Source organism: Sciurus carolinensis, chromosome X, assembly GCF_902686445.1.
Source record: "Sciurus carolinensis chromosome X, mSciCar1.2, whole genome shotgun sequence".
In the NCBI taxonomy this organism is placed as follows: domain Eukaryota; kingdom Metazoa; phylum Chordata; class Mammalia; order Rodentia; family Sciuridae; genus Sciurus; species Sciurus carolinensis.
In genome coordinates, this window is record NC_062232.1 from 7,340,827 (window position 1) to 8,494,259 (window position 1,153,433).

A 1,153,433-nucleotide genomic window follows, 5' to 3' on the forward strand; every position below is an offset into this window, starting at 1 on the left:
CTGATAACTCAGGTCTACTTTAACAATCTCTCTTAAGTAATGAAAATTCTTCACTTCTTTTTTGTTGGGCCATTAGTGGAAAAAGAAACAGTTGAAATCTATGTTTTAGGTTTAAACCATTATTTAATGTGTTCATTTAAGAAACATTTTAATCCTGATTAAAGCTTAAAAATATAGTCTCATATACTAAATGATTCCATTTATGTGAAATTCTATAAAAGGCATAACTTTAAATACAGAACAAAGACCAGCAGTTGTCTGGATCTGGGGATTGGAAGAAGGGATTCATGTGGAAAAGCCATATGTAACTTCTTGATAGGGAGTGATGGTCATTGATTATAGAAAATACTACAGTTCATCATATTTTTTTTTTGCAGTGCTGGGGATCGAACCCAGGGCCTTGTGCTTGCAAGGCAAGCACTCTACCAACTGAGCTATCTCCCCAGCCCCAGTTCATCATATTGTATGCTGAAAATGGGTGACTATTATTCTGTGCAAATAATTACTCGATTTTTCAACAGTGTTTTATTAAAAAAATATTCTCAATGCTAACTTTCATTGTAATGGTATATTTCTCAATTCTGTATATAATAGATGTTTTACTTCATTTGTAAACATAATTGGAATTACATAACCTATCATAGCTTATTCTTATAATTTCAGATAAGCACATTGTATATTACATAATCTTCAAAATCACCATTTTTAGAGTCTACCTAATGTTCAATCAAGTGACAGGATTTAATGGTTAAAATTATTTAACCACTTGTCTATTGTTAGTTACATTGTTATCAGCAGTTGTTATCTAACCATTACCGACAAGAAATTTCTGCATATAAAGGTTTCCTTCTTCAAAATCCAGGATTATTGTTTAGGATCTATTTCCAGAAGTATAACATTCAGCCAGAGGGTATAAATATTTTTATTGCTCTTGCCAAAAGAGTCATACTAATTTATATTGCTTTCAACATTGTTTAATGTTCTTTTCGTCTTTCCAGAATTGGATATTACCATCTTTTAATCTTAAAGACTTCCTAAACTCTCCTTATGGCCTTTTGGCCATAATTACCTCCTCCAATATTTTTTGTGTCAAGCTTTATTAAGTTTCTTTTTTCTTTTTGTTCAGGTCTTCATTCCTCCTTTTTCTCATCCTTGTTCCTCTCCTTCATCCCCCATTCCCTTGTGACTCCCCCCACCAGACACACATCCTACTGGTTTATATAGTAATTAATGTTTTTATTCTTTATCAAGTGGATCACATCTACTATAATATAAATTTTGAAAGGAATGTTTCTCTTTGACCAAAATAGAACTTAAGGCACAGGAACAACAATAGCTCTTCCCTGGAACATAGTGAGGAAAAGGGCAGGAGAAACTAAGTGCATTTTGGAGAACAGAGTGTCAGGGACCAAAGATTGCAGATTATCTTAGGGACAGACAGCCTGTGAAGGCAGATTATTCAAGGCATAGGACATGAAGACTGTCAAACTCTCCAACTTCATCCCTATACTGGTTCTGACTGAATCCTCCATTTACTAGTTCTTACGCACATTGCACATATTAACTTCTCTAAACCTCTGTTTTCTCATCTATGACATACCTTGTCACTTCTTTTCTTAATTCTTGCCTTGAGAAAGCAAAAACCTGAGGACAGAAGATTAATGTGGTCTGGTGAAAAACAGGCACATGATAAACAGCTAAAGGAATAAATGAATTAATTATTTTCCCTTCCCAATTTGGATGATTAATGTGGTCTGGTGAAAAACAGGCACATGATAAACAGCTAAAGGAATAAATGAATTAATTATTTTCCCTTCCCAATTTGGACTCTGGCATCTTTCATTTCATTGACTCTCCTAGAAACCTTTAGTTTGTTCATTGTACACTCTCTTGGCAACTGCCAACCTATAGTAGTGCTTTACTTTCCCCACCATATAATGTGAAAGGAAACTTGAATTATCTCTCCTTTTCTTCTTCGAAACCATCACTTTCAATGACATAAAATCCTACTTATTCCCCCCATTAAAGGACCCCCCATCCCCCCAAACCCTCTCTTCACTGTGATTGTCTCACTAGGGCCTATTATCTTTCAAGTGGATTATGGTATCCACTTCCTAACCGATCTTCCCACCATGCAATTCTTCACTCATGCCTCCTCCATGCCCACCAGGCTTCTCGTTTGAAAATGCAGACATCAAATTACCTGTCAATTTTCCAAATGAAAACCTTGCAAAGTTTCCTATTACCCATGGAGTAAAGTCTAGATTATTTAGAACTGCATTCTATTTACCTTCAAACCTGAGATTTACTTCCCTTAAACTTTTTAAAAAAATATTTATTCCTTTTTAGTTATATATGACAGTAGAGTATATTTTGACATATCTATAGAAACATGAAGTATATCTTATTCTAATTAGGATCCATCTTGTGGTTGTACGTGATGTGGCGGTTCATTGTGGTGTATTCATATATGTACATAGGAAAGTTATGTCAGATTCATTCCACTGACTTTCCTATTCCTATCCCACTCCCTTCACTTCACTCCCCTTTGTACAGTCCTCTTATCTCCTTATATTGCTCTCTATTCAATGAGAGAGCATATCAAAACCATCCATGTTACACTGCAAACATGATCTATTTCAACTTTTCTTTTCTTTTCATATCCTCTTCTCTTTACCTTGTCCATATCATAATACCTACATATTTCTGTCAGACATGCTCTGGTCCAAACTGGTATAAATTCCTAAAATAGTATGTTTATTGTTCTGGCAAAAACTACATTATAGGTCATTAGTAACTCATGCAGTGAATTGAATGCTATGAGGAAATTTACAAAATCTTCACAAGAGCTAGGAACCAGTTTATCTGAGAACAATACCCCAATACTCTATCCTCTTGTACGTGACTCCAGCATCACAGCTTTGACCATTCTTTCAGAGCTCATAACAAAGCTATTCTTCTGTTACCAGAAGACAAAATCCACATACCCGCTACATCTATTGCTCACTTCTATATTAATGTCTCTATGGACACCTCTTACTGCTGAACTTTAGGTCATGGGCAAGCATCCTGTGTCAAGTAAGGCCAGGAAGGAGGTTTGTGCCATCAATGGTGGGTAGGAAAGAAGTTTCCCAATTATTACAGGAGTGTTTGTTTAAAGAGGTTAGGCAATTAGAGAATCTTTTAACCATCCACTACATCCTTCTTTGATAACCAAATTCATGTTCTCCTTCCAAGACTTGTTCTCTGTGATTGGAGCCAATTTTATGGAGCATACTCCTACTGTGGTCCTTAGTGTATTAGATGTATGCCTTTGCATTACTCTCACTCATAAACTCCCTGAAATCCTTGAGTGTCTTGAGTGTGCCTGATCTTTCTTTGCCTTATTCTCTTCTATTTGACATGTATCTGATGTCTGGGATATGGCAAGGACATAATAAATGTTGTTTATAGGAGAACAAGTAAAAATTGAAGAAGTTCCAATTCAAATGTTCTTTATCTGCAAATATTTTAATAAGATACCTTCAGCTGAATTTTCTTTTGCTCCATACCCCCAATTCAAGATTTTAAACTCTGCTGCAATAATAAAGCACTATAATGCACAGAATGTTTAACAAATACTAAAAAACCTTTTTAAGTAGTATGTGGTTTTGTAATATGCCCAAGGGAAATTGGAACTCAAATATGAGTCTTCCCAAGATTTAGCAAAACACAAGCAATTTGAATTCAGGATTCCATGATGGCATTAACAAAGATGTGACTTTGAAATACAAACAGAGTAGTGGGGAAGAGTTCAGTGTAGGGACTTCAACTGTAAAAACCATTTTAAATGAGTTCTGTTTGTTTTGTTAATAACTGTGGGATTTGCCTCGACATTACTTTGTCTTTGCCATCATAAAGTGGTCTCCAAGGATCTGCTGACAGCTTCATGAGCTGATTGTGACAACAGCCTATGTCCAATGAAAAGGAATAGGCAAGTAGGGAGTACGTATTTTTATAAGTGAACATAAAGAGAACAGTGAATAAAAAAGTCCCCTTGAAATATATATGCCTAACTTTTTGAAATACAGTTTGGTCATCCAGAGCCAATTCAAGGTATTTAACATCCATGGTTGATAGTCACATAGAAGAAATTAGATGTCATGAATCCATTAGTGCTAGGAGGGGGATAATTCATATGGAGACTGAGTAGTGGCTCCTGTCTATCCTGGTCTCCCAAGTTGTGTAATTCAATGACTCTGAAATCTTATAAACAATGTATACAAGGGATGAGGTTGAGGCAGCAGAGGTGCAGCACAGAAAATGCCAATTTTATTAGAAAACACTTGAGAAAGATACATCTCTGGTCCACCACAATACCTGAAATTAACGGTGGAAAAGCAAAACAAAATTCATATTGAAATCCACTCTTCTCACCACATTTTAAAAAAAGATGAAAAAATAAAGAAAATGAAAACATTGACACTGAGCCTAGATCATCCATCCCCTGTCAAGTAATGAACCTTCCTTGCTCTGGGAAGAAAATTTTATGACCTTCTACAAGCTAAAGGCATTTACCATATTCATGAGTTTTTCATTAAAGAGCAAAAAAGAATCCAGTTTAAATTCCTCAAATAGTATGTTTATTTTTGCAGGTAGTATGCAGAGCTATTTGAAACATTCTGAGAGTATTTCAGTATCATAGATAATTCACTTTCCAATTATGACAGCCCAGGTTTAATTTCATGGTAGACTTGGTCAGCAAGGAAGGATGGACTTGCATTCATCTGTGGTCTCAGTACAGTTCTTGGCTTAATCTCACCAATTACAGGGCAAGCTATGAGGGACCATTAATTAAAGTTCTAAAGACCATGTGGAACATAGATGTTTATTCAATGAAACTACTATTTTCTCAGCCTGTTGTCAAAGTGTGTGAATAAGGATTTTCTACATGTAGAAAAGAGAACATTTCAGAAATATTTGTGCTTCCAAATTTTAGACCAAAATTCAAATGTATCTCCTAATAAATTTCAATAGTGCTAATATATGCATTTAATTCAATCATTTTTATATTCTTTTCTTCTCCGGAAACGATCAACCTATTAATATCTGTGGCTTTGGTAGATAGCAAAATTGTGTTTTTACAGCTATGATTGTCCCAGTCAATACATAACTGTGACTTCTGTTTTCCAGTAGTACTTCAGTACTAGATTTCTCTCTGTTACTGTTTCATTCAGCATCTCTCCTTGATCTATATATCTTCCTTTTATTCTTTCCCTCCTCTACTCTCATCTGACTTTCTTCATTGTTAAGTTGAATAATATAGAATTGAGGCATATTTTAATTATGAAATATCCTGTACCTTAAATAATTGGAAATGATAATACTGCCAACCTCATTGGGTTTCTGTGAGGATTCAAAAAGTTAATGCAACCCTCCATATATGAGGGCTCTGTATCTGTATATTCAATCAACCTTAGATGGAAAAAAAAATTTAATTGTGTCTGGTCAAGTGCAGTAACACACATACCTGTAATCCCAGTAGCTTAGGAGGCTGAGGCAGGAGGATTACAAATTTGAGGCCAATCTCATCAACTTTGTGAGGCCCTAAGCAACGTAGCAAGACTCTGTCTCAAAATAAAAAATAAAAAATGGAGGGGATGTGGGTCAGTGGTTGAGCACCCCAGAATTCAATCCCTGGTATAAAAAAAAATCTGTACTGAACATGTACAGACTCTTTTCTTATCAATATTCCCTAAATAATACATACTAACAACTATGTACATAGCATTTACATGGTATTAGGTATTATAAGTTATATAGACATGATTTAAAATATACAGGGGAGTATGTGTAGGACATATGCAAATACCACTTCATTTTATATGAAGGTTTTGAGCATCTTTGGATTTTGGTATTGGGGAGGGCACCTGAATCCAATCACCTGTGGAAACCCAGGGATGACCTTATATGTAAAAATGCTTAGAACAGTGCTAGGTACAGAATAAAAGTTATGGAAGTAGAAGATAGTAAAAATTATCTTAATTTTGGCAGTTAGTTATTGAATATAATTTTATAATCCTTTTTCTTAATTTGGAAGCAAATGAGTAAAATTTCTAGCATTTCTATTAGAAAAATATTGGAAAAACACCTTCCTCTTTGCTTTTCAGTTTCCTCTCTTGACTTTAGGGATTCCCAGAATTGCCAATTTTTTTACGACACTGTTCCTTCATCGATTTGTTTGATGACAAAACCTCTAGCCTTCATCCCAGAAAAATGCCTGCATATACAATATTTTACATATTATTTCACAGGTCTCATGGACATCTAAAGCCCATCTATTGACCCTGAGGTGTCCATAAACCCTATTTAGAAAACTGTTTCACAGAGAAAGTTTTTTTTTACGTTGATTGGTACCAGATTACACAAATGTAAAATAAGGTATATGCTTATGAAGATACAAAAGCAAGAAGGAGAGAGGCACTGTGAAGGGGGAGAATGGAAGGAAAGGGCTCTTTGGAAAATTTTTATTGTAATTATATAAACAAAGTAGCTACCATGGGAAAAGTGTAAATATAGTGGGATGTGTTTGTACATATTTGAGGCTTCAGCATTATTTTATTTTGCATTACATTGGAGGTTCATCTTTTGAGGGGTCAGAGGCACAATTTATTCAAGCCCTGTTGGGAGACTAACAAAGATGTAGTTAAGGGAGAAGGACAGAGAATCTGGGAGCAAAAGAGCTAGAGATTGTATTGGGGTTCTCTTCCTTCACTTCCTTGCTTTGGACAGGATATTACATTTCTCATGGCCCTGGCTTCCTTGACTTTCATAAGAATATCACTCTAGGTTTATTGGGGAGATTCTGAAATAGACATATTAAGGTGCCTAATGCTTGTAAAGTTGCCTTCTCTTTGTGTTTAACAGTAAAATTTTGCTTAGTGAACAGATGATAGTGAAGTCTGCTTCCCACATTATTTTAAGAACAATTTCATGAATTGTCACACCACAACTTCCATATGATCAATCCTATCTGAGTGACAGGTTTAATTTAGATTTACTTTTTAACTGCAAAATTTGACTTTAGAAACACAATTTTGGCATACTGTTGCTATCCTGAGAATAAGACGTACCTAAACAACAAAGGGAAATCGTTCATGTGCCTGTTTTATTTTATTAGGGAGGTTATAGGAAAAGAAAGCTAAAGAGGGAAATAAATGAAAAGGTAAAAATGGGTGTGATATACCTGCATTCACATATGTATTTTATAACAAATTATATTGATATTGATTTTAAAATTGCAAATTAAGATAAAATAATTATTTTACCTTTATTTATAGCCTTCTACTTGTTTCATAGTCTAATTGGTCAAGAATAACATCACATCTGGCATGGTTTACATTTTGTTTGTGGTAAAAACTTCATACTATTTGATTAGTTAAGAATTTCACAAAAATTCCTTCTTCTTGTGTTATTTCCAAGAATTAATTCATTGTAAATAAGGCAATTTTTCTTATCTTATAAATGAATTTCCACTGGGAAGAACTACTATTTCTTTAATTCTGTCCTATTCATGTCTTGTGCCAAATATATTATTTTGATATAATCAAATATTTCCACAAGATTCATTGATCAAATATCCTCTCAGAAAACCTAAATATTGAGATGGATACCTCTGAAAACAAATGTCCACATATTTTTGAACTCCTATTTGATCAAGCATTGGACATACATGTTGTGTTATAGGCAGGTATCTGTTTATCAAGTGATTCTCTTTTGGAGGATAGAAACACATGCAGAAATGGAATAATTTAAATATGCTAGCATTTTGGAAAACCATTCCCAAAAGGTGTGTATTAGGATTTCTTTTCTTCCTTTCTCCCTTGTTACATTTCTTTTTTCCCATTTTCCCACCTTTCCTTTGAAAAAACAAAAAAAACCACACTTGGTATTTATTTATTATTTTTGCTAAACAGGTGTGTCTATTAAGTCTTATATTCTTCTAGAGGACAGCTTTGTCTCTCTGGTGCATCCTAAAAGAAACATATAAGGTTTTACCTTTTGCCCCTGTTTCTTCCTTTTTCTTACTGTGGTAGGGGGAGTTGTTAAAATTATTTTCCTTGGAAGCACTGAATTTAATTTAAAACTGGAATTTATATAAAATGCCAACTGTATTCACCAACAAATATTTATTGAATACTACATGCATCAACATTAGACACTGGAGACATGAGAGTTATGTGTAATTGGTGTAGTTCACACATGAACTCTTTGAGGAGACTTAGGTGCTGAAATAAGTTGTTATGAAATGGATACTCTAATACAGACATGTACCCAGGAGTTTGCTGGCAATGGAGTATGGCAAAAGGATGTGGAAATGAATTGTAAAAGGTGAGAGCAGAATTAATCCCTGGAATCTTTCCTCCCTTGAGGAAAATTAGATGAGTTGTTTAAAACAGCTGCTTTAAGGCATTGAACTGCTAAGAAGGAAGTACAGGAATTAGGCAATTTTAAAGATCAAAGAACCGAGAACAGACAGAATCACATTGAGGTAAACCTGTCGTGTGGGTGCTCTTTCTCCCTTAGGGACATCTGTCCAGCCCAAAAAGGGTCCAGGAAGCTAAGAAGTTGAGCAGAACATCTGACAGTTTCCTTAATCTAGAGGGACAAAACTGGGAGTCCAGGATCACCAAAGTGAGGGGAAGTCTGCTAGCTATGCCAGGCTGTGGAAGAGACCCTGAGTTCCCCTGAGGGAAAGGGTCAGGGCGAGTTGCAAAAATGCCCCCATTCACAGGGACTACAATACTTGTCAGGCTTATGTGATATGCAAAACATAATTGTTGAATAACTGATTGAATGATCATATCTGTGAATCAAAGGGTGATGGCCTTTCTTTTTGTCAGATGCCCCATCAAGGTGCACACAGTGACTGGATGACCATGTGGCAGAGACAAGTGGGAGCCAAGATCAAAATAAAGTGACTTTATAGAGTTAGGGCATCATAAGAAGAATTGTCAAGAAAAGGAAGAGGATGGAAAGTTAATGTAGTCAAACCCACCAACTCTAGCCAACTCTGTCCCACTGGCAAATATGAAAGGAAGAATGTGAGAGAGGAAGAAACAGGCAAAGGAGGGAGGAATGGAAAAGAATTCAGTTAAGAGACAAAGGGACACTCACTCCATCAGAAATCAATCATAGATTCCTACACTGGTACAGTAAAATATGTTCCTTAAATCTATTATAATATTAACTAATAACATTAATATTGGTTGCACTTTGTACCACATTGGATCTAATTATATTTTTCAAATGTAGTTTGTGGAGCTCCCTGATCTCTCAATCTCAAATCCCTTTGTGGATCCCCGTTATTTAAGGACTTAAACCTCCAAATTAAATTATTACCTTACGATGTTGAAATTGTTTCCCATGTTCGAAAACCTTACAATTTTATGTTGACCACTCAGGGGAAGGGGGAGTTGCTCAAATCTGTGCATACTTTCGTGAACAATTAGAGTTGTAAGTGAACAAAGGCCAAGTTTCCATCTTGTAACTGAATGATAAATGAGGGGAACCTAGCACAGATTTTATGCAAAATATAAAATAAATGTTTGTCTTTCTCTTCTTCTTGTCATGCTCAGAAGAACAAGCCAACTGCCCTAAAAAGTTTATTTATTCAAACTGCAAACCTGATCTTATTGAACTGTTTTCTACAGATGCCTTGTGTTTACAAATATCTTTATCCTTGCTTTCTTCTTTCTCTCTCAAGCAGATACTGTTTGGTGCACATTAATGCAAAATTGTTTCAAGGGTGAGAAATTCAAAGTCAGGAAATACCTAGTTAAAGATCTTAGGAGCACTGCAAACTTGGCCACGTTACATACCCTGGGCAAATTATGACACAGTTTTATCACACTAAACAGAACTGCATTAAAGGTATACATTTAACAAAAGAAAGAGGAATAGAAAAATTACGTTCAAGCCACACCACCCACGTAATTGTGCTGTAGAACCTTTGGAATTTCCTGACAACTGTTCATAAGTTTGGACTTTGTACATAGATATTGTGGTAACATATTATTAGCTTTTAATTTCAATGGGCATACAAAGGAAGAAAGCATCCTAGGGAAATTTTCAATTCAGTAGTCAATATCCCCAAGTTCTTCATCCATGTGTCTTTATGGGATTGCAATCGATCAAAACAAGATGGACATGTCTTCAAGGGTTTTTATCCTCCATAGTTTTTGAAGACTTTTCCTGAGTAATGATGAACACTCTGTTAAAGGGATATATTAATACCTTATCCCTCAGAAATATAAAAGTACAGGCATTTGTGCATTAAAATGATTTTTGAGCAAGAAATAAATGGTAAATGTGATTGAGAGTTTGAACTGTAGAACCATCATCATCTCTCATTTTTTTCCTGATCAAACTCTTAATGATTAAAGAATTAGATTTTCACAAAAATAAATTTTTAATATACTGTCTCACTCCATATATGCAAGTAATAACCATGTGTGTTTATGTAGTTCTCTAGATAAGGTCAGATGAATTTATTTTTTATCTCTGGAAAGTTATAACTCAAAGACTATTTAAATATAATTTATCTATCCACAATTCCAAAGAGCTTGGGAATTTGTTTTTGTTTTTGTTTTTGTTTTGTTCTTTTTTGTTTTTTTTCCTTCTTCCTTTCTTTTTTTTTAAATTTTTTTTTATTGTATACAAATGGGATACATGTTGTTTCTCTATTTGTACATAGAGTCAAGGCATACCATTTGTGTAATCATACGTTTACATAGGGCAATGATGTTTATTTTTTTTCCCTTCCTCCCCCCTCCCACCCCTCTTTTCCCTCTATACAGTCCTTCTTTCCTTCATTCTTACCGCTCTCCTTATCCCTAACCCTAAACCTAACCTTAAACCTAATGCTAACCCCTCCCACCCCCCATTATATGTCCTCATCTGCTTATCAGCGAGATCATTCATCCTTTAGTTTTTTGAGATTGGCTTATCTCACTTAGCATGATATTCTCCAATTTCATCCATTTGCCTACAAATGCCATAATTTTATCATTCTTCATTGCGGAGTAATATTCCATTGTATATATATATGCCACAGTTTCTTTATCCATTCATCAACTGAAGGGCATCTAGGTTGGTTCCACAATCTGGCTATGGTGAATTGAGCAGCAATGAACATTGATGTGGCTGTATCTCTGTAGTATGCTGATTTTAAGTCCTTTGGGTATAGTCCAAGGAGTGGGATAGCTGGGTCAAATGGTGTTTCCATTCCAAGCTTTCTGAGGAATCTCCACACTGCTTTCCAGAGTGGCTGCACTAATTTGCAACCCCACCAGCAATGTATGAGTGTTCCTTTTTCACCACATCCTCGCCAACACCTATTGTTGCTTGTGTTCTTGATAATCGCCATTCTAATTGGGGTGAGATGAAATCTTAGGGTAGTTTTGATTTGCATTTCCCTTATTACTAGGGATGTTGAACATTTTTTCATATATCTGTTGATTACTTGTACATCTTCTTCTGTGAAGTGTCTGTTCATTTCCTTAGCCCATTTGTTGATTGGATTATTTGTATTCTTCGTGTAGAGTTTTTTGAGTTCTTTATAGATTCTGGAAATTAGCGCTCTATCTGAGGTATGGTTGGCAAAGATATTCTCTCACTCTGTAGGCTCTCTCTTCACATTTCTGATAGTTTCCTTTGCTGAGAGAAAGCTTTTTAGTTTGAATCTATCCCAGTTGTTGATTCTTGCTTTTATTTCTTGTGCTATGGGAGTCCTGTTAAAGAAGTCTGATCCTAAGCCAACAAGTTGAAGATTTGGACCTACTTTTTCTTCTATAAGATGCAGGGTCTCTGGTCTGATTCCGAGGTCCTTGATCCATTTTGAGTTGAGTTTTGTGTAGGGTGAGAGATAGGGGTTTAATTTCATTCTATTGCATATGGTTTTCCAGTTTTCCCAGCACCATTTGTTGAAGAGGCTATCTTTTCTCCATTGCATATTTTTGGAACCTTTGTCTAATATGAGAAAATTGTATTTATTTGGGTTTGTGTCCATGTCCTCTATTCTGTACCATTGATCTACCTGTCTATTGTGGTACCAATACCATGCCGTTTTTGTTACTATTGCTTTGTAGTAGAGTTGAAGATCTGGTATTGCGATACCCCCTGCTTCGTTCTTGCTACTGAGAATTGCTTTAGCTATTCTAGGTTTTTTATTCTTCCAGATGAATTTCATAATTGCTTGCTCTATTTCTGCAAGGTACATCATTGGGATTTTAATTGGAATTGCATTGAATCTGTATAGCACTTTAGGTAGTATAGCCATTTTGACAATATTAATTCTGCCTATCCAGGAACATGGGAGATCTTTCCATCTTCTAAGGTTTTCTTGAATTTCTTTCTTTAGTGTTCTGTAGTTCTCATTGTAGAGGTCTTTCACCTCTTTTGTGAGATTGATTCCCAAGTATTTTATTTTTTTCGAAGCTATTGTGAATAGGGTAGTTTTCCTAATTCTCTTTCTGAAGATTCATCACTTATGTATAAAAATGCATTGGATTTATGAGCATTGATCTTGTAACCTGCTACTTTACTGAATTCACTTATGAGTTCTAAAAGTTTTCTGGTGGAATTTCCAGGTTCCTCTAAATATATAATCATGTCATCAGTGAACAGGGATAGTTTGAGTTCTTCTTTTCCTATTCGTATCCCTTTAATTTCTTTGGTTTGTCTGATTGCTCTGGCTAGAGTATCAAGGACGATGTTGAATAGAAGCGGTGAAAGAGGGCATCCCTGCCTTGTTCCAGTTTTTAGGGGGAATGTTTTCAGTTTTTCACCATTTAGAATGATATTAGCCATGGGCTTAGCGTAGATTGCCTTTATAATGTTAAGGAATGTTCCCACTACCCCAATTTTTTCTAGTGTTTTGAGCATGAAGGGATGCTGTATTTTATCAAATGCTTTTTCTGCATCTATTGAAATAATCATGTGATTCTTAACTTTAAGTCTGTTGATATGGTGAATGACATTTATTGATTTCTGAATGTTGAACCAACCTAGCATCCCTGGGATAAAACCCACTTGATCGTGGTGCACTATCTTTTTAATATATATTTGTATGCGATTTGCTAAAATTTTGTTGAGAATTTTTGCGTCGATGTTCATTAAGGATATTGGTCTGTAATTTTCTTTCCTCGATGTGTCTCTGTCTGGTTTAGGTATCAGGGTGATATTGGCTTCATAGAACAAGTTTGGGAGGGTTCCCTCCTCTTCTATTTTATGGAATAGTTTGAGGAGTATTGGAATGAGCTCTTCTTTAAAGGTTTTGTAGAACTCGGCTGAGAACCCATCTGGTCCTGGACTTTTCTTTGTTGGTAGGCTTTTGATGACCTCTTCTATTTCATTGCTTGAAATTGGTTTATTTAAGTTGTGTATGTCCTCCTCGTTCAGTTTAGGTAATTCATATGTCTCTAGAAATTTGTTGATGTCTTCGAGGTTTTCTGTTTTGTTGGAGTATAGATTTTCAAAATAGCTTCTAATTATGTTTTGTATTTCAGTCGTGTCTGTTGTGATGTTTCCTTGTTCATTCCGAATTTTAGTAATTTGAGTTTTCTCCCTCTTTCTGTTTGTTAGCGTGGCTAAGGGTTTATCAATTTTATTTATTTTTTCAAAGAACCAACTATTTAATTTAATTTTTCCAATTGTTTCTTTTGTTTCGATTTCGTTGATTTCGGCTCTGATTTTAACTATTTCCTGTCTTCTACTACTTTTGGTATTGGTCTGCTCTTCTTTTTCTAGCGCTTTGAGCTGTAGTGTTAAGTCGTTTATTTGTTGATTTCTACTTCTTTTGTTGAATGCGCCCCATGAAATAAATCTTCCTCTAAGTACTGCTTTCATAGTGTCCCAGAGATTTTGATATGATGTGTCTTTGTTCTCGTTTACTTCTAAGAAATTTTATTTCCCTCCTGATGTCTTCTGTTATCCATTCATCATATAATAGTGTATTATTTAATCTCCAGGTATTGGAGAAGTTTCTGTTTTTTATTCTGTCATTTATTTCTAATTTCAATCCATTATGATCTGATAGAGTACAAGGTAGTATCTCTATCTTTTTGCATTTGCTAACAGTAGCTTTGTGGCATAAAATATGGTCTATTTTAGAGAAGGATCCATGTGCTGCTGAGAAGAAAGTGTATTCGTTCTTTCTTGGATGGTATATTCTATATATGTCCGTTAAGTCTAAATTGTTGATTGTGTTGTTGAGATCTATAGTTTCTTTATTCAATTTTTGTTTGGACGATCTATCCAGTGGTGAGAGAGGTGTGTTAAAATCGCCTAGTATTATTGTGTTGTGGTCTGTTTGATTTCTGGAATTGAGAAGGACTTGTTTGACGTACGTGGATGAGTCAATGTTCAGGGCATAGATATTTATGATTGTTATGTCTTGCTGATTTATGCTTCCCTTAAGCAGCATGTAATGTCCTTCTTTATCCCTTCTGACTAGTTTTGGTTTGAAGTCCACATTATCTGAAATGAGGATGGATACTCCAGCTTTTTTGCTGTGTCCGTGTGCATGGTATGTTTTTCCCCATCCTTTCACCTCTAGTCTATGGGTGTCTCTTTCTATGAGATGAGTCTCTTGCAGGCAGCATATTGTTGGATTTTTCTTTTTAATCCAATCTGCCAGTCTGTGTCTTTTGATTGATGAATTCAGGCCATTAACATTCAGGGTTATTATTGTGATATGATTTGTATTCCCAGTCAATTGACTCATATTTGTTTTTGACATGATTTGGTTTCTCCTTCATTTGGCTATTCCTTTAGGCTAGCGCCTCCTGTTGCTGATTTGCATCGTTGTTTTTCATCTCTTCCTCATGGAATATTTTGCTGAGAATGTTCTGTAATGCTGGCTTTCTTTTTGTAAATTCCTTTAGCTTTTGTTTATCATGGAAGGATCTTATTTCATCGTCAAATTTGAAGGTAAGTTTTGCTGGGTATAAGATTCTTGGTTGGCATTTGTTTTCTTTCAGGGCTTGGTATATGTTGTTCCAGGCCCTTCAAGCTTTTAGGGTCTGGATTGAAAAATCTGCTGATATCCGTATTGGTTTCCCCCTGAATGTAATTTGGTTCTTTTCTCTCACAGCCTTTAAAATTCTGTCTTTATTTTGTATGTTAGGTATTTTCATAATAATGTGCCTTGGTGTGGGTCTGTTGTAATTTTGTATGTTTGGATTTCTATAAGCCTCTTGTACTTGGTTTTCCATTTCATTCTTCAGATTTGGAAAATTTTCTGTTATTATTTCATTGAATAGATTGTTCATTCCTTTGGTTTGTTTCTCTAAGCCTTCCTCAATCCCAATAATTCTTAAATTGGGCCTTTTCGTGATATCCCATAATTCTTGTAGATTCTGTTCATGATTTCTTACCATCTTCTCTGTTTGGCCAACTTTGCTTTCAAGATTAAATAATTTGTCTTCAGTGTCTGAGGTTCTGTCTTCCAGGTGTTCTATCCTATTGGTTATGCTTTCTATGGAGTTTTTAACTTGGTTTATTGTTTCCTTCATTTCAAGTATTTCAGTTTGTTTTTTTTTTCAGTATCTCTAACTCTTTATTGAAATGATCTCTTGCTTCCCGTATTTGGTCTTTTAACTGTTGATTGGTGCGATCATTTAATGCCTGCATTTGCTCTTTCATCTCCTCCTTCAATGCCTGCATTTGCTCTTTCATCTCCTCATTAGCTTCCCTGATCGTTTTAATTACGTACATTCTGAACTCCCTTTCTGACATTTCTTCTGCTGTGCTGTCATTGGGTTTTATTGATGTAGTATCTAGGTTTGTTTGGGACATTTTCTTCCCTTGTTTTCTCATATTGGTCAGCTGTCAGTGGGACCCTGAGATATTGCAGTTTTCCGCTATTGTCTTATAGTGTCCCGGTAGATTTCCAGTGTATCACCTCCCAGCCTTCAGTAGCCTGATGTCTTGGAGGAATCTGATAAAGCAGCGCATCCGAAGAAAACTGCCCCTAGCCCCCTACTGGTTCCAGGGTTTGGAACTGGCTCTGTGCGGAAAGACTCTCACTGTGGGCCTGCACCGTGCAGCTGGCCGTGTGGGAGGAGCCCACTGCCGGAGTGTGGAAGGCTACCTTGCAAAGACTCAAGCTGCCCTGCCCGGCTCTGATAAGCCACCTCTATCTGGGCCTGCCACCCGGGCCGAGCTTTACCCAGTGGGCAGACTCACCTGTGGCTCTATTTCAGTCCGAGTCTCTCAATGCCTCCCCTTCTTAACTCCTGGGTTCTGGAGCGACTGGGGGTGCAGTCACCCTCTAGGCCACCATCTTGGATCGCCCCGTGAAGAGAGCCTGCGGCCGGAGTTGGCAGAGCCGCCTGAAGAGGTCTCTGGCTGCCCTGCCCTGATCCCAGAGGCTGCTTGCAGATCGAAGCTCTCCGTTGGTTCGGGGGCTTGTGGCTGGTTCTGTGTAGAAGGTCTCTCACTGGGCGGTCTGGTCTGAGAAGCTAGCCTTGAAAGGCACCTCCCACCGCAGGGGTCCAGGCTACTTGGGGAGGTCTCTGGCTGCCCTATCCTGGTCCCTGAATCTGCTTGTGTGCCAGAGTACGCTGTGCTGCGCTGGCTCCAGGACTTGTAGCTTGTTCTGGTCAGAAAGGCTCTCACTAGCAGGCCCGCTCCGGGAACCTGGAGCTCGAGCTTGGGAATTTTAAACAGAATTCTTTGTGAAATTCTATGTCTAAAAAATCATATTTTTCAGGAATGTGTCTACTACTAGGATCAAAATTTCTTCTGACTTGAAGAGATTTAGGTGGGTTAAAAAGAGTGTTACTCGCTTTGGAAATTTAATTTGGTTCCAGGAAGAGGGTGAGAATGGATCAATTAATTATCCATATATTCTGGACTGGGTAAGACAATTCCATGTACAGAACTGAAAAACACCTGTTGGATTAAAGTTAGAATTTTTTCCTTAAATTTATTAAACATGAATGCAAATGCTTATTAATGAAAATTCTGTTCTCCTGAATAACATTGATAATAGCATCTAGTGTTCGTTGATTTCTCACTTTGTACCAGTCATTGTACTATATTAATTGCCTACTTATCTCATGTAAGCCACTCAAAAATCCCCTATCAGCTGGGCACGGTGGTACACACCTACAATACTAGCAACTTGGGAGGCTGAGGCAGGAAGATTGCAAGTTTGAGGCCAGCCTCAGAAATTTAGTGAACTAAGCAACTTAATGAGACTCTGTCTCAAATTAAAAAAAATTTTAAAATGGCTGGGGATGTGGCTCAGTGGGAAAGCACCCCTGGGTTAAATCCCTGGTACAAAAACTAAATCCCATATCAGAGATGTTATCATTATCTTTTGTAATTGAAATGGAAGTAGCTGCTTAACAAGGTTTAGGGACTTGCACAGTAAGTGTATGCAAAGGTAAAAGGCACATGTTGATGGTGTACACCGAATCAGGCACATTGCTGTTGAATATCATTCAATACAAAATATGGAAACAACTGTAACACATAATTCTTAGTTGAATTACAGTATCTAGAAAATGGAAAGTGTGAAGACAAAAATGAGTCTGAATTTCAGCTATTGTACATAAGAAGTTGATAAAGAAAATGAACAAAGTAATGTTCAAACCTTTCACTGGAGGCGTTAATATACCACAAATATTTTAATTACTTTCAGAAATGAGGGTAAACATTCCCCTCAGTCTATAGAGTACTAAAAATTAAGAAATGGCATCTCTTGATTATTTGGTAAAGGTACTTCACAAAGGTCATTTTTATTAGTTCTTTTTAGTTATACATGACAGTAGAATTAATTTTGACATAATTACACAAGCATGGAATATATCTTGTTCTAATTCAGCCCCCAGTTCCTCTCCTTCCCCTCCCCTCCCTCATCCCTGGTTCCCTTCCCTTTATTGTTCTTTCTGCCACTTACCCATACCCAAATTATTTTTTAACTTAATTTCTTGTAGATGTACACAATGGTGAGATTTTCAGTGCCATTTTTAAGAGAAATGTTTGTGATAGTGAAAAGGAAATTTTTCTTTAATTGTGTGGTATTCATTCACACATGGAATAAGTTAATTGAATTTTATAGTTTATAATCTTGTTCATTTATAAACTGCCAATAATGAGGAGGGATTTGAAAATGTGATTAAATGAAAATGTCATCTCCAGAACTAATTTTAGATGTCTTAAAATTAATCTATCACACTTTCAATTCTTTACTTTAAATTCATTTTCATTTTTTCTCCAAGTTGCACATTTACATATTTGAAAGAGTCAAGTACTTTGACAAAGTTTTAACAAGAAATAAAAACTACCTGCCACCCTCATTCCAGTGTTTCCCTTTCCAGAGGCACATTGATAGACAAATACTGTTGCTTCTGATTTTTTTCCATCTGGTCATTGTCTATCACTCTGAGCATGGAAGATGAAGATTTTTCCTACTCTCCATCTGCCCCCACATACACACCCATCCCCTTCCCACTATATTCATCATGTAATCTTGCTTAGACTGTCAGTTGATTTTCCATTATAATGACACTGTAAATCTTATTTGTAACTGCCACATTACACTCCATGATTATTATCCCATGAAACGTTTTTTCTTAAAGTTAACAATTGTCTTGTGCTTAATTGCTTAGATTTGTATATACTGCTAATGTATTTCTCAGTTGTCCTTAAGTTCTATATATCTCTCAAAACATTAGGATCATTTCATATATCTGGATAAATCCCTTCAACATCTTCTGAGGTGCTTCAATCTGAATTGTTACTCATTTATATTACATTAGTAATCTCCCACAAACTTAGTTGCTTAACACAGCAGACATTTATTACCTCAGTTTCCATGAGTCAGATGTTCAGGAAAAGCATAGCTAAAATCTCTGTCCAGAATCTCACTTGGTTGAAATCAAGGTGCTGCTCAGATAAGTTGAGTTCTTATCTGAGGCTCAGGTTCCTCCTCCAAGTTCATGAGGCTCTTGGTAAGATTCAGCTCCTTGTGATTGTGGGACTCATATACTCAGCTTCTGTAGACTACTCACAGTTCCTTGCCTTGTTCCACACCACATAAATGGGTGTCTGATTCTTTAAGGTGAACAGGACAGACTCTCTCATGCTCTATAACTCAGACTTCTTCCCTTATAATCTTTATGCCCTTTTTTGTAAAAATCATGTAAGTACATAATACCTTTGTTCTATTTATTTATTTTTATGTGGTACAGAGGATTGAACCCAGTGCCTCACATGTGTTAGGCAAGCGCTCTACCACTGAGTTACAACCCCAATCCCACTGTAGGACCTTTTACTAGGGCCCACTTGATAAAGTCAAACCCCAACCAAGATAATCTCCCTTTTGATTAACTTAAAGTCAACTTATTGAGGAGCAGAATAACATCTGCAGAATCTCTTCACCATTTCCATATAACAATTGCAGGAATGATATCCCATTATATTCACAGGTCCTGCCCACACCTGGGGAGGTGATCATGCAAAACACATATATCAGAGGGCAGAAATATTGGAGGCCATTTTAGGATTATGCCTACCACTATACCTAATAACTGCAAATAATCTAGGAATCTCCCATAGTGGGGTATTCTCTTAGCCTTTCTTTCCAGTAGGGTTCCCTATTTCCTACGCTCTTTATTTTTCCTTTCTCGGTTCACACCAAGATGTTGGAGAAGCACATCCACAAAAAATTTCCCCAAAAGGATTATATGGGAAATAATTCTTGTTTTTTTTCAACATTGAATATGGAACTTGTTCAAGTTGGTTTTCCTCAGAATTTTCAGTGTGATTTTTCCATTGCCTTCTAGCTTCCACTACTGCTATTGATAAATTTGATGTCATCAAAACTTGATACTTTGCATGAAACCTGTTTTTCCCCCTGAGATTTTGTAGAATCTATTGTCTGTCTCCAATTTTCTTATTTTTTTATAATGTTCCTTGAAGTCAGTCTATTTCATCTTACTGTTCAGAATACAAAGTGATCCTTTTTAATCAGGATATTCCTATTCTTTATGAATTCTACAAAAGAATTTTGAATTATTTTATCAATGATTTTCTTCCCCCTATTTCTCTTTTCTCTATTCATAGAGATTCAATTATGTTAGAACATTCTTCATGGGTTTCCCACTTTTAAAAATATTTGTTTACATACCCTGGAGATTAGTGCTCGATCTGAGGTATGTGTGGCAGAGATTTTTTTTCCCATTCTATAGGCTCTCCAAATTATTGATTGCTCTCTTTGCTGAGAAGAATCTTTTTAGTTTGAATCCATCCCATTTATTGATACTTAATTTTACTTCTTGCACTTTAGGAGTCTTGTTAAGGAAGTCAGGTCCTAAGTTGACGTGATGAAGATTTGGACCTACTTTTTCTTCTAGTAGTCACAGATTCTCTGTTCTAGTGCCTAATCCTTTGATCCACTTTGAGTTGATTTTTGTGCAGGGTGAGAGATAGAGGTATAATTTCATTTTGTTACATATGGATTTCCAGTTTTCCCAGCAACATTTGTTGAATAGGCTATCTTTTCTCCAATGTATATTTTTGGCACCTTTGTCTAGTATGAGATAACTATATTTATGTAGCTTTGTCTCTGTGTCTTCTATTTTGTGCCATTGGTCAACATGTCTATTTTGGTGCCAATACCATGCTGTTTTTGTTACTATTGCTCTGTAGTATAGTTTAAGGTCTGGTAATGTGATGCTTCCTACTTTGCTCTTCTTGCAAAGGATTGCCTTGGCTATTCTGGGTCTCTTATTTTTCCAAATGAATCTCATGATTGATTTTTCTATTTGTATGAAGAATGTCATTGGAATTTTAATTGGAATTGCATTGAACCTGTATAATGCTTTTGGTAGTATGGCCATTTTGACAATACTAATTCTGTCTATATAAGAACATGGGAGATTTTTCCATCTTTACCACACACACCTCAGATAGAGCACTAATCTCCAAGATATATAAAAAATTCAAAGAACTTAATACGAAAAAAAATAACCCAATCAATAAATGGACTAAGGAACTGAACAGATACTTCATAGAAGAAATGCAATCAATCATCAAACATATGAAAAAATGTTCATCATCTCTTGCAATTAGAGAAATGCAAATCAAAATTGTTCTAAGATTTCATCTCACTCCAGTAAGAATGGCAATTATCAAAAATACAAGCAATAATAAGTGTTGGTGAGGATGTAAGGGAAAAGGCACACTCATACATTGTTGTTGGGACTGCAGATTGGTGCAACCACTTTGGAAAGCAGCATGGAGATTCCTAAGAAAACTTGGAATGGAACCACCATTTGACCCAGCTATCCCATTTCTAGGTTTATACCCAAAGGATATAAAATCAGCATACTTCAGTGACACAGCCACATCAACGTTTATAGCAGCTCAACTCACAATAGCTAAACTATGGATCCAAACTTCATGCCCATCAACAGATGAATGATTAAAGAAAATGTGGTACATATACACCATGGAATATTACTCAGCCTTAAAGAAGAATGAAATTACAGTATTTGCAGGTAAATGGAACTGGAGAATATCATGCTAAGTGAAATAAGCCAATCCCAAAAACACAAAGGCTGAATGTTTTCTCTGATAAGTGGATACTGATACATTAACAGGGGTGGTCGGGGGTCGGGGGGTAAGAGAAGAATGGAGAACTTTGGATTGTGTAGAGGGAAATGAGGGGAGGGGAGGAGGTGGGGGAAGGAAAAATAGAATGAGACAAACATCATTACCCTATGTACATGTGTGATTACACGAATGGTGTGAATCTACATCAGGTACTACCATAAAAATGAAAAGTTGTACCCCATTTGTGTACAATGAATCAAAATGCAGTCTGTAAAAATAAAAATAAACTTAAAAATCATCTTTTTGTCTTCTTTAGAGAATTTACCTTAAGCGTCTTACCCCAATAGGGGATGGATGTTTGTTCAGATACCTAAATTTGGAGTGGGGATATGAGGGACCAAATTTTAAACAGACTCAACTAATTTTTCCACCTGCAAATTCCTGTTACTTCAGAGGATTCTGCAATGAACATTAGGTTATTTCTCCTCCTTTCCAAATTCCCACTTAAGATTCAGCTTTCTCATGTATGCTAAGTCATTTAACTCTCATTCATCTATTCACCAATGTCCAAAATTTGGTCACTATTGTCTCCTATCTCATATTTTGTCCTTATATATTCACATACTTTAACTTTCCTTTTTACTCATTTATTGGAATTCTTGGAGGAAAAGGAGCCAAATATTTGTGTGCTCAAGCTGCCATTCTTAATGATTTATATGCAAGACAATACCAATCATAGACCCAGTGAAATTTTTTTGGAAACTTCACCAAATGATTTGAAAGCCTGCTTGTGAAAAAGCCAAGAAATTTCTGGAAAACATTTATGAAAAATCCAAGACTCTTCTGGAAAAAATAACAATGGAACTTTCCCTACAAGATACTGAAATGTATTTTAAATACTTAATCACTAAAATCAAATCTTATTGGTGGTTACAGAGACATTAATGAAACAGAAAATACAGTAAACAAAATAGATAAAAGTATTTGGTATATAATTACATAATATATCAAATTAGTAAGGAAAGGATTAACCAGTTGATACATAATATTAGAATAAATGGTTAACAATTTTCCTATATATGTGTGTATGTGTGTTTGTGTGTGTGTATATATATATATATACATATACATATATATATATGTATATGTATATATATATATATATGTTTATTGGAATAAAGTCAAAGGCTCATTTCTACTTTCTAGAGTTAGACAAGAGGCCTGGAGGTGAAAAGGATTCCAAGGGTGATACCAACATTTATCTGGCTGTTGTGACCCTTCTAAAGGCATCTGGCTTTTCAATGCCATTCTTCCACACATACATGTGCATGCATACACACACACACACACACACACTCGCACATACACTCCACAGGAGATCATCACAGATCTCAGGGTCATTGAGCTTAGTATTTGGTCCACAGTGCCCCCACACTGTCAGCCCTGTTAGAAGTCCTTTCCTTTCCTCAAGGCCCAGCTGGGAGAGTGGTACCATCCCCATTGCTCTCAAAAGAACTTCCAGCCTTTGTCCACTTAGTTTAGAAACCCTACTCCTTAGAGGTTGGACTGCTCCCTCTTTGCTTAAACCCTCTTATCCCTGTTCTTGTTCTCCCTGGCTTTTGAAAACAAGGACCTTTTATCTGTCCTTGAAGAAAAAAATTATATACACTTTCAGAACAAGAGGCCCCAGAGTTACAATTATTTCATCCTTATGAAAAAATCATGCCAAAATTTTGCACATTAAGCAACAAGAACACTTATATTACTAAAAAATCTGCAATTTGGGACTGTTTAAAAGCTAAGGAGTGGATATGGAATCATCTGTAGGTTAGCTAACTAACATTGCCGGTGGGCAATGCTGACTGGCAGAGCATGCACGGTCTCTTTATGTGATGGAGGCTTCCTGAGAGCATTACACCTGGATCTCAAAAGAGTGTTTTAACCAGGTAGAGCCATATTGCCTTAGAAGATCTATCTTTGACTGTCGTGTGTTGTCACTTATGCTGCATTCTATTTTTGAAAGAGTCCCAAAGTTCCACTCAGGCTCAAAGAAGGAAAATAAAGATCTCACCTCTTGATGGAAGCATAGTGTTGTTCTGGAGGAACCTATGGGACTCCATATAGTGGTGTGGCTACTTTTAGAAAATAAAATTGACCACACTTGGTTTCTTACTTTGAAATTAAAAGGAAGGAAAAAAATATTTCCTTTTCTTGTGTGTATGAAAAACACACAGACAAGAAAAGATACAGTTAATTCCATTAGGCTACTCTGCCATCTGCTTTCACAGATGAAAAACAAGTGCTAATGAATCCGTTGCTATATCAATTAACTCAGATTTGCTTTAAGGTCATGTATTAGGTCCCTAATTCTATCAAATCACCTTGAAAACAAATGATACTACCAATGAGGACAACAGAACAACCCCCTTCTACCACCAAAATAAGAAAAATGGCTTGATATAAATTCATTTCCACTAACACATTATATACTAAATATATGTAAGTAACATCTCCTGTGGCCAAAAAAGGACAGGTCATAAACACCTAGTGACAGGAGTAGGAAATTATTTTGTTTTCTTCTCAAATAAATAATTTTTAGCTTTCCCCCCACATTTTTATTGGTGCATTATTGTTGTACATACTGATGTATGTAATTTGTTACACATTCATACATGCACGCAATACACAATATAACAATATATTGGGTAATATCAAATAAATAATTTTATATTACTCCTGTATTGAATTCATTTGTAGAAATCCAAATCATGTTTTTGTTTTTGTTTTTACTAAATACAAATCATGTTGTTGTTAAAATGCGTTGATATTTGTCTCAGCAGCTGCATTATGCTAAATATTTGTGGAAGTGCTATTGCTTCATTTTGTCACTATTATACTTCTTTGAATCATGTTCAATATTGGCAATTGCCTACCACAATTTTTTGCCTTTAGGAATTAGGAAATCTTTGTAGAGATTTTTGAAATATAGAGCAATTGCATTTCCTTTATCTTATATTTCAAACACTTAATAAATAATCCAAGTCAAATTTCATGTCAGTCTTAGTAAAATGACATGCCAATAATTGGTCTGAGAGTAGTTTCTAAAATTCATAGGTGATGCATTTGCCTCTAGTAGGAAGATGGAGAAATAGAAGCAAATCTTGCATAAAAGATGGTTTACAGAAAGTTTGATTCATTTATATCCTTTCTTGTTCCAAAGATTTTAACTAATTAAGCTTTGTTCAATGTATTGGGGAATTTTTCTTAAGATGTGAATTAGAAAATAATTTGTTAATGACCTCAAATATATTGAGAAATATAAACATGGCCAAATTGGACTCTGATCAGTGGAATTTCCCAGGAGGCTTTTAGAAATATAGATTCCTAGAACTAAGCTTAAGTATTTGAAAAAGTCTGGGATGATACTCTAGAATCTGCATTTTTCACAATACCCCTATGTAAGCCTGATACAAAAGGACCCAATAACTTAGATGGATTTTTATTTTTAGCTTTAGTAATTTAATATTCAAGAGAATTTTTTCTCTCAGTAAATTATTTTATTCTAGGTAAACTCTTACTGACTTAGTCTTCACAACAAATAATGGTATTGGGGCTATTATATCAACACATAAAAGAGGAAGTTGAACTACAGAGAAACCAATTAACTTGCCCAAGGGCCCAAAGCTGAACCCAGAAAGTCTGACTCCAAGTTCTATGCTCTGCTGACTTTGGAGAGAATTAATTACACATATAATAATAAAGTATTTAGGATCATGGAGCTGTAGCATCAAAAAGGAATCACCTAGAAGTCTTCAGCTTCCCTTAGCCATTTATAGCTGAGTTATCATTATAGACTCAATGATACCAAGTTTCTCAGGCACAGTGGCCATACAGTACAAAGTTCTACAACCTGGAGGAGACAGTGCAACCCAATTATGGGATGTCATAAATTCCCATAAATCCCACTGTGATTCACACTTAATCCCATAAATCTCCTGTGATTCACACTTGGCTAATACTACCCTACACCTGGCAACTCTAGACAAATTTGTCCCTGTTTAATGGTTGCTGTTTTCCATAGATTCACAACTACTGCCTGGGTCCCTTTTTTGAAGGACTCACCACCTACCACCATAATAACTGTTTTTCAGTGTCTGTAAGTGACTCAGTAGCCAGATCATACTTCTTTAGATACAACCACTGTCCGGAACCAAACCCACATTTTTCCTCTACTTAATGTCCTCAACTTCATACTACCCTATACCTTAGAACCCTCAGATCCAGAAATAAGATATGTTGCCTCATAGCCCTGCTTTATGGGGGTTTTCCACACCCCAATAATTGGAAACAAGTTGATATATAATTATACTTACAACTTTACTGATCTAAAATGGCCCTTTCTTTCTCTGAAAATGAGAACAAGCCAAAAATGAAGCTTTAAAAATTTTAACTTGCATATAAATAAATAACTTATGATGCTTGAATTAGACATTTTCAACTTTTGCCTTAAATAGATAGGAACTGTCAGTTTCCACAATCTGGCTTTACAAGTTTAACTTCATGAGTTGACTTTACATAAAATATTTATAAACATTAGGGATGTGTTACAGAAGACAAGTTCATGATGGTCCTTTTCAGCTCATCAAGAAGTGCATTAGGAAATTGGAACTCATTCTTGGTTGTTCATGCAATGTGAATGGGTATAAGGCTAAGTTTTTCATGCTATGACATTTGGGTCATACATAATCAATTTGATAGTGTGTTTTCTGGACTTAATTGTATTTATGTACCATAGGAGGGAGCAGAAAAGATGTCAATTATTTATTCTTACAAAGCAAAATTTGAAGAGAAAGATGATCTGTAAAGTTACTATGATATGGTAGAAAATATCATTGTACATGGAATCAGAAAAATGAGGGCAAAAATTCAACTCTGCAACTTGCAAGTTATTTAGCTTTTCAGGATGAAACAAGTTCATAGCCTTATTGTCATGCTGGAAATAATACCCAGTAGAAACTCTGAAAATTAATTTTTAAATTTTATTTATTCATTCATACATACATACATACATACATATATATATATATATATATATATGCATACCAGGTATTGAACTCAGGGGTGCTCAACCACTGAGCTGCATGCCAAGCCCTTTTTATATTTTATTTTGAGACAGAGTCTCGCCAAGTTGCTTAGGGTCTCACTAAGTTACTGAGGCTGACTTTGAACTTGTGATCCTCCTGCCTCAGCCTCCCATACAGATAGGATAACTGGTGTACATCACCACATCAAGCTAAACTGTTTTCTTTTTTTTTAGCATGCTCTGAACCTTTTAGAAAAGAATAAAACAGGTACACACCAAACCTTCCATGTACCTTTTCTGATTGTCTAAATTTGGCATTACATTGCATTATTATGGTATTTGAGGCATCTGATAAGCTGAATTGGGTAGTTTTAATATTTGAGATAGGGTTAGGTAAGCATAGGGGAGAGTGGTTGCACTGTGGAATGTTAAATGTAATATTTATAGAATTTCCATTCAATTCACCCCTCCTTCCCTCATGTACCCCATAAAGAGTTTAGTAGAAGACGATTTGGTGTCATGAGTATGAACTGCCAGTTGAACTAATTAACTTCACTGAAGCAGCCAACCTTAATTCAGAGCATTAATTGGGGGTCATGGAGGTGTACCAGGAATATTGAACTACTTATATTGAAGGGGTCACAGAAGGAAGGCTCAGATCTTATTCTTCAGGCAGAAAGACAGAGTAACAGAAACAAAGAACCTAGTAAGAAGTCGACTTGGAAGAATCAATTTCCCTCTGTGACCTTGAGTTTTAGATTCTCTCTTAAGCTCATAATTTTTCACTTCATTTATGTCTATTCAAGCAACTGATCTTTTGTCAAAAATTATCAGTGAAATTCTTACTACCAAACTCGACAACTTTGTTTCTATTCTTCCCCTCTCTCAGTTTAGCCAGATTTTCTCCTGATGGATATGTCTTCCTTCCAGGAGTGTATCAAAACAGTTTTTTTTTCTTACTAGTGTTCCTTATTCCTCTCAGTTCATTTCTTATGGTTTATTCCTTTGTTTCCTTCCTCATGCTTCTAAATAAGGACACATTTCACAGCTTGGTTTTAGGTCTCTTTTTCTTAATATTTTCTAATATTTAGTTGGTTCTTTTACTCCTTTGGCTCCTACTTTTCTACTGCAAATCTTGATCAATGAATCAAACATGGTTAAATTTTCTAAATTCCTTATACCCATCAAATACATGTCCCACTGGCCCCTAAAACTTTGCATCATGATGTCCTTTTTCTATTACCTGACCTAGCCCCTCAAATTCACCCAACAAGGCTCATCTCATATATGCTTCCCAGGTTCCCAAACATGGGGTTGCCTGGGACATTTCTTTCTTTTTCACCCTCATACTTTAAAAAATGCTGATTGCTATAGATTCTGTCCATCAGATCATCCAGATCTGTACCATTCATCTGATCCTTCCATACTGACACTGTTTCATATCAGTACTACCTCATGCCTGGAGCAAATATCTCTTCAGAGAAATACAAGCCAAGTGTACTGGGAGTTCAGGAGACACTAATCCTTCTAAAATGGATTATTTGTATATCTGTTCCAGATAATACATGCCAAAAAATAAAAATCACTGCATGATTACCAATCCATGGAAAATCACCTAAAAAGCCACTGAAGATTAAAATGGATGCTGTGACTTAAATAGAAAAAAATTAATATGGAAAAATATTTACAAATTACAAGACCCTTTTAAAAAATAGACAAATCATAAAGAAAAAATGTTTCTCTCCCTCCCATAACCAGTCAATGGACCAGTAATGATGTGATATCAACAAAAGTATGCATGTCAGTTTTTCAGGTATTTTTGTTTTGTTATATTTTGTTTTTATGGTGGTAGGGATGAATCCCAGGGCTTCACATATACTAGGTAAGTGCTTTACCATTGAGCTACATCCTCATTCACCTAGGTACTTTTTATAAATCATCCAAATCAGAATCATCCAAAGTATCTGCTAAAATATTGCTTCTTGTACTTTTCTTTTGTAGTGCCCTGGAACATGTTAAGAAGTTCCTTCTATGACTTTTATGCACAGTAAAGTTGAGAGCCACTAAAACACAAGCAAAGAAAAAAGGCCAGAAAAATTATATTTAAATAGTTTAAATTACAATTATTTTATTTTTGATACTTGTTCATATATTTCAAATTTTATTTTTATATAAGAAAAGTAATGCATGATTTTAAATTGAAGTTTGTAGTCTCTCTGGATTTTGCCTATATATATATATATATATATATATATATATATATATATATCAGGCAATACCTTACAGATAAATTCTTTTAAATAATTAAGAAGATTACATTAAAGAGAAGACATTTTAGGCAGAACATTTCCATATATTTTCAAAACTACTATTGAACTAATGGGTGACCTAAATAATCTAATGGCTTTTTTTTATTCAAGAAGTTTTCAAAATTCCAGATGTGTAGAGAAAAGATAATAAAGTTATAATACCATTGTCTTTTATAAAAACTCAAGTTCTCTTGCTAATAGTTAAGGATACTGATTTATTTAAAACATAACATGTTTCTGCTTCATAACAACATCTGTATTATTTTACATTTTTATTGGCAACTTTCACTGTACCCTGGTGATTTCTAGAAATCCTCATACTTCCCTGCTGGTCAAAGTTTCCAAAAAATAATAAACAAATGATTATTAACTATGATCTTTTTATTCTACAACCATGTACTCCATAAGAAGCACTTGAAAAAGCTGAACTATTAACTTTGGGGAAAATAAGGTCCATATACCCGATCTCTACTGTAGAGATATTTTGTGAGGTAGACAGACTATCAAGCATAGATAGTAAAACACCCACCACAAGTGTATTATACCCAAGAGAGAGTGTCAACATCTGGACTTCTACTAGCATTATACACACTCCTAAAGGAATGTTCATTGTTCATAGAGAAGCTGCTGCCATGGCCAGTGCTGCTTATTGCTTAAGCATTTAGCCACTTGTTCTCAGCTGGGGTTATTTGGACCACCAGGGAACATTTCATATCATAGAGATATTTTTGGTTCTCACATCTTGGGGAGCATTTAGTAGACAGAGCCCAGGGAAGCGGATAAGCATTAAACAGCTCCCATCAACAAGAAATTTTAAAGTCCAAAATGTTCAATAGTGGCCAAGTTGAGAGGCCCTGGGTTAGTCCCACAGTTCTGTAAGTTAGTACTTATTTCCAGAAAGTCCTAGGCTCTATCCATCTGTCCCTACCTCACAACCCTAATCACCCTAATCACCATTGGAAGCTTCAGAATTCTTTCACCACCCATATTAATGATGATGAATCTTTTGGACACCTTCCTTGTGACCCATGCCTTCATGTTGGGCTCCTCACCCAACCATGGACACCAGGTAGTTCAGTAACTTCCGTATTACCATAAACGTCTGTTAGGGTCATTCACATTGAATTTCAATCTGTCCATCTCCTTCATAAGGATAATGATCTCATATGTGACAATCCTTAATTAAGTCTCCCTGGCATCAAACATAGCTCCCTGAACAAAATAGGTGCTTAATAAATATTTGTCAAACCAATGAAATTAACTAGATTAGCATTATCACAAATACCAATGATGATTCACAGAATATAAAACATAAATTTTACCCTCAAGAACTTATGTTTTGGGTTAAGATGCATGCAGAAAAAGGTAACTAGTGATGTAAAGCAGTATTTTGCAGATGTGTAATTGATACAATAATTACTATGCAGGTTTTCTGGTGAGTGCAAATTCCCTTAGAATTAGGTAAAGCAGAGAACATTTCACAAAAGTGAAAACTGAAATATACCTTAAAGGATGAAGGTGTTTTGCATAATAAGGGAAAAGGAAGAAGTCCATTCCAGGCTGTCAGAAATGGGGTATGAAAAGCAGAACATGAGCAAAATTGGTCTGTGAAGAAGGATTTTGACAAATAGTACCAGGGCATTTGAAAACACACACATGGGGTCTTCGTTTGCATTTATTATCATATAGTATTCTGAGGAGGGAAGTGCTGTCATTTAGACATAGTTTTTCCCCAAGGGTCTGTGCACTGGAAGCTTGGTTTGTAGTGTAATGGTGTGAGGGGTAGTGGGGACTTCAAGAAGGGGGTCCTAGTTGAAAGTGATTAGGTCATAGGGGTATCACCCTCAAGAGGGATTAAAACCTGTCTCTTGGAAGCAGGTTATGTATCAAAGGCCTGAATCCATTGCTACAACAGTAAATCGTTATAAAGCAAGATATTTTTGCAAGCACTCACGTCCCCTTCTGGTTCTCTGTCATGTTGTGATGCAGCATTAGTTTCTCATCAGAAGCTATGAAAATGCTGGTACCATGCTTTTTTACATTCCCCCTCTAGAACTGTAAGCTAAAACAAGTTTCTTCCATTTATAAATTATCCAGTCTCAGGTATTCTGTTTTAGCAACTCAAAATGGACTAAGATAGGGAGCTTAGAGAAAAGCAGTGGTGGAAACCTAAAAGTCATAATTACCCTAGATCAATCCTTCTCCCAGAGTGCAGTTTATACCCAATGACTGTCTAATAAAGGAAAACTAAAGGCCTGACTCCCTTGCCTCAGAGCAGGACAACTTTGAAGTACTATCCCACTGCTAAAGCTTCCTGACACCTGAACATTTTAATTCCTTACTTTGTTTAATTCTACTTCTTTTGCTCCACTGGAGTACTTCCCAATAAATTATTCACATACGAATCTCTACCTCAGATTTTGTTTCATGAAGAACCCAACCTAAGATTCTAGGAATGGAAAAAAAAAACATGCTGGTGGTAAAAAGAAAGGATATGGTTAACCAGCTTTTAATACTGTGCCTTTTGGGAAGTCAGCCATTTAAGCCATTGATAAGAAGAAACTGGTCAACCCTTTGTGTTTACCTGGAGGTGTCTCACTTTAGCACTCCATGTTGGCAGTCCATATTCTCAGAGATTTTTTCCCACTCACCCTCTAACAAGACCTGCATCACAAAGCCTTCATCCACGTGGGAGCTGAAATGACCAATAATATTATAAAGTTTCACCATTCATTGGTCATTCATGTTAGATTAAAAATTGGTTGCCACTGAAGAATATTTGAGGAATATTGTTCCATAGTGCAACAGCAGGTCCAACTGTTTTATAGCAGAGACAGTGCTATGAACTCACCAAATGCAGAATTGTAACATAAATGGAAACTGGGCCCCTGAAGGGCTAAATGCAGTTGAGCCTTCCTCAATAATTTGTTAACCATGTGTGGGTTATGTCACAGAGAATTTTTTAGGTCACTTGTCTCTCTAGATAGTAATGTTTACCTCAATACATTGACTTAAGCTACATTTGAATGCAGCCATAAGAACTAGATTTGTCAGAGATTTCCTGAATGCTTTATGAACCCCAAATCAGTGAGGCCCTACACATTCAGTATTCTAGAAAATCCAGGCAACTAAAAGACTTCTATGCTATTATAGGCATAGCAAGTGGAGATAATTTAATCAAAGGCATAACCACTTTCAAACCAACAAACAACTGGCATCCTATTTAGCTATGGAAGATATAAATGGATCATGTAATTGTATTCACCCATACATATTATACACACCATCGCTTGCGTGTTAATGTGTTTAAATTTTGTTTCAAAAACAAAATATCCTGCCAATGTGCTCTGGGTAAACAGACTCTTAGCAAAAATGATGAATAATGGTCTGGGAGGAGAGAAAAAAAAACTTGAGAAAAGTAGAATAAGATTTTCATTAAAAAGTGAAAAATAAGGTTGGTTAGATAAATATAGAAATTAAACAAACCGGAAATTTAAGGATTATGCATTTTAAAGGCCAAGACAAACAAAACATGCTGAATATTAACTCACTGTTACCCTGTTTTTAAGAGGCTTATTTTCCATATTTGGAAGAGATAAAACCAAGTGAAACAGGATGACTTGCTTTTCTCTGTTAAGTGATTATTATTTTTTCTATGTTGAGGGATTTGGCTACGCTTCAGTTCTCTGGAGAAACTGTACTTAAAAAAAAGCTTAGATTTTTATCTTTGAAACCATCTTCACAAAGAGCTCAAATTTGAAGTAGTAAGAAACTTGGTTTCAAACCTAGAAATGCATCTGATTTTATTTTATTTTAAACTTTATCCCCAAGGAGCACATTATATATTTTAAGTTGATCTGGAATGAGGCTTTCAAAAATCTTTCATTTCATGAGAGTATTTGCTAGACTACAACATTTTCATCCATTTACTAATGTCTGAAAACTGCCAACATTCATGACTGGTTCAATCCACTGTGTATGTGCACACACGCATATACTTCAGGTCATTTTGCTGCATCAGAGGTAGTTTTATGTGTCTTTTTTATTAAAAATTCCATACTGCATCAGGGCAAAAATGCACTAGATAAGCTAAAATGCAATTAATGATATTCGAATAGCTATGCATATGTCATTATCAACTTGTGTTTCTGTGGTAGTTGTGCCATATAAACACAATATTTTGATAGATTCTGTTTCTCTTGATTTCTACTGCAATGAAAATAATATGACACATTTATTATTGTATTTGCCTGCTATAGAGGATATTTCTGATTGCAGAGGTTTTTCAGTTTAAATAGATATCAATGAAATACAATTTTACATTTCAGGTGATTAAAAAAAATTGTAGACTACCTTCTGGTTTCATACATTTTAAATCTTATTTTTCCTCCACTAACCATAAATTGGGGCACAAAAACCATAGGACACACTGATATCCAATGAAATCTCTGGTCCTATGCCTTGGATCACAACACAAGGTGGCTCAGCAGTTGACCCTATTGGTGGAAGTCATTATTCATACACTAGAACAACTAGTGGTAACATACTCAGAAGGATCTAGTAATAAATAAACATAGTCTATCAATGAATTTGGGGGTGTCATTGTGCATGCCCCTTCTTGGAACTTTAAATCTGTAGCTTTGATAATTGAAAGTTAGTAGTTATATCCTGAACTCGGCTTTTCCTTAGGTGGATTCCCCAAAGTCTGTGGTGTCTCAGACATCTCCCACCATGGAGGGAAATGTAATAGAGGGGATTTTGAATTGGAAGAGACAACAGTCATAGCCAAATTTTCCTTAAATTTTCTTATTTTTGTCATTTTTATGAAAACAAACATTTGAAAACATTCCAGAGGCTCTTCCCAGCATTCTGGAAGAAACCCACCCAGTGGTGGGTCCTCAGGCTTATGCTTCATCAGCTTTAGTTCCTACTTTTACATAAGGGTTTTCTTTGTTTCTTGGTTATAAAAACGTATTATGGCAAATTTCAAATGTATAACAGAAGTCAGGAGAACACATAAAACTCACCATGTACCCACCACTCAGTCTCAACATCTATTAACTCAGGGCCTGTCTTATTTCCTCCATACTTCTATCACTCTTCCCTTCCATACCTGCCATGGAATTATTCTGAAGCAAGTTCTAAACTTACCATTTTACTTATATTCTTTGTACATACAAAAATGCTAAAGTTTATATTTCTTATGTGAAGTTTGATGCCAAATTTATCACTGACCCTAATAAAAATGAATGTTTGTTTTGACTTCTATAAGGAAAATCACATTTATTTCTACTATTTTGGTAACAGAGACCAAAACTATTCAAAACTACTCATTTTTAACACTCACAATAGAGACGGGGTTTCATGTGAACTGACAATGACCTTTTTTCTTTGTAATAGATCTGTGAATAAATTTCTGCTCTATGAACTCCCATATGTTTCATTTTCCTCATTGCTAATAATAGTCATTAATCAGTCTTCATACATACTTACAAATACACACAGAAGGACACATGTGATTTTTCATTCTATATCACATTCTTTTATCCTAAACCAAACTAGAGTTTTCAATGAGTAAAGTCTATAAATAAGGTGCTGAGAAAATAACAAAGAAAAATACATGCAAAGTTATCTAACATGCTATCCACCAAGGGGACTCAGGCTACATCCCATTTACACATGTGAAAATATTCATGTCATATTTTATACTATCATTATATGGCATATCATATTAATATATCATAAAGAATGCCTAAAATGGAAAATACTTTAAAATCTCATTACTAATATTTTAGCCAAAATTGAGAGAAAGTTGGTGCCTTTAGTTCAAGAAGAAATTTATAAGATTTTACTAAATCCTACTAGTAAAATAAAGCTTGTTGAGACACACCTCCCTGAGGAATTTTCCTTTAAAGCCACAAACGCTCAAGCACAAGAAATATAGTATATTAGTGCATTGGAGGGTGTTGGTACATGCCTTGGCTCAAGAATTGCTCTAATATTAAAGAGTATAAAAATTCCTTTATAACTTGGGAGTACACTCTGGTCAGAGTCCAAGGGTTCTGGGGTAAACCTAGCCTCACAGGACTCATGATCTACTGAAACAGACAAATATCTGTGGACACACAATACAATGCTGCACTTATTACAACTGAGGAGTTACAGGGAATTTTGTAGTGCAGAGTGACGAAGACAAAACCAGGAATGACCTGGGACATGATATTTAAGCTGAGACTCAGTATTCTTGGTAAGATTGAATTACGTTAAAAGGATGGCTTGGTGTAGTGGAGGAGAATGGGAGGAGACAATATTGGGACATAAGAAATACTGCCATTGAAGGTTGGTAATATTAAGAGAAGGTTGCACCCTGAACCAGGGCAATGGCAAGGAAAAGTGGAAGAAGCAGGCAGATTTGAGAGCTATTTCAGAATTAGTATCCCTGGGTTTTGGCAATCAATTGACATGAGCAGGAAGAAACATGAAGAATGGAACCTGAGTCTCAGAATGGAAGGTAGTAATTGTTCTGTGAAGTTGGGTGAGAGGTTGAGCTATTTGCTTTCTAGATTTCTATTTAAGTTTAATTTCCAGAGACAGACTAGCATCCCAACCTAGAACTTGGACTTGCAATTCATAAAATTTTAAAGAATGTGTGCAAGTAATGTAATTGCTGCTATAATTTAATGGGGCTACTTTCTGTCTTAAAGTTGCAAAACAAGCATACTTCTTCATGTTCAATATGTTAATTGAATTACCTACGACTTTAGTTTATGTTCCTTAAGTACAAACTCTTAAGTCAGGCAAAAGGGATCACAGTTATGTTGCACCATACTTAACCACCATTTTTATAAGCAAGGATTTTTATACCAAAAATAAACAGAAGCATACAGACCTAAACCCATAAATTATGTGTGCTAGTACTTTAAAGAGCTATGTATTTGCACAAGGACAAGGAGAGCTTTCCTAAAAGGGACCAAGTCCTGGGAATTCTCCTAAAAGTGATTTATTTCTGTCAACATTCTTTTTCAGTTTAAACATATGCATTCACATATATTTAAATTCCTCTAGACATTTGACTTTAAAGTTTAACTTCTGATGTACTGAGTAAATACCCTTACCAAAGAGGCAATAAAATATGTTAAGGCAGCTTTTCTCTTTGAATCTACCTATCTTCTACAAATCTTCCCCTAAATGCCTGAGATTATTTGATAACATTTCTTTTATTTCCTATGAAGTATTTATATATATATGTATTATATACATATTATACATAACATGTATATTAAAAACTATTGGCACATCTGATTCACTTTGAACTTTTTCTTTCAGAAGAGTTCTGTTTTCTGACCACGTGGAAGGCTTTTTATGAGTGTATTTATACAATTGCTTATGAAAATATTTATTAAACACCTACTCTATAAAGGTGGATATGCCAGTGGATGCCAATATGTATTATTGCCATAATAAGTTAATTGTCAAAAAATCAATTTAAATAAGTGATAGCATTAGACAACCTCAGTGCCAAAAATAGAAACGGATTTACATGACCATTTTTTACCTCTCTAGTTTATTAAGGGGACATCTAAGAACAAAAACAACTTTACACAAAGCCTAGATCCTGCTGAATCATAGTAGGAATTGTCCATTTTTCAGCCCTGATAATTCATTCTCCATAGAACCCTGACAATCCATTCTCAACAAAAAGATATTGCCCCTAGCCAATGGTTCATGTCAAGTTATTTCACATCTTAAGTTATTACTGAGTGCCCAGAAAGTCTTCACATTATTTATATTTTCTGTAAAACAATCTTTAGTTCCCAGTAGGAGGCAACTTAGCATTAAATGATGTAACTGCACTTTGGGATATATATCCAATTAGTGTATATCATATTAGTACATTATTCCTAATACAAAAATCTCATCTGTTAGTTTAATGCAAACCTGTACTTTCTCCTCACTTACAACTTACAGAAAGACATGTTGAACAAGTTAGTTATGTCAATACATGTCTGTTAAGCCCATGAGATGAATTCCAAAAGGACTGGAAGAATTCTTTTGAGTGCTCTGCTTACACTACTGCTGCATTAACATTGCTGACCCAATTAAAAACATACATGGATAGTGCTGTATTTGTAACACTCTGTATGATTTAAATGTCAAGGTACCACAAAACGGAGCCTAAATCTGTATTTTCAGAAGTAATACTCTATGGCAGAGTAAGTGTGATTCTCCAGCTACTCAGAGAGTGATCTCCCTACAAACCTTGTGGGGAGTTCCTCAGCATAAGAAAGAGAATGAGCAACCCACATTTCCAGAACAGAGTGAATTTCTGAGCAGTTGTTTTTTAAAGCTTATGGTACCATGAAATCTTGCTGGTGTGAAGACTGGTTTATAGAAGGAGAAACTATCTCAAGATGGTGTCTACTTGACTTTGTGACTGTCAGCATGTAGCCTACCACATGTCAAACAACTATTCTCAGATGACAGTGAAACATAATGGATGACCCTCTTATTTGTTTTCAGGCTTTGTTTCCCAATTTCTGTTCCAACTCTGCTTTTACTTACTTCTTAACCTTTCATCACCACTTTCTTTCACCTGCTTCTCGTCCCATACCTGCAATTTGAAGAAATTTAGATGCTGGTTATCTGGAACCCTGTCTTAAATATGGTTTGAACTCACTCTCAGGTGCTTATGCCTAGGACTACCCCTCTATCCAAACTCTGGTCTCCAGGACTTGTCTACTTTGCCAGTGTGTCCACCATACTCTACCTTGCTCAATAAGAGCACAAAAACAGTCAGGGCTTTATCCTGCAAAGGATTTTATCCTGCATTGGTCAGAAAAGATAGGCTTGGGATGCTTCAGTCACCAACTCTAAAGCAAAGGTTTTACCTTGGTTTATTCTACATGCTCACCATGGGCTAGGTGGACGGTTCCAAATCACCCTTACCCAGAGGCTTTTCCTCTTGGAACATTGCTAGTCACCAGACTGGAAAAAGGAAACGGTGCATTGCAAACCAGCTCTGAAAGCCTTGCACAGAAGTGATCATCACATTTCATTGGTCAATGCAAGTCATGCAGCCAGGCTTCATGTCAAGGGGGTATAAAGGTATAATGCCACCCAAAGAACACGAGAACCAAAGTTGTTTCCGAATGGTATGAATGACTATCACTGGTACCATTGTCTAAATCATAATCTTCTAACCTTTTTATTCATCAGTTGAAATAGTGACTACACTATAGACTGGCTGTATCTGTTAAAGCTCACCAATACCTGGAGAAAGATTTAACTTATGATAAGACCTAAAAGGGTTTGGCTGAGAAGTAGACCTTTGACGGAGAAAGTTTTTCTGCTAGAAATATTCTAAATAGCAGTAAGGTCTTATTATTAATAACAGTTAACATTTCAATTATAATGCCCTTTTTATACATCAACTATAGCTATAAATGCTATATGTATTAACTCATTTAATCAGCCAGCAGTCCCATGATGTAAAAACGCATTTTATTCCCATTTTATAGACAAGGAAATTGAGTCACAATGATCTTTAGTAATATCCTAGGGTAAACAACTATCATGGTTTACTAGATGCTCATTTAATCTTTATTATTATAAAAATGCAATACAGTTTGGTTCTACAATGCATTATTGTGGACTTCTCAGCCTATTATATCCAAAGCACTGGCTCTCTAGGCTTACAGTGCATCTTGGCACATTTCAAGAAAGAAGAGACTAGAATTCCACTTCTGGCTAAAACATAGAAAGTCATAAGACAGCATCATTCTTACCCTAACCAGCAAAATAGTGTGAAAAGCAACAAAACCCAAAGTTTTATAAAACCTGTCTGAGAGTAGAAGAGTCAAAGAAACCTAATAAAGTTCCAGGAAATCATGAGCCCACCTAAGTGAGAAGAGAGACTTACCTGTTTTAATTCTGAGCAGAAAGATGGGTAGAGAAGAAATCTACCATGAAAGAGAATAAGGGGAAAGTAGGGAAAATTTCTAATGAAAGTTTAGTGGCACATGTAGTCTGGCACAACAGATGAGATTGCTTAGGACTCAATCTGCAGTGACCCATCAAATCATTCCCATGGGTTGTTATCAAGTGCATGGTACACTGTGCCAAAGGCTGTGGTGGGTGGAAAAAGGATTTCCCCTGAGATGATTGGGTCCTTTACTCATAGCACTTTGGGCTATGAGTTACTGAAGTCCAGGGGCTGGTCAGATAAATTGAAAGAAGTCAACCTGTGACACTGCCACAAGTAAACAATACAAAGAAAATGACACAAGAAAAATGGACACAAGAATTGCTTAAGGAGAGAGACTCTTCACAAAAAAGAATTGTATGAAAGGTAAATAAGTAAATACATCAAATAATGCCCTACCTCATTACTTACCAGGGAAATGCAAATTAAATCAAAATAAAAAATGTTGACAACATCAAATACTGATGCAGATCAGGAGCAACTAGAACTCTCATATTTATAGTCAGATTGTGAAATAGCACAACTCCTTTCAAGAACTGCTGGGTAGTTTCTAATAGTTAAACATATACTTATCCTATGACCTGGAGATTTCACTCCTTATAATTGTCCAAGATGAATGGCAATGCATTGTCCCCAAATGATTTGGTCACAAATAACCAAAACAGTCTTTTCTCATAGTAGTACAACCCTGAAGACGACCTACATACACAGCATCATGTGAGTTGATAAAACTTTGTATGTTTGTATAATCAAATACTAGTCAGCAATTTAAAAATTTATGAATCACTGATAACACAGCAGAACCTGGATAATTCTTAAAAGTATTATACTGAGTTAAAGAAGCCAAACATAAGATCACATATGTATACAAAGATTTACATGAATTTCTAGAACAGGCAAAATAATATGTGATAATGTAAATCAAAATAGTGGTTGTATTGACCAGAGAAGGGCACAAAGAAGTTTTCTAGGGTGATAGAACTTACATTTTTGTTTTGGATGGTTAACACATGTAGTGGTCAAAGCTTAATTGAAACAAAGATTTGTGCAAGGGGCTGGGGGTGTGGATCAGTGGTAGAGCACTTGCCTAGCATGTGTGAGGCACTAGGTTCAATTTGCAGCACCACGTATAAATAAATAAATAAATAAATAAATAAATAAATAAATAAATAAAGTAAATGTCCATTGACAGCTAAAAAGATATTTTAAAAAGATTTGTGCAATTTATTGCAGCTGAATTTTATCTCAATTTTAAAATGTACAAGATTAAATATCATTATTTTTAGAATATTGTGCATGAGTCAACTCCAACTTCGGTCCATGATATAAGAGTTAAAAGCCAAGTTCTACAGGTCACCCAAGGTTAATGTAAAAAAATCACGCTATTTTTTCTTATTCATAGCATATGATTGTTGGGTGAAGACATGACAGGGCTTGCTGTAAAAAAGGCACAGTCCCACGCCTGATCACGAATCTTCTTCTTTCATCTGTCTCTAGCCAGTGTTATCTCATACTAATTTACCCAAAACCTGATGTGTCACTGCCATAATCTCAGTGTGTAGGGTCAACCTTAAAGCACAGGGGATTCTTACTGTAATCACATGAAGCTGATCGGCTGTATGGCTTGTTTGAGCTCTACCATTAACTTCTCGATGGTTTCATTATTCCATTTCTGATCCTAAGTTAAAGTCTATGTAAATTATTTCCCTGTGACACTCCTTGGAAATGCTCTGAACCAACCACTGGTGAGTTAGTGAGAAAAGCACATCTTCTAGTTTTAAAACTGCCTAAAATAACATTCTCACACTTTACTGTGCATACAAATTACCAAAGAATCTCACTAAAATGAAGATCCTAATTCAGTAGGTCTGGAGTGGAGCCCAGGGTTCTGTTTCTAACAAGCTCCCAGATGATGGGACATTGCTGGTCCATGAACCACAATTTTAGTTAGTTGTAAGGATTGAGTGCTTTTTCTCTGTTTCCTGTTGATAGAAATCATTTTTCTCCAGCTGTGAATTTATGATCTAGGCTTTGACTTTTGACTGCTTCAGCTTCAAAACATTGCAAGTTGGGGTCCCAGCAATAGACAGAGTATAACTTTTGAAATTCAAAATTAGCATTCTGGAAAGGATTCTCATTTTCATGTATTTGCTAAAAATTAATACAACTCCACTACTGTATTCCCGCTTTTAATGTATAGGATTACCATTAACCAACATTTCCTCCAGGTTATATAGTTGACCTTCCAGAATCATCTGGGAGTAGAGCAGTGAACCTTCTGTTCATAGAGGTTAGCAGGAGCAGTAGACCAGGGTGAAAGGATGCAGGTCAGGAAGTCTGTCATAGGAATGGGTCAGAGCTGGTTTCCATAATCCCATAGGGAAAGGCCATCTTTCTCAATGGTTCTAATGGGTGCAATGCTACTCCTCAGGCAGATGCCAAGGAAAACAAATTTTGCCCCAAAGTGACCTTTGTGTAATAGCATTATGAGAAATGGTAAGATTATAATGACCATATAATAGTTGACATCCCATAGAGACATATTTTGAAAGTCTTAAATGTTTACATAAATATTTAAGATAATAAAAATATTATCTCAATGCAAGAGTTCTAGACCTTTTTTAAAAAAAATACATTTGAATCATTAAATCTAAATAATTCAGAATGTTCATAAACTCTCCAATCATTTTATCTAAGGATTTAACTTATAATTCAGAATAAAACTTTTTATGTAAAGTAATACAATGCTTAATGTGGTACAAGATATACAAGATATACAAGAGCTATTGCAATAAATCAGGTTTATTGTTATTTGGGTCAGTGACATTGTTCCTCTGGCACACAAATACTTTGCTAACAAAACACAAACCACTAACACACACACACACACATACACACACACACACCAGCAAAAGAACCCTTCAAATTGCCCATAATTTTACTAGTTTCACAAGACGGACCAGTCATGGTATGATGAATATTCAACTACAGATTTTTTACACAAGCAAAATAAAAAAAAGATGGAAAAGTTTAATATTATAAAAAATGATTCCTCATCAATAAAATTCCAAAGTCATAATAGGATTTATTTTGGACAAATTGACAAACCAACTCTAAAATTTACATAGGAATATTGTTTGAAACAAGAAAAATTGCAAATACCCTAAGTAACTCCAAAGATAAATTTATTTAATAGATGTTTATCAAGTGCCTATTATATGCCATATATTTCATTAGCCAAAGGGATGACAAAATTTTAGTATTTTCCTACTATAGAACACTGGTCTACATATGAGTAAAGTACACTTAACCAAAAGATTTGAAAAAAATCAGGATATATTGTGAAGTTTTAAATTATTGTAGTGTAATACATAATGTAATACTGTTTTCTCTAAAAGTCATTTTATCTAAGCATATAAATAGATAAATACATAGAAAATAATATAGGAAGACATTACTAAAAGAGAATGGGTGAATACTTCTGGAGAGGAAAGTAGAATAGAGTGGGTCATGGAAAACTTTGATTTTGTGTAATGTTTGGATTTTTACAGGAATGTAACCTGAAAAGCACTGCTGAAGCATTCCTTGTCATGATCTTGTCTAGAATATTCTGTAGTTAAAAGATTTTTTTCAAAAACCTTTATACTGTCACTTTGGTCACTTTTCTAGGACTTCAAATTCTATAAGCTCACGGTAGACAAAGTGTATCTATTTTTTTGCTCAATGAAAGTAACTATAATATTTAAAGACTATTTTTAGAGCAATCTTAAGTTCACAGAAAAATTAAGAAGATGGTACCGAGATTTTCAACGTACTACTACAAAATCATTTTTTTGTCAGCGTTTAAGGCAGGAAGAAAAGTAGGTAGGTGAGAGAGAACTAATCAGCATGATGTCCACCATTAGTCAGACTTGCATTCTAAACCCTTTTCTGGTGCCTATAAACATGTGTGTCCTCAGAATGGACACTCTCACTACCAATTGACAAGATGATTAACAAAAAGTGGCATAAACAACAAAGGCTTGTTAACTCACACAACCAGAAAACCAGAAGAAAGTTACCAGGAAGGGCAGCCTCAACAGTTTTCCTATGGCTTTTTCCTCATGGTTTCAAGGTGACTGCTACAGTTACAATGAAGCGCCAAATCCTCACAAGACAGTAGTTTAAAGTAAGAAGTAATGAGGAAATTTTTTTTCTTATTTATGCCTTTATTTTATCAGAAAGAATAAATTTTCCCAGAAGCTTCCACAAATTTCCCCTTAGAATGAATTGACCAGAACCAGGTCATGTGGCCATTGTCAAATCAATCACTGCAAAAGAGAAAGAAGAATCATATTTCACTTAAACCCAATTTTATTTCATACCTAAGGGCTGGGTTCTCCCTCCCTGAAAACATAATTACCTGATACTTGCAGTAAATCCAAGTTCCTCTGTTAACAACAACAACAATGATAAATGTTTTGAGGAAATCACCATTGAATAGTCAAACAATTCAATCTGCTATAAGTAACTGAAGATTCAGTTTCAAACTTGAATGTGGATCTTAAAGCCTGGAAGGCTTGGTAAATCACAGATTTTTGACCCACCCTTAGCAGGTCTAGAGTAGACTCGCAGAATCTGCATTTTTAACATGCTCCCAGATGATGTTGATAATGCTGTTCTGGATCACTCTTTCAGAGCCATTGGTTAGAGTAACGCATGGGTCATGAGCTTCAGGGATGGCATCAGTGACCTCAGGCTCAGCCAGAACCAAATAACGTGGGAGAGCAGAGTTGTGAAACATAACATTTCTAAATAGTTTCAGATTATTTCCAGGTTTCAGAACTTCAGATTGGAAGACTTCATTTGGGGTCTGACCTTTTAGGTAAGCCTGAAAGGAGACAGGGAGGCCAGCTACCAAAACAAGCCAGCTACCCAATGTCTCACCTGCCAACTTCCCAATAAAGGGAGAGTGAACAAATGCTCAAATTCTAAGTGTTTTCGAGGGTTTACAAGCACTTCAAGTAAATCATTCTTCCTTTCAATTTTGCCTGATAAAACCATTTACACAGAGACCCTGAGAATTTCGGGCTCTTTTGCTTCTTTGCCAAAGGACAATTCTCCTTGATTGGGCTCTATCACAAAATCCAAGAGCATGGCCCAGACAAACTGGCTAGACAAGCCTGCTGTCAACTGCTTTGCCAACAATGGACTGAAGAACTGGATTAGAAAAAAAAATTCTGTAATTTGATGCAACAGATTTTTCAAAACAATATTTTAATTTGCATACCAAGCCAAATTCTCTCTCAGAGGAGGGATAGAATGCATTCCATTGTGTAAGACAATACTCATTCATTCCCATACAGTGATGTCAGTGCTCAGCAAGCACAGCTCTTTCTGAGATTCTTTTTCTTGCCTTTAAAGTTCCTTTTATAAAATTTTAACTGCTTCAGAATCAAGCAAGATGTTGCTTGATATCATTTTTGCAAAACCAAAAGAGACAGGGCTGTCACCAGCTGCCTCATGCACAATTATTTAATGACTTTTCCCTTTTGGTATGAATAGGATTTCTGAAATGTATCTTTTCCTCCCAGGACTTTCTTCTCATAGGAATACTGATTTAGATAGTTTATTTTTGCCAGCTTTGAACCTTCAGAGAGCAGTCTCATTGTTTGCTAAAATGATAAGAAGGCATTTAAGGATTGTAAGAATGAACCTTGGTAGGAATTTTGAGGTTAATGGGAAACACACTGGGCATTTTGTTAGTTAGGGGAATATTCTGGCATGGGGAAGATTAAGGACAAAATACGTTCCAACACATAAATGATAGAAAGTAGTATCACACAGCAGGGAGATTTTGGCAAAAGCTTGTTCTTATGATTTCTTGAAAAAAATCAAGTTATAATAAAACACAACATGTTATCTATATATTCATCCATCCATCTCTCTACCTGCTTGTCCACACACACACTCCAAAATTTTAAGAATGAAGAAAAAGTTGAATTTCCATTTCAACTATAACTTTGTGCTATTTTTTTTTACTGTGAAAAGCTTAAAAAATATAGAACAGTGAAGAAAAGAAAATATACTGGGACTGGGGAGATTGCTCAGTTAGTAAAGTGCTTGCCTTACAAGCACGGGGCCCTAGGTTCAATCCCCAGCACTGCAAAAAAAAAATATATATATATATGTATATATATATATATACACACTACCTACCAGCCTAAATTAACAACTGTTCAGTTAGTCAATGAAATAGCTAATTTGAAAATAAAAATATATATTCATTTATACTCTTATTCATATACATGACAATAGAGTGTATTTTGACATATTATATATACATGGAGTATAACTTCCCATTCTTGTGGTTATACATGATGTGGAGTTCCATTATTCATGTATTCATATACGAACATAGGAAAGTTACATCCCATTCATTCTACAGTCTTCCCCAGTGCTATATATTTTCTAATAACTGCATAAATGCTATTGCAAAAATACTTATAATCCTGCAACTTGATTTTTTTCATTTATTGTTATACTTTTGAGTATATCTATTTTGAAACATATAGGTCCAGACCATCTTTAATGGTGGCATAACATTCCATTATATGAATACACTACAATTTATTTTTCAGTCAATAGATAAAACAGGTGTTTTCCATTTTTCAGAATTATGAACAGTACTGCAATGAACAGTCTTGTCCATGTTTCCTGAGACACAAATGGAAGAGTTTTTCTTGGGCCTGTATCAAGGATGGAATGGCTGGGTCATAACATCTGCACATTTTCAGCTGTGCTAGAAATCATCAAAATGCTCTCCTGAGAGGTGATAGCAATTGATATTCCAATCAGCAGCATTGACAGTTTGTTTTCCCTCATTCTTGTGAAAACTCCAACTATGTCATTTTTAAGTTATTGCCTCATCCAAAGATCCCTGATAAACAACCATGATGAGTTTTCTATGCACACCTGGAGTGATACTGTAGTGTATGTCTCTCACTTCTGCCCATAAGCGGTCCCATTTCTGGCAATGGTGCATCTCTCTACTATGGAAAACAGCCCTTCAACACAGTGGAGTTATTAATTACACCACCATGAAAGATTATCTCCCTGGATACAATGATTGATTCAGAGTCTGAGATCAGAACATGGCCTAGCAGAATTTCTTTTCAGGGTTCAAAATGGGCAATGGAAAAAAAAAAATCTCGTCCTTTTTTAAAGAACTTTGAGGGGTGAGGACCAAGTTGTCTTTGTCTGCTGAGGATGAAGTCAGGGAAAGTAAAAAGGAATCAAGATTATAGAAATCCTGCTCCTACATATATCCCCCATAACTGAAAGCAGAGACTTCTACAGATATGTGTACATTGATGTCCTTCAGTATTAGTTTCAATAGTCAAAAGATGGAAATAATCTAGATGTCTACTAATAGGTAAATGGATAAAAAAATGCCATATAAAATACTGGTACTCCATGTACATATGACATGTAAAAATACATTCTACTGTCATGTATAACTAAGAAAAAATAAAAACATGCCATGACATAGACAAACCTTAAAAACAGAATGCTAAGTGAAATAAGGCAGACTAAAAATGACAAATATTGTATGGTTTCACTTGGATGAAATATGTAGAGTAGGGAAATTCATAAAGACAAAAAGTATATCAGAAGTTACCAGGGATTGATGGAAGGGGAAAATTGGGAGTTATTGCTTAATGGATACAGAATTTCTACTTGGGATTATGGAAAAATTTTAAAATGGTGATGTGGTTCCACAGTGTTTTTAATGAAATTAGTGCCATTGAATTATATAGTAAATGGTTAAAATGGCATTCTATTTTACATATATAAATAGTATAGCACAATAAAATTAAAATGAAAAGACCATTGAGAATTAAGAAGAAAAGATTAGACAGGGAGATATATAGACAGATATAATTTCCTAATGATATAGTTTGACTCCCTGGATTCTACCTTGCCTGATATCAACACATTCTTTTCAGCCTTAGTTACGTAACTGAATATATTATATTTTTCCTTCCCTGTTTTGAATTGGTTGTCACTAGGAACTGAAAAAATTCTGGGTACTATAATTTCAGGCATAATAGTATATAGTCAGGAAGAAAAAATGTGGTCTTACGATTTTCACCTCTACTTAGGGTTTAAAATTTTTTATTTAAAATCCTGATGTTTGCAGGGAATCAACCAATCTTATTCTAAATGTGTGCGTGTGTGTGTGTGTATGTGTGCGTGTGTGTGTGTGTGTGTGTGTGTGTGTGTGTGAGGAAGTAGTCATTTCCTGAATGGACATTATAATTCTAAAAGTTCATTTATTTACTTGTTACAAGGTCTATCCCATAAAACTTTTCAGATTCATTTCTCTGTTGGGTAATGTTCTAAGAAGAATTGAATGACACACTGAAGAGGATAGAAGTGGAAGAGTGTCCACAATGATGAGAAGATGAGATAATAAATATAAATCTTTTATTCTAACATCAGATAGAAAAGAAAATGATCCCAATATCCTATGGCAAACAGTTTGCATATTTTAAGCATTTATATTGACCTGGAATGGAGATACTCCTTTTCTGAGTGTCACTATCCCTTTTTGGAAGAACCAGAAATCCATCCATTTTTAAATAAATGCAGCTAATGATTTTTATCTTGATTTTATCTACACTTGAATAAAGAAATTGACCAGGCTCTAGTGGCAAAGATGAAGGGACAAAGGGAAGAAGGAAAAGAGGAAAGCACTCCTTGAGTTTCCTCTTTATGTGATATTTGTACTTTAATACAAATTTAGCAACAGACACCATAATTATTGAAATAGTAAAATGATTGAGTTGCAACCTAGATAGATAATTTTATCCTTTAATAAATTAATGAGAATAATCATACTTTGAATCCAATGGTTTCTCATTTCTCAAAAATTACACACATGGTAGACCTACCATGTGTGAAAATGGTGATGTGATGACCTATAATCTTTCTTATAATATGCTTTAAAATGAAGTAAAAACAAAAAAACTTAATCCATTTGCAAAGAAACAAGTTGTAGGCTTAAAATGTACTGTTTATTGTACAATTTCCTTAAGGACTTATATGAGTAGTAGACAACAAAATTGTAAAAAAATCCTAGGATTTTTCAATAAGGTTATTCAAAATTTATTAAAATCATAGAAATGCAATAGTGTTCAAGATAGGTCAGAAAAGAAGAATAGATTTGTGTCCATGAGATGGGGGAAAGAAACCTAATTGGCAGAAAATAGTGATTGCAATAGGCAAAATCTGATTATCAATGTTAGTTTTCTTTTATCAATATATTCATAATGGTCAATTTCAAAATAAAAGTAGATTAAATGAAATAAAAATGGATTATTTGTTCAACATGAAAAGAAACCTGCAAAGAGGAAGTAGGAAAGGGATACTTCAACTTTTAAAAAGTTAAAATATCATTTTCCCCCATGTCCTATCTTTTGGCTCTAAGATAGTTCCAAGAGGATTAAAAAGAGGGGAAGAAAAAGGAAGCAGGGGATTTCCTTAAAAAATAGGGTTTCCAAAATTCACTTATGTTGCTCTTCATCATTCAGTTTTGTCCTATCCCCCTCTAACTGCTTACATTGTTGCTTTTTCTGCTTTGTATTCATAAGCATAACATTAGGAAATATGCAGCTTCATACCAATAATAGGGTGGGGTGGGACACCACAGGGAGGAGTTTCATTTCAAATATTAGCCCAAGGAACTGCTTCTTGAAGTATGCAACATTTCTAACTCTGGGAAGACACAGCTGGTTCCATGTGTCATTGGTATCTAAGACCTTCCATAAGAAAGCAACGTGAATGTAATACAATGTGTATAGTCCATATCTCATCATAACACAATCAAAAAACGAGTTGATGTTTCCATGTCAGCGACCATGTGAGTTTTCAGTATGTTTCACGTTTGTGGTGTTTCAGTTGAATGAATAATTCTATAGTTAGAGGGAAAATCTATTTGGCAGAAAGGAGGAATAAGGAAAGGAGAGAAGGAATAATTGACATGGAAAGTCATTTGATATTACCAGTTAAGCTCCAGAATTGGGGTTTTGAGGAAAATTCCAAACAAAATCCCAGACATTGGTTTGGAAAGTGTTTCTCTAATCTGTGTTCTACTTTTGTGGTGTTCCAATGAATGACATCCCAAAATTATAAATGCTTTTCTTCAAACAGAATTTCCTGTGAATTGGCAACAATTGTAGTTTAATTGAATTGGAGAAAACATGACTAATACTGAGAAGTATATATTTGCTCTGAAAATTTTGGAGGAAAATCTATTCTGTTTTAGTAAATAAAAAAGAACCACAGTTATAAATAATTCATCATATAAAGCTGTTCTAAGATACACTGGAGGTCTCATTTAAATACTGACATTTTCCTTGTAATATTAGGACATAATAATTAAAGATGTTACAGAGAGTCTGATTCTTATCTAACATACATTTTAATTCAAGGTCGAGGTCTTAATTTCCTTTGCACAGCTTCTGAACCTCATTTCCTCCTCACTTCTGCAGATTTTTCATTGCATTTGTTCAATGGCTCACTATTTTGAAGGAGAGAGCTATGAAATTATTTCGCACATTCATTAATAACCATTTTTAGTAAACAGACACTCTAACTACTATATAGGTTAGCTAATTTAATCCTCAAGACAGTGGTTTCATCTCCACTTCAGAAATGAGAAACCAAGCCTCTGAGGTGTGGAATAACTTGATCCAAGCTAGATTCAGACTCAGAAGTGATACCATGGTAGTCCTTACTGCATGCAGTTGTCCCTATGCTACGCTCTCTCTAATTGAAAGGAGGTGGTAGTACCATATACCATTCAAAAAGGGACTATGTTAAACTGCCAACTAAATGTTCATTGAGAATAGATCAAATCTTAGCATAGAAAAGACTTTCCCTAAAATATTAGCTAAAAGAAAAAATTCTAAAATATAAAATATAATAGAAATCCTAAATCATTAACATCAGTCAATTATCTACATTTAAATTATTGGGTATTTCTCTTTTTAGATCTTAATTAAATGCTTATTAGTATTTTCATGAATATGGCATTTATTGTTGAATAAAATTTTAAAAATTCAAGGTGTATGCAAATTTTAATTTCTTAATAAAATACTTATATTGGACTTATAGGAATATATAAGATGAACTTGATGTCATGGTCCTATCATTCTTGTTCCTACTTTCTTCTTTATTGCTGGCAAGACTTGGTAGTTTATCACAGGACAAAATTGAGAAAGCAAAGAAAAGGAGTCAAGTTCGACCTGAGAATAATCATCTCACTCTAGCCACCACTGTCCAGAAATCCCACTGAAGTCCAGGGGAGGTGGCAAGTATACTTTAACTGTGTTGCCTAATGCCTAATGTAATTACATTGCACTGCCAACTCCTAAATGCCGAATTGGCCACCTCACTCCTATTCCTGGTAATTTTCAGGAGTGAAAAGTGAAAACAAGATATATACTTAGACCAGATCTAGGAGAAGAGGACTTGTATGCCAACTTAAGAATCTGAAAAAGGCATATTTATTTGAATTGACTAGGAAAATATGAAAAAATATAAAAATAAACATTTTCTTTTTTAAGTGAAACATTTACTATCACAGGACTAAAAGATGGTGTCTTTTTTATCAGCTTTATTTAGCTTATGTAGATACAGATATTCACATATAGAAGTACTTATAGATATATGCATATGCATGACTTAATTTACAAACATATTTCCTTGCTCTATTAGCTGAGAAAGTTCAGTAGTAGCAGGCCCATTTAGCATCCTAATCTCGGTTTCTAATATCATTCTCCAACAAGTAGAGCCAGAGAGCCTTCAACAAATGGCTGTGCCTAGACCCAGGGTGGAAAATTATACAGAATGAGCCTGGAGCATTTTGTAGTACTAGAAGTAAAGAAGCGATTAAAAAAAAATCATGGAAATATGTTAAAAGGACACAGAAACCAACTCAAAGAGTTCCACATGGCATAAGCCAAAAAATTTTGAGCAACAAAAAAGGAGTTTTAGATTATAACCCAAAGTATAAAATCTATATCTATGAGCCCATGCTGATATGAATAAATAATTGAATGAATAATTAGAACAGCAAATCTTCCATGCAGAAGAATTTCAAATAATTCCTAGAGATCCTCTATTCATTTTTGGAGATGGAGGATAACTTCTCACTTCTTTAGTGTAATCTGTGCATACCAACTTCCTTCCAAAGAACATTGTATGAAAAGGGGCAAGAAAGAGTAACTTTACAATGGAGAAACTTGACAAAAAACATGCGGTCAGATGTTCAAGTTCAACATCAGCGCTGAAAAGTCATGTTCGTAATATGTATCACTGAATACTGACTGTGTTAGAGATGTTATTCCAGGAAATTGACATGGAAGGTCATTTAATCTTCATCAAAACTCTGAGTTTGATATATCTCAATTAGTTTTCCATTGTTCTTGTTAGCATTTATACCATTGCTTAACCTTCATAATAATACCTGCCTTGTTATATTGAAATATTTTATTTTTAATATAAAGCCAAGAAGTAATTATAATAATAATGTTATAAAAGATTTTCCATCTAAGGGATCAAACTTACAATTATTAAATGAAAGCAAAAAAACAGGTATTGTTCATTTGAGTTGGGAATGTTAATGCAACTACATCAGTTTTAAAAATAAACAATTGCTGGCTTTATTAACAAAAATTGCCTAGGAATAATGACATTTCAGTACAAATAAATGCCAAAGTCCCTAGATTTTGGATTCTAGTTTTAGTCCCACACTGCAAAGTTTCACGATTCCCTAAAAGGACAGCCAATTCAAAGTCTAGTAAAGTGGTAGGGAAGATACAATATGAGCCTGTGACACCATATATGGTAACATATTAAGGAAGATTTCAAAGATAAATAGGGTCATTTCAAAAGGACACTTGAATCTGTTTAAAGAGACTCATATTAGTTGAATCTATGGGCATTAAAAAGAATAACTACAGTTTAATATCCCTGTTTTATAAGTAATAACTGTAGAAAATCAGACTTGAGAAAGTTCAATAATTTGTCCAACATTACATAGCAAGTCAATATTAACATGAGTTTTCAAGATTCCATATCAATACTTTTACGACCCATCATGCTTTTAAAAATTTTTAGTACATTGTGGTTGTATATAATAGTGGGGTTCATTATGACAATTCATAAATGCATATAACAGTTATTCCATTTCAATTCCCAGTATTATCCCTTAGTCCCCTTCCACTACTCTATTGGTCTTCTATTTATTTACTTATTTTTAATTGGTGCATTAAATTATATACAAAATCAGAATTCTTTATGATATATTGATACATAATGGCATAATTTGGTCAACTTTATTCCAAGTTCTTCCCTTCACCTCCCCTCCTGACTCACCTTTGGTCCCCTCTCCTACTTCTACTCTACTGTTCTCTTTTCTGTTTTGATAAGATTCCCCTTTTTTATTCCTTTTTTCTCTAACTTCTACATATAACATTTTTTTATTATGTTATTTTTCCCTTCTCCCCACCCCTCCCACCCCTCTTTTCCCTCTATACAGTCCTTCCTTCCTCCATTCTTGCCCCCCTCCCTAACCCTAACTCTAACCCTAACACTAACCCCTCCCACCCCCCATTATGTGTCATCATCCACTTATTAGCGATATCATTCGTCCTTTGGTTTTTTGAGATTGGCTTATCTCACTTAGCATGATATTCTCCAATTTCATCCATTTGCCTGCAAATGCCATAATTTTATCTTTCTTTATGGCTGAGTAATATTCCATTGTATATATATACCACTGTTTCTTTATCCATTCATCAATTGAAGGACATCTAGGTTGGTTCCACAATCTGGCTATTGTGAACTGAGCAGCGATGAACATTGATGTGGCTGTATCTCTGTAATATGCTGATTTTAAGTCCTTTGGGTATAAACCAAGGAGTGGGATAGCTGGGTCAAATGGTGGTTCCATTCCAAGTTTTCTAAGGAATCTCCACACTGCTTTCCAGAGTGACTGCACTAATTTGCAGCCCCACCAGCAATGTATGAGTGTACCTTTATCCCCACATCCTCGCCAACACCTGTTGTTGCTTGTATTCTTAATAATCGCCATTCTAATTGGGGTGAGATGGAATCTTAGGGTGGTTTTGATTTGCATTTCTCTTATTACTAGAGATGTTGAACATTTTTCCATATGTTTGTTGATTGCTTGTAGATCTTCTTCTGTGAAGTGTCTATTCATTTCCTTAGCCCATTTGTCAATTGGATTATTTGCATTCTTGGTGTAGAGTTTCTTGAGTTCTTTATAGATTCTGGAGATTAGTGCTCTATCTGAAGTATGATTGGCAAAGATTTTCTCCCACTCTGCAGGCTCTTTCTTCGCATTGCTGATAGTTTCCTTTGCTGAGAGAAAGCTTTTAATTTGAATCTATCCCAGTTATTGATTCTTGCTTTTATTTCTTGTGCTATGGGAGTCCTGTTGAGGAAGTCTGGTCCTAAGTCGACATGTTAAAGCTCTGGACCTACTTTTTCTTCTATAAGATGCAAGGTCTGATTCCAAGGTCCTTAATTCATTTTGAGTTGAGTTTCGCGCACGGTGAGAGATAGGGGTTTAGTTTCATTCTGTTGCATATGGATTTCCAGTTTTCTAGCACCATTTGTTGAAGAGGCTATCTTTTCTCCATTGCATATTTTTGGCCCCTTTGTCTAGTATGAGAAAATTGTATTTATTTGGGTTTGTGTCCGTGTCCTCTATTCTGTACTATTGATCCACCTTTCTATTTTGGTACCAATACCATGCCGTTTTTGTTACTATTGCTTTGTAGTAGAGTTGAAGATCTGGTATTGCGATACCCCCTGCTTCACTCTTTCTGCCAAGGATTGCTTTAGCTATTCTGGGTTTCTTATTCTTCCAGATGAATTTCATAATTGCTTGCTCTATTTCTGTAAGGTACATCATTGGGATTTTAATTGGAATTGCATTGAATCTGTATGGCACTTTTGGTAGTATAACCATTTTGACAATATTAATTCTTCCTATCCAAGAACATGGGAGATCTTTCCATCTTCTAAGGTTTTCTTTAATTTCTTTCTTTAGTGTTCTGTAGTTCTCATTGTAGAGGTCTTTCACCTCTTTTGTGAGATTGATTCCCAAGTATTTTATTTTTTTCGATGCTATTGTGAATGGGGTAGTTTTCCTAATTTCTCTTTCTGAAGATTCATCACTTATCTACATATAACTTTATGGGTCTGAATTATTTCACTCAGCATGATATTCTCCAGTCCCATTTATTTACCAGCAAATGGCATAATTTCATTCTTTGTGGCTGAATAGAACTTCTTTATGTATATGTACCACATTTTCTTTATCCATTTGTCTATTGACAGGATTGGACCCTTAACTTGGCTATTATGAACTATGCAGCTATAAACATTGGTATGTTTGTATTACTATAGTATGCTGATTTAAGATCATTTAGAGAGGGGCTGGGGTTGTGGCTCAGTGGTAGAGTACTCACCTAGCATGTGTGAGGCCCTGGGTGCAATCCTCAGCACCACATAAAAATGAAGGTATTGGGTTCACCTACAACTAAAACAAAATATTTTAAAAAAAGATCATTTGGATGAATACCAAGAAATGTGATAGCTTGGTCTGATGGTGGTTCCATTCCTAATCTTTAGAGGAATTGCCATACTGCTTTCCAAAGTGGTTACACTAATTTGCAGTCCCACCAACAATTTATGAGTGTATCTTTTCCCCACATTCTCACCAGCAATTATTTTTATTCATGATATTGAACATATGTTTGTCTGACATTTGTATTTCTTCTTTTGAGAAATATTCACTTAGTTCTTTTGCCCATTTATTGAGTGGGTTATCAGTTTTTCTGGTATTCAGTTTTTGGGTTCTTTATATATCCTGGTTATAAATTCCCTGTTGGTAGAGTAGCTGACAAAGACTTTTCTCCATTATGTAGGCTCTTTTTCATGCTTGGAATTGTTTCCTTCAGCATTTTAATTTAATGTTATTCCATTTATTGATTCTTGGATTTATTTCTTGAGCTTTAGGAGTTTTATTAACGAAGTCAGTGCCCACACTCATGTGTTGAAGTATTGTCCCAAAACAAGTTGTTTTTTCTAGCAGTTTGTTTCTCTTCTAATTCCTAGGTCATTGATCCACTTTGATTTTTGTGAAAATCAATCTTGCAAAAGGTAGGAATCTAGTTTCATTCTTCTACATATGGTTATCCATTTTCCCCAGCACCATTTGTTAAGGATGTGGTCTTCTCTCCAAATTATGATTTGGCACCTTTGTCAAGGATCAGATGACAATTTATGCTGACTTGTCTGTGTCTTCTAGTCTATTCCATTGATTGTCATATATGTTTTTAAGTCAACACTATACTGTTTTATGATTATATCTCTGTAGTATAAATAACAAGTTTTTAAATTTTTTTTTTAAAAAATTTAACGTTTTTCTAATCAAAGCAATGTTTAACTGAAGGGATAAATTCAGACAGGAGGAAAACAGAAAAAGGTAGCATGGAAGAGGCAATATGGATACCCAAATTTGGTTTTCATTGAAAATAAATTTCTAATAAGTAGTCCCATCCAACAGTACAAAAGTACTACTATAGTAGCATCTGAGTAAGATGATCCATTAGAGAAACCACTAAAATCCCTCCTTACAAGTAATATTGGATGTCATAAGTGTTTTTTTTCTTAGGTGACACTTATCTTTAGTATCACAGAAGAAGTGGTCAATCCCCACCCTATGTCACAGTATGTGCCCCCTGTTCAGGTGTATCTGATATAGAGATTCCTAAAGACTCTTGCTGAGTCTTCTTTAAGTTCACCTGGTACTTTTGTGGCTACTTTCAGCCCTGGAATTCAGTGCCTTCCTGCCTCATATCCTAGCCAGCAGGCTTCAATAACTCTTCCCACAATTTTGCCCCCTACAGAGCCCCAGAGCCCTCAGTTCCACAAAGCCCTTTGAAGACCAAGACAATAGAGTTTAATAAAACTTTACAGGCCATGTGACGCTAAAATGAAAGTGTTCTAATGGAAGGAGTAAATTTAAATTTGGATAGGAAATAGTGTAGTTCCCATTGCTAACCATGTTAGAGAATTGAGCCCACACCCCCCATCCCACTCTTCCTAGGAGGGCTTTTCACCATTGCCTCCACCATACCCAAACTTTCCTAGGACCTAGAAAGAAGAAAAAAAAGTTTAGAATTGATTACCAGCCTCAGGTTCCCCTCCTGGGAGGGTACATCTCCAGCCTACAAGGATGAAGCATTATGCAGATGGCTTATAGCTATGAGTTCCCTTTGGCATCACCAAATGGGTTACCATGGTCACTCCTCCGCCCCCCACATCTAAAGAACAATCATACTCAAAGGAGAGTTAAGCATCCATCTCTAGCAACAAAATAAACCACAGAAACTTCAACAGTAGGGTGTCTTTTTCTCTCAAGGCTCAAATATCCTAGGACTAATTTCTGCAATTAAGGCCCAGGGTTAAAATTCCAGAGATTTCTTTCAACCAGATTCAGAAGGCTCAGTGAAAGGAAAGCTGTTCCAAACATGTGATCTAGGATGAAAAGATCAGTCTTGATATGGGAAGAGGGGGAAGTAAGGGGAGGGAACTAAATATGATACCCTTTGCCTTTCCAGAGCAAACCCCAATGGACAGGTTACACCCCACCTCCCCCTACCCATTCTGTGATTCAATTAGACCCAAGAGTTTCACTTTATCCTGTGTCTCATCTTGAAATCTAAGAAGTTTCACTGATGTATTGTGACCTCAGGGTGGTATAGAGTATAGACAGGCAAGGTGGCCTCAGTTCTCATCTGAAAACATTCTCTGAACTTTGCCCAGATGACATGGGCTGCTGTTCAGTTGCTTTCTGCTTGGGAAAGCGACTCAGTGGCACTCTTTTTCATCTATTCTGTCTACAGGTAGCTGCAGCTTTTGACCCCATCCAAGGATCCAGTTGAGGAAAAGAGGCTTTGTACTCTCGCTACTGGGGCACCTTATGGACTGCATAAACCACCCTCCAATGTGGAGTCCCCAGATAACATCAGAGGAAGAAAGAAGAGTGAGTTTTAAGTAGGAATTGTTCTGGCTCCCTACCTGCAAGCTTATCTTCTCTGGGCTCCATTTTGCCTGAAGGCCAGCCTGGTCAGGTGGCTCTTCTGACTCAGTTTTTCTCATCCTGGATTCTGGAAGCTGAAATCTCCCCTCCACCCTTCTGGTTGGGGATGTTAATGGTATCCATTCTTCCTAACCTGAGGTAATGTACCCTCCCTTGAACTTTCCAAGACTTTGTAACTAGATCCTTTATCAAAGTTTCTTTAAATTACTCACCAAGAATATACTCTCAGCTTCCTGCATATACCTTGACTCATACAAGTGATTAGGAAACTTTTAACTCACACTGTTGTGAGATGGATTTATATTCTCTGGGATGGATGCCTTCTTGAAACAGGACTTCTTGTGCTTAGGAGAGCTTTCTGAGTTTTTTAGACAGCAGTTTCTATGATGTGACATGGCCTTTCACGTGACATTACTGTTTCTAGGCCCTTCTTAGCATCTATGACCAGCAATGCACACAAATGTCTAATGCTTAGGTTCTTTGCCTGGTTTGATGGATATTGAGATGTATTATCCAAATCCCTCTTCATGGGTGTTTTACCTCGGTGCTGCAAGTTTTACAGACAGAGAGCCTTCAGCTGGTAGCAACTGGGCAGCATAGGACAGCTATGGCCAAGGTCACATTCTTCCCAATGTGATCTATACCCCATAACTTCTGGTCAAGAAAAAAGTATAGTTTCTGACATTTGGCCCAAGTGGAGCATTATGATATTCCAGAGGTCATCATGAACATGCCTAAGGTTGACACCAACCTTCGTTGAAGCTTAACTTGTCCTTTTGTTAATTTGTTTTCTTTCCTGTCTGAGGTGTTGACTCCAAGGGCATCCCTATTAGATATGTGGAGAGAAAACTCCTTCTCATGGAGAAACCAGTTCATGACACTGTTATAATAACCCTGTTTAAACAACCCTCAGAGCTGGGATTGTAGTTCAGTGATACAGCACTTCCCTAGCATGTGTGAGACACTGGGTTCAATTCTCAGCACTGCATGTAATTAAATAAAGGTCCATCAACAACTAAAAAATATTAATAATGGCTGGGGAGATAGCTCAGCTGGTAGAGTGCTTGCCTCGCAAGCACAAGGCCCTGAGTTTGATCCCCAGTACCGCAAAAAAAAAAAAAAAAAAAAAAAAAAAAAAAAAAATATATATATATATATATATATATATATTAATAAAAAAATCCTGAGCAGATATTCCCATCACAAGCTCCATATCTGGTCCCTAGAAGCCATGCAACTTTAGAGGGAGGGTGGTTTCCTTCTAGGGAAGTCTCATCCCTTCTTCCATAAGCCATCTAGGTTTCCTTAGATGAGTCAGGTGGCAGTCCTCAAGGATCCCCAGCTGCAAGGGACAGAACTTAGATGTCTCAGTGTAGGTCTCATAGATACATTCCTCACTGGGAATGAGGTTGGGGGTAGGAATGCCCTTGACATCACTTTTGGGAGTAAGAAATGGAGAGACTCTCAGGGCTACTTCCTTCAAGGTAAACCCCTCAAAAAACCCTCTTTTCCCTGTCCACTTGACCCTTTTATCACCCAGGTCAATAAAGACCTTAATTCAGGTTTTCCATGGTCTACTTAGAATCATTGTCCATGTGGTCTCTTGGAATGTGGTGATCATTGTCTGCATTCCTCAACTAAAACTCAACCTGGGAGGGCCCAATTTTAACATTTTTATATTATAGAAATTCTCAAGCATGACAACAATATCTCTCAGAACAATTCCAAAGGTCTCCTCTGAGGAGGGCAATGAACAGCTTGGGGAGAGGAAAGGTATGGAGACATTTTACAGTCCCATTTGTCTTTTGAATTTTTATTTCATGCACATGTATGTTATACCTATCTGATTGAACATTATGGAATTATAGTTTTTGACCAGTTTTGATCTACACTTTTACTATTTCGACTATCCTCAGCATAGTCAATTGTAGGAAGTCAAACATGAACTCAGTATTTCTCCCACCATCAGATTATAATTTCAAGTGGCCTAAATTGTTACCTTTTTCTCTCAAGGAATTTTCCTACTTATACACTGAGTTTGCTTTTATGGCAGAATAGAAACAGGATGTAATCTAAGGAAAAGAGTAGCATTCCCATTATCTTCCCACTCTGCATTCAAATATTCTCCCCAAGATGTCAGTAAGTAGCCCTCTTTTAACCCTCTATTAAAGTGCCCCTATCTCCCTCAAGTATTTTCTGGATTTCTTCTTGATACTTCTTAACCACTGAAGACAGATTGACCATTTCATGTGTGGTCATGTGTAGATGAATCTCTTTCCTTCATTAGACTATTCAGTTTTAAGGAAAATGTGCATATCTTTATATCCCAAATAAGAACAGTGCCAGCATCAGAACAGAGGTGCTTAATAGATGATTACTGAATGAACAAATGACTTCATTATGAAAATGGGCATTATTGCACAGAATAAATGAACTCAGCCAATATTTTATGTTGGCTGCTTCTTATTCTGGTTCAGTGCAATATCCTGTCTTCATGTATAATGGCATACAACTGTAAATCATTAGTTTATGCTGCCTCAATTACTCAACAGTCCATATATGATAGATATCTTGGATACACAGTTCTAGCACACAGCAACAAGCTCTGAAAACATACTTCAACAAGGGTAGTCATTAAGACCCTGGTGGCTACAGAGAATAATTCTGTTATGCTTCACAACCTCCAAATTTCTATCTTACTTCTAAGTGATGAGGAATTTCAAGTCTCCAAGGAGAGCAAATAACACAAAAATACTTTGTCGGGAAACTAGAGGTCCCCAGGGCCAAAGTTCAGAAAACACTTATGCAGGTGAAGTTATTTTCAAGAAGTTTGAACTATAAAAATTCTTAGTCAGAGTTATCATGTATTACTCCAAGACAGTTATTATATTTTCTTATTATAATCATGCACTGTGTTCTGTATCTGGTGCATTTGCCAAATTGTAGATTTATTCCTATTTCTATACATCTGTTAAAAGAATGTGTGTTCCAGCTCATCAGGGAGTTACTTGAAGTCACAGGTTGCTAATTCCAAATGAATAGAAACAGTGATTAATCTGAGAGATATGGGCTCACTGCTATTCATGTAACAGATGTCCATTATGATGAGTTACACATTTGTTCCATGTTTACACTAGAATACAAAAAAGAGGATTCAACTATTTTGTAAAAGAAAAAGAAAAGAAAGGGGGTGTGAGAAGTTAGGGAATTACAAAATACTTGAAAATGTTTATTCAGGTGCCAGGTTAGATGCGACAGAGATGTGTGGTATGTCTGGAGGGTGGCAGGTAAAGAGTTGAGGGGAAGTTGAAAGCTAGGGGAAAGAGGGAGAAGTGGGACCAAAGTTTCTGGCTCCATTTCAGGGTGTGGATATTAACTCAGTCCATCTCACTTGGCTGACAGAAGTACTAATGCCAAAACCGGCAATTTCATCAGCATCAGTTACACAGAAGATGGGATTTCAGAGGAAGGCACAAGTAAAGGGAGAATGATGTATGTGATTTTATTCAAATAATTAAAAACAAAGTTGGCAGTCTATCTTTCTGTCAAGAAGAATAAATATCAGACTGTGGAGTTGGAAGAAGAAGTGCAAGTGGCTTCCTAGTGCTCCATATTAATTTTGGTCCAATACAAACTTTTAGAGTTGACTCTTCACAAAAATATCCATTTCAAATGATCCTTCTATGTGTTTTTTCAGTTACTCTGAGCACAGCAACATGGCAAGAGGACACCAGTCTAAAGTGTGGAGAAGGACACCTGGCCGAGTCACACTAAAGATGTTCATTTGAGAGCCACAAATACAGTGTTTGTATAACTGAGCTACTTCTTCATAGCTGTTGAAAAGAAGGGTTTCTAGAACATTCCTTTCCCTCATTATTTGCTTCCTATCCTCACAAGCCCAGGAACTAAAGCAGGGCCTGGCACATAATAGAAAATAGATGGATGGATGAATGGATAGATAGAAGGAATTTAAATACAAACTCTGAAAATAAATTAAATGCATATGAGCTCAACTTAATGAATGATATGTACATAGTAATGAACTACATTAATCAATGGATTTTTATCTTATTTATATATGTGCTGACTCTCTGGATTATAGCAGAAGTGGCTTCATAACTAAAAGTTCAAGAATCCCCTCTGAATATCATAATATGGCTGTTATGTGTTCTAAATTACTTTTCCAGAGTGTTTCCTTTTAGAGGAGAGGGTAAGAGAAAAGATTTGCATGGGTAATTGATAAAAAATAATAATTCAACTAAATCTACCAATTGAATTTGCTTCCAAAGTGCTTTAATCACCGTTCCTCTGTATTTCCAATAACTACTGAATTTTACTTCAATTACTTCTAAAACATTGCATTTAAGATGCAAAATACTCCACTTTTACATCTAAACCTTCGTTTTATCATTTCAATGATACAACAGAAATGAGTAATCCTCTTTGGAATTGTGACACGCAAAAGTCCAGTTAGGGAGCAAGTCTATTATTCAGAAAAGTTGTCAAGTTGATTGAACCTCTGAAAACCATACAAGGTGGTAATAATACATCCTACCTTAAATAATGCAAAGAGGAAAACACTGAAAAGTGAGCCAAATGATTAAGGAGGAATTCAGCTAACTAAAAATGATATCTGCTGTGCCAAGTTGGGAGTGTAGGTAGGTGGATGTTTTAAGCAAGCTAAAAGTTTCTTTTAGGCATCCTAAATATTTTATGCAAAAATAATACTTTTATATAATCTAATCCCAGCAAGAGACCCAAGTTTGATGTCAGAGAAAAACTCAATTTTTGAAGGAGGTGGGAATTATGATAATATAGGGGTCAGCAAACATTTTCTGTAAAGGGTCAGATAGCAAATATTTTTGACTTTGCATTCCACATGACCTCTGTCATGAGCACTCAACTCTACCATTGTAGTGAAAGCAACCACAGATGATATGTAAACAAATGGGTGTAGTTGTATTCTAATAAAACTTTATTTATAAAAGCAGGTAGCAACTGTGGTGGTGCAGCCTTTAATCCTATTGGCTCTGGAGACTGAGGCAGGAGGATCTTGAGTTCAAAGCCAGCCTCAGCAATGGCCAGGTGTTAAGCAACTCAGTGAGACCCTGTCTCTAAATAAAATACAAAATAGGGCTGGGGATGTGACTTAGTGGTTGAATGCCCCCAAGTTCAATCCCTGGTACACTCCCCTGTCAAAAAAAGCAGGTAGCAACTGAATTTGGCTTACAGGCCATAGTTTGCTAACTCTTGGAATAATATATAGATGGATCTCCATAACAGACTGAAGTCTAAGTAAAGATGCAGGTCTCAAAGTCAAATACAAAATTACAGTGTTTTTAAATTTCCTGTATTTTTAAATGTACTTAGCAGTACCAGCACTTCTTCTATTAGTCTTATAGTTTTAGTCTTACAATAAAATTTTCCTGAAATAAGTTGGGCATGGTCATTCATGCCTATAATCCCAGTAGCTTGGGAGACTGAGGTAGGCAGATTGCAAGTTCATGGCTAGCATCAGTAAATTAGCAAGGCCCTAAGCAACTTAGCAAGAACCTGTCTCAAAATAAAAAATTTAAAAAATAGGCTGGGAATGTGGCTCAGTGATTAAATGCCCCTGGGTTCAATCCCTAGTATAATTTTTTTTCCTTAAATGAATATTTTTGTGCACATCTTTTCTTTGAAATAGCTGTATAATCTTCAATTCAGTAAAAAAGGCATTCTAAGTATTCCAGGGATTAAAATTTTAATATAAGAATTAGGGTTGCATCATGTTGGAATATCAGATGAAATAGGGTCAAGAAAGTCATTACCAATGATCAGGGAAACAGACAGTGAATATCTCAGCCTGGCATACCACTGTGGGTAGTTATCAAAAGCACTAGAGAAAACAGCTATAATTTGCAAGAACCTCTGAAAACTTGTCACCAACAGTTTCAATCTGTCCTGAATGAAGGGCCTATTCTCAAATCCTCCCAGAAAAGCTATTGTAAGTCTCCAGCCCAACATCTAACTGTGGCCACCCCTGAACAAAAGATCTTCTACTCCTCTTTCACTTGAAAAAAAAAATAGTCTGCTATTTTGTACACTTTCTCATAGCTGTTTTGAAATAGAAATATTAAATATTTATTGTATTATCTCCCCCTCCAAAAAAAATAGTCTGCCTTACACTTTTTGGCAAACCGCAACTCAGGATCATACAGGAAAGGGAATTTGAAGATATGTAGGGTCCTACCTCTCTTCTTCAATGTAGATGTTAGAAGGGCATGATAGTAATGCCCCCTTGACAACAGATAACCTACCACAGTTCACCCCTTTGTCAACACAGCACCCATATACACTTCTTTACTTCTTTTTAACTTCCAAATAAAGAGTGTAATACTGTTTTTCATGCATCCCAAACTCACTTTGCTTTTTCCCAAAGTGGAGCCACAAAGTTCTGTTTAGTTACTCACAACTGGTTGACGTTTATTTGCCCTGTAGTTCAGTTCCAATAGTTCTTTACTATGCTGCAATTTAAATGTTAGAATGTAGGTTTAATTCACATCTTTCATTATATAATAGGCAAAGGGAAGGAAAAGTTTATTAATATGAGCAGATATATCCATATACAAACAAGGAATAAAATATGCCTATTACAATCCACATTTCTACATTAGATGACATGCCACTGTTAGTATTTGTAGCTTTCTCCTTCTACTGTTCATGAAGGTCACAGACACCCAGCACACTGAAGTGGGGGGTCATCATCCATCCTGAACACTATGCTGTGATTTGCCACCCTCTGGTCATCACCAGGTGTCCCCTTCTGTGCTATAGACCAGATGAGGTCTTTCCAACTGCAGGGCCCCCAGAGGAACCCAAGGACTCACCCACTCTAATTATCCACTTTGGGGCATCTTTCTGGCTTAAGGGAGATAAATGGATTAGATTTTGGAGTGACAAAGAGGGTCCACCCATACTGCCACCTTCTCTTATGTACTTCTCCTACTTCCCACTCCCATGCTTTAACCTTTAAATTGGTTCCTGGCTCCCTTGAAAGACATAAAATCTAACTTTGCTTTCAACTATCAACTAATATATTCTCATTCTCATTCTCTCTCCCTCTCCCTCTCTTTCTCCCTCTCCCTCTCAAATCTGATAGATTTTTATATTCAAATTACACCTAAAAGGCATGCATTAACTCGCTTTGATCTAAGCTGAGTAACTGAATTGATTACAGACTTGGGTTCATGGATTTAGATTCTGCATGAACACATTTTTCTTTGCATGCAGGAAAAATCTCTTTCAGGATTTCAAAGTCTAAACTCCTCCTAGTCAGCCAGTTCTATGTGTGCTTGTTGTCAAAAAGGAAAGGATGATGTGTGTGATGGTTCAGTGCAATCCTTCCCCCATTCCTCCCAAGCCAGTAGAAAAAAAAGCCTCCCTTAATGATAGAATTTAAATAAACAAGGGATAATGACATTGTTCTTTATTTAAGGAAAGGAAAATATGGTCAAACGTTAATATCATTTGGATAAGCTTAGTCAATAAAAGCCTCTCCACTCAACTACTCCTGAAATCCCCTCCCTGCCCTACCTGCAGGTACACACACACACACACACACACACACACACACAAACACACACACACATTTTCTTAACCTCAATGCCATGAAGATCTGGGGACACCTGGCATAAAGATCTTTGTAAAGTCAGAGTAAATACCAGCATTTTGTTTGCACAAATATTTTCTAGAGGTCAGTTTCCTAAAGTGTATTAATGATAAGAAGCATCAACAATACCTGTTAAAAATACAATGGCTTAAAAGCCTCCTTGGGAAATTACGACTCAGTGGAAAGGAGGAAGTTACGATTTTTCCTGTGGAAGCTTTGGGAAAAGCACAGATTTCTTGGTCCCTACCCCAGATCCACTGAATCTAAATTTCTAGGCATGACCTCAATAAACTCTGATTGGTAAACGTTTTTTAGAATATTATAAAAATTAAAAATGAGCCAGCTTGAAAGTCTTCACCTAGAGAAACAGCCAAGATTTCAAGACTGCTGGATTTTAATACTATGATTCATAAGCAAGGGTTCTCAGAGCCAGAGTCAAACTCAAGGGGAGGCTATTTTCTGCATTCTATGTAGGTAGGGATCCACCATGAAGTAAAGATGGAAGAAATGCATCTTTAAAAGGAAAAAAAAATGATTACCTTCCTTTTTAAAAAGTCTTCTCTACCCTTTTCCATGCTGGCTGCAGTCCTATTTGAACAGTTGAGCAGTTAACTAGGGCTTTAAATACTTCCCTTCAATTGATTAGCAAATTATTTCCTTTCCCTCAAGACATCACTTACAATTATTTTTTAAAAAAGATATATGCCATTTTTCTCTTGACATTTTATTTTGACAACATTTCAAATTTCAGAAAAATTTACAAGAATAGCAAAACAAATTCCCATATGCCGAAATCCACCATATTCTAATATTTTGCTTTGTACATTCTTTCTGTTCTACTTGAGAGTAGAACCTCACAGCCCTCTACCCCAAAAAACTTTTGCATGCATCACTTATAAATAGGACATTATTCTATTATCCTACTTAACCACAACATCACTATCACACAAAGAAATTTAATATTGATAAAATAACATTAATGTTATTTTAAATATTTAATGTTATTCAAATGTTAAATGTTTAAATGCTACTTAAGATAACATTATTTAATACACAGTTCATATTCATTTTCCATACTCACCCAAATCATATCCTCTATAGCTACTTTTTAAAAATCACTGGGAATCCAGTAGTTACCTATCCCATTTAGATACCAGGGGAAGCAATTTTGGAGGCCATTTGACTAGTCTTCCTGTCACAAACGAGCTTATTTCTACCTAGTAATACTCTTGACTGTGAAATCTACTTTGTCTGATATTAATACAATCACTGTAGCTTTATTTTGATTAGTGTTTTTTCATTCATTTACTTTTAATCTATTTGAGTCTTTACAGCTCAAGTTGGTTAATTATAGGGAGCATGTAGTTGAACCTTACATTTAAATCCAATCTGACAATCTGCTTCTTTCTCAAAGTGTCCTTTGTTGTCTGATATCAGTGTCTTGAAAAACACTGCTTTATATAGTTTATGCAGCTTTTTTGGTTGTTTCTCATAAGAACATAAATTGTATCCATGTTACTACATGTTAGTCTGAAGTGCAAGTCGCACTTTAGTCCTAATTTTGTTTCAAACAAACTAAATCTCTTGGGGATTCCTCACTCTGCAACATTGTTTTAACCTACTTTATATTATTCCCTGTTCTTTTAAAAGAAGCTAACAAACACATTTTAGAATATCCATCTGTTAGAATTTTGGTAGGTGGTTCTTTCCTTAATTAGTTAGAATGGTGAGGTTTTCCTGTAATAATTCATGTAAAATCAATGCTGATTTATGAAAAATACCATCATAAATAGAAGGTCAACTACAAATAAATCAGATTATTTTCAAGTACCAAAACACTTTAGACAGTTATCAAAGAATCAAGTTACTATGAAAGCTCAAAATTCAGAATCCCTAGAATTGACATCCTAGCTCCCACATGATCCTATTTTGAACACAGACTGAATTCAGTATACACAGCTTCAAACTGAAGAAGTGGGAAGTAAGTGCCAATATTTGTGGTTCTTCGCTTCTCTGCTTTCTTCCCTCAAGCCTCCTTAGGTCACTGTTGCCAAAGTCAATCTCCTTCCTTCATTTTTAGTCCAAGATAATATACTGCTTAGAGTCAACCTTTGGCATGACTTCCTACATGCTAAGTCTCCTTTATCCACCACTCATTGTGGGCTGGTTTGCTTGCAAAGAATCCATCATTCCACTAATATAAGCATGCTTGTTAATGTAAATAAAACAAAGCAAAATCCTTGACAGGACAAATCAATTGTAACTGTTGCTATCATGTGACAATATTCATATAAAATGTTTTTAAAAACCTTAAATACTTATTTATTATAAGCAATTTTGAGTACACCCCCCATATACACAACCACTCATACATATAAAAAATTTTATGGGACATATCTGAATGGATTTTAACTGGTATAAGCTAAGTATCTGAAGGACCTGGGTTCTAATTTTTCTCTGCCCTTTCTATTTTCCCCATACTATGCTATTTAACATTTCTAAGCTCCAATTTTCTCATTGGTAAAAGGTAGATAAGCCAGGCACAGTGGTGCACACCTGTAATCCCCAGTGGAGGCTGAGGCAGGAGGATCATGAGTTCAAAGCCAGTCTCATTGGCTTAGTGAGGCCCTAAGCAACTCAGTGACACCCTATCTCTAAGTAAAATATATCAAAGACTGGGGATTTCGCTCAGTGGTTAAGCATCCCTGGGTTCAGTCCCCAGTACCAAAAATAAAAGTAGATAAATATAATTTTGTTAAGAAAAATTATACAAACTTGTGATAAGGTAAAATGAGTATGGCATGATCTTTTAAAATCTGACCAGGGTGCTAGTTGGTCTACCTATTGATTTAAATATCTAGGGAATTTACCTGTGTTTGATTTTCTATGGGATGTGTGATTAGAATTCACATGCTCTGGAGAAAGAAATGTATGAATTAACCTATCAATTGGAAGAGAGAATCCGACATTCTGTGATTTTATCGCTCTGAACCATATTAACCAGCATTGTGTCCTTAAAATCTTATCCCAAAATATTTTTTCTCAAAATGCTTCTAGAATTAGTTTAACCTCTAATGGTTCTCATCATTAATGAGTTGAATAAATGTTTGATTGTGCTTATTCTTATTTTGTATGATATTTGTGTTTTTAACTGTTTAAAATTATACTTCAATAGTACTTATACCATGGAGTTGTTATATAAATTATTTAAAATAAAAATAGTGTAATTAATGAGACCCTGGCATGTATTAATTAGTGAATGTTCACTATTTTTATTACCTAATAAATGCAGTGTGATCCACAAGAATAAATATAACATACTCCAAACTTCACTTATATATGTCCATAAAGAAAAAAGAAACAAGAAAACATGCACTTAATATCAAGCTCCAGATTAATTTCCTTTAAGACTTTTGACTTTAGTGTCTAGGCACTGAATTTGTAGCCATTTTCATGAGTGATGTTACATCTTCTAATTATTGGGATCTATAATCATATACAAAATAAGTATTCTATGGCATAAAGAAATAAAATTTCCCATATCACAATAATAAATATAATTTAGGAAATAAGATTAAAGTAAAAATATTTTTCCTCTCAATCCTATTTGATATACCTATCTGCTGTCCTTCATTTTCTTTTCTTGAATTTTAATGGATTATTTTCTATTTTTCCAAAAAATATAATAGTCATGTCCTTCATACCTTCCATAGTGTGATTTTAATAACAACTGAAAGCAGAAGTAGTTTCTCTCTAAAAACTTGTCCCCTGAAAAGATACTAAATGATAATAAAGGGAGAAGCATGACCAATTTCTCCAATTTCATTATGATTTTGGATGCTGCTTATACTCAAATAACTTTGTCAGTTTATAAATCCTCAAAAAGAACTTGGTCAATTTTAGGATTTTGGGTTTGTTTGTTTTACAGAACTGGCATAGGAGTTAAATCAGTTTGGGCTCAGAGGAATCAATTGAATAACTGAATAAATGTTAAACCAACACTTCAGAAGCAATTCCTTTCCATACTGATATCGAAGAATGAAAAAAACATGTACAGAAAGAAACAAGTATTGGAACTCAAAATTTCCACATACATGAGAACTAAATGGAACTGGGATTTATTCTGCACTGTACACAAAACCACAGAGAGCCTGGACCATTAAATGCTTTATAAATACCCTCAAACACTGAAACACAATGCAGGATCCTACTGCACTCATTTTAAAAAGCAAACAAATGAATATGGGAACTTACATCAAGATTAAACATCCAGCTGTTGTTTGGTCCCAGGGAGCTGAAGGAGAGTGACTTTAATTTAAAATAAAGTGAAGACATAATACATGTGGTACTGAAGTGTTCTTTGTATTTCCAAGGCTTACTTATGCTTCTAGACAAGTTCAGACATATATACATTATACACACATACACACACACAAAGTGGTTCGTCGGTATCCATGGAGAGATTGGTTCCAGAACCCCATAGATGTCAAAATCTGCAGATGCTCAAATCCATTATATAAAATGATGTCATATTTGCATATAACCTATGCATATCTTCCCAGATATTTTAAATCATCTCTACATTACTAATAATACCTAATGCAATGTAAATGCTATGTAAATATTGTACTGCATTGTTTAGGAAATAATGACAAAAAAGTCTGTACATGTTCAGTACAGATGCTATTTTTTTCAAGATTTTTTTGTCCACAGTTGTTCAAATTTACAGATTCAGAACCCACAGAAAAGAAGGACAGACTGTACCAGTGCATTTTATATGTATATGTGTGTGTGTGTGTGTGTGTGTGTGTGTGTGTGTGGTGTGTGTACACATACACATTTTCTAACTGAAAAAGATTGTTTTCATGTTGAGTCTTTGAACTAGAGAACAGCACTGAGCAAGTGGAGAAATTAAAGTGTAGATAGCCCTTATTCAAGATTACTCTAGATTCTTTATGCTCAAAGTGTGGTGCCTGAGTCAGAGGCACCAGCAGTATCACCTGAGAACTTATTAGAAATGCACAGTCCCAAGCTCCACTCTACACTTCTCAAATCAGAATTTACATTTTAGCCAGGTTTCCCAGTGATTTGTGTGCCCAATTAAGGAAGGTTTGAAAAATACTGCCCTAGATCTGTGCTGTTCATTACCAAGGCTACTAGCTAATGTCTGTTCAGTCATTGAAGTAAGTTTAGTAGCTGGGTGTAGTGGTTCCTACCTGTAATCTCAGCAACTCAAGAGACTGATGCAAGAGAATCACAAGTTCAAAGCCAGTCTTTGTAACTTAGCAAGGACCCAAACAATTTAGTGAGAACCTATCTCAAAATTTAAAAAATAAAAAGTGCGGGGGATATGGCTCATTGGTTAAACATCCCTGGGTTCAATCCCTGATAAAGAGAGAAAGAGACAAAGAGAGGCTTCATTTTTAATTCCTAAATTTAAACTTAAGAATAAGTTATTAGCTTACATTTAAGTGTGTTCTGAACAACTTAGGTACATGAATATGAATATAAATCAAGTATTTCTGGTGAAAACACAGCATTCAAATTGGAATCTTACATATCTTCAACATTGCACATGTTCAGTACTAATGTAATTTTTTCAAAACTTTTATCTTGTATGGGTAAACTACACAATGGACTTCAAAGACTTGGCATAAAATATTTACATAAAATATGCCACTGATAATTTATGATGATTACAGATTGAATGATAAAATGTCATGTATGTTGGATTAAATTTAAGAATTCATGAGCTTCTCTTTTTACTTTTTCAAATGACTATTAGAAAATTATAGCTCACAGTCTATTTAAGTACATGGGAAGTGCTACTTGTCATCCATGGTTCTCAAAGTACAGTTACTGCTGCCTGGGTCCCATTCCCAGAGATTCTTTTTTTTTTCCTGGGTAATTTTTTAAAAATATTTTTAATGATTTTTATTGTAAACAAATGGGATACATCTTGTTTCTCTGTTTGTACATGAAGTAGAGGCATACCATTTGTGTAATCATACACTTACATAGGGTAATGTTGTTTGATTCATTCTGTTATTTTTCCCTTCCCCCCACCCCTCGCACCCCTCTTTTCCCTCTATACAGTCCATCCTTCCTCCATTCTTGCCTCCCTACCACCCCCCACTATGTGTCATCATCTGCTTATCAGCGAGATCATTCGTCCTATTGTGAATTGAGTAGCTATGAACATTGATGTGGCTACATCACTGTAGCATGCTGATTTTAAGTCCTTTGGGTATAAACCAAGGAGTGGGATAGCTGGGTCAAATGGTGGTTCCATTCCAAGTTTTCTAAGGAATCTCCATAGTGCTTTCCAGAGTGGTTGCAAATTATTGTGTGAGTGTACCTTTTTCCCCACATCCTCTCCAACATCTATTGTTGCTTGTATTCTTGATTGCCATTCTAATTAGGGTGAGATGAAATCTTAGGGTAGTTTTGATTTGCAACAGAAATAGAGCAAGCAATCATGAAATTCATCTGGAAGAATAAGAAACCCAGAATAGCTAAAGCAATCCTTAGCAGGAAGAGTGAAGCAGGGGGTATTGCAATACCAGAACTTCAACTATACTACAAAGCAATAGTAACAAAAATGACATGGCATTGATACCAAAATAGACAGGTAGCTCAATGGTACAGAATAGAGGACACAGACACAAACCCAAATAAATACAATTTTCTCATACTAGACAAAGGTGCCAAAAACATACAATGGAGAAAAGATAGCCTCTTCAACAAATGGTGCTGGGAAAACTGGAAATCCATATGCAGCAGAATGAAACTAAACCCCTATCTCTCACCCTGCACAAAAATCAACTCAAAATGGATCAGGGACCTTGGAGTCAGACCAGAGACCCTGCACCTTATGGAAGAAAAAGTAGGTCCAAATCTTCAACATGTCGGCTTAGGATCAGACTTCCTTAACAGGACTCCCATAGCACAAGAAATAAAAGCAAGAATCAATAACTGGGATAGATTCAAACTAAAAAGTTTTCTCTCAGCAAAGGAAACTATCAGCAATGTGAAGAGAGAGGCTACAGAGTGGGAGAAAATCTTTGCCACTCATACTTCAGATACAGCACTAATTTCTGGAATACATAAAGAACTCAAAAAACTCTACACCAAGAATGCAAATAACCCAATCAACAAATGGGCTAAGGAAATGAGCAGACACTTCACAGAAGAAGATCTACAAGCGATCAACAGATATATGAAAAAATGTTCAACATCTCTAGTAACAAGAGATATGCAAATAAAAACCACCCTAAAATTCCATCTCACCCCAATTAGAATGGCAATTATCAAGAATGCAAGCAACAATAGGTATTGGAGAGAATGTGGGGAAAAAGGTACACTCACACAATAATTTGCAACCACTCTGGAAAGCACTATGGAGATTCCTTAGAAAACTTGGAATGGAACCACCATTTAACCCAGCTATCCCACTCCTTGGTTTATATCCAAAGGACTTAAAATCAGCATGCTACAGTGATGCAGCCACATCAATGTTCATAGCTGCTCAATTCACCATAGCCAGATTGTGGAACCAACCTAGATGCCCCTCAATTGATGAATGGATAAAGAAACTGTGGTATATATATACAGTGGAATATTACTCAGCCATAAAGAACGATAAAATTATGACATTTGCAGGCAAATGGATGAAATTGGAGAATATCATGCTAAGTGAGATAAGCCAATCTCAAAAAACCAAAGGACAAATGATATCGCTGATAAGCAGATGATGACACATAGTGGGGGGTGGTAGGGAGGCAAGAATGGAGGAAGGATGGACTGTATAGAGGGAAAAGAGGGGTAGGAAGGGTGGGGGGAAGGAAAAAATAACAGAATGAATCAAACACTATTACCCTATATTACACAAATGGTATGCCTCTACTTCATGTACAACCAGAGAAACAATATGTATCCCATTTGTGGACAATAAAAATGAATTAAAAAAAACGCAGATTGCTTGGTCCTAGCAAGTGACAGTAGCTCTATTGTAGGGTGATCAACCATCCTGGTTTGCTCTAGACTGTCTCAGTATCAATTTTGGTACAGAAAGTCCAGCAAATTGGGACATACCTACTCCAGGGAAGTATACTTCTAAAAGGAGTTAAAGTGACATTTGAACCACAGTTTGAGAACCACACCCTGAACCACAGGCCTTCAAATATTTTTGTGATGTTCTTCCTGGATTAACCAACTGCCTGCCACCCCCCCCCGACCAAAAAAAATAAGACAACCACTGAAATTACACAAATAATCTGATAAGCAAATAGCTGATTAGTGACATTTTTCCTTATCTAGTTAAGCATGTCATCAGATTGTTTTTAAAACTGTATGCAAAAACTAAGAGTTTGCCCTGGTAGCTTTGATGGAAATTTGTCAGAAATTTAGCAGATCCAGAGACCAAGGAGGCAATGTAAATGTGTGGTATGAAATCATGCCAACCTTGAGCTTGAATCATGGCTTAAATTGGTCATTTGCTAGCTCTGTGACCTTGGGGGGAAAATTCTGTGACCTCTGTGTCACAGTATTTTCATCTGTAAAAGATGAATAATTTATGGTTAAACTGAAGGTTAGCCATGAAAATGAAAAATAACACATTGCATCAGACAAACTCCAGCTGAGGGAAATTCCACAACATACCTGACCAGTATTACTCAAAACTGCCAAGGTCATCCACAACAAAGAAAGTCTGAGAAACTGTCAAAGCCAAGGGGAGCCTAAAAAAGACATGATGATCAAATGTAATGTGGCATGGTAGATAGGATCTTGGAACAGAAAAAGGTAAAAACTAAGACAATCCAAATGCAACATGGCTGGTAGTTAATATAGCACAAGTGGTTATTTTTTAAAAATATTTCTAGTTGTAGATGAACACAATACCTTTATTTTATTTTTACATGGTGAAGATAGAACCCAGTGCCTCACACGTTTTAGACAAGCACTCTACGACTGAGCCACAACCCCATCCCCCAAATTGGTTATTGCTTGTGACAAATGTACTATACTAAATGAAAGTTGCTAATAATAGGGCAAAATGGGCTTGGGGTGTTTGGGAACTCTGTCTTTGCAACTGTTCTGTAAGTCTAAAACTACTCTGAAATTAAAAGCTGAGGGTGTTTTTTTTTTTTTTTTTTTTTTTCTCCCACCACTGCGGATTGAACCCAGGGCTTCTTGCATGTTAACCAAATACTCTATCACTGAACCAAATCCCCATCCGCAAAAGATTTTTACAAAGATCAAATGCCTTGCAGAGTTGTGCCCAAGCTAAAAATACACAGTGGTAGTTGTTCCTACCATTGTAAGCTGTACATTAGAGATGGTACAAATAAGATCATTCTGATTCAACATTTGCAGCAACAACTGGAGCTCCAAAGCCTTGGAGATTAGAGTTGACAGGAGAGGATGAAAGAGATGAGGAGGAAGGAATGAAGATGCCCCACACCTGTTACTTCTCTCTCATGACTGTTGGTTTCCTTTCTGGCATTATTCAGATTCTGTAATTATTTTATTCATTCAGTGTCTCCATTCTGAGCCTAACGTCCTCAACTCTTTCCCTAGAATACAAGTTTCTTGTAGGTTAGGCCTTGTCTGTCCTTGTCATTTCTGTATTTACAATACCGGGCACAACACCAGATATCACACAGAAACTTCCTTAATTTATTGACTGAACAAGTGAAACCACTGAATTTCAAAGACAAGGGAAAATGCTCTGCTGGAACTAGAGCTAGAAACTTTTTAATGCATGTTTTCATCCTAGCATCACTGTAGGTCCCCTCCCTCTCGATAAATAACAGCAAACAAGCAAATAAAATTAACACCACCCCGTGACCAAGTCACATCCCTGAGGGAGGAAAGAGACCTCAATATTTGCCTCCAGATTTATTGTGCCATGTGGTAGTTTATATTTGAAAATACAAGACACAACTTCAGTCTAACGCTCTCCCAACTGAGCTATTTTGACTGGCAGGACACAACTTAAGTAGAAATACCTTAGTAAATATTGCACCATATCACACTTCATATATTCTATTTATTTTTTAAAATATTTTCTTAGTTGTTGAGGGACATTATATCATTTTATATGTGGTGCTGAGGATCAAACCCAGTGCCTCACATATGCATGGCAAGTGCTCTACCACGGAGCTACAGCCCCAGCCCATCATGTATTCTATTAAAGTCTCACAAAATTTTGTCACTAAGTTTCACAGATGCTTTTTATCCCCATTTGAGAGATGTAACTTAAAGGAAGAAGAAAGCAAAGGCATTTAAGTGGCAACGGTATTTACACAGTTACTGGGAAATTGTATTAGTCTGCTGAGGCTATTATAACAAAGACTGGGTAGTTTGAAAAATAGAAATCATTTTCTCACAGTTCAGGAGGCTGGGAAGTCCAAGATCAAGGTGCAGGCAGGGTTGATTTCTGGTGAGCTTCTCTCCTCAGTTCACTGTGTTCTTTCATGGCTTTTTCTTTGGGCATGCAGAGAATAGAGTGCATGCATGAGCTCTGATGTTCTTCCTCCTGTAAGGACACCAGCTTTATCTCAATAGGGCCTCACTCTTAACAACCTCATTTAACCTTAATTATCTCCTCACAGGCCCTATTTCCAAATTACAGTCACATTAAGGGTACGGCATTCAACATATGAATTGGGAGAGGGATGTAATTCAGCGCTTTTTAAGAAGGTGCTCTGACAAGGAGCTGGATGAAGAGAGAGGAGCTAACACGAACAGAGAGGAACTAACCATTAAATCAGGGACCAGTAAACTATAACCTTTGGGCCAAATTTGAGTGCTTCTCTCATTTTGTAAATAAACTTTGATTGGAGCACAGTCACATCTACTTATTTGCATATTGTCCATGGCTGCTTTCCTGCTACCATGGCAGAATTGAGTAACTTCCACAGACTATGGCCCACAAAGCCCAGAAGATGTACTCTCTGACCCTTCACAGAAAAAATAATGTGCCAATTCCTGGTTAGAACATGTGTTAGTCAGCTTTTTCGCTGTTGTGACTCAAAGAATCCCACCAGAACAATTGTAGAAGAGGTAAGGTTTATTTGGGTTCTCACAGTTTCAGAGGTCTCAATCCATAAGACAGTAGGCTCCATTCCTTGGGGCTTACAGTGAGGCTGAACATCATGATAGAGAGTGTGACAGAGGGAAGCAGAGACAGAGAGACTCCACTCTTTAGATACAAAATATATATCCCATAGCCACGCCTCCCAAAGAACCACCTCCTCCAGCAACACCCCACCTGCCTCCAGTTACCACTCAATTAATCCCATCAGGTATTAATTCACTGATTAGGTTAATGCTATAGCCCAATCATTTATCCTCTAACCTTCTTGCATTGTCTCACATGTGAGCTTTTGGGGACTACCACATCTAAACCATAACAGTCCATTATATGATTATTTTATTCACAAGATCAAACCATAAAGTCAGTATTCTTGTCACTTCAGTGACAAAGCAGTGGAGGCTCTGAGAGACAAAGTGACATTCTGATTCACATAGCTGACAATGGGGAGCCCAGAGCAGCAGCTTGATGACTCCAAAGGATGCCCTTTCTGAGGCCCCTCATGGCTTTTCTCCTAGGCCTTAGAATTGTGTATGGATATGGCTGCCAGGAGATAGGTCATCTGGTTCACACAATGACTTTCCACAAATTCTCTCACTTTAGAGGGTCAAGGACTATTGTCACTCAGGCCAGAATGTACCACTGTTTCCATTCACACTTATCAGCAGTAACTGTAGCTATTTTAGGCCCTTAATTTCTTAAAATTTTGTTTTGTTTCAGTTTGTGTTTTATGCCAGGGCATGTGTTTTATATGACTAGGATTTACATAGAAAGTAGATTGCTCACATTAAGGGAGTCTTGCAAATAATTATGTAGACCTTAAGGGGTTTCCAGTGATAATTTTGAGGCTCTTAGTCCCAAATGTGATTGTTGGTCCTTTTCATTATTAGACAGTATGTTCCCTTTTCTTTTCAGCATTTAATATTGAACTCATGCTGCTTTCCCCATTGTAGAAATAAAAGTGGCATGTGATAATAACTTAACTGCCTGTTTAGAGACATGTCAGTAGAAAAGAGTTTTAAGATGCTCTTTGAATTAGTAGAGGCATTGCTCAACTTATTTACACAAGAATCCAGAACCTTTTCATTAGGCCTATGGTAGAACCTAAGGAAGCAAAACTGCAATTAGGATTAATCTTACTATTGGCTAATGGATACCTTAATGATTACTCTACTTTTTGATTTTCCTATCTATACAGACAAGTTATGTGCCTGTAAATACATGCTGCTTTAATCTGTCCAGCATCAGTTTCTCTAAGGAACATCCTCTCTCCCATTTCATGTGGTCCTATGTGGACTGTCAATGACAACACTGGCCAATCATATTGCTCCAACTCCCTTGAGATCTAGCAATTGATCCAGGGGAAAAATGTGACTCCATCAGAACAAATTTCCCAGAATGCTAAAGAAGTTGGAAGAGAGACCTTCACACAGTACAGCACTGGGCTGTGAGCTGGAGGCAGAATACCTAGATCCAGCCCTTTTTGAGACTTTATCTACTTCTGGACTTCACAGGTACATCAACCAAAAATTTCTTTTTCTATTTAAACTTACTCATCTGGACTTACCACCCAAAATGTCTTAAGATATCATACTTCTAGGTTATCTGAGTGTCCCTCAGAAACGTGTGTCAGCAACTTCCAGAGGTCACAGAGTACCAAGCATTCCTTCTATGCTGCAATCTTAGAATTTCCAGTTCATCCCTATGCCAGATGGGAGAACTTTAGCCTCTGAGGCATGGGATACAACATGAGTTCTTGGATATATGTGTGCCCTCTCTTCAGTACAAAAGTACATTCTGGACTGCTTCCTTAAATTGCACTTCTCCCTGTCCCTTTGGCCCTTCTTGGAGAGGGAGCAGGACAAATCCTTTCACTGATGGCACTTTATTCATGAAAATCTTGGGAGAGAAAAGAAGTCCAAGTAAGATTAGTGACTGACCCCACAACACTGATAATGCTAAATGGAGTGTGCTAGCCAAAGTCTGGTGCCAGGGCTGGACTCCAGTCCTAACAGCAGTTCCAAGCACCTCCAGGGAAATCATGAAGGGAAAATGAAGTCCATAGAATGCCATCAAGTGGTTGCAAAATTACTCGTCCAGTAAAGATATATTTTTCTTCTTTGTTTCTCATAGGATAACTTTCTAAACCTGTCTAATCTCCCCCTCACTTGATTCTTTAGCTGTCTCTTGAAGTATTAACTATCACTCCAAATTTCCTAAGAAAAACTCTACAGCCTCCCTCCTAACCCCACCAAAGATACTGAGGTCCACCCTACCAGCCAAAACTCTGATTCAAGTGGTTGTGAGATGCCTTAATGCCATTTAAACTGTGTGCTTACATGTGTTTGTAGGTAATGATAAACAAACACCCTTCTTTGTTGTCTCATTTCTTTGCAGTTTAACTTGGCCTCCCTCTGTTGCAGACTAAAGGGAATTGGAGTAAATTCTTAAGAGCACAAGGAAGGAAAGTTCTTTGTGTTAAAGGCGGTCTGCCAAGGTGCTAATTCCATCTCTGGTAGGCTTTTCCCAGGACTGTGCTCCTCATCCAGGAATTTCTGTGAGCTTGGTGGTTCACACGTCCAAATTCCAGCTTTGAATAAATAAACCAGCTGAAGTGCTCAGTTGCCTCAGGGATTAGTAGAGCAGTTTGTGAACTTGTATCACCCCCCAGTGGCAATTTATTAGAGTTTCTTTTTGTTGTTAAGAGATTTTCTTACTCCTAAAACTTAGGTTTTTGATTCTCTTTCCTCCAAAGTTTTCTTTTTTCTTTTTTTAAATTCTCACATTGAAGATTTTGAAATCTTTGTGGAGAGGTATGTTGGTAATGTGGAATCAATAGCTGCTAGGTCACAGATGGATAAGCTGTAGTATCTGCTTTCATGGTTCTCAAAGTAAAAGAAACTTCTCAGATTTTTCCATCTGGTCTCCATTCCAAGATTCCATCCTCAGAAAAGGTGAAAATAACCAGCACTAAATCACTAAATCCAGAAAACTCTCACTAGTCGCATCAAGATGACCTAGAGACCCAGGTTGCATAGATTAGAGATGAGAACTCAACCTGCCACAACTATTCAATCCCTGTTCTGAGAAACTAAATGTGCACTCTGTGGGATTCAAAAAATGCAAAGCACAAACTATGTTGTGGGACAAAACACATATACATACGAAGAACCAGAGAACACTTTTATAGCACAATTAGCTCAAAGATACATGTTAAATACAGTATTGATTTTTTTTGGTGCTGGAATAAAGAACTTTGCTTTGTTTTCCCAAAAAGGAAGAGGAGGAATTTAGGAAAGCATGTCCAGAATAAAAAGGCTTATCTTTGACTGAAAAATGGAATGTCCATGCCTCCCTGCCCACAATAGAGTTAATGCTTAAGCTTATTTCTTGGCTACAGTAAATTCCTTTGGCTCACCACCTGCCATGCTCCACCCAAACACCCCTTTTAAATTAAAGGTCAGTCATATAGCCCTTTAAATAATACCAACCAGTTCTAAACTCCTACACACCGAGCATTCTTCCAAAGCTTAATCCTAATTGGGAGTGTGTGTCTTACAGTTTCATTTCCTCATAAGATCTTGTCTCTTTTCCAGCCAGAACTTTCCTCATCTATGGCTACTCATTTCCCTTTCATTTGGAAAACAAATTTGTTTTTGTTGTTGTTGTTGTTTTGTTGTTGTTGAGATGAGGTTTCTCTGTGTTGCCCAGATTGGTCTCAAACTCCTTGTCTCAAGTGATCCTCCTGCCTCAGTCACCTGATTAGCTGGGAATACAGGCTATACCACCATGCCCAGCATTGGAAAGCAATCTTGATCTAATCTCTGTTTTCAAGAATTCTAAATCCCAGTTGTCTGGAGCCCTCAAGATTAGTGCCAAGGCAGATCTTTTCTCTCTTTTTCGTACCTAACATAATAGCTTTCACACAGTAGATACTCAATAATTTGTTGACAGAAAAGGAAAAAGAGGGAAAAGCGGAGAAAGAAGGATGGAAGAAAAGAGGGAGAACATGAAAAAAGAAACCGAAGGTGAGAAATAGAGGAAAGGAAAAATGATAAAGAAATAAAGGAAAGGTGGGGAAAATGTTTCTTTTTTAACAAAGACTAAATATTTTATAATAATCACCACCAATTAAATGATCACTTGTACTCTTTAACAAACATCCTAGGCATACTTCCAAAGTTTGATTCTGTGAGTAACTTTTATTAAATAAGCAAATGTAATCTGTTAAAGTTAATGACTTAAAGTGATGGATCTGACAGCATTTTGTGGCACCAGGGGAGGTGCAGACAGAGTGGTTCCTCTCCTTAAAATACAAGTTCCCCCATGCTTAACAGCACTGATGATCAGGGAGATGCAAATCAAAACCTCAATGAGATATCTCCTCACACCTGTTAGAATAGGTATCATAAAAATGTTGAAAGACTACAAGGGTCGGTGAAGATATGAAGAAAATAAAGGCCTTGTGCACTACTGTTAGGACTGCAAATTGGTACAAACATTATGGAAAGCAATGTGATAGTTTCTCAGAAAAGTGAAAAATAGTACTACCATGTATAAGCCATCAATTTCACTACTGGGTGAAATTTAGTCTCCTAAAGAGATTATATCAGCATCTCAAAGAAAATCTGCTTTCCTATGTTCATTGTAGCATTATTCACAATAACTAAGGTATGGAGATGACCCAAGTGTTCGTTGATAGATGAGTAAGTAGATAGGGAAATGTGGTATATATACCAAGAGAATACCATTAAGCCTTTTGAAAAAGGAAGTTCTGCTGTTTGTGACATCATGGATGAAAGAGGAGGACATTATGCTAGTGAAATAAACCAAGCATGAAAAGACAAATACCACATGCTCTCATTTATATAAGGAATATGAGGAGGTTTTCTTCTAAGTAATAGTAGAAAAATGATTATCTTGTGTCAAGGAATGAATGAAATAAAGAGATGTTGATCAATGGACTCGAACTTCTAGCTATAAGATCAATAAGCTTTGGAGTTCTAACGTACAGCATGGGGACTATAATAATGGATTATATACTGAAAGCTTGGTAATAGAGTAGATCCCAAGTACTCTTAAACCTCAGCACCACACACAAAGGTAACTGTATAAGGTGATGGGTATATTAATTATTGTTTTAGTCAGCTATTTCGCTGCTGTGACTAAAGGAACTGACCAGCACAACTGTAGAGGTGGAAGAATTTATTTGATGACTCATGGTTTCAGAAGTCCTAGTCCAGAGAAGGCCGACTCCATTCCTTGGGGCTTGAGGTGAGGCTGAACATCATGGTGGGAGAGGGTAGCACTCACATCATGGTGATCAGAAAGCAGAGAGAGACTCCACTCACCAGAGTATACATACATACTCCAATTCCCACCTCCTCCAGCCAAACCCTACCACTTCAGTCACCACTTAATCCTTATCAGGAGATTAAATCACTGATGGGTTAAAACACTTACAACCCAATCATTTCTCCTCTGAACCTTGCATTGTCTCACACATGAGATTTTCGTGGACACCTCACATTCAAACCATAACAATTATCTTGATGGTGATAATCATTTCAGAGTTTATACATATGTCAAAACTAAATACATTCAACTTTTGTTGTCAATCATACCTTAAAAAATCTGGGAAAAATAGTATAAGATTACAAAATCAAGATGCATAAAATTTTGCAAAGTAAAACACACCCAAATTAAAAACATAATAAAAATAAGAGACTCAGGGGCTGGGGATATAGCTCAGTTGATAGAGTACTTGCCTTGCAAGCACAAGGCTCTGGGTTCAATCCCCAGCACCACGAAAATAAATAAATAAATAAAATTTTAAAAATGTGAAACTCAGAAAATATTTATCATATTTTAGTTTAAAAAGGATTATGTAAATGGTGCCTACAAATCAATTTAAAAAAGATGTATACTCTTGTGTTGATGAAAGTATAGGGAAATAGGTACTCTCATACATTCTTGAGGGAAGTGTCAATTTGTTCACCCACCTACTAAGGATCATTTGGAAGTATATGTCAAAGTTACAAATACATTCTCCTTGACCCAGACATTTCAATTCTAGATATTATACAGATATGCTTACACGGTGTGAGAAATTATGTCAGTGCAATATTAGTCATTGTAGTTTTGTTTACAATAGGAAAGTACTGGAAACAATCTAAATTCAGTACACCAGTAAGGGTACACAAAAATTATATTAATCTATGCAATGCTATAATATACATCTGTTAAATAAAAACAAAAAGGAACATAGTATGCACTAATATGGAGAACCTACAAGATATGTTAGGTGAAGAAATGCAAAGATTAAAACTCTATATAAAGTATGCTACCATTTGAGTTTTTTTTAATAAGTCAGGAAGAGAATGACTGTTCTGTAGCATCTAGCAGTATGCACTACGCAGGAATAACCCCTACTTAGCCTTCAAAAGTCAATTCATGGTGATGGCTGCATAATACTGTAAATGTATTTAATACCCCCAAATTGTAGCAAACTTAAAATGGTTAAAATTATGCAATTAAAAAAAAACATCAATTCAGAGTCATCTCCTTCAGACTAAAGACAATCATTAAGTGCATTTTCTTTATACTCCAAGTGACTTTATATGTTAACCACAATAAGTGAAAATATTTGAAGGTGTATCAGTCTTGCTAACTAGAGTATTACTGAGGCAGCAGGGAACATACCCCATGTAACCCTTGACCTCAGAGATTAGCACCACATTCAGCACACGATAGGAACTCAGGAAATGTTTGCCTGCCAACTTGCCCTACACATTTCAGACTTATCAATTCCTATTATTGTGTGAGTCAATTCCTTATGATTCCTTTAAAAACATACACAACAGTGAATGCACACGCATGCACACACACAAACACACACACACAAACACACACACACACACACACACCAATGTTTCTGTTTCTTTAAAGAACCTGACTGGTAAGATAGAGATCTGGGGACAAAAAATCCCTCCTCAGATAATCCCATGAACCATGTTTCCTAATAACATGGCTGCTTATGCTTTTGAAGTAACGTGATGGGAAGTGTAACTAGGCAGGAACTGTGAGAAAACTGACATAGAGTCTCCAGAGCAGAGGGGCAACTAAGATGTCTTAGCATTATGTTAACTATTTCACATTTTATAATTTGGAATGTATTACTTTGGGTGTAAAGCCTTATATTGTCATTGCTGCAGGATGGGGGATGGGGGAGGGGAGAGGGAGGTACAGAAACCTTCTTTACATTCTGATTATATATTTTAAATATTCCTACCAATAACTCTGAACTTAAATCCTGTATATCTTTGGGTTTTATTGCATAGGGAAGCCACACAATGGAATTAGATCACAAACATCTGTACCTACTAGAATTCAAAAATTAAAATATGAATTTCAATATCCCCCCAAAGCACATTTCTTGGAAAACCGCATTTCATGTGGTGGTGGTAAAGAATGGTTTGTCAACTTGTCTTTTGTGGCTTTAATTCTTCAATCCCACTTTAGAGTGACTCCAAACCACGCAAGAAAGCCTTCCTCCTTTTCTTCTATAGCCACTGATACCTCGTCTTCTCGATTTTCATTCCATTTTTACTTCTCTTCTTTCCAATTTATTAATTCACAATGCTTACAATAAGAAATAAAACTGCCACGGAGAAAGGAATATATTTAAGTTGGCTAGTCAAGCATTTTCTCCCTAGTAGGGAAACCAAACTAGAGTCAGTGGTTCTTTGGTAAACATGCAACAAGAGCAAAGAAAACCCAAAAACTCTGAAGGATGATACCATCCATTCTTGTGGCTTTAACATCCAACCTATCTGATGACTTACACTTCCTTATCTGCAACCAGCTCTTCCCTGAGTTCCAATTCTGTGTTCCCAACTGTTCTTTTGCTTTCCTTGTCTAGGTACCCTTTGTTATTTTAACTTTAATGTATCCAACCCAGAGCCCATTTTGCCCCTTAATCGATTTACTTCTTGAAATCAGCAGTTATTTTTTTTACTCCTTTCTTCTTAGTTCATCTTAATTTCCTCTTTATGCAAAAAGATGATTGCTTCAGACAACTATAGTCTACCATGTTTCTCCTTTTCAAAAGAATAACATGTTGGAAGGTCCTCATTTGCAGTTTATGTTTTTACAAATGAAAAGGAAATTCAATAGCAAATACCCACTGGAAATTTCATTAACATAACCCTATGTTGTCCCTTTCTCTTTAAAATCAGAAAATATTAGAAAAACAGATCCAATACTAATTATTTCCAAAGGAAAGGAAAGATCAAATCCCCACTCATCTAGGCAAGACTCTACTGACATTTCCCACCTGGGTGAGTGGGGATTCCCATGGCTCTACAAGGGATCCTATGTGGAGCAATGCTCACTCATTCTTACCAGTTCCATTCCAATCATTTTTAGACCACTATGTTAAATCCAGTCACCCATAAAGGACCACCTGAAGCAACAAATGGATTGTCCATCTAATTATAATAATCCTAATAATAATAATAATAATGATAATAACAATAATAATATTTAATATTGTATAACCGTGGTCTCCCCCTGCACTTCAGTTTCACAATTACTGTGTTTGGGGTGGAAAGAAGGGATAATAAATTAGCCCTAACATAGTCACTTAGTTTATACACAATGTATGTACTGGCTAAGCTGAGGAAATAGGAGTTCATGCTCTAGTTGTCAGGTTTTAAGGGGAAGAAATTTGTGTTTTTTGGTTTTTCCAGAACAGTGTTTCTCCACTTTGGCACTATTGATATTTAGAGTCTGATAATTCTTTTTTTCTTTTAGAAATTTTAACTGGTCCTTTTTGACATAATTATAAAAGCATGGAATATAATTTGCTCTAATTCAGTCCCCAGAACTTCCCTTTGCCCTCCTTCCTCTTTCCCCCTGTTTTCTTCCCTCTACTCTACTGATCTTTCTGTTATTTACTTATGGTTTTTTCAATGTAATGTCTTGTGGACACACATAATGGTGAGATTCATTGTGGCATATTCAGATATTTCAAGAGCTTTCTTATGTGTTATAGGATGTTTAACAGCATCCTTGAACTCGTCTCACTCAATGCCAGTAGCAACCCCTATCACCAGTGTAACCACCAAAAATAACTCCAGACATTGCCACATACCACCTGGACGGGGGCAACAAAATTGACCATGAAAGTAAACTGGGCCATGCCTCCTATCAAACCTCATACTTGGTAGATTCCCAGAGGAAAAAGCTAGACAGATTTCTGTTGGCATTTATCAGACAATATTCTTCATTGTATGGGATTGACCCCGTTATTGGTCCATCAGTTCCTACTCAGAACCCTTGATAGGTATCAAGGAGAGTCAAGTCTTTAAGTCAAGCTATAATTTAAAGATTTTTTTTAAAGAGTGATTTGCCCTGTGTAAGCCTACAGATATGGAACTAGGGTTCAGATCAGAAATTGAGAGTGAATCACTGTGAAAGATAGACAGATGTTATCATTCAGTTTAATATTCCTACAACCACTGTAATAACTTGAGAGTATACCTATTAGCAATAATCAATGAGTCCTGAAGTCCTGAGGTTTTTCCAAGAGTTCATGATTTCTTAACATAAGTCTCTAAAAATGAATTAATTCACTGATTGTGGATATCTTTTATTATAGTAACTATTTCAACTTTCTGAATTGGGTCCATTGCAGGCCCATCAATTGCCATGCAAACCCCTTTACATGTATCAAGGAATATCCAGCTACATATAAGGCAGAATTAACTCAGTGATTCTGGGGTGGGGCTTGACATTCTACATGTCTAACAAGCTCCAAAAAGATACAAACCTACCCTTCATAGACCAAACTTTGAGTAGAAGAACCTCCCCTCAGTCTCTGTCAAATTACCTATTTCATTTTTTTCTTGATGTTTCTCATGATTTGAAAATATTCATCTGTTTTTGTGTTGGATTGTTTGTTGGCTGATCTATTCATTTACTGTAATGCAAATCCCACAAGAGCAAGGACTTTGTCTATTACTTCTGTATTCACAGCACTTAACTACAGTACCTGGCACATTATAGATACTCCATAAGTACTATTGAATGAGTGATATTATTCAAGATTCATTGATTCTTTTTATCTTTACTGAGTGCTTCAGTGAATAGTAATTTTTTGCAAAAGGAGATAGACTATAAAGATATTGCCTGCACAGCTTCCCCTTTTAGGCCTGATCTTGGCAAATCTGGAGATTCATGGCCAGGAAAGATGGAAGTGTTCTAAGAAATTGTGATTGAAAACAGAGAGATGTGAGAGAGAAAAGAAAATTGTTAGAGAGATTGGGGAATTGTGGGAGACAATGAAATATTGTGAGAGAACAGAGAATTGTGAGGGGATGTGGAATTTAGGAAAAGACTAGAGAATTGTGAGAAAGAACAGTGAACAAATCTTCCACTATGGAGAATTGTGAGTGTTCAGAATTGTGAAAGAGACAAAAGAATAGTGAAAAAGATGGGGGAATTATGGTAAAGATGGAATTACAAGAAAGAACAGAGAAATATGAGTGAGACAAGGAATTGTGAGAGAGAATAAACATTGTGGAAAACAGAATTGTGAAAAAACTGGATTGTGAGACAGATGGGTAATTGTGAAATAGGATTGAGGGTTATAAGAGAACAGAGTACTGTAAGAAAGAATGGGAAATTGTGGGAAAGATGAATTGTAAGAAAACAGGGAATCATGAAAGCAAATTAAGAATTTTAAGAGGCATGTGGAATTGTAGGAAGGATAGAGGATGCTGGGAGACACAGGAATTGTGGGTGAAATCTGGGAAACATGGGGGAGAGAGATTATTATGGGAGAATTGTGAGGAATATAGGAAATTATGAAAAAGTGAGTATTTTTGGAGAACACAATTATGAAAGAGAATTTGAAGTAAGGAAAGAGACTGGGGAATTGTGAAGGAGAATAGAGTATTAGAATAGAGAATTGTGAAAGAGAGAGTAGAGAACTATGGGACAGTAAAAAGAAAGTGAGAGAAATTAGGAATTATGGGAAATGGAATTGTAAGAAGGGAAAATGTTGGTGACACAGGAAATTATAAAAAAAGAAGAGAGAATTGTTGGAGAGACAGATCATTGTGAGAAAACCAGGGGATTGTGGGAGACAAAGCATTTGGGACAGAGAGAACTGTGATACAAACAGGAGAATGATGGGAGAGATAAGGCATTGTGTGATAGAAAAAAATTATGAAGAAGAACAGAATTGTTGGAGAGGGACATTGTGCTAAAAACAGGAGAAACATGGGGAAGTACAGAGTATTGTGTCAGAGACAGGGGGTTGTGGGAGACATAGTGACATAGAGGATTGTGGGGAGTTTATGAGAAAAATCAGATTATTGAGGGCAGAGAGTTGTGAGAAAACAAAGCATTATGGAAGAGACAGAGAATTCATAAAAAATGACAGAATTGTAGGAGAGATAAGGAATGATGGGAGAGACAGGGAATGTGGGAGGCATAGAGCATTTTGAGAGAGAAAATTGTGGTAGTAACAAGGAATCATGGGAGAACCATGGGATTGTGGGGGAAATACATCATTGTGAGAAAGAGAGGGCATTGTGAGAAAGAACAGAATTATGGGACATAAAGGAGAATTATGGGAAAGACCAGAGAATTGTGGGAGAGAGCAAATCATGGGGAAGAACAAAGAATTGTAGGAAAGGTTGGAACATTGTGAGAGAAGAATCATTGGAAAGAGCATTGTTGTGAGAAAGAGAATTATGGGAGAGATGGGGTTGTGGAAGAGACAGAGACTTGTGGGAAAAACCAGAAAATTGTGAAAGAGGTACAATTGTGGTACAAAAAGAAGAATTATGATGTAAACAATATTGTGGGAAAACATAGCATTGTGGGAGAGAGAGAGGAATTATGGGAGGAGCAGAACACTGTGGGAGACAGAGTATTGTGGGGAAAACAGTATTGTGGGAGAGACAGGAGAATCATGGAAAGGAACAGAATTGTGGGAAAAAACAGAGAAACAGAGTTGTGGGAGATACAGGAGAATCATTGGAAAGAACAAAGTATGGTTAGAAATAGATAATTATGGGAAAGAGGGGAATTCTGGAACAGAGAAAATTATGGGCGAGAGTAGAATTATGGGAGAGATAGTGATTGTGAGAAAGAACAGGAAATTGTGAGGTAGGGAATTGTGGGAAAGAAGGGAATTGTGGTGCAAATGAGAGAAACATGGACAAGAATAGAGAATTGTGGCAAAAGCAGAGCATTGTGGGAGATACAGAGAATTGTGGGAAAGATAAAAGGAACCGTGGGAGAGAGGGAAATGTGGAAGACAAAGTATTTTTGGGCAAACATGGGAAAGAATCAAAATTTGTAGGAAAGACAGGGAAAGTGCAGGAAGAATAGGTGCAGGAAGAATAGGTGAATCATGGAAAAGAACAGAGAATTCTTCAGAAAGGAGAAATGAGAGAGAGACAGAAGATTTGGAAAGAATGGAGAATTGAGAGACAATTTGGGGATTGTGGGAGACATATCATTTTAGAAAAGAACAGAGAATTGTGAAATAGAGAAGGAACTATGGGACAGCCAGGAGATTGTTGGGGACATAGAATTCTGAGCAATGCATGGGATTGTTGGAGAAATAACTGTGTGAAAGACAGAGGACCTGTGGGAAAGACAGAAGAATTGTGGGGAAAAAGGAATTGTGGGGAGACAGAATTGTGGGAGAGACAGTAATTTGGGGAAAAACAGGAGCATTGGGGGCAAGAACAGAGAACTATGGGAGAAACAAAAAGTTGCAGGCGATTTAGGGGTTTGCATGAAAGAACGGTGAATTTGAGGAAAGGGAGCTGTGTGAAATACAAGGAATTCTGAGAGAATGGTTAAATGTAACAAAAAAAAATCAACAATTGTGAAGAAAATTGAAGAATTGTGAAACAGAAAGAAAATTGTGAGAGAGGAGAAATGTGGGAAAGGAGAATTGAGTAAGAGAAAGGGAATTGTGTAAACATCATAAAATACAAAAGAAATACTTTTGTAAAAGTGAGGAACTGGAAGTTTGAGAAACTGATTCATTGTACTTACACATCAATTCAGTTTGTAACTACAAAGGAGCTATGTTTTTTCTCTCTTCTAATATGGTATGACAGCAGTAGTTTACATTTCCAAGGAATGGCAAACTGACATGTGCTGACTTGTATCTGTGTGTACATACACATGCAAACACAGTCACACAAATATACACTCACATATACACATGCACTTAGGCACACATGCAGATATGCACACACACACACACACATACACACACACATGTATGTCTGTTTGGACAGGAGAGAAACAGGCAAAACTATGACATGATTTGCATTCTTTCAACCACAAGAAATTGTAGTACCAAAAGTATCATGGAAAACTTTCTAGATGTGATACATGTTAATGCCACAACTATCCTGTACATTTCTCATGCCTCGTTGACCAAGAACTAAGATCTCCACTTTATTCCAGTATTCTAAAGAAATTCACATGCTCTGAGAACAATATAATAATTTCCCCTTATCTTCTGTTTCAGTTATTCTCAGTCAACCATGGCCCAAAAAATTAAATGGAAATTTACATAAATAAGCAATTCATAAATTTTAAATTGCATGTTATTCTGAATAGCATGATGAAATCTCATGTCATCTTGCTCCTGCCAGCCCAGGATATGAATCACTTCTTTGTCCAGTGTATCAGTGCTCTATACATTACCAGTCTATTAGCCACTTTGTTATCAAATGGACTATTGTGGTATCACAGTGCTTGTGCTTAAGTAACCCTTACATAGATGCCTAACATATTACATTACAATGTCTGCATCATTGACATTGACCTTACTTCATCTCATCAGGTAGGCATTGTGTCATTGCACATCATTACAAGAAGAATGACTGTACACAAGGGGGCGGGTACAGTACAATAAGATATTTAGAGGGGGGACCACATTTACAAAGGTTGTGTTATATAATATATTGCTATAAGTTTTCTATTTTATTATTAGTTATTATCACTAATCCATTGCTGTCCCTAATTACCAAAGTAAACTTTATCATAAATATGTACGCATAGGGAAAAACATTGTATGTATCAGATTTGGTACTATTGATAGTTTTGGGCACCCACTATGTCTTCAAACATAGGCCTCATAGACAAGGGAGGAATACTATACATAATATATATATGCACACACCTTGGAATTTTAAAATGTGATAGCGGAAATAAAAAAACTAATAAAATGGGGGACTTTAAAAAATTTCCTAAAAATAAAACAAAATTAGATACATAGAAGAGAAAATGCAAGAAAATTAGATTGTCGGTCTAGGGGATGCACCATATGAGTACCAGAAGTTTCTTAAAGAAAGAACTAAGAAAAACGGAGTAAATTATAGAAGAAAGAGAAGGAGCAAGAGGAGAGGGAAGATGAAGAGAAGAGAAAATATCCCCAAAGTGAAGTCTCTGATTTTCTGGATTGAAGGCTCTCATCTAGTACCAAACCAGTGAAAACAAAGAGGCCCATATCAATACACATCTTTTCAGGACACTTGGAAGAAAGAGAATATGATTAAAATATTGAGGAAGGAAAAAATGACATTTGACCTTCCAACAGCTAAATGAAACCTAGAGGACAAGTAAACAGGTGCTTTATAATTCTGAAGGAAATAGTTTTCAGACGTAGAATTACATACACAAATTACCAAGCAAATGTGGGGGTAAAATACAGGCAATTTTAGATTTTCAAGATCTTAAAAAATAATGTGTTCCCAAAACAATGCAAAGAAGAACACATGATATCCAGAAACCAGAGATCCAACACAGGACAGGATAATGTCCAAAAGGAATTCCAGGATGACAACTGGCAAAAACCCTATACAAACAATCTAGAACTAGACTGAGTCAGGGCTTATCAAGGACAGAAATCTCAAGGGGAAAAAAATGAAACCTACAGTGTGGTTGATATGTTTGAGTGCATTGAGAGATTTATAAAAAAAGGAATTTTAGTAACAGTCATTAAAAACTAGACAAAGGAAAAAAAGCAAGGCAAGTATCTAACAAAAAATAACAAGAAAAAAAAATCCCTTGTTAGTCATTGTATGGGTCAGCTATGAATAACATTTTAATGGTCATCATAATGTAAATACTAAGTCTCTAATTGTCCACAATTGGATATAACCATTGATATAGGAGAGAGGAAGAAAATGTACCTGTTTCTGTGCGCACCCATCTCGGGAGGAACAAGGGATGAGATTGAAACTGTCACAATCCCATTGTTAATCATCTTCAAGGACGGATGGTAACTGATCATTTTAAACTGATCTGTGTGTGTGTTGTGGTATTTATCAATATTAGCATGTTGTTTGAAATATAGGTGAACAAAGGAGAATAGAGGGCACTAAGTCTCTGTCTTCAGAATTGTGGATTAAGGATTTGCCACCCCTGTCTTCTTGCCCTGTGGCACTCATTCAACACCCTGCTTAGTAACTCCTTTGCAAACATGGCTGACACTTAATTTTCTCTTTTCTATCCACTTCCTTCCCATCACCTCACAGTAGTTACTTCTTCCTTTTGCCCCAGAAGAGTCCTGACATACATGTATCAAGAATGTAAGTATGGTTATTCCTTTGCATACCTGTCTCTCCCATTAGCAAGGGTTCTTGACCTCTTTTGTGCCATACACCATTTTGAAGTCTGGTGAATTTTATGAATGTCTTCTAATAATAATATTTTTATATGCATACAACAAAATGCAAGGAACTATGCATGAATCCACTTTTTTTGAAATATAGCTATGAACATATTAAAAATAAAACAGATTTGTCATTGCTATAGTCCAGGTTCCCCAGGAAATACAGTGTATACTAATGTGATAGTTGTGAAAAATGGTGTCTTGAAGCTCAGTGTGGTGGTCCATACCTGTAATCCCAGTGACTAGGTAGGCTGAGGCAGGAGGATCACATGTTTGGGGCCAGCCCCTCAGCAATTTAGTGAGACCCTGTCTCAATTTTTTTAGAAAAAGGGATGGGAGTGTTGCTTAGTGATAGAAACCCTGGGCTCAATCCCTATTCTTTCTCTCTCTCTCTTTCACACACACACACTTTAAATGCTGTCTTGATCCAGATTCAAGGCACTGGCTAGAGGGCAGCCAGTTCCCCTTTCTGAGCATCCCATTCAATGTACACATAGAACCACCTCCATTATTGGGCTTTCCTACTCTGTGCCACTATACACCTGTCCTAATCACTCCATGGCCAGGTAACAGACTATTGTAGACAGCTCTGCCCCAGGGCCAACTGAAATTATTCAAATTAGACAATACTAAACTTGTTGCCCTGTCTTCCCATTCCTTTTCCCTGAAAACATAATAAAGGATCTTTCCCACAGATCCCCCCTCTCCTTGGGCCTTGTGATCAATCCTGGTGCTTCCACATACCCCTAATCCTTGGTGACATGGCATGTATTCCCTGTCTTTGGAACTGGAAGTATAATAAACTATCTTTTCAAAGGCAATCATCTGCTGTTGGTCATACCAGACCAAAATAATGATATGTATTAAACAGTCTCAGATTTCAATATTTGCATTGAATAGTCTCATGAAGAGCTGCCAGAGAGTGGTAGGAGAGGGGATAGGCACAGGGAAAAGATAAATGGTCATAGAGTTGCAATGGAATCCTCAACTGATCCTCTGGGCAGCACTGAAATTGGTATGACACTTCTGAGTTGCCCCTCTTAAAGCTAGGGTCTCTTTCAGAGACTACTCATAGGATGCAGATTCCCTAAGGAGGGAATGTAATTTTGCAGTGAGGCAGTTTTCTTCAGTAGAGGTCAGTTATTGAAGAAAAATTCAGCTGAGGGCTGTTAGCCACCAACACTCCTAGCACCCAAGGGGATGGGCAGCCTGGGCCCTGTGGGGAGATCTGGGCATACTTCACAGAACCAATGCTGGTGATATAGAATGGCATGCTTCTTGATGAACACTTTAAGTAATGAGATCAAATCACCTTAATTTTAAAGTAATAAATGGTATTTTCAGAGAGACACAACAACTACATGTGACATAATTTACCTGTGATTTCTATTAGCACCACCTATAGCTACCACTGTAGGAATTTGTTGCTTATTTTTCTGATGAAAGAAAATGCTAAATTTCTGTTGGAATCAAATTAAAATAGAGATGTTCAAGTCCACACACCCAGTGAAGAAGGCCTTGGGAGCAGAACCTTGTCTTGTTCTCTTATCGTCTCCAGAATCAGCCACAATTCTGAATATCCACAGATGGTATTTTTTTCCATTACTGGGGATTGAACCCAGGTGCGCTCTGCTACTGAGTCACATCCCCAGTCCTGTTTTTTGTTTTTTCTTTTTTATTTTGAGACAGGTTTTGGCCAAATTGCCCAGGCTGTGCTCCAACTTGTGATCCTCATGCCTCAGCCTCTCGAGTCACCGAGTCACCAGGATTACAGGCATGTGCCTGTGACCGCCCTACTGATGCTTCTTGAAACATTACTATGATTTGATTTGATCATTACAAATTGTCTACATGTATGGAATTATAGTACTGTACCCCATAAAGGAGTACAAATATATGTCAATTAAAATTTTAAAAATTTAAAACCTGACAGGATAACATTTTTTTTAAAAAACAGGATAAAATTTAAAACTACTCCAAAACACGCCCTCAGCAGCTCAAAGCATGTGTAGCAGAATTCTTCACTGTGCGGAAGCCTCTAGACCATTATGAAAGTCCCTGCCAACTCTGGAGTTGAAAAAGGCGCCGGGCCAGGAGGGGCGGGGCCGCGGGACCGGCCATCGTGATTATAGGTCAAAGTACAGAGGAGGCGGGACCCTCTCTATGATTGACAGAAGCCTTTCCTCAGCCTGCAGTTTGCTTCCGCGCACCCGGAAGTCCCGCCTTCGGAAAAGGAAGGAGCAGCGCGCGAGAGCGCCGGCGGTGACCGAGGCGACAGCGGTGACCCAGTGAGAGGAAGGCGGGGACGACAGCAGATCGCTGTCCTCGGGGCTTGGGTTGGAGGTTAGAGGCGGGGCCAGCCTCTCGGGGAAGCCTGGGGGAGGAATCAGGTGCGAAAGGTCGTGCTGGCCACGGTCAGTGGGGCCTGGGGACCATGGACTGGAGCAGGTGGGACGTGCGGGTATGGCGCGGGGAAGACGGGCAGTATCCTGCCCTCCTCTGTCCCTTCTTTCCTTTCTTGCATCCTTCTTTCCTCGAATTTCCGTATCTGTGCTCATCGCTAAGGCCTGGGGAGCTGGGGATCATGTCTGAGTTCAGTGTGCCTCGCCTCCCCTCCCCTCAGAAGACCCCTGGGTTGCACACCAGTTCTGTGACATGGTTTCTCACAGACCACTTCACCTCAGTCACTTAATTCCCGCTTCCTTAGAAACGTGCCCCCAGAGGGTAGGTTTCGCAGTTATTTCCCAAAGGGGGGCAATATATTAAATCCCAGTATCAAAGTGAGTATCCTGCCTAGTATGTACCCATGATAGGACGAAAAGGAAGAACAAGGGTTGGCCAGATTGAGTAACAAGGGAATAACACCATTCTAGGCATCAGCATTAATCTGTCTCTTTGCTTTGATAGCTGGAAATTTAAAATAGTTTGGAGTCAACACTGATTCCAACCATGGGTTTGTCAGCCTCTACTCCTGCTGTTCCAGTTCAGACCTCAGAAGCTTCAGATCATCAGGCAGCATCACCACCTTCAGGATGCCCAATGCATGAAGGGAAAATGAAAGGTAATTTACCTTCTGTCTAGAAAATAAAAGGTAATTCTCAAAATTTCTAAAGGAAGGGGTGGTATAGTTTGCTAGTGAGGCTTGTAGGCACCGTGGGGCTGCTTACCAATTTTGTGATTATAGACAGGTTAATTCTCTAAGTCTATCATCTGTAAGATGAGACTATAATAATATTATCTTAAAGGGTTATCATGATGATTAATTGAACTGCACAAGAGCAGTTATTGCTCCATAAATCACCCTGACTCCCCAAAGTTTTCCTGTACTTCCACGAGTGGATCTTAGGAGACATTTGCCCCTGCTGGGAGACATTTTTATCACAACTGAGATCAAAGGGTACTCCTGGTGCCTAGTGGGTGGAGACCAGGAGAACTACTAAATATCCTACAAGGCACAGGATGCCCCTCCAACAGAGAATATCCAGCCCAAATATCAAGAATACAAATGTTGTGAAACCTTGGTCCAGATCTATCGGTCTTCATAAATAAACTTTACTCCCATGTATGCTACAGTATCCTATAAAATAAGCCATCACCAAATGGACTTGTGGTCCATTCTTTCAGGGAAGAGCTGAAAATGAGAAGATTTTCTTTGACTTTTAGTCAGTGTATGTTGGCTTTAAATTTTTCATATTAAAGTTTGGCTTGAATCAGTAAGTCATGAGGGACAGAGACAATGTGACATGCTTACTGAATGCTAATGCTTGCAGAATAGTCTTTCATTTTCTGGACAAGCCAGCCCACTCTGACAGGTCACTGCCCATTCTGTGCCAAGCACTTCTGTTTTTGTTTTAATTTCTTCATGCACTTAGAGAGTAGTAGTGAATAAGAGATGAAAATCCTTTGTCTGATGAAAATCCTCTGTCTCATATTCATAATTCTGTGTGGTAGGTTTTCTATTTTATAGTCAAGGAGACTAAGGCTCAGAGTAATTAACCTATGTACTCCGAGTCACACAGGTTGTAAGTGGCAAAGCCATTGAAAACTCGGTGACCTTGGACAAGGACAGATCCAGTGCTCTTGTGGCATTGCTTCTTCCACGTATTGAGACAGATCAGATGAAGCAGCTGTGCTTCTGCTCTGAGTGTCCATCCCCAGGGAAATAAGAGAGTCTTCTTTCTGGTTTCATTTCATTTGCTGTCTATCCTAGAGCTGTAAGTCCAATTTATTTGCATTACTAAAGAATGTATTTGTAGATCAAAAGGGCTAATTATATAATGTGAAAAATATAACACGGTTTTCTTATTAACATGAGTTGGGATCAGTGCCCCAGAAAGGATTGATGTTTTGAATGGTAGAGAGGGAAGGTATAGCAAGTTTGCCTTCACCCCTCAAGTGGGAAACTGATGGGGTATGAGGAAATGAGTGCCTGGGAGGAGAGGCCTAAGGAAGGAAGTGAAAGGAAACTCATCTTTTCTCTGTACGGCACCAGCATTTGGTATATTCTGTTCTTGCTGCTGCCTGAGTCAAGGATTCCATTACAGAACAGCTGTTATTCCAGGCTGCAGTTTTCCAGGAGCCTGCCTGCTTTGAACTCTTAGACCAGCTTCTTAGTCCCCAACTTGACTGAATCAGGATCCAGGGACATTGTCTGCCCTTGCTGGTGCTCAGCCATTAGGCTCACACCCTCCCCCTTAAGAAGCACCTTAGATGGGTTGTGGGTTGTTTTCTTTAATGTCTCCCTTTTCTTACTAAATTCTTACTGTCTGCTGACAAGGAACAGCACCTTGGCCACCTGGTCATTCTCTGTGTCTTGTTTTAGTCTTGGCACTTGCTCCACATACAGAGTGGCATGGAGATTTTTCTCCAGTAGCCTTTATGAAATCCCTGCTCATTTTCTTCTGCTTCAGTACCTACGAGAGTACATCAATAACAGATGATTGGACTGCGATGGCGTTCTGGCTGGGGCTGGGCCTGTCTGAATTAATGGCTGGAAGTTAAGGAGACTCAATGAATTGTGGCCCAGCCTCCACTTAGGTTGTTTTTACAGCTCCCAGGTGCTGTTCCAAGCAGGAACCTTCTAGCCTATTGCTAACATTATGGCATAGCAATACATATTATTGCATCTGCTGAGATATTTTCATTTATTTTTGCTGGGAGCATAATTTAATCATAGAATGGGGGTGTTTCTCTTTCAGAAGTAAAGTAAATTTATAGAATCTTCTCCTCATCTGCAGTTTTTAGAACATTAGATAGCTTAATTCTTGGCAGCTTTAAACAGAAGAAACAGTTTTTCCTATGGTGGTCAGAACTTCAGCTCCTTAGGACCCCAATTGAGAGAGCCAGATGTTATGCTTTTGTGGTGACAGTTTTTATACTTGATTATTTCAGGCTGTCCAATGAGTGCAGAATCCTCTGCTCAAACCTGTGAGAGCAAAACATACTCTGTGCCTGCCCACCAAGATCGTGCATATGAGTATGTGGAGTGTCCTGTTACAGGCGCTGCTGCTAAGAATAAGGAGAACCTGGATCCTTCAAATCTGGTAATCGGTACTATTTCCTTCTTCCTGGAACATTTTATGAATAATTGCTTTTACAGACTTCTAAGTCAATCAGTAGACTGCTGGAATAGATTCTTCTGTTCTTTGAAAACTGAAGTTTGGTTTGCATCTACAGTGAAAATCTAGAATGTGTTACTAAACAGAGTTTCAGAGAGTACCTAGGAAAGAAAACAGTGATTACAAAGGGGCAGAGTAACTTTACTACAAATAAGTCATACCAAATGAATATTTTCTCATGTGAGAGAGTTATTAGATGGTAGCAAGAAATTCCTTAAAGAGCATAGCTAGAGATAGTAAAGTGTTTTGGTTGTCAGGAACCTTGTAGGCATCTTACAAGATTGGGTGCTTCTTCAGGCACTATTAGGAGCCAGCCATATGTTAATTGCTAGGATAGTAAAGTGTCATCTGACTGACAGCAAATTTAATGCCATCAAGAAATGAGGATGAGGTATCTGTGGCTTCTCTCTATTTTATGATAGCCAGACAACATAGGGAATTGTGGTCTCCCATTTGGAATCACATTTTAGTGGAGAAACAGACAGACTTGGGCTTGTACTTTAGAGAGCCACAAGATGGCTCTCTAAATCAAGAATGTTTAGAAAATTTAGTGAATCAGGCACATTTGAAGGAACTAGAAATAGCTTGGAAAAGAGATACAACAGCAGTATTCTCATCAAGAACCGACAAACTGTGGTCCACGATCTATATCTGGCCCTCTACCTGCTTTAGAAAATAAAGGTTTGTTGACATACAGTCATGCTCAGTCCTTTATATGTTATTTGTCACTGCTTTCACACTATAGAGAAAGCAGCAGCAGAGTTGAGTAGTGTGACTGTGTGGCACACAAACCCAAAAACATTGGTTATCTGGCCCTTGACAGAAACAGTTTATTTGAAGGCTCGTGTGGAAGGCAGTCTTAGTGGAGTGCCCAAGGATAAATGGGTAGTGTCAGCTATAACATCTACTATAAGAGGCCACTTAGAAATAAACAGTAGCAATAGAACCAACCTTCACACAATGGGCTCACGGAAGCAATGTTAAGTTGCCTGTCTGTTGGAAACATTTGCTTAGTAGATATTTAGAGTTCCTCCAATATGCTGAGGACTCTCCTAAGCTAGTTACAAAGATGCATAGGACATAGCTTGTGAACTGATTCACATTCTAGTAGATGCCAGATGAGAAAAGAGGCAACTACAGTTCAGTGTACTCATTTACAGAGAAAAAAGCCCAGGGTTATTTGGGAGGGATTAATATCCTAGACCTCAGGTTCAAGAACAGGGAAGGGATTGTTGTCAAACCTCAGTAAGGATGCTGCCAAACTATAAGGAAATGGCTGTGTCAAAGAAGTTGGATGAAATCAGGGTTTCTTACCCTTGGTGCTATTGACACTTGGAGCTTGGTAATTCCCTCTTTTGGGAGTTGCCCTGTGCACTGTAGGATATGCAGCATTAGCCCTGGAATTTACCCACCAGATGCCAGGAGAACCTCTCTTCTCAGTTGTGACCATCAAAAATATCTCTAGACATTTCAAAGAGTACCCAAGTAGACCAGTGGTCCAGATTATCTCTAATGGCCTAGTGGTTCAGAAAATGAGCCTTTTAGAATCTTAGAGCTCTATACTCTTGTCCCAGGGGATCACTATAGGTAGTGAGAATACTAATAACAGCTATTCTTGTGGTCATTTTTGATGCATTGAAGCAAAGTACCATATACTCTTTCCTTTATCCTCATAACAACTTCATGTGGTCATTGTTTCTAATGTCCTTGTTTTAGAACTGAAGATACTGGGCATGAGTGAGTGAGCAGTTTGCCCCATTACACTCAGCTAGGAAGTGGCAAAACCAAACTGTTTTAGTCAACTATTTTGCTGCTGTGACTAAATGATCTGACCAGAACAATTTTAAAGGAGGAAAGGTTTATTTGAGAGCTCACGGTTTCAGAGGTCTTAGTCTCTAGAAGGATGGCTCCATTCCAGGGGATTCAGGTGAGGCAGAATATCATGGTGGAAGAGTGTAGCAGAGCAAGGCAGCTCACATCATCAGGAAGCAGAGAGAGAGAGATAGACTGTCTCCACTCTCCAGTTACAAAATATATACCCCAAAGTCATGCCCCTTTCCAGTCTCCTCCAGGCACACCCTACCACTTCAGTTACCTATCAGGGGAGTAAATCACTGATTGGGTTAAGACTCTTACAACCCAGTCATTTCTTCTCTGAACCTTCTTACATTGTCTCACATGTGAGCTTTTGGGGGACAGCTCATATCCAAACCATAACACCAAACTGAAGCCCATCTGCCTCAGATTTGTGTCCTTTAAAATGCTAGTGGTGATAATACAGGCAGGCAGTGCAGAGCTTATCATACAGAACTCTTCTGCTACTGTAACTCGAAGTAGGGCCCGTGTTATGGCTGAGACTTTTGTTTTTTCCATATTTTTTACTGGTGCATTATAATTACACACAATGGCAGGATTCATTGTTATATATTTGCAGATGCACATGATATAACCATATAATTTGGCCAATATCATTCAAATATTAATGTGTATCTGTTAGAAAATTATTCATACTTCTAATACATAAAGAAGTTCTAGCCAGTTTTCAACCTGGGGTACTTGCCAGGGGACAGCTGACATGTCTGGAGACAGTTTGGTTATCACAACTGGGCAGGAGAGGTACAACTGGGTAGAAACTGGAGATTATGCTGAATTACCTACAGTGCTCAGTGTAACAGAACCCCTTAGCCAAAATCATACAGCCCCTAAAATCAACAGAGCTGAGGATGCAAGAACCTGGCCTAGGCTGGGTGTTAACATAATAGTACTGACTTCTGACCCCTGTCTGGGAAAACGGATTCTGCCACACCTTCTGGTCTGGCATTACTGAAATGCAAATACTCATTCATATTGTGTTCAACCCAAAGTGTGAAAGCATAAACAGAATCATATAGGTAATGAATGTTTAAAAAGAAAGTGCCATTATATGTATAGTCTGTGAGATTTTCTTAAGAAGTTCAAAAGAGTGAATAGTCATTTTTGAAAAGCCTGTCATAAACAGGTGTTTTTTTTTTGGTACAAGGGATTGAACCCAGGGACACATAAACACTGAGCCACATCCCCAGCACCTTTCTTTTTTTAAATTTTTATTTTGAGACAGGGCCTCTCTTAAGTTGCTGAGACTGGCTTTGAACTTGTGATCCTTCTGCCTCAGCCTCTCCAGCTGCTGAGATTATAAAAAGGTTTTAGAAATGCTTGCAGCTTATGATACTAGTTTTTACTTCCTTGTCCTTGGTGACATTGCTTCTAAATTTGTTCAAAAGAGAAAGAGATCAAAAATTTAACCACAGTGTCTATTTACTATTTATGAGAATTTAATCATGGAAGAAAAACAACTTCAGTATTCTGAAACTTCAAAACAGCCCAAATATTTGGGAGGCTTGAAGTTTTGATGATGTCAGTGGGTTGGGGGGAACCTGTGCTTTGTGTGTGATCCATTGTTTTCCAGTAGATACTTAATTGTATTCATATATTTTACTTTATATCATATTTCTAGCATTTACAAAACAAATCTACTTACTTTATTTAGATGCCACCACCTAATCAAACACCAGCTCCAGATCAGCCCTTTCCTTTGTCTACTGTCAGAGAGGAGTCATCCATTCCACGAGCAGATTCAGAGAAAAAGTGGGTTTATCCTTCTGAACAGATGTTCTGGAATGCAATGTTGAGGAAAGGGTAAGTGAATGAATATATTGTTTAGAATATACATTTTCTTGTCAAATTTTTCTAAGAATTAAATGTTTTTTTTACCCTAAAAACATGTAGCAAATTTTAAATGACTTAATTAGCTTATAATCAGCAGAATTTTCAGACTTGTGAGAATATAAGTTCAAGGCCAATGTTTGAGGTTAGGGTTCTCCAGAGAAACAGAACCAACAGAATAGGGAGAAAAGGGCAAGATTTATTATCAGGAATTGACTCACATGATTATGGAAGCTGAAAAATCCCTCTACATTTGGCAAGCTAGAGACCCAAGAGAGCCAATGGTATAGTTCTAGTTTGAGTCTAAAATCCTGAGAACCAGGAGTTTGGATGGTATAAGTTCTGGTCTGAAAGTTGGCAGGCTTGAAACCCAGGAAGAACTGATATTTTAGTGTGAGTCCAAAAACAGGAAAAGATTAATGTTTCACCTCAAGCTTCTATTCATGGAAAGATCAGCCCTTTTGTTACATTTAAGCCTGCAAGTGATTGGATGTGGCCCACCCATGTGGAGTAGGGTAGTCTGCTTTACTCATTCCATTGACTGAAATGTTCATCTCATTCAGATCATCCTCACTGACACACTTAGAATGTTTGGCCACATGTCTCCATGGCTCCATCAGGTTGCACATAAAATTGACCATCATAGCCAATAATAGCTTTTTTCTTTTAACGGGAAGAAACACTAATATAGAAAATGCTTTTTAAAAAGCTGGGACATCATTAATCAGTGCTACTAACTGAAGAAATGTTACTTTAAGAATAGATTTTTCCATCAATCTGGCTTTTGGAAACTCAGTGAAATGAGATTAACCTCATTATTAATCTTCAATTCTAATATTTATGTGGTAGCTTTGGATTTATAGCACTACTCCATGATCACGCATGAGTAAATCTTCAAAATGAGTCTAGATTCATTGAATTAATAGAAAATGAGCATTCTTAGTTTTTTTTGTAATTTATAAATCACTTTATGAATATGTGGATTAACTTCTTGGTATTATCAGTAATGTTCATTACATTTTACCAAATGTTCTTTTATAGGTGGAAGTGGAAGGATGAGGATATTAGTCAGAAAGATATGTATAATATCATTAGAATTCACAATCAGAACAATGAACAGGCTTGGAAGGAGATTTTGAAGTGGGAAGCTCTTCATGCTGCGTAAGTATGTTTCAGATCTTAAAACAATCTTCCCAGTATCTTTTGTATTGCATATCAACTTTCTACAGTTTTAACATTTTATTAAAATAATTTGCTATTCAAATAAAACTGGCCTGTTCCAGTCATTATTGTTGTGGGACAGATTGCTCCCCCTTAGTCATATGAAAAACAGCAACCATTTTTATTAGGCTATGGACTTGGTGGATCTAGAATGCTGAAAAGGCAGAGATAGCTCCTCTCTACTCCCTGATGGCTGGGTCCTCTGCTGCCAAGTCAGTTGTCATGGATAACTGTGTATCCCTGAGCTGGGAACTTCTGAAGGCTTCACCATTTACTTGTCCAGCAGGTTGTGCTGGCCTTCTTTTAGGCCAACCTTCTCATGACTTCTAAATGTTGACCGTTTTGGCTTCCTCACATCATGGTTGCCAGGATCTAGGAGCTAGAGTTCCAAAAAGCACCAAGTGAAGCTGTGTCTTCTTTTCTGACCTAGTCTCAGAAGTACCATAGGGATACAGGCCTGCCCAGGTTCAAGGGGAGGGGACAGAGACACTATCTCTCAGTGAGAGGAGTTTCACAGCCCATTGAAAGAACAACACCTGGGAAAAGAGATACTAAAATGCTCTCTGTCCCAAGCCAGATAGGAAGGTGCTTTTGTTCCCTCAGTAGTATTTATTGAATCCCTATTAGGAATAACCCTAAAGAGATGTCTTAACATGGGGCTCCTTTTCTCAGGGAGATTTGGTAAATGTAGTCATGAATATGCTTGTGGTGATAGGACCTGAGTCTGTAGAGACCAGTGGTTCTCAGCACCATCTGGAAAGTTTTTTACGACCCTGCATGCTGGACCCCACCTCAGGGTGTCTGACTCAAGTCAGTCTGGAGTGGCACCCAGATTTGGATTTATAGAGCAATGCTGATGTTACTGGTTCCAGGGATTTCACTTGTGGAAGTGTAGGGATGGGGCATGTCAGCCCAAGAACCAGATCATACAATCTGTGGTTTGCATTTCAGATTCCTTAAAAAATTGATTAATTTGTTTCTTGGCTAAAATTCACTTGTTGATTTAAGGTTTTTTCCCTCAGTTTGTTTTTAATATTTGCCATCTGCAGTTCATTAGTGGCACTTCCTGGGTGTCACTAGCCAGGCCCCAGGCCTGTGATGAGGGAATAATGCTGCAACCACATTGCCTGTCAGTAATCCATAACCTGAAGGAGTCACACTCCCAGCTTGCTATGAGGGGAGCCACAAGCGTCTGCAGTGACCTTGATTGAAAGTGTGCTCTAATTAAAACTGTCTGCTCATTATTTATAGCATGTTCGTGGGACAAAGGCAAGAGAGAAGAGGGAGTTTGTCAGTTTTTGCTTCCTCTCCAGTCATTTTACAATTTTGGCAAAACTAGGTAGGCCTTAAAAAAACCATGACAAGGTCTCCAGGAGAGTTTGACTGGATCAGGTTCACTTCTTTGCCTGTGACCTTCTTGAAAAGACAAACTAAGGAGTAGGTCCTAAAAGGAAAACTCAGTAACTCATGGTCCTCAAATAGGGCTCCTTATGCTTTCAATACTTTTTCCCTTTCCACTTGGAGAAACACATCAAGATGGAAACCTGTCTCATCAGGGAGAGCGGCTAACAAGTTAGAGGGCCTCATGTCTTGACTGCCTTCTCCCCTTCACTGGGGAAGCAGCTCTCTACCTATTGTACAGGTGGACCATGCCCTCCATGAGGGCAGGGTCTTGTGCATACTGCTGCACCCCACTGCCAGCAGAAGGCTGAATTCGCAACTGGGTTTTGTGGGCAGAGTAAGTGGATTCTCTAGCTAGAACTTTGTCACCCCTCAGTTTATGTGTAGTTATTTATTTAAGGAGTGAATCCAACATGAATTACTACTGGTTCCTAGGAATTCATTCATCATTTTTCTTCCAAATGGTCGTTAATTATTTTGAAATGAAACGAGTACAGTCATCCCACAGTGTCCACAGGAGATTGGTTCCAGGACTCCCCAATGATATCTAAACCATTGGATGCTCAATCCTCTTATATAAAATGGCATAGTTTTTGCAGATAACCTATGCACATTCACATGGATTCTTTCTTAGAATAGCTAATGAATGTGAATGATATGTAAATAGTTGTTATACTGTATTATTGAGGGAATAATGAAAAGAAAAATGTCTACATGTTCAATACAGATGCAGTTATTTTTTTCAAATATTTTCAATCTGCACTTGGTTGACTCTGCAGGTGTGGAACCCATGGATACAGAGCTAACTGTATAGAATTTTCTTATGTTTGTCTGACAAAAGCCCAGCTGCTCAATGCAAAAGAGAAGCAAGATACACAATACTTAACACTTCTTTGTTTTTTCTGAGGATATGCCTAACTTCCTGCCTCAAATGGAAGGGCCCTGGCAGTGCAGAATTCTGGAGGGAGTGGACGAAAGTGAAAGGCACCCAATCCAGAAGGAAAGGCATATTTTCAATAAATAGTGACATTTTATTTGAATTGTTTTAGATGCTGCTTTATCAATGCAGTATTATTGTGAAACGCATACAGGAATATGTATATTATTGAAAAACTGGAACATCATCCTTGTCAAAGGAAAGAAAGTATTTTAATAGGCTTTTCTTCTTTGGCATTTCCCAGGGAGTGTCCCTGTGGTCCATCATTGATCCGATTTGGAGGGAAAGCAAAAGAGTATTCACCAAGGGCAAGAATTCGTTCCTGGATGGGGTGAGTGTCAGAGCCAAAATGTTATTTTGCATTCTTCAGATCAGGGTCAACTTTCTCTTGGCACCAAAGAGTCTAAGAACTGCAGTGCCATCTTCTAAAACTCACTCAGTGTTCAGCTACAGATTTCTTTCTCTCCTTGAAGTTTGCTCCTCAATGGGTAGATGTATTAAGATATAGTGGCTAGCTTACTATTTAATTATCCGAGGATCCAACTGAATTCTCTTCTATATTCTCAGATCCATCTTTTACTCCTCCTGTAATCTTTGGGTTCATCTTAGTGTTCCTGCCCTTTCTTCCTAGTAGTTTTTTCTTAGCCCACACTTGGACATATGTAATGTCTCAGCTGACCTTCCTGGCCCAGGTCTCTTTCCTGTGGACCTTATTCCTTTGTAAGGGAATGAGCAGTCTTGTGACCTGGACTCATCACAGTCATTCAGTTCCATGTTCCCTTAGCCCTGGAGACTGATCGTCTGAGCCTCACTTTTCCAGTTAGGTGTTTGCTATTGAGAGAGCAGGCATGTGCTTCTTCTCAGCCTTTCTCACTGCTCAACTAGCACCAAGTGCCCAGCCAGTGATTTACACTAACCAGCATGCTTTCATTCCAGGTATGAGTTGCCCTTCGACAGGCATGATTGGATCATCAACCGCTGTGGCACGGAAGTTAGATATGTGATAGATTACTACGATGGTGGCGAAGTCAACAAGGACTACCAGTTCACCATCCTGGATGTCCGCCCTGCCTTGGATTCGCTCTCAGCAGTATGGGACAGAATGAAAGTTGCTTGGTGGCGCTGGACATCATAACCACTGTTTTGTTTGTGATGCAAAGTATAAACTATTTTTTTCTGAGAGATACATTAAACTATTTTCCCCAAACTGAATTGCACTCACAATGTAATGGGACCTTCAAGTGGGTAATCACACTTCATCCTCCACTTAGCAAAGGACCCTTGCTTCATTCAGTTTTGAGCTGCATTTTGCCTTGCAGTTTATAGCAGATCGTTCTAAGTTTTCTTCTCATTTGGTTTAAGTGGGAAGCAGTCCCTCAGTTTGTCCCTTAGCTGCAATATTGCCTGTGTATTTCATCTAGAAAAGTCTGAAAAACTTCTGAAAAAGAGTTCTTAGAAAGCTGCTTTTTTCTTACTGTTTTCTCAGGAATATTTGAGAGGTAAAACCTGAAAGTCAGTGCACTACTCATGAACTTTTACCTGGTCAAACCTTTTAACTAAAATCATTTATTATAGATAAGCAATATCTTTTTTATAAAAGACTATTATTTCTGAAGTCCCTACAATTTAGTCGAGACCCTGAACAAAATGCAAAGCCATACCCTTGCACTCAGCAAGACTAAGGCATGTCTTGGCTCTCTAAATTCTCATTTATATGCATTTTTCAGACTGGGCCTTGTTAAAGAAGTTTCAACTCACCATGAGGTGCTGATGCAAATACTTTGAAACATATATTTTAATTTTTAAAATACTTCCCTGTTGTTCAGATATGTAACTCTGCTCTCCCAAAATAGGTCTCTTCATTGTCCCTAGAATTTCAAATATTCCAACTTTGAGTCCCATTCCTTCCTCCATTTAAAGCCTTCACCCTGGTTGAGCTAATCTAGATTTAAAAATCTGGCTCAAGTCACAGTGCCAGTGATTATATTTAGCTGAGTATTAACATTCACAAGAAGAGTATTTTTCTCACATGTAGTATGTTTGCATCAATTCACTGTCTCAATTTTTATGTTTTCAGAAAACTTTAAGCTTGCTGTTGAAATTTCTTGTATCAGTAACCCAAAAACTGTTCTAATTATAGCAGCATGTTACAAATGACTATTTTTAAAAGTGTTAATATTAAATCCTTTAATTTATCCTGAATACTGTATTGTTAAATTAGTGGATGGAATTAGCAGTCTATGAGTGATTAATTTGGTATGGATTTCTTGGGTGTGCCAGTTTTGTGTGGAGTTTCAAGAATCCATCAAGCTTAAGTTCTACATGTCAGAATATTTGTACATTTTTAAATAAAGCTGATAGTTAACAGGTTTTGAAAATCTTTTCGAGGAACCTTATAGTTAATTTTTCTTCAGACATGCAGTCTCTACAAAAATAATGTCATAGTCTCCCTACCTGTGTCAGGTTTTCTCTCATCTGTAAATCATATTTTTTTAAACTGTAGAGGAAAATATTTATTGTTGGCTTTTTTCCTGGTCCTAACTGCTGTTGATTGAATATAGAACAAAGAATTATGAGAAACAAAGCATTGCAACTGGAAATTGAAAATTAAGCCACATGCAAAAGGTTTCAGCCCTGTTACAGGGCTCCAGTCTTTTTTGAAACAGACAATCTTGAAAGTAAACTGTCAAGTGAACTTGATGACAAGGTCAACAGTTTAATATACCCTTTTACCACTTCAAGAAAGGACTATATATATAGCCTACTGGTTACTCAGAGCTACTGTGTCTAGATTACTCTTGATTGTTTCTGGGATCAGGACTTCTCTGCTCTGAAAGGAGTTTTCACATATAACTTGACATTAATTTTGGATCATCTCTGGGTTTTTAAGCTAAGTCTCATGGAAAAATACTATTTAGAATTAGAACACATTACTATACATCTGGCAAAATATTAGTAGATGGGGATTCAAACTGGGATTGCATTTTAACATTGAGTATTCTGATGAATTCAGTAGCTAACATTGATGAAATGTTTATGTCCACCCTTTGCATCTTACTGAGAATAGAATATTGCAGAAGGTACATCCACTGCCTTCAGGAAATTCAGTCTTTTGGAGGGTAGTATGTAAATGAAATGACAGAATTAGTAGAATTCCAGTTTAAAGAATACATTGTAATAACAGGAGGGGTGCAAATTCACATAAGAATTTTTGAGTATATATAGTTACTAATTTTCTTACTGAGTCACCAATATGGTTATTGCTCCCTAGTGAAAGTGACACATCTGTAGTTCCCATCTCACCTTTGTGGTGACTATGGGAGTTGTTTATAGACTTGAGGCTGTTTGTGTGGTAATTAACAATGTGTGGAAGACAGACAGCTTGTTTGGAGTCTTTGCTCTGCCCTTTACTTGATATGCAATCTTGGTGTCTCTGGGCCTCAGATTTTGCCACTGTCAAGTGAAAATAATCGAACAGACCTACCAGATTTGTCTTGCAGGTTCTCTGAGATGAGACCTGAGAGCACTGTTCTCCATCACCCTGTGACCAACAAGAAGTAAAGTGAGATTATGGAACAGGGATAGAAATAACAGTGCTGACACATACTCCACAGTCTAGCATCCTCTGACCCTATTCCCTTGAGAAGATTCTATTTAGGAGGCAAACAGCAGGCTGTATTCCTGATTTTCATCAGTTTAAGTATTAGTGGGTATATGGGTGTCTTCCATAAGCAAGCTCATATTATTTAAAATCACCAAAGGACATCTTTAAAAAATATGTAAACATGACGGTGACATTTGGTCTACTGAATATGCAAGTTCCCACTTGACAAAAATAAAGAGTATGATTAAGCTCTTGTGTTTCCTTATCTAAAATATAGCTCTGTGAGTGCAGAAAACAAATCTATAAATACTAAGGAATGGTTAGGAAGGGTTTAAAGGAGAATCACTAAAAATATTGCCATGAAGCTGGAAAGGGCTGGGAAAATACTGTACAAATCCAGAATAATAGTTCTCTCCCTCCTTTGCAGTGGTTTCTTAAATTTCCTTTAAGAAAATGGAACTGAAGTTGTAGATAATACATCATGGATAAAGTTCATTTAAGAAGGAAGTGGCACTACTGACCTAAAGCACCCAGAAAAGTAAATGGCCCCGTGTTGAAAGATTAGTGAATAATGTGCTATGTTTATATGCCTTCAGCTAAAATCTAATGTATAATCATTTTGATTTCCTGTTTCAGCTGGATTTTTTAAAAGTATGGTTTGACAATGTTCAAAGCATTATTTGGGATCTTGTTGCCTCTCTCTCTTTTGTGGTTTCCCTAGCAAGTTGCTTCTCAAACTTCTGTGTAGATCAGAATGCCCTGGAAGGCTTATTAAAACACAGATGGCTAGGCCTCAGCCCAGAGTTCCTGATCCAAAAGGCTCAGGCTGGCAGGGAATTTGCCTTCCTAATGAGCTCCCAGGAGATGCTGCTGCTACTGGGCCATAGACCACAATTTGAACCTCACTTTCCTCTGCCGAGTCCTTTCAGATTCCACCCCACCATCACATATTACAGTTACTGTAATACAAAGCTGCTCCCCCGCCCTTTGCATCACAACCTAGCTTGTCAGTCTGAAAGCGCTCTCCCCGCCCTTTCCACTGCAGCCATTTTCCCCGCCTCTCAACTACTTGTCACTCTGTGAACATCCTAGCTAGCTGTTGGTTCATCAGTCAGCTTGCAAGTATCCTTCTCCATTATTGGTACCCTGTTAGTCCGGTGGAATTCAACTGCTTAAGAGTAGCTACCCTGCCATCTTTTCTCATGTTTTCTCTCCCCCTGACTCTCTTTCTCCTCCTCACTTTTCACACTCTCTCTTGCACGCGCCCTTTCTCTTTTCCTCTCATTTTCTCTCTTAGCCAGCAGGGAGACACTCTGGCGTGGTTTTCCTGGGTTTTCTTACAGTTACCACATATTCACATAGCCTTGGGTCAAAGTTCAAGCAGGAGATGTGAATGTGAATGTTCTATAGAAATACCATTTTTCCAATTTTCCTTATTCCCCATTTCTTCCCTAGAGTCTCCCTTCTCCCCTCAGTTCTGAAGGTTGCATAATTTTACCATGTTTTGCTAATAACAACAACTTTTCCTTGGAAAGTTTATCTCCCATGACTTGTAGGTGATGGCAATAGAGCAGAATGACAAAGGGTTGATGATGATTGTCCCCCCCAGAGTGGCTCATAGGAAACCCCTGTTGCATTGTGTGCTGCTTCTATGTGAATTGTGGTCTTGAGAGGAAAACACTTTGGTGGTACTGCTCCCTGATCAGCCCAGGTGTTCTGGGTTGTCCCCAAGACTTGACCTTTGCTCACCATATTACTTTGCCAGGGCAGCTGTAGCCAAGTGCTACAGATGGAGCTTAAACAACAGAAATTATTCTCTCAGTTCTAGAGGCCAAAAGTCCAAGATCGAGGTGTTATCAGGGCCATACTCCCTTTGAAGTCTATAGGGAAGGATCTGTTTGAAGTCTTTTTCCCAGCTTCCAGTAAGTTCTTCCACTCTTGGCAACATAATGCCAGTATTCATATGGTGTTCACCTGTGTGCATGTCTGTCTCTGTACCCTAATTTTCCCTTTTTATTAAGAAACCAGTTATGTTATGTTAGGATCCCCTTTCGATGCCCTTATCCTAACCCCTATTTCCAAATAAGGTCTCATTCACTGGTACTGGGGAATGGACATAAAACTTTTTTAGCCAGGGAATGTGGGGCGGCAGGGGTGGGGGGATCAACACAATTCCAACTCACGTTAGCAGAATGACTATGAAAAAATTCATCCAGGTCCAGCGTCTGAGCCCCATCATTGCTGAATTGGTCATCTCCTTTGGGTAGATCAAGGAACAGCTCTGCCCCCACCCTTAGAGGACATCTGTTTCACTCATTAACCCAACATTGATCCTGAGTAGGGCTTGCTGCCTGATGCACATAGAGACCAATACTGTTGCACCAGATTTTTGCAAAAAGAAAAGTTTTTGTTGAAGATCAACTGACAAGGAGGCCAGAGGCACTCTCAAATCTGTCTCCCCCATCAGTTCTTAGCAAGGGAATGAAAGCACCCTGTGAAAGGGAAAGAGATTGATTGACTGTAACTGGGTCTTGACAGAATAGTCTACACCTGCTTCACCAGCTCAGGTGGATAATTGTGGCCCATCCTGCCACTGTTGATGGCACCCCTTGCTTTCTAATCTAGGTCAGCAAGCCCCCTGTTCTTATGCCTCCAGTTCCTCTCAGGAGAAAAATGTGTTCCATAAGACTCTCAACGTCTTTTTAGGTCAGGTCCTAGGGTTTTGCACCTGTCCTAGAAACCACCTATGTCCCAGCTCTCACAGTTTTAAAAGGAGGAAAGTTGTTTTATGACTCAGTTTAAACATTACATTTGGTCTTGGAACTAGGGAAGTATCTTAGTCTGTTCAGGCTACTAGAACACCATAAACTAGGGACCTTAAATAGACATTTATTTCCCATAGTTCTGGAAGCTGGAAGTACAATATCAAGGAGTGGCAGACTTGGTGGGTGATGGGGGCCCTCTGCTCAGATGGTACTTCTCCCCACGTCCTCACATGGTAGAAGGAGCAAAGGAGCTCTCTGAGGTCTCTGGCACTAATTCTACTCTTCTTTCCTCATGATTTAATCACCCCAAGGTTCCCCACCTCCAAATCCCATCTCCTTGTGGGTTATAAATTCAGACCATAGGAGCAGGGAACCATACATTTAAATATAACACTGGAGAAATTATAACAAGAAATGTGAATAAAAATATGATGGCAGAGATAGAAACACAGAAGGGAAGAAGAGTGAAAGGAGAAGAATGGAGTGGGTTTTGCCTATCAGAAACATTATCCACATTCTGGGATGGAGCAAGGTGTTTTTGCTTTACTTTGGAATTATATTCAGATGGGAAGGAGCCCTGTAGAGGCGTCAGGAGTCTGTGCTCCCACTCTCAACTTGCCGCTGGCTCGTGAAACCTCCTCAGGCCATGACCCTTTTACCTCCTTGCCCCCCAGGCTACTGACCTATACTACAAAGGAATTCCTGTTTTGAAATTTCTTACTTCTTATCCAGCAAGCAAAGTGACCAGGACTGGCTGCATTGTTTGCAGGGTCCAGTGGAAAATGCAATGGGGTGGGGGGTTGTTGATAAAAGTAAAATTTCAAGAAGGCATTACCAGAACATTCAAATAAGCAATTGCAAAGGTCACATGCCATAAAGCCAGCCCTGACTGGAAATGTAACATCCCTCATATCTTCCAAGTTCTCCCTAAGGTGTTTTCTTCACTTCCCAAAGTTCTTTGTCATGTAGAGATGTTTCTTGCCGAATGCAGGGAGCATTTGGTGCTGTCATGGGCATTTCTCTGACTTTTCACCTTAGGATGGATGGATGGATGGATGGGTGATTGGTCTCACCTATTAATTCATTTGCTCAACAATGTATAGATTGCTACCAGGTAACCAGCTGTTGGGATACTGAAGTCAGAATTGGGGACAGGCAGTTAGTGTAGAAATCGAGGAAATGGAGGCCATGAAAGCCACCTTCCTCTAGAAGTTGGAGACTGCCCCTGGGAGAATGGAATGTCAAGGATCTCCAGAGCCCATTGATTACCAAATTTACTTGCCCTTATCAAAGACAGCAGGCAAGGAGCTGCTAATAAATGCCCCCTGGGCCCTCCCCCTGCCCAGTCGCTTCTCACTTTATGCATCTCACCTGCAAAACCAGACCTAGTCACATAGGCAGGAAGGAGAGATAAGCGGGGAGAGAACTGGAGAACAAAAGAGACCTTCACCTATAAAAGATGTAGGGCGTGCTTGCTTCTTGGAATTCTAGAACATCAGCCATGGCCCCCTTCTCCCCCTCGGGAGAAGTCTGTATTATTACTACTTTCAAATAAAACCTGCTCAATCTGCTTGCCTTGACGTGCTTCTCTAGTGTTCAAACTTCAACATTAGAGGGAGCAGAACTCGTCACTGGTAAACAGCAGTATCAATACTTGCTTGAGTTTTGGGACTTGGAAGCATCTGCTGCCATTCTCACAGTACCCTTCAAAAGAGTTACATTTTTTTTCTTAGCCGAGACATGGTTGAAAGAAGATCTAGAAGGGTCTTATCTGTCTCTCTAGCCTTGAGACCCAGGATTGGGCATAATGGGTAGTGGGCCCCTGGTAAATATTGATTGAATTGACTATTAGATCAACCAATCAGTCAATTTAATGAAGTCATCACATGGCTATTGTAGCTGCTGGAAGCAAAAAAAAAATCTAAAGACAATGCTAGACTGTAATTTATTCAATACATATTAATAAATATGTAAATTGATTAAATTATTAGTTATAATTCAACCCATTCTCCCCCATGGAACAAAATCTTTACAAATCTAACCCTCTTTGGACCGTTATTCGTTTTAACTTCCATTGTTCTTGCTTCAGTGGGAAATAGGGTTTCCAAAGATCATCCCAGAGGCAGGAACCATCTCCTGAAGATCATCCAGCTGAGCCCAATTCTATAAGAGACAAGCCAAGCCAAGGGCTTCCATAAATAACCACAGAGCTTTGTTCCCTTGACTTCTAATCCAAACAGCAGGGGGTACAGTTGATGGTTTGTGCCCCAAATCTGGCTCTGCCTCTTTGTAGCTATGTGGCCCTGGGCAATTCCTTTGATGTCTCTGGAATCAGCTGTGCCCTCTGGAAAATGAGGGGTTAAATGGGTTAATGTGCAAAAACTAGACTAGAGCGGAAGTTGTTATTAATGTTAGTAGTGTCTGCATTTCACAGCAGAGGTTTTCAATTTTTGTTTTTTAAATGAGCTCGTGGGACACTGATTATGCTGCCGGTTGTTGAACATTTGTTATGTGGCTGGCTCTACTGTAGGTATTTTTTCGTATAATCCTCAGAACAATCCTGGGAGTTTGGTATTAAAATGTCCTGGCTATGCTGAGAAAATGGAGACTGAGCTAAAGTATCCAGTGGCAGAGTCAGAATCAGGTCCTGTTCTCTCTGACACTGAAGCCTACATCTTGAAACTTCATTTTTTTCAGTCACTAAGTATTTGTTAAGCACTATCCAGGGAGCACAGAATTATACATTTGTCACTGTGATTATTGTTAAGAGTTTTAACCTTAAGAATGAAATGATAACACATCATAAACCACCTACCTTCTCTGTCCCATGCAGCACGGAGCTGGGGTGATGTGTTTTTGTAAAGAAGTGCTGTTTGATACAGTTATCTCTGTCCTCCTCTTCAGAGAATCTGCTTTATTCAAAACCTTTTTATTTAGAAAATAAGTGACTACTTCTGCATTTGCTGGGAGGTGGATGGCCTTGTACTTTTTCTCTACTGCATGGTAAGTTGTTTGATCATACTTACAAGCCTATATTCTGCAAACATTTATTAAATGCCAAGTAGGTATCAGGTCTCTGCCCAGTCCAGAGGGTACAAATTAAATAAAGGACACAGTCCCCAGAACAGAGTGAAAAGAACCTCCAGAAAAGACAATAAGGTGTCAATGATAATGCACAACAATCCTTGTTAACATGGCCACGTCATGTCCAAAAGATCAGAATATGCTGTGATTCATTGTGTTTGTAGGAAGGGAAGAATCAAACTAATCCTACAAGAAATATAGCATTGAATAGGAAAAGCAGGGAGGAACATTTGAGGCCCTTGGAATGGAAATACAAAATTGCTTCTTATTCAAGGAAATGGGGAGTTTTCTGTACACTGCCAGAGTATGGGGTGCCATGTTGGGGAGAGATGAGAGGAGAAGGTGGATAAGAGCAGATGTGGAGTGTGTTTTTCATCACAGCTTGTGGCCTTTGTCCTGTAGACCAGAGGAGGAGGAGGGCCTCCACTGATTTTTAACCAACAAATACCTCAGGCAAGATGTGATTTCAGAACGATAAATGGACTACCATACTAATGGAGGAGTGGGGGAGAGTAGAAATTCGAGACTGCTAGAGTAATCCAAAAGGGAGGGGATAATGGGGATGGACAAAGAAGAGACATGTGCCAGAGGGACAAGAAGACTGGAATCCCAGGGGAAGCTTTGAATGAGAAAAAGGAATAATAACCCTGGGCAGAGAGGAATGGCAGCTGGTGGGAACATGGCTTAATGTAGCAGTGGAGGCACACTGTTGGTCCTTCAAGACTATTGAGGCATTCAATAGTCTTGAATTGAATATTGGGATATTCAGTGAAAATGTCAAGCAGTTCTTTGGGGATCAGGTGAGATATCAAGGCTGGAGATTAGGGTTGCCAGATTTAGCAAATCAATACTCAGTTCAACTTGAATGTCAGGTAAACAAAGAATCTCTTTTTAATATAAACATGTCCCATGGAATATTTCAGACAATGAGTCATTTTTTGGGTATAAGTATGTCCCATATTTTGCATGGGACCTGTTGTTTATCTGGCATTCACATTGAACTGGGTACCCTGTATCTTATTTGGTGACTCTACTTGAGAGGTGCTTGTACCCATCTGCCTGGTACAAGTCCCTAACCTTCCAGCTAAATAACAGAGCCTGTGCCCGGGATATGGGGCTTTTAATACTACATCTGGGATGTTCCCAGACAAACTGGGATGAGCTGGTCTCCCTGGGCTGAACAGATGTTGGCTGAATGGAATTTAGAGACTCTTTGACCTTCTATACCTTGGTGGATTAAGGGCCACACTGGGTCAGAGGTCCATACCCCAGAGACCACTGTAATTCAATATATCCAGGCTACCACTGTCACCTTGACTGTGCCCAAGAATTCCAACCTTTATTGGAACTGTCCTCTGGTTTGTATTTTTTTCTCTTGAAGAACATTTGCTGCTGATTTAGTCTTGTTTTAAAATTCCATTCAATTAAGATGCTCTGTTTTAATCTCTGTATGACTCTTCTTCAGTCATTTCCTTTCTCCCCAGTTCAGTAGAATCTACCTCCTAGAATTTGCTTATCAGACCAACATACACCACAGGCCTGGACTTTGTTCTGACAACTCTTTATATTTAAGCCCAATGCTATTTCTCTGCCAAGCAGATGTGTATTAAAATGTGCATAAGAAAAGAAGCAAGCTGGGCTTAGTTAGAAATTTCCTCAACTTGCACGTACTCCTTTGGTATAAGAGCATTTTTTTCCCTAGAAAAACCCACAACAAACATATGTTAATAGCTACTTAAAGGGATAAAGACAAATGTGTATTTGGCCATTTCTGCCATCAACATTCTGGCCTCTTTGTCAGAGACACAGAAACAATGATTGAGTATTCATGGACATGGAGCACACTGTGATTTTTGCTTGCTTGTATGATATCTTTTTTCACAAGGAAGGAGTGATTTGAACAGCATGGTAAAAGGGTTTTGTCCAACTTGAAAGAGTTTTTTTTTTTTTAATTTTATATGGTATTATATCACATGTTAGGAATAACCTCAGTTTCCCACTTAGGTCTTTAGGTCTCATATATGTATTTTAAAACAGCTTATTTTGATGTGATAAAGGCATCTAAGAACCAAGTTTTCACTTACTACACTAAAGAAAGATACAGTCACAGGGCTGATATGCACACAGAAAGGGAAAATGAATATTGAGATACACAAAAGATTTTCTGAGCTCTTTTCTGCACTGCCTATTTTAGATAAGACTATAACAGTTGTACTTTCCACTGCTTTTTCCCCCCCACAGGCATTAACCTCAGGGCCATTTGATCAGAAAGTTTTTAAAAATAGGACTAAAATGGCAACCATGTGATGGGAAGGTGGTTCCATATACCAGGTAGTCCTGTTCATGAAGGAGGGAAAGAACTGGTCAGACCATGGTCAAGTTCAAAGCAAGAAAACACAGGAGTAGGATGCAAGTTGCTGGCACAGAAAAGTCACCTGAGATCCAAAATCAATTAGCATTTGCTGTAGGTCTTGTTTACATTTGACTGTGTGTGGGCAACCTGGGAAGAGCCAAGGTCCACAGGCAAATTTTTGCAGAGTCTGAGCCAGTGGCAGAAGTACTGTCCCAAAGGCATAACCTGAAGATAGCTCAACCAGTCCCCAAATGTGAAACATGACATGCCATTTCTAGAGTTTATTACTTTAGCCCTGAAGCAAATTATTCATCTAAAGTTTAAAGAACAGATGCAACTTACAAAGATTGTGTTGGGTGACACCAGCCTAGAAGGTGGGAAACCTAAGTTTTAGTTATGTAGAAAACCCATTTTCTTGCTGACAATTAAGGAAATCAATCTTTACTTGCAACAGATAATTACATATATCTAAATGCTTTGATGTCACCCAGTTGATGTTCCCAAGTCATCTGATATGTTTTAAACCAGATTTTATCTATGGATAAGTATAGAATTGGCATTCTTTATTACACTTGAGCTTGTGGATTGTGAAGCCTACTTCTGTAAAGGGTGTGAGTTCATTAGGGTAAAGGCAGGGAACAAAGCTTTTGCTTAACTTTTATTCATCATGGCACAAGATAGAATTTTAAGAAACATCACTGAAAATTTCATCACCAACATGAAAATTAAGAGTAGCATGTTTTATAAAAAAAAAAATTCTATAATACACTTTCCCTTCTGAAGTGGAAAAAAAAAAAATCTGAAAATACTGAAGCAAATTGCCACCTGCTGGTCAAAAATGGTTTTGTAGTTGAAAAACCAAACTAGTGTAGTACTGCAGGAACATTTACATTACACACACAATTATAGAAGAAAATGTTTCTTCAGCCTTTGGCACAATTAAGTACAAAGCTGTAGTTTTTTTCCTCCCCAAATATGATTAACTTTACAAAGAATTGCGTGTAATTTGATTAATACTGATTATGGGCAAAGGGGAAAACCACATTCTATAATTTGAATGTTCTATTTTGATTCTTAAACACTTAATAGTTGGATTCCAGTTTGTCGTTTTGAAAAATACATAAAAATTATACATTATAAATATATATTACATGGTCTATATAAAATTGAATTTGACCTAAAATGGGATGGACAACTTCTTAATTACTCTTTGTTAGGCATGGCCTTCCTCTCATTTGATTAACTGTATCCTTTCTAAACAGGTTCTAAAAATATATTTCATAATGTATCAAATTTAATACTTTCCTTAAAACTTATTCAATATGAAAAAGCATTCAGTGACTATAATTTTTGTACCTCACTACTATATAAAAATATGGCTTCTCATACTGTTTTGTTTTGTTAGTGTTTTCTTAGGCTTTGAAAGAAGGACTGTCCCCAGTTAAAAGGTATGGCAGAAGCACAGAAACCCGCTTGTGCTATTCTAGAACACTCTATAGAGTCTCATTGCTTAATATGTCTCATGGTGTAATATATGTGAAGTGACTTAAAATTGTTCCTTCTGTTTGCTCTGTGAATATCATATTGATTATCATACATAGATTTGTTACAGAATATACAATAGTCAAAACTGAAGACACATAAATACAATTAAGCAATACCGAAGCAAGAGTTTGATCGTATACAGAGCCAACGTGGGCAGTTTATGGATTGGATATTGTCATCTGTTTTGCTTTTTCCTAAGGCTGGCTATGCAATAGAACCCTATGATCAATGGCGAGGGTTTGAGTGCTCTACATCTGTCTGTGGACTGAGTTTCTCTTGTGTTGCTTTTTTAAAGTGTGAAAGAAGGAAAGGAAGTGTGTCAATTGTCCAGCACAACTTTCCTGGTGCGCTGAGCTGCGCTGCGGGCTGGAGAGGGCGGGCGGGCGGCTCGGCGGCCTGGGCTCATACCAGCGTTTCCGGAAGGGCGTCGGGGTTGTCGGCGGACAGAAGCTCCCAGATCTGCCACCGCTCTCGCTGCCAGTCGAGCCAGCTGGCCTCCCCCAAGTCCTGAGCGTCCTGCTGGCCGGCGCTGACCTGGAGGGAGTAGGCGCCGCTGCGCTTGCTGTGCGCCGCTCCGGGCTGCGCCTGGGCGGGTGGGCCTCCCTCGGGCGAGGCGGTTCCCGAGCCCGCTTCCGGCCTCTGGCGCCTCCACAAGGGCGGCTCCGTGGGCTGCGGGGCGGGCGCGGCGGGCTGACCCGGCCCTGGGTAAGGAGGCGGGGGCCTCCGGTCTTCCCTGCCGCTCTCTCGGGGTCTCTGCGGCCAGGCCCCGTCCAGCTCGGCCTCGGTCGCTTCGGCCGCGCCGCTCAGGCTCAAGTAGGGCTCGGACCTGGCCGCCGGCCTCCGGGCCACGCCGCCACCGCCCTGGATGTGCGGAGTGCTGCAGACGCGCGGCACCGCAGCTGAAGCGGGCTGAGTCCTCCGCGGGACCAGAGGGCCGCCATCCATCTCCAAGGGGCTCCCCTGCCACCGAGGCCAGTTCGCGGACAGGTTCCCTTGGGACAGGGAACAGGGCCCCGGTCGGAGGGAGCTGCTTTCGAAAATGTCACCATAGGAACCTGGGAGCAGAGAGAAAGGCCAGAACTGGAATTAGCTTGTAGCATTCCTCTGGGGATTAGAGCCCTCCTTACTGACTTCCCAGTGCCAACGTCTAGGACCGAAAAAGCACAGCGCGCTTTTAGCTGCCGCCACCTAAAAACACTTGCTAGCAAAAGAAATGACAAATGCTTTTTGATCGTCGGCACAATTCATGTGGCCGCTCCAAATACATATGCCCAGACTCTGACAGGTCAGCTGAGCTGCCAAACTAGATTAAACAGCCTTGTCACCAATTTATGTTTCTGGAAAGAAAATGGAATGAAATGTAGTCAGATTGGCATATTTGGGTAGAAAACCTACGGGTAATGTTATCCTTTCCCCCTCTCTGCAGTATTTTCCCAAAGATATTTAAAACTATGTAAGATGATGATACCAAGGCAAAAATTAAAGAAAATTAATTTTAAAAGTAACTGCAACGAAGCTTAAGAATAACACTTCACCTGTCATTCCTGGGTCTTTGGATCCACTTTTTAATGTTGAATGCCAAGTTCCCCAGATATTGAAAGGCTCCTCTGACATATCTAAGACAAAAAGCACAAAAAGGTGTGTGACACAAAAGGAAATTTTAAAGACAAATCAATAAATAAATATAACATCTTTTCTGTGCAAAGTACTGTATTCACAGGTGTGCCATCTGCAAAATAGGATACAATCATATCTGCTTTTCAGGAGCCTATTCCATTTGAGTATTACGAAGACTTCTTATATCTTGGTTGTGGTAGACAGAATAAAGGCCCCCCAAAATGTCTGCATCGTAATCCTCAGAACCTCTAAAGATGTTATCTTATACTCAAAAAGGACTTTGCAAATGCAATGGAATTATGTGATTCTTGTGATGTGGTGATATTCCTATATGACCTTGGAGGGCCCCATAAGAGAGAAGCAGGAGACAAGATGCTGCTTTCTTGCTGGCTTTAAAGATGGAGAAAGGGACCATGAGACAAGGATACAGAAGCTTCTTGAAGCTGAAAAATGCAAGGAAACAGATTATTCCCCAGAGCCTATATTAAGGAAGGCAGCCTTTCCATCTTAGACTTCTGACCTCCCAAACCATAAGAGGACAAATTTGTGCATTGCTTTAAGCCACTGATATTGTGTGGTTTGTGATAGCAGCAGTAGGAAAAACAACTACAAGTGGGTGCGGGGTGGCAAGAGGTTAGTGGGCTCTAATGACATTAATGCAGAGATTGAGGACCAGCGGTAACTGGTTCTGAACTACCCTCTGGAATACTCTGCTATTGGCACCCACAGATTCATTCCTGCATTTATTCCTTCAGGAACCTCCCCCCCCGCCAACACACACACCCGGGTCTGTGCAAAATAGTTTTGGAGTTAGATGCTATTAGATTTTTCTAGCCATCTCATTTCTTCCACTCTGCAATCCTGTGGTGAGATTGTAATTATGATTTATAGAAGCAAACATCTACTGGGTGCCTCCAGGTGTTCAGCAGTGCACATACATTATCTCACTTCATCCCTAGGAGATACTCGGGAGATCATGTGACAGACAAGGCACCCAGTGTGAGGAGAGGTGAGAAATGCACACAAGTTACAATAGCACACATTATCCAGTGCTTATTACACACTAAGGGCTGCATTCAGGACTTGCCATGAATTAGCTAATTCACCCAATGAGTCTGACACTGTTATTATTCTGAGTTTCCATAGCAGATAAACATGGGTCTCAGCAAAGTTCAATCACTTGTTTGGGATCTTGCAAGTTGAAAGTGGCAGAGCAGAGTCTTACTCCAAATCTAGTGCTCTTGTTATTGGACTCTGACACTGTTTGGTTCCAGCATGCTGCCTAGTTATATAGTAGGCTCAGCTTGTTGTCTTGATGAAACTAACAGCAGTCAGTGGGTGACATCTTAGACTAGCAAATATGCAACCCAAATCTACCCTCCAGGACAAATAAAGTTTCCTGGATGTTGGAGGGGGGAAAAGTCAACTGGAAATGTAAGTGGCTCCTCTGGGCATGTACTCACTTCCTAGGTATTTGAGAATCAGAGTGGGTTGCAGTGACCCTCCAAGACATTGCCTTCACTCACCACCCTTTCTTCCCAGAGTAGGTGTTTAGCAGGTACTCAGCAAATGCTCACTGAATTACAGAAACAGTAAACAAGGAACAGTTGAAGAAGAGATTCAAAGCGTCTTACATCATGCCACATGCACCAAGAGAGTCACTTGATTTTGGCCAGTGTCATCTAGACTTCCCTTACCTTTTCCAAGCCTTGGTCCAGGAGAACTTTCCCTTGACTTTGACTTTGACAACGGCAAGTGGCCCACCAGCATGTACTGTTCTGGCACTTTGTAAAGCTTCTCCAAGCCGCCCGGGGCCCTGTCCTCTTGCATAGCCAGCGGGGAGCGCTCGGACAGCACTGGGGAGTTGTTGTCATAAGGGGAGATGTCTCCACTGGAGGCCTTGTTGGAGTCTGTAGATGAATGCCTCCCTCCCATGGAAAAGGAAACTTCCGACTGCAGCATGTCAGGGCTTCTGGTACAACGAGACAGTTATAGGTGTGTGAGCAGGTTAATAATTTGTGACCTCATTTAAACAATACAACCGTTACACAAATGACAGGAGAACACATGGACACAGGGGCTGAAACAGACCTTTTGAGCAATGTTCCAACACATCTGCATTAATAAAATGAAAGCATTTCCACATAATGGCCAGAAGATGGGAGCAGAACACAACAAATGTAACAAGAAAGGGCCCGCCCTGGGAAGGAGGGAAGAGGATGAAACAGACATGGCTCCCTGCACGGTGTTCGCCAATGTGTGGACAGCAGAGGGCAGTAAAACCTAATAAATGTAACCAAAGGTCAGCCAAACCAAGGACGGAGATGAAAAGATCGATCTCTGTGTTCGCCAATGTGCGGCCCGCAGAGGGCAGAAAAATCCAAGTTGAAACTGGAAATGTCAGCCACCGGGGGAAGGATGGAAAATAAACAAGGCGCATCCCTGAATTTGCCAACAAATACACCTGAAGTGCCTCGTGGATTAATTCTTTCATTTAAAAATTAAACTCTGATGGTCACTTTCTATTAAGTAAGGAAAAACTGACAGCTGCTGCTTTTATCTTCTTTAATATCCTGTATTAAAACTAATTTGGATAAAACTATAGTTGACATTCTACTTGAAGTTCATTATGGCTTTATGGGCAACTTTTCTTCTCAAAATACTTAAATTCATCCTTCCTCTGATGAAGATGATGATGATGCTACTGGTGGGAATCAGTATTTCATATGTAAAAAGTTGGTCAAAAGGATAAATATATGACCACCATTAAGAATCCACTGCATTTTAATACACATTTAAAATGATTCTGCAAGGGACTAGTGCTTTAATAAATTGATCTGACATACTAGTTACCACACCATTAGTAAATAAACATGTGAATGTGTTCTCACAGCAATGGATATGGTGAACATGTAAGTGGAACAGGAAAATGAGAACTTCAGGAACATGGAAAGACTAGGTGAAATCTTACCTGGAACATCTTTACTTTTTACCTTCCTCAAAACAGTGGCCCTGACAAAATCTTAAAGGGAAATGATCACAGGTTGATTAAAGTTCCAGAACCTGCTTCTGCACCCCAACCCTCACTTTGCTTCCCTTTCCTAGTTGAAATTTTCCTTTAGTTGAAATTTTCAAAACAAATCTTTGGTGGTTTTAAAGAAGGTAAACATATGCCTGAGCAATCCCTTCCTAACCAAATAGTTTTGTGCATGCAAAATGGAAGCAGTGCCCTCACGGGGACGTAGAAGCTAGCTTCATTTGGGGTTTCCACCAAGGGTTAGTACCCAGCATTTTTGATGTGCCATGCTGGCTGCCTGTCACTAAGGTGGTTAGGGTTTGAGTAGTTTTGCTAAGGACATTTCCTACCCACATGGAATAAATAAGTCCTTTCCTTGCTTCCTCTTTGAACTGATATCAGACAATCTTATGGGCAGGAGCCAGAGGACAGCCATGAGGATGATTTTCCAGACCTTTAGGCCTCCAGTGAATTTGAAGAAAAAAAATCAAAGGAACTTAACCATTTCTGCTGGAAAGTGTGTGTGTAGGGGGGACATTATTTAACCACCATATCTAATTAAAGGGGAAAATCTCTTAATTCTAGCCAAGGGAACACAAAGCAAAACTAATTGGACACTTGTCTGTTGTCATGAGGTATGGCTCTAGCTAAGGAAAGTTCATTATGAAAATGAGAAAAATCAAATACATTGAAATAATACAGAACCCAGTTCAAAATCAGGGTTCTGAGCAGGGCTATAAATCACATTATTGGGCTACTTCCATATGTTTTTCCTGCTCAGTTGACATATTTCCAGTCATTAATGGAAATGTCTTTTGTCTACTCAGAAAGAATAAGTCATGGTTTTATATCAAAAATAGTTGCTACATAAAACCTTATTTTATGTAATGTTTTAAAGAGAATCCAGTCAATTCACGAGCTCAAACCAAAGCAACTGTCAAGGTTATGCATGTTTTGTTTTGTTTTTGCCTCCTCCTTATATCAGGAGAAAATTTTTTAAAGGTGTATTTTAGCTTACATAGATCACAATAGTTCTGTCTCATGTCTTTCTCAACTGTCTTACCAAATATATAGATGAGAATATGTTCCACAAAATGTTATACATTGACAATTGAGCTAGGGGTTATGTATATAAAGAAAGATGCCCCATGGAACAAATTTCTCTTATGTCTTGGTACCAGGGACATTTGGGTTTCTACTGAGGGAAAAGGTTATTTTTATCCTATGGAAGTATGAGTCATATAATAAGTAATGTAGTTCTGTTTGAAATTAATGCTAAAAGCTCAGAGGAAATGATATATCAAAGCTTGGGGGGTGCCTTTTTGTGTCTTGCATCGAGCTTCATTTTATCACTCTTTCCATTGTTTTTCTTCCCTCATCGTTTCAAGTTACCTACTATGATCTTGTTCCACTTCACAGGCTTTTTCAAGCTGATTCTGAAAATTGTTTTTGGACTAATGTACAGACAGGGAAATCATGCCTACATTAGTTGTTGAGGGGTACAGGAAAAGTAGTATGCCTCATACTAGTTTGGTGAAAATAAAACAAGGATGATAATAACAATAATAAAATTTAACCAAAGTTCCTAATACCAGTTTTTCCTCCATTTTTATAGCTCTTATTGACTCTTATCAAGTAGAGAGGAGAAGGCAGGAGGAAGAGGGCCACTGTCCATTTCCTCTTTTTTTTTGGGTGGGTTTTACAAAATCTCATTTAGTGTTTGTGAAATAATATATTGTGCTCCCCATGTAGCAGCATCTGCATCGCTTGGGAACTTGTTGAATATATAAATTCTCAAGCTCCATTTGGACAGGACAGGCTACATGATTTGTGGAGTTCAGTACAAAATGAGCATGTGGGGCACCATGCTAAAAAAAAAAGGAATTTCAAGATGGTAATAGCAGATCATAAAACCAAATGTGCATCTTCTGAGTATGGGGTTGCAGCCAGGAAGCCAGCTCTACTTATTAAAAGGGGACTTCTCGGGGTGGGGGCAGCAGAAGTCCAGTGGATGATTCTGATGTATGAAGATGTATGGGAACCTCTAATAACCAAACCTTCCTTCCCTCTCTCAATCCATAGATGTGACAGTGGTTCAAGGGTCTGTTAAGAGCCAAAGTAGAAGGAAAACCAAAAATGGTGGCCCAAACTGTAGCACTGGTTAGACTGGGAGTGAATATGATGGTCCACACCTTGGGATGTTTGGACTCCAGCTGGGGGAAAGAGTAGGTGTTGCCATCCCAGCTGAACTCTTGGATTTCCTCTATTTTCCATAAGCAGGATTTAAACAATGAAATGTAGTCTGGTTGTAGATTAGAACATGTTGAGGTGAGGGAGGCAGGAGAGGCCCACCTGACATTTAGTCTCATAAATCAAGCCATTGAAGTGAGAACAGGTGGAGATCCAATCAGGGGAGAAATTGAGGGAGGTATTTGGGGCTGATTCCTAGAGATAGAAGTGGATGAGTTGTTCAATAGTAGACACAGACTTCGAACCTCCTCAAAATGGCTCAGGTCACAGCCAGGGACACAGACAGGGAGGGCTATCCAGTGAGAGATGATGCCTTCCTTTTGCAGCCACCCCTTCCCAGTATATCTCAACCATGGGAAGGAATATAGTATGGGTACATGGCAATCAGAATTAGAAATATATTCATGTGAAATAACCTGTTGGTCTATGGTAAAAATTCATACAGAGTCCCTCATGTTGCAGGCATTGGACTAAACTACTAACAGCTCTCCTTGTTCATGCTCTCAGTCTGCAAATGAGTAAAAGAATCAGGGAGTTAGTTGACAAAACAATTTGTCTTTCTAGCAACAGAGGCAGTAGGGGTTGGGAACCTTCTAATGTTTTACTAAATACCATTAAAAATACTGCAAATCAGTAAGATGCTGTATTTTATTCTTAAAGTTAATAGCCTTTTAAAATGTTTAAAATATTTTCTATCATTTTATTTTATCAACAGAGGTAATAAATTGGCAGTCAAATTTGCTTAAGAACCCTGTCAAAGAATTGCCAAATGAAAAAACAAAACAAAACAAAACCCCATGATTACTTTGGGTATCTCTGAAAGAAGGAGACAAGAAACAACAAAGATCTTCTCTTGCATTTACCTATAGGAAAAATCCAGCTCTATGAAGACAATTTTGAGTTTAGGATCATAAGTGAAGTATTAAAATATTCATTTACTTACAGAAAATATTTACTCAGACCAGTAATTCACTAGATGAATAATTATCTAAAGAATGTAGTAGCTTCTCTCTCTGTAGTAGTCTTGGAATTTACTAGAATGCTGGGCAGATGAATTGCCAGTTGACATGGGTTTGGGCTCATAATGCCTAGTGACTTTTACTTCCAGCCTCAGGGCATAATGGATTGTGGTAGACAGTGTTGGAGTATGGGTTTCCAGTCAACCTGTGTTTACCTCCATGCATGGAGGGTTTCCCCACTAGATCCCCAAACCCAAGGACCATCCATAGCATGCATGGCCAATCTCAGCTAACCAAACAAGCATGGAATGGGCATGGAGAGCGAATCATGTTCTCACCCTCAGCTGGTCCCTCCAGGTCAGGGGGTAAACACGCTGGCAGGGTACTGTGAGCAGGCCTGCACTGTAGCCGGAAGCACAGAACTTGTTCTGTGGATAAATGGAAAACTCCGGTTCAATTACCGGATGTGGCCAGCCCAGCCCCTTGCTGAGCTATCTCAGTGAGAAACACTCCTGAAGATTTCAAATATGTGTTGTCTTCATCCTTGGCTCAGTTAATCAACTGATAAACTTCAGTCTGTTGGAACTCAAAGCTCGTAATAATCATAGACACTATTAATTGTACTAGGAAAGGAATCCACTGACATAGCAACTCTGGAATTATAGGAAATATGGAGGATTTTCATACTAATCATGCTCAGGTCTACAAAGCCTCCCTTATGGAGAATTTTAGGGAAAGAAACACCCCACTCCAAAGAGGAGCTGATATGGCTCTAACCTCCATACTACATGATGAAGCAAGCAGCCTGGACATTTTGGTGACATTTCTCTCCTAATTTTTAGTTCTTATTAATTTCCTCCTAAGAGCATGTATGGAGCATTTTTAACAGATGAAGATAAAACAATGCTGTATCTATTCATTTTATTTACAGTGTGCTCCATAAAACATCTTTAAAACAATATTTTATAAATAAAATAAAGAATGTGAATCACAGTAAAGGTGTTAGAAAGAAGGGAGGATGTGATCAATTCTCCTCCACACTGCATTGTCTTTCCATAGAAGTCACACTTATTCCTTTTGGAATTCCATATTACATGTGAACATTTCCTAAAATTATCTGGCTGAAAAGGCTTTCATGAATGGAGTGGGTATGTGTTGGAGAGGGCTTAATGCTTCATAATTTCCAGGGTACTGGAATGAAATGACAACTGAAGCCACAAGCTACTGCCAGTAAACAGTGTTTTTTGCTGTTATACTGTAGATAAAGTCAGACTTCTTTGGAAATCTGACAGACCATAGTAAAGGAATAGAGAAATGATAGCCCATTTCATGGATTTATGGATGAAGATATCTTTAAAGACAATCTGAAACATTAAAATGAATTGTCAACATGATATTTACCTGATAAACTAAATGTGATATTTTTAAATTATAAGAAATGCTGACAGTCCCACAGAATGTAGAAGGTAGACTTATCATTCAGTAGGGATGAACAAAACAGTTATTTTTCAGTTCTACAATATTATCTTTTGAGACAAGTGCATCCGTGGTCCTGATTCAGAGGCTACCAGTTTTACTATTTTTTTCTGCAATTTCAATTAAACATTGTGAAGGTCACTAACAGAATTAGCCCCAAGTTAATTTAAATTATATACCTATGGGTTTGGCTCATTCATCTCTACTTTCTCTCCAAATGTAGTTAAATTTGTTTTGTTTTGATCTTGTTCTCAGGGAAGGATGTTCTACTTAGTTTTGCTGAATGAATATTATATTTCTGGAGCATCCATGCTGTTTGATGGAATAAGAGCAAGTTTTCCTTACACATTTTTCTCAAGCTTACATTTAAAAAATATGACAACGGTTATTGAAACTAGTTACTATGTCACAGATGATCTGAGCTTTGCTGAGCTCTGCTGAGCTCTGGATTTATGTAGAATTTTCACATTAATCATGCTCTGTTCTGTGAAGCATCCCTTATACAGAATTTTAAGGGTCTGCAGTGCTTCAGGCAAAAAGAGAACTGTTCATCCTATCTACAAAAGTTTATGTAGGGGTAATTTTTCTCCTTAGAACATTAAAGAAGTCAAAAGTACTGAAAAAATGAAAAGTAAATGCATACGAACTTACAATATTAATAGTCAGCTTAAGCGCTCTACTTAAACCAAATTAGAATTTCATTACTATTTTATTTCAGTTTAACATAATTAAACATTATTTAAGATCATCACTTGGTCAAGAAAAACTGTCAAACACATTAATTCTCTTGGTTAAAAAAATGAGATAGGTGAAGGCTATCATCTGATGGATGAGTTCTTTCCACTATATCAAGGGACTTGTTTTACCTTCAGCTTCAGGCTCCTGTATGGCTAAGTAGTGAATTGGTCTTTTAAAAAATGTTGATGTTTTATTCATCATTTATTTGGAGGATCAACTTTGATTTGGTAAAATATTGTATTACAATATAGTTAGTGTTTATGACTCTTTTGGGCACCTCCGTAAATTAGATGCCTAGGCAAGTGCTTCCTTTGCCCCTGCCCAATCTCAGTCTTGCTATAATACCTTTGTTCCCTTGAAAATGTTCCTATTCACCATATTTGTACTCTCTGATTAACTTTCCATCCCCACTCCCTATTTCCTTACATTCTTAAATCAAAGGGGAGGATCTATTTTAAGTACCTTTGAAGAAGAGAGCATATAATTTTAATAAATATGCCAGGCAAGCAATTAAAAAAACTGTAAGTCTTGCATCTTTAGTAATAAAATTCTCCTCTAATCTCCTTTTGGTATCCCATTTTGAGTGAAGCCAAAAATTTAAGTATACAAGCATAAGAAAAAATGATGAATTCTCCTTTTACTCCCAATTCTGATGTTGCATAAAAAAGGGAAAAACCGAAATCAAAACAAAACATTAAGTTCCCAAATATCACTAAATGTTTGCTCTTTCAAAACAGAAATAATAATAAATATTTTCTTGTTCTTGGTTTTACCCTCTTTTGAAAATGTGTTTTTCCCCCTCCAAGTTAAATTTTGTGCAGTTTCCACTTGGCCTCACAGGAATCTAAAGTTTTATTTAGGTATTTGAATCTGGAGGGGGCAAAGTACAGAAACTTCAGGGGAAAAGTCAAAGGGTCTGAAGTGAATAAGGGACTTTGCTTTTAGACGATGCCACAGCTTAAAGGGGATGAGTTCTTTCTTGTGCCATATTACCTAATAGATTGTTATTTTATGGAAACCAAGGTAGAATCTAGTGATGCCCATCTTTGTTAGGTACTTATAAATGAACCAAAGGTTGAAGCTCAAAGTAATGTGACAGTAATTGTTAACATTTACTTAGCATTTTGATAAACCAGATACTATTTTAAGAGCATGGCTCTATAAAGTTGATGCTACTTTTTAATCTACAGTGTACAGATGAGGAAACTGAGACAGACATCATTTAATTTGCTCAAGATCACACAGCTAATAGAAGTGGAGCTGGAATTTGAACTTGGGCAATCTGGCTCTAAACCCAGAGCTTTGTAACCAGTGTGTTAAACTACACAAACAAGAATGTATTATTGATGGATAATTGACATTCCAATGGAGCCAGCACCATCTGTCTGTTTGGGTACAGTAATTAGCTATCACTGTAATTAATGATTATGGTAGTCTATTGACACTGTAACTCTTCTTCATCAGTACTTCCTGACTTAAGTGCCACCCACCAGCCTACTATTTGAAAGCCTCTGCCTAGGTTATTTATCAGGTCCCCAGACAGTCAAACTGTTCACCATTATAGGTAGGTCCTGGGTCTAGCTCCCCAAACAACTAAGACTGGTTATATCCTCCCTCATCTTCCAAGTTAACTGCAAATCCTTCCTCTTTTCAGAAGCTATCCCTGAATCTACAAGTAACACCTCTTTCTCTTCTCCAAATTTCAAGTGGATTTATGACCTGGAATATCATTTCCATTTTTGACCTTTTGAAGGTCAAAAATCACCCAGCTCAAAGTCCTCTTGTGATTGTAAAATGCATAGTATGCAACTTGGTGGATCTGAGCCAGATGTTCTAAGCCTTGGCTGCTCATTAGAACCATGTGAGAAGTTTTAAGAAATCCCAGTGTCTGGACTGCAACCCAGAACAAATGAATCAGCATCTCTGGGTGTGGGGGTTGTCATAGATGTTCATTAAGCTCTCCAGGTGATTCAAAAGGGCAGGCGAGCCTGAGAACACTAGTGTAGCACCTATTACACTCTATGACATACTGAATAACATGCCTCCTATTATTTTTGCACTAGTAGGCCCTCTTCAACAAATGTCAAAGCTCTTAAAGGCAAGAAAATGCCTTGATATTTTAAGCTTCCCTTACTCAAAGTGTGGATCATGGACCGGCAACATCAGTATCACTTGGGAGCTTGTTAGAAATACAGATTCAAAAATCTCCTCCACAGTCTTGTTGATTCAGAAAGACCATGTTACCAAAATCTCCTGATGCTCCATATGCATAGTTTGGGAAGCATGGGTCTAAAGCATTAGGAGATCACCTATAGTTTGATGGGTAGGACTCTCAGGCTTCAAAAGGCCACTAACAATAAATGCTCTTTCATTAATCTATGCATTCTTATTACATGACATCACATTTGGCCTTCTGGGCTGTTCTTTGGCCTGTTCCTAGAGGAAAACAAACAAACAAAGAAAACTTCACTCTCTTCTCCCTCCTGCTAAATAAGTCTTGCCTAATGTTTTCTATTCTCTGATAACACTTGTCTCTGACATCCACAGAGCTCCCAGGGGCTCACCTCCATATTTCTGAAGCCCTGACACTCACCTAAGATCATGGTCTGGGGTCAGTTCACCTAGATCTCCTGATTCTATTTGTTACTCTTAACAGGGATAGGGGACAAAAGAGGCTAGATAATTACACAGCTCAGCATGGTGTATATGTGTGCTTCTTCCGTTTCCTAAGAGAAGAGAAAGACAGTTTCACTTCTTACCTTGAAAGTGTACTTGAAAACCACAGAAAAATAATTCCCATCAGTGGCTCTTTAGAGCACAAAATGTATCTAATAATGCCATACAAAAGCAGAAAATCAACCAATCAAAAATCAGTGGCTTCTCAGTAGTATGTTTTCTAGCTTTTCCACAGGATACCAACAAAATTTTAAATAAATGTAGCTTAATGAGGGATTCACAGAAGAAATATCGTCATGTCCATCTTCTTGCACAGGGGAGAGAACTAAGCGAATTCATCAAAATTTTGTTCGTACATGTATTGTTGGGAAGAAAAGTCATCTGTTACTTTAAATCAGAATTTAACACTTTGATGATAGAGATCTAGGAAAAATTTAAGTGTAAGCCCAATTCTCTGATGTGAAAAGCAAGACCATGAAATGCTAGCCTATTTATAGTTTGAATATATTTTTATTTGCTTATGGCTCCTAAGGTTTGAATTCACATAGAATGTGTTACTGGATCCAGACTTTGGTCTGATAATGACTGGCACAGACGTGAACTTTTAAAAGTGCATTCGAAAGGGTGATCCAATTACAAGACCTTCCCAGCTCTGCTAAAAATGCAGTGAAGCTGAATTCAGCAGGACTATTCATGTAATGATCTGGGGAAGAAGGGGATTGAAAAATGTGGAATTCTCTTTCACTAAGTGTATTTAAAAATAATATAATTTTATTAATATCTGAAATCATCACAAATGAAAATAAAATTCAACATCACTAAGCAATGTGACTTAACATGTGTCATTGTTTCTAATACTCAACCAAATATTGTTTTATATATGATTCAGAAAGAAAAATGCATATGACTAAGACAAAAAAAATGCTCTAAATTAAGATATTTCCATTGATTATACGATTAATCTCATTTTTGAAGATGATAAAACATGGGGAAATGTGTCTTAGAATTATTGAAACTGAGCAGATAAAAAGCATAAAATAAATGATACTTTCATAAGAAAACAGTAACAACTTTTCATGTCAGAAATTTAAAATTGAGTGTCATGGTGGTAATATTGATCCTAGTTAGTTATGCAATATTAGCCGCTAAACTGGCTTTTCCAAATGTTCAGCACCTCCACACACTGTGCCTCTGTAGACATCATTGGGATTAGCCATAAAATCTTACTAATGCAAAAATCCAGTGTTTCTTTAGGGCAGAATACTATCAAAACATATCCTACAGCATGGTTTCATAGTCCTTATTTAAAACTTGGGTGAATGTAAACGCACATTTGCATCAAAAGAATACAAGCTAGGTGCTGAAGATATAGCTCAGTGGTAGAGCATTTGCCTAGCATGCATGAGATCCTAGGTTCAATCCCCAGTACCACACAAAAAAAAGAAAAAAAATTAAAAATGAAGACAAGCTATAAAGGGTAGCAAAGCCAAGAAAGAGCACACACACCTAATTTCAAATGGGCACACACACCTAGCAGAGGCCTGTCTTATGATTTGGTAATGAATTGCTTTCACTGGTAAAGCTGTGCAAGGCATCTCCAGGCATAACCTTTTGGGCCCCTAAGCACAGTTATCAAGATTCTAAAAGAAGAATCACTGATGTGCATAATAGTCCCCTGAGCTTCTTGCCAGTGATTTAGTGTTCTTTTTTCCAGTAAACACAGTCAAAAGGATCTCAAAGGGCTACAGAAAGCTGAAAATGAAATAGAAAAGTCTTGTAAAGTGGTTTCTAATTCAATAAGTGGATTGGTAAGACTGAAGCATTTTCTGGTTAGGTGGAGTGATTAGAGTTGCCAGAAAGCTGCCAAAATTCCACTTTGGTCACCCTGCATGGAGTTATGTAAATGTTTCTAATTCTTTAGAAATGGAAATAGAAATCCCCAACACGGCTTTAGAAAATGGAAAACTGGCATACTCACGATGATTGGGAAGCCTTCCTTCTGAGTAAATAGTCCACGACATCAGGATCCGTCTCTAACAGGCTGATCAGCACTTCATTCTGGAGATCTGGGGGAACCTGCAGGAGTCCAGTGTTGAGGCATAAATAAAACCATTCCAGAACAGGGCAAAACATAGTCATTGGCAACTTTATGATATCATAAAACAGAGCCATAAAAGTCATAAGAAAGCAAAGTGATTTACTAGTTAATATTAAACCCATACCAACCCATACAGCTAGTTTACTTCTAAGAACAAATGGAATGGTTATCAAAATGCAATCTGTAAAATATAAAAAAATAAATAATTAAAAATAATAATCATATTTTATACAAAATGTACCCTCATATTACCTGGAGATACAACCTAGTCATTTAGATGCCTCTGTTGCTCAGACTAGATTTTCTTGGCTTTGAGTAAGCAAAACATCATGGTTAAGAAGAATGGTGCTCTTAATTTATTGTGCAAATGGGAACACTCTCTAGAGTTCATATTTTGAATTATGCCAAAGCAACAGGCATAAATTAATACTGTCTTGAGCAATTCTGGAACATCTGATCCTTTTATTAAGAGGGCAGACCCTTGAACCAGGCTGGTTGAATTCTAGCTTTACCACTTATTAGTTGAGGGACCTTCCATAAGATACATTAATAAGGATCTTTCTGACTCTTAGTTTTCTCATCTGTAAAATGGAAATAACAATAGTACTCACTACAAATAGGGGCTGTTGTGGTTAAATTACTTATTTTATTTTGAGAATTTAGAACTGTACCTGGTCAATGGCAAATACCCAAATAAGGAAAAAAACGCTAGCACTACCTTTGCACATGTTACTCAATGCCTGCCTTCTCTCCTTTCTCACATCCTAGTCCTTCAAGATTTAGCCATTTGTAGCCTTTAGGATTTCATAGACATCCACTAGAATTCTACGGATTAGCATCACTTGTTTCTCTAAGACTAATCTACAGTGCAATAGAAGATGACCCTAAGTCACCCATGTGGAAATATTTTATAAGAGAAGACTGAATCTAGTTCTGACTGATGGTCTTGTACTCTATATATGCTGGTAGCCTAACCAGAGGAAGTACAAATTATTGAGAAAAAAAAAATTCAGTCTGATTCTCTCATACACAGACTCAGAGAGAAGAATTTTTAAAACCACAGGGACAAGTCTTCTGAGAATAAGTGGTTGGTGGAAGAATTTCCCTCCTGCCTCTTGCAGAACTCAATTGTTCTTGAGCTCTGAGAAGCTGGAAACAATTTTATTAATAAAATCAGGGATAAGAAAGCAAGAAAATGCTTTCCTTCTCTCATAAATCTGCTCCTCCTACTTTATCCCAAATCTTCATTAATGGCATTGCCAAACTCTAGTCACACAAGCTCAAACTCTCACAGTTGTATTCAAGCCTCCATGTCCTCTCCCCTGGATACTCAGAGCCAGGAGGTCTGCTTGATTTCATCTCTGTTACTTCGTTCCTCCCCCTTCCATTCCAACTGCAATGATCCAAGTTGAAGTCTTCATTACCCCTTTGTAGTTGTCATATGTTGGCTGTTATAGGCCTTCATTTCCCTCTTCTTATAACAGTTATACCCTAATTTCACTCTGGAAAACCAATCACTCCCCACCCCACTCCTTAGCTCAAGGGTGAAGTATATAGTCTAAGTTGACCAATCTTTTCATTCCCAGACCTCCACGGTTGGTGAGAAGTGGTCATGTGACTTCATTAGAGGCAATGTAAAGCCATGAGAATTTCCTTGACACTTTTAGGAGATAGGAGACAGGACCTGTAGCCATATGGACCTGAGGATTATGCTGACAATGAAGCAAATAATAAGAAATGGAGAGAGAAAGAGAGAGAGAGATTGAGAAAAGAAGAAGAAGAAGAAGAAGAAGAGGAGGAGGAGGAGGAGGAGGAGGAGGAGGAGGGGGGGGGAGGAGGAGAAAGAGAGGAGGAGGAAATAAGAAGAAAGAAGAGGAGGAGAAGAAGAAGAAAAGAAAAGAGGGTCTCTTGATGACATTTGTATCTTGGGTCAAGCTATGCCTGAAAACACATCTACTTTTCAATTATTCAGTTACATAAGCCCCCAAATTCTTTAAGCTATTGTGTTTATAGAGTAAAATAAACATATATACTCGATGGGACCTTTAATTTAACAGCTTGCTAAATTTTGCACTATTTCCTTATAATGTGCATCAATGCTCCTCTCCATATGGTTGTTAGAATGGTCTGATCAAGATACGCACTTGCTCCAAACCCTTTTCATCACCACAGTTAAAGTCCTCTATATGCTTGATTTCCTTAATATGTGTTTTTCATCTTCTGTCCTAGCAATCATCCCCACCTACTCTCTTCTTCAACACCACTGCAATTCTCACTCTGACCTCCTGTTCTACCTCTGCTCCTTTTAATCAGTACAAAGATATTTGGTGAATACTTATTGAGTGCCAGGCACTGGATGCTGGGATATAAACCAAACAGACAAGAATCCTGGTCCTCATGAAGCTGGTGATAAACACTGGAAGATGGTCATTAAGCAAATACACAAGTAAAGCATAGCATGAATTATCTGCAGAAAAACAGAACAAAGAAGGGTGATGGGAAATGCTGGGGGAAGTGCAATGTTAAAGAACATGGTTAGTTTGCAGAGAAGTTGACATGTTAGCAAAGAATCAAAGTTGATTAAGGACTTTGAGACAATTACTCCAGGCAGAAGGAGGAAAATAATCAATGATAAAGGTCTTGAGTGATAAAAAGGGAGGAGTTTAGTGAGGCTAGAAGAGAGTGAAGAAAGAGGCAATTGGAAGAAGGGGTCAGGCAGCTAGGGCCAAATGATTTGGGGGTTCCTATAGGTCACAATAAGGAGTTCTGCTCTAATTTGAAGTGGGTGGGAAGCCACTGGAGACTTTGAGCAGATGACTAACACACATCGTCATCACTTTGGATGCTCGGTTGGAAGTAGACTTCAGCAAGCCAGGGGTGAATGAGGGAGAGCAGATAGAAGTTACTGATAGATGGAGATCAGTGATGATGGGTGCTGTCCCAGCAAGGTGAGCTGATGAGAAATATTTCACTTCACAAAGATAGTGAAGATAGAGCTGATAGCTTTAGCTAATTTATTGGATGGAGGGCTGGGGTTATAGCTCAGTTGGTAGAGTGCTTGCCTCGCAAGCACAAGGCCCTGGGTTCGATCCCCAGCACTGCAAAAAAAAAAAAAAAAAAAAAAAAATCAAAAATTTATTGGATGGAGAAAAAGAGAACAAGAGAGAAAGGGAGAAAAGATGACTTCAACTTATTGGGCTTAGACAACTAGAAGAGTGGGTTCACCATTGACTGGCTTGAGCAGCTGCAGTGGAAGAACACTGGGGGTGAATTTGGGAGTCTGGCATGGATATGTTGAGAGGTCTGTGAGACATCCAAGTGGTGATATGTAATAGGTAGTTGAGAATAAGGATTTGGATTTTGGGGAGAGGCCCTGGTTGGACATAGAAATTTGGAATACACATAGATGGTTTTAAAACTCTGTGACAAAATTCAATGGCATGGAAATTAAAATGAAAACAAAGAAGGGGCAGGACTTTTAGGGCAAGGTGGAGGGATTTTATTCTCTTACTTTATCAAATAAATTGAACAGATAAAAAGACTGATGATTTTTAAGGTTTCACTTTTCACACATCCTGACCCAATAGACATAGGACATTATTGCAATATTTTAAAAAAGTAACACCTAAAGGGATGAGGAGAGAGAGAACACTTTAAAAAATTAACAGCAAACTCTGACAGGGGATTAATATTGAGAATATATAAAGAACTCAAAAATGTAGCACCAATACCCCAATCAACCCAACAATAAATGAACCAAAGAACTAAACAGACATTTCTCAAAAGAAGAAACACAAATGGTCAACAAATATATGAAAAAAAGACCACAACCTCTGGCAATCAGGGAAATGCAAATCAAACCAACACTAAGATTTCATCTTACTCCACTTAGAATGGCAATCTCCAAGAATACAAATAACAATAATTTCTGGCAAGAATATCAAGGGAAAGGTATACTTATACATTGTTAGTGAGACTGCAAATTAGTACAACCACTCTGGAACACATTTTGGAGATTCCTCAAAAGGCTAAGAATAAAATCACCATATGACCCATCTATACCATTTCTTGGTATATATCCGAAAGAACTGAAACCAGTATATCATAATGATAAATGCATACCAATGTTTATAGCACCACAATTCACAATAGCCAAGTTATATAACTAGCCTAAGTGCCTGTGAACAGATGAATGGATGAAGAAAATGTGGTACATATACACAATAGAGTTTTACACAGCCCTAAAGAAGAATGAAATTATGGCATTATGGATGGTACTGGAGAACATTATGCTAACTGAAATAAGCCAGACTCAGAACATCAAGAATTGAATGTTTTGTGTCATATGAGGAAGAGAGAAAGAGAGAAAGAGAGAGAGAGAGAGAGAGAGAGAGAGGCAGTCAGATAGACAAGGAATAAAAATAGGGAATCTTGCAAAAATAGAAGAGAGACCCATAGAGTAGAGGAAGATGATCAAGAAGGAGAAAAGGGGGTAGGGTATGAGGAAGTAATGGGGAAGGAAATCTACTAAATAGTGCTAGGTTCATGTATGAATATACACAAAGAATCCTGCTTATACATATAATTATGATGCAGTAATTAAAATAATAATAGTAATCAAAGGGAGATCAGTAGAGTAGAGACAGGGTCAGGGAGATGAAGGTGGGGAGGGAAAGGGAAGTTACTGGGACATGAGATTGATCAAATTATATAATATGCATGCGTGAATATGGCATAATGAATCCCATATGATGTATAGTTACAATGCACCAACGAAAGTAAATTAAAAATGAACATCAAAGCAAAAACTATTGTAAGCCAAAATGTATATCCTGAATTCTTTGTTAACTTGAGTAAATTGGGGAAAGTGCTTACATTTTCATTCAACTAGTTTAACTTAAAAATTTCCCTGCTTATATGTGTAATAAATAAATTTTGTTACAAGTACAAATCCATTCCCACTGAAAAACTTATTCCTTGGTGTATTGCAGGCATCAGATTATTAATTATTTGAGAATAGAATGTGCATCTAAGAATAAATTATCAACTTGCATTATCACAATATATTACAAAAAGTGTTATTATTTAAAAAATAACTTTACATAATTTTTTGTTAAACTATTCTGCATTTCAGAGCTTACTCATTCAACTAGGCCTGACCAGGTTTATTTTATGTAGCACATGTGACTCTTCCTTGGTACAAATGCAAATAAAAAGACTCATTATACTATTTTGGCTTAGAGACACTATTGACAAGTAAGTAAAGAGATGTAGCTTACAAACGTGGATGCATGTATTACAGGATTGATATTTTCCTATATACTATGCAAAACTGACTACGGTGCATATAATTCATTAATTTATTTATATACCCTTTTGTTACAAAATGATTAAGGAAGCTTAAAAAATTCATATGATAAAATAACATTTTCCACATTTTAAAAACAGAGGAATGGTTCAGAAAACTGGGGCCAGCAGGAAAATTAGGTAGGGAATTTGAAATGATGCCTGGAACTGATTTTTTAATGTTCAGCATCTAGTGCTGTTTTCTGGTGACTCTTCTAATCTTTCTCTATAATTACAAATTTAATTTTATATCACTTAATAAAAATTGAAAGCCACAGGTTCAATTCAATTAGCTGAGCATTCACTTCCTATTAATTCAGGTAATTAAATAGAGAAACAAAAGTCAAATAAATAAACTGACAGGCAACTTCAGCTTAAAATAAGAAAGAAATAATCAGGCATACCATTTTAGGAGTTAGGATGCTCTCAAGAAATATCTGACTGAGTTTATAGCCCTTGAAGTCAAGTTTTGCCTCTGCTGCTTAAAACTAATATCAATGTGGACATAGCAATTACCTTCTTCAAGATTCTGTTTCTATGTCTGAAAATCTTCTGGTCCCATTTTCCTTAATGAAAGTGTTATGAGAATCAAAAAGGCTAACCAATTTGAAACTACATTATCAATTGCAAAGAGAACTAGCAATAAAATATTTTACTAGAAATAGAAGAAATATGTTCAACATTTAAAAGAAAAAAATAAAAGCAATTAATGTGGAGATGGACATTTGTTCTGTGATATTTTTCTTAGACAATAGTGGACCATCTCTTTTTCTGTCCCCACTGGCCCATAGAGAATAATCATTCTCTTCTCTTTTGCTTAACAGTTCTGTTGGGTAACAAAGTATGTGCTTTTTTTCTCTTGATACGTCTCTGCTCCTAACCTCCCTCTGAATTTCTAGAATTACAGTCTGTGACTGCTCAGTCCCTCAACTTAAATGCTCTTGTAGTGATACTGTGAGTCCCCTTCTTCCTGTTCCTTCTCTTCTGCCAGACCTTGAGTCTTCCTTCTGGTCACATCATCAGAAGGTTAAGTTTCCTGAAGACAAGGATTATCTGACTTGTTGATACAAGCTCCTAATGTAGTTCTTATTCAGCTAACCTTCCTTGCAGCTAGAGCAAGATCGTGTGTTCCAATCCTGGCCAAGATGCCCCAAGAGGGACCTCGTGGGAACTTCCAGAAAAGGTCTCCTGTATATTGAAAAGAGATGTTTGAAAGAAAATATCTTTCTTCATCACTTGATTCAATGATGGTTGTGAGAGTAGCTGGTAACTGCAGCCACTTTGCAGTTATAGATGGTGAAGCAGAGAGGGAAGTGCCATTGAGCTGCTAAAGCTGTGCCCTCATAGGGTCCTTACTATGTGAGATAATATATCCTCAGCTCTGGAGAAACCGGAAGTTGATTATTCTCCTCCTTGACAGTCAAATGCTTTCTAAATAATGCCTCTTTTTCCTCCTCCAACTTTGCCTTCCTATTCTTCTTTCCAGAAGTTCATACTGGTACATTCATTACCCTCACCCACTTGCTCATTTATTCACTTGATTTTGTGCTCTTCTGGAACCTAAGCTAGGAGGATGTATTCTACCAAAGGGACACCCAGGAATAATGTTGGAATGACTAAAAATAATAATAATAAATTATGGTCTGTATGGTGTAACCTGTTTATGCTGCCCTTGTCTAGCTGCTTCTCTGTTCTTATGAGTAGTACTAATGTCAAGTTGTAGCACATTCTCCTTGTTATTCATTTCTAGAGTGGGAAAATGAACTTCATTTTCTGGCTGGCGATCATCAGAAATTTTCTAAGTTCTTAATCTACTGTTCCCATCAATACAAACACTTCCAAAATGAAAAGTATAGCTCAATAACCAAACAAAATTTTTCTTTTATTTTTTTCAGGCATCTTGTATATAGCAAAATGGGAACTTAGGCATAAAAGAGCAAAAAACATTTTTAACTCAAGCAATTCTGCATGCTAAAATGAAGAAAAAAAAAACAGCCCAAAGTGATTCTTCACTTACAACTCATTGTTTCACATAAAAATCTCTATTGGGTTTTAGTCAACTATTTAGTAATTTTAGATATTTTTCTAAGTGTACCATTTATGGTTGTGTTTATCTGGACATTCAACTCCTTAGATTTTAAAATGTTCCTTCAAAGCATAGTGCTATTCCAAAAATCAAAAGAAGTTTGTACTCTCCTGCTTCAGAGAAAAAAATGTAAACACTGCACATATGAAGGAATAAAACTGCCACAATTAAAATCTACCCCATCAAATTAAAAATGAAACCTTGAATGATTGCCTAGGGTATAACTGCTATGAGGTAGTTTATTCCATAAACCACTGAAAGGAGAAAATGGTATTTTTCTCCATATACTGTCACCATAACAAACCATTAAGTGCTTCTCAAAGAGCAGTTCCCAGGACCCAGCCCTACTGTACTTGCCACTGGGTGTTCCACAGCAATCAACCACTTTGCACTTGACCAAGAAGGATGCTTTGGCATTTAAAACTCTAACACTCCCCAGCAAAAGTAAATATCACTGGAGATCATGATGACATTTTTTAAGTTAACAAATACACTAAAAGAAATCACTTTGGCTGTTTATGGAGTAAAAGCTCAAACAAGAAAAGTCTACCTTGAACCTTTTGTGTGGTTCTGTTGTGACAGTTGGTTTAATAATTTAAAAGAATCTGGGTGCATTTTGGAGGGTCAAGATGCATTAAATTCAACAAATATTTCCCAAGTGCTTGCTATATGCCAAGCAGAGTTTTTTGGCAACTGGGGCACCTTAGTGAGGAAATACAGAGGATGAGCCCAGGGTTCATGGACTTGACTTGGAGGATGATTTAAGTAAGGAAGATGAAGAAAAATTATCAGTCTTTGCTCCATGGCAACAGGGTAAAGGAAAGAGAAAAGGCTCACAAGTAATATGTGTCTGCTCCCTCCTACTTGTGTGGGATGCTCACAGTACAGGTGTTCTGTCTTTGTAGACAAGGACAAAGTGAGCAGGCTCTAGCAGGATCATAGACTAGCTGTTAAAACCATTGGATGGCTTGAACATCAAGTTGAGTGGAAAGTGTTAAAGGTTCCCTTCACTCTTCATTTTCAGAATGACTAAAATACATTTTCTCTTTTTTCTACAAATAGACTCTATATCCAAGAAGTCACATCAAATGCCTCTTCTTTTTGTGGGGAGGCATCATGTTGCAGAAATAATTCACTTAGTTGCTGCATTGCTTGGGCAAAAGAAACTTGACTTTTCTCTTCACGAAATGGTGGTCAAATTTAGATAAGGCAATGAGGCACATAATGATTGGGCCATACTCTGGTACACAAACAGGAGTTGTTTTTCCTATATGAAAAAGTACATGAAAATCATATACAATTATTTGGCTATATTGTCAGGGGTAGTTTCTTGTTTGATGAACTGGATAACTGCTTGACACCTTTTGACTTGGTGTGCAAAAGGGGTTGTAATGAAATGCACATTGCATGTGGGAATAAAGAGAACATGAAGCAAAGCTTGGCTTCTGAGCTTGGAATCCTCAACATAGCTTCTGACCCTTGCCCCCAGTAGTGCTCATATGAAATTTCCCACGTGCACTGAGCTGGTCCTCAGCTCGGGCTGACACCAAGTGGGGTGGGAATGCGGTAGTTTTCCCACGTCTCCATTGCACTCAGGGCTTTTCATCAGCCTACAAGGCGAGTGCCTTCTCTTTCTTGCCCCTATCCAAAAAAGCCCTAGTAGGAATTATGTCATATCAACCCTGAGAATGTGTTGACAGTTTTCTCCACTCTACTCTGAATTCCAAGAGTAATATGTTGAGATTCCCAAAATCAGTACTGAAGCAATTTTCAAAACAATCAGTGTGTCAATGATTTAGTCAGTGAATGACCATTTCTAGAAATGAATAATTCTTATCTTTTATATTTAGTGTTTCCAGTAAGTATCATTTTATGTTTCTAAATAGTTGTTGACAGCAGAAATGGAAGGTCATGATTTAAAGGTATGGGAATTTTAGGAGTATGGACACTGAACCAAAACCAAACAAGAACAATAACAAAGATACATTATTTTCTACCAAGAGAAAATTACAATATTTATTTAATGAATAATTACTGAGCACCATCTTCTGTAAAATAGTTTCTAGGTGCTGTGGATGTCAGTGAACAACGTGCTCACAAAACCCAACAATTCCTGCCTTTATGAGATTTGCATTCTATTAGTATTAATGATCATAATAAGTAAATGTGAGGTTAAATGTGATAAATGCTGTGGAAAGAAGAAAAAGAAGAGCAGGGTAAGGGACTAGGAGCATGTAGGTATGGGAGCAGATCACAGCATCACACAAAGTGGTCAGGATGGGCTTTGTTCCCAAGGTGACACCTGACCATGCTTGCATAGAGCAGGCACTTTATTACTGTAGTGGAATAATAGCAGAAATCCTTTAATTTTTTTGAGTGCCTAGCATATATTAATCCTATCCTAGGTGACCTAAAATATCATTTCTAATGGTCGAAACTATCCTATAAAGTAGGCCACTTCATCTCATTTTTTTACAGCAGGAAAATGAAGGCTTAGGGAGGTTAATCATGGGGTCCAAGATCACACAGCAAATAAATCGCAAAGCAGCAATCTTTATTTTGCTAACTCTTTCCAAAGCTCATGGTCTTTCTACCCTGTCAGTGTTGCTCAAGAGTGGCTTCTCAAGGTATAGGGTAGGAAATTACTAGAACTCTCAGGTGTACATTAACAAGTGCAGATTGCTGGTCTCTATGTGGGTGCTACAAAATTCCATTTTCTGTGGAGTGGCCCAGGAATATGAATGTTTAACAAGTTTCCATGAAAACTCTGCCACATGCTCAAGTTTGAGAACCACTATCATAACCTGCTGCCTCAGCATTTTAATAGAGTGATCATGATGTTTGTTATCATGACCTATTTCTAGCTGTAGGATTTCTAAACAAGGGCTGAAAAAGCAAATAATCATGTGCAAAAGACTGTCCCAGATCCACCCTTGACTCACGTGTTAGCCTCTGGATCTAGGTGCTTATTCTGTACTGTGGGCCAAAGCCAGGTTTGTTTCTGCCCTTGCCCATTAACTCAAATCCTAGCCACAAGAAAGAGGCGGTCCCAGCACTGGGAAATGAAGGACACATAGAACATTTTTGGGGGTCCCTGCTAGGCCTCTGGGGATTTCTAGATCTCTTCCATCAGTTTTGTGGAATCACTTTCTGGAGGGCGAATTCTGCCTTCAAGAACAAACTCAGAGCCACTTCTCCTAACAAGTCTTCCCTTTCTAGTGCTAATGGAAGTGATGCCTCCCTTTCCCAGCTCATAAAACAAACCCTTTCAAGGAATGAAGCTGCGCAATTGCTAACTACCTTTACCTATTAGACTCCCTTTGGCTTCATCTTTCCTTGTTTGGAATTTTAACAATTCTTAAAAGTTTCTTAAAAAGAAAACCAAGTGGGTTCAATCCCCAACACCACCACCAAAACAAAAACAAAAACAAAAACAAAAACAAAATGAAATAGCTATATATATGGTTGCATTTTTGTCCACCCACACAGACCAGCTCTGCAAACCAACCACTAGCCTTGGTAATAACCAACTAGATTCTGAAATACTAAATATGCCAAGAAAATCCAAAATGTAAAGTAATTAATTTTCTTCAAGAAAAGGATTAGTAATAGGGAAATTATACTTTACATAACTACCATTGAGTCATTCATTAATTCACCCAATATTTATTTTGTTTCTAACATGTCTTGGGCACAGGCATAATGTAGAAAAGAAAGTAAATGGAAATGAATTTACATTTTAGTGAGGAAACACATTAAAAAAAAGAAATCAGTAAAACTCTCCATTGGTATTTGTGACTGCTAACGAGAAAAAAACAGAGAATAGGAATAGGGGGTGAGGACATCGGTGTCTGGGTGTGGTGATGGTGGGTGGAGGAGTTGCATTTTTGACCAAATGGTCAGGAAATTCCTCTTTAAGAAATAAAGACCATATCTTGTGAACACACATGAGTACTACCTAAGAGAATCTCAACACCTATCCCTGCAGAGAATGTTAAAGATCAGATTTGGGGAGGTTGAAAAAAGTGGAATATTGATGTTTTACCCAGCTGCTGTTAGTAATCCAGGGGGCAGGAAATGGGGAGAAGCAGAATGATACAATTAAGAGGCAGTAGCTACACTTTCAAGAAGTCCAAGAAGAGTTTTGTTAGGTGAAAAGAAATATGTGATGGTTTGTAGTTTAATATAAAGGAAAACTATGCTTAGACAGAATTTGGAGAATAGAATTAAGATTGATGAGAGGTATTATTTTGCTAAAAATAATTCAGAGAACATGAAGTAATGCCAAGACTACTTGGCAAGATGATATGTGACTTAAAACTTGATGAAAATGTTGAAAAGTTCAGACATTTGATTCATCCAAATATGTAATTAATTATGAGGATTGGGGTTGATGTGTGAAATTTATATAGAACTGATGACTAATTCAACATTTTTGAGATCTTACCATGTGCTACACAGGGACAATGTTTGAGAGACACAGAGAAGTGAGACACCATTCTACATCAGGGAACTTCTTTTACTGTGGTAAGTCCATTCTCTTCCTCCTGGGCATCTAGCCTGAATGCATTTCCAAGCCTCTCTTGTAGTTAAGTGTGGCCTGTGTATAAGTTCTGGCCAATGGGATCTGAGTGCATATGATGGATGCTCCTTCTAAGTTTGCTGGTAAACCTTAGAGGATGGCAGTGTCTCAAGATACAAAGAGATGGGGTTCCTAAGTCATCACCTGGAAAACTGTCTGCTAGATATCTGATTAGACAACAACATATCACGTCAACAAGGTATTTACATCTGTGGTGTTAAAGTACTAAGACTTGAGGCAGCTTGTGTTGCCCAAGTAATATAATTAGTTAACACTTACATAGATGTTTACAGTTTGAATAATGCCTTCACATATTAAATGATTCTGACAACCACTCTGGGAATTAGATCATATTTTCATTTTTCCCATTCTATAGGAGCTGAAATTTATACCAACTGAGCATTGAATTACTCGGTTTTAATCATATAGGTAAGATACAGAGGGCAAGCATTCTAAGCCATTGGCTCTCAAATTTATTTTAAAAATTAACATAGGACAAGCATAGAAATGCATCTATGTAAGACATTTGATAAGCATAGACAAACTCACGAAGAGTCAAATGATTCTTGATTGAAGGAGTCACAAAAGACTAGTGGAATTGGTAGGGTTTATGGTGTTCACAAATTGACAAGAGAAATGAGAGAAGAAACATGGAGATAGTTTCTGTAAATTTTGACATGCAATATGAGTGGAGAACAGAAATAGAAGAGAATTGGCATTTGTTCTAATATTTCAAGGGAAGCTGGAGCAAGCAATGCAGTTTTATGAAGGAAAACAGGAACTGGAAATTCGATACAAATCAAAAAAATATTTATTGAGTGCCTGCCAGATGGAGGGCCTTCCAAAACTGTACAGAGGATACAGAGAGGAGATAACAAGGGCACAACCCTTGTCTTAAATGCATTTATAATCTACTAGGGGAAATGGTCATAAATGACCATAACACAATGTGGAATAAGATAAACATCAGTAAGAACAGCAATGGGGTTCAAGAGACAGAGAAGTGGCATGGGAAGTGGCGTGAGAAGGACACAGGAAGGAAAGGTGAAGCTTTATATGGGACACAGAATGTCAAAATTGACCCTGGAGAAGGTACTGTCACTGAGGATGATACATTCATGAACACATGAACTCATGAGGATCACAGATGGAATTCTAAAAAAAAGCATTTTATCAATATTTTTAACAAAGATCACTGCTTTATGAATAATTAAGTGACTCCAAAATGTGATTATTGTTTAGGGGACAACGAAATGAAATTTATAATTGGTGTATGTTTAATCATGGGATTACAAACTACAGTAATATGTTACAAAAATTTCTATTCCTACCAAAACTGTCTGACTGCCAATGAATTCACTCAATAACCAGCATTGCAAACCACAAGGTAGTGAATTTGTGTTTCTTTATGTCACCAGAGGCAACCAAATGGTAGTTCACTAAGATGTCCTGCCAATTGAGAGCCACCTACCATGAACAGGGCTTCATAATTTTCAATCATCTTCTGCACCACAGCAATGATAGCAGTGCTCTCTTCAGCTCTGGCTGAGCTCTGGACTGAGAATTCTTTGTCCGATGATTTCTGTTTGTGTAACAGGTTGGGCCCAAATATGGTGGCCAAGTTTAGAGATGTCATTTTGTTCCCAGTGACCTATTAGAGAAGGAAATATAAGGGCTATTGTTACGTTTGCTTTTGAAAATACTGGATGGCTCAATAATCAAAGAAAGTCTTTCCTTTTCCATTTTTTCCCTGCAAGGATGACATCATCTCTGTCAGAATCCATTAATGGTACCATCATTTTCCTTTTGTCTCATATCTTGGATTGAAGTTTAGAGTTCAGTGGTCATATCAAAAGCATATTTAATAAAAATTTGCAACTTCAGGGTGTTTATTATGAGAATGGTACTATATAAAATTTCTATCCTGTCTGTACTTAAAAATATTGATATCCATCCATCCATCTCTTCATCCATCCCTTTACACATCAGTCTATAATCTTTTCATTGATCCTTTCACTCAGCACCTACCACAGGCTAGGAATTTTTTATGGATACTATTTAAATTTTCTCCAACAACAATCATAGCACAGCCCTTATTTTAAAGGGCTCCCATTCTAGGAAGGAAATAAGCCTATCATTTTCAGGTAGTGAATATAAAGTACAAAACTGTCAACTCTGGAAGACTTGGGAACATTACCACAGAGGTGGTAGTATTTGGAGAACATTTGGATGGAAGAATGGTGTTTGCTAGGCTGAAAAGCAGAGGTTCTGGGGAAGGAGGCAATTTCACAATGGAGAAAACACCGTAAGTAGTGACAAAAACAAGGAGTGCCAGGAAGCTCAGTGTGGCAGGGGGTGTTGCAGGAAAGGTGGCATCTTTCAACTAACAATCTATGGCCCAGGCAATGGCAGATGCAGTGGAATGAGAATAACTGGGACACACCACCACAATCTAGGTTACAGTGGTTAGCTTCACAACTAAGTTGGAAGAAGTAGGGGTGAAGAGCAGCATCCAAAATTATCAAGGTAGAGAAGAATGAGAGGGATAATACTGAGGGTGAGGATTCCATGTTTGAAAAAACAAACAAAAAATGGAAAGACAGTAGGCAAGAACATGGAGGACTGAGGTCTAATTTGTTAGACTTCAACAACCTTAAGGAGCACCTGATGAAGCAGGCCAAGATTGGGTCAGACTAAGAGAAACCTGTGCCTGAAAAGAAATGCTAGGGGACTTTCAAGTGTTTAATCCCCTGTGGTAGATGTTCACCAAGGTATTATGCTCCCCTCTAGATTGAACTCTGGTGGTTCTGATGGCCTAGTTCACAGCCATTTTGGTGGTGTGGCAAGAAGTAGAAACAGTGAATGGAGATACTTTCTTCCAAAGGTCTCACAGAGAAGGAGGGAGTAAGATGGGAGGATCTAAAGGTGGATACATGGTGAAGGAAAGGAACTACTTTTTAGCTTGAAGTGTAAAAGAATGACTCATGTTTGATATATCAAGAAATAGAAAGCAGGGTTGGGGATATAGCTCAGTTGGTAGAGTGCTTGCCTCATAAGTACAAGGCCCTGGGTTCAATCCCCAGCACTTCAAAAAAAAAAAAAAAAAAGAAAGAAAGAAAGAAATAGAAAGCACAGGTGAGCATTTAGAAATCATATGTACATAATTTCACCACTTCCAAGAACCAACTGTTCACATGTTTTTCTTTTTTTTTTTTTAAAGTTGCTGATGGACCTTTATTTTATTCATTTATTTATATGTAGTGCTGAGAATTGAACCCAGTGCCTCACACACGCTAGGCAAACATTCTACCACTGAGCCCCAGCCCCAGCCCAAGTCATCCAGTTTTAATTGAAAATATAAACCATGCAATATCAGACATACAGGATAAATTGTCATGTACCACTCTAGACAAGGATGTCTTAGATACAGGGACTGTGTCAGCACTTCTTTTTTTTTTAATTCATTCTGTTATTCCACACCCCCACCCCTCCCACCCCTCTTATCCCTCTATACAGTCCCTCCTTCCTCCATTCTTGCCCCCCTCCCACCCCGCATTATGTGTCATCATCCGCTTATCAGAGTTCATTCATCCTTTAGTTTTTTGAGATCGACTTATCTCACTTAGCATGATATTCTCCAATTTCATCCATTTGCCTGCAAATGCCATAATTTTATTATTCTTTATGGTTGAGTAATATTCCATTGTATTCACATGCTTTTCTCTGTGCAATTATATATATGTGTGTGTGTGTGTGTGTGTGTGTGTGTGTGTCTGTTGTCTCTTTTAAGAACTGGGGTCACACTCCATATATTATTTTGTGCTTCACTTATTGTCTCTTAACAATATATACATTGATCTGTCAATTTAAAAAAAGTCCTCTCTTAGACCTCTATTGGTTCCTAGTATCCTATTGCATGAACAGATCCTGATTTGTTTTAACCACAGCCAACTAATGGTATTTATGTTGTTTTCAATGTTCTGTTATTATTAAAAATGGTATAAAACAGTGTACTCACAAAGATGCTTTGTGAGATTGGCTGAGTACTATCTTAGGAGTAATTCCTACAAGCTGAATCAAAATAAGAAATAGGAGAAATTTTAAAGGCTTGGGATTTATTTTTACTTGTTTTTTTTTTTTTCACATGGGAGGGAGAGTTTGGGTAAGATTCTCTAGGTTGTGATTTCTCTGCCTCAGCATTTGTGACATGTGGGGCCAGAAAATTCTTTGCTGCAGGGTCTGCCCTGTATGGCAGGATGTTGACTGAACTTGGTCTACTAGATGCTACTAGTGCCCCTCCACCTACAGTTGTTTTGTCCCTCCTTTGGTCAGTGTGAATTTTACTTTCTCAATACCAGATGAGAATCTAGAACTGATGTTTCCTCTGGGAAGATGTACACAGTCTTTGAGAAGGACATGGGTGCCAGCATAGAATTCAGGAGTCTTAATGAACAGCTGAGATGAAAGTCCCTGAGTTCTGCCCTCTTCCTGTGGAGCATAGGGCTGCTGGCATATGGGTTGCTTTATTTTTAGAAGGTGAGGCCATTTTCAGGTAAATGATTTGCTGCCAAGGGAAATTATTCTGTGAGGTAGACACTAGGAATTTTAAATAAATCACTTCTTCTGCAGGACTTTCCTTTTTTTGTGGAAAGGATAAGAAATCATTCATTTATTAATTTGGGTTTTTTTTCTTTTATCATGTTGATACAAAGCTTGACAAGTTCTCATTTCTCTTCCTGGGAATTCATGGTTAAGGATAAAATCAAATATGTGTCATTTTCAAATTTTTCCATTTAGAACTCAGAGGCAAATATAGTGCTTCCCCTCCTCACTTTAAAGTAATATTAGGGTTTTCTCCATTTTTAACATTAACAAATGGAAGATTTTGTTTTCTTTTAAAAGAATGTTTGGTGCAAGGACAGTCCAGGGCTCTGTTTCCGATCTCTCCTTCTCTGGTTGCTATTCTGGGAATGCAATACAATCCATCTGTAAAATTGCACATAGATTCCAGCTGCAGACCAAGCTGCTGTGGTTTGTTACTGCTCTTTGGTTTTGCTTTGTTTTTCTGTTTTATTGTTATTTAAACTGGAAAGGGGATTTGCTCGCAGACATCTTTCACCCTTGCTCCCCATGTTTCAGCATATATTTAAATGTACATATATGGTATGTCTAGGTAATACATGCACTGGAGACCAGGACATTATTGCATTATTTAATTAGCCAGTCAATATAAGGAAAATTTTATCTTCACTAAATAAGCAACCTGGATCATTTCTAGGCCTCATATAAATAGCTCACTTTTATTAAAAGTCTAGTGTGTACAGACTCTGGGCTAGGGGCTTTGCACAGATCATTTCAACTCTTTCTCAGTATAAGCTTCCAAAGCAGCTGCTGTTGCTTTTATTTTATAGATGGTGTGGCCCCAGAGCTAGGAGTCAGTGCAGTAAAAAGGGAAGTTAATGGCCGCACTCCAGGTGGCCTCACACTGTCATGTGGATGCACCTCCTCCAGTTAGCTGTAGGCTTGGCAGACCTGTTGTGGCATGGGGTGATGGGAAAATGAGCTTTAAAACCGGGCTGGAGGAGGCAGAGGCAGGGCAGGCACTGATCCTGCCAAAGTTCCAAAGCCAATTTACCACTTCCTAGAGGCATTTACCTCCTCAAAGATCAGTCATCTTAGCCCTATATTGATTCTTTTTTGCCTTGTACATAAACCCTTTGAGAACTCCATGCCAACTACGGACTCTCTCACCACAGGATCCCATATTCACACCGCGTTTTCCATGCAATGCCAGGGGGTTCTTGGACTCTGAAAACCCAATGCTCTGGAGGTTTCAATCTTTTTTTCTACTCTATTCTTTCTAGAAGAAATGAAATGTTTCTCAGATTTGGGAATTTCTTTTTTCCCTAAGTGGCAGAGCAAATAGCAAACTAAGTAAAATGGAACAAAACAAAACAATACAAGAAAGCAAAACACCACGATTCAATAAAATATCACTATTATTACTTCAAAAAAACACTGATTGATTAGTCAGTAATTTTCCTCATGCCTTTCTTTTATATATCTTTCAGGTCCCACCAGCTAATGGTGCATTTGATTTCAAGCACCTACTAGAAAGGAAATGTTATGTTCACTTTATAGATGAGGAAGCTCAGACCTTCCCCCAGCTCCAACCCAGTTTTCCTTCCTCTTCCTCTGTTTCATCAAAACAAGGTCATGCAGCAAGGTGTTGACAGAGCCCCTGTGAGCCTTTGGGCTTCTTGACAATCTGATTTAGTTCTTTTCCATGTTGCAATTCGTAAAAACAGTGACACAAAAACTAGATAATATAAACTAAGAAATAGGTAAGAGAAGTTGAAAAATGCTTTGTTTCTTGACCTTATTTTATAATTAGATTTGCAGCCCATTCTGTGTTCTCTTCCTCTCATTCCAAACCAACTCAAAACTATTAAACATAGAACCTTTCTCTTTTTTCTCTATCCCCGCCCTTAACTTGCACTCAAGGAATTTATCTAATTCCTAACCCTATGCCATGATTATGTGGCCCATCTACCCAATCCCAAGGTGTTGACAGAGCACCTGTGGCCCATCTACTCAATCCCTATGCATCCTTTGATATGTTGCTTATATTCTGTGTCCTACATGGAGCCATTCCTAACTCTTCTGTCCCATGTTCATTCCTTCTCTGAATTTTGACTGTGACTTTGCACTGCATTCCCTCATTCTACCTTGTGTCTTCACCTCCTCCACCTCCTAGATGCCATAGCATCCTCAGAACAATCATTGGAAAATTCCTGAATGGCAATAACTGGTTTAGAGGAACTCAGGGCAGGTACTCAGGACTTACATGACTCAAATACCAAGATCATCCTTAAATGGAAACATTTATAAAAGTAATTGCTGTTTTCTGTATTGCTGTTGATAAAAAAGCTTCCTAAGTCACTCTCCCCCGTCTCACATCAATCTACAGCTTGAATTATATCACCTGTTACCCAAGCCTTCCGAAGATTCAGGACTTAATAGAATCAATCACCTAACCCAACCCCTCAGAGGAATGAAATACTCTATGAACATGGCCCAAATTCCTGTTGTCTTCTCAGTACTGACTCTGCTCTGTAGTCTTTATTTGAGACCAAGAAGGCTGCACAGGATGATTGCTTTCATGTAACTTCCAACCTCTTCAGGGAAGCAATAATGTTCTTATGTTTCCCCTACTGCTCTAATCATTGGTTATTAGTTCTTCATTTTGATGCAAGGTTTAGTCCAAGAGTGTCTGGAAACTTTCACAATCCCTTGCTTCCTTGTACAACTTTATTGTTACTAGGATACTTTTATATTCCTTAGAGTAAACTAGGTCTCTTAAACACTGTTCAGTGCCTGTGAAGAATTTATGTTGATGAGATAGAATCTTGCTATGTCGTGTACTTCTGGGCTCAAGCAATTCTCCTGCCTTAGCCTCCCAAATAGTGGGACTATAGGTGTGCACACTGTGTCTGGATCCTAGTTGGAATTTGCCTTCCCTGAGTTCAGATGATGAAGTCCAGGTTTAGGAAGGCAAATAGATTTGTTCAAGGACACATGGTCATTGGATTATAGAACCAGCAGATCTTTACAAACAGGGGTAACTGTGACTCCTCTCAACCCAAGTAGAGACTTGACAATGTTTTGTTTGACATATTTTTGGTTGTCACAACTTGCGGGGGTACTACTGCCATCTAATATGTAGCGGCCAGGGATGCTGCTAAATAAACTACAAGATACAGGGCAGCATCCACAACAAAATATACTTGGTCCCAAATATCAATCAGGCAGAAGCTAAAAAAAACCCTGAGATAGACCCGGTGTAGAATTTTATTTAATTTCTTCTAAATCCTATTTTACATTTATTTTCTCAGTAAGTTAGAATGGCTTGGGTTTGAAGCACAGCTGGATACTTACTAGTCATAAAATCAATCTGACCACTAGCCATTATGACAACTTTGTGTGAATTAGAAAAAGGAGGGCCTCTCTCAAGATATTTTACTATCATCTGCTAGGTTATGGTCCTAATAACTCTGCAAATCTACAGAGGCTGTTAGGTACATGACACCTCCTCAGAGTGGTGAAATGTACAAATGTGCCACTTGCATGACCCTAAGTGGGGTTCCCTGTGGGGTACTGGGTAAGTTACCTAACCCCTTTGGCCCTCAGTTTCCACCCTGAAACATGTAGACAATGATAGCTCTCTTGCCTGTTAGGAGAATTAATTTTTGTGTGTGTTTGTGTATATGTGTACATGTAAATATTATATATGTATATATAATATATATACATATTATATGTAATATATACATATGTACATATATGTGTATATACATGTGTATATGTATATATACATATATATGTGTGTGTGTGTGTATATATATATATATATATATATATTTATTTATCAAGCCAGCACATGAGAAGAGAGACATAAATTGTAGCTGGTGTTACAACATGATAAGTTTCATTTATCAAAGAATGTTTTCTTTTGGCATAGGCAATGGAGACTTGTTCAGTTGGAATGAAAAAATGTCTGAAAATTATCCTAAAAACACAATATTATAGAAAGTTTGATTGGACTTTTCACTTTCCTCAATGCATTCTTAACCATCTGAAACACAACCTTCTCCTTCTCACATACCACACAGGGAATGTCACAGAGGCAACTGGTGTACCTTCTGACATGGGGCTCTGTCTTACCTAGTTATCAGGCAGATGACTCTACAGTTTCTGTTAAATCTTCAGTCAATAAAGGCTGACACCCAGACAGGTAATATAACTATGTAACAATTATGAGAATTATAGTATATCCATTAAAGAGCTATGTATGCTGAAATGAGGTGTCAGGGTCATATTTTGAAACCTGAAGCTAGTAGGGGTTTCACTAATTATAACTCCCATAGAGATAAATGGCTAACTCAGGAAAGTTCCATTCTCACACTCATGGGAAGGAGAAATGCAGAATTGCTTTTCTAGATTAGAGTGAAAAAAATGCATACGACCATCTACTTTGGGAACTAAATTGGACAAGCCCAGAACTGAATTCAAAATATAGCTGAGCTCTGTTTAACAGTAATTTAAATAAGTTTCTGTGATTAAGTAAATTTGGAGGGGCTGTGGTCCCTTCTTGTTAATTAACAGTGCATGTTAGTTAGCATATTAAAGGGTTTAAGCCCTCCTGGGAAATCTGATGGCAGGGAGATGTTTTCCTGCATGGGATCAAAGGGGAAAGTTCTATTTTTGTGAACGTGATGATTAAACAGAGTGACTGCTAGTAGGCCATTTAAAATAGAAGCCAACACTTCCTTTGTCTAAGGATGAAACCAAAAAAATTCCTTGAAAAACATCTTGAAGCCTGAGTTTGACCAAACCTGAGGAGTGATTAAGTTCAACCAGAACATGCCTAAAGGTTCTATGGGACTATGCTAAACCTGCCTCTGTCAGTTGACGCCATGTGGCATTGAGATGCAAGAGCAAAAATTAAACCTTCCACTTCCCTCTATGTCTGGTTTGGAAGCAAGACAGTCCCTCCATTGCATTCGGCAAATCCCTATGGGGTAGGGAGTTTTAAGCAGACAAAAGATTCCTCTAAGTAAAGATACTGAACTTCTTGCTCCTAGTGCAAATGAGACCTCCAGAGACAAACTGAGAGAATAAGAAGGGGATGTCTTATGTGGGCTCCAAATTAAAGAAGCAGATCAAACCAGTTACCAGGATGGTAGCCTCCTCCCACCCTCACTGCTCCGCTTTTACATGATTGCAATCACCTCTATAGCACATTGTTTGTCTTCTCACGAACAGAAATTCAGGGTTTTGAGTAAAGAATCATCATGGAAAATGAAAGTCTCATTTGGAAGCATCCTTGAAGTATACAAGGAGGCTAATGTGCTTTTAGGAACTGCCCTCCAGAGAAGACTTTGTATTGGTCTCTTTCTTAATAGGTCAGAGATGGGGAGGTGTCATTTTCTCCAACTGGTGGCCATATTGATGGCTTGCCCTTTTAAAAACCAGGAAAAAGGAAGAGTCACAGCATCTATGGCAGTGAAGGGGTCCATACCTCTTGCCCATCTTTGCTGACATTGTCATCAGCATGCCTGGCCACGATGGAGAGGAACTGTAGGAGGCGGTGGAGGGTGTCGCAGTTGCAGGGAGGTAGAAGGTAGATGAGGAGCTGCAAGGTGCCCAGTTGTTCCTCTGGTTCCAACACTATGAAAGGCAAACAGAATTACTCTCAGTAAGAACAAGGGAAACTCACATGGTTCAGGTCAGAGAAGGAGGAATCACCTCTCTTCAACTGACTTAATAAAGAAGTTACCAAGGAAAGTCACAATTTATGCCTTCACCTTTCTCCCATTACTCTAGCAATTTAGTCACAAGGCGCTATGACAGAAAGAACAATTAGACCTGGGGAAATAGAACATCTAGAGACTTCATGGGAAAGGTGGCTCCATTCCCCTTACTTTTAACTTCTTCCTTTCTTTGGAATTACTCATCCTGATTTAATGGATTTAAGTCCATTGTTGGTAAATATTTACTAAGAATGGCCTAGAATTGGTGGATGTTCTGAAATTTGAACTTGTAACGGATTTGAGGTCTTTTTCTGTTGAGAAATACCCAAGGGACAGATTTTTTGTTGGTAGCACCTGAGACGTGTCACAAAGACACGTTTTGTTTTGCTGTTGTGATACCATTTGAATCAAAGCATTGGAGGAAGATTTCTATGCAGGATGACATAGCTGTGTCCTATCTCTCTTCCACCTGGACCTCCATGGAGTCTGTATCTACAGTCCAGAAGCAAGTACATTGAAAGCTATGCCATCTTACTTCACCTGAAATGTTTTGTGCCCCCTTTGGTCCTTTTGGGTTCTTTGACTCCTCTTTTCTTATACAGAATTATCAACTCATTTTTAGGCACAGATTTGATGTGATCTCTCACTGGTACACCAAAGAATTAATTTATAGCACGTTTTTACTGTCCTGGGGGTCATTTGAGAGCATACCAAATTCTTCTTGACTATTTCCACTTGTTTTATTATAACTTCTTCTTGCTAATTCTCCCTAGGGTGAATCTCAGGAAATTCCCTAAATACCACATTCATTAGAGACTGATAAATAAGGACTAAAACACTTATTGGAAAGCACATTCATAAGTTTTCATGAGTGAGTTGGACATCCAATTATTCCAGGGATACTTTCCCACAAATATGGCTGTATTACGTACAGAGAGTGTTGATGAAAGCTGTGTACAGCTCCCTAGTAAGAAGGGGATCTGGCATGTCCCTTAAGAACTCCTTCAACAAGGCTGCTACATCATGGACACTGTGCTCCTCTTCCAGAGAGACATCAATCCCACGGTCGAATTCCTCACGTAACTGGAAAAACAATGGTTCAAGAGGCATTCACATAACATATCTCAGTGTTCAGAGTTCACCAAAAGAATTGCTTTGATGCATAACATCTGGTATTAAGTCCGCACAGACCCCAAGAAGGAAAAGGAAACAATATACCACTTTGATCCTCAGAGTCTACCCAACCTATGAATATATATGTATTTATATCCATGACTACATATAAATATACATACACATAATACACATATCCATGACTACATATACATGTTTAAATGTCTTCTTAAATAAAACCATGCATTTCCAGTTAATGATGTAAGCAGAGGGGCTCAGTCACCACAACCAGAGTGTGGGGAGCAAGGGGTAAGGGATAGAAGAGAATTTGGGTCAACTGTAAATATGGGAGGGAGAAATCAATGTATTACACAGTAATTATGCATGTTACTAATCCTGTTATGTTGGAATTTTTATATTTTATTGAGGTACTCAACAAGAAAATAAGAAGACCACTCTTCAAATAACGGAACTAAAAACCCTGATAAGATATTTGTGATTAAGGCTTAAAACATGACAATATCTAAATAAAAGCTATCCTAGATTTGTCGAAGTAGCCTTATGAGCAGAAGGATTTCCCGCCTTAATAATTATATTAAGTCTATTAACACTTACAGCAGCAGGAAAACCCAACAGTAAAAAGAGTAATAATTCCACATCATACTTTCATCTTTGACTAACTCGATTTCTTTTTATGCATGGTTCTTCATTGTAGAAATAATTATGCCAGTCCATGAATTTACCCTATGTAGTAAGCTCTGATGAGAATTCATTTGTTCTATCATTCATTCATACAGTCATTCAACAAACATTTACTGCATTTTTCCTGTGTGCCAGGCTATATTATAGACCCTCCAAGTACACTGGTATGTAAAAAGACAAATTCCTACCCTTCTCTATCTCTCAGACTAGTAGAAACAAGGTGAGAAACAGATAAACCCACAAATAATTAGCTCTTCTTTTTTGACTAGTGTTCTGAAGCAAAGGTTTAGTGCTAAGGAGTGACATAATAAAGTAGAATGGGGAATGAGTTAGAGCATATTTCATACTTGGAATATAGTTCTAAGGGACCACTAATTATATTTATTGGGTAATCTTTAAAACTTCATGGAAAGAGTTTCCATTAAGTGACTGATGAATAATTTCTGGCACTCTCTATTTGTCTACCTGATGTGAGTACACATCACTGCCCTGAATTGCTCATTGATTCCAGACAACTCACTATCAGTGAGTGTCAGGCAGGTAGACTGGAGAGGGCTTCTATCAGCACCACTCCAACAGTGTTTATTGAGGCACATGTTTCTTTTCTGAGCACAAGCATGCAGAAAGAATGAACTGCTCAAAGAGCTTGGCCTATAAAGTAAGAGTGACTGATTAAATTGTGTGATCTTGAATTTATTTTCTAAATTTCTCTAAGCCTCAAAAGAAAGGGGTGAGGAGGATTACTTTCATAGCTGGTGGGTAGATTCATTGAGATGATATTTGTGAAAATATTCTACAATTCCACACAGGTGAGAGGCCTAAGAAATGTTGCAATGCTATCTTCTTTCTTGCAAGTCCTCTTATAAAATGCCAAATGTTGCTTAGTAATATCTTGTGTGACCATTAAGAATAAAAAGCCACCTACCAATTAGAGAGTGTCCTACTTTTGAAAGAGATTTTTATCTTGACAAAAAATAAGGGGCATTTATTTCAATTACTTTTGATAATATAAACAAATATCATTTCATCAGTTTCATCCAACTAAAATTTGTTTTTATTTGGCTTGTATTTTGAGTTGGTGAGTTCCTTATTTCCTTCTGTTGGAACGAACAGAGGGAAAATAATCATTTTAATTTTGTTTCACCAACAAATGAACTCTTTTTTCAAAGGATTCAAAGGATGGTTTGCCTTTTATGAAGCCATCATGAACACAAAGACCTGTCTGATCATAGGAACTTATTCTTGACAGTCTAATATCAAATTACTATTGCAAGAATGTTCTATAATACTGAGAGAAATCAAGGACTATGGTCTTATGATAATGGAATTGGGGATCAATTGTTTCATGGAAGCTTAAGAATTATTTTGGGGGCTGGGTTTGTGGCTCAGTGGTAGAGTACTTGCCTTGCATGTATGAGGCACTGAGCTCATTTCTCAGCACCATATAAAAATAAATATATAAAATAAAGGAAAAGATAAAAGAAAAAATTTAAAAAAAATATTTTTGAAATAATAAAGGCATAAACATAGTATCTTATGTGAGAATATTAATGACATTTTCATATAACATTTTAGTAAAAACAGGTATAATTATTTTATATTTATTGCCACTGAATAGGTACTCTCTGAATCTCCTGCTTTCACAGTTTCAGTAAGATGTTCATCAAATGGTTTTCTTTGACTGAACATGGCATGGACATGTCCAGACATTTTCTTTCAATTGCTTGATCCTGATTCTATAACAACTTTTCTGAGCTTCTGAGTTGTTACATTTTATCTCCTGGAACTAAATTATACTATAATCAGTTGGAGGGTAGAGAAAATATGTTCAGAGGGGAATTTGCATAAATTGAACTGGAACCTGGTAATTCAATTAAAAGTTAAATGGAATGGACAATATAATCTTGACCTTTTACTTACTTGTCTCACTCTCTTTTTTGAGCTTCCAACTCGGAATATCCCCACTGTCTGGAGGCCTGTGAATAAGCAAACAAAATCAGTAATCTTGTTTTATGTCTTGAGACTCTGGAGGAAATCATAGAAGAAATACAACAGAATGCCATTCCAGTGCTGTACCATGGAGAGCAACAATGACTTCACAGCATGTAGAAACTCTTCCTAATCCCATACTACTTGTATTCTCTAGATGCCAAAGGTTAGCCCTTTCAGCATCAGATTTATTCTGTGTAAAGGCTTTTGATGAAAAATTTCTACATAATATTGTATATTTCTAAACTTCTCCATAGGAAATAATATTGTAACATTTCTTCATTATTCAGAATAATTACCTAAATGTGAATTTTACATGGATTTTAGTTTTCATCATCACGTTGAACATAGAAGTTTCTTGTTTGTCTAATTATTAAAATGTACCTCTTGGGGCTGGGGAGATAGCTCAGTCAGTAGAGTGCTTGCCTTGCAAGCACAAGGCCCTGGGTTCGATCCCCAGCACCCAAAAAAAAAAAAAAAATGTACCTCTTAAGGAAATCCACAAAATGCAGAAAATATAAATAGTACTTTAAAGATACCTGATACAGAAATAATCACTTAAAATTTTGGTTCATTTTTATCTAGCCTTTTATATCTGTATCTATCTATATAAACATAAATTTATATATATGTATATATAAATATATAATTATGTAAATTTGCATCTATGTATAATTACATCTATATATAAATATATAAATTTATATATATATATAACTACATATATTTACATATATACACATATATATAAATTTATCTACAGAGAGAATGCCACCACCTAACCACAAATATTCATGTCATTAAACATTCCCTTGTAAATGTCATATAAAATGAATGCAAAATATTTTGTTATATGAATGGACCATGATTAGTCCAAATTTCCCCCAAATGGTGTATATGTCTCCCCAAAATACGCAGACTTGCTTTATAATGATAAATGGTCCTACTCAGAACAAGTCCGTTCACATATCTTTGGTCACATTTCTGATTGCCTTATGATCATGTCCTATATGTGGAACTATAGGGTCATTGCATCAAAAAAATGACCCTAACTACTACATCAGTAGTGTTCTAAAAAATTAGCTTAAAAAAAAAAAAAAACAGTAATATCACTACAATGTAGTAAAAATTTCAACAATAGTTCTTTAATAGTATTAAATTTCCAGTAAACATCCATATAAGATTCACAAAGTGTGACATGGTCATTGTACCTCTTAGCCTCTTAATTCGTATCTTACCCCTCCTTCTGTTACCCCCCAACACATATAATAATGAGTTTGATGAACAGATAGTATTGATTTCCAAATGTTTTTATCCCTCCATCATCTGTATTTGGACACTATGTGGTAACATTTATATGTTCCTCTATCCCCTTTATTTCCTATAGATAGTTAAGGGCAGATTTTTCTGTGGTTCACGTGTAATTTGGGAGTAAGAATACATTACAAGAGGCATTGTGCTCTTCCTTCAGGGGGCGTAGAATGTCCAAAAGGCTCTCCTTGTTCTTTTGTGAGTCATTAATCATTGCCACTGATGGGCATCATCTATATTTATTGTTTCATTGGTGGCACATTCTTTCTTCATTTGGGGATAATCAGTTATGATAATGATGTCAGAGTGAGTTTGGTACTGGCCATTCAAAGCCATGTGAAGACAGATGATCTGAGAGTAAAGCCAGAAAACAGAGACCACTCACGTCATCATTCAAATCCTGGATTCAGCTGAACCTAGATCTGATTCCCAGTTTATTAATAGGGACTGTTAGTATTTCCAGGAGGAGGGCATTTTGCTTAATATAGTTTTACCTGGCTTCCTTTTTCCTGTCACTGGAATAATCTGACTTGTATAATATATAATTAATTTGGAAAGAATTACAATCTTCATAACATCATTTCTTTCCACACAGAAACAAAATAAACCTCAATCTGTTTGAAGTCATGTTTTATATCTCTTGGTAGAGTTTTGCAATTTTATTCATGAAAGATTTTTACATATCATTACGGAAATTCTGGGTATATATTTTATATTAATATGAATGATTTTATTATTGTAGTTCATAATTGATTATTTATTTTAAATGGAAATAGACATTTTATACATTTATTTTATGAACTTCACATATTAAGTGTTAACAGTATTTTAGTTAGTTTTCCAGATGTTTTTAAATTTAGAAAAGATAATATCCACAAATATCCCATTTATCAGTTTTGTATCTTAAAAGTATTATCCTGGATTTCCAGAATAATTTGAGAGAATTGCACTGAAAAGATGGTTATTTCTGATTTGCCTAAGCACAAATTGGTGCTTTGCTCTGGGGTGAGATATTGCTTTGCATCTATTTCTCATAGAACTTCCAATCACTTGTTACTGCCATCAATTTGTCCACCTGATAATTAAGTCCAACTCCCATCTAATTTATTGCTTCTATGTCTCTGGGAGCTTGAGAACAGGATAATCAGGGTATTTAGAGCAAAATACAGAATTATATTTTTTCATCTCTAAATGAGCATAACAAATATTCCCTTCAAAAATCATGCAATGACTTAAGTAATGCATGTAGAGCACTTAGAATAGTATCTGATATATACTATTATATATGGAGAAATAGACCCTGAATGAAGTGAATAAGTTGTCATGTGTGCAAAACAGAAAAAAAATTAACATAATAGGATGTATTTGTAATTTTAATTTTGGCTACATATAATTTCTTATACTCAGATGGTTTCTGAATAGGTGAAATTTCTATAGAAGTGAGAGATCACATAGAGAAATTTTCTACACAGATTGGACTATTCGTTTTTCTGAATTTCTCCTAGCTGTTCTGAAATGTTCGTTTCAATTACATTACCTCCTCAATTATGGTACTATTTCACATGTTAAAACTGATTTTAAAAATAATTCATTAGCTAGGCATGGTGGCACATGTCTTTAATTCCATTGACTTGGTAGGCTGAGGCAGGAGGATCTCAAGTTCAAGGCCAGACTCAGCAATTTAGTGAGGCCCTAATCAACTTAGCAGGACCCTGTGTCAAAATTTAAAAACATGGTCTGGGAATGTTTCTCAGTGGTTAAGTGCCCTGAGTTCAATCCTTGGTACCAAAAAAATAATAATAATAATAATTTTTAGAAACTAGAGATTGCTATAACTCTTATGTACCTCAATGAAGTATAATCTGAGTTTTTTAATTTAATTTTTTAGGTAGAACTAAGATAATCTTGAGACAGTCAATGCCTTTTTCTGACATAGCCATATAGTGATTTTCCTCCAAGATAAGATACATTCTAGGCATTCAGTAACCATGACTTAAGATAGTCACTGATGAAAATAGGGAAACACTGAAAAGGAATAGATCTGATAAAGAAATGCTACTGTCCCAGAAATTAATGTTATCATCTTTATCTACTTTTCATTAGAAACTGAAATGGAAACTAGACCCAGAAGCACCTGGATCTCAATCTTAGGGACTTCAAGAAACCAGGGCAGGCACAATGAGTTTTAGGTCCCACGTGCAAATCAGTCTAAATTCTAGGAATATAATTTGACTCTGCTACAATTTTGTCTGTTTTTATGGAAATTTGTACCTCTGGGCAATTGAGGATGTAAAAGGAATTTTTACCTAATAGTACAGAAAGCATTTGAATGAAAGATAAGTGAGGAATTGTTGGGGTCATGGATATAGATGGGGCCAATATAATTATCCAAGACCAATTTTGGAGAGGGTGAAAAAATCCTTGACAAATGTTTATAAGACTAATATGATTCATGTCCTCTGCTACCCAGTTCAAAAACAGGCAAATAAAATATTATATAAGAAATTATTTCAAAATTTGCTTTTTTCCCATTGTTTTAAAGTGATCAGAGTTAGTCTAATTGAATTTAAATGTGTCTCTTCATTTTCTGGAGACATTTGATCGAAATATCATAGAAACCTGGAATATAATCAGAGCCTTGGAAGGCTAATAGGTTCTTGCCTTAGGCAGTAAACTGCATGTTAATTATTCTAACTATTACATGTTAACTGTTCCATTTTTATTACTAAGAAGTAGATGAGAATGTTAACAGTAACCATATCTGCATGATAGCCTCAGAATTTTCTTTGGTTTCCTGTTTATTTTTTTATTATAATAAGCATATTGTTTCTAGAGTAAAGAAATAATTAAGAAACTTTTTTCCATGTCCATAAAATACATGTTCACCCTCTAGCAAACAAATTTACATTATGGAGATGGCAGTTTGATGAGCCAAAAAATCTAGAATGCAGAAAAAAATTCCAATGAACTTGACATCATTTCAATGTCAACATATTAACTGTTGACTGTAATTTAGTTGCAAAAGGATGACTGTGGAGAAATTTTAAGTGGACATCATCCATAAAAAGGAGATAGCCATATGTAAACCCATAGTCAAAAATTAGTATATTTTCTAGTCACCTAAGTAATGATTTTTAAATGTTTTTAAAAATAAGTTGAACTCTTATTTTTAGAGGACATTTTATGAGTAACTTAAATGTATAAAATGATAAAACGAATTCTGCTATGTTTGAAGGTGGGCCTGCAGACAGACTCAGTCCAATAGAAGTGACCTCTTCCTAAATTTCTGCCCAGAGTCACTTCTGAGGACTCTTGGGGGCTGTGCTGTCCAAATACCATCAAATTATCCCCCACCAAGCTTGCTGAACCCACAATCCCTTAAACAAACGTTCACACCAGAACACTCTTCAGAAAATCAAGTCGGTTGAAGACCCCAATCAAGGGAACACAAAATCAAAATTGGATGCTTAAAGGAATGATGCTTGAATCAATGATTGATGACAGACAAGTCTAGCTTACCATGTTTTTCCAGATGCTGACAACAGCTGTCCACCAGCCTTGGAACCTGTCTGTAAATAGGATTCAGACTGAGTTTCTTATCTCTGGCTTTTTCTTTCTTATTTTGAGCCTCAGCAGGCAAGGAGAGTTGTAATGCTTCTAGTAGTCGAGATTGGTTGTCATCCAGATCAGTAATCGAGTCCACTGACATGGCACCCTGCAAATGACACAGACTTGAACAAGAGAACAGAGAAGAGAAACAGCTGCCTCCAGATACTATCCAATCAATATTTTGCCCATGATTATCACTCTCAAACTAATACCACTTGATCTAATCAATTGTGTTGTTTGTATCTTAAAAGGAAAACAGTGCTTTTTGAATAAGTTAAAAAAATCTCCACAGCATAGTATAAGATATTGGCAATTAAAATTTCAACAAGACAAAATTTTCCAAATGAAAGACAAGAGATGGGAAATATGTAATTAAAATATTTTGACCCAACCACTTCATTTTGTGAAATAAGAAAAAAATCACATACTCAATGAATGAAGTAAAATCAAAGAAGTCTTGTGAATAAAAATCCTCTTAAATTTGGCCCTGGGAAGAAGATTTTTAACATAGGAAGATTTTACAAAAATGGTCTTAGTTTAGTTTCTCCCAGAAACAACATAATGTACTTTACTAGGGGTTTCCCAGGAAACCCCTGCAACCGGGATGAGAATGGGAAGGGAAGGCAGCCCAGCAAGGGAGAATCATCAAGCCTGCTAGCATCATGGGCAACTGTAGGTCCATCTTCCTGGGGAACTTTAGGAGATGCCCTAAGGAATAAAGGAAACAGCATGTTTTATATACCAAGGAATCATTAAGGACAGCCCTTGGGAGGGGCAGAGAGGAGACCTTTATTCCTCAGTACTTATAACTTGCTATCTGCATGTTCTGGGAGCCCCTAGTCATCAGAGGAAAGCCCTCAGCAAAGAGTTGAGGTGCTGGCAGATGGAAAGTGAGTTGGCATGCTTGGAATGATAACCATGTGTGCTGTAGCCACCCATCTGTGATGAAGCATATAGGAAGAAGTTGACTGCTGGTGTCCTAGTAGAGTTTGGACAAAGGAAAGCACATTCAGAAAGCCCACTGTCTAGGCCATAATTTCCCAGAAATCTCAAATTTCGAGTTTTGCTTTTAATGTCTTCTGAGTTTATGCACAGTCTGAGAGAGAGTGATGGGCTTAGATGAACAAATTCATTGTGCAAATTCAAGTATCTCATATTTTGTCATTTCTTCATTTTTGAACAAAGTCAATACCACCATCAACACAGGACACAGGTTTTGCTTTACCTTGGAGAAGTCCTGAATGTTGGTGGATGATTGATAATTATGGATTTTTAAGTTTGAGACTTGTCTGCAGTTTTAATTAGGGCAGTCTTCAATGGTTGGAAGTAGCAAAGATTTAGGGCCTCCAGGCAGAGGAAAGGGAGAGATCTCTCAGTGACCAAGGAAGTCTTACAGATGCTTATCTGACTCAGTCAATTGTCAGTCTGCCTGCCTGAACAACTCAGCTTTCCAGGTTTGAAATTTAAAATGCCAAATAGCACAGTGTCTAGAACATAGTACTCATTTGATAACTGATACCATATTATTATAATATTGATTTGAAAGAGGTCACATGTAGGATTCTATTTAAGGGAAAAATGTTCCATTAATAAGGAAAAGTATCTTTGTTTATGAAGACCCATAGCCAACTCTTTTGGCCAGACATGTTCCCAGACTGGTAATGAAGAAATTAACAAAAACACTGGGTCCTTACTCAAGCTTCAGCATCTAGGGCAAGACAACAGAATATAAAGACAGACCAGGATCAGTGGCAATAGTATAGAATGTTTAGGCTGTCCTGGAGTACAGTGGTAACAAAGGAGTGATACCCACCAGCTTTGAGAGGAGTCAGAGGAAGGTTTAAAGATATGCCAGCTGCTCTATGTGCGGTGCAAATTCTCTCCAAGCAACATATTCAGTTTTCACATGAACAAAGACTCAAAGAACTATCTTATACATCTGCAGTTTTCTTAACATTAGTGTCATAGAAAATTCTGGCCAACTCACCCTCCTCCTGGCCCGAGGAGCTGGTTCCGGGGTGTTTGGGGATGTTGACTCATTTGGTGTTTCTGAGGTTGAGCTGAGAGATGAGTTACTGCTTGAGAGTTCTTTGTTTTGTCTTTTATTTCCAAATGGGAGGAGGGAAGCCACAAAATCGGACGCATCCTTCTGCTCATCCCTCTGAGAATCCTGCTTGAGTTTGTAGGCCCGGTCGTTAGCAATGACTTGGGATAAGGGCATTCCAAATGCTTGTGGGATGAATTCTGGAAGCAAAACCCAGACATTCACCTTCAGAGACTGTACAGACCAGTGAAGACACTCATTCACATGTCAGACTGAAAGGCAAACACGTTCAAAAGATTGTTTTCTGAAGAACTGATTAATTGATCAATAGAGATGACTTTGTGTTTATCAGAATGGCCAAAGTTATAATTTCAATCAAGAGAACTAATTGGTACAAATACACACTTTGGAAATTTAGTTATCCAGTTTTTCTCTGTGTGCCTTGAGTCTGTTTTAAAGGAAATAACTTTAAAGTGTGACATTTTTAATAGAAAATCGATAATACTTTGTGCTCATGAATACACAGTTTTACAAACTTTGTCTTTTATTTGTACATTTCAGAAGTCCCTGAAGGCTAAAAGACATGTGGAGCCTGTACTTACCCATTCATTTATAAGCATTTATTGAGCACCTACTATGTGCCATGTTAAGCCATATATTGGGGATGAGTACAAAGCTTATAAAACATCCAGTCCTTACTGGTTAGGGGTTCAGATTTTGGAGTGGGGTTAGGGAGTACAGAGTCAGATATGTAAATAATTATAATAAAGTGACTATCATGTGTTACAATAAATGTATGGAGCAAAGACTGAAATTCAATTAAGTGGGAATACTTTTAGGTTCCCAATATAAAAGGCAGCATGTGAAATGATAACCTGAAAGGCAGAGGAGCAACTTAAGAACATTGCTCATTTTACGTTACGTTTCTTGTTCCTGTATCCCACCTCCAACCAACTTTCACCTTCATTCTGCTGGCCTCATGTAGAGATGGACTCTGCCACAATAGGGGCACAATGCAGAAATGTATGACTTTATTTGGAGATGTATATAGTTGTTTGCTTTCTCTGTCTTTGTAGTAAATCCATTTGTATACATGTGTACTGGATTCTTAGGGCCAGACGTTTTGCTGGCAATATTTTATATTCTTGCTAAAACACATTAATAATTCGATCAAGGACATTATTATTATTATTATTCCTGTTAGACTCAAAATTAGTCTTCCAGCAGCAGCAAATTAGAGTCTAGTTTCTCCCTTGTCTTATAAGCCCTATGATTGAAATCAGAATGATCAGGGGAAAATAATTTGTTTGTTCAAGGGAAAATAATTTTAAGGTTATTAGCTCACATTAAATCAGGTGGAAATAGGCTTTAAAAGGTTTTACTCTTTGATTCATGGCAAAATTTTAAACTAGGCTAATGGCCAAGTTGGCATTAAGAGCAGAAATGCTACTTTAAAGGCTTGTATCTCTGGTTCTATCAAAACATGCAATTTATTTTGAAGTAAAAACCCTAACTTCATTTGGGGATTTTCAGAGGTGCTTGCCATTCTGTATCAACATATTAGGTGACATGAGTTAGGCAGTTGTTCATTGAGTGATCAATTTGGACAGTGTAGCAAGACCTAATATTCACTACTGACAAAAGGTCAGTTTTACTACTAGCAAAATTAGAAAGCAAAAGGGACAGTGTCAGATACCAGCTGCACACTCTGAGGATTTATTTTATAAATCAGTGCTATATTGTCTGTGGAAAGAAGCAAATATTCCTTCAAAAAGAACATGGAAATGTATGAGGTGCCACATGTCTCCTCATGTAGGCATATGCATAGCAGGGAAAGGGACTTTGAGTCTTCTGCTAGCCATTTTTTTCCATATAAGGAAACCTAACAAGACTCATTTAGAGATTTTTAATATCTATGAAAAAAGAAAAAAATGTAGTTTCCTTTAGAATCTGTCATTTTTAATATCTGAAAGTCTGTCATTCTACTTGTAAATTGGAATAATTTAACACAAATTAAATGGATAAAATACATGAAGTCATGCTCCCTCACTTATTCTTCCTTTTTATTCAAGAGATATAGCCACCCATAACAGATTTTTATTTCTCTCTAGGAGGCTTTCCTTTTGGGCTGAGTTTATTTCTTCAGGGGTACAGTGTGGATGTTGTCTCTTTAGTTTCTTGTTGTGTTCCCTGAGGACTCTCACAAGCTTCACAAAGGAGACCTCTCTATGCTCTAAAATGTGGTGCAGTGTCCACATAGTCTCTCTAAAATTCTAGGAAGGATTCCTGAATATTATTTCTTCTTAAAAATATGAGTATTGTGAAAGGGGAGACTCATTACCAGTATATTGAGCAAAAAACCTTGTTTGTGTGTAAATAAAGCTTTGGGTACATATGCCTATTGTGTGGTTTCAAAGCTCTTCTGTGAGGGGGGAAAAGGAACTTTGGGACTTTTCATCTTGTCAGAAACTAATAAAATTGATCGTTGGATTTTAAAATTACAAGGAAATTACCCAAGACTATCTGTGCTAGGTCAGGGACAATGGACATCATGTTCTAGTCCATGGCCAGTTTTCAGTGAGGAACCTGCTCACCTGCTGTCTTCATCAAATAATAGCACTCCATGATGACATTCAACATATTTTTTGACAATTTCTATACGGTGACAATTGATATTTGATTTTTCTATTGCTATTTAATGTGAAGCAACAATAAATATTGTATCAAGTATTTTTTTATATAGCATTACTTCCCAACTCATATATAGTGACATACTTGGACAGTGAACAAAATTAAAACATGGCATTATAGGATTTCAGAATAATAGGATTTCAGCACAAAGAAAGGTGCCAGAACTGGAGTATTCCCAGATTTTGTGTTGATTAATAATACATACCATAATGTGACAATGTCCTGAGGGGAGGGGATGTATCTCCCAGATATGCCACAGTAAAACCTAATTTCTATGTTCTCTGATTAAAACACAGAGTAACTGGAACAAAGTAGCTACTTTTAAACTATCCCCCACAAAACTGATTTATTTTTGACACAAGAAAGAGATTTTCTTAAGTTCTAAAACTTAAGAATGCTTTCAGTTGCCAGGTAACTAAACTAAGAGAAATTAAGCATGTGGGACTAATCTATATGAAATGTTTTCTGAATCAGTGTTAATCATGAATTAGTTTCCACATGGAGATCAAAAGGTACATATGAATACTGCTTGAGCGGCAGGAGGGACACAGGAGATCTGCTGTATATTTTATCAAGGCAATTAAATAACATGCAGTACATGATTAGTTCTGAGAATCAATTAATAGAGTGGCATATTAAACATTTGTGAATCACTCTTTATTGGGACAGGAATTTGACTCGGAAAAGCTGCTCTTTTTTATTTTTAGATGACCTAACTCAGGAGGTCATTTAGAGTTTCCTGTTTTCCTTCTTTTATTCTTGGATCCAAATGATCATTTTTCACATGCGCAGCTGTTATGAACCCAAATGCTAATATTCAATGGGAAGGAAATAACGTGAACTGATCAAAACTATGCCAGAACTGCACATTGGTACCCTCACTTTCTGGTTCCCAGGCTATCCTCATAATGGCTTCCAGTGTTGACGTGAACAGATCTTTATGTGTAGGAAATGTTATTTAATTACTCTTCACTTAAATCTAAGATACATTGGTTTTAAACATCAAAACTACCTTATAAAAAATCAACCACTTTGGTCATGGAGCCTGATACCTCTCCCCTTACTTGAATGGGTGATGTCTTTTCTCTGGAACCATCAAGAACTGCCATTTATTTCCCCCAGTGAACACTGCATGGCAGTATAGAACATTGCTAAGCTTTCATTGAGCCTACATAAGTATGATTTGGTCTGGAAAATGTATAATGGCCCAGTGTGTATTGGTCAATTACTTCCCTGGCCCTTCCTTCCTTGTTCACTCATGCTCTCATTTCCTGCTGTTTTGTAATATAAGGATGTGCGTGCGCACGCGCACACACACACACACACACACACACACACACAAACACACATGTTGCGTGTGCAGAATGCAAACATCTCCTCCTGCAAGAATGCTCATTATGCTTAGTCTAGCCTGAATATGTACTTTTCAAAGAATCACTTAAAGTCTATGTTATATTTAAATCCCAATATGTATATCACTATCCTAGAATAAACAAATATTAATAGATAATACATCGCTAATACAGAAGTAATGCCTTATCCAAAGTTTCACATTCCATGGTTTTGGTTACCTGCAATTAACTGCGGTCCAAAAATACTAAATTGAAATTTCCAGAAATAAGCAATTTATAAGTTCTAAATAGCTTCTATTATAGTATATTGTAATAATTGATCTATGTACTATTAGGTATTGTTAATCTCTTACTGTGCAGAATTTCTAAATTAAACTTTATCATACATATTAATGCATAGAAAAAAACATAGTATATGTAGGGTTTGGTATTATTTTTGATTTCAGGCATATGTGGAATGTCTTTGGAGTGTATCTCCTATGGACAAGGGGACACTCCTGTATCAACCTCAGTGATCTCTTAAATATACTATATATACAGAGAATTGCTCTAATTTTTATGGGTAAAGGTGCTCTACTATAGGAATACAATGAGCAAAAACTCTAGAAAAGCAATAAAGACTACTAATATTCAGGTCATTAACAAATAAGGGCAATAATATGTCAACCACATAAATATAATATGATTTGTCAGACAATGACATGTAGCTGGACAGCCTTTTGCCTTCATTATTCCAGTAGCAGATTCTGCTAGGATAAGACATGTCCTGATTTTTACTCTGGTTAGTATGAAGTAGAGTTCTTGCATTAGAAGTTGCACATTGCTCATAAAAACACTCATGCTCCCTGACCCATCCTGGCAGATGGCACCACTGGTATGGGAAACTAAAGGAGCTAAGAGGCTTCACACATGACTACAAGAGTGATCTCTGAGGAATTTCAGCTGACTCTTAAAAGTAGAGAGGAACAAGGTCAGTTTTGACCCACTTTGTCTTAAACACCTGGCAGGAGAGTATAGCCTAAGCACAGTTCTACACGGACATTTAAAAGAAAAAATGATGTTTTGTTTGTTAGTTTGTTTTTAGTGTAACTTAAGATGTACACTTGTATCAGCCCTATGGAAAGTAAGTAAAGCTGGAGACTATAAAGGAATAGTTCTCATGTGGGAGTGCCTAATAATAATGATCACAAAGTTTGTCCTAAGTTAATTTGAGCCTGATCTCATAGACCTACAAATCTTCCTAACCTCCTACATTGATGAACTTGATCTGTTTTCAACTGATATAAGTTACTGTCTTCATGGTTTTCAGAGACTGGCTGAAATACTAATTGCTTTTGTGCTAATTGTTTACAAAAAATAATGCTTTCCTGTCTTGTTTATGGTCTTAGCATGATCCCTGCCCTGCGTATGCCTTATCCAGTCACCTGCTATCTGCCACTGTGGACCTCTGGACTGCTCTGATGCAGAATACCTTTAACTATCCACAAACCTCATGATAGAGAACAAGGACTTGGGGTTACTTCCCCCAACTTCTCCCTCTTTCAGCAGGAAGCATCTTGGAGATGTCAGCATCCATTTTTCCATAGAAATGGAATGTAGAAATTGACAGTGGGGAAGTGTATCAGTGGTCTACTTTATGCTTTGAATGTAGCCCTTGCTGCTCTGCCACTGTAACTTATTTTTTAAATGAACGTTTTTCTTTCTCTTCCTCTCTTCCTGCTCCTCTCTAATCTCCCCCCTCCCTAATCTCAGGGGAAACAGGATTACCTTTCTTCCCCATTTTAGATAGATTAATCTCTTCTTGAGAACACACCCACCATAGGAACAAAGTAATCCAGACTTTGGGGATGATATCAGATTTCAGAAATAACTATCTCCCAAATTAACAAGTGAGTTACAACTCCAACAGAGAAACATGAGATGTAGCCTTTGAATCACCTCTTTTAAAGTCCCCTGTTCCTGCTGATAGGAAGAATCACAGCCTCTGGGACAGGAGTTCCCTGTGTTTCTCCTTTGCTCTCAAAGCAATAAAACTTCTTTTTCTTTTTGCTCAAAAAAAAAAAAAAAAAAAAAAAAAAAACACTCATACACTCATGCTCTAGGTACTCTTGCAGACTGAAGGAATCAGATTCCCTGTGTAGGAATCTGGGCATTATTTGTTTGTTTGTTTGTTTGTATTACTGAAGATTGAACCCTGGTCTTCCTGCATGCTGGGCCAAATGCTATGCCTCTGAACTAGAACTCTATACCTTGGTCATTAGGATTTTTAAAGGTTCCACCTTTATATATATATATATATATATATATATATATATATATATATATATATGAAGCACTAATTTAAAAAATTATAAATAAATAGAAGAAAGACCAGTGAGTAGAGAAAAGGGAACAAGGGAAGGGAAGATAGGAGGGAAAGGGGAAGTACTGAGGTCTGAATTGGAGCAAATTATATTCCATGCTTGCATGATTATGTGAAAATGAACTCCACTATAATGTATAACTACAACATACTAATATGAAAGAATTTTAAAACATTCCACAAATCATCGTACTGTGCAGTCAAGGGTAAGGAAGGATCACTGAAACTTTCACCTCCTTTTCTCCAATCTGAGGTAAACATTTGAAATATCCGAAGATATTTTAGTTCAGCAATGCTACTGGCATCTAGTGGGTAGAGGCCAAGGGTGCTACTAAACACCCTATAATACACAGGATAACCCTGCCACAAAGGTTTTTACAGTTTAAAGTATCAATTGTACCAAGGGTGAAAAACTCTAAGGAAAGCAAAACAATGATTTTTTTCTATTCTTTACAATTCATTATCTCTAAATATGATGAACCAAATGTCATGATCCTTAAGGCAGAGTTCAAGGTAGATTCTGGTATCTATACTGTGGGATAGATCTTTTCCAATATTGATCATAATGCATTTTTTATTTTAAATGTTTTAGTTGCCGATGGACTTTTATTCATTTATTATATGTGGTGCTGAGAATTGAACCCAGTGCCTCATTATGTAAAGCATGTGCTCTACCACTGAGTCACAACCCCAGCCCATACATTTATTTTTAAAGCCCTTGGATTCATTGCTTTATATTGCTTTTCAAACAGAAATCCAAATATTATATAAAAGAACTCAAAGGTAAGACTTATGTCTGTCTTCATTCAACACTCAATCACTGCATCACATGAAATGACAATACCTTAATAGAACCACACCATTCAGAAGTCATCTCATATGAGACCCTAGGAGAGAGCCACACACACAAAAAATGAACTGCGCTAATGAGACCCAGGTGTACATTATGCAGGCTCAAAGAATATTAGTTAAAAATGACCATAAAAACCCTGAGTGGCTCAAGTGTCAGTTCCCTAAATAGACATAGAAGGGACACAAAACAGTATGATGATAGTCAGCAATTCACAAAACATACGGGACAAAAATGAGCATGCTGTGATCTAACATAAAAATGCTGAGAATGGCACATTTTCAGTAACCCAGAATGCTGGGATTGTTTCTCTCCAGTAGTCATGCTAGGCTAATCCAAACTTTTTCTCATTCAACTATCCCTGCCTAACTGTCTGGATTTGCCAGACAGCTGGTTAGTGTTAGTGATGCTGTCCATAGCTACTCGACCCAGGTCCTCTTTATGCATAGCTGATTGGCCAGAATAATTGAAACCATAAACTTGGCAAAAGTCACACTCTGCTCAAATGAACTGAATTCATCAATTCAGTACAAGGATATTCAAAAAGAGAAGAGTAGACCAAATGTCCATTAATGACATTCCATCATAGAAATCCAGGTTACATAATAAAATTGAACCACATACATTTATGCAATTCAAAAACCCCACCAAATTCAACCATTATGCTCCATGGAAGATACATTTGTTTTATTTATTTCATCTTTTACCTCTGTCTTTGTTTTTCTCCTTTCCTAGTGAATCCAGTTTCTTTCTCAAAGATTTCTTTCTCTTTTGTCCATCTGTAAATATTAAAAGAACAAGAAGTTATAAAATGAAGATACAAGTGATTTTATATTATTAATAATTACATTTGAGCAGAAGTATGACCTCTTTCTTACTTCACTTATAATTTGACATTTTAAATAGAGGAACAGCTCTGAGAACACATGAAAATCCCTGATTTGGATAGCACATATAACCAGTCTTGATGCACACTCTTAAAATTTCTTTCAGTAATGGAGAGTAGAGAAAACTTTCCTCTTTCCAATGTAATTTAGCTTTTACATATGAATATGTTTGCTCTTATTATTATATAAGTCTCTTCCATTCTACGTGGTTATACAAATCAATGTCCATCATGAAGCAAATCTCCTTAAGAGAATTAACAGTACATACAGCTTTGACATCTGTGATTTTAGTACAGTGCAACTAGATAAGGAAATGGATTTGGGGTCCCACAAAAACACAGGTTTAACCATTGCTATGCCATTTACTAAGAATGTGACATTGGAAAAGTCTCACCACCCTCATCTATAAAATGAGAATGTCATGGGGTGGTTGTACGAATTACATGAAACAATGCACATATAGTGCTTAATGTGGAGCCTGATACATATTCACAAATTCAGATCTACTTCCTTTGTGGGGGTCGAATAGTATCCCATGACATGGCTGCATCATAATTTAATCAATGATTTTCCCATTGATGGATGTTGGGGGTTGTTTCTAATTTTTCACTATAATAAGTAGGGAATATATCCTTTTATTATCTGGTACTAAAACGTACTTAATATGTTTGTTTAAATTGCCAACTAATAAAGATAGCCCTCACATATCAGTGGGCAGCTGCAACTGAATTCCTGGGATGTCATCATAAAATATTGGCATTGATCATTGCCAGAATGTGTTTTGGAATTATGCAGCTGTCAGCTTAACATGTGAGAGGTGTGAATCAGGAAACTCCACTGTGATCAAATAGCAGTCATGAAGCCAATGCCACATGGAAATTCATGTTTAAAAGGAGGATTAAGATTGTTGTACATGGTACACTAAAAATGTAATAAGGAAAAATATTCAGTCCACTAAAATTTAAAAACAATACTCTGGTATCAGGAAAAGACAGAGTAAGCATTCTGAAACAGTAATGAGCATTCTTAGGTCCTCACAGGGTTGCAGCTATTCCTGACTCCTCTGAATTTTTGGAGGCAAAAAAACATCACAATACAGTCAACAGGCATATTCAATTCCTCCTCCCTTTCAATATTTCAAAAATGATTCTCCTTACACAAAATGAAAATAGTTCATAAGAATTTTCAACCTTTCAGTCATGAAATTTGCATAGGGTAAAATTATGTAATTCAGTTGTACTGTGGCAAAGACCCATCAGTCTGTTTCATCACTTATGTGATCATATCCTTGACATTTAAAAGTTGATCTAACTACTAAGGTCTATTGTCAATTCTTATGTAGAAACAATAAAACATAATAACTGCATAATATTTTAACCTGTTCTCCAAAAAGGATTGATGGTTCTTTTATTTTGAAATGCTGTATTCATTGCTAATTCACTCAGCAAATGTATTTGACATTTAAAAAATTTAGTTTTAATATCCCCTAGTTCCTTCATTTAAAGAGCCAATTAGGCAGAATAAAGAAGTCAGACTTTAAAGATTATGAAATTTATTTTTCATAACCAGTGGGCACATCCTAACTTTCGAACAAAGTGTCAAAGAGCCAGAATGCATGTTGGATAGCGGGTATTTTCATTTAAGATAGGATGGTTTTTAAAAACTTTTAAAATTATGGGATGGCTCATAAATAGATGTACATAAATACCAATGTACAGTTTAAATAATAATTATAAGTTCAACTTTCTCATATTCAACACACAAATAAAGATCTAGAATACTGCTTATACTCAAAGAACCACAGTTTACCTCCCTCCTCCTCATACCATGTAATTACTGGGTTGATATTTTAAATAATCAATTGAATTTTTTTAGTTTTACTATTGGTGCATGCATATATATGGAATACAGTTTTGTTTTTTCTTTTGGGGATGATATGGATGGAATCACACTGTAGGTATTCTTTCTTGTTTCATTTATTTCATTCACCATTCTGTGAGATTCATCCTATAGCTCTTGCAGATAACTATAGGTCATTCATTATGATTGTTATATAGCATTTTCTTATACGAATATATAATTAATTCTTCCATTGAAATGTTGATGGAAATTTGTGTTATTTCTAGCTTGAGGCCATTAGGAACCATGATATTAAAAATTCTAATCATGTCTTCTGTGCACATACTGATCTCTCTGAGATGGTGATTCTGAAAGTGCGGTTCAGCAGCACTTGGGAACTTGTTACAGATGCAAATTCTCTACAGTTCAGACTCAGTAAATCTGGAGTAGCCTCCAGTAATGTGTGTTTGAACATACTCTCCAGGGGATTCTGGTGCACATCATCGTCTAAGAGCCATTGCTCTAGGGTATATGCATAGAAGTCACATTGCTGGGTAAGTGTGTATGCAGTATTAGGATTTATTAGATAGTATCAAACCTTTCAAAGTTGTTTTGATCCTTTATAATCCCACCAGTATGAGAATTTATGTAGTTATACAGTATAATATATACTTAAACTCCAAACTCCAAATAGTATCTTGAAATCTCCTTATAACCAAAGTGGGATTTTTGTGAATAACTATATACAATAAAAAAGTGTATTTATTTACAGTAAATATTATCTTTTTTACTTCAAGGCAAACATTTTTAATGATAAATTATGTGAAGTAATACATGATGTATGATATTGTGAAATGATACAATGTTTTAGCATGCCATTTTCTCTTTTCAAATTCTCAAGAAAATGACCAGAGTTGCACAATGAAACCACTTGTTCCTCTTCTCCTTGGGGATCAATCGTCACTTTGCTTGGAGTCTTCAGTTTTCGAAGAATGTCTCATCTTTGTTCCAGAGAGAACAAAAGATATGATTAAGAGGTTTCCATGTTATGTGCTTGTACCATACAGAACAGTTTATGTTCATCCAGTTCCTTAGATGGCAATAAGTGTGATAAATGACATTCTGTATTTGCCTTAGTTTTCTTTCTGCTGTTATAACAGAATGACATAGACTGGGTAATTTATAAACAGTGTAAGTCTATTTCTTCTGTTGTTCTGGAGGCTGGGAAGTCTAAGTCTGACAGGTCACATCTTGTGAGGGCCTCCTTGTTGTGTCATAACATGGTGGAAGGCATCATACAGGCATGCAAGAGAAAAAGAAAGAGACAGAACTTGTATGCTCAAGTCATTGTTATTAATCCATTCATGATGGCAGAGTTCTTATGACATGAGTAACTCCCATTAGGCTTTACCTTCCAACACTATGGCCCTGGGGATCATTTCCAACACACACTTTTTGGGTGACACATTCAAACCATAGGAATCTTTTAAAGAAATTCAATCTCCCAACCATCAATGTCATAGAAATATTTCTAATGATGCAAATGGTGATGAGTATATGCTTGCTTACTGCTTCCAGTGTATACATTATCTTATAAATAAGAGTGATCTGGAAGAACATGTCCTGACCATAAAGCATTTGGAACAAGAACTTAAGGATTGGCTCCCATGTCCCCTCCTTTCACCAGGTATCACAGAAGTCCTCATTAATGTACCCAGAGGAGACCATGACTTACATGGGAGACCACAAAGACAAATGACACAAGAGCAGATGGCAAGGTAGCAAGTCTTCCATATGCTTGTGACCTCAAAGTAAAGGACCCATCTTTTGGGGGGTGACTAATCTGGGCATCCTTTTGGTGGAGACCAACATTAAGCAGGGTCTTTAGGAGAGTTGAGAATAAGAAAACATGAATCCACTCCTGTAGGACACACTGTTCATGAACTAATTTGTTGTTGGGTGGCGCTCCATTTTAAGGCCTGTTTTTCTAGCTAGACTAGAAACTATGTGAGGAGAGAAACATGCTTCCTAGGCTTTTGCCTTCCTCCAAGGGAACAGCACAGGATAATGCATGCCCTGAGATCCTGTTGGCACAGTGTAAAGCCAGAAAAGCAGAGGTTTGGGGTTAGGTCTGAGGAAATTCAAGAGCAATGAAGTACATACTCAATAATTTTAAGGTGGTCAGATTTAGAGAATGAAGGGTATAAACAATATTTTCCATAATGAATTAATTCTAGAGATAAAATAATAAAAACATTGAGGGTAATATTCATTTGGGTGACAGATGAAGAGTAAGGGTTTCATTTCAGGAATGGATATTATGTTAAAAGGTACATAAGAGGGACTTTTGGGGTGCCAACAAGTTTTTATATCTTAATATGTTTCACAGTTTCACAATATATACATGTCTAAATTTCACTGGGCTATATTTTTGCATGTTCATATTTGTACATATTATTGTATGCATGTAATTCCTCAATAAAAATGACAACAGAAGACCTTGTCATTTTTACAGCATGGCACCAATATAAAAATTATATTAACTGAATGGGCCTGAAATCTTAGGAAGCAAGCCATTTAGAAGAGTTATTGTATGTTTCATTTTTCTAAATATATGAATACCTGTGATATCATTTAACCACCTTGACTTTCACATGACATAGGCACACAGCAGTGAGGAACAGTTAGTGTTTATTGAGCATGTACTATAAGCTAAGTACATTACTATATCCTCAAAGCAGTTCTAAGAAGCCTATACTACTATTCTTCCTATTTTACAGATAAGGGGACCAAATTTAGGAAAGGTTAAGCAATTTGTCTATAGGCAAACATTTAGATGTGGTAAATTCAGGACTTGTACCCAGAACTAGCTACTGTCAAAACTGGTGTCCATAACTTCTACCTAGGCTGGGGTGAAGGAAATGTGACACCAATTTGAGGGATGTGCCAATAGAACCAGATATATGAACTGACATGCCCAAGGTAATACAGAATTAGAGAGGGAGGGGAAAGAGAAACTAAAATTTTTTAAGCTCTAAATATGTACCAGGATTGGCATAAGTCATTTTTGGATGACACTAAATTTTGTAGTTATGTGATATTACCTAATAAACATCAACACACAACCCACTGAGGTTGTTTTAGTCAGCTTTATTGCTGCTGTGACCGAAGGATCCAAAAAGTACAACTTCGGGGAGGAAAAGTTTATCTGGGAACTCAAGGTTTCAGCAGTCTTGGTCCATAGACAGCTGACTCCATTCCTCAGGGCTTGAAGTGAGGCTGAATATCATGGAGGAAAAGTGTAGCAGAGGGAAGCAGCTCACATGGTGATAGGAAAGCAGCTCACATGGTGATCAGGAAACAGAGAGAGACTCCACTTACCAGGTACAAATATATACCCCATAACCTTGCCCCCAATGCCCACCCTGTTCCATTTACCACTCAGTTAATTCCATCAGGGAATTAGTTCACTGATTGGGTTAAGGCTCTCACAACTCAATCATTTATTCTCTGAACTTTCTTGCATTGTCTCACATGTGAGCTTTTGGAGTCACCTCACATCCAAACCATAACAAGTATATTTCTGATCTATTCATTTTACAGTTGAAGAAACTAAAATCAAAGAATTAAAACATATTTTCCCCAAGTCAGAGAACTGGCAGGTGGTAGAGCTGGGATGTAAAGCCAAATTTCATCCGTTTCCAACAAGTAAGACTTTGTCTTGAGAAGGTTGGCTGAGAGCAATTCAGGTGCCTGCATTGAGAAGCCACAGCCCTTTCTAAGTACTTTGTCTTTGCAGCATGAGAGATGGTTTGATACTCTCCTATCTGGGAGGTTTTTGATAAATGATGGACATCTATCTGTGAGCATCATTTGGACTCTGCTCTCAGAGAAACCTGAGTGGTGGGCAAGAAGGCACTAAGGCTCAATCCTTAGTGAATGGTTATAGACAACCACTCTTCATATATATACCAGAATATGGAACATGGTCAGTATTTAAGACCTTGTATATCACTTCACCTGCAGAGCTCAAGAAAGACTACATTACTGGAAAGGGTAAGGAATCATGTCCACTAAGTTATGAAATGAAGATAAAGATAGAATTACTAAATGTCTTCCTGGGCCAAAGTCCTCCTCTGGCGCTGTTATAAACAAACACAGAACTAGTCCAGTAGGTACAAAATGGCTGTTCAGGTGCTGCTTAGCTTACACATTAAATTACAAAACTTAAGTCCTAATGAAAAGTCTTGGTGTTTTTACATACATGTCTGGATATTAATCCTCTTAAGAAAGGCAGAAACATTGCAGCACTGGGTCCCCATATTCCTCTGTCACCATAGGCCAGCACAGGCACCTGACCCTGAATCACCACACGCATTTAGATTATCTGAAAGGCCTTGAAGTATGCAACCCCATCTAAGCCTAAACAAAAGTTTCTAACTCTTTCAAATCTTACAAAAAAATCCTACTGAAAAAAGTTTGAAGGAATGCTTTTTGGCACTACCTCCCATGTTTCCCAGCCACAGCTGCCTCACTATTTACTTGGACCAGAAAAATAGACTCTCAGAGAAAGCAAACCAAAGTAATCCATAGGCAATGAGTGGAGCACAGTGAAAAAGTAAGGAAAAATTATATGAAAAGGGACACTTGGGTGGCAGAATGGGAAGTAGCTGTTTAGAAACTGAATATAACATATGCCAGGGGTTCTTAGCCTAGGCTCGATGATATTTGAACCTAGATATGTCTTTATTGTGGGGAACTGTCCCATATATCATAGATATATTGCAGCATCCATGGCATCTATCTACTAGAATTCAGAGCACCCACTCACACCCTGTTACAACAAGCAATAACATCTCTGGGCATTATAAAATGTCCCCAGGGAGCAAAACCACTGAGTATGAGAATCACTGGTCTATGCTTATGGCCCTCTCTAGAGAGCATCTATGAACCATGTGAATGTGAATAAAACATTCATATTTTCCTCCTTGTTACCAAGTTCGATTGATACCAAATGTTTTTGTTTTAAACAAAACAATATCAAATGCTTACAAGTTATTGAGGTTTCAGATATCAGGTTGAATTTTGAGGACAATAACAATTTCCTTCAATTTATGAAAAAACAGAAGTCTACCTAGTTATATTCCTACAAAATTCCTAAGACTATAGGTAGGGAAAGAAAGTTTCTTTATAAAAAGAACCTTTTCTTTCTTTAAATGAAGTGCTATTTCTTTTTTCAGGTGGCAAGATCAGGTGGAAAAGAATTTGTGGTGAATGGTGGTATGAGTGGATGCTGTTCAGCACTCAGAGAAGGCTAAGTGTACAGTGTAGTTCTTTCCTGTTAGTTACAGGACTAAAATGGTGCATGAAGAGACTTACTAGCCTAGTCTTCCATAGGTCAGAACAAGGATTCAGCAGGATATTTTAGGGAGACCATTTTACCACCAAATGGAACTATTCAGCAATGGAATGAGCTGCTTCCATTAAAGCACCATTCTCCATGACTTCCATCTTGGTTGTACACTCTGCCTTGTATTTGTCTCTCTGAGAGAAGTCAGGTCATGGTCAACCCTATACAAAGGGCTAAGCAGTAAGTAGCTGAAGTCTCCAGCCAACAGCCATGTAAGTAAGCCTGGACACAGATTCTCCAGAGCCAGTCAGTCTAGTATTCAGATAACTGAGGTACCATCTGAGCTGGACTGAAACCTTATGTAAGGCCCTAAACCAGAAAAGCCCAGTTAAGTCATTTGCAGAAGATATGTGAAAGGAGAAATATCCATCATTTGAAAAAAAAAAAAAACGAAATGAAATGATGCTAATCTGAAAGTTATGTAGTATCCTAGATAGGATCCTGGAACACAAAAAGACATTAATGGGGAAACTGGAAAAATATGAATAAACTTGATTGTTTTATTGATAGTTATGTGCCAAAATTGGTTTCTTTGCTATGATAGATGTCCAAGGCTATGGCAGATATTAACACTGAGAAAACTGGGTGAAGTGCAAAAGTAAAGTTTGGACTATTTTTGTATCTTTTCTGTAAGTTTAAAATTATTCCAAAATAGGAAAAATGGAAAAAGCAGTCTTAAAACACATATGGAAGAAAAAAGCACTAAAGTAGCCAAAGCAATTCTGAGCAATAAGATCCAATGCAGTAGGCATCACAATACCAAATTTGAATTTATACTACAGAACTATAGTAATTAAACTGCATGGTACTGGCATAAAATAGGCATGTAGACCAATGGAATAGAGTAGAAGACACAGAGACAAATCCACAAAGATAGTCATCTGATCCTTGAAAAAGGCACCAAACAATCCACTGGGCAAAAGATAGCCTTAAAAGGCTATTTGTTTAAAAACAAATGGTGCTGGGGAACTGGATATTCACATGTAAAAGAGTGAAAATAGAACACTTTTCTCACCTTGCACAAAAATCAACTCAAAACTGATCAAAGTCCTAGGAATAGGACTAAAAATTCTACAACTGCTAGAAAAGACAGGAGCAATCCTCTAGCACGTAGGTACAGGCAACAAATTCCTCAACAGCACTCTTATAGAGCTCAGGAAATAATACCAAGAATCAATAAATGGGATGAAATCAAACTAACATTTCATCACAGCAAAAGAAACAATAGCATGAAGAGAGAACCTACAGAATGGAAGAAAATCTTGCCAGCTACTCTTTCAATGGAGGATTAATAACCAGAATATATAAAGAACTCAAAAAACACCAAAAAAACCCCCACTGATCAATAAATGGGTAATAAACTAAACAGACACTTCTCAAGGAAAAAGTACAGATGACCACCAAATATGTGAAGTAATGTTCAACAACTTTAGATATTAGGGAAATGCAAATCAAAACTACACTGAGGGGCTGGGTTTATGGCTCAGTGTAGAGCACTTGCCCAGCATGTGTAAGGTATTGGGTTTGATCCTCAGCACTACATAAAAATAAATATATAAAATAAAGGTATTGTGTCCATTTACAACTAAAAACAATACTGAGATTTCATCTTACTTCAGTTAGAATGGTAATCATCAAGAGTATAAATAATAATAAATGCTGGAGGGGATATGGGGAAAAGGAACATTGTTACACTGTTGGTGGAATGTAAATAAGTACAGCCACTATGGAAATTAATATGAAGGTTCCTCAAGACTAGAAATGGAACTACCATATGATCCAGCTATAGTACTTCTTGATATTTTTCAGAAAGAATTAAAGTCAGCATAGTATAGAGATAAATGCACACCCATTTTTTTGGGACCACAATTCACAGTAGCCAAGTTAAGGAACCTGCCTACATGGTCAACAGAAAAATGGATACAAAAGTCAGTATATATGCACAAAGGGGCTTTACTTAGCCATAAAGTAGAATGAAATTTTATTTACAAAAATGGATGGAATTAGAGAACATCATGCTAAGTGAAACAGCCAGATTCAAAAACTCAAAGGTCAAATTTTCTCTCTCATACACGGAAGCTAGAGAGATAGTGATAAAAAAGAATAAAAAAACGAATCTTATGATAATAGAAGGGACATCAATAGAGTAGAGAAAGGGGATTGAGCGGGAGGCGGGAGAGAGGGCATGCGGAAGTACTGGGGAATGAAATCCACCAAATTATGCTATGTCCATGTACAAATATGCTGCAATGAATCATATATGCACATATATTACACTTATTTCAATAATAATGATAATGATAACAGAAGGGAGATTGGTAGAGTACAGCAAGTGGATCAGGGGGAGGGAGGAGGGGAAAGGAAGGCAAAGAAAGTACTGGGGATTGGGATTGATCAAATTATATGCATGTACAAGTATGGCATAACAAATCCTAGTATTATGCATAATTATAATGTACCAATAAAAATAATAATTAAAAAAATTGTGGTTTATATGCAGACTGGAGTTTTATTCCACTTAGAGAATGAAATTATGTCAATTGCAGGAAAAAAAATAGAAATGGAGAGCATCATTGTTAGGGAAAATAAAGACTCACATAAGCTTGACTTTCTAGTCAAGGGTCATGTTTTCTCTCATGTGTGGAAGCTAGAGAGGAAAATGGAAGAGAGATTTCATGAAAGTAGAAGGAAGACCTCTAGGAAGAAAGGGGGTCAGGGAGAGGGAGAAGAGGAGGACAAGGGGAAATACTGGGGAAATAGATTGTTCAATTAATGTTATGTGCATGTAAAATATACCACAATGAAATCCACTATGAAGTATAATTATTATATACCAATTAAAAAACATTAAAAAGAACTTCTTTCTCCCAGGCACCAGATGTATTCAAGCATAGTTTGGAAACATATTTGTTAAGTATGTGAGAAAATGGAGGCCTGCAGTTCTCAACTGAAGTGCTTTACAGAATCGGGAGCTCAACTTAATAGCAAGAGGTGACTCAAAAGCCAGTTTCTGACCTGGCTGATAGTGAAATAATCTATTCCCAACTCCCTGACCTGAAGGGAAACCTGTGTCTATGCTGATATAATATATTTATTGTGGCTTCCATTTTTGGTGGAACATGTTTGCTGGAAAGGGAATGGAGGGATAAAAGCCTCAACCAAATTTGTTTTTATGTTCCTGGTGATGGTTTCATAGGTGGCTGATTAGATTGTCTTAACATTCCTCCTAAATTCTAGGTTCACTAAACTACTTTTCTGCATAAGTTGTTTAGATGTAGTTTTTTCTTTTTAAATTTTTTTTATTTGTTTTAATTAGCTACACATGACGGTAGAGTGCATTTATGCATTTTGATAAATTGTACATAAATGGAGTACAATTTCTCATTTTTCTGATTATACATAGTGCAGGATCACATCGGTCATGCAGTCATATATGTACATGAGGTCATAATGTCTTTCACTCTACTATCCTTCCTACTTCCATACCCCTTCCCCTCCATTCACTCCCCTCTACCTAATCTAAAGTAACTCTATTCTTCCCTATCCCCCCTTTATTGTGAAGTAGCATCGGCATAGCAAAGAAAACATTTGACCTTTTGTTTTTTGGGTTTGGCTTATTTTGCATAGCATGATATTCCCCATCTCCATCCATTTACCTGTAAATGCTGTAATTTCATTCTTCTTTAATGCTGAGTAACATTCCATCATACATATATATATATATATATTATATCATATATATATGTACACCACATTTTCTTTATCCATTCATCTGTTGAAGGACACCTAGGTCAGTTCCATAGTTTAGCTATTGTGAGTTGAGCTGCTATAAACATTGATGTGACTGTGTCACTGTAGTATGCTGATTTTAAGTCCTTTAGGTATAAACAGATGAATGGAAGAGCTGGGTCAAATGATGGTTCCATTCCAAGTTTTCTGAGGAATTTCCATACTGCTTTCCAGAATGGTTGCACCAATTTGCATTCCCACCGGTAATGTATTTTTCATTTGTATCCAAGAACACCAATTTTTGAAGAAATCTGTTTATTTAAACTCCCATGCCCATCCTGATAAACAAAATATGGTTGTTAAAATAAAATATATGGTTTACATATATATGTATATGTATATATGCATGTGAAGTAGGTGAGTATGTATATATGGATGTGAATTAGATAAGTTATACAATCTGTGCATATCCTACAAAAATTTTTATTAATGCTACATTACATCCTTTATTAAAACTAAAATTCATTATTTCTTCTAATTTACCTCCTCTTTTGAGGGCTTTCAAGCTGCAGACCTCTTAAAAATAAGGCAAGAGAAAGACTAAACCAGACATTTTATTTCTAGTTTGGACAGGAGGCTTGGTAAAGAAGTAATAATATTATTAATGGCCCACAGCATTAGGGAGCCATTTATTGTGCCTGCACTGCACATCTGGTGCTTATCCCTGTAAGTTAAACTAGTCCAGTAAGCCTACACTGAAAAACAGATCATGACTGACAGGAGTTGTAGAGCCAAAATCCCAGTCAAAATCATGTCCCAGGAAAATATGGGCTTGACATAGGAATCAGTTAATGCAATTGCTACCCCTAGTACCTCCATTTTGAGTTGTTTGGTCCATTTTTAAAGTCCATCCCCAAAAGCAGAAAGGAGAGTAACTCTGATAGAAAGGGGGAGGTAGTTACCCAGGAAATGGGAAGCCATGTGATCACTGCTCTGTTCTAAGAATTGACCTGCGATGAACATCAGAGATTTGAGAGAAGAGTCAAAGCAGGGATCTGTTCTCCATTGTAAAATAAGAATTCTATGTCTGGTACTGTTATATCATAGTACATGATGAATCCCCTTGGCTTGTAAATATTATTAACACTGTAAAAGTTATCTGTTTAAATGTCATCATCTCTCTAGAAAGTGAGCTCATCAAGCATGCCTGCATCCATCCATCCATCCACCCAACACTGCTTAAACACACACTGTAGGTGAGACTGAGCTATGTGCTATAAACCCAGATGAATGGGCACTATCTCTGTATTTGAGGAACTCAAGAGTTCACTGTTAGAGATAGATTTGTAGAAATTTAACTAAAACAAAATGGAATGATTCAGTGAAGATATTTACTAGGCACAAAGACAAATGAGACAAATATGTTCTCAACCCTGCTTACAAAGGCTGATGCTTAGATCAGTCTTGAAGGATGAAGGTACTCTTCCTAGGGACCTTTGAATTTTTTTTATACCAGGTATTAAACCCAGGGGCACTTAACCACTGAGTCACATCTCCAGGCTTTTTTGGTGTTTTATTCAGAGAGAGGGTCTCACTGAGTTGTTTAGAACCTTGCTGAGTTGCTGAGGCTGGCTTTGAACTTGAGATCCTCCTGCCTCAGCCTCCTGAGCCACTAAGATTACAGGTGTGTGCCACCCTGCCCAGAGGGACCTTTGAATTTTGGTGGTGGTTTCCTCCAAAAAACACATGGTGACTAGTTAGTTTAGGAAATCTTTTCTTCCTGATTATCCTAACCCTCTTAATGTTTTATTTCTAGTAATTCAGTCCTTTATCAAGTAAGCATTTCATTGGTGAAAACAGATGAGAAAAAACTTCACACCAAAAAAACAAATAACCCAATCAATAAATGGGTTAAGGAACTAACAGACACTTCCCAGAAGAAGATACACAGTCAGTCAACAAATATATGAAAAAATATTCAACATCTCTAGCAATTTGAGAAATGCAAATCAAAAGTACTCTAAGATTTCATCTCACTCCAATTAGAATGGCAATTATCAAGAATCCAAGCAACAATAAATGTTGGCAAAGATGTGGGGAAAAAGGTACACTCATACATTGCTGGTGGGAATGCAAATTGGTGCAACCACTCTGGAAAGTGGTATGGAAATTCCTCAGAAAACTTGGAATGGAACCATCATTTGACCCAGCTATTCCATTCATCTGTTTATACGTAAAGGATTTAAAATCAGCATACTACAGTGACACAGTCACATCAATGTTTATAGCAGCTGAACTCACAATAGCTAAACTATGGAACCGACCTAGGTGTCCTTCAACAGATGAATGGATAAAGAAAATGTGATATATATAGCATATCATATATATGATGGAATATTATACAGCTTTAAGGAAGAATGAAATTACGGCATTTACAGGTAAATGGATGGAGCTGGAGAATATCAGGATAACCAAAATAAGCCAAATCCCAAAAACCAGAGGCCAAATATTTTCTCTGATATTCCGATGCTAATTCACATTAAGAGGGGCACTAGGGAAGAATAGAATTACTTTAGATTAGGTAGATGGGAGTGAATGAAGGGGAAGGGGTATGGGGGTAGGAAGGATAATAGAGTGAAACAGACATTACCTCATGTACATATATGACTGCATGACCAATGTGTCCTGCACTATGTATAATCAGAAAAATGAGAAATTATACTCCATTCAGGATTTATCAAAATACATAAATGCATTCTATTATCAGGTATAACTAATTAGAACAAATACAAAAATTTAAAAAATTGCAAATTCTAGAGTGCATTGACAGTTCCTTCAGTGAGAACCAGGATCCAAGAGAGTGGCAAATAAGAATTCTGGAAGAAAACAACCTATATGGATAAAAGTGGGAAAGAATCAATGTATTCAAACTTAAATTGCCCCATCATTTAGTCAACCTTTGATTTCAATGTTTGTACGTGTGTGTGTGTGTGTGCGTGTGCATGCACATGAGTGTTATCTTCAAGAAATCTTTCAAACTCTAGATTGTTTGCTATTTATACAAATCCATAAGTCATCAAAGTTTCTATATCCACCTTATCCACAGCAGTTCTTCGATGCATCATAACTGATATGGAAGAAAGCAAGCAGGACCATGGTAACTGAATCATTTGTCTTAGTATAAATCCCACTGAATCAAACACTCTTTCTTTATCCTGCTAGTACCTTGTGGGTTTAAATTTCCAAAATCTGTTTCTAAAGTTTCTAAATTTTCCTGGGGAAGGAAAAGTTTTATGGTATTATTAAGCAACAGAGATGCCTCTCCTTAGAGCTAAGGCTCCCCAAAGTACTTGTGAAATATACTAATTCCCGCAGTTTCCATGTTAGTGGTGGTGAAATTCACAAAGCTGTGGTTAGAAAATAGGAACATTCTGTGTGTCTCTCACTGCTGTAATGAGAATTGAGTCTTGAAGCTCACCATGCTTCCAGCTCAATTAAACATTAAAATATTTTTCCTGTTTTCTGTAAGTTATTTTGGCAGGGTGATGAGTTCTAAAATTTTTCTATATTGTATTCAGTAGGAAAAAGGGACCCTTTTGGACTCATGAATTTCAAAGCAAGGGTTCCTATTACAGAAAATCATTAAGGTATTTGAGTAGATGAGTGTGTCTCCTCATTCTGTCAAAACGTGAGAAGTTGATCTCATGGTTTGGATGCCATGGGTTTAAAAGCTCAACCATGGTTTTTCCTTAACTAGGCATTCTTTGTAATCACTGCTTACTGCAACAACTGGTTGTGATCAAATTATGCCCTAGAAGGATCTTTTTACTTGCTGTCATTTTTTCCACACTTAAGATCTATGAGTTAAAAAAGGAGCTAGCTTATCCTTCCAGACTCCTGAATTTGCATCTCTCATCACACAATCCTTAAATGGAAAATAAGACTTTTTAACTTAGTCTAGGTAGGCACTGTATTTTCAGAGACAGCAGTATCCAAATACCAGAACAGGAAAAATGGCTTTGGGCAAGTCATTTCGTTAGGCTAAATTTCTTCCCTAGAGTGTAAACCAAAGAAAGTAGGTAAGAGAACAAAAAGATAAAAATCACTTATCTCAAAAATCCCTGGATTGTTAACTCAAGAAAATTAAATCCTGAATTTTGGAGTTCCATCGTTACTTGTTTTAAAGTTGAAGAGTGTAGTCCAAGTTAAAAAGGTAGTGTTACAGTTTGTGCACATAAAAATTGAGATAAACACTAATATTTGAGCCACAGCATTAGCAGTTGATGAATAAAGTGTTTATAACAAATATGATTAATAGCCAAGTACTAAATGAATGTTAGTTTTTGTTAGTTTTAACATTGAAAAACAGTGAGGTAATGCTACTCATTGATATCTGGGGGTTCAACTTGTGGTACTTGAGTTGAAGGGGTACTTTTAATCTTTATTTCATACCATTGGGATTGGTTTCAGTGAGCACAATACTCTTATTTAAAACAATGAAATAAAATAATTATTCAAAAGTAAGAAAAAGGTAGAGTCAGACAATGGCATTTACTTTGGGAATTTGGGTGAATTTTTCACATATATAAGAGGTTAATTTCACATACTTTGTATTTTTTGGTAGTACTGAGGATTGAACACAGGGGTGCTTAACCGCTGAGCCACATACCTAGCCCTTTCTGCTTTGAGACAGGATCTTGCTAAGTTGCTTAAGGCCTCTCTAAGTTGCTGAGACTAGCTTTGAACTTGAGGTCCCCCTGCCTTGGCCTCCTGGGTCACTGAGATTATAGGCTTGCACCACTGCTCCCAGTCCTACTTTTTTTTGATGGATATTGTTTTATAATGAACAAGTAAAATGATAATCAAATATCCTTAAACCAGAGGCTTTAAGTATTGATGGCTCCTAAAAATTTCTGTCAGTTTCTCCCATGTAAACACTTCTCTCAGATTTAATAACTGGAGAGATGATTCAATTAGATGAAAAATATTAGGCTGCTCATCTTTGACCTTTCCATTCCTTGTTTTTGATTATTTTCTGAGTCATTTGAAACACTTCTAAATGATATGAATACACTATATAAATAAATGTGCTACATTTGAATTTTAATGTATTTCATTCAGTTTCTAAAATACTTATTGAGCAGACGGTAATGCAAGGGCCTGTGATAGACACTAAAGCAGATACAATAAGAATGGTTCTCCCTCATTACTTGCATGAAATGGCAGAAGATGACATTACACATACATACTGTTTCTAATGCAAATCCGTTTCTATCTATACCCAGTTCTTCCTTGCTCTATCTTGTTAGGTGCTCACATTCCATGCAGTCATGCATCCTAGGAGTCCTCACCCCAGCCTTGGGAAAGAACTCAGTTCAAGCCAATTCTGGTGATTTATTTCCCATTGTCACTATTGATTTGAGCATCACCAGGTGTTACAATTTTGGGGAGTGAGAAAGGAGGTAAGTCTACTGAGAGACAGCAGTACAAATTCTAGTGTATTCTTAAAGAGATACTTTCTATAGAGTCATGGTTCTTCTCTGCCTCTTGATGCTGCTGAAATTAATGATAATCTTAGAAGATGGAAAGACCTCCCATGTTCTTGGATAGGCAGAATTAATATTGTCAAAATGGTCATTCTACCAAAGGCACTATATACAGATTCAATGCAATTCCAATTAAAATCCCAATGACGTTCCTCATAGAAAAAGAGAAAGTAATCATGAACTTCATCTGGAAGAATAATAGACCTCAAATAACCAAAGCAGTCTTGAGCAGAAAGAGTGAAGTAGGAGATATCACAATGCCAGAACTTAAACTATACTACAGAGCAATAGTAACAAACATGGCATGGAATTGGCACCAAAATAGGCAGGCCAATGGTACAGAATAGAAGACACAGAGACAAATGCACATAAATACACAGTTACCTCATATTAGACAAGGGAGCCAAAAATATACAATGGAGAAAAGATAGCCTGAAAAATGGTGCTAGGAAAATTGGAAATCCATATGTAATAAAATGAAATTAAACCTATGTCTCTCACCCTGCACAAAACTCAATTCAAAATGGATCAAGGACTTAGGAATTAGACCAAAGACCCTTCACCAAATAGAAAACAAAGTAGGCCCAAATCTTCATCATGTTGACTTAGGACCAGACTTCCTTAAGAAGACCCCGAAAGCACAAGAAATCAAAGCAAGAATCAATAAATGGAATGGATTCAAACTAAAAAGCTTTTACTCAGCAAAGGATACAATCAATAATGTGAAGAGAGAGTCTATCATGTGGGAGGAAATCTTTTCCACGTGCATTTCAGATAGAGAACTAATCTCCAAAATTTATAAAGAACTTATAAAGCTTTACACCAAAAATACAAAGAACCCAATCAATAAATGGGCCAAGGAACTGGACAGACATTTCACAGAAGAAGATTTATAGGCAATTAATAAACATATGAAAACGGGTTCAACATCTCTAGTAATTAGAGAAATGCAAATTAAAACGACTTTAAGATTTCATTTTGCTCCAATTGGAACGGTTATTATCAAGAACACAAGCAATAACAGATGTTGGCGTGGATGTGGGGAAAAAGGCACACTTGTACATTTCTGGTGGAGATGCAAATTGGTGTAGCCACCCTGGAAAGCAGTATGGCGATTCCTCAGAAAATTTGGAATGGACCCACCATTTGACCTAGAGATCTCACTCCTCGGTTTATACCCAAAGGCCTTAAAATTAACATACTACAGTGATGCAGCCACATCAATGTTTATAGCAGCTCAATTCACAACAGCTAGATTGTGGAACCAACCTAGATGCCCTTCGACAGATGAATGGATGAAGAAACTGTGGTATATATACACAATGGAATATTATTCAGCAATAAAGAAGAATAATATTATGGCATTTGCAGGTAAATGGATTAAATTGGAGAACATCATGCTAAGTGAGATAAGACAAGCCCCAAAAACCAAAGGCCAAATGTTTTCTCTGATTAAGTGGATGATGATACATAATGGGGGATGGGTGGGGGTAGGAGAAGAATTTAGGAACTTTAGATTATGTAGAGGGAAATGAGAGGGAGGAGGGGGCAGGGGTATGAAAGATGGTGGAATGAGACAGACATTATTACCCTATGTACATGTATGATTACATGAATGGTATGAATTTACAATGTGCACAACCATAGAAACAAAAAACTTGTACCCCATTTGTGTACAATGAATCAAAATGCAGTCTGTAAAAATAAAAAAAAACAAATAAATGATTTACTGCAGTCATTCTGTAACAATAAGTGAAGTCATACAAAGAACGAGGTGACTTACTAATGATGAAAGACAGAAAAGGTAGAAAGCCACTGGATTAATGAGCCCTATAACAAGCCACTTTTGGTCCAGTTTCCATAATTTGCAGTCAAGGCATCTTAATAGTGGATGATCCAAAACTGTGCTCTGGGGTGTGTTCTTCTGTTTTTAGGTCCACCCCAGACATGTCATGTAATGCCAGGTATCCAAAGAAAAGGCATCCAAAGAAAATTTGAATTTGTGTGTTGGGTTGGATTTAAGATAGGGAGTATAATGGTTTGGATATGAGGAGTCCCCCAAAAGTTCTTGTGTCAATGCAGGAATAGTCAGAGGTGAACTTATTAGATTGTGAGAGCTGTAACCTAATTAGTGCATCCTGGTTTGAATGGATTGACTTGGTGGTAACTGTAGGTAGGTGGTATCACTTAGAGTAGGAAAGTCACTGGGAGCATGCCCTGGGAGGGTTTTTCTTCCCTATAGCCCCTTCCCCCTTCTCTCCCTCTCTTTGCTTCCTGACACAGACATGAGTTGAGCAGTGTTCGTCCAGTGTTGTTCCAGTCATAATGTGCTGCCTCACCTCAGGCCCAGAACAACTGGAGTCAGTCATCTGTGCACTGAGGTCTCTGAAATTGTGAGCCACATATAAACTTTTCCTCCTGTAATTTGTTCTCATTGAGTGTAAGGGATGCAAAACTGACTGAGACGGGGAAGGTAAGAGGAGAGAGATCAGATTGGAAAGAATTGCAAATCTGCTAATAAATAGTCTTTTCAAATAAATATTGCTAACTTCTCAGTCATCATACCAGATAGTAATAATAGCTAGTAATCAACACATAATGGAGATTAATTTATTATTAAAAATAACTTGCTTAATGCACAACCTATATATCTATAGAATGTATGATGGCATCAGTTGTTTAAACAACTCATAAAAACATAACTTTTCTTTCTTGATTAGTGTCACCAAAAGAACTTACTATTCTACTTTGAAAAATATTTGCTCACATATAACATAAACCCTGAACCATCAGAGAGACATGAAGTTCTGTTCATTAAACAGCACCTGGTTATTACAAAATCAGTATAATGAAAAAGGTGAAATGAATAGGGTAGTATAGTTGATCAACTGCATGGATAATAACTATGAATCACTGTGTCAAATTAATATCACTTTCTTAAATCAGGGATTGGCAAACATATTCAATAAAGGTCCAGATAGTAAATAGTTTCAGCTTTGTGAACTATATAATCTCTGTTGAAACTACTGAATTCTGTAATTGTAGCACTAAAGAAGTCACAGGCAGTATGGAAACAAATGGACATGATTGGGTGCCAATAAAACTTTGTGAAAACAAACAATAGGCTGCATTTGGCCCATGAGCTAAACGGTTTGCCCACTCCTATTTTAAGTGAAGACTGCTTAAACTATTTCCTTAAACTATTCTTCCAGAGCTTTCCATTTGTAAACATTTTGTGAATTTCCACAAATCAAAATTTTAAATAGTCTCGAGAACTTGATTATATTTATTTACTTATTTTATTTGTTCTTTTTAGATATGCATGACAGTAGAATGTATTTTGACATATTGCAAATATATGGAGTATAACTTATTCTAATTAGGATCCCATTCAAGGGCTTGATTTTCAATGAACTAGAAAACCTGTCCATTCAGCATTTAATTTCAATTCATCCTATTTACTTTTATTTTACCTGGGGATGGGGAAGCAAAAACAGAAGCTCTTGCTCAAATTTCAAGGATAGGACATTCTTTATAATTATTAAAGTTTACTTTGCTGTGATCCCAAAGAGAACAGTGCAGTCTTGAAATCTTTGAAAGGTGCCAGAATATTTCAGAGACTACAGTGATAGAAGTTTTGGTCAAGATGCCAAGGCCTTGTGAAATACTGGTTGCTACTCCATCAAAGGTATATAAATAAGAATAAATGTAACCAGTAGGAACAAGACTTCAGGTAGAAAACTAGGTCTGAGGACATAAAGGAAGCCATTAGTAAATACCAAGGCATAAAGTATATGGCTTAAAGAATCATGCACCTGCTTGACACCAGGATGGAATCACACAGCAACACACACTTGATAACTGTACATGGGAAATATCCTGAGCTGTTAAGGAGAGCATCCAGGAAAAAAATTGTAGGAAAATCTCCATCATTCTTGACTTTTACTGTAATAGGCTATGAAGCAGCTTCTATCTCTAAGGGTAACTTGGACACATCATATAGACTGCTTTTTTCATGTAATTGATGTATTTTTATTTATCTACTAATTGACTTGGAGTTCCTTGAAGATATGGGCTACTTCTGACATGGTGATGTACCTCCATTGCAGCCAGAACTGACAGCTCCACATACTTGTCTACTCTGGGCTATATACCTAGTTTGGTATTACTAAAGAGAGCAGTGGAGAGGAGCAGATATTTTTGTTGTTTTCTTCTTAATTGCCTTTTCCCCGTTCCATCTGCTTTCTAACACTGGGTTATCAAACTGAGGGTTAGGTCACAACCTATTAATGAACAAAGAAAATTTAGTGGGTCATAACACACTTTAGAAAATGAAATAGAATAGAACAGAAGAGGATAGGAGAGGATATTATAGAGAATATCAACATGAATCTCTGATAAATATCAGCATGGTTTGGTTCATGTGTTTCTGTACCAAGATATAAAATATGTCTCTCACTGTAGATCACATACAAAAAACTTTAAACCTGCTATTCTAAGACACATAAACTTAAGTCTGTAGTGCTTCCTCAGAACAGGCTGTCAAAAAATAAATTTCTTCTTTTATATGAAATAGTGTTATAAATGGCTTTGATAGTGAGATCAGCATACAAAAAATAACTTTGGGAGGATTTTTTAAAATCCAAAAAAGGAATAGGCTTTTTTGGTTGAAGATGACTCTGATGGTTTAGGGTGTGATGAACAGAATGGGAAAGATACCCTGAACTGAGGGAAGTAAGTAGGAGTTTATGGCTATAATTAAGATGAGATATAATGGTGAAGTGACAGGGAGTTGAAGGAAGATATATGACAAAGTGATACAGTGATGATGATGATGATGAGTACGATGAAGAAGAACTTCTATGACTAGTGTATAAGATGCCAGTAGATGTTTTAAGATCCTTGTGGTTATTATTTCATTTAAGCTTCATATTAACATATGATACCATTAATCAAATTGAAAAAAGCATGGGATGAAGCAGGAGGAAAGGGTTAAAGTTGGTTCAAATTCATTACTGGAGACACTAGGAGAAAGAGAAAGGTGATCGATGCTTCTCAGAGATACAAAAAACAGAAAAAAAGGATCATAACTTTAAGAAGCATATGGATGCATTCATTGGCTTCTCAAAGATTTGCTGAGAACCAGGGGTCTATTGAGCAGTATACCAGATGTTCCACATGTAAAAATAGATACTACTGCATAGCAAATCACAGTCCTCTGGGAGGATTACAGAAAAGGTGATTGGGGACACAAAGAAGGTACAAGTAGCTTTCACAGCAGAGACCTTTGTTGATGGACTCTAAGCCTAGTGCTTTAATTAATCCTTGATCATCCTGTTTGTGGTGTTTACTTCTTAATGGGCACAAGTTTGAGGATTCTATCCCAGGTTTCAACTTCAGTACACAAAAAAGCTTCAATGAATAGATCTAGCACATGGCATCTTCAACTGGGCATAATTAGCAAAAGTATCACAGCAATAGGACAGTTATAGTTTCTATCTAGGGCTATTGACAAACACCTAAGCTCAATCCCTTTGCCTACAAGGTTATTATTATTTTATAAATCAACATTTAAATCACAAACTAAAGATAGTTGCAGTGTTGGTCCACCAAGAATATAATTTTCTTTATTTCATTGAGTTGCTTACATGGATTTTACATTGCCTAAGGGATAATAATGAGGGGTCACTTCATAAGGAAGTCATATAATTGAGCAATTTTGAGGTGTCAGGGCACTCTTTTATGAGACTATTGTCCACATTTTCATAACCCCTTAGCTATTCCTCATTCCATGATATTGTTTTCAAAATACATAAACAAAACTTTCCATAATTGCAATATCAGAAATTAACTGAAGCCAGAGGTGAAAAATAGCACTAAAGAAACTGAATATGCATTTATCTCTTTGGAACCATTCTGTTTTAAACACTCATTTATGATATAATGAGGTTAAACCATATTGCCTACATTAATGTCCTACACTGATCGTGGCCATAATCAGTTACTTCCTTTCATTTTACCTTAGAGCAGACATCAGGATTTTTTTTCCAGTAAAGGGCCAAAAGGCAAACTTTTTTTCCTTTTCTTTTTTCATTTGCTCTTTTTGGTTATACGTGGCAGTAAAACCCATTTTGACAATTATAAGAGCATGGAATATATCATGTTGTAATTCATTCCCCAGTACCTCTCCTTCCTCTTCACTCCCTCCACTCCCTGTTCCCTTCCCTCTATTGATGTTTCTTCCATTTACTCAAAAACTTTTTTTAAATGAATTTCTTGTAGATGTACACTATGGTATGTTTATATATGTACTTAGGAAAATTATGTCTTCTTTTGAAAGGCTACCACAACTTACTGTACTGTGATATGGGGTGAAAGCATCCATGTAAATGAATGAGCATGACTGTTCCAATAAGACTTTATTTATAAAATAAATAAAATATGGTTTGACACATACACCTGTTCACTAACCCCTGTCTTGACCTACTTGTGTTAAAATATTATCAAAGTAATATTCATTGAGCCTAACATATAGCCTAATATATAAAATGATTCCTATATTCATTTCCTGGTTCTGTTTCTAAGGATTGGACTGTTACAGACAAGATACTCTCATCCAAGAGCCTCTGCCATGAGCCTATTTTGAACAGTCAGAAACAGTTCCTGCTTGCCTCCATGGGGCAATTTCAGACTCAAAAGGGTACCAAAATAAGCTCTTCAGTCATTTTATAGGGTTTATGTAAATCTTATTCATTATTCAGTTTTGGCATGGCCTTTCTGAGTGAATATAGAGGAGGGAAGAGCCACAAGAGACAAGAAGTCTGGATCCCAAGTAAATGCATGGTACAGTCCATTCTCACCCACCCACATGGCAAACTTGCACTCAATGGTGTTTGAATACAAAGATGCTTTTATGGTGTTACTACATTGAGTGGTTAGCCTATTCCAATGAACACAAGTGTATATCTGTGACACATGCTCTGAGAAGTAGAATTGTTGGGCCATAGAAAACTTAGGCAATTGCAGCCAAATTGCTTTATAAATTGTGTTAACAATTTATTTTTATTTATACATATTTTATGCTACCAGTGATTGAACTCAGGAGCATTTAACCACAGAGCCACATCCCCAGTCCTATATATATATATATTTTTTTTTTTTTTTTTTTAAGAGAGGGTCTTGCTAAGTCACTTAGGGCTTCACTAAGATGCTGAGGCTTTGAATTTGTGATCTTCCTTCCTCATTCTTCTGAGTGCTGGGATTTGGACCCAGGGCCTCATACACACTAGGCAAGCACTGGACCACTGAGCTACATCCCCAGCCATAGCTTTTATTTCTTTAATGTATTTTAGTGTGAGCAACTTTCTAAATATTTGACACTATTTGCATTTCTTTTTCTGTGAACTTCCTATAACTTGTCCATATTTTAGATTTTTTTCTTTCTTATTTTAATTTGTATTAGAGCCTATATAGTAAAGAAGTTAGCATTTAGTGTGTCAATTTTATTAAAATTTTATTTGCTTATTTGTCATAGAGATGATTGTATTTTTCTTTTATGTAGTAAAATTTACCTCTTTTTGTTTTCTGGGTAGTACCTTCCGTGTGTGTGTGTGTGTGTGTGTGTGTGTGTGTGTGTGTATGTATATATATATATATATATATATATATATATATATATATATATTTATATACACATATATCCAGTTATATTTTCCTTTTCCTTTTTTAATCTCCAAATCTTTCTTTCACATGAATTTATTCTGATGTAAGGAGTAAGGTTATAATTCAGCTTTTCCTCTCTAATAGTTATCTCTTTATAGCAAATATAATAATCTACATTTTTCTCTTGATGAGAAATACCATTTTTATTAATCATGTAATAAACTCTCATATACATTTGGTTCATTTTGGAACTTTATTGTAGCCCATTGATTTGCCTATCTATTGTGAAGGAGTATAATACTCTTTTAATTGTTTTAGTTTTATGACATAATTTATACTATATGGGCAGAGATAATCTCCATTACACTTCTTTGTCAGAATTCCCTTGACTTGACTACCTTCATATAATTATTCACTGAGATGGTGTTCAAATCAATTTAGTGAAATTCTAAAACAAATTCTGTTGGAGCTTTTTTTGGAATCACATTCAGTTTATAGATAATTGATGATATAATTGATATCTTTATATAAATATTTATATTTGATTCTTATTGAAGAAAAATATGCATCTTTTATATTTATTTCTAACTTCTCTAAAACACCATCTAATCCAATTTAGACTACCTTATCTGGGATTATAATCATTTCCTTGGATATCATAGTAGTTTCCTATCAGTGCTATAACAAATGACCACAGACTTAGTGACAAATTAAGTATCTTATAGTTCTGGAAGTAGAAGTCTGAAATGAGTTTCAATGGGCTAAAACCAAGGTATCAGCGGGACTGTTTTCCTTTGTGGAAGTTCTAGATTTTCATGTATCTATTTTTTTTTTTTTTTTTTTTTTGCGGTGCTGGGGATCAAACCCAGGGACTTGTGCTTGCAACGCAAGCACTCTACTGACTGAGCTATCTCCCCAGCCCCATTTTCCTGTATCTAGAAGCCACTCACTTTCCTTGATTTGTGGTCCCCTTCCTTCATCTTCAAAGCCAAAATATTGCATCTTTCTCTCCACAATCACAATACATAATCTCATCATTCTCTGACCACAATTGGTATAATTTCTCCATTTTAAATATCCACATGATTATCTTGGGTTCCTTCAGAAAACCCAGGATATTTTCCTACATCAAGGACCTTAATTTATCATATTTGCAGTTTCTTTTGGTATGTGAGGTAACATTCACAGGTTCCAGGGATTAGGATGTCAATGTTGTTGAGGGGTCATTATTTTACCAATGAGAGATACTCTGTCAATTATCTTGTCCCTCTTTACCTTTGTTAAACTCAACTAGAAAATCCTAACCAGAGGAGATTTGGATTAACTAAGACTAAGGAATTTAAAGTACAAGAAGGCGTATTTTATTTTAATGGTGCTTTGCTGCCAGGATATTTATTTGCATTTTAGATGTCCAGCTACAAGACTCAGATGGACCTTTTGTCTGCCTCACAATCCTGCAACATTACTGTTCCATTAGATCCTATCTCTTCTACCCCTCTACACTTTTCTTAAACTTCCAGGAACTCTTCCCCATTCTCAACCCTGGTGGATGAAGTTATTTCTTATTTGGTTGGCAGTGGAGAAGAAATCTAGAGTTGAATTCTACATACTCTCCCACCATCTTTTTATTTCCGTTATTATTTATTTATTTATTTATTTAGGTACTGGGGATTTAGCCCAGGGATGCTTTACCACTGAGCACCTTCCCCAGTCCTTTTTTAAATTTATTGGTTATTTTTAGTTATATATGATAGTATAATCCATTTTGACATAATTGTAAAAGCATGGGATATAATCTGTTCCAATTCAGTCCCCAGTACCTCTCCTTCCCCTCTTCTCTCCCACCCCTGCTCCTTTCTCTCTACTCTACTGATCTTTCTGCCATTTGCCATAGTTTTTAAAAATAAATTTCTTATGGATGTACATGATGGTGAGATTTCTGTGTACATATATGAATATACCACAGTGAATCTCATCATCTTTTTATTCATCTCCATTTGTGCCCATCTAACCAATGTCTACCTATTGTAGCTCCACAGAAGGTCAAACTCTCCACTTGTGCTCTGGATGCCCCCTGACATTTCCATTTAGTAGGTCACCCCAGTAACTTCCCAACTCCCTTCCTATCTTCAATTGTCCCCTCTCTCAGCTGAATCCTGGCAGTTGATGGCTATGTTATAATATCATTCATCTGAGCCCTGGAAGTCCCCATCTCACAAAAGAAGAGGGTTCTCCGAGTAGATAGTCATAACTAAGCCTGTACAATCATAGCAAAGTGACAGTGAATAGAAATGAGAGCTTCAGTATGTTTTCATTTTCATTACATTCACTATCTAACCAAGTGTCGTGTCATTTTTTGGGTTCTAGGTGCTGGCTGCTGTGTTTATTTTTCTGGGAAAATTATTCACACAATGCCTGAAACTATTTAGAACCTCTTTTTGGGGTATGCCTGGGGATCAAAAGTGGCCACACGCAAGCCTATAGTTGGTGTCATCATAGCACATGGCTCTGGCCACATATTCAGAAGATCTTAGTAAATATTTCATGTCTAAAACCATCTGCCCAAAACAATACCTTCAAAAACCCTTGGGTGATGTCTGGGTTTTTCTACCAGTCACACAATTCCTTCTCTCCTCCACAACTGAGAAAATCTACTTGTAAATCATTAATTCCCATTTTGATAGAAAATGTCAAAATACACCCCTCCCCATGGTCTGGAAATATCTTTGAGCTTCTCAATAGTGTAAATCTTTCCCTACAAATGTTGGGAAACATAGTCTCAGAAATAAGCAATGGAGACACAGCTTTCAGCAAGAAGTTTTATAAAATTAACTGGTAAAGCTTATTTATTTAGTAGACTCTTTTAAAAGCAGGGGAAAAGAGAAACATCGAGTTAACTGGATTTAAAAGCATAGTTACAAAAATATCTATTTCCTGATAGCTTATCTAAGGTGCATTCAATACAGGTTTCAAAAACATTTCAGTCATCATCCCCTTCACTATACATTGGTTTTTCCAACATTTTTTAAATTAATTAATTAATTAATTTATTTATTTTTGTACTGGGGATTGAACCCAGGGGCATTTTCCCACTGAGCTACATCCTCAGCCTTTAATTTTTATTTTGGGATAGGGTCGCAATAAGTTGCTTAGGGCTTTGCTAAGTTGTTGAGGCTGGCCTCAAACTTGCAATCCTCCTGCCTCAGCCTCCTGAGACTCTGGGATTAAAGGCATGTGCCACCATGCTTGGCACATTTCTATTTTTTTAAGAATGAAAAGAATGTTTGTATCAGGTTGTGCATGCCTTTAATCCCAGCAGTGTGGGAGGCTGAGCCAGAAGGATCACAAGTTCGAGGCCAACCTCAGCAACTTAGCAAAAGCTTGTCTCAAACGAAAAAATAAAAGGACTGGGATGTAGCTCAATGGTAAACTGCCCCTGGGTTCAATTATCAGCACCAAAATGTGTCTATATTTATGAAAGGGAGACAGGTCAGGACTCTGGGGAAGAGGGTGTGGAGCAACTTGTGAACTAAGTGGGAGGGGAGGGCAGATCTCATCTCCATCCTACAAACAAACGAACTCTAGTTAAGGCAGAAGGGTCTATCCTTGAGAAAAGAAGAAACATGGGCTGGCATTCTTTAGTACATGGTTTTCTCAACTGCCCAAGTTACTTTCTTCTTATCTTTACTGAGAGCCTCTATGTAAGATTAATGTGGAAAGATATAAAAGGGGTAGGAATTTCCTTTCTAGAGGATCTGGCTGTGGTAGAGGGAGCAATAGAGTGTGATAAAAGAGTCAAAGCAACAAAGCACCTCTCAGTAACATGTGCATCTTGCTAGCCTCTAGGCCTCCCCTTGTCTTTTCTGAACTTCATTACGACCCTCAACAGAGTCTTAGATTCCAGCCTAAAGAAAAAAATATGACCCTAAGATTTGCAATCCAATGGCAAGCTCTGTGTGCTCAGTATTTTTCTGGTACTCTTCCTAGCTTGGTCCTTTCACTAGAAGGAGTACCACAAAAATGCTGAGGCAAACTGCTTGTTATGGATTGGATCTGTAATGTCCCCAGAAGCTCAGGTGTTGAAAACAATAAAGCAATATCCAGAGGAGGGGCTTGTAGGAAGTGATGGCATCATGAAGACTCTGACATCATTAGTGGATTAATCCATTTGATGGATTAAAATTCTGAACAGACTATTGGAAGGTGGTAAAAACTATACGCAGGTGAGGCATGGTTAAAAGAATTAGGTCATTGGGGTGTGCTCCTGGGGACTATATGTTTTCCCTGACCCCTTTCTCCTCCCCCCCCCCCTGCTGCTTTACTGCCATGAACTCAGCAGCGACCCTCTGCCATACCTTTCTTCCATGATGCTCCACTTCATCTTAGGTTCAGAGCAATGAGATATGCTAACCATGAACTAAAATCTCTGAATTATTACTCCTATAAGTTGTTGTTGTCAGATATTTGGGTCAGAGCAACAAAAATCTGACTAACATACTGCCCAAGTTTGTGTGTATGTGTGTGTGTGTGTGTGTGTGTGTGTGTGTGATGGAACAAATTCTCAAAGCCTAATTCTTACACTCCTAAACAGCATTATTTTCTTTAGGCACAAAAGAGCCAACTAATCAGTGCTGCCAGCACTGTGGGTGATAGAATGTGAGCATATGTTCATATGAAACACAAAGTTGCTCAACCTTAGTGCTTGGGTACTTGGGACTTGATATTTCTTGCTGAGGGAACCTGTGCTGTATATTGTAGGGAATTTAGCAGCACCCCTGGGCTCTACCCACTAAATGCCAGTGGTACCCTTTCCCCAAGCTCTGACAACCAAATGTATGGGCAGACATTGGCAGATTGGGGATGAGATGCAAAATCATTCCTAGTTGACGATCACATATCTATGTATATCTGTATATACATATGTATTCTATGTGTGTGGATATATATAAACACATTTAATATGGATTATTTGATGAATAAATATCCATGTAGTTTCTGCTTTTATGTATCAAGCACACTGGTCAATATTACTTTTTATAGGAAGATTTACACTATTGGTATAAAATTACAGTTATTCCTTCTGCTTTAAATTAGTTTTCTGCTCCATACTCATACAAATTATAAAGTGTTTTTACAGAAAATAGTAAACATTCAGAGACAGAATTTTATGGCTTAAAAAAATTCAAGTGCCTGCTCCTCATCTTTATGGGAATCACGACCCATGTCAAAACATCAGTCAAGCAGGTGTACCCAGGCTCCAGTGTCATCATGGTGCAGCCCAACCTAGGCACACCAGGTGCTAGGCTAGCTACCAAGGAGCACACTTCCATGAAATCCCTGATTCTGAGTTTGTGTAAGAAGGTCAAACAATAAGTTTAACCAAATATTAAGGCAATCTTTTCAACTGTTTATTTTGAAATCAAGTTGAGACAGACACCACTTTTCTTCCAACCCTTTAAGATGAGCTTCCTGGTAGCCCTTTCACTGATTATTGTGAAAATATGTAGATGAGTGAGATATACATGGCTTTCATTTGTAATGCCCCAACTTCCCTTTCAATTACGTGTTAGCTGACATGCAAATTGTCCTGCTTGGACATGTCTTTCAAAATGGACATGAGGTGCTGACCATATAGCTCATCTTGTAGCATGGTTGACTAGCATGAACAAGGGCTGGGGTTCAATTCCCCAGCACCTCGAAGGAAAAAAAAATGGACATGAATGCCAGCCAATGACCAAGAAGCCAGAGTTTCCTTCCTCTGTTAGTGTTAGGTATGAGAAGAGTTTGCAGCTTGTAGTTTTGGCAGAGCAGATGTTTGACTTGCAGCATTCCCTGGCAAAAAGGCAGACAGGGCCTTACCTTTGGGAATGGTGATCTGACAGCTCAGGTCACAGTCCTGCTGCAACTGATAAAAAGCCACTTCCTGCAGTCGAGCCCGTTCCAGCTCCGAAAGACTCTGGATGGGGACTGACCTCAGCCGCACGCTGCGACCTGACATGCTGTTCCAGGTGAAATCACCCTGCAGGCCAAGGGAAAAACATCAAAAGTCACACCATTCACCTACTGCTCTCAAATTTCATCCTCTTTTCTCATCAGTAATCAAAGCAAGAAAAAGCCACCTTTGTGTTCCACAATTGGTTCTCTATTCCCAAAATCAGATCCTCTGTTTACCATGGCTTTTCTCAGTGATTTGCAAAAATCAAAATCTAAATTAGCTGATGGGTCACATGGTCTCATCTGATGATGAAAACATAAGTCAAAGATAAGTATGTGGAAAGATGGTGAGAGGGTCTTACTTCCTCCCTTTTGTAGGAATACAAAGGGACTTTTTAGGTTTTGCATTTCAGTAACAGGAAAAACTGTGCTGCTCACTGCTCTCTGGCACACTAGGAATAGTATGGTCAATGCATTTTGAGAGCATTTCACATGCAAGCAATTGTTCCAGGAGCTTTTAGTTAAAACTTCCAATGACATGATGAGGTGGTCAACATTTATTACCCTATCTTATAGAATATTCAATAATATAATAGTATATACTAATGTAACATAGTATACAATAATTCAGTTTTCTCTTGTATCTGTGCTGGATTGGTTTCAGTACCCCATGGGGATATCAAGATATTAAGATTCTCAAGTCATTTAATTACAATGTATTTCCATATAACCTAACCAACATGCTTCATCCTATTCACTTTGAACCATCTCTAGATTATTTTTAATGCGTAATACAATGTAAACAGTGTACGAAAGGTTGTTATCCTGTATTACATAGAGAATAATGACAAGGAAAAAAGTCTATATGTGTTCAATTCAGATCCTTTCTTTTTTTGGTTTTGGAAAAATTTTGATCCAGGGTTACTTGAATGTGAGGATGTGGAACCCAAGGATAAGGAGGACTGACTGCTCCTTTAACATACAATACATCATATACATATATTACTATACTATGTATTGATAATATATTTTATTATTATACATATATACTATATATTATTATAATATTAATATAGATGATAAAACTGTGTCTTGGAGCAATTAAGTAATTTTCCCCAAATCATGAGGACTCAAGGCTAAGAATGTATGGTTTTAAACTCTACAGCAAAATTGTAACCACTGAGTTTCTATTTACAGTACTTTCATGAGCTATATTAATGACAAGAAGTACAGAAATATGAAAAATAATTACATATATTCATGAAGACATTTGGTATTGAAATACTCCATTGAAGAGTCACAGTAAAGATTCCCATAAGCATAAGAGTGCATTTGTGTGCATTCATCCTCACCTCTGTTGTCCACTGAGAGTTTTGGGCTCCACCCTCAATGACAACAGTGAGAAATTGATGGTCAATGAAAGAAAATTTCACAATCCTCTGAAAACCAGTGTCCTTTACTGAAGAAGACTTCCTGAAAATCGGATGCCAGTCACAGTGCAATAGATTTGAAGAGACAGCTATTCCTCAACAATCAAGAAAATTTCTGGGGAGACAGTTTCTGGCTCATAAAGGTACTGTCAGGGACCTACTGCAATGAGCAGAACACTTACAAGAATACTGTAAGACTTCACCATCTTGAAGAAGTTACTCATCTAAAAGAAGGGAGAGAAAGACATTGACCTAGCAACTATCCACATACTTTCATTCCATACTGGTGACAACTTTTTCCTTAAAATGTTCATTCCAAAGGGTGAATGGCACTATGCTAATTCTTCACTAATTTTTCTTTTAAAATTTTTTTTATTTTTATAGTCACATTTTGATTCATTGTACACAAATGGGGTAGAGTTTTTCATTTCTATTGTTGTACACAATGTATATTCACGTCATTCATGTAATCATACATATATATAGGGTAATACTGTCTGTTTCATTCTACTGTTTTTCCATTCCTACCCCCTCCCACCCCTTTCTCCTCTACACCGTCCAAAGTTTCTTCATTCTTCTCTTCCCCCTACCACCCCCCACTCTGATAAGTGCATGACAATATATAATTTTTCTACTTTAACTGGGATTTCATTCCATTAATTTCGCAAATGGAGAGATTGTAATTTAAGGGAGGCAGAAAATGAACAAAGTAAGTAAAGGTATAGTGCATTAAATGCACTAGGTGTTGCTAGAGAGGAAAAAAATAAAATCAAGGAAATGGATTTAGAGTTCAGATAGAAGGGCTGGGCAATATTTGAACAAGGGCTAAAGAAGTGAGGGCTCATGGTTTGTTAGTCTTGATAGGATGAATACTAAGAGGTGCCCAGGAGGAGCTTGGGGAAGATGTTTTGTGAAGGGGTTCAGAGAGATGAGTGAATAAGCAAATCTAGGCAAAGTGGGTTGTCTGGGGTCACACGTGGTGATCTGAAGGGGACTTTTCCAGGGTCAGTGTGTTTTGGATTTTTTTCCTTTCTTTGGTATAACTACACTAAGTACACATTTAAACAGTCAGGATTTGGGACCTGGGGGGTATGAATCTCACTTGTATCCTTTGAACTTAGTATACCACAAGATACATTATCAGTGAATTGCTCTTTCTCCCAAATGGAAAGTTCCAGATGAATTTGTGACTTTTACAAATGAAGCTTAGGTACCTAGGGGAGCTGCTTGCTATTTGAAGTGTCAAAATACAATTACATACATATTCTTTAAAAGAATTTAAACATGTAAACTGCAATGGGCTTAATTATTTATAGCAGATGTTGGCAATCATTTTCTGTCAGGGGCCAGACAGTAAACATTTCAGACTTTGTGGGACATAGGTTCTCTGTCAAAACTATTTAACTCTGCTTTTAGAGCACAAAAGCAGCCATAGATAATTTATAAATGAATTTGTGTGGCATATTTCAATAAAACCTTATTTACAAAAACAGATGGTAGGCTGGATTTGCCTGGTGGGCCATAGTTTGCCAATCTCTGAACTATAACTTATGACTGAAACAAATCAATTTCTAAAAGGAATATTTACTATACCTTCCTGGTTAATTGATTCAATCAATATTTAATGAGCACCTATTACATGCTAAGTACTATAGCAGGCTAGTAGGTTTGGGATTATTAAAATGACCACATAGTCCTTGTCCTCAACCTTCAGGTAGGAAGAACACAAGGAGTCAATAAGAAGCACACAGTAGGTGATATTAGAAATAAGTACCAAATGCAACAGGTGCCTAAGAGACAAGATTTTTCCATCTGTCTGGAAGTCAAGAAAAGTTTTGTAGAGAATTCAGTGTTTCATGGAGAGTTGAAAGACAAGTAAGGGGAATAAAGGTATGTGTAGTAGAAATATTACTTTGGAGAAAACAATGGGTGCAAAAGGAAATGAATTTGAGGGAACAGGTTTATTCAGGAATCAAGCCTGGAAGGAGGGATAGAGCAGGGGGTGAAATCAAGCAGAAGTCAGGGTCAAGTCCTGTAGAGCCTTCTCATAAGCAATACAAAGCAGAATTTATTCTCCTCCACAGTTGCTTTCTAGTCACTCAGCAACACTGAAAGGCACATGGTCAAGTTTGTAAATGAGAAAAGATGAGTGGAAACAAAATTCTTAAGGTATTGAAGGACAGAGCAAGTCAAAGATGCAGGCATGAGAAAAGACATTGGGTTAGGTATGATGCTGATTCAAATACAAACTGACATTTTGATGAGCCCTAAATTGCCAGTTCACAAAGGTAAAAAATAAATGCTATAAGATGTGATATGGGGAAGAGTTAAGCCATGACACCCAGGTACACCCATCGGACCTCATAAGAGACATGAACACAAAGGTCAATGTTGTTACCAAGTGACAAACACCCACCAGCATAACCTAGAATGTTTCTGGCTGTTTTTCAGTTCTCAAATGTGCAGTCTAGACCAGTGTTTTCCTTTGATGACTATTTATCTCATAAATGGTTGACTCATTTTAAGGCTTTCTACATACAGTCTTTTGAGTGATAAACATAGGATATTAGTTTAAGAATGGGATCCTAATTAGAAAAAGTTATTCTTCATGTATGTATAATATGTCAAAATACAGTCCACTGTCATATATATATCTAAAAAAGAACAAATAAAAGTGAAAAAAAGTAAAAACGGGTAATTTCAGATTTGGTTCAATTTTTCAATGTAGATGAAATAGAAATTGGCCCAGTACTTCTGAACAGACTAATGACTTTGACCGTCGTAAAAATTCCTTTTATTCTGGGCTACTACATAACAGTATAATAAAGGGTAGCATTTGTGATAAAAATAACATAGCACAGTGATTCTTTGGATGGTAATGTTGCCCCAAAGGAGTCATTTGGCATTTTCTGGAGATAGTTTTGCTCATCACAACTGAAAGGGAAGAAGGTATGATCATACTACGGGCACCTAGAGGATAGGGAGTCTGAAAATCGTCCTACAATGCACAGAACAAACCCCACAATAAAGAACCATTTGGCCCAAGATGTCAATAATTCAGAGGTTGAGAAACATTGACTTAGAATAAATTGGTCTGTTGTTAGGCTCAAATTACAGAGAATCATATTAAAATAATGGAGTCAGAAAATATTAACAATTATTAATACAGTTTATTTTTCCTCAAAAGCATAAACTATATGTTCATTATTCTGTATACTATAAATACAAAAAGAATCACAGGACTTATTTTTAACTAACTTTAGAAGCACAAACACCACAAATCAATTTAAAAGAAACAAACACAAAGTCTCAATACAATAGAATCCTGATTAGCTGGAGAACAACTCACTAAAAGTATTACCTGAAGAGATTTCCTTCCCACCAGAAGTCTATGTCTCCACCTTTAGAAAAAAGAAGCAAACTAGAAACCAAAATCCCAACAACTTAAAATATATGTTTTATTCAGAAGGATCATTCTTTTGAACTAAACACAAACAGTTTTGACTTTCCCATGAAATAATATTGAAATAATTTTGGTTTTGGTCTATACCACATTATTTTATTATGTCCTTGAAGCTAGTCTCTAATTGCAGAATCTCTTTAGTCTCATCCAATTGTCAACTTTCCAGGGTCAAGGTAGCCAGCAAGGGGGGATGCTGCTCAAAATGTGGTCTGCAGACCAGCCATGTCAGAATCACCTTGGACAGATGATGGCTGTTAAACATGCTGGTTCTTGGGCTCTAAGGCAAACTTAGGGAATTAGACTCACAAGAAATAAGGACTGAGAACCTCCCTCATGAACCAGATCCCCAGATGATTATTAATTTTTGCACATTGGTTGAGCCCTGTTGCTCTGGTGGTGAAGATGTGAGTTCAATTAGACATGAACTCTTTGGTGAGATTCAGGAATATCTGAATGTCAATAGATGAGCAAAGAAGACTCAATTCTCAGGACTAAATTCTCAGGTGTGTAGGAATTATAAAAGAAAATGCAAATTAATTTCTTGTAGAGGGCTTATTAGCTGGTGACAAGCTGTGAATTAGTGCTAATTTAGGTTATAAGTTAATATTAATCATTGTCACTTTAAATTTGCATCTCCATCTTAAACCTGGCAGTTTTAGTGATACCAAAAATTCTTGAAAATGTGTGTGGAAGTTGTAAGTAAATGGTTTCACTATGTGTAAGTTATTTTTTCTAGATACCAGCTGGACTTTGGTTCCATAAATATGAGAAGGTGAAGAAAAAATAGGAGGATAGGTTAGGACCTGAAAAATGGCATATCATTTAGATCAATCATGCCAGGTGCTAAATTCCTTTTAATGTTTTCCTAATGTTGCCAGCTGTCATTTATTAGTAATTAGTAATTCCAAGGCTCACAGATAATTACAAATTTAAATATGAAGCCCACAACCAACATTTCTGAAAAGGACTGCCTCATTCTTCATAACTCCAAAATAAACACATATCAGTGACATAGGACTCCCTTCTTCGTGAACTTCCAGGAAAGCTGAGAGTACTTGTGTGACTGTCATGCCCCTGGTTGAATTTGTAAAATATATTATTCCTTTATGAATTCAACAAAACAACATTTGCTAATTCTTCTTTTGATTTTTTAGTCACTCCCCTTGACATCATTTTTAGGGACTTAGCACATCTAATACAGTGTACAAGGTTTTAATGCTTTATTTATCAATATTTGCTAGTTTTTCTATAAGCAAGAACTTTAAGCATGAATTTTAGAAAATTCTGGACAGTTGGTAGAGGTGGTAGTTCATGTTTACCTTTGGCCTTGGTGTATTAACTATCTATTGCTAAATGAATGTCCATATATATCAGAGTAGCATGATCTCTCATTCAGGCACTTTTCTAGGTCCTTGAGATTCATTAGTGAATAAAACAAATAGCCACTCACTCATACAGCTTCCAGGATAGTGAAGGAAATTCACAGAGGAAGTCACAAAACAAAACAAGATAGAGAAGAAGGTAGTATAGGGGAGTAGAGGGTGCTGGGAGGGCTGCCAGGGCAATCTTACTGAGAACATGATATTTGAGTCAATGCTTAAAGGAGGTAAGGAAATGAGCCAGGCAGATTTCAGTAGCCAAGCCTCACAGGCAGACTGGTTGGCATAGGGCAGCATGGGGTAGTGGGTAAAAGCAAGGGCTGCCTGGGTTTGGACCTCAGTTCTGCCACTTGCCAGTCATGTGACTTTCTAGCAAGCTACTTACACTCTCCATGCCTCACTTTTTCTCATATATGAAATGGAAATGATAGGGTTTTGCTGAAACAAGTGACTGGCCAGGAATCAGCAAACCATTGCCTATGGGTCAAATCTTGTTCACTGATTGTTTTTGTAAATCAAGTTTTATTGGAGCACAGCCATGTTCATTCATTCAGGTATTGTCTATTTCAATTTTCATAATACAGTGGCAGAGTAGAGTAGCTACAATAGAGATTACCTGACCCACAAAGCTGAAAATATTTTACTATCTTACCCTTTACAGAACAAGTTCACAGACTGCTGGACTAGACTAAAAGTAATGACATATCTAGGATTAAGATTTGCCTTTTGGATCAACTTTATCTCCCTCTCTGAAGATTTTGTTTCTCTTAGAAACATCCCAAAGAGCCTATACAGAAATCATACTACACAGCAATAATTGGAGATTATTGAAAAGTATATAAATGCTAGGGTGAAATAGAAGTGGTTATCTGCAAGTGGCCTTTTCATCTGGATTACTGATAAACCTGAGAAATAGAAATAAACATTGTCAAACCCAGTGCTGTGCTAATGCCATTCAAAAAAGAAACGACACTTACATCTTGTTTCCAGTGCAAAAATCTCTCCAGTGGTTAGCAAAGAGGGGACCTGACCACATATTGGAATTTTCCATGGATAAAAATATCAGAACAAAACAACAATTTCATTTCTGTGTCTATGTAGTTGAATTGTGGACTCTTATATCACACATGGATTTAATTCTTTGTTTTAAGCTTTACTCAAATCTTGGACAGAAGGAGGTAAAGAACCTGTTATATATCCAAGAACTGTGGAAAATGGCAACACTTATTTGAATTAAAAACATGTCAACAATCCTTGACAGTTTTGCTTCTCTTTCTATAATTAAATTTAGTTGGCTGAAATTAGAATAGCAGACCTCCACAGATGGATTAGAACTTGAAGATACTGCTCACATTTATAGATAGCCCTCTTTCTGCTAGTTACCTTTCTAAGCCCTTAATTTGTATTATCTCATTTAATCCTTACAATAACACTAAGGATTGTGTCACCATCATCATCTCCAAATTTCAAATAAAGAAACCGAGTCACAGATCCAAGATCACACATTGTCAGAGTTGAGATTTGAAGCTAGATTTCAGGCTCTAGAACTTAAACTTACAACCACTAAAATTATAAATTTCACCACTTCTCATGATAAACCAATCCAAATGAGCAAAGTAAACACTTTAAATGAAGCAACTCCTATAGTAGCAGGGTAGGAGTTGAACACAAGGGTCAAATTCCACCTCTTTTCACCACCAAGACTTCCCATTAAAAGACTCTTTAGGCTAAGAGAGTATTTAAAAATCCAGAAGCTTAAGGTATTCCTTTTTGTAAAAGCAAGCACATTGGATTTATTATTAACCTTATCTAATATTGGAGTTGTTCTCCAAATCCTATATCTGTAACAGCCACAGAAACTAAAATGTTGCACCATGGTCAATGAGTTGAAAGGGGAAGATAAGCCACTTTACCCTGTCAGAACTCAGTCTGTGCCTGAATCTTTCGCAGAAATCAGCCCAATTATGCTGATCTGTTTAATCACCATGCTCTCCTTCCTGCTTGAGTCTGCTCATTTCAAGCTACTTCAGCATCATCAATCAATCTGAAAATAAGATGCTCATAAATCTCTATTGGCACAGATAATTTTTAGCTGTCACACATCTCAGACAATGATTGATCCAGTATTCTTTCAAAACCATAAGATAGATATGACAGAATCACAAAATTTTATCACAATCTTCTTCAGAAAAGGAAGTAGAAGTATAGATATTTATATTGCTTACCCATGAATTGTATTTGCTGCGTCTTTGCTGTCCTCTATAATCTAACTGAACTAAGCCTGGAGTAGGAACTTCAGTCTAAAAAAAATTTCTTTTTGTTGAAAAATGCATCCCGAAATGGCAGATTGTATTGAGTGTTGGAGAAATGGCCCAGCTGACACAGCTGAGACTCTCACGATACCTTTTGTAGCCAGAGACATCCACTACAGTATATCTTGGTACCAAAATCATGCAATCTTTTCATCAGACCATTGAGAAATTCCTGTCCCTTCGAACGGAGGCAGGCTGTGTCTCTGAGTGAGTGTGTGCTTGACAGAGAGAGAGAGAGAGAGAGGGAGAGAGAGAGAGAAGAGGGGAGAGAGAGTATGTGTGTATGTGTGTGCTGGGGAGGAAGAGGGAGGGCAGGGACAAAAAGAATGAAGAGAAATTGAAACTGGATTCCCTGTTTCTTATTTGGATAAGAGTATTTTGAAGAAATATACTGAAGTTAGGAAAGGATTCCTCAAAAAAATCTCTTTTTCCTCAGGGATCTACAAACAGTAATTGGATTGTAACTATGCAAACTGTCCTTATTAGGAGTCAACCAAAGAATGTTGGAAGCCTCTAGTAAAACCCCAAGAGCATGATAAAGCACATAGGATATTTTCTTTATTTAGGAAAAATTCTCAAATCTTAAATTGTATTTCCAAACACTGATTTCTTCCACAAACATTAAAAAAAGGTTTTGTTCTCTTTTACACAGAAGCATAACATATGCTCTGCATTTTATGCTCTTTGTAGAATAATAGTCCTTGAGAAATTGTTCATTTCCTGAACAGAGGATGTGGAGGTCAGAGTGAATGTACCCATGTGACCATGCTTAAGAGGGTGCAGCTGGGATTGGAGGTTCAGGGGTAGGATCCATGAAGAACAGAAGGAAAAGGGAAGATTAGAAACATATCCTGATCACTAAGTACCTTCATCCCTGTGTATTCCATATGGCACCAAACCAAATATAGTTCAAAAACACATCTTTGTTTCTCAGTTGATATGAAGTTAGAATTCTCATGGGTCTCAAGTGAATTCCAACAAAAGAATCACTATGATTATAACTGACAAACTGAGAAACGATTTCATGGAAGATCTTCCTGATTAAAATTAAGGAACTCAGTATGGTTTTACTAGGATGTTGTGAGGTTAATCATGTAAACTACACAGAGATAACTTCTGTCACTGCTGGTATTTATTTGGAAAACAATAAAAGGTGTCCGATGGTTTTCTTTATTCACTAGAATAACTACACTTAAAGAGAAACCAGAGTAAAAGCTATCTGCCTGTTACTGCATATACCTCCACCTCCACTGTCCCCGCATTCAGATGTTGGAAACAGATAATTAGTATGGCTCATATAAAGCAGGGCACTCAACTGAAGTTACACCCTCATTTAAAGTTATTTAATACATTATTTCACATGAAACTGATACATATGGAATTGATTTTTTTAGGCAAATGATCTTTTAGCTTATGAAGAGAATACAGTTACATGTAATTCTTACACAGCACTGTCAAGCATTGCTCTAAGCATTTTATGGGTACCAACTCATTTGACTGTCAAAAGAATTCAAAAAAGTTGTATTATTATCCCCATAGTATATTTAAAAAACAAAACATTAGCTCAGAGAAGTTGTCAAAAGATTCACAGCTGTTAAGTAAAGCAGGTGTGAACCCAACCAGTACTAATTTTGCAAATGAACTGAAAGACAAAGCCATATTCCATAAGCAATAGGAGGAGGAGCCATGATATATATGCCTAATGAGGAAGAGACATCAATTAAATAAGAAAATTGCCTAAATCTGTGGTGGTCTATTAAATTAATTATTGGATAGAGACAATACACTGTCAGGCCAATGAATGTTTCTGAGGAAAGCAACTATTTAAGTGAGCAATCTTAATCTCAAGAGACAATATCTTGTGAAATTCCTAGTCTGTTTTACAAGTGGAACCTAGTCAGGATTCCAGAGCAAATGTGGATATATTAAAGAAGTTGCATATTTGGCATTCTTTTAAAAAATGCATGTAAGCCAGAAAAACAAAGGATGAAGATAAGGAGTCCTCTTTAAAATTTAAACATCGATCCTTTAAGTAGAACCAACATGAGAAAAAAGAATCATTCAACCAGCATCAGAAATAACTATCAGGAAAAAATTATGAGTTTCAATCTGTGGAAGAGTTTTGTTAACCAGAAAAAATTCTAAGTGCACACTTTCATTTTTTTAACCATTTAATCCTTCATGGTCAAGCATATCAAGGAACAGTTTCTATGCCACTAAACAGTCACTCTTCTTTATTCTAGTTTCTTGTTCTACATTATTTCTGTTTATACCATGGGTGATATTTTACACATTCCAGGAAAAAATAATTTAGAACCATTCTGTGAAACATCTTGAGTGAATACATTTCTGATTACAGCACTCTTTGACCTAAGACCTTTTGTTGCCTCCCCTTCTTAGCTTCATGAAGAATTCCAAATTCCTTAGCATGGCATCCACTGCCATGTGTGTTGACTTAAAAGGAATACATAGCCACTACAGAATAGTGAATAGTAATAATAACAATCATAGTGGAAGTTGGCTGAACATGAATTAGGTGCTAAGCAATGTACGTCTGTCATGCATTCACTCCCTTCCATCATTCCATCTTATAGCGGAAATGATGGAAGCCCAGAAGCAGAAAGCACATACTGAGGAAAAAGGGGAAGGAGCACTGTCAAGACCAGCTGAACTATCTAGCTGAACTCAGACCAGATTGCAGAACTGATGGTGTTTGTTTTAAGCCTCTAAGGTGGAGTGGTTTTTTCCTTCCACAGCCCTAGGTAACCAAATCAACCCCTTCTTGTGTTGAAGACAGTACAGCTACAAGGAGAAGCAACCTGGGTCCTTGGATCTTTGCTTGGAGCACAGCTGCCCAGCAATTGTGAATACTCTGACAATATTAATGAAAAATAAAACTTGTACTGTGAGATTTGGGCATTGAATCTAATAAAGTCACTAATCTTGCCTTCCTTCCTATGCATGCACACATAACAAATGTAAACAGACTGAATCTGGAGTCCTAACCTATGGGCCCTTGTATTTCTCCCCAAGGAACTACAAGGTGACTCATTCCTTCTTGTTCCACATTTCACATGGAAAGAGAGGCTGATCAACTGGAAGGTAAAATAAAAATTATTCTTTATATATCACTTTACAAAGCATGTAGAAAGTCATTAATTTAAAAGGAGATAAATATTGCATTTTGATGACATTCTTTAGGTTTTAAAATGTAGATAGTTAATGCTTAGAAATAGGTAAGGCTTTTATCTTTCAGAACTAGAACTGAATCTCAAAATGATGCAGTGAAATTTCATTTAGGTCACAATCATTACTGATAAACCATACTTTAATCTGATCAATCTCTTTTAACAGGTAGCATAGAGTTGCCACTTAGGGTCTTAATCATTTCAAGACTGCATAAAAAGTGTAAATAGTGAAGGAAATTATATCTCATCTGCTACTTTAAAGAGCTCAGTTAAAATGTGGTGCCTTTTAGTTTAATTATCAGACTTTGTCTTTCAATTGTTCAGAACTTTCAGAGACTAAGTGAGAAGTCAAAGGATAAGAGGATTTTGCCTTCTCTCATTTTTACCATTTGCTTCCTTAACCTTAGCTGTCTGAGCTCTCCCCATTCTAAGCACTCTGATCTTGGTATAATTTCTAGCATCCTCTTGCCACTCCTATAACCTATGTGCAGGAAGAGTAACTTTGAGGTCCTTCAGATATAAAATCTACCATTAAAGCAAACTGTTAGGTAACTGGAAAGCTGCTTAAGTCCACAAAATTGAACTGGTCATTTACAATAAAGAACAACTAATATTTAGTGCCTCCATGAACACTTGCCATACTCTAGGAGGAAGGTATTAGAATTATCCCCATTTGCAGACAAGAAAACTGAGAAATGGGATTTAAATAGAGGTCAGAATTCAAACTCAGGCAGTCTGTTCCCAAATGCAGTGGGTTTAACCCCTGGATTACAACAGAGCATGCCAGTGACCTTTTCTTCATTCGGCCCCTTCAAAGACACATGAGCAAAGGAAGCATGACATGGAGTATCCAAAATAAACCAAAAGCCCTCTCTGCAACTGTGGGATATCTGGTAAATCTATGGAGTGCTTAAAGTTCTTATGGAATCAAGACAGAGAAGTGTACACTAATAGGAGCATGACACGGGAGGAAACAGAGAATGGAAAACCAGCCTATGGGACAATGATCTCTCAAGAATGAGGTTGAAGGGCTAGTGTTTCACAGAATCTCCTGAATGTCAGATCCTTTACAAGTAAGTTTTTAGGTAAGGTGTAATGCCACAAAAACAGTGTTTTAGGAAAGATGAATGAGGTCGAGTGTTGTAGAACAGATATAAATGGGGTAATGGGAGGACACAAACATGTAGGTCTACATCATGAGTGGTAAAGGAAAGAAGCCTCAGGAGTGGCATCAACTGACCACAGGCAACTCTAGGCAACAATCAAACAAGTAGATCTAGGGATACTTTCCTCAGGAGACACCCTAAATTTTTCCAACAAATATAGATCCTCAGGAAATCAGACCCAATATTGTACTTGGAAAAATACCCTTCGGTATAGAGAGAGAAATTTGCATTTCATTTTATGTACTTGGGAGGATAAGCTTAGAAAATGTCATTTCCTCCTGATTTTCATAAACGAACCTGGATATTATGTCACTGGTCTAATAAGCAGCAGAGAATAGGATTTCTTTTGCAGATGTTTTTCCTACCCCCACAATGAAGAATGTCATTATAAGGTTGGATGCTGTAGGTTTCTCCTAACAGGCATGCTTAATGAAAGGACACTCCTTATGGGTAAGATGTCCTGTGAACTCTCTCCAAGTCAGGTCATTTATTCTGATATGGGAAGATTCATTACTTGCTAAATAAGGAATGTATTTCAGAACAAAGATACAGGGAGGCCAAAGATACTAGAGAAACCAATCCCAAATCAGATACTTACAAATCAGCAGGAAATAAAACAAGTCTTAAGGATAGATGAATATCATATTTAGGAGGCAGAAAACTATTGAAAACTATTAGGCAAAACAAAATAGGCAACAATAAAAATGCAAAAGTGAATTCTTTTCCACTTTTTCATTTCAGTGATACACTTTGTTTCATCAATTGCACTTAACACTTGGCAAAAAGTCTCATCTCATTGAGTTTCTTTTCTAATGAGAAAGGAAGACAATTCCCTCAAAATTACATGATACCTAATAAGCTTATTATATTAATGAATTAATTTTGACTGTCACTAAATATATGAACTTTGGTCACCTCTAATCTGTTGCCTAAAATTTGAGCTGTGGACAATGAACCTCTCAGTTTCAGTTTAAGATAATTTATCTTATTAATCTCTTTCAGAAAGCAATTCAAAATCAGCATGAATTGTTAGAACACTTCACTGGAAGTGGGGAAAGGCAATTTATGCATTTTCATTCAAAGGCTGGTAGTTAACCTATCTAAATCTTTACTTGTAAAGCAAATGAGCAAGCAAGCTGCTTTAAATGAAGATATATGCAGCTATATTTCTAGATTGCAGAAAAAGTCTAGTTTAATAATATTCTTGGAAGAATGTTCAAAAGCAAAATTAGCTCAACTACAAATGGTTACATTTTAGAACCAAGTATATAAGAATCAATGGTTCTCTAACCTCATTGTATATTAGAATTACTTGATGTGGTTATCAAAAATACTCTTGCCCCATCCTCTAGAAAAGTGTGATCCAATAGACCTTTCTATATTTAATGAAAATTTTTATTACCTGTTTCTGTCCTATCTGGTGGCTAATGAGATTTGGGATGTGGCTATTGAAAAGGTATAATTGAATTCTTAATTTTATTTAATTTCAACTGGCTTAAATTTTGTAAGCCCCAGGTGGCTTGTGGCTACTATATTAGACAGTGCAAGTTTAGATCAAAACAGGTAATTCCCTTGCTAGAATTCAGGAGTTAATAGGTGTACAATGCTCTCCAGGAGATTCTAAAGGGTGCTCCAGGTTGAGAACCATTGTAATGGCCTGGGATTAATAATACTATCAGGGATGGCCAATTTCTTGAACTTTTTCCAGTACACATAACATTTTTTTCCAGATTTCACTAAGCATTTGTTCTGTACCTTGGCTTCTTTCCCCTTCCGCCTTCACTCCTTGCTTCTTGCACAACTCCACACTCTCACATGCTAGATGAGTCATGTATCCCTTCATTGACTGATCCTTATAGATTTCTCACACATCAAGAGCATAACATGCCCTCATCTTGAAGCTCAGATTCTCCTTCATCTCCTTCATCTGTCTACTCCATAGACAACAGAAATGAAACCTATTAATGCTACCAATTCAGAAATTAAGTCACCAAGTTCATACACCCATAATTTAAAATTGTTTTTCACATGTACAGATTTGATCCACATGCCACTTTTAATGAATTTTGCAGTACATAAGATGGGGAATATTTCTAATGATAAAACAGTTAAGCAGGTGCCATCTCCTTTGCTCCTTCAGTGGCTGTTTCATGCAAATGAGATGCATGGTGTTTGCAGAGAGGGCTCTGTGGTCTACTTGTCTGGATTGCAATTACAGGTCAGTCTTTAACTAGCCATGTAAATATATAACCATTCTAAGCCCTTGGTTACCTGCTCCATAAAGTGGAGGTTTCTTCTCACAAGTATGCCTATTGAGAGGGCACTCGTTATGGGTGAGTTGTCATGTGAACTCTCTGCAGGCATGCCATTTATGTTGCTGTAGGGGAGCACAGAGCAATGTGTGTACACACATGATAAGTGAAATGTGTCACATATTCTCCTAGACCCAAATTTGATTCCCCATAAACACATATGCACTCCAACTTTTGATCAGCAAGGCAAGTAGCAGGGTAAATTTTGGGGGAAATCAAAGAATGTACAAAAGCATGTTATAAGCATACAATTGATTAACGTAGCAATATCAAAACCATTGAAAATGGTTACAAGGAAAAAGTATAGAGTAATCTGATTTGTAAAACATTTGCAGTTTGTATACTTTAATGAGCCCTCATTTTTATTGGCTTCCACACCACCAGTTAATATTAATAGGAAAAGTAAGTACATGCTATAAACATAGCTAAATTACATTTTATTTATATAACAATAAGACTCAATATGAACACGAAGAGCATAATTTGCAATATTCAGGCACATAATCACTTTGTTGAACTTTTGATAATTTCAACTATTGTCACCTAACACGTTCCCAAGTTGTTTTCACTCATGGGTGTATTGATTGGGGCATGTTCACATTTCCTACACTAAGCTTTGCTGTCTCTTTCCTTGTTAAATATTCTTCTTCATGTAGAATTGTTTTTAATGTAAGAAAGCACAAAATTATAACCCATTAGCACTATGAGAATTTGAATCAACACAACTATTAATGGTGGATGGTAAGGATTGCTCATCGTGACTCACAGCAAGGATAAAATAAGCTGAGATCCATGCCCACTCCCAGGGGATTGAGATATGTGGGGGAAAACTAACATCTCATGGATATATGCACTCACTATTATTCCAAGTCCTTACTGTATACTCTCTGCTTTAATCATTAATCAATCTTATAGGGTGAGTTCTGTTAATATTCTCATTTTATAGATGGAAAAATCAAGGCACAGGAAGGTCAAGTAACTTGTCCCAGGACACTTATTGCAAGAGGCTTGACTAGGTTTCAAATGCAAACATCTTATCCCAGAGGTTTTTGGTCTTAACCACTATGTGCTATTTTTCTATCCTTTTCTCCCCTTCTCAAGAAATTTCTTCAAGATGACTATAAGTGTGAGGTTGTTCTAGACTCACTTAAAGTCCTCTCTCATTTCATTTTCTTACAAAAATAAAATTCTAAAGTTTGTGTAATTTATCTATAATTACTATCTATTATCTACAACATGGATTGAGGCATGACCTTGACCTTGAGGGAGAAATGTCATCTTGGCAAGCTACAGCCTTAGCCATATCTAGGCCAATGCCTGTTTTTAGTTCAAATTTTATTGGAACCCAACAAGACCCACTCATTTTTGTATTGTCTGTGGCTGCTTCTCCCATATAACAGCAGAGTTGAGTATGCAACAGAGGCTGTATGGCTTGCAAAGCCTAAAATATTTCCTACCTGACCCTTTACAGAAAAAGTTTGTTGGTCAAAGTTCTGGCCTCCTGAAAAAAACTCACCAGACGTGTGATAGAGGAGATAACAGTATTCATGCTCCATAGAGTATTTATTATTTCAAATAGCAAAGGAATCATGTCTTTTTTTTTGTAAATGTATTTTTTTAATGTGGTGCTGAGGATTAAACCCAGGACCTCACACATATTAGGCAGGTGCTCTATCACTGAATCACAACCCCAGCCCCAGGGAGTCATGTCTTTTAAAATGATCCTTACTACATCCATGTAATATATGAGCAGAAGCATCCAAAGAGATTGACCAAAAGTTTATTTTCTTAATATTATATAATGACTAAAAGCTCAGAAGAAAAGTGAGAATGATAGCATGAATTTCAGTATCTGATATGAACTATTTATTAAGAATTAGCATTTCTTCCAATTAGTCTTGAGACGAGGATACTCATACCAGGATGGCAGCTGTCAAATTGACTATGGTCAGCCTGAGAAAACCTAATTAAGAACAATAGGTCTGGCTCTTTTCACGGGGCGATCCAAGATGGCGGCCTAGAGGGTGACTGCACCCCCAGTCGCTCCAGAACCCAGGAGTTAAGAAGGGGAGGCATTGAGAGACTCGGACTGAAATAGAGCCACGGTGAGTCTGCCCACTGGGTAAAGCTCGGCCCGGGTGGCAGGCCCAGATAGAGGTGGCTTATCAGAGCCGGGCAGGGCAGCTAGAGTCTTCCACAGGCAGCCGTGCGCACTCCGGCGGTGGGCCCCTCCCACACAGCCAGCTTCTCCAGGTTCTCAGAGCAGGCCCCCTAGTGAGAGCCTTTCTGACCAGAACAAGCTCCAAGTCCTGGAGCCAGCGCAGCGCAGCATACTCCGGCCCGCAAGCAGCTTCAGGGACCAGGATAGGGCAGCCAGAGACTTCCCCAAGTAGCCTGGACCCCTGCGATGGGAGGTGCCTTTCAAGGCTAGCTTCTCGGACCAGACCGCCCAGTGAGAGGTTTTCTACATAGAACCAGCCACAAGTCCCCGAACCAACGGAGAGCTTCGATCTGCAAGCAGCCTCTGGGATCAGGGCAGGGCAGCCAGAGAACTCTTCAGGCGGCTCTGCCCGCTCCGGCCGCAGGCTCTTTTCACGGGGTGATCCAAGATGGCGGCCTAGAGGGTGACTGCACCCCCAGTCGCTCTAGAACCCAGGAGTTAAGAAGGGGAGGCATTGAGAGACTTGGACTGAAATAGAGCCACAGGTGAGTCTGCCCACTGGGTAAAGCTCGGCCCGGGTGGCAGGCACAGATAGGGGTGGCTTATCAGAGCAGGGCAGGGCAGCCAGAGTCTTCCCCAGGTAGCCTTCCACACTCCGGCGGTGGGCTCCTTCCACACGGCCAGCTGCATGGTGCAGGCCCACAGTGAGAGCCTTTCCGCACAGAGCCAGCTCCAAACCCTGGAACCAGTAGGGGGCTAGGGGCAGCTTTCATTGGATGCACTGCATTATCAAATTCCTCCAAGACATCAGGCTACTGAAGCCTGGGTGGTGATACACTGGAAATCTACCGGGACACTATAAGCCAATAGCAGAAATCTGCAATATCTCAGGGTCCCACTGACAGCTGACCAATATGAGAAAACAAGGGAAGAAAATGTCCCAAACAAACCTAGATACTACATCAATAAAACCCAATGACAGCACAGCAGAAGAAATGTCAGAAAGGGAGTTCAGAATGTACGTAATTAAAACAATCAGGGAAGCTAATGAGGAGATGAAAGAGCAAATGCAGGCATTGAAGGAGGAGATGAAAGAGCAAATGCAGGCATTAAATGATCGCACCAATCAACAGTTAAAAGACCAAATACGGGAAGCAAGAGATCATTTCAATAAAGAGTTAGAGATACTGAAAAAAAAAGCAAACTGAAATACTTGAAATGAAGGAAACAATAAACCAAGTTAAAAACTCCATAGAAAGCATAACCAATAGGATAGAACACCTGGAAGACAGAACCTCAGACATTGAAGACAAATTATTTAATCTTGAAAACAAAGTTGGCCAAACAGAGAAGATGGTAAGAAATCATGAACAGAATTTACAAGAATTATGGGATATCATGAAAAGGACAAATTTGAGAATTATTGGGATTGAGGAAGGCTTAGAGAAACAAACCAAAGGAATGAACAATCTATTCAATGAAATAATATCAGAAAATTTCCCAAATCTGAAGAATGAAATGGAAAACCAAATACAAGAGGCTTATAGAACTCCAAACATACAAAATTACAACAGACCCAAACCAAGGCACATTATTATGAAAATACCTAACATACAACATAAAGACAGAATTTTAAAGGCTGCAAGAGAAAAGAATCAAATTACATTCAGAGGGAAACCAATAAGAATATTAGCAGATTTTTCAATCCAGACCCTAAAAGCTAGAAGGGCCTGGAACAACATATACCAAGCCCTGAAAGAAAACGGATGCCAACCAAGAATCTTATACCCAGCAAAACTTACCTTCAAATTTGATGACGAAATAAGATCCTTCCATGATAAACAAAAGCTAAAGGAATTTACAAAAAGAAAGCCAGCATTACAGAACATTCTCAGCAAAATATTCCATGAGGAAGAGATGAAAACCAATGATGCAAATCAGCAACAGGAGGCGCTAGCCTAAAGGAATAGCCAAATAAAGGAGAAACCAAATCCTGTCAAAAACAAATATGAGTCAATTGACTGGGAATACAAATCATATCACAATAATAACCCTGAATGTTAATGGCCTGAACTCATCAATCAAAAGACATAGACTGGCAGATTGGATTAAAAAGAAAAATCCAACAATATGCTGCCTGCAAGAGACTCATCTCATAGAAAGAGACACCCATAGACTAAAGGTGAAAGGATGGGAAAAAACATACCATGCACACGGACACAACAAAAAAGCTGGAGTATCCATTCTCATTTCAGATAATGTGGACTTCAAACCAAAACTAGTCAGAAGGGATAAAGAAGGACATTACATGCTGCTTAAGGGAAGCATAAATCAGCAAGACATAACAATCATAAATATCTATGCCCCGAACATTGGTTCATCCACGTACATCAAACAAGTCCTTCTCAATTCCAGAAATCAAATAGACCACAATACAATAATACTAGGCGATTTTAACACACCTCTCTCACCACTGGATAGATCATCCAAACAAAAACTGAATAAAGAAACTATAGATCTCAACAACACAATCAACAACTTAGACTTAACGGACATATATAGAATATACCATCCAACAAAGAACGAATACACTTTCTTCTCAGCAGCACATGGATCGTTCTCTAAAACAGACCATATTTTATGCCACAAAGCTACTGTTAGCAAATACAAGGATAGAGATACTACCTTGTACTCTATCAGATCATAATGGATTGAAATTAGAAATAAATGACAGAATAAAAAACAGAAACTTCTCCAATACCTGGAGATTAAATATTACACTATTATATGATGAATGGATAACAGAAGACATCAGGAGGGAAATAAAAAAATTCTTAGAAGTAAATGAGAGCAAAGACACATCATATCAAAATCTCTGGGACACTATGGAAGCAGTACTTAGAGGAAGATTTATTTCATGGGGTGCATTCAAAAAAAGAGGTAGAAATCAACAAATAAACGACTTAACACTACAACTCAAAGCGCTAGAAAAAGAAGAGCAGACCAATACCAAAAGTAGTAGAAGACAGGAAATAGTTAAAATCAGAGCCGAAATCAACGAAATCGAAACAAAAGAAACAATTGGAAAAATTAACAAAATAAATAGTTGGTTCTTTGAAAAAATAAATAAAATTGATAAACCCTTAGCCACACTAACAAAGAGAAAGAGGGAGAAAACTCAAATTTCTAAAATTCGGAATGAACAAGGAAACATCACAACAGACACGACTGAAATACAAAACATAATTAGAAGCTATTTTGAAAATCTATACTCCAACAAAACAGAAAACCTCGAAGACATCAACAAATTTCTAGAGACATATGAATTACCTAAACTGAACGAGGAGGACATACACAACTTAAATAAACCAATTTCAAGCAATAAAATAGAAGAGGTCATCAAAAGCCTACCAACAAAGAAAAGTCCAGGACCAGATGGGTTCTCAGCCGAGTTCTACAAAACCTTTAAAGAAGAGCTCATTCCAAAACTCCTCAAACTATTCCATGAAATAGAAGAGGAGGGAACCCTCCCAAACTCATTCTATGAAGCCAATATCACCCTGATACCTAAACCAGACAGAGACACATCGAGGAAAGAAAATTTCAGACCAATATCCTTAATGAACATCGACACAAAAATTCTCAACAAAATTTTAGCAAATCGCATACAAATATATATTAAAAAGATAGTGCACCACGATCAAGTGGGTTTTATCCCAGGGATGCAAGGTTGGTTCAACATTCGGAAATCAATAAATGTCATTCACCATATCAACAGACTTAAAGTTAAGAATCACATGATTATTTCAATAGATGCAGAAAAAGCATTCAATAAAATACAGCATCCCTTCATGCTCAAAACACTAGAAAATATTGGGGTAGTGGGAACATTCCTTAACATTATAAAGGCCATCTACGCTAAGCCCATGGCCAATATCATTCTAAATGGTGAAAAACTGAAAGCGTTCCCCCTAAAAACTGGAACAAGGCAGGGATGCCCTCTTTCACCACTTCTATTCAACATCGTCCTTGAGACTCTAGCCAGAGCAATTAGACAAACCAAAGAACTTAAAGGGATACGAATAGGAAAAGAAGAACTCAAACTATCCCTGTTCGCTGATGACATGATTATATATTTAGAGGAACCTGGAAATTCCACCAGAAAACTTTTAGAACTCATAAGTGAATTCAGTAAAGTAGCAGGTTACAAGATCAATGCTCATAAATCCAATGCATTTTTATACATAAGTGATGAATCTTCAGAAAGAGAAATTAGGAAAACTACCCCATTCACAATAGCATCAAAAAAAATAAAATACTTGGGAATCAATCTCACAAAAGAGGTGAAAGACCTCTACAATGAGAACTACAGAACACTAAAGAAAGAAATTAAAGAAAACCTTAGAAGATGGAAAGATCTCCCATGTTCCTGGATAGGCAGAATTAATATTGTCAAAATGGCTATACTACCTAAAGTGCTATACAGATTCAATGCAATTCCAATTAAAATCCCAATGATGTACCTTGCAGAAATAGAGCAAGCAATTATGAAATTCATCTGGAAGAATAAAAAACCTAGAATAGCTAAAGCAATCCTCAGTAGCAAGAGCGAAGCAGGGGGTATTGCAATACCAGATCTTCAACTCTACTACAAAGCAATAGTAACAAAAATGGCATGGTGTTGGTACCAAAATAGACAGGTAGATCAATGGTACAGAATAGAGGACATGGACACAAACCCAAATAAATACAATTTTCTCATACTAGACAAAGGGGCCAAAAATATGCAATGGAGAAAAGATAGCCTCTTCAACAAATGGTGCTGGGAAAACTGGAAAACCATATGCAATAGAATGAAATTAAACCCCTATCTCTCACCCTACACAAAACTCAATTCAAAATGGATTAAGGACCTCGGAATCAGACCAGAGACCCTGCATCTTATAGAAGAAAAAGTAGGTCCAAATCTTCAACTTGTTGGCTTAGGATCAGACTTCCTTAACAGGACTCCCATAGCACAAGAAATAAAAGCAAGAATCAACAACTGGGATAGATTCAAACTAAAAAGCTTTCTCTCAGCAAAGGAAACTATCAGTAATGTGAAGAGAGAGCCTACAGAGTGGGAGAATATCTTTGCCAACCATACTTCAGATAGAGCGCTAATTTCCAGAATCTATAAAGAACTCAAAAAACTCTACACGAAGAATACAAATAATCCAATCAACAAATGGGCTAAGGAAATGAACAGACACTTCACAGAAGAAGATGTACAAGCAATCAACAGATATATGAAAAAATGTTCAACATCCCCAGTAATAAGAGAAATGCAAATCAAAACTACCCTAAGATTTCATCTCACCCCAATTAGAATGGCGATTATCAAGAACACAAGCAACAATAGGTGTTGGCGAGGATGTGGGGAAAAAGAAACACTCATACATTGCTGGTGGGGTTGCAGATTAGTGCAGCCACTCTGGAAAGTAGTGTGGAGATTCCTCAGAAAGCTTGGAATGGAAACACCATTTGACCCAGCTATCCCACTCCTTGGCCTTCAAATCAGCATATTACAGAGATACAGTCACATCAATGTTCATTGCTGCTCAATTCACCATAGCCAGATTGTGGAACCAACCTAAATGCCTTCAGTTGATGAATGGATAAAGAAACTGTGGCATATATATACAATGGAATATTACTCTCCAATGAAGAATGATAAAATTATGGCATTTACAGGCAAATGGATGAAATTGGAGAATATCATGCTAAGTGAGATAAGCCAATCTCAAAAAACTAAAGGACGAATGATCTCGCTGATAAGCAGATGAGGACATATAATTGGGGGTGGGAGGGGTTAGCATTAGGTTTAGGGTTAGGTTTAGGGTTAGGGATAAGGAGAGCGGTAAGAATGAAGGAAAGAAGGGCTGTATAGAGGGGAAAGAGGGGTGGGAGGGGTGGGAGGGGGGGGTGGGGGGGGGGGGAAGGAAAAAAAATAATCAAACATCATTGCCCTATGTAAACATATGATTACACAAATGGTATGCCTTGACTCTATGTACAAATAGATAAACAACATGTATCCCATTTGTATACAATAATAATAATAAAAAGGTTAAAAACAAAAGAAAACAAAGAAAAAAAAGAACAATAGGTCTATAGATTTATGTTAATATTAAATTGATCTAATTATCTCTACATCTATTGTACCTGATGTATTATAAGAAATAAATATGCATCTCTTAACTATTAGATATGTACTATGTGATACATTATATGTAACATGTTTACATCTTATATAAGCAAAATATATAATAGATGTCTTTAAATACCCAGTAAGTATTTAAAGGGCTACCTATGCAGGTGTATCTTGCTCTAAGTAAACCAATTATATGAAAACATATGCTGAATAAAATTAGGGGCAATGATTTTTCAGTTTAAATACATCAATATGACTTTCCTGCAATGATCCAAGAAAACTTGAAGTCATGTTGCACATTACTGCTCTTCATCATGCTTGGGAAGTCATCAGTTTCTATGGATTTCACCTCCTTAAAAACTGTCCCTTCCTTTATCACTTATCCTCTAAGACAACATTCACCAGCACCTTCACTCTTTTGTAGGGTCTTTCTTCTTATAAAACAAGACTTGTCTTATCTTTTCCCTTCCCCAAAACATCAAAGATTCTCCTAGCTTTCCAGATGAAATTCTCAACTCTGAGGTGAGGAGACAAGGTCACATAAGATCCTGTCACTAGAGGATTCACCAAGCCTTACTTACCTTGCACTGCTTAATTCCACATATGGAAGAGCCCTAAGGACTTCCTCTAAGGGGGTTCCATCAGCCCAGATATCTTGCCCATATCTTGGATCACCCAACTTTATTCACCCTGCAATGCTTGTGAAGCATCAATGCCTCCAAGAAATTCACTTGTACCCAATACAGGAATATTACAAATGCTCCAAGGCACAAAACAGGAAATTAACAAAACAATTATACCATTTGGAACATGATCAAGTTTCCTATTAGCTACAAGGAATTCATTAAAACATGAAAAAAGGAATTTATTTTATGCTTTTTACAGAAGTCAAACCTACTTTTAAGGTCTCAAATGACTAGACATTTAGGAGACATAGACAATCACTTGTGATGTCTCATTGAGGGAGAAAAAAGGAGCTTGGGGAATGCTTAAATGTCAGTTATTTTACTGGAAAACTATAACGTCATAGATACCTCCCTCCTATGTAACCAAACACTCATTCCCCATCTCTCACATTTCAGTTATTTTCCTGATTCTAATTACACATTGGAAAGTTATTTGATTCTCCCCATTTTTTCTTTGTCTCCCTGGCTAGAATGTACATTCCCAAAGGACAGAAACAGAACTTAGAAGAGAATGGCACTTGCATTTTTTGTTTTGCATACTTGTTGGCTGAAAGACAGTTTGGAGGAGAGTAGTACTTCTGTGTCTATACAGAAAACTATTTGTACCTATTATGTGGAAAGAAGAACAGCGGGGAATATTTATATTGAGGACATTTGTTCTAAAGTAGCTCAAATCACTTCCAGTAAAAATGGGAAAAAATAAAAACTCACTTTTCGGCTTTCACTATTAAGTGTCAAACACGTAAAAGGGGAAATTGAAAAGAGAGAAACCAATTTGCAGAATGACACCAAATGCCAGGTATGACATAAAAACAAATTATCTGCAGTTACTGGCACAGATCTGATATTTTAGTTGCTGTTTTTATCAGATATGTTTTCTTCTCAATATGTTGCTTTTTTTCAATACTATTTTTAACAGGATAAATTCAAAAGAGTTTCACAGATATGGCTAAATACTTTTGTTTTGATATATGGAAAATAATGCTTTTTTCTGAGCAATGAAATACATTGAAACTTAAGTCTTTAAAAAATAATAGTAATATAATAAAGGAGCATGGAGAGCTATAACTAATGGATGCAATTTTGACATAAAATGTACCATTTCAAAGTGTACAATTCATCATTTTGTTAAGTATGTTCACAGATGTGTGCAATCATCATCATTATTTTCAGAACTTTTTCATTACCCTAAAAAGAAAGCCCATACCCATTTCTCCATTCCCCTCTCACTCCAGGCCCCAACACACATTAATCTACTTTCCATCTCTGTGTATTTGCCTAATTTTGGCTTTTTATATAAGTGGGATCATACAACATATGGTCCTTCTATGTTTGGTTTCTTATACTTAGCATGTTTTTTAGGGTTCATTCATGTTATAGCATTTGTCAGTATTTAATTTATTTTCAATGGTGGAAAAACATTCAGTGTGGATAGATCACATTTTGTTTATCCATTCATCTGTTGATTCACATTGTTTTTTTCTACACATTTTGGCCCCTATAAATAAAATTGATGTGGACATTCATGCACAAGTCTTTGTGTGAATATATGTTTTCAATTCTCTTGGGTATATATAACTAGGAGTGAAACTTCTGGATCATATGGTAACTCTATATATATAGCCAAAAATGAAAAATAATAAAACATGACTTGAAACACCAAAATTTGAAAATATATTTTAGAGTAAAACTGGTTTTATAACTCATTTTTTGAGATATAAATTTCATGAACAACCATGAGCAAACCCATACAGTGTTTGCACTTACATATATCAGCCATTAGTGCTTATGCCAAGATGTGAAAAGGAACACAGTTCTTTGGTTTCTTTTTTGCAGGCTAATAATGATCACAAGTGGCTTAAAAAATTTTAAGGTTTCTAGTGCTCATTATTTAAAGTGAGCCATGTATTGGCTATATCAGAAAAAAAATCAACCAATTTATGTTCACATTTTAATGCCAAAGACTAATTCTTTATATCCAGCATTGCAATTTTACATGTTAAAATAAAGCACAGTTCAGAGTCTAGCTCATTTCAGGGAGATATTTTTGCCTATATCAGGACAGAAGCTAAAAATAAAATACTGCACAGAACAGTCCAACAGCCTTGCTTTAATTACTCTGTTCTTGATTTTTATTGCTCTTGGGGTGAGGAAAAACCAGAAGAACGAAATACCACTTGCAAGACTGTCATTCCATACAGAGAGAGTTGATAGGGTGAGAAGCAAATAAACAAGAAAAATAATCACCTGAGCTTATTTCTGACTCTCTGGAACACTAGCCCACACCTTCCAATGTTGATAAAAGGAGGAAACATCTGAGACAGATAATGTAGAATAATGTCCCTCCAAAGATATCAACATCCTAATTCCTGGAACCTGGGAATATGTTACCCTATATGACAAAAAGGACGTTGCAGATAACATGAAGTTTAAAACCTTGAGAAGAGGAATGCGTAATAGGTTATCCAAGTGGGCTCAATGTAAGTATGTGGCACCTCAAAATAGGAGAAACTATTCTAGTAGAATTCAGAGGGAGATGTTACTACAGAAGAATGATCAAAGAGATATAACATCACTGTCCTTGAGAACGAAGAAGCCAAGGATTATGGGTGGCTGCTTGAGCTTCCAGAATACTCTCCTGTATTTCCCAGAAGAATCAGTCCAGTCAACACATGATTTTAGTCAAGATCTGTGTCATATTTCTAACTTACAGAGCTACAGGATAGTGAATGTATATTGTTGTGAGGCGCTAAGTTTTTGATAAACTGTCATGGTAGTGATAATCTGTCATGGAAGTCAGGAAATTTATATGCCTGTGAGAAACTCATGAATTTGGAAATTCATGGTTTCCCAAACTCTTCCATAATCAGATACATTAGAGAAAGTTATGCATGCTAGCTACTTCTTAAATAGTCATAATAAACAACAACTAAGGCATATCAGAGAAATCCTGCAGAGAAAAAATTATAACTCAGGGTACCTCCTAAGTACATTTGTTAGACTCTCACCTCCTTTTCATTTTTATTTTCAGAACATCTTTTACCATCACTCAATTTTCTCAAAGCATAGTTGAAAAATGATAAACTAATTCTAGTTGCTCAGTTGAGAACCTCAAGGCCTAAAGAGAAGTGACTTGTCAAGATGGCACCTCAACAGCACAACTTTGGCCTCATATCCCATTTGGAACCCATTTCAGGAAGCCACTCTGTTCCATTATGAAGTGGAACACTTGGTTTCCTGTTGCCTATGTTTATGAAAGTTAGGAGAAGAGGGTATCAGGTAAGAATCAATCCAACAAAGCTTCTAACAGGTAACACTCTACTCAATTATATCTAAAACAATATAGTTGCTTTAGGACTTAACACATTTTATTATTTAAAATAAATGTTCAAACAAGTATTGAAAGTGTAATAATTTCATATTCACAAGAGTAGTGCAATAAAATATTTAGGAAGATTTAGCATCTTCCTAGAACTGCTTAATGCTGTTGCTGAAATTCATTTTTCCACAAATTCTCGTTTGCATAAATGCTGACTGGAGAAGGAACAGAAAGATACAACCAAATGATGTTGTCTTACTTTATAGTACTTAAATCATGCTTTGTCCATATTTCCCACTGCCTATTCCAAAAGCTTTAAGACAATTGTCCTTTGATGATTTTCAACACACGTTTCCCATGTTGCTTTCTAGAGTACACAAGTGAAAACTTTTTTTTGCTCCATCAGTCTTATAATAATAATAATCATAATAAAGATAATGATCAATAAAGCTAATGCCTTTGAATACTTACTTTGAGACAAACACCATGCAAATGCTTCACATTAAGAATATTCCTTAACCTGTACAACTGGTTGAGCTAAATATTACTATTAACATGTGGATTTTATAGATGAACCCGTGGAGGCACTGAGAGTTTAGGTACTTTGCCTGAGGTCACACAAGTTGTGGATCAGGTAACTGAACACTGATTTAGATCCAGCGTCCTCTGTAAGTATTAACCCAGTGATCCTCAACTAGGGGGACTCTCTCCCCCAGGGGACATTTGTCAATGCCTGGGAACATTTTTGGTTGTCAAAACTAAGAGGGGAAGTGCTACTGGCATCAAGTTGGTGGAGGCTAGGGATGCAATGCACAGGACAACCCCACCACAAAGAATGACACAATCCTAAATGTCAATAGTTCCAAGATTAGGAAACATTCTCATAGCTTAATACCTCTCAGTGATAGGGAGTTGTAAATGTGACATTTTTTGATAACACATGATCCTCTTTTCCAGGTCAGAAATAGCAAGCACAATCTTGAAAAGATTATATCAACCTTGAATCAAAGGTACTTCAAGCCATAGGGTCAATTTGGTGCATATTCTCATAACATCGGTTTATTCAAAAGTTTAAACTGGCAGTTTAATTCCATGAGAGAGGCACTAGCTCACTAGACCATGTCTGAAAAGGACCAGAAAGAAGATACTGGCTTTATTTAGCCTTGCCTTGTATTCCAGAAGACACACAGCAGTGTCTGTGTGTCATAGATAATGACAATAGCAAAGGGATGCAGCCACAAATTTGCTTTGGGTACCTACCTAGCTTAAAAGTCAACATATTTTTAGGAAGCAGTTCTGCTGTACCTATTCAAAATTTAATTCTGCATACTATTTGAACTGCTGATTTTATTTTTAATAATCTATTTTATAGGAATATTTATAAAATGTGCAATATATACCCAAAGGTAATCACTTTAACACCATCTCTGATAACAAAAATGTTAACAATAAAAACAATAGAAATTTAAGCACATAGTCATCAAAAGATGTGTGCCAGAATGTTCATAGCAGCATTATTTACAACCAACCCAAACTGTAAACTACCCAAATGTCTATCAAATTTGAATGGATAAATTGTGGTTTATCCACATAATGGAAAACTTCAGGCAATGAGAATGAAAAAACAAACTCCAACCACCTACAACAAGACAGATGAATCCCACAGATATCACATTGAGCAAAATAAGTCTGATACTAAAAGGAACATACTGTATGATACCACTAATGCAAAGTACAAAATAGGCAAAACCAACACATGGAATAAAAAGATAGAGAGGGGTTATCTTTTGACAGTAGTGACCAGTGGGGCCCTCCAGAGTGTTGGTCAGGTTGGTCTTGACCTGGCACAGGTGTGTTCATTTTGCAGAAATCATTAAGTTGTAATCTTATGAAATGTGTACTTTTATACATGCTTTTACACTCTACCTATATATATGATGTATAATATTAATGTATAACATGTAAATAATTGCAGCTTAATTATATATTTAAAGAAACATCAACCACCTAAGTGTCCTTCAATGGGCAACTAGCTAAATTAATTATATGATATCTATTCAATGGAATTATGTATAGTCACAAAGAAAAATGAAGTAGAACTATCTGTATAAACTTGGAAAGATGTACACTATGTATAAACAATGAAGTTACAAAACAGTATAAACAATATGTCTATTGTAATTTCCCAGAAAGTCCTGGGATTACATTCTCAAATGGTTAATAGTGGCTGTCACTTGAGGATGAGATTCTCAGGGAATTTGACATTCTGTCTAATGCACTTCTATGTTGTTGAGACTCATTACAAACACACATTAATTATGTTTTACTACAAAAAGGACACAGAAAACATTAAGAAGAACAAAAAGTGCCTTAAAATTGAGACTGTTATTATTTTCTTATTTGTGAAGATTTGGGGTTTTGATGGAAAAAAAGAAATGATAATGGAATAAACACAGTGCCTTCCCTTCAGAGTTGCTAACTGAACCCAGTGATAGAGGTCAGGTTGGTTTGTTGCTGGCAATCTTAACAATTGATTTAAATTAGCACTTGTTTGCAGGCTGCTCCACATTCAAATCCACTTGTGGTGTGGCCACCACAAGCAGGATTCTTGGCCACACAAAGAATGTATCTACAAAATGGCAAAACAACTGGATTTGTTTGATTAAATGAACAAAACCATATACTCAGAGGAAGGAAAAAATCAAAACAGCTACACCCAAAGTAACCCACTGAGATGGGTGGTTCACAAAATGCACCAATTTATTGAATCAACATGTTAGCAGCTTCATGTGAACTTTGTGAGAAATCCAGTTTGAAATGAAATACTTCTGAAAAAATCAAGAGGCCATGAAAAACCCTTCTTTGTCCGTCATTAGCAAACATTTTCTGTGTATTCATTATGGATTTGCCATCGTGTTAAAACTATGTAATACTACTTTTATAATTATAAATTACATTGTGTTGAGCATTCTTAATTCCACCCATGGCACTGAAAAAAAATTCACTTGGAAAAAAAACCCAAACATTGATTTGGGAAAAATTAATAAAACTACAACTTTTTTTTTGGTGTAATTAATAGACCAAAGTAATAATTCATAAGGCAGAATAAGTTGTGTTTCAACTTTGTCTGTACATTATATTCAAATGAAATAGAATTTCTGGAGACAGCACCTGACCATTTATATTTTTTAAAGATCCCATGTTATTTAAAAAAAATATATAAGAATTGCTCAGAACAATTAAATCAGAAACTAAGTAGGTTGGGATCCAAACATAAATATTTTTAAAAATGTAATCAACATTGAGAACCACTGCTCTTAAATTTATATTATTAGTTATTAATGGTCCTTAAAGAAGTATTTTGTAAAAGATCTTCTCTTGTGCAGTTTTACTAGAAAATGATTACAAGGTGACTTTCTACCATGGTACAATTTCATATGTATGGATACTCCTCCATGGGGTTACATCCTGATAAACCTACCATAAGTTGAAAGTACCATAAATCAAAATATTTAACACACCTAACATCCAATATCATATCTTAGCTTACCCTATTTTAATTGGGCAAAATTATCTAACACAAAGCCTATTTTTTAATAAAGTGTCAAACATCTCATGTAATTTATTGAATACTGTAGTGAAAGTAAAAAACAAATTGGTTGCATGAGTTCACTTTCACACCATCACAAAGTTGAAAAATTTTAAGTTGAACCATCCTAAGTTGGGAACCATACCTATATTTGCATTTATGTATATCCATGTGCCTTATTTACATTATTTCATTTGATTCTTGCAACAAATATATAAAGGGTATATTGTTATACCCATTTAAAGGTGAGGTAAATAAAGCTTGGAAAGATAGAGCAGCAATCTGTGGTTTCATGAAAAGTAAAGTCAAGATTCCACAGCCTAAATACTGATATTGTGCCTATACATTTGAAAGCAATGTATCAAATAATGTTTGCTTACCTACTATAAGCTAAATCCTTTTCTAGGCACTGTGGAGATGGAGAAAGTGTAAGTATAAGATGGTGTCTGCCAATGATTGAGCTTACAGTCTAGTTGAGAGGTCAATATCAAATGACCAAGTTCAGAGGAGTTTGCAGGAAGATTTCTGAATTTCTGGACTGAATTCCCTTCAAGAATTTTCTCTATTCACAATTTTGGGTGGAAAAATGAGAAAAATACTGCACAGGAGGCAGAATAATGCCCCCCACAAAGATGTCCACATCCTTATCCCGAGAACATGTGAATGTATTATGTTACATGACAAGGGTTAACATTGCAGATGAAATTAAAGTTGCTAATCAAATGTCATTAAAAAGTAAGGAGGCTGTCCTGCATTGTGTATATGGGCCTAATATAATCACCTTAAAGGATGAACAAGGAGAAAGAAGAGTCACTGTCAGCATTATATGGTATGAGACTCAATTGGCCATTGCTGGCTTTGGAGATGGAAGAAGGAGATCACGAGCCCAGGAATGTGGGTAGCCTCTAGAAATTGGAAAAGGCAAGAAAGTGGATTGTCCTAGAACCTCCAGACATCATGATTTTAGCCATGAGATTCACTTAAGACTTATAACTTCCAGAATTATAAATAAATGTGTACTTTTTTTCACTTTTAAAATTTTGATTCATTGTACACAAATGGGGTACAACTATCGTTTCTCTGGTTGTACATGAAGTAGAGTTGTACCATTTGTGTAATCACACATGTATATAGGGTAATGATGTTTGACTCATTCTATTAACTTTCCTTCTCCCCGCCCCCTCCCCACCCCTCCTCAGTTCCCTCTACAAAATTCATCCTTTTTCCATTCTTCCCTTACCTCCCCCTGCCTGTAATGTGTCATCATCCACTTATCAGAGAAATCATTCAGTCCTTGGCTTTTTGGGATTGGCTTATTTCACTTAGCATGATATTCTCCAACTCTGTCCATTTACCTGCAAATGCCATAATATAATTCTTTATGACTGAATAATATTCCATTGTGTATATGTATATATTCTTTATCCATTCATCTATTTTAAGCCACTAAATTTGTGTTCATTTGTTATAGCTGCTGCAGGAAGCCATATACTTTGTCTTTCCAATTTTTCCTTTGAGATGGGATCTCACTATGTTGCTCAGGTTGGCCTCAAACTCCTGGGCTCAAGTGATTCTCCTGCCTCAGTTTACAGAGTAGTTGGGATGATAGGCATTTGCCACCATGAATGGTTTTTCTCCCCTACTTTGGAAGAGGGAAAAAGAAGGTGGAATAAAGAGGAATTTAGTCCTAGTAGTTTTTGTCCAAGCTATCACATCTCTAGTCCAAATCTTGGTGTCTTCCTTGAGTCTACTGAATGAGAATCTGCATTTTAACAAGCTACTCAGGCTACATGCTTTCTGTCAAGTCACCAAGTTATGTTGGTTCCAGTGTTTTTCAGATTTAAACATACATGAGGACCATAGGGTAGCTTGTTAAAACACAGATTGCTGGGTCCCTCCACTAGAGCTTTGGAGTCAGTAAGTGCCAACCAGGACTGATAATATATGATTCTAACAGGTTTCCAGGTAATGCTGATGCTGCTGGTCCATGTACCACATTTTAAGAACTGTTGATTTAGACATCACTAATGAACATGTTAAGAAGAAAAGAAGTGACATATATATCATGGAACAAAACTCCACAACTGCACCATTTTCATAACTGATATTTAAAAGGTGGGTGATCTGTTTATAATCTGTAATTCATGTATTCGCTGTGTGAAAAGAGCACCACAGAGTCCCAAGTTTTGGGGCAACACCTATTGGCAAAAACCACCACACCTATGGAACACCACATAATCAAATCCATAGTCATATTACCCTAAAACATTATAGGACTTTTACATGTGTATTCTTTTCTCCTCATAACCTTCCATATGGCACAAAAGGTAGCTGTAGGTATTCACATTGCCTGCATCTTGGTAGAGAAACTGAGGCACTTGGAATTTAGTCGAGCAAGATTTATGAATCTCAGTACTACTGACATTTGAAGTTTAGGGACCTGTCCTTTGCATTATAGTAGGTCTAATGAAATCTCTGACCTCTGCCCACTATATTCTAATAGCACTTCTACCCCACTCAATTGTGACAATGAAAAATGCCTCCAAACATTACAAAATGTCCTCTGAAGGGAACAATCATCCCCAGTTGAAGCCTATTGACTCACTGGGCCTTCTGGTTCTCATGCATATTTTTAAGGAGTGCATCTCAGTGGTAAAGTACTTGCTTAGCAGGCACAAGGCAGGGGTTCCATTCCCAGCACAACAAAAAATAAAAAAGAAAGAAAGAAAAGATAACTATTACTTTGTAATATAGCAATTTGGAAAGAGGTTATTGAGTTCCACAGTACACCTTAAGCCAGAATGGAAAATTCCTGAGTTGAAGGTTGGTCTCATGATAAACTCAGACTGATCCCTGTGGAGCTGGGATTCCAAAAAGGTGCCGATTAGGGAATAGTTCTTTCCAGATAGACCACCACACAGTTTTTCTTTTTCACAAAAGTTTTTCTCTCACCCAATTTTTACAGCTGATTTGTGAGACCCAAACTCCTTCAAATGCTCTTTGACATTCTAAATGGCAGGGTGGGAGAATAGGCAAAAGGGAAAATCTCAAAAACATGTACATTTAAAATCTTTAAAACTTCACTGGAACATGCTTTTTTGAATAAATTTAAGTCAGTCCAAGTTTAAGGAACTCGTTAATATCACTGATGTAAATAAGAGCTAAAAGGCAACATTCTGGAATTGCTATTCTCCATGAGAAATGAGAAGAAAATTTACTTTTTGTATTTTCAGAAAAGCCACTGTGTAATAGCAACCTACTTATAAATACAATCTAGGTTTCAGTCAAGACTTCAGTCTGACAGCACTGCTATTCACAGGATATCAAGTTCTAGAAGGTCAACATCATACAGACTAAGGCAGTTTGAAAAAACATTCACTTACAATTGAAGGCAAAAAACCATGTCAGGCTGGGTCTGTAGCTCAGTGGTAGAGCACTTGCCTAGCATGTATGAGGCACTGGGTTTGATCCTCAGCACTGCATATAAATAAGTAAATAAATAAAACAAAGGCATTCTGTCCATACAGAAGTACAAAACAATTTTAAAAAAACATGTCAGTTATTACCTCAATAATTTTATGGTTCCCATTCTAAGCAGGGCAGATTCTAGGAACTAGAAAGGATCATAGACATGCTTTCCTTTAGTTTATTTGTTTATAAATGGTGTTTCCAGGGAGAATGAGAGGTTCCTTCACTCACACTTTTCCCAACAGAAAAGTGCACTGACTTATGCTTATGCACTGACTTCCTGAAATTTCCATGTTCCTAAGGCCCATGTGCTTCCTCTTTCCTCAATCCTGAGACTAAGTTAGATTGGGAGGATATGATCAAACTGTGATTGCCCACTTTGTTTTCATTAGCCATGGTATAAATCAAATCTCATGCTTCCTTTTGCTGCTCCAGGAGTGTTTATAGAGTGCAGAAAAATTTTAAAGCTGATTTAAATAAAACTCTTTGAGAACCATAGTACATCTTTACACTTGTAGTACAGAACAGCCCAAATTCAAATGTAGGCACTTTTAAATTTATTGACACCATAGTTCTAGTCCTTTATAATAAAGGCAAATACTACTGACATATGCCATATAACTTTATTTTTTCAGTAACCTGAAGAATAGGTGCTGTTCCCCACCAGATATTTTTAAACGACAACTTTATAACTTATGTTTGTATATGAATACATCACAATGAATCTCCACATCATGTACAACCACAAGAATTGGATCCTAATTAGGATAAAATATACTCCATGTATGTATACTATATCAAATACTCTCTACTGGGCTGGAGTTGTGGCTCAGTGGTAGAGCACTTGCCTAGCATGTGTGAGGCACTGGGTTCGATTCTCAGCACTACATAAAAATAAATAAATACAATAAATGTATTGTGTCCACCTACAACTAAAAAAATATATTCTACTGTCATTTATATTGAAAAAGAACAATTAATAAACAAAAACAGAGCGTAAAACATCACTATTGTGCTTCTTTTCCCTATTAACTTTTTTACTATTTTCTAAAAGGAATCACAAAATTTGGGGACTTAGGGTTCAAAATTTGGAGGTTCAGGGACCTAAAACAGTGATCTGTCTGCAACAGCACATTGGGTCTAGGCACCTTTGCATACACCCCTAGACCCAGCTAAGTTTCTAGCTAACTATAAATATGTGTGTGGTTCTTAACTGGGATGATTTTTGCTCCCACTTTCCCACAGGAGATATATGCCATGTCTGGCAACACTTTTGGTTTGCCACAATTTGGGGGCTGGCTGTTACTACTGGCATCTAGTGGGTAGAGGCCAGGGATGCTGCTCAGCTTCCCAAAACAAGGAATTATCTAACTCCAAATGCCAAGCGTGTTAGAGGTTCTCAGAGATCCATTTTCCAAACGCTTATATGACTATTTATATGAAATATTCAGAACAGGAAAATCCATAGAAACAGAAAAGATTGGTACTTGTCTAGGGCTAGGAAGTGGTGAAATGGGTAGTGACCATTAATGGGTATGAGATTCAGGTGACGAAAACATTCTGGAATTTGTTTATGGTGATGGATGCAAACCTTGTAAAGATACTAAAAATACACCAAAGACCACTCAATTGCATATTCTAAATAGGAAAACTTCATCATATGAAAATTATATATCAATAAAGTTATTAAATTTTTTTTCATATTTTTCATTAAATAGTTTTTATTTCTTACTAAACAAGAACTAATAAAGCACTTTTATTATTCCCAGACTTTCCCAAGAATAATCTCTAGCCACACTTTTTAAATGCAACACTATATTTTATAGGAAAATTATGTTGTTTACTTTTAAAATACATCAGTGTCCATTTGTTCCCATAATGTTAACATTTGCTCTTGGTTCCTGAGGTTTGTTTCACTCATCTGTGACCAAGTAGGACAAAAGTGCCCAGGTTAGAGCAGAGTTGGAGCCCAGAGTTCTTGCCTCTACTCTAGCCATTGAAGATGGTCAAATCATCTGACTGCTTTGTTTTACCTTCCCCATTCTTGACACAAGTCTCAGTTTCCTGACAAATTCTCTTGTAGAAACCCAAGAAAACAAAGATGGTGACAGTAAATGCTCAGTGCCTCACTACTATTGATGGGAGACAACTCAAGTCCACCCAACCCCAACATTTAGGGACTCTCTCTTTTTCCCCCAGCCATCTGCACCACCATTTTTCTATGTAAAATCTCCACTTCTGCACAGCTTCTATCCCTTTTCCCATTGTTGTTTCTTACAATGACAGCTCTATGATGGAACAGACTATATCTATCCAAATCCTTTGCATCCCCAAACCCAGACATTACTTCACTTTTACCCAAAGCTTCTGGTTCATGACTAATGATGACACTTTTTAGGCAAGAAATTCTACATTTAATTGCTAAGAGCACAGAAGCAACATAAAATGTTACCACTTTGATTTCATATCATCCTCTGCTAGCAGTACTGGCTTCCAGTCAGTTCACCACACACCAAGCCACTTCCAGATGGGTGCGCCTCTGTGATGGACTTAGAGACACTCAGCAAACTCCTGTCCTCCTTCAAAGGTTTGTTTAAAAGTCACCTCCCCATTGTAACATGAACCTCATCACTTCTAATCCCCCTTAGCACCTTCTACTTTTGACATTTCCATAGCCCTTTTTACCTTCTGACATATTCATCATATCTATTGTTCATAGTTGCTTTCTGTGAGATTGTGGGCTGGATTTTTGTATGTTTTAATCACGGATGTAGTCAAAGAACCTAGAATTTGCCTGGCATGTGGAAGTTGATTAATACATATTTAAGCATGTAAAATGCTTGGAACAGTGCCTGGCAGTTAATTAATGTTAACTTAATGATCACCATAGTTGTCATCAATATCAAATTTATCATAGTGAGGCAACTCTCATAGTATTATTCTGCACCACTCTTCTGTGGTTAGCCTCTGTATATTTATATTTTACATAATCATGTAAAGACTATAGCTTCTTGGGGGCAGAGAACATGCCATATATATTTTGCTATGTGTCTTTTTAAAAATTGAGATAAAAGTCACATATCAAAGTCAACACTTTACCATGTATAATTGAGTGGCTTTTAGTATATTCTAATCACAGAATATTTTATCACCCCAAATAGAAATCCTATGCCCATTAGCAGCCATTCCCTATTTCGCCCTTCTCCAGTCACTGGGAACAAAGAATCTACTTTCTGTCTCTATAGATTTGCTATTTTGGGCTTCTCCTACAAGTAGAATCATTATATATATATATAAATTACAAAATGAGTATAACTTAGAAGAATCTTTTCAAGGTTTTTTCATGTTGCCACACATACCACTACTTCATTCTTTTTATGGCTGAATAATATTCATATGAATATTGTGGTATCTATATGTGTCTGAGGCTTTGGATATTATAGATACCCACTAAATATTTATTAAAATGAATTAGGAATTCTGGAGATGTATGGAATGCTATTGAAAATAGACTTGGAAAATGCCTATCACTCTGCTGAGGACCAAAATGATGATGAAGATGATGCCCCAAGCAAGATAAACATGGCAATTTTATGTTTCTAAACCTACTTTAGCATTATATTAGGAAAAATGCTGTCCACAATTTGAGCAAACTTGCACCCACCATGCAGAATTCTTAAACAGGTAACTGTGTGTGTTTAATTTCATTTCAAGTAAAAATTTCCTATAACAAGATATATATGACTAGAACTAAGTTATCTTCTGGTCTTATCCCGGGTTTATTTCACTCCTCAGAATTATATCAGTCTCAGATTTAGTCAATACTCCAAATCTCATGATGTGATTTTTAAAATGAGATTTGGAAATAATTCTTAACTTCTATCACTGAATTTTATATAGTTCAAGAAAGTAATGAACAAGGTACCAGCTGGAAAGTTGTTTGGGGCTCTGCCCGTGATAGGGGGACCATTAGCAGAAATAATAGCCAGAATGGGCAACAGGAATGACAACATAGTAGGAACTGGTGACATTGCTGGCACTGAGGTACTACTATGGATTTTTTTCTCTCTAGAATTAGAGATCATATGAAAATAGTATTCTGACATTTTACATTTGTGTAGGCAGTTCCATGAGAGAAAGATAAAAGGTATATTACTAAAGCAGATAATGATATAAGATTTTTCTGTCCAAGAACAATAGGAGAAAACCTCATATTTCAAATCATGATTGTGATAATTTCCAACCTTTTGACTGGTGAGCTATTTCATTTGATTTCTTGAATTTTCTTGTTCTCATCCTCCAAAAATTACTAAAATCATCACTTTTAATATTGGATCATATTTAAAAATCAGAATATATAGTGAATAACATCAGTAATACTCCTTCATTGATATCCTCCCAATTTTTAGGCATTATGGTAAGTGTACAATGGAGTCAAGTACACTAGGTAAGGTCAGTCATCATGGGTCAATGTCCCAACCACAGTTCTGACCTAGGCTGTCCTCTGCTGAAGACCAAGTTCTTTCCACTATATCATGTTGTTTGTATTTAGAAACTACTTATCTGTTTATGCATCTGTTGAACCCCAGTAGGAAAGTGCAATTTACTCTGGTTTATTTTGTCCAATAAACAGGAAAAAAATGCTTGTTTTTACATTACTGTGCTACCTCTCTTAACATGGATGTAACATTTTCACTCCCGACAGTTGCCAGTTAATTATAACCCAAACAACACACTATCCATGTGCATATAATTTCCCTTATTGAAAGTTGCTCCACCAGATATTTAGCAAATGCCTACAGACCTTTCAAATTACAAGCTGTAAGAATTCTTCCTGTGAAGAATAATAATCATATTATTATGATATTACCTACTTGCAATCCAAAAGGGCTTTCTTACATTAAAAAAATACTGTGTTTTTTGTCTTAGATTTTATATTTGACTTTTATTTCCCCTAAGTAAGTATATTAAGTACACTCAAGGTCTATGGAAGATCTAGCATTATCATTTCTCACTCTTGTTGAACATGAATGAGAAAATATTATGACCAGAACTTCTTGCATTTTCCCTGAATTTATTGCATTCAAAGTTTGTTTAAAAAATAAAATTAAATCTTGGTTGTCCAGAGGCTTTCAGGAATGAGTGTCTTAGATAACTATGTTTAATGGGTTGGTGAATATCTGCCCAAATGGATAGAAGAGGGAGGGAGGGAGAAAGGATTTTAGATAAGGGAGACCTTTTTTCTTCATCTCAACTATTCAATGGCCTATATAAATCACTATAGGATTTCTTTTCCTATGAAAACTTCACATCAACTAAGAACGGTTTCTATATATCATGCAAAACTTCTCTACATTTTCATCAATTAATAGTTCAGTGCCTACTTTGTATGAGAGATTTTTTCCAGGTACAAAAGAGCTCCCAAGGAGGTGTAAGACACAATTCTTGACTTCCAAGGGTTGCAAAATAGCCAAACTCAAAGTTTATCAGAATCAATTAGTAGTTCTGAAAAGGATACAACTCCACCACCATTCCGGTTTTAAAAAAATCCTAGAGAATGACATTTTTTGATAAATGAATATGTACAGAAGAAAAATTTAAAAGCCAACTTTGACTCCAGTTACATAAGAATCCCTATTCTTGAAATTATTATGGAATATTTGAGAATCCTGGGCCTGACTTAATAGAAGACTCAGGAGTTGAGCTCCAACAGATGACAAGAAAGTCTTACAACTTTCATAATAGTGAACTTCTCCAAAGATATACTTCAAATGCTGCTAAGACCCAGGAAGTAAAATTCAATGCCATGAAAGTGAAATACTTGCACTTTTCTCACAGGTGAGCCATGTGAGAAGGCCCTGCTCAGCTACAGCATTCCTTTATTTGCAGTGAACACATGCTTCTAACATGCTTGGGTATATGATTTTTCAGCACACTGAAAATTAGAAATAGTAAATTAGAAGGGGAGAAGTTGCTAGCTTAAGCATCCTGGGTACAGTAAAATGTGATGAACTACATCCAAGAAAAAGAATAACAACTTCAAAAATGGCAAAAGAACTCAATTATAATTCATAAGGTGTTTATACACATCATTTTGGAGAGAAGCTTTTAGGAAAAGTAACAAATCCACATATCATTTGTTCCCTATTGTAATACCAACAGTCTGAAATTCATAGGTGTTCAACACACACACACACACACACACACACACACACTCTCTCTCTCATACACACACACACACACACACACACACACACACACACCCCAGAAAGAATGCATAAGTAAATACACATTCTGGGACCATTTCATTGTATTTGTCTCAGAGACATTGCCATGCAAGAAAATATTTTATGCTTAAGAGTCATTTTTAAAAAGGAAAAGAAATATTTAACTTCAAAAAGCAAGAGAAATAAGAACATAAGTCCTCTGGAAATGTTATAGCCTTTATATAACAAATTAAGTAGTTGATCTCATGAATCTGTTATTTATAAAATCAGCTTATACATAAATGAAATAATGGCTTACAGGAAAATACAAATTAAAACTTTGTATTTTCTCCAAAACTTCAGTAATTTTTATATTTTATGATTTTGTTTTTTCTATATTTGTATTGCTGTATTGCAATTACACATAATGGTTGGATTCATTATATTTTATTATCATCGTATATATTTGGGGTAAAGTGTAATGTTTCAATACATGAATACAGCATGCACTAATCAAATTCAGGTAATTATCATTTCTATTTCCTTATCATTTCTTCATATTTGGAGACTTTGTGCTCCTCTCTTCCAGATTTTCATAAAATATATAATAGGTTAATGTTAACTACAATCATGCCCCTGAGCTAATCAGAACTTATTCTACTATTTAACTGTGCTTTGGTACTTGGTATCCAATCTTCCCTTACTCCTCCTCTCCCCAACTTTTCCAGACTCTAGTAATCACTATTTTACATTCAGATCAACTTTTTAAGTTTTCACATATGAGAGAGAACATGCAGCATTTTCTTCCTCTGCCTGGCTTATTTCCCTTAACAATGTCCTCCAGTTCCATCCATTTTTCTGCAAATGATAGGATTATAGTTTTTATGGCTGAATAATGTTCCATTATGTACAAATGCCACATTTTCTTTATTCACTCACCCATCAGTGGGTGCCGACTCTGATGTCATATAGCTCTTGTAAATAGTGCTTCAATAAACATTATCATGGGTAGGTAGGTATCACTTTGGTATGATAATTTCATTTCTTTTGGAAATATACCCAGATGTGGATTGCTGGATCATATTGTAGGTCTCTTTTTAGTTTTGGGGGGAACTTCCATACTCTTCTTTATTGTGGCTGAACATTGGGAATTTAAATTCTCTTTCCTACCGACAATGGGGCATCCTTGCCAGCCTTTGTTTTTGGGGTTTGCCGACATAAGAAACTGGAACTTGTGTGGGCAAAGGTAGTCTGCTATACTGAGAAAGACCAAGTTTCTCTTTGAAGTAGGGGAGCCCGGAAAATATTCCCTCTGCTATATGCTTTTTTGTAAGGATCAAAACACATTTTAAGTGTGCTGTCTGGCATAATATGTCCCTTACCTTGTACTTCATATTGTTAGTATAAGTTTTGCTATGTAATAACCTTGAGGTCATGATTGCTTGTATGGCAAATAGGATTCACAATGGGGCCAAGAAGATGAGACTTTGCTCCCTCTTTTGGTGGAACTTAGAGTTGTGATAAAAGAGCAGCCACAGGGAACAACAAAAATATCTTAAAGGACAGCAGCAGAATGCTGGTGACATGAAATTATTAACCCTTAGAGACATACTGCGGAGAGCTTTGGGTTTTTACCAGAATGGGGGTTTGAATCAATGTATCCTGACCTGAAAATGCTTAGAACCCTAGTGGCCACTGTGATTAAACTAGAGAAACAGAACTATCTACCTTTTTTTTTTTTTTAAAGAACAATGTTGTTTGCTAGAATGACGAAATAGACAATGGCATAGTACTTCTTAACACTAAATTTGAATATATCAGCATGTGCAGTCAACTAATTTGCTGACTTCAAAACAACCTGATGAAACTCTTCCCCTCCCAAACCTATTATTGCCTATAATGAAAGACTCTATGTGCACTAATCACAACATAGAGTCTTAAGGTTGATCACAGCTTCTAAAAATTCATGATATGGGGATTTTTAGTTATACTCAACACATTTTTTATTCAGAAGCCTGATTGGTTGGTCTAGATGCCATGAATGATATATATTGGGCTTGCAGTTGGACAAAATCTAAAGGATCAAGCATCCCTGAGTTTCAGAAAGAAACTTATCAGAATACATTCTAAGGTATGTGGATTTTATTCATAATTTGGTATATTTTGTTGTGCTTTGTTATCAGAATACATTCTAAGGTATGTGGATTTTATTCAAAATTTGGTATATTTTGTTGTGCTTTGTTATCAGAATACATTCTAAGGTATGTGAATTTTATTCAAAATTTGGTATATTTTGTTGTGCTTTGTTATCAGAATACATTCTAAGGTATGTGGATTTTATTCAAAATTTGGTATATTTTGTTGTGCTTTGTTATCAGAATACATTCTAAGGTATGTGGATTTTATTCATAATTTGGTATATTTTGTTGTGCTTTGCTTTGCATTTCATGTTTCAAGAATGCAAATATGTTACACATTTCTAATACTTTATGCCATCAACAGTTAGTTGCTTCTTCAGTTGGACCATAATTAAATTAGGCTCTGCTTTATTTAGATGAATCATTTTGCTTTCTAATGCAGTAAAGTGTTTGTATTTTTAAAATTTTTAATTTCAGAATCCCAAAGTTCTTTCTGAGGACATATTTTTCAACAAAATATTTATTTTAATTGCTTATCAATTAAGATAAAAATAATGCTCTCTCAGACTGTGAGCCACTTCTTCAAAAAACATTTTATTTAATTACATAAAGTGGAACCATCAACAGAATATTTTTTTCATAGTAACTCAACCATTAAAAACAGAGTTAGGAGGTAGAAAACTTTAGAGTACTTTTCATAGTCAGCATCATTACATGTGTTATATACTTCCTACATAAACATCAAGGTTTTTCTTCTGACAATTTTCCAAGCCTGTCAATAATTTGTGTGACAAAACAATGTGAATATTTTAGGATAACCTGACAGTGCAGTGTCAAACAAAAAGATGTTGTTGACTGAAAATGGCATCTTTTAGGCAAAAGTCATTCAAAATTCATTAAAGAATCACAGAATAGTACCACTGTTTCTCTTTTTTGTTCAATCATATCTTTTACTCCATCTCTGGAGTTCAAAGATGCTATGAGAAGTTCTTGCCTGAAGTTCTATACATGGGAATATCTGGAATTAAATCTTTCTCCCTTCTTAATCTATTTTGGAAAATTACTTAATAGCTTCTCAAGTAATGAGTCTTTATTTTTAACAATAGCAATGCCCAGGTAAACCGTACAACAATATTTCTGTGGCTTCTTGTTCTAAAATTATAAATCAGTTTGTACTTTGACAATTTACCAGTCTTTTAGAGTCAACTCCATTCATTCTTTCACTCATTAAATATAAGTACCATTTAGTTTCTATTGCTCCATGGGCTGTGTAGGTACAGGAAAATGGTAGGCAGAATCAAGTAATGATAGAATGTTCATGTTCATATAAACTTGTTAAGCTCTCAGCCTAATTTTGAAGTATATATTTATAACTATTGTGACTGCAGAAAGTAACATGGGCTGAGAACTTGAAATTGCATATGAATGAAGTCACCTCAAAAAAATTGCCCCATCCTTTATACTGGCAACATACTAATGTAGATTATATATGTTTTATGGAATATGTTATATATGTTTTATGTCCTTGTTTGAGAAAAGATAAGAAAAGCAGGTGTTGACTTAACATTTCAGAACCATCGAGAAATGGGGACTTGGATTTTGTTTGCCTGCCTCCTGGGAGCAGCCTTCGCTATGCCCGTGAGTAAAATACCCCTTAAATAAACTTAGAAATAAAAATTTGTCCCATGGTTGGTAAATTTCAGGGTTTAAACAGTATAAGATCAGATATCCTTAAATGTCTCTGCATTGAAGAAAACCTTAAGGAGTTGTAATTTTCTTTTTAAGTATATTCTCAAATACCTCCACCAAAGATTCTGATTCGGTACAGGTGGGGTGGGGCCCAGGACACTGCCTTTTAAGAAGTACTTCCAGGAGATTCTGTTTAAACAGCTTGTAAATATCACTGCCCATCTCTACATGGAGGAATCTTTTGAAGGAACCCTTGAAAGATTTCCAGAGAAAATATTTCATCATCCTTAGGCGAATAATAAAAACCCTCTAAAACCAATTTCTCACAAGTTTTCCAAACTCTTCTTGCCCTCCAAATACCACTACTGTTACCCTCCAATAGGTAAGATTTCTGTATTGGAAATTACCTTCTTTGAACCATTTCCCTGTTCTCAGAGGCCTCACCCATTTGGCACATCTGCTAAGTAGGTGACTTGGCTTTGGTGTCCTGCCTATGCCCAAAACATATTGGTATATTTTACATTCAAACATACCAAAGACTAGCAAATCTGATCCACTCTGTAGACATAAGCACTTAAGGGTAGAGAGCTTAGGTCACATGCAGGCAATGCTTTTTGGTGGCATAAAGAGCAGTTGATACAACCAGAAGCCAGTAAGCTTGCATACCTGCCTCCTCTCTTCCTTTCTCACCCACAAGACCAAGATTCTGTGCTCTGCCTTCCTGAAATACTGCATTGTGGCAATTCCTAGTCCCTTGAGGGACCACCTTCATTACAAATTTGGCCCCTTTTCCACTCCATAATTCTATACCTACACTCCCAGAGGGCTTATATCAAGACAGTACAGGAAAGGCAGTTACCTGACTAAATTAACTCACAATCACAATGAGAGTGAATAAATCCTCTTATAAAATACAAGCATTAAAAAAATAGAATGGAATTAACTCCTAATTATCCCATGTCTGAGAGAAAGTTTCTTCATCATGCTCTCTCCTCTCTTCTGTACTCCAGGGCCATCCACAATTCCATGAGGCAGGCATAAGTGACTTGATCCCCACTTTGGAAGGACAGACAGTACTGGTTTAGATAATTATTCAGGTTGCTCTTTGTTTTGCACATTCAAATTTCTGCCATAAATACATTGATGGAATAATAAAAAGGATTGGCCTACACATCATAAATAAAGGTTTCATTGTTTAGGGGAGGGATTCAGGATGTTTCCATTTTCTCGCACCCATCTTGTTCTCACATTTATTAATAATCCCCACTTAGTTATTCCTTTCATTATGGTGGATGTGTTATTTATTTACTTTGCCTGCTAAGCATGAAGAATCCCTCTGATACTTAGGCACTTAACAATGTAATATATAAGGAACCTTTTGTAAGACAATTCTTTTCTCTTTGGTATTTTAAAATTGTGTTACAGAAACATACCTCTCCCCAACATGGAGTGAGTTTCCTCAAACAATAAATTGGTGGGTGGGATAGGATAGGAATCCTTGACAATAAAGGGGCTGATGGGTTTGTCTGGTCACTGGAGAATAAATGTATGCTGGCTTCTACTTCCAGGTCCCCCACTATAAGACTATAGCTGTTTGGAACCTCTTTAAAACAAGAAGGCTCCTCCTACACAGTATACACGCTCAAAGTAAAAGTAGATCAAATATATTCTGCACTATATAGATTTTTAAAAGAGTATCTTCAGTCTCCCTTAATGTGAACAATATTGACTTAATCTGTTCCTTTCTCTTCTTCTCTTTTCCTCTCTTCTCTTCTCTTCTCTTCTCTTCTCTTCTCTTCTCTTCTCTTCTCTTCTCTTCTCTTCTCTCTCTCTCTCTCTCTCTCTCTCTCTCTCTCTCTCTCTATCTATCTATCTCTTTCTCCCTCTCTCATTTCTTCTCTTTTCCCCTTCCTATAAAAGCTACCACCTCATCCTGGGCACCCTGGTTATATCAACTTCAGCTATGAGGTAATTTTTCTATTTACTAATTTTGACCACTGTTTTAGTTAACAATGTGCTGAGCTCAATAAAGACTAGTTTGTTGATTCTTCAAAATGTTTCTCAAATGGTCCTACTTCTTCAGTTCCCTTTACCAGTTTCCCAGTTTAAGCCCTGGAAAATGGCCTCAAGCCTGCATTGTCCAGCACCATCCTATTTGGCCACTCAGAATCAATATCTCCTCTTAAATATGGCTATAATTTTGTCCACCATGAACTGCCACTTAGGGAGGCTCCATACTAGGAAAGAAAGTGAATTCTGCTTAAACATCCTTGTTTTGTCCCATCTCATAAAATGTGGGAATTGGGTAAGATGTTTTTTAAGATCCTCTCCAGCTCAAAAAATTTATGATTCTAAGATGTTCACACTCCAGGAGTGTCTCTCATTGGCTTTACTGAAAGATCAGTGACTTAGTGATATCTACATGAGAGACTCTGCAGAGCAATGGAAAGCCTATGAGTTCTAGAAATTTGGGTTAGGGTTCTCCCCAAGTTCATACTAACTACATAATCTTGGGTAAATAATTTTCTCTCTGTGAAAATGTTTTACTCATCTATAGGAGAGAAATAATGATAACCACACTTCAAAATATTATTTGGAGGAGAAAGTAGTGGATATGAAAAGTGCTATGTCACATGTAACTTGACCATGGTTAATAATTTTTAACTGTACCAATTAAATGCCATACTACTAAATGAAGGAGTCCTAAATTTGAGTTTAACCAAGTATATACTTTTCAGAAAGCAATAAGATGCTTACTTGTCTCACAGGTTTAGGTTACAATCTGTGAGTCTGTTTACACATACAAGCTGAAGAAAAATGTTAGTAAGAATTTGAGGCAAGATTGTTTGATAAACCTTAAATGATTGACATATTTGACCTGTAAACCTGTGTCTCAAGAATGAGAGACAATGTTTCTACCTCCTTTTATTCCACTGTGTCACCATATAAAAACAATTAAATCAATGTTATGTCACATTCTGATATCATAATCTTTTGCTTGTTTTGCTCTTGCAAAGAAGGGCAGGAACTGGAGAATTAAACACGAGAAAACTGGAGAAGTAAACAATTTACTTTTACAAATGCAGTCAAGCTAATGAACATCTTTAAGTATTCATGATCTTGTCCATAAAAATAAGGGTGATGATACTTGCCACAGAACATGTGAGAAAACATGAAAAATGTGTGAGATGCATGTAACACAGTGCCTGACACATAGGAAGCACCAGACAAATGTTTACCTTCTTCTTTCTTTTGTAGAAATCACATTCTCAGGCTATCAATACTGACAGGACTGCATTAGTGAGTGTATATTTCATACTGCATTAGTGAGTTTACATGTTGGATGAAGCTAAATTAAATCAAATATATTCTAATGTCTCTTTCTTTTAAGGTGCTTACCCCTTTGAAGTGGTACCAGAGCATGATAAGGCAGCCGGTATGTAAATATTTTATTCTTTATTCCCTTAAAATATTTAGGTATGCATTTAAATTCCATTATTAAGCAAAGTATCATGTCTACTCCACATACAGACACTAATGAGAATTTTAGTTTGTAAAAAGGTCATATCTGTGTACACAGTTGAAAATTCTTGCAAAGGAAAAAATGACTAAAATATTCATATGGTCAGAATGACAAAGAAAACATTGCTACTTCTCCAGTTGGAAGTCAACTGAGCCAATGGTAAACCTGACTCTCTGTTTCTCACCAGTATCCTTCCTATGGTTACGAACCCATGGGTGGATGGCTGCACCACCAAATCATCCCCGTGCTGTCTCAACAGCATACCCCGAGTCACACCCTTCAGCCTCATCACCACATCCCAGTGGTGCCAGCTCAACAGCCCGTGGCCCCCCAGCAACCAGTGATGCCAGTTCCTGGCCACCACTCCATGACTCCAACCCAACACCACCAGCCAAACCTCCCTCCACCTGCCCAGCAGCCCTTCCAGCAGCCCTTCCAGCCCCAATCCATTCAGCCACAGCCTCACCAGCCCATCCAGCCCATCCAGCCCATCCAGCCCATCCAGCCCCAGCCACCTCTGCACTCCCTGCATCCCCTGCCACCACAGCCACATCTGCCTCCGATGTTCCCCATGCAGCTGCCCCCCCTTCTTCCTGATCTGCCTCTGGAAGCTTGGCCAGCAACAGACAAGACCAAGCGGGAAGAAGTGGTGAGTATACACTGGAGCCACTAAAAGACAAATCCTAGGAAAAATGGTATAGCAGAATTAGCCCCATAGTTCAAAATTCTTAAACAACTCAGGATGTAAAGCTGCAGTAACCAAAAGCATAATTTGTAACTTTATATTATAAATGAGTTTACCTATATGACTAGATAATTAAGATCACATTTTGTATGGTTGGTTTAAATTCTGAAATTATTTAATTCCTACCAGAATATATAGTACTAAAGTCCATTAATTTTGAGAGTAACACTAAAGGGAATATCAGTTTTTATATTTCAAAGGTTTGACTAGCTAGAATAGGCTGAAAGATTAAAAGGGGAATAATTTTTGGGAGTCAGAGGGTACAAATACTTGAACAAGCTACAGAAGGTAGATAGGAGCTCTCTTTAAAGACCTAAAGGAAGGTTACCTGTCTAAAGTAGCCTTTCTAACTTGAATGACGCTAAAATACACTGTTAGATTCTTTCTCAGTGCTGGAACTCTACAGATTAAGCTTTTGGAAAGAAGTTGACACAGTTTAGCACTAAATGTTCTTCCATTGAAGCCCTTTGAAACAAATGAGAATAGTCAATAAAACAATCCTTATCATGTCCATAAACCCTGTGAGATTATGTGATTCTGTCGTGTATATGTATCTAACTGGGACTCCAATTTATAAATGCGATTGATGGTTTGCTACTGAGAAGCAGAAAGGAGTGAGGTGGAAAAGACCTGGATGGGAGCCAGGGCATCTTGGTTCCAGTTCTGGCTTTGCCCTCAAAGAGGAGGCGGTATTATACAAGTTACTTCAAACTTATGGGTGTTTTTCCTTCTATAAAGTAGGAGAAAGCTACCAAATCACATAATTTTAAAATCTCTTTCCAAATATAAATACCATAGTTTCCCAATAAACAATTATAATGTGTCATACATGGCTTCAAAATTGTGAACATATTTATGGAGAAGGCAAGGTAGAATTTTTGAAAATTGACCAGGATTGAATAATCTGGTGCCTATCATTAATTATTCTAGTTAAAATATATTTTCTCTGTTTGCATAGAAAATACATTTAATTATCTCTTTATTAATAATTAACATCATGGACTTTATAATGTGTTCATGCCTTGCCAAAACTATTTACAGAAAGGTGATTTTGGCAGGTAGTTCAAACTCTCTAAAACTCAGTTTCTTCCTGTTTAAAATTAGAGTATAAATATAATAGTTTCTTAGAGTTGTTTTATGTAAAATGAACTTAACTGATGAGCTCAAATCCTGGCAGGCAGGAAGTACTTGATAAATGATAGCAATTATTATTTATAGACTGCAAGTATTGTGAAGTTAGGGACCTAATATCTAATGATAATCAGAGAAGAAAGAAACTGAAGAAATTACAGTTCAACTCAATGGTTGTACATTGTTTTGACAAAACTGAAAACATACATGTTATTTTAAGTGATACTCACTAGGAATGTTAATAAATTATTTTAATTGTTCCTTTTGGTATTTTTTCCCAGGATTAAAAAGATCAGAAAATCACAGAATTGAAATAGATTCTTCAGTTGCTTTTAGGAATGACAGAAGAACTCAATGATCTGTGCCTACAATCACTTTACTTAGCAAATTCTGTTACTAAAAATAAGTATCATTAGTGAACAATAAAATGTTTTAAAAATCATTCATGCTTTTGTGTTGAATTAAATTTTCAAGTCTCTTACTGCTGGGAGGGATTAGCATTAGGGTTAGGGTTAGGTTTAGGGTTAGGGTTAAGGAGGGTGGCAAGAATGGAGGAAGGAAGGACTGTATAGAGGGAAAGAGTGGTGGGAGGGGTGGGGGAAGGGAAAAAATAACAGAATGAATCAAACAACATTACCCTATGTAAATTTATGATTACACAAATGGTATGCCTTTATTCCATGCACAGAGAAACAACATGTATCCCATTTGTTTACAATAAAAAATAAAAATAAAAAAAATTTCAAGTCAGTTGAGAGTAAATATTATAAATAAATATTCTTAAACAAGGTAGAAACTGCTTATTTATCCCAATGAATTGACCATTTGGCAGGCAAATAAGGACTGTCTCATTTTAGATAAACTATACTATCTCAAAAGTTTTTAAACATGGAAGTTTATCCATCAGTAATAAGAGTCAATAAAGTGAAAAAATCATGACAATGTACAGTCACTGAACCTGACCAATGAAGGGAAGTTTAAAAAAAAAACTTTACACTGAAAAAGATAAACTCTAAAAAGGGTTTATATTATAAAACAAATTGGGACTTGTAACACTGGCTTCATACTTCATAGGATGTTAGAATAACCAAAATCTGGTATTTTGATCTCATTTTACAGAAAAATATTTTTGATGAAATTAGTGGCATGTACAATAGTACAATGAATTTAAAATTAGTCTACCTAAGACAAATTTAATAATGGAGCTTCAAGTAGACTTCAGTGACTTTATATAAAAGTCATTTCTTTCCCTTCATAATCTTTAAATGATAAATTCTATAGCAGATTCTTTAAAATGTTCACAGATACATACAATTGACTCAAAACAAATTTTCTTTCCCACTCTTATTTATATTTGACTCTTTTTTTCCTCCTATACCCACACAAAATTATAAACAGTCTTTTCAGGGTTTATATTACACAGTACCCCCAGTAAGTTTATTCCAGTACCTTTATGATTAAGGCTCATTAATCATTTTCTGGAATGAATAAACATAACTTTACTGGGAGGGTGTTAATATTAAAGTGAATAAATTGATTTTAAATAAATTAGATTCAATGAAAATGTAAGAAAAATTTTAATTAATTGGCATGGGTCAACTTTAATCAATTAAATATTAATAAAACATGCTCTAGGACAAGGTGCTATACCTGGTGCTGGTGAAAACAGTAAGTCCCCATCATTAAGGAATCTAGAATCTACCAAAGAGATAGCCCACCAACAATGATGAGAGAAGGTCAAATGGTATTAATGCTATGAGAGATGTACATTTAGAATGCTGTGGCAAATATGGCAGCCATCAATAGCTAGGTACCTAACAGTGTTCCTCACCACTCCTTCCTTGTTGGCTGAGCTGGAATGAATCCCAGCATTTGACCTTCCACCAGCTCAGGAGTGATGAGCCCAATCTACTGTCCCAGGAATTGAATGTCCATTCCTCCATACCAAATATGGCATTAATTTTCATACATAGTTATATTCCTATTGGCAGTGATTGGTTTGGGGATGGGTTGTGGTAGATCCTGACCCACTGAATGAGGAAAATAGCAAGACTCCTGAGAGAGTAGTATCTTCTGGAGAAAAGTTTTCCCTCTGATAAAAAACCATATAGATATGTGCTAGGAAAATTTGTTGTTCCATTTTTGGATCTATTTGCTTAAGGATATAATGTCTGCAGTTGTGTCTGCCAACTTGTGACCAGGAGTGGGGAAGGGAAAGATAAAATGTCCCTTTTTTTTCAATGATAGCATTGTGTTCCTGAATTAACCAATCTTGGGATCATCTACAGTTATATGTTTTGCTCTTCAAGTGAGGAGAAGGGTGGAATTAAACAGAATTACCATTTTTGTAAATTTGGTCAAATTAATTAATTCTTACTCTTCATGACCTCATCAATAAATGCAAGGGTGATGGTAATTGCTTCAGAGCATGAAAAAACAAACAAAAACAAAAAGGCAAAAAAAATGTGTGCAATGGATGTAATACACTGTCTGACATATAGGAACACCAGACATATGCTTACTTTCTTTCTTTTGTAGAACTCAGGTTATCAATATTGACAGGACTGCATTAGTGGGTCTATATTTCATACAGCATTAGTGAGTTTATATGTTAGATGAAACTAAATTACATCAAAAGCATTCTAAAGTCTCCTTCACTTAAGGTGCTTACCACTTTTGAAGTGGTACCAGTGTGTAGATATTTTGTTCTTTATTCCCTTAAAATACTAGGAATACCATGGAGTACCACATCCACAAGGTTAATGTCCTACTACTCAAATTCTGTTGGAGGTTGGATTCAAAGAGCAGGGAGGTCACAGGCAAAATACGATGTATATGTGGTATACCTTTAAAAGTTGAAGGTCTGCAGAAACTTTTCATATTAAATGGATTCTCTTTTGATTTCCATTAATGCCTGAACTTTTGCTGACCTAAAACTCATGAATTCTACTTTTGGGCTTTCCACTGGATATAATGTATATTTTTCTCCTATGGCTTAATGATATTGGGTCTCAATAATATTAAAGAACTCAAATTCACTAAATAATATATAATTAACAAGAAAATTCTCACAGATCACTTATTAGAAAAGGCAAAGCAATAAGCTAACAAGCTAATTTCCGGGGTGTAGTTCCATAAACATCTACCTTGAAAGCACACAATGAAGATTAGAGATTAAAATATTATCTGGAAGTAATTTATCCTTATCAAAGACCATAATAGTTAACACAATTTCCAAATCAAAATTTAGATATGTAGGATGAGAATGCAATGGAATATTTCAAACCAGAGATGCATATTAACTGGTAGTTAATACTCTATACTTGTACTTTCCAATGTGGTAGTTCTATATGAATACTTCATTTAAGTGATTTAAATTTAAATTCAAAATTCAGTTTTTCAGTTACAGTTGACACATTTTAAATGCTAAACATCCATATCAGGTGAGCGGTTACCATATTGGACAGCACAGAGAGAGAATTTCCACCACCACCAAGAGTTTTATTAGACACTGTTGCTCTATACACTATTTTCTTAGGTGGAAGAAAAATTTTAATTAATTCAAAGATTTTAAACAAAAGATGAAAAAGTAATTCAGTGGTTAAAGCTGAAAGTCTTAACTATCCTCAACAAGTTACTTCCTAAGCAAGTCAATAATCACATTCTAGAACAAGAATTTTCTAAGAATGAGAGGAGTGTCATTCTCTTCCTCAAGTCAAACCACATGCATTAAAATGGTTTCTCTTCCAGTTCTCTTTCAGAACAGATGCATCAAGAATTCAAAAAGTTAATTTTTCTCATTGTCTAAGAATGTTTTTGGCACCAAAGTAATGGTCTTTTATTTTCTGACCTCTACCACCCACATCCACACTGGAAGTGGAAGACTAGATCTTCCCTTGACCTAGGACTTCACTGGGAAAAGGTCAAAGTTCAAGCTGATTAAAATATAAAAATAAGAAATAAATTTGCCCATCCATGAGAGTGACTTAATGACTGTAAATATAAGAAAAAATATAAAGTTACAAAAGTTATAAAGTAATAATTGCTACAAAAGCACTTATAGTTCCTCCAGTAAAAATTTTATCAAGAAAGAAAGGCAAAGTTGTTCATTTCATTTGGAAACAATGTTAAGTTTATGTTTTCCTTTCTCAACTCTGTACAAAAAGGAAATAAAGTCTTTCCCCTAAATCTGAAATTTTCTCCTTAGCAGTAGACAATAGCAAAAAATATCAAGACAGAGTTTAATTCTAAGACTTAAAAAATATAAAATAGCAGACAACTGTATTAATAAACAATCTAAGAGATTCTACTGAGCACAGCTTAATATAGGAATCACAAGAGAAAAACTATTTCAGTTTCCTCCATTACTAGAACATAGTGGCATCTAGTAGTGTTCCATATTGCCTTAAGAAAATATTAATCAGCCTGTGGTTGTGAATATTTTAGTTAGTTGAAGTTCTTACTTCTTATTGATGTTTTTGTATGTCTTGGCTTCTAATTCCTTTTGGCCCTATTTGATCTTGAGCCTTATCAGTAGGGATAATTGACTGATATTTTGTTATTTGAAATATTTTGCATATTTTGAAATGTCCATGTTAACTTCATGTGAAACACCTGACTCTTCTAGAAGATTAAGTAAAAAATAAAGAACAGGATTGGACTGGGAATGGTGAGGGGTGGAAAATTTGAGAATAGTAATTTGGGTCCCAAAATATTTACCACAATAAATCACACCTGATTCTTTTATCAAAAAATTTAAATCATAAATCTCCATTCAAATATAATTGTCCTTGTGGCCAACAAAAACATCCCAGGACCCAGGATTTAATTTCTTCTTATTAATGAAAGTTTTTTCTAACAATATTAAATTACCTCAATTCTTCAAACCATCCAAATATTGTTTTCTTCTCCCAAACATTTTCCATGCTTTATATTTGGTCATCAAATGCAGGGACTCTGGGACAAGTTAAGAATCCACATAATTGCAAAGATGGCTTCCAGTGCGATGGGTGAAGTTAGGGGGTGTACAGTATTTAAAACCATGCAGTATAGTTCAAAGTTACAATCATAGCCTAACTCCTATGGAAACTTGGGAAACTTTGTTAGCCTTTCTATGCCTTAGTTTCCTCATCTATAAAATGTGCTGATATCCCTCATTGAGTCTTTTTATGTTAATAATTCCCAAACTCAATTGTTGGCTACAGTTCTCATATTAATTAAGGGTGCCTTCTTCTGATTCTGTAGATTCCCAAAGGAAAAACTACACAGTTGGAAGCAGAGGCAATACAGAAGTTTGGATGTAACATAAAAGTTTTATATGTCAAAAAGCTGAAGCTGCACATGTCTGATGTTTGTCAAGGTGTCATCTTTGAACATATAATCACCTGGATACCTTACTTACTGCTTGTGGTGATGCATAATCCTCACTTTTTCTTATCTGACATCTCCAAATGCTGTTGTTCTTCACCACCAAGACCAACCCTCACCCTTGATTCCCCACTTGGAGGGTAACAGAGGAGTAAATCCACCAGATGTGGGTCCTGGGTTGTACAAGGCTTAGTGGTGTCCAGACTGTGAGACGACCTCTCTGAATCTCTTTCTCTCACCTTTGTTCTAGACTTTTAGACTCCACCTTCCCCATATAGTGACATCCAACACAAAACCATACCTCTGGTATTGGTTATAGTTCAGTTAATTCTGCTGTAAAGATTTCTTTATCATACCGTTTTCCTCTAAAGGAGTGGTTCTCAACCAGGGACAACTGAACCTCTTGGAAGGGTACATTTAGCAATGTCTGGAGTCAGAATGTGGGAGGGGGTAGAATGTGCCCTGAGTATCTCCTGGGTGGAGGCCAGGGATGCTGCTAATCATCCTAAAATTCACAGAACAGATCTACAAGAAATGAGCTGGCCTCAAATGTCAAAATTTCTGAGGTTGAGAAACCCTACCCTGGAAAACCATGCCAACTTTGGGTCATGCTGTGTGTTCAGAATTCAATGCACAGAAGAATGAGATTCTGAACAAATCTAGAAATCTATGTGCATTTTTTTTGCATCACTCAGAAAGAAAAACTAAAAGATCCAGTATTAAAATCAGTAAAACCTCAGATAGAATCACATAAAGCAGGCTTTCACTTTCTGCACATTCTGTATCCAAAACATAATTTGGGAAGTGGCCAGGATGTTAAAGAGAATTTGTAAGATCAAGAGAAGGCCACCCCAGTATTAATTCACTATTTCTAAATAAAAAATCATCCTGCAAAAAGTAGAACAGTTCTTTCTTTCTTTCTTCAGAAGAAGAAATGAATATGCTTTCTGTGCGTGGTGGCTGGGGGTACTGGGGACTGAACCCAGGGGTACTTCACCAGTGAGCTGCATATTCAACACTTTTTATTTTATTTTGAGTTAGGGCCTTGCTAAAAGGTATCAAATTGTGATTCTTCTGCCTTATCTGCAAATGTTGCTGGTATTAGAGGTATTTGTCACCACACCTTCTGTATATGATATTTTTTTCATGAGTGGTTACATAAAAGTGATCATATCAGAGTTTTAAAAGAGAGAAATAACAGACTAGTAGCCATCAGTATATGCGTTGAATTAAAAATCATTTAGTTTGTCTGCAAAGTGCTCTATTCTGATATTTTCTTGAATTGGACAGAATAATGAGAGATGAGTAGTTTTACCCACAGGGTGTACGGATTTAAGATGAATAAATTCTCATGACTTTTAAAACCGCCACTCTCCAACAGTACTATTGTATGAATACAATAAAGTTTTTTTAAGAAGTTATTACCAAAAACACCTATATGGAAAATATAAAGCAATGTGTTTTAAGTCAAGGATACACTTTGGACATGGACCTTGGGCAACACGGACCTGGAATATAAGGTCCCATGGACCCAAGACTTGGAATATCCCATCTGTCCAAACACTGTACCAAACTCAAGACACTCCTAAAAGTGAAGTTAACCTTAACCCTGCTTGTGTCCATGTACCCACACATCAGAACAGCATCAGGGAGCATCCTCTTCTGGAAAATGTCTCACTAGTCCTTGTAGGCTGGAGTGCTCAGGTTGACAGCTTTCCCAGGATATCTGGGCATACATCTATTTCATGCAGCTATTTGTTTCTGCTATGATCTCCTCACTAGCTAACAAGCAACTTGAGCAGATTTTTAAAAATGCCTGAATATCACTTGGTGTTCTTCATATCTGTTCAATGAACCAACATTAGTATTAAAAATCCAGGAGAGTATAATATTAAAAAGTGATAATAACAACACTGAACATTTACTGGACTCTTATATTCCAGGCACTATTCTAATTACATGATGTATATCAGCTTATTTACTTCTCACATTACAGAAGAAACATTGTCTCTATCTCCAGCTTACATATATAGAATTGTCTAAACTGTAAATTTTAATAAGAAATGAAGCCTTTTTTTTAACAGACACACACATACATACACACACACCCTGTCCTGTTTTTGGTGAGTACTATTTGAAAGGTAAATTAATTTGTCATCTACCTCTAGGATTTTAGTTAATACAACCTATATCTATTTCTAACAGAAAATGTGAATTTAAATCAATCAGAATCATGAAACCAGTCTCCTGTCATTTAATTTTTCCTGCCCATTTGACCTCATAAGAATGCATTGAGGAACTAATTGCAAATCAAACTCAAGAACACCTAGTGCAATAACTGCTCTGCAGTTACATATGGAAAGTTGCCTCTTGTAAATTTTTGCAAATATCACCACACTAGGTGTCATAGTAACCAGAGAAGGACCATCTATCCCAGCTGTGGGGGTGTGCCTGAGCATGAACAGTCTGCACACCTTCCCTGGTTCCAAAGATGAACTGAGAACATATAAATGCAAGTCTGGTGCTCACAGGAACTGTGAGCTACTGTCTTTCTCTCATCAATTAATTTGGAGAAAGCTACAGTATGAAATAATGATATGTTAATTGATAACTCAGGTCCTGCCTCTCCCCAATCTCTCTATACTGATAGCCCTTAGAAGACACACTAAACACACACACACACACACACACACACACACACACACACATACACAAAGGCCTTTCAAGTGATGTTCTGAAATTCACCTAAATGACCAGAATAAAAAGGCTGCTGATCTACTCCTAGCTTGACATTGAATCAGGACTACCTGGCTTGCATACTCTTTCTACCAGGCATTTAATGCCCAGATTAAAATATGTGAAAAAGGTTCAAATATCTGAATAGCTTCCTGCATTTCAGCCTCCACAAATGTTGGCTATCAAGGCAGCAGTCCAAATTGGCTCCTTCCACACAGTTCTGACTAGAGAAGGAAATGTTTGCAAATTTGCACAGCTGCATACAATAATAAATTCAGGCTCTGCCGGTTTACAAAATCCCATTTTCTGCCTGTGATGAGGAACTTGGCCTTAACCTTGTCTCTACAAATGATTTTTCTTAATCCTAAATTAGGTACAATGGAGCAATTTTAAAATCTATTTCTTTTTACAGACAGCTGTCAATTTTAAATTACTTATTAAATATTACTAAAATGCACAGTTCCCACCAGCAGGATTGACAGAGACAATTGGAAAACAAAGATATTTACTTTCTTTGTGTTTTTTGCCCCCATGTAGGTAGGAAGAAAATGTCCCCAACCAAAAGCAATATAGCTACTGAGGAACCTGCAATTGCAACAACCTCCATTGATTTATTTGATGGTCATTAATATTGTGAATAATTAGAATCACCATATAAAACCACTATTTGACCCAGCTATTTCACTCCTTGGTTAATACTCAAAGGATTTAAAATCAGCATACTACAGTGACATAGCCACATCAATGTTTATAGCAGCTCAACTCACTATAGCTAAATTGTGGAACCAACCTAGGTGTCCTTCAAAAGGTGAATGGATAAAGAAAATGTGTGTATATATATATCTATCTGTGTGTGTGTATATATACATACGTATATATACACATACATATATGTGGTATATATATGTATATATATATTCCATACAATGGAATATTACTCAGTTTTAAAGAGGAATGAAATTATGGCATTTTCTGATAAATGGATGGATTTGGAGAATATCATACTAAGCAAAATAAGCCAAACCCCAAAAACCAAAGGCAAAATATTTTCTCTGATATGTGGATGCTAATTCACAATAAGTGTGAGGGGTGCTAGGGAAGAATAGAGTTACGTTAGATTAGGTAGAGGAGAGTGAAGGGAGGGGAAGGGATATGGGGGTAGGAAGGATAGTAGAGTGAAACAGACACTATTACCTCATGTACATATATGACTGCATGACCAATGTGATCCTACAATATGAGAAATTATACTCCATTTACATATGATTTATCAAAATGCATAAATGCATTCTACTGTCATGTATAACTATTTAGAACAAATTTAAAAAATTAAAAAATCTTTCCTTATAAAATTGAATCACTCAACAAATTGCAAATTATCATAATCTAAGGACAGGAAATTTTATTCAAAAACAACTTGCCTTCTACCACACCAAATAATTTGCATTTCTTTAAATTATATATGTGATGGTATATGCCTAGGATAGAGAGGGAACAAATAAGCATGTGAATAACAGTGGAATGATCACATAGTTTAGGATAATAGATATATAACTTGTAGAAAACCTGTTATTTCACCTTGTTGATGTCAAAAAACAATGCAGCAAATAAACTAATGTTTGTTAAATTATGAAGGATTCAAAGAAACTTACTTATAGCTATATGATACCAGCATGTATTTGAGCTCTGTGAATGTTCTCATAATATTCTAAACTAATAATAAGAAAAGTGAAATTATATTTTTCTATGAAATCATAAAAAAACTAGAATCATAGAAAAAGAAGAAAGTTTTAAAGTTTGCACTAAAGGCTACCTTTATCAGAGGCAAGCAGCAAAACCAAAGTTTTCTCAATCAACCACCTGTTTTTACTTCATGGCTTGGCCACAGAAAGCAGATAGACTATATTTTGTGGTTCCATATCAGTATATGCTGAAAGATCAAGCTCTCATAAAATCAACAGCATCTATAGAAATGCATGCTCCTGTCACCAGTTGTCAGTCATTATATAGTATTGAATGATTGGAACCCAAAGAGAAACTTGGTAGCAATAATGTTTACTCCCTTTTCTGTCATGGACTAGCCAGATAAATCAGCTAAAGCCTAATCCAATCTGATGCTCAGTTTCCTTACCTGTAGCATAGAATTGCTGGTCTAGAAGGCAACTACAGCATATGCAACAGTAACATTATAAGCCAGTATGCATTTTAAAATCAAATTTCATCAAGTTATAAATTCTGAGAAAATAACCAAAATGAAAGGTGCAAAATAAAGGGTGGGTCCTTACTAAGATTTGCTGTATGAGTTCAATAAAAATATGAGTGTCTTGGCAATGACGAAGTGCATTCCAGCCAGCTTGGCTTGAAGGCTCCAAATCTTCTCCTAAATCAATAGGGAGAGACATCTTAACTGTTATCTGAACACTGTGAACTTTGAAGCCGAAAGACACTCAAACTGTAGCTTACTGAGTGAAGAGAATTCTTCCAATGCTATCGCATGTCTCCATTTTTGCTGCTGTGTCCCCTTCCCCTGGTGCTATCCTGGAATCATTACCCTATGAAGCCTTTCACATCTCTCTGCCCTGTTTCTGTCTTGCTTCTAGTAAGAGGAAAACTATACAGAGACTGAAATAAACACACCCTATCTTCTTACCTCTCCAGGGTCCTTACACCTTAGCAACAGCAGCAGCTCCAGACAGAACTGACCCCCCATATTCCCCACACAGGGTCCCCGTTCCTTGTAGGAACAGTGGAAGCAGGAGGCAGGGACACTGTTCAGAGCTGGAAGAGCCGGCTGGGCAGGCTCCCTGGGTGGAATGTACAGCAAGAGGCCCTGGGAGGGAGAAGGCCTTGGGTCACTGTGATCCTCTGAGTCAGACACCCTGGGGAGCTCTCAGCTCTGAAAGTCCTCCCTGGGCACAAAAGACCTAGAATACTCACTATGGGGAAAATCTGAAAGTTAAAAAGTTGAGGTAAATGGCTACATAGACATATGCCAGCTTACAGTAAAGAGTAGAAATGAGATAAGAATGTTGGAAGAAAAAAATCATTTAAATGAAAATATACCTTACATATCTGATAAGGGACTTGTATACATAATATGTAAAATTTTTTACAGTTCAATAATAAAAGGACAAATAACTCAGTGAAAAACTGGACAAATGATCTGAATAGATATTTCTCTGAAGAAGATATACAAGTGGCTAATAAGCACATAAAAAGATGTCTGACATCATTAACCATCAGGGAAATGCAAATCAAAATCAGAGTGTGGTACACATTACACACACGCAGATGGCTTTAAAAAAAGTGCTGGTGAGGATGTGGAACCCTCATATACAACTGGTGAGAATGCAAAATGCTTTGGAAAATGGTTTGGCAGTTTCTCAAAATGTTAAGCAGAGAGTTACCATTCAACTCAGTAATTCAACTCTTACGTATATCCCCCCAAAAATGAAAAGCAAATGTCTGCACAAAAGCTTGCACATGAATTTTCATAGAAGCATTATTCATAATAGCCCCAAAGTGGAAACAACCCCAGTGTTTGTCTACTAATGAAGAGATAACCAAATATGGCATATCCATACAATGGAATATTATTTATCCATAAGAAGGAATAAAACTCTGATAATGCTACAATATGGCTGAACCTTGAAAATATTATGCTAAATAAAAAAAATCAGACACAAAAGATCATATATTGTATTATTCCATTTATAGGAAATGTCTACAATAGCCAAATCTAGAGAGACAGTTTAATGGTTTCCAGGGATCTAAGGGGGAATGGAGAAGAGTGATGACTAAGGGGTGAAGTATTCTTTTAGGAGTGATGAAATTATTCTACAATTGACCGTGGTAATGCTCTATAATTCCATGAATATGTCATTAAACTGTACTCTTCCTATAGTTGAACTCTATGGTATGTAAATTTTATCTTGATAAAGCTGCTAGTTTTAAAAAGGAAATTCTGTCCTTATCTCCTTGAAATGACACTTTCCCAAAGATTCTGGGACCTCTGCTCTTATTAATTCACCTATGTGGTATATCAGGGGCTATGTTGAGAGTCAGCTTCCAAGGATGGAACTACAACCACTGGTCCCTAGTATCTTGGGTCCCACCCCTCACTTTAACTTCTCAGCCATTGATGATAAGAATTCTGCTCCAGCTGCAAGGTGCAGACCCCTCCCTGAACCCTCAGATGGTCAGCACCCAGTGCTGGCTCCCTTCTCATCATGCTCAAGACTTCATTCATGAGAATGGGTTTGAAATTAACAGTTGTTCTTGTATCTCATGGAGTCATTATCTCCAATGCTATGTAAGCACAGTGGGCCCTCATAGCTCACTGAGTTTTTCCTAGCTGAAATTCAGTTGTCCTCTACTTTGGGAGGGGAATGGATCTACTTTTTAAAAGCATATTGTTGGATTATTTTAATTAGGATATTGCTTATAGGGGACATTATGTATTTTTACTATTATAAGCAAAAATGAAATTAGCAGAAGATGAAAATGAAGGATGTAGGCCAATGAAGAGAATACTGCAGTGATAACTGGGTTAAAGGAAAACCTGATACTCTTACATAAGTTTATCATTCACTGAGAGAATTACATAACTGACACATTTTAATTATTAATTTTCATTATTATTATCACTTGTTTATCTCCATATCCTTCATCTCTCCAAATGCCTCTTGGGAACAAGGGATCAATGTCCATGACCATTATTTTCTTAAAAATAACCAGTCCATTCTGCCTTATGCTTAAGGTTTTGTTTAATCAGCACATTCTACTAATAGGACTAAAGTCTCAAAAGAACAATTAGCTAAGTGGCCTCAATTAGTTACAATGCATAGCTTCTGGAATTTATCATACCGTGGACCAACATGTAACTTTTACCTATTCTGAATTTCTCTTAACATTTTCCAACCTATAAAGCCCTTGATACTATTCTTGTTTAAAAGCTGATGTCATTGCCATCTGAAAGATATCAATGGAAGTGTGAAGGAGTAGGCTTCCTGTGGAAGACTAAAGGTGCAAACCAACATCCCGACATTCTGTACTCATTCTGTATTCTGTTCTCATTCTGTACTGAAATGTCCATACAGACTTCTCAAACATGCTCAAGTTCTGTGGGTAATAGATGTCGAATAATAAAACCCTGAGGCACATGCTATGTTACTTTTTAAGGGAAAAAATTGGGGGTAAATCAAAGGGTTTAACAATTTTATTCACTGGCTTACATTCAGTGACTCAAAATTTGGCCACTACTCAGGTTTGCAAATTTCTATGGAAAATGAACTGTGTTTGGCAAGCTTCATGAAATATGAGGCTGATAGAAAAAAAATTCATGCTTTCTCAAGACCTTATGCCACTAAATGTGTGGGACTAGAAAAACTGTTTAATATCAACTTAAACACTGTGAATAAATACTTTGCTATGCCCATATGAATTAATATATTTCTGTTGATTTCAAAGCATAACCTGAACTAAATTTTTCTTGAGTTTTGATTAGGAGATGTTTCACAGACAACACAAACCTCAGATTAAGCAAGTTAAGTACGAACCTCATTAAGCAAGTTGAGTTCAGTAGACTTCTGCTTCAAAGTCAGAAAGGTTAATGGAATACTTTATTTTACACTATAGAGAAATGACTGGAAATTTAATTGACACTAAGGTTCTTAGGAAGCAGGTCTTAAACTCAAAAAAGGATTAGACCAAAAGAGATAAAAATATTATTGTAACAGCCCGAGTGGTTATATAAAAGAACACAGTGGTGAATTCCATTGCAAAGTTCATGACTCTCAAATATTATCTCCAAACCAGTAATCTCTGAGGTTTATGGAGTCAGCTATCCAACTGCCTTCTGGACCCTTCCACCTTGTATCTCAAGGTTATATCAAATTTGACTTATCCATTATTGAACTCTTCACTGTCTCTTCTCGTAAATGTCTTTGTACTCCAACCTCCCACATTTTATCTGAAAAGTATTTATAAAGCATTTATCACAGTGCCTGGCATGCAGCACCCACTCAGTAAATGTTGTTGTTGTTGATGACAATGATTAAGATGACTGATGATAAAAATTATGATGATTTTTATCCACACAGTTGGTTGAGCCAAAAACCAAATAGTATTTCCTTATTCTTTTCTTGATCTCATGTCCCACATTTCATCTATTACCAAGTTCTGTCAACTCTACCTCCAAAACAAATCAGGAATCTGACCACTCCTCACCATCTCCACTTTCATTATCCTACTTCCAGCCTTCATTGTATTTCCCCCAAACAAATTTAGCAGCCTTCTAAGAGACCTAACCATTCACTCTTGCCCTTGTCCATTTAATTGTTCATGGGGGAAATCAGAATGATGTTCTTGAAGACAAATCTTTATTTTAAGACATATACAGTGTGTAACATGTATTTATTAAGTCTGCTAGAACACCTTATGAGGCAGGTGCTATTATTAGTTCCATTTTACAGGTGAGGAAGTGAGCAAAGAGAGGTTGGAACAAGCGTGAGATCACTCTGTGTAGACACAAAGCCAGAACTCACATTTGGGAAGTCTGACTCCAGAGCTGTATATTTAACTTCTACACAAAGGATGATGATCCCTACTCAGGCTTTAAAAACTAACAAAAAACAAGTAAGACCATCAATAGAAGAAGACCATCAGTGGGCTTCCATTGAACTTAGAATAAAACCCACCCATGTAGAACTTTCAAGGGCTAAAATGTCTGACCAATTTCCTTAGTTTCTCCCCCCGCAAACCCTTGATTTCCTCCTGTTCTCCAAGCATCTAGGGACAAGACAAGGTGGGTCTCATGTTGGGGTTTCTGCCTGCTGTTTCCTGTGCCTGAGCTGCCCTTCCCAGATATTTCTCCTCTACTTTTGGGTCTGTGCTTATATCTCATTGGCTCAGAAATGGATTCCTGACTGCCCCAACATGAAATCAATGTTTTATGACTTTTAAAATATTTTTATTAGTTGTAGATGGACGTGATATCTTCATTTATTTATTTGTATGTGGTGCTGAGCATTGAACCCAGTGCCTCACATGCTCTAGGCAAGCATTCTACCACTGAACTACAAACCAGACCCATCTCTGGCTTCTTGATTTCCGCACTCTGTTAGTTTTCTTCCTAGCACTTATGTCAACTTGTAATTGGTTTTATATATTTGTACATTTCATTGATTGTCTTTTCCACCGGGCCAGAAACTTTATAATGATAAAGATTGTTTATCACTGTATTTTATTTTTAGAATCTAACATCGAACTTTGCATGTAGTAGGTACTGATAAATTTGATAAATAATTGAATAAAGACAAGAATGCTTTGGAGACAAAAAAATTCACTTAGACATTAGGTTCTCCAAAGGTGGGTACAGGATTAAATGTAGAGTCAGCCAGGGGTGCTTTTTGTCAAAAGTGGAGTCCTGGGGTTCTTATCTCTTTTAAGCACTTACTTCTGAGGTTCATTACCTTGTCTTCTGAGGAATTTTTACAATTTTGATTTTAACATGTTCAGCTGTGAATTTTAAGTAATCATTGCACATGTTCAGGAATATTTGCTAAGAGAACAAAATATGCATTAAAAATTGATTTCACATGTAATGAGATTGACAATGAAATTGAGACATAATGTGCTTTTAGATACATAAGTAAGCATTTACAGAATTACTTGAGGATTCAAAAATTTCCTTTTCAGTTTCCAGACATTCATGTGGATTCATGGCCCTGCAATCAAATGATGACATGGAGGGAATGAAATGGATCAGCTTAAGTTCATTCCCAAATTGACCACAACAGAACTCTAGGGGCCCAGGAACCAGCATTTCAAGAAGTTTTCCAGAAAACTCTTATGCAAAATAAAATTTAAAAATCATTTTTTCTTTATCTAGATTATTGTATGTTTGTATATATGTATATGTATACATATATATGATATAATGGATAGCTATATTAGTTAGTGTCTACTCTTTAAATTTGTAGCTGAATTCTAAGAAATCCAAGATAAAGTTGTAATGTTTCACATAAAAGGAGAACATAATATTAATGTATGTTAAGGTCACTATTTGTTTAGAAATACAAATGATTAATGATGTATTTGTGAAAGGAATCCTCCTTGATAAATATCTTTCTTTGATCTTCATGGAAACATGGGGAGAAAGGTATAGGTATTTCTCATCTTAGAGTGGCAGGATGAACCATTTGGCCAGAAGGAAAGAAAATCCAAGTCAGTGTCTTAGCCTACAACTTGACCATCCTTTAGGCTGTAAGTAGATAATATTAAGACAATTAAAACTGAAGGCAGGAGGAGGCTTCCTAGCTTTTCATAAGACAAAGTTGGCTCTTTTTTCTCTTTGGGGCAAAGTTATTCAAGTTCTAGAATAAGAAGAATTAAGGTAAACACAAAAACAAAACAAGGAAACAACTATGTTTCTGATGTCAAGTAAATAAATGTGTTACTAAGACATGCCCCTGTCCAAAGAGCAAAGGCAATCTTAAATAAGGATCTCACCAGGGCTCATTTTGTCCCCATGTTACTCATGTTTTTCCCTCATACTCCTTGATACCTTTGGACTTTCACTCTGAGCCACTAAAACCTGTTTGTGATATTTTCCTCCCTTGCCTGTTCGATGTTTCTCTTCTCACTGCCCCTTTCATGCTCAGAAGCCTTCCATAGTTCTCCAGTGCTTTGCAAATCATTTGTGACCTTTCTGCAGAAGATGATAGGCTTTCCATGGCCTGACACCTACTCACCCTTTTCTTACTCTTCCTCCCAGTAAACTCTGCTTTCCATTCAAACAGAATTGCTCATGCCCATATTTTGTGAACTCTCTGTCTAGGCTTCCAACTGTGGAATTCCCTTTACCCACTAATTTCATGTAGAAGAGCTGCCTATTTTTAGTGTTGCTTGTACTTACTGTGCACTAGACTCCATTCCCTTTTGTATCCTCAAGAACATCACTCTAGCTATTCTCTTGTGCCTCATCCATTTTCTCATTCCTCCCAGGCAGTCTCACCAGCATTAAAACATACTGTGATATCTCCCACCATAAAAACTAAAATTCTTTATCATACTTCTTCTTCACAGGCACCATTTTATTTCTCTCTTTTTCATGCAAAAATCCTTTGAAGGAGTCTACATAAAGCTCCCCTTTCATTTGCAGTCTTACTTGACCCACGTTTCTTGAACACAATTCAATCAGGCTTTTACCCTCAACATTCATTAACCCTGCTCTCATTTCCCTGCTGTCATTAAGTTTACCAATAACCACAACATTGCTCACTCCTCTGACTGATCCTTAGTCTTTACCTACTTGACCCATCAGCAGGGGAAGTACATAATATCTCCAAATCAGAACTCTCCTAAGAATGGAGCAGGGAGTGGCAGGAGGAAGGGGGAAGGATAGGTACTGGAGACTGAATTAGAATAATATGTATTCCATGCTTTATAATTATGTCAAAATGGATTCTACTGTCATGTATCACTAAAGAGAACCAATAAAGAAATAAAGAAAATGGGTGCTATTGATAGTTATGCATTATCTACAATCTTACCTGGTAAACTGAAAGAAACTGACTGCCCCCCACCCATTAGAAGCATCATACCTACTATCGCAAACAATTTCATTCTTCCTGTAAAACATTGTCTTTATTTGGCTTTGTGAACACCACACTTTCTACTCCACTGGTCACTAATTTTCAGTCTTCTATACTGTTTCTTTCTAGTCTCTGAATGTAATGTAGTGTTGGAATTCCTCCTGGCTCTGTTCTTGATTTACTTTTCATCCTCAATCACTCTCTTTGACCTCATTCCTTCAAATGACATCCATGCACTGATAGCTCCCTAATCTATATCTCCAACCAGTACATATTTTCCTGAATACCCTGGGTTCCTTAACTTCCTCCTAACCTGTTCTTGTCTGGTGTTCCTTATCTAAATCAAGAGCAAGTCAAACCTTCTAGTGGCATAAAATGCCTCCATATCATACCATAGAAAATCTGACAGTAAATTCCGTTGGTTGATCTTCAAGACATGCCCAGATCTGACCTTTTCTCATTATTTCTACTGGTACCATCATGGCACAAGTGAATATCATCTCTTATCCTTAATTAGTAATAAAATTGTTGAATGAGTCAGTATAGAGAAAGTTTCTGTAAATCTCTCCTCTAAAAGTCATCATTTCTCCTGGTTGAAGATGATTTTGTATGAAAATAATATTCTGTCATTGAGCTACTTCCAGTCATATTCTTTTCTAGAAAGGTACTAATGCAAATTATATATATGTTTCATATATATGAAATGAAATATATACTTTATGTATATATTTTAAATATATATTTTTATAAAATGAATACACACACATACACATATATATTATATATATAATGCATATATAATTATATACATATATATTATATATATATATATAATATATATATACAGAAGAGCTAGTCCAAATCCTACAGTAAGGAATTCAATTGCTAACTAAGTGTGTATTTATTCGTTTGTTGTTCATAACATTCTTAATGATGCCTGAATGCTTCTATCTTACTTATAACTAAGTAGTACTATTACATAATGGGAATATATTGTTCTTATTGACAATGTATAGTGTCCATTCCCCTTACATTTTTCAACTGAGTAAGCTGATCTTGGTAATACTACCTCCTCTGCTGATGACTGATTGCAAAACCCAGGACTAATGCCATCAGGTCTCCCTTGACTCCCTTGTAATTAATAGTACATGAGGAAGTGGTAGTTGGGAGCTTTTGGAAACTATTTCCTGAACATAAACAAGAGACATAGAAAGGGACACTATTCTTTCTCTATGGCAGTGTTTCGGAATCTCAGTACTATGAACTTTCAGGTTTGATTCTTCTCTGTTATAGGGAGCTGTCCAGTGCATTGTAGGATGTTTAGCAGTATCCCTGGTCTCTACCTAATAGGTGCCAATTGTGACAACCAAAAATGTCTCCAGACATTTGCCAGGTATTCCTTGGTAGCAGTGAGGAGAATCACCCCCAGTTAAGAAGAATTGCTGGTGCAGACATTTACATATTTATCACCAAACTGCCACAGGTTTTCTTGTTGCCAAACAAGAGGGAACACTGAGAGAAACATAATATGAAAATAACTGCAGGGAAAAAATCCAAAGTCATTGGGATGTAACCAAGCACCCCTGTGGATTTTCAGTGACATGAGTCTCTAAAATCCCTATTCCAGCTGATTTAAGTAGGTTTGCTATTACTATTAGCCAAGAACATCAAAGTGATCTGGGGTCTACCCTTACAGTTCAGAGCACACTGCTTTATTCCAGGGTGTCCTACAGCTTAGAGAAACAACCCATGCCTCACCTTAGGGCAAAACTCCAAGGGGTACAACTTTACATGAAGGATGGCAAGTAAAATGATTCATTTTTGCATTTGAAAATCATTGTTCAAACATTCTTATGGAATTCTACAACTCCACTGTAGAATTTTAGAGCAGGAAGGAATTTTAGGGAAGGAGAACTAAGCTAAAATCAATGTTTATGTTTATTTTCCAAAACAGTCCTTCAAAAGAGGATCAAGGCTTGTGCCTCCAAATATTAGGGCAAGTGTTATTATTCAGTAAAAAACACTTTATGAGCATGACAAGTCACCATAATCTTGTGTAAAAAGCAAAGGGAAACACATTTTATTATTGTCACATACCCTTAACAATTCCCTTCTCCTTAAATGAAAATTCTATGTGTTTTTAATGCCTAAATCAATTACCTATTTATAGATGACTTCCTCATTTCTGAGGGTAGAGTTGTCATTGAATTGTGCCATCTAGCAATATTGTTTATAATGTGAAAACTGGTGAAAAATAGAGCTGGCATAATTGGTGGACTATAAAATTCACAGTATAGTGAAAAGGGGAAAATATAGAGATTTCAACCCATTTTTTATTGTCTTTACTGTTTCATATACAATAATTTGTATTATCTTTCTTAAAATTTTTTAATCATAGGTGGACACAATTCCTTTATTTTAGTTATTTATTTTTATGTGGTGCTGAGAATCGAGCCCAGCACCTCACACGTACTAGACAAGCACTCTAGCACTGAGCCACATCCTCAGCCCCATAATTTGTATTATTTTTGATTATTACAAAAGCAATTCATGGTTATAGCTAAAAAACCCAGAAATACAGAATAAGAAAAATGATTAATATTAAAATCACCCACAACTCCTAGTCAATTGTTGATTATGTCATAGTAAATATTCTCCCTAATATTTTCTTGCATATCAACATTTTCTTTCAGGATAGTATTATATTATTTTGCAATGTAACATAATATAATGTATTTAAAACTTCCTTTTCATCAAATATTTAGTAGTTTATAATTCATCCCCATTGTAAAAAGTGCTGAATATCAGTCATTGGCTGAAGAGAAATTAAACATGCCTGGATACAAAAATTTAAGGGGAAAACATAAACACAAAGAAATTCCCCCCCCAAAAAAAAGATTCAAAAGTAGGATATTATTTGCTTTAGAATCTTCTCTGCATTCACCTGTGGATCCAATCACCAAAGTAACAAGACCAACCAATGAATAGAACCAGGACAGAGAGCGGCCTTCATCAGGGCAAAGTGGAGGGTGGCACAGACAAGTCTTAGAGCGAAGGAATTCATCCCTTTGGCAGACTTGATAGGCAAACACTTTAGATGAACTTAATGGAGAAAAGTTCAACAAATGTACCTAAGTAGATTTTCTCATAGAGTCATTCCCTAGAGAGAAGAACAGTCCCTACCCCATATTATAGTGAATAAAAAGAAATAATTTGCTCCTCTATGAAAATCTTGTGGTGGCATTTTCAAATATCCATATTTCTTTCTATATCTCTATTTGTATTTATGTTTGTATACAGGTACCCCTAACTGTACCTGTATATACATCCATCTATAAGTGGTTCTCAAAGATGAGTGTGTATCAGAATTCCTTGAAGATTATGTTAAAACATAAATTACTGGGCTCCATTCCCTGGGTTTCTGATTCAGTAGGTCTCCAAAAGAACCTCAGTATTTACATTTTTAATATATTTCTACATGATAAAAATGTTGCTGTTTTGGGGACTGCACTTTGAGAACTATTGCTTACATCTATACCTTTATCTTTCTCTCATCATCTCTTATCAATCTGTTTTAATGAGTACAAGTCTACCCACACATATTTTAATTTTGATTCCTTTTCATCAACTGCTGACACCATATACCATTGTGTCAAATACTACACAAAACAGATGTTATAGTGCCTTGAAATTAGTCTCCTCTAAATTTAATAATAAAAACTACAAGATACAAAAACCTTGCCATGTGTATTTTTCCTCCAGGAGAATAGCTAAATTGTGGTACATCTTTTGCCTTTACTTGGTTTTCACTGCCATTTGCTTTTAAGTTGATGTATTTACATCTGAATGGTTCAGATTTATTTTCCAAACAGTGAGATGAAACAGGGACAACTCAAAGGCAACTTCATTTTGAAATTGGCCAGGCTTTTGTAAACAAGCTCTTGACACAGCAATTTATAATTCTCTAAACAGCTGGGGGAAAAATATCACACAGAAAAGCATATGGTATTCTCCTTCTTTTTGGGGGGTTTACAATCATTGTCTACAGCACTGTATCCACCACATCACTTCGAGTAAATATTGACTTTGCTGGATTTCAACCATGTCACCCATATTGGAGATTCGGGTCAGAGAACAAAGTTTCTCAGAGACAACTCAGTGGCCTGCCTCCTCATGTTAGTTTGACAGTGCTTGATTTAAGAGTTCTGTTAGTTCATATTTATAGTGTACAGTAGGAACACAGTTCCACAGATGCCAACTTTAACCTAAATAAATAGGCTCCATCTCCTCAGGGTCAAGTTAAAGAATATGGACACTGCTATCTCAGACCTCAATGGGTATCAATTACAGGGAGACAAGACATGTACACAGGGAGATATAATTTGTAATTTTAATGGATAAACAGCTGCAAAAGAGGGGTCACTTTGGGATGTGCAGTTAGGAAAATTTCATATTCCATTTATTCAAATTTTGAGAAACAAAGGTTATTTCTCCAGAAAGCAAAATGTAGACATTGAAAAAGGAGGTAAATTTAAACACATGAGGTCAAAGCAAAGACTGTCTGGAGCTAGGAGTTATTGTGTGATAAGAAAAGGAATAATCCACATGTATGATGAATTTCACTACTGATATGATTACAAATTATATCCACCTGCAACCAATCATGAATGGCTTGTAAGGTATCAGAACAGAAGACAGGGAAATAGGTAAAATGTTGTGCCCTAATGGAGAAAGAGAAAGTATATGTTTTGGCAAGTTCAAACAAAACATCATTTCATCTTTACTACACATACAAACACACACAAAGACTTTATGTCTTTTAATTGCAATTTGTATATATGTCCCCTTGTTACCATTAAACATTCAAATAACCCTAAGTATAAACATTTTAGCAAGTAGTCACTGAATGTATGATACAGTCAGCAAAAATTCAAATAAGGCTGTAAATAAAAATGTCACAAAACAGAACTCACAGGCTGCTGTAATGAAGAACTGCATTTTAACATCCATAGTAAGACATGCACATAAGTGGTATTAGATACACACAATATTCATTATTTTTCACAAATTGTGTCATAGAAGAACTTGTTAGAAGCAATGCAATAGTAGAAATGGTAATAAAATACTTGGGAATCAATCTAACAAAGAGGTGATGTTGGGACTAATGACATGTTAACTAACTCAGGCTGACTCCTTACTCCCTGGCGAGTGAGCAAGATCAAGGCCCCAAAGGCAGTTTCAAAGGTTAATGACGATAAATCGAACCACCGTCAGGGATTGGTTAACAACAGTTCCGCGAACTTGATCAGCTCGTGCTTGCCATATAGTCTATGGGACTCTCACCTGTGTGAACCTCCCATGCCTTGCTGACCTTTAAGCTGATTGGTTCCCGCCTAGCCTCCACCCTACATAAAAGCTCTGTGATTTCCTCAATAAACGAGATTCCTGCTGTGCCTCATGGGCTAACAGACCTCCTGGCTCCGGTGTGTTTCCTTTGCCGCCGACACTCATCATCCTGCTCAGTCCCGGTATTCTCCTCAGGCGGACCCTGAGGAGGTACATCGGACCTTGTTGTCCGACAAGGAGCAACAAGGTGAAAGACCTCTACAATGAGAACTACAGAACACTAAAGAAAGAAATTAAAGAAAACCTTAGGAGATGGAAAGATCTCCCATGTTCTTGGATAGGAAGAATTAATATTGTCAAAATGACCATACTACCAAAATTGCTATACAGATTCAAAGCAATTCCAATTAAAATTCCAATGACGTACCTCAGAAATAAAGCAAGGAATCATGAAATTCATCTGCAAGAATAAGAAACCCAGAATAGTTAAAGCAATCCTTAGTAGGAATAGTGAAGCAGGGGGTATCACAATACCAGAACTTCAACTATACTACAAAGCAATAGTAACAAAAATGGCATGGTATTGGCACCAAAATAGACAAGTAGATCAATGGTACAGATTAGAGGACACAGACACAAGCCCTAGTAAATACAGTTTTCTCATACTAGACAAAGGTGCCAAAAACACGCAATGGAGAAAAGAGAGCCTCTTCAACAAATGGTGCTGGGAAAACTGGAAATCCATATGCAGCAGAATGAAACTAAACCCCTATCTCTCACCCTGCACAAAACTCAACTCAAAATGGATCAGGGACCTTGGAATCAGACCAGAGACCCTGCATCTTACAGAAGAAAAATAGGTCCAAATCTTCAACATGTCGGCTTAGGATCAGACTTCTTTAACATGACTCCCATAGCACAAGAAATAAAAGCAAGAATCAACAACTGGGATAGATTCAAACTAAAAAGCTTTCTCTCAGCAAAGGATACTATCAGCAATGTGAAGAGAGAGCCTACAGAGTGGGAGAAAATTTTTGCCACTCATACTTCAGATAGAGCACTAATTTCCAGAATATATAAAGAACTCAAAAAACTCCACACCAAGAATGCAAATAATCCAATCGACAAATGGGCTAAGGAAATGAACAGACACATTCACAGAAGAAGATCTACAAGCAATCAACAGATATATGAAAAATGTTCAACATCTCTAGTAATAAGAGAAATGCAAATCAAAATTACCCTAAGATTCCATCTCACCCCAATTAGAATGGCGATTATCAAGAATACAAGCAACAATAGGTGTTGGTGAGGATGTGGGGAAAAAGGTACACTCATACATTGCTGGTGGGGCTGCAAATTAGTGCAGCCACTCTGGAAAGCAATGTGGAGATTTCTTAGAAAACTTGGAATGGAACCACCATTTGATCCAGCTATCCCACTCCTTGGTTTATGCCCAAAGGACTTAAAATCAGCATACTACAGTGATGCAGCCACATCAATGTTCATAGCTGCTCAATTCACAATAGTCAGACTGTGGAACCAACCTAGATGCCCCTCAATTGATGAATGGATAAAAAAATCTGTGGTATATATATATACATATATATGTATATATATATATATATATATATATATATATATATATATCCAATGGAATATTACTCAGCCATAAAGAATAATAAAATTATGGCATTTGCAGGCAAATGGATGAAGTTGGAGAATATTATGCTAAGTGAGATAAGCCAATCTCAAAAAACCAAAGGACAAATGATCTCGCTGATAATTGGATGATGATACATAATGGGGGGTGGGAGGGAGGCAAGAATGGAGGAAGGAGGGACTGCATAGAGGAAAAAGAGGGGTGGGAGGGGTGGCAGGGAAGGAAAGAAATAACAGAATGAATCAAACACCATTATCCTATGTAAATGTATGATTACACAAATAGTATGCCTCTACTTCATGTACAGAGAAATAAGTTGTACCCCATTTGTTTACAATAAAAAAATTAAAAAAATAAAGTGGCATTTTGGCCCTTAATGCTTATTGTAGTAGAACTTGCTAGTAAAATGAATAAAAAGAAAGTATAAGCAACATAATGGTGGCTGACTGCACTTCTAATTTTTAACTCTGTGATATTAATATTCCTCATAAGGAAAATAGGCAAATTTTCTCTGCTAAGTCTATTTAAAAATATGTGACTACATTGTTTAATTATAATAAAGCTGGAGATCAAAATTCTTATGAATAACTATTAAAATTATAATGCATTCACTGACAATACAGAAGCAGAATTTACTCAAATTTAGCAAGAAATGTTGGGAAATTTTAAAAATAATTCTTGAGTATGTGAAGTGGGAGCAACATGCCTACTTCAATAACGAAGAACAAAATATGAGAGCTATTATTGTTTTCTCATTTCTTTTAAAATTTGTAATGAATATGATCCATTTATCCTAAATGTAATAATATTATCATATCACCAAAAGACATTTCATATAATTAATTTCACAAATCAGAAAAAGCATCTTTGTCTATAGATATAAATTATTGGTTAAGAAAATATTGTTACTGCTATTCATATTTCTACACAGATAAACATCTGAAACCTAAGTTTTGGCTTCTGGAATTATTTGACATTTTTTATTGAAATTATAATGATTTAAAATATGCCTCACTTGAAAGAGAAAAACATAATAGACCAAAGTTCTTTTTTATTTAGTAGTTATGCTTTTCTTTCTAGATTAGTGGTTCTCAACTGGGGGTGACTTTATACTCCATGGGGTATTCATGGATGCCTGGAGACATTTTTGGTTGCCACAACTGGGGGTCGAGGGTACAACTGGCATCTATAATATGGAGACCAAGGGACAGGGCTAAACATCCTGCAGAGGACAAAAAAAAATGATGTGATCCAAATGTTAGTAGTGCTGAGGTTGAGAAACCCTCCCTAGGTAAAGGGTGTTTCCTAGGTTAACTTGTGCAACACAGCAACAAGTACTCAAATTCAACGTGGTGCAATGAGAATCCTTATTTAGAGAGCATGCAATACTTTACCAAAAGGATTTTTATTCTTCCATGATAAGCAAAATTTAAAATGTTCCCTCTTGTTATTGTTGGCATCTTATGGAATAGCAAACACAATGGAAGGTTGAAGGGGAGTATGGGTTTTGATACTGAGTCAAAGTAATGTATTCACGGTAAAGTAGGAATCATTTGACATAAGAAAAATCTATCATAAAATATCAATACAGCTAATGCTTTAGCAATCAGTTTGAATAATTCTCTTTCCCCCAACCCCCAGATCTCAAACACATGATATTCTGTATTACTTAGGAGTCACTATTAAAATCAAACTTTTAACAGCCTTAAGTGAACATCTTCATTTTTCATGAAACTAAGCAATGGCACGGTAATATGATTGCTTACAGCTGCAAATGCCTCATCATGAACTAAACACGTGTTAAACTTTGAAATTTCTATTCCATGGTTTATAGTGTCATTTCTAAATCAAAAATTAAAACTATTTCATTAACTATGGCCATGGTAGATCACTTAATAATGTGATATACTTGACACAAAAAATCTACTGATTAAATGAAAAGTACACATTAGGTAAAATAAAAAATCCTGCATTCCTAAATAGAAATTACTTTGTAATTTTACATTAGGGACTGTGCAGTGTAAGTCATTCATGTTTTACCCCACCCAAAGGAAAGAAAAATAGAAAACTTCACACTAAGAAGGAAAAAAATGTTTTCAGTGTATTTAATATCCCTGAGTATAAATGATATTGTTTACATTACAGGTCATCAACATTTCAGGAGAGAGATATAAAGCTTCTGAATGGGGTACTAAAGAAAAACTGAGGTATGAAAAGGGCATCTGATGTTCACTCCTGCTAAGAAATAACATATTGTTTATATGTTCCATTATAAAGACTTGAAAGGAAAAAAATCTCCTATGAAATTTCAAATAGTACAGGACAAAACATATCCATCATTTGCCCATAGTATGAATCACTTTAATCAAATTCTTCTGTCTTAAGGCCAAACTGAAAGACTGGAAGAGATTTGATGTAGCTGGGTGTTTTACGAACTGCCAAATAATTTTGAAATACTGAATACCTCTGAGAAGGGCATGCCAAATGAATATTGTAAACCAGAGGGGTGCTGTCAATGGTATGTGTGTAAACACATTTGGATACCAAAACATGCACAAAACATCACTTCACCTAAACACAGATATTGCGGGTTCATTTGGTGGTTATTTACCCAGCTGTCTACTAAGCATCAGGAGTGGAGGTGCTGGGGTAAAAAGATATGAATAGTTGGGTCTGAGTTTAACTTCACAATGGTTTCTAGGTAATTTGTGTTGAACACAACCTGCTTTTGAATGTAATCTTATGCTACAGAAAAAAACAGACTGGGTTTATTAACACGAAGACTTGATCTTCAGTTACAACAATCTTGGTGACCACAGACTTTGCCCCTAATCTTTGATTAATCTATTCCATTACAAGGAACTTTACAGGGTTTGACAGGTTAAAGGCATGAACACAGCCCTAGCTTATTTAGTGAGTACTTGACTTGCTTCTCTTTACATGCATTTATGTGGCACCCTTTCAAACAACATTCAATGAGTATTTATATTGAATCCTGTTGTGGTTTGGATGTGACTTGTTCCCCAAAAGCTTACCTGTGGGACAATGAAGGAAGGTTCAGAGGAGAAATGATTGGGTTGTAAGAGTCTTAAATCAATCAGTGAATTAATTCCTGATGGAATTAACTGAAGTGGTAGGGTGTGGCTGGAGGAGGTGGGAATTGGGGCATGGCTATTAGGTATATATTTTGTATCTGGAGAGTAGATTCTTTCTCTCTGCTTTCTGATCACCATGTGAACTGCTTCCCTCTGCCACACTCTGCCATGATGTTCTGCCTCACCTTGAAACCTGAGGAATGGAGCTGGCCTTCTATGGACTAAGACCTCTGAAACCATGAGCCTTCAATAAATTCATCCTCCTCTAGAGTAGTGCTCAGTGCGTCATTTAGTCACAGAAGTGAAAAAACTGACTAAAAAAATCCTTTACATTACAAGAAAATTACTTTTGCTTTGTAAATGCTGCTATTTGGGTAATTAGCTTAATGTTCATTGTTCTCATTTTACTGAAGGAAAATAAAAAGGTGTCTAAAGTCATTTTGTAACTTTGTATATTCATCCCCAAACACTTCAGCATCATTATACGTTTTGGTAGATATATCTACAGTACAGGAGCTTGTCTCAGTTACTTAGTGGAACAGGACTGGATATGGTACAGAGCACTTGCAGAATCATGCAGAAGCAGTGCTGGGAAAGCCAGTCTCAGATTCTGGTCCAAATGCAATACTTATCTAATAAGTTGGGAGCAAGTTATGTACTTGACTCACTTGTAAAATGGGGATAAATTCCTCAATCTATAGAATTTTTAGAGGACTGATTAAGATTCAACGTAAATGCAAGACAAGTTCTTAGAAACCAAAACCTATTAGTTAAATGAATATAATACATGTCCACCACCAGTCTTTTTGCCAACTCTCAGGGTCCTCTACCATATTAATCAAAATTCAAAGGACACTCACCGACTCTGTCAAGGGTTAATGACATGCAAGTCACTGTCCTTGTAGAACTTCTCTAGACTCTCTTCATTGTTGTTGAGTATTTCTGGGGTAATCTTTATTTCTATAGCTTGGTTTATGATATTTTATTTCTTAATCACTAAAAGCTTTACATAAAACTTCTCTAGTCTATAGTTATTTTAGTGTCCCAAAGTTGCTAAAAGGCACCTGATACCCTGGTGTACAAAAATTCTAATTTCAATTTAATTTCCAACACGTTCAATCCAAAGAATATTAACCCATATAGCTAGATTGTTCTTCAGACCAAATAACTGAATGTTACAATTAAAATTTCCTAGGGTTATGAAATAGAAAATTCTGTGAAAGGCAATTTGATAATCACAGAAGTATTCTGGCAACTCATTATAAGAGGCAAGTGTTAGAAATGAACTTTTCCTCTAAATGACAGCCTTATCATCTTGGTAATTCTACTAATCCTATTACACCTACGAAGGAAAGATCCTACACTTAAATATGTGATGAAGAAGAAGCCTGAGAAAGTCTGAGAAGCCTGGGAAATGTTGTCACCAGGGTTATGATATCATTACAGGAAATTCCTGGAGCTGGTGATAGAGGAATGATTCATTGGCTCTCTGCAAGATGGTAAAGATTTTTATGGATTGACACTGGAGTAGTAATTTTTCAATATTTTCACATGTCTTGCCAGTATATTCCATAATTTAACATTATTAGAAACAGCAAATTATTCATACCATAGCATCACATAAGAGACAAATTAGAAAATTTCCAGCCAATTTCCCCTCACCTACCTAAAATAAGAAATAAATGACAGCTATTTTAATGAATGAATTAATTTAGTAATTAAATAATCCAACTAGCTAACCCTTATTTCTGTTATTCCATCTCCTTCTGACATGGTGTTAAAGAATTGCATCTCCCTGAGCACACCTATAATCTCAGAGGCTTGGAAGGCTGAGGCAAGAGGATCACAAGTTCAGAGCAAGTCACAGCAACTTACTGAGGCCCTGAGCAACTCAGTGAGACTCTGTATCTAAATAAAATACAAGAAAGGGCCGGGGATGTGTCTCAGTGGTTGAGTGTCCCTGAGTTCATTCCCCAGTACTGAAAAATAATTTTTAAAACATTGCATCTCTATCAGATTCATTTCATTGTCTGTTAAAGTATTCATAAGCATATCCTGGCCATCATTTCATAATAACAACAACCTCAACTACAACCACCATCAAAAAAACCGACAAAATACTAAGCACTTATTAAGAAACAACTATTGTTCTAAGTACATACAAGAGTGTTCCATCATGCTGGTTAAACGTGGGGAGAGGGGGAGAAATAACAGTCAAAGGGTACAGTTAGAAAGGAGTACTTAGTTTGAGTTTTTTGCACAGTGTGGTAAAGAAAGCTAATAATTGAGTACTATACATTTCTAATTTATTAAGAGCAAATTTCAAATATTTTCATCAAAAAGAGTTTAAACATTTGGGTGTATGTTAATTAGCTTGATTTTATCATTCCATGTTGTATCTAAAATCATAACATCACTTTGTACACCACAAGTATATATGACTATAATTTTTCAGTATATAATAAAAACTCCTATGGGAGCCCTATATTTCTCAAGGGTTAGTGAGATGCATGTGGGTCCTACAGCTCTTACCATCTTGGCATCTCTAAAGAGGAGGGTTTCATGTTGAAAACCAGATAAAACATGCCCATATAGGCTTTTTTAAAAGTTATGTTGTATGAATTAAATTCCTGTAACAAAACCAGTCATTTTAAAGTGTACAATTCAGTGGCATTTAGTTCATTCACAGTATTATGCAACTCCCACTTTTATCTAGTTCCAAAATAATTTTATCACTTCAAAAAAGAACCTAGTACCCATTAAATGGGGTTTCCCCATTGTCTTTGTATCCAATTCCTGGCAACCACTAACTCACTCTTTCTCTATAAAGTTGCCTAATCTGTATGTCTCTAATAAGTGGAAATATATGTGACTATCCATATGTGTCTTCTTTCACTTATCATTATGTCCTCAGGGACCATCCATGTTGTATCATTTAACAGTACTTAATTCCTTTTTTATGGCCATATCATCATCCATTGTACAGATATGCTACATTTTGTTTAGCCATTCTTCTGCAGATGGACATTTGGGATGATTTTCTTTTCTGACTTGTGAGTTAGAACTACTTTGATTATTCACATAGAAGCATTTTTTTGAATACCTATTTCAGGGTTTTTTTTAATAAACACAAAACTAGGAGGAGAATTGCCTCCTTTGAATGAAAATATATATGGGGTTGCTGGGTAATATGGAATTTTATGCTTCACTTGTGTGTGTGTTGCTGGGGATCGACCAAGGGCCTCACACATGCTAGGCTACACCGCCAGTCCTATGCTTCACTTTTTGAGGATTCCCTCATAGGCTATTTTACGTGGACTCACGTAATATGCTGGTCTCCCTACCTGAAACCTCCACTTCTCTAATCTCTGTTGTTTACTGCTAAGAGAGTGATCTTTCTCAAATAGAAGTCCCTTGATAGTAGCATCCTGCTTTAAACCCTGCCATATGTGGAGGACCATTGGCAATTCCTTGGGGCTCTACACAGTCTGCATGGCCTAAACCCAACCTACCTCTCAGAATATGACCTATTTTCCTTAGACTTTTCCTTCCTCTCCTCTTTTCCTCTCCTCTGCTCCACTGCCCTAGTCTCCAATCTTAGAACATAAACCCTTTTCCAGGAATGTGATATGAATGAATAGACCTGTTAGCTACAATTTCATCCCACAACTTGACACTCTGCCTCTCTTGAAGATCCACTTGAAAGCCATCTCTTCATGAACTTCCCTGAAACCTGTCCTTTCCCTGCCTGAAGACATGTACTCCTCTGCCTGCTGTGCGCTACATATTTTATGTGGACCTCTGTCAAGACATCTGCCTCCAAAGTCCTTTTATCATAATTACTTGTGTATAAGTCTCACCTGCCTCACCCATGTAACTTCCTTGATGGTCAAAGTCACATTGTGTTTGCATCACCTGTCATGATGCTTTGAACACAGTCACCATTCAAAGGACATTTTCCTATGCCTTCTGGTTAGCTTCATCAATCAGGTCTGCCTTTGGGGTTTGGATGGTTAAATATTAATTGCTTGATCAGAAAGACTGGTGTCTAGAAGTGAGTTCTGAAAGATTTAGCACAAGTGGTTTATATTTTCTGGGTCTCAGTTTCCTCATCTGCAAACCACAAAGTGGGTAGGTTTGCTTTGATGATAAAGAATGTATAGCTGGGCATGGTGGCACATGTCTGCAATCCCAGCAGCTTGGGAGGATGAAGGAGGAAGATCGCAAGTTCATAGCCAGTCTCAGCAACTTAGTGACACCCTGTCTTAAAATAAAAAATACAAAAAGTCTGGGAAGGTTGCTCAGTGGTTAAGCACTCCTGGGTTCAATCCCTGGTACCTCCCTCCACCAAAATGTATATATGAATAGTGCCTGGTACATGTTCAACATTTAGAGGAAGCTGTTAAGAAAAAGAAATGAGCCAACTACTCATGCTAAATGAGTAAATATGTATTAAGATAGGCAGAAGAAACACATGACTCTGTAAGCTACAAAGTCAATGTATTTACTCAGACCCACTAACTGAAGTCTCCATGTGAATTCAAATGCTATATGTCAGTTACTGGTTTATTATGTGTTATTCTTCCACTGTATTAGCTTTGGCAATCTGAGACCAGGCTAAAGAGATTCTTTCAGTCTAATCCTAGCATCTCACTTTACCCTGTTACCATGAGTAAAATAACTGACAACTATTTGTTGATTGGACTTCCCTGGGCCACTGGAACTGATTACAGAGAAATCATACCCATAATAACTAGTTATGCTTATTTTCAAATCAACTGTGAAGCTATGTGTAAACAACTAACAAAATTGAGCATATTGCTCAATCAATAAGAGCAAAGTACCTAAGTACAAGAATATTTTCATAAGATATGTTTAGCTTCCTCCCTTGAATCTACTCATTTTGTTTCTTTTATTGGATTTTAAACATTTAGGGAGAGTGTTGTTCAAGAAGTAGACCCCTTGCTCACATTCACAGACTCTTTTTATGCTTCTCTAATTTTCATAAAAAAGGCCCTCCTTAGATCTATCTTCTAGAGATATGCCTTCTCTGAATAATCTCAAAATGTCGAATTCCTTTTTGTACCTTCCACTCAGAGCCTCCCCATGACATTTAGTTTGCTCTTTGTATTTAGTGCTGATTTGTCTTAGATTTGCAAATATGTTCAACATATTTTTTCAAATATGTTGCAACTTTTTTTTTCTGAAGCAAACATAAAGCAAGAACAGGAAATACTCTAAAGCGTAAATGCATTCTCTCATTCACAGTGCTGGGACACTGGGTGTGGGGTTGGGGGTGCCCTGATAGCAGAAAGCCTACCCATTGACACTGTGTGTGACTGGGCTCGCTGGTGATACTAAGGTCTCTTTCATCCCTATACTTGGTAGGGTGGATACATCAAAGTACCTCTCTTTCAACATTAATTCTGATGACTTGACCCAAGTACATTGGTGTTAAGAAACTGCATTTTTTAAACTAAACTTTTATTTTGAAATAATTATACATTCATATTTAGTTGAAAGAAATAATACAGAGACATCTCCTGTATACTTCATCAGGCCTCCCCTAATGGTAACATCTCAGATAACTGTAATGTAAAGTCAACACCAGGAAAATAACATGGATAAAATCAAATTATCTTACTCAAAATTCACCAGTTACATGTTCTCATGTATGTTTGAATGTGTGCATTCATGTATATTTAGTTGTATGCAATTTTATTGCATGTGTAGATTTGTATGACTACCATAAAAGTCAAGACATAGAACTCTTTCACTGCCACAAGACTCTGCCATGCAACTGCTTTATTGCTACTGTCACGTACCTCTCAACTTCCCATTTTCTTTGGCCTGGCAACCATGAATCTGTTTTTCACTTTTGTAATTGTTTTCATTTGAAGAATAATATATAAAAGTAATCATTAAGCACACAACCTTTTTTAACAGACTTTGTTCACTCAACATAATGCCCTTGGGAGTCAGTCAAGTTCTTGAGCATATCAATAGTTCATTTCTTTTTATTGCTGAGTAGTATTCTATAGTATGGTTAACCATAGCTTGTTTAACCAGAAATACAATCTTGGTTCAATGCAAACTGTTAATTGCATGAGTGCTATAATAAATAATATGACTTGACAGGGAATTACACAAATGACTGTGTTTTTATTACAAGACCTCCATGGTGGACGAAAAATGAAATCAATTTTCTGTATATTTTAGATTAAAACTTGCATGGGTGTTTCAGTCGGCTAAATATTTCGACCTGGACTATGTTAGCTCTGAATTATCCAAATAATTATCTAAAAATTTTTAATTTAGTTTCATACACAGAGAGTTGCTCTGTGTGAAGTAAATGCTGATAATTTAACACAGTGATCATAATTATTAGACTCAGTCTTCTGATCCTTTTCTTCTTTGGAATTTACAGGGAGCTGATGAGAGTTCAAACACACTGTATTTTTGGCAAAGGACCCTCATGCTTTGTCTACATTTTACAGCTTCCTTTGCACCTGGGAGCAGCTATTTTCAGACTGTCTAGACAATCACCCCAGCTTTAAAAGTCTTTTCCTTTCTATTCACATAGTCATTGAGCATGGAAGGTAATAAATAGATGATGCTGGCATACTTTCATCCAAGATACTATTCTAATAAAAACAGGAACAAGGATAATTTTTTTTCTAGCACACTAAATTGGTTTACTATGGAGCTCTAGACTTCTACCGACTGGTCAAGTTTCAAACTAAGAGGAAGCTCTTCTACCATGGACACCTCTTTAAATGTACTAGTGGAATCATACTTCTTGTTTGAACTGTATGCAATGGTTATTAGTTGACCATTTCAAATACAAAAAAAAGTGGCAATGCTAAATGATTCAACCCAAGAGATGTGCCAAGCTGTTTGTGGGTTGTCTAGTTCTATTTCCCTGCTCTGGTTTCCAGGCAACATTCATCTGGCTTCTATTGATGATCCAAAATGCAGTTTCTGTAGGCCACTCTTGCCACTACAGGAGCATAATGCAAGCAAGCATGATCCCTGGTCATTTCTCATATGCTTGTCCTGGGTAATTCCTATGAGTCAGGAAGATCTTAAGGAGACATGCACAGAAGAATCCTACTTTGCCCCTCACAGTCCTTTCCTTCAAGAAATGAGAGACATCTTTCAAGCTCTCCATGGGACTTCTAGAGTACACCTGTATGCAGGCATTTTAATGGGTCCTGAGGATGCTTTCTGATCTTTAACCCTCCTAGGAATCTTCCTACTGGTATCCTTTGATGGTCAAAGGAAAACAAATGCGCTAGGATGGATATACATATTGTGTATATATGTGTATGTATATACATATATATAATGTATAATACACTGTATAATTACATTACATTAAATACACATTATATGTATGTTTTACATTTTATATTGTGTTATATACTATATGGTTTATAATTTATTTTCTTCCTATGAATTACTGTTATTGTATTTATTTTTCAGTAAAATAAGATATATCCACTTATGAGTTTTCTGCTAACATTATATTAGTTCTACCATCACATTCAAGATTTTTCTCCACTCCTCTGTTTATACCATTTTTCCACTGCTGGTATATATATATATATATTATATATATATATATATATATATATATATAAATTAATTAGTTTGAGGAACTAAAGTCCAAAGAATTTCTCCTGAATATCAACTGGAGCTTCAGAAACAAGAGCAGCCCAAGAAAGGTTGAAGGAGTTTCATACTAATGCCACTCACAATGGAGAACTTTTCCTGCACTAGACCCTGGGCTAAATGTTGTGGTAGCAGTGGGGCTACTAAGTCAATGAATACTCAGTCTCTAAGCAGATTACAATTATGTCAAGGAATAAAAGTACAAAATTAAGTAGAGAAACAATGAAAAAATGTGAATTCAAGTTCTAGGGGGCTGACTTCCAATTGTAACTTACAATTGGGGTATATCGTTTGGTCTTCCCTATATTTTCCCTTGAAAACCAGTTAAGAGTAGTTATGATCTTACTTTTGCTCGTACTTAGCATTTAAGAAGATAATTACTGAGAATTTTATATCAGGTAGAGTGTGATTGGTAAACTTAAAATACTACACATGCAGGCCATTACACTTAGTATGTTTTCATTGTATGCATATACTAGCCCATTTCATGAGCAATCTTAATTTTTTAATGTATTATTACTTTCCTCCTTTTCAATGGGCAAATTAGGCTAAAAGAAGCTAATCTCACCACTACCACAGACTCCTAAAGAACAACAAGTAAGAATTAAGTCCCAAAGTGAAGGCAAATTTCTCTAGCGTCATCAGCAATTCCTCACTTCCCAATTTCTTTCTCTCTGATTTTTCACTTCCCAGTTACTCTTCAACACAACCCAATCCATTTTCTTCGTCCACTATTCAGACAAGACGTTTGCTTAAAATCACCAATGACACCATGTTGTAAAGGTTAAGAAAGACTTTTGCTTTCATACTACCTGACGCTTCAGTAGCAATAAACTCAACTGACCATTCACCCTGTCATATTGACTCAGTTCCATTTCCCTGCCTTGCCCTGTGCTGCACTTCACTCTTGCTTTCACTAGCCACTACCTCTGGGGTCTTGCTGCTGCCCCTCCTCCTTCAGAATTCTAAATGAAGGTGCTCCTCAGGGTCCCATTCTGGACCAACATCTCTTAGCTTCTCAAGATATGCCTGGTTGGGGTCTGTGAACTTTCTCAATCACACAGGACAGAAACAAAGCTTGGCGAGGGAAGGAACCTTTGTGTATTAATTACTAAATTCCTAGTACCCAGAAGAGTCTCAGGCACACTCTGTGTATTCAAGAAATATTCAATGCTGGGCACAGTGGCACACACCTGTAATCCCAGAGGCTCAGGAAGCTGAGGCAGGAGGATCTCGAGTTTAAAGCCAGCCTCAGCAACAGGAAATCTCTAAGCAACTCAGTGAGACCCAGTCTCTAAATAAAACACAAAAAATGGATGGGGATGTGGCTCAGTGTTTGAGAGTCCCTGCGTTCAATCCCTGGTACCAAAAAAGGGGGGCTGGGAATGTGGCTCAGTGGCTAAGTGCCCCTGAGTTCAATCCGTGGTACCCCCCAAAAAAGAAATATTCATTGAAATAAGTTTCCTGACATGATTGTGAAAATGCATGCTCCTGGGATGCACTCCTAGACTTTTAAATGGGAATCAAGGCTCATCTGAGAACGAGAACCCTAGCCTTCTGCCATACAACCTTTCATCCATGTTCTTTCCCAACCTAATACCCTCTCCCCATTCCTCAGGTTTCAGTGTTCAAGGAATTCTTTTCTGACTCCCCACCTCCACCCAAACTAAGTCTAATCCCCCTATTGTGCCCTGTCATAGAACCCACAACTATGTGCACCTTATGCCATTCTAATTTTACACATACCTGACTGTTTAATGAAGTTCTATCTCTACCTCTGGTCAGGTAGGCATGTGCTCACCATCTCTATCAAGGACTCAAGAGTGGACCCTCAAAAAATATCAATGAACACATTGTTAATATTAATTAGCTAGGTTAATATTAGTACTAACATATGAACATTTACATTTTGTAATGTTATAAGGAATAATTGAGTCAAAACTATCCTCTGAAAAAATGCATACATAACACAAACATATTTATAGGTTTTATATATGTATGTGTGTGTGTACATGGATCTCCCTGTCTAGGAGTTTCATACCTCCACATGAATGTCTAATGTGTTTCTCTATTTCAACCCTTTCCAAAACCCTATTTCTTGATGTCTTCCCATCCATCTTCTTCCTTTCTTTACATTTTATTCACATCACTAAATGTTATTGTCCACCCAGTTGTCAGACAAAAACCTTAGAGTCACGTTTGATTCATATTTTCCTTCACTACTTCTCTGTCCTATATCAAATCAAACACTTAGTCTTGTTCCTTCTAGTTCTAAAATCAATTTCAAACCCATCTCTTTCCCATCTCCGCAGCTGCTGCCTACACCTAAACTTCTGTAAACAGTCAGCTGAATGATTACCAAGTCCCAACAATTTCCCTTGATTCATTCTTGCTTTCTTGCAATTGATTTTTCCACACTTCCATGGATTGGAAATGGATAGTGCCCCCAAAGGCCCATGTGCAAAATACTTGGTTCATAATATTACAGAATTGGGAGATGATTTGGACCTTTAAGAGATGGGGCCTAGTGGGAGGTACTTAAGTCACTGGTAACTTGCTCTCAAAGGGGATTGTAAGACCCCAGTCTCTCTCCTCTACTCAGTTCCAGATGGAAGCAGTTTGCTCTGCCACACATTCCCACCATGCAAATGGAGCTACCCAATCTTGGGCTCAAACCTCCAGATATATGAGACAAAATGAACTTGTCTGTACTTCATAAGTAGTCTATGTCAGTATTTCAATGTAGTGATGCAAAGCTTACTCTCACATACCCAGAACTGAAATACCAATTAATTCATCCAAATTAAAGGTCTAGCTGGGCATGGTGGCACACACCTGTAATCCCAGCAGCTTGGGAGGCTGAGGCAGGAGGATCACGACTTCAAAGCTAGCCTTAACAACAATGAGGCACTAAGCAACTCGGTGAGACCCTGTCTCTAAATAAAATACAAAAATGGGCTGGGAATATGGCTCAGTGGTTGAGTGACCCTGGGTTCAATCCCCAGTACTCCCCCCAAAAAGGACATCTATCCTACTTCAATGGCTTCCTGCTGCAATTGATGAAGTAATGTACCTTAGCTATGCTCTGCTTATCTGTCCCCATACCTCATGCCTATTGTTCCCCTCTTAGTAGACTTCTATATCTATTTTGCTCATGCTGTTCCCTCTGCCAGGAATGATTGTCCCATGTGCCCCATCACTTTGTTTACTTCACATATCTAGTTTTTTCTCATCTTTCGGTCCTCAGGTTAATTATCACCTCAGAGCAGCCATCTCTAATATCATATAAATAAATTTCACCTTCTGATATCTGTTATCAAGGGAATAATTAAGCAGCATTTATTATGATTAGGAATTCCTCATTTACTATTGATTATTATCTTGTTTCTAGATGAAAAGTCCTATGTCACTCATGTTCATCATTTCATTCTCAGTACCTACACAGAGCCCAGAACATAGTAGATTCTCAATAAATGACTCTTTTATAAATAAGTAGAATGGAGAAAAAAGAATTAGTATACTTCCAGCAGGTCGATGGTTGCCAGAGACCTAAGGGTAAAGGAAGGAATTGATTACTAAGGGGAAACCTGAGGAATTGGGGAATTGTGATAGAACTATTCTGAATCCTGATTGCAGTGGTGGTGGTTACCTGAATTTTGTATTTGTCGAAAGTGATAGAAATGTAACCCCCACAAAGCTGAATGTTTTTCTATCTAAATTAGAAAATAAATCAATAAAATTATTCTTACCCTATGTAAATGTATGATTACACAAATGGTATGCCTCTACTTCATGTATAGAGAAGCAAGATGTATCCCATTCATTTATAATAAAAATAAATTAAAAAATTATTCTAATTCCTGAGTCCATATTAATCCAAATCAAATCTATGAATCTAAGGTTCACAGGTTTGGAGCACTTGCTTCTTTGTGCGGGGGTCAGTTAACTTCCTGTGTTCATGGTCAACCACTGACTCAAATCATACTTCCCCATTTCTCATATATCAGTTTAAAGAAAGGAAACAGGAAACAAAATAAAGATGTGAAAGATAAACAATATAAGAAAAGACACAGTGGTAAAATAATATTTAAAATCATCATGTGATAAAATGTCAGCATTTCTTTGTGACATTTGGCTCTGTTTATATTGGATCACCCCAGTGGTGCAGTGGCTGTGGGTTGATTTCATAATGGTGCCTCCCACATAGACACCCACAGCTGACCTCTGCTTTGTGCAGTTGATAATGACTAAACTTCACATATTATGCTGGCAAAACCTCCCTCTTCCCTGGAGGGCTGTTACACACAGGGAATTATAGTTTCACAGCCGAACAATGTTTCTTTCTCAGAATGTATCCTGATCGACTTTCATTAGAACAAAGTTATATGAGCTGATAAATTGCTGTCTTTTGCCAAAGTATTATTCATCATTGTATATTTGCCCAACATATGCCACTGAGAAACACCATCCTATCAGGGGGAAAGAAGGTTGTAAAGATATTAATAGATTCTTTAGATATAAGTTGCATTCTCTAAAGTAAGCACATGACATACAAATTGCATCTTATGACCTCTCCCCACCCACCCCCACTATAGACTTTCATCCATTAAAACATGTCGATGGATATATAATTTCAAAATGAATTATTTGGATATCTGACTCTGATTTGGGGAAAGGGAAATGGTGAGTTAATTTCCTCTTTTATCAAGCTGAATCACTGAGTTCACTTTGTTGCCATGCATGCATAAGTAATGCCATAGCAACCTACTGGGTTTGCTCTTAAACACACAACAGCAGAACGATGCAATTAGGTACATATTTTATCCTTAGATTTTTATTTGTTCTCTTAGCAGTTTAAATTTTACATCAAATTTTACAGTAAAGTACTCTTTGTTCTCTCAGAAGAGAACAAAATGTAGTTCCTGACTACTACATATATCAATATCAGCACAACAGAAACTCTTGGAAAGTTATTAGAAAACTGTCTAATAGTTTTCCTTTTGCTTCTCATTCTCTAGCTCACAACTGAAATTATGCACACTGGAAAGCAGTCTGGATTCTCTTTGCAAGCAAGGATCCTAACTTTATTTTTTTTTAATTTTTTTTTGTTTGTTTGGTGCTGGGGATCGAACCCAGGGCCTCGTGCTTCATAGGCAAGCACTCTGCCAACTGAGCTATCTCCCCAGCCCAGATCCTAACTTTAAAAGGGACTGTAATATATGATTTCAAATTCATGAAATATAAACACATATGGGCTTCTCATTTATATTGTCTTAGTCCCTTTTCTGTTGTTATAACAAAATACCTGAGACAGAGTAATTCATGAAAAATAGAATTTTATTTGTCTCATGATTCTTGAGACTGGGAAGTTCAAGAGCATGGCACTGGCATCTGCTCAGCCTTCAGTGAGGGCTTTCTTTCTGCAATGTAATATAGTGGAGGGCATCACATGGTGAGATAAAGTGTGTTAGTTCAGATTTATCTTTCTCTTCTTATAAATTCACTAATACCATCATGGAGTTCAACCTCCAAATACCCTTAATACAAGAATTTGGGGATTAAGTTTCTAACACATGAACTTTTGGGGGGACACATTCAAAGAAAAGCACCTATTTGAATTAATTCAGTGAAAGTGTAATTACCACTTGGAATGGACTAGAAAGTGTGTAAGGTTCTACAAAACAGAACAAAATTAAGGCATTCAGAAAATATCTAAAAGTCAGAGATAAGAGCATATTGTACTTTGTATAAGTTCTTGTTGTAGAATATAATGGGCAGATACTCTTGAATTCTGCTACTTTGGGGATTATCAAGTTTTTCACTTATAAAATGTCCTGTTATATCTTTAGTTTAGGAAAAGTCCATCTAAACTGAGAAATGTTGATTCTAATCATCTTTATTAGCTTGTGCATTTTCTCCACTGATGTATGCTCTTTTTTCTGCTGGATGGCCAAAAATGAGGGAAATGACACTGTAGAAGTGTCTTTTACAAAATGCTGTCATTGCTGTCTAGTAAGTGTCTTTGGTGGATATACTACATTAATAACTGCCTTGTTCTTGAAGTACCTGAAACGGGTTTCAGATTCCATATTTAACTGTTATTCAGCTACTTCTTCCAATAATTCAATTATTAAAGAATTATTATTTCTTATTTTAAAGAGAGGCAAAACATTTCACTAAAGTTTTAGATTCCAATTCACCCTTCCACAATCATATGTTAATGTATTCAAAGCTAGGGGAGATTTAGTCAAGTCATTTCTCACTTAAGCATCTATAATTTGAAGGCTATACATTAGGGATTTTAGAAAATATTAACTTTCCTATTGAATTGAAAATGTGTCAGTGAACTCGCATACTTTCATTTCTGATCATAGGGGGAATTGCACATTCTTAACATTGGAATTGTTCTTTTTAAATTTTAGATATACATGACAGTAGAGTGTATTTTGACATATCATACATTCATGGAGTATAACTTCCAATTCTTGTGGTTGTACATGATGTGGAATTACACTGGTCATGTATTCATATATGAACACAGGAAAGTTATATCCAATTCATTCCACTGTCTTTCCTGTTCCCATCCCCACTCCCAAGTTTACTATAGCTAGCTTTTATTGTTTTTAGAAGTGGGAGCAAAAGATTCAATTCCATAGGACTATCCTGATTGTAAATATATAACTAGAAGGGGCCGGGATGACCCCTTCAGGATGGGGCCAGGAGTCGGGTGTTTTTGACAGTCTCTCCAAGGGCTTCTGATACAGCTCAAGTTTGAGAACCACTGCTTTATGGAATACAGAGTTCTTATTTGGAATTATGCATACATTTAAGCTGAAAAAAGAGATTTTCTTCCTCTTGATGCTTTGCTTGTTGTTGATGCTGCTATTTGTTTGCTTATTTTGTGTTACTTTTGGTATTCTGACAAAAGTAATGGAAAACATTTAATATGAGGAAGTCTGCCTATCCTAATTTAGTTATGACACAAGATTACATGGTTTCTGATAAATCAAAAAGTCATTGCAATATTTTATCTTTGAAGAACAACCTACATCAAACTTATTTTAATACCAGCCATAATAAAAGAGGAGTAATTTGAATTGAGAATCACATGAACTTTAGTTCAACATTTATAAGTGCAATTAGGGTTTCTCAACATCATCATTATTGATCTATGGGATCAGATAATTCTATGTTGATTGAGGTGCTCTAGGATATTTAGCAGTATCCCTGACTTCCACCTACTACGTACCAGTAGCTCCTCTACTCCAGTTGTGACTATCAAAATGTCCCATTGTTAAATGTCTTCTGGGGGACAAATATCATCCAGTTGAGAATCACATGGTTAAGTGATTTGGACCAGAATCCTTGGGGTACTCAATCTTAGTAGCACAATATAATTAATTGAAAATACAGATGCCCATGGTTGTAACCTATTCTCATATAAAATTTCTGTGGGTGGGTTGACATTGTACTTTTTCAAAGTTCACTGGGTAATGTTAAAGTGCAGCAAACATCACAAGAATTGTACTGAAATTGCACTGCCTTAATTTTCTTACCTGGAGATGGGTATAAACCACCTGTTCTATATAACCACAGGGATTCAGATGGGAGAACATTTGTGAAAGCAATTTCACAGAAAAGTAATAATTATGTTAAAGGTAGCAGAGAAAAAGAAAGCATTTTTAAAGTTGCCATGGAAATGAAAAGTTTGTATTCAGCTTTCCATTGTGAATTAGGATGTTTTATATTCACTATATCTAAGACACATACCCCATTGCCAGTAGGGAGGAAATATAGGGCATTTTCAAAGTCTCTCTTGAGTATAAACTCATGGTATCATTTATCCCTTGATGAACAGAGAACACAGAAATCAAATCAGTCATATTATTTACCAAGGATGCTCAAAATATATAAAATAAAATCAATTTCTATTTTTTTTTTGGGCTCTCAACAACTCATTTAAACAAGTTGGAAAAAATTCAGATTCCTCTGAAAATAGATTCTCAATACATTGCTGGAATATGGGAAATCTTATATATCAAAGTCTACAAAGGCTACAACAATGTCTGTAATTTATTCTTTCTTTAAAAAAAGATAAAAAATATCTGAAGCAAGCAATAGCAAATTTTAATAGTTACTAAATCTAGGTGACAAATACATAATCTTTTTTTATATTTTTCCTTTTGAAATATTGGTTTAAAACTAAGAAAGAATGTTAAAATCAACTTAAACAAAGCACCAGAGAATACTGCAAAGGAAAGAAGAAAATATGACCAGGTCAGTGAGAGGTGAATATGGAGACCCCACCAAAATGAAGAGGCCAGCTGGGTGTAGTGGGGCTTTATCTCATAGTGTCAGCTTACATTTTGGGTTTATGCAGGGAGAGGCATTAGGTCTTTCACATTCAAGAGCAGTTCAAGCTTACCTCATTAAAGGAAATCTTTGTAGTTTAATTTTTCATGTTATATCAGTTTTAAAATGAAGCAACTTGTCATAAAATATTTGCTTCTACCCTTTTTAGTAAGTCACAAAAGTGGTAATTCCTTCACTCTTCTCTAATAGAAAACAATACTGTGGACTAAAATTGACCAAACTATTTTATGTACATATATGAACATACCACCATAAAATTCACCTTTTGATATATATATGTATACATATATATATATATATATATCAAACACTAATATAAAAACTTCTAAAAATAAATGGAAGATCACTAGAGTATACGAAGGGAAAAAATGGGGAGGGAGGAGAGGAGGAAAAGGGAAGTACTGGGGACTGCATTGGAGCAAATTACATTCCATACTTGTATAATTGTGTCAAAATGAACCACAATATTATGTATAATTATGAGGAACTAATAAAATTATCTAGAAACTGAAAAATAAGAAACCAATATGGCAGCAAATGAGACATGTTATACAAAAAGTGGTATAAGAGAACAACCTTTCAGGCACATCTTTTAAAAGAACCAATTTGACTGAAGCACTACCTTTGCATGGGGACTGTGTACAGACAAGTAGACAAACAATTATTTTCCTAGAGTAGGAGCTGGAAAAGTACAGGCCATGGGCCAATTCCAGATCACTGTCTGTTTCTGTGAAATCAGTAATAGTTTAACACAGCTCAATTCATTTGTTCACTTATTCTCTATGGTTGCTTTTGGCTACAGCATCAGAGTTTAGCAGTTGTGACAAAACCTGAATAACCCCCAAAGTGTAAAATATTTACCATCTGGTACATTACACAAAAGTTCCCTAAATCCTGTACTTATATATTAACATATGAAAGTTTCCAAGAGAAACTTAGTAATAAGCAGACAAAAGGAAATGTTCCTCAATGATATTTTGCACTCTGGACACATTTAAATTACATGTTTATCTAAATATAAAAATTCTAGAGATCCAATATTAATTATCAGCTTTTCTTTTTATAAAAACTTATGTGACCTACAAAGGAACCCTAATAGGGGATTCATTAATGATTAACAATTCAGCATATTATTTAAAAATCACTATTTCAAAGTCTTAGCCTGGCCCTTTTCATAATATAAAACCATTTTCTTTTTTTAACTATTTGCACTTGAATAACTATAAGTAAAAATAATTGTGGAAATTTATTTATCAAGAATTTCTCCCTTTTAAATGAGAAATACAAGTTGTATGTATGAAAGAAACATAAAAGTAATAATTTCTAACAGTCCTTTCAAAATAATTATCTCCATAGGGAGTAAAGATGATATTTGTTTTGAAATTAATAATAGACTATTTTTAGTTTCATATGCTTGTGTTTTCCAAAATTTTGGAAATTTAAGAAAAGGAGATGCTTTCATAGCTATACAAAATTTTATTGTTCCCAGCAGCCTCATAAACTGAAAATGAGACCTTACTGATATTTTTTACTTTGTTTCTCTTCAGAATGACCCTAAAATAGGAAAACAGTAATAAAACAAAGAGACTGCAGAGCTATGGTTGCCAAGACAACCATAATCATATTTCCTTTGAACTATGGTGGAGTAGCCATCACAGTTCAATTCAAGTTCATGTTTCCTCAGGAAGTTTATATATGTTCAAAGTCCTCACTATATATAGCAGCATCATTTCAATCAAGAAGGTGATGTTAGAGACATATAGCAGGAATTAAAATGACTATGACAATTACATTATGGAAGAGCAATGATAACCATGACATTTGCTCACATATGAAATGGCTAAGATGATGTTTCCTTTCACTCCATTCCATTCAGTAAGCATTTGTGACACTATGCTGGCTATTACCATTAATGGGAACATGAACCCCACCCATAGAAAGGTAATGAACATATACTAAGTGAACTGCAATCCCTTGGTAGACCCCATGAACTTAGAAAGTATATAACAAACTATAGAATGTCTGGTATGCACACTCTAGAGATTACCATTTTGTGGGGAAAATGGCAAATATTTATGAACAGTAGTTTTCACAGGGAAGAGAACACTTTTCCCAAGCAATTTTGAAGAAACTATTATTCATTTATATCTGATTTTATGTCGTATTTAGGACAGAAGGAGTTTTTGTTTTCTCCAGGAGATGGTCAAGAACTTGGATGTTGGGTAGGACAGCTTGTCTCACTGGACTCTAAATGATCTTTGTTCATACTTTTCAACTCAGTCACTCCTGAATTCTGAAAATCTAGAAAGATGGTTGAATGTTTGAAAGTTACCATAGAAACAATGACACACAGTGGTTTTGTTTCCCAGGCCAGCTCATGTGGCCTCATTTAACTCCTAACACACTCGAAGCACAGAGAGGCAAGCATAAATATAAATGGAAACTCCATTCCCACCTTTATGAGACCCTAGAAAAGAGAGGATACTCCCCATCATATAACAGGGGAAGATAAGGGGATAAGTATTGGGCTGGGGTCAGAGATCTCTGTATTTGTTTTTTCTCTATGCCTCCAGACCAGAGACCACGTCTTGGGAGGTTCAGGCTCAGTAGCCTGGCCCAGTGCAGGAACTCAAGACATTGTTTGCTGAATTAACAAATAATGAACATACAATTCTGGGGTTGACCTCTCAACATTTCTGAGACTCAGTCTCCTCCTCTGTAAATGAGATATTTGAGAAGAATAGACTAAGTTCTTTGCTTGTTATCTAATCACACTGCCCTGAGATCTGTGGATAACTTCTATTATTCCTTTCTTTGTTTAATTTTGGTTTGTATAATAGGGGTTACAATAGGTTCCAAAGGGCTGGATGGGAAGATATCACAAAAATAGAGATAGAGTTAGGATAAACTTTCTACCCCTGGTGAGGGACTGGAGAAGCATATTTTTGGAAAGGAATTTACTGAAAATATAGACAGCAGCATTTTTCACTGAAATGGCAATGTGATAAGAATCACTCTCAAATTTCACCCTCTCGGTGGTGTCCTTTTTGAGTAACCCTCACCCTGTCTTCCGGGTGTTTCCTTTTCCTGCTTACTTAAAATTTTTTTTCATCTCTAGTACATTTATCACCATCTCACCTGTTTATTTTTTACTGTCTATGTATTGGCCATCTACTGACTATCTAGAAACAAAGTACCAACCACCAGGGAAAGGATTGGTGTCTGCTTTGTTCAGAGCTATATCTCTAAAATCTGGAATAGAATCTGTACATAGTAGGCCATCAATGTGTATTTATCAAATAAATGAATGAATGAGTCATTGAGATAAAAAGAACTACTTTTATTCAGATCCAAATAAAATAGTTATATATTTCAAAGTATGTGTTTTCCAAAGAAGAAAAGGAGGTATTAACTAAAGGCAAATTTTGGAGAGTTATTAAATCCAATAGGAAGAGGATGATCATTTTTGTGAGAAACATCAAGGGAAGGAGACTCAATAACCTGGATGAATACCTATCAAATTCACTAACCTGAGTGGTTGCTTCAATGGAAATGCTCTTGACGTATTAGAAATCAGCAGACATAAATAAGGAAAGTTTCATGCATCATAGGCTCTATTCAGGCCTCAGAGATGCCTGGTACAATGGGGAACATCTGAACCAGGTGCCTCCTGGCTTTCAGAATCAGTGGGTATGCATTTAAATTCTTGCACTGCCTCAAAATGCCTGTTGACTTTGAGCTATTAAAAGAAAATTCAAAGGTTCTTTTTTTCATTTATAAAACTGGAATATGATTTTCTGCTTTGCAAGATAGTTTAAATAGGTGAAATAAAATGATTTAAAGAAAACTCAGGAAATAGAAGACCTTCAATAATTGATGGTCACTCAATTGACCTTCCAGTTCTTCCCTCACCAGCAGTAGCCTTGTTAAAGTAACTTAAATCCTTTGGTTCTGGCTACCCTTCCTTCAAAATGAACAAATTGAATGGGAAGGATCCCAAAAGGATCACTGAAATTCATGTACACTCAGTTTTATTTACTATATTATGTCATTATGAAGGTGGGTAAAATAATGCGATCTTTTAGAGATAATATGGAATTAGCTATAGATGTTTGTTAAATATTATGGATTGTCTGTGTTATACTGTGTTACATTTCTGTTGTTAATAATAAAATATAGTTTTTCTTCAAAAATATTCTAGAAGAAAAATTAATTTTCCACATCTCTGCAACTCAAACACCAGAGTTTTTCAGTGTTTGGGAGGATGTTTGGATTGAAGAAGTCCAATAGTTTAAAGATGAATGTATTTTGGTGCCAAAATCTTCCTTTTGTGTGTGCAACTATGTCTCAAAATAGAATCCTAGAAAAGAGAAGTGTCATTTAGAAATATCAAGATACCTAAAAATCCAGCAGGGCTTCATATGTATTTCAGTTGGTTTACATTTTAAATTTGTCATTCATTTACAAATTCCCACATTTCTACCTGCCCCAAAACTGAATGAATTTGACAACTTGTAAATTATGAAAAAGGAGGAAAATTAAGTTATAAACAAATTATTTTTCCTTTGTATCATATGCAATCCATAAGATATTTAATGCAGCATTTACATTACAGAGAAATTTACTTGGGCTTAGTAAAAATAATTTACTGACTGCCATCTAAAATATCCTATAGATCATCTTTTAAAATTATCATTCAAAGAGCTCCTGGAGGAGAAAAATCTTTTAATTCTAATACTTCCTACAAAAAATGGTCTGAAATATTTCCAAATACATCAGTGAAAAAAAAATCTCCACAGATGCAATTTTTATGTCCTAAAAGCATATCTTCGTGTGAATAACACATCTGTCCTTTGGTGCAAATTCATATCATGTGCACACACACATTCACACACACAATGTACCACCTACTTCTCCCATTTCCTCCTCCTTTAACCAGAGAAAGGAACGTTTTACCTCAACCATGCATGCCCTTTTCATCTGCATTAAAAAAATGTCTTTAAACCATTAAAGAAGCTAAGAGCATAATCAGACAGAGATTAGTCAAAATGAACAAATTTTTAAAATTAAAGTAAACCTTAAGTTCTGATGCATTTTTCCTGAATAAACTATAGTTCAATAAACATTCATATCAAATAATTAAACACAGGTGACCTAGAAACACCCAACTTACAAATATCCTGTACATGGGAAGAGCTGACCCAAGTCAACCAGATTGGAAACAGGGCAGGATCTCTCCAGACTTGAAGGCAAGAGAATTCCCCTAGGATTCACCTTGGTCTTTTCCTACTGGATATTCATGTTGGTCGTGACTAGAGTAGAAGGGGGAAATGGGAAGTCATGGTCCTCATGCCACTGCAGTATTCTCTGCCCATTTCTCACCAAGGAATCCACTTCCCATAAATGTTACAAAGAGTGCCCTGGTTCCCAGGCCGGCCCATCAGAAGTCCACTGGGCCTACAGTGCAGCTGGAACTGTGCTATTAATACTAGGCTGACTTCCCACTTGGAAGCCAACTCTAGCTCTGACAGTGCTCATCAGCTCTGTTATGGTTAAATGAATTTGTGGGCGGTCCTGGGAGCCTGCCACTTAGAACATCCTTTCTGTGGGAAAATTCCTGCTGAGGCCTAAACAACTCACTGTCAAACATGGTTGTAGGCCACAAGTTGCGGAGAACCTCAGGCATTGACAAATCAATCCTTGTCTTTCCCTTCTGGAAATGTTTAGGTGATCTTCATAGTAAATTCTGGCACAGTAAAAGGTGAGTCTAAAACTTAGCACACTACCTGCTCCATGGCAAATAATGGGTATATTTTCCTGACATAATTAATACATAAGCCAATTGGTCCCTCCCTAACACGTGCACACACACACACACACACACACACACACACACATTATACCATATGATGCTTCAAGCAAATATGTTTTCATCTATATAGAAATGTCTGTCTTTTCTTGGTAAAGATCAGTCATGGCCTAGGTTCCACCTGTGTGCCTGAACTGTAGTACTTTCTACTCATTCATGCACGTCTGGGACTGGCCCTCCCCAATCATAAAAGACAATTGTAGGACAACCAGCTAAAGCATGGAGATGCTCAGCCATGGGACAGGAAGTGAAAGAGCTTTAAGCAAGATTAACCTGGGATCTCAGTAACAATGTTCAAATCAAGAGACTTATGCAAAGTCTCCTGAATACATGGAACTTAGGTGTACATAAGCTCCTTGTTGTCACCAGGAGCAAAGAGGTAGTTTGGTACAAGCTGCTGAACTACATATTAGAACAGTTTACACACACACACACACACACACACACACACACACACACATGAGTTAACAATGAAGCAGAGGAGATACTGAGTAATTACATTAGCAGATTGTAATCTGCTAGGAGAGGAAGTATATTCACTGTCTAGGAGCCCTAAAAATACCACCGTTAACCAGTCCAAATAAAGCAAAGGCTCGGCTGAAGCAGGTACATCTAGTATGACTTCAGTTTGTAGAAGGTAAAGGATTTTCATATTTACTTAAAAATGGCTCAAGAAGCAATGGATATCAGAGTATGGAATGAATGATTCTTCAGCTTTCATATTATGTCTTTCTTACTTAATCATACGGAAGGATAAAATATTCCAGCACCCATGGGGAATGTGAAATGAAGTAAGAGCAGATAGATTGATTTCTTAAAATAAGTGCCTGAAAACAATCTCTCAATTGGGCATATTACACACACACACACACACACACACACACATTCACTGTAAACTTCGGTCATGTCAATCCCATCTTACTTATAAAAAGGAACAAACTGACTTAGTGATGTCAGAAAAAAAATAACTTTTTCTAGGCAAACATTTTTTTTCCATTCAGGAACACATAAGTACTTGGTTTAAAAGTCAGAAGTAACTTCATTAGATAATAAGAGAAAATTATGTATAATTAACAAATTAATCTAGAAAATGGCACTTAAAGTAAGATTAAAGGTAACCAAGTCTTGCTCATAAGTTTTATCCATATAACCTCTAAAATGTTATTTAAACTGTAACACAAGGTTTGTTGAAATGTTGTCAGTACCAAACTCTCTATCACCATATTTCAAAGCATTCAAAATTCCTAAATCATCTTAGAATGCTCATAATTAAAAACTGCAATTCTATTTTGTTTTTGCTTCACACTTAAAAATATATTCCCCCCATTGTCATCTAAGATGTTCTTTCAGAGATGTTGTAACTTCAGATTTGTCTCCTTTCTCTGGCTTCTTTCAGGATCAATAAAATTGTTTTGTCAAATCCATTGCCCACAACCATTTTATCATTCAATCACATGAATGATAATTGCCTTTGTAAATTTTATATGAAAATATATTTAAACTATAACAAATGTACTGTTTCCTTTCCATACCTCACTTTGAAAATCTTTTAAAGAAGAAAAATACAATTGCATAAATAAAATAGAAGTAGAAAATTTTCCAACAAGTTCATTTCTCTACTGGTTTGCATTTTTGAGACGACTTCTAAGTTCTACAATTAGCTAATGATTCCAGTCACCCTTGAAATTAAAGTGCTGTACCCTATATTCTAATTGAGTCACAGTATGTCAAGGGAAGTAAAACTTATAGGGTCAGCACCCAGGTGGTGTTGACAAGGAAACCTATAGACATGTTGCCTTATGGGTTATTTTTTAGATTGGCACATGCTAAGCAAATGCATGCAATTTCAACACTTATAACTTCAAGGTGTTCTGCTCTACTCACATTTGCCCATATGAATATAATGTTTACCTTTCAAAAGAAGATTCCCACTAATGTATAAATAGCTGCAGAACATTCGTATCTTTTAATTATTTTGTTGGTGCATTGTAATTAAACATAAAAGTGGAATTCACTAAGCTATATTCATACATGGACAAAACATAATTTGATCAATCTCATTACACAGGATTCTCCATTTCCCTCTCCTCTTGATCATTTGTATCTTAGAAAGAATTAATGAAGCAATTAATGTATTCAGTTGGGGGTATCATCTCAGATACGGGTGAATTTTCTTAATAATATCAATGACAATTGTTGACTAAGCTTATTTTATACAGATAGGTCTACTGCACTTAGACAACCTGACTTGGAATTTCTTTTTTACTCATAATTAGCCTGTGACCCTGGAAAAGTTAATATCATTAGCAGTCTCAGTCAGTTCCCTATCCAACAATTATTTCCCCTTCTATTCTCCTCCCAAAGTTCTAATATTTGGTTATTCAGTCTTCCTCCTGTGACCAAGGGTAGATGACTTACTCTGGCTCCAAAGATAGATCCTCAGTATTTGTGGTCAGTTATGGGATATCCATTCCATTTGTCAGAGATGTTTTACCAATGGAAATGCATATCAGATGAAGGTTGGTTGCGTAACATTTAGAAAAAGAACAGAAATAAGAGTAACAGTGGTTTTAAATGAGATACAAGTGAAATTCCCTGTTGGGGAGAAGGAGGCTTCTATGAGTTTACTTTTTCACCATTTTGCTGTTTTAGTTCCAAGGCTGCCACTCAAGCTCCAGACACTATTATCTATCTTCAGTCAACAGGAAGCCCTCACTTGTGAGGATTTAGTCACACAGCCACAATTAGCTGTAGCAAAATGTAGACAAAGAGAGTGAAGAATAAAGTAAAGCCACTAGCAGTCACTGCCACAGCTTGTGACCCAATTGTAGCCAATGAAATATAAAGAAGTTTCTGGAATTCTTTTGCTAGGAAGGAGAAACAGGAAGGAATGGCGTGTATTCTTCCTCTTGTCACTATCACAGCTTAATTTAGGGTCTGCAACTGATAAACCCTCTTGCTACCAGCCTAAGAGTGAAGCCAACAACATACAGAACAGGACAGAGTCTGCTGCAGAAAAGACCTGCCACCCAAATATTCTGCCACACTGGACTTCTTGCTGTATTTGATTGCAATTTCATTGCTGTTTAATTCCCTTGGGAGGGGAGTGTTTTGTAATGTCTTCTAGTTCAGTTAACCTGTCCAAAAGGCCTTCCAAATTAAAAACAATTATTTATCCCTCTTGGTCTGTGTAAAAATTTTAGAGGCTTGAAAGAGCAAATAATTATTACTCTAATCACTATTATAAAAATATGTTTTGATTACATATGCCTTAGGAATATTAAGTAATGTATATGACTATAATAATGTGTTATTCTCATCCAGTTCTAAATAGGAAAACAGAACTAAATAAAAATTGATTACATATATCATGTTTATGATCATTAAAAGATAATTATTCATTTACCATTTGTCCTGTCACTATAAAATGATTACAGAAAATCATATTGTATTTATTCAGGTATTCAAACACTTTTTTACAAAAAACAACATAATGGCTTTCTACTGCTGACCACACCATTTATTGGCACTGTGATCCAGGGCAAACAATTTAGTTTGGGATAAGCACAGTTTTATTACATTAAAAAGAGGAGGGAATACCATCTCTTTTAGAACAGTTCAGGAGGCTGCCATAACAAAATAATACAGACTTGGGTACTTAAACAACAGACATTTATTTCTTATAGTCCTAGATAGAAGTATGAAATAAGGGAGCCAGCATATCTTGGTTCTGGTGAGGTTTCTCCTCATGCTTTGCAGATGGTTGCCTTTTTTCTGTATCCTCACATGGCAGAGAAAGGGCAAATTCTGATTGCTTCTTCCAACAATTCTAATCCCATCATGGTCCCACCCTTAGGCATTCATCTAAACCTAATTGCATCCCAAAGGCCATGCCTCCAAATACCATCACAACTGGAGTAGGACTTCCACATGGAAATTTTTGTGGGGAATACAAATATTCAATCCTTAACACCTCTTCTTTTGGGAGTATGTGAAGGTTAAAAATGTGTAAATGACATAATGGCAGATACATAGTAGTTACTCAATAAGAATTTATTACATTGTGCGTAGCTACTAAGGTTACAAAGATAAAATGAGCCAATCTGGTTCAAATTTTTTCTTCCTCCATTAATTCAGACATATTCTAGTTACAGTAGGCACTGAAGGCAGATAGTAGGCAACTATAAAAACTAAAGTAATATTTTAAGTTAGAGAATAAAAGGTCTATGGGTAGTCAAAGAGAAAGCAGAAATGAAGAGACAGAAAATAGCACAAATGGGCAGAAACCATGAAACACAGGAAAGAACAAAAAAGGTATTTGAGAGTAGACTAGAGAGAAGTGGGCAAAGTAGTGGGGATGGATTTAGTAAGTTAGAGAAGTGGAGTCTACAGTCTGGTAAATGTCTAGCATTGCTAAACAGTTACATTTTGCAGTGATAAGTTCTTTATGAGTCTTGCAGGCAGTGACATTCCAATTTTTCCAAGTACTAAGATGTTTTTCTCCTCTTACATTCTTTCCCTTGTAACTTTACAATGAATCTCTCTTGCTTGAAATAACTAAGTATGTCTCTTTCCCTTGCCACAGAAGAGAACTTAAAACAAAGTGGAGGTGAAACCACAGAATTGATGACAGGGGAAAGGAATGTATCTACAGTGAATAGAGAGGACACCTAAGATGGAAATACATTTAAGGAGCAGATGAGGGATAAGATGCCTGCAAAAGAGATCAACACATGTTGCTCAGAAAGGTAAAAAGAGAAATAAAAAGAAAGGAGTTGTGGGAAAAGGAGGAAAAGAGAGTGTCAGGAAGAAATAGAGTTGGATTCAAAGGTTACAGAGGTTAAATACTGTGAGGACTCATTCTTTGGAATTTGGCAATGAGGTCTCCTGTAATCTTGGAAAAAGGAGACTCAGTAGAGTGGTAGGGTGGAAACCAGTCAGTAGAGGGTTAAGGAGTGGATAGGGATGAGTTTGTGAACTATTATTATAGAAATACAGCTGTAAAATATAGTTGGTTTTCAGGAGAATTTTGCTCAAGGAAGGGTTTTAACATGAGGATATAACTGAGTGCATAAGAGCACATTTGAAGCTAGGAGAGAGTGAAGTGACACTATTTGCAGTGACTGTAAAGAAGCAGGACTGCATGGAATTTTGGGGAAAAAAAAGAGACAATTCTATCTCCCAGATGGGAGGAAATGGGGTATGTGTTGCTCATTTTTTAATCATTTCTGACAAATGCTTCATTACAAAGACAAATTGGCCCAGTACTTTCATATGGAGCAAACAATCACAAAGAATATTTAAAGTTTTAAATGAGCTTCTTTTAACCTCACAAATATGCAACAACAATGTGGTCATCTATAACTTGCTAGGTATTGTTATTTGCTTGTATCACTAAAGCACCAATGGGGCTGAGCTTCTGGAATTGACAGATCTGTACTTGAGGACGGTTAATGAATCACCCAGGAAGATTGAAAGACCAGGATGTTACCTCCAGGACATGGAGCTTCCAGGCATCTGCCCTATCAGGCAGGCACATCTGCTTCTCTAGATGAAGGAAACAAAGCCAGAATAGAATGGTCAGTTGGCAAAGCCACAAGGTCGAACCTTGCCCTCTCCTTCCTGGTTTCCTGCACTGACCTGGAACTATCTATGTGAACTACCTTGGAGCAATTCTGCGCTCTGCAAAAAGAACCAAAACAGGAACTACTATAATACATTCCTCTTTCAAAAACCCTGAAATGCCATCTGATTCATTGACTCATCTCACAAATTTTAACACACCTCCTACTATGTGCTAGAGTCAGTTTGGGGCACTGGAGAAAGGGTGGTGGTCATAAAATAATTCCTTGTGCAGTATAGATTGCCATGGGTCTTGTATAAGGACTAATTATTAATAAGTATTCTCACTGTTTATCTAAATGGATACATCTGTAAATCTTGCTAAGCATATTGCATTACTGTTTACAAAGGGTGAGGTTGCTGTTTATTTTTCAGCATGGAAGATGCACACGTTGTACTTTTCATTTACGAGGTACAGCTCAGGGTCTACAAAGCCCTAGGATAAATACTTTTTATTCTAAAAACCACAAAGGATAATGAACTCCAAAGCTTACATGTGTCCTAATTTTCATAATGCCCATTTGACCTAGGATTCCATATCTGTTGGAAGATCCAAGTACCATATCAGGGAGGGCAAATTTATTTTGTTATCATCTAAAATACCATTTTATTCCCTCTTCAATACTAACTTCCCAGCTTGCCTCAGTTACCATATCTGAATTCATCTTCCATGGGCTTTCAAAAACTTGCTTTAAAATTTGTAAATTTAAAAATATTAGATTACATTACTTCTGAAGATACGAGATACAAATAGAAATGAGATACTTGCAATTTATAACTTCCATATTGTTAACTTTTACTCTGTAATAGTGTTACCTAACAGGTTAAACATTTCTTATTGGAAAATCTAAAATTGAAGATGCTCTAAAATTTGAAACTTTTTAACACATTTAGATTTAAATGTGTTTAAGTGTGTTTTGGATTTCATATTTGCTGATTAGGGATGCTCAATTGACAGTTTGCAAATATTCTAAGATCAGAAACACTTTCAAATCTGAAGCACTTCTTGTTAGATAAGATATACTTAATCTATATTGCTATTGTCAAGTTTAAAGGGTATCATCTAATCCTGTTAAGATCTATTGCATCTTGTCTACCTCAATATTCCTACAGCTTATAAAATGCCAGACAAAAGGGAAAGGACTTACTAACTATTTGTGGAATAAAATAATTTAATAAAGAAGTAATTGTCACCTTTTATGTTGTAGGCTTTCAATTTCCCATCACTCTGTTTTCAGTTTTTACAAACAGAAGCAACCTATATTTTAGTAGAGTCACACCAAGTAAGATTTAGGTGCTATAATGAAGATGACCATGTCACAGCTTGATTAATGCCATTCCAATTTATGACTAATGTCCTGGGGTGATTATTTCTGGTGACTACTTCCCTTTCAAAAGTATCTCTGTGTGAATGCCCCAACATATACTATTCACTTGAGCTCCCCTAAGCTCCTCTATAATGTTCCATATGTACATTTCAGGAGAAGATGAAAACTTCCTTGCATACAGGACATGATGGCAGTTTCTATTTGTTTTGTTTCTTAGTATCCTTCCAGATGAAAAAATGTTTTCATGGGCCTTTACACTACTAGGTTGGGGTTGTCTAAGAAAAGCCTAGGACTGTGCTTTCCAAATTTTAATGTGGTTATGTATCACTTGGACTTGTTGTGAAAAACTCATTTGCTATTCAGTGGGTCTGGAATGAGGATATTGATTCTACCCATCTGAGTACCAAACATTGAGTAGCAAGAACCTACAAATTTTCCTAGTTAGCTCTGTCTTAGATTTCAGATATTATGATATAGTATCATTTAGTAATCAAGAGCATATGTACTCTTTGGAAGTCACTGCATTGAGGTCAAATCTTGTCTTCCTCATATATTGTTTGTGTTACCTTTAACAAAGTATTGGTCTCTCTAATGCTCAGTTTTCTCACATATGAGAGAGAAAGAATGAAATCTATTTCAAATGAATGATGCGAGGAATAAATGAGATAATAAATATAAAACAGTACTGTTCTCACCCATTGCAAATGTTCAACAATGCTGGTAGTTGAAATTGTCATCATCACAGTCATCAAAGTGCACTTTGAATTCTTCCCTTGTTGGCACTACTTAGCACTTCCCTGCCATTCCCCCCATTTTCTTCAAAGCGTAACATCAAAGGGTACTTATTTAGATAACCATCAGAGAATAATGAGTAGAGCCATATTTTGAAGAGTGCCTTAAAAATGGCATTAAAGTATGCAAAAATTATCAAGTTTTAGGTACATGTAGAAATTTTGGAGAGTGTTTTAGTCAGCTTTTTCACTGCTGTGACTAATAGATCCAACCAGCACAATTGTAGAGGAGGAAAAGTTTATTTGAGGGTTCACAGTTTCAAAGGTCTTAATCCATAGAAGCCTAGTTCCATTTTTGTGAAGCAAGGCTGAACATGATGGCAGGAAAGTGTGGAGGGAAGTAGCTCACATCATGGTGATCAGAAAGCAGAGAGAGAGACTCCACTGGCCAGACACAAATATATACCCAAAGCCATGCCACAATTCCCACCTCCTCCATCCACACCCCACCACTTTAGTTACCACTCAGTTAATCCCTATCAGGGGAATAAATCACTGATTGGATCAAGACTCTCACAACCCAATCATTTCTCCTCTGAACCTTCTTGCATTTTCTTACACATGTGCTTTTGGGGGACACCTCGCATCCACACCATAACAGAGAGATCCACAGGAAAGGCAAGAACAAGCTTTTTGGTTGAAAGATGCTGACGAACTCTAGCTCATAAATGTTTAATTGTCATGTAATTAACCTCTGGGTCAAGGCTGCCTCTCTTAACTTTGCATGTGTCAGTAGTGGCAATTAGAAGCAACTCAACTGTATGTATTATTCTAAAACCAAGTATTAACAGCAGAAGAAACAGGATGAATATTTTAAAAAATAGGAAGAACAAATTCTTCAAGCTAGGTTTTGTTGTAAACTTTGTGTCCTCTTATTCCTAACTGGGTATCAGGTAGCAGAATTCTAAGTATTTCAGTTTCACTTTCTTTACATTAGTATTTAGAAGTCACATTATTGAAACATTTGTATTAATTTATATAAAGTGATAGGACTGAAATAGCATTTTGTAAACAATAACTTCCTAGTTAAATCTCTGGGGTAAAAATCATTGTTGTAGTTATTAAAACTGTTATCCTCTTCCTCATCTTTAATGTCCTTTGCAGGTATAAACATTTTTCTTTCCTCTAATGTCAATCCTAATGTAGGTTCTGTGTCTTCTCTCGGGTATAGTTAACAGTAGTAAGGGAATAGTGAAATCAGAAACTTGCACAATTTTCTTACTATAAAATTAATCACTATTTTGTAATTATAAAATTGGATGTTAAATTGGGTGTGGTGGCGCATGCCTGTAATCCCATTGGCTCAGGAAACTGAGGCAGGAGGATCTTGAGTTCAAAGCCAGCCTCAGCTAAAGCAAGGCACTAAGCAACTCAGTGAGATCCTGTTTCTAATAAAATACAAAATAGGGCTGGGATGTGGCTCAGTGGTCAAGTGCTCCTGAGTTCAATCCCTGGTACCAAAAAAAATTGGATGTTGAGTTTGAAATGGCAATATGCTATATGTTCATCTCATAATTTAAAGCTCACTGGAGACTATAATTTTCCATTTACAAATTCTTTGACTACTATTTGAACACCTGCTTGGACCATAGCACCTGTGGTATGAAGAACATTAAAAAAATGACTCTCCCAAATGAGAGTTCACATAACTACCATGTTTCTTAAGGCCCACCACAATCTACAGACTAATAATGATTCCACCATGAGTTAACTCTACTTGGCATCTAGAGGGCAAGTCATTTGCAAAGTATGTCTATACTTGAACATTTATTTGAAACAAAGATCAGCCCAACTGTCCCAATGACTGAGAAAGAGGGACTTTCTATTGGGAAAATAGGTAGGAAGAATTATTTATTTTTTTCTAGCGGGTTTGCACTTAACACTGACAGATCTCATTTGGTGGATAAATCTCAAAATTTCTTTAAAAGATTTCCAGGCAGACAGGGAAAGAAATTCCAACCACATTTCCATTATATGATGGGAGTCATGTCTGTTTTCTAGAGAACAGGAAGACAGGACATAGACAGTACTAAAATTAACTTTCAAGTGCTTCTCTCACCAAATTGATTCTAAAAGCATAAAACTGTTTATTCTCTAACCCAGAGGTCAAGCAATTACAACCCAGACCAAAATCCAGATCCAATTCAGCCCATCTCCCTTTACTGTGAAGAAAATTGTACTGGAACCAGTCACACACATTCATTTATATATTATCTATGTCTGTTTTTGTGCTCAAGTGACAGAGTTGTGATAGAGACCATATGGTCAATAAAGCCTAAAATATTTACTATCTGGTACCAACTAACTAAAATAATATGTTACAAAACATTTCCAATCAAAACAAAATAAAACAACCCTTCAAGTTAAGCATGTATTGATATTTAATTGATTTATTTTGAATAATTCATAGATATCTTTAATAATTTAAAATTATAATCCATAATAAGGGTAAGAAGAAGCTAGCATGAAAAGGCTTTTACTAAAATTTCCTATACATATATCCCTTTGGTATATAATAATCATTAACAAATTAATGAAGTAGTATTTGTAATAAAGATGCCTAGTTTTATATATTAGAATTTAAGTGGGAAAAGACTGATAATAAGAAAACATAGACATTCAATACTTGTAATTTCTACAAGCATATCACAAAATAGTAGTACTTGAGCTTAAGTTCACATCCTAAGTTTATGAACATGTGACATAATAATTAGGAATAGATGAGTTGATCCAAAAGACTTTGCTGTACCATTGGGAATGACTGTGTAAAAGTCATCTTAATTTAGATTTCATGTATTTCATTAAATTTAAACAGTGTATATGTATAATTATTTGAGGACCTTAAGCCAATAAGGGAAAATTATATTTAAATTGAGAAGAGGGTTATGCTTTTGTCCTGCTTTAGTTGATCTTAGATGTAATTATTTACATTTAATAAAACAAATGGGGAAATGAAACTATCTGTCATGAATAGTTTTGCAATTTACATCCAAGCTACTTTCTGAATATAGAAACTTCTCTTTTCAAAGGAGTATCTGCCATAGTTTTATTAAATTATTTATATGTTATTATAATCAGATAGAAAATTCAACAAAATTATATTTTCTTTAGTAATTAAGTACATATTGAATATTTGTGTTTATCAATTGTTCCCACATACCAATACATAAAACTATACATTTTTTCTCACTATAAGTACTTTTTGATTATTGAGTCAGTGATTAACTGCATACCAAGTAGATACTGATAAAGAATTACTATTTTCAACAACTCTTCATGTGTACTTTAGAATATTGATCTCAGATTCTTCAATCTATGTGCATCTTAATAGGAAATTATTAATAACTTAATTAGGAAAATGGTTTACAATTCCAATGATGAAGATTAAGAAAGACTTTGGAAATTCAAATGCCAAGACAAATAATATTGCTTCTTCCTTCCTTCTTTATTGTGTACAAAAATTACTCAAGGAACATTAATCATATGTAAATCTTGAAAGGAAAGTTATTCATACTAATTCCTAAACATGAAACTAAAGGTTTCAATAATTCCTAATTTTTAGTATGAATGTTTTCTAACATTTTTCACTATTCTGTGAATATGCGTGTGTGTGTGTGTGTGTGTGTGTGTGTGTGTATTTATTTAATTTGGATGCTAAACCTCTGCCATTCAGTACTGAACTTTAAATGAGTTGTGATAGCCAATCCTCAAATCCAGGATACACAGATGTCAGTAGGTAAGATAACAGCACAACAATTTACTGCTTGGTAAGTAAATTGTAAAGTAGGAACTCTTGTTTTCTCTATTCTATAAAAGCAAAACAAAACAGAACCATCAACAGACCACTCAGGTTCATAATAAAGTTAAACAGAGATGGAGAAAGAAAAGCAAATTGTAGCAATACATATCCAGATGTGTTAAGTACATGGGATAAAATTTGACCTAAGACCTTCCTAACTTTTGAAAGTAAAATCATTGACTCTGCGCACTTGGAAAAGAGAAGTCCTTCATTTCAAGAATGTAAGTAACATAAAGAAATTGTGTCTTCACATTTTATTTATTTATTTTTTGTACTGGGGATTGAACTCAGGGGAACTTAACTACTGAGCCACATCCTCAGCCCTTTTTTGTGTTTTTATTTAGAGACAGGGTCTCACTTATTTTCTTAGGGCCTCACTGGTGCTGAAACCGGCTTTGAATTTGCAGTCCTCCTGTCTCAACCTACCAAAGTGCTGGAGTTGCAGGCATGTGCCCTCACGCCCAGCTAAGTGATACCTTTTTATAATTTGCTTTTCAAAATCAATCTACAGCCATTTCATATCTTAATTCTCCAGAAGTGGGCTATCCAATATCCCCTTTGGAGATATTTCAATGGATAGTCCAATTCTTGCTTAATCAAATTGGAAAACCAAATAAATCTGAAAGAGTATGTCTTCTTAGGAATGTGCTAATTTCTCATGGCTATGTATAAGAATTCAAACTAAAACCTGTTCTTCACATTAACAGACAAAAGTGCTTTGTCTGACTATCTAAAATTGACTTCCCACACAGGAAATTAAGTGATAGCAAGCTGTTAACAATGGGTGACTCATCCTTTAAATATCAGTTGCCCCCTTAAGTTCCAGCTCTGATTAAATGTCACTTTCTGAAAAGGCTTTCCCAACCATCATTATATCCCCTTATTTATTCCCATCTGACATATTATGTATTTATTGGTTTGCCTGTTTCCACTATTTTACAGAGTACTCTCTTTAAAGGAAGTGTTTAACTCTTTTATTCACTGACGTAGCAATAATGCCTAAAAAAGTATCTTTGTTTTGTTAATTTTATATATGCTCAGCAAATACTATTAAGATGAATTTATGAATAGGGAACTTCAAAAAACAGATGCAACAATTTCTGCACGGTGTATTTCTTTGGAGATAAAGAAAGACAGTAGAAAGACTTGGACATAACTTTCTTATGCTCACATATGAATACACCAACATTGAAACTCCACATCATGCACGACCACAAGAATGGGATCATAATTAAAGTAAGGTATTCTCCAAGTATGCATACTATGTCAATGTACACTCTACTCATGTATATTTAAAAAGAACAAAAAAATTTTAAAATGCATAATTTAGATCCTATTCTGAAAAGATTAAGTCTGTAGCCTAAAAAATACAAGAACCTGATTTATATACATATAATGCCACCTCATTAAAAATAAACTTATTCTCTGCAATATACATATATCAAAATTCAGGAACAATGTCCATAAATGAAAATTGTGACAAAATGCTCTCTTTATTAGAACCACAAAATAAACATAAACTGAAACAGCAATGATGTGGAATGTTTATATTTTTTTAAAAAATTTTGGTAGTTGTAATATTTGACAGAATGCCTTTGTTATATTTGTTTATTTTTATGTGTTGCTGAGAATCAAATCCAGTGGTTCACACATGCTAGGCAAGTGTTCTACCACTGAGCTAGAGCCTCGGTCCATAGAATGTTTATATTTTAATGGCCTGTTTGTTGTTACCATTGTTACTATGTCAGAGAATTCGCAACAAAAGTTTCATTCATATTAAATAATTTAGATCACTCCAAGTTTTTTTCTGACCCTTGATATTGAACATACCTATATATTTACATTGTGTGATGAGTGACCATGTATGTACCTTTTGTCTTTTAAGGTTTCCCTAAGAGTTTTAGCAGGAGCTCCAGTCAGCTCAATCTTGGCTACAGAACATGGGGCATTCCCAGGCAGACCCACATAAGTATGGGCTGTTATTCTCAGCACTAGTGACTTTTCTCTGCTATGTCTCCTTCCCCAGATGCCCTCTTTGCCAAAATATTAACTACATAGTCAGGACTGAAGGAGCCACAAAAGCTAAACAATGTGTGTGCAAGGAGATAAGAATTCTGGATGAGAGCAAGGGTTAGAAGAGGAAGCTGAAGAAGGACAGAAAAGAGATTGGGTCAATGCTGGTTAAAAATAGAGCTCAAGTAGGCTCAAAAGAAAGTGATAAGCAAATTAAATTAGAGAGAAAAGAGCAGGAAGATAAAGAAGTTCAAAACAGCCCTACACTGCCAAATGAGTAAGAAATACAAACAAAAGTCTAAGGAGTAAAATTGCAATAATGAAGAAAAGAGAAATGGTTAGCAAAGGAAAAAGAGAAGGTAAAAAAGATAAACAGTGACAATAACATGAAAAGAGAAAAAATCAACACAGGATATAAATACCATGAGAGAGAAAATAAAGGGATGATCTTGTACATATCCTCACAAACACAGTGAGGTGTGGTTGCACATGAAACTACATGTAGGGACCTTGGGGAGAAAGTATCCTGGATTATCCAAGTGGGACCAATCTTATCACCTGGGGTTTTAAACATGAGAACCTTTCTCAGCAGGAATCTGTCAAAGAAAGATAGAAGAAAGGCACAAAGGCCCAGAGAGATAAGGCCCAAAGGCCCAGAGAGATGCAGCCCAATGCTGAAAACACAAAACGTCTCTTATTGGTAAATAAGCCTTTTTGCCCAGAGATAATATTGATAGAACTTAGCCTCCTTGGGATTTCTTCAGTTTTTGTCACTAGATGAGAATTCACCTGCAAAATTTCAACCCCACATAAATCCCTTGGAAAAGAATCTCTTATTGTGTTTTAAAGATTGATTCTATATTAAAGTCACTCTTTTCCCAAGAAAAAGCCATTCTTAACCTTACCTCTATCTTCAAACCATTTGTGTCTTTTCCCTTTCTTCCAGACACACTCACCAAATGAACAAAACTTTGTTTTGTAGAGTTAGTATTTGCATGCAAACTGTTTTATTCTTTACTGATCAATCATGTTCTTATGTCAATAAAATGAGATTAAAAATAATTTCATATATGCAATTTTATCTATCAGTCAACTTGTTGAATGGAAAAGGAATTTATAGTCAAGGCAGTCTGTTTAATGATAAAGTGTCATTTTTTCCTGTGATTCACATTTTAAAAATATGGCCAAAATGTTAATTTCTTTTTGATAAAACCAGGAATCCTATTATAACTTTAAGCTACATTAAATCTTGGTAAAATAAAAAGACAGTGCCTCTCCCTTTTCTAGATTAAATGTATGACATGGTAAAAAATAAAGTAAGATTACAGATCCTAAAAAATTTTTAAAGGATGATAAAATGTTAGTGAAAGGCTAATATTGTTGATAAAGCTTATTACCATTATTATTACCAAACTGAATAGGATGAGTGAGGAATGAAAACAGGAGTTTCCAAATAAAGATCACACACTGGACACATGCATCTACCTCCTTTCTTTCAAAAGAATCAACTTCAGTGACAGAAAAAAAAAACATTTCAAGAAGAGTGCTACCACGCGACTTGGAATTCCAAGAAGATAAAATATGGGATACGTTTGAAAATGAAACTGCAGTACAAAACATCATGACTGGAATCATGAGATATGCATAGTTTTTTTTTTCACAGGGAGACTTGGAAAAGGTTTCAATGATGCAGCCAACCAATTCTAAGAACAAAAATGGACTATGAGATAATTTTAGGGTTAATGAAAGAATTGCATTCAGAAGAGCAGGGCCATTTGGATCACCCTCCCTCCCCTGTATATACAAAGTATTTGGCAGTAGCAGCTTTGCTCCCAAGGTAAAACCCCTTATCTGAAAAGTGTGAGCAGTGTAGCATTAAGTTAAAATATATAGGAATGAAATAACTATGAACCAAAAAGTGAAGAAAGTTGAAAAGAAAATGAGAGAAAACACAGCAGACATTGGGCCTAGCTCCTTTAAATGATACACTGTTTAGTGCCTCATATTTATCCCACATGGAAGGTGAGGGCATTAGGATATTTACACACAATTCTATGTAGTTCTTGGTTGAGGGATGCTCCTGTAGGGTGCAGGAGGAAAAGCAGGCTCTAGGAGTAAAAGAAAGCCGTCAGGCAAAGGAATACAGGTGCTGGGGCTGTTGTTCAGGAGGGCACTGAAGTTAAGGTGGAAGGACTACTGGTGGTGCACCAACAGAATCTGCAACAAGCTTCAGGAAAAGGCTTGTGAGGTCAACACAGTAGAGACTCTTGGCACAGATGGACCTGAACTTCAAACATCATTATCTTTATCACTAGTTACTGACTTGGCAAATCATTTAACTCTTTGATTTGCAGTTTTCTCATCTAGAAATTGAAGCTATGTAAATCCAACTCCAAGTCCTACAGGAATAGTAAATTGATGACGCATCTGAGGATTGTAACCCAGTACCTGGCACTTAATTAAAATTGCTTATGTCACAACTCTTATTATCACCACATTCCCCTTTCTGCCTCCATGTTTCCACCTTCGCACATTACACTAATTCACCCTCCTTTTAAATTATATTCACCCAGGAACCCCAAATCCATGTTATCTCCCATTCCTTGCCTTGCTTTAGCTTCAACCACCATTGCTAAAATCATGTTGAGGAAAAATAGTGCAAATACCAAAAATCCTTAAGACAAGAAAAACTGGTCTGAGGATTAAAAGTATGTTGAAGCATGCCTTTTGTTTTGAAGGTTCCAGAAAGTGAGGATGAAAAATGAATCAAAGGCTTCCTTTTTTTGTCACTTCCTAGATGGTGTGATTTCTGTAAATTCTTAAGTCTCCCTTCTATGAACTGTTTCTAAAATGCCTTCATTTCCCATCTCCCAAAGTAGGAATAGTTACTATGAATGTTGTATAAGGAGAGTCTGTAAATTCCACAGTCCTAGTCCAAGGTAAATCTTGCTAGTAATCACTGGGTCTACATTATTCATTGGCCTATAGGTTCACTGACTTACACTTTTGATCAATTAAAAGAATAAAATAGTCAATATTCTGTCATTGAAATGAAACCATAACTAAGATGCATTCATTGGATTCCCTCACATTAATTATTGATGTTGATTCTCAAACTTAGCTGCCTTAAGTTATAATATTCAGAAACACCATAGCTTAACCACAGATCTATTATCATTGCTGAGGAATTAGCATTACTTTTTCCTGCCTTTTAAAGTACACAAAAGCATGGCTGATCTCTAGTAAATAACTTGAGAACTGAAGGGAAAACACATCCTTTAAAAAATACTCACTCTTTTTAGAAAAACAAAAAAGTCTTTTTATCTTTTGAATAAATTCAAGTTCCTATAGATTATATTTCTTAAAATAAGTCCCATGTGAATAGGAATGACCTGAAAACCATGACTCTTAATACAGTGATCATGACAAATTTCATTATACACGGTGTGCAGCCTTTGAACATATAAGAAGTTAAAAAAATCACAGAGTTCTATTTCAATGCCATGATACCCCTACCAACCCCTTTCAAAGTGTTGTTTTCATGTTGAAACAATGAACTAAGACAGACACAAGCTCTTGAGAATATTCCACATTTATCTTTATTCTGTCACTTGGGTTCCCTAGCATTGTCTCTTGGGTGCTACCGCATTTGGCATAGAAAAATATAAAGTATTCCAGAAACGGGAGTCTACTGTAAACCTTCAAAGATGACAAGGAACAATCTGCAAACAAATTAGGTTTTGAGAGGAATTCTATGAACTCACATCAGAAATAAAAATATTTGTCCTTAAATTTAATAAAATCCTTTAACAACAAATGACAATATTTATATCTTCAAACCCTTAAAATTTATGACAGAAATGCCTCCATTTATTAATTTGTCCTTTGTTTAGTGGCTTGAACTATCTGGAATGTAATCTTCAATCCAGAAGTAACCCTACAGCTTTCTCATGAACTTTCTTCTCAAGATAGGGAAGTTCTGAGACCCCTTCTGGCCACAGTTGATGGGCTTCATTTTGTGTTTATAACTAAGGTTACTTAATGAGCTTGGTTATCTGGTTTCCTGTGGTAGTCATAAATTCTGTCTTAAGTTAGAGACAAGCAGTAGAAATTGTGAGATGGACTGTGATGGATGTGGGAGGAAAATTAAGTCTGAAGTAATTTGGAACTAGGCAAATATTCCTACATACTTCTAGGTTTTCTGGAGACCTCCCTATCACAACAGAATTTCCACAGTGTAGACTCAGATGCATTGAGAATAGAGACCAACTTTTCTAAGGCTTCTGTGTTTAGAAGCTAGGGAAGCATGTCCTGGCTCCTGCATCCTTGCATTCACCCAGACCAAATTCTATCATATAATCTGTAGGGCTCAGAGACCAGGCTCATCCCCAGAAGGTATTCCCATCAAAGGCCAGAAGAATGTGGCATAGTCTTGGCTGTACCCAGTCCTGGGGTGAATATGCAATTCATATCTCTTAAATTGGTACTTCATACACTTTTAGATTTTTATGCTAATAATTTTCCAAAAGGTGGAAGTCAGGCTTAAAGAATAGAACTTCAATTGTCAGGAAAACTTGTGCATTAATTTTTCCTGGGTTTCCAAAGAACCAACTAATGATTGGATGATGACTGAAGATTGAATTCACCAGTGATGTTCCTAGCTCCAAATTCTGAGCCTACAACATGGTTCAGTCTTTTATTTTTTTGACCTGCCAGAGTCATAGCACCATGCATAGAGGTGATATGAGTGACTTGATGAATGAATTGCTTAAATTCTTGTTGAATTTCTACATATATGTTAGTCTATGGGCTTACTGATTTATATTTTTGATCACTTAACAGAATAAAATAAATATTCTGCCATCAAAATAATGAAACCATAACTAAGATGCATGAGTTTGATTTCCTCATACTAAGAAATTATTAATGCTTTTCCTAAACTCGGTTGTTTTTTTAAATGTGGTTTCTGAGTATTCTAATGAATCTAGGTCCCAGTAGAAGTAGATCAAGCAATTTGTCTACTGTCCTGTATGATTTTGATGCAGCCAACTTTATGTGGAATAATCTAGAAGAACACATTTTCCCCTAACAATAATATAGATGATGAAGGAAATCAGGTAAGTTATAAAATTCCTTTGTGTTTTACAAAAAGTTTAGACTTCTGAAGTCAAAGGAAACTATCAATACATAATGACTCAAAGTTAGGGGATGTTTTTTGTCCAAAATTTCAAAATATCTTCTTTTTTTTTTAATGCTCAAGCAGTGTTTTTTAAGACATTTGTCAGAGAACAGTGTTGCATCACATTACAAACTACCTGAACACAGACATTCTGTCTGGCATTTTTATCTTTACAATGCATCCTTGCCCATAATATGTGCCCCATAAATATCACATAAAATACCAAGTGACAAGCAGTTTTTGAAGAAAGACCCAGATAAAAATAACTACTTCACTGGCTCCCCGGAACACATTTTCAATCAGAAAACTGCAGAAATAAAATAACCTATTTGAGAACTGTCAATAAGGCAGAAACTCAACATAATTAGCAATTTAACTTTATGTGATTCTATCCTTTCCAAAAGGGGTTTTATATTGAATTGAAACATTCAACATTAAGTTTAATTTTGGAGAATCAAACTGCAAACTAAACCTTTATGTATAGTCACATTTTTTGAGCCTGGACTAAATCTCTAACACTTCCCTACTTAGGTAGAGAAAACAAGAGAAAAAGAGCCTTCCTTGATTTTCAACTGGGCGTGGTTCCTGGATTTGTAATTGCACTGATTTCCCTATGAGTCACACTTGTTCCTAGTATACGCCAGACTTTCCCCTTTTGGATGCCCAAAGAGAAACTTCAATTCGACAATGGAACAGTGGAAAGTGATGAGGAAACCATGCAATTGTGTCCAGCTCAATCAAACACTGAACTGCCTGGTGGTTTAGAGCAGAGATTCTTCCACTTGTGTATGAAAGAAGTAATCAGGGGGCTTTTAAGTCAATATCCTCCAAACTCTCTTTACCATAGAAGGGTAAGTTTCTGTCTGCTGAGTTAGAGAAATTAAAGTATGTGTATTATTATATCTAGAATTCTAGCCTTTATTCAGTTTAAAGGCAATAACAATAAAACAAACCAAATATTTATTCCTATGGCCATAAGACTACAAAATTAGTTCCATGACTAATATGCTGAATATATTGTTATGATCCTGAAATAATCTTGATTCAAGACATAAATGTTTCAGGTTGTCTCTGAAGCAACATGTTATGCCAGTTTCTCAAATCTCTTCCATCCCAACGGCCATAGCAGATAAGAATAAGTTGTTTTCCAGAGAACAAAAGCAACCAAAGAGGTTGAGAAATTTCACAAGAAACTGGCTGAAAGGTTAAGGCAGCATTTATCTCATATCTTTTACCAATAGCCTCTTATAAGGAGCATTATTGTTACTTTTTCATTTTGCCACCAGAGGGAGTACAGAACTTTCTCACACAGGCCCTAGCATTTGTCAGACATGAGATACAGAGACTGACTGATCAGAGTTGAACAAACCATTTAGTTACTTCCTAACAGGATAAAAATATCAGCTGGCTTGAAATCAGGAGCAAAGACTGTACGAGCTACTTCTGTATACAAAGTTCTTTTTAGTTTTTTTATTCCAAAGAGTGCAGTAACAACTATTTTTGATCCTGGAATACAAGAGATGACAAATTTAACTGTGTCATTGTGTTCTTTCTTTCTTTACATTTAAGATGAAGTATTAGGAATAAGACAAATAAAAATTAATATTATATGAGATAAAATCTGAAATTTAGGGACAAGAAAAGTACATGGCCAGGGACCAATAGATTTATTACAAGGAGAATAGGAAAAGTTGATTTGACAGTATAGAGAGTAATGTCCATTTGGCTCCCTTTAGCTTCCTTAAACCAACTATTAAACAATGGCAATGATGATGAGATTGGTGGTGGTGATAGTGGCAGTGATGGCAATTTGTAGTTGGTCTGGACAGTGATGGTGGTAATAATGATGGAAATTTTAACTTAATCAAACTACTGTATGACAGATCCTGGACTAAGCAATTTATATTAATAGCTAATTTAAAAATTACTTTAACCCCAGCAGGAAAGTATGAAGCCTTTCTTCACTTACATATTAAAATTTTAAAGTTAGAGAAAACTTAGGCATCCTGATAATTTCAAAAATATCTTTCAAAGCCTCTGATGAGGTTTTGATAAATAAATAAATAGATAGCTGTAAAGGAGGATATTGTTAATGAAATATTAAACGAACAATTGTTATGTAGAAAATGCTCTTGTGTGCAGATAAAATTTCATAGAGCTGGCTAAAGATGTAGCTCAGTGGGAGCACTTGCCTAGCATGTGTGAGGGCCTGGGTTCAATCCTGATTATTGAAAAAACTTCATAGTTGTATTTGTCGAAACTGTCTCTTTATCTGATGATCTATTGGCTGATTTCCCTTAATGGTCAGATAAAATAAGGCAAGATTACATATACTATATGGATTATGCCATATACTCAGAAATTGTTCTTATTACAATTTCACTCTTTATATTTTTTTTCTATAGCCACACATTATGTACAGTGAGCACATGTTTGGTTTTAGGTAAAGCCTCAAATAATACAAATTTGTGATCTCAGAACAAAAGATGTAGCTTCCCAGTATATACCAAGAATAAATATCACCAGCACTTATGAGTCTGAACATAGTATGTGTGTTTATTAAATTGTTTTTAAATACAAAAGAGTCACTGAGATATCACCCAAATAAATCAAAGTATAAAAGAGACCAACAGCAACAAAAAATGAATACATACCTTATAATGAAAGTCAAAACAAATGAGGCCAAAGCACCTTATATTGACATCAAGCTTCACTTCGATTTATCTGTTAGAAGTGAACCTAAATGGAGAGGTGGGTGTGCCATCTCTAGTCACATTATTAGCAACAATATTTTTTTTGGTATCTGGATATGTAAACTCCACATTTTTATTAGATACCCCATTTCCTTTTAGCTAAAGCTACTCTGAGGTCTAAGCCAAAGCCTCTTCTATGTAAATGACATCAATCAGATTGGCATTTGCCAGAACATTCCAAAATCAAAAAGGCATACATTTTTAAGAGCCTAAGTTGTCTATCTTTAAGTCAGCAAATGAAGGGGTCCTCAAGAACCAGGACTGGGAGTTCCACAAAGAAACATTATGCTTCATGGTTCCTTGTGGAGAATAATTTGGAAACTCTCAAAGGGATTTTATTTTTTACTTAAATTGATTTTATGAAATTCAGGATCCAAATGAAGGTAATTCTTTGGATAATAGGTGTTTGCCTAATGACTTCTCCAAGTGAATTCCATAATTAAGATTTATGACTAAAATAAAATCAAAAAGATTGCAAAAGGGTCTGCCTGCTTAGATCTGTCATCTTTTCCCCTCCATCACCCTCCTTACAAAAGACCCCAGGATGAGTATAAAGCTACCTAAAAATAACATTCACATGGGTTTTATTTTTGAGCCTTGGCTTGTAGTCCCTGCCATTAGTTGCTATGCTGTTTGGATCCCAATTTCTGATGCACAATCAGAATCTATATACTTAGGTACAAATTATCATTCAATATTATGACTGAGAGGGTGGTTCTGATCATGTATCACTACGTCTCTAAAAATTGCAACAAAACAGCTACCTCCTCTACTTTCAAAGGAAAATTATTCTACTTTTTGAAGAAAATGCAGTTGGCTATGGCTTATGAAGAAATAGGCTAAGGAGTGACAACACCAGAAAATATGAGGACTGGAGAATGAATAAATTAGTAATCTATAAAAGGAAATTAATTTTGAGCCTGGAAAAGAGAATAGGTCTTTCTTCTTGCCTCTAAGCATAAACTAGAAAATACATGAAGTTTATTCACATAGTTTTCCTGACTCACAGTTGAAATTTGCAGAGTAAATAATTGAAGGAGTGATGTAATGGTAATGCTTTAAAAAATACAAAGAACATTTTAATATCCATTTGTAGGAAAAAAGATAAATAAAAATATCTATGGAATGGACAATAAGATGATTAAAAACACGAATTAGAATTTCAATTTCCAACAAAATTATGGGTACAAGATCTACCCATGTTCAATACTCATGCAGACCAACCTGATGCACACCCCCCACAACCAAGATTTTAGTATCTAAATAAAATTTTCTCCACTAAAAAGAGCCAAGAATCCTTATAAAGTGGTGAATCCCATATCTTGTGGCAGGAAATATCAGGTCTGAAACACTTTGCTTTCAAGTATGGTGCTAACTGGACAATTGGGTCAGCTTAAAGAAATGCTCACTGATTGAGTTTTAATTTAAGTATTAAACAGAAAACAGTAATTCTGTGGAGAGCCATGAGAACACAATGACACTTAAAACCCACATAAGATATGATATTCTCAAGAAAGGTGTGTATATTATCTCAAAATATTGCATATTGACAAACCTAAGAACATGCTTGTCAAATTCAATTTCTGCTGAAATTGGCCAAGGTGGGCAGTACAATGTTGCACAAGGTGTTTCAAACTGGTTAGGAGTTGCAGAACAGTGGTTCCCAACCCTGGTAGCCCATGAAAATCACTTGGGAAGATTTTAAAAATACTAATGCATGGGATGTATTGCTAAGCCAGTAAAATCAGAATACACATTGGAATACTATTCAGTCACAAAAAGAATGAAATTCTGTCATTTGAGATGACATGGATGGAACTAGAGATCATTATGTTGATTGAAATAAACCAGCAACAGAAAAACAAGTACTGCATAATCTCCCATAAATGTGGAATCTGAAAAACGTTGATCTCATGGAAGTTGGAGTATAATAGTGGTAAACCAAAGACTTAGGAAGTAGGGAGGAGGAAAGTATGGAGACATGTTGACCGATGAGCATTAAGTTACAATTAGATAGCAACAAGAAGTTTTGGTGTGTGAATGCACAGTAGGGTGACTATTGATAACAATGTACTGTATATTACAGAAAGCTAGAAGAAAGGATTTTAAAAGCTTCTACCATGAAGATATGATGTTTGAGGAGATACATATGTTTAACTTGATTTAAATATTAAGCAACATATATCAAATTATTACACTGTACTTAATATGCAGAATTTTTATTTTTTAATGTATTGGTTAAAAGTAATTTTTTGAAATAAATAAAGTAAAATCAGAATGTCTAGAGTGGAATTTGGGCCCTGGCATGTTTGAGAAGTTCCCCAGAGCATTCTAGTGAGGGTTGAGAACCACTGGTCTAGAATATAGTGTGACCAGCAATCTGAGAGACTTTCCTGGTTTTAGCACTGAAAGTTCCATGTCCTAGCAAATCCTTCAGTCTTGAGCAAACAAGGATAACTGGTAACCCTCTCTGATCAGTTTACAAAAAGGTGTCACAGAAATTTTTAGCAAAATTTATTTAAGAAACTACTATTCAAAGATTGGCTCTAGGTGACTATAATTCTCCAAACTAAAATAAAAGGTTAAGAATTAGAAAGGTCAAGGCTTATTATATCCCAACAGAGGCCCACTAAAGTTGAAGAACTGGGTTGGAAAGACCTAGTTCATGGTGTCTTGGTCCAAAATATATTACTGGAAATCCCAAATTCATAACTTCAAAGACACACATTCTCAATCAATAACTCTGTACTCACAGTTTCTATTTTCTTTACATGAGTTAGTAACTTTGCAGTTCTGAGAAGTATACTGATACTAATTGTAGGACTAAGGCTAATGCTAATTCTGGTGTTAGCACTAAAATTAATGGTAGTTCTAGTATACCCACTATTAAGAATACTAATGCTGCTACTTGTACCAACACTAATACAGATACCAGTACTAATACTAATAAAATAAATGGAGTTAATAAACAAACTAATCAAACTTCAGTACTAATACTATTGAGCTGGGTATAATATCTTCTGGAGTCAATCTATTAGGATATTCAAGTTTTCTTTTTTCTTTGAGGATTTTGAGTTGTTTGGGAAAATCTGACATATTAAACTTATGATTTTAATTAAAAGACTTGAGAGGGGCTAGAGTTGTAGTTCAGTGGCAAAGTGCTTGCCTAGCATGTGTGAGGCACTGGGTTCAATTCTCAGCACTGCACATAAATAAATAAAGGTCCATAGATGACTAAGAAATTTTTTTTTTTTTTTGCGGTGCTGGGAATTGAACCCAGGGCCTTGTGCATGCAAGGCAAGCACTCTACCAACTGAGCTATATCCCCAGCCCAAGAAAATATTTTTTAAAAAATAGTTGTGATTTCATAATTTAAGTTTGTATTCACTGATTGAATGTTTGAGAAAAATCTTATGTGTTAAATCTGGAAGTTCAGATTTTATAAGGAACAGTTAGATACTCAAGTGTTGAATTTGAAAATCTGGCCGGTACTTAAAGGCTCGAGAGAAAAAGGGGGGTTTTTCACTTGTTTTTCTATGTTAATGCAAAGTTGATAAGATTTAAAAACAAATGAGAGGTGTAAATTGAGCTAACATGCTTAAGAACAGGTGTTTTTAAAATTATACATTGATGAACAATTCACAAAATAAGAATCAATGTTAATATTGTACTACAAGTGAACAGAAAAAGTTCGGCCTTTAAAAACTGCAGGTGGTATGTTATTTTCAGAAAAGGTGTGGATTTGTGATCTCAGAGGGGACAAAAAGAAAGAGGATTTCTGGAAAACCAGAATATAGAAAATAACAGAGCAGGCACAGGATCCTTAAGTCTGAATGAAGAGATCAAAAGGAGCCCATGAGTGCATTGTGCTGTGGAAAGCTCCACTGCTAAATCTCTGAGATGAATTTGAGAGGTATTTTTGCAACGACTCAAATCTCAACCAGAGTTGAGAGAAAGTGACACAGTTTTAAACAATGAGGCAATTTGTGATTAATTTTGGAAGAACTACCTGAAGAAATAAGATGAAATTTGCTGGTGATGTTTAACAGAAATACTCTTAAGCAAGCCAAGGATAAAGCTATGGAGATTTTATTTGGAGGTACAAAGAGTGCAAAACCACTGAGCTTAGGGAGAGGCTGGCTAGGCAGTTAAAGGGCAGGTGAGCCTATCTTGTGGCAAGGGGAGAGGTGAATCCAGACGTGACGAGATGCCTGACGCCTGGGATGGTTTGCCTCGCCCAGAGCCACTGGCCATAATAGGAACCTGAGAGCCCTACAGACATGAGGTGTCACATTTAAATGCTCAGGTGGGGCAAACAGGGTCCCAAGACCATACATTTATAATAACACACAAACCAAATTCACTGGTCATAAGTTAAAAATTACAGGTGGGTGGGGATCAACAAAGCAAACAGATTAGAGTCAAGTAAGTAAAACATACACTCCCAGCATCTTGAAATACACTAAGAATTCACAAAATGTGAGCATGTCATCTAAGGATGGAAAAATGAATAAGGAGGAACACAAAGAAAAGAAAGAAAATTAATCTACAAATAGCAGTAAGGAAAAAATTGAGGCTTTTGGTGATGGGAATTGGGGATAGTGATCTGCTGGCATAGGAAGAATTAAAGTCAGCATTCTATAGAGATATGTGCATACCAAGGTTTATAGCAGCAAAATTCACAATATCCAAATATGAAACCATCCTATGTGTCTAGTATGTTTTCTCTCATATGTAGAAGCTAGAGAGAAAAGAAGGATCTCATGCAAATAGAAGGGAAACCAGTAGGCTAGAGGAAGGGGGCCAGGGGGAGGAAGGAGGGCAGGTACTGGGGAATTAAATTGACTAAATTATGTTATATCCACATACAAATAAGTCACAATGAAACCCACTATTCTGCATAATTATTATATAACCAATAAAAGGATATCCATTTAAAAATAAAGGTTTTTTTGTTGTTGTTCTTCCACGTGGAATGAGGTTAGCAGTCAAAAGAAGGTCATGGATTAAGTGGACTAGATTCAGTCAGCAGTTTCCTTGTAAGTACAGGTCTAAACAAAGGAAAAACACTTGGAAAAGTTATCTGATCAAAAATAATGATAATAATAAGAAAGGTTAGGCAAAATCAAGCAGCATGTTGCAGACAAGAAGAAAGCAGGCCACTGGTAAACTTGGGAAGGTGATCAGTAAAGGATAAAGGCAGCAAAGTCACATAAATCTCCATAAGTAGGTGTCCTGGTTGCACTCTGGAATCACCTAGGGAGATCTACAAATAGCTATGCCCCACCCTGGGTAACTTAACTGGGCCTTCTGTGGCTTGGAGCTTGAACATGAGGTTACTCACACTCCCAGAGGACTCCTATATGCTGCCAAGTTTGTGACCCAATGATTTGCAGATCCAGAGTGAAAATGTGAAGTACCATGCCACCAAATTATCAGACCCAAATGGCCATTTGCACCTAAGCACTCCAATAATTGCAACCAAGTCATTTCCTTATTTGAACTTGGCAGATAAATGGCACAATCTTTCCCTTGACTTAAGGAGGTTTAGAATTAAGAATGAAGAAAGTTTTAACTAAACTCAGAAAAGGAAATGGGAAAATATGTTTAGGTAGCTAGTAAAACAATTATTTTTAAATATTTGGAACCATCTTTAAATAGAAATCTAATGTACCAATTCTCTTCATATGGATGGCAATACACCCAGCCATAAAAAAAATGAGTAACAATGAGAACTAATAAAATATCTACATATTATTTTCCATTTCCATCTCTGCTCTATATCAGCAGTTCTCAACTGGGGGCAGTTCTGTACCCTCAGGGGACATTTGGAAATGTCTCAGACATTTTTTTCATAGTCATAACTGGGGGCTTGTTACTGGCGCCTAGTGGGGAGAGTCTGGGGACTGCTAAACATCTTATAACACACAAGACATCCCTCAAAACAAAGAATTATCCAGTTTGAAATGTCAATGATGCCAAGGCTGAGAAACCCTGCTCTAGACAATATGGTTAATGTTTCTGCAAATAATAACTAATATTCCATGCCTTTCAACTGAAACACAAATAAAATAAGTTTCAACATGTAGAATTTATATGCCAAATTAAAGAAAAATGAAAAAGCCTCTCACAGAAAATAAAACCACTAATAAAATTATGTTGTGGGTTTACCACAATGAGAAATCAAGGTCTGGAGAATTAGAACCTTGGCCTACCAGTATGCTGAAGGGAAAACTATTGCATTTCAAATGTAATTCAATTATGGGAATTGAGCTTACACTTAGACAAACTGAGAATTCTGTTTAAATGAAGACTTCTAAAAGGCATGCTTTATCATCGATATTTAATAAATTATGCTTAAAGTTAAATGTTCAAGTTGAATGTTATAAACTCCCCAAATCACATATTTGTAAGAAAAAGTAAAGCTTTCATATCTGTATATTAATTTTTCCAAACCACTTAATTTACTCATTTTTTGGAAATCGAAACAGAAATTGGATATTAATATTTCTCAGATTGCAATATAAATCAACAGTGAAAAATAATACAACTCCCAAACATTAGAAAGTGGGTGTGGCTAGAGTAGGGGAAGAGTTTTATACCACTTAGAAAGACAGCAAAAACTAAACTTTTGTCTCTTGTCCTTGGTCTGTGACAGATGTTAAATGTTAAATGTTAAGTAGAAGACTATTTTAGAGAAATAATGAAAATTTATTATGATCCAGAAAGCATGGAAATATGACTAGGAGTTATGAAACAGACAATTTAAGTAATTGATGAAGCCTATTTCCACATGGTTGATACTTATCAGTGATTGAGGGTCTGTGATTGGGAACAACCAAGTCAGTTATCCAGAAACTTGGCTGTACATGCTGATCAATTGGGGATTGGGGACTTTAAAAAAATAAATAAAACAATACCTAGGCTTCTTCCCAGGTCAAATAAATCAGAATTTCTAGGAATGGGCCTGACATTTGGAACATGCCTCAAAATTTAATGTGCACTTGGACTGCTAAGGGATCATTCTAAAATATAGATTCTGATTGAGTGGGTCTGAAATCTGTTTGAGATTCTATGTTTTTGATGCCAGTAGTGCTTGTCTAAGGGCAACACTTGGAATAATGGGGTATTAAAAACTTTCTGGATGATTCTAATGTGAGGACATTGATGGCTGAGCCCTTAGGTTTGGGTTAGGAGCCATGTGGGCATAGAAATAAAATAAATCTAAAGAAGCATTACTCAAATAAGAAATGACTCCATCCTAATCATTGCCATGCAGTGTACATATCTTTGTCTTAACTTTCACAAGAAAAAGAAAAGGTCAGATTTTTCTAAAGTGAAGAAGTTCCAATGTGGATCAATATGACATAGTTATTCCTCTGGAAGTGTAGCCCATTTGTTGCTGATCTATCACTGCAGGCAACATTCCTCAGCCTTAGCATTTATTGTTTCCTCTTCTGGAAGACTCTGTCAACAGAGTTCTGCATGACTGGCTCCTTTTGGTCCTTTAGGCCTCTTTCCAAATTAACAGTCCCTACATCACCCTAGCACTCTCATTTTTTTTAAATCCTGGGTTTTTCATCAGGTATTACCACTAGTTAACTAAATAATAACAGTGATTAGTGAACTTGAAGAAGCCAATGACTATTTCAAGTCCTGCTGAAACATAAATGAAGTTCAACTCTCAGTCTGCACAGGGTCATTTGAGGAAGAGAAATATGAAGGGGGTGAATAATAACAAATGGGGGGTCATTGCATTTATAGATTAATCTTATATGAATCATCTCATTTGCTACTTAGGAAAAAATTGGGAAGTACAGTGGGGGTTATTCCCATTCTCAAGACCAGAAAACTGAGTTTTCTGAAATGCTACAAAGGATATAAGTAATAGAAATATGAAAAGAAGTTAGACCTCTGGATTCAAAGTCTACAGCTCCTCAACTTCTCCTAGTTGCCTTCTTTATTTTTTCAACATATACTTAAAAACAAGGATCAAATCTTAAGAATAGGCATACAGTTGAACTTGAAATTCAGAGAGTACAAAATTAAGCATTAATAAATGAAACCAAAAATACTTACTTGTAAGTGAAGGACTGAAATCAATTTTACACACTCAAACTTAAAAGACATGACAAACATTATAGTGTATCCTTTCCTTTCTTAGGCTGTCCCGTTAGAAAAATCAAAATACATTGAATGAGAAGAAACATTTTTAAAACTTATTCAGGATTCACAGTGATCTGAGCAAGCATCTATCTGTGGTTAATATAGAAACATACTACTGACCTAGATGCCAGACTTCTAAAAAATTCAGTTTTCTAAAATCAGAAAAAAAGACATCTGAATAACCATCAGGATTGGGGATATAATTTTGGAGGCCCTAAGCAAAATGAACATATGCAAGACCTCTGGCTCAAAAAGGATTAAGAGATTCAAGAAGGAGATGGCAGAGTGTTAGCCATGCTGTTTTCCTGAAAATGGGACCTTGTATAAGTGCCAATAAAGTTGGCAATGGAAACCAAACTCGTTGCCACAAAAGGTCTGGAACAAGGTCATCCACTTTTTTAAATAATTTATTTATTTTGATTCATTGTAAACAAATGGGGTACAACTTGTTTCTCCGGTTGTACATAGAGTCATACCATTTGTGTAATCATACGTGTACATAGGGTAATAATGTTTGTCTCATTCTGTTATTCTTCCTTCCCCCTACCCCTCCCACACCTCTTTTTCCTCTATACAATCCATCCTTCCTCCATTCTTGCCTCCCTCCCACCCCCCATTATGTATCATCATCCACTTATCAGAGAGATCATTTGTCCTTTGGTCTTTTGGGCTTGGCCTATTTCACTTAGCATGATATTCTCCAACTTCATCCATTTGCCTGCAAATATCATAATTTTATTCTTCTTTATGGTTGAGTAATATTCCATTGTGTATATATACTACAGTTTCTTTATCCGTTTATCTATTGAAGGGCATCTAGATTGGTTCCACAATCTAGCTATTGTTAATTGAGCAGCTATGAACATTGATGTGGCTGCATCACTGTAGTATACTGATTTTAAGTCCTTTGGGTATAGGCCATTCACTTTTATTCAAGAATTTTATTCTCCAAAAACTCCTCTCTCATTTGAATTTCTTTCATAAGCATACTTAGTGAATTTTTCTGTGGATAATCAGAATTAACAAAAGAGAAATGAGTGAAGACTTTCAGAAGGACGATGCCTCCTTTGAAAGGGAAAACTGAAGTAAAGAAATACTAAAAAGCAGACTCAGGTCTATGAATTATAATAAATTAAAGGGTAACTTTTTCCAGTGTACCCTCTGATTACAAAGACAGCAGCATATAATATTTTAGAAAATATTTATCAAAAAAGTATGGACTCGATGAGGTGGTAGCATAGTGACACAATGATTTAACAACTGGTTTCCTGAGGGAAAGCCATGATTTGCAGCATTTGTCAATTTCTGTGGTGTAAATACTCCTGTTATGACCCATATCAAAGTATCAAAGTAAGGTAATGGACCACGAAGTTGGGAAGAGATTTACATAATTGGTTCTCCAGCCAGTGCAAGCCAGTTCCAGCATGTTGCTGAAATGGGGAAAACAGTAGATGCTACAGGCAGTGAAAATACAAGGCAGGCCTGAGGCCTGGGAGGAGAAATAAAATTCAGTTCCATTCCCTTATAAAACATTTTGTTCCAAAGGTTAGCAAAGAGAGAAGGTAACTGTTGCTATGTGCTAAAACAGGGCATTAATTCCAGTGGCAAAATCAACTTGGATAATCAAAAATTGACTATATAACTTTTTTCCTTATCATTTGCCTTCCCAAAAGCAATTATTTCTGAATGGTTTCATAGTTAAAGATTGTAAGTTTAATGATTAACAAATCATAAAAACAACTGAAAACTATGCTACTGATATGTTTTTTTAAAGTAATATTTGTTTTTAAAAAGAAGGGCATGGCCAAGTAAAAATATTTCCTCTTTTCTGTTCTAATGGTTTAACCTATGAATCACCCTGCAGGAGTACTATCATACCATGAGCTCTTACTCTTTATAGCAAAATCATAAGACTTCATTATTGATTTATATTGCTTTCAATAGAAAGAAGGGCAAATAGGATGTTCAAAAGTAAACATTGTAAATTCCAGAAAGATTAACCCAAATGACAGCTCCCACCTCAGGAAAATTTTATAACCTCTCAAAAATCAAGCAGTCAACCAAACTCTAGTTCTGCACATGGTAACATACAAGATACTTCCTGGATGTTCTCTAAAGGTGCAGCCATCTTGCTAACCCAGTGTGCACAAATTTCCAAAACTCCTCTATGATTATCCTTCTTTTCATTAGAGGCAGGAAAAAGAAATCCAGAATGATTTCTTCCTCTTACTGTAGCAACTCCCTCCTCTAAAATGGACAGGGGTTAAAGTTATTTTTTTCCACTACCTGAAAACTATACTCAATCTACTTTTTTTCAAAAATATTTACTGAATGCTTACTGTATCCTGGACTGTTATGGAACTCATAATTTTTTTATTCTTGTTTGGAACTAGTGAAAATTCTGACATAGTACTTGGAAGACAAGACAATATACTGAGCACATAGTAGCCTGCTTAAAAATAATTTCTGGAATGAATGCCAAGATGGCAGCCACTGACATATATTAAGAGAGCCCTGTACAACTGTGAATATGTTCATTACATAAGTTTAATGTAAATTCTGTCTTTAAAAAAAATGTCAACTAGGTGTGGTGGTGCATGACTGTAATCCCAGCAACTTGGAGGCTGAGGCAGGAAGATTGCAAGTTTGAGGTCATCCTTAGCAACTTACTGAGACCCTAAGCAACTTAGTGAGACCCTGTCTCAAAACAAAATAAATAAATAAATACAATAAAAATGACTGGGGATGTAACTCAGTGGTAAAATGCCCCTGGGTTCCATCAACAGTATCAAAATAAATATCTCAGAGTCTATTAGGAGATTATTAGTTTTAAACCAGTGTCTTCTCAGACTTTATAACTTGCTGATAAAAGAACATGAGGTATCCTGCTTAATTTGAAATCCTACACACACACACACACACACACACACACACACACCCTTTTTTTTTTTTTTACATTTACATAGGGTAATGATGTTTATTTTATTTTTCCCCTCCCCCCACCCCTCCCACCCCTCTTTTCCCTCTACACAGTCCTTCTTTCCTTCATTCTTGCCGCTCTCCTTAGCCTAACTCTAAACCTAACCCTAAACCTAATGCTAGCCCCTCCCACCCCCCATTATATGTCCTCATCTGCTTATCAGCGAGATCATTCGTCCTTTAGTTTTTTGAGATTGGCTTATCTCACTTAGCATGATATTCTCCAATTTCGACCATTTGCCTACAAATGCCATAATTTTATCATTCTTCATTGAGGAGTAATATTCCATTGTATAAATATGCCACAGTTTCTTTATCCATTCATCAACTGAAGGGCATCTAGGTTGGTTCCACAATCTGGCTATGGTGAATTGAGCAGCAATGAACATTGATGTGGCTGTATCTCTGTAATATGCTGATTTTAAGTCCTTTGGGTATAGGCCAAGGAGTGGGATAGCTGGGTCAAATGGTGTTTCCATTCCAAGCTTTCTGAGGAATCTCCACACTGCTTTCCAGAGTGGCTGCACTAATTTGCAACCCCACCAGCAATGTATGAGTGTTCCTTTTTCACCACATCCTCGCCAACATCTATTGTTGCTTGTATTCTTGATAATCGCCATTCTAATTGGGGTGAGATGAAATCTTAGGGTAGTTTTGATTTGCATTTCCCTTATTACTAGGGATGTTGAACATTTTTTCATATATCTGTTGATTGCTTGTACATCTTCTTCTGTGAAGTGTCTGTTCATTTCCTTAGCCCATTTGTTGATTGGATTATTTGTATTCTTCGTGTAGAGTTTTTTGAGTTCTTTATAGATTCTGGAAATTGGCGCTCTATCTGAGGTATGGTTGGCAAAGATTTTCTCCCACTCTGTAGGCTCTTTCTTCACATTACTGATAGTTACCTTTGCTGAGAGAAAGCTTTTTAGTTTGAATCTATCCCAGTTGTTGATTCTTGCTTTTATTTCTTGTGCTATGGGAGTCCTGTTAAGGAAGTCTGATCCTAAGCCAACAAGTTGAAGATTTGGACCTACTTTTTCTTCTATAAGATGCAGGGTCTCTGGTCTGATTCCGAGGTCCTTGATCCATTTTGAGTTGAGTTTTGTGTAGGGTGAGAGATAGGGGTTTAATTTCATTCTATTGCATATGGTTTTCCAGTTTTCCCAGCACCATTCACACACACCCTTAATAGGACTTCATCTTTAGGAATCCAAGCAGATAAGAACAGGCTTATCATACTTGGAGGTAGAAGATATCATTACAAGCCATTGCCATGAGATTTCCCAGCCTATAAGAACTACAACAGGAAACCCTATTTGTTGAAAATTGTCCCTAGAGCATAAAAGCCAGTGCCAGGCTGCAAAGCTGTGGATATGTCTGAGGTCTTTGGATTTCTGTTCCATGAGCCATCCTTGGTATCTGGAGACAGATGGACATCGTTTATTTTGCAATATCCTCCTCACCAAGAAGAATGATTACTTCCAAGAATACTAGTACCACTGCAGTTTCTGAAAATCTGAGCAGGTAGTAGCAGTTCCTGTGTTATTGCCCAAGCTATGGAAGCACATGGGAAAGGGAAGAAAGGGCTAAGCATATTTATATGTGTATAATATAGGCATGTAAATGCACACATGTATAAAACACAGCACTAATATATACAATATGGAAATGTAATATCAACATATGATCTACAATGCATAATATGTAATAGATAATCCATTATATAGACCATAGAATACATAGGTTATAAGGTATACTAATATTTTGTCACCCCCTACTTAATTTAATTGCTCTCCTAGGTTGTATGAAAAATCCTGCCACCAAGTTTCCTCTGAAACTGCCACCAAGTTTCCTCTGAAACCTGAAACAATGTCAGGCCTACAGAATCCCCACACTGGTCTCAACACAGTCAGAACTTTCTTTGAGAGAGACTAGAGCAGTCCCTTTGGCACCAAATGGTATGGGCTTACACTAACAATTTGGTTGACCTGAGGCAAGATACTGAAACACACAGGTTCCTAATCTGTAAAATGGAGTTAATAATTGTACACGTTCCCTAGGATTTTGAAGATTACATAAGTCAGTATTTGTAAAAATCCTAAACCCAGTGTCTAGTAAATAGTAAGTTCTGTGTAAAAATCAAATCCGTGGGAGTGTGTTATTGTTCTACAATGTTCACAGAGTAGTTAAGAATTCACTCTTCTATATCTCATATGAATACACAACTCATTCTCAGTTTCTTCACTTTTCTTTAACACAAACAAATCTCTTTTCAGAATTCAAGCAAATCACAGAAGAATTTTCAAGTCAATTGTTAACATTGACATGATTTACAAACTGGAATAAAAGTGCCATTCTCTTCCCTTGAATGCATCAGGTGATCAATGATTTTTTTTTCCTAAACACAAGAAATTCCTATATGTACCTGCTTTGGAATAGGTATTGTTGTCATTTTTACATCGGGCAACTAAGAACTCAGATGAAAACAATTTGAAACTATTGTTAAATAACTTAAAAGGCACAATTTAAGGTGTTTTAATAAAAGTCTTATATTTATATAGTTATGCCTTAATATAGTATAATAAGGTTTTTGTTTCTATACTTTATATTGATTCCTTTTGTACTTGACATTGTTTAGGGATTCTAGATGTCTTAATTTCTCAATAACACTGAGATTTGCAGAAAGACAAACATAAAAACAGAACAATTGCAAGGGAAAGTAGCATATGAACAATTTACTTTTGAGTCCAGTGAAATTAAAAACTTTAAAGGTGCATTTTCTCTCCTTAGCCTAGAATCTTCAGCAGCTTTTATACTTATAAGTGAACAGATTAGCATTTTTGATGATTCACTGTTTCAAAATAACTCACATTGTACATCCAAAGTTGCTGCTCAAAATATTGCTGGCATTTATTTCCTTAAGTATATTTGCAAAGTGGTACTGAAACATAAAAGCCGAAGAGAAATTCAGAGCTTCTACATTTGAACTAAAAAGAGGACACACACAGAGATCTGTTCTTTCTCTAAAATAGAATTTATTAAAGAGTAGGCTTTAGTGGTGTTTGTAAGTATGACATTGTGTGTGTGTGTTGGAGGGGGAAACAATCAATATGAATTCTGGGAAGCCAAGGCTGTACCTTGAATAAGCCATCATTACTGCACCTGCCACTCTGAAATGGGCTGATGTGATTTTACGTGGTTCCCCTCCCTAAAGAAGCTTTTGCATATTTATAGCCTAAAAACTTAGTAGCTCCTGCAACAATGTAGGCAGTTAAGAAACACCAGATAAAATAAAGTCTGAACAAAAGTACCATTGTCCTAAGTAGTTTAGAAATTAATATTGGAGGTGAGACTAACATGTGGGATAATTAATCCTGAACACAATAGTGACATCAATAGACTTTAAAAAAATCAAATGTCAAAAAGAATTTGGAAAAATTGCAACCCTTATATGCCACTGTGGGAAGGTAAAATGGTGCAGCCACTTTGGGGAAAAGTTTGGCAGATCCTCAAATGGTTAAAAATAGTTACTTTATGACCCAGAGATTCTATGACCCAGCAATTCTACTTCTTTATATATGTTATGGTTTAGTTGTGAGGTGTCCCCCGAAAGCTCATGTGCGAGACAATGCAAAAAGGTTCAGAGGTAAAATGATTAGATTATGAGAGCTTTAACCTAATCAGTAGACTAATTCACTGATGGATTAACTGGGTGGTAACTGTCGGGTGTGGTTAGAAGAAGTAGGTCATAGGTGTCATACCTTTGAGATATGTATTTTGTCCCTGGTAAGCAGAGATCTCTCTTTCCTTCCTGTCAGTTATGTCCTGAACTGCTTTCCTTTGCCATGTCCTTCCATGATGATATTCTGCCCCATTTTCGACCCAGATCTGTGGAGTCTGCTAGCCATGGACTGAACAGCAGAAACCATGAACTAAAATAATCTTTTCTTCTTCTACATTGTTCTTGTCAGGTCTTTTGATCATAGCGACAAAAACAAGGTAATTAAAACAAGATATTTCATTTCAAGAGAAATTTAAGCATATGTCCAAACAAAAACTTGCACATGGATGTTAGCAGCATTATTCACAATAGCCCCAATGTGGGAACAACCAAAATGTCTATCAACTAATGAATGGTTAAACAAAATATGCTATATCCATACAATGGAAGCTTATTTGATCATAAAAAATGAATGAAGCCTTGATACAGGCTACACTGATTAACCTTGACAAAATTTTGCTATGTAAAAGAAGCCAGGCACAAAAAGTCACATATTGCATAATTCTATTTATGCAAACTGTCCAGAAAATGCAAATATATGGAGGCAGAAAATAATTGGTAGTTGCCAGGAGCATTGACGGGAAATGTGGGGTGGGGAGGCTGTTAATGAACACATTTCTTTTTGGGGTAATGAAGATGTTCTAGAAAGTGTGATAATGGTTGCAACAACTCTGTAACTACAATAAAACCCATTGAACTGTATGCTTTAAAATGATAAATTTAATGTTTGTGAATTTTATCTCAATTAAAACATACACACACACACACACACACACACCAAAGACACATCACTTCAGGGGTTCAGTAGAAAGTTAAGCATTATTAACATTTGGAAGACATTTAGTGATTTCCAGAAGAAAGAATTCCAGAGAATTGAGCTAGGTCTTTAGGAATGCTCATTTCAGGTGAAAGGAAGAAGATGACAAAGTGAGGTAGGTCATTGTTCCAATCATGAAAAGGACCAACATAAGTTGAAAAGGAATTGTCAATGAATTTGTGCCCTCTCCTGCTTGAAAAGAATGACTGTCTGCCTCTGCATCAGGTGGAATTCCCAGATAAATAATGGCAGTCAAAATGCAAGCAAATTCAGCCTTCACTTTCACAGCTGTGGCTTATCATTTTCTCTTTAAAACACTAACTTTACGATTTGCTCCCTACCAGGTTACATCAAAAGAAATCTCAGATATCCTGTCATTTTTTTCCAGAAATACTTCAGTATATTAGACTCTTGTTGTTTAACATTAACTCAACTTGACCTTTAGCTGTGTAATAATGCCCATCCTATGTCTGTGCAGTACTAGATTTAAGAGTCTGAGTTTCAGGCAGGGGGCTGTCCACGAATCTGGGCAAACAACTGTGGCTGTTTCTAGTTATGTGAATTGAGCTGGAAATCCTTAACACTGTTTGTCTTGATAGGTTTTCAATAGTTTACTATCAGACATTATATGTCATGCCTCCTCTTGGAATCAGCTCCATTCAGGAGACAGTTTCAGGGTGTTGCCCAGCAGAATGCTATTTAAAAAAATAACATTCTCAGCACATTCATCAACATTCCAAAAATACCCTGCTTGGCTCTGATGGTGGGATCTGAGAACAAGCTAGCCATGATGGGCACAAAGTTTGGGAGGGATACTTGCTGAAATGCAGCTCTGTGGGGCAAAAGAGGGAAGGCATGGGATTTCAGGGATTGGAAAGGCATTCAAAAGTGACCAATCCAGACTCTCACCTAATAAGCAAATTTCCTCTGACAACCTTCAAAGTAAGTATAATCCCCCCAGTTTTATGTCCAGCCAGTTTATGACTAGACAATTTTTATCTTCAGAGTCCTCAAAACAGCCTGGCCAAAACCAGAAATGAAGGAAGATATCATAAACCCTAGAAAAACACATAATGTTAACAGCATGTTTATCAACCTCAACACTATAAATGGTTGTGGCTGGATAGTTCTCTGCTAAAGGGGTTGTCCTCTACACTGTAGGATGTGGACCAACATCCCTGACCTCCATCCACTAGATGACAGCAGCACCCTCTCCCAGATGTGACAAACCAATATGTTTCCAGATGTTGTCCAATATATCTGGTGGGTAGGGATAGGGAGGGTAAAAATGCTCCCAGTTGAGGACCACAAGTATGGAGGCATGAAATCTTAAGAGCTACAAAAAGGAAGCTATTATTAATGCCATTCATATATATAGGATGTGAGGACAGCCATAATTTAATAGTAATGTGGCCTTCATCACCAACAGTAAGTTCTTTGACATTATTTAAACTACAAAAACATATGATTGTATGTATTTCCTGTTTTACAATAAAAACAATTAGGTCAAAAGGCTAGTACATCATATATATTTTCACCATACATATAGTGAAATTTTATATAATACATACACACATATAATTAGATGACATGATAATAAGTTAAAAATTAAAACTAAGTAGTATTCAGTCAGGCTTTACTTTGTTCCAAGCAATATCCAAGCACCTTACATACACTCTCCTACTTAATTCTGACTCCAGCCCTGTGAGATAGGTTTGCTGACTCAATTATAAGATAATAATACTAAGACTCACAAAGAACTTGCTGGAAGTCTCACAGTTAGTAAGTACCAGAGTCAGGATTTGAAACCATGCCCAATTCCAAACATAAACCCTAAGTAAAACATTGCCTTGAAATTTAGGATGATTGTCAAGCTCATGGTCACAAGAATATACTGTGCAGAAGTGTCTTAACTTTGTCTCATTTTAAATAATTATGAACATGATCAAATGAGAATAATTCAAATATGCATAGTTTTTCCATTCATTTTAGTTCCATCTTCTTTGAACATTTTCAAAACACAAAAAACTGTCAGTGAGTCACACTTTGAGCCCACTCCTAAATTAAGCAAAACTTTATATAGCAGATTAATTTACAACATGCAAGATTGCTCTATGTTTCATATGTGGGAATGCATTGTAACAACGTGGGCTTTATCATAATAGGAGTCACCTCTCTTCCAAGATTGCTTTGTCCATACTGTGCTTATATAGAGAGGTCCACAAATTACCGGTTCTTGCTGTAAGCTTCAGCTCCAAAATGCTGCCCTGGCAACAACAAGTCATGCTTGCAATGCAACACACCCTACAAGTAGAAGCAAAAACAGTCTTCCACCTAAATGCACAAGACTAATGTTTGAAATATCTATTCCACTTTTGCCTACCACTTTCCTTTCTTCCTACAGCCCTGTTACATAAAGGTTTAGGTGTTCTGGGGAATAATTGGGTGTCAATTGTGGCAGAGTGTGGGAGGATGCCTAGGTTACCTCCATTATTACACATTCTATTTAGGAGGTGGGCAATTCCTATTTATATCACTCCAGATGAAGATACACCCCAGCAATTTGGGAGGGGAGATCACCAAAACAAGTGGATAATTTCACTTGAACACCTTGTACTAAGTACAAATCTGATTACTGTCTTCATCTTCTTAGAAAGGGAAGGTATCATTGCAAACAATAGTTTGCGTTGGCTGCTCAGTATGGGAAAGCCAAGGGGTTGAAATTTAAAGTTGAGTAGAACACCAACAGAAAATAGCTGCTGAATTGTACCTTGCAATGTGAAAAGATGGTTTCATACATGCCTACCAATGAACATGTAATATTCCATTTGTGAGAAACAAGAAAACACGTCCTGGTTTCCCAGGGCTGGGGTGTAGACATGGGGTAGAGTGAAGGAATCCCACTAATTGATATGAAAACTTCCCCAGTAAAGACCTGAATTCAATATGTCAAATTTTGGCTCTTAATTCACTGATATAAAGCCTTGGAGTCAAATAGGATAGCCACTACACCCATGTGGCTACTGGAAATGTGAGCAGTCAAGATGGAGATATGTTGGAAGTATGAAACGTACACTATATTTCAAAGACTCGGTATGAAAAAATGTACACAATATACAATTCATTACTAACTTTTCTACTTCTTGCATACCACATGATATTTCAGATACTTAAGGTAAAATAAAATATATTGCTTTTTCTTTTACACTTATTTAAATGTGACTATTAGAAAATTTAAAATCATATATGTGGTTTGGATTACATTTTTACTGGACATCATTATTCTGAAGGCTCAAAGCTACTTTAAGGCATGATTTATGTTGAGTTCTAAGGCACTTCCATATGAAAGTGTTGCTTGACTGATCTTGGCTCCCTAACTCAAAATGGTAACTTCAAACATACTTGAAAACTGAAATTTCATTCACTGCCTTTTGGGCAAAATCTGTTAGATAAACAAATCTTCTACTCTGTTGAGACATGAAAAAGCATGGTTGACAATGTAACTAAATTTTCTTCCTTTGCAGACATACTTAAACCATGTTAAAGCAGAGATGAAACAGCTTCTAACATTGGAACCAGCTCATAATTAGGTGCTAATGTTGAATATTCCGTTAACGTTTCAAAACGACACATGGATGGAGAAAGGCCAGGACTACATAAGGCAAGAGAGAAAAATGATGCATATAAGGATGCAAATATGTTACAGATACTCAAGTTCTTCCATTCTATGCTTTCTTGGTACTATTTGCTTTTTTGATATCCCCTCTCAATTTTCACCACAGCCACCTGACTGATTCATACCTGGGTCAGAGGCAAAAGTCATATTTCTTATTTCTCTGCTGAGCCTCTATACTCTACACCTCCAATTTCTAATCTATCCTGTAACCCGTCATTGCAAACCATCCCAACCTTTGATTCAAGTACCTTCTGCATACAGCCTTCAGGTTAGAATCAAGGTCAAACATGCATCAAAAATTTAAAGATCTAACTCCACATAAGCCAGTCAAGCAACAAATTCAAAAAATGAGTGTTTAATAATTGTTAATATCAAGTCTCCCAATTTTTCAAGTCAATCCTCAGTCTTCTTAGTGCAACATCAACATTAAAATGTAAAAAATCATTCTTTTGCTTTTCATTTATTTCATTCATCCAAAAGCTACTCCAAGTACTTAGAACTCAAAGAAGTAACAATGGCTGCCAACAGGAACCAAATTTTCCTTTCAGTTCATAAGCTTTGTGCCCTCCAAAGTCTCATCTTAAGAAGTTTTGTGTTTGTGGGTGGTTACAGATTTTTTTCTAATCTAGAGCTCAAAGAATATGTGGTCAAAAGATACTACTGTGGGTAACCTCAGGAAGGAAAAATGTCTCCAAAAATATTAAAAAAGAAAAGAGCTGGTCATAGCTCTTAAGGCCCAGTACAGTAAATACTGGGAATGATCTGGGAATGAGTCATTCTAGATAAGCACACATCCTGGAGAGCCCAGGGTTAGCACTCTAACCATCTGATTGTAAGATATTTCATTTCTCTAATGGAGCCACATACTTGGCTTTTTAAATTGTTGAACAAGTTTGTCTTTCAGACATAATTGTAGATGAAAATAAAGATCAAATAAAGAACTGAATGAGTCTGTCACAGTATTACCATATGGAATGAATATATCTCCAGCAAACTATATTGAATATCCATTATGACTGGTATGGATTTTTCAGTATGGCACCCAATCTCCTGATGTGCCAATATTAAGGGACTGCTGGCTACCTCTCCAGCAAGGGTTAGAGAAATTCCTGATTCTACCTTTCCATTGCTCTCTTTCTTTTCTGCTGTCAACAAGGTAAGCAAATTGCTATACCTCTCTATTGATTCTCACCTCTACCACCAAGTGGCCATGGGGGCTCACAACAGAGTCCCAGTCACCAAAACACTGCCCCACTGAAATCTCTACAACTCTGCTCCTCTTTGCTTTCTGCACTTACAAGTTCTGAATATAATGTAATGTATAATATAATGTAGCTATCACCAATGTGTTAGAATCTTTCTTTCCTTCTATAGGCAAATCCATGAAGAAAGATACTACTGGATAAAAGCATATCTTGATCCCCACTCTACTTCTAAGGACATTTTTTTTCTTTCTTTTTTTTTAATCACTAGTCATTCCTACATGATGGTATTCTAAAACCTAAGGACTTAAACCATGATTCTTATATCATCACAGGAAAAAAAAATTAAAATTCAAGTGCCAAAGCCCTGGCATGGAAATTAGAAATTGTTTATTCCTCATCTAAACACTGAATTTTTGTATCATTATATTCTAGCCCAAAATTTCTGTTTTCATCATGATGAATGATTATATTGAAGTCATAGTAAAAGAGAAAATGAGATCATTTCTCCTTGGGAATATGAAAAATGACTTAAAATGAGTGACTAAATATATTCTTTGGAATCAGCTGACATGAGTTTGAAACTCAAATCCACCACCTAATATCTTTGTGCCCTTGGGAAAATTATTTAGCCTCTGCAAGCCTCAGTTTTCTCATCTATAAAATGGAACAGATAAACCCCATTAGAAAGTTCTTGTAAGGATTAGGAAGTTCACATATAAGACATCAAGTAAACTGTTTGTCACAGTGACTGTGGGCAGCAATTGTGAGGAGCTCTTTTACCGACTCCCGATCCTCTGGCAAGAGAAAATGAAAATGGGCCTTGTCTGGGAAAAGCAATCTTCAAATAATTGACAGCATGCAAGAATGAATTTTCAAAACTACCAACCTTTTTTCCTTTTTAGAGGTTTATAGTACTATTTGGCATGCAGCATTATTACTGAGCTTGCTTAGTCAAATTCATACATTCACCACAACCACCAGCACCAACACCAGCACCAAAAACACCACCACAGCCACCAAGACTACTACCAAGTTAAAGAGATTGTGGTACATTTGCCTACAAATGTCCATATAAAATGCATCCTGGTTTTCTGTGGTTGGCAGTCGTGGTTGTTCCCAGCATTCTGACCCTGATTAATGTGTGGGTATGTGGGTTTGGGGCATTAAAATATATCCCAGTCTCCAGCAAAAGGCCAGACTATACTCACGTAAACAGTCATTGCTCATTCTGTTTTGGTTTCTCAGGACATAAAAAATAAACTGGCTGTCACATACATATTGTAAGTAAACCGAGAAATTCCTTAACTACATATATGGCAAACCAATATAAAATAGATAACTGGGAGCTTTTGTTTCAAGACCAAATGTAGGTAGGCAGACTATGACCTTACAGTGTGAATAGACCATTCAAGTTTGGCATTGGATAACTTTGTTTCTTTTTAATAATCACTTTATTGAGATATAATTCACATACTATACAATTCATGCATTTAAGGTGTTCAATTCGATGGCTGTTAGTATATTCACCAAGTTGTGCAACCATCACCACAACCAATTTTAGAATGTTTTTATCACCTCAAAGGAAACCCTATACTTATTAATAGTGATTCCTTATTTGTCTTCATACCACTCCCAGCCCCAGTCCTGGCAAACCATCAATCTACTTTCTGTCTCAATGGATTTGCCTCTTCTGGACATTCCATATAAATGGAATCATACAATATGTGACCTTTTGCATTGAGCTCCTTTTACTTAGCATAATATTTTCAAGGCTTATTCATGTTGTAGCATATGTCAGTACCTCATTCTTTTTATTGATGAATATTATTCCCTTGCAGGGGTATACCATATTTTGTTTTGTTTTGTTTTAATTTTTTTAGTGGTAGATGGACACCTTTATTTAAGTTATTTATTTTTATGTGGTGCTGAGGATCGAACCGAGTGCCTCACACATGCTAGGCAAGCACTCCGCCACTGAGCCACAGCCCCAGCCCACCATATTTTGTTTATCCATTCATTAGCTGATGACCACTTGGGTTGTTCCACGTTTTTGCTTTTACAAATAATGCATATATATTCATGCACACATTTCTTTTCTTTTGAGTACAAACCTAGGAGTGTAACTGTTGGGTCATATGGTAACTCTTTTTGAACTTCTTTAAAAACCAACAAACTGTTTTCCAAGCTGGCTGCACCATTTTACATTTCCACCAGCAATTTGTGAGGGGTTCTAATTCCTCAACACACTTGCTAATACTTGCTATTATTATTATTTTTATTATTCCATGCTAGTGGGTAAAAACTGGTATTTCCTTGTGGTTTTGATTTACTTTTCCCCAATGGACATGTTTTTATGTCCTTATCGGTCAATTGTACATGTTTTATGAGCTCACTGGCCATTTGGAGGTCAATGGGGAGGAGGTATGTGATGAAATTCAACAGATTAGTGAAGCAATCAGATACAGGAATGATATCCTATAGTTTAATATTTCATTCTTTCTGCTAGAACTTTAAATGTCCTAAGGAATTTTTGAGTAGCTTTAATCTTGGGACTGGAATTTGTGAACTAACTATAAATCACTTAACCAAAACATGATGAAATGCTATTTAACAAAACACTGAAGGAAGCAGTAAGATTAATAACTAAAGAAAACAAATTACTTCAACACTCTAATTTTTAAAAAAAATACTAAAAAAATAGAACTATATCTGTCCATTGGTTAAAGGTGTTATCACTGGCTCCTGGGTCAAAGATTAAGATCTCAGCCTGCTAGTCTATCAGCACAGTATGATGTGTTAATGTGGTAGGGAAATAGGGGGAGGTGGAATGGAAGGGTAACAACAAAAATGGCAAGCAGGATCTCAATGTATACTGCATAACAAACATTGCAATAAAAGATATGATAAGTTTTGTATAAACTTCAGCTACAATCTGTGTTAGCCTTGCCACAATTCAAAAGGGCTTTTTAAAATTATTGTTCCTCCTGGCAATGGTTTGCTTGTTTGTAACAGAGAAAGGCAACAAAGTCTTTACCATGCCCACAGTCTCCTCCTACTATGGTTAGCAGCAGCTGGGGACTCCTTAAGCATAAAATTCTATTCGGGTACAACAGAATCAGTCTTATTCATAGGAGATAGGCCCAGGGGGGACCTGGTGAGTGATTCAGCAGTAACCTAAAGAATAGGACGTTGTGAGGAAGCATGAAGAGATTTTTTTTTCCAGCAGAGAGGCTTCTGCCCAAATTGAACCATCAGGATCCCTTCTGTTACTAGTTAGCTGAGATACATAGAAAATGTTGTTCAATGGGTGCTGGAGCAGGAGGACACTGGAACTGAAAGGAGCATATTTAAAGGTAGTATGGTCCCATGGTAGCCATCCATGAGTTCTTTACATCATGGTTGACAAGGTATTCAAGGCTGGAGACACAATGTGTACCTTAGCAATAAGGGAACTCCTATCCTTAGTGTCTACAATGTCATCATGTCTTTTTAACAGGTAAGTAATTGATCATTAAGAACACCCCTTCTGTCTAACCTTCATACCACCTAAACACTTCAGTAGCTTTCCCTCGCTCCTAGGTTACTTCCAAATCTCCTTACTCTGTAGACTAGAAGACTCTTTGATTCTTCTTGCCCAATACCACCCCCCATCTCTCTAAATGCCTCTTAGGCCATCCTCTCCCTCACTCACTCTGTTACTTTCTTTATTCAGTTGCTTCAACCTGATATGCTCTTGGTTTCTCAGGATCTTCGCACAAACTATCTCTTCTTTCTAGAGTGCATTTCTGCTGTCTTCACCCACCTAATGCACCTTCAGCCTGCAGGTCTGGGCGGAGACCTTACTTCTTCAAACATAACAGATATTATAAAGGCCACAGCAAGATCAATCTGGTTCTGTGGCCTGCAGGGAAGGGGGTGGGGTGTGTCAGAAGTACACCCCATGATTCAGTGATTATCTATGTCAAGTGTTCACTCAGGAACACAAGCAGGGGCTTGAGGCCACACACTTTCTGACCTCTCAGAATGTTTCTGCCAAGTTCTGAGGAAAAGAACTATTGAGCTGGAGGCCCTTGTCACTTTACCCAGGGAACAGTGAAGGTAGGGCATCCACACTCAGGGGACATGTGTTCCCAGGCACAGAAAGGAGGAACAAGAAGGAGAGCATGTACTTTACTTGGTGTAATGGATACGACTGGAATATGTGCAGGTTGCAGTGACCTATTTTGAAAAGGTCCTGTTTTAAATATATGGGTGATTTTACAATTTTAAAAGAATAATGTTGTAAAGGAAATGATCTCCTTCTAATGTGTCTGTTGTTAACAACTAAAAACTATAACCAAAGTGACATAACGTTTCATACCAACTAGGATGGCTGTGAACAAAATGACAAATAATAAACAAGTGTTGCTGGGGATGTGGAGAAACTGGAACCTTCATACACTGTTGTGGAAATGTAAAATATATACACTTTTGAAAACAATCTGGCACCTCATCAAATGAGTAAATATAGAGTTACCATAATGACCCACTCATAGGAATATATCATGAGAAAAAAAATACATGTTACAAAATACATATGAATATTTACGGTAGCATTATTTGTGGTATAAAAAATGGAAACAATCCAAATGTCCATCACCTAATGAGTGCATAATGTGGCATATTATTACAATTGAAGATTATTTGGTTATATAAAGGAATGAAGACCTGATTACAACATGGATGAAATTTGAAAATGTGCTAAGGAATGTTTTCAAATTTAACAAAAGAGATATTAGCAAAGGACCACATATTGTACAAGTCCACTTATATGAAATTTCCAGATTAGGCAAATTTAGAGACAAAGAATAAATTAGTGACTTCTCAGTGACTAGGAGTAGTGGTAGTGAAGGAAATGAATGGAAAGTGAATGCTAATGGCACAGGAATTCTATCAGGGAGGATAAAAATGTTCTAAAATTAGCTAATAGAAATGGTGTTACAACCCTGTAACATTCAATATTAAACCTCTTTGAATTGTATACTTCAAATGTGTTAATTTTATCACTTGTGAATTATATCTCAATGGAGTCATCAAACAAATGATGGGAAACCTTGAGTTGACATAGGGAGGTATCCCTACATAACCTCGTATATCCGTGGTAGACCATTGAGCACGCGTTTGCTTCAAGTTATTGAACACTTTTCTAATTATCACAAGACAAATCTTACTTCTTGCTATGAAACTAAAAACCCACATGAATGGAACCACAGACCAGAATGACCTTGACCATGTACAACGGAATGATAAATGGAAGTTAGAAAATAAAAATGAAGAAATTAAAAAAAGTCAAAATTGGAATAAGGTATTAGTACTATGCCAGAAAATAAACAAAAGGAAACAAAAAATGGCAAAAAGCTATTTTCATAAGATTATCTTTAAACAAAAGGAATGACTTCAACAGCCCCAAGCAAACTTCAACATCACACAGTCAAGGCCAAAATGTCTCACAGGAGAAGAAGATAAGATCATGGCTCTGTTGTGACTTCATTGCTTAATTGTGTGGAATGTACTCATTGGCCTGGGTCACCAGCAGGCATTATACACACACATGCATGCATGCACACACATGTATATATATGTACACATGTATGTTACATAACATATCATATAAATTATGTAAACATAAATACACATATTTCTAGAAAGTTAACTTTAGTATAATTTATATATCATAAAATTTACCCATTTCTAAGTATTCAATTCTGTTTTTTTAGTGAATTAGCCAAGTTGTGCAATGATGACTATAATTCACTTTTACAACATTTTCATTGAATTATGTGGAAAAATGTGATTGCTTAGATGTCTTTTTTCTCTTAGCATTTGATTTTAGATAGTTGAACTTTTTATAAGTCTGGTGTCTAGTTCACTGTAATGTTTCTGTGTTAACCATATGTGAATGATTGGTCAGACCATTATGAATCCCAAATAACTAGCAAAAAATGAAATTTTCCCTCATTTATTATATTTTTAATTTTCTAAGAGGGTGGTCTTAGAAAGGAAAAGGATATACTGCTACTAATTTCTTCACTTCTCTGTATAAGATTGATTTTAATCCTTCATTTGCAAATAAGTACTTATGATTCCCATACTAATACATACTCTAAAATAACTTTATTGAAATATAATTTTGAAATCATAAACTGTACCTGTAAATTGACTGAATTGTGCAACCATCAACATAATCTGGCTTTAGAACTTTTCCATTACCACAATAACATCCCTGGTACCCATTAACAGTCATTGCTCTTTCTCAGCCCTAGCCCCAGGCAACCACTAATCTACTTTTTGTTTCTGTGGGTTTGTTGAAAGCATTATCTTTTCATACAGATACAAAATATTAATATCTCCTTCAACAAAATCCCAATTCTACACCAGGATGTTAGCATCAGTGATATTTAACATTTTTAAGTAACAAATTAAAGGTTTCAAAGAAATCTCTGAAAAACAATTTCATGAATATGTTTATCCACTGCATAATTTCAAAACTTTTGATAAACAACCAATAGACAGCATTTTACCATCATGCAATATTTTTCTCACAAAATCAAAAGTGTCAATTCTACCCCATTATAACCTCCCCAAATAATTCCAAACACCTTATAGCACACATTTCTCATTTTATTTTCAGACAAAACTCCTAAATAGACTTAGTCTCCCTCAAATTTGGACCATAGACTCAATCAAGCAAAGGAAACTTCTCAAAAGGACATCCTGTTTCCAACTTTGTAAGTGCTTTAGAAAACATTCTAGATATTAAACTCTCTTTAAGGTTGATCTGGAATTATTTCAGACTAGTTAAAAAGCCATCAGTTTTCCCAGCAACCTGATAATATTGTAGGCATTTCCAAGTTAAAATAGAGCCATCATTTTAAGAAACAATCATTAATTGAGATGTTTTAATGATGATGGAAGAATATGTAGCTCTTACAAAATAACCGTTTGTCCCTTAAAAACAGATGGAGAAAATTCTTGTCATGGTAAATCAGAAGTTGCCTCCACCATATATAAATATACATATACGTGTATGTATATACCATAGTTCCCAAGAAAGTACCATTTCCACATTGCTTTTCTCTACTAAATAATTAACCATTGGTCAGCATGACAAAGACATGAATTGAGTCATTTCCACATTGCTCTCCAGCACAGCACAACAGTGAAAGCAGATACATGGTGTTTTATTTTGGGTTTGTACCTCACAGTTACAGTCATAAAACACAATCCTTTTTTTTTTTTCACGCCAATCCATGGACTTCTGATAGCAGCCTTCATGAGCCATGGTTGCTGGCTGCCAAGTCTAGCATGCTGTGGTGCTCACAAGGGTACTGATCTGGTTTCTATTTTCAATTGGAATTTCCTCCTCTGGGGTAATTTGATCCCCACCCTCAGGGGCATTTTCCTGGTTCCCTGTTCCATGCCCCACCTAGCCCCTTGCTTTGGAATCAAAGAAAATTACAAGCTCATCCTCTGGCACATTTCATTGAGAAGCCTTGTGGTCATTATGCTTTAAATCTGGTGGAAGCCAAGACTGTGAGCCTCTGTGAGACCCTCATAGAAGACACCAAGGTGACATTTACTTGGACATTACTCAGGAAGCTGCTGAGATCTAAGACAAGACCTGCAGGAAATGATAGCAGGAGGCCATGTTGTAGAGTTAAAGCTTGGATGTTTCCATGCAAAGGGTCACAAGAATGTGGAAGAGTCAGCCAAAAGAAACATCACAAAGTGTAAGACTAGGCCACATCCCTTGACAAAACACAGGCTGCAATGGCAAGACCAGGAGTTCCCTTACCCCCCGCCCCAGCTCTTGTAGCAAAGGTCTCAGAAAAGCTATACAAAATTGAAAAAATGGAGCAGTTGTATTTTTAGGGTGAGCCCTTGGAGGCTCTGTAACATTTTCTCTTCTGAGGGAGCCCTGGATACAGTAACCTAAAAACTTCCAATGTATAGACAATAAGAACCAGAATTTTAAACCAATGAATAAGTGGCACTTTTCAGTTAGATTCTCTTCTTTGAATTGGTAAAAACAGCAATGCTCAAAAATTATTCTGCCTAGAAAATTAACTAAATAAGCTATGAAATAAATTACTATTTTAAAACTTAAATCCAAAGGGTTTTCTGGTGACTTAGAGAATGGATAATTGCAGATTGGTTTAGGACACTATGACCTATATAGGGATGCATCTTGCTGTTTATGAAAGAGGAATTCTTATTTTGCCTTTGTACTTATCTAATAATAGACATATCTATAGGGTTTATGGTAATTTGAGGCATAGCTTTAGACTATAGATAGTCATACATTCTCAGTAAAGGGCAAGATAGTAAATGTCTTGGGCTTTGCTGGGTATATAGTCAGTTGCAACTGCTCAACTCTACTGTTGTAACAGGAAAGCAGCCACAAACAATACACGAAGGAACCAGTATGGCTGTATTCCAATAAAACTTTATTTATGGATACAAAAATTTGTACTTCATATAATTTTTCACATGGCATGAAATATCCTTCTTTTGATTTTTTTACAACCACCTAAAAATAAAAAAATTATTCTTAGCTCATGGGACACATTTAAAGCAGGCAGGGGGCATGATTTGACCTTTAGGCCACAGTTTACTACCCCTGATTTGACAACTGAGTTACTGCAATATTACAGATATTCTACTACGTATCCTTACATACAGAACAAACTGTACTCTGTGGGGCAAGGGGGGCATGATTTGGCATTTGTCCAATTATGCTGGTATAATGGAGGCAAACAAGGCAATGTCTTTCAAACCTCAAAGGGAGGAAATCTTGTGTGTGTATGTAATTTTTAATTTAGATTATTCATTTACATGTCAAAAACAATAAAATTAGTCATCTATGTTTGGACCAAAGAATTAGTATATTCTTCTGATTGTAAATCACTCCATCAATAATCTTTTAGATTTTAAAACAGGAGCTCAATTTATAAATATTTAAGGCACACTAGTAAATGGAAGCAAATAAAAGAAAATCTTCAGGGAGATGTTGGCCAAAGGATACAAAATTTCAGTTACAGAGCAAAAATTAGCTTAAGAGCTCTATTGTACAACATGAGGACTATAGCTAATAACAATGTATTATATATTTGGAACCTGCCAAAAGAGTAGGCTTTCAGTATTCTTACTACAAATAAAGGTATGAAGAGATGACCATGTTAATTAGCTTCATTTGGTCATCCCACAATGCATACATATTTCAAAACATCATGTTGCACATCATAAATACACAAAAATTTTTAAATTAAAAATAAATTTAAAAGTCTCTAGGAATGTGATTCTCAATGTTTTCCTTTTGAAAGTTTGAGGAACCAGAACTGCTAAACACAAGAAAATAGGAAAGACTGGCAATTCTACTCAAGCAGTAATACCAGTCAGTCAATTTACAAAATATCCCCTGAGTATTTATTCATATGTAATTACTATGGATTTATGGGCACTGATATTAGTGGGAAGACCCTCCAAATCTTACATTTTTGGTTTAATTAGGTCATGATGAAATATATATTGGTATCCATTACAGAAACGAACTTACAGGCCAAATTGGAAAAGCAATTGGGGTAGATTGACACTTTTTGAAAAAAATCAGTGTTCTCAAGAGAATTAAACTAAATGCTGTGAAAAAGTGAGTGGATTCCCCTGTGAGCCAGAGTCCTTGGTTGGTTCCACTTGCCATCTTGCACCTCAGCTATCACTGCACTTCCCCAGGTAGATGCTGCCCCACCAGCATGGGCTCCAGAATAAATACACATGAAGCAGAGCTGACAGAAGCAATACATTCTCTGAGACTGATTGCTGGACCTAGGGTCAAACCGCTGAGCTCTGCTTCAATAAGCCAACCAAGCTGACCCACAAATGCATTAAGATATGCAATGGTACTTTTAAGCCAGTGAATGGTAGAATAGTTTGTTTTACAGCATTAGAGTGGCAATAGCTAATAGGTACAAATATAATTCTATGTTTTAGAAAACACAGCTATAAAGCACCATTTTGTATAGCTATGTACATATGTGTATGCATGCATGGAGTGCTTTACTTCATTCCTTTCTAGTGATATTCCAAAGTGCTACCCCCGCCACCAGTGTAGAGATTTCATGGAAATCCTCAGAGTTCTCCAAATTCAGCTTCTTCTTAGGTTCCTTACAAGAGTCTATCGTCCCTTAAAAATGTTTGCAATAAGCGATGCCTAGTACCTACATGGTGGTATTGTCCACCTACCTTGTTGAAAGTAATAGGCTGGGCTCAAGGTGTCTAGGTTCTAAAATATATTCTCCCTTTCTAATAAAGTTGAAGGCACAATCATATAGTGAAACCATGCAATAACTGAACTATCCAGTAAGAGGATGCCTATGTTTGCAGAATCAGACAGCATCAGCGTTTTTGACACCTTTTTGTAAATGGTGGGAACCAAATATATGCAGGAAGTCTTTATAACTGTGTCCCAATGATAAGGTTTCACTCTGTGGTCATCCTGAATAAAAACAGCTATTAAAGTTTTTTTGAACCAGTTCATCTTGATAAGGGTCAAAGTTTTCCCCAAGAGAGGTCTATGAACTACCACTCCCTTTGAAATGAATGAATAAGAATGCACATATGCCATGAATGCCAAGGTTTACATAACCGTTGTGCTGCTCAGCACTGCAAATCCATGTGTGACCTGTGTTTATCTTGTTCATAGATACTTTTGGAAAACCATGATGAGGGCAGAGTGCCAACTCTCATGTACCTTTTCCGGGCTGCTGCAAGTTCAACCACGTGGTATCATTACTGAAATGGATGTTCCATTAGAACAGTCATGCAAAGAGGGAACGTGGAGCATTCAGGCAGGGCTAAACTCTGCCACATTTCAATCAAAAGCACTTTACTAGTGAAAACACAGGAGTCAGAATAATAAAATCATCACAATGCTCAGCTGAAACTAACAGAGTGTTCTTTATTTATGGTTGCATATATATTGCTGACAAGAAGAAAATTGAAATCTTCTCTGATGTCATTCTCAATTCACCTTACTTTCTCCTGTTGTTTCTAGACATTTTTGGCATCAATGATCAATGGAGACAGGAATGTTTCCACTGTGTGGGAAGGACAGGGAGAGTAATTTAAAAGATGTTATCTTAAGGGGGAATAGGTAGGAGATCACCCAGATAAGGGGTGGGGTAGGAGGTGGGGAGGGTATGACTATTATTATTATTATTATTAAAAATAAAAAGGTTCTAAAAAACGACCTCAAAAGTATCATCTCAAGTCAATGACACAGAACAGTCAGCTGTTGCACAGTGGTTCAAGCATTCAGTCTCAGCAGTGAAATGAACATACAAGGATTTGAGTCTTAGCTTCCCTATTTACTAGCTGTGTGGCCCTGAAACAGATACAAAGTTGGTGCCTCAATCTCTTTATATTTTAAATAGGAATGATAAGAGAACCTACCTCAAAGGGTCTGGTAAGGATTAAGTGAGATAACATGTGGAATGTGCAGGATTCATGGAAAGTATTAAATAGATATTGAATGATATTACTATTATTATTATTACTACCACTACTACTACTACTACTACTCTAAGTTAAACTAGGTATTTCTAAGAACTGTAAATCACTGATTAAATTCACTGACATTCAAGCACAATCTCAGCATCAGGCACAAGTTATAAATGGCCAAGGATCCAGAGTCAAGATATGCCCCATGGTTCTGACCTCTGCCTCCTTGGATTTTATAGTTTTGCTATGAATACGTCTTCAAAGAAGCAACTACAAGCAAGATAGATATTATGAAAGTGGCTGCACAGGGGTCTCAAGGAGGAATTCACAAGAATGAGAAGTGCTTTCTGCAGCAAAGGTTAAAATGTGGGTTTTCTCTTTGCCAAATTAACTAAGTTACAGGGTGGTTCAACTGCAGTCTTTAGCTGCAAACATTTCTTAAGCAGCAGTGATAAATAATAATCACTTTTCAGTTAAGCAAAAGTTAACTTCATTTGTGTTGATGTGTAACTTTAAGGGTTAAAAACCTCTACCCATCAACCAGAAATATCTAAACTGATCTTTCTGTTTTCATTGTGTGGAAAACAAATTACATTAGAAATTCTCCTGGGCTTAGAGGGGAAAATTATCTATTGCAGTTCCCATTTATATTAATAAATTTAGACCAGAGCACTTCTGAATTAACTAGGGAGTTTCCTGATATTAAATTTAGTAGAATATATATGTAAAATATATCACTATCTACTAAGTGAAGATTAAATTATTTAATAGACCTATAATATCAATATCCTTAAAGGCATGTACATAACATATGGGTGGAGTTAGCATAATGCATGACTAATTTAAGTGTAATGATTAAAATAATCCATGGGAGAGATAAGACATCTTATGAAATTTGATATTTCTGTAGGAACTTCAGAATTCAGGGGTTTCAGTCATGTAGCAAACCCCAAACAAGACTATACATGCTCAGAATGATATTTTCTATTTGCAGACACCCTCCCTCAACCAACAATAAAAAGATATAAAGCATTCTGCCTTCCTTGCACTGGTCCCTGCCCTTCCATGCCACACCAGTCTTACTGGATTGGCTGAGCTTGGTGCCAGAAGGAGACAGGCAAACAGGAGACCAAGAGGTCAGGATATGGATTATCTACTCCATCCCTGCTTCTCTAGAATTTCCCCTGCTGCAGTACTCTGTGACTACATTGCTGGCATCCTTTCCAGCTGATGCTGGAAATCTCTGGATTCTGGTACCACTGATCCCTCCCTGGTAACAACATCCCCTAATAGCTTATCATTGTGTGCCTCACACTCCTTATTGACTCCTTAAATCTATCAGTATATCACTAATAGTTCACTCCAAGTTAAGATTTCTTGAGTATCTTGTCTATTTCCTGTTTGAACCTTGATTGTTTGACACTAAGCTCTTCTCTATGCATCAATAACTAAGATAAGAAGATGCCTTATCTTTAGAGATAAAAGCAAAAACTAATTTACATTTTGTTCAGACCATCAAAATGACATCATATCACTAATAGTCCTGTTGAAAGGCATGTGTGTACTCCAAGAAATACTATTACATGTTACCATTTTCAAATTCTCCTAGGAAATTCAACATTCCTTTATTGTCTATGATTACTCTGGATCTAATTAAAGGGACACCACCAAGCTTAGGACCTAGGGCAATGTAGAGGGCTTTGTGCCAGTGCGAAGCAGTACCCACCTGGCACAGGATTGCTCAGGAAATACAGAGCCAAGTTACTCCCCAAGGTGGCAAGATGATCTTGGCTTCTTCACTGTAATGGGGGACTTAGACAATTTCTTTAGCAGATATTTCAATCAACAGCAGAAAGGGATCATTCAAAAATATTTTTAAAGTTTATTCATCTAAACTTCTATTGCTGTTCTCATAAAAACTTCTCCCCAAAGCCATAACTTCAAATTCTTCTGGAAACTTCACTCCAGAAACCTAATTGAGCTGACACCCCAAACACCCAATTTTTACTATAGTTTTGTAAATATAAAAGTTCTAGGAGTGGGTTATGGCTCAGTGGCAGAGCTCTTGCCTAGCATTTGTGAGGCACTGGATTCAATTCTCAGCACCACACATAAATAAATAAAATAAAGGTCCATATACAACAAAAAAAGTATTTTAAAAAAGGTTCTAATAAGAGACAGGGTCTCACAAGTTGCTGAAGATCTTGCTAAGTTATTAAGGCTGGCCTCAAACTTGTGTCTTTCTGCCTTAGCCTCCTGAGTTGCTGGGGTTACAGGTATGTGTCACCATGCTTTGCAGGGAACTGTTTTTAACCCAAGATTAGGAAGAGCATTAGCATTGAGGAGTGAAGAAACAAAGAAGTCAAGGTGCCAAGGCTTCTGGAAGGACCACAAGGACCTTCCCACAGTTATCCCCCCACAGTGGAAAACATGCTGTTTATAATTGTGACTCACATCTAGCAAAACTAGCTCACATTTTGTCAATTCCTTCTTTTTAAAAGCAAGGAATCATAATGTGCCATACAAAATGATTCTCAACAACATTAAATGTTTTGATGTCTACATAGGTAGTATTAAGTCAGAATTTCTTGATATTGCGACTACTGACACTTGGGGGGCTGAAGAGCTCCTTGCTGTGCTGTGTGTTATATGAAGTTTGGCAGAGCATCAGATCTCTACCTACTAGATACCAGTGGCACCCCCATCAGTGTGACTATCAAAAATGCCTTGAGACATCACCCAAAACCTCTGTTTGAAAACTACTGGCTTAGCTTACCTTGAAAAGGAAATTGAGGAACATACTGGCAGACCACTCTATGGAGAGAAAGCATTCCTGGACTTACTATATCTATCCTTCAGGGTTCTGCTGAAATGACCACTAGATTAGTAAACAAATGATGGCGCTGAAAACCTGTACTAGATTATCCGAGTCACCTGGGGTAAAGTACTATATTATACTCTGGATCTGTACTACCAACAAATCAGCTTTTGTAGGATTTGAATCCTCACTTGCTTGAATAGTAAGTGGTTCACCATGAAAATCAATCAGTGTTTTCTAAATATATCTGATATAGAATCACCTTCAAAGCTTTTTCAAATTATTGACTCAACGTCTAGTCCTTGGAGACACATATTTAGTAGGAATTGGGTGAAAACAAAAAGCTAATCTTTTGTAAACTCTGCTCTCTCTCTCTAAACCCAGTCATCAACTGATGAAGAGTTAAGTTTGGAAACCCCCAGTGCAACCTGGGTTAAAAATGGCCAGGCAGCCAGATTCATCTACTCATACATACTTATTGGGTGGTACCCTATGTGGGATTCTGCTCCAGACAATGGGGATATGATGGGGAAAGAATTATTGTGTCTCTGCCCTGAATAAACTTCACACCAGTCAAGAGAGACAAACAATGGATGTACAATACGAAACCAAGTAGTGATGCAAACAATGAAGGCAGTGGCTCATCTATGATTGATGGTAACTAAGTGGGCTCAGAAGCACTTCAGAGAGAGAAGTCAGAAAAGGTGACAGTTTTCTACAGTTTGAAAGATGCAAAAAGGCATGTCACACAAATAATATTCTGGGAAGAAGGAACAGCAAGTACAAAGGCCTTGGACAGGAATGAAATGGTGAATTTTGTGGAACAGAAAGGACAATAATGTGGCCAGGCAATAGCAAGCTGGAGGAGGGTAGGTAGTAGGAGGCAGAGAGGATCATGTAGGAGGAGGTGGAAGACCAAGGTCATGAATAAAGATATTCTAAATGTAATGGAAACAAATCAGAGAGTTTTAAGCACTGCATTTTACTATTTCTTTTTGTTTTTAAAATATTGCACTAGACATAGGGGTAGTCCACCATTCACTGAGATGAGAGAATCTGGGAATTGTACAGGTGAGAGGGAAGTAATGAATGAAGAACCAAGTGAAGATTTTGTTTGACTGAACAATCACATCATCTCAACTAAGTTGAGAGTCAACTGTATCTACTGCAGGGTTATCACACTATGGGGAACAGGAAAAGTTAGTAATAGAGGTTCATCACCAGAAAAGATTAGGCAAAGTGTAGTATTTATTCTCAGATGACCGGCAGATATCTCTATCATGCAGCATCCAAAAGAAATATGATTGTTTTTCAAATAGCAGTGGTATTTAATGAGTAGCTTAGTGAATGGGAGATGTAATTCTCTAAGATGATGGGGCTTCCAGACCAATGAGGACTTGTCTGAGAAAGGCTCTAATTGTAGCAAAAAATAGTGATGCTAGGAGAGAAGGCCAGAAAAGACATCCATGATTAGTAAAGATATTAGTTGAAGGGATTCAATAATCTCCCATTTATTTGTACATTGCAAACTTTTTGCTTTTATGGGGACACAAATGATAAACAAACAGAGTGATATAAAAATACTTTTATGAAAGTGAATTCCAGGCCATGCCACAGGCCAGTACAAGTTCTGCTGAATTTCTAGATGTCTCCACTGGCAGCAATGATGGGTAAGAATTGATACATATCAGAAGAGCCCTACAGCAGTGCTCAGTTCTTGACATATTCTGAATTGTCAAAGAGTATCCTGTATTCAACATTACTGAACAATTAAGTGAACCCAATGACTTCAAAGTCTTTGAAAATTGAATGTTCATGTGGAACCAATGTGGAAACTTTTATATTGAAACCAAAGTCATTCTGGGTGAAAAGTGGCTTTCTATCAAGGTAAGTGACTTAACACTCTGGTGGGCTTCTTAAGGAAGGGTTAAATGGAGCAGGGTACAGTCAGCATCTGATTACAAGGTTGTGGTCACAAGCACAGATGGTGGGGTAACCACACCAAACAGGAAGTGAAATCAGCAGCACAGAAACACAGAAGTCAGTCAGCACAAGGGAGGAGAGTGAGCAGCTTGGGGTGTCCAAAACTAGGCCTCACCTACTGGATTTATGCATTCAACACATATTCATCAAGCACCTACTCAGTTCCCAGCACTCTACTAGGTGACAGAGTGATAGCAAGGTCAAAAACCACTCAATAATATCCCCAATGAGTCTTATACCTTCCCGTGAGACAGAAGCTGATGATTTTTATCCCTTTGATGGGCATGTGATCTCCATTTCCCTGCCCCAGCTGAGGGTAAACACAGGTTGAGACCCTAGGAGAGAAAAGTCACCAGGAAGTCACTGGGCCAAACTTTTTATCCAGGGCTCAGTGGCACATGCCTGTAATTCCAGTGACTTGGGATACTGAAGCAGGAGGATCACAAGTTCAAGGTTAGGCTCAGCAATTTAGTGAGGACTTAAGCAACTTACTAAAAGCCTGTCTCAAAATAAAATAAATAAGTAAATTAATTAATAAATTAAAGAGCTGGGGATACAGCCCAGGGGTAAAGTGCCTCAGGGTAGCACAAAAAAGTTATATTGAACAGAATGGATATTTAAATTTTGTGTTTTTTATCTGTACAGTCATATTAAAGACCTATTTCATCAGGTGTTTTAACAATATTGATGGCCACATTAACTCCCTGAAGGCCCAATATTTGGTTGTTAGATTGTTACTGTGACAGAGGGGATAGGGAGAAGGATAATTAGGTTTAACTGTCTCAGTCATCTCAATGACTCTGAAGAGCAGTGTAGGATTAGGGTGCCTGGACACAGCTCTCAGTTCTGTCATCGTGAACACTACTGCTCTGATACTAGATTGGAAATAGAAAACCTGTCTAACCCACCAGTTGGAATTGAGGCTGAGATGGTCCCAGACTATCTTTAAATACTTTGAAATTTATCTAAGACAATAACAGCGAGAACAATATAATACCCTACAACTTCTCTAGAAGCATTGTCAAAGCATCATTGATTTATTCAGGTCATCTTCAACTTTCATACTCTAGCCTCTCTAAATCCCAACCACACTAAGTCCAGCTAGTTTGCCATCCCAAGCATTTCTTGAATATGCCAACGGCTCTCAACCGCCTACCCAGCCACCATCTAGTATTGGTCATCACCAAGTACCTCCCTTGGGTCCAAACACCAGGATGCATTCTGGCTCCTCCTCACCCTGACTTCAATGTTGGGACCAGAGCAAGCTTTCCAAAATACAAATTTGATCAAGTCACCAAGAGGTATCAAGGACAATACCCAGCTGGAAGGATGGAGTAGCCATAAACAGAACATGGGAAAACCGTGGGAGGAAAGGTTTGGAGGAGATCATTAGCTGGTAACACACATTTTTGTTGTGATGATAAAACAAGATGACAGTTGTACTATACTTTGAAAAAGTAGGACTGATTATACAAATGCAGGATGCTCTTATCTACTCCAGTGTGTGTATTTCACTCTCTGTAACACTTATGTTCATTTTAAAAGATGAGTGAGGTGTTCTTAGAAACTCTTAATATTTCCACTATGTAACTCACTTTGGAAAATTGATCAAAATCCTGGCTCACAATAGATCCTCAGCACATGTTTGTTGAATGAGTAAAATGTGAACCATGAATTTCTTATATGCAGTTTCACTTTGGACACAAGAAAAGCACTGAAGAAAGAACAATAAATAATTGCCCCTGTATTATATTTCAGAAGAGATGAGAAGTACTAGGGACACATGGAGGGTAATTATTATTTTTGAGGGTAATTATTTTGCAGGAAAACACACCAAGAAAACATCAAGACCACGGACAATGTACAGTGGGGCAAACCCATGTTGAACTAAGTAAGTGGAATATTTGTACTGAATGACAAAGTAAGCTCTGGAATTATCAAGATCCAAATGAGGGAAGTAGAAAAATAGTACAGCATTAGAATAGATCTAAAGTCCTGAAAGTTTATGCCAATATGAAAAGCAACAGGTCATAATTTTAAAGAACATTCTTTCCACCTGTACCTGATTCAGGGATGCTGAATGTGACTGCTTTATCATTCTAAAGACTGGGATCCTAATTAGAATAAGATATAGTTCATGCTTGTATAAATATATCAAAATAGATTCCGCTGTCACATATAACCAAAAATAACCAATTTTTTTTTTTAAAGAAAAAAGCACATAAGAAATTTTGGAGAGCCTGGGTGATTTCTTCCAACTTCAAGTCCCAATAAATTCTCTCTGACATCTTCCTTTCTACAGTCTTAAAACAAAACATACATACTTGATGATGTGCATTAAAACAAAGGGTTATTTAATCAGTAATTCCTCAGAGTTTAAAAGGGGACATTAGCATCAGCTTGATTTGAAGTTCATGACTTGAAGAGAAAGAGGCAGCTGAACTAAAGCAACAATTTTAAAAATTTTGATGATGTGTTGGGTGAATTTGCAAAATTCAGGCAATAACTATTCATAAAATGAATAGATGCATGGGTATTTTGTAAATTAAAGAGCCAGCTCTCATCTTTCCTCTTCTACCTGCACTCTTAGGAATAGCGTAAAGAGACTTCAGATCACAAATCAAAGGGCACCAGCACTCAGATAAATACCTGGAAACACCATGGGGTGCATAAGGAGCACAGACATTAGCTACTTCAGTGCAAAGCAACCTTTGCTGAAAACTGATTACCCTTGAGACCACTTAAAAGGTAAATCTCTGAGTTGCCAGTGTCTCTAAAGAAAAGAACAAGCATCAGTAAATCACAAGTGTCTCACTTGGCATTTCAAAGCAAGTAACTATGGCCAAACAGGGGAAGGAGGTGTCACAGGTTCCTGGAACAATAGCTTAGAAAGGGCCCTTAGCTGTTTTCTAATTCAGGCTCTGATTTTTCCAGAGGAGGAAAGTGATGTGGAAGAGGTACCAAATTTGCCCCATAGTTGATTCAGAACCAGCGGATGGCGCCTGGAATCAGCAGGGGCAGCTCAGAGATATCTGAGCCTACCATTCCTGTCCATGTCAACATCTTTTTTGAAAAAAAAAATTTTTTTATGTAGGGAGTGAATTTTGAAGGATGAAAATTCCAGACAGATAACTGTCTTTGCCTTATTATAAATATTGATGATTCTTGTCAACTTTCTGTCTTGTCTGTTTCTCTCCAGTTTTTAGAGTTGGCAGTCAGAATGTGAATCTCAGCAGTGAAAATTGTGTCAAGGAAAACTCAAAAAATTAGCAGATGGCAGAACAACTGCAATGTCTCATCTCAAAACGACACTTTTTTTTTTTCAAATAGAAAGTAAATGTCCAAAGGCTGGAGTAAGCTAAACTTGCTGTCTGTCTCCTTCCTTTTGGGGGCATTTAGAATCTTCAGATGTAGTAGTCATTCCTCAAACCTCTTTCTTTTCTCTCTTCTTGCCCCCTGCCCACCTCTCTAAAAAAAATAAACTCAATCTAGAATTTGGATTTGATTAGTCATTAACCCTGAAATTTTGACTCCTTCAAAGAAGGCAAACCCCATGAACTGTTTGTCTGCTACTCCTTGCAGTACCAGAAGCGCTTGACACATAGTAGGTCACCAATAAATATTTGTGGAATATTTAAGTCAACAACCAGAAGACAGGTCATCATGAGGTAAAAGGGAGGATCCCACAGAAGAACCTCCTGGCATCCTCTTGTATTAAAGTGATGATGGGCCACATTCTGTTCCTCCACAACTCAGAGGGAAATGTGCACCCTCTTTCCAAACAGAAAACTGAATGCACCCCAAGACACCCCACGCCATTTCTACAGGGACTCCACTAGTCACACACTCAGTTCATTAGGTGCCCTTACCTCCTGTCTAGTCCCATTCCTGTCCCTTTGATGTATCTGACCGAAAGACCGGCCCAACCCCAGGAGCCCCATTTCTTAGCCCCAGACAGCAAGGCTGCGACAGGGTCCAGATCCCCTGTTCCTGACACAGTGACCACGGCGCAGTGAAAAGGAACGCTGACTCCGGGGTTTGGGGTACCCCACTAAGATATTTCAAGGAGCTCAGCTGAGTTCCCGAGCAGGTGGTACTCCAGGGTGAGGCCCTTGGCACACCCGCTCCCCCAACCAAGGATCTCTGGAGAGCCACGGATCCGCGCTGTCCCTTCCTAGACCGGCTAAGTGGCGCCCCCTGTTGCTTCTGTGTGCGCCGGGACACTCACCGCGTAGTGCAGCTGCGGCTTCTCGCGGTATGCTGGGTCCCCCATGTCCCCACCAGGAGGAATGGCGAGTCCTCCAGAGCAACCTGGGGTCGCGGCGTCTCTCCGAAGTTCTCTTACTTCACTGTCATCTCGGGGCAGCCCTTGGGCGTCAGTCCTGCTCTGTGCACTCTGAGCGCGGTTCAAAGCGCCCCTGGCGCAGCGTCCCGCAGAGGAGCTGGTGGGGACCGGAGGAGGCGGCGGTGGTGAAAGGGGAGGGGGAGGAGGAGGAGGGAGCGGCCGAGCCTGATGCGATGGGCGGGCGTTTAATTCCTTCCGCTCCTGGCGGGTCCCTGCCGCTGTGGCCACCGCCAGCTGTTCGGTGCTGCAGGGAGCTCGCCCACGACAGGTGTCAGGCCGGCCGATGCTCCCGCCTCCTGCCACCCGCTCCTCCCGGGATCCCAGGGCCCGGAGCTGCCAGAGCTGGGGCTTCAATAACAGCGAGGAGGCGAACTTGGGTTTCCAAAAGAGACTTTCACTAACTTTCAGTGAGGTGTGGGCCTAACGCTCTGGAAGGCGATTCCAAACCTTCTCCCAGGGAGGGTTGAGTTTTGTTTTTTGAAAAGCCCTCCTGTGCAAGAGTCTCAAATGTAGGGACCTTTGGAGAGGGTAGGATTGAGGAGGACTGAGTAATACTTAGTTGGGGGACTGCTGAGGGGAGAAGACCTGGTTGGATGCTGGCCCCCGCAAAGCCGTTTAAGGCTAACCGAGTCTGCAGAACCCAGGTAGTCTGGGGAACCTCGCTGGAGGGGGAAGTCCTGGAGAATTTACTGGAACGTGAGGAATGGCTTTGGAACCAGGCTGGATCTAGGTATTTACTGCGGGGGTGGGGTAGTGCTGGAGGCGTTGCTTTCTGTGTCTTAGTTCTTAGGTGCATATTGGAAAACGGCATTGTAAGGGTTTGGGAATAGAAGAAATGTACAGTCTCATCGTTAATGCTACCAAATCATTTTAAACATACACTGCAGGTTCACAATAACACTGAAAATTGGCCTCTGCTCTGAAATTCCATTCTGGAAACACGTCTTTTAAAACACCTTGTAAAAAAATGACCAAGTTCTCCCTGAGCCCTGGCACTCTGGAATTTAGGTACAGTCTCCCAGAAGCTGATTCCTGACAAAGACAGGATCTGGGGCTAGAGCGGAGACTCCAGACCCATGAAATCAACGAATCCAAGCCTAAGAGGGGTGGTTAATGAAATGGAAGATGGGTTTGAGTGTGACTTGTGCCAATTCTTCAGGTTCCTGCTGTACTGGACTCCCAGAGTGACCTTCCAACTGCTCTGCATGGGGAGAGGTGAATAAGATGTGTCCAGTACCTTTCAGTTGAACCCTTACAATTTAGTTGAAGGAGACCACCCACCAGCATGTAGTTATTTTAAAACAACTGGCAGAATAATTATAAGTAGCAATGTAAATGTGAAGACAGGGATGCAGACATCCTGAGCAATCTACCACTAGATAATCCCATGACAATTAATCTGCCTGGAAAACTGTATGGTTATACCTACTAATGCTGATCATATGCCTACCCTCTGACCCAGCAATTCCACTCCTAGATATATAGAGAAATGAGTGCCAATGTTCTCATCATATGCTAGAATATTCATAAAGTCTTTAGACATAACTGCCTAAGATGGAAACAGTGTAAATATGCATCAACTGGTGCATATAAACCAACTGTAGTCTTTGCAAACAATAGAATACTACTTAGCAGTAAGAAAATGCCACTAGTGCACACACAGCATGAATTAATCTCACAAACATGTTGAGAGAAATAAATCATAGGAGTATATACTGGAAGATTCCAATTATTTATTCTGTAACTAAAATAAAATGTTGAACAGAAATAGGTAAATGTGATCCATAGTAGTAGAAGTCAGAACAATGTTTACTACTGTGGAATGGCCTGGGAAGTGGGTATAAGGGGACCTTCTGGGGGTGCTGGAAGTGGTTTATGTCTTGATCTAAAAACAGCTACTGGAGCACACACATATGCACACACTCATTGAGCAGTATAATCCACATTGATGCAATTTACACCTTTCACTATGTGTATTTTACTCTGCAATAAAAATAAAATTTAAAATCAATCCCCTGCTCAAAATAAGAACTTCCAGTCAGAGTGTTGCCTCTTTTAAGAGAAAGTCAATTGAACTATTTGTCCAAGTCTCTCATTCTTCCTAAGGTCAGTTCTGCCCAAAGTCTTCTTTCCCTCTGCTATGCATTAAAACACAGTAAGCCCATTTTCCTTGGAAGCTTTCCCTGCTCGGCAACACATCCAGGCAGAGCTGGCAAAATGACACACTGAAGTCTTCTCTTTTCTTACACTGTCTACTGCTACTGAATACAACCTTTAGAGTGAAGTCATCAATGACCCTTAGAATATGGCAGAGAACCAGCTTGGTCACCTGGCACCTTTCATAGATTTGTACCTAGGGAGCCTGAGGAGGGCATGTACATGCAAATGAGATGTAATGGCCTTGGCATGCCCAGTTTAGGGACTTTTGTTTCACTGTTGTCTGTTAAGAAAGTCTCCAGCCTTAGGAATCTTCCTTTTGTCATAACATCATGAAGCTTCTTAACCTCCAAATATGAACTTCCTACACCAGACTGTTTATAAATATGAAGTGAGTTCCTGGGTTTCCCAAAACGTAATTGGAGTTTTTTGATCATTAATCCTGAGTAAGTCACCTCTTAACACTTGGTCATCTTAGATTTCGCTTATATTCTGCCTTTGAAAAAATGTATTGTCACTGATTGACACTGATGTAAGCCAAAACATTCTGTATACTTAAATTTTAGGAATGATTTTTGTTTTCTAGCATATTTCTTGCAAAAATATCATCATTAAATTGGCTTGAAATTTTCAAGTACCATAAGATTGTGATTTCTTTTCCATGTTTCAAGAGTTTCATGAGATAGGACAAAGCATTTAAGAAAATAAATTATCAGCTGGGTGTGGTGGTGCATGCCTATAACCCCAGCAATTCAAGGCTAAGGCAGAAGGATCACAAATTCAAGTCCAACTTCAGCACCTTAGTAAGGCCCTAAGCAATTTACTGTGACCCTGTCTCAAAAATAAAAAAGTAAAAAGGGCTAGGAATGTGGCTCAGTGATAATGTGCCCCTGGGTTAAATTCCCTGTACAAAAAAAGAAAGAAAGCAGAAAGAAAATAAATGATCAGTTCATGAAGCAAGGGTCTTAAGGCTCTTAAATTTACCTCCTAATGAATCCTTCACCCCTTCAATTCTCGGTCCATTTGTTCAAGGTTCAAGAGAAGGGACCTAAAATATTGTACAGAATTCTAGGAGGTCTGTTCAATCTTAAATAATTTAAATTCCACACATTATTTCTATTTTAATATATTTCAAGGTATATTTTAAACACTACTCTAATAAAAATTTTATTTGCATATCTCTACTTCCAAGTATCCTTCCCAGGTTATTTACATTCTAAATTGGTCACTTATTCAATAAATATTTTGAATGCAATAAATGTTTTAATATTGAACTATAAAGTAATATGCCATCAGGTTTCAAAATTCTAGTTTGATCATTTATGGTGCTAGGGGGAGAATAAAGGGAACAGGAAGCAATTAAAACCTTCAGAGGTGACTGAAATTAATTTAATTCATTGCCTAAGCAGCATAATATTCTCTTTTGGTATAGAATTTTTTTAAAAAAGTAATTTCTCTGATGTTTATAATTTTCCCCAGAGCAAAGTAAACTAATCTCTATGAGTTACTCTAGCAGCATAACCTGTAAAAGAAAAGGAGTCACACTAACAGTGGAATTTCTGCATCTTCCTGGCTTCAAATGTTATACCATTTCCAGGACTGGATGCTGCCCTTTCCCACAGTGCATTTAAATCAAAACTTTTGAATCCATTTAGTCCATTTGACTATAGATTGAGTTCAATTTGTCCATATTTGGTGCCAACTGAAGGGTGATTACTTCTTTTAGGAAAACTTTAATAAAATTTGTGAAAGCAGACTCAACCTCAGAGACCAGGAAGAGCTGAGCATGCACCCACACACATGCACACAAAACACTTAAGATCAGAGGACAGACCCTTCTTGAAGGATCATCGTCATCACTGTAAACAGAGTGCTATGAGGCCCTTTTGGTAAGGAACCCTCCTCTCCAAACTCTAGTGCCTATATTCTTCCATCCTACTAGCTTATTAATCCAGCTCTCAAATTTTTTGAGAAAAAATGATAATGTATATTGTTCTGCTTAATGAAATCTCAGAAAATATTACTCATCAAACCTTCACCCAGGTAAAGAAATAGAATACTCTAGCATCTCAGACCACTGCATTATAATACCATCCTCCCTTCTAGTTGCAGACACTGGCCTATCTATGGTGGCCTTAACTTTCTTGCTTCCCCTTTACAGCAGGGTTTTCCAACCCCAGCACTGGTGGCATTTGGGGACTGATAATTCTTTGTTTTGGAGGCTGTCCTGCACATTATAGCATGTTTTGTAGAATCCTTGGCCCATACCATCTAACTGCCAATATTATTCCCTATCACCCAATTATGTCAACCAAAACTGTCCCCAGACATTGTCAGATTTCCCCTGGCACAGGAGCTGCAAAATCACCCCTTGTTAAGAACAAACCGCTTTTTACAAAATTATGCATCCATAAATATTAGAGCTTTTTCTAACTTTATATAAACAGATCCACAAGTATGTTTTCATTATATCTGGCTACTTTTGCTCAACACTATATTTTAAGGTTCATCCATGTTGCTGTATGTAGCTGTTGTTCATTCATTCTCAATGGTATCTGGTATCCTGTTGTATGTGGTTTACAATATTTATCTTTTTAACTGTTGATGGACATTTATGTTCTTTCCAATTTTGGACTAGTGAAAAACACACTATTTGAACATTAATATACATATCTCCTTATGCACATGTGCATGCCTTTTTATAGGGTACAAACCTGAAATATAAATAGAGTTGCTGGGTCATAGGCGTGCATATCTTCAACATTGCTGGGTAATGCCCAACAGTTTTCCAAATGGATTGTATTAATTAAAATCTGTATTTACACTACTATATAAATAGACCAAACATAGTTTATATAAAGGCTGAACATAGTTTATAGTTGACTCTTTTAGGTTTCTTCATGGGACTATAAAGATCAAATTTAAGAAACCAAACTCCAGGATCAGGAAGGAGAGCTGGGAAGTAGCTCAAGGCCCTTCTTATCCAAAATCACATGTCTTCTGAAAGTGAAGGACCTACCAGTACTGCTGGGTCCCTGGTATCAGCAATGCCATTGCCAATTTCAACTACCCACATAGGCAGGAACAAAGGACACAATGGTTATGCTTTGGAGGGAGGACATTTTATTAGGCAGAAGGTCAACATACTGGGGGGAACCTCACTATACAAACTGCAAACATATGTGCCACGTCAGGAGTTACCATTCTGCCCTATAGCCATAATTTCTTCCCTTACTCTTAACCCGCTAAGAGGAATCTAAAGAAGGACAAAGGGCCTGTTCCTTTCTCCAAGTAAGTTAAAGAGACAATCCCCAGCCAGAGAACAGACTTGGGACCAATATTAGTAAATGAAGAATTCCTTGGTGATCCCAAGAACACTGCCTGGAGCTGCAGTCACATAGGACAGACAGAGAAGGGAGAGGAATTTGCTCTTGCATAGCTTCATGTTACTGCCTGCAGCTTCAGTCCCTAGAAAAAAGAATATCACAGAGTTGTGTATCAAGTAGCACTGAGAATAGAGGATGTGATGATTCAAGAGTGCAGGGGAAGAAGGCAGTGAATAGGGGGTGAGGGTAAATAGACAATTATAATAGGTTCCATTTGGTTTCATTGGTTTTTCCTGTTCTTGCCATTTTGATACTCACTGAATAATTGCTACTAAGTGCCAGGAGGCCAGGAAGATTGCCCCAAAAATGAATCCACAGAGAGATGTTTCTAAAATAAATCTTCTATTCTAGGGTCATTGGGCAAAAAAGGAGAGACCATGATCCCTCTAGCTATGATTTTCCAAGTAACACCTTGAAAATCAAGAAATCCCTTTTAATTTATATCTGTAATCTATCATTAATCTATTGCCTTCACCCCTTTTGATTCCAACCTCCTTTCCTCTGCACAGTGTTTTAAGTGTCTAAAGACTGCAGAATGTCCATGACTACAGCAACACTTTAGGTGCTAGAATAATTATTTGAAATGATAAAGGTTTCATTATTTATTGAGCACTTATGTCAAGGGCCCTGTGCAAATGGCAAATCTAGATACTCAGAACAATAGTGCAAGGAAAGCATAATTATACACATTTTATTTAAGAGGGCAACTAACTTGTTTTGCACAGTTAGTAAATGGTGGAATTGAGAAGTAAATGGAAGTTGGACCCACATCTCTTTGCAAACTAGCAGAGCATGTTTCAAAGTGGAGGCTCTGTTTGATAAGTCAGACTCATAATTTAAATTGCCAGCTCCCCTCCCTATATATCCTAGGCCAGTGGGTCTCAACTCAAGATGAATTGTTCCCGAAGGGGACCCTTTGGCAATATCTGGAGCTACTTGGGTGAAATGCCATTTGCATCTAGTGGGAGGAGACCAGGAATGCTGCTTAACATTCTACAATGAATAGGACAATCCCCACAACAATGATCTGGTCCCAAATGTCATAAATGGTGAGATTGAGAAAGCTTTCATAGACATAAGAAATTCATCCTTTCCCAATAACTCAGGAGACTGAGGCAGGGAGATTACAAATTCCAAGTCAACCTCAGCAATTTAGCTAGACCCTCAGGAACTTAGCAAGACCCTGTTCCAAAATTTAAATAAATAAATAAATAAAAGGACTGGGGATGTAACTTAGTGTTAAAGTGCCTCTAGGTCCAATTCTCAGTATCAAAGAAAGGAAAAACACATCATCTTTCAGTTATTTCTACTTAGCAGTAGTATATCTCATAACAATGACACAGTTTCTTTCAGTAATATGTGTCTTGCTCCCCCAAAACACAAGGAGAAAGTTTCCCAGAGCAGATGAGTAGAGCTGAGCCTGGGACCTGTATCCACTTGATATGGCATGCTGTTAGAACAATAAAAGATTGGTTGGCCATTTGTGGGGTCACAACTGACAGCTGTGGAGTCCTCTGGAGCACTGGACTATCTATCCAAAGAAACCACTATTAAAACCTCACCCCCACCAACTTTAGAGACTTAACAGTAGCATAAAAAGTTACGCCTGACATTACTCTGGTGAACAGAGGTTTCAAAGTCATTTTATATGCAGTGGTGCCCCCCACGCAATCTCTTTTGTGATTATGATAAAAGGCAGAACATATAAGGAAAATGTTAAGTATTTATTTTCAAAAGTGTAATAAAGTAAAAAGAATATAACAGAATGTCTTTCTCCTGCCAAGACACTAAACCTATCTGGATCCCATTAATCCAACAAATAGAAATGCGCCAGGGAGTTTCAGATCCCCAAGAAATGCTTAATACAGAAAGGCCGAGCACCAACAGTTTAGCAGGAATGTTCTTGCTTTGCTGTTCAATGAGAATCAACTAAAGGGAACTGCTCCAATTCTAATTTCTTAATTCTTTATCTTTGGGACCATACATTATGAAGGTATTTCTAAATTAGGGACAAATTTGCACATTGGTTAATATCTGGAAGCATTTTTGATTGTTGCAACTTGTGAAGGCAAGGGGAGCTGGTACTGGTATCCGGTGGATGAAGGCCAGGGATACTGCTTTCATCCAACAATGCATAGTACAACCCAGAGCAAAGGATGATATGACCCTAAATGTCAAGAGTGCCAGGACTGAGAAACTCTACTTTATGGATAAAATTGTTCTGGTGAAAATAAATCTAATATATCAGAATCCAAGCATCAAACTAGGGATTTTTCACTATTTCAACTTTGCTTGTCATCGTTCTTCACATTCACACACAGCACATATGGAAAGGTATTACCTACAATGATCATAAGATATTTTCCTCCCTTTCAACACAATACAGGACAAAAGGAAAAGGGTCCAGAAATAAATGCCTAATCAGTACATGTTATATTATGCTCTTCAGGGTCATGAGAATAAGTATCACTTGGTGGTAGGTTTTTAAAAATTGATTGTGAGGACCTTCCCAAAATACACTGAATCAGAATCCTTGGATACTACCTCAGGAATAACACATTAAGCAAGATTCCTTGACAAAGTTTGAGAACCATAGATGTGGTGGTAGTGAGATGAAGAAACTAATGCTTAGAAAGGCAGGTCCTTGGTCAAGTGACTTGTCCAATGTCATGCAGCAAACATAAGACAATTCCAGAAGCCATCCTAAACTCTAGATTTCATATTAAAAGAAGGTTGAAAATATCTCTAAGTGTATGATGAATAAGCAAGAATCAGATCCACCCGCAGCTATTGAAGAAGAAATGAAAATAATATTTGGCCTACTAAAGCATAACCCAGAACCTGCTAAATAACTTGCTACATTTTCCAGTGGTTTTGTCAAGTTTTCTCCCTATTGTCTTTGTGATTAAGAGCAACAAGAATGGTACACATGACTTCTTTTAAAGTTCTTAGGATTACTGATTTCCACTTATTTTGATCTTTCAAAACCATAGTATTTTTTTTCTCACATTAACAGGTCAAAAACACAAATTATTAGTCCTTTTGGTTTCTCAAATGCAAAACCCCTTCAGAGTCTACTGAAAAGGCTTCTTATCCAGAAAATAATTTGTTTTTTCTCAACTTGGCAAAATAATCAGTTGTTGATGGAAAAGTCTGAGATTTAGAACAAAAGAAAGTTGTTTTGTATATCAAAACAGATAATGTGACAACTTCAGAGTTCTAAGTTTGCATTTCTGTAAGTCCCATTTTTTATAGTGGAATGAGATTCGCTGTAAAATTTTAAGGAGGACATGAAGACGGTGATGAATGATTTGAAGGGATTTCATGTGTAAGGAAGGAAAGTCTTTGTCCATTTTTCTCCAGAAAACTGGACAAAAACCAAGGGTAAAAGTTATGAAGATTCATATTTTTGCTGAACTTAAGAAAGTTATATATCTGACCTAAAAATTCTCCTAAATGTATAACCAAGATAAATAAAAACATGTGCCCCCTAAAACATGTACATTAATGTTCACAGTAAAATTATTTATAATAGCCAAAAGGTGGAAGTGACTCAACAATCAAGCTTCCATCAACAGATGAATGGATAAACAAAATGTGTTTGGTTCATACGGTGGATAATACTTGGCCATACAAAGATTTGAAGTACTGTAACATGATACAACATGAACAAGCTTTGAGAAATTGATGTTAATTGACAGAAAGCAGGCAGGAAAGACCACATACTATATGGTTCAATTTATATGACATGTCCAGAATAAGTAAATCCACAGAGACCAAGAGTAGATTTGTGGTTTGCTGGGGACTAGAACAGATAGCTGAAGGGTACAGTGTTTCTTTATGGGTTGATTAAAATATTCTAAAATTGTGGTGATGATTTGGCAATGTTGAATATGCCAAAAAATCAATATATTGTTCACTTTAAATGAGTGAATTGTGTAGCATATGAATTCTGTTAAAGGAAGAAAGGGGGAGGGGAGAAAGGGAAGGGAAGGGACAGAAAGAAGTACTGTAAAATAATTTGAGTGGGGCAAGAGAAGGAAGAAAGACTACTTTTTCAAGTGTGGTGATATCTTCTTTCCTGGCAATATGGGCAATATGTAAACTGAGTCTGGATGGCTTTGAACTGGAGAGGACACACTATGTGGACAGTTTTTCTTTTCTTTTTGGGGGGATGGGTACCAGGGATTGAACCCAGGAGCACTTGGTCACTGAGCCACATCCCCAGCCCTATTTTGTATTTTCCTAAGAAACAGGATCTCATTAAGTTGTTTAGGAATTTGCTAAATTGCTGAGGCTGGCTTTGAATTCTCGATCCTACTGCCTAAGCCTCTGAGTCATTGGGATTACAGGCGTGTGCCACTGTGCCCGGCTGTGAGCAGTTTTTCTATGGTATCTCCAACTTTATGATGAAATAGTCAGTCTTTAAATATTTTAATCCCTTTCCTGTTTCCCTAACTACAACATGAGTAGCACACAATTAAAGACTGTTTTCCATTAATTCACTTAATCTGTTCTTTCATTCAACCTTTCAATGCTTACTGAAAGCCAAGTCATGCTATTTCTCTTTCTTAATAATATAGTTGATTATTGCCTTAGGTATAGTTTCCAGAAACAGATACTAAGATAATGATTGATATGCAAATGGTTTACTAAGAATGAGTTCCCAAAAGAAATTGGTATGAGATGGGCATAACGGGATTGGGAAGGGAGGAACCCATGTGAGGACATGATTTCTTGCATAGTCACAGTCTCAGTCTGATCCCATTATAAATTACATCCCACAGTTTGTCCCAGCTTAAGCCAAAGGATATCTGAGCTTTACTATTTTCACTCTCAGCAGTCATGGCTCATGGGATGCCACAAGGTGATGTACTTTTATAAGGAAACTCCTCTAGAACCTCAAAGGAAATCCTCTGCAGAAGTTCAAAGACGTTGGTCATTAGAAGCAAACCATACAGAAACTGTAGAATGGAACACGCATGCAGAACTGGTGAAAGATCTGAGATATTCTGGGAAGAACACCAACAGTAGCCTGTTCACTGTGGATTGGAAACTTGTTAAGATCTACGGACTATTTAGGATTGTGTTCCCACACCCAGAGGGCCTGAATAGGGTAGCAGTTTGCAGTTCCTGGATGTATTTCTATCAGGGTGAAGCATGGGTCAATATTCCCAGGTTTTACAATTTGCCTTATTGCCCTCTTTGCTGATAAATGCTTTATCTGCTGTCTTTGCCCACATTGAACTTGTTTAATTTCACACACAGATGTGGATGATCTGCCCTCTAGCACTATAGGATTTCTCATCAGCTTCTGCAAACTCACTTGCCATTTTAACACTTTTAAGTTTGAGCAGATTTCAAAGCTGCAAACCTACCTGAGAGCATCCAGGCCTGGGTTCCTTTACTTGCTACATTTGTTTCATTCTCCTGAATTAATACAAATAGGCCTAAAATACCAATCCCCAACCACACACTTAAAGTTTCTTTGCTTCATCAATCATTTCATGATTTCATTTGTTAGCACATTATTTTAGTGGAGATAAAATTTGTGTGTGTGCGCACATGTGCACATGTGTATACAGAAGTAGATACAGAGGTCTCTGATGTATGGTAGTTTGGCTTATTTTCTGACTTCATGATGGTGGAAAAGTGATACACATTCAGTAGTCTCTGTCCTTTAATCTTCAAATTTGAATCTTCTCCCAGGCTAGCAATATGTGGTACGATAATACTCTTGATGGTGGGCACTGGCAGTGAGGCACAGATCCTGGTCAGCTCATAAGGATAAATAAGTGATACAGCACCATGCTGTGGCTGCTAAGCCAGGATGCTCAGAAGGTTGTGTACATTGGTTTCATGTTGGATTTATGATATTTTCAAGTTAGAACTATTGTTTTTGTTTTTGTTTCGTTTTGGTAACAGGGATTGAACCCAGGGGCACTGAATTATATCCCCAACCCTTTTTATTTTATGAGGCAGGGACTTGCTCAGTTGCTTAGGGACTGGCTAAATTGCTGAGGCTGGGCTCAAACTTGAGATTCTCTCACTTCAGGCTCCCAAGCTGCTAGGATTATAGGCATGAACCACCATGCCCTGGTTAGGATGGTTTTATAGGGGATTAACCCCATCACAAGTGAAGGAGGACCTGTGAATTTGTATATATGATTATATAATCATACAATCACTTAAAACAGTGCCAGGTACTTACAAGCTCTTTATCATTGTTCGCTATTACCACAGAGATGTGGGACTTCTCTTTGGTTGCATGATGGCATCTTTGCCCTCTGAATAGTTCCTCTTGTCAAAGCATTTGCACCAGGTTTTCTACTATTTCTATTTTTAAAAACTGTTTTTATCTTGCCTGCTCTTCTGCTACTCCTTACCAGCACTTTTTTCTCTCATTTTCTATGAGATTATAGCATAAAATGAGGTTCTTGGCAAAACTCCCTAATACCTAGCAGAAACACAGCAAATATTTAGTATACTGAAAAAAATGAGAACTTAAAAAATTAAAGGGGCAGAAACAAAAGGAGCTCCCAGAAACTCTTGATGAATATTTTGGCAGCAAAGAGAAAGCTAGAGGGCCTTGATCCAGAGTTTGGTTTTATTTGTATCTATGAAAGTGCATGAGTTGAAATTCCATAAATACAGGAACCTCTGTGCCACGTTCTATTGCTAATATTTTCTTTTCCTCTGACGTCTGTCCTCAGCTTTTTAGTTCATGGTGAGCACTTAGTAAATGCATAACGATTGCTGTTAGAAAGTGTTACAGGAGCACAGAGCATTCTAGAAACACCTAGGAAAATTCCAAGGGGGATCATCATTTAATTTACAGAAACTTAAAGGGAAAGCATGTGGTTTTTCCACCAGGGCTTTAAATAAACAAACTTGTGGAGAGATGTCCATCTCAGATCTAGCACAGGGGTGGGTGAAATTGGTGTCTACATTTTTAATGCTTGGAAAAAATCAAAAGTATTTTGTGATGTGAAAATTATATGAAATTCAAATTTCAGTCTCCATAAATAAGGTGTTCTTGAAACACAGTCACACCCATTTGTTCAAGTATTTGTCTACGATTGCTTTCTCGCTACACCAGCAGTGGTGAGTGGCTGTCACAAAGATTGAATGGCCCACAGAAACTAAAATATCTGACCTTTTCAGAAAATGTTCACTGGCCCTCAAATTAGAGAACTGAAATGACACTTTGTTTCATTTAAAATTTTTTTTCTACTTTTGGCTTTCGTCTTTTTCCCTTCTGGAGTTTTATAAGTCCAAAGAAGCATAATTTATCTTCCATATATTCTTTTCTATTAACTTCTCAATTATTTTGTTTCATTTATAGTCTTGATGATGCCTTGCCAAAAGAAACAGCTTGTCATTTCTAGAAACTTCAGGTAAATATAATCAGGATTCATTTTTGTCTATAGAAAGTACCTGAAGTCCCAGTTCTTCCAGAACAATATAAAACTTAACAAAAAATGAATGTTCCCTTGTTGCATTTATAATATTTACTATTCTCAAACCATTGGACAGAGTGTCTCCCTCTCAAGGAATTTTTAAGTGTCACCTAAAGGAAAGTTTTCCTTATTCCCTCCCTTACCTTGCAAGTTTTATCCTCCTTCTGAACAAATGCTTGTCACTTGGTATCCCTCACTGCAATGTTGAACTGGGATTGTACCCATCTGCACTGGATTCAGTTACACAACACACCATGTGCTCTGAGACCAGAAAAGCAGAAGATTCCAAAACATCCATGTCTATATTTGGCCCTTGGAGTCCTAAGATTCTGTCTTGTCTTTAAAACCCTAGGCCACTCAGAGGAAGTGAACTGGAGTTGTCATTTAATTTTATGGCATAAATTTTCAATAGTCTATGACTTCTAAGTCAGGTCACACTGTATAGACAAATGTGTACATACTAAAATTTCAGACTAGCTGGGTGTGGTGGCACTTGCCTGTAATCCCAGTGGTTCATTAGGCTGAGGTAGGAGGATTGTAAATTCACAGCCAGCCTCAGCAATTTAGTGACACCCTAAGCAACTCCACAAGGTCCTGTCTTTAAATAAAATATAAAAAAGGACTGGGGATGTGGTTCAGTGGTTAAAAGCCCCTGGGTTCAATCCATGGTACAAAAAATAAAAAGATTTAAGAAGTTCAGACTAAGTCATGTGTGGTGGCACATGCCTATAATCCCAGTGGCTCTGGACGCTGAAGCAGGAGGACAGTGAGTTCAAAACAAGCCTCAGCAAAAGTGAGGTGCTAAGCAATTCACCAAGACCCTGTCTCTAATAAAATACAAAATAGGTCTTGGGATGTGGCTCAGTGGTTAAGTGCCCCTGAGTTCAATCCCTGGTACCAAAAAAAAAAAAAATCAGACTAGTCAAGATTCTGAGGGGTAGTGAGTAATACAACACATTTTCTGCAAGTAGGCCAGTGCATATGGCAACCTCTGAACATGCTCTGAACATACCAAAATGCAGTCATCCATCTTGGATTTTTGCTCTGGGAGAAGCTCTTCTCAATTCAAGGTCACACACTAAACATGATTCCTTTGTTTTCAAGGGTAAATCTTCCTCTGCTTATCATACCTTCTTATCTCATCATATTGATCACCTTTCTTTCCCCTCTTCCATTTATCTTTGACTAGTAAAGCTCTCATTAGCCTTTCTGGATTTCCTAGAGGGACATTCCCTGACCCACTTCACCACCCTCCAATAGGAGACTGTAGTTTCCTGTTCTTACCTATGTCAGGAAGCTTGTCTTGCCTGCTTTTCCCCAAACATGGTTTTCCTCAAGAACAGAGCTGTCATATTCATCTTTCCGCCTAAAAGCATGGTCCTGTGTCTACTGTACAGCAGACACTTGATGAATATTTGTTCAATGTTGTTATTAAATATCATCCCAGGAGATGAGAACAAACTGTATGAGTGGTTATAGCACCAGCAAGTCCATAAAGAATCAGGACAGGAATCAATTGTGATGACAATGACTGTTCCTTGAAATAACCTGGTGTTAGTTCCAACAGCTTTGTTGCTTGGGCCAAGACTTGACTACTAGGTATAGTTGTTAAATGTTGTATGTAGGACATTGCAAAGTAGTTATTTTGGAAGCTATACCTGTTAAAATAAAAATTTTTGCCCCTAGGACAGAATAAACCACTTATACAGAGAAAGACAGTCCACAGGAAATCACAGAGATGCTGTTCAAACTCAGAGCCATAATTTTTGGTTATAGAGTAAGTATATTAACGGGTTTCCCACAAAGAAATTCAGTATGACATGAGGTAGATGTGGCTTACAGAGCAGGATGATTCCCAACTGCACATTAGTCTACATGGAATTTAGGAGGCAGGGCTCCCTAATTTGGTTTCGCACTATAACAAGTACAATCCATGCAAACCCTTTTCAAAAGGCTTTTCATAACTGTGAGTTCTATGCTTTGATAACTGCAAGCCTACCTTTGCATAATCACCCCTGTTCAACTTTGTCATTAAACACAGAGACCTAACTCCTTGGGTTTCTGCATTGTGAGACCATCAAGGGGCAGGGTAATTCACCTCTCCTAAGACAAGGTTCTCCAAATGCTTTGACCCACAAAGTGAGAAGCCCACTTAGCTTTCTACTACAAACAGTTTGGCAACAAGACTCTTGTTCCAACAGCCCAGCACCCCAACCCCACTCTCCACTGAGAACTTCTAGGAGGGAAAGAGAAGGAATGGGGAAGATATTTTCCTAACAAGGAGCCCCTTTGGAGACAACAGTAACTCGAGCACTGGGGCCCAAGCAGCTGGGTGGGTGTCCTTTCATCTTCTACTGCCAGATCTTAATTTCCACAAAAATGCAAGTCATGCAGCTTTTTGTGTGTGTGTTTTCTTCTAAACTAATATTTATATTTTTTAAAAGAAATGATCCTTTGAGGTGCTATACCAGACCTGGGAGGCTGCATCAAGATCATCTAAATCTTTTTTGTGTCTTATAAACAGTTTACTCCAGTTGCTTCTCATCACTTGCCAGTTGGTTTTGTGTTTTTCTCCTTTTAGAGAATGGTAATTTTATAAATTTTATGATCATCTACACATATGTATTTAAATATATATACACACACATACACATATATATTTATAATTATGTATGTATATATTTATAGTCTCATTAAGATACATAAAAATGTTATATTTTTAAATGAAAGGTATTTGAGTAATTATCAGATGTAAAAAAGAGTATATATTATGTATGCATATAGTAAACTTTTGGATTGAATATCTAGATTTGCTCATAGTTATTTAAATTTGGGTTAAAGCAGTGTTTTATTAAAGGAGGAACATCAATTACTCTAAAGCTTGGATTATCCCATCTCTATTATTCATTTTTAGCATTTAATATTTTATTTCTTTTATAACTCCTCACTTGCAACCATGGGAGGAAACAAATTTAACTCAATGTTTCAGCCAAAAATTTGAGTGGCTCTTTAATAGACCTGGTTATTTCTTCTGACCTTCTCCTTAAAAAATGGTCTCAATTCCTTCCTTGGGAGGAATAACACTTGAATCCTTTTGTAAAATCTAAAATTGATTTTTTCAAGAAGCACACACATTCTATCTAGCCTCCTACAAAAGACTGGGCAGTCAGCCAAAATTCAAGAGCACAATTGAGGCAGACAACACTTTGCATACAAACAGCTTTCTCAATCTCCAGCACCTCTTTACAATTTCACCAAGTTAAGACTAAACAGAATTGGAAAGAGTAAACCCTTCCAAATTTCCTCCTTAGTGTCCATGAATTCCACATTCAGCTATCCTCGCAGCCTTTGCTTTCTCTTGTAGCTGAAAATCTCAGGGGTGTGAGGTCAGGTCAGTAGGTTAATGCACAGCAGTGCAGATATGAACTTTTGCTTGCCATGGGCTACTTGGAGCTGAGACCACCTAGTCAGCCACACTATTGGGTTAGCTATAGTCTAATGCAAACAGTTGGAAACAGAAAATTTATTGCATTTGTGACTGAGTCTAGACACTGAACATAGTTTCAAACAAAGGGGCCAGGGCTGTTGTGTAGCCTAGTGTGGTTATTTTAAGAGGTACGTGTCATAGGCAACATTTTTAATAGAAAACTGGCTGATGCAATGCAGCTAGGTTTCCATCATTAAAGAGATGTGTATTTTTTCCTTTTCCTTTTTTTGTTTTCATTTTCCATGTTTTTTATCAGTGCATTATAGTTCTACATATTCATATATTCATACAATTTAACAATATAATTTAGCCAATATCACTCCCCAGTATTTAAACTCTTTAGTGAAATATGATACAGAAGCATGAAAGTATTAGACTCTTCAGTGCACACCTCCATGCATTTTGCCAACTTGCTCACCCCTACATAATGATCATCCAAATCATGAAAAGTCCCCTCCCAATTTCACCCACTCCCCTAAAAATAACTGCAATCTTGACTTTCAGGTAGTGGTATCATATTGTGTTTGAATTAATATTTCCCTGGTAACTAGTGAGTCAAAGCACCTGTTCATATACTTATTTATCTCTGAATATCTCTTTTGTAAACTATCTGCTCAAGATTTTTTGCTCATTTTCCCACTAAGTTATCCATTTAGACTAGAAGTTGACAATATTTTTATGTAAAGGGCCAAATCGACTGTATTTTAGCCTTTGCAAAATATAGGCCACAGAGGTTCTATCACAACTACCCTACTCTACATGATAGCACAAAAGCAGCCATTGATCATTCATGAATGAATGGGTGTAACTGTGCACCAGTAAAACAGTCTATGCCTTGAATGTGATCCACAGTCCGTGATCTGTCCATGATCTGTCCACCATTGGTTTAGAAGATCTATGTGGTTGTAACTTTGAAATATTAGCAACAGTTGAGTCATATACCAGAGCTTGCTCTCTACCCTAAATCCATTCTCCTATTATTTACTGTAAGACAATATTGGAATAGGTAACTATAATAACTGGTCAAAAATTACAGATACTGGAGATGAAGTGTTGAGAACAAGGGAAGTTGTTTCAGCAAGGTTGCCCTTTTGAGTTCCCTTCATCCTTAGTTTTTTCTGAGATGTCAGCATAATGGTGGGAGATATAGCAGTCATGTTGTGAACATGAGACAACCAAGAACATGAAAGTTATTACTGAGAATGGCAAAATAGAGAAAACCTGATGCATTTATGACATTGTGGGACTGCTACAACCAGTTCAATCTTTTCATTTGTATGTGCCAAAAAAATGATTTTCTACATGGATTAAGACCCTCCTATTTCAGTTCTGTACCCAGTAGCCAAGTGTAATATACATAATGGAAAAAAAAGAAAAGACCCATCATATTTCATTTATGTTTGCCTCTTAACTTCACATTGAAATTTTAGTTTTTACCTTTATTGTTTAGCGAGATCATTTGTCATTGTTGGACATTTAGCACACACTCATATATCATTTTGTGTTTTCTGTTTCTGTCCCATTTCCTCCTCTTGGTCTTTTGCTTTTTGATGAAGGAGAAATACCCATGTGGGATATTTCTGTCTTTGTGTCCAGAGTACCTGTATGTATTATGTATACTTGGTACACCCAAAATAGTTCTTTCATGTTAATGTTGATGTTAAAGGTGGTCAAGAACATTGTTCTTTCCACAAAAACACAGTGCATTTTTAGTCAGAAAGAAGTTAAATAATGGCAATGCTGGGGTCCATTGTCCAAGGGCCTGGTTGCATAGTTTTTTAGTGTGCAGTTCTATGACACTAATACACTAATTTTGGCAACTGAGAAAATTACACTCATGCTCTTGGACCTACCCAGCATCAATTAGTCCTCCAGCATACTAATTTGAGGTTGACTTATTTTATTTTGAATAAGTTTAAGCTGGAGGCTCAGTGATCATAAAATGCTATCTCTTAAGGCAGGGCAGAGGGCTCACATTTCCTGATTGGTGTCTCTTGTAGTTGTACAGACTGAGCTCATATCTTCCTGAAACACTGCTTCCTGAGGCAGTATTCTATATAATTTGAAAGTATGAAATATACTTTCCAAAGCATAATCCAATTCAACAATTTTAAAACAGCTACTTCTTACATATTCTCCAAGGTCTGTCAGCCTTAGTTTACCAAGTGCTATTATTTTTAGCTAGTTACAATTTTTGGAATCAACTGTTTCATTGGAAGGCAACTGGACAGAAAACCACAGGAAGATACAGTACATTTGCCAACCCATATTTCACAGCCAAGATGGAAGAGCAATGTGAAGCCAGGAAATACCTGAAAAACTTCAGAAATCCAATTAAAGATAAAGGCACAAACTTTACTCAAGTTTTAGAGACAATATCCATTATAACTTTTATACCACAGGAACCCAGGGAGTAAACATCACAATGTGAAAGGAAAGAGATTGGGGCGAGGAGTCATTAGTGGATGCAGTCTCCTTGTCCCCCTTTTTTTCTGTCAGGGGTCTTCAACTCTGACCTTCCAGACCAGGGCTTTGTTTGAATTAAAGAGTAGAGAAAAGCTCTAAGATATGGACAAAAGAAGAAAAGAGAAGGGAAGAAGGGAAATGGTGTATGCCTATCATCTCAAATAGAGTCTAGAACTTTGTACCAACTTAAAAATCAAATCTGGGCTTGTTACCTAGTTGTAGATAACAAAATTAATGCCAATCTTTTGATTGGGTTGGTTCCACATGATTATCTTAACTTCCGTTCAGGCTGAATATCTTGTCTTTACATTTTCAGGTGGGAGGCTGATTCTGATTATAGGTTTGAATGCATATTACTACCTGGAGGTTTTTGGTATGCATGTTTTAGCAAAGGTACACTCCAGTGAAATGACATGATGCAAATGTCCACTCCAGGCTTTAATGAGCAGTCTTCAACATGGGACAGGATTTAATGAGAGGGGAAAATAATTTTCCTATTCTTATGATTACAAGAATCATTGTTTTCCAAACCACCCTGGTTTTTTCAATTCTCTTATCTTGCAGTCTAGTCTGTTCTAAAATCTATCTCTTCTATCTGAAGCACTGCACAGCACTTTTCAAAGCAGGAAGCCTGAGCCCAATAATACTGTGATTATAAAAGCAAATACATAAGCCATTACAAAATCAGCAGTAACTCCTTCTTACTTAGAACTTTAGAATCGCTTTTTATTGGGAGAAGAACATTCTTTTCAAAGCACTGTTCTTTTCTTCATTGTCTGAGCTCACTTTGCCTACTTGGGACAAAAACTAAAACTGTTAGGAGTGAAGGCTTAGTACTTGAGTACCCTATGTATTCCATACAGGTAGGGAAAGGTTAAGTTTCCAGATGGCAATTATAGGACAGGAAGACATCAAAAACTTCTGAAAAGTAAAAGTTTTTTGAGAGTGTAGGAGCCCTTAAAACTCTTCCCCATCCTCCAAAACCAGAAAGGGGCTGGATAACTTTTATCCTTATTGGGATGTTCTTCAGGGTGGTGATACTTAATAATTACATCTGGATGACAGATCAAAACCAGACTACCCTAGGCAAACCTAACAATGTGAATACCCTGCACATATGGCTGCTTCCCTTCAAGACCTGATGCAAATCTGAGATGAAATGTTCAGAGAGAAACCCAGAGTGCAGGTGTGTGGCTATAGCCAATGTTTTTCAGAATACCAGTTAAATGATATCACACATGGGGCTGTGCATTATCTAACTAGAGTGGTGGTTTCAACTGGGGCAATTCTGACTTCCAGGGGACACTGAGCAATATCTGAAGATATTTTGGTTGTCATGACCGGGGTGGGGGGGGGGGGAGGGGACACTACTGACATCTAGTGAGTAGAGTCCAGCAATACTATTAAACATATTACACTGTGCTGGACAGCCCTCAAAATAAAAACTCATCCAGATCTAAATATCAACAATGTTCAGTTTGAGAAACTCTGAATTAGAGCCAGCAGAAGCTAGAGTAATAGCTAGGCTGCATAATGGCCATTCCAAAGTACATGTGCATGGGATTTATGCCTGATGAATGTGCACAAGGACAATCTAGTTCCAAGTTGTGCGTGGTTAACTTCCCATCACTATACAGTCAGTGCTTTCCAGTTTCAACATGTTTCCAGGGAACACAGTTAGTGTAGAATTTTATTATTTTATATGTCCAAGTCATATTTCTAAATAAACTGTAAATCTCAATTGATTCTGTCCTGAGGTTGTTCATCTTTAATGATTTGTTGTGGCTATTGCTCTACAATCTGGAATAGAAGGAGCCCTTCAGATATTATTCCCTGAGGTCACCCCAAGTGAACACTCTGGTGAAAAAAATTTCCACTTCCAGAGTTACAGAAGCAGATCATGACTTCTGGTATCTTTTATAATGGGTCCTGAATAAGGTCCATTCCATCTGGCATGTTCAAGAATTGTGCTTCATAATGAAAAAAGAAAATTTACTAGTGATGCTACTTAGTACCCATTTTCTATGGGCCAACATGGGCATAAGAAGCTTTACTTTTTTCCTCCTAAATTACTTTTCACTTCTTCTTTTGATGCCTTTCTCAGATAAATTCTCTATGTGACTCACATTGAAAAAAAATGAGAAATTGTCTTGCAGCCAGAGTTGTTGGCAGAAAGCTGACATTCCGTTCCATTCCTGTCCTACCAACGTACACACATTTAACTCCAAAGAATGACTGATGGAAAAAAAAAACCCTCTGGGTCCTGATTGAAACATCAAACCACCTAACAGAGTGGCAGCCTTAATAGTAAATATTTAATAGGTCTTAGTGAAAAGTATATAAATACTTTACAGTGACATTGAAGCAACATAGGTGAAATTTTAAGGAATATCTATTTTATTTGTAGATAAGTACCCTCATACTTTGGTCTTTCATCTAAATCACAAAAACAATATTGAGTCTTGACACCTTGTTAGAGTATTTTTGGTCAGACCATATTTTACCATAGAAAGGTGCTTATTAATGAGATGCCTCTAAAAACTGGGACCATATTTTAAATTCAATGCTAGTTTTACTGGAATACATGGAATTTCCATAAAGAAACTATATAGAATACAGTCATTAGTCCAATCAACACTGAATTTTGCTGTTTTAGTTGTGCCTTTGGATTACATGGTTAGAAGAAATGACACCAAAAACCAGAGAGAGGTACTTAAATCTTTGTGGGAGTAAGTTGACAAAACTTATGTCTATCTACATCATACTATCATGACCTCATAGGTTTATGTAAACCCATCTATAGTTAGAATCTTCCATATGTCATCATCACTTACAAGTTACTTCGTTTTTATAGAGCCATCACAAACTATGACAGAAATACATTTAAGCCCAAACTGAAAAGTCAAATCAATTAAAATATGAACTTGGAGATTTTCCCATAAAATTACACAACCTATTACAGTGTTTTATTATCTTTGATCAGGGGTCAGAAACTATAGCCACTTGGACTAAATCCAATCCATTGCCTATTATTGTAAATAAAGTTTTATTGGAACACAGCCACAATTTATTTATGTAATGTCTGTTTGCTTTCAACATACAGAAGTAGAGCTGTGTAGTTGTGACAACCTGTCTGGTCTGCAAAGCTGAAAATATTTACTCTCTGGCTTTTTAAGGAAAAGTTTACTGACCCTTGCCTTAGATCCTGGGGCTGCTTCCAAGTAGACAATTTTACACAGGAGTATTTGTATATATAATTAATAATCTTAAAGAAAGAATGTTTCTGCAGACTTAGCAACAAAATATGCAAACGATCAAAAAGCAAGAACACATGGTGCTAGCAAGAAAGGTGTTTATAAAGGATGCTTTGAAAAGCATTAGCTTAAAGCAATGGAATTTGTGTAAATAATTTGCAATTGATACAGTATTTGGTTGATATGTGCATTTCTTGATGCAAGGGTAACAGTTTTTATTTGCTCTGGTGAATGTTTTTTAAATAATGGAGACATAATAATCTATTCTATAGAACATAGCTGTGCTAAAACACTTGCAATCACTATAAGATAGGCTTTATGTTAAGGAAACAGATAATAACTAAGACTTCCAGAAGAGAGTACAAAACTAAATATTCTCCATACTTGGACCTTCCATCTCAGAACAGCTCTCACTTCCAAGCAAATCCCACTATTTTCTCTCAAGGCATCCACCCTCATTGCAGCATTTTTGAATTTTAAATTTCAAATATTTTCATCATTGAGACAGGCTCCAAATCTTCCTCCTTCCTTGATTTTCTTCCAATAATATGGTCCCTCTTATCTTCCAGGCCTTCCTATCTAGTCTGGATTCCAAGGCCAGCTGCAGAAATATTTCTTGCCTTTCCCTTGTCTCCAGGATGTAAATTAGCAAAGTCCATTCCCAATCAACATCAGACAACACCCATTTCCCCAAGTGGGAAAGGAAGTACGCTGGAGAAAAAATGCACAAATGTTCAGAATGGACAAAAATCCATGATTATTATCTCAGAGGGGCCCATTGCTCCATTGTGTTCTCTTCTCCAGGATCTTCATCTCTTCCTGCATCATAAGAGTATCAGTCCATGTTGCCAGACCTTGTCACATTGGGCCTGTGGCAGGATAGTACATCATGGCCAGAGCACAGCAGAGGAGTCCTATTTGCTTTATGGTCATGGGAAGGTAAAGATAGTATTATGGTTTGGATGTAAGGGGTTCCCCAGAAGTTCACATGTGAGACAATGCAAGAAGGTTCAGAGAAGAAATACTTGTATTGTGAGAGTCTTAACCTAATCAGTTAATTACTCCCTGATGGGATTAATTGAGTGGTAACCAACGTGGTAGGGTGTGGCTGGAGGAGGTGGGGCATTGGGGATATAGCTATGGGATATATATTTTGTATCTGGAGAATGGAGTCTCACTCTGCTTCCTGATCTCATGTGAGCTGCTTCCCTCTGCCATACTCTTGCACCACCATGTTCTGCCTCAACTGGAGTCCTGAGGAATGGAGCCAACAGTCTATGGACTAAGACCTCTGAAACTGTGAACCCTCAAATAACCTTTTTCTCCTCCAAAGTTGTTCTGGTCAGGTCTTTAAGTCACAGCATAGAAAGAGCTAACTAAAACAGAAATTGGTACAGAGAAGTGGGGTTGTTGCTGTGACTAACATGACCATGTGGTTCATAAGCATTTTGAACTTTTTGGAATTGATGGGAAGAATTTTGAGATGCACAGCAGTGCAAGGTGGAAATGCTTTAGGCTACTGTATGCAGAGCTTAATTGCTGATTCTGGTGGGAGCTCTGAGGACCAGAATGCCAATAGGATTCTGGACAATAAAGACAGTGCCCAAAAGGGTTTAGGATACTATTGGTAATTGGACTAGAGGGCATTCATGTTATGTTCTGGTTGAGAAGTTGACTTCATTTTGCCTTTGTCCTGAGACTTTCTGTGAGGCTGATTTTAAAAGTGATGGACTTCTTAATCTGGCAGAAGAAATGTCTTAGGCACCATAGCATTCAGGCTGTGGCATGGGTATTGCTGGTTACTCTTAGCCAAATTTATTCTGATAATCAGGAGCAGAAAGTAGAGCAGAAATATTTGAAAAATTTGAACTTGAAAGGCCAAGTAAAAGTGGGGCTAAGGAAATTGCAGTTGTTAAAGACATTACTGCCACTAAAGAAATGCTAAAGACTTTGCCCAGAGACAATAAGAAAAATGACTTGAGGGCATCTCAGTAGCTGGCAAGACCACACCCATCTCAGGCTTAAGGGAGTAAAAGTGAAAATTTTCTAAAGAGACCACTGGGGAATTCTTCTTGAACAAGGGAGCCTGGGACATTTTTTCAATGTGCTCAGTCACCCAGACTGAGAGGCTACTGCAGCCAGGGTCCCTAGAGGCTTGGTTACTGCTCAAGATGGTAGCAGAACTTGGCATAGACCACGTGGTGCTGGTTCCACAGGAATGCAGGATGCTGGAGTTAGGGAGTCATGGAAGCTTCCACCAAGATTTCAAAGGAAGTCCTTGGAAGCCAGGCAAAGTGTAGCAGAGTCAGAGTCCCAGAGGGCACTCCCTAAGAAGACAAGGTGTAGAGATTTGAGGGGGAAGCCAAAGTTGCAGTGGAGACACCCAAGATTAAGAAATGCTAGTAACATGTAACATCATCTTAGGAAAGCTTCAGGTATTGAGTGGAGACAAGTCAACAGAAAGGCCACTTGAGCTGCAACCAGCAAGGCCACAGGAATGGAGCTACACAAACCCTTTGGAGAGGACATCATAACTACAGGACTTGTTTGCCCAGCTGGATTTTAGTCTCACTTTGATCCCATCCCTTAATTATATGCCCTATTTTTCTGAATGGAAATGTTTACTTTGTACCTTTATATATTGGATACTTGTAAATTGCTTTTAATTTTACAGGATCTCATAATGTGAGATTGCCTTGAACATCAGAAAAGTTTTGTATTTGAATTTTGAGCAATCTTGGAACTGTTGAGATTATGGGAACTCTTGGAAATAGACTAAATGCATTTTGCATTGTCAGATGAGTGCGAGCTTTTGGGGGCCAGGGGTGGAATGTTACATTTTGGATAAGAGGTGTCTCCCAAAAGCTCACATGTGAGATAAAGCAAGAAGGTTCAGAGAAGAAAAGATTGGGTTATGAGAGCCTTAACCTAATCAGCAAATTAATAACCTGATGGGATTGAGTGGTAACTGAAGGCAGGTGGGATATGACTGGAAGAGGTGGGGTATTGGGGGTGTGGCTTTGGGGTATATATTTTGTTTCTGGAGAGTGGAGTCTCTCTGCTTCCTAATCAACATGTGAGCTGTTTCCCTCTATCACACTATTCTTCCATTATGTTCTACCTCACTGGATTCCTGAGGAATGGAGCCAGTCTTCTAGGAACTGAGACCTCTGAAATCATGAACCCTCAAATAAAATTTTCCTCCTCTACAATTGTTCTGGTCAGATCTTTTAATCACAGCAACAAAAATGCTGACTAAAACAGAGATAGGAGGGTCAGGGCCTTCCTAAATCCATCCCCAAACTTGTACCACTTGAAGTTACATCTTGTCCCACAGAGAAACCAGCATTATTTCTGGGAATTTTTTTCCTCATGTTCATGCCTGTCTAATGTGATTGAACCGGGGCCAGCCTCAGCATCAGGAATCTTAAAGGCTCCACAAGTGATACACTCAGGGATGGGAACCACTAATCTACACCTTAATTACTTCCAAATAAAAATCCTCATCTGAAACCTTTCTCCTGAGCTCCTACCAAAAAGCTCCCTGGACCACCCTGCAAGGGTATTCCACAGGTATTTCAAACATATCATGTGAAATGCCAAACATTATTCACAACTCCTTCTCATTATAAAGTGCCTATTTTACTGCAATGCATCACCTTTATCCAGTTTTCTGATCCAGGAGTCAATGATTCCTCCAGAGTTTTATATGAAGTCCTTTAGTTTAGGGCAGAAGCCTAGGAGCAAGTTATTTTGACTTAATTTTGTATGCTTATCTGAGGTGATTGGAAACAAGATGTTTGTGAATGGTATGAGAAGCCAGATCCTTCACCAGTCTTCCTTTGTCATTGCCAGCAGAGATATGACCAATGCCACCCAACCCAATAAGGCACCATGTCAGAGAGCTCAAATCCATTACTTCCTTTTTTATTTCATCACCAATTAATCTTTTTATTGGTCTCCCTGGCCTCTCTGCTTCAACATCCAAAGCCCCGATCTACTCATCCTCCTTTCAATTGACAGAACTGTCTCCCTAAAATTAGCTACATTCTATCAGCAACAATATACTGACATGCAAGCAACCACTGGACATTGCTGTGAGTCCCTCGGAGATTCCATTCTGGTCAATGTTTCCATGTCTACATCCCTGCTCTTTTATCCCTCCTAGACAAATTTATACTAGGTTTTTATGGGTGAGCTCTGAAGTCACACCTCTACTGGCAAAGTTTCCCTGGACACCCAGAGGCCAATGTACCCCTCCTTTCTTAGGCTATCCAGCCCCTGGATGTGACCTCTCCTGGATGAAAATTCATTATTTACTTTTCCACATGTGCCTTCCTCCCCTGACTGATGCTCCTGAAGGTAAGGCCCAGAGTTTCCTGATTTTCAGATCTGTAAACTTTAGCACAGGTGGGCATACTGCAGACAATGTAGTAAGGCAAGCTTAGTGAATGGACACATGAATGTCCAAGGAGTCAGCAGGAGTCCAGAATTATTTGGATCTGACTGTTGTGAGTGAGTACAGGTACCTGAGGCATATCTGTGAGCAAACACATGTAGACTGACTTGTCAAAAAACTATGGGCTTGGGAAAAATGACAGGCTGTCAAATTCCATATTACCACTGAGAAACACTCACAGACACATAGGTATGATATAATTTCCTTGTGACAGGTAAGGTATTCACTCTGACAGCAATGACTGATGAGTGAGCACATCCCAGAGTTATGTATGCTCACAGTAGTCATTAGAATGGCACCCCTGATACAATTACTAGGACAGTTTGTTCTTGCTCCTTTGTGGAAGAACTTTCTAGAATCAAAGAAATAGACTGATATGCAATAGATATTTGCATGGAACTTGAGAAATGATATATGTTTGAAGTACCCATTGTAGAACAAAGAATAAGATTGTGGGGTGTTTTTTCGTCTTCTGTGTATTTGATCCCAGGTTAATAAGAAGGGTGTGAGTGAAGTTCTATTGAAAAAAAGCTTGCTGTTCTTGCGGTTCTGTCAACATATGGTGTTCAGATTAAGTACAACAAACATGTCACTTCATTGTGCTCTGCTACCTACCAGAAATTTTAAACAAGCACTATAAAGTGAGGCAAAGGGAATTTCTTTCTGAAATTGAGTACCTGAGACTGTCCAGCTTCTGAGTCATGCCATCTTCAGAATGAGCCTTTCACTGGAAGGATCTCAGGAGCCATTTGTAACACATATTCTTGCAAGTTGGAGCATCTCTGACATCCCCTAAGAAGTCACAGAAAACTTTCCCTGAAGAAATACATTGTATAGCTTCAGTTTCATATGCTGACCCTGATGTTACTTCCAGATAGTGATTTCAGATGAGATTGGGCACATACAGGGTGGTATGGCCATAGACAACGCCAGTCATTTCAAATCATAAAATTCATGGTCCAATCATGAATTCTCACACTTGGCATTATGGACATTTGGGGCTGGATGCTGTAGGGTGTTTAGTGGCATTCCAGGCTTCTACCCACTAAAGTGTCCTTAATACTCCCCCACAATTATGACATCTCAAAATTCCTCCAGGCATTACCAAATGTCCCATGATGGGCACAAAATCCTCCCTACCTCTTCATCCACCATTGATAAAATCCTAGTCCAAAGAATGGCATCTTGCTGGACAATTCTCAAGAGAGCTGTCAGTATGAATCCCAGTTGAGAGACTCAAACATTCCCACTGATGGCATCTGCTTGTAGCAGAGATCACCCTGAGAAGATCGGCACCTCCCCTCACCCTTTACTTGGCACACATCAAACGCGGTCCTAAAGCCAATGTCACATGGAGCCTTAAGGAAGAGTTAATTCAACATCTGCACCTTATGAGAAGGCTATCAGATGCAGGGGCAAAAGCTAGGATATTGCCTTTGTTGCTTTCTCTCTCTCTCTCTTTTTTTTGTCATAATTACCCAAAGAAAATGTTATCACTATGGGCTCTCCTGGAACCAAATAGCAGAACCAATTATTGCCATAGCAACAGAACCAGAGTTCATTTTCCAAACCCCTGCGAGTTCACAGCTCAGGTTCCTGGTGCCACCTGACTTGATTTTCTAATTGCTTGAACAAAGGAATTAGTGCACTCAGGCATTGAAGTTCAAAGAAAAGAAAACCTCAATCACAGGTAATTAAAAAATATGGTCCCTCAAGCTAAAAGGGAGGTTTATATTTGAAAAACATTTCAGGGAATATAACCAACCTTGGAGTTTCTTTGTAGACTACTTAGTTTACTTTGGAATAAGGCACAAGCTAGCAATATATGTGAAAGTTATGAAGAAAAAAATTCAGGAGACTAACAACCCTTTGCAAATGGACCCTTGTTTGTTTTTTATCCTCATGTCTTCAGTATCATCAGCATCCTGCATCAGTGTTACCTCCCTGATCCCCCAGCTAAGATAATGCCCCTTCTCCATAACCCCAGAGTACCTTGTTGATAATCTGTTCCACTGTAGTGACTTTCCTTTTCATGTCTAAGTTTACTGCCATACTGGAGAATACAGTCTATTGTTGTTTTGAGAGGACCAGTTCCAGGTGCATTGAGAAGACTCTATTATGTCTGAAACTTAGGGAAAGATGAAAATCAAAGAATATCAATAGAAACTCATACAAGAATTTAGAAAAACAAGAAAAAACACAATTATGAATCAACTCTTGAACTCAGACTTTCTGGCAGGAGATTCAGGATTAGTATAGATACAATCTGAAATCCTAACTATTCCATTGATGGGTTAAAGTGCCCATGCCATTCAGTCAGTCCTTCTAGAAATATTTACCATCTACTATGTGATAGGCACATGGAAGATGAGAATAAGGTCTCATATTTATATGTTTTGCAGTCTATGTAACAGATTCATCCATGTAACCTGATCAGAGGAATATCCAGAAATGCATTGAGTGGGTTGCATGTCCAAAGGTCATACAAAAGTAAGAGATTCAGCTCTTTCTGACTGATGCTATGCTTGTTCTTTTACAACTATTTTCATTCAGAATGACACCTCTGAAGAACCAACTGTATGCTTCTTTATAGCCAAGAAATTAAAATTTCCAACTTCTAAAATGTTAATATTATGTGCACACAAGAAACATGCTTATCGGAGCTTGACTCTAGGGATACTTTTGTCATAGACGTAGATGTTTCCACACAAGAACTTTGCCCTATGACTGGTTCCCTTGGCTTTGTCCAAGGGGACAAAACTCATTTAGTTATTAAGATAAATAGGAAAAAAAATTCGAACAGAATCTAAATGAATTTAACGATTTTTCTTAACCTTACAAAGTTGTCAAAGCAAAGATTTCCAAAGTTGTTCCTTACCAGTATACTTGTAAAGGTTACCTTTGAGGTACATGCATTTTAAAAAGTCCCCATTTAAAAGTAATGCTGTAGGTTTTTAAAACAGAAATAATCAGTTACTTTTGGGTCACTCAGAAGTATGTGTATGTATGTATGTATATATATATACACACATATACATACATACTCTGGCCTTTAAGAGGGACTTAGTCTTGTAAAACTGGTTCTTGAAGTTTTTGAGCATTTGAAATAGGCTTGGATCTGGTTACACAGATTGAGGTCGGTGGATTGGAGAAAAACAAAAGAAAACATGGTAAGCGGTATTTCTGGGTACTGAATATTTGGTTGTTACCAAGAAGTTCATGTAAAAGACTTGAGTTATTTCAAAATGATTGCATGTTGCATGAACAGTATTTTTGACTATTCCAAAACAAGGCCACTCATGAACTACATGACATATTGCTAACCCTTTGAAATTATAATTTTGCTCAATGATTCGCTTGTTTTACATTTCCAAAAAAAGAGCAAGAAAAGTATTGTGTAGAACATACATGTCAACTCTTATTTCTGGTAATGGTTACATTTAAAGATACATTAAATATGTCACCTGTGGTTTTGCACTTCAGGTGTTATTTCATCTTCTTTGCTTGGCTTTGTCTCATGCTGTGCCAGAAATCAAAAGAGCTCTTTCTTGAAGATTCATTTCAGAAATTACTAGGCTTACAGGGAATATTCCTTGATGAAGCTCCTTTTTGATAAAATCACGTTTGTGAAATATAAGTTCTAAAATATTTTCCTTGATGCATTCAGAGTGGAGAAAAAAAAGAAAAAGAAAGAATGCCTAATTTTCAATTCCTGAAATAAAACTGAGGGCATCTTTTTAAAAAAGAAAACATCTAAATAAAAGGTATTTATTTTTTTTCTTAAGGAGATTTTCCAACAATCTGGTATTTGAATTCATTCATTGGAGTATCTCCTATAGTAAGTTTCCATATGGGATTGCACTCGCAAGAATGGAGGAGTATGGTTTTCAGGTCTTAGTTGAGTAGGCTTATGTTGTTTCATTTACTGATCCAACAACCAGTGCAGCCCAACAGTCAATGCAGCCCTGTCTCATGTGAGTCACAGCTGGAAATCCTACTTGCAAATCCTCAATTTCCACTTCCATGTGAAACAAATTATTTGACAGAACATAAGAATTTCTTGGTCCACATTGGGCACTGTAGATGCATTTGGTATAAGAGGGTCCTCATTACACAAGCAACATACTATATAAAATATTTGTTAGTTAGTACACACGCGCACAATCCTATTTTCCCTTATGGTTAGAATCACTGCAGACTATGGACCAATATTGTACTACCTTGGAATAAGAACAAAACATATTTTTATGCACTGCTTGGGGAGATACCAGATCTTTATTATAAACATGGTTACCAACACTTAGTCTCTCATGGGCTTTCCTGGACTCTATCTCCTTTTAAACCAATGGGCAAATTCCAATATATCTACTCGACATTGGAGAGGAAACATATTCTCCAAGGTGGTGGAAGAAATTCCTATATTTACCAAATGGAAATTCCTCCATTTGCTTTCCAGACCTCTTGAAAATAACCACAGGAAGAAATGGGATACAGTTTTACTGAATCCAAACTCTAAAGTACTTTAGCAGATTCTGCAGAATGAAGACAGAAGAAGAAATTGTGACCTTATGCTTGAAATAATTGTTAGGATTATTTAAACATGGCTACATTCTTTGGTGACATCTTTGTCATTCCTCAAAGCATTTGTGAGGCAGAACAATTATTGATACTAGTTCCTCCCACTTAAGAGGTGATCATCAGAAACTGTAGTAGCCAGATCTTTGTTATATAAATTCAGATCATGGTTGTATAAATTCAGCCAAGGACTTCATTACCTAAGAACACTGGGACAAAACCAAAATATTGAAGTTTATAAACATAGCAATGATATTGAACATTGCAAACTGGAAAATAAATGAAAAGGATTTTGTAAGTCCCTATGGTCGATAAATCAAGAGTTGGCCAATTCATGATATTATGATGTTCGCATGGCAACTGAAATTATTTTCTTCTTTTCCATCTATTCCCACAATCTTGGCTTCTCTCTGTATTTTTCATCTCTTTTTCAAGGTGAGTGATTTTAGGAGGCACAGTGTTGTGTTAAAATAAGAAGACAGGAGATTAGATTCTTCCATTTCAATCACTTGGTATCAGTGGAGGGCTACTTAAGATCTTTGGATCTATTTTCTCATTTTTAAAATAGGGATAATAATACTTGCCATGTAACATTCAGATGGAATAATATATGTGGACCTGTTTGAGGCTGCTAACCTGTGGTTATAGTCTCCAGACAACACAAATACCTACACAGGTTACTCAAGAGACTCCACAGATAAATTTTAGAATTAACAAGAGAGTGTAGCAGTGTGACCACAATAATTTCAATATATAAACTGAATTTCTATAAATTAACATCCAGGAATTGTCAACTGTAATATTAAAAACAGTGACATTTATAATTATGAAACAATATGTAATGTACTCAAGAAAAAGCTATCAAAATATGCAAGCCTATTAAGTAGAAGAGTTATACATATTTAATTATTGAAAGTCACTAAAGAAGTGTGAAGTAAACGGAGAGAAATACCATGTTCATGCATATGAAAACAAAATATCAATAAAATCAATTTTTCTTAATTTTTATTGTTTTGATACAATTTAAATTCCTAACTGATCATTTTTTATGGAAATTAACAAGAAAGATGTCAAGTAAGGCCAGGATTTTCAACAAATATATAAAAAAAATTCAATGTCCCTAGAAATCAGGGAAATTTAAATCAAAACTACATTGAGATTTCATCTCACTTTGGTTAGAATGGCAATCATCAAGAATACATCAGGTGTGGTGGTGCATACCTGTAATCCCAGCATCTTGGGAGGCTAAGGCAGGAGGATTGTGAGTTCGAAGCCAGTCACAGCAACTTAGTAAGGCCCTAAGCAACTTAGAAAGACCCTTTCTCAAAATTAAAAAAAAAATTTAAAAATATCAGGCAGTGTTGCTCAGTGTTAAGTGCCTCTGGGTTCAACTGTAGTACTGAGAGAGAGAATAAACAATAACAAATGCTGGCAAGGATATGGGGAAAAGGGTACCTTTATTGTTGGTGGGATTGAAAATTAATACAACCACTTTGGAAAGCAGTATGGAAATTCCTCAAAAAAAATCATAGTTGTACATATATGAATATACCATATTGAATTCTACCTTTTATCTATCTACATATATATATATATATATAGATAGATGAAGCATCAATTAAAAATAATAAATAAAGAAGGAAGATAGTAGAGTAGAGGAAGGAGAAAAAGGGGAAGGAGAGGGGAGGAAAAGAGAAAGTGCTTGGGACTAAAATGGACCAAATTATATTCCAACATGCATGATTATTTCAAAATGAATCCTAATTTTATATATGACTATAATACACTAATAAAACATTTTTTAAAAATATAAGAGGACAAAAATGGACAAATAAAAAAGACAAAATTAATTAAAGAAATTCTAAGTAAAATGTGGCATATTAAAAATAAAGTATGACCAAGATTTTGTGTAAGAGAAAAAAATAGAACTGTCCCACTCAATGGCATTAAGAGAATGTGGTAAGCATGACAGAATAGACAAAGAAAACTTTGAAAGATAACAGCATTTATCTGCTGGCTCACATACTTGGAGATTTTTGATATATGACAGGCCTGGCACTTTGGAATAATGACTTCAATTACCCAGTCAGTTTGATCAGTGTGGAGGTTGGGCAAGCTCACTGATACCTCATAAAACCTAGCAGAAGAGGACTCCTTTTGCATACCACAGAACATGTGAGCACTTCTCAGATATGGGGACAACATCAAGTCTCCATTACAATAGAAAATTTTGACAACTTTGTAATATGTTCTACATCATTAATTAAGAAAAAGAATGTTCATTAATTAGTAAACATATTCTATTTAAAAATAGATGTCATTTTGCCTTGAAAAAAATGAAATACATGATGAATGTTCAATACATTTTCATATATTCATAGGTTTCCACCAATAATTTTTCTTGCAGTTATTCTTAAAATGGGACCAGTGTTAATTAGAGGAATACAATCATTTGCTCTGAGACATAATCAAACATGTGGGATGAAATAGAGATTTTATATTATCAAGTTAATATCATTGTTAACAGAGAATCATAACATGTGGTAACCATAGTTAGAACCCTTTCCATAGGCCCTGGATTAACCTTGGAGATCCTCCTAAACTGTGAAAGGTTAGAGATCTCACCCTACTCGCAAGCTAACAAGTCTCCTACCACCGTTTCATGCAAGCTGGAAGAAGACACAGGACACCTGAGTCAAAGGACAGTGCATTACTCACAGCATTTGTAGTAGCCAAAGTGTCATCATTTGTTCCAGTTCCTCCAAGATCTAGTTTCCACAGGGTGACCTAAAAATCAGGCACCCTGCTCACATAATGAATTGCATTATAGTAGAATAATACTGAGCTTAGGGAGCCTAAATCTTTTGTAACAGGTGGCAAACCTGTCCAACCTTCATCCCCAAGGGAGACAAGGGTCATACTTTTTTAAAAAATTATACTGAAAAGCAAACAACCCTTCCTCACTCTTTCTCAAGGCAATGTCTGGCCATGGGAGCACTCTAGATCACAGCGTAGGCTGGAAGTGCAGGGGAGGTAAGTGTCCAGATGAGCATTGTGTATACACATGCTTCATCATTCCTCCTGGCATATTTCTGACTTAATGTTCTACAGTCTCAGCAGAATGGAATTCTGGTTTCCCACAACAGCAACTAACTTACTAACACCTTTCCTGGTTTCTTCCTTATTCCCTCATTCTGCTTCTGGTATCAAGTCTTAAATAAAATGCCTGTACCCAGTTACTGGTCTCAGGGTCTAAGTGTTGGGAAATGCATAGCAAGACACACAGCACAAAGTGTCCATAACTACCATCTTTACTTCATGATGTGTAGACTTGACTTCAAAAATGGAAGGAAGCCATACTTGGTAGTAAATATCTTGGTATAAAAATATAATATTTTCTCTAATGGGATGGCTCCTAATTCAGAACTACTATGATGTTTCAAATCTTCATTCAGGTAGTCTCTTAGCTGGATTAAAGGCAAGATAAACCTAAACTTGACTGAGTCCAACCTCCTGCAATACACTCAATAGGTTTCCCAATGACTAGCAAGGTGGCAGGCCAGGGAATGAGCTCGTCCTTTAGAAATATGCCTCAGACACTTGCCATTCCAGTACTTTGATATACAGCAGGGAAAGAACAAGAAATTGGTTTGTAATAAGCCAGTGAATCTAAGACCCAATATGTGTAAACATTCAAATTGCTTGTGGGTTATTAGAGCTGGCAAAAATGCCTTACTTAGGATATCTGCCCTAGGGCTCCTCTTTATGGAATTCTACAGTCAAAGGAGTATATTTTGGAGCAGTACCAACTAAACTATATCTTTCAGAAATTTACTACATCTCTATATGATTTGCTTTCTTCATTTATTAAATAGTGATGATAATATCTATATCTCATGGTTTTGCATGGATTATATATGATAATATATGTCAAACTAATACCATAGGTGCCTAATTCTTTCATTTACCAAGTGCTTATTGAGTGTTGTTCATGTGCTTGGCAGTATTCTCAGAGCCTAGGATACAAGAGTAAACAAATCAGATAAATATTCCTATCCTCAAGGAGCTTAGATTTAAACAAGAAGAGACAGATAATAAAATAGTAAGTATAATACACAAGTATACTTTTGGGGACATTAGATGGTATAAATACTAGGGAAATGTAAGAAGTACAGCAGACTAGTGAAGTATCAGGAAAGAAGGAGCAGGATGGGATGGGACAGGGCATCATATATTACCTGCTAAGGTGATCAGAGGAAGTCTTAATGAGGTTCAGATTAGAGAAAGTACAGACATACCTGGGAGATACTGATGTTCAGTTCCCAACCATTACAAGAAAGTGAATATTTTAATAAAGCCGAGTCACATGATTTTTTGTTTTTGGTTTCCCAATATACATGAAAGTTATGTTGACACTATACTGCAGTCTATTAAGTGTCAATAACATTAGGTCTAAAAGAACTGTGTGCCTTTCTAATTAAAATTTTTTTTCAGTCTTCGAATATCTTTTATTGGAAAGCCATGCATTGCCTTCATTTATTGTATTTCAAATCACTGTACAGTTACTTTTGTGAAAACACTGCCTGCATTCTCTAGTATGAAAAAAACTTAAAAATTGTTTCAGGAATGTAGAGAAATATCCAACTTAAATAGCGAAAAAGTGCACCATAATTACTGCTGCACTTCAGTCATTTCTGCATTTCCCACATTTCTTAAATAACTATCATCTGATAATATTTTATTGCTAAACCATGCTAATGATTATCTGAGTTTTCTGAAAAAATGATATCTATAGACTTTTTTAACATAAGGTTGCCATGAATCTTCAATTTGATAAAAACAAAATATCTGCAAAGCACAATAAAGTGATGCACAAGAAAATGAGGTATGCCTGCACTTGAAGAAGAGGAGAGAGTTAGAGCATTCATATTTGGGGAAAGTGTGCTCTAGGAAGAGGCATTGAAACACTTCAATGTAGACTAAATATCATCCATTAGTCACCTTTGTAGTGGTCTTTTAAGTGGATTAAAACAATATTAATAATAATAGTAAGAAAAATCATGGTAAACATTTATTTAGTGCCTATTATATGCCAATAACTATTTAGGCTTCTTAGATATTAACTAAATTAATTATCATGGGAATTCTTTGAAACATGTACTATACTATTTTTGAGATGACAAAAATGAAGCAGAGAGAGATTAGTAAATTGTTCAATGACACACAGTCATTGAACTTAAGAATTCTGACTTAAGTATTGAGTGTTCAACTACTAAACCATAATGCCTTTTTTAATAAAAAAATAAAGGACAGTTGAAGGGACACAGGAAAGGTTGCATAGGGTAAGGGAGGAATGTAGAGAGATGTCTGGATCACAAAAGAGCCTTGGGGATTTTGGGGGGGATCTTGCTATTGTTTCGTGATGATTATTTCACAACAATCATAAAAATCATCTATGTGCACACTTAAAATTTATGCAATCTAATATATAAATGATTCCTCAATAAAATGGACTTTTTTTTTTTTGCTGTGCTGGGGATTGAACCCAGGGCTTTGTGCTTGCAATGCAAGCATTCTACCAACTGAGCTACATCCCCAGCCCCAAAATGGACCTTTAAAAAGGGTTCTGCAGAGGTTAGTTTTGCATATATTGAAATTACCAATTCTATTCACCCCAGTCACCCTATAGAACATCTATCTTTATTTAGCCATGTTCCTAACTCATGGGCTAAGTGTAATTCATGTCTTTTGTCCTAACTCCCTTATTTCTCCTTGAAGTATAACTTATGGAGACTATTTGTCTATTCACAGAATTCAAGGCTGGGAACTGCATTTAATGAGTTAGTAGCCAACGGATTTGACTGAAAAAAAAAATACATGTGTGTATAAGAGCATTTCCTTGTTCACTGCAGAAGTCTAAGATGGCCTGCAAGATTCCTATTTACCATGGTATAAATGCCCAGTATAACCCTTTTCCATAAGTGTAGGCAGGATCTTGGGTAAGATGGAACAGTCTCTCCCTTGACTACCTTATATTATATGGCCAAGGTGATGGGGTATTTCTCCTATGAAGACATGACATTATATAAGACTCCATAGTAGCCAACTGGAAAGATATTCTCCTGCTGGCTCTGGACAAGCAGGAGTCTATGTTGTGAGAGCAACTGTGAAATGATCATATGGCAAATGAACTCTGAGTTCCTCTAGGAGGAGCAGAGTGAAGCCCCCGACTGACAGTCAGTATTCTGCCATGACATAAAATTGGATTCTGTCAATAGCAAGGGGATCCTGAACTCATGCCCTGGCTGATACATTATTTACTGCCGTGTATGACCCTAAGTAGAGGATCCTGGTAGGTGTGCCTAAACTCCTGACCCACAGAAGCTGTGAGATAATCTATGCATGCTATTTTAAACCACTAATTATGGTATTTTCTTATGCATCCATATAAATTGAATACACTGCTTCTTAAAAACATTCCTTCGTTCATTTGACATTTATTGAAATCCTGCTGTGTATACCACCCCAGGTCATCTTCTTTGGATGGAAATTTCCACCACATTTCCCTTGGTTTGACCTAATTATTTTTAAGTGCTTCCCTCTTTGTTCCTTGTACAATTTACTATGGGGGCTAGAACACAGTTCTAGAAACCAGATTATCTGGGTTCAAATCCCAGTTCTGTAGCTTACTACCTGTGTGACTGCAGATAACTTATTATTATGCCTCTGTTTCTCATTTGCAAAATGAAGGTAATAGTATATTCTACTTTCAACTGAGAATGTTGGGCAGGTTAAGTTACACTGGTGTACAATTTAGCCATGTAACCTCCATGACTTAACGTAACAAAAATGTATTTTTTTCAGTGATACTAGAGGTTCATGTAGATTTTGGAGGAATGTGCTCCTCACAGTTATTCACAGACTCCAACTGATGGAGGGTCCTCAAGCTGAGATGCCACCAGTTTAACATACGACTTAGATAGAGCTGAAGGTTCATTTACTGCCTCAGTCAGAAAGGAATACATGCTACTTCCACTTCCACACCACACTGCAAATCTAGTCACATGATCCAAACTAAATCCGTCTCAAAAAGACTTAAACAGAGAAGGAGCCTGCCACATGGAAGTCTTTCTGAGAACAGAGAAGAGCCAGTATACAGACTCTGAGGAAGGAATAACTGACATATTTGAGGAACAGTAAGAATCCCAGTGTGATGGCTATGTGGTGATTAAGGACAAAGGCTGTCAAAGAAACCACTGGATAGGTAGGAAGCAGTAGGATCATGCAAAGTGAGAGAGATAGAAAGTATTGTTCGTGTTGCTTCTCAGCATATTAGCTATGGGAAAATGAGGCATATTTATGTTTTTCACATCTGACCCAAGTGCTAGAACATTTGCTGGGCACACTGTACAAGCTCAAAGACACTGTGCTTACTGAATACCTACATGAATGAAGTGGTGGACCAGACAGATTTACCTTGCTGAATTTTCTTCCCCAGACCTCTGCAAGGTACAGATTTTTTCATAACCATTACAACCAGGTTTTGGTAACACATTTCAAGGATGATCAAACAAACACATTATCTTGTGTACAGGACAGTTCAGCAGAATATTATCAAGAAAACCACATTCCTATCTCCTAGACAAAGAATGAAGCTGAAAGACGTGACTGGAGTTTAGATTTCTGCAGGCAGCAAAGCTTCTCCGCTGCAGGCTCTCTTGGCCAAGAATCAGGGGCCCCTGTCAAGAAGAAACAGATCAGGTCTGACCAGAACTGGACAGAAAGGACACTCTGCAGATAGCCTGCAATCCAGGGTTAGAAAGGAGGCTGGAGGTGGGACAATAGCATCTCTGGAAGTCAAAATATTTTCTTTTACTCAGTTGCCAACTTGTGGGGAAGGAAATTACAGCAAACCTGCTTTCTTAATTTAGGGTAAGGATATTTTCCATATTTTTGTGGAGATATTTTATTTATGGCACACAAAAGGAACCAGGGATATTCAAAAAGAAGTAGTATCTGCTGGCCTTTTAACACATGGCAGTCTCCAAAATTCTTTCTGCTTGGGAAGGGGCATAAAAAAAGAAAGTCCAGCTTGTAAAATCATACACGTCTAATTTTCTCTGGTGTGTGAGGTTAAGAGATATGACCTAAGCTGAGTCACATCTGGGCCAAAGGGAACTGTCACATCTTTACTCCACCCACAGCAATGCCCTCTCCTTAAAAAAATCCAACTATGTTTGTTCCAGATTAACATCAAGCCTCAGGATGATGTGGGAAAATGACCTTTGCTTTATTTGTATGGTGTAGTAATGGCGTCGTTGTATTTTTTCCTTCCTAACCATCCCAAATTTATTTCAGCTGCGGTGAAGATCAACACCACAGGAACATAGCAGGGCTTTTGTAGTTTAATGACTCCATCAAGAAAGGACATATCACCATCTATCACTATCATGCTGTGTTTGAGGATCCATTCTAAATTGATTAATTGAATTGTTATACTGAGATTTAGGATGTCATTCTGAGATTCAAAATCTTAGGAAGCAGTCATTTTTTCCCTTAAATGAACTACAAAGTCTGTAATATGAAGGGATTCAAACTTACAGTGGTGTGTTACAAGCATTCTAGGATGTATTTGCTTCCAACTTTTTAACCAAAATTCTTAGGGTGACACAATACAGCACCAGAAAATGTTGGACCTCTAACAATGACAATGCTTTGCTAGACCCTCCCAGGCATTTCTACTAACTACATGACCAACCGAAATGGCTTTCAATGTGTAGTGGTGAAGCCCTAGACAGTATGTGAGAACATTCATCCATCTCTTCCCTCCAGGTTGTCCCATAGTTAAGAAATGGATAGTCTGTCCTAAAGACGGGAAAGAGTAGGGATTGGATAAGGAAGAACAATGAAATTAGTCTGACCTAACTTTCCTGTGTACCTACATGAATATACTACAGTAAGTCTCACCTTTATGTATATTCATAATGCATTAATTAAAAAAACTACAAGTAAATAGCAGAAATATCAGTATAGTAGAGGGAAGGGAACAGGTGGATTGGTAGGGGAAGGAAGGGAAGCACTGGTGACTAAATTAGAGCAAAATATATTCCATGCTTTTATAATTATGTTAAAATGAATCCTAATGTTATAAAAAAATGACCAATAAAAAATTCAGGACAGTCCTCTTCCTACTGTATGATGGTGATCTTGTACCTGTCTCCAATCTGTACCATTAATAGATTTCTATCTTTCTGCATCAAGTTCAGGACTGCAGCATATGCAGCACACTTGAGCAAAGTGGAAATTGGTGTTTGGGAAGTGGGGGGACTTACTGTCAGAGATGTTACAAAACATGCAAATGTAGTCGCCATTACAGGTGCCAGGGAAAAGAAATGGGTAGGTGTGTGCAGAGGGAAGAAAAGAAAGATAGATTCCAGGGGAAAGCACAATGATCATATAAATATTGATTCCATACTACATTTCACTCAATGAGTGTATTTCTACTGGAGTACTGATATGATTCCTCCAAAGTTAGCACAATTTTGTTCAGTTGGTATCTGTCTCTATGTTTCCCACAGATAGAGCATCTTGCCAACCTGAACTGGATTTACTATTCAAAGGCATGCACTTTTTAAATATAACATGGCCAACTACTCAGGCAGTACACAACCAAAGACCCTGATCAGCTCCGTGGTCAGAAAAACTAGCAGTGTTGAGGAAAGGATATGGATAATTCCATTTTGGTTGGGCAGAGCAGCATGTTATAAGTGTATTTGACATCTGACTTTGAGTTAGGACCCAAATATATGAAAGTGATACCCAAAAATTGCTCAGAGAAAGGATATGACCAGCATACATGTGAGTGGAGTGCTCATTTGGGGTGCTTAGACATAAGATATTATTACTTTACATAGATGAACTGTTGTTTGTTCATTCTCCCCTCATTCCTGGGTTAAAGAATCTCAACATCATTTGGAAACAGCAATGTGTCCAGCCAAAATATTTTCCTTTTAATAACCTCTCTTTTTCCTGAGAATTGTAAAATCACCAGATTCTGGCCACTGAAACATGGGCAGCACTGTGAGTGGATTTCTGACAAGGTTCCTGGCCTTACCCTTTGAAGAACTTTCTCAGATATCTAAAAATACTGCTACTTCATCCTCTATCAGTATTGTGATCATAACTGATGCCACAATAGCAGCCATCTTAGGCCATGAAGTACCCTTCATGAAAAAGACATGTGCTAGGAAGGATAGTGAAGGAATCTGAATCCCAACTAAATATGGAAGCAATATCCCACCTCTTTTAAGCAAGAAAACAACCTACAATCTTTTAAATTTACGGTCATTTTGCATTTTGGGACATATACAGCTAAACGTTATTCTCATTGACATAATGTTTAAGTGTAAATTTAATTCCACCTTAAGATATAAGATGTATTCCCTCTTTATGGCATTTGATAGATCACAGTGGAACTTCCTCCTAAAGAAGAACACTTAAAAACTATTGTTTTACCTCCAGATAAACAGCAATTACTTAATTCACATTTTTCACAATGCATCCAATACAGATGTACCTTGCTGAGCTTTTCCTGTTCATCATTTTAAGCCCATATGATTAATTTCACTGGTAGTCTACAGCATGCAAACATGAAAACAAACTAAATCATAGATAAATGAGAAGTGCACATAACAATATATCGAAGGCAAAAATACCAAACAAACAGGTGTCCTAAAACTCACACAAATATTCATGAACTATAATTACAGGGGGAAAGGCACAGGATGTTCCTACCTATTTATAACAAACCTTGGGCACTCCTTCTTTCCCTTATCTCCAGTAATTGCCCAATGAGTTCAACTGCAAAGCCAAAGAATTTGCCAATCTCATCATTCACAACTTCTCATTGTATTCACTGTTCATTTTCTTTCCTATTTCATCAGACATTCCTTAGACCTACCTTTAGATTGACTTTTTCTTTAACTATAACAAGGCTCATATTCAGAACAATGCCAACAATTATGAGCAACTTGACTTCTACTCCTTCCCATCAATTGGCCTAAAAGGAACTTCAATGGTCATCTCTTTCAGATATATGAATCAGCAAATGCTTAAAAAGGGGGCATCGCAAGTGATCTGGCTTCCCATCTTCACCCAATCTATTCACAGCAGTTGGAATTGGCTTCCAATTCCAGAACAATTCTCCAACTGCACCACTTTTCTGTCACGTTCTTTTCGGTTTCTCAATCCTGTTTGCCAGTGAATAATATTCTGCATTATTCCCTGATCATCATGATTCTCAACTTCATAACTATCAATACCATTACACATTTTATAAGTCAGATGTACTGTTCCCACTCCTTTCCTACAGAATTTCATTCTCTTCTTTATCTGTTTAAAGACAAGTATGATTAATCCAATTATTGAGCTAGTTGTTACTATGTTAACATGAGTTTTGCATGCAATTCTAATTTTGACCTGTCGATACTTGGATGAAGTAAGAACCATAGGAAATAAGGAAATTGACTCAGAAAACTTACATAACTTGCTGAAGTTCCCAAGACACTCCCAATTTATGCTCTAACCTTTGATCTCAAGCAGTGCTGTCCAACACTATTAACTATAATTAATTAACTATTTAATCATATTTAACCCAAATATTCCAAATGGTATCATTTCAACATGTGTTCAATATTTTAAAATATTGTTAATAAGATATTTCACATTGTTACAGCTCATCTCAAATTTGGACAATACATTTTTACTAAAAATACTTGATCTTGATTTAGATTTCATAAAATATGTGGTTGAAACAGTACATTAACACAGCCAAATTTTTCCAAATATATTTAAATATTTTCTGAAAACTGAACACAATATCAGTTTTTGTAAATTTAAATTGCACTTCATTATAATTATATAAAATTAAAATCATTTATTTATTGCACTAGCCACATGTAAAGAGCTCAGGAGCCACATGGAGTCAGTAGTTGACATGTTAAACATCACAGCTCTAGATCTATGAATGTGTCCTTCCAGACAAACTCAACTACATTTCTCTACCTGTATTCATGCAATGAGTATGTCTCATCTTTTACCTTCATGATAATAACTGATCACTGCCTATCTTCTGAGGCCCAGTTCACATGCCTTTTCCCACATTGAGCCTTTCTTGATTCACTCAAAAGGAAGGAAGCTACTCCGTCTCTGAATTTACAGAACATTTTCTCTGGGCCTCTTGAAAGGCAATGATCACATTTCTCTTTGTAAAATAGACATTTCCTCTCATTTTTGTCTCCTATCTAACCATCTTTGAAAACCCATAAAAGACCTACCTCAAAACTGTGTAAAGAAATAAAGATGTTTGTATGAATCATCCCAAATTATTTGTGAGAGAAGTATTAAAATGAGACAAATCTAAGTCTTTCAAATGAACTACTTACTCTCCAAAATCAAAACCAGAAGAATAAAACAACTTAGTGAAAAACAAAAACAAAAACCTGCACTGAAATCTTTTTCATATCATTATATAAATTGAGAAAGAATATAGAGGAAAGATTTTAACATACATCATTTTTATAAGTTTTATAAAAGACACATTTGTCTCAGAAAACAAAGGGCATTTTTCAGTGTAAATACCTACATATGTTTCCTGTAGTAAGGTAGAATAAATACCCAAATCAACCTTCCATGGAAAACAACTAGGAATGTTGGATAACATATCTATTAAATTCTATTAAAGATATGCATGAGTGGACAAGAAAATAAGAAACACTTAGGTCTCAGAATAATCAGAAAGGACATTTTAGCCCTACAGCCAATGTTTGCCTTGCAGTCACTTGTTGAACCTTGTGAACCTAAATGCTAGTTTTCCTGTCTTAACAGGACTCAGAGGACAAAATGCAAATTCCAGATTTGCTCATGGTTGCAAATTGAATGGGTATTCCTTTCATAACATGGAGACTTCAAAAAGATATATCCTTGTGGTAAGGGTGAATACCCCTCCCTTCAACCAAAGGCAGGAAAATTTCCTACCTCAAACCTTGCCAGTGGAAACAACTCTAACCTTCATCCACAGCAGAATGGGTACATTGTGAGATATACAGTGAAAAAAATGCCACAGATCAAAAAGAAGCAGAAGACTGCACATAAATGCAACATTGTGGTTCAAATTCACACATGCAATGATAAACAAAAGAATTAGATGCAAAGAACACACACTGTAGGTTTCACTCATGTAAAGTACAAAAAAGTACAGACACAAGAGTTAGAAGGGGGTTAGAAAATGATGACTGTGCACAAGGGAAGCTTACAGGGTTCCAGGAATCTGTTTCTTAATCAGAATGGTAGTAATATGACTATTGTTACTTGTTGAAAATTCATTAAACTGTAAACTTAGAATATTTATACTTTTGTATATATATTCATTAACAAAATAAAAATTTGAAAGAAACAATCTCAAGCAGATTTAGCACAGATGAATCAGTCATCTGAAGGTATATATGAAGAAACTGTGCTGAATCCTGCTCAGTTTCTGCCCTTGCATTGCACAGTAATCTTTTCTAAATTCTTCCAACCTTCCCGCTTTCATTTGCTTATCCTCTACCTGTTTCTTAAATTTGACACATTCTCATGTTCTAGCCATGACCGTCTTCCTTTGTCAGCCATAAATTTTACTTGGTACCTTCTCAGTATTTTATAAAAACAATATTTTTAAAAGAATATTTATATGAGATGGACAAGGATGGTAAAAATATTAATCAAATGGTATATGTTTAGTAGTAGAAATATCTAAAATATCTGTAACAACTTTTAGAAAACCTTTTCTAATCATTATTTTTCTTTCCAGTTTGAGAAAATTTTCTCCCAAAAAAATCTGAAACATAGAATTAATGTAAGTGGAATATGTAAATGACAGAGAAAGTAATAAAAATTTAGTTATTATGCTATGGAATAAATGTTTGTGTTCCTTTAAAATTCTTATACTGAAGGTCTAATACCCAACATAATGATATTTGGAGGTAGACCCTCTGAGAGGTTATTAAGTCATGAGTATTCCAGAATCATGAATGGGATTAGTGTCTCTAAGAGAAGATATCTGACAGAGATGAGCATGATCACAGGAGTAAAGGCAACCATCTGAAAGTCACTAGACATTGAACCTGCTGACACCTTGATCTTGGACTTCCTGGTCTCCAGAACCATAAGAAATAAATATTTATTGTTTAAGTCACCTAGACTATAGTATTTGTTACAATAGTCTGAAATGGCAAAGACTCAAGGACATTTACATCTTCTGGAATGTGATGTCTTTGAAGAAACTATATCAGCATATCAGCATGGTCCACAAATTAGGCCTTCTTTCTTTGAAAACAAGATAAAATCATGATGTTATTAAGAATGAATGACTCAATGTAGTTTTTAAAGCAATTCTGTTTTTATCCTAAGAATTTACTAAGTTCCTTTTTAATTCTTCTAACTGACTTATTCTGTGAAAGTCTAAACCAATTTGATAAAAAGCAATTATCATAAACTATTTAAATGAATGTGTGTCTACACATGTGTAGACATTCATAAAATGCTGAAATAGTCTCTGTGTTAGGTTTTCATTTGTTTTAGTTTTATTTTCATCAATGTGACTAAAATACATGACAAGAACAACTTAGAGGAGGAAAAATTTTATTTTGAGTTCACAATTTCAGAGGTCTCAATATATGGTCAGCTGGCTCTGTTGCTCTGAGCCCTAAGTCAGGCAGAGCATCATGGCATAAGAGCATGGCAGAAGAAAGCTGTGCACCTCATGGTGACCAGGAAGAAGAGAAAAAGAGGGAGGAGCTGGGGAATAAGATATAATTCCCAAGGGCATGTCCTCAGTCACCTAACATCCTCCCAATCACACCCCATCAGCAAACAATTAACACCCAACTAGTCTATTCAGAGTATTAATCAATCAAATGGATTATTTAGGTGATAAGTTTATGGATCTCATAACCCAATCATTTCACCTCATTTCTGCATCAACAGAGGAGCTTTTGGGGAACATCTCATATCCAAACCTTAACAGTTTCCTAAGGAGTCTCTTACCTCAAATCTCTTGCAGATTTGTAGCAACTCTAATCTACTAAGAAACAGGTTGCAACTCCAAGTGAAAATTACCTCTTCAAACCCTAGGAATTAAGATCCAAAGGTAGGAGTATATAAAGTACTAGGTCTCCACACAAGTTGAACACATGCCTACATACTGGGAAGGGAATGAGGGTAAAAGAGCAAGTTATCCCAGTGTCCCTCTCATTGGTAAACTGCCCATTTGCTCTCAGTGGGAGTCAGTTCTCATAAGCCAGTAGGGCTCTACCTGTGAGAAAGGAGAGACAGGTGTGTACATCTCTTCTAACTAATGGGATTCTTTTACGTAGTGAAATCAGGGTCTGTGTTATATAAACATAAAGAAGCAGTCCCAGATGCAGGCAGGGTAACTTCTTTTACCATGATTAATATGATGTGAGTGAAGGAGGAAAGTGGACATAACTGCAATTGTGTATCATATGTTATGTGTACATTACAGGTTGTAGATGTGTAGCTATCTGGCTAGCACAGTCAAGGAAACACTGCAAGTAACCATTGTGCTCTCAAATTTCAAAATACAATGCTGTTTGAGGTTGAAAAATAAATTATGAATCTAAACTAATTCCCAACTGTTTTTTCCCCAGATACTTCCAAAATTCTAGTTTATCAAGAGTTTTCAAGTTCCTTTCCTCTCAGGTCCTTTTGTGATTTTATCAGAAATGACTGTTGGATTCCCTTGTGAAAGTGCCCCATTTGGACAAGTTAAATGAGTAAACTTGGTTAAAAAAAATTCACCAAGAGCCTCTGGGCATAAGGTACAGTTTCCAAGAGCCCAAGCATTCTTGGCTACTTGTAAGTATTATTGGAAGGCACTCAAAACAAACACTCTGTTTGCCTGATCTTCAGCAAAGAAAATATCAGCCTGTGTGAGCTAATGTGGATGTTATTCTAGAATTAGCTTTGCTGCCATTTCAGGGTAGCTAATACTATTGTCCTCAATTCAAAGCTGTTTGAACAGAGATTTAGAAGGCAGACAAGCTAAAAAGCTTGTGACTTTGAGTGTTCAAGAAAAACTCACATGTGAGCAGTTGACCCAGTCATGTAGGAGACTTTCTCTTAACTTATCGAGGTATTTGGATTGTAGAAGAAATTGAAAGATTGGTAGAAACAGCAAGGGCTAGCTTTACTGGGCAAGCCACTGGGAAATTGCACAGGACTTTATATTCAACAGGACCCATGCTGAGTTCAATTCTCTACTGCTGCCATCTTGAAATTCTCAACAATCTTGAACAACGGGTACCACATTGTCATTTTTTCCTGGGCCTCACATATTAGGGTGATCCTGGAAAAAGCAATACAGATTTACTTCTGCCTCTTTCCTAGATATGTTTCCTTTTTGTTGTTTGCATATACAGAATTCTTTATTACAGTTAAATGAAAAGTTTGAATTTTAGCAGCTGAGTCTCCTGGAAAGGTGTGACCTACCAGAAGGATAAGAAATAGGATAGAAGAACAGTAATACAAATGAAATAGAAACCAAGTATAGGGTATGTACAGGAATTCTCTGTATAATCTTGGAAACTTTTCTATAAATCTAAAATTATTGAAAAATAAAACACCAGCTCATCATCAATTTAAAAAATAAAATAGGCATTTTAAAAAGACAATTGTAAAATAACTAAAAACAAACTCTGCACACATAAAATTAAAGATAAAAGAGAAATAGGAAAGACAGTAGAATGAATTGGACCAAACTTTCGTATGTTCTCATATGAATACATGACTGGTATAACTCCACATAATGTACAACCATAAGAATAGGATCCTAATTAGAATTATGTTATAGCCTATGTATGTATTATATGTCAATAGATACTCTACTGTAATGTATATCTAAAAAGAAAAGATAAAAAAGAAATGATAATATTCTAAAAATAAATGAATTAAAAATTTAAAATAGAAATTTATCTGAGGATGCAGGTCTTTGGTAGAATGCATGCCTCCCTGGATTCAATTCCCAGTAACACACACACACACACACACACACACACACACACACAGAAAAGAAATTGCAAGTTTTACAATAAAATGTTAATGTAATTATTTTAACTACTAAAATATTTAATCAAAATATTTAGATATAGCAAAAACATTCTTCAAAATCAAAAATTTACTTTCAGACCACACCAGAAGCACAAATATAAATCTCCTTTGTAATTGCCACAAAAATCTATAAAGAACTGTGGATAAACTTATTAAGAAATGTGCCTTAACTCTGTGTGTCTGCATGTATGTGTGCATGAATAAATTTTGACATTTTGCTAAAAGATTCCACAGAAACCCTGAATAAATGGTAAACCATATTCTATTTTTGCATGGAAAGATTTAATTTCCTAAAGATAACAGTCTTGTCCAAATCAATATATTTTTAAATTTCTTTTTGTAATGTGAGAAAAAATAAGGTAATGAAAAACCTCTGTCATTCTCAAGGGGGTGGGGCAGGAAAGCATCCTAGGGGAAAGGCAAGGTCACAGTCTGCCCTTGAGAACCAGGGACACAGGTCCTGTTTCAGACTGGGGCTGAACCAGGCCAGCAGTGCCTTAATAAACTTAAAAATCATGTTTAGTGAGTGCCTCTTATGTGAACATACTCAAAAGGTGTTCTGGTTTACAGCAGGGAGAGCGTTCCCTGTCCTTGAACCTAAGAAGTATTCACTTGGGCAGGAGAGAGAATTTGGCCATGGATATAGGGTGAGGAAAAGGAGGTGAACAAAACTGATGGGTAATCTCAGGCCATGGTGGCTGAGAAAATAACTTTTTACTTTCTAAACACAGAAAAGGAAACAACATGGAGGCATAAATTGGGCATGAGGAGCTTGAGGTAGCAACAGGAGCTACCATAAAAGGGGATTGCTATTTATCAAGTGTTCAAAGTCTTAAATCTACTTTTCTCATTCAGTCAGCATAAAGTTCTAATAAGTTAGGTACTGTTATGATCTTTATTTCACAGATGAAGTAACTCGTATCTTGAACCACTTAAGCCACAATTACAGACTTAGAAAAAAACTAGTAATGTAATAATAGGTAAATCCAGGGCTTGAAGCCATTAATTTATTCATTCATTCATCCATCAATTAATTTTGGTCTAGGCAAAATTTCTAGGGCCAGAAATAGAGAAGTGAACAAGATACAAGTCAGATCTCTTTGACTGTTTTCTTCAAAGAGAAGTTTAAGTATAGAAATAGAGAATTTAAAAAGCAACAAATAAATAAACTCCTTAACTTTGGCACTATTGATATTTGGGACAGGGTAATTCCTTGTCATGGTGACTATTGTGAGTAGTGCCAGTTGTTTAGCAGCATCCCTGACTTCTACCTACCACCTTGATGCTATTACCCAAGCTGTAATAGCAAGAATATTCCCAGACACATCCAAATGTGCTCTGGGGAGAAAAATATCACTACATGTTAAGAACACTTGAAATATGTGAACATAATTTCAGGTAGTGATGGGTAATATGGAGAGAATAATATTGGATGACGGATAAGGACAGATGGAGATGTACCACTTTAGACTTCAGGGTTACACAAGATTTTTCCAAGGAGGAAAGGCCAAGGAGTAGATGCTGTTAAGTGGGTGCAGAGTTCTAGGCAGTGGAAATAGCAAGTGAAAAGGTCCTGAGGTAATAAGGAATTTGGTGTATTAAAGGAGTATAGAGAAAGCAGAGTCATTGAGGTGTGATGGAATAGAAATCCATATCATAGAGGCCATATCATATCAATTTGTGTTTTATGATTGAAAAGATAATTGGGTTGCTCTCTGGAGAATGTTTGGGTATAACAGGAGTAAAAGGAGAGCTATCACAGGAACAGGAATAGGTATTTATTGGAGAAATGGAGAGATGTTGAACAGATTTGTCACATGGTGATAAAGAGCTTAGATGCCTTAATGAGAGAACAGGTATGGACATGTTCCCCCTTCCCATTTGGATGTCCACCAAGTTGGGCCTCACTTTCTATATTCTGCTGGAAGTTTATTTCTGCCTCCAAGTGGGCCAGACTTGTCACATTTCTGTTTGGGCTCAATCTCTAACTCTTGGTCCCCTTCTGTACCTTCATCTTCTAGTAGGTCACCCCAACCTCTACCCTAGTCAGCTCCATGGCCAAGTATCCTCATTTTCTGTAATCTTCCCCCACCATTCCTTCACATCCGCTTTCCCTCCAAACACTGCCAGCATTCTAACTCTCTTGGGAAACAAAGCTGAACATTCTGTTTCTATGAATGTAGAAATCCACTATCTCCATTGTGAATTCCAGAGAAAGGCCTAAAGGGGTTCTCAGAGTCATTTTATGAACAAAAGACATGATACATGTAGAGGTCAGAAATGCAAGAAAGAGGACTGACTTTCATTCTAACAGTACCATGTAGTAGCCCGAGGATAGTCCTAACCCCTAGTACCTGTGATCTTATTTGGAAACTAGTATTTTCAGATACAATTAGTTAAATTAAGAGATACATTGGATTAGGGTGGACCCTAAATCCAATGACTTGTATCCTTGCAAAAAAAAGGTGAGGACACTTACAGGCAGAAGGCCACACAGGAAAGTAGTCCTTGTGATAATGAAGGTGGAGATCGAAGTGACATAGTTGCAAGCCAAGGAATATCAAGGACAGCATGGAGCCACAGAGCTATGAAGAGGAGAGAAAAATCCTCCACTAGAGCCTTAAGAGAGAATACAGCATACCTACACCTTAATTTTAGACTTCTGGCCTTTGGAACTGAAGGGCAAATTTTTCTGTTGGTTTATATAACCCATTTGTGGTCATTTGTTTTTGTAGCCCTAGGAAATAAATACAATGCTCATTTGTACAGTTTGAAGTATCGTCATATCTACATGTGAATTTTTTGCTGAAAAGCTAATGGGAGAGTCCTTGAACAACTGGGGTTAATATGATGAAGAGCACTGGCAGCTTAGCCTTTGAGGTTCCAGTTGTACCACACATGTGTCCTGATGAAAAAATATTCTCAACATTCCCTTTACCTGAACACTAGACCTATGTTGCTAGTGCCCCAAATAAACTGCTGGGTGAGATCAATATGCATGCTCTGGGCCCTGAAGCCTGAGGACGATGGCAGAGGAGGCCTCAGTAAAGCCTGACAGAGCTTCACTGTTCTGATGACCCTTCTCTACAAGCTGTTAGTTCAACAAGGGATGTACCACTCCAAAAATATCTGGTATAGTCTTCTACCCTCACATCACACCAGACTCAGCCTTACATACTGTCATTCTTTTGTGTCTGCACACCTCATTCTCTACAAGTGAGAACTATTTGTTGTTTAAATCTACCTTCCCCTCCATCCAATGAAAATTTAAATGGTGCATAAACATCCCCAAATCATAAAGGACCCAAGGCATCATAGCTCCAATGATGGAATACTAGGCACTATCAGATATGTTCTGGATGTTGACACATCTCTGTAATTCTTTCAACTCATAAGCAAAGAACTACATGATACTTTTCTTAGTCGTGTAGGGGAATGAAGATATGAAATCAATGGACAAATTTAGAGTATAAAACAATAAATAGATGTCAATTAAAAATTATAGCATGTTTCAATTTTTCTTTCAATCATTTTAAAAGGTATAAAAGATCACATTACTACACATTAACATGCAGTTATCATTTACTTCATGGCCTTTCCTTCCCACATCTTGTATTCTTCTAAACTCAAAAGCTTATTTATGTTTATTTTTCTGGAACACATGTTCATTGTAAGAAACTTGAGGAAAAAAGGTAAGAAACAAATCTAGGGATAAGAGTGTAAGCATTTATTTTGCTATGGAGTATTATTCAGTCATAAAGAAAATGACTTTTTGACATTTGCCAGCAAAAGGCTGGATGTGGGCTCTATCATGCTAAGTGAAATAAGTCAATCCCCAAAAACTGAAGGGTAAATGTTTTCTCTGATATGCAGAAGCTAACCCATAATAAGGGGGGGGGAGGATACAAGTTCTGGAGTAGACAAAGGAGAATGAAGGGAAGGGAGAGGGGATGGAAAAATGAAAGACAGTGGAATGAATCTGATACAATTTTCCTATGTAATTATATGAATACATGACAGTGAGTCTCACCATCATTTATATCCACAAGACTGGGATCCTAATTAGAATATAAAACATTCCATTCTTATATAATTGTATCAAATGGAGTCTAGTGTCATATACAACTAAAAAGAACCAATAAAAAAGAAACTGAAAATAAGAAGTGTAGGCATTTATGTATGTGCACAGAGATCAAAAGGCTGATACATAACAGGGATGGGAAGGGGGTAAGGGAAGAATTGAGGAATTTTGGATTGTGTAGAGGGAAATGAGGGGAAGGGAAGAGGAGGGGGAAGGAAAGGTGGTAGAAAGAGACAAACATCATTATCCTATGTTCATGTACAATTTCATAAATGGTGTGACTATACATTGGGTACAGAGAAATGAAGAGTTGTACTCCATTAGTGTACAATGAATCAAAACGCATTCTGCTGTCATGTATAACTAAATAGAACAAACAATAAAAACTACTGATATACACAAGAACATGCACAAATCTCAAAAATATATTGAGCAAAAAAAATCCTAGACAAAAAGTTTACATGTGATATTATTCCAAATATAAGAAATTCTGGAATGATTCTCAAACAAGCAACACTAAACTGTAGAATCAGAAAGCAGATCAATGGTTGCCTAGTACTAGGCACTGACTGTGAAGGGCTGTGAAGAAACTCTTCATGCTGAAGGAAATATTTGATATCTTGATCATTTTGGTTTTACATGGGTATATATGTCTGTCAAACTTCATTAACCTGTACAGTTAAAAATAGAATATTTTATTGTATGCTAATAATACTTTAATAAAGTTTATTTAAAAAACAATGAAATAGGACTGGGGAGATAGCTCAGTTGGTAGAGTGCTTGCCTTCTAAGCACAAGGCCCTGGGTTCAATACCCAGCACCTCAAAAAAAAAAACCAACAAAATAATGAAATACAATTACCTACCAGTATGACTAAAATTACAGTGACTGGCAAGACTAATGGTTGGCAAGGATATGAACCAACTGGAGCTCTTATACATTAATGAAAACTCTTTTGGCAGTGGAAATTAAACAAACAGCTTCTCTATGACCCTGAAATTCCACTCCTAACTTTATACCCAAGAGAAATGAATACATGTGCTCACAAAAAGACCTGCATGAGAATTTTCATAGAAATTTTATTCACAACATTCAAAGACTGGAAAACCCAAATGTCCATCAACAGGAGAACAGATAAACTGTAATATGTTCACACAGTAGAAAACTACTGGCAATGAAGCAACAAACTAATGATGCCAACAACAACATACACAAGAGTCAGAAGTTTTGGGTTAGGTGAAAGACACATAAGAGTACATACAGTATGATTCCATTTGTTTGGATTTCAAAAATAGACATTTGTAATCTATATGGACAGAAAACAGAATGGTGGTAGCCTTTGGGCTAGAGAACTAACTGGAAGAGAGAGAACTTTCTGGACTGAAGAACATGTTTGACATCTTAATCTGGGCAATGGAAGTGTGCATTTCTCTGAACTCATTAGGCCATATGCTTTAAAATTGGTGTGTTTACTGTATATAAATTACTTCTTACAAGTGTGACATAACATAAAAATAAGATTTGAAACAGGAAGACTTGGGAGTGGAGAGATTTTTTCAGAGATTGTATTCATTTGCACTTAATTTCTCCTTTTCTTAGATATTCCAAAGATGCTAATTATCAAGAACATTCTTCACCAACAACAAAATTCCTCTGAGAGCAAAGTGACACAAAGCTCCAGTCCTTTGGGGCACAAAGGAACAAAACAGGAGCCTGCTGAGATGTTGAAGCTCAAACTCTTTGAACTCACAAAAGATGAGATTCTAAATTGAGAACCCAAACATTTTCTGTTGGCTAGCAGAAATGCTCATGCATTCAACAGCTTCAGGCAGGCAATGGGTTATTGAAATGGCAATTTGGCCATCACAGTTGTCTTAAATGCATCTGAATCTACTCAGTCCCCACTTTAAACAAATGTGACTTTCTCAGAATTACTCATAACAACTCAAGTAACTCTGCTGTCACAGTTAATCTGACTTGCAGGGTACTGAGTTTGAGGGATGTGTGTGTCACAAAGTTTCTCATAGACCTTTGGACAAACAGTACTTGCCACACAAGAAGCAATGCATCGCCCATGGCGTTTTATTGTCGCAGTCATAAAACGTGGAGTGCTGAGACTGCACAGTCAGTGAGAGCCCTCCCAAACAAGGACAAAACCCCAGTCCAGCTTCTTAAAACACAACTTTGAAAACATTTAATATTGGAGATGCTGGGTGGCATGCTCATTTCTGGAAAGTAGCATTCCTCTGATCAATAGGTTATGGTATGAATTCAGTTTCATCTGAATATGTGAAAATCTGAGTAAAGGCTAGTACAATATGGCAAATGTAGCCAAGAAATTCTCAAATTTAGAAAAATTCTTGCAGGGATGGCACCATGTGCATATGACTGTACAGAGGGCTCCTGCTCAGATCTGCATTTGGTTTAAACTCAGTTCTCAGAATCTTCATATTCAATTTTTTTTCAAAAAGAGGCCCATGTTCTTATTTTGCACTAGCTCCTGCCAATTATGTAGTCAATTCTGACTCTACTACAAAAGTTTTTCTTATCCATACCTTGAGACTAGAAGGGAATGTTGGTCCTATTGTTTTTAATAAACAACCAATCTGATGAAATTGGAGACTATCATGCTAAGTGAGATAAGCCAATCTCAAAAATCCAAAAGAAGAATGAACTCACTGATAAGGGATGATGACACATAATGGGGGGTGGGAGGGGGACAAGAATGGAGGAAGGAGGGACTGTATAGAGGGAAAAGAGAGGTGGGAGGGGTGGGGGGAAGGAAAAATAACAGAATGAATCAAACACCATTACCCTATGTAAATGTATGATTATGCAAATGGTATGCTGTTACTCCATGTACAAACAGAAACAACATGTACCCCATTCATTTACAATAAAAATAAATTTAAAAAAAATAAAAAATAAAAAAAGAACCAATCTGTATGTTTTATTTGGATTTTAAATTCGTTGGGTAGTGCCAAGGTGGGAAAATCTATGTACCAGACTCCCTTTGCATTTCCAAATACAGCCAGGCATGGACCATCCAATTTGGTTTTACAAAATGCCTTACTTTGAAATTACACAAGCCAGTGTGGGAACAGAATAATGCAAAGATGAAAGCTGAGGAATGATTGAGTCATATTATTGAAGGAAGGGGAAGAAAACATACATATGTAAAATTTGAGCCCCTTGTGCCTGCTTGGATTTCTGCTGCATGTCCCTATCTGGTTTTCCTGTCCTTTCATGCCTCTTTACCAATCTATCACCCACCCTGCTGCCCCACTAGCATTTCTAAAATGCAGATGTGACCATGCCACCCTCCTAAATTGAAATTCTCTCTAAATTCCCCATCAGCCCCAGATACACCAATAGCCATGCAGGTGAACTCCTGCACACACTTTTCTGAGCTTCTCATCTGTATCACACCAGTTGTACTGAATACCTTGCAATTGTAAGGACCTGCCCCATGTTACCAAGGTTCCTCCTGCCTTTACCCAAGAGAAACAGACCTTCTCTCCAACAATCTCATGGGGTCCTTTCAATTATTCTTCAGGAAGAATTCAGTCATCCCTTCTCTGAAGAGCCCCTCCTGAATCTAGGATAGATATGAGATCTTTCTACTTGAGTAATAGCAATATATCAATCCTACTTATACAATATATCAATGCTATTTATATCTATGTATTTTATTATATAATATTTCTATAGCTCTGTAGTACATGTCTAGTTCTTCCTCCATATCTAAATATCCAGGCTAGTTGGAGAACGTACCCGTAGGAATCTCAGGGGTAGCAATATAGTCAGAAGTGGGGCCCAAGATTCATGGCTTAGATCAACATTGACAAGACAACATTTATTGAAAACCTGTCAGGTTTCAGGTAATGAACTAAATGCTTCACATGTATTAACTCATTATTCATTCGATGTTCATAATAATCCTGTAAGAAAAGTACTACTAAGGCCTTGTTTGATAGAGGAAGACACTCAGGCCCAGAGAGGTAAAGCAACAAACCAGGAGATGGGAGAGCCAGAATTGGAGAGCCCTATGCTTAACCACTTAACGTACTGCCTCGTGAGAGGCAGAGAAAACCTACAAGATTTTTAAAATTTAAAGCATTATTCAGTGTTTTGAGCATGAAGGGGTGCTGTATTTTATCAAATGCTTTTTCTGCATCTATCGAAATAATCATGTGATTCTTGACTTTAAGTCTATTGATATGGTGAATTACATTTATTCATTTCCTGATGTTGAACCAACCTTGCATCCCTGGGATGAAACCCACTTGATCATGGTGCACTATCTTTTTAATATGTTTTTGTATGCGGTTTGCTAAAATTTTGTTGAGAATTTTTGCGTCGATGTTCATTAAGGATATTGGTCTGAAATTTTCTTTCCTCGATGTGTCTCTGTCTGGTTTAGGTATCAGGGTAATATTGGCTTCATAGGATGAGTTTGGGAGGTTTCCCTCCTCTTCTATTTTATGGAATACTTTGAGAAGTATTGGAATGAGCTCTTCTTTAAAGGTTTTGTAGAACTCAGCTGAAAACCCATCTGGTCCTGGACATTTCTTTGTTGGTAGGCTTTTGATGACTTCATCTATTTAATTACTTGAAATTGGTCTATTTAAATTGTGTATGTCCTCCTCGTTCCGTTTAGGCAATTCATATGTCTCTAGAAACCTGTTGATGTCTTCGAAATTTTCTATTTTGTTGGAGTATAGATTTTCAAAATAGCTTCTAATTATGTTTTGTATTTCATTCGTGTCTGTTGTGATATTTCCTTGTTCATTCCGAATTTTAGTGATTTGGGTTTTCTCTCGTCTTCTCTTTGTTAGTGTGGCTAAAGGTTTATCAATTTTGTTTATTTTTTCGAAGAACCAACTATTTATTTTGTCAATTTTTTGTATTGTTTCTTTTATTTCAATTTCGTTGATTTCAGCTCTGAGTTTAACTATTTCCTGTCTTCTACTACTTTTGGTGTTGGTCTGTTCTTCTTTTTCTAGGGCTTTGAGCTGTAGTGTTAGGTCATTTACTTGTTGAGTTTTACTTCTTTTATTAAATGCGCTCCATGAAATAAATTTTCCTTTAAGTACTGCTTTCATGGTGTCCCAAAGATTTTGATATGATGTTTCTTTGTTCTCATTTACCTCTAAGAATTTTTAAATTTCCTTCCTAATATCTTCTGTTATTCATCATATAATAGCATATTGTTTAATCTCCAGGTGTTGGAGTAGTTTCTGTTTTTTACTCTTTCATTTATTTCTAACTTCAATCCATTATGATCTGATAGAATACAAGGTAGTGTCTCTATCTTCTTGTATTTGCTAACATAATAGGGATAGTGGGAACATTCCTTAACATTGTAAAGTCCATCTATGCTAAACCCATGGCTAATATCATTCTAAATGGTGAAAAACTGAAAGCATTCCCCCTTAAAACTGGAACAAGGCAGGGATGCCCTCTTTCACCACTTCTTTTCAATATCGTCCTTGAAACTGTAGCCAGAGCAATTAGACAGACCAAAGAAATTAAAGGGATACAAATAGGAAAAGAAGAACTCAAACTATCCCTATTTGCTGATGACATGATTATATATTAAGAGGAACCAGGAAATTTCACCAGAAAACTTTTAAATCTCATAAGTGAATTCAGTAAAGTAGTGGGATATAAGATCAATGCACATAAATCTAAGGCCTTTTTATACATAAGTGATGAATTTTCAGAAAGAGAAATTAGGAAAACTACCCCATTCACAATAGCATCGAAAAAAATAAAATACTTGGGAATCAATCTCACAAAAGAGGTGAAAGACCTCTACAGTGAGAACTACAGAACACTAAAGAAAGAAATTAAAGAAAACTTCAGAAGATGGAAAGATCTCCCATGTTCTTGGATAGGAAGAATTAATATTGTCAAAATGGCCATACTACCAAAAGTGTTATACAGATTCAATGCAATTCCAATTAAAATCCCAAAGATGTAACTTACAGAAATAGAGCAAGAAATTATGAAATTCATCTGGAAGAATAAAAAACCCAGTATAGCTAAAGCAATCCTCAGTAGAAAGAGTGAAGCAGGGGGTATTGCAATACCAGATCTTCAACTCTACTACAAAGCAATAGTAACAAAAACGGCATGGTATTGGTACCAAAATAGAAAGGTGGATCAATGGTACAGAATAGAGGACACGGACACAAACCCAAATAAATACAATTTTCTCATACTAGACAAAGGGGCCAAAATTATGCAATGGAGAAAAGATAGCCTCTTCAACAAATGGTGCTGGGAGAATTGAAAATCCATATGCAACAGAATGAAACTAAACCCATATCTCTCACCATGCACGAAACTAAACTCAAAATGGATTAAGGACCTCGGAATCACACCAGAGACCGTGCATCTTACAGAAGAAAAAGTAGGTCCAGAGCTTCAACATGTTGGCTTAGGACTAGACTTCCTCAACAGGACTCCCATAGCACAAGAAATAAAAGCAAGAATCAATAACTGGGATAGATTCAAACTAAAAAGCTTTCTCTCAGCAAAGGAAACTATCAGCAATGCAAAGAAAGAGCCTACAGAGTGGGAGAAAATCTTTGCCAATCACACTTCAGATAGAGCACTAATCTCCAGAATCTATAAAGAACTCAAAAAACTCTACACCAAGAATGCAAATAATCCAATCAACAAATGGGCTAAGGAAATGAATAGACACTTCACAGAAGAAGATCTACAAGCAATCAACAAACATATGGAAAAATGTTCAACATCTCTAGTAATAAGAGAAATGCAAATCAAAACTACCCTAAGATTCCATCTCACTCCAATTAGAATGGCGATTATCAAGAATACAAGCAACAACAGGTGTTGGCGAGGATGTGGGGAGAAAGGTACACTCATACATTGCTGGTGGGGCTGCAAATTAGTGCAGCCACTCTGGAAAGCAGTGTGGAGACTCCTTAGAAAACTTGGAATGGAACCACCATTTGACCCAGCTATCCCACTCCTTGGCCTATACCCGAAGGACTTAAAATCAGCATATTACAGAGATACAGCCACATCAATGTTCATAGCTGCTCAGTTCACAATAGCCAGATTGTGGAACCAACCTAGATGTCCTTCAATTGATGAATGGATAAAGAAAATGTGGTATATATATACAATGGAATATTACTCAGCCATAAAGAATGATAAAATTATGGCATTTGCAGGCAAATGGATGAAATTGGAGAATCTCATGCTAAGTGAGATAAGCCAATCTCAAAAAAACAAAGGACGAATGATATCGCTAATAAGTGGATGATGACACATAATGGGGGGTGGGAGGGGTTAGTGTTAGGGTTAGAGTTAGGGTTAGGGAGGGGGCAAGAATGGAGGAAGGAAGGACTGTATAGAGGGAAAAGAGGGGTGGGAGGGGTGGGGGGGAAGGGAAAAAATAACAAAATGAATCAAACTGCATTACCCTATGTAAATTTATGAATACACAAATGGTATGCCTTTACGCCATGTACAAACAGAGAAACAACATGTATCCCATTTGATTACAATAAAATAAAAAAAAAGAAACTGTGGTATATATATACAATGGAATATTACTCAGCCATAAAGAATGATAAAATTATGGCATTTGCAGGCAAATGGATGAAATTGGAGAATATCATGCTTAGTGAGATAAGCCAATGTCAAAAAAACAAAGGACGAATGAAATCGCTAATAAGTGGATGATGACACATAATGGTGTGTGGGAGGGGTTAGTGTTAGGGTTAGAGTTAGGGTTAGGGAGGGGGGCAAGAATGGAGGAAGGATGGACTGTATAGAGGGAAAAGAGGGGTGGGAGGGGTGGGGGGGAAGGGAAAAAATAACAGAATGAATCAAACAGCATTACCCTATGTAAATTTATGATTACACAAATGGTATGCCTTTACACCATGTACAAACAGAGAAACAACATGTATCCCATTTGTTTACAATAAAAAAAAAGCATTATTCAGGGTTGTTTTGGGAGCTAAAAGAGATATGGTGTAGTCTACCACCACTGCTACCCGTAAAACCATCTTTGTATCTGTATTTTTGTATCCTTACCATTTTGGCACAGTACCCAGTATAAGGTAAGTGCAATACATGTATAGGATTAACCAATTAACTTCTGGAATTGGCAGAATATTCTGACATGTTGACCTCTCAGACCCTGGGGAAGCATTACTTTAATAGTGTACTGAGAGAAATAACTGAATAGGAAATGGGAGCAAAATAAAGGCAGGTAGAATACACAATGCCAATAAAAGGAAAAATAAAGATTTCTACAGTTTTCAATTTTTCCCAAATTGAAGTTGGCTCTGAATAGGGGCTTAAAACCAATAAGTGTAATAAAAATTTGTGAAAACAAATAAATTTCAATCAATACAAAAGTTCCTGGTTTTCTTTACAATAGCCCTACTCGTTTCCCAGACTGCTAATGTCTTCTGCTGTGCTGCGCTTGGAAAGCATTAAGAAAGACTGTCTTTGCAGGATCATGCTCAATGAAGTGACAGGGCAGGAATAATCCAACACCCTGCCCAATTTAAAAACACCCATTCTGGTTTTCACCTCCAGTTTTGAAAATAGGCCCTGCAGCCACCTCAAAATTCATGGAGATCTGAACCAACATCCACCAACAAAACTAGATCACCTGTCTCTAGGTTGAAAAAGAAAAAAAAATGATCTCATTCATATACTTTTGTTTGAAAAGATACAGCCAATGCCATACAAAAGGCAGCTTGAAAAGATTTTACATACCACTATGAAAAACACTATCAGAGAAGTGAGAAAGATCCCTCAAAGAGCTCCTCCTTTCTAGTCTCTTCTACCCCTCTAAGGCAGAAGTGAGAAAACCTCCCCCTAGTAGCTCCCTCATCACAGCATGGTATTATTATTTACTTCCTTGTCATTACACCATTTGACAGCAAGGATTTCACAGAAGTAGGGTAGGATTTATCTTGAAACAATACTCAGGTTCCTCTAGAATTGATGAATGCACTAAGAGAAATGCTTTCTCAATAACATCAAATTCATCTTGACACAAAGTAATGTTTATACTGGCATAAAGATATACATATGTACTAATGGAATAGAATTGAAAGTCTAGAAATAAGCGCTCACATTTATGGTCAATTGATTTTCTATGATGTGGCAACATATTCAGTGGAGAAATAACAATCTTCTCATCCAATGATGGTGGCACAAGTGTATATTCACATGCAGAAAACTAAAGTTGTATCCTTTCCTATCCTCACAAAAAATTTAACTCCAAATGGATCATAGGCTAAATGTAAAAGCTAAAAGTATAAATATCTTAGAAGAAAGTACATAATCAAAAGCATAATATTGTATTAAGCAAAGCCTTCTAGATATGACACCAAAAGCACAAGTGAAGGGCTGGGGTTGTTGCTCAGTGGTAAAGCACTTTCCTAGCATGTGTGAGGCACTGGGTTCAATCCTCAGCACCACATCTAAATAAATAAATAAAGATATTGTGTCCATGTACAACTAAAAAATATAAAAAGCACAAATAACAAAAGAAAAATAGATAATGATAATGCATACATGTATCATAACATCACATACCTCATTAATATTATGGTATTATTTAAAAATAAATTTAATCTTAAAAAGGAAAGGAAAATAGATGAATTGGACTTGAACAAATTTGAAAACTTTTCAATGGACACCATCAAGAAAGTGAAAAGATAAGTAAAATATTGGGCTAAAAATATTTATAAGTTATTTATCTGTTAAAGAACTTGTATTCAAAGAGACCACAGAAGCGCAGGCAACAAAAGCAGAACTAGACAAAAGAGAATATATCAAATGAAGAAATTTCTGCATGGCAAAGAAATAATCACCAGAGTGAAGAGACAACCTGCAAAATAGGAGAAAATATTTGCAAAGTATATTTCCAACATAGGAATGATATACAGAATATATAAGAAACTAAAAAATAATTCAACAGCAAAAATATTAATAATACAATTTAGAAATGGGCAAATGATCCAAATAGATATTTCTCAAAAGAAGATACAAAAATGACCAATAGGTATATGAAAAAATGTTCAACATCACTAATTATCAAGGAAACGCAAATCAAAGCCACAATGAGATATTTTGTCATCCCAGTGAGAATGGCTATAATAAAAAAGATAAAAATAAGAAATGCTAACAAGGATGTGAAGACAGGGAAACTCTTACACTCTCTTGGTAGGACTGTAAATTTGTTACACCATTATGGAAAATAGTATAGTGAGTCCTCAAGAAACTCAAACAACTATAAGATCCAGCTATCTAACTATTGTGTATATACACAATAGAAATTAAATCAGTATATCAGTGAAATCCAAACACTCCCATGTTTATTGCAGCACTATTAACAATAGCCAAGGTATAGAATCAACCAATGTCTCCACTGATAGGTGAATAGATGAAGACATTACTGTATATATACACGATGGAATATTATTCAGGCATAATAAGATTAAAAACCTGCCATTTGTGGCAACATGGATGGAATTGGGGGATGTTGAATTAAATGAAATAAGCCAGGCACGAGGAAACAAATATCACATGTTCTTGCTCATTTATGGAAGCTAAAAAAGTTGGTTTCATTGAATTAGAGAGTAGAATAGTGATCATTGCTGATCAGGAAGGGCAGGGTGGAGGGGAATAGAGGTTGGAGAATGGGCCCCAAAATACAGTTATGCAGGAGGAATATGTTCTAGTGTTCTACAGTAGAGTAGGGTGACTATATGTTACAGTTTATTATGTATTTTATAAAGAACTGGGAGAAAGGAGTTTAAAGGTTCCCAGCACAAAGAAATGATATATCTTTAAGGAAATGAAAATGCTAATTACCCTGATTTTTATCATTATACTTTATAGACATGTTCAAAATTATCATACTGAAACTCCAAAATATGTACAATTATTATATGCTAAAAAAACTTTTATTGACCAAAAAGAACTTGTATCCAGAAAAACAATTAAAACTTTTGTAATGCTTTAATGGAGACACCTCAATTCATAAATGTGAAAAGGATCTAATAGACATTTTTCCAGAGATGATATGCAAATGGTTAATAAGCACATAAAAAGATTCTCAATATAATTAGCCATAAAGGATGTTAAAATCAATATCAAAATGAGATATCATACCATCCCCACTATGAGGGCATAATAAAAAAAGTTAGATAAAATATTAAGTGTGGCAAGAAGGTGGGAAAATTAGAGCTCTCATACACTGCTAGTGGGAATAAAAAACTGGTTTGAAAAATAATTGGTTTCAAAAACCATTTGGTAGTTTCTCAAAATGTTAAATATAGCTATCATATGACTCAGCAATTTCACTCTTAGATATCTACCTAAGAGAAATAAAAAAAAATCCACACAAAAATTTGTACATGAATGCATATAGAAGCATTATTCATAGTAGTACAAAACTTAACACAACATCAATGACCATCAACTGGTCAATGGGTAAGTAAAATGTGATGTACACAATAGAATGTTATTTGACAATAGAAAGAATGAAGAAAGAATGCTATGGTACAACATGGATGAAACTTAAAAAATATTATGCTAAATAAAAAAAATCATAAATTTTTATTCCGTTTGTATGATATATCCAGACTAGGCAAGTCTTTAGAGCCAGCAAATAGATTTGTTGGTTGCCTAGAACTGAAGCTGGGAGTTGGGGACATGGAGACTGATGGGTAATGGTCACAGAATTTCTTTCTGATATGATAATAATGTTCTAGTTGATTGTAGTGATGGTTATACAACTCTATACTAAAAACCATTTAATTTTACACTTTAAATAAGTGAATTGTATGGTAGGTTTCAATAAAGTTGATTAATATAAGCATGATGTTTAAGTAATGAAGTTTAAGCATATTTGCTACATTCCCTTCACACACCATGAATCTTTCTTCAGTTGAATGAACCAAAATACCCAGAAAGAACTAAGCAATATACACACTATAACCCAAGCCAAATTTCCCTTGGGCCACTAAACAAATAGACATGTGAATTATCTGAATCTCTTGGAAAGATTTGGGTTCCCATGATGCAACTTCCTGCATCTTTGCTGTAGTTTTCTCAGCCAACCGAAAGCTCACACTGTCCTTTTAACACAGCATTGGTAAATCTAAGGAAGATAATAGACAATTTTTTTCACATTTTGGGGGGTTTCTTTTACTCAAACAACTCAAGTCATCTCTTCTTTTAGGCCTTGATAATATTAACAAATCAAAATCTTTTAGAAAAATCAGCCTAAAGAATGTACAACATATCAAAGGTTAACTCTATCTAGTCTTTAAAAATACAACTACTAGGACATCCCCTGGAGTGTTATTATTTACAGAAAAATTTTTCCCCTGCCTCTAATATTTTCATGGCTGTGCTGATTGTAGGCTCTTAGAACAGAAGTTACTGTGGAATGCTGTAGAATTCCTTCCCCAGAATCCTCTGCAGCTGTATTACTCAATTATTCCATTCCCATGAGCTTTTCTTTAGGGACAGTAATAATTTTTTCTCACACGCATGCATGCTCCCACACGAATTGCTTCAGGCCTAAATCCAAGATCATATGATGAGTTTTGGGAAGGAAGGACACCAAGTCGAAGAAAGGAAAGGACAGAGAACTATGAGGAGTAGAAGCAATGTTTACAATGCTGTCATAGAAACAGACCCAGTTGTGAGACTGTGGTTAGTGGAGTAGAAGTTAATCAGGCAGCAGATCAGGTATTCCGTGGTTGAAGGATAAACTGACTACACTAGAGCACACCAGAATTTAGTAATGATGGACATTTCTACAATGAAGTACCTAGAGAAAGAATGCATTCCAAGTACTATTGTGAAATAAACCACATGACACCCTGTTAAATTTGAATTTCAGATAAAGCATGCATACTTTTGTAGTGTCTCTCTTATGTATTGCTCTAAATAAGCTGAAAAAATCATTGTTTTCTGGAGTTCAAATTTAACTGGATATCCTATATTTTTATTTGCTAAATCTAGCAAGCCTAATTCCAAGGGATGAAAGCCTCAACTGGGTCATGTCATGTAAATGTGAGAAGAAAGAGGAAATTATGAATAAGGTCAAGGTATTCTTCTTTCTCCCAGTACAGAGGAGACAAGGCCCAAATATCAAACTACCTAATTGAACAATAAAGAATAAAAGGGTTGTTGCATTAAATCTGACAACCTTCCATGAAGTCCCTAGACGCCAGTGGGGTGAAGGATATTTCCTATACTTTAGCAGGCGAAAACCTGGAATCCAGAGTTGCAGGAGGTCAATGTTGTAAGTCAGTGATTCTCAAAGAAGGGTGATTTTGAAAAGGTCTGTGGGTCATCTGTCACAACTTGGGGCAGGTATTGGCATCAAGTGGGTAGAGATGAGAGATATTATAAACATTCTACACTGTATAGGACAACTCCACGCAATGATGCAGCCCTAAATATCACTAGTGCCTCAGGTGAAGAAAATCCACACTCAGCTAGAGTCAGAGAAGTCTAAATAGGTTATAGGAGTGGCACTAGAAGTTACTGACAACTGGGATACCCCAGTAGCAGATAGATTGGAAGATGAGAGTCCAGCAGACAACAAATATTACCTGCATAGCCTATATTCCCATTTTCATAAAGACCGGTCCTGGAGGCAACCAAATGAGTTGGAGAAATGTGAGAATAATCAATGATTTGGTGTCTCAAGATGCTGACCTGTCAACATTCATCTTTCCACTGGGGTCACCCCCTTCATGCTCATATTGTCCTGGTTCACTTAATGACCACCAAGCAATGCCTACCTCCACCCTAGCTATGGGGTGCAAACTTGACATAGATGTGGACCCTCATGGACCTGTAGTAGATTCCCTTTGGGCTCTGCTCACATCCTCTTCAATCCCTTCTTCAGTGTTCTGCTTGGTGGCTCTGGAGGGCTTTTATTCCAAATGATACATCTTGGATCTCCTGATTGAAGCACCATGTTCAGGCTTCCAGAACCATTTTGCCTGCACATATGGTGAACCAGAAATTCCTGGAATTTTACATTCCTTCTCTAGAGTAATTGAAGGGACAAATCTGATGAGGACATCAGTGCTGAAAGTAGACTGACTACATTGTCCCCAGTGTTCCTCTATGGGTTGAGCTTATGTTACCCTCTGGGGGTGAGGGAACTTTGGGACCTTGAACTCTTGTGGATCTTCCCTCCCTTCTTCATCCCACTTCTCCAGCCATCACTTCCTGTGAGAATATTTCCTGACCAATGAATCCCCTTCATATTAACTCTAGGCTCAGAGACTGCATCTGGGGGACACAAATGAAGGTAGAATTCATCCCACTATACGTGTGACCCAAATGGACTGTGGCAGACATTCACCATTACCTTACTAACAACCATTTATACACATGCCATCCTATGCCCTGCCTATAAAACTTGCAATGTGTTCAAGTGGTAGACAGAAAACTTTTTATCCCAAGAAAACTATCCTTTTCCTTAGTCTTGAAGGCTGAGTGATGATGGCTCCAAGCCATTCATGGTAAATCCATTGTTCCTTGCTAGTAATTGGACTTGGAGTATACATGCGACCCTTTTCTGGCCAATGAAATATAGAGTTACCTACTGAGGTTTTATGCAGTGTAGGTCTTCTACTCATAAAAATGAGAGCTAATGAAAGAAGGACCCCTTTTTTATTCTTCCTTTCTCTTTTTGACACTGAAGTAAAGGGATGCTTGGAAAATCAAATTACATCTGCAACCATGAACATAAACTCAAGAGATTCACAATATACTGTCCCGCTCCTTTTATCAGTGAGTCACCAAATTAGCCCAAGATCCCCCTACCTCTGAACTTCTAGCTCTATGAGATAATAAAATGTTTTTTTTTCATGTATGCCACTACTATATGGGACTTTTTTGCTTACTGATGAAAATATCCTGAGAATACTGTCAATCATTACCTTCTTAGGAAATTGGTAAAAGTGATTTGATGCTATAATAACAGGGGTTCTACTTCTTTGGGGAAAATGAACTGTAAGAATGGATGGTTCTTTTGGTTAATGATTATCCTCCATAACTCTAGGGAGAAAGACATCTATGGTGGGAGACAAATAAACCTACCAGAGAAAGAAACATTAATTCTTGCAGTCACACTAGCATTAATGTCCATATCTGTTAAGTAGGAATATTCGTTCCTACCATGCAGGACTCCTATGAAAATATGATTTGAAATAACATTTTAAAGTGCCTGGTTCTACTTCCCTTAAATTACAAACTGGGAGAATGAGGTATTCTATTCCTATCTGTAAAGAAGCATAATGCCTTGTTAATTGATAGTGTTTGAGTTGCATCCTAGAAGGCAGTATGCCTGAACTTGAAAACTGGAATCTGTTAAAAGACTTTGGCATCAGATCCAACTTTGCCCAGGTATGGAACAGTGGCTATGGTCAGAGATGACAAAATAAAGAGGCGGGGAGTGAGGAAAGAGGCAGGAAAGAGGGAGAGAGAGAAGACTGGTAGAGAAGAAGGAAGGAGGAGAATAAAAGAAGGAAGAAGAGAGGTGGAAGAAAGCAAAGGAAAAAAAAGAAATAAAACAAGTTGCATACTTGATTGGAATCCCAAAAAGCTTCATGGGTATTTCATTTATCAAGTACGTATTGAACTTCTCTTTATGTAAAAAGTAGTTAAAATGTACTACTTCCTGTCATAGAACTTTGTTTATATTTACTTTGTAATATTACATTTACTGTTCAAATATACAGAAGAAAATTCATAAATAGGGGCTATTATTTCTATTTTACACTTGAGAAAACAGAAGTACAGGCAAGTCAGAAAAATTGTACAAAGTTATTCAACTAAGTGGGTGAATAGGGATTTAGTCCAGGTGTGCCTAAATTCATAGTCCTGCTTTTAATCACTCTTTGCTAAGTGCCACTGAAGGCCAGTTAATGAGCATAAAAATATACATAATAACACATCACCCAGGGTGTCACAAGCTAGTCAGTGTAATCACCCAAAGTGTGTATATTTGAGATTCTTAACATAAGTAAAAGAAAACAAAATGTAATGTTTTATTCTCCTATCTGGAAGTCCAAAGCCTATGGTGGAGACAGGACATATATAATTCTAATGCATTATCCTTGTTCTAATAAACTCACTGGAGAGCCACTGCTAGTTTCACAGGGAAAATATTTTTCATGCCTGGTCCTCCAGGATGAGTGAAGATTTATCAGAGTCTAAGAAAAAGAAGGGAAGAAATTGCTTCCAAAGGTGTTTTGAGAGAGGTGAGCAACTGAATGCATAAAAAGTAAAATTGTAGGAAATGCCATTTAACTTCCAAAAATACTCTAATCTTACATAATGTTAGTTTCCTTTCTCAACCCCCAACACAGTTCTTAGTCATGAAATAAACATTTTTTTAAGTTCCCATCCACTTTTGTCTCTCTTCTACACAAATAAGATAAACTTTGAATCTGTGTGGCATTTGGTAGCAATTTCATGTGATTTGGAGGAATCAGCTCTAATAAGTGATAAACAAAAATATAATTTTGTATACATCAAGGTTCTTTCACACACATATAGCTCATTTTTCTTGTTATGATGGGGAGTGGGAGGGTCAGTAAGCACAGCTGCTACATCTCTCCAATTTGCAGGCTCAAGATGAAGGGATTTTCCCGTAGGAATTTAACTGTCCAGTGAAAGGATGAGAACATTGATATATTACCTTCTGGGGCCTGGCAGGGTACAAGGGGGTCTGGGTTTCTGATTGTCTCTTTCTCTAACTCATTCATACAGTTACAGAAGTGGTCCCCAATTCTTCCTTTTATGTGAAGAAGGAGCTTTACTGAACAGATATTTTATTTGATAACATAAGAAGCAGCTGCTGATTTTAATCTCAGTATACAGAAATCACTGTTAGGCACATGATTAAGTCTGCACAGGGGTTGGAAACAGAAGAAAGCTGGGAGGCATGAAATGGAGCCCAACACAAACTCACGAGCCACCTCCTAATAAGGAAAAAATAATGTTTTGGCCATCCTCTTGCAAAGAAAAAAAGTCCGGGTTATAGTGATCTGAAAATAAACTTACCCAGATGTCATGCTAGGTCAGGTAGAAAACCCAAAACAGTCATTGGGTTACCATGGGTGAATTCTACATCAGAAGTCAAATAAGTTCAAGAACCAAGAGAAAAGAAATTTTAAAGGGTTAAGATTTATTTTTGGAAGTGTAGAAACTTTGTTTCTATGTAGTCATTCATCCACTCACTTATTCATTCAGTGGATAATCTTTGAATGCCATATTACAAGCAGGTAGTGTTCTGGTAAAATTTCAGTAAATGAGCCAGATCATGAGGGGAAAACAGACAATGAAAAAAATAAATTAAAATTTGACATGGAGATAAGTGCATGAACCACTTCCTTGCTTTCCTGAGCAATTCAATCTGAGGGCTATGAAATGAATGGTTCCAGATTGAACGAGACTAAAGAGACATGAAAACAAAATGTAATTCAAAATCCATAACTACACCTTTGTCATATAAAGGAGATTAATGAGGCACCTGGTGAATCTTTTTTGTAATGTATATACTTTTTAGATGTTGATAGACCTTTATTCATTTATTTATGTGCTAGGCAAGTGCTCTACCAGTGAGCCACAAACCCAGTCCCAGTTGTTGAATCTTGCTGGGACAGAGCAACTAAATCGTAGTCAGTACTAGTGTTAGTTTCCTGGTTTTCATGGTTGTATTTTGGTCATTGTAGGAATTGCACTCTAAAGTGTTAGGAATGATGTGGCTTTGATCTCAGCAACCTACTCTCAAATGGTTTAAGGAAAAAGTTATTTGCATCACTGCAAGCTTTTTACAAGTTTGAATATAGTTAGTGAAGTTTTGGAATCATCACCATTGAAATAGCATCAAATGAGGCAACATATTACATTTAGGTTTTTATTAGTGCATTGTAGTTATACATAATATTTGGGGTTCATTTTAAAATAATTATACAAGCATGGAATATAATTTGCTCCCCTTCAGTCCCCAATATTTCTCCTTTCTCTCTCCTCCTCCCTCCCCCATTCTTCTTCCTCTACTCGTCTCCCTTCTATGAAAAACAATATTCTTGAATAGTAGCACAGTTTTTCACACATACTTATCAATGTTTATAATTCTATGCTTCTTTTTCCAGTTAATTTAAATGCTAAGCATTTTGCCAGATACAAAGCATGTGACACAGTTCTTGGGTGAAATGAATAATCTTATAATCTATGTAAGGTCTAGGGCTTATGTAGGGCAAAAGATAACTATTTAATCCAGTTAACTCTTGAGGAATGCTAAATGAGTCATGCACAAAACACATGAAAAACTGGGTAAAGTGTTTGAGTTAGTACTTGCTATCAGCTTTCCCAAAAAAGAAAAACAGTAGAAAAAATAAAAGTACTAGGAATCAGACAGTGAAGATCCTCAAGTGCTCAAACAACAGCAACACAGTAGGGCTTCAAAGGAGAGAAGTTCTAAATAACTGCTAGGGATCGATTAGGAGATGACTGTGTCAATTCAGTTGTAAGAAAGCAAGATAGTTCTGGCTGGGAATATAGCTCACCTGGCAGAGTGCTTGCCTCACAAGCACAAGGTTCAAAACCCCAGCACCACAAAGAAAGCAACATAGTTAAAAAGGTGAGCAATGGCAGAAGGAAAGGAAGTTAAAGAACAGTCTATCTGAATTTTAAATGAAAAGGAAACAAGTTTGGTTTTCTTTGGAGCATCAGTCAGCAAATATGAAGAGTCAGATGATAAATGTTTTTAGTTTTATAAGTCAGATAATCTCTGTAGCAACTTTTCAGCTCTGCTATTTTAGTGCAAGGGCAGTCATACACCACATATAAACAAATAGGTATACCTGTGCTCCAATGAAACTTTATTTATAATAATAGGTATACATATCAAATTTGGCCATGGGTTATAGTTTGTCATCTCTGATTTAGAGAAGTCCAAGATAATTCTATGATTTTGATCTCAGGTAATTTAAAAAATGATCATGCCCTTGAGATGAGTAGAAAAGCTGGAAGGAGGAGATATTTCACATACCAGGTTTCATTTTACCTGTGCTGCATTTGAACACTGTAAGAAGGGGGATTACACAGTCAAGTGTTTTGACCCTAGAGAAATGAAGGCAGGGAGAGGGATGAATTTTTCTTTTTCTTTTTTCTTTTTTCTATTTGTTCTTTTTAGATATACATGACAGTAGAGTGTATTTTAACATATCACACATATATGGAGTATCACTTCCCATTCCTGTGGTTGTATATGATGTGGAATTACACTGGTCATGTATTCATATATGAACATAGGAAAGTTATATCTGATTCATTCAATGGTCTTTCCCATTCCCTCCACTCCCCTTCATTCCCCTTTGTCTAAATCAATGAACTTAATGCTGGGTAAAAATACTCAGGAAGTGTGTGAAATTCCAGATAATGTGTGGAATAGACAGGTGGGAGTTTGGATGGTTGCCAGATAGGCATCAGAGGGGAATAGAAGAAGGCAGTGAGTTAAACCAGAAAAGCAGTGGCAGAACTTGTGTGAACAGAACTTATGATATGCTTCAGACCAATTGAACATAGTAAAGGTGATGGGATATTCTCATAATTGTATTACATTATGTAAGACTCCATCTTAGTAGCCTGGAGCATGAGATCCCCCTTCGCTGGCTTTGAAGGAGTAAGCTACCATGTTGAGAGGCCTTGGAAAGGGCCATAAACAAGAAAGGCAGGTGGATTCCAAAAGCTGAAAGTAACCCTTGGTCATCTACCAACAAGAAAATGGAGACCTCAGGACTACAGTCATAGGAAACAATTCTTCCAACAGCCACATGAGTTGGAAGAAAACTCCAACTTCCAGAATGAAAGGCAGCATGGCTGACAACTTGGTGGCAGCCTTGAAATACCTAAGTATAGGATACAATGAAGCGATGCCTAGACTCCTAACTCTTGAGCATTGCAGCATAATAAATGTGTGTTGTTTTCAGCCTCTAAGTCCAGGAAAACTTGCTATGCAGCAATAGAAAACTGATACAGATGAATAAGAAAAAGGTGTCGCAGACAGTGTTGGCCTTTCAGCTGCAATTGTTTCCAGGTCTACCTCTCTTAGCCCGTTTATGGCTACAGTCATTGGAAAGCCAGAGCCAAGAAATGACTCAGGCACTACCAGAATTTTTTATTCTTTTGTTGCTTTTCACATAGTGGGAGGGAGGTTGAAGGAAACCATACAGAGTTACACTACTTAAAAATGAATTTAACTTTACTGTGGACAATAAGACTCACTCATGGTATACCAAAATCAAAACATGAGATAAAAATGCCATCAGTTTTTTTAAATAAATTTTTTGTTGAAATTCTAATGCCAAAGATGAACAGTGAAGGACATAAATGAAGAAGCCAAGAGGTTAGAAATGAAAGGGGCATAACATTATTCTTCACCCGTCCTTGCTACTTCTGAGGAATGTCAACAGTGTAAAAGCAAGTGAGTAACAGACTGCAGAGGAATTTAGACTTGTCTCCAGTTCTTGGAAAATAGAATACAATTTACAGTGTATCATTTTAACTATGCTTGTTACTTAACAATGCAAAAATAAAGAGAACAAGTTAACAATTCCTTAACAGACTGTTTTGGAGAATTACAAACCAAACATTCTATAACTGAATGCAAATTTCTATACAGAAAAGAATGGCCCAAATAAGGAAACCCTAGCCTGTCATTCATAAAACACTAGTATATACTGATCAAGTCCTGTATGTGCTGGACATTTAATCAGCACCTAAATGGGCTTAAGGGTTTAAAATGCAACTTGATGGGGAAAATTATATACTTGCCTTTCTGCCCTTCGATAATCAAGAACACACAATTCATGCATTCAAATTAATATGTTTTTGAAAAGACATCTTTGTATCTAATATCATGGACACTGATCAAAGTTTTTATATAATGTGGATTTATTTATTTTAAGAGATAAAGATAAACTGACACTGACCACTAGGCAATTAGAAAGCAAAGCACCAAAATTTGTTTCTACACTTCAATTTCAAGACCTCTTTACAGATAGGAGTGTGTAAAGATAGTCAGCAAACTGTTCTGAGTGGTTATTTCTGGGCAACCAATATGGTAATGAAGGGTATAAATTTTTTAGTGTATTTAAAGAGTAATGGACATGAATCCTCTAGTACAGAGACAATGCTGGTCATGAGAACTAAGATTTGTCAACTGGATATTCCTGAATAAGATTGTGAATTTGTTGACAGTGACATCAGGTAAAGAGAGATTAATCTATGGTGGTGACACTGTTGCTGAGAGTCCAGTAAGAGTGCATCCATAGGTACAACTTCCTTAACTGATCATCCCTTGGACAAGTTGTCATGGGGTTGATTGAGTTGTATAATCCAGTTGTAATAGCAAAAAGAATTGCACAATAGAGAAATGAGACAAAGATGTATGCAAATCTGACAAGATCTGGGATTTACATTCAAACAGAAAAATATGTTCTAGGAAGTTAAACTGACTGAAAAGAATTAGGGGAGGCAATGCAGAATGAATTCTTTAAAAAATCTTATTATGTGCATATGTAAGTATACCACAGGGAATTTTGCCTTTTTGTATAAGTTAAAAGAATCAATCAAATATAAATAAATAGATGAGCAAAAGGAAATCTAGTAGAGTAGAGGAAGCATAATAGGGAAGAGGAGGGAGGACAGGAGGGAAAATTGGGAATTATGAATTGAAATCTAATTGTATGCATATATGAGTTTGTTGGGATGAATCCAACTACCATGCATAACTAAAAAGCTCCAATTAAAAAAAGATAAAAATATTTCCTATACCAAATGAATGTCATTTATTAAATCTGGGTTTCTCAACCTCAGTGTACAGGTATTTGGAGTAGGATCATTTCTGTTGCAGAACAGATAGCATCCTTTGCATTATAGAATATTTATCACTATCCTTGAGATCTACCAACTAGAAACTGGTGACATAATCCTCACTCACCTCCTCCATTGTAACAACCAAAATATTTCCAGAAATTGCTAGATGTCATCTGGGGGACATAACCTTCCCTCTCACCCAGGCTGAGGACCACTGCATTAAATAACTAATAAAAATTAGTGCCTTCCCTCTAATGTGCTTTCTTTTAAAATCCACAAAAATAGTCGGACCACTAGGCATGTAACAGAGCTTTGTCTTGGTTGGTTAATATTCTTGGATGGGTTTTTCAAATGTGTGGAGAAAATAGAAGCAAGATTCAGAAGGTTGTGACAAATGAACCTAATAAACAAGTATCTATTATAAAAGGATAAATATGCATTTATTCACTTGATTCCAAATCACCAGCAGCAAATTATAAGATGAAAGAGTAGTAGTAATTTCACTCTTAAAAGTGTAGAAAGAAGTTCTGAAAGAGCAAACTACAAAGTGACTGCCAAAAGGAGCAGGTATTTTGGGGTCATTTCATAGACTCCTGGTGGTCAACTAAATTTGCTAGTAATGGGTTCACCTGTGAGATGGTTACCAGGCTTCCAGGGACTCAGAGAGATGCCTGAAAGTCTCATAGCCCAATGTGCTAAAAGACACAGGTTCCTGCTCTGATTGCACAGGAATTTTGTGAAATCAACCCACCACCATTTGTGTGTGTACTCACCTGGGACTTCTGCTGAAAAGGTAGGAGCTAAGGCTAGATGAAAGGCACATACTACAGCCCATTTTTATTTTCATGATCATCTTTGCATTTCTAAAGAAATGACTTAGACGATTGAAAGTTAATGATCCATTAAAAAGCCAGTCATTCTTGTTTGATCAAGTGAAAACAAAACAGACAAAAGTTTACAGATAAGATTTCTGAGAAAGGATTCTATAATCAGTCCAATAATTTTGAATTATTTAGGCAATAATGGAATAAAAATAACCATAACAATAACAGAGAACTTCAAACAGCTTCAGGTCCTATATTTGCATTTTGTTTGTACAATAATATTTGAGTCACATAAATACTCAGTGACATCATAGCACACTATATGAATTAACATCTCAAGCAAGCAGAATAGAAATGAAGGGTGGTGAAGTCAACCATCATGGGAACAGGGTAGTATAGACAGGTGCCACTGTGAAAGGCTTTTCCTCTAGTAATTGGTGCTAATGGTAGATGCTTAGAGCCACCTCAAGATTGAGTTACTAAACTTTACTTCCCCCTTGCCTTTCCTTGCTGGCAGAGACTCATCTCCCACTGTCATTTCCCACTGAGAAACTGATACCCTCTGTCAAACATCTTTTGAGTAACTGAATTCTACCAATAACCAAAGTGAGGTCACAACAGGTTCTTCCTTTTCTGGTTGAGCCTTCAGGTAAGCCCCCACTCAGGTTGATACCTTGATCACAAATTCAAATAGATCCTGAAGTATAGGAATCAGCTGTGTTTGAATTCCTGACTCAAAGAAGCTGTAAGATAATAAATATGTATTGTTTTAAACCAAAATCTTAGTGATTTGTTACAAATTAATAGATAACATTGTACATAGTAATATAATGCCCACATCAGATAGAAAATGAACTTGCAGATTAAGCAACTTTCAGTCTTGTGTTTTGTTCCATGTAGTCTAAAGCAGTCTGACTGATATATAGGAGGATTTCTTATGTAGATCATATATTTTGTGCTTCTAATATTTCACAAGCATAACAATGAGATACTGCTTATTGCAATATTTATTGTATTATTTATCTGCTATTATAAGATTCCAAAAAGGCTCTACTGTGTTACCTTCATATTCAAATGATCAAGAGAGATTCACAAAATTATCATGTGCTCCTAATTAGTGTTGACATTTGAGGGTGATCCATGTTGGTTAAATGCATTCTAATTACCTTGAACTAGCAAAAAATTATTATACTTATTAATAATATTTTTACAGCATTCTTACACAGACAGATATTTTCTACATTTGATTTTCTTATTAAAATCAAAGCATGGAGTTGGACCCAAGTCTTCATTTTTCTACCATAAAACTATCATTGGATTTTAGTAAAGCCCAATCAGCTCTCAAATTAAAATAATATTGCTATGTGAATGTATTGAATATTATATGAAAAGTGTTGTTTGTTTTGATTAATATATTTAGTAGTAGGTGGCTCCAGCACAGAAGACCATAACAGAAAATAATTATCTATCTAACTATTATCCCTTTACTTGGGAGCATCACAGGGCTGTCTAGTGGGAAATTCCATCACACTTCAGTCCTGAAATTTGGAATGAGTACTCTGGTGACTTTCTTTAGGGACCCATACTTGAAAATTTTCTTGTTTTCTTTGCCATGAATTCAAAGATCTCCAGAATTTCTTTCTTTTCTTTGACTTCAGCTATTCTAGAGAAGGAGGACAACTTTTTGAGATTATCCACAGACCACCAAAGTGAATTTTAAACATGCCAAAGATCCTATACTTTAATTCAGATCATCATAAATATAACAGTAATGTAGTCAATCCAACCATGTTTTGATGACAATAATAGGAATTTAGCTGGATTATGTAGGTAAGAGTTTTGAACATTAGTTTATTCTTAGTTTAATACTTAACTGGATTTCAGTAAGATAAATGAATATTTGGAGTCTGTTTTAGACTCAATGTTTGTACCCACCCACACCAAATTCATATGTTTAACCTCAACCCAAAACGTGATGATATTTGGAGGCAAGGTAATGAGATTTAAGTGAGATCATGAAGAGATTAGTGCCCCTATAAGAAGAGAAAGAGAGACCAAAGTGTAGTCTCCTTGCCCCATGTGAGAACATAGCAAGAAAATGACCATGAGCAAGCCAAAGAGGCCTCACTGGGATCCTAATCTGTCAGCATCTTGATATTGGACTTCCTGGCCTCCAGAAAGATAAGAAATAAATTTCTATTAATCCATCCAGTCAAAAGTATTTTGTTACAGTTGCCTAAACTGACTGAAGAATTTTTCCTTTTAATTGGTTACAGTTTAAATAACAAAGCTCTAGGGTGATGGTTCTACACATTCTGGTGTCTTTTCACCTTAATACATTAAGCAATGATACTCATATGGATTCTTCTAGGAGGGTATAATCCCCAATGTCATGATGTTGCATTTGCAAGTAACTTATATATACCCTCCCATATAATTTAAATATCTTTAGATTATTTATAATACCCAATACTCTGTAAATAGTTATGATACTCTATTGTTTAGGGAATGACAAGAAAAAAGCCTATACATATTCACTATAGATGCAATGGTTTTTCAAATATTTTTGATCCATAGTTTGTTGAATCTGCAGATGTAAAACCAGCAGATATTGAGGGCTTACTGTATATGTAGAAGTGTAGCTGATGATTTAAGAACCTGGCATTACTTCAACTTTATCATACACAACTATATTTTTCAACATAGGGGCAGTAACAATTTACATGCTCATATGTGGTAGATGAGAAATTCTTTTAAATATACAAAATAATTATTATTTGATTGTTTGCATACTTTTGTTTACTTCAAAAAGTTACATTGCCTTTAATTGTATAATTGAAGAGGGAGTAATATCTTATAATTATTCACAAATTCACTTCTACCTCATTCCCCTCTCAGGGTCTGTATGTTTAATCCATCACTCCTCGAATAGACATTGATAAAGGGCCCTATGTGTTCAGTTGAATAGGGGTGTCAGAGTGGAAAATCCTTAACCTCTAATTCAAGACCTGTCTATAACCTCCCTGCTACAGAACAGACAACTCATTTCACCTCTTTTAACTTCCATTTCAACATAATCAAAGTGGGGTAGCATTCACCTCCCTAAGTAAACAGTAAAATGTAAACCAAAGTTTGATTATATTGAAACATTTGTGGGGGAGGAATTCTTAAAAGGACAAAACAGTCTCCCTGTTCTTTCTGTTGTTGAAATAAAGCACTGACACACACAGAGGAGGTCATCTTAATTAGCCCTGTACAAATTTTGAAACCATTTAGTAAAAGAGCAATCTCTGAAAGAATTTTAGTATGAACAAACAAAACTGCATTTGGTCAGGGTCTTTGGCAACTTTCCATAAAGATTTTAAGAGTTAGGGCACCCATCAATTATATGTAGGAATGCACTTTTTTGTCTGTCGCAGTCACTAAAATAACACCCTAGTGTGATGTTTCTGTTGTTGTAATATTTTTCAGCTATGTCTACAGAATGCCAAAACAAGTGAGAACTAAAACACTCAGGCACACCAGGTACTTGGTAGTTGGAGAATTGGTTGCTTTATTGACAATCTTTTCTTCCCCTAATTCATTGAATCTAGCTGACTTTTTGTGTAGACACAACCTTAGTGTTTATAGTTAAATTTGAGGTCATTCATCTCTACTCAGGCATGCATTTGATCTTAACTCATTTGTGAAGTTTACATTTATGAATATGTCTTCTTAACTTTAGCAAGCAGGGTCTTGCTTCCTTCTAAGCATATCATAGGACTTTTATTCTATTAATTCTTTTATCTTCAAAATAGTAGTCCTGTGCTTCACCACTCTTATGCTTATAAACGAAATGGTGTTTCCTCATTCTCCCTCTCACTGTTACTCCAGGGGCCTCCAAGACTCAAATTCTCTGATTTTTTTCTCAGTAATTCATCTCCAGTGAACAAAGTTTCCTCCAACTTTTAGGTGTTTATAAAATAACATGTTTTTATATCTCCTTGCTACCCTGGGCTCCAGGTTTCTAACCTTTGGTTCACAGTGTTAATGTTCTGATTTTTCATACATCTTGTTCTTGCTGCCTGAAGGGATTCTGATCCCAACCTCTCCAGGCACTGCTGAATGAAAACAGGAAAAGGAAGGAACAGCAATGTAGTGGTGCCCCTGGACAAGGGCCATCTTTACATTCTGAGGCATCCAGATTTGCCAATTGTGACTTCAGGTAGAAAGTATCTTAAGGTAGAAATATTTACAGAACTATATTATGTGGTTTTATGAGTGTGTACACCACCTTTCTTCACATAGACAGATTCAGACACTTAGGTTGTTATGGGTTGTTTTGCATATTGGATTAATTTTGTTAATGAAAGACTATCACTATTTTTCTCCTTTAGCAATGGAGGATATGTCTAGAATGAAAATTACCTAATCAGAGATTAAAATCTCTCCGATTTTACAAAATGAAAGGATATGAAAGGTCAATAAGTCATCAAACCCTTCTTCTCTTCTTTGTATTCAGTTAATGAACATTTATGGATCCTTCCTTTTTTTGGAAAGCACTTTCCTAAACATTCCATCGTCTATTGGCCTTCTTTTTGGGGGATCACTCTCCTTAATAATGTGCTCACTACACTGTACTCCACTGGGAATAAAATACTCCTTTCCCAAGTACATTTTCAAAATTTTTCATTAAATCCTACAACTTAAGATTCACAAGTATAGTGAGGCACTTTTCCCAATGTGTGGTTACTAGTTCAGATAGTCACAAACGTACAACGGTTTGACTTAATATTTATTTTACTTTACTGTGATCCAAAAGAATTATGGCATTCAGTAGAAATTATACTTCAAGTTTACATCAGAGTTTATAGCAGCACAATTTATAATCATCAAGTTATGCAATCAGCCTAAGTATCCATCAACTGGTGATGTGATATATAATATACATAATGGAGTTTTATTTGACCATAAAGAAGAATGAAATTATAGCATTTTCTTATAAATGGATGGAACTGTAGAATATCATGATAAGTAAAATAAGCCAGACTAAAAAAGTCAAGGGTTGAATGTTTTCCTCTAATATGTGGAAGCTAGAGCAAAATAAGTGGAAAAAAGGTAAAAAAAAAAAAAAAAAAACAAATAAGGGGGGGAGGTAATTCATGAAAATAGAAAAGAGATCAGTGGAGTAGAGGAAGATGATTGAGAAGGGAGGAAGAATGGAAAAAGGGAGGAATGCTGGAATGAAACTCACCAAACTATCCTGTGTGTGTGTGTGTGTGTGTGTGTGTGTGTGTGTGTGTGTATTACAGTGAATTTCGCCTTTTTGTATATCTATAATGCATTAATTAAAAACACTGTAAATAAATAGAAGAAAGACCAGCAGAACAGAAGAAAAGGAACATAGGAATGGAGGAGGGGAAGAAAAGTAGAAGTAGTGGGGACTGAATTGAAGCAAATTATATTCCGTGCTTATATGATTATGTTTAATGAACCCCAATATTATGTATAACTATAATGACCTAATAAAATTATAAATTTTGTTCATTTCTCAGGCCAGTGTCAGATAGTCAGGTCCTCTCTCAAAATGCTGGGCAGCAAGTGAGCCACAGCTCCCAGTCATCCCTGTGATCATGAGTGGAAATGACTGACACTCTCCAGTGTGCTGTGTTGATAAGCTTGATTTATTAAATACACGTTTGATTTAAGATATACTTATGGCTTGAGCTGTAGCTCAGTGGTAGAGCATTTGCCTAACATGTATGAAGCCCTCTGTTCCATCCCTAATACAGAAAATAATAGGTTCAATTTTGGTGAGTTTATCATGGCATAACCCCATTGTAAATTGAGTAGCAACTGTACACCATTGATCAGTTTGTCGGGGAGTTACTGAGCCTCAATTTGAGCTTGATCTGTAACCTAATGTCAACCCTCTCCTGCACACCTAAATTCTAATAAGAATATATATATATATATATATGTGTATATATATATATATTAATAACAAAATACATGAAATGCCCCCTAGAACACCCACCAGAATAGCTGACATGAAACAGCAGTCTCAGTCTCCTGGCTCAGTAAGCCAGTGTGTGTATATGTATTTACCTCATTTGGATAAAGACCTACTTATTCTCACTTAATGGGGGTGAAAATATACTTGCAGTTTTAATCAATATTTTCAATATTTTGCATTGCATCTTCTTTAATAGGTACATGGTGAGTAAGTTTATACATACAAATTTTAAATCACCATGTGACCTAGTTATCCCACTCCTTGGTATTTATCCACAGAACTAAAATCAGTATATTATAGTGATACAGGTACATCAATGATTATAGCAGTACAATTGACAATAGCCAACTTATGGAACCAGTTCAGGTGCCCATCAACAGATGAATAGATAAAGAAAATGAGATATATATATATACAATGGACTTTAATTTAGCCATAAAGAAGAATAAAACTATGGCATTTTCTGGTAAATTAATGGGTCTGGAGAACATTGTGCTAAGTAAAATAAGCCAGACTCAGAAATTTGAAAGTCAGAGTTCTATTATTTTCTCTTATATCTGGAGCTAGAGCAAAATAAAGAAAAAAAAAAAGAGTTGGGAGATCCTATAAAAATGGAAAGGAGATTAGTGGACTAGAAAAAGAGGATTGAGTGGGAGGGAGAATGGATAGGAAAAGGGAGGAACTGAGGAATGAAATTGATCAAATTATGGTATGTACATATATGAATATACCACAGTTTTATGTATATCTATAAAGCACCAATTTAAAAAATAACAACAAATAAATAGAAGGAAGACCAGTAGAATAGAGGAAGAGGAACAGAGGGAGGTAGGAGGGGAGGAAAAGAGGAAGCACTGGGAACTGAAATGAGAAAATTATATTCTATGCATATATAATTATGTCAAAATGAACCCCACTATTATGTATAACAATAATGCACTAATAAAACATGTTAAAAATAAAAAGAGTTAACATACATGGGAAGGAGTAACACAGCCCAAACTAGGCAAGTGACAAGTCAATAAATAAGACCACTATCCACCAATGTAGTGTATTATGCTTTCACCTAGGAGTTCCTGTTTATTCTCAGAGGCACCCCAGACAGGTTGCATGACTTCATTTTATAACAGGCAGTGTCAAATATGCAAATGACACAGTCATGAGGTATTGGCATGAGGTATTATGCTACTAATGAGTGTTAGAACACAGAAAGTTTAAGTAGGAATTACATTCATTCTATGCAACCTAAGAAACGCAAATCCAATTCCTCTCTTCTCTGAAGTCACTCTGATACCACCAGTCTCAGTCAGAAACATCTGCTCACTCTAATTCTTCTCCATCTCTCTTGTCTTAGTGTTGCCTTTGTGTGAGTTTTTTCTCCTTACTCTAGAACTTGATGTCTAAATCATCTTTGTTTTCTGTTCTTAACCAAGCACAGAGCCTCATTGGACTAAAGAATGTCTGTTTAATTGAACCTGATCTACTAATGTATTTCTGAACCCCTCCTGCTTATTCAACAGAGAAATTCGTGCAGTAAAAGTCTCATCCTAAAGGGAAAAGGACTTCCTGAGGACTATCTGATGGTGTGTGACTCAGTGCCCCTCTAAAAAGGAACACGAGTGTTTATATTCAGGCAAAGGGAGCTGACAACTGCTCTTGGTAGGGTAAAGCATTTGATTACACTTTCCACAATGTGACCTTAAAGTGGTAATGTGGCATGAACATAGCAACACAGCTTTCAAAGAAACTAGGGGGTATGTTTGAGTAAAAAGTTTTACACATCTCACTGTTCAGGTCTTTAAAACAGAGGGTGTCTATTCTGGTGATAGTAACACTTAACTCTTGGGCCTCTGCTCTTTTGGTGGCATGGATGTATGCATTTGTGTCTTGTCCAAAAACAAAATTATTTTCAGTCTTCATTTTCACTTAGATGAATTCTCAATACTTAGGTTGCCCTATGACCAGGACTTACTGGCCCTGAGTATCAACAATGGTGAGGTTAAGCAACCCTGATCTGGGTCTCTCATATACACATATTTATACAGACTGATAATCAGAGTGTAGGATGGATATCTGCATCACCGAAGTCACCTGGGGCATAATGCCTTAAACTCCTACGGCTGTGGCCAGCAAAGTCACCTAGAAGGACCACAGATTGGCAGTACCGGCTGAAGCTGTCTGACCCCTTAGCCAACACTGACCACCAAATCAGGCAGGGAATTTGGGATGACAGGTCTTAACTAATAATTCCCTAAAAGGCCCTTAGGTCAAATTCTTTTACTCTGTGGGAGTAGAGTTTCCTAATATTCAGATCTTTGAATATTTAGAGTCATGAAGATGTCATTAACCAAATATCAATAATTTAAAAATTATTGTTTCTCAATGCTCATGACTGTAACCACCTTGGGAGAACACTTCAAGCTTCTGGATACCAATACTTCTTAACATTTTCTTTCACTTTTCACTTTCCTTCCTTCTTGAAATATTTGAGGTCATATTTTCTTTGCCTCTGATTTAAAGAAATCATTTTTATTTTAAACCATAACCAATGAGACCCAACAGCATTTTCTAATGTGCTCTTAGGACCACAAAAGATCTTTCTATTCTAGTAATGGAACAAATCATGGTAGAGATCTAGATCCAACTGTTTATAGCCAAATGCAGAAGCAGGACCCTGGGAGAAGAGGTGACTTGCTTGGTCAATGACATGCAATTGGCAATGCCAGAGCTGAGTATATTGCCTCATCCTCATCCACTCTTCCCTCTGCCCTGGCCATTCATGCTCCCACAGTTCAAATCTTCATGGGAAAAAGAGCCAGGTTTTCATGGACTCCCTTTTGTCCTGTACACAAGTTACCACCTAAATTCTGACTGTATCCCCCTACCTTTTTTCTAATGTTGTTTAAATGGATGAGCACATTTGGTAGCTCTTCATGCTTGCTTTTGTTCTATTTATCAAACATTGAAATCATGCACAGTTTGCATCGGACACAGTTTTGGATGCTTTACAAGTAATAATTGATTTAGTCCAAATAACAACCTTACAAGCAGATATGATTATTTCCCCCATTTTACATACCAGTCACAGAGACATCAGGCAACTTGCCAAAGTCACACAGTGAGGAGGATGAAAGGCAGGGATCTAATGGGCCCTGGGTGATCTGGTTCTAGGGTCTCCTCTCTCAACTACCATTGAATGTTTTATTACTAAACATAACACAAAGACTCTTGTATAGTTGTGGCTATGAATATTATCTAGATCAAAAAGGAAAGTACACTTTCTTCTAGGATTGTTTTGAGGATAATATACTCAACATTATGTTCTTGAAGGTATTTGTTAGTAAATACTTTCTTGTATTTAATTATGAGAATAATGATGAAGTTAGGGAGTGCCATCTCTGTCTAGGTCCATTTGCCCCCAAACTCCTTGGAGCTTCTTGGAGCTGCTTTTACTGATGAATTTGTCAGGCCCTTCTTGCAGAGTAGACTTTTAGCCAGAAGCCCCAGAAAGACCATCAACTTGGGATTATAAAGTAGTTCTATTGTTAGTAAAGCAGCATTTACTCATTCAACACATAGTTTTTGAACCCCACCTATGTTTTTTACATAGAATATATAAAATATCAAAAGATCCTTGTATAACTTGGTTTCTCAAGGGGGAGAGAGTTGTCAAATGAAGAAATAATTCAAGTAAATAGCATATCACAAGGAGATAAAGCTAGAGTGTTTGCCTAGCACATGTATAGGTAGATAGGGTTGCCAGATTTAGTAGTAAAATATAAGGACACTCATCTAAATTTGAATTTCATATAAAAATAAATTTGACATATGAATGTCCTATGCAATATCTGGGACATATTACACTTATATTGGCAAAATTATCTGAAACTCAAATTTAACTTGCTTTTCATACTTTTCTTGGTGATCCTGAGGAGGAAGGCAATGGCTGTGGTCTCAGACACAAGCTTCTCTAATCTCTGATCCCAAACTCAACTCTTCACTCTGTGCCACTAGAATTTTAGGATCACCACCCTGATTCTGTTTCTTTGTTTCCATCTGATTCACATGCCAGTCAACCTGATTGAGGTCTTCCTAGCCCACCAATCTCACTTGCCCCAAAGATTAGCTCCAGGTGCTCTTGGGCTACCCAGAGACTACAGTTCTACATTGTGTTCACTTTTCATCCCCTAACTAGTCTTCCCTGTATGCCTCTTGTGTATAGTATGGTTTTGAAACTCTGAAAGAGCTATTTGGCTTTCATTTCCTCATTTCTACTTATCCTTTCTAATCTCAGTTTCCCAGTCTGTTCACCCTTCTGATATGTATGAAATTCCAATATGTGTCACATGCCTGAGACAACTTGTATTACACACACACACACACACACACACACACACACACAAACACACACACACACACACACACACACACACATACACATGCCAAGCTTGCACTCTATGGTAAACTTGTCATGATGTGGCATTTTATCCTTCAGATATCTTTATTTACCATTCCTCCATGGATGACCACTACAGTGATAACCTTGACATTGGTTATCTGAGGGTTGGTGGTTAAGTTATGCTATTGATTCTACTTATGGTGTTGATTATAACTCCATGAGAAGATCTTCTGATCAAAACAGCTCATCCCTACAATGCCAGTTAACACAGTTCATCTTACTCTGAAAATTCCCCCAAATTCTTCTTTCACCACTCACCAGCTATTCAAGAGCCTCTCAACGACTCATCATCTTAACCAGTTAAAGAAAATAGAATTAAAAATTTTTGGAACTAGGAATAAGAAAGGGCGGTAGTTCAAATGTAATGTCATTAGTTCAATAGATAGCTTACAAAGAGATCATAGAAGTAACTTTAAATTACTTCTCAAATTCTATGCAGAAATCTTGTTTTATGCTTTTATGTGGAAACTCAGAATCACTTCACTTTCCAAATGGCTATTAGTGTTTATATAAACACTCATGAAATACAAGTGATTCTTCTAAACTAACAGGTATACCATGCACATTCTCTATCCTCCCTGATATTTTGCTGCAGAAAGATGACTGTTCATTGACTTATTACTTTTAAAATTCAGGGTGTATGCTATACAAGTGGCATTGTTCTAAGAAATGTTCTAGGCTGGGATTGTGGCTCAGTGGTAGAGCATTTGCCTAGTGTATATGAGGCACTGGCTTCGATTCTCAGCACTGCATACAAATAAATAAATAAAAGTTTATCAACAACTAATAAAAATTAAAAAAGAAATGTTCTATTCAGGATTTTGGCCATAAATCTAAAACCCAGAAAGTTATCAGAAAATAAAATCCAGAAAGTAAGAAAACTTTGAAAAACATAAAGCACTCTGTTCAGTATTAAAAGTTGCATCAACAAATAGTAAATGGAAGGAGTGTGGTTAAAAGCAAGAAATGTTAAACAGTCTTAACTCAGTGACATGGGTATGGACATTGTCAGGAAAATATTCAGTGGTTTGATAGACTTCACTTCCAGAATGACTCCTCTCACATCCCTAAGTTCAGAACAAGAAGGCCTCTTGGGTAACAAGGAATATTCAGACATCAAACAGAGGATACTCAAAGATAGCAATTTAAAATTCTCTCAAGGAAGATACTCAGTTGACCTTTAGTGTATCAGATTAAGCCCTGGAATGTCTAATCAATGACATGTAATGTCCTATAAAAGAGATTTCAGATGAGAGAAAAATTATAAATGGCATTTTCCTGCAAATGACTAATAATAATAAACATGGGAAACTCCTCCTGTCAGCAAGAATCTACGATGTATTATTTGTTCCCTCTCTTCTGTCTTGAAGAAAGTTGAAGGAAAACAAGACAGAGAATATTGCATATTTCAGTAAAGAAAAGGGAAGGTGAGTGTGCCAGATGGCACTAATGGCCCCAATTCTTACCAGTTCCCTGAAATAATACCCTATATAGTTCCTCTCACTAAAGAGGCTATTGCTCTGCCTATTGATTGGGATTTAGTACTATGACTTTCTCTGGCCAGTGCAATGGTAGCCAACATGATGCAACTAATGCACTTGGGTGGCTAGGTTTACTCTCTTTTCCTTGTGTCATCTCTGTGAAGAGTCATTTGCAGAAAACTGCTACCACTCAGCCTAGTTTCCTGAATGAACAAAGCAGAAAAGCTGTCTTCTACCTGGATCCAGCACCTGTACCAAAGTCATACAGCCCAAATTTTTATCACTCCCAACTAATCTGAAGACTATTGAGTGATCACGATGATCATTTTAAACAAGGAAGCTAAAAATTATGATCTGTATGTAGTTCAAATTCAACTTCTATGAGAAGGCTATTAATAAATTATATATTTTTAAAGAGTAGAAAAATCATTAGAATAATATTTTGTGATACATAAGAAGTATACAAAATTCAAATCACAGTGTTCATAAATGATGTTTTATTATAATTCAACTACTCTAAGTTGTTTAAGTATTGCTTATGGCTGCTTTAACCTTACAACTGCAGGACCAAGTAGTTGAGAGAGAGACTACATGACCCACAAGGCAGAAAATATTTACTATTTGACTTTTTCCACTGAATTTTTAAGTAGCTCACTGTGCAGTAACATGAAAGTAATTTTACTTCTACAATAATAAGAAGCAAAAACTTATCAGTAAATGCATTATAAAAATGAGCATATTTAAAATAATACAAAACTAGGAGAATCAGAGGATCTGCTTGTTTCGTAATGGACAATATAAGCCTTGTGTTGTATTATACCACTAGGAATTCTTGAGTAAATTGATTGTTTTTCCGTGCTTCAGTGAATGACTTTGTATCCAAAATCTAAGATTCTGAACAGAGGAAGGAAACGTGTATACAATGCTTGCAACTCCAGAAGAAATTGACACTTGTATTTTTGCCTCCTTTTAGACTTCATTTGGGGTAATACTCCATTCAGAAAAGAAATCAAAATGGGTGGATATGAGTTCCTTCCCTAACTCCTGGGAGGATAGGAACCATACCTTATGCACCCTCTACATTCCCCTCAAGTATCTTGCACAATTTCAGGAAAACATCAGATATTCAATAAACATGCTGGTTGAACACATATCTGTAAAGGCAACATAGTTTTATGCAAAGCATGTGGGATTAAAAACCTAGAGGCTTGTGTTTTATGTCTGGCCCTGTACTTAAGTCATGGAATCCACTGGATAATTGATATTTTGATCCATTTCAGAATATTCTACCTGGCTCACACCACTTGTGGGTAACAGGTGTGTGGAAAGATAGTAATCCACTTATAACTCTGGCCATCTAGGTGGGATCTAGAAAGGCCAGATCCCCCAAGGGTAGTCCCCTTAACCACAAGCATCAATATTCTTTTACCCCAGCATGCTACAAAATTACAACTTTGTTCTCTATGAGCCATTATAGGAAAATGGTTAGGATACACTTGGGGCAAGTTAAACCAGGATTTAACCTATAAGGAGGGTAGTTTAGCCTTACAGTTATATGTTTTAAGTGCAAGGAATACACTAGACTTTTAAAATTAATTCTTCACTAATCAAGTACAATAAAGATGATCTAGAAATTACTCTAGGAATATCATTAATTTTCCTGGAGAGCAGGATACCCAGAAGTGCACAAGTCAAGCTTAATGTTCTCTTTCCCTGCTGTATAGTAACCTCTTTCCAGACTTGTTGGATTGATTTTATTTATGATACCAATTAATAGCTTCTGTGTATACACCCCCTTTGAAATATAACTTTATGATTAGTCTCATCGAGAGTTGGGTCTATTTTTCCCCTTCCCTTGAATATGAGCTGGTCCTATGCATTGTTTTGGTACATTGATGGTACTTCTATTTTCAGTCTAGATCTGAAGAGGTCATGAGTGATTCCATTCTCTCTCATGAATCCTTGCCTGCACCATGAGAAAAGATCATGGGGTCTGGTGGAAGATTAGAAACCACATGGAAAGAAAGCCTGTTCTCAGCCATTACCACCCTAGACTAGCCATCTCCCGATCATGAAAGGAATCCAAGATCAGTAGAGTCAACTCCAGCACTCACAGCTGACAGTATAAACATAAGAGAGACTAGCTGAGACAAGAGTAACCACTCAGATAACCCATACCAATAATAAATGTTTACTGTTGGCAGTCACTGAGGTTTGGGGTGGTTTGATATGCATCACTGACTAACCAACACAGATTATATAAGCATCAAGTTTCTTCCCATTCTAGTTAAGGAAAATTTATGATTTTCATCAGTTATAATATTGAAATATTCATTGATCCATGCATTCAACCAAATATTATCAATCACCCATTCTGTCAGGCTCTGAACTGGGTTGCAAGGATACATCAGTGAAATTCACTCAACCAATGATTGCCTCCCAACTACATATGCAATTTTGCATTCTTATCTAATGATTAGGTTCTGTCTGTATTAGAATATTTTATCATTATGAAAACTCATCATGTTCTATACATTAAATCATCATTCCTGCTCCAGGAACCCCCAGTCAAAAACAAACAAACCAGGGCTGGGATTGTGACTCAGTTGTACAGTGCTTGGCTAGCACATGTGAGGCACTGGGTTCAATCCTTAGTACCACATAAAAAATAAAATAAATAAAATAGAGATATTGTGTCCATCTACAGATAAAAAGAGTATATATATATATATATATATATATATATATATATATATTTAAAAATGAACAAACTACCGCCACTACCACCACTACCAAGAATAAAAACTACAACAAAATCCATGAAATTTTTTTCTCACCAATTTTATTCCTACATATCCATACTTTCTTGCATGGATTACGGGACATAGATCATGCTCAAGTGAGTGGAGACTTCAAAGAAGAATGAGACTCGAGATCACCTTCAAGGAGATTATAGTTTAGTAGGACAGCACAGTCTACCAGCCTTGCCATTGTTGACTTACCGTGAACTCTCAGTCTGATCTTCTAAACCTCTCTCAACTAAGTCTTTGTCCTTACGCAATCACTTCCGCAGATAATAACAACTTTCCACAGGATCACTTTTTTTAAATTTATAGATAGGGTCTCACTGAGTTGGTTAGCACCTTGTTTTTGTTGAGGCTGGATTTGAACTTGTGATCCTCTTTCCTCAGCCTCCCGAGCTGCTGGGATTAAAGGCATGAGCCACCATGACCAGCCAGGATCTTTGTAATAGTTTACTCTTGATCCAGTTTCTCCTCATGTAGTAGAGACTGGATAAGTATATCAGATCCAGGTTGACTTTGCAGGAGGCACTGAAATAAAAACTACACATCTCTGCTACATCTAGGAGGAACCATGTGACCAACTCTTTTTAAATGAATGTGAGTGAAAAGAATGGGTCATTCTTTTCACCCAAGGCAGGTGAAAGAAAGTGTGCCTTTCTACAAATGTGCTCTACTTCACTTCCCTGTCTACTTTAGTGTGACAAATCAAAGATAGTGACTTTATATGTTGGAAAGTACATGAATTTCTGAGTGACTACCTGAAGAACTTCCAGAATTACTACCTGACCTAAAATACCTGCTTTCATCTTTTTGTAAACAAGATAAGTTTTTTTTAAGTTACTGAGATTTAGTGTTATTTATTACAGTAATTAGCCTATGCCAGAATTTCTCAAGCTTAGCACTTCTAATGTCTTTGACTAAGGAAGTCATTAATATGAAGGAACTATCCTTTGCATCATAAAATAATTGACAGTCTTGCTGGCCTTTACTAGTAGAAAATCACCCCCAGTTGTAACAAGCAACAGTATCTTCAGATGTTGCCAAATGTCTACTGGAAAGTCAAATTGCCTCCATTTGAGACCCTCTAGCCTATGATGCCTAGTATAACTACTCCATTTCTGATGTATTTGGTGTGCACAGACATCTTTCATTTAGTATATGGAACAACTCTCCATCTTTATCACTGGAAATATGAAGTGCTGTATGTAATTTTCCATATGTTCTTAATATGACCCACTCTTGTTTTCCAAAGTTCTTGAGAATTACTCTCCAACTTATCCCTACAGTCTCCTTTATATTTTATTCTTTGTTTATATATTACACACACACACTCTCTCTCTCACTACATATATTTCCACCTCTGTGTCCTTGTTCCAACTATCCTCCCCCATTAAGTTTTTAATCACATTACCACTGGATTCTCCTCTCTGGAAATTCCTATAGCCACATAGATATCTAACATGGGGTGAACAATGGGTTTCATCTCACATAAAAACTGTAAATAACAGACAGTATTTGCTTGGAGCACAATATTAAAAAGGCAAGGCTGAATATAGGCTCAGAAGCAACATGTTGTCATCAATTAGTAGTGTTGACTACAGACCTGTAACAGAACAGTAGCATTCATGCCATCCTGGATAAATTGTCTCTCCTTGCTCTCTGTTGACTTCTCCCAGACATATGAAAACTTCCTTGAAAGCAGGGCCCTCCATTCTCTCAGAAAATAAAATATTAGTTTTTAGGTTACTGAAGGTACAAAGAACTTTTTGAACTGAGTCCTAAACCTTTTTCTAGTACACTAATCAAGAAAAAAGTCTCTTCCTAATACAGTCATGCCCTAGGCTCTGTGTCAATCACACTGTCATTTTATAGAGTACTACTTTGGTTTCTTCAAAATTATAAGATTGAATACCATTTAGACATTTTATATTATAAAATATACCTCCCTCATTTTTAATGGCCAAACTTCTCAATAATCTTAGCCAAATTTCTGAACTTAGTTAAAATCTATAGGTTATGGAAATTTATACTTTAAAAGTAATTTTTGAACATATGCCTCTGAAATCTTTCATTTCTTTTTTCTTTTAAAATGTACTTTGTATTAAAAGAACCAAATGTGTCATTGTTGTGGGCATAAAATCATCTTGTTTGTTAGAAAGTGATTCATACAATTAGTAATGGAAGAAATCTGTCCTCTTCAGGAGCAGTAAACAATTTGCACTAAACATTTTCTAAAACTTGTTTGAGCTTTTTCACAAAACTTTATGTGATTTGTAAGATTTTATTTGTATTTCTATAAACAAGAAATGAAGAGTAATTGATTTGGAATTAAAAGACCCCATGAGCCTCTGCATTGCTAGACCACCCCAAATATGAATTCTCCAATGGAAAACAATTTTACTGTTACAGTTGATTGTCAATGAATAGATCTAGACCATCAAGAGCTCCTGTGGATCTCATGTGGCTATTTTTAACCTTGTTTCCGGGAAAATATGAACTCTCTCTGCTCTCACATTTTCATTTGCAAAAACAGCTACTGAGATCTCTCAGATCTAATACTCACTGGTTGAGAAGTTAGCCTAGTAAGTAGTTTGTTCTTCCAAGAAATTATATTTTACATGTTTCCTTTAATTCAAATGTATTCTCCATCATATTTCTTTATTTCATTGTGGTGATATATATGCAATATAAAATTTACCATTTTACCATTTTAAGTGTACAGTTTGGTGGCATTAAGTACATTCACATTATTGTGCAAGCATCACCACCATCCATCTCCAGAATATTTTCAACTTCTCAGAATGAAACTATTCCCATTAAATAACTCCCAATTCCACCCTTCCTCCAGAGACTGGCTTCATGTTTTTTTACTTAAAAAGACATTTCAAGTGTCTGACCCAGAGTACACCTGCAATATTTTAGCCATCATACTCACTGAATTTCTTAGAGAATAACTAACATTGAGTATTATATTATGTTAGATTTAATACATATTGTGATAAGTTCATTTCTACCACATAATAATACTCAACATAGGTCTCCTTTCCTCCCTTTTTTTCAGATGAGTAAACTGAGAGACTAGGAGCTTATTTATCTTGTTCAAGGTCCCAGTGCTAGAAAAATGGTACAGATGTGATTTAAACAGGTTTTCTGATTACAAACCGTATACTACCCTTGACCTTCCCTTCTGCATTCCAGCCTCTTTCTTTGTCATCTTATTTACTCTTCCTCAGAACTGCAAACATAGACATCCCCCAGCTTTTTCTCCACCAGGGTCCCTATCTGTCTTCACAGCTTTAGCTGTCTATGCTTAAGATAATCTTCAATACCTATCTGCAGACCTCTCTCCAAAACTCCAAAGTCATGCTTCATAACAGTAACAACAATAAAAATCATGAAATTTCACAGTCCCGTAACCAAAGAATCATGGACATAAATTTAGTCATGAATCTCCTGGTAGACTGGGGCTATCTGGGTTGGGCTCTGCTCCACATGTAATTCACCTTCTACTGAAGACAAGTGGGCTAGCCCAAATGTGTCCTTCTCAGTAGAGGCTGAAGAGAGCAGTAAGACACATGCAAGACCTCTTAGGCATGGGTATGAACCTAGTGTTCTGTTACTTTTGCCTTTTCTACTAGCGAAAATACATCTTAGAGCTCAAAGTTAAGGAGAAAGGGATCATATATTCTGTCCTTTTAGTGCATGGAACCTCGGAGTTTTCAAAGGTATGGTTGAGAAATTATTAGGATCAAAAACACAGTTGAATTCACTAGATTCTACTTTTAGTCTTATCTTCTCCTTGTGCTCTTTTGTAACATAAAGTGTCATGAATACTATCCACTTCCACAGGTTCTACTGGCATGTCTATGAATATAATGCCAAATACAAACCTTTAGTTATTCTCTCTCCAAAGTTCAAAACCCATGAGTTTGGCTTGACACCATCATAATATCCCTCCCCCTAATATTTTAAAATGAAATTGTCATGATCTCATTGACTTGTCCAAAATCCAAACCAACTTCTCCTATTGTCTTTTCAATTTTCATTAATGGTGAGATAATCTTACCAGTTCCTTTAGGCTACTGAATTCCCCTACACATACCACATCTCTTATATTGTGCCATTTTTCCCCCACCCCTACTATTATCACCTTGACTTCTATCCATGCCTCTACTTCCTTATGATGAAAAGTTTAAGTAAAATTGGACGAATTCTCCACCATAGCAAAAGTAGAATCATCAAGTGCAGGGGGAGGGCGTGGAAAGTCATATTTGAGTTCAATAGAAGGAATAACAATTCAAGGAGAAGGGCAATGAGGATATAAGGGGGAAGATTCAGGTTTTTAGTATTAGACAGCCTGGGTTCATAATGGGCTTGGACAATTATTAGTTGTGTACCTTGTAGAAATTATTTAACCTCTCTGGGCTCACCTCCTTGAAACATAGAATAAAGAAAGTAGGATTACTTCATTAGGCTAGCAGGAGAAATTAATGAGCTAACACTTGTAAAATACATACAAATTCAGAAACATACAAGGATTAACAACTGGGGTATTATTTTTAATAAAAGAAGAAGTGCCATTATTCATCAGGCAGAGATTAGTCAAAAATATGCTTTCTTTCTCTGACTAATGGATTAGTCCACATTTCCCAGTCTGCCTTGCAGTTAGTTAGGTATGGTCATTGACTAAATTCTAGCTAATGTAATATGAGAGGACAAGGTATGTGTTATTGCCAGATTTAGTTCATATAAACCTCTCATACATTGCTCCTCCATACCTTTCCCCTGATGTAGCTGGCTGGAATGGAGGGACTCTGGTGTGGCCTTGGAAGCAGCATGTTAAAAATGAGAACACCATCAGCTGGTATTCTTTAGTAGAACAGAGCTCTGTTTACCCTCCCATACATATCCCCATGCCTATAAGCCTACTCTAGTCTAGTTTGAACTACACTAGACAGTTATGAAAGCAAAAAAATAATTGTATATGATTTTGATTCATTAGATGCTTTGGTCTATTTATTACCTTATTATAACCTTGGCACTAAGGACATTTGAAACTGGATAATTTCACTTTGGTGGGAGTTGTTCCATGTACTTGAGGATATTTGGGAACACCCATACCTACTAGATGCCACTAGCACATGCCACACTTCCAGCTGTGTTAATCAAAAATGTCTCCAGATATTGGTAAAAGTTCTCCAGGATGCAACATCATCCTAATTGAGAACAAGCACTGGTCTATCCCATCCCAACCAAATATCACCTTCAGAGGTATTCACAATGCCGTATGCATAACCTCTTCCTATTTCCATGGGTGATTGAGCAGGAAATCTTGAGATATTGAAGTCTGCCCATGATCTCAGATCCCTTTCAACTCCATAGTTGACCCTGGGACATTTATTATTGGAAGGTATCATAGATATTTATTGGTAAGTGAGCTATGTTAGATAATTTGGCACATAAGGACCAAGAGATGTTATAGGTTATGCAGAAATCAGGGTTCCCAACTCTCAATTTAATTCTGCTTTTAATTCTGCCTGGTAAAAGAATGAGTGGATACATTGTTCTGTTTGATTATTGCAGAGTTTTTTTTCCAAATAAAAATTTGCTACTTATCTTTCATAGTTCAGTTGAGGAAAATGCCCTAAAAAGATGCTAAACCTGAAGCTCTGAAGAACACCAGTTATTCAACATGTACTGTAGACAACAAAAGCTGTTAATTCTTTATTCACAATGACCAAGATTTAGAGAGGAAAAATAATTGCACAAGAATAATTAATTGACATCATCAGAGTCCATTTACCCATGTTATTGGTAACTACTGGACCCTTCTGTCGATAATTGATATTACCCAGGCTTACTAACCTATGGGCTCTCTGAAAGCAGTGCTAATTCTCAAGGCAATGAGTATCAGAAAAAGAACTGGGAGCTCATCTTTTCTAGTATTGGCAACCTGAAAACTCTCCAAAAGCTGGCTTATTCTCAAGGCACTGAGTATTAGAAGAAGAACTAAAAGCTCACATTTTCTATTATTGGCATATAGAGCAGGGTTCAAAAATAGTTTTTAAAAACTTCTTAGTACATATCTTAACATTGGTTTCACCCAGAAGCTAATGGTGATGTGAAAAAGTGTGTACAAGTGGATCAATTGAGAGGAGAACCCAGGAAGCACTAGGAAGCGATAGAAGTAAGATAGGGATGGGTAGGTGGGCCAATTCAGAGTGCATCAATAAGCACGTGTCTACTGTGGATGACAAAGACTCAATCCTGTTGGGGGGAGGGCTGCATTCATAGTCATCCCCCTAATGGGCAAGGAGCTGGTTGTGTTGTGTGTTGTTCCCTGGATATATACCTCTCTGCCAATTTCAGATTCCTCCACTATCCTACTATGGGCTGTACACAAGGATAAGGCAAGGGTGGCAGAGAAAGTCTTTGAGTCAAGAGTGTTACCTTTTGGCAGCATAAAACCTTCAAATGTATGAGAGCAGGGTCTGGAATTAAATCATTGACCTTCTGTTCCCCTGCCATTGCATTTCTCCCCATTTTCAGTAGCCTCTTTTCCTTAGAGTTCTTTTATGCTTTGTGGGAAAGGAAGCTCATTCATCTTTGGTCTGTGTCTGAGATTTAATTGCTCTAATGTAGAGATTCCCAACCAGTAGGATATGGATGCTTGGGGTCAGTGCTTCTTGGGATTGTCTCCCAATTCAACTCCTTGCATAAACATTCTCATGTCACCATCTGCTTCTGGGAGAACCTGATGTTGAGAAATGGACTAAGAAGGTTTTTTTATATTTTCAAACTCTGCCATAGATATCATTACTAGAAAAAATGAGCTCTAATTTCCTTTTCTGATACTCAGTACCTTGAGAATTAGCCCAGCCTTTTGAGAGCTAGCAGGATGGTGAGCAGGATGGGAGTGAGAGAAACTTGAATTATAGAAAAGAATACTCACATCTATTTCTATACCAGGAATCATTTATGGAATCAATAATTTATCTCAAGACATATATTTTACTGTTTTGCAAGTACCTGTTTGATGCTACTGTGAAAAATCATATTAATTCATTTCAAAGCACAACCTAATTTGCTACATTTTGTCATTATATATTTTTGACAACAAAAGTAAATTTACCACAATTAGAAAATTGAACCATATTAAAATAGTGGAGGGTGTTTCTCTACACCAAATGCTCAGACAACATTGATATAATTGTTGGACAACACTAAAGAAGATAAAGAAGAATTAGTTCTAATGCTGATATGAGAGTTCTGTGTGTGTGTGTGTGTGTGTGTGTGTGTGTATGTGTATGTGTATGTTTTAGTCCATCTGCCTTCAAAGAATTCTCAAATGTCAGAAAGACAACACTGAACCAAATATTATGCTATTCATTGAGTCAGTTGTTCTACTGATAGATAAAGTCTATGGTGCCTTTCTGTGGCATACTTATATAAAATATTTGTTAACCTTTTGGCACAGAGGGAAGTGAAACTCTTCCTATCTATGGCACATCTTCCTGTGATTTTTCAGGCAGACATCAGACCTCACATTTCACTGCCTATGTACTACAAGGAGGGTTACCTAGCAGATCCCACAGGGTTTCCTAATAGAAAACTGTAGAAGAAAGTGTCCTTTTAATCTGTAGAATGTTATCAATGAAGATTCTTTAGATGCTTTGAAAAGACCACAATGGACAATGAGGTTGTGAATTCCAAGACTTCTAGAAAACACACTTCCATAGTGTGCCTAGAACTGAAACACAGAAACAGTGCTTAGATTCTGAACTCTAACAGCTTTGTGTCCATACTTGACTGATGATCAAGTATGCCAGTTATGATTATGTAAAAACTCTGATTAAGCTTTTTGATTCTCTAGCAGATCTCCAAGGCATATATGCATGCATAAACAAGCAAGTAAGCAAACAAATAACCTGAAACTCTGAGGTTTTTCCAAATCCAGGTCTCAAATGTTTATCAAACCATCATTAAAACCAATCCAGCAATGAATGAACTGAATATTCAAATCAAGAAACTATCATTGGAGTATTTGGCATTCTAATTTTTCTATAGGAAAATATCCCTGAATGATGTCTAGCACAGACAAGAAACACCTGTGCATCTGGTGTCACAAAAACAATCTTCCTACCTTATTTATTGATACTTTTCTCAGTCCCTTGCTTCAAAGGAAACTCGTTGAGCCTTTAACATACTGTTTGGAAGATAGTAAGCACTTGATTCATGTCAACACTCGGAACTATGAATAGGCACTGCCAACTGAAGTTGTAAGCTAGTGGACTCCAATTCTCAGTGTCCCCTGTAGTTCAGACTCTGTGAGACTAAAGTTAATCCATAAATCATGCTGTAGAGCAGTTTCTCAAATACCCTGTATTAAAAGATCTGATTTGGGCTATGTTTTTCAATTCACTAGCAGATTAATATAATAAAAATAAAACGGATTAAAAAGAAAAGGGGAAAAGGCATATAAAGTGAACCAGCCCAACTTTAAAATTTAGAGTCAATAGATATAAATTTTGCTGTTAAATTTCTATAAAGGTTTCTAAATACTTCCTCTTTCCTGATTTGTTTATCTCCTTTCAGACCTACAAAACCTTTCCCAGAACCAACACTGGTCCTGGGACTACACTTTGAGTATAATGTAACTAATAATCATTAATTATGCTTTTTATTATTGAAAAACAGACCCCCACATTAGAAGATATTATTGCTTTAATCAATGTGTTGACATCTGGTTCTATTCATAAGATATCTCTGATAAGACAAACTAATATATGGATTTTAAAAGTTTATCAAACAATATTTTCCTCAGTAGATTGCTTCTGATTATATAAAATATAGGCTAGCATTAAATTTGCTATTTTCCTCAGCATGCAGATTGTCAACAAGTAGAAATATCATCTCAAAATAAAAAACTTATTTTTGTTAAAACTGTTTTGCAATGTTTTGTAATGCAACGTACATACTGTATGTGATACTCCTCAAAGAAGGATTGAATCCACATGAAAGCTAGAAAGATATGGATTAACCATATCAGAAAGCCACTACTGTACCTGGATATGGCACTTTCGTGTTTACAAGACCTTGTCATTACTCCATGCTGTTACTTCTCAGAGTACCTTTCCCACCCCCATCTACCAAGGAAAAACTGCTGATGTTATATGATCCAGATCACAAACTACCTCTGGAGTGCCTTCCTAACATTCCTTTACTTATTCATTCATCATTCACCTTCATCCACTCAACAAAGGCATGTTGTCTGCCCTTCCATGTGCCCAGTACTGCTCTAGAAGTTGGAGACAGAGCATTGAACAAATCTAAATCATGGCCCCTACCTTCTTGAAATTTGTGTTCTTATGGTGGAAAAGTAGAGAGCATCAAATTAACAAATCTATCCATAACACAATGTCTGAGAAGCACAAAACTTTTGAAAGAAAAGTAAAACATGGACTCAACTTGTTTTCCTCATCTGAATCACTGAACAGAGAAAGCAATTTGAGAAACCATCTTCTCATTTTCCCCAAGCTATCACCATTCTCCATACATAAAACAGAAGTTAATTCACTAATACAATGAATGCCTTAGGGAATGAGGTCTTCATTGTCAGACAGAGAGGGCAAAATAGAAAGTGATTAGGATGTTATTGTTTTAAATAATGTACTTTGGGTGACCTCCTTAAGAGTTCTACAAGTAAGCAGAGGGCTAAAAACAACCTCCAGGAGTGAGCCATATAGATATCTACGGGTAGATCATTACAGGCATGGAATAGCAAAAATAAGTCTCCAACTTGTTGAGTCTGAAGAACAGCTGAGGGAATCCTGGGCAATTGGAATAAATGAATGGATGAACAAATGAATTAATGAATGAGTGAATGAATAAATAAATTAAGGGCTTTTCCAAATATTATTAACTATGTTCCATTCTTTGAGGAGGCAGGTCAGGTATAATTACATCAATTTGCAACAGTTTGCCTGCAGACTCTGAATTGCTCACATCTAGGGCCAGGATGTTCTAAATTCTGATTTGTTTCTTTGACTCCTGGTTTAGTGCTTCTTGTATACATCAAGGTTCCAATTATGGTTAACAGAACTGACAGCAGAGTTACTTCCTGAAAATCATAAATGGAAACCTGAAAATTGAATTTGTTATTTTTAATATGGGGACTTGCTGCCCTCTCCTGGCAATATGAAAAATGAAGCAAAATATTCTCTTGTCAGTATGACATTCCTCCAGCTCTCTTCCCCATGCCTGATTCCTTTCTTTCCAGGATAGACTTTTCCTTTATATTTGTCAACTTAGCTTAATGAAAAGTGTTCCCTTTTTTACCTATGAGACTTATTTATGAAACTTGCACTGCATCAGATATTGAATCCTCATGTGTTTGCAATTTGTTGCTTTAAAATTTATTATAATTCATACCTATTCCAAGCTTTGAGCCTTAGTTCACAGTCTCTTTACATCTCCTTTTTGTTCAAAATTCAGACAGCTGCTTGGAATTCCAGTAATTAAAGGCAAGTACACATAAAATTACAGAGATGGAAAATCCTGGTCTTGTTCTTACTGGCACAGCATTGTAACCCTTACACCTCCAATGTGCTCACCAGACCAGTAACATTGGCATCACTGATATTAAGAATGCAGAAGCTCAGGTCCCAGCATCATGCCGGTCACATTTCCCAAATGATTGTATTACATTCCCATTGGAGAAGCCATTAAGGTACTGATGCTACATTGAGCTAGGTTTCAAAGTTTCTTTTTTTAAAACCATGTGAATGGGGGTTAGAGGAAGATTTTGAGAACACACAGCAGTATAGCCACATTCTCTAACAGAGTTCACAATGTTTATTTTAAAATACAGTTCCAAGGTGGACACAGTGGCACACACCTGTAATCCCAGTCATTTGGCAGGCTGAGGCAGGAGGATAACAGTTCAAAGCCAGACTAGGGAAGTTAGCAAGGCCCTAAGTAACTTAGTGAGACTCTGTCTCAAAATAAAAAATATGAAAGGGATAGGGAAGTGACTCAGTGGTTAAGCACCCCTGCATTAATCAATACCATTCATTCATTAATTTATGCTTGGTGCTTTGATGCTGTTTTGTAGTCATGTTCCTTTGGTATTTGTAACATAAACACATTCCTGCAAATATCCAATTTTGAGACTTTTTCTTTTAATGCAGTACCTATAAGTGGATTATGAAGAATATGGCTAAGAAATGGCATCAACTAATGAATGAATAATTGTAATTGTATTTTTTAAGGTGACAAGGTGAACTATATTAGAGATTGTGGCTACACCACTCTGTGTTCACCAAAACTTATTCCCTCTCCTTCCTGATGTGGACATGTGACCAAGTTCTGGCCAGCAGGGTGGTGTGCCACTTCCAGGATAACACAGAAAAACCTTCCAGGAAAGATCCTTTCTCCAGTTTCTGGCTGAAAAGAAAGGATGCCAAAGCCCTGGGGGGGGGGTGAGCAAACTATGACCTGGCATCTGGCTTTGTACTGCCTATGCACTAAAAAAGGCTTTAACATTTGTATGGTTGAAGAAAATTAAAAAGGAAAACTTTACCTTGAATATTATATGATATTTGAATCTCAGTGTCCAAAAATAAAGTTTTATTGGAACACAGCCACACTCTTTCATTTACATATTGTCTACAGCTGTTTTCACACTACAATGGCAAAGTTAAGTAGTTGCAACAGAGACAAGACAGTCTACAAAGAGTAAAATATTTCCATTCCGGCCCTTCACAAAAAAGTTTGCTGATCTTTGCCCTAAGAGCTGGCTGAGCTTTCAACTGGGAGGAGCCTACATTCCCTGAGTCACACTATAAGGAAGGCTGCCCAGCAAATATCCTCACTGGGTTCTTACATAAGAGAGAAATAAACTTTTATTTTGTTATTCCTCTCAGTTTTCATGGTTCATCTGTTTCAGGACATAGGATTATCCAGCTAATATAAAGATTCCTTCTTTTGTTATTGGGAGACAGGATCAGGCAGGTAAACTTAGTAAAGAAAATGCAAGAATGAATATTTTTAAAGAGACACCATTTTGTGATTTGTATTTATAGAGTTGAAGTTGTACAAATTTTCAGTAATGTGTTTTAAAATATATTGTGTAACAGTCCCTCATTCCCACCAGGTGGCGCTTAAAATGCCATTTAATTAAACTGGAACTACGGAAGCCCATTGTAGATTCACAGTCAGGGCCGTAGATACAGAAAAAGATCTAGACCAGAGCCTCGCTCTCCAAAGGATCATTTGTAGTTTTAAAGTAAAAAAAAATAGCATAAATTCATCCAATCTAACCCCAATTTAAAGTCTACTCACGTCAATAAACTCAATCCTGGGTTGATAAATATTTAAATCACAGAAATGCTGTTTCACACAAATGTTTATGAGTCTCACTCTACACAAGCAAAATACTGCCCTAAAAAACTGTGGCTACAGACAGAAACACCATCAAACCTGTCTTCAGTTACTTTTCTATTAATGATAATCACTAATATGTAACATCTTGTAGTCATTTTGTGATTCTTAACTGCACTAACTAAACCAAGTGAACCAGTTAATTTGATCCATGACATGAAGATACCCCCTCCACTTCACTAGTGCTCTCATGGGAATTAAAGAAATAATATAAGGTGCTTAATGTACTTCCTGGTGACTCTCAGAAAAACAACAAAGAATATTATTATGGGTTCCATTTTCTCAGCTCCAGAGAAAATCCACATATCCCTCCAATTGAGTTGATGCTGTAGCTCTGTGTTGGGCTCCCAGTGCCTAACAGCCATGGTGTAGGGCTGCTTTCTCAGCCTTGGCACTGACATATTAAACTGCGTAACACTTTTTTATGGAGCTGTCCTATGCATTGCAGAATGTTCAGCAGCACCTCTGGTCTCTACCCACTAGAGGGATTTTAGAAACACTTCCTTCCCTCCAGTAACAAAAACCAAAAATGCCTTCAGGTATTGCAAATATTCCCCCGTAAGATAAAATCATTTCCAGTTGAGAACCACCAGAACAGGGTCTGTTATGGAACAACCCTGTGCAAAGAAAATATAATGTGACCCATACATAAAAGCCTCTATGTAATTTAAAACTCTCTAGTGCTAAAATAGTGAAAAGAAACAGGTGGAATTAATTTTAAGTTATATTCTATTTAACCTGATATGGCCAAGATATTATCATTTTAACATTAATTGTATAAAAAGTTACCAATGATACAGTTTTCATTTTTCCTATAAGTTTTTGAAATCTAGTATGCACATTTTACCCTTATAGCACAGTTCAATTTGGACTTACCACTTTACAAGTATCTATAGCTACCTACATGTTGTTAGGAGCTACCATATGGGACAGTGCAGGTACAGTATCTTGTAGTATGTATTTTTATATACTGATATTAGCTTATTTTCTTCCCCTATTTTTCCTTCATGTTCCAATTATTATTAGTTTTACATTTTAACCACAACCTGGAGATGTTTCTACAAGTATTATATAGCTCCTTTATATAGCAAGGAGGGCTGGTAGAAATAATTGTAAACAAATGACCGCCCTCTCTCCAGTTTCTCCACTATCTAGCCACTGCTCCTATCTTCATTGGCTTAAAACACAACTTTAATTTTGCCACCCTCCTTCCCACATACCTCTGATGTGTCCCCCATCCCCCACTGCTCATAGATACTTTATCACTTTATCACATCTCTCTCCTTGCTAACCAACACTTGCTTTCTAGATTCATTCCCATTTATAGGGAGACAGCAATGTTGTCTACTTGGAAAAATTGCTTAAATTGTCTATGGAATGGGTCTGCAAACTATAATGTGATTTGCCAACAATGAGGACTCAATTGGTATCTACAGATGAGCACTTGATCTTGACATGAGGTTATTTGGTTTACTTATGTTCAAAATAATAAGTATTTTTGCTGAAAAAAGCAAGTCATAGTAGTCCACCTTGAGCCCTTTCTACTGAATGGTGCACGGTTTTGATATTTTTATAAAAGGAAGTTTTGAGGGCACCTGTCCTTCTTTAAGCCACCATATTGCTTCACCATGTTCCACAGCCATCACCTTCTCTCTCTCCATGCCATCTGTGTTGGAATGCACACTGATTCTAGAACTGTGTTCCACATTCTCATCGACAACAGACTAGCTTATGTCTCACAGTAAGTATGGGTGAAAGATGGCCCTGATTAATATCCTGTGGAGAATGAATCTGTGATGTGTTCAAGCCAAACAACAGCAAAAGCTTCATTTTCTTACTGTTGCTCTGCAGAACTACTTTGGGCTGAAAATGAAAACTATATTGCTATAGCTCTTGAAAACTAGCTTCATATTTGCATTAACATTCATTCTTTCCTGACCATCTAGTTGATGAAATTTGTTCCTCATGTACTTGTTATGCACAGATTTTTTCCAAAGTTCTTTTGAAGTCCTGTTTCAACTGTTTTTCCTTTGCCTATGCAATCTCAATAATCCCACGAGGGCAGTGCAAGCCCGATGGGTCAGATTGTGGTAAGTGAGCAGAGCCAAACATCCAGTATGTAGGGTGGAAGAGTTCTCACCATTCCAGCACATCTCATGATGCCCTACAATACACACATACAGCTTTCTTCCTAAAGACTTTCTCAAACAGGGAACATAGGCAGGCTAGAAGTAGCAGGGAGGAATGACTCTGGATGTGGCTCTGAACAACTGGTATATGGGAGTTGGAGGGTCAATATCCCAGAGCCTGTGTCCCTTGGGTGGAATAACTCTGAGGCCTGTTCTATACTAGTTTCTAGGGTTCATTAATATGATTGCAGTCCATGATGTAAGTGTAAATTTGCTCCATAGTGTACCTGTTATGACATTCCTTCATTTGCTGTCTTACACTTTCACTCCCCAACTTGTATTCCTTAAATAAATGCCTTAAACTTGTATACCAGACTCACATCCTACATTTGGGAAAATACCATCCAAATCATGCTAACTTTTTAAAGAGATATTTTATTTCTTTTGTGAACCATGACCATCAAGAAAGATGAAAAACCTTAATGATAGCTAAAAAATAAAAACTCGTGCTGGAAAAATATGCACCAAAAACTCTATTTCTGGACAGACATGTGACTGGGAGAATAAAAAGAGCCTAAACAATTATTTTCATATTTCATTTTGGTATTCAAATTTTTTACTAAGTAATATCTACCAAGGATAAATGGAATGTCTGAACACTCTCAATAGCATTCTGGGATTTTGTATAAAGTAAAATTATCAATTAGAAATTTTAAAATGGAAGAGTCTCCAAATTTTCATACCTAAGTACTTTAGTAAGATCCAATGACTTGGTTTTGATTTTTTAGAGTTAATAGAGTTGATAGGATGTGCTATTGCCATCACAAATACTTCAGGCACAGAGTCTCTTTCATGCATGATGGAGACTTGGAGCTAACCCCAAATACTTGTTCTTTTCTTCTGCCACAGAAACAGAACATCCTATTTCAGCTGGCATAAACCCACCTAGTATAAATATTATGTTACCCAGCCTGTTTACAGTTAGGAATGGCTATGTGACAAAATTCTGGACAATGAGATGTAAGCAGAAATGTCCTGTTACAACATCAGAGAATCTTCCTTAAGAGATAGTGGAGCTTAGTTGGGCAATATGCCACCCAAGGGACATCTGGCAATGTCTTGAGATATTTTGACTTGTCACAGTTGGAAATTGCTACTGGCATCAAGTGGGAAGAGGCCAGGGATGTTGCTAAACAACCTATGGTTCATAGGACAACCCCATGACAAAGAATGATCCTGACCCAAATGTCAATAGCACCAAGATTACAAAACAAATTAGACACTGGATTTGAAATAAGAATTCAGAAACAATTGCTCCTGGTTCTTTCAAGCTTTGGCACAGAATCCAAGTGCCTTTCACTTTCCTTCTATCTACAAAGCAATAAAGATGGTGTTGGCTCATGTTATTAACCATGGTATTTGAAATATCCTGAGTTCTGAACTTTTGTTTAACCTGATTCATTATCTGTGTAATGACAAAAGCAGTGGTTCTCATAACTTTCTTGTTTCAGAACCTTTTATCTTCTAAATTATTGATAGCTCCAAAAGCTTGTATTTATGTGGGTTTATCTGTTGAATCGGGAATTAAAATGTAGAGAGTTTTAAAATGTAAAATAACATTTCATAATATCTGCATGCACCATGTGGTCTTTGGAAAATGCTACTGTATGCTCCAGAGAGAACAAGAGTGCAAAAACACAAATAGCATCTTCATGTTATTATGTGAATAATTTTGACTTCAAGGAACTTCTAAGAATAAGAATCCTCCAAGTGTTCATCCAATGGTTCCAGGAAAGGTAATTTCATTCTTTAATATGTTAACTGAACTGGCTCATTGATCTTGGAGATCATTTGTGAAAAACCATCAGTCATTCAAATTGTCTTTTAATCTAAGATGTTTGAAACTATCAGAAAATCATGGTCTCATGCATCATGAGTCCAAGCCCAGGAAAATATGAAACTAAAAGGGATTTTGATATTGTAAATTGTATTTCTCTTTGCTTTTCCTAATCCTTTGCAGTTGAGTACCTGCCAATAAAATTTATCTTTAGGAGAAGAGCAACACAAGTTGTATTTCCCAAAATCAATTACCTACAGAGGAGACACAGAATGGCACATTTCTTTATGAATATTTCAGGAAGAAGTCAATATTTTTGTTTTCCCCTCTATTTGATAAAGAATTAAGTCCCAGAAAAAAGAATTAAGTCCAAAAATGTGAACAACAATAACTAAATACTGAATGTCTGATAGAATTATGTATAGTCTCAGGATTAAGACATCAATAAGTAAATGGAAACCAGTTGACTTTTCAGGAAATTATTCTAATTTAAGAATATTAAAGTGCTTTATCTTAAAATATTTTCTCTAATTCTTAATATTCTATAACAATTTTTAGCATAGATTCTTTAAAACCAATATGGTTGTTGAAGATCAAAATTTCTCAAACTTAGCACTATTGACGTTCAGGACCACATAATTTTTTGTTATGGTGGCTGTGCTGTGCTTTATAGGATGTTTAATGTCATCCCTGGACTCCACCTACTTGATGCCAGTAGTATCTGTGCAGTTGTCACAAACAAAAATGTCTCCAGAGGTTACAAATCATTCTTGATTGAGAACCACTGATAGAGAGTCATCTACTCACCATTCAACTATCTGAGAAATTGGTCAATGAGCAATTAATTTATTCCCATATACAAATTTAGAAGATTTTAAAAAATGTACCTACACTTTATTGACAGGCTCCACATTAAAGGTTGTCTCATTATTAGGAATTCAACTTAAAACTGTTTCAATGATTCCATGAAAGGTAATTTCTCTGTATACAGAGATGCCTGCCCCGCTGAACAGATGACCAACCCCATAACCATCCACAAGGGCATAAACTTAGACACTCTGGGGTAAACAATTTTTTCCATCCTGTTGGGAAATGTTTTTGCAGACATCCAGATCATAACTCCCACTTCTGAAATAGTCTAAATGCTACTATCAGGAAATACTCACATTCAACACATTTTATCAGACTTCCTAACCCACTGCCTCAGACACTTTTCAGAGGAGCTGGGGATAGAAAAAGAAATGTGACTTTTTCCTCAGAGAACAGGAACCTCTTAACCACAGTAACAGTGTCTTCACAAGTCCTCCACACTCCATCCCCAGGCACTGAGCCCTTAGTCTATGAACAGTCTTTTAAAACTATGTATACCAAAAATCAATAAACTTAATAGAGATAATTAGCCATGGTAGATCAATTAGCTCTAAACTCGCTGGTATTCAGGTAACCAACAAGTATGATATTGTTGGAGAATCAATACAATACCTTTAGAGGTCAGCTAGTAGGAAGAGGAGGAAGCCCTATGTTATAAGAGATCTCAAATTTCTTCATATTCTTTTACCCAGTGCTAGAATCTTCTTTTCAATAATCATGGCAAGTGGTCACCTTTGGGGAGTTCTACATGCTAAATTACCCATCTGATGGACAGCCACCTTTCCTTGGCCAATAACTAATCATTTTGATGTGCCCCAGGCTAAGAGAGTCTTAGATTCCTCTTTGGGGCCTCCAAAGTAAGCCAGTTCCCACCCACTGCCAGTGGCTTTCATCCTTGGAAATGGCATATTGGCACCATAATGACTTGAGAGATTTCACAGGAAATACTATAGAAGAATGTCTCTTTAAAGAAGGGTACAATGCTCCTTCAAATAAAGAAAGGACCAAGTGACTATAGGGTGTTGGAAGTGATTCATAAGCAAGACTACTTAAGCAAACTAATTTATCTGGGCCACAGTTTAAGAACAGCATGCAAGTCATCTGTTACACTCATATAATTCAGGCCAGCAGGGAGCAGAACAGCTGTTGTGAACCAACCATGGCAGAATTGCATTCTGTGGTACAGTGTAGCACAGCTGTGAACAGCTTGAAAACAGTGTCCAGCTGTGTTCCTCTCCTGAATGTTTGAATGGAGCTCCATGAGCATGCAACTGTTTCTAAATGTAGGTTTTGTTATTTTTCAGGTATGATGAGACCAACAGATCAGAAAACAATTGCCTTTGGAAAAATGGTTACAATTCCCAGCAGGAGGGGGCATGCCATACCATACAGGGCCACAGGAGGGAGTAAGGGGAAATGCCAAGCAAGAGTCTTCACTGTGGTTTTGGTAGGAAGGAATGGGTGAGGCAGGGCAAAAAGGCTTATGATTGGCTAGTTTGGATAATTTCCGTGGCCTCTGGGGTGTAGCTGATTCTACTGCCTGGTACCTGATCCCTGGCATGATCAGGGCAGAGAAATAGTGGCCTGGAGTTTGAGAGTTCTGTGAGAGCCTGTTAAAATAGCTGATTAGTGTATGGTTCCTGGTCTGTGTGTAAAAGGTATGTTTCCCACTGAGTTGTTTCCCATTTCTAGGAATGAACTAGCCATGGAAGGGGTAGTTCCACCAAAATCACAAGACTTCAGATGTCAAATGATCAGAAATACAGAAAATAAAAAGGCCTAATAAATCTACCAGCTAACATAACACCACTCTATTGCAGGATTAACCATTTCGAGGCCTGCTCAACAAAACAGCAGGTTTCTTATTTGTCCTTGTCACCCAGGACTTAGTACATTCAATAGTTATTTAATAAATCTGGTTCCTGGAGGCACCACTTACTAGCTGCATGTCCACAAAATTTATTTGACTTCTCTATGCCTCAGTTTCCTTATGAGTGGAACAGCAATAACAATAACAATAATATCAGCCACTTGGGATTAATATGAAGATTAAATTGGTTAATATTTTTAAAACCCATTGTAAACATCATAAAAGTAGTTGGTATTTAAAATATCATTTGAACTGAAGACAAGTCGGCATCACACCCTGGAATGGGAATAAAGAGTTTTTGTGATTTATCTGTATCTTCTGAGTTTGTGTATGTGTTTTTCCTACTTATATCTAGATGACATATTTGTTTCTTACAGCTATAACTAATGGTTGGGCAAATCATTATTGTTTCTCCCCCAAAGGGAGAAGACACTGCTCAAATAAATCCTATTTTTCTCTGCTCATTCACTGAGAGCAGATGATGTCAGAGAACTCCTTATGCCAATGTAATCAGAAGAAGGAGAATGAGGAAGTGGGAGGAGTGATGGAAGAAACCTTCTATAGTTTATGAATAGATCATAACTATGCCATTGTTCCCAATCACCTAGTTCAAGCATCTGACCCAACTTCAAGTCTGAGTTTGGGACTTTACTTTCAGAAATACATGATGGAAGGACCTGAGCGTTAACTCCATTTCCTGAAAATGGATGTGCTTACTCCCTTTCCCTCTCACCTTCACACCAAGTACACAAAACCTGTTACAGCTTGGACATGAACTTGGGGCTGTTGTTGAAAAACTTTGAGGCTATGAGTCTGTAAGTTGAAATGAAAAGTAAGAAACCCCTCCAGGCTTGATAAGTTGCCCAGTGGGGCAAAGTGAAGGATTACCTATCACACATCAATCTTCTTAGCAACCACCTTATTAACCATAAATCAACAAACAGACACATTAGGATATGGAGTAGAAAGGGTTTCCAGTTAGGAAAGCAAATATTGTATTTGGGAGTAATTAAAAGAATAGCTTTCATTATTTAGGATTTCAAATTAGAGATGGAGCAATTACTTGAGAAATGGAGCTGGTGGAGTTTACACAGGGTTGAGTTCTTGCAGATACTAATGGAACTTTTGGAAAGAGAGAAATGTAGACAGGAGACACTTGGGGGCTCCTAAAAGCTTTGGCTCTATAAAGTTTCTCAGTTCAAATATCTTTAGTGTCTTAATTCACTTCAAGATTCCCTCTCTTTAGAGTCTAAGAATGTGCAATGATTGCTTCATCAAAAAGGTGATTACAGTCATTCTCTGAATAACAACATTTCTGTCAATGCCAGACTGCATCTATGATGGGGGCCCTTAAGACTATATCACCTAGGGATGGCATAGCCATCTTAGTTTAAGAACATTCTATGATATTTTCAAAACCGTAATTACCTCAGAACACAGTCCCTGCACTAAGTACCATATTTTGTATGATTTTAAAATAGTGATTTTCAACTGAGGGGATTTTAAAACACAGGTAACACTTGGCAGTATCCTGGAACACATTTAGTTATCAAAGTTCTATGTGGGGCAACACCAATGGGTGGGGGATAGGGACACTGCTAAATATACTGCAGTGCACAGGACAACTCCCACAACAAAGAAAGGTCCAACCCCAAATATCAATAGTGCAAAGTAGAAAAACTTGAATTTTCTCCGTAAGACCCTAACAACTCCAAGAGGTAAATATTTCCTCCCTCCTTCACTGCTTACATGAGCATTGGAGCCTGCCAATGATAACAAATGAAAATGCTGCTAGACAAAGCTCAGCCTAGATTTGAGACTGCTTGACTTTAAAACCTGTAGTCCTAAATGCTGTGCTATATGTATGGTTCAGAAGCCCTGTATATGTTTCTGTGTGTGTGTGTGTGTGTGTGTGTGTAAAAAGAGGGAGAGAATATGAAATTCTAGTATGAATTTTTGTTAGTTTGCTTAACTATTAAAATGACCTGTTAAAGTAAAAAGGAAGAAACACAAATGGTCAACAACCATATAAAAATGTTTAGCATCTCTAGCAATTTCAGAAATGCAAATTAAAATTACACTGAGATTTTATCTCATTCCAGTCAGAATGCCAATTATCAAGAATACAAGTAACAGTAAATGTTGGCAAGGTTGTGGGGGAAAAAATACACACATTCATTGCTGGTGGGACTGGAAATTAGTGAAAACATTATGTAAAGTAGCATGAAGATTCCTCAGAAAACTTGGAATGGCACCACAATTTGACCTACCATTCTACTCCCAGGTTTATACCCAAAGGATTTCAAAGCAATATATTACAGTGACACAGTCACATCAACATTTATAGCAGGTAAACTCATAATAGCCAAGCTAAAGAACCAACTTAGGCATCTTTCAACAGATGAATGGATAAAGAAAATGTGGTATATATACACAGAATATTATACACCCATAAGAAATGAAATTATGGCATTTGCCACTAAATGGATGGAACTGGAGACTATCATTCTAAGTCTCCATGCTAAGTGAAATAAGCCAAGCCCCCAAATCCAAAGGTGGAATGTTCTGTCTGACATGTGTAATCCAAAATAAGGAGGGGATAAAAAACTATAGAAGAAAGATCAGTGGATTAGACAAAGGAGAATGAAGGGAAGGAAGGAGGGATGGAATAGGAAAGTCAGTGGAATGAATGTGAACTAACTTTCCTACATACATATATGAATGTATCTCAGTGAATCTTAACATCATGTATATCCAGAAGATACTAATTTTTTAAATAAGTAAAAGCAAGTAGAAGAAAGCTCAGTAGAGAGAAGGGACTGGGGGATGGAGTAGGGAAGTGAAAGTGGAAGTTATTAAAATAAATTATATTCCATACTTTTATAATCATGTCAAAATGAATCCTATTGTCACATATAACTAAAAAGAGCCAATAATTTAAAAAAAAATTTAAAAGTCAGGATTTCCTGGGGAACAGAGCATTGTAGTTAAGGATATATATTATTAGAGATAAATCACCCTCAAAATATAAGAATATAAAGAAAGTGCCTTAATGATTATGCTATATCACGTGTAATTCAGCCTTTGAATTGTTTCAAAGATTGAGGTGAATGTACTATCAACCTCAAGGATCCCTACAGCGTTTTTATTGTATCTAAGCTGACTCCAATGCTTCTAGGCATTTGAGATACTTTAAGATTATAAAGCACACAAAGGGAAACATACGACATGTGAAAGTTCAGTGTCCATGTAATGGATAATGTTCAGTAAGAGATGAAGAGCAATAATGAGTGAAATGATAAAAAATAATCAATGTATGATTATGAGATCTACATCAAAAGCAGGGGTCTATTGGCCTAATGTTTATTTAGGAAAGCACATGTTTGAAAGTTTAAAAATTATATACAGGGTAAGTTCCAATATCCAGACCTTAGTAAAAAGTCACAGATGTTTTGTACATGGGGCAAGGTGGCATATGTATAAACCATGCCAAAATTCTGAGTGTCCTCAAGAACATGACTGAGGCTCCAACACAGCTAAAGACTGTGTTACGACTGCCATTTTGAAATTGGTTTTGTAATCACTTTATTTTTGAAATTGAAAATAAACTGACACCTCAAACAAGTTACTCTTTAGGTCATCATTATGCCATGTTTGAAATGGGATTCATTTTATCATCCATCTTGTTTATTGTTTCAGGCAGGGTCAATCCCAGTATCATCAGTTCTCTGTTAGAATTTAATTTTATGCTGATATCTTGGTCACTTCAATAGTGTGATTTTCTGTCTTGTGAATAAACTGATTTCTTCATTAGCCTTTCAGAATCCATTTTGTTCTTATTTAGAGGTGAGAAGATCAAACATTTCATCAAATGCAGGATATGATAAATATTTTATGCTAGACTTACATAATGCAAGCTTTTCAATTGGACCAGCGCTATTTGGCAGAAATTAAATCATTATCCCCAGCAAACAAACAAAAACTTTGAAGAAATTATCTCATACTTTGAAACGCTCTTCAAAAGTTACGTAGTTAGTTCATGATTATTTTGAATGTTCAGCTGGAGATCCAAAACAGTGTGGACTAGACAACCTCTCAGGTGTAACTCATCGCAGACAATAGAAAGTACTATGATCTAGGGCAAGAATCTTTCATTCTCTGATTTCTTCATTATAAAATGAAAATGGTTGGTATGCTGTACATGATAGAAGTGATTCTTGGCAACTTAAAAGGCCCATGATTTTATTATACAACTCTCCAGAATAAGAGAAAAAAACCTATTTGTAAAACCAATGTTTAATTCCTTTCAACAAACCTGACTTCTAGAAGATATTGTGCTTCTTTGTTGTACAACTCTATTAATTTCAAAAATCTTATATCTAAAATACAAAATTTCAGGTAGAGATTAGTATATTTCCTTCAAAGTTTTACACAATAGTAACTAATTCTCTAAGATTGTTATCAGTCTTATAAAAATTTTATGTTTCAAAGTGGCCAATTGACTCTGACTTTCAAATTACAAAACAGACAGTGTGAGGCAAAATTTACACGCTTAAACATGGTGGTCAGGCAGATATTCTAGCTCTATCCTGTACTTCTAGATGAAATTTAGAGAAATTTATACTTTAAACCTTAGTCTGAACATCTTTAAGTTTGAAATAAAAGAGTCTTTTTAGTTCAGATAGTTGCTTCAAGGACTGCATGAACAGATACATTTAAAGGTGCATACCTCCTCAAGGCTAATACCCCAAAATTCAGTCATGAAACATGAATCATTTTTATTATTCAGAGAGTAAGTACCCTGCTATCAGTAGCATGTTTTCTATGAGCTAAAAAGTGAGTTGGAACAAAATCATTGTGAATCACATTTTTGTAAAAGGATGCAAAATTTCCCAATTTAGGAAGATAAATGTACAGATGTTACCCATTTGGATATACAAGAATGTCTGTGCTGTGATTTTCCCTGTGGGCAACCTTCTGTGTTATTTCTTTTTGAAGTCCTGTCTTCAAAATAATAAAGAAAATCATGAAAAATGAGACTTCTGCTGGAGGAACTAAAAAATAAACTATGATTTAATAATGGTTTTATTGTTTGCTGTCCAAGTCCTGATTTATATATTGTTTTTGTTTTTTTATGATAGGATAATATCTTATTTATATTTACATCCCTAGTGTCCACTTATGGGTTAGCAATGAAAGATTATAACTGTGCACATAAACGTAACCCTTCAATATGCCCATTTTGATGATTTTAGTGGGAAGAATTTAATTATAGTAACAAGAATCTTTAAAACCTACTCTTTAAAAAATACCACAAAATATAATAGAGTGAAAATTAGAGAAGTATTAAGCCCAAATTCACATCTCTTCTTACCCAGATGCCATCAGAGTGTTTCCTGGCATTCAAAAAGTTGTAAAGCAAGAGGTAAAGATACACATTTGGAAACCACTTTTAGCTAATTCCATTAAACTTAAGTAATTTCCTTTCCTATGGCAATTTTTTTCTTTGAAGGACCATGTGTTGCTGTTTATATTTTGCATTTTCTTTTTCCATCTCAATGGACTGTCTCAGGTGACATCCTGCTTATTTGTTAAATACTTCCTGGAAGATCCCAAACTTGTTTAACAAAAGTGAGGAAACTTGAACTTCAATCATGTAATCTTTTTCCAAGTTCCTCTCCACTTCAAACCCCAAGAAAAAATTGAGATGGAGATGACCATCGGATAAAGTGTTATGCATACTGAGTCAACTTCCAGTTCCAATTCTCTGATTAAACATGGAAACATGACATGTCTTTGCAAGTAAAAAGGAGACAAGGACAACCTACCAAGTGGAATACAACACAGCAGATACAGAATCTTCTTTAGTAAAATAAGACTGAACTCAACAGTAAACACCCAAGACATTTTTGGAAAAGCAAGGGTCACAAGAAAATCTGAGATACATCAGTCTCACGTTCTTTGGAGTCATTTGGGCAGCAGGATTTTTAGCCTGTCCAGAAAAAACTAAAAATAGCTTGTAGATTCACATGATGGCATGTAGGTAGTTGTTTTCCAATAGAACATGTCACAACACTTCCACTGCAGTGTGAAAATGGATGTTTGAATCCCCAAGTGAAGAATGTGCCTGGACTCTCAATTGGCTTTCCTTTGTGGCAAGCTCCTCTTCCCATGGCAGCAGAAAGAGAACAGAGGAATTGAGAAAAAGTTTTAAAAAGAAAACGTTCTTTCAGACAACCACTTTTCAAACTTCAATGTGCCTAGCAATTATCCAGGCATGTTGATAATTCTGCAAGTCTGGTTGATATCTGAAGTTCTGCATTTTCAAACAATATCCTAAATCTTTCTGATACTGTTATTCCATGGTATATGCTCAGAATAAGATAATGGAGTATTTCTAAATGGGATCAGTTCTCCTGTCATTTCTCTTTGATTAATCATTGGCCCACTGAACAATTTAACTTATGTTAGTAAAAACTGACACCTAAAAGTCCAGGTAAGTAGGTATGAAAATAGAATTCTGTTTCTGAAAATCTTCTATTTCTATGTTCCTCTTTTTATCTAGACAAAAGCAACCCAACATAATTCCCTTATGTCTTATTGTTCAGAACAAGATCACAGGATCATTTCAATCTGCAGTGGAGACTGGCAAATATAGTATCTAGTACTTTCAGATACTTCCCTGATATTAGGAAGAAGGGGAAATGGAATAGCTACTGGTCAGACAGGCAGTAGTGGGAGCCACCTATTCATTGCTCCACTCCAGTGAGTGTCCAGTAAGGTTTTATTCACCTCAGTCAAAACAACAACAACAACAACAACAACAACAACAACAAAACACAGCCCCTGAGCTACACTTTCAAGATGTACACATCAATTTCATAAACTGTTACTCAACAAAGGTGGAGAAACACTGATCCAAGAATTCCACCTAATGAAGCCTACCAATACATTTCTCAGAAAAAAAAAGTGATGAGTATCTGGGAACCTGAGCTGATTGTGGACAGCAATTAGAGGACTGCTTTCCAGTGGCACTTATGAATTCTGGATTGACTTAATACTGGTTCTTACCAAAGTCATCTGGGGAGTTATAAAAAAAAAAACATGGGTACCACCCCCCAAAATTTTTAGTTTAATTTGTTAGGACTCAGTTTGGGTAGAATTTTTAAAGCTTTCATACTAGTCTAATATGCAGCCAAAGTTTGAGAGCCACTGCCCTGGAGCTATGTTTCTTGGTCTGTAATATGTATCTAAATCACCTGGAAATCTCATTAAAATGCAGATTGTGATTCAGTGGGCCTAGAGTGAGGTCCAAGTTATTGCAATTCTCAGAAGCCTGCTGGGAATGCAGATACTATTTGTCCACAGACCCTACTTTGTCTGGTAAGACCCAGAGGAAGTACCCAGAAGAATTATGGTTCATGGACAGATGTGGTCTGAAAACTACTTACTGCCATTACCTGAACAACAGAGAACTTGAGAATAGTCATTTAGAAACTTTTGTAGCAATCTGACATTGTTGAGATACCCAAGAGTTAAATTTTGTATTTTACAAAAGTAGAAGAGATTGGAACAAAACATCTGGTCCTTCAGCAAAGATAATCTATGAAGCACCAGCCTAAAGAGTAATCCCTTCATGGACATGCAAACATACAGACAGATATCATATTATTAACCACTGAACATCCAATCCCAAACTATAAAGTACATTTAAGAAATGTTGGTGGAATGACTGAATGAATGGGTAAAATATTAAACATCTGGCTGTAGCTAGAGATAGGTTTCAAAAAGATATGTATCTAAGCTTTCAGGGTTTCAGAATGCAGAAAAAAGGGAAGGAAATTTGGGAGAGTTTGAAATTTAATTTGTTTTCAAACATTTGCTAAGAACTTGTACACTAAACTTTGGAGACACAAAGATTAGCAAAAAGTATGGTCCTGGACATCTGAAAGTTTTATCACTCTGATATGCAAATCATGGACCAGAAGCATCCCTGATTGTTAGTAAGGCAAAATCCTGACTGGTCCAGACCTGCTGAATCAGAATTTGCATTTAAGCAAGAGGATTACTGCACACATTACAATTGGAGACATGTTGCTCTAAGTAGGATCTCAACCCTGAATGAACATTGGAATCACTTAGGGAGCTTTTACAAATCCTGATGCATAGACCAAACTCCAGACCAATTAAATCAGTACTTCTGTAGTAGGACTCAGACATCAGTAGGTTGTAAATGTCTCCAGGCAATTCAATGTGCAGTGAGGTTTGAGAAACACTAGGTTGGCTCTAGCAGGTATATGAGGGTGAAATGTCAGTCTGAAGAATGTACTCACTGAACAGGAAACAGAGGAAGGGGCCTTGATATACGTTGAGTAACAAACTGGGTTTTTAGAGTTATACATTAGAAAGAGGATTTGAATATCTGCATATTAATGTAATCAAATGAGGTAGAGTCACTTAGGAGACCATAACAATATTTACCACAAGAGGACAATGCCTTATCTTGTCAACTTGTTCACTTCCTGGAGAAACTAGGAGAAAGCCATGGAACAGATTCTCTCTCATGGTTCTCATAAGGAAACAATCCTGCTCACACCTGGATCAAAGACTTCTACCTCCAGAACTGAGAAAATATATTTCTGTTAAGCCACTCTGTTTGTGCGACTTTGTTATAGCAGCCTTGGTAAACTAATACAATGAGTTATAAGAGAAGATGAAACCTGGGAAAGATATAAGGAATTCAATAATAAGAAAACAAGTAACTCAATTAAATCATGGGCAAAGGACGTGATAGACATTTTTCAAAGGAATACATGAATGGCCAACAGATATATGACAAAAATGCATAACATCAGTAATCATCTGGGAAATGCAAATTGAAAGCACAATGAAATATCACTTCACAACCATTAGAATGGCTATTATTAAAAAGATGCCAGATAATAAGTGTCGGTGAGGATGTGGAAAATAAGCAACACTTGCACACTACTGGTGGGAATGTAAATTAGGACATCCATTATGGAAAACAGCGTGGAGTTTCCTCCAAACATTAAAAATAGATCTACCATATGATCCAGCAATTCTACTACTGAGTATATATCTGAAGGAAAGGAAATTACTATATTAAAAAGACACCTGCACTCCCATGTTCTTTAAAGTACTATTCATAATAGCCAGGATATGGAATCAACCTACATGTTCATCACTGGAAAAGGGGATAAAGAAATGTGAACTATACATACATGGAATACTAATCAGTATTTAAAAAGAGGAGATTCTGTCATTTGCAATAATATGAATGAACCTAGAGTTCATTATGTTATGTGCAATAAGCCAGGATAGGAAAAGAAAGAAAAATACCACATGACCTTATTTATGTAAAATATAAAACAGGTGAACACATAAAAGCAGAGAGTAGAATGGTGCCAAGGATACAAGGGAGGATTGAGAGATGTCAGCCAAGGGATATAAAATATCAAATAGAAGGAATAATTCAAGAAGTCTATTGTACAACATGGTGACCATAGTTAATAACAAAAAGAAAACTAAGTATATGAAGTAATGCATATGTTAATTAGCTTGATTGAGCTATTTCATGAAGTATATATATTTGAAAGCATGAAAAAAAACTGGGGAAGTTTATTTGTTGCAAAATTAAGACAATGCTACTAATAAAATGATAATTTTTAGTTGAGAATATGTTTCATAAAGAAGAATGTGAAATGTGTTTTCAAAATTTTGTGTTAAATCAAGCTTTAATGGTAGGAAGTCCATTCTTGAAAAAATAAGCAAATAAACAAAATATTTGCTTAAAACTTGTTAATAGAACTATTCCCAGAAATATGGGAAATAATCCTTTATCATTAAAAACACAGAGCATTTTTACCCTTGAGGGAATTTACCATTAAGTTTACTAAGGCAGGGCTGGGGCTATAGCTCAGTGTCAGAGCACTTGCCTAGCATGTGTAAGGTACTGGATTCGATCCTTAGCACCACATAAAAAGGAACAAATGAAAGCATTCTGTCCATCTACAACTACAAAAAAATTTTTTAAAAAGTTTACTGAAGCAGATAATCACTTCTAAAATTCCAAGGGGAAGAGAATAGAGGGAATCAGTTGGGGGTTGGGGAGAAGGGGGAAAGAGCCAAGTGGATGAATGAGGAACGGAAGAAGAACAGAGAAGATCAACATGTGTTGCACAACTAGTTCCTGAAAAATGTGTCAGCAAGTCCCAGGCCAGCTGCAATTGGCAAAGAACTGGCCAAGCTCCTTTGGGTAAAGGATGTAGTGATACCAAGTCCAATGTGAATGGCAAGATGGATTTATCTATTTCAGAAAGGCATGTTGAGGGCATCAAGTTCATAAAATGTACTATATTCAAAAGCTACTAAAAATGCTAAAAACCATCACGAAAATCCAAATGTATTAGCTTAAATGTAATCAATTAGAAGTTGCTTAAAAGAATCATGGTTTTCAATCTCTTGAAGTTTGGAGTTTGTTTTTTGTTGTATTTTTTTATAGAGAGCCTGCATTTCATCAAAAGTAGAAAAATACTTTCTGGCTTTTATAGTCTTCTTGATAGTTGGTCTTTGGTGTATTAGTATGAAGAATACAAAATAAACCTGAGTCTGCCATATTTATTTGAAAGTGAACATACAAATATTTTCATACCATCTCCCACACCATGTATGTTTACCATGTAAAAAAATGTATGAAGACAAGTCAAGATTGCAGGAAGAAGAACATGGAGATTAAAAATTATAGTGAAGAAGAGAAGGGAGGAAAGGCCATCCCTATAAGTTGGACCTTTTAAGCAATATAAGCATTTACTGACAATCAGTTTGTCCTAGGATTCATTTGGGAAAACAAAAGGCTTCTGATGTGATCTGTGTTCTCAGGGGCTCATACAATCCACTGAGAGATAAAAGGACAAATCTAGAAATAGAATTTAATCCAGTAGTTATGTCTTATAATGGTATAAGAAGTTCATTAATTATTTTAAAATTAATTCTATAATATTTACAGAATTGTACCCATGTACCATGTACTATTCTAGGTTCTGTGAAATATCTAAAAATAAAACAGAGGCATTATATATAACTTAGATACAATGGACATAGGTGAGTTGGAACAGGCTGTGAATGGATGCATAAATATGGCATAATACGTAAAAATTTAAAAAATATACAGATAGATACAGGGACAATGGAGGGAGAGAGCAGTGATGCTTTTTATGCATGGAAATCAGGGACCTCTCTGAGAAGGGGACTTTTGAGTTGGGCATTAAGAAAGTGAAGAAGTGAGGTATATTAATATTTAAGGGAAAATCTTTCCAAGTAGAGAGAAGAGCATTGTGCAGAGATCCTGCAGTGTGGATGTTTTATGGTTATTTTAAAAAGGAGGGCCAGTGTGTCTAGGAAGTGAGAATGCATGTGGTCAGAGTGGTATCAAAGGAAGGCCAGAGGCCAAAGCCAAGACAAGAAAAGCAGGTGTTGTGCTGAGGAAATGGAAATCCATTGAGGAGTGTTGAACAAGAGAAGGGTATTCTCTGTGTCAGGGTTTTAGAGGGAAACTGCTCACTTGAACAAACTTTTTGAAATTCCAAACTCTGTGCCAAATAGTAGGTACAAAAGAATAAATAAAGACACAGACCTTCTTTAGTACTATTATTAAGACACCAGCATGAGCACTACCATCAACATTATAATCATCACCACTACCATCATCATCACCATGATCATTCTCAAACTGCTATTACGTACAACCCAATCAGTGTTTAGTATACTCTCTTGAGTAGTGGACCAAGATCCAACACTTTTTCTTTCCAGGAGAGCTGGGTGTATGGGGCCAGAGTTAGGAGTTCATGTAATTTCTGTGAGCAACCAGGGTTTACAAGGTGGTATGAATTAGAAGGAAGACCCACAAGACCAGGACACATGCCATTGTACATTAGTCAACTTGCAACAAACTACAGCAAGGCTGCTATCTGACTAACACCCAATTAGGAGACCTCCCATAAGAGACTTACTCTGTGTGGATAACAGAGTTTCTTAAAAAGACTTAAAAGTACTCCACTCTCAGAGTTTCTGGTTTTGGGTCTCCCATCAAGGTGGGGCTCTTTGAGGACTAAAGAAAAGGAGTTCCTCTGGGCAGGAGATCACTTATTATTAAGATAACTCACTGAAGCGAATTATGTTATTATATGACTCTAGGTGTGCCCTATTGTCAGAAATTTAATTTCTGGGCCAAAGTTTCTTCTCTAGAAATAGAAATAACTCCACTATTAGAGTCTTTGGTGCTTTTAGAGTATCCTATTTATTGCTTCCTATCCTACATTAAAACATTCTATTTACATGACTATCTTCCTACTAGGTCCTGAAATTCACAAGGACAGAGACTGTGTCTTATTCATGTCTGTAACCAAATATCTTACCCAGGGCCTGGCACATAGGAGATACTCAATAAATCTTGACTGAAATAACTTGTGTTTTTCTGCTTCTTTGCCAACAACAATCATACTTTCTTTTCTTTTTTTTTTTTTTTTACTAGGATTGAACCCAGGGGTGCTTAACCACTGAGCTACACCCCCAGCCCTTTTTGAAAATATTTTATTTAGTGATAGGGTCTTACTGAGTTGCTTAGGGCCTCGCTAAGTTGCTGAGGCTGGCTTCAAACTCATGATCATCCTGACTGAGCCTCCCAAGCCGCTGAGATTACAGGTGTGTGTCACTGCACCCTGCCTTAACTATCATATTTTCTACCCTCAGAAAGTTAATAAAGAGTGCAAAAATATTGTAATATAAAGGAAATAAAGTTACTGAAAGTGGATTTTTTTAATAAGCTTTTTTAAAAGTGAAGAAGGAAAAGAAGAGGAGGAAGAAATATTGTTGTTTGATAGTTGCTCCTTCCAAAAAGGTAATACCTATCATTCAGTTGACAGTTTCCTCCATAAATCCCATGATCCATGTAAAAGTACTTTCTGGAAAAAGATCATGGTTTTGAAAATATGCTGCCAGAAGCAGCATGTCAGGTATAGATAGAATGCAGCATGAATGCTGTATTACTCATGATGAGAAAGACAGCAGTCCTGACATGGCAACAGGAATAAAATGCTAAAAGCTGGTAAGGGTCACAAGGGACAGCATCAATAATCCCTTCGTTTCAACTTTCTTATTTTATCTTTACTAAAAAGCATATACATACATATATACATATACATTTACATATATAAGCATATATGTGTGTTTATATATACTTGAGTGTATAAATATATATGTGATGAAAAATTTCATAAAAATTAAAAGATACATCACAGGAGGCAATGCAAGAACAATAATTTCAGAAATATTATCTTTTTTCATTTTTATTTGTTCTTTTTAGTAATACATGACAGTAGAGTATATTTTGACATATTTTACAAATATGAAGTACATTATATTTTAATTAGGATCCAAGTCTTGTGATTGTATATGATATTGTGATTCACTGTGGTGTATTCATATATGAACATAGGAAAGTGATCTCAGACTTATTCCACTATGTTTCCTATTCCTGTCTCCCCTCCCTTCCCTTCATTCTCTTTGTCTAATCCACTAAACTTCTATTCTTCCCCTCACCCTCAGTTGTATGTTAGCATCCACATATCAGAAATAATTATATTTGTAGTATTCTGCTTTTAAGTCCATTGGGTATAGGCCGAGGAGTGGGATAGCTGGGTCAAATGGTGGTTCCATTCCAAGTTTTCTGAGGAATTTCCATACTAGTTTCCAGAGTGGCTGCACTAATTTGCAGCCCCACCAGCAATGTATGAGTGTACCTTTTTCCCCACATCCTCTCCAACACCTGTTGTTGCTTGTATTCTTGATAATTGTCATTCTAATTGGGGTGAGATGGATGGTGACACATAATGGGGGGGAGGGGGAAAGAATGGAGGAAGGAGGGACTGTATAGAGGGAAAAGAGGGATGGGAGGTGTGGGGGGGAAGGAAAAAAATAACAGAATGAATCAAACAACATCACCCTATGTAAATTTATGATTACACAAATGGTATGCCTCTACTTCATGTACAAACAGAGAATCAACATGTATCCCATTTGTTTACAATAAAAATAAATTAAAAATATAAAAAAATAAAAAGGAAAAAAAAGAAATAATTATCTCTAAAGAGAATGGATGCTATTTCCAGAGATGAACCTTATGATTCATCTCAATGTTCATTATGATGAAAACCCCTAAAAGCACAAGGAGCTTCCTCTAAAAGCCATCCCCATGGCAAGTAGCATCAAGTAATCCTTATTAGAAAACAATTATAGTTGCCACTGCATAAAATGGGAATTTAGGATCAAATCACAAAAAAGTTTTTAACCTAAAACCTGCTAATGAAATTCAGGTTTGCTTTTGAGTGGATCTTAATTCCCAAATTATACATAGGTTAGTATACCTCCAATGTATGGATGAAAAATAACCCAGACCAGGAATGGTCTAAGTTATTCTAGACAGAAATGGCAGGGAGACTCTCTATAATACATACTCAAATTACCAAGCTAAAGAAACCTGGAATGGGACCATCCCCAGGAATCACTGGGATGGAACTACCACTCACAAACCAATGTACTCCATGTTATTTGCTGCCAAAATTAAAAATCCAAGCAATTTGCCTAGGAAATGATGAAACCTGAGCATCATGACACTTTAGAGGGAGCCCCAGCATGACCTTGAGGCACTATTTATTATTAGTGTTTGCTTACTTTCCCCCCAAAGCCTGTAGTTTATCCATAACATCTGTGCTTCATCGTTGACTGGAAAGCTTATGAGAGCCCTCGTGCTGAGTGAGGCAATGGAAACAGAAAATGATGTCGGCGGATTGTCAACAGGCATTCGAACATTGCCAAATGTCATGTTCTTTTCCAAGGAACATTCAGGATGCAAATAAAAATCAAATAACACTTCTTCTTGGCAAAAGAATGGGCTTAATTTGCTTTTGTTTTCTTCTTCTTGGTTTTTACTTGAACTGGGCTGCAAAGGGTCAGGAAGACTTTATCGACTCTAGTTACTCTTGTAAGATAAAGAGCTTCAGCAAAAGTTTGAAAAGAAATGTTGCTCAGTTCCATGGAGATGCTCCCCACCCCCATGGAGACTTGTTGAGTGAAGTTATATGAAGTCCCTCCACCTCCAGATCAACTGTCATTCTGCCTCTGGAATTGTGTCTGCTTTGTCCACAGCAATCTTTAACTCGTGGCCCCTTGGTGGCCAGTGGTAGTATGGAAGAGGGAAGACAATGCTACTTTCAGCTCTTATATCAACCATACTCTTGATTTTTCATGATAAAATTTCCTTCTTTCTCAGTCACCTCCTCCTCCATTACCTCAGGTTGTTAAAAGGCATTTAAGGACTCAATACCATGATACATCCTAATGGTACGCTCTGACTGCCTGGAAAGATTTCTTCCTTCTTTGTCAAACTCCATTAAAACATTACTTTGCTATACTGGCAAGACTTCACTGTCCTCCAGGATGATGTAGATGACCCCTCTCCTCACAGCAGTCACTCACTTCTCTGCCACTCACGATAATCACTGATTCATTTGTTTCTGTCAACCATTGACCCCCATTTCTTAGAACAGGAAATCAGTCTTATTTGACTTTATATTCCCAGGCTTGGATATGGCAAATATTCAATTGCTGTCTGCTCAAAAAACAAAATGCATCAAAAGTCGAATCAGTTGAACAGTAGTAATTTTTCTTTAAAACCTAAGAACGGTTTGATATCAAGGTCTCCATTTTGAAAAATAATAATAGACCCCACACTCAACTTCAAAAAGAGAGCATCAAATTCTCAAAGTTGGGGAAAAATCAATGCAACTTAAAGGAGATGTTGACAAACTTTTTCTATAAATTATAAGCTGGTAAATATTTCCATCTTTGTGAGTTCTATGGTCTCTGTCTACTCAATTACTCAAGCTGACTATTGAAATGTGATGGCAGTCACAATAATATGTAACCAAATATCATGACTGTATTCCAATTGAACTTTTTTGTTTCCAAAAACAAACAGCAAGGTAGATTTGACCCTTAGACCTAGTTTGATGACCCAAATCTAGAACTTAAAATAATTAAAAATTATCAGATTTAATGGCTAATTAAATTAAGGGAGGTGCTAATTAAGGGAGGTGCTATCATGTGAAATCTAGAACTGCTGACAAAAGTCAGAAGGAAAAAGCCCATGTGGGACATTCATAAGTGGACACTAAGGGAATGATACTCATTTTCCAGAAGATACACTCATCATACAAAAACAAATGGTTTTAATAACCATGAACTTCTTTATTGTACTCAATTTTGTAGGCAAATCTGAGTTTAATGATGAGACTTATGGTCCACAGGGTAGGTAGCAAAACTTCAAAGAGTAATACCACTAAGAAGAACATTATCATACAGTGCAAATTAGAATTCTTCCTCCATTATATAATTTTCTTGTTCCTGTATGCTACACATAAGAAGAAATCAAAGGACCACTTTAAATTTAAAAAAAAAGTAGAATGCTCTTTTTTTATTTTTATTTTTTAAATTTTATTTGTCCTAATTTGTTGTACATGACAGTAGAATGCATTTATACATTTTGATAGATAATACATAAATGGAATGTACTCTCATTTTTCTAATAATACATATTGTAGGATCACATGGGTCATGCAGTCATACATGTACATGAGGTGATAATGTCTGTTTCACTTTACTATCCTTCCTATCCCATATCCCTTCCCCTCACTTCACTCCCCTCTGCCTAATCTAAAGTAACTCTATTCTTTCCTATCTCCCACATTTTATTGTGAATTAGCATCTACATATCAGAGAAAACATTCAGCCTTTGGTTTTTTGGGGGATTGGCTTATTTCACTTAGCATGATATTCTCCAACTCCATCCATTTACCAGCAAATGCCATAATTTCATTCTTATTTGAAGCTGAGTAATATTCCATCATATATATCTATATATAGATATATATTTTCTTTATCCATTCATCTGTGGAAGAATGCTCTTAAAGTCATATGTTTTTTCATTTAGCTATTTTCTGATACCAATATGTCTTTTCCGAAATACTTGATTTTTTAGCATTCTCCTTATTTCTAATGACAAATTTCCAAACAAATAATCCACCAATCACTCAATAAATCTTCATTAAGCACATGCTATAGGTAAAATCACAGTGCTAGGGGCTATAAAAGTGCTTTTCAAAGTCTTGTGATCATCCAGAGCACAGGCTGCATCCAAACTGCTGCCCATTTTGCTAATAAAGTTTGATTGGCACACAGCCACACCCATTCATTCACATATTGTCTCTGGCTACTTTCTGAGTATCATAGCACAGTGAAGTAGTTTCACCACAAACTACATGGCCTTCAAAGCTTCTGATATTTATTATTTAGCTCTTACAGAAGATGTATGTCAATGCTTGATCCAAAGTAAAGAAATTTAAGCAACATAAATATTCATCAGTATGTGACAGGCTAAATATATTCTTTAACTTAATTATTCTATGATTAATTTGCATACAATAGAATACTATGAAACCCTTAAAAAGAAGGAAGATTATGTATACCCAAAGTTATGAAACTATCTTCAATGTGCTTTAAGAAATTATGTATAGGTAAAATGTTATAGATATAGGTATAGATATAGGTATAGTCATAAATGTTTATAAATACATGTAACATCCCAGGAAGAATAGAAATGTATGCAAGACATTGGTACCACTTGTTCTCTTAGTAAATGAAATGACAATCTAAGAACTGAGATGGGGAAGTGGCTTTTTAAAACCACATAATTTTTGGAACATTTGGATTTTTTACTAAGTATTTATGATCTATTCAATATTAAATGTATATCATAATGGAAAATATTTTTAAAAATTGATACATTAAATAAAATCAAGTTTGGTTATTACTTCAAAGGAAATAAAGTAATATTCAGTCAAATTAAATTTTCTGCCAGCTGTGAACAAAAATGGGCTCAAAATTTCAACTTTTTCAATCCACCTTCAGTTTTTATGTCAAAGGAAGAAAGTTGCACAAGGTGAATTATTGGTGTCCCATATGAACACTATGGATGCAACATCCAGAAGTTCAGGTGTGATCATACATTAACAAACTCAAGTGAAGTCCAGTGGTAACACCTTGGGAAGAAAAGTTCTGTGGTTGTAGCCCTAAAGCTGCAGGGACAAGTGACAGGGTATGTCCTTAGAGGCATTGGAGGCAGTGCTAACTCTATCCATGAGCAACATAAAAAGTGTTGCCCCACCCTGGGGAACGGAAAAGGAAGCAGGAGCTCTCAGGGAGGGCAAGAAAGCAAGGGCAACAGGAAGATTAAGTCATCTCCAGACTAGCCCTGACCTGAAGGAAAACAATAACAACAAAATGAATACCAGTCACACGGGCAACTAATTAAAAGATGTATAATTCTTTTTAAGAACAATCCAGAAGTTATGTAAGATGAAAATTGCCTTTCAAAACAGAAAATCTACCACAGTACTTTGGGGAACTGCCTGAGATCTTCATGAGTAGTCTGTGAGACACCAGTCAAGCACTTTGTAATGGATATGACATGATCATTCATTCATAGCCCTCAAAATGCCCGTGTATAGATTTTCAAGCCTATTGTAATATAACTAATATACTCAGACAACACCAAACATAGATTCAGTGATCCCACACAATAAGGTTATTATTGGGGGTCATTTTTTTTCAAAATGAAAATGATCTTATCATTACTTGAATGTTAAGAAGATATAAATAATATAGAAAACTACAAAAGGATATAGTTTAAAAAACTATCTAAAGGGGCTGGGGTTGTAGCTCAGTGGTAGAGTGCTTACCTTGTACATGTGAGGCACTGGGTTCACACCACATACAAACAAATAAAATTAAAGGTATTGTGTTCAACTACAACTAAAAATATTTTTTAAAAACATCTAAAGCTCCAAATTCCGGGATTATTTCACTTTATTTCCATAAAGGAAATGAAATAATCTCTTTATGGCATATAACTAAAAATATGAAGAAAGTTTAACATGCAGTACCCTAGCTTGATTCCAAAGTGAAATTTCTTCTTTTTTTGTCACTCCAATACCAAAAGCGACCTACCCTCTGGCTTCCACCTTTGAAATGCAATGTCACTCAAGGTTCACTGACTATTTTGAGAATAAGCAAATCTAATTATCCAAGACTTTTGCAAACTCACGCCACCCAGAAAAAGTTAATGACTTTATGTTAATTTGATTCACTTTCTTTTTTTGGAACTTTATTATTTTGAACACAAGCCAGCTCTTACATTTCTAATTAATTACCTCATTGTGAAATTGCTATGCTAGGTGTTATGAATTTACTTTTGCTTTGGGGAGAAAATCCACAACAAATAAAATTTATTTAAAAAAAACTATAAAGGCCACTAAGTACCTGGGTTAAGTACAAAATTATAATCACACATTAATACTATTTTTAAAGAGGCATTGAATTGAAAAGAGAAAAGGAAGAGAAGAAATGTGCTTTTATTTAAAAACTCTAAGCAAAAGATGATATTGAAAGAACTGTGATGATATTAACTACCAACTATAATTACTGAAACAAAAGTTGGAATATCCACTTATGAAAATATCATGAGAACTTACTAATAATTTTTAAAGTTTCATTGTACAAATAGTATGGATAAAGAAGAGCCATTATGGAAATGTGTTATGGAGAAAATTGAGTGCTAGTATTCTTTCTAGTTTATTTTCAATTTTATGAAATCCAACAATAAGTCTATAATAACAATCACATTAATCTAATAGAAATTAAACATTTCTCTTTTTTATATGCACACATATGTATACAAGTATACATAGCATGACAAATCAGAAAGATACTCCCATGCACCAGAATATGAACCAGAATCATCATGCATTTACACAAAGACTGGAATCATTCACTGCATATATTCATCATTCATAATAGTTATGAACCTTGTAAAAACTATGTTTCTATATTCATGTCAGTGACCTAAGTCTAGAAGGAATGGGTATAAATTCACATTTATGTTTACATTTAAAATCAATATGAAGTTAAATTCTAGAACAAACGTTGGAATTCTTAGTTTCTTCTACATTGTAAAAAAAAAAAAAACCCTTGGATAAGCAAGTGTTGATTAACTTCAAATGATAACTGATTGGCTTTACGTTCTATAACAAGTCTCCTAGTGATTTTAGATTTGACTTATCTTTTTATTAGTCTAGAGGTGTGAAGCATAATGGGGTTAAAGATAATACAAGGTTAGATGTAGCCTGCAAATCTACTCTTATATGAAATATTTTGCTGGCATATTATTAATATAAACATTCACATAAGTTCTAAAAAGGGCCATTATTCTAAGAAAAACAAATAATAGCTAGAACAGATGATAAACCAGTGTTTACAACAATGAAGAGAGATTTCTAATATAGGCAGATGAAAGACTTCATCTTCCAAGAATTAAACTCTGGCATTTGCCAGTAATGGGTGGTACTAGAGACTATCATGGTAACTGAAATAAGCCAATCCCAAAAAACCAAAGGTCAAATGTTCTCTCTGATATGTGCATGCTAACACACAATAAGGAGGGAGGGAATATAGAAGATCACTGGATTAGACAAAGGGGAATGAAGAGAAGGGAGGGGGATAGAAATAGGAAAGACAGTAGAATGAATGGGATATAACTCTCCCATGTTGATATATGAATACATAACCAGTATAAATTTACATCATGTACTACCACAAGAATGGGATGTTATACTCCATGTATGTATAATACATCTAAGATACATTCTATAACTAAAAGGAACAAATAAAAAATTAAAAATTCACCTTCAAATTAATTAACTGTATTTACTTTGGAAAATAATCTTAAAATTTAATATTTTCATTATTAGTTTACTATGCCTTGCTAATCATTATCAAAGAAAAACAATTTGAATATTATATATAGTCTTTATATTTTTCCAAATAGAATTTTATAGAATCTATGGAATAATATCGATTATAATTTCCAGTATAAATTTCCTAGAAGAGATAGATTGTATTAGTTAACAAGGTATTAAGAAAATTTGAAGTTAATATCTTGTTTGGATTAAAGCCAGGGTCCCTTTGTGCTTCAGTGTAGTGCATTTTATTTGACTTATCTAAGAGGACAATTATTTTATAGAGTTCTGGCTTTATAATGTATTCTTGAGGGGAAAAATTCATTATTTGATATACACTATTAATCTAAATAGCAAAAAATTCCTTCACAAAACATAATAATGAGTGCACAAAGACTATTTTACATTATGATGAAGAGAAAATGGGTTGCTAGGATTATATGAGGAATAAATCAGATATTATGACTTGTAACACGCTGTAACATTTTTATACAGCATTAGGTCAATTTCACGGATACTTCAGACTTCCAGTTTTGTACCCACGCCAAATGTAGAAGCTTCTAGAAGCAAATATTGTAAATCAGATGATAAGTAAAATATACCACTAAAAACAACCACAACAGTAGTCCTAGTATTCCTGGTCAGGTCTCATGTGCTTTGGGACTGGTTTGATGGAGCAGGTGTCTAAGGATAACTTTTTGGCTAATCCCTACTGCCTACTAGAGACTATTTCCAAGGTTTCTCTCTAGAGGAGCAGACTTATCCAAAGACTCTGCCCTTGGCATACAGGAGTAGATCAGATATTCAGCCAACTGATTAAAGTATTAAAAATTTTTACAGAAAGCAAGAAAATCTCAGAATACAATTATTACACCAAATGTTGTAAGTATGTGGATATAGATTTGCCCAATATTCCTGGTAGGTATGTGTAAAGCATGGGTCAGGATCTCTTTCTATTTTGTATCAACAATTATCACAACTATTAATAGAAATAATTCTATTTGTATTAATAGAAAGCATTCCAGGTTGAAAATTAAATCTGAAGGATATCATGTGCCTAGTTGCTATTTCTCCCTAATTTCTATCTAGACTGTCCCTGATCAGAAATTTTCTTAACACCTTCCATTTTGGAAGAATGAATGGTATCCTCTTCTTTAAACGCCCCAGGCTCAAAATCAGTTTCAGAAAATTTCCAAAGATATAATATGACCTGAAGTACTAGGAGGACACTCATCACCATGTTCTTTCTTTTATGCTTTTCCATATATCCTAGGGCCTAGGAGATTGGGAACTACATTTTACAGACTCCTTGTTATCACAGTTCAGGATTAGGTCATACAAATAAGACACACAAAAGAAAAAAGAGAATCCAAAGCCAAGTATGGTGGTGGCAGACAGATGTGCTCTGGTAGATGGCGAATGGAGGTGGTGCCAGGTACTCTGAGGTACAACACATAGCTGATATGTCAAGTGTGCTTCCTGCTATTCTTGAATGATAGTTGCGGATCTTTTCCAAACTTATGTAAGCCTCTAATTTTCATGTTAAATATCCTTCTTCTTGAAATATCCACAGATTGTCTGCCTTCCCAGTTGAATTCTGGTCAGTAAAAATGACTTAGTCATAACTCTTGGTCATTGTTAGTGGAAGCACCAAAGAGGGTCATCTGGTTTCCACAGGAGAAGCTCAGGTACCAATAACAGGCAACAGGAAAAGGTTCAAGAAATTAGACTGAGTTCAACATCAGGTATGATTATTGTTGGTAGGAACTCTGACTCAGAGTTATATATCGCAAGTAGGTCTTTAGTTCTTGGAAGCATCTACTAGCTTTGGACCTGACCTTAAAATTCAATGTCGATATTTGAGATAGTGATGCACTTCCTCTTCAGCCCATGCACATACTTAGTGCAAACAAGTTGAAGACTGTTTGGAAACCAACACTTTGATACCCATAGGTTCCTGACTGGTGATACAGGAAAGAGGAACTATCACCTTAATGGTGCTGTTAATTCACTGAGAACTGCCAGAATGAGTGAAGGAGAGTTCCTGGAAGGTGAGAAATGCAGGATGAAAAAGATGTTTTAGTCTCTGACTCACTAGTGTTCATTTTATAGAAGAATATTAGCACCTAGAGAGTGTTTGCTTTTCTACCCTGCATAAGAATATGTTGAATTAACAAATACACATAAAGAAGAGATCTAGGTCTGTTTGTGAGGTCTGTGCCCATTCATTTCAAAGCACTGCACAACTTACAGCTGTGCTAATACCCTGTTTCCTTGGAAAACACTTCCTCTTTGTTTTCTTTGCAAATTTACTCATCACCTTAATGACTTTTTAAAAACTTTATGTTAATTTGTGACAAGATAAATTTGCTGAACAGAAACTTGGTTAAACTCTCAGGAACTCAGTTTTCTCTTATATTAAGCTGTTATTATAATCCTAATATTCAGGGGCTTTATAAGGATTAAGTGGGATAGTATATATATATAAGAACTTTGCAATCATATCTATACAAAAACATATATGAAATACCTCCATAATCATTGTGCAAAGGCATGCACTAGACAAAATACATTAAGGTCTTTAGAACAGAAAAGAATTGCAAAGCATAAAAAAGTCAAAATTAAAAACAAAACAAAACTTTTTTGTTTCTTTAAAAATAATTTCACCAGCCAAAACTGTTTGACTTTCAAAGTCATGGCTTAGAGCATGCTCAATTTCTAAAATGTGGAAACATTTGTGGATCTTGTGGGAAAACAACAATTTCCAAAAGCTTTACGCAGAACAAACCCAAGAGAAATAACAATATTCAAATCATCACAAACATACCCATCAGTACACATCCATCCCAATACAGTCTGGCCCACCCAGAGTGTAGGCTTTAAAACACTTGGTGACAACACTGATCAACAGAATTTCCTGAACAAATCTTTGTGAATTACCTCAAGATTTCTCTAAACATATTGAATTGCCATGTTGGCAACATGGAGTCTCGGTTTAGGTTCTCCTATAATTGGACTCTGAGAAAATGATTTAAGTGTAAGCAGTTTATTTGGAAGGTGAGACAGAGAAGGGAAAAAAGCAATAGAGTCATGTCATCCAACAAGTTACTTTTGTGGGTAACCTGAGGTCTATCCCACTGGGCAACATTGGAAGACAGTATATAACATGCCTTAGAATTGTCCTGATTGAGGGACTAGGAAGAAGGGACAACTATTAACCAACTCTCCAACCATCAATGATTGAGAGCTGCTTTTATGGCCCACCACTTCCCACTGTTGAAAAAAAAATGCCTTCAGGTACAGAGTACAAGGTGTTCCCAAGAAGACTTCCAGGTGCATAGTGGATGCTAAGGGAACATGGAAAGACATGATAGTATCTATCAGACACAGGTTCACAGAATTAAATCCAAGAAAGATCTCAAAAAAAATCTGTCAATTTTACGCAAAATAGTTGTTCAACATATGGCAAAATAGGACACATGTCACATAGTTAAAAGTGATGGTGGTCCAAAGCATATCGGGGATATTTAATCTAGAAATGAATTCATCATCAAATGAGTATATTTGGGCCTCCATATTAACACGTTCTGCATCTATAGATTCTACAAACAAAAGATATAAAGTACGTTTATCTAAATTTTATCTGTACTGAACACAGACTTTTTTCCATGCCATTATTCACTATACAATATAGTACAGTATCTACTTATATAGCATTAGCATTGTATTAAGTATTGTAAGTAATGTAAAGATGATTTAAAGAGCATGGGAGGATGTGTATAAGTTACATGAAAAAACAATGCCAGTTTACATAAGGAACTTGAAACAATTTGGTATCCTATAATCAATTCACTGCAGAAATGGAAAGAAGAGAGTACATTGGAAGTTATTAGTAGATTGAAAGAAACCATAATTTTTTGTATCTTATCTCAGTGAAGATTTAATAATTGTCTTCAATCCTGAGGCACTTTAGTAATAGTAGATAAATAAATATCAAGCAAAATAACTGGCTAGTAATGGAAAATTTTAGTTCCACCTATTGAATCAAAAATTTATTGTGTTTATATACCACAGTTTCTTTATCCATTCATCTATTGAAGGGCATCTAGGTTGGCTCCACAATATAGCTATTGTGAGTTGAGCTGCTATAAACATTGATGTGGCTGTGTCACTGTAGTATGCTAATTTTAAGTCCTTTGGGTACAAACTGAGGAGTTGGATAGCTGGGTCAAATGGTGGGTCCATTCCAAGTTTTCTGAGGAATCTCCACACTGCTTTCCAGAGTGGCTGCACTAATTTGCAACCCCACCAGCAATGTATGAGTGTGCCTTTTTCCCGATATCCTCACCAACACCTATCATTGCTCGTATTCTTGATAATCGCCATTCTGATTAGAGTGAAATGAAATCTTAGGGTAGTTTTGATTTGCATTTCTCTTATTACTGGAGATCTTGACCATTTTTTTCTTATATCTGTTGATTGCTTGTAGATCTTCTTCTGTGAAGTGTCTGCTTGTTTCCTCAGTCCATTTATTGATTGGGTTATTACTCAGCCATAAAAAAGTAAATTTATGGCATTTTCAGGTAAATGGATGGAGTTGGAGAATATCATGCTAAATGAAGTAAACCAATCCCAGAAAACCAAAGGTCGAATGATTTCTCTAATAAGAGAATGATGATATATAACGGGGGGTTGGGGGGAGGAAAGAGTGGAAGAGGGATGGATTGTATAGAGGAAAATGAAGGGTGAGGAGGGGGGGAAGAAAAATAATAGAATGAGACAAAAATCATTACCCTATGTACATGTATTATTATGAAAATTGTGTGACTCTACTTTGTGTACAACCAGAGAAATGAAAGTTGTACCCCGTTTGTGTACAATGAACAAAAAAAAAAAAATATATATATATATATATATATTTAGCCCATGGTATGCAGAATATACTTGTGGAAACTTTGGAGAGATTTTCTTTTAAATGATATTACACTGTACATACAGAGTAATAAAAAAATGACCTATTAAAATGGAAACTATGTTCACACCCTAAATTGTTTCCTTTGTTGTACAGAAGATTTAAATCAGCATACTGCAGTGATGTATTCACTACAACTCTTATAGCAGCACAATTCACAATAGCCAAATTATAGATTCAACCCAGATGCCCCTCAATGAATGAATGGTTCAAGAAAATGTGGAATATATTCACAATTGAGTTTTACTCAGCCATAGAGAAGAATGACATCATGGCATTTGTTGGTAAATGGATGAAAATTGAGAAAATCATCCTAAGTGAAGTAAGGAAGATTCAGAAAATCAAGAGTCATAATGTTCTCTCTCATATGTAGAAGCTAGAACAAAATCAGATACACTTCAACAGATGAATGGATAAAGAAACTGTGGTTTATATAGAGGATGAAATATTATTCAGTCATAAAGAAGAATATTATGGCATTTGCAGGTAAATGGATGGAATTGGAGAATATCATGCTAAGTGAAGTAAGCCAATCCCAAAAAACCAAAGGCCAAATGTTTTCGCTGATAAATGGATGATGATACATAATGGGGGTTGGGGGTGGGGATAAAAGAAGAATGAAGGATCTTTAGACTACACAGAGGGAAATGAGAGGGAGGAGGGGCAGGGGTATGAAAGAGGATGGAATGAGACAGACATCATTACTCTATGTACATGAATGATTACATGAATGGTATGAATCTACATCATGCACAACCATAGAAATGAAAAGTTGTACCCCATTTGTGTACAATGAATCAAAATGGAGACCGTAAAAATTAAAAAAAGAAAGTGATGGAGGGGGTCATATATCATAAAGATATATGAAACATCAGTGAATTAGAAGTAGGAGAATGAAAGGGAGTGAGGAAGGGAAAGGGAAAAATATGGAAAGAATCAAACAAGATCATGATATATATATATAAATGTACCAAAGGAAATTTCACCTTCAAATGTATGTAGAAACTACTAATCAAAATATATAAAGGAGTTAAAGGAAAATCAATAGAGTAGAAGAGGGAGAAAAGGGAGAGAAAGAAGGGAAGGAAAATGGGGGAAATGGGGATTAATATTGAATTCTTTGTATGTAGAATTTTGTCAGAAATAATTCAAATATTATGTATAATTATAATGCCCTAATAAAATATGTGACAAAAAAATTAAGCTATGGGAAATATGTAACTAAAACCTATGTAAAGTGGCCCATCTAGCTCAGAGCTAGATGGATTCACTGAAAATCACTTTGTATAGGTGAGCATTGATCTGAATTAGAAAGTAGAACAAGGACTAGTAGAACAGAAGAATGAGGGAGGTCCAGATTAGTGGTTCTCAAGTGTAGACAATTCTGAACCTCACAGGACATTTGATAACCTCTGTAGACATTTTTGATTGTCCCAACCTCGAGCAGGTGTTCTAACATCTAGCAGGTAGAGCCCAGAGTTGCAACAAAACACTCTGCAGTACACAGGACACCCACCCAGCACAAAGAATGGTAGTTTTTGGTCCCAACTTTCAATAGTGCCATAGCTGAGAAACTTTGATTTATAAAAAGAAAATATATCAGTACTAAAAGGTTAGCATGGAAAGCAAAGAAGGCACTTTAATTTGAAAAAAGTTGTTGTGGGTAGCTATTTGAGGATTTGTGAGGAGATAGCAGCACTAAAAGGATTCTAGGTTTGGTTAATTAGAAGTTCCTTTCCTTTAGCTTATGTTTTAATAACACATAAGATCCATGTCAAATGATAAAAACCAAAGCTGTGATTCTAATACAAATTGTAATATAATTGGACCCTCGCGCATTTTATTGCTGACTTCTACATAAGTTAGGCTGGGTGAGTGCCTTCATCATGGTGGCCTCTCCCAACTGCACCCTCCATCCTAATTGGTGTTTTGGGAGCCCCACACTTTCTTTAGTGTGAACTTCTTTAAAACAGTTATGGAAGTTCCTCCTAGTACTTCTGTCCTTCATACTTCTTCATCCCAATTTCTATCTAAACCACCCAGTGCTCTCATGCTTCCTTCCACAGAGAACTCAACAGGCATTTCAGTTGGCGTCCAAAGTCTTCTTTTAATGGCATTTCTTTTTCTCACATTTTAAAATTTTGCTTAGCAGAAGCCTAGGAATGTGGTGAAATCCAGAGAGGAAAGTTCTGAATAAAATTCAGAGGGAAAAAAAATCTAAAAATAAATTTCTGGTTTCCAGCAAGCTCAAATTTGGAGCATAAGTAAAACAAAACATGTGTTAGAGACTTTAAAATAATGGGTCTTGAATCAAAAAGGAGAAGGATAAGTGGAGAGGAGGGCTCTCAATGTGACACTGAGTCTCATAAGCAACAACATTAAATTTGTATTCATTAAGTTATTAACAGAATAAAAATCAAGAGGACAAAATCTAAATTTCAGGAAGGGTTGAGAAAGCATACCCTCCCCTTTTATTTCTGAATCTCCAAAAGTTCAAGAAATTACATTTACTAATCCACAGCTAAGATTTCAGAAGCAAGTACAAGTTAAAAATTATATCAGAGGTAAATAATTTTTTCTGCTTATTGAATGAATAAAAATAATGTATTTTTATGTTATTGTTATAAAACTATCTGGTTTTTTACTTAATAGTTATCAACCATCTGGGCTGATGGTGGATGATGAGAATGTGATGCTGATGTTGATAATGATATGGCTGGTGGTAGTAAGCAAATATGAAGTGCTTGCAGTGTCCAAGAAACTATAATAAAATTATATAAGTGTTATTTAATTCTCTCAATTCTGCTATAAACACTGTTATTGTCCCCCACTTTTTAGTGTAGAAATTGAGGTTTGGGAAATTGGGGTGAATAAACAGTAGCTCTGAGAATTTATTCAGCTTTGTCTGTATAGCCAACAGTCATAACATCTTTGGTGGTGATATTTCAGGAAGAGCCAGTATCGCTTTGCAAAATTTAAAAATACTAAATCTACAATTTTAAGTGTAACAATTATTTAAATTATATACCTTGCAATGGTTTGAATGTTTTTGTCCCCTCCAAAGTTCATGTTGCATCTTAATCCCCATTGTGATAGTATTAAGATGTGAGTCCTTTTTGGGAGGCGATTGAGACATAAGGACAGAACCCTCACAGTTTAATGCCTTATAAGAGTGCTGGAGGGGAACAATTTAGGCCTCTTTTTGCTCTTTTCATCCCTTCTGTCAGCATTTCTACCTTCCAGAAGATGTAGCAACAAAGTGCCATATTGAAGCTCACAGCAATTTTTACCAGACACTGACCATATTGGTTCCTTGCTCTTGAACTTCCCAGTCTCTAAAAGTGTAAAAAATAAATTTCTCTTGTTCATAAATTACTTAGTCTGTGTATTTTGCTATAGCAACACAAAAGGAGTAAGACAAGCCTGTAGGTAAATTGATGTTGACCTTTCTTCTAGGACATTCTCTTGGTGTGAACATATAGAGTAATTAGGAAGATTAAAATAGGATTGGTCTTAATATGTGTAGAGTGCTTGGAAAAAGAGTACATAATCAATAAATGTCACTAAGGACCCTTGGAGTCAATGTTCAAGGGCAATTTGACTTTAAAACAGACAAACATGAAACTAACATAAAACTGCAAACCAAAAATAAATTTGATTTACAGATTTACAGTTTAAATACAAATTATGATGAAGTTGAAATTAAATAAACATGCACTCACTAGGTGTAGTGGCACATGCCTGTAATCCCAGCAGCTTTGGAGGCTGAGACAAGAGGGTCATTAATTCAAAGCCAGTCTCAACAAAAGCAGGGTGCTAAGCGACTCAGTGAGATCCTGTCTCTAAATAAAATACAAAATAGGGCTGGGGATGTGGTTCAGTGGTTGAGTGCCCCTGAGTTCAATCCCCAGTACCAAAAAATAAAAATAAAAATAAAAATAAAATAAATGAACACTCTTCAAAGATTATGAAATAAGTTTCAAGAGCTGATTTTAGATTAGGGTTTTGAAATTGGAAAGGCATTTTCCCATAAGAGCAACGTCAAGACCTGCTGATTAGGTGTCAACTTCATTAACCCCCTAACCTATAAGCATCAACTATATGAAATACCAGGAAAATCCAACTTGATGGATAATGAATTTTCTTTGAAGAAAAAATTCCCCCCATTCATATCACTCTTTTTACTTTAAAAAGAAATCTCAACCATAAAGAATGACTTCATGACATTTTCCAATAAATGAATGGATCTGGAGAATATCATGCTAAACCAATCCCAAAACCCAATGATTGAATGTTTTCTCTAACCCACAATAAGGAGGGAGGGAAGAATATAAGCTAATTGGATTAAATAAAGGGGAATAAGGGAAGGCCAGGAGGAGGGGAATAGGAAATACAGTGGAATGAATCTGACATAACTTTTGCTTTGTACATACATGAATGTACCACAATGAATTTAACCATCGTGTACATCCACAAGAAAATATTTTTTAAAAAAAACTATGGGTAAATGGCAGAAATATCAATAGTTGGAAGGAAGCAGAGATGGGGACAGTAAAGGGGAAGGAGAGGTACTGGGGTCTGAATTAGAACAAGATATTATTCCATGCTTGTATAGTTATGTCAAAATGGATTCTACTGTCATATATAGCTAAAAAGAACCATTAAAAAAGAAATTTCACATTAATTTGCATTTTGAATACACATTTTGAGGTAAGCAGAGGGAGGCAGAGATGGCTAGCAAATGACCAAGAATGTGTGCTAAGCCAGGATTCACATTTCCCTGTCCCCCTTGCAGCTAGAATGGGACCATGTTATTGAGCTCTAGTGAGCAGACTATTCAAAAGTCTGGGCAAAGGTAGGAGAGGTTTGTGTCATCTCCAAGTCAGGCCCATGGATCTGCATTTCTCTTGCCCTTTTCTATGGAGCATAGAGATTGAACTTAGAGGTATCATGAAATGGAAGAAGCCTGAATCCTTGAATTCCTGCATGAAAGGTTGCCCATGAAATGCCTGATTCAATTCCCATGCAAACAAAAACTAAACTTGTATTATGTTAAGTTGCAGCAATGTTCAGGTTGTTTGTTCTAGCAATTAGCTTTTTGTTGCAGCAACTAGCCTACCCTAGTAGAGATATTTGAATATTAAACAGATGCTGTCATCACCCATGCCTAATAACATATTTAGAACTAGCTTAGTCATCAAATGACAAGCAAAGAGGGACTCCATATCAGAGGTGAGACAGACAGGTGACTCACATTATGCAGCAGTGTAACACTTGTTAAAAATTTGATAACCCATAAGATTGCTCATAAATCTTTGGATGCAGTACCTTCAGAATTATAATAGTAGCTTGTGTTGGCTACTCTTGTCTGTATTTAGCAAAGGATTGCAAGTAAAGGGAGGGGGAGTTTGGAGAAAATTGGACCATTTTGCAAGTAGAAATGAGCAGAGATTCCAGAATTTGAGACTAAAAGCTTGGCAGAGCTTACTCTTCTAGATGACCAAAGATATAAAATAAAGAAAGTCCTCATTTAATACAGTATTATGAAATGGTCTCCCCTACCTGATTGGTTTTTGAGGCTCCCATAACTGTCAGTTATTTAACAGTTGCAGTTTAGAACACATAAATTTTTGTCTGAGAACACACGACTATATGAAGTAACAGACCCAGGATTTGAACTCACATCTTGTGAGTCTGACCTCAACTTTCTCTTAATATATTTCACAGCCAAAACACTGCACTAAATTATCATTTTTTAAAATGTGCTGATGGGGTTGAGTGGCTAAACAATAGAAGATTTCCTTGGGAACAAAATAAACTTTCCATGCTTTTTAAGGGAATCTAGAAGGTGAAATGAGTGCTTCAGTTCCCTAAAAGGGGATCCTTGCATTGTGTTCTTTTAGAACTCCTTGTTCTCCTTCCTTTTTTCCTACTGAAAAAAATGGGATTGGTCTCTATTACGGTGACACTTTCATTTTATTAAAAATTAGATTTGAGAATCTGTTTTTTTTGTTGGCAGTGACTATGCCATATATTTATAATAATATTACAGTGTATGACATTTTTGTAACTCATATATTTATATATTTTATGTTCTTATCAAGGTTCACAGTAGATGTTTAGCAAATTTTTATGGTTATGAGATTATTGGGAGAAAAAAGCACTCAATAGCAAAAGACACATACTAGATTTTTTATGGCATTTCTTATTTCCACTGTTAGATTGTAAGTTACATGCAAGCAAGAATTGAGCTCATTTTATTTTTGTGACTAGCCATAGAACAGCATCAAGCATACAGGAGTACACAATAAATAATTGCTTGCTGAAGCTTTGTAAAACAATGTTATTTTAATTGTGATAGAAACAAACATATGATATCAGATTGAGAAATGTCTTAATTTGGGTTCTCCCAGAAGATGATGCTGAAGGAAAGATTCATGTACAAATAGAATACTTAAGAGGAGTATTAGTTTCTTGTTACTGTGTAACAAAATATCACAAATTTAGTGCTTTAAAAAAATATAAATTTATTTTCTTACAGTCAAGGAGGTCAGAAGTCCAGAATGGGTCTCTCCGTGCTAAAATAAAGATGCCAGTAGGGCTACTTTCCTTTCAGAGGCTCTAGGGGATAATCAATTTTTTAGTCTTGTCCAGCTTCTAGAAGCCACCTGTATTTCTTGGCTTGTGGTCTTTCCCTCCATCTTCAAAGTCAACAGTGTAACATCTTCCAGTGTATACCTGTTTCTATCATCATAATCACTTCTCTGAATCTGCCTGTCCTACTTCCCCCTATTATCTATAAAGACCTTTGTGATTACTTTAGAATTCCATCTGAGACAATCCATGCTAATGTCTTCATTTCAAGATCATTAGTTTAATCCACACCTGCTAAATCCCTTTTTCCATGTAAGATAACATATTCACAGGTTCCAGGATTTGGATGTGGATATCTCTCAGGGGCCCTTACTCTGCTAACCATAGGAAATGATACCAGAAAAGAGTAATTGGGGTATGAAGAAGTGAAGAAAGGGAAAAAGTCAATAAAACATGTGCTAAGAAGATATATATTACCAAAGGCAACTGGGCTCAGGCTTGCAGGGGACTATGCAAGAAAGGATGGATAGAGTTCAGACTTATCCTGCAGTTATCCACCAACTCACCTTCCAATACCAATTAAAGGCAGCTCCTAGGGTCCTTAAATTTCTGCCACTTCTAAGACGTGCCCTGTGGTGGTAGCATGTTCTCTCAAGACCAAAAATAAAACACTAGGAAGAGAACTGCAAGTTTTCTTGGCAGACTCACCCAATTGGGAGAATGGCCAGAAGAGATGTAGAGGGCACCAAGAGCCTCTGCTGGAAGAAGTGGCTTCTGTGATCATCTTATTCAAATGTATCCCTTTTTTTTAATTGATAACTAACATTAAGATTCATTTTGGGGGCTGGGGACATAGCTCAGTTGGTAGAGTGCCTGCCTTGCAAGCACAAGGCCCTGGGTTCAATCCTCAGCATCACAAAAAAAAAAGATTCATTTTGAAAAAAATTATAAAATAATGGAATATAATTTGTTTTAATTATGTTTCCAATATTTCCCCTTCCCCTCCCTTTTTCCCCAACCCCATTCCCTTCCCTCTACTCTACTGATATTTCTGCTATTTACTTATTTGTTTTTTTAGTTTCTTGTGGATGTACATGATGGTGAGATTCATTGTGGCATTTTCATATATGTACATAGGAAAGTTAGGTCAGATTCATTCCACTGTTCTTCTCTTATCCCATCCCTCTTCCTTCTACCTCAATCCTCTTCCTAGATCTACTACACTGATCTACTACACTACTGCCCACACCTTATGTTTTGAATTAGCTTCCACATATCAGAAAAACATTCAACCTTTGACTTTTTGGAACTGGATTATTACTAAGTCATAATGAAGAACAAACATATCTCTTTTTACAAGAGCAAACAAAGGCCCAGATGGTGCTGGGCTTGACCAAGTTCACATGACCCAAGGAGAACACTGAGCATGGTTTCCATTTAGTTAGTATCTCAGGCTATTTTGCATCAAGTACTATACTAAGTGTTTGACATGTTCTCCCAGCTCCAAAAACTCAGTGCAGCCAAAATGAAACTCCTCATCTTTCTGCCTGTACCTGTATTTCCTTCTTGATATTCCCCAGTCATATCATAGTCATTTCCTCAAGAGACCACTTATATTTATTCTAATGCCTGATGGACCATATCATAGTCATTGCCTTAAGAGATCACATATATCCTAATGCCTGGCACACTTTCTAGCATGGATAAGTGCACTTGTTAAATTTTGAAGGAGAAAAGGAAGGAAGGAAGAAGAAAAAAGGAAAGAAGGAAGGAAAGGAAGGAAAAGAAAGCATTTTGTGTTTTTAAAGAAGCAGCTAAAAAAAACCCAGGGTCTAAAAAAAAAAAAAAAAAAAAAAAAGAAGTCACTAAATGAATGGAGGTTCACAATTTAAAAAAAGATGTAAAACATCACCACTTAGTTCATGAGAGATGGAGATCCCAGAAGCCAAGCATGGGCAATCTATCCCCTAATTTCAGAAGAGATCAAAGCAGACACTATCTGCCTAAAGAACATGATATTATTTCACAAATGGAAGTTTATCGCTCCTACTCTTACTGTGCACCTGGAACATATCTTTTGCTTTCAAGATTGAAGAATCAAGTCTCTTCTATTCATGGGAGTTTTCCTTAGACAAACATTTGGAATATCATGGGCCCACTGGGAAAAATAAAGCAATTTCAAGGACCGATTAAGTAATATTTCTACTTGCTTTCTGAGTTAAGAAGTATAGAGAAAATAACAAACTAGTCTCATAGTTTTACCTGTATACTAATCCTATAGTTTTATCTTAATATAATGTTATAAATAACTTCATATTTAAGCTAATTTTTAGAAGTTATAGCACCATTGCTTCAAAGTCAACACTTTGTAATTTAATCAATGCATGTATGATAAATGTTAACTATGATTACCTATCAATAAACCCATTTCCCATAGTGCCTCTCACCTTCAGTTGTGGCAAATTTCTGAAGGCCCACTAACTGCAGGCAAAAAGTTCTTCGGCCTGCTTAAATTCCCCAAATCTATAACCCAGAAAATTCCCAGCAGTTCCAGCTGCCTAAAAGGTATCTCTAAATGAATTATTATGATTCTTCACAGCTTGTGGGCTTGCTATATTTTCTGAGGGAAATCTCAAATTCCAAAGGAGATGACTTCATCTGGGAAAATATTTTACTGTAAAAGGTACAGGGACTCAGCACTTGTGAAACTGTCATTCAAAACTGCGTCAGGAGGCAAACTCTCCAGAGGAGGGGCAGAGGATAAGATGTTGAAAGATCCATTATGAGCCATAACCATGTATGTGCATCCCCAGAGAAATCACTTATGGGCTCATATTTTCCATTTTAATGTCTCAACAACAGAATAAAAAGTGCCACCAACCACTGTAACTAGCATTGACTACTACTATGATTCAATAATTCTAGAAAAATATCTCCTTGAAAGTTAAACAATATCTCCTGTAGGGCTGGTGATTTATGTATAAGGATTATGGTTACCAGAAAAAGGAGAAGGAGGAAGAGGAGGAAGGAGGGAGAGGAGGGGACAAGAAGAGGATGAAGAAGAGGAGGAAGAGGAAGACAATGCTGCCACTGCTGATCCTCATAAAACAACTTATTTAAACAAACTCCTACTGTTCAAGATTGAGTTTTGTAATTTCCAGACTCATTTCCAAACTTTTCTTTCCTATGGATCTTTCACACTCTGGAAGGAACTAAGTCTCTGGAAATAATACCACTGTATTTTATTGGGAGTTTGCCAGAACCACAGCCAAATACGTTTATGAGGCATATATTGGTCACTATTTTTACAAATCCAGCTGACTCAGTCAATGTCTGTCTGTCCCTTTCTTTCATGCCCCACTTCAACATAGTTGCCTTCTGAAGATGCACAAAGATGGAAGGACTGCTCTTCTATTAAAAGGAAACTATACGTCAAGCTGTTTTTTTTTTAGAAAGGCAAAAATTTATAAACAAGACCTATAAAGTTCAAACTGACAGTTACATCTGTTGCCAAACCAATTAAAAATTCAAAATCAAATTCAGTTGGTCACTTGGCAAATATTGTTTCTTGGTGCTTGGAATTGTAATACAATTATTTGAAAGGAAATTTAAAGTATGCTAAATATATCTTCAGTTTCAGTCACTAAAAATGTTAGCTACCTTAGAAAATGGTATGAAATATTATATACATTTTACATTTCCCTAATATTTCCATTTTGGGAAATGAAGAGGAGAAAGAAGGAATAAAATATGGGTTTTGTTTTTCTCTCTTCCAAATACTTTTCTGATTAACACATTAAAAAAGTCTCTTATAAAGCATTTAACACAGTGTCTTCACTACTCATACTACATTTCATGGACCACCATCTGGGACTACTACAAAATGCACACCCTCATGCCCCAACAAGGGACCTAGTGAAGTAGAATCTGCATTTTAGCCATTTATCTAGGAGATGTGCATACATGGTCAAATGTAAGTAGCACTGATCTACCTGAGAGTAAACACCCAAAAAAACTTATCAGTATTAAAACTTGATCATTGAAAAGACAACCCAATTTTAAAATGGACAATAGATCTGAAAAGATATTTTCCCAAAGTAAATATACAAATGACAATTAAGCAAATGAAAAGATGGCCAACAGCATATTCATCAGGGAAATGCAAATCATAGTTACAATGAGATACAACCTTACACTAGTAGAATGGTTATAATAAAAAAAGATAGATGACAATAAGGTTGGCTAGGATGTGGAGATATTGAAACATATACTGCTGATGGGAATGTAAAATGGTACAGTGACTTTGGAAAACAGTATGACAGTTCCTCAAATGGAATATATACCAACAATAGCACTCCTACATGTATAACCAAGAAAAATAAAAATGTGCATACACACAAAAACATGTAAACAATTGTTCACTGAAATATAATTACATATAGCCAAATGGCAGAAATAACCTAAATGTCAATTAATGGATGAATGGATAAACAAAATGTGATGTATACTTATAGTGGAGTATTATTCAGTAATAAAAATGAAGTATTAACACTATAAGATGAATGAACTTTGAAAGCATTAAGCTACATGAAAGAAATTAACCACAAAGGCTAAATATTATATGATTCCATTTTTATTTAATGTCCAGAATTGGCATTTCCATAAAGATTAAAAGTAGATTAATGGTTACTTAGAAGTATCTAGGCAGATGGGGAAAGTAAGAGGTAAAGTTATAAGGTTTCTTTTTGAGTCAAATAAATGTTCAAAAATTGACTGGAGTGATGGCTGCACATATCTGTGATTATATTAAAAAGAATTAAATTGTTTAAAAATTATTTGTGGGAATGCAAACTGGTACAACCACTCTGGAAAGCAGTATGGAGATTCCTCAAAAAACTAGGAATGGAACCACCATTTGACCCAGCTATTCTATTTCTCAATATATACCCAAAGGACTTAAAATCAGCATACTACAGTGACACAGTCACATCAATATTCATAGCAACTCAATTCGTGATAGTGAAAAAATGAATCCAACCTAGGCACCCTGCAACAGATTAATAGATAAAGAAAACATGAATATATACACAATGGAACATTACTCACCCATAAAGATGAATGACTTCATGACATTTCTCAGTAAATGGATGATCTGGAGACTATCGTGCTAAGTGAAATAAGCCAAGCCCCAAAAAACAAAGGTCAAATGTTTTCTCTGATATGTGGAAGCTAACCCACATAATGGGGGAGGGGTAGAAGTTCAGTGGAGTAGACAAAGGAGAAGGAATGGAAGGGTAGGGGATGGGAAAAGAAAAGACAGTGGAATGAATCTGACATAACTTTCCTATGTACATATATGAATATACCACATGAATCTTACCATCATGTACATTACATGAACAAGACACTAATTTAAAAAAAAAACTGGGTAAATGGCAGAAAGATCAATTGAGGAAAGGGAGCAGGAGTGGGGTGAGGAAAAGGGAAAGAGAGTTACTGGGGTCAGATTTAGAACAAAATGTATTCCATGCTTGTACAGTTATGTTGAAATGGATTGTACAGTTATGTATAAATAAAAAAAGAAATAAAAAATTAAAGCACAATACACACACACAAACTTTCATTATGATATCCTGCCTAGCTAGGGATAGGAAGACTTTCAGACTAGAAGGAAGAAAACTTCCAGATAACAAATGCTTTGTGCTAAATGACACATTGCTGATTGAGTACTTCCAGTGTACAGGAAGGATCCTATGTTAATCCTGCACAGGGATTTTCCCTCATATTTATCCTTACAACCTTGTGAGGTAATTATTATTCTTATCACCATTTTACAGCTGAGGAAACTGACATGTTGGAAACGTAACCAAGGTCAACTTGTTTGATGACCAAAAATAGCAAAATTAAAGTTTGACACCAGAAAGTCTGAGAGCAGAGTCTGCATACAATGATCTCTTTCTGGTGTCCTCCAATGAGATACTTTTGCTATTTATGTACTAGATAGTCTACACACAGATGAACACAAGACTGCATGAGAACAAAGAGAGGTGTGAGTAACCACTGTATTGGTTTTTGATTGGGGTTGACCAATGTTTAAGGGATTTCTCTTTGTGTCATTGTACACATATTCCCTTATTCTAGTAATTAGCTTTACTCTCATCACTTAGGATTTTCCAAAATGTAAGCTGTTCTGGAAAAATCAAGCAGTTTTTTTTTTTAAATTGAAAAGTCCTTAGTTGAAAAAAAAATGCCTGTTTTAAGAAATGCCAAAATGAGGAAAAGACAAGCCAAATTTCACATAGCACTACATAAGAAAAAAGACATTTCATCTATGATGGTAAGACTCTGGTATCTGTAACAAAAATTCCAGCAAATTGACAACATTGACTTGATTATTTAAATTATAATTAATAATCAATAATATTGTATTGTATACTTGAAAGTTGCTAAGAGAGTAGATCTTAAATGTTCTCACAACAAAAGCATGATAGTTGTGAGGCAATGAATATGTTAATTAGCTTGATTATGGTAATCATTTCACAATGTATACATACATCAAAATATCTAATTGTACACCATAAATACATACAATGTTTATTTGTAAACTAAACTTCATAAAATAATTTCATGAATTGGATTTGATCACAACAGAAGGATGACTTTTTTACCGTATGAGCCATATATTTATGGAAAGAATTTTAAAAAGAATAAATTACATTCAAATCAAAAACAAAAAGAAATGATAACTAGCACATAACATATTTAAAATGCACTGGGTCCTATTTCAAGTGCTTTACATTTATTTACTTAATATTCATAATAACTCATGAGCTACTTGAAATCCTAGCATGTTTAAAATGATGAAATGGAAGAATTAAGGTTTTCATGGTTATTAATGGCAGAGCTGGAAAGTGAAACCAGACAGTTTACACTTTCAACCACTACATCTTATTAACTGCTCCTTGGAATGACTGATGAAAGAAATGGCTATAGTCTATGCAACTAGAGATTACTGGGAAAAGATTAATGCAGTACATTGAAATCAAGTCCATTTCACAATTGTAATAATTTCTACAGGCTCAGAAAAGAGTTTTGACATTAGTGATATGTGTCGCCAATTAGGAAATCTTGAACAGGTTGTTCAAACACACAAAACAAATCATAGGGCTACTCAATATTAAACATCAGATGAAACGCCAGGAAAAATATGGCTTAGAAACTTAGAAGCCATCCCTCTGTGGTGATCAGACCCTGTTTCTCATGTCTGCATGAAATGGAATTATTTAGAAGAAAATGAACAGTATGACCAACTAGTCTATTTGTATGATTTGCTATAATTTCAAATGATTTCATTAGATATTCTGGTACAATCAGCCAATAAGTATCTTTTACATGGAGCATGATTATAAAACTAAGTAAATAAAGAGCTCCATAATAATAAATCATGATCAAATAGACTTTATCCCAGGAATTCAGGGAGGATTAACATTAGGAAAGCTATTAATGGAATTCTGTATGTATTTATATTAAAGGAGGAGGGAAAAATTATCATTGCAACAGATGCTAAGATGTTTTACAAAATTTAAAAGGCTTTGCAGAATTAAACAAAAACATAACTATTAATAAGGTAGAAGGAAGTTGTTTTATCTTGGTCAACTTAAACATTATCCCATTAAACTCAGGAGCAAAGCAAAGATGCTCACGTTCGATATCACAACAGAAATTTTCACTGAAATGAAAAGTGAGAAGGTAGAAAAGAGCCTTAAATATGAAAGGATTATGCCAAACTGTTATTAGTAGATAAATAACTTCTGGGTTAACAAATTACGAGCAATAAGATCACCATATACAAGACCAACATACAAGCTAATAGATTTTCTATATGTCATTAATAAACACATTGAAAGCATATTTAAAAACTAGATTTCATACAGATAAGCAAAATCAACCAAAGAAAAATAAATCTGTAAAGTAATGAAATAAAATAACAAGAAATGTGAGATATATGTATGGATATATAATATATATTTCAGAAAATTATAGAAATGAAAGACAGTTAATTGTGGGGATTATTTTCACAAAATAAACTATCATCAAATGGGAACATTTTAGCCACTAAAACTCCAGAGTGGGAGATGTTGAATTATTCATTTTGGCCATCCAGATCTAATTTGCCAAGAAATTGATATTTTACCAGTGTGGTCAGCTTCAGAAGCAAAAGCTGACTTTATCCCTTGGGTATTTATCCTTATCCTCTTGAGTGTTTATCAGACCTTTGAGAGAGAAGGCTCATAATATCTTGCTGGCCAGCATCTATAGTAGTACCCTATACAATACCTTGAGCAGGAGCATCTGCCCATAGGTTGTTGTGTGTTTGAGTATTGTGATTTTCATACTGTTTCAAAGAATATAAACAACTTCATATATTGAGAAAGCGTCCACTTGTGTGTCTATTCAAACCATTATGAAATCAAAATGGTCTTAAAGTGCCAATTCTCATTTCTATGTGTGTGTGTGTGTGTGTGTGTGTGTGTGTGTGTGTGTGTAGCTCTAAAATATTATGATTGTAATGATGTAAATGTAAGGTAAAAGCATAAAACTCTGCATAAATTTTAAAGCAATGTGTTTGGTAATGCATATGAAGAATGCATTCATATCAAAGAAAAAAAGATTCTGGATTAAAATTTGGGAGATAATCATAGGCATAGAGGGTAACCTGAAGAAAAGATCCCGTGTCAAGACTAGTTACAGGATTCCAAGGGCCAGTGATAAACCAGTGATAATCTTTAGATTATGATGACTTTGAACATATTTTCAACATATTTATCATTTTCCCTCACTTTCATGGTTGATATGTGATCACTGTAGAATGAATTAACAATTTCTATTGTTAAAAACAGAAGGGTGGTTTTTGCAGATGTGTTTTGCTATTTATGGAATTGACTTTGAGATGTTCAGACTTTGGGAAGTAGACATACTCCTTACTGATGTCCCTGGTTCATGGTTTCCATTGTCACTGGACATTCTTAAAGAGATCTAATAGGGCTTCACTTTTGGAGTCATTCACCATTTTGAAAAATATGGTTTTACCTCATTATTTAGAGAAAAGTTAAAAGTTTTTTGGGCCAGCACTTCCTTGTCTACAAATGTAGGTAATCATTAATTCTCATGGTTATTATCAGTTTTGAAATGGGCTTTCAGTTCATCAAAAGCTTAGGAACACAGAGTTACTGTATTACCCAGTAATTTTACCTCTAGTTATGAACCCAAGAGAAATGAAAATATATTTCCACACCAAAATTTGTACATAAATATTACAGTAGCATTATTAATAATAGCCGATAAAGTAGAAACAAACCAACTATTCATCAGCTGATGAATGGATGAACAAAATGTACTCTATGCATATAACAGGTGATTATGAAGCATCAAAAGGTACTGATACATGCTCCAACATGGCTGAATACTGAAATATTTTAAGTGAAAGAATCCAGTCGCAAAAGACCACATGTTGTATTATTTAATTTATATGAAATGTATGTAGCAGGCGAATGCATAAAGAAAGGAGATTGGTAGGTCTGTGGGGCTGGAGAGGATAGGAAGAATGAGGAGTGACTGCTGAAGGTCAAGGAGTTTCTTTTTTGGGTAAGGAAAATATCACTAGATTAAATACTGATGTTAGTTGCACAAACCCATAAATATGCTAAGACACCCTGAACTGTACATTTTAAAAGATTGAATTTTATGGTATGTGAATTATATCTCAAAACAGCTGCTATAAATGTATAGGTATGTTTGTTCCAGTTTTTCAAATCATTGATAATTAACACATATCAATCCATTACTTTTCTCCTTTTTATATTAAAATTTGTTAGTAAAATAATTCTGACAAAAAAGAACAAATAAAAAATTTAAAATAAATAAAATATTCTGATTTCTATGGTTCATCTGTAATTCTACTATCAGTGTCTATATGTAAGATAATAAGATATTTGCTGTACTGGAATTTGAATTAGCCTGTTCTACTACATCTTTAAATAATGAAGAACTTTTAAAAGTCAAATATTTGACCCTTTTTTTTGTAGTTTCTTATACATAGATGCCAGACAGAAGACTGCAAAGTAAGAGATACACTGTACTCTTCTAGAAGTTTGTGAGTAGCTTAAACTATAAAAAGCCTGAAAAAATAAACTCATTTGGAAAATGTGCCTTTAAGAAGCATTTCAGCAATCTCTTCTTGTTTTCTATAAAAACACAGAGCTTTTCTGAGTGAAGGAAAGAAGGTATTTGGTTACTATCTGCTGAAATGCTGAGTTTGAACAAAATTATCTAATGGGAAACCTGATAGGCTGGTTTGGAGAGAAAGGCTGATACAGGAAAGTGACAAAATCCAGACCAGCCCACTCATGTGGTGATGTCTCCTTAAGAGACTTGCAGAAGAAAATTGACCTCATTGCAAAAACTTGCCCATACTTACCAAGTTCCCTTGAATTCAACTGTGTGAACGCTTACCTTATCACTAGATTATGAGAACCCTGAAATGCAGCAATGAGACACATTCATGCATGTTCCCATTGGAATCTAAAAGGTAATTAGGTAGTTGCTGTTGGGGAGAAAAAAATTCAAGACTAATGAGTCATGTCTTTAAATACTTCCTTATATTAAAAGAAACAGAGGAGTAAAGAGAGAAGTGAGAATGAAAAAGGAAGGAGAGGGAGAGGAGAGAATAAATAAAAGAACACACAAATTATACTAGCTTTCTGTGTTCTGAGTTTTCTATGGCTCTGAGTAGGAATCAAATATTTTAAAAATACAATGTAATGATAATAAGGAGGTTTTAAAAATCCATTCAGATTTGGAAAAGATCTAGATCATAACTCTACAAAGACAGTCTCCCAGAGGTCAACTACTATATTATCATTCTCTGTACCACCTCCATTTCATATGGTCTACATTATTTCTGGCCAATCATTATTTCCCAAATGCTATCTGATCATCCCTATAAACACATTTGTAGTTGTTAAATCATATCCTGAAATTTGGTTTAGAAAGTAAAACCATATATTTCTAGTGCAAAACAAAATGCCTCATACAACAAATATTTTTTAAAATATTGCAGAATGATTAAAAATGAATAAATACATGAATGCAAATAATCATTTGATTTAAGAGACTGATAAAATATGTAAAAATAAATGTTAAGTAGATATTACATAATATATACTATGCCATGTTAATATATTTGTAAGTAGTTTTAGGATACAAAAGATGCATTTGTCTCATAAATAAGTAAAATAATACAAAATAATATATAATATTTAAATTAAGTTAAAATTCTTAGAAGTACATAAAAAGATGCTCAACCTCATTAGTCATCAGGGACCTACAAACTACAATAAGATACCACTTCACACCTTAGTGATTATAAGTAAAAACAGGTATCAACAAGTTTTGGCAAGGATGTGAAAAACTGAAACTGTCATACAATGATGGACTATAAAATGGTTGTTATGGTTTGAATATGGTTTTTCCCTACCAAAACTCATGTTGAGGTTTGGTTCTCCAGGAGGTACTATTGGAAGGTGGAAGTGAGTCCTAGTAGCAGGTGTTTGAGTAACTGGAGCAGATTCCCCATCAATAAATGAATGTCTTTCTTGTGTGAGTGTGTTCTGCCTCTCACAGAACTGGATTAGTTACTGTAAGAACAAGTTGCTATAAAGGAAAGCTGCTCTTTGTGTTTTCTGTTTCCACACGCACCTACATACCCCTCCATTTTTTACCATGAGTTGAAGTAGCACAGGGTTCTCACCAAATACAGTTGTGTTATCTTGAACATCCCATCTTCAGAAATGTGAGCCTAATTAAAACTCTTTATAAAGTACTCAGTCTCAGAATTTTGTGGTAGCAACAGAAAATGAACTAAGACAATGGTACAATTACTTTGCAAAACAGTTGGGCAGTTCATTTAAAAAACATAGTTACCCTTTTACCAAGCAACTTCATTCCTTGATATATACCCAGGAGCAATGAAAACATATAAACATGGACTTATAGATGAATGTTCATTGAAGCATCATTCCCTATAGCCAAAAGGTAGAAACAACCCAAATGTTCATGAAGAGATGAATGGATAAACCAAAGGTGGCATATCTATACAATGAAATATTATTTAGTCATAAAAAGGAACAATGAACTGATATGGACAAACCATGCATTTGAAAATATGCTAAATTAGGAAAGACATGAGAGAGCACATATTTTCTGATATCATTTATATGAAATGTCCATAATGGGCAAATCCACAGAGTCAAAATTATATTACTGGCTGTCTTTGGCTAAGATAGAAAAAAAATGAGGATTAATGTCATTTAAATGGACATGATATGTATTGTTGGGGTAAAGAATAATTAGCAAATTTACTAAAATGATCACTGAAATGTATACTTGGAAGGGTGAATGATATGACAGGTAATGCAAGCCTCAACTAAATTTTTAAAAATACATAGAGAAAGGCCAATAGAGGGTGTCTTAGGGTAGAGAAGTCATGAATGATTTCTTACATATTATTAATACTTTACAATAATTTGAAAATTTTTATGTGAGCATATTCCTATTTTAAGATCCCCCAAAAGTAGAATTGAGATGAAGAATTTGTGAAAGCAATTTATAAGAACCATTCCTAGGGGAAAAAAATCATAAACATTGAGAAAGTAAAACATAGAATGCAAGTCAAAGAATGCAAGTGAGACAAAGAGTGCCAAGTAAAGATGTGGTATTAAGCAAAGAGCTCTAGAATATTAGCTGTAGCTCAAGCATGCAGAGGAGGAAGCTGGGAGAGTGGAATTGGTGGGACAGTTTGGGTCTTATGTCAAAGTCATCTTTTCAGAAAGATAGAGTATAATACCCACATAAACAAGAACACACATTGGCTGACCCTCCTAGCCACCTACCTTTGCCTAGGAAAGTAAATTCCTAGGACCTTTTCATTCTTTGTGTGCCAGAAGAGTGGTGAGACCCAAAGCCTAAGGTTGGTCCTCTTAAAAAGAGAGACGAATATTTGTTATTGGCAATGAAAGCACTTAGGAGCTTGTGCACACTATAAATGATACAAGAATGCAAAAGAATACAAATGACACTTTAGCAACATCTTTAATAAGCATGGTTTAATTTTATAAGAAGGACAAAGGGGACTGTGACCATACTGCCCGTGCAAAGGAGATCAGCCATGCTGCGGTCCCTTAGCTGTCTAGGCCAGCCTCCATCTTGGGATGCTGCAACTGCTACCATAGCCCCACCCACATGGTAGCCTCCACCTTAGGACAACAGAGAGGCCTGGAGGCAACTGCCCACCAGAACAATGCCACCACAGCACTGCATATCCGAACAGACCACCAATATCACCACAGGCCCACCCTCGTAGCCCCACCTTTGAAAGAAGACGCCTCTATCCTAGGTCACCTCTGCTGCCATCTAGGGTTATCTCTGCTGCTGCCACCACCATCTTTAGTTGGGGCAGCTTCTATTGTGGGACTCAGGCTAGTGCCTTGAAACCCAAAACCAAGGTACATACAGGTTTGATGCTGTCACCACCAACAACTAGAGAGTTAGATGCTTTCATCTAGGGACAAGAGCTAGAACCTGGAAGACCATTTCTGAGGACCTTACAGGCTTCATTACACATGAGAGTCCCTTTCTTCTCTCCTGCTAACAGTCAACTTCTATTGATTCCTCTTTCTCTTTTCCTATGATCTAACACCTCTTATATTATCAATTCCTACCTCACAAACATCAAACCCTACACCCCCATTCTTTCCTTCTTCACCATTAGAAACTGTAAACACTATCACAAATCTACTATTTATATTGCAGATAATAATTGAAGCAACATTTATGTTTATTATGATAAAACAATAACATCTTAACAGGGGTAATTGATTTAAATTGCATATTGTTTGCATTGGATGTTGTTAATAGTGATGTCCCCTTAAAGGTGAGGTATTGGAAACCTGCAGGGACACTATAGATCTATAGGGTAGAGACTGTAATACCTCAGATCTGCACTGCTAGAGGGGAAGAAATGTGAACAATATGAAAAAACAAGGCCAGAAATTACACCAAAAAAACAAGACACTACAATAAAAGAATTCATTGACAACACAGAAGGTAACTTTAACATATCTCTTTCACCACTGGATACATCTTCAAAATAAAAAAGCTAAACAAAGAAACTATAGAAGTCAATAATGCAATCAATAACTTAGACTTAACAGACATATATAGAATATTCCATCTATCAAAGGGCAAATATACCTTTTCTCAGCAGCACATAGATCCTTCTCTAAAATAGACCATATGTTATGCCACAAAGCAAATCTTTGCAAACACAAAAACAGAGATAGTACCCTGCATTCTATCTTTTCATAATGGAATGAAATCAGAAATCAATGATAAAATAAAAAATAGAAGCTACTCCAATACCTGGAACCTAAATAACATGCTATTGAATGATGCATGGATAACAGAAGACATCAGGATGGAGATTAAAAAATTCTTAGAGGTAAATGAGAATAACAATACAACATATCAAAATCTCTGGGACACTATGAAGGCAGTGCTAAAAAGAAAGTTCATTGCATTGAGCTTAATCATTAAAAGAACTGAAAGTCAACAAACAATTGACCTAACATTACATCTCAAAGCCCTAGAAAAAGAAGAAATCAACACCAAAAGCAGTAGATGACAGGAAATAATTAAAATTAGAGTTGAAATCAATGAAATTGAAGCAAAAGAAACAATTGAAAAATTAACAAAACAAAAAATTGTTTCACTGAAAAAAATGAATAAAAGTGATAAACCCCTAGTCACATTAATCAAGGGGAGAGAGAAAACTCAAAATACTAAGATTCATAATGAAAAATGAACTATCATGACAGACTATTGAAATACAGAAGATAATTAGAAATGATTTTGAAAATTTGTACTCCAATAAAATAGAAAATCTCCAAGACAATGACAAATTTCCAGAGACCTATGAACTACCAAGCTGAATCAGGAGGACATATACAATTTATACAGATCAATTTCAAACAATGAAAGAGAAGACACCATTGAAAGTGTACCATTCAAGAAAAGCCCAGGACCAGATGGATTCTTAGTTGAGTTCTACAATACCTTCAAAAAAGAACTAATACCAACACTCCTCAAAGTTTTCCATGAAATAGAAAAGGAGGTAATCCTTACAAATTCATTCTTTGAAGCCAGTATCACCCTGATACCAAAACCAGACAAAGACACATCAAGGAAAGAAAACTTCGGACCAATATCCCTGATGGACATTTATATGAAAGTTCTTAATAAAATTCTGGCACCATGATCAAATGGGGTTCATCCCAGGGATGAAAGGTTTGTTCAATATACAGAAATCAATAAACATAATTCATCACATCAATAGACTTAAAGATAAGAATCATATGATAATCTCAATAGATGTACAGAAGACATTTGAGAAAATACAGCAGTGCTTCGTGTTCAAAACACTAGAAAAAATAGGGATAGTGAACCTACCTCAACATTGTAAAAGCTATCTTTGCTAAGCCCAAGGCCAACATCATTCTAAATGGAGAAAAATTGAATGCACTCCCTCTAAAAACTGGAACAAGACAGGGATGCCTTCTCTCACCACTTCTATTCAACATATTCCTTGAAACTCTAGCCAGAGTATTTAGACAGACAAAAGAAATTAAAGGGATACGAATAGGAAAGGAAGAATTCAAACTGCCACTATTTGCTGATGATATGATTCTATATTTAGAGGATCCAAAAAACTCCACCAGAAAACTTCTAGAACTAATAAATGAATTCAGCAAAGGAGAAGAATATAAAATCAACACCCAGAAATCTAAAGCATTTCAATGCATCAGTGACAAGTCCTCTGAAAGAGAAATTAGGAAAACTACCCCATTCACAATAGTTTCAAAAAAATAAAAATAAAATACTTGGGAATCAATCTAACAAAAGAGGTGTAAGACCTCTACAATGAAAACTACAGAACACTGAAGAAAGAAATTAAATATCTTAGAAGATGGAAAGATCGCCCATGTTCTTGGATAGGCAGAATTAATATTGGCAAAATGGTCATACTACCAAAAGGATTATGCAGATTCAATGCAATTGCAATTAAAATCCCAGTATCTTTCCTCATGGAAATACAGAAAGCAATTATGAATTATTTGGAAAGATAAGAACCCCAGAATAGGCAAAGCAATCCTTAGCAAGAAGTGTGAAGCAAGAGGCATCACAATACCAGACCTTAAACTATACTACAGAGCTATAGTAACAAAAACAGTATGGTATTGGCACCAAAATAGACAGGAAGAGTAATGGTACAGAATAGAAGACACAGAGAAAAACCCACATAAATACAGTTATTTCAAAACAGAAAAAGGTGAAAAAACCATACACTGGAGAAAAGACAGCCTCCTGAACTAAGGTGCTGGAAGAACTGGAAAGCCATATGCAGCAATATGAAATTAAATCCCTATCTCTCACCCTGCACAAAACTCGACTCAAAGTGTTTCAAGGACCTAGCAATTAGACCAGAGACCCTGTGTGTAATAGCATAAAAATCATCCCCATATCTTCATCATGTTGGCTTAGGACCTGACTTCCTTAACAAGATTCCTAAAGTGCAAGAAATAAAAGCAAGAGTCAATAAATGGGATAGATTCAAACTAAAAAGCTTCTTTTCAGCAAAGGAAGCAATCAATAATGTGAGGAGGGAGTCTACAAAGTGGGAGAAAATCTTTACCACACCCACATCAGATAGAGAACTAATTTCCACGATATATAAAGAACTTAAAAACCTTAAAACCAAACAAAAACAAAAATGAAAACAAATAACCCAACCAATAATGGGCTAAGGAACTGAACAGACACATCACAGAAGAAGATATACAATCAATCAGTGAATATATGAAAAAATGTTCAACATCTCTAGTAATTAGAGAAATGCAAATCAAAACTACTATAAGATATCATCTCACTCCAGTCAGAATAGCAATTATCAAAAATATAAGCAACACTTATAAGTGTTGCCAAGGATATGGGGAAAAAGGTACACTCATACATTGCTGATGGGACTGCAGCCACTCTGGAAGGCAGTATGGAGATTCCTTAGAAAACTTGGAATGGAACCACCATCTGACCCAGCTATCCCACTCCTCAGTCTATACCCAAAACTTAAAATCAGCATACTACAGTGATACAGCCACCTCAATATTTATAGCTGCTCAATTAACAATAGCTAAGCTATGGAGCCAACCTAGATGTCCTTCAATAGATGAGTGGATAAAGTAACTGCTCAGCTTTAAAAGAGAATAAAATTATGGCATTTGCAGGTAAATAGATGGAGTTGGAAATTATCATGCTAAGTGAGATAAACCAATCCCCAAAACTCAAAGGTCAAATGTTTTCTGTGATATGTGGATGCTCATCCATAATTGGGGGGCAAGGGATGAATGGAGGGACTTTGGATTGGGCAGAAGGGAGTGAGAGGGGGCAGTGGAGTGGGAATAATGGTGGAATGAGATTGACATCATTACCCTAGGCACTTTTATGATGGCGTGAATGGTATGACTCTATGTCATATACAAACAGAGAAATGAAAAGTTGTGCTCCATTCACATACAATGAATTGAAATGCATTCTGCTATCATGTATAACTAATTAGAACAAATTAAACAAAGAAGGAAAAGGGAAAATACTTTAGAAAAAAATCTTACAACAATCCGTGGTACATAATATATACAAAAATATATGTGATCAAATCCACCTATACATAATAACAAAGGTTTGATAATATTTCTGAGACAGTTTATAAAATTTGTGGAAAAGCCAAGATATGTGGTTGCTTTCTTTGAAGAAGAGATAATTAAGATTCAAAATGGTCCAGAAAGCATGGCATCATTACCTCAATGGCATCTCTTGGTGAGCAGAGGTACACTGTGGGAGAAGCAAGGTTTGAAGAACCACTGGTGAATTTCTGGCCAGGAGAAGATGACCCTCACAGCTGAGCAGCATTCTGTTTTAGCATATGTGTACCTTCAATTCTTGACAGACCCCAGGACTGAAGCCAATAATTACAAAACTTGAGCACACAAAATAACTTTACTGTCTGGGATCAAAGGAAGGATATTGAATGTGTCTCGTTGGCTAGTTTCTAAAAAGTTCATTTCTCTGGGATTTGGAATAAATGATGAGTCAGTTGATAATATCTGGCAACTTTGAAGATAACTTGAAATAATCTGAATACATGAAATGCCTAAAGAAATTGTTGGAATAAAATTTCCCACATTAGTCCATGCTTTCTTCACATTACAAGTGAGGAGCATCATTACTGGTGGCATGTTTATTTGTCCTCTAACCCTCTAAAGTTGATTGCTCCTACAAAACCTTCTGTTCCTGTGATTATTCCAGGAGGAGTAGAAATATGAACTTTGACTCTTTTAGTGGCTTTCAGAATTATATAAAGCTATCAGGGGGAAAAGCAGTGAGAAGAAGCAAATATATTAAGGCTATATATCTTATATTTCAATTACATGACCTTCTGGAAAAAGAAAATCAAAGAGTAAAGAAAGATCAGTGGTTGCAAGGGTTTATCGGAGAGAAGAATAAATATGTGGAGCACAAAGGATATTTAGGGCAGTGATATTATTCTGTATGTTACTAAAATGGTGGATACATGTCATTATACATTTGTCCAAAACCATGGAATGCATAACACTAAGAGTAAGCTTCAAGGTAAACTATAGATATGCCAATGTAGGTTCATCAATTTTAACAATTTTACCACTCTATTATGAAATGCTGTTAATGAGAAAAGGTATTTGCCAAGGGGAAAGAGTGATATGGGAACTTTCTGTATCTTTCTCTCAATTTTGCTGTGAAACTAAAACTGCTCAAAATAAAGGGCATAAGGAAAAAACAGCAGGAAAATATGGTCCTCTCAGTATCCATTCATTCACTATGCCCCATTTACTTGAAGCATAATGAGGCCAGGGTCAGCTAGGTATCTGAGGGAATCTACTACAAAATGAAAAAACCAAATACCTTGGTCAGAAATTAAGAATTCCAAGATGATGGAAACAGTGTGTTAAATCAATTTGAGGTGCTAGATACCAGGCCTTGTGCCATTGCCCAGGTCTCATACTGATGACACTGCCCTGGCTTTGGCATAACATTGTCATTCCCATACTTAAATGTTTTTGGAGCCTTCTGTAAAACTGTGAGGAATTTGCAAGTTCTTACTGAGTCTGACCTTCCCTTCATGATGCCTGCTGTGGTTTGGTTTGGGTTTTTCTTCCAAAAGTTCATGTATAGGGGACTTGTTCTCCAGGGTAGCCATGTGGGAGCTGATGGAACCTTTAAGAGGTGGGGCCTAGTGGGAGGTGATTAGGTCACTGAGGATCCTGATCGTGGAAGGGACTAAGGTAGTTCTCTTGTTACCTCTTGGTAATTCTCACAGGAGGGTTGCTATAAAATCCTTGAGGCCACCCTACTTTCTGGCTTCCTGTATCAAGATGTGATCAATTGCTTCCTCACTGCTCCATCATCACTATCCACCATACGGTGATATAGCTGAAAGGATCCTCACCAGAAGTGAGCCAATATAGGCACCATTCCCTTGGACCTGCAAAAATGTTCACTAAACAAAACTCTTTTATTTACAAAGTTAGCTGCCTCTGGTATTTCATTATAGAAATAAAATTTGACTGATATGATCATCCAGTCCCTTTTTCTTCTTCTGCTTCATTTATCACTTCATCCTACTCTGTATGCTCTAGTTACCTAGAGCTTCCTTTAGTTTCTAGAATTTTTCCATGCTCTCTTTGCCTTCAGGCCACTGCATGCACAAATGCACCATGGTTTATGTCCTAATAAATCCATCATGAATTGAAAATATTCTAATTCAAACTAGCATTTAATACACCTAACCTACTAAATATCATAACTTAGCAAAACAGCACACTGTAGAGTGTTGTTTTTTATCTCCTGTAGATCGTGTGGCTGACGAGGAGTTGGAGTTTGCTCACTCTTACTGACCAGCATCATAAGAGAAGATCACAAATATAGAAAAGGTCCAAATTCAAATTCAAAGAGTTCTTTCTATGGAATGCGTATCACTTTCACACCATGATAAAGTCAAAAATCCTGTCAAGAAACATTGGTAACCCTCTTACCTGTAATACAGTTTCCTCAACTTTTTAACACTCTGCTATTGATCCTGTAGATTTCACTTGAGAAATAACGGTTAGTAAATCAATGCTCATATATTAAGTACTATTTTAAGTATTTTAATACTGCTTTACAAAACTAATATAGAAGTGAAAAATAATTTCTATACAGTAACCTAATTTTTGTACATATAAATCTGTATTTTTCAAAGTAGCTTCACATAAATTAAGAAGACCCATAGTTTTCCATAGGGCTTGTCATACTACTAATGGACTAAGAAGCACAAATTTCTACAATCTTTTTGTTTATTTAAAAAACACAAGATGATGCTGTCTTTTTTATTAATAGAATTTCCTTTAGATTTTTCCATTCTCTTAAAAATACAAGATAAAAAAGGGGAGAGGGCTTATACTACTTCTCCAAAAGCACCACTTTTATGAGAATATTATTCTGGTCACACTTGCTAAAATTTATCCAAAATTAGCATCCATGGCCCTTAGAGTATAAAGTCCGTCCAGACTTGGAATTTTAGGATGTTCAAATTTGACCTTTTTTTAATTTTCTGGTCTCCCAACTCACACTTATCTATGAGACCAGGCAATCGTAGTTCCTATGATACTCCTTAAGGTATCACAGTACTCTGTCTTTGATCATGTCATTTTCCTGTGTTGTAAGTGCTTTGATTTTTCTTCTTTGCTCACCTGACCCAAGTATTTTTTTTTATTTTTTTTTATTTTTTTACGTTTACATAGGGTAATGATGTTTCTTTTTTTTCCCCTTCCCCCCCACCCCTCCCACCCTTTTCCCTTTATACAGTCCTTCTTTCCTTCATTCTTACCACTCTCCTTAGCCTAACTCTAAACCTAACCCTAAACCTAATGCTAACCCCTTCCACCCCCATTATATGTCCTCATCCGCTTATCAGCGAGATCATTCGTCCTTTAGTTTTTTGAGATTGGCTTATCTCACTTAGCATGATATTCTCCAATTTCGACCATTTGCCTACAAATGCCATAATTTTATCATTCTTCATTGCGGAGTAATATTCCATTGTATAAATATGCCACAGTTTCTTTATCCATTGCAGCCACTCTGGAAAGCAGTGTGGAGATTCCTCAGAAAGCTTGGAATGGAACCACCATTTGACCCAGCTATCCCACTCCTTGGTCTATACCCAAAGGACTTAAAATCAGCATACTACAGAGATACAGCCACATCAATGTTCATTGCTGCTCAATTCACCAAGTATTTAATGAAGCATTTTTTGTTAAAACAAATGTGTGACACTTTCCATAAAACAATTCGTGTTATTAAGTTAGTTTGGTAAAAAGTTATGGTGATCAACTAGTTATGGTTTCCCCAAGACTATCTTATTTTCCTTCTGAAAATCCTATATCTCAGAATTCCTCCCCCCACATTGGCCCCAGGCAAGCCAGGAAGGTTGGTTGCCTTTTACGCTTTGATGTAAATTACAAGTTTATCTGTGTCTTCCACAGGCTTAACATAGGGCTTTAAGTATAACATTTACTCAAAAATATTCGGGATTAATTTCAATTGCACACATTTTTGTTATTGCATTTTTTAAACAGCCATTTCCAAAACAGTGATTTTTCTGTACATTCACCATAAAGTCCAACTACAGTTATAATTAGACAAAATGGTCTGTTGGTTCTTGGCAACCTAACCATGAAAAGAAAAAGAGAAGTTCAAAGCCGAAATGTTAATAGCTTTTTTAAAAATATAGTAGAGCTAAAAAAAAATCCTTGTTAACTAAGTTTACATCTATCTGCAACCACTGATAAGTGGATTGAAGTTTATGGCCAATTAATATAGTTGATTAACATCTGTTCTAACACCTTTTATCTTTGGGGTAATGGTAGGGTGTAGAATTTGTCCTTTTATTCCTTATCAAATACATTACATTAAAAATTACTTTGAATCCCCATGGGGGAAGCAAATATCATTCTGTAAGCTGTAAGGAATTATGGAGTTTATCACTGTTAATATAAAAAGCAGAGCCAAAATCAACATTTTTAATCAAAAACTGACAGCAGGTCAGGGCTTGAACTTGACTCTTAAGAAACACAACCGGTCAAGACCATGCAATATTGTTTCAGGCAGAGGAAAGTGCATGAGTAAAGACATAAATGAGATTCGTGCAACATATTCAAAGAGCTAAAAGAGTCTATTTTGTCTTTGATTTAATTTGAGGAGAGGATATATAGTTGGGGTTGGTATTGAAGGAGAGAGGTGGATTCAGATCCTGGAGGGTCCTACAAAGAAGGTCTTGAAGTTTGATATTGATTCAGTGAACAATGCAGAACCATCAAACAATTCATAGGAGAAAGAAATGTTTGATTTTCATTTTTGAAAATTCATTGTAATAACAAAAGGAAAGAGTACACGGTAGATAAGTCAAGCTGGAGGTAGTATCTAGTCCTAAGGCTGTCTATATGTCATGGTATTATCCCATATAGTACACTGGAGGTACAAATCTGGTTGGATGTGATGTAGGTATATAAGAGAGAGAGGCTGAAACTGACATTCAAACATCTGACTGTAGTGATTTGTGGATCTTGTGCCCTTCTTTCACAAGAACATAAACTTTGGAAGAGGTTTTAGGTGGGGTTGGGGGAGAAAATGAATTCTGTTATGTCATAACAGAATATTTACTGCTAAATTGATAAAATACCTACAAAGACCACTGGTTTACAGTGCTAAGTTTACAATCCAAATAGTTTCCATTTGAGAAACAGGGCCGATTTTCTTCTTTTTTCAAGCTAAATTTATATCCACTGTATGTTTATATCACATTTTCTTGATCTATCCCTTCATCTGGAGACATTTCTATTTCTTGACTATTATTAATAATGCTGTCATGAACATGGCAGGAGGTATGTCCATTTAAGATCCTGATTTCAATTTCTTTGGATTAATATCTAGAAGTGAGATTGTTGGGTCATATGGTAATTGTATTTTCATTTTTTTGAGAAATATACATACTGTTTTGGAAATTATGCCAAATGAAATTGCCAGAGACAGAAAAGACAAACACTATGGTCTTACTCATAGGTAGAATCTAAAATAATAAATTAATGCAAGCAAAGATCAGAATGGTAAGTGCCAGGGTCTGAGGGTGGAGGGGAATGAAGAGATATTGATCAAGAAGTACAAAATTTCAGTTATGACAGATAGATAAATTCTGGAGATATAATGCATAGCATGATGACTTTAGGTAATACTACATACTTGAAATTTTCTAAGAGGGTAGATTCTAACTGTTCTAAACACACACACACACACACACACACACACACACTGACATGCATGCACACACATAACTATGTGAGGCATGGATATGATAATTATCTTGACTTTTGATTATTTCAAAATGTATAGCAAATCATCAAGTTGTATATATAATGAAAAGTAAACAGCAGAACAACCAAATGCATAGTTTTCACTTGCACAAAATAAAGATTGAAGAGAGTAAATGAAACAGAGACATTAATTTTTAATAAATCCAGACTTTCAGTGACACAATTTCCTATGTTCTGGGCATTTTACCCCTCTAGAAACTTTCTCACAGACGGGTGGCTTTGTGATGATAGTCAAGATATGATGTACCACTCTGAAAAGCCATTTGATCAGAACATAAGCCCAGTGTGCATGAATTCCTGGGACTCGAAGTTAAACTAAAGGAAAATGGCATGCAGAAGGACAGTTGTTAATTCTGACTATATTTGAATCCCAGAGTATATCTGGATGATAACACACCAGTCAGATTGTTCAGAGCCAGATACCCTCATCATTTAACATGTGGGGCAGGAAACAGTCTTGCATTCTATTTTATAGATTATAAACCTGGAAACAAATAGGGGAAGCCTCAGTGCTACTGCACTAAAACATGTTTTATAAAATTTCACCTTGTAGAGTAGATATTGTTGATGCCCCACCCTTGACCTTCACCTCTGCCTGTTGATGCTTGCCTTCTGGAAACACCTGTAAATCTCTGCCTGAGGGCTTTTTTTCTGGCTGAAAGAGCAAGATGTCCTTATGCAGGGCTAGCTGGAAATACCAGGAAATTAATGCCCCTGGAAGCAGACCTTACCAATGACAAAGAAACTGTTGGGGGATAAATATGTCAACGTCCTTAGCCCCCAGCTGGGATAACTCTGTCAGGTATTCTACACTGTTTCAATCGGACAGAATTGAAACCAGTTATGGGCAATAGACAAGGTTATAAGTACATGTAGTTTAGTTTGGTGATGTTCCCAGGAAACTCTAATAGAGGAATGTGAGTGAGAAGGAGAAGGGAAGGAAGCCAGTAGCACAGATTAGCATTGTGGGAAACTGGGGTTTAAGCCTGCTGGGGACCTGTGAGAAAATATGTAGAACACACCTCAGAGATGTCACAACAAAGTTAAGCTTCCTCATGTGCCAATGCCCATTGGACATGGGGTGAGGGGTTTTTCTGGCAGGTGTGGACTATTTGACTACTAGTAATGCAGAATCTACAGAAGCATGTCCAGAGAGTAGCACTGCTGGTAGATGGAAGTTAGCAGTCATGGTGCACAGTAATGGCAAATGCTAAGGGTCCCCAACAGCATCTACCATAGACACACACAAATCCAGAAGGAGGATTCCTAATGACTGATGTAAGTTCTGAAAGACTAATAGAAGCTAATAGGGTTTGCAGGAGGGCTGAGAAAGAGAGGCAAGAGCAGTAGGTGAGAGAAGAGTTGGTCTGAAGGGAGCCCCATTAGGAGAGAGGCTGTCAAACCTATCCAAAAGAGCACTGGCACACATGTGAGGCAAGGGAGAGGAAGGAAACCTGGAAAGAGGACATGCTAAGTGACATGAGGGTAAAGATTCAAGAAAAGGGGATGATTCTGAGATGTCTTCCTCAAGAGACCAGATGACTACACAGTTCACCATGCATGGGACACAGAGGGACAGATCACTTATGTCCTAGAGGGAGCTTTACAATTGGATTTTTTAACATGTAGAGTTTGAAGCCTCTGGGATATACAAGTACAGATATTCTATGAATACTACTGGTGGGAATTCAGAAGCCATCTGTCCTAAAGACAAAGATTTGATATCATCAGATCTATGAAGTAAAACTAATTCAACAGAATTTTTCATAAAGCCTACTATGTGCCAAGCACTGTATTAATTCCAACAGCTAACACTGCAGTGGTGACTACAAAGAACAAAGTTCCTTCCCTCTTCGATGTGATAGTACAGTAAACGTCTATGGTTGGCAGAAACAATGATGGTTGATAAGATGGAGAGTGCCAGTATTGGAAATAGAAGAACTCAGTATTCCCAGCATCTGAGGGGGAAAAACAGAGGAGAAAGGTATTTGAAAGAAATCAAGAACAAATGGCTAGAGAAATACAAAAAATAAAAAGGACAAAGACTGAAAAGAATCTCTAATTATTGTATGGTTTTACTGGTCACAGAGATTTTGTGTGTTTTAAAGTAGGCAGGGGTGCCCCATGGAGATGCAAATTTAGTGAGTTCAAGAATAGATTAAAGATTTAAAAAAAAGAACTTGGAACATTCATAGTTTTATCTCTAGGCAAAATTGTTCTCTACCACTAAATATTAAAATAGAACTGAAAATTTTAAAATAAGTTTTATCTTGGATCTTTCCTAATATTTCTAACTTGTCCTTTAGATCATGACATGTTATAGTAAGAAAAGTAACACCTCCCACTAGCAAAGTACTTTAAAGTTTATCAAATAAAACTTGTGTCAAGGCGTCTTCCATGATTCTTGTTTACAAGCAAGAGAAATTTGAGTATAACTTTAAAAGAAAAGTGTTATACTGCAATACATTGGAAGTATAGTGGCATTTTCTGTGAGTCAGGTTTAGAAAATACACAGAAGTAAGAGGTGCTAGGTAACAAAAATGTCTCTTTTGGATACTGACGCTCCCACAGTGCCTGCATAGTGCCACTGCCATGGGACCCCCTTGCCACTGCAAGACAATGTCTCTTTGCTTCTGTATCATATACTTAAGATTCCAGGCTCAAGTAGAACTATCTGATTGACTGAGTCTATGTCACATGCCCTCATTCTACCCACCTGGGGGCAGGAGAGGGAATATCTTTCCCCTTAGTCTCTCACAGAGAGAAGTGGGATCTGCTTTCCATCACAAGTCACAGAATGGGTATTACCCAAATTGAAAAGAGAGGTTTTGAAGGGCTAGGTACATAAGAAATGGCCAAGGACCTGATATTGGTTCTGAAATATGGAGTGGAGTTCCTACCCTGGAAAGTAACACTAAGATAGTCAAAATTGTGAACTTTCTAAATTAGTTTTCAGGCAATTTAATCTGTTAACAGTATAATTACTAAACTCAGAAATAGCAAATGCTATTCAAATGAAGAAAATCTATAGATAGAAACATTCTACTCTTATTTTTAAGTTGTTTTGAATTGAGAGAACTTTGATATCAAAGTCCTTTGGTTTCTCACATAAAATGAGGTACAAAATAATGCTCTTAAGTGTGTTTACCTTCCATTAACTGCTACTTTGGTTTATAAATGCATGGGTGAGTATGTGTGCAGTGTTTATAGACTGTGTATGTGTTGGGGATGGGGAGTGCTTTAAATATATCAGATTTGTGACATCAAATGCTATGTGGTTTCTTGACTCAGATATTAGATATTGTTTGTGATTTACTAATGGAATGTTTCATCTTATTTGCTTAGTGGGAAAAGGGAGATTACATTTTCAGTATAGTTTATTAAGAAAAACAGCACAATTTATACTTAAAGAAGAAAACAAGATTTGGGGTATAGAACATTTAGTTTTACACATAAAAACAAAATTGCCTTAAAAGTGCACTTTTCTGGTCTGAATGCATATTTCTGATTTAACAAGATGAAAGAATAAATAAAAATGGAAATGAAAAACTAGTGAAAATAGTCACTTTTTGTGAGGGAAGCCATTAAAATGTTAAACCAAATTGTTGAGTTACAGCTATGCATGTCGCAGTGATGAACATTATCCAATGCAATTCAGTGGCTCTGTGTCAGGCTTCAGTCAGTTGGGGTCAGTGCTAGGTTTCAGGTTGGGTCCTGATTTGTTTCATGAAGTCAAAGGGAAAGGGTACTAGTTACCTGAGGCATGCTCTAACCCAGGCAATTTTAAGAGACCAAAGGCGAAGCCTAACCATGTAAGCATATCTAAGATCTTTACTTGCATCACAGCTGCTAACATTCCATTGACCGAAGCAAGTCTTATGGCCAAACCCAACACCAATGAATAACTCTCTCTCTCTCTCTCTCTCTCTCTCTCTCTCTCTCTCTCTCTCTCTCTCTCTCTCTCTTCACTTTAGTGCTCTGGAATATCATACTGCATGGGAGGGAATGAAGAACTGAGCATTCAAACAAGCTATCACACCATACAAGCTATCACTGTGACTCTGAAAGAGCTCAGCTCAAGCAATCCTAAACACATTTTGATGAAGAAGAGTTTTGTATAGAAGAGAGATACAGTAACTTTGTCACTGAATTTATAAATCAGTGCCACTTAAATCACAAAGCAGCTCCACATTTCATGTGTAAATTAGGAGACTGGGTTCTACAGAACTCTAGAAATTTCCTATTTCCACATGAATTCTACATACTCCTTGTAAGATTACAGCTGCTATTTATTGTGTAACTGGGCTCAAACCTAACTTATTTGGAACCTGTCCAAGTTATTATCCCCTGAAACACTAGTATTTGTGGGGTCTTAAATTAGGTTCTCTGAGAGAAGACTGATCTATGGAGTAGTATGCAGAAGGATTATTACAGAATCCTATAGGGAGACAAACCTATAAGGAAGTAAGTAAAGAATGATTAGACATAAGGAAGAGCTGACCTGCAATGCAAATGTAATGGAGGCATAGGTTGACCTAACAAGGAGCTCTGGAGTTAAGGTGGTCCTTCAGTGTCAGGAAACTGAAGCCTTATATCTTTAAATCTGCAATTTCTGGCAATGGGTTGCCTTCTCAAAGGTAGCATAAACTTGGAAGAGTCAGTTCTCTGGGGCTGAGAACAATTCCGTTGGGGAGAACAACTCAGGCCTTCAGCAGATAACATTCCTAGCATCTGGTTGTAAGTTGGTTTCCTTGAAGAGGGACCTGGCCTGAGCTACATAATATCCATTACAGTTGCTATCTACTGATCTGCTTGGGAAGCCATGCTAAATAATTTGGGGTAAAGAGAAGAGCTAGTGATTGCACATAGGGGACAGAAGGAGGGAGGATGAGCATGGGGGCAATGTTCTCCAGTTTGCCCCCCAGGATTGTGTTTGAGTTCAATTGTTAAACCCTTATATTTCCATGAGAAACTCAGCACCAAAGCTTCTGATCAGCAAAATGACAAGGCCTGATTTGGAGCTGGGGAGCTGTTCACTATTCTCCACTTAGCATGGAAACCAGCACTATGCTGGTATGTAAAGGACTGGGAATTTGAGAGCACCTGTGATAGAGGCACTAGTATTCTGGTCAAAGGCAGGACTTGGGCTGAAACTTTACCAACTAGCTTTGGACAGGAAAGGGAAAGAACAGGGTGATTGGCAATGGTCATGGTGGCTAAATAGTCTGTGGTACTTGTACAACATCTGTTTAGACACTCCCCTCAAATAACAAGAACACTGTTCAAATTATGTTGCCATGTGTGCAGGGTGGGGGTAGGTAGGCATTTGGTTGCTGGATACCTTCTATTAAATGATTCACTGAAACTTTGAAATTCGAGATTTTTCTCTAATCCTGAGAAATTTCATATTATATCCATCAAAAATATTCCATGAAATGAATGGGACAACAAACATAATAATCCCAGTATTTCAATATTTGCAGTTCTCTTTCCTTTTTCTCTCTTTTTATAGTGCCAGAGATCAAACCCAGGGTCTCACCTATACTAGGCAAGCACTCTACCACTAAGATATAGCCTCAAGTCAATGAAGTCTCTTCTAATTGTTGAGTACAGGGTCTGGATTTGGTTCGTATTAACTGGGTAATGGGTAGAAAGGAAACCTGAAAAAGTTCAGAGAAAACAGCATGGTCTATATGAAGCAAAGAATTATCTCAAGTCAAGGGGAAAAGAATGAATTTAGAAAGGAAGCTGAGGAAAGGCAATGATGTGAATGAGACAATGTCCTGGGATGGAGATGTAGCTCAGTGGTAGAGTTCTTTCCTAGTAATCATAAGACCCTGGGTTCAATTCCCAGCACTATAACCAGAAGCAGGGATTCTGAGTAGGGAGAGGAAAAGGAAGAGAGGAGAGGGAGGAGGAGCACAGTTGAAAAGGAAAAAATAATGTTGACAGTTACCACACTGTAATGAATAAGATTAGAGAATTTAGATAATTAAAAATTTGCAGGACAATTTTCTGTGTGTTGAGTAATCTAAACTCACTTTAAAGAAGACTACAAGAAAGATTTAACTTGCTTTTCAGCTTTTGAATGTGGTTGGATTTGTATTTGTTTAAATGTGACGCTTATTTGGTCTGGACAGAAAGTAGCTTTGCTTTACCCAAGTCATACAAATGAAGTAAGAGTAACAATAAAGATGGAGATGCTATAATAAACTTCTTTGTGATTGTTACCAGATGGTTGTTTTGCATTTTTATTAATCTCCTTGCTATTCCATTTACTTATGAAAACCCCTAGAAAGTTCTCTTGTTGTAGATCCCCCTTATTCAGAGTGTGTGCATGCTTTAAAAGCAAGGGTTGTCCATGCAGATACAAGGTCCTGAGCAGGCCTTGTAGAGAACAAGATCAATGAATTAAAATTTCGAATTTAACCTTTGAGAGGATTCTGATGGAGTCACATCATAAGTAAAAGTAAAAATGAAATCACTGGTTAGGGTTTCCCTTAGGCATAGCCTAAGAACACGAAGGGGAAAGTGCAGAGGGAGTATTTTTTTAAAGAGTGAAAGACACCATTTGTAAAATTACATTTACATCTCATTTTACTTCTTTTAAGTCTAAAAACTTCATTTGGATTGTCATTGTTAAATGTAAGAGTCACTTGCGCTTTCAAATGAAACCTATCAGGAGTAATTTAAAATCTTAAATAATTTAGGAAGATCACTTAGCAAAACATAAATGTTGCTTAAATTGTACTGATTACAAATACCACATTTTGAAACTACCTCATTCACTCTTTAAATTTTTCATCTGTTTCTTATTTCCTTTGTTCTTCTGATCTCATAACAATGTTCAAATACTTCTCCCTCAGTCAGTATTAATTTGATTAAGTGGGATTTTGTGCTTACAGTTGATAATTCATGAACCATAACTGTAATTCATATAAGTTTTTATATTAAAATTGCTGTAAGAATCTTCATTATGATCTTTGAATACTGTCTAGCTGTTACTCACAGTGAGTATATATAATAATCTGTATATACATGTTCCTGGTAGACTACTCTTTTTTGATACTTTGCATTTTGACAACCAAAAACTCTAGCCTCTTTGTACTCAATACTGCCTTATAAAGAACCTGATTTCTCTTCTCAACATTTCTGAGAACTCAGTGGTGGATAGGGAACATGCAGTTCATTTGTAGGTAGAGTCTTATGTCTGGAATTACCTTAAAAAGTCAGATCTGGAAATGAGTGAATATAAAAGAAAAGATCACTAGTGGCAATTAAAGCACAATAATTGATTACATACATGTTTAATTAAAAACAAGATGAGAAAATACTTCCACCATTATTTAGTGTTCAGAGACAAGTGAGGTAATATTTGAGTTGCTCAGAGGAAAAATTCATGAAGCTAACAAAATTATAGGCAAAGTAACTGAGAATTTGAGGTTATGTTCAGGGTTTAAAATTTCTATTTTCCTTCATAAATATTTTAATATTACTGTTGTATTTTCTATTGCTATAACAAAATACCAGAGGTTGGGTAATATATAATGAAATCAGGTTTGGTTTGTGGGTATACCACAGTGGTAGAGCACTTGGCCAACATGTTGGAGGTCCTGGGTTCTGCCAACTTCGGGGGCAGGGTTGGGAGAGGGAGAGGAAGGGAGGGAGGAAAAGAGAGAGAGGGAGAGAGAGAGAGAGGGAGAGGGAGAGAGAGAGAGAGAGAGAGAGAGAGAGAGAGAGAGAGAGAGAGAGAGAGAGAGAGAGAGGAAGAGAGAGAGAGAAGAAGAAGAAGAAGAAGAAGAAGAAGAAGAAGAAGAAGAAGAAGAAGAAGAAGAAGAAGAAGAAGAAGAAGAAGAAGAAGAAGAAGAAGAAGGAGAAGAAGAAGAAGAAATTTATGTAGCTCATAGTTTTGGAAGTTTAAGAGCAGGGCACTAAAATCTGCTCAGTTCTGATGAGGGACTCCTAGCTACATCACAACATGACAGATGGCATTATCACAGGAGTGCATGTAAAAGGGAGAGATCACATGGAAAGACAGGAAGCCACAGAGTGGGGAAGAGCCAGCCTAGAGCTTTCCTAACAACCACTCTCACGGGAGCCAAGTACTGTACCATAAGAACAAGAACTATGTTAATCCTTTCCAAGGGCAGACCCTTTGGTGATCTTATAATTTTGCACTAAGTCCCACCTCTTAAATGTTCTAACACCTCCCAATATTGCCACACTGAGGACCAAGTTCCTGACACATGAAACTTTGGGAGACAGGTACAAACAATATCAGCTATAAAGGAATGTGATCAAGTTCTTACTGCTGATTGTTTGGTTATTATTAATTTAATGTATAAAAGCATAGCATATCACAGTGAGTATGCAATCAACTTCAAATTTATTCTCAATTTTAGCCAAAGAGTAGGTCAAACAAACTGTAAAGTGGATTCTTTCAACAAAGTTTTGAGTAGACTCATGCAAAAATTTGACAGCATACCTGTATCTATAAATGACAATGAAAAATTAAGGGAAATAGCTACATTTTGGTTCTCAGGGTATTTGCTTCAAAAACACTGATTTAAGAATTAAGTCAATAAGTGTATATGCAATTGTACCTTGTGGATGCAAGAGAAAATTACTTAAGAATGTTTTGCCCTCCTTACTGGAAAAATAAATATACCTTGTTTTCCTTACTTTCCCATTTACTATCATTTCATGAATACATTTTGGTTTTATAAAGTGATATTTCTAGCTACAATTCTAGAGTAAGTACCTGTAGGTTGATCTGGCAAAAGTGGCAGGACTTTGTGATCACAACTGAAATGATATTCTTTCTTCAAATGCAACTGAATTTAAGTAACAGAATAATATCATCAATGAGAAAATAATGGTACTGGCAATTTTAATGTTCAAAATGTAAAGACATATTATTTTTCTTTCCTATAAAATTGGACTGTGGAATGTATTAAATCCGATTATGTGGTCATAGTACGTTGCACACCACCAGGCTAAAAATAAACACCTCATAAAATTTGGCTACCCAAACCACCACTGCTATTTTTCACAATATTATCAACATCACTACCAGAATTCCCAAGGAGAAACCTGGGGTTCTAAGAGATGGGAGCCAGTCTTTGGGAAGGGACAAGTCTGGCTGTGATATAGCAGAATCTGTATCCTTTCTGCTGTGTGCCCTTTGTCAATCTGAGGCATAGCTAGATACCTGCATGGCACTGTGAATGGGAGACTACATCACAATTATTAATGTAACCCATGGCCAATAGTAGCAGGCAATGCAATGGCTAGAACAGAGAATGTCTTTTGATCTAACAGCTGGATTGCAAACCTGGCTCCATTATTAATGACCAGTGGACCTAGGGCAAGTTCCCCAAATTCTCCTGAGCCTTAGCTTTTATATATTCAGGTGTTTAATCTTAACTTGAGTTCCATAGAAAAAAAGGAGTCAAGAAAAAGAAAATCAGTGAGTAGATGGCTGCTATGGATAGGTGGGGCTGATTCTTGTCAAGGTCTCACTGATAGCACACCTTGGAATCTTTCAATAGAAATGGAAAGTTGTGGCATTTTTCTACTCCTCTTCCATTTATTGAGGACCTTCCCCAGAGGTGTCAATTCGCATGGTACTCAGAGGTAACCAAGCTAGCTCCTGGAATGCCAGAGGAAACCCTCAGACAAATGTTAAGAAGGAGAGGGAAGAGGAAGTGGAGGGGAAGGAGGTATCACAGCAGGGGTGCTGGTGGCAGTGCCTGTGGCAAAGGCAGTGGCAGGTCATTGCAGTGGAACCAATCCCCATACCAAAACTGTAGCTACAGGTGATATTGGGTGGTCAGCGGGATGCAGGAAAGACTGCAACAATATCTGCTGCACTCAGGGCAACAGGAGTCACCTTTCCAAGAGATTGTGAGGATCAGATACAGGAAATGTGAAGTGTCTTGTCCATAATAGTGACACAACAAACAGAAGCAATTGTGGCAACCAATGCCCCAGAAGAGGATTGGCACTACTAAATTTAAAAACCTGTCATAAACCCAGTCTAGCCAGCTCAGTGTTCCTTCATGCAGGTGAGATGCTCTGCATAGTCTGCCTGAACTATTAATATATTGCAAGTGCAATTTTAGAGGAAGTTTTTGTTGAGTTTGGAAAGCAAATAGGGAGCTGACAAAACCACAAAGCAACTCCTAGTTCTTTCAAATCTGACCTACCCAGTGGAAATACCCATCTCTACTTATTTTTAACTCCCTTGGACCAGGGAGATAAACAAAACACTTAAAACACTCTGTCTATGCTTTAATGCAACCATCATAAATATTGCATTTAAAAAATAAGTCAAATATTATGAGCAACTACATCAGTACTGAAATATCTGTATTTAACTTCAAAGTTCTGAACATGAATAAAATATGAATAAAATATGAACAATGCTGAGTTCCACTTGTAGAGTATTTATAGTTCATAGAGTTATTTTAGCTACACTGTTTCTTTGAGGCTCAAGCAACCTAGATAATACTTTGCACATTTGGAAGAGGATGAAAATATTTTAACAACTTCAGGTGACTCCTTTAAGTTCACAGGGTAATGTATGGAGAACAGAATTGAAATCAAAGCTTTCTTTATCTAGTATACTGGTTCTCAACCAGGGGCAATTGTGGATATTTGACAAGTTTTGGTTGTCATAAAAAGGTGGAAGGGAGGAATTATTTCTGACACGCAGTGGTTAGAAGCCAGAGATGTTGCCAAACATCCTTTAATGCAAAGAAAAGCCCTCATTAACCAAAAATTACCTGGTTTAGAATATCATCAGTACTGAAGTTGAGAAATCCTGGTCTACTCCAATGTGTTAACCATCATATCATATACTTTTCAATGGACAACCTGTTAAATGGAGCTATAAAACCTCTGGCTATAGAGTTGTGCTTCCCAGTGTAAGAGCCATGAACCATATGCAGTCAATGAGCACATGAAATGTATCTAGTTCATATTGAGTAAACATTTTATTTTGTGACTGTGTGTGTTTTGTGAGTTTTTGTTTGTTTGTTTGTTTGTTGGCAGAACTTAGGATCAAACCCAGAACCTCATGCATGCTAAACTAGTGCTCTAGCACTGATCCAGAGTCCCAGCCCCTTGTAGTTCATATTGAAATATGTTATAGGCATAAAATATATTATGGGTTTTGAAGACATAGTACAAAATAATGCATATAAATGATGTCATTAATATTTCATATTGACTACATGTTAACATGATAATATCTTACATCTACTGAATTAAATAAAATAGATAATTGAAAATAATTTCACCTGTTTGTTTTTTATTTTTAATGTGGTTGCTGGAAAATTTAAAATTATAGATTTGGTTCACACCTGTGGAACCAAATGGTTTCTATGACCATTAGTACTATAGAGACTGTAGAGACTCCTGATATATTTAAAATACTCTGTGTCATATCCACCATACTCAGTATCATGAGAATGCTATTTCAAAATTGCCCCCCAATTTCATATGCATTTTCAGTAGGCAAAATATTGCTTTGCCCAAAGATGATCACACTGTAATTCCCAGAACCTGTGGTCAGGGGGACTCCATGGATGTGACTAAGTTGTGGACCTTGAGATGAGGATATACTCCTGAATTATTTAGGCAGGCTCAGTATAATCAAAAGTGTCCTTATAAAGGAAAAAGGGAGGCAAGAGAGTCAGAGAAGATTTGATGACAGAAGCAGTGTTAAAACTAGAAGATGGTACACTATTGGCATTGAAAGTGAAGGAGGGAGCCATGAGCCAAGGAATGCAGGCAGTTTTTAGAAGCAAAATAAGCAATGGAACAAATTCTCCCCAGATACTCCAGAGGAAGCAGTACTTCCAGCATCTTAGTTTTAGATTAAGGAAACTTATTTCACACATCTGACCTCTGGAACTGTAAGGTCATAAATTTGTGCTGTTCTAAGCAACTAAGTTTGTGGTAATTTTTTACAGCAGAAGGAGGAAATTAATATATGTACACACATGGATTATGGTGCACATCAACTTTCCTTCAAAATTTAATATTTCAAAATACATGACTGTTTTAGTGAGTAGAAATCTCTATGGCTCTGGCTAAAGACATTCACTAATAACTGATATATTCTTGGTGTCTACCCATCTCTAATTTATAATACAATGTTTTCCCTAAAAATACTTAACACAATGAACCATTATAAATTATACTGAGCTTATGCATAGTTAATTAATTTTTACAAGTACATGGTATCACATATAGAAATCATTAAAGACGAAAGGAAGAAGGTGGTAAGAAATAAAAAACCAACTGTCCTTTATAATAGACTTTATCCACACACAATACAATGTCCCATAGATAAATAAATGGATGGTCATACCAAATCCATGCTGTTGAGATACTAAAATAAAAGCAAATTGATGTATGTTAACAATAATTACACAGAGAAAATATTTTATCTAGTCACCAAATAAGAAGTAGTAGAGCCACTATAATTCCCTATACTTCTCTATAATATGTAAACTTGCATGATTATTGGGTAAAAGAAGATTTTATAAATGCAGACAATCCCTATTCATAATACTTTGTGTTTGAGGGCTGGAGAGTTAATCCTTTGGGAAATATCACTTTTTAAAAAAGGCACGTTTTAGTAAAAATACAAAAGAAAATAGGATGGATTAATAAAACACTAATCTCCTTAGTAACTGAAGCTTGTTTATGAGAAATGTAAACTTTACTTTATTTACAACTTTAAAAGTAGAGAATATAAGACAACCAGAAAATTACATAGCTAACTATCAAAATTAAAATTAATTCTCTTTTGGGCAAAAGTAGCAAGAGCCTTGCATTGTGGAAAGACATAGAATTTAGTACCTGTTTTGCATCCAAAAGATTTGTGCATCTTGAAGCAAGTCCTTTGAAATGCTCAAAGTTGGTTTTCTCCTATGCAATATTAAAATGTTGGACCAGCTAGTAGACTCTAAAGCTCTTACAATGTCAAAAAAATCTGTGCTTAAGCATTAATGCAGGCTCATTTTATTAATTTCATTTTGCTAATATACAAAGGTACAACTGTGAAGACATTTAAATCTTCAGATGTGTCTGTGACAATGCATGCTGTGGGACTCAATGAAAAAGGGCAGTATGATTTGTCTTATAGTTTATTCAGTGTTTGGGATTTGATGTCTTCATTTGGATTGTAGGGAAATGTTGACATGGATTACTGCACTCTAATAAAAACTAATTTTTATTATGTTTGGCAAGGAATCCATGTGCAATGAAGAATAGGTCCCAAACAACACATGAGCACATCAGCATCAGCAGCTTTGCCTCCTTTCCTCCTCGCAGTCCCTTCTCCCTTTCCTATCTCTGTCCAACATCATTAATCAAACTAAGGCTTAACTATAAATAGGCACTGGAATTGACTTAACTAATATTAACATGGTGGGAGAGAGCTGGGGTAGGTTCCAACTTGGCTACATTTCACTTCATTCCTGAATATTTTCCAGCAAGGTCTAAGCCTCCTGCTGTCCTCCTCTCTACACAGTCTTCATCATTCTTCTGCATTATAACTACAGGTGGCATCTTACTTTACTCTGACTTTGTCAGAAAATCTAATTCTCTTAATTAGCCAGATGCAATGTCTGTGCTCAGTCCCAAAGAGATGATAGAGGGAGTCATAAAGAGATGTCTGTAGAAGTCATTCAAAAATATCTGGAGGTTTTAATTAGACTGATTCAAATATAGAATTTGGCTAAAAACAAAGGAGGTTTATGGAAGAGTTTGTTATCAATAGAAGAAGTCCTCATCATGGAAGGAAAGAAGTAAGAAGACATTTAAGGGAGAACAATGAAAAACACTCAAAATTTTTGGAAAACTTTCCTCTAGGACTTCTGATTCTGAAAGAGTTTTAAGTTCATGTTGGATAATGCCGCCAATGCTCCACACATGTTGTTGTTTAAGTAAAATAAAATCAAAGAATATAAAAAGTTAACACAAGGATGTAAGTTAATATATACATCTCCAAGAACTAGTAGTGGTGAGTGTTGTTGCAGTGACTGCAAGCTGGATCCCAAAACAAGCAGTGGGACCAAAATGATTACTTCAGTGGGTCATTAAATCTTCTTTGTTTAATAAAAATGTATGAATTTAGGCTCTTGGCTTAAATTTGGACTGAATGTTAGACCCCCCTGCTTTTTAAAGGAAGTTAAAATCAGAAAATGTCAATTGATTATGGGGTTTACAGATTATATTACTAATTGACAGGGGCACAGAACTACCTTATTTCACAAGGAACATTTGGCAATACCTTGAGGCATTTTGGGTTGTCATTACTGTAGGGAAAGCAGTGCTACTTATATCTAATGAGTTGATGCCAGGGATGCTGCTAAACATCCTACAATACATAAGACAATCCCCAAAAACAAGTAATTGTCTGGTCCAAAATGTCAAGAGGGTCCCAAATGAGAAATCTTGGGTTATATGAAGCTGAATACCTACAGAGGTAGGAAGCTTCAACACAGCCTCCATTCAGAAAGAAAAAAAAATATGAACAAAGCTGCTACTTGTTTGGTGACTAGCTTTGAATTATTTCTAAAATGACTATGGAGCAAGAGCTCCAAACATTACTCAAGATGTGGTTTGTCCTGGGGCCCAGGTGGAAGTAACTGAAAAATGTCAGATGTAAAAATATGGGGTAGAGAGGTGGGGAGAATACACATGAAAGTACAAAAAAAAAAGACAGCAAGAGAGAGAGAAAACAAAACAAAATACAAAAGATCTACCTAATATTCACCTGTGAATCAAAATAATGAAACACGTGAAGAAATATAACATTGTCTGACTCATAAATTCAAAGGATAAATGTTTTCTCTCAAATGTATAAGCTATACAAAAATAAGGGGAAAAAGAATGAGACATCCCATGAAAAGGGAAGGGAGATCAGTGGAATACAGGAGGGAATATAGTGGAGAGAAGAGGGATAAGAAAAAGGAAGAATAGTGGAATGAACTGATCAAACTTTCCTATGAACATATATGAATATACCACAGTGAATTCACTTACATGTATATTCATAATACATTAATTTTAAATGACCACAAAAAATAGGACAACATCCAGTAGAGTAGAGGAAGGGAAGAAGGAAAACAATGAAAGGGAGGAAGGGAAGAAAGAGAAGTACTGAGACTGAAGTGTGTCAAATTAAATTTCATGTATGATTATGTCAAAAGGAACCTCAATATTATGTTTAACTATACTGCACTAATAAAAACTCTAAAAAAAGACAGCAACTGACATCAATGTTCAGAAATTAATATGGTGAAAATAATTTGAAAATAGCTTGACAAAGACTTTAAAATAATATGATTGAAATGTTCAGCAAAATAAATTATGAAATCACATCTACAAAAATAGAACAAATTATGACATAAAACCAGGCAAAAATGAGATAAGAGGAAATGAATATAAAATGAAATAAAGTAAAACTTTAAAAAAGCAGTCCTTATAATTAAAAACTCAAAGTATAGAATAATTTTCAGATTCGAAGCACCTGAAATATGATTTAGTAACTTAGATTTGGGTGCCAATAAATTTACTCAGATGTCAGCAAAGAGAAAAATTCAAAATTGTGAAAGAAATTTTAAGAATCAGTGCATAGGGTTTGACACACTTCAACTTCAAAGACTTGTTTGAGATTTAAAGTTTCTTATTCTAGAATTTTTTAAATGAAAAGAATTATTTGGACATACATATCCAAAAGTTTTTCAGAATTAGAGATAAATGAGAACCTTCAGTTCAGTGTCCTATGAGTAATCATCCACATAAATACAAATACATCCCACACCTAGAAAAAATTAACAAATTTTAGTAAAATTTCAAAATATCAGTCTTAAAATCTAGCAGAGATAAAAGATATCTTCACCTAAAAAGAAATGACTATCAGATTCAGAGCCAATTTCTGATGAGCAACAAAAGATGGTAGAAGAATCTGGAAAAGTACATTTGAAGTGTTGAGGAAAAATAACAATCAATATAGAATTTTATTCCCAGCTAGACTATGCTACAACAGTGAGGGCAAAATATTGACTTATAAAACATAAAATATCAAGTGTGTATTACCCCTGTGGGCCCTCACTAAAAGAACTATTACAGGATTTATTTCAGTATGGAGAAATGTGAATTCTGGGGAATGGCATGGGACAAAGAAAACTGAACATGTATTTATCAATGAAAAATAAGTACTAACAGGAGTATCAAATGCCCTTGAGTCTGAAATCATAATTTTTTACCTTTATTATCCCTGTGTTAATGTATAGCATTTTGTTATCATGGAAGAAAACTTTATTGACTAGTACAGAGATTAAGAAAAAGCAAGCACAAGAATTTAAAAACTTTAATAGAACAAATCAACTATACATAGAAACAATCTATGTGCCAAAGAAACATAATGAATATTCAAATAAATAATCATCACCCCTGGGAGGAAATGTGTAGGTGGGTGAAGGGAATAGAACCATCAAAAATGAGAATGATGAGAATTGTTGTATCCTAGAACCTGCTATGTCACAAAAATGGCTGATTACTTCAATTGATAAATCTACAAAAGGAGGGATTGGGAAAAATCAATACATTTGATCCTTGATCAGAGGAGTTGGTTAATATAAAAGATTATTAAAGAGGCGTTTCAAGATGGCGGACTAGAGGGTGGCTGCATTTCATGTTGTTCCAGGACAGGATTCAAGAAAAGATTATTAAAGTATCTTCCACATGTACTAATTAGCATAAATTAGCAGGCACAAATATAAAATATTAGCCTTAAAATACATAGGTGGATTAAATTTTTGACTTTCCATCAAAAATATTCTGCATTCTCTCAGTGACTCTATACCATGTTTTTCAGAATAGATATTCGATAAAGATCATGGAAACAAAATGAAGAATTTATCAAAGACCCAGGAAAAATATTAATTTGTAAGCTAGAGAAACCTATTGCTTCATCTAATATTTATTGAATAAATTGCAAAAATATCATTGAACCTTGAAGTATGCAATTTATAATCACACTTGAAGTTGTGTACTAACTGAATGAAAAACATTTAAATTGTTTTTGACCTATGTTAAATTCTCAACATATTTTTATGAATAAATAAACTCCATGAAAAAGTAAAATATGATAAAAAGTCAGAAATTATGAAATAGAAAACAATGTATAATGAAACAAGCAAAATCAAAAGTTAATTTTATACTAAAAAATAAACTAGCAAAATGGAGCAAATCTTATATAAGCTATACAAAGAAAAAACACATAGGCACAATAACAAGAATGTAAAAATGCAAATGCAGTTAGAATTTTAAATTATGAAAAAATAATATGAATGTAATGCACTAAATTTTAAATCTTTGATTATATAAATTGTAAAAATTTTTCACAAGGAAACATAAAACCAAAACAAATAGCCATCCAAAAACTTTTTAAATTTATTTGTTTGCTGTTTTTACATACACATGATAGTAGAGTATATTTTGACATATTATACATACATGGACTGAAACCCCTTCAAATTTTGATCCCATTCTTGTGGTTGTACATCATGTGAAGTTACACTGGTTGCAAATTGATATGTGAAAAATTAAAATTGGAGACCTACCTGACAATTAATCTATATGCCAAAGTCTGAAAGAAAATATAGTAGATTATTTTTCATCTATCATGCATATTGAGAATACAAGGATATCTAAAATTAGGAACAAGACAAGAATGTCTACTCTCACCACTCCTATTTAATAGAGTATATGAAATTCTAGCAGAGCAATTAGATAAGAGAAGGAAAATAAAAGGATTCAAAGAGATAAAGAAGTCAAATTATATCTGTACAGATGATATGATCCTATAGTCATAAGACCCAAAAATTCTACCAGAAGACTTCTAGAGCTCATGAACAGATTAAGTAAATTAGCAAGATACAAGATCAACACATAAAAATCAATAGCTCTTCCATATACCACTAATGAATCCATGAATCCTGATTTCCAACGGAATCAGGAAAAAAATTCCATTCACAATAGTACCACCCCCCAAAATAAAATACCTAGGAACAAATCTAACCAAGGAGTTTATAGTCCTTTGCACTGAATATCATAGAATACTGAAGAAAAAATTTTAAGAAGACATTAGAAGATGCAAAGATCTCCCATGTTCTTGGATAGGCAGGCTTAATATTGACAAAATGGCCATATTACCAAAATCATCTACAGATTCAATTGCAATCTCCATCAAAATACCAATGACATTCTTCACTGAACTAGAAAAGAAACAGTCCTCAAAATCATATGGAAGAATGAAAGACCCAGAATAGCCAAAGCAATTCTGAACAATAAGAGCAATGCTGGAGACATAACAATCCTGATCTCAAATTATACTACAAAGATATAGTAACAAAAACATCATGGTATTAGCATACAGACAGACAGGAAGACTGGTTGAATAGGAGACATAGGGACAAATACACATAGATACAGTCATCTGATCCTTGACAAAGTTACCCAAAATGTACATTGGGAAAAGATAGCCTTTTAACAAGTAGTGTTGGGAAAGCTGAATATTAATATGTAAAATATAATTAGATCTCTACCTCTCACTCTGCACAAAAGTTCACTCAAAGTGGATCAAAGACATGGGAATTAGACCAAAAACTGCAATCACTAGGAGCAAACGTATGGTCAATACTCCAACATACAGGCAATGCCATCAACTTTCTTAATAAGAATCCTAAAGTTCAAGAAATAAAACCAATAATTAATAAGTGGAATAGTATCAAATTTAAAAACTTCTGCACAGCAAAGGGAATAAGAGCACGAATAAAGAGTCTAATGGATAGGAAAAAGTATTTCCCAACTACTCTTCTGATAGGGGATCACTATCTAGAATATTCAAAAACCCAAATACCCCAACCAATAAATGGAATACAGGAAAGTAGATGGAACTGTGGAACATCATGCTATGTGAAATAAGCCAGACTAAGAAAGTGAAGGGTTGAATGTTATCTCTCATATGTGCAAGTTAGAGAGGAAAAAGGAAAAGAAAGGAGACAGTGGATTTCATGAAAATCAAAGGGAGACCAGTAGAATAGAAGAAAGGGACTGGAATAGAAGAAGGAATGGAAGGAAAGGGTAAATACGGAGGAATTATATTAGCCAAATTATATTGCTATATTCTGTACACATATGAATATGTAACAATGAATCCCACTATTATGTATAATTAAAATGCAGCAATGAAAATGCCCCTCAAAAGAAATCTCATGAAAATAAAGTAGAGAAAGGGGATTGGGAAGGAAGGAGAAGAGGAGAGGAAGAGGTACTGGGGAATGAAATCAACCAAATTATGCTGTGTCCATGTATAAATACATAACAGTGAATCCAACTTTTATGTAAAATTAGAATGCAATGATTAAAATACAAATAGAAGGGACACAGTAAGAGTAAAGGAAACAGATTGGGGGAGAGAAGGGAAAAGCAGACACCGAGGAATGAAATTCTTCAAATTATGTTAAGTGCATTTATGAATATGTCACAATGAATTTCACTATTATGTATAATTGTAATACACAAATAAAAAACAAAAAAGGATAGTTTAATGGTAAAAAACTAAAAATCCAAATCACATAACAAATCACTTTAGTAAATTAAACCTAAAAACCATATCACAGTCTCATGGTGTTCAAAAAAGTTCATCACTCATTCATTATTTTTAAAACACTTCGCAAACCAAAATTAAAGCACCTTTAATGTTGAACTTAATAAAAATAATTTAAAACCTAAGATAAGATATTAGATCACCATTTTCACACCAGACTTTTCTGAAGGAGGTAATCAATTTAAACAAAACAAAATTCAAGGAGTTACAAGACATGAGAACTAGAAAGGAAAAGATAAATCAGCCCATAATGGTAAAGAAATGATGATCTTCTATAGAAAATCTGAATCATTTATAGAAAAACTATTAGAACAAGTAAGAGAATTCGGCAAGGTAGCTTAATAAAGATCAACAAAAAATCAACAGCCTTACTGTATAACAGTAATAAGAATTTAGGAAGAAAAGATATCATATCAAAAAATTGATGATAACTCCAAAGTTCCTAGAAATACACATAATAAAGTCAGTGTATAGAATTTTGAGAAAATTTTAAAATATTCCTAAGACATAAAACTTTAGTGAATGGAGAGATCTACCATTTCATGATAAAAAGACTCAGTATCATATAAAAATCAATTTTCCTAAAGTAATATATAAATTGCAAGTAATTCCAAACAAAATTCCAACATGAATGCTTAGTAACTTGGTAAGTATGTCATACAATTTATATATAAAAGAATAAATGTTGAAGAATAACCAAGAAAAATTTGAAGAATATCCTGTTATCAATAGGAAATTAGATAAGGGATTGATAAATACACTCATAACATAGAACACTACATAACAGTTAAAATGGATAATCAGAACTACAATGAACAAAACGAAAAGATGTTGCAGGATGATACCTATCAAATACTACTGCTTACAGAGCTTTATAAAAATATACAAAGATAACTTTAGTCATCAATACATAAGTACGCAGATCACAATAAATTGTCCTTTTTATTATATTTCTCCCAGTTTTAATGAATAATAACAGTAGGAACAACAGTGGAATTGGATCAAAGTGATTAGCCATGCCTGGCTTCAGTTCTTGATTCTGTCCTTACTGATTTTGTGACTTTTAAGCATAATATCTAATCTCTGGGCCTCAGTTTCCTCATCAATAAAGAGGATTAATGTTATTTACATAAAATTAAACAGAGGGCAAAATAAAGTTACTAATCTAATTCATTCAGTGCTTGAACTGTGAAGTAATAATCTCTTATTAAATGACTGCTTTTCTTATCATAGAAAACATTTCCCTTGTGGACGTGGAGACTGTGGCATTTTCAAACTTTTTGCCATAAGGTAGCATGTATCAATCATAATAAAGCTACCACTTCCACACAATTCATATTCTAATTATTAATTGCCCAATCAACTCACTGCCTTTTGTGTCTATTTGTCCCTTTAGAGGTAAACATTCATTAACAATACAATATAAAAGTGTACCAATTGTCACTATAAATTTGAGAAAAAAGTGAAAAAAGGTGAGGAATTTTATTTGCAATGAATCACTTGACTATCCAATTGCTTATTAAGCTACATCTTTATAAAGGGCTAGCTTGTGTAATATTAAAGATTTTAGAAGAAAACAAAATGTACTAGGTGTATCTGACTGTCATCTAAAATGTTTGACATGGGGAAGAACATTTATGATTATGCTGTCATGGCTAAGCTTTTAAAATAGAAATCACAAAATGGTTTCACAGACTATTTGAGAGGTACAGAGAAAATTATATTACTCTCGCATTTGAAAAGCAACTCTTTCCCAGCATCATCTTATGATTCAGTAAAGATACAAGAGAATCTGTAAAAAGGCAATTGCATTATTATCTACTGTTGAGGACTTAAAGGAATCCTTATTGAAAGCTTTACTGCTCTAGTTTTACAAAAGCTTCCTTTAAAAATAGTTACATTCTTTGTATATTTTGCATCTGTACAAATGGAAGCAAGACAGTATTTCTTTGATACTCTAAAGCAAGCTGGATCATTGGAGCATAAAATGATTGTAACCATACACAAGTTTAATTACTACTGTGAATTGAAAAAATGATAACCATTTTCCCCATGACTGCCTCCAAAAATTTGCTATAATCAAAGCAAGCAGGCAATAAACAAATCAACTCCTCTACCCTAGTTTGGAGCCTTTTCCATATTAGAATAGTTTGGCAAAGTTGGAATAATTTTCTCCCTGTTTAAATATTTCACAGGACTATAAATATTTGCTGGTTTCCTATTAGCAGATAATTTGTGGACTCATCATTCCATCACTTCCAACTATATCTATTTTTGGTCATGTGCCTACAATAGGTGTTTAGTTATTACTGTCACAAAATAATCCTGATACTTCAGGTGTGTGTGTGTGTGTACATGAGTTGAAGGGCACATTTTGAAGGTCTGATGTCACTATACATCTCTACAAAATTTCCTAGTTCATTCCAAGAGAGTGCTAGGAAAAGAGAGGTCTTCACTACTTTCCTCCACCTCCAATTCTTTCTGCTATTCCCTTTGATGGTCTTCACAACAGAGAACCCCATGACATCACAGTTGCATAATTTCCTCTGGTTCAGACAACTCTGTATTTATTCCAACACTGCCAAGCATGAATATGGTACCTCACTTAGGATATTTGCCATAATTTGGAAGGACTGGACCTAGAGATATTCTTTGAGTACCAACTTCTATTCTTAAATGTAACATATTTCTTGAATATTTCTAAACTTGTTTTTTGTTACCATTTTTACTCATTCACTCATTCAGTATTTATAATTATTATTCATACTAAGCATTGCACTTGGAAATGGGAGTAAAATGATGAATGACGTTATTGCTGGCCTAATAAAGTAATCAAGAATATGAATATTATATGAATATATTTTTTCATTAGGACAGAATGCTGAATAAATTTTTACTACAAGTCACTCCTAACTCCTTAAGGCAGCATTCCCACACTCCCACAAATCAGAAAGCAAAGTCCTTCCTTCTGTAACCAGGAATCAGCTGCTCCCCAAGGTACCTAGTGGCAGCAGGAGGGCTGGGCTGAGGCTGGCCTTTGCACAACCCTGAAGAGTTCCCTGCCAAACCTGACCTCATGTTGCAACCACAAGCACACAGCTAATAATAGCTTCAGCTCTTAACTTACAAAATATAATTCTTAAAGGAGATTTTTGAGAATCAGCCAGACATCTGAAAGAAAAAATATGTAAAGCTTAACTGGTAACTACTATCAAAATCAAACTTCTCCCAATAGCCACATGGCACTTCCAAGTCACCAGCAAAGTCCTCTGAAAAGAATTCAAGGTTCACCCAACCAGTGGGTGTGTCTATTTAGCCTAAAGGTCAAGTATATTAAATACCCATGGCCAGTTTCTCTTCTCTTCAAATAACAAATGATAGGTGAAAATCTTTTGGTATATGATTGAGAAAAATGTACTGTAAAACAAATATTTTATTTGTGTATATATTTATGTATTTTTATTTGTGGATACATGCATATGTACATAAATAGAAAATTAAATATTTATATATTTAATTCATATATATGTAATAAAATTCATCCTCTGCATGGTTCAGGCATGTGCAAAGAGAATGTAACCCCTATGAGGGCAGGGACCTTGTCTCTTCTTTTCACAACTATATTCCTACTGCTTATGCAATTGGCATGATGGTTGACATGCATTAAGTGCTCAATAAACATTTAATATTTGAACTGGTGATAAGTGAGAAGACAAAAATATGGATGTATAAATGGATGGAAAGGCAGATGAATGCATAGTTGTTGTCATCTATCTGGATGGGTACAGGAGGAGTTAGGAATTGAGAATAATCAATTACTTAGGAAAAATATTCTTACTTGCATTAATGACACACTTCCTTTGGCAATAAGACAAAATACTCTTAACAAAGCTTTGAAGTTAGATAAATGAAAGTGTGGATCCCAGAGTTCCCTTTGATTAGCTATGCAGTACTAGTGCACATAACATCACCATTTTATTTGGCCCATTTCCTCATCTCTAAAATTGAAATATATAATGTATTTGTAGGCTTATTAAAAGGATAGAATGAAATAACAAGGAAAGAAGCCACTGAACTGCCTAACACTGTTTTAAAACGTGAAAATGAGTACAGTTGTCATAAATATAATATAGATATTCTCCTCCTAATGATCTAATGGTAAGAGATAAAAATATAATATTTAATAAAATACCTGAAAATTAAGAACTGTACCAACCTACTATTACTGAAGTTTGGAAATGCTTAAAACAGGCAAACATTTGTTGTTGAACACAGATTAGATAACACCTATGTTTCATTGCAAAGATATTGAGGACATAAAAGTAAAAGAAAAGGGTTTTCTTCTGGTTTATGCCCAATCAACTATTGAAGTGTGTTTTAGAGTGATGACAATTGGAAGGGCATATTTCATTTCTAAATAATAAGTAACAACATACTGTCCTGCTGTTAGAAAGCCTTTGGGATTACTATTTCTATGCTTTTATTAAAGTCTGCCTTAGGGGACAAAGAACTATTCCTATTTGCAAGACTTCAATTTGAATTTGAACATTAATCCTGTAGGTTAGAGACTTGGAAATGTTTGTTCTCTTCTTTATTTTCCTCTAGAAAATTGCATTTTTAATTAATCTAGTTCCAACTCCCATGAATTCTCATAAATGATCATGGTGTAAAGAATTTAATATAATTTGTATTTATGTCTGGGACATTAAGTCACAGCAGGAACTGAGCTGCTATACTGTCAAATTAAAAAAAAATCTTTCAATTTTCAAAAAAACATGTATTGAAGTGGATGTATGACCACACATAGTTTGAATCATACTGTAGCCGGTATTGCTTGTACCCACTTATGGTACTGCTGGGACCCTAAGGATCCCTTTTACCAGCTGTTTGCCCACTCCTTGGCTTTTGAATGTCTTGCTACTAGCACATCTGTCCCCTAGGGTGCTGAAGCCAGCTCATTCAAGCCAGTAGTGACTAAAACACATAGGCATTGACTGTTATGGGAGTATAAAAGCCCAGAGTCTTTGCTTCATAGTGAAACAAACTCTGAGCAACGGTGGGAACAGGATATGCCTGCAACAACACCCAATATTGTATTCTTGTGTAGTTTCTTCCCCTTTCTGCCCCACATCTTTCTGAAACTCTTCTCTAAAAAAATCACTAGGGTCTGAGCCCTGGAGCACACTACATTGTCTCTACATTGCTGGTGATAGCTATGGTCACCTAGAAAAACATGCCCAGTTTTGAAATAGGGGCCCTCTTCTGTAATACTGCCAGTACATCTTCCTTGTCCAAATACCACAATCCCCTTTGCAGAAATAGTTATAAGCTCACCTATGAGTACTATTTCTTTAAACATATGTGCTCTCTCTCCCTCCCCCCACTCTCTCTAACCTCCCCAATTCCTTCTCCACACCCTTTTCCAAAGTACCTGGCCATGGGTTTCCTGTGACCCTCCAAGGTGGATCCTTCTCGGCACCACCCCACAATATGCGTTTTTCTCAATTCACAGATGTTCTACTACTTAACCATGCTACATGGTGCAATAACATGTTGGAGTTCACTTAAACTCCGTTTGTTGATACCTGCTTTGTATGTTTATTTCTCATAGGAAATGTGAAATTAATAAGAGGCTCTTGTCTCCATCATCAAATCAGACTTTTTTTGGGCATGGTCATTTCTCAGTACAACCTGAAACTAGAAGAACTAAATCATATGAAATAGCTGGTGCTAGATAAAAGCTACCATCTTTCAGAATTCTTTTTATTTTTTTTAATTTAGCTTTTAAGTTTTTACAGACTGCATTTTAATTCATTGTACACAAATGGGGTATATCATTTCATTTCTATGATTGTACACAATGTAGATTCATACCATTCGTGTAATCATACATATATATAGGGTAATGATGTCTGTCTCATTCCACCATTTTTCATACCTGCCTCCCTCTCATTTTCTTCTACATATTCTAAAGTTCCCCCATTCTTCTCTCCTTCCCCACCCCCCAATCCCCATTATATATCATTCTCCACTTATCAGGGAAAACATTTGGCCTTTGGTTTTTTGGACTTGGCTTATTTCACTTAGCATGATATTCTCCAATTCCATCCATTTATTTGCAAATGCCATAATATTATTCTTCTTTATGGCAGAATTCTTGCTATGACAAGAAAAGCAAAACTTGTTATCAAGAGTTCACTGGTAACTGTGAGATACGAAACCCAAAATTTTGATCAGGTCAAATTTAACAATAACTTCAGTCAACCAAACATGTTGTAACAAATTTTAAGCAATGGACAATTTGATACAATATTTATACAATTTCACTTTGTAACAAGTGAAACTAAAAGGGTCTATTACATTAAGTTTAATTACTTTTTATATTTTTTTTTAGTTGTAGATGGACACAACACCTTTAATTATTTTTATGTGGTGCTGAGGATCGAACCCAGTGCCTTATACATGCTAGGCAAGTGCTCTACCACTGAGTCACAATTGCAGGCCAAGTTTAATTACCTTTCAACATTTTTTTTATTCCAGGTAGAGTTTTATTCATAATTTATAAGCTTTAAATTTACATGAAAAAATTTTTATCCAAAGGTTAAAGATAATCTATCAATGAATGAGCAATTTGAAATTGCAAGATAGAGGTTTTATTGTTTTTTGAGGAGGGAGAGTATTGGGGATTTAACCCAAGGGCACTTTACCACTGAGCCCCATCCCCAGCCCTTTTTATTTTTTATTTTTATTTCTCACTAATTCGCTTACAGCCTCTTTAAGTTGCTGAAGCTGGTCTTGAACTTGTGGTTCTCCGGCCTCAGCCTCATGAGTCACTTGAATTACAGGCAAGCACCAATGTGCCTGGCAAGAGGGATTTTTGTTTTTTTGGTTTGTGATTGTTATTGTTTTAGAAGAACTATAAAAGAAAAGACCCTTGTTGCACAGTTCTCAATACTCAGCATATCATACATTTTCTCATGGCCTAAATACTAGCAGCAGACCTAAAATGTAGGATTGAAATGGCTAAGATGATGTGAAGGGCAATTCCATTAAAATTTGGCAAAAGGCAATAATGATACTATCTGACATAAAATCTTGCCATTTTCCAAGAGTCTGTGGGTCTACATCAATTAACAACTTATGAAATTTTTTATAAAATATTCTAAATTTCACTTTTACTTTCATTCTATTTGTATTATTACTCTAATCATGAATGGGAGCAAAAAACATTAGCCTAATTATTTGAACTCCTACTCAAGTGTATTGCATTAATGAAAACCAAAGATAAAACTGGCTCTTAATCATAGTGTTTAAACTTAAGTGTGTCTATATGAAAAGTTCAAAGTCACTTTACTGAGTTTAAAAAGATTTCTGTTTCCTAACTTCTTCCCAGGCTTAATTAATTGTTTTAGTAATTGATTTTACCTTTCTTCTGAAGAGTTAGCCATAATAAAAGCAAAGTTTGATAATGTGTTTTTTGACATTTTAAAATCTTTTACATTACCAGTGATTAGGTAGTTCAAATGAAAATGATTCTTTTGGATCTCTCTGAAGTTAATTTTTAAGCAGTTTCACATGTAAATAGTGATGAATTTCTCCCAATAGAGGAAATGTCCTTTTGATAAAGGATGTTTATAAATATTAATAGGTTGGTTTTCATTTCAAAACAATATGGTCAGAGCTAAAAGAATGCAACATTTTAATGACATCAAGAGAAGTCTAAATCCATTAGGAAGCAAACCAGATGCTTAGGCAGATAGAGACAACTAATAACCAAAGTGTGTTATTCAGTGGTGGGGGTACTACTTGTTAGCAAAGTGCAACCAGTATCACCAGAAGGAACAAAAGTGGGATAGAAGAGGTTGCTCTTAGTGATTTTCTATCTAGGAATATATACTCTAGTCTAAAATAAGCTTCAAGTAAGATTTATGGCTGGACTGAAGAAAATGGTAAAGAAAGAGCAAGGATGATGCTGAAAAATGTAGATAGAAGCAATATATGTTTAGCAGTCTGAGGTAAATTTGCCTGACCTATATCTTTGAAAATTGTCTTCAAGTCAGCATGCATTAAAAATTGAAACCTGAAATAGATTTCAGGCTCTGTGTGCAAATAACTAAACTTTAGGATGAGCTGTCCACATGACACAAAACTAATTTGACTGAACTATTTAGACATTTTAGGGATAATTGTCATCTAAAACTCATCCTATACCCTATGTTAAAATCTTTGTTTTTACTTGCAACAGTAATTTTTCCTGGCATCCATCCTGAGAACAAGGAGTTAGCAAGCATACACAGAAACCAGGGCCAAATTATACTCTCATATTAAATTCAAGTTTTAATCCCCAAACCAAAAGAAGAAAACAGGAATTTCTAGCTGATAAAAGAAAGCATATGCAGCAACAAGACTACTTATTCATTACAAAATCATAAATTTCCAAATTTATTAGCTACTGAGAAAAAGAGAGGTCAAATTGCTAAATTTTTATATTAAAACAAATAAGGGGGATGGGGATATAGCTCAGTTGGTAGAGTGCTTGCCTCGCAAGCACAAGGCCCTGGGTTCAAGTCCCAGTACCCCCCCCCCAAAAAAAAAAAAACCCAAACAAACAAACAAAAAACAAATAAGATCTAATGGATAATGAACATCATTTTCAGATAAATGGTAGATTGCAGAGGATTCCACACTTATAAATGAGAAAGTTTATAATTTAACTATAATATAGTTTATATTAAACTATAATAAAGTTTATAATTTATAATATGAAAATCAGAGGACTCAGGAAGCTTGAATTGACATTCTCATCTAGAGGGATTTGTGACTGCCAAAAATTATAAATGGAAATCCAGAGTGTAAGGAATGTGAATGGGCAAAAAATGGCAAGTCAGCAGGAGTAGAAGGGAACAGAAGTCTTAAACAAAAAGGACATTGGGGCAGATTATGAAAAGAGGACAAAAAAGTTTTCAAACATTCCTCCTGGATGAGACAACTCTACTGTGGCTTAGTAACAGACTTTCATAGGACTTTGCTTTTGTCATATAATTGATGATGTGTTTGTGTGTGTATAAGAGAGAGAGAGAGAAAGAAAAGAAGAAGAAGAAGAGGAGGAGGAGGAGGACGACGACAACAACAACAATGATGACTACAGAGAGAGAGATCGTCATCAACCTGGTTCTAGTTCTGAACCCCAATCAGTTCCCAAGCCCCATGTCCCAGGTCACATTGAATTTTAAAAAGTAGATGAGAATCATACTTAACAATTTAAAGCCTTCTTTTTAAGTTAATTTTTATTAAAATTTAAGTGATTTTTAGTAAGAAGGTCATTCCACAGCTATGATTTTATGCCAGAAAACAACATATTTGGGTGACTGCTGATGTTAATAAAGAATGAATTACCTCTCCACTATTTATTCAACATATTTGCTTGCAGTAATAACTTTTGATCATCTTTGATTCTTTAGTTTTAAAATCAAACCTAAAGTAGTTGTAAGAGCAACACCAGGGGTGGGGAGAATGAAAATTCCACTCCCTAATTCTCCTCACTGTTCTCTGATCTGGCTGTTGATTCCATATTTGTTGCTCAAGAACACACAAACTTGGCATTTGTCTTATTTTTAGGCTCCAGATTTTGTTCCTCATTTGAAAAAAAAGCAAAACCCAGAAAATACTCATTTTTTTTCAATGAGTTGAAGGAGGAAAGTTCCCTGACACTAGAATTGGTGTTCATCTTTACTTTGTTTTGCTTCTGGAAGTTATGGTGATTTTAAAATCGAATACATCAAGGCAAGCCTACTGAAGAATAGTGCTGCCTTCACTTTAAAGGCTCTTCCACTCTAAAGTGTACAAAGGGGCAAACCAGGATATATTAGAAAAATATAGGGTTTACTCAAACCTACACCACATGTTCTCTGCTCTCACTGCTTTATCTTATATCTAGGACTGATGGTAACTGCTCATAGACAGTGATTAAGATGTCTTCCTTGCAACTGTTGTTTAGGCTTCTGTCTCAGAGGCATTGCTCATGTTTCTTCCCCAATCTCAGCACCCTGAAGTGTCTCCACATCATACATGGACATTCCATCTATTGCAGAGGCAGCTCAAGGTCCTCCCTTCCATGAGATATTCTTGGATCTCTCCCAACCATCCCCAATTCTCCTTTCTCTCAACTTAGACAGAATTGTTAGATTCCCCCATACCCTTTTCCCCAAACTTAATACTGGCATGTTATTCTATAATCTTTCTGTGTAGTATCTAATTAGAATGGTAAGCTATAGGAAAGCTAAGGCAGTTTCACATCACAAAGCTGTGGACTGATTCAGGGGCAAAGAATGTTAAAGGAAAAATCCTGCTAATAGATGGACTGACTGATCAGTTTTTCTCCTGACTAGTAAGTGGGAGAAAGTGTAGGGAGAAGAACTATCCATGGGACAAATGGTCTTAATTAATTGATTTCACAAGGATAACAGCATAAGAACCACATTCTGCCTTGAGAGAAACAGAAAAATTGGTACCTCTTCCTTTGACCTTTATCACATCCTTCAATTTGTCCTGTATTAGCTCACCCATCCCAATTAAACAATGACAATGAATTGGAAAGATGATACTCAATAGAGAAGGGGATAATCAAATCTATTCCCTCTTATAGAAGTTGAGGGATCTATGGGACCAAAAAGATTACCCAAATGGAAGAAAATGTTTTCCAAAGATATTTATCTTGAACTTCAAAAAAGAGCAAGTAACCTGGGATTTCCTATACCAGCAACTGTGGCAAGTAGCTCAGACTCAACAATTATGAAGGAAGAGGACCTTTTCATTGCAATGTGCTGAACTGCCACTCTCAGTCTGAAGAAGGTTGTGCCACATGTATCACTTTAGGTGAACAGGTGATGTAATAAATTTGGTCATATAGACATTGACAAACTTCAGAGAAAAGTAAAATTTTAAAAGCATGTATTTAATTATGTGAACAAACTTATATACATATTATATATATTTCCACAAACTATCTTAGGAACATTTCAAAAACATATATGTTTTTGTTTTAATAGACTCAGGAGAGGAACAAAAAGGTACTATTCTCCTTGTTTAAATGCTTTTATGCTGAAGAATCTTAATCCCCAGGGAAGAATTCTGCTTAAGCAAATTATAAGCATGCCCACCTTGTTTCTGCTCAGTTGCATTTAATTACTATCATATCAATCTGGCAAAAGGTTGGAAACATCAGTTGCTTTCTCATTTTTTTTTCTCATCATGTGCTTACTCCCTATGGAAAAATAGCATTTTGAAAAATAACAAAGATTCAGACTTTTTCTACATTGCTCAACAGACTAATGATAGTTTGTAACTCTATGTTCTGTTTTTATTTATTTTCAGTCCCAGGCATGGGTTTATTTCATCTTTTCCATTTCACCTATATATGCATGCTAATACCCAGTATATGAAATATGCTATATTTTTAATTTTAAATATAAGATTTAGTCTTTTATATATACAGTACATCTTGGAAACAAGCAGCAGCATTTACACCAGCACTTCAAAACACTCACCTACAGATATTGGGCACCTATTCCAACTTTGTGACGGTTGCTTCAAAATACCTACAGAATTGCTTTGGGAGAACTCTGCTAAGATGTTTATTTATAACATGCCTCATCTTCACACTTCGTTTAGGCAAAAAAGATATATTACCAGCAAAATTAACTAAGCAATAAATTAAGCCTAAGCAATAAATTTAAACATTCAGTGTTTAAAACACACTGGTTAAAACTCAGTATGCTCAGTTTCCATTCCTAGCTATATGCAGTAGTCACTCATATCCACAATTTTACCATCCACAATTTAAAATTACCTGCACCAACTGAAGTCAAAAAATATTAACTGGAAAACTATGGAAATAAATAATTCATACTTTTTAAATTGTGTGCCATTCTCAGTAATGTGAAGAAATCTTTCACTGTCCTGTTCTATCCCACCCAGCATATTCATGCTTTATGAACTACTCACCCATTAGTCACTTAGTAGTCATTTAGGTTATCAAAACAACTATTGGGTACTATAGTGCTTTTGTTCAAGAATACTTATTTTACTTAATAATGGCTCCAAAGAGAAAAAGTAGTGATACTGGAAATTCAGATATAACAAAGAGAAACAAACAAAAAATGCTTCCTTTAAATTGAAAAAGGGTAAAGTTCTCACCTTCATATAAAGGAAAGAGAAAAGCATATGTAGAAATTACTAAGATCTATAGTACAATAAGATATTTTGAGAGAGAGAGAGAGCATAATAGTGTAACTTTTACTCTACATATTATTATAATTATTCTATTTGGTTATTAGTTATTATTGTTAATCATTTACTATTCCTAATGAATAAATCAAACTTTATCATAGGTATGTATGTATAGGAAAAATCATAGGTTCACTACTAACCAAGGTTTCAGGCATTTACTGGGGGACTTGGAATGTATCCTCCAAGACAGGGATAGGGGAAATACTATACCCAGGAGTACTGAAAACATGTTCATGCAAAAACTTGTATGAGAGTATTCATACCAGCATTATTCACAATAGCCCCAAAGTGGAAACAACCCACTGTCCATCAGCTAATGAATGGACAAACAGTGATATATCCATAAAATGAAATATTTATCAGTCATAGAAAGGAATAAAGTACTGATACATTGTACAATGTAGATGAACCTTAAAAACTTTAATCCAACTGAAAGAAGCCAGACACAAAAGACTACATGTCATATGATTCCATTTATATGAAAGTTTGAGAAGAGGCAGATCCATAAAAATAGAAAGTAGATTTGCGGTTGCCAGGAGCTAGGGGCAAGAAGGAAGAATGAGGTATGACTAGGTAATGGATACAGGCTTTCTTTTGGGAGTGAAGAAAATGTTCTAATTTTAAATTGGTGAATTGTATGCTATGTGAATTAAATCATAAAAATGTTTTAATGATTTTATTACTGCATTGGAATTATATGTAATATTGGAGTTCATTTTGAAATTATCATACATATATGGAATATAACTTGCTCCACTTCTGTCCCCAGTGTTTTTTTCCCTCCCCTCCTCCCTCTTCCTATTCCTCTTCCTTTTCTCTACTGGTCATCCTTCTAGTTATTTATAGTTTTTTAAAATAGTGCTTTATAAATATACATAAAGGTGAAATTCACAGTGGTATATTAATATATGTATATAACTTTTTAAAAATGAGAGGGAATAATGACTATCACTACTTAACAAATGAATACTCCTATAGCAAGTCCTTCCTTTTGTCTTTGTTGCTGTTATTATTGGGGTTTTGCATTTTTCCCACTCTTTTGCTTTTGTAAAGAGCACATTTGAGGTTTTTCAATAATAACTGGGGAAGAAAAGTAGTTATCTATAGTCACTGCCCCATTCATAGGTCCACCATCCAGCTGTCCACTCAATAACAAAAAAATTCTGGACATAAAAAGATAAATACATTTTTTGGGATGAGAACTTCTGATTCCCAATACTTCATAGTATTTAGTCTTATTTTTCACACTAGCTTTCTTCCAACAATAAAGAATGTAGAAAGGAGACATTGTAGTTTTATCCTGTTATATTTGGAAGACTATAATCATGAAGGAGAACAGAACTCCATAGTGGGGACTTTGGTGTTTGTCATAGAATTATACCCCAAAAGAAAAAGTCTGAAGTTTTTAGCTATCACTGATAGAAATATAACCTACTCAATACTCCAAACATCTCATACACAGCAGTTTCCTGGGTGAGAGGGAGCAGAATTAATTCGTCTCTAAAGAAGAGAAACATGATCCAGAAATACTATAAGTGGCTTCTGTGATTGCCAGCACTTCTCAATTAACCAACTTCAAAGGTGCTATCAAAATTTACTTAGAAAAGCATTCTATTTTAAGTCATGCTCTCAGGAATTAGACAAATCACATTTATTTTTCTCTAAAACTCTTTTCAAATAAAGTACTTGAGTGCTTTCTTTTATTAGTTTTAGAGCCAAGAAGATGAGCAAGAGATTTGAATGCCATCTCTGAAGAGTACAAAGAAGCAGCGTGGAGTTAGAAAAGAGGAACAGGAGAGGAAAGAGAACTAAAGGAAGGATGGGCGAGCGGGGGTGTCTGAGTGACAGATCAGACAGGAAATTCATAACAGGAAATTAAATGATGATATTTGTTTTTAAGGAAGAGGAGAGAATGGGTTACAATAAGGGGAGCCAATCAACCATAAACTAGATATAAGACACAGAATGAGGAATGAGGGTTCCTGCAGAGAAGGAAAGTGTGAAAGGCTAAATATGGACATTGCATTGAAAGAAAGACAAGTCTTTGGAGTCATTTGAATACAGAACATAAAAAGAAGGAATAACCAAATACATTTTCAGGGTTCCAATGCTGTGAAAATAGTTATTGTAGAAGAAAGTAGAAAAATTTAGATAAAGAGTTAGTTGTGTTTTGTCTACTCATTGATCTATATTTTCCTTTCTTGGGGGAAAGGACCATTGATATTTTGAACATTTGAATTTGAAGTGATGACTGAATCTGCAAGTAGGTACATTCTATAGACAAATGGAAATATGTAACTAGGATTCAACCAAGCAGGAAAATAACAATTTGTACCTCTAAAGGATAGAGATGATAATTGAAAGAAACTAAGATATGATATAGACCAAATGAACAACATTGTTGAGAAAAATCCATTTCTTCCATTTGTTTAAAATTACTTTTGACAAACATGAATATGTAATTTAAACTACAAATTGCTACCATGAAAGAACATTATGAATATCTGTCCTAGCACCACTCAGTTTTAAAAGAAACTTTGTTACGTTTACCTTTTATAACATACGTATTTGATTACTGAATATCATATAAAATGACATGAATTTTTGTCAACCAAGAGAAATATTTGTTAAAATCAAGTTATAGGTAGCAAGATCAGTATAGTCCAGGAATGCAGTAAACACTAGACCAATGTTGTTTGTCTCTGCAAAGCACTTCCCCAATCCATACTTTGTTCTCTAGAAATATTAACATAATTGCTGAGAATTCTGGCCAATCATGTTTTTTCCAATGGTCTTAATATAAAACAATCTTGGCAAGTGAAAGAAAACAGCACACACTGCTAACATTTTGGTAGAATCGTGTGTTTATTCTGGCACTGTTCACAAGAGAGAAGTAAGCATCCAATCAGAACAGAGGGATGTTGCTGATGTAAATGAATATTTACTCAAAGTTCAGATCTTCCTCCCCACTCTGATAGGGGAAAGACAAAGAACATTTTGATCTTGGATATCTCCCAGCCTCACACACCAAGGAATGCAGCACCCAAAAACATACTTTTGATAACCCAGGATAGCAATAAGGTCAGTCAAAGCCGCAAATGGCCTATGAGGGAGCTTTTCATGTAATGGGGAAGAAAAGCAGATAAATCCAAATTGCAGAGAAAGAGAATATGACTGAGGGACCAATAAAGTCAGTTAGCTGCTAGTGAGATCGCTGATTATGTTTGTTTGTTTGTTTGTTTTACAGTGCTGAGAATAGAACATGGGGACTCATGCATGCTAGGCAAGCATTCTATCACTGAGTTAAATTCCCAGCCTGAAATCAGTGTTATGAACTGGTTTTCTTCAGTCCCTTAGCCACAGTCTATGCTTTCAATATTGCTTCTTCCCAAAAAACATGGACAATACTACCAGTCACACAGGACAAGATGATGCAACTGATTGAATGAAAAGCATCACCATTATTAGAAATATCAAATTTTACTAATGTAGATAAATAGTGACATCAAATGTTTTATGTTCTCTTCCCATTACCTCATTGTAAATCATGAAAAAGAATCAGAAAAAAAAATTGAGGGGACATTCTACAAAAAAAAAATATTTGACCAGTACTTTTCAAAAATGGCAAGATCATGAAAAACAAAAACTGACTGAAGGAAGACTAAGAAGTCATTCCAATTAGATGTAATGTGGGATCCTGGAATAGAAAAAGGACATTAATGGAAAAATATAAAAATCCAAGTAAGTTCTGCATTTCAGTCAAAAGTATTATTAAGATTACCTTGGTAATAAACCTGTTATCAAAGTTAATTTCTCAGTTTCCATGAATGTATCATAGCTATACAAGATATTAACATTAGGAGTATCAAAGTGAAAGATATACAGGGACCCTTTGTATTGTCTTTGCTACACTCTTTCTGGAACTTACGGGTCGAACCCAGGGGTGCTTTACCACTGAGCCACATCCCTAGCCCTTTTTATTTTTTTATTTTGAGACAGGGTCTCACTAAGTTTCTTAGGGCCTAATTTGCTAAGGGTAGCCTAAAACTTGAGATCCTCCTGCCTCAGCCTCCTAAGTTGCTGGAACTATACTCTTTGCTAGTCTTCTGTAAATCTAAAATTATTTCAAAATAAAGAGTTAAAAAGGTATTGTATAATTATCAGTTGTCCTGCTCTTCAGATGTTAATGGCTAATGAGGTAATAGGTTGACTCATATGCAAAATAATTCCAGAATTCATAACTCAGCTTCTAATTTTATTAGGCAACTTTTTGTTTCTAGAGCGTGCCCTGATTACTGATGCTTACATGACTTTGCTCATTCTGATCTTCCATTTTTCTTCTGCCCATTCTTGTTCCCCAATCTACTGCTTTTAATACGGACTTTGAATGCCACCTCCTGTCGGGGTTTCTAGAGCCCCCAGCCTTAGACATGGTCAAGATGGCGCCTGATGCTGAGCCAAAAGCGGCCAGCTATACAGTAAACAACCAGCGAATTCCAATGATTGGCTAGTTAACGATGTGATTAGAGCATGCCCCCCCCTCGTGTACCCATCCTGTGCCTGCAGCTGTCCGCGTTTATCTCGTGTACTCTCCCCTGATTGGTTGAAGTGTATATAAGCCTGGTGGGTGGGAGAGTAGGGGGCAGAAGCTGAGGAAGGGATGGAAGAAGCGGCGGCAGCAGCAGCGGCAGGGGCGGGAGTAGCTGAAGCCGGGAGTAGAAGGGAGTGAGAGCGAGGGCGAGAGCTGAGAAGCGGAAGAAGCGGCCAGAGCGGGCGAGAGCCGAGCGGGAGAGGAGTGGAGTGCAGGAGAGGGAAAGAGAGCGAGAGAAGGGGACAGAAAGGAAGGAAGACTGTGTACAATAAACTTCCAAAGCTTCAGACGTTTGCCGTGTCTCTCTCTGCGGGCAGAGGGGACGCGACAACCTCCCTGGCTTCCCCAGGCATAATTAAACATTCCCTCTAACGGATTCTTAGACACCCTTCTATAAACCTCTGTTTTAGCCTACATAATACGATACTGAATATAGTCTATATAGGGTGATGGCTAAAACCAGGCTGTCTGGATTGAAATCCTGGCCCCATTCCTCACTAGCCATGTAACTTTGAGCAAATTACTTAATACTCTGTGTCCATGTTTCCCCCTCTAGAAAATGGAGCTGATAACTTATGGAGTTGATATGAAGATTAAATGAATTCATGCAAACAAGGTAATTCTAAGAGAGTCTCACTGCGATAAGTGCTCAAGATTATTCGTTATTATGGTTATCAAATGTCTCTCTGGACTCTAAGAGTCTTCAAAGTATAGAACATCTATATTTACTTCTCTGGGTGGAATTCTCAGAGGTGGATTCAAATCCTACCTTTGCCATATATTGACTTTGGATTTCCTTGACTTATTGTGAGAATTTAATGTCCTTTAAAGCATTGAGGTTTAAATTAGCTCAAGGAAAGTATTCAATAAATTACTTATAATTATTATTGGACTAATCTCAGAGTTCAACACTTATATGCTGAACTGCTTAATGAATGAATAAGTGAATTAACCAGTCAGAATGATGGATAATACTCCAGTAGCTGATATAAATAATCATTAAAATATTATAGCAAAATTTTTCATCATTTGTCAGTCCCTGCCTTGGAGCTTTAGAATTCTAGTTTTAACTGAAGATGCCTGTTTATATTACTCTATGTGTTGTTAACATGCATCAATTTGAATCTCCAAAGAGTAGAGAACAATGTTCTAAGAACAGACACCCTTGCACGATGATACACTTATGGCATGTGGGGGTTAACTGAATTGCAATTGCCAATTGAAGAATATGTGTAAATTTCCTAAGGGTAACAGATAAACCACTATAACAGCTCTCACCTAAAAAGCAATTACTTTAGGAACAAGATGTGTTGTCTTCATTACTTTTTTTCCATAAGTATGCGTATAATAAAAAGAGCTTACTTTGCCATTTATTCATGGACATAAATATTTGACAAGAATCAAACAACATTTTTCTGATACAATTAGAAATACAGTACACAAATTTTAAACTTAAATGTAGAGGAAAAACTACACTGTATCATAATTCCTCAATGACTACATATTTTCCATGCAATTTAAAAAACCAAAATTGCATCCTACAATTGTTGTTTACATTTACCAAGTTACTGTTGCCTTTTTCCCTGGAAGCATGATAAAATGTATGTGCATTGTCCTATGACAGCATTTTAGAATGAATTAAATAATGAACAATAGATACATCTGCATACTCCTCATAACCCACTGGTCTGAAGTACACTTTCCAAATGATTTCATAACATTTTAGAAAGTGAGTACCATTACATTCCTCCTCAGGTCAAAGAAAATGAGATTCATACCTCATAAGTAGCAGTAATGGAATTTGATCCAAGGCTTAGACATCTCCAAAGTCTATGATCATATTGTGCATTAGTTATGCTTTTAGTTAGTAAGGATTGTGGGTGACTAATTCTAAATACTGCACCCCATAAATCTATGCTAAAATTTTTGGGTTCAGTTGCCACGCTGCTGGGCAACTTTGTGCAAGCTCAGGCAGATTTTGTGCTGCAAGCGATCCACCTGTAGTACACATTCAGTCATGTACCAGAAGTGTGAGGTAGTCAAAACCCTGGAAGTGATCTCAACCAAAGGAGGATGGAAATTACTGGAGAAAATCTCCAACTTCTCATTCTTTAGCTCATGGCACATTAAAGATGACAACAAATTCTTCATTGTTTCTCCCATCAAGGTGTATAAGCTATTTCTCTTACCTTTGAATTGGCTGGCCTCTGACTTTATTTAACCAAATGCCACAAGACTATCATGAAGAAAAGAAGCATAATTAGCTACTTGGAAGGTGAGGGGCTACATGAGAAGTATCAAGGCACCAGACATGTAAGTGAAGATAGCATGGACTTTTCAGACCTCCAAAACACCAACGGAAAACAGATGAGTGAAACCAGCTGATGCCACATAGAACATCTAGGCACCTGAGCCTTGATCTGATTTATGACCCACATATTCATGCCACTAAGTTTGGGGGTGACTTATTATGCAGTAATAGATAACTGAAACACAGATAGATCATCCTGAGAGGCAATATATACATTTTCCAGAAGTCCTGATAGAACTTCAGTCTTCCCTTTATTCATTTCTGCACCTTCATGATCCAACACCATGATGGCATTTCCTCATTTCCCATTTCATTCTCATTTCTTCATTCCTGCTTCTTGGGATCACCTCCCAAGAGAACTGCATTCGCCCAGACCTATATTTAAGGTTATTCAAACTAAGACACAATTGTTGTCCCCAACCCCTCATTTTTATATGAAATTTTAAAAACTTATGTTTTTAAGAATAATTTGTCCACACTGCTTCAATTGTATATGGTAATGACCAATCTTTCATTTTCTATTTCTAAAGCAAGATGTTTTGAAGAAATTTAAAGTTATATGTATATACATGCAGAGAAAGAGATTTCACTGATAGATTATGGCCTAAAAATACAAGTCTTTTCATATAAAATAGAAAAATTAACCTTTGAACATTGCAAAAATTTTGCATATAAATGTTTAATAAATTAATTGGGAGGGATCTTTGTATTGTACTAAGTTAATTTTCTTTGTGACCATTCAACTTTTCTTATTCAATGAACTTTTTGAAAAGAACTCTTTAGAACACTTTTTGTTTCACTCAATAAGCATTTACATAACTTTCATCTATCATATTTTTATGTAACATAGAAACCTAATGAGGACAGCCAAATGCATAGCAGGATTTTAACCATGAAAATCTGAAACTTGAACATGAACCTAACTACTTGATCACTTCCATAACTCATCTTTTACCATGTAAATTCAGTATGTGAGAAAAAATAGTATATTTCCAATGTAATGAAAAATTTAAAAATTTAAATGTTGCCATTACAGCAGTACAACAATACATTTACTGAGTTCATGCCTCAGAACTTTTGGAGATAGTCTGGAACCTATATCAAAATTCTTGACCTTCAAGTCTAAGAACAACCTTCATATTATCTTTTATGTTCATTTTATCAGCACTTTGACAAACACATTTTTTCAATGCCATTTGTTAACAATATATTAGCATTAGAAATTAGATTCAAATGCTTATTTAGGAGTTTGATGGAAGACCCAGGGCAACTCTGACATAATATGAAAGCTGCACTTGGTTTTGAACTTTCACATGAATCATGAAGAGAAGAATCCTGATTCACTAGGTTGGCAACAAGAACCTAGTGACAGTTAGTTCTAATTCTGGGTTTCTAGAAGTAGTTTGCAAAATGTCATTGGGCCAATAATTTAACTTTAGTTAACTTTATATTAATCTTTAAACTTTTCTTCAACTCTGGTTTGATATATTCACAATTGTTATCTGCCAAAAGGAAAACATGATGTAACGTCTGTATTAATGTTCAGAAGGACAACTTTGCCAGCCTGTACTTCCTTAATATCAATAATAATAGAGTACTGTTGACTATCTGTATAACAGGATCAGAACTTTTTTGTAGTTTGATGAAAATCATAGTAAGACTGATCTGTAACACAATTCCAGGAAGACTTTCTGTGTCCATTATAATATAAGGGGAGAGTTATGAAGGTCTTCATTTAGGGTAGGGGTGATTAGACATAGACTGGAAATGTCACAGATAGAATCTAGGTGTCACACCGATGTTTGGACTAGATAAAAGACTTTTGAGGACTTTTCCCTCATAATATTCTATTTTGTTCATATGATACTAATATCAGTGTAGAAATACTAATGGGAATTACAGTCAGATTTGGGGTAAACAAGGCCTCTGATTGTAAATGGTACTGTAATTTAGTGATATTGCCTTGATACCTTGAAATGTTAATGAGATGAGGCATGAAAAGCAGTTAGCTTAGTCTCATTTGATAATGACAGCATGAGGAAATAAGGATACACCAGTCTTGAAGTGCAAGGTGTACCATTTACTAGTTAGAGATCCAGTATTGAACTGGGAGCTATCCAGTTTTCAACATTCTACGTATTCTATAAGCAGAAAGTGTCTGATGCAATGAAAGTTACTCTGAACTGGAATGAATGCTGCCCCTTGGCCTGTTGGCATGTCTTGGGTTACACCAAATCCACAATGCAAGTCTGGCAAATTCCTGTGTTCCAAGTCACTAAGCCAAAATGCCCGGGGTGACAGCCTCTTGTTGCTCCAATACTTATCATAAAAAGTATACCTTACTTAACAGCTTGCAAAACAAATTTCCAATTGCCTTCTGCTATTGTCCAAAGCAACTGTGCCAACTCATTCATTTGCTGATCACCTAAGCCTTCTTCAACTGCCATAGCAGAGAGTTTCTGGCACAGCAGTGGGTACATGATAAATATCTTTGACTAAATTTATTCTTTATGTACTGCTTTTCTTGCTTCCTGGTTGTATGACTGGACAAATCTTCAATTTGATTTAACCTTGTCATTTTTTTGCATCTTTTACTACTTTTTATTTGCTGGGTACTTTCCAAGTAATCATGTCATTAGCTCCTCACAAAAACATTTTTGAAGTAGGAACTTTCATTACCTTCATTTGATAGGTGAGGAATCTGAGGCACAAAGAGGCTTGGTAATTTATTTAAAGTCATAGGGCAGAGTGGGATTTTTAATCCAAGTCGTCAGGCTCACAGCTTAGCTTAACCCATTCACTTCATTCCTCCTCCAGTTAAGTATGATTACCTCTTGAATTGAGTCTCAGTGTCCTCATATAACACAGAGTTGCCCTAATGACAAAATCTGGTGCACATTCTACAAGTTGTACAAATGCTAGTTGCTATTTTGTTTATCATTATCAGTATAACCCATCAATTATGATTAACTAAAAGAAGTAAGAAAGGGATTAATTGAAAGTTCCAATTTTTGCAGAATTACACTTTGCTCAAAAGTCAAATAATCTGGTAGTCCACTCCATGATTTTCCTGTATCAAATTAACTGTAGCAGAGGTCTTGTTGTAATAAGTCTTAAGGTGGCATGGTTATTGTCACCTAAGGCTTATCTTTCCCCTTCCCTATCCACATTTGGGTCTCAGTGTACCAGATGGCTCATGTGAAAGGTGAAGTTATCAGCAAAGCAAGCTGAGAATTGATCCAGAGCTTATTCACACTTCAGCCCCTGTAGTTGATATTGATTCCCCTATTTCCATGAGTGGTCCAGAACTACAGAAATGAAAACATATTATTTTCTTGATTCATGAGGTCACACAATTCAATTCACTTCCAATTTCTATAAAAACCTGTTCAACTTCTTAGGCTCAGGACTTTCCTCTTGGGTTCATCAGCATATCACCTGATAGATGGTTTTTCAAATTGTTTTTAGTTCTAATGGCTCCTGAAAATCTTTTGACCATTTAATAGCTCTGGAGAGAAATGACCAGGTAATTTTTCAAGATCATAAGTAGTTTTTAAAATCTCTGCAATTTCTGAAAATAACCATTTTAATAGATTCTCTATGCTTGATTCCAAAGTATAAAAATCAGGACATAGAATTTCCATAGTAACCAATCTCAGAAAATCTCAGGGCTGACTGCTAACTCCTCTGTTGAATCTTCCAGAGCTGTTACTACCTCCCTTACTGCATATTCAAGGAAGGCATGTAAAATATATTGGGTCTGTACCAGTTAAATAACTGCTCTTCTACATTCATGCTTACATTTTATTGAAAACATGATATAGAAATAATATTCGGTATATTTTCTGAAAGTAATAAACATGATCCTTTTTTCTTAGTTGAAATAAAATTCACAGACCATAAAGTTCACCCTTTCAAAGTTTACAATTCAGGTTGTAGTGTTTTCATAAGGTTCTACTACCATCACCTATATGTAGTTTCAGAAGCTTTACTTTACCCTAAGAAGAAGTCTTGTACCCACTAGTAGTCACTTTCCTAACTCTCTTGACTTCCAGCCTCTGATAACCACTAATCTACTTTCTGTCACTATGCATTTGCGTATGGTGGACATTTCATATACATGTAATCATACAACATATGATCCTTTGTGACTGACTTCTTTCATGTATCATAATGTTTTCAAGATTCATTCATGCTAAAGCATGTAACAGTACTTTGTTTCCTTTTTTAACCAAATAATCTTCCATTGTACAAGTATACAATATTTTGTTTATCTATTCATTAACTGAATGTACAATCTCTGGTTTGGACTATGTTTTCATTTCACTTGGGTATATACCCAGAAGCTAAAATGCTGAGTCATAGGGTAATTCTGTTTAACATTTTGAAGAATATCCAAAGAGCTTTTCCAAGATGCTACATCAATTTGCATTCCTACTAGCAACGTATGAGAATTCCAGTTTCTGCATATTCTTGTCAACACTTGCTGTTATCTGTCTTTCTTATTATAGTTATCCTATTGGAATCTCATTGTGGTTTTGATTTTTACTTCCCTAATAGCTAATGAAAACATCATTCTTTACCAGCTAACACAACAACTAATCTCATGTTTTCACAATGCATTCCAAGTCTTTTAGCCGTATTGTGACATAGTTGAACCAATAGATTTGCTCTCAAAGAAAAAACAGTAAACTTTAGAATGAGATGTCATTCCCCAATGGCATGTATTTATCTGGGATACAGGAAAACTGTTGTCAGCACACAGACTCCCTCAGTCATTGACTAAATTTTGATATAAAACACACTTTCCCTTATTTGAGCACCAGATTGGAAGAATCAGAATCACACCATGAAATGGAATAGGTTTTTGTTTTTACAAATTTTGAATGCATCATGACATATCCCAGAGTTCATTTGGATATGACAACTGGCTGAGCCACAAAGTATTGATGGACCCTTGTAATATACATATGGGACCAAGTCATCAAAAACAATGTGAGAAGCCAGGCATGGTGGTGCATACCTGTAATCCCAGCAATTCTGGAGGCTGAGGCAGGAAGATCACAAGTTCAAGGCCAGCTTCAGCAATGTAGTGAAGCCCTAAGCAACTTAGCTAGACTCTGTCTCAAAATAAAAAGTAAAAAGGGCTGGGGATGTGACTCAGTGTAGTTAAGTGCCCCTGGGTTCAATTGCAATACCAAACAAACAAACAAAATCAATGTGAGGAGAGAAAATAATCTTATAATCTTTCCAGGCAAACTTTACATTAAATGACAAAATCCCTCCATGCTGTTCAAAGACCTTCCAGATCTGTACTTCACCATCTTCCCACTCCCATACACAATTCCAGTTCTCTAAGTTTTCTAAGTTCTTCAAGCATACAATGTTTCCTCTTAAAGGTGATTCCTTCTTCCTATAGAGCTGTCCTTCTTGTTTGTAGAAAAGCCTCCTCATTCACCAGTTTCATTTGAGACATTGCAGACTTCCTTAGTTCTTGTGTCCATTTCCACCACTACTGTGACAAATTATCACATAGTCAGTGGTGTAAAATAACACACATATGTTCTATTATGGATCCTCACTTGTCCAGGATCAAGATGTCTGTAGAGTTGTATTCCCTCTTTGGGTTTTAAAAGAGAGTCTCTTTCCTTTCCTTTTACAGCCTCTGGAGGCTGACATATTCCTTGGCTCAAGGCTCCTTCCTCCATCCTCAAAGAAAGCATTGGAGCATCTTCAAATTCTCTTCCTCCCCCACCTCTTTCTTCTCTCTCTCTCTAACTGACCTCTTGCTTTCCTCTTATAAGGACCCTTGTAACTATACTGGCCCTACTCAGATAATCTACAATAATACCCCATCTGTGGCATAGTCACAAGTATGGGGGATTAGAATATGGACAACTTTGGGGGCCATTATTCCATCTATCACAGTCCTGCCACAATGCCTGAACACTGAACAAGTGTAGAGATTTATTGATTTGAAGTTATTGCTTTCATAAGCTGTAACACCTTACAGGGCCATTCCTGTTTGCTCTCCATGCATTGTTAAGGTTGAATGCTTAGCTGGCATTTGATAAATATTTAATGATGACCTAGCTGAGTGGCCAGTTTGGTTTTGCTAGACCAGAGTTCTGGGAGAAAGGAAGGAAGCAGACTCAGATTATATTTTAAAAGACACTGGAATGACTAGCTAAGCAGTTTAGATTTCATTCCATACACAGTGAGGCTTATTGAAGGTTTTTGATTAGTGGCTTAACATAATTACAATGCTGTCTTTGGAATAAAGGTCAAAATGAGACTAGGATGCAGGGTGACCATGCACAGGGCCACAGCAAGTGAAGACTCAATGGAGGCAATGAAAATGTGAATAAAAAGTCAGAGAGATATAAGGACTTGGATTCATTTCACCCAAATTCCTTCTGTACTTACTTTTCTCACAGGTTTAGCAATTTATTTTGAGAATCAAGAAGGATTTCTGAGTGGTTCTGAACTTGTTATTTGACTTTTAGGTACTTAATGTTTTCAGATTTTCTATTTAACTATAAAATAAGGAGGTCCAACCCTCAAACCCCAAAATTCTGGTGACAGTTCAATTCCAAAGTGTCTTAGAAGTTGTGTTCACATTATTCTCCATTTAAGTTAAACACCTTTGAAAATTCTGGCAGAAAGAGAGTTTGAGAAAGAGAAAATATGAAACCTAATTTTTTTCCTAGTAAAAAAATCATGAAAGTATTATGTTGATTTCCAGACATAATTCTTATGTCAATTTCCTGTTTGGAATTGTTTTATTGTAATTAATTCCTCTTTGGTGATATGAGTGAGACTATTTTTAATCACAATATTCCTCTCATCACATTTTCATCTAAAATTCCAATTTCCATCATTATATATTTATTATTCAATTGTCTCCTAAAGATATATTTAGACATCCATATCTTTTCATATCCTCAATAACTTTTGAAGGTATATTTTTTTCCATTTCAAAGCTTTGGTTGACATGTACCAGGTAAGAAGAAAGAAATTATAAAAGTGGAGCCACAAATGAAAGAAAAGATGGTACTAGAAAGCAAAAGTTTCTTGAATCCAGGATGTCTCAACCTTGGTACTATTTATATTTGTAAGATACTTGTTTATTATGAGGGCTTTCCTGCACATTATAGGATGTTTAGCAGCACTTCTGGCCCCTACACTGTCCAGTTCTGGCAATAGAAAATACCAACAGGTATTACCATATGATCCCTGAGGTGCAACCTCTATCCAGGTTTACCACTGGCCTAAACCCTTGGAGTATAAGCTAGATTTTTAATAATACAAAGATGAGTAGAAGTTCAGCTTTCAAGTACTTCAATAGTACAAGAAAATTATTTGTGAGAATGGAGAAGATGGAAATACAGAGTCATTTGTTCATATGGAAATTCCCACTTGTTTACAGGATTCTTGACATGATTTCCCCATGCCTGCCTTCTCTGAGTATCTATCTGTTTCATGTTTCTAAACTATGGTCCCCCAGACACCATAGTGATCCCTCTAAAACACATATCTGATCACTTTATACCCTCAAACTTAAAAATCACCAAGTCCCCCATTCTCCACAGCAGTTTCTCAGCTCTGGTACTGATTGACCAGATGATTTTCTTCATGAGACTGTCCTGAACATTGCAGGGTATTTCAAAGCATCCTTGACATTCCAATTAGATGCCAGCAGGTACTCCCCTGTGGTATACTGAATAATGTTCCATCAAAAGGGTCCATACCAAATCCCTTGAACCTGAGTTCATCGTGGCAATGGGGAATTAAGGTTTGAGATGCAGTTAACAATTGTTAATCAGCTGGCCTTAAAATAGTGAGATTGTCCTGGATTAGTCAGGTAATAAAAGAATCTTGAAAAAAGTCAGAGAGAGAAATGACCAGGAAAGAAGGGTTAAAGAGACACAGCATGGCCAAGTTTGAAGATGAAGGATGGGAGCCACTAGAAAAGAAAGGCAACAAACTCTAGTAACTTCAAAAGGAATACAGCTCAGTAAGTAACTTGAACTTAGCTTAGCAAGAGCTATGGTATTTCTGATCTTCAGAACTATCATAAGTTTTTATTGCTTTAAGTCACTAAAAATTTGTGGTTAGGTGTTACAGCAGGGATAGGAAACTGATACATCACTACAAGTCATGATATCCCAAAATGTGATCAGACATTGCCAAATGTACATGGGGACAAAGTTACCTCCAGATTGAGTCATTGTTTTACACAATACAGAGTAGAAACTCCTGAAAAAGTGCACAGTATGGTATTTTGTAAAAAATACTACCCTACCTGGTAAACACAGTCACCAACAGATAGCAAGGTAAGTTTGATACTCCAGGCACATGAAATTTCTCACTTCAGAGACATATCTACATCTTTTCACCTCTTTGCAGATGTGATTCCAAGGTTTCCCTTAAAGGGTATGGTATATACTTTGGCCCTTATGTCATTTTTATTCCTGCCCATAATTACCCCCACACACAAAATGCCTGATTTCTGGTTTAATCAGGTTACTACCTGGAAAACCCTTTGATTGCTACATATATTAAACTACAGGTGTCCTAACCTCCCTCTCCTAACACATTGTTGCACTTAAGCCCTTAAAAATCTTTGTTGGACACTCTGTCCTTACAAACACCTCTGTGCCTTTGTATGTCCACTCTTTTCTATCTCATCAAGAAATGACTTCCCTTCTTCTCACTGTAAATAGCAGTCATCATTGAAGATCAAGTTCAAATGTTTCTTAAATAGTGAAGGCTTCTAAGACCTCCCAGAGGACAGAGATTCATCATTTCCCCCCGCTGTGGTGTGCCATGGTGCACATTCACCATGCCAACTTTATTGGTTCACATGTTCCCTCATTAGACTGGGAGCTCTTTAAGAGTTGACCCCATATTGAAGCCTCTCTGTATTGTTAGTATGTAGAGAAATACTTCTGATCAAGAAATGTCTGTAGTGTGAATGAGGAAAAGTTAAAAAATTGGGGATATTCAGAAATCATTTTAATTATGGGTTATAGAAGATTGCAAACTCCCAGTTATTGGCAAAATCCTAGCTCTGGTTCACATTAGAAGGATCCCAGGATTGAAATGAGAGGTTTTATCATCTTATCTGTGATCAGAGACAAGAACAGAACCTAGCTGCTAAGACAACAAAATGGGAAACATGTACCAATTGAGTCATCATATACCATATATCCCTTTGTCTTCTCTTTTTCTACTAAATATATATTCTCCCCAGCAAGTGCATAAATCAGATTATGTTAAAGCAATCCTGAAACACATGGTAAGGATATACTAACAGAGTTATACCTTACTTTGTTTAACACCTCCCAGGTTTAGGCCATAAAATGGTCATTTATGAGTCTTAAGTGAGCACAAGTAATAGAGTTGCTGGCATTTATGAGAATCTTGGGAGTGGGAGCTGTTATGTGAACAATTTGGTTTAAAACCAGAGAATCTGCTAAAAGAACTAAGTGGAAATGGATGTGATCCATCACTGCATAAACCTGAAAGCGAAATCTCAGGTTTTCTTATGGATTCAGGAAGAGAAACAGAAAATTTGAACAAACAATTAGAAGAACATGAAATCTGCAGGCATGATTCCAGAGGGATCCTCATGGTTTGGGAAGCAGAGGACAGCCCTGGGAAACTTTAGACCAGCTGACAGCCCTTCTGTGGGCACTCACTAGATGACCAGTATAGGGCACTACAGTCAACCTCAGCAGCATAGCTATTCTCAACTTGGGTGATTTTCACCCCCAGAGGATATTCAACAGTATCTAGAGACATTTTTCATTGTCATACTGGTAGAGAAGAGTGCTACTGGCATCTAGTGGGTAGAGGTCAGGGATGCTGCTCAATATCCTACAATATCCAAGACATCTCCCATGGTAAAGAATCTCTCAGCCCCAGATGTCAACTGTGCCAAGGATGAGAAACCCTGAGCCAGAAAACCAAGAAAATTGTAAGAATCAAATCTGTATGAGCCAGATCTCCCTTCTAGGGCCTCTAAGCAACATTGCAAAGGACTCATTTGCTGCCCATTTGACATCATCAGTAAAGATTCTCTTTTCGGACAAAAGACACAGCTTGTTTGCAAGTGAGAAGGACAAACAGTGCCCAATAGGATGAATTTCTTGGTTTTGGAGAGGATTCCAGGGTACTAAACCTTTGAAAGGTAATCCAGGCCTTTAAATTCCAGACCCAAGGGTTATGTTAGGATATCTTGGCCTCTACTAAACAAAACCAGTGTTGGACCTTCATGCCAGAATTCCATCCAATCACTTCATATCTGCCTGAAGCATAAAGGGATTTCCGCTTAACCCCCTCCACACACACACACACACACACACACACACACACACACTCACACATACACATAAACCTTTTATGAGAAAATTTTGTTCTTTTGCTAGATGGCCACATACTTAGTTTTAACCACTGCAAAAAGGTGAAAATATGGAAGATGAGCTCCATGCAGATGGTCCAAACACTACATGGAACAGTCAGGAGTCATCCAGTATTGCTGTTCAGATACATGCCCATCAATTATGACATTTTAATAGGTAAAAAGATAATTTACAATAAATGGGTGTATAATTTGCAACAAGTGGGATCACCTATGATCGAATGACTTTTGGTCATAACAACAATGAACAGTATCTGTATCTATATATCAAATTCCACATATGCACAGATGCAAAGAAAAATCAGGTACATTCTTAATGATGCACTTGATTTTAAACATAAATGTCAGTGACTAGCTTATCCAAAAAGTTGACTTGTTTTTGCATTTCTCTCTTGCTCTGAACACCTATACATTAATCTGACAATGTGTGCTTCTGAAACAGAGCAGGAATACAGCTTCTCTTAGAAATCAAGAGTTCAACATTTCAACTTTTGGTCCTCTAATACTGAGTCTCCTGGCTCAGAGATAACATCCATTCTGTTTCAACTTTTCTTTTGACTGTCTCTTTTACTCAACAAAATGGGTAGCACAGTTAGTAAAGCTTGTTTGGTTTTTTTTGTTTGTTTGTTTTCCATAGTCCTCTCAGCAACAGCAGCAGTTAGATTGACATATTAACTAACATTAATAACACGTGATGCTAATATTTGATACATAATGCTCATTTTTCTAAGGTGGTCTATTAAAGCTGAAATCAAAGTTATCTCATGGTAACAGAACTGCATATGATCTTGAATGTAATTTTGCTTGGTTGTGCTTCCTTTATTTAGCCTAAATCTCCAACAAATACATTGTATTTTATTTCATTTCTATAATGCTAACTGTGCTTTAAAATATTTAATTACAACTGATGGGCTCTCCCTTCCCTTATGGAACCAGATCCAAGGCAAACCTATAGAGTTTGTGAACTGAAAGGAATAGGAGTTGGTCATTTTTAAACCAACTATTTATTCTCTAAAAGCAAGCTGCTTTCCAAGTACCCATCAACCACAGTTTCCCAATAGTTATATTCTCCACTCTTAACCAGAGAATGAACATTTTAAGGGTATCAAATAACTTTGAGTTCCCTATTATTGATTCCTGATTCATGTCTATTCCACTAACTACTAATTGTCCTTAGTGGAATTTGGGCATATTTCCACGATATTTCATACCCCTGAAGCAGAGAAACTATTCAGTATCATATATTTCTGAAATTACACCTTTAGGGAAAAGAAATCAAAACTAGAGAATTCTAGTAGTTACTGCACACTGCCACCCAAACACACAATCAATAACATCTTTCAGAATAATGTTCCTAAATTCTACAGAACAACCGATGGCAGACATATATCAAAATATATTTCATCCAATCATTACAAACATCAATAGATCTTTTGAGTTCCAAAAAGTATCAGCATGGAGTGAAGGGATAATACAATCATTTGCCTGTAGCACAATCTGGAAATCAGAAAACCATCTCTTCCTCCAGCTCCCTTGACTACTCCAAAGAAGAGCCAAGGAATCCTGCAGGACACACATATGTGCTGAGTGGCCACTAGGGATGTCCCATTTCCAGGCACCATTTAATCAGCCTAAGTTGAAACAGTTACACCATGCAAACCCCTCAGCTGGTGCCTGGCTCTGTAAATGTGATGGAATTAAAGGCAGTGGCCTGGAACTGCCTGTGGCATCCAGCTTTGGGCCATGAGGACGCATGGCGTTGGTCCCTACCTCAGACTTCCACACGATGTAGGGGTGGCCGTGACTGTTGGGTGGGGACTGGAACTTCCTCTGCTGAAGCCACCTCCTGGGAGAAGCGAAGATGCCATTGGGGCCTCCCGCAGAGGAGCAGAGGATGTTCACAGAGCTGCGGCTGCTGACTGGCCCAGCCAGGACAGAAGGCAAGTCCCAGGCCATGCTTTTCTTGAGACCACCGCGACCCAAGGGGACCTCGTAGTCAAAGTGGAAGCTGCCCGAAGGCGACTTCTCCTGCGGGGTGCTGGGCATGGAGAAGGACGAGCAAAGAGGTCTGGGTTGAGGTAGCCGGGTGGCCCGGGATGGTTGACTCCTGGAAGAAGATGCCGAGCGGGGGCAGAGACCCTCCGCTAGGGGTTGTGGAGAGTAAAGGCGGCCTGCTGTCGACCCCTGCGTAACGCCCTCTGTGACCGTTTCGCCCCCACAGCTGCCGATCAAGGCTGGGTCCAGGCTGCGGGTCTGGCGCAGCTTCCTCTTGGAGAAGCCCTTGGCTGAGGCCGCACCGCCCGAGGCGGGTGAAGAGCAGGAAAAGACGCTGTGGAGCAGGCTCTGGGCGGACATCTCGGAGAGGCTGTGCCCGAGGGCCACCTTCTCTCTCCCTCCTGGAATGTTGGAGGCTTTAGGCTGGGAAAGTAAGGCAGCTAGGGAAAAGCTGCCAGGAGCGACTGGTTGAGCGCGGTGGAGGGTAATTCCCGGCTCATGCACCACCCGCGCGCTCCAAGTGCTCCTGCCGGGACAGAAGCAGAAGATCCATCACCAGTCTTCTAGGAAAAAAGGGTCCTGGTCCTTCCTGAAACCTTTAGAATCTTCCCTTGGAACCCCAGTCGCAAAGACGGTAAGGAAGAAGAGGAGGGTCAGGCGTTTGCTTGGTTCCCAGCTCCAGCCCGCCAGCGCCACTCCCCCTTCCAAACCAGGCGGGAGACTCGGCGCTCAAGCTCGCTAGCTCTGGACAACCTCGAAGTCTCCAGAAAGCTCCTCCTCGTGGCCAGAGGACAGTCCTGAGGGTCGGGGAGGAGGCTGCCTGCGTGTGTGCCAGGGCGCGTCTGCTGCGCTCACCGCGAAGTGTGATCTTCCCTGGGCACCAGAGCTAAGCGCCCCAGCTGCACCTTTAGGGCACCCTCTCGGTGCACTAGCGCTGGAGGCTGTGCTTTTGGGCTCCTCTTGGTTGCTGCGACTGCTCTTCCTACTGGAAATACTCAAGAGTGTCTCCAAACCGGAGGTTCCCGCGGAATCTGGGTCTTGCTGCAAAGTGGGACACTGAGCGCAATGCGCCCAGGGCCTTCCAAGGACTATGACCGTAGAGAATTCCCCGCTGCCCTCAGCACTATTCAGAAAGGGGGGAGCTCCAGAGACAGCCTCAGAAGCCGGTGCCCATGTTCCGCTGTAGAGCGACACTTGATATTCCCAGTCAGTCGTGGGCCCAGGGCAGGCATGGAGATGTCCCCGCAATGCTCGTGCTAGAAGCAGGAGAAAGGGGGTGGCTGGGACGGGTAGGGCCAGAGGAACGCAGGGTCTGGAGCCAGGGCGGAGCCAGGAGCAGGAGAAATCAGGACGTGAAGATTTCCAGACGCCAAACCTGGGAGCAGCGCACAGAACGAGCAGCTAGCACTAATACGTGGTCTCTTGGGGAGAAAGTCGTGAGGACGGAAATGCAGACCTTCTCCCACCCACCCTTGTCTCCCCTCCCCCACAGACCAAAAGGAGCGCCAGCTCCACTCACGTTTCTGGAAAGGAAGGGAAGTGTCAGATTGCACCCCACCCACTGGTGTCAGATGGGCAGCCCAGAAGGTTGCTCTGAAGTTGAAGTTGCAGTTAAATCTCCTGCATTTCCTCTCCTCCTTCCACCCCTGTAGTTTTTGTTTTACAAAAGATTAGAGATGCAGGGCAGACTCGAGGTCCTGCATTGGACCAGATGTCCAGGAGATTGGAGCTGACAAAGTCATCAATCACCAGGTTCCACCTCGGGATGACGGCACAGTGCACAGCAACTACAGTCCTGTGTAGCTGGAAAATGCCACCAAAGTAATATTCCCGGCTTGGAGATGTTTGGGTATAGTTTTTTTCACTGTCTGAGCTCTAGAATCACTAAAGCAAACTTTACCGGGCTCATGTAGGACTTTTTGATGCAACACTTTTAAGTTTTGGAAGGCAGCTTACAACCATCTCAGCAGCAAGCAGACAGGACTTTGTAAATGCCTGTGTGCTGTGTGTGTGTGTGTGTGGTGGGGTGTTAGTCCTCTTTCATCACTTTGGGGTGAAGAGAATTTTATTTAAATGGAAAGGTGACTTTACCATTTCTTTAATTAAGAAAAAAAACTTACAATTAAGTTATAAATACAGGTGCTTGACAAAAACATTCCTCTATTGTAGATACTACAATTGTTTGATTTTGAAAGACTTCTTTTATTCTCTATGACACTTTCGAGGAGGGATAATTGAATCATTTTTTAAAAAGCATGTTCGGTGTTCCTAGGTGTTGGACTACCTAGGAGAAGGAAGGTTATGAAATCTAATTACTGCAGGAGAAATTATTGCCTCCAGAAGTGTGTGTGTGGCACTTGAGTATGGCTGTAGAGAATAGTTGTAGGCTATACTCATTTTTGTAAATGCAGGGGAAAGTCAGCACTGGGAATTTCCTTCCTTGCGTGCTAATGTGCTGTGGGTTACTTGAACACAACAGACAATGAGATTCTAATTTCTCATCTCCCTTACCCACCACTGTCCCTTTCTTCTCATCCTAAAACTTCCAAGAATTTTCAGTGGCTTTCGATCAGATGTACCACTAACAGGCACAGAATTTAAGACCTTACAGCCCTGCCTGACTACACAAACCAAATTACTTTTGGGGAATTGGAGATGTTTAGCTTTCTTCCTTCCTTCAACAAGTCACATTAGAAGAAAAAGTGAGTGGGTGATTTTTTTTTTAAATTATAGTAGTCTGCACTACTAGGATATCATAGCCTGGTTATGCCTCCTTGAATTTTGGTGTGTGGGGGGTAGATGATTAACAGAGTCATATTTCACAGGACTACTTATAATTCAAGGTGATTGAGCAAATATAATTTATTATTAATATAAATTCTATTTCTGTAAGCCCCTAGGATGATTGAAAATGCAACCCTGCCAGGATTGTGTAGGGCTAATACAAAAGCCCTGAAGGCACAAAGGCATATATTCTTGGTCATGGAAGAGCAGAGGAAGTCTTCTGTTGGGAGGCCCAGGGCTTGCAACAGACATATGGCAGTTAATACATCATCTTATTTCCAATGGATCTTGACCCTCCATTAGCCTGGAATTTGTTTCCTGGTCAGTAACATTGAATAAACTCTTTTAAATGCATTCATGTATGGCTTAACAATGGACATGGTTTAAGAAGTACATTGTTAGGCAATTTTATTGTTGTGTGAGCATGATAAAGTGTACTTAAATAAACCTAGATGGTACAGATCAGTCATTCAACATGAATGTGACACAACCAAGAGATACAGTAAATATGAGATGTATGAAGTTGATGCCAGTGTAACACAAAATGCTGTTTTACATTGAACTGTTTTTTATAAGTAGAAATGAACTCTAAAATAATAAAAAGTAAATACATAAGCCAGTAACATAGTCACTTAAAATTATCAAGAAATATGTACTGTATATAATTGTGTGTGTTTTCTTTCGAACTAAAAACAGGGCAGGTTTGTTTATACTTACATCATCACAAACATAATAGATTGCACTATGACATCATAACAGCTAGGACATCAGTAGGCAATGGGAGTGTTTCAGCTTCATAAATAACTTACGGGACTATGGTATATGCCATCCATCCTTGACTGAAATGCCCTTGGGCAACAAATGGCTATATTCATTAAATTAAACTAAAACTTCTTTAAAAATAATCAGTCAATATAAGTATGTGTGCTTTTAAAAACAGGTAGAAATGTGGTGGCTCTCCTGGAAAGATTTTGTAAGAAATTTATTTGGATTTTTTTGTGTGTATTTTAAGAAGTATTGTGCTTTCCAATCTGGTTGCTATTAGATTTATATTGCAGTCATCATGGCTTACAGCATATTCATTCATTCCCAGGTAGGGAATTATATTTTGTTTTGTTATATAATCCTTTTGCTTACATAGACTCAACTCACATTGCCCTGTCTGATTGACTGCCAGGTTATGCCAAATTCGTTTAAGGAAGATCTATAGGTTTCACTTACCAATTTCAAAACCAGCTTACTGTGTTACATTGATACCCAGAATATTTCTTAAAATTCATCAGCTAACTTCAGAAGCAATATAACTGGTGGTTTAGTAATAAATTGTTTTGTGTATATATAAACAGATCTCTAAGACTTTGCTTAATTATTAGGGCATTTGCTATTGAAAAGTAGTGTCATGCTTGTTTATGGTTTTTTGTTCTCAGAGCCTCAATTAAAGCCTTGGGATAGATTTTACTAAAGAGCAGAATACTCTGCTATCCATTCCCATCATAATCATCAAGTAATTCATCATTTTAAAAAACTGATGCTATCTATTCCATCTGCTCAAGAATATTCCAGTGAAAGTTCTAGAATACTTGGTCTGACAGCAAGTTATCCTCTTATCTGGAATCCTAGAAAACTCATCAGTATTTTTTTATATTTTCTTGAGAGTCTATTCTACAAACACAAACATCTTACCATCAAAGGATATACTCTGATGCTTAACCTAAATTTTCCTTTCCTTAACTTTATCCTTTGAAACTTTTTATATCTCCAGCCAAAATTCCTCTTTACCCTTGGTGTTTAGACCCCCAAGTTATTTGTAGATTTTTATCATGCCCCTTGGGTCTGACTCTGTGGTTTGGCTACACTATAAAGTTCATATTTTGCTTTAAAGCCATCATTGTTCATGTTCTTCTCTGGATTCTCTCCAGTTACTTATTTCTTTTCAGTCCCGAGGTTCAATATTCCAGGTTAAGGCATCCTATTTTGCCCTTGCTTGTTATATAATCTCATTTCTTAAACAGTCCTAAATCACACTGAACTTTCTGATTGAGTGCCATATAATATTTCAGATATATATCTGATTGGCTCCCAACTCATAGTCAGCATCACTGATTTTTGTTTCATCCTGCCCATGTCTCTCAAACTGATTGCAATTCCTCTGATATCATTTCCCTGTTCTTAGTGGGCAAACAGTTCACAGCATCTCACTCACCCAGAGAAGTCAAGTGTCCTGTCTCCAAAATCCTAAAATGTGAAAATGGAGCTTCATTTTAATCATGAAAAATGTGTGGAAAACTTTTAAAAGACTTAAGAATACTAATTAAAGTACATAGACTCCTTCAAGCCTAAACCACTTGATTCTAAGTTAGGAATTTTTGCAGCTGAACTGACAATGTCTCTTTAGATTTCTATTTCAGAATCTCCTTGAATTGATATAATTGTCGAGGCATCTAAACAACAATTGATAAGTATCTGTGGAGGTTAACCTAGAGTCTTTGAATACATGATTTTTTTTTACCTTGTATTACATTTATATACCAATAGGAAAGTTTTTGGCTTAATATTTTGGATCAAGTTCACATTGCCCAGGATTGGAACCATGAAGTCCCTAGGAACCCAGTTGTAGTTTTCATATCCATATAGTTGACATCAAAACCTGTGACCAAAAAAAAAAAAAAACACCAAAGAGGGAGTTGGAGGTGTAGTTCATGGGTTAAGCATACACTTAGCATGTACAAGGCATTGGCAAGAAATGAAAAAGGAAAAGAAAGAAAAACGGTCTATCTATGACAATTTCTTCTAACAGTATATTTAGAAACCCAAATAAATACTCTTATCTATCTTTCTCATTTTTTCACCAATTGTGTATTGAATTTCACTATCTCTCACCAACTGTGACCTTAAAAATGCAAATGCAATAAAGAGGGAAAAAAATTCCTGTCTTTCTCAGCATCTGCATTGAACAGAAAACAAAAAAGCCATTTACAACACTGGTCATCCTCTCATTTTCTGTGTATTAGCAACATGCTGTATGTTTCCTAGTGTTTCATTTATCTTCTCTTGGACTCTAGAAATCAGGAGTTTGGAATAGGCACATTTTTCACGTGCATGTTTATTTCTTGAGCTGGTGTGAGTACAGTGTTTCCAAATGTCAACTATTCTGCTTTCATGTTACCCAAGTTAGCAGGGAAGGTGAAAGGTAAGGTTGTCTAAGAATCTTAAACCATGTTGCAATATGGATGTGGTTAGCAGGGTCCCATGAGCCATTCCTAAGACAAACCCCTGTTGCTGTTTAGCTGTGGCATTTGAAAGAAGCTTCCAAAATCAAATCCTAAATGCATGTGGATCATCACTTTTGTTTTTGGCTTTGAAACTTGATCTCAAGAGACTTTTAGGAATATAAATTGGCTGACAACCAAATTCAATTATGGTTGGTAAACATTCTTAACACACTGTGCTGGTGGCATTCTTTCTTTGCTGGATTTACTTTCTTCTTTGTGGGTGAAGGTGCACTTAAGTCTCATAATAAGTTAATTTTATTAGAACCCAATACATGGTTCAACTATACTAGTTACATAGAAGATTTTTAAAACTAGTTTAGGTAGGTAAAATACTGTACCCCATAAATATTTACACGTCAATAAAAATTTAAAAATTAAAAACATTCCAGGTGGGTGATCTTCCATAGCATGTTTTTGAACTACTTTTGAGGATGAAGAACTGTATAATGTAAATAATAATTTTAATAGATATTTTGTTAATTGATCATAATCTAAACATTCTTCAATACTTCTATCTTTTAAAAAGTAATAAATATGTTTTTTTTTGCTGAAATGTTAATTTACCCCAGAAATTTCCCTTCTCAAATGTTGAATGGAAATGAGAGGATCATTTTGCTCAACATGTTTTCTGGTAGCAAGGGAAAATGGAGTATAGAAGGGACAAGGGAAAAAATAACTGGTACTCTGCCTGGTGGAGGGGTGTTTTTTTCATCAATTTATTGAAGACTAGTTTACATTCAAGGCACTGTATAAATAGTTGAGTGCCACATGTACCCATGAAACCATCACAATCAATGTACAGAACATCCCCATCACCTCCTCAGTATGCTTTTATTAAAGTTTGGTGAATATTAACAACTTGATTTATGCACTGTGTAATGACTGAATTGTGTCTTCAGTCAATATAGAAAGGGAGGGAGGGAAGACAAATAGAGAGCAGAGGTTATTCTTCCTTGCCTTGGGCTGAAGTGTGCCCCTCCAAAAGGTATGTTCAAGTCCAAGTCCTAACCCTTGGTAACTCTGAGTGTGATCTTATTTGGAATTAGGAGGCTTGCACATAGAATCAAGTTAGGACAAAGTCAGAATAGGCTAGGATGAGCCCTAAATCCAAAGACTGGTGTCTTTTTCAGAGAAAAGAGCAGGGAAATTGGACAAATACACAGAGAGAGAGAGAGAGAGAGAGAGAGAACACCACGTGAAGGTAGAAATAAGTTATGAGCCAAGAAACATCAAGGATTGCCAGGAACAACCAGAAGCTAAGAAAAAGACTGAACAGATTACCTCTCAGAGCCTCAGGAAGGAACCAGCACTGCTGACACCTTCATTTCGGACTTTTAGTGTCCAGAACTGTGAGAGAATAAACCTCTGTTGTTTTAAGCCACCCAGTTTGTAGTGATTTGTTACAGCAGCCCTAGGAAAATTATACTTTTCTAAAGTACAGCATACCACAACTTGGTTTTCCCACTTTCAAACAATTTAATGAAACCCAGAGTCGAGGAATTCATTAAGCAAAAAGCAATCCTAAAGATTTTTCAAATAAGGCAAGAATATGATTAAGGAATACATGCTTCTGAGCATTTCATTTGCAAAGAAATTGAAAGATCAATCAATTGGATATCCTGCCTCATGCTAAATACAGTGTCACTGTCGTGTCAGTGGCCAAGCTGAAGTCTGGTCCCTAGCATTGCTCTAATCCTCTTTTAGGATGGAATTTAACTTTATCATAAGAATCTTCTTCTCATCTGAGTACTTGTTTCAAGAAAGGTATTTGGGGCTTGGTTTTGTAATTGGTCACCACATGCAGGAGTGTATTGCAGGTTCAAGTTAGAAAGAGACTCAAACCCAGAGGGCTATTCTGGTTTAGTTTTCCTTTTTCGGTGTTCAATTCACTTGGCCTTAAAATGGTGTGCATACACCTGAGACACAGATGCACTTAAGTGTCAGAACAAACTGGAGAAGAATGCCTTTAAAAGGACAGATGGGAACTGCTCAAACCAATCAACAGGCATGGAGAACCAAAGCCTGCTAACGATTTCTCTAGGAAAAATTTCCAGAGATCCAGTTGAAAAATCAGAGCTGCTTAAGTTCATAGCTGCATGCCCTTTGCTTGCCTCCTCTATGATTTATTGGGAATTCCTTGGGTATTTTTCACAGTTCACTGCTTCGTGGCATGACACAGATTAGAGACATACCAAAGAACTCCCACCCCCCTTTAAAGATATAGGAATGAAAATAAGACACTCAAGATTGGATAAAGCAGGTTGTGAATTAGGGAACTAAATTCAAGGGGTTTTCCTTCTTTAAAGTTAAAATGGCTTTATAAAGCAGTGAGATGGAGTTGGCAAGTGCAATCTCCGGCAAGTTGGTGGAGGTCTATGGAGCAGTGTGATTATGTGTGTTCAATCTCTAATGTTCCCCAAACCATGAGCTTCATGAAGAAAGAGCCATTAATGATTACTTTCCTGGGGATTCCTAGTGCTGGAAAAGTTCAGATCTCTAAGAAGATAGTCTCCATCAATAACCACATGTTGACCTCTCCACCCTGTCTCCTCATGGGGAACCTAACTCTTCTGGTCCCTGCTGGATCCCACTTTCTGTGTCTCAGAAACCTTGAAATTATTCTTGGCATCAGTGGGAAGGATCTCTGTTGATTTGACTGTTGCAGCAGGATTAAAAGGAGCAGTAACAACACAGGTGTCTGTTTATCAAAATTTTGATGGTATACTAAATGCATGACCTTTAGTTGGACATCTCCAAGCTTGACTCATAAGTGTGTGTGTGAGAGAGAAAGAGAGAGAGAGAGAGGGACCCACCGACCAAGAGTTTGAGAGACAGGGAGTCAGAGACCAATCAACCAACTGACCCTGAGTAAAGTTATTTAATATTCAGAGGTTCAGTTCTTCCTCTGATACATAGAACAAATAGCTATAAAATATAATGCATTTAATATGTTTGCTGGCATAAAACAAATACAAAGTAACTGCTACTTTTTATTTATTTATTTATTTTTATTACCTGGAATTGAACCCAGGAATGCTTAACTACTGAGCCATATCCCTGGCCCTTTTCATATTTTATTTAGAGGAAGGGTATTGCTAAGTTGCTCAGGGCCTTGCCAAGTTGCTGAAGTGGGCATTGAACTTGTGATCCTCCTGCCTCAGCCTCCCAAGCCACTGGGATTACAGGTGCGTGCCACCACATCCAGTTCTATCTATTATTAATACAATTTATGAACATGAATTATAGAAATAAGAAACCTTATGGCTTATGTAGGCTTTACCTGTACATATCACCAAAATATTTTTAAAAATATTTAGTTGTTGATGGACTTCATTTTATTTATTTGTATGCAGTGCTTAGAATTGAACCCAGTGCCTCACACATGCTAAGCAAGTGCTCTACCACTAAGCCACTATACCAGTCCCTCATCATAATATTAAACACCAAATAACAATGACAGTAATAATGATTTCCAGCCCTTAATATGCATCAGGCACTATGCCAAGTACTTTACATGGGTTATCTTATTAAAGTTTCACAGTTCTATAAGGTAGTTCCTATTATCTTTGTTTCCTGAAGAAGGAAACTTAGTCACCAAGTTAACTTACTGAAGTGAGTTAGCAAAAGGTGGAGCCAGGATTTGCACAAGTTAGCTAAGAAATGATGGAGCCAACAAGCTAATCCCCACATAATATAGTAGCTTGAGTTTTAAAATTCATTTTTCAGGGAAAGTGTGTGACAAATAGAAAAGCCATGCTAATCTCCCCAATCACATGATCTGGACCACAATGCCAGGATTGGGGGGTGTCAAAGTGAGGGGTTCATGGATGGAGGAAGGATGATTGGCATTTCCCAATCACCTACTCTATGCTAAGAACTCTACATACATTGTTTCTACACTTTACTATGAGGTAAATATTCTGATTCCTATTTTGTAAATCAATGATTCATGTCCATATCTGTCCAAAGTGAAAACACATCTGCTTCCAAATACACTTCTTCAGTATCAAGTCTGACTAGCAAAGATAAAATATCAGAGTCATCATAAAACATGAACCTGCAAAGGAAAATCATACCCCTAACTTGTTCTTTCTCTTCTACTTTCAGAGAGGAGGTGGGAATTAGTTGTAGCTCTGTGTTTCCTGTACATATTTTAACTTATTAAAAGAGTTTTAACCTTCTTTCCTCTAAGGCAACTCTACTTTTTTTTACTCTGGCATTTCTACTAGTGCTTTCAAGATACTCTTTGGACATTTTTCAAGTACTGCCTGCTCTTATGTTGTGAAGCCCCGAATTGGAAAGAGTGCTATCATCAGTGATACAGTTTGATTTTGTGCATCAAATAAGTTGTGTAAAAGGCATTTATTCACCCTTTATTGCCTGATTGCCTTTGGGTGATAGTAAATAATTCTATGAGGCATTGGTTCGAGGATACCTGAAGTACCAAAATCTGCAGATGCTCAAGTCCCTTATATAAAATGGCATGGATTTTGCATCTTCCTGTATACTTCAAATCATCTCTAGTTTACTTATAGTATCTAATACAATGTAAATGCTATGTAAGTAGTTGTTATACTCTATTAAGACATAATGACAAAAAAACAGTATACATGTTCAGTGTAGATGCTGTTTTTTTTCCTAATGTTTTCAAACGGCAGTTGGTCAAACTCACTGGTGTGGAACCCTCAGATAAAAAAGAGATGACTGTATATCCAATTCTTGCTAGCTATAAAGAGAAGGGAGACCAATCCTGATTAATTGAGCTGCAAGTAATAAGTTATGCTACCAAATTCCCTTTTATTATTCAGAACAATTCCTTTTGCCCAAATGAAATCTCATCAATGGAAAGTCAGTGTACTTGGGCCAGATGATAACTGGAGCACTCCCAAATTGACTGCTGGAGCAAATGGTCTCCAAAAAGAGATTGATCAGATAAAGCAGGATCTATTTGGCCCAAGCTTATGACATAATCTGGATCATCAATATAATGGAAAAAATATGTTTAAACTACTTGATAACGATTTTAGGAAATACTTAATCATCTTCAATTTAATTACATAAACCTTTCATTCCAAAGTCCTGAATTTAAAAAACACACACACAATTCTTTATTGATAGCAAGTACTTCTATCTCAGCAACTGACAGCAACCTTTTATGCATTTTGTATGTTCTCATGTGTATCACTTTCTCTTTGACCTCATTGTTAGCACTGACACCATAGTGACTGGTTCATTTACTTAAGAAATAGTGAAAGCTGTCGTACAGGAATGGCAAAAACACAATGAATAAAGCTGGGTGAGTTAATGTCACAGATGTAATTGTGAGTAAATTATTAACAGCTTTCTAGATCTACAATATTATCAACTCACACTCTCTCCCTAATGTCATTTGAACTGCATCTGTGACATTAATTTTCTCAGCTCCATTCATTGTTTTATAATATCTTCAATGAAATATAATTTACATACTATAAAATTCATCCATTTTCAGTTCATTTTCACTCAATTTAGCATAATAATGATAAGTTATAAAAATGTCTACATAAAGATTTATTGTAAGACAAGGTGAATGTGCACAGTTAAAACAAGTTTTGGAATCCATCTCTTGATTTAATACATCCCTTGAAACCACTGGTTCAGAACTGAGCATATTTTCCAAACTATATATTGGCTATACCTAAGAGAGTTTTGATGTACATTTTTAACTCCACAGAAAACCTGTTACAATGATGAGGATATTGTTTTTTGAGTCAGCATCTTACTATAAAGAAGAACTTCCAGAGGAAAGTCATGGGATTCTCAGATGATTGACCAAATCCAGACTTCTAAGGAGAAGTCAGAAGGATTTATTATTACTGATTTGCAGCAAGATAAAGCATCTGTTTTCACAGATTGTTTCAGTGTCCTGGTTTGACATTTGCTGTTGTTTTAAAAGGCAAATTAAAAACACTGGAAATGAGAAGGCCAGATAAAACACAACTCCAAAACACCCTGGAGGGATGGAATAATTGATAATGGTGACCTCCAGCCCCTTCTGCAGCCCTGGATAGCCCAGAACCCAAAGACTATTTGGATGGGTCTTCTCTTTGTTTGAAAAGATTTAATTCATCATCATCTGATATCTTTCTCTTCCAGGAGTTCAGATTATTAGTCTAATGTGGAACATCATCAACTTTTTAAAGCAAGGCATTGAATACAATGGGACCCTCATTCAGTAAGAATAAAAGTCAAAAGAGTAAACTCACGGAAAGAAAGACATTGTCTCTTTCTCTTTTTTTCCTTTAATAAGTAGACACTCTGATATGACAACCACAGGATACCTTAGAAATACTGATTTTCATATGTGACCTTTCAGGAGAAAGAGAAAATTTGACACAGATCTCTTGTCTAAACTGATCCAAATGAGACCATTTTGTCCGGTGTGTTTGAACCTGCAAATACTAATCAAAGCATCACTTGAGGTATTTTGCTCCATAATAAGTGATCACAGTTTGTCCTTAGTCAGATGGTCATCAGATATTTACTGAGTAACCACTATGTGACAGGAATTCTCCAAAATACAGGAATAAACACAGTGTCCCTGCTTTCAGAAAACTTAGGTAACTGTGAAAGGGGCATATAATAAGCACATAGACAGGGTGATTGATACACAATTTCAAGAACTGATAAGTTCTACGAAGAGTAGGAAGCAGAGAGGATGGTGGGCAGCTCTAGCTACAGTGATAGAAAATGATCTGAGGAGTTAATACTCAATCTGATTTCTATTTGACTTTAGTGAACTCAGACAATGCTCCTAAAGACCCATTATAGTAACCCTGAATATCCAAAGCAATCAAGGAAAACCTAAGGTGAAAGACTAACTACTCCTGAAGCTTTCCTAAAATCTGGTTTCCCTGTACTGAAAAAAGACAATTCTGCCTTCTCTCAGGAGACCATAAAGAAGTTTTCAAGATTCCCCTGCCTTGGGTTATTCCAGTGGCTTTTTCCCTTAGGAGGCCAGGTGTTCCAATTTAATCCACAGATCTATAATTCCCTGAAAATACAGTACTTTAATGATTTAAAAAAAAAGAAAGAAAAAAAACTTTATAAAAACACTTCACTTACACTCAAGATACAGTTTCCAGAACTAAATTTAGTTTTGGCCTGCATGCCATTGGCTGACTTCCTGCATTGCATTTGCCTTTAAGGGCATGTTCACGTTCTAGTTCTCATGCATTCAGAGGCTGCTGCCAGTTGAGTTCACAGCCCTGCAGGGGTGGTGTTTAAATGACCTCCCATGTTTTCATTAATTCTTAAAAAACCTTATACAAACAATTCTGTTCATATTAGGTTTTGCAAACCTTTGCCCTTGTGCTTTTTTTTCACAAAACCTAAATTTGGTACTTAGACTAATTTGACCTCGTGATATATCATCTTTTAAGTAAATATGAGACTTGACAAGAACCAGAATCTGGTGATGAAATGAAAATCAGGATCCTCTGCAGTTTTCAGAGCCCAGGTCAATGGAGTTACAATTATCCCCATAACTCAAGGGGAAAATAAAATGCTCTAATTTGGGGAGGGAAAATAAACAAACATTCAAGGAGAATACCTATTTTGGAGGGAATTGATGACAGAGATCTCTATGTGTATTACCTGAATTCATCTGTCTGAGTCTTTGGTGTTAATTTTCTGGAGTCTTTGTCACAGGCTATGAAGATTACTCCTACAGTCATGATTTTGTAGTCATAAACATCCAAAAGGACTCAAATGATCAACCGTAAAGGGACAAATTAAACATGATCCCAAAATTCAAGGAACTACCCCTGACCCCAACTAACTACATTCCCTTGGTCAAATCTCTAAACAATTGGAGCCAATCCAACTTCTTTGTCTGATGCTGAGAATGGGAATAAAAATCTACTAAACTGTGTCAACAATCATTGTTCACTTGCTTGTCCACAGTGAATGCTATACTCCACAAGTGGCTTTGTACTAGAATCAGTTCTCTCTCACTTTAAAAGAAAATAAATGTATGTCTTATGAAGCAAGGCTTAAATACTTTCATACTTGTTAGGCTTTGAAGGATGATTTTTTGAACAAAATATTTAAAACTTTTACTTCATTATTTCCACAGAAACTACAAGGGGAATTGCTTGGCAGAGTTAGACAGTTAAACACGTAATTCACAGGGAAAAAAATAGCAGAGATTTTTTTTTTTGCCATTTTTGGGGGGGGGATACTAGGGATTGAACCCAGGGGTGCTTAACAACTAAGCCACATCCCCGGTCTTTTTATTTTTTGAGACAGAATCTTGCTAAATTGTTTCGGCTGAGTGATCCTCCTGAGTCACTGGAATTACAGGTATGCACCACCACACACAACAAAATAGCAGCTTTTGAAAAACTTTCCCAAGTATCACAGTACCATAGCGATGACAGAAGAATGTTTTGTCAAAGTGGGGCTGGAACAAGCAAAATCAACTAATTAAGATAGTGGCTCTTGGAACACATAGTTTATGCACATCAGTGGATTTATCCTAGGGCTAGTCTACAGACCAATAATCTATGAAACTCAGATAGATTAAATGTATAGTTCCAGAAAGAAAATTATTTATAATACAGACTGAGAGCTTAGGAGTTAGGGGGAAGAACCCCATCAACCAACTGTTTCCTTTCTACCCAACTGGGCTTTTTAAAATAGAAACAAGGGAAGGGAGGGAAATAAAAGCTTACAGGTTGCAAAGGGGTTGTACCCACTTAGGAGGGAGGTGGAGGGATGCAATAAGACATGACAAATGGGAAAGTTCTCTCAGATCCCTGTCACAAGCACCTTTAGCTTTTGAATGATGCAATACACATGCTTGTAATCCGAGCGTCTCAGGAGGCTCAGACAGGAGGATCACAAGTTTGAAGCCAGCCTCAGTAACTTAGCAAGACCCTGTCTCAAAATAAAAAACAATGCAGATAATTGGCATTGTTTTCCTTTTGCAATGATCACCATTCCAGCAAATAATAACAGTAAAGGTATATCTGAAAGGCATATAATAAATGGGGAGAGAATAGATGCTGAGATTAGAATGGGGTTTGAATTCAGTCTCTGCTTCTTACCATCTCTGTGCCTGTTTCCTCCACTGCAAAATAGGAAAATAGCAGTCATGCTCTTAGTTGTTATAAGAATTTGATGAGTTAATACTTGGAAAATGCTTAGGACTGTGCCTGATACACAGCAAACACTGAGCATTTGTTAACTTAATAAGGGCAATTGCACCCAGGATTCTTTTTTATTATTTGTTCTAATTAGTTATACATGACAGCAGAATTCATTTCAACTCATTGTACACAAATGGAGCACAACTTTTCATTTCTCTGGTTGTACAGGATGCAGAGTCACACCATGCATGCGATCATAATGTACATAGGGTAATAATGTTCATCTCATTCCACCATCTTTTCCACCCCCATACCCCCTCCCCTCCTCTCACTCCCCTCTGCCTAAAACAAAGTTCCTCCATTCTTCCCCGCTCCCCATTATGGATCAGCTTCCACATATCAGAGAAAACATTCGGCCTTTGGTTTTTCAGGATTGGCTTATTTCACTTAGGATGATAATCTCCAATTCCAGCTAATTACCTGAAAATGCCAGAATTTCATTCTTCTTTAAGGCTGAGTAATATTCCATCGTGTATATATACTGCAGTTTATCCATTTATTTATTGAAGGACATCTAGGTTGGTTCTACCATTTACCTATTGTGAACTGAGCTTCTATAAACTTGATGTGACTGTGTCACTAGAGTATACTGATTTTAAAACCTTTGGTTATAGATAGAGGAGTGGGATAGCTGGCACCCAGCATTCTTTATTCCATGTTTTGGTAGGTTTACCAGCTGATAGAAAACAGGAAGCATTTTGAAAGCTCACAAATCATATTTCAATTTCTATCTTTCCAGCTCTTTCACTGTAAAAAAAAGCAGGTAGTTATAATATTCCATTTAGTTTTATAATTTCCAGAAAAAATCTTTAATAGAAACTTCCACCCCAAATTAATTTTTTAAAATGAATTTGGCCTTCAGAAAGTTGAATAATGGCCTAATGACCACACAATACGTTTCTCCTGTATAGCACATATACAATAGTGCACTTTAGGAACTGAGGGGTTTTTCTTCACTGTGTACAGCTCTTTGTTTTCATACTGGAACTTTCAAATAATCCATTTGTGATTTTATGGAAAATTTTCTCATGCATGGTGCTGTTTTTGAAGTTGTATACATTCATGCTGTGGAAAATATAAGTAACACTTGCCATGGCAAAAAGCAGAAAAAATCTCAGAAGCCAAAATATTTACATATTTGTCCACAAAAGATGTGCACCAATGATCTTAGGATCTATAGGAAAATGAGCTTTGCCTTCAACACTAACATAAAAGATGTCATAAAACTTTCCCTTTGTTACTGGGTCACCACAAGAATGTGAGTTGGGTCAACTGACTGTGTCCTCCACACTATCTTTAGCTTCAAAACTGGTGGTCTTTTGGAGCCAGATTTCCCTTGTTAACACAAAACTGTTTCTGCAGAATGTAAAATAGCTGTTTTATTGTGCTTCATATTTCTGAAAAGTTAGTTTCAAGTTAATACTATTTGAATTGATTCTGTTTCTTACACTACTTTGCCCAATGTTCTTGCAACTTTAGTTTGAATATTCTGTTCAACTTGATTTATATTTGGCAAATTTTATTTCCTCAAATACTTTAATGCCATTTTTTCCTAAAGAAAGTACTTCAAGTGAAATAATACTAAATTTTGGCAAAGAGACAGAAGAAAATTATCGTATCACTTCTTAATTAGGTGATAAAATTAATTCTTACAGATTTAGTTCTAGGCTGCTAAGTTATTTAAGGGGAAAAAAGAATAGATTTATCTTCCAAATAATAACTCTAAGGTTTCCCAATTGTTTTTCTAAACATAAACATACACACACACACACATTTGTATTGGCATATAAACACATATACACAATGTGACTTATAAATATGTGCACCTTCTGTATACAATATTTTCACAGCGAGTTTTAAAGTAAAGTACTGTTTTGTCACATAATTGTCACCACATTAGCATACATTTATGAATATGCCAAGCATTCTAATCTTGTACCAAAAATAGTTTAGTAATAAAGCATCTTGGTGTAATACCAACACAATTAAATTTTTAAAAGCAAGTTTACATAATTGTATCTTTTTTTGCAAAAAATAAAATGTTGGCATAAAATCTGTGATGATTATGTAGTAAAATACAGTAACATCTCTTCGGTGAACATGTCAGAAGACTTGCTCACAGACACTTTAAAAATTTACCCTTGACTCTCAATGATATCAGTGGTCACATAAGACACTGAAGCTGGTTTTGGTGTTTTAGTATATTACTTTAAAGAAAACACAAAGTCTACTTAAAAAGCTGGGGTAAACATTGCTGAGGAAAGCAAGCTAAGGCATTTCAGCTAGTCAAGTGACTTTCCTCGTGGGAGTTAACATATATTTGTGGTTAAAGGTATACTTTTCTCCAGGCAGTCAAATCTCTATCTTGTTGGTGTGGCCCAGAATCTGGCATATGAAACCTAAGAAGCAAATCACACAGGCTTTGACACCAAGTACCCTGAGAATGTACTTCCAAGGTCATGACCAATAGCCTTTCCTGGGTCTTAGTTCACTCTCATGTAGATATTCCCTAGCTTTTTCCTTACAGAGTTCACCATTCCCTTTAACTTTGTCTTTGTACAGTTTATTCAAGTATTCCAAACTACATGTGCAGGGTTCAGTTCAATCAATTTGGATCTTAAATTTTGACTAGAAATGCAGGCCTTTCTGACACCCATCAGTGCATATAGCAATGATCATATTCTAGAGAATATAATTACTAATGAGAATTACAGATGTCAAATAAAACCACATATTCTTTCATTTCACTATCTGCACGTCTACTTCAGTATTTTCAAGGGTTTTTGTCTGTATTTGTGGTAAACTAGTGGACACCTATTACTCTTCACCTGAATTCCTGGCCTCCATTCATCCTAGATTCCCTTCCCAAGCTTGTTACACCTATGTGCTCAACCACTTTGCCCCATAAATCTATTTGGATGCACATAAGCTCTTCTTTATTGTCAAGGTACAACTGAGAAAAGTGACATGCTGTGTAACAAAGTCTACTAAAGATTGAAAAAGATGAAGAGAAATTATGACTTAATCCCAAAAGCTACTTAAAATTGGGCATCAACACTCATGAACTTCCTCAGTTTCTACAGAAGAATCTTTTTATTGATTCTCTTTCCTTAGGCTTCAGCCTATGAATGTATTTCCTTTCCTCTCCTCCCCCAATTCTAAGCCCTCAACTCCATTTCTCCCAGGACAAAAATCAGGTAGCTCCAACTTCCTCAATTTCTGAGTGACTAGTACCAGGGACATGGCCTTTGCAGACCCTCAAAGAACAATTAAGTGGTTTCCTAAATCAAAGAGAAGTTATTTTCCTGAATTTTTCTCCTGATAACAGTGCACTATGAATGTAGTACAACATGAGTACAATTTTTAAACACATCAGTTTTTCTTAGGTCATGACTGTGATAAATTAAATGAAACTCAAACCTAGCCAAATCATCAGTCCAGAAGCCTTCTTCTCAACTTTCAAAGCTATTGGTGATTTAGAAATTAATTGTTCTCCCTGGATACCTCTTCAAACCATCCCCTCCTCTGTACCACCACTGCCATCACCATGAACCAGGCTTTTACATTTGACCCTAACCACAGCCTCCTAAACTTGTATCCTCGAAACCATTCTCTTTCTCTTCCATTTACCATTCATCTGGCCACCAAAATTTTGTTTCAAAAAGTCAAACTATCATGGCATGTATCACATTGACAATCATCAGTTTTTGGAAGCATACATGACTTTCACCAGTCATAATCTAGCCCCAATTTAGCATTCCATTCCCACCAACAATTCCCCTAATGGAAGTACCTGAAGGGTGTTAAAACACACCGCTTTTCACATTTCAGTACCCTAAGGAGGCCTATTCCTCTTTTGAAATATAACTTCCTTAAAAAATGAGGCAGACATCATTGCCCTATGTACATGTATGTACATGAATGGTATGAATCTGCATTGTGTACAACCATAGAAACGAAATTATGTACCCCATTTGTGTACAATGAATCAAAATGCAGTCTGTAAAAAATTAAAAGCTAAATAAAAAATAATAAAAGAAAAAAATGTCTAGCACTATACCTGCTTCAAGAATCAAGTTCCAACTTAAATGAAACTTTCATAAAGTTTCCCTCTTGGTTCTCATACTCTTCAGTAAGTGTCTTCATTATTGTAATTCCACATTATTTTGATAATGTGGATATTCTACACTACTAGACTGCAGAGTAAAAAAGGAATACCAGCTTTAATTCATCTGAGATTCAGCACTAAGTTCCAAGTATGTGCCTGATAAATATTCATTTAATTGAATTCTACAGGATTAGGGTTGATGTAGCATATCAAGAAACAAAACATATTTAATAAATTTTAGACATTTAAAATTCATTACAACTCACTTATTTTTCAAAATAAGAGAGAAGACTGATTTATTTAATTCAAAACTAAGGACAAAAATGTTCACTGGATAAAGTTGGGAAATTGACTTAATTTAGGAAGGTAAATAATTTGGAGAACTATCTCAAACCACTGGGCATAAAGGACCTCACAATGAATCAAAAACAAAAATGAAAGTCATCAATCACTAAAGTAACAAATTAGTAAAATGTAGTTTAAGTATAAGATGAAAAGCAAAGCAGGAATCAGAAGCAATGAATTTAAGCATATAAAAGTACATCTTGAAAACAAAGGGTTAAGGAAAATGGTGAGAGAATGAGATCATGATGTTATAATAGCATTGTATAAGTTAAAACAATACATTAAAAACACAAAGCAACAATGAATATTTTTCCAGGATACATTCTTATCCAAAGACATCATATCAAAATATATGCCTCAGGTGGACTACGGGATAAAGAAGAAAATTAACAAAATTAGAAATGGTTATCTTTTTACATATATGTTTTTGTTATATATTTTATTCTATTATATATTTTATTCCTGTATATTGTTCAGACTGGTGATAATACTGCACTATGAATGAGGATTTTTCAAGGTCACATTCATACCAAAAGACATGCTGAATTAAGGCAGCATAGTGTCAGAAGAAAATAGAGGGGAAAAAGAATACATTATAAATAAAATCTTTAAATGGATATTTAGATTACGGTCTATTATGCACTGAGGAATATAAGTCAATTGGTTGTAGATCCAAGGTTTAAATAATGAAAATGAAAACCTACATTAATGCAAGAGAATATTCCAAGTTTAGTCTCATGAAGCATTAGGGTTCTTAGAACAATAGGCCATCTGTCTTCAGGGTGTGATGTCTCACTCTGGCATCTGAGATCAGTTGGTGGTCTCCTTGTGAAGGCAGTGATGTAGAACAGACTAAGGGGTGGACACAAGATGCTAATGCTTGTTTTGCCTGGGACTTGCTGTGTGATCCCAACAGGCCACACCACTCCCCTGGGCCTGGCTTTCTTATCAGAATGTCACAGATAACAATTCTGACACCATCAGAGAGGGCTGTGAGGGTGAGGGGAGCAAGCCGAAGAGTCCGCACCTTAAAAATCACTACTTGTCCTCTAAATAGTGAGTACAGCTTACTGAGGGACAGTAGTACCCATTGTTAGAAGCCTGCAGCCATTGAATGGAAATTAGTGGAGGGCTGGAGTTAAACAAGAGAACTGGCCCACCCAATTAAACCCACCTAACTTCTGTCAGCTTTTGTCTTTAGATCTGTTGAAGCCCACTTAACCATATGTACATGTTTGGATGATCCTTTAGACTCTGGAGATGTACCATAAAACCTGGACTCTTGAGTTAATGGACAGCTCTTCCATCCCATCTCTGAATAATGGTGATGGATAACAGTCACATAACAGCCTGAAACTCACATTTTAAGGGTCTGAGGATAAGGTGATCTCTAGGCAGGAGACTGCCCTCAAAATTTCTTTCTTTAATTGATGAGAAACTGTTAACCGTTTTTGTGGAAGCAAATGGAAGTTTCACCTGTCTCCATCATCTGCCAACATAAACAAGGAAACCCTCACTCTTTTCTATAAAACAGTGCATCTGGGTTTATTGCATATTATTGCTATTTTGACACAATTTACAGTAACTGTGTCCTCAGTTTAGACTGAAGGCAAATATTTATAAAATGTGAAAAATAAATTTTAAAAAGAAGTCCAAAATTACTTGTATCCAGAGAAAAGAACTATAATTTTAATTAGGCTTTAATAGTTCAATTGGGTGCATTAAAAACATGAACTCATCCAAGGCATTTAATCACAATGAAGTCTTTTCATGAGCTACTACTAGTAATGTCCTAATTTGTTAGCTTTCTTCCTGGGAACTTGGCATTATTTGCAAACCATATCTCTTTTGTTTGTTTTTAAATCATAAATTGATGAATTACAGTTGTATATATTTATGGGCTGCGAAGTGATATCATGAGTTATGAATACAATGAAGAATAAATAAATCAATCTTATTAACATATCCAATATCTAAAATGCTTATTTTTAGGGCGAGGAAATTTAAAATTTACACTTCCAGTGATTTTGAAGTGTACAAGTACTATCTCATATAGCTGTATAACACATTAATGGAAAAATCCTTGAATATCAACTGTGGGAATTACTCATGATACTTGACCAACATAAGAGCATGGCCTAGAACTTGCTTTGTAATTCCAATTTGTCAACACAGGAACAACCATGATGATAATTTATATATTTATATTTTTCTTGATGTAAAAATTCCTAATTAAAAATGAAAAACTGGTGTGGTGGTCTCTATATTGGCAGATGGAGCCAGCAAACTGCCAGCTACTCTGTCATTGTAGTGTGTTTGTTTGTTGTGACACAGTTTCAACATTATTCATGTGAACACTAGTCAAGCAAGGAGGAGGAGCTAATTAGAGAAGAAAAGTAACTTTATCTTTGACCTATTGAATGGCTTTTTGAAACCTGAGTCATCAGTTTGGGGTTGTCCCCGTGGGAAAGGGCCAGTAAATGATAAACACAATAAAGGATGGAATCCAACTGGAAAAGCACTGCTCTGTGAGCTATTGGCTGCATAAAGAGGAACACAGGATACAAATGTTTATCCTACCAACGTGCATACAGTACTTGGACAAAGCAGTTTCTAGACTGAATGTACAATTATGTGATGTTCTGTTCATTCTTTCTGAGCATGGGCCTCATGATGCCATAAACTTAAAGTGATTAATAAACCAGTTACTTTCCACTCATTTTACAGTCACGTTATGACAGTAGAAAACATTTTTGTACTAAAAGGCATCAGGAAAGGAACAGTGGTGACATAAATTTAACTAGATAAATCTGAAGGCTCTAGTATCATTGACGTCATTCCTTACTGACTGTCAGTAGGAAACAAACTAAACCATTCCCAGCCTATTCAATATAAACTCATTGACAAGATGTCACAGTAATCTGGGAAGACAAGAACACAACAAGCTCATAAAAACAATGGGATTTATCATCTTATTGGACCATGGTAAATCTTTTATGATTATTAGAAGTATATGCACTTTTTTAAGTAGCAGTCTGATACTAAACCCTAAATAATAAAGAAAATCATGTATATCCCAGTCTATTGCTCTTTGTTTGATGGATCATCAAAAATATATTCCTGTGCTGGGTGCAGTGGTACATGACTGTAAACCAAATACTCAGGAGGCTGAGGCAGGATTACAAGTTCAAAGGTAGCCTCAGCAATTTATGGAGGCCCTAAGCCATTTAGTGAAACCTTTTCTCTAAATAAAAAATAAGAAGGGCTGGGGACAAGGCTCAGTGTTTAAGTGCCCTTGGGTTTAAATTCTGGTACCAAAAGAAACATACACTTGACTATAGAAACCATATTTTCTTTAACATATAGATTATATTCATGATACTCACTATTAACAAAATAGCTACCATTTATTGAGCTACCATTTATCACAAACTATAAAGTCAGTGGGTTTGTTCACCTGTTTCCTCAATCCAACAAACATTAAATAAGCAATTATCATGAGCAAAGTAATCTAATTTTCATCTAAAAACCTGCCAGCTGAGTGAGGTTACCAACACAACCACCTACTGAGGAGAGACTCATAGGATTATGCTGTTATTGCTGAAAATATGTGAAAGCCCTCTAAACAAAAGGCCTCCAATGTCAGTTAAGAGCCGAATAGCACCTGTCTCTGTACTTTGAAGTTTTATATTATTTTAGTTCAAAATATGTTTTTCATCTCTATTCATCTTTCTTATCAGAATTGATGCAAAGGACTTTACTCTGACACCAAAACTTAAATGCATTCTCCAAGGACACAGCACTGCTGTGCTAAGCACTATTTCAGAAAAGGGGTTCCCATATTCTCAGTGTAAAGGCATCATCACTGGTTAAACTGGTTAAACTGGTTAACATCACTGGTTAAACATCCCTGACATTCTTTGTCAAAGGGAACACTTGTCCTTCTTTTACAGGAGTAAATTCCAACAAGACTGCATAAAGATTATCAGTTGCAGGACTTTAGAGGATAGGCCCTTTACTCCTCAGTGTCTTTTGGAAGCCTTGTTTCCTACTTTCAGTAAGAAAATCCAGAGTGTCTTGCATAAGATACACCATGCTCTAAATCTAGTGAATCTTGTTTTTTGTGTGTGGGGGGGGCAGAGAGGGTTAGTTACTGAGAATTGAATCCAGAATTACTTTTTCACTGAACCACATCCCCAGCCCTTTTTATTTTTTATTTGGATACAGGGTCTCACTAAGTTGCTTAGGACCTCACTAAGTTGCAGAGGCTGGCCTTGAACTTCCAATCCTCCTACATCAACCTCCCAAGTAGCTGGGATTACAGGCATTTGCCATCATGCAGGGACCTTGTATCTTTTAAATCTGTGGTACCTGGACCTATATGTTTTTATATTCCCAAGTGTTTTGTGGTTTCATTTGTTTCGATTTGGGTTTTGTCTTCTCTATTTTATGAATTTATCCAGTTGTCACAACTTCCTTTAAAGAACTTGGCTTTTATTTTCATCTACTCTATCATATCTTTCCACATAATTATCTTTATTATTCTCATCCATCTATATTTCTCAAATTTGTTCTATGTTCCTTTCCTGACCTCTTAGTATGGGAGTTTAATTTCTTTGCATCTTCTTTTCTAATTGAGCATTTATGTCAATAAACTTCCTTCAAATACCACTTTGGCTGTACTCTCAAAACGTGATGGGTATTATTTTAATGTCTTTAAATTAAGAGTGGTTTCTAATTTCCAATATTACCTCTTGAACTATATATTTTTATTTAATTTCTGAAAGTGTGGGATGTTTGTTTTCTACTCTTCTGTTTAATCTTGATTTCTAATGTAGTTGTGATCAGGAGGAATGAGATATTTTACAATCTTTTTGACATTTGTTAAGACTGTATTAGGTACTAGTATGTAGTCAGATTTTGTAAAGTTCCACATATGCTTTAAAAGTATATTGTGTATTTTCCAGTTCATTTGGATCATGTGCATATACACACATATATAAGAATAAGTAATACACATTACTTTTTGAAATACCTTTTAACTTAAGGTCTATTTTGTCTGATAAACTATGGATATACCAACTTTGTTTCATTAATATTTGTCTGATAATCCAGGTGCAGTCGCACATGCCTGTAATCCTAGTGGCTCAGGAGACTGAAACAGGAGGATCACAAATTCAAAGCCAGCCTCAGCAACTTAACAAGACCTTGTCTCAAAATCAAAAAAATGAAAATGGCTGGGGATGTGGCTCAGTGGTTAAGTGCCCCTGGTTCAATCCCTGGTACAAAAACTAAACTGTCTGATATGACTGTCCCAATCATCTAACTTTCCATATTTCTGTGGTCCTGTTATTTTTTTAATGTTTCATGTGAACAATACAACTTATAAGAATCTTTTTAAAAAATTAAGGCTGTGGTCATTTCTTTTTCACTACTTTAGTCATAAAACTAATTTGTTCACTTTTTTTTCTCTTATTTTATGCTTTGCCTTTATCCTAGTTTTTGGTTTTCTTTCCTGTCTTCCTGCTATTCTTTGATTGTTTAAGGTTCCCCTTTATTTTATTTTTTACCATCTGTGGGTCTGATACCTGACCTTGCTGGATTGCTGTGTAGTGTCCTAGAGTATTGGGCTCTGTTTCTGCTTCCTTGAGTTTTCCCCAGTAAATTGCCCCAACAGGCATGAGGTCTATCTGCTTAGGCATTGCTCATATTTGCATAGTAGCAATTCTAGGTAGTGGGAGAAATATCTGACATGAATTCATCTTCATTAAAATGGATAAGCAGTCCTAATCTAATCTGAATTTTGAGGATATTGTGGCTGCCATGAATGCTATCAGCTGGTATATTCCCACTAGGGAATGAGTACATTCTGTGCTGAAAACAATAAACAAGAGCAAGGTCTATGACTAAAGGCTAAGTTGACAGTAGAAGGCTGTGTAACAGATGTTCAGATATGGGCATTGTGAACTGGAGGAGTGGGAATGGCTTTAAGAGATAGGTAGAAGCCAAGCCCAATGAGTTGCACTTGAATCATACATTTATCCACTGAATAAAGTGCCATTCTATTTACCTATCATTTCTAATTCTACAGTGCTGTTCAGACTTTGATATGCATGTGAATCACCTGGGAATCTTGCTAAAGGACAGATTATGGCTCACTAGATGTGGGGTGGAACCCTAGAGTCTGCATTACTATCAGGTGATGGTGCTGCTCGTTCAAAGATGACATTCTGAATAGCAAGGTAATGCATTGTAAGTTCTATGAGGCAGGGATGATGTTTCATTCACTTTGCATTTCCAAATGCTAGCACATTGCCTGGCACATAGTATGCTCAATAAATCATAAGTTTGTGGAGAATTAAGAACAAGGAGTGTCCTTCCTGATGAAAGAAAGTGCATTGTTTATGCCAGGACAAAGTGTCAGTCTGACAGTTGTAAAGAACTGAGTCAAATAGGAGTGAATTATGAAACTCCATGAAAACCAATGCTAAAATTTTATATTTGAAGTCTTAAAATGTGGGATTAATTAGTTAAGACTTTGGACAGAGGACAGGGGTGATGAGAGTGGATTTTGAAGATGAATTTTTTTCATTAAAGCATAAAACCTAGAGTCCCTGCCAGTAATTGCATATTAAATACGAATCTTATTACTCAATTACAGAATTTCCATAACACAGGTGGTAATCAATGAGCACTTTTTTATATACATCTGTCTTTATATCCAAGGTTGGCCTAAATATTCTGTAGACCCATGCTTTTTTACATTTGGAGTCTTTCTCCTACATTTATATAAAACACATTAAAACAAACTCACATTTCACAGGAAGTATAAGTCAGTATTGTAAAAAAACTTCAGGATTTTGTAGTTATGTTTTACGATATTTTGCTACAAGTAACTTTTGATATGTAAATTGGTTATAATTTCTTGACATTCACTATGCATGCACACCTAGTCTCACAAGGGGAGAAAATATAACTTACAGATGGTTTTTAAATGTAATAAAATGTGTATAGATATTAAATTTATTAATTATTGAAGTTGACATAATATTAGGCTTTGTAGACATTCAGTTAAACATTTATTCACTTCTATTTTACAGATCTCATGTTGTACTTTTGAACCCATAAGTTGGATTGAAAGTCTCAAATATTTTTATGTCCCTGAAAAGCCACCAAAGCCTTGATCAGATGCTTACAGGTTTTAATTAATTAATTGGCCCCACTACATCTCCTGACTCCCCTAATTGTGCATCAGAAATATAACCAATCATTCTCATAACCTTAGCAAGGAGGATCACTATTATTTACAAGAAGAAATAAGTCTATGCAATGTTGCTATAACAGTGAAGGTGCCATATTGGGTTCAAAATAACAAGCATGAAATGGCTTCTTGTTTCTATATTCTTGATATTCCCACTTTATTTGCTGCTCAAGTTCTGTCTGCCATAAGACTTCATAATTTCAGAAATTAACTGACATGAAATTTTTGGCGTTTGTGTTTCTGATGGAAACAAACTGTTGTCTCAAACTTATGGGCTCAAGTGATCCCTGTATCTCAACCTCCCAAGTAGCTGGGACTATAGGCATGTATCACACCTGACTCAACATGAATTTTTTAAAAGATGTTAAACTATGAAGCAAAATAAGCTATCACTGAGCCTTATCTGGTCTATGGAATTCATCATTTTTTAACTAATTGTACTATGCAAAGTTTGCTATGCATTGAGACTTCCAAATGACGAAACAGTGGAGAATTGCCAAATCATCCATATTTGCCATTAAAGTTTTATTTTAGTCTTTATCTCAGATGTCTTGGGGCTTAACAATGTTTTAAAATAACAGAATCACCCTGTTAGAATCTCATGCTCTTTTCAATTATGCCTTCCCTTGAAGCACCTGTTGGATATTCTAATATCAGAAAACCAAGCAACAACAGAAAACAGAACGGGTGTTCTCTGAAAGTACAGAGGAGGAAAGGAGGATTTCTTTTTCCTTTGGTACCAGGGCTTAAATCCAGGGGTGCTCAACCACTCAGCCACATCCCCAGCCGTATTTATTTATTTATTTTGGTATTGGGGGAGTTTAACCATGGAGCCACATCACCAGCCATTTTAAAATATTTTCTTTATAGATAGGGTCTCACTGAGTTGTTAAGCGCCTCACTAAGTTGCTGAGGCTGGCTTTGATCCTCCTGCCTCAGCCTCCCGAGTTGCTGGGATTAGAGGTGTGGGTCACTGTGCCCAGCAGAAAGAATTTTGAGGTCTTACAACATATCTACTACCTTGCCAGTATCCTCTCACTTAACTCTCAGAACAAACCTGTGTGGTTTGAAAGCAAAGTTAAATAGTCCGGGATCAGATAGTTGATAATGGGGACTAAGTGGATTTTAAGCTCAGAGTGGTATCCAAAGCCAAAGTTATGTCTTTGCAGATCACTTCTGCATAGGGAGCTGTTTTTGCTGTTTATGGCCTCCTGGGACATCAAGGTAATTATTTTGACTGATAATTTTAGTATACAGAGATGTCCCTGCTGCCCAGAGTTCTTCTCTGGGGGAAGGACACAGCTGCCCCTGAGACCACTGCCACAGGTTCCTGGAGGTCTTTTCTCCCGGTGCTGCTGCTTCTGAGGCTGTCACAGTTGACATAGTCTGGAGGTCTGCTGCCCTCTATGCTACCTCAGATGCCCCGCTGCCCCCACTGCTGCAACCACCAACCAACCACTGCAGCCAAAGCCACTGCCGTTCCCTGGAGATCACCTGGAGGTCTCCGGCTTTGGTCACGGATTATGCTGCCATCACTGCTGCCACAGTCCTCCCTCCTGCTGCCAACACTACCGACATATGCTGCTAAACACCTGCCTGCTGTCAATGACTCCTGCTACTATGCCATCCACTACTGTTCAGAGGTCCGATGCCAGGGAGACTCCAAGTGTGGTTTTACGCGGCCACATACATTTTGAGACACCAGCCAGCAACTGAGATTTGTTTGGGGTTCTGGTGGGTTTGTGGTCATTGCCATCTTGGGGTGCAGCTGCCCATGTCTGGGGACACCTGCCAGGACCCGGAGGTTCAGTGTCGGGGTCTTATGGGTTTGGCTGCAAAGGGGGTCTTCCTCCTAGGAGTGCAAGTTGCCACCATCTAGTTACTGTCTCTCAGGATTGCTCATCCCTGGTGGTCTCTCTCCAAATTCCACTGGCATTGAGATCTTGGGATTGCAATGTGGCTGAACCCAGGACATCTGAGGTCAAGATTGGTAAGATAGTGACTGGGTCTTCCAGGGCCTGTCTGGGCCAGGATATCTTGTGGGAAGTCAGAGACAGGCTGAGAAGCTTTCAGATGCTGGCAGAGACAGTTGTTCAATTTTCCACCAAGATATATTTTATTTTTTTTTCTTCTCTGGCATCCCTCTCCACCATATTTGGAACAGGGTGTTTTCTGTGCATCAGTTTGTTGAGGACAGTGATATATGCATGGCATTTTGCAGTTCTGCTATATAGTCTTATATTTTTATTTTTTCTCTTTATATGTATTTTTCCTCTCACTTGTCTGTTTTCCTGGATTCCCTTTCTACCTTTTCTCCACAAAACAAGCAATCTCTGTTGGTTCCTCTCCCACTCTTCCTGTGGATTTTTGCTTCTGGCTTCTGTCTTTCTCCCTCATGAACACCATGTCCTGCACTATTTCTGTTCTTTCTTTGTCCACTATTTGAGATTGTAAATCAATTTGCCAAATTTTCTGTTTTTATTTTTTTATTTTATTTATTTATTTATTTATTTTTGCAGTACTGGGGATTGAACCCAGGGCCTTGTGTTTGCAAGACAAGCACTCTACCAACTGAGCTATCTCCCCAGCCCTTCTGTTTTTATTGTGGACAGTGATTGAACTCCTCATTGCTGTTTATAGTGAGAGGGCAGCTGACACCTTGCTGGGAGCTATTAGTGTTGAGGCTGTTTATTGTTTGCACTGATGTTGGTTTCCCTCTTAGGGGTTGGATACTGGAAATCTTCAGTGACAATATAAATCTTCAGGGTAGAATCTCTATTGCCTCAGATTCATACAACAAGATGGGAAAACACACAAGCAACATGAAAAAAACAAGGGAACAAAATGATACAAACAATGATGCCCCAATAAGAGAAGCCACTGATGGCACAATGGAAGAAATGTCCAAGAAGGAGTTTAGAATGTACATAGCTAATCTGATCTGTGAAGTAAAGGATGGTATGAAGAGTAAAACCAAAGTGAAAATACAGGAAGTGAAAGATCATTTCAATAAACACACTGTGAAAAAGCAGAAATCCTTGAAATGAAGGAATCAATAAATCAAATTATAAATTCAATGGAATGCATCACCAACAGACTAGACCATTTGGAAGATAAAACCTCAGACAATGAAGACAAAATATTTATTATTGAAAATAAAATTGATCCGCACAGAAAATGGTAAGAATCCATGAATAGAACATCCAAGAATTACAGGAAAATATGAAAAGACCAAATTTAAGAGTTATCGGGATAGAAGAAGCAGAGATACAAACCAAAGGAATGCAAAATCTTTTCAATGATATGATATCAGAAAAATTTCCCAAACCTAAAGAATGAAATGGAAAATCAAATATAGGAGTCTTACTGGACCCCAAATGTACAAAACTACAGCAGACCCACACCAAGACACATTACAATGAAAATGAATAAAATATAGAAAAAGGATAAAATCTTAAAGGCCATGAGAGGGGAAAAAAAAGTAAATTGTGTGTAAGGGAAAGCCAATTTGGATTTCAACACATTCCTCAACCCAGACCCTCAAAGCTAGGAAGACATGGAAAAAGATATTTCAAACTCTGAAAGAAAATGAATGCCAACCAAGAATTTTATACTGAGCAAAATTAAGTTTCAGATTTGAAGATGAAATAAAAATCTTCCATGATAAACAAAAGAATTCACAATTAGAAAGCCTGCACTACAGACTATTTCAACAAAATTGTCCATGAGGATGAAGTGGAAAAAAGTGAAAATCAGCAAAGGGAGGAACTATACTAAAGGATTAGTCAAAAGAGAATCTAAATGAAATTAAAAGCCAGAAATAAACCACAATGACCAGAAATACAAGTCATATCTCAGTGATAATCTTGAATATTAATGGATTAACTCATCAGTCAAAAGACATAGACTTGTGGACTGGATTAAAAAACAATACCGAACAATATGCTATCTCCAAGAGACTCACCTCAAAGCAAAAGACATCCACAGACTGAAGGTGAAAGGATGGGGAAAGATGTATAACTCATATGGACTGTACAAACAAGCATGGGTTTCCATCCTCATATCAGAAAAAGTGGACTTCAAGTCAAAGTTAATCAGAAGGCTTAAATACTGTCATTTCATTCTACCAAAGGGAACTATAAAGCAGCAAGACATAACAATGGAGCATCTATGCCATATGTATCAAGCAAACCCTTCTCAATTTCAAAAATCAAATAGACCATAAGATAATAATACTGGTGACTTTAACAGACCTCTCTCACTACGGGCGAGATCTTCTAAAGAAAAACGAAATAAAGAAACTATAGAACTAAATGATACAATCAATAACTTAGACTAAAGACTAAACAGACATAAATAGAAAATTTCATCCACCAATGAGCGAATACACTTTTTTCTCAGCAGCACATGGATCCTCCTCTAAAATAGACCATATCTTAAGCCACAAAGCAACCCTGAGTAAATACAAAAAAAAATGGAAATAATGCCCTGTATTCTATTAGATCATAATGAACTGAAATTATTAATAAATGAAATGAAAGAAGGACTGTGTAGAGGGAAAAGAGGGGTGGGAGGGGTGGGAGGGGTGGGAGGGGTGGGGGGGAGGGGAAAAATAAAATAAACATCATTACCCTATGTAAACGTAAAAAAAATAAATAAAAAAAATAAATAAAAAAAAATTAAAAAAAAATAAAAAAAATAAATGATAAAATAGAAAGAATCTAATCTAAAGGATAGTAGAAGAAATGGACAGTCATTGAAATCAAGGATGAAATAAAAAACATACTTCAAGGAAAATGAGAATACCAATACAATATACCAAAATCTCTGTGACACTATGAAGGCAGTACTAAAAGGAAAGTGCATTGCTCATTTATTAAAAGAATAAAAAGTTAACAAATGCCCTAACATCACAGCTCAAAGCCAAGAAAAAGAAAAACAAATCAACACCAAATGTAGTAGAAGAAAGGAAACAATTCAAATCAGAGTTGAAATCAATGAAATTGAAACAAAAGAAACAATTGAAAAATTGACAAAACAAAAAAATTGTTCTTAGAAAATATCAGTAAAATTGATAAAACCCTAGTCACACTATAAAAGAGAAAAATGGAGAAAACCTGAATTACTAAAATACATGATGAAAAAGGAATTGTCACAATGGACACAACTGAAATACAGAAGAAAATTAGAAACTATTATGAAAATTTATACTCCAATAAAATAGAAAATATTGAACACATTGACAAATTTCTTGAGACACATGACCTACCTAAACTGAATCAGGAAGTCATACCTGATTTCAACAGAACAATTTCAAGTAATGCAATAGATAATGTCATTAAAAGGCTACCAATTAAAAAAAGCGCAGAACCAGACAGATTCTCAGCTGAGTTCTACAAGACCTTCAAAGAAGAATTAACACCAATATTCCTCAAATTATTTCTTGAAATAGAAAAGGAGGGAACCCTTCCAATCTCATTCTATAAGAATAGTGTCACCCTGATAACAAAACCAGACAAAGGCACACCAAGGAAGAAACACTTCAGACCAATATCCTTGATGAACATAGATGCAGAAGTTCTCAATAAAATTCTGGCAACTCATATACAAAAACATATTAAAAGATAGTGCACCACGATCAAGTGGGTTCATCCCAGGGATGTAGGGTTGGTTCAATATAAGGAAATCAAAAAACATAATTCATCATATCAATCAACTTAAAAACAAGAATCATTGGATCATCTAAATAGATGCAAAATAAATTGACAAAATACAGCACCAATTCATGTTCAAATCACTAGAAAAATTAGGGATAGTAGGAACATACCTCAACATCATAAAAGCCATATATACTCAACCCAAGGCCAACATAATTCTAAATGGAGAAAAATTGAAAGCATTCTCTCTAAACACTGGAATAAAACAAGGATGCCCTCTTTCAACACTTTTGTTCAACATTGTCCTTCAAATTCTAGTCAGAGAAATTAGAAAAAAGAAATTAAAGGTATACAAAAAGGTAAAGAAGAACTCAAACTAACACTATTTGCTGATCATATGATTCTATATTTGGAAGATCCAAAAAATTCCACCAAAACACTTCTAGAACTAATAAATGAGTCCAGCAAAGTAGCAGGATAAAATCAAAACCCATAAATCAAACGCATTCCTATACATCAGTAATGAATCCACTGAAAGAGAAATAAAGAACACTACCCCATTCACAATCACATCAAAAAAATAAGATACTTGGGAACCAATCTAACAAGAGGTGAAAGACCTCTACAATGAAAACTACAGAACACTAAAATCAGAAATTAAAGAAGACCTTAGAAGATGGAAAGACCTCCCATGCTCTTGGATAGGCATAATTAATATTGTAAAAATGGCCATACTACCAAAAGCATTATACAAATTTAATGCAATTCCTATTAAAATCTCAATGACATTCTTCATAGAACTAGAAAAAGCAATCAGAAAATTCATTTGGATAAATAAGAGATCCAGAGTGGCCAAAGCACTCCTTAGCAAGAAAAGCAAAGCAGCAGACATCACAATACCAGACCTCAAACTACACTACAGAGCTATAGTAATGAAACAGCATAGTATTGGCACCAAAACAGACATGTAGACCAAAGGTACAGAATAGAAGACACAGAGACAAACCCACATAAATACAGGTATCTCATACTAGACAAAGATGCCAAGAAAATTCACTGGAGAAAAGATATCTTATTCAACAAACAGTGCTGGAAAAAATGGAAAGCCACATGTAACAAAATGAAATTAAACCCTCATCTCTCACCCTGCATGAAACTCAACTCAAAGTAGATCAAAGACTTAGGCAGTAGAATAGAGACCCTGCAGCTACTAGAAGAAAAAGAAGGCCCAAATCTTTACCATGTCAGTCTAGGACCTGAATTCCTTAACAAAAACCCTAAAGTGCAAGAAGTTAAATCAAGAATCAATAAATGGGATGGACTCAAACTAAAAAGCTTCTTTTCAGGGAAAGAAACAATAATGTGAAGAGAATGCCTACAGATTTGGAGAAAACTTTTACCAAATGTACCTCAGATAAAGCATTAATCTCTAGGATATATAATGAACTCAGAAAACTTAGCAACAAAAAAACCAAATAGCCCAATGAATAAATGGGCTAAGGAAGTGATCAGACACTTCACAGAGGAGATATACAATAGATCAACAAATGTATGAAAAAATGTTCAACATCTCTAGCAATTAGAGAAATGAAAATAAAAACTACACTAAGATTTCATCTCACTCCAATCAGAATGGCAATTTTCAAGAACACAAGCAACAATAAGTGTTGGTGAAGATGTGGGTAAGAAGTACCCTAATAAATTGTTGGTGGGAATGCAAATTGATGCAACCATTATGGAAAGTAGTATGGAGATTCCTCAGAAAATTTGTAATGGAACCACCATTTGACCCAGTTATCCCTCTTCACAGTTTATACTCATAGAACTTAAAACCAACATTCTACATTGACACAGCCACATCAATGTTTATAGCAGCTCAATTCACAATACCTTAAGTATGGAACCAACCTTGATATCCTTCAACAGATGAATGGATAAAGAAAATGTGATATATATACATGATGGAATATTACTCAACTTTAAAGAAGAATGAAATTCTGGCATTTGTTGGTAAATGGATGGAGTTAGAGAATATCATGCTAAGTAAAATATGTCACACCCAAAAAACCAAAGGCCGAATTTTTTTCTCTAATATGTGGATGCTAATTCACAATAAGGTGGGGGGATAGGGAAGAACAGAGTTACTTTATATTAGGTAGAGGGGAGTGAAGGGAAGGTTAGGGGTATGGGGTAGGAATGATAGTAGAGTGAAGTAGACATTATCTCATGTACATATATGACTGCATGACCAGTGTGATTTTACAATTTGTAGAATCAGAAAAATGAGAGATTACATTTATGTATGATCTATCAAAATGTATAAATGCATTCTACTGTCATGTACAACTAATTAGAAAAAAAATTTTTTTTAAAAATTTAGTTTACAGCTTCTAATTGACTACTTAAATATCCCATATATATTGACTCACTGATTCATTAAATAACATTTGTGGAAATGTGTCTCATGGTCTGTTGCTACAACAATATACCTGATACCTGGATAACTTTTGAGGAACAGAGTTTTATTTGTTCCATGTTTCTGAAGCTTGCCAAGTTCAGAGAGCATGATGCTGGCACCTGCTTGGTATCTGGTGAGGGCTTTCTTTCTACAACATAACCTGGTAGAGGGCATCACAAGGGAAACAGAGGAAGCATGCCAGAGAGAACACGAATTTCCTAACAAAGCCACTCCAGCAACAGCCCATGAATCCATTAATCCATGACTGGAGTAACCCATTCATGAGGACTGCCCTCATGACCCAACCACCTTCCAAAGCCCCACTTTTCAATGCTGTTGTACTGGGAACCAAGATTCCAACACATGAAATTTGGAGGACACATTGAAACTATAGGAAATGTAAATAATCAAATAATGGAAATCTCATCTTATTATTAATTTCTAATTTGACTGATATGTGAATTGTTCATTTCACCCATTTCTGCAAAATATATTCAAATTTTTCATAAAGTAAATGTGTTTATATTTTCCTGTTAAGAATTTTTTGTGCAATTTTATTAGACATCTACTTATTTATCTGCCATTAAATATATTATGTAACATGTATGATTCCTTAAAATAGGAACTAGAGCTATTTTTACTAAAATAATTCTTCCTTAGAAGCCCCATTTGTAAATGTCTATTTTAGGCATGCCTTTTGAACTTAATTTTGATCTGTTTACTGTGTATTACTAGTCTTCTATTTATAGCCAGGGGATTAACATTCCCATGTTCCCTTTGACCTATTATGCTTGACATCTAATTCCTTCACGGAGGGAGACCCAATTTAAATGTAAATTGAAGTATTTAAGAGCCCAAACTACTTAAGTGAAATAATGTGGTCCGCAGTCAGTAAGAATGTAAACATTTTTTTAAGAAATTGAAAACTAACTCTATTAACTCACACTTTGTGCAGTGATTAAGATCATACTAGTCCTGTGATATAAAAGCTGTGAAAAGCAACTGATCCGTTGGGGTTAGCTAAGTAAATCTTCAAAGAGTCACTAAGTATTTTTTGAGTGTATAAGAAAAGGATAGATAGCAGAGAAAAGCTAGATAGTAGTTATTTAATGAAGGTAGGAATAACCTAAAGAGAGTACACCCTGATAGTTGCCTACTCAATATTCAGTCTCTGCTTCTTCCCAGAAGATTCATCTTCCCAGTCTGTCTTGGAGTGAGGGTTGGACAAGTGACACCAAGTTGATAAGGGTGACCTAAGCAAGCCAAAGCTTTCAGGGGACTTTGAAAAAGCTTTTCCTCTTCTGATAAAAGAATATCTGGCCTGGGCCATGCTCCTTTTCACTACCTTGAATGTGGGCATGAGACCTGAAACTACAGCATCCATTTTGTGGCCTTTCACAAACAGGAAAAATAAAAAAGTGTACCACAGACTTCTAGGCTTGCAAACATGGAGCCAAAACAATCAAAATTAGCAGCCATTTAGCATCTCTAGATTGTTTTATGTGTGAGAAAAAATACAGGTAAGACACAGTCACCTGGTGTCCTGTTATGTGGTGTTGAATGCATTACTGATGCTAACCCTGTGAACTTTCTAGATTTTTGCTAAAGTGTGATCCTTGAACTAGCAGCCTCAGTGTCATGAGCTTGTTAGAAATGCATAATCTCAGGCCCCCCTCAGTGTCTACATTTTAATGACATCCCCAAGTGATTTGTATGCATATTAAAATTTGGAAATCATGGTTGCCCTTGATTTTCCCACTAGAAGCAGTGAGAAAAATAGTCTCTCTAAATATGTAGAAGAATAACAGTAATTTTTCCAGAGTAGGAATTATAGGAAAAGGGGGGGGCCAGGAAACTTTTTCTCAAATATTTGTATATCACCTTCTGTGTGTCAGGCCTTTATATACATATATATTAACTGCAGTTTATGTTCATTATTTTGTTTAAACCTCAGATATGCTAATCCTTTACTTTGTCAACCATTCACATGGTACAGGGTAAAGAAATGAAGTGAAGTGATTCCCAAAGCCATCCAGGCAGAGCTGTTTTTTGAACGAAGATCTTGCCAACATGGAAGCCCACTTCTTTCACTATACTACATTGACATTCTGGCTCCAGCTTTTGAAAGGAGGTGGAAAGCAAGTGAAACTTGTGAAGGGAACAAACATGTGCTTTAGTGGTGAGGAACCAATGGAATATACCGTCAAGGTGTGCATCACTGGACAGAATTTAGGAGAGTAAGGAGAGTAATGACTCCTGGGAGAAAAGGGAATAAGATGGGAACCATGGCAAAGCAGGGAGTTTATATTTTGAATGCCAAATTAAAGGTACACAATTCAGTCAGACAAAAATTAGAGCTGTTTAGGACAAAGAAGCAACAGTGTTATGAATCAACTTGCTTCAGATATCAGTCAGAATTCTCAACTCATCAGTTATTTTCTGGCATGAAGTCCAGGAGATCATTTCTTGTCTGAAACATGCATTTTTGTTCATATTCATAGAGTTCTGTTGACCATGTTGTTGGTTTAGCATTGCACATCTTGTCAGATGGCCTCATTTGGGCAAATATGAACTGCCTAAAATGGTTTTGATTCACATAACCTATGAAAACACAGACTCAAATAAACAAATTTTAGGGCATATTTGTTTTTCCTTTATTGAAGAGCAATTAGGTCCAGTACAAGCAACCATGAGAAAACATCCGGCCTGGATGTAGTGAACAGTCAGCCACTCCATATTGATCAAAGAGACGTCTAACACATTACTCTTCCCTGCCTTTTATCCAAAAGGTCTGAATTCTTCAGCAGCATTGTTACTTTCTTCAGAATTTTTACTTGTTTTTATTGGTGCACTAGTCTTACATAACTATGGGTTCCACATTAAGTTTTAAATGCACATAAAATTTACCCCAGTTCAATTGCCAGAACTTCCCCCTTCCTCCCTTGTCTCCCCTGATCCTCTTCCTCTACTCTGTCGATCTTTCCTGATTTTTTAATTGACACATTATGGTTATACCTAAATTGGAATTCATGTGATATATGATATATTCATACATGCAAATATCATAATTTGGTCAATTTCACTCTTCAGTTCTTCACCTTTCCCTTCCCTTCTTCCATTCCCTGGTCTTTCCTCTATTCTACTGTTCTCCATTATATTTGTAGGAGATTTCTCCACCCAAATTTTTCTCACCCTTTTCCTCTCTAGCATCCACATATGAGAGAAAACACCCAACCCTTGATTTTCTGAGTCTGGCTTGTTTCACTTAGCATGACATTCTCCATTCCCGTCCATTTATTGGCAAATGCCATAATTTTATTCTTCATTATGGCTGAGTAAAACTCCATTGTGTATATATATCACATTTTATTTTTTTAATTTTTAAAATTTGTTTTAATTAGTTATGCATGACAGTAGCATGCACTCTGATATCATACATAATAGAGTATAATTTCTCATTCTTCTGGTTATATGTGATGTAGAATCCCAGCAGTCATATAGTTATGCATGTACATGGGGTAATAATATCTGATTCATTCTACTATACTTCTTACCCCCATACCCCATCCTCTCCCTTCACTCCCTTCTACTTAATCTAAAGTAACTGTATTCTTCCCTAGCCTCCCCCATTGTGAATTAGCATCCACATGTCAGAGAAAACATTCAGCTTTTGGTTTCTTGGGATTGGCTTATTTCATTTAGCATGATATTCTCCAGCTCCATCCATTTACCTGCAAATGCCATAATTTAATTCTTCTTTAAGGCTGAGTAATATTCTACTGTGTATATATACCGCATTTTACACACACACACACACACACACATATATATATTTATATATATATATATATATATATATATATATATATATATATATATATATACGGAGCTGGAGAATATCCTGCTAAACAAAATAAGCCTATCCCCCCAAACCAAAAGCTGAAAGTTTTCTCTGACATGTGGTTGCTAATTTACAATTGGGGGAGGCTAGGGAAGAATAGTTACTTTAGATTACATAGAGGAGAGTGAAGGGAGAGGATGGGGTATGGTGGTAAGAAGCATAGTAGAATGAACCAGACATTATACATATATATATATGTGTGTGTGTATATATATATATGTGTATATATATATATATATATATATATTTATGATACTTTTTTATCCATTCATTTGTTTTGTTGAAGGGCACCTATTTTGGTTCCACGGTTTAGCTATTGTGAATTTAGATGCTATAAACACTGATGTGCCTTCATGACGGTAATATGCTGATATTGTCATTTTCTCGATCCATTATCTACTGAGGTACACCTAAGCTGTTCCATAATGTGACTATTATGAATTGTACTGTTCTAAAACATTGGTGTACAGCAACATTGATATTAACAAAAAACAAAAAAGAAATTTCCTGTTTCCCAACAGCAAGTAAGGACTAAGTTCCCTGGAAGTGCCTTTATATTTGGATCAAAAAAATCTCTTCTAGTTACTCATAAAATATATATTAAGTCATCATGAAATACAGATCACCATAAATATGTATGGTTATGTATTTATTAAAATTTTTCCTAATGTTTAAGGGAATGGAAATGTCAATGACCCTAATTTGATTATCACACACTGTATACATGTGTCATGTTTTGCTGTACCCCATAAATTTGTGAAATTAAAATAATTTTTAAATCTCTATCATCAGAGATCCTAGTTAATTTCAAAAACAAAGTTAAGGAACTGTCCCCAGAAAAGCTCCACTCAGTAAATGTTTAATAAAACTAAGAGGAAGAAAGAAGCCAGGAGATTGCTTTTTCTTTTTAATATATGGTTGTTTACTAAGCAAAAATAAATTAACTTCCTAAGACATTGTTGTAGTTGTGTTAGTTCCTTGCTTTTAAAGAAATAAAGAATATGATCAAAATTGAATCCCCAGCCTTTAGTCACCCTCTTTCTCATCATCTTGTTTTTATTATTTTCATCATCATTGTCATTACCTAAAATGATCTTGTTAATTTGTGTGTTAGTCATTTCTCTATTATCAGTTCTTGGGACTGTGCCTGGCTCTGCATAAATACTTGATGAATGAATTAATCATCCAGTATACAGAAGGTAAACTCCAAATTCTTCCTTATCCTGCCATCTGGGACCTTCCATGGGTTAACACCAACCTTACTTTCCCAGACTTTCTAGTCCCCTCCTTTAACTTTGTACTTCAGTTCCACTTGCCCTGTCATTGACTTCCAAGTAGGGAGACTACCTCACTACCACTGTTTCTTAATGAGTGTTGACATGCCTGCATCTTCCCCTCTGCCCACCCAAGTGTTGTCCATGGACTGTTGATATTTTTCCCTGTTTGTGAAGCCACCCACACTGTTCCTGTCTATACCTGCCTTGTCTTCTCTGAACCTCCATGAAATGTGGTTACCCCATGTACCAAATATCAAGTATATTCAGCTTGCATTCTTCTTCTCTCCTCATATTAATATTTCATATTAACTTATTATTTTCATTTTCATGTGTTTCTGCTTTGTTATACTACATGTATATACTAAGCAACCATGACTTCCCTTTACCTCTCAAATAGGAAGCTGCATAGAGATTGTCATATATGAGATATTTAAATAGATTGAGTTAGCGATTAACTCTTAGAAGGTACAATGATAAGGGACTGAAGAGGAAGTTCCCTGTGACGTGGAGGAAGTTAAGAGAGCATAGTATATGTGAGGCCCTGGGTTCAATCTCTAATAACACAAAACAAAACAATAAGAAAAAAAAAAAACACCACCTTTTAAGAGAGCAGTAAAAGAGCAATTGTCTTATGATTAGTGTTTCCTATACACCAGGGAAAGAGAATAAATTTCATATCAAAGGACATACTGAAAAATAAAACACTTTTCAAAAAGTGACTTCCTGTGCCATGGATAGAATGTTAGCACAGTCAATTCCATTTTAAATTCATGCTTGATTTTAATGAGACTAGTTTAGAGACTACCAGGTATATTTCAAAATTCACACATGCCACATTTGGCTGTCAAGACTTCCTTACATGTGTAATACATGGGAACGACTCAGATATTCAATGGGACTATGACAGATTCATCTATGATCATGTCCCCCACATTGAAATATGTATTTTATTATAGATAGTAATCTCAAAATTCAGTTTTAGCTTGGCCAAATATATAATAGTCACTCTACAAATATTTGCACTGATTATTATTCCTGCCACATCATCCAATTTAATAATTGTTCCCCACACTTTGTCATTTCCTTCACAGCAGTGTATAATTTCTAAATGTGCAAAGACAGTACTTTTTATAAGATGTATAGAAATCTCACATGCTAACTAATAACCTCTTGGTTCATTTTCAAAGGTGGACGTTTACATTGCAACTTTACTACAATGTATGAATGCATAAAAACACTTTATTTGTTTTTAAAATTTTAGGTATTTAAATCAAGGATGAATCTAGGATTCATTGGAATAAGACTTTAAAATTTTACTATTAGAAAAAGCTTTCATTTTCCTGTTAAATATGAAAGTAAAAACTTGACCCCTTTTACATACTTCAATCTGATGTTCTTATTTGTACTTTGCTGCAATCTACGGGAGTGTGTGACCTTTGTTTTCAAAATCTTGACATAAATGCAGAATAGCTATGAATAAAACTTTGAAAACTAAATTTGCTATCATAGAAGGTTTTTAGTTATTCAACTATTAAATGTAATATTGTAGAATAAACTCTATTACATCATTTGAACTTTTTATAAATTTTAATAAGAAATAGAACCTCATTTAAAATATTCAAGATGACTGCCCTATTACTGCTACGTATTTTGTATCAGGATGAGTTTTCTAAATGATATTTTCTAGAAGTGATTTTGGAACCTATAAGTTTCTTTTCTCATTTAATTCTGAAAGCCAAAATATTTCAAACCAGATGTATACTGAGTTGTATATGTGTTCTTTATCCCTGATATTTTAAAGTCTATTTAACTGTGTCATCATATTTTAAAAATCAGATAAAGCAGGTAACTAAATAAGCCATGTCACTTCTTTGGTAGAATACTGTTCTACTGACTAGGGTGCCCTCTGGATCCATTGCACCAATCAATCATTACTTAAAACTACTATCCAAATTTCCTTAAAGTACACAATTCAGAGGTTTGTAGAATTTTTCATCACCCCAAAAAGAGACCCTGTGATCATTTGCAGTCAGTCTCCATTCCACTTTTCTCTAGTTCACTATTATTTTTTTCAATTACAAAATACTCAAACATAACATGAATTCAAGCAAAACTCAAAACCATTCTTCACTAGTACTTGTGACCAATATTCACAATATGATTTCTAGCAGGTTAATATCTACTATCTAGCTCAGTGTCTGTTCATGATGATGACAATGATGATGATTCTTTGGAGGTGAGTCAGAACCCTGCAGCAATACAATACTGACATTCCCACAGCATCATCAGACTTACTCACACTATGTCTTCACCAATAGATTCTTCTCACCTTGTGTTCTACTGCTGGTGAACTTGATAACTTGTATGTTTATTATAATAAACACCTTAAAAATCCAGCCAACTTTTTTATATTTTAATTAAAATGTCAAAATGTATTTCCAAACAAAGAGGAAATAGGGAAGGGGGAAAAGAAATGCCTTCTATTCCTGATGTGTCAAATTTTTTGTATCTTGAATTATCCTTTTCTTCTACATAAATTCAAATGCTATTAAAAAAACAAATTTTGAAAATTTCTCTCCAAAATAGAGGTGTAAGAATGCAAAGAAAGAGGTTAGCCTGAATGAGAAAATCATTCAACAAATACTTCTTTAGTGCCTAGTATGTGTAAGGTATGCTATAAAAGCCCTGGGAAGAGAATCATTGGGGGAAGACAGAAGGTGAAATTGCACTCACTCACTATTTCTTTATTTCTCATTTTGTCAAAGATCTTTCAATCAGCTTTCACTCCTCACACCTCTCGGCTTCTGGGTGCTAAGATTTTAATTATAATAATGCTAGATAACTTACCAATTCCATTTCTTTCCCTCCACAGTCATTGCTTTGGTCAATGGGTTTACCTTTTTCAACCTGTATAAAGAAATGGCACCTCCCTGGGGTCTCACAGAGCCTCAATTCCCCTTATCCTCCAATCCTTCCTTTTTGTTGCTACAGAAGCACAGACCTATTTGTGTCTGTTTCCTGATTAAAACCATCCAATGACTTCACCTTGGCTACAAAATAAATTTTGTTCCTAGTATGGCAGAAGAGGCCTCCAGACATAGCCATAGCTGAAATTTCTAGCACAAATCATTAAATACACATCCCCACTTTCAGTACTCACCTATTTATCCACAGAACATTCCCTTAGACAAATTATACATTTCTCACATCCAACCACCTGACCTCTTGTTTGTGCTGCTCCTATCTCAACAGCTTCTCCCCATCCCATCCACCAAGAACATCTCTCATTGCTCAAGATCCAGTTCAAAATGGTACAGTGTCTCTGATGCCTTCCTTGGATGAAATGTATGACCACTGCACATGTGATTATTGTTCCTTCATATATTTATTGTGGTGTGTGTATTATGTAGCTATTGGATGAAATGATTAGAATGTGGCCTCTTTAAAATTCATATATTGCCAATGTGACAGTATTGATGAGATGGGGCATTTCAGAAGTGAATTGACCTCCACCCTAGTTAATGAAACTACGGCCATTATAAAAGAGGACATGTGCAGTGTTTAGCTAGCTTGTCCTTCCACCTCCTGCCATATGAGAACACAGAAAGAAGGCTAGCACACACCAGATATGACATCTTGATCCTGGACTTCTTAGATTCCAGACCTGTGAGGAAACAAACTTCCGTTATTTTTAAATTACCTTGTCTTAGGTATTTAATTGTAGCAGCACAAAATAAGCTAAATCATTGAGTTATAGCCTAATCTTTTCCATCCATGGCATGAGGCCCTTGAAAGTAGAAACCTTGTCTATGAAAAGTTGTGTTCAGAAAATATTTAAGGACAGTATAGGTGCGGTTGCAGAGTTCTGAGGCTTAACAGAAGACTCTGGAGCAATCAACAGCTAGCCAAATGAATTTTCTGGAACAATCCCTAGTTCCTACACCATTTATTCTTCTCAAATCCTTCCCTTTAATGCCCTCTTCTTTTCGTTCACTTAATGCCACTGAAGGTTTTCATCTTTGATCATCTTCCTTTCTACTCATTTTGAACCAGTCTGACATTAGCCTCCAAATCACCTTCCTAACACTCCAGCAAACAAAGCTAACAGAGGGCTCTGAGTGACCATCACCATTTAGAAGAGTCATTGTTGGAAAGTACTTCAAGATCATCTAGTTAACTGCTTCATTGTATATATTTATAAGAAAATAAAAACACGGCATGGAACTCTACATAGAGGCACCACAAATATTTATACTACTATGCCATAAGGCTCCTTCTAGAAAGATTCAAAACTCTCCTATGCTTTCTTAACACTTCCTTTCAAAGTCCTAATATTCAGGACCAGAGTTGTGCTATCCACTGAGGATAGTGTGTTGTTATTTTATGTCTGCTTACTCTAGATACTAGTAAGGGGTAGTTGGGTACCCACCCAGTGATGGAGACACAATAATTATGACCACTTGCCTTTTAAGACCTGAAGAAGTTCTTGATAAGTCTGAAAAGGAACTATAGCAACTCACCAAAAGCACGAAATGATCACGAAAGACTATCCAAAGACTCTCAGTGGTGAAAACAAATGCAAGTGCAAATATACAATTTTAAAAATTCAGATTGACCATGTAAGGTAAAAAACAGCAAACCATAAATCACAATACCTGTGAACTCTGTTATCTCATTAATTTTTTGGTAGCTTTGTTGTTTAATGAACAAAGGTCAAATAGGACTTAAAGTCTTGTTTTTCATACTTCCTCATGTTTTCGATCACCATAAATAACTATACTGTGGGGAAACTTTTCTAAAATGTTTTACATTTTTAAATCTGTGTTCATGTAGGAAAATGAAAATCACATCAAATATTTTAACAGAAAGAATGTAAGAATTTGGTTGGATAACTGTAGGTGCACTGAAGAAACACATAGGGCCCACTGAGGTAAGACAAGAATTAACTTCAAGCAACTACTGCTCTAGAGCTAAACGAATAAAGGCATGATTTGGAGGGATCAGAGGAAGGACCACATGGAACTGAGACCCAGGCCTCTGAAGTGGGGACCCTGGTTGGCTGGTGCTGGTAACTCTGAGGAAGTACAATATGGCTGACTCTGGAAATATGAAAAGAATGGATACTTTAACCAACCGTCACCGTCAAGTGAAGAGCTATTGTAAGGATGGCATTGTCAGGAACAAGAAGAAAACAGTACACCTGCCTCCACCCATCTCCTGCATCCTGCAGCTTTGAAGTCTCCTTTAACCACCTTTTTGGTCAAATCCAACAGGGAGTCAACTGCCAAAAGTAAAGTTTATGAACTTTCAGTCCCTTCATCCAAGAGAAGAGTTTAGAACACTGAGTTTGCTCAGAGACAACAGTTTTCTGATGAGCACACATCTTACCATAGTAATTCTTATTTTTGAATTTGTACTTTTTAGTTATATATGACAATAGAATCCATTTTGATATAATTATATAAGCACAGAATATATCCTGTTCTAATTAGGAACCCAGTCTTGTGGACATTCATATGTGGAGATTAACTGGGGTAAATTTACATATGTACATAGGAAAGTTACGTCAGATTCATTCCACTTTCTTTCCTATTCCTATGCTATCTCCCTTCCCTTCAATTCCCCTTTGTCTAATCTACTAGATTTCTACTCTTTCCCTCTTCCCATATTGTGGGTATTCTTTTTAAAATATTTTTTAGTTGTAGATGGACATGATACCTTTATTTTATTTATTTATTTTTTATGTGGTGCTGAGAATCAAACCAAGTGCCTCACATGTGCTAGGCAAGTGCTCTACAACTAAGGTACAACTCCAGCCCTATTGTGGGTACTCTGAAGTCTATGATTTAATATGAGAAAATCCTCCACATATGAATAAATGTATACCAATTTAGATTACAAATTCTATCAGCTTTTACAATTACTAGTTAATTATAAGTTGCAAAGTTCATGTGAAAAATTCCTAGAGGTAGGATTTTAGGGCTTCTAGTAATTAATCTGCAGTAATAAAGACCTTAAAATTCTAAATCATATTTGAGAATGGAATTCATGTAAATGAGATGCATACCTACTGAAAATTCAGAGTTAGTGTTCCTAACCTCCACCCACAAGATACCGGCAAGCACCCTTACCTCCAGATATCACCAAATGTTACCTGTACGACAAAAATCACTGTGGTTGAGAACCACTGGTCTACCCACATGAGCATAGTAGGTGATTAAATATTTTAACAATGACAAATAAAAACAAGACATGGGCCTCTTATTTTCACCATGCCTAATTAGAATGGTCTTTCTGCTAACTCAATGTAAAATTTGTAACTGGTTTTGGCTTCGTTTAAGAAAAATGATTTCTCATCTTTGGGGAGACCATTCCTATATTTGTGCAGGAGTCTTTTAATCTATACTTGCAACTGAACAGAGAAAAATCCTGAATCTGAGTGTGTCCTCCTGCATTCTCAGCTATAAAGATAAAACTGATGAGTTTTTTTTAACTGTTCCATATTATTTATCTTAGTCTTTTGTGATCAGAAGCCAGAATTCTAAGATGTCTGGGTTGTAAAATCTCTCCAACTTGAATTTTAAAATATGATATGTAAAAAAAATTTCTCTCAATGATCAGTTTTTAGAGTCATTAGTAAAGGAAGCATTAAATACAAATACTAAATATGTACGAATTTGTTTTCATTTTTTCACTATTTAACTAAAGAATGTTTGACAGTTACATCTAAGGTTTGAAATGTTTGTTTCTCTTTTACCTAAGCTTTCAAGAGAAACCCCAACAGAAATGAACACAGCACAGAAAAAAATTAAGGCTTCGAAAGTTCATTTAGTTAGTTCATTTACTAAGTACCAATGTTTTACTTAGATTTACTCAAATATGGAAAGAGACACATTGATCCTTCCAGAGTTATTCCACAACTCATGAATAGTCATAATGAACAGTTACAAACAGTTCCATCAAAAACACATCTCTGTTCACTAGTGGTGGTAAAATAATATCTGTCCAAACAGATTTGGTATCTTTCTCCCTGGTTTCTTTTCTTTCCTCCCTACCATTATAATTCATAATAAATGCTCTATGTGGACAATTTACATGAATCACATAGAAACTATAGCACCTGAAAAGTATCAAATGTGTTGATACATACAGTCTTCAAATTGCTGAGGATGACAATCTAACAGTTTGGCTTGAGGGTCTGCCTATTAGCAAGTTGTCTGGGCGATTGTATATTACAGTTGGAGACCCCTAAGATCAAGCATAGAGTACTTACTCCAGGGAAGCTGCCAGCTCCCCAAAAGCTAAGCTCTGGGACAGCCTGTTTCCCCACCAAGGCTATTCTGAGTCTGGCATTGTTTTGTTGATCTTCAAATTCTTACTGCTCACAAAGTGTTGTTTTAAAATTATACATAACGTGTTCTCCTAAAAAAACGTTGGTGTACCATTGAACTATCATTGACTTTGCCATCTGGTGGTCACATTGGGGAATGGCACGTTTTCCTGAGCAGAAACTATGGGTAAGTATGAAACTAGGGGAATTAAAATAAGAAAGTTTTCTTGGTATCTTATGGGGTTAACAATAACATCTCTTCTTTTTTATATTGTGCACTCTGAGTTTTTATATCAGCAGAGAATTTTAACACAGCTGTGTGGTGTACTTTCATTTTCCAAACAGGAATGATTTCAATTAAATGACCTAGCCCTGCAAACTTTTTCTTCAAAAGCCAGATAGCAAATACTTTAGGCTTCGTGGGCCATATGGTCTCATTTGCAATTACTCAACTCTGACGTTGTGGGATAAGAGTGATATGCACCCAAATGAACATGATGTGTCCAAATAAATCATTGTTTATGCATTTGAATATCACGGCATTTTCATGTCACAAAACATTATTCAGATTTATGTCAAGCATTTTGATATTTCAATGCAAAAGAGCTTTTTATCTTACAAGACTTGGAAAAGCTGGCAGCAGGTGGGAGGTGGGCCCCAGTCCACAGTTTGTAGACCTCTGGTCTACAAACTGAGAAATTACAAAGAACAAGAGGAAATGGAAGAATCAGATTTGATCATTAAAATAAAGGAGTCAATAAATGAGTTAAAGAGTTATATAGAGAATTGTGAATTGAGAAAGACAGACACCAAACTATAATACAGAAGGGCAAAGATATAGAAAGTGCTAAAGAGAAGAAATAAAACATAAGATGATAAGCTCCAACAAAATATGAATAGTAAAAACAGTTGGAAGCATATAGAGAGATTGAAAGGATAATGGAGAAGACGTGTAGGAAATATTCCTTTAAATATGTGTAAACTGAATTTTAGTACAGTGGAGTGCTTTAGAACATGTACTTTGGAATCAAATTTTGGTCTTTTTATGGTTCCATCCCTTGCAAGCTGGAATCTTGAACAATGATTGAAGTTTTGATTTCTTATTTGTCAATCTATCTTCCACAAGGAGACTGTGGCAACTAATGCAGGGGAGGCAGCACAGGGTCCCAGTTTTGTTTGCTGTAGCTGGAAGGAAGGGGAGTACATATGAGACAATTCAGAGTATAGAACTGATTTTGAACTAAGGTGACACCTCAGATCCCCTTCAATGATTGAAATGTTCTTCTCTCTTATGATGTTCTTGCATAAAGCATTTTTGTCTTAATTCCTCTCTTTGTCTTTCTTGTGGATCTGATTTGTTTTCTTTTTGATTTCTCTGAAATCTCATGCTAAGTCCCTCTCATGACCACTTTCTCTAGTAAGAACTGTCATTGCATCATGATTGAAGTATCCCATTGAAATTGTTAGGCTGTATTAGTATCCTCTAATGCCACTTAGATATCTGACTTTTCCTATTTGCATAGAGTTGTTTTATTTTTTTTTTATCATCTTGCCTTAAAGGTCAGAGCTTGCTGAGACCTTTAAGAAGTTAGAAGCCTGTGTCATTTAGCCATTCCTGAGAAATGAATTTTAAAATAATGAGCAATAAAAAATAAATTTCTTTGAACACCAAGTGGTTTCTCAACCTTAAGTGACCTTTTTAATATTTTGATTTTTATACAGCTTAGGATAAGGGCACTCTCTCTTGTCCTTGTTAATTTCATCAAGAAAGTTGCTTGACTTCCACAACTATCCTTGGATTAGCATTTCCTCCTTGATCTGTTTTTCATATCTGCTCATACCCTACTTACAATGTCCTCTATACCACGAAAGTATTTCTTTGTAAAAAATTTCAACTAAAGTTTTGTAGAATAATTAGAAAAAAGAACAAGTTTATGCTGTAATATTCTAAATTTAACTTATAATAGGGACATGAGTTTGGGCCAAATTGAAACCATTCAAATCCCTTATTCATTATTGAATGTTAAACTAACAATTAATGGCTTGATAAGCTTGGGTCACAGTTCTCCTTGGCCTTACATCTTATCTACTCCACCTCACACAGGATAGACCTGGGAAGCACACTATCTTTATCCTATAGTTTGAAAGTCAATCAGCAGAGGCCCAGAGAGACTGACAAGCACCTTCCACTTCTCCTCCTCACTTTGACTGCTTTTCCTCTACTAGCACCCTCTTCTCTAAAGATAGCATATTGCAATGTTTCATTCAACAAGGGTATAATTTGGGATGGTAGAGTACTGATTTAGTCTCATATCTCCTAGTTGACAGCTGTGAACTCTGGGGACCACTGAAACAAAATGAATTATAATAGCAAGTGTATTAGCTTCTTATGGATACCATAACAAATTAGCACAAACTCAGTAGCCTAATGCAACAGAAAAAATTATCTTATAGTTGGGGAGGTCAGAAGTCAAAAATAAATCAGCAAGGTCACATTCCTTCTGGAGGATCTAGGGGAGAATTTGATTCCTTACCCTCTTCCAGAGACTAGAGGATGCCAGAATTTCTCATTTCATGTCCCTGCCTTACGCTGACCTAATGCCCTCCTCACATCTATTTTTTTTTGCCTTTGACTGTCCTGCCTTCATATTCTAAAGGCTTCGTCATTACAATGGATCTACTCAAATAATATAAAATAATCTGATTTTGATATTCTTAAATTAATCATGCCTGAAAAGTCCATTTTACTCTGTAAGGTAGCATATACAATTTCTGGAGATTAGGATATAGATATTTTAGGGGGTCATTATTATGCCCAGGACAGGAATATTAATTATACTTTTCAGTAATGACATGTCTATTATTAATGTCCTCATGTATAATCACAACATTTTATTGTCATTTAAATTCTTCAACTGTATGTCTTCTCCCCACCATTATTAATTTATTTCTTTGAGGCTGAAGATGATTTCTCAGGAAACATTTGTGTCTTCCAAGATTAGAAGGTTGCACATGGTAGATGCTTGGTAATTTGGGCCCAATACCACTTTGTCTAAGGTTACGTGACATTAGAGGATGATACAGGATTTCCTCCATAGAATACACACACCAACTTCAAAAACTTTGTTAGGGACAGTGCCAACAGCATAAATTTAAATGGGTATTATGTGTAAAGAACAACATGTAAAATGAATATTCAATCTTCCTTATTAAGTTGTTTCATATTGGTAATTCTCCTTCCTTTATTCATGTGTTTTCTCTATATTCTTTCACATTTCCTTGGACCAGTTGACTGTACATAATGAGTCAGTTCCTCACATACAGAAAACTAACTTTTGTCTCCACATACAAAATCTTAAGTGATGCTTTATGATAATGATTAGGTATGGCCAAAATATGACAATCAACATAAGCAGACTGAGAAGTTTTAATTTGTAAAGTTTTTAATTATTAATGCAGCTTCTTACTCCCTTAAGTGTTCTGAGGTAAATGAGGACAAAATGGAGTCTTCACGTGATTGAAAATGGCCCCAAATCTTGTGTATTTGTGAAATAGATTTCTAAACAGACTACCAGTATTTGCAGGTCCAGTTAGGAAACATCTGTGTGCTTGAGACACACCATTTGATCACTTCTATCATTCTGTAGAACTACATAAAATATCTGCAAAACAGATGAGCACCTAATTATATTTTTGGCCACATAGTATAAGTGACTGATATCAACTCATGATAAGCATCTATTTCCTTTGGGAAGCATATTAACTATATGTATGCGTGTGTGTTTGTGTAATATATATATATATATATATATATATATATATATGTCTGTGCGTGTGTGTGTGTGTGTGTACATATATATATATATATATATATATATATATATATATAATGCCCTCCCCTTTGTGTATATAAATGTTTTTACCAATCCCTGTCACTGATGGGTCAATTGAAGATCAGTGGTTGCACTGATTCATCATTGTTGTTTTGCTCCTTCCCACTTGCAAACTGAAGTATGAATTGTTCAGTGATGAGCTTGAATTCCCAGGTAAGAAATAAGGGAAAGTATATCTGACTATATCATATCAAGTATGGTCCTTTAAATTTGCTAATGTAGCTGAGCATGGTGGTGCATACCTGTAATCCCAGCAGCTCAGGAGGATCACTAAGCAATTCAGTGAGACCTTGTCTCTAAATAAAATACAAAATAGGGCCAGGGATGTGGCTCAGTGGTTGAGTGTCCCTGAGTTCAATCCCTGGTACCAAAAAATAAAAATAAATAAATTCGATAATGTAATACAAAGTATAAAATAAAAGGCAAATAAGGAAATAAAAATAATATTCAAATTCAGCTGCTAAGGTATGACAGAGTGAGTTTGTATGTATTCATATGCACATATACATCTCATGAACCAAATAGAAAATAAATTTTACACTGAACTAAAATACCTCTGCACAGCAAAGAACATTAAGAGTGAAAAGACAACTTACAGAATGGGAGAACATAGTTGTAAACCATACATCTGAAAAAGGGCTAATATCCAAAATATATAAGGAACTCAATTCAATAGCAAGAAAACAAATAACTTGGACAAAGGATCCAAATAGACATTTCTCAAAAGAAGAAATACAAATGATCCATAGGTGTATGAATAAATGTTCAACATCACCAATCATCAGAAAAATTAATACCACAAGATATCACCTCATACCTTTTAGGATAGCTGTTATCAAAAAGATCAAAGATAAGTGTTGGCAAAGATGTGAAGAAAATGGAGTCTTTGTGCACTTTGGTATAAATGTAAATTGGTACAACCATTATGGAAATGGTACTGCACCTCATAAAGAAAATAAAAATAGAAATATATGATCCAGCAGTCCCACAACTGGGTATATATCCAAAGGAAATTTAATCCATATATCAGAGACATCTGCATTGACATGTTCACTGTAGCACTGATCACAATAGTCAAAACATGGAATCATCCAGAGTATCCATGAACTGATGAATAAAGAAAGAAGCACACACATAAATATGCACACCTTGGAATACTATTCAACCTTTATCAATAAGGAAATCCTGTCATATATAACAACAGGAATTAACCTGGAAGACACTACGTTAAGTGAAATAAACCAGGTAGAGAAAGACAAATGCCACATGTTCTCACTTATATGTCAAATCTACAAAAGATGAAGTCATCCAAGTAGACGGTAAAATGTTAAATGATTCAGGGAACTACCTTCTATAAAACAAGTCTGCTTGTTAGAAAGCTCTTTGTGCTACTCTCACCAGTGAATTTTCTTTCCTCCTGCTTTTCTTCATTTCCCAAGCTATGTTCCACTCTGGTTCATCTTTCACATTAAAGAAACAATAGAGTTAGTTTAGGAAGTTGCTTGAGGGGAACCTTGCATAGAATATACATGACACAATAGAAGACAAAACTTCTGAAGAAAGAGGAATAACCAGGAAATAACAGGAGTTAGGGTTAACAACAGGACCCGGGTTCCTTTGTAGAACACCTGAATCCACCTCATGCACTCCCTCTTCCTCAGGTCCTAGAAACCAGTCATTAAAAGTTGGACTGTCTTGGGCTGGGGTTGTAGCTCAGTGGTAGAGCACTTACCTAACACACATGAGGCACTGGGTTCAATCCTCAGTACCACATAAAATATATATAAATAGTGTCTCCTCAGTTCCTTAGCCCATTTATTGATTGGATTTTTGTATTTTAGCTGTTAAGTTTTTTGAGTTCTTTATAAATTCTGGAGATTAATGCTCTATCTGAAGTGTGTGTGGAAAAGATTTTATCACACTCTGTAGGCTCTCATTTCACATTATTGATTGATTCCTTTGCTGTGAAAAAGTATTTTAGTTTGACTCTATTACATTTATTGATTCTTGCTTTCATTTCTTACACTCTAGGAGTCTTGTTAAAAAAGACTGGTCCTAAGCCAACATGATGATGATTTGGGCCTACTTTTTCTTCTATTTGTTGCAGAGTCTCTGGTCTAATTCCTAGGTCCTTCATCCATTTTCAGTTGAGTTTTGTACAGAGTGAGAGATAGGGGTTTAATATCATTTTGCTGCATATGGATTTCCAGTTTTCCTAGCACCATTTGTTGAATAGGCTATCTTTTCTCCATTGTATTTTTGTCACCTTTCTCTAGTATGAGATAACTGTATTTATGTGGGTTTGTCTCTTTGTCTTCTATTCTGTACCATTGGTCTACCTGTCTATTTTAGTGCTAATACCATGCCATTTTTGTTACTATTGCTCTGTAGTACAGTTGAAGGTCTGGTGTTGTGATACATCCTGCTTCAATCTTCCTGCTAAGGATTGCTTCAGCTATTCTGGGTCTGTTATTTTTCCAAATGAATTTCATGATTGCTTTCTCTATTTCCATGAGGAACATCATTCGGATTTTAATTGGGATAGCATTGAATCTATATAGTGGTTTTGGTAGTATGGCCATTTTGACAATATTAATTCTGCCTATCCAAGAACATGGGAGATCTTTCCATCTTCGAAGCTTTTCTTTAATTTGTAACTGAGCAGACACTTCACAGAAGATATACAATTGATCAACAAATATATGAAAAAAGTTCAACATCTCTAGCAATTAGAGAAATGCAAATCTAAACCACTCTAAGATTTCATCTAACTCCAATTAGAATGGCTATTATCAAGAACACATGCAACATCCATGTTGGTGAGGATGTGTGGAAAAAGGTACACTTACACATTGCTGGTGAGACTGCAAATTGGTGCAGCCACTTTGGAAAGCAGTATGGAGATTCCTTAGAAAACTAGGAATGGAAACACCTTTTGACCCAGCTGTCACACTCCTTGGCCTATACCCAAAGGACTTAAAATCAGCATATTACAGAGATACAGCCACATTAATGTTTATAGCAGCTCAATTCACAATAGTTTGATTGTGGAACCAACATAGATGCCCTTCAATAGATAAATGAATAAAGAAACTGTGGTATATATACACAATGGAATATTACTCAGTCTTAAGGAAGAATAAAATTATGGCATTTGTAGGTAAATGGATAGAGTTGGAGAATATCATGCTAAGTAAGATAAGTCAATTGCAGCAAACCAAAGGCCAAATGTTTTCTCTGATAAGTAGATGCTGATACATAATGGGGGGTTGGGGGGGTAAGGGAAGAATGGAGAAACTTTGGATTATATAGAGGGAAATGAGGGGAGGGGATTGGGCAGGGGGAGGAAAAGATGGTAGAATGAGACAAACATCATTACCCCATGTACATGTATGATTACATGAATGGTGTGACTTTGTATGGTGTACAACCATAGAAATGAAAAGTTGTACTCCATTTATGTACAATGAATCAAAATGCATTCTGCTGTCATGTATAACTAAGTAGAATAAAAAATAAAAAAGATCATGGGTAAACCCCAAATTTAGTAAAATTGAAGTTCACAGGAGTGCAAGAAAAAAATGCAATTTGTTTTTAAAAGTCCTGTAATATTTGTTTCTCAAATGCCTAAATTATATGTTCCAAAAAATTTTAAGATTTTAATTATAAATACCATAGAGGAAATTTTAATTAAACTTTTTATTTGTGGTCAAAAATAAACAAACAAATAAATAAATAAAGGTATTATATCCATCTACAACTAAAACAATATTTTAAAAAATGTTGGTCTTGATTTTGAATGAACCTTCTAGGAAAATCTAGTTAGAAGAATTATTTTCTTCTCCAAGTTATATATCAGAAAGTAATAGAAAATTAGAAAGTTCATGTATCTAAAGATGTCATGAAATTCTTTATTCCAACTGCCTTCCTCATTCTCCTGTTGGACCTGGTATTTTTTCCTTTAAAAGAAAATTATGTCTGTAAGACTAGCTGGCATATGCAGAGTCAAACATCTGTGTGCCAGATTGGAACCTGATGATTTTTATGGATCCTGTTCTGTAGCAAACCCCAGATGGATCCATTTGAAGTGAATTGAACAGAAGGTTCACAAGGAAGTGGGTGAGAGAGCACCAAAGTCCTAGCAAAGGTTAAATGTTTTTTTCCTCTATTCTCTCCTGTTATCTTCTTCTCCTTAAATTTCTCTGCTGTTCTTTTCTCTCCTCAACTTTTGTTTTTAGTTTTAAAGAATATTACAGTTTAGTGACAATGAATATTTTAATGCATGAATTATAGTGGTTTTTCAAATGGTTTGTATACAAAATTCTTACCTTCTGAATATTTGCCTTATGTGCACACATAAGGATATGATGGTTTAGACCAGAGCTTCTCAACCTTGGCATTAGTGACATTTGGGGCTGGATAAGTCTCTTGTGGGATATTGTCCTGTTCATTTTAGGATGTTTACTAGTACCTTTGGTCTTCACCTCTAGATGACAGGGGTATGTATCCTCCTCCCAAGATGTGACAACCAAAAACATCTCCAGGCATTGCCAAATATTCTTGGGGGTGGGGAGAGAAGTGAACTACCCCTAGTTAATATCCTTTGATTTAGAAGGGTATATATTTCTTATTTGCTCAGGGTTATGATGAATAATTAATTAAACACGTAAAATTTCTTCTAAAACCCTAATAATGCAGCTGGATATTTTTATTCTTAATTTGGAAATGGCTTCATATTATTTCAAGTCTCCTTAACAGCTTTCTAGTCAAATGAACATTTAGGTCTTATAATCCTAAGATATTGCCATGTAAAGGTCATGGCACTGTCAAACTTGTTACTTATGCATGAGTGAGCCATGGTTCTAATTACCATTTCTGCTGTTGCCCATACTTGTAAACCAACCTATGTCACTTTTACAATTGCAACATCCGCATTTCCTCCCCTACTCTTTGAAAGTAACCCCATCTTCTATCTATTTTCCATTCTGATTCATTCTCAACTTTTTGTTTTGTTCTCTAGCCAATTTCTCTTCTTTCCCAGAGTTTCATCAAGAATCCCGCTGTCTTGGGTTTAAGCAGCCCATTATATGGAACAGTATCAAAGGGTTTCTTGAAAATTGAGATTATCCATGTTGCATGAATTACCATTTTCCAAAGTGTCTGTAAGTTGCTCCAAAGTATACAAAAGAGTCAGTGAAGTTGGATAGATAACATCTTTCTACATAAAACCCCCTCGCTCTTTTTCTTCTTGAGGCCAACACCCCCATCTGAAAAGGAGAAGGATACTTTTTGAGTATGTTTTGAATGCATTCCAAATATTTGCATGTTTGGCATCATGTAACTAACCATCTGGAAGACTGATAAAATTCTTCTTCTGGATACTGTGGTAATATATAGCCAGAATTTCTGTGTCTTTTTGGAATACTGTTGACTGTGGCTGGTTCACAGTTATAATTTACTGAGTCCTTACCAAATAGCATGCAAATAATATCTTCATAAGAATCACATGAGATATGTGTTCTCTTTTTATAGATAAGATAAATGAGTCTCAAAGATTGGAGTCACAAAATGAGTGGTCAACACAAATCCAAACTTCAGTGTTCTGACTCCTACTCCAGTCTCCCTCAACTGAGAGGAACAGCAGAGTACTGTGCCTAGACAGAGTTTTAATCCTCATTAAGTAATTCCATCTTCACTACTCAAAATGTGATATTTGAGCAACTTCAGTACCACCTCTATTGTTAGAATTGCAGAATCCCTGAATCCCACTCAGATTTCTGGAATCACAATCCTCATTTCAATGAAACCTTAATGCTTCTTATGTACAATAAATGAAGAGGCACTGCCATTAGACTATGAATATGGAGATAATTGTTTCACTGGTCACTATATTGTGTCCCTTTGCAACATCATCTTCCCTAGCAGTTTAGCTTCTTCCTGTTATGCCTACCTACCTGCACTGTGGCACTCTTACGTCTTCCTGTGGTACTTTTAAGGCATTCTTCCTCACATCCTAGAACAGAAAAGACCAATAGATTTCAATTCACATGCCAACACTAATAAATTCACAGTTGTTTCCTAAGGCCTTGTGTTGAGAAGGATTGTGAAGCTCTATGTAGCCTAGGCTGGTAAGGGTCTGTTGTTTGCCATGGGATGGGAAGCAGAAGAGGAAAACGTGCATGCCTTGGGTTTGCTTTGTCCTGTTTTGTTTGGAACAGGGTCTTGCTATGCTGCCCAGCATAGTCTCAAAATCCCAGACCCAAGTGATCCTCTTACCTGAGCCTCCCAAGTGCTGGGATTACAGGTGTGTACCTCCACACCCAGCTGGGGTTACCATTCTTATTCCAGATATTTCTTTACTACTTCTCATTATCAGTACTGATGTATTTATTACCCCACTCTCAACGTCATCCTAAATAATTGCACAGAAAATCTGATGAACCAATTTTGACTCATTGGGTTGTTTGTCATTTCTCAATTCTACTTGATTCAATAAATTAAGGATCATCATGCTGGTGGGCACTTTAGTTTCTCTATATTCCTGTAAATTGGCACCACTGACAAGTAAGGGAACCTTGTGAAAGAATATAATGAATCAGTTCATGTCTGTCAACACCACCAAAAAAAGAAGTTCAGCTTTTGGGGATCACTATGGACACTAGTATGGTACACAAATGCTACAATTACAAAGACTGGCCTCAGCAGGAATGAATCATCAACTGAGACAGTCATGAAGAGCACTGGCAAATCACATGAGACTAATTACAGATCCCATTTGTGTACAGTGCTACCACATATAAAATACTTTGTTTTCTCTATTGATTGATCCTCTGAGTTTTTTCAGTAAGCACTACTTGTAAGTGATAACTTTTAGATTTTCCACACATTTTTTTACCAGGTTAGGTTCCAGATAACTGAATGTGATTTTTATAAGTGGGTTTTCATGAAACAAAAGGATTTCTTGATAGACCAGATTTTATTCTAGGAAGTGAGCAGATAAACAGAATGTCAATAGTAAAAGACACATGTGAGCCACAATGACTAAAACAGACCAAGTAGTGTTTACACATTTGGTATGGTTTCAATTTGTCTTCCAAAATTTCTATGTTGGAAAATTAATACCTGATGCAACAGTGTTGAGAGATGGTAGTGTTAGGTCATATGGGCATGGCCCTGATGAATGAATTAGGGTCATTATTTTGGAAGTGCGTTCCTTAAGAAAGGTGGGAGTTTGAACCACTCTTCCTCCTCCTCTTGTGCTCTTACCATGTGATGCTCTTTGACATGTTACAACAAAGCAAGAAGGCCCTTACCAAATGTTGCACCTCAAACTTGGGCTTCTCAGTGTCTAGAACTATGTAACAAAGAAATTTCTATTGTTCATAATTTATCCACTCTGTGGTGTGCTATTATAACAGCAGAAAATAGGCTAGGACAACATCTCTTTCCATCAGGGATGTGTGAGAATTTAGCCAGGCATGATGGGACTGTGCTATCTGCCCATTTGTCTATTCAGTCAATCAGCCAATAAATATTTGTGTGCATGCACACCTACAAGGAACCAGAACTTCACTAGGACCAGAAGAACAAAGATTCATAGGAGATTCTTCCTTTTAGATATTCATGATCTTCACTATTTCTTCTTCTAATCCTTTTTCTTTCATCATCTGGATGTCATATGTTTTTCTTTCATTGTTAATCCCTATCCAAACTCATCATGAAAGTTTATGTAAAGCATTTGCTTCCTTTTTTGATTTGATTCATGAATGGTAGTTCTGTTTCTTTGCCTTTATTTCATCAACATTAAACCACTCAAGTCCAGAAACTTTCTTCACGAAATTATTTTTAGTTATATAAGTACTACACAAATGCATTCTCATTTGTTTCTCTCCCTCATTCCCCAAGTTAAATTCAGTTACAATTCTCCATTGCCTTATATTTCTTCACCTTTGGGCATGCCTCACTGTCCTCTTTTTCTTTACCCAATATTTTCCTATTTTTCCCTTTACCTGATAATATTTTTCCCTATTTGAGAAATACAACAGTGCTAGAACTTCTCCAGTGTTTGCAGAAAGGTGCTATATGTCAAATAGACTGAAAGTCTAAAACATGAAGAAGGCAAGAACACCAGATGGGACCCAAGAAACAAGGTTCCTTGGCAGTCTCCTTCCTTCCATCTCTTTTGATAATGCTCTAGTCACTAAAAATGTATGTAGTTTTAAGGTAATAGGAGAGGGTTTTTCTATAATTAGACTGTGTATGTTTTTTAATTTTAAAAAACTTTATATAAATATATCCAACTGAGATGGGCTTGAATATTGTATAGTCTGCACTCATGATTCCAGTGGTTACATCAAATTGGGTAAATTTTTTAAATTCATGGGGCTAGATTGTTGCTACCTTCTCTATGTTACATCACGCATTAGTATTATTGCTATCACAACAAACTACCAAGAACTTAGTAACTTTAGCAGAAGAAATTTATTCTCTTATATTTCTGGAGATCAAAAATCTGAAACAAGTAATAAGGATCTAAAAATCAAGGTATTGGCAAGGCTGGTTCGTTCTGTGGACTCCATGGAAGAATATGTTTCCTTGCATTTTCCAACTTCTAAAGAACGCTTATTCCATCTTCAAAGTGTATCACTCACTCCAACCTCTGCTTCTGTACTTACTACATGAATATGAGACCAGTCATGTGGCAGTAGGGTCAGCAACAGTAGCAGCCTCCTGACTTTATAATCACAACAATTATGTCATGATTTTAAACCATTAACCTACTAGCAACTATCTCATTCCTCTCTCAAACTGCTTGCAGTAAGTTTCCAAGCATCTAACTTCCTGTACTAAAATATTCTTTCCACTTAAAATACCTAGAACACCAGGGATAGCTACATATAATTTTCCTTGGCAATTTTTTATATACCTTTATATATAACCAAATTCCTATTCTCTCTCTTCCTTTCTACTACTATTTTAAACTATGTTGTGTAAATAGTAGTTATTTTTACCATCTAGTCCTTGCATTACAAGATATAAATTTTCAACTCTGACTAATTTAAAAGAGTAATTGTAATCACCCAGATATGGATTCTATAACTGATGGAATTGGTTATATTATTGGGAGAAGAAGAATGTATTTTTCACTTGTGTAAGGAATAATTCCATTACATAAGTTGTGGCCATGCTAGTGTTGCAATTTAAGGATAGGTGGAAGATTGTGACTTATGCTGAGTAGCCAAAGGGGTAGACAGTGTTGATCAATCATCCTTTGGCATCCATTTCTACTCCTATGTGCGCTCTATTTAGGCTCTACCAAGAGTAGTTATTTCATAAGAAAGTGAATCCAAGCCCAAAGGTATCCAAGTGCCAAGTGAGACAAGAGCATCTCTGCAATGTTATGCAGGCAGAGTACAAATTTGGAGAGGTATATGTGAGAGTGTGTGGCTTGTGGGTTTTCATTCTACAGGATTTACTCACAAGTCTCATAAATATCAGTGGCAATTGTGACTATGGCCACCGCAACTTCTGGATCTCTGATTGATGGCTAAGATGGGGTAACATTGAAATCGCCAGTCCAATGGTAACCCCAAGATTTCCATTCCTTCGCCCTTTTTAATTACTTCATTTCACCTAACATTTTTAAACCTCTTTATGTATGAAATCAAGTGAATCTCTACTATATGCATTGAGCTATAATACAGGAAGGCTGGTTGATTATGGTACATCTGGATGTACCATTATCCCCATGCATATGAAAGATGAGGTTTTCTTATATGTATATGGTACAAGTTACACGATACATTGTTAAAGATGATACATGCACATAGTATTATACAGTGTCTTGTGCATGTGTATGACTTTGTATGTATAGAAGCCAAGGGAGAAGAGTGTTTAAGGGGGCAAGAGGCCTCAACTGGGCAAAAGCTATGAGAGGGTCATAAATATCAAGATGGAAAATTCAGTTATCACTCTATTTAGTACCAAGGTCATCAGTGGTTTTGAGGAAAACAGCTTAATGGAACATACACTGAATCCCTCTGAAGAATATGTGGTTACTGCATTGAAAGAGGGGACACTATATACTTTGTTAAAAATGTTGTACCGCTTATTTAAATGCTCAGAGTCATTTCAGACAGAATTTAGAGATTTAATTTGAAGACTCCTATACATTGGTGAATTAACATAAAAAGCTGTTGTAACAGACCAGTCTCTATATTGTTTGTGAAATTAAGTTAAATCACTGATTGAACATACCTGCTAAGGTAACTTCCTAGGCAAGAGTTTAGTTATCCAGCAGGATATGGTCTTGCAGCTCCAAATTATAAACACAGAAAGAAAGAAGTAAGATTATAGCATCCTTAAAAAGATTGACGATATCATACTAAGTGAAATAAGCCAAACCCCAAAAACCAAAGGCTGAATGTTTTCTCTGATAAGTGGAAGCTAATTCACAATAAGTTGGGGAGTGCTAGGGAAGAATAGAGTTACTTTATATTAGGTAGAGGGGATTAAAGGGAGGAGAAGGGGTATGGGGTAGGAAGGTAGATTGAAACAGACATTATTACCTCATGTACATGTATGAATGCATGACTGGTGTGATCCTACAATGTGTACAATCAGAAAAATGAGAGATTACACTCCATTTATGTATAATCAATCAAAATGTATAAATGTATTCTATTGTCATGTACAACTAATTAGAACAAATAACACAAAAATTTAAAAATTGATGAGAGGTAGTGATCTGAAGAACTTGCATGGCTGCCTTTACTAACATGAAAAATGAGAGTCAAACACTCCCAAGAAGTATCATTAGGAGGACAAACATGTCTTGGGTTTTATATTCAATTTCTATCACAAAACACATGAGAAAGCCCACCATATTCATTGTCCTCTAAAATAATTTATTAAACAACTCAGAGTAATATATCAGTTACAATTTTGCACCCTGAAACTTAAATCTAGTATAAACAATGCTGATGTGCATATAAATTGTTGTAGATAACATATAATTTAAATTAGGATATAAGTTAAAGATATGTATATATGTATTTTATTCCATAAGCTTTATCCTCCTCACTTATGAAATAAATTAAAAATTAGAATGTAAATTTTACCGTTTTCATTTTCCTTTTGGATGCCTTTTGTTCCAAGTCTGTAAGAGCCCCTTTGGCAAAAAGAAAAAAAAACAGTACTCATTTAAAAATTGCCTGAACAATGTTATTGAGATGATAAAAGTGAATTAATATTTAGGTCTTCTTGAAGTGACACTGTTTACACAGTGAGTAAGTGATGCCTGGACTGTCCCAAACATTATTTTAAAACATAAGTTGATTATAATCCTAAAAATTGTTTTTTAAACATCATTGGATGAAAATTTTAAAAAATTTCCAAAAAAGGAAAGTTTCCACAAATCTCTGGTTAGAGACACTGTCTTTATAGGGAATCTACTAGCTTTCTGTTTATGAAATTAATCCAGTATTATTTGTATTTTTTCCCTTTGCAATATAAACAAAGGAAAATGGCAAGCAAGATTCAATACAGATTATAAAGTTATCACTTTTATGTATCGATCTTAGTGAGAAGATCCAAATTATGTTAAGTGCATTTATATGTTAAAGGACTTGGATTAATCACAGTTCAGGATAAGGATTTAGGAAACATGGCCAGCTTATATGACATACTTGAGCACATTTTCTCTCTTTTCCACTGTGGTCAAAGAGGCCATGTGGGGCATTAATCAACTCCTGCAGCTCCCTCAGACATCTAGACTTCAGCCAAAGCAGGCTTTGTTCACAGTTTTTCAAATCTTTACACATACTTTGCCCATTTAATTCCATGACCAATGTCTCGCCTCAAACTCCTTTGTTCAACATGCTGTCTCCCTAGGAAACCCTTCCATCACGAGTGAACATGAAGTTGCTTGCCCTGCTATGTGTTCCTATGGGTACTCCATATATGCTTTCTATTTTTTCTTCTTTGTTTGTAAATTCATCTGTCTACCCAACTATTTTGGCTTCATGAGGCTGGGGACAAGAGTCTTACGCTGACATCTCCTGAGTCTAGTGTCTTCCGAAGATTTTTTGGGTGACTTAAATATCAAAGAAGTCACAGTGCACAATTCTCATCTTTGGTGTCTCTCAGTCATTCTTTGTTTTCCTGTTGCACATGCATCTTTTAAAATGTAGCCTTTAAATTACAGATACATTGCAATGTAAACTTTCTCCTTGCTGTAGAGATACTGCTGGGTAGAAAAGGTACAGGTTTCTTCAGGACTCTCAAATTCTATTGTGTCTGCTATAAACTTAAGGGTTACTTTTAATATTTTAGTCAGCTTTTTTGTCACTGTGACCAGAAGACCTGACAAGAACAATTTTAGAGGGGAAGTTTATTTGGCACTCACAGTTTCAGAGGTGTCAGTTCATAGATGGCCAACTCCATTGCTCTGGGCCTGAGGTAAGGCAGGACATCATGGTAGAAGGACATGGAGGAGGAAAGCAGCTTAGGATATGGCAATCAGAGAGCAGACAACTCTGCTCACCAGGGACAAACTATAAACCACAACGAGATGGGTGTGGTGGTGCATATCTGTAATCCCAGCAACTCAGGAGTCTGAGGCAGGAGGATCACAAGTTTAAAGCCAGTCTCACAAACTTAGCAAGGCCCTAAGCAATTTAGCAAAACCCTAAAAAGGGCTGGTGAGGTTGCTTAGTGGTTAAGCACCCCTAGGTTCAATCCCAGGTGCCAAACTACATATATGTATGCATATATATACACACACACATATATATGTATGCATGTATATATGTATGTGTGCACACACATGCACACAAAGACATGCCCCCAGTGACCCACCTCCTCTAACCATAACCTATCTGCTTACAATTACCACTCAGTTAATTCATATCAGTGGATTAATCTACTGATTAGGTTAAGACTCTCTTCACCCAATTGTTTCACCTCTGAAAATTCTTGCATTGTTTTGTGCATGAGATTTTGTAGGATACCTCACATCTAAATGAAAACAATATTAAACAAGAAAAGTCTACATGCATCACATTTGATACTTTTTTCATGGGTCTACCTGCCCAGATATTGCTATAGAAAAGGAAAGTTTTGAAAATAGTGTTCATTTCTACCTTTTGGGTTTCCATTTGACAACCTTCAGAAGGGATCTAAGGAGCAGAATAAACTAATAGAGGATGAGGGATGAGGATGATGATGGCGACCAACAATAACATTGTTCTAATTTAAAGTATATCCTCATTTAATTCACCCAACAACCCTGAGTTTGACAAAAATATTTTATTCAATTGAATGACGAAATTGAGGTGTGTGTTTATACATATACATCATACAGAATATGGAACCAAATGACTTAGGTTGGAATACAGGCTCCACCACTGGCCACCTTGGTTTGCCTCTTAGAACTGATCCTGACCTACAGGACTTTCTGAGTGCTGACCATGATGTGTTCCTTGAACTCAACTGTAGTTATATAAGCATGCTTTATAATAACTTGTTATAGGCGTGTGTGCATTTGTCTGCAGTCCCTATATGTGTAATGTGTTATTTTTAAAAAATCTTGAAAGAGAAAAGGGAGGGAATAAAGGGAGGGGAGAATAAGAGAGAAAGGAAAGAACAAAGGGAAAAAGAAAGGAAAGAGGAGAGAGAAAGAGGCAGAAAGGTCAGAAAAGAAAGACCTGACATGAAATAGGCATACATAAGCATTAGCTATTACTGACAACAATTTTTCTGTGATTTTCAACACAGTTTTGAAAACAGGAAAATACAACACTGAGAAGTAAGATCTTCCTATGAAGTGCCATCTCCCCTATGAACATACAAATAGTTCATTTTCTGGGGAGAGGTTACTTTTGCAGAAAGTAGGCCAGTGTTTGACCACTTATTCCTGTTAAACTTTCTTATTATGGAATCTTATGTAATGGTTAATTTGAATTGTCAACTTGATTGGATTAAGAGATGCCAAAGATTAAGATGCTTCTTGGTGTGTCAACAAGGGTGTTTCTATGAATGATTGGCATGTGGGATGGGAAAATGAAGTGGAGACACTCCATAGGTGTGGGCAGCACTGTCCAATAGGTTGGAGATCTAGATGGAATAAAAGCCTGAAAAACAAGGAAGCAGATGCAGATGCAAGCTTGATTCTTCTAGATTGGGTTTTTAATTGCTGCAGTGATCATCTGAGGACATCGAGACTCCAGCTTCTTTACTCTTCCAAAGTGGACTCTACCAGTGATTCTCCAGGAAGTTTCCAGAAGCCTTTGATCCTGAACTGGGGTAGCATCATTGATTCCTCTTGTTCTGAGGCTTCAACCTTTTGGACTGCACAGCTACTGGTTCTTCCAGCTTTCCAGACTGCAGATGGCTATTGAGGACTATCCAGCTTCTGATTGTTTAAACCAGTCTAATAAATCCCCTTTTTATAATTGTGTGTGCATGTGTATGTGTATTCTGTTCTTCTAGAGAACCCTAATACATATTATGAACAGAGAAAATTAGAATAACATACCTGTACACTCACTATACAGCTTTATCAAATCTTTGTCATGTCCTGTTTCAATTATTTTTAAATAAAAAATAATTATGCAGCTAGAACACTACCTCCCCCAAATGTACCCCTACCTTCATCCTGTTTCTCTCCTTTCTTAGAAGCAACTGCCATTCTGAATTTGTTTATTGTTCCCATGAATTTTTTTTTTTTACCATACTGGGGATCAAACCCAGGGCCTTGTGCTTGCAAGGCAAGCATTCTACCGACTGAGCTATCTCCCCAGCCCTGTTCCCATGAATTTTTATGCAAACATCATAAACAGGTTGAGTATCCCTTACTGAAAATGCCTGGGACTAGTTGTGTTTCAGATTTCATATTTTGGGGGTGGGAGATTTTGGAATATTTGTGGATAATGAGATATCCTGGGCATGTGACTCAAACCTAAACATGAAGTTTATGTATGTTGTATATGCACCTTATACAGACAGCCTCAAGGTAGTTGTATATACACCTTATACAGACAGCCTCAAGGTAATTTTATGACTTATGTCAATATTCCAATTGTAATATGATATTGATACTCAGATTTCACTTTTAGAGTATTTTGGATTTTGGATTTTTGGACTAGGGATGCTCATCTTGTGTCATATACACTGTGGTTTTGTGTGCTCTTAAAATTATGTTTTATTAAATATCATGGTTTTGATACAATGAATATGATATTTATTTGCTGTATTATACCCTGTTGTATGAACATATGGCACATTTTATCCATTCTCCATTTACCATATGTTTAGATAATTTTCATAACTTTTTGCAATAATAAACAAAAGTAAAAAGAGCATTCTAATATTAGTATCCTATTAAAGAATTTTTCTAGATAGATACCTAAATACAGAATTGCTGAATCTAAGAACAGGTGCATTTCCAACAACCATATTTAGCCAATTCATTTTCTAAAGCAGTTGCCTCCATTCGCACTCCCACTAGTTACAGATATGAATTTATACCTCTTGATATATTTTTAAAGGATTTTTTAGATATAGATGGATACCATTTTTTTAATTTTTCTGTGATGCTCAGGATTGAACCCAGTGCCTCACACATGCTAGGAAAGCACTCCACCACTGAACCACAACCCCAGGCCCCTCTTGGTATCTTTCCTGGCATGTTGTATTATCTAGCCTTTCCATTTCTGCCAATTTGAGAATGAGGAACTTTTTTTTTGAATACACATTTCCCTAAACCTAACAAGCTTATACATATTTTTTTCTATCTTTATTTATTTTTACTTTTTACTGACTGCAATTTGATTCATTGTACACAAATGGGGTACATCATTTCATTTCTATGGTTGTACATGATGTAGATTCATACCATTCGTGTAATCATACATGTACATAGGGTAATGTGTCTCAGTCCACCATTTTTCATACCCCCACTCCCTCCCCCCTCTCATTTCTCTCTATGTAATCTAAAGTTCCTCCATTCTTCTCTCATCCCCCACCCCCATTATATATCATCCACTTATTAGAGAAAACATTTGGCCTTTGTTTTTTTTGGGATTGGCTTATTTCACTTAGAATGATATTCTCCAATTCCATGCATTTTCAAAAACTTTCTTCCCTATAGCTTCTCCCATGTAATTTGTCTACTTTTTGACTTATTTTTCTTTAATTTTTAAAATTTTATTTGTTCTAATTAATTGTAGACAGTAGAATGCATCTATGCATTTTGATAGATCATACATAAATCCAGGGTAATCTCTCATTGTTCTGTTTATATATATATTGCAGGGTAACATCAGTCATAAGTCATACATTTATATAAGGTAATAATGTCTGTCTGAATCTACTATCAATCCTTCCCCCATATCCCTTCCCCTCCACTCTTCTCTCCTAAAATGAAGTCAATCTATTCTTCCCTAGCCCAGTCCCTTATTGTGAATTAGCTTCTGCATATCAGAGAAAAAATTTGGCCTTTGGTTTTTTGGGTTTGGCTTATTTCACTTAGCATGATATTCTCTAACTCCATTCATTTACCAGCAAATGTCAGAATTTCATTCTTCTTTAAAGCTGAGTAATATTCCATTATGTATATGTACCACATTTTCCTTATCCATTAATCTATTGAAGGACATCTAGGTTGGTTCCACAGTCTGGCTATTGTGAATTGAGCAGCTATGAACATTGATGTGGCTGTCTCACTGTAGTATGTTGATTTTAAGTCCTTTGGGTATAAACCGAGGAGTAGGATAACTGGGTCAAATGTTGTTTCCATTCAAGTTTTCTGAGAAATCTCCACACTGTAATGAGAAGAAAGAAATTAAAGGCATACAAATAGGTAAAGAAGAACTCAAACTATCACTATTTACTGATGATATGATTCTATATTTGGAAGATCAAAAAATTCCATTTCTAGAACTAAAATAGTTGAATCAATTTGCAATCCCATCAGCAATGTATTAGTGTACCTTTTTCCCCACATCCACTCCAACATTTATCATTGCTTGTGTTCTTGAAAATTGCCATTCTTAATGGAATGAGATGAAATCTTAGTTTTCATTTCTCTAATTGCTAGAGATGTTGAATATGTTTTCATATATTTGTGATCTATTGTATATTTTCTTCTGTGAAGTGTCTGTTCATTTCCTTAGTCCTTTTGTTGATTGGGTTGTTTTTCTGGTGTTAAGTTTTTTGAATTCTTTACCTATCCTACAGATTAATGCTTTATCTTATGGGCATGTGGTAAAGATTTTCTCCTGATGTGTAGGCTCTCTCTTCACATTACTGTTTGTTTCTTTTGCTGAAAAGAAGCTTTTTAGTTTGAGTCTATCCCATTTATTGATTCTTGATTTAATTTCTTATGCTTTAGGAGTCTTGTTAAGGAAGTAATGTCCTTGGTTGACATGCTGAAGATTTGGGCCTTCTTTTTCTTCTAGTAGCTGCAGGGTCTCTGTTCTACTGCCTAAGTCTTTGATCTACTTTGAGTTGAGTTTCATGCAGGGTGAGAGATAGGATTTAAATTCATTTTGTTACATGGCTTTCCATTTTTTCCAGCACTGTTGAATAAGCTACCTTTTCCCTAGTGAATATTCTTGGCACCTTTGTCTAGTATGAGATACCTGTATTTATGTGGGTTTGTCTCTGTGTCTTCTATTCTGTATCTTTGGTCTATATGTCTGTTTTGGTGCCAGTACCATGCTGCTTTTATTACTATAGTACTGTAGTATAGTTTGAGGTCTGGTATTATGATGCCTCCTGCTTCACTTTTGATGCTAAGGAGTACTTTGGCTATTCTGGTTCTCTTACTTTTCCAAATGAATTTCAAGTTCGTTTTTTCTAGTTATTTGAAGAATGTCATTAAGATTTTAATAGGAATTGCATTAAATTTGTATAATGCTTTTGGTAGTTTGACCATTTTCACAATATTAATTATGCTTAACCAAGAGCCTGGGAGGTCTTTCCATCTTCTAAGGTCTTCTTCAATTTCTTTTTTTTAGTGTTCTATAGTTTTCATTGTGGAGGTCTTTCACCTTTTTTGTTAGATTGATTCCCAAGTATCTTATTTTTTTTATGATTGAGAAGGGAGTAGTGTTCTTTAATTTTCTTCCAGTGGATTCATTACTGATCTATAGGAATGCATTTGATTTATGGGTTTTGATTTTATCCTGCTACTTTGCTGGATTCATTTATTAGTTCTAGAAGTGTTTTGGTGGAATTTTTTGGATCTTCCAAATATAGAATCATATATCAGCAAATAGTGATAGTTTGAGTTCTTCTTTACCTATTTGTATACCTTTAATTTCTTTCTTCTATTGCTCTGGCTAGAATTTCAAGGACAATATTGAATAAAACTGTTGAAAGAGGGCATCCTTGTTTTTTTCCAGTGTCTAGAGGGAATGCTTTCAATTTTTCTCCATTTAGAATTATGTTGGCCTTTGGTTGAGTTATAAGGCATTTATGATGTTGAGATGTGTTCCTACTACCCCTAGTTTTTCTAGTGTTTTAAACATGAATTTGTGTTGTAGTTTTTCAAATGCTTTTTTTTTGCATCTGTTTAGATGCTCCTATGATTCTTGTTTTTAAGTCAATTGATATGATGAATTACATTTTTTGATTTCCTTATGTTGAAACAACCCTGCATGCCATGGATGAACCTCACTTGATCATGGTGCACTATCTTTTGGATATGTTTTCAAATGCAAGTTGCCAGAATTTTATTGAGAATTTTTGCATCTATGTTCATCAGGGATATTGGTCTGAAACGTTCTTTCCTTGATAAGTCTTTGGTTTTGGTATCAGGGTGACACTATTCTTATAGAATGTGTTTGGAAGGGCTCCCTCCTTTTCTATTTCATGGAATAATTTAAGGAGTATTGGTGTTAATTCTTCTTTGAAGGTCTTGTAGAACTCAGCTGGGATTCCTTCTGGTCCTGGGATTCTTTTAATTGGTAGGCTTTTAATGATGTTTTCTATTGCATTACTTGAAATTGTTCTGTTGAAATCATGTATGATTTCCTGATTCAGTTTAGGTAGGTCATATGTCACTAGAAATTTGTCAATGTCTTCAATATTTTCTATTTTATTGAAGTATAAATTGTCATAATAGTTTCTAATTATCTTCTGTACTTCAGTTGTTTCCATTTTGATATTTCCATTTTCATCATGTATTTTAGTAATTTGGGTTTTCTCCATTTTTGTCTTTTTAAATGTGGCTAGGGGTTTATCAATTTTATTGATTTTTTTTCAAAGAACCAATATGTTTTGTCAATTTTTTCAATTGTTTCCTTTATTTCAATTTCATTGATTTCAGCTCTGATTTTAATTACTTCCTGTCTTCTACTACTTGTGTTGATTTGTTGTTTCTCTAGGGCTTTGAGCTGTGATGTTAGGGCATTTGTTGATTTTTATTCTTTTAATAAATGAGCTCAATGCAATGAACTTTCCTCTTAGTACTGCCTTCATAGCGTCACAGAGATTTTGGTATGTTGTATCGGTATTCTCCTTTACCTCTAAGCATTTTTTTTCATTTCATCCTTATTTCTTCTACTATCCATTCATCATTCAATAGTGTATTATTGAGTCTCCATGTGTTAGAGTTGTTTCTACTTTTTATTTTATCATTGATTTCTTTTTTTTTTTTTTTTTTGGGTGCTGGGGATTTGAACCCAGGGCCTCGTGCTTATGAGGCAAGCACTCTACCAACTGAGCTATATCCCCAGCCCTTTATCATTGATTTCTAATTTCACTCCATTATGATCTGATAGAGTGCAGAATACTATCTCCATTTTTTTTGTATTTACTAAGAGTTGCTCTGTGGCATAAGATATGGTTTATTTTAGAGAAGGATCCGTGTGCTGCCAAGAACAAATCAATCATTGGTGTATGAAATATTCTATATGTATCTGTTTAGTCTAACTTATTGATTGTATCATTTTGTTCTATAGTTTCTTTATTTAGTTTTTCTTTAGAAGATCTCTCCCGTACTGAGAGAGGTCTGTTAAAGTCACCAGTATTATTATCTTATGGTCTATTTGATTTTTGAAATTGAGAAGGGTTTGCTTGATATACATAGATGCTCCATTTTTTGGAGCATAAATATTTATAATCATTATGTCTTGCTGTTTTATAATTCCCTTTGGTAGAATGAAATGACCGTATTTGACCCTTCTGATTAACTTTGGCTTGAAGTCCACTTTATCTGATATGAGGATGGAAACCCATGCTTATTTATACAGTCCATATGAGTGATACATCTTTCCCCATCCTTTCACCTTCAGTCTGTGGATGTCTTTTGCTTATGAGGTGAGTATCTTGGAGACATCATATTGTTGGGTCTTGTTATTTAATACAATCTGCAAGTCTATGTCTTTTGATTGATGATTTTGGGCCATTATTATTCAAGGTTATTACTGAGATATGACTTGTATTATCAGTCATTTTTGTTTATCTCTGAATTTTAATTTGATTTAGTTTCTCTTTTGACAATTCCTTTAGTGTAGTTCCTCCCTTTGCTGACAGAAGCCAGAAGCAAAAATCCACAGGAAGAGTGGGAGAGGAACCAACAGAGACTGGCTATTTTATGGAGAAAAGGTAGAAAGGGAATCCAGGAAAACAGATAAGTGAGAGGAAAAATACATATAAAGAGAAAAAATAAAAATATAAGACTATATAGCAGTACTGCAAAACGCCATGCATATATCACTGTCCTCAACAAACTGATGCACAGAAAACACCCTGTTCCAAATATGGTGGAGAGGGATGCCAGAGAAGAAAGAAAATGAAAATAAAATAAATCTTGGTGGAAAATTGAACAACTGTCTCTGCCAGCATCTGAAAGCTTCTCAGCCTGTCTCTGACTTCCCACAAGATAACCTGGCCCAGACAGGCCCTGGAAGACTCAGTCACTATCTTACCAATCTTGGTCTCAGATGTCCTGGGTTCAGCCACATTGCAATCCCAAGATCTCAATGCCAGTGGAATTTGGAGAGAGACCACCAGGGATGAGCAATCCTGAGAGACAGTAACTAGATGGTGGCAACTTGCACTCCTAGGAGGAAGACCCCCTTTGCAGTCAAACCCATAAGACCCCGACACTGAACCTCCAGGTCCTGTCAGGTATCCCCAGACATGGGCAGTTGCACCCCAAAATGGCAGTGACCACAAACCCACTTGCACCCCAAACAAACCCCAGGCTCTGACTGGCATCTCACAATGGATGTGACCACAGGTAACCAATCCTGGAGTCTCCGTGGCAGCCGACCTCTGGACAGTGGTGGAAGGGATAGTAGCAGGAGTCAGTGACAGCAGGCAGGGGTTCAGCAGCAGCTGCAGATAATAAGTGTCATTGGCAGCATGTGGGAGGACTGTGGCAGCAGTGATGGTGGTATCAGCTGTGGCTGCAGCTGCAGCAGCACACAGAGAGGAGACCTCCAGGGAACAACAGTGGTATTGGCAGTAGTAGCAGTGGCAGCAGCAGTATAGATGGCAGCAGGGCATCCAAAGCAGCATTGTAGAAAACCTCTGTGTGATGGAAACTGTGACAGCCTCAACAGGCACCCTGAGAAATGACCTCCAGGCACCTGTGGCAGCCACGTCAGGGGCACCTGTGCCTCAAGAGAAAACCTCTGAGCTATAGCAGTGGTGCTCAGTGAAAAGACCTCCAGGCTTCCACACTAGCATGAGCAGCAGTAGCACCTGGAGAATACACCTCTGGCATCTGGGACAGCGGCCCGTCCCCCAGAGAAGACCTCTTGGCAACTGCAGCAATGTCTGCCTACCTTATTTTTCCTTTAGGTCATTAATGTTTTCCTTAATAATTTCTAGCATTCTCTAAAAATTCTTATTCTATAACATCTTTTGTCCCACTTTAATGAGCAAACTCTTTAAGTGAAAATTTGAATCAACATATAACATACAAACAGAAAAGTACACAGATCCTAAGTGCACAATTCAGCAAATTTTCACTAATGTTACCAGTGGCTGCATCATGAAATTGAACATTACCAGCACCCAGAATATCCCATTTCCCAAGGGTAAACTCTATTCTACTTCCTAACACTGTGCATCATTTTTTACTGTTTTTTAGCTTTATAAACATGGAGTTATCCACTACGTATTGCTTAGTAAGTGACTTCTTTCTTTCAATTATATCTTTTTTCCAAAGATGTCTTTTATGTATCTCCCTGGGCACATATGCCTTAAACATATACACATGCACTATGCTGAATTTATAAAATTTGCAGCACATTTTGCTTTTAGCATGCATTTTCTAATTTAACATTAATTGTAGACATTGTTCTACACCAACCTGCATTCTATGCAATTTCTAATAGCTGCCTGGTGTCCTGTCATTTTGGTATACTATAATTAACCTGGAATTGTAGATGGACAGCATACCTTTATTTTATTTCTTTATTTTATGTGGTGCTAAGGATCAAACCCAGTACCTCACACATGCTAGGCAAGTGTTCTGCCACTGAGCAACAGCCCCAACCCTTTCAATTCTATTTTTGAGAGAGAGAGATTCATCTGCATTGATTATTATATTATATTCCATTGTATGAATATATTAGAATTTATCCAACCTGCAGTTGATAGATATTTGGATGACTGACAGTTAAAGGACTATTCCAAAGAAGAATACTATGAATATTGTGGACATGTCTTTTGGAAAATTATGTATGCATTTCTGCAGGGCATATAGAGCTAGGAATATAACACCTGGGTTCCAGTGTAAAACAATGGTTTTAGTGTAAAATTTTCACATCTGACCTTGTATGGCATGTCATAGTCAAAAAACAGGCATGCTAAAATGTTATATAAAATTACCTTGTGGTTGTGTGTATAAGGTTATGAGACATATGTGAACTTCATTTTTATAGACTTGGGTCAAATCCTCAAGATATCTCATTATGCACACACAAATATTTCAAAATCTCTGTTATAGCATGATCCAGTCAGTCCTCCATATCCTCAAGTTCCTTGGGCTGAATCCTAACATTCAACCAACTGTGGATCAAAAATATTCAGAAAAAAAATTTCATCTTTACTAAACACATACAGGCTTTTTCTTGCCATTATTCCTTAAACAATATAACCACCATTTGCACAGCATTTAAATTGTATTACATGAATTTGGAGAGGTATTAAAGCATACAAGTAGTTGCTTATTTGCTATATATAAATACTATTCCAAAAATGGGAATTGGAAAGCATGGAATTAATAGGACATAACTTTCTTATGTTTGTATATGAATACACGACCAGTGAAACTCCACATTGTGTACAACTATAAGAATGGAATCCTAATTAGAATAAGTCATACTCCATTTGTGTATAATATGTCAAAGTACACTCTACTGTCATGTATATCAAAAAAGAACAAATAAAAAAATAAAAATAATGATTTGGCTAGGTATTACTGCAGGAACAGTGATAAGGGGGTTGTCAAGAATGACTCAAAACTTTCCCATTCACTTAGGAAGTAGAACTGATTAAATGTTGGGGGTTAGGAAGAAGTGTGACTGGGTGGTATCCAGATATCAGGTCTAAACAATAGGGTGGATGATGATATAGCCACTGAGATTGACTGAGACACAGTGAGAGGTTTAGGAAGAAATGAAATGAGTCCCATTTGGACCTGTTGCATTTAGATACTATAGGCATTCCATGTGTTCAAGGCAATCCAACAGTTTAGAGACAGGAGTCTGACACTTGGGAACAGACTGGAGCTCAGACAGAGGCATGAGGAATCATTTTATATGCTGTCCACAGAAGCAGAGTTGCAGGGAACACTGGGGAAGTAGCAATAAGAAAGGTTGCAAGTTTGTCCACCTCTTGCATTAGTTAATGCAAAGAGTCCAATCAATGAAAATGCAAATTAAAAGTTCAGCCTCTTTTCAACTGCATATATTTAGAGTCCCCATTTATTTAGATCCTGCGTGTTCAAAGTTGCAAAGTTCAACTAAGCCCTTCCTTGGAGGAAGATGAAAATCAGTGGCTATTAAATAGCTGTAATAAATGCACATATTACATGTTAATTATACATTTTGTATACTGAATGCACAGTGATTGAGAATCAGATTCACTCATGCCACGCTCAAGTGTAGCACTTTCAGGAAACTATCTGCAAACTCTGAATGGGATTAGAATACTCACTATAAGTAATATATATGTAATATAATAATAATGTGACATTTGAAACATTGGCTGCTTCCTTTCCACCTGAGTCACTTTCTCCGCAGGTCCAAGTAGCAAGGACAGGGAATGATTCTGATTGGCCCAGCACTCCACCAGGTTGACTGGGTTTTTGTCCAACCACCTTGTTAAGGAGGTGAGACTTTACCTTGAGTCAGGTCTGATTCTTGAACCCAAACTGTGACCAGAAGGAAAGATCTGCTACCATAATAAAGAAGATGGCAAATCTTGCCAAGTAGACCAAATATAATCACTATCACACGAACTACACAACAATGATAACCAGAATTCAATATTTGGATGGCATGAAAAAAGATCTGAAAATACTTTAGAATCATCATTGTGCCCAGGTCTGCGCAGTCACACGTGCCTGTAATCCCAGTGGCTTGGGAAGTGGAAGGAGGAGGATCCAAGTTGTAGGTCAGCCTCAGCTATTTAGTGAGGCCCTAAGTAACTTAGTAAGATGCTTCCCCCACCAAAAAAAAAAAAAAAAAGTCCAGGGGTGTAGCTCAGTGGAAGTATGTCCCTGGGTTCAATCCCCAGTACAAAAAGAAAGAAAAATCATACCATGAATGGCAATTGTCATTGAGGAGTGCTATGTATGCAGACAGAATAAGATTGGGAACTGAATAATATGTCATTAGCAACCATGGAAATTTGAAGGTTCTGTAAATACCATATTTGTAGTAAATTATTAATCTCTGAAAATCATTTTTAAGTATTACCATTTTAGTGTAGGTTTTACACATGCAATCCAAATATACTGAGGGGAAACCTATGTCAATATTTAACATGAGAATTGAGCTAACATTTTCATGGTCTATTAATCACCGACTCACATGGTTATTTGTTCATGAGGTTCTGTTTCAAAAATAATGTCAAAATGACACCTTATAAACATCAATTATAGATTTGAATAAGAAAGCAGATATATATGTATATGTAGATATATAAAGATACATAATAGATATTGACACATTCACACACACACATATAGATAAACATATATATGTATCAATATGTCCATTATCCCTGAGAAAAATCAAAGCCAATAATAAATATTCCAATGTAACTTTGCTATATCACTCCTTCAAAAACTTTTAAAAAGTAAATTACATGGAACTAAAAGTCAGTTTCAAATATGATAAAATAAAAAAAAAACACTATTTTCAAGGTTCACTGACTAGAATGTTAATATTTTAAATGACTGAGAAATTAACAATTTTCAGAATAAGGCTAATAACAATTTAGAGTTCATGTGTATTTTCTTCATTAGTCAAGGTTCACCAATAATTCATAATATACAATTCATATTAGTTTGATTATTTATAATGCAAAGCCATTTTAGGCTGGATTCTGTAGTGTGATGTGCTGACAGATCTGACTCCATGAGAATGTTATAGGCCAGACTCCATAAGGGAAATAACTAAACAGACTTCATTTTGCTCTGAGACTCCATGTTATGTAGAAAATAAGCTTCTCCCATGGGAACACCCCGCCTCTGTACCCATCCTCAGTTACTTGGTGTGACATGTTTAATAATATACAATGGCGACTCCTATGTAGTAAAGAATTGCTCTCTTTTGATTCCTATTGCTCCTAAACAATGTACCATGTGAACGGTAATTGTGTGGATGTTAGTAACCATTCTTTAGTTTGTACCTAGGTAAGGGTCATTTTGACCCACTTCCCCCTCTGTCGATGATCTCATGATGTTAGTTTGTAATTTTAAATCATAGCAACCGACACTTATGATTAATGTGATTTTTGGTATAAGAACCCCTACAACCCTGTGGTCGGGGCTGTTCTCCCAATAGTCATTTTTTGGGGCATTGTGTGAGACAGTCAGCTGGCCAGCTTAATAAAGACTCTCAAATTTGGACTTCTCAGTGGTGATCGGTCTATTCTTAAGTTGCGCCCCATAACATGTAGTGTAGCAGTTATGTTCACCCCACTAAATCATTTTTATGAAATTAGTCAAGGACATAATCACTCTACTCAGGAACATCATCTGAATCTTCAATAAAGCAAATTTTCAATTTAGAAATTTTCAATTTAAATACATTCAGTGTTCCTTTAATACTTACACCAAATGGCTTTAATACTTCAGAGGTGTTGGTATTTGGAGACTTTTATCAGTCAAATTTTGCACAAAGACTGACTTGATTATTTTGGACCTTTTAGCAAATTATTTTCTGTAAATTACCTTGGAATTCTAACTGCAAGGATATTTTTGTAATATGGTCTTTGAAACTAATAGATTCTCAATATCACGAAGACAAATGATTGTATGACTGCAAGCTTGGTGTCCTTTGTTATGCAAATAATGTTCCTTGTGTAGTGTTAATTTGATATGCCACAGGTGCAGAGAGCAGAGATTATATAGCAGTACAAATACACAGCTATTTGAAACCTTTCACGTTTATAAGCCTCTTTCAAAGCTGTAAAACTTGTTGGGATGTTAACAAGTAAGCTGAGAAAGCAGGATGTGGGAATTATAATGAATTCTGAAAACACTTTGCTGCTGATGTGTATTCATGGGCCACCTTGGGCAAGTACCTTAACTTCTCTGAGTCTTACTTTTCTTGTTTATCAATGGAGATATGAAGATCTGTTGAGAACTGTTTATAGGTCTAAATAAAATGAACAAAGGAAAACCTGGCATGTAGCCATTTGACAAATAGCTGCTATTGTTATTTGGTTCTATTAATGAAAGTAAGTTGCAGACTTGAACATTTAATCTTGAATAAGAAAGCTGAACACCAAGTTATTTTTTTTTTGACTCATCAGCAGAGACAATCTATCCAAAATGACCTTATTCAAGCTTGACAATGGGTGCAAACTATCATCCTCACCACCTTCAAAAGCATCAACTGATCCAAATTAAGTATACTATTGCAAGAGAATATTCAATAACTACATCCCACAGCCCTGAATTCATCAGGACCCAATTATATCCTGAGTGTTGACTTTAATGCTCTTGATCATATAATAGGAAGGCCTGACAAGTGCCTGCTGTGGTCTACTCCTCAAGCAGAATTCTAGGCTAATCCTATACATGAAAGTTCCAATTATTTGTTACATGGATACCAGAACCCCACCCTAATATATCAAATTGGGGGTCTAAACTTCATGTTTCACAAAGTTCCTTAAGTGGTTCAAGTTGTGTCTTGTAACGTGCTATTGTCGTTACCATATGGTTAGCAGTTTTTCCATGTGAACACCTATCTTTCTACAATATAATTTTAAATAGTTTCATAATATAGGTGTACTACTATAATTTGTTTCTGTGACTGACTTCTAGTCCAAGACAGACATGTCATATATTAATGTTCTTGCTGTTTATAAAGTGACAGTGATTTGAGTCTTGAGTCACACATAGCAGCCGTGTGGTTTAGTGGAGAGGAGTGATTAAAAACATCATCAGACCCCAACTTGGGACAAGTTGGTTACAGGTTCCAGTTTCTACATCTGTTAAATGAGGATGATCCTAATGCCACCTCATATGGATCATGAGGATGATTCAATCTGCATAAAGTGCATAGCACAGTGATTATTATATAGTAAACACTTGACAAACCTTGAACAATGAAGAAAAACAAAACAAGCTTCCCCAGACATCCATGAGCTAGCCAGACATTCACAGCTAGGCCTGGCTCGTTTCCTGTTGACCATAAACAATGTCACAGAATATCAGATAAAGCCACTTAGTGACTGTGATGGATCAAAACAAAAACAAGACCACTCTATAATCATGTCCAAGCACAAAACAAAACAGAACTACTGTCCAAATCACAAACTCTGAAGCAGTCTCTTTTTTTCAAGCTAATAGGAGTAGCAGCTGCTTCCTTACCAACTACAGTTTCTGCTTCGATCTCATCTTTTCTCCTCCTAGGAAAGATAAATACCCAAGCATAAATCATATTCTCTCCTGGAGAGTGTCCTATCCAGAGCAAAGCCCTGCTTCCTTAAACCCTCCCCAAATCATCTAACACAAGTCCAAATCCTCCAATGAGCCTATTCTAACCCTTCCTGAGATGCCTACAGCTCCTGTGGTGACCTTCTCCCTGGCTGAAATGAGCAGTAAATCCAATTTGTTTATGTTCAACAAGTGTGTTCCTGACCATCTCAGGCTGGAGGGCACTGATGGTAATACTCTGGAAGTTCTTCATCGTAGAACTACAATTTAGAGAACTTGGATCTCTTTGCAACTATGTACTTACATCATTTGAAGAATTTTGGTTGGGAGCCAGGTATGTTGGCATATGCCTGTAGTCTCAGAGACTTGGGAGGCTGAGACAGGAGGATCTCAAATTCCAGGCAAGCCTCAGCAATTTAGTGAGACCCTAAGCAAATTAGCAAGACCCTGTCTCAAAATATAAGTAAGTAAATAAATAAATAAATGAAAAAGCTGGGATGTAGCTCAGTGGTACAGCCCCTCTGGCTTCAATCCCCAGTACAAAAACAAAACCAAACCACCATGGATGGGAGCCAACAAGCAATGGAGGTCATTCCCGCTTGATTTGAGAAACATCAACAAGTATCAAAAATCATTGCAACTTCCGTAAAAGGATCAACACACCTTTGTATCAGAATATTCATTAACCACATTCTTAAAACAATTGTCTGCATAATACCACAGACAAAAATGTATATAATCATAAAGTTATCTAGGTAGAAGGTAAAGAATTGCTCTTATTTTATAAATGGACTGGCCCAGAAATTAAAGTTTGGGTCAAAAATAAAATAGATGCTCCAATTAAAACCATATCATAAATGGTGATTAGGTTTAAATTTAATTACTGAAGCTTATTTACTCCTGAATATTTATGAAATTCTATCTCAAATACACCATTATGTCTAGACAACCAGAGAAAAATGCATTCTTATTGTTGAAGGTTCAGCTCACTAATATCACTAAAATTAGCAGTATAGTTAACACTAGATGCCAAAAATTTAGCTCTTGAAAACTGCAGATGAGGCGTATTCAGGATATTTAGGGATGCACAGGTATTTTATACCACATAGCAAGAAGCCTGGAGTTAGGCAGCAGGTTTAGTTAACTCAGTGAGTCAGGGCCTCAAGGATGTATTAATGACCCAGGTAAGGAAGCCCTACCTTTGGTCTCTCTCATCCTCAAAGCCTCAGTGGCGATGGCCAGCTCCATGGTGCCAAGATGACTGCAGCACTTACATTCCCCGCAGGCAACGATGCTCAGCAAGTAAGAGCAGATATTGCATTTTCTTTTGGGAGGTGGAGGGGAAAAAGTCTTTTCCATAAATACTTTTCCCCTCCTGTTCTCGCCATGAAAAGTTCTCATTGGCCAGAAGTGTATCACATGGTCACGCCTAAACCAATCGCTGTTAGGGAAAAGGGATTACTGTGATTGGTTTAGAACACTGTGTCTCTGCTCACTTATTGACGTCACCTGTGAGATGTGGAAACAAAATTTCAAAGCCTGGCAACAGTAGTGTTAAAAGTCCCCCAGCTGTTACAAATGTATCCCCAGGGGAGTCCTGGGTAAGCCTAATCAAGTTTCACCCAGGCCGGCAGCCTGGAAGGAAGTACCTCCAGAGCAGGGGAAGGCAAACATCTGAACTACACTGGAGCTCTGCTGCTGGGCGCGGGGGCCCATGCCAAGTACGTAGTAGGCTGAGGCAGGAGGATGATCTGAACTCAGGAGTTCCATGCCAGTCCGGGGAAACACAGACCCCATCCCAAAAATAAAATAAAATTTAAAAATAAAGATAAAAACTGGTGGACAGGGATGGGACAGGGACACAACTGATTAAATGGCCGGTTGAATTCACATTGCTATAGCTAAGAGAAAGGATCACCTAGGTTAGTCGCCTACTAGCTGACATAATGCGAAGTAACTTGTTATAAGAATTTTAATGACTATCTTAATTCCCTGATCCCTTATGAAAACTGAAAAATGAAGAAAACACCTTCTAGATTTCAGTTCATGAGTAACTTTCTCTCTGAAAGAGACATTGTCCTTCCTCCTAGGAAGAAGTAAGGGCATACTTCTCTTTAATTCACAACAGCTTTATCCTGGTACCCATAAAACTCCAATTTGCTTGCATGCTGCTCTGCCATCCTCAACTATGCCATCTTGGAGGTCAGGGATAATGTATGTATTCTACTTTGTGTGTCCAGCACACAGCACCCAAGAGACCCAATAAATATTTATTGCATGAATGAATGTAGGACCAGGAAAAATAGATGAGAAACATCTAATGTCAACAGTAAATATTCACCTGCACTTACATGCCAGTCACTATACAAAACCCTGTACACTGAATATTTATTCCTTAAACAACCCTACCAGGTAGTAGTCATTATATTCATTTAAAACATTTAAAAAACAGCATCACAGACTAATCACTTGTACAAGGTCACAAGCTAGGACAATGACAATCATAGAACTGGATCACAGAGAACAAATTACAGAGCTCACCATGTTCTCTACCTTTACGCCCCAGAAGGCAAAGACTGCTCCACTCTGCTAGAGATAGGTACCTCTCCAGTGGATCCTAACCCAGAGAAGGGCTACAGGGGGTGCTGGCATTGGCAGAATGTATATCTTTTAGGCCCCTGGAGGCTTTTAGCTTCTTGGGCTTTGGAGGGGGGCAGGGCAGAGAAAGAGGCAATGCTCAGTGACATTTAGTATGGAAATGGAAACAAAATAAAGCATCGAAAGACTTACATCCAAAAGGATAGAGGCTAGAGTAGAACTTTTCATTTAAGGGCAAGAAAAATTACAATGTTAATACTTCAGTCATGGTTTACAAATGACATGCAATTAACTATATGTCAAAACTCCTGCCATTTGTGGGGAACAGGACCATCCTCTCTTCTCATCCCTGAAAAGGAATCTTAGTTCTAGTTCTGACTTCTATGCTATATAACCTTAGCACAGGTCGTTATTTGGCCATCTTCCTCTAACAGGTCCCTCCTCTCTCCAGCCTTTATTCTGGCCAGTGGAGCCCTCACTCACAGAGCTCCTTATACCAGAAAACCTGGAAATCTCCCAAGATTCCTCCTTCCCTCCCCTCCTTCATATTCAATTGGCCACTGAGTTTTATGGATTGTATTTCATAAATCTGCAATCTGTTCATTCATTAAATATTTATTGTGTGCTAGGAGTATACAATGATGAACTGAATGAGATACATCCCACCCCCAGCTTCAAGGAGCTTACCATCTTAATGAGGGCATCCTGCAAATGAACAACCCATTCTACTGCCGAGCAATAAATGCAAGAAAAGGGTAAGTAGAGTGCTGGGAGGGAACACAGGAGGGTTATATTATTCGTTCTGGGAAGCCTGAGGGATTTTCTCTTGGCAATGCCCAAGCTAAAATGTGAAGAATATGTATCCGGAGTCTGGGAAGGAATAGTGGGGAAAGGGAGGCAAGAGCAATTTTCTGGAGACAAGAACAGAGTAGTGTGGGAAAAGTGGCTATTCACAAGGACTGCAGAGATTAGCTTTCATGCTGCTCTCCAGCCCAGTATTAATCCAATAACTACACTGCTCAGTGGCTTTCCACTACTGTCTTTGGAGGTCTGCCCTCAAGGCTCTCATCACTTGTCATTCGTTCATCTTGTATTTACTGAGCACCCCCTCTGTGCAGGTACCGCGTTAACAGCGGTCTCAATGGTGCTTCCAGTCTGAAGGGAGTTTTTGATCTACTGAAGACAGACCATGAGGGTGCAATTCCGGAGTGCAGGAAGCTGACACATAAGATGTTAACGACCCTTTAAGGACCCATCTGCCTCGCAGTCCACTGCTTGCTCCGTCACTCGGGGGCTCCTTGCCTGCCACCTGCTTGTCCTCTCGGAAGGATGACCAAGTGTTCTATTCACTGCCCGGAATGTCCTCCTCCCCTCGCCCAAGGCCACAGCCTGTCTCCAGCCAACTCCAGCACAGCGTCCTTCTCGCGTGGCCACACTCATCAGCGCGCAGCTCTGCCAAGGGGGCTGACGCGCGCGCGCGCGGCCGGGCAGCTCCTGGGGGCAGACGCCATCCAGCTTCCCCGCCGCCTGGTGCCCACCCCAGACTGGCTCTCTCCCTAAGCGTCCCCCACGCCCCAGAAGGAGAGCTCGCATCCGGGGTGACGACCCCGCGCGCACGTGGGCGCAGCCTGGAGGCCGCAGGGACCCTTTCCCATGGGGTCCAGAGGGGCCGTTCTGCTGGAAGATCTCGGCCAGGGGATCGCGCTCTCGGCCCGCACCCCTCGGGGAGCCCCAGCGGGGACAGGCGGGGGCGCGCCCGGGGGGAAACGCGCGTGCCCGGCGTCTCCCAGGTCCCCGCTGTGGCGCGGGGTGGCCGGAGGAGGGGCCGAGGGCGGGGCGGCCGCAGCCTCCGCCATTCCCGGCCCCCCCCGGCCGCGGAGCGCCGCCTCCCCGCCCGCCCTTCCCCACCGCGCGCGCTCCGCCCGCCCCGGAGCCTCGCCCTCCGCCACGATGAGCAAATGAGCGCAAGCGAGGGCATGAAATTTAAATTCCACTCTGGGGAGAAAGTGCTGTGCTTCGAGCCTGACCCAACCAAGGCGCGAGTGCTGTACGATGCCAAGGTGCCGCCGCGGAGGGACAGGGAGGAGGAGCGGGCCGGGGACCCCGGCGATGGGAGGCAGGGCCAGGGGCGGGGGCGGTCAGCGGCGCGGAGACGGGGGAGCGGCGGGGCTCCCCGGCCTGCGCGGAGAGGCTGGGCAGCAGGGGGCGCTCGTGGGGTGCCGCGCGCAGTAGTCGGGGCGGGGGGCCCAAGATGCTTCCGCTTCCGCTTCCTGCAGTGCTGTACCGTGCTCGCGCGGTCGCGAGGCCGGGATGGCAGTTTGAGCCTGCGGCTCCAACTTGGGCCGCATATGTAGATGTGCTGTCGCCTAGTCTCTGCTCTTGCGATAAGTTTCTTCTAATCCTTTGCGGTCCAGCGCCGCCTGGGCCCCCTGGGGCCACCCTAGCCACCTAACCCAGGTCTTAATCCTTAGGTCCACAGCACTGGCTACCAACTCTCAACCTCGTTCCCTGGGACCTATAGTCGGGTTTGGGGTCGATCCCTCCCATAGGCTGTGACCCCATTCTAAGGGCAAGATTGACCCAGTGTCTTGAACCCCCAGGCCCTGACAGTATTGACATTCGTGTCCCCTGAAGGATTTGTGTGGGTCTCAACCTGTCCGGGCAGAACCTCATTCCGTGATCCATCCACTTATGTCTGTGGGGTCCTAACCATATCTTGTAGGTCTGAATGACCGACTGGAGTAGGCACTGAAGTCCTGTGTGCCTAAGGAAAATGTATTTTGGTGCTTTGGGGGTCGGGTCTGTTCCCTGTCCCTTGAGCCACTAGAACGAAGCCTTTGGTGCAGAGTCGGGGAGGCCCGGGGTAGGACTTTAGTAATGCTTAGGCGGCACCCTCTGTGAGGACACTTCAAGGTCTCTGTTCTGTTTTATGTTCTAAGTCCCTTTACTAAGCCTCCTCCAGCCCCGCCCCTGAGTCTCTCAAGGGGGGACACGCCCCCTTGTTGCGCCAGGTGTTCCTTCCTGGGATGTAACTGGGAGGGGTGTCAAAATCTGACAGCCCATCAGGGAGTTGGATACAGCAGAGCGAGGGAGACTACAACTCCCAGAGGTCTCAGGGCTGCAGTTCTCTTGTGTGGTCTGGACTCTCATTAGTGACAAATCAGCCGGCCAATGGCTTCAGAAACTTCACCCAATCTCAAACTCAAAGACCAATCACAGTGTGGTTGGACGGATGTTTCCTATTTTGAGGCATCCACTCAGGGAAAAAAAATGGTATTGAAAGGAAAAATGTTTCAACCCAGCTCTCGGTCTAAAAAAGGAGAGAGTGCTTTCTTTTCTTTTAAAAAAGGACTATGATCTAGTTTTCCTGATCTAACTTATACTTCTCTGTGTGTTTTGCCGTTCGTGGGCAATATTTCCTCGCTTCAGATTGTCGATGTTATTGTTGGGAAAGACGAAAAAGGCAGAAAGATCCCAGAATATCTGATCCATTTTAATGGTTGGAACAGAAGGTGAGTGTGCTCTTTAAACCAGACTGAATATCTATTGTTTTTATAGCATGAGAACATTGCAAACTTCTTTAAGTTTTGGAAACACTTGTAGAAAAGTTTCATTTCCTGTTTCTGCTTTGTTCTCAAAGCTTGCCTGTTCTGGGGGAATGATTACTCTTAAGTCCATTATATTTGAATTCTCTGTAAGTGATTCTAGAAACCCAAGTTATTTCTGGGTCTGACTGTTACTTTTTTCAGCTTATTTGCATCCTCTGTGATTTTCAAGTTTCTATATCATTTTCTATAATGTCAATAATTTTGGGGCACTTCTGTTCCTTTAAGGTGCTTTTAGTGTTTCTTTTATATCAAAATAAAATACTGAATTTTTCAACCTCTTCTTTTTTGTTTAATTAGCTGGGATAGATGGGCAGCCGAAGATCATGTGCTTCGTGATACTGATGAAAATCGTAGATTACAGCGTAAATTGGCAAGAAAAGCTGTAGCTCGCCTGTAAGAATACACAAATCATGACATAAATGTTATTCAATGCATATTTCCTTAGTTTTGAATTTTTATGGTTTAAAAGTAATAAAAATGTTTATTAAGTAATTTTATATATTTTAAGTGTGTAAATGAAAAATTTCTATGGTATCCTAAAATTTTAAGTGTTTCTGAAGTGGAGATTACCATTTACATTATAAAGTTCAGTTTTTGAGATATTTAAGAATAATCAGTGTTAAAATGTATTTCAGTTATGTTCACTCTTTTTTTTTTTCAGGAGAAGCACAGGAAGAAAGAAGAAGCGCTGTAGGTTACCTGGTGTTGACTCTGTCTTAAAAAGCCTCCCTGTTGAAGAAAAAGATGAAAATGATGAAAATTGTGAGTGACTTGACTTCCTTTTCTTTGACAAAACAAACTTTTACCTAGTGTTTTCATACTTCAGGACTAACTGAGGGGAAGATTCACAGAAATTATGCACAGGGAAATATTGGAAACTCATTATTTTTAGATGGTCTCCAACTTAGGATTTTTTGATGGTGTGAAAGCACACCCATATAAACATTCTGCTTTTCACTTTCAGAACCATGTTCAAAAATTACACGATATACTTAGTACATTTATTAAAATAAGCTGTGTTAAATGAGTTTCCCCAACTGAAGACTAAGGTACCTATTTGGAGCACATTTAAGGTAGCATGGTATGATATTTCATAGGTTTGGTGTATTCAATGCATTTTCAATTTAGGATGTTTGCAACTTTTGATGGACATAACCCCATCATAAGTTACGGAGTGTCTCTATGATATGTGCCTCTTTTGTTGTTGACAATTAAAGTGACATTAACATGATAAGTTTGCAATTCAGTAATGAGACCTTATCAGAGTCATACTCTTAACCACTGTCTTTTTGACCAGTGAACCCCTCACAGGTCCTTTCTCATGATTCATTCTTTCTCAGAACCTCCAGCATTTATGAATCCAACAGGGAACTGTTGGATCCTAACTGAAAAAACACTTTCAGATCATTAGCTCATGTTATTTTTATATCCATTGAAGTTGGTGTTACATTTGTCAAAATAAATTTCTCTTCAGCACAGTATTTGTATTCAGCATTTAAAATATATGCAGGATTGCAGATCATCATTTTTGGTAGGATGCACACTATACCTAAACTTTGTAAGCATAAGAGTTGGCAAAATATATAATAAAATTTGTCTGATGTTTTCTTTCACCTAGCCATAAGCAGTTCCTCTGATGACAGTGGTGAAGAAAAGGATGAAGAAATAAGTGAAGGAAGTGATATTGAAGAAAAGACTGAAGTGGTAAAAATGTTTCTGTCACAAGAATTTTGTCTTTATTATATATTTTAGTGGTAAATTTCATAATAAAATCCTGCAATTAAAATTTGCTTGACATCTTAAGAAAAGCAATCCTTATTTATAGTCACCAGATGAGTCTCTCAGTGATTCCTTATACCCAGGAAGTGTTTCCACAAACTGTCTCTTCTTTCCCAATAAAATTGTGAGCTGCATTTTGTAATGATGACTTTTTTTAATGGAGCGCAACAGAGTTTGGGCTCTTCTGCCTGCTTGCAAAGTTAACATAACTCCAGTGATAAACTTAAATGAAGAAGAAACAAATAAGCATCTGCAACATAGTTAACATCCTAGAACAAATTAACTTGTGACCTTTAGCATACTTAGAACCCAGGGCAACATGTGCATGTCGATAATTCACTGGGTTTGTTTCATAGCAGGCTCTAACCTACTAGCCTATTTTTGGCCATAGACTCTGCTACTCTTTTAAATAATTAAAATGGAATTGTGATATTGCAGAAAGAAGAACTAGAGCTGCAAACAAAAAAGGAAATGGAAGAAAGGACAATAACTATAGACATCCCCGAAGTTCTGAAGAAGCAGCTTGAGGATGATTGTTACTATATTAACAGGAGGAAACGGGTAAGAGGGGAGAATGTGTAAGAAAATATGTAAAACAGAGTAATTAGAGTGTTTTCATTTAACTGTATTTTGCAGTCACAGTCTCCAACAATTGAGAAGCTTGGAGGAATGAACTTTACATTTTTGGTTTTAAGCTGAGTCAGGTTGGAAAATTTGCTAATCATGGTGTTGTGTTTCAGATTAAGTCAAAATTCATGCTGCACTGGCTGCCCATTCAGGCCTTTAGGGAGCTTTCCAGACTCTGATGCCTGGGCTTCAGTTGAGAGATTACTATTTGACCTGTGACAGGGGCCTCTGTGGGTGTACTCTTAGAGGCTCCCAGAGTTGTTCTGATTTAACACTAAGATTGAGAATCCCTGCTTACATCTCCAAAAAGCAACAGTGTAATCAAGATGAGGATATGATAGAAAAAAGATCACAGAGCTTCAGTGCTTGTTTATTCTAAAATGTTTTATTCAAGCAGAATCAACTTTGCTTTATTTTTGAGTTAAAAAGTTAAAGAGGTACAACCACACTTTCTTAGAATATATTGTTTATTATCATGGGATACATACATCAGATGTTTATATTTTTGTTAACAGTTAGTGAAACTTCCATGCCAGACCAACATCATAACTATTTTGGAATCCTATGTGAAGCATTTTGCTATTAATGCAGCCTTTTCTGCCAATGAGAGGCCTCGTCACCATCATGCTATGGTACACGCCAACATGAATGTGCATTATGTCCCAGCAGAAAAGAAGTGAGTACTGGCATGTTTGTGTCTTGTGATTCTTGTTATGTGTTAAAAAAGCTGTTCCTGTTTAGACTAGGGAATTCCTTTCTCTGTTCAGTAATTTTGAATTTATTTCGTGTATAATTTAATAATGTATTACTAACTCCTTGAATAACCATAGCAAAATATTGTTCTTTGTGAATTCTTTGAAAACTCTCTTTGCACATCTGGCCTGGATGCATTGAGAGTGTACCACCTTGGCACTGAGACCAGTATTTTCAGTGGTGTCATGCACCAGAATGGGCAATGTGAGTTTGATCAAAGCTTGTTTCCAAACAGGTCTTTATTCTAGTCAAAGTAGCCATCCTCATATCCTGCCTTGCCTACCCAACCTGACTGGACCAGAGTCAGAGAGGTAGAGTGTCAGAGTTGAAGCAGGGGTTAGGAGTCTGGTGGGTTCTGTCCAGTTGTCCACTCTCAGTAGCCCAAGATTCTGGATCTTCACAAGTAACATTGAACCTATTTGTGTTAAATAGGTAAGTTAAAGTTGCTAATGTACTTTCTGCACTTTATATTATGGATCTATGTCCCTATTTAATCATTTATTGTTAGCATCTATAGATTCATTTTATTCTTTATAGGTGTCAGTGTAATTTATAATGTTGAAGTTTAAAAGTTTTCTGGATTAAGAACTTTGTTGTGAAAATTTAAAGACTACCTGTTACATTATTGCATCTCTTATCTTTTCTTTTTGCTCCTCCCAGTGTTGACCTTTGTAAGGAGATGGTGGATGGATTAAGAATAACCTTTGATTACACTCTCCCACTGGTTTTGCTTTACCCATATGAACAAGCTCAGTATAAAAAGGTTACTTCGTCTAAATTTTTTCTTCCAATTAAGGAAAGTGCCACAAACACTAATAGGTAAGGTATATACCTTGCACTTTCACCGTCAGATGTCAGCATTAACATATTAAAATCCTTTTTGGAAGAGTACAATCTTATGCTGTGGGTCCAATGTGTTTGGAGGAGGGGAAAGATTTAAAAGTTCCCACACTGGTAATTAATTTTTTCCTGGGTAAGCTAAAGTTGTTATTCACTTTCTCATGGCTCCAGAAGATTTTTCTTCCAAGAGAAAATTCCAGTGTAGAGAATTCAGGTGGGATTGCAAGCAGCTGTCCCGTCTTTCAGAAGACAGTGGGGGATAGGTGAAGAGAGCACAGACCAAGAAGGGTGGAAAGTGTAGGCTTGACCTGAGCTCCCTCACTTGTTGTGTGTCACTTGGAAATGTTCCTTCGGAGCCTCTGGTGTTTGCCTCTGTAAATGGAATGGACATCTGTCTCTCTGGTGGTATTAAATGAGCAACTTTTGGCCCTTAGTAAAAGTTAGTTCCCCTCTTGGTCTGCTATGTCACCATTTTCTTCCCTTGATAAGTAAGCATGCTTCATACTCTGTTCTTTGGGAGGAAAAACTCTCCAACTTAAAATCTTAACCTTAATCTCTGTAATGCTAGACTCTCTCTCTCACCCCTCTCTACTTGAAAGGGTGACCTGTTCTCAAGACTTTCATTTGTTTATCTCTCCTAACCCTTACCATCTGCTTTAATCTACCAGTACTCCACTAATCACTTCCTATAAGGGCACAAATAACTTCCCACTTGCCATAGGCTGGGCTTTACATCAGCCAACTTTTCCCTCCCATTCTCCCTTGGTCTTTTTTTGTGTGCGAGTCTTCCTGGGGATTTCTCCCTTGGTCTTCATGGTTCCTGGTTCTCTTAATTCTCTGCCTGTCTCTCTACCATCTCTTTTGGTGGCTTTCTTCTTCCCTTCTTTTCCTTATGTCAGTTTCACCTTAGCTGAGAGGTCTTTGAAACTCACTGGGGACCTGTGTTAATGTCCCCATGGTCTACTCCACACCTGGAGATTCCCAGTGTCCAGGGTGAACTCTCTATAATACTTGTGACTTTTTCAAGTCTTGCTGGCAGTTTCATTTTGATGAGATGACATCATATTATTCTTGCCTAGAACAGGATTTTTCAGTCTCAGCCCTACTGATGTTCTGCACTGGATCTTTGAGGTGGGGGCTGTCCTGTGCAATGTAGGATCTTTAGCAGCATTCCTGACCCCCTCACTAGATCACAGTAGCTCACCTTCTTTTAGTTGTGCCATCCCAAACTGTCTCCATACATTGCCAGCTGTCCCCTATTAGGGAAAAATTGTTCCCTTATGAGAGCTACTGATCTCAGAAAATATAAAAGGGGCATCACAATCTTTAATGCCAGCATGCCTTGAAAAGTTATGGCGAGGATTCAAATGACTTCATCTATTTAGTAACTCTTCAAAAAAGTACGTATTTTGGCACACTTGGAGACATAGATATAGAGCACTCCTGGATTTGGGAGAAAGCTTCCAGTTCTGGCTTTAGGAGGCCCTTTAAGAAGCTGCCAGGTTCTGCAGAGTGACTGCGTGTGACATGGTAGCTGTGTGCTACATTCTCTCCTCATTGCCTAGGAGCCAGGAAGAGCTCTCTCCAAGCCCACCTTTGCTGAATCCATCTACACCACAGTCCACAGAGAGTCAGCCCACCACTGGTGAACCAGCCACCCCCAAGAGGCGCAAAGCTGAGCCGGAAGCATTGCAGTCTCTGAGGCGGTCCACGCGCCATAGCACCAACTGTGACAGGCTGTCTGAGAGCAGCGCTTCACCTCAGCCCAAGCGAAGGCAGCAGGACACATCTGCCAGCATGCCCAAGTTGTTCCTGCACCTGGAAAAGAGTAGGTTCCATCCTGGGATCCCCGGCTAGGGAGACCTGCCACTTCTTTGTGCTCAGTCTGGGCCAGGCCACACACTAAGTCCCTGTCTATATGGACAGTGCATATGTTTCCTAGGATATGGTCTGGATTCCATTAGGCCACCCACTTTCCAGTGGGGGAAACCAAGCCATAAAAAGACAAAGTAGTACACAGTGCAACTCTGTGGTAGAGCTGGGCTGGGCTCTGTGTCCTGCGCTTTTCTTATTTACTATCTCTACCACTTCTTGGGAGCAAATTGAATTATTGGAATTCCATGTTTTGTATACTTCTAATGATATATTCAAAACGAACAGTTCTAGTGGATTATTTTGATTTTGTTCTTATATTCAAGACCTAACTTTTCAGAAATCTTTCTTGGCATGTTTTATTTATTGAGGCAAAATTTACATGTAAAATTTAACCATTTTAAAGTAAATGGCTCAGTGATACCATCTCTTTTAACAAGTCTATGGAAATAAAACCCATATACCATAGAATTCACCCATTTAAAGTGTACAATTCAGTGGGTTTTAGTGTATTCAAAGAGTTGTGCATTCATCTTTGCAGTTGATTCTGAAACATTTTTCAACACCCTCAAAAGAAGCCCTGTACCCATTAGCACTCAGTTCCCATTTCCTCCTTTTGCAAGTTCCTTGCAATCACTAATCTACTTTCTCTCTATGGATTTGCCTGTCCTGCACCTTTCATAGAAATGGAATCATATAATATGTGGCCGTTTGTGACTGACTCCTTTCACTTAGCATGTTTTCAAGATTCCTCCACACTCTGGCATGTATTACTACTTTATTCCTTTTTTAACCAAATAATTTTCTAGTGCTATCTTTTATAAGAGAAAAGCCTTATTGTTCTGAGCACTGACTTTAGATTTTTGTTCTGCTGTTTATAAGTCTTGATGATATTCCTTAATTCAATTGCTGTATAATTTATAAGCAAATACCTTTTTCTTTTGAAGAGACACCGGTTCATAGCAGATCATCTTCTCCTATTCCTCTGACTCCTAGTAAGGAAGGAAGTGCTGTGTTTGCTGGCTTTGAAGGGAGAAGAACTAATGAAATAAATGAGGTAAAGAGTATTTGATGTTTATCTCCAGTGATTCTTTTACCATTTGTGGTTTGAATCCGAGGGTCTTCAAGTATCATGCTGCTATTACTGTAAACATTTACAAAAATATTTGTAGAATTATTCTCAACAGTGTGCTTTTGGTTTCAAAACTGAGAACATTGTTAGGATTCCAGTTATAAAGATCTCATCTTTATCTTAAATAAGTACAATTATTGAAATACTAATATTTTCATTTTGTAGACTAGGCATCAACACACTTTCTTTGGTATGGGCCAGAGAGTAAATCTTCTAGGCTTTGTGGACCACATGGTGTCTGTTAAAACTAGCCAGCTCCAAAATAGTCATAGGCAATATGTAAATAGAATGGGTGCTCTGTGTTCCAACAAAACTTTATTTATGGAAACTGAAAATGGAATAGCATATGATTTTCATATGCTACAAAATATTGTCCTTTTGTTACCTTTTCAACCATTTAAAACTATGAAATCCATTCTTAGCTTATGGGCATTATAGAAGGTGGCAGGGTTGTTGGCCAGATGTGACCAGCATATTGTCATTTGCTGACCCCTACTTTAGACATCTGAATTTCCTACATTATAAATAGTAATCCTAGTAGTCATCCATTTAAGATCATGTCATATGCCAACATTGTGCCAAATAGTAGAACCCATTACCTTAAATTCCTAAAAACAGCCCTTTCTACCACATTTCCATTTAACAGATGAAAAATTTCATTTTGAATTTTTAAAAATATTTTTAGGGCCACTTAGGGGATGTAGCTAGTGAGCATTTCAGGTGTTCAGAAGTCATAGTACTTTGGATATTCTTTGAATCTCCCTTAGGTTGAGATTTCCTTGTTTCTTTGGGGTTGGTAGGGTTGCTTAGAGGAAGGTGGCTATAGTAGTCAGAGAGCATCTGATACTGGAAACAGGGGCCAGTAAACTACTTCTGTAAAGAGTTAGATTGTAAATATTTTCAGGGTCAGTAAAGTATAGTCTCTTTTGATACTATTGAACTTTGCTTACAGTGTGAAAGCAACAGATGATATATAAATAAATGGGTGTGGCTCTGTGCCCCCCCACAATTCATTAATTCATGGATGCTGGAAGCTGAATGCTGTGATTGTCACATAACATGAAATATTATACATTTGACTTTTTTTTTTTTTTTAGTATATAAACCTTGAACTAGATTTGACCCATGGGCTACAGTTGGCTGACACTGATATAGATGCTAGAAAGCCTTATTTGTGTTATGGTAATTGTTGAAGATAGATTAATAAATTCTTATACAAGCATTCTCTAACACATTTTTTTCAGACAGGGAGGCACTGCAGGTTTTATTAAAAGAAAATAAGCATTTCTCTTAAAGGGCATCTAATATTCAGGGAAGGACCATTCCTACTCTGGTCAGCTGTGCAACTCTGCCATCTAGTGGTTACTGGTACAGCTGCAGGCCATACAAAAGAATGATTTCTGGTAAATGAACTAAAGAGACCTTAGTGACTTCCCACCTCCTTAACACCTCTACCTCGGTGTTTTAACCAGGTCCCTTATCCTAATGTCCCATGGATTGCTCTTCTCATGCCAGTTGCTGTCCCACTGCATCAGGGAAGGGTCTGGATATTTCTAGTTAAGATTCATAGGTAGTTCCTGGGCATGCACCACTGAGAATTCCTTGTCTAGAGACCCAATATTTTTCTGCTTAAAATTCACCTTGTATAAATAAGGGATTATGCACTGCACTGACATGCAAAACTTAGTAAGGTGAATCTGCTAACTAGCTAAACGACCTGCTTTTGTACACACCGTGTATAGTTCATGCCACTGATAATTACAGATTCTTGAATGTTTCCTCACTGTCCACACAGTTCCCAGGGTTCAGCTATGGTCACTAGGTTAGGTGCTGGGATGGTGTAAAGGCGATGGGTGTTGAGCTGATGAGGCAGGGGCTGAAGTGAAGGCTAGGCCTTCATCCTGGAATCCTATGGCATTACCATGGTACTTGTGAGCTTCTGCTGTTTGATTTTGCCAAGTTGGTTAAATGAATACTTCTGGTATTTGGGGGTTTTCTTCTGCTTTGTTTCAGGTGGTTTCCTTCAACATGACTGCTTCCATATTAAAGTTTTCATGTTGCAAAAGCCAAAGTGGCAACTCAGTAGAATAGGCTCCGGGGCTCTGGTTTGCTGATGTATTTCCAGGGAAATTCATCAGTGTGTTTTGAAATATACTTCTTACTTTAACAAAAGCTGTAAGCTGTGAAATTCACAGTAAAGGCAAGAAAACCAGTTACCTCGTTGGAAGTCTATTTTTAGTTGATTCAAGGGGTTTAGAATTTCAAATTAGATTCCATAGTGACTCCAACTGCAAGAAATTAACGAATTCTAAAACAATGGAAATATTACTCAAAACATCTTTTTACTTTGCTTTTGAATGCTTCATTCTCTAACATAGTAAGATTTCCAATAAGGGAAAAAGGACCAACTGACCAAAACAGGTATAGTTAGGAATAACTCTTGAGAATATGAAATCAAATGTTTCTTTAATTTGAAATCATTATGTCCCTTAATTTTGTTTATTTTTGTGAGGCTCTGTTTGTTTTGATATAGTTGTATTTTTCCCTCCATATACAATTAACCATCATAAGATATGGGTGATTAGACGTGTCTCTATGAGGAATAGTGAAAGCATTCAACTCATGTTTTTCCAGGTCCTCTCCTGGAAGCTTGTGCCTGACAATTACCCTCCAGGTGACCAGCCACCACCACCCTCTTATATTTATGGGGCACAACATTTGTTGCGATTATTTGGTAAGAACTGGTTTCTGCTCTCTTATTCCATTTTTCATTTAGCTTTGTTTTTAACACTTATTAATTCATGTCATCTTATGGTTTAAGCTGTAAATATCTGACTAATGTAGATACTTACTTTCCATTTGGGGCTCTAAAACAATCATCCAAAGATGATCTCTTCAAAGGAAAAGTGTTGAATAAATCTTAAATTTCACAAAAGTTGTATTTTGTATTTGTACCACTATTCTATCTTTGTTCAGTAAGAGGTATTGTTTGATAATGTGGGGTGTTCATTTAGGTTCCAAAAAGGAAAGACAAGATCCAGATGATCCCAGAGTGTTTCCTACACATTTTTATATTCTTCTAATTATAAATGTTTGCCCCTTTTTTATTGCAGTAAAACTTCCAGAAATCCTTGGAAAGATGTCCTTTTCTGAGAAGAATCTGAAGGCTTTACTGAAGCACTTTGATCTCTTTCTGAGGTATTTTTATTACTCTCTCAGAACTTACCTCTACTGCTGTATATAGGACTTATCTAAGCTTCTCTTCAGCACATGTGGAAGGCAGCTGTGTGGTAGTTTCAATAGTAGCAGTGTTACTTAAGTGAAATGGGTTCTAACCATAATGGTAATGCCCTGGGTTTGGGTATTTGTTTTTCCCCAGTTTCTCCAGTTTCTGAGTCAAGGGTACTCATTTTATAGAGGTAAAGTATTTTTCAGTCACTAGAAGAATACAGTTGGATAAACTTGTAATTAGAAAATAAATTTTGGAAAATAGAAGTGATTGAGATTGACAATTTTATAGTTTTTACTCAGGACTGTTCTTTGTTGTGTGTACATAAACTAAAGTATTAGCATTTATGGGTTTGATTTTGGCATTTAATTTAGAGTTAAGATAAATAATCCCTAGTCTATGTCAGTATTCCTGAATTCCATCGTTTTCTGATAGGATTATATTTGACCTGAGGATCTGCCTCCTATCTTCATCCCCCACACTGTGGCCCAGATTCAGTGTACCCCTCTCCCATTCATATGTCTGTTGACCACTTCCTTACCTTGGTCTTCAGGACTAACCTTCACCTTGTCTCACCTTGCTCAATCTAGCTACCTGATTTCTTCTCTTTAAAGGACACCTTCTCCATTTAGGTAGACCCCACACTAATTTAATAGGATTTGCCAGAGTGAAGAGTCCCACCTAGAGAAATCAGTCTCATGGTTTAAAAGGATTCTTATCTGTAGGTATTAGGAATAAAGTATCCTGAGAGGAATTAGACTTTACAACATTTTATTGGAAACAAGTTTCAAAAATACCTTCTTCCCTCCCAGCACCCCCCAAACAAATCCATAAATCTATATGACATAAAACACTTAAGTCAAATACCAAGAAAATATGAAGAGACAGCTACAAGTTAGTATATGGAAGCCTTCCAGTTTGAAGTATTTACCACACAAAATAAAAAGTAGGAGTTTAGCTGGGCACAGTGGTACACACCTGTAATCCCAGTAGTTCGGGAGTCAGAGGCAGGAGGATTACAAGTTTGAGGTCAGCCTCAGCAACTTAGAGAGGCCCTAAGCAACTTAGTGAGACCCTGTCTCAAAATAAAAAGTAAAAGGTCTGGGGCTGTGGCTCAGTGGTTAAGAGCCCCTGGGTTCAATCCCTAGTACCAGGGGAAAAAAATAGAACTTTAGAAATTGGGAGGATTTACAAATAAATATAGACAAAGGTTTTAAAAATGTATCTGAATTATTCAGTTAAAATCAGTGGACTCAGTAATGATTGCAAAATGTGTGCAATCATAGAAGAAAAAAGAAATGGCTATCAAATGAATTTTGACTCAGTTTTTACTAAAAAGGTATTGCATATTTTTAGGAATTTAGACATGTAGGAACTTATTAGTGAATATTGCATTCTTAAGAGTATTTTACCCCTTTGTGGAAAATCAGTTGAAGTTTGAGTCAACATATTATCTATATATTTCAGATTCTTGAATGACTGACTACATTTTAACATCCATCATCAGATAGATTTAAGTCAGTTTTTTTATGGGTTTTGGTACTGCAAATTGGAACTTCCACACCTTTTGGCGTGGCAACTTAGGACACAAAACGCAAAATTATTCAGTTCAGTTTTCAAATAACTTCATTAATATACACAATGTGAAGTTCTTAAATAACATTGAGTTTATGATTTGTTTTTTTTTTTTATAGTTTGAAAAATAGGAAACTATTCTCTGAGGCTTCACAAAGTGTTCATATAATCTGACTGCCACCTAGTGGAATTTAGGTGTTATTATACCCAGTGATGGTGAAAGGCTTCAGATAAATTTTAATTAACTTAGAAGCCAGACAAATGTGATGAAAGCAATCATGTAGAAATAAAGACGATAATTTTTTTCTCCTAATGTCAAAAAAGTTACAGTTACAAAAAAATTGTTACAGTTGGTCGAAAGTTAATATCGTGCTTACTGATGCTCATTGGAATCATCTTTTCCTTTCTTCAGGTTTTTAGCAGAATACCATGACGACTTCTTCCCAGAGTCGGCTTATGTTGCTGCCTGTGAGGCACACTACAGCACCAAGAACCCCAGGGCAATTTATTAAAGTTTCAATGGTTCTATAAGAACAGTTGCTTTGTCTGGCTTTGTGTTCTGGGCTCCAGGTTAAGAACTGATGAGATGCTCGGCTTTCTTTACAGAGAGCACAAACACCAGGCCTACCCTGGAGGGCTCTGGGAGTGGCAGGCTCTGTTATTTGAGTTTCCCACATACTGTTGTTGTTTGTTACGAATTACTTCCTAGGTGCCTGAACATGGCTGTGATGTCACATTTGCTGCTGCACAGGACATCTGTGATGGCAGGAAAAAAGAACAGTTGTGTGCATCATGAAATGTTCATAAAACTGTACATAGATTGAGTTGTTTTGGTAGATGTTGCAGTTTATTAGCAAGAACCACGTTGATTAGTTATTTGTTAGCATTAAACAAAATATTTTTGCAAACTATTTTCATTCTTGAGAGGAGGCTAAGCAACTCTGTCCAACAAATTGTAGTTTGTACTTAGAAAGTGCAAAATAGTCTCAAAAGTACTTTTAGAGGGAATTGATATTGATGGCAAAAGAAAACTTGCAGTTATACATTTGCTTGTAACAGTTCCCTCTCTGTGAAACATTATTTTTGGTTATCTAAATAAAGCATTGCCTGTCTTGTTGGAGATTTTACAGCTATACTTTGTTGTGTAATGTTATGGTTCCTTTTCTATAAAATGTTATTTTTGGTGATCTAAATAAAGTGTTGCCTGTTTTGTTTGAAAGAATCAAGAGAGTTTTTGCACTAGTTTTCTCCTTTTTATTGCATGGCAACAGTGGGCTAACTTCTTTAACTTGTAACTTTTCAATTCTGTTTTGTTTTACCTTTGTGCCTTTTTCCACTTTCCTTCCTTGGTTTTGCCTCACTTGGCAGCATGACTAGATGGTGGTTTCTAGAAGTTACTGTGGTTCTTGCTGTCTTGTTGCTGGACTGGACCTGTACAGGCTAACACTAGTTTATCCTCCTCCAGAATTTCCAGTCGATAGGCTCCACGGTCATCCCTCTAATCTTCATTTTAGTCTCTCACATGCCCCCCCACTCCACATGTTTAAAAAGTTCTAAATTAGTAAAATGGCTAGCAGTACCATGCAGGCATTGAATGTCAAACCTGCCTTTTCATGTAGCTCAGCTCAATTGACCTTTACTTCCAAAGATCATTCATCATGTACAACAAGGTCTGGAAAAATATTTTTGAATCTATAAAATACTTCCAGCAAAGTGATTTGTTCTTTTTGACCAATGAGAATCAGTACCTCTAAATCTGAGTAGATATCCTCTTATGTGCATTTAGTTGTTAAGTAAAAAAATCATAGTTTTTGGTGACTAATCTGGAGTAGTATTCAAATTCATGACAGATTTCATCTCCAGTTGGTTTATGTAATACCTTCTTAAATCTGGTTCCTACACTGTGTTCTGAATTGTTTTTAAAAGCTTAATCAGTAATATTCAGGGCCTGGAAAAAAAGGAAAAAAATTTCCCTTACAAAAACATAGTAGTTTAAATGTCCCCAATGAAATAAGCACAGATTGTATCTCAGAATACCTATATACTTACATACAATTAATTTTTTCTAATAACAAAAAATTACTTCTTCCTAAGACATTTCTTAATTATAACATATAGGTTGATTATATGCAGCTTAGGTTGATTTAAATAATTTTCTTCAAAATATCCATCACTCAATGGTATGTTACTAATATTTCAACTCATTCCTTAGATAAAAAATATTTAAATGTTTAGATTCTCCTTAAAAATTAGAAATTACCTTTTCTTTGTTGATTTGTAAGTCATTTCTTTACTACCAAACCTTGCAATTATTGTTACATTGCATCAATGTTTTCCTCTAAGTAATCATTTGAAAGTATATTGAAATAGAATATTTTGATAATCTCTGTATCAGACTAGGTCTTTGTTAACAACATGTGAATTTAAAAACACTTCAGAACAAAGAGATATATAAGTTTCTAAAGTATAGTGTAGACTAACGAAGTTGAAGAACATTTATCAATATTCAGAAGGTGCCGCCTGTCATCCTATTGTTAACTCTAAGCATTTGAGGAAGTGTAATTACCCTGTTTGCCATTATTTTTTAAGTAATTCGGTAGTCTTTGCTGTTTAAGATTCAACTTTTCAAGGGTAAATTCATCTGGACATTTACTGACAATTTACAGCCAAATACTAGTTATTGGAAATACAAGGAAGAACAAAGTACTCCTTCCTGGGGGACTAGAGTTAAGAGCATTTTTACAGGCATAGACCATAGTCTGTACTAAAATTCAGTTGTATATTAAGGAAGTGTGTTACTTTAACCATTTCTTAATATGCAAAATATAAAAAAATGCAAAAGTATAGTGAAAACACAAAGGGCGGTAATTTAAAAAATAACCTTCCCATTTTCCAATGAAGAATGTATAATTTTACTCTTAATTTAATTTTACTCCTTTAATGGAATGTAGCCAACATGGCATTAAGTGACTTGATAGCCTTCTGGAAAGGGGGTTTTTAACAGATGAAGATAAGAGTAGTATTGTGGGGAAATCATGATTGCATGCTGAAGAGATGAGACTCCTCAATAAACTGGTTAAATTTTTTTAAACAATGTAGTTGGAGATACACTTTTCTGTTCTGGCTGCTGCTTGTCTTATGTTTGAGCCAAATTCTTCCAAATGTTTGTTCATTTAGGACAAATCCTTAGTGCATATTTAAACTAATTGAATTGTGTTGTTTTTATGTAGTTCTAGTGAAAAAAGATAGATAATGCTCTTCTCTTCCTTCTTCTTCCTCTAAATGCATCTCTTAAACTCAAAGGGAATTTATCAATGATCATTTCTTGGATTCAGCTTTCCCTCTAATTGATGTAATAGTGGGACATCTGACCAGTGAACAGAATGCAAGCTCCCCAGCAAATCATCTGTGAGGCCTGGTATGTTGTGCCTAGCTAGCTGCACTGTCTCTGAACAGTGACAGGTACATCAACCTGAAGGCCACACCAGATCATCTTATACGGACTGGACATGTCAAAACACTCTCAGAACATATATTTATTACATCTTTCGTCACATGGCAAAGAATATAATCACTATAAATGGACAAATAAGTGTTCACATGTGGTCAAACAGTGGGGTTGTTGTAAACCATAGGGACCTTTCCTATAGTACAGTGATGCTTATGCTTCAATGCACTCTTGCTAGAATGTGGGTTTGGACTCAGCAGATCTGGGGTGTGGCTCAAGAGTCTGCACTTTCAAGGAGCTCACAGGGCTTCTAATGCAGCTGATCCTCAGCCTACACCTTGAGTAGGATGGTTATCAGATGTTGGGGGGGTTAGGATGTGTGAAATCAGGGACAGGAAATGAGATTCAGATGTAGATGGCCTTTTATGCACATTTTTGGCACATTCCTTTTGTCTGCAGAACAGCTGCATAAGGAAGGTATTATCACATAAATCTAGAAATAAGAATTCAGATGGTTAGAAACAAGGAGAAGTTTCAAACTGAGGTCTCTTATGATTCTAACTCTTTTTTCCCCCAATTTATCCAAGTCAAATCAAGGCAATAGGCAAGTTTTATAGGTCAGAAGGTAGAAGGAAGGAATAAGGAAAGGAATCATTTTCTGCAGTCTTTTCTCTTTCTCCATCTTTCTCATCCTTCCTACGTGTCCTCCAGAATTCTTACTGTTTTAAACCACCATCTGTTTGGCCATTTGCTGGATTCTGGTCTTAAAGGAATAGGCAGTTCTTAGTTGAAGGATTTGTTGTTTTCATAGGTAGATCAAAGTTGGGTAAATTTTTCATAACTCTGAAATCTGAGGACTGATTGCAAAGAAGAAATTAATAAATTCATTCAAGATTCAATTATACTTTTAACAATCACATTTTCAAGAGTTTTATGAATGTTTGGTTTCCTAGAAAAGTTAACAAAATATCTCAGTTTTGGCATCTAAATCCTTTGTTGCATGAGGTACAATAAAATCTGTAAAATGGAATAATTGCTAAATATACAGGTCATCATAGCTACATTCAAAGAGTACTAGGAAATTTCTTTCTCTCTCTGGCCCAGCAGAAGTAATTCAAGTGACTATCAAGAAATAATTTTCACATATTGGTCTGCTTGTACTTAATTGATTTCTATGGACTAACATGATTTATATAAATGGACATAATAATAGGATCTTGCATTTTTATCATCAAACTATTTTGTCCTTTTTATTAGTCCTACTGAATTTATCATCTAACTATTCTGAATACAAATTTTTATGGTTTGGATAGGGAATGTCTATGAAAGGCTCATGTGTTTATAGGTGGGACTTTTATGAAATAATTGGATCATGAGTGCTCTGATCTCATCAGTGTATTAATCCATTGATAGCTGAATGGATTAATAGGTGGGACCTAATTGGGAGAAGTAGGTCACTGAGGGCATAGCCTTGTCCATCCCTGCACCTTTCTCTGCTGCCTCTCTTTCTCTGTCTCTTTCTGTCTCTCCTTCCTAGCTTCCACAAATGAAGTAGGTTTCCTCCACCACACCTTTTCACCATTGTGTTCTGCTTCACCACAGGCTCATTGCAGTGGAACTGTCCAGTCATAGGCTGAACCTCTGAAACCATGAGCCAAAATGAATCTTTTTCCTTTAAGTCGGTGTGTCAGGTATTTCAGTCACAGCAACTAAAAAATGAACTAAAACACCAATAAATCTGCTAGTAATTAATAGACCCTATTAGGTCAAAATGAAATAACGTGATTGTAGTTCTATGGAGAGATGTATCACATATTGATGTATCACCTACTGATGATGTTTGAGCAAAACCTAAAGGTAGAGAGGGAGAGGAACATGCAAATGCCGGGGGGAAGGACATTCAGCTAGAGGGAACAGGTGAGGCTAAGACACTGAGGTAAAAGTGTATTTGGCATTTCATGGAGAATGGTTTGGCTAGAGCTTAGTTCAGAGGTTGAAGACGTAACAGATCAGGGGCCAAGTGACAGATCATTTAGGTTTGCACATTATCCCGAGGCATCAACTTTGAAGGTTCACTAATTAGTTTCGTATTTTCTTTATCTCACTAACTACAGTGTGGAGATTGAATTAGTTGAAAGAATGTGGACACAACAAAAGTACAGACATGGGAATGAATAAAAGGTGAATATTTTGACTTATATGAGATGGAAGTTGCATCTCAGGAGGGAGGACTGGCCGGGAATAATAGTCGCCAGAAATAAATAATAAATGCTGAGATTGGCTGAGGTCACCTGGGGAAAGAGTATGGATTGAGAAGAAAATAAGGACATCAGGGCAGGGGTATTGCTCAGTGATAGAGCCCTTGACTTGAATGCACAAGGTTCCATTCCCAGCACTGAAAAAAGAGAAAAATGTAAGGAAATTTAAAAAAATTTTTGAAAAGGACATCATGTTTCTTATCAATAACCACAAATGTGAAAGTCAGGGCTAAATCATATCTTTAAAGTGCTGATTTCAAATAATTTTGGACTTTCTGGGGGTGTAATCAGAGGCAGAGCATGTACTTATCATGTGTAAGATTCTAGGTTCAATTCCCAGTACAAAATAATAACAATAACAACAACTTTGGACTTAGACTTAATTTCCATATAAACTGTGGATGAAACCAAGAGTCTCCCCAGTACTTTAGGCTTCGCCATTCTCCCAAAGGACCAACTTCAAACCCTTCCAGTCATAACAGCCTAACCAACATTGGATGACTCTCCAAGTGCATTATGCAACACTGCAGAGTTCAGGATGACAGGAACCAGCACATTTAGGCATCTGTGGCCCTCCACACTAGGGTCTCCAGAGCCGAACTTCTCTATCATCTCTGGGTTTGCTGCTGTGTGATTCTCTGCAATGAATTCTCTACTCAGTTTCCAGCTAGCAGGAGACAGACGTGTCCACAGCATAAAGCATGAAGAAGGGTCAAAATGTGGCTCAGCACTGAGTGCTTGCCTCGCATGTGTGAGGCCCTGAGTTTGATCCTCAGCACTGCTAAGAAAAAAAAAAAAAGACAAAGTCTATTCACTCATATGAAAATATAAGTGTGTGAGTCATAGTAAATTCCACCTTTATGTATCTATGAGGCTCTATGAGGCTCTGGAAACAAATTTAACAAAATAGGGAAGGGTATCTTCCACAAAATGTCTATATGTAGATGATTATGTTTTGCAGTTGTTTGACTGATTTTTCAACTTTGCCATGTTGAGAAAGCCATAAAAATTAAGTAGAAAATATACTTTATGGTTTGAATTTTGATGTTTTCCCAGTCTAGCTGTATGCAGTGTGATTCTCTCAATGCTTGGTGGTGGCAAAAAGCTGCAGCTCCTAGTCAGCTTCATAATCACAAGGGGAAAACAACCAATACTCTGCAGTATACTATGCCACTAGGTCGTTCTATAGGTCAGATATATTCTATGTGTTTTCCACTTAGGATATTTTTGGAACATAGCCCATAATAATTTGAGAAGAACCTATGTTATAATGTTATACTCATTAGAAATATGGTGCAAGGAAATCTGATCCTGAGCACAAGAAATAAAAGCAAGAATCAACAACTGGGATAGATTCAAACTTAAAAGCTTTCTCTCAGCAAAGGAAACTATCAGAAATGTGAAGAGAGAGCCTACAGAGTGGGAGAATATCTTTGCCAACCATACCTCAGATAGAGCGCTAATTTCCAGAATCTATAAAGAACTCAAAAAACTCTACACGAAGAATACAAATAATCCAATCAACAAATGGGCTAAGGAAATGAACAGACACTTCACAGAAGAAGATGTACAAGTAATCAACAGATATATGAAAAAATGTTCAACATCCCTAGTAATAAGGGAAATGCAAATCAAAACTACCCTAAGATTTCATCTCACCCCAATTAGAATGGCGATTATCAAGAATACAAGCAACAATAGGTGTTGGCGAGGATATGGTGAAAAAGGAACACTCATACATTGCTGGTGGGGTTGCAAATTAGTGCAGCCACTCTGGAAAGCAGTGTGGAGATTCCTCAGAAAGCTTGGAATGGAAACACCATTTGACCCAGCTATCCCACTCCTTGGCCTATACCCAAAGGACTTAAAATCAGCATACTACAGAGATACAGCCACATCAATGTTCATTGCTGCTCAATTCACCATAGCCAGATTGTGGAACCAACCTAGATGCCCTTCAGTTGATGAATGGATAAAGAAACTGTGGCATATTTATACAATGGAATATTACTCCGCAATGAAGAATGATAAAATTATGGCATTTGTAGGCAAATGGTCGAAATTGGAGAATATCATGCTAAGTGAGATAAGCCAATCTCAAAAAACTAAAGGACGAATGATCTCGCTGATAAGCGGATGAGAACATATAATGGGGGGTGGGAGGGGCTAGCATTAGGTTTAGGGTTAGGTTTAGAGTTAGGCTAAGGAGAGCGGCAAGAATGAAGGAAAGAAAGACTGTGTAGAGGGAAAAGAGGGGTGGGAGGGGTGGGGGAGGGGAAAAATAAAATAAACATCATTACCCTATGTAAATGTAAAAAAAATAAATAAATAAAAAAATAAAAAAAAAAGAAATATGGTGCAAGCCTATAATCCCAGCAGCTTCATAGGCTGAGACAGGAGGATTGTGAGTTCAAAGCTAGCCTTAGCAATGGTGAGGTGCTAAGCAACTCAGTGCGATCCTGTCTCCAAATAAAATACAAAACAGGATTGGGAATGTGGCTCAGTGGTAAAGTGCCCCTGATCCCTGGTACCAAAAAAAAAAAAAAAAAAAAAAAAAAAAAAAAAAAAAAAAAAAAAAAAAAGAAAGAAAGAAAGAAAGAAATATGTGCAGACAATAACACAAGAAAATTAGACCCAGGAACTGACACATGCACCTATACATAAGTGTGTGGACAGACATCTACTAAATCTTAGCAGTAGTTAAATCTGGGTATTGGTGGGAATGGAGACAGAGGCTCAGGAACATTAGCTTTATCAGTAACTAATTTTTATTTTATTTTGTATTGCACTTTATAACATTTATTTTATGTGATTTTAATTTATTATCTGTAACTATTAGAACTTTACATCAGAAAAAGTATTGGTATCAGTAGAGTTTTATTCTGCCATAAAGAAGAGCAAAATTATGTTGAGTGAAATAAACCAGACTTAGAAGGTCAAGGGTCATATGTTTTCTTTCATATGTGGAAACTAGAGAGTAAAATGGAAAAAAAGGACCCCTTGAAAATAGAAGGGCATATTAGATTTCATTGCTCAAATCTTCAACCAGTAAACAGGTAGGTGGGGACCAGGACTGCTCCTTTTATAACAACCCTCTAGTGCGAACAACCAAGGGATTGAACCAGAGGTACCTTAAACCCTTTCAAGAATAGCACCCCCAGCAAGAACTAAGGACCTCTGCACAAGCGCACCTCTTAAAGATCCCATCAGTTTCCAATACCACCACCCTGGGGACCAAGCCTACAGTAATAGACCCTTTGGATACACTTAAATCATAAAAATATCCATATCCATCTCAAAACCTTTTTTATTGACTGAATAGGGTTCAGAGACTGCTGATCTAGACTACTTTCTCTCTGTTCCCACCCTCCCCTCAGCATGTTCATGTATCAATGTATGACATAGATTCTCGCTGGTTGATGGGAGAATGAATTTAGGAGAAGGGAGTATAAGGAGATGGAGGATAAATAGAATGGTCTGGAATCTCTCCCCTGTCTACTTCCAGGAACAGTTGGAGCCCTCAGAAAGAAAGGCCTGTGAAATCAAGGAACATCTTTCCTGAGGGATTTGCTGGGCCTCTGGGCAAAGGCAGAAGGCCAGACACTGAGGAAACCTTACAAGAACATCTGGAGATTTAAGCAGAGCTCTTTGGGAAGACAGATGACAGAGGTGACATCACATTTACACTTCTGTGGCTTAATGAGGTCTAAAGCTTGGAACCATCTGGAGACAGTCCAAAGTACATTACTATACTCTTATTATGGCCTTATCACTATAGTCAGGGAGCTTCAAAATCATCCCTCCATCATTTTTCTACTTATTATCCTCTTCCTCCTCCTCTCCCTTCTGCAAGGAGCTCCTAAATCTGTTAAAGAGAAAGACCTTGACTGACTTCAGGGTGACTGTGGGTGACCAAATGATTTATAATGAGTCACAGAAAACACTGAGGAGGCTGGGCTATGGAGTTTGGTTCCCACTAGGGTAGGTGTGTAGAGGGATAAGAATCTTGTTCAATTATGCTCAAATTATAACACATTGCATTTTGGAGTTAATATTAATTTTCTACTGTTGCAATAACAGATTACCATAAATTTAGTGACTTAAACTAACACAACTTTATTATATTGAAATTGTGGATTTGAAGAATTTCAACAGTTCTTACCAGGCTAAGATCAAGATGACACAAAGCTGTGTTCCTTCTGAAGGTTCTGGGGGAGAATCTGTGTCCTTGTCTTTTCCAGATTCTAGAGGCTGTGTGCATTCCTTTGCTAGTGGTCCTTTTCTTCATGTTCAAAGCCAACAATTTTGGGCTGAGTCCCACTTTGTGCTGCCTTTTTTCTTTCTCTGACTGAAGCTAAGAAAGGGTCTCTGCTTCATATCTGCATAGTTCTTTCTGCCATGTAAGTTAATGTCACCATATGGGGGCATAAGGAGGTCTCCAAAAGCAGAGAAGACCTCTATTTGCACTTTCCAGCTTCCTGACCATGTCTCAGAAAAGATTTTAAGGATATGTCAGATGTGAGTACCAAAGCAATAGATTTATTATAAGGGTAAAAGAACACACTGACTGGTGAATGGGAGGGTGGGGATTCTCAGGGAGAGTCATCTCATCTTTGAGATTTTAACTTTTATGAAGGAACAGTAGCTGGTGATATGAACTAGAGGTAGCGTCAGGGCAGGGTTATACAATTTCATGCCATTATCCCTTGCACTTGCACATGACTTATGCATATTCTAAACCTGTTGCTTCCTTCAACACACGCCTCATTAGCATCTCAAATCTCCACCCAGAGGGTATAGATAATGAGGCTAGGGTTATTTCTTGATCACCACAGCCTTTAATGCATATACTCCATAAAGGAGTGGAGTCTTCCAATGCCTTATGGTTATCTTGCAGTTTGGTTGCTTTTTCATCAGTTAATTGGCAAGCTATGAGCATGAATGTGACATAAGGATTCAGGCTGAGTTGTTCAGCATTCCAAGGGTTTATGGACATTTTTTTCTCTTTTAAGACTAAGTGTTCTCTCTGCATCATCAAATTTTTATCTCAGCAATTTATTCACAAGTTCTGAGGATTAGAATGTGGACATCTTTAGGGGGCCATTATTCTCTCTACCACAGAATCCTAGCCTGGTGAGGCAAGCAGACATTTGTGTTACTCAGATGACCCAACAACGAGTGGTATTGACTTTAGAACAGAGGCATAATTATAGTGGAACTGGTGAAGTTAAAGTTCAGGCTTACTTGCTTGCTTGAGTACACCTTTTCCAAAACCTCAATTTTATGGTTGTAATTTAGTGTCCTATCTTTTAAAAGGACATCCCTGATAATAGAGACTTCAGGCCCTACAATACCTGACTGGACTCCTTCTCTGGAATGTGTATGGGATGAGACAAAATGAAAGCTACAAAGAGGACCTTGAGGAATGGTGTGGTATGGGGTGTGACCCACAACAGGCCTTTGCTTCCTTTTGTTAAATGACATCTGCAAAGGAAGGACTTGGAGAAAGAACTAGGGAGGAAGTTGAACTATCAAGGGGATGGCAGAGATTTCTGAGGAGGAAAGGAAAGCAAAGCAATGAAGAGCATGTTGCCAAAACAGAGAAAGCTTGAAAGAGGATTTGGGGGCATTTGTGCTGGACCACACACTGCATAAACCTCTCCTTCATCTCTGCCAAAATATCAACCATTCACTGAGTGCTTGAGGAGATGGGGTCATTCTTTTGAGCTCTTGTGGAGATGGGTTGCCAGGCTAAATCCAGCCCCCAGAGTGGGTGGGAAAAGAGCAAGAATATATCAAGAGTTGGTAACATTGGGTTCATATGTTCTTTCACTCATCAGAAGGGATCTGGGAGAAGCCAGAATCTAAAGGCACATATTATATGATTCCAATTGTAGGAAGTGCCCCAACCAGGCAAATCCATAGAGATAGAGAGATTAGTGGTTGTCAGAGGAGCGGGGGAGGTGGGGATTGAGACTAACTACTAATGAATATGCGGTTTATTTTGGAAACAATGGGAAATTCTGGAATTAGACAGTAGTGATTGTTGTACTCCTCGAAATATTTTATAAACCACTGAATTGTATGCTTTTAAAGGATGAATTTTTTTGAATCATAAATATATAGAGACTTTTCTTTGTTTCTTCATTTTCAGTGTATATGTCTATTTTTATTGCTTTTATTAGAGCATCATAATTGCACATAATAGTGGGATTCATTGGGACATAGTTACACATGCACATAATTTACCACATATCATTCCCTGTATTTTCCCATTTCCTTCCCCTCCTTCATCCCCCTGACCCCTTTCTTCTACTCTACTGGTCTTCCTTCCATTTACTTTTTTTGCACTATAATTATATGTAAAAATGGAATTCATTGTGACATATTCATGCTCGCACATAACACTATTTGGTTGACTTCATTCTTAAAGGGTAAATTTTATGTGATTTTATTTTATTTATTTATTTTACATTTTTTATTCATAGTACACAAATGGGGTACAAATTTTCATTTCTATGGCTGTACATAATGAGAGTCACCATTTGTGTAATCACATGTACATAGGGTGATGATGTTTTTCTCATTTCTATGACCTTTCCTTCCCCCCCACTGTCCCCATCCCCACTCCCCCAATTCCCTCTACAAAATCCAATGGTTCCTCCATTCGTCTCTTAACTCCTAGCTCCCCCTCCGTTTTGTATCATCATCCACTTATCAGATAAAACATTCAGCCTTTGGTTTTTTGATATTGTCTTATTTCACTTAGCATGATATTCTCCAACACCATCCATTTACCTGCAAATGCCTTACTTTCATTCTTCTTTATAGCTGAATAATATTCCATTGTGTATATATAACACAGTTTCTTTATCCATTCATCTACTGAAGGGCATCTAGGTTGGTTCCACAATCTAGCTATTGTGAACTGAGCAACTATAAACTGTAAACTATAAACTATAAACTATACACTGATGTGGCTGCATCACTGTAGTATGTTGATTTTAAGTCCTTTGGGTATAGGTCAAGGAGTGGGATAGCTGGGTCAAATAGTGGGTCCATTCCAAGCTTTCTGAGGAATCTCCATACTGCTTTCCAGAGTGGCTGCACCAATTTGCAACTCCACCAGCAATGTATGAGTGTGCCTTTTCCCCACAGCCTCACCAACACCTATTATTGCTTGTATTCTTGATAATAGTCATGCTAATTGAAGTGAGATGAAATCTTAGGGAGTTTTGATTTGCATTTCTCTAATTGCTAGAAACATGAGCACTTTTTCATATATTTGTTGATCACCTGTATATCTTCTTCTGTGAAGTGTCTGCCCAGTTCCTTAGCCCATTTATTGAGTACTTTATATTTTTGGTGTAAAGTTTTTTAAGTTATTTATGAATTTTTGGAGATTAATTCTATATCTGAAGTGTGTGTGGAAAAGATTTTCATCCCACTCTGTAGGCTATCTTTTCACATTATTGATTGTTTTCTTTGCTGTGAAAAAGCTTTTTAGTTTTAATCTATCCCATTTATTAATTCTTGCTTTCCTTTCTTGCACTCTAGGAGTCTTGTTAAGAAAGTTTGGTTGTAAGCCAACATGTTGAAGATCTAGGCCTACTTTTTCGTCTATTTGTTGCAGGGTCTCTGGTCTGATTTCAAGGTCCTTGATCCATTTTGAGTTGAGTTTTGTGCAGGGTGAGAGATAGGGTTTTAATTTCATTTTGCTGCATATTGATTTCCAGTTTTCCCAGCACCATTTGTTGAAGAAGCTATCTTTTCTCCATTATACATTTTTGGCACCTTTATCTAGATAAGGTAACTGTATTTATGTGGGTTTTTCTCTGTGTCCTCTATTCTGTACCATTGGTCTACCTGTCTATTTTGGTGCCAATAGCATGCTTTTTTTTTTAACTATTGCTCTGTAGTATAGTTTAAGGTCTGGTATTGTGATACCTCCTGCATCACTCTTCCTGCTAAGGATTGCTTTGGCTCTTCTGCGTCTCTTAATCTTCCAAATGAATTTCATGATTGCCTTCTCTATTTCTATGAGTTATGTCATTGATATTTTAATTAGGAGTGTGTTGAATCTGTATAGTGCTTTTGGTAATATGGTCATTTTGACAATATTAATTCTGCCTAACTGAGAACATGGGAGATCTTTCCATCTTCTAAGGTTCTCTTTAATTTCTTTCTTCAGTGTTTGATAGTTTTCATTGTAGAGATCTTTCACCTCTTTTGTTAGATTAATTCCCAAGTATTTTTTTGAGGCTAATGCGAAGGAAGTAGTTTTCCTAATTTCTTTCAGAGGATTCATCACTTATGAATAGAAATGCATTATATTTGTGTATGTTGATTTTATAGCCTGCTACTTTGATGAATTCATTTATTAGTTCTTGAAGTTTTCTGGTTAAGATTTTTGGATACTGTAAATATATAATCATGTTGTCAGCAAATAGTGATATGTCCAGTTCCTGTTTTTCTATTCATATTCCTTTAATTCCTTTGATCTGTCTACTTTCTCTGGCTAGTGTTTCAAGGAAGATGTTGAACAGAAGTGGTGGAATAGGGCATCCCTGTGTTGTTCCAGTTTTTAGAGGGAAAGCTTTCAGTTTTTCTCCATTTAGAATGATGTTGGCTGTGGGTTTAGCATAGATAGCATTTACAATGTTGAGGTATGCTCCTTATATTCCTATTTTTTCTAGCGTTTTGAGCATGAAGTGGTGCTGTATTTTAGCAAATGCTTTTTGTGTATTTGTTGACATAATCATGGGATTCTTAACTTTAATTCTATTGATTTGATGAATTACATTTATTGATATCTGGATGTTAAAACAACCTTGCATCCCTGGGATGAACCCCACTTGATCATGGTGCACTATCTTTTTAATATGCTTTTGTATGAGTTTTGCCAGAGTTTTGTTAAAGATCTTTGCATCTATGTTCATCAAGGATATTGGTCTGAAATTTTCTTTCCTTGATGTGTCTTTGTCTGGTTTTGGTATTAGGGTGATACTAGCTTCATAGAATGAATTTGGAAGGGTTCCCTGCTTTTCTATTTCATGGAATACTTTGAGGAGTACTGGTATTCTTCTTTGAAGGACTTGATGAACTCAACTGAGAATCCATCTGGTCTCGGGCTTTTCTTGGTTTGTAGGTTATTAATGACTTCTATTTCATTGCTTGAAATTGATCTGTTCAAATAGTGTATGTCCTCCTGATTCTGTTTGGTAGGATAGTATGTCTCTAGAAATTTGTCGATTTCTTCAAAACTTTGAACTTTGTTGGAGCATATATTTTCAAAATATCTTCTAATTATGTTTTGTATTTCAATGGTGTCTGCCGTGATATTTCATTTATCATCACAAATTTTAGTAATTTGAGTTTTCTTTCTCCTCTTCATAATTGTGGCTAAGGGTTTACGAATTTTCTTTAATTTTTCAAAAAACATACTTTTTGTTGTGTCAATTTTCTGAATTGTTTATTTTGTTTCAATTTCATTGATTTCAGTTCTGATTTTAATCATTTCCTCCTACTTTTGGTGTTGATCTGTTCTTTTTCTAGGGCTTTGTGCTGTAATGTTAGGTCATTTATTTGTTGACTTTTTCTTCTTTTATTGAATGTGCTCCATGCAATGAATTTTCCTATTTGTACTGCTTGCATACTGTCCCAGAGATTTTGATATGTTGTACTATTGTTCTCCTTTACTTCTAAGAATTCTTTTTATCTCCTCCCTAATATCTTCTGCTATCCATGCATCATTTGATAGCATATTACTTAGTCTCCACATGTTAGAGTAGTTTCTGCTTTTTTTAATCATTGATTTCTAATTTCATTTCACTATGATTTGATAGAATACAAGTAAGTTACTCTTTTTCTGTATTAACTAGGAGTTGCTTTATGGCATAACATATGGTCTATTTTAGAGAAGGATCCAACTACTGCTGAGAAAAAAGTGTATTCACTCATTGATGGATGGAATATTCTATATGTCTGTTAAATTTAATTATTGATTGTATTATTGAGTTCTACAGTTTCTTCAATTTTTTTGGAAGATCTATGCAGTGGTGAGAGAGGTGTGTTAAAGTCACCCAGTATTATTGTGTTGTGGTATATTTGGGTGGGGGATTAGGAAGGATTTGTTTGATGAACGTGGATATATCATTGTTTGGGGCATAAATATTTATGATCATTATGTCTTGTTGATTTATGTTTCACTTAAGTAGTATGAAATGTCCTTCACTATCCCTTCTAACATTGGCTTAAAGTCCACTGTATCTGATATGAGGATGGAAACCCCTGCTTTTTTACTGAGACCTTGTGTGTGGTATGTTTTTTCCCTTCCTTTCACCTTTAGTCTGTGAATGTCTTTTTCTATGAGATGAGTCCCTTGAAGGCACCATATTGTTTGGCCTTTTTTTAAAACCCAACCTGACAGTCTATGCATTTTGATTGATGAGTTCAGGCCATTAACATTCAGGATTATTATTGAGATATGATTTGTATTTCTAATCATTTTGGCTTGTTTTTGGTTTTTAACTTTAATTGATTTCCCCTTTGATTGGTTATTCATTTAGGGTAGTTCCTCCCTTTGCTGACTTACACTGTTATTTTTCAATTCCTCCTCATGGAATATTTTGCTGAGAATGTTCTGTAGTTCAGACTTTCTATTTGTAAATTCTTTTAACTTTTGTTTATCATGGAAGGATTTTATTTCATCATCAAATTTGAAGATTAGTTTGCTGGGTATTAGATTCTTGATTTGTCATTGATGTTCTTTCAGAGCTTGAAATACGTTGTTCCAGGCCCACCTAGCTTTTAGAGTCTGGCCTGAGAAATTTGTTGATATCTGTATTGGTTTCCTCCTATATGTAATCTAGGTTGTTCATTCTTTTTTTTTTTTTATTTCTGTGCCTTCCTCAATAACAATAATTCTTAAATTTGGTCTTTTCATGTTATCCCATAATTCTTGGAGATTCTGGTCATGATTTCTTACCATCTTCTCTGTTTGGTCAACTTTATTTTCAAGATTAAATATTTCATCTTCATTGTCTGAGGTTCTGTCTTCCAAGTGATCTATTCTGTTGGTGATGCTTTCTATTGAGTTTTTAATTTGATTTATTGCTTCCTTCATTTCAAGGATTTCTGTTTGTTTTTTTCAGTCTTTATCTCTTTATTGAAATGACCTTTTGTTTCCTGCATTTACTATTTTAACTGTTTATTGGAGTGATCATACATTGCCTGCATTTGCTCTATCTCACCCTTTACTTCATGGATCATTTTAATTATGTACATTCTGAACTCTTCTTCTGACATTTCTTCTACCATGCCATCATTTGTTTCTATTAATATAGCATCTTGGTTTGTTTGGGATAATTTCTTCCCTTGTTTTTTCACATTGTGTCTTGTATCTTCCCCTCCAGAAGTGCAGATCTGATGTATTGCAGTCTCCCCCCATAGGTTTTTAGTGTTCCTGCAGGTTTCCGATACCTCACCTTTAAGGGGGAGATCAATATTAGCAGCACCCAAGACAAACAATATGGAGCCCTAAACCCAGTAGACCCTATTACACCTAAGCAGTATTGTTGTAATAAACAGAGAGGTTGAGTTTGATTATTATCTACAGTATAACCAATAGACTTGCAATGAGATCTACAATTTCTAATGGTGGACAAAGAGGATGGGGAGGGGTGTAGGAAGTAACTGTTAATGGGATAGGAATAGAGTATATAGATGTACTAGATCATAGGAAAGTGAAAGCAGGATAAAATGAAGTTGGTTGTTAGCATGAGAAAAGGGAGAAAGAGACTCCAAGGAAACAGGTATGTAAGAGGAAAATAGAGTGAGAAAAAAAGAATAAAATATTAAAAAATAAAATAAAATAAAACTGTTGTATGCTATTCAAAACTCCAGTCTTCAGTAGCCTGATGCATGAGAGGTACCTGACAATGAGTTTCTAGTCTAGCAGTTGTCTCAGGATGGGAGCTGCCCGACCTAAAGATGGCAGCTATGTCATCCGAGAGGACTGCACAGGCTTCTGAATGCTTGGTAAATTGGGAGCCACAGTGCCAGTGGACTGGTGCTGAGTCCTGAAGCTCCCAGGTGAGCAGGCCTGGGTCCTCACTCTTATATGATTTCATATCTCAACTTTAAAAAACAGGATCTAGATATTTGGTTATGCCTAAAATAGATGGAAAATACACCATGAAAACCCATTTTGGGCAAGGTTAAAGGCTATTTAGTCTAATAATCCAGTGTGGTTTCTTTCATGCATCATTGCCTAAGGAAGACCAAGGTTCTTTGAGTCCACACTTCATCTGAAACCAAAAACCCCAGTGCTGTCTGTGCCTTTATACAATTTCCTTTGTAAGCAAATAGGAGATTGACAAACCTTCAAACTTATGTGGCTTTCAAATTCTTCTTCATAGCACACAGGACACAAGGAATAACTACATAGTAATAATGTTATATAGGCAAAAAAGTTAATAAACTAAGTGATTAGTTACAGAAAAAAATAAAATGAATTGTTAAGAATAATGCAAACCAGAACCATTTAATTTTTATAAGTCTTGATATTTTAGAATTTCTTTGCAACATCAATCTTCATCCTTCCAGAAGGTCATGAAAATCTTTGGTAGTAAAGTGCTCAGCTGTATTTTTCTATTGATTTGTACTTTTTCCACTTAGATTTATAACTTTCACTGGGATGATTTAATAAAGTCATTGTGGAGATATGCTTTGGCCAAGGTAAATTACACCAGCCAGCAGGCTATATTTACTGCTCAATCTTCACTATTGTAGAGGTGACTTTTGAGACAATTTCAGGTCACTATCTTCTATTAGTTGTCCATTAGTATCTGGGAAATAATTTTGTGTAAGATGATTTGTGGGTTGTATGGAGCATACCTATTAGCATCACAGAATGAAGGCTGTTGAATATGCTTGGACAATATATAAAACAGTCAAAAATCCAAAAACACTCAATTGGAGGGAAGGCCTAGTAAGATTCTTTTTTGATATATGATGTTTCACCTTATCTTTTATATAATCTAGTACACAAAGCTTAACTAATCAATCACAACATTGGAAATCTTTGTCAATTTGGTGGTCCACAAGAAGCAATGGTGTTTTAGTCAGCTTTTTTGCTGCTGTGACTAAAAAGACCCAACCAACAACTGAAGAGAAGGAAATGTTTATTTGAGGGCTCATGGTCTCAGAGACCTCAATCCATAGATAGCTGACTCCATTCCTCAGGGATCAAGGTGAGGCAGAACATCATGGTGGAAGAGTGAAGCAGAGGGAAGTGGCTCACATGATGATCAGAAAGCAGAGAGTGAGATAATCCACTCACCAGATACGAAATATATACCCCATAGCCATGTCCCAAGTGCATCACCTCTTCCAGTCACACACTACCCACCTTCAGTTACCACTCAGTTAATCCCTATCAGGAGATTAATTCACCGATTGGGTTAAGACTCTCACAACCCAATCATTTCTCTGAATCTTCTTACATTGTCTCACTTGTCAGCTTTTGGAGCACACTGCACATCTAAACTATAATGCATGGTGTGGGAGATGAAAAATGTTTCTAAATTTTTTATATCACCCCCACCCCCACTTTCACCCAATTCACTAACTTTTGAAAGGTGAGTTTGAAGTTCCTCTAATAAAGAAGTAATGTTCAATTTCCTTAAATTTTGTCCGACTTCGTGACATACATTAGCCAAGAAATGTGGCAGAAGTTCTCACTTTTTTAAAAATCTAATTATTTTTTTATTTTTACAGACTGCATTTTGATTCATTGTACACAAATGGGGTACATCATTTCATTTCTATGGTTGTACATGTAATGATGTTGTCTCATTCCACCATTTTTCATAACCCCAATCCCTCTCATTTCCTTCTACATAATCTAAAGTTCCTCCATCCTCCTCTCACTCCCCACACCCCCACCCCCATTATATATCATTCTCCACTTATCAGGGAAAACATTTGGCCTTTGGTTTTTAGGGTTTGGCTTATTTCACTTAGCATAATATTCTCCAATTCCATCCATTTATTTTCAAATGCCATAATATTATTCTTCTTTATGGCTGAATAATATTCCATTGTGTATATAGACCTTTTGACCCAGTTATCATTGTGTATATAGATCTTTTGACCCAGTTATCCCACTCCTCAGTTTATACACAAAAGACTTAAAGTCAGCATACTACAGTGATGCAGCCACATCAATGTTTATAGCAACTCAGTTCACAATAGCTAGATTGTGGAACCAACCTAGATGCCCTTCAACAGATGAAAGGAGTTCTCACTTCTGTTATCTCCTTTGGAACCTTGCTGAGATATGAGTAGGTCTGGATTAACCCGCTGGATGATATGAGCCACATGACCTGATTATTCTCATTACCTCAGCAAACAACCAGCTGACTGGCGAACATGTGAAAGAAACCATTTTCAGCCAACCTCCAATCTTCCTCCTAGGCTACAACAGGTGAATATATGAGCCAGAGAAGATCAGGCAAGGCTAGACCATTTTAACACTTAGATGATCATATGCTGTTGATCAATAATAAATGCTTGTTGTTTTAAGCCTCAGCTTTTGGGGGTGGTTTGTTATGTAGCCGTAGCTAACATCACATTGTGCTTTTTGTGGTTCTCATGCTTTACACCCTATCTATGGAACAGCTCAAACTCTATTGCCTTGGCTGAAATTGCTGAAAATTTGACATGTTCAAAAGCCATCAGATACTCAAGGTAACATATGCCTGCCATTGCTACTGCTCAGATAATAAGGAAGAAAATGGATAGAGACAGAACTTCATCTCTGGAATTTTGTAGCTAGCCTGAAGTTTGAGGGGGTTAAATTTGCAGACAACTGTTATTTTCTACTATTTATTTTCAGCCACTGTTATAAAAAGAAAAAAATACATTTTGCATTTGGCTGAAGTTCCTTTTAACCATTATCTGAGTCTCAGTTCCCTGCCCTTCTCCCAGAGACAATTATATCCTTAGTCTGAAATGTTTTGTACTCTTATTATGCACCTGGAACTTTTTATTACTCATCATATTTTTATATATGTATACTACACAAACATACATCTGTATGTACATATATGCATGATACGTGCATAAACATGGTTTTACATATACATATACATGATCCTTGTGATTGCTATATGAAGTCTATTGCAGGGATATCATAACCTGTATTACTTACTTCACATTGTTGGTCATTCAGATGGCTCCCAAGTTTGCCTTTTACTAATAGGGCTGAAATGATCAAATAGCACTTGCACATAGTATTTGAGTGCCAGTCTTTCTCTAGGTCATACACCCACATTTCTGGATAGTCAGACAAATGCTTTTTTGCATTTTTTAGTTACTCATCAGAAAAAGGTCTGGATTTATGAGTTCTTGGGTATCAAGTTTCAGGGTGGTTTTCTTGTGGGATCAATTCATGACACACAAAGCTAAGATAAAAGAAAAAATTGATGAAAACTTGAAATTTCTTTGAAACATTTTCCAAGTTTCTTTATCTCCCCCATATCCCTCAGTATTTTATGAGCTACTGGGTGTAGTTGTTTGGTTGTCCCCCAGAAATCAGAAAACAAAAACAAAAACAATAGTCAGTTTATAGTGGTAAAAAGTAGAGTGGGAGGTGATGGTTTGCTACTTTGCTCACTTTTTGGTTTCCAGGTAACTATTAATGATATTATGAAAAGATTGAATTTTCACTTAAAGACTATTTCAAATATTGTGCCAAACAGGGCAAACACACCACATTAGATCATTTCCAAGAGGTCTCAGATTTGTTATTAGATAATGAAAACAAGTTCTTTTATTTTTCTCAATGGAGAAGTCAAGTTTTCAAAAAGTATTTTAACATGCCAAATTATGATATAGCAAACATGGCCATGGTACGATCAAATGATTTTCCTGCTGTAAACAGGAGAAAATTACTTTTGTTGCTTAAGTTATAGGTAGTTGGGTGCTCTTCAATTTTACGTATCTTTTGTCAAAAGGGAATTATTACACAAGAAGCCTGCCCTGTTAACAAATAAACATTCCCAGAGAAATTGTGTTCCATTGTTGGTGTGCCTATAATCCCAGAAACTTGAGAAGTTGAGTCAGGAGGATCCCAAGTTTGAGACCCTAATCAACTTAGTGAGACCCTAAACAACTTAGCCAGATCCCATCTCAAAAAACAAAAGGGGCTGAGGATGTGGCTCAGTGGTTAAGTGCTGCTGGGTTCAATCTCCGGTACAAAAAAAAAAAAAAAGTGGAAATGCTTTGCCCTTTGGTTTAGCATAGAAAAGCTGAACATAATAGAATGATGTCAATATCATCCAATTGCTTTTGAATTGCTTTCAATATCTGAGAGCTCCCCGACTTGTTTTTGTTTGTTTGTTTATGTGAGGTTGAATTATAGATGCTCTGTAATATAGATGCTCTTACTTTAAAAGTCTTATGACCTTAGGTAAAATTTCCAGGTTGTTTACCAGGCATGGTGGTGCACACCTGTAATCTCAGTGACTCCAGAGGCTGAAGCAGGAGGATTGCAAGTTTGAGGTCAGCTTCAGCAACTTAGACCCTAAGCAATGTACCAAAACCCAGTGTCAAAAATAGAAATAAAAAGGACTGGGGATGTGTCTCAGTCCTTAAGTGACCCTGGGTTCAATCCCCAGTACCAAAAAAAAAGAAAAAAAATACCAGTTGCAGAAGTAATACTATATCATGAATTTTGTACAGAGAATAAATGAAGAGAACTAAAACTATTGGAAAATGAAATCATTGCCCTGAAAATTCCCAAGCCAGATTCATGAGAAAATTATAATCAATACAAGCAATAAAACAATAATATTAAAGAAGTAAAAACTTGCTTACTTCCAGAAATCTCTTTAAAAGGTATATCTGATGGTAGTTTCTTAGCTTTAAGAAAAAATCCTTTTAAGATTTTTTTGAATCAAGGCTCTAGCATTTTAAATAGCTGGAATATTTTGTACACTTAAAGGAAATTTTATAAAGAGGTTTCTAGTCAACCTCACATAAGCAAACAAACAAAACAAGTCAAGTGTTGCTAGTCTTTGAGCGATTATCAGGCAGCTCCCGACCTACAACTTAAGTGCTCTGTTTTTTCTGAGAACTGACTGCACATCAGGGTTTTCTTTTGCCTGCCTGCTTCCCATTATTTTCTACCAGTAGGGGCCACTAGAGAGGCAAGACAGAATGATAGGAGGGGCTTCAAACTGATTGGCTTGTTTTCTTGTACCGGATTCAATGGTGCCTTACTCAGGCATGTAGAGACTGATTGCCTCTTTTGCCTTTCAGCAAATCCAGAAGTGTGTATCTGGAACCTGGTGGGTGATACCAGTAACGACTGGGAGGCATCCCTTCCTCAGACGTGACCCAGGGTCACTTAATGAATGAGACACATCCCCTTCCTCAGATGTGAACCTTAGCCTGAAGTCTTACTGAAAATGGGTACCAGAAGCAGGTGAGTAACCCTCTTCCACAGGTATCAACATATATAAACATGGTTAAAGTCCTGGATACATTTGCTAAGTTTTTTTCCATAGTAATCTTTGCGAGTTAGACCTCTCTAGTACAGTTGTTAATTAACTAACCCTCATCTTTTATCCATTGTTACATTTAACTCTAATGTCCTGCACTTCCCAAATGCTAGCTCTAAACAGGTTGCTATCAGAATAATAGGTTGCTATCAGAATAACCTGTCAGATTTTACCTCCAGAAATTCTCTTTCTGTTTAAGCTTTATAAAATTAGTTGCATAATGATTCATGTTTTTATTTTCAAATTTCTGAATTGTTAGCATGAAGTTATTTAGGACTTAAAAGTTTGAAACAAATCAGCTTTCAAACAATCAGGGCCCACTTACTTCAAGTTTTATGAATGAACCCAGGGACACTTAACCACTGATCCATATCCCCATATCCCCAGCCCTTCTTATTTTTTATTTAGAGACAGGGTTTCACTAAGTTGCTGTTGCTGGCTTTCAACTTGTGATCCTCTTGCCTCAGCCTCTCAAATTCCTGGGATTACAGGCATGCACCATCAAGCCCAGTCTTATAATTATTTCTTGTTGCTTTTTATTATTATTTTTTGTGCTGGGGAATTAGCCCAGGACTTCCAGTGTGCTAGGCAAGCACTGTACTGCTGAGCTACATCCCCAATTACCTCCTGCCCCTCTTCTTCCTCAAATGGCCCACTACTTGGTCTCCCCCACCTGCTTTATTCAGCAATACTGAGCCCAGGTGACATCCTAACAAGGAGCTATATCCCCAGCCTTTTTTTTGAAAAATTGAAACAGAGTCTTAGTAATTTGCCCATGCTCACCTCGAACTTGTGATTCTCCTGCCTCAACCTCATCAATAGCTGTAAATAAGAGGTGAGGGTCACTGCACTGGTTCCCAACCCTATTTTTTTAATGGTACCTAAAGGGGAACGTACAACCTGAGTTGGGGTAACTGCACTATGTCCATGAGAAGGCATGATTTAACAATTTGTCATTTCTCTGAGCTTTAGCTAGAGTTCCCTATTCTAATTACGTACTTCAAGACCTGAAACCTTGAATCCCATTCCCAAAAGCTTTTAGGATGACAATTTCTCACTCTTTATTTTTCATTTTATCAAGGAGTGGGTCTGAGATATTTCCTGAGAATAGATTTCTTGTTAGTACTAGCAGGTTAAGATGTATTTTTAATTTTCCCTTTGTTTGCCTTCTAGGATTTAAGAAGCTTTAGTTTTTTTAGTACAAAATACTAAAAAAGTTAAAGGTCAATAACTGTGGATTCAGAGGATCCAGTATCAGAAAGTGTTTGTTTAGTGGTATCTAATTAAGAATGCTGTAGATAAAAAGATGTCAGTGGTCCAGGAGGAAAAGAAAGTAGCTATGGTTCTGTATTGCATTGGTAAAAATTATCACCATGATGGAAAAGCCAACTTTTAGGAGAAAAGAAAAAAGAGAGAAAAGAGACCTGGCCTGTGTCATTTCACCTGCAAACTATGACCAGTGGGCCAGATCTGATCCAATGCCTCCTTTTTTCAACAAAGTTTTATTGAAACATGGTGTACCCATTTATTTGTATAATGTCCATGTTTACTTTCATATTAGAATGGCAGAGATTGAGTAGCTGCTACAGAGACTACATAGCTTGCAAAGGTGGAAGTATTTATTATCTGGTCTTTGCAGATAAAATTTGGCAAATGTGACCTACATTTTCAATTATATTACAGTTGTTCCTGCTTTGTTATTTCTTACCGTTTCAAAATTTTTTTCAGTAGCTGTTATCTACTTTAACCCATAATTTAATTAATTTAATTATTTAATTAAATTTATTTAGAAATTATAGACTATTTAATTGGCACTTTCCTTCTATTTCATTGATTATATTTGACAAAAGTGTTCTTTTGTTATAGTTGTTCAGGGAATTTTGTCTTGGATTTAAAAATAATGCTATAATTTTCTGTTTTCTAATTCATTTCTTTTTATGCTTTAATTATTTCCTTTATCCTACTTAGATTTAAAAACCCTTTCCTAAAAAAAAATAAAAAAAAATAAAAAAATAAAAATAAATAAAAACCCTTTCCTAAAAGTGGTAAGATAATTATTTTTCAACCTCACTTTCTTTTAAATTATAGAAAACTAGTATTTTCAGTTCCAACAAAAACCCCTAAAAGCTAAAAGGCACAGTCAGATGAAAGTACAAATAAAAAGAGAATTAAAAAATCATCCATTATGCCCTTGCCATAGCTAGTCACCATAATCATTTTGAAGTTTTTCCTTCTATTTTTCTTTCTAAGGCAGGTTTTTAATTTTATATCTTTTGTTTAAAAACTATATTTCATAGCATTTATTATCTTAACCATTTTAATCATATAATTCGAGGTGTGAAGTATGTTCACATGATGGTGAAGATCTCTAGAATATTTTCACAATGTGAAACTGAAATTTTGCACCCAGTGGACAACTCCCATTCCCTTCTCTCCCCCAATCCAGTGCCTACAACTACCATTCTGCTTTTTGTCTCTGAATTTAACTATGCTAGGAACATCACATAAGTGGAATCATACAGTATTTTCCCTTTTTTATGCCTGGCTTATTTTATCTGCTATGATGTGTTCAAGGTTCATCCCTGTTGTAGCATGTGTCAGCATTTCCTTCATTTTTAGGGCTGAATAATATTCCATTGTATGGTCTTACCACATTTTGTTCATTAGTTCATCTGTTGATAGATATTTAGGTTGCTTCTAAGTCTTGGCTATTGGGAGAAATGCTGCAGTGAATATGAGTGTGCAAATATGTCTTGAGAATCTGCCTTATTTTTTTGGGGGGAATAATACTCAGAAGTGGGATTGTTGGATAGTATGGTAATTTCCTTTTCGTTTTTTTGAGGAATATTCATACTATTTTCCATAGCAGCTGTGCCATTTTAGTCTCCTTTTCTAGGAAGGTGTATTTCAGTGATCAGTTGAAGTTGCTTGTTTTCATTAAATAAAATTTAAATACATTTACCAGAGTCCCCTTTTCAATACCCTAAAGTAAATCTAATTGGCTCCTAGTGTCTCTGACTACAAAGGGACTTTTATTCTCTTGTTTGCATCACTTTACTTCTCATTGTTTTCATCTGTTCAGCCATTTGCTCCTTTATTTTTCCATGGGAGTATTTATCAACTTTGGTCTTATATTACTAGTCAATTATGAGTCACCTGTCATGAGCCAACTCAAAATCGAAAACTTGTTTTTGATTTTCATGACTGACCCATTTGCTGTTTAAATAAAACAAGTAGATTGGAGGGGGGAAATGTTTTCTTTAAAGATGAGATTCTGAAAGCCCTGACTGCTGAGATGTGAATTTTAAAAATGTCCCCCTAGAATTTCAGTTGTATTTGTATCTTTTTGTTGTTGACAAATGATTTGACTCTTTTTGAGATGATTTTCTGTGTCTTACATGTAGTTTATGAGAAGAAATTTTCATCCAATCTGTTCACACTGCCATCTGAACAGAATGATGTTTCTTAAGATAAGATGATGGAGTTGTCTTGTTTTGGATTATTTTTAAGTAAGTATCCCAAAGAAAGTTTTTTTATAGTTTTATTATGCATTCCAGAAGTTTTTCAAATAATTTTTAGAAGAGAAATAAATTTATAGTTTTTTTAAAAAGTGATCAAAAATTTCAAATAACTATCACTTAGTAATACATTCTTTTTGACAATAGTTTTTGGAAGGAAGAGGGAAAATCATTAAGGGAAAATTGTCGATTCTATCATCATGCCCTACAGCTTACTTGAATCCAGGATAATCCCACACAGATCAGCTTTTCCTATTTTTCATGTCATCCATTGCTCTGAACATAAATAATTATAGTAAGACACAAAGCAAACCACAGGCTTTTGAGGTCTTGATTAAAGGAGAATTCTCAATACAGTGATTGGAATTGTCACTGTTTCCCACAAGTTCTTATACTCCAGCAGTATGACATGGACAAGTTCTGAAAGGTTGGAGAAAAAAAATCACTATCTTTTATAGAGTTAGAAGAAGTACATTTTGAAAGGAGAAAAGGGAATAGAAAACCAGCAAGAGACATTGAATTAGTCAGGGTTCTCTAGAGGAACAGAATCAACAGAAAGTATGATTATGAAAAGGGGATTTATTAGATTGCTTTATGACTATAAGCTGGTTAGTCCACAATGGCCATCTGTAGCTGAAGAGCTTTAAGTGGCTGTGCAGTTCAAGAGTCGGAAGCCCCAGAACAAGAATGATCCACAGTGCTACCCTAGTCCCCACCAAGGCTTCTGGAAACTCCCTGGAGAATCACTGGCAGAGTCTGCTTTGGGAGAGCGAAGAAGCAAGAGTCAGATATCCTCAGACAATCAAAACAGCAATCAAAAACTGTTCAAGAAGAGTCGAGAATTTGGATCTGCCTTAAAGAAAGTTTTTGAAATATTAAATGGAACATTAAAACCTTAAGTTGAATTAATTTGTTGCTGCATAAATGACAAAACTTGGTGTTTTTATTTTTTTATTTAGCTTTTAATTTTTTTTTTACAGACTGCATTTTGATTCATTGTACACAAATGGTGTACATCTTTTCATTTCTATGGTTGTGCACAATGTAGATTCACACCATTCATGTAATCATATATGTACATAGGGTAATGATGTCTGTCTCATTACACCATTTTTCATACCCCCTCCCTCTCATTTCCTTCTACATGTTCTAAAGTTCCCCCATTCTTCTCTCATTCCCCACCCCCACCCCCTTTATAATCATTCTCCACTTACCAGAGAAAACATTTGGACTTTGATTTTTTGGGCTTGGCTTATTTCACTTAGCATGATATTCTCCAATTCCATCCATTTATTTGCAAATGCCATAATATTATTCTTCTTTATGGCTGAATAGTATTCCATTGTGTATATATACCAGAGTTTCTTTATCCATTCATCTGTTGAAGGGCATCTAGGTTGGTTCCACAATCTAGCTATTGTGAACTGAGCTGCTAAAAACTTGATTTCTTAAAGTAACAATGATTTACTCTCACTACCCTGTCAGTTGCATGAACTTCTCCGTATTGTGTTGGCTGTGGTCATTCCTGTGGTCACATCAAACTGGGAGCTCATTTGGGACTATGGCCTCCACGATGGCTTTGATCAAAGACTGACACCATGCCTGGTGTATCAGGGACTGGCAATATTTCCCTCTCCAGCAAGGAAGACAGACTCTTCACAGGGTGATATAGGGCTTCAAGAGTAAAACCAGAAGCTTCCACACCTCTTTTGCCATATTTTGCTGTCAAAGTAAGTCACAGGGCCATCACAGGTTGAAGGGGAGGGGAAATAAATTGATGGTCAGAACAGGCTACTTACTAGTCATATTTTCAGAGAATCTACCCAAGTCTCATATCTCTAATAGTACCCACATAAACTGTCCGAAACTAACTTGAGAAATACAAGAATGAAAACATAGGAAACTTGTACTCATTTTTGTACTGCAATCATTCACTATGAATAACATCAAGCACCATGCTTTGGATCTGTTTACTACTTGAGAGCCATGCAGGAAGGGATAACCATTCTTTTACTTGATTACCTTTTAGATTCTATAAAATCACTTAATGTCTTGGGAGAAAGGATATTTAATAATGTGAAATACTATTTGGGAATTAAAAGGCAAACACCGGGGTAGTTTTTATTTGCAAAATGTATTTACTAGCTTTATGTTCCAACAACTCCAAATATTTGCTTTCTTAGATTCTGTATAATACATCAAAAGCAAAGTCATGATTTCAAACCCTCTTGACCACTTTTTAGTAGTTACTGATCTTTTGATCTCTGCATTTTTCTGTAAACTCTTAACATCTCATATTTCATCCATGATACTTCAGCATTTTATGAGATCACATTTTTTTCTTGCAAACAAGATACCAGAATAGAAATACTCTTTTATATTGCTTCCCTCTGGGCTTGGTTTTTCTCAGGTGTTGAATGACAAGTACTAACAGTCTGTAAGACCTAAGGTGAAAATATTAACTTTTGTGCTTGTGTCATCATATTTTCTATCTTGGCCCGGGCTGTCATCACCCATCCACACAGGGAGGAATCTCAAGCATAGGTCTAGGCCTTTGTCTCCTGAGATAGTGCAGCAGAGGTATAGAGAGAGATGTGTGGCTCAGCGTGTGCCCAGAAGGGATTCAGAGAAAACTCCATGTCCCTGGAGTGTCACTTTTACAAAGTGCCTATATTGTACATATGAAGGAATTGGATCACATTCTCTTGTGAATCCTGCTCCACATATATTGTTTTATTAAAATAGCGTTTGCATTTGGGGTGTGCATGAACAACATATGAACTGCTTTAAATGGACAATTTCTGCATCACTAGAATAGCAGTAGTTGTCTGATATCCTGTTCCTACTGTCACAGAAAATTCAGCTCCTGTGCTTTCCATGAGTCTCTTCAGGAACTGGCTTAAAAATAAAATAAAAAGAGCTAGAATCCATTCATAACAAGTGTTTGAAAGTGGGTTTTTCCTTACTCTTGGGTCCTTTCGAATTGATGCTTCTTTAGTATTACCTTTCTTGAGTTTTCCCTCCAACCCTGAGCACTCCATCTAAAGGCTGGCTTCCCCCTCCAACTTGATGAGACCAGGCTTCTAGTACCCACCATGGAGCCTGGGAGGGGCCATTTTCCTTTTATGCTTCCTTGGGAGAATCAGTTCGCATCAATGCAGACTTAAGCTTGTTTCTTTGGCCAGTCTGTTGACTTATACTTTGTTTATACATAAAAAGTCGCATTGCATTGGGTTAGTTTCTCTAAGATTCCTTCTGGAATTACCTTCTAAGATTCTTATCCTATTTCCTCTTCCACCATCTCTTAAAACATCTTCACAGATGGCAAAATCGAGACACCATGCTATACTTGTGTGATTGATGGCTGATGTTGGTAATTCAGGCTTGAGAGGGCAGCCAAGGATCAACTGTGAAACTGAACATCCCTTTTCCTATATTTTCTAAAAGGCACAGAGTAGTTTGAAAGTGCCAGTAATGAGTTTGTTGGAGACTTAAAATGACAGTTATTTCATTTCGATTTGCTAGATTACTGTGTAAATTGCCAGCTCGGAAGGATTGGGTCTTGGCAGGTGGAGAATGAACAGCTTACAACATGCCATTTGCTTTTCAACCTACTTGCTTTCATAGAATCATCTATATGCTTTCCTAGGAAAATTCATAGTATATATTTTTGAAAAAAATGTTCTTTCAGTAAACTATTCATACTTTTAAACTGATCATTTTTTTATCTTGAATATTTCATTGTAAATGATCATTTTAAGGATATTCTTTTCCAGAGGAAAGTGTCCTATTTCCCAGATTTTCTGTATCTAAGTGAACCAAATTTAATGTCTTTTCCTGTGATGTACTGCAAAATTGACTTGCTTACAGGATATGCAAATCAAATGATGTGCATTTCGATCAAGCCAAGCAAAAAGCATCTAAGCATATTTTAGTTGCCTTATAATATGAATTATTTAAGACAACATCACACAGATAATACCTTGTAATTAGTGGCACTTGCATTATTTTTGCTGGTGCCTGCTATCATTGTGGCTTGGCTTCCAATCAGCTTGCTACATGCTTTCAGGGCCTCCTGCTCCTAATGGACTTTATGATGGCCAGGTTGACAAATAATCCATACCTAGGCCCCTCTGACTGCAGCAGCATTGTTCAGAGTTGGCTCGTCTGTAGCCAATTTGTCAAGATGGTGTCTGCTTTAAACTGCATTAAGTTAAGTGATTTAACTTGGGCATTGCAATGGAACTGTAACAAGCATTTTGCCTTAGTGGAACAAGGTGATCCTCTCCATGTGAATTTCAAACCAATAATATAAAACAAAAAAAATTTATGTTCAATAACCTATGAAACAAAGTTCACTCAGTAGAATATTAGGCCCCCAAGTACACCCACCAGCTTAACCATTTATACACAGATTTCAGGGTAAACATATGTTTTAAATTACCTTGGATATATAACTGCTTTGGAATGAAATTGCTGAATTATATGGGTATTCTAGATTGAACTTGTTGAGGATCTTCCCCACACTTACATCATTACATTTATTTATTTGCAAAAGAGCTGGACTCAGTAGTGCGCACCCATATACCCAGGCACTTGGGAGCTAGGGCAGGAGGATCAATTGAGCACAGGGTTTCAAGATCAGCCTGGGCAATAGCAAGACCCTGTCTCAAAAACACAAGGCAAAAAAAAAAATGAATATAGATGCTCTTCAACTCATGATGGGGTTACATTATGAAAAAGTCATCACAAGTGGAAACTATCACTAGTAGAAAAAGCACTCAGTACACCTAATCTACCAAACATCCTATCTTAGCGCCAGCACACTATAGAGCTGCAGTGGTTTTCCCCTCAAGTTCCTGTGGCTGACTTGGAGGTATGGCTCACTGTTGCTGCCTATTAACATGAGAGAGGACCTTACTGCATACTAAGGAAAATATCCAAATTAAAAATTAAAGGACAGTTTCTAATGAATGTGTATTGCTTTTGCACTATGGTAAGGTAGAGAAGTCATAAGCTGAACCATCCTAATTCCAGGACTATCTGTATTTATAGGACATTTAGAACATTTCAATTTGATTGGTTCTCTATCACACTTAATTTATTATTTTGACAAAGTGTGGTTTTATTCCATAAGGCTGACATTTGAAATGCACCAGACCTCACTCCATTTTCTTGAATCATAGTTGCTATTACCTAATATTTTATTTTGTCCAGGTTTTTAAGAATGCTTCTATTTGTAAAGGTGCTTTTATATGAAATGACATTTGGGATTTAGTTCAAAATAATATGAGAGCACGATTAAAAATGGTAAAAATGTGAATGAAACAAGATAAAACAAAATTGGCTATGAGACAATTAGGGTATAGCCTCAGCCCCTCTGTCACAGGCTACTCACTTTGAACAGAGCCAGTAGCCATGCCACCAGGATGACATGGAGAGGAACTGAGGCCTCCTGCTCATATCATAGTAAGTGAGATTGGAAGTCATGCCTTCAGATGCCTGCAGTCCTAACTGGTATCTTGAATGTATTTTCTGGAAAAACCTGAACCAGAACTCTTAGCCATTCTTAAATTTTGAACCATAGTCTGTGTTGTTTTAAGCTAAAACAACTTAAAATAACTGTGTTGTTTTATGCTGGAGTAATTTTGTTACTTAGCAAAGATTATGAACTGTGTGCTATTCTAATCCTTTCACTGGATTTTCATTTATTAGCTGCAATACTTCCATGACAAGGAATTTTCCTTCAATAATTAGTTGGTTACAATATAGTAACATTCATATGGGAATGATACTTATTCTTTCAATATAAAATTATAATCATGCTATATATGCTTTTGTATGCATCTATACATGCACATCGTATTTATATGGATATAGGATGGATGGATAAATTTAAAGAATTTAAAGCATTTTCTTACATTTTTGTAGGCTTTCCTGAACATTGAATATTCCTGGTTATGTAATATCCCATCAAGTTTATTTATTTTTCTGTGTTGGAAATTTGACTTATTCCCAATGTTCCTGCTTATTCATTGGGAATATTTTTGCATAAGGCTTTTTAAAAACCCTTTAAGATTATTTCCTTAAATCAGATTCCTAAGAATTGCTGATTCCAAAGTTTGGGATCTTTTTAAGTCCTGATTCATTTTTCTAAATTACTTTCCAAAAAGAAAATACTTTTTCTATTGGTACCAGCAATGTCTGTGGGGCAATTTTTGCTTTATCCCTTGTCAGGGTTCCATGTTATTTATCTATTCAATATGCATTCAATAAACATTTGTAAGTTGTCAACTATATACCAGGTCCTGTTTAAAAATCAAAACCAGAAAACTCAATTTTCTTTATTTGTCTGATCTAATAGTACCTCAGAAATCTTGTTTGACATTATTTACATCTACTTGTCAAGTAACTCTTGCTACTACTTCTTTTTTTATTGTCTGAGTCAGACAGGCATTTATTTGTATGTACTCAACCACCACCAGCCTTGCAGCCTACTTCTCTGAACTTTCTCTTTCCATCACTGTATCATATCTTTTATTTCCTATAGGCCAGGAAGCCAGATAACCATCCTTGTTAGGACCATGAATTAAATGAGGCAACTTTGATTCATCTACTGCCACTACCCATTCTTGTAAATGGAAGTGTAAATCCCTTTTTAGGCCATATTTAATTTAGCTTGATTTATTATTACTCACAAAAAGAGACTTCTCTGAAAACCCTGAAGGGAAATGAGACTTGTAAAGATGGAACAAGACATTTTCTAAGGAATAATCTTTTGTAGTAGAGACTGTCATTCTCCAAACTAAGGAGACATGGACTAGTTTCTCATCTAGCAAATTCTGAGATGATAAATTGAGGGCACACATTGGATTTCCTTTAAAATTGGTGTTTCATAGATTACATCTCTAAAAGAAGCAGTGGTTAATTCTAGACCATATAACCAAGTAGATATGTTTCTTTTGAGGTACTACTATTTGGGTGGTTTCAAGTTCATTTTAAATAATAAGTATCCCCTTTCCCCATTCTAAGGTCAAGGTTGACAATTTGGAAATTCTGAAAAGCAGAAAGAACAAAATAGCTATTGCCTACTGCCCCATCATTCAAACATGATCACCACCAACTTACAGCTTCCATTTTTCATGCAGGTGGTTCCTTTGGCTGTCTATAGTTCATCCATTAAAATTTGGGATCAACTGTATGCTACATAGTATGGAGAAAGAGTAAGTTATATAGGGAAAGGATAGATTTATGAAACCAGGGCCAGCAATATATAAGAAGTATGGGCACTCCATCATTCCAGAATTTTAAAGTCGAGATTTTCTGCTGTACATGCATCAGAGGTCCAGGTTCCAATGGGGTCACCTTCCCCTTCAGTTGGGCCAGCTGGAGGTGGGCTCCTGGGGACATTTTAGTACCTCAACTTCCTTTCAATTGGTTATATATACACATATAGTATATATAATGTTATATTCTTTTTCTTCTAATTCTATGTACTTTGAATATTGTCTATTTATCTATCTATACATTCATCCATACATATACACACAAAATAAATGCACACATATTCCATACAGTTCCTGAAGTGAATGCTAGTTCACTTTCAGACACCATGTTCTTCATATTACTTCTATACCTTCAATGCATTCTATCAGCTCTGCAGTATTTTTAGTATGTTCTTAGAGCAGCAACTAATCATTGTAATTTATTTTATTTTTAATTGAAAAATTATATTTGTACATAATTGTACAGTATAATGTGATGTTATAATATGTATACATTGTGGAATGATTAAATCAAGCTACATATACATACTTCACATACTTATTTCTCTCTGGTAAGAATTTTTAGCCCATTTTGATCCATTGTTCCAGATGTGGAACATGCATAACTAGAAAAGTTGGGACTTAATGAGGTAAAATCTCTTTCAGGGCATGGTGTGGTGGCCCACACCTATAATCCCAGCCCGCGTTCAAGGTCAACCTTACTAACTTAGCAAGACCCCGTCTCAAAGTAAGAAACAAAAAAGGCTGGGGCTATAAGTCAGTGTTATAGAACTCCCATGTAATCTCCTGTATGTATAAATAAATGAATAAGATAGATAAATAAATCTCTTTTGACAATTTTGATATATATCATGTACTATTATTAACTATAGTTACAATGCTGTGCAGTAGTTCACTAAAACTTACTATCCATAACTGAATTTTTGTATCCTTTGAACAACATTTCCCCTTTCCCTGTCTATCCCCAACCCTCCATCTCTGGTACTCACTCTTCTACTCTGCTTGTATGGGTTTTATTTGTTTAAATTCCACATATAAGTGAGATCATACAGTACTTATCTTTCTGTGCCTTGCTTATTTCATTTAGCATAATGTCCTCCAGGGTCATCCATGTTGGCACAAGTGATAGGACTTCCCTCTTTATTTCATTATAGAAAACAGTATAGAGGTTCAAAAAGATAACTAAAAGTAGAATTTCTGCATGATCCAGAAATCCCAATTCTGGGTATATATTCAGAGGAAATGAAATCATTATGCTGAAGGGATGTCTACATTCCCATGTCAATTACAGCATTATTCACAATGCCAAGATATGGAAGCTACAAATGGGTGTGTATATGTATGGATGTGTGCATATGTATGTGTGTGGGTGTGTATTCCTCCTATCATTTATTCACTTATAAGAAGATAGTATTCTGAATATTCTTTTTTCTTCTATTTATTCTGTATAGGGTTAAATATCATACTCTTCTTCCTGCAAATAGTTCATAATTTGACAGAGTGAAAAATATTAATCCTCCAGAATAAATTTGGGATATAGTAGATGTCCATTAAGTACTGGTTAGACAACATCTCCTTTGAGTTGGTCTGTTCTGAGGTATATATTTTTAATGCATTCTGTGTTCCATGTATTCTGTCATTTGTAATTTATATTCCTTTGGAAAGTTAGATCTTGGGTTTAAATGTATTATTAGCATCACTTGAAAACATCTGTTTTGTAAACATCCCATTAATTCTGTTTTCATGGCATGTTTATGGTCAAATTGGAAGACTTTAAAAGAGGTAAGAAAAAGGGGAATAAGGATGTTATGGCTTTCTAAAACTCTGGCTGTTGTTAATTGAAAATGAAGGAACTTTTATTCCCCTTGTCATTTTGATGTATCTCTGAATTTTTGTAAACGGATTTTCTTTTAAGCTTCAGAGATTACAAGCTATGCAATATTCCACCTCAGCTATTGTAATTGATTAGCTACATCTTCCATTTTAACAGTGCAGTGACTAGGGTGAAAAATAATAGATTATAGTTCCAGCCCTCTAAATTGAACTTCACTGTTACATTTCAGCTTGGAACAAAAGAAATTCCTTAAGTGTCTGAGTTTCTCTTCAACATCAGTGTTTTCAAGTGTGATGCATACTTAATTTTGTGGAAATTTCTTTTATGAAGTTTAGTCTATAAAGATGTGCTTCTTGAGTTTGGCCATAAACTAAAGTTGATTCCTACACTCAGAAGAGTAGAAGATCAACATGAGGCCTTTTGCTATTTTTGGATAGTAAGTTAGCTCAGGGTCAATAAATATATCTGAAAAAATATTTCTCTCAGATAATAGAAATGCTTGCTATTTTGGGGGGAGGAGGTACTAGGGATTGAACCAAGGGGCACTCAATCACTAAGTCACACCCCCAGTCCTTCTTAATATTTTATTTAGAGACAGGGTCTTGCTGAGTTGTTAAGTGCCTTGCTAATCTACTGAGGCTAGCTTTGAACTTGTGATCTTCCTGCTTCAACCACCTGAGTTGCTGGAATTACAGGCATGCACCACTGCCCAAGATAAGCTTGCTATTTTCTTGATCCAGTCATCTATTTATGAAAATATATTATTGTCCCATATGTTTGAATATGTGTATGTGGCATTAAAAAATTTCAAAGAAAATTTTTATTCAACATTTATACTTTAAAACACTAAGTTAAGAAAAAAATAGTTTCAATGTACCAAAATTTCAGTATGACTAATGTGGTCCAAAGTTGTATGTGAAGTTGGAACTTTCTCAATTACACTTATCAAATATGAAAACCTGATTTTTAAAATCAAAATAATAAAACCCTGCTATTCTTTGAGTCCTTTAAACTATTTTCAAAGATTTGACTTTCTCATCAACATAATACCACTTATTAAATATTATTTCTCAACTTCTATTGGGAGCAAGCACATTTGTAGTAATGAAAGATAGTAGAAAGAAGGTCAGGCCTTGTGTCTATGGGCAAAAGCTCAGTAACTGAACTGGGATTTGGAATCTGTAGGTTGGAACTAGGGATGCTGAGAATCCGATATTCTATTAAGGTCTAGGCCACAGGGTAAGCAGGTGAATTTTCAATACCTTGAATTTTCCTTTCAAACATCAGGGTCAACTTCTTAGAAGTAGATGAAGCAGAGACTCAAGACTCCAGAGTTTGGATCCCAATAAATATTAAGATTGGAGGTTTAGGACAAGGCAGAATAGATGACATCATTGTAAGAATGGCTCCTTGAATAATCTAAATTATTCTCCAACACAAGTTCACGGATATATGTCATGGCTTTAAAGAGAGGCGACTAAAAACATGATAATAGAACCCCCACCCGATGTGTGCTCTAATTCCAATGACTGGAATTTTTTTTGTAGTATGGGGGATTGCAATTATTATTTTTTCTCACTATGTTTGCATTAGTTAGATTTTTCACTGCAGTGACTAAAAGACCTGACCAGAACAATTATAAAGGAGGAAAAGTTTATTTGTGGATTCATGGTTTCAGAGGTCTCAATCCATACACAGCTGACTCTACTTCTCAGGGCTTGAGGTGAGGCAGAACATCATGGCAGAAGAGTGTGGTGGAGGGAAGCAGCTCACATGATGATTACCAAGCAGAGAGAGAGAGAGAGAGAGAGAGAGGCTCTGATCACCAGATTAAAAAAAAATACTCCAAAGGCACACCCCAGTGACCCATCTCCTCCAACCACACCCTGCCCAATTTCAGGTACTGCTCAGTTAATCCCTATCAGAGGATTAATTCACTGATTGGTTTAAGGCTCTCCTAAACCAATCATTTCTCATCTAAACCTCTTGCATTTTCTCACACATGAGCATTTGGGGGACACCACACATCCAAACCATAACAATTTTACCCAGACTAATCTCAAAATCCTGGGCTCTAGTAATTCTCTTGCCTCAGCCTCCCAAGTAGCTGGGATCACAGTTGTGTTCCACAATTTCCAGCTACAATTTCTTAAGGTATTAATTTATCTGGTACCTTTGAAATAAATCTAACTCATGTTCTAAATTTTGACTGTCTTATAGAGATTCTATAAAATTTCTTGTGAATAAGAAAATCATGGAAGTAAGAATGTATGTAACCTATGAAGAGTAATTTCTATTAAGGAATAATTAACAGGCAGTAAAATTTAAAGATCATAAGTGTATACTTAAGTGAGTTCTGACAAAGGTACACATCCTTGTGCCCATTGCCTCAATCAAGGTATAGAACATTATTATCTTTACAGAAATTTTTCTCATGTCCTTACCTAGTCAAATCCTATCCTCCACTCGTCCATTATAAATCACAGGCTACCAAGTATTTTATTTCTTCACTATTGAAGTTTTTTTCTAAAAGTCCACATAAATGGAGCCTTACAATATTTACACTTCCACATCTGGCTCTGTTCATGCAACAGGCTGATTTTCAGATTCATTTATGTTGTTGCATTTATCAGTAGTTTGTTCCCATTTATTGCTGAGTAATAAAACACTGTATAAATATACCACAGTTTGATCATCTACTCACTTATTGATGGAAATAACTTATTGATGGGTGTTTCCAGTTTTTGGCTATCACAGAGCTCCTATGAATATTTATATAAAAGTTTTGTGAAGAAATATGTCTTAATTTCCACTAGGTAAATACCTTGGAGTGAAATACTTAAGAGTTAGATGGAAAATTTACAAGAAAGTTTCAAACTCTTTTACAAATGTGTTGTGCCATTTTACACCCTTGTCAGCAATGTAAAAGAATTCCAATTGTGCCAGGCACATGTCCATAATCCCATGATTTGGGAGGCTAAAATAGGAGGATCACAAGTTTGAGGCCAGCATCAGCAACTTAGCAAGACCTTAAGCAACTTAGTGAGACGCTGTCTCAACATAAAATATAAGGACTAGGGATGTAGCTCAGTGGTAAAATGCCTCTGGGTTTGATCCTCAGTACAAAAAACAAACAAAAACAATTATGTCACAGCCTACTAATGTTTGTTAATCCTTGTCTTTTCATTTTAACTATTTCATTAGGTTTATAATATTATCTTATTGTGGTTTTAATTTGCATGTTCTGATGACTAATGATACTGAGTGTCTATCTATGTTCTTATCAATCATCTATAATTTTTTCTTGTGAAGTATATTTTCAAGTGCAATTTTAAAATTTGAATCATTTGTCTTTTTATTATTGATTTGTAGTAGCTCTCTGTCATCTAGTTTCATGTACTTTCTCATGGATTATATATTGTAAATACTATCACAGTTTGTAGATAGCCTTTTCATTTTCTTAATGGTGTCCTTTAGTTAGTAGAAATTTTTAATTTTGATGAAGTTCAATATATCACTTTTTATTTTATTATTAATGCTGCTTGGGTCTTGTTTAAAGAAACCTCTACCTACTACAAGGTCAACATATTTTTTTCCCATATTTCATCAATAAATTTTATAGTTTTGTGTTTATGTTTAGGTCCATGATCCTGTGAAGACATTTCTTATTTACTACTTGCTTAAGATTTTGTCACAGACAGGAAAAAACAATTTATATATTAAAATGGCTCTTTGTGAAAATAATGGCATGCAAAACATATGTCCTAAAAATAAGTTATTCATAGCAGCCCATTAAATTGCAATCATGTATTAGTAAGCAAGTGATTTAGAAAATCGACTGCCTTTCATTCTGTTAGGAGAGCCTGCTAATTAGTGTACAACTTGCTTTGTAATAATATGGCAAAGATTATCTAGCTGAATTCAGTTTTGCTAACAAAAGAATGTGCAGGTTTTCACATGCATTTCTTTTACACAGATGCATTTCACAATTTGAAATAATTTCTTATCAATGGCACATTGTCTCCAAAAATAGTTATGGTTTTGGAAAACTCTTTCTTTAGCTTCTGTGCAGAACAACTCATCAGCCCTTTTCATTTATGAGTGGTACATGGTGAACCCTGAAAGAGGTGCAGAGAGTAGCTTTCATCAACAGGAAGGCCAGCCATTACAGATGATAGACACCACTGTCTATATCCAAGCAGAAACTCCAGACACACTCAGTTTGCAGATGGCAATTTCTCTCTCCCTTTCTCCTACCTCCCATACTCAAAGGCTTATGAAGCACCTCTGATATACCATGGGTAGTATACATAGAGGAGCCTAAGGATACTTCTTGATCATTAAATGTCATTTTCTCAGTATTTTTACCTGCATTAATTATGTGAATAAGTAACTTCCTCAATCAGGATTCTCAAGAGAAACAGAACCAGTTGTATGTGTTGTGTGTGTGTGTGTGTGTTAGATTTATTTTAAGGAATTGGGTCACATGATTATGGGAACCGACATGTTTGAAATCCATAAGGCAAGCTTGAAAACTGAAATTGCAGACAGAATTTCTGTGTTCAAGTTTTGAGGCAAAATTCCGTTTTCTCTGGGAAACCTCAGTTTTTGCTCTTAAGGCCAATCCACATTATAGAAAATAGATAACTGATGGGAGATGTTAATCACATCATAAAGACACGTCCTGGTAGACATTAATCATATTTATAAAATGCCTTCTCAGCAACCACTAGACTAGTGTTTGATCAAATGACCAACCATATTCTAGATAAGTTGACACATAAAATCTAATCATCATCATAATATATAGGGGATCCTTGACTATTAGGTCATTTGGAAGCAATATCTTTTATAATGAAGTTTGGTTTTTCAAAAGCAATCCAAATTTTTACTACTATCATGAGTGTGGAAGTTTTTCAAAAGCAATCCAAATTTTCACTAATCTTGTGGGAGAGGACTGTATGCATTTAAAGTTTTGTATAATGAAAATATCCCTGCTTACTTGAAAGTAAATAAAGTTAGCCATAGGCATAATACTGATTAGTTTCTATAGAGGTGATAAAAGGGGAATGTAGTGTTTTTCTTAGTTGTAGACTGCAAACATACTATCAACCTAAATAAAAAAATAAAATAAGTCTAAAGAAAAATGAATTTATTTGGGAATGAGCAGGGGATTATAGTTTAGGATATGTGGGTTACGATAGATCATAGGCAAGTTTGTTAATTAGCTTTCTTCACTGTGACAAAATACCTGAGATAAACAACTTAAAAGGAGGGAAAATTTATTTTGACTCATGGTTTGAGTTCCTAGTCACTTAGTTCCATTCTCCTAAGGGCCTGTGCTGATGCAGAATATCATGGTGGGGAGTATGCGGCAGCTGGAAAGCAAAGAGAATGAGAGAAAGATCCAGAAAGGAAGGTGCCAGGGATAAAATATACCAATCAAGAACATGCCACCAGTGATGTACTTCCTCTAGCCAGGCCCCACATTCGAAATTTCCAATGCTTTCCAATAGCCTATTAAGCTATGAATTCATCAGTGATTAATCCATTGTTGAGATTACCACCTTCATGATCCAACTACACCCCTTACACCCCAATTCTTAACACTACTGCACTTCAGACCAAGTCTTTAACATATGAGTGTTTGGGGGAGATTCTAGATCCAAACAGTAATGGCATATCTGGGGAGGTGGAAGCAAAGAGAATCAATGGCACAAAGGAGAAGGACATGCATGTTGTTTTGAAACAAAAGTTCATTGGTTATAGGGGCTTATTTTTGATGATGTTATGTGTACTGGTCATGACCAGGAGAGGATCTTTAAAGAAGCAACACTGACTGCAAGGTTGCAGTTAGGACTGACGTTACTAGAAAGACCTCTTCATAAAGTGACTTTAACTACAGGGTTGTGATTGGGCAGACTCTTGTGATAGTCTTGTTCTCAGGCAAATGTGTGAGGAATCCTCCCTTCAAGGTTTCACATTTCAAAAGAAGTCTCCCAACTCCATTTTATTAGGTTTTGGCATAAGTGATTCCATTTTCATTCTCACAATTTTCACAATACCTAGTAGTGAATAATCCAGGCCTTGCCTTTCTTCTGGAAATAAAGCCGAAGGGTTGAAATGTCTCATGAAGAACCAGACCTCTGCATTCTGTCTTGATGATCAAGCCCATTTCCTACCCCGCCACCCCGCCCAAGGACTACTCAGGTTCCATCTGGTATGTGGACCCACCAATTCTTCTTATAAAATACCTTAAAATTAAATACAACCCTATAGCATAGCAGAAGGCCACAAGGGCTCCTTCCTGGACTCCATTCTCTATACTTATTCTCTGGGGACTTAATCCAATCTCATGGTTTCATCTACTGTCTCTGCTGATGACTTGCAAATTTGTGATTCTAGCCCAGACGTTTTTTCATCCCCACAGGCTAAAATTTGTAATATAATATTGCCATTTGGTTGTCTGAAGGGCACCTCAACCTTAACATGCATAAAAAGAATATTATCAGAATTTCTCTTTAAAGCTCCTTCCACTTAAATGTCCTTAGGTTGGTAAGCAGTATGACCAAACCATCTGGTTGCTCATGCAAGTATCAAAGTATTATCCCTGGATTCTTTTATCCCTCCCCAATTGTATAATCCATCACCAAGTTCTCTCTGTGTAACCTCTGAAACATATTCTGATCTGTCCACAGGTTTTCTCCACTAACATTATCTTGGTCCTAATCACTGTCATGTGTCACATGAACCAATAAAATATTTTTCTAGATCTTCCTCCTTTTTCTGTTTTTGCCTCCCATGTTAGTCTGTTTTATTCTGCTATAAGAGAACTCCAGGGACTGGGTCATTTATAATCAACAATAATTTATTGACTCATGGTTCTTGTAACTGGGAAGTTCAAGACTGAGGGGACAACACCTGACAAGAGCATTCTTGCTGCATCATCCCTTGGTGGGAGGGCAAAAAGTGTGAGAAAGAGCAAGATATTTAATTCAAACTCCAGAGCTCTTTTATAATCCATATTAGTTCATTTGTGAAGGTGGAACCCTCAGAGTTTAAACATCTTCCTGTAGGCCCCACTTCCCAACACTGTTGCATTTGTGATTAAATTTCCAACATACATTTTGGGGGACACATGCAAACTACAGCACCCCTACAATCCACTTTTCTGTTGTTATTTTAACATCTGCAGAACTACTTTCCTACATAGTAAGAGTTTGAGTACTGTAGGGTGCACTCAAGTCTCTAGAGTTATAGAAGAAGGTAGTCAGTATCTTTATGAGCCAAATAAATTCAGAATATTTATATTTGGAGAGGGAGTTTTAGGATTCTATTAGCAGACACAAGAATAAGATTACATGGAATTGAACTATGAGACCAACCCATTTGGAGAGTGTTAGTGCTTTGGTTGTAATGAGGGTTTGATGTGTCCCTTCAGGGTTATGTATAAGAATCTCATAGGCGCTGAAGCATGGGCCTCTTTTCAGGGAAATAGAAGGCAAACTTTACCATTGTGTGGGGAAGTAACCCAATGTTTTTGGGGTGTACCTAACTGCTTGAATGAAAATATTAAGGTACTCAGTGTTTAGGGAAGCAGTTATATTCCTTTACTGGACAATCATCTGTTAATCCAAAGAAAAATTAGAATTTAGAAAAACTTAATCAAAACTACATTAATATCTATGTGTTGGAGAATAATCTATTCATATTTGATATTTTAGGCCTGGTGTGCTATATTTAAGATAATATGGCCTATGTATCCAATCAGTTTTGTTATAACAATACAAAATTTAAATATCTAATTTTAGCTTGAAATTTTGTGAACTTTATCTGAAGTATTAGGAAATTCAGAAAAAAATTAAGTTTATCTAAATATTTACAAATTTTTCTTATTTCTCTTCTAATTTTTTACAGACTACATTTTGATTCATTGTACACAAATGGGGTACATCATTTCATTTCTATGGTTGTACACAATGTAGATTCACACCATTCATGTAATCATACATGTACATAGGGTAATGATGTCTGTCTCATTACACCATTTTTCATACCCCACTCCCTCTCATTTCCTTCTACATAATCTAAAGTTCCCCCATTCTTCTCTCACTCCCCACCCCCGCCCCCATTATATATCATTCTCCACTTATCAAGGAAAACATTTACAAATTTAATTAATTCAATTTTTATATAGTACTTAAGAACTTAGAAAATTTTGTTACATAATTGAAACCTGTAAAAGAAGGAGTAGACCACCTTTAAATGCTGTTTAACATACTGTAATCTAATCAACTTCATTGACAATGAAAACAAATATTAATTAAAGATTACTCAAGAGTAATTATAAAAATTGTTAGATTTATAAATACAATAATGTGATTAGTGAGTTAAATTTCAAAACTTGAGAAGAACTAGTTTTTGAGTTGGGAATTTTAACAAATTAGTTATTTTTTTTAAATATCAAAAGTAATTTTAAGTATTTTTAAATCAAAAAATGATATGATAAATGAAAAAAATCTACTCATTAACATCTAATATATAACCTTACTAGTTTTAAGTACTCAGGAACTACCTAAGGATTATGATTAGGCTCTTGATATAGGGATATGAACAAGAAGACTCACTAAATTGGCCCCATAGTAGAATCTCTTGGAAGTACAAATACCTATAGTGATTTCCATCTTTTTTTTTTTTCTGGTGGTGCTGAGGATTAAATCCAGGGCCTTATGCATGCTAGACTACCACTCTACCAACTGAGCTATATCCCTGACCCTCAGATTTCTTATTTTTAATGCATTTTGGTTATACATAATAGTGGGGTTCATTTTGATATATTTGTAAAAGTATATAAAATTTATTTAATCCCCAGTATTTTCCCTTCCCTGCTCTTCTGCCCTCTCCCTGATTCCCTTCCTGTACCTTACTGGTGAGAATGCAGATTTTTAAAATAATTTTGTTACTGTTTCTAATCATAAAATATTAAGAAATACTGAAATTGACTCTTGACTCAATCTTGCCATACTATCAAAAAATTTTTTAAATGATTAGAACATAATAATGTTTAATCCAACCTGTAATTTATGAAGTAGGTGTCATTATTCTCCCTGTTGTCCAGTTGAGGAAGGGGAGATACAGGATATCTCACTGAAGTACACAGCAAGAAAAGAATAGAACTGAGATTGAACCCTGGAACTCCAGAGCATGAGAATATTTACCAATGTATGAAACAAAAACACAGAGGCAACTGTTTAGTTACTACTATTATTTGATTATGGATTGTCTCCTCTCAAACTCATGTTGGGGTTTAATCCCCATTGTTGAAGAACTAAGTGAGTGGAAGCTTATTCAGTTATATTGTTTAGATGTGGGGCCTTTGGAACTCATTAGGATTAAAATCATCAGGGTGGAGATCCCATAATTGAATATTGGTGGTTCTATAAGAAGAGGGAGACAGACCAGGACAAACATTTGTGATCCCTGTCTCTTTGCTTGTGCTCCTCTGTACTGCCTTGGGACTCTGCCAGCAAGAAGGTCATCACCAGATGTGCCCCTTTACCTCAGACCTCCAGAACCATGAGCCAAAATGAACCTCTTTTCTTTATAACTTACCCAGTCTTTTGTATTATTGGCAACAGAAAATGGACTGATCTAGTTACTGAACACTTGGAAAACCCACATGGACAAACTTGTGTATTTGAAGTCTAGTACTTCTAGTTCTCAACCTAACCTTTCTGTTCTCTTCCTCCTAATTCTCTTCCATTCTGTCCTCCTCGGGCTAGGTGAGAAAGTTAAGTTTGTAATCTGAATCTTCCCACCTATTGTCCAGTAAACTTTTGCATTTTCAACTGTCTTATTTTGTTTCAACTGCCATTTTCATTTGTTGTCTCTTATCTCTAGATGTGGCTTTGGCCTCAATTTTAATTCCAGCCTTCAGGAAGCAGGTGAATATTCATTTATGGAATAAATTATTTTTAAAATCAAAAGATAATCCTTTGATTCCTTCTGGAGGCTTATTCCTAGGTCTGTGGCAGTTGTCAAAGAGGGAAGGGCTTATATTGCTTGTCAAGAGCTTCTTACAGGAACATGGAGATGGTTTTAGGTCTACCAGCAAGCACATTCTTGTCTTTGCCTATTCTCTCTTGCCTTAAGTGATGGTTTAAAATCTGTTCACAAATTCTTTGGTACTTTATCCAAAAAGTAGTGCTTGATATAGGCCTGACTTAATGATTTACTTCTAATAAATAGAGTAAGATAGAAGTGATAATACATGACTTCTGAGACTACAAAGATACTGTGGATGAGTTGTCCATTCTTGGATTACTCACTTCAAAGGAACTCAAGTGCCATGTCATAAGGGCAGCCCTGTGAAAAATCCACCTGGATTAGAACACCTCAGCTAAGTTGATTCCATGTTCCTTACCCACAGAACCTATAGGATAATGTTTATTGTTTTAAGCTGCTAAATTTCCCGGTAATATTTATCAGTAGATACCTAATATACCTTCCTTGGTTGAATCCCAATCTAGGCATCTCTATATTCTTACTACTAAATAACTCTTCACAGTGATTCACTTAGGGGTCCTAAGAACATATTTGAGATTTTGATCATGTCTTAACATCTCATATTTTAAAATATGTTTGTTCCATAAATTCTTTTATGCCTTAGATTTATTCTAATATCTGTTTTATTTCTGTTTGATATCACAGCTTTAAACAGTGAACTATGTTGTTGAAAATTTTTTGCATTCTTCAGAAAGGAATTCCTATCATTTTTGAGCAGTTTTTATGTATTATGCCTAATCTATATTCTCTTGCTGAACATGAGGAGCTTACAGACATGACTTCATTCTGATAAATCCCCTGGGACATGAAGGAGACATCTCCTCCTGCTTTGTGGTCTGTGGTCAAGAAACGTGAATAGATATATGATATGTTACATGCTAAAATTTAGATCAGTAGTTCTCAACCCTGGTTAGATAGTAGAATCATTTGGGGAGCGTCATAAAAACAAAACAAAACAAAACAAAACACAAAGACTAGAATCTCTGTTGGAGTGGAGGCAGAATTTCTATTTTAAAAGGTCTTTATTAAACAATCTACTATCTGGGGACAGGTTGGGGACCACTGCTTTATATATCACCCAGTGAAGAATTCAATCCTTTAGTACCATCTCTAAAGAAAGCAAATTTTTGGTGGTTCTGCAACTATTTAGTTATGTCATCTAGTGAAGTTACTTCATATCTCTGGACACTCATTTTCTAGATGAGACCAGTGATTTACAACCTTGGCTATGTCACTAGGGGTCTTAAATCCCACTCCCAGATATTAGTATGAAACTGGTTTGGATTGTTCCCTGGGTATCAGGATTTTTAAAAGAATCCACTTGGTGACTCTAAATGTGCAATTGAGACTGAGAACTAGTGAATGGGTAATTGCTAAGATCCTTTCAAGCTTTGTTTTTGTTTTGAATACCTGTGATTTAGGTTGATGCAATCCATGATATGAACACATTTTACAGTCATAGGGAGAAAGAATTATCAAACTACACAGTTGACTCTTGACATAGATACAGCATTATTCATGAAGTCATTTAATGAAAAAAAGGGTTGGAACCAGAGGTTAATCTTCAAACACTTTAGAGGTTTTGGTAAAGTTGGAAAGTCAGGGAAGACTACAGAGCAACTTAGGCATAGATTTCACAACCAGTTTCATGGATTACGCATGAATGTAGAGAGAAATCCAACTCAATAAATTTTTCTAAAACTTAACATTGATTAACATGATTAACATGACTTTTCCATGGATGCCCCCAAACAACCTTATTGTCTTGATAGTACATCATGACAACAAATAAAATACAGATCATTGTTCTTTTCTTCTTTAAATGGGGTGCTGGAAGAATTATTTGTTGTGTTTTCATTTCTGTAAGCAATAAGGGAAATAATTCTGTGGTTGTTTCACAAAATGTCTAGTGCAAGTTGCTTTGAAATCAGTGGTTTCAATAAGAGGTGCTTGCAGTTGGTGATCTTTAAGATGTTTTCAATGATCCTCACATCCTAGTATTCACACCCTCATGTAATCTCTTCCTCTGGAATTTAGGCTGGCTCTAGTGATTTTCTTTTTAACAAACAGAATACAGCAAAAGTGATTGGATGTCACTTACCAGATTAGGTTATACAGGATTATTACCTACAACTTACTGTCACTCTTTGGTTTGTCTTACCTATTATCTCAATGAAGCAATTTGGTGAGGCCAGTATGGGAAAAACTGAGGATGGTCTTGGTCAACCGCCAGAAAGGACCTCAGTCCAGCAACCTTTGAGGAAGTGAATCTTGCCAGCAGCCACCTGAGTAAACTTGGATGTGGATTATTCCATGTCAAGTTTTCAGATGAGAGTTGTTCTTTTTTATTTTTTATTTATCATATGTTTTATTTTTATAGACTGCATTTTGATTCATTGTGCACAAATGGCATGCAATTTTCCATTTCTATGGTTGTACACAATGTAGATTTACAACTACTTACATCCCTGTGAGAGAACCTGAAACAGAAGGTCCTGTTAAGCTATGCCCATTTCACCAGCTCTGGGGTTATAAATGCATGGCATAATAAGCTGTAGAATTTTAGGGTAACTTGTTGGACAGTGCTATGGTTTATCCCTCAAGTATATGTGTTGGAGTTTTGGTCCTGAGTTTGTCAGTGTAGAGGTGGTATGAAATCATTAAGAGGTAGAGCCTACCTGGATCATTAAGAGGTGAGAGGTTGTTAGTTCATTAGGGGCATTGCCCTCAGAAGAGATTAGTTTTATTGGAAACCCTGAGATCTCACAAAAGTGACATGGTATAAGGGCAGTTCTGATCTCTGAATCAGGTCTGTTTCAACTAAGAAGTCATACCTAGAGCTGAGTCAGTGCTAATGCTTTACTATTGAATCTCCAGAACTGTGAACTAAATAAACCTCTTTTTAAAATAAAGTTGTCCAAATATATGTATGTATGTATGTATGTATGTATGTATCTATCTATCTATCTATCTATCTATCTATCTAGATATATCATTATAGAATGAAAAACAAAGTAATATAAGCAACAATATTTAACTATTACAGTGCTGATGGAGAATGTGCTGGAGGAAGTACTAGGTGATGCTACCTTTTGAGACATGGAGCTTAGTGAAATGGAGGGTAACTTCCAGCAGGGTTCATCCATAAAATGATTCATTCCAGGAATTTTTATAGGTTGATCATTCATTGGGATATTTATAGTCCTTGCCATGCAATTCTTGCTGCCTTTGATCCTGTGCATATGGTTTGTTAGTCACCAATCAGGTTTCATTACTTCTAGTGTGAATGCTCATTTTGATAAGTCCCTAACTAAGGAAGTAAATCTGCTGGTAAGAGAAAAAGGGAATGAAGGAAGTTAAGTACAGGCTTGTTGCATGTTACCATGCACTCAATACTTGACCCAAACATTAGATGGAAATGCAAGGCCAGTACAATTTTCCCAATTCGTACAGGAGGAAACATGGAAGCTAAGTCACTTGTATGTACCCTAACTTATGTTTTCTTAGCTATGATTTTCCATTACTCCATACTGCATTTATAACTAGTCGTTGTAATATGAATGCATTATTCTCACCTACAGTTACTATTATGCAAATTAAAAACTGACCTCACAACATACAACAAATTTTGCTGAATTATTTGTTATTGTGTCCATCATCATACTTATTTCCATAGGGAGAACAATAAGTAATGCAGAATGCTTTTCTGGCTTCTAATTCAATTGGAAATAGGTTTTGTTTCCTTTGCCATTGCCAATTTTTTGGTAGTGCTCTAGAACTCAGTTTTAAGGAGTTTTATTCAAAGTCTAGGCTTAGTTGGAAAAAAGAATTGTGATCAAGTAGAGATTAGTTGAGAATAGAGTATAGTTGCCCAGGATTTCTGTGTTTTTCACTAATGAATATCAGTTCTTACACAGCCAGGCATCTACATGGAATGAACAACTCATCTGTTTGTCTGGAACTTTCCTAGTGTTAGCACTGAAAGTCCCACATCCAGGCAACACCTCAATCCCAGGCAAACTGGAAATATTAGTAAGTTTATACAAAGGTATCTTTTGGGGAGCCAAGTTGTTATGGTTTGGATGTGAGATGTTCCCCAAAAGTTCACATGTGAGACAATGCAGGAAGGTTCAGAGGAGAAATTATTGGGTGGTAGAAGTCTTAACCCAATCGGTGAATTAATCCCAGATGGGATTAATTGAAGTGGGAGGGTGTGACTGGGGGAGGTGGAAATTAGAGTGTGACTTTGGGGTATATATTTTGTGTCTGGTGAGTGGAGACTCTCTCTGCTTCCTGATGATGCAAGCTGCTTCCCTCTGCCATACTCTTCCACCATGATGTTCTGCCTCACCTTGAGCCCCAAGGAATGGAGCCAGCCTTCTGTGGACTAAGACCTCTGAAACCATGAGCCCTCATATAAACCTTTCCTCCTCTATAATTGTGCTGGTCAGATCATTTAGTCTCAGCAGTGAAAAAGTTGACTACCACACAAGTAGACTTGGAATTGGGTGTATTTAACCACCTTACTACTTAAATGTGGTTAATCTACCAGCAGTGTCCCTGGGAGCTTATCTGAAATTCAGAGTTTTATACCCCTGTCATTTTAACAAGATTTCCAGCTGAGTCATGGACATTAAAGCCTGAGAAACAGTCCTGGGGGCATTAAGCCCTGCTAAAGGACCACTGTAGGTAGATTAATGGCACCCAACCCTTTCTTAACTGGAATATCCAAGAATGATCACATCACATATGTGTGACACAGTCTGATGTACACACCCCACATTCTGCAAAACTGTACAGGCAATGGCATACCTCTTTCCCACTTGAGAGTCATGTGAAAATGAGAGAAACAAGAGTGAGGCCCTTCAACTATCTTGAAGCTAATATTTTTCAAAATAAAGTGGTCCAAACTTTGGCATTTTAACTGTTTTTAGTGACATAACACTATTTAACTATGGAGGATAGCTGTAGGAAGGGAAGCAGGAAGATGTCCTTTGCCTCAATATGACCTGTCCTACCTTGAGTATTCCTGTGTATACTACTTTACTTTCCTCTGGAATATTAGTTTTGAAAAATTTAAAGAAGCTTCCATGCTTGTATAATTATATTAAAATGGATTCTACTGTCATGTATAACTAAAAAGAACCAAAAATAAAAAATAAAAATAAATAAAACAATCAAAAGTATCGGGTAAAAAACACTTTCCTGCTTCCATGCTTGCAGGTGGTAACCTGCTTGGAGGAGACTGTTTGCTATCTCGACCCCCTGCCTCAGCTGGCTTTGACTCCTCCCTGGTGTCAGTGTCCTCTAGCAAATAGTCCTCAGGGCAATCCACCACCTCTGTCTAGGTTTGTTAATGGGAAGCTCTAGATATGCATTTAATTTGTCAGGAAAATTAATGGTGATGATGTACTAATACTTGGGAGTTACTTGGAAAGAATTGGGTCACTACTGCAACCTAGGGGTCCTAGACTGAAGAGAACCTAAAAATGTGGCAATGCAAAACAATTTCATGTGCATTTATTAGGCTGAAATTTAGCAAAATTTTCTCACATTTTGTCCTCATTGGCCATTAATTCTTTGTCTGCAAAAGATTGTGGAAGTAATATGTTATTATTTAAAATTTAGAAAGTAGAAGATATTTACTCCCTATCCCATTACTCTAATGTTTAGTTATGTTTTTATTACATTTTGCCATCTATGAAAATCATATGTGTTAGGAAGAATATTTTCCCTCAGAGATGTCCATGTTCAAATACCTGGAATCTGAGTATATGTTAGGTTATGTGAAAAATTGAGAACTAAGGATGCAGATGGAATGAAGGTAGTATATCAACTGACCTCAAATTGGAAAATTATCCTGGATTATCTGAGTGGGCCTGATGTAAGCATATGGGTCCTTAAAAATGAAAGAGGGATGCAGAAGATGGCTTAAAAGGAAGTGTCATTCTATGGAAGGAAGGCAGAGAAATGCGATGTTAGGGCTGTACTGGCCTTTGCTGACTTGGAAGATGGAGGAAAGTGTCACCAGCCAAGGAATTCAGGTGCCTTCTAAAAGCAGAAAAGGCAAGGAAATAAATTCTCCCCTAGGTCACCCATAAAGAAATGCAGCCCTGTTGACACCTTCATTTTAGCCCAGGGAGACCTGTTTTGAACTTCTAACCTCCTTATCTTATAGTTAATAAATATGCATTGCTTTAAGAAATTTGTTTTGTGATAAGTTGTTATAGTAGCAACATAAAACTAATACACCTTAGTTTTCATAGTTGTATTATGGCTGAATGTTATTTTTATGTTTGTGTAGTTTTTATAATTATTTCAATGACCACATATTATCCCATGGAGCTGAACTACTGGCACTTTCTTAATCACACCCTTTAACTGAACATTGAATATGTGAGTGTATTTATGCACTTTTCTATTTTATAAGTTTAAACATTTCTTAAAAGTAATCTACAGAGATTAATTTTGAAGTTTGAATTTCCTTCATTTTTTTCTATATTAACTTTTTTTTTATTGTAAACAAATGGGATACATGTTGTTTCTCTGTCTGTACATGGCGTAAAGGCATACCATTTGTGTAATCATAAATTTACAAAGGGTAATGTTGTTTGATTCATTCTGCCATTTTTTTCCCTTTTCCCCCACCCCTCCCACCCCTCCCCTCCCTCTATACAGTCCTTCCTTCCTCCATTCCTGCCCCCCTCCCTAAACCCAACTCCAACCCCAACACTAACCCCTCCCACCCCCCATTATGTGTCATCATCCACTTATTAGCGATATCATTCTTCCTTTGGTTTTTTGAGATTGGCTTATCTCACTTAGCATGATATTCTCCAGTTTCATCCATTTGCCTGCAAATGCCATAATTTTATCATTCTTTATGGCTAATATTCCATTGTATATATATACCACATTTTCTTTATCCATTCATCAATTGAAGGACATCTAGGTTGGTTCCACAATCTGGCTATTGTGAAATGAGCAGCTATGAACATTGATGTGGCTGTATCTCTGTAATATGCTGATTTTAAGTCCTTTGGGTATAGGCCAAGGAGTGGGATAGCTGGGTCAAATAGTGGTTCCATTCCAAGTTTTCTGAGGAGTCTCCATACTGCTTTCCAGAGTGGCTGCACTAATTTGCAGCCCCACCAGCAATGTATGAGTGTACCTTTCTCCCCACATCCTCACCAACACCTGTTGTTGCTTGTATTCTTGATAATCGCCATTCTAATTGGGGTGAGATGGAATCTTAGGGTGGTTTTGATTTGCATTTCTCTTATTACTAGAGATGTTGAACATTTTTCCATATGTTTGTTGATTGCTTTTAGATCTTCTTCTGTGAAGCATCTATTCATTTCCTTAGTCCATTTGTCGATTAGATTATTTGCATTCTTGGTGTAGAGTTTTTTGAGTTCTTTATAGATTCTGGAGATTAGTGCTCTATCTGAAGTATGATTGGCAAAGATTTTCTCCCACTCTGTAGGCTCTTTCTTCGCATTGCTGATAGTTTCCTTTGCTGAGAGAAAGCTTTTTAGTTTGAATCTATCCCAGTTATTAATTCTTGCTTTTATTTCTTGTGCTATGGGAGTCCTGTTGAGGAAGTCTGGTCCTAAGCCGACATGTTGAAGCTCTGGACCTACTTTTTCTTCTATAAGATGCAAGGTCTCTGGTCTGATTCCGAGATCCTTAATCCATTTTGAGTTTAGTTTCGTGCATGGTGAGAGATATGGGTTTAGTTTCATTCTGTTGCATATGGATTTCCAATTCTCCCAGCACCATTTGTTGAAGAGGCTATCTTTTCTCCATTGCATATTTTTGGCCCCTTTGTCTAGTATGAGAAAATTGTATTTATTTGGGTTTGTGTCCGTGTCCTCTGTTCTGTACCATTGATCTACCTGTCTATTTTGGTACCAATACCATGCCGTTTTTGTTACTATTGCTTTGTAGTAGAGTTGAAGATCTGGTATTGCGATACCCCCTGCTTCACTCTTTCTGCCAAGGATTGCTTTAGCTATTCTGGGTTTTTTATTCTTCCAGATGAATTTCATAATTGCTTGCTCTATTTCTGTAAGGTACATCATTGGGATTTTAATTGGAATTGCATTGAATCTGTATAGCACTTTTGGTAGTATGGCCATTTTGACAATATTAATTCTTCCTATCCAAGAACATGGGAGATCTTTCCATCTTCTAAGGTTTTCTTTAATTTCTTTTTTTAGTGTTCTGCATTTCTCATTGTAGAGGTCTTTCACCTCTTTTGTGAGATTGATTCCCAAGTATTTTATTTTTTTCGAAGCTATTGTGAATGGGGTAGTTTTCCTGATTTCTCTTTCTGAAGATTCATCGCTTATGTATAAAAAGGCCTTAGATTTATGTGCATTGATCTTATATCCCGCTACTTTACTGAATTCACTTATGAGATCTAAAAGTTTTCTGATGGAATTTCCTGGTTCCTCTAAGTATACAATCATATCATCAGCAAATAGGGATAGTTTGAGTTCTTCTTTTCCTATTTGTATCCCTTTAATTTCTTTGGTCTGTCTAATTGCTCTGGTTAGAGTTTCAAGGACGATATTGAATAGAAGTGGTGAAAGAGGGCATCCCTGCCTTTTTCCAGTTTTTAGAGGGAATGCTTTCAGTTTTTCACCATTTAGAATGATATTAGCCATGGGCTTAGCATAGATGGCCTTTACAATGTTAAGGAATGTTCCCACTATCCCTATTTTTTCTAGTGTTTTCAGCATGAAAGGGTGCTATATTTTATCAAATGCTTTCTCTGCATCTATCGAAATAATCATGTGATTCTTGACTTTCAGTCTATTGATATGGTGAATGACATTTATTGATTTCCTGATGTTGAACCAACCTTGCATCCCTGGGATGAAACCCACTTGATCATGGTGCACTATCTTTTTAATATGTTTTTGTATGCGATTTGCTAAAATTTTGTTGAGAATTTTTGCGTCGATGTTCATTAAGGATATTGGTCTGAAATTTTCTTTCCTCGATATGTCTCTGTCTGGTTTAGGTATCAGGGTAATATTGGCTTCATAGAATGAGTTTGGGAGGGTTCCCTCCTCTTCTATTTTATGGAATACTTTGAGAAGTATTGGAATGAGCTCTTCTTTAAAAGTTTTGTAGAACTCGGCTGAGAACCCATCTGGTCCTGGACTTTTCTTTGTTGGTAGGCTTTTGATGACTTCTTCTATTTCATTACTTGAAATTGGTCTATTTAAATTGTGTATGTCCTCCTCGTTCAGTTTAGGCAATTCATATTTCTCTAGAAACCTGTTGATGTCTTTGAAATTTTCTATTTTGTTGGAGTATAGATTTTCAAAATAGCTTCTAATTATGTTTTGTATTTCAGTCGTGTCTGTTGTGATATTTCCTTGTTCATTCCGAATTTTAGTGATTTGGGTTTTCTCTCGTCTTCTCTTTGTTAGTGTGGCTAAAGGTTTATCAATTTTGTTTATTTTTTCGAAGAACCAACTATTTATTTTGTCAATTTTTTGTATTGTTTCTTTTGTTTCAATTTCATTGATTTCAGCTCTGAGTTTAACTATTTCCTGTCTTCTACTACTTTTGGTGTTGGTCTGTTCTTCTTTTCCTAGGGCTTTGAGCTGTAGTGTTAGGTCGTTTATTTTTTGAGTTTTACTTCTTTTATTAAATGCGCTCCATGAAATAAATCTTCCTCTAAGTGCTGCTTTCATAGTGTCCCAGAGATTTTGATATGATGTTTCTTTGTTCTCGTTTACCTCTAAGAATTTTTCAATTTCCTTCCTAATATCTTCTCTTTTCCATTCATCATATAATAGCATATTGTTTAATCTGCAGGTGTTGGAGTAGTTTCTGTTTTTAACTCTTTCATTTATTTCTAACTTCAATCCATTATGATCTGATAGAATACAAGGTAGTGTCTCTATCTTCTTGTATTTGCTGACATTAGCTTTGTGGCATAATATATGGTCTATTTTAGAGAAGGATCCATGTGCTGCTGAGAAGAAAGTGTATTCGCTCTTGGTTGGATGGTATATTCTATAAATGTCTGTTAAGTCTAAATTATTGATTGTATTATTGAGATCTATGGTTTCTTTGTTCAATTTTTATTTGGAAGATCTGTCCAGTGGTGAGAGAGGCATGTTAAAATCACCTAGTATTATTGTGGTGTGGTCTATTTGATTTCTGGAATTGAGAAGGATTTCTTTGACGTACATGGATGAGCCACTGTTTGGGGCATAGATGTTTATGATTGCTATGTCTTGCTGATTTATGCTTCCCTTAAGCAGTAGGAAATGTCCTTCTTTATCCCTTCTGACTAACTTTGGCTTGAAGTCCACATTATCTGAAATGAGGATGGATACTCCAGCTTTTTTGCTGAGTCCATGTGCATGGTATGTTTTTCCCCATCCTTTCACCTTTAGTCTATGGGTATCTCTTTCTATGAGGTGAGTCTCTTGCAGGCAACATATTGTTGGATCTTTCTTTTTAATCCAATCTGCCAGTCTGTGTCTTTTGATTGATTAATTCAGGCCATTAACATTCAGGGTTATTATTGAGATATGATTTGTATTCCCAGTCATTTGGTTCATATTTAAAATTTTTGACACATCTTGGTTCCTCCTTTATTTGACAGTTCCTTTAGGATAATTCCTCCCTTTGCTGATTTGCTTCTTTGTTTTTTATCTCTTCCTCATGAAATATTTTGCTGAGAATGTTCTGTAATGCTGGCTTTCTTTTTGTAAATTCTTTTAGCTTTTGTTTATCATGGAATGATTTTATTTCATTGTCAAATTTGAAGGTAAGTTTTGCTGGGTATAAGATTCTTGGTTGGCATCCATTTTCTTTCAGAGCTTGAAAAATGTTGTTCCAGGCCCTTCTAGCTTTTAGGGTCTGGATTGAAAAATCTGCTGATATCCGTATTGGTTTCCCCCTGAATGTAATTTGGTTCTTTTCTCTCACAGCCTTTAAAATTCTGTCTTTATTTTGTATGTTAGGTATTTTCATTATAATGTGCCTTGGTGTGGGTCTGTTGTAATTTTGGGTATTTGGAGTCCTATAAGCCTCTTGGACTTGATTTTCCATTTCATTCTTCAGATTTGGGAAATTTTCTGATATTTTCATTGAATAGATTGTTCATTCCTTTGGTTTGTTTCTCTAAGCCTTCCTCAATCCCAATAATTCTCAAATTTGGCCTTTTCATGGTATCCCATAGTTCTTGCAGATTCTGTTCATGATTTCTTACCATCTTCTCTGTTTGTTCAACTTTGTTTTCGAGGTTAAATATTTTGTCTTCAATATCTGAAGTTCTGTCTTCCAGCTGTTCTATCCTATTGGTTATGCTTTCTATGGAGTTCTTAATTTGGTTTATTGTTTCCTTCATTTCAATGATTTCTGTTTGGTTTTTTTTCAATATCTCTAACTCTTTATTGAAATGATCTTTTGCTTCCTGAATTTGCTCTGTTAACTGTTGATTGGTGCGATCATTCAATGCCTGCATTTGGTCTTTCATCTCATCGTTTGCTTCCCTAATCATTTTAATTATGTACATTCTGAACTCCCTTTCTGTCATTTCTTCTGCCATGCTGTCGTTGGATTTTATTGATGTAACATCTAGATTTTTTGGGGGCATTTTCTTCCCTTGTTTTCTCATATTGTTCAGGAATCAGTGGGTCATTAAGATATTGCAGATTTCCTCTATCGACTTATAATGTCCCTGAAGATTGCTAGTATATCCCCTCTTATCCTTCAGTAGCCTGAAGTCTTGGAGGAAGTTGATAATGCGGAGCTCCACGAAGAAGCTGCCTCTCTAGGGGTGGTGACCCTCAGGTGGTGTATATTCCCTGCTAGTGGGCAGAGGTGCCTCCACTTGTTGACCAATGGTCATCCAATGGGGAACTCGGCTGTGGGCTGAGGCAAGTCCTGTTTGTGCCTGTGTCTCTGGTTTTACCATCTCTGTGGGAAAACCTCCCCTGGCAGGGAAGACTCACTTGGTGGGGACATCTCGCTGGACAGTTGCCCTCCTAGAGGTTCCCCTCAATCTACAACTACCTCCTGGGCTGGGCTGTCTTCCTCTGCAATGTTCCCAGGGGCCCCCACCTACCTCCTGGGCCTGGGAGCCTCACCCTTCGCAGGCAAGTCTCCTTAGGCTGCCTCTCCCAGAGAATCTGCCCGCAGTCCTGCAAACTTCGTTCCGCCCCTAGGCGTGTCTCTGTGCGACTCTTCCAGCAAGAAGCCACCTAGCTCCTGGGACCCTGCTCTGCACCTAATCGCCTGGCTATGCGGCCCCTCCTCTAGCCGCCACCTGGAGCCCCGTACAATAGCTCCGATACCCAGAGACCCACCACACACCTCCTCCTCCGGACAGCGGCCCGGTTTCCGACGCAGTCACTAGGAGTCCAAGCAACTCACTTTGAGTCTCCTCCTCCCGCCAACAGCCCGTAGCCCTAGGCAGTCACTCCCAGTCCAAGTGACCCGCCCTGTTCCTCCTCCTCCTCCTTAGGGTAGCCCCCCGGGTGTTCAGGAGCGGTGGCTCCGAGACTAAGTGACCCACCACGCTCCTCCTCCAGGTAGGCCACCGATGTTCAGGAGCGGTCACTTTTAGTCCAATCAACTCACCACTCGCCTCCTCCTCTGGCAACCGCCTGTGGCTCTGATGCAGTCACTCCTAGACCAAGCGACCCACCATGCTCCTCCTCCAGGCAGGCCTGTGGTGTTCTGGAGCGGTCGTTCTGAGTCTAAACAGCTCGCCACGCAGCTCCTCCTCAGGCAGCCGCCCGGAGCCCCAGTGGTTGCTGCGAGTCCAAGCGCTGTGCTGAGCCGCCTCCTCTACGATGATCCCAGTTGTCCGTGTTTACCGCTCCAGTGGGGGGAGGGGCGTCTCGCCAAGCAACTCTACTTCACAAAGTTCCCTGTGTTCCGGGGCTACCGCCCCATCCTGGACACCTCCCCAATGGGAGAGACTCCCCGGCGGCTTTGAGTTGGTCCCAAGTCTCTCACTATCTCCTCTTTTGAATCCTGCATCCTGGAGCAACGTGAAATGCAGCCACCCTCTAGTCCGCCATCTTGAAAACCTGTCTATATTAACTTTTTAAAAAATATCTTAGGTCCTTTTGAAATTCAACTTGATAATGTAAGAATGTACTTTTTCCTAACTTGTTTCTCAACAACATATGCTGACCGATTTTTCTTTTCTGTTTTTTAATGCTTTCTTTATTAAATATTCAATTTGATGGAAAATAAGCTTATTTTCTGAGTTACTGGTTCTCTTCCAATAATTGATTTCTGTTTGTTCTTAAAAATTCCCTCTTAATTTTTGTTGCATTATAATACATATAAATTCCTGTATTCTCCCTCATTATTCATTTAAAAAATTTCTTGTTTATTTTTTCATATGATTCTTAAATTATTATACCCAAATCCTAGAAGAATCCCATTGAGAGTGCCTAGTGTCCACTGCCTTGAGAAACAAATTGAAAATCCTTAGTATGGCATTCAAAGTTCATAATCATGTTACTTTATTATTCCTATTTCTGATTTTTGAAAACTTCACTTATGGTTAGGGTATTTCTATGAGAAATAGAAGGTTAGGTGGTCCATTTTCAGAATGTAGTATTTAGCTTTAATTGGATCCAACTGTAGTCATTTTAATTAGAGCACTTCCCTTTGGCCTCCACAATTTTAAAATTAGCTACTCAAGTAGATGGTAATCCTGAGCTCCTCGTAGGGCAGAAGTCAGAACTGAGTTAGAAATAAAAGCTGATGAACTGCCCACCCAGTTGCACTTGCTAGCCAGGTTCTTTATCACACCATTCTGGGAGGAGTAAAATTTGCCTTGCTGACCCACTTCCAAGCATGTGTTTAATTTCTTGTGGTACCTCAGTATTTCTAACAAATTCTTTGCTGTCTTCCCTGTGGATTGTTTTCTGTTTAGTGAAGTTTGCTTATTATTTTCCCAGTCCAGACTGTATTTATTACAGTGATTTGTTTTACAGTTTTGTTTTCTTTTTCTTAGCAGCTTGGTATAGGAAGAGCTGAGTGTTGGAATCAGTCTTGAGTTTGAATTCTAGCTCTGTTTCTCACTAGCTAAATGGCCTTAAATGAGTCACTCAGCCACCTTGAGGGTCAGTTTTTGTCCTTAAAATGAAGTCAACAGTGTCTTGTTGTAGGATCATCAACTGCATTACAGTTAAAAATGTGTGTGTGTGTATACACACACACACACACACACACACACACACACATATATATATATAAATTAAAATATAGCAAGATCCTAGATAGTAGAAAATCAGTCAATGTTACTCATCTCATTACTGTATTGTTTTAAACCATATACTCTTAAAAAGAGTTTGTTATTCTTAGGTATATGTCACTGAACCTAGAATATAATGGAAACTTAATAAAAATTTACTGTTGAAATTTTCTCCTTCCCTTCTCTGTCTTATTCAAATCCTACTCATTCTCTAAGTCTCTGACTGCAGCTACATCTTGTTTTGGGGTCAACCATGGCTTAACATTATTGTGAGTAACCTTGGTAGTGAGCAAAGTTAAATGATGTAAAATGGGGATAAAGGATGCAAGGGGGCTTCGTAGGTATGATTCACTAGATCCTTTCTAGTTCTTTTATAAAATTTTAGGATTTTATTAGAGGAGAGTTTATTACTGAGTTCTTGTTAATGTGCTCAAATGTTCCACATATCTAGTACTTCTTATCAGCACATTTGAACCTCAGCTCAACTGTTATGATTCAGGAGATAGGTAACTAATAAAATCATAAATCGGACACTGAACAATTACAAAAGTATACATGTACTGAAACAGCACATGATATCCATATATAATTTTATGTGCAAATTATTAGATTCAAAAGATACAAAATGACTCTGTCCAATTGTTAGAAGAGATTCTAAAGATCTACTCTGAAATTCTGCCCCTATCTTGTTTCAGATTGATAAAGATTTTGACCTCATTCATCCATTACCATAAGTTCCCAGTTCTGTGGTCCCATTACCAGATGAGAAGGCCAAAGCCAACCAACACTTACCTATGATTGTCAAGGGTGCTCCCAGATACATTGACTCCTGGTCATTCTAGTGTGCCTGTCACATTGGCCAAGTATTCTTCTGAAGCCTGAAAGGTGCAAGTGCTAGTGGGAGGAGGCTGGAGGTATGCAGAGGAAAGTAAAACCAGGAATGTCATGGGTAGGGCAGTGGCAGTGTCACTCCAGCATGAGAAAGGCAAGGAAATTGGAATAAAAGCCCTCATTTGTCCACCTAATCTCTCTGCCTTCATTTCCTTATCTGAAAAATGATTATATCATTGCAAGGGGGGATCGTTAATCTGAATTATCAATTTGATTAGATTAGGAGATGCCTAAGATTAAGAGACTTCTGGGTGTATCAGTGAGGGTGCTTCTAGGACTAACTAGCATGTGGGACACCAAACTGAGGTGGAGACCCACCCTAAGTGTGGGTAGCACAGTATGACAGGTTGGAGACCTTCATGGAATAAAGGTTGGAAGAAAGGGTGTTGATTGACATTTTTAGGTTTCACATATGAATGGGATCATGTGCTATTTATCTTTCTGTGACTGCCTTTTTCACTTAACATAATGGCCTCCAGTTCTATCTATGCTGTTGCAAATGGCAGGATTTTATCCTTTTTATGGCTAAGTAGTATGTGTGTGTGTTTGACATACCAATTAATTTCCTTTGTGAAAATACCCAGGAATGAGATTGCTGGATCATGTGATTTCTATTTTTAATTTTTTTGAGAAACATCTATCCTGTTTTCCATAATGGCTATATTAATTTATGTTCCCACCAGCATTGCGTATTGACATGTATGTCCTTTTTTAAATGTAATTCTTCTAGTGATTCATTTTTGTTGTGTTTATACAAATCTTGTTTTAAAGTAGATTGGACATTTTAAAAACTTGGTTTTTCACTGAGGGAGTTTGAGAAACACTAGTCTGCCGCAATGGGTTGATAATACACAGCCTTTGCACTGGTTGCCTGATTTTGTAAATATTTAATTGGAACACAGCCATACCTAGTCATTATATATTATCTATGCCCTTTCTTTTCCTCTGAAGTGGCAGAAAGGAATCATATGACAAAGACTACATGACCCACAAAACCTGAATTATTTACTCTGTGGTCCTTTACAGAAAATATTTGCCAATCCCTTTTGTATTCTACCTCCCTTAACGCCCCAGCTGGATTGATCTCCAGTTGCCCTCAGTGATGACTTTGATAACACACATTTGATTGCCTTCCTTTCTTTTCCTCTCTCATTTTCTCACTCCCTGCCAGTGTTTCCTAGGCCTTTTTAAAAAATAAATGACCTGTGTTCTGGACTCAAGATCAACTATTGGGAGACCCCAAACAACACATATATTGTGTCATTGTGTTTCGGAGTCTTGCCCCTTCCACCTACCAGACATGTAAGCTTTAGCTCATCAATTATGCCATCAGAGTCACCCCTACTTCTCTTTTGGAGCATCATGTGAAAATTCAAACTTGTGGGCCTAAATTTTTCTGATTCATTTACTCTTTTTCACTAAGCACTACCTTGGAACTAGGGATGGTGGAGGAGAGAACAAAGACAGAGAGAAATAAGAAAATCCAATCTTGTCCTACATTTGGTGTTCCCTTTTTTAAAACAGTTTGTTAAGCTTGTAGCTTTCCCTGAGGTGTCATAGAACCTGAGTCAGGGCCAGATATTTTTCACTGGTCTCTGACCTTTATGTCTCACAGGGTAGGGCCAAGACATTGCTCACCCCAATCTTATTGCTGTTGCCTCCATTCATTTCTGCGTACCCCTCCTAATTACTGAGGTCACTTCAGGCTTTAATTCTGTCTTCTAAAGTGTAACACAGCCATAATTAGGCCATATGTTAATTAGCAGGATGACGCCTTATGCTTTGTCACTCGTGAGGGGATGTGGATCATTGCAGAAAGTGGCATAGAAAGGTGAGTTCAGTGGGAAGAGGAAGTCTAAGGACTGACTCTACTCAGCAAAATCTGCCTTAGAGAGCAGGAGAAATGATAGTATGCAAGCAGGGGAAAGGATGGGGACACACAAAGAAAAAGAGCTTCAGTTGACCTCTTTTCCACTCCAGGAATGAGCTGTAAGTCTGAGGGCAAGTCTGAGGCTGAGCAACACCAGGGATGGCAGAATCTCTTGAAGGATTGGAGTTGGTGGCCAGGGCCGAAGTCAGGGTTCCGACAGAGGCCACAGGCAAGGTAAGTGTCAGGAATACCCCCATTTCTTACCTTAGAGGTTTGTGGGGAGGCCAGTAAAAATCAGGTCAATCGTTTTCTTCTTGAATACTCTAACTACCCTCCAGGAAATCAAGAGTGGGGTCTGATAGCTTGGGGCTATTTCTATGTGCCATTTACTAATTTAATGCTGAGTCTTCCTATTTTCTATTAACTTATTTTCTGACATTCTTATGATAAGAAAGTTGAGCAAAAGGATCAATAGGTCATGATTATTTCCTATTTCAGATATTGTCACTGCTATTACTTTAGAGACAGTTTTCCAGGAAACTAATTACTAAGGGAATTCATGATTGGGTGGAATGACATGTGAATTACAAAAATACTAACTTCCCTCCAATTTGTTGTCAACCCATGATAAAATGAAAAAATAATTCTGTCATAACCCAGCCAATGCATGAAATGGACTAAGATGGTCATTAAAATTATATATATTCTTGAACTTTCGAAAAAGGCATAGGACAAAAAAAAATCTCAAAGCATATCAAAGGAGGGATTTTGAGAAGGAATTTTATGTTAATAAGTACTACTATTATTATTATTGCTAATATTAGTTGAGTTCCTACTGTAATCTAAATTCTTACAGGTTTACTACTAGTATTCTTAACAACCTTTCAAGGGAAGTATCATCATTCCCATTTTACTTGAAGCTTACAGACTTTTGCTCCTGCTTAAGGATCATACTTCTAGCTGAGACAAAACTGAAAAAAATCATTATTATTATTATTATTATTATTAATGTCATCCCAGGGATTGGACCCAGGGCCTTGCACATGCTCTACTACTAAGTTATAATCCTAGTTCCCTTTCCATTTTTTAAAACTCTGTAATTTGAACTCTCATTACTATACAGGGGGCAGCAAACTTTTTCTGTACAGGGCTGAGTATTATTTATTTGTAGCTTTGATGGTCATTTGGTATGTATTGCAACTACTAAGCTATGCCGTTTTAGCATAAAGGCAGCCACAGACAATACATCAATGAATGAATGTGACTTAGTTCAATAAAACTTTATTTGCAGACACTAAAACCCAATTTGATATGATTTTCACATATCATGAATTATTCATTTCCAAATTATTTACAAATCTCAAAAATTATACTGCTCACAGGCCAGAGAAAAACAGGTGGTTGATCAAGTTTGGCATACATCCTATAGTTTACCAATCCCTTCACTGTAGAAAACTGCCTTTTTAACAAGAACTTATGAAAATAATGAAGTTAAGGCAACTGAGCTACATATTTCACAAAAGGGAGCCAAGCAAGCTGTGGGAAAGCTTGTGGGCCTGAACATGTATGGAGTTAGACTCTCATTCTGGCTCTGCCATCACATTACATTTGTAAATAAGGCTCATCTCAAGAATTACGTAGTCCAGTACTCCCTGTCTCCCAAGTGAACTTTTTAGCAGTTCTACTATTATTTAATTCTAATTATTGTATGTCTGCATGAACTAATTTCCATAAATTATCTATCAGTGATATGGGGAAGACTGGAGAAGAACAATCTGTGTATAATGTCAAGAGTTGAGTTGTGAACAAGTTAAGTTCAAGGCATATATATATATATATATATATATATATAAAACCACATATATTTATATATATATATATATATATATATATATATATATAGTCAGTGAAGTTGATTTAATATAGAAATCTGGAGAAAAGGGTGAACTTGAGATTTTTGAGGGTGAATTTGGGAGTCATTAGCATGTATACTAAATCCGAGTGTATCATGACATTAAATAAGATTTTTAAATTTTTTTGGTACCAAGGATTGAACCAAGGGCTGCTCAACCACTGAAATATATTCCACCTTTTTTAAAAATTTTTATTGCTTTGAAACAGGGTCTCACTAAGTTGCTGAAGGCCTTGCTATATTGCTGAGGCTGACCTGGAACTTTCAGTCCTTTCGTCTCAGCCTATCTAGTCGCTGGGATTACAGGCATGCACCACCACATCCAGCATTGAATAAGAATTTTCATGGAAGGATTTCAATATCTTAGCACTATTGACATTAGGGGTGGGATAATTCTTCACTGTGAGACCATCCTGTACATTGTATAGTATTTAGGAGCATCTTCGGACTCACCCACTAGAAACCAGTAGCACTGTATTCCTCCATTTGTGACAATCAAAAATGTATCCAGACATGCCAAATGTTCTCTGGGGTGAAAATTCCCCTTGGTTGAGAATAACTGTTTTAGGGAAAAGATTGAGAGTGGTCTTCCATGATTCCAGCTTTGGAAGTCAGAAAGAGAAAAAAGAAATGGGAGAAGAGACTGAGGAGTGATCAATGAAGTAGGAGAAGAAATAATATACAGAGTCCCAACAGCTTAGTCTGAAATTGGTTTAATATTTGCTGACAGATAGGTGGAGGTGAGACAAGAATTAATGCCCCAGAGCTCAGGGCGGTGCCCCACTGAGCTCCACCGTGTTTCTTTTATGACATCCTTAGAGGCAGTAGAAGGAACAGGGACATAAGAAACACTACCATCAGACATTTTCTAACTGCATGGAGCCTGCAGGTAGTGCAAAGACAGGATGTTTTCTAGTACGGAGTAGTGGATAAAATAAAAGGAGGCTAAAAATAACACTTAGAAACCAAAGATAGAGACCTTTACTCCTTCTTAGTTCTGATTTTATTTTTAGAAATAATCCTCAGAGGATAAAACTGTTATGGTCTGGGTGTAGAAGAAAAACAAGGACAGAAATAGAGTTGCTATGGTTTTGAGGAAAAGCAAAAGGAACTTAAGAACTGTGGCTTTGTCACATCCTGAGCTGTAGGATGGGTCTTTGTTTATTTTTTAAATCTCTTCACTCATTTCATGCCTCATTGATTTTTAAAAATAGCAAACAGATTTTGTGAACTTTCTATGTTTGCAAATCATCTGGGTCGGGTGGGGCACTTCTTTTATCCCAATAACTTGGGAAAATGAGGCAGGAGAATTGCAAGTGTGAGGCCAGCCTCAGCAGCTTAGCAAGACCCTGTCTCAAAAAAAAGGGGGGGTGGGATGTGGCTCAGTGGTAGAGCACCTCTGGATTCAATCCCAAGTACAAAAGTTTAAAAAAGGAAAGGAAAAGAAAATTAAAGAGCTATGGTTTGATAAAGGACTGATAAAAAGGTTAAAAGATTTCAGCCCAGGGGCTGGGGACATAGCTCAGTTGGTAGAGTGCTTGCCTCGCAAGCAGAAGGCCCTGGGTTCAATCCCCAGCACCAAAAAAAAAAAAAAAAAAAAAAAAAGATTTTAGCACTTAATATTGAAATTAATACCATTAGATGAGAGTGCCTGTTAGCAACATGCCTGATAACAAAGGACAAAAAGAAGTGGAATCTCTTCTTTCCCCCTTTTATTTAAGTGTTCTTCCTCTAAAATTAAGATAAGAAATTTGTCTCACGGAGTTATTATGTGCAAATGCCTAGCAGAATCTAGTGTATTTTGGGACATCCATAAATGTTAAAAAGAATAATGTTTATCCTGATTACACAATCTAAGAATAATGTGTATCCTGGTTACACAGTCTAAACGTGTAATAAAGATTTCATAGAACTCTGAACTGCACCCCTCCCCCAAACCAACCTTCAGAAAGAGAGTAAAATGCAGGTAAAATTATTAGTTAGTAGTCTCATATCAGTGTCAATTTCCTGGTTTTGATAATGTACTATAGTTATGTAAGATATTCATTTGGGCAAACTTGGTAAAGGGTACACAGAACTATACATCATTTTTGCAACGTCTTCTGAGAAACTATTTCAAATAAAATGATTATGACTGTTCACCTTAAGATCATTTGGTTTTATGTCAACTTTAGTTTGTTGATTCATCTTTGTTTTAATAGATACTTGTATCATAAGTAAGCCAAATTATCAGGTTTTGTTTGTAATGACAAAATGGAATCTGGTCAATATATGTTTAAGCTAATATAGTAAGTTATAGTCCAGATCATGAACCTAAACTGCTCTTAGTAAATATGTAGTCATTAAGTCTAATGATAGTTGAAAGTCTGAAATTAAAATGGACTACCATTTAGTCTTTAGTTTGGTCATATTTTATTTTTAAATACTCCAGTACATATCTAAGTAGACCAAAGATTGAAATTTCTACACACCTTTAAAGTCCCTGCAAAGTAAACTGTGGAGGTGGTTTGTCTACTTTTTAAGGTGAGAATTTTTACTTCAGCAGACTTTGGGGAGGGCAGGCCTCATCTATCTTGCTGATGTGCCTAAGATGTGATCTATTTATATTACAAACCATATGCAGAGCCTGGCAAGCCTCTCTGCAAATGAGCTCATTGCTCTGCCATAAAGTAGGAGGCTGGGAGGGGATGCAAAGACATTAGGGACCTTTCACAGCCATTATGCCTCTTGGTTCTGATTACACAGGAAGGATAAACAAAACCTATGATTTCTGACAAAAAGAATAAATAATAAATACCTGTCAAGGAGAGCTGGATGTTCTCCTCAGTCTTCTTTGCAGGTCGTAAAAATCAAGTTCTTAAAGATTTGAGTACTATTTAATGAATTTCCTTTTTTGTGTATTGTGCAAATTACAAGTACGGATTATTTCAGATTTGTATTACTGACGAGCCTCCTTCAAAGTGTGATGGGTTTTATCTAGAGCTTCATTCAAATCAACTAGTATTTATAGAGCATTTATCCTGTATTAAGTAATTAGATTTATCTTAGGAAATAGAGAAGAGCACTTGCTGACCTCAAAATGCTCCCGACAAAGAGGAAAGAAACAGAAAAAAAAAAGTGTATTACAAAAGAGCAAGCACAGGGATAAAGGCACAACCAATGCCCAGAGAAAAGTGTAAAGGTGGGAAGGAGTGTCATTAATTATTTAGGACAGTGGCTCAGACTGGGCTTGCAAAAGGATGTATTCTTGGTGTATATTAGTTTGCTACAATAATTCATAATTCTTAGATCATTATTTAAATGTAAATTACACACATACAGTTTTTCCAGTCATCTGGATGAGTCATTAGATAATCATGACCATATGATTTTATTGCATTTGTGCTCTGTCCAATTGAGTGTTTTGTTTTAGTTTGAATATAGGGAAATGGATAAGAGAACTGAGTCATTCCTCAGCACAGAGTAGTTAGAGATATTGGACTCAAAGAACCTGGACTTGAACATCAGTGGCATATTCTGAGTTCCAGTGAACATATTGCCTAGATTCCATCATTACCTGTACCACATACCGAAACTACTTTAATAAGGTGTGTTGTAGAACATATTTAATGAATATTTTATCTGCTTCTACTGCCACCTACAACTGTAGATCAGAAATTTGATGACTGAATAATGACATCACAATTATTATGCCCTTAAAAGAACCAGAAAGCTATGGCTATGATAGACCTTTCTCCACTTTTCCATATTCCTTCCATAAGCAAGGCAGTTACAATTTAAAAACTTTAATAAAAACACAAAAATAGCTGCAGATACATTGACAGTGTATCACTTAGAACTTGTATCCACCTGCTAGTAATAAAAAAATTGAATAAAAATTAAAAAGTGACTGAAGAGACTCAAAAAGTCAGGAGCAAATGTTTTGTCTTCTATATGGAAACTAGAGAGAAAAAAAGGAATGAAAAATAGGCTCGAACAAAAATAGAAGGGATATTGATTGAATAGAGGAAAGGAGATCAAGAGAGAAAGAGATGGAGGAGGGAAGGTCATGAGGAAGTACTAGGAATGAAAACTACGCTATGTACATGTACAAATATACCACAGTGAAACTTGCTTATATATGGAATTATAATACACTAATAATAATAATGATAATGATAATAGAAGGGAGATCAGTATAACAGAGCAAGCAGATGGGGAAGGGAAGAGAGTACTTTCCCTTTGGAAAGTACTGGGGATGAGATTGATCAAATTTTGGTATATGCATGTATGTCTATGGCATAATAAACCCCATTGTTATGTATAATTATAATACACCAATAAAATAGTGGTTTATTATGACTTTATTAAGTCCAGAGTGGGTAGTCCAGGGTTATTATGGAGATTATATGATACAAATAGTGACTACTGCTCCACTTGACTTTTTGTTTTGTCACTTTTGGGGTCTGACCCTAGTCTTTGTATTCTCAATATGGTGATCAAGGTCATCATATTTTCATTTCAGACATAAAGGGAAAAAAGATAAAGCATGTATCAATTAATCTAACTCCCTTAAAATTGTCTTCCTGGAAATCCATTTCTGTGACTTTAATTAACATCCCATTGGCCAGGAGTATCTCAAGTACTCTTAGTTACAAGGGAGGAAGTCAGAAAAATTTGTTTGGAACTTGTAACACTACCCCTTGAAACAATCTCAGGGTTCAAGTTGTACAGAAAAGGGAAAATAGATATTTGCACAACTAGTAGCTCATGCAACATTGAGGCCTAATGTCATCAAGATCTTGATCCAACTTTAGCAACTATCCACTTCCCAACTTTTTGATGGATTAGAGAAAGAAACCCCCTACTTGTTAAAGGTACTGTTTTTCAGGTAGCTGTTTTCTACAGTTATACATATTCCTAACTGAAACAAAATATAAACACTGTTTATAGGTGTCTAACTTTTAGAATTGACTTGTTGACCAGGAATTACAAATTCAAATATATTCAGAACTAGATAGGTGGTGGTGATTGTGGATGGGGGTGCTGGCAAACTGGCGATTATGTGCCCCATAAAAGTGGGTAGGTGCTGTGGCTAATGAGTAGAGAGTGGCGTTTTCATACAGGATTACCAGCCTGATGTTACAGATATCAAATTTTAAAAGAACCAGAAAGTTGGGTCTTCATGCATATAGCAAGGTCATAAAATTGTTTTCATACTACATTATAGATATGAAGAAAAAAATTTTATTTCTTTATTTGGCTACAGTAATGATCTCCCAATCTCCTTTGCTGGCTGTAGGAATAACAACAGAACAACAATGATACCTGAAAGTCCATTTTAAGTGTTCTTCCACTCTGAGAATTTTAGAAATGCTGCTTATTTTAAAAAGTAATATCTAATTCACATACTATGAAATTAACTCCTTGGCAGTTCATGATTCAGGAGTTCTCAGTGTTTCACAAAGTTGTGCAGTAATTGCTACTAATTCCAGAACATTTGCAGTACCCCAAATAGATACCCCAGACCCATTGGCAGTAACTACCCATTTTCTCCTTCCCCCAACCCCTGGAAATTACTAATCTACTGTCTCTATAAATTGACCTGTTCTAGATATTTCATATGAGAGAAATTATTTCACTTTAAACACTGTTTTCAAGGTTTGCATAGTATGTATCAACACTTCATCTCTTATGGCTGAATAATATTTTATTGTATGGCTAGACCATATTTTGTTTATGCATTCATCTACCGATGGAAATTTTGGTTTGTTTTCACTTTTCGGCTATCACTAACAATGCTGCTATGAACATTTGTGACATTTATGTATAAGTCTTTGTATGAACATATATATTCACTTCTCTTAAGTATATAACTTGGAGTGGAATTGCCAGGTCATATTTGAACTCTGTTTAATTTTTTTGTTACTTTTAGATATACATGACAGTAGAGTGTATTTTCATATAGTATACATGGAGTATTCCACATATGTGTATAATTTGTTCTAATTAGGATCCTGTTTTTGTGGTTGTACCTGATGTGGATTTTCACTGGTGGGGTATTCATACATGAACATAGGAAAGTTATATCTGATTTCTATGTTTAATTATTTTGAGTAACTGTCAAACTGTCTTCTGAAGTGCACCAGTTTACATGCCTATTAGCAGCGTGTCAGGGTTCCAACTTCTCAAGATCTTTGCCAACTCTTGTTATTGTAGGTTATTTTGATTGTTTGCATTCTAGTGGATATAAAGTAGTATCACATTGTGGTTTTGATTTTCATTTCCTTAATGTCTAATAATGTTGAGCATCTCTTTATATGTGTATTGGCCATCTATAAATACAGTTTAGAGAAATGTCTGTTTAAATCATTTGGCTCTTTAAAATTTGGGTTGTCTTTTTATTGTTGAATTGTATGCTTATTATTGTATAGTTTTGAGGTCACAAACAGTTGAAAATTGGTTATTAATATGGTTAAATGAATCACTAAAATTTTACACACACATGTATACATGTTCATACATATATTTGCATGTACGTATGTGTGTGTATACATATATATGTATATGTTTTTCCTGCATTTCTCCCTAAAACAACATTGAGAGTATGGAATTAAGCAGTTTCATCTGTGAGTCCAATTTTTTCAATATTCTCTCTAATTTTTCCATTGTGTCTCTTCCTTAGCAGGCAAAGACTGAAGAGAGGAAATCAGGAGACCCTACTTTTCCCTCTGCTCTCTTTTTTCTGTTCCTCTCCATAATACCTTACATCAAAAGACACGAGGATGTATTAGTCAAGGTACTCTAGAGAAAAACAGAATCAATAAGAGATATACATAGATATATAGACTGGTTGGCATGTAGATAAAGATATTTATTATAAGGAATTGGCTCATGTCATATGGAGGTTCACAAATCCCAAGGTCTGTAGGGTTATCAGCAAGCTGGAGAACCAGAAGAGCTGATGGTATAGATCTAATCTGAAAACTGGCAGACTCAAGAAGGCTTGAGATCCAAGAAGAGCTGATGTTTCAGTTTGATTAAGAAGTCAGGAAAAAGCCAATGTACTAGTTTAGAGTCAGTCAGGTTGGTTCTCTCTTACCTGGGGAAAAGTCAGTCTTTTGTTCTATTCAGAGATTTAACTGATTGGTTAGGTCCACTCACAATGTGAAGGACAATCTGTTTTTCTCAGTCTACAGATTTGAATTTTAATCTTATCTGAAAACAAAGAAGCATTCAGAATAAAGTTTGATCAAACACTTGGGCATCCTATGGCCCATTTAAGTTGATATGTAAAATTAACCATCACAAACAGCTTTCTCTTAGCTTCTCTTGTAACTAGGATGATCATAAAATATATCATCCAATCTGGAAGATATTAAAGAGTAAAAGGAGGAGCTAGAAGAAATGTATGGACTGATGTAAACTGGAACTGTAGAGGTCAAAACAGGCTCTATGGTGACCTTATCTTCAACTTCCATAGTATATGTCTAGCTGGAAAAGATGAAAGGATTGATTACCTTTTATCAAGCTACTCTAGAAATACATAAGACTGAGTCCTTGAAGTTGGTCCTTGGCAAACTCAAGAATAAAAATGTAATCTAGAAAATCCTCTCATAAAAATAGCTAGTTTTGGAGGATTAGTGCTCTGCTTTTTAAGCCTATTTTTGAAGATCAAAAGATGAATATTGAATATTCCCTTGGACTTTGTCTTCATTTCCACTTTAATGAATTCTGGTTTGTCTCCAGACAGCTGGGAGACTGAGCATTCAAGGTTGAAGGTCATATCATAGAGAAGGCAAAGAGTAAAGGACAATAGAAATATTAAGAAAATAAAGCCTCTGTTATAGATTAAGTCTCTCAGTTTAAAATATAGAGGGAAATAATTTATAAATTTCTGTTTAAGTAAAACAAAACACATTTATATCATCTTTCAATGGTTTGTGACCCTTGCTGGACAAAATATAAGCAAGTTTTGCTACAGAGTCAAGTTAATGCTGATTGAGAAAGAGATTGAAGGAAAGGGGAGAATATTACTGCTTCCAATTATAAAATGGAGAGCAAGAGTCATTTCCTAAATTGGGTAGAATGCAAAATAGAAAAAAAATAGAAGTGTACTTCGATTGGGGAAGAACGTTATGCAAAATAGAAAAAAAATAGAAGTGTACTTCGAATGGGGAAGAACGTTGTTGTTACTGGTATTGACCAATGAAGGTCTTGAACTGGAAATATAACTAGACTGTATGCTAAACATAAGTGGAACCTGATTATATATCAAACCATCATTTTGCTAAATAAGAAAGTTTAAAATAATTTTTCATTTAATTTGAATATACAACATTTGGAGAAAGAGTTTAAATGACCCAATATCTACCTATAATATTTTAACTTAAAATTTAATTATATCTACATGTTTAAATCCCATGGTACATAAACTATACTGTTACACAAAGTTGCTCAGCTGCACTCATATTTTATGATACAATTTCTTTCAAATGTGGAACATGCACATTGACCTTCATTTCTTCTTCATCTAGAGTCACTTGAGAGCATATTGCCATATTTACTTCCTCTAAGATTTTTGATTGCAGCACTTTTTGAATATGAATATGATTCTGTCATTTAGAAGTATTATCCTAACTCACATCTACCTACTAATTCATAGTGAGCTCCATGACATAAGTATTTAGTGTATTTTCACAAGGATTTTAAAATGGGCTTGTATAGTATGGCACTAGAACTGCAGTTTAATTTCTCTAGACATAATGACTTCATCTGTGTTAAATTTATTTACCTTCCCCCATCATGTCAGGTGACCTCTATCAGCATCCAAATCTAGCTGTGATTGAGGTCATTTCAGGTTAATGTGTCTTCCACAAATAGTAATATATTGTTCAAAATTAAGTAATTGAGAGTCTACTTGTATTATGAAAGTTTTAATAGCAGTTTTATTTCTGGTGGGATAATTTTGAGGGAAAACCTTGCATGGTACTTGGATACATATAGACTTTTGGGAAGAAGGACTATCTGTTTCAAATTTGGGAGTAACGGGTTAAATCTTCATCTATATTAGCAGAAAAATGTCTGATTTTGATAACCCAATAAATTGTGACATAAAGCAGAGTGTGTAAAGATATTGAGACAACAACTAGATCAAAAACTGGGAATCATTTTTTTGTGTGGCTTGTGAGGAGCAAAGCTGATAAGAGTAAGGCTGAAAATTAATCAAACTCGTTCAATATAAAGCCACTGATACTCTAATATTGTGAAAAAATTTAGATGATATTGCAGAGTATTATATTAGTTCAAATGAGATGAGGAACCTTGGCATTGGTGATGAGAATGAGAAGAAGAGGCAGATTTTCGACCTTTCTGGGGATAGATTTGATGGGATTTTATGCCAAGATTATGAAGGTTCATTTAGAGGGAAGAATGCTAGATGATTTCTGGTCTCCAAGCTTTGGAGACTAGATAACTACAGTGCCAAGTTGGAAATGCATAAACGGGAGTGAATAACAAATTAACTCCATTGTGAGCACACATACCCATTGTCTTTGTAGACTGCTCAGGTAGAAATGAGGAGAGAGACTCATAGAAGAGATACAGAGCTGGAATTATTAACATATGAGTGTACATATAGCCTTGGGAGAGAATAGATGACCTAGCAAAGGTGTTTCATGTAAGATAACCAGACTGGGATTGATCTTTGGCAAGATCTTCATTATTAGAAGAAAGGGAAAAAAACTCATTGGAAGAAAAATGGGTCAAAAATAGTCTAAGACACAGAAGGGAAAATGAATAAGGAAAAGGATATTAGCAGTATTAGATATTGAAGGAATACCAAGCACAATAAAAGAATGAGAAGTATCCACTTGATTTGGCAGACTTCTTTTATATTTTCTACATAAGCCTATGAACTCCTAAGAACTATCTTCCTATTCGCAAAAAATTTAGAAGAACCTCGTAGAGATGTTTAGTTGAAATAAAGTCAATATGCATCAAAAGGATGAGAGTCCTGGCACAAAGAATGTGCTTTTTTCCCATCACAGTGACAATCTGACCAGTACTTAAATTGAGCCCCTGCCTTTGTCCTCCAGGACGTCAAAGTCACTCTGAGCCTATCTTGTTGTCCTCTCTGGTTCTGTCATGTCGTTGCTGATACCTGTCTCATAATCTTCAGTACCCACCTTTCCAGCAAGAGCTTCTTTATATTTTTTGGTAGGATTCTCTCTTGAGCAGGTATGAGATTTGATTCTAGACACCACTGTCTTTCTGATTCCCATGGATATATCTGATAGGCAGAAACTATGGGGAGATAGCTGTCTCAATGTGAGGATACATTTCAGGCAAAGTGATTCAAGGAGGTAATGAAGGAGTTAATCAAAGAGACAAATTTCCATTCTCTGAAGATCTTCCAGCACATACTAGATAACCTTTCAGCAGTCATGCTTCAAAGAAAAGAATTCATCCAGTGGTTGACCTTTAAAATATTTCTTGCCCTAAGAGTCAATGGTCTCTCGATATTCAACAGAGCATAGAAATCAGGGAACATCAGTGTTAGAAGGGACTTTAAGAGGTCATCTGCTTCACTTCCTGTCAGAGAAATATGTCCTATTTATTGAAGAGGATCATCCCCAAATTCTTTATTATTAATCAACTTTACTTTTTAGACCCATTTTAGTTTAACAGCAAAATTGAGTGGAAAGTTCAGAATTTTCTTATATCATTTGCCCTTGCACACAGACACAGCTTCCGCCACTATCAACATCCTGCACTAGAGTGGTCCATTTGTGAACCTACATTGACACAACATTATCACCCAGAGTCCATAAATTTTATTAGGGTTTCCCTCTTGATGTTGTTCACTCCATGGGTTTTGACAAATGTATAGTGACATGTATCTACCATTGTAGTACCCTACAGAATAGTTTCACTGCCACAAAAATCCTATGTGCTCTGCCTATTCATCCCTCCCTCCTGCCTATCCTCTGGCAAACACTAGTACTTTTACTGTATCCATAAGTTTGCCTTTCCCAGAATGTCTTAGGGTTGGAATCATATAGTGTGTAGCCTCTGTAGAATAGCTTCCTTCACAGAAAAATATACATTTAAATTCCCTCCATGCCTTCCCATGACTTGATAGCTCATTTATTTTTATTGTTGACTACTATTTGATTGTCTGGATGAACCACAGTTTATTTATTCACTCACCTACCAGAGGGCATCTTGGTTACTATGTTGTTTACAGCAACTATGAATAAATTTGCTATAAACATTTTTGTTCAGGTTTTTCTACATATAAGCTTTCAGTTCATTTGACTAAATACCAAAGAGCATGATTGCTAGATTATACAATAAGAGTACGTTTAGTTTTGTAAGAAATTGCTGAACTGTCCAAAGTGACTGTACTCTTTTCTCTTCCCATGAGCAATTAATGAGAGTTCCTGTTGTTCCACATCCTTTCCAGCCTTTTTTCTGTATATTGGTCATTCTGGTTTCTTTTTGCAAGTTCAAACAGTGATAATTCACCATGTCAGAACTTCAAACATATTTAATGGCTGGGGAAAGAAGGAACTTATAGGGGAATAAGCTAAGATAAATAATGCTTGAAGCTCCTCTCTTTAGACACAGAGAAAACTGTCTGGACCTTGAGCAGTGCACTTTCCTGAAACAGAGAGTTCACTAAATATTCATTTTATCCTCTACATTTTCCAGCCTCCCTTGTAGTTGAACTGGGGCTTGCAGTTGAACTCTGGCCAATGTGAATATGAGCAGAAATGAAGCCTTGTTCTAGGTCTGAGTCATGTAAGAGTCCATGTGATTTTTCCTTTTTCAAGTTCTTATAATCAGAGACTTTGGGGTACCCTGTGATCCAGATGAAGTAGTTAAAGCAGACAGAGCACCTATGAGCATAGATCAAACAATAACTGTATAGAGAGCTCACAGCTCTCTCTGCATTGGGGCATGCATCTTGAGTAAGAAATAAAGTTTGTCATGTTAAACCACTGAGATTTCAGGGTTAATTTATTACTTCCATGTAGTCCAGTTGAACCTGAATAGCATACCTTACTTTGCTGGACCCTTAAGTTCCATCTTGAATCTCAGTCTCTTTCTCTCCATGTAGTTGGAACTCCCTTCTGCATCTGTGCTAAACTTTCACTTCTGATCTCTTTAGTTATATTGGGCAATGTAACCTATTTAAACAAGGCTTTTAAAATCTGTTCATGTCAATAAAGTTTGTAGTGTCCAGAGGTTTTCCAAGTCTCCCAATTCCTTCCTGGTTGCTAATCTTGTTTTTGGACTCTTTTGGAACCTTTGTGTTTATTCCTCTGCCCAGTCCTTCCACTGGCTCTCTAGTGATTTCTCAGTGTCACTAAATACTGGGGTTCCAGACTTTAACTCTCTTGGTGTCAATTTCCCTCACTTGACAACTATCATATAAGTCAGTTCATTACATTTTAGAAAGGCATAATTGATATCAAGTTTTTCCTTAAGTGAGCTTAATGTACCTGATGAAAATGGTCTTGATTTATCTGGTCAACTCCATTCTCTGGAGTTGTGAAAATATATTTTCCTTTTTCCATGTGATAAACCTTCACTGAAAATTTAAAGCTATCTTTTTGTTTAGGGTGTCTGTTCTTATCCAGATGGATATATATGCATTTTTTACAAAAGTGAAACCTTGATTATAAGAAAATAGAATGCTGAAAGGACCCATAGTTAAGTATGTAAATACAATTATAACTAATATTATACTTTTAACATAATAGGAAGGAACATGTTTTTCAAAAACACAAGACATGAATTGGCTATATGATTATACCTATAATCCATCTGCTTTTTATGTATCTTTTAGATTTCTTGGTAAGATTTCACTTTGAGTTGAAACTTGGCAAAGCCTTAGTCTGACGGCAATTTTTAAAATACAAAATGTGAGAAAAAGAGAAAGGGATCTGTCGTATTTTTTCAGTTGCAAAACCACAGGGCAAGGAATAGCTCCTTTATCTTCTTTTCCTTTTCATGAACTTTGGATGTCTAAAAAGGGAGGATTGGAAGAATAAAACCATAGCACCTTTCAGCTCTTAAAAAAAACCTTGCTCTACGTATCTAAATGAGAGAACTAACCAGTGACCTCTCAGAAGTCAAGGAGGGCACTGTAATTTAAAGATACACCTAGACGAGGTCATTCTGCCATGATTATTTTCCAAATGTCTCTTGTATTTTAAAGCTAGAAGGACTACATATTTCTTTCAAACTTCACAGGGGTTCTGTGAGCCTGTTTCTGCCTTCTGGTTCCATTTAGCTCAAATGCTTTTTCCTATTTAACCTTACACTTTTGGGCGTTCCCTCTTGCTTCCTTCTCCTTTCTCTTTATCAGAGAAGCCAGATAGCACCAAGGCACCAGAACTACAGGATGTGTGTGTGTGTGTATATATATATATAGTGCGACTGCATAGGAAGTGGAGTGTGAGGATTGTGGGAGGAGTGGCATTGAGAAAGGATATTATAGGGTCAGGTGGCACTGGAAGAAGCCAGTTTGGGTCAACCAGGAGATTAGTTTATCTTCTTTCTGCTACTTGTCTTCTTTCCTTGCCCTCCTTTTCTTTCATTCCCTCTCTTTTCCTTTGAACCATTTTGCCCTTTCTCTTTTTACCCCAGTTCTTATTACTCTTCTGCCCTCTTCCTGGCATATCACTTGCTATGCTGTATGGGAAGAAGTTAACAGAGCAGGCCTGATGCTGTAGTCTTCAAAAGGCTCTTTTTTAAGATGGGGCCAACTGGCACCTGGGATTTTTGGTTTTTGTGCACCTAGGGCACTTTTATGGTTTGGATGTGAGGTGTCCCACAAAAGCTCATGTGTGAGACAATGCAAGAAGGTTTGAAGGAGAAATGATTGGGTTATGAGAAGCTTAACCCAATCAGTGAATTAATCCCCTGATAGGGATTAACTGAGTGATAACCAAAGGCAGGTAGGATGGGGCTGGAAGAGGTGGATACTGGGGGCATGCCTTTGGGGTATATATTTGTATCTGGCAAGTGGAGACTCTCCCTCTCTGCTTCCTGATCATCATGTGAGCTGCTTCCTTCTGCCACACTCTTCCACCATGATGTTCTGCCTCACCTGGAGCCCCAAGAATTGGGGCTGGCTGTATATGAGCTGATACCTCTGAAACTGTGAGCCCCCAAATATAATTTTCTTCCTCTAAAATTGTTCCTGACAGGTCTTTTAGTTGCAGCAGCAAAAATAGCTGACTAAAACAGGCACTACACCTCTGCTTCCTTCTGGGAGTCTAGAATTTTGGTAGGGGTGGGAGGTCATTTTGCTTGCATGATAAGCCCCCAGAAGACACTCTGGATTTGGAGGCTGAAGCATGCTTCCATGGAAGAAACAGTGCATATGTGTTGCCAAATTTCCTTTCTAGAGGAAGGAATATATTCCTTTTTGTTTTTGGGGTACCAGGGATTGAACGCAGGGGCACTTGACCACTGGGCCACATCCCCAACCATATTTTGTATTTTATTTAGAGAGAGGGTCTCACTGAGTTGCTTAGCACCTCGCTTTTGCTGAGACTAGCTTTGAACTTGTAATCCTCCTGCCTCAGCCTCCTGAGCCACTGGGATTATAGGCATGTGCCACTAGGCTGGGCATATGCCTTTTTGTGTGTGAAGGAGAGAACTTAGGCAATTGGTACATGAATTCCTCTAGATTCATCCTGATATGTCTTTTTCCCTTGGTGATTGTTGTTGTAATAACCACAAATACAACTGCTTACAAGTCTTTCAAGTCTTTCTAGCAAATCACTGAATGTATGGGTGGTCTTGGGATCTCTGAAACGTGCAAAAGTTAGTGTTTCTCCTGGCCTCTTTTCTCTCTTCAAAGTGGTATTTAGAAGTCAGATGAAGGACAGCTGATTCTTTACCTGGTGAAAGTTTTTACTATTTCCTATTGGGAAGAGGTTATTTTAAAGTTAGGAGTGAGGATGAATGGAGACTACTATGTACTAAACACTGTTCTTAGTGCTTTCTATACAAGTATAATATAAACAACTCTGTGACATAATTATTATTACTCCTACTTTGTGAAAAAGTTGACTTACCAAAAATTGCAAAGATGGGAGTTCAGAGAGACGAGATTTTAGTGGTTTAGTTCAGTTTAATGAACATTTATTGAACAACTAATACATAGCAAGCAAGGTGCTGGACCTTAGAGAAAAATGATAAGTGAAACTTAGAATAAGCTATAGCATTGTTTACAGATAAAACAGACACATAAGCCTTAGAATGCCCTTGGATTCAGTTTTCTTAAAAGCTGCTATTTTATATTCTGCTACTCTTGATGTGAAAAAAAAATCTTACTTTCCAAGGATGTGGTAAAAAAAATAGCACAAAGAAAATAGATTAATGCTCAACTACTACAAAAATAGGTGATAGTAGGTAGAAATGATAAATTATACTCAGGCATAACAGGGAAGTCATGATTTATATTAGGACTGAAAGGAATCTTGGTACTCAGTGTGTCTCCTCATTTTGCATATAGGACTCATATTGCTAATGGTGAAAAAATAGAAGTGAATATTAATTTATAATGAGAGTAAAATTTGTGGTTTTAGTTTTGTTTTAATATTAGAGGTTTTCTTGTTTCTGAATATGAATATTATTTTGTATGTTTGGGAAAATTGTAACAGCATAAGCTGAGCAATTAATGAGTAAAAAAGTCACTGTGTTAGCTGTGAGTGGTGAGAATGTCTCAGTCTTACCAACCTTATTCCTCTGAATTTAAATCAAATAAGTCCAGTTCAAATTAAGTCATTAAGAATCTAGCAAAGACTCTTGACCTATATTCTCAGGTGCTTTTCATCCCATAGAGAACTGGACGCCCCCCATGTGAAAAATTAAAAGCTAAATCAGAGTTCAAATATGACACACAAACAAAAGGTGCTGTAAGGGTATCTGTAAATGTTTGTGTGCTGAAGAATGCAGTTTTCTTATTTGTAAAATAAAGGTATTCAATAAAGTGACCAATAGTTTTCTTTGTTTCTTTTTAGTAATTTTTTAAAGCCATATAATTGTCACCAAAATCTTAGTTTATTACTCTCCCATCACCCCCTAAATTTCCCTTGAACCCATTTGTGGTCAGTTCATACCCCTGTATTCCCCACTTCCATCCCCACGAAGTCCAGGCAAACAAATGATCTGCTCTCTATATATACAGATTTGCCGTGAAAATTATACAATATGTCATGCTTTGCATCTGGCTTTCTTTTAGTGCTGTGTTTTTTTTATCCATGTTGTAGCATCTATCATTTGATTGTTTCTTTTTATTGCTGAATAGTATTTCATTGTATCATATTCTGTTTTTGGTATCCCCAGTAGAAGGAAATTTAGGTTATTTTCACTTTTTTAATGATAAAAATCTAGCTTAATCAAAAAACTAAAACTTGATTTAAAAAAAAATTTTATTATTGTAAACAAATGGGATACATGTTGTTTCTCTGTTTGTACATGGAGTCAAGGCATACCATTTGTGTAATCATAAATTTACATAGGGTAATGTTGTTTGATTCATTCTGTTATTTTTTCCCTTCCCCCCCACCCCTCCCACCCCTCCCACCCCTCTTTTTCCTCTATACAATCCTTCCTTCCTCCATTCTTACCACCCTCCTTATCCCTAACTCTAAACCTAACCCTAACCCTAATGCTAACCCCTCCCACCCCCCATTATATGTCCTCATCCGCTTATCAGTGAGATCATTCGTCCTTTAGTTTTTTGAGATTGGCTTATCTCACTTAGCATGATATTCTCCAATTTCATCCATTTGCCTGCAAATGCCATAATTTTATCATTCTTTATGGCTGAGTAATATTCCATTGTATATATATGCTACAGTTTCTTTATCCATTCATCAACTGAAGGGCATCTACGTTGGTTCCACAATCTGGCTATGGTGAACTGAGCAGCAATGAACATTGATGTGGCTGTATCTCTGTAGTATGCTGATTTTAAGTCCTTTGGGTATAGACCAAGGAGTGGGATAGCTGGTTCAAATGGTGGTTCCATTCTAAGCTTTCTGAGGAATCTCCACACTGCTTTCCAGAGTGGCTGCACTAATTTGCAACCGCACCAGCAATGTATGAGTGTACCTTTTTCCCCACATCCTCGCCAACACCTATTGTTGCTTGTGTTCTTGATAATCACCATTCTAATTGGGGTGAGATGAAATTTTAGGGTAGTTTTGATGGGCATTTCTCTTATTACTAGAGATGATGAACATTTTTTCATATGTCTGTTGATTGCTTGTATATCTTCTTCTGTGAAGTGTCTATTCATTTCCTTAGCCCATTTGTTGATTGGATTATTTGTATTCTTCGTGTAGAGTTTTTTGAGTTCTTTAAGGTTCTGGAAATAAGCGCTCTATCTGAAGTATGAGTGGCAAAGATATTCTCCCACTCTGTAGGCTCTCTCTTCACATAACTGATAGTTTCCTTTGCTGAGAGAAAGCTTTTTAGTTTGAATCTATCCCAGTTGTTGATTCTTGCTTTTATTTCTTGTGCTATGGGAGTCCTGTTAAGGAAGTCTGATCCTAAGCCAACAAGTTGAAGATCTGGACCTACTTTTTCTTCTATAAGATGCAGGGTCTCTGGTCTGATTTCAAGGTCCTTGATCCATTTTGAGTTGAGTTTTTTTTTTTTTTTTTTATGAAGGAGTCATATTTTATTTACATCTGACAACTCTTTGACCATAGCATGGTGTTTTGTTTTGTTTTGCTTTTTTTTTTTATTTATTTTTTTACGTTTACATAGGGTAATGATGTTTCTTTTTTTTTCCGTTCCCCCCACCCCTCCCACCCTTTTCCCTTTATACAGTCCTTCTTTCCTTCATTCTTACCGCTCTCCTTAGCCTAACTCTAAACCTAACCCTAAACCTAATGCTAACCCCTCCCACCCCCATTATATGTCCTCATCCGCTTATCAGCGAGATCATTCGTCCTTTAGATTTTTGAGATTGGCTTATCTCACTTAGCATGATATTCTCCAATTTCGACTATTTGCCTACAAATGCCATAATTTTATCATTCTTCATTGCGGAGTAATATTCCATTGTATAAATATGCCACAGTTTCTTTATCCATTCATCAACTGAAGGGCATCTAGGTTGGTTCCACAATCTGGCTATGGTGAATTGAGCAGCAATGAACATTGATGTGGCTGTATCTCTGTAGTATGCTGATTTTAAGTCCTTTGGGTATAGACCAAGGAGTGGGATAGCTGGGTCAAATGGTGTTTCCATTCCAAGCTTTCTGAGGAATCTCCACACTGCTTTCCAGAGTGGCTGCACTAATTTGCAACCCCACCAGCAATGTATGAGTGTTCCTTTTTCACCACATCCTCGCCAACACCTATTGTTGCTTGTGTTCTTGATAATCGCCATTCTAATTGGGGTGAGATGAAATCTTAGGGTAGTTTTGATTTGCATTTCTCTTATTACTAGGGATGTTGAACATTTTTTCATATATCTGTTGATTACTTGTACATCTTCTTCTGTGAAGTGTCTGTTCATTTCCTTAGCCCATTTGTTGATTGGATTATTTGTATTCTTCGTGTAGAGTTTTTTGAGTTCTTTATAGATTCTGGAAATTAGCGCTCTATCTGAGGTATGGTTGGCAAAAATATTCTCCCACTCTGTAGGCTCTCTCTTCACATTTCTGATAGTTTCCTTTGCTGAGAGAAAGCTTTTTAGTTTGAATCTATCCCAGTTGTTGATTCTTGCTTTTATTTCTTGTGCTATGGGAGTCCTGTTAAGGAAGTCTGATCCTAAGCCAACAAGATGAAGATTTGTACCTACTTTTTCTTCTATAAGATGCAGGGTCTCTGGTCTGATTCCAAGGTCCTTGATCCATTTTGAGTTGAGTTTTGTGTAGGGTGAGAGATAGGGGTTTAATTTCATTCTATTGCATATGGTTTTCCAGTTTTCCCAGCACCATTTGTTGAAGAGGCTATCTTTTCTCCATTGCATATTGTTGGAACCTTTGTCTAGTATGAGAAAATTGTATTTATTTGGGTTTGTGTCCATGTCCTCTATTCTGTACCATTGATCTACCTGTCTATTTTGGTACCAATACCATGCCGTTTTTGTTACTATTGGTTTGTAGTAGAGTTGAAGATCTGGTATTGCAATACCCCCTGCTTCGTTCTTTCTACTGAGGACTGCTTTAGCTATTCTGGGTTTTTTATTCTTCCAGATGAATTTCATAATTGCTTGCTCTATTTCTGTAAGGTACATCATTGGGATTTTAATTGGAATTGCATTGAATCTGTATAGCACTTTTGGTAGTATGGCCATTTTGACAATATTAATTCTTCCTATCCAAGAACATGGGAGATCTTTCCATCTTCTAAGGTTTTCTTGAATTTCTTTCTTTAGTGTTCTGTAGTTCTCATTGTAGAGGTCTTTCACCTCTTTTGTGAGATTGATTCCCAAGTATTTTATTTTTTTCGAAGCTATTGTGAATGGGGTAGTTTGCCTAATTTCTCTTTGTAAAGATTCATCACTTATGTATAAAAATGCATTGGATTTATGAGCATTGATCTTGTAACCTGCTACTTTACTGAATTCACTTATGAGTTCTAAAAGTTATCTGGTGGAATTTCCAGGTTCCTCTAAATATATAATCATGTCATCAGCGAACAGGGATAGTTTGAGTTCTTCTCTTCCAATTCGTATCCCTTTAATTTCTTTGGTTTGTCTAATTGCTCTGGCTAGAGTCTCAAGGACAACGTTGAATAGAAGTGGTGAAAGAGGGCATCCCTGCCTTGTTCCAGTTTTTAGGGGGAATGCTTTCAGTTTTTCACCATTTAGAATGATATTGGCCATGGGCTTAGCGTAGATGGCCTTTATAATGTTAAGGAATGTTCCCACTACCCCAATTTTTTCTAGTGTTTTCAGCATGAAGGGATGCTGTATTTTATCGAATGCTTTTTCTGCATCTATTAAATTAATCTTGTGATTCTTTCTTTTTTAAATTTTATTTATTTATTTATTTTTATTATTGTACACAAATGGGATACATGTTGTTTCTCTGTTTGTACATGGCGTAAAGGCATACCATTTGTGTAATCATAAATTTACATAGGGTAATATTTGATTCATTCTGTTATTTTTTCCCTTCCCCCCACCCCTCCCACCCCTCTTTTCCCTCTATAGAGTCCTTCCTTCCTCCATTCCTGCCACCCTCCCTAAAACAACTCTAACCCTAACACTAACTCTTCCCACCCCCCATTATGTGTCCTAATCCACTTATTAGCAATATCATTCTTCCTTTGGTTTTTTGAGATTGGCTTATCTCACTTAGCATGATAATCTCCAGTTTCATCCATTTGCCTGCAAATGCCATAATTTTATCATTCTTTATGGCAGAGTAATATTCCATTGTATATATGTACCACATTTTCTTTATCCATTCATCAATTGAAGGACATCTAGGTGGGTTCCACAATCTGGCTATTGTGAACTGAGCAGCTATGAACATTGATGTGGCTGTATCTCTGTAATATGCTGATTTTAAGTCCTTTGGGTATAGGCCAAGGAGTGGGATAGCTGGGTCAAATGGTGGTTCCATTCCAAGTTTTCTAAGGAGTCTCCATACTGCTTTCCAGAGTGGCTGCACTAATTTGCAGCCCCACCAGCAATGTATGAGTGTACCTTTCTCCCCACATCCTCGCCAACACCTGTTGTTGCTTGTATTCTTGATAATCGCCATTCTAATTGGGGTGAGATGGAATCTTAGGGTGGTTTTGATTTGCATTTCTCTTATTACTAGAGATGTTGAACATTTTTCCATATGTTTGTTGATTGCTTGTAGATCTTCTTCTGTGAAGTGTCTATTCATTTCCTTAGCCCATTTGTTGATTGGATTATTCGCATTCTTGGTGTAGAGTTTTTTGAGTTCTTTATAGATTCTGGAGATTAGTGCTCTATCTGAAGTATGATTGGCAAAGATTTTCTCCCACTCTGTAGGCTCTTTCTTTGCATTGCTGATAGTTTCCTTTGCTGAGAGAAAGCTTTTTAGTTTGAATCTATCCCAGTTATTAATTCTTGCTTTTATTTCTTGTGCTATGGGAGTCCTGTTGAGGAAGTCTGGTCCTAAGCCGACATGTTGAAGCTCTGGACCTACTTTTTCTTCTATAAGATGCAAGGTCTCTGGTCTGATTCCGAGATCCTTAATCCATTTTGAGTTTAGTTTCGTGCATGGTGAGAGATATGGGTTTAGTTTCATTCTGTTGCATATGGATTTCCAATTCTCCCAGCACCATTTGTTGAAGAGGCTATCTTTTCTCCATTGCATATTTTTGGCACCTTTGTCTAGTATGAGAAAATTGTATTTATTTGGGTTTGTGTCCATATCCTCTATTCTGTACCATTGATCCACCTTTCTATTTTGGTACCAATACCATGCCATTTTTGTTACTATTGCTTTGTAGTAGAGTTGAAGATCTGGTATTGCGATACCCCCTGCTTCACTCTTTCTGCCAAGGATTGCTTTAGCTATTCTGGGTTTTTTATTCTTCCAGATGAATTTCATAATTGCTTGCTCTATTTCTGTAAGGTACATCATTGGGATTTTAATTGGAATTGCATTGAATCTGTATAGCACTTTTGGTAGTATGGCCATTTTGACAATATTAATTCTTCCTATCCAAGAACATGGGAGATCTTTCCATCTTCTAAGGTTTTCTTTAATTTCTTTCTTTAGTGTTCTGTAGTTCTCATTGTAGAGGTCTTTCACCTCTTTTGTGAGATTGATTCCCAAGTATTTTATTTTTTTCGAAGCTATTGTGAATGGTGTAGTTTTCTTGATTTCTCTTTGTAAAGATTCATCACTTATGTATAAAAATGCATTGGATTTATGTGCATTGATCTTATATCCCGCTACTTTACTGAATTCACTTATGAGATCTAAAAGTTTTCTGGTGGAATTTCCTGGTTCCTCTAAGTATGCAATCATATCATCAGCAAATAGGGATAGTTTGAGTTCTTCTTTTCCTATTCGTATCTCTTTAATTTCTTTGGTCTGTCTAATTGCTCTGGCTAGAGTTTCAAGGACGATATTGAATAGAAGTGGTGAAAGAGGGCATCCCTGCCTTGTTCCAGTTTTTAGAGGGAATGCTTTCAGTTTTTCACCATTTAGAATGATATTAGCCATGGGCTTAGCGTAGATGGCCTTTACAATGTTAAGGAATGTTCCCACTATCCCTATTTTTTCTAGTGTTTTGAGCATGAAGGGATGCTGTATTTTATCAAATGCTTTCTCTGCATCTATCGAAATAATCATGTGATTCTTGACTTTAAGTCTATTGATATGGTGAATTACATTTATTCATTTCCTGATGTTGAACCAATATTGCATCCCTGGGATGAAACCCACTTGATCATGGTGCACTATCTTTTTAATATGTTTTTGTATGCCATTTGCTAAAATTTTGTTGAGAATTTTTGTGTCGATGTTCATTAAGGATATTGGTCTGAAATTTTCTTTCCTCAATGTGTCTCTGTCTGGTTTAGGTATCAGGGTAATATTGGCTTCATAGAATGAGTTTGGGAGGGTTCCCTCCTCTTCTATTTTATGGAATACTTTGAGAAGTATTGGAATGAGCTCTTCTTTAAAGGTTTTGTAGAACTCGGCTGAGAACCCATCTGGTCCTGGACTTTTCTTTGTTGGTAGGCTTTTGATGACTTCTTCTATTTCATTACTTGAAATTGGTCTATTTAAATTGTGTATGTCCTCCTCGTTCAGTTTAGGCAATTCATATGTCTCTAGAAACCTGTTGATGTCTTTGAAATTTTCTATTTTGTTGGAGTATAGATTTTCAAAATAGCTTCTAATTATGTTTTGTATTTCAGTCGTGTCTGTTGTGATATTTCCTTGTTCATTCCGAATTTTAGTGATTTGGGTTTTCTCTCGTCTTCTCTTTGTTAGTGTGGCTAAAGGTTTATCAATTTTGTTTATTTTTTCGAAGAACCAACTATTTATTTTGTCAATTTTTGTATTGTTTCTTTCGTTTCAATTTCGTTGATTTCAGCTCTGAGTTTAACTATTTCCTGTCTTCTACTACTTTTGGTGTTGGTCTGTTCTTCTTTTTCTAGGGCTTTGAGCTGTAGTGTTAGGTCGTTTATTTTTTGAGTTTTACTTCTTTTATTAAATGCGCTCCATGAAATAAATCTTCCTCTAAGTACTGCTTTCATAGTGTCCCAGAGATTTTGATATGATGTTTCTTTGTTCTCGTTTACCTCTAAGAATTTTTCAATTTCCTTCCTAATATCTTCTCTTTTCCATTCATCATATAATAGCATATTGTTTAATCTCCAGGTGTTGGAGTAGTTTCTGTTTTTAACTGTTCATTTATTTCTAACTTCAATCCATTATGATCTGATAGAATACAAGGTAGTGTCTCTATCTTCTTGTATTTGCTGACATTAGCTTTGTGGCATAATATATGGTCTATTTTAGAGAAGCATCCATGTGCTGCTGAGAAGAAAGTGTATTCACTCTTGGTTGGATGGTATATTCTATAAATGTCTGTTAAGTCTAAATTATTTATTGTGTTATTGAGATCTATGGTTTCTTTGTTCCATTTTTGTTTGGAAGATCTGTCCAGTGGTGAGAGAGGCGTGTTAAAATCACCAAGTATTATTGTGTTATGGTCTATTTGGTTTCTGGAATTGAGAAGGATTTGTTTAACATACATGGATGAGCCACTGTTTGGGGCATAGATATTTATGATTGTTATGTCTTGCTGATTTATGCTTCCCTTAAGCAGTAGGAAATGTCCTTCCTTATCCCTTCTGATTAACATTGGCTTGAAGTCCAGATTATCTGAAATGAGGATGGATACTCCAGCTTTTTTGCTGAGTCCATGTGCAGGGTATGTTTTTCCCCATACTTTCACCTTTAGTCTATGGGTATCTCTTTCTATGAGATGAGTCTCTTGCAGGCAACATATTGTTGGATTTTTCTTTTTAATCCAATCTGCCAGTCTATGTGTTTTGATTGATGAATTCAGGCCATTAACATTCAGGGTTATTACTGAGATATGATTTATGTTCCCGGTCATTTGGTTCATATTTAAAATTTTATTTAATTATTTATTTCTTTTTTGACACATCTTGGTTCCTCCTTTATTTGACAGTTCCTTTAGGATTATTCCTCCCTTTGCTGATTTGCTTCTTTGTTTTTTATTTCTTCCTCATGAAATATTTTGCTGAGAATGTTCTGTAATGCTGGCTTTCTTTTTGTAAATTCTTTTAGCTTTTGTTTATCATGGAATGATTTCATTTCATCATCAAATTTGAAGGTAAGTTTTGCTGGGTATAAGATTCTTGGTTGGCATCCATTTTCTTTCAGAGCTTGAAAAATGTTGTTCCAGGCCCTTCTAGCTTTTAGGGTCTGGATTGAAAGATCTGCTGATATCCGTATTGGTTTCCCCCTGAATGTAATTTGGTTCTTTTCTCTCACAGCCTTTAAAATTCTGTCTTTATTTTGTATGTTAGGTATTTTCATTATAATGTGCCTTGGTGTGGGTCTGTTGTAATTTTGGGTATTTGTAGTCCTATAAGCCTCTTGGACTTGATTTTCCATTTCATTCTTCAGATTTGGGAAATTTTCTGATATTTTCATTGAATAGATTGTTCATTCCTTTGGTTTGTTTCTCTAAGCCTTCCTCAATCCCAATAATTCTCAAATTTGGCCTTTTCATGGTATCCCATAGTTCTTGCAGATTCTGTTCATGATTTCTTACCATCTTCTCTGTTTGTTCAACTTTGTTTTCGAGGTTAAATATTTTGTCTTCAATATCTGAAGTTCTGTCTTCCAGCTGTTCTATCCTATTGGTTATGCTTTCTATGGAGTTCTTAATTTGGTTTATTGTTTCCTTCATTTCAATGATTTCTGTTTGGTTTTTTTTCAATATCTCTAACTCTTTATTGAAATGATCTTTTGCTTCCTGAATTTGCTCTGTTAACTGTTGATTGGTGCGATCATTCAATGCCTGCATTTGGTCTTTCATCTCATCGTTTGCTTCCCTAATCATTTTAATTATGTACATTCTGAACTCCCTTTCTGTCATTTCTTCTGCCATGCTGTCGTTGGATTTTATTGATGTAACATCTAGATTTTTTGGGGGCATTTTCTTCCCTTGTTTTCTCATATTGTTCAGGAATCAGTGGGTCATTAAGATATTGCAGATTTCCTCTATCGACTTATAATGTCCCTGAAGATTGCTAGTATATCCCCTCTTATCCTTCAGTAGCCTGAAGTCTTGGAGGAAGTTGATAATGCGGAGCTCCACGAAGAAGCTGCCTCTCTAGGGGTGGTGACCCTCAGGTGGTGTATATTCCCTGATAGTGGGCAGAGGTGCCTCCACTTGTTGACCAATGGTCATCCAACGGGGAACTAGGTTGTGGGCTGAGGCAAATCCTGTTTGTGCCTGTGTCTCTGGTTTTACCGTCCCTGTGAGAAAACCTCTCCCGGCAGGGAAGACTCACTCGGTGGGGAGGTCTCGCTGGTCAGTTCCCCTTCTAAAGGTTCCCCTCAATCTACAACTACCGCCTGGGCTGGGCTGTCTTCCTCTGCAACATTCCCAGGGGCCTGGACCTACCTCCTGGGCCTGGGAGCCTCACCCTTCGCAGGCGAGTCTCCTTAGGCTGCCTCTCCCAGAGAATCTGCCCGCAGTCCTGCAAACTTCGTTCCGCCCCTAGGCGTGTCTCTGTGCGACTCTTCCAGCAAGAAGCCACCTAGCTCCTGGGACCCTGCTCTGTACCTAATCGCCTGGCTATGCGGCCCCTCCTCTAGCCGTCACCTGGAGCTCCGTACAATAGCTCCGATACCCAGAGACCCACCACACACCTCCTCCTCCGGACAGCGGCCCGGTTTCCGACGCAGTCACTAGGAGTCCAAGCAACTCACTTCGAGTCGCCTCCTCCCGCCAACCGCCCGTAGCCCTAGGCAGTCACTCCCAGTCCAAGTGACCCGCCCTGTTCCTCCTCCTCCTCCTTGGGGTAGCCCCCCGGGTGTTCAGGAGCGGTGGCTCCGAGACCAAGTGACCCACCGCGCTCCTCCTCCAGGCAGGCCACCAGTGTTCAGGAGCGGTCGCTTTTAGTCCAATCAACTCACCACTCGCCTCCTCCTCTGGCAACCGCCTGTGGCTCTGATGCAGTCACCTCTAGACCAAGCGACCCACTGCGCTTCTCCTCTTCCTCCGGGCAACCCCCCGGGTGTTCAGAAGTGGTTGTTCTGAGTCCAAACAGCTCGCGATGCAGCTCCTCCTCTGGTAACCGCCTGTGGCTCTGATGCAGTCACTCCTAGAGCAAGCAACCCACCGCGCTTCTCCGCTTCCTCCGGGCAAACCCCCGGTGTTCAGAAGCGGTCGTTCTGCGTCCAAACAGCTCGCCATGCAGCCCCTCCTCAGGCAGCCGCCCGGAGCCCCAGTGGTTGCTCCGAGACCAAGTGCTGTGCTGAGGCGCCTCCTGTATGATGATCCCAGTTATCCGTGTTTACCGCTCCAGCGGGGGGAGGGGCGTCTCACCGAGCAACTCTACTTCACAAAGTTCCCTGCTTTCTGGGGATACCGCCCCATCCGGGACGTCTCCCCAACAGGAGAGACTCACCCGGTGGCCTTGAGCTGGTCCCAAGTCTCTCACTATCTCCTCTTTTGAATCCTGCGTCCTGGAGCAACATGAAATGCAGCCGCCCTCTAGGCCGCCATCTTGAAACTCCCCAATCTTGTGATTAACATTAAGTCTGTTGATATGGTGAATGACATTTAGTGATTTCCTTATGTTGAACCAACTTTGCATCCCTGGGATAAAACCCACTTGATCGTGGTGCACTATGTTTTTAATATATTTTTGTATGTGATTTGCTAAAATTTTGTTGAGAATTTTTGCATCGATGTTCATTAAAGATATTGGTCTGAAATTTTCTTTCCTCAATGTGTCTCTGTTTGGTTTAGGTATCAGGGTGATATTGGCTTCATAGAATGAGTTTGGGAGGGTTCCCTCCTCTTCTATTTTATGGAATACTTTGAGGAGTATTGGAATGAGCTCTTCTTTAAAGGTTTTGTAGAACTTGGCTGAGAACCCATCTGGTCCCGGACTTTTCTTTGTTGATAGGCTTTTGATGACCTCTTCTATTTCATTGCTTGAAATTGATTTATTTAAGTTGTGTATGTCCTCCTCGTTCAGTTTAGGTAATTCATATGTCTCTAGAAACTTGTTGATGTCTTCAGGGTTTTCTGTTTTGTTGGAGTATAGATTTTCAAAATAGCTTCTAATTATGTTTTGTATTTCAGTCGTGTCTGTTGTGATATTTCCTTGTTCATTCCGAATTTAGTAATTTGAGTTTTCTCCCTCTTTCTCTTTGTTAGTGTGGCTAAGGGTTTATCAATTTTGTTAATTTTTTCGAAGAACCAACTATTTATTTTGTTAATTTTTCTGATTGCTTCTTTTGTTTCAATTTGGTTGATTTTGGCTCTGATTTTAACTATTTCCTTTCTTCTACTACTTGTGGTGTTGGTCTGCTCTTCTTCTTAGGACTTTGAGCTGTAGTGTTAAGTCGTTTATTTGTTGATTTCTACTTCTTTTGTTGAATGCGCCCCATGAAATAAATCTTCCTCTAAGTACTGCTTTCATAGTGTACCACAGATTTTGATATGATGTGTCTTTGTTCTCATTTACTTCTAAGAATTTTTTTATTTCCCTCCTGATGTCTTCTGTTATCCATTCATCATATAATAGTGTATTATTTAATCTCCAGGTATTGGAGAAGTTTCCGTTTTTTATTCTGTCATTTATTTCTAATTTCAATCCATTATATCTGATAAAGTACAAGGTAGTATCTCTATCTTCTTGTATTTGCTAACAGTAGCTTTGTGGCACAAAATATGGTCTTTTTAGAGAAGGATCCTTGTGCTGCTGAGAGGAAAGTGTATTCGTTCTTTGTTGGATGGTATATTCTATATATGTTGGTTAAGTCTAAATTGTTGATTGTGTTATTGAGATCTATGGTTTCTTTATTCAATTTTTGTTTGGAAGATCTATCCAGTGGTGAGAGAGGTGTGTTAAAATCGCCTAGTATTATTGTGTTGTGGTCTATTTGATTTCTGGAATTGAGAAGGATTTGTGTGATGTACATGGATTAGCCACTGTTTGGGGCATAGATGTTTATGATTGTTATGTCTTGCTGATTTATGCTTCCCTTAAGCAGTAGGAAATGTCCTTCTTTATCCCTTCTGACTAACTTTGGCTTGAGGTCCACATTATCTGAAATGAGGATGGATACTCCAGCTTTTTTGCTGAGTCCATGTGCATGGTATGTTTTTCCCCATCCTTTCACCTTTAGTCTATGGGTATCTCTTTCTATGCGATGAGTCTCTTGCAGGCAGCATATTGTTGGATTTTTCTTTTTAATCCAATCTGCCAGTCTATGTGTTTTGATTGATGAATTCAGGCCATTAACATTCAGGGTTATTATTGTGATATGATTTGTATTCCCAGTCATTTGACTCATTTTTGTTTTTTGACATGATTTGGTTTCTCCTTTATTTGGCTATTCCTTTAGGCTAGTTCCTCCCATTGTTGATTTTCATCGTTGTTTTTCATCTCTTCCTCGTGGAATATTTTGGTGAGAATGTTCTGTAATGCTGGCTTTCTTTTTGTAAATTCCTTTTGCTTTTGTTTATCATGGAAGGATCTTATTTCGTCGTCAAATCTGAAAGTAAGTTTTGCTGGGTATAAGATTCTTGGTTGGCATCCGTTTTCTTTCAGGGCATGGTAAATATTGTTCCAGGCCCTTCTAGCTTTTAGGGTCTGGATTGAAAAATCTGCTGATATTCTTATTGATTTCCCCCTGAATGTAATTTGATTCTTTTCTCTCGTGGCCTTTAAAATTCTGTCTTTATTTTGTATGTTAGGTATTTTCATAATAATGTGCCTTGGTGTGGGTCTGTTGTAATTTTGTATATTTGGAGTCCTATAAACCTCTTGTACTTGGTTTTCCATTTCATTCTTCAGATTTGGGATATTTTCTGATATTATTTCATTGAATAGATTGTTCATTCCTTTGGTTTGTTTCTCTAAGCCTTCCTCAATCCCAATAATTCTTACATTTGGCCTTTTCATGATATCCCATAGTTCTTGTAGATTCTGTTCATGACTTTTTTCCATCTTCTCTGTTTGGCCAACTTTGTTTTCAAGATTAAATATTTTGTCTTCAATGTCTGAGGTTCTGTCTTCCAGGTGTTCTATCCTATTGGTTATGCTTTCTATGGAGTTTTTAACTTGGTTCATTATTTCCTTCATTTCAAGGATTTCTGTTTGTTTTTTCTTCAGTATTTCTAACTCTTTATTGAAATGATCTCTTGCTTCCCGTATTTGCTCTTTTAACTGTTGATTGGTACGATCATTTAATGCCTGCATTTGCTCTTTCATCTCCTCGTTTGCTTCTCTGATTGTTTTAATTATGTACATTCTGAACTCCCTTTCTGACATTTCTTCTGCTGTGCTGTCATTGGGTTTTATTTATATAGTATCTAGATTTGTTTGGGACATTTTCTTCCCTTGTTTCCTCATATTGGTCAGATGTCAGTGGGACTCTGAGATATTGCAGATTTCCTCTATTGGCTTATAGTGTCCCTGTAGATTTCCAGTGTATCACCTCCCAGCCTTCAGTAGCCTGAAGTCTTGGAGGAACTTGATAATGCAGTGCTTCTGAAGAAATCTACCCGTAGCCCGCTACTGGTTCCAGGGCTTGGAGCTGGCTCTGTGCAGAAAGGCTCTCACTGGGGGGCCTGCTCCGAGAAGCTGGCCGTGTGGGAGGAGCCCACCGCCGGAGTGTGGAAGGCTACCTGGGGAAGACTCTAGCTGCCCTGCCCTGCTCTGATAAGCCGCCCCTATCCGTGCCTGCCACCCAGGCCGAGCTTCACCCAGTGGGGGAGACTAACCCCGTGGCTCTATTTTAGTCCGAGTCTCTCAATGCCTCCCCTTCTTGAATCCTGTGTTCTGGAGCGACTGGAGATGCAGTCACCCTATAGTCCGCCATCTTGGATCACCCCGTGGAAAGAGGCTGTGGCCCCAGGTTGCAGGGCCGCCTGGAGAAGTCTCTGGCTGCCCTGCCCTGATCCCAGAGGCTGCTTGCGGGTCAAAGCTCTTATTGGCTCGGGGACTTGTGGCTGGCTCTGTGTAGAAAGCCTCTCACTGGGCTGTCTGCTCTGAGAAGCTAGCCTTGAAAGGCGCCTCCCACCAGAGGGGGCCGGGCTGCTTGGAGAAGTCCCTGGCTGCCCTGTCCTGGTCCCTGAAGCCGCTTGCAGGCCAGAGTTCGCTGCACTGGCTCCGGGACTTGGAGCTGGTTCTGGTAAGAAAGGCTCTCACTGGGGGGCCTATTCCGAGAAGCTGGAGAAGTTGACCGTGTGGGACGGGCCCACCGCCAGAGTGTGCAGGGATACCTGAGGAAGACTCTAGTTGCACTGCCCTGCTTTGATAAGCCACCTCTATCCAGGCCTGCTGCCCAGGCCGAGCTTCACCCAGTGGGGGAGACTCACCCCGTGGCTCTATTTTAGTCTGAGTCTCTCAATGCCTCCCCTTCTTGAGTCCTGGGTTCTGGAGCGACTGGAGATGCAGTCACCCTCTAGTCCACCATCTTGGATCAGCCCGTGGAAAGAGCATGCGGCCAGAGGGAGCAGGGCTGCCTGGAGAAGTCTCTGGCTGCCCTGCCCTGATCCCAGAGGCTGCTTGCGGGTCGAAGCTCTCCATTGGCTCGGGGACTTGTGACTGGCTCTATGTATAAAGGCTCTCACTGGTCGGTCTGCTCGGAGAAGCTAGCCTTGAAAGGCACCTCCTGTCGGAGGGGGCCTGGCTTCTTGGGGAAGTCCCTGGCTGCCCTGTCCTGGTCCCTGAAGCTGCTTGCGGGCCGGAGCTTGCTGCGCTCGCTCCGGGACTTGGAGCTGGTTCTGTTCAGAAAGGCTCTCACTGCGGGACCTGTTCCAAGAAGCTGGAGAAGCTGGCTGTGTGGGAGGAGCCCACCACTGAAGTGCGCAGGGCTACCTGGGGAAGACTCTAACTGCCCTGCCCTACTCTGATAAGCCACCTCTATCCGGGCCTGCCGCCCAGGCCGGGCTTTAACCGGTGGGGGAGACTCACCCGTGGCTCTATTCTAGTCTGAGTCTCTCAATGCCTCCCCTTCTTGAATCCTGTGTTCTGGAATGACTGGAGATGCAGTCACCCTCTAGTCCGCCATCTTGGATCGCCTAAAACTTGATTTATAGAGATTCACTGTGAGTCAAGCAAATCTGTTTTACATATAAACATACATTTTTAAATCAGAAAGTGATAATATTAAAATTGGTAGATAATAGAACAAAAGCATCTCATACATATGTTACTTTATATACTAAATACATCTTTATTACATTACAGAAAATCAGTAGTCACTATTCCTTACATATGAAAATATCACAGTGAATCTCACCACCAGATACATCCACAAGATCCTGGCTCTAACTAGAATAAGATATATTCCATGCTTGTATACTTATATCAAAATGGATTCCATTGTCTCGTACAACTCAAAACAAACAAAAATAACTAAATTAAATATTGTGATAGGAGAACTAAATTTTTGGAGTTTTTTAACTTCACAACTCTCACAGGAATAAATTCCAGGACAAACTCTTCAAATATTAGGAAAACATTTTCACTTTTTGACTGTTATGAATAATGCTGCTATGGATGTTCCCATAAATGTGTTTGTGTAGACATGTGTCTGCAGTTCTCTTGAGCTGATTCCGAAAAGTAAAATTTCTCATTTATATGAGAAATTTATGTTTAATTTTTAAAGAAACTGTCAACCCGTTTTACAAGTTGGCTGTACCATTTTACATCCCCACCTGCACTATATAAAGTTTCAGTTTTTCCAAATCCTCACCAATATGTGATAGTGTTTCTTTTTTATTGTAGTAATTCTAATGTGTGCAATGGTATCTACTTGTGGTTTTGTTTGTCCTTGATTAGTAAGACTCTTGAAATTATTTCATGTACTTATTTATTATTTGTGTATCTTTTTTTGATGAAATGCCTATTTAAGTCTTTTACTCGATTTTTTAAAATTGGATTGTTTGTGTTTTTTACTACTGAGTTCTTAAGAGTTCTGCATGCATGTCCCTTATCAGATTCGTGATTTGTACTACTTTATCCTAGTTTGTGGTTTGTTTTTAATTTTCATAATCATGTCATTTGAAGTGAAAATATTTTAATTTCAATAAAGTTCAGTTTATAAGTCAAACTTCATGAACAGTATTTTTCTGTTTTCTTCTAGAAGTGTTACAGTTTTAGCTATTACATTTAAGACTAGTATACAATATGAGCTAATTCTTATGTGGTACAAAATAAGCCTCTAAATTCTTTTTTTTTTTTTCATTTTGGAAAAGAATTCCTAATTCTCTCAGCACAATTTGTTGAAAAGCTATCTTTTTCTCATTAAATTGTCTTGGTAACTTTTTCGAAAGTAAATTGACCATAAATGAAGAGATTTATTTCTGGTCTCTCAATTCCCTTCCATTGATCTCTATGCCTATCATTATGCCACTCTTGCATTGTCTAGTTTATTGTAGCTTTACATTAAATTTTGAAATTGGATGGTATGCTCCAATACTTTCTTCTTTTTTCAAAAATATGCTTACTTCTTGGTGTTTTGCATTTCGACAAAAATTTTACAATCATTTTGTCAAATTATACAAAATAGTCTGCTGAGATTTTTATAGGGATTATATTGAATAATAGATGGGTTTCAGGAGAAATGTCATTTTAACAATACTGAGTCTTTCAGTTCATGAACAAGGAATGCTATCCATTTGTTTAGATTTTTCCATAATTTTCAGAGCAGTATTTTAAAATTTCAATATACAAATATTAAACTTCTTAAGTTTATTCCTAAAATATTTATTGTTTTAGATGCTATTATGGATGGATTTCTTTCTTAACTTCATTTTCAGATTATTTATTACAAAATTATAGCAAAACAATTGACTTTTCTATATTGACCATATATTTTGTAGACTTACTAATTTTGCTTACTAGTTCTAGTAGTGTTTTGTGCAATCTTTGGAATTTTTTTTGCATATAGAACTGTGTTATCTCAAATGAATGTATATCTAATCTGCTCATATTCTCTCTCTCTCTCTCTCTCTCTCTCGCCCTTTTTTAGTTTTACTACCTCAACTAAAATTTTTTCTAGTAAATTCTTTAATAAAAATGTGTGCTTTTTGATTTTGATCTTATGGAAATATTTTCAGTCTTTTACTACTAAGTATCATTTTAACTATAGGATTTTTGTGTGTGTGCCCTTTTTCAGGTTAGGAAGTTCCTTTATATAATTTTACTTAGAAATTTTATCCTGAGTAGTAGATTTTGTTAAATGTTACTTTTACTTCCATTGAGATTATCACATGGTTTTTCTCCTTTATTTTTATTGTGAATTATATTCTTTGATTTCCCGTATGTTAAATATATCTTGCATTTCTAGGATATATTCCATTTGGTCATCTTGCATAATCCATTTTACATTTTTCTGAATTTAATTTGGTTATATTTTTGTTAAGGAATTTTGCACCTATGTTCACCAAAGATATTGGTTTATATTTTTTCTTTTTTATGGTATCTTTTTTTGGCTTTGATATTGGCTTCATAGAATAAGTTGGAAAGTTTTGGCTACTTCTTTATATTCTGGAAGAGTATGTGAAGATTAATGCTACTTTTTTCTTTAATGTAGAAATTTTGTGCCAGTATATCTCTTTTCCTATCTCTTCTTTTTTACTATTATTGCCACATATTGTAACTATATGGTATAAATTCTACAAAATAGTGTTGTAATGTTTCTTATGTCTTTTAAAGAAGTTTAGAGAAGAAATAAGAAAATATATACTTGCAGAGACTTTTATACTGACCCATGTATTTAATATTTCTCATGTTCTTCATCTCTCCCTGTGAATTTCACTTGTGAACTGATGTTATTCCTTTCAAAGGATTTTATTTAGTATTTCTTATTACACAGGCATGATATCCATGAATTCTATAATTGTTTATGTGAGAACTTTTAAAATTTCATCTTTGTTTTTGGAAGATAATTATTATGAATGTAGAATTTTTGGTTCATATTGTTTTATCTCATTTCAACGCCATGAATATGTCATTTCACTCTGATGGTTAATTTTAACATTTCCTTGATTATGTTTCTGGGTGAAATTAATATTTGAATTAGCAAACTAATGTGGGTCTCATTCAATCAGTTAAAGACCAGAACAGAACAAAAAGGCTAAATAAATGGAAATTCCTTTTGCCTTACTGCTTGAGATGAAACTTTAGTGTTTGAACTTGAACTGAGACATCAGCATTCTGTATCTTGAGTCTGCTAGCTTTTATATTGGAGTTTACATCATCAGTTCTCCTGGTTCTCAGGCTTTTGGACTTGGAGTAGAATCACACATTTGTGGCAATTTGCCTACTGCAGATCTTGAAGTTATACTATTGTTTCTGTTTCTCTGGAGAATCCTAATATACATTACTTTCTGTTCTCCATTTTAATTAGCTGTTAATCATATTTATATATTGTGCTTAGTTTTTCTTTGACCACTTTTTTTGTCTAGACCTTTATACTGTATATATAATGTTTTATCTTATTTTATATATGCATATATATGATGACGTATTCAGATTTGCGTATAATTCTGTCAGTTTTAATATGTTGTTGAGTTCATTGAGTGAAATTTCTGTTTAATTTCTTGAACTTTTCAACTTCAGGATTTCTATCTGCATATAATGACTATATCTTTGTTAAGATCCTTCACTCACTGAGTTATTAATATCATTTCCAAAATAATCTTGAAAAGGAAAAATGAAGTTGGATATCACATACTTTCAAATTTCAAAATTTATTTCCAAGCTATATTATCCAACGTAGTGTGGTATTGGCATAAAAACAGATCAAATAGACTAATGGACTAGAATAGGGAATCCAGAAATAAATTCTCACATATATGGCCAAATGATTTTGACAAGGTGCCAAGATCATTCGGAGAAAATGATGTTTTTTTTCAACAAATGACACTTGGAAAAAGGGATAACCCCATGCTAAACAATGAAATTGTACCTTTAGCTTATACCATATATACAATTAATTCAAAGTAGATTAAATATTAAACATAAGAGTTAAAACTTTCTTAGGTGAAAACATAGGAAAAAATCTTGCTGACATTGGATTTGGCCATGATTTCCTGAATACGTCACCCAAAGTACAGGCAAAAATATAAATAGATAAATTGAATTACAACAAAATTTAAAACTTCTGTGCATCAAAGGACACAATCAACAGAAATAAAAAGCCATCTGAGAATAGAAGGAATTATAAAGTATATATCTGATAAGTATATATGCTTATATATAACATTCAGCATATATAAAATATTCCAACAACTTAATAACAACAACAACAACAAAAAACCTGGTTTAAAAATGGTCAAGGTATTTGAATAGATCCTTCTCCAAAGATGATATACAAATGGCCAACAAGCATATGAAAATATGTTCAACACCACTAATCCTTAGAGAAATGAAAATCAAAACCAAAATGAAATACCACCTCACCCATTAAGATGATGCTAAGTGAAATAAACCAATCCCAAAAAAACAAAGGCTGAATGTTTTCCCTGGTAAGTGAATGATGATATATAATGGGGGTGTGGGGTGAAGTGAGAGAAGAATGGAGGAACTTTAGATTTGGTAGAGGGAAATGAGAGGGAGAAGGGGGTGGGGGTATGAAAAATGGTGGAATGAGACAGACATCATTACCCTATGTACAGGTATGATTACACAAATGATATGAATCTACATCATGCACAACCATAGAAATGAAATTTGTACCCCATTTGTGTACAAAGAATCAAAGTGCAGTCTGTAAAAATAAAATTAAAAAGATGACCACTACAAAAAAATACAAAATAAGTATTGGAAGCCTTGTTCACTGTTGGTGGAAATATAAAATATTGCAGTTACTGTATAAGAGTATGGCAGTTCTGCAAAATATTACAAATTATCATGTTTTTGTAATTCTTCTTCCGATTATGTATCCTAAAGAATTGAAAGTGGGATCATGAAGAACTATTTGTAGACCTGAGTTCATGACAGCATTATTTACAAGAACCAAAAGGTAGAAGTAATCCAAGTGTCTATGAATACATGAAAGGGTAAATAATATGTCACATGTAATTATATACAGTGGAATTAATTCAGTCTTAAAAAGGAAGGAAATTCTAAAATGCTCCAATATGGTTGAACCTTCAGTACATCATACTAAGTAAATTAAGCTAAACAGGCACAAAAAAACCAGATACCATATAATTATACTTGAGATACAGAGTAATCACATTCATAGAGCCAGAAAGTAGAATGTCCATTGCCAGGTGCTGGAAGAGGGGAAATAACAGGGGGTAATTCTTTTTTAATAGAAGTAAAATTTTAGTTTTGCAAGATAAAGAATTCTGGAGATTGAATGATAATATGAAAGTACTTAACTTTACATAATGACCCTCCTAAAATAATTAAAATGTTAAATTTTATGTTAAATCTGTTTTAGCTCGATTTAATTTTGATTCCATTCAGGTTGGTGCTGTCTCCCTCAGAGAAGCTAGACTATTTGTATTTTTACATGGGTTTTAGGACAAAGAACTAAGAAATAAATCTTTTACTTTTGATATTTTGTTATGTATTTTGTTTGCAAAGGATTTGGGGAAGCCTTGACTTTAGCTTGGGTATGATGGCATTACAACTTTAGAGGAATGGTTAAACTCATACCCTGAAATGTGACTTATATGCAGTTTACTTACAGTAGTTTAGAATTAAATATATACAAAACTATGAGATAGAGAGTAGGGTTCTATTACCAATTTCTAGTTCTTTATCACAAAGAATTTAATTTATTCTCTTCTCATATGACTAAGAAAAGAGTCCCTGCTTTGGACCAGTGGCAAAACTTACTTCTTCACTGAATATTAGCTGAAGATTAGAGTCTAGCCTATTAGAGTGAAATGTGGATGATAGGTGGGGTGGGAGTTGGAATATTCCTGCATAGCAACTTATGCTTAATATATCATCCAGGTCACCCATTCTGGTGTTCTATTTGGGAATTGTGTTCATTAAGGGAAGAAGCAGGCTCTGTCAGTAATATGGGCTACCCTTCACTTTCTCAGAGTCTATGATGAGAAAATATACATTGAATAATTTAAGTCGTTTCAAATTAATTGAGACTTGTTTTGTGGCCCTGTCTTTAGTCTACCCTGTAGAAATGATCCATGTGTACTTAAATAAAGATTATTATGAACTATGAAACCTCTTAGAGAACAGAGAAGTTGATTCTAACTAAAAATATCTTGTGAAATGCATTTGGAAACAGTTCCTGATATCCTTGTGTAAATGGGATTTCTTCCTATTCTCCCTGACTAGAGTAAATTTAACAGACAGATGCATTTATGATGCAAATTAAGAAAGTAAATATCATACTTGCCGAAATCCTTAAAAATGGAGCTGCCAAAAATTTATTTTTCTATCCTGGACTCTAATAAATAGTCGCAGGTGTGAAGATATTATTTGTTTCCTTGCCATGTTCTTCAACATTTGTGTAGATGGTAAAGAATTATTGAGATCATTCCTATGCATGAACTGAATTATTTGACATTTATTTAATTAAAAATGGTTCATTTACTTCACATGGGAAGAACTATACTTGCAGACAAGGTCAGAATTATCCAGGATATCAGATTTTATTCTCTGAAATATAAAGTTGTAATTACAGCAAAAAGCAAAGAATACAAAGCAATGAAACCCAGCATTACGTAGTGTTCTGAAGCTTTATTATATAGTGTTGAAAAGGAATTTCAGATTTTCAAATGACAAAAATTCAAATGATGAAAGGTAAAATATATTTACCTTTGTTCCTTCAAACTTGGATAAGGCATACAATTCCTAAGATAATTAAAAATTAAAAATAAAAATCATATTAGAGTTAGGTGCTATGGTGCAAACCTGTAATCCCAGGGGCTCGGAAAGCTGAGGCATGAGGATGGAGAGTTCAAAGCCACCCTCAAGCAACAGCAAGGTACTAAGCAACTCAGCAAGACTCTGTCTCTTAATAAAATACAAAATAGGACTGGGTATGTGGTTCAGAGGTTAAATGCCCCTAGGTTTAATCTCTAGTACCAAAAAAAGAAAAAGAAGAAGAAAAAAACAATAGAATTCCTCCATTTTGCAATAAATAAGGAAAGCATTTTCACTGACTTTGTGTTTCTGCCCTTCATGTCTTAGAAACTAGATAGTTAAGATTGTTTTGCTGTCCAGTTTATAACTATTTTAGAAATATCATTGAAGCTTTAGGTCAGGGAGGAATTACTGAACTGGTTTTCTTCTCATATTTTAAGAATTTCACTTTTTGGCTTATCATTTCTAACACCCTGATTCTGTCCTCTCAGTGACTTTAAGTAGTTTCCTGTTGGGTTGACCTGCTAATCTAACGCTAAGATTGTACTGTTGTCCTTACCATCCATTCAGTAACAGCTGCTATTGCCACTTCAAATGAAAAGCTTATTCTTATTTCCTGGCATTTCACTTTATGTCCTTCTGTCCTTCTGATGGTATCTTCCTATTGTTGGATGTGCTTATTCTGCCCTTTATACTTGATGATTTGGACTGTCACTTTTGCTAACTTTGCTTAACTTTTGCCTTGCATGTTTTAAACTCCAAAGTATTATTGTTGACTTAAGTGAGTCAAATTATCATTTATATGCAATAAGGGTGCTCCTTGGGGCAATATAAAATGAATAATACATTTGACAGAGAAATTCAAATCTATGATAATAGGCATATATTAGGAAAGATTGGTTTCTCAAAATATTGGTCTCTCTTTAAGAGTAGGTTGCTATGGTTCTTGCCTTCCTATCTTATTCTAAGCAAACTTATGACATATAGTTATTATCTCTCAGAGTAATCACCTTTTTGATTTATGTGCAAGGAGAGCAAACCTTCGTTGAAGATTTTCTATGGGATCTTAGCCTGCAGTTCAGTTTCTTACAGGGTGCATCTGAACTCTGATTAAAGATACTCGGTGATATAAGGTGATGTTTGCAATTCTGATCCATCCCTTGTCAAGTAGATTTTTTTTGGTACTGGTGATTGAACCCAGGGGCGCTTAACCACTGAGTCACATCCCTAGCCCTTTTTAACATTTTATTTAGAGATAGGCTCTCATTAAATTGCTTAGGGCCTTGCTAAGTTGCTGAGGCTGACCTTGAATTCATGATCCTCTTGCCTTAAGCCTCCTGAGCTGCTGGGATTACAGACGTGTACCACCATGCCCAGCTGAAGCAGATATTTTTTATTTGTTCTATTCAGTTATATTTGACAGTAGAATGTATTTTGACATATCATTACATACATTGAGCATAGTTTCCCATTTTTGTGGTTGTACATGATGTGGAGTTACACTGGTTGTATATTCATGTATGAACACAGGAAAGTTATATCCAATTCTTTCTACTGTCTTTCCCATTCATTTCCCACCTCCCTTCCCCCCATTCTCCACTGTCCAATCCAGTGAACCTCTATTCCTCCCTCCCCACTGCTTATTATGAGTCAGCATTCACATATCAGAGAGATCATTCTGCCTTTGGTTTTTTAGGGATTGGCTTATTTCACTTAGCATGATATTCTCCAGTTCCATCAATTTACCAGCAAATGCCATAATTTCATTCTTCTTTATGGCTGAGTAATGTTCAATTGTGTATATGTTCCACATTTTCTTTATACAGTCATCTATTGAATGGCACCTAGCTTTGTTACATAGCTTAGCTATTATGAATTGAACTAATATGATCATTGATGTGACTGTGTCACTGTAGTATGCTGCTTTTAAGTCCTTTGGGTATGTGCAGAGGAATGGGATAACTGTGTCAAATGGTGGTTCCATTCCAAATTTTCTGAGGAATCTCCATACTTAAAGTAGAAATTTGATGCTATAGAATGTCTTCTGATTTTCATCGAAGTTCCCTTTGGAACTTGGTTTCTCCAGGAAAGGGAGTTGCCGACTTAGAGCCAGTTGGCACCTGACTTTTTATATTTTTCTCCCTCTGGGTGTCAGATCCTTGAGGGCTCTGTAGCCAATGACACTTTAATGATATTTAAAAGGGCTGGATTTCCTTGGAGAAAAATATGACTGCCTTAGAAACAATTTATGAAGTTCTTGAAACCTGACTGTAAATGAACTTATGAAAGAGAAAAAGTTTAATATGTCAGTTTGGATTTTTCCTAAACCAAGTAAAGAATGATGGTTCCTAGTGGGGATGGGACAAAAAAAGATAGTAGAATGAATCTGACATAACTTCTCTATGTACACATATTACTATACCACAGTGAATCTCACCATCATGTTCATCCACAAGAAATTAAACAACTATGGGTAAATGGCAGAAAGATCATTAGAAGGAAGGGATCAGGCAGTGGGGGTAGGGAAGGGAAGGAAAGGTACTGGGGACTGAACTAGAACAAGATATATTCCATGTTTTTGAAATTATGTCAAAATGGATTCTACTACCATGTGTAAGTAAAAATAACCAATAAAAAAAGGATAGATGGATGGGTCCTTCATTGCTGACAGTGAGGTGAAATGAATTTTATGGGTTTTCTATAAATCTCAAATTCTTTGTTATCCTGGGAGATGAACCTTGATTAGTTTTCAATTACCATTGGTTGTTTTTTTAATTGAAAAGTTTAAGCCAAGCATGGTGGTGCATACCTGTAATCCCAGTGTCTGGAAAGGCTGAGATGGGAGGATCAGGAGTTCAAAGCCTGCCTCAGAAAAAGTGAGGCACTAAGCAACTAATACCCTGTCTCTAAATAAAATACAAAATAGGGCTTGTGATGTGACTCAGTGGTTGAGTGCCCCTGAGTTCAATCCCTGTTACTTCCCCCAATATAAAAGAATAGTCTACAGTGTTCTGTATTTACACAACAACAGAATCCTTTTGGAAATTTTCTTTTTAGTCTTGATTACTGAATTTAGTTGAAATTGATTTACAAAGTATTTATTTTTTAAAATAAAAAAAGCAGCTACTGTCTGCTAAAGGATTCATGCAATTTAAAGATATTTGATACATTTATTTCTTTGTATTAATTGTGTATATATTTGGTACAAAACTGAATAAGAGCCAGATGCTCTAATATAAAGTTGACACTGAGATTTGAGAAGAAAAAGGTAGCCAAAGAGGTATTATCAGGCTCTTATGTTTAAATCCCTCTAAAAATAGTTAATTATTAGGTCACTTCGCTGTGTTAAGTAAGTAATTATGTTGTGTGAATTTCTCCATGACTGCAGCAATAATGATATCTTTTCCCAAGTCTGGTTTTTGTTTTTGTTTTTGTTTTTTGTCTTGAATGTTAGGATCCATAGTCTTTGGGTTTGATAGTTCTTCTTTCTTTCATAAGAAACTCAGCACAAACACAAAAATAAAATAAGAAATACAGAGGGTTATTTGGCTTTAATTTTAGTCCTGGGTAGATATCATGAACCAGACCAAAGTTAGTCTTTCCTTAATTTGTCCATTTGCTTATTAGTTTATCATTTGTACAATGTTATAGGAATATAAATCTGAAATGGGTACAATGCCTCCTGAGGTCTGCTATGGAGATAAAATTTATAATGACTAAAGCGAGTAGAGAGTGTTAATATTCCAAGTGTTCATGTTCATGTGACTGAAATCCCGTGGAAGTTACAAGGTGGGAATAGCTTTTTACTAGGGTAGGGGTTGAGTGGATGGTGAGGGCAGGAGTTAGGAGTACAGTCTTAGCGTGGGATTGGCTTGTCAAATGGACCTAAAGAGTAGGCAGGATCTTGAAAAGAGAATTTAGGATGGGAAGAGTATTATAGGGAGAACATAATACGAGAAAAAGCATTATGGTGACCAGTGGGGGTAATACAAGCACTAATAGTATAATTAGACTAATGTGAGACAGTAAAAAAGGTAGTGCTAGAACATACTTTATACATGAATTAGGTGGAAATTAGGGGAAATTGGAATGCCAGGTTTAAGACTTACCTTACACGTATAAACTCTGGAATTTCTGTGTAGAAGTGGTGTGTTTCATTAGTAGTGTGTCTCACATATTTGCTACAGTAGGGAGTAGTTGTTCTAGGGCTTCAGCTACTGCCCTCTGGAATTCTTCTGAGATCATGGTCACTCCCACAAATGAGTAAGCATGGTGGTGGCACTGAAGTGCATCATTCTAAGAGTCACAGATTCCTTTATTGGTTGACTTTGGCTCAAGGACTTCCTGACAGCTTGGCAGAACCTCCCTTAGACAATAAGAGAATGTAGGATTCTGCCACCCAAGTGAAAGTGGGTTGTTCAACTGTCTTAGCTTTGCTTGGTTCTGCCTGTATTTCCTTTCACACAGGTATTTCCACTAAACCAAAATCCTTGTACATTTAATCTCATCTTGATGTCTGCATCTTAGTGGGCTGGGACTTACTAAAATGTTTAAAGGTAGCAACCTGGTTAAGTAGGGAACTTGTCTGGAGGATATGTTTTTTACAGCATGGTGCTTTCATTTAGATCACATGAATATTTGAGGGCATTTGGTGGGGATGGCGCCACTGATGGCACTTATAGAGACATCTAGCACTTCCAGGCTATCTTGAGTGTTGATACTGTGGAGCCTTTTAAATTTTTTGACTTATTATAGGAAATATCACACAGATTATTTCATTGTTCAGTCACAAACTATGACCAAAATCAGATTTATTATATATGACAAAAGAAAACAGATCACTTCAACAGTGAACTGCTTCCAGTTCAGTGCTTCTGATTTTAAAAGAACTGATATCTTAAATGCTCATGCCATTTTAGAAATTCTTTTCTCCTTTGGTTTTTCGACTCAGTATCCTTTGAATGTATATTTTGTCATGAATTATGGCATGGTCATACAGTTTCTTAATTTATAGTATTCCTTTATATGAAAGTACTAATTGTGAAAGAACTGTACCTAATTTATGAAAGAACTCCTATGACAGTCAGAAATTATTTTGATTCAATTTACTACTAATAAAGATGTATACACTTTATTCCCCTTTTATTTAACTTTGTGTCATGCCTTCTCTGGTGTCAATATAATTCTGTTCAGGGCCTTGTCATTGCTTGCCTTGGATATCATGTTAATGTCACAACTTTAGGTTATGGCTTTCCTGTGGGTGCAATGGGAGGAGACAATAGGCTACCAGACAGAAGAGGGGGAAGACTGGATTCCCACAAATGTTGTGGCCTTGGCAAATGACACATATTGCATGAGTCTATGAAAATAACATCTATGGGAATAACTGTAATAAATAAATAAAGACTGCTTGGAAAGTTAACAAGAGTGAAATAATGAGGGAGCAAGCAGAGAGGAACCTTGCTTTGGACTATGGGCACTTTCAGGGCTTTGCATTGGCAACACTAAAGAGTGGTAATACACTCAGAAGAGGCAAGGTCAGAGGAAGCCACCTAGGGGATGCCAAAGTCCACTAGAATAAGGAAAGACTCTGTGTAGTGATCAGGAGGGAAGGAAGAAAGGGGCAGAGCTTTTAATTTGCATGCACAACTGGAGAATAGAAGTTTTGCGTATCCTCTGGGGAAAGTGTGTTTCCTCCTGAGTAACAGGAGGGGTTATTTAGCAAATGCAAAAGTTGTCATATCTCTTGTCTTTATATACAAAACTGTCCTTTCATTCTTTGGTTGCTCTGGGAATAGAATTGATGGCACGACTTCCACTCATCTGCTTTTCCACTAAGAACAAAGATGTATTTCAAAATCAAAAGTTTAATGAATACTTTCCATTGACCTTTTGACTTTGATTTTGTTGATATTCCTAACTTCTATTTATTATAAAATGTTTTCTTCAGTAGTAAAATGAGATTTTCTCTAGTAAATGTTTCCTTTTATGCAGCAAAATGTGAAAAAGTTCCTATAACTCATTGCTTCTGGTAGTCCCATAAAATCAATCATTATTTAAAGTTGAGGTAGTGGGGGTAGATTAGTCAGAAGATATTCCACTTGTGTTGATTCTAGGGGAAGGATTCTTGCAATGAGTAACTTACACTGTTATTTTTGGAATGCCTAACACATTTTGTACAAAGATGATCATTGAAACTAGATATCATTTATCTTATAGGTGGATGGAAAAGAGACCAAGAGAAAAAAATCATTGATTTAATGACCTGGGTTTACACACAGAGTGGAAAATCAAATACAGGATTCCAAACGTGGATCTCCCATTACATCATCATTTTTGAAAGTACAGGTGAGTGTTTGTTTTCATATTGAGAGTTTACTATTGGCTATGAAACAGACTGTGACCAGGATAGCAGTGCTAATCTGGCTAAAAGATTGTTTTAATTGTCTTACAAATATATTAAGTATGGCATTGTTTTCATATTCATGAACATGAAAATATGTAAGCTGGTGTTCTTTAAAAGCATGTTTATGTAAGTTGTATGTAATATATGAAAATGTGCTACACAGAACTAAACCTCAACAGCAAACTGCCATCTGACAGTAGCAACAGCAGCTCTTGGACTAATCACTCTTGGCCAAGCATTGTGCTAAAGTATATCCCATAGATTTCTAATTAGTCTTTATAACAGGATTAATTAGAGGTTAATATTTTCACTGTTTTATAAATATGAAAATTGAAGCATAGCGAGGCAAAGATATTTGCTGAAGTTCATAAATCTAATATGACAAGTCCGGGTTTGTTTATCTCTCTCCACAGATGGTACTCTTAGCCAGGGAAGATTATGTAACTCACAACTGGGTGATGATTAGAATAAACCAGATCCCTTTGTACATTTAATTATTCTAAAAGCATGTCCAAATTTATGGAGCAGATTGAGCCAAAATGAACCAATTCATGTAAGACTTTGAATATTTTATGGCCTGGTCTTATAATGTATTATGTCAATTAATCACCTCCTTTGGCAATAAAGACTTCACAAGGTTGTTATTTCATTCAACTTTTTTGCTGCTGTGACCTAAAGACCTGATAAGAACAATTTTAGAGGAGGAAAAGTTTATTTGGGGATCATGGTTTTAGAGTTCTCAGTCCATAGATGGCCAAATCTGTTGCTTTTGGTCCTGGGTGAATCAGAATATCATGATAGAAGAATGTGGAAGAGGAAAATAGCTCAGTGCATGATAATCAAGAAGGAGAGAGTGGGGGAGACAGAATTAATTCACTCATTAGGTTAAGGTTCTCATAACCCAATAATTCCACCTCTAAACTTTCTTGCATTGTCTCACACATGAGCTTTTAGAGGCATACCATACCTAAACTACATCATTTCACCACTGGTTTCCAAACGCTCATGCCCATCTTACAATGCAAAATATATTTGGTCCATTTTCAAGAATCCCCATATTCTACCAGTTCCAGCATTACCTGAAAGTGGGAGTTCAAAGTTTCCTCTGAAATTAATGGCAACTCTTAGATGATTGCTGCTGTAAAAATAAAACGAGTTACATTTATCCCATACATAAGAGCACAGAGTAAACCCTTCCATTCCAAAAGGGAGCATAGAAAGAAGAGATGGGCCCAAAGGAAGACCAAAATCCAACTGTGCAAACAAATCCTATAGCTCTACATCCAACATCTGGGGCACATGGGATTGAGATATTATCTCTGAATGGCTTGTGTAGCTGTACGCCTATGGCCTTGCTTGCAGTCCAGATGGCCTCTCTATTGGCTTATTTCTGCTTCATTACTACAGCTTTCCTCAACAGATGTCCCTTGGTTCTGGCATCTCTTCATCTTGGGGACCTTCACCAGTTTCAGTTTCCTTCTCAAATCTTTATGCATCACTCTTTTAGGGGCAGTCAGCAGAGACTCAGACCCTGCTATACTTTGCCTGGCCTCCTAGGCCTTCCTTTGAAATTTTGGCAGAATCCTCCATGAACCCTTAACTCTAGCATCCTGCATTCCTCTAAAACTAGCACCAGATGGTTGGTGCCAAGGTCTGCTAACATCTCAAGCAGTATGCCAAGCCTTTAGGGACCATGGCTATAGCAGCCTCTGAGTACCTGGGTGGCTGAACACAGTAAAAGAACTTCCTAGGCCCCCACTTGTGCAAGCTGATTTTACCCTTGTCTCTTCTCAAAGAAATTTTTACTTTTACACCTATTAGCCTGAGATGTATGTGGTCTAACCAATTTCTGAGATGCCCTCATGCCATCTTTCCTATTGTCTTTGGGTAAAGTATTTAGTGTCTCATTAGTATCTATAATGTTTTTAACAACCACACTCTGCTTATTACAGATTCACTCACACTTTGCTGGTCACACTCCAAGTTTTTCAGATCTTTCTGCTTTGCTTTCTACTCCTGATTTTCACAGTAAACTTGGTTAAAAGTCACCAGCAATATCTATGCTATCACCTGAGTGCTGTACTTCCTTAAAATTTCTTCTACCAGATGAATTAGTTCATCACTTAAATTCAGACTTTCAGAAAGTCTCAGGACAGGGACACAAGGTATACAACTTCTTTGCTAGGACATAACATGAATGACCTCTAGTCCAATTTCCAGTAGAATCCTCCTTCCCTCTCATGAGCCCAGTCTTCACTGTCCACAGTCCCATCTGTATTCTGGTCTTCTGAGCTCCCACCAGAATTGCCCATTAAACTTACAGCATTCTAAAGCTTTTCCAGCTTGCTTAGATAAGCTTTCTAAAATTCCTCCCATGAACTCCAAATGTCTTCAAAGGCTTCTGAATCACATGGATAGTTTAATCACAGCAAATGGCCCCACTTTCCGTACCAATTTCTGTTTGGTCAATTTTTTTTACCACTATGAACAAAGGAACTGGTAAGAACACTTTTAGAGACAGAAAAGTTTTGGAGATCACAATTTCAAACGTCTCAGTCCACAGATGACTGACTTCATTGCTTTGGCCCCAAGATGAGACAGAACATCATGGAAGAAAGGTGTGGAGGAGGAAAGCAGCTCAGGACATGACAATCAGAAAGGAGAGGGGGAGGGAAAAGGAGGAGGGAGGAAGAGAGCGAGAAAAAGAGCTCTCCACTCAAAGACACACCTCTAGTTACCTACCTTCTCCACCCACACCCTACTGCCTACAATTACAGCCCAATTAATTTATATATGTGGATTAATGCACTGATTAGGTTGAGACTCTCATAACCCAATCATTTTACCTCTAAATTTTTTGTGTTGCCTCACACATGAGCTTTTTTAGAATACCTCATACCTAAACTTTATAGTTATTTTGTCAAAAAACAAAATTTCAACATATTGAGTTTTAAGCAGATCTAATTGTTTTATTAGCCATTATTGAACCAGGCATCATCCAGTTTACAAGACAGAAAAGAACTCTTTTAAGCTCAGCAGAGTAGGTATGCTTTGTAAGTAGAAAAAGCTGATGTAACAAAAAGCAAATCAGTCATTTAAAAGTTTTTTGCTTTATAGAGAATCTTGCTGGTTTAGTGGGATTTGGCTATCATTACTGACTTCTTGGAAGGTCAGATTTTATGAATAAGCTGCTTAGATTTCAGTTTGGTGATGTGGAAACTTAGCAAGAGTGACTCAATTTTGGGTTGGTCTGTTGGGGCCTAGTGCAAGAGCTCATTCCACATCAGTGACCTCCCATTAATTTTATTTAACAGTTTCCAGTTCAGGTAGAAAAGGACTGAGAACACTGAGTTAGACAATAGTAGGAGAAATAAGGAGAAGTGGGAATTCTTCATTCTACAAATGCACCAAAGGATGTTGAAGATTCAGGGCATACAAATTCTGTGAACTATAGTGTTGATCCTCAAACATATTTGTTCACATACCACCTCAGTGTTATTTTTTAGATAGGAAGTATCTGCCAGAATTAATGTTTGGGTGAATGCAATAATTGTTAGGAGGTGAGACAGCTGGATTGTGAAAGTTGTAACCTGATTAACGGATTAACTGGGTGGTAACTCTAGGTAGGTGGGAAGTGACTGGAGGAGGTAAGTCATTGGAGGTATGCCTTTAGGGTTTATATTTTGTCCCTTATGAGAGGAGATCTCTTTCTCTGCTTCCTGATTGTAATTTCCTGAACTGCTTTCCCCCTCCACGCCCTTCCACTTTAATATTATGCTTCACTTTGGGCCCAGAGCTATGGAGTTGGTCATCAGTAGACAGAGACCTCTGAAATTATGACTGCTGAAATAAAATTTTCCTCATCTAAAATTGTTCCTGTTAGGTCTTTTGGTCACAGCAATGAAAAAACTAAAACACTCAGTAAAGGAAAAATATGGTGTAAATATTTTTATATCTTTACAAATTGCAAATGTATTATACTGAATTAATATGTTAAGAGATCTTTAAAGAGGTTTTCTAGCATGTATAATGATTAGTAAAATTTTTACTAAATTTTTCAGTCCATCAGTAAGCTGATGAACTGAATGTTGTCTCATAGTTTTTAATATTCCTGAAAATATTATACTGGTTTGTTTTCATGGTCTAGATATTTAGTACTTAAAATATTTTTCAAATCATGGTGACTTCATTCTACCATTAGCCAGTTTCTAAAGGAGGAAATACATTTTTGTGGTGAGATTGATGGTTAATAAAATGGATGCTAATTCATTTTAACAGCTTAATTTTGATTTTTTATTGCTGATTTCTCCTTAGACCCAATTATGTGAGTATTTGTCAAACTGCACATCACAACAACTTATTGGTGAATTATAATGCTCATAATAACTACTATTTTTAAGTAAAAATAAGACAAAATATTGCAGCACATTTCTAGTAAATATTGTATTGAAAAATTCTTATTGTGCTTATATATCTGTTTCTATACCTGTACATATTTATATGTCTATATATAACTATCTAAATATTAAACTGTGGTGTGAAGTGTGGCAGTCAAATCCTTTTAAAAGTGTAATGGTGTAAACTTTGATCATCATTTCCTTTTACCCAGGACCTGAAGCCCTTTGCCTTAAACTATGAGAAGGAGAAACATAAAGTCTACTATTTCCTTTGTACTTGCATTATTAGGCACTACTTTGGATCCTTGATTCCTTTGCACAGAACTTTATAAACAATTTGTGTGTTGTGTGAGGGTTCCCTTGGTTACAACTAAAGAATACAGTCTGGAAATTCACTTACCAAGGAAAATAACAACCACAACATACAAACGTATTGCAAGTGCCCTGACAGACCCCTTGATGACTCTTTTCCCTCAGGAAATTTTTTTTTTTTTTTTGGGGGGGGGGGTGCTGGGGATTGAACCCAGGGCCTTGTGCTTGCAAGGCAAGCATTCTACCAACTGAGCTATCTCCCCAACCCCCCCTCAGGAAATTTCTGATAACATATCTGGTTCTTGAACTTTAGCCATCCTGACTGAGAGAGGGCTCCAGTAGTAATCTTTCTGTGACCTAATTAGCAAAGGTTTCTTCTTTCTTACTTTGTTTTTTTTAGATTTTTGAGCTTTATTTTATTTCAATCAGCTAACAAAATTTAAGTATTGAAGCAAGTGTTATTACCATACAGGAAAGGACTGTGCTACAGGCTTTATGGATATGAAAGAAGTTGTTTATTAATATCATTAAACAGATGGTAGTGCTGCAGACTCATGAGAACCACCTATTCCACATATCTGGTATGAGTTAGTACTGGGCATGAATAACTACAGTTAAGGAAAGGCATAGAAATGATAATGGGTCATCAGAGGCAAAGCAATGAAACATTCTGACGATTTTGGTTTCTTTAAGCTATACTTCTTAAAATATATTTAAAGTTATATTTTATTTTTTATTTTATAAAATATTAAAATATAACTTTTTACTCAATAGGACCCTAAAATGCTCAAGAATGCATATAATTTTTGATAGTCAAAATTTTTATATTAATAGCTTCTCAAACAAGTTTATAATAAATCTTGAAAAAAATTAATGAAATCTCTAAGCACTGAATTCTTCAGGAGAAGAAAACAGAAGTCAACTTTAACTAAACTCTGCATCAGCAGATCAAGATCAGCAGAGATCAAGGAGTTCTTGTGAAATAGGTCCTAGATAATTTAGAAGAAAATAAAAATGAACTTCTTAGAAAAGCAACAGTGTGCTGATTTTGGTCCATTTAAAACTAAGCTTCCTAAGGGTTAGTTCAAAACTGTATTTGGAGTAAGATTTTTAAAAACTATACACTTAGGTATCAGTCATATTTGTGATTTGTCTAGATAGTTTTAAAAAAAATCACATGATGATGAATCATGGTAGTATTTATACCTCATAATGCATTTTTTTTAGAAAAAACACCTGTGTGTGTGTGTGTGTGTGTATGTATATATATTCATTTTTACAGACTGCATTTTGATTCATTGTACACAAATGGGGTACATCATTTTGTTTCTATGGTTGTACATGATGTAGATTCATACCATTCGTGTAATCATACATGTACATAGGGTAATGATGTCTGTCTCGTTCTACCATCTTTCCTTCTCCCCACTCCCCTCACTCATTTCCCTGTACACAATCCAAAGTTCCTTAATAGCATTTATTTTATAAAATTTGGTGCTTCCACATTAGGTACATATAGATTTAGAATCATATCTTCTTGTGGAATTGATCCCTGGCTTATTCTATAATCTTCATCTTTCTCTCTTTTGGTACTGGGATTTAACCAAGAGGTGTTCAACCTCTGAATCACATCCCCATTCCTTTTGATGAATTTTTTATTTTAAGAAATGGCCTTGCTAAGTTGCTGAGAATGGCCTTGAAATTGTGATCCTCCTGCCTCAGCCTCCCAAGCTGCTGAGATTATAGGTATGTTCTACTGCACCTGGTTTCTTTGGCTCTTCTTACAACTTTTGTCTTAAAGTTCATTTTTTGAGCTACAAACATAACTACTCCTGCTCACTTCATGTTTCCATTTGCTTGAGATATCATTTTCCATCCTTTCACATTCAATCTATGTATGTCATTACTGATGTGGTAAGTCTTCTGTACTTCTGTGGTAAGTATTCTGTTGACCTTTTTTTATCCATTCAGCCAGTCTGTGTCTTGGAGAATTTAGTTCATTTAAATTCTAGGTTATTATTGGTAGGTAAGGACTTATTTCTGTCATTTTGTTTTCTTCTAGTTTTGAATATTATTTTTCTTCCTCCCTTTTTCATGTTTGTGGTTTGATGGTCTACTATATTGATAATGTTTGATTCTTTTCCATTTCCCTTTTGTGTATCTATTCTAATCTAAAGTTCCTCCACTCTTCTCTCACCCCCCACCCGCACCCCCATTATGTATTATCATCCACTTATCAGGGGAAACATTGCACCTTTGATTTTTGGGGATTGGCTTATCTCCCTTAGCATGATATTTTCTAACTCCATCCATTTATCTGCACATGCCATAATTTCATTCTTCTTTATGGCTGAATAGTATACATTTGAATAGAAGTGCCAATATTTTCATCCATACCCCAAAGGGTCATGCCTTTTGGAGCATGTCACCTTCTTTGTAGACATTGACTCACTGGCATGCTGGCCAGAGGTTGCAGCTACCCCTCCTTCTGTTGTGACTTCATCTCACACCATGCTTTTTCTTATCCACCTGCTCTAGTATAATCACACTGAACATACAAAACAAGTTTCTGCCTCAAGATCTTTTCACTGGTGATTTCTATTATTAAAATTCACATGAGGCTTTCTCCTTGACATCTTGCAGGCCTTTTCTCAAAAGACACTTCCTTGGAGAGACCTTCCCTGAACAGTTTGTTTTTACATACCCCCTTTTCTTTCTTCATAGACCCCCCTCTATTCCATTATTCTCTCTTGTTTGTTTTCATAGCGATTATCACTAATTAATGTCCCCTAAACTCTACTTTAATATTCTCTACTTGTCTCTACTGTTCACCTCTGTATCTCCAGAGTGCTATCAATGCACAATTGTATGTATTTGGAAAGATTCAAAGAGTAACTCAACACTCTCCTGCCCCTCTGCTTTACCTGGGTCAGTCCCTTACAATCTAGTCTCATTTGTTTCTAAAAGCAGTTTCTCCCCATGACATGATTTGGCAGAGACACTGTATTAGGGAAAATGGGGTGACAGAAAGTGAACCAAAGACTGTGAGAACTCTCTGGAAGAAGCATGCATGACTCAGGGACTAGAGAAACGTTAGGCTCATGTGTACTAATAAAATTTCTAGGTCACCTAGAAGTTTGGAAGCACAAACCTACAAATGCAGATATGTTGTGCTTTTAGTGCTACAAGAGATCATAATTTTCTGTCTCACAGATACTCTCTATGAACAGAAGTTTGATTTCCAACTGGAGAGGTTTTCTTAAGATTCAGGAGAGATGGCTAAATTTTAACCCTATAGACAAAATATTGCAATCTGAACGTGGAGTCCACCATATCAACTATGGCAGAATTATCTACCATCCTACTTCATGTCTCAGATGAATAAAGAAACACGTAGATAAAAACAGCAAGTAACAGAAGCTATGTTTGGCCTGGCTTTGCGTTTAGTAAACTATGACCCATAAGTCAATTCCAGACCACCACCACATTTTGTAAATAAAGTTTTGATGAAACACTGTTATGATCATTTGTTTGGATATTATCTCACATACTACAACAACAGGGTTGAATAGGTACAAAAGAGACTATAGAAGCACAAAACCTAAAATATTTACATCTGGCTCCTTATAGGAGAAATTTGCTGAACCCTAGACTGGAGAAAGTCACCTCACTTCACTAGGCATTGATTTTGACCTTTGTAAAAATGATTTGAATAGAGTTATTAGTGTCCAAGATCCTCTTCAGAGATCACATTTGAATTCCCTGGAATTTAAGACACTATATCCTTAAAGAAATATAAACTGATGCTGACTGAAGGGTATATTCACTTCTCAGAGCACATGTGACTTTGAGAAGTTAAATCCTCATTAAATGGATATAAAAATTTACCACATATATTGTGAAGACATGGAGTATTCGAGGTTGAATTCATTTCTGGGGGTTGGTGTTTAAGTACTTGGAGCAATCAACTCTAGGCTACCTAGCGTCTTCTGCTTACTTTTCCCAGGGGCCTTACTAATTGTACCGGAACTCTGAAAACTCCAATAAATGGGTTAACTTACAATCTATAATGCTTTAAATATGGGTCCAGAATATTGAGTTAGAAGTAAAAAAAATAATGTTAATATAACATTAAAATGCCAATTGAATTTCTTTGACTTGCTTCGAGGTCATTTATGGGCCACATACAAAAAATATTAGTCATTATCATTGGAGAAAAACTTATTTGTGAAGAAAAATTTATCTTTATTAAAATAGAATCAATTACATAATCTTGTTTGGTTTTTTGTCTTGGTTTAAATAATAAATGCTTCAGCAAATAAAAACCTCGGGGATACCTTTATAAAATCATTAGGTCTGTAAATTTTTTAAGAGATAAAATTTACATTGGATATTTCTTCCTATCTTATCATTTTCTTCTCTATTACCACCTACTGTAACCTATATTATGGTTCACAAAATATGCTTATCACCATCAAATCATGTAGTTGAAGTTTGCTAAGAAACAGCCTAAAAATAAGTAAAATACATTCAATCATTATATGAAGATAAACAATGAGTTGCAGTTCAGGCATTCTGTCCTTTATTCATTAAACATTTGTTGAGTGTCTATTATATAGCAGTTTTTCACCAGAAGCTGGAAAAGTTCAGTTTTATGTTATACAGATCTATAGAAATTGAGAAGCTTCATGCCATGATACCCCTTGCTTTTCATTGCAAAGGTTGGGAGAGTATCAGATCTAGGATTCTGTTAACTTCTTCAGTTTGTGGGAGAATTTCCTGGAGGAATACCAGAATGGTTGAGGGAGGAAGAAATCCCAGCCTGGCAATGCCCAGTGATGCTCCATCTTCCCCCAGCTGAGATTCTATATGTTGGCATAGATGGAGAAAGCTAAGGATCTTGAAGATCTGAGGGAGGAACAGAGCAAAATGGCAGTGACATGGTATTGGGGCAGGACAACCTCTGCATACTGCTGTGTCTCCCAGAACCCAGCAGGAGGCTGAATGTTCAGTTCACAGTTTACATAATACCCATTTAGCTCTGTTGCTTGGTAATACCCCACTTACAACCAAACTCAAAGAGCTGCTTTTCCCTTGAGATATGAAGTGGTAAAACCAGGGTATATGAAATATGAAAATCCTTTACAAATCATTCTTCACTGTTCCATGATGATCTGATGTAGTAGAAATAGCCTCTTGGACTTGGAATAGGTAACCCTTTGCCATTGAACAAGAAATTCTCTGAGCCCTAACATCCTCATGTGTGAAATAAGGGATTTAGACTACATTGTCTTTGAAGTCTTACTCAGTTCTTACTTGCTATAGTTCTTGGACTTAGACTCCCAAGTAATTCAGTTTATACAGAGCTTATGCTTCAGAGATATCACAGTAGCAGATGTTGTCATGGCAGTACCTGCTCACATCCACTTGGCACTCACCATCTCTGCTGGCTTTTGCTGCAAGCACCTATGACTCTCTGCCAAAAGGATTTATCTGGCTTCCAAGACACACTTGGCTGGATATGCATAGGCATTCAAATCCCTGGGAGCAGTCCTCAATTAATGCCAAATGTGAATTGAAAAAAAGATCCCCCAGCATCCCTGTCCCTTGAGTGAGAATCCTCTGAAGTTGTTTCTCACCTACCCACAGCAGTAACTTAGTTAATGCATACTGTGTTGGCTTCCTTTCTTTTCTTCTCTTTTGTTACCTCTAAATGAAGCAGTTTCACTGAGCTCTCTCTCAGGGTCTATATCTGGGAAAATCCAACTGAAGACCAGCCCCAAGCATGTTGCTGTGATTCATCAGTAAACATGTATTAATTCACAGTGGGCAATTCCTTGAGGAATGTATTTTATTTGCCCCCATGATGGTTTCCAGATTTTGTAAATAAAAATATAAGACTCCAGTTAAATTTGAATTTAAGTTAACACATAATTATTTAGTTTATTTCCTCTCCCAAATATTGTATAAGATTATGAGATAGACTAAAAATATTCATTGTTTATTTGAAATTCAAATAAGATAATGGGAGTCCTTTATTTTATCTGTCTTCTGTAGTCCAGACTCTCTCTGAGGGCATTGAGCATTGCACTTACACTGAATTCCAGGGTACTGGAATTCCAGTGGGACTGGCTCAGAAGATGTAGAGTGTGGAGGGAGCAAAGCACACCTAAATAACAGTGTCCAGGGATAAAGATCGATCAAGAATGAATAGTAGATGGCTGTGGGCTGGTGGATGAGGAAGTACCAATTTAAAGAACTCAGGCAGGAAGACAAATACAAGGTACAACAAAACTGCAACCAAACATTGTTACCTTGTTAACATTGTTAACTTGGATTGTTCATTTCTCTCACCCTACTGACTAGCATATTGCCCCACTCATTTTTGGTTCTCAGTAAACGTTGAATGAATGGATGATGATAGGAAAGGAAGATTGATGGAAATTTAAGATTCTTTCACTGTCAGTTTTATAGAAAATGGTGCCCACTGAAAAATGTCCCGGGGCCATTTTGAGCAATGACTTGCATCTGATTATAGATGCATAGAAAATACGAATTAGTCTGTGAATTTAAATAATGAGCTTTTCTGATTCTTTCCTCATTTCTCATTGCAGGTATAATTAAACTTAAATCTTTTGTGGCTAGACAGGTATTTGAATACCACTTGTATGTTCAAAGCTAATTTACTTAATAGCCAATTTATCTGAACATTGAACAATATTATTGAAGCATTTAGATTGAGAGAAAGTTTGGGAGGAAAATTTTCATTTTCAGAAGAACTAATCAATTTACATTTTTAATGATATTTCCTTTTCTTTCTTCTGTAAAGGCGTAAAAGGGAGGATAAAATCTCAAAATCTCATTCTAGGTTCATTAATTCTAACTGTAGTTTCAAAGTTGAAAAAGGTTGTTTTTCTCCTCAGCAACTTATGTGGTATCTTCCTTGTTCTTTCACAGAGAAAACTAAGAAGCATAGAAAAATAAGTGTCAGAACATAGATAACACAAAAGTAGTATCAACTTTTTCTCAGTTTTTTTTTTTTGTGACTAGAAAAAAACATCTTTACAAAACAGCAAGTGGGCTACTCCCCAAAGAGTAGTTTCAACTTAACATCATTTATTCTATGGATGATGTTTTTTTTAAGTGAACATATTCACCTGTGCTAACACCCTATCAGCCACATGAGAAGGGAAGTAATCTATATCATGACAGGATCAGTTATTTAGACCAAATCTATGTAAAATATATTTTTAAAATATTAAAATTACTAAAGAGGTTAAAAAAATACAAAAATGTAGGATAATGTAAAACAACAAGTAATAGGACAGGATGTTGAGATATTAGAACCCTCATTCATTGCTGGTGGGAATACAGTAGTCACTATGGAAAACAGTTGGACAGTTCTTCAAATATTAACCACAGAAATCCCATATGAAATGGCAGTTGTATTCTTAGGTATATGACTAAAAAGTCCCAACTTTTCTGAAGCACAAAATGTTATCTCTATATCCCACATTGTTGAAGACTGTACTTCTAAAATTTCATAAAATTTGGTTTATCAACTCTTTGGACTATTTAAGAATGCTTACCTCCTAAGATCAGGAATAAGGCAAGGACTTCCACTGTCACCACTGCTATTTAAAAATATATTCAAGGTTCTAATCAGTACCCTAAGGCAAAGAAAAAATGGTTTGGAAAAGAGAGAAGTAAAGTAGATTTCATTTGCAGATTACATGATCATCTATTTAGAAAATCCTAAAGCCTACTAGAACAAAATGTTTGGAAAAATTACAGTACAGCATTGCTACAAGGATGAACAATCAGAAACTGAAATTAAAAGGATAACATATAATACCATCAAGAAATATTGAATGCTTTGGGATAAATTTATCTAGTGATGTGTCACATCTATACATAGAACACTATAAAATATTGCTGAGGGAAATTTAAAAAAACCTAAATTAACAGAGATATTGTATCTATGAAGACTCAATATAATTTAGATGTCAATTCCTTCAACTTATCTACAGATTCAATGCAATTACAATTCATTTCTGGCAGGATCTATTGTAAGCTACATGAAAAATTCACATAGAAATACAAAGAAACTATAATAATCTAAACAACTTTGAAGAAGAAGAACAAAGTTGGAAGACATATTACTTGATTTCTAGGCTACAGTTACTAACATATTATGTTATTGGTGAAAAGGATAGATATATATCTTAATGGAATAAAGTAGAGTCCAGAAATATACACACACATATATGGTCAATTCATTTGAAACAAAGATACCAAGGCAGTTCAATGTGGAATGGATAGTGTCTTCAACAAATGCTGTTGGAACAAATAGTCAAATTTGAGAAAATGAATCTCCTTTCATACCATAAGCCATATATAAAAGTTAAAGCAGAATATAAGCTTAAATGTAGGAGTCAGGACTACAAAATAACTTGATGAAAAAAGTAAGGGAAAATCTTACTGATCTTGGCTTTGGCAAATATTTTAAAATAAGACCCAAGATTAGAAATTATTAAAGAAGATAGCAGAAAAATTGGACTTGGCCAAAAATTAAAGAGATGCTCTTCAAATGGTGCATGAGTATGAAAAGACAAGTAGGAAAATGTGTTCACAAAACATATTCAACAAAAGACTTGTATGTGGATTATATAAGGAACTTATACAACTCAATGTCATGAGCACAACTTAATAAAAAAGATACGTCATACAAGAAAGTACATTGAGAGAAAATACATGAAAAGTAATCAAAATAACAAGATAAACAGCAAGGAGAATCATCAAGGGAATTCAGATATGCTGGGGACAAGGACGAAATATATGTAAAGTATGCTCCCAAGCCTGGTGTTTGTAAGTTGGCTGTCTGTAATAATTACATTAAAACTGAAGTGACATGGGAAACTAACTTAAGGATCACCAGAAACCTTTCTCTTTCTTTCTTTTTCATTTTTTGGGGAGTGATGAGAACTGGTGATTGAACCCAGGGGTGATTTACGACTGCGCTACATCCCCAGTCTTTTATCCTTTTTTAAAAAGTTTTTTGAGACAGTGGCTCACTAGGTGACTGAGTCTAGCCTCAAATTTGCAATCCTCCTGCCTCAGCCTCCCAAATTACTGGGCTTATAGGTGTGCACCACCACACCCAGTCACCAGAGATCTTCCTCAAATTCCCGGATAACAAAACAATTCTCTTTTAAGCTAAAAACAGATGCTTTCCAGTTCCATGAACCTTGAGACCCTAGTCAATGAGTTTGAGGGACAATGTTTATGTTTAAACTCACAAAATACACTTTCATTGCCCCTATCTGTTAAATAAGAAAGTAGCATATCCTCTGATTGAAGTTTGGGCATAAATAATCATATGTGACTCATTTTACAAAGTAAGGAGGAAGTAGTCATTGAAAATAATCCCTCTGAAAATGGAGTATGAATTCCTTAAGAATCAAAGTGGCTATATATGGGATTTAAAATCTCAGTTAATATACCCACCTGAAAAGCGTCACTTAACGTTTTTATCCTCCTTGAATAAGAGGCAAAAAAGACAAACATTTTAAATAGATATAGTTATTCATGTTTACATAATAACAGTTTATTGAGCTATTACACTATGTGTCCCATGTTAAGCACTGCATGACAGTGGTTTCTTTGCAGGGAGGGTTGTTTTGTTTTTGATTTGAAGAACTTGCAGTCCACTAGGGAAAAGAAAAAAAAAATTACTCGTTTTGATTTTTATTGAAAGTCTGCTGTGGTTTGGCCCATTGTTGTAGGTTATATCCATGAACAAAATAGACAAAACTTGTTACCCTTATGGGCTTGGATCTACCAGAGATAGCACAAGTAATTGTGATACAATGTAGAATGTGCTAACAATTTTTAGAGAGAAACAGTCTTCAGAATTAATGAAGAGGGGAGAGTCAAAAAACAAAAAAAAGGAGGGGAGAATCATTCCCTTGGAGAAGGTACAAGGTATCATGGGAGGTGGGTGATGCATTGGATGTTAAAGGAAGAATTGGTTTTGATCTGGAAGAAGGAAAATGGTTTTCTAGGGGGAGAAAGAGAAAAAAAAAGTTTGAAGGTTGAAAATAATTGAGAGCTAATTGGCATTCTTTAAGATGATTGGCCCTAAAAGTATGAGAATAGAAAGAAAGGAAGGAAGGGACAGAAAACAGGTTGAAGAGAGAAGACAGGGGCCTTGAATGTCAAGCTGAGGATTAAGGACATTATCCAAACAGCTTTGAATAATTCTTAATACCTTCTTTTGAGGACTATGAAATTATTTTCTCAACTAAAAGAAAGTATTCTTATTTCTCTATTAGCCAGCCCAAAAGTATAATCATGTTTATTAGTAATTTTAAAGACCTGCAATTAGGGGCTGAGTATGCCTCAGTGGTAGAGCTCTTATCTAGCATATGTGAGGCACTGAGTTCAATTCTCAGCACCACATATAAATCAATGAATATAATAAAGGTATATCAACATTTTAAAAATATTTTTAAAAAGATCTGCAATTACATTGCACCTTTAATTGTTTAAACTAGGCTAAACTATCTAACTTTATGTAAAAAAATAGATGAAATGAAAATTTTCAAATTGGTTGCTCATGGACGTTTCCTTTTTTTTTTTTAGTACTGGGGATTGAACCCACTTTACCACTGAGCCACAAACCCAGCCTTTTTTTATTTAGAGGCAGGTTCTCAGTTGCTTAGGGCTTCACTAAGTTGCTGAGGCTGGCTTTGAACTGTTGATCCTCCTACCTCAGTTCTAGAGCCACTGGAATTAAAGGCAAGCACCACTGCACCTGGCTAATGGATGTTTCCTTTATCATCTCTCTATATAATCACACACACACACACACACACACACACACACACACACCTCTTCTTTTGATGTAGGGACATGTGATCTAAGTCTAGTATTTGCTGTCAGCAGGCAGGCCATTTGGTAGGTATAACCAGCTATGATGTATAAAATCAGCAATCCAGTTGGTAGCTTTCAACATTATTAAGGAATGAGTGTTTCCAAGTTAAAAAAAGAAATAAAAATCCGGAACTTACAGCCAAGAAATAGAGCTGGGAAATACACTAGAAATAAGTCTTGATTTCTCAAACTTTCTACTTCCAAGACTTTGCTCTCACCATCATGGCTACACTGAGCACCCTGGGTATTTCCCAAGCAGGAAGATTCTTCTTTTTAGAATCCAGTCCCTAGAAGGGAGAAGAGTCCACTCATCTGAGAACATCATTCTGCTATGCTAACATCTCTTTTAGCCCTTCTTATCTCAAAGAAAATGGGATACAGCATCTCTTTTCTGCCCACTCAATTCCCTTTCCCATAAGAACTTCAAATCACAGATCTCAGCCCTTCAGTGACTGACCACATTAATCTCCAAAATAAGCCTGGAGTGGACAGAAAGTCATGTTGACACAGTTTACAACTTGAGGAATTCACTTTCCTTTCGACCACCACCATTCCCAAGACAACTTCCATTCTGCATTATTTCTTCCTCTGGCATGCCATTCTTCTTAATGAAGAAGAATGTGGACTTGCTGAACTGCACATTTTCTTGTGAAATCATCCACCTATTTTTCTCAGTTTGAGAGTTAAATAGACTGCTGTTAGTATATTTAATTGAAAGAGTCACCCCCTCCCTTTTTTGCAGGAAACTAAAGCTCTTAAGGAAACATCCCATTTGGGGTTGGTTAAGGTTACACAATTCAGTCAGAGATATATGTCCTCATTATATCTGCCTTGATTTGCTTTGCTGTCAAAGATCAGCTAGGAATAGTTTGCCAGAACAGACCCTGTTTGCAATGAAACGACAGAAACCAAGGTAAAATAAAGAATCTATAATGAAAGAGAAATGAACATATTCCAAATGTTTTGGAAACTGAAAACTATGGTTGTGAGAGGTTTGGCAAATGTCACTGGAGATTTGATATTCCTGTGCTTTAAATGTACCTCCATTTTGACAAGTCTAACTAACTACCTGCACTTGGGCATATGAGTCCTATGTTTCACCCAAAACCTTAACTATTTACTTACCATATGCCTTTGAAAAGAACCCATCTCAGATGTAACATTCCCATGGAATATCACAGAACTATTCATCCTCTTTTGAGAAATTGTACCAAAAAAATGGGTCTAGAGTAATGGCTTCAACTGGGGTGATTCTGCTTCTCACGAACTATTTGTCAGTGTCTAAAGTCATTTTTTTGGTTATTACGAAGAAGAAGGTACTACTGGTATCTACTGAGGTGAGCCAAGTATGCTACTAAACAGCCTATAATGTACAGGACAGCCCCCCACAACAAAGAAGTATCTAGCCCAAAAAGTCAATAATGTCAAGGTTAAGACATTTTGATCTAGAGAAAAAGAGGCATTCCATATCACCCATTAGTGTATGCCTCAAATGTCCCCTGCTATGGGAAGTCAATGTTTTCTAAAGTCTTTCTGGATCAGCATTTTCCCGCTGAGTTTAAATTTCTGGGTAGAATCTAGCATTAAAATTGGCAGCTTTCAAATAGCTTTAAGGTAGATGTGTTAAATCTCAAATTTGGATGAAACCCAAGAAAGTCAGGGGAGATGTTAAGCAGCACTTTGAAATCTAGGAGGGATGTAAGAACTATGTGCAGGTGGCTTCATTCCAGCTTAAAGTGCCAAATATCCCATAGTGAATTCTCTCATGGGAAGGAGCAAATTACTCATTTTCATCAGAGGTAAATGCTGAAACTGCAGTATGGTCTCTTCATACCTTCAGAAGTTGTCGCTTTATTCCCAGTATAATATAACTTCAATTTTAACTGCATGGGATGTCCTGATTTGGAAGGGTCAATGGAAGAACTATGATCAAAGTCCTGATTTCTGGACTTGTCCATTTCTGTGTTTCATGACAAATCTGATTCTGATTTTTTTCTTAAATTAGTAACCTGTGCACCTTTACTAATAGAAAAAAAGTCCCTGGTAATAATTTACAATAGGCAGAGCTACTCCTATTTGCATCCTCAAATATCTCAAAGCATGTGATTGTTTAAGTATATCTGGTTTCCAAGTAGCTGAGTGATGAAATATGATTGGCCTCTCAGTATCGATTCCTCCTCTCCTTCCTCTCACACTCTTCTTGGATAGCATTTGTTTGTTAGAATACAATCATTCTTCTCATAAAAGAATAAAGAAAAGGATTCTTTTCATCCTCAGGAAAAAGGTGAGCTGTTTGGGTTTCCTACCATGGAGGAGGATCTTGAAGGAGAAAATTGGCAGACCTTCTCCATTCCCTGGGGCTTCAGCAAGGCATCAGAGGATGAAGCAGAACATATTTGCCAGTGAGTAATGGTCTTCCAGTAAAAATATCAGGGGTCGTGTTGTTTTCTGAGATTAGCTTGTGCTTTTCAGTGGGGTGAATTTATATGGTCAAGGGTTGAAAGACATGTTGCAGAATTATAAAAGAATGATGCCTTTGATAAAAAGGTTAGAATTGTTCAGATAATTCTAATATTTAAAAAGAATATTGGAAGCAAGGCAGGAACAGCCTGTAAAACAGATACTACTTTGGTTGTTTATTTCCTTAAGAATAAATGTCCAGAGACACTTTTGAGAAAAGAAAAACTGATTTTAGCTGCTTGTTCTTATATGTGACATGATACTGGGCTATAATTCACAGTAAACTTTTGACTGCACTTTTTGCAAGGGAAATTGGATTGTGCTTTTTATTTTCTTTGAAAATGATATCTTCTCCATGGCAAATGTTATCTGTCAGGATGAAAAGTTTAGATTTTAAACAAAAAGTACTATGTTAGCTATGCAAATTTGTTTTTATTTAATTGCTTCTTTATGTTTAATGGGTCCTGATAAATAAGTCTTTCTCCTTTGAAAAGAAACACAATTTTACAGAAAGTTCATATTACTGCTGAGTGACTTATATTTTTATAAATGTAATTTTTTTCTTGGGGCTGTCTAATTTTCAAATATTAGAAATTCATCAGTAATGCAAACACTTTGAAACACGGGTTGGAATGTTTCCAGTTGTTCTGCTATTTAATGTTTTCTCATTAATCACTGGCACTGTATTATAAGTCACTTATGAATTTGTTTAAATGATATTCTTTCAGTAGATTCTATGAGTATTGAGTATTTAAACATTGCAATAAGAACATTATGTGCAGGTCCAAGTATAGAGAAACTGCCACAGTCTAAGTGAAGTTCTCTAAATTCATAAAAATCATTGCCCTTGACTTTTACTACTTGGGACTTTGAGCCAAATAGGTTTGTGTTGCTATAATTTTCCATGACAATAATTACTTAGTGGCACTATTTGTTTAGAAAAGTTTTGATATGGGAACAAACGAAGCCTCCTTCTGCTATGCGGCTCACTGTAAGGAAAATTTAGAAATAGATGTTCTCATTCTATGGCACGAAAACACATGGTTCTGACATTTTGAAACTAGCTACTGTGTGCTTGTGACATAATTTCATTGGATAAATTTTCTTTTTAGCATACAAATTTCCCTCCTGATTTCATACTTCAAGGGTAAAATGACTGGATATTTGGGACATGGAAAGTGACCACTTATAACATGGGATCCTGGCATTTGTGCCACTTATCTTGCTCAGCCAGTAGCATTCAAAGAAATAGATTCAGCTCCAAACTCAGTGAAGCATATTGTTTATGGGTTTGGAAGAGAGTAGGTAACAAAAAGATTAGAAATATTCAAAATCAAATAATAAGGCCAAACTACTGAATTCCAGTTCACTACTTTTTTTGGTCTTATTTTTAATTCCATTATCTAGTCAAAAGTCTTGCTGTGTCTTGTTTTATTAGAATTAGTGCTAGAATGTCTCTAAAGACTGAAGTTCTTTGTTTTCCCTACATGCTGTTAATCATTTGATAGTCATTAGATGATTCAGATTAGTATTTATTTTTGTCTTTTACACATAAATACTATTTAATTTTTATGAATCAACATTAAAAGCAACTATTATTATAAATTCAGCTCAGGCTTCTAGGACAGGATGCTCTGAAGTGGTAATAAGTAAATGTGCTCTAGGACAGGATGCTCTGAAGTGGTAATAAGTAAATGTGCTTCAAGAGTCAATGGAGGGGCTTAATTCTCTGAGAGCCAGAAGTGATAATACTCCAGTTTACTCAGCTGAGTCCCACCTCTGTTGCTGACTTCACAGGAATAAGACCTAAATCCTTAGTCTGTCCTTAAATCAGGCAGTTCAGTTCTTCCACACTGAGGGATCTCATAGTCCTCTGTCCATGTGCCTTATGGGTGATCTGAAGGAGTTATCATAAGACTGATGTGAAGAAAATGGATTCCCTTCTTGGAGATTTATAACTCTTCAAAATTAAAACAGTTGAGGATTTTGTTGGTTTGATATTGATTAAAGAAAGAGCAGATAGTTCCATTGCTCGGTATATCAGCTGCATGGAATGGTTAGGGCCATGGTTTCTGGAACTAACCTGACTTTAGTGTGTATCGTGGTGTCCTCACTTACTTATTAGATATATGACAAAATTTTCAGCTTCATTAAAACTCAGGTTCCATATTAGTGAAATGAGAAGAATCCCTACCTCAGGGGGTTGTAGGGAACAAGTGAATCACTGTAAGAGCAGCTCATAGCACAGTATCTGGCTCATCAAATGATGTGATTTCTGGTGATTTTCTTATTGTTAATACTAATAGTGGTGAGAGTAGAGCCTTTCACAATCTTGTTTGAAAATTTTCAAGTTCGGTTTGAGTGAATACTATGGATTAAATGGCTATAATAATATTCTAATGGAAAGAATATTTAATTTAGGCTTTGAGAAGAGGAGGGAGTACAGGAGAGCAAGAGTGAGTATAATAAGTTAAACTTTTTAAGTTTCTTTGTTTTTTAAACATAAAACTTAGTGAAGGTATAATGAAAATAGGTCCATTATTATATTTTTTAAAAAAAGTAAAAAATGAGTTGAGCTAATTTCGTTCAATAATATTTATTGAGAACCTACCACTGTGAAAAGTGGTGGAATACGAAGATAATGATAAGGCTACAATGAGATGCCACACTACACCTCCTAGGAAGGCTAAAATAAAAATGCTGTCAATGCCAAGTGCTAGAAGGAATGTTGAAAAACTGGAATTGTCACACATTGCCAGAAAAATTTACCCGCAAAATGGGACAGCTAGTTTGGACACAGTTTGACAGTTTGTCATAGTGTAAACATATATTTGTCATAAGATCCATATGATCCCACTCCTGGATATTTCCTCTAGAGGAATTAAAACTTAATTTCACTCAAAACCCTTTCATGCATGTTTTTACAATTCCATCAAAAGTTTCTTAGACTGGAAACACCCAAATATCTAATATCCTTCAGTGAATGAATGAACAAACTGCGTTAAATCCTCAGAATACAACTAAGAAATAAAAAGAAACTATTGATATATACAGCACATTAGGTGAATGTCAAAGGCATTTTTCTGAATGAAATAAGCTGGTTGCAAAAGATCACATACAGTATGGGCCATTTATATGACATTCTTGAAAAGATAAAACTATGGTAAGATAGAACAGATTAGTGGGTGACAAGGGTTAGGAGTTGAGTGAGAGTGGGACAGCATGTTCCTATCCTAGTTGGAATTCTGTATCCTGATTGTGGTCATGGTTATACAACTCTACATATTTGATAAAATTTATAGAACTGTTCACCAGAAAATTCAATTTTGCTGTATAATTAAAAACATGAAAAATAAGAATGCAATTTTCTTGCCCTTGAGAATTTCATAAATTGAGGGACAAATTCAAACAATTATAATACAGTGGAGTGAATGTCATGAAGATTTGCTTAGAGCAGAGCTTCTATCCAATGTGACATGCCATGCTGGTATGCCATGAATGGGTGATAAATGTACTCAGATGTTGCTGCACAAGGATTGTTGGAGCTGGAACCCAGGCCATATGCTTATGGCCATGAACAGTCTTGTCCATCTCCTCTCAATCATTTTCTATGTTTTCTAAAATATAAACAAGTTTGGAAAAAGTGCTGGCTTAAGTGGAATCAAAGATTAGGAATACTGAATGACTGATTGGGATACCAGGGAAGGACTTCATAGTGGAAGTGGAAGACTATTGAAGTCTTTCCCACTGCCCTGGGAATGAAATGATAAGTAGGTGATAGCTAGGCTAAAAGAGGGTTTCCCCTGGGAACAGGGAGAACACATCAGTAAATGATCCCTTCCTGGGAAAGGCATAGAAGGGTGAAAGGGTGGGATGTTTGTTGGGACCTCTAGGGTATTCAAGATTACAGGAGTAAAAAGTAGGAGCAGGGGATGGAGAGACAGACTTATAGATGACCTTATATAACAAATTGGCATTTTGTTCTGATAGTACAGTCTAAGTATTAGAAGTTGGTGAGGGTGAAGCAGCAGAGAGCAGGCTGGAGAAATGATATATTGTGAGGAGGTATATGGTTTGGTCTTAACTGTCAAGTGCTCTCTTAATAGAAGACTGTCTTCATTCTTTCATCAGTTATTATTTCATTCACTAACTCTTTGGTGAGCACCCACTAAATGCCAGACACTCTTCTAGGTCCTAAGAATCTGAGTGACAAAGCAAAGGTCCAGCACTTATGGAGCCAATATTATAAGGTCTGAATAAGCAAAACATCAGAAAATTTATTACTGTGTAAAGTGACTCTGCAAAATCCAGGTTAACAATATCTAGTAGATAGTAGCTGTGAAGAGCAGTTGTCTGTGCTGAAAATACAAATTGGGGGCCACTAGCACAAAGACAGAAATAGGAGCCTTAGAAGTTGGTTAAGTAATATATTTTTTTACCATAATTCTCAAGGATTTTCCATCAGGACTAGTCCTTATGTGAGAACTGTAGAGATGTCATCTAGTTTATGCAATAATCTCAAGAGTACTCATCTACCCATACTCTTTTTGTTATAACATACTGGTAATAAACTGATATTCCTAGAAGAGACTGTCTTAAAATTAATACATAGTTCTTACATGCAGATGATTATACTAAGCTCTAGGGGGAGTAGAAATAAATAGTAGACCTGGTTCCTGTTCTGGAAACTCTTGGACTCTGTAAGGAAAGATTATCCCTGTATACTTTGTGAATGTTCATGGCACTTGAGCATAGCCATAAGCAAACAAGCAGAAATTCTAGGTTGTGAAGAAGACTTAATTCTCCAGGATGTACACACAGGCAAAATAGTAAAGCAATCATCGAGTACACTTCCAAACGGAATATGTTCTGAAGTCAGTTACTGATGATGAATTCACAGTGGCTTGGAATGGCATAAGCCCAATTTTGGGGTTTGACTTTGAATAATGTAGACAAGCAAATGGTGTTTCATTTTAGTGAACAAAATTGGCCAGCTGTGTTGTTACAGCTATTGTGACTCAAGTACCTTTTGATGTACCATATTGAGGAAGCCCAAAAAACACACCATTAAAATTCCAGCTGTTCTGATAACTAGGAAACATAAGAAAATGGATCATGTTTTCTTCATCCTAAGGCCTCATATGCCCTGTGATGGAATTGAGATAAATTTAGGTTCAGAGGTGAAGCACTAAAGAGGTAAGAGTTTTAGAACCTTCTGGCTGGTGAAAACACCCATGGTGGGGAATCATTTGCTTACCCTTGTCCTCAGCTCATAATCGACTTTTGGTCATTCTAAGCTGAGTGACTGCTTATTTAGTGGGACACCATGGACATTTTAAGTGAGTGGTCTACATTTCATGTTAATTTGTTTCACCTTTAAAATTATCATGGTTCTACTTGTTTACATTCAGTGAAGAATTATACTTACTTAACTACATATTTAACTTATTTCCTTTTTCTTTATGATAGTTGAGGGTATAGACATCTCTGCTATTTTGAAGGTGTCTTGATTGCACTCAGTTTCATTAATCAGCATCATGTTGGATACTAGAGGGAAAGAGGAGGAAATTGTGTATCATTCTCAGTTCCATACTGCATAGGAAGTCTTCAAATAAATTCCTAACAGTTCTTCACCATAAAAATATTCATTTGCTAATATTCATATGACAAATTTCCTTTGAATTGTTGGTTTTAAGGGATACTTGAGATGCCTTTTGAGACTTAGTTCTAATAGACTTTAAAAGATCTTTATTGTCTTTTTATTTTAAAATTCTTATACTTGTAAAATTTTTAAAATACTGAAATGAATAAAGTAGTAAGTGAAGTCTGTGTAAGGGAAGAGAAGTTAAGTATAGAATAATGACCAAGGATGTCTATTGTGTGTATGACTTGGTAATGAATTTGGTAATGAAACACCAATTTCACATTTTGGTGGGACTCTTTGGACAAGGAACTTGTTTCCAAATTGCTGAGCAATAGTATTCCTTGCATCCAGGGCTCATCAAAATAGCTACATCAAAACCACTGTGTTTAAGATCTGGTATTGCAATACAATACCCCCTGCTTCGCTCTTTCTGCTAAGGTTTGCTTTAGCTATTCTGGGTTTCTTATTCTTCCAGATGAATTTCATAATTGCTTGCTCTATTTCTATAAGGTACGTCATTGGGATTTTAATTGGAATTGCATTGAATCTGTATAGCGCTTTTGGTAGTATGGCCATTTTGACAATATTAATTCTGCCTATCCAAGAACATGGGAGATCTTTCCATCTTCTAAGATTTTCCTTAATTTCTCTCTTTAGTGTTCTCTAGTTTTCATTGAAGAGGTCTTTCACCTCTTTTGTTAGATTGATTCCCAAGTATTTTTATTTTTTTTTGAGGCTATTGTGAGTAGGGTAGATTTCCTAAATTCTCTTTTAGAGGATTCATCACTTATGAATAAAAATGCATTAGATTTACAAGCATTGATTTTATATCCTGTACTTTACTGAATTCATTTATGAGTTCTAGAAGTTTTCTGGTGGAATTTCCGGGTTCCTCTAAATATATAATCATGTCATCAGCGAACAGGAATAGTTTGAGTTCTTCTTTTCCTATTCATATCCCGTATCCCTTTAATTTCTTTGGTCTGTCTAATTGCTCTGGCTAGAGTTTCAAGGACAATGTTGAATAGAAGTGGTGAAAGAGGGCATCCCTGCCTTGTTCCAGTTTTTAGGGGGAATGCTTTCAGTTTTTCACCATTTAGGATGATATTATGGCATTTGCAGGTAAATGGATGAAATTAGAGAATATCATGCTAAGTGAGATAAGCCAATCTCAAAAAACCAAAGGACGAATGATCTCGCTGATAAGCAGATGATGACACATAATGGGGGGTGGGAGGAGTTAGTGTTAGGGTTAGGGTTAGGGTTAGGTTTAGGGAGGGGGCAAGAATGTAGGAAGGAAGGACTGTATAGAGGGAAAAGAGGGGTGGGAAGGGTGGGAGGGGTGGGGGGAAGGGAAAAAATAACAGAATGAATCAAACAACATTACCCTATGTAAATTTATGATTACACAAATGGTATGCCTTTACTCCATGTACAAACAGAGAAACAACATATATCCCATTTGTTTACAATAAAAATAAAAGAATAACAGGTACTGGTTTAAACCACATACACACACAAAAAAAACACTGTGTTCTTCCACTTCTGTGTATATCCCCAAAAGAATTGAAAGCAGGATCTTGAAGGGGTATATGTACACCCACGTTTACAGCAGTATAATTTGCAATTATAGCCACAAGGTAGATGAGTGGATAAGTAAAACATAGTACAGTAGTCCTTCCTCATCCAAGGGGGATATTTTCCAAGATCTCTGGTAGACTCCTTAAGCCTCAGGTAGTACCAAACCCTATATAGTGCATTTTCCTATACATACATATATATAATAAAGTTAAATTTGCGATTAGGCACATTAAGAGATCAATGACATTAGCTAATGATAAAGCAGACCAATTACAACAATATACTGTAATAAAAGTTATTTAAAGCTTATCAATTGTTTATTTCTAGAATTTTCCATTTAATATTCTTTTAGTTGACTACAGGTAGCTGAAATTATGGAAAGTGCAATGATGGGTAAGGGGCTATTACTGAATATATACACAATGTAATACTATCCAGGTTTAAAAAGAAGGAAATTCTGATGTGTGTTCCAACATGGATGAACCTTATGTACAGTGAAATGAACCTGGCACAAAAAAGCAAACACTGTATGATTGCATGTATATGAGGAAGAATGTAGAATGCTGATTGCCAGGGTCTGAGGGAAGTAGGAATGAGGAATTTTTTAGTAGGTGTAACATCACAATTTTACTAGATGAAAGTGCTCTGGAGATCGGTTGCACAGCAATATTAATAAACAAAAATATTGAGCTATAACATTTAAAAATTGTTAAGATAACACATTTTATGTTATGTGCATTTAAACACAAATTTGTTTGTTTAAAATAAAGCCCTTATGTCAACATGCCCTTTCTTGGATGTGTGCATCACCTATACAAACAAAACTTTTTTTTTTTCCCAGTGCTGTGGTGACCTGACATGTTATTGTTGTCATACTCTTTATTTTCCAATGTCTCCAAAGCAGAGGGCTTCAGGAGTAGATTTTGGGGATGCAAGAATTTCTTGATACTTTTTGCAAATTCTTATATCTTTGAGCATATTTCTGAGGGAAAGGGTCCATTGCTTCCTTCAGTTTCTCAAAGTAGAATATGCCCTCCCACCCTTCCCCCGAAAGCCTTAGAAGTACTACCTGATAGACTGCTCCTATTCAATAGATCTTATTAATTTAACTGTGTGTATAGATCTCATTAACTGTGGATGAAGACCATTATTTAAAGTTTGAGCTGAATGTGTACCCAAAGACAGCAAAATCTTATTAAGTTTCATTAATGTTATTGATTATTCCATCTATATTTTCAGTAGCTGAAATTATTTTACAGCCAAAAAATTATTAAACCAAATTATTAAGCCTCTGTTAAATGCCCAGATTAGAGAGCAGTTTATTCTGCAGGGCTGTACACACCCCTGAGGATTCCTATTGGTTAGTTTCTCAATTTTTCCCACATACATCAGGAAGAGATAACCAATGGTAACTGATGCTTTCAACTCCATCCATCTGTGCTCCGTGTTCGTATCTTTCTTACAGTATGCACCCCAGTTTTCTAAAAATATTCAAGGTGATGACCGAGGAATTTTCGGTTCTTTCAATAAAGTGGATTTGCAGAAGGAAATAGTTGGGAAATCTGTTGGGATTACAGAGAGGAGATCGATTTAAAAAAACTATTTTTTTCCTCCTTGTTACAAAGCATGGACAAACTCAGTGCTTTGCAAAGCAGAGGTGGCAGAAGGTCTTTCCCCAGGCAATTTGATTGCACCGGAAGGATGTTTCTCTGACAGTGACTGTGCTTTGTCCTTTCTGACTCCACTCCAAAGTGAAGATTGTTATCCTGTATTAGAGATAATTGCTGACAGATTTGAACACAATCCTCTCAGGGGATGGAAGATAATGGGTTGTAAATACTGTGTCTTTAATATGTTTGCCTGGGAACACCATCTTCCTCTCAATGCAGAACTCAAACCCTCAAAACAAGGAATATACCCATACATATAAACAAAGCCAGCTCTAGTAGTCAAGTTTTAATTTTTTGTTTGGTTATATTTCTTATGATATTTCTCTATTTTATTATATCATATTTTTTTCTGATAATTGTATCTCAGTACTAACCATGTTTTCTGACTCAGGACTCTTGTGCTGCTTCCTTTCTCTGGAATGTTCTGTCACTCCTATCAGTGCTTGAATGTCTCCTTGTGGGAGTGATTGTTCCTGACCACATTCTTTAGATGTCATTCCTGAAGCATCTGTAGTTTTCTTTTACTACTTAGAATCATATATAGCATTCTTATGCTCATTGGTTTGTTTATTGTCTGGTTTTCCCAAGGAGTATAATTTTGCTCTGAGTTTAGGTTACTCTAACGTTTTCAATATGGACCTTTTAACTTCATTGCTAAATGAATAAATGAAGGAATGTTTGAAGGAAGATTTAACTAGAAGAAATTGAAGGGGGGACAAAGAAGGCCCTATTTTTTCTTTTTACTTTCTCTACCCGTTTATCTTTGAGAAAATTTGCATGTATTGACCTTAATTCACTTGATGATTCAAGTGCTAACTATGTACCTACACTCATCTATGTGCCAGTGGCAGGGGAGTCATTACTAAGCCAACCCTTTCTCTCTTTGTAAATAATTGAATATTCAACTATGATTTTTGATTGGAATTTTTGTTTAAACAGGTATTATTCTGAGGCTTTGATAATAATAATATATCAGAATTGTGATCTTTCCTCTTAGATTTTCATGGAAAAGAGGTAGGAAAATCATAACATAGATAAATGAATTTTTGAGAAGGTAACTAGAAGATTAATATATTATTATTTAAAAAATAAAATTATTTAGTATCTAGTATATTCAAAACATGACTTTAAGTGTATAATTTTCTTACAGAAAGTGTTTTTAATAACTATTATAAAAGCCAATATGTATGTTTTTTCATATCTTATTCTAAATCACTGAACACATTTTATTGGGATATTATTAGAAATTTTTAATCTCGAGTTTCATATTACCACTAATAATTACTGAATAGAAAATATTTTCCTGATGAAACACATTAAAACTGGGGGGCAAGTGAGAGGGCTAAAGACAATCATCACATACACCAAATCCTTGACATTTTTTTCAAATTCTATTTTGTGTGTGTTTTTTACCTTTGAGGTCCTGTGTTGTCATCTTTTGACTTTAACACTACACCTTCATAATTTTTACCAGCATTACATCTCTGAAATTCTATTTCTATTTCTATAGCATATATTCTATAATATTTTTCTATCCCCAGTTACTGATTTAGTGAATTTATATATGCTATATTTTAAATAATAATTTTAAAGGCTCACTTAAAATTGTAATTCACTATATAAAGTACTTTAAGACTTTACAGAGTATATTTGTTAATAGCACTGTTTCATTTTTGTATAGTAAATTTAAACAGCATTACTCAGTTACTTATTTTTTTTACCCCTCCATTTATCCAGGTTTAAGTTGCACTTCTTGTATTGAATTATTCTCTGATAACTACAAAATAACTGAGTTCCTTTTAGGTGCCATAGAATTTCATTGTTGATGTTAAAATATTTTGATTCTCAAATATATGTTTACAGCACCATTATTAAATGATATTTGTTCTCTATTTGTTTTCATTGCAGCCTGCTAGCATTCTCAAATATATTGCAAGTTTCTTGGAATTATGTCCCCTTCTTTTCTCACATTGCTACTATTCCTGAATAAATACTTATCCATTTGAATTGAATAATAAGTTAGGTCTACACGAAGAACTCTATATCTGTAAAAGTCAGCTATCAGCATATATTCTGCCCTCCAGTTGATAGGCATGTCCCTTTATGAGTCTTTCACGTGTTCTGGTTTTTAAAATTTCTATTATTATTTTTTTGTGTGTAAGAGTAACATGTGCAACTGTTATCAATTTCTGTGTAACAAACTACTCCAAAATATAACAGCTTAAAAAACAATGATTTATCATTTTCCATAAATCTATATAAGTGTAAGTAGGGTGGTTCATCTGGTACATGAGATCTTGGCTGGGATCCCATGTGTAGCTGTATAAAGTTAGGAGATCAAAATGGGGCTGGAATGTCCAAGATAGCTATGCTCATGTGTCTGATACCTTAGCTGTGATACCTGGTAGTGCTGGAGGCTGGCAAGCTTCCCTCTTTTCTCCATTAGTTGTCTAGGCTGAACTTCTTTCCATAGCAGCTGAAACTCAAGAAGGCAAAAAGGAAAGATTTCAGACTTCCTAAGGCCTAGACCTGGAAGTCACACAACTTTCTATCTGCCACAATCCCCTTGTCCAAACAAATCAAAGATAAGGGTTATACCTCTCAATGGGAGGACCCACAGAGTCACATTGCAGAAGAGAATTGGATGGCAGGGCATTGTTGGTGACCCTTTTTTGCTGATAATTTATCATTACATGGTAGCATGAAAAGAATATGCAGTTACCTAGATAAATTTTTAAATTTTTGCTTGTGTGAAAACTGAAGCCTATAGAAGTGAGATGGCTTTCCCAATGTACTACGGCTGGTGTTTAGATCTTTGTTACACAAAGTAGAATCCCTGGAGCAGCAGTATGAATACCACTGGGAGCTCATTTGAAAGGCAGAATCTTGGTCCCCATTTAATACCTACTGAATCAGAATCTGTCTTTTCCCAACATCACCAGGAGCTCTGAATGAACATTAAATGTACTGGAAACACCATTGTTCTTTGAACTTCTAAAACTGAGATAGAAGACCTACCACCTACCAAAGAAGGGTGTTTTGCAGTTGGAGGTGAGTCAGTATGTAAAAGGTTTTGGTTTCATTAATGCCTACTATTATTTTTTAAAACCCTGCTCTCTGCTCTTTATAAATATTATTGAATTCAATCCTCACAACGACCATGAACAGCAATGATTATAATTTCCATTTTCCAAAACAGGAAACAGATACTCAAAGACAGGTCATGAAGTAACTTTCTCAGATCACACATACTTGTACACTGAGAACCAGAATTCAAACCTAGAATTTTCTGACTCTAAACTCCCACTCATAATAACTGTATTATACCCACTGGCAACTGCCATATGGCACTGGTGAAGGAGTCTAAATGTTTAGAGGAAGAAACTGTTAGAGGGGAGCTGTGGCATGTGGCTGGCTTGGTGAGCTGTCACTTCTCTGCTGATGCCTCCCACTCCCAACTTGCCTAAAGTGAAGAGGCTGGCACGGTTGGGTGACAGATGGCATAGCCCTGCTCTGCCGTATGTGTGCTACTCCCTGTTCCTGAGAGCACAGCTGCCTGAGATGGGCCTTGCCAGTTGGGCAGTTGCCTCTTGGGGTGTCTCCAAAGGCCATTGCTCACAGAGTGCAGTCCAACATTTTCTCTGCTTCCTCTTTTACACGCATCTTCCTTCTGCTTCTTGGGTCTCCACCTGGGGCAGAGAGCCCTGAGATGGAGCCAATACTAGACCTTGAGCTGTACATAACAGGTGGCCTTTGGGCAAAGCTCTTCTAAAATTGTAGGAGTCAAAGGAAGGAGCAGGGAACAGTTCCTCCTGGATTCCCTCTTCTGGGAGAATTTGGTGACTGTCAGAGCTTCCTTCCACCAGCTGTGCGTGGGATGGAAAGGCAATTTCCTCCTTGCTGTTCCCTTTCCAGGAATGAGAGAAGAAAGAATGAGGAACAAATGCAAGGCAAGGGCACTCCTCTTCCTAGACCCAGAAGCAGTGTGTAGGGGCCAAGAAAGAAAGCTTGAGAATACTTCCATATTGGAAGGAAAGAGAACAATGTTTATGTTTGTTTTGATTGAGTCAGCACATTGTGCCACCACAGTGAAGACTTAACAATTGACATCTTACACTGCATTTGCAGAATTATGATAAGCAGGTATGCTATCTCAATTACCATCTCTGCATTAAAATCAGTGTATTTTTATTTTCCTTGGGTAAGTTATTAAGCTTTCTAAGCCCCAGAGTTCTCATTTGGAAAATGGGAGTAATATCTCCATATAGGGTTGCTCTGAGGAATAAATGGCTTAATATATTTAAAGTTATAATATACTCCAATGCCTGGCATTTAATACATATTTGATCAATGTTATTTAATAGCATTAAAAATTTTGTGAAGTGGAAACTTTGTCTTGCCCACTGTTGTATCCCCAGTTCCAAAAACAGTTCTTGCCATAGCAGTACTCAGTAATTATTTGATGAAAGAATTAATTAATGATTTGATGAATGAATGTGTGAACAAATTCTATATTTTAACAGTTATTTTTCTGCTTCATCAGATGAATTAGGTGTATAGAGGTCAGAATTTAGGGGTGTGTGTGTTCATGTGTGTGTGTTTGTGTTTGTGTATATGTGTGTATGAGATTGTATATATAGAATATGCATGTATGGACATATATGAAGGTAGACAGATTTTTTTTAGGTACTAAGCATTTGGTCTGAAATGATACTGCATCTTTTTCCTGGACTGACCAATCTACCTAGTTTCCTTCCTTCCTTTTCTAAATTCTTATTTTGGCTTTTTTTTGGCAAAATCCTGCCACAGAACATACCTAATTCGATTCCTTTCATGGTCAGACCAGGAAAGAGAAACCCAGACAGAGACCCAAGGTCTTTGACAAGCAAAATGGTGTAGTCATTCTGCTCCAAATATGGTCTGTCAATAATGCACTCACTTTTGTTTTCATTAAAATTAAGCACCAGGACAATCATTCCACAGTCTTCCATGGGTGGGTGAGCAGTCTTGGAGAAATTCCTTCTGGTCTTGGCCTGTTGGAATTTTCAGTTCAAAAGAAAAAGATTTGATCCTCCATTTCCTAAGTATTTCCAATTGTTTTTGTTAAGATTTGGAGGGAATTGAGTAAAGATCTTAGAGTAGATTGCTCTCTCATCTGTAAGGTATCATGTTTTTCCTGAAGGGATGGTTTTATAACAAGAATTTTGAATATAATCTGTCCTTACAGAAATGAGACTTGGGGTGGGTCTCTACTCAAAGTTTTGTTTAAGAATCAAAGAGAACTTTCTCAATATAACATAACTGGATCTCAATTTTTTCAAAATTCCTAACCTAGTGTATACCAGATTTATTCATTTATTATTTTGTTAACCTTTGTAAATTTTAGGGAAATTTTAGATTTACAGAGAAGATCATGGAGTTTCCATGAAGTTCCTCATTCAATTAATTCCCACCATTGTTAACATCTTAGATCTTAATGGTACATAGGTCCATTACTATTAACTAAGTTCCAGTCTTTATTTAGATATCACCTGTTTCTCTATTCCTTCTTTTCTGTTTCAGGACCCCATTTGGGATGCCATGTTGTATTTAGTTGGCATATCACCTCAGTCTTATCTGACATATGCCAATTTCTCATTTTCCATGATCTCAATGGTCTTTGCAAATAGTGGCCAAGAATATATTTAATTTTTTAAAAATTTCAAGCTAATTCACAACAAAGGGGGGCTAGGGAAGAATAGAGTTACTTTATAGAAGGTAGAGGGGAGTGAAGGGAGGGGGTTTGGGGGTAGGAAGGATAGTAGAGTGAAACAGACATTACCTCATATACATATATGACTGCATGACAGATGTGAACCTATAATATGTACAATCAGAAAAATGAGAAATTGCATTACATTTATGTATGATCTATCAAAATGTATAAATGCATTCTACTGTCATGTACAACTAATTAGAACAAATAAAAAAATAATAAATAGTTTCAAGCACATTCTGATTGTTAAGGGTGCTATAGTTAAGAACACCTTCTTATAGAAATGCTTAGTCCTGCATTTTGGTTATACATATGCATTATTTCTTGAATTCTTAAAAGTTTATTATGATTTGTTACTGCCTGTTAAGTATCTATGATATTTTGGTGACCGATAACTCAGTTTTGGTTAGGGAAGAAAATACATTTATCTTTAATATAAGGCAATATAAAGTTGAGCTTGAAGAATTAACCATATTGTAATGCATTATATGAACGAAATACTTTAAGAATCTTGGGATGATTAAATTTTTATGGTTTGGATAAGGATAGTAATCACACTGAGTGCTAACTATGAGATACTCTTCTCAGTGAGTTAATTGTATCTCTGATGATTTTTGGGGTGTCAGCTAGGCTCAACTACAGTTCAGGATTCCATTCTATGGAGTTCTGTTTATGGATAGGGAGAGCTACAAGGAATATTCTTTAGAGTGAGAGGAGGAAAGGAAAGCAGTGACCATTTTGCAGAATATATATCTTATCCACATTATTCAACCAAACACTAATCTAGATACTGCTTTGAAGAGATTTTATAGATGTAAATAAGATCCATAATAAGTTGGCTTTAAGTTAATCAAAAGGGAGGTTATCCTGGGTGAACCTGACCTAATCAGCCAAAGGCCTTAAAAAAAGGAAGACTTAGGCATTTGAGTTTTGACATGTCTTTAGACAGCAAGCCAACATTTGTGCCTGTGCAGGGGAGGACTGCTTGTGATCTTCCCATCTGGTTGCATGCATTCTGGATATTGGACTTCATAAACAACCCACACAATTGTGTAAGTTGTTTTTTAAAATTTTCAATTGTAAATGGACACAATACCTTTGTTTTATTTATTAATTTTTATTCATTAATTTTGCTGAGGATCAAACCCAGTGCCTCACCTGTGTTAGGTAAGTGCTCTACTACTGAGCTACAACCCCAGCCCTAAACTAATTCTTAATAATAAATCCATATATAATATGGTTCTGCTGTTTTGTTGGAAACTTGACTGATAGAAAGTCTTATATGACAGTGCTGTTTCCATTTATATGTAGAGAAACTGAAGCACAGGGAGATTAAATAACTTTCCCAAGACCACATGATCAATAAATGACAGCTGGAATTCAAACCCATGAAGTTTAGTCCCAAAGCCAGGCTCTTTACTGATATATGATACTGATTTTTGAAGAAGCATTGTCATGTAAAAATAAAAGAAGCCAGTAGCAACAAAAATGATTTATCCACAGTAGTGTCTCAACCCTGGGTGCACACTAAAATGTCATGGGGATCTATAGAAATCTTAGTGCCCAAGGTGAACCTCAGCTCAATTATACTGAACTCTCTGGGAATGGAACTTGAATATAAGTGGTTTTTTTCCCCTTAAAGTTTTCCACAAGATTCCAGTGAGTAGCCAAATCCAAAATTCACCACTTTAGACCAGAACAGCATGCCTCAAACTTCAATGTGTGTATAACTCTCCCAGGGTTCATGTTAAAATATAGGTTCTAACTTAGTAGGTCTAGTTGGGGTGGAGATTCTGCATCTATAAGAGGCTTCCCCTAAATAGTACTGATGTTCCTGGTCCAGGGACCACACATGGGAAGCAAGGAGTGCGTGTCAAAGTAAAGGATATTTGAGAGAAGAGGAGAGGAGAGAGACCAAACTTGCCTGATGTGGAACCAGGCTGGGAGTGGAGCTGGGGGTTTAGAAAGCTTCATCAAAGGACTAGAAGGACTAGAAATGTCCCCCAAATGATTTTTTTAGACTAGATAATTCTACTCTAACTTGTACAACAAATAAAAGTAGAGCACAATTCCTTAATAACAATACTTACTGCCATTTGGAACCAGACTATTTTCTATTGGGCTTGTTAATGCATTGTAGAATGTTAACCAGTATCCCTGAACTCTACCAGTGGATGCCACAACTCCACCTGCACTTGTAACAACAAAAATATCTCCGGGAGTGTAACTCAGTTGTGGAATGCTTGCTTAGCATGTGTGAAGACCTGGGTTTGGTTCCAAGTACTGAAAAATACATACATTCTTTATATTCAGAAATAGCCAAATATATCCTGTGAGGCAAAGTTTCCCCCAGTTGAGAATCACTGGAATAGACTGAAAGCTAACACAGGGCTTTTGAAAAAAGTTCCAAGATCAAATATTTTAGAGCATTCATGAAAACTATTAGTAAGAAATAATGAATGAAAGGCAGATGCAGTAATGACTCTGAAGAACAGGGAATAGTCAGCCAAGGTGGAAAATAAAATGAGGACAGTGAAACTTGGTTACATTCAATGTAATAAATATTACCTTATTAATATCAGGAAGGATTTTTCAGAACTTCAAAACAGGAAGTTAAAGGAGACTAAAACAAGACTACCCTGCTGCTAATGGTAATATCACAAAGACAAGGGGATAAGAAGATAAAATCTTATAATGTACAGGTTCATTTTATATTGTGTTAATACTGGAGATGTCTCAGCCTTTTAGTCTTCCATTAGCTGCCTACCCAGGGCCTATGTGCCTTATTGTTCTAGAAACCTCTCAACCATGTAATAGGTAGAGCTCTACCTCACATAAGTTGTTCTCTTTTTGTATCTGGGTCAATGTTTATGGTTCTGACAGAGTTGTATTAGCATCCTGAGATTCTATAGTCTTTTTAAATTCACTATCTATATTTCCACCTGAATCCTTTATCCAGTATTTTTATCCCCTCTAATCAAGCTGCTTTTCTGCTTTAGGTGAATATATGACAGTTCAAGGATTCTTTCCTGTAAAGGAACTATTCCATCTTGATGGTCTTCTATGTAGTAGCTCAATTTGGGGCCTCTAGCTATTGCATTCTGAGTGATTTCCACTGTGTAATTGCCAGACACTCTTCTTGCACTCTTTAGGGTATCATAGTTTCAGGTAATCCAATTAGCTTTCCTAAATCTCAGAGGCATAATCAGGTATTTTAAAGAAGGGAATTCAAACTTGATCCCATTAGTTGCTTCTTCCTGCTGTGTTCCTTCTTCATTTTTTCACCCCTAGTACCAAACTGCAGCCTTTTAAAAGAGGCCAGGGTGCTATGTCTGAATGATTGTGTCCATCCAAAATGCATATGTTGAAAACTAATCACCAACTGGATGGTATTAGGAGGTGGGGATCATTGGAAGCCATTCCATCCTGTGAGTGGAGTGCTCATAAATGGGATTAGTGTCCTTATGAAAGGAATCCCCAAGAACTGCCATGCTCTGTCCATCATGTGAGAGCACAGCTGCAAGGGAAAGTTTATGAACCATAAAGCAATCCTCACCTTAACCTTGGATTTCCCAATATTCTAGAACTGTGGAAAATATATTTTTTTTGTAAGCCACCTACTTTATGCTATCTTGTTATAGCACACTGAATGAATTAAGAAACCAAATTGATACTAGGGGCCCTTGCCTATTTCATGTTAAGTGACCAGTAACAGTGCTTGGGGTCAAGCCCTGACATGACAGTCAGCAGGTGACATGTGAATTGAACTGTGAGTCATTCCCCCACTTAGACTGGTACATTATGAACCTAAAGGTGCCACTCAATCCCCTGGGCATCTTGTTAAAATGCAGAAGCTGATTCAGCAGGTCTGGGACAGGGCCTGGGATTCTGCATTTCTAACAAGCTCCTAGAGGATGTCAGTACTACTGGTCCCAGGATAGACAACATTTTGAGTAGTGAATATTCACATGGAGTTTTGGCAGGTGCTAAATTCAGTATCTGGGTTGCTTAATATTCACCTCACCCTGCTTTCCTGGAAAACCTTGATAATTACTGTTCTAGTATTCTACTTTAAAATCTGCTATGAGACATGGATGAATTGCAAAATCACTATGCTGAGCAAAAGAAGCCAGGCACAAAAGAGTACATACAGCATGATTCTATTTATGGAAATTCTAGAACAGGTAAAGCTGACCTAGAGTGATAGAAATCAGATCAGTTGTTGACTGGGACTGGGGTTAGTGATGATTATGAGATTGTCCAAATATGTTAGGGGTGATAATGGTCCTTATCTCTTAGATAAAATACTGACATATTTACAAATACATTATGTGAATCCAGGAACCGTCTTTAAAATAGTCTTTCAGCCAGGTGTAGTGGTGTATTCCTGTAATTCCAGTTACTCAGGATCCTAATATAGGAGGATCACAAGTTTGAGGCCAGACTCAGCAATTTAGCAAGACCCTCAGAAACTTAGTGAGGCCCTGTTTCAAAATAAAAAAAAAGGAATGGGGATGTAGTTTAGTGGTAAAGCACCTCTGGGTTAGAGTCCCATTACCAAATCAAATCAAACCAAACCAAACAAAACAAAGTAGTCTTCCAGGGTAAATTTTGGAGGTATAGTTAAAATAAGAGTGACCACAGCCAGGTTCAGTAGCACACACCTGTAATCCCAGTGACTTGGAAGAGTGAGGCAGCCTTAGCAAATTCGTGAGGGCCTAAGCAACTTAGTGAGACCCTGTCTCAAAAAAAAAAAAGAAAGAAAGAAAGAAAGAAAGGACTGGGGTTGTGGCTCAGTGGTTAAGCACCTCTGGGTTAAATCTCTGATGCAAACAAAACAAAACAGAATAAAAAATTAAAAAACAATAGCCACATGTTGATAATTGTTGAAACTGGATCTTGAGTATGTGGTTCACATTGGGCTATTTTCTATAGCACTATATATATATTTTCAGAACACAAATGTAAAACAACATAAAAAGTGAATTCAAAGCAAAAGTGAATTTCAGCTAAATGTTTCTTCTCCTGATGGAAGTTTTTTTTAATGAATGTAGGAGATTTTATCACAAAAGATTATTTTCCTGATTTTATCCAGTATACATTCATTGTGAATGATGAGTATACATCAAGGAATAAAGACCTCCTTCCCAAGCCCCTGTAGTCATGGCACTTACATTCCAGTGGAGAAAACAGACAGTAACTGATTATATAATGAATAAGTAAGTTCACTGTATACTAAGTTAGATATGTTCCATATGAAAACTAGAGCAGGAAAGGGAATTAGATGTGGTGGAAAGTGGGTAGGACAGGTGAGACTCATTGAGGAGTTGAATGCTTAGGCAAGTCTTCCTACATTCAATTAATTTGAGTACTATGTGAAAGAATGTTTATGACTGGCTACTGGAGACGTTTACATCAAGTCCTTGGGGGTGTGAGTGATTTATCCCATGTGAACAACTACGGACAGAGCATTGAGAAATTCTCATGTAGGAGCAGTCCAAAGTTAAAACACAAAAGAAGAGGTTCTTGTGATTGAGTGGTGTGTGTGGTGATGGGAACAGGAAGAAAGGTCAGTGTACTGATGGTCTAAAACAGTCATTGTGATGCCTATGACTTTTACTCTAGATGGAGGGTTTTGAGCAGTGTGCAACCTGACTGCTGTGTTGAGAACAGACTCTAGAAGGTAAGAGGAAAGGGAAAGAGAGCACACTAACTTTGTCCCCAGTGTCCTCTTTTGTATACTGCATGTAGATCACTTCATATCCTATTATTGACAACTGAGGACACCTTCCTCTTTCCCAGACTCTCCCCTCCTGTCAGATATCCTTCACTTTGAAACACACTGTAGAGCCCTGCCACCCAAGTGCAATCCCTGGGCCAACAGCATCAGCATCAGCATCACCTAGGAGGAGCTTCTGAGCTGCTCCATCAATAATCCAGTTGAGATCATAAGAAGCAATAAGCAGGGAGTGTGATGGATATGCTAATTACTTTGATTTAATCACTCCATATTGTATGCATAATCAAAATACCACATTGTTCCCCATAAATGTATGCAATTATTATTTGTTGATTAAAATACTATTAATAAAAAATAAAAATAATCGTACAGGTGAGAGACTATGGGAGAGTCAGCAGGTGGGAGCTGTGGAGGTAGGGCAAAGCAACTAGATTCTGAAAAATTTAGAAAATAAAACTGTAAGGATTTCCTGGCCTATTAGATGTGGGATGTGAGAATAACAGAGGATGAAGGATGTCTCCCAGGTTTGATGCCCGAGTAAGTAGAAAGATGGAATCGTCTTTGACATGGATGTCCAAGTAAGGGTTTAAAGACTATTAAACAAATTCATCTACTCTGCAGTGAACATAATAACTAACTTCCTTAGAGCTGGACATTATGTTTGTATAATAGCTTCTTAAAAACTACAAAATGGCTTTTCCTTCAAATTGAATTTAAAATGATGTTGAGGAATTTAGGAAATCAGAACTATAAATTTACCAGGCATTTTGTGTGATGCTAGCAGGTAACGGCAATATGTTCTACATTCTTCTCTGTGGCATCCTAATTTTTCATACCTAAAATGCATCTGGGTGATTGAGAATATATTTGCTTCCTTTCAGGATGTGTCTGGTGGCTATATCAAGAGGAATGTTGCAGGATAATTTGTTATTACAGAAGAAAATGGCTGAAGAGTTTATTGTAAACTAAAACTCAGCATCAATCCTAATCTTATTTTTACTTGCCGGGACTCAGAAGTAATGCTGACTTTCTTGTAGCTGACACTTTGTGCTATGAGCTTAGCTTCTCCTTTTATTTATTTGTTCTTGTTTTTTCTTGTCATTCTATTGGAATCTTTCTCTTTCTTTTCAAGAGAGCTAAGGATTAGGATTTAATGATAGATAATGTAATATGATAATGATTATTTAGCCATTGTCACTCAGTTACCCAATTATACCTTCATTATTATAACGAGGCTTGAATATCAGTCACATTCATTAAATTTGACTATTATGTGAAAGACTTTTTATGACTGCTACTGGGTCAGTTTGTGCCAACAACAGAACACAATTCCAACTGGAGAGCATTTCTTCTTTTTACCAGTTTTGTTATTCACTATCAGTATGGCATCATACTTCCCTCAGTAATTTTCTGCTATTAACAGAACCCTACAATAATACAAAAGTTTTGGGTATTAAAGAATTCTCCAAATGTGTGGTCTTTGAAAAAATACAATTTTAGTGATTCAGAGGTCTTGGTTCTGAACAATTTTCTGTAGATCGGTTTTTTTCAGTTCTGTCAGGAGCTGACTTCTTTGTTCCTCTTTTGCTTTTTCATCCATTGTAAGTAATTCTATATAAAAGATAGAATAATTTGACAGATATTAAATCACTATTTTATTCAGCTCAGGTGGCTATGACAGAATATCATAGACTGAGTGGTCTAAATAACAGAGATTTATTTCTCACAGTTCTGGAGACTGAAAGTCCAAGATCAAGGTGCCAGCATACTTTGTTCATGGTACTCTCTTCCTGGATTAGGGATGACCAGCTTCTCACTGTGGTTTCACATAGTGGGGGGAGAGTTAGTTCACCCTCCTGACCTCATCTAAATCTAATCACCTCCTAAGGGTCACATTAGGTTTAGACCATTAATATATGAATTTTGATGGGGGATTCAGTTCACCACATTGCCTTTCAATAGATTTGTTATATAACTTTTACTTTAGGAATCTGCTCTTTTGTTACTTGCACTTGGCATGGGAAATTATCTCTTAGAATGAAAATAGCAAGGGCCTCTTATCTCCCTTTCATTCAATATGAGTTAAAATACCCAAAAGAGAAATGAATGGCAGAGCAAAGAGCAAGGTTTAATGCCAGGAGACTAGTTGAGACTAATTGCAGTAATCCAGGGGAGTGATGATGGAGGCTGGAATTTGTAGGAGACAGTAGATTCTGGATATGTTTTCAATAGAAAGCTACTAAGATTTGTTGATGGATAAATATATGATGTGGGTCATAGATATCTGAAAGGTTTGTGCCCTGAACAACTGGAAAAACGTAGTCCACAGGAAATGTGTTCTTGGAGGACTATAGTAGGGAAACTGAATGTTTGGCAGAATGAATTATCATTGAGTAGGAGGTGGCTGCCATTCTCCATTTCATCTGCAGTCTTTAAGTGTGATTACTAATCTAATGGACCACTGGATATTTTTCCAAGTCTTTCTAGCATATTAAAAATCTTAGGAAAGAGAAATGATATGTGCTTATGTGTCAGTATTCAGCAGACTTCAACCCCCAGATGGAATATATTGCTCTGATTTTCTAAATTATAATATTTTTCAATTTTAATATTTATGCTAATACACTTTTATTGAAGAGCAAATTGAATCAAATTTTGGTTTAAGAGCAAATTAAAGCTGTCCACATTTACATACAATGTAAATTCCTTGAGCCAGATCATCTAACTATTCAGTGCAGCTATTGAATAAAAACGCTGATTAATAAACTACACAAACTCATTCTTGGTTCTTTATAACTCAACTTTCTCTTCTCCAATTCAAATCTGAATCACAATTCTATTTCATTCAAGTTCCATCTTTAAAATCACATGTTTCTTGTTTAAAGTCAGCACATCTTTAAATTACAAATTTAAATGTTATCAGAGTATATTAGGAACCCAATACTTGAATCATAGTTATAAATTTAGATTCTATTTTCTTCAGTCACAATTTCCTAGAAATTTCTCCTTGTAGCCAGTTAGCTAGGAAGGATTCCTTTTGGGTGGGGGTGTTAAAGACTGTTATTTTAAATCCTGTGCTATTTGAGGTTTTACACGTCCTGCTGTTTTGTGTCTGATTTTGAGTCTATTGTGTGAAATATCAGGATATTTTGTGGAAGCATTGTAAACTTTTTTGAAATGGTCACATTTATCCCCTCTGTCTTGCTTTCAAATAGGCTTGTACAAATGGTCATCATCTGGTTTAAAGCACTTCCATTTTTATTTTTTATAATGTCTATTTCAAGAACAAAACAGATAGAGCCCTCCATCATGAAAGGTAGATCTCATGAAGTGCTGCCTTACTCACTGAGCTCAAATAATCAAGGAGGGATTTTGCCCCTAAGCTAAAGAAAGGCTAAGGAGAGTATACATCTTTTTTATCAAGTCCTTTTGATCCTTGATCCTTTTGGTTGAAGGGCAAGGGAAACTGTTAAAATGTTGACTGCAAGGAAGGCACGAGCTTGAATTGGTTTTGTCATTCCATTTTGTCCTACCAACCTCAAGTCAAGTAGTTTTACACAATTAACTGAAAAAAATATCAAGTTTCCTCTTTTGCTCCTTGCTCTCACCCTTTTCAGGAAACAAGCTGGAATTGACTTTGCATCAGCCTTGACCTCAAAGACCCATGGGAGGCAAATGCTCATCATCTACCTTTTTAGGAATATCAACAATGACCATCCTAGGACAGAGTCATTATTGATTCTTTGCTGTTCTCACTTTAATGTCAGGACTCTGAAGTCTTGACCTTGCACCTAGAGTCCTTGAGCTTTTATAAGATGCTTATGTTAGTTGAAAAATGGTATTATTGACATAAAGAAAATAAATCTATTTTGGTAATTACAGAAAGAGTGCCTCCAAAAGCAAGACTGTGGAGTTTTTATCCTAGTACATTTTCGTGGCAGATGTAGTTGGTTATATCTATGATAGCATTTCCCCTTCTTCCTTTATATCAGGGACTTGATTTTATTCTGGTGGTAATGTATACAACCCAGGAGGGTGAGTCTAAAGCAGTAATCTAAACTGGTATTCTAAATCAGTTCATTAAAATTCCATTTCCCTTGGGCAAACACTTCCTTTTCTAGCCCCTCTTGAATACTAGATGAACATATAACTTTTGGCCAATGAATAAGGATGACTGATGGGGACATCCAGGAAATATTTTACTACTTGACAAGAGAGAGAGTTTGGAAGAACATTCCTAGACACTACATTTTCCTTCTCTTTATAGTTGGGATGTGGTTGTATGATTAACGTCTGAATCTGCAGGAGCCATCTTGTAACAATAAAGTTACAAACATAAGGCAAAAGGCTGAGGATGACAAAAGAGAGAGTTTTAAATGAGTTTAGGACCTTGGCGACATTGTCAATGTAAGGCATCAAATTAGGAATCCCCTTCCTTTTGTTATTTTGAGATAATAAAATATATTTATATTCAAGTCTTTATTAATATTTCTGTTCATCAGCAAGAAACCTTATTGATTCAGGTTCTGCCATCAAATTCTTTAAGCAAATCATCCATTTACTTTACTTTGTATATATAAGGGTAGACCACCAGAAGTAACCATATTTGGGGTTTAGTCTCAGAGCACTTATATTTGAATGCCTACCTTCATCTGTGCTACTGTGCTGCACATTGGGGATATTAAGACTGAGAATATGTGCTCCTAATACCAGAGGATCTTATAAAGTGTAGCAATAAAATAATTGAAAGTTATGGGTGCAAAAACTGGGGTCATGGATTCCATTTTTTGAGACACAGAAAGCTTCTAAACAGAAGCTTTACTGAAGTATAATTTTTAAAGAATGTTTGATTAAGGTATAATTTATACACAATAAAATTCACTTATTTATAGTGTATACTTCATGTACATCTGAACTCAAGATGTGGATTATTTACATCACTCCATAAAGTCAATCCTCTCCCCAGATTCTCTGGTTCTGGAAAATACTGACCTACATTCTCTCCAGATAGTCTTGCTTTTGCTACAAAGAGAAATCAATGTCTTTAGTTCCCATTAATTTCTAAGGTTTGTTTGCTGGATATAGAATTCTTGGTCAGCAATTCCCCCACCCTTTAAATATACTGTCTCGCTGCCTCCATTATCTGTGGCCTCCATTATTTCTGATAAGAAGTTAGAATTTTATTGTATTTTTTCCCACTGAATATAATGTCTTTTTTTCTCTTGCTGGTTTCAAGATTTTTCTTTTTCTATGGCTTTTAATAGTTTGACTATGTTGTTTCTAGGTGCAGATCTCTTTGTGTGTATCCTGTTCAGGGTGTATTGAGTTTCTTGGGTCTGTAGGTTAATGGACATTATCAAATTTTGGAATGTTACAACAATCATTTATGAAAAGCTGTTTTTTCTCTCTCTCCTGTCCTTCTAGCAATCCCAGTATGTGTAGTTTGGTACACTTGATATTATTCCACTGGTCTCCAAGCCTCTGCTAATTTTCCTTCATTTTTTTCTCTGTATCATTTAGATTGGGTAATTCAAATGATCTATTAAAAGTTTATTAATTCTTTCTCCTGCCATCTCAATTCAACTGTTAAGTGCATCCAGTGAATTCAGAATTTCTATTATTGTACTTTTCAACTCCAGAGTATTTCTTTGGTCATTTTAAAATGTAGTTGCTATTGTTATATCCATATTCCTTATTTCTCAAGTCATTTTCCTAGTTTAAGTCTTAAAGAAATCCAGATATCCTTAGTTCTTCTAACACATTTATAGTAACTGCAATGAAGTCTTTGCCGAATTCAGGTACTGGGTATACTTACAGTCCATTTTGACACATCATAAATGGAGTATAACTTATCATTCTTCTGGTTATACAGAATTTACACAGGTCATGTAAGCATATACACACATAGGGTAATAATGTCTAATTCATTCTACTATCTTCATACTCCCATACCCTTTTCCCTCCCTTGACTCCCCTCTGTCTAATCCAAAGTACCTCTATTCTTCCCCCTCCTTGTTGTGAATTAGATGCCACTACATTGATTAGTTTTTTAGATGTTAAATCTCACATTACTAGAATCATACATTATCATGACACATTATCTCTTTATATATTGCTGTATTTTATTTGCTAACATGTTATTAAGGTTCTTCCTGTATGTGTTCATAAGTGATACTGGTTTCTAGTATTCTTTTCATATTTTGCCTATTTCATTATCAGACTAATGCATAAAATGAGTTGAAATTATTCCCCCCATCTTTTATATTCTGGAAATGTTTATATAATTTATCTTATTTCTTCTTTGCCAAGAATATCTGTATAGTGGTAATCTATTTTGCTTAAGTGTCATAATAGCATATTTTTGGCTCATTATTGGTATCCTAGCCCAGAGGTCAGCAAGCATTTTTTGTAAATGGTTAGATAATCAGTAAGATAGGCTCTACAGGGCAATATGTCAACAGATAAGCATGGCTGTGCTCCATTAACACTTTATTTACAAAAACATGTGGTAGATCTGATTTGGTCTGTGAGCCATAGTTTGCCAACCTGTCATGTAGACAGGAACTTCGTTTTTGCCCTCCCCCAATTCAAATACTGAGGTTGTTCACCTCTGTACATATGTTTGATAACTGAGAGAAGTCAGAGGATATTCTTTGGGAAGGTCACATACAGAAATAACTGTGATGGTAGATGAAAGTGGTTAAATGGATGAAAGACTAGAGTGGTTGTCCAAGCTAGTTTTGAACTCCTACAGTAAAAACAATATAGAGGTCAAGGTTAACAGAATCATTTTAAAATTTTAGGAAACCTTGGGTATTAGAGAAACTTAATTTTGGTGGACTGACAGTTGCTGGCAACAGGGAGTTTTCTCTCAGAGACAAAGCAAACAAAGAGGGCTAAGGATGTGACTCAGTGGTAGAGTGTTTGCCTAGCAGGCAGAAGGCCCTGAGTTCAATCCCAAAAAAGAAAAAAACAAACAAATCAATGAAAGACTAGAGACTGGGTTAGGAAAAGCAAGCAAAGAGAAAAACAGAAGGCAGCTGGGATGGATTGCAACTGGCAGACATTTTGTGGTCCTGTAGGACACATCATTTGAAGTCCTGAGAGATATCATGGTGCAATGATAGCAGGAGAGCCTGGGCTCTAGTCCAGTTGTTTTGTAAGAGAATACTCTTGAGTCAGAAGATATTTACACAACTAAGAGAAATAACTGAAGTGAACCAAAGTGATGTCATAGCCAGATTTGGACAGAGAATGATGCAGGCATGGCCCATTCATCATGCCTCAGGAGCCTTTAATAGTAGCAAGGAGATGTTATCCTGGCTCTATTTGTGGGTTTAACTGACTGGCTGGTTATCAGGATGAGAATAGCAGACACAGAAAAGTCAGTTTGCACAGTCTACTTCAACTGCAAGCACTGACTTCTATCCAGAGAAGAGAAAGAACATGCCTCTTGGTCCTTTTAATTGCACTTTGCAGCTAGAAAGGAAGTTAGATTCTATAAGACTCTGCCAGCCTCTTTGCTTGCTTTTTTACCTCTTAGTTTGAAGTTTTAGTGTAACCAGATTGATCTCAGATCTTTACATGTAGCTCAGCCTTGAAATGTTACCCTTGGAAACAGAAACTTTTGCTTCACACAGGACATATTTTATTCTTTTTTAGAGATCAAAATAGATCATTTACCAAAGATATATCTTCCTCTCTGTCTTCTGTCTAAATGATTGACACAATGAACAGACAGTTTTAGCTTACTACTGCTTTCATAAGTTAGGTAGCAAATGACTTGTTGTGGTAATAACACATAAAAAACATAAAGGCTCAAAGTATTCCAATAACAAAAATACCACTTGACACATGAGTCAAGTCTGGAAAGCCAGGGACTTACCTTAACCTGTGGAGGAAAACAAATCCTATGTATACCTGGTGACAAAACAAGATTTGTAACTTTGCCTATGGTTTTCTTTGTCATGAAATAGACAACTTTTAAAAACCCCACTGACAGACATCATTACCCTATGTACCTGTATGATTACACGAATGGTATGAATCTACATCGTACACAACTATAGAAATGAAAATTTGTACCCCATTTTTGTACGATGAATCATATGCTGCCTGAAAAATTAAAAAAAATCAATACTTGCAATTTAAAAAAATATGTGGAAACACTCCAATTACAACTGTAGTACATGAAAACCAATTGCTTCATTTTTGATACTTATAAAAGAATAAATAAAATTACAATAAAACAAGCTTATTCTAGACAATAGAAAAATGGAGAAGGGAATTACAAATCACCAACTGTGCACCACAGCATGGGTTTGGGTATTGTAATTCTATTACTTCATTTAATTTTGAGGCAATTGCCATTATGACCATTTTAGAGATTAGGAAACTGGTTAAAGGAAGTTAAGAAATTGACTTTTAAAGGGAGTACACAGTTTCTAATTGATTTGTTTGAGATTTTTACCCATGTTTGCTCCAAAAGTCAGCTTTCTTGGAAGTTTTCTACTTTGTCTCGCCTGTGTTTCACAGTACATGGGCATGCACATTTTAGAGATAACTGGATTATATTCATCTTCCTGGTACCCTACCCCCAAGATTCTAGTTCAGTTGTTTAGAAAATATAATCAAACATTCCCATTTTCCCAGGCATGCCCTGTGATTGTGATGCTGGAGTGGTCTGGGGACAATACCAGTAGGAGGACTGGTATCAACCTAGGGATCTCTATGCTGGCTACACATTGAATCACCTAGGAGGTTTTCAGTTACCAATGCTTGACACCTCAGCCCAGATTCTCTGGGTTGGGGCCCAGGTACCATTATTTAAATGTGAAATCCTGCCCCTTCACAGTCATGATCATTCTGATAGACAGTGAGGGTTGGGAATCAATGGTCCAGCTGATCTGATCTCAGTCTCATCACTGAGTGACTGCATAATCATTGGTGGTCATTATTCCTTCATGGAAATCTCAGTAGTTGAACTGTACCTTTAGATCTCTTCCAGATACCTGAAACTTATAGAAAAACTAGTTGATATTGGAAGCATTGCTTGTTTCCTTTCTAGAATTAAAATTTTAAGTATCACTTAACCTTCGGAAAATAAAGAAAAACACAATATCCCCAGATAAAATTTTATTTTTTAGCACTTCCTGTAGAATAAAGATTGATAATTTTCTCTGAAGCTGGGCTAAGGGTGAGGCTTGGTGTCAGAGCACTTACCTAGCATGCAGGAGACATTGGGATTCATCTTCAGCACACACACAAACAAGCAAGCAAAACATTTCCTGAAGCTATGAAATGGATTGGGGAAAGAAGTGCAAAGGGTAAAGAAGGCAGAGTGAGTACTCAGAAGGGGGATGAAACCCAAATCAAGTTTCCTGTCTCAATGACACACCCAACAAACTCCAGAGAAAACAGAAATGGGAGAAAGAGAATGACGTTATTTTTAGCATTGGCAACTGTAATCATTTTAACAAAATTAGACTGTGAGAGTCACCAATATGTCCTAGAATTCAAGTTCAGCTAGAATTCTGTGACTTGAAGAACATACATGGTCTAAAGATACAACTCTCTGTATTCCACAAATAGCTCTTGGAAATAATTCCAAATTTATAGGTTCATAGATATAGAAAGTAATTTTCCCTTCTTGTTTAAAGGGTGAATACATCTACAATGAAGAACTCATGTCATGTTGCATTTGATTAGTATTTTCAGAGTATCCTTCAATTATGATATCATCTGAATACTAATTTGGTAGGAATATGACTTTTTTGGAGAAGTAGTAGGCTACTCCAACTAGGGGTTGAAAACTCAAATGCTTTCAGGGGGTCAGGTAGGTTACCTGGAGAGGGGCATGAAACAGATTTAAAATGAGAAGGGTGAAAGGAAATATGGAAAGTTTGAGCATGTGAGTCCCATCAGAAGGCATTCAAATATTTTTTTAAAATACAGTGCAACCCAAGAGAACACATTGGAGGACTTCTAAGACCAGTTGGTATCTCGTTGCACGTTTGTATTGTTTAGCTTTAAAGCCATGATCCCTTGAATTATTTGATAATTTTTTGTAGCTTTTAACATGCTGTTTGTTGCCAGGCTCTCCTTTTCCCTTGAGAAAGAATACAAAATTGGAAACAAACAAACAGTTCTCTGAATTCTTTAAACTGTAGCAGCTGTGGCTAAACATATGGGGGAAATTATTTCTACAGATATTACTATTCTCTGTGTATTTCCCTGAGTGGGGAAAAAACTTTTTTTTCATGTATACGTTAAATAACATGGTGTAGACACAACATATGCTGCCTTTGTCACTTAGACATTTCATATTGAATTCTGAAGAGTGTTCAGAAATTTAAATTGATTTAAATTCTCGATACAGATATCTCCCAAAGTTACTAAGAATAAATCTCCATAGGATATATATTTTTAGGGATAAAAGCTAAAAGGAACTTTCTAGAAACAGAACTTTCAGGATACGCTTGACTTTATTGGAGTTGACTTTTGCTTCCTACTTACTCTTTGGCCCAATGTGCTGACCTTATAAATGTTATTAGATGTTGACATTGTAAATATAAATAAGGATTGTCAATAAGTAAAATTGTATTTCTGAACACAGTGGTCAGATTCTCCTCTAAGCTGCAGGGGAACATTGTGAGCTTTCAGCATCAAAAAGCATAAAACAATATTTTGAGAAGCATTTTCAATTAGAGTGGTTAACCAAATTTTCTAATAATAGGAATTGTTCAGCACATGATACAAAATAAGAACTCAGCAAAATAACCCTGTCCCTCAAATGAAGTGGTAAAAAGGCTGCTATATATATATATATATTTGAATGCTGGGGATTGAACTCAGGGGCACTCAACCTCTGAAGAACATCCCCAGTCCTATTTTGTATTTTATTTAGAGACAAAAATCTCACTGAGTTGCTTAGGGCCTTGCTTTTGCTGGGAATGGCTTTGAAATCTCAAATCTTCCTGCCTCAGCCTCCTGAGCTGCTGGGATTACAGGTGTGCACCACCTCACCCAGCTTGCACTATATTTTTTATGGCAGAAAAGGGCATAAGCCTAACTATTTCTATTAACAAAGATCTAAACTACATCCTGGGTACATCTGCAAATAAGGGAATCCCTTCCCCCATAGAGAAGCATATGGCACAGAAGTATTCTGTCAAATATGGTAATCACTAGTCACATGTGAGTAATTAAAATTAAGATTTGGAATCTAGTTCCTTAGTCACAGTGACCTCATTACACATGCTCAATAGCTATACATTGTTAATTGGAAACACAGATATAAAACATGTTCATCATTACAGAAAGTTCCACTGGACAGCACTGATATAGAGATCATTAACACACTTTGGGTTAGAAATGGTTTGAGAATCAGTTGTTCCACTTGCTAGTTGTGTGAACTCAGGAGAGTTTCTTAAGAACATGGTGCCTCAGTGTACCGCATGTATAAAATGGGTATAATACTTATAAGATGGCTCCTGTGAGTTTAGTCATATAAAATACTTCTAAAAGTATTTAAACAATAGGAAGTGTACAATAAGTACAGTGGAGTTACTCCTCAGTTGAGCATCATCTGAATTTTTTAAACACCTAGAAGAAGCAACTAATTAACTTTCACCCAGTGAAAGCAAGCTTCATGGAGATGGTGGCACTTAAATTGGACATAGAATGATGAATTTTAAAAAGTGAAGGAGTATGGATGGGAGGAAGGCACTCCAAGCACATGGAAGAGCCTGTGCAAATTATGTGGCGTATCTCAGTAATGTCAAATTGCCCAATTTGTCTATGGCAAGGGCAATGGCAGAAGGTGAGGCTAGAAAGAAGGTGAAGAAAGATTATGTTATACCTTGCATGCCAAGCTAAGGAGGCTAGATTTTATTTAAAGAATTTGAGTCAGTGAAGTTTTCTGACATGACTGTGTCTAAGTTTTGGAAAGATGACTATGGTGATAATGTGGAATAGGGATTAAAATATGGGTCCAACAACCAGAAAGAAGAAAATGGGATGATGAAATTCTGAACTAAGTCTGAGGTCTTAAACTAAGGCTGAGAGTGTGGAAGCAACAGAGAAAGCCATGTTGGTTAAGTCTTAGGGATAAGTTACAGAAAGGGAGGCAGGAAAAAGGAATTTGAAGACAGTTCCTTGAACTTCTGACTTGGATGGAGACTTAAGGAGAAGGCCTGACATCTCATCTCCAAAATGGCTACCTTGACCTCTCCAGATAATACTGATAGCCCCTTGCTTTGTATCTTATATTCTAGCTCCAGCCGCCAGCATTTCCTTACCCTAATCTGGTTCTCAAGAGAGAACCAGGCAGTATTGCCACAGTGAGGAGACAACTAGACCCTGTTTAAACTGTTGTGTACCTTCTTGTGGATCCTCTGACACCCTCTTTCTTGCCAACGGAGCCCCCTTTCCACTAAAATGCCAGATACTTTTATTCTCAGACTTCCTTGTAACTAAGGTACAGGTATGTGATTCCATGTTGGTTAATGTTAACTGCAGAAGTATTAGGGCTAGAGCTGGGCAAATACTTCATTCCGTGACAGAAGGAGAGAATTGCATGGGAAGCCTCCCAGCTCTTCCTACTTTCAGATATTGTTCTGTGAAATTAGAGCTATGGCTGCCATATTGTCAAAAATGAGGCAGAGATGAAGAGATCAGAGACGCTCACACTGAGCCCTGATATTTTTTTTTGCAGGGGGTGGGGTAGAAATATTTACTAGTGGTGATGTGTTTTACTAACATAACATAAGCCCCACAGATTTTTACACACACACATGCACACACAAACATAAAGCTATGTATATCTTTGTCTATCCTAGAGATGAATACTGTATTATCTACAAGATGCAAAGAGGAAGTGGATAGAAAGTAAAAGAACTGGTAATTTTTATGATTAAAATGTGTTAAATTCTTTCAAATGTTTTGTCAGTATCTATTAAGCTTATCAAGAAAGAGAAAAACCTCATATTCTTGAGGCTCTGGGTTATCCTTTCTCCCCAGATCTTCCTCTTTTGCTATTTACACCTTATTTATGTGTATTTTTTTTTACTTCTGTTGAAATCACCTCAATAAAAAAAGAATGGTTCATGTCCAGTTCTTAAACCACAGCCAGCACATATTTGTGTTTTAGAAAATGTTTATTTAAGTTCAGTTGTAAAAATGAGGTTATTAATCAGCAGTTATGTGTGTTAGAGAGGCAATAAGCTATTTTGACTGATTTAATATCTCTGAGATATAGAAAGGCAATAAGCTATTTTGACTGATTTAATATCTCTGAGACATAGAAAGGGAAACAGCTAGAATTAATATGCATTTGGATCTTGGAGTGGGGAGCAACTGAAGTTTTAGATTTATGTGTCCTAAGTACATAGATATACAAACCAACATTGTGGGAAGATAAGACCATCTAAGTGGAACACAGGAAGGTAATTTTTAAAAGGGTGATCACAGATGCTATGATTTCATGGTAGTGGGTAGGGCAGAAAGTATTGAGAAAGAATGAACATAATGATAGTCATGAGAGGAATGAGATTGAAACAGATGGAAGGCAAATGGGGAAGAGAATCCAGAATGAGATGGTAATGCCAGATACCTGGGAGGGTTTCTCCCCTGTCTATGTAGGGATGATGGATGTCTGTCCTGTGAATCCTCTTGCAATGACCTTTTCCTTTTTTCTCTTTACCCATTCCTTTCTAACAAAGTTAATTTGCTAGAATACAACTTTTCTGCTGCTTGCTGTAGAATTGCCATTATCCTTTATTTTCTAGACCATCTCCAAGGTTTCTCAGTGCCACCATTGTTGACGTTTTAGATGATCCTTTGCATGGTAGGATACTTAGAAGCATCCCTGGCATCTCCCACTTGATGCCAATAGTACATCCCTACCCTCCATTATGACAACCCAAAATATCTCCGGCCATTACCTAGTATCCTATAGGAGAAAAACTTGCTTCAGTTGTGAACCGCTATTCTGAACAAAGACTTTGGTTATGTGCTGAAATCTAAAGAGCAAATAATAGGGATGGTACAAATAAGTTATGAATCATCTTGGAGTCCATTAGAATCCAATAAACTGTCTCAGATTGGATGGTAAGAAGGATAGGGCCTATGAGGTGTAGGAGTCTGTATACAAGGAATCATGAGTGCTGTGGAGGGAGGATTAGTCTGGACTGAATTTTTTAGGGAACTTCTAGGGAGTCAGTGGGGGATACCAAGAAATTACACTTAGTTTTTGTCATTGGAGAAGTTCAATGACAATTCTGGCCTACTTTCAGGATGAGTGCTTGGGAAAAATAATCCCCAAGTCAGGAGTCACACCATGAGAACTAGTTTCTGGTTCAGACTGAAGACTATTAATTGAAGTTCCCTCATTATGTCAGTTCTCTAGGTTTTCAAGCCTGAATAGAATAGAGCATTTTTAAAACTCCCTCCTCCTCCTTGCTTCTCTTTAGAGATTGTCAGTTTACATATGGCAAAGAGCTTAGTATCTGTGACAGCACTGCATGCTATCTGCTGGGTAAGTATTATGCTTTTCTGGAATTAGCAATAAATTACCAAAGGACAATATGGCAATGAAGAATAAGGAAATTGATATTTATTAGTGAGTAAATCTCTTTTTAGCCCTGTAATTCCTGAATTAAAAGCAACACAGCTGGTGTCCTTTTATGAAACATTAGGTAAACACATTGAACTCTCCTCCCTCATACCGTTTAAATTCCTGAAATCATTTCCAAGATCCCTTTCTCTCATCTTGTTTCTAGTAAAAACAGAGATTTTTAAAAATTCTGGGCCACTGAGATCCTGTATTGCTAGGACTAGAGGAAAAATAATAGACAACAACAACAAAACACCCAGTATCTTTTCATTTTTTGCAAGAGCTATAGGATTTAATCACAAGAGATTAATTCTAACATCTTTCTTTAAATGCCAGTGTTGTTAAGGCAAGTAAACTCCAGTCAGCTACACAGTGGCCCTAATAAATACATGCAGTGAATTTTTCTTCTTGCCTCCAGGTTGGCCCCACAGTTTCTGTTCTTTGTCTCCTATATCAACCCTATCCAACTCACAAACTATTAATCACAATATCTTATTTGGGGTAATATGTCCTATAAAATGGACCCTCATTTGAAATAATGATTTTTGGAACAAAGGAGAAAAGTCTCTTTTTCATAAGACTGAGACATGCTAAGCTTTAAGTTCATTTCATTATGAACTTCTTCAGTTCCCTAGAGAAACTTAGGAAGAAAGCAAAATAACATTCAATGAAAACCCACTATGGGATAGAATTTTTTCTCATTTCCTTCTCACAGTCACAATAGGAAGCTCTTATCAGTATTTTTGTTGGACAAATGGACACATTAAAATTCAAAGAGTTAATGAAATTTTCCCAAGGTCACAGTGCAGGTAAGTGTTATAGTAGAGTCTGAGAACAAAGCACTATGGCTATGGTATACATCTATTTCCACTGGAGTTGACTATTCATTCTGTGAGGTGTAGGATCTGGTGAGACCCTGGACAAATGAAAGAAAGGATTTTTACTTTTGATCCCTGTTTTAGTCAGCTTTTCATTGCTGTGACAAAAAGAGCTGACAAGAACAATTTTAGAGGAGGATAAGTTTATTTTGGGGCTCACAGTTTCAGAGGTCTTAATCCATACATGGCCAGCTCCATCGCTCTGGGTCTGAGGTGAAGCAGAACATCATGGCAGGAGAAAAGTAGAGAAAAGTGGTTCAGGACATGAAATCAGAAGCAGAGAGAGCTCCTCTCACCATGGGCAAAATATAAACCCCAAAGTCACAAACCCCAGTGACCTACCTCTTGTAGACACTCTCTACTTTCCAACATTTTCCACCCAGTTAATCCATATCAGAATAAATGCACTGATTAGGTCAAGGCTCTCATAACCCAATCATTTCACCTCTAAACTTTCTTCCATTGTCTCACACATGAGCTTTGGGGGGACATCTCATATCTAAACCATAACAGTCCACCTCCCACCTGCCATTCTGCATGAGTCTAGCCAACCATCTGGAGGGATCTGAAAAGTCAGAGTAATGCTGGAAAACTGCTTTAATAAGCATACCCCAGTCGCATTGGTGTAGCATAGCAGATGGTTTAATTGTCCTCAATGGTTTAGTCTCCTACTGTGTAAGAAGACTCTCAATCTCATCCATCATCATCATGCAATCTGCAATGCCTTTCTAAGGGGGTATATTAGTCTGCAAGGGATGCCATAACAAAATACCACAGACTGGATGATTTAAACTACAGAAATTTATTTTCTCAAAATTCTGGAGTCTACAAAGCCAATATCAAGGTGCTGTCAGGTTTGATTTCTTCTGGAGGCCTCTCTCCTTGTCTTGCAGATGACCACCTTATCTCCATGTCCTCATGTGACTTTTTCCTTTGTGTCTATGCACTCCTGGTGTTCCTTTTCTCATAAGGACAGCAGTCTTACTGGATCAGGCCCCACCCTTATGACCTCATTGAACTTTCTCTCTTTAAAGGTCCTATCACCAAATATAGTAACATTTGGGTAAGTTTAGAAATTTCTTTTTGTCTCCCTTTCCAAATAGTAACTCTGAGATCTGAGTTCCTTTTATCATGAGGACCTATTATCTTGAAGTCCTCACTTCAGATGGAAAAAAGAGATAGCCAATAATTTCTTGGGAGATTTTAGTGGATCTAAGTGGATCTAGAAATAGAAGGTATATGCTTCTTGATTTACAATGGAGTTATGTCCAAAGAGACTCATCATAAGTTGAAAATACACTAATAACATCATCTACTGAACATCCTAGCTGAACAACACATTGTGAGAGGATTGAACTATATACTACTAACTTGGGAAAAGACCCAAATTCAAAAAGTTAACATAGTTTCTACTGAATGCATATTGCTTTTGCATCAGTGTAAAGTCCAAAGATCATAAGTGGAACCATTATAAGTCAGGGACCATCTATGTATCACATCTTAATTTCTTTGAAAATAATCAAACACATAGTAAGAACTTAAATGCAAAGAAGGCTTAAATTTATAGTTTTCCAGAATACCCAGGGAAAGGAAACATTAGTGATCATCTACCTACCTTCCCCTTGTGCACATATCCTCAATTTTGGATTCCTGAGAGGGTTCCTGTTCCCCAGCTGTTAGGCCCCCAAGGATGTTAGCAGGCTGTGGCATTGTGCTGGACACATTTCTGATTTAATAAAGGATTTTTAAAGACCAGGAGGCATTTTGAACCCCAAAGGAATAAAATTCCAGTGACCTGACTGACAAGGGTCAAATCCATGTGCATCTGTTCACAAAGCCAGGCTTTATCCAACTTGTCCAGTGAGTGTCAAACATGTAGCTCTACCCTGGATGCTCCCATGTGAGGTCCTATGCAATGTGCTGTGGGAAGTGGGAAGTGAATAATTTTGCTTGTGAGGTATTGAGAAGTTTTTTTGAAGAGGTGACATTTGAGCTGGTCCCAAAGACTTTGGGAAGTCTGGAGAATGGAAAGTAAAAATGGAATTCTCATCAGAAGGGCACCATCATGTGAGTCCTGTCATATAGCCACATGGAAGAGCACAATGTGTTGTGGAAAATATGAGTGGCAAAGGGTGTCTTGGTCACAGCAGGCATTGGGTAAGATATTGGAGTAGGACATGGAATAATTTAAATGCTGTCTCCTGCTAAGAGAGATGTCCACCTGGAATCTGCGGATATGACCTCATTGGAAAGGTGGCCTTTTCAGATGCTAATAAGTTAATAAGGATCTTGAAATGAAATTACTTTTCATTTTCTGGATAGGCCCTAAACCAGTGAAAAGTATTCTTATAATAATAAGAAAACACACACAAAGAAATGAAGGACATGTGAATATGGAGACAGAGCTTACAGTGATATAGCCACATGCCAAAAGATGCCAGTAGTCACCAGAAGCTGGAAGAAGCAAGGAAGGAGTCCCCCCTTGATCCTGCAGGGGCAGAGTTGCCTAGCCCTATAAACACCTCAGTTTCAGACTCTGGTCTCTAAAACTGTGAGAGACACTGTGAAGTTTGTGGCATTTTGTTGTGACCACTAGAGGAAACAAATTCATGAAGATATAGTGTATCTGCTTCTATAAGTCTTGCTGATGGGTTTGGACAGCTTCTTGGGAGAAGGGGAAAGCAGGGGAGATGATATTGCAAATCTTTAACATGAAATTGATATGGTCTGCTTTGTACATCAGAAAGGCAACTCTGATAGCTCTGAAAAACACCGGGCAGTTATTATCAGTCTGACTGTGCCTGGGGAAATTCAATGATGATGAGTCTTGAGATCCAGTGGGAATGAAGCCTGTTGTGGGGCATCTGCCATACTCATGAAGTTCTATAGTTACTTCCAAACCAGGGAGTATCCCCTGGACCCTCTGGGGGAATACTGAATGGATTGCCTTTATCCACCTCCCAAAATAACCGGTTCATTACTAGAGGAAAAAGACTCCTTTTCAGTTATTTTCCTTTTAAAAAGGTACAAATATTGTAATCATCTGGCTACACATTACCTCTTCTGGAATAATGTCTTCAGAAATATAGTATTTCTAGTACAGTATGTGTGTGTGGGGGGGTAAATGGTATGCCTTCAAATTCCATTGTGGCTTGTTTAGTTATTTATTACTGCATAGGAAAACATCCCAACACTTAGTGGTTTTAAAAAACCATCCTTTTATTCTCTGGTATAGTTTCCCTGAATTAAATGGACTCAGTTGGGCAGCTCTTCTGCTGTTTTTCCTTGGGGTCTCTCATAGTTGTATTCAGATATGGTTGAGTCTAGAATTATCTGGAGGCTCAAGGGTAATGCTGATGATATGCCTGGGGCTCTCTCCCTCTCCTTGCAGTCCTAGTACTTCTTTCCACATAGCAACAGAACTTCTTACATGGTGTTTACTGGCCTTAACTGTGAACATTCCAAGAAAAAGGAAGTGGAAACTCCTAGTACTTTAAAAGCTTTAAAAGCTAGGTCAGAAATTGGGACAGCCTTACTTTTGCTGCATTCTGTTGGTTATAGCAGTTACAGTAGCACCAATAAAGCAAACTCAGAAAAGGAGAAATAACCTTCCTTTTTTGATGAGAAAAGACAAAGAATTGGCAGCCATCTTTAGCTCATCTCAAGACAATTTTTGAAACGTCACACTTTTGCTATTTTCCTAAAGAGGACAAACGGACTGGAGGAGATACAGTGTAGGTATTCAATATTTAATGAGTAGATTGAATGAATACATGAATGCATTCATACTGAGTTGACTATGTTTTGGAATTGCTAAGGCATCTTTAAAAAGAACTGGTTAATAACAAGGACAAGGTACAGAAATTGCCCAGGGATACTGTTTAATAGCTAGGTTAGGCAAAAAGGGAGAAAAACCTCCATGCCTTATTAAGAGCTTAATGTCATCATAAAGTGGTGTTATTAATTAAATCATGTAATTAATCACAGAGTGGATTCATATAAGACAGTGCTAAGCCCCAAAAAGACTTCCCTTTCCCTTCCATTTAGGTGGGAAACTTGTACAAAGAAATATTAGTGATATTTAGTTTCATTTCTTTTCCTTTGTTTCTTTCCTTTTTATATGTACTGGGGATTGAAATTGGGGGTACTCTACCAGTGAGTTATAGCTCCAGTTCTTTATATGTATATGACTTTTATTTTAAGAAAGGGTCTTGTTAAGTTGCTTAGGCCCTCACTGAGTTGCTGATATTGACCTTGAAATTGTGATCCACATGATTCAGCCTCCTGAGTTGCTGGGATTACAGATGTGTACCAACCACACCCAGCTAGCTTTTTTTAAATGAAATGTAACCTGGCAGATCAGATATAACCATGAATTAAGAAAGAAAGTTAGTCACTTAAAATTTTAATTAAATTAAAAGCTTTTAAATCCTTATGTTCATTTCATCTTTAATGTATGATTCTTTGCTCATAAATCATACTTTCTTTGCTTAACTTTTTATAATATTTACCTTTCTGTCTTTACTATGATAGGAATCCTGGGAATTACAAATTTTCTAATTTAAGACAGTTCTATAGCTAGAATATAATGTGTTAAATACTACCAATTATTTTAATGATTCAGGCAGCATATATACATATGCAAAAATTCCAAGGGAAAATGCCAGTGAATTTTTAGGAAAATATTCCAATTAAGAGAATTAAGAGATTGACCTGTCCAAGTGGCCATGTCATAAGCAAGAATTGCTAGCTGTACACTGTGCAATGAAATTATTCAACATTTACTTGTTCGAGTTGGTGTTTCAAACTGTTTAGTAGGTATTAAGTGCCCAAAGCAAGTATTGTTCTCCCATTTGATCAAAAAGTCGTACTCAAGAGAACCAAAGAATAAAGCAAGAAACATCCAAAGATGCCTTGAAGTCAGGGAGTATGTTCCTGGATGTCTTTACTAGCCCACTTTTCTCTATGTCCTACATCCTCCTGTGCCTGGAATGCTCATCTTCAGCAGGAATTGCCCTTGCTTCCTTCCATTCAGAGACTTGCTCCAATTCCACTGCATTCTTCAGAGTAGCCCTTCCTGACCATCTTCACTAAAATAGCACCACAATTTTTCTTCATGTTTCTTCATGGCATGAGCATAAAGTTGTTTGTTTTTTGTTATGATTTGTCTCTCTCCACTAAGAGCAGGAGCATTGCTTTCTCACTGCTAACCCTAAACCTCTGGACACATAGCAGTTACTCAATGAATACATGTAAATTACTCCTGAGGTCGTGCCCAAAACATCAGCTTAATAGTGTAACTCACAGAAGCCAAAGGCTCAGACACTCCAAACTGGGCACACATTTCACAAAATAATCATGTCAACATTCCTGATTTAGTCCCAACCCTAGATTGTATACAGTGAGACATCTACACCAGATATAGAAAAGACTGCCAGTTTTAGATTGGCCTCATTATTCCTTTTTATGATCCAGATTGGATTATACAAATAAAAATTTTTTCTCTTCAATGATTGCCTATCATCAGTGTTTATTGTTTCATACTAAATATGCCTTTGAAAGATTCTTCATGAAGACAGGCTTCCTACCTTTCATGGCACCTCCACTGGGTGCCCTTTATTTTGTGTTGTAAGCTATAAGTTACCTCAGGAAACTCAAAAAGTTGCTTTGAAATATCCTTCATTAGGATCAGTGAAAGTTTTCCAGATGTGTGAGGCTCATCAAACCTAGAAAACATCAGCAGAAAATCCACTATTTATTTGATGCAGAATTATTTTCAACTGTTGTACCAAAACCAGTACTTAGCAATCCCAAAGGATCGTATATGTAATTGGTTTACAGTTTCTCTGTACCCACCCCTAATTTGGGAGAATAATTGTATGTATTTGTAGACTTGAAACTAAGTTTCCAAAATATTTGGTGATGTTACTGAGGTTAGCTTGCATTTCTATAGGGACAATCAACATCTCACTAGAGTAAATGTAGCATCAAATTGCATTATTTCAGTGGCAAGGTTTCTAATTATGATTCTGTTGATAAATCTGGTGCTAAGCATGCAATAACCTTGCCCCTTCGTTTATGTTTGCCTCTGTGCTAATTTTCTTTTTTAAATTAAACTCTTCAGAAGAGAGCTTAAGGTGTAGAATTTTTATGTCAGTTAAATTGTCTTGGCTTATTCATGGTGTATACACAGCTCTCCTGGCCCATACTCTTCTTTCCAGTCATTCTTAAAGGTTTGATGAGCTTCTCAAGATGGTTTGATAGTGCTAGATGAACAGTCTACTGCCTGAAAATTTGTTTCAAAGAATTCCAAGCACGAAGTATGAATTTTGTCCAGTGTACTGGGGAGAGAGATGGTAGGACTACTACATGCTCACTGGGTTGCTGTGTTAGTCACCATGATTGTAAATTGTCAGGATTCTGTATGTTTACTCATTTCATTTGAATCTCTCTCACTTTGAAAGCAAGAAGTGGGCTTAAGTTCTCAGGTAAGAGGCTCTGTCAGTGATAGTCACTCTACGCAGAAAAAGGATGTTAGGGCTGAAAGGGACACTTGCTCCCAATTTTCCTAAGTGCAACACCAATAAGAAGGTTATTGAAAAATGGAGAGCCTCTCTTTGGCTGCTTAGGACAGTGGTTTCTAAGCTATAATACTTACAGGAAAGTCTCCATGAAGAGGATAGCGTACCGTACTCATGAAGACTGACCTTCATTATAAATGTAAATGACATTTTGGGGAACATGTTCTGTTCCTATATGGAGAAGCAATAGAGAATTTGCCATATATGAGTGGGTCTTGACCTTTAATATCTTGAGCCCATTATTAGATAATGTATTCCTTGTCTTTTTTAAAATGATAACTTAGGAAATACTTACATATCTGTGTTCCCTCAAGATTCTAAACTCTGTGAAATGATGAACAATGTTTCTCTTTCCTACTGATCTATCCCCAAGACACCGAACAGTCTGATACATGGCAGAGGGTCAACATAAATATAAATATATATATTGAATGATGAAAGAGTGAATGATATCCTTGAAAATAATAACATTTACTGCCCCAGAGCATTTTTATTGTTGTTGAATTTAATTTGTTCATACAGGGAGAGAAACCTGCACCATAGTATTTGACCAAAACAAATTTGGGCAATATAAATGATATGCAATTAATCTTTTTTGTGTATGTGTGTTTGTGTGTGTGTGTGTGTGTGTGTGTGTATATAAAGTGAGAGACTGAGATCTGGTATCATATATATATACACACACACCAGTATACCTGTTTGTCAATAAATTTTGGACATTTCAACGTGAGATTTCTATCAGTACAGTAAACTATTGTTGATTTTTTTTGCTGTACTTTTGGGAGGTGATTATTATGATGAATGCCATATTTTTGCTTATAGGTCATTCTAGTATTTGTTTTTACCTGGATTCTCCACTGGCCCCAGCAACTTGGGCATATATGGAAGCATTCTGACCTTCCTCCCCTGCAGCTAACCATATGCCACTTAATATCTATCTGCAGGTATTTCTTACATATCACTCTCTCATAGAGAGAAAGATCAGCTGCATATACAATGACTTATTCCAAAACAAGGAGCATGAGTAAAGCTAACCTTGCTTAAGAAATACTTCAGTCTCAATTATTTAAAAGCTTAAAGAGACCAGTATCTTTGTTGGAATAAATCCAGTGTTCATGTTTGAAGAAATCTAGTTAGCTTCAAGCAAACTTATACAGTTACCTCATAGTTTAAAAGACTTAGAAAGGGACACTGAAGTCATACACATAATTTTTACACTACTGATGTTGTGGAGGGACATGTTTCTTGCCGTGCAAGTTAAGAAGGAGGGTGTCTTCCTCCTTCTAAAGGCAACACTGGTTTCTCAGGCAATGTAGGTATTAAGGATTAAGTCCTCTTCCATGATATTGGTCTCTTAGTTTTAAAATATGTAAAGAAAGCACATGAAATCAATTGCAGTGTGTATTTTTTAAACCACTTTAAGGTATATAATTCAGGGGCAGTAAATCAGTGCTAGCCAGTTCCAGTATATTTTTATCATCCCAAAAGGAAACCTTATACCCATTAATTAGTCATTTTCTATTCCCCTCTCTTCCTATCCTTTGGAAACCAAGTATCAGTCTTAGGCAACTAGTAAAATCTACTTAGTGATCCTTTGTATTTGCCTGTTCTGGATATTCCATATGCAGGGGATCAGGTTTTTAAAAGGGGGAAATCCAAGGTGGCTATATCCATAATTTGGTAAGTAGGGTTAAAAAAGGTGAATGCATTTTGTAATGTGGGGCCCTTACTTCTACTAGCTACCCAAAAGTGAAGAAGTTGGAAAATCCTAATTATAGAGCAGAAATGAATGTTGTGATACTATGTATTGTAGGTGAAAATCTAAATTTTAAGTGAACTATTATGTTCCAGAACCAGAAATTTGGGTGGAATTCCACAGGGGACTCTCCAATTCTATAAGTACTTACAATTATTCATGCTTGCTGGAGATATAGCTCAGTTGGTAGAATGCTTGCCTTGCAAGCACAAGGCCCTGGGTTCAATCCCCAGCACCACAAAAAAAAAATTATTCATGCTAAACTGAGAATTTCTCAACTTTCTTGTATCTTCTACCCTTCCTTCCATTTTTTTCTCTTTCAAACAAACTTCATTGAGCATGAAGTATGGTGAACATCATGGAAACAATGGCATACAAAACAGGCATTGTCTTTGCCCTCAGAGTTTACACTTGTGTGGAAGGGACAATAAAACAAGTAAAATATCTAACTACATAGTGCTTTGGGTGTTATGAAGGAAAATAACACTGTATTATGATTGAGAATAATTGAATTGGGCAGTTTCTAATACCAGGTGTTCAGAAATGACCTCTCTGAGCATATCATATGTAAGCTAAGATATGAAGGATGAAAAGGATCCAGTCATGTGAAAAGTGCTGTGTTAAGAGTTTCAGGTGAGCCAGGTGTGGTGGCTCATACCTGTAATCCAGCAACTCAGGAGCTGAGGCAGGAGGATTGCAAGTTCAAGGCCAGCCTCAGCAACTTAGGGAGGCCCTCAGCCCTGTAGTGAGACTCTGCCTCACAATAAAAGGATGTAAAGGTATTTATATATAGCTGAGTGGTAAAGCATCCATGGTTTTATTCCTCAGTACAGTGGGAGAAAAATGAGTTTCAGATTAAAGGAATGCCATGCATAGTGGCACTTTGCCTAGAAGAGGCATATCACATTGTACTAAGTCCAGAAACTTAGTGAGATAAGGCTGGAGAAGCAGTCAAGAGTCCAATCATGCAGAACTTTGTAGTTCATGGAACAAAATTTCATTATAAAAGCAAAGGACAGTCATTGGATAGTTTTAGGTAGGAGATTGGCTTGATCCAATTTATTTTTAATAAGTTCACTTGCTGCTGTTGGGAAATAGGATTAAGGGGGTAAGAGGAAACATACAGAGATCAGTTCAGAAAGTAATGAAAAAGTCCAGGGGAGAGATAATGGTGGCCTGGACAAGATGGAGACACATCTATTCATATAATGGGAATCTATTGAATCCTATATCTGTTTTAGGTAAAGGGGAATGGACATGGGTATTCATATTACTGAGCTATTTTGTCCACACAGCCTCCCTCTGTGAGACTTGGAAACAAATAGGATACAAAGAAGGAGTAGAGTCAGAAATTTGATGCTGTTTAATCAGCATTTGTTTAATCCCTCTGTGTGCTAAGCAGAACTTGGCACCATTTTCCTACTTTCCTTCAGAATTTTGAAGGCATTATTCTCATGTATGTCCTCTAGGTCCCAGTGTTACTGTAAAGAAGACCAATCTGTTCTGATTCTTAATCCCTTGCTTTGTGACCTGATTTTTCCTCTCTGGTAGCCAGAGAGATCTTCTCTTTGTTCTGTTTTTTCATGATGTTGCTCTTTGGTTTCAGTCTCTGGTCATTCATTTTTCTCAGCACTAATTGTGTTCATTCAGTCTCAACATTCATGCTCCTCAGCACCAGAACTTTTTTAAATGATTTTATCACTGCTTTCTCAATTGCCATTTTCTTTATACTCTTTATGAATAACTTACTATATTCTGATATTGGCATGATTGTCCTTTTTTCTACTTTTGGGATATTCATTCAATAAAATTTATTTTTAATTTTTATGAACTTTTAAAAAATACCTTGATGTTTATTTTGCACATTATCTGAAAAACTGGAAATTTGGTAGCTTCTTAACATACATTCTGCAAATCCTCCCTTTTTTATTAGAGTTTTATAGTTATACATAGTAGTTGGGTTCATCCTGACAAAGTCATACATGCAGAGAATTTGATTTCAGTTCTTGAACTCCATATTTCATCCCCCTTTTCTCTCTCATCCTTCCTTCCTTCTCCCATTCTCTTTCCTCTTTTCTACTAGAATTCCTTTGGCTCATCTGTTTATTTATATTTGATTGGTTCTTTTTACTTATGCATAAAGGCAAGTATCCCTGTGGCATATTTATATATGCCTAAAATATGATTTTTAAGAGTTTATTCTGCATTGCCTTCCCTTACCTATCCCTCCACCCTGCATCTTGATCTCCTATATATTCCTCTTTCTTTCCTTTATTATACTTTCTGCATGTGAAAGAAAATATTCAACCTTTCAATTTCTGCATTTGGCTTATTTCACCTAGCATGATATTCTCCATTTCTATCCATTTATTGGCAAATACACACACACATATACACACATTTGTGTACATTTATGTGTGTATATGTGTGTGTGTATATATATATACAGATATAGATGTAGATATCATAATTTCTGAATCCATCTATTGAGAGGCACCTGAGTTTATTCTATAATTTAGCTATTGTGAATTGTGCTCCTCCAAACATTGAGGAAGATTTTATCACTGTAGAATACTATTTTAGATCTTTTGGTAAAATACCAAAGATTGAAATAGCTAGGTCACATGGTGGTTCCATCCCTAGTTCCATACTGCTTTCCTGAATGGCTGTACTAGTTTACATTCCCACCAACAAAGTACAAGTGTACCTTTATCCTCAAAACCTCACCAGCATTTATTATTGCTTATATTCTTGACCATTGCAATTCTGACCAGAAAAACATAAAATCTTAGTGAAGTTTTTATTTGGATTTCACTGATTGCTGGAAATTTTGAACATTTTTTCAAGTATTTGTTGGCCATTTGTGTTTCTTCTTTTGAGAAGTTTCTGTTTAGTTGTGTTGCCCATTTATTGATTGGGTTATCTGATTTAGTGGTATTAAGTTTTTTGAGTTCTGTGTCTATTCTGAATATTCATCCCCTAAAGGAGGAGTGACTGTCCAAGATGTTTTCCTTTTCTGTAGGCTCTCTCTTTACACTCTAATTCTTTTTATAGTTGTAGATGGACAGCATGCCTTTGTTTATTTTTATGTGTGCTAAGGATTGAACCCAGTTTCTCACATGTGCTAGGCAAGTGCTCTGCCACTGATCTATAGCCCCAGCCCTCTCTTCACACTCTTAATCAATTTTTTTGTCCTGTGCAAAAGTGTTTTAGTTTGATGTCATCCCACTTATGATTCTTAGTTTTATTAGTTACATTTTGAGGGTCTTGTTAAGGAAGTCAGTGCCAGCAACTATATGATGGAGTGTTGACCCTGTGTTCCTTCTAGCAGTTGCAAGTTTTCTGGTCTAATTCCTAAGTCTTTCATCCATTTTTATTTGAGTTTTGTGCAGAGTGAGAGAGAGGGATGTGATTTCCTTTTTCTACATACAGATATCTGTTTTCCCAGCTTGATTTCTTAAAAAGACTGTCTTTTCTCCAAAGTGCAGTTTTGGCACCTTGGTCAAGTATCAGATGGCTATAGGTATGTGAATTTGTCTCTGTGTCTTCTTTTTTGTTCCATTAGACTTTGTGTCTGTTTTGATGTCAATGCCATGATGTTTTTGTTACAACATCACCATAATATTATTTCAGATTAGGCATTGTAATACCTCCTGCTTCGTTTTTCTTGCTTAGTGTTGTTTTGACTATTTTGGGTCTCTTGTTCTTTCTAATAAATTTTAGAAATTTTTTTTCTAATTCTGTGAAGAATGCCAATGGTAATTGTTTTCCCTTGATCTGCTATTTATTGGTTAATAATTTGCTCTTCTAAGGAAGAAAATGCCCATTCAGTATCAGTCTTGTAAATCCTGCACATGCATCAGGTAGCGGAAAGAACACATGGTACAGTGATATTTGCTAAAATGGTCATGAGTGACCCTAAATATGGTTTACATTACAGGAACAGTCACTCATTTTATGATGATGTGACAGAAGTACAATATACAAAAGTTTTCTAATTGCTCATGAAATTTCAATACAAATTTTGAGACATTCTGGTAAAAGGAGCAAATTGAAAACAAATTTTATTCTTTAGTTTTATGATATTCTTGGACCTGGTTTACCACCATGATATTGGAATGGTTAAAGTGATTTTTATTTTTATTTTTTATGTTTTAAATAATTTATTTATTTTGATTCATTGTAAACAAATGGGGTGAACTTGTTTCTCTGATTCTACATGAAGTAGAGTCATACCATTTGTGTAATTATACATGTACATATGGTAGTGATGTTTATCTCATTCTGTTATTTTCCTTTCCCCCACCCCTCCTACCCCTCATTTTCCTCTATACAATCCATCCTTCCTCCATTCTTCCTCCCTCCCACCCTCCATTATGTATCATCATCTGCTTATCAGAGAGATCATTTGGCCTTTGGTTTTTTGAGATTAGCTTATCTCACTTAGCATGATATTCTCCAACTTCATCCATTTGCCTGCAAATACCATAATTTTATTCTTCTTTATGACTGAGTAATATTCCATTGTGTATATATGCCACAGTTTCTTTATCCATTCATCAATTGAAGGGCATCTAGGTCGATTCCACAATCTAGCTACTGTGAATTGAGCAGCTATGAATATTGATGTGGCTGTATCTCTGTAGTATGCTGATTTTAAGTCCTTTGGGTATAGGCCAAGGAGTGGGATAGCTGGGTCAAATGGTGACTCCATTCAAAGTTTTCTAAGGAATCTTCACACTGCTTTCCAGAGTGGCTGCACTAATTTACAACCCCACCAGCAATTTATGAGTGTTCCTTTATCACCACATCCTCGCCAACACCTATTGTTGCTTGTATTCTTGATAATTGCCATTCTAATAGGGGTGAGATGAAATCTTAGGGTAGTTTTGATTTGCATTTCTCTTATTACTAGAGATGTTGAATATTTTTTCATATATCTATTTATTGCTTGTAGATCTTCTTCTGAGAAGTGTCTGCCCATTTCCTTAGCCCATTTGTTTATTGGGTTATTTATTTTCTTGGTGTAAAGCTTTTCAAGTTCTTTATAGATTCTGGAGATTAGTGTTCTATCTGAAGTATGTGTGGCAAAGATTTTCTCCCATTCTGTAGGCTCTCTCTTCACATTGCTGATAGTTTCCTTTGCTGAGAAAAAGCTTTGTAGTTTGAATCTATCCCAATTATTGATTCCTGCTTTTATTTCTTGTGCTTTGGGAGTCATGTTAAGGAAGTCTGATCCTAAGTTGACATGATGAAGATTTGGACCTACTTTTTCTTCTATAAGGAGCAGGGTCTCTGGTCTGATTCCAAGGTCCTTGATCCATTTTGAGTTGAGCTTTGTGCAGGGTGAGAGATAAGAGTTTAGCTTCATTCTGCTACATATGGATTTCCAGTTTTCCCAGCACCATTTGTTGAACAGGCTATCTCTTCCCCATTTTATGTTTTAGGCACCTTTGTCTGGTATGAGAAAACTGTATTTATTTGAGATGTCCCTGTGTCCTCTATTCTGTACCATTAATCTACCTATTTTGGTGCCAATACCATGCCATTTTTGTTACTATTGCTCTGTAGTATAGTTGAAATTCTGGTATTGTGATACCCACTGCTTACTCTTCCTGCTAAGGATTGCTTTAGCTATTCTATGTTTTTTATTTTTCCAAATGAATTTCATGATTGATTGCTCTATTTCTATGAGGTACATCATTGGGGTTTTAATTGGAATTGCATTGAATTTGTATAGCACTTTTGGTAGTATGGCCATTTTGACAATATTAATTCTGCCTATCCAAGAACATGGGAGATCTTTCCATCTTCTAAGATTTTCCTTAATTTCTCTCTTTAGTGTTCTCTAGTTTTCATTGAAGAGGTCTTTCACCTCTTTTGTTAGATTGATTCCCAAGTATTTTTATTTTTTTTGAGGCTATTGTGAGTAGGGTAGATTTCCTAAATTCTCTTTCAGAGGATTCATCACTTATGAATAAAAATGCATTAGATTTACAAGCATTGATTTTATATCCTGTACTTTACTGAATTCATTTATGAGTTCTAGAAGTTTTCTGGTGGAATTTTTTGGCTCCTCTAAATATAGAATCATGTCATTGGCAAATAGGGATAGTTTGAGTTCTTCTTTTCCTATTCATATCCCTTTAATTTCTTTGGTCTGTCTAATTACTCTGGCTAGAGTTTCAAGGACAATGTTGAATAGAAGTGGTGAAAGAGGGCGTCCCTGCCTTGTTCCAGTTTTTAGGGGGAATGCTTTCAGTTTTTCACCATTTAGAATGATATTGGCCATGAGCTTAGCATAGATAGCCTTTACAATGTTGAGGAATGTTCCCACTATCCCTATTTTTTCTAGTGTTTTGAGCATGAAGGGATGCTGTATTTTATCGAATGCTTTTTCTGCATCTGTTGAAATAATCATGTGATTCTTGACTTTAAGTCTATTGACATGGTGAATTACATTTATTGATTTCTGGATATTGAACCAACCTTGCATCCCTGGGATAAAACCCACTTGATTGTGATGCACTATCTTTTTAATGTATTTTTGTATGTGATTTGCTAAAATTTTGTTGAGAATTTTTGCATCGATATACATTAAGGATATTGGTCTGAAATTTTCTTTCCTCTATGTGTCTCTGTCTGGTTTAGGTATCAGGGTGATATTGGCTTCAGAGAATGAGTTTGGAAGGGTTCCCTCCTCTTCTATTTTATGGAATACTTTGAGGAGTATTGGAATGACCTCTTCTTTGAAGGTCTTGTAGAACTTGACTGAGATTCCATATGGTCCTGGACTTTTCTTTGTTGGTAGGTTTCTGATGACTTCTTCTATTTCATTGCTTGAAATTGATTTTCTTAAATTGTGTATGTCCTCGTGATTCAGTTTGGGTGGGTAATATGTCTCTAGAAACCTGTCAAAGTATTTGAGATTTTCTATTTTGTTGGAGTATAGATTTTCAAAATAGCTACTAATTATGTTTCCTATTTCAATAGTGTCCATCATGATATCTCCTTTTTCATCCCGAATTTTAGTAATTTGAGTTTTCTTTCTCCTTCTCTTTGTTATTGTGGCTAAGGGTTTTTCAATGTTCTTTGTTTTTTCAAATAACCAACTTTTTATTTTGTCAATTTTTTCAATTTTTTTTGTTTCAATTTGATTGATTTCAGCTCTGATTTTAATTATTTCCTGCCTTCTATTACTTTTGTTGTTGATCTGTTCTTCTTTTTCTTGGGCTTTGAACTGTAATGTTAGGTCATTTATTTGTTGACTTTTTCTTATTTTATTGAATGCGCTCCATGAAATGAATTTTCCTCTTAGAACATAGTGTCCCAGAGATTTTGATATGTTGTATCTTTGTTCTCATTTACCTCTAAGAATTTTTTTATTTCCCCCTGATGTCTTCTGTCATTCATGCATCATTCAATAGCATATTATTTAATCTCCAGGTTTTAGACTATTTTCTGTTTTTTTATTTTGTTATTGATTTCTAATTTCATTGCATTATGATCTGATAGAATACAAGGTAGTATCCCTATCTTTCTGTATTTGCTAACAGTAGGTTTGTGGAATAACATATGGTCAATTTTAGAGAAGGATCCATGTGCTGCTGAGAAGAAAGTGTATTCGCTCATTGATGGATGGAATATTCTATATATGTCCGTTAAGTCTAAATTATCGATTGTGTTATTGAGATCTATGGGTTTTTGTGTTCAGTTTTTGTTTGGAAGATCTGTGCAGTGGTGAGAGAGGTGTGTTAAAGTTACCAAGTTTATTGTGTTGTGATCTATTTGATTTCTGGAATTGAGAAGGGTTTGTTTGACATACATGGATGAGCCACTGTTTGGGGCATAGATATTTATGATAGTTATGTCTTGCTGGTTTATGCTTCCCTTAAGCAGTATGAAATGTCCTTCTTTATCCCTTCTGACTAACTTTGGCTTGAAGTCCACTTTATCTGATATGAGGATGGATACCCCTGCCTTTTTACTGAGTCCATGTGCATCGTGTGTTTTTTCCCATCCTTTCTCCTTTAGTCTGTAAGTATCTTTTTCTCTGAGATGAGTCTCTTGAAGGCAGTATATTTTTGGGTCTTTCTTTTTGATCCTATCTGACAGTCTATGTCTTTTGGTTGATCAGTTCCATTTACATTCAGTGTTATTATTGAGATAGGATTCGTATTCCTGGTCATATTGGCTTATTTTGGTTTTTAACTTGACTTGGTTTCTCCTTTATTTGGCTATTCATTTAGGGTAGTTCCTCCCTTTGCTGACTTACATTGTTGTTTTTCATTTATTCCTCATGGAATATTTTACTGAGGATGTTCTGTAGTGCCGCTTTCTATTTGTAAATTCTTTTAGCTTTTGTTTATCATGGATGGATTTTATTTTGTCGTCAAATCTGAAGGTAAGTTTTGCTGGACATAAGATTCTTGGTTGGCATTCATTTTGTTTCAGAGCTTGAAAAATGCTGTTCCAGGCCCTTCTAACTTTTAGGATCTGGGTTGAGAAATCTGCTGATATCCATATTGGCTTCCCCTGAATGTAATTTTATTTTTTTCTCTTGCAGCCTTTAAAATTCTATCTTTATTTTGTATGTTAGGTATTTTCATTATAATGTGCCTTGGTGTGGGTCTGTTGTAATTTTGCACATTTGGTGTCCTAGAATCCTCTTGTACTTTCTTTTCTATTTCATTCTTCAGATTTGGGAAATTTACTGATGTTATTTCATTGAATAGATTGTTCATTCCTTTGGTTTGTTTCTCTAAGCCTTCCTCAATCCCAATAACTCTTAAATTTGGTCTTCGCATGATATACTATAATTCTTGTAGATTCTGTTCATGATTTCTTACCATCTTCTCTGTTTGGCCAACTTTGTTTTCAAGATTAAATATTTTGTCTTCAATATCTGAGGTTCTGTCTTCCAGGTGTTCTATCCTATTGGTTGTGCTTTCTATGGAGTTCTTAATTTGGTTTATTGTTTCCTTCATTTCAAGAATTTGTTTGATTCTTTTTCAGAATCTCTATCTCTTTATTGAAATGATCCTTTGCTTCCTGCATTTTCTCTTTTAACTTTCGATTGGTGCGATCATTCAATGCCTGCATTTGCTCTTTCATCTCATCATTCAATGCCTGCATTTGCTCTCTTATCGTTTGATTCTCTGATCATTTTAATTATATACATTCTGAACTCCCTTTCTGACACTTCTTCTTCCATACTCTCATTGGATTTTATTGATGTAGCATCTAGGTTTTTTGGGGACACTTTCTTCCCGTGTTTTCTCACATTGCTCATGTATCTTCCCCTCTAGGAGTACAAATCTGAGGTATAGCAGTTTCCCCCCTATAGACTTATAGTGTCCCTGCATGTTTCCAATAACTCGCCTCCTAGTCTTCAGTAGCCTGAAGTCTTGGAGGAACTTGATAATGCAGTGACCCAAAAAGGATGCTGCCCCTCTAGGGATGGTGGCCTCCAGTTGGGTTGTAATCCCTGCTAGTGGGCAGAGGCACCTCCATGTGTTCACAGATGATCAACCACTGGGACACTAGACTGTGGGCTGGGGCCTGGATGCTCTAGGCCTGGCTCTCTGGGCCTACCTCCCTGGCAGGGAAGTCTCACCTGGCAGCTCTACGCTGGGCCCTGCTCTCTGGGCCTACATTCCCCATGGGGAAGTCTTGCCCTGTGGCTCTGTGCTGAGCCCAGCTCTCTGTCAATGGTATTTTGGTGGGGATTGCTTTTGTATATTGCTTTTGGTCATATGACCATTTTGACTGTATCGATTCTGTCTATACAAGAGTATAAGATGTATTTTCATCTTCTGAGGTATTCAATTTCTTTCTTCAGTGTTCTATAATTTTCATGGTAGAGCTCTTTACCTCATTGGTTAGATTCATTCCCAATTTTTTTTGAGATGATTGTGAATGGGATGATTTTCTTGATTCCTTCTTCAGCTGAATCATTATTGGAGTATAGAAAAACTATTGATTTATAGGTGTTGATCTTGTACCCTGCTACTTTGTAAAACTTACTTATAAGCTCTAGAAGTCTTATAGAAGCTCTAGAAGTCTGGTAGAGTTTCTTTGGTCTTCTAGATATAGGATCATGTCATCAGCCAACAGAGATAGTTTGACTTTTTTTTCCTATTTGTTTCCCTTTGATTTTCTTTTATTGCCTGATCTCCAGGGCTAATGTTTCAAGGAATATATTCAACAGGAGAAGTGAGAGTGGATAGCCTTGTCTTGTACCTGACTTTAAAGGAAATGTTTTCAGTTTTTCTCCATTCATTGTGATATTGGCTTCGGGTTTTTCATAATTGGCCTTCACAGTGTTGAGGTAAATTCCTCCATTCCCTAGGTTCTCCAGCATTTTTAACATGAGTGGTGGTGGATTTTATCAAAGACCTTTGGTATATCTAATAAGATGATCATGTGATTATTTCCCTTAATTCTGTTAAAGTGATGAATTACATTTTTGATTTGTTTATGTTAAAATAACCTTGCATCCCTGGAATGAAACCCACTTGATTAGGATGCATAATCTTTTAAATTTGTTTTTGAATGAATTTTGCTAATATTTTACCAAGGATTTTTGCATTTATGTTCATCCAGGATATTGATCTGTTGTTTTCTTTCCTTGATGCATCTTTGGGTTGTTTTGGTATCAGAGTTGCACTGGTATCAAAGATTGTATTTGGGGGTGTTCCTCCTCTTTCAATTTCATGTAATAATTTGAGAATTATTGTTGATAGTTTTTCTGTAACTCATATGAGAATCCATCTGGTCCTGGATTTTTCTTGTTTTAAAGGCTTTTAATTTCTGTTTTAATTTCATTACTTAATATTTGTCTGTTTAGGTTTTCTGTATATTCCTGGTTCAATTTGAGCAGGTCAAATTGAAATTTGTCCATGTCTTCCAAATTTTCCAGTTTATTGCAGTGTATTTTTTCAAAATAGGGCCAATCCTGTAGATTTCAGAAGGGTCTTTGGAGGTATCTCCTTTTTCATCTCCAATCTTGTTTATTTAGGTCCTCCCACTCATTCTTTCAGTTACTTGGGCTAATGGTTTGCCAATCTTACTTATCTTTTCAAAGAGCCAACTGTTTGTTTCATTGATCCAGTATATTGTTTTCTTATTCTCAATTTCTTTGATTTCTTCTCTGATCTTATTTAGTTCCTGTTTTCTTCTGGTTTTGGAGTTACTTTGTTCTTTTCCTAAAACCTTGAGGTGTAGCATAAGCTTATATTGGAGGGGATCTTTCCAATTTTTTAATGTAGGCACTCAGTGCTACAAGCTTTCCTCCTAGAACTGATTTCATACTGTCCAAGAGATTTTGATATGTTGTACCTCTGTCATCATTCATTTATAAGAATCTATTGATTCCTATTTTCATTTCTTCTTTGATCCTTTCTTCATTTAAGAGAGTGTTGTTCAATCTCCATATGTTTAGTTGGTTTCTAACATTTTTCTTGCTGTTGATTTCTTTTTTTATTCCATCATGGCCTGGTAGGGTACATGGGATTATATTGATTTTTTTTATTTGCTGTGATTTGTTTTGTGACCTAGAATATGATCTATTTTGAGAACAGTTTCATGTGTTGCCTTATTTGTTCTGGAACTTCTATGTTTTTGATATATGAGTAGATGCCAAGAGGTAAGACCTGAGTTCCCTCTCTGGTTTTTTCTCCTTATGTTCTTATTGTTTGTTTGGACTTTTGTCTCCTCACTTCTTTGAGTAATGTCAGGGTTCAGGTGCAGTAGATTTTGTGTGAAGCAAGATTCACTATTGCTTGGTTAATATGTGAATGTTTCACAGCTTTGGGGTGTCTACTCTGTGATCCTGAGGTGTCCCAATCTCTTTCTGGCTGCTCTTAAATGGACAGGGATCCAGAAATGGCACTAATGTCAGCAACAGATGCACACTTTTATGTTAAATGTCTGTTTTGTACTTCGATATCTGTAAACACTATTTACTTCCTATATAGGACTGATGGGATTAGCATTTAACAACCATACCAGCAAGAATCAACTGTGAATTAGATCAGGATTTTGACACCAGGTGTCTTCTATGTTGTCTAGTATATTAATGGTCACCCCAACTTGAATGGACTGGGAATTACATAGTTTAATCATTAGTTTTGGTTTTGGTTTTTGTCTTTTCCTTTCTTTGTATTAAACTGTAGTTGAAGATCGAGTGTCAATAATTTATGTGTGGAGCAAGGTGTGCTGTCTTTGGGTTGAGTTTATTTTAGTTGCAGTCTCCAAGCTATGAACTTTTGGTGTAACTGTAGGTTCCCAGCACCTCATAGAATAGGGAAAAAAAAAAACAATAGTGCAACTTTGCAAGCAATACACAGCATTAAAATAATACTGGTTACTACTGTGAAATCTTTAACATTAATTAGTACCAAAAACCAGGAATGGTGGACTGAGCAATTTTCAACAGTAAAGGAAAAAAAAAAAAAAACATGAACTGGAGCTGGTTTTAAAGCAAACAGCAGGTGTCAACTATATCATCCATAGTGGTAATGAGTGTAACAGCATTAATGGTGGGGGCAGGAGTTATATAAGTCAATTAGTTTTGAAATATGGTAAAAATACAAATAGGAGAAAAGAAAATGTATTAGGAAGTTACAAAAGACTTTAATTCTCAAAAGTGAACAGAGAATGCAGATGAGATATAGCAGGTGATCTTTATAAGGAAGGAGAGGAAAAATAGAAGCAAAGTAATGGGAGAGAGAAAGAACAATAGAATTTGACCATTTGAAGGAGAAGAAATGAGACAAAGAGAAACAAGATAAATAAACAGATGAAAATGATACATACAAAAACAAAATATACAATAAAAAAACTGAAACCTAAAAATATAATGTAAGAAAAAATACATTAAAATTTGCTAAAAATGAGAGAAAAGGAAATGAATAAGTATATGTATATATGTCTCAGAACCAATCAGCATAGCAAGAATTCACACACACACACACACACACACACACACACACACACACACACAGGAAAAGGAAAAAAAAGATAATGAAGAAAGAAGGAAAGGTCTCTATTGAGGTGTTCAAAATAGTTCCCCAGAATGGGTAGTCACTGTCCATGCCAAACAGTCTCTCTTTCCATTTCTTCTTGAGTTATGTACTGATAGAGTAAAGGGTGGGAGTTGTTAACCCCTTCCTGTTCTTGTGTTGCTCTCTGAGTTTCCATTTGGAGCAGTCTAAGATTAAAGCTGTTTGCTAGAAGATTCAGCTTCCTTCTCACCATTATCAGGTAGGATTAGTTAGGAAGTACTGTCAGTTGGTTTTTTGCTCATTCAGACCAATTTGGTGCACTCCTAGGGTAAAGCTTATGCAGAGTTCTGTGCAGGGAGTTCCAGCAGGTGGGGTTTAGTTTTAATCAGGCTTCAGGGATTTTGTTGGGTGTGTCTGCTTTGGAGAGATTAGAGTAACCCACTGCTAGGGCTTGACAGTAGCTGATCTCTGATGCAGACCTGGAACTCAGGAGCCTCCCAAGAGTTCCAACTGTGGTGCAGGAGAGACAGTCTTCCACATGTTGCTGCCCACAAGCACAACCTTCCCAGGCTTAGGCCCTGAGTGTATTCACCCCCATCTGGTCAGACACCCAGCCCACTTCAATTGGTCATATAAGCCACCAGACTCAAAGGAGAGGGCTCCCCTATGCCCTTTCAACTAGAATCCCTCTTTGTGCCCATTCCACCCATGTTCCACCAGGCACATTCTAGTCGGCACACCTAATAGGTGCATGCTGGGATATTTTGGCACTGTTTGCTATGATTTTCCAGCTTCCAGACCCACCATGGCCCCAAGATGGCTCTGCCTCAGCTCTCCATGGCCAGTTGAGAAACAGTGTGCTTTGGAGCACCAGTGCACAGTGCAACCTCTGGATCTGCCAAGTTCAGGTAGCTTTTAAGATCTCTGGTTTTTCTGTACTAAATCTGTATTTCTCTGTGTTCTCCCTCCTTCTGTTGTAAATCAGTTATGGTAGCCACTTTAGGTGCTGGCGCAGCAGCCAGGTTGACTCCAATGTATTCTTTCTTCTTTGTTTATTATACCCAAATTTCTGAGCCATGTTGAATGTCCAAAAATTGAATTTTAGTGAAAGCCCTCTTTCATTTACCTCACTGAGAAGCTGTACACCTGCTGCTTTGATTCCAAGTCACTTAACCACTTGGAATGCAGATTTCCTCTACTCTGCCATCTTCTAGTCTCAATAACCCCCTTTTTCATAATCACTCCACCTTCTCACCAACTCCCTGAGAAGTTTGATGCTGCCAGTTCCTGGCACTTTTGAATAATCCATGGAAGCAATCAGCAAAGTTCTTCTCTAAATGATCAGGTAGTAGATAGTTTAGGCTTTGAGGGTCATACTGCTGTATGACCACAGACATGTAAATGAATGAGCATGACCATGTGTCAGTAAAGTTTATTTACTGACCTCTGGTCTGTGATATTAATTTGGGCTTCATTGTGGCATTCACCACTGCCTATGTAGGATTCAGCTTCATTTTGTTTGTTAGTTTATGAACCTCTAATCCTTCTGCTTCCCAGCTTCCAAAATTTTGTTGCTATCATTTATATCCTTCCAAGTTCTTGTTATTTTACAATTATGTATTTTAATATTCTTAATAGTCATTATATTGGAGTTTCAGGATGGAAAGTGAATAACTTGTTTCTTCCATTATCTTTCCCTGGATAATATTTCCCTGAATAGCATAGACAAAAAAATAATGTGATGCAAGAAAGGTTGGTATTTCCATTACTTGTTTCTGTAATTTGACCCAAACACCAGAAGCTATTTTTATGAATTTAATTTTTCCCCCATTTTTACAGAACCCACTCATTTGGGGTCTTTAATCTTGTTTTATTTTCTTGTGATAAAAATATCACTGTCATTTCAGCATTGAGAAATCTTATTTCTTCCAGTTGGTAGGATCTTAGAATGAAATATGTGATTTCATGTAGAATTAATAGAACATAGATTTTAGGTAATGCAGTCATGATATGAGACTAACTTTCAAAGGACATGTAATTAAAACAACCCTACCAGGGAGGAATCTGCATTAGCCAAACGTGTTCTGGTAATCTGGAGGCTGCTGTTTCTCTAATCCACCAGGGGATGAAACAGAGGCCACCAAGAACAGTTACTAATCCTGGAATCTTGTGCACTGGTTGTAGTAGAATTGCTACTAAATATAAACTAGGAGTAGCACCATGTATGTTGCCATGACTATGCTCCAAAATTCCTTCTCTTTCTGTCCCAGAACAAAACACTACTGTTCTCAGTGTACTATTGCTGAGAGAGCTGGGAAGTAAATCCACTGCTTTGTTTGGTTTGTTTTCAACTAGAGAATGCTGGCCAAATATTTAAAGAAATGCCATAGGAGGAGTAGCTTTCTGAAATAACTGGGGAAACTGGAAAACTCCAGATATCCAGGCCCCACCTCAGATTATTGACATTGGACTCTGAGAGGGCAGGGTACAGGCATTAACATTTTCAAGCTACCTGGAGATTTGAGCACAGGCAGGTTGAAATCTCATTTTAAAAGCAATACCCTACTTAGAAGTCTTTCTGCAGAGTGTGATCTACCTGCCCCACTAAGAGACTTTTTTATGAGCTCACTTTCCTCTGCAACAATAAATTGACATCATGATGTGACACTGAATGAGAGTATTATGACTTGGAAGAGAAAGAGAAGAAAATGTAGAGTATAATTATGGTTTTAGAACATAATATTTGTAAAATGAAAGATGACAATTAGGTCATTTAATGAATAAATAATAGCTCAAAATTACCCTTTATTTAAATGTTCAGTATACTGTCTCACTTAATAATCACAACAAACTTGAGGGAAGTATTATTTTTTATATATTTTTTTTTGCCAAAAAGGAAATTGAGGCACAGGGAAGTTAATTTACTTATCCAAAATTAGACATAGGAAGTAAATGGCTTGGAGACCATCCCCAGGGTTCAAGGCTATGGATATATTACCCCTACCTTTAATTTTAAAAATGGATGATGACTTCAAAGAAAATAATCAAATTATGATAAAATACAAAGCTGAGTAAAAATATAAATCTCTGAGTATAGCATTTGCCCACATCCTGTATTCCAATCCTAAAAAGCCAAAAAGCTTTTTAATCTCCAAACTCATTAACTACAAAACCTGAATTGAAACAACATGAGGTCATGTATAATTTCTTTTTGCCACCTGCCCCCAGAGTAGATATTAAAAAAAAAGTGCACCAGATATTGTTTCACTACTCCTTGCTGTGGATTATGGAAATTCAAAGGGTCTTATGCCAAATATTTCAAGCTCTTCATTTTTGTTTTAATTTTATAAGTTTTACTTAGCTTTTAATTTTTTACAGACTGCATTTTGATTCATTGTACACAAATGGGGTACATCATTTTGTTTTTATGGTTGTACACAGTGTAGATTCATACCATTCGTGTAATCATACGTATACATAGGGTAATGATGTCTGTCTCATTCCACCATTTTTTCATACCCCTCTCCCTTTAATTTCCTTCTACATATTCTAAAGTTCCCCCATTCTTCTCTCATTTCCTACCCCCCAACCCCATTATATTACCATTCTCCACTTATCAGGGAAAACATTCAGCCTTTGGTTTTTTGAGCTTGGCTTATTTCACTTAGCAGGGTATTCTCTGATTCCATTCATTTATTTGCAAATGCCATAATATTATTCTTCTTTATGGCTGAATAGTATTCCATTGTGTATATATACCACAGTTTCTTTATCCATTCATCTGTTGAAGTGCATCTAGGTTGGTTCCACAATCTAGCTACTGTGAACTGAGCTGCTATAAACATTGATGTGACTTTGTTACTGTAGTTTGCTGATTTTAGGTCCTATGGGTATAAACTGAGGAGTGGGATAACTGGGTCAAAAGGTTGGTCCATTCCAAGTTTTCTTAGGATTCTCTATACTGCTTTCCAGAGTGGCTGCACCAATTTGCAACTCCACCAGCAATGTAAAAGTGTGCCTTTTTCCCCACATCCATGCCAACATTTATTATTGTTTGTGTTCTTGATAATAGCCATTCTAATTGGAGTAAGATGAAATCTTCGAGTTGTTTTAATTTGCATTTCTCTAATTACTAGATATATTGAACACTTTTTCATATATTTATTAATTGCCTGTGTGTCTTCTGTAAAGTGTCTGTCCAGTTCCTTGGCCCATTTATTGATTGGGTTCTTTGTATTTTTGGTATAAAGTTTCGTTAGTTCTTTATAAATTTTGGAGATAAGTGCTCTATCTGAAGTGTGTGTGGAAGATTTTCTCCCACTCTGTAGGCTCTCTCTTCACATTCTTGATTGTATCCGTTGCTGAGAAAAAGCTTTTTAGTTTGAGTCCATCCCATTTATTGATTCTTGCTTTGATTTCTTGTGTTTTGAGAGTCTTGTTGAGGAAGCCTGATCCTAAGCCAACATGATGAAGATTCGGGCCTACTTTGTCTTCTATTAGATGCAGGGTCTCTGGTCTAATTCCTATGTCCTTGATCCATTTTGAGTTGAGTTTTGTGCAGGGTGAGAGATAGAACTTTAATTTCATTTTACTTGCATACGGATTTCCAGTTTTTCCAGCACCATTTGTTGAACAGGCTATCTTTTCTCCATTGTATGTTTTTGGCTCCTTTCTCTAGTATGAGGTGACTATATTTATGTGGTTTTGTCTCTGTGTCCTCTATTCTGTACCATTGGTCTGCCTTTCTATTTTGGTGCCAATACCATGCTGTTTTTGTTACTATTGCTCTGTAGTATAGTTTAATGTCTGATATTATGATACCTCCTGTTTCACTTTTTCCATTCAGGATTGTTTTGGTTATTCGAGGTCTCTTGTTCTTCCAGATGAAATTCATGATTGCTTTCTCAATTTCTATGAGGAATGTCATTGGGATTTTAATTAGAATTGCATTGAATCTGTGTAGTGCCTTTGATAGAATGACCATGTTGACAATGTTAATTCTGCCTATCCAAGAACATGGCAGAGGGAACCCTTCCAAATTCATTCTATGAGGCTAGTATCACTCTGATACCAAAACCAGACAAAGACACATGAAGGAAAGCAAATTTTAGACCAATATCCCTGATGAACATAGAGGCAAAAATCCTTAACAAAATACCGGCAAATCACATACAAAATATATGAAAAAGATAGTGCACCATGATCAAGTGGAGTTTATCCCAGGGATGCAAGGTTGGTTAAATACCTGGAAATCAATAAATGTAATTCACCACATCAATAGACTTAAAGTTAAGAATCACATGATTATTTTAATTGATGTTGAGAAAGCATTTGTTAAAATACAACATCCCTTCATGCTTAAAACACTAGAAAAAAATAGGAATAGTAGGAACATACCTTAACATTGTAAAGGCTATCTATTCTAAGCCCATGGCCAACATCATTATTAATGGAGAAAAACTGAAAGCATTCCTTCTAAAAACTGGAACAAGACAGCGATGCCCTCTTTCACCACTTCTATTCAACAATGTCCTTGAAACACTTGCCAGAGCAATTAGACAGACCAAAGAAACTAAAGGGATACAAATAGGAAAAGAAGAACTAATGCTGTCACTATTTGCTGATGACATGATCCTATATTTATAAGATCCAAAAAACTCCACTAGAAAACTTCTAGAACTAATAAATGAATTCAGCAAAGTATCAGGATATCTAATGCATTTCTATTCATAAGCGATGAATCCTCTGAAAGAGAAATTAGGAAAACCACTCCATTCACAATAGCTCAAAAATAAAATAAAATAAAATAATTGGGATTCAATCTAACAAAAGAGGTGAAAGACCCCTACAATGAAAACTACAGAACATTAAAGAAAGAAATTGAAGAAAACCTTCAAAATTCTTCATTCTTAAAGCATGTAGTAGAGTTGCACTTCCTGTCACTTTGGAAGGTGTGATCCTGTGAGTTGATTTGGTCAATGAACTGTGAATATATGTGATATATATTGTTTTCAAGCAGCAGTTTTAGGAGGCATTTGGAATTAGCTCTAACTCTCTTTTCCTCTGGAGCTCTAATGAGCAGTGCTCCCGATGGTGCTTGCTCAGTATGGTGGTTCTTTTTGTGTGTTAACTTGACTGGAATAAAGGATGCCCCAAGAGCTGGTAAAATATTATTTCTGCATGCATCTGTGTGTTTCCAGAGGAGATTGGCATTGGAATTTGGTGATCAAATAAAGAAGATCACCTCCGAACTATAAGAAATAAATTTCTGTTATTTGGGAATGGTCTAGTCTCTCGTACATTACGATAACAATTCCAATTGACTAAGACATACAGATTCTGAAGCACCTGATAAGTACCCTTAGGACAGGAAATCTCAGAGATCTTGGGAAAAGGAAAGGGAAAGGCCTGATTCAACCTCAATAGCTCATCTTCACCATCATCATGCATTAGTTTCCACTTAGGACTTTGAGGAAGGGTCCTGTGGATAAAAACAATCTTGAAAACCATTAGGATAATATATTTTAGAGGGATATGCAGCATCAAGAGTTGAAAACCAAGACTTTTGATGAACTTTGTTTTAAAATAAAATGAATTAGTTATTCATAGTTCCCACTATCCTGGCCAATTAAGGTTTTAATGTAGCATCTTGGCATAACACTTAAAAAATTTTCAGTGCTCTAGTTATCAAGAGCATATGAATCCTTATAACATTTTCCTTGCCTCCTCGAAAACCAAATGAAAGATTTGGAAATTTGTAGGTTAATCACTTGAGAGCTTTGCTAAGCTAGAATTTAATGAGATGTTCCTGAAAGCTCCTAGAATCTCCTCCTTGGCTCATGAATTAGTGCCTCTGACAGGCATGCTATTAGTGTATTCTGACTTAAGGCAAAATTATGGATTTTGAGAAGAATCTGTTGCATGGATTCCATTTCATGGTCCCATTAATGTGACAAATGTAATGCCACTGAGTAACATTAGCTCAGTCTGAGTTTTAGATTGTGTGGAGTCTGATGTGTGTATACATAATGGCTGTCCCCTCATGAACTAACTGGCCCATGTAATCTCACAAGAAGATATTTTTTTTACTCATTCTTTTTCCTCATTGAGGCTTCAAGGGTTCCTTTTCTGTGACCCTTATGGGGAAAACAAAACAAAAAAATTAAACTTGAAATTTTCAAAGCTCTTGTCTCTCTAGATAGTGGAAGAGGAAGGGGGGGCTACTTAAGACAACAAATCCAAATTACAGAATTTAAGAGTGACCAATCTTCCAAAAATCAATCTAATTGTTTCAAGATTTTATCATGGGTGAATCTTAAAATATTGTGTATGTGTGTGCTGGTGATTGGAGAAAGAAGAAGAATATTTTCCCTCTTTTTCTTTTCTCCTACCTGGAATATCTCTGATTTCCAGGATTCTCAAGTGGCAACAGTGCTAATGGAAGTCTACTTAAGGTAAAATACAACTCAGCAAGGGCCATGGTTAGTCTAGTGTCATGATCTCCATGTGCAACATGATCTCATGGCTAGAAAGAGTGAACTTGGGTTCAGACTCACTTAAAAGGGACTTTGAAGTAAATATTCCGTTCGAGACAGGATGGGAGCATGGCCAGAATCTTTCACATCTCCTAACTTAGTTCTTTGATTTGGAATTATCAATATTACCATTTCAGTAGTTGAAGAAACTGAGATTTCGAGTCTAAATAACAACCCGAGTTTAAACATCAAATGTCAGAGGCCAAGTCATCAAATCCATTTTTCTCTCACCCACAGTAAATTCATTTTTTTTGTCTAAAATCCAAATGAAAATATTACCTTTTCAGTTATACTAATTCTGTTAATGATGTGTCCTGTGCCTGATAACATCAGAATAATGAATCCTCAGAGTGTAGATCCCTGAAAATCAAGCTGTCATTTCATAGGGTTGATGCGTTTGAGTGCACTGTTTTTGGTTACTACCTCTATGTAAATTTAGGTTCCACTTTAGATTTAACCAGTGAAAGAAGTGGGTTGTGAAGAGACTTTCATCTGGAGCTTGCTAGAGAAGGGACACGAAGTAGCCTTTAAGAGAAAGGTATTGCTACCACGAGGGCCATTTCCAAATGACTAGAGACTAGTTGCTTGAAGTGGCAACACACTAACTCAGGGACCTAAGTGGGTGAACGGGTAGTGACTTGACCCAATTTGGGGATTCTCTACTTGCCTATGAGTTGCCTGATAACTAAAACAATGTCAAAATCAATTTTTAGATTTGCATAAGGTATACAGTTATTTTTTAGGTTATACAATTACTTTATATTTTTTAAATAAAAATTATGTATATTTAAGATACAACATGGCACCTTGATATGTACATACATAAAGAAATGATTACTGTATACATTACCTTATTTAGTTACTTATTTTATTATTGGCAAGAGCAACTGAAACATACTTTCTTAGCAAATTCCCAGTATACAGTACAGTATGAACTATAGTCCTCATGCTCTACCTTAGATATATAGACTTATTCATCCTACATAACTGCAAATTTGACCAACATCTCCCCAATCCCCCTTTGTAACTATTAAAGGCAATCTTGTTTACTTTTGAAAATTTAAATATAATTAACATAATCATCATCTGTAAAATTTATCCTTTAAATAAATGCTCAATTTAGAGGTTTATGATGACAAAATTGTCCCTCAGCATGATTCATGGATGAGTTGGCCCTACTTTTATTAATATCAAGCCAATGGTGGACCAGGGCCTATGGGAGCCTTCTGTCCCTAAGGGGACTTTTAAAGGGATCTTAAGGGAATAACAGGATACAGGTTCCTTCCCAGTCCACTAAGTTTGACACTTTTATTTATTTATTGAAGCTGCAAAATCAACACTTCTTGGGACAACAGGGTAGGAGAGTTAAATCACAGCTGGATTTGTGCAAGGGAAGTCATGTTTATCAGGGTAACCTCCTCCTTAATTTTATCTCAGATGCTGCAGTTTGCATCCCAGGGGAGCAAAACCAATTTTGCTTTCCCCTGAGTTCAATTGTAATCTTTGTAAAGCAGTGGGATCTAACAGCTGCCAGTCAATGCCTCCTATCTCCTTTCATCTCAGAAAGTAGATGCTTGAGATGAAAAGCAGTTAACTCCATTTTTGCTCTAATTTTTTGTTGTTCTTGGTTTGTTCGTTTGATAGGTTTGATTTGGAGGCTTTTTACATTTCTTCCTTAGAGACTGTAGGAAGGGCTGCCCATCCATATCTTATAGCAGCCTCCCCTCAGACCTCTCTACACCAACACCTTCCTTCGGGATTGGCTGCCCTGACCAGGGTGCTTTGTGACTCTAGCTACATAATGAATAGATCAGTGACACTCACCATAGGGATTATCAGCAACCTGGAAGTCACCCGGAAGCTTGTTAGAAATGCAACATGTCAGATTCAAGTGTGAATTGTACTGAAGAGTTTTCATCTGAGCTTGTTCCAGGTGAACAGGGGGGCTATTTAAGAGTCTGCTAGAAGTCCTGTGGTTCAGAAGGGTGGTTCTTGGTAGGGAGCCCTTTCCCCAATCACAAAAGGATGAAGGAATTTCTTGACCTTTGTAATTTTCTAGCCAGCATATATCATCTCAGTATATATCATTGAAACATGTTAAAAAAAACAAACCTCTTAGTGTTTAATAAAGCAAGTTTCTAATTACAAAATGTGTGTTGGGGGGCTGGGATTGTGGCTCAGTGTTAGAGCACTCAACTAGCATGTGTGAGGCACTGGGTTTGATTCTCAGCACCACATATTTATAAATAAAAATATAGATTCAACAACAACTAAAAAATATTTTTAAAAATGTGTGTTGACTTGAATTGGGTTTACCTGTGTGTTTTTTTAAATTATTTATTTATTTTTAAATTTTTTACAGACTACATTTTGATTCATTATACACAAATGGGGTACATCATTTCATTTCTGTGGTTGTACTCAATGTAGATTCATACCATTCATGTAAACACACATGTATATAGGCTAATGATGTCTGTCTCATTCCATCATTTTTTAAAGAGAATATCATTAAAGAGAATTTGCTTTATTTTTATTTTTTGAGAATTTATTAGATGAATGCAAAACTTCTCTTTAAGGAAAGAAAGTCTTAACCAAACTTAGCATTAAACACATGCAAATACATAACATAGACTTTTTAAAAAAGTATTTTGAGAATAAAATTGGGTGAACTATTTAAATCTATATCCAAGAGTTGCAACTGAAAAAAGATACTACATATTTTTTCATGTTAGTAAATCTGGTATGCTCAATATGTCAAACTGGTGAACAAGAAGTGCTGGGAAGTAGTGAATTATATAAAGTAATAAGAGAATAATGTGGCTAAGAGGGTGTTCACAGGTTGTCACATTAGCACCTCCTAAGAGTGTTCATCATGGCTGAAGTTCCTTTTTTCATGTGGAAAGCTTCATTAAAACAAAGCAACTTAGAGCAGGGACATTTTGAGTAGAGATTAGTGAGGGAAGAAGTTTAACATTTTAATAGCACATTTTTCAGTGTTCTGGTATGCTATGACCCATTGGTTGAATATAACTTCTGTACAGTAATGCAAATCCTTTCTAATATCATCAGGGGCTCATGCCATGGTGTTCTACACTTATACATTGTTGTTCTCTATCATTTGTTCTATATTATAGGATCATAAATCGATTGTACAGATTGCAAATTCCTAACTGGGAACTTGTTCTTGACCTCATTGGTATCCTAGAAGGCTTTTTAGCACAGTAGGAAAACTATCATCAGGGATGAGTTTAAAACTCCTCCAAAATATTTTAAAAATTAGCAGTAATAAGAATAGGTGTCTTCAATAGCTAGATTGTGGAACCAACCTAGATGCCCTTCAACAGATGAATGGATAAAGAAACTGTGGTATAAATACACAATGGAATATTGTTCAACCATAAAGAAGAATAATATTATGGCATTTGCAGATAAATGAATGGACTTGGAGAATATCATGCTAAGTGAAATAAGCCAGTCCCAAAAAAACAAATGTCAAATGTTTTCCCTGATAAGTGGATGATGATATATAATGGGTGGGGATGGTGGGTGGGGTGAGAGAAGAATGGAGGAACTTTAGATTACATAGAGGGAAATGAGAGAGGGGCTGGGGGTGTGAAAGGTGGTGGAATGAGACAGACATCATTACCCTATGTATGTGTATGATTACATGAATGGTATGAATCTACATCGTGCACAACCATAGAAATCAAAAGTTGTACCCCATTTTTGTACGATGAATCATAATGCAGCCTGTAAAAATAAAAAAAATAAAAATAAAAGAATAGGTGTCTTTATCTGTTCAGGCTTCTGTGATAAAATATCATAATATAGGTGGTTTATCAACAATAGACATTTACGCCTAACATTCTGTGGACTGGAAGTCAAAGATGAAGATATGGCAGATTCAGTGTCTGGTGAGGGTACACTTCTAGATTCATAGATGGTGTCTTTTTTCTGTACCTTACATGGTAGAAGATGCATATAAGCTCTCTTGGGCCTATTTTCTGAGGGTCCAGTCATGAGAACTAATCTAATTCATGAGGGCTTTACCTTTCTGACCTAACACCTCCTAAAATGTCCCACCTCATGATACCATCACCTTGGGGGTTAGAATTTCAGCATTTGAATTTTGGGGGAATGTAAACTTTGAGACCATAGCATAGGAAATTATTAAGAATTGTCCAAGAACTTTCTTAGCCAGTTTATAATTTCATTTCATTTAAGATTAGTCTCATGCTACTCAAAGGAAGGGTGTCAGAGTGGTGTTAGGGTTTAAGATTTAGGGCAATGAGTGAAGACTTTTGGATGTCACTCCAGGGGTCTGGAACAGGACATCGTAAAAGCTGGCAGTTGACAATCTGTTGATTGTGAGGTACTTTTAAATCTTGAAAATACCTTAGTTACTCTTATCTTTGTGCCTTCAGCCTTGAAGGGGGAGGATTACCAGCTTTAGATGAGTACTCCTTAAATGATGAGCATTTCTATAGGCTGAATTGAGTAGGGATATGACCCAAAGTTGAAGGCAATAAAGGAGACAGATATAAAATGAACGCAGACATTCCAAGCATTTATTCTACTTTTAGTCACCCATAAGGCATCTTCAGGTCCAAGAGAAGAGTCAGTACTTTTAGAAAAAGCGGCTTCTAAGTCCCTATTATATAAGAAGGGTCAAAGGTTGGATTAGTCTTTTGAGCTTCTCTCAGTTGTGGGTCCCAGTAACTTCACTGGAATTCTCTTTGCCTGTTGTATGTTTCATCCTTAGTGTATCCACTAAGACAGAGCCATCCCCACCCCCACCCCAACTCTCCATGTTGATAGCACTGGGTTGCTCCCTTTTACTCAGTTTCCACAGTAGGGCTCTATTTCTCCCATTGATACTGACTGGAGGTGCTACCCTGAGTCTCTTCTTGTTACTTGCTTTTCAAAAGGTGGTATTATGATCAATTCAATTAAAGATTAAAGGAACCCAAGAAGAGGGGATGACGTTTTTTCAGAGACCATGAGCTGCTCAAATGCAATATAAAGCCAGACCTAAAATTTGCTGAATATAGTAACAAAAGGGCTCACTTCACAGTCAGTATGGAGGTAGATTAATCCTTAGTGAGATTCAGGGTGTTATAATCCCATGATAAATGTATGAAATTTAAAAATTAGCCTCTAGTTCTGAGAACAATGGTATATAACTATAATCCCAGATACTTGGGAGGCTAAAGCAGAAGGATCACAAGTTCCAGGTCAACCTTGACAACTTAGCAAGACCTTGTCTCAAAAAACAATAATAATAATAATAAATGGCTGGGGGAATAGCTCAGTGGTACAGTGCTTGCTTCACATGCATCAAGGTCCTGTGTTTAATCTCCAGTTCCACACAGACACACAGACACACAGACACACACACACACACACACACTAGTGCTACCTAACACTTCATTGCCTATGGACAAGTACTCTCTCATCAATATACTTTCTTAGCTTAGAAAACTCTTTGAAACATTATCCTGTACCAGTTTTAAATAGCATATTTGTTCTTTCTCTTTTTCCTCCTTGGCCTTTCAGAAAATAAACCTAGAACATTTCAATAGTATTAATTTTTTTTCATTTTAAAGTTAGAACTGAGATAGATTTCACAGAGGGAGGCGAGCTGGCTACTAACATATGTTCCAGGATCCACTCCACAGGTTCGTAGTGTCAGAAAATGGAATTGTATGATGCTTTGAGTAAATCAGCCTTAAACTTACATAGCCTAAATGTACTCACAAGAGGCTGATTTATAAGCACAGTAGAAGTTTGTTTCCACCAAGAAATTCAGCATTTAAGAAGACTAGAATATTTGTTTTAGCCATAGAATACATGTATTCCCTCTGGAAAATCTGTGGTTTTTGTTGAGCCACAGAAAACGGGATAAGAAAAAACTAGATGAGCTCACTGGTTGGCGTCATCCCCCTGTGGGTCCTTTGAATAGTCATAACTGATGGGTAGGGCTTGCTAAAAGATCACTTTTTAACAAAAGGTAAAACCATGACTTTCATATAAATATACAATAAGCCCATAAAATATTTTATGAAACTTATTCAGCAAGTGAGAGACCCAGCAAGATATTACAACCAGTTCAAACTAGAATTAATGAACCACTGATTTCTTTGGAGTAAAGAATGCTGAAATGAACTTAAAAGTGGACATAAACTGACTTTTTCCCCAGGGTGTGGATAAAGGAGTCAATTGAACTTCTGCTAGACAAATTTTATTTATGTGTCTATGAATAAAAATTATTTTCTACTACTGTCATTTACTGCAACTTAGAGTTGTACATAGCACAAAGAAAATGAATACTTTGATAACCCAGAGGGTTGTGCTCTACCCAGTATATAGCTTTCCCATTGGAGATACCCAGTAATCTTTTGTGTTTATTCCAACTTTTCATACAAACTTGACATTTTCTCTTTGCTAAGAATTATTATCTCTAAGGTCATTTGTAGAACCAATTTATCTTAGCCTTGGGACACCCTTCTTCTCTCCCTTGGTAGAGTTTATTTCTCTCAGCCTTGGGACACCTTTCTTCCCTCCCTTCTTCACTGTCCTACAGCCAAAAGAAGGAAGTAACTTTTGTTATTTAAAAGAATCTTCAATTGCTCTTTCACTTAGTTCAATTGCTCTTTCATTTAGTTAAAATTTATTGAGCATTTAATACATCCATTCTCAAAACTGGTTAATCAGAATCACTTAGGTAGATTTTTTTTAGAAATACAGACTGCCAGGCCCAAATCTGGATTTTCTGATCCAGGTTCTTGGAGCCTTATAACATATATCTTGACCAAGATTCATGGTAGGAGTTTTTGGATATACTATAGGTGAAAGACAAAGGGACCTGAAGGGAAGAAATGTGAGAATTTATCTAGAGGAAGGTCAAGCTATGCTCTAATATGCAGGAATATTTGAAGCAAATGTGGCAGGACCTAGTGACAAATTGAACATAGTAATAGATGATGGGACAGGAGTTTTCATGAATTCAAGACAACTTTCATTCACTGAGGTTGTCAAAAGACAATTACAACAAATTTGAAAAGCTCAATTAGTTTTTATCTGTGATTGGGCAACTCCTCATTCTATGAAGTAAAATGAGAGTTCTGATGTGCTTAGCAGAGAAGTTTGGCTTTAAAAGCAGAAAATGGCTGAAGGAAGCAGAAACGGATTGAAAAGTGGTTTGGTCATTTCAAAATCACTTTTCTTGAAAAGGTTAAAACAGAGGGGAATTCCTGATTATGCTGGCTGAAACTGCCATGTTCAGAGACTTTGCTAATATCTATCTCTTCTAATTTCTTGGAATTTCAGGTGAACAATTTGGCTTGGTCAGATGGAACTTCATTATGAGTGATTCCATGTTGGTTTGATCTGTTGGGCCAGTGTAGTAACTCAGTAAAATTAATTATCTTCTATAAATTTTATTGAACAAGTGACCTGTTGATAAGTCCTGTTATCTTCTTTATAATATGTATGTCATTAGGATGCTCACATTACATTAATATACTTTAGCGTAGTTTTTTCCTTCACCAATCTGAAATTAATTCCCTGTTTGCCATCACTTAGAAAGATGGATTTTGTGATAGTCTGCAGACAATATAGAGGATCACATTTTATTTTATAACAAAAATCAACATAGAAACATAGGATATGTCTGATAAACTTTTGAACCCTGTCAAATTACATTAAATGGGCATTTAAAATTATCATGCATAAACACCCCTGAGAAACTCAAAATTCACAATGCAGTTTGTGTTCTAAAGAGAAATCTTGAAAGAAAAGTCCAAGCTATGTATTATTGCAGGCTATATTGCTTAAACTTATTTCTATAATTGAAGCAGGTGTGCCTGGTTCCCAATATAACTGCTTTCTTTAAAGGACATAAAAGCCCTTAATTGACATATGCTTTTTCACAGGGAAAAAAAAAATTGCCTCGGCAAACAGTAATCAATGATGCCAAAGACAGCTCTGTTGGAGGTTCCAGTGTCTCAAATGACGGGGCACCACTAGATGAATTCAAGAAAACCTAATTTATCAGTGTTAAAAAGAAACAGCATGCACGGCAAGCAGCAGGTGTGTTAGCCTTTCCAGCAGCTGGGGTGTGCATCCCAGAATAGGACCAGCATATTACAATGCTGATTATTACAATGTTAGGGAGTAATATGTCAATACCAAGCTGTTTTCTTGTGGGGCATGCAGGATTTCCTATGGATCCCCTCCATGCTCTTCACTCCAGCTTTCCTTTCCAACTCCTCTGTATATTGCCAGGGATCATTTGGATTTTAAAGACTGAAAAATATGTCAAGTTTTCTCTCACCTGGGGTTGATCAGTTGCCAGCTGCTTCCTACTTGGGGGTATTATCACAGTCAGTCTGTCATTGGGAAGGCCGTGCATTGCTGCCAAGGAGGACCTGAGAAGCAGCCTGAAACTGAGATATACTGATTCATATCAGGGGATGATATTTTAAAATGGTTGTCATTATCTGTTTTCCTGGCACAATTTTCTAGAGATTCATTTGGCACAAAGTATGGTAAGGAATTTTGACTTTCACATACATATTTGAAGATCTAAATTTCTGACAAAGATGGAATGCCATCTCTCCTTATGGATTAATTTTGTCTTTATTCTAATTCTGCAGTTTTTTCTTTATAAAACTTTGCCTTGTTCATGCCATCCACTCAGTACTTGGTGCACAACTTGATCATAGCATTCATCACAGTGTATTGAATTTAACTGCACCTATGTATCTGCAGTCTCCTTGGAAGCCACCTTATTCTATTCCTTTCCATATCTTTAGTGCCTAGCATAATGCTTAATATACATTTGACTTAAATTGAATTTATTTCCTCCTCTCTTAAGAGATAAGTCCCAACTCTTTAGCTTGATAATCAAAGCCTTATTAATCTTCTCACTTATTTTCCTTTGATTACCTACTTATAGCCAGTATGTGAAACTAGAAGGACTTATGGGATGGAATCATAAAGAAATTTTAGTTTTGCCTCTAATTGAGTTTTATTTATTTATTTTTTTTTCTTTAAATCTGTTCTGGAGTTATTTTTTTCTCTTGTCCTTGGAGTTTTCTAGCTACCCTTTGACATTTCAAATTTCTATAGTTGCTGGGTACACTGGCACATGCCTGTAATCCCAGCAGCTCCAGAGCTGAGGCAAGAGGACCACATGTTCAAAATCATCTTCAGCAACTTAGCAAAATCCTAAGTAACTTAGTGAGATCCTGTCTCAAAATTTAAAAAAAAGGGGGGGAGGGGTGGGATGTGGCTCAGTGGTTAAGCACTCCTGGTTCAATCCCTGGTACCAAAAACAAAAAAACAAATTCCTATAGTCACTTCAGGTTGCACAATACGGTCTCAATTTTGTTACCACTTAATGATAACCCTGAACTTGGACCTACTTCAGACAAGAAGTCTGCCACCAGAAGAGGGTGCATAAGTGGCTTTTCTTCTCTTTCCTTGTCTCGAGTTTCTCCTCCCCTCTCAGATTGCTAACCATGGTTGCTGATTCCTTCAGAGTAGAAAGAGACTAGAGGAAAGGAGGAAAATATTCTTTGGTGCTGCCAGAGTGGTCTAGCCTTAGTGTTCTTTTAGTGAGAGTACACTGTGTCAGGGCTACAAAGTTGTTTCTTTATATCACAAACATTTTCATCTATTCTAGTTGACAATTTAGTCCCTTCTCAGTCCTGAAGAATCTGTAAATGTCTCAGATTCTCTCTGCTAAGAGCTGTTTGCCCCTTTTAGTGGTCCTCATGGATAGGATTAGTGCAGTGCTGTGCCAGTTCGCCTTTATGCAGAGCTGACATCTGGTCCCTGGGAATTATTATCATTTGTGGCAGGCACTAAAAGTTCAGAACCACCCCCAGTAAACTGCTCTACTCTGAAATGCCTTCAAGGAAGTTATCCAGCTCAGTTGTCCCCTTCAGATTTTTTGACTGTGAGTCAAGCACCAAAATTTTAGGGGATTCATCTCATCCCCCTGATTATTTCTCTTGATGACCTCATCCCCAGAAATCCCTCCACATTTTACTCCTGAGCAGCCTGATTCCGCAAGGAGAAAGAAATCACACTATGAATTTGGATAGGGCTTATATAAAACATTTAACTTAAATAATTGGTGGCTAAATTTGAAAGTTGTTAACCACTGAAAAGATAAAAGGAGAATGTTAGGAGGTGACAGAGGTAGCCGTTGCTAAAAAGCATTACAACCTCTAAAGTTGAGGGACCAAAGGGAAGAGGTTGGAATTCTTAAAACTTAGAAACTAAGAGAAGAAGCCTCATAGAGCCAGTGTCTTAGCCCATTCAGGCTGTTATAACAGAATACATCAGTCTAGGCAGTTTATAAACAGTAGAAATGTATTTCTCATAATTCTAAAGGTTGGGAAATTCAAGACCTAGGCTGTGACAGATTCAGTGTCTGGTGAGGGTTCACTCTGCTGCAAAAATGGTGCCTCTTAGTGTGTCCTCACATGATAGAAGAAGCAGTGTATGTTTATAGCTGAAGGAGTGGGAAGGCAAAAGTGAATTAGAGAATGCCCTTCAACCTCTTTTACAAGAGCACTAATCCCATTCATGGGGGTGGAGTGATCATGACATGATTAATTCTCCAAAGTAACCACCTCAGTACCATCACATTGGGTACTAGATTCCAAAGAAGGAATTTTGGAGGGACATGTACACTCAACCATAGTAGCTGGTATCTTTGGGACCCACACTTCTTTTTTTTATTTTATTGTAAACAAATGGGATACATGTTGTTTCTCTGTCTGTACATGGCGTAAAGGTATACCATTTGTGTAATCATAAATTTACATAGGGTAATGTTGTTTGATTCATTCTGCCATTTTTTCCCCTTCCCCCCAACCCCTCCCACCCCTCTTTTCCCTCTATACAGTCCTTGCTTCCTCCATTCTTCCCCCCTCCCTAACCCTAACTCTAACCCTAACACTAACCCCTCCCGCCCCCCATTATGTGTCATCATCCACTTATTAGCAATATCATTCGTCCTTTGGTTTTTTGAGATTGGCTTATCTCACTTAACATGAGATTCTCCAATTTCATCCATTTGCCTGCAAATGCCAAAATTTTAATTTTCTTTATGGCTGAGTAATATTCCATTGTATATATATATATCACAGTTTCTTTATCCATTCATCAATTGAAGGACATCTAGGTTGGTTCCACAATCTGACTGTTGTGAACTGAGCAACTATGAACATTGATGTGGCTGTATCTCTGTAGTATGCTGATTTTAAGTCCTTTGGGTATAGGCCAAGGAGTGGGATAGCTGGGTCAATGGTGGTTCCATTCCAAGTTTTCTAAGGAGTCTCCACACTGCTTTCCAGAGTGGCTGCACTAATTTGCAGCCCCACCAGCAATGTATGAGTGTACCTTTCTCCCCACATCCTCGCCAACACCTGTTGTTGCTTGTATTCTTGATAATCGCCATTCTAATTGGGGTGAGATGGGATTTAGGGTGGTTTTGATTTGCATTTCTCTTATTACTAGAGATGTTGAACATTTTTCCATATGTTTGTTGATTACTTGTAGATCTTCTTCTGTGAAGTATCTATTCATTTGGGACCCACACTTCTGAGGAAAGTCATAACTCATTCACAGGAACAAATTCCTGCTGCTCCAGTGATGAAACATTGAGTCACCACTAATAGGAACTGCATGCTGACAGTCTAGTTCAGCTGAGCAGAGCAGAACTAGAAGTGAGTTCCATTGACCTCCTCCTACAGACTCAGTCTCCCACTACTTCCCTCCAGTGATCACCTAGCAAAGTAGAAATGTAGAACACAGATTCCAAGCCCTAGCATCACATAGCAAAATATGGAAGGGTAGGTTTTCCACCAAATAAGCACTTACCTGGCACAGCTCCACTTGTGTTAAGGCTGGATTCCCACCATAATCTTTTCAACAAACCCTTCCTTCCTTTTGTGTGTGTTGCTGGAGACTAAACCCTTGGGTACTATGCCACTGAGCAACATACATCCCCAGGTCTGTTTATTTTTATTTTGAGACAGGGTTTCACTAAGTTGCTGAGGCTGTCCTTGAATATGTGATCTTCCTGCCTCAGCTTCCAGAGTAGCTAGAATTACAGGCAATTGCACCTGGCAAGCCTTTCCTTTTAAAACTGTGGTATCTATTGATTGTTACCCTGGTATGTACATATAATACATCCAGATGACTTGGTTTATTATCTTCCTCCTACCAAATTCTTCATGTTATCCACAAATAGTAAGTTTATGCCCTATCTTATTTTCATTTGCAATGACTATCTTATTTTCATTTATGTAACTTCTTTCAATGTACATATGGGACAGGGAAGTGAAATAACAAAATGGAAAGAGCTGTCAAATTAGACTCCCATGAATCAGAGATCTCAAGAACTTCAGAGAGCTGGGTGTAGTGGTGTACACCTGTAATTGCAATGACACTGGAGGCTGAGGTAGGAGGATCTCAAGTTCAGTCAGCCTTAGCAACTTAGTAGTTCAGTGGTTAAGTGCCCCTAGGTAAAAAGAACTTTGAGGATACAATTAATTGTGAAGCACAAGTGATAGTGCAGAGGGCTAGAGCCACTCACTAATACCCTTGTACCATTTTTTGTGTACGGGGGCGGTTCACAATTCCAGATTGAATATAAGGGGCTCCAAATTATATCCCACTACATTAATTACATAATAGTGAACTTTTTTGGGCATAAGCATTTTCATTTTTTACTAAGTTATATGGCTTAGATGACATTCTATACCCTGTAAATCTAAATTTCAGACCTGTTTGCCATGAGCAATCCTGGAAAGACCAGGTATATCCTCCTAAAATAATTTGACAGTAAAGGTATCTCCCATTAACCATTAGGTTTTTTTTTTTTTTTTTTTTTTTTTTTTTTTGGCCAGGAGGTCTATGATTAGCATTATTTTCAAGACAACAATCCAGGTAAACATCTTTCTTTTAAGAAAGATAATGGATTGATGACGTGCTGGCTCACTATTTCTGTCCCAGCAAGTAAGATCAAACAGGCAAAAATTAATACAAAATATGTAGATTGAAGACAAGTTGAAAAAGAAAGCCAAGGACATAGATGTATGGGCAAGCTAATTGTGCCAAATCTGACAGATGTTTTCTTTAAAAGGTAGGGGGAAGCTAGGTCGAAATTGATAAACCTAAGGCAAGAAGCAGGAGCAAACCTGCAGACTTTTAACAGCAGTAAATAGATATTTTAGGGGAGGTTTGGGGGCAGGGGTTGCTAGGACGCATAAAGCAGCTCACATATGGGGACACTACAATGTTTGGGGTATTAAATGTCCCCAAAAACTCATGTATTGATGGCTTATGGTTTTATTGGGAGGTAGTGGAAACACTAAGAGTTGGAGCCTAGTTGGAGGAAGTAAACCATTGGGGTGTATGACCCGATGGATATATTGGGACCTGGTCCCTTCCTTTTTCTTTCTGATTCCTGGATGCCATGAGGTGAATAGCTTTCCTTTGCCATGGGCTCCCTGCCATGATGTTCTGCCTCACCACAGGCCCAAAGGCAACAAGTCAAGCCATCATGAACTGAAATATCTGAAACCATGAGCCAAAATATATTTTTCCTACTTTAAGTTGATCTATCTCAGGTATTTTGTCACAGTAAGAAAAATGTGATTAACACAGGAACTTACAGATATAATAGATGAATAAAGTTCCTAGGGAATCATGTAGTCCAACCACTTCCTTTTTAATATAAATAAATATATCAATTTGCATCTGAGTTGCTTCAGGTTGGTTAGATACACTAAAAAGTTTTCTTACAAGGTGTTTCTCAGACTTATCTGATCACAGAATTTACCTTCATGTTGTTGGGGGAAGCTTTAAAAAAATGCATAATCCTGCTCTCCCTTCAGAACTACTTTGATCAGAATTTGGGTGTGGAACTAGAATTCAGTATTTTAAAGATGCTCCTCAGTAATTTTCTAATGATCTTTGTGGCTCAGATTTCCCACACTGCCCTGTATGAGAATGGCAATACTCAGTCTGCAAGTGTCTGATTCCTTTAGAAAAATGAGGTTCTCCCCCACCAAAGTTCTAATATCCAGTGAAATGTATGGCATGTTCCATTTGACACTACACATTTGCTATCATAAGTGATTTACCTATTTATGATTGTGCCCTGTGTTAGTTTTCTACTGATACTATGACCATGTACCATAAGTTAGTGGTTTAAAAAGTACAAGTTTATTAGCTTACAGTTCTGTATGTCAGAAGTCTGAAATGATTTTCATCTGGCTAAACACAAGGTGTCCACAGGCAGCTTTTCTAGAGGCTTTAGGAGAGAATCCATTTCCATGCACTTTCTAACTTCTGGTGGGCAATCCACATTCCTTGGCATGGGCTACCTTCTTCCATCTTCAATCTTCAAAATCAGCAATGCCAGGTTGAGTCCTTCTCTTATGATCATTTCTTTTGTTTCTCTCTTTTATTTTTATTTTCTGTTGTGATCATATTGGGATTACTTGGATAAATGAAGTTAGTCTAACTATTGTAAGGTCAGCCAACAAATTTAACAAATTTAATGCATCCTCAACTCTAATTCCACTTTGCAATGTAATGTAACATATTCAAAGATTCTGGGAATTAGGTTGTAGATATCTTGGCAAGGCATTATTCTGGCTACTACATGACCTGTGTCTAGTTAAATTTCCAAGAGGACAGAATGACATGCTTATTCTATTTACTAGAAGGATGTTTGCCTAGAGTAATCTTTCAATCATTAGCTATTGAATGGTGGATGCATTTGGGCTAAATGCTAAATTAAAATATCATTATTTCCTATTCATATGAAAAAAATTTCTTTATGTTACTTAGTTCATACTACTAAGTACATTTTAATTAGGAATATGACACATGAATCTACTTGAACTCATTTCAGTATCCAGAAATATGTCTGTTTCTGTAGATCCCCACACATGCTGCCATAGCTATTGTCATTTTTCCAAGACCATGCTCTCCTCATTGTTTGATTCTGTGTTTCAGAAGTTCAACAGTCCCTGGCAGAATAAGGATCCAGAAAAATCATCTTCATGTTTAATCATTCTTGTTGGGAATTGAAATCTGCATTCTTTTATCAGTAGTGCATGCTTCCTGTCTTGCTTTCTACTATCTTAGCATCTTTTCTAAATGCAATAGAAAATGGCATTAGCTATTTCCACTGCATTATGGAGTTTGAATGGTATCTTAGTTTGATTTTCATTTAGAAGCAACACTTTATGCTCCATAGTATTGGAAGGCAAGAACTTCTTTCCTTCTAAAAGGAGGCAAATAACATTTTTCCTGTATGTCTCACAATATGTAAAACTTCCTGAAATCCATATTTTAGTGTTTAGTGACTCAGAGAGTATTTGTGAGGCATTGTGCTTGATAAGAGACATCTAAGAAATAAACTCTACCTAAAAGAGACTTAAAATGTAGTGGAAATACATTCAGAGTTGGAGAAAAGAGTATCAATACAAAGAGTAGCATTAATGGAACCTTTTCTATGCTATAGAAGCACATTTGCACCTAAAAATATGCTGTGGTCTGACTGTGTCTCAAAATTCAAATATTAAAACCCAATCTCCACTGCGGTGATATTAAGATATGATACCCTTGGAAAGAGATTAGATCATGAGGGTTCTGCCCTAATAAATGGGACTAGTGACTTTATGAAAGAAGCCTAGGGACTTTGTTTGCCCTTTACACAATGTGAGGACAAAGAAAGAAGCATCATCTTTGATGCAATCAGCTTTCAGCAGACATTGAATCTGTTGGTGACTTGCTCTTGGGTTTCCCAGTTTCCAGAACTGAGATCAATAAATTTATATTTTTTTTTAAATATATTACCTAGTCTCAGATATTCTACTATAACAACCCAGAGTGATAAGACATTGTCTTAGTCCATTTTGCTCTGATGTAACATCTGTCATCTGGGTGTCTTCTATGTTTTTCATGGCAATGGATGGCAGAAAAAAAAATCCTGTCTTCCTGATGTTTGAACTGTGCAAAGTTTTTAAATGTAAATATATCTTATCTATGTTGGGTCTCCTCCCAATTGCCTCCCCCACCCATACAACGTACAATGTAATTAACTGTTTTGCAGGGACAGCACTGTTCTAGTATGATGTGTTCTAAGACCCTTACAGATGCATTTTCTTAAAAAAATAGCTTTAGAGTCACAATTTTTTGCCTCAGAGTTGCCCCTGAATAACTTATTTGCACAATGTGTTCATAGCTGTAAGCTTTTGAATTTGTAAATTTCTGCTGCATTGTACCCTTACAGTACAACCTGATCATTTACCTTTATACAATGAGCTCCAGCTCTTGCAGTCCTTGGGTTAGGACCAGATCCTGGTCTGGCCCAGGAATGGAGGAGAAGCTCACTACCTTCCTTCAGCTTGCTGACTCAGATTTACAGGAACTTGGGATATACTGAGAAGCAGATGACTTCTAGGCAGATATTATAATTTTTTTAAAGGAAGCTCACCAAAGACAGCTGGATGAGGTGTGTTTGTTTCATACACTATTGGCACTGTCTTAGTTTTCTCTGAGAATGATAAATGGAAGATTGGCAGGAAGGTCCCCTGGAGAAAATGGCCAACATTTAGATTCTGTATGCACTTTTTTTTCTATTCTAACACATAGATCTGCTAGTTCTTTCCGTTTTTATCTTCTCTTAGTCTTGCATTCCATTTTCCTATGACCAGCTGGGGAATCTTTCACCTCTAGCAACATGAAAAAATATCACATGTGTTCAGAGATGGGTGGGGGATATTTTTCCTGTGGTCCCATAGTCTGTCTGCTAGAAGAAAAACCATGAAGCCAAAGAGAGAGCATGGTAAAGCCATGGGATTGGAAATCATCCCCTGCCCCACAGGCCTATTGCCTGAGCCCTGGACCTAGGTCATGACAAAAGCTACAGTTATATGTCAGGCACTGTTCTAAAATTTGCAACAAACCATTTGGTAAATGCTAGTATTTTCTCCCCTCTCCTCTTTTTTTTACAAGATAAGGCAACTGAGGTACTGAGAAGTTAAAGAACTTTACACATGGGTCTTATTGGACACAGGAAAGATTTGAATACAACCTGTCTCTGGTGTAAGCACAAATAAATGAGACAGAAGCAGACCTCAACAGATTCAGCAATGCCATTATTTAAACTCTGGAGTCAATCAGTCAGGCATCAGAGGGGTACTTTTTTGGGTAGAAAATGGTCACTGGTTACAGAAGGGGTCTGTATTTTATAGGTTACAATGAGGGTGAATTAATCATCGGAGACTTAAGCAGAATGTGTCAGTCTGGGCAGTAAGGAAAAAAAGTTGTAAAAGTCCAAAACTTACTGTTACTGGGAAGGGATGAAAATCTGGAGCACTGGGTTCTGCTTATCTTGCTTATCTTTTGCCTCTGGGATTCATTGTTACCCAGAGCTTCACTATTTGCTTTTCTTTTTCCAGGACTCATTGACAATGGAAAAGGGTGAAAGTCCAGGGCCCAGCACTCAGTATTTGCCTCCTCCCCTCTGGACCCATTGTTGCTGCGAAGGATTAATGTTTGCCTTCCTCCCCACTCCTTCCTCCACACTGTCTTCCTTTTTTCCTGGGGGCTCTTTTAGGGGATGTTATTTTCCATATCCTTCATCTAACACCATTAACATCTCAATCAGGAAGCTATATTGATATTTAGTTTTGCCACATGCCATCTCCACCCCATCCTTCCCATTTAGGGGAAGCAGTAAAGTTATTTCTTCTGCTTGTAACCAGATGAGACCTGAAAAACAGACCAACCAGAATCCCAGGCAGACTACTGGGTATTAAGGCAGGCCATTGTATATTAAGGCAGTAAACTTTGGCCTGAACAATCTGGATGATTGGCCCTTACCTTCTGCTGTACTGTGTCAGTGGAAACTTGTCCAAATACAAAGGCTATTTCTTATCAGCATTTCCTCTCTGCGTTGGGACTCCTAAGAGGGACCGCTTTTCGGCAACTTAAGTAGGGCAAAATTCCTTGACAGTCTTCTCCGGTGACCCCTAACACAGCCACTAATCCATTGAGTGAAACCAGGCCAAGTTGCTTAGCTTCCTAGTCAATGTATGTGAATTCATTTGTGAAAGTGCAAACCCTAGGCACTGGTGTGCAGTACCATCCTAAGGGTGAAAGCATCAGTGGATTGCCATGGGGTTGGACTTTAGATCTAAAAATAGGGTGGCTCTCATTAATGGCATGGATAATGGAATAAAAAATCATAAATATTAATATTTTAGGTCACCTTAAAGCAATTTTAAGGGGTTATCCTGCAGCTTGGAAATGGGATCCAAGTCTATAGTTGCCTAGCAATCATCGGGATCATTTTAGAAGCCCAAGGCCATCTTGCTATAGACTCACTGATGAATTTCATTGTGAAATTATGTGTTCTTTGAAAGGATGGATAAGTTAGCTTTTGTTATTTAAAATATGTAATAAAGATGTCAGTTCCTTCTTACTTATGTCTTTCAAGGTAATTAGTTTCATAGACTATTAATGGACTGCTTTAACTGCCCTTCCCTTCACCCTCCCCAATCTTGCTTCTCTCCATTCCCACCAGCCTTCATTGGAAAATACATAATGCAAATGGCTAGTAGATGTGCATTCCCACATGGAGTCAGACACTCACCACACTGTGCACAAGTTTTTGAATCACTCTTTTGCCTCTCTACTGTCTAGCGTCCACACTAGACATGGAATAAATGCCTCGTTCCACTGACTCTACCTAGAAAATGGGGCAAAGGACTTGTTCCCAGCACTAATAGACTACTTCTGAATTATAAAAAATAACTAATAGTGTTCTAAGACCAAATGAGTTGAGAGATGTCACTGCTCTTCATAGATGTGAGCTATGAAAGAAGCACCAGAGGAACAGAGATAATAGATATTGAAGCAAATTCAAGAGTAAAATTTCAACTGCCTGCAAATCTCTGTCCCTTTGGCTGTGTGCAAAGATTTTCCCCAGGTTTTGGTGACTGCCTAAAGCACTTGCCAGTTTTGCTAATGTGATTTGACCTCACTGGGGCTCTGATCACAAATGCCTGTCATTCATCTCCTACTACTCACAGCTGAGGCAGAGGAAATTTATTCCTAGCCAAGAATCTCACAGAAGTTGGATAATTACCCCTTGGTGCAATCCAATTGCATTAGATTGTTCCCCAAGTCTAAACCTCCTCACAAAACAAATGTAGTATTGATCTGGTGGTTTGTGTATGAAATGGGCAGTTGTTCTTTACCTCTTTCAGATCATTTCTGTGTCTTACATGGTATATGACTGCTGAATTTATCAGGGATTTTTCTATTGGATGTCCTAGATTTCCATGGGTCATGATCTTGTCCTCAGGGTTTCTTTGTTTCCTGTCTTTCTGGAATTTGTGAGTCATTGACTATGCCCTAGCTCTGGGCTGTCCTGCTATCCTTACTCTAAAATCAAGGTCTGAATTGCTACTTTACTTGCACCAGATTTTGTTAGGGCCAAGGAAACATGTTTTCATTTGCTTGCAATAAAGTTTTTAGAGGGTAGCATTCTACATAATGTTATCTGTGGTCTTGCCATTCCCTGTGTTTGATTATTAGTTGGTTACATTTTGTAGAGTATGACTCAAAATTATTACAGTATTATCATTATTATTACCTATGTAGAAGTGTGTATTTACATAAATTTAACAATGCAAGCATCAGAAGTGAGTAAGTTATTCAGTGGTAGGTAGTAATCATTCATGTCATAGCACCGTGATGAGTACAAGTTCATAGTAGCCATTCAGTAAATGCTTTCCTTTTAATGAATAAATGAATAAATAAAAGAATACCTTTGCACTATTGAATTTCCCCCACTTTATGTGCCCAGTAATGTAAATAACATTTTCATCATCATCCCAACATCTATTTCATTCTTTTTTTAGAAAATATATTTTTTAGTAAGAATAAATAAATAAACTTAAGCAAAATAAATAGTAATAAAATATTTGGTGCCAGGACGGGGCCACCTCAGCTCTAGAACACTCCTAACTACCCTAGGCATATTGTCCCAGTGCTAAATACTAAAGTGTACACTATCTTAGGTACAATTAAGACTTAATGGTCAAAACCACTAACAATTATAACTATAAATCAACTGTAAGATTTTTCATCATATATGGTACAATATGAAAAATATACATCTAGCAATGGATAAGAAATGATGGATTAGATTAATTGCAGTGGAGTTCAGGATTTTTGTTTGATGGGTTGAATAATACGTATATATATTCTCAAGCAACAATGACAAAACTTATAGCCATGAGAATCCTTGGCCACCAATATCCCCTGACTCTGAGCAGGGCTGACTCCAGATGTGGTGAGCAGTTTCAGTGGCAATTAGGAATACTGAAAAGGAACTGGGTCCTTGACACAGTCCTGTCTCAGGAGTTCTTCAGTTATGTGAATTTATATATTCTGTTTATCATTTAAACCAGGTCCAGTTATTTTTTTTTAATTTGGAACCTGAGATATACTGATTAAAATATGACTTTTAATAAAGGATACTAAACTCAGAAAAGACAAACAGTACTCTTAGCAGGAGTAGGACTTATTGTGGGGGTATCCAAACCATAATCAAGCATTGGATATGAATGAAAGTTTGACTGTAAGTGGAGTACATGCCCCTTCTGTGTACACTCTCTAGCTGGAGTCTCAGATCATAACTGGTTCCTTTTTTCTACTCTGCTTGGACTTTTCATCAGACTTGTAGAAGAGTCCTCCAAGGAATGCTTATAAGAAAGTAAACTGGAGTAATCCAGTTTAGGAAAAAAAAACAATTATTAACTGATAGGCAGGATGATTTGGTATTCAGAAACTCAGGGGCTAGAATCAGAAATGCTGGAGTTTACATCCTACCTCTCTTGATCACTCTGAGAATTTCAAATACATTGCTCCCTTACTTGTATCTTTCTTTATCTGAAAATTGAGTATCTTATAGAGCTCCTATCTTTTGTATTGTTAACAGAATTAGATGAGATTGTTGCATGTAAAGCACATAATAAGTGCCTTACAAATGCTAATTAATAATATTGAAGAAATTTGGAAATTATTTTCAATTATATGCCATACCCAGAAAAGACAGTAATCAGATGGCTTTATCCTCACCAGATAAGAAAAATTTGTTTATGTGAAAAGCTCAAAGATGTAGTAAAATGTATACTTGTCAGCCAGTAAAAGCTGCTAGAACACAAGATAGATAATTGACAAATAAGGTTCCTATTTGTCTAGATTATGTAAAGTCACCCCATGAGTTGGTCCAGTGCAACATTCTGAAATGGAAGACTTGAGTTTACCTTTTTTCTCCCATTGGTTCTTCTATTCATTCAGCAGAATAATTCAGTAACTTTTCTTTTGCCTGGTTGCCCAATAACCTCCACTTCAGTGCCTCTTTCTAAGTCACACTTCCCCTGTCCTTTGTCTTACCTTTGTTGAAAGAAGAAACTTTTCTTTGGGTAATTTACATTTCCATCCTTAGCTACCAGTAAAGAAGTCATTGTAATGTTTAAAAACTTTTGATTTTACTTAAATGTATTATAGAGTGCTGTGTTTAAAAAACAACAACAACAACAAAATGCTGTGGCCCAGAATCAGAGATCAGGGCTATCCAATCTTATATGTACTGCTTCAGAAGGCCAGGTAGAAATCCATATGTCCATAGATCTAGGACTTCACCCTCAAAGTGTAGATCTTTTTTTTATTGTAAACAAATGGGGTACAACTCATTTCTCTGTTTGTAAAGTATAGATCCTGAGGTAGCCAGAGCATCACCTGGGAGCTTGTTAGTGTAAAATCTCAGCAGTGCTCCTGGCTCCAACTGAAGCAGAATCTGCATTTTAACAGGTACTTTGAATAGCCAAAATTGTTTGTGAAGCATGTCTCTAGAGAGCAAAATCTGGACAAAGGTGGAGAATTGACTGTAAAGCTCATCTTCTGATTGAAAGGAGGCCTTCCTTTGTTTGGTTTTATGCTGATAAGTGTTCATTCTTTGTTTTCTTCATCATTTGTATTTTCTTCCTTTGTCACTAAAGAAAGAAGGTTCTCACTTATTAAAGAGAGAAAAGGACAGAGACCCACTGATGATAAGAAATGCTGTATAACACCAGGGAATAGGCAGGAAAATATGTCTTCTGGCATAGAAGCTCAAAGGCTGTAAGGGTGGCATCTAATTAATTCTACTCCAGTCTTGAGAAAACCAGGATTAGATTCAGCAGCTATTGCCAGTGATGGAAGGTTCCTGTGTGCCTGGGATGAAAGGGAGCCAGGAATGACAGACCCAGGGCATAGCTCAAAGGGATTGGTGTAGAGTTGGCTCCCAGGAGGAGCTAAACCTGGGAGTCAGACTTGATCTAGAGATCTGGAGTTAGTGGTTTGGAGTGGAACTCTCTGCTTAGCATGGAGTTAGAGAATTTACAGAGAAAATGTCAAAGTTAAGAAACAGAAGGAAGAGCTAAGAAAAAGGTTGATAAAAGGCCAGAGCAATAATCAGAAGCCAGGAGACCCCTGGGAGTTTAAGAGGTAAGAAAAAAGTAAAGCAAGAGATATGGACATTAGCCCTATAAATAGTCTATGAAAGAGACTCATTCTTTTCTTGCCAGTGATATGCTTTTGTGGGGTGCTGGACACAGAACCTTGCATGTAGTTTATCAGGACTTTGCAGTGATTGTGAAATGGGAGTTCCTGGTAGGAACATGGAGAGAGGGTCATGAAGAGAGGCAGCAACTGAACCAGGGAGCTGTTGACCCAGGCAACAGCTCAAAGAAGCAAGATTAAGAGTTAATAGAGGAGCACTGATTTCCCTACTATGCTACGGCCCAGAAGCAAAGAGGTCCTGAAGGATTATTGGGGGCCAGCAAGGTAACAAAAGTTCAAAAACGAGCAGAAATCAGGCAAATGAGGCAGCTGGGGTTCTTGGGATTTTACTATTTGTTCTCTATTCTCCTTCATAGAGACTGATGGGCATAAATGACCTTGAGCATAAATTGCATCATGAAGGAGGGCTGAGGCTCACAGAGAACAACAGCAAGATGCTATGCACCAGTGAGCCTTGTGCCTAGGTTTAGTATTTTCAGTTATTTAACTCTTAATCCACATAAGATGCTATTCCTTTGAATGTAGGACAATACATGCTATTTGGAAAATTTGTAGGCATTGCAATCAAACACAATGGGGTTTTGGGAAAATATCTTTCAGCTTTCGTTCCTGTATCCATCAAATTGAGAAAACCCTACCTTCTTTACAATGTGTTTGGAAAGGTTTAAAACATGTAGAACATTTAGCATAATAGCACCAAGTAGAACATAGCAGGGGCTTGATCAGATGCAACTGAATAATTAAGAGAAGGAAAAAGCATTCATACCTGCTGTCACAACCCTTGAGCTACTCTTGTCTCATGATTCAAATTACATTTTGCTTTTTACATTTTGGGGATATGACAATTTTTTGCATTTTCTGCATGAAGATACTTCTGTTTCTAGTGGGCAGTAAATGAAAACAGATAAAATTATTAGTTAAACATATACTTGATAGAAAGTTGAACTCTACCTGGAAGCTGCACTCAGCACAGGATTAGGAACAGCTCTCATTTAGTGACCCCTTCTCTGCCAGAGGACAGAGGTGTCAAGGAAAATGACAGTTTCTTCTGTATAATCCCTGATAATTCATGTCAATAAAGTGAGGGCAAACATCTTAGCTGAAATAAAGAGCTATTTGTTTGGTGAGTTATATGTCGGACCAGCTGCTATTGAAGTTAATGGGTGGGTATAGGTTAGTACCCTACCCCTTCCAGACAAGCATTTGCATTTTAATAGGGCTCTCCATAGAAAAAGGCTACCATTCAGAACTATGACTCTCTTTCACTAGAAATTTTTGATACTTTGCAGGACCATGGGAGAGTAATTTAGGCATTTGGTGGATTTATGTCATCCCTATCCTTGGTGCACTTGAATATTACCTCTCTGGATGAGCCTTTGTTCTGCCCAATTATTCTTGAACTTCCCTGATGTGGAGGTGGGGGAGTGGATTCTCAAACTGTAGTTATCCTGATATTTTAGGTTCTGCAACAGAGACATCTGAATAATCTGTAGCTTATCACATGCAAAACAAAACTAAAAGTGAAAAATTAAGAAGGGGGTTGAGGGTATAGCTCAATGGTAGAGCATTTCCATAGCATGTGCAAGGTCCTGGGTTCCATCCCTACCACCACATGAGTAAGAAGGACCTATTGACTTTTTAATTTTTAATTTTTAATTTTTTAACTGCATTTTAGTTCACTGTACATAAATGGGGTACAACTTTTCATTTCTATGATTGTACATGTTATAGATTCATACATGTATATAGGGTAATGATGTCTGACTCCTTCCACCGTCTTTCATACCCCTGCCCCCTCCCCCTCTTATTTCCTGCTACATAATCTAAAGTTCCTCCATTCTTCTCTCACCCCACCCCTTCACCCCTATTATATATCATCATCCACTTACCAGGGAAAACATTTGGCCTTTGCTTTATTGGGATTGGCTTATTTCACCTAGCATGATATTCTCCAATTACTTGTACATTGCTGGTGGAGTTGCAAATTGGTACAGCCACTCTGGAAAGCAGTATGGAGATTCCTTAGAAAACTTGGAATGGACCCACCTTTTGACTCAGTTATCCCACTCCTCGGTTTATACCCCAAAGACTTAAAATCAACATACTACCATAACACAGCCACATCAATGTTTATAGCAGATCAATTCACAATAGCTAGATTGTGGAATCAGCCTATATGCCTTTCAATAAGTGAATGGATAAAGAAGCCATGGTATATATACACAATGGAATATTATTCAGTCTACTGAATTTTTGATAGTGAATGCTGCAATAGATGAAAGTATTTCCACTCAAAGTCCCCTTTTTTTTCCTTTAAACTACCATGCAGCTTTGATGTTCTGCTGCCATCTGCCTTTAAAAAAAACCCTTTAAAGTATAGCATTTTTTAAAGAGTAAATTAGTGTTTTAAAGAAATCCTTGTCATTTTAATATATGGATTAAACTTTGGTTTATATCAGTATAGCATTCTTGACTACATATTCATTTCCAGGTAATTTGTGGCAATAAGTTTTATTTAAATAGGAAAGAAAGACTAATTTTCTGGCAATGGCATCAATCTGGTTGACCACTTGAAACTTGATTACACTTGTCAAATGATTTCAAAGCTATAGTGTTAAACATTAGATCAATTGATCAATTATAATATGATTCCTTGAATCAAACACTTTTGTTTTTTATCAAACAAACCCACTGCTATTTAAGTTGTTGCTTTATGAGAATTAATGTATAACAAATTATCAATGATTAGCAAATTTAAGAGATTGTCTGAAGGGCTGTGAATCAGAGGTCTTCATTAGATCCAATCCTTTCCTCCTTACTTTCAAGACTAATAAGCTTTGATGGGACCAGTTATGTGATTAATTTCACTTTGTTTTGTTGTTTCTAAAAAAATGCATCAGACATTTACTTTAATTTTCCTTTGCATGGGATAATATTTATTGCAGAAGGACTTTATTTTTTTTGTAAAAATCAAACAAAATAGTATAAAATCTGCTTCATGAAAACAGTGTTAAACTACACTCCACCTCTAAGTAGATAGTGGATTTTCACATGTACAATTCAAAAATGCTAAGAAGGCATTTAGGTGGATACACATTGTTATAACTTTTTTTAAAAAAATATAGACAAAACTGTAGAAAAGAGACTGAGAAAATAACTGCATTTGTGTTAATTTGCTTTTTAGGATTATTCTGGTGGGTTCCCAGTCTTAGAAATGGAATCTAAAGAACAGTGGTATCAAGGATATCCACCATGGTACCTGTTTTTATTCTCTGTCATGCTGATGCATACTCAGAACAATCCAGTGTCATTTGGGACTTCACACTGATTATTCCTCCTGGAAAACTGCAAGCAGGAAGTCCTTCCCTATGATTCAGTAGGGGTTGGCTATGGATTTTTAGAATTGTAGAACATATTAAATCATATCAACTGGAGATATGAGAAGATAACTATATCCAAAATACTGTAGCATATCTGCTTTGGCAAGATTGAAATCTTTAGTACATTTTTCCTGTTTGAAAAAATAACAAAATACATTTGGAATTGAAAACCAATTCAAAGAATATGTACTACTCATTGTTTAAGAGGGAAAGGAAAAAAATCCTTCTGGTAATTACTACAGGAAAAATCTAAAGTGAATCACTGAAGTAATGAAATGGTTATTATAAGTACTATAAGTTAGGGCTGCTAGGAAAATGGAATTTTAATGAGTAGAGTGTTTGTAGAGAATAAATCATGTCCCACAAATATAAAACCTTATTTTGAAGCAATTAGGAAATTACAGAACAGAAGAAAGGAACATCTTTAAGATCTTAATTTACATTAGGGTTAGTATTTTTTTCAATATATTCAGAAAATGTTTGGGGGGACACCTTATATTCATCGCTGTGATCAAAATACCCAGTAAGGGAAACTTATCTCATTTGGGGATGGTTTTAGAGAGTCAGTCTATGATCAGCCAGTTTCATGGATCTGGATCTGAGGTGAGGCCAAGCATTATGACCAAAAGGTATTATGGAGGAATGCTACTCAGTTCATGGTGGCCAGACAATAGAGAGAGGAAGGGATAGGAACCACAAGGAAGACTAGCCCTTCCCAGGCATGCTAAATCACCCACCTCCTCCAGCCATGCCCCACTTTGCCTATAGTTACCACCCAATTATTCCATTTAAACCAGGCTGGACTAATTAGGCCATAACTCTCATAATCCAATCACTTTATCTCTAAATACTCCTGCAGTAACACAGGAACTTTGGGAGATACCTAATATCCAAACCATAATATTTGCCTTCCTCCTTTTCCATCTTCTCCTCTCCGCAGGGGTGCTTTATGATTGAGCTACATTCCCAGCCCTTTTATTTTTTAAAATTTGAGACAGGAGTTTGCTAAGTTGCCCAAGCTGGCCACAATCTGTGATCTTTCTGCCTCATCCTTGTAAGTAGTACGGATTAGAAACATATGCCACCACACTCAGCTCAAGTCGTTCTTTTCTAAGGAAACTATTTTTGCTATGAATTTCCCTCCATGTATTACTATAATTTCATCCCTCAAATTTTCACCTTTCATATACTTTTGAAATGAAACATAATAATATACATATAGGGTAATGGAGATATTAATACTTTTACACCTGGATGAATTCTTTCACATCAGAAAATACCCATTTTAACTATTCCCTGAAACCTGTCTCAAAAGTTTTACTTTGTAGGGCTACAATTTCCACTTAATTATAAATATTTTCTGATTTTTATTTTTTTTCCTCCAACACACTGTTTGCATATGATTCTAATCTTCCAGATCATGATTTATTTTTCTAGTTATCTTTACGACTAATTTCTAACATAACTATCCAAAAGCTAAGTTGTGAATCAGAAAAATACAGGTTTTTTTTTTATAAATAAGTATATTTTAGAACTCAGGCATATCAGTTTGCCTCCTTATTATATGACTGCTTTCAGGCTACCCCAGCAGTGCTTAGTACTTATGAGAGAGACCATCTGGCTCATAAATCCTAAATTATCTACCAACTAGCCCTTTGTATAAAAAATTTGCAGACCCCTGGCCTAGAAAAACAGTGTGGGTCAATTTTTATAGGTGTTCAAAGTACACTTTCCATATGTTGGATATAATATTCTACTTGTACTCTTTAGAACAAGCTTGCTAACTATGGTATTCAAATTATCTTTATTTCTGACTTTCTTATATGCCTAATGTATAAATAATTAAGAAAGACATTAGAATATCCTGATGTAATGTAATTGTCAATTCATTTTCTAAATTCTGTCAACTTTGCTTATATCTTTTGATACTATTTATTTATTTATTTATTATCAGTACTGGGAATTGAACTCCGGGTCTTGCATATGCTGACAAGAACTGAGCTACATCCACAATCAATTTTAATATTATTATTTTATTTTGAGACAGTGTCTTAATACATTTCTGAGCTGGCCTTAAGCTTACAGTCCTCCTGCCTCAGCCTTCTCAGTAGCTGGGACCATAGGTATGTGCTAGCACACCTAGTTTTGATGCTATATTTTAGGTATTATTTTATTATTAGGTTAGACATGTTTTATCTTAATGCTCCTTAATTTTGGACTCAATATTTTAATTGATTCTTAATTTTTAAAAACAATTAGTTGTAGATAGACACGATACCTTTATTTCTTTTTATGTGGTTCTGAGGATGGAACCCAGTGCCTCACACATGCTAGGCAAGCACTCTACCACTGAGTCACAACCCCAGTCTAATCCTTAATTCTTAATGAATCATTTTTGTTACCAGTATTAACAGTATTAGCTTTTGTTTTCCTTAAAACCTAACTTTGTCTGATCGTAAAAATAACTATACTTTTCCAATTCTTGACTTAATTTTCTATGCCCTTATATTTAGATGTGCCTCTTTAAAAATGTATGAGACTTGATTTTGACCCTTTCTGATATACTTTGCTTTTTAACAATCAAGTATGTAGTTCCTTTATATTTATTTTGATTACTGATAAACTTGGATTATTTTATTTTCTTATGTATTTATTTGTTCTGAATGTTTCATTTTCCTACCCTGACACACTATGCATGGTTTTCACATTGAATGTCCCTTTTTTCTCAATGCTTTTTTTTACTTCCATTAGATTTGAAATTATGGGTTCTGACTACTTCTGTTGCTAATTCCAGCTATTTTACCATGTGAATGTTACAAAGTTATTCAACATCTTGTCATACTGTTGAAAACTAAAAGAAATTTAGAAGTTTTTACCACCAATAACTCCTTCCAACATATCACAGTATATAGCATTTTAGATATATACTCAATGTTTTATTACATTTCTTTACAAATTTCTTACTAAGTTTTGAGGTTCAGACATTGCAACACTTTCCTTTTGCCTAATGTCTATACTTTAGCATTTTGTTTGGTGAATATTTGTTGTACGTATAGTCTCACTGTTTTAGTTAGACTGTAAATATATTTATTTCACTCTATTCCTGAGAGATTGTTTTTGCTGGGCATACAACTCTACATGGAACCACTCTTTTCCCTTAGCCTCATCTTCTGATTTTTGCTGGTATATTTGAGAAAATGTCCATCAGTCAAACTACAGTTTTGGTACAATGTTTTCTATATTTTCCCTGTATCCTTTTGAAATCTTTTCTTTGTTTTTCTTGATATTCATTCCTCCTACGATATACCTAGATAATGTATTTTTTTTAATATTTATTCTGCTTGGAATTCATTAAAATGGAGGCTTTTATGTTGAAACGTCTTTTTAACAGTTCTGTAAAACTTCCAATTTTTTTAGCAGTCTACCATATTTATTCATTAAAACTTCCATTTTGTCATCAAACTTTGCTTCTATCCATTCTTTCTAGTTTCTTCTCATAAAACCCAATTAAATGAATAAGACCAACTTGTGTTTTCCACTCTGCTTTTTGACACCTTAACATTTCCACCTCTTTGCTTTATCTAGAATAACTTCATTGGATATCTTCCAGTTCAACTGTTATTCAGCTATGCCAAACTTCCTGTTTAATCTATTAGGGGGTTTTGTCCATTAACTTTTTAATTTAGTTATTAAATTTTCATTTCAAGATTGTTTTTTCCTTTTTGCCCAAATCTGCTTTATGACTTTTTATATTTTTCTCCAACTCATACTTTCAAACTTATCATTTATGCCTTTAAAAATAGTTGAATCACTTTAGATTTATAGTCTGCTAATTCAAAAATATGAATTATTTTTGGTTTTGAGTCTGCTGTCTTATTTCTGCTCTCAGACATGCTATTTTTTTGTTTTTTTTAATATTTTGTTATTTTTCATAAGCCTTCCTGTACCTTGAAAGTATATTTATGGTCCTTGTTTAAGATGTTTCTTGAGAATGAGTTCCTGAAGAAAATATAGATGTTTGTTCTTATCAGTCATCTAGGAGTACCTACAACCCAGGGTTACTCTTAATTCACTTTCCAACTTAAGGCTTTTCATCTCACATAGGTAACATGAATTGAGAACATGAACCCATGTGTGGACCAGCTTTAGGTAATATACTCAAGGGAACTGTTTCTTCTAACACCAAAGTCAACATCAGCATTTATTTGTTCACTAATTCTTCATGGTAGATTGACTTTTATTCCCATTTACAATGAAGTACATATAGCCTCTTAGTGAAAGGATGACCAAATATTATCTGGTATATTGTCTTCCTGGGAGATGCTCCTGTCTTTATCTCCTCCTTATTGTATTTTCATGAAATTTCAGAATTTTTTGCTTTCAGCAGAATCCCCTGAGTATAAAGCTGAAAGTTTAATCTCTTTTTTTCCTAATCTGGATTGTAAGTCCCATGAGGACAGGGCCACATCTAGTTTCTTCCTTGCTATTTCATAGCAAAATGCCTGGCATGCTATATATAATTGTGAATTATTTTCCTTATATACAGAACCTTTGCAAGCTGTGTTCCAGTCTTGGTTAAAAATTAGTTTCCTCAGGGCCTCAGTTATACTTGAGATCAAAAGCATTTCCATTTTTTCTATTTTTGACACCTAATCAGTCACTCTCATGTTTAATGATAAATAGGGTCACAGTCTGTACAAGACATTTATCAAGCTATCACTTCCCAGTGTACAATCTTCCTCTAACCAAGATTCAGCTTCTACCTCTTAGACTTGTGAAAAGACCAATTCTGCTGGGTCAGCTCTTTCACCTTTTCTCTTATGGGCTTCACTTGAATAATTCAAGGGAAGGTTTATAAAAATTATTCAAAGACAGAAGCAAACTATTAGATGTCATTGATGAAATTATAAAGTTAATGAGTGGCAAGATAGGAAACCAGAACACAGTGGAATATAATTTTAAAGGAAAACAATTCCGAGAATAAAGTTCGCACATAATGATTTGTTTCATATATCTGTTTTCTCCTGATTCTTTGTGAGAATGAGTGATGAAATGGAAAGTTGGTGGTTACAAACTTTGAAATAAGTTGGTGATGCCTCATTTATCATTACAAGTCTCTTAAAAGCTTAATAAACACCATTTACAAAAAATTAACTCAGAATGAATTAATGACCTAGATATAAGAGCTAAAACCATAAAGGAACTTAAATCTTGAGGGATAAATTCCACATAACTTTGGATTTGCCAATGAATTCTTACATATGAAACCAAAATCACATGCAACAAAAGAAAAAAATGGGTAAGTTAGACTTCAATAAAATTTAATCTGTTGTGCATCAAAAGAAATTATCATGAAAGTAAAAAGACAACCTTTATAATGGAAGAGTTACTTGCAGGTCATTTATCTGATAAGGATCTGATACCTAAAATATAAAAGAACTGTTACAACTCAACAACAAAAGGACACCTGACTAAAAAATGGGCAAAGGACTTGAATAGATATTTTTCCAAAGAAGATATACAAATGACCAACAAACTAGGTATGTTGACCTGTGCCTATATTCCCAATTACTTAGACATGTCTTCCGGAAGTTTCACAATTTCAAAACCAGCCTTGGCAACTTAGTGAAACCATGTTGAAAATAAAATATAAAAGATGAAAGGGCTATATAGCTCAGTAGCACAGCATTTGCCTAGCATGTGTGAGGCCCTGGATCCAATCCCCAGTATTGAGAAACAACAGCAACAAAACAAATGACCAACAAACACATGAAAAGATGCTTATTATCATTAATCATTAGGAAAATGAAAAATCAAAATCATAGTGAGGTACCACTGCATAACCACTAGGATTCCAGTGACTGAGAAACTAAATGGAGGAATGATGATTCTATGGGTACAAGGTTTCCTTTTGAGGTGATGAGAATATTTTGGGACTAGAAAGATGCTAGTTGTACAATATTATGAATGTAGTAAGAGTTAATGAAGGTTTTACTTTAAAATGGTTAATTTCATTATGCAAATTTCACTTCAAAGTTTAAAAAAATACTCTAAGTAAATCAGAATAAAATAAAAATAAAACTTCAGAACTTACCAGGCACTTGTGGCTTACAACTGTGCTTGTTTTGTGTCTCAGTTCCTTTCTATATTTCCTCTCTGCACTCACATTTTAGATAACTTCAAATATAACCTATAATATCCTCCACCATGGTACATATCTATCCTGTTTCACTGAATTCTTTTCTGTATTAATTTTTCATTGCTGAATAACAAATTGCCACAAACTTAATGGCTTAAAACAACTCATATTTATCATTTCGGTTTCCATGGGTCAATAATTTGGTCATGAAGAACTATGTCCTCTGCACAGGGACTTACTGAAGTATCTTTCTTCACTGTAAAACTGCAGTGAAGATATTGATTGGACTACATTCTCATTTGGAGGCTTGACTGTGGAAGAATCCACTTCCAAGGTCCCTCAGTTTGTTGGCTTAATTAATTTCTTTGAGCTGTAAGACTGTGGGTCCTGGCTCTTTTGCTGGCTGTTGTATGGAGGCCACATTCAACTCCTAGAGGCTATCCCAGTGTCCTAGGAGTTGTCTTCAGTTCTTTGCTTTGGAGCCTTATCTATATTGGTCATTTACTAAATCAATCTCATGAGGTAAGACTCACTTTAGTTTGCCAAGATGGAATCATATAAAGTGATAATCTTGGAAGTGACATCTCATGATTTCTGTCATTTTGTTGGCAAGTAATAGGTTCTGCCTCCACTAAAGGACAGTGTTCACATATTCGTGTGAACACCAGGAGGCAGGACTCATTGGGGGGGTCACCTTAGGGAATAATCCTTAACATCATTTCAAAATAAGTTCCAGTGTTTCCAATATAAACACTTTCAAGTTATGATTCCATAAACTAAGTGTCATGAAAACAAAGAGCCTGCCTGTTATTGTTGCCTATACAGATCTCATGCCTTTGAACATTTTTTATCTTTTTCTGAAAACACAGAAATAAAAGATAATATGCCTCAAATAAAAGGTAATGGAAATATCCACTACAACAGATCTTCCAGCCATATAACTCTGTTCCAACAACAGACATGGGTTTAAAATTAGAAATTAATTGTAGTTGTTTAGACTTTCAAAGTCAAGTTCAAGGATACTGATTACATCTAAAGCCCCACCCTTCTCACATCCCAAGAAACCTGAAATTCTGTGCTTTGAACAATAAGGAAAAGTGATTTTCTTTAAATTTCAGACATTTGCCTTACAGTCATCTAAACACATTTAGAAATTTGCTCCTCCAAACAGGAGATAACAATACCTCTGACACTTATAAAACATGTGCTTTAGTTGAGATGTTTTACAAGGACCCAGAAGAGTTGAGTTGATTTTAGGTTTGCCTTCTTTAATTGCAAAGAGCAGCAAGTGAATTTGCATTGAAGTTTTACTGCAAGTGCACTCACATTCAGATCACAGGGAGCCATCGTATTTTTATATCTAGACTACTATCCAATGATTTAGATGATAGATCTGCTCTAATTTTTTCAGTGTGTTCTTTCTGAGTGCTATAATAGATTTTTGTTTGCACGCAGGCACCTAATTAAGAGAGGGAAAAAAAAAATCCCTTGTTAAAATCAGCTGGGAATAATCAGAATGATCATTCTGTGGCTCATAAATATTACATGAGCAATATGGGAGCCTCAGTAATATTTAACTGTTTTCCAGTTCCACTTAAAACTTTTTGTTCAAAAAGTCTTCAAGCCCAGGAGAAGATTGGTGCTTTAAATTCTTAATCACAAGAAGAGCTCACAGGATTTCTATTTACAGCAATTTGGTGTATTTATACACATTCAAGGATTATTACAAAAACCAACATGTTATTGCTGTGGCTACTTTCTTAGTGTCTCAGGAAAAGAATTGAGCATGGCTTACTCGGCCTCCCAAAGGCAAGATGCCTGTATTCCTTGGACTATTTTACTATCTCCCATGTCTTGGACTTTTAATACTTTGTCTGCCCTTTATTGTTGTTGTTTGAATTCCACTGCCTTTAGGGAACTTGGAGTAAAGGAATATGATTACATAAACCTTTTTTAAAAAAATTAATTCTAATCGGAGTTCTCATTTAAAAATCTTAGCTGACATTCCAGAAAAGAGATGCAAAATAGAAAATAAAAAGATGATGAAGAAATTTACTTCAAGGAGGAGGAAAATTCAAGCCCCAGTGGAGTTCTACTTATTGCCCACTATTTGCTCCTGCTCCTGTAGCCTGGTGGCCTCCACCTGATCTCTTTTCCTCCTGTTTGCTGCCTCATCTTGGCGGTTAAGGGGGGCATTCAGGGAGAGGAAAAGAGCTTTGAGCTCCCCCTGGAGGCGCAAATGCATAACCAACAAATAACTTCCAACATGTACAAACAATACAATTCATTCTCTTAAATATAGGATTTTATTTTGACCATACTTTTTTGTTGTTTACCTAAAGCCTTTAGTCAAAGAGAATAAGGGTTTTGTTTTTTTTTCCCTCCACGAAGTTGGACTTTTCAGATAACAATATATGTGGGGTATCTGTAATGGATATAGCCCTATACTAAGCATGATGAGTCAATTATAATGGAGATGTGGGTATCATTCTTTCCCATTGGTTGTAACCAAATCAGAGACTGTGAATGGACATTCTAATTATGTGTCTAGAGCCAGGTTTCTGAGCCTCAGCATTATGGACATTTGAGAATGAATAATTCTTTGTGGTAGAGGGCTATCCTATACCTTGTGGATTACTCTTAAGCATCCCACTAGATGTCATTTGCACACACACACAAGTGTGATAACCAAAACTATTCCGAAATATTGACATATGCTCCCTGGTACACAAAATTGACCCCATTTGAGAACCACTGACCTTGGAAAAACATTGGGAATAAGGAAAACAAACAAAAAGCAAAAAAATTCATTAAAATCAATATGTTTCACAAATTATTATGTCTACCTTGAGCCTGAGTTACATATTATACAAATCATGGACCTAATACTAGCATTTGTAAAAACAAAGCTCTGCTTCTTCATATGTTGTTGAATTTTGTTTGACAGTTTTTGTGATACATTAATTTCAAGGACTACAGAGAATTTAAAGGAATATATTCAGCTGTTCCCTTTAAAGCATTTTCAAGTAGGTATTTGGAAATAAATCTGAGGGCAAATAATATGAGGGGTATTGAGTTTTTCCTTGAGAATATTATTTATGTGTAAAATTTTCTTCAGTAAATAAAGAACAAAACTCTTGACTAGAGTCCAATTCTGCTAATTATTTTGTGATGAACAGGTATTCTGTTTTGTTTATTTACTAACAACAAGTGCTAAAAATAAAAGCAAAGTAAGGTCACTCGTGTTTGCAGGTAAGACCTGTCTTCACATAGACCACAGTTTCTTCACCAGGTGATTTTGCCCTGCAGGGCACAGTTAGTGATATCTGGAGAGTTTTGATTTTCAGCTGGGTGAGGTTCTGCTGTTTGCACCTGTTGGGTCACCTGGTTCTGCTGCACATCCTGCAATGCACAAGACAGCCTCCAGTAGCAAGGAATTCTCCGGTCCCAGATGTCAATAGTGCCAAAGCTGAGGACCCCTGCACTGACATATGGAAAAGGAGAGTGTCATCATATATGATGACATGAAGGTTAGAAGAAAATTAATTTACCCCAAATTACCCCTCGAGTTATCCTCTGGGAATTCATTCCTTTGGGTATAGCACAGATCTCTCATTTTTTCTTTTAAAAGGCAGGTAAACTTGGGAGAGGAAAGATACTGAGTAATGACAGTCGCAACCTACCTGATGGTTTGCTTTTATCATAAGAAGATTGTAGAATAGAGCAACTTTATTTGGGAACTGTATTTGAGAGTGGAAGAAGAGTCTGATATAAGAGAGAAGTTGCTGAAAGGGTCAATGGAGTCTGTTAAGATTGAGTTTTATTGATTGCATCATCTTCTTATGGTTCGTTGGTTTTCAGAATCATTTTTAGGTGCACACACAAACTGTGTGCTTGTGTGCATGTGCACATGTGTGGGAGTTATATTTCAGATTAAATCTAAAAGGTGATTTCTATAAAAATGAGCTTCCTATGCTTTCCAGTTCTTCAGATGGTGAGTGGTAATGAGCTTTCTTCATCCTGATAATTTAAACAACCCACAGTTTACATTTAGCCCATAGACTTCTAGAAGACATCAGTTCTGTAGGGAGGGCTATGCTTAGTCTTTCATTCCAGCTCTACTTCTGTGTTCTTCCTTTTAGTTATTACATATTTAATGCCATATGTCCGCTCTAAAGTAGGTCCAGAATAATTTGAAATACTGGTATCACTTTAACAGTCCTCATTTTTCCCAGCCACTTTTTCACTTAAGGCTCTAAAACATTTATAATCTCTCTCCTTTTTCGCTCAGAATGGCTTGAATATGTAGTCTTTGGACCTTTTCATTTTCCAGAATATGTATTTTGTCTGTGTGCTTTAATGTTTCTCATTGCTAAATTGCAGAACTTTACAATGAAGTTTGAATTTAAGAGTTTAGCAGAAACTTTCTAAATTGATCTGAGAACAATGTCGATTACCAAGAATGTCACAAAGAATGTTCTTTGAGGCACAGCATCCCCTAAAATTGGGGTTTCCTGACATCTGTTTCTTCATAGTGGCATACTGTAGCATCTTTTTTTTTTTTTTTTCAAGTCACAGATCAGCCTGGAAGAGGTCCCAGAGAAATTTAAATTTATCATTCCAATCTTTCCTAACTATCACTTGTGCTCTGCTATCTTTATTTCTTAGGTGTCCCATTTGGGTTGCCAGTATGGTGTTAATAGAGTTGAATTTTCAATATTTCAGACTTCTTTCCCTCACCAACGGGCACAAGGGAAGATTCCATTTTGCTTTAAAAACTTGCATTAAAATTGAAGATTAGAAATTAAAGACAGAGTTTTCTTTTATATCCTTTTACCAGTTAGATTTTTAAACATGTAGTTATTGAAAGTAGTAACCAAAACTTATTTAAATTGTCAAAATTTCCTGTGTCTGTCAATATCATTATTGATACAATCCTTCTTGGTCATTCAAAGACTTTGGCCCAATGGGGCTATTGACTTCTCATCTGACATCTCTCATTCTTTCAGAACATCCTGGACTTGAACTTAAAGGATAGATAAAATAATTCACGTATGAGGATGAATATTCATTCCCATAATTAGTATCAAATTACATTTGGAACATCCAGCACTCTAACCCTTATGTGCATTAAGAGGCGGAGGCAGAAAGTAGTCATTGAGCACATTTTGCTTTTTGTTAAGTATATCAAGGCCATTTTTCATAATCTTTTGGCAATCCTTCTTAAAATTCTAGTAATGACTTCTGTTTTATAATCAACAATGAGACTTCAAATTTTCCTTAAAATGTGCCAGCTATAAAGACCTAGTTAACTAGATAAGTTTGTTTTCTATTTATATAAGGGGTAAAAAGCAGACAGTATATATAGGAAATGCAATTTCATTAGTTAGTGCAGGTATTTTGTAAAATATCATGCTTCTTCTTTGATATGTGAGGGATGTTGCCACATTCCTGTGAGATGACAAGGGTATTAAGAAAACATGCTTATATGTTTGTTTCTGGTAAATTGTGGAAAACTATAAATAGTATGCTTTAGCTGAAGATTCCCTCCCCAGCAACCCTTTTGGTCCTTCCTCACTGCCTTTGTAAGAAAAATAAATAAGGAATGACAACCATGTTCCCAAAGTGGTGGCAATTAGGTTAAGAAATTTCTCTAGTTGGACATGATTGTGACTTTAGGAAATGCATCTATCATGCTTGTCCTGCACCTTTTAAGTCTGGCAATAGATATAAATATTCACAAGATATGCAGCAAACAAAATGAAATCTCTTCAGAGGAAAATACTAATGATTTCTTGTATACATTTATTTGTTGCATTTAATTGTAAATTCCTTGAGGCCATAGGTTGTGGTTTGTCTCTTTTCAACCAATATATATGACAGTGACTGGCACATAGTAGGTGCTTAATCCACATGTATTGAAAAAATTAAAACTTACTTTAGGGTATGGAGCAAATATTTATTACTTATTGTGTCCTTCCATTCTGCAAAGAACTTTGGGGAGGGGCAAGATAATATAATAAATTTCATTTGACATAGTTCTGTGTCTCGAGGAAATATGAATATATATATATGTATATATATATACATACATATGCACATATATACAAAGTTGATGCTTAATAAGACATTCCTGGGATATAGACTAAAAATGTCAGAGGAATATATAGGTCTTTCAGCACCAAAAAGACTGGGAAGGGAGATTACTATATGAAAGATGACTTAAAATGGAGCTTTGTATAAGAGGTGAAAAGAGGAATAAATGTTTTCACTGGGCCTTTAAGGGAGAGATTCTTCTGTATGAACAAAGTATAACATCAGGAATTAGTCTGGGATGGAAATAGTGAAGGGATTAAAATAGTTAGTAGTATTTGGAAGCAAGACAGAATTTGAATCTGAAATGGTAAGTAATGGGAAGCGCTGTAGGTTATGATATGGAATATAGCATGAAAGTGTTGTTTAAGAGGAATAATCTAGACATAGACTTTAGGATGAATGGTAACTGAAGAAAATTAGACTCAAGGAGATTGGTCAGGAGGCTGTTCCAATAATCCATTTCTAATGAAGGATTGAAAGGACTATATCCTTGATATTTTGAATTTGGAAGAAAAGATACCAGGTTAAAGAAGAGGCAAAACGTGTCACATTGTGACATGCATGTATTAGTCAATTATTACTATAGTAATGCTGATTGACAAATCTCTCCCAAACATAGTTGTTTACAACAGTAAGTATTTGCTTTTCTTGCTTATAAGTATTTGGATTAACCAGAATGATTCTGACTGCAACTTCATGGGTCTTCATTCCAGGTTTTGGAAAACATCTACCAGTGTCTGAACTCCAGGATTCAATTCTGCAACCTGGGTATCATTATTGGGCTTAGGCTGAAGGACCAGAGGTTATCTAGAATTGTTGCTTTCTCTGTCATTGTCTACATTGGCAAAGGCCAAGTCAACTTGCATAAATAAACTTAAGGTTTCTATTTGGGTTATCTTTCTTTGGTCAGAGTCAGTCACATGACAAAGCCTAAGTTCAATGGGGCAGGGAAGTACTTAATGTACCCCAAGGAGAAAGTAATTTAAATTAATATTTTCTGAGCAATAATCCATACTCTTCCTGCTGATATGAATTTTCTGAAATGTATCTGCACACTCACCTTAAAACCTGTAGGAGGCTCCTTGCTTGTGTGAAGGTCAAATATAATATACAGGGTTTGTTTTTCATGATCACCATATTTCCCCCTTATTCTGCTGTGTTGCCAACCTGTCTTTCACTCTGATCACAATGGCCTATTTGCAGTTCATCATGAAGTTTTATGCCTTCTTTTCATAGTTTGTATCTTGTGTTTAGAATGCTTCTCTACTTTTAGTCCTTCAAGTCTCAACCTAAGAGTTGAAGTATTTTCTGCACTTCAAGTTTATTATTGATGCCATTTATGTTTATTCCCACTTATGTTTGTGCATAGCTCTGTCACAACACCTACCACCTTTAGATTCTGTGCCCTCAGGGTTGAACATGTGGCTTGTTCATCTGTATATCCCTTGCATGTGTTGTTGGAATGAGACTAGGAAAATGGTGGGACACTTTGGTAGAATTTGGAACTTGGGAATCAGATTCAAAGTTTTCTTTGTTTTGTACTTTTGGTGGTTATTATGCATGGGAGAATGAAGGATAGGAAAACAAAGAGTTTTCCATTTGGGCATGATTAGGTTATAGGTGAAGGAGGCATATGAGTGGATCTCCATAGATGAAAGTCTGGAGTTGGAGCAAAGGTAAGAGGTCTGGGATATAAAATCCAATTTGGCAATCATTTGCATTAAGCCCATATTGAAATATTTATCATGACCTTAGTCTTTTCTACATTACTGCTGTCTGAAGTCCTGCTCTTGAAAGTTCTGCCATAAAAAAAATTTTTAAAACCTTTGGTAGTCAATCCATAAATCACATTCAGATCACAGGAAATGTGTGATTGTTCATACTCAAGAAATTATTGTTTCATCAGCTTTACATAACCTAACACCAAACTTTTATTTCTTAATGTTGATAAGAAGAGTTTGAATCCTTCTTTAGAAAACAACTTGTCTTTCCAAACAGCTTGCATCATGAACAGCTGCACAGTAACTTAAACCAGTTGACTAAGTACTTTTGAGTTTGTATGGGAAGATGTTTTTCCTTTGCTTAATAAAAAAAGAAATCTGCTTTGATTTTATAAAGCAGGATTCCACTCTGAATGAGCTATTTAGTCTTTGGATAATTTCTCATGTCTATGAAATACTCAGTAAATAATGGTTGCACATCTGACTGCTGATGTATAAGGATCTCATCTAGAAAGCCCTTTGACATGCTGTTTCTTGGAGTGGGCTTGGGAGATAGTCACCTGTGGAACTGCTTCACCTACCACATCACTTTATCCTAGAAATCAATCCTGACTCTGTTTATATCCACCTGACTTCCTTGAGAATTATCATAGCTGTACATGATGTGCATCTTGATACAAAAGCAATAAAAATATAATGAGCTATACTAGACCCAAACTGAATAGTTTAACTTTCATCTTCTGTATTACTGTTCTAAAAAACGCAAAGAAGAAAGAGATCCAAAACCAGACCAATCCCATGAATTAATATAGTTTTAATAGCACTGAATCAGAAAACATTCAAGTTTATTTTTGTCAACTTTGATAAACGTGTACAGTAAGATAAATAACATTGAACATATTCCAGCTATTCCCTTGGGATACTAACACATGCTTGAAATGCAATGGGAGAATTTGGAGCAATGCATGCACCTGTAACAATCACACAGGGACTAAATCTGCATCTCCTACTGCTCATCACATCAAAGATTCTTCAAAGGCAGAAAGCAAGTTTGAATGGGAAAAATAGGCAGAGAAAGCAATTATCAAATGGAGCACTCCCACTCCCCCTACTGAACGCCTCTTTATAAAGTGATCTTGAGCACCTGTGCATGCCGTGTCTTGCTGTGTCTGACTTGGGGAACCCATTAGCAATATTCAGAGAGTAGCCAAGATAAACCTTCTCTAGTCACAAAGCACACTCTGAAATAATTTCCTAGGCTTTGTATTCTGTTCTCTTTGAGGAAAAGAACTGAATTTGGTGACATTTCAAAGGTCCATGCTTCAGAACTAAGAAGCATGAATGTACTAGATTATAAGGTTGTGTCTGATTTCTATTGGTAATGTATGTAATAAATGGTATATGCACGGCTCACTTTTCTAAAATGATAAATCTTCTCAGATTTATTTATTTATTTATTTGGTACCAGGAATTGAACTCAGGGGCACTCTACCACTGAGCCTCATCCCCAGCCCTATTTTGTATTTTATTTAGAGACAGGGTCTCACTGACTTGCTTATGCCTCACTTTTGCTAAGGCTGACTTTGTACTCATGATCCTCCTGCCTCAGCCTCCTGAGCTGCTGGGATTATAGGCATGTGTCACTGTACCCAGTTTATTATTTTTAATTATACCAACTCTTGTGTTCTAATGATAATTTCAGAAACCCATTTTATTGTATTTTACCTAGGTGAGTTCTTTGACCATCTCTCTTCTATCACCTTTCTGCTTCTGCAGATGAAGTCTCTATAGGCTTTGGTGCAAGTTTGGATTAATTTTCCCCAATTAATTCTGACATACAGCTGTGAAAAAAAACTACGAAAATTTTGGGTTACATGGAGTCAAGGTGGTACATAAACCATAGGAGCATATCTGAATTTCAACTCTTCTTTTAAAATATTCCTAGAACAATGTTTGAAATGATGCAAGAAAAACAATCTAAGGTCCACTAAGAGTCTAAGAAAAGGCATCTTTTATATAAATGCTCAACAGTGTTTGACAGAGGAAAAAAAATGTCAATATCATAATAGACCAAGGATAGATGATTTGATTATTGATTGTCAAATGTGAGGCTGAGTTCAGCTTGTTCAGAGTCATCCTCTGTTCTTTCCTTCCCAGAACCTACTCCACTCTCCCTTCCCTTCTTAAGTTTATATTCATACTTTTTAAGACTGAACTCAGGCATCATCCTCCCCTGAAAGTGCTTCCAATTCCTCATGTTAGATTTGTTTTCTTTTCTCTCTGGGACTACAGCACCCTCTGGCTGGCTCCTTATCCCTGTTCTTTACTCATCTGGAAGCTCCTTCCCTGTGAAACTCTTTTATTCCTTGAATGTACAGCACCATAAAATTTCCTTGAATGAATGAGTCTTTTATCTCTAAATCTTATTTTTCTACTTGATGCAATTTGTAACTCATTGAGTGCATTTTAAAAGCAAACATAAATCTATTCATAGTCTTTATTTTGTCCAGTATGTGTGAATAGTCATGCAGTTAGCTGCAGAAATAAGAATGTATTTCATTATAAGGTTGTATCTGATCTCAATAACATATGTGATAAATAGTATATGTATGTCTTACCTTTCCAAAATCAGAAGAAAAAGGATGAATTAAGGTACACATTTTACCTTGAGAGTTTCAGATAGAGGCGGATGGATTTCTCTATAGACCCCACTCCCTGACACTGTACTTGGCACCTAAAGAGCAGAAATTTGCATTCCTTAGGATTGATTGTACTAGCTGCTATAACAAAGATTGAAAGTCATGCAGATCATATGATTTCCAGCATTCCTTTAGGATGGGCTGAATTCGAAGTGGAGGAATTTCAGTTGCCTTTTCTGATGACTTGACAGAAGATCACATGGAGGCTTAATTGAAATTTCAGGAATGCAATAAGTGATAGATAAATTAAGGAGGAAGTCAAGGTAGAGAAAAAAGGCACTATATAAATGACCATATATTTCTTAGATATTTTATGAGTATAGGAAAATATTAATGTAGGTAAACAATGATACCCATGCCATCTCCTCCAACCCAGAGTACTTGAAACAAAGAAGCAGACATTGTTAGGAGGAAAAAAAAAACGCAAAAAGACAAAACAATCAAGCTATTTACAAAGAGGGATAAGTCATCTGTTTGGTACATTCAGAATACCAATTTTCAATTTTCCGTTTCTCTTCCTAACTAGAGGCTTACTAGAATGACTTGAACTGCAAAATAGACACATTTTTCTTCGTAATTAAATGAGACTTTTGAAATTTGCCCCCATAAATTAAATCTTTAGGATGACCATTGAATTAATAATCTCACCATCATTGTTTCCCAAAGATTATTGTTTTTGAATAAAAATTGACTTACCATCATTAACAGAATAGAATCAATCCTAAGCTTTCAAAAAATGTGATTTAGAGTAAAGAATGAATACAGTGATGTCTGTGTGCAACCAGAATCTAGGAAATAAATAATAATGAGTGCAACTCTTACTCTTCCTGGGGGCTCACAGGGCAACCATTGACAAACAAAGCTTTGCCTTAAACATAGGATTAGGCAGCTCCTTGGAGGCCCATTCTCATAATGGCAGAAAGAAAATGCAAAATGCGACTACAGAGCATTGAACTTCTTTCTCAGTGCATTTGGTAGAGCATTTATTACAAAATTCTAGACAATGAAAGATGCATTTTAATTAACTTTCTGTCTCTCCAATGAGTTCTTCGACCCCTTACTTCCCTTTATGCAGCTCAAAAGATATACAGGAACAGTAGCCTGCCTGCTTCTGCTTATGTGGGTATGTGAATCAGTTATTTTCCTGGGATTGTTCAGAGGCAGGCAGTTTTGATTGTATGTCAGGTCAGCAATTCCAAAAACTCAGTGGCATTGCTTCCAGAGTCATACTTCTAACCATGGGAAAATGACAGAGATTGATTTAAGACAAGTATGTGGTCAGGGAATCTGGCTCAATAGTGGAGCACTTGCCTACCAAACATAAGGCCCTGGGCTTGATCCCCAGCACCTCAATAAATAAATAGATAAATAAATAAATAAATAAGTATGTAATGGAAAAGTCAAGTAAACTTACATAATATTAGAAGCCAATAGCAGTCATACTACAGTCTTTTTTTTTCTCTCCCTTAAGCTAAATTTTAAACCCTTAATCTTAGTACAGGATCATCAATAGCTGAGAGCCTTTGTGTTACTATACTCTCATTTCCTGGAATAGGTGTATGACATTTAGTAGTTGCTCAGTAAATGTTTCTTAAATGAGTGGAAAAAATAGCCCTTGGAAACTGGAAAAGTGACCCCCTGAGTTGTCATTCCTATATTCATTCTGTATTTCTCCTTTAATTCATGGGATGATTATTAGCAGTTATTATGTATATCATGGATATTTAGGGTGCAAGGCTGACAGATTTAAGTTTCTCAAATCTAGTAAGGTAGTATTTGGCACAAATAGACACATTGATATATATATACAAAACTTGCTAGAGTGGATATACATTTTAGTGATCCCACTAACAGAGAAGGAAATGGAAATTTCTCCCCCAAAGATTCAGGTCCTAGAACCCTATCACCGTGGAGTTTCAGTAAAATAAGTTGTCAACCAATTATTCTAGAAGGTGTTCTGGCATTATGCTACTCTTATTTATTGAACCCCCATCCCTATCCCAGGAACTCCAATTGAAAATACAAATTGTAATGATCCAGGAGCAATAGCAGCAGCATTGGCCTGAGTCACCCCTGACATTCCTGCCTGTTGTAGCCCAAGGTAGTAGAAGAAGGTCCGAGATAGAGATGACAAATCTAGAATGCTAGCTCTGCAAATTGATTTTACCCTCTTAAGTCTTGATTTCTTTATCTGAAAAATAGGCATATAATAGGATTAATAGGGGCAGTCATAGGACCAGGTGAAGTGATTTATTATGCCTTATTACAATCTTTGTACATACACATCTATTAACTTAATTCATTTGTGTAAGTATATATTGAGATTCTGTTGGAAATGTGTTTGTTCCATTTCCCATTTCTTGCCTGGTTTCTTTCATTGGTTCCTTTCATTGTGCCTTTAATTTTTAAATCTACTCACCACTCAAATGTATACCATTAATATTATGAAAAGCACAATTTTTTCATTATACTATCTCAGGCTGCAGACAAATGATTGCATAGGGGTATTTCAACCACACTGGCTTCTTACAAATGGAGTTTCCAGTCATGAATCTATTTGATCCCTTCCTCTGTCTAGCTCCCCCAAAGCAGGCTCGTTCAGGGCCAGCTTTTTCTCCCCTCTATTTCTTTCCCAATGCTGGCTTTATAATAGAATCACTTGGAGAGCATTATAAAAATATTCCTGGTTATGCATCTTCAGTTTTGCAGTTGAACTGAGCCTGCTTCATCATGCAATAAAGGTTCCAGAGGTTGAGAACCATTGTGACAAAGCAGAGTTCTGTTTAAGTCTTGGTAGAAAGGAAGACATCTGCGTAAGACCAAGGTCTACCAATCTGATTAAAGCTAATACTACTGCCAACCTAAAGTCATACATAGAATCAGGACTTACTCTTTCATTGTTGAATGAGTGACAGTCTATTTGTTCTGAACATACCAATATTATATGTAACAAGTTTGAACATGGCCTGTAATTTAATCTCTCAGCAACCCACATGGTATTTGCCTGAAAATATTCACCAGTTAGCCTAGTCTGGCTCACACCATACTATGAACTAACATCTAATAAAGCTTGCCTCCAAAATCCTTATATTGTTTATAACCTTGGGGTTGGCCCACTTAACAATGGGAAATAATTGCAATAGGTTAAATTTTCAACTTCTTATTTTGTGGTTCTGCATCCTGTTCATTACCTATATTCATTCCCTTATATCTAAAAGTTAAGTATCATTATCTGTGCGTTGACCTCTGTCAACATGTACAGTATGACTGTGCAGTCTCTCATTGTCAGCAATAAATGTTCTCTCTAGTTCAACGCTGTCAGTAGGCCTCATACTGGGACCAGGTGCTCCTCCATTCCAGGAGTTGGTCTGATAGACCAACATTCTACCTAAATTCCTCCCTGCAATGTTTGGATCCTTAATACCCCACATATAACCTTCACCACTATTTTCTTTTTCTTTTCTTTTTTTTTTTGTTTGTTTTTTGAAACCATGTCTCATTAGTTTTTCCAGACTGGACTTAAACTTGTGGGCCTCATAAGATCCTCCTGCCTCAGCCTCCTGAGTAGCTGGGACTACAGGTGTATGTTATTACTCATGGCTAATCACCATTTTCTGTAATCTGGAATACACCATCAGTGATTTGGGGACAAATGATTGTAGTAATTGTCAGTTTGTTGAGTTTCATTGATTAGCATTTATCCACCTCCTATCAAATATTAGGTAGTTTTCTAAACACCTAAATAGCACATGGATTATGGGTCATTTTATTTTGTATCCTTTAAAGTTAAGCCTGGGTAAATTAGTCTTCCTATTATTTTCTTTGACCTAGTCTGAACTGGGGTTTCTCACATGATAGCATGATCAAGAATCATCAGGAGGGCTGATAAAGCACAGATTACTGGACCCTACATCCATAGATTATGATATTATAGTTCTGGGATGGGGCCCAAAAATTTGCATTTCTGTCATGATTCCAGGTGATGCTGATGCTGCTGGTCCATGGGCCACACTTTGAGTAGCACTCACCTAAATCACAGACATCTCATCTTGAGTTGACAGTTTGTCTTTGAACTTTAGCTTGACCATTAATGAGAATCTCTAGCATGAGGAATCTGTGACATAAAAAAAAATGATCATTTTCTTGGTTTTCTTTATTTGACTATTTTTTTCCAGTTTAGACTGAGTCCATTGTATTTCTAATGTTTCTTTTAATCCCTAAGTACCTGGAGATGAAGAACCACTCTGTAGAATTCTATTGTCCTAGTTTTTACCCCGATGAATCATCTCTCAAAAGACATGTGAGCCCTCACCAAATGCATTATGTCATCCCTCTGAGCTCTGCAGAGAGAATTGATATGCTTTGCGATATGATGTGAACTGATGGCTTCCATGTGCCCCTCATACAGCAACTCTGACTTGGTAGAGTTCCCAGGGGTGTGACAGAAAACCCATGGCTAGTTCTGAGTGGGGAAAGGGTGGGCTTTACATCCTGTTTCCCAAACCGCCTGACTCCATGCTTGTATGAGCAGATCTATCTCCTCCCAAGCTGCCACATGCAAAAGTGGGATTTATTTTTAGAGAAGAAATCATTAGTCATTAGTCTCTCCAAAGCTTCTTTTTTCCCTTTGGGTAAATTTTAAGAACCTGATCTTTATAAGAAAATTTTCAGGCTGTTAAAAGAAATGGTAAAATGATTATAGCCTTGGTATAATGAAACCTCTTTTCTAGACAAAGGCAGACTTCCCACAACACTCCTTGCCTAAAGTCCTGGTCCCTACATCTAAATCAGCTTTGACTTTCACAGTTTATTAGAGAAGTCCCTGAGTCTTTCAATTTTCTGGTCCCCTTAAACATAGGACTTCAAAAACTAATTTTATCATGCACTGAACATTTGCCCTTTAAGCCTACTATAAAATCTCATAATGGAAGCTGATTCTTAGCAAAATGGTCCTTTAGCTTAGGTATGTACAAATTTCTCCTTAAGAACAGAAGGATTTAATAGATATAATCTATACTGAAGCAGAAATAACTAAAAACAAGATTTGTCTGATAGTTCAAAGTTCAGAGTTATAAGGATTTTTAACATGCTTCCATCACCTTGGGCTAAATAAATGTGGTGGTGATGGTTTTACTATCAGACAACCTACCAAAATCACCAGCTTTTGCTTTTAATTAAATTTTATTTGTCACTGGATAGTTGAAAATGTCATCACTTAGATGGTCATCAAAAATTCATAATCACCTGGCAACTGATGAGGCCCAGTCATCCCCTGGGAGAAACATAGCACATTTCATTGCATATACCACTACCTCCCTCCCCACAGCTATAAAATTCTAGTTTTACAACTTAATCCTACCAGGTAAGACTGATATCATCAATTTCAGGAAAGCAGAGGTAGATTTTAAGAAAAGTATATAAGGAACCAAAAGGGAAGGGATTCTAAAATATCACACTTGGAGTAGAAAGGGTTTCTGTGGTCTTGAGAATGGAGGTAGGGCCCGTAATTGTAATGTAGCTAGTTACAGCTCCTCTGCTGTACTGAGGTGATGGAGGATGAGGATAGGTGGGTTATATGAGTGTCAGGTCAGTCTCTTCTACTTAAAATTATTTTGTATGGCAAATGAACATGGCTGTACATTTGTTGACATACCTCTCATTAGAGGTAGATCCCTATGTTCCTACCATTTGAGTCTGAGTGGACTTTGTGGTTATTTAGAAAATAGAATGCAATGGTTTCTGGGCCTGGACCTTAAGAGGTCTGGGACCTTTTCCTGTCTCTTGGAATACCCATCCCTAGTCCCTAACCTCTATGCTGTGAGGAAGCCTAAGTAGCTCTGTGGAAAGGCCCACATCAAGAGGAAATGAAGAACTGAACATGGTGGCTTATGCCTATAATCCCAATTACTTGAGAGGCTAAGGCAAGAGAATTGCAGGTTTGAGGCCAACCTGAGCTACATAGTGGGATTCTGAAAAATAGAAAGGGCTTGGGATGCAATTTAGCATTTGTCCAGCAAGAGTAAAACCCTGGGTTCAACAACAAGTACCACCACAAAAAAAAAAAAAATCAAAACAAACCAATCCAAAACAAAACACAGAACTGTGGTCAGAGTACAGGTAGCTCCAACTTGGCAACCATACAAATAAACCAGTTCTGAGTCACTGCTTGCTGGGCAAATGCTGAATCATTACTATGACTAGTACTAATGCTCCTTCTACTTGCTGATGCCTTGAGTCTTTGAACCAGGTACTGCTCCAACACCCTGCATGAATTAGGGTGGGTGCTATTAGCCTACAGACTTAGGCCTGAGAATACGGAGGTACAGAGAAGGGAGGACACTTAGTCAAGGTCATATGGCATGACAGTGCATATAGAATTCAGAACCAAGACTCAACCAAAGGGATTTTGTCTCTATCACCTGACCCCAGCTTTGACTGACATCAGGACTCTAGGTACAGAGGCTAAGTTCACCATACACTTTTATTAGTCTTTGGCTCATGTCAAGCATCAGCAGAACTGAGCTAACAGGTGTTTCGTCCTTTTTTCTTATTTCAAATACATTTTAATCTCAAATAGATCATTTGTGCCTTTGCAGGCTGCTCGAAGGCATCCTTAGAAAAAGGCATATGGTAAGTAAACAAATGTAGAAGGGAGATTTCAAAAGAAAATATAAAAGACTACATAGTATCTCCGTGTAAACAGAATTAAGATTTTTGAGGATTGGGGGTATATCTCAGTGGTAGAGCAATTGCCGAGAGAACATGGTTCTATACCCAGTACCACAAGAAAAAAAGATTCAAGATTTGAGGGTATAGCCCTGTGGACTTTTCTCAACAGAAATGCTGACTTAAATGGCTGCCTGGAAGAGTGGATAAACTGGATGAGTGGTTTACTGTGATGAAACAGGAAACTAGGTCACACCATTAGACATGTCCTACCATTTATGGAAAGTGTAGTAACTCGTATCATAGTGGCTTGAAAATATATTCATTTTTTAAAAAAGTTTCAGATGTGGATGGTTTTAGTCTACAGACATTTACTGGGTACCTACAGAGTTGAATGCATGCCTTGTGGTCTGTATTTGGCCAGTAAGAGAGCCTCTCACTCAGAAAACCTCCTGCCTAGATTAAAACCTTTTATTTGTTTTACATTGCATACATGGTTTAAGCTGGTTGTAACACCTTAAGGGGCTCAAAACTGAACCTGTTCCTTCTTCCTGGGTAGAAATAAGTAGATTCTCCATAATTGTAAAGAGTATGATCCATTTCAGTAGATCTTCAATGTTCTCACACACATAAAAAGAAAGTAGCAACTGCATGATGATGGCTATTTTAACTAACTTGATTGTGTTGATTATTTATTAATATATATAATTCATCAAAATATCAAGTTGTATACCTTAAATATCTAAAATTTTTATTTGTAAATTCTGGCTCAGTAATGCTGAAAATGATCCATTTCATAGAAACAGATTTTTTTAAAAATGCTATTTGTGTATCAAAATGTATAGTCATCCAATATAAATGCAAAGACATTATGAATATTGTTTTAAAATTCATGAGTCTATTGTTTGATATATTCAGAACAAAGTCAGAAAACTTTTACAGAAGACATAAAACAAGTCCTATATTCTCACCACTCTGCTTTTTTCCAATATTTCATGTGAGTTATGTAAACAATCAATACTGAATAGTAAAGAGGTGTTACTGAGCAGATAATGGGCTTGAATTAGATAAAATTGTCCTGGGTAGACTGAACACACCGTTGGGGCATATTATTCTTACTTATGGTTTAATCTGATAGCTACTAACTTGAAGTCAATAGTTTTAAGATGTTATACAAAAAGGAGAGCAACTGCCTTTGTAAGGACAAATAAAGCACGAAGAAATGGTGTGACCAGCATTGGAAATGTATATTTTCTATATCTCTTCACGTTGGGGTGGGGTGGGAAGCAATGTTTTCACTTTGGAGGGAGAATTTTTCTTGTAATTTTTTTTAACTCAAGTTTAAAAAATTGACATTGAAATGATTTAAAACTTAGAAACAAAAATATTTTAACTGGTTCTCACAGAAAGTAAGTTGCACTTCTGGTGCAGGGACTATAGCTTAATCGTTGGCTAAATACAACTTGGTTAGCATGAATGAGACCCTGGGTTCAATCCTTGACACCTGACCCTCAGACACACTAAATAACTGCATTTCTATTAAAATGAACATGGCTTACCTTGTCCATTATTGTAATTTGCTTACTAGATATATGTATGCACATTTTAATTGTGGGTGCCATTGGCATCTTAGTTTAATTGAAGGGAAAGCAAATAAGTACAGGGAGGCAGAATGCATTGGTACTGAGAGGAAACCAGAAGATCTGGGTTATGACACAGTTTTGTACCTCTTTCATAGTTGCATGACCACAGAATGTGGATTATGACACCACTTTGTCTGTGCTAGGAAGTTTCTTGATGAGTAAATAAAATTTGTTTGGACTACTATTTGCAAATAGAAAATCGACATAGATAAGCAGATGTTACTATTGAATCCCCCTATAAATAAAAAATTTACTTGAATATATATGATGTTACTGCTATATGAAGACCAATATTCTAGGTTTTGTGATGATTGAAAAAAAAATAAAATGTAGTTTCTGTGGACCATTCCAGAAACTTTTAGTTGTGTTGGGTCAATGAATGTTTTTTTGTGAAGAGACCTATAAGAAACATGTTAGGCGCAGAAGACCAGGTTGTCTCTGTTGCTACTACTCAGCTGTGTCATAGCTCAAAAACAGCCTTAGATGGTATGTAAAATAATAAGTCTGGCTGTTTTTCAAGAAAAGCTTATCTACGGAAATATATAACAGACTAGATTTACTCCATGTGCTATAGTTTGCCCACCTTGGTTCTACCTAGTTTGATGATGTGCATACAAAGCTATGATATGAGGTTGGAATACTCAGTGTTACAAATGAAATAAATGAACAGTGAATGACACTATGTTCAGATGAGACAAAAAAGTCTTCCAGAAGATTACAGATTCAAATTAGGCCTTGAATAATGTGGTCATGTTTATACTCATTGAGGTGGAGAAAGACATTCTCAAGAGAAAATATAGCCCAAGAAAAGGGTCAAAAGTGTAAACATGGAAAAGGAATTTAAAGAAGAGCAAATTTGTAAGGATAGTTAAAAGCCAGATTCACTACAGTGGATATAAGAGAGGAGAAACATAAGTCACTTAAATATAAGTCATATTATTTAAGCCATATTGTTTATGACTTCATCCTACCTTTTCAATGAATGCTAAGCTGTAATTTTTAGGAAAGCATGTCTTTTATTTTTGGTAGATTAGAGCACTATTGCATGTTGCTGTGTTGCAGAATCATCTTAGGTATTTCCAAGGATGTTCTGCAACTTGTGATCATTCCCAAGGGTGGTTTGTTTTCCTTCATGCTGTTTCACACATTACTCATCAATCGATGAAGAACTGCATGTAGGCTGGCCACTCCAAGGATAGAACCATGAGGGGGTGTGTCTGATTCAGAGCAAGAGCTAAATCTCTAGAATTACTCCATTCAACAAAGAAGCATCTGGCTTCATGTGACTATTTAAATTTAAATAAAATTTAAAATCCACTGATTCAGTCACACTAGCCACACTTCATATTTTCAATAGCCACTTTTGTCTAGTAGCCAGAGTACTCAGCAGTGCATATACAGAACATTTTCATCATCACAGAAAGTTCTATTTGACAATGCTGCTCTTAGAATTTAAGAAAATAAGCAACCTTAAAGCATTGGCTTAAAGTTCCAGGGCTGGAAGTTTGGGTAACAGTTAAGACATTTAGTAACTGTGAGTCCCTTAATAAATATTTTAGTTTCTAGGTAATTGGTTTTGTCATCTGTAATAGTAATAACAGTACTTATGTCAAATAGTACTATTACACAGGTGCTTATGAAAATAAAATGATGCATAGCTCTACAGAGGCTGTAAAATTCTACATAAAGATGTTGCTGTTATTTCAGTGACATCATCTCTGTGCCTTCAGGCAATTTCTGTTATTTCTTTGCTCACTTCTACTTACAAAAATCACATCATTTGCAAATAGAGATAGTTTTCCTTCTTTCCTTTCCAATCTGAAAGTCTTTTATTTTATTTTCTTGCTGAATCGCCCTGGCTAGAACCTCTGTTGCAATGCTGAATAGAAGACAGCAGACATCTGTGTTTTGTTTCTGATCTTAGGAGGAAAGCTTTGCATCTTTCGTCAATGAGTCTAGTGTGAACTGGATTATTGATAGATGTCATTTATCAGGTTAAGGAAGTTCCTTTTTTCCCCAAGTATGGAATGTTGATTTTTTAATTTTGTTTTACTATCATAAAGGGTGTGTTTGTTCTTTATTCTGTTCACTCACTGTTCTTATCACTGTTTCTTATTTCTTCACTTACTTTCTTCCTCACAGCTCTTTATGTTACCAGAAACCAGCTATGTAACTGATTATGCCTATCATTCCATGAAGAATCCTCTTTACTAGGCAACCAGGAAGGCCAGACACAATACTGTAGATGAATGGATTGGCCAAATACATGGCACCTACTTTAAGGATACTGCTAAAGAATCAATGCAGAACTTATTTTCTACTACACTAGGAAACATGTTATCATCTGGGAGAAGAACCTTATACCACTACTGTTTATAATGTATTCTTTTGATATGGAAGGACTTAGATTTCTGTTGCTATTGTAGCCTGGCATAATGGGGAAGTGGAATAAAGAGGTAGATAAAAGAAGGGAAGTTGAAGAATGGGAATGAAAGGGACTCAAGTTGGGGAAACTGCATGAACAAAGACGTAGAAGTGGGAATAATCATGGAAAATTCAAGAACTAGTGATGTGTCTGTGATTATGTATATGAGATCAGTTGTTTTTGCAGCACATGTAGATAGTGTGTGAGTTCTAGAAGTAATCTTAGAACTTCAATTTGTTGACAGATCTACCAAACCTAGACCAGGAATCCTATTGTTTGTAGTGGTCTCATGGTTGAGAAGAAGCCATTAAATAATCTCATGGATTCTAAGGAAATTATATCTCAGTACAATCCCAAAATAGCTCACTACTTCTTTATAATCACCAATTTAGTAGTGTATTTTAGTGATCCAAAGTCTCCTTTTTCTCAAGAAAAGATAGATTTCTTATGTTCTTCCCAGATTTTATTCCCAACCTTCCATTATTTTCTGCATGTCAATCTGAGGAGACATCAAAACTTTTATATCTAGGATAAAGGATAGTTTATTCACCCAAAGATATTGTCATGGTAGAGTATATGGTAAGCATCATTTCTAGGGTTCTTAAATATTATTTTCCTATTTATCCAGCTTAGTTTCTAGTTCACTTTATTTTACTACAGTGCCAATTTGCTGACTCATGGTTAATTTACTTAACCCCAGAGTATTTTCTCAAGCTCCAGTGATGCCAGTCCTGTTTCTCTTAACTCCTGCATTAGTGGAGGACAGTGGAGGATAAACTTCTTCATTGTCCACTTCCTCTTTCTTAGATGTGTACCAAATGGACAGTATCATGATACACTGAGAACTAATCCTTAAGAACCAACTAAATATAAACCATATTTTAGTAGTCCTTAGATGATTCTGAAAACAGGTATATTATTTAACCTAGATTTCCCTAGTTTTCTTGATAAAAATGGAATGTATTTATCTGAAGTGTTACTACAGCCAAGTCCTATTTCTCTCCTACATGGCCTCCACACCAAAAATAGAGGTATCTCCTCAGATTTCTTCCCCACTTACATCCAGGGGATGCAAGCCCAGATTTGGCAGTGCAGATACTGACTCTTACCTGGGCCTTAGTGTATCACTGATGGTAAACAGCTGGAGAGCCTTAAGGTCTATTCATATTCTCTTTATCTCTTTCTCATTCTCTTCATGACATTCATCATTCTGTTTCAAATTAACTGTTTTTATAGCATTTGTATTTTACAAAGTCAAGTGATACTACTATCCCTAAAAATTACAAATGATTATTTTTAATGCTGCATTCCAGTTGTTTTGTGGTCTGGAAACTCCTTTCCACAAGCTGAAATGTTTGACTAGGTCTGACCTATGTGATAGGATATAAGTATCCTCGGCTGCTGAGATTCTCTTTTACAGAGAATTAAACCAGGTATTGTGGAAAGTAAGAAAGAAAGCAAAAAATAGTATTCTTTTATCAGTGTTTTCAGTGCTTTGGAGAGGAAAAAAAAAGAAAATTTAAAAGACTATTGATGCAAAATACAGAAATATATACATACTTGAGCATGTGTGTTTGTGTTGGGGGCATGTTTAGAGAATTCATGTGGGACAGTTGTGCCTAGGTAGCTGCTGAAAATATATAGCATTGAGTGATCTGTAATTATATTGAGTATGAACTTCAGTAGAAGCAATAACTGTAGAAGTACTGCAGGCTATGACAGAGAAGTAGAATATAAGGGTCTAAAGGCACAGTTGTGATAATTAAATTGCAAATCTCCTTCCATTTTCCAATAGGTAACAGTATAAAATAACATTTCAGACAGTAAGAGACAAATAATTTAGCTGAGGACTCTGTGGTTGGAACCAAAGATATAATAAGGAAGAGCAAGTATTTGGTTTGCTTGTTGTTTAGTTGTATTTTTGTTGTTGTTTGACTACATTTCTGTAACTAGTAGCACTATGCTAGGATTTCAAAAAAAGAAAAATCGGGTCTTTCTTCAAATTTTAAAAGTGTATTCAGATAAAGGGATTGATATTTATGTAACTTGACTTCAGGGTAGAAATTTTCGCGCCTAAATTCTGTATGTCCTAGGCTCCTATACACTTATAGCTCTTATAGCTAGCAATAATTATGACATAATGATGACCATTAAGATGCAGTTGAAAATTATACAGTGAGGATTTAGGGATTGCTCTTTAAAATGTCAGTAGACACAACTGACTTGGTGTCTTTTGCCTGTTAGCTTCTCTCTTTTCCTGCTTGAGATACAGTCACAATATTGGAAGAGAAGCAGCCACTTTGTAACCACAAGGCAGCAAGCAAGCATTAAGATGACAGCCACAAACTATGCTGAGGATCAGTAAAAAGATAGATGCAGAATGGATTCTCCAATGGCATCACAGAGTTGCCATACTCCTTGGGACATAATTTTATTCCAAGAAAAATAACTACTTTGCTGATTTTCATTGCTATGTTTCAGAGATTCTCTTATTTGCAGTGATTTATGAGGATAAACAAAGAAGGAGTTATATTAAGACTATTTTACCTAGAGAAGAATGGCTGTGTTTCATTAGACTGTATAACATGGATTTGGGGAATGATGAGAGAGAAAGTTATACCCCTTCCTAGGAGTCATGATTGGAGAAGTCAGTGGAAGAAAAGAAAGTGGTGAATAAGCTAAGGACACCACTGAGGAGTAATGGAAGAGTTGCTCATTGAGTGAGTTAAGTCAAAGGAAATGGAAGGGAAATTGTGAGGGTCTGTGGGATATGTAATGCTTCTGTTATTAAGTGTGGTTGAGTTGGAGGAAGGAGGCACAATGTGGTTAGTGTACTTATTATATGCATTAAGCAGACTAGAGTCCATTAAATGTGGAGTGAATTGATTTTATACAACTACCCTCTGCCATCTTTTTAGTGAAATAATGACTAATGCATCCCTGCAAATGTGTTTCTCCAGAAGAGCTTTTGGGGAAGAGAGAATTATTTTACCTAATCCCTTTTCTCTGTATTATATATTATTTAGTATACTTATTTGACCTTAAGAACTATACCTCTGGCCATTAGGTGAAAGAAAGCTAGCCAAAGAAGAAAAATTATATTGAGCATTATTTGTATAAAAGCAACTATTTAGGTTAATTCTTTTCATACTTAAGTATACAGAGTACACTGCCAATAATGGGAAGCTCTGGCTTTGGAAGGTTAGGTCTACAGGCTAAAGTACAACCCAAGTTAGGAATCACCTCTCTTTCTACCCTCCTCCACCCCCATTCCTTCTTCTAGAGAGATTTTTAAAAATGACTCCAGCTATGGGTTTCAGACTACGGAAAGGGGCAGCCTTCCCAGGAAGCAGGCCAAAGCCTCTCATTGGTAGTGTTCTCTGATCTCTTCTTTAGAGTTTGCATCTGACCTCCTGATCTTTACACTGCTTCTCTATTTTCCCCATTCACTAGGCTATTGTTGGCCTTAGAATAGTGCTTGGCCCATATACCAATACTATTTATATCCTTCTGCTCCTTGGTGATTGACCTAGCTTCGGAATCCTTACTTGCCCTGATCTTGGATAGTTGTATACACTTTTTAGTGATTTGCCTTGTGGAGTCTGATCCATTTCCTGCTCTGACTTTTAGTACTTGCTCAATCAGTAACATCATGCTTCTGCTTTCTTGCTTCCTTGACTGAGCCAATGCAACTCATTGATTTGTTCTGTAGGTTTAAATACAGAGAAACAGAAAGAACCAGGACTGTTCAGTAGGAGATTTATATGTGTATGTAACTTGCACATACCCCAGCCACACAGTAGAAGCCAGACTTCCTGCTGTGGCTGTATTTAAGGCATCCCTCTCTTAGCAAGTCAGGAACTAGTTAGTCTCTAGAATTTGATTTTATGAGAATGTTCCAGTTCAGATGTCCATTTTTACATGGTGTTATTTCCTCTGTGTTTGTGCCTGTCTGGGTGTACAAATTTCCTCTTCTGATAAAGATACCAGTCACACTGGAATAGAGCCCACCCTAATCTCATTGTAACTTGATTATATCTGCAATGATCCCATTTCTAGGGCTGGGGCTGTAACTCAGTGGTAGAGCACTTGCCCAGCATGTGTCAGGCACTGGGTTTGATCTTTAGCACCACATAAAAATAAATAAATAAAATAAAGGCATCGCATCCATCTACAACTAAAAAAAATTTTTTTAAAGATTCCATTTCCAAACAAGGTTATAATCACAGACACCAAGGGTTCAGACTTCATCCTATTTTTTGAGGAGAAACAATTAAACCCACAAAACATACCAATCTGCTATCTAAAATTCTTCGGTTGGGAGTGTTTTAGAATTCAGAACTTTTCAGATTGTAGAAAGGTAGGGTGTATACCATCTCTTCAGTATAACTCCCATCAACACAATGTATTCTAATGCTGTATTATGTTTTTACAGAAAATTCTATCATATTTACACTAAGTTAAAGACCACTAATGTTATCTCATCAGTTTAGGTCAGAGTTTACTGCCAAAGGAGTTAAGACTTAACTTTCAGGATGTTTGTTTGTCTTGTAGTACTGGAGATTGAACCAGGGATGCTCTACCTCTGAGTCACATCCCCAGTCCTTTCTATTTAATATTTTAAATTTTGAGAGAGAGTCTCACTAAGTTGCCCAGGTTAATCTTGAACTTGTGGTCCTTCTTGCCTCTGCTTCCTAAATAGCTAGGATTACAGGCTTGTATCGCCTCCCAGTTTAACTTTAGTTTAAAGATATTTTTTGGTGTTAGACAAGCAGATGATGGATAGTGGACCAATAACATTCTGACTAGGATGCCATACCCCTAAAAATTTGTATCTCATAATTCCTATCTTCCTCATTCCCCTTGTTATTATCTTAGTTATGGTCTTCATGAATTCATGACTAAACCACCATATTACATTTCAAATTATCTTCTGCTTTCACATGTTCTTGAGCTCCTGACCAGTCTCTCTAATGTCTCCCTCTCCCATCTTCAGCTATGCCTGTACTCTGAACCTGGAATAATCTTTCCATTACACAGCTTTAACTAAGTCCTTAAACTGATCAGATACCTACTATGCCTCCCCATCGTCTTGGGAATAAATTTGAAATTCCTCAATAGAGGCTTTAGTGCTTCTATAATTCTGGCTTTCTTCTTCCCTGCAGGATCCCTGAATGAGAGCCACACTGGACCACTAAGTTTTTAAATCTGTTACCCCATAATATCCTCCTTGTATATATGCTTTTCATACCCCCAAGCCATGACTTCTGAATATCCAAATTGCACTTATTCATCATAACCCTGATCAGATCATATCAACAGGAAGGCTTCATTGATTCTTTCATTTGAGTGTGAACTTCTTTAGTTCCCTTGTCACATAATAATGAAGGAGATAATATTTTGAAGCACTTACCATGAACCAGGCACTGCTTATAGTTCTTTGCCTATATTAGTTTAATTATTACAACAATCATTGAGGTAAATCCTTTTTGCAGATCTATTTGACATATACAGAAACTGAGGTTGAAAAAAATTAAGTAACATTCCCAAAATTGCAGAGCATGTTACTGATAGTTCACACTGAAGTTTGAACACATGACATCTAGCTCCAAGATTGTTTAATCACTATGTCCTTTATTGTATTATTATTATATAATTTATCGCTCTCTCCTGTGTTATAAATCTCAGCACCTATCTCTCTATTTAGATGCTAGCTCTGAAAGTTTCTGGATTTTTATCTTTTTATTTACAGTAACCCTTAGTTTACAGTGCATTAAACACAGCAAGAGTTTCTTTACTGTTAAAGGTAACAGATCAACCCTGAATCTTAGTGGCTTAACACAGCAAAGCATCTTGTTCACACAACCAGTTACAGTAGGTGTCTCTGGGTGGGTGGTCTTTCCCCCACGGATAGCTGAGAGGACTATTTTTGTTTTGTTTTGTTTGTATGAGGTACTCGAAATGGACCTCACACCATTCTTGCTGGGCAAGAACTCTACCACTGCAAACCAGGATCACTGGTTTTGTTTTGTCCTCTCACGGCTGTGTTGCTTTTATCACCTGACTTCCAAGGTTGCCCCTGGGTTGTCTTCTTTCCAGCTTGAAGGTGAGTAGTGTATAAAGGAATGACATTGGGAGGCTTTTGTGGGCCAGGCCTAGAACTAGTACAGATTATTCCACTGCCAGAACTCAGTTACCTGGCCAGTCAAACTGTTAGAGGAACTGAGAAATGTAATCAGGTTGCATATATGTGTGTGGGAGGAAAAGGAAACAGCACAAATATAAATAAATATTGAAAATATGTGCTATAGAGTCCTGCAGTGTGCCATCATTGCAGGATTTCAATTAGCACCTCAGCCCTCTTTGAGGACACTCTTCTTACCATTCAAATGATACTAAAACCTCTATCATCATGACAACCATATTTCTCCACATTTGTTCTCATGATTTCAGGAAAATTTGTGTCAAAAGTCTTGGTACAATCTGGTTATATACTCTTTTTCTATCATTGCCCTGCATACATGGACATTTAATCACATTTAAAATCTATATGGAAATAAATTAGTTCTGCAGAGGCAACTCCTAGTGACATAGGCCATTCAAGAATTCTTTGATCTCACCTGTCTTCTCGTGGTTCACTACAAGAGATTATTTGTCCATTAAAAATCACATGTACACACACTCATGAGTCAATGTATCCATTTACCTAAAGTCAAAGTACCCTTCATCCTGATTGATTTATTGAGTGTAGAGCTATTTGGATGAATCTGTTTGTAATTTTTTTTCTAGTCTCAAACTGTACAATAATTAATCAACTGAAAGTAGTAATAGATTTACTTCTTCAATATATTTTATTTTGTTTCTCAAATGAGAAATATTATAGCAATGTTCATAGGAGTTGCAAAAACTCTTATGTGCTTTTTTCTCTCTTCATTCCATAAGATTGTCAATTTCAGGGGACTAAATAGTCCTCTAACTTCCAAAATACACATATTATTGGTTTATATGGCTGATATATAGGACCAAATTGATAATTAGTCTCATAAGGTATTAACAAAATATCCAAAATAGGCCTATACTAACTGTTTACATCACTTAAAGGATCAAAATCAAACATTAAACAAACATGTAATTTAAAATTATTGCTCCTGTTTCATTCAGTTCTTCATGACCTGTGCAAGTGCAGACTTTATTAGATAAAGCCTTCTCTATCCACTTCCATTTTGTCACAAATATATAAAAAATAATCCATTATTTTTTAGCAGGATGATTTTCTAAATGTTTAAAACACTAGCAATTTAAGTATGACCAGTTCCTTGGGCATTACAAGATCTCTGGTCAGGGAGGTCCTATTTTCACTTTAACCATATATGTTGATGTTTTCCTTGGACTATTTTGGAGACTCAAATTCTTAAAGCTTATCAACTGGCTTAATGACTTATTAGATTCTATCCTGGAAGAATACCACGTTTCTGGGCGAAACTTTCAGTATAACTGAAACAGCACAGAGTGATTTGGAAGGCCCAGGTGATAGTCCCTGCTCTACTGTTAACTTGCTGTGTCACCAAGGGCAAGGAAGACTTTCTCTTGGCCTCAATTTCTTCCTCAGTGTTTATCTAATTTTGGATAAAAAAATCTTCAAGTTCTCCTCCCTGGATCATGAGGTCTTAGGGGAGCTGGAAATATATCACTCCTCTGTGTCTCCAGAACTTGGCATGATGCTCAGTCTATACTTGGTACAATATAATTCTTAAAAGTTAAATTAATCAATACATGTAAAGCGCTTAAGCACTTTAGAAAGTATATGATGTGGGCTGGGGTTGTAGCTCAGTGGTACAGCGCTTGCCTAGCATGTATGAGGCACTGGGTTTGATCTTCAGCACCACATATAAGTAAATAAATAAAGGTCAATCAACAACTTAAAATTAAATAAGAAAGTATCTGATGTGATATAAGCATTGTAAAATAATTTTTTCTATTATTTTATCTAAAAGGCCATCTGAATTCATGAAATCTGCCTGCAGCATGCACGCCCTGAGCCCATTCGCTAGTGCAGGAAGCTGCTGAGCCAAACCTTCCTTGGTAGGTAGACCCACTCATTCTTTGCTAAAAGACACACATTAATACTTTCAATACTGGGCTTTCTCTCAGAAATAAAAATGAAGATTAAATACTTATGGATACACTCAGCATCTCCTCTTCTCTCTGGCTGTGCAGCTCACTCTTGGATCCTTATGTGTTCAATGAATATAAAGCTGAACTGGGAAATAGCACACTGGGCCTTCTCAGTCATGCTCAAGATGTCATCAGCATCATGGTGGCTTGGAAAGTCCACATTCCTATGTACCCTTGGTCATCTCCCTTGGGACTTAGCCTCTCTCCTGTGTTGTTGCCTCTGATCACAACATAACACTTTTTCCCAATTCAAATAGTCAGGCACCAACAACATATTTCTTTTTCTATCAGTCTTGACTTTTAATAGGTTATTCAGCTCAAATACCTTATAATTCAAAGAGTCAAGAAGGAGCCCTGGGGCTCTGTGTACAGTTGCTAGGTCACTCTGCCTCACAACCCTCACAAACACTCTGCCCATTGTGTGTCCTGCTACACCCACACTCATAGCCTTTTTGCCACTATCAACATGATGTGCAACCATCAGGACAAATCTAGTCAATCTTGCCATTTATTCCAATTTTCACTGTGTTGTAGCTGAGTATTCATGTTCCTTCAGAATTTCTATGTAAAATTCCTAACTACCAATGTGATGTTATTAGGAGATGTGGCCTTTGGGATGTAGAGCCATCATGAATGGGATTAGTGCTCTTATAAAAGAGACTCCAAAAGTAAGTTCACCACTCTTTCTACTCTGACAGGTTACTGTGAAAAGATGGCCATCTAGAAAGCAGATCCCTATAAGACCTGAAACTGCAATGCCCTAGTCTCAGACTTCCTAGCCTCTAGAACTGTGATGAATAGATTTCTGATGTTTGTCACCCACATAGTCTATGGTGTTCTGATCTAGCAGTCCAAAGATACTAAGACACACTGCACTGGAAATCTTAAGAAGTCCAGACTCCCCACCATCTCCTGGTCTTTCACCCTCATGCATAGCACACTATACCTTATCAGTGAGCTCTTCCCTTCTCACTGGATTTGTTATTTCCAACTTTTCCTCATAGTGTTTACCTACTTTTTTTATTTGTTATGTTTAGATATACATGAAAGTGGAGTGTATTTTGACATATTATACATACATGGAGTATAACTTCACATTCTTATGGTTGTACATGATGTGGAGTTAAACTGGTTGTGTATTTGTATTTGAACATAGGAAAGTTATGTCAATTATTTCTACTGTCTTTCCTATTCCCATGCCTCTCTCTTCCCCTCTTTCCCCTTTGTCTAATCAAATGAACTTCTATTCCCCCTCCTCTTATTGTATGTTAGCATCCACATATCAGAACATCCTGCCTTTGGATAAAGAAAATGTGGCATATATACACAATAGAATATTACTTAGCCATAAAGAAGACTGAAATTATGGCTTTTGCTGGTAAATGGATGGAACAGCTTTCCTTTCCTAAACTACCACTAGTTTCTTTAATTATTTATTATCTAACATTATAACATCATAATTTTTACAATATAACCATCATAATTTTTCTTATTTTCTAATGTCTTCTCTGGGCCAAAAACAGTGCCAGGCTCATAGTAGGAAATTGAAGGACACTTATTGGAATGCTCTCTACTATAAAGGGACACAAGACACTTGGGAAAAGATTATTAGGTTGTTTTAGTCATTTTTTTCATTTCTGTTTCCAAAAGACATGACAAGAATAATTAGAGGAGAGAAAGTTTATTTTGGTTCATGGTTCAGAGGTCTCAGTCCATAGAACTGTGACTCCATAGCTCTGGGCCCAAAGTGAGGCAGAATATCCTGGTAGAAGAACATGATGGAGGAAAGTACCTCAGAACATGGCAACAGGAAGCAACAGAGAGCATGCCACTCACCAGGGACAAAATATAAACCTCAAAGACATACTCCCAATGACCTACCTTCTTTAGGCACTCTCCACATGCCTATATTTATTAAACAGCTAAGCCATATCAGTGGATTAATGTGCTGATAAGATTAAAGTTCTCATAATCCAATCATTTTATCCATAAACTTTCTTGTATTGTCTCACACATGAGCTTTGGGGGACACTTCATATCCAAACCATAACACTGAACTTAATGCTCTTTCATTTACTTATAAGCATTCTGCTCCATTCTTTGCTTTTGGCACTAACTCCCTTTCAGCTCCCTTCAGGGTCTCAACTTGTTTTGCTTTTCCTGTCCTATGCATAACAGCAGTGATCACCCTCTTTAGGCACCACCCTCAGCCTACCTTCTCAGAGTTAGAGTTGCTGAAGACATGTCCCCTTTTATTTTTCTTTTATGCTTTTTCTGGGAAAGCAGCTGAAGAGAGTGTGGAGCTGGGAGACTGCTTTTTTTTTATTCATGTTACTACAATCAGGGCACAAATCTTGGCTGGCTTCTGAAGGTCTTTTTTCCTTCTACTTTCTTTGTACTATTTCAGACAGATCTGAATACCATTTGGCAGAATTCCCTACCATTTTGTTTGCCCTTTCCTTTTCATTTCTTTTATCTGTAATCTACACTCTAGCTAAGCTCTGAGAGATTGTCTTTTTCAATCTTCACCATGAAAGTTGAATTATAGCTATCTCTGGTTATTTACTGTAACACATTGATCCTTGTGTGTCTGTATGTCTATGAATGTGTGTGCATACATGCACAGATACACATACAATCATGCATGAACTCACCCACACATGCACACACATATACAAAATTTTGCAGATGGGAAAAACTGGAGTATAGAGAGATTAAATAATTTTTTGAAGGTTATTCAGAGGATGAAGTCAAATTTCTTTTTACTACATTTTTTTCTTTTTAGTTCGTTTAAGTCTGCTCCATGTAAAACCACTGTTGAAAATGTTGCCAAATCTTGTCAACTTTTATTAATTTAAAAATTTTCCTATGAAATATTTTAAATGTATAGACAATAAGAGAAAATAGTCTCAGGAAAACCTGTGTGTTATCCGACCTTTGCTTCAGACATTTTAAGGGAATAATACTTTACAGAAAATATGATAACATCTGCTGCATACTTTTCCCTGGTCACATTTCCCCCACTTCCTCCCCACATGTAATTGCCTTCATGATTTTTTAAAACATTACTTTGCTTGATTTTTACATTATTCCTATATAAAATGGATTTATCCCAATATATACTTAATTTTGTATTTTTAAACTCTTAAATAATATCTGTCTTTGCAGCAATTGGCTTTTTAAACTCAATATTATGTTTTTGAGATTTTTCCATGCCAATAGTAGTGTCTTCCTTTCTCATTCATTTTAATGGCTAACAGTATCATTGCATAAATACAACACAAATTATTTATCAGGCTTCCTCCTGATGTATAATTAGGTTTTTTCATATTTTTATTTTATAAACAAAAATGTTACTGTCTTCACTTTATTCTACCACTTTCTGTATTTGACTATCCTTTATTCTATAGTTTTTTCCTTCTTGGTTCTGCAACCCCAAAAGTCTTGTTTTTTCTTCCTTTCCCTCTGACCACTCTCTGTTCTTCCCTTCTCATCTTCTTATACTTAACCTAAAAGTATTGAGATTACCCAACTCTTGGTCTTGGACCCTTTTCCTTTTTCTGCCTTCTCTTTTCTTTCTGCATGGTCTCATCTATTTCCATGACTTTAAATACAGACTGAGATCTAACTCAGTGGAAGACTATTTGCCTAGTATGTGTGAGACCCTGGGTGTTATCACCAGCATTGTAATTAATACTTAAAATATAGGTTAGCAATACTCACAGAAATGTTTCCTGTCCATACCTCCCCTCTGACATCCAGACTCAGGAATCATGACAATTGCCTACTTGACAACTCTTCTTCGATATCTCAGAGGCCATTCAAGGTCAAATTTAAAACATCTAAGGAATAAAATAACTCTTAATTTTTCTGTCTAAACCTGTCTTAGTGACTTTCTAAACTAATCTTCAATGATCTAACCTTCTGGTATTTACATCTGTGTCACATCTCTATGTAGTCTCTTCCCCTTGAATATGGGTTCAAATAAATACAGTACCGCAAAAGTGATAATCTTATCACTTCCATGATAAGATTACAAAAACTGACTTTCATCTTGTTTGAATTCTTTCTTGCTCTCCTTACTTGTTTACTCTCATGAAGCTATTTCCCATCTTGCAATATGATGATAAAGAGGTCTTCATGGCCAAAAACCAATTGATTGTTAAAGTATGTATACATATCAAAACATGATGTTTTACATGGTAAAACAATGTTGTCTGTCAACTTAAGAAAATCTGAAAAGAAAATAAATTCAGTTAGAAGAAAAAAAATTGGATTCTACAAATATTATCACCATGAACCTGGAAGAGTGTCCTGCCATAGTTCAACTTTGTACTGAATACAAACACTGCCAACATCTTGATTGTACTCTTACGAGAGACCCTGAAACAGGAAGACCAAGGTAAGCTGCTTTGAGATACCTGACCCACAGAAACTTATGAGACAATAAGTGCAATTTGGGAGGCAATATGTTACACATTATTAAACATTTAATACCGATCACATTCACCACTTGGTTACTCAAGTTATAGAGTCTTTCTTAACTTACCATTCTTCAGCTCATCTTTCTTTTTCATCCTTCACAGCAACCCATTTGATAGTCCTGTGGCTTTTATCTACAAAATATGACATGAATATCTCTACTTATATTTCCACTAACACATACGAGACTAAGCCTGAGCCAAAAATAAGAGGTCCTTAGATGGATCCCTTAGGGTAGGTTAAGGATGTTTTATCTTCCTGTCCTTTTATGATTATTAATTTATTTATCCACTTGACACATTTTTATATATTACTGAAGTCCTTTTTTAAAATATTTTTAATTGTCGATGAAGCTTTATTTTTTGTTTATTTATATGTGATGCTGAGAATCAAACCCAGTGCTTCACACATGCTAGGCAAACACTCTACCACAAGACACAACACCAACCTTAAAATCCTTTTTTGAATGCTGACGATGGTGATAAAAACTTGATAAGGTCTCTGAATCATGGAGTTTGCAATGAAATGAGGGAAAAAGTTATTAAATCAACTGAAAAATATAAAAATTCTCTGAAGAAGAGATAACTGGTTCTCTGAGAATAAAATCATATTATTCTGTTTTGTTGCTCAGTATTGTTGGGCAGAAAGTGATGGTTAGTAAAGTTATGCATGTGCCATTATGTCCTGTCATCTGACTAATTGTCCTCTTTCCTTCCTTAGTTACCCTCCTATATATATATGGCAGGAATGGGATCTTAAATAGCAGACACTATGCCTGGATGTTCTATTCCCCTTTATCATCAGAGACATTACGTATCTAGGAGGGAAAAGGCATTATTTTTTCCTGTAATATAGAATTGGTGATGTATATATCATGTCATTAATCATATTCTAATTACAAGCATGTAATGGTATAGAATCACATTGTTTTATGTGATCATAATACTCTTAGGATTGAAATGGGGAATTCTACCGATTGTTGGGTTAACTCTCCCCTGTAGTGTGCAGATTTGCTCTCTGGCCTTCAAAACTGGTGATTTTCCAACTTTTACATAGTCATCTCTATTAACTGGCAACTCGTTATCTCACAAGGCCACTCATTTAACTGTTAGAAAGATGAAAGTATTGTGACCTCATATATTAGTGAGAATTCTGCTTCCTTTTGACTATGTCCAATGAGCCTGTCTGCTTCTAGCATAACTGAGTAATTCTAATCTAGAGTTCATTGATATTTGGCAAATTCATATCAAAAAGCTTAAACTTCCTATAACTAAGCATTTTTGGTAACCTATTCTTTTTGGGTCCTCAAAGTAGCTCAATCTCACATTGGTCCCATAGATTTTTTTTATCTATTGCAAGAGACAATCTTCAAATCTGGAGTTACCAGAAACTATAATTTTCTCAACCACATAGACATTTGATGCAATTATCTCATGTGTAAGAGCAATCTGTATGAGGGAAACTTGAATCAGCCTGAAACAATTCCTTCCTGCTACATGAAGTGTGACAGAATGATCATCAAAAACTCTTCATGGAAGTCAACACTCATTCCTCAGTCTTTGCTTTTTGAAAACAGTTTTGCTGGGATATAAATATAACGTTAAGGAACAAAAAAGTAAGAAACCAGTCTTTATTTTAAAAAAAACAACAAAAGAAATACCTAAGCCCATACTTCTTGTAAATTGAACTTCATAATGCATGTATTGATATCAAATAAAATATTTCAAACTAAACTATTTTCTAGTCAAATGGTATTTGTAAAGAAGGTATCTATGCAGATAAAATTATTCCTGATCAATAATCAGTGGAGTACTAAATATAAAGGAAATGTTTGTTAATAAAACACTGAAAATTCTCTTCTCTAATATTTAAATATTGACCAAGTCTTCAAGGTTCCCATCAGATGGAACAAGCAAATTTATTACATAGGTCATTGGAATCCATTGCCAACCACTGAACTTGATATTCCAACACTAAGGGTGTATTTGTTTTCATTTGCTGCATAACAATTGCCACATACTTAATGTCTTTAAAAACATACAGTTAATGTGGGCCAGAAGTCCATGTTTGATTTATCTAGTTATGTGCTCAGAGTCTCATAAGATTGAAAGCAAGATATCAAGTAGGTTGTGTCCACTTCCAGGTTCACGTGATTGTTAGTAGAATTCAGAATTTCTTTGCAGTTGAAGGACTGAGATCCCTGCTTTCTTATTGACTGTCTGCTGAGAGGTACTCTCAGCTCCTTTTGATTTTCTCACAGCATGGCAGTTTACTTCTTTAGTATCAGCAGGAGAAACACTCTGAACTTTAGACCCTTTTTTAAAAATGTGAAGAGAGAAAATGTTTTGTTTGCTTATTTCAATCCATTTTGTTTCTCAAAAAGCAATTTTAGGTTCACCACAAAATTGAGAGGAAGGTATAGAGATTTCTCATGTATTCCCTACTGCCCACCAACACACAAATTTCCCTAATATTAACATCCCCCACTAGAGTGGTACATTTGTTACAGTTGATGAACCTATATTGACACATCATTATCACCAAAGACCATAGTTTACATTACTGTTCACTCTTGGTATTGTAAATTATATGGGTTAGCACAATGTATAATGACACATATCACCCACCAGAGTACCATAAGAGTTTTACTGCCCTAAAATTCCTGTGTTCCATTATGCTTCTCTCCCTCCCTACTATATTTGGGTGATCACTGTTCTTTTTAGTATCTCCAACTTTGGCTTTTCCAGTATCAGATATAATTGGAATCATACGGTATGTAGCCGTTTTAGATTGCCTTTTATCACTTAGTAATATGCATTTAAGTCTCCTCCATGTCTTTCCTTGACATGATGGCTCATTTCTTTTTGGTGTTGAATAATACTCTGTTCTCTGAATGTATCTCAGTTTGTTTATTCTCATCTACTAAAGGACATCTTGGTTGCTTTTAGATTTGGGCGATTATGAATAAAATGTTATAAACAACTCTGTGCAGGTTTTTGTGTAAACACAAATTTTCAGCTTCTTTAGGTAAGTATCAAGGAGTGCAATGGATGAATTTTATGGTAAGAGTATGTACAGGTTCACAGGAAATTGCCAAAATGTCTTCCAAAGTGGTTATGCCATTATGTATTCCCACTGGCAATGAATGAAAGTTCTAATTCCTACACAGCCTTGTCCACATTTAACATTGTGATTGTTCTGGATTTTGGTTATTCTAATATGTAGGTAGTGGTATCTCACTGATGTTTTAATTCACATTTCACTGATGACATGATGTGGAAAATCTTTTCATGTTCTTATTTGCCATCTCTATGTCTTTTGAAGTGTCTATTAAGTTCTCTGACCCATTTTTTAATTGGGTTTTCTTATTATTGAGTTTTGCGATTTTTTTGTATATTTTATATAGCTGTTCTTTTCAGATGTATCTTTTTTTCTTCATCCACTGGGTTTTATTTTTGGGTTTTTATTATCTAATTGGTTATATATGACAGTAGAATGAATTTTGACACACTAAATACAGATGGAACACAACTTCTCATTCCTCTGGCTGTACATGGTGCAGTCACACCAGTAGTGTAATCATACTTGTATGTAGGATAATAATGACTGTCTCATGTTACTGTCCTTCCCATTCACACAAACCCAACCCTCCCCTCATTCCCCTCTGCATAATCCAGAGTTCCTTCATTCTTTCTTAACCCCCTCCCCCATTATTGATCAGTGTTCACTTATCAGAGAGAACATACAACCTTTGTTTTTTGGGGATCAGTTTATTTCACTTAGCATGATATTCTCTAGTATCATCCTTTTACATGCAAATGCCACAATTTCATTCTTTTATAAGGCTGAGTAATATTCTATTGTGTATATGTACTACATTTTCCTGATCCATTTATCTATTGAAGGGCACCTAGGTTGGTCCATAGTTTAGCTATTGTGAATTGAGCTGCTATAAACATTGATGTGACTGTGTCAATGTAGTAGGCTGATTTTAAGACCTTTGACAATAGTGCTGGCGATAAGACCTTTGACTATAAATGGAGGAGTGAGATAGCTGGGTCAAATGGTGGTTCCATTCCAAGTTTTCTGAGGAATCTCCATACTGCTTTCCATAATGGTTGTACCAATTTGCAGTCCTGTCTGCAATGTATGAGTGTGGCTTTTTCCCTACATCCTCACCAACACTTATTATTGCTTGTATTCTTGAAAATTGCCATTCTGAATCAAGGGAGATGAAATCTTAAAGTAGTTTTGGTTTACATTTCTCTAATTGCTAGAAATGATGAACATTTTTTAATGTTTGTTGATTGATTATATTTCTTCTTCTGTGAGGTGTCTTTTCAGCTCCATAGCCCATTTATTGATTGGGTTATTGGTTTTTATGGTGTTAAGTTTATTGAGTTCTTTCTATGTCCTGGAGATTAGTGCTCTATCTGAGGTGCGTGTGCTAAAGATTTTCTCTCAATCTGTAGGTTCTCTATTCACATTATTGATTGTTTCCTTTGCCGAAAAGAAAATTTTTAGTTTGAATCCATCCCATTTATTGATCCTTAATTTTACTTCTTACACTTTAGGAGTCTTGTTAAGAAAGTCAGGTCCTAAGCCAGCATGATGAAGATTTGATCCTACTCTTTCTTCTATTAGACACAGCGTCTCTATTCTAAGTGGATTCATCACTTATGTTTAGGAATGCCTTTGATTTATGGGTATTGATATTATATCCTGCTACTTTGCTGAATTCATTTATCAGTTCCAGAAGACTTTTGGTGGAATTTTTTGGATCTTCCAAATACAGAATTAGGTTATTTGCAAATAGTGATAATTTGAGTTCTTATTTTCCTATTCATATCCCTTTAATTTCTGTTGTCTGTCTGATTGATCTGTCTAAAGTTTCAAGGATGATGTTGAAGAGAAGTGGTGAACAGATGTGTCCTTTGTAAATATTTTCTGCCAGTCAGTGGCTTGTCTTTTAATTTTCTTGACAATGTCTTTCAAGGAACAGATATTTTAATTTTAATGAAGTCCAGCTTATCAATTCTTTCTTTTTTTATTTTTTTTATTTTTTTTTACGTTTACATAGGGTAATGATGTTTATTTTATTTTTCCCCTCCCCCCACCCCTCCCACCCCTCTTTTCCCTCTACACAGTCCTTCTTTCCTTCATTCTTACCGCTCTCCTTAGCCTAACTCTAAACCTAACCCTAAACCTAATGCTAGCCCCTCCCACCCCCCATTATATGTCCTCATCCGCTTATCAGCGAGATCATTCGTCCTTTAGTTTTTTGAGATTGGCTTATCTCACTTAGCATGATATTCTCCAATTTCGACCATTTGCCTACAAATGCCATAATTTTATCATTCTTCATTGCGGAGTAATATTCCATTGTATAAATATGCCACAGTTTCTTTATCCATTCATCAACTGAAGGGCATCTAGGTTGGTTCCACAATCTGGCTATGGTGAATTGAGCAGCAATGAACATTGATGTGGCTGTATCTCTGTAGTATGCTGATTTTAAGTCCTTTGGGTATAGGCCAAGGAGTGGGATAGCTGGGTCAAATGGTGTTTCCATTCCAAGCTTTCTGAGGAATCTCCACACTGCTTTCCAGAGTGGCTGCACTAATTTGCAACCCCACCAGCAATGTATGAGTGTTCCTTTTTCACCACATCCTCGCCAACACCTATTGTTGCTTGTATTCTTGATAATCGCCATTCTAATTGGGGTGAGATGAAATCTTAGGGTAGTTTTGATTTGCATTTCCCTTATTACTAGGGATGTTGAACATTTTTTCATATATCTGTTGATTACTTGTACATCTTCTTCTGTGAAGTGTCTGTTCATTTCCTTAGCCCATTTGTTGATTGGATTATTTGTATTCTTCGTGTAGAGTTTTTTGAGTTCTTTATAGATTCTGGAAATTAGCGCTCTATCTGAGGTATGGTTGGCAAAGATATTCTCCCACTCTGTAGGCTCTCTCTTCACATTTCTGAATAAAAAACCTAGAATAGCTAAAGCAATCCTCAGTAGCAAGAGCGAAGCAGGGGGTATTGCAATACCAGATCTTCAACTCTACTACAAAGCAATAGTAACAAAAACGGCATGGTATTGGTACCAAAATAGACAGGTAGATCAATGGTACAGAATAGAGGACATGGACACAAACCCAAATAAATACAATTTTCTCATACTAGACAAAGGTTCCAACAATATGCAATGGAGAAAAGATAGCCTCTTCAACAAATGGTGCTGGGAAAACTGGAAAACCATATGCAATAGAATGAAATTAAACCCTATCTCTCACCCTACACAAAACTCAACTCAAAATGGATCAAGGACCTCGGAATCAGACCAGAGACCCTGCATCTTATAGAAGAAAAAGTAGGTCCAAATCTTCAACTTGTTGGCTTAGGATCAGACTTCCTTAACAGGACTCCCATAGCACAAGAAATAAAAGCAAGAATCAACAACTGGGATAGATTCAAACTTAAAAGCTTTCTCTCAGCAAAGGAAACAATTCTTTCTTTCAATATTGTGTCCTTAGAGTTTTATCTAAGAAGTTCTCACTAAGTCCAAACTCTTCTGGATTTTCTCCTACATTACTTTCTATGAGATTTATAGTTTTACATTCTTATCTATTTTAAGATAATTTTTGTTAAGGGTATAAAGTCTGTGTTTATATTATAATTTTTAAAATTTTTATGTAGACCTTCTTTTAAAAGGCTCACCTCTTTATGTCAGGCCCACTCAGAATAAACTCCCTTTTGACTAGCTGAATGCAAACTAATGAAGGATTTCAATTATATCTGCAAAATTCCTTTATACTTGCCATATGAAGTAACCTAATCATGAGGGTACCTCTCCCATCATATTAACAGGTTATATCCACACATAAGGAGAGAGAATTGCAGAGGATATGGATACTGGAGGGTGGGAATTTTGGAGACCTTAGAATTCATCTTAACACATTCTGTATGCTCATTTCTGGTCATAGTTTGTCTGATCCTCACATTTGACATGTGGAAAATGAAAATTGTTACAAGTCTTAGGACCCCACCCCAGAAGCAACTCTTTCTTTCCCTTTGTACTATTGTGATGAAGATAGAAAGCAGTCTGGCTTTATAGAATCATAAGAAACTTTCCACATGGGCATCCTGGTAGAAGAATGCTGTGCCTTCTAGTTCAACTCAGAGGAACAGGCTTTCCAGAAAAATTAGTGTCTACATTTATAGCATGTCCCACAGTTCCTTTCCATTCCAGTTTCATCAGTTTCATTGTCATTGGCACAGCACTTCACAATAAAGAGAAGGGAGAAGCACAGTGAGGATGATGGTGTAAACCTACAAATGAGACCTTTCCCAGGTAGAGCAGTTGGTACTTAGGTTCCTCTTCTAATTGTGTCAGTGTCTCTTAATATTGGACATCAACTCAGAAAGCTTCATATTTCATTTATTTATTTATTTGTGAGAAAAAGGAGAAAGATGTTTTATTGCTTTGCTAGCAAAGGAGAAACACAGGGGATTCCTGTTCCAGGTTCTGTGACTCTGGCCATCAGGGGCAACAGAGGGATTTTTTGTCGTTGTTTTTACCTGCGATTGATCCAGGGGCACTTAACCACTGAGAAACATCCCCAGTCTTTATGTATGTATGTATGTATGTATGTATGTTACCAGGGATTGAGCCTAGAGGTACTTAACTGCTGAGCCAAATCCTCAGCCATTTTTTTGTATTTTATTTAGAAACAGGGTCTCACTGAGTTGCTTACGGCCTTGCTAAATTGCTGAGGCTGGTTTTGAACTTGCAATCCTCCTGCCTCAGCCTTCTGAGCTGTTGAGATTACAGGTGTATGCCACCATGCCAGGCAAACAACAGAGGGTTTTTAAAGAGTTGACTCAAAGGCTACATTCCAGTCATTCCCTGACATGGGTTGTACTTCACTTGTTAATTTGGGAGATTTCTTAGATCTTCTGGCACCATCTCCAAGTCTGAATTACTTAGTTCCTGTGGTGGGTGTGTGTTCCAGGATATAAACTAGGCCTAGGATGGAGAAGAAGGGTAATCCTGTTTCTCATGACATTTGGGAGGGGGAGGGGAGAAGAAAAGAAACATGACCCTTTTAAAAATAAATCCCAGTAACAAAGCAGCAAGGACTCTGGTAGAAGCATAAAATGGACCACTGTTACATTTCCTCAGTGTAAACTTCTACTTTCAGTTTCTATGGAAAAAAATGGGCAGTGGTCTCTCCAAACTGGGAAAGCTTCATGTTGAGCTATTCAAAGAGGGCCTTATTTCTTGGCAACTGAAATTTCTGCAAATCCAGCATCGACTGCTACAAGAGATAGACAAAACAGAATATGTTCTCTATGGCAAATGTGGGAATGATGATGGACCATAAGCATCAAACAATTCCTTTGTTACAAGAGGAATCTGAGCTATTCTAAGATAAATTTGTGAAAGTATCTTCCATTAGCACTAGTAGGGAGAAAAGTGAAAATGAAATCAAGAAGCAAGTTGGAGCTAGCCATTGACTTACTAGAGATTAGAAATACAGAATGTCAGCTGAAACAAAGCAAATGAAGGAGGAATAAAGGCTATATTTTGATGGCACACAGTCCCCTCTTAAACTGAAGCACCTAGTATTATTCATCTCAAATCATCTCAAATCCAACCAAGTGTCTCCTTTTCTAAGGTAATCTACCAGGAGCCAGTATTGTCTCTATGAATAAATGTGGGTGAGGACCAACAACAACATTTGTAAAATACCTATCACAATGTCTTTCAAACAATGAATTCACATAACAAATGCTAGCAGGCAATATTCTTAAAAGAAATAGACTTGCATACAGTAATAACCCCAGAGGGGAAAACTATAAAGTAACACCACCAGTAATCACAGTAATCTATGGGAAGATTGGAGACAGGAGGAGTAAATACAGAAAAGCATGTTTGAACGTGATTGGTAGGCTTACGGATAACAGGAATGGTCATGTCTTACCCCAGGAGGTCTGTCTTGGTAGAAACTAGTGAATAGAAGCATACATTATCTGTGTTTATATGATGAATGTTATTTGAAGCAAAGAATTGTTTATAAGAATCTTTCAAAATTAAATTCATAAAGGATAGTTGACAGGTTAAGAAGACTTTTGGCAAGTTAGAGGAATGCCAGAAACAGAAGATCACCATGTTAATGAATCCAGTGTTGGTGTGTATTTTCCATTGCAAGTCAGAAATTATCAGTGTAGATGAGTTGGAAGCATGAGAACTGAGGGGACATGTTCGTTTTGTATCACTCTAGCTCATGATTTTCAACCAGGGGTAAAATTGCCCATTAGGAGGCATTTAGCAGTATTTGGAGACACTTTTGGTTGCCACAATTTGTGGGAGATTGCAGGGACACTAGCATCTATGGGCAGAGGTCAGAGATGCTATTAAACATCCCACAATGAACGAACAGCTCCCACAACAAAGACTCATCCAGCCCCCAAAGGCATAATGCCAAGGCTACAAAACTGCTTCTGATACTTTAATTCTATTACTGGATAAAATAAAGCTGGCATGTACTGCATCCAGGTTCTGTTAAGTTAGTCCCATATAGAATCAAAAAGTTGTATTTTGGTGTTTCACCTTTCTCAAAACCAACACTACAAAAAGCATAAAATTTACCATGAGGGCCTGGGGTTGTAAGCTCAGTGATAGAGCACTTACCTAGCATATGTGAGGCCCTGGTTTTGATCCTCAGCACCACATAAAAATAAATAAACAGAATAAAGGTATTGTGTCCATCTACAACAAAAATATCTTCAAAATTTACCAAGATATTTATGATAATAAAGATATTATACATGTCTTACATAAGACAATGTTAATTTCATTACTGGTAAGAAAGAATACCTTTGCTGAGGATTTTTAATGTATCTGCTGCTTAATGTGACCCATAGTAATAGATCTTCTTTCCCAGTTTGCCTTAGCAGTCAGGAAATTCAGTGTAAAATTTGAAGTTCAGTCATAATTTTTGAGCATTTGAACATGGTAAATTGAATAGTTTGTATCATTCTTTTCTTGGGTTGTAATTTTCTTCTTGCCTTTAAATTGACTGCTGTATTATATATGACTTATTAGCAGACAGAAAGAACCTCTTTAGCTCTAGATAGTTTCTAATCAATTTTAACATGAATTAATGAGATTATTTATATGTAAGTATTATTGTGAGATCCTTCTAAGTATTGTACTTTCAATGCATTTTGCATCAACTGCATTACTGGAATGTCAGACAAAACACTACATTCTAGGTAATCCATTGAGAACGTGACAGATATGGTCTCCCCATCCATCATCTGGGAAATGTAGACAAGTAAAGTGGGTAATTGAAACTGTGTGCAAGTGCCATAGTAAAGAAATATGTCCACAAATAAGGCACTCCAACACATGTCTATGGATTTAAGAATGATATCATGAAAGACATGCTATCCAAGCTGAGATCTGAGGGATTAGCCAGTAAAGGGTGAAGTATGAAGGCAGAGATTGTTCCAGGTAGGAGAATAAGATTATAGGTAAGATTCTAGAGGTAAGAAAGGGCACAGGCTACTTTAGGAAAGGAACAATGATAAGAACTGCTAGAGAAGAGTAGGATGTGAGTAGAAAGATAGGGAGAGGAAGAGACTATACAGCTGGAGGAGTAACCAGGTGCCTCATCAAGAAAGTACATGTAAGCTGTTTTGGAGTTTGGGCTGTAAGAGCAAAAGGTTTTCTATTTTGTTAGAATATAGATTTTCAAAGTAGCTTTTCATTATGTTATGTATTTCAGTGGTGTCTGTTGTGATATTTCCATTTTCATCACAAATTTTAGTAATTTGAGTTTTCTCTCTCCTCTTTGTTAGTGTGGCTAAGGGTTTGTCTATTTTGTTTGCTTTTTCAAAGAATCCACTTTTTGTTTTGTCAATTCTTTGAGTTGTTTCTTTTGTTTCAATTTCATTGATTTCAGCTCTGATTTTACTTATTTCCTGTCTTCTACTACTTTTGGTATTGTTCTGTTCTTCTTTCTCTAGGGCTTTGAGCTATAATTTTAGGTCATTTAGTTGTTGATTTTTTATTCTTTTCTTGAATGTGCTCCATGCAATGAATTTTCCTCTTAGTACTGCTTTCATAGTGTCCCAGAGATTTTGATATGTCATATTGTCATTCTCATTTACCTCTAAGAATTTTTTTTATCTCCTCCCTGATGTTTTCTGTTATCCATGCTTCATTCAATAGCATATTATTTCGTTTCTAGGTGTTGGAATAATTTCTGTTTTTTATTTTGTCATTGATTTCTAATTTTATTCCATTATGATCTGATAGAACACAAGGTAGTATCTCTATTTTTTGCATTTACTAAAGGCTGCTTTGTGGCATAACATATGGTCTATTTTTGAGAAGGATCCATGTGCTGTTGAGAAGAAAGTGAATTTGCTCGTTGATGGATGGAATATTCTACATATGTCTGTTAAGTCTAAGTTATTGATAGTGTTATTGAGTTCTATGGTTTCTTTGTTTAGTTTTTGTTGAAAGATCTATCCAATGGTGACAGCAGTGTGTTAAAGTCAAGTCACCCAGAATTATTGTGTTGTGGTCTATTTGGTTCCTGGAATTGAGAAGACATTGACAAATTTCTAGAGACATGTGATTCTCCCAAACTTAACTAGGAGGACATACACAATTTAAACAGATCAATATCAAGCAATGAAATAGAAGAAGTCATCAAAAGCCTACCAACAAAGAAAAGCCTAGGACCAGATGGATTCTCAGCCAAGTCCTACAAGACCTTCAAAGAAGAACTCATTCCAATACTTCTCAAAATATTCCAGGAAATAGAAAAGGATGGAACCCTACCAAACTCATTCTATGAAGCAAATATCACCCTCATATCCAAACCAGGCAAAGACACATCAAGGAAAGAAAATTTTAGACCAATATCCTTGATGAATATAGATGCAAAGATCCTTAACAAAATACTGATAAACTGTATCCAAAAACATATTAAGAAGATAATGCACCACAATCAAGTGGGGTTCATCCTGGGAATGCAAGACTGGTTCAACATCCATAAATCAATAAATGTAATCCATCATGTCAAAAGACTTAAGGATAAGAATCATATGGTTATTTCAACTGATGCAGAAAAAGTGTTTGACAAAATATAACACCCCTTCTTGCTCGAAACACTGGAAAAAATAGGGATGGTAGGAACATACCTGAACATTGTAAAGGCTATTTATTCTAAGACCATGGCCAACATCATTCTAAATGGTGAAAAACTGAAAGCATTCCCTTTAAAAACTGGAACAAGACAGGGATGCCCTCTTTCACCACTTCTATTCAACATTTTCCTTGAAATACTAGCCAGAGCAATTAGACAGACTAAAGAATTAAAGGCATACGAATAGGAAAAGAGGAACTCGAGCTGTCACTATTTGCTGATGACATGATTCTCTATTTAGAGAATCCAAAAAACTCCTCCACAAAACTTCTAGACCTCATACATGAATTCAGCAAAATAGCAGGATATAAAACCAACACACCTAAATCTAAAGCATTTTTATACATAAGCAATGAAACATCTGAAAGGGAAATGAGGAAAAGAACTCCATTTGCAATAGCCTCAAAAAAAATAAAGTACTTGGGAAATCAATCTAACCAAAGAGGTGAAAGACCTCTACAATGAAAACTACAAAACATTGACGAAAGAAATTGAGGAAGACCTTAGAAGATGGAAAGATCTCCCATGTTCTTGGATAGGCAGAATTAATATCATCAAAATGGCCATACTTCCAAAGGCACTATACAGATTTAATGAAATTCCATTTAAAATTCCTGTGACATTTCTCATAGAAACAGAAAAAAGCAATCATGAAATTCATCTGGAAGAAAAAAAGACCCAGAATAGCCAAAGCAATCCTGGGCAGGAAGAGTGATGCAGGAGGTATCACTATACCAGACCTTAAACTCTACTATAGAGCAATAGTAACAAAAAAAGCACGGTAGTGGCACCACAATAGACAGGTAGATCAATGGTACAGGATAGAAGACACAGAGACATACCCACATAAGTACAGTAACCTCATACTAGACAAGGGTGCCAAAAACTTACAATGGAGAAAAGATAACCTCTTCAACAAATGGTGCTGGGGAAACTGGAAATCCCTATGGAGTAAAATGAAATTAAACCCCTATCTCTCACCCTGTACCAAACTCAACTCAAAATGGATCAAGGATCTAGGAATTATGCCTGAGACCATTCACCAAATAGAAGAAAAATTAGGCCCAAATCTCCATCATGTTGGCTTAGGACCAGACTTCCTTAATAAGACTCCCATAGTGCAAGAAATAAAAACAAGAATCAATAAATGGGATAGATTCAAACCAAAAAGTTTTTTCTCAGCACAGGAAACAATAATGTTAAAAGAGAGCCTACAGAGTGGGAGAAATCTCCACACACACTTCAGACAGAGCACTCATCTCCAAAGTTTATAAGGAACTTAAGAAACTTTATACCCCAAATACAAAGAACCCAGTCAATAAATGGTCTAAGGAAATGGGCAGACACTTCACAGAGAAAGATATACAGGTGATCAACAAATATATGAAAAAGTGCTCATTATCCCTAGTAATTAGAGAAATAAAAATTAAAACCACCCTAAGATTTCATCCAACTCCAATTAAAATGGCTATTATCAAGAACAAGCAATAATAAGTGTTGGTGTGGATGTGGGGGGAAAGGCACACTCATACATTGCTGGTGGAGTTGCAAATTGGTGCAGCCACTCTGGAAAGCAGTATGGAGATTCCTCATAAAACTTGGAATGGACCCACCATTTTACCCAGCTATCCCACTCCTCGGTTTATACCCAAAGGGCTTAAAATGAGCATACTACAGTGATGCAGCCACATCAATGTTCATAGCAGCTCAATTCACGATATCTAGATTGTGGAACCAACCTAGAAGTCCTTCAACTGACAAATGGATAAAGAAACTGTGTTGTATATGCACAATGGAATATTACTCAGCCATAAAGAATAAAGTTATGGCATTTGCTGGTATATGGATGAAGTTGGAAAATATCATGCTAAATGAAATGAGCCAAGCCAAAAAAACCAAAGGCGGAATGTTTTGTCTGATAAGGGCATGACAATATATAATGAGGGGAGGGTGATGGAGGGAAGAGAAGAATGAAGGAACTTTGGATGGTGTAGAGGAAAAAGGGGTGGGAGGGGTGGGAATGGAAAAACAGTAGAATGAGACAGACAGTATTTCCCTATATATATGTATGATTACATGAATGGTGTGAATCTACATTGTATACAACCATAGAAATGAAAAGTTGTACCCCATTTGTGTACAATGAATCAAAATGTGTCTGTAAAAATAAAAAAATATTTTAATAAAAAAAGAGTAAAAGGTTATTGTTGAATTGTTGTGAGGAGGAAAATCACAAATCAGGGGTATATTTTAGAAAGGTCTTTCTGCTTTCAGGGTAGAGAATGGACTGAAACAGGACCAAGTTGGACTCAGAAGAACTTCTTAAGGGAAAATTGTCTTCTTCCAGAGACAAGGATACCTGTGGTCTGAAGGAAAACTGTAACATGGGAGGAGAGGAGTGACAAATATATGACATGGTCCAGAAAGTTTAGGGGGTGGAATCAGTAAAATTTGATGTCTCACTGAATGTGTTACACAAAGGCATGTGAGAGTTCTGTCATTAACTCCAGAGTTTCATTTGATAGCATCATTCAGCAAGACAGGAGAACAGGAGAAGTTTAATGGGAATGAAAAAAAATACAAAAAATACACATGCTGAGTTTGATCCAGTGAGCAGCTTTTAATTTGAAACTCAGGTGAGAATTTTTGAATAGTGATATGGATTCAGGAATCACCATCATATAATAATTCAATCTATAGGAGTGGAGATTGAAAAGTAAACTAACCAAGTGAGTGGTGAAGGAATCCCAGCTTTTCAAAGTTAGGCAAAGAAGAGGAGCATAAAAAGGGATTAGAGAAAGATCTCCGAAAAACGTACAGGAACATTGCAAGATGTAATTCCAAAAGAATATGTTTTAAAGGAGTAAATCCTTGGCAGTATTTAATGTCTAATGGAAATATCCATTGATTTTACAATAGGGTCATCATTGAAAATAACAGAAAGATAGTGTCAATGGGATCACTTGACCTTAAAGACAGGAGAACAATAGGAATAAAAACTAGAGTGCACAATAGTTCTTCTATGGTTTCTATGTGGGTTGTCCCCCAAGGGTTCATGTATTGAAACCTTGGTCCTCAAAGTGGTGGTGGTGGCAGGCAGTGGTCCTTAAAGAAGAAGGGCCAGTTGGAGGTACTTAGTTCATTTGAAGGCATACCCTAAGAAGGAGCTGTGGAATCCCACCTTTCTATCTCCCTGTTTGGCTATGTGTTCCCTCCCTCTTGCTTACATTCCTGCTGTCTGTTGTGAGGTCCTTACCCAAACAAAGCTAATGTTGGATCCATGCCCTTGAATCTTGAGAACTTTGAGATAAATAAGCCTCTTTTATGTATAACATTAGCCATCTTCAGGTATTTTGCTGTAATAACAGAAAATAGACTAGTAGAGGATCCAAGAGAGGAAATTTCAAAAAATTTCGGGAACCAGAAGATGTTTGATGCTAAAAGTTAGTGCCAACTGAGAGTGGAAAATTTGAAAGTATAAAATAAAGAAAAAATGGTTTCTAGAACGCAAATGAGGAAACTACCCTTAGGTGGAAGAAAGAGCACCTTCTGGTATAGCCAAAAGGTTCATGGAAGTTGCTAGTATATTTGAGTCTTTTGGTGATAGATAAATATAAGTACTTGCCTGAGACTTTCTTTCTTCTCTAGAAGTTGAAAATAAAGTATCTCAGAATACAGGGAAACATTTTAGAAGATTGGGGGAAGTTTGAAATTGCTGCTATGGAAATTGTGAATGAGCTGATAAGCCAAGAAAAACAAAGGGTTACTAGTCAAAGGAATTCTGAGGACTGTTAAAACCAGCTATCTTCAGTGTGGTACCACCAATTCATTCTAATTTCAGTTCTTAACATTTGTCAGTATCTTTGTAAAGATGGTGCCAGTGTAAAGAGTTGTGTTTATTGTGGTTAAGATTTGTCTGTGTGTATTTGAGAGAAGGAGTGTAAAGAAAGGATATTATGGAAATAAATGTCATAAAGCTAAATTAAATGGAGAATAAAGTGAAGACAGGAAATAGAAGTGATGAGTTGTGATAAAATAATATACTGATCAAGGATATAGGAGGTCCTTCTCAGGTTGAATAATAACTAATTGTAAGAACTGGAGGCAGAGGAAGTTGTGGTTCAAAGGATGTCACGTGAGTTTACAATTTCAGATATGGAAACTTCATAGGTGAAGGAAATATAAAAATTTTGCCATGAAAAAAGTTGAAGGGAAGTGAAAATGAATCTAATTACTGGGGGGTAAGTCAAGAACTTGAGGGACAAAGTTGTTAATGCAATATCCAAACTATTGTGGACTACCAATGTAGTCAATGTAGACTATTAAAGGAGAAATGTCTTCTTGAAATAAGGAGAAAGATTTAAAGGTAATGGCAAGGGAGAGGGAAGAGAAAGGTAGTAATGATCATCTACAGATGTCACTCTGCAGGGTGAGGAGGTCTAAGATCTATTTCCTAATCATACTATTTATAAGATGAGGAAAATATGGGTTTAAAGGGATGAGGAGATAATTGGCCATAATTTCACCAACACATTTAAGAAACACATTTAAGAAAATGTCAACACATTTAAGAAAATGGCACTGGAGATTGGGTAACTATTGGTCAGAATGGAAAGAGAACATAGATAAAAGGGTAATGAAGTCTTTGATCTAGGACTGTGGTTGGAATAGAGAGGGAGATGGATACAAGTGAGATCAGTACTCAGATGATCAATTAATTTTCCTACTCACAAATATCAATTACTGAACATTATCTGTGTTCAGGAGGCCTGCAGAATTTTAGTACTCTTCTTTTTGACCCTTCATTCTGGGCCCCAATCCATGTAGCTCTTGTCTCCTGCTGCTTCTGTCAACTGGGAGTTGATTTAGCTGAAATGGTTTGCATTCAGTGCACAATTCTTATTTTACACAAAGCTTCCTATTAGGTTGCTAGCTTCATCATTACTTATTTCAGCATTTGTGAGTAAAGCAACAGTTATAATACTGCTGGGTCATTTGTCTCCAGTCTTTCTGCTTCTTTCACTGAAAGGGTGCACTTAGTCACTATCCCAGTAGTCTAAGCATTCAAGAAATGGATTTAGTCAACTCCTAAAACAGCATGAAGGCATTACTTGGAGTCATACTTTGGTTAACTGGTATGTTTCTTTGCCAGAACTATTGTGTTTATGTGTGTCCATGTCTATATGTTCATGTGTACACACAACTGATAAAGGCAGTGAGTATTTGAGTGTTTCCTACAGCCCTGGGTGTTTTCAGATCTAACATCACTGTAAAAGGTATGCTGTGGGCTGACAACACAAATTGGCAGTTGTTCCTCTTAAAACAGTACTTTGCTCCTCCAAGTCTGCATGGAAAGCAGTCAGTCTCTTGAGCAGTTTGTGCCTGGTCTTGGCATCATCAAAATTCTGTTCTGCTCAGTGTTGCTTCATTTGTGCAATCAGGATGCTCCATTTTCAGACCTTCAAAGTGTTGAAACTTTTTAATAAAAAGATATTTTATTTGACATTAAATGCAAGTGGAGTTATTTTCCACGTAGAAAATAACAGTATAATTGTATTTTGGAGGGCAATTCTCTTCTTAGGCTAACACTCGTAAGTGCTTTTATAGCTTCCAAAGCTCTTTCATGTCTGATATGATTTGTTGCTTATATAACACCACAGAGTTGGTACTGTGAGACCCAACTTAGAGATGAGTAAATGGATTTTCAGAAAGGCCCATTTAAGTGATGGAGTTAAGCTAAAAACACTGGTTGTGTGAAACGCTAGGGATTTTTTTGTCATAAAGTGCTAACTTTGAGCAAGTGAGGTTTCTAGTGTGATACCAGTTTTTATTGTAATAAAGTGTGTTCAACTTGATCTCCAACTGTATTTCAAGGTTAATACTTTATAAATGGAACTAAATCATTGGAACTTAGGCCAGGGGCTAGAAGTTTATTTATTGATCCAGTCCAGTCTCTTGGGTTTCTTGATATTTGGTGAGATGGTATATTTGTCAGTACATTGGAAAAGTATTTTGTTTCCTCTAGAATGAAGAGCACTGCTGTTGAATTTTAAACATAAGAAATGACTGTCCAACTGGGCTTATGGGCACAAAGCAAAAACAACAAGCCTCATGTTGGTACAGGAAAAAAATAAAATAGGCAATTTCTGAGGAGTCTTTCTGTCAACTTCTACTTAAATCTAAGCCTTAAAAATGTTGGACATGTATGGTAGACTCTGAAAGTCTGCATAGTAATGAAATGTATCATTCTATTTCAAAGCTACATCAAATGAGGTTATTACTGATTGAATATGTTTATTTTCAGAGATTTTGTACTTTACAATGTCATAGTATTTTATTATTAAAATGAATATAATGGAACTAAATTACAAGTTATCCAAGTATTTTTACATGGAATATTTGTTAAATACAGAAGATAAAAATTTCTCTTTGCCATAAAGAACTCTGAAGAGCATGACCTAACCCAAATGATTCGAGTCAATATTTACAGTAATAGGACACAAGAACATGTTGTGCCGTCTAATGTAATGTACTGTGAAGAATGCAGCATCATATCTTTGATAGCAATGTTATGAAAGACAAAGACAGAGAAGCTGCCTTTTAATCTGGCAGAAAACTCCAGAATTAAAGAATATAAAGAAACACAACAAGTAAATGCAAGGAATGACATCTGGATCAGAAAAACAAAATTGTTACATAGGATATTAATAAGGAAATTTTTAAGACAAAAAGTTGAATAAGAACAATATCTTTGCAAATAAATGAAAATACATTGAAATTTCTTTAGAAATAATATAAATTGATTCACATGTTATTTTAATGATGATCTAGAACTAAGAAATTAGCAGTTTGGAGAGAATGCATTGAGTCTGCTTCATAATTTTTAAATGCAGTAAAAATAAGGTATTCTAGCTGATGTGTTTCTGTAATACCAGCTACATGGTTATCTGGCACGGAGGATCATAGTGTTCCAGGCCAGACTGGGCAACTTAAAGAGGAAGGAAAGGAGGGAGGGAGCAGGAAGGTTATATGGATTAATTTTGCTTATGTAAAGTGAAATATTTTACTATAGAGCCCTACTTCATCTCATTTTCTAACCTGTTCTTGTTTCTTGTATTTACATAGAATTTTAATACTTGTGTAGAGTTTATTTCAATTTAACTGTTGTAACCTAAGTGAATAATTTGAAAGACATTTTGTCCTTTATTTTTTTTCCATCTCCATGGAACTTTTAATTTGAAATTTTTTTCATTTTATTTCTTTTGATTAGTTATGCATGACAGTAGAATGCATTTATGCATTCTGATAGATCATACATAAATGCAGTGTAATCTCTCATTTTTATGATTATACATATTGCAGGATCAAATCAGTCATGTAGTCATACATGTACATGAGGTAATAATGTCTGTTTCACTCTACCCATACTCTTTCCCCTCCCTTCACTCCTCTCTACTTAATATAAAGTAACTCTATTCTTCCCTATCCCCCCTTATTATTATGAATTAGGTTCTGCATATCAGAGAAAACATTCAGCTTTTAGTTTTGGGGGTTTGGCTTATTTCACTTAGCATGATATTCTCTAACTCCATCCATTCACCAGCAAATGCCAGAATTTCATTATTCTTTGAAGCTGAGTAATATTCCATCATGTATGTGTATGTACACACACACACACACACACACACACACACACACACACACACCATGTTCTTTATCCATTCATCTGTTGAAGGGCATCTAGTTTGGTTCCACAGTTGAGTTATTGTGAATTGAGCTGATATAAACATTGATATGACTTTGTCATTTTAGTATGTTGATTATAAGACCTTTGGGTATAAACTGAGGAGTGGGATAGGTGGATTAAATTGTGGTTCCATTCCAAGTTTTCTGAGGAAACTTCATACTGTTTTCCATAATGGTTGCACCAATTTGCAGTCCCACCAGTAATATATGAGGGTACCTTTTTCCCACATCCTCGCCAACATTTATTGCTGCTTGTGTTCTTCATAATTTCCATTCTGATTGAAGTGAGATGAAATATTAGAGTAGTTTTGATTTGCATTTCTCTAATTGTTAGAGATGATGAACATTTTCTCATATATTTGTTGATCTATTATTGTATATCTTATTCTGTGAAGGGTCTGTTCAATTCCTTAGCCCATTTATTGATTGGGTTATTTGTTCTTTTGGTGTTATTTGAATTATTTATATATCCTAGAGATTAATGCTTTATCTGAGGAACCTGTCATAAAGATTTTCTCCCAGTCTGTAGGATCTCTCTTCACATTATGGACAATATTAATTCTGCCTATCCAGGAGCATAGGAGGTCTTTCCATCTTCTAAGGTCTTCTTCAATTTCTATTTTTAGTGTTCTGTAGTTCTCATTGTAGAGGTCTTTCACCTCTTTTAGATTGATTCTCAAGTTTTTCTTTTTCAGGTGATTGTGAATAGGATAGTGTTCTTTATTTTTCTTTCAGTGGATTCATTAGTGATGTGTAGGAATGCATTTGATTTATGGCTATTGATTTTATATCCTGATACTTTGCTGAATTCATTTATTAGTTCTAGAAGATTTTTGGCAGAATTTTTTGGATCTTCCAAATATAGAATCATATCATCGACAAACAGTGATAGTTTGAGTTCTTCTTTACCTATTTGTATATCTTTAATTACTTTCTTCTGTCTAATTGCTCTGACTAGAGTTTCAAGAACACTGTTGAATAAAAGTGGTGAAAGGGACATCCTTGTCTTGTTCCAGGTTTTAGAGGGAATGCTTTCAATTTTTCTCCATTTAGAATTATGTTGGCCTTGGGTTTACCATATATGGCTTTTAAGATGTTGAGGTATGTTCCTATTATCCCTAGTTTTTCTAGTATTTACAACATGAAGGGATGCTGTATTTTGTGAAATGTATCTACTGAAATGATCATGTGATTCTTTTTCTAAGTCTATTGATAAGATGAATTACATTTATTGATTTATGTACATTGAAACAAGCCTGCATCCCCAGAATAAAACCCACTTGATCATGATTCACTATGTTTTTAATATGTTTTTACATGCAAGTTGCCAGAATTTTATTGAGAATATTTGAATCTATGTTCATCAGGGATATTGGTCTGAAGTTTTCTTTCCTTGATGTGTCTTTTTCTGGTTTTGGTGTCAGGGTGATATTAGCCTCATAGAATGAGTTTGGAAGGGTTCCCTACTTTTCTATTTCATGGAATAAATTGAGGAGTATTGGTGTTAATTTTTTTTGAGAATCTGGTAGATCTCTGCTGAGAATCCTTCTTGTCCTGGGCTTTTTATAATTGGTAGGCTTTTAATGGCTTTTTCTAATTCATTACTTGAAATTGTTCTGTTTAAATCATGTGTGATCCCTTGATTCAGATTAGGTAGGTCATATGTCTGTAGAAATTTGTCCATGTCTTCAATATTTTCTATCTTATTGGAGTATAAATTTTCATAACAGTTTCTAATTATCTTCTGTATTTAAATTATGTCTATTGTGATATTTCCATTTTTATTAAGTATTTTATTAATTTGTGTTTTCTCTCCTTTTATCTTCATTAGTGTGGCTAGGGTTTATCATTATTGAGTTTTTCAAAGAACCGACTTTCTTTTCTCTCAATTTTTTCAATTGTTTCTTTTGTTTCAATTTCATTGATTTCAGCTCTGATTTTAATTATTTCCTGTGTTCTACCGTTTTGGATGTTCATTTGTTCTTCTTTTTCTAGGACTTTGAGATGTAATATTAGGTCATTTATTTGTTGACTTTATATTCTTTTAATAAATGAGCTCAATGCAATGAACTTTCCTCTTAGTACTGCCTTCATAATGTCCCAGAGATTTTGGCATGTTGTATCAGTATTCTTGTTTACTTCTAAGTATTTTTTTATGTCATCCTTGATTTCTTCTACTATTCATTCTTCATTCAATAGTGTATTATTTAGTATCCATGTGTTTGAGTTGCTTCTAGTTTTTATTTTATTGTTGATTCCACTCCATTATGATCTGATACAGTGCAAGATATTGTCTCCATGTTTTTGTATTTACCAAGAGTTGCTTTGTGGCATAAGATATGATCTATTTTAGAGAAGGATCCATGTGCTGCTGAGAAAAATGTGCATTTGCTCTTGAATGGATGAAATATTCTAAGTATTCCTGTTAAGTATAAATTATTGATTGTGTTATTTAGTTCTATAGTTTCTTCATTTGGTTTTTGTTTAGAATAACTGTCCAGTAGTGAGAGAGGTGTGTAAAGTCACCCATTATTATTGTGTTGCGGTCTATTTTATTTTTGAAATTTAGAAGCGTTTGTTTGACTTACATAGATGCTCCATTGTTAGGAGCATAAATCATTCTGTCTTGGTGCTGTATAATTCCCTTCAGTACAATGAATTGTCCTTCTTTGTCTCTTCTGATTAACTTCAGCTTAAAGCCCACTTTATCTGATATGAGGATCAAAACTCCTGCTTGATTACAGTCCATATGAGTGACACGTTTTTCCGTATACTTTCACCTTCAGTTTGTGGATGTCTTTTGCTTTGAGGTGCGTCTCTTGGAGGCAGCATATTGTTGGGTCTTGTTTTTTAATCCAATCTGCAAGTCTATATCTTTTGATTGATGAATTTGGTCCATTAATATTCAAGGTTATTACTGAGATGTGAGTTGTATTCCAAGTTGTGTTGGCTTATTTCTGGCTTTTAATTTGGTTTAGTTCCTCCTTTGACTATTCCTTTAGTGTAGTTTCTACCTTTTTTGGTTTCCACTTTTTTTTTCACTTCATCCACATGGAATATGTTGCTGAGAATGTTCTGTATTGCAGATTTCTAATTGCAAATTCGTTTAACTTTTGTTTATCATGGAAGGTTGTTTCATCTTCAAATCTGAAACTTAATCGTGCTGGATATAAAATTCTTGGTTGGCATCCATTTTCTTTCAGAGCTTGAAATATGTTGTTCCATGACCTCCTAGCTCTGAGCATCTGGGTTGAGAAATCACTTGAGATCCAAATTTATTTTCCCCTATATATCATTTGCTTTTTTCTCTCACAGTCTTTAAGATTTTATCCTTATTCTGTATTTTAGTCATTCTCATTATAATGTGTCTTGGTGTGGGTCTGCTGTAGTTTTGTACACTTGGGGTCCTATAAGTCTCCTATGTTTGATTTTCCATTTCATTTTTTAGGATTTAGAAATTTTTCTGATATTATGTCATCGAAAAGATTGTTCATTCCTTTGGTTTGTATCTCTGCTCCTTCTTCTATCCCAATAGTTCTTAAATTTGGTGTTTTCATGTTATTCCATAATTCTTGGAAGTTCTGTTCATGGATTTTTACCATCTTCTGTGCATGGTCAACTTTATTTGCAATATTAAATATTTTGTCTTCACTGTCTGAGGTTCTGTCTTCCAAATGGTCTAGTTTGTTGGTGATGCTTTTCATTGAATTTATAATTTGATTTATTGATTCCTTCATGTCAGGGATTTCTACTTTTTTTCAAAATCTCTCTTTATTGAAGTGAATCTTCGCCCCAACATTTCAGTGGCAGCAAACCCAGCAGCACCACAAACAAACACCTTGCTTTCACTGGTGTCTCAAAATTGATGTGGCTGCATGCAACCAACCCTGGAGTGTCCCTGGCAGACTCTGGGCAGCAGTGGAAGCAATAGTATCAGGAGTTGGTGGCAGCAGGCACGGAGTCAACAGCAGCTACAGACTTCAGTGGCATTGGGGGCAGGTGGGAGAACTGTGTTAACAGTGGAGGGGGTGGTAGCTGTGACTGCAGCTGCAGCAGCATCCAGAGAGGAGACCTCCTGGTGACCTCCAGGGAGTGGTAGTGGCTTTGGTGGCAGTGGTGTTACTGGTAGCAGCAGCAGCAGCAGCAGCAGTGTAGATGGCAGCCAGGCATCAGAGGCAGCATTGAGGACAGCAGACCTCCGGGCAATGGGCTGGGACAGAGTCAACAGCAGCAGCATTGCCTGGAGAAAAGACCTCCAGGCACCTGCAGCAGAGGTGTCAGGGGCAAATGTACCTCATGAGAAAATCTCTGGGCGATGGCAGTGATGCCTGAAGCAGTGGCACCTAGGGAAAAGACCTCTAGGTGTTCTGGCATCATGAACTGCAGCAGCACCTGTAAAATACACCTCTGGGCATCTGTGGCAGTGGTCTCAGGGGAAGCTGTCCCCTGCCCTCCAGAGAGGACCTCTGGGAGGCTCAGTGGCAACACTGGTGGCTGAGACCCATTTTGTCCTTTATACATATTACTTTTTTAAAAGTTTGTCTATTGATTTGGCACTACTAAGATTATCAAATGGACATCCAATCACCATTGATATAGTAGTGTGGGGAATTACATTAATTTATAGATCTTTCTGTTTTCATATTTCACCATTTAATATTCCACCTTTACACCTCTCAGTGGGTCTGAGCTTGGCAGAATATCTTAGTAGAATCCATTTTTCTTTTTAATGTAAATACTTATTGAGCACCTAAAAGATTATGACCCTTTGCTGAGTACCATAACTGTACAGACAAATGTGCCATTTTTTTCTCATACAGGCAGTGCACTGATTTATGGAACTTCCACATAGTTCTCCAAGATTCTCAACAGAATAATAGGTATATATGTAGAATTTTAGCACGAGAGGACAAGGAGATCTACTTCTCTACCTGTTTTCTCCTATGACTTATATTTGTTAAGAAGCTTTATTCCCCTTTATACCTATTTATTTATTTATGATGCACTTCAACAATTGTATAGTCATTCACTCACCACCACTATCTAGACATGGAAAATTTCCATCATTCAAAACATTCTTCATACTCCTTGATAGCTATCTACTCTCCCCCTCACCCCTGGCCCCTGATCTGATATGTGTCCTTTGATTAGGGAGATTCATCCTTTTATTTTAATTAATTTATTGAAATGGTAAAATTTTATTGAAATGGTTTTTTTTTTTTTTTTTTTTGGTGCTGGGGATAGAACCCAGGGCCTTGTGCTTACCCAAAATTTATGTCTTTATTTCTTTTCATTAATGAATTTTTTATTCCTGTGTTGCTCATTTATTGCCTCGTTTGTAATTAATATGTTTTAGTGTTCTCCTTTAACTTTGTTATTTTTAAATTTTCACTGAATTGTTTTCTTAGTGATGGTTCTAGTGACTACAATATACATCTTAAATTGTAATCTTCTACTTCAAATTAACATTGACTTAATTCCTACAAAAATAGAAACTTTCTATCAACAGCTCCATTTTTCCTACTTCCTTTTATGTTATTATTATCTTATAAATTACATATATATGTTATAAACCCACAAATGCAGCTGTCAATTTTGCTTTATATGAAAACTTTTAAGAGAAATTATAAAAGAAAAATGTGTATTTAAAGTCTTTTGTATTTACACATACATTCAATTCCAGTTTTTCTTCTTTCCTGAATTAGTGTCCTTTCACCCTGAAAGTTTTCTTAGTATTTCTTTTAAGGAAGACCCAACAACAAATTTCTCTGTTTATGTAATGATGATGTTACTTTATCTTCATTTATGAGGACAGTTTTGCTAGGCATAGAATTCTTGATTAACTGTTCTTTTCCTTTTAGCACTTTGAATATGTCATAAAATTCTTTTTGTCTTCCAGATTTTTGATATGAAGTCAGTCTTTAATTGTATTGTTGTAGGTGATGAATTGCTTTTCTTCTGCCGCTTTCAAAATTTTCTCTGTCTTTGGCTTTTAGTAGCTGACAGATAGATGATTTATAGATAGATGGTAGATAGATACATGAAAGATATATGGATATAGATATAGATATCTGTATTTATTTTACCTAGGATTTATTGATTTTGAGTTTCTTGGATGTATAGATTAATATTTTTATCAAACATGAGGATTTTACAGTCATAAGTCCTTCAGTTTTATCTTTCTGTCTCTTTGTCCTCTCCCTTCTCTCATGAGATTCCCATTAGATTTAAGTTGGTATGCTTTATGCTGTACCATGCATCTTAGAGACCTTAACTATTCTTTCTTTTCTTGTTCTATTTTTGAAGTAGGATAATTCCACTGATGTGTCTAAAGTTCTTTTATATTTTTCTTCTATTTTTTCCAACCTGCTATTGAATTCATCTTGGGAATTTTTCATTTTATTTATTGGACTTTTCTAAAATTTCTAATTGATTCTTTACATAGTATCTATATCTCCATTGTTTTTTTTTTTTTTTTTTTTTTTTTTTTTTTTTTTTGGTGCTGGAGATAGAACCCAGGGCCTTGTGCTTACGAGGCAAGCACTCTACCAACTTAACTATCTCCCCAGGCCCCTCATTGGTATTTCTTAATTGCTGAATCATTGTCATGGTCTTTCTTATTTTTTTTCTGGGGTTGGAATCCAGGGCCTGGAGCATGCTGAGCAGGTGCTCTACCACTAAACCATATCCTCAGTCCATATAATCTTTTAAGTATTGTTTCCTTTGGTTTTTGAACATATTTACAATAGTGTTATGATGTCTTTGTCTGCTAATTCTAACATTCAAATTTACTTTTAATGGTTTTTATTTTGTTTGTTTTTTTACAATGCAGGAACCATGTTGCTATTCCTTTGTGTATCTCAAAAATTTTTACTGAATACTGGACATTTTAGACAATATATTGTAGCATCATTGGATTCTGCCTTTTATTCTCTGAAGATCTCTTTTTGTTTATAATGTAAGAAAAATGCAGCTCAGTTCAGGTCCCAAGGCAGCTCAGACCCTTGAATCCAGGGAAGCAAGCACTCTGGGGTGTCCAATCTGAGTTGTGGTCCAGCGACAGCACCCAGAAAGCCTCTCTGGACGTGGGAACTCACACCAGAGATTTTATTAGGCAGACAACCACGTCTGCTCTCTGGACTGGGGGATAGAGAGAGAGAGAGAGAGAGTGAGAGAGAGAGAGAGAGAGAGAGAGAAAATGATGCAGGAGCTTCTCCTAAGTAGTGGAATTTTGCGGGCTAACAACAACGGACCAATGACTGAGAAGGGGGCTTGCAGGCTGAGTAGTGGACTAATAACTGACTAGGATGTTCACAGGCTGACAATCTAGGTTATAAAATGGGAGAGGGAGAAATGGCTGCAGCATAAAGGGTGGGGGAGCAGCTTTATATTACATATATTATTTTTGTTGTTTGTAGTGTTATTATTTTATTCACTTGCCCAGATTTAATCGCAAAATCTGACTTTCCTGTGATGTGTGGTATAGTTCATGGTCATTGTTCTCTCTGTTGAATTCTTTTCCTGATTTTAATTTTTACCTGGCATTTATAGATGCAGTTGTTCTTTCTACAGAGCTTAGCCCCCAGGCAATGATTTAGGCAGAGGTTGTGCTTAAACACATTAAGGTGTTCAAAGATCACACTCTACAGATCAACTTGTGTGGGGGTTGGGAGCACATTCAATATTCAGACAGTTTTAAACCAGAACCATGGTGCTCACCTGTAACTCCAGCTACTCAGTAGGCAGAAGCAGGAAAATAGCATGTTCGAGACTAGCCTGGACAATTTAGTGAAATGCTATCTCAAAATTTTAAAAGTAATAGAAAGTGATGATGATGTTGATCAGTGGAGAGCACTTGTCTAGAATATGAAAGGCCCTGGGTCCAGTGCCCAGTTTGGGGGTGGGGGAGACAGGAAGAACAAAGTTCAGGTGATTTTAAAGTCTATCTCAGCTTTTATTTTCCACTGGGTTCTTGTTTCTCCCTGACCATACTTGTAATTTTCCTAGTCATTCAAAGATGTGTGGAGAGCTTTTCTTGCACTTTTGAGGGACTCTCATTTCCAGCAGTACCTCCTTGTTAAATTTCTGGTTGGTTTCCCACTGGCCATGGAACCTCAGGCAGGCAGGGCTGTGGCTTTCTCCCTTTTGTTTCCTACTGAGTTTGCTATTTTTACTAACAACACTGCTGAGCATGGGCTTTCAATCTCTGCTCAAATCAAGTCAGCCCTCTCTGGCAGTGAAAGTGCTGGTTTGCAATCTAGCCCCATACCCTTTAGCTACTTTTGTCATCTACTGAACCAGGCACTAGGGGTGGGAGCAACCCCAGGCAACAAGGCTGCAGACTGCCATAGTTCTTGCCTCAAGTTCTAGTAGCCTTTCATGATTAAGCACTTCTCTATTTGCTATTTCCATTGTTCACTTTCTGGAGCTCTGAAATGCTTGTTTGTGACCATTTTGTCCAGCTCTATATGTGCTCAGTAAGAGGAGGATTTGCCCAAATTCTCACTGTCACAAAGGGATTTAAAGGAAAAATGTATGATTGTTTTTGTGGTGAAAGAAATGAAATGCAGTTAATTTAGTGAGATAATGATGAAAGCCTGTAGATCAAATAAGGATATAATTAAAATTGATAAAGATTAATACTGGAATGTAAAATAAATATCATGTTTAAAGAAGAGAAAATTTTAAAAACTTCTGAGGTTGAGTGTGTAGCTCAATGGTACAGTACTTACCTAGCATGCCCTTGGCCCTGGGTTTGATCCCAGCACTATGAAAACAAAACAAAACAATAAAAGTTTCTAAAAAGTAACCATCAGATATTTTACTATTATACATAATCAGACTTCAACTATGTTAAAAATTCAGATGTGGACTGGGCATGGTGGCTTGTGCCTGTAATCCCAGCAACTCAGGAGGCTGAGACAGGAGAATAACAAGTTCAAGGCCAGCCTCAGCAACTTGGTGAAATCCTAAGAAATTTAGCAAGACCCTGTCTCTAAAATAGAAAATAAAAAGGGCTTGAATATCATGCTAAGTGAGATAAGCCAATCTCAAAAAACCCAAGGATGAATGATATCGCTAATAAGTGGATGATGACACATAATGGGGGGTGGGAGGGGTTAGTGTTAGTGTTAGGGTTAGGTTTAGGGTTAGGGATAAGGAGGGTGGTAAGAATGGAGGAAGGAAGGACTGTATAGAGGGAAAAGAGGGGTGGGAGGGGTGGGAGGGAAGGGAAAAAATAACAGAATGAATCAAACAACATTACCCTATGTAAATTTATGATTACACAAATGGTATGCCTTTACGCCATGTACAAACAGAGAAACAACATGTATCCCATTTGTTTACAATAAAAAATTTTTTTTAAAAAAAGGGCTTGGGTTGTAGCTCAGTTGTAAAACATCTATAGGTTCAATCCCCAATGCAAAAAAAAAAAAAAAGTCAGCTCTAGAAGTGACCTCTCAGTCTCTAATCCACTGGTTCTCAAACCCTGGGATATATATTATTGGGATCTTTAAGAGTTGTGAAGATTGTTCTCTAATTTGTAGCACAAGCTATTTTTTTCTTTTTTAAAAATGTTTTATTAGTGCATTATAGCTATATATAATATCAGGATTCATTTTTGCATAAATGCAGAATATAATTTGTTCCATTTCATCCCACAAGTACTTCCCCTTTTTCTCCCCTCTTATCTCCCCTGTGTCTCTTTCTCTACTCTACTGCTATTTCTTCTATTTATTCATTATTTTTAATTGGTATTTTATAGATATACATAAAGATGAATTTCACTATGTTTATGTGCATAGTCTAATTTGGTAACAATTTAACATGTTTTTCAGAAAGCTACGTCTATTTAATTTAACAGACTAAATTCTAATCAACATAACATTTTACTCTACATTTTGATATTAAAATGTCCCTTTTATTATAGGAAATTTTAGCAATGGAGAAATATACATATCATGTTCTTATTTAGCAAAATTAATTTTTCCCACTGCATGTTATTCTCTAGCATTTTGAAAATTTACTCAAGGTCCTGTAAAGTTAAATACTTTTCTCAATTTCATTCAGTTATACAGTTTTTTAAAGAGAAGATATCATTTTATGATAATAAAATAGTTTGTTCTTCATGAGAAAAGCTTTTTATATAACTGACAGGAAAAAATGAATTACTGCTTTCTCTTCTGTGTAATTTAGCTATTTGAGTTTGTTTTTTTTTACCATTTCTGAAGGATACAATCCTTATTTGGGCTGCTGTGGGTAGGGAGTAACCCATATTTTTTTTTTTTTTTTTTTTTAATGTGCTGGTGAACTCAACTGAGATTCTCATGCTTGCTAGGCAAGTGGTAAAACACACAACCCAGTTCTTAAATCTTTCTTTTAAAAATCAGTTTAGCAATGATTAGATGATTTTATAATTAGTGAGCCAGAATCATAGTCACATAATTTGGTTATGTTCTTATCACAAAACATATATTCTAAAAATTCAGTTTTTATGCATATGCAAGGGATTTACATATCATATTATTATTCTAAGAGTGTTAGAAAAGCATCAAATTCATCCTTGTTCTTTTAGTTGGTTCTAACTGAAAATAGATGAACTTTACTCTGTGAGAACTACTTTTATTCATTTAGCAATATTTTTGTTCCTGGTACTGGAGAACAAATCCAGGGACCACCAACCAGGATTTACATTCCATCCCTTTTGTTTTTTGAGACAGGGTGTCAGTAAGTTATCTGGACCGGGTTCCAATTTACAATCCTCATGCCTCAGCCTCCTGAAGAGCTGGGATGTGCTACCATTACCTTTACATGAGTGATTTTCAGCTATCCGCTTCACTGGTCCTCATATAAGACATGGATCAATCAAGCAAGAGAAAAAGCCAAGTTTGCAGTGTACCAATAAGCACCACAAGGGAGTATGTGCAGAGTATAAAATGAGTTCAGGTCTCAGACACATTAACATTGGACAATTCTGGGGAGGCTTGTTTGAGGAAGTGGCCAATTTGAGACAAATTTTGAATGACAGGTAAGGTTTTCTTTGCCACTCTGTCAGGCACTAATCAAGTCTGTCAAGCATTTCACATTCCAACTGCATTTCTCTCTGTCGCTCTCTCTCTCTCTCTCTCTCTCTCCCTCTCCCTCTCCCTCTCCCTCTCCCTCTCCCTCTCTCTCTCCCTCCCTCCCTCCCTCCCTCCTCCTCCCCCTCTCCCCCTTTCCCCCTCTCCCCTTCTCCCCTTCTCCCCTTCTCCCCTTCTCCCCCTCCCTCCCTCTCTCTCTCTCTCTCTCTCTTTCTCTCTCTCTCTCTCTCTCTCTCTCTCTCTCTCTCTCTCTCTCTCTCTCTCTCCCTCCCCTTCCTGATGATGTGAGCTGCTTCTCTCTGCCACACTCTTCTGCCATGATGTTCAGCCTGACCTTGGGAACCAGCCTTCTATGGACTAAGACCTAGGAACAGTGAGTCCCCAAATAAACTTTTCCCCCTCTATAATTGTGCTGGTTCAGACCCTTTTAGTCACAGCAATTAAAAAGCTGACTAAAACAGTGTCCATAAATAAATGTTTGTTGGAATACAACCAGGCTCATTCATTTACATATTGGCTATGGCTGCTTTCATGTTAGAATGGTAGAACTGAGTAGTTTCAACAGAGACCGCATGGCACACAAAGCCAAAATTTTTGGCATTTGATCCTTTGTAGAAAAGGTATGCCAGACCCTAGTCTAAACACATAATCAGGAAACTTCTTGAGGGTTCGATTGAAGATATTTCTCTTCAAATACACTTTGTGTTTATTCCTAGGATTACTATCAATGAAAGAACACCTTTTATTATTTTTTCTTGGGTTGGGGTTTCAAGGGTTGTTTTCACTTTGTCTCCAGGGCCATTAACTATTGGGAGTCATTTCAAATTATTCATTCAGTTCTTAGCTTGCAGATTCTTAGAAAGCAGCAGCATCTGAAACTAAAACCTATATGAGAGGTCTGAAATTTAAAATTTCAGGGGAAGATTTCAATTTTTTCCTAAAACAGTCCTTCTCAAACAGACATATTACCCTGTTTTTCTTGACCAGCATGGGAATTTTTTCCCTTGTATATTGCTGAGGTATGTAGCTAGTCAAAGAACTTTGACAAGAAGGAAATTAAAAAGGGAATTGAGATTTAAGAAGGGAAAATTATGCAGGAAAAAAATTGTTGAATCAGGTGGGTAAATCAAAATATGATGACTATATGAGATAATGTCCTTATTTTGGGGGCAGAAAAGCAAGTAGAAAAAAATCAATGAACTTCTGTGATATATAAAACAGATGGAAGTATTTTCAGAGTTAAGTTGCTCTAAAAATCCTGTATTCTTTGGAGCAGGTAGACATGTGAATCAATTTGGGACAAAATATATTTTTAGTAAAAAAAATCACTACTAGGGATAAAGAGAGCTACTACACAATTGAAACTAGAAATAACTCAAAGAAACATTCTAAAATTTTATGAAATAATAAGAATATAATCTTAAGCTGGTTGTAGTGGCACATGCCTGCAATCCAGGCAGCTCAGGAGGCTGAGGCAGGAGTATCGGGAGTTCAAAGGCAGTCTCAGCAAATTAGTGAGAACTTAAGGAAGTAATTGTGATCCTGTGTCTAAATAAAATTAAAAAAATATAAAAAGGGATCTGAATGTGACCGAGTATTTAAGTGCTACTGAGTTTGCTCCTCAATACCAAAAGAGAAAAAAGTATATAATTTAAATATATAAAGAGCACTATTTACAGAATTACAAGGAGAAACCAGCAAGTACCTAGAAGAAGGTTTTAGTAAACTGCTCTCAGTAAATAGAACATTTACAAAAATTGACCAAGAAATAAGTCTAGCATACTCCAAATATTAGTATCATAGAGAATACACTTTTTATTATTGTTGGTATAAAGTTAGAAATCAGTAACAAGCATATAACAAAAAAATCCCCTATATAATTGAAAGTTGCAAAGTGCATTTATATATATATATATATATATATATATATATATATATATATATATATAAACAGACCATATTTTCTTTATCCATTCATCTGTCGAAGGACATCTAGGTTGGTTCCACAGTTGAGCTATTGTGAATTGAGCTACTATAGCCATTGATGTGACTGCCTCACTGTATTATACTGATTTTAAGTCCTCAGGGTATAAACCAAGGAGTGGGATAACTGGGTCAAATGGTGGTTCCATTCCAAGTTTTCTGAGGAATCTCCGTACTGCTTTCCAGAGTGACTGCACGAATTAGAGTAGTTTTGATTTGCATTCCTCTCATTGTAGAGATGATGAACATTTTTTCATGAATTTATTTATCAATTGTATATCTTCTGTGAAGGGTCTGTTAAGTTCCTTAGCCCATTTATTGATCAGGTTATTTTTTTCTTTGGTGTTAAGTTTTTTGAGTTCTTTATATATCCTAGAAATGAATGCTTTAACTGAGGTACCTGTGGTAAAGATTTTCTACCACTTTGTAGGGTCTCTTTTCACATTATTGATTGTTTCTTTTGCTGAAAAGAAAGCTTTTTAGTTTGAGTCCATCCCATTTATTGATTCTAGATTTAACTTCTTGCACTTTAGGAGGTTTTATTAAGGAAGTCAGGTCCTAGGATGACATGGTAAAGATTTGAGCCAACTTTTACTTCTAGTAGTTACAAAGTATCTGTTCTAGTGCCTGAGTCTTTGATCCACAGTGAATTGAGTTGTGTGCAGGGTGAAAGATAAGGTTTAATTTCATTTTGTTAATTGTGGATTTCAAGTGTTTCTAATATCATTTTTTGAATAAGCTATATTTTCTCCAGTGAAAGTTTTTGGCACCTTTGTCTAGTATGAGATACCTGTATTGATGTGGGTTTGGCTCTGTGTCTTCTATTCAGTACCATTGGTCTATGTGTCTGTTTTAGTACTAGTACAATGCTGTTTTTATTACTGGAGCTCTGTAGTACACTTTGAGTTCTGGTATAGTGATGCCTCCTACTTTACTTTACTTGCTAAGGATTCCTTGGCTATTTGGGTGTTTCTTATTTTTCCAAATAAATTTTGTGATTGATTTTTTCTAGTTTCATGAAGAATGTCATTGAGATTTTAATAGGAATTGCATTAAATTTGTATAACACTTTTGGTAGTATAGCCATTTTGACAATATTAATTCTGCCTATACAGGAGCATGGGAGGTCTTTCCATCTCCTAAAGTCTTCTTCAATTTCTTTCCTTTTTTTTTTAAGTATTCTGTAGTTTCCGTTGTAGAGGTCTTCCACCTCTTTTGTTAGATTGATTCTCAAGTTTTTTTTTTTTTTGAGGTGATTGTGAATAGGGTATTGCTCTTTATTTCTCTTTCAGTGGATTCATTAGTGATGTGTAGGAATGTGCTTGATTTATGGGTATTGATTTTATATCCTGCTACTCTGCTAAATTAATTTATTAGTTCTAGAAGATTTTTGGCAGAATTTTTTGGATCTTCCAAATATAGAATCATATCATCGACAAACAGTGATAGTTTGAGTTCTTCTTTACCTACTTGTATATCTTTAATCACTTTCTTCTGTCTAATTGCTCTGACTAGAGTTTCAAGAACACTGTTGAATAAAAGTGGTGAAAGGGACATCCTTGTCTTGTTCCAGGTTTTAGAGGGAATTCTTTCAATTTTTCTCCATTTAGAATTATGTTGACCTTGGGTTTACCATATATGGCTTTTAAGATGTTGAGGTATGTTCCTATTATCCCTAGTTTTTCTAGTGTTTACAACATGAAGGGATGCTGTATTTTGTGAAATGCATCCACTGAAATGATCATGTGATTCTTTTTCTAAGTCTATTGATAAGATGAATTACATTTATTGATTTATGTACATTGAAACAAGCCTGCATCCCCAGAATAAAACCCACTTGATCATGATTCACTATGTTTTTAATATGTTTTTACATGCAAGTTGCCAGAATTTTATTGAGAATATTTGAATCTATGTTCATCAGGGATATTGGTCTGAAGTTTTCTTTCCTTGATGTGTCTTTTTCTGGTTTTGGTGTCAGGGTGATATTAGCCTCATAGAATGAGTTTGGAAGGGTTCCCTACTTTTCTATTTCATGGAATAATTTGAGGAGTATTGGTATTTTTTTCTTCTTTGAATGTTTTCTAGAACTCAGCTGAGAATCTGTCTGGTCCTGGACTTTCCTTAATTGGTTTTCTATTTCATTACTTGAAATTGTTCTGGTTAAATTGTGTGTGAACTCCTGATTCAGTTTAGGTAGGTCATATGTCTGTAGAAATTTGTCCATGTCTTCAATATTTTCTATTTTATTGGAGTATAAATTTTCACAATATTTTCTAATTATCTTCTGTATTTCAGTAGTGTTTGTTTTGATATTTCTGTTTTTATCAAGTATTTTAATAATTTGTTTTTTCTGTCCTTTTCTCTTCATTAATATGGCTAGGGGTTTATCAATGTTATTATATTTTTTTAAGGACAAACTTTTTCTTCTCAATTTTTTTCGATTGTTTCTTTTGTTTCAATTTCATTGATTTCAGCTCTGATTTTAATTATTTCCTGTGTTCTACTGTTTTGGGTGTTCATTTGTTCTTCTAGGACTTTGAGATGTAATATTAAGTCATTTATTTGTTGACTTTTTATTCTTTTAATAAATGAGCTCAATGCAATGAATGTTCCTCTTAGTACTGCCTTCACAGTGTCTCATAGATTTTAGTATGATGCATCAGTATTCTCATTTACCTCTAAGTATTTTTTTTCATTTCATCCTTATATTTTTCTACTATCCATTCTTAATTCAATAGTGTATTATTTAGTCTCCATGTGTTAGAGTAGCTTCAATTTTTTTTTTAATTGTTGATTTCTAATTTCAGTCCATCATGATCTGATAGAGAGCAGGATATTATCTCCATTATTTTGTATTTACTAAGAGTTGCTTTGTGGCATAAGATATTGTCTATTTATAGAAGGATCCATGAGCTGCCAAGAAAAAAGTGTATTTGCTCATTGATAGATGAAATATTATAAATATGCCTGTTAAGTATAAATTTTTAATTGTATTATTTAGTTGTATAGTTTCTTCATTTTGTTTTTGTTTAAAAGATCTGTTCAGTAGTGAGAGTGGTGTGATAAAGTCACCCAGTATTATATTGTTGTGGTCTACTTGGTTTTTTGAAATTGAGAAGAATTTGTTTGACACACATAGATGCTCCATTGTTTGGGGCATAAATATTAAAATCATTCTGTCTTGCTGTTGTATAATTCCCTTCAGTACAATGAAATGTCCTTCTTTGTCCCTTCTGATTAACTTCAGCTTAAAGTCCACTTTATCTGATATGAGGATGGAAACCCCTGCTTCATTACATAGTCCATATGAGTGATACATTTTCCCCCATCCTTTCACCTTTCACCTGTGGATGTCTTTTTTGCTTTGAGGTGAGTCTCTTGGAAACAGCATATTGTTGGGTCTTGTTTTTTAACCCAATCTGCAAGTCTGTGTCTTTTGATTGATGAGTTCAGTCCTTTAATATTCAAGGGTAATATTGAGATATTATTTGTATTCCTGGTCACTTTGGTTTATTTCTGGCTTTATTGATTTAGTTTCTCTTTTGATTATTCCTTTATTGTTGTTCTTCCCTTTGTTGATTTTCACTTTTCTCCACTTCATCCTCATGGACTATATTTTTTAGAATGTTCTGTAGTGCAGGCTTTCTAATTGTGAATTATTTTGTTTATCATGGGAGGTTTTTATTTCATCTTCAAATCTGAAACTTAATTGTGCTAGATATAAAATTCTTGGTTGGCATCCATTTTCTTTCAGAGCTTGAAATATGTTGTTCCATGACCTCCTAGCTCTGAGCATCTGGGTTGAGAAATCACTTGAGATCCAAATTTATTTTCCCCTATACATCATTTGCTTTTTTCTCTCATGGCCTTTAAGATTTTATCCTTATTCTGTATTATACTCATTCTCATTATAATGTGTCTTGGTGTATGTCTGTTGTAATTTTGTACATTTGGGTTCCTATAAGCCTGCTTCATTTGTTTTTCCATTTCATTCCTTAGGTTTGGGAAATATTCTGATATTGTGTCATTGAAAAGATTGTGCATTCCTTTGGATTATAACTCTGCTCCTTCATCTATCCCGATAATTCTTAAATTTGGTGTTTTCATGTTATCTCATAATTCCTGGAAGTTCTGTTCATGGATTCTTACCATCTTCTGTGCATGGTTGACTATATTTTCAATATTAAATATGTTGTCTTCATTAGCTGAGGTTCTGTTTTCCAAATGATCTAGTCTGTTGGTGATATTTTCCATTGAATTTGTAATTTGATTTATTGATTCTTTCATTTTGAGGATTTCTGCTTGTTTTCTGTCACAGTCTCTACTCTTTATTGAAGTGAACTTTCACTTCTTGTATTTTCTATTTTATTTCACTATTTATAGATCCTTTAATTCTTAAATTTGTTTATGTAAATTCTAATCTCTTTCTCAGACATTTCTTCTACTGTGTTGTCAGTGGCTTCTTTATTATGGCATCTTGGTTTGTTTGGGGCTCTTTGTTCCCTTGTTCTTTCGTGTTGTTTGTGTGTTTTCCCATCTAGTTCTATGTATCTGAGGCAGTACAGGTTCTACCCTGTAGACCTATATTGTCCCTGGAGATTTTCAGTGTCCCACGTTTTTAAAAGGGTGACCAATATCAACAACACCCCATGCATACAATATAAACCCTCAAACTAATAGCTCCCAGCAAGGCATCCCCTGTCCCCTCATTATAAACAGCAATGATGAGTTCAATCACTGTTTAAAATAAAAAGAGAAAATTTGCCAAAAGCATTTACAATCTCAAATAGTAGACAAGGAGAGAACAGAAATAGTGCAGGAAATGATGTTCAGGAGGGGGAAAGAGAGAAGTCAGTAGCAATAATCCACAGGGATTTTGAAAGAGGAACCAACAGTGACTGGCTTTTAGGTAGAGAAAAGGTAGAAAGGGAATCCAGGAAAACAGACAAGTGAGAGGAAAAATATATATAATGAGAAAAAATAAAAATGTAAGAATATATAGCAGAACTGCAAAACGTCATGCATATATCACTGTCCCCAACAAACTGATGCACAGAAAACACCCTGTTCCAAATATAGTGAAGAGGGATGCCAGAGAAGAAAGAAATAAAAATAAAATAAATCTTGGTGGAAAATTGAACAACTGTCTCTGCCAGGATCCGAAAGCTTCTCAGCCTGTCTCTGACTTCCCACAAGATATCCTGGTCCAGACAGGCCCTGGCCGACCCAGTCACTATTTTACCAATCTAGGCCTCAGATGTCCTGGGTTCACACATTGTAATCCCAAGATCTCAATGCCAGTGGAATTTGGAGAGAGACCACCAGGGATGAGCAATCCTGAGAGACAGTAACTAGATGGTGGCAATCCCCACTCCCAGAAGGAAGATCCCCTTTGCAGCCAAACCCATTGGCACCCCGACACTGAACTTCTAGGTCCTGGCCAGTGTCCACAGATGGGGTGGCTGTGCCCCAATTTGGTAGTTGGAGCAAACCTCCTGGCACCCCAAACCCCAGGTACTGGCTGGCATCTCAAAATGGATGTGGCTATGTGCAAGCAAACCTGGAGTCTCCCTGGCAGCAGACCTCTGGAGAGTGGAGGAAGGGGTAGTGGGGGTTATAGGTGCCAGCACGCAGGGGATCAGCAGCAGGTGCAGTCGTCCATCGCATTGGTAGCAGGTGGGGGAGGTCAGCAGCAACAGTGGCAGCGCTGGTAGTGGTGGTGGCACCCAGAAAGAAGACATTCAGTTGACTTCTGGGGAAAGGCAACTGCTTTGTTGGCAGTGGTTGCCACGGAGCAGCAGCAGCAGATGTGGCAGCAGTATAGATGGCAGTCGCCCCCAGAGGAAAGATCTCTGGGTGTCCTGTTCAAGGCAGCATGGAGGGCAGCAGAATTTAGGGCATCTGCAACAGTGTCAAAAGCAGCAACTGCCCCTGGAGAAAAGACCTCTAGGCACCTGCGGCAGGGTGTCAGGGGCAGCTGTGTCCCCAGAGAAAACCTCCAGGCAATGACAGCAGTGGCAGGAGAAAAGACCTCTGGAACAATACTTCATTTTAAAATTTGTGAGATGTTACTAAATTGGTTCTTGGAAGAAAATTTATAAACATGAATTGTTAGTTAATAAAATGAAAACAAAATTAAAACATATATGTATATATTTACTTGTGTATGTGTATATAAAACAGTGTTTTCAAAGAACAAAATTTTGTTTTGTTAATTTTTCCTATCTTGCTTGTCTATTTCTTTTCTATTCTGTGTTATGCTTTGTAATGTCTTTGACTTTATTCTAACATCTTAATTGGAGTTCTTAGCTCTTTAATTTTTAGGTTCCTTGTTTTCATTGAACTAATAATTTAGGATCATAAATTTTCTCTCCAAAAACTGCTATAGATATATCACACAAGTGCTGAAAGATGGTTTTCTTTTATCATCGTTTAAGTACAGATGTTTTCTAATTTTCTTATAACTTTCCCTTTGATCCATGGTATAATTATAAATGTGTTTCTCAACTTCCTAGCATACAAAGAATTCTTTGTTATATGTTTATTACTGATTTCTAACTTTCCACATCATGGTTGAAGATTGTGTAATTTGCAAATACACATGTATATATATGTCAACATTACTCTTCAAGGTGTACCCATTTATATGCCAAGCAGTGTACAAGAAAGTTGTGATCATGCCACATCATCAACAACAATTAACATTATCAACTTTTAACTTATGTCAATATTGAATGTATGCTGGTATCTTATTTTAATTTGTAATTATATGAGTACTGACAACAGTAAATATATATGGCTGCCTATTTAGATAATGTGGCAGTATCTAGTAAGGTCAAAGAAATTTATATCTTATGACCTAGTAGTTCCAATCCTGCCTAAAATTATTTCACAGTTGTATGTAAGTATGAAAATTCTTGAACAAAATATTCATATTATCATTTTTGATAGAGTGAAGTAGTATAAACAACATAAATATCCATTGAGAAGAGAATGGATAAATACATTGTGTGATGTTACTACAATGGAATACTAATATGCAAGAAAAATGAATGAGGTAGAGCTACATGTATTAATATGAACAAATTTCAAGTTGAATGACAAAAAGCATATTGCATACAGATACATAACATGTAGCTTTAAATCATGTAAAACTGCATTCAGGATATATGTCTATATATTAAAAAATATAAAATTATGCATGGAAATAATAATAAAATCAGAGCAATGCAAACTTTAGGGAGCATAGGGAGAAATGTACACAGAGAACTTTAAATATATTTGTTGTATCTTATTCAGATGGGTGATGGGTACAAAAAATTTTTAATAGTAAATTTTTATACTTTTTTAGTAGATTATTTAGCAAAGGAACCAATACTATATGAGGTAAATGCTAACTGTGTGGAAAAGCAGTGAGGAAATGTTGGAGTTTCAGAAGTAGTAAGATCATTTTTAACTGTTTGATCAGGCAGAACATATGAATAATATAATGAATTAGAATAACTTATATTCTAATTTGATAAACTATTTTTCTCTATTTTAACTTAAACTTCTTTGAAGATTTCCATTCAGAGGGGTACAAAATAAATTAATATTGAGAAGACTGAAATATTATTTTGTTCTTTGCTTGGTATTGAATTTGAATTTTGAAGTATAGAATTGTTTAGAATTATAATGATCCCAGAGATCACTTACTCCAATTCCTCTACTCACTCCTTTTAGAGAAATCATAGCCATACAACCATCCATCCACCCATCCATCTACTATGCATTCATCTATCCATGAACCCAATAAATGCTCCATATTGTGCCAATTGTTGGGTAAAGTGGTGAAAAGAATCCATGGTCTCTTTCCTTCAAGTATCTAAGAAAGGAATGTAGAAACATAAACTTCATTACCATATGAGTAGAGATATATTCTGAATGCTTTGGAAGCACAGAAAAGGGGAATAATAATTTGGTCAGGGGAGGCAATTTTTATTTGCATTGACTGTAGAAAATATAAAACATTTAATTTAATGGAGTCAACAGTCTTTTTGCTAAAGTCTTAGACATATTTTTTATATACCTCAAAGATATTTTTTTTATTTTATATATATTTTTTAAATTTATTTTTATTGTAAACAAATGGGATACATCTTGTTTCTCTGTTTGTACATGAAGTAGAGGCATACCATTTGTGTAACCATACATTTACCTAGGGTAATAGTTTTTGATTCATTCTGTTATTTTTTTCTCCCCCCCTCAAAGATATTTTTAAATTTTTGAATCATATAAGGTTTATTGAATTAACTTGGCCATAAGGTCCAATGGTATTCTACCACTTAGAAGTATTGTGATAAGTACAGACACCTAAATTTTACTAGGGTACATATTCTTGAGGTTATTTCTTTGAGTCAGATATAGAATCAAATGAGTCCTTTGTAAATCACTGTGTCAGATTTATAAAGAAGGGAAGCTTGTAAACCTGTCTCTTGTCATTAAATGTCCTTTGTCTTCAGCTTAGAGCCTGCTCTATTGAATGTCTAACCAACACATGAAAGAAATATATGTGGATAGTGTTTTGGTCTCACTCAGTAAGAGAGTCAGAGGGAATGAAGAAGAGAGGACATCTTAGTTCTCAAATACTGTCTTTTCAGTATTTACACAAATAAAGTTCTTGTTGTTTAAGTGGGCAAAGGAATATATACTCTTGACTTCCATAGCAAATTGGGTGTAATAGAAAAGTCCAGATTAAAAACTATGGAGACATAAACTCTGTCATCTTACTAGTTCTGTCGCTTTGTGTCATTGAGCAAATCAATCAATCATTCCAAAGTAATCATTAAGTATCTAGGTGTCTTTATATGCTTTATCCCATAGACATTTAACTACCCTACAGGCAGGGTAGTCCACAATATTTAGTACTCGAGAAAAAGTTTGATTATTGACTTACAATTGAGTCCTTCCTAAGTCTCTCATTTGGTAGGCTGTAGAGACATCCTCTTAATTATTTTAAACAACCACTACTAACAAAATGTCACCTACACAAAATTGACAATACTTCCTTAATATTATCAACCTAATATGACAGAATTAAGGCCAAGGACCAAGATATCAAGGGAAGTTATTGGTGCAAAATCAGTTAAGGCCTACACATCACAAATGAAAATGGGAGAATAAAACAGGTGAACAACTTAAATGTGACCAGCTCTTAGTTATGAGCCTTTCCAAAGTCTGATGACACTGAGGAAACAGATGAATGGCCACTGTGCAGGGGGATAGTTATTTTCCTTACCCCTTCTAGGCTCATGACCAAGACCTCCATACTAAAGAGATTTCTAAGAGAAAAACATAAAAATTCATTTAGCATAAGCTTTAAGTGACTCAGGGGGATTTATAAACAAATGAAAACCTGAAAAAATATTAAACATATATTTTTGTGCTAGGTTTGATTAACATCAGGCAGTTGTATAGAAATATATTTGATGTAATGATTACAAACTGGAGAGAATTTAGCAAAGCCTGTTTATCCAGATTCTTCTGTGTCCCTATTTCTTCAGAGAGAAGGATGATCCTTTCCTGTGGATATGAGGAGCACACAACTTATATGAGAGTCTTATGACCTCTTTCAATGGAAGTCAGAGTCTTTCTAGGTTTCTGACCTGCTTCAGTGGAGAAGGACCTGGGGAGTGGGGTGAAAGTAATCTACCTGCTTCTGCAGTTTTCTCAAATTGCATTAAATTAAGATTGTGGTACAGTGTATCTTGAAGACTACCAACCCATCAGTTCCAATTATGAGCTTCCAAATGACTGTCAGCACTGGCAGATCCACAGACAGTGGTTGAAGGACAAGCAGGTGAAAAGGGTGACAGATAAATATGTCACCCAGGCCTGCTCTTTGGACCTGTCTTCAGTATTCTCATTGGCCTTCAAATCATACAGACTCCTTACAACGCTTTAGTGTCCTAAAAGTCCGACTGATACACATACCCATGTCCCAGGTTTTGTTATTCTGTTCTCTGTTTCCCTTCCATAGCATTTGCTAATGTGTTATGTTTACTGATGAAGCATTTTTCTCCTATATCTAGAATGTAATCTCCCTGAGGAGATCTGTCTTTATTTGGTCACCATGATTATTTTAGTCAGGAAATATTTCTTGAATTCAATTTAATTAACTTAACCTGATGAAAATGGAAAGATTGTATTTGGAATAGATTTTACTACTTAGAAGAAAATAGAATACAAGAGAATAGTACATATCAAAAATTTTAAGCAACCTACGTAAAACATGTTTGATATTTAATTTTTTTCTCTTTTTGTCAAATTTTATTTTCAGACTGCATTTTGATTCATTGTACATAAATGGGGTACAACTTTTCATTTCTATGGTTGTATATGATGTAGATGCACACCATTCGTGTGGGTATAGAATATAGGTATAGAAGTGTGACATAAGCCACAGTTCATTAAAGTATATATGTTACCAATGATGAGTATGTGAGTGAGGGGTATGTTAATTAACTTGATTTAATCATTAAAAAATATATGCACTTAGCAAATCATCACTTTTACATTGTAAATATATACAACTTTTATTTTTCAATTATACTTTGATAAAGCTGGGATAATTTTTGTGGTAATGGGAATGCAACCTAGGGCCTCACATAGGCTAGGCAAGTGCTCTACCTCTGAGCTACCTCCCCATTCCAAAACTATTATTTAAAAAAATATACAGATATTTTTAGTCTTTCTGCCTGACCTTACCCAAAGAAGAAAAAAATGTTTGCCTCCCTTTGCAATAGTTAAATTAGGTTTTTGGAATGAACCAGAGAATGGATGGAGAAAGATGAGGATCAATTTTTTCAAGAATCAGGTAGAAGGAAACTCAATAAAATAGGCTATCTCTATATTTTAATACATAGAATTCCACAGAGCAGGAAGAAATATAGCCCAATAGACAGGGTAGGAAAGGAAGATGATTCTTATTTCTGGGTTTTAGAACTTGAATCTGATTTTATGTTTGCACAATGTCTAGTTAGATGTTTTAGAAATGATACCTTTTATTTGAAACTGGAGTTTGAACCCAGTTTGAACTCAGATCCTTGTGGTATGCTAACCATGTACTCTACCACTGAGTTACATCCCCAGCGCCTGAGAAATGAGACATATTAAACAATTACTATTCTGTTTGTTGGGATGTCATGGGTATGTAATTCATACAGACTCCAGTGAATAAAGTGCAAGTAAAATTTCCCAAGTCCCTCCTTCCCAAGTGTTATCTTAGCAATTTGGATTCTTAAACCCATAACATTTTAACAAACTTTTTATTGTAAACCTTTTCATACATAATAATAAATATGTACATAATATTTTAAAAATAAAAGTTACCAAACTGTATGTATCATGACAACTTTTTTTCATTCAATAAAATATTATGAATACATCCTTATCATTCATGTCACTACATTCTGGCAAGCTTATTCTTTTTTTAAATTATTTATTTTTTTTTTATTTTTACAGACTGCATTTTGATTCATTGTACACAAATGGGGTACATCATTTTGTTTCTATGGTTGTGCACAATATAGATTCACATCATTCGTGTAATCATATATGTACATAGGGTAATGATGTCTCTCATTCTACCATTTTTCATACCCCCTCCCTCTCATTTCCCTCTACATAATCTAAAGTTCCTCCATTATTCTGTCACTCCCCACCCCCACACCTCCATTATATATCAACATCCACTTATCAGGGAAAACATTCAACCTTTGGTTTTTTGGGATTGGCTCATTTCACTTAGTATGATATTCTCCAATTCCATTAATTTATTTGCAAATGCCATAATATACACAATAGAATATTATTTAGCCATAAAGAAAAATAATATTATGGTATAAGCTTATTTTTAATGATTATATAACATTCCATGATATGAATAAACTGAAATTTATTTAACAATTTCTGTCTTGATGAACATGTGGGGTGTCTATGTTTTATTATAACAAATACTGTGGTAATTATTATCCATATATATTTTAGCAATTATGTAGTTCTATCTATACAAATGATTCACAAAACAGTCTAGTTTAAAATAAGAAGTTTACTTAAGAGAAAATTATATTTTCTTCCTGTTTTTTTTCCACTAGATAAGTTCAAATTCTAGTGCTTTTATTTTTACAAAAACAAAATAATACTATAAAATGCTTTGTAGCAAAGAATAAAAACACCATACAGTAATTGTATGATAAATTTAATGTGAACATAATGAAGACAGGCATTTATTTTAATTACACAAATTTTGGCAGATGTCCCTTCTGCTTTCATTTATCAATTAGTTACATTGCTAATGATGGTGTTTTGAACAGAGCATAATTTAGTCTCATCAGCATCACTGAAAAAATTCAAAAGCAGAATCACTATTTTTAGTTATTTCTCATGTTGTTTCTTTCTTTTGGCTTAAATGGAATCTATTTAAACATTTAGATCATCTCTGTTGTAAATTTGTTATTGTGTTATGTATTAATGAAATACAATAAGAAATGGTGAAATACAGAAATTGTCCCTTTTTCCTCAGGTCTTGTTGCAGCTGGAGATATTCTAAGAGAAAGAGTTTCCAGATATAATAAATTGAAGTTTTTTTTTCAAGGCCTCAAATATTTTAACCTTTAACAAGAGTGATCTTAATTCAACATTAGTTACCTCGTACAGTATTAGTTTTCTATTCTGAATAACCACAAGCAAGGGCTTAAAAATAAATTGTTTTCTCTCTTAGTTTCTATGTGTCAGGAGTTCCTGAGTTCTTTTCTCAGGGTCTCACTTAAGTGTCACTTATAGGGTACTTATTGAGGAGGCCACTTTAGACTTTTGTCTTCTTATGTTTGCCTTCTCAAACAGACCATACTAGACTTCATTTAACCATTTTTGCAAATGCAGGAACAGTATTATGAATATTCATTTCTGTATTTTGCTATTACATAGAGCCCAATTCTGTACCGACTTCTTTTTTTAAGTGAAAGTTTTATTGTTACATATAGTAGTTGGGTTCATCCCAATGTATCAGCTTTTGAAGTATGATGACAATCTCTCTTCTTCTGTCTTTGCCTTCTAATCTTTTCTTCAGGTTTGATTTTCAGAGGCCTGAATTTCCTAGGCAGTTTATCATTAGATAGTAAGCAATTCTTGTTCTAGGGCTGATGAGAGAGATTTTTCAAAACTTAGAATGCCCACTTCCTCTCTCAGTATTTCTACAAACCCTCAGAGTGGTTTTATCTCCACTATTTCAAATCTTTTTAAGCAACAGAGTCAAGGTCAGCAAAATAAAATTACACAGGGAATTCAAAGGGTGTCACCTGTCATTCATAAGCAGAAATTACTTCATCAAATGTTGTTGTAAAACAGAATTATATTTCATATAAGACTCAATCATCAAATAAAAAGACTCTAAACTCATTGATGGGCAGGTAGGAAAGTAAATGCCAATAAATAAACATTGTGGTGTGCCATTTTTCATATACTAACTTCATAAATAATTTTTATAATGTATATTTTACAGGGTTTCTTATTATCATTGATATAAAGGCTATATGTTCTGTAAGTGGGAATTTCTCTTGGTTTAGCATTCCTGGAGATTGGACCTAGAATCAATTTTTTTTTTGTGGTGCTGGGGATTGAACCCAGGGCCTCATGCTTGCAAGGCAAGCACTTTACCAAGTGAGCTATATCCCCAGCCCCTAGAATCAATTTTTTAAATGTTCATAGGTCTGGAGTGTATCTCAATAGTGGCATACATGATCAGCATGCACAAGGCTCTGGGTTTGATTCCCAGCACCCAATATGTTTGTATGTATGTATGCATATATACATATAAAGATGGTAGTATGCTTTGATTGAATAATTCAACCTGGGCCTTTATACTAAGGAAATCATCATAAACCCAAGGAAATTCCAAGGAAATTTATATAAGTGTTTCTTATTTATCATTAAAGAAATTCAAAAACGATGAAACTAAGATGTCTAATCATATAGAATTAAATTATTGTATGTTGTAAGTTTTTTTTTTTTTTTTGAGGTACTGGGGCTCAAACTCAGGGCCTTGTGATTGGGAGGCAAGCACTCTACCAGCTGAGCTATCTCCCCAGCCCAATGTCTTTTTTTTTTTTTTTTTTGTGGTGCTGGGGATTGAACCCAGGGTCTTGTGCTTGCAAGGCAAGCACTCTACCAACTGTTGTAAGATTTAAAAGATGTATTTAGAAACAATTTTGTGGTAACAGAGGAATCTCATTATTTCACTAAGTCAGTTATTTTTCAAGAAGGGAAAATTTTGTACCTCCTTCCCCCAGGAAGGCTTTAGGCAATGTCTGGAGACATTTTGGGTTGTCATAAGTGAGGGGCAGAGGTGCTGCTGGCACTTAGTAGAGACCAAGGGTTCTGTTAAACATCATACGATGCTCATAATAGTCCTGTTACCTGACCCACGTCCTTCTGCTCACTGCCAAAAAGCCAATACCTAGGAGATGGGAGTTGATGGGAAAGAAATCAGGTTTATTCAAGGGTCAGCATGCTTGCAGATGCAGGAGAGCTATTGTCCCCAAGAGCTGTTGGGGAGCTCAGATAGACAAAGAGGCTCTTACAGGGAACGAAATGTGATGCAGGGGGAAATGGGCAGGAAAAGTACATTTTGGGCAGAGTCTTCATCATCCAGGGCGTGTGTCATTTTCAAAAAAATTTTCTGGCATGGACATTATAGTCAGCATTGATGCCTTGGGGCTAGTTCCTGCAAGTTTTTAGACAAACATAACTTTTCTGCAAGTTAAACCTCACAGTTATTTACATGAATTGTGTTTCTTGATGCACAGAACTAAAGAAAAAGGAGGGTTGTTACATATTCTGATGTTATTTAAATGTCACTAGATTTCTAGGTTTTGTTAATCTAAAGAAAGATTATTTAGCAGTTAACATCTTAGTCATTTAGGTATGGGTTTCCATTCTTTATGAATTTAGTTTAGAATGCTGGTAAAGGGAGGGCTATAGCTCTGTTAAGGACAATTACCAAAGGGTTGTCACAGCTACAGTTCCCCATAACAAAGAATTGTATAGCTCAGTAGTTAATAGAGCAGAGTTGAGAAATTTTGCATTAAGCAAAAGAAGTATGTTAACTTAAAATATGATTCCAATATCATGAAAAAATTCCACCTATAGAGTTGCCTACCTATCTCTAATATCTCTTTAAAGGATGAGGACACCTCCACACACTTTCCTATGAGATTGAGCAGAGAATACCACTTAACATACAAATTGGTACTCAAAACATCTCTGATCTTGAATAAATGAGTAAATTTGTGAAGGTTCCTGGTTATCCTTCTTCACTACTCTACCTCCTGTGTGTACATTCCCCTCTTCTTTCCCAGTACCTCCAAAATCTGTTTTAAACTCCTGTTATTTTCTAGTCCTGACTCTTCTTCATAATTCTATGCATTTTGTGTTTTCATGTATCAACTTTAAGATTATACATGTAATTTAATGTGCTGTGTGTCTGAATGTGCTACTGCACAGTTTTCTATGAATCCTTGCTGTTGAGCAATAACAACTCACATATTTTAGTGCATAATATTTGCCCTGTACCTCACTTAATTTTGCCAGATGGTGGGTAAGAGTATGATACTCTTGGAAAGGAGAGTTTTTCCTCTACCCTTCTGAGTTCTATTCTGGGACTCCTGTACTAAAGAAAGATTGATAGAAGAAAACCAAAAAGAAGTTTATTAACATGTATGTCTAACGCACACATGGGGAATACCCCCAGAGAAAGGCTCAACCACAAAGTGGCGGCTTAGAATTTGGTTTATATAGTATTTTCAAGTATCCCAAAGAGAGAAGGGTGTGGGAAGGCAGACTATGGGAAAGTGACTAGTAGAAGCAGAGTAAACAAGAGGAAGTTTCTTATGCAGATTAAAGTTTGTAAGTCTCCTGCCATTTAGTCTTTCTTTTCCTGGTATATATAGAGAGACCCACTTAGAAATGGAGATTACTTTTATAAATGTAAATTTTCCTTAAAGAGGTGATTTCTACTCTGTTCTCAGAGCTTCTCCTGTGTCTGCTTGTTTCTCAAAATAATCAGCTCAAAGTAATCCTTATGCAAAAGAGGCATATTTTTGTCTCCTACAATATTCATTTAAGAGAGAAGGAAAGTGAGAAATAGATGAAGTTCACCAATTAGGAAGATATGGAGACTGTGATGGTCAAATGGAATGCTACAATTAGGAAAACAAAACAAAACCCAACCAAACAAATAAAAAGTGAAAGAGAAATTAACTGTGTTTAATTTATGATTGCCACAGCCAAAGACATGTTATTATTTTTTCTTTATTTTTTCACCTCAAAAATGAAGATATTACATTTTATAGTAAGAACAAATGTGATAAGGATATTTTCTTTTTTAAGAATTCGTTTTAAAATGTGCTTATTTTCATTTACTTCTTGTTCCATCATGTTATGTATTGAAATTTGTGTGTGTGTGGTATGAGGGATTGAATCCTGGACACTCTATCACTGAGCTACACCCACATCCCTTTTCCTTTCTTGAGACAGGGTCTCACTAAATTACTCAGGCTGGACTCCAACTTGTGATCCTCCTGCCTCAGCCTCCAAAGAAACTCAGATTATAGACATGCACCACAACATCTGGCTAGAAGAACACTTTTGTTCCCTCAAAACCTCACAGTCTAACATAGATTTATTGTAAATTGATATGTGCTGAACTGACAGATTAGGCAGATTTCACAAAAATCTATTTTAAACTGGTTTGATACAAGTATTCTTAGGAAGAGAAACACAGTTTTTATCTGCAAGCATTTATAAGACGTAAATAAGCAAGTCAGTATTGTCTTTAATACCCTTAATTTTTTTAATTAACAAAATAAAAGTTGATATAAATTCAGGGTTCTGGATGAAGCTCAGTGGTAGAGTACTTTCCTAGCATGTGCAAGGCCCTGGGCTTGATGCCCAGCACTGCCAAAAAAGTAAATAAAATCCAAAACATGCAGTCATGGGCATAAGGTCCAATTCTACCTCCCAGTCCTCCCCCTATCCACTGTGCTTAATGACTAAGCCACATCCCCAGCCCTTTTTCTTTTTCTTAATTTTTATACAGGGTCTCACTAAGTTGCTTAGGGCCTCACTGAGTTGCTGAGGCTGACCTCAAACTTGAAATCCTCCTGCTCAGACTCCCGAGTCACTGGGTTTACAGGCATGTGACACTGTACCTGATTTTGCTATTAAACTGCTAGATAGACTTTGTTCTTCTCTTTTTACTTTTACTTTCCTTCTTTCTTTTTTTAAAAAATTGGGTCTCACTGTGTTGCCCAGGCTCATCTTGAACTCTTAGACTCCTGAAACATGAGTGCTAGGACTACAGGTGTGTGCCACTACTCCCAAATTATTATGTGTGAGAAAGTTATGATGAAACAATAATAAGAGCTTTTCCTGTCATTTCTCAATACTTAAGTTCATTGTACTCCTTTTTATTGAATCTGATATAACCAGCATTAGATGTTGATTAGTCGAGATGAGAATGGGTATCGTTACCTTCTTCATGGTTTAATGACAATGCTGCTAACATTATTCCTCCAAGAATGAAGATTACTCTAGATTCTAGTAGACATCTACTTCATTCAAATTATGAATAAAGTATAGTAGTATATTATGGTATAGCACATACATAGTAGCATATTTAGCTTTTATAAAGAACAGATATTTAAATTTATCAAATTTTTTTTTACTTTTTTTTATTGTAAACAAAAGGGATACATGTTGTTTCTCTGTCTGTACATGGCGTAAAGGCATACCAATTGTATAATCATAAATTTACATAGGGTAATGTTGTTTGATTCATTCTGTCGTTTTTTTCCCTTCTCCCCCACCCCTCCCACCCCTCCCCTCCCTCTATACAGTCCTTCCTTCCTCCATTCCTGCCCCCCTCCCTAAACCCAACTCCAACCCCAACACTAACCCCTCCCACCCCCCATTATGTGTCATCATCCACTTATTAGCGATATCACTCTTCCTTTCGTTTTTTGAGATTGGCTTATCTCACTTAGCATGATATTCTCCAGTTTCATCGATTTGCCTGCAAATGCCATAATTTTATCATTCTTTATGGCTGAGTAATATTCCATTGTATATATATATATATATATATATATATATACATACCACATTTTCTTTATCCATTCATCAATTGAAGGACATCTAGGTTGGTTCCACAATTTGGCTATTGTGAACTGAGCAGCTATGAACATTGATGTGGCTGTATCTCTGTAATATGCTGATTTTAAGTTCTTTGGGTATAGGCCAAGGAGTGGGATAGCTGGGTCAAATGGTGATTCCATTCCAAGTTTTCTAAGGAATCTCCACACTGCTTTCCAGAGTGGCTGCACTAATTTGCAGCCCCACCAGCAATGTATGAGTGTACCTTTCTCCCCACATCCTCGCCAACACCTGTTGTTGCTTGTATTCTTGACAATCGCCATTCTAATTGGGGTGAGATGGAATCTTAGGGTGGTTTTGATTTGCATTTCTCTTATTACTAGAGATGTTGAACATTTTTCCATATGTTTGTTGATTGCTTTTAGATCTTCTGTGAAGTGTCTATTCATTTCCTTAGCCCATTTGTCGAATGGATTATTTGCTTTCTTGGTGTAGAGTTTTTTGAGTTCTTTATAGATTCTGGAGATTAGTGCTCTATCTGAAGTATGATTGGCAAAGATTTTCTCCCACTCTGTAGGCTCTTTCTTCGCATTGCTGATAGTTTCCTTTGCTGAGAGAAAGCTTTTTAGTTTGAATCTATCCCAGTTATTGATTCTTGCTTTTATTTCTTGTGCTATGGGAGTCCAGTTGAGGAAGTCTGGTCCTAAGCCGACATGTTGAAGCTCGGGACCTATTTTTTTCTTCTATAAGATGCAAGGTCTCTGGTCGGATTCCGAGATCCTTTTATTTTTTTATTTAATTTTTTTGTGGTGCTGGGGATAGAACCCAGGGCCTCGTGCATGCAAGGCAAGCACTCTACCAACTGAGCTATCTCCCCAGTCCTTAATCCATTTTGAGTTTTTTTTCGTGCAGGGTGAGAGATATGGGTTTAGTTTCATTCTGTTGCATATGGATTTCCAATTTTCCCAGCACCATTTGTTGAAGAAGCTATCTTTTCTCCATTGCATATTTTTGGCCCCTTTGTCTATTATGAGAAAATTGTATTTATTTGGGTTTGTGTCCATGTCCTCTATTCTGTACCATTGATCCACCTTTCTATTTTGGTACCAATACCATGTCGTTTTTGTTACTATTGCTTTATAGTAGAGTTGAAGATCTGGTATTGCGATACCCCCTGCTTCACTCTTTCTGCCAAGGATTGCTTTAGCTATTCTGGGTTTTTTATTCTTCCAGATGAATTTCATAATTTCTTGCTCTATTTCTGTAAGGTACATCATTGGGATTTTAATTGGAATTGCATTGAATCTGTATAGCACTTTTGGTAGTGTGACCATTTCGACAATATTAATTCTTCCTATCCAAGAACATGGGAGATCTTTCCATCTTCTAAGGTTTTCTTTAATTTCTTTCTATAGTGTTCTGGAGTTCTCATTGTAGAGGTCTTTCACCTCTTTTGTGAGATTGATTCCCAAGTATTTTATTTTTTTTGAAGCTATTGTGAATGGGGTAGTTTTCCTGATTTCTCTTTCTGAAGATTCATCGCTTATGTATAAAATACATTAGATTTATGTGCATTGATCTTATATCCCGCTACTTTACTGAATTCACTTATGAGATCTAAAAGTTTTCTGGTGGAATTTCCTGGTTCCTCTAAGTATACAATCATATCATCAGCAAATAGGGATAGTTTGAGTTCTTCTTTTCCTATTTGTATCCCTTTAATTTCCTTGGTCTGTCTAATTGCTCTGGCTAGAGTTTCAAGGACGATATTGAATAGAAGCGGTGAAAGAGGGCATCCCTGCCTTGTTCCAGTTTTTAGAGGGAATGCTTTCAGTTTTTCACCATTTAGAATGATATTAGCCATAGGCTTAGCGTAGATGGCCTTTACAATGTTAAGGAATGTTCCCACTATCCCTATTTTTTCTAGTGTTTTGAGCATGAAGGGGTGCTGTATTTTATCAAATGCTTTCTCTGCATCTATTGAAATAATCATGTGATTATTGACTTTAAGTCTATTGATATGGTGAATTACATTTATTGATTTCCTGATGTTGAACCAACCTTGCGTCCCTGGGATGAAACCCACTTGAATTCATGGTGCACTATCTTTTTAATATGTTTTTGTATGCGATTTGCTAAAATTTTGTTTAGAATTTTTGCGTCGATGTTCATTAAGGATATTGGTCTGAAATTTTCTTTCCTCGACGTGTCTCTGTCTGGTTTAGGTATGAGGGTAATATTGGCTTCATAGAATGAGTTTGGGAGGGTTCCCTCCTCTTCTATTTTATGGAATTCTTTGAGAAGTATTGGAATGAGCTCTTCTTTAAAGGTTTTGTAGAACTCGGCTGAGAACCCATCTGGTCCTGGACTTTTCTTTGTTGGTAGGCTTTTGATGACTTCTTCTATTTCATTACTTGAAATTGGTCTATTTAAATTGTGTATGTCCTCCTCGTTCAGTTTAGGCAATTCATATGTCTCTAGAAACCTGTTGATGATTCGAAATTTTCTATTTTGTTGGAGTATAGGTTTTCAAAATAGCTTCTAATTATGTTTTGTATTTCAGTCGTGTCTGTTGTGATATTCCCTTGTTCATTCCGAATTTTAGTAATTTGGGTTTTCTCTGGTCTTCTGTTTGTTAGTGTGGCTAAAGGTTTATCAATTTTGTTTATTTTTTCGAAGAACCAACTATTTATTTTGTCAATTTTTTGTATTGTTTCTTTTGTTTCAATTTCGTTGATTTCAGCTCTGAGTTTAACTATTTCCTGTCTTCTACTACTTTTGGTGTTGGTCTGTTCTTCTTTTTCTAGGGCTTTGAGCTGTAGTGTTAGGTCATTTATTTTTTGAGTTTTACTTCTTTTATTAAATGCGCTCCATGAAATAAATCTTCCTCTAAGTACTGCTTTCATAGTGTCCCAGAGATTTTGATATGATGTTTCTTTGTTCTCGTTTACCTCTAAGAATTTTTTAATTTCCTTCCTAATATCTTCTGTTATCCATTCATCATATAATAGCATATTGTTTAATCTCCAGGTGTTGGAGTAGTTTCTGTTTTTTACTCTTTCATTTATTTCTAACTTCAATCCATTATGATCTGATAGAATACAAGGTAGTGTCTCTATCTTCTTGTATTTGCTGACTTTAGCTTTGTGGCATAATATATGGTCAGTTTTAGAGAAGGATCAATATGCTGCTGAGAAGAAAGTGTATTTGCTCTTGGTTGGATGGTATATTCTATACATGTCTGTTAAGTCTAAATTATTGATTGTGTTATTGAGATCTATGGTTTCTTTGTTCAATTTTTATTTGGAAGATCTGTCCAGTGGTGAGAGAGGTGTGTTAAAATCACCTAGTATTATTGTGTTATGGTCTATTTGGTTTCTAAAATTGAGAAGAATTTTTTTTAACATAAATAGATGAGCCACTGTTTGGGGCATAGATATTTATGATTGTTATATCTTGCTGATTTATGCTTCCCTTAAGCAGTATGAAATGTCCTTCTTTATCCCTTCTGACTAACATTGGCTTGAAGTTCACATTATCTGAAATGATGATGGATACTCCAGCTTTTTTGCTGAGTCCATGTGCATGGTATGTTTTTCCCCATCCTTTCACCTTTAGTCTATGGGTATCTCTTTCTATGAGGTGAGTCTCTTGCAGGCAACATATTGTTGGATCTTTCTTTTTAATCCAATCTGCCAGTCTATGTCTTTTGATTGATGAATTCATGCCATTAACATTCAGGGTTATTATTGAGATATGATTTGTATTCCCGGTCATTTGGTTCATATTTAAAATTTTATTTATTTATTTATTTATTTTTTGACACATCTTGGTTCCTCCTTTATTTGACAGTTCCTTTAGGGTAATTCCTCCCTTTGTTGATATGCTTCTTTGTTTTTTATCTCTTCCTCATGAAATATTTTGCTGAGAATGTTCTGTAATGCTGGCTTTCTTTTTGTAAATTCTTTTAGCTTTTGTTTATCATGGAATGATTTTATTTCATCGTCAAATTTGAAGGTAAGTTTTGCTGGGTATAAGATTCTTGGTTGGCATCCATTTTCTTTCAGAGCTTGAAAAATGTTGTTCCAGGCCCTTCTAGCTTTTAGGGTCTGGATTGAAAAATCTGCTGATATCCCTACTGGCTTCCCCCTGAATGTAATTTGGTTCTTTTCTCTCACAGCCTTTAAAATTCTGTCTTTATTTTGTACATTAGGTATTTTCATTATAATGTGTCTTGGTGTGGGTCTGTTGTAATTTTGTGTATTTGGAGTCCTATAAGCCTCTTGGACTTGATTTTCCATTTCATTCTTCAGATTTGGGAAGTTTTCTGATATTATTTCATTGAATAGATTGTTCATTCCTTTGGTTTGTTTCTCTAAGCCTTCCTCAATCCCAATAATTCTCAAATTTGGCCTTTTCATGATATCCCATAGTTCTTGCAGATTCTGTTCATGATTTCTTACCATCTTCTCTGTTTGCTCAACTTTGCTTTCGAGGTTAAATATTTTGTCTTCAATATCTGAAGTTCTGTCTTCCAGGTGTTCTATCCTATTGGTTATGCTTTCTATGGAGTTCTTAATTTGGTTTATTGTTTCCTTCATTTCAAGGATTTCTGATTGGTTTTTTTTCAATATCTCTAACTCTTTATTGAAATGATCTTTTGCTTCCTGAATTTGCTCTGTTAACTGTAGATTGGTGCTATCATTCAATGCCTGTTTTCGCTCTTTCATCTCATCATTCAATGCCTGCATTTGCTCTTTCATCTCATCGTTTGCTTCCCTAATCATTTTAATTATGTACATTCTGAACTCCCTTTCTGTCATTTCTTCTGCCATGCTGTCGTTGGATTTTTTTGATGTAACATCTAAATTTGTTTGGGGCATTTTCTTCCCTTGTTTTCTCATATTGTTCAGGAATCAGTGGGTCATTAAGGTATTGCAGATTTCCTCTATCGACTTATAATGTCCCTGAAGATTGCTAGTATATCCCCTCTTATCCTTCAGTAGCCTGAAGTCTTGGAGGAAGTTGATAATGCGGAGCTCCAGGAAGAAGCTGCCTCTCTAGGGGTGGTGACCCTCAGGTGGCGTATATTCCCTGCTAGTGGGCAGAGGTGCGTCCACTTGTTGACCAATGGTCATCCAATGGGGAACTAGGCTGCGGGCTGAGGCACGTCCTGTTTGTGCCTGTGTCTCTGGTTTTACAGTCCCTGTGGGAAAACCTCCCTCGGCAGGGAAGACTCACTCGGTGGGGACGTCTCGCTGGTCAGTTGCCCTCCTAGAGGTTCCCCTCAATCTTCAACTACCGCCTTGGCTGGGCTGTCTTCCTCTGCAACGTTCCCAGGGGCCCGGACCTACCTCCTGGGCCTGGGAGCCTCACCCTTCACAGGCGAGTCTCCTTAGGCTGCCCCTCCCAGAGAATCTGCCCGCAGTCCTGGAAACTTCGCTCTGCCCCTAGGTGTGTCTCTGTGCGGCTCTTCCAGCAAGAAGCCACCTAGCTCCTGGGACCCTGCTCTGCACCTAATCGCCTGGCTATGCGGCCCCTCCTCTGAGCCGCCACCTGGAGCCCCGTACAATAGCTCCGATACCCAGAGACCCGCCACACACCTCCTCCTCCAGACAGCCACCCGGTTTCCCACGCAGTCACTAGGCGTCCAAGCAACTCACTTCGCGTGTCCTCCTCCCGCCAACCGCCCTTAGCCCTAGGCAGTCACTCCGAGTCCAAGTGACCCGCCCTGTTCCTCCTCCTTCCCCTCGGGGTAGCCCCCCGGGTGTTCAGGGGCGGTGGCTCCGAGACCAAGTGACCCTCCGCGCTCCTCCTCCAGGCAGGCCACCGGTGTTCAGGAGCGGTCGCTTTGAGTCCAAACAACTCACCACGCAGCTCCTCCTCTGGCAACCTCCTGTGGCTCTGATGCAGTCACTCCTAGACCAAGCGACCCGCCGCGCTTCTCCTCCAGGCAGGCCACCGGTGTTCTGGAGCAGTCGTTCTGAGTCCAAACAGCTCGCCATGCAGCTCCTCCTCTGGCAACTGCCTGTGGCTCTGATGCAGTCACTCCTAGATCAAGCGACCCGCCACGCTCCTCCTCTTCCTCCGGGCAAACCCCCGGTGTTCAGAAGCAGTCGTTCTGGGTCTAAACAGCTCGCCATGCAGCTCCTCCTCAGGCAGCCACCCGGAGCCCCAGTGGTGGCTCTGAGTCCAAGCGCTGTGCTGAGCCGCCTCCTCTACGATGATCCCAGTTGTCTGTGTTTACCGCTCCTGTGGGGGGAGGGACGTCTCGCCGAGCAACTCTACTTCACAAAGTTCCCTGCGTTCCGGGGCTGCCGCCCCATCCGGGATGCCTCCCCAATGGGAGAGACTCACCCGGCGGCTTTGAGTTGGTCCCAAGCCTCTCACTATCTCCTCTTTTGAATCCTGCGTCCTTATCAAATGTTTTTGTTATTCATTGTAAAAATGATATGCTTTAGTGCTTTAACAGAGTTACACAGTGAAATTCATTAATATATTTCCTAATATTGATTGTAAGGTTATTTTTTAGTCAAAACTGCAGGATGAAATTTGCTAATAATTGACTGTAACTTTGGGTAGGCAGTAATAAGTGAGAGGGATTGGTAATACACCTTATTTTGAACTGTTTTCACAGAAAGTTGTCCTAGTGTTAAAGGGGAAGAAACATTTTCATCTTTGACTATATTCTGAACTACTTTAAATAATAGAATTATGCCATCATTCATGTTTGTTAGTAGTTTTCTAGAAAACCACCTTTGCCTTTGCGGAGTTGATTTTGACTACATTTTAAAATTCTTCTATGTTTATTATGCAATTAACATTATCTGTATCTATTTTATTTAAAATTGTTAGTTTTATAGAAAACTGTTCAGTTCATTTCAATTTTCAAATTTATCAATACCACATATAGTTTAAAAACAAACTTAATGTTTGTTTTAGTGAAGGTATTTGAATTCTACCCAGACTGTTAATTATGGTGTTTGTGTTGGTGGTATTGATAACTATTTATATCATAGTGGTATTTTAATAAGCACCACATATTATGAAGTCTCATATTTTAATTAGAGACTAATTGAAGATGAGGATGAATGACTAGTTTATAATTCCCTTTACTTTATTCATATCTGACTAGAAGGAATCCTGAAACATTCTACAATGTTGCACCTCATTCTGATATATATATATTCTGATATATATATATATCAGAATATATATCTATATTTGCTAGTCCAAAAGCAATTGGTTGGAGTTCTTAACTGTTCTTTACCTGATTGTGACCTTGTAAGTTCCACCTTTGAATTCATCTTTGTGCATCCTCAAATGGTTTGTGGCAGAAATTATAATTTGACCATCTCTTTATTCCAAGTATTTTCCTATGTGCTTTACATATAAAATCATGGATACTATATTGATAATAAAATAAAGATTTAGGAGGGTATTGCATTTGTTTAACATTTCAGAAAAAGTTTATGACTGGGTTGGCGTTTGAACCAAATTCTGGGGCCAAAAGGAAAATTCATGACTAGTACCACATCTCTGGAATAGAATTGAATTTTGATGGACTTTTTCAGGTATCTAGATAAATCAGTATATTCCCAGAATATGCTTTTCTGGGCCTATTTAAAGCCTAAGACATTTAGTCAGAAAATATGTCCAATGTGTGACTTACTAACCAGGTATCTTTTTTCTAGAGGTGAACAAAAGTATATTTTAAGTTTGTTACTGAAAACAATTGTATGTGAAACTTAAGCATTGTTGATAATAAATATTAGATTTACAAGAACAAAAAATGAGGAGTACCAAGGTTAATCTATACAAGAATAAAAAAATCAACCATCTACCATATTAGGGGATTGTTCCAATGTTCATTTTTTAAAAAAAAAGACAGATTATGAGTATTCTTGACAATATATCGATATATTCTGAGGAATTTTACTGTAGGCTTCATATACTAACTAGTTGAGCCCCAAAACAATTAAAATATTAATTTCAGTGAATTAATATATTATATAACCATTATTAATAAAGATTACTAAAAATTTATGTTCTTTAACAATCTGTGACTAATTTATGAAGGGATGAATATGGTCGAACCCTTGATGTTAGTAGTTAAGTACATTGAATCCATATGATTTTTAAATGCTAGCCTGCATAATTAATGATATCTATTTACTAAAGGAAGAGAAGGTAATTAATATGAAAATACAGTAATTAGACTTCTGTAAGTTTTTTAAAGACATAAAGATTCCTATTTGCAAATACTATTGAATTTTAAATCATCCTCAGTTAGCAAATTGAGTGGGTGTTGTGGCTTTTAAAAAGCCCGTGAATACTAGAAGGAAATAAATCATTAAGCCTTTAAACAGATTTCTGTATGAGTTCCAGGTACTCTGATTTATCCCTTTCAAACAGAGCTGTCCCTGGCCAGGCTTAAGTGCTGAGCCACTCTAAGAAGCCAGTAGCTAGAAATGCACAGTGACTCAGGATAGAAAAAGGGAAGAAAAGGAGTGTGTGTCTTTAGCCAACACCAGTGACAACTTCATATTCTCATCAAGAACTTATCTGGAACCTAAAAGAGTTCCATTGAAAAGGATCAGGTGGCCTGACAGTCTAGCTAGTTGGAATAGGCCTGGCTGCCTGATGGCTATATTTCTCCTTTCTCCCATTCCACATCCATGTCAAACCTTGAGGCTGCATATTGAAAGTGAGTATCTCTTCTGGCTTCAGGTATTGCTGTAGCAGTGTACCTACTGTGTCTGCTTTCATTTCTGCTTTTGGCTTGATGCTTCAAGGCTACCTTTAATGGTTTTTTGAACCAAACATTCCCTAAATACTAATATTCTAGCAGTAGATGGGGACATAGACACACTTTATGGTTTGCTCATTGTTTTTGTATTTTCAGGGAAGGGTCTTTTTTCATCAAAGTAATTTAATATGTATATTTTTAGTAATCCAAATTGATACCTTGGCATTATGTGAGAGGTTATTTATTTTTTGTTATATATAAATCTCATTTATGCTGTATTTCTACCCTTACCCATTTTTAAGGTGTAGAAATCATCCACTATTGTTCAAACATTTAAATCTAACTCCATTCCTCTCCTGTAAACAATATTATGTCACAGCCATTGGGTTAAACTGTGAGCTATTTGATGTGTTTCAGCAACTTAAATCATTTGGTTGGGGCCCAAGATTAACCTTCTAGATAACAGTATCCTGCAGTGAATTAAATTTCAGTACGTTTCCAATTTTGTTTCTTTCTCCTGCTATTTTTATTAACTTAAATAAATTAAATTTTCTTCCAAAGAAAAACACCCACCCCAGATCCCTCTTTTAGATTGTCTGTTCAAGTCATTTTCTGTTCCTGAAATTTATACTATGTAGTTTCAGGATCTTTATCCATGTGTAGGAGCAAAATGATGAGGCACTGATACCAGATTTGAAGGGGTGTTACCTAGGAAACAAATCCAATTCTAAGACTGTGTCTTCTGTAATCTTCCATCGTTGGAGCTCAACCCTTGAAATTTAACTTCCCAGGAACATATCTTTTGGTGAGCATGGTGTGCACAAAAACAGTTGAAAGGATCGATTAAGCAAATATATGTGATTGGATATCCAGCATTACTTTTCTGCCATTTTCCCTTTAGACAACTTGAGTTCTGGTTGCCCTTTAACAAATGTAGCTACTTTGGTCGTGTTTGTAGGGAAGGAAGAATTTAATTACAGAACATGTAGGTTTTTGAATGTTTGAAAAATTTATGAGCAATAAAATATGAAATTCATATATTCTAGGCCATGTAGTTTTCCAAAATAATGTTTTCAAAAATATTCTGGATGATAATTGTTAACAGAAATAGGCATTACTGGGGGTGAAATACTATTGTAAAAGTCAAACTCTAGTTCCTATGGATTATACTCCAGATACCTAAAAATAGAACAAAACAAAATAAAACACAAGCATAGAAACAGTACCAAGACATTAAAGAAACACTGAACTCCATGACAGGTTTATTGCACAGTGAACTCCTTTCATGTGAGAAGGTCAGAAGATGGCCACAACACCCTTGACCCTCCCTCCTCCATTGACTTTCAGACATTATTCATGTCCTAGAAATGCCCAAGACCACTCAGGGCTGCATTGATCACCCCTTATGACCTCAGTCACCTAAAGTGAAGCACTAAATTGGTATATCTGAGATGTAAATAACTTGTGTTTCCATAAGTTTGGTTAAGTATTTGCATGCCCAAATTGCTGATCTGATGATACATCATGGTTTAACTTTCCCTCTCTTTTTCATAGTATGTGACTGTTGTAGGCAGAATAGTGTTTTCCCCCAAGATGTCCCTGTCCTTATCCCAGAACCTTAGTCTGTTACCTCACTTGCCAGAACCACTCTGAAGTTGTGATTAAGGATCTTGAGGTGAGATCATGTTGGATTATCTAAGTGGGCCCAGTGCTATCATAAGGTCCCTTATAAGAGAGAGGAAGCAAGGTCAGTGACAAAGAACATGTAAGGAAATAGGAATGGAAATAAAGTGGAGGAAGCTGAAGAGTGATTTGAGCATGCTACTCTACTGACTTTGAAGATAGAGGGAGAGAAAATGACCCAAGGAATGCAAATGGCCCGTGGAGGTTAGTAGGAGCTTGACTTGTGGAAAAGAACTGATGGGTTTGATCCTAACAAAGCGTAGAGCCCACAAATGCTTTATTTATAGTGGAATACATTGAAGGGATTCAGTAGGGGGCTTCTTTAGGAAAACAGAATAAAAGTGGGGAAGACAGTTGTTTGGGGCTTGGCAGGTTAAGCCAATCTCCAGGTGGCTACATTTGAACCTAGGGCTATGAGCTAAGGAAGGGCACCAGCATGATCTGGGCTTTACTGAACTTGGGAATTTCACCTGGTAGTTCCCAGAAAATCAGCCTCCCTGCCTTATAATGGTTCAAACAAATTCATAGTTCATATACAGCTTCCAGCAAATTAGCATTGTTTTAAGTTAGTGTTACTTCAACAGAAACTTCCTGAATAACCAAGTTTTTGGTAATTGTTATAGCAGAAACAGGAAACTAATATGATGACAATTGTCTTTAATTTCCAAAATGGAAATTCCATTTTTTTCTGATTAAAATAATAACAAGCTCAAATGATTATGATCATGATGATAATGATGATGATGATGTTGATGATGATTTTGGTTCCGAGGATCAAACAAGGAACTTCACAAGTGGTAGGCAAGTGCTCTATCATTGAGCTTCACCCCTAGCCATACCAGCTGAGATTTTTAAAAAAATTACTCTCTAGAAAAGTATAAATGGAGGAAGAAAAACATCATTTAAAGAATATAATAGCCCTATTGACAACTTAACAACTTATCTTTGTCAGTACTTCCTGACCCTCAACCCATCCCCTTTTCCTTTGCTCTCTTACTGTCAGTCTAATAAAAGCATTATGCTATAATGTGTTTTAGTTAAACTATGAAACTAGGCTACTTACTTTACTTTTCTAGTTTTCCCACTTAACAGTAAGCTGTTAGAGCTTGATTTTATTCTTGGATTTTAATTATTTTTTTGTAGTAATAGGTATCAAACCCAGGTCATTGCAAATGCTAGACAAGTGCTCTACCACTAAACTATGTCCCCAGTCCTGAGCAAAATTCTTAGCACACAGTATTTACATAATCGATAATTGCTGAACTTGCTGGTTAGTTGATTAGTAGTTGAACTTCTATTGAAACAACACTTTAGTTAATATTTGTTGAGTTTCTACTATATAACTGACTCAATTCTAGGCAAGAGAAGAAAAAGTCCTTGTTCTTGAGGTGCTTATATCTAGAGGGGATACATAGAAAATAAACAAATAGGTAAGACAAATAAATATGTAGCACACTCTTCCCAGCAGTGATATGTGCTTTGAAGAAGAAAAAAATGCATGCTGAATGAAGAGTGTTAGATTGGTGCTATTTATGGAGGGAGGTAGGGAAGGCTGCCCCAGGATGGTGACATTTGAATACAACCTGAAGAAAATGAGGGACTGAGCTCTACCACTCTCTCACTGAAAAGCAAGGGTCCTTGTTGGGACTAATGACATGTTAACTAACTCAGGCTGACTCCTTACTCCCTGGTGAGTGAGCAAAATCAAGGCTCAAAGGCGGTTTCAAAGGTTCATGAGATAAACCGGACCACCATCAGGGATTGGTTAACAACAGTTCTGCGAACGTGATCAGCTTGTGCTTGCCATATAGTCCAATGTGACTCTTGCCTGCATGAATCCCCCTGCCTTGCTGACCTTTAAGCTGATTGGTTCCCGCCTAGCCCCCACCCTACATAAAAGCTGTGTGACTTCCTCAATAAATGAGTTCCTGCTTTGACAGGTCTCCCTGATGCGTCTGATTGTCCTCCGCAGGGAGGGCTGGGAGCGGGTGGTCAGTCGGCCTTACCTATCCTGATCTGACCTTGTTGGGGAGTGTCCCCTTCCCTTGCCACTGGTCGAGAAGGGCAAGGGGGCTTAAGACCCCGACAGGTCCTGAGCCAGAAAGATGCTTGACAGATTCAACGAAATACAAAGATGCCTGTAGAAGGATGTCTTCCAAATAAGAGGAAGACTGGTAGCAGTGAGATCAAAGAGTAACTTAGTTCAGTCATGGGGGCCATAGTTAGGCTTTGGACTTTTACCCTAGGCATGGTGGGAAACTTTAGGAGGAGGCATGATGTGACGGCTTAAAAGTATCTCTCTGTTTGCTGAATTGAGATTCTATTTCAGGTGGCAGGGGTAGAGGCAGAGGGAATAGGAATCTAGGCAAGGTGTGATGTCAGCTTAGATCCCACCTGTCATGGCAGAGTTGGTGAGAAGTCACCATATTGTAGATATATTTCCGTGGAGGTTCCAATAGGATATTTTTTGTGGATTGGATGTGAGATATGTGATATGAATCTAGAGTTCTGAAAAGAGGTTCAGGCTAGAGAGATCAATCTTGGAAAGGTAAGTGGATAGAAGGTATTTCAACACTGGAGGCTTGATGAACTCACCTAAGGGGTGAGTATGCAGCATGGAGAGGTACGGGCCCAGAGTGCCACAATATTTTGAGGTAGAGGAAAAGAGACTGAGAGGGATCCTCAGTGAGGGGGATAGAGAACCAAGAGAGGTATCCCTAAAGTCTATGAAGAAATCATTTTGAGGAGCAGGGAGAAATTAGCATGTCAAATATGTGGATAAAATGACAAAGAAGGAAGTTTCAATCATGAGAATTGATTTCATGGAAGTCACTGGACATTGAATGAGCAGTCAGATAGGCTGATAAAGACAAAGACCTGATTGCAGATATGTCCAGAGAGAATGGGAATGCACAAAGTAGAGACAGTGAGTTGTAGGCAGACCTTTCTAGGAATTTTGCTGTAAACATGAAGAAATCAAATATGATCTAGGGGAAAATATGGGACCTATGGAAGACTTTAAATTCTTAAGGAAGGAGGTATTACAGAATGTTGAATGAAGCTAGCAGTGGTCTGTGTGTATTGATTAAAGAGTGGGAAGTTGAAGATGCAAGCAAGATGGGAGACATTGTTTAAGTGATGAAATTTAGTAGACAAGAGGAGGGGTGGGGTCCAGCCAGCAAGTGAAGAGCTTGGCCATGTAAGTGGTGAGTGGACAGCTCAGTTTTTAAAACAATTAACAGGGACATATATTTTAGCAAGGGATTTTGTGTGTGTGTGTGTGTGCTCATATGCATGACTGATGTAGGAGATTGAATCCAAGATCTTGCACATGCTAGGCAAGTGCTCTACCACTGAACTTCACAACCAGCCACTTAACAAATGATTTTATATCACTTCTTAGTGGGCAGCGTTTCAAGAAATGGAGTCTTGATGCCAAAAGTGTTTTTAAATAGATTTTTTTTGTTTTGTTCTGTTTTGTTTTAGGGAATTTTATGGTTTCAAGGGTACAATAAGAAAGGACATATTTTAAAACCTGGGTTTTCACAGAAAACCCATATATACAGACAATTATCTAATCAAGTGGTAGTTATTACATATATTTGGGTTATTTAAATCACTTATTAGAACATATATCAAGGCCCTTCTTCACTTCTCCAACCTAGTATACTTCCATCAGTTTTAAACAGATAATTGTGTACTAGCTGTGGACTGCACTACTAAAGCAAGCCATATTATTCAAAGATGGGAGAGCATGAGCACATGGGGCTAATTCATTGCAGGACCTTCCTCTCTACTGGGAGAAAAATAGTTCCAATGAGAGTGAAAAAAATAGTTTCAATATCAGTGTATCAGCATCATCGTATATAAAAGATGACCCTTGAATACAAAAAAAATGTATATATTGTGGAAATGACATTTTCAATGTAATGAAGCAGCCTTTTCAAAAATGAGCTACAGTTGAACTAAATCATTTAAAGTGCAAGTCTTAGAGCTTCTTGAACATTTGCATTGCAAAGCCCTGTTTCATCACAGCAGCTCTGCATCTGTATTGGTTATTACAATCTTTCAGGGATTGTACCCTTCAGACTTAGTTTGAATTGCCAAATCTTTGTCTTAGAAAGATATCTGATAGCATTTGTGAAAGAGAGGTTAAATTATCCACATATTGCAGGAGACAATGAGAGGATTGATTTACTTGCACAAAGTGCATAAATAGTGCTGATTTGAGTGGGTCTGTGTATTGATCAGATCTGGTCAAGATTTTCCTTTGGGGGCAACTTGATCTTTCCCTCCATCATTCCTTGACTCTCTCTATCCCTTCCTCTTTCTCTTCCCTATTACCCTCCTCTCTTCTACCTCATACATCTGCCCTCTTCCTCCTTTCCATTCTCTCTCTTCCTCTCCCTCTTCTACTTCCCCTTGGTAAATCACACATATCCTAGAGGATACCATGAAGATCAGTGGAAATGGTCTCACTAAGATTGCATGCCACCCAAATCAAGACATCTAGTAAACAACTAATATCTTTGTAGTGCTTAGATCATTATAAACCATCTTTGCAGAAATTCTCCTTTAAAATGTTGAATAATACTGTGAGATAGATATTTACTCTTGTTAGCTTATAATTTCATTAATTAGGCCTTAGAGAGAAGAAGGAGCATAGGAGCTTTCCAAGGTTGCACACACAGCAAGTGGCAAGACTAAGATCACCTGGGTTACATGACTGCAAGACTCTTGCCTTAATGCTGCATAATCTGTACTCCTGCTTGCCTCCATGTTAGTGAAGGCAAACAGGTCCAAGAGTGGGGGCTATTGCAGCCTGACAAATCTCCTATGCCCTTTCTCCACCAACTTTTTCTTCCAAGATGATACAAACTTTTCTAAAGCTCTAATTCCACACTTATCAGCAAAGGAGAGACCAGGAACAGACAGGCAAGCATGTGGCCTTACCAATAAGTGATTTTATGAGGAAATGGGCTTCCATGACACACTCAGTCCCTGGTAAATCTCAAACTCCTAAATATTTTGGAAAATGGAAGTTTCCCACCACACTGGATATCATTCTTCTTAGATTTTAATCATTTTTCATAGCAATGTCCCTTTCAACTCCTAGTCAGGAATGGAATATTTTTATTTCTTCTCCAGAGACTGTTGTTGGAACCAAAGCTGTTTTTTATTCAACATATCTTGAAATGCACCTTTGTATTAACAGAGATGTGATTGTGAGATGCTTACTCTCCATGAAATATATTGCTACTGAATTATTTTCTATTTCCATCTCTGTTCCAAAATTCATAAAGCATTTATCTCGGGTTACAACAATTATTTTGTCACCCATACCCTATAGTGCTCACTATAATTAGGTGTACAGTCAAATAACATGGCTTTATGGACTATGTAATTAATCATGCCTGGTTTTGTGAATTCCCCAGCATCCAACAATGCAGGGTTGACACTAGCCCAACCTCCTGCCTGATTTCTTTCCCTAAGTGCTATGTAATTCAAAGGGCATTTACAGAAAAGGTTGTGGTCAGCTGAAAATATGGATGATAGAAATAATAGCTTTTGGAGTAGTTTTGTAATGCTGAAGTATACTTTTATTTTGAGATTCTTTCATGCATTTCTGATATAGAGCCCATTCCAATAAACACACATAGAATCATGTTTAAAATTATGGTTATTTTTATTTGCTACAGGTATTTATTTTTAAAGCAATAAATAGAGTATTATAGATGCAGATAGAGGTCTTCCCCGTATTCCCTTTTCTTCCTCTGCAGAAATACTAGGATCCGGAATGTGTATTTTTCCTATCCATATTTGTTTACTTTGATACTCTATTTATATCTCCAGACACTGTAAATTATATTATTTATGATGTTTTTCAGAACATAAGTAGTTTCATATTGTATCCTTTTGTACTAGGTCTATTTAAAAAGAAACTTTAACTCATTGTATAAATATGCCATAGCCATAGTTTATTTATGTAGTAACTTTTTTGTTTTATTCTGTGCTGGGAATTGAATCCATGTCTTCATGCATGCTAGGGCCACCACTGAGCTATACCCCCAGCCAATGCACTCACTTCTTAGTGGACTTCCACATTGCTCCCAGTTTCAGTTAATATGCACAACATTCCAGTGAATATTGTTGCACGTCTTCCTGGCACACATGTATAAGAGTTTTCTAAGCTCAGGGTCTACAAACTTTGAGATGGGGCCAGATAATATTTCTAGTTTTGCAGTCTAAATAGCCTCTCTGACAACTACTAACCTCTGTGTGGTAGCATGAAAGCAGCCATAGACAATATGTAAATAGATGGACATGGCTTTGTGCCACTGAAACTGTATTTATTTGAATTTCACATCATTTTGACTTGTCATTATGACTCTTGATTTTTTTCCCCTCAGCTTTTAAAAGGAAAATTATTACTACCTCATGGTCATACAACTATCACTGGTCCTGATTCAGCCTGCAGGCTGTGATTTGCTGACCCTTGCTCTAGGGTTTATACCCAGAAGTAGCATTACTGTACCAAACGGTATGTGTAAATCTATCATTGCAAGATAAGGCCAGATTACTCTCCAAAATAAATGTAATTATTTTTATATTCCTACTCACAGTTTCCAATAGCTTCGCTTACACGTGGTATAGTCAGTTTCTAATCTGATGTGTATGAAATGATGTTTTATTGTTGATTTTTTAAAATTTATTTTTATTGTAAGCAAATGGGATACATGTTGTTTCTGTTTGTACATGAAGTAGAGGCATATCATTTGTGTAATCATACATTTACATAGGGTAATGGTGTTTGATTCATTCTGTTATTTTTTTCCTTCCCCCCAACCCTCCCACCCCTCTTTTCCCTCTATACAGTCTCTCCTTCCTCCATTCTTGCCCCCTTCCCCCCCATTATGTGTCATCATCCGCTTACAAGCGAGATCATTCATCCTTTGGTTTTTTGAGATTGGCTTATCTCACTTAGCATGACATTCTCCAATTTCATCCATTTGTTATTGTTGTTTTAATAATGGTCTTCTACAAATCAGCAATTTCTTCTTTCTAGTCCTTCAGAATTAGCAGACAATATTTCATATGTTTATCAGCTGCTTGTTTTCACTATTCTATTGATTATCTATTTCCTTTTTGGGGGTTTTATTGGTGTGTTTGCTTTTATTTTCTTCTCAGTTTATAGAGTTTTATTATATAATCTAGCTACTAATATTTTGGCAGATATAAATACCACATTGTCTTTGTCTTAGGTTCAGGGCATGTCTTTGATGTACTGGAATAGTTTGGCTAACTCATCAATATTTTATTAATGGTTGTGATTTTTATAAAAGAAATTTCCAGATTAAAGTATTACTTACTCTAAAGTCATTGACATCTATTTAAAAGATAAACACCACTACTACAGCTCCTACTCCAAAATTGAGGAGGAGCTGACCTTGTCTCAGGTGAGCCCTCTCTTAATTTTAGTGACATCTTTCCTCCAGCCTTGTTTCTTGTGGTACTGCCCCTGCATCCTATGCTTCTTTGATTTCTCTTGTGTATCCTATTAAATCCTGCCCCCAAGGTTCCCACTTCAATGCAGATTTCTAATATCTGTTTAGGACTTTTTTTTTAAGAAAGAGAGATCAGTATCTCAATCTAAAGGGATAATTAACTGATATAAAATTTTAGGTGTCAGTCAGTAAAATAAGAGGATTTTCTTGACTCCCTGAAATCAAACCAGCTAGACTGCAGTAGATCTGCCTTACCATTGCAAGATAAATGAGATTGTTACTTCGACACCACATGTTATTGATTCAACATATGGTTCTTATATTCTATTAATGAAATTTGAGATAATAAGAATGTGCGAGTGTTCCAAAATGTATTACATGTTTTGCTAGCTTTTCTCCAGTAACACAAGATTGATAATACATTTGCTTGGCCTGGTTCTTGCACCACATCGAGTGACATAATTAAGATAATCTCTTTTATCCTATAATTCTTATAACAACATTCAGAGATATTTTCTCCAAATGCTTTAAATTATGGTGCTTCCAAAGAGAAGTGCAGTGTTTGTAAAGGGAAGAAGGATCTTTAAGTCTATGTGGGAAGAGGGCTTTAATCAGTAATAAAGAAACTGAAGAGCAATAAGCTTGCAGGCAGCAGAAGCCAATTTCCTTGGCCAGATCATGTCAGAAACTGGAGAATGAGTGGATCTGATGCTTATGCAGGCTATGATTCAAATGTACCCTTGAGCCCAGTGACTGAGAATGGATGGATGTGACCTGGAGGCAGTCCATGGCTTTTCCTGGGCATAAAATGAACCAACTGATGCCTGACTTTGCTCTGTCTTTTGTCTTCTAAATCAGAAATTTTTATTTTTATATGTCTGTGTTTATCAAGCATGTCTTAGATGTGCCAGAGATCAAAACAGGTAATTCTAGAGAGGAGGATCATTGAACCAATTCTACAATCAGTAGAATCTGGGAGGACACAGGCTATAGCACAAAAACTAAAAGGTTGCTACCTCTTTCTAAAAAGGGAGCAGGAATGGTGGTGGGGAAATATGGAAAGAATCTGAAGACACTTTTAAGAGCACTCTAGAAGGAATTTTCTTCCTGTCCACAAGAAAAGAATAATGGTACAACTCAGGACCACAGAGTGCAGAGAAGAAAGAAGTCTGAAGGTGGTAGAAAGATTCTAAACAGATTTCTCCTGCTCTTGGGTCAAGAACATTCTGAATGTAAACAGGAAACCTGAGGAAAGAGTGCACAGAGGCATGCAGCCTGAGTCCTGAATAAAAGACAGAAGGACAAACCACAGAGCAGCCTAGATGGCAAGGTTTGAAAAAGATACAGGTATTCATGGTAAAAATCTCCACCCAGGAAGAAATGAGACTCTCTGCACAGTGAATTTTACAACTTAGAGAGCAATGGAAACTTTAGACCTTTTCTAGATTTAATGTCTGTATCAGTTTCACAGTGGTGGTGGTGTTTATGACAATGGTAGTGATAATGACTGCCAAGGAGGAGTAGAAAACCCAGTGCTAGTAGTGATGAGAATTTTAATATAGAGCAGACTTATCTCAAAAGATACATTGTGTGTTATTTGACCTGGAGATGGTCAACATGGCTATTATTAGATAACCATAACACCAGTGCTTTCTTTCTTCCTTTGGTGCTGGGAATCAAACCCAGGATCTTGTGCATAATAGGCAAGTATTCTACCACTAAGCTAAACCCCCAGGCCTACTTTCTTCCCTTTCAATCCATGTAACATGGCATTGTTAAGAAGTGAGGAGAGGAAAACAAAGTAAGAACGTGACCAGTGTGGACTCATGTTTTAGAGAAGATAGATAAAGAAACATAACAAATGATGTGACCAAAGTCTATTGTTGGACTTTACTCCTAAAATTTTTCTGTGCCAAATGAATTTCATGATTGCTTTTTCTAGTTCTTTGAAGAATGTCATTGGGATTTTAATAGGAATTGCATTGAATCTGTATAACACTTTTGGTAGTAATGGCCATTTTGACAATATTAATTCTGCCTCTATAAGGGCATGAGAGATCTTTCCATCTTCTAAGGTTTTCTTCAACTTTTTTCTTTAGCATTCTGTAGTTTTCATTGGAGAGGTCTTTCACCTCTTTGGTTAGATTGATTCCCAAGTGGTTTTTTTGAGGCTCTTGTTAATGGGGCAGTTTTCCTAATTTCTCTTTCAGTAGAGTCATCACTGATGTATAGGAATGTGGTTGATTTATAGTTGTTGATTTTATATCCTGCTACTTTGCTGAATTCATTTATTAGTTCTAGAAGATTTCTGGTGGAGTTTTTTAATATTCTAAATATAAAATAATGTCATTGGCAAATAGGGATAGTTTGAGTTCTTCCTTTCCTATTTGTATCCCCCAGAATAACCAAAGCAATTCTTAGAAAGAGGAATGAACCAGAAGGCATCACAATGGCAGACTTTAAACTATACTATAGAGCCTTTGTAACAAAAACGGCATGGTATTGGCACCAAAAGTGACACATACACCAACGGTACAGAATAGAGGACACAGAGACAAAGCTACATAAATATAGTTATCTCATACTAGACAAAGGTGTCAAAACCATACAGTGGAGAAAAGATAGCCTATTCAACAAATGGTGTTGGGAAAACTGGAAATTCATATGTAGTAAAATGAAATTAAAACCCTCTCTCTCACCCTGCACAAAACTCAAGTCAAAATGGATCAAGGCTTAGGAGTTAGACCAGAGACCCTGCACCTAATAGAAGACAAAGTAGACCTGAATCTTCACCATGTTGGCTTAGGAACTGACTTCCTTAACAAGACTTCTAAAGCACAAGATATAAAATCAAGCATCAATAAATGGAATGAAAAGCTTCTTTTCAGCAAAGGAAACAATAAAATGAAAAGAGAGTCTACAGAATGGGAGAAAATCTTTATCACAGGCATATCAGATATAGCATTAATCTCCAGGATATATGAATAACTCAAAAAACTTAACACTGATAAAACAAATAACCCAGTCAATAAATGGGCTAAGGAATTGAACACACCCTTCACAGAAGAAGATATACAATAAATCAACAACTATATGAAAAAATATTCAACATCTCTAGCAATTAGAGAAATGCAAATCAAAACTAGTCTAAGATTTCATCTCACTTCAGTCAGAATGGCAATTATCAGAATACAAGCAACAATAAATGTTGGCAAGAATGTGGGGAAAAAGGTACACTCATACATTGCTGGTTAGACTGCAAATAGGTGCAACCATTAAGGAAAGCAGTATGGAGATTCCTTGGAAAACATCAAATAGTACCTCCATTAGACCCAGTTATCCCATTCCTTGGTTTATAACCAAAGGACTTAAAATCAGCATATTACAGAGATGTAGCCACATCAATGTTTCAAGCAGCTCTATTCAGAATAGCTAAACTATAAAACTAACCTAGGTGTCCTTCAACAGATGAATGGATAAATAAAATGTGATATATATATATATATATATATATATATATATATATATATATACACACACACACACACACAATGGAGTAATACTCAGCCTTATGGAAGAATGAAATCATGGCATTTGCTGGTAAATGGATGGAGCTGGAGAATATCATGCTAAGTAAAATAAACTAATCCCAAAAAACTAAAGGCCAAATGTTTTCTCTGATATTTGGGTGCTAGTTCACAATAAGGGAAGGGGCTAGGGAAGAATAAAGTTACTTTGAACAAAGCAGAGCAGAGTGAAGGGAGGGGAAGGATATGGGGTTAGGAAGAATAATAGAAAGAATCAGACATTATTACCTTATGTGTTCATATGATTACACAAACAGTGTGATTCTACAACATGTACAACTAGAAGAATGTGAAGTTATACCCCATTTATGTATGATGTGTCAAAATGAATTCTACTGTCATGTATAACTAATAAGTACAAATTTAAAAATGGCTCAGAGTGTAGCCCAGTGGTAGAGCACTTGCCTAGTTATGTTCAAGGCCCTGGGTTCAATCCCTAGCACCCCAACCCCCCCAAAAAAAATAAGTGACAAAAAAGAAGTATAACATTTAACCATCACAGCATTTTAAAGCAGGTGCAGCCACCTTTTCATTTTAATATCCTTCATTTGTTTTATCCTCTTTAATTTCAAAAGTCAAGGAAAAGGAGACTTATTCAGTTTAATGAACTTATCTTAGGAAACATAACTAGTAATCATTAGAGCCATAAATCCATCCAGGTCTCTCTCTAATACCTGAGCTCTTATTTAACTGAACTAAAATACTACAGTAGCTGTCATGTGTTTTGAGAGTGAAAAACTAATTCTAAGCAGGAGGGAGGGATGAATAGGTAGAACATAGAGGATTCATAGGGCCGTAAAAGTACTCTGTATGATACTATAAATGGGAGATACCTGTCATTAGCCATTTGTCCAAACCCATAGAATGTATAGCCCCTAAGAATGAACCTTAGCATAAAGTATTAATTTTGGGTGATAATGATGTGTTAGTAAAGAGTCATTGACTGTATCAAATATATCCCTCTGGTAGGGGATGTCAATTATGGAAATTGCCATTACCCTATGTATATGTATGATTATATGAATGGTATGAATCTACATTGTGCACAACCATAGAAACAAAAAGTTGTACCCCATTTGTGTACAATTAATCAAAATGCAGTCTGTAAAAATAAAAAAAACAATAAAAAAATGGAAAATGCTATGGATGTCTGGGGGAATAGGGCATATGGAAAATCCCAATACCTTTCCCTCAATTTTCCTATAAACTTAAAACTGCTTTTAAAGAAAAAAAAGAAGAAGAAACAAAATGGTAGGGGAGAATGCACTTAGAAATTAATAAAAGTGGGCCAGGTGTGATGGCACACATGTGCAATCTCAGTGACTCCAGAGGCTGAGACAGGAGGACCACAAGTTCAAGGGTAGCCTCAGCAACTTAATGACAATGTGTCTCAAAATTTTAAAAAAAGGACTGCGGATGTAGCTCAGTGGTAGAGCACCACTGGGTTCAATCCCCAGTACCAAAGATTATTAAATAATTGAAACAAACTGAAAAACAAAACTAAAATCAAGCCCACTGGGTTGGGGATATAACTGGTTGAGCATTTGCCAAGAAATCGTGAAGTTCCGAATTGCATTCCCAGCACCATACACATGAACAAATAATAATAATAATAATAATTTGTGTAAAGATTAAATAAATAAATTATTCTGTGTGTCTTAAGACAGGGTGCAAATTGTGACTGGGACATCACAACCTGGTCCACAGTACTGAGTCAGCAGGAGAGCTGCTGCAGGTGAACTGCATCTCCTCACTGCCAACCCACCCAGCATTGTGCAAAATTTAACTTTTTTGGCTAGAACTCAGTGATAATTATGGAGCAGCAAGTCATTTCCGTACTTTCTTTATAATAGCAAATTAGCAGCAAAACAGCCACTGACCACAGCATTTGCTGAATTCCTTTGCCTGCACTGAACTGGGCTTCCCATGGGTTTTGATTGCAAAGAGCACTGGGAGATGGAATGCGGAATTGCAAAACAAGACCTTTCTACCTTTTCAAGTTCTACCCTGCTCTTAGTAGTGCTTTAACCCCCAAATTCTGGTCTCTTTTCCATAATTAATATTTCAGAAAATTGTTCTCTATTTTCTTTTTGAAACTGTTGCTTGTCCTTTTTTTCCCCCCTGAAACATAACCATAAGGGATTTTTTTATGCTTCCTTGCCTGCATTGAATGCAGAGTGAACACTTGGGGTAGAGGATTAATAGCATTTCTCAGGTCTCTCAGAAGTTGGTTGAAGTATATCAAATGCATGAATAGCATTTGATCCTCTACAATAGAGCAATATCTTCACTGACTCTTGCCCTCTATAGAGTAGCACCTTCTGGTCTTTTCCATGGGCAAGCTACTAGTTTTTAGATCGTGATACTAGGGAAAATATCAACTGCATCTTTCTTTCTTTCTTCCTTCCTTCCTTCCTTCCTTCCTTCCTTCCTCCCTCCCTCCCTCCCTCCCTCCTTTCTTTCTTTCTTTCTTTCTTTTTCTTTCTTTTTTTCTTTCTTTCCTTCTTTCTTTCTTTCTTTCTTTTTCTTCTGTCTTTTGGTACTGTGGATTGAACCAGGGCACTCTACTACTAAGCCACATCCCCAGTCCTTTTTAATTTTTTTTACTTTGAGACAGCATCACTAATTTTGATTGCCTCAAAATTGCAATCATCCTACCTCAAACTTTGGAGTACCTGGGATTACAGGTGTGAACTGCTGCCCCTGACTCTTCACTGTACCTTCCACCCTTGACAGAGAGATGATACCCTAATCTGTTGCTGGGATTTATAAGACAGCCTAGTGTCTTGAGATAGAAATCTTATCTGAAATTCTTTAAAATCAGATTCAAAACAAAGTCTAGGGCTGGGAACATGGCTTAGTTGGTAGAGTGCCTGCCTTGCAAGCACAAGGCCCTGGGTTCAATCCCCAGAACCACAAACACACAAAGAAAAGTCTATTTGCCACAAGCAAGGATGATTGTAAGGGAACTCCTATTACTAGCTTAGGAGTCCTAGATGAAAACTACAGATAATCAAATAGACACCTGCTGTTCCCACTTCGATCTGGAAAGTACTGATCTCCTCTTGGCAACCTATAACAATCAAGGATCCTTGAGGCATGACAATTGAAGGTCTTCTGATTTTTCTCCCTCCACAAAGAAGTTTTTTACTACTTTGTCTTCTCTTTAATGACCTTTCCTTAGCCCTTGATACTGTCTGCCCTTGTTTCTAGAAACCCCTTGCTCACATTCTATGAAATGATTCTATTTTCATTTTCTCCTTGCTTCTTCAGAGACCATTTTCTGCAGTATGTTTCCTCCCTAAATCAATATTCATCCTTTTCCATCCCCACCATATTCAAACTAGATAAGTTCAAATCACCTCAAGTTTATGTTCTTTCAATAATTTCTGCCCTGCCTAAACACTAGCCCTGGACCAGTTCTTTTAGTGCACGATTTAAAACTTTTCTGCTTAATTTATTCCTTCATCTCTGCCATCACCCTTTTTTCTCATTCCTTTCTTATTAATTCATTCTTCTTATGATTTTATTAATTTAGGTGCTGTGGAAAGGACCCAGGATCTTATGCATGCTGAGCAAGTGCTTTCTCACAGATCTACATGATTCAAAAGCCCCCTTATGATTTTACAGAGCTTATGTTTTCTTTGATTTTCAAGTTTGAAACACTTTAAAATATTTGTGTTTGTGTGTGCATACTTGAATAAATCTTTCCCTGATACTTCATTTGTTTCTCCATCCCCAATTCATTCTTCCCTGTACAAATGCACACTTGCTATTTCGTTTGGTTTTGTGTGTTTTCAATGAGAACAGTTCTGCCTGCACTCTGTTAGACACCTATCCCTCTTTCTTTCCCAGTAAGTAGCACTGCTAGAATTTTCTTGATTTTCTATGAACACTGTTTGAGTCTGCTTGTTGGAACCCTAAACAGAAGGCTGAGCATTTGTTTCTCTTTTTAGCCTGTGTTCAGACACTGTACTTTCTAAGAGTATGAGAATGGTGTGCTGGGGTTTTGGAACTGAAAAATGAGAAATTAATCTCTTTTAAATTCTCCTCCTGCCTTCTGAAACTCCTACACCAATGGGTTCCTGTGTCAGGCAAAGGCATGACTGCTTCTCATAGAAGAGCATCTCCCACTTAAGGGCCATTTGGCCACTTTGCAGAGAAAATGAGTGAGGGTGAAATCTAGAGGCTTTCCAGACTTCTGTTTGGCCAAACTGTGGAATTTTGTATCTGTAGTTCCCTTTGATTCACTGCTGCCAATTTGTTTCTAGATAACATTTTATAGTGTTCCTAACCCCACTTTTCACCCCAAGGTTTACTTTTTCTCTCTCTGTCTCTCTGTCTCTGTCTCTCTCTCTTTGTCCCTCTCTCATTTAGGAAGTCAGATCAATAATGTATTACATGTTTCTACATGTTTTCTTTAGCATTGCAAACACTGATTTTCCATGAGGTGTTCATCTTGTTGCTGCATAACAAATTGCCACAATATTAGTGACTTAACCCACACATATTTTTATCACACAGTCTCTGTGGGGCATGCTCAAGCATGGCTTGGCTGGATTATCTGCTCAGGGACTGAGAAGCCTGCTGTTCTGGTGTCAGCTAAGCCTGCAGTATCATCTTCCCAGTTCCTTCCAGTTGTTGGCAGAAACCATTTCTTTAAGGTTGTAGGACTGATGTCTTTGGTTTCTTACTGGCTGTAAGATGGAGACTGCCTTCAGGTCCTAGAAGCCTCCCGCAGTTCCCAAATACGTGGCTCACTGCATAGGCGGTTCACAACATAGCAGTTTGCTTCTTCAAGGCCAGCAGGAGGTTCTCATTCCAATCTTCTGAGAACAGAGTGATACATTATGCAATATAATCATGGGAGCAATATCCCATCAAATTTTCTATTATCTCTTGGTTAGAAGCAAGTCACCATTTTCATCCACACTCAAGAGAAAAGATTCTACAAGAATGACCCATTGGTGGTTATCTTGTGGCAAGAAGAATGAAAGGTTGGGCATTTCTTAACAAGGTCCCTCAGAATTTCTTGTCTTCCTTCCTATACCAGAAACATCTCCTAAAGACTCTGCAACCCTCTGAATGGAGATTATTAAGCTACAGATGTAGGATTTTCCTACAATCAAGAAAGAAATTCTAAAAGTATATGATTTTACAACCCACAAGCATCAACATAATTTGGGTTAATTTTATTATCTAATGGTGGCTTCCAGTCTATGAAATAATTTAAAAATATAGTAGTAGTGTCTAGGACAGTATTTCTCAACCTCAACATTATTGATATTTGAGGCTGGAAAATTCTTTGTGGTGGGGTTGTCATGTGCATTGTAGGAGGTTTAGCAACATTGCCAGCCTCTGCCTACTAGATGCTAGTTTTACTCTCCACCTGTCCAGTTGTACCATTTAGAAAATGTCTCCAGACACAGGAACATGTTTCTTGGAGACAGTGATGCATAATCAACCTCAGTTGAGATCTGCTAAGCTAGGATCTTACCCCAGGTTTCTATTAAGGAGACAGTGGGCATCTCCTGATTGCAATAAAATCCATGCAGTGTAATTTCATGGAAACATAATTAGGGTGAAATTGGTATGAACACAGCTGTGGATCTATCCAACTGCATTCAAACTAATGCACTAAGGCACTGGGAATTTGAGCAGACTTTAGGCAAACTATTAGAATCCAAAGGATCATAATCCTAACTTGGAATGTAACTTCTGTATGTCCAGGTCACTCCATCTGTAAAACAAGTATATTTTATACACATCTGTAAATTTAAAATATTAAAATCACACAAAAATTTCTTTAATTTATAAAATGCTGCTACATCCATTGAAATTCCTTCTGTCCCTTAACAATATGCCTGGTAGTTTAATAATCTGTATTTACCATTGACAATCTCAGGATATTTCATAACATAATGAAATTTTATAACTTACATAAATAAAAATTAATAAAAACTCTTTTAGGGGGAATACTAGAGATTGAACCCAAGGCTTCTTGTGTGCCGAGCATAATCTGTCATTGAGCTACACCCACAACCCCTAATGAAAACCCTTTTGAAGCATGTTATTTGGTTAATAAATCTCTCTATACATGATCCATTTTCCAAAGGTTTGTTTCTGCCCCCATTTTTATACGTGAATTTAAGTCTCTAATATTCTAACCCTTCAAATGATAATAAAATGACACTAGAAATGAAAGTCCTCAGATACATGTTTGGCAGTCCATTAGAAATTGCAGTTCGTATAGATGGCCCCATAAATCTATATTATTGGCACTCATGAAAGATTATTTCCATTTATTTTGTTTTATTATGTAATATTTTTTGTTCAAGCCAAGGTATTTTAAGTCCTGCCAGTTCTACAGTCATAACCTCATGATTTCATTTATTTTATAAACATCTGCAGTCTTGAACTTCCTTCTTTAGGTCATTCTGCTATTGGCAGCATTAATTGAATATATTCTGCAACCATGGTCTTAAAATAGAGAAAGCCTGCTAATAACCTGCTACAATATAAATTGGCTGGAAATATGAATATCTCTTTACATTCCAGGATTTAAATAAAAAGTAAAATCAAAGGTAAATTATACTTTAATGTGCCATTTGGATTATTAGCACATTTATGTAGAAATTAAGTTCTTACATTTTGAAAATTGTTGCTGAACCAATTATTTTTGGAAGCTCTCTGAGATTTAGCACCACATCCTTCCAATCAGTAACGTGCTTCTTTCTCTGAGTGCAGATACAATGAGAACATCATACCTATCAAGAGAGGATGACAGTGTTATTTACCAACTCTGTGACTCTCTACTCTCCCCTCCACAAGTTAGCAAACTATTTCTTGCTTTACTTCAGTTATCAGGTTCAGGTTCAATTTTTCTCAACTTAAATTCTAGAATGGCTTTTAATCTCTAGGATGACTGTATACTGCTGATGGTCCTGGTTTGCACCGGTTTTCTTGGTCTCCTTATTTTCAAATAGTCTATCCACTCTTCAAAGCATTATGCTTCTGATGATGACCTTTGTGGTCCTGCTCCTCCTAGCCTTTTTTTAATGGAGCAGTCCATCTCTATTTAGATGACATTACCATAGGTGTCCACCAGGGAGTGCTCTTGCTTCTGGCTGACATCCCTCAGCTAGACATGGTATTTTTCTCCTGGCAGATTTTAAGAAAAAGGAGGAGAAACTAACTTGTGGATATCTGTGAGAAGAAATTAGTTAGATACAGTTCTTAGTAGAGCTTCTAAAGCTTGAAAGCAAAAACAGGAAGTATAGTCTACTCTGAAACCACAAGAAAATATCAGAGCCTTTAGAAGGAATAGAAGACAGTCATTGGGAAAGGAAAAATAGGAGGAAGTATCTAGACTTCAGGTAGTTGTTTATGGTATGATTGGGAATTATAATTCAAAATAATTTACGAGCATGTCCCTTTCAGTAGTGATTCCTATTGCTTTTCTACGGAAGTCTTAGAAGGTCAATGCGAACTTTGCCATAGGTTTTTTGAACAACTCCGCTAAACAATACAAAAGCTGAATTATTTCTTCATAAAGACATCAATATTGCATTTTATTGCCTTCCAAAAATGTGTCTGACTTAACTCCTGTGAATTATTTACCTGTTTGTTTGCCTTTCCTCTCATTTAAATGGCTGCTTATTTAAAGCTACCCACAGGAAACATCATCATGGCAAATCTTTTCTTGCTTTTGCACATTGCTTCTTTTCATCGACGAAGTCACCTTGTACAGAGCAGTCTTTTCATGGGACCAAAAGATTAAGTTGTTCTGGTTTCCCACAGACTAGTGCCCAGCAGGAAACCCTGATCCCTCACATGCTAAGGCCACCAAGAATGAGAATAAACTCTTCTTTGTTGCATTTATTTTTCTTGCTTGCAGACACAACCTTGTTTTGTAGCTGGTTGGGATTAATACTGACAACATTTTCCTTCCTTCTAGGTTAATAGTATCTTCCTTTTACAACTTAATTTTTCTCAGAAACTATACTGCATGACTGCAAATATAGTTACTACTTCATATGAGCAGAGCAGTCTTCATGAGGCAGTTTTTAGATCATGGAGTAATTGATGGTGAACTTGTCGTGACTTGATTATTTCTCTTTTCTGTGACTTTTTTCTCAGCAATGACCTTGACTATTGTCTTATACACTTTGAGTTTCTACCAGAGAGGAAGAAGACTTGTAGATCACTAACAGGCTGAGAAGGAACAGCAAAGTTGCCTGAAACCGTTCATACCCCTGATTACACCTAGAACACTTCTTTTACAATACTCGTTTCTTCTATTTAATTCCTTTGGTATAAATTTAGATTCTAATGGGGAGGGAGAAATATATGACTGTCGATTCTTTTAGGAGTTGTGCTTTTCATTTTTTATTATATTTGAAATCCCCCAATGTCACCAGAATTGACAGCTCCTACCTTAGAAAATTTCATCAGTACTCTCTGCTGTATTATGAAACGAATTTCCTCGTTCCTGTGAAATTTATGATGCAAGAAAAGAGCCACCATAAATATTCTTCTCTCTCACTGACATTATTCAGTCAGTGAATTATACTTTTGGAATTACCTGATGTAACCCAAATGATATTTTCAGGATTCTTTTCTTTTCAGGAATGAAACACAAGTCATTTTCTATAGGTGACCCATTAATTGGTAAAGCAAAGTGAGACTTTAATCAAATTGTACGATAACATTAGATACAATTAATTTCTCATTTATTTGCTCCATGAAAACACCTAATTATATTTTTATGTAGCTGTATGTCATATAATCAGGGGATCACAAACAATGGGCAAGTAGAAAATAAAAAACAGCATGAATAAAATGCCTATAGTTTCAACCCAGTATGTTTAGAACTCAGTGCTGGGGATAAAAGAAAGCATGTGATTGACATTAATACTAGTTCAATAATTAACTATGATAATATTATTTACTAATGCTCTATAATATCACCAGATGGAAAATTTTACCTGGCAAATGTGGCTTCAGAGTTCAATTAAACAAAGTCTTTTGTGATTCTACCATATGGCAATTATTGTGCTAAATGTGTAAATTTCAACTGAAATATAAATTGAATGTATGGGGTGGGGCTCATGTCCTATAGAAACATTTGGGCATTCTTTGAATACTAAAAGACCTTAGTTGATCTATTTGTATTATGAATAATCACCCTTTAATGAATTTTTTAAAAATCTCAGTTTGGCTAGATAATTCCTAGCTATTTTTCCTATTTTTACATCTTTTAAACAGGATTTGTCAATAACAAAAATTATGAAGAAAAACAATTATTAAGTCCTTTTTTATATAATGACTATGGTTATCACTATATCACTTATAGACGTCCTTTTATTTGACTATCTTCTAGTCATTTGCCCATATATTCATATGTGTTGTACAGATTCATGCATGCTCACAGGATAATATTCTTTGAGATTCCACATAACTCAAAGCACACACTCTAAATAAAAGGGGAGGAAATTACTTTATAATGAAGTATTATAGGAGTGTTACACTGATTTTTCTCCTGAGGGTGTGCAGATTTCTTGAGAGTGTTAACAACTCTAAAACTCCTTCAGTAAAATGTCTTGCTTAATTTTGCTTTACTCACCATTTCCCAAACATATTTGACCACTGGACTCTTTTGTGTTCTGTGTTTCTTGTTTTCTCTATTATAGTAACTCAGGGAACACATCTAGCAAAATACTGAGGTTTTCTATCAAACAGTTTATGTCCCAGGTGTGAATGTATATTAATGTCATTAAAATTTATTCATGAAATTATCAGAGATTAAGAAATTATTAAAATTCTGGAGAAATAAGAGCATATAACTATCTAAAGAAAGAGGGTGATGTGAGCACCTCTCTTTCAAAGATGGGGCAAATGTTAGTCAAGTTTCCATCAGTGCAACAAAATACCTGAGTTAATCAACTTGAAGAGTCAGGCACAGTGGCTCATGGCTATAATCCCAGTGGCCCTGGTGGCTGGGGCAAGAGGATCAAAAGTTCAAAGCAAGCCTCAGCAATTTAGCAAGGCCCTAAGTGACTTAGTGAGACCCTGTCTTAATTTAAAAAAGTAAAAAGGGCTATGGATGTGACTCAGTGGTTAGGAGTCCCTGGATTCAATCCCTGGTACCAAACAAATGAAAGGAAGAAAGAAAAGAAACAAAGAAAAGGATAAAAAGAAAACAACAATAAAAACTTTTGGAATTTTTAGTTTTGGAGACTTCAGTCCATGCTCAGGTAGATCTTCTGCTTTTGGGCTTGTGGTAAGGCAGCACATCATGTTAGGGCTAGAAAAACCATTTGCCTCATGGCAGCAAGGAACCAAAGAGAGACAGAGTGGAGAAGACCAAGTTCCCACGATGTCATTCAAGGGTGTATGCCCCATGACCTAAAACCTCCCACCATACACCACCTCTTAACGGTTCCACCACCTCCCAATAGCACCACAGACTGAGGACCATGACTCCAACACAGGACTTTGTGAAACATTCCAGACCCACCCATGGCAGCAAAGTAGAGAAGTTTGGGTGACATATAACAGGAAAGGCCCTGCAAAGTCAGGCTAATCCTGATAGTACTGTATTCATTTCCTGGTGCTGTCTAACAAGTTATCACTAAAACAGTAGTTTAAAACCACATATATTTATTCTTTCACAGTTTTGAGGTTCAAGAGTCAGGCATGATTGAGTGGGGTTCTTTCACAAGTTTGCCATCTAGGTGTTGACTGGTCTATGTTCCATTCCTGGGTTCCTTTTCCAAGTTCACCTGATTGTAGGCACAATGTTTTTTGGTGCTGCAGTACTGAGCTCATTAGATTTCTTGTAGCTGTTGGCTGGGACCATTGTCACTTCTAGGTACTTCCTGCTTTTCTTTTCATACAGCTCTCTCCCAGGCCACACAGAGGCTGTTTCTCACAGCATGGCAGCTTACTTCACTCCAACCTGCCAGGACAGAGTCTTACATAACATCCTAACACCTTTACTGAAATCTTGATTAGAGGCAACCTATAAGTATTATACTCAAGGCTAGAGGTTATACAAGGCTATATAAGACATTGGGGGTCACCTTAGGGTATGTCCACCAAAAGTACCAAAGATATAAGGATGGGAGAACTAGGTGGAAAATCAAAGAGAAGAAAAAATTCAGAATATGGTAGTGATGGTGGCATGCTTTCCAAACTGACTTCCCTGTTTCATAGTTGGGCTCCATTCTGCCCTGCTCTACAGCCAGCATTTGACATACAACTTTATGCCCTCAGTGCTCTCCTCTCAGAATTCCTTTCTCATTGTTGCTGTTACCTAGGTTCAGCATTGTGATTCAGGAAGGCTCCTAGGTAGATATGTCTGTTTACCCAAGCTAGGTTATATAACATTTTGGCCTCTTTGGTAGCTTCACCTCTTTCTGGCATCAATATGCACTAAGGGGAGAATAGATACAAAGGCCTTGTTCAAGCAGAAACAAAAAAAATGCCCACATTATTAAGCATGTTTTCCTTGAATACAAAATATAGATTTTTCCCCCCTTTGGCCTTCAAAATGACAAGGCAAAGAATTCATACTTTTAAGATTTTTCTCTTTCTTCCACCCAAAGCATGTAAGAGCCCTACAACACAATGTACCATATAATTACTAACCAAGTACTAGGTTATGATTCTGCTGTTCAGCTGTAGAAATTTGCACATTCTTATAGTCTGAAGCAAACAATTGGCCCCAAAGAAAATCAATAAGTGTGTCCTCTCCTATTAAATTCCTGTCAAGATTTCATAGGAAAGTGGGTTGATGGAAAATTCGTGGTGCCTTTGCTGCAGAACTGCATCTGTTTTTGTGCTCCCAGGATGATCGGCTGCCCCCGAAAGATGTAAACTATGAACCTGTCCCATGGAGTTTTGTGGACAGAGGAACCAGGAGAGTTTGGGGGAGTCATGCATCTTGGGTCCACATTCCCACCTTGTCTAAATGTGTTCAGGCTGCTGTCACAAACTAGCCTCCGTGGCTGATACACTGTGGAAATTTTATTTCTCTTGGTTCTCAAGTCTGAGAAGTTCAAGATCAAGGTGCTAGCATATGTGGTGTCTGGTTAGGGCTGCTTTCTGGCTCATATATAATAACTTCTTTCTGTATCTTTACATGGAAGAACAGGCAGTGGAGTTCTCTGATACCTCTTTTATAAGTACAATAATCCTATTCATGACCCCAGCTCACCTCACACAGACCCCAACTCCTAGTACCATCTTCTTAGGAGGTAGGATTTCAACATATGAATGGTATTGAGGGGGTATAAATGTTCAGTTCTTTGCAGTCCTCAACTGTGAGTTGGTTGTGTGTTCTCAGACAGCAACTTGACTTTCAGAGTGTGTTTTCTTGCCTTTAAAATGAAGAGTTCTTTGCAGTTCTTAAGTGCTCTGAGCTCTGTGTAAAGAATGACATGTTCCTCTGTGTTTAGCAAAAGACTGGAGGTGGTGAACTGGTGCTGGAGAATTGAAGGGTTTTTGTGACAATCTGAGCAGAACAGCTGTTCTTTCATTATAAATTTCTCTCTCCAGGGAATGGTGACTTTTATTATCTATGTACTATATATAAAACAGAAATCACTACCTGGCAATACAGCAAAATTTTACTAATTGGCCCCTATTTACTCTCATATAAGTCAGCCAAAATAATTTTAACTCGATACTGAGGAATGGACTACATATAGAAAAGGCCTCATATTTTAATTGCATGGCTTAATGAATTTTCACAAATCAAATACACCTACATAACTGACACTTGGATTAAAACATAAAACTTTAACAGATGTCTCTGAGAGGACTCCTCTCATATACCCCTTCAGAAGAATAACTACTGTCTTAACCTCTAACAACATTGGTTCGTTTCACCAGGTATTGAACAGTATATAAATGGATGGCACACTTTTCTGTTTGACTTTTACTCAACATTATGTTTATAAAATTCACCCATGTTGATGTGAGTACTGTAATCATTCATTTTCATTGTAGTGACATATTCCATTAAAAGAATATAGATGTTTCTTTATTTGTTGTACAGTTAGTCAACATTTAGGTCATTTCCAGATTTTGACTGTTATGAATGATATTGTCATGAATATTCTGACTTTTGATGAATACATATATGTGTTTCTGTAGAAAATAAACCAAGGAATGAAATTGCTGAGTCATAGAATGTGCTTATTTTAAGAATTTGGAAGTAGTGATTATTTTCCAAAATGGTTGTATTTACATGTAGTCTCATCAATTGTGTGTCAGAGTGTCAGTTGCTCTTTGTCTTTTTCATTTTCACTGTTCTGGTGGATATATAATGATGCCAACAGTAGGTTTTCATTTGCATTTCCCTAATATCTAATGTAGTTGAAGTATCTATTCTTATGGATTGACTGTTGGGATAAAATTTTGTGGAGTGTCTGTGCAAATTTTTCAACCATTTACCTATGAGGCTATTTGCTTTCTGTTCCTTTGTATCTTCATTTTTTATACTTATGTCCATGTTTATATATCTTTATATGTGAGTGCATTCCTGAATATATGCAGTGTCAACAAGTATACTTTTAACTTAATGAGTATGTTTAACGTCTATAAAAGTTCCTGCTCTGGACATAGTACAACAGGAGATGCATGTGAGAAGCATAAGTTAAAGTGTTTGCCACAAATCATTGACAGTTTGGTTGGGAAACAAAGTGACCACATGAGCTGCAACTGTGTGGAGATTGAAGTGCCTTGTTGAGAGATGAAGTCCTCTGAGTACTGCTGTATTTGAAGAAGTAGCCTAGAGAACATGCCAATGGTCACAGGGAAAGATGTACTATCTAAGATCACACATGGAGAATAAATAGGAATTAGAGAAATTGCAGAAACAGACTGAGCAAATATGAAAGGACAAGCAAAATTTTAATTTGCTCCTGATCTAATCAGAGTGGGGAATTTTTGGTGGAGCTGTATATATATATCCAAACCCATATAAATATACATTATTACCTGAAACCCATTCCTTTATAGGAATTTAAAAATAAGATAAGGAAAGAGACAATGAAAAAAGGAAGCATGGCCTTTCTTGATCTGAAGTGGTCAGAATGTACATAATACCCATATCAGTTTCACTGCACATTTACCTTTCTTTTCTTGGGCTTTTCATCAGATACTTTAAGCTCATATTTTCAAAGGCATTTTATACTCCTGTCCTTTCTTTGAAATTAGCACATCAAATATTAGTGAGAGATGATTGAAGGACAGAAACATCTACATTTATTGCACACAGAGATTTTATTCTTCTCTGGTCAGATGTTTTGTGTGTGTGCAGGAGGTTGAACCCAGGACCTGGCACATGTAAAACATGTGCTCTACCACTAAGCTACATCCTTGGCCCTAGGCACATTTTTGGATATGTAAACTAATCCCTTAAAAAGTAAGATCCACATGTTTTCATTGTTTCCCTGGAAGAGTTTTATAATGGCAAATACTTTTTGAGTGCCTATGGCATTCCTGTGACTGTTGTGAGCACATCATGTGTCCTTAGTCATTTAATTTTCACAACGACTCTGTGAATTTGTCATCATTATTATCATCCCTGTTGTCAGAATGGGAAGTTGAGGTACCAGGAGATTCAAAGAACTTACAACAGATCATATCAGTCATAAGCAGTTGAAGTTTATTTGAAACCAAGAAGTCTGCTTCAGGTTCTGTCAATGCTATAAACCAAGACTGCATACACTTTGTCTGTATAGGACCAGATGTAAATATTTTACGTATTTTTGTTCATATAATCTCCCTTTAAACTACTCAACTCTGCTGTTACAGTGAAAAAGCACTCCTAGACTTTTGTGAATGAACGAGCATGTCTATTTTTTTTATAAAATGTTATTTACATAAGCAAGTGATGGGCTGGATTTTACCCATGAACCATGGTTTTCCTACCCTTGTGCTAAACTAGCATGATATATTGTCACTTAATGCAAAGGATTTAAGTAAGATCTGATTTTTTACTCCCTTCTATTTCCTGTTTCCTGGTCAGATGTCAGTAGTTCTCAAATTGGGGTAATTATGCTTTCCAGAGGACACTTGGCAATGTCTAGAAACATATTTTTATCACTACTGAGAGGGTTTCTACTTCATAAAATGTGTATAGGTCATGTATGATGTTAAGAATCTTAAAATATGCAAGGTAACTCCACAGAGTAAAGATATGTGGCACTAAATAATGATCATGCCAATCTTCAGAAACTTTGAACCAGTTGAGTCATTTTTCAACTTGTAGAATGTCCCTCTTCTCTATTTCTCTTTGCATGATGGAATAAATGACAGAATAAAAACCAGAAACTTCTCCAATACCTGCAGATTAAATAATACACTATTATATGATGAGTTGATAACAGAAGACATCAGGAGGGAAATAAATAAATTATTAGAAATAAATGAGAACAAAGACACATCATATCAAAATCTCTGGGCCACTATGAAAGCAGTACTTAGAGGAAGATTTATTTCATGGGGCGCATTCAACAAAAGAAGTAGAAATCAACAAATAAACTACTTAACACTATAGTTCAAAGCCCTAGAAAAAGAAGAGCAGACCAACACCCAAAGCAGTAGAAGACAGGAAATAGTTAAACTCAGAGCCAAAATCAACGAAATTGAAACAAAAGAAACAATACAAAAAATTAACAAAATAAATAGTTGGTTCTTTGAAAAAATAAACAAAATTGATAAACCCTTAGCCACACTAACAAAGAGAAAGAGGGAGAAAACTCAAATTACTAAAATTCGGAATGAACAAGGAAATATCACAGCAGGCACGAGTGAAATACAAAATATAATTAGAAGCTATTTTGAAAACCTATACTCCAACAAAACAGAAAACCTCGAAGACATCAACAAGTTTCTAGAGACATATGAATTACCTAAACTGAACGAGGAGGACATACACAACTTAAATAAACCAATTTCAAGCAATGAAATAGAAGAGGTCATCAAAAGCCTACCAACAAAGAAAAGTCCAGGACCAGATGGGTTCTCTGCCAAGTTCTATAAAACCTTTAAAGAAGAGCTCATTCCAATACTTCTCAAAGTATTCCATGAAATAGAAGAGGAGGGAACCCTCCCAAACTCATTCAATGAAGCCAATATCACCCTGATACCTAAACCACACAGAGACACATCGAGGAAAGAAAATTTCAGACCAATATCCTTAATGAACATCGATGCAAAAATTCTCAACTAAATTTTAGCAAATCACATACAAAAACATATTAAAAAGATAGTGCACCACGATCAAATGGGTTTTATCCCAGGGATGCAAGGTTGGTTCAACATCAGGAAATCAATAAATGTCATTCACCATATCAACAGACTTAAAGTTAAGAATCACATGATTATCTCAATAGATGCAGAAAAAGCATTTGATAAAATACAGCAGCCCTTCATGCTCAAAACACTAGAAAAAATAGGGATAGTGGGAACATTCCTTAACATTGTAAAGGCCATCTACACCAAGCCCATGACCAATATCATTCTAAATGGTGAAAAACTGAAAGCATTCCCCCTGAAAACTGGAACAAGGCAGGGATGCCCTCTTTCACCACTTCTATTCAACATCGTCCTTGAAACTCTAGCCAGAGCAATTAGACAAACCAAAGAAATTAAAGGGATACGAATAGGAAAAGAAGAACTCAAACTATCCCTGTTCACTGATGACATGATTATATATTTAGAGGAACCCAGAAATTCCACCAGAAAACTTTTAGAACTCATAAGTGAATTCAGTAAAGTAGCAGGTTACAAGATCAATGCTCATAAATCCAATGCATTTTTATACATAAGTGATGAATCTTTAGAAAGAGAAGTTAGGAAAATTACCCCATTCACAATAGCATCAAAAAAATAAAATACTTGGGAATCAATCTCACAAAAGAGGCGAAAGACCTCTGCAATGAGAACTACAGAACACTAAAGAAAGAAATTAAAGAAAATCTTAGAAGATGGAAAGATCTCCCATGTTCTTGGATAGGCAGAATTAATATTGTCAAAATGGTCATACTACCAAAAGTGCTATACAGATTCAATGCAATTCCAATTAAAATCCCAATGATGTACCTCACAGAAATAGAGCAAGCAATTATGAAATTCATCTGGAAGAATAAGAAACCCAGAATAGCTAAAGCAATCCTCAGTAGCAAGAGCGAAGCAGGGGGTATTGCAATACCAGATCTTCAACTCTACTACAAAGCAATAGTAACAAAAACAGCATGGTATTGGTACCAAAATAGAAAGGTAGATCAATGGTACAGAATAGAGGACATGGACACAAACCCAAATAAATACAATTTTCTCATACCAGACAAAGGTGCCAAAAACATAAAATGGGGAAAAGATAGTCTGTTCAACAAATGGTGCTGAGAAAACTGGAAATCCATATGCAACAGAATGAAATTAAACCCTTATCTCTTTACATGATGGTACTACTCTTTTACTGCCTCCACGGTAGATCAACACTTCCAAATAATAAAGACAATGATGATGGATGGTGGTGGTGTCAGCTGGCATCTATTCAATATCCATTATCATTCTATACACTCTCTTACTCTTAAAGTATCCCATTTAATTCTAAAATAAATTCATAATGTAAGTCTTATGATATTTTTCTTCATATGAAGAAATGTAAGTGCTTATTTCCAAAGCCTGAATCTTTCCATGCTATCCTGCTGCCCTTTTCTTACTATTATAATGAATTATATCATTGGATATAATCCTTAGACATAAGGACTTCAAAGTGTGGGCAGACCCCATGAACACCAGCAATGTCTAGGAGATAGTGCAAGATGTATGTATTCAAGGTTTATTTGTAAAGTTGGTTTTCTAACAATAATTAGTGCAAAAATAGCTTTTGTCAGAGTCTGGGATTGATATTTGCCTCCTTTTCCCACATCAGGAAATAAGGTCAGTGGTCAACCCCTCATGCCTTCTCTGTTGATAATACTTTTCACCTTCCATTAGTGCATGTAGATATTTTCCCCTTTCATTCCTTTACCTCCTACCTAATTTGCCTTGGGATGGAACTCCTACCGTCCTGAAAGGAAGTTACCCATGGACAGAGGTTGAATAGGGAAAGAGAGCTAGAAGATCAAAACAAATATGAACTTTAGAGGAGGCCATGAACATGATATTAGAACAACAGCCCAAAGGCTGACCAGGAAAAGCAGTGGAGCTTAAGCTCATGAGCTGAACTTCATTCTCAATCTCATTGTGCTACCTTAGTTGTGTTCATTCATCCAACAACTATTCATTGAGCTCCATACCTGTCAGTCTTCTAGGTGCTTGGACACAGCAGGGATCAAGAGAGACAAAAGCCCTGACTCAGCTAAAAAGTAGAAGTAACTTCCGCAGTGTGATGAAAGGTAACAAGCATATGGAGAAAATAAATCTGCAAAGGGGATGGGGAGTTCTGGAAGATTCTAAATTCTCAATAAGACAGTCGGAGTATTTCTACCTGTGAGAGGGACTTTTGGTGCATATGAAAAAACCACAAGAACAAGCAATCAGAATATCTAGTTGAGGGGGTGGGATTTCAGCAGAAACAACCCACAGGAGTCTAGACCCTGAAGTTGGAAGGTGTTATGTTTAGGAAGGGAGAGAGAGAGCAGCTTAAGAGAGGCAAACAGTCTAATCATCCTTCAGGCAAAGAAGTTTATTAGAGCCATAGCACAAAGGGGTATGAAGTAAAGCTTTAGTCTGCCCAGTGAAAGCAAAAGTTGTTCTTTTAAGGTCTCTTAGGGAGAATGAGGTGTTGTACCATAGGGAAGCATTTCTCAGGTTGGTTGACATTATCAAATTAGGTTGATCTATATATTCAGCAGTATGGACTGGAGCAGGTACTTGGAAAGATCCAAGTCCACCTTTTGCTAGAAGGAGAATCCCACAGAACAATGGGCCACATTAATTTGTGATATTTGTTATGTGACCAAGTATACAAAGTAAATTGGAGAGTGGTAAGAAGACTTGTGTGACTGGGCTGGGATCAGTTGGGGACAGAGGTAGGAGAGATAAGTAAGGAAATGTCCAGATGAATCAGTTTCTGTAGGTCATGGAGAGGACCATAGCCATCAATCTGGGCAGCACAGGGACTCATTTGGAGGATGATGAGCAGAAACATCAGAGTTGAATTACACTGTAGAGCAAATGGACTTAATAGACATCTACAGAATATTTCATTCACTTTCTGTAGAATAAACATTCATTTCTTCAAAACATGAAACTTTTTCCAAAATAAATCACACATTAGGCCATACAACAAGTCTTAACAAATTCAAAAAATCAAAGTAATTTCTTCCATATTATCATATCACAATGGAACTGAAACTAGAGATCAACAGCAAGAGAAACTAGAGAAATTATACAAACATGAAGACTAAAGAACACACTATTAAATGAACAGGTGTCATGGAAGAAATTAAGGGGCAAATTAAAAATTTCCTAGAATCAAATAAAATTAAAGCACAACATCCTAGAAATTATGGGATATAGCAAAATCAGTCCTATGATGGAAGTTTTCATCAGTGAGTACCTACATTAAAAAAAAAGTAGAGATCTTGCTGGGCATGGTGGTACCCCCTATAAAATCCTTGCTACTCAGGAGTCTGAGGCAGGTCTTACAAGTTTGACATCAGCATTTGCAACTTAGCCAAACCCTGTCACACACACAAAAAAAATAAATAGGGCTGGAGATGTATCTCAGTGGCATACCATCCCTGGTGTTAATCCCCAGTTATGGAAAAAGAGAGATAAAGAGAAGGATGGAGGGAGGGAAGGAGAGATAGATAGAGAGAGAGAGAGAGAGAGAGAGAGAGAGAGAGAGAGAGACAGCTTGCAAACTCAAGTAAATAACCTAATAACCTAATGATTCATCTCAAAACCTTAGAAGAGCAAGAACAAATCAAATGAAAATCAATAGGAGGAAAGAAATTATAAATACCAGGGAAGAAATAATTAAATAGATACCAAAAGAACAATACAAAGGATCAATGAAAAAAAAAAACAGGTTGTTTGATAAACGAAATTGACAGAGCTTTAGCTAAACTAACCAAAAGAGAGAAAAGACCCAAATGAATAAAATTGGAGATGAACATGGAGACATTAGAACAGATGCCACTGAAATTCAAAGGACCTTTAGGAACTATTTTGGAAAACTATATACCAATATATTAGAAAACCTAGAAGAAATGGATAAATTTGTGGACACTTATGAGCTACCAAAATTCAACTAAGAGGATGTAAAATGCCTAAATATTTCAATAACAAGCAATGGGATTGAAGCAGTAATAAAAAGTCTACCATCAAAGAAAGAGCCAGGTCTGAGTGGATTAAGTACTGAATTTTATCAGACATTTTAAAGAACAACATCAAGTTTCTCAAATTATTCGATAAAATAGAAAGGGAAGGAACACTTTCAAACTCGCTCTATGAAGGCTGTGTAACCCTGCTACAAAAACCTGATCAGGATACAAAAACAGTAACAAGTTAAATCTATAGACCAACATTTTTGTAAACATAGATGCAGAGATTCTCAATAAAATACTAGCAAATTAAATTCAATAACACATTAAAAGAACATACACCATGATCAATTTGGCCTCATTCCAGGGATACAAGGATGCTTCAGTATACACGAATCAATAAACATTAAAGCAGCACACAAATAGAAAATCACATGATCATCTCAAATAATGCAGAAAAATCAAGATATTTTCATGATAAAATTCCTGAAAACTATAGAATCTTCTTACCTTAACCAAATAAAGGCTATATGTGACAAATCCATAGGCAACATTGTTCTGAATAGGGAAAAATTCAAAACATTTCCTCTAACATCAGAAACAAGACAAGTGTGTCCATTTTAACCCTCTTACTCAATATTGTACTTGAAATTTTAGCCACCACTCTTATTCAATATTGTACTTGAAATTTTAGCCAGAGCAATTAGGAAAGAGAAAGAAATTAAAAAGATATAAATAGGAAAGGAGGAAGTTAAATTATCCCTTTTTGCAGATGATATCATTCTATACTTATAAATCCCTATTGATTTAACCAACTGACTCTCAGAAGTAATAAACAAATTCAATGAAATATCAGGATACAAAATCAGCATATAAAAACCAGTAGCTTTTCTACACACCAAATGACAAAAATGCTGGGAGAAAAATCAGGAAAACAATCTCATTCTAAACAACAGAATAAAAACATACCTAGGAATAAACCTAACTAAGGAGGTAAAAACATCTATAATGAAAGTTATAAAACACTGAAGAAAGAAATTGAAGACAAGACTAAAAGATGGAAAGACCTTCCAGGTTCATGGATTGGGGGAATTAATATTAAAATGGCCATACTTTTGAAAGCAGTCTACATACGTAATGCAATCCTCATAAAAATACCAATCGCATTTTTCACAGAATTAAAAAAAAACTCTTAAAATGCATATGGAAGCACAAAAGACCTTGAAGAAATTCTGAGCAAAAAAAACAATATTGGAGGTACCACAACACCTGATTTTAAAATATACTACCGAGCCATAGTAACAAAAACAGTATGGTACTGGCATTGAAGCAGACATATAGACCAATGGAAAAGAACAGAAGATGCAGAACTAAACCCAAGAAATTAAAGCCAACTGATTCTTGACAAAGGTGCCAAAAACATACATTGGAGAAAAGATAGCTGCATGTAAAAGATTGAAACTACACCCCTATCTCTCACCCTGTACAAAAATCAAATCAAAAGGGATCAAAGAACTTAATGTAAGATCTGAAATTTTAAAGCTAGTGGAAGAAAGCACAGTGAAACAAAGACTCCTAGATTTTGTCACAGCAAGAATTTCCTAAACAGTATTCCAGTAGCTCAGGAAACAAAATAAAGAATTGACAAATATCATTACATCAAATTTAAAAGCTTCCGCACAACAAAGGAAATAATCAGCTGAGTGAAAACATAGAGAAGGGAAGGAAATCTTTGCCAACTATTAATCTGACAGAGGATTACTATCTAGAACATATAAGCAGCTCAAAAATTAACAAAAGGAAAAGGCAATCTGGTCAAAAAATGGGCAAATGATCTGAACATAAATTTCTCAAAAGTACAAATGGCCAATAAATATATGAAAAAAATGTTCAATATGTTTAGCCATCAGGGAATTCCAAATCAAAACTGCAAGGAGATTCCATCTCACCCCAGTCAGAATGGCTATTATAATAAACAACACACAAACAACAGAAATTTATGAGAATGCAGAGGAAAAGGAACACATATACATTGTTGGTGGGAATGTCAATTAGTATAGCCATGAAGGAAAACAATATGAAGGCTCCTCAGCAAACTAAAAATAAGCCAAGTGTTGTAGTGCATGCCTGAATTCCAGCAACTCAGGAGACTGAGGCAGGAGGATCACATGTTCAAGGCCCACCTCAGCAACTTAGTGAGGCCCTGTCTCAATTTTTTTAAAAAATTAATAATACTGGGGATAGTGCTCATTGTTAAAGCACCCCTGGGTTGAACCTCCAGTACCAAAAAATGAAACTAAAAATAGAACCACATTATTTAGGTATCCCACTCTTGGGTATATATCCTAAGGAAAGAGAGTCAGCTTACAAAAGATATACCTGCACACCCACACTTAGTACAGTGCTGTTCACTAATCACTATTGCTAAGATATGGAATCAGCCTAGGTGCCCATCAACAGAGAAATGGATAAAAATATAAACACACACACACACACACACACACACACACAGTGAAGTATTATTTATCCATAAAGAACAACAATATCATGTCATTTGCTATAAAATGGATGGAATGGATGGAACTGGGGATCATCATGTTAGCAAAATGAGCCTGGCACAGAAAGACAAATATCACATGTTTTCTTTCATATATGGAAACTAAACAATAACAACAATAAAAACAACAACAGCAAAAGCCCTGAAATTAGAAAAGGGACTTATAGGCTTAAGGGAAGGGCAAGGGAATAGATGGGTGAGAGAAGGAAGAGCAGAAGGGAAGGTAGACAGAATCAAGATGTGATATTTGCATGTATGTAAATGTTGTAATAAAACCAATTAATTTGTAAAATCATTTTTTTAGTAATTATAATTAAAAACAAAATAAAATATAGAAGATAAAAAATCTGTGCACTATTTTCTCACTGGTATCAAAGACATGACTAGCATGCCAATCTTTGTGGTTTGGTGCATATATTCTGGAGCCAGGTTGCCAGTGTTCAAGTACCAATTTACCACTTTGTTGCTGTGGAACATTCTCTATGCTCTAGTATCAATTCTTGAAACCTGTAGTTGTACTTATTGGCAAAGGTGGGATGGGTTTACAAGAATGAGTCATGTCTTGACTCAAACTTAGAGTCCCAGACTGGAAGCAAATTCCATCAACTGGCTAAGGGATTGGCAAGTTATGACCCAAAGTCTAAATGCAACCTGTATTTTATAGTCCATGAGCTGAGAATTAATTGGAAAATAAATCAAAAGAAGGATAATATATTTCCTGACATGTGGAAATTATATAAAATTCAAATTTCAGGATCCATAATTGCAATTTTATTGAGATGCAGACATGTTCGTTTATTTACATGTTATCTGTGACTGTTTTATCACTACAGTGGCAGAGCGAGTAGTTCTGACAGAGACTATGTTGTCCACAAACCCAAAATGTTTACTCTCTGGCTTTTTAAAGAGATCTAGCCTAACAAAAATCTCATCAGTTTGAATACATTTTGCTATTATATTAAGCTACCTTTCCTGTTGTCAGTGGAAGTTCTTTCAAATATCCACACAGAAAGTCTGCCTCTTGTAATTTATCCTACTGGTTCTGTTTTTTTCCCTGCAGCCGCAAATATAATTCTTCATCCACATGACATCACTGCAGACATACCCTATTGATTCTGCCTTGTTTAGGTTATCCATCCTCAGACCTCTCCGCTGTGCCTTTCTGTTTCCAGACCCTCTCCATCCATGTTCCCTTCCTTTGAAACTATGCTAAGGCTAAGTGCACCATATTCTGCTCTCTTGATGTCTTTCCTTTCTCTCTGGAAAACATAACATACTAGTAATGGTTGACTCAAGATCTGTATTCCCTTGGGTCTTAAAAGCTTCACAGAGGCAAGGACCTTGTCTTCTTTTGTTTTTCCTATATTCCCAGCATGGTGTCTGATACTGATGGCTCTATTACTTGTCAAAGATTATTGAATGACTAATTTATAATATACATCTTAAACCATTACATCCAAAATGGATAATACTCCAAATGTCATCTGAACTCTGTATTTTATTACTCTGTCCATAAACATAATATCTTTTTTTATAAATACATTGCATATCCAGTTCCCATAGATATTGTTGGCATGTGAAATCCACAGGCTTCTTTTAAAACAGTGGTTGTGAAGCTGGATCTCATCCATTTTGTTCAAATGAAAGGTATTTTTTGAACATTTTTATCTAAGCTATGTTTTATATATGTTTTCAGCATGTGCCCCCAATATTCATGTGCCAGAAGCTTGGTCTTCAGTGTGGTGATGTCGAGAGGTGGTAGAAACTTTAATAGGTGAGGCCTAGTGCAAGGTGATTAGGTCATTGAGGTATCACCCTCAAAAGAGATTAATGCTAGTCTCACAGAGTTAAAGAGAGGCTACCCCAGGCATCTGTTCTGTTCTGCATGTGACTGGTTGCCTTTCTGTTTTCCCTCCATGTTGCAGTACAACTGGGAGTCCTTGCCATGATACCAGTGTCATGCTGTTTGTGAAACAAATAAACCACCAGAATTGTGAAACACATAAACCTCTGTCTTTATACAGTATGCCACCTCAGATGTTTTATTTTTAACTACAGAAACTGACCAGTAAATTCATTTAATTTTATAGTTTGTTTCAGTAATTTATTCCAAATTATTGACATTTAAACAAATTAAATTCTATTATCTTATGTGTTCTGCCATCTCTACCATTGAGTAACTAACAAATTAAATGAGGAATCTGTGTCTTCAGCAATGTTCATAATGATATAGACCTATGGCAATCCAATGAAATTTTCCTTCTAGATTGATCGAAAATTAATCAAAACACTTTTGTTTAGTATACAATTGACAGGAACTATTAGAATCAATGCCTCAGTCAAAAGAAGCAAAGAGAAGTGGGAACAGGACAGAAAGGAGAACTCTTTGGAATATAAGGACTTCACTTCCCAATCTTCCAGAAATTAGCTACTACCTATTACAGTGAAATGAAGAACTGCTTTCTAATACAAAAATAAGTAAATTGATTTGTGATTCCTTTGTATGTCATAACAACAATGAAATCAGAACCTGTAAAAATTGATATTGTGTCTCAGTCTTATTAATTTGGACAATGTAAGGAATGTTAGAATTGTGAGGGGATATAGAGATAAGGGCAGATCTTTCATTGTTCAGATCTGCCTGCATTCAGGCCTGATGGATGGAAGAATGGTAGAACTCTACAGACTGAGTATACAGCCGGGTAGTTAAACTTCAGTTTTTATTCAGGAAAGGTATTATTTAAATGTCTGCAATGCATTTTAATAAATTCAGTGAGATATAATTATATATCCTAAATCCATCCATTTAAAGCAACAGTTCAATGGTTTTTTATTTTATTTACAGAATTGTGCAAGCATCAGCATGATCTAATTTTAGAATATTTCCTCACCCCCAAAAGAAACCCCATACATATTAGCAGTTACTCTCCATTTCTACCCCCCACATATGTACCCAAACTTACCTAATTTACTTTGTCTCTCTGTAGAGATTTGCCTATTCTGAACATTTCATATAAGTAAAAAAATGTAATATATGATCATTTGAGTCCATCTTATTCACTTCACATAAAGTTTTCAAGGCTTATCCATGCTAAAGCATGTTTTAATATTTATTTTTATTGCTAAATAGTTTTCCATTATATGAAATACCACATGTTGTTTATTTATTAATCAGTAAATGGACATTTGTGTTTTTTCTACCTGTAAGCTTCTTAAGAATGATGCTGTTATAAATATTTGGGTACAAATCTTTACATGGACACACATTTTCATTCCTCTTGGGTAGATACCTAAGAGTAGAATTGCTAGGTCTTATGATATACTATGTTTAGTTTTTCAGAAACTGCCAACCCATTTTCCAAAGTGGCTACACCATTTTACCAGCAATTATGGTTGTTTCATTGTCCTAATATCTTGACCAACACTTGTTATTATCTCACCCTAGGTTATATTTTAATTGATATTAGAAAGACGTTTGAGGACTAGTTACTTTTATTACACTTTCAAGTAAATTAATTTTAGTTAGGGAAGGTCAGAGGTAATAAAAGTTTTGAAAGATAGTTATTGCAAATTTCATTTAAATGTATAAAAACAATGAAAAAAATCAGGGAAAACCGTTGATCTTTAGAGGATTAATATAGACATGAAACTTACTACAGTGAATGACAATTGACATTTAGTATCATAAAAATCATGCCAAGAAAATATGTTAGTGCATGCTTAAGATTTTCAAGGAGTTCAAAGCTTCAAAATAATGGCTACATTTTTTTAAAAGGTGGATTTATGAGTAGTTACTGGTTTGTCCTTATGTGAAGCAGAAGAATGATCTAACTAGGTTTCACATAGACTTATCATCTCCATTTTTTATTTGTTTGTCTAGGGTTGAATGTTAGAATAAAATTAGTATCAGATGGGTTATATTCTATCTCAGTGCTTCTTAATCAGGGTGATTTTGGCACCTGAAGGAACAGTTAGCAATATCTGAAGACATTTATTGTCATGATTGGGGGGATGCTGCCAGCATCTAGTGGGTAGAGGCCAAGGAAATTGTATCCTACAATACCCAGGACAACACCACAAGAAAGATTTATCTAGCTCAAAGTATCCTTAGGGCTAAAGTGAAACCCTGCTATAAATGATATTTCTGAAGGTAGAATTAGAACTACTCAAAGCATTTGTTTTCCTTTATTTGGCTTCCTAAGTATGTATGACAAGCCTTTCTCTCTGCCCAGGGTATCTTGAATTTTGGGGTGCTGGACATGAAAGATGGGCTTTATATTTGTGATAAAAAGTTCCAATTGACTGTGTTATTCTCTTTCTCTATTTTCTCTCTTCCCTATCCAATAAGAAACTATTGCTCTAAACATTTTGTAATGACTCTGGTCCATCTTTAAGTGAAATTAATGTTAAATGTAAATAAATCAGAAGGATGGATATATTCTTATTCCCCTTTCTATTCTGCAAAGAATTAATTTTTAGTTCTTTTCTTGGTGACAATGCATTAGATTTTTAGGGTACATCTATGGATTATCAAAACCCAAATAAGAAAATATCTACTAGTGTTTTCCAAGAACTTCAGGATAAAATTTTGATATTCATATAATAATTCTCCACTTTGATTTTGGCAAGAACAACTTCTTACTGAAATAATACCAACAAGCCCTTTAGGAATTATAAATTTTACAATGAATATGGGCCCTGGAATCTTGATATATTCTTCTTATTAGGACACTTTTTGTGTTATGGAGTAACTGTATTTAGGTGAGCAGAATCACTCTTCTGAACCATAAATTCTGCCTTTAAAGGGTTGTAATTAACACAGCTAATTATCATGGAGGAAAGAACATGAGCTCTGGGACAGAGGATCCCAGGCTCAAAGCCCAGGTCTGCCATGTATGAGCTATGTAAACTAAGACAACTTGATTAAGCATTCAGAATAATATTTCTTTGTTTGTAATTTGGGAATATTGTATGGCTCAGAGATCAACAAGCCATGAACCAAATCTGGCCTTCTGCCTGCTTTTGTAAATAAAGTTTTATTGGGACACAACTATGCCCATTCATTTTTGGATTGCCTACCATTGCTTTTGTACTACTACAAGGAAAAGAGTAATTGTGAGAGACTCATGTGTCTGTAAAGCCTAAAGTATTTAAAATCTAGTCCTTTACAGAAAAGAAAGATTGTCACTCATAACTTTAACTCAAATATTTCATGGGACTTACAAGTTAATATACTGAAATATCATACAGGACCTGAGAAATATCAGTACTACACCTTGTTAGATTCGACAAATTATTCTTAACAACAATAACACTACAACTAGGATTCATTCAACATTTAATGAGTGTATCTACATATAAAGATACTTAATTCTCAAAACCCAAGTGGTTATTAGTCTCATTGTGTATATGAAAAAGTGGGATTTCAGAGAAATTAAGTAATGCCCTTAATGATGTAAAGCTAATTGGGAGAGTTGTTGTTAAAAATATTTCAACAAGTTTGTTTTTCTTTCTCTTCCTATTTAAAAAATCCCTGACTTTCTGTAGAACAGTTTTATTTTTATCTACTTATTTATATATTTGCTGGGGATTGTGCCCAGGTTTTTTTTTTTACCATTGTGCTACATTCCCAATCCTTTTTAAATTATTTTATTTATTTCATTTTTTTGTATGGTGCTGGAGATTGAACCCAGGGCCTCATGCATGCTAGACAAACACTGTACCACTGAGCCATAATTATTTTTTTCTATTTTGAGACAGGATCTTACTAAGTTGTTGAGGTTGACCTTTAACTTGAGATCCTCAGCCTCCTGAGTTGCTGGGTTTACAGGTGTTCATCATGCACACTCAGTTTCTGAGTCAATCGAAAAAGAAATTGTTGACTGTTTAAGCAGTTAAATAAAACTTTTACATATTTTCTGTTAATTGTTTTCAGAAAACTTTTATACTGGCATTAACTTCTTGTTACCTGTACTGGGGTTGCAACTCAGTGGTACAGCACTTGCCTAGCATGTGTGAGGCACTGGGTTTGATCCACAGCATCACATTAAAAATAAATAAATAAAATAAAGGTATTTTATCCATCTATAACTAAAAATATTTTTTTAATTTGTTGTTACCTTTTATATTCTCTATACTTTAATTATCTTTCCTTTCTCCTCTCTTCCTTATGTTTTTATTTCCCTCCTTCTGCTTTCAAGTCCTCTCCTTTATTTCTTAATTGAGGGAATTTTGTAAGGGAGAATAATGACTGTCTCCCCTGCATCTGTGAAGCCAAAAATCAGGGCATTGGCAAGTGCCAGCCGAGCATTACTGTGCAACTCTTCAGAAGTTAATTGTCACCAGTGCTATTGATTTCAAGGTACTTTTCTTATTCATAAAACACTGTGGTCCCTAAAGATTGGCACTGGCTTTGTTATTTTAGGACATATCTCACAGTTCTGAGAAATATCTCTAAAGATGGAAAACCAGATTTACAGTCCCTTCTTATGGTGGGTCATCTTCAGGAAGACATCCATCATTGGCATCTGTGCTTCTTCATGTAGTCATTGGCATCTGGATGTACCCTTTTGTGTATAGCTGTGTGGCACTTGGTGTGTTTCTATAGGTAGTCAGCTGACATTGGGTTGTGTTTCTATAGGTTGCCCATCTGGTGTGTCTGGATAGAGATCTGTGGATGGGCATCTGGCATTTAGTTGTGTTTCCATCAGTGGTCATTCATCATCTAGGGTTATATTTTCATGGATGGCCTTCTAAGGTCTGAGGTCATGTTTCTATAGATGGTCCCCTTTGACTGTGCCTCCACAGATGGGGAGTCTTCCCAGGTCTTTGGCACATGAGCATGCAATTTCCCCTCTATGTGGCATCAGTGAAGCTGCCTTTACTTTTCTATCTATTGTCCCCAGTTCTACTCTCTGAAGCTACCCGAAATAAAGTCTCATCCCTCCTCTGTGTGGTTACTCTTCAGAGTATTTGACAAGTCTAACCTCATCCTCCAAAACCTTTATTTATCTATAATAAAAACTGCACAGTCAGTTTTTCATAAGGTAGATTATGGCCTTTTCTTTTTCTGAGGATGATTATACTGACCCATTTTAGCTTCCAATGCCACATATATGCCGTTCATATGTATGTGTACATGTGTGAGTGAAGAGGTAGACATGGACAATATATAACTCCAAAAGAATGAAAGGAAAGGAACAAAGTAAAGAATGAAAGAAAGGAAGAAAGGAAAAATCACCTATTATCCCATTACCCAGATAAATATTTCAAAATTGTTTTCCTCATTTTCAAGCCATTATGTGTGTGAGTGAATAAATGTGTGTTTACACATTTATTTCTCTGTACCTCTGTCTATAGCTTTCTCTTTATGTGTTGGCATAGAAATCTAACTACCCGCAGCTTTATGACTTGATTCTGTATTTATTCATAGCATGTGTACTTTCCCTCACAATAAATAGTAGTCATTGGCATTATTCTTAATAACTGCATTTCACTCCATCATGTGGATAAAGGAGAATTGACATATGCCCTTTTAAAGTATGACTGACAAAAGCCACTGTGATAATCCAGATGTAACTAAATATGGCAGAACATAGTGGGGATCACTCCATCCTTGTCCTTCATCTGATCTTCTATTTTGCTGCATGTAAACATGGTTCTTGAAATTAACTTAATTTTTTTAGTTCTCATATCGAGTTTTTCCTTACTTGCCCAGCACCTTCAACCTACCATTTATAGGGGAAAGGACCATTTTCTTTTTTTTTTTTTTTTTTTTTTTTTTTTTTTGCCTTGTTGGACCTTCCTGGAGGATCCATTTTTTTTTTTTTTTTTTTTTTTTATTTATTTTTTTTTTTACGTTTACATAGGGTAATGATGTTTATTATATTTTTCCCCTCCCCCCACCCCTCCCACCCCTCCCACCCCTCTTTTCCCTCTACACAGTCCTTCTTTCCTTCATTCTTACTGCTCTCCTTAGCCTAACTCTAAACCTAACCCTAAACCTAATGCTAGCCCCTCCCACCCCCCATTATATGTCCTCATCCGCTTATCAGCGAGATCATTCGTCCTTTAGTTTTTTGAGATTGGCTTATCTCACTTAGCATGATATTCTCCAATTTCGACCATTTGCCTACAAATGCCATAATTTTATCATTCTTCATTGCGGAGTAATATTCCATTGTATAAATATGCCACAGTTTCTTTATCCATTCATCAACCGAAGGACATCTAGGTTGGTTCCACAATCTGGCTATGGTGAATTGAGCAGCAATGAACATTGATGTGGTTGTATCTCTGTAGTATGCTGCTTTTAAGTCCTTTGGGTATAGGCCAAGGAGTGGGATAGCTGGGTCAAATGGTGTTTCCATTCCAAGCTTTCTGAGGAATCTCCACACTGCTTTCCAGAGTGGTTGCACTAATTTGCAACCCCACCAGCAATGTATGAGTGTTCCTTTTTCACCACATCCTCGCCAACACCTATTGTTGCTTGTATTCTTGATAATCGCCATTCTAATTGGGGTGAGATGAAATCTTAGGGTAGTTTTGATTTGCATTTCCCTTATTACTAGGGATGTTGAACATTTTTTCATATATCTGTTGATTACTTGTACATCTTCTTCTGTGAAGTGTCTGTTCATTTCCTTAGCCCATTTGTTGATTGGATTATTTGTATTCTTCGTGTAGAGTTTTTTGAGTTCTTTATAGATTCTGGAAATTAGCGCTCTATCTGAGGTATGGTTGGCAAAGATATTCTCCCACTCTGTAGGCTCTCTCTTCACATTTCTGATAGTTTCCTTTGCTGACAGAAAGCTTTTTAGTTTGAATCTATCCCAGTTGTTTATTCTTGCTTTTATTTCTTGTGCTATGGGAGTCCTGTTAAGGAAATCTGATCCTGAGCCAACAAGTTGAAGATTTGGACCTACTTTTTCTTCTATAAGATGCAGGGTCTCTGGTCTGATTCCGAGGTCCTTGATCCATTTTGAGTTGAGTTTTGTGTAGGGTGAGAGATAGGGGTTTAGTTTCATTCTATTGCATATAGTTTTCCAGTTTTCCCAGCACCATTTGTTGAAGAGGCTATCTTTTCTCCATTGCATATTGTTGGAACCTTTGTCTAGTATGAGAAAATTGTATTTATTTGGGTTTGTGTCCTTGTCCTCTATTCTGTACCATTGATCTACCTGTCTATTTTGGTACCAATACCATGCCGTTTTTGTTACTATTGCTTTGTAGTAGAGTTGAAGATCTGGTATTGCAATACCCCCTGCTTCGCTCTTGCTACTGAGGATTGCTTTAGCTATTCTAGGTTTTTTATTCTTCCAGATGAATTTCATAATTGCTTGCTCTATTTCTGCGAGGTACATCATTGGAATTTTAATTGGAATTGCATTGAATCTGTATAGAACTTTAGGTAGTATAGCCATTTTGACGATATTAATTCTGCCTATCCAGGAACATGGGAGATCTTTCCATCTTCTAAGGTTTTCTTGAATTTCTTTCTTTAGTGTTCTGTAGTTCTCATTGTAGAGGTCTTTCACCTCTTTTGTGAGATTGATTCCCAAGTATTTTATTTTCTTCGATGCTATTGTAAATGGGGTAGTTTTCCTAATTTCTCTTTCTGAAGATTCATCACTTATGTATAAAAATGCATTGGATTTATGAGCATTGATCTTGTAACCTGCTACTTTACTGAATTCACTTATGAGTTCTAAAAGTTTTCTGGTGGAATTTCCAGGTTCCTCTAAATATATAATCATGTCATCAGCGAACAGGGATAGTTTGAGTTCTTCTTTTCCTATTCGTATCCCTTTAATTTCTTTGGTTTGTCTGATTGCTCTGGCTAGAGTCTCAAGGACGATGTTGAATAGAAGCGGTGAAAGAGGGCATCCCTGCCTTGTTCCAGTTTTTAGGGGGAACGCTTTCAGTTTTTCACCATTTAGAATGATATTAGCCATGGGCTTAGCGTAGATGGCCTTTATAATGTTTAGGAATGTTCCCATTACCCCAATTTTTTCTAGTGTTTTGAGCATGAAGGGATGCTGTATTTTATCAAATGCTTTTTCTGCATCTATTGAAATAATCATGTGATTCTTAACTTTAAGTCTGTTGATATGGTGAATGACATTTATTGATTTCCGAATGTTGAACCAACCTTGCATCCCTGGGATAAAACCCACTTGATCGTGGTGCACTATCTTTTTAATATATATTTGTATGCGATTTGCTAAAATTTTGTTGAGAATTTTTGCATCGATGTTCATTAAGGATATTGGTCTGAAATTTTCTTTCCTTGATGTGTCTCTGTCTGGTTTAGGTATCAGGGTGATATTGGCTTCATAGAACGAGTTTGGTAGGGTTCCCTCCTCTTCTATTTCATGGAATAGTTTGAGGAGTATTGGAATGAGCTCTTCTTTAAAGGTTTTGTTTAACTCGGCTGAGAACCCATCTGGTCCTGGACTTTTCTTTGTTGGTAGGCTTTTGATGACCTCTTCTATTTCATTGCTTGAAATTGGTTTATTTAAGTTGTGTATGTCCTCCTCGTTCAGTTTAGGTAGTTCATATGTCTCTAGAAATTTGTTGATGTCTTCAAGGTTTTCTGTTTTGTTGGAGTATAGATTTTCGAAATAGCTTCTAATTATGTTTTGTATTTCACTCGTGTCTGTTGTGATGTTTCCTTGTTCATTCCGAATTTTAGTAATTTGAGTTTTCTCCCTCTTTCTCTTTGTTAGTGTGGCTAAGGGTTTATCAATTTTATTTATTTTTTCAAAGAACCAACTATTTATTTTATTAATTTTTCCGATTGTTTCTTTTGTTTCGATTTCGTTGATTTCGGCTCTGATTTTAACTATTTCCTGTCTTCTACTACTTTTGGTATTGGTCTGCTCTTCTTTTTCTAGTGCTTTGAGCTGTAGTGTTAACTCGTTTATTTGTTGATTTCTACTTCTTTTTTTGAATGCACCCCATGAAATAAATCTTCCTCTAAGTACTGCTTTCATAGTGTCCCAGAGATTTTGATATGATGTGTCTTTGTTCTCGTTTACTTCTAAGAATTTTTTTATTTCCCTCCTGATGTCTTCTGTTATCCATTCATCGTATAATAGTGTATTATTTAGTCTCCAGGTATTGGAGAAGTTTCTGTTTTTTATTCTGTCATTTATTTCTAATTTCAATCCATTATGATCTGATAGAGTACAAGGTAGTATCTCTATCTTCTTGTATTTACTAACAGTAGCTTTGTGGCATAAAATATGGTCTATTTTAGAGAAGGATCCATGTGCTGCTGAGAAGAAAGTGTATTCATTCTGTGTTGGATGGTATATTCTATATATGTCCATTAAGTCTAAATTGCTGATTGTGTTGTTGAGATCTATAGTTTCTTTATTCAATTTTTGTTTGGACGATCTATCCAGTGGTGAGAGAGGTGTGTTAAAATCGCCTAGTATTATTGTGTTGTGGTCTATTTGGTTTCTGGAATTGAGAAGGATTTGTTTGACGTACGTGGATGAGCCAATGTTCGGGGCATAGATATTTATGATTGTTATGTCTTGCTGATTTATGCTTCCCTTAAGCAGCATGTAATGTCCTTCTTTATCCCTTCTGACTAGTTTTGGTTTGAAGTCCACATTATCTGAGATGAGGATGGATACTCCAGCTTTTTTGCTGTGTCCGTGTGCATGGTATGTTTTTCCCCATCCTTTCACCTTTAGTCTATGGGTGTCTCTTTCTATGAGATGAGTCTCTTGCAGGCAGCATATTGTTGGATTTTTCTTTTTAATCCAATCTGCCAGTCTGTGTCTTTTGATTGATGAATTCAGGCCATTAACATTCAGGGTTATTATTGTGATATGATTTGTATTCCCAGTCAATTGACTCATATTTGTTTTTGACATGATTTGGTTTCTCCTTTATTTGGCTATTCCTTTAGGCTAGTGCCTCCTGTTGCTGATTTGCATCGTTGTTTTTCATCTCTTCCTCATGGAATATTTTGCTGAGAATGTTCTGTAATGCTGGCTTTCTTTTTGTAAATTCCTTTAGCTTTTGTTTATCATGGAAGGATCTTATTTCATCGTCAAATTTGAAGTTAAGTTTTGCTGGGTATAAGATTCTTGGTTGGCATCCGTTTTCTTTCAGGGCTTGGTATATGTTGTTCCAGGCCCTTCTAGCTTTTAGGGTCTGGATTGAAAAATCTGCTGATATTCTTATTGGTTTCCCTCTGAATGTAATTTGATTCTTTTCTCTCGCGGCCTTTAAAATTCTGTCTTTATTTTGTATGTTAGGTATTTTCATAATAATGTGCCTTGGTGTGGGTCTGTTGTAATTTTGTATGTTTGGAGTTCTATAAGCCTCTTGTACTTGGTTTTCCATTTCGTTCTTCAGATTTGGGAAATTTTCTGTTATTATTTCATTGAATAGATTGTTCATTCCTTTGGTTTGTTTCTCTAAGCCTTCCTCAATCCCAATAATTCTCAAATTTGGCCTTTTCATGATATCCCATAGTTCTTGGAGATTCTGTTCATGATTTCTTACCATCTTCTCTGTTTGTTCCACTTTGTTTTCAAGGTTAAATATTTTGTCTTCAATGTCTGAGGTTCTGTCTTCCAGGTGTTCTATCCTATTGGTTATGCTTTCTATGGAGTTTTTAACTTGGTTTATTGTTTCCTTCATTTCAAGGATTTCAGTTTGGTTTTTTTTTCAGTATCTCTAACTCTTTATTGAAATGATCTCTTGCTTCCCGTATTTGGTCTTTTAACTGTTGATTGGTGCGATCATTTAATGCCTGCATTTGCTCTTTCATCTCCTCCTTCAATGCCTGCATTTGCTCTTTCATCTCCTCATTAGCTTCCCTGATCGTTTTAATTACGTACATTCTGAACTCCCTTTCTGACATTTCTTCTGCTCTGCTGTCATTGGGTTTTATTGATGTAGTATCTAGGTTTGTTTGGGACATTTTCTTCCCTTGTTTTCTCATAATGGTCAGTTGTCAGTGGGACCCTGAGATATTGCAGTTTTCCACTATTGGCTTATAGTGTCCCAGTAGATTTCCAGTGTATCACCTCCCAGCCTTCAGTAGCCTGATGTCTTGGAGGAATCTGATAAAGCAGCTCATTCGAAGAATACTGCCCCTAGCCCCCTACTGGTTCCACGTTTTGGAACTGGCTCTGTGCGGAAATGCTCTCACTGTGGGCCTGCACCATGCAGCTGGCCGTGTGGGAAGAGCCCACTGCCGGAGTGTGGAAGACTACCTTGGGAAGACTCAAGCTGCCCTGCCCGGCTCTGCTAAGCCACCTCTATCTGGGCCTGCCACCCGGGCTGAGCTTTACCCAGTGGGCAGACTCACCCGTGGCTCCACTTCAGTCCGAGTCTCTCAATGCCTCCCCTTCTTAACTCCTGGGTTCTGGAGCGACCGGAGGTGCAGTCTCCCTCTAGGCCGCCATCTTGGATCGCCCCGTGAAGAGAGCCCGCAGCCGGAGTGGGCAGAGCTGCCTGAAGAGGTCTCCGGCTGCCCTGCCCTTATCCCTGAGGCTGACTGCAGATCGAGGCTCTCCGCTGGTTCTTTGCAGGAGTACACTGCACTGCAGCGGCTCCGGGACTCGGAGCGTGCTCTGTTCAGACAGGCTCTCACTAGCGGGCCAGTTCCGTTCCGAAAGGACCATTTTCAAATGTGAAGTCTTATGTATATAAGTTATGAAACAAAACAGAGACAGAATAAAATCATTTGAAAGGAAGATTATTACCATGTTTTCTTCAAGTTGTCTTGTGATTTGTGTCTGTGTATTTGAGTGTGTGCACACATTTTTACACAGGCAAAGACATTTTATCACCCCATTTTCAATCATTTTCTGCTCTGTTCCTCCTCAGTATCTATTTCTCTCCAGGTGATAAATGATACATAGATGTGTAGATGTTGACTTTCTGTATTGTACATATTAATGTGAGCTCTTTGAAAAACTGAATAGAAAGTTTTAGCTATGTCCTATGATGATAACTGTATAGAGTAACTTAACAGAACTTTCCTGAAAAATTTTAGTTGGTTTTCTCAGATTGGTGCTGTTATCAGGTGAAACAGTGACTAATGTGAGGGTGTCATTTGAGAATGCAAGTTGGATGGACTTTTTCCTTATATGATTTATCTCTTGGTGTATCAGGTATTGATTTAAATGTGAGAAGGTGCTTTCCGCATTCAGAAAATCCTTTTCTCCCAGTTATTTCACGATTCCCCTAAAGGATATCTTGATAGTGTTCAGGTACTCCCTACCCCTGCGCTTACTCCAGCCCCAAGGCACCCATCACCTTTTCCTTTCCTTTGCATCTTTCCATGGGCAAACAACTGAGGCCTTGTCAATCTCGAATGTTGTGAGACTGTCTCTCAAACATTTTCTAGACCCTATGCAAATGATCCGCTGGGTGTGGATCTCACTGTCCTCCATGCCTCCAATGCTCATGGTCTTAAATCCCAGTGTAGAACTGGGACCATTGAAGCTGCTTTATGTACCCTTCATAGTTATTTGGAACACCTTCTCTCTTTCCCCTATCACTTTGACACTAAAGTGCCTTATTTATTCCTTGCTATTACACAGCATTTTAAGTAAAGTTATTTGCTTCAAATTTGGCCTACATATTTTATTTCTCTCTCCCTTTCTTTTTCATCTCTTTTTTCCTCTCTCCTCCCCCAACACCTATGTTTTCCCTCTCTTCTACCTCCCACTCACTTTCCTTCCCTGGCTCCCTCCTACCCTTTTTCCCCTCCCCTTCCCTCTGTTCCTTCTTTTTCCAGCCCCTCCCTCCCACTACCAATCTGTGCTACTCTCCTATTCCCCTAATGCTGTCCCCCTCTATCTCCTCTTCCTTTTCTACATGCCTCACTTCCAATCTTCTTCCCTTTTTCCTCTCCCTATCTCCCCCACTTTTCTTTCCTCCCTCCACAGAAGGAATTCTGTGAGTTTCTGTAGATGACCAAAATTCAGTCAAACATTTCTCTTTCTTCCTTCAAGTCTCCCTTCCCCATCTCTTTACCCTAGTCAGAGAATGATCTCTGCTTTATTAGAGCCAGTACCCCTGTCACAATAACAACCTCTAACACTAGTGCAGACAGTAATGGTTAGATGTAGGAATCCTTGCCTTTATGATGGTATGAAAGCTTACCTATGTAACCATTCCAGTTTTTACTTCCAGTATGGTATTCAATATGTAACATGAGATATTTAACACTTTGTGATAAAATAGGTCAGATGATTTTGTATGACTCTAACTAATGTAAATGTTCTAAGCACATTTAAGGCAGTCTGGGCTATGATGTTTGGAAGGTTAAATGTATTAAATGTGTTTTCAACGTACAATGGGTTATGGTGACATAACTCCTAGGTTGAACAGCATCTGTACTCATCAACCATCCATCCTCTACCAGAGTCTTAGAGGGTCTCAATTGCCTTCCAGATAAGTGCAGAGATTAAGGTAAGTGACAACTAGATATGCTATCCTAGGAAGGAGGAATCTACCTAGGGAGGAGGGTATGCCCATTCACAGGAATTAAATTCTGGTTCTCAAGCATTGCATAGCTAAAACACATACCTATGGAATGACTCTGCAGGTGGTTCAGGATTTGGTGACTTGTGCCTTAAAGAAAACCAAAGTTTGGCATATTTTCAACAACATAAAATCCTTAATTTTAGAAAACTAAGTTATCTGGGGGTCATGAAATGGGGACCCTCTTTTGCTTAACAATTTAGCTTCATGGCCATCTGCACAGGTCTAGAACTCAGATTTCCTGGGTTCTAGTCCTGTCTCAAATCCTACAAGTCACACTTCCTCAGTTTCCTCATGTATAATATGTCAATGATAATACAATTTATTTCAGGGCTGTTATGAGGATTTAATTAGTTAATGCATGTAAAATGCTGAGAAGAGTACTTGGTGCAGAGTAAACTTTTCACAAAGATTATTATTCATTTTTACAAACAAGACAGCTTAAGACATGGCCAAAACTATGTCTGAGTCATTGTAGGTAGGTAGTACCTCACTTATGTTAACTGTTTCATAATAGCAAGGCTCTGCTTGAAAATTTCTTTAGACTAATTCCGGGGTCACTAAACTTTGCAATGGGCCAAACATTACATGTCTTAGGCTTTGTGAGCATAAATTATCTCTGACAGCTACTCAACTCTGCCTCTGTAATGCCAAAGTAGTCACAGAGGATGTGTAAATAAGGGTGTGTGGCTGTGTTCCAGTGAAACTTTATTTATAAAATCAGAGGGTAGCCAAACACTAATTGCTTCTCCCACCCTCTTAGATAAAAAACTTGGAGGTCAGGTGTATATCTCAGTGCTAGAGTGCTTGCCTAGAATGTGTGAGGCACTGGGTTCAATCCCTAGCACCACACAATGAATAAATTAATTGAATTTAATTAAAGACTTGGATTTACATTTTGGTGAATATTCAATGAGTATTTTTCTAGGAAAAAGATATTGTTCTTAGCCTTTTCCCTTTGTACATCTCTGGGAGCTTAATTTACTTGTGATTGACTTTTTAATGTTAAGGTTTAATTATGGTAATTAGTGGGCAGGGGTATTGTCTGGGTTGAGTGTCTGTGTCACTAATGGCCAAGGCAGAGGTCACAGTGAGATAATACTTTATAGATTTGCTCTTGCAAACTTCTTTATGTGATTGTCATACTAGTTGCCTCAAAACTATGTAATATCTATGGGACCTGGACTTGTATCATTATATACTGTTTATGCCAAATCCTTTGAATCTTTATCTCATAAGTTTTATATATGCCCATATAAAAATGGTTATATTGATTAATGATTTTAAAAGTTAATGTGGGACACACATAGGGCCTTCTCTTTGATTTTGTCATCCTTATCTCTGAGAAACATTAATTGACTATTTACAGAACCCTTACCATATGTTAGACACCATGGTAAATACCTTATATGGAACACTTCACTGAATCCTTTTCAAACCCTGATGAAAAACATGTAACTGTTCTTTCACAGACAAGAAATCAAAGGCTTCTAGAGGTTAGAGTATTTGGCCAAGACCCGGGATTTGAAGTCCCAATTCTGTGGACTGATCTTTAGTCTGCATACTTGAGAGGTCTGTCAAGTGCTCATTATCCGCCTTCATTTTTGTTTCAGTCAGTGGCCTTCTTTAAATGTAGGGGAAGTTAAAATCCCAGCTGTGCATTGCATTACCTTCCTCACTTGACAAGCAGAGCTGCTCTTAAAACGGAGTGCAGTTATTTGCATAGTTATCAGTATGCTGGAGAAGTTCCCTCCTCACACTTGTGACTCCTTCCATTCCATTTGCCATTCGATTTTGCACATGAGCAAAGCTGTCTCTGTCTTCTGGTGGATGCTGAGTTTTTGTCTCTGCTTTCGTTGATTGAGACATCCCAGCCCTGCTTTCCTTGGCACTTGCTCCTCGGGTTATGGTGCTGGCACAAACTGTACCTGCAGCATCATGTTACTCTTTTGTGCTAAAAATAACTGAGATCCTGGGTGAAACTTCATATATAATTCATGGTTTTGATTTATTAATCTTTCCATTAAGCAGCAGAATGACATTTTTGCTGGCTGCCTTCCAATCTGTATTATCTTAGACATTTAGAATTTGTATTCACTTGCATACCTTATGTGTGTGCACATGCATGTGTGCCCTCATGTGCACATGTCTGTTTATTTTCATTGCAGTAATATCAGAATCATTGTTGCTTATAAATCCCTTGATCTTTCACATACTCCCTACTTCAGATCCTTAACACAAATGCAATACCTGAAAGCAGCAAACATCAAATGTATGTTGTTTATGAAAAAATGCAAAGCCAGAATGAAAAAAGGATAGCTGTGTCTTTCTGCAGAGGTTTAAAGTTAAGTTTCTATTCAACAAATGAGAAAGGGCAACAATTTAAGGACAGTTCATTCATTCAGTATTTATTTGTTGAGGTCCTCCTAAGTGCTAGGACCTGTGGAAGGATGACCAAGGTGAAGGTACTATAGATAATGCATCAACTTTGAAAATTTCATACTACCCATTAAGGCTGTAGAGTAAATTAAAATCCTTTTGCACTCCCATATTAGCATATAAGTTGATCTTGTTCACCTGAAATATTAGAAGATACTTTGCAAAGAGTAAAAACATTTTAATTGTTTTATAAGATACTCTGTGAGAGCAATACCCTGAGGGTCACTTCAGTTTCTTGGGCTCCATTGCCTTCCTCCATTGCCTTCCATGAAACCTTCACCCCCATTGCCATTTTTCTTTGGTTGTGAACAGGTTCTTCGAAGCAGAAGAGAAGGCTCTGTACTACCATTAATAAATGAAGGAGGAGAGCCACTGTAGTAAGAGTCCTGATCCTCTCTTATCAGATTCTACAAACCAACAACTTTTCAGAATTCTGATACCCTAGCATTCCAAGCCCCATTTGAACCATTATTGTGTCCTCGTGGAGGCAACCTTGACTTTGATTGAAAACAGTGCCTCCGAGATATTGTATTTTGTAATTGTTTTGCCTGTTGTGAAAGTAATAATTGTCCTTCTATCTGCTGAGCTTCCAGATTAATTTATAAATATAGAATAAGTCAACTTATTTAAGAGCCATGACCATAAATTGGAGGGTATAGGGGTAAGGCTATTAATGAAATTAGAAGTGTAATCAAAATCCAATATTGCTTTCATTTTACCACAATGTATTTACATTATATAAACGATATTCAAAGGAAGTTACAATCTTAGTTTTGAATTTTTCATCAAATATGGAATATGTACTTTTAAAATAGTATGTTGTCTTTTGACCCAGTAGTAACTATGATTCTTACATATTCAATGTGCTTTACTTTCCCTTCTTCTAAGTAACAGAACTTGTCATTTTTTATGGACTCCCACATTCATATGGTTTCTAAGGGAAAGACATTCTTCCACCCCATCACAACTAAATGGGTGGAATGACCAAGGCCTAGACAATTGAAGTCCTGCATACCCTAGCTAGAAGTTAGTTTCAAGGAAAGGGGTGACCTGTGTCAAGCCAACCAGATTTTCCCTTGGGCTTTTCTGGAGTTTTCAGGGGGCAGGGATTGCTCTTCCTTTTCCTCTGAGCAGGGATACCACTCAGTATAGCTCAAGGGAGCCATATTTATTAAGGAAAAGAAAAGCCTAGATCTCCCTGTGGTGAGTTCATCTTTTCTATGATGTGGGAGGAAGGCTGGCCTAATTAATGAGACCAGTGCAATGAGAGAATTTTTTAGAGATTATTGTAATAGAGAGGTTCACAGCATCGTTTGAGCCCTTTGATTAAGCTGGCTGGTTAAGGTAGCTATATCCTTAAACTTCTCAGTAACATGACCACATTAGTTTCCTACTGCTGTTATAACAAAGTACCACAAACTCAGTGGCCTAAAAAGACACATATTCATTACCATGATTTTGGAGATGGGAGGTCTAAAATGAGTCTGCAAGGCCTCATTCCTTTTGGAAGCTTGGGGAAAATTCATTTCCTTGCCTTTTTCAGCTGCTAGGATCCACCCATTCATTTTATCACTCTAGCCACTTCTTCGGTTATCACATCTCTTTCTCTGCCTCTCCTGACTATCTCCCTTATTTACCTTTTAAGTTCCCTTATGATTAAATTGGATCTACATAGACAATCCAAGACAACCAACCCATCTCAAAACCTTTAAATTATCACATCAGCAAAGTCCTTTTAGGTATGAAAGAAAGTATATTCTCAGATTCTGGGGATGAGGGCATGGACATCTTTGGAAGGGGAAGCTTTATTCTGCATACCAAAATCAGAAAATTCATTCTTTTTTGTTAATCTGAGTTGTATTACTGTCATTTATAACCAAGAGTCTTGAAAAGCACTGTTAAGGAAAATGAGACACTAGTACAATTTACAAATTCTGAAAAGGGGACCTCTTATATAAACATTTAGAGTTATAGAGGTTTTTTTTCTTTTGTAAAGATGAAAGAATCAAAGAAAGAACATTAAATTATACCTATAACTTTAATTGGCTCCAATATTTTCTTGTCCTTTAATCTTTTTGTATCTTTCTAGAATATCTTTTCCACTTGTTATGCTACCAACTGGGAATTTTCCTTCACATGATCTTGTTCTTATTCAAGTTCACCTTTAAAATATTTTGCTTTTTATACCCTGGTATATGCTACAAAGAATTTCTGCAATAGTTTTCCCCCTCTTAATCATTTTTATTCCTTCTTCCCAACTGTCACTCTCCTCATTTTTGAAAATACTCATATGTTCTCTTGTGAGATTTGAACTGTTTTCCCTTGTTCCCTCTCTGTTAATGTATTTTTTTCTGTCTCTCTTTAGGGATGGGAATAGGAGCACAGTTTTTTTTAAAAAAAGTCATGTGCTTCTGTTCTAGAGATTGTTTCATGATAATTTTCATGCCTGGCATCACATAAATATAAATTCCCATTTCACAATAAATGAATAAATAAACCTCTTCCAGGTCGTTCTTGCTCTTTGCTGTCTCTATGTAAATAATATAGTATTGTATTACTTTGTTCGAAAGCTTATAAAATAATATTTTAGGCTAAATATTCATCTATATTTCACTTTTCTCATTTTAAAATTAAAATATGATTTTACTGGGCCATCTTTACTTTGTTCTCTAACAAATGAAAATTCTTTCCTTATTGTATTAGCATGCCAGAAATAACTGTCATATTTTATTCTATTTTTAAGCACTTAAAAATATAAATAATTGTAATAGATAATGAGAATACAGAATAACTTTTAAAATGTAATCTTGATTGTTCATAAGAGTCTATGACCCCTTTTAGTTTTAGTTCTGACCTATTAAACATGTAGTTTTTTTCTCTTTCCTTAATTCATATAACTTTTTCAGTTATATAACTTGATCTACCATGCAGGATATTGCTATAGCATAGCTCATGTTGCCATTTCCCAGATTTTCTCACTTGTCAGATATCTTTTCTGGTTTTTATTTGTTTTGGTTTTGGCTTTTGGTGCTTGGAATTGGAACTCATGCATCCTGAGCACAAGCTGTACTACTGAAGTGCGCCACCATTGCTATTTTTTCTGTTTTCCTTCTGTTTTGCTCATACTGTAAGCAATATAGCCATAACTAATTGTAAATATATTTTAAAGTAATTCCTTGGGAATTAGAGATTCCTAATGGTGGCAGACCAGGATAATCAATACAATCATAATTTTTATCTCCATCACATTTTAGTGCTCTCAGAATAAAATATCTCAAGAGTAAATAAGATTTTTATATAATGAAACAAGAACATGAGATTATTATATATCATATGAACAAGATTTCAAGGAAAGCATTTGTTTTTTTTCCATAAGACTAGGATCTATGGGATATTTAGGGAAAGGACTGAAGTGTATACCTTTGTAATGGATATTTCTGGTTTTTGTGATTACTTTTTCTTTCTTAGTTGTACCTTTCTTTCAGTGTTGCATGTCACTTTCTTTCAGAAGTTGCACCTTGACATTTTCATCTTTCTCCTTTGTCCCTTCTGTTGGTTCCTTTCTTCCCTTAACACTGAGTATTCCCCAATGCTGACCTCTTTCTTCTCTTCCTTTATGTCAAACATATCCAGTAATAGCTCTGAGTTTAGCTCATGTCCTTTCCCTTGGTCTTATTGTCATTCCCATAATGTGTTCTCTTTCCCAGTGTTACTGCCACTTCCTTTTGGCAAGACCTTATTATTTATCCGCTGATTTAAATTCACTGCTGGATGGTTTCCCTGCTTCCTGGTGGTTGTGATCCTCACTCTGCCCTTGCAAGCTGTGCCTCTCTACACTAGTCACTGAAACATTTTCTAGTCTTGATTTATGTTCATGGGCTTATGGATGAATGGCCTGTTGCCCCTGACATATCATATAGATAGTGGTTTTCTTAATCTTCTAATCTTTCCTTCTTAAATCTTATCCCCCATCAATCTTCCTATGTGGCAAACAAGTCCTGTCATGTCACTTTTAAACTTTACTAACTTCAGTGACTTTGCCAGACCTGAAATGTAATGTCCATACTCTTTGCTAGAATATACCCTGCCCTTCATAACCTGTTCACATTTCCCACCTCATCTTCTGCTGCCGACCCCCAGTCTCACTCTTCCCAGCCCTGTCATTCTTCTCACTATTGCCCCAACATGCCAAGCCCTTTTACCCTTTTCTCTTTGCACACGGTGCATTTTGCAGTTGGGAAAGAGGCTGAGTTTGCAGTCTCATTGTTTTCAATATCCATTTTACAGCATCTCCTTTAAAGATTTTCCAGACACTTGAAATCTCGTCACATTCTTGAGACTGAATCCTGAGTGAGTGGAGCAATAATATGGGAATGAAGGCAGCGAGTGATATGTGGCAGAGACTACCTTGTCATGGTGACTTCTGTTTAGCCCTCAGGCAGCCTTTCTTAGTTGGGGTATCTCATTTGAACCTTGGACGCTGAGAATTATTTCAGTGACAATTTTTTGAATTCTTCCTGAGTTGGTGCCTAACTATGTCATTATAGATGTGCAGGAGGGGAGGTAAGTTGCTATATGTGACATGTGCTATGGAGTGCTGAAGCTTCCTCTTCTCATGGAACTCAGGTTAGAAAGGCTGCTACAGGGCATTTTGGGCTCTGTCAACTTTCTAAGCCTGACCTTCTGTCATTGATGCTGTGAGAACCTGATATTCTTATAATAATTTCTCTTTATGTACAATAACTAGATTCCATTTTGTTAGCTAACAAATGAGACCTTTCTTTGATATAATAGCATATTTGTTATGATATATGTTCATTGAATTATTGGATGAACAACCTTTGAATTCCTCTATTTCCTTTTTTTCTTATACAAAATCAGTCAGCACACCCATTAATTTTTGTGTACAGGGCCCTGATAGTCTATCCTTTCCTTAGATTTCCTAGGGTCACCATCCTGAGGCAGGTCTTTCTCATTTCAGCCCACATTCCTGTGGTCATCTCTTAATGTTACCATTTAGCTCTTTCACTCTCTCCTCTTTATGATACTGAACCCAGATCAATTCCCCCCCCTCAAAAAAGGACATGCTGTCATTTCACTTCCGAATATCATGCCAATTGACTTCCCACATTAAGTCAAAACTCAGAAGCCTGGCACTCAGGGCCTCCTGTGATTTGGCCCCATTTTCTCAGCCCAGCATGCTTCCTCCACTCAGCTCAGATGGGGACTGTCACTCTTCTGTGTTTGATCTTTTGCTCATAGTGTACATACCACCTCTTCTTCCCAGCGACCTGTATTACTGACTTCATTTTAAAATTTATTTATCAGGTTTATCCAATTTTACCAAATGTTCTTCCCAATATCCATTTTGCAACCATTTTGTTTTGTGAGCATATAAAGTACTGTTGCTTCTTTTTTGCCCAATGTGCTTTTTTCCTATTTCTTATACTCTAGTTCCTCTTAGTCATTCTGTTTTGTCTTGTTTCTTTTGCTTTTTGTAAATATTTAAAATATTTTTAATCTTTATATAACACACATGCAATGGTTAAAGAAAATTAGTAAAGGAAGAATTACAGACTGCTCAGAAATAAGTTTTAAAATTATTACTGAATTCTAAAATCCCTTAGCACCACATCAATATCTATGTCCTCCCAAAAGCCTACTTGACGCTCTTCACCCTGAATACTCATCCTTTCTTAATTTCAATTCTTAACACTTTGTTATTGCCTTCTCTGCATACTAGTAAGTGTAATTATCCACTGGAACTCTTCATTGAGAGCCATTGACTCTTAAATATGCACTTAAGTGAATTGCAAAGATGCCAGACATTTCTGAAAAATTCTTAGAAGTATTCTTACCCCACTTTCTTTTCTTTTTTATACCAAATTGCCAAATACTTTGTCTGAAAAAAAAATGGAAGTCCACAGTAGGTCACTGCTGCCTATTAACAAACCTAGAAACAAGCAAAACCATTTCCAAGTCACTGTTGGGGTACTGTCATTGTCAATGGAAGCAGAAAGACCTCCTGTGTGTGTCCGCAGGAGCTCAATGAGAACACCTGCCACTGAGGAGTGGGGGTGGGGGCAGGGTGGCCTTGGATGTCCAGGACTGTGTCAGACTTGGAGCAACGTACCTCTCACGTCTGTGCTATCCGGTGGTAAAGATAATCTTGGCCAAAAATTATCTGATTTCAGGAATTAAAAATTTGCTCAAACTAGCTGATATGATGAAGGGAATTGTAGTATATATCCACTGTGTCATCACACAGATATATCAATCAAAGTATGGCCAAGTTTCATGAGGATGAGGGAAAGGAAGTCTCTGGGACTGACAGCTCTTCACTTGTCTCTTTTCATCTCAGCAACTCCAGGTCCTCTCCCATTTCTACTTCTCCTGGTCTCTTCTGTCTACCAATTTTGAGTGTTTATAAAGGACTTGAAAGGACCCCAAAATCCATGTCCTTAGAGCTCTGTCCTTTCCCATAGACTGAATGAACTTTCTGTAACTTTCTGGTAGTTCGAATTCTCAACTGAGAGTTTTGGGGTTGTCTTTCTGTTTGACAAAGGTGTTTGACCTTAGACCAAGTATTCATCCTTGGTTCACAGCAGTGTGTCCAGAATTGGGGTCATATATTATAAAAATAAACACTTGACTCTGTCTTTTCAAGGAGACTTTGAGTAGAGTCATACAAAGTTCCCAATGTTTCTATCATGAAAATTTCACTGTGCTACATGTGTTTGAGATACATCACTAAGTAAAAAAGAGAACTCAGTTTTTAAAAAAATATTTTCAGTTGCAGATGAGCCCAATATCTTTATTTTATTTATTTATTTTTATATGGTGCTGGGGATCAAACCCATTGCTCACATGTGTGTGGAAAGTGCTCCATCACTGAGCTACAAGCCCAGCCCCCAAAGAACTCAATTTTAACTTTTAAAGCTGTTTCATTGCTTTCTCCTAACTTCTATAGCCAGTTTACCATGTTATGGAAGAGGAAGCATTAGTTATTCTGAAAATTAACATGTCACTGATATGCCATCAATATAAAATGGGAAAAAGGATGAATTAATTCTCACTGTACGTTGCATGGTTATAGAGCAAACTTATCAGAGGCTGGTCACAATTTAAGGATGCAAACTTTAAAAAGATTATAAAATAATTGAAGGTGGCTCAATGGAAAGCTAAGCAAATGATAAAAGGGAAAGAATATAAAATGTAAGTTTTAATTCAAGGAACATGATAAAGTTATTTAGCCTGGAGAAGGGAGGACAGAGTAACAATATGAGAATTTCCTCAAACGTATGAAAAGGAGCAGGGTTATACTGGACCAACTGATCTCTATTGTCTTAAAACAATATACAACAGAATATAGGCTTTAATGGTAGCACAAACTCAAACATTCAGACTGCAGTGCCACATGTAGAGAAATGTGTGGACTCTCTTTTAAGTACACAGTGTGTAAATGTGTCTGTAAGAACAGAATGTGGTGTCATAGTCACAGGAGTATAATTACAGGGCTTCCCTGAGATTGCCTCAAGCTCTAAGAGGCTGAAGTCTGTTCTGTTACACTAAGTAGAAATAAAAGACAAAAATAAAGATATTTTGTAATCAATTTTTTTCTTAATGAATCATTCCAGGTATAACCAAATGAATGGTGTTCTTAAAGGGACATTCAAAGGAGCAGCACTAGTCACCAATCACTGAGCTTTATTTGCAGAATGAGAATTACAAACTAAGGGTAAAAGCTATTTTTCTTCTTCAATAAAGTACAATTCTGAGTGACTGTGAGGGAAGCAAGGAAGAAGAAATGGGGTTATCAAAAATGAGGATAATATGGCAGAATTTTCATTTAGAGAAGTTGACTGACTTTCTTGTAAATGGTGTGTGGTGTGATCTTTCTCTGCCTCCCTCTCCCAACCATTTCTTCATAAAATTGTCACAAATTTTCCATCCCTAGTTATTGGGTCATGGAATTGAATCTCTGCTACGATGCAGAGAAAATGCTAAATATAGCCTCAAGGTGGTGTTGGATGAGAGCTGAGTTCACCTGTGCGAAGTGTGCTGTGCTCAGATTGCCTGTGTTTATCTACCCAACAGTGGACTAGGTAGACATTTTGATATAGCATCAGGACTTGGTCAGAAAAACCCAAGATGTAAATTTCAGAGACAGAGTAACTATATGATCCTTGGTGAAGTAAGTTATTTTTTATATCTTAATTTCTCCTTCAAATGGGAATAATGTGTATATTTCACCTACCTGAGAATGCAATAATGCATGATTGCTTTAAAGGAAACATAAGCATTTAATATTGTAGTAGTTAATGATACTTATGAGTTACGTATAATTCTTGCCCCAATTTTGTATATGAAGTAACTGAGGCACATGTTTAAGTAAATTAGCTCAAGAACTCACAGCTAAAAAGGAGGAGTAGGATGTAAACATAGGCACCCAACTATGAGAGATGCTTGGAAATATAGTCTAGGAAATATAGCCTAGCACAATAGTGAGACCTATTCAGAACTGAACAAGTGCTGGGAGCTGTGGCATGATCTGCTGCTTCCAGTGATTCCTCAAATGTGGTCTTAGAATTCTAAGAGTTCTCAAAACTCATTCTGGGGGTGATATGTCAGAATTACTTCTCTAATAATACTGATTTGTTTTATTCAATATTTTTATCTCAATGTTTTGTGGAGTTTTTCTGGAGGCTACATGATATGTGATATCTCAATAGATTGGATGCAGAAGCAGATACAAGAATTCAGCTTTCTTCTTTAAATCAGATATTAAAGAGATTTGCAAAAATATAAAACAGTGCCACTCTTCTCACTGTTTTTTGTCATTTGTAAGTATAAATATTTTTCATTTAAAATGCTATTTATGTTAACATATAATGGGTTTATTGTCCTTATTTTAAAATAATTAATTATTGTTTAATTTTTTGGTTTTAATTTCTAACACAGTAAATATTGATAGCTGTAACTTACACAAACAAAAGATTTGGGAAGTCTTCCAAAAGAGTATAATGGGGTCCTGAAAATGAAACAGTTTGAGAAATGTTGGGCCATTATTTCTTCTTGGCAAGGTGACTTTACCTATGGTGATCCATGCATATTAACTTTCCCTCCTCTCATGGTCTTATGATAGGTGGTTGGACCCTCAGGAGAATCTCTCAGAGAGTACATATCTTTGGGATCTGTCCCAAATTGACACAAGATACAGCTGAATTGTGTGTTTGGTTCCCTAGGCAACACCATCACATCCAAGTTTCACAACACGTCCCATTTTTATGCTGTGGGGATTCTCCAAAGTTACTCTTCTCTGGGTCACAGAAATTGATGGTATTTTAGGCTGAAGGAAGGATCCTTAGAAAGATATGGGCTTGGTGACAAGACCTGCTCTGGACCATTAGGAGCCTTCTTCGGTCAGTCTCTTAACATAGGCAAAGGCAGAGTGCTCATGTACCAGCCTCAGAATAGCAATTAGTGAGGCTCATGTTGTATGAGACATACTTATGAGTTAGGTATGATTCTTACCCCAGTTTTGTATATAAAGTAACTGAGGTACATGTTTAAGTAAATTAGCTCAAGAAGTCATAGCCAAAAAGGAGGAGTAGGATGCAAACATAGGCACTCTGGATCCATGTTCTGTGACATTAAACACTACATTATATCACTCTCCCTTGGTGATTATAATTTCTTCCTTAGCAATTTTACTAGGAAAGGCATTTTAACTGCTGTACCAAACAACCAAAATTTACAAAAGACAGATACAAAAGTTGTTCCGTTGTGCTCCAGTAGTAAGTGGTCCAATAAGGGCTTTATATAATCACCCAGAGACCTAGGGATGAGTCATTTGTGGTCCCATCCTTCTGTAGGCTCTTGGAGTTTTCTTGGTACAGATAGGAAAATAAAGAGTGGAATATTGTACTTAGAAGGGTTTTATGGGTCAAGCCAGCACTTCCGTCCAAATTTTACAGCATCACATCACCCATATGATCACACCCAACTCTGAGAGAAGCTTGGAAATATAGTCTAGGTATCCAGTGGGAAAAGGGGAAGAATTGAATAAATAATTGTCATTTCTTTCATGAGCACTTTGAAGAGTTTTGTGTTAACTAATAATGCAGAGATTCCAGGAATATTGCCAGAGTCTATGCTCAGGGTTCAACTGATACTTTACAAGGTGTATCAATAATTCTATGTTCCTGACATGAAACAAGGCCTACAAGGCCCAGGTCTCCATATAAAAGTACATATGGGCCTGGAGTTTTGTATAAAAAAAAAACTTTAATATCATGGTTAACTCTAAGCAGCTCTCATAAGATCTTAGTGAAAATTAGAAAAAATCTTTTTTCCAAAGCAGTTCAGTGTTGTTTCAGAAAATACTCTAAGTATTCATATCTATAGATAATATTATATGAATGAGACCCTTATGATTGAGCAATGTTCATTCTACACACTGTATAAGAAATGCCTGCCTTTATGCTGGGTAAGGACACCTACTCCTTTATTCCCTACAGTTTATATCCGGTTCTCAGCTGTCATAATGTAACACACCTAAAGAGCAAAGTCAAGTCGTAACTTGGTTTTCTTTAAATGGTCCTTTTCCTGGTTCTTTCCATTTTTCCTATGCGTTCAGGCATCTGTCATCATTGTTCAATCTTACTTGAAAAGAAAATGCTATTGTAGCTTCCAGTTTTGACAGGGTTCCTCAACACACATTGTCTTTTAGTCTATAACATTGCCCTATGTCAGGGATTCACAAACCTGATACTATTGGAAATTGGGTGGATCATTCTTTGTTGTGGGAACTGACCTGCAATTGTAAGATGTTTAACAGCATCCCTGGTCTCAACCCACTAGAGTCCAGCCGCAACTCTTCCTCCCAGGAGTGACAATGAAAAATGTTTCAGGACATTGCCAGATGTCCACTGGGTGGTGAAATCACACCCAGGTGAGACCCACTGGAGGCAAGTGGCAGTGTGGGAATGTAGTAATCATTTCCCAAACATGTTGGATTAAAGTACTCCTCGATGGACTGTTGTGCTTGTGTTACTTGGGTCATAGCAGAGGAATCTGTTCTTTTGGTATTTTTCTGTATTTTCTCCTTTCCCACATTGGCTACCAATCCCTGGGACATGATTGAAATGCCTGATGAGAACAACTTAGAGGAGGAAAAGATTTATTTTGGCCCAAGGTTTCAGAGGTCTGATGTACAGCCAACTCCACTGCAGAACATCATAGTGGAAAGGCATAGTGGAAGAAAGTTTCTCAGCTCATGGCAGCCAGGAAGCAGAGAAGAAGGGGCCAGGGACAAACATAGTCTGAAGCCATGTGCCCAGCGACCTGCTTCCTCCAACCATGTTCCACCTGCCTATGGTTACCACTCAGTAGCCCCTTCAGCTATCAATAGATGAACCCAACAAATTGATTAACCCACTAAGAAAGTCAGAGACCTAATCATTGCCTAAAATCCTCATCTCTGAACCACTCTGCTTTGGGAATCATGGGTTAACACTTAAACTTTTGGGGGGATGTTCTAGATCTAAATCATAATAAGTTCCAAAGCAACTTTTATATTATCCCCTGTCATATAAAAGTGCTAGGAAATACATTTGTTTGGCTCACAGTTATGGCCACCAGCATCTTACACAGTGCCATTCACATAGTAAGTGCTCAGTAATATTGAATGAAAGAACATGTGAATCATGAATCAATGAGCATACTTTACTGCCAATGTTAACTGTGTGGGTAATATCTACTTTATATAGTGTTTTACATCCTTTCAATCAGCTAGGAACCCTTTCACCCTCATTTCCGTTTGAGACATTGTAAACTTCAGCAGCAGGCTCCCAACCTGGATGGATTTTTTTCTTTCAGTGCTGGGGATTGAGGATTGAACCCAGAAGTATTCTAATTCTGAGATAGGGCCTCAGCCCTTTAATTTTGTTTTGTTTTCAAATAGGGTCTTGCTAAGTTGTCAAGACTGATCTTGAAATTGCGATCCTCCTGCCTTAGCCTCCCAAGTAGCTGGGATTACAGGTGTACACCACTATGCCTGGTTTTGATGTTTCTTTAAATCACTGTACAATCTGAGAGAATACTTGGGACCCCCAAGAGGCTTTCTAAAAGCAATAAGGTCTTCCATAATTCCACACTGAGACCTTAAAATTCTCCTCTGCTGAGTTAATACCCTCTGATATGACCATACCTTTCATTTCTGAGTCAGTATAGACTATGCTAATTTCCTAGAATATTCTCCTGGAACCTAGACACCCTGAGATGGTAGGCACCTGAAGTTAGAAGGTTACCACTTAGGTTTTACAAAATTGAAAAGAACTCGCATGTGGAAGGCTTTCCTGGAGTGTTGCCAGAAAGAAAACTATCTTACTATTGGCTGAACTCAAAAGTACCAGAAACCCAGAGGATGGTGCATTATTTTTCTCACTTGGTAATCTTTCCATGTTGACAGTCAGCTTCTGATGTACAACTGGGAATTTTCCCCTCCCAGGCCTCCCTTCTTAATATTCATTTTTCATCCTTGGTCCCTCTCTGGGGCCTTGCTGGCAAGCACATATGGGGTTTGCTGTCTTTCTAGGCCCTATTCTGGAAGGGATCCAATGCATCCCTCTAGATAGGAGAAAGTCCTTCATAGGAATAGATTTACATCCTTCAGTTTCTTTAGTGTTGAATTTAGACAAACTTTCCATTTGCTAACATTGATAATCACTCACAACAAGAATTCCAATGTTATTAACTTAAGCAAACAAACACAAAAGCCTCTTTCACCCAAGATGTGGAGGGCAAGAATTGAATGGGATGAGGGAAACAGAAAATTCTCTCCTGTCATATTGAAAAGCCCTGAAGAATGCAACTTAGTGGGCCTCCTTTATTCCCATGCTCCTCTGCTCTGTCCCATCTTATCTAGTGTTTTCTTCTTGCTCTTTCAGCAGGTTGTACTCAGCTCATCCCCACCTCCCCAGAATCCAAGGACATCTCTAAGACCAAGAATGCATGGGAGAATTTACATCACTCTATATACCAGTCCAGTAACAACTGAGCTAACAATTTGCTAGATTTCTTCTGGGTGGTTGCAGACAGCCTCAGTAATAATGCCTTGCAAGTATAACATTCTGTAATTAGACTGTCCTGTAATTAGGGAGTTGACAACTTAGCCACAGCTTGTCACTAGCCAGCAACACAGCAGGACACAGGAAGCACCATAGAGAAGGACATCTGTCTGCCAGCTAATGGCAAGAATTCCAAGGAAAGCCAGAATGAATAGCATAGTAATAACAATGATAATAGTAATAAAGTCATAAAAAGGATAAGAACATAGTTCTTGATCAGAGATGAAGCTGGTGCCTTGGAAAGAAAGGACCATGACTCTCATTCCATCTTCCTGCTCTAAGGGATAATGACCTAAAAGAGAGCCCTTTGAGTGATCGTGTAGGGAACAGGGAGTTTGATTTAATTAAATCAAAGGGCTCTTGGGTTGCTGAGGAGTCAGTGGACCCATGATCTCTGTCTCTGCCATTCCCCTAAACCTGCTTCTTTTACTGAATTCCTTGGAGTCTAATTTGATTCCTACCTTCCACACCATCTTCCACATCCAATAGGAAAGTCTAGTTAACCATTCCATCTTCATCCCTCCCATCTTTCCCATTTTGGATATCTAGCCCTAGTTTGGGCTATCATCACTCTTTCACTGGACCGACCACCATTTACCCCTTTACTAGTTTTTGCACTTCAGAATCTCTTTCTTTCCTACTAAAACAGAGTTCTGGGTGTGAAATTTAATATCTGATTCTGCAATTCTTTTTATCCCTTATATGTTCAATTTCTTTCTAACTCAGGACTTGTACTCCAATTAAGTAACTACTTGTTTAGTGTATCTTCCTGTTTTCATCTTTAGTAATTCCCTATTTGGCATGATCTTTCCTCTGAATTTTTTTTCTGAATTCCCATCCATACTTTAAAATGTTTTTTCATAACATTTCATTTAACACTATATGTAAAATATTAGCATTTAAACATGGGACATAAAATTATTAAGATATTCTACATTCTTTCTCATTAATTTTTCAAAATTTATCATTTATATTAGAATTGATATCTGACTAGCAGCATATCAAGTACTTAATAGCCACATATGGTTAGTTATAGCCATAAGAGAGAACATGGCGTTAGTCATTTATAGCTACTGATTTTTTTCTTTGCGCATTTTTGTTGGTACATTATAGCTCTACATACATGATGGAATTTATTGTTACATCACCTCCCAATACTCCCCCCTCCCTCCCTTTCTCCTATCCTCTGATGCCATTCCTCTACTCATCTCCCTTTGATTTTTCATTAAATCCCCCCACTTTCTTTTCCTTTTTCCTAACTTCCACATATGAGAGAAAACATACAACCCCTGACCTTCTAAGTATGTCTTATTTTGCTTAATATGATTATCTCTAGTTCATTTCATTTTTCTTTATTTCTGAATAAAACTCTATTGTGTATACATATTATATTTTCTTTATTCATTCTTCTGTTGATGGATACCTAGACTGCTTACACAGTTTGGCTACTGTGAATTGTGTTTCTATAAATATGGGAGTACATGTATCACTATAGTATGATGTCTTTAATTCTTTAGGATAAATACTGAGGAATGGTATAGCTGGCTCATATGATGGTTCCATGCCTAGTCTTTCAAGGAACATCCATACTGACTTTCATAGTGGTTGTACTAATTTACAATCCCAACAGAAGTGTGAAAGTGTCCTTTATCTCTACATCCTTTCTAACATTTATTATTATTTTTATTAGTTCTTTTTAGTTATACATGACAATAGAATTTTTGATATAACTATGAAAACATAAAATATAATTTGTTCTAATTCAGTCCCTAGTACATCCCGTTCCCCACTCCTAGCCTCAGTTCCCTTCCCTCTGTTCTGCTGATCTTTCTTCTATTTACATATATATATATATATATATATATATATATATATATATATTTTACTTTAGTGTCTTATGGATGTGCATCTTCCCACACATCCTTTAAGGCCCAGATCAGAAGGTTGCCCCCACCCCTGGCTCTCTGGAAATTTCTGTTTCCCAGCGCCATAAGCCTCCCTCCTCCAAACATGTTTTACCCTCCCCACTTTCCTATCTCTGCCTTTCATGGTTTTCTCAGTACCCATGGTCACTGGAATGAGTAAGGTAGCTGTAGTATAGTTGAAAACTCAGTAAATTAGAGAGTAGAATGTATGTACATAAAAACTACTGCTTCTAGTTTGCTTGTTGTGTGATCTCTGGCAAATCACTTAACCTCCTAAGGCCTCAATATTGTTATTTATAAATTGGAGATAATAATCCCTGCCCCAAGAATTGACAAACCTGAGACTACATGTACAGAAACTTTTCTAAGTAGGAAAGCATTATATCAATGTGGAGTATCCTGATGATTATCTGGCCTATACTCTAGTTATTTATGTGGTTGCTTTATTAAATGTCTTATATCATAGTTATTTGAAAAATGATTTCATACTGTCCTCTCACAATCAGTTGCTAACTCCATGTATCAATTAGACATGCATTCAATGCAAGTAAGAGAATGCCTGATTATCATTGACTGAAGAATAATGACAGAAAAGGGAAAGATTTAATTATCTCCTAAATGGAAATTTGGAGTTCAACATTCCAGCTTGGTTCTAGAACAAAGTATTGGTTAGGGCCAAACACCCCCTTGCTCTATCCCACTATCCTCAACATCTTGACTTCCTGTTTTCATACTTGTTGCGGGATGGTTACAGTCTTGCCACATCTGATGGCTACAACTCAAAGTTACATGACTTCATTTAGAGGCAGGAAACAATGAGGGAGGAGAAGAGTAGTAGATTATGTATGGGGGCTGGGTCATCAGATAGTCTTGAAAAGGACTTCATTTCCACATGGAAAGAACAAGAGCATCCTTGTTGAGCTGGCAACAAACAGTGTCTGCTATAGTTCTGGAAATCAAGATGAGTAAGACTAAATTTCCTCTCCACAGAGTCTAGTATATAGTAGATGGCATATGGTAGATGTTCAATAAATATTAATTGAGTCAATTAATAAGTAAAATAATAAATTAATACAGGAATGAGAGTTCATAATCCTGGAATAACTCATCTGAAGTTAGTCATTATTGTACGTACATACATCTTACTTAAAGTTCACCCTTGTAATAGTCTTCAGGATTAGAGCAATTTATCCATCAAACAGAAGTGCTGTTATTCAAAGTGGTTTGATTGGATTTTGTCTAGTCTGGGGCCAAGGAGCAGGAATACTATGTCAGAAAGACTGCATAAAAGTGAATCTGGATCTGAGAGTTCTAAAATCAGTTTGAAATATTAAACTTTCTCAGGCAAATATGAAGTTTTATGGGTTATTTTTTAATATTGCATTAGAATTCAAAATATTGTTACAGGATATGTCACATTAAGAATTCATATTCTGACAATTATACACCAGAAGAATCTTCTAAATGACCTCCTTCCCCTTTTCTTTCCATACTTCATCTGACAAAGGAGATTCAGAGGGAAAACAGTGATTATAATCTTACATTGGCAGACTTTTGTTATGTTCCTGAGAAAAATGGGTGAGAGAGGGTGGGGATAAAGATGTAAAGGAAATAAGGTGATGTAATAAAGCTTAGTGGAAAGTATATATAGCAAATGTGCTTCTTAACCTTAATCAAAGTTCAGCTGATAGGGGAATGAGCTAATAGTTTTCCATTTCATAGATATGTGATTAACTGGTAAAAGTTTTTGATCTTGAATGTGTTCCTGTAATACCTAACCTTCTTGATTATAGGACAACCAAAGTAGATGGAATCTCAAAACATTATATATCTCTTGACCTTCAGGAAGAATCACTTGTATATCTACATTACAAGAGACGGGAAAGGGAATAGGAACATGGGGACTTGTTTTAACCCATAAAACTTACAGATGAGGGAGTCAGCACTAAGACAAGTTAAGTAACATCCTAAGGGTCACTTCTACTTACAGATTTGGGAATAGGACTCAGTGGGACATGCTAGTAACTTGTCTGTTGTTCATTCTAATGCCTCATATGGCATTTAAATTTTTTGAGTCTTTTTTAACATAATTAAATATAAGAAAAAAAATTGAACTGTACTGGTAGAACTTGAGACATTTTTATTCCACAAATCTGAGTTTAGAAGTTCCCCTTAAGATGTTAGATTTATCACGAGGAAAACTCTTTCTCATAATAATCTTCATACTCATTAAGAATTATTGTCATCACTTAGCTTTTCTGGTGTCAACTTTTGTCATCCCTAAAATGGGATAATAATATCTTTCTTGTTTAATTTCCAGGGTTATTTCCAGAACTAATAGAAAAAAGCATTTAGAAAAATTGAACCTAACAAATGTATGGTATGACTCATATCTTTATTTAATACTAATAAAAATAACAATATTTAAAACTAGCTTATCTTATCTTCTATCTTCTAGTTCCTCCTCCCTCCTCTCTAAAATATTAAGACATGCATGCAAAATTGAAAGCTAAAAAGAAAGGGAGGGATGAAGAGGGAGGAAGGAAGGAAAAGAGGAAGTAAGAAAGAAAATAATCCTTACCCCTTTTTTGCTCTTATTAGTTTTCTTTACCTAATTTCTCAATAATCCTATTGTCTTTGGATGTTGTCTTAGTCAGCTTTTTGTCACTTTGACCAAAATTCCCTAAAAAAACAACTTGTATGGGGAAAAATTCATTTTGGCTCATGGTTTCAGAGGTTTCAGTCCATGGTTGGATAGCTCCATTGCTTTGGGTCTGAGATGAGACAGAATATTATGGTGGATGGTAGCACCATATGGTGGAGAAAGCTGCTCAATTCATGGCCTCCAGAAAGTATATAGAGAGGAAGGGTCTGAGAGAAGATAAACTCTTCCAGGGATTGTCCCTAGTGACCAACTTCCTCCAAATAGGTCCTACCTCCCAGTCATCAATGAATTCATCCTCCGATGTGGTCAAAACCCTCAAGATCCACTCAATTCCCAAAGTCCCCACCTCTGAACACATGATACTTTGAGGGACATTGCATATTCAAACCATATCAGATGCCAAGTCCATCTCTGAGAATATTGCTCCGTTATTCAAAACTAAATCCCTCCATAGAAGGTAAGTTAACATTTGTACTAAATTCAACATATTTAGTGTCTCATTTATGTGTCACAACTGCCCTTGGGTTTAGACTTCTAGATCTAACATCCTATGGACATCAACTGGGCATTTTACAACCAGAATGTGATGAAGGAATTTCATTGCTTTCCTTTAAAAATCCTGCTTCTCAGACACCTCTGAGAATGGAAATGTCCTAGGGTCACTCCCATTAGCCCTGGAATCCAAGTTTGACATCTGAGAGGGTTCTTTGACTTCCCCCTTCTTGACTCTATACATAATCAAATATTTAGTCCTGATGATTTTATCCCCAATGTAATTTTCTATCCTTTCTACTTCTGCAATGGACTCCTTCTAAATTCTCCTACTTAGACGTTTTTTAAGGCTAGGGATCAAAACCAGGGCCTCACACATGCTAGGGAATTGCTCTACACTGAGCCACACCCCTTTCCTGAGTGAATTTCTTACTTCTAGTCTTCTTCCCTCAACTTCCCAAGTATCTAATTAAAGTATCCATCTGACAAGATCATCTCCTACTTTAAGCTGATCCATTACTCCCCATCATTAATACTAGTGTTCTCAAACTAGGCTCATAATAAGCCTACAATAGTGCCTTGGAGGGGAGAAAAGGGGATGCTCTTAGGGCTGGGGCCTTAATTCCCTCTTCACTCAAGGAAATCTTATTCTATATATTCTTTTGCATTGGGGTAATTAGAAATGATTGCTTTTGGACACAACATTTTTTTTCTGTTAAAATTGGAAGCCCAGTGATCAACAAGATATAGACCATGATCTGGCCCCTTTCTGCCTCTCTAACCTCATCTCTCTTTTTTCTCTTCTCTCTGTGGAACCAAGCAGCAACACAGTGCCCACTTTTCCTGAATACACAGCAATGTTTCTTGCCCCAGACTATCTTCTTATGTTGTGTCACATGCCACAAAGCCCACTAAATCCCCATCCTTTAGGATAACTAAAAGTAACATACCCACTAAGACTTGATATCATCATCTCCAGGAACCCTTCCTTCTTTATCCCCTAGTTGCCCCTTCACTCCCTGACAATCTTTTATCTATTATGTGCTAATTCAGATGTGAGAGGCATTAAGTGGTATAAAATAAAGAACAGTGGCTTCTGATCCTCACTCTGTTGCTAATTACATGTGTCTCTAAGCAATTCACTTCACCTCTATGAGACATCATTTATTCATTTATTCATTTATTCATCCATTCATTGATCCTTACCCCTTGCCTTATGTAGCTTACATTCTGGTAGATAAAATAATAAATTAAAGTATCCTAGGTTATGATGTGTGATGGAGAAAAATAAAGAGGAATAGAGTGCTGCAGAGTGGGGTTTTTCTATTGGTTATAAAAGAAAGACTTTTCTGATATCTAAGAAAACTTTCCTGGAAGACCTAACAAGTTTTGTTGAGTGTAGAGCTAGTGGGAAAAGCAGGGACACTAGTTAGTAAGTTGTTGCGTAGGTGGCAGTGGTAGAGTTGGTGAGATATGTAAACAGCATGCATCTCTTTTGAAAGTAGTACTGAAAGATTTGATGACTGATTTGTGGTGAAGTTAAAGAGAAAAAGTCATAGGTGGCTCTTGGATTTTGGAACTGAGCATCTAGACGTATGGAGTTGATATTAACAGCTAAAGACTGGAAGGAGGGGTCTTCTATGAAAATTAGTCTTAGGATATGTGAAGTTCAAAGTACCTATTGACATCTGTCAGAGATGTTCAGTAGGTTATACATGTGGGAATTCTTGCATATAGTTGATGTTCAAATAAGCACAGACACTCACATAGAAGAAAGCGTAGGACTGAACTCCAGGGCATTCTAATGTTTACATGTTGGCAAGGTGAGACACAGTGACAGAAGAGTAGAAAAGAAAATATTGAGAAAGAGCAAATAGGAAGGAAGAAAGAAGAAAGAAAGCCAATACAATGTGGTGTCCTCAAAGCCAAGTGAAGAAAATGTTTCATGGAAGGGGGAATGGTCAGCTGAGTTAAATACAATAAGGACTGAGCATTGGCCATTAGAGTTAGTTAGCTACATGTATGTTCCTGGTTACAGGGACAAGAATGGTTTTAATGGAGTGGAGTGGATTGTAATGGTGTAGGAAAACAGATGGAATAGCCAGGCAGGGTGGTGCATCTGTATTTGCAGCTACTTGGGTGGTTGAGGCAAGAGGGTCTCAAGTTCAAACCTAGCCTCAGAAACTTAGCAAGACGTTTTCTTAAAAAATGGTGCCAGCGAGGCTGGGAATGTATCTAAGTGGTAGTGTCCCTCAGTTCAATCCCACAAAAATAAAGAACAAAGAAAAAAGAAAACAGATGGAAAAGATTCAGGATACAGTGGGGATAGCAAGTACAGAGCTTGATAGAGAAGTATTGATGTAAAGGTCAGAAAAATGATTGAACTTAGCTGAAGGAAGGTAAGTATGGGGTTTAAGAGAATTTTTCAAAAAAGTTTGGATGAAGAGAGCAAGATTAAAGGCACAAAAGAATGCCTCAGCAGTTCAGGAAAAAATGCTGATGTAGGAGAATGAGAAAGTGGCAGGATGAGGGCCTTGAGCAGGCAAGAGAGATGATGATCACATATCAGGAGGAGGGTCAACCCTCTGAGCATGAGAGTTCATGGACAAATGGGAGAAGGCAGCGTACATGAGCACATAAATAGGTAAAGTCCTGCCCATTTTTATGTTAATCATCTTTAAAACAAGGTATTTTTAAACTAACATAAAATAATGAGTTTTCCCTTATTCTTCTTTCTCTCTGCCTCCCACAACCAATTTATCAATGAACCCTGATCAACACATATCCCAAGTCTCACCACAGTTTGTCACTTCCTTGTCATCTCTTGCTTGAACTATAGCAGTAGGCCTCTGAGTAATTTTCCTGACCCACACTCACTTCCCTCAAGAGTGGTCATTTAAGATGTAAATCAGACATTGCCACTTCAGTGTTAAAACACCCCCTAAGTCTTTTCATTCCATGATGACAGTCAGTCAGTTCAACTTGACCTGCGAGCCCCATCCTGTCTCACCCCTACACAGTCCCCTACTCTCACTTCTTTGAACACAATACCCATTTACACACATTGGATGCCTTCTGATTTGTCAAATATACAACAGTTGTTTTGTCCTTGCTGATCCACATGAATGTTGAGTGGCAGCCTCTTTCCTGTCCATCCTATCGCAGTTTAAATGTTGCCTCCTTAGAGAAGTCATTCTCAACCACTTGATCTTTAGTAGCCACATGGTCACTCCCTTTTAATCAAATTGACAATTTCTCTGCCAACTCCATCTGCTATTTTTTAAACAATTTCTTATTTTCTTGTTTTTCATCTACCTCCCCTATTACAATATAGGTTCTATGTGAGCAGAATCTTGCTTGCTGCGTGGTTTATCTCCCAGTGCTTAGAACAGTCCATGATATATAGGAGACCTGCTATAAATATTTACTGAATGAATGGCCATTTTGCTTTTACTTACTGTTGTTGTCAGGACTGAGACCAGATGGTGGAGAAATGCATGGGGCTCTCTCTATTGCAATTTACAATGACAAAACCCTCGGTGGCTCTCCTGTATGGAACATCCAGTCCAATAGCAGATTCCCAACACCAGATTTAGATAAGGCCTTAACAGTGATGTAGAATCTTTCCCTTTTCCCTCTGAGAAGTCCCCAGAATATAAAAGATACCACAGCTTATGGTTCTGATGACTGATTAGTAAACAGTTTGATTCTTAGGCATTATTGAGTACCTTTGATCAATCCAAACAGATGTTTTAACCTTCAAACCTCTCTCTCTCTCCCTCCATCCCTCTTTCTCTTTCTCTCTCTATCGCTACTGAGAAATGAACCCAGTGCCTTGTGCATGCTATACAAGTGCTCCACCACTGAAGTATACTCCCAGTTCCTTTTTAAAATTTATCTTGAGACAGAGTCTCACTAAGTTTCCAAGGCTGGCCTCAAATTTGCCATCCTCCTGTTGTAGCCTCCTGTGTAGCTGGGGCTACAGTTGTTTGCCACTATATCTGGCTCAAAATAGACATCTTAAAGGCTTAAATTTTTTCATAACAGTAATGTCAAGGGTCAAGGTAGTTGTGGAATGCCGAGATTTAGATATCAAGTGCCTCAATTCACATGTAATCCAATTCCAAGTGCCCATTCTAGTTAAGGTAGGTATGTGTTACTATTTCCATTTTACAGATGGGGAAACTGGATCTTAGAGAGTTGCAGAGTCTTTCTCTGAATCCGATGACCCTGAGTCACTTATTCATGAGCACATTCAACAATGTTTGAAAGTTTGTCTGCTTTTCAGAAATGACCAAATGTCACTTGAATCTAAGTAATGCAAATTAAGTAGATTTTCAAGAGTGGGAATTATGGTTTGTGATGGGTAAGTGCTGTATAAGGTCTAGAAGGAGCATTAGAAATTATCCAGGCTGGAGCTAAAACTTCAGAAAAATCACAGAGATTCCCAAGATCCCTCCTTGGCTTTTGTTTATTTTAGGCTGATTCATTTCCTGCTAGAAAAAGAAACCTCTCCCATCCTCTGCCACACACACCTGGCCTAGAGAGAGGGGACAAGGCTGAGAGAACAGGTACTCAAATATCTGCCTGTCTGCCAGGATGGCTCAAAGGTATAAACTGGCTGTGTTAGCACGTTTCAGGGGAGCAGATTCTTCCATTTTTACATTAATGAGAAAGAAAGGAGGAGGAGGAGAATCTCTTTGCTTTAGAAAATGCTATCAAGTCATTAAAAAGCACACTAGATAATTAATATATCAGAGGAGCATAAAGACCTGGAGAAGCCAGTCATTCCCCTGGTGCCTATTTTGTTGTGAAGCATCAGCAACTGCACCATTCATAATCGTAGTGTAGAGATTGGCACAGGAAGAAGATGAGTAGCAAGCTGTTCCAGGTAGATCAGATGTCTTGAAGGGAGCCTGTATATAAGTAAATACAATGCCGATTTCCTGTCACTCTCACTGTTTTGAATAAGAAACAATTGGTACCTAGCATGCTAGGTACCATGCATGCTAATCATGTCCTCTAGTTCTGAGCTATACCCTCAGCCCCTAATAATTCTTGATTAATAGGGCATACTTTTTAAAAGGGCATCTCAATTGTTCTGTTCTCAAAAAGAAGCACTTTTTCAAAATACGTTCTCCAAAGGCATTATGTTGGTCCTTTTTTCCAATCAAGAGTGGGTCTCTTGATGCCAGATGTTGATTCAGATGTTGGTGACCTCTCTATTGAGAAGGGGTAGTAAGGGTGAAGAGAAAACATAAATAACTGAAAGAAATGAGAGGACCTTCACTGCCATCATTAACAACCCAAAAGAGGACAAAGGATGCAGGGAAAAGAGTGTTGTGGGAAGGGACAAATATCCATGTGGACACAGAGGCATCAGGACTCATAGGGAATGCTTGACCAGCTTTTCTTTTGCTGTGAATTGAATGATTCATTCAACAAATTGTTTTAAGGGCCTTCTACATCCATGAAACTCTATTAGGCATTTGGGATTGATCAGTGAAAAAAACAAAAACCAAAAAGTAAAACAATGACAACAACAAACAAAGATCCCTTCCCTTGTAGAGCTTTCATTCCAGTGGATGATTCAGATAAGAAGCCATAATGATAACAATGCATTATCTAGTGTGCTAGTGGGTGATAAGTGCAATGGAAACAAGAAAACAAAACCCCAAAATAACCAGTTAATGGGGACTCGTAGTCCAGGGTGTGAAGACCTTGCTCTTTTAAATAGGTTTTCCCAGATGTGATATTTTACAAATGATATTTGTGCAAAGACTGCATAGGGTGAAGAACTGCCCATGCAAATATCTGAGGGAAGAGCATCCCAGGGTGAGAGGACAACCATACCTAAGGTTGGATGATATCTGCAGGGTTTGAAGAAGAGAAAGGAGGCTAGTGTTGCTGGAGACCAGTGAGGGGCAGAAGTCAGAGATGGAACCTTGTTGGTTGTTGCAGGAGTTCAACTTTATCTCAAAGAAGAATGGAGATCTTTTGCAGAGTTTGAATCAGACAAGTAACCTTATCTGACCCAAGTTTTAAAAAACATCTCTTTGGTACATTGAGAACGGATTATGGCATAAAAAGAAACGATTTCTCTTTCTTAAACACATTGCCTTACTTATATGACAGGGTTGCTATGAGACTCAAATGCAAAAGTGCTTTTAAAATTATAAAGCACAGTGCAGACCCAAATTGTAATTATTTTACACAAACAATAAGGGGTTCAAAAGCCACGGTACTTCTTGCCTTCCTCTGATCCATGAGAAGTAACTGCGTTCATGACATTAAACTGATCTGCCTGCAATAAGCTAAAGGAAAATTGATTCTGTTTATTCAAAAAATATGTAATTTTATGCCCAAGTTTGAAATCATTTAGACTGTGCAGATTGCTACTGATTTCATGTTTAATTATAAAAGAAATGCCTTAAAAAACGTGCAAGTACTAGCCTTGAAAACTGAAGACTTTAAATATAACAGCAGACCAGTATAGGAGCAGAAGTCTGGGAAGTTTAAACCTATTTCCTTTTCCTTAATCCCCTCAGAGAGCTAGACGCACTGGCTAGATCCTCCAACATTTCGCGGGTGGTATCTTTTCTTTGTGGTGGCCCTGCCACCAAGTGAACGCTGCGGGGTGAGAGCACTTTGTGCGGCCAGCTGACCTTCAGAGAGTCTGGGGAGAAATTTTAAAGGATTTTGGAGAAGAGGTCTTGACACTCCAAGAAAAAGAAGAAGAGAAAGGGGCCCAAGGAAGCCTGAGCCTCCCAGGAGATAGAATGAGTTAATGAAGGGGCGTGATTGTCCAAGACAATTATGTAAAAGAGAAGGCGAGGAGTTCTAAATGGCTGCAACTTGGAGTTTACTCTGCCTAAGGTGAGTGTTTGTGTTTCTGTGATTTTGTTTCTTGAGCAAGGTTTTTTTTATTTATTTATTTATTTTTTGGTTTTTCCTTTTCCCGTCTTCACCCACCGCTCAATTAAAAAAAAAAAAAAAAAAGCAACTCGCTCCACCGGCCAGAGCCCCATTCTCCTCCCTTGTCTTCCTTTAGCTTCTGAGCCCCAATCAAATCAGCCTCTGCACCATAGCACCTGGGACCCTCAGCGCTGCCCTCCTCTAGTAAGGACCGGCTGTGTTGTTTTCACTGCGCCCCCCACCCCCACCATGCCTCCCGCCGTTGCCGCTGTGGTGCCTCTGTCCAAAGAACACACCTTCCCAGCCAGCCCAGATGTCACATCTTGCCCCAGCGGTTCGGTGGGGAAGCAGTGAAAACTCTGCGCTCTCCAAATTGACCCTGCTGCGCTGTGCATCTCCCTTGCCTTCCCCTTGACAAATGATCCAGTCTCAGTCAACCCTGTTCTTTCCCTATCGCTAGTTTTGTTTACTGAGCAAACCAAGGCTTTGGGCAGCCTGCGGTTGCATGGCTCTCCTTCGGGTTGGGAAGACAGGGTAGCGTTCACGGTCCATTCGACCAGATCTGAAAGATCTGGAGGCACAAGCAGCGGGTGACAGGAGAGTGCCCCCTCCCCCCCGCCCCGGGCGGATGGGGGTGGGGAGAGGAGAAGGGACTCGGCTTGGGGAAGGAGGCAGGGAGGCAGCTGCAGTGCCTTGAGGGGTGCGTGCGCGTGTGCCAAGCTTGCCCGCCGCCTCCAGGCTCAGTCTGCGCTCTTCGGCGTGTGGGGCACAGGGTCCCAAGGGCCAGGGAGCAGAAGAAGTGCCCCTCGCCCCGGCCTTGCCTTCCCAGGGTGTCCTGTAGTCCCCGGGCCCAAGAGCACGGGGCGGGGCACAAGACCCGGGCCACTCTCCCCGCCCCCGCCCCGCCGCTCGCGCCCTGCCTGGCTCCCTCTCCATTGAGTTTTCCCGGCGCCAGCGCCCATCAATGGTCCTGCTCGGGGATGCACACGCAGCTCTCGGCCGGAGGGGGGTAGCAACCGCCGCCTCCAGGTGCAGGCTCTCCCCGGCTACCGCTGCCACCGCCGCCGCCGCCACCCGAGCCCCAGGAGCACTGAGGTCCCAGCGATGGGGCTGCTGAGGCTGCCGTTGCTGTTGTGAGAAGGGGCAACAGAGCCGCCGGGCTCTGGGATCCCCCGCTGCCTGCATGGATGTCTTCAGCTTTGTGAAGATTGCAAAGCTCTCGAGGTAGGGGCCGCGCCGGTTTTCTTTGCACCTAGGGCCGCTGCCACCTTGGGCAACTTGGTGCTTTATTTTTCGGGAGGCTGGGGAGAAGAAAAGCTGGAGAGAGCAGCGGGGCTTAAGATAGGGCTGAAATCAGGTGGCCAGGGACTGCCTTGTTCAACTTGTTTCTAACTGACTGCTGGGGCTTGTGTCCACGGGTGTAGACCACACACAGAGACACACATGCTCCCCCCCCAACCCCCCCTAATGTTCACGGCAGTTTGTCTTACCTTAGGGAAAGCCCCAGTGGTGCTTGGGGTCACATGTATAATTCAGGGCCAAGAGAAGATGGTTGTAATTGCTACTGCTAGGGAAAGCCAGGAGTACTTTAAGTGTGAGTGATTGCCTTCCAAACAGCAGTGACCAAAAGTGCCCCCGCTTCCTTCTACCCCTGAATTAGACCTCCACACCCTGGAAAAGTCAGTTTGTAGGTCGACCCAGGTGTTCCCAGCATGACCCAGATGTCAAAGCCATGGAGATAGAAGAGAAAGACTTTCAGCCCTTCTTTGAGAAACTATACATTCTTAAGCCTTGAAAGATTTAGAAATTTGCCTCCAAGTAGCCATGTTGTTGAAACTGAAGAGAAACAGTCAACTGGGGCAGATTTCTCTAGCAGTGCTGATTGAGGAGGAACATTTCCACTTTGGGGCCCTCTAGGTGTTACCTGGTCCTTATGTCTCCTGCCCTAATGTGCTTCCAAAGTCTGCATTGAACAAATGAAATAAGGTCTTGTGCTGGTGGTATTAACTGGGAAGAGCCAGATATGAGGGATCTTAGAAAACCATTCCCAACCTTCTCTGCCCAGGTCTCTGCAAGGGCTGGCCCTCTGCCCCGGACCTCTGGGGAGGTAGGACCAAGGAGGTAGACAGTTGGGTTTTTCCAGGCTGCAGTTGAAAGACTTGCTTGCAATACAGAGAGAATAATTCTAGGTTTTCTTTCACTCTTTAGTGTCAGAGTGAGATGTGTTGATTGCATCAGGCAGGGATGAGCAGCCTCCAAAAGCCTGAGGCTTTTGGAGAGTATGTTGACTTTGCTTTGCTAAATTCCATCTGGGCCATCTCAAAACATTTCAGTTTGGCTATTGCCATTCAGATGGGCCTCTCTCCAACATCCACAGGTCTTTGTTCTTCTTACCCATCTCCACCTGCCCTTTGTATTCACATGGGTCAGTCTTCATGTCAAACAGATTTCCCCAGGGAAAGGGGGCCCAATGTAACTCCCTTTGGGTAGACTGGTGATGGATAAATATGTGTGTCATAGAGCCGCCCACGAGAGGTCTCTGCAGATCAGAAGATTGATGTATTAAGCAGTGGATGATTGTAGTGTAGCAAATTGTTTGGTTTTACACTGATATCGTAAAGGGCCATGGCTTCGCACCACTGTTCTATTAACTTCCTGCATGCTTCTGCCTGTGGCTAGATTATAAACAGCTGTCAAATAATGAACCATACTAAGGAAATAGCTGTGAGCAAGTTTAGAGATTGTGTGGTGCCCTCTGTGTGATGGACAGAAATATCAGTAAAGGAAGAGAGAAGTTCCACCAAGAGTGTAGTTAAGTGTTGGTGGCCTGGAGTGCCAAAGCCAACAAGATTAACAAACCATCCTGACCTCCAATTTAGTCCTTTAACAGGAGCTTTGGAGAGGTCAGTGATGTGTTTTGGGGGAAAGATGTTTTATATTCACTTTAATCATTTCTAGGATACCTTCATGATATTCACAAACCTGAATGTTTGTAAAACCCAAGCCAGGCTGTGTAGGTGGGTGGAATTAGTATCTTATTTTAAAGAGTGTTTAAATTTTAGTAAATGAGTATGAATTTCACTTTCTGTCCTTCCTGTGATCCAACGGAGTGTTTAAAGAGAGAAGGTGGTGCACATGTTCTGAGCCACTGTGCCAGCTAAAAAATCTGCCATCCACAGGAATTCTTCCTTTTTTTCAGTGTGAGCTTAAGTATGGTCTCCAGGCTGAAACAGAGATACCTTTCGAGGACCTTGGACCTGCAGAAACACATGTTTATAGCTGTTTGTTTCTGCCCTTGAGGGAAGAAAGTCTTGTGTATGTATGTGTTTAAAACACTCAGAGAAATCAAGTTATTTTCTCAAAGGTGAAGTATAAAAGTGCTTACACGGCAGGATTTTCCTGATTTCAGAATGGATAATCTTCCTAAAGGATTTAGCTTTGATCTACGTGGTTACTTGAGTGCTTAAAATTCTCTTGGTTTAGAGGCACACACACATAGTTTTCCTGGATGTTAGCCTTGCCTTTGGTTCCTATGAACTTGAGTTTCTGAAGGTTGATTCCAAAAACATTTGCTGTAACTGATATTTGCCAAGTGTCCTATCTGTGAGTAGAGACAGTGGTAATTACAGAGCATTCCAAGGGAATATTAATCCACATCAGAATTAATAAACTTCATGTTTTGACTTTCCAAAGTACATTTAACCATGTTCACAGAATCTGTGCCCCTTTAATCATGTGAAAAGTTAGAATTCAAATTACCTTTCAAGTACCCAGTGCCATCTTTTGATAATCACTTTAAAAATTTATTGCCAAGCATCAGAATAGCTAGCAAGTTGTTGTGGCCCTTCACACCATCTGTGTTAGTTGTGACCCTTGATCACATCCGATGTGGGTGGCACAGTGTGTCATGTTCTATCCGAAAGTGTTTTTTCTTGTTCTTCTAATTTTCTGGTTATTAAACTGCTTGATAGTTTACATGCAGTGTTACTTCACTGTTTCCCTGGTAACAGTTATATATCATTTTCCATCCTTGTACATGAGAGCATTACAGATGATTGCTTTATAAACCAGTAATAGTATAAAACTAGGCATATATTTTTATTGTTACTGCACTTTGTATTGACTATTTCATTCGTAAAGCAGATGCACTCTTTCAAATGTTTATAGAAGAATGTAGTTCAGTAGAAAAACATGATTATACCCATTTTGCCTAGGAGAGGTGATTTGAAACCCAAATTCATAGGGGTATTATTAAACTGAGCAATGTGTTCATGAATTGAATGCCTGACTTTATTTCTTTAAACACTATGAGATAATGACTGGGTCCCAACTATTAATATGAACATTATTTCTTGTAGAAGTAGGTAGATTTTGGAGGTACTTTATTTTGTATTTTCTGATAGTCGCATGGGTTATATTGTAATATATATAAGTGACTACTATCATAATAAAGTGTGTTAATTTTGTTATTAGCATCGTACATTTGAGGAAGAATAAAAGTATTTTTTATGGATTCCTTTTTTTTTAATTTAGATACTATGAAACTTCTAGTTTTTTAATCTTTCCATTATTCAGAATTAAACATTTCCCAGGGAAAAGGGAAAGTAAAAGAAGAAATACAAAAGGTCAGAGTTTTCCCATATCCTCTATTTTTACCTGAGTAATTGCATTAATATTGCTAATAGTGAGCTCTGGAGGCTAGCAATGAAAAAAAAATCCAAACATTCTGGATTTTAATTTTATTAAAACATGCTACTTGCTACTTTTCTGAGCCCTTCCTGAATTGTGCTAATTTTTGTGGCTGTCAGGAGGTGAAATGATGGAGTTTCATAACAGAACTAGATTCCTGTTTTAGGAATGTCTAACTCGTGTTTCTCAGTGGTTGTTAATGTGCAGTTGTAAAGTCTAGTCACTCTCAGTTTGGGAAAGAAGGAATTTAGTTCAGGCTTTGTACCATTTCATTTCAAGTCAGTCAGTCTGTCTTTTTGTCTCTCTCTCTCTCTTTCTCTGATAAGTGTATTTCACCGTCTTGCTCTAAGGATTTACTAGAGAATGTCAGCTTCTGTGACATTCACTTGTACTTTAAATGCATGACCTGCAAATTCTTGCTTTCTGCTTATGGACTATCCGGTTGTTTGTTCTCTCCCTTACACACACACACTGTTCAATTTTATTAATTTATTCTCTATTCTTCCACTTGGGGATTACCATGAAAGTTTAGCTGTGAGAGAATATACATTATTGGTGAATTAGTAATGTTTCTTTTTGTTTTGTGATGTTGGGGATTGAATCCAGGGCTTGGTACATGCTAGGCAAGTGCTATACCACTGAGCTACACCCTGGGCCCCTAGAAATTTATATTTAAGGAATAATTTTGAAAACACTGATTTTACACTTGGCACAATAAGAAAAATTGAGACTTTTTTTGAGTTTTTTAAAACATGCAGTCCTGAAATTTACCACTCATATACTATCAAGTGATCTTGAACATTGAAAGCTAATCATATCACAGAAAGAAAAGTACAAATAAGTTGAAAAAGGGTTGGCATACTATTACATATGGGCCAAATCTAACTTGCTGACTATTATGGTACATCCTGTGAACCAAGAATGTTTATTTTTAAATGACTCAAAAGACAAAACAGCAAGAAAACAAAAGTGATAAGAAATTTAAATTTAAGTGTCCATATATAAAGTTTTATTGGCACACAGCCATACTCATTCATTTATGTATTGTCGATGGGTGCATTTGTTCTACAACAGCAAAGTCGAATAGATGCCACAGAGATGCTGTGGCCCACAGAGTCTGATATATCTACTTTTTGGCTTTTAGAGAAAAAAGTTTACTGACCCCTGAATCAAACTATGCCTCTTCCTGTTTTCTCTTATTATAATCAGCACACATATGGGTACATATATATGTCAAGTTGAGCATATTAAGTACTCAAATTCACTAATACACATTCACAATTAATTTAGACCCTTATTGAAACTTCTGATCTCAAATTATTTATTCAATTGTACAACAGTGATGACTAAATATCGCTTTAACTGACCAACTGGTATTTGTTGAACTTAGGAAAATTATGTATGCTTATTCTTTGGTCACTAATTTGACCTGCCTTCTTTGGACTAGGGTTACTTTTTGGCCTTCCACAGACCTTTAAACTTCTAGTTCAACGTTGATGGAAAAAGAATGGGCAATAACACTTTTAAAGCCTCAAACAATTTGTGCTGGGGAACTGATAATCTAGTCCACAGTAGAATGCTCAGTATTTCCTTACAGTACACTTGAGCCATCTGGTCCTAATGGCTAATGACCTTCCCTAATCTGTTTTCAAATGGAAAAAAAAAACTAGATGAGTAAATTCAGTTGAAGAGGAATGCAGGTAGACTGTATCCATTTGGAGTTAAGTTTAACCTCACGTATTTATGATCTGACTAAAAACATTGTAATGAAAAACTATAGACTACCTTTAGTTCTTTACAGTGAAAGTATATCAAAAACATGCTGTCTTGCTTCTGACTAATTTAGGTCATTATATACTTAAACTCTAAAAGTTATCTTGAGGAAATCTAAGCCTTAGTTTTAGATAACAAAGTTAACATTCCCATTTTTCCTGGCAAAGATGTAAGAAGGGTTTCCTGCCTGAACTGTTCCTCCAGAAACATATTTTCAAGTATGGCTTACCATATTTGGTATATGATAAATACTCCATACTAAATATTTAGTGAGCCAAATCATATACAATCTACTATGATACTTGTTGCAAACAAATGCCTATTTTGTTTAGCTGAGCAATTCCCACAATCAGTACTTCTTGAATATAAAGGAGTGCACATTAATATTTAGAAATAAATGGCCTGCTTTTGGCCCAGGTCTCAGAGAATACACTTTCATTTCTATTTTGAAATTCAAAACATTTTCTGTGAATGATGGTTAAAATGTCATCAACTTCTACTTATTCTTTTTAAGTGGGTAATGGGGCTTGACCCCAGAAGCACTCGACCACTGAGCTACATCCCCAGCCCTATTTTGTATTTTATTTAGAGACAGGATCTCACTGAGTTGCTTAGTGCCTTGCCATTGCTGAGGCTGGCTTTGAACTCATGATTCTCCTTCCTTAGCCTCCTGAGCTGCTGGGATTACAGGCGTGTGCCATCATGTACTTCTAAGAAATCTATGCTTTACTACTATAAGCTCAACAAGCAATTTATGTTTACATTTAAATGGATTTTTTTAGATGCTACTATTTTAGGAAGCCCTTTAGAATGATAGAAAAGCATAATCCTTTTCATGAAGGATATGTTTCTAAAGTTTGAAAAGGAATAGTAGTTTCCCTACAATTACAATTTACTCTCAGGTTTTAATTTTTATTTTGGGTATTTTTCATATGTTTCAAAAGTTTTGTGAGATTTTTTAAAATGAAAAAAAGAACATGATTTTTATCTGAGATAAGCTTAAATCCCATTTAGTCCCATCATTCAAGATGTGTGACATGTATAAAAACTTAAATTGAGCAACAAATGTACCATTCATCCTAAATTTAGAAATAAATATCATGTTTTTAGAATTCTGTTATTTTTCTGTTATTTTTTGTGTTATTTTTTGTGTTACCTAGGATTGAACCCAGGGATGCTCTTACCACTGAGCCACACCCAGTTCTTTTTATTTTTATTTTGAGACAGGGTCTTACTAAGTTGGCAAGGCTGGCTCTGAATTTGTAATCCTCCTGCCTCAGACTCCTGTGTTACTGGTATTACATGCATAAGCCACCATGGAGTTCCATTGTTTTGAGAAAAATGATAGGTCAATGATTAGAGCATGTGAAAAAAATATGTAAAAAATATATATAAGGTACAGATTATCATTTTAATTTATTTTAATGCACCTGTGTCAATATTTTTATTTCAAAAATAGTTGTAGATGGATACAACACCTTTATTTTATTTATTTATTTATTTTTTAATGTAGTGCTGAGGATTGAACCCAGTGCCTCACACTTGCTAAGCAAGTGCTCTACCATTGAGCCACCACCCCAGCTCACCTGTGTGAATCTTGTTGAAATCTTTGCAGAATTGAAAACTTGAGACTTAATGGATTAAAATAAAGCAATAGAGCTTGGTGTGGTAGTTCAGCAAGCCTGGGAAATTTACCAAAACCCTGTGTCAAAGTAACATTAAAAGGACTGGGAATGTAGGTTAGTGGTAGACCATATAAATTGCAAAGCCTAAAGTATTTACTACAGATTTCTATCCTTTGCACAGGTACAGTATTTTCCTGTTCTTCCTTGGTATCTCTAACCCAATATTCAAATTCCCCTTTGGGTTCTTAGACTATTAGCAGTTACTATTCCTTTTGCAGGTTAATTTTGAAGCTTTCTGAAGTGACTCTTTTCTTCTTGCTCCACATTCCTTATCTTCACCTTCTCAGATTTGGTATATGTTCCCTTTATTTCCTTTGTATGCCATATTTCTGGACACTTTTTATTCCTTCTTCCTAGCCTTAGCTTCCTCTTCAGCTCCAATCACACATGTACACACACACTCACACTCACACACCCCTACCTCTAGCCATGCTGAACTTCTTAGAAGGTATAGAAGATACCACACCTCTGAGACTTTGTATAATTTCCACATCTTGTCTGGAATAATTTTTACATTGCATCCTTTTTACCTGGAAAACTTTATTTTTTAACTTTTTAATCTAAACTTGTTCCATGTAGCATTCTCTAATCTCCCAATGCTGGGGTAAATAACTCAAGTAGTACCTTATAGGGCTACGATAATCTAACTGCTTGAACAGATTAGCCTTTGAATATGTAGTGGCTTAGGTTTTGTTCACATAAAACCCCAAACCAGTGTTCCTGATGGGGTTTCGTTTCCACCACATATAGTCAGTAATGGAACATGGAAGATAGATGCTCTTTAATCTTCAATATGAGATGCAAGGTTGCCTGTGTATCATTGCTCAACTGACAGGTGCTGGGAAAATGTGGAAGACTGAGTGGGAGGTTTTAAAGAGCCATGCCCCAAATTGAAGTACATCATTCTAGTTCCATTAACCAAAACCCTACCTGTATCTAACTATAAGGGAACCTAGGAAATTTAGTCTTCTTGTATGCCCTGCCCCTAGTGGACATCCTGGGTGGCCCTACCCTTTTCATAGCATTTATTCCTAGTGTGTTAGATTGCACTTTTGCTTTTAATTCTTAAACCTTCCATGAATGCAAACCTTTTCTGTGTGACTTTATAATTCCTCCTGCTGGAGTTGGAGTATATTTCCTGCCTTATTGTCTGACTTGAACAAAGGGTTTGCTTTGGCCAATAGAACATGGACAGGAGTCACAGTATCAGTTTGGGTAGAAGAATGCCTTTATGGACATCGCACATATCTTTATTGCTTGTAACATTACTGTACAAAGTATTGCTTGGTGTAGCCTATTGGTTCTAGAAGCTAGAGTCACATGAAGCAGCACCATGTGGCAAACTCTAAGCATGAAAACTGATGATTACTGTTGTAAGACACTGTGTTATGCAACTTTATCATGGTAATAGTTGACCCATATAGATTACATTATATTTAAGTTCAGTATTAAGCAATGTCTCATTTATGAACTCTTTGAGGGTAAAGCCCAATTGTATTGTACCTCCTTTGTTCACAGTAGATAATATTTGGTGAATTATGAATAAATCAGAATAAAGCCATACTGCATTCCACATGATGTCAAATATTGACAATCATAGGTATACCTGCTTCTGTACCTCATGCAACAGATTGGATGACTTCATCACTGCCTGTACCACTGCACACCTGGCAGGGAACTGCTGCCTTCCCCTACAGCTTGGGTCCCAGCCCTACATCTGGGCCTGGATCCTCTCATTCTCAGACTTATTTGCTTTCCCTTTGGTTTTAGATGGAAAATATTAGTCTTTTCCAATTGTAAACATTGTATCTATACTTCCAAGAGAGAATTGTAACTAATGCAGATAATCTTGCTAAAGATTATTATTTGACCTAAAGGTTATTATTTTTTTTTATTTCTCTCTCTTCCTCTCATTTCTCCTTTTTTTTTCTTTGTACCATTGATTGAACCCAGGGACAATTAACCCTAAGCAACGTCCCCATCCACTTTTATATTTTGAGACAGGATCTCACTAAGTTACTTAGGGCCTCGATAAATTAATGAGACTAAGTTTGAACCTTCAGTCCTTCTGCCTCAGCCTCCTGAGCCACTGGGATTACAGGTGTGTGCCATCACACCCAGCTATAGTTCTCTTTTTAAATACCACACTGGATGAGCCAATTTTAACAAATGGGTCTACAAGAACTTCGTTTAAAAGTTACATGAAATACAGCACAGCTGTGAAAAAAAGGAAATCCTTTTTGTGATTATCTAGAAAGATCTCCAGATATATTTACTAATCCAAATTAACAAATTACAAGTCTGTTTTAAAAGGTGGGCAAATTAAATACATATATATATTTTTTCAAGTGTTTACATAAAAATTACTGAAAGAATACAAAAAATAAAAACAATTTTTGCAGAAAATTTAAATACTCTTTTATTGACATTTCAAACTACCTTCTGTAAAACAGTGGTACAGAGGGTTATGTTGAGGGAGCGAGGTACACAGGGACCATGTCCCTTCCCAAGTTTTTCATTTCGTTTATTTTGATTTTTTTCCAAACACTGTAAGAGAAGTTTATTTTGTTTCAATGTTACAAAAACATATATTTATTGTCGACATCACCAAAAGATAAATACCTTTTCCATAATTTTGAGTATTATCAAAACATAAGAGCCATAAAAAATCATATACAAAATTTCGATGACAACAGGCTGCCAAATGAAGTATTTAATAGATACCTTCAGCTATAAGGATCTGTAAACTGAAAAGTTTTGGCATCTGGCATGTTACAAAGGTGGTTCTGTAACTGTTTAGAATGTCTTGCTTCTAGTCGAAGTTGTGTAGTTCTCTCCTTCATAGTTTCTTGCTCTGCTAATTTTTCTATGCATTTCCTTCTTAGCCATTGTTTAAAAGCTCTTTCACACCCTTCTGTTCCTTTAAGGAAGAATAAGCATTCCTCTTGTTTTCTTAGTTCTTCTGTCTTCCTTTCTTTCATCTCCTCTTCATGTTTTTTCTTAGGCCACAATCGAAAAGCTTCTTGTGTATCTCTGCTTTCTTGTCTACTGTTCATATCTTCAATTTGCTTTGCTCACTGAATTCTCCTAATTTCTAGAATCTGCTGTCTTTTCTTTTGTAATCATGCTTTAAATACCATGTCATTCTCTTTTTTCTTTTCTTTCTGTTCTTCTATTTTCCATTGTTCTTCCTCTTTCTTTAGACTTTCTCTCCTTTGTTCTAGCTGTCTTTGGAGTTCTTTTTGTCATGGGGAAAGACAGTATGTTAAATTCACTGAAGAAGTATTTGCAGACCATGTCTGGTGATGAGATTTTCCATGTCCTTTACTTCTATCTGAGTTGAGAGCTAAGCTTGGACAAGTCTTGGGGTTGGGTGGTAGCTGAGGATCATGAGCCCATGACACTCCTGTTGAGTGAGTGGCAGCATGAATCTTTACTGCAGACTCTTCTTTCTTGACACTATTGAGAGAGTAATTGGGAGATATGAGTAACAACTGCTGAGGTTCATTTTCTGTACTATTAGTATTATTAATGGGGGCCAAAAAGCCTTGACTCTCAATGTTTTGTAAATTCAGAGGTTCAAACTATCCATCTTACTCTACCAGTATCTTCCTATCTTTGTTCTCTTCACAGTTTCCATCAGTAAGTGATAGCAGCACATTTTCTTTTGATTTTGAACCCTAGGGATATATTACCTTTTAACAAATAAACTAGAATTTCAAAGATACTAATAAGGTATCCACATAAATCTAAGGTTCAAAAAACAGTAACAACAGATTTGTAACATGCTTTTTTGGAATATAAACAGTAGAACTTTAATGTAAAAATTTTTGAAAATATAGTACATATAAAAGAAAAGATAAATATGTGAAATTCCATCAGCCTTGTATAATCACTTAGCCTTCTCTGTTCTTTAACCTTCAATCTGTTTCACATAGGTAATATGAATATATAATTTTAAACTTAAGTTTTTACAAAATTTTATATTCCCACATCATGCCATTCTTTCTGAATATAAAATTAACAACTACATATACCACTATTTATTTATTTCCTATTTCATTAACATTTAGATTGTTTCCAATGTTTTACTTTGGATAACAAATTTGGTGAATAGCTTTATAGTTAAGTCTTTGGATTTCATGAGTAAATTTTTTAAAGACATACTGAGTATTTCAAAACTGATAAAAGTCAGAAGGTAGGTTGAGATGTCATTAAAATAGTATTTAAATTTTATGCTAAAATTTTGGGCATTCTGGTTATTCACAAGTATTAAAGTTGGCAAGCAGTGTTTGTCATGCAAGTCAACCTCATACCAAGACATAAGGCAGTGGTGAAGAGGAAAGCTTGAGTCATGGTAGATGAAACTTCAGGTGGATTTTGATCAAGTAGACTTTGTTTCCTTTTTCTGTAACATAGTAAAATAATGTGATATTGCTCTCTAAATTTAACTATCTTTCAAAAACGCCATCATTTTACAACAGAATGAGCAAATTCAAGGAAATTCATATATGAGAACTTAGAATAAACACCATTCGGCTGCAAAAAATTAATAAAGCAACATTCTATACAGTGATAAAGAATGATCTCCAGGATTTATTAAGTGAAGATATCAAGACACAATAGTACATATGCTTGTATGTGTATCAAAGACATGTAAAAAAAACACAAGAAACTAAAAAAGTGGTATTAGAATTGGGAAGGAGTAGGAGATAAAGAAAATATACTTAGAAAAAGAAAACTGAGTAAAAGCTAGGTATAACTGCACAGGCCTGTAGTCCCAGCTATGCAGGAAGCTGAAGCTGGAGGATATTTGGAGGCCAGGAGTGTGCATCTAGTCTGGCCAACATAATGAGACCTTGTGTCAAAAAAAAAGGAAAATTCAATAAATTAATATATCCCAAAATATGAGAAAATGTTGAAAAATCTACCCTTGATGGATGTATAAATTACACAGTTCTAAGCTATAATTTCTTAGTTTTTAACGATTTTGAATAAATTAAACATAAGAGATAGTTTAATATATTAAGGATATATATCAAAAAGTCTAATAAAAATTCAGATCTCTAAAATTTTAATGATGATTTTTATTAGAAAATTAAGATAAAACTCAAAGAGCATGTATTTATAAAAATGATCTCTTTTTGTATAGAATTGAGTACTCCAAAGCAAACTTCCTTCAATTTTAATATCTAGATAAGGTTTTCTCTGATAGGATTATAAATAAAAATGTTTTGTTCTCTAACCCTAGCAAGGAAAGCATGTCTGATGAATTTTTAAAACTTAAATTTTATTAATTTTTGACAGTATTCTTAAATACCTTATCATCTGACATCTTCCCACTTACCAAAGGGGACAACTTCATGGTTTTTTGAGGAGAATCACATTCTAGGCATCTATTGATGGATGTTTCCTTTAGGACTGTAATTTGATTATAGTGCTATTAGTTCATAATTTGGCTTTCCGGTTGAAATTATGTTGACAGGCTGAGGAATAGAGTGCTATTTAACTAAGTTGATGAACACATAGGAGGCAATAAAGTATCTAATCCTTCTCTACTGGTTAATCCTTTACTTTATCTCTCTTTGGTACTGTTACAGTCCTGTAAATTCTGTAAATTTCCATTTATTTGGAATATAATGATGTGCTAAGTAGTCTATTACATGTACACATGCTAACATTTTTGAAAGATCATCTGAACACAAGAAGATGTGTGCATAAAACTATGCTGGACTTAATTCATAGTTTTACTGCTGACCTAGAAGTCATTTAAGAATTTTTGCTGTGTCCTAGGTCAGGAGTCAGAGATTGTCAGACTACGGTCTTTGAACCAAATATAAACCACTGCCTATGTTTGTATTAAAGTAAGAGTGGTCCTCATATTTATAAATGATTCTAAGAAATCAAAAGAAATTGGTCACAGTGGTTCACACCTATGATCCCAAGCTATTTGGGAAGTTGAGGCTGGAGTATGGCAAGTTCAAACCTAGTCTGGGCAAAGTAATGAGATTCTGCCTCAAAAAAGTATAATATTTCATGATACATGAAAATTATGAAATTCAAATTTTAGTGTCCACAAATAAAGTGATTTTTGGAACATAGCTGTCAGTGCTTATTCATTTATATGTTGTTCATGGCTAAAACAGCAGAGTTGAGTAGTTTCTGCTGAGACCACATGGTTCATAGTCAAATATCTGCTCCTTTATAGAAAGTGTGTTGGACTCAATCCTATGTCATCAAATATCACAAGTGTTTCTTGTTGGAAAGGGAATTTCAAATGAATGTGCAGATAGAGATTTAGATATATATTTATCGTTCTGGGTTTTAAAAACTATGCATAAGTGGGGCTTTGAACAATATCACTTTGCACTTCAGATGTTTCTCTGTATGAGTGTTGCTACTAAAAAGAGTGATTTCTCTCCCCAGATTTCAAACAACTTAAATAGGAATTGTGTTTTAAGTGTTTATGTTCTGCTCTTGTGCACCAAGAAGATATAGTAACTCACACATGCTATGCAGTAAAGGATTAAAAGCAAAGTATTGATGAAGTGGTTCCCCTTTGTCCACTGCTGGTTTTGCTGCTACAAGTAGATGCTCTGAAGGAAAGTGCAGAAACCACACTGGAAAAGTTGGCTTGCTTAAGACAATAAAAGAAAAGGAAGGGCATATTGACCCCCAAGCCCCACCCTATAAGATTATGCAGTGACTACCTACTTCCATGGAAGTGGAGCATCCTCCATTGAAACATGGGTAGTTTATTTAAGGACACCTACACTTAGTAGGTATGTGATTTAAATTACAGTTACATTTTAAAGTAAAAATGTCTTTTTATATTTCTTAAGTTTATCAGAATATTTTAGTTGCAAAGAAGGAATGCTTGACTGTCAGTCACTTAAATACTGTATTTCCAAAAGTAGGTGGTTCCTGGGTTGAGGTTTATTGACTCAGGTCAACAAGGATCCAAGATTTTTCCCTTTTTCTTCTATGTCAGCCTCGGGCTTTGTCACCTCATGTGTATAAAGTAGTTGCCACACCTCCAGGCATCATGTTGTTTTATAACTGGGTTCAGAAATGGGGTGGCTGGAGTATTATGAGCATTCTCCTTTTGTGGCTCTTACTTTTTATCATGGAGGAACATCCTTGCTGGAAGCTGAGAATTTCTCCTTAGAATCTTATTGACCAAAATGGCCCACCTGTCTAAAGATCTTAACACTTAGAATCAGGGTTCCGGTAGAAGAGAGGAAAAAAGGAAGGGAAGTTAAGATAGCAGTCAACACACTTTTCTCCAATAATTTCCCTGTTGTTCAGAAATGGACTTGGGAAACCACAACAAGGCTGTTGTTTTTACAACACTTGAATTTGGGAAGTAGCTAACAAGCATCCAACTGAATACTCAGATTCTTGTAGAAATATATTATCCTTACTGTTTTATGGCTAAGTCGAAAGTATATTCATTAGGATGATATCAGCAGCAAGTAGTAGAAAACACAAAAAATAAATAAAGAAAAGGACCATTTATTATCTCACAAAAGAAATGTGGAAATAGGGTCATTTTGGAATTGTTTAACTGGATTCAGGGTCTCTGGCTTTTGACACCTTTTCAGTGTGCCATTTCAGCATTTTGAGTGTCCCTCTTGTGGTTGCAGAATGGCTGCAATAGTTGCAGATACCATATCTTCACACAGAAAAGACCAAATGTGAGGAGAAGAGAGCAGGTTTGTTCCTTCCATGCCTCCCTTCCTGAGAGTATGGAGAATTTTCCCAAAATTCACGTAGTAGAGTCCCCCATTCTTGCGTTGTCCAGAATTGCCACCATATCCCAAATCTTTCCTAAATTTACTTGGTGTGGAGAATCACCATGGTTGCTGTAGATTAGCAGGCATTGGCAAGCTTGATCTATGGAGCAAATCCAGCCCACTACCTGTTTTTGTAAATAAAATTTTATTAGAGCACAATTCTGGCCATCACTTACATATAATTAATGGTTGATTTTTGCACTAAAATAACTGAGTTACATGGTTGCAACAGAGATCATATGGTCCACAAAGTTTAAACTACTTAGTATCTGTCCCTTTATAGAAAATATCTGCCAACCTCTGTTTAAGAGACCCTGTGGTTCTCAACTAGGGGAAGCTCTTGGGAAATGCCCCAGGGGATGTTTTAATTGTTTAAGACAGATGGAATGTGGGTGCGATAGGTACATGGTAGGAAGGGACCAGAGATGCTCATCATCCTAACATGATTGAGACACTCCTAGAAATTGAAGAGCTATCCCACTCAAAATAGCAGTGGCATCTTACCTTGACAAATAGGCTTATATGATCAAGAGTCAATTTTTAGCATGGAGAGGACCTCAGCACCCCTGCCCCATTCCACTGCCAGCCCAGTCCATGTCCATCTGATGCCTCTGCAAAATTGAAACTCTATTGGAAAGAAGGTGAGGAAATGACTGTTGGTTAGGCCACAAAGAGCACTGGCTCTGGAGAGCACAGAGGATTTGCTAAATTAATATCCAGAAGAGAGAGTTCCATGAGTACTAGATAATTATGGACTGACTCATCAGCTGATGATAGTGGTGACCTTGATAGGGAACAGCTCATAATGCTGGAGTTTTACACGAGTAGAAAATGTGCTTCCATGCATCCCATATGGTGCAGAATTTGAGTTTACAAAAACTGAAGAGGTCTTTTCTTTTTGCTTTCCTGTAATGAACAAGTTATCTCCAGCAAGCATGTGTGAATCATATGATTGAAAGTAAGTTATTGAGGATAATCATAAAAATTAAGTAATTAAAATAATTTTTATTTGTGTTTATGATAAAACTAATTAAATTCATAGGCAACATTGTTTGAATGTCATATTGAAAATAAATTCAAAATCATGCATTTCTCATTGATTAAGGTACAATAGTTCATAATAAAAATGTCTTAGCTATACTTTTATACTGCATCTATAGTCATAACTATATAACTGTATTAATGGAGACATAGTGATAGATACGAAATATATGCTTAATATTCCCATAAATGAGTAGGTGTACTCATATTTTAAACATAATATTGATGATTGTAGTACTCTGGTTTTTTTCCATCAAAATTCACAGTAAGATTTTTTTCTGCTGTTACTTAGTACACACACGTACAAGTGTGTGTATATACACATGCACGCATACACACATAATTAAAACAAGTTTTACAAAATAGTATGAGTCAGAAACAGATTCTCTTCATTTTTATCCTTTTCCATATTCTTAATTCTGTTAATCATAGCCCACTGAAGTAGTTTCAATAAGTTGCAGCCATGTTTGAGAAACACTAGGGTGTGGATGTATGATCATTTACCCTTCTGGGAGCTCTTTCCTCTTCTTGGAACTTGGCTCCCCTTCCTTTGAGAACTTCTTTCCTGGCCAACCATTGTGTACTAAAGTGTCTGCTGATCATCAGACCTCAGGCTCAGGCAGAACCAGTGAGAGCGCTCACCCCTAGTGTTTTGAACTTTTGCTGACAAAGGTCAGCTTGGTTCTTCTATATTGACAAACCTTTAGGAATGTAAGTCTGAAGCTCCCTGCAATTTAGGTGCCAGTTTCAGGGGATTTCTGCCTGAGATCCTGAGCCAGCATCATGTGAGGTATTGGACAAAAGGACCCTTCAAGACATCCATGCTCTGCATCCAGCCATGTGAGAGGTCAGTACACTTTGGTAGGTTTACTCATGTAAGCTGATATTTTGTTCTTTCTTCATCTAGTCTAAGCCGGTTTCTGTCTTGAAAGGATTCTAAGTAAAATGCACTAACCAGTACAGAAAGTGTCAACCCTGGAGATGGTCATGTACTGACTGGCAAAGAATATTTTCTTGCATTAGAAATGATGTAAGTTTTCCAAACCATATAGCCATTGCTCATCTCAGTGAGTCAGGAGATGTGAATGCATTAGAAGTGATAGAAGATAAACCTAACGTGTGTGTGTATGTGTGTGTGTGTGTGTGTGTGTGTACATATGGTCACATTTGTGTAGATAGTGAAGGGGAAATATGAGAAAGGAGGGGAAAATAGGCAAGTGGGTTAGTTGGTTAGATGGGGAAGATTTATTGGGGAAAAATAAACATGTCATTAACAGAGAAATTCATTTTCCCCATAATTCTACTTGTGCTCTTCTTAGTATTTGCAGAGATAAGAGTACCTAACACTTGAGGGTGTGCTTTGGTGGCAAATAAACAATTTATACTTTGAATTGGAGGCAATCAGACTGGACTAAGAAGTGAAGAAGGAGGTAGACATTCTTGCTGTATAATATTCCATTGTATGAAGATGCTGAAGATCTTCAATTTATTTCTCAGCATTCCTGTTGGTGCCTATTTGGGGAGTTTTCCATTTTGACAGTGAACAGCTTCTCTGATCATTCTTGTCCTTATGTGCATACGCCTAGAAGTAAAAATGGCTCTATAACTCTATAACTATCTTTTGTTATCAATTACATTCCCCCCCTTAACAAGACTATATATTCCTTGTAAGAAGAGACTACCTTTTTTGCTATTATCTAACCCCTACAATTATAGAGAATCTGTTGCATAGAAAGTGTACAGGCTTCTTGAACAAGTGTGAGAAGACCCTGGTTTTAATATTTTATTTTGTATTTCATTTGTTCTTTTTAGACATACATGACAGTAGAGTCTTTTTTGACATATTATACTACATGGAGCATTACTGGATTGTAACTTATTAAGATCCCTTTCTTGTTAACCTTTGAGTTTTAAACTGAAACAGGGTACACATGTGTAATAGCTTTGATTGCTCAGCCCATCTGCTTTAATGACTTAAGGTAAATCTGCTGCAACTAAATGACCCCAAAATGTGTAATGTCTCCAAATTTGAAGTCATTTATGCCCTGCTGATGTAAAGTCTCCTCCAAGTGGTGATGCAGGAACCTCACTTGCTCCTGTCCTGTGAATCCATTATTGTCAGCAGCAGCTTCCATGTCTTCCTACTTATCTGCATAATGCAGGAAGATTTTGAAAGGGATGGTGGAGCAGATCGAAGGCAGGTAGAGGACCTGTGCTCATCTCATCAGGAGAACAGGTTCTGAGGTCAGGTCTATCCCTCGCAAGAGAGACAGGTAATTGTGTCACAAAGAGATGAAGCTGATCTGGTAATGGGCTGACCAGTCTCTGTCACAGAGATTTCTGTGGAGTTCCAGGAGGTTTATCTTCATTCTTCTCAGAACATAGCTCACTATGTCCTCTGTCCTCTTCTGAGAGCGAGCAAATCCTCCATCTTCAGGACAATTAGGTTTCCCTACAACAGTTGCCTTAGACTGCCACATGTCTCTATGTTCTGTATTCTCCTATTGAATTTTGGCAGTAGAATATGTCATTCTTATACTGGGGAAACTTTGGAAGATAGATACAGCCAGTTCTACTTTGGAAGATAGATACAGCCAGTTCTACTTTAATGCAGCATAAGCATTATTAAAATTATGACACTCTACAAAAGAAAGCACCAGGCTGACAGGAGCAATGGTTGAGGGGCACAACACTTAAAATACACAAAACCTTTGCCAGTGACACATTTTTAAAAGAAGCAAGCTAATGGTAATGATAACAGTTTTGCATATGTTGAATGATTGGGAAGTATGTAATACTATAATACATATATCCCATTCCCTTAAAAAGAACTGAAGTTTGCTTGTGGAAGTGGATGTTGGAAGAGTTGCAGATACTGAGTTACTGTGAAGGGGTGGAAGAAAGATGCTCAGAAATTAGAGGGGAAGTTTTAATACTAGATGGGAACGGATATGGCTTCTCATACATGCTGTGGACTGAGGTAACTGTCTTATTGAGGGAGGTGTGTGTTTGTACACACGTGATTATTTCGTGTGCACCTCTACAAGTCTGTTTACCTGGGTGTAGTTTTCTACATTCATAGCACTTCTGTCAGATGAAATTGTGCATAAGTGAACATGAGATTTGCATTGTACTTAAAGCATTCCCTAATGCATTAATCCCATTGAAACAATTTCTCATTTGTAAAACAAGTGTTATAGCTAAACTGAATGTACCAGAATAATGCAGGTGGTTGCAAGTAGGTACACTGTGGTATCTCTTTGTTGCTATGCAGTTCTAATTAGTGCATGCTGTTCTTTATGTGAATGTTTTTTTACCATGTTTTTGACCACCATCATTCTCAGAGTAGATAATCTGCTTCTAGGTAATGAATTCACTGTAGTTTGGAAGCTACTGTTGCTGGTGTAACATGCTGTTTTCTTTCTCTTTGAGGCGAATGCCTCTATATTCTTTTCTTTGTAGCATTTTCTCCTCATTGGTAATCAACACAAATCATAAATAACCCTTACTTCAATAGTTCCTCTGTGGCTTTCATTCCATTTAATCTACAGATTGCTCTTTTCCTAATATTGCTCCAAGATATAATTATTTTCTTTAAGAGGAAGGCAGAAGGATTTCATGTTCTTTAGAATACCAATGTGTACAAAATAAGTGATAATTTCTGGTACAAAATAGATAATTTTTATATTGCCTTATTTTATTGACTCAGGAAGGATGTTCAGGACCTTATTTATTAATATTATTATGAATACTGGTAATAGCAATGCTCTTTGTATTGTTAATTACAAATATTAGAAATGTTGATAATATTAGAGTATTACTAGTATTGTTACTAATATGAATATTAATGCTATTACATAGTTCTGCAATTTTACTATTTCCTACTATTTATATTAGTAATTACCACTTCCTGAATGTATGGGTGATATTACTCCTAAATACAATGCCTGTTGTTACTGCTGCTGTGGTTCTACTACAATGTATCAAGAGCTTACTGAGTCCCAGGCACTTTGATAAGCATTTCATAAACAATATCTTGGTGTTTTTTTCTTTACAACAACCCAGGGAGATGGGTTATATTGTCATTCCCACTTCTCAGAGGAAGAGGTCACCAAGGGCCTAAAAGGAGAAGTAACTTAATCAAGGAAGAAGCAGAGTCAGGACTTGACCATTGCTCCAGAGTCCCTATTTGTAACTACTGTGTATACTGCAGGAGTGAATGCCACTCAGATATGCTGTTATCATTTGCCTCCTGTGATCATACAGAGCTACCTTTTAAAATAATAATGCTATCTCTTTTATGGAAAAATATTATTTGTATTTTGTTGCATTTTATATATTTATAGCTATAGAATCAAATAATAATCATCTCATCTCTAACAATGTGAATGTTAGTGAAAGTAACTCCTCCACCTCGGGTTTCATTTTTTGGCTCTGGGGATGGAACCCAGGACGTTGTGCAGGCTAAGCATATGTTCTACCATAGAGCTATACCCCCAGGCTTTTCTACTCTTTTTTAAAAGAGAATGATTTTTATCACCACTACCAAAGGAAATACAGCCATTAAGCGTTCCAAAAGTTTTCAATAGCCCTCTTTCTAGATAACCATTCTGCTATATCTTCCCTTTTTCCTTTGAACTCATGTTACCTGTGAATTTTGTTTCTGAATTAAATGGATATGATTTACTCAAAACAACAGTAGCTGTTGTGAAATGTCAGAGAATGTTAAAAAAAATCTGCATTGTAGGGGTTAATCTTAAATTTCAGATGAACTAGTTATTTTCCTCCTAGAATAATTGTTGGAGGGTCTGATGACTAATTTTTGGTGGCACAAATAATTAACTCTAGTGTGGTGATTGCTTTCTCATATTTAACAGCATTTATCCAATTGGTAACTATATAAAACTCAGGATTAATCGAGGTAGGGTTGTGTGGTGCATTTTGGACAACCCAGTATCAAACCCAAAAAAACTGCTGGTGGTTTCTAAGGAGAAGAAAAAGAGCCTTGTAGGAATAAAGGCTTTGGAATTACTGTAGTACCTTCTCCTTGGAATAGACATGGTTGCTTGAGGCATGGTAGTTGGCAGAACAGATCCCCCACTCAGAATACAGTAGTAAATTGGATCCAGACTTTTCTAGAAGCAGATGCACGTTTTTTGTGACTTGCTTCCTGTTTATCATTTTCAATGACATTTACAATTAGTGCCCTTGAAACTGAGGACCAAAAGTGCCAGGGAGAGTTAGTCTGTGTAGCAGTGAGTCATAGTGGTGATAACATATGCTTTCAGAGTCACTGCCCACCACAGACACCCTGACAGCAGCATCTGGGGTTTAGGCAAATCTGGGAAGACTCCTCTGCTTTCACCCCTAGCAGGTGAAATGTCCTTTTGTGTGTTGAACACGACATTTTGAGGTTAGGGAGATTCCTTCTTCACCTAATGTGATCTGCTTATGTTGCAAAACAGTGAAATTTGATATATTTATTTTCCCTCTAATCACAAATTTTGTGATCAGCTGTAGAATTTACCTATATATATCTTTAGCTTTATGAATTTCTTCACTACTAAAATGTCCAGATTGATTGTGTTAAGAATCACCCTTTATCTTATAGTGAATATTTTACTAGTAATATCGTTTGGACTGCCTCCTTATATTACATCATGAAAAAAGGAGGAATTTGCCAGTGACTTGGGAGGCAGAGGCAGGAGGATCGAAATTTTCAGGCTAACCTCAGGAACTTAGCAAGACCCTGTCTCAAAATAAAAAGTAAAAAGGGCTGGGGCATGGTAGAGTACAAGTACTGCAAGGAAAAAAGTGGAGAAGGAATGAGAGAAGAGAGGGCCCAATTTTTGTATATAGGTAAAACTGAGATCGATGGTTCAAATTAGGGACTTGTGCCTCCCCAGTGCATGAGTAGCCCTAAACAGAGATATCCCAGATTCCTTGATATTTGTTGTTGAGATTTCCCCAGGATGTTGAATAAGATAAACTTTTCCAATTATTCCTTCCCCTTATCTGGAGTTGTGTTCCCTCCATATTGCCTGTTCTTTGAGCCCAACATTTTTTGCGTATTAGCCCATTATTATTTAATTATTCTTGACAGTCATAATTTTTCACAATTGAATTTCTTGGTTCCAGTGACCATTTGAAAACAAAATAGAGGTGCTTGAGACCTTGAAGTGTTAAAGTTCAGTTTTGATATCAGCTCTCATTATAAGTCCCCTCACCTAAGTGAATTGTACCCATCAGTTTTTTAATTTGGTGCCAGAAAGTGTTTACACTAGCCAATGCACAGGATTTCTTCTGTCTCTGAGACTATCACTGTTCAGAGTGACTTCATGTGCTCCAGTATGTGCAGATTCTAAGAAAATACCACCATATTAATTAAACTACTCTTTCGTAAACAACCACTAAATGTTAATGGAAACATACAAAAGGCATGGGACTGCCTTTGATTACTATTTAGCAGTTTCACATTAGCAAGACTGAGAAGTGGTGAGGATTCAAGGGAATTAGGATTGTAGTAATAATTGTCAGGGGTCCTAACATTTGGCATACATGAACTACTTTTATGATCTCATAGGATTTGGTCTCATAGAAGTGGTTTTGTGCACACACTATTGTCTTCAATTTGAGAGAAGCTGGTTGGATGGTAGAATTTTAAGCAGGGGTGAATATCAAGGGGTTTCTCTTAGGTCTGGAAAAATTCCTAAGGGAACCCATTTGACTCAGGGTTTTAAAGGCTTCTGTGATTTAAGTTTGTAAGTTGTTCCTGCAGCCAGTGGAATGGTTCTGAAATGCTTGTGAAATAATTCAAGGTGGGGACAGAACAGTTGCATTTTATGGGAAGATAATATAAAGGACTTTCCATCTGAAACCCCTGTATCCCAAAGCTAATTGGGATCATGTGACATGTGTATGACATGAACAAAGATAATATGATTTTATACATACACATAATTTAAGAAAATACAAATTAGTCTTCTGGGAGTAAATAGAAATACACCATCTCTGATGGGTTATAATGTTTTTGAGTAAGTCAGTGCCTCTCAATGTGTGTGAGGAGAACAATTGTGCCCTTAAGGGAACTTTGACAATGTTCAGAGACATCATTTTTGGTTGTCACAAGTGAGAGGGTGCTACTGGTATCTAGTGTATGAAGGCCAGGAAAATTATGCTTTATGTACCTTTCAATGAGCAAGACAGCAACCCTGCAACAAAAATGGCCTGGCCTAAGAACAATCTGAAGGGTAGCACTGCAATATTGAGAAATGTGATCTAAAGGTTTAGATGTGGAAGAACCACACATGGAAGGTGTATGGGACCCTGAATGAAATAGTACAGCAAAACACCCTTATTACCCTCCCCACTCCAATAATTTCACTGGACTTAGATAATAAAAAAGGTAAACTTTGAGTTAATGCACTTCTACTTTAGAATCATTCTGTTACGTCAAATAGCCTCTCTGGCTAAAAGATTCAAAGCTAGGCTGAAACATATTCCTGCAATATTATCAGAATACCATATATACACAACTTCAGTGAATGACATGCATCCTTACTGTGGGGCCATCAAACACGAAACAGAATAGTTTAGGAAGCTTTTTATATGCTCAGATTTGAAATGGGGAAACAGACTTTATCAGAGAATAAATAACTGAAAGTTTCTAAAAGTTATTTTGCACCCTTTTGAAATTTTTAGAGGGAAAAGACACTGATTCTTTATTAGGTCTTATTTCACTTCAAAGTATTTCTTTCATCTTCTTTGACATAGTGCTTCCCTAATACAGCTATTAAACCTACTATTCATGATGAGTCTTGTATATTAACACATACGTGAATGTAGCTTTCTGATGCCATGAGACAAGAATTTTAGGACAAATAATAAGGAACCTAGGAAAAAGAATATATGTATATATATGTGTGTGTGTATGTGTGTATGTGTGTGTGTATGTGTGTATGTGTGTTTGTGTGTGTGTATGTATGTATATATACACACATATATAATTTATATTAGATTGCCGGCAAGGAGAATTAAGAAGTAATTAGCGTAATCAATAAGAAAGGGAAAATATTTTTTAATGTATGATCGCCTTAAATAGGATAGAAAGAGTTACTAAGGTGGGTTACTAAGACGTTGGTTGTATTTTCTTGGTGATCACTGTCTTTGTCATGTATTTGAGATTTCACAGGATTGAAGAGACCAGAAATTGCTAAATATTTTTTTGTGTGTATCGCATATACATTAAGACATAACATACTCCAAAAAAAAAGACTCTACACTAAGAATACAAATAACCCAATCAACAAATGAGCTAAGGATATGAACAGACACTTCACAGAAGAAGATCTACAAGCAATCAACAAACATATGAAAAAATGTTCAACATCTTTAGTAATAAGAGAAATGAAAATCAAAATTACCCTAAGATTCCATCTCACCCCAGTTAGAATGGCAATTATCAAGAACACAACAACAATAGGTGTTGGCGAGGATGTGGGGGGAAAAGTATACTCATACATTGCTGGTGGGGCTGCAAATTAGTGCAACCACTCTGGAAAACAGTGTGGAGACTCCTTAGAAAACTTGGAATGGAACCACCATTTGACCCAGCTATCCCACTCCTCAGCCTATACCCAAAGGACTTAAAATCAGCATACTACAGAGATACAGTCACATCAATGTTCACAGCTGCTCAATTCACAATAGCCAGATTGTGGAACCAACCTAGATGTCCTTCAGTTGATGAATGGATAAAGAAACTGTAGTATATATATACAATGGAATATTACTCAGCCATAAAGAATAATAAAATTATGGCATTTGCAGGCAAATGGATGCAGTTGGAGAATATCATGCTATGTGAGATAAGCCAATCTCAAAAAGCCAAAGGACGAATGCTCTCACTGATAAGTGGATGATGACACATATGGGGGGTGGAAAGGGGGCAAGAATGGAGGAAGGAGGGACTCTATAGAGGGATAAGAGGGGTGGGAGGGGTGCGGGGGGAGAAAAAAAATAACAGAATGACTCAAAAACTATTACCCTAGGTAAATGTATGATTACACAAATGGTATGCCTCTACTTCATGTACAAACAGAAACAAGATGTATCCCATTTGTTTACAATAAAAAGGAATTTAAAAAAGAACAAAATGAATCAAAGAATGAATAAATTCAGTGGTTAAAAAAAGACATAACGTTTTTGCATCTAGAGCATAGGTTTACAAATTCTTTTACAGGTCTAATCTGGCCTACTGCCTGTTTTTATAAATAAAGTTTTATTGGAACATGGCCATACCCATGAATTTACATATTTTTCTGTCTGATTTCTAGCTATAGTGGCAGAGTTGAATAGTTGCCAAGGAGGTTGTATGGTCTATCTATAAAGCCTAAACTATTTACCATGTGGCCCTTTAGAGAAAGTTTGCTAAACAATTTATGTGTTTTGAGCTAACTTTTAGACTTCTCTGTACGTTTTAATTATATAGTAATTTTATGCACATAATAAAGTAGAATATGAACTAACAACTTAGTTGAGGTATTCCTCAAACTTTTGTATACGTAACACAGAAGTTGGTTCATATGAACCACTTTTCAATGCCAATTCAAATCTGAAACCAAAACTATGATTTTCTACAAAATATTTTCCTTGATACCACAAAAAGCATGGGTGATGCCTCTTTTCTTGAATGAGTGCTTCATAATTGCCTTTGGGATTTTCATACAGACTGACAAATTCCAGTTTACTTGTTTTGTTGTAGACTTGATCTCTGCAAAAGCTGTCCACTGAATTTTTCTCCACAGCAAAAACCAAGACTTTTATTCTTTCCTCAGATGGTCTTTAAATATAATCATGTACTAACTAATGATGCTCCAGTAAGTTTCAGACTGCATGTAGGACATTGGTTATAATATTGCCTAATGACATCATAGCCATCTTAACTTGTGTAAGTGTATTCTATGACGTTTGCACAATGACAAAATTGTCTTACATCACATTTATCAAAATATTCACCCACCATTGAGTGATGAAGAACTGTAAGTTGGTTGCCTGAAATGGGGAGGAGTCCTGGTTGTCAGTCATGAACCCAGGAATAACCAATAGTTCGTGCTTGTTCCAGGTAGACCAAGATACAAAAATGCCATTTATTATGGAATGAATTTGGAGACTTTTACCACCAGTACTGGTGATCAAAACCAGGAGCTTGTACATGCTAGGCTAGTGCTCTACCACTGAACTACATCTCCTGACCTGAAAATGCAGCATTTTCTGTTCCAGTGCTGGGGATGGAACCCAGGACCTTGTGAGTGCTAAGCAGGTCCTTGACCACTGACCCCCCTCTCCATCCCCCTAAACCTGGAGAATATCACATGCAAAAGGCGTCTGCCTCTTAGAATCCATGAACTATGGTAGCTTGTTTCCCAGCAGATGGGGAATGATTTGGTATATGGTTGAGGGGAGAGAAGACAGACAGACTCCAAGCCATGTTTCTGCAAGACTTTTGTAAGCCAGGCAGTACAGTGTATATACTTAAAATGTTCAGTTTTCTTTTTACTTCCTCAAGTGAATAGATTTCCTACCAAGGCTCAAAATAAAACTTCATGGAAACGTTTTTCATAAATGTCTAGATTCTAAGATGCTCAACTCCTCTGGGGGCCCCAGTAATTCAGATTGATTGCAGCAATGTTTGGTGGTTGACAGGGGAGCTGGACTCCCACAGCTCCAGCAGCTTGGCTCTGGAGCCTATGTCAGACTCCTGCTTCAGCAGCCACAGGGTCCACTATGAACACTGAAACTTCACTGATCTCTCTCCTCCATTTTGTATGTAATACAGATGTCCTGTGAGAATCTGGAAACCCCTGGTTGGTTTAAAATGATGAGATCATTCTTTGAGCGGCTTACTAGTGTGGTTCAAAAGAATTGTGCCTAATGAGCAGGTCTATCCACTTTTTCTCAGATTTCTATCTGCTAGCACTGTATTTTAGAGGCGGTTCCAGCAGGGAATGGTTGTTAGCACCTGAGGGTCTAAGAATGCTAATCTTCCCTATGTCAGGGCGTGTGAACTGTTGGAGTCTAGGAACCCATTTTTGTTTCCCTTGCCATTGAGAGTGATAAGGTCATGTGACGCCCTAGTAAAGTGGAGGAGGGGCAGCTTATTTTCAGTGCTCTCCTTGTGGATGGAACCCCACAAAGTGAATAGACAAAGGAGTCAATAATTTGGGGCCAGTCAAGAACAGCTAACTTTGAAATGCATTGGGTAAGAATCAGGGTTCAACGGTAGGGTCTTTCTGATTGTGTATCCCAGTTTGGGGTACAGGTTCTATTCATTTTTTATTTTTTATTTTTGCTTTATCACAGATATGGTTATATAAGTAGCTTTCAAAATAAGACGTAAAGCTTTTGATTTTCTCATCCTTTGCTTTTGTGAAATCCTGGAGGCCTTTTAAAGAGCTAAGGCTATTTCAAACAGCAAAAGAGAACAGAATTGATTGCACTTTAGTGTAGAGCTTGGCATGCATGCTTCTAACTTGTTCAGGTTGAAGAGCTGCCTTAGAACTTGGCAAGATACTGAAAATGAAAGCCAGGGTTGCAGGGCTGCGGTGGTTACAGATTCAGTTTTTCTGAGTCAGAACCAAACAAACCAAAAACCCTTGTAGACCAAGAAACCAAAACTAGGTTGAGGAGGTTTCTTGGTTTCATTAACTTCTGGAAACAGGGAAAGTCATATCAACAGTTACCAGAGACTTTGGAATGAAAGAAGAAACTAACAATAATGAAACCAAATCTGGCTCTCAGCTAGGGCCATTATCAGAACTAAGAAGGCTAATCCCAGAGGATCCCTCTTTCCTTGGCTCATGGTACTACCACAGATTGCCATTGCTGATTACCCCTCCCATCAGCTCCAAACATTGAGTGTACCCATTGGTGTGGTTTTCTCCCCTTGAATTTCTTGTTTTTTGTAGACAGCTGCCATGTCCCTTTGTTATTACCTGATATTCATACATGTCCAATGCTTGCAATGCATGAGGTACCTGTAGGAGAGTCTAGGTTGATGCTGAACCAGCAAGCTCTAGTTCCTTTGTTAAGTTCTTTTCTTCAGGGTGAAATGAAGCTCAGTTCTCAAGTTGTTCCATAAGAACCTTTACCCTTGCTCACCTTGAAAACCCCTTAACCAAGACCTTCCCCTTCTCCTGAATGAAAAATCATTCTGGAGGGCTTGTTAAAACACAAACTGCAGGACCCACTCCCCAGGTTTCTGATTTGGTCAGTCTGGATGAGGACCTGAGAATTTATATCTATAAACGTTCCTAGGAAATGTTGATTCTGTTGTTGCAAGGACCATAATTTGTGAACCAAGAACAATAAGAGATCAAGGAAAGAACAAGGGAGAGTAGGAGTAAGATTCAAAAGTGAGAGACCCACCATGGATAGTTGTCAAAGGACCATGAACTGAGAAATAGACATTCTCTAGAAGCTGAATCTCGGAGCTGTGGAGAGAGGGCAGCCAACTGGGCACAGTGGTATGCATCTGTAGTCCTACCTACTCTGGAGGATATCTTGATCTCAGGAGTTTGAGACCAGACTGGGCAACATAGCAAGACCCTGACTCAAAAATAAATATATAAAAATGTAAAAAGAAAAGAAAGCTCTCTTTAAGAGAAACATTTTCTGCAAGAGTGCAACTCTGCCCACAACCACTTTCTCATTCACTACCACAGCAGTTCTTGCATTTTAAACATCCCCTGTGCTTTTTATAGTCTCCACTTTACATTTGCATAACTATATGGTCCATTCACACAGCTTTTGCCAAATAAAGTAATCCTCTGCCCAAAACTTATATTCACTTTCTACCTAGATGAACCCCACACTGCTGCAGCTCTTAGTTCTAAAGATATAATATCCATATCTTGGACCAAGCCCAAGCTCAAGGTCTCTGTTTTTATTTTTCTTTTCTGACCAGAAGTCTCTGAAAGTTGGAACAATTTCTAAGGTGAGGAAGTCTTAAGTGATTTCTACTTAAAATAGGCATGTTGGATGAGGCAGGTAATTAAAAGATACTAACAGATCTTATACCTGGAGTATAGTCGTAAATTAACTCCAGAATGTTCTCTATTAGATGTATTTGGGGCATGGCATTCCTGCCCCCTTGTAACCTTCTGTTGTAAGGCATGGGGCCAAGATGGAACCCACATGTGTGCTTATGTCTCTTGCTCCAGCAATCACAAACTTTTCCTTATGGCTTCATGTCAGTGAGGCCTGAAATAAAAATAGCTTTAATATTAAAATTCAAAGACAACCAACCAAAGAGAAGGTCATCTAAAGTATGAACAGTGTTGGGAAATGAAGGTATATAAGGAAATGTTACATTTCTATTTTTACTAAGTCAAATTTATCCTCATCTAGCCACTGCCCAACTAACAGGTAGAAGGTGCAAGGAGAAGGCAACAATTCCTTTTCTTGGCATTGTTTTAGGGAATTCCAGGGAATAAGTAGACCAGGGATATTAAAGTGCAGCCTCTGGTCTTCATTTCATAACTGCTGCTGAGATACTCATGGTCCAAGATGGCATCCAAAGGTGGTGGGCCCATTTGCTCTTGATGAGCTTAGCCTTTTGACTTTTCCTGCAGCACATAAGGCTGCAAATCTTGGTAGCTCTTCTCTGAGCCCCCACTGAATGATTTAAGAAGAAAAGTGTTCCATTGGGGATGGAGAGCAAGTCTCCTGGGCTCCTCTGTACTTGGAACCCATCAAGCCTGTGTAAGCCTGGATATCCTCTTCCTGGGGCTTAATCTCTCCCTGCTCCTTCACCCTTTAAAGAGACATTTCTAGCTCTAGAGCTTCACAGGCTTAGGCTTGAGAATGGGAATGAGCCAGTCTTTTCTATAAAGGACCAGATAGTACATATTTCCTTCTTTGGGGGCCATGTGGTCTCTTTTGCAACTCTTCACCTCTGCTGATATAGTGCAAAATCAGCCACAATTGTAAATGAATGAGAATGGAACTGAGTTCTAGTAAAATCTTTTTAATTGATACTGAAAATCTTGAATTTTATATAACTTTCATGTGTTATTAAACATTAATATTTATTTATTCAACCAGTAAAAAGTGTAGAAACCAACACTATAAACCAGGTGGTAGGCCTGTTTGACCTAGAGACTGCAGTTTGCTGAATACTTCTTTTATTTTTTTCACAGTTTTATTTTCCTTTATTTTTTTATTTTTTTTACAGTTGTACCCCATTTGTTTACAATAATAAAAAAAAATAAGATGCTGAATTCTTCTTTGGAAAATCAAAGGATCTTATTTTCAACTCTTCTCAATAGCAATCGATCTCTAGAAGTCTGGGAGAGGATAAAAACAGTTCTTCAATTTGATTTGTATTAAAAATATAATTCCAAACTGGCTCTGGCTTCCTCTTTCTTCTAACCCCTGCTCCCACTCTGGAACCCTCTGTGTTACTTTAGCAAGCCACAGGTCTGGTCATGAGTCTCAGTCAGCATTTCTTATGCTTTGTTATAGATTAGGATCACCAGGAGAACCAATAAAGAACATAGAGTTTTGGGAGTTGTGGTGCACACCTGTGGTCCCAGTCACTTGGGAGGGTGAAGCAGTAGGATTGCAAGTTTGAGGCCAGTCTCAGCAACTTAATGAGACCCTGTATCAAAACAAAAATGGCTAGGGATGTAGCTCAGTGGTAAAGTGTCTTTGGGTTCAATCCCCAGTATCAGAACAAAACATAAACAAACAAAACACAGAGGTCCCTGAGAGAGCTTAAACCTTTATATTTCCCTCAAATTCAGGTGATTCCAGTGCCCAGCAGAATTTGAGTATTTCATGCCTTCTTGATTTTAAATAAGGTGTTCTCTTTGCCTGGAATGGTTTATCCCCTACCTTCTGTGGTCTACTTAACCTGTTACTCATGCTCTAAGAATATAAGTCAACTGGTAGTGCTTCTGACAAGACTCATTAATTCCGGCTTTATTTAGAGTTCTTAAAGCAAGCTACATATACCTTTATGATGGCATAGTTGCAAGACATTTGCAAGCTTTGATTGATAGCTGAATGTCTTCCTAAACATGCTGTGAGCTTCTAGATTGAACTTTTACGCTTTGGTATAAATTTTGAACTTTTATTTCTAAAATAGAATAATACCGAAAATATAACAGATTCAAAGTGATGGTGGTGCTGATGAATGAACAAATGCACCCAGAGAATGGAGGGTAAGTGATAAGGAATGGGAAGGAGATGAGAGGTGTCAACAGAGATTTCTAATACTTAGGTCTTGTTCAGCTTTTGTTATAAACAGAGTTCTGTCTGCCACAATATTTGCCTTCTTTCTATTCTTTGTTCTAAGTGGTCCACTTTTTAGTTCACACTTATTAAGTCCCTGGGCTAGTTGTTCTCAAAATGTGGTCCCTGGACCAGTTTAATAAGCATCATCTGTTAGAGGTGCAATTTCCAGCTCCACCCCAGATCCACTGAATCAGAAACTAAATCGTGTTTTATCAAGTCCTTCAAGTAATTCTAAACAGACTCAAGTTTAAAAACCACTATGTCAAGTGGTTGAGAAATTCGGTTCCTAAGCTGACGATGGTGATTTGGGCCTACATTTTCTTCTAGTAGGTGTGGCGTCTCTTATCTAATGCCTAAGTCCTTGATCCACTTTGAATTGAGTTTTGTGCAGGGTGTGAGATAGGGATCGAATTTCATTTTATTACATATGGATTTCCAGTTTTACCAGCACTATTTGTTGAAGATGCTATCTTTTCTCCAATGTATGTTTATGGTGCCTTTGTCTAGTATGAGATAACTGTATTTAGGTGGGATTGTCTCTGTCTTCTATTCTGTACCATTGGTCTTCATGTCTGTTTTGGTGCCAATACCATGCCGTTTTTGTTACTATAGCTCTGTAGTATAATTTTAAAAAATATATAATAAAAACCACTATGTCTGGACTACTGGTTCTCAAACTTAGCTTTGTTTTGAAACCATGTGGGGAGTTATGAAAAATACAAGTGCCTGTGACCCATCCAGTGCTATTCTGTGATTGTTTAGTAATAGACTCCCTGGAAAATAAAGAACCCTTATTGATAGGATGTACCCATTTCCATTGTGTAAACACTCTACCATTGCCTATTACAAGCTATTAATATTGATGCCACTAACATAGAGTTGGGAAGATATGTGAACTGTGGGCTTTTGGAAGGTGGTAGTAGGCTAGCCAGCTTCACACAATGATTCCATCTTCAGACATCCTGATTAATTGGTCAGGTTGGGACCTAGACCTCACAATTTTGAGGAACCATCCTGCCAGGTGGTTCCAATATGGAGCAAAGAAATAAAAATCATTATGAATATAATTCCTCTCACCCAGCCATGAACAAAATACTTCTCACTGCTTTGATTTAATCATCCCTGTATTTTGACAGTGACAAAATTTGTTCTATAGGGAAGTCTCTGGTTTACAAATCAGGAAAAATAGTGCTGTAGGAATTTTATGGGGATAGCATTTCCTAAACTTTTATTTCCAATATATGTTTGAATGAATATGACTAAATATGAAATTAAAATCTGTATAGTTAAATATATATCTAGTATAATTTCAATAGTCACATTGTTTGATCATAAAATATTTATGTTTGAGATAATTTTTCTCATTTTACAAGTTTAAGCCAATGATTAATGTTTCTAAAATTAGTTTCAAATATTCTAAACATTTGATTAATGCATTATCTAAACAAAACATCAGTGGTTTATATGCTGAACATTAGAATACATACAATTCAGATTTATAGTTTAGTTTAAAGGCAAATAAAATATAAAGGAATATTGCAGTTTGAAAAACCTAGTAGTAGTGAAAAAGGCAAACCATTAGGTCGTTTTGTTTTATATGGTTTTCTATATTCATGCCAGGAAAATGCAATTTCTCAGATCCATGGGAAGAAAAATGGTTTAATAAGTGTAACAACTATATAATTGATTAAAACTAAAATGAATCATTTATTCTAGTGTGACATTTGGTTTTCTGTGGATGAAAATAAAAAGTCATTATGAGTGGGCTATTTTTCATAGATGGAATCATCACTTAATAAAAAGATGCTATTAATTAGTGTCCATTAAATACAAATAAATCTGGGAACTTCACCTACTGAATTGTAGGTGAAAGTGATTAAGTGGATCTTAAACCAAGTATTCATTCTAAAATATTCATGTAGTATGAGATGAGGGAAAAATAGATACTGTTTTCATGAAACATGGAGAACCATTAACTCATTCTGTCTACTCTTGCATAGGTTTGAAATTTTCTATTAAAATTTTTAAAATATTCATTACGATTTTATTGTTTATACCTGGTGTGTGAGGCAAAGTGGAAAATAGAAAAATACAAGAGACAGCTCTGGCTGTCAAAATGCAAGTAAAAATGAAGACACGTTCTAACTCACTTATTTGACAGTCCTTTTTCATAAATTTTTAGCTGAATGAAGGTTTATTGCTAATACATGTTGAAACTTTGAAAAGCAATTTTAGTAGCATTCTCTCCAAAATGTTGCCTCCTGCTCTGTGTTCTTAAACTTGATATTTATTATGCTAATTATTGTGTTAATATGCTCATTGCATATTTTAACCTTTTCCTGATAACCCAGATTTATTTTCAATTTAGACATCAGTTTGATCTGATTGCTTTGAAGGTTGTTCATTTGATCAACAAACCTTTACTGAACTTCTTGAGTGCAGACAGATGGGTCAGGCACTGGTCATACAGCAGTGAACAAAAAAGGTAAGAATCCCAGCCCTTGTAGCCCTTAAATTCTCCTGATTCTTTAGATGTTTTGAGTGGCTTAGGTGAACAATGAGTGAGAAGAGCCACCAAATAGCTCAGAATCCTATACATTTTCTGTCTCTCCTGTCTGTTCTTTGTAGTTTATTTATTTCATACATCGCTTTCTGAGTTGTTACTTTTGTTATCTCTTGGTTTGACTGACTGCCGCTGTAGTCTGAATGTTTGTGCTACCCATTCATATGTGGAAACTGTTAACCTGAAAAACAACAACAACAACAACAGAGAGAGATTCTTCAAAGAGTGCTGGTATTTATTTTGGAATAGTAGAGCATTGCAGTGGTAATATGCATGCTGTAGTAAACCATGATGTATTCAAAGAGGTTGAGGCAAAGGGACATTTTTAAAGGCAAAAATCAGGAGGATTACATCAGATATTTTAAGACAATAATCTTTGGTCACAGTGATTAATAGGAATGGAATCAGGCCAAGGTTCAAGAGACTGTTTCTGTTCTCGGAGAAGTACTTTTGTATAAGGTTGCATCACTCTCTATTTAAGCTTGTGGTTTTTGGAAGAGTCTTTTGTGATAGTTATTATCAATTTTGAGCCAGAACCCTTTCTTCATAACCTCCAGGCTTTATTTGCTCTGTTGTTGTCATTGTTAGGGTTGACACGGCAATTCCATTTTATTCTGAAAATATTCACAAAATCTAACCTCATAGGTGACAGTATTCAGAGATGCTGCCTTTAGGAGATGATTAAGTCATGAGAGCAGAACCCTTATGAATTAGATTATTTCCCTCATAAAAGATACCTGAGTGACCTTGTTTGCCCTTTCTGCCATGTGTGGACTCAGCAAGAAGATACCATGTTTGAAGCAGATAGCACCTCATCAAATACTGAAACTACTGGTGTCTTGATCTTAGAATCCTAGCTTTCAAATACATTACCAATAAATTTCTGTTGTTTATAAATTACTCAGTCTATGGGATTTTGTTATAGCATCCAGAATGGACTAAGACACTTACTCTGAATAAGTTTTTAAAAATTAATCCATTTAAGTGTTCTTGTCTAGTATTTCAATCATTGCTAATCTAGTCTGCATGATATAATCATTAGATTTGTTATATATGTTTATAAAACAAGTCACACTAGTCTTTGAGTAGATATTTGGGTTGCCAGTTGGGCAGCTCTTTATTTTCACTCTCCCAATTACTTCTGTGTTTTGATGTTTGTACTTCACTGAGTCTTCTAGATGAAAGATTCCCCCATTTAGTATTATACAAGTAGTTATTAAGCACCTATCATGTGCCAAGAATCACTCTAGGATTTGTGGAGACAGTATATAAAACATAACTATTGTGTATGCCCTAAGAGCTAGGAAAAGGTCTAAGAGTGTGTAATCCTGTGTGTTAGATGGAGAAGTGTTTGTAAGGGTATCTCATGCAGGCTGAGGATAGGGGATGGGAATCTGAAGGAAGCAGAGTAAGGAGTAAAGTTTGACCTGCTTCTGAGATGTGCAAGAAGAGATATCTAGGGAACAGTTGGAATTTCTATTATCTGTTATTGCATAACTTCTATAAAACTCAATGGCTTAGGAAAACAACAATTTAGTATTTCTCATAATTCAGTGGGTTTCTGGACAGCTCCAGTGCTCAGACTCACTTATCTGGTTGCATTCACCTAGAACATGGCTAGGCCAGAAGGTCTGAGAAAACCTTTTGGTCTTGTTTGTCAGTGGTTTCCAGCTGTTGATTCATCTTCACCTGGCCTCTGATCCTCCAAGATGTTAAACTGGCTTCTTTTCTTACATGGTGCTCTCTGGGCAGCATGCCAAAGTAGAAGATGTAGGAGTGGCAAGACTTAAGTCCCACTTTTGAAAGATTCATAACATTTTAGGCAAGGCATATTTTTTTTTTTGTAGGCGGTAACAGAGATTAAACTCAGGTGCGCTTAACCACTGAGATGCATCCCCCGACCCTCCTTATTTTCTTGAGACAGAGTCCTGCTAACTTGTTTAGTCTCACTAAGTTGCTGAAGCTAGCCTAGAAATTGTGATACTCCTGTCTCAGCCTCACAAGTTGCTGGGAATACAGGTGTGTGTTTGGCCATGTTTTTTTTCAAAACTTTGATGTGACCAGCCCAGGTCTGAGGGACCCAACCTCCTAATAATAGAAGCAAGAAAATCACCTTGAAAAGGGTCTTTTCATACAGGATCAGAAGAATACACAGCCATATTTTGTAATCTATCAAAGCTGCATAGATATATCTGAATCTCAAGAGAGTTATTTGGATGAAAGAGATTTGGAAGTCATCAGTGTATAGATTAGATGCTAAATCCAGGCTGCATATCAGAATATGAAAAACAGGATGTTTTCTACAATGCTCTATATGAAAAATATAACAATTAATTATGCAAGAAAGAGATGCCCCAAATTGTTGGGTGGGAGAATTAAGCTTCTAGAGCACTGAACCCCAAGCAGTGAAGAATCCAACCTTACTTCATGAAATGATTCCATAGAAATTAAGTCAACAAATTATCATTCATCACTCATGCTAATCAAGAACTTCAGTGCCCCACACAGGGATTTATTATGTTCAATGAAGAATTTGTCAGAAAATTAAAACTTAATGAATTTCCAGATAGTCTCTGATGTGTCCAGCTTATGTATTGGCCTGCTAACTTTGCATTTTTAAAAAATGGTATCTTTGTTACATTCCTATATTCAAACATGAACTGGAATTAAATCCTCATTTACCATTAACTGTCATGGACAAGGTGGATTTGAGCCCACCAGTTACCTCTTGGTAATAGAAATGGGAGAAATAAGGAAATTCTCTTTAGGCAATTATAGCAAAATCTTAAACAAGAAAATAATGCTTAGAAAGCTTGGAGATTTTACTATTTCTTAATGTTCTTAAGTATCTAATGCTGTGCTAACCCAGTAGCCATTAGCCACATATGCATATTTATATTTATTTTAAAATGTGTTGCTTTACTTGAAATAAAAAATGCAGTTCCTCAGTTGAACTAGTCATATTTCAGGTGCTCAGTAGCTACGTGTAGCCACTGGCCACCATCTTGGACAATGCGAATGCAGAACATTTCCATATACCTGGTCAGTTCTATCAGATAGCACTGCTTTCATGTTTCTTGTACAATTAAGAATAAAACTGATAATGTCAGCTGTAGATCCTCATAATGAGGATTGAATTAAGAGTGAGGAGTAATTTCCTCTGTGATCTTAAATGCCTATTGCAATGCATCATGGATCAATTCAAACAAATTTTAGGAGGATAGTGGGGATAGGGAATATAATTATGTTTAAGAGACCATTTGGGAATTGAATACAGGTTACATATTGATGGAATTAAAGAAGATTGCACCAAGCTGAAATGACTAACAAAATCTAAGAAGGATAATGTAAATGTTAATATTGTTGGCTTAAATCAGGGATTGGTTAATATACTTTTCTATAAAGAGCCAGATGGCAAATATTTTTGACTTTGCAGGCCAAATAGTTTCTCTGTGACTATTAACTCTGTCACTGTAGCAGGAAAACGGCAAGATGGTCTATAAGAGAAAACAGAACAAAATGGGTGTGACTGTATTCCAATAAAAATTGATTTACAAACAAGTAGAAAAGGTGGTGGGCTAGCTTTGGATCACTGGCTATAGTTTGCTGATATCTAGTTTAAATGATAAGTCATTCAAGTTGAAAATAGGAAGTCTTGGCCTAATGTTTTTTCATCTGACATTATCCCAGGAAGCTGCAATTGACCGATATTTTGGATGAGCCAGTTGCCTTAGGTTAGTGCCATTTTAGTCTGTTTTAGTAGATGCATTCCAGCCAAATTCAGGGAAGGAAAAATCCCACTGTTCACTGTGGGAACCTGTGTTCAGTCTGGATATCGATGAACTGGATATTGTATGGGATATTCAAATACTTGGAAACTGAATAAAAGAAGAATGAAAGGAACTAGGGTTTAACTTAACAATACAGAATTGTTAGGGGATGTGAATATAGCTGTTTTCAGGTATTTGAAGGCCTTTCATGTGGCAGGAAGTGTGATTTATCTGAATAATTCTACATATTAGAGCTAGAACTAATAGGTACAAGTTAATAAAATAATTTAGCAAAAATATTATATTTGTTCCAAAATGGGCTACTTCATAAAGTAGGGAATTTTTCACAATTGAAGGTTTTTAGAAAAAAAGATGGATAACCATTTTTAAACTGAAGATTTTTTTTCTAGAATTGGATGAGAGGTTGGAAAGATAATCATCTAAATTATTGTTATCATAGTAACATTGCAATTTGCTTACACTTGGAGAAAGCTCAACCCAAACTAACCTAAGCAAAAAGAGGAAGTCTGTTGCCTCATACAACTGAAAGGTCCCAACATAGGTCTAATTTCAGATATGGCTTGTTTCAGAGGTCTTTCAAAGTCTGTAGGCAGAACTAGCTATGCGAATTTGGTCCATAGTGCAAATTCAAAGTACGGGATTCCTTGTTCAAAAATTTTTGAAATTGTTTCAGCTTTATTTTTTCATTAAGTTGGTTTCATTTCATGCATCCTCTTTTTCATTGGCAGCTTTAAGGCTTGCATTTTTATATCTGCAAAAGTTTATTTCTCTCTCCATTGACACCAGTCAATGACACCAGATAATTTTTGACAGACTTTTCTCAACTCTGAGCCCAGATACGTGGTAGTACTTCCTTTGGCCAGGATTGGATGATGATTCTGCCTCCGGAGCTGGGAGAAGTCAGGAGCAAGAGAGAAGGGAGCAGTTCTGCAATTAATGCAGGGGTATAGTTACCTGATGAAGGGGGATGGATGAAGGGCATTCCAATAACAAAGGTCTGCTTTGTATAGAAAAGAATTATGAGCAATATAGAAGAAGCAGTTCAACGTAAGAAGTCCTAATCCAGATATCTTGCCATTAAATAAACAGATAACTTTAACTGCTGCATTTTTAAATTCTGGTGTTTTTCCAGATATGCATTATGATTTTTCATGTATATTTAGTATAACGTTTGTATTCTTAGCATAAGCTTCTGATCAACTGTCAGAATTGTACAATCCAAGGCTTACTGCCTTGCCTCGAAATTATTTCAATGCTGTGAGAAGTGTTGCTTGGAACTTTAATTATATTTCTCAGACCATTCTCAGACCACATTTTTCTTCTATCCAAAACTTTGTTCAGTGTCTCAGGGGAAAAATATATGCAGATATATAAATTTCAGGCATCAGTTTCTGTTCGGGTCAGTCCTTGCTGCTAAACCAGCACAGTGTTTAGTAATCTCTGCTTAGAAGTTGACTTTTGCCAAGTGTGGTGTTCCATGCCTATAGTTCCAGTGACTTGGGAGACTGAGGCAGAAGAATTGCAAGTTCAAGACCAGCCTGTGCAACTCAGTGAGACCCAAGATAATAAAAAAGGTTGGGGATGTAGCTTAGTGTTGGAACACCCCTGGGTTCAATTCCTAGTACCAGGGGGATAAAATTGACTTTCTGGGTAAAATCATATGTCAGATTTCCAAATTACCTGAAAAGCTGAAGAGAACCAGGTAGTATTGGGACCATGTTGAATTGTAGGGAGATCAAATCCAGTGGCACTGAGCCATATCTCCAGCATTTTTTTCTTTTGAGTCAGTTTCTATGTTGCTCAGGGCCTTGCTAATTTGCTGAGGCTGGCCTTGAACTTGTGATTCTCCTATCTTAGTCTCCTAAGTCGCTGAGAATATAGGCGTGTGCCACTGTGCACAGCTCCCATGTTGAATTTATAATGGATTCACTGCCAATACAAATCAGTTAAGCCAAGATATTCATTCTAATCGAGAGTAATTACCCCTTGTTTTTCTTGTCACATCTGACACTTTTGGGGAACTAAATTAAACATTTTTTTTATTTCTGCCAGTTTATCACAGGAAGCAGGGGGCTGTTGAATTCCTTTGTGGTTCCATGCAGCTCATGGAGAACCCTTCCTGAAGTCTGCTGTACCTGGGCAAAAGTTAAAGTGAAGGTCTCTGAAGCTAGGCATCTGGGATTTGAAATCTGATCCTGCCACTTATGAGCTGTGTTTCCTTAGGCCAGTCTGCCTTTATAAGCTTTCATTTTTCTTATCTGTAAAATGTCATTGTCTCTATGTATAAGCCAACACTTGAAAACTGTAGAAAGTACTTACCTGCACAGGACAACCACACCTGCCAAGATTCTCAGGGTACATATTCTTGGGTCATTTAACCAGGATGCTAGGACAAAAAATGAGATGGGTGTTCCTTGACTTCCTCTTAATATAAACAGAATATCAATTTTTAATGTACTCTGCTAAGCAGACATTGGCACCCATTTATATTGGTCTGATTTCCACCTAAAGTGCATCCTTTACCAGCAGAGCCCATCGTTCACAAACCCCTGACTCATAAATTTACATTAATTGAAAGTCAAATACAGATCTTCAGTGAAATCAAGAAGTCCTGAAGTTTTCAGGGGTTGTGGGGTGGGGACTATTTCCAGGAAGAACATTTATTTTCTATATTTTCACCCAGAGATGGAAATCTGGTCTAATAATTACACCAAAGAATCACCTCTAGCCCCAGTCTGGGTTTTGTCAGTTTACAGGTTTGTGTTTAGTTTTGGTGGTCTTGAAGACTGATTGACTTTCTTTCTTTTCTTTCTTACTTTTTGGTGGTGCTGGGAATGGCTTGGGACTTTGAGCATACTATGCAAGTGCTCTACCACTGAGTTACATCCCTAGCACTAGCTTTATATATATATAAAATATGTACTAGACATTAAACCAGTCCTTTTTATTTATTTAATTTTTTATTTTGAGATGGAGTCTTGCTAAGTTACTTAGGCCCTCATTAAGTTGCTGAGGCTGGCTTTGAACTTGCTATCTCCTGTCTCAGCCTCTTGAGCTGCTGGAATTACAGGTGTGCACCCCACCATGCCTGGCTGTAAGTTGTTAATATAAATTGTAGCATGTAAGAGCTTGATTCCCCCTAGTATTTTATATGGAGACACCTTTCTCCCCCCTCCTTCTCCCCCCATCTCAGTATTGGGAATTACACCCAGGGCCTCACACTTGCCAGGCAACCACTCCACTGCTAATCTATACCCCAGACCTTATGGAGACAGTTTTGACATGTCTTCCCTCTGACAGACACTCACAATCTATGACTCTTTAAGACATACACATCAGTCTAGTGTTCTTCAAAATATAAATAGAAACATGAAAAATTCTTGGAACTTTCTAAATTGACTTCCCTGAACCAAGATAGAAATCAAAGTTGAACTGAGGTGCCTACCTTTGGTTTATTAAATCTTGCTGTGTTTTCTTTGAAATGGCAGGTCTCTTGGGACAAATCAAAGAAAGGTTCTCTTGAAGGTCCCTGAAAATCAGAAAGGCAAAATTTTCTGATAATTTTTAAATTAATTTTTACTAGGGCTGCATATTAACAGAGCATAAAATCTAAGTAGATAAAGACAGTAGAGGAAATAAAGAAAGAAAATATGTTTATGATAGTATGCACTAGGAAAATATTCTGAAGCGTAGTTGAATTTTTTGAAACTCTGAAGTTAGTCTCCCATCTTTGCTCACAGAAATACTTTGATTTAAAACATAAAACATTAGTGAATAAAAGTGAAAATCCTGAACAGTAAGCAAATGCATGTTTAGAGGAAGATTTGTGAAAAATATTTATCTGCCTCCATATACAGAGATGGCACGGAGTTGCCTGTGAACTCCTGGATATACCTACAGCACATGGTAGGCAACCATTGATTTTGATTTCATATTCAAGCCATGGTCTCTGGTGGCCATTCACCCCCACACACACACACACATACACATGCTGAAAGGGATAAATACCCTTGCTTCATGTTCAACTTTTAAACAAATTGCAATAAAAGCAATCACCCAGAGGTGTAAAATTTGCAAGAGTTCCGCCAACATATTTTCCTTTCATAAACCAAGGAATACGTCAGTATCACTCATTTACTCCTGTAAGTACTAATGTAAAATGAAGGTGCCTGATAGAAGAACATTTCACGACCAAACAGGTGAGCAAACAGGCAACTTCTCAGCTCCTACTTACTTACTCAAGTCTTAAGACAAATGATGTACATGTTCACCATAGAAGCATTTTTGACCACAAGTAAGCAAATGAATCACTGTGACAATTAGAGTACAAATGCCCAGGCCCTACCCCACACCTACCAAGTCATAATTCTGGGGTGGCATTCTATCTGGCGTCAAAGTTAACTCCACAAGTGAGTCTTATTAAGAATGACTGAAACAAGAGACCCAGACCCTTCTCTTCCACCATTACACCTAATGCCAGGGCTGACTCTTGGAAGGGTTCTTCTCTACCCACAATTGCCTACCCTCCCAATCACATCAGCTTACTCAACTCCCACAATTCCTGGAATAGAAAACACCTCAGAGGGACAAACTGTTCACTGAGTCATTTTAAAAATGTCATTGCAAATGTAAGCAGTTTGGCCCTCACATAACTAACAAAGGAAAAAATGGACTGTTAATAGTGCTGATAGTTTAAGAACTCAATTTATTCCCAGGAGCTCCATTCATCAAATATCACTATAACTTTATTGCATATTCACAAGAAATCATTACATTTTGGTAGTTTTTGATTTCTGTTACACAGGGTCATAAAATTCCCTCTAATAAGAAATCATTGCTGTCAAGTCCAGTTTGATTAAAGGAAATGACAGATGATCTGCCTTGGAGATGATGTTTTTGGCTGCCCATTTCTTTAGATATGAAAGATGATTATGTGATTATAAAAAGAAATCCATAGGTACACTTACAGGGCCCTACACTATAAATAATTTTAAAGGTGGGTAATCTGCACCTTTCATGTCTTTTATTGTTTGCATGCAATTTCTTGAATTGCCTTCATCCCAAGGCATTACAACACTTGCTTTCATGTAAAACACCTTTTAGAAATTTCACCATCCAAATACAGCACTATAACCAAAAAATTCACTTGTCAGATTCCTTTCTGTTAAGTTTTAAGCTTATCTATCAATAAGCAATCAATAAGTACCATATACTTACCACATTTTGAAACATAACCAAGACTTCTGGGCATATTTATCAAATTGGGGCTCAGAGCCCTGTAGTGGCACCACTGTGACTAGCCTCTGCACCACTGAATATCATATGATATGGCCATTCATGATGATCCAATCAACTCACCTTTGTTATTCCTGTAGGGCATTTGGGAGAGGAAGTACTGTTTAGTTTCCAATAGGTATTTTGAAACTTAGCCCAGAGCAAACTATAGCTGATTACTTGAGAGCCTGTGTGAAGATGGCAGCTTCTTTGAAACCAGAGTGAGGTCTTATGCAGTGGTAGTGAGGGTTTTGTGACTTTTTCATGAATACTTCTCCTTATCCTTGCCAGTCAAGCATGACAGGACTAACCTTGTTGGCATCTGCTTTCTTACCTCTAAATATGATAACAGTGTAGGTTCACCCGTACTCAGTATTTCAAAATTTAAGCATGTCCAAACATTCAAGAACAGTACTTTCCAAACTTTAGTGTTCATCAGAATCACCTAGAAGGCTTGTTATAATCAGATTTCTGGGCCTCACCCCTCATGACTCATTATATCTAGGATAGGACCAGAGAATTTGTACTTTTTAACAAGTCTCTATGTGATGCTACTCATCCAAAGATCAGAGTTTGCTATAGAAGGTCCACAGAGATAACAGAAGAAGAACTTAATGGAAAGATTAACATCAGATGCTCTTCCAACTGTTCCTGTTGTTTAAATGGATAGATTATTTTAAAAATCTGTCCTGAAAAGAAATAATGGAGAGTGTTCCAAATTTAAAAAGTAGTGTTTTACTTCCATTTAAGGAATGGTAACAATGGTATAAAACAAGAGCAAAGATCAAGTGGGAGATGGAAAACAATACAAAATAAGAAAAATGAGAACTGTTGCTTCCTATTTCTAAATCAGTTCTTACATTTTTGCATGTGTTTGTCCATCTCAGGGCTTGATAGATTTGTTTTCTAAATTGAACTGCTAGTTTTTATAAAATAAATTAACTTTGAAAGCTTTGTCATTTTCTGCATACAGCTTTATGACCATCTTGAATTATTATTAGTTGTCTTATTCTTCCTCCAAAATATTATCAAAGAGTTTTTTAACATCACAGACATTTAGGTGCTAAACAGTCATTTGTTTAGACAGACATATATGCCTTTTGGAGAGTACAGGGCTCCAGGTCACTGTGAAGTGACAGTTGAAAAGAGTAGCTGCAAAGGGGCATAAGCTCATTGGATAATTTATAAATTGTCTGATTCTTTGGTAACAACCTGAAAAGTAAAGATAAGCAAGATTTAGATCTTATCTACCTACCCTGGCTACCGAGGTGGTGTGTTAAAAAATGAAAATGAATTTCATATCAGAGTTTGTATAAGTAACTAGTGAGCCAGCCAAAAAACAGCAAAAAGAGAAAGAAAAAGAACAAACGTACTACTTTTTCTTAGAAGGTCAGTGAATTACCTGTGTAGTACCACTGCTGAAGAGTTCTCCTTGCAACAGACATGGTCTCACATATCTATCTGGATTTGTCAAGCATCTTCTCTAAAGTGAGTGAGGGTGAGAGATTATGCACAGAACAAAATGGCAGTGTTGGAATTCCAGCATTACTCTTGGGTGTTTGTTAGTTTTGCCCAATTATTTTATTTTCTAAGGTTAGGAACTTTATATTCTCATCTCACCTACCCCATTTCCAGAACACCACTTATTTCATCAATGAAAATAATTTCTGACCCCCCTCATGTTAATTAGCAAAACCTCTGGTACGGACTCAGATAAGACATTATAAGTGTTTGCCTTTGCATCTCTGAAGTGTGGATTCCTGATTAGGGGGCTTTACATATGACCTAATTATTTCTAGGATATGAGTTAGGATGAACCTCTAAATGAATATATTCATATACATACACTGGTTTGTCCTATTTATAAAAGAAGTTAGCAGTGGTGAAGCATTAAATCCCTTGTGTTAATTATAGTTGGACTTAAATAATTGGGGGTGCCCCATTATCAAATGTATTTGTTATAGGTTTGGGGGTAAAGGAAGAAGTTTGAGTATTATTTTTCTTTACTGAAGTGCTGTTATGTAAAATTTGGTGTTTCATATATGATTTAGGTTTACATCAAGAAAATGTTATAAAAATGATTGTAGCATTTTCTAATTCTGTCTTAAAGATGCAAGATTTTATAATCTCTAAAGAAATAAAGCTAACAAGAGCAAAAGCATGCTGAAAAAGCCTGATGGATCTTTTGCAGAGGGAATACTGTTTCTTTTCACACTTCCCTATTCCTAGTACAACACTTGGGTAATGCTGATAGCAAGAAAGCCCTGCATTTAATTATTGAAAACAATGCCAACATGAAATGGAAGTTCTCAGTGCTGTCTTCCCCTTTCATCCAAGATCATTTAATTTGCCAAATAATTTGAGTGAGGGATTGTGGCTGAAAGGTTAATAGAAGCCATGTTGCCCTTGGCTTAATTCTGTCCTTTCTTTTTATGTCATTTGATGTTCAGATCAGACTTTAAAATTCAAAGATATGGCACATGTGTTGTGTGTCTCTTATGTGTAAAATACTGTGCAGATTTCCATTTTAAAAAAAATACTGAGCATATAGGCAGATGAGTCAAAATTAAAATGAACTTGACAATTTATGTCACTGAATTTAAAATTTTATTTTATTCCCTCACACTCTCAAATTCACTGAGTGACTGTCTGGAAGGGCATGACCATATAAATACCAGTACTAATGGTAGACTGTTGAGACAGTGTGACTCTTTGGGGGTGGGTCATAAAGACCACCCACATATTTGGTTCTAGAAGAACCCATGGGACTCAACATGCAGTGGTACATTCAACATTATTTGTTTATTAAAGCAACATAGCAAGGGTACACAGTGGGATCAATAAGGACAAAGGGCACAGGCCAAGTATGGAAGAATCCATGTGCAGGTTTGCCATCTTGTCCATAAATGAGGCCCATGAAGCACTCTCTCCCTCCCCTTGTAGGGACAAGGAAGCACCAACAATTGCAGTTTTTCTGAAAAACTGCAGGGATGCTCATCTGAAATTCAGAGCCCAGATATTTTATTGGTATCTGGTTATATGATCACAAATATCAGCCAGTTAGTAAAATTATAGACTCTCTGAAGCAGGGCAGGTGCTCAACACCCTTGTGGGCACAACAACCTGGTAGCATGGGGAACTTCTCAGAAGCTGAATTCCCAGAAGGTAGCCAAAGCCAACCCTGCATCTGACCTTTCTACAGGTAACAGCTTAGCCCTACAAGGTTTGTGCTTCCTTGCAATACTACTTACATGTTTAATGCTATTGTAGCTTATTTCATATAATAGTTGGTGAATGTATATTTGTTTGAAAAACTACACTAGAACATCAGATCAGATCTTTGAGGGCAGAAGTTATAGGCTGTTCATCCATGTTTCCTGGCAGCTAGAATGAACCTGAAGGTGGACTTGAAGGGAAATCTAGTTTGTGGGCTAAGTGCATAATCTATCAATAGGAAATGGATTTTAGTCCTGTGTGTAAATTGCAAATTAGATGATACTTTAACTATGGGCATAATTTATGGATGATAAAAATTTCATCTTCTGAATAGAATTCTTGTAGCGTGGCCACAAGAATCTTTGAGGAAAAACGCTTCTAGACTCTCCAAGATCTAAATTACTCTCCATTACTAAATACTTAACATTTTGTGTCATTTCCAACTTCTGAGTCAGTTGTGCAACAGTGATCATAATAAACATGTGCAAGGATAAGAATTGTTGTGGTGGGTTTGGGTTGTGACTCAGTGGTTGAGTGCTTGCATAGCAGGTGTGAGGCACTGGTTTTGATCCTCAGCACCACATTAAAAAAATAAATTAATTGTGTTCATCTACAACAAAAATATTTAAAAAAAAAGAATTGTTGTGATGTTTAGGCAGTGTTAATGGAGCCATCCTGTGTTTGCATTGGCAATTGGCTGGACCCTTGCTTGCCCCAGTCCCCACTGCCATTACACTTTGCTTTGGATTTAGGATGGAACAAATATATATCATGAGGGTGAGCTTTGGTTTATGGCAGAACATCACAGAAATTACATTGAAAATGAAAAAGGAAAACAGAGAAGAGAATATGACTGGTTTTCCACCAAATCTGGGACAGTTGAAGTTCTAGACAGTTTGCAAGAGTCTGAATCAGGCTTAGTAGATATTTCCCATCTATATAACCTCAGTATATATCTTAACTATATCTTATGGCTAAATAAGGGGTGATTGATACTGGTGAACCAACCTGAAACAGAAAACATTTGTCCTTGAAAAAGAAGTTTCAAAATTTATGAATAAAGAGGTTAAAATATGTATATTTGTATAGATAACTATACAGGAGCATGGAAGTACATGTGGTCAGGTTATGATGGAGGACAAATTGGTTTTAAACAGTTTCTGAAAAGAACATCAGCAGACATTAAAATGTGTATTTTTTTCTCTTTTCAAATTGAATTACCTCAAATGTGAATATATAAGAATCACATTAACAGTAGAATTGAATCATTATGAATGCTAAGGTCCTCTTTAACCTTTTATGAACTGTTTTTACAAATGTGTAGGAAATTCTACAAGTCCCATCAGAAAATGGAATATTCTATTTTTATCACGTATTATGGTTTAATGAATGCTACATGTGTATTTCGTATCAGTCATCTCTTTTCAAATGCCTATATCAGTCATGTGTATTTTAAATTAAAAGCGCTGTTGAGGTAAGCAAACATGCCTATACTAATTTACCCAGATGTACATTGGGAAACAGTCCGATGACTGTCCATGGACTCTGAAGACCAGAAATGACCCTGGCATAAATCAAATAATGATACTTTAAATCTTGGTTTCCTCTACCATAAAATGGGGCTGTACAGATTCAGTGAGATAGCAGCTCATTCAACAACTGCAAAATAATAACTCAAGGTAAGAAATTATTGCTATTGTCTTTACACCTGCACATAGATATTTGGAAGCACCCCAAATATGCCTGCTTCTGATCTTGTGCTCCATTTCTACTCATTGCTTTCTCAGTGGAAATAGGGACGTTGGGAGAAGGCAAAAAAGAGAAGGGGGCACAAGGCTGGAAGCTGAAATAATGCACAAACAATGGTGAACTTGGACAATTGTGCCCTTTTTTTCCCTCAAAGACCTTGCTATAATACTGGCTGCAAAGGTAATTTTCTTGCGTATACGCTGAGGGTGACCTTTCTACACAAACAAGATTAAGAGCAATCTTGTGAACAGACTTGATATCTAGTGTATTCAAATCACATGTTCAAAATTCTGTTTCTCCCTTATCTTTTAAGAACTTGAAAATCAATCAAAATTTTGAAGTTACTTTTTAAATGCCTTTCAACAACATAATTAAATGATTTTAAATACTTAAATAATATTTCTGTGATCTCTTTTTGTCCTTCACTTGTCTTCCAAACACTTTAAGTACTTCAATAACTTTTATAAAAATAATATTTTAAACTTATAGATGTGTTTCATGGTCTTAAATGTTTCAGTCCAATTTACAAACTCATTTAACATTAGTAAGCCAGCCACAAAGTCAGCAGTTATTAAAATATACATTTTAATTTATTTTCTCTTTATTTTATTTTATTTATTTATTTTAGGTATTATGGATTGAACTCAGGGGCATTTGACCACTGAGCCCACATCCCCAGCCCTATTTTGGATTTTGTTTAGAGACAGGGTCTCAGTGAGTTGCTTAGCGCCTCACTTTTGCTGAGGTTGACTTTGAACTCTCGACTCTCCTGCCTCACCCTCCGAAGATGCTGGGACTACAGGTGGGCATGATGGTGCCCAGCTTGTCTTTATTTTATTGGTGCTGGGGATCAAACCAGGAGCTTTATGCATGCAAGGCAAGTGCTTTACCACTGAGCTACATTCTAGCTCTTATATATACATTTTAAGTTAGAATTCCTAAGCTACCCTATTGTAATGTCAAATTCTCTTACTACTCATAACACCAAATATATACAGATTAATTTTAAACTTAAGTATATGAATAGTTTGAAGATTGATTTACTCCATAATTTCTATACTTATTTCTAGACCTTTCTGAGATTAAAAGATACCAGATAAGGAAAAACAGTCAAGTTGGGGTTCTATACTGGTTCACCCAGTTTTTAATTAAGGCAGAGATACCCAAGCCTAGTCTTTATTCATACTTGTGACACTGATGAGCAATGCATTTGCTGCTAACATCTTGTTTATTTCTTGACCAGTGATTCTCAGTCTTTAGTCTTTCCACAAATCACCTGGGAGTGTTGTTAAAATGAAGGTTTGTATTCAGTGGGTCTGGGTGGGTCCTGTGATTGCGTACTTCTCAGGAGTTTCCAGGGAATTCATGTGCTACTAGTGCAGAGACCACACTGGAGTAGTGACGCCTTAGATTCAAGTGGCATTTTTTCATCTCCTTCCAGAGGACTTCCTTCCCCACTCTCCTATTTAACTTCCTTCACAGTTTGATTAGTTTTGCATTTCTTTGACTCTCTTAAGGCATTCAAATGTCATTTCCATTAGACTCTGCATACTTCTCCAAGCTTTGTGTCACCATGGTCATAAAATTAGAAGAATCCTTGAAGATTAAAATTACTTCTGCTCCTTTAAAGGGGAAAAAAGATTGTTTTAAAATAAATGCATGGATATATTTCACCAGGAACAAAAATTAGAAAGGATGGGGGGATATTGTTGCCAGGGTGATAATTTAAGCTGTGTTGAATGAACATGAAGTTTTATAAATATAAAATGCAGAATATTGAAAAGCTGGTTTCTGCATTTAAATGACTTTTTAGGTTATTTCTAGATACTATGTTTTGATTAAATGTATTAATAAAGGTATTGTTTTTTCCCTCTTTTCTTTTCTGTGTTTGTTTGAGACATCAGGACTCTGCCTCCTCTCTTTCCCAGTAGTTCTTATTGTTAGGAAATGCAGCTCCCATCTCTGGATACATTCCACATCAAATACCTGAGAAACAAGTGATCTTATATAGTATGTCAGCTTTTTATTGAAACTAGCTAACATCAGATCAAATTTCTAACTAACATTTGTTTTTTCAATAAAGTAGACAATTTAAATTTTCGGAAAAATTGTGTGTCCGTATGTATGTGCATACAATGAAAACTTGGCTTAAATGTTTTGGTGTGAATAGCATAGGAGGCAGTGAGCAGCAAGCCTCTGCTCTTTTCAGTTCTCAAACCCTTCATCACTCTGTGGTCTTACCAAAAGGTCTGAATAACACATCTCTGTTATCTGCTTGGCCCTATAGGCAGTTACATTTGTGACTTTAGTAGAACTGGGTCCCCTTATACAGAGGATCTTTGTACCTTTGTACCTTTGTATAGCCTTCCTGTAATAAGTTTCTGAATTTAAATTTCCAAGTAGTTTGGCCAAGCAATTCTACTTTGTAGAAATGTGCCAAAATATTTAGTTGGACAAGTGTACAGTTTTGTTTGATGTTCATTGTGGCATCAATCATAACACCATGATATTAGAAATCATATAAGTATCCAGCCATATGGATCATTTACACAGGTGAAATATATTATGTAGTCATTGCAAATCTCTATTAATCATCATAGAAAATAACTGCATGGGAAAAGCAGGCTACAAAGAAGTGATTATAATGGAATTCCATTATTGCAAAAACTTGTGTGTTAAAGTATAATTTTCAAAACAAGGTAAAATCATGAATCTCACATGGATATAAAATAAACACATGCCTAAGATTTTTATTAAATTCATTATTAATGATGACAAAATGTTACAGTAGTTCAAAGGAGAATCCAAATAACAGAGACATTTATGGACTAGGAATATTGAAATTAATTTGCAAATGGTTGCAAAAGTAACTTCTACAGTGGAAAAGGTAGTTAGTTTTACCTTTATAGAATTTATTTCCTTTACTATAGTTATTATTTTTCATTGATATCAGTTATGTACAACTTAGAGCATTACAAAATAGCTCAAAGAAAACTAAAGGCACAAAGTCCCCATACAGTCATAATCAGGCAACTTGAATAGGTATATTTTCTAGTGTGCAGCCTAAACAATGCAATTTTCCCTTAAAGCACAAATTTTCTCCACATATATATTTATATATGTGTGTGTTTATGTGAGTGTGTATGTATATTAAAGTCTGGAATGATGACAGAAAAATGCTAAGTTATCTATGTTCAGTAAAATTTGTGTTGTTATTTTTGTCTTTTTTAGTTTTGTATTAAAAGAGCATATAAAACTTTTCATAATTGAAAAAAGAAAAATCAACTTCTGTGTTGGAAAAAGATTATAAATTACCTCAAGTATTTAGTAAATCCTTCAAAGCAACAATTAGAAAACCAGAATATGCTATCTTTCTACTGTCTGTAGGGTACTGTAAATAACTGGGTGAGAATGCGGGCCAGAGTATGTGGAGTGGTCCACATTCGCCTTGCTAACCTGTTTCTGGTTACTCCTCCAATGGATTGCTTTATATTCAGCCTAAAATATGCCACTGGAAGGAGTTGGTGATGAAACCAAGGTGTATTAGCATGTCAGAAGGTGTGTTTAGCTTTTAACACTCAATAAATGAAGTGGAAAGAAGTTCCCAGGGTTTTCTGTGCCTTTTTATGATGAGTCAGGACAAATCCTGTTTACTGATGAGCAACTTCTAGGAGGGAGGTGTGAGAATGGCAGTGGCTTGCATGGGGTGTCAAAAAGGAAGATGCTTTCAGAACTGCATGTGATGACAGCTACTAGTAAATAGAGACTTCAGCATTCATGCAGTATCCCCCCACCCCACCCCTCCCAGATTAATGTGATTATTTAGAGAACTCATTTGAAAATTAAACAACTCTCTTTCCTCAGTTCTATACTTCTAAAGAGAAAATAAACATACTTATGGCTTATGTGATTCCAGAGTGTTTGCCTAGATATCAGTGATTGCCTAGAGATTTGTCCCCTTTCTCTGTTCTGGGTGTTTTTCTTTTTGTCCCTCACATGCTATTGTACTTATGATCTAATCCTCACTTCCTTACATCCTGACAAACAATGTCTCCTTCTGGATGCTAGGTATTTTCTTGTAATCCTCATCCTGACTGAGATATTTGCAGAGAGTAGGTTGGCCCACATTTACAATACAGTTATGAATCTTATTGACAGTGCACATGGAATGCTTTCAATAATCCCAGAAGCTTAAATTTATAGCCTGTAGTATCAAAATGATTAAGATAGCATCATTTGTTAAACAACAGGCTCATGTTCTTCCTTAGTTTAGCTAAGAGGAGATATGAAAATGGGTGCCAAAATGTTTTTGTTGAATGAATGAACAATGTTTATTCATATTAAATTCTATCACTTTTCTGTAGTATTGGTGTCAGTGGTTATGTAGACATTCTGCCTTCAGAAGGAATTGCTTCACTCCTAAGATTTTTTTTAGTTGTAGATTGACACAATACCTTTATTTATTTATTCATTTAGCGTGGTGCTGAGGATTGAATTCAGTGCCTCACACATGCTAGGCGAGCTATCTACCACTGAGCTACAACCTCAGCCCCTATAAGAAACATTTTTGAGCAGGAAGTATCCATGTTTGATTTGTAGGTTTAATCCTAAAACCATACATCTTCTGTGATCCTGGATGTCCTTCCTATCATGCTCAGAGCACCAGTTCTTATGGCAGAACTGGCTTTGGGAGCAAAAAGGCAGGAGGCAGATTTTATCTTTGATGACTCTATGACTATACTAGATAAAATAGTGTCACCTAAGAGTCTGTATCCACCCAGTACCTGTGAATGTGACTTTATTTGGAAATAGGATCTTTGCTGATATAATCATGTAATGATGGGTTAATACTGGATTAGGATGGACCTTAATCTAAAAGCTCCTATCCTTGTAAGAGGGACACATGAAGACATGGACAAAGAGATACAGAGGGACAGATGCCATGAAGTTGCTAGCCAAGGAGTACCAAGGATTACTCAGTACTACCTGAAGCTAGAAAGAGGCAAGGAAAGATTATTGATCTGAGATTCTTCCCTAGAACCTTCAGAAGGAGCATGGCCTGATGACATCTTGATTTCAGACTTTTAGCTTCCTCACTGTGAGAATAACATTTTGTTCTTTCAAGTCATGTATTAGTGATAATTTGTTGTGGAAGCCCTGGAAAAACCAATACAATGCCCGCCCCCCTTTATGGTGATATTATCCTTTCTTCCCTAATATCTCTTTCCTTTTATTCTCTACCCTTATCTTATAGCTTTATTCATATATAAGTCAAGGTTGAGTAAGGTAAGCAGGAAGCACTTTAGGTATATTGATCAAGAAGAGGTTGAATACAGAGAGTTTTCTGTCTGCAATCTGTTGGGGGATTAGGTAGGGAAACTCTTGTTAGTTTAATGAACTCAGAAAGTGCAGCAAAGTTAAGAAACTGCCACCTAGACACAGTCTTAGCGTCCTTTAGGACTTAATGGGGTCACCATCAGAAAGATGCTCATGAGTTGCCAATAAAACCCCGTATCTGTCATCTGTCTCTTACTCTTCCCGTTGCAGGCTTCAACCACTGACTGTCATTGACAGAATATACATGGGAATACTACTGCTAAGGGGAGCTGGGAAATGTTCCAGACTCTCAGCCCCAGTGGTACTGGGAGGAGTTTCAAGGGGAGGGACAGAACTAAACACATCCTTTCTCTCAAAACAAATACAAAAGTTCTTGATTCTCAGAAAGATTCTATTGATCTCTTCATTTATACCAAAGTATTATAGGCCAATAATACCTTAAAATGTATATATACTTTTTTTCCTCAGGACTATTTGTACTTTCACAACATCAAAGATTTATTTCAAAGAAGAAAATTCATCTAATTGACACTTGGTTGGAACAGAAACTCACTAACAGCAATATTTCATGAGAAGTCTTCAGAGATACAATGAAATTTTAGATAGAAATCTTTGCTGTTCAGAATTTTAATCTAGTTTGGTATTTTCTTTGCACAAAATTTTTTTTGATATTTTATTTTTACACAAATATAGAAGAGACAAATTCTTTCTGGTTAAATGAATCATGTTTTTTTCAATTCTCAGTTACTAGTGGTTTTTAGTGGTGCAATTTTGATTTCTCCCTTGTTCTCAGGTGACATTTTGCAATGTCTGAAGTCATTACTGGACTTCACAACTGAGGCATAGAGTGGGTAGAGGCCAAGATTGCTGCAAGATTGTGCATTGTGCTACAATGCACAGGACAACCCCCAGCTCCCAAATGAAGAATTACCCAGCCTAGACTATCAATACTGCTGCACTTGAGAAATGCTTTTTTTTTCTGTATATTGCCATTTTGTAACCTGGGTCTTTCTGTCTAGATCCCGGGCTCTGGTGGGACTACCTGCCCTTGGATACTCTTTGATGCCCTTGCTACTTGAGTCTACTGCTTTATCTTCCTCACTGACCTCTGAGACACCCTGCTGGAAAGTGAGGCTGAGGCATCCCCAGATTTCCTAATTCAAAACCAAAGTACTAGCAACACGTCCTCCACCTTTTACCTGCTCTTTTATTGATGTTGTTCCATTCAGAGATTCCCTGACCTTCAAAGCCGCCTTCTTACCACAATCGACTTGGCCCTCATCCTGTGCAGTTCCTTCTCCAGAGTCTCCTCACGAGTCTAGAAGGTGTGTTCTCTTCTCTTCCCTTTCTCACTCTCCCCTTCACACCTGCCTTTTGTCAAATGCTCTACATCCTGGTATTTTACATCTTTTCATCTTCTCTTTATTACCTTCCTTGATTCATTGGAGAAAAGCTGATGGTATAGAAATCTGCTCTTCTCCCCAAATCCCTTCCTGCTAATTTATGAACACCTGCCTCTCCCTGTCCAGAGTCTCTCTTCTGAGTTTGCACCTGTTGTAAATTGCTCCATTCATGAATTGGGCTAATGATTATATTTTTTGTCTGGTTGTGGAATGATGGAGGAGTCATATCTGTGGTTACCACAAAATAAATTCTTGGAGGAAAAAGAGGTTCCTATAGTGCTCTTTGACCAATCTGGTCACAAAGGCAGGGCTAATTAAGTGCTAAAGGAAGGTTTTCTAATTATAAATGTGATGATATCCCAGGATGGAAGACAATTTTAGAAGCCCACAAAGGTTTTTCTCACTGTACCCAGATAGATTAAATTATCCAAGATAGATGAGGATATATCCAATTCTCAAAGATTTCCAGAGAGAAAAATTTCACAATCTGTTCCAGCTATTAACTACCCTGTTATGAAATTCTTTCTTCCACATAGCCTACACCTACTGCCTCTTAAGGAATCAACATTGTGTAAAAATACATAATAATAAATTTTGAAATATGAGTAAGATTTTCTTTTTATATGAGAAATTTATATAGTACAATTTCCCTTCAAGTTAAGAGGATTTTTATTTTTATCTGAAGAAATTGCTAAGCCAGGACTTTTGGCAAGGGGTTTGGAATTCAGGATAAATGAGTAGCTGGAGAAGACGATAGATTGTATGAGGTAAGAAAAATGGTTTAATTCATTCCATGCACTCTCAGGGTGTTACTGCACAGCCAACTTAGAATGCCGAAAGCACTTTTAGGATGACTTAATGTATTGGGGTGTTTATTTCTTTAAAGGAATCATCTTTCCTTCTGTATTAAAATGGTGCATTGTATTGTTTCCTTCAAAACTTCCTACAGGGCAGCTGTTTAATTATGCAACTTCACAGGCAGTTCTGTTTACCTCAGCATTACCCCTTTCCTTGCAGAAATGAATTTTCAAGATTTGTGCAATTTATTCAGCAAACAAGGATTGAGCTTCTCTTTTGCGCTTAGGTACCATGTAGGCTAATTATAGATTCAGGGAAGAAGATGCTGTCTTGACCTGCAAGGGACTTTAGAGTTGAGCAGGGAGTTCAGACATGTAAATAAAGAAGTTCTGGAAAGGCCTGTGGACTCTGTGCTAGTGGCTTATGTAAGGTACAGTGGGAAATATTTGCTACATAACTTTCTATTCAGTATGCTTTCAAGAGCACATGCCTTTGACCTTAGATAAATCTGGCAAAAAAATCTGGTTTTTATCACTGTGTGATCTCTCTGAGCTCAGAATCTACTCTTGTAAATGGAAAGAAATCATATCTGCCTTAAAGATTGTGGTGATTAAATAATGTGGCTTAAAAGTGCAAAGCAAAGAGCCTAGAACTGCATAGGTACTTTGTAAATATTATTGTCTTTTGTTTAATGATTTGAAGGCATTGTGAGGGAATTTTATTCTTTTGTTGTTGTTGTTGTTGGCGGGGACAGGCAGAAGCTGGCTCCCAACATCAAAATTACTATGGTGCATTTGTGGACTCTCCTAAGTCATGAGGCAGAGCCAGCCATTCTTTAGAATCTGAAAATGGCATAGATCCATCTTTGTGGCCTTCTTTGCAGCTACCAGTGGGGCATACATCCAAACAGACCCAGTAACACCTGTCCTTGAATTACTGGTTTGAGATTTTGAGAAGCAAGGCCTACCCAGAATCTTTCTGATAAGTCTTCATGGTAGTGGCTCTTCTGACTAGTCTTAGAGGTCTCAGTTGCTGCAGCTCTAGAAGAGAGGGTATCCGTGGTGCAAGTTTCAATGTCTGTCCTCAGTGGTGGCAGCTATGGTAGTATCTTTACTCTCCTAATTTGTGATGTGATTTTAAATATTGATCCTGAGTGCAATGCATCCTACTCTGGCTCTTATTATTTTCATGAATCACCATCACTAATGACCAAATATCCTTGAGTGAATCCCTTTTGAGCTTGTGTCATCCACATTCTATTTCTGTTGCTTACAACTAGAACTTTCGACTGATGAAAATATTTTTATAAATACCATGATGATTTTGTTTGGTTATACAGTGATGTTTTATATGCTATCAAATACAGAAAACTAGTTTCCTTCTATGTTAAGTAGACTTTTATAATGATCCCTTTTCAATTGTTTTGCATTTTTCATTTTTGAACTTTAATCTTCCTTTGCTGTCACATGTCATTTCTTATTAGAAAAATAACAGTATACCTGGGTTTCCAATTTCTTGATGCTAGATCTACATGACAGGGAGATGGATAAACCTTGTAGAGTTGCCAAAACCTATAATGCCATATGCAGAGAGAAAACAATTTAGATTTTCTCTTTTTAGCTTGAAAAAAAATGCCTCACTATTTTTCATTAATATTCTATTCTATAACCTGACTATTAAACTCCAAAGCTCTTTGCTACAGATAGAAATTTCCCAGTATTTTAGCCAGTACTGCAAAGTAGAAGAAAAGGAGTACCTCTTTTAGTATTTTTCTTAAATAATCAAAGGCTGGGTGTGGTGGTGTATGCCTGTTATCCCAGTGAATCAGGCAGGAGGATCACACGTTCAAAGCCAGCCTCAGCAACTTAGTGAGACCCTGTCTCAAAATAAAAAATAAATAAATAAAATTAAAAGAGCTGGATATGGGACTGGGGATATAGCTCAGTTGGTAGAGTGCTTGCCTTGAAAGCACAAGGACCTGGGTTCAATCCCCAGCACCACCAAAAAAAAAAAAAAAAAAAAAAGGGCTGGGTATGTGTCTCAGTGATTAAGCACTCCTGGGTTCAAAACCTGGAACCAAACAAAAAAGAGAAAAGAATCAAAGAGAAATTCCTAAGGTTCTCATTTCAGTATTAACTGTGTAGCTTATATTGTAATAACCAAAATTGAACTAAACATCTTGCTGATGATAATTATAATCTCAAAATTATAAACCATAAAAACAATAGTTTAAAAGCTGCTTGGAGAACAACAAAAGCAAGTCAGAACTCTAGGGGATATGACCTTTGGAAGAAGAGGAGCACATTAAGTGAAATCCACATTTAACTGGCTTTTCCACTGAGGGTGCTTCCCAGATTATGTTACACACAGGAATAGAGCTCAGGCAGGAAGTGTCATTCTTGTTAAGCAGAGGAATCAGGATAGATTTCTGGACTGCCCAAACATCTGGAAGTAGAAAGGAGGAATTCTGGAAATGGGAAACCTCAAAATTTTCATACAAATCCCTGGTTGACTCCTAAACCACAATGAACACAACAGAAATCATAGTGAGGAAATTAAAGACCAAAGGACAGATTTTGTCAGGTGCCTGGTGCTAGGGAGATAGAGATTAAAGTATTGTCAAGTAATAAGGGTTTGGTAAGCAATTTATGGTTTTAATTGGAGCCTCTGTATAGCCAGGTATTAATAGGGACCATGATCCAGGGATCAACTATGTATTTTATATTTTATTTTTTTATTTTTTATTTTTTTTGGGTGCTGGGGATCGAACCCAGGACCTTGTGCTTGCAAGGCAAGCACTCTACCAACTGAGCTATCTCCCCAGTCCCACTATGTTTTTTAAATAAAGGCAAAGTGGAAATAGACCATCCTAAGAAGACCTAAAAACCAAGCTCCCATAGAATTAAATTGACTTTTCAGTAATATAATTACCTGCCAAGACAAAGCTCAATGCTCTTCAGAGGAACATAACAGAATCCAGATTCTATACAATATATTTTAGTAATGTCCAATATAAAAGTACGAATTGCTAGATGAACAAGTCAGGGAAATACAATATCTTAATCAAAAAAAGGAAAAAAATGATATCTAAAGACTGTATGTTACTCAGATTTAGTATTAGCAGACAAGGACTTGTAAAATAATGTGTTTAAAATTGTAGGAAAGGATGGATACAATGGGTAAAAATTGGAGGAATAACAGGAGAGAGAAGGAAAATTTTAAAAGAAAAACACAAATAGAAATCCCACAACAGAAAAAGTTCAAAATTACATCTTTGTATCCTTTCCAAGGCCTTTTTCCAAAGAGTTGTTTTTGCATAGCTGATTATTATCATTGAAAAACTGATTTCTTTAAATCCATAAATTTGTACTTCTTCCTTTAAATCATATAAAACTAGATAATATCTCACTGTACTACTGTACTACAGATGGCCTCCAATTTACAGTGCTTCAGATTATGATTTTTCAGATTCACTGTGGTATGAAAATGATATGCATTCAATGGAAATCAAACTTCAAATTTAGAATGTTTATCTTTCCTGGGAGCTAATTATACATGGTATGAAACCCTATTTTGATGCTGGGCTAATATATGTATTTTGAGCACATTCAGGGTAGTTGAGGCTAAGCTATGATATTGGGTAGGTTAGGTATATTAAATCCATTTTCAACTTACACTATTTTCAATTTACAATGGAATTATTGAAAACTAACCCATTACAGGCTGAGGAGCATCCATATAATGAAAAGTTAACAGTAAATTAAAACAAATCATTAATTTTTGAATATAGTTGAAAAAAATATTTCAATTAAGTCACTCTACTCACACCCCAATTAAATGCTATCATGTGTTTATGACCTAATTTAATGTGTAAAGAGTAAAATTATGGAAAATTTCTATTTGGGAATTTTTCTTGTAAAATTATCAATCAATTACAAGAAACTACAACAGTTATAATTCATTCTGGCCTATTTAGCTACCTGAAGCCAGCTAACTGAAGTAATCTGGCTTTTAATGAGGATTTTAATTAGTTGATTTTAATTATTGAATATTGCAATATTAATGATCATCATTAACCTTTAATAAACATCTGACTTTTAAAACTAGTTGCTGAAGTATCATTTTTTTCAGTGCTCTTATGAAACAGCCTAATCTATCTTGAATCAACATACAGATTGCATATTTCCAATCATAAATATTTTCTTTCAATATCTGTAATAAAAAGCAGGGAGTTTAAATCTGGGGTTCATAAAACTAAAAGCAGATTATCTCCATTTTTTGTATTTTATTGAATAGTAATATTTTGAGATTATCACTAATTGTCAGTTTTATGTTGAATATATGGATGTGCGATCCTCAAAACCAACACAATGTATCTTCTTTGCATTATAAGATAAATAACATTAAGAAACCAAAAATTAATTTATGTAACCATAATATAAAGGGAAACTACAGTCCTCTAAAAGCAAGGTCTGTAGACATTTTATTCCATATGTATGTAATATGTATGTATGTATCTGTGCATCACATGAAGTTCTTTGTTTTGACTGGAGAATATTGAATACCTCCTCACTTAACCCAAATGTACACATTATTCTTTGTACACACCCCTGTGTGACAGTCTTCAGTGTGGTAGATGGGCCTGGTGAATGAGTCTGTAAATCTCTATATAGTATTTGTAATAGCTTATCAATCCATTCATCCAACATGACAGTTTCTTGGAGGAGGGTTCCTCAGTTTCAGATGTTTATCAGATCTGTTCTTGATTCCCAAAAGGATAAGAAACCTAATAGTCATTTTCACATACTTACGTTGGTGAATTCCCTCCATTTCCTCACTGCTCCCTGCTTTAGTTAACTTTTATTAACTTTTTATTAACAAGAGAACCCAGTTTAAAAGATCATTCATTTAGTCATTTCTTAGAATCATTTTACTTATAAGAAATGATGTGAATCTTTTCAGTATCAGATGTTGCCATTGTAAAATATGAAAGTCACTGCTGTTTTCATAGTTTCAACTGAAATGTCAATTTCTTGTAATAGTGCCTTTTTGAGTAATTACTTGCCCTATCACTCCAAGCATGTCAGTGCATTTGTACTCTGTTTAAAACGGTGCTGGGTATGGTGGTGCATGCTTGTAATTCCATGAACATGGGCTGCTAAGTCAGGAGGATTGCAAATTTGAGGCCAACCTCAGCAACTCAGTGAGAACCAATCTCAAAATAAAAAAAAATAAAAAATAGAGCTGGAGATGTAGCACAGTAGTAGAATGCCCCAAATTCAATCTCCAGTACCACCAGAAAAAAAATTAAACTACTTCTAAATATATGTCTAAAACAAGAAAATATGTAAAGTAAGTGAAACAAACAAATAAATAAGAAGTGTAGACCAAAAGGAAAGATGGTAAGAAGTCAAGTATCAGTGTATAAAACATGTGTCTCAAGCTACTTCACTTTTGCTCTATATGCAATTCAAAATTGGATCTACTCATCCTAGTTTGAACCAGCAGAAGCCAGCCTGAATGGACTAGCACAGGACAGCATGAACTGGTCAGGAATCAAGGAAATACCCCTCATATTGCATCCTTCCCCTGATAGTGGCATGACTCTGGCTTCTTATCAAAAATCATGGAAAGTCTGGGAAGAGAACAATGGAGACCCCCTACCACCTCCTTCAATATCACCAGAACTGTTTCCTCTGCTGAACTTCTGTCCCTGCTTTGCTCCACCTTCTCCTCAATGGTTGTCTCCATTCTGATTTCCACTTTCCCTTTCTTCTAGAAATATTTTCTGACTCCTGCTTTGTGCCAGATTTCTCTATTGGACACTGGGGACACAGCATTGTGAGAAATTTAACTTCTGAGGAGGCTGACCATATTCCTGAGAAGTTCACAATACTGTTGATGTTGCAAAGTTGGAATCCAGCCTTCAGAAACACCTCCCCTTCCTGGGAGAGTGATGTAGGTTCCCAAAGAATAGTTGTTGGAGGGGCTGTCCAGGCAGAAATTATGAGCTAGAGTATCTTCATCTTGTCAAAACTACAAGGAGAAATAGGTTTTTATCATACATTTGAAACTAGCTTGGCCATGCACCTAAGGAATGAGTCCGATATTTTGGAGACTCCACAGGCAATCATTAGACTATTAATATTGGAAACCTTACCCCAACATATTGAAATGGAGAAAGTAAAACCAGACGACCTGCAGTTTGAATTTAGATGTATGAGACAAAGTGACAGCCTTAACATTCACCAAATTTAAAGAGATAACATTGAATGGTAAGTTATATTTTAAAATATCAAGCACCAAAATGTTGAACTTTCAGAAATATGAAGGTTTTGAAATGTCAAAACTAGGCATTTAAAAAAAACCTGTGATATAATTTCAAAGTGACAAAATTAAATAGAATATCTCTCTGAAATACACTTTTGTTAAGACACAACTGTGTTAGAATTCAGTGGGTGATTGCTCATTGCTGTGGCATTTATTTTATAATCTCATAAGAACCTGAGAGAGAACAGTTCCATGTAGTATTGCATAGTAGGATAGACTAGCATTTTTTAGTTCTTATAAATGGTATCAAATCTAGCAAGGCTTGAGTAGTGTTGGTTGCTTGAAACTGGCTATCTGGATTTTCTTTGAGAAGCAACCCCATGAGAAGCACCAGCAGGAAATGGAATTGGGCAAAGCTGCTCACATCTTCTCCAGATGTGGCGAAATCTCCTGCTTCCCCTTTCTTCCCTTTGACTCCTCTTGGCTTATGCATAGACCTTTTGACCAACCAGTGAACTATTTGATATCTAAAGGGAAATTTCTGCATATGGATTGGAATGTTTGCAGTACCTTAACTTTTCACTTCATATTCACTTGGTTAGACTTATATTTGCAAAATTCCTAATTTGTTTTGTGTTTTGAAGTTTAACATATTAATCTTATTACTCTATTTTTAATACCAGTAAAATTGCAGTCTCCTTCATGTTTTCTTCAATGGATATTTAATTAATTCAAGTAAAATAAATTATACTTTCTTAAACAATCAGACCCACTTTCAAAGTTACTTAATTAAATTCTCTTAAATATTTTGCATTGCAATTATGCATTTAATATAATATGTCTTTCTTTGAAGTGCTTCCATTGACCTGATAGGACAACTCGATATGCAAACAATCAAAGCTCCCTGAGCAGTTAAAAGCACCCTTATACATATAATAAATTAAGCTTACACACCAAATAAGCTCTAAGAGATGTTCCAATTCAGTTTAATCATATCAATTTTCTTATTTCCTTCAGCTTAAAGTGACATGGCTAAATTTAGCAAGGTTTGTTAAATCAATTATATAACATAGATTGTTCATGAAATTATCCCAAAAGTACTAATTCTAAGAGTTTATGTTATTTTAATTCTTTACATAACTGTCAACATTCCCAGCATTGGTAAGACATTTATCACTGTGACTGAAACTTCCCATTCCTCCCTTATATCCATTCCCCACCTCTATAACAGACCTTGGCAAATCTTTTCTGTTAAATGGCAAATAGTAAATATTTTAGGTTTTGCAGACCACATATAGTCTCTGTGGTATGTTTGTCTTTTTTAAAAACAACCATTTAAAAATGTAAAAATAAATTCTTAACACTCTGGCTGTTGAAAAACAGTAGACTAAATTTGGCCTGTGAGCTATAGTTTGTTGACCCCACTTTAAGAATTTAAAAACCCTTCACTTGTTTTAGCTGGGCACATTTCCCAGACTCTCTTGTAGCTAGGCGACTATGTGACTCATTTCTGTGCTATTTCCCTCTGATGGAGTGCAGGCATAGTGGTGCATTATCTTGGACCTGTACTTGGGACAGCACCATGGACCATGAGGATGGCAGAGCAACGAGATGGAGGGAGACTGGGCTCTACAGCCCTTCGGGACCCCCTAGCACACTGACAACTTTGTGGAGCAGATTTGACATTCAACCTAGAATTTTATGTGAGAGAAGAATAAATTTCAATCGTTTAGGTCACTGTAACTTGCAGCCAAATCTGTTTCTTAAGTGATTCACTTTTAAAGGGGACAGATTTCATACCTCAGATAGGCTTAGTTTAGTGAATCAAAATTTTATAACTACCATATGGCTGTTATTAGAATGAATTAATTCTTTGGCAATTGCTTTTAGTTTCTCTTTTATTTTCATACTACAATCCTGTACCCTTCACCACGGTCAAAAGAAGTGCAAAAACTGTTGGCACTTGGGCTTTTCAGATACTTTTCATAGTCTATTAGAAAGCCCATGATCTTGTTTTGTGTGTTGGTTGTTTGAATATTTTCTCCTAAGAAGGCAGAGTTCTTCATGTATGAGGATAAAAGGACCCTTGATTTCTGTTGTATAAATTGTGGTCTTAGGAAGAAGGGAGAGACAATGAGACTCCATTGCTAAGGCTGTAGATCACTTTTTCCTCTTTAACTTCTTTCTGAGCCCCTGTAGCTAACTGTTACTGATATGCCATTGTCTTCCTTGGTTGTGTTTCAGAGCCTCAGTTTTGAGGTCTTTTTCTGACTTTTCAGGTTCTAAGGCTCTGCCTTATCTTTGCTAGTCTCCCTCCACAATGGAGTCTACCTTCCCAAGACTGTTCCAAAGGTTCCTTCTAGGACAAAATACTTGGCACATAGTAGAAACTTAAGAACAGATAATTCTCTTGTTCATGATCCTTTTGAAAACTAGAATGAAACCATAACTTTTGGTGATACTTCTTCTTCCTGGTTTTAAACATAAATGTACTTTGACAGATTAAATTGGTTTCCTCAGACAAAAAGGGGATGGATAGGTGGAGAACATAAAATTTATGGAACATATTTTGTCATGATGAAGCTGAGGAATATGTTCCCCAAAGATGCATTGATGTCTTGAGCCTGTTTTACTTGAGTGGCTCAACTTTTGTTGAGTCCCAAATGACTGCTGGACATATAGTCATTTTTGTCTGGTGGATAACTTTCTCTGATGAAATTGTTTTTGGATGAGTATTGGCTGACCAAATATGTTGAAAAATGTCTTTCAGCTCACTTTAAGTGTATAGACTCTTTACATATTTAAAGAAGTCTTTACATATTGCTTGTTACATGCAATCTTTCAATACTCTGCTTTGATCTATGTAAAAGATAACAGGTAAAATTGTATGGTTTAATTAAATTCTTCTAAGGTGACTTCTTGTGTCATGAAATTAGAAATGTCTTAAGTGTTCATCCTCAACTATTTGTTTCATTCATTATCCTTAAAAACTCTATTTTACTGCTGTATATATGTATTAAAGAATGTATTTGTCTTAGTATATATTTATTTGAGCTACCTTTGGGCCACATCTTTTCTTAATTTAGTTGAAAATGGAGGTAGAAATATTTTTTGAGAATCTGTAGCTATTTTCTTTAGAGATGTTGATATTTGAAGGAATATTGTATGACTTTCTTCAATTTAAATTTTCCTGTGGTATCATATTAACTTAATGATAATTTGTCAAATTCTTTATCATCCATTTAGAAGTTAATTAAAAATCAGAGTTCTTTAGTAGTATGAGTAGTTGAAGTTTTTCTCTTTGCATTTTTTTCCTTGATAACTGACATTGTAAAAGCAGCTCACTTTTGAGTATTGGCCTTAAAAAATAACAAACTTGCCCCAAAAGTGCAAGCTTAATGCAATAAGATATTATTTCACCATTGAGTAAATACATTATTCTCTTTTTAATATCTTGTATTATTTAGTTTCATAAGCTCCCAAGTTCCCAAAAGTAAGTACTTAGTCTGTTACAGGAACTCCATTTATTTATATTTTAATCTATTATGATTTATACCCTGTTGTATTAATGAGGCATGGATAAAAACATAATATAAAAATTCATGGTTTGCAAGGAATCCAAGGAAAGATTCAAAATAGACCTCACGTCAAAGATTTCAGAAAAAGTAAGACCTCAAAACACAATTACTTCATTTTAGTAGAGTGTGGTAGATGCCATTGGGTTTCACATATCAACATATCCCACTTCTACAATAATTAGTAGAGAGACTATTAAGTATCATTTTAAAGTCCTATATAAAACAATCAATTATATGAGAAAATGGTCAATAGATCAAATTTTTTTCATTTTTTTAATTGCAAACAAATGGGATACATTTTGTTTCTCTGTACATGTAGTAAAGGCATACCATTCGTGTAATCATAAATTTACACAGTGCAATGTTGTTTGATTAATTCTGCCGTTTTTTCCCTTCCCCCCAACCCTTCCACCCCTCTTTTCCCTCTATACAGTCCTTCCTTCCTCCATTCTTGCCCCCCTCACTAACCCTAACCCTAAACCTAATCCTAACCCTAACGCTAACCCCTCCCACCCTCCATTATATGTCATCATCCGCTTATCAGTGAGATCATTACTCCTTCGATTTTTTTGAGATAGGCTTATCTCACTTAGCATGATATTCTCCAATTTCATCCATTTGCCTGCAAATGCCATAATTTTATCATTCTTTATGGTGGAGTAATATTCCATTGTATATATATGCCACAGTTTCCTTATCCATTCATCAATTGAAGGACATCTAGGTTGGTTCCACAATCTGGCTATTGTGAATTAAGCAGCAATGAACATTGATGTGGCTGTATCTCTGTAGTATGCTGATTTTAAGTTCTTTGGGTATAGGCCAAGGAGTGGGATAGCTTGGTCAAATGGTGGTTCCATTCCAAGCTTTCTGAGGAATCTTCATACTGCTTTCCAGAGTGGCTGCACTAATTTGCAACACCACCAGCAATGTATGAGTGTACCTTTTTCCCCACATCCTCACCAACACCTATTGTTGCTTGTGTTCTTGATAATCACCATTCTAATTGGGGTAAGATGGAATCTTAGGGTAGTTTTGATTTGCATTTCTCTTATTACTAGAGATGGTGAACATTTTTTCATATGTCTGTTGATTGCTTGTAGATCTTCTGTGAAGTGTCTGTTCATATCCTTAGCCCATTTGTTGACTGGATTATTTGTATTCTTGGTGTAGAGTTTTTTGAGTTCTTTATAGATTCTGGAAATTAGCGCTCTATCTGTAGTATGAGTGACAAAGATTTTCTCCCACTCTGTAGGCTCTCTCTTCACATTATTGATAGTTTCCTTTGCTGAGAGAAAGCTTTTTAGTTTGAATCTGTGCCAGTTGTTGATTCTTGCTTTTATTTCTTGTGCTATCGGAGTCCTGTTAAGGAAGTCTGATCCTAAGCCAACAAGTTAAAGGTTTGGACCTACTTTTTCTTCTATAAGATGTAGGGTCTCTGGTCTGATTCCGAGGTCCTTGGTCCATTTTGAGTTGAGTTTTGTGCAGGATGAGAGATAGGGATTTAATTTCATTCTGTTGTATATGGTTTTCCAGTTTTCCCAGCATCATTTGTTGAAGAGGCTATCTTTTCTCCATTGCATATTTTTGGCACCTTTGTCTAGTATGAGAAAATTGTATTTATTTGGGTTTGTGTCCACGTCCTCTATTCTGTACCATTGATCTTCCTGTCTATTTTGATACCAATACCATGCCGTTTTTGTTACTATTGCTTTGTAGTAGAGTTGAAGACCTGGTATTGCGATACCCCCTGCTTCGCTCTTTCTGCTAAGGATTGCTTTAGCTATTCTGGGTTTCTTTTTCTTCCCGATGAATTTCATAATTGCTTGCTCTATTTCTGTAACATATGTCATTGGGATTTTAATTGGAATTGCATTGAATCTGTATAGCACTTTTGGTAGTATGGCCATTTTGACAATATTAATTCTGCCTATCCAAGAACATGGGAGATCTTTTCATCTTCTAAGGTTTCCTTTAATTTCTTTCTTTAGTGTTCTGTAGTTCTCATTGTAGAGGTCTTTCACCTCTTTTGTGAGATTGATTCCCAAGTATTTTATATTTTTGAGGCTATTGTGAATGGGGTAGTTTTCCTAACTTCTCTTTCTGAAGATTCATCACTTATGTATAAAAATGCATTGGATTTATGAGCATTGACCTTGTAACCTGCTACTCTACTGAATTCACTTATGAGTTCTAAAAGTTTTCTGGTAGAATTTCCAGGTTCCTCTAAATATATAATCATTTCATCAGCGAACAGGGATAGTTTGAGTTCTTCTTTTCCTATTCGTATCCCTTTAATTTCTTTGGTTTGTCTAATTGCTCTGGCTAGAGTTTCAAGGATGATGTTGAATAGAAGTGGTGAAAGAGGGCATCCCTGCCTTGTTCCAGTTTTTAGGGGGAATGCTTTCAGTTTTTCACCATTTAGAATGATATTGGCCATGGGCTTAGCATAGATGGCCTTTACAATGTTAAGGAATGTTCCCACTACCCCAATTTTTTCTAGTGTTTTGAGCATGAAGGGCTGCTGTATTTTATCAAATGCTTTTTCTGCATCTATCAAAATAATCATGTGATTCTTAACTTTAAGTCTGTTGATATGGTGAATGACTTTTATTGATTTCCAGATGTTGAACCAACCTTGCATCCCTGGGATAAAACCCTCTTGATCAATTTTAAATGAAAAAAAGATCTATGTGTATCTTTGAAAGATTATTCTGTTACATATTTATTTATATTTCCATCCTTTTACATAATATTATAAAACATGATATTTAAATGTGTACAGTATATATAAATTAATATTTTACATGCACAGTATTTTCTCTTTTGATATACATATGTATACATAAGTGATTGTATATGCAAAATATGTTAAAAAGGAAATGCTATGACACATTAGGTTGAACAATATAAAATTGTCGACATTCAACTTTACTGACCTGCAAAACTGGTCAGTTTTTGGATTGTGAGACCACATGGGATTTCTCTCAAAGTAATTATGTCTCCTTTACTTTATGATCTAAGTTTTTATGAAGTGTGTTTATTACCTTTAGAGTTAGAAAGAAACCTCCAGGAAACTTGTAAAATGAAACCTAAAAGGCAGCCCCTGCTGTTCTCACTCATTTTGGTATCACTGTCTGCCCACTGTTGTTGGCTACAGTAAAAAAATGCAAAGAGAAAAACTTGAACCATTCACCTGACATTATTACTGATGTTCTCCCCAAACACACCTCCACTCTTCTTCCTTACTTCTTGCCCTTTGTATCCAGCTTGTTATAGAATCCCTTCTTCTGTCATATGTCTCATATTTGTCTTCTTTCTCTTTCTGTTACTCCCCTAAGCGCAATAAAAATAGCAACAGGCATTTAAATTGTGTTTACTATGTGTCAGACACTGATCTAAGACCTATAGACAACATCTAATTCTCACAGTGACTTGAGAGGTGGGGAATATTATTAATTTGCATTTTAAGATGGATTAGGAAACTGAGGCGCAGAAAGGTTAAGTGGGTTGCCCAAGAAGTAATCTGGATTCACAGATCATAATGCTTACACACCAAACCATACTCATTTCCAGGTATCTTGTTTTGCCTCCAAAGCGATTTCTTTCAGTTCTAGAATAAGTAGGTACATTTCTGTTTCTGGGACTAGTCAAGGTTCTCCGTTTCCCTATAATAGGAATCAGTAACATATATCCTGTGGGCCAAACCTGCCTTTCCCACCTTTTTTTTAAATAAATAAGAGTATCATTTGCACACAGCCAAACTATCCCTTGTATTCGACTACTTTCCTGTTACCAGAATAGAGTGGTTGTGACAGAAACTATGTGGCCTGCAAAAACCTCAAATATTTGCTATGTAGCCTTTTAAAGCAAAAGTTTGCTGACTCCTGACCAAGAATGCAGTTCCTTTATTCAACTGCTTGAACTATACAACTTTATAACCAGTCACTCCAAATATTAGTACTATAAAACAATCTTTTCTCATGCTCATGGATTCTGTGGGTCAGGAATTCCAACCAAGTACAGCATTTCTTCTCCATGAAGTTTGGTACCTGTATGAAGACACACAGTGAAGGTTTTGAGCTGTGGGTCTCCTCAGGCATCACTCCCTAACCGTGAGTCGTCTCCCCAAGTGATCTTTTCTTGGAGTTAGCTCAGGCAAGTGCAGAGATCCCAATGTGTATGTCCCAAGAGGGAGCCAGATGGATGAGGTTGCATCTTTAATGAGAAGCCTAGGAAGATGAAGTGTTACTTTTGTATTCTGTGGATCAAGGCAATCACAATAATCCTGCCGTGCTCAAGTAGAAGTAACACCTTCTCAATGAAAGGGTACTGCCTCTCAGTGAAAGGGAATCAAAGTCACATAGTAAGCAGAATGGGTGGAATGGAATATTTATTGGTTTGACTATAGTTGGAATACAAAATCTCCCATCCCCACCAACTGACTTGTCATTAACTCAGATATCTTACTGTCTACCAAGACCTTCATGGGGAAATTCACCCTGTCCTAGGCTAAAAAAAAAAAAAATCTGCCATATGCTACCTCATCTCATCTCTGAAATCTTTGGTGATGTTCATGTCTGTCAGTCACATTCATCTCACTGTTTTCCCATCCTTTGTTAGGAGAAAAAGTCACATTTTTAATCTAAGCACTGAGAATTGCTTTCATCCTCAAGCTCAGTTGCTTTTATATGGTTATTATGAATACATTTGTTTGCTTTTGTGTTTTTCTGAGTCAGAATCAAATCTTATAATCTGGAAGTAGCTTCCTTTTCTTCTGTGGCAAACCAGGTCTTCTACTCTCTACTAGCTTTAAAAATCTCTATTACCCTTTTCTAGACACTATAGACATTCTGTATAAAATGATGCAGGCTGCAGTTTGAGATGATATGAAGTGTGTGTGTGTGTGTGTGTGTGTGTGTGTGTGTGTATGAGAGAGAGAGAGAGAGAGAGAGAGAGAGAGAGAGAGAGAGAGAGAGAGAGAGAGAGAAAATAGGGGACCAGGCAGGATCATGGGACTTGTCTTGAAGCTGAATTTATAACAATATTTCATATGTAGAAAAAAATAAGTCAGTGGACGTTATTTAAAACTCTCAGGCAGTGGGTTTATGTTATCCCTGATTCTCCTTTTGATTTCCTAATTTTGAACTCTTCTCTGCCAGGTGTTAATTTTTGTGGTCTTGGGAATGTAAACTTCTGCAGGGTTGCTTTGAGATTTACTGAAAGAAAGGAATGTGGAAAGAACATTTGCAAAGTAGATCAAAAACACTACTTGTGATTCTTCAATCTCATTCTATGAATAATAGTGGGTAAAAGAAAAATAAGCTTTCCTTAGAAAGTCATATGAATTCATTTCTTCAAATAAATTTATAATAGCAAAAAAATAGTTTTGATAATTCATCATATAGGTTCTCTGGGTAATATGCTTAATACTCTTAATTGGCCAACTACATTTCCATTATAGTTCATCTTAGGAAATAGTACTTTGGTTAAGTACTACTACTATAATTTTTTTTGGTAAGTTAGGTCAGCAAACTATGCCCTGCAGGATAAATCCAGGCTTCCACCTGTTATTTATTTTTTTTTATTAATGAAGTTTCATTGGAACTCAATCATGCCCATTCATTTACATAGTGCATGTGATTGCATTAGTACTATAGTGTCAAGACTGAGTAAAGAGATCATATGATCTGCAGATGGAAAGTATTTAGTATCTGAATTTTTACAGAAAAAATACTGCCCCAAAGCCTATATTGCCATTTAAACTAATTTTTAGAATTTTTTCCATTTAAATGTCACATAATATGGTGAAATCCCACAGAAAATTTTAGTAAGAATACGTTTATCTTTACACTGCATTATGTATTTAGTCAATATAAATGTTAGGAGAAGTCAAACTAACTCTTAATTTTGGTGCTTGTATGATGGGACTTGAGAAATAAACTTTCTAAAAAAGGATTTTGGTCATAAATTCTCATTAATAACCCTACTTTTTATCATCTAAATTAATGAGGAAAAATAAGAATAGAAGTTATGAACTTATGAGATGAACTTTGGAAGAAGAAATTAAGATGAATAATATCCTATTAATGTAGAATGATACTAGGTTTAAAATAAATTTGTAAAAACATTTCTAGTGACTTTCAAATATGGTTGCAGTAGTAATATATCTTGTAAATAATAACAAAAAATATTAGTTTAGACATCTGCAGGGTCTAATGACAGGGTAACTCCACAGGGACCTGGGGGTAGTGGGAACTGATGGCTATCATTATGAACTGCTGTGCAAAATAAGGATGAACTGTATACTCAAAGAATGGCAGATTTTTCTAGTCAAATAATATGAAGTTTTAGGTTTAGAAATGGTGGTTTATAACTTTCATAATCAGGGTTTATAGATATCTGTTGAATTTATTTTTCCCCACTTCTAATATAACCTACCCTTTCTCAAATGGGAGTAAAGGAAATAGATCAATTCTAAAAGTACCAAAGTGACAATGCAATAACAATGTCTCATGCCTGTGATCAGAACTACTAGGGAGCCTGAGGCAGGAGGATTTCAAGTTTGAGGCAAATCTTGGCAACTTACTGAGACCCTGTTTCAAAATTTAATTTTAAAAATAGTGCTAGTGGTATATTGCAGTGATAGAGCACTTGCCTACCATGTGAGGCCCCAGGTCCAATCCTCAGTACTAGAAACAAAGGCAAATAAACAAATAAATAAAAGTTGTACAGTTGATATGAGCTGAAGGCTTTCAGGAGTGATAATCATCACTGTCAAAATTTCAAGAAAACTAGCTCAGAGGTTTGAACTGTGCTCCAGGGTCTAATGGTTCTATATAGTATCCCTGGGGTCATGGGAGCTGAAGGCCTAGGTGGTGGTTGTGTATGGTCTTTCCCACCTTCCTAACATAAGAGCTGTGCTTTTTTTGTGTGTACCATCTTACATATATCATTTGTTTTATGATTGACTTTTAATAAATTATTTTAAAACTACAGATTCTAGGCAACTCTTCCAATTCTGCAGATGAGGAAACTGAAACTACTGTAATTTGAATAACTGGACTTGGATCATACACTGAATTCCAGTAGAAGTAGAATTAAAATCTAGTTCTCCTATGTCTCAGTCAAGTTATTTTTTTCTTTTGTAATTCTATTATGAAAAATAACAGACTCCCATGCCTTAATCTACTGATACAAAGGGTAAATTTTGTATTTTTAGTTCAATAAGAGTTTAGTGTTTGTCATCATATTCTAATCGTTCTCAAATTCTAGTAAGCTTAACAATCACCTGAGAAACTCATTTTAAAAAATTCATTTTCCCAGCCATCCTTTCTAGGAATTATGGGAAAAAAAGTCTGCATTTTCTTTAAGCATTCAGGTATGTGCTTCTGATACAATGGTCTAACTATCAAATTTTGAAAAATACTGCCTTAAAACTTTATAGTTGGATAAGAAGGCTGTTAGTACAGAAATTATTAGTTATTCCTTGGTACCATACCCTGTACTGAAGCAAATTACTACAAAGTAGTTGATGTAAGATAAAAGCCAAGCTAGGTTAGGTTAGGCCCTGATGTAGTAACAAACCAACCCCATTTTGGGCCATCTATAGGGCTTGCTTATATTTCATATCTCTGAAGTTAGAAATATGGGGTCTAAAGTGTCCATGGAAGGGGAATGGGGCTATAAAATCATGATAAACTTGTCATTTAAATAACAAACATTCAAATATAAACAACCATGAGTATACAGCTTAATGAAGTTTTACTATTGAGCAGTTTCTTTTAATTAACACCTAGATTAAAATACAGGTCCTATAAAAACACTTTGTTGTCCATTCCCAGTGTTTATCTATATCCAACACCATAAGTATAATCACAAGATAGGATTGTTTGAAACCAGATGTAGAAGTGGCTTGTATCTCTTTCCACTGCATTTCATTATGCAGAACACAGAGGTATGGACCACAACTTAACCATCAGGGGTACTGGGAAATGTAATCTTTCTGTGTTCCCAGGAAATGAAACAATGTGGCAAACATACAGTATTTTATTTATTACAGTGTCTAGATTATAAACTAGTATATGATCTCATAGTTCAAATAAGTATACTTTCTACGCTTTCTTATGGTTATGATAGATTAAATACATATTTGCCTGCCTTCTAACTTAATTATTATTTAAATGTGGAAATGAAATGAATTCTCAAGTAGCTACATATTTATGTTGATGATTATTTGAATATTATTATATGGAGTTGTGGATGGCAGCTAATTTAGGACTAAATGGAAAGAAACAAGAACTTCCAGGGCCAATTCATTTTTCACACATCTGAATGCCATATTAATTTTGTGAGAAAAATATTATCCTCTGTGGTTTCTGGATTCCTGAAGAACGTTCACATATGTCCAAGGTGCACCTTTCTTCATATCATAAGACTAATTTATTCACTTTACTTTCTTTTTAAACTATAGCTCCTCAACATTTGACATTGGTAGTCAATGTTGGTAATTTTTGTGAAACCCTTAAAGTTACTCAGTAAACATTTCTCTGTTGATATTTCATTGGAATCAAGGCCATAAATTTACATATGCTTCTGGATTTAAGGCTCCCAACATCATCTTCACTCTGTTCAGTGATTGCAAATCAGCATGTTACCCAGTACTAGCAAATGTACCCCTGGGAATGTAGCTCAGTAGTAGAGCACATGCTTAACCTTCAGAAGGTCCTGAGTTAGATCCCTAGCACTACAAAAACAAAGAAGAAAACAAATGCAATACTGATCAGCAAATACAGAAGAAAATATAGAAACATGGCAAAACTAAAAAAATATGGTTCCCCCCACCACAGGGTCACAATCTGGTTGATCCCAAGACAAAAATAAAGGAACATACAACGGGTGAACTTTGTCAGGTTGAAGTCAGTGAATAAGGCATTCCAGGCATAGAGAGGGAAACAAAGGCTTCTTTTTTGGTTTTATATTTTTTTTATATTTTTTCTTTGTACGTTTTAGATATCCATAACAGTAGAGTGTACTTTGACACATTATAAATATATTGAGTATAATTTATTCCAATTCTTTTTAGGAAACAGCTCATCCAATTTTGAAAAAAGTGAAGCAGTGGGCCCCTGTAAAGAGAAAACATGATGCTAAGTGAGATAAGCCAATCTCAAAAAACCAAAGGAAAAATGATATCGCTAATAAGTGGATGATGACACATAATGGGGGGTGGGAAGGGTTAGTGTTGGGGTTGGAGTTGGGTTTAGGGAGGGGGGCAGGAATGGAGGAAGGAAGGACTGTATAGATGGAG

General features: G+C 36.6%; 5 protein-coding genes, 3 non-coding genes and 1 pseudogene across 18 annotated transcripts in view; 6 read left to right on the top strand and 3 right to left on the bottom strand.

Moving 5' to 3' along the window:
- The first annotated feature begins 93,853 nt into the window (after positions 1-93,853).
- LOC124971771 (holocytochrome c-type synthase) lies at positions 93,854-106,896 on the top strand. Of its 5 annotated transcripts, none has more exons than XM_047535500.1 (7): positions 93,854-93,977; positions 94,542-94,695; positions 97,026-97,177; positions 100,779-100,927; positions 101,996-102,115; positions 104,758-104,844; positions 105,450-106,896. In XM_047535500.1, the coding sequence occupies exons 2-7, from the start codon at positions 94,584-94,586 to the stop codon at positions 105,646-105,648; spliced, it is 819 nt and encodes a 272-aa protein (XP_047391456.1). In that variant the 5' UTR covers positions 93,854-93,977; positions 94,542-94,583; the 3' UTR covers positions 105,649-106,896. The 5 variants fall into 5 exon arrangements, with proteins under 5 accessions (XP_047391456.1, XP_047391459.1, XP_047391457.1 ...); XM_047535503.1 differs by having other exon boundaries at positions 93,881-93,922; XM_047535501.1 differs by having other exon boundaries at positions 93,910-94,024.
- A 9,002-nt stretch (positions 106,897-115,898) lies between these two features.
- On the bottom strand, positions 115,899-583,888 carry Arhgap6 (Rho GTPase activating protein 6). The gene is made up of 13 exons (XM_047535497.1): positions 582,983-583,888; positions 203,977-204,136; positions 173,752-173,823; positions 165,733-165,989; positions 163,656-163,851; positions 158,757-158,812; positions 155,954-156,104; positions 154,790-154,938; positions 146,180-146,359; positions 132,575-132,672; positions 121,179-121,453; positions 119,400-119,480; positions 115,899-118,919 (listed from the first exon to the last, which is right to left on the bottom strand). Exons 1-13 carry the CDS (start codon positions 583,565-583,567, stop codon positions 118,267-118,269), a joined length of 2,913 nt encoding a protein of 970 aa, XP_047391453.1. The 5' UTR covers positions 583,568-583,888; the 3' UTR covers positions 115,899-118,266.
- On the top strand, positions 248,646-254,531 carry Amelx (amelogenin X-linked). 2 transcript variants are annotated; one of them, XM_047535504.1, is made up of 6 exons: positions 248,646-248,699; positions 250,671-250,718; positions 252,009-252,050; positions 252,142-252,186; positions 252,461-252,922; positions 254,431-254,531. In XM_047535504.1, the coding sequence occupies exons 1-6, from the start codon at positions 248,646-248,648 to the stop codon at positions 254,434-254,436; spliced, it is 657 nt and encodes a 218-aa protein (XP_047391460.1). In that variant the 3' UTR covers positions 254,437-254,531. The 2 variants fall into 2 exon arrangements, with proteins under 2 accessions (XP_047391460.1, XP_047391461.1); XM_047535505.1 differs by lacking the exons at positions 250,671-250,718; positions 252,009-252,050.
- Positions 294,737-294,813, bottom strand: Trnah-aug (transfer RNA histidin (anticodon AUG)). Its single transcript has one exon. It is a non-coding gene; the product is annotated as a tRNA-His (tRNA).
- Positions 560,106-560,178, top strand: Trnaa-cgc (transfer RNA alanine (anticodon CGC)). The gene has a single exon. It is a non-coding gene; the product is annotated as a tRNA-Ala (tRNA).
- Positions 583,889-667,322: 83,434 nt separating the features above from the next.
- Positions 667,323-682,054, top strand: Msl3 (MSL complex subunit 3). 2 transcript variants are annotated; one of them, XM_047537055.1, is made up of 13 exons: positions 667,323-667,480; positions 668,850-668,932; positions 669,326-669,421; positions 669,690-669,790; positions 670,647-670,732; positions 671,246-671,368; positions 671,950-672,110; positions 672,848-673,006; positions 674,593-674,855; positions 675,847-675,956; positions 678,666-678,765; positions 679,145-679,229; positions 681,248-682,054. In XM_047537055.1, exons 1-13 carry the CDS (start codon positions 667,379-667,381, stop codon positions 681,345-681,347), a joined length of 1,569 nt encoding a protein of 522 aa, XP_047393011.1. In that variant the 5' UTR covers positions 667,323-667,378; the 3' UTR covers positions 681,348-682,054. The 2 variants fall into 2 exon arrangements, with proteins under 2 accessions (XP_047393011.1, XP_047393012.1); XM_047537056.1 differs by lacking the exon at positions 672,848-673,006.
- A 21,938-nt stretch (positions 682,055-703,992) lies between these two features.
- Frmpd4 (FERM and PDZ domain containing 4) overlaps positions 703,993-1,153,433 on the top strand; it is a 975,050-nt gene continuing 525,609 nt past the window's right edge. For 3 of the 5 annotated variants that reach the window (XM_047537128.1, XM_047537130.1, XM_047537132.1), the window contains exons 1-3: positions 743,819-744,060; positions 790,008-790,136; positions 808,116-808,240. In XM_047537128.1, coding sequence (XP_047393084.1) covers positions 808,146-808,240 — 95 coding nt within the window. In that variant the 5' untranslated portion in view covers positions 743,819-744,060; positions 790,008-790,136; positions 808,116-808,145. Of the gene's footprint in view, positions 704,033-743,818; positions 744,061-790,007; positions 790,137-808,115; positions 808,241-1,078,704; positions 1,079,088-1,153,433 lie in introns of those variants that run through there. The other 2 variants (XM_047537129.1, XM_047537131.1) reach the window with 2 other exon arrangements.
- On the bottom strand, positions 1,088,737-1,118,216 carry LOC124972183 (coiled-coil domain-containing protein 181-like; annotated as a pseudogene).
- On the top strand, positions 1,136,206-1,136,278 carry Trnas-uga (transfer RNA serine (anticodon UGA)). The gene has a single exon. It is a non-coding gene; the product is annotated as a tRNA-Ser (tRNA).

Bases quoted from the DNA above. Each gene is read 5' to 3' on its own strand.
- LOC124971771 (XM_047535500.1), top strand. From the start codon at position 94,584: ATGGGTTTGTCAGCCTCTACTCCTGCTGTTCCAGTTCAGACCTCAGAA. The intron at 97,178-100,778 runs GTAATCGGTACT...TACTTTATTTAG, and splicing joins ACCTGGATCCTTCAAATCTG to ATGCCACCACCTAATCAAAC. The intron at 104,845-105,449 runs GTGAGTGTCAGA...CTTTCATTCCAG, and splicing joins AGAATTCGTTCCTGGATGGG to GTATGAGTTGCCCTTCGACA.
- Amelx (XM_047535504.1), top strand. From the start codon at position 248,646: ATGGGGACTTGGATTTTGTTTGCCTGCCTCCTGGGAGCAGCCTTCGCT. The intron at 250,719-252,008 runs GTAATTTTTCTA...TTTCTTTTGTAG, and splicing joins ATATCAACTTCAGCTATGAG to AAATCACATTCTCAGGCTAT. The intron at 252,051-252,141 runs GTGAGTGTATAT...CTTTCTTTTAAG, and splicing joins ATACTGACAGGACTGCATTA to GTGCTTACCCCTTTGAAGTG.
- Arhgap6 (XM_047535497.1), bottom strand. From the start codon at position 583,567: ATGTCCGCCCAGAGCCTGCTCCACAGCGTCTTTTCCTGCTCTTCACCC. The intron at 165,990-173,751 runs GTAAAAGATGAA...TTTTGCTTCCAG, and splicing joins GGAGAAAAACAAAGACAGAG to AATTCATCCCACAAGCATTT. The intron at 146,360-154,789 runs GTATGGACCCCT...CTTCTCTAATAG, and splicing joins TCAGCAAAGATGGGCAAGAG to GTCACTGGGAACAAAATGAC.
- Msl3 (XM_047537055.1), top strand. From the start codon at position 667,379: ATGAGCGCAAGCGAGGGCATGAAATTTAAATTCCACTCTGGGGAGAAA. The intron at 667,481-668,849 runs GTGCCGCCGCGG...TCCTCGCTTCAG, and splicing joins GAGTGCTGTACGATGCCAAG to ATTGTCGATGTTATTGTTGG. The intron at 674,856-675,846 runs GTAGGTTCCATC...TTTCTTTTGAAG, and splicing joins GTTCCTGCACCTGGAAAAGA to AGACACCGGTTCATAGCAGA.